At 47.4% G+C, this 1,089,495-nt stretch overlaps 22 protein-coding genes, 5 long non-coding RNA genes, 13 other non-coding genes and 8 pseudogenes across 112 annotated transcripts; 19 read left to right on the plus strand and 29 right to left on the minus strand.

Moving 5' to 3' along the window:
- Positions 1 to 47,936: 47,936 nt before the first annotated feature.
- Positions 47,937 to 48,325, minus strand: LOC101042373 (large ribosomal subunit protein uL16-like). The gene has a single exon (XM_010339130.3). It carries the CDS (start codon positions 48,300 to 48,302, stop codon positions 48,000 to 48,002), a length of 303 nt encoding a protein of 100 aa, XP_010337432.2. The 5' UTR covers positions 48,303 to 48,325; the 3' UTR covers positions 47,937 to 47,999.
- Positions 48,326 to 48,363: 38 nt separating this feature from the next.
- On the minus strand, positions 48,364 to 48,498 carry LOC120367465 (small nucleolar RNA SNORA70). Its single transcript, XR_005581847.1, has one exon. It is a non-coding gene; the product is annotated as a small nucleolar RNA SNORA70 (small nucleolar RNA).
- Positions 48,499 to 64,211: 15,713 nt separating this feature from the next.
- Positions 64,212 to 210,310, plus strand: ADCY9 (adenylate cyclase 9). Of its 2 annotated transcripts, none has more exons than XM_010339128.3 (11): positions 64,212 to 64,973; positions 65,179 to 66,914; positions 165,512 to 165,702; positions 181,102 to 181,263; positions 182,188 to 182,405; positions 185,927 to 186,029; positions 191,859 to 192,067; positions 195,978 to 196,137; positions 196,679 to 196,827; positions 199,937 to 199,978; positions 206,073 to 210,310. In XM_010339128.3, exons 2-11 carry the CDS (start codon positions 65,222 to 65,224, stop codon positions 207,262 to 207,264), a joined length of 4,119 nt encoding a protein of 1,372 aa, XP_010337430.1. In that variant the 5' UTR covers positions 64,212 to 64,973; positions 65,179 to 65,221; the 3' UTR covers positions 207,265 to 210,310. The 2 variants fall into 2 exon arrangements, with proteins under 2 accessions (XP_010337430.1, XP_003928522.1); XM_003928473.4 differs by having other exon boundaries at positions 181,102 to 181,206.
- Positions 161,060 to 162,427, minus strand: LOC141580531 (uncharacterized). Its single transcript, XR_012512684.1, has 3 exons — positions 162,333 to 162,427; positions 161,909 to 162,090; positions 161,060 to 161,371 (listed from the first exon to the last, which is right to left on the minus strand). It is a non-coding gene; the product is annotated as an uncharacterized LOC141580531 (long non-coding RNA).
- A 94,273-nt stretch (positions 210,311 to 304,583) lies between the features above and the next one.
- Positions 304,584 to 471,782, plus strand: CREBBP (CREB binding lysine acetyltransferase). Of its 2 annotated transcripts, none has more exons than XM_003928470.4 (31): positions 304,584 to 304,899; positions 338,535 to 339,238; positions 375,649 to 375,825; positions 393,654 to 393,894; positions 395,169 to 395,282; positions 405,149 to 405,391; positions 407,347 to 407,449; positions 407,776 to 407,922; positions 410,141 to 410,258; positions 410,766 to 410,937; positions 411,597 to 411,641; positions 414,337 to 414,461; positions 415,106 to 415,294; positions 421,296 to 421,712; positions 422,611 to 422,790; positions 424,672 to 424,861; positions 433,050 to 433,168; positions 434,410 to 434,649; positions 435,065 to 435,153; positions 441,263 to 441,343; positions 444,047 to 444,103; positions 448,834 to 448,911; positions 449,226 to 449,293; positions 456,445 to 456,595; positions 457,225 to 457,371; positions 458,286 to 458,399; positions 460,333 to 460,498; positions 460,860 to 461,027; positions 465,105 to 465,266; positions 465,580 to 465,861; positions 466,981 to 471,782. In XM_003928470.4, the coding sequence occupies exons 1-31, from the start codon at positions 304,815 to 304,817 to the stop codon at positions 469,153 to 469,155; spliced, it is 7,347 nt and encodes a 2,448-aa protein (XP_003928519.2). In that variant the 5' UTR covers positions 304,584 to 304,814; the 3' UTR covers positions 469,156 to 471,782. The 2 variants fall into 2 exon arrangements, with proteins under 2 accessions (XP_003928519.2, XP_010337429.2); XM_010339127.3 differs by having other exon boundaries at positions 304,739 to 304,899; positions 421,302 to 421,712.
- Positions 446,266 to 447,933, minus strand: LOC120367350 (high mobility group protein B3 pseudogene; annotated as a pseudogene).
- A 4,313-nt stretch (positions 471,783 to 476,095) lies between the features above and the next one.
- Positions 476,096 to 477,635, plus strand: LOC101051074 (ADP-ribosylation factor 1 pseudogene; annotated as a pseudogene).
- A 3,756-nt stretch (positions 477,636 to 481,391) lies between these two features.
- On the plus strand, positions 481,392 to 539,262 carry TRAP1 (TNF receptor associated protein 1). Its single transcript, XM_039477838.2, has 18 exons — positions 481,392 to 481,524; positions 502,877 to 503,035; positions 505,065 to 505,147; positions 508,434 to 508,574; positions 514,515 to 514,586; positions 517,841 to 518,001; positions 519,029 to 519,138; positions 519,784 to 519,857; positions 520,622 to 520,777; positions 522,619 to 522,739; positions 523,661 to 523,730; positions 530,282 to 530,429; positions 530,803 to 530,988; positions 531,393 to 531,531; positions 532,292 to 532,377; positions 533,084 to 533,229; positions 538,523 to 538,595; positions 539,059 to 539,262. Exons 1-18 carry the CDS (start codon positions 481,437 to 481,439, stop codon positions 539,158 to 539,160), a joined length of 2,115 nt encoding a protein of 704 aa, XP_039333772.2. The 5' UTR covers positions 481,392 to 481,436; the 3' UTR covers positions 539,161 to 539,262.
- Positions 525,399 to 525,505, minus strand: LOC120367530 (U6 spliceosomal RNA). Its single transcript, XR_005581898.1, has one exon. It is a non-coding gene; the product is annotated as a U6 spliceosomal RNA (small nuclear RNA).
- On the minus strand, positions 539,204 to 596,999 carry DNASE1 (deoxyribonuclease 1). Of its 2 annotated transcripts, XM_074381675.1 has the most exons (12): positions 596,838 to 596,999; positions 571,145 to 571,251; positions 554,295 to 556,931; positions 542,269 to 545,916; positions 541,788 to 541,935; positions 541,451 to 541,539; positions 541,221 to 541,304; positions 540,799 to 540,914; positions 540,431 to 540,543; positions 540,200 to 540,354; positions 539,445 to 539,541; positions 539,204 to 539,373 (listed from the first exon to the last, which is right to left on the minus strand). In XM_074381675.1, the coding sequence occupies exons 5-12, from the start codon at positions 541,932 to 541,934 to the stop codon at positions 539,326 to 539,328; spliced, it is 849 nt and encodes a 282-aa protein (XP_074237776.1). In that variant the 5' UTR covers position 541,935; positions 542,269 to 545,916; positions 554,295 to 556,931; positions 571,145 to 571,251; positions 596,838 to 596,999; the 3' UTR covers positions 539,204 to 539,325. The 2 variants fall into 2 exon arrangements, with proteins under 2 accessions (XP_074237776.1, XP_003928521.1); XM_003928472.4 differs by lacking the exons at positions 554,295 to 556,931; positions 571,145 to 571,251; positions 596,838 to 596,999 and having other exon boundaries at positions 542,269 to 545,938.
- Positions 597,000 to 597,641: 642 nt separating this feature from the next.
- LOC104651487 (uncharacterized) lies at positions 597,642 to 670,557 on the minus strand. Of its 12 annotated transcripts, none has more exons than XR_012512696.1 (11): positions 670,144 to 670,557; positions 662,102 to 666,843; positions 646,909 to 654,279; positions 632,404 to 632,572; positions 620,785 to 631,029; positions 618,233 to 619,440; positions 607,463 to 613,951; positions 606,699 to 606,796; positions 606,512 to 606,609; positions 599,152 to 599,267; positions 597,642 to 598,500 (listed from the first exon to the last, which is right to left on the minus strand). It is a non-coding gene; the product is annotated as an uncharacterized LOC104651487 (long non-coding RNA). The 12 variants fall into 12 exon arrangements; XR_012512690.1 differs by having other exon boundaries at positions 662,102 to 662,214; positions 666,726 to 670,557; XR_012512686.1 differs by lacking the exon at positions 670,144 to 670,557 and having other exon boundaries at positions 646,909 to 647,075; positions 654,189 to 654,279; positions 662,102 to 663,081.
- On the plus strand, positions 599,255 to 628,765 carry SLX4 (SLX4 structure-specific endonuclease subunit). Of its 2 annotated transcripts, none has more exons than XM_074381663.1 (14): positions 599,255 to 600,307; positions 602,458 to 602,682; positions 607,584 to 607,794; positions 608,727 to 608,939; positions 611,869 to 612,071; positions 612,186 to 612,502; positions 613,191 to 613,431; positions 613,887 to 613,975; positions 614,874 to 615,020; positions 616,311 to 616,477; positions 618,276 to 620,575; positions 625,448 to 625,550; positions 626,494 to 626,907; positions 627,317 to 628,765. In XM_074381663.1, the coding sequence occupies exons 1-14, from the start codon at positions 599,899 to 599,901 to the stop codon at positions 627,669 to 627,671; spliced, it is 5,394 nt and encodes a 1,797-aa protein (XP_074237764.1). In that variant the 5' UTR covers positions 599,255 to 599,898; the 3' UTR covers positions 627,672 to 628,765. The 2 variants fall into 2 exon arrangements, with proteins under 2 accessions (XP_074237764.1, XP_003928518.3); XM_003928469.4 differs by having other exon boundaries at positions 607,605 to 607,794.
- Positions 600,899 to 600,979, plus strand: LOC120367464 (small nucleolar RNA SNORD116; annotated as a pseudogene).
- On the plus strand, positions 632,548 to 670,970 carry NLRC3 (NLR family CARD domain containing 3). Of its 13 annotated transcripts, none has more exons than XM_074381673.1 (20): positions 632,548 to 632,766; positions 645,098 to 645,196; positions 646,645 to 646,706; positions 647,086 to 647,163; positions 647,264 to 649,013; positions 650,127 to 650,213; positions 654,002 to 654,085; positions 654,887 to 654,970; positions 657,357 to 657,440; positions 660,510 to 660,593; positions 662,328 to 662,411; positions 663,067 to 663,150; positions 663,583 to 663,666; positions 664,048 to 664,131; positions 664,581 to 664,664; positions 668,549 to 668,632; positions 669,303 to 669,386; positions 670,038 to 670,121; positions 670,540 to 670,623; positions 670,880 to 670,970. In XM_074381673.1, the coding sequence occupies exons 3-20, from the start codon at positions 646,652 to 646,654 to the stop codon at positions 670,968 to 670,970; spliced, it is 3,153 nt and encodes a 1,050-aa protein (XP_074237774.1). In that variant the 5' UTR covers positions 632,548 to 632,766; positions 645,098 to 645,196; positions 646,645 to 646,651. The 13 variants fall into 13 exon arrangements, with proteins under 13 accessions (XP_074237774.1, XP_074237773.1, XP_039333778.1 ...); XM_074381672.1 differs by having other exon boundaries at positions 645,098 to 645,179; positions 646,580 to 646,706; XM_039477844.2 differs by having other exon boundaries at positions 645,098 to 645,179; positions 646,962 to 647,163.
- Positions 670,971 to 674,833: 3,863 nt separating this feature from the next.
- On the minus strand, positions 674,834 to 718,419 carry CLUAP1 (clusterin associated protein 1). Of its 3 annotated transcripts, XM_039477845.2 has the most exons (13): positions 718,035 to 718,419; positions 712,569 to 712,680; positions 711,277 to 711,361; positions 707,996 to 708,175; positions 702,002 to 702,097; positions 698,485 to 698,568; positions 694,193 to 694,326; positions 690,004 to 690,145; positions 686,888 to 686,960; positions 682,761 to 682,868; positions 680,511 to 680,566; positions 680,175 to 680,231; positions 674,834 to 677,226 (listed from the first exon to the last, which is right to left on the minus strand). In XM_039477845.2, exons 1-13 carry the CDS (start codon positions 718,054 to 718,056, stop codon positions 677,080 to 677,082), a joined length of 1,296 nt encoding a protein of 431 aa, XP_039333779.1. In that variant the 5' UTR covers positions 718,057 to 718,419; the 3' UTR covers positions 674,834 to 677,079. The 3 variants fall into 3 exon arrangements, with proteins under 3 accessions (XP_039333779.1, XP_003928515.2, XP_039333780.1); XM_003928466.4 differs by lacking the exon at positions 707,996 to 708,175 and having other exon boundaries at positions 718,035 to 718,414; XM_039477846.2 differs by lacking the exon at positions 680,175 to 680,231 and having other exon boundaries at positions 718,035 to 718,410.
- Positions 716,167 to 716,257, minus strand: LOC120367446 (U6 spliceosomal RNA; annotated as a pseudogene).
- A 1,750-nt stretch (positions 718,420 to 720,169) lies between the features above and the next one.
- LOC120367391 (large ribosomal subunit protein eL18 pseudogene) lies at positions 720,170 to 721,378 on the minus strand (annotated as a pseudogene).
- A 1,165-nt stretch (positions 721,379 to 722,543) lies between these two features.
- Positions 722,544 to 724,456, plus strand: C12H16orf90 (chromosome 12 C16orf90 homolog). The gene is made up of 3 exons (XM_003928467.3): positions 722,544 to 722,589; positions 723,076 to 723,429; positions 723,969 to 724,456. Exons 1-3 carry the CDS (start codon positions 722,544 to 722,546, stop codon positions 724,118 to 724,120), a joined length of 552 nt encoding a protein of 183 aa, XP_003928516.3. The 3' UTR covers positions 724,121 to 724,456.
- A 5,052-nt stretch (positions 724,457 to 729,508) lies between these two features.
- Positions 729,509 to 731,248, minus strand: LOC141580695 (uncharacterized; annotated as a pseudogene).
- A 195-nt stretch (positions 731,249 to 731,443) lies between these two features.
- On the minus strand, positions 731,444 to 770,526 carry NAA60 (N-alpha-acetyltransferase 60, NatF catalytic subunit). 5 transcript variants are annotated; one of them, XM_074381680.1, is made up of 6 exons: positions 770,398 to 770,526; positions 764,969 to 765,038; positions 737,601 to 737,730; positions 733,782 to 733,878; positions 732,803 to 733,038; positions 731,444 to 731,688 (listed from the first exon to the last, which is right to left on the minus strand). In XM_074381680.1, the coding sequence occupies exons 1-6, from the start codon at positions 770,453 to 770,455 to the stop codon at positions 731,533 to 731,535; spliced, it is 747 nt and encodes a 248-aa protein (XP_074237781.1). In that variant the 5' UTR covers positions 770,456 to 770,526; the 3' UTR covers positions 731,444 to 731,532. The 5 variants fall into 5 exon arrangements, with proteins under 5 accessions (XP_074237781.1, XP_074237780.1, XP_074237778.1 ...); XM_074381679.1 differs by lacking the exon at positions 764,969 to 765,038 and adding an exon at positions 739,812 to 739,927 and having other exon boundaries at positions 770,398 to 770,473; XM_074381677.1 differs by lacking the exon at positions 764,969 to 765,038 and adding an exon at positions 739,812 to 739,927 and having other exon boundaries at positions 770,388 to 770,461.
- A 191-nt stretch (positions 770,527 to 770,717) lies between these two features.
- On the plus strand, positions 770,718 to 785,422 carry ZNF597 (zinc finger protein 597). Its single transcript, XM_003928463.4, has 4 exons — positions 770,718 to 770,863; positions 771,015 to 771,100; positions 773,240 to 773,366; positions 777,008 to 785,422. Exons 2-4 carry the CDS (start codon positions 771,068 to 771,070, stop codon positions 778,120 to 778,122), a joined length of 1,275 nt encoding a protein of 424 aa, XP_003928512.1. The 5' UTR covers positions 770,718 to 770,863; positions 771,015 to 771,067; the 3' UTR covers positions 778,123 to 785,422.
- A 21,952-nt stretch (positions 785,423 to 807,374) lies between these two features.
- ZNF174 (zinc finger protein 174) lies at positions 807,375 to 816,652 on the minus strand. 2 transcript variants are annotated; one of them, XM_010339119.3, is made up of 4 exons: positions 816,413 to 816,640; positions 815,281 to 816,130; positions 812,387 to 812,609; positions 807,375 to 808,408 (listed from the first exon to the last, which is right to left on the minus strand). In XM_010339119.3, exons 2-4 carry the CDS (start codon positions 815,680 to 815,682, stop codon positions 807,807 to 807,809), a joined length of 1,227 nt encoding a protein of 408 aa, XP_010337421.1. In that variant the 5' UTR covers positions 815,683 to 816,130; positions 816,413 to 816,640; the 3' UTR covers positions 807,375 to 807,806. The 2 variants fall into 2 exon arrangements, with proteins under 2 accessions (XP_010337421.1, XP_074237784.1); XM_074381683.1 differs by lacking the exon at positions 815,281 to 816,130 and having other exon boundaries at positions 816,413 to 816,652.
- A 4,282-nt stretch (positions 816,653 to 820,934) lies between these two features.
- LOC104651485 (uncharacterized) lies at positions 820,935 to 851,664 on the minus strand. 7 transcript variants are annotated; one of them, XR_012512697.1, is made up of 9 exons: positions 851,576 to 851,658; positions 847,559 to 848,608; positions 844,924 to 845,035; positions 842,856 to 842,999; positions 839,188 to 841,549; positions 829,741 to 829,918; positions 823,313 to 823,376; positions 822,982 to 823,041; positions 821,027 to 821,841 (listed from the first exon to the last, which is right to left on the minus strand). It is a non-coding gene; the product is annotated as an uncharacterized LOC104651485 (long non-coding RNA). The 7 variants fall into 7 exon arrangements; XR_012512698.1 differs by having other exon boundaries at positions 822,982 to 829,918; positions 839,188 to 839,230; positions 839,358 to 841,549; XR_012512701.1 differs by lacking the exon at positions 821,027 to 821,841 and adding an exon at positions 820,935 to 821,019 and having other exon boundaries at positions 822,982 to 829,918.
- Positions 820,965 to 838,037, plus strand: ZSCAN32 (zinc finger and SCAN domain containing 32). 2 transcript variants are annotated; one of them, XM_074381681.1, is made up of 7 exons: positions 820,965 to 821,030; positions 824,718 to 824,787; positions 825,890 to 826,055; positions 830,390 to 830,484; positions 830,774 to 830,897; positions 834,504 to 834,986; positions 835,736 to 838,037. In XM_074381681.1, the coding sequence occupies exons 1-7, from the start codon at positions 820,975 to 820,977 to the stop codon at positions 836,596 to 836,598; spliced, it is 1,857 nt and encodes a 618-aa protein (XP_074237782.1). In that variant the 5' UTR covers positions 820,965 to 820,974; the 3' UTR covers positions 836,599 to 838,037. The 2 variants fall into 2 exon arrangements, with proteins under 2 accessions (XP_074237782.1, XP_074237783.1); XM_074381682.1 differs by lacking the exons at positions 820,965 to 821,030; positions 824,718 to 824,787 and having other exon boundaries at positions 825,973 to 826,055; positions 830,724 to 830,897.
- A 16,798-nt stretch (positions 851,665 to 868,462) lies between the features above and the next one.
- Positions 868,463 to 890,234, minus strand: ZNF75A (zinc finger protein 75A). 12 transcript variants are annotated; one of them, XR_012512703.1, is made up of 8 exons: positions 890,094 to 890,229; positions 886,459 to 886,979; positions 883,260 to 883,455; positions 882,462 to 882,553; positions 882,061 to 882,187; positions 876,774 to 876,884; positions 873,356 to 876,596; positions 868,470 to 872,769 (listed from the first exon to the last, which is right to left on the minus strand). XR_012512703.1 is itself a non-coding variant. In XM_074381685.1 (8 exons), exons 3-8 carry the CDS (start codon positions 886,861 to 886,863, stop codon positions 875,917 to 875,919), a joined length of 1,611 nt encoding a protein of 536 aa, XP_074237786.1. In that variant the 5' UTR covers positions 886,864 to 886,979; positions 888,496 to 888,755; positions 890,094 to 890,181; the 3' UTR covers positions 868,470 to 875,916. The 12 variants fall into 12 exon arrangements, 10 of the variants coding, with proteins under 10 accessions (XP_039333899.1, XP_039333900.1, XP_039333898.1 ...); XM_074381685.1 differs by adding an exon at positions 888,496 to 888,755 and having other exon boundaries at positions 868,470 to 876,596; positions 890,094 to 890,181; XR_012512702.1 differs by having other exon boundaries at positions 868,472 to 873,474; positions 874,730 to 876,596.
- Positions 890,235 to 890,295: 61 nt separating this feature from the next.
- On the plus strand, positions 890,296 to 898,057 carry TIGD7 (tigger transposable element derived 7). Of its 3 annotated transcripts, XM_074381684.1 has the most exons (3): positions 890,297 to 890,516; positions 890,787 to 890,968; positions 893,423 to 898,057. In XM_074381684.1, the coding sequence occupies exon 3, from the start codon at positions 894,833 to 894,835 to the stop codon at positions 896,480 to 896,482; it is 1,650 nt and encodes a 549-aa protein (XP_074237785.1). In that variant the 5' UTR covers positions 890,297 to 890,516; positions 890,787 to 890,968; positions 893,423 to 894,832; the 3' UTR covers positions 896,483 to 898,057. The 3 variants fall into 3 exon arrangements, with proteins under 3 accessions (XP_003928505.1, XP_074237785.1, XP_039333895.1); XM_003928456.4 differs by lacking the exon at positions 890,787 to 890,968 and having other exon boundaries at positions 890,296 to 890,516; XM_039477961.2 differs by lacking the exons at positions 890,297 to 890,516; positions 890,787 to 890,968 and adding an exon at positions 890,524 to 890,739.
- Positions 898,058 to 907,764: 9,707 nt separating this feature from the next.
- On the minus strand, positions 907,765 to 917,237 carry ZNF263 (zinc finger protein 263). Of its 4 annotated transcripts, none has more exons than XM_074381689.1 (6): positions 916,535 to 917,237; positions 915,512 to 915,692; positions 914,682 to 914,713; positions 914,287 to 914,413; positions 910,630 to 910,746; positions 907,765 to 910,143 (listed from the first exon to the last, which is right to left on the minus strand). In XM_074381689.1, exons 1-6 carry the CDS (start codon positions 916,919 to 916,921, stop codon positions 908,975 to 908,977), a joined length of 2,013 nt encoding a protein of 670 aa, XP_074237790.1. In that variant the 5' UTR covers positions 916,922 to 917,237; the 3' UTR covers positions 907,765 to 908,974. The 4 variants fall into 4 exon arrangements, with proteins under 4 accessions (XP_074237790.1, XP_074237789.1, XP_003928507.3 ...); XM_074381688.1 differs by having other exon boundaries at positions 907,765 to 910,140; positions 914,682 to 914,752; XM_003928458.4 differs by having other exon boundaries at positions 914,682 to 914,752.
- A 7,762-nt stretch (positions 917,238 to 924,999) lies between these two features.
- LOC120367508 (U2 spliceosomal RNA) lies at positions 925,000 to 925,166 on the plus strand (annotated as a pseudogene).
- A 3,520-nt stretch (positions 925,167 to 928,686) lies between these two features.
- Positions 928,687 to 930,946, minus strand: LOC101040783 (uncharacterized; annotated as a pseudogene).
- Positions 930,457 to 954,797, plus strand: MEFV (MEFV innate immunity regulator, pyrin). Of its 6 annotated transcripts, none has more exons than XM_074381693.1 (12): positions 930,498 to 930,538; positions 935,279 to 935,393; positions 937,860 to 938,199; positions 940,957 to 941,589; positions 945,813 to 946,162; positions 946,573 to 946,668; positions 948,662 to 948,892; positions 949,349 to 949,371; positions 951,371 to 951,486; positions 951,673 to 951,705; positions 952,063 to 952,095; positions 952,258 to 954,797. In XM_074381693.1, the coding sequence occupies exons 3-12, from the start codon at positions 937,923 to 937,925 to the stop codon at positions 952,809 to 952,811; spliced, it is 2,346 nt and encodes a 781-aa protein (XP_074237794.1). In that variant the 5' UTR covers positions 930,498 to 930,538; positions 935,279 to 935,393; positions 937,860 to 937,922; the 3' UTR covers positions 952,812 to 954,797. The 6 variants fall into 6 exon arrangements, with proteins under 6 accessions (XP_010337411.1, XP_003928504.1, XP_074237794.1 ...); XM_074381691.1 differs by lacking the exon at positions 930,498 to 930,538 and adding an exon at positions 930,574 to 930,660; XM_010339109.3 differs by lacking the exon at positions 935,279 to 935,393 and having other exon boundaries at positions 930,457 to 930,538.
- A 6,072-nt stretch (positions 954,798 to 960,869) lies between these two features.
- ZNF200 (zinc finger protein 200) lies at positions 960,870 to 992,285 on the plus strand. Of its 5 annotated transcripts, none has more exons than XR_012512704.1 (6): positions 960,870 to 961,066; positions 961,751 to 962,692; positions 963,278 to 963,366; positions 963,651 to 963,777; positions 974,748 to 976,106; positions 987,521 to 992,285. XR_012512704.1 is itself a non-coding variant. In XM_074381695.1 (6 exons), the coding sequence occupies exons 3-6, from the start codon at positions 962,443 to 962,445 to the stop codon at positions 975,464 to 975,466; spliced, it is 1,185 nt and encodes a 394-aa protein (XP_074237796.1). In that variant the 5' UTR covers positions 960,870 to 961,066; positions 961,222 to 961,536; positions 961,751 to 962,442; the 3' UTR covers positions 975,467 to 976,393. The 5 variants fall into 5 exon arrangements, 4 of the variants coding, with proteins under 4 accessions (XP_074237796.1, XP_074237797.1, XP_074237795.1 ...); XM_074381695.1 differs by lacking the exon at positions 987,521 to 992,285 and adding an exon at positions 961,222 to 961,536 and having other exon boundaries at positions 974,748 to 976,393; XM_074381696.1 differs by lacking the exon at positions 987,521 to 992,285 and having other exon boundaries at positions 961,751 to 961,911; positions 962,363 to 962,692; positions 974,748 to 976,393.
- On the minus strand, positions 981,402 to 982,443 carry OR1F1 (olfactory receptor family 1 subfamily F member 1). Its single transcript, XM_074383174.1, is given in 7 exon segments — positions 981,402 to 981,529; positions 981,532 to 981,611; positions 981,613 to 981,786; positions 981,788 to 982,099; positions 982,101 to 982,330; positions 982,332 to 982,355; positions 982,435 to 982,443. Coding segments are annotated over 7 exon segments (957 nt in total).
- TRNAK-CUU (transfer RNA lysine (anticodon CUU)) lies at positions 989,665 to 989,737 on the minus strand. Its single transcript has one exon. It is a non-coding gene; the product is annotated as a tRNA-Lys (tRNA).
- TRNAR-CCU (transfer RNA arginine (anticodon CCU)) lies at positions 991,994 to 992,066 on the minus strand. Its single transcript has one exon. It is a non-coding gene; the product is annotated as a tRNA-Arg (tRNA).
- Positions 992,286 to 995,915: 3,630 nt separating the features above from the next.
- On the minus strand, positions 995,916 to 995,987 carry TRNAP-AGG (transfer RNA proline (anticodon AGG)). The gene has a single exon. It is a non-coding gene; the product is annotated as a tRNA-Pro (tRNA).
- A 3,145-nt stretch (positions 995,988 to 999,132) lies between these two features.
- TRNAP-UGG (transfer RNA proline (anticodon UGG)) lies at positions 999,133 to 999,204 on the plus strand. The gene has a single exon. It is a non-coding gene; the product is annotated as a tRNA-Pro (tRNA).
- Positions 999,143 to 1,010,146, plus strand: LOC141580532 (uncharacterized). The gene is made up of 3 exons (XR_012512705.1): positions 999,143 to 999,531; positions 1,004,967 to 1,005,059; positions 1,007,375 to 1,010,146. It is a non-coding gene; the product is annotated as an uncharacterized LOC141580532 (long non-coding RNA).
- TRNAP-AGG (transfer RNA proline (anticodon AGG)) lies at positions 1,000,517 to 1,000,588 on the plus strand. The gene has a single exon. It is a non-coding gene; the product is annotated as a tRNA-Pro (tRNA).
- TRNAP-CGG (transfer RNA proline (anticodon CGG)) lies at positions 1,007,018 to 1,007,089 on the minus strand. The gene has a single exon. It is a non-coding gene; the product is annotated as a tRNA-Pro (tRNA).
- TRNAK-CUU (transfer RNA lysine (anticodon CUU)) lies at positions 1,009,111 to 1,009,183 on the minus strand. The gene has a single exon. It is a non-coding gene; the product is annotated as a tRNA-Lys (tRNA).
- Positions 1,010,147 to 1,015,686: 5,540 nt separating the features above from the next.
- Positions 1,015,687 to 1,015,758, minus strand: TRNAP-UGG (transfer RNA proline (anticodon UGG)). Its single transcript has one exon. It is a non-coding gene; the product is annotated as a tRNA-Pro (tRNA).
- A 1,507-nt stretch (positions 1,015,759 to 1,017,265) lies between these two features.
- On the plus strand, positions 1,017,266 to 1,017,338 carry TRNAK-CUU (transfer RNA lysine (anticodon CUU)). The gene has a single exon. It is a non-coding gene; the product is annotated as a tRNA-Lys (tRNA).
- Positions 1,017,339 to 1,019,199: 1,861 nt separating this feature from the next.
- On the minus strand, positions 1,019,200 to 1,019,272 carry TRNAR-CCU (transfer RNA arginine (anticodon CCU)). The gene has a single exon. It is a non-coding gene; the product is annotated as a tRNA-Arg (tRNA).
- Positions 1,019,273 to 1,023,291: 4,019 nt separating this feature from the next.
- On the minus strand, positions 1,023,292 to 1,023,364 carry TRNAR-CCG (transfer RNA arginine (anticodon CCG)). Its single transcript has one exon. It is a non-coding gene; the product is annotated as a tRNA-Arg (tRNA).
- Positions 1,023,365 to 1,023,963: 599 nt separating this feature from the next.
- On the minus strand, positions 1,023,964 to 1,029,691 carry LOC101040127 (caspase-14). Of its 2 annotated transcripts, XM_003928578.4 has the most exons (11): positions 1,029,609 to 1,029,691; positions 1,029,379 to 1,029,519; positions 1,029,055 to 1,029,250; positions 1,028,882 to 1,028,970; positions 1,027,941 to 1,028,051; positions 1,027,635 to 1,027,802; positions 1,026,530 to 1,026,752; positions 1,026,092 to 1,026,208; positions 1,025,619 to 1,025,693; positions 1,024,985 to 1,025,088; positions 1,023,964 to 1,024,331 (listed from the first exon to the last, which is right to left on the minus strand). In XM_003928578.4, exons 1-11 carry the CDS (start codon positions 1,029,681 to 1,029,683, stop codon positions 1,024,218 to 1,024,220), a joined length of 1,413 nt encoding a protein of 470 aa, XP_003928627.1. In that variant the 5' UTR covers positions 1,029,684 to 1,029,691; the 3' UTR covers positions 1,023,964 to 1,024,217. The 2 variants fall into 2 exon arrangements, with proteins under 2 accessions (XP_003928627.1, XP_074237801.1); XM_074381700.1 differs by having other exon boundaries at positions 1,028,882 to 1,029,250.
- A 1,215-nt stretch (positions 1,029,692 to 1,030,906) lies between these two features.
- On the minus strand, positions 1,030,907 to 1,037,443 carry ZNF213 (zinc finger protein 213). Of its 4 annotated transcripts, none has more exons than XM_010339103.3 (6): positions 1,037,288 to 1,037,443; positions 1,034,957 to 1,035,470; positions 1,034,088 to 1,034,211; positions 1,033,822 to 1,033,895; positions 1,033,526 to 1,033,649; positions 1,030,907 to 1,032,588 (listed from the first exon to the last, which is right to left on the minus strand). In XM_010339103.3, exons 2-6 carry the CDS (start codon positions 1,035,353 to 1,035,355, stop codon positions 1,032,011 to 1,032,013), a joined length of 1,299 nt encoding a protein of 432 aa, XP_010337405.1. In that variant the 5' UTR covers positions 1,035,356 to 1,035,470; positions 1,037,288 to 1,037,443; the 3' UTR covers positions 1,030,907 to 1,032,010. The 4 variants fall into 4 exon arrangements, with proteins under 4 accessions (XP_010337405.1, XP_074237803.1, XP_010337404.3 ...); XM_074381702.1 differs by having other exon boundaries at positions 1,034,957 to 1,036,670; XM_010339102.3 differs by lacking the exon at positions 1,037,288 to 1,037,443 and having other exon boundaries at positions 1,033,526 to 1,033,607; positions 1,034,957 to 1,037,275.
- A 13,753-nt stretch (positions 1,037,444 to 1,051,196) lies between these two features.
- LOC104651482 (uncharacterized) lies at positions 1,051,197 to 1,083,235 on the plus strand. Its single transcript, XR_012512706.1, has 3 exons — positions 1,051,197 to 1,053,686; positions 1,061,670 to 1,076,583; positions 1,080,231 to 1,083,235. It is a non-coding gene; the product is annotated as an uncharacterized LOC104651482 (long non-coding RNA).
- Positions 1,065,741 to 1,072,519, minus strand: ZNF205 (zinc finger protein 205). 3 transcript variants are annotated; one of them, XM_074381698.1, is made up of 6 exons: positions 1,072,451 to 1,072,519; positions 1,070,123 to 1,070,270; positions 1,069,706 to 1,069,797; positions 1,069,104 to 1,069,260; positions 1,067,234 to 1,067,347; positions 1,065,741 to 1,067,004 (listed from the first exon to the last, which is right to left on the minus strand). In XM_074381698.1, exons 1-6 carry the CDS (start codon positions 1,072,505 to 1,072,507, stop codon positions 1,065,935 to 1,065,937), a joined length of 1,638 nt encoding a protein of 545 aa, XP_074237799.1. In that variant the 5' UTR covers positions 1,072,508 to 1,072,519; the 3' UTR covers positions 1,065,741 to 1,065,934. The 3 variants fall into 3 exon arrangements, with proteins under 3 accessions (XP_074237799.1, XP_003928498.1, XP_074237798.1); XM_003928449.4 differs by having other exon boundaries at positions 1,069,104 to 1,069,224; positions 1,070,057 to 1,070,270; XM_074381697.1 differs by having other exon boundaries at positions 1,070,057 to 1,070,270.
- Positions 1,083,236 to 1,089,495: the final 6,260 nt, after the last annotated feature.

Below are 1,089,495 nucleotides of genomic sequence, written 5' to 3' on the forward strand. Positions count from 1 at the left end.
GGAGGTATGAACAGCCAAGCTAACATTTTCCTGTCCACAGTCTTATCTGGTGGACAGTAGTTCCCCCATGAATATCTGTGGAATGAATGAATGAATGAATGAGGAGCAGACATAAATAGGGTTAGATAGTAAACTCTCCTGAGGAGCCTTATTGGGGCCTGTTCTCCATAGGTGTTGGAGAGTCTCTGCAGAGATAAGCCCTGTGCGTTTTGCTGTGTCTCCTGTTGGCTTGTAACGGGCCAGCTTCTTCAGGTTAAAAGAGCAGGTATGAAAAAAAGCAACTTGAGCCGGGTGCAGTGGCTCAAGCCTGTAATCCCAGCACTTTGGGAGGCCGAGGCGGGTGGATCACGAGGTCAAGAGATCGAGACCATCGTGGTCAACATGGTGAAACCCCGTCTCTACTAAAAATACAAAACATTAGCTGGGCATGGTGGCGCGTGCCTGTAGTCCCAGCTACTCAGGAGGCTGAGGCAGGAGAATGGCCTGAACCCAAGAGACGGAGGTTGCGGTGAGCCAAGATCGCGCCATTGCACTCCATCCTGGGTAACAAGAGCAAAACTCTGTCTCAAAAAAAAAAAAAAAAGAAAAGAAAAAAAGCAACTTGAACTTGTGCTTGGCTTTCCTAGTGGAGATTAGCTTTTGGAATTAAAAAAAAAAGTCTCTCTAGGCTGGACTTGGTGGCTCACACTTGTAACCCCACCACTTTGGGAGGCCAAGGTGGGCAGATCACCTAAGGTCGGGAGTTCAAGACCAGCCTGGCCAACATGGCAAAACCCTGTCTCTACTGAAAATACAAAAATTAGCCAGGCATGGTAGTGGGCAGCTGTAATCCCAAGCTACTTGGGAGGCGGAAGCAGGAGAATTGCTTGAGCCTGGGAGGCGGAGTTGCAGTGAGCCGAGATTGTGCCACTGCATTCCTGCCTGGGTAATAGAGGGAGACTCCATCTCAAAAAAAAAAAAAAAAACCAAACAAACAAAAACTCTCTCGGAGGCCAACTTTACCCACCCCCTGATTCCTGATACCCCCGCAGTCTGGGCAAGAGCCCAGGGTACTACCTCTCTCCCTGCTCAACTCCTCCCCATGGCTCCACCTAAAAGCTCAGTTCTGCTAATTGCATTGCTGCTGCTGCTGCTGCTTCTGCTGCTGCTGCTGCTGGAACACAGTGTTCAGGGATGAACCAACAACCAGTTTGGTGGGGTAAGTTTCAGCAGTACCCTGCAAATGGCTGCTCTGGAGCAGAAAGCTCTGCTTGAAAGTGCTGAGCTATTTCTTCCATGCCTTCCTCTTGCCTTACTGTCTTTTTCTATTTTTATTGGCCTCTTCTTTCCTAGAGGGTCCCATGAAGTCTTTCGGTTGTTCATAATCTAAGCCCCTCAAGCATGGAAAAGGAACCTGAGAATATATCGATCACATGCTGTGTGCCTGACACACTGTGCCAGATACTTCATGTCTAGATCTCATTTAATTTGATAGCAATTTATTTGGTTAAATAAAAAATCCCAGCCTCCCAAATAGCTGGGATTGCAGGCACCTGCTACCACGCCTGGCTTAGTTTTCTCACAGCTGAGAAAACTAAGACCAGTTAGGGAACTTGTGGGAGAGTACACAGCTGTGAAGCAGGGTGCTGGCATTTGAACGCTCATCTAATCCCAAGGTCCATTCTGACCCACTTCACACTTAGAATAAACCGTGCGCCTGGGCAACAGGGAGACTCCCATCTCTACACAAAATTAAAAGCAAAATTAGCTGGGCATGGTGTTGCACACCTTTAGTCCTGGCTGCTTGGGAGGCTGAGGCAGAAAGACCACTTGAGCCCAGGAGATCGAGGCTGCAGTGAGCCATGATCTGGCCACTGTACTCCAGCTGGGGCGACAAAGCAAGACTGTGTCTTGAAAAAAAAAAAAAAAGCAAGAATAAACCCTGCTGCTGCAGTATTTGGGTTTATCTTACACTTTTGCAAGTCAGAGCCTCTTCCTTGTGTCGTTGTCTATGTCCCTGCGCCTCGGGTGTATGGAAGGTGCTGTTTCAGCTCACCCTTGTGGGTTTCCACGTGGAGTGCCTAACGTTTCATTCCATCCATCCTCCTTTGCTGCTGATGGCTCCTCCATCTGGGAGGCCATTTCACCTCTTTCTGAGTGGCAACATCCAAGCCCAGCACAAATGCCATCTCCCCCATCGTGTCCCTTGGAGCTTATTTGCCTTTGGATTCCCAGATTTACCTGTGTTCGCGTTCCCTGAAGGATTTCTTACGTTGCTCCTTGTGTTACAGTAATTTGGGCATGTAATTTACTTTCCTTGTTGTGCCGGGTAGGGATTATTCTGCATTAGTATTTGAATCAGTCTGGGACCTTACACTAGCAAGCTGCCAGTGAATGCATGCCTCAGAGGAGCTCTTTATGGGGAAAAGGGTTTGTAAAGTGAAGATGTCGTCCCCTACTTTGTGTGTTAACTGCTTAAAAACAAGATTCAGCTGTAAGATAAATGTCCTGGTTGAGTCTACGGTGTTGGTAGGGCACTCCTAGGGAGAAATTCCTTGTGTTTTCCTTGAGAGCTGCAAATTTGGTTTTTCAGGGTTTTTTTTTTTTTTTTTTAACACTGTGTCATTCTGTCACCCAGACTGGAGTGCAGTGGTGTGATCTCGGCTCACTGCAGCCTCCGCCTCCCAGGCTCAAATGATTCTCCTGCCTCAGCCTCCCCAGTAGTTGGGACTACAGGCACGTGCCACCATGCCCGGCTATTATTTTATATTTTCAGTGGAGATTGGGCTTCACCATGTTGGCCAGGCTGGTCTAGAACCCCTGATCTTCGGTAATCCACCTGCCTCACCCTCCCAAAGTGCTGAGATTAGAGGCATAAGCTGCTGCGCCTAGCAAGATAGCTTCGAATTTGGGGAGGTGAAGAGACACCATTGAGGGCAGGCAGTGGAGAACAGGCTGTTAGGTAGAACCTCCCAGACCCCATGTATTCGACTTTACAGATCGGGCCTAGGAGAGTGGTGAGCTGTGTCGCTCGACTTTTATCACATGCTGCAGCTTTTCTGAGGCCATCACCTGCTCTGCTGAGTTCCTTTATGTTTGTTCTCATAGATGAAGGTTGTCACGACTCCTGCTTTCACCACTGGGGATGAGGGAGACCTTGACCATAATAGCAGTCATCCCTCCCTGGGACCCCAGTCAGTTCAGAGCACCCATTTCTCATAACACCCAAGACAGATGCAGAGAGTGGGTGTGGGCTGGGATGACTCACCTGCTCTGTCACCGCCTACAGTGCAGCTGAAAGCTCTTGGGAATCAAAACACTTCCCTAGGAGAGGCACAGAAGGCTCTCCTTAGAGACAGCAGCTTGGGTCCCTGCTTCTGCAAATGCCTGTCACCACACTGCTGTTTCAAAGTCCAGGTCAGTGAGGAGCCATCCATTGGATGAGCATGGAGACGAGGCAGAATCAGCAGCCTCAGAAAGCAGTGCCCTGATCTGGTGTCAGACGAACTGGGTCTTACCTGAGCTCTAACAGGAGCTCACTATGTGTCTGTAAAGCAAGAGTATTCATTCTTTTTTTTTTCTTTTCTTTGAAACAGAATTTTGCTCTTTTTGCCCAGGCTGGAATGCAGTGGTGCAACCTCTGCCTTCCAGGTCCAAGTGATTCTCCTGCCTCAACCTCCCAAGTAGCTGGGACTATAGGCACACACTGCCATGCCAGGCTAAGTTTCGTATTTTTAGTTGAGACAAGTTTTCACTAAGTTGGCCAGGATGGTCTCGAACTCCTGACCTCGTGATCTACCTGCCTCTGCCGCCCAAAGTGCTAGATTACAGGTGTGAGCCACCATGCTGGCCGCTTTGGCACTTTTCATACCTGCCCCTTCCCCACCTTACTCCTAGCTGATTGCCTTGATTGCTTGCTCATGACCCATCCTTGAGGGATGGTGACCTGTTTGGGTTTTGAACCAATTTGATTTCCCTGTTTGTCTGTTCTGTTCATCCCTGAAGTTCACTTCAGATGAGATGCAGCTCATTGGAGACCAACTAGGAGGAAGCTGTTCTCTGTCTCAGAGTCCTTCTTGCTCCCACCTCCAGCCCCCACTCTCCTCTCTCCTCTGGCATTGGACTTGAGGTCTCCAGATTGGCAATGGCCTCTATGCCATCCTTCCCATTACTCTTTCTAGGAGGAAAGATGAGACACTGTGTCATTGGAAGCAGGAACTAGGAAAATTGATTAAAGACTGAGTTTGTGACCTTGGTCTAAGAGCAGAAGGTGAGATATGGGGCAGTCGCACACAGTCATCGAGCAAGTCTGAGCACCTTGACTTAAATTTAGGCTGTTTCTATAAAATGTAATTAAAAACCTAGAGGTACGTGCCTTCTCCTAATTCCTTCACTGTTTCTATTTCTGGTGGGGGTTACACATCCTCCCTCTTCTTGCTCTATTTGTTTATAAAACAGTCATCTGTGATTCTTTTTTTGAGATAGAGCCCCGCTCTGTCACCCAGGCTGGAGTGCAGTGGCACAATCTCAGTTCGCTGCAACCTCCACCTCCTGGGTTCAAGCGATTCTCCTGCCTCAGTCCCCAGAGTAGCTGGGATTACAGGCTCCCACCACAACGCCTGGCTAATTATTGTATATTTAGTAGAGACAGGATTTCACTATGTTGGCCAGGCTGGTCTCGAATTCCTGATCTCAGGTGATTCACCCGCCTCAGCCTCTCAAAGTGCTGGAATTACAGGAGTGAGCCACCATGCCCGACCCGTTTTATGATTCTTAGACCTGTAGACTTTGGCAGTCAACAAACAGGTCGGGAATGCCTATGGTGTACCTAGCCTGACATTAGCTGGGACAGGAAGGATACAGATGCCTGCTGGCTGTGTTCTCAAGGAATCCAAAGACTGGTATTTTAGAGTAGTTGGGAAAGCATAACACAAGAGCTAACTATAGAAGAGAAAATAAGGCCGGGCGCGGTGGCTCACGCCTGTAATCCCAGCACTTTGGGAGGCCGAGGCGGGTGGATCACAAGGTCGAGAGATCGAGACCATCCTGGTCAACATGGTGAAACCCCGTCTCTACTAAAAATACAAAAAATTAGCTGGGCATGGTGGCGTGTGCCTGTAATCCCAGCTACTCAGGAGGCTGAGGCAGGAGAATTGCCTGAACCCAGGAGGCCGAGGTTGCGGTGAGCCGAGATCGCGCCATTGCACTCCAGCCTGGGTAACAAGAGCGAAACTCCGTCTCAAAAAAAAAAAAAAAAAAAAGAAAAGAAAAGAAAAGAAGAGGCTGGGTGTGGTGGTTCACGCCTGTAATCCCAGCACTTTGGAAGGCAGATCACAAGGTCAGGAGTTTGAGACCAGCCTGGCCAATATAGTGAAACCCCATCTCTACTAAAAATACAAAAGTTAGCTGAGTGTGGTGGCGGGCACCTGTAGTCCCAGCTACTCTGGAGAGAATAGCTGGGAGAATTGCTGAGTAGCAAAATTGCTGAGTAGCAGGAGAATTGCTTGAACGGGGAGGTGGAGCCAAGATCTCACCGTTGCACTCCAGCCTGGGTGACAGAGCAAGACTCTGTCTCCAAAGAAAAAAAAAGGAAGAAAAGAAAAGAGTAGTTAAGAGGGCAGTTAGAATTTAGTGGCACTTTGCTGTGACATGGGTCCAAAAAAAGAAAAAAAAAAAAAGAATTTAGTGGTACAGGCAGGGCACGGTGGCTCATGCCTGTAACCCTAGCACTTTGGGAGGCCAAGGTGGGTGGATGGCTTGAGCTCAAGAGTTTGAGATAGCCTGGGCAACCCTGTTTGCAAAACCCTGTTTGCAAAAAATACAAAAATTTAGCTGGGTGCAGTAGCTCATACCTGTAATCCCAGCGCTTTGGGAGGCTGATGCATCAGCCGAGGTCAAGAGTTTGAGACCAACCTGGCCAACATGGTGAAACCTTGTTTCTACTAAAAATACAAAAAAAAAAAAAAAAAAAAAAAAAATTAGCTTTGTGTGGTGGCACGCGCCTGTAGTCCCAGCTGCTTGGAGAGGCTGAGGCAGGAGAAAGGCTTGAACCCAGGAGGCAGAGGTTGCAGTGAGCCATGATCTTGCCATTGCGCTACAGCCTGGGTGACACTCCATCTCAAACAAACAAACAAAAATACAAAAATTAGCCAGGCATGGTGGCATGTGCCTGTAGTCCCAGCTACTTTGGAGGCTAAGATGGGAGGTGACAGACCAAGACCCTGTCTCAAAAAAATATTTAAAAAGAAAGAAAAAAATATGATGGTACAGGCAATAGATATTATAGAGCCCTAGACACAGGAGCAAGGGGCTGGGCATGGTGGCTCATGCCTGTAATCCCAGCACTTTGGGAGGCCGAGGCAGGAAGGTCACTTGAGGTCAGGGTTCAAGACCAGCCTGGCCAACATGGTGAAACCCTGTCCCTAGTGAAAAATACAAAATTAGCCAGGTGTGGTGGCATGTGCCTGTAATCCAGCTATTTGAGAGGCTGAGGGAGGAGACTCACTTGAACCCAGGTGGTAGAGTTTGCAGTGAAATGAGATCATGCCACTGAACTTCAGCCTGGGCCGACAGAGTGAGATCCTGTCTCCAAAAAAAAAAAAAAAAAAAAAAGATCCGAGTGCTGTCTAGCGGTCTCTAGGTGTCTTGGTTTGCCTCAAGTTGGGGGTTGGATCCCCCTAGATCTAGTCTGAGGGTCTAAGCTGGATCTCAACTAGTCTCAGTGTGAGGTTGGGGGCCAAGCAGCACTTCATGTGGCCCTCATGGGGAGACGTCCCTATTATCCAAATGTTTATGCTGTTTTATCAGCCTGCATCTTCCTACTCACCAAGAGTCCCCGTTCATCCTTCACAGCCCAGCCCGAATGCTTCTTTGTTCATGAAGACACGTTCTTCTCATCAGCTAGGATTGTTGCTGTCTTCTGTGTTCCTCTGCAGTTCTTTGTTTACAACTCGATTGTGACATTTATTTTATCTTATCGTGTATTTATGAGTATTTTCATCAGTTCCAGGAGATTGTGAGCTTCTGGTTAGCAGGCACTATATCTGATTCATTCCTCTAACTCCTGATGACTACCCTACAGTGTTGTTCTGCTTAGAAAATGTTTGCTAAATGAGTGAACGGATTCTATTCCCTGTGGCATTTGAGTCCTAAAGAATCAGTTCTAGGCTAGGCGCCATGGCTTATGCCTGTCGTCTCAGTGCTTTGGGAGCCTGAGGCAGAATGATCCCCTGAGGCCAGAAATTTGAGAACAGCCTGGGCAACAAATACAAACAATACAAATAATAAAATAATAAAAATACAAAATTAGCTGAGTGTTGGTTGGGCACAGTGGCTCACTCCTGTAATCCCAGTGCTTTGGGAGACCAAGGCAGGCAGATCCTGAGGTCAGGAGTTTGAGACCAGCCTGAACACCATGGTGAGAGACCGTCTCTACTAAAAATACAAAAATTAGCCAGGCATGGTGGTGCACTCTTGTAGTCCCAGCTACTCAAGAGGCTGAGGCAGGAGAATTGCTTGAACCTGGGAGGTGGAGGTTGCAGTGAGTAGAGATCTTGCCACTACACTCCAGCCTGGGTGACAGAGTGAGACTCCATCTCAAACAAACAAACAAAAGATAGCTGGGTGTAGTGGTGCGTGCCTGTAGTTCTAGCTACTCAGGAGGCTGAGGTGGGAGCGTCCCTTGACCCAGGAGGTTGAGGCTGCAGTGAGCTATGATGCCCCCACTGCACTCCAGCTTGGGTGGGTGACAGTAAAGTAATCCTAAAACTGGAAGGGAGAAGGGCTGTTTCTAGGGCCAGCTTTTGGCAGGGGAACACACAGGGAGATTAAAAGTCATTTTAAGTAGGACTTGCATGGACACACGAAAGAAGGGTGTCAATCTTCTTTTGGTTTTGACCCTTTAGAGCCAAAGGAGCAAAAGTAGGGTGTGAGTGTGGGAAGGCCTCTCCTAGCGCATGGAAAGATCACTGGAATCAGAACTGGCGACGAGCTCTGATCCAGTCTCTGGTGACATTATAGTTACTTTGAGATTGTTCTAAGAACTAAATGAGATTAGAAAGATAGGAGTTCTTTGAAAGCTCTCAGATCATCAGCTACTAAGGTCAGCCTGAGCTTGACCAATCTCCATTTGAATTCCCATCTAGTCCCGAGACTAGATCCAACATGGTATAAAGAGAAGAACATGTGTGACCTGGGTAAATCACTTCTAGTCCCTGAGCCTCAGAGTTTTCTTTTCTTTTCTTTTCTTTTTTTTTTTAGTCAGAGTTTCACAATTGTTGCCCAGACTGGAGTGCAATGACACGACCTCGGCTCACTGCAACCACAGCCTCCTGGTTTCAAGTGATTCTCCTGCCTCAGCCTCCTGAAGTGGGTGATTACAGGTGCCCCACCACACCTGGCTAATTTTTAGTGGAGATGTGGTTTCTCCATGTTGATCAGGCTGGTCTCAAACTCCTGACCTCAGTTGATCTGCCTGCCTCAGCCTCCCAAAGTGCTGGGATTACAGGTATAAGCCACCATGCCTGGCCTATTTATTTATTTATTTTGAGACAGAATCTTGCCCTGTCACCCAGGCTGGAGTGCAGTGGCATAATCTTGGCTCACTGCAACCTCTGCCTCCTGGGTTCAAGAGATTCTTGTGGCTCAGTCTCTTGAGTAGCTGGGATTACATGCACCTGCCACCACGCCTGGCTAATTTTTGTATTTTTAGTAGAGATGGGGTTTTGCCATGTTGGTCAGGCTGATCTCAAACTCCCGGCCTCAAGTGATCCACCTGCCTCAGCCTTCCAAAGTGTTGGGATTACAGGCGTGAGCCACCTTGCCCGGCCTAGATTTATTTTTTAATCTGTGCTTGAGGGCTCTGGATGAAATTTGCCAAGGCTGTTGCACATCTAGACAGTGACATCATACACATGTTATTGAAGTCCAGGGTGGGGCACAGAAGACAGGCCCAGAGTCATAGGGGCAGGGAAGATCACAGACAAGAACCCCACCCACTGCCTGCCTGTAGAAGACCTGATTCTCTTGTCACTCATTTGTCTGACAGAGGAAATTTGCTCTCCTGGTTTCTAAACCATCACAGACTCTACCATGACCACTGTGATCAGGGGATACTTTGATTAAAGTTCTAGAGTAAGGGTCATTCCAGTTCTTTTTTCTCTGTCTCCAGGGTCGAGCTTGTTGCCTGGACACAACAGACGTTCAGGACAAGTTTGTTGTTGAACAAAATACAAGTAATGCATTTGTGAGACCTCATTCTCTCTTCCTTTGTGTTTACAAATTCAGTTGCACATCAGCCTAAAACCCCAGGACATTATTCACAGAAATGGAGCTAGAAAGTATGACTGGCCAGTATTAATGAAAAGCCAAGCTTCCGAAATGGCTTATTACCATCTAGACGCTTTGTGAATCCCAGGAAGCCATGAATCCAGAGTCTATGAGAAAGGCTCTCTGTCTGCCTGTGGCCTGGCAGTTTTTGAACCCCTTCATTGATCCTGCTGGTCACAGGAGCTGAAAGGAAATGGCTGAATTAGCCAGGCGCAGTGGCTCACGCCTGTAATCCTAGCACTTGGGGAGGCCAAAGTGGGTGGATCATGAGGTCAGGAGTTCTAGACCAGCCTGACCAATATGGAGAAACCCTGTCTCTACTAAAAATACAAAGATTAGCCAGGCTTGATGGTGTGCATCTCTAGTCCCAGATACTTGGGAGGTTCAGACAGGAGAATTGCTTGAACCCAGGAGGTGGAGGTTGCAGGGAGCTGAGATCGCACCTCTACACTCCAGTGTGGGCGACAGAACAAGACTCTGCCTTAAAAAAAAAAAAAGAGTGGAATTCAAGATGATTAGCAAGTTTAGAGGATGGGGAAGAAGATGGCAGGCTCATTAATAGAAATAGTCATCACTTAACAATGGGAATACATATGTTCTAAGAAATGCATTGTTTGGTGATTTAGCGATCGTTCGAACCTCACAAAGTTTACATACACAAATCTAGATGGCACAGCCTACTACACACTGGTGCTATATGGCCATCAATACAAATCTGTACAGCAGACTACTGTGCGGAATACTGTAGGCAATTATAGCATAATGGTGTGTGTTTGTGTATCTGAACACATCTAAATATAGAAAAGGTATAGTACAGATACTGTATTATAACCTTATAGAGCCACTGTTGCAGGCTGGCCGTGGAGGCTCACACCTGTAATCCCAGTACTTTGGGAGGCTGAGATGGGTGGATTGCTTGAGTCCAGGAGTTTGAGACGAGCCTGGGCAACATAGTGAGACCCCTGTCTCTACAAAAAATATAAAAATTAGCTGGGTATGGTGATGCATGCTTATAGTCTCAGCTAATCGGGAGATTGAGGTGGAAGGATTGCTGGAGCCTGGGAGGTTGAGGCTGCAGTGAACTGAGAGTGTGCCACACTGCATTCCCACTCCAGCCTGGGAGACAGAGTCAGACTGTCTCAGGAAAAAAAAAAAAAAAAAAAAAAAAAAAAAAAAAAAAAAAAGAACTATTGTTGCATATGTGGTTCATTGTTGACTAATATGTTGGTATCTGGTGCATGACTGTGAACCCCAGGGCTAATTCAGTGGTGACAGGAAGGGCACCAAGTTTCTCTGTGGACTTCAAATATTCTTTTTAAATTTTTTTTTGAGATGGAGTTTCGCTTTTGTTGCCCAGGCTGGAGTGCAATGAGACAATCTTGGCACACTGCAACCTCCACCTCCTGGGTTCAAGCGATTCTCCTGCCTCAGTCTCCTGAGTAGCTGGGATCACAGGCATGCACTGCCATGTCTGGCTAATTTTGTATTTTTAGGAGAGATGGGGTTTCACCATGTTGCCCAGGTTTGTCTTGAACTCCCGACCTCAGGTGATCTCCCACCTTGGCCTCCCAAAGTGCTAGGATTACAGGTGTGACCCACCACGACCAGCCCGGATTTCAAATATTCTGTATCTTTTGGCTTTGTTAATCCATGCGTTTTGCCGTCACAGAAGTCAGTTCCCCCAGCAAGGAATGGTCGGGGCACCCAGCTCTATGCCTTGACTCCTGGTTACTGTTTTGAGGCCTAGGAACAGCTGAGACCCTGCAGGTGTTAAACCCAAGCAGGGTGATGGTGAGAGGGTCAGAATCACCACGAGCCAGTGTCAGCTTCTGGAGCTGAACACAGAGACCCCTCTTGGTCAAGTGCTCCAGGCAGCATCCGTGTGCCGGTGGGGTTGACTTTTTGGACGCTGCTTGGGAGCTCACACAGATGGTCACACCACAATGTTAGCGGGGCTGTGAGCAGGCATGGCACCTCCCCGGCTACTCCTCCAGGATGGTCATTTCTGGGCCTATCTGCTGGCAAATTAGATCACTGGACATTTATATTTTTCCTTCCGTATCTCTCTCCACCCTTTCAGTTTCCAACACGTGATGATAACAAAGATGCTTTTATGGAAAATATGGCATCTCTGTAAAGACAAGATCCCGTTCTGCCAATGTGGCTTGCTGGGTTGGGTAAATTACATACTTCTCAGTCACTTCTTCACCTTGGTTTCTCCAGATGGCTGGGACTTGATCGCTCAGAGGAGGAGGGAAGTTCTTTGTGGTTCTGTTCTTCCCCTCTTTGAAAAGTTACCATCTCAGTAATGCCAACACCCCTAAGTCAACAGACAACATCAGACACAGAATCAAAAGCTTCAGCAGGAGAGATGGCCAAGTTGGATGCCTTTCGTCAGAGCCATGCCAGCTGTGATTCTCTGTGCTGTGAGAGTCTGGTTAAGAGGGATGTCAGGGAGACCACAGTGAGGAAGGAAGCTTTTACACTAGGTGTTAAGGAATGGCTGGGACTTTCTTAAGTAGACAGGAGAAGGGAAGACCTTCCAGGCTTGGTGAGAGCTGAGCAAAGCCATGTGGGTTTGAATGAGCGTGGTTTATTTGTGGAGTATAAGACACTGACATGGACCAAGGGAGATGTTGCTACTTAATCTAAGATAGTGTGCCAGGTGTGGTGGCTCACACCTGTAATCCCAGCACTTTGGGAGGCTGAGGCAGGCGGATCACTTGAGGTAAGGAGTTCGAGACCAGCCTGACCAACATGGCAAAACCCCATCTCTACTAAAAATATATAAATTAGCTGGGTGTGGTGGTGCACATCTATAGTACCAGCTGCCTGGGAGGCTGAGGCAGGAGAATCGCTTAAACCTGGGAGGTGGATGTTGCAGTGAGCCAAGATGGCGCCACTGCACTCCAGCCTTGGCGACAAAAAAAGACTCTCTCAAAAAAATAATAAAAAAAAAGAGAAAAAAAAAAGAAAATGAATCCCTACCCTCTTCTTTCTCCCCTATATTAAAGCTTAGGAGTTCTGAATTTCCCTCGCTTCCCTAGAGGTCCAGATGGATTTGTAGGGAACCATCCTCTCTGGCCTGGCCTCAATCTCAAGGGCATATCTGTGGGATGCCGTTTCCCCTTTCAGTTTACTCCCTGCCTCTGAGTCATGATCCTTTCCCTTGCCCTTACCTGTTTGCATAAAAAAGCACTTTTTTTTTTTTTTTTTTGGTTCAAGTGATTCTTCTGCCTCAGCCTTCTGAGTACCTGGGATTACAGGCACCCACAACCACACCTGGTTAATTTTTATATTTTAGTAGAGATGGGGTTTCACCATGTTGGCCAGGCTGGTCTTGAACCCCTGACTTCAGGTTATCCGCTTGCCTTGGGCTTCCAAAGTGCTGGGATTACAGGTGTGAGTCCCTGGGCCCAGCCAATTAAAAAGCACTGTTATTTTTTGAGACGGAGTTTTGCTCTTGTCGCTCAGGAGTGCTGTGGTGCAATCTCGGCTCACTGCAACCTCTGCCTCCTGGGTTTAAGTGATTCTCCTGCCTCAGCATCCCGAGTAGCTGGGCTTACAGGCATGTGCCACCACGCCTGGCTAATTTTTTGTATTTTTGGTAGAGACAGGGTTTCTCCATATCAACCAGGCTGGTCATGAACTCCTGACCTCAGGTGATCCACCCGCCTCAGCCTCCCAAAGTTCTGGGATTACAGGCGTGAGCCACTGTGCCTGGCCAAAAAGCAGTATTTTTAACCAAGGAGCTTTACTTGCTTTGTTTTCGTTTTTGCAGACAGATGCAGTATTAAAGCTGAATGCGTTCGAATGCCATTGCTGTCCGTAGTTCAACATTTGACTTCTCTTTCGTGACCAGACTGTATTTTCTGTATTTTGTTGTTGCACATTTTCTAGAGGAGCATAGGAGGATGGGGCACGTTTTTGGTCCTCATGGTTTGGAGAGCTTTCCTCTTCCTGCTGGTGGGCCACGCTTGGCTGGAGATTCTTTCCTCTTCTTTAAATCTAGACTACAATAGGACAAATGAACTCCAGTGGTTATACAAGTCGTGAAGAAATGAATTTAATAGTCTATCAGTTAGGATTCTGTTATGACATGTACCCAAACCATCTGGAAGTAGTTTAAGCCAAAGTGAAGAATTTACTTAAAAGATTCAGGGACATATGAGGTCTAAGGCCAGGAATACAATTGTGTTTCAGGAAGGGACTTCAAGTTGGAGTGGGGAAGCTGTCAGGAAGCAAGGCAACCCCTCGGTGTGCTTGCTGCAACATACCGTCTGTGTGGAGTGGCTGTCCCTGCTTCCAGTCCACCCAGAAGGCAAGAGAGGGCCAGCTTGAGACCCCTAGATTATAATCCTCTTCATTCAAGAGAACAGCTAAGGCTGGGTATGGTGGCTCATGCCTTATCTCAGCACTCTGGGAGGCCAAGGTGGGAGGATCATTTGAGCCCAGGAATTTGAGACCAACCTGGGCAACATAGCGAGGCCCCACCTCTACAAAAATACAAAAAAATTAGCTGAGCTTGGTGGCATATGCCTCTAGTTCCACCTACTCGAGAGGCTGAGGTGGGAGGATTGCTTGAGCCCAGGAAGCCAGAGGCTGCAGTGAGCAGTCATTGTGCCAATGCACCCCAGCCTAGGTGACCGTCTCAAGACAGTCTCAAAAAAAAAAAAAAAAGAAAAAAGAAAAAGAAAAAGAAAAAAAGAGGGAGACCAGGAGGATCTGTTTGTCTTGTTTCCAAATGGGTCCTGGAACCAGCCTAAGTGCAGTCAACGGTGATCAATGTGGAGTCACAAAACACAGACCCCGCTGTTGGAAGCCTGGCCTACAGGAGAGGCCCACATCCTACAAAGGGATCTGCTTAGAATATCCCCCTTGCTAAACCAGAATCATGGCTGCTGGGATGACCTTCCTATTTCAGAAGGAAATGGAGGACTCTGGAGAGATGGTGGCAGAGATGGGCTCTATGTCTGGAGGGGTCAAGTCAAAAACATGGACCCGGCATGTGTCTGGTCCTTACCACTTCCACTTCCCAGTTGTTCGATTTCACAGTAGAGGCCTTGAAAGATGTAAAACTTGGCCAAGAACTCATCGTCTGCCTCTGCTCCAAAACCACATTCTGCTAAAAAAAGGTACTTAAACTGAATTGTTCGAGGGTTTTTTTTTTCGTCGTTGTTGTAAAGAATGCAGACTTAAAAATTATTTTTGGAAGACAGTTTGCAAGCTATTAGTAGAGAATGCTAAGAAAAAGCTTTTGGGGTGGATTTGTTTAAATGAGCCCCTCACTGGTGAGAGGATGGATGCTTTCATGTTCCTTGAGAATGGGTTAATAAAGGCAGCTTCGATTCTGGTGTCAGAGACTAGACTGGGTCTCAACTCTGACACCAGGCTGTGGCTTTAGGCAAGTTCTTTAATATTTCTAACCCTCTGCTCTAATTCTGAGAAATGGGATAAGTATTATATTGAAATCTACTTCCTGGCATCAGGAAGAGTAGATGAATTAAATACGCATTATGGACTTGGCATTCTTTGCACTTACGCATTCAGTAAATACAGTCTTATACAAATGATTGATTAAGCCTGTTTGCTATTAGTGAAGGGTTAATGAGAAAAGATCAAACTGTGCTTGAGTGTTAATTGTTAAAAAGCATACTCTGCGAATAAAATTTCTTTAGAAAGCATTTGCTAATGTTGCCTATGTTTAGCTGTTTAGTAAAAATTTATATTTTTATTTTTAAAGGGAAAAAGAGTGAGCATTTTGTATGGCATAAGAAAGGCACCCCTGGCCTATGCCTTTTCATGTGGGTCATGAGATTGTTTGTGTTATTTTATTTTAGTTTTGAGACAGAGTTTCACTTTGTCACCTGGGCTGGAGTGCAGTGGTGCAGTCTCAGCTCACTGCAACCTCTGGCTCCCGGTCTCAGGCAATTCTCCTGCCTCGGCCTCCCGAATAGCTGGGATTACAGGCATGAGCCACCTTGCCCGGTTAATTTTTGTACCTTTTCTTTTTTTTTTTTTTTGAGACAGAGTTTTGCTCTTGTTACCCAGACTGGAGTGCAATGGTGCGATCTCGGCTCACCGCAGCCTCTGCCTCCTGGGTTCAAGCAGTTCTCCTGCCTCAGCCTCCCGAGTAGCTGGGACTACAGGTGTGCGCCACCATGCCCAGCTAATTTTTGTGTTTTTAGTAGAGACGGGGTTTCACCTTGTTGACCAGGATGGTCTCGATCCCTTGACCTTGTGATCCTCGGCCTCCCAAAGTGCTGGGATTACAGGCATGAGCCACTGCGCCTGGCCCCCCCACCTTTTTTTTTTTTTTTGAGAAGGAGTCTCTGCTTTGTTACCCAGGTTGGAGTGCAGTGGCGTGATCTCAGCTCACTGCAACATCTGCTTCCGGGCTTCAGGCAATTCTCCTGCCAAGTAGCCTCCCAAGTAGCTGGGATTACAGGTGTATGCGACCATGCCCAGCTAATTTTTGTATTTTTAGTAGAGAGGGGGTTTCTCCATGTTGGTCAGGCTGGTCTTGAACTCATAACCTCAGGTGATCCACATACCTCAGCCTCTCAAAGTGCTGGGATTACAGGCATGAGCCACGGTGCCAAGACTGTTTGTTTTTTGGGTTTTTGAGACAGGGTCCGACTCTGTGGCCCAGGCTGGAGTTCAGTGGTGTGATCTCGGCTCACTGGAACCTCTGTTCCCCAGGCTCAAGCCATCCTCCCATCTCAGGCTCCCAAGTAGCTGAGACTATAGGTGTGCGCCACTATACCCAGCTAATTTTTATATTTTTGGCAGACACAAGGTTTCACTTTATTGCCCAGGATGCTGGTTTTGAACTCCTGAGCTCAAGCCATCCGCCTGCCTTGGCCTCCCAAAGTGCTGGGATTACAGGTGTGAGTCACCACACCCAGCTATAGAATTTCTTTACTTTTTGGCTCATGCCTGTAATCCCAACAGTTTAGGAGGCCAAGGTGAGTGGATCACTTGAGATCGGGAGTTCAAGACCAGCTTGGCCAGCATGGTGAAATCCTGTCTTTACTAAAAGTACAAAAATTACCTAGCAGGTGGGGTGTGGTGGCTCACACCTGTAATACCAGCACTTTGGGAGGCTGAGGCAGGCGGACCACCTGATGTCAGGAGTTGGAGATCAGCCTGACTGGAGGAACCCCATCTCTACTAAAAATACAAAATTAGCTGGGTGTGGTGACGCATGCCTGTAATCCCAGCTACTCGGCTGGCTGAGGCAGGAAAATGGCTTGAACCTGAGAGGCTGAGGTTGTGGTGAGCTGAGATCATGCCATTGCACTCCAGCCTGGGCAACAAGAGTGAAACTCTGTCTAAAAAAAAAAAAAAAAAAAATTAGCCAGGTGTGGTGGCAGGCGCCTGTGATCCAGCTCCTCAGGAGGCTGCGATGGGAGAATTGCTTGAACTTTGGAGGTGGAGGTTACAGTGAGCTGAGTTCACGCCACTGCACTCCACCGGGGGCAACAGAGCGAGAATCTGTCTCAAAAATAAAAGATTTCTTTACTTTTTAGTAGAGACAGGGTTTCACCATGTTAGCCAAAAGAAAAAAACCAAATAACGTATTGTATATATGGACCACATTTTGTTTATTGAGTCCTCTGTGGATGGACAGTCAGGTTAATGGACAGTCGGCTATTGAGAATAATGCTGTGAACAGGGTATACAGATATCTCCAAGAGGCCCTTCTTTCAATTCTTTTGGGTATATACCCAGAAGTGGAATTTCTGATCATGTAATAGTTCTATTTTTAGTTTTTCAAGGAACCACCATGCTGTTTTTCACAGCAGCTGCACTATTTTACATCTCCACCAACAATGTGCAAAGCTTCCAATTTCTCTGCATCCTGGCCAACGCTGATTGTTTTCTGTGTTTTTGACAGTAGCCACCCAGATGGACGCAAGGTGGTATCTCATTGTGGTTTTCAATTTGCAGTTTTCTAATGATTAGTGATATTGAGCATGTTTCATGTTTCTCTGGGCCATTTATATATGGATCACAAGTTCCGGATTAGGCAGTGCTATACCATGATGCTATACTTAGTTGTAGGAAAAGTCCCTAATGGGGTAAAATGCTATGTTTTAAATCTCTAGAGATGGAAAGCAGAGCTGGGAGTGGTGGCTCACACCTGTAATCCCAGCACTTTGAGAGTCTGAGGCTGGCAGATCACCTGAGGTCAAGAGTTTGAGACCAGCCTGACCAACATGGTGAAATCCCATCTCTACCAACAGTACAAAAAATTAGCTGGGCGTGGTGGCACATACCTGTAATCCCAGCTACTTGGGAGGCTGAGGCAGGAGAATCGCTTGAACCTGGGAAGTGTAGGTTGCAGTGAGCCATTGCTCTCCAGCATGGGCAACAGAGCAAAACTCTGTCTCAAAAAAAAAAAAAAAAAAAAAAAAAAAAAAGAGAGAGACAGTAGATTGGTGGTTGCCTGGGGCTAGGGCAAAATGAGAGTGAGTACTAATGGGTCTAGAAACAGACTAAAAACCACTGAATTGTCTACTTTAGATGGGTGAATTTTATGTTTATGATATCTCAATAAGGTTGTTTTAATATACTGTTTTTTGAAAATAGACTTAAAACAGTAGCAGTGATGGCAGCAAAGGTTGCCACTTCATTGGCCAACTTTATCCATTAGGAGGGAATGCTACACATTTTTGGTGAATTTGCAGCGGAGAGATTCTCTCCATGGAAAATCTGGAGGAGTGCCCCCTTGCAAGCTCACTTCCTGGCCTAGTGAGAAAGATCACTGACTAATAAAGCTAGAGGAAAGAAGGCAATGATTTAGGGTTAGAGGTGCTAGAAACATATTTTAGTAAAGTTTGGGGTGGAGGGTGTCAAGGCCCCTTTCCAACAGTGACACATCAGAGGCCTCAGGTGTTACCAAAGAAAACATTGCCCCTCCACACCCTCTCTCTGTCCTTTTGAAAATGAGGAAATGGACGGGCGTGGTGGTTCATGCCTGTAATCCCAGCACTTTGAGAGACCAAGGCAGGTGGCTTATGTGAAGTCATGAGTTCAAGACCAGCCTGGCCAACTGGCGAAACCCTGTCTCTACTAAAAATACAAAATTAGCTGGGCATGGTGATGTGTACCTGTAGTCCCAGCTACTTGGGAGGCTGAGGCATGAGAATCACTTGAACCCAGGAGATGGAGGTTATAGTGAGCCAAGAGCATACCACTGCACTCCAGCCTGGGTGACAGAGTGAGACTGTTTAAAAACAAACAGGCTGGGCACAGTGGCTCATGCCTGTAATCCCAGCTCTTTGGGAGGCCGAGGCAGGCGGATCACAAGGTCAGGAGTTCGAGACCAGCCTGGCCAATATGGTGAAACCCCATTTTTACTAAAAATACAAAAATTAACTGGGTGTGGTGGCACATGCCTGCAGTCCCAGCTATTTGGGAGGCTGAGGCAGAAGAGTTGCTTGAACCCGGGAGGTGGGGGTTGCAGTGAGCTGAGATTGCACTACTGTACTCCAGCCTGGCGACAGAGCAAGACTCTGTCTCAAAACAAACACCCAAAAAACAAAATGAGGAAATAGATCCAGAGAGAGGACATGACTGGCCCCAGGTGCATTTAGTAGCAGAGCCAGAGCTGCTCGTTTCCTTGCCTGGGCAGCTTCATTCAAGCTCCACGCAGCCAATCTAGCCCAGCCAACAGCCTCTGTGCCCAGAGCATCGGTTGCTGAGGAGGATCGGGGATGACGGATGCCAACTGCAGCCCTCTCCAGAGAGCCTCTGTCCACGTGCACCGCAAATGTCTGACTTTCTCCACATGTGGCTCCGGCGGCTTTGGTTGGAGCAGCCTTCTCTCCTGTTTGCGCTCAGCTGCAACCCGCTTCCTGCACCATCTGGAACTCCGCTAGGGCGCTCCATCACATTGCCCACCCGCTCCGCCATGTTCTGCTGCGTGTGGGCCCACACCAACGCAGATCTCCTAAGTACAGAGAGTTCTCCTTTTATTTATTTTTGATTGCTTAGGGAGGAAAAGATGTTGCTTCTCAAGCTTCAGAGTCTTTGCACATAAGTAGTGACAATTAAGAACAAATTTGCAAACTCTTCCCCTTGGTCTGAACTACAGTGCGTTCCTCCTCTTCCTACACACAGTCCTGACTCAGATCTGCATCAGGGACAAGGTCAGTGGTTTAAAGGAGTTCCATCCCTGGGCTCCAAGGGGGGTGATTCTGTCCCTCAGCCTCATAGCCTGCTCCTTTGACACAGCCCTGATCTTATCTCTGAGGCCAGGAGTCCTAGAGAGCTCCCTGCAGTCTTGGAAGTTTGGCCTGTCAGTCCTTGTGCAAAGTGAAGATGCTCCACCCCTCTCTTCTCCTACCCTATCTTTTTTTTTTTTTTTTTTTTTTTTTGAGATGGAGTCTTGCTCTGTTGCCTGGGCTGGAGTGCAGTGGCACGATCTCAACTCCCTGCAACCTCCGAGTCCCAGGTTCAAGCAATCCTCCCACCTCAGCCTCCTGAGTAGCTGGGACTACAGGTGTGTGCCACCACACCTAGCTGATTTTTGTATTTTTAATAGAGACAGGGTTTTACCACCCTGGCCAGGCTGGTCCTGAACTCCTGACCCCAAGTGATCCGTCCACCTTGCCCTCCCAAAGTGCTGGGATTGCAGCTGTGAGCCACCGCATCCAGCCCAACCCCACCTTCTTTTCCTCTCCTTTCCTCTTGCTTCCCTTCCCTTCTCCTCCTCCTCCTGTTCCTCCTCTTCTTCCACCACTACTCCTTCCTTCCTTCCTTCCTTTCTTCCCTCCCTCCCTCCCTCTTTCCTTCCTCTCTCTCTCTCTCTCTCTCTTCGAGACAGGGTTTTGCTCTGACACTCAGGCTGGAGTGCAGTGGTGCAATCATAGCTCGCTGTAGCCTTGACCTCCTGGATTCAAGTATCCCTCCCAGCTCAGCCTCCTGAGTAGCTGGACTACAGGTGCCAGATGTCCGAGTGATTTTTTGTTTATTTTTTTGTGGAGATGGGGGTCTCACTGTGTTGCCCAGGCTGGCATCTTCTTTTCATCTCCAGATTTTCTCACCCTTGTGACCAAACATCATCCGGTTACTATCCATGGATAATGCTGTCTCAAAGATGAGACTATTTTTTGCATGCAGCTATGATGATACAGTTGGCTCGTTCATTTCATTTGGCATACAAACCATCTGGGAATATTCAGACCAGAAACCAGCTTGAGAAGTCAGGCTGTTCCCAGGTGGGAATCTCTTTCTCTTTATTTTACTCATGAAGGTGGCAAGGAAAAGGTTTTGTTGCCTCTTGACGCAGGGCGTGACAGGGGAGCAATGCACACGGAGGTGCCCCTGGTAGTGGCACTGGCATTTGAAGCTAGAGAAATTCCAGGCAAAGGTGTCACCCAGGATAAACAGGGGCAGAGGTGCTCAGCCCAGTATTTCTTTTTACCTGGAGCTTCTCTTTATGGCGATGAACATAGCTTCGGGTTACGTAAGAAGGATGTCCCTCTTCCCTAGGGCCTTCCCTGTCTTTGCCGTGAACCTTCTTGCACTGGCTCTTTTATCTGCTTTTGTTTTTGGAGATGGAGTCTCACTCTGTCGTCCAGCCTGGAGTGCAGCGGTGTGACCTAGGCTCACTGCAACCTCTGCCTCAACCTCCCGAGTAGCTGGGATTACACGCGCATGCCACCAAGCTAAGTTTTGTATTTTTAGTAGAGGTGAGGTTTCACCATGTAGGCGATGCTGGCCTTGAACTCCTGATCTCAGGTGATCTGCCCACCTCGGCCTCCCACACTGCTGGGATGACAGGTGTGAGTCACCACGCCTGGCCAGCTTTTTTCTTTGACCAAGTAGGGGCCCCAGAAGCCGCTATGCAGCAGTTGTCTGCATTTGGTAATCAGGAGCCACTTCCCCCAGCCTCTGACCTCTGTTCTGGTCATACCCAAGTGGTCCATAGTTCCCCATACCTCCTCTAGTCTCCATTTGGTAAACATGGGTTCAAGGTCCAAGATTTTGCCTCTACAAAAAAATAAAAATAAAAAAATTAGCTGGGCACACGTGCCTGTATGCCTGTCTACTCAGGAGGCTGAGGTGGGAGGATCGCTTGAGCCCAGAAGTTCAAGGTTGCTGTGAGCTGTGATCATTGCACTGTGCTCCAGCTTGGGTGACAGAGTGAGACTTTCTCAAAAAAAGGAAAAAAAAAATAGGGTTCCATCTGATTGCATTCCCTTTTCTCTGTCACCTCTTTGCCTAGCTGAGTAAGACCTGTTGTACCGCGACACTCCGTCGTCTAGGAAGCTGGAGGCGTTGGCTCTTCCGTGCCGCATTTTCCTTTGCCTGCCTTTATCAAAGCTGTTATCTCTTAGCTGGGCGTGGTGTCGGGCACGTGTAGTCCCAGGTACTCAGGAGGCTGAGACAGGAGAATTGCTTGAACCCAAGAGGTGGAAGTTGTAGTGTGCCAAGATTGTGCCACTGCATTCCAGCCTGGGCAATAGAGCGAGACGAGACTCTGTCTCAAAAAAAAAAAAGCTTTTTTTTTTTTTTTTTTTTTTTAAATTATTGTACTTTAAGTTCTGGGATACATGTGCAGAATGTGCAGGCTTGTTATATAGGTATACATATGCCATGGTGGTTTGCTGCACCCAGGAACCCGTCGTCTACATTAGGTATTTATCTTAATGCTCTCCCTCCCCTTGTCCCCCACACCCCTACAGTCTCCAGTATGTGATGTTCCCTTCGCTGTGTCCATGTATTCTTGTTGTACAACTCCCACTTATGAGTAAGATGCGGTGTTTGATTTTCTGTTCCTGTGTCAGTTTGCTGAGAATGATGGTTTCCACCTTCATCTATGTCCCTGCAAAGGACATGAACTCATTCTTTTTTATGGCTGCATAGTATTCCATGGTATATATGTGCCACATTTCCTTTATCCAGTCTATCATTGATGGGCATTTGGGTTGGTTCCAGGTCTTTGCTGTTGTGAATAGGTGCTGCAGGAAACACATGTGCAGGTGTCTTTATAGCAGAATGATTGATAATCCTTTGGGTATATACCCAGTGACGGGATTGCTGGGCCAAATGGAATTTCTATTTTTAGGTCCTTGAGGAATCGCCACACTGTCTTCCACAATGGTTGAACTAATTTACACTCCCACCAACAGTGTAAAAGCGTTCCTATTTCTTTTTTTTTTTTTTTGAGACGGAGTTTCGCTCTTGTTACCCAAGCTGGAGTGCAATGGCGCGATCTCGGCTCACCGCAACCTCCGCCTCCTGGGTTCAGGCAATCCTCCTACATCAGCCTCCTGAGTAGCTGGGATTACAGGCACGCGCCACCATGCCCAGCTAATTTTTTGTATTTTTAGTAGAGACGGGGTTTCACCATGTTGACCAGGATGGTCTCGATCTCTTGACCTCATGATCCACCCGCCTCGGCCTCCCAAAGTGCTGGGATTACAGGCTTGAGCCACCGCGCCCGGCCAAAAGCGTTCCTATTTCTCCACATCCTGTCCAGCATCTGTTGTTTCCTGACTTTTTAATGATTGCCATTCTAACTGGTGTGAGACGGTATCTCACTGTGGTTTTGATTTGTGTTTCTCTAATGACCAATGATGATGAGCTTTAAAAAAAGCTTTTATCTCCTTGTGTTGCAACTACCTGTGGACATGTCTGTGTCCCCTCCTCGATTCCGCACTCTCTGAGGGCAGGGGTGTAGATAAGAACCACGGTCTTAGCTCCATTCCTGTCACTAGCTGGGTGAATGAATGAATGGAGTTGTGGTGGATGCACCTACATTTGGCAAACATGCATGTGCATTCCAGCCCTTTCTGATGGAATGAACTCTCTGGAGGGAAATGTATGTACCTGAGGTATGGAGGAGGGGACTGTGTATAGGAGATGTGTAAATTGAATTTCCACTGATTCTGCAGGGTAATAGTTCCCACTGCTGCTGTAACAAGTTATACAAATGTGGTGGCTGAAAACAAAACACAAGGGTGGGCACAGTGGCTCACACCTGTCATCTCAGCACTTTGGAAGGCCCAGGCGGATGGATCACGTGAGGTCAGGAGTTCCAGACCAGCCTGGCCAACATGGTAAAACCACTTCTCTACTGAAAATACAAAAATTTCCCAGGCATGTTGGAGGGCGCCTGTAATGCCAGCTACTCGGGAGGCTGAGGCAGGGGAATCTCTTGAACCTGGGAGGCAGAGGTTGCGGTGAGCCAAAATCACACCACTGCACTCTAGCCTGGGCCACAGAGCAAGACTCCATCTCAAACAACAACAACAACAAAAACTCACACATTCATTTATTATTCTGTAGTCCTGAAGCTCAGAAGTCTGAAGTGAGTCTTATGAGACTAAAATCAAGGTGTCTGCAGGTCTCTTCTCCTTCTGGAGGCTTCAGAGAGAATCAGTCTCCTTGCCTTTGCAACTTCTAGGATCTGCCTGCATTTCTTGGCTCATGGCCCCTTCCTCACCCGGCTCCAGTCTCTTGTTCGTACTCACTCTGCTTATTTGCCTCCCACTTGTCAGGGTCCTTGTGATTGAATTGGGCCCACTTGAATAACGCAGGCCAATCTCTCAAGATCCTTAATCACATCTGCAAAGTCCCTTTGACCATATAAGGTGACGTCTTCACAGGTTTTGGGGACTGGGAGTTGGACATCTCTGAGGAGGCCATTGTACAGATTACCATGTTCAGAAAGCTCCTGCCATGGCTTCTTATTTTATTTTATTTTTTTAGACAGAGTCTTGCTTTGTCACCCAGGATGGAGTGCAGTGGCATGATTTTGGCTCACTGCAACCTCCACCTCCTGGGTTCAAGTGATTCTCCTGCCTCAGCCTCCTGAGTAGCTGGCATTACAGGTGCTCACCACCATGCCTGGCTAATATTTTGTATTTTTTTTTTTTTTTTTTGTAGTAGAGATGGAGTTTTACCATGTTGGCCGGGCTGGTCTTGAACTCCCAACCTTAGGTTATCTGCCTACCTAGGCCTGTCAAAGTGCTGGGATTACAGATGTGAGCTATTGTCCCCAGCCCTGCCGTGCCTGCTTATCTGTACGTGTCTAAATTCTTCCCATCATTTAAGACCTCTACTGCCTCCTCCAGGAAGTCTTCCTTGAGTCCCTCCATCTGGATGCTCCTCAGCCTTGGTTCCTGCTGCCGCTTTGACCGTGAGCATGTCTGTGTCAAACAGAGGCCCCTCCTTGGTCTGGGCACATTTCTACCTCTGCTCTTTTACTCTGAGAACCCTCTTTTTCCCTGGAAAGTCCCTAGTTTGACCCCAGTCTGTCTTCCTTCTTCTACAAAACTCCTCTTACCCACCCCAATCTTACATAGGTGTCATAGACTGGCAGAGCTGCGATGTTCCTCCTTTTTTTTTTTTTTTTGAGATTTAGTCTCATTCTGTCACCCAGGCTGGAGTGCAGTGGTGCGATCTTGGCTCACTGCAACCTCTGCCTCCCATGTTCAAGTGATTCTCCTGCCTCGGCCTCCTGAGTAGCTGGGGTTACAGGCATGCGCCACCACGCCCTGCTAATTTTCGTATTTTTAGTAGAGATGGGGTTTCACCATGTTGGCCAGGCTGGTCGTCTTAAACTCCTGACTTCATGATTCGCCCATCTCGACTTTCCAAAGTGCTGGGATTACAGGCATGAGCCACGGCGCCTGGCCGATCGGGCTGTTTTTAACCTACGTCAGGCTAACTGTCTTTGGACTTGGAGACAGAGTATTCATTGCTCAGGTATCCTGACCCGGTGGCCTTGGCCTGAGGCCTCCTTCCCAGTGCTGGATGCACTGTGCACCGCCAAACTTCACATTCCTCGCCACTCCCAGACACCGCCTGCCTTCTGGCTGAATACAAATGGTTTCTGAAATGTGAAATCGGATGTCAATTTACTGATTAACAATAAGAAATAGAACCGCCAGTCTCACCAGATATCATCTGTCTCTCATGCAGCAGGAAAATCTACCCCGGAGGGCAACTTGCCATGACAAAGTTGCTTGGTAAGCGACTCCCAGGGCGTGAGCTCAGATTCGCGGGCCTATGAAGGGATGGGCCAGCCCAAAGCAGACGGGCCGCAGCCCCACAGGGCCCCGCCTTCAGCAGGGAGGATAGGGTGACAGCTGGGTTGTCTCCGCAGGATAGAGTGTACCCTGCCACAGGTCATGAGGACTGACCGGTGAGCATGCCAGATAGTTGCAGGGCTGTGGTGTGATCCTGGGCACAGCTTGGTCTGTACAGAGAGGAATTGGCTGCAGCCTACTGGGGATACCTGTGGTGTTTGACGTGCGCGATTTTCCACCCCTGAAATAGCGCATGCTGGCCCTCCTTTTCTCCCTGTCTCCCTTCCTTTCTGCCTGTTTTGTCTTTATTCCTTTCATTTCAGGGGCCCTTTTTTTTTCTCTTTGTAGTTTACTGACAATATAATCAATATTATATATCTTTAATTTTTATTTGTTATTTTATTTTTATTTTTATTTTTTTGAGATGGCGTCTCACTCTGTGACCCAGGTTGGAGTGCAGTGGTGCAATCTCGGCTCACCGAAACTTCTGTCTCCCGGGTTCAAGCGATTCTCCTGCCTCAGCCTCCCGAGTAGCTGGGACTACAGGTACCTGCCACCACGCCTGGCTAATTTTTGTATTTTTAGTAGAGACGGGGTTTCACCATGTTGGCCAGGCTGGTCTCAAACTCCTGACCTCAGGTGATCTGCCCACCTTGGCCTCTCAAAGGGCTGGCATTACAGGCGTAAGCCAGCGTGCCAGGCCAAGCATTGTCTTTGAGATTTGTCTGCGTCGCTGTGACAGCACCCTTTACCTTTTCCTCATACGTGACTTTACCACAGTTTATCCATTTTCTTATAGACAGACAACAGGGGCCACTTCCATTTTTTGACTATCACAATAATCTTCCACAAGGCTTTTCATGGACATTTGAAATGGAATTGCTGAAAGAAAAAAAAAAGAAAAAGAAATGGAATTGTTGGGTAATAGGATTTTACTTTCTAGTTTAATAAAGAAGCCAGGTTGGGTACAGTAGTTCACATGCCTCCTTTGGGAGGCTGAGGCAGGAGGATTACTTGAGCACAGGAGTTCAAGACCAGCCTGGGCAACATAGTGGGATGCTATCTCTACAAAAAAGAAAAAGAAAGGCCAGGCCCGGTGGCCTATGCATGTAATCCCAGCACTTTGGGAGGCTGAGGCTGTCGGATCGCCTGAGGTCGGGAGTTTGAGATCAGCCTGACCAACATGGTAAAACCCCATCTCTACCAAAAATACAAAAATTAGCCAAGCATGGTGGTGCACACTTATAGTTCCAGCTACTTGGGAGGCTGAGGCAGGAGAATAGCTTGAACCTGGGAGGCAGAGGTTGCAGTGAGCTGAGATTGCACCACTGCACTCCACTCTGGAAAACAGAGTGAGACTCTGTCTCAAAAAAAAAAAAAAAAAAGAAAGAGGCCGGGCGCGGTGGCTCAAGCCTGTAATCCCAGCACTTTGGGAGGCCGAGGCGGGTGGATCACAAGGTCAAGAGATTGAGACCATCCCGGTCAACATAGTGAAACCCCGTCTCTACTAAAAATACAAAAAATTAGCTGGGCATGGTGGCGTGTGCCTGTAATCCCAGCTACTCAGGAGGCTGAGGCAGGAGAATTGCCTGAACCCAGGAGGTGGAGGTTGCGGTGAGCCGAGATCGCGCCATTGCACTCCAGCCTGGGTAACAAGAGCGAAACTCTGTCTCAAAAAAAAAAAAAAAAGAAAGAAAGAAAAGTATAGCTGGGCATGGTGGCACGCATGCCTGTAGTCCCAGCTACTTGGGAAGTGTAGGCAGGAGGATGACTTGAGCCCAGGAGGCTGAGGCTGCAGTGAGCAGTGACTGCACCATTGCACTCCAGGATGGGCAACAGAAAGAGACCCTGTCTCAAACACACACATACACACACACACACACACACAAAACTGATAGACTGTTTTCTAAAGTGGTTTTATCATTTTACACTGCCATCAACAATATATGACGGTTCTAGTTACTCCACATTTTTGCCAACATTTGCTGTTGTCAACCTGCTTAATTGTAGCCATTCTGGTGACTATACTCAAAATTTAAAATTTTGATGGATTTCAGTTTATTATTTTTTTATGGAATGCTTTTTGTGTTTTGCCTTAGAAATATTTGCACATCTCAAAGTTGTGAAGATATTTTCCTGTGTTTTCTTTTAGATGCTGTATGAATTTAATTTTTCATTTAAGTCTTGGATCCTTTCAATTTAAGTTTTTGGTGTGATATAAGAAGTTGAGGTTCATTTGTTTTCCTTACAAATAGATAATTTGTTTTCCTTACAAATAGATAATTTGTTTTTCCTTACAAATAGACAATTACTATAGCTCATTTTCTTTTTTTTTGAGACAGACTAGAGTGTAGTGGTGTGATCTCGGCTCACTGTAATCTCTGCCTCCTGGGTTCAAGCAATTCTTCTGCTTTAGCCTCCTGAGTAGCTGGGACTACAGGTGTGCGCCACCACACCTAGCTAATTTTTGTATTTTTAGTAGAGACAGAGTTTCACCATGTAGGCCAGGATGGTGTCGATCTCTTGACCTTGTGATCTGCCTGCCTCACCCTCCCAAAATGTTGGGATTACATGCATGAGCCACTGCACCTAGCTCAGCTCATTTGTTGAAAGCCCATGTCTTTCTCCGTTGAATTACCTTGGCACATTTGTTGAAAATCAGTTGGCCATGTTTACGTAGGTCTATTTTTGGACTCCGTTTTCTGCTCCATTGATTCTATTTTGTGTATCCTAATTCCACTACCAAATGGTCTTAGTTACTGCTGTTTATTGTAAGCCTCAAAATCAGCCAGTGAAAGTGCTCCGAATTTTTCTTTTTCTTTTTTTGAGGCAGAGTTTCACTCTTGTTGCCCAGGCTGGAGTGCAATGGCGTGATCTCGGCTCACTGCAACCTCTGCCTCCTGGGTTCAAGTGATTCTCCTACCTCAGCCTCCTGAGTAGCTGGGATTATAGGCATGCACCACCATGCCTGGATAATTTTGTATTTTTAGTAGAGAAGGGATTTGTCCATGTTGGTCAGGCTGGTCTCAAACTCCCGACCTCAAGTGATCTGCCAGCCTCAGCCTTCCTAAGTGCTGGGATTATATGTATGAGCCACTGTGCCCGGCCTGAATTTTCTTTCTTAGGATTATTTTGGCTATTCTAGGCCTTTCATTTTCACTTCCATTTCAGAATCTGCTTGCCAATTTCTAAAAAAAGCCTTCTGATATTTTTAAAAAATTTAAAATGTTTTTTGAGAGAGAGTCTTGTTCTGTCACCAGGCTGGAGTGCAGTAGCAGCTTCATAGTCACTGTAGCCCCCACCTCCTGGGCTCAAGCCATCCTTCCACCTTAGTCTCCTAAGTAGCTGGGACTACAGGCACATTCCACCATGCCTGGCTAATACTTCCATTTTTTTGTGGAGATGGGGTTTTGCCATGTTGCCTAGGCTGGTCTTAAACTCCTTAGCTCAAGTGATCCTTCTGCTTTGGCCTCCCAAAGTGCTGGGATTACAATTGTGAGCCACCACGCCAGGCTGCCTTCTGGAATTTTACTTGGGATTACATTGAGTCTGTAGATCAGTTTGAGACAATTGACATTTTAACAATATTGAATCTTCCCATCCGTGAACATGGTATATTTCATCATTTATTTAGATTTAGATTCTTTAATTTCTTTCTATGATGTGTTATAGTTTTCAGTAGAGAAGATTTGCATATCTTTTGTTAAATTTATTCCCAAATAGCATTATTATTTATTTATTTATTTATTTAAAGATGGAGTTTCACTCTTGTTGCCCATGCTGGAGTGCAATGGTGTGATCTTGGCTCACTATAACCTCTGTATCCTGGGTTCTAGTTATTCTCCTGCATCAGCCTCCCAAGTAGCTGGGATTACAGGTGCCCACCACCACGCCAGCTAATTTTTTGTATTTTTAGTAGAGATGGGGTTTCACTATGTTGGCCAGCCTGGTCTTGAACTCCTGACCTCAGGTGATCCACCTGCCTCAGCCTCCCAAAGTGCTGAGATTACAGGAGTGAGCCACTGCACCTGGCTGCAGTTATTTTCATGCAGGAAACTGGAAGCCCCAGAGAGGCAAAGGTGAAATGGTAGACGGACAATTATGGGGCTGATATTTGGGGTTGGAGCTCGATTCAGCAGCCAAAATGATCACCATCAAGAGCAGCTGGTCTCGTGGGGTGATTCTCACCATGTTCCCTCCATCTGGATATCACAATCAAGCCAATTTGCTGTCTGGGGGACATGACAGCCAGGAAGGCTGTGTTCTGTTGCAGCGAACGCCTTCTTGGGCCCCCATGGGTGTCCCACATAGGTCAGCCACAGGCTGGCTGTGTTTACGGTCCCTTCCTGAGAGAAGCCACCATGTCTCCAGCTTCTGATGCACCTTGACAGGCTGTTCACTGAGCAACAGTGTCCAGTGGCCTCGGTGAAGCCCAGGCTTGACAGCCCTGCCCTAGGGGACCAGAAAATGTAGTACCAACCACGGACTTGGTAGAACAGGAGAAGCCAAGACATGGTTGAGAAGCGGCAGAGCATGAGAGGGGAGCTGAGTGGCTTTAATGGCAGAGCACTGGGGAGGGGCCCATGAATCGCTGTTGTCTGGGGGTCTACCCAGCAGTCTGCTCTCTGAGCAGCCTTGGGCTTCCCATGGCCTTCCGGTTCTGGTGCCTAGGGGGGCCTTGCTGTCCTGGGACCCCTGCTTTCCCTGCACGGCTTAGGTGTTTTGACTTTCCCAAGGCTCCTTTGAGGGCTGGTGCCATGGCTAAGCTTCCTCTGTTCTTTATTTCCACAAGCATCCAAACCGTGCTGCCCACCCACTGTGAGAACGGACTCGGAATCGCGGGCACTGGCATCCAGGAGTGGCACACTCACACAATGGTAACGGCCCTTGGGACTATCGTATTCCCTCACTTGGAAGTCTTTTGTTTTCTCTAGGTAACTGTGCTGTGTCAGTGTGTGGGTGCATGCACAAAAATAACTGGGACGCCACACTTGGTCTTTGCAGTTTCGTCACACACAGGCAGAGGTCTTACTGCTAGTTTGCAGTGGGCCAGTCAGAGGCATCCTAGACAGTCTGAAAGCAGGTCAGGCCAGACATTGGCAGTTCACACCTGTCATCCTGAGGGGAACCAAACTACCTCCATCTTAGAAGTGAGCTTGACTGACTCCATCTTGCCTTCCCCCACCCACCCTGCCATTCCTCCCTCGAGTGCATACCTGGGTCACACGGTGCTGGGTCATGTTGTGCTTAGAACCATAGAAACATATAACCGTTGTAACCATATCCTGCTTGACAAGCCCACTTGCTATTGTGAATATCCCCTTGATTGATCTTATGGAAAGTATGGAAACGCCCCCCTTGGTAACCAATAATCATGGAAACCACTTATATATCCTCCTTCGTTAATCAATAATCATGGGAGACTCCTGCCTCCTACTTACCAGCCTTCTCCCTAACTTGCTTGTTCTGCTTCTGTAAAATTCCGCCTTACTGTCCCCTCTCCCCTGCCGCTTCCCCACTTACTCTGAGCAACGTATAAAAGGAAATCACACCCCTTCCTCCCGGCTGAGAGAGATTTCGAGCATGAGCTGACTCTCGGTTGCCGGCAATAAAGGACTCAATCAGATTTCAGAGTATGGCGCTTTCCGTGCAACTCGCTCGGATATAAGAATCCCAGCACTTTGGGAGGCTGAGATGTGAAGATTGCTTGAACCCAGGCGTTCAAGACCAGCCTAGGCAACATTGTGAGACCCCCATCTCTATAAAAATTTTAAGAATTAGCTGAGGCTGGGTGCGGTGGCTCATACCTGTAATCCCACCACTTTGGGAGGCTGAGGTGAACGGATTGCCTGAGTTCAGAAGTTTGAGACCAACCTGGCCAACAAGGTGAAACCCCATGTCTACTAAAAACACAAAAATTATCCGGGTGTGGTGGCGGGTGCATGTAATCCCAGCTACTCAGGAGGCTGAGGCAGGAGAATCACTTGAACCCCGGAGGAGGCGGAGTTAGCAGTGAGCCAAGATTGCGCCACTGCACTCCAACCTGGGTGACAAGAGTGAAATTCCACCCCCCCCCCCAACAAAAAATAAAGAATTAGCTGCATGTGGTGGTGCACACCTGTGGTCCCAGCTACTTAGGAGGCTGAGGCAGGATAACTCTCCTTGAGTCCAGGAGGTCGAGGCTACAGTGAACCACATTCATGCCTCTGCTCTCCAGCCTGGGTGACAGAGTGAGACCCTGTTTCAAAAAAAAAAAAAAAAAAAAAAGAGAGAGAGAAAGGCTGCAAGGAAGACCTGGCAGAGCTGGCGCTCTCAGGAGAGATGCTTGGGGGGCTTCCGAGACTGCCTTGAAGCAGGAGCACTTTTGCTCCCAGTGCCATATAGGGAGGGGAAGGAGCTTTCCACAGGACAGGCTTCCTGGGACTCTGATTTCTGTATCCCTGGAATATACAAGCAGATGCGGACAGAGACGCCTGCATTGGGCAGGGTTATGAACTCTTAAAGATCCATTTGACGCTGTTTCTAACACTTTTATCATGAGTCAATTAATGATTTCTCAAGAAAAGCTCTTCAAAGAAGATGAACCCCCCAAAAAATAATTTTTTTTTTTTAAGATGGAGTCTCTATCTGTAGCCCAGGCTGGAGTGCAGTGGTGTGATCTCAGCTCACTGCAACCTCTGCCTCCCTGGTTCAAGCAATTCTCCTGCTTTGGCCTCCTGAGTAGCTGGGATTATAGGCACATGCCACCACGCCCAGCTAATTTTTGTATTTTTAGTGGAAATGGGGTTTCACCATGTGGCCAGGATGGTCTCGATCTCTTGACCTCATGATTCTCCTGCCTTAGCCTCCCAAAGTGCTGGGATTGCAGGTGTGAGCCACTGCGCCCAATTTTTTCTTTTTCTTTTTCTTTTTTTTTTTTTTTTTTAGGCAGGGTCTCACTCTGTCACCCAGGCTGGAGTGAATGCAATGGTGGGATCATGGTTCACTGCAGCCTCGACCTCCTAGGCTCAAGATATCCTCTCTCTTCAGCCTCTCTGAGTAGGTGGGACTGCAGTCCTATGGTCTGGTTAATTATCATTTATTTATTTGTTTCTGAGACAGAGTCTCTCTGTTGCCCAGCTGGAATGCAGTGGCTCAATTTCTGCTCACTGCAACCTCTGTCTCCCGGGTTCAAGCAATTCTCCTGCCTCAGTCTCCTGAGTAGCTGGGATTACATGTGCCTGTCACCATGCCTGGCTAATTTTGTGTTTTTAGTAGAGATGGGGCTTTACCATGTTGGCCAGGCTGGTCTGGAACTCCTGGGCTCAAGTGATTCTTCCACCTCAGCCTCCCAAAGTGTTGGGATTACAGGCATGAGTCACCATGCCTGGCCTGGTTACATTAAAAAAAAAAAAAATTATAGAGACAGTGTCTTGGTATTTTGCCTGGGCTGGTCTCGAACTCCTAGCTTCAAGTGATTCTCATACCTTGGCCTCCCAAAGTTATGGGATTATAGATGTCAGCTATCGTGCCGCTGAAAGACATTTTTGTTTGTTTTTTGAGATGGAGTCTTGCTCTGTCACCTAGGCTAGAGTGCAGGAAACTGGAAGGCAGGCATGGTATCGGCTCACTGTAACCTCTGCCTCCCAGGGTCAAGAGATTCTCTTGTCTCAGCCTCCTGAGCAGCTGGGACCACAGGCACCCACCACCACACCTGGCTAATTTTTGTATATATATTTTTTGTAGAGATGGGGTCTCGCTATGTCTCACTATAGACTGGTCTTTACTCCTGGGCTTAAGCAATTCTTCTGCCTTGGCCTCCCAAAGTGCTGGGATTACAGGCGTGAGCCACTGCACCTGGCCAATGTCACTTTTAAGGAGTCCCATGCTACTAGATGAGAGGCAGCCAATATACCTGGCCTACCTGCCTCCTTCTTCACCTTTGAAAATGGCTCCACACTAGCCTATAGACTGCAGACGGTCTCTCCAGGTCAACCTATTAATTGCAGAAGGCAGAGAGATTCCAGAAGTCTCAAAAAAAAAAAAAAAAGAAAAATTAAAAGTGGAGTTGTTTGGCTGACACCTTCGAGCAGAGACTGTGTCATTTACCTTTTTAGTTGGAGTAGTGAGGACAGGCCCTGCCTGCAGCAGGAGCTCATCAGCATTTTTAGATGATCCACTGAGTATCTTAAAAATTACAGGATTCTGAGACAGGCTGTACAATGAATAAACCTTGAGGACACTGTGCTAAGTGAAATAAGCCCGACACAAAAGGACAGTGTTGTGTAATTCCACTTACAGGAGGGACCCAGAAGAGTCATTCATGGAGACAGAAAATGGAATGATGTGTCAGGGAATGGAGGGAAGGGGTGAAGAGTTAGAGTTTACTGGGAACAAAGGTTCCGTTTAAGATGATGAAAATATTTGAAGATAGATGGTGGTGATGGCTGCACACCAATGTGAATATACTTTTTTTTTTTTTTTTTTTTTTTTTTGAGACGGAGTCTCGCTCTGTCACCCAGGCTAGAGTGCAGTGGCACGATCTCAGCTCACTGCAACCTCTGCCTCTCGTGTTAAAGTGGCTTTCCTGCCTTAGCCTCCCGAGTAGCTTGGATTATAGGTGTGCGCCACCATGCCCAGCTAATTTTTGTGTTGGAGTAGAGATGGGGTTTTGCCATGCTGGCTGGGCTGGTCTCTAACGCCTGGCCTCAAGGGATCTGCCAGCCTTGGTCTCCCAAAGTGCTGGATTGTAGGTGTGAGCCACTGCGCCTGGCCAATAATGTGAATATCATTAATGTCACTGAATCGCACACTTAAAAAATGGTTAAAATGATAAATTTTAGGTTACAATCAAAATTATGTGTTTGTAATCTAATCAGCGACCTAAATTTTTGAGATTATGATATAATCAATGATTTTTGAAAGGTAATACTGTTGACCAGTATTTGTGAGGCGTAAAAACATTGCTTGGTTTGTTCATTTATTCAACCAACATCCCTTGGCTGCCTGCTCTGTTGGAACTCCTGAGCTAAGCTTGAGGTTATAAAAAGTCGATCATCCCAGCACTTTGGGAGGCTGTGGAGGAACACCTGAGGCCAGGAATTTGAGACCAGCCTGGGCAACATAGCAAGACCATGTGTGTATGAAAAAAAAAAAAAAAATAGAACCACTCACATGCTGACTTGTTCAGAACTAGGTTCTGAGGGTGAGGATCAGGAGCTGGCCCATGAACCCATAATTCAGTGCTTGAAGCTTGTATTCTGGCAGGACATAAGGCCTGGCGTCTGAGGCAGCAGTCATCCGGAGCCTCTTATATGAGGGGAGTTCAAAAGAAGCAGGGAGAGGGCCCTGGAAGGGGAACCTGGAGCCAGACCTGGACACACACATGGAGTCGTGATGGTGTCGGGCCAGCCTGAGAAATAGCAGGAAACCTGGTATGGCTTAGAGTGCGGCTTTAGGAGCCTGATGAAAGTGAGATGGGCCGGCCGCGGTGGCTCAAGCCTGTAATCCCAGCACTTTGGGAGGCCGAGGCGGGTGGATCACGAGGTCAAGAGATCGAGACCATCCTGGTCAACATGGTGAAACCCCGTCTCTACTAAAAAGACAAAAAAATTAGCTGGGCATGGTGGCACCTGCCTGTAATCCCAGCTACTGAGGAGGCTGAGGCAGGAGAATTGCCTGAACCCAGGAGGCGGAGGTTGCGGTGAGCCAAGATCACGCCATTGCACTCCAGCCTGGGTAACAAGAGCGAAACTCCGTCTCAAAAAAAAAAAAAAAGAAAGAAAAGAAAAAGAAAGTGAGATGGAAGGAGTGCATCGTGGTGACTGCAGAGTCCTCAAAGCCACCGCTACCCTCACCTCCACCTCCCATCAGCTGGTGACTTTGGTAAGGTGAAAAAAGTCTCTTGGGGCCGGGCACATTAAGCCTGTAATCCCAGCACTTTGGGAGGCCGAGGCAGGTGGAATACTTGAGGCCAGGAGTTAGAGTCCATCCTGGGCAACACAGCAAGACCCCATCTCTATAAAAAATAATTTAAAAAAAATTGCCAGGCATGATGGCATATGCCTGTGGTCTGAGGTACTTGGGAACCCGAGACAAGAGGATCTCTTGAGCCCATTAGTTTGAGGCTACAGTGAGCTGTGATCACACCACTGTACTACAGTCTGGGCGACAGGGTGAGATACTGTCCACCCACCAAAAAAACAAGCAAACGAAACTCTGTAAATCTGTTTTTCTCATCAGTAAAACAGCGATAACACTTCTCACATTGATAGAATTAAATCAGAAAATCTGTATAAAGTGTTTAGCTGAGAGATATCCTTTTTTTTTTTTTTTTTTGAGATGGGCTTGCTCTGTTGCGCAGGCTGGAGTGCAGTGGGACAGTCTTGGCCACTGTAACCTCTGCCTCCTGGGTTCAAGCGATTCGCCTGCCCCAGCCTCCTGAGAAATAGCTGAGATGTATCTACATTTACATCTCTACCTTCAGATGATGTCATCTTTGTCTATATCTGTATCTACACACACACACACACACACACACACACACACACACAAAAGACAGGGCAGGATGCGAGAACGCTGAAGGTTTGGAAACAAGCCTTGATTATTTATAGGTTTCACTACTCTGTTTTGCAGTCAGGGCATTTGGCTCTGGGAAGTGGTCAGAACATCGTGGGTGTGTCTGGAGTCCTGGGTCTCTCCAGCCCAGTGTCTGTCAGAGTATAGCTGGGGGTGTGGGACCCAGGGCAGAGGACTGGGTGGGGCCTGGGGGTGGCAGCAAGTGTGGGTGTTGAGGCTGTGGAAGTCTAAGGCCGGTTCTTTCATGGGTTACCGTACTGGGGCCCAGGTGAGAAGTTAAATTCTTTGGGTGGCCCAATTTGACTTGTTGCCATAGAACTCACACCATCTCAGCACAGTCCCTCCACCTGCTTCCTGGAAAAGCAGTTTGGGAGGCAGTTGGATCATTTTATTATTATTAATTTCTTTTCTTTTTTTTTTTTTTTTTTTGAGACAGAGTTTCGCTCTTGCTACCCAGGCTGGAGTGCAATGGCGCAATATCGGCTCACCGCAACCTCCGCCTCATGGGTTCAGGCAATTCTCCTGCCTCAGCCTCCTGAGTAGCTGGGATTACAGGCACGCGCCGCCATGCCCAGCTAATTTTTTGTATTTTCAGTAGAGACGGGGTTTCACCATGTTGACCAGGAAGGTCTCGATGTCTTGACCTCGTGATCCACCCACCTCGGCCTCCCAAAGTGATGGGATTACAGGCTTGAGCCACTGCGCCCGGCCTATTAATTTCTTTTAAAAAAAAAAAAATATATATATATGTATTTTAGCTGGAGTTTTGCTCTTTGTCGCCCAGGCTGGAGAGCTGCATCTCAGCTCACTGACACCTCTGCCTCCTGCGTTCAAGCTGATTCTCCTGTCTCAACTTCCCGAGTAGCTGGGATTACAGGTGCCTGCTTCCATGCTTGGCTAATTTTTGTATTTTTAGTAGAGACGGGGTTTCACCATGTTGGTCAGGCTGGTCTCAAACTCTTGACCTCAGGTGATCCACCCACCTCGGCCTCCCAAAGTGGTAGGATTACAGGCGTGAGCCAGCACGCCTGGCCAATTGGATCATTTTCATCAATGAAAGACGGTGCCTTCTCATACCTGCATGGGTATCACGTATGAACAACGTAAATGTGATGGAGCCCAAAGAAATGATTTGCTCAGGAACCGACAGTTGAGGGAAGAAAAGGGAGATGACTGATGAACCTCTAGTAGCCGTTTTTGGATGGAATAAAAATTACATCTTCAGTTTTATGAATTCCAAATAAGGGCTTTTTTTTTTTTTTTTTTTTTTTTTATGTAGTCTTTTTCTTTTTCTTTTTTTGAGACTGAGTATCACTCTGTTGCCCAGGCTGGAGTGCAGTGGCACGGTCTTGGCTCACTGCAACCTCCGCCTCTTGGGTTCAAGTGATTCTCTTCCCTAAGCCTCCCAAGTAGCTGGGACTACAGGTGCGCGCCACCACACCTGGCTAATTTTTTGTATTTTTAGTGGAGATGGGGTTTCACTGTGTTAGCCAGGATGGTCTCGATTTCCTGACCTTGTGATCCGCCTGCCTCGGCCTCCAAAGTGCTGCGATTACAGGCAGGAGCCACCGCGCATGGCCATAAAGACGTTTTTATGTCCTTCCATTATGAGTATGGCAACCGGCACAGTATTATTCATGGGGCCGTAGGCTCATTGATGTGGATAGCACAGATACTTAATCAAAGATGACTGACGCTGAAAATCCGTGAAAAGACCGAGGCTATCTAGGCTGTTTTCTCTCCTTTGGCTTTTGCAAGATATGGGGATGTAAATGGCATTTGCTCCATTGCTTTGTGAGCCATGTCTTGACTTAACCACTGAGGGAAGATGCCTGGCATGCTGCCTGAGAGGGCAGGAGCAAACTCTTCAGGTTATGGTTGGTGGAAATTTCCATGGATGCGTCTTCAGGCTGAGAGGTCAATTTACTGGGCTCATGTGGAAGGCTGGAAAGGCTTGATTAAATAGTCAGTCTCATTCAAGCCATTCCACCACCTCAGCCCCCCGAGTAGCTGGGACTACAGGTTGTGTGCCACCACACCTGGCTAATTTTTGTATTTTTAGTAGAGACAGGGTTTCACCATGTTGGCCAGGCTGGTCTCGAACTCCTGACTTCAGGTGATCCACCGCCTTGGCCTCCCAAAGTGCTGGGATTACAGGCATGAGCCATTGTGCCTGGCTTGTTATAGTCATTTACTTTCTTTTGTTTCTTTCTTCTTTTTCTTCTTTTTTTTTTTTTTTTTTTTTTTTGAGACAGAGTATAGCTCTGTTGTTAGGCTGGAGTGCAGTGGCGAGATCTCCGCTCACTGCAATCTCCACCTCTGGGTTCAAGCAATTCTTCTGCCTCAGCCTCCTGAGTAGCTGGGATTACAGGCACATGCCACCACGTCCAGCTAATTTTTGTATTTCAGTAGACACAGGGTTTCATCATGTTGGCCTAGATGGTCATGATCTCCTGACCTCGTGATCCACCTGCATTTACTTTAAAGGAAAATATTTGCCAAAGGGCCTTTTCTTGTGTGGAATGTTTTGACTGATCACCTTCTTTGTGTTAATGCTAATACTGTGATTTTCCTCATCTATGAGATGTCTGAGGATTCTCAAATTACTCAGCCTTCCCATGATTTTGACATCTTTCATCCAGTCTTCCAATTTTACTTTCACTTCCGCAATCTCGTCCAGCTCTGCAGGTAAAAGCCGCGTGCCTGGGTGTGTTCCCTGGCTGTGCCCTCGGCATAAATTAGACAGCGTGTCAGTTTGGAGTGCATATGGAGGCAAGTCACAGAAAGCCCTGTTTTAGAGGCTGATGACAATAAAGAAGTCATTTTTCCTGTGTTGGAAAAAGTTCATGGTAGGCCCTTCGTGGCTCGTATCTGTATTAGTTTGTTCTCACATTGCTATAAAGAAATGGCTGAGACTGGGTAATTTCTAAGGAAGGAAAAGAGGTTGGATTTGCTCCTGGTTCCACAGGCTCTACAGGAAGCATGATGCTGGCATCTGCTCAGCTTCCAGGGCGGCCTCGGGAAACCTGCAATCATTGTGGAAGGTGAAGGGAAAGCAGGCTTATCCTACCTGATTGGGGCAGAGCAAGGGAAAGAGAGAGGGGAGGTGCTGTCTCTCTTGTTTCTGCTCCAGCGATCACTGTCACTATCAATAACAACAGCACCAAAGGGGGATGGTGTTAAACCATGAGAAACTGCCCCAGGATCCACTCACCTCCCACCAGACGCCACCTCCAGCATTGGGAATTACATTTCAACATGAGGTTTGGGTGGGGACACAGATCCAAACCGTATCAGTATTAATGACCACTGATGCTACCAGGAGCCCAGGCTCTTCCCATTTTTCTGTTCCTCTGTCCTTAGCATAGACCTCATTCTCAAGCCTCTTGTCTCATGGTTACAAGATGGCTGCTGTACCTCCACACCTCACATTGATGTTCCAGGCAGAAAGAAAAGGAAGGGTGAAGGGATGAAAGACTTTCCCTTAGCAAGTCCTTACCTTCTTATTCAGGAGGGTAAAACCCTCCCCAGGGCCTGGATAAGCCCACCAACAGTGTCTGTTTTATACTAACTGTCTCATGTAATCCCTATTTTAACCCTTTGAGGTAGGCAATCTTCTTTTTTTTCTTGAGTTAGGATCTCATTCTGTTGCCCGGGCTGGAGTGAAGTGGCATGATTTCAGCTTACTGCAACCTCCACCTTGTGGGTTCAAGTGATTCTGTTGCCTCAGCCTCCTGAGTAGCTGGGATTATAGGTGCCTGCCACCACACCCAGCTAATTTTTTGTATTTTTATTAGAGATGGGCTTCTGCCCTGTGGACCAGACTGGTCTTGAGCTCCTAACCTCTGGTGAGCCACCCACCTTGGCCTTTCAAAGTGCCGGGATTACAGGTGTGAACCACAGCACCAGGCCTTAGGGAATCTTTTCTCAGGCGGGGTGAGGTGGTTCATGCCTGTAATCCCAGCACTTTGGGAAGTCGAGGTGGGCGGATCCCCTGAGGTCAGGAATTCAAGACCAGCCTGGTCAGCATGGTGAAATCGAGACTCTACTAAAAATACAAAAAATTAGTCAGTTGTGGAGGGCACCTGTAATCCCAGCTACTGAGGAGACTGAGGGAGAAGAATAGCTTAAACTTGGGAGATGGAGGATGCAATGAGCCAAGATTGTGCCATTGCACTCCAGCCTGGGCAGTAAGAGTGAAACTCCATCCAAAAAAAAATATTTTTTTTCTTTGCCTTACAAATGAGGAAACTTAGACTCAAAGTACTTGTGGAATTTGCTCAAGGTCATACTGTAAGTGGCAGATCTAATAGTGACAATAAGAACAGATTATGTTTCTTTCTAGCCTATCTTTTCTTTCTTTCTTTCTTTCTTTCTTTTTTTTTTTTTTAGAGACAGAGATCTTGTCTAGCCTGTGTTTCATCTTTATACACAAAGCACCTGCTCATTCACTTCTTTGGGTCTCTCAGAACTCTTTGAGATGGGCAGGGCGGGTATTAGAATATTCTCATTTTCCAGAATGGGAGCTGGAGACCCAGAGAGGTAAGCCAGGCCTTGCCTGAGGTACCCAGGCGGCAACTTTCAGAACTGGGATTTGATCTCAGGTCCAGTGTCCTGGCTTCTGGACCCCACTGGCTGGGTGTGATCAAGGGGCAATCAATTCATTGAGAGAGACACACAGAAGCAAAAGGGACAGATGGACCTCATATGCTTCAGTTTTGCATAACCTTTTTTTTTTTTAAAGACGGGGTCTCACTCTGTCACTCAGGTTGGAGTGCAGTGGTGCGGTCATAGCTCACTGCAGCCTCTAACTGCCAGACTCCTGTGCTTCTTCTACCTCGGCCTCCCTAGTAGCTGGGACTACAGGCACATGCCACCACGTTCAGCTAATTTATATATACACAGTCTTTTTGTTTTTTTCCATTTTGTGGAGAATGGGGTCTTGCTATATTGCCCAGACAGGTCTTGAACTCCTGGGCTCAAGCTAGCCTCCCTCCTCTGCCTCTCTAAGAGCTGGGATTATAGGCGTGAGCCACAGCACCCAGCTAATTTTTTATTTTTTGTAGAGATGGGGTTTCACCATGTTGGCCAGGCTGGTCTTGAACTCCTGGCTTCAAGCAATCCACCTTCCTCAGCCTCCCAAAGTGCTGGGATTATAGGCATGAGCTCCTGGCCGGGTGCAGCTTATTGTGGTGTTTCTGTCATTGCCCTGGTGGGGTGCTGCGTGGATCTGGAGCCACAGGGTGATGAGCCAACACTTGATCTCAGACTCAGCCTCGCACACAGACGTGGTCTGCGTTGCCTTTTTCTACCGACCGACCTCTGGCCTTTTGTGGGTATGTTTTCCAGCCTTGCTTCCAGACCGGTATTTGCTGCCAGAAGGGGAATTTTCTAGATCGAAAAGCCAGACTTTATCTTAATTGTTATCGTCCTCTCCTTGAACACAGGTAGCACAGAGGAGTGGATGTTTCTTGACGACCCAGTTTGGTCATATGGCAAAATCAGTGAAGAATCAGCACCAATGTCCAAGTGGGCTTTCTGCTTGTCTTGATACAATAATTATGGTTGAAAGCCAGGCATGGTGGTGCACGCCTGTAGGCCTGGGCAAAATGGCAAGACCCCATCTCTACAGAAATAAAAAGCATCAGCTGGGTGCAGCAGTGCATGTCTGTGGTCCCTGATGCTGGGGAGGCTGAGGTGGGAGGATCTGCTGAGCCCAGGAGCTTGAGGTGGCGGTGAGCCATTATAATTGTGCTGCATTTCAGCCTGGGGGACAAAGCTGGAGCCTAGCTATTAATTTTTTTGTTTTTCTCACAGTTCTGGGGGCTAGGAAGTCCAAGATCAAGTGCTGGAAGACTCCGCGTCTGGCAAGGCTGCTTTCTGGTTCACAGAGGTGCCTTCTTGCTGAGATCTCAGAAGGTGGGCGGGGCTTGGCAGCTCTGGGGCCTCGTACAAGGGCACTAATTCTATTCATAAGGATGTCACCCTTATGACCTGATCACCTCCCAAAAATCACACCTCCTAACACTATCGCCTCTGAAGTTATGGATTTTGTTGGAGGCAGAAACATTCAGACTCAATAAAATATTTATTAATATGTATGGATTCTGGGAGTCAAGCAAACCTAATGAATTGATCACCACAATCAGATAAACGAAGAATATGTTGCATATTCTGTGGTTATTCCATGACTCAAAATTATGTTTTAAAATAAACCACTGTAACTTTGGGAGGCTGAGGTGGGCAGATCACCTGAGGTCAGGAGTTTGAGACCAGCCTGGCCAACATGGTGAAACCCCATTTCTACTAAAAACAAAAATTAGCCAAGTATGGTGGCGGGTGTCTGTAACCCCAGCTACTCAGGAGGCTGAGGCAGGAGAATCACTTGAACCTGGGAGGTGGAGGTTACAGTGAGCTGAGATCACGCCACTGCACTCCAGCCTGGGCAACAAGAGCGAAACGCCATCTCAAAATAAAATAAACCACTGTCAAAGTAGCATTGAAAATTAGGGACTGAAGGCTGAATCAAAATCTGCTTTCATCAGGGAAACTTCTTATGGTAATCGTTTCTTTCCCACTTTCACTAGTGGCCTGAAATGTGGGCAGCCTTTGCTGCTGACAGAAGCAAGCCAGCTTTCGGGTCCCCGTCAGCTTTTGATTGACGCAAAGGAAGGGGCTGCCTGTGGGAGAAACGACACCAACGGGTGATGTGGTGTGGCAGGCGGGTCACTGCTGGGTGTGACTTGGGAGGAGGGCGTTTAGGCGGTCACAGCCACTCGCTGTCCTGTGTACGGTGGAAGCAACTGGGGAAAAATCCCCTTTCTGTCTGTCAACCACGAATGAGGTTCTGAGGATTTTGCAAACTCCATGTTTTGTCTGGCGAGGTGCTGTTTAATAACGAGCTGCATCTTCTTTATTTTCTTGTTCCAACAGGTATCACTTGAGGTGCCCTTTCTCTCCCTCCCTCCCTCCCTTCCTCCCTCCCTCCCTCCTTTCTCTCCCTCCCTCCCTCCCTCCCTGCCTCCCTCCCTTCCTTTTTTCCTCTTTCTTCTTCTTTTCTTTTCTTTTTTTCTTTTTTTCTTTTTGAGATGGAGTCTTGCTCTGTCACCCAGGCTGGAATGCAGTGGCACAATCTCAGCTCACTGCAGCCTCTGCCTCCCAAGCGTTCAAGCAATTCTCCTGCCTCAGCCTCCCAAGTAGCTGGGACTACAGGTGCCTACCACCATGCCTGGCTAATTTTTTGTATTTTTAGTAGAAACAGGGTTTCGACCTATTAGCCTGGATGGGCTTGATCTCCTGACCTTGTGATCCTCCTGCCTCAGCCTCCCAAAGTGCTGGGATTACAGGCGTGAGCCACCACGCCTGGCCTCTTTCTTTCTTTCTCTCTCTCTCTCTCTCTCTCCCTTCCTTTCTTTCTCCCTCCCTCCCACTCTCCTTCCCTCCTTCCCTCCCTTCCTTCCTTCCTCTCTCTGTCTCTCTCTCTTTCTTTCTTTCTGTGACAGGCCTCGCTCTGTCCCTCTGTCATCCAGGCTGGAGTGCAGTGGTGCAATCACCGCTCACTGCAGCCTCAACTTCCGGGGCTCAAGCCATGGTCTCACCTCAGCCTCCCAAGTGGCTGCAACTACAGGCATGTGCCACCATGTTCAGGTGATTTGTCAAAGTTTTGTAGAGATGAGGTCTTGCTGTGTTGCCCAGACTGTTCTCAAACTCCTGAGCTCAGGTGATCCTTCCACCTTGGCCCACAAAAGAGCTGGGGTTATAGGCGTGAGTCACCTCACGTAGCCAGAAAAGAGCAGAGACTTAAAACAGATATTTATACACCAGTGTTCTTAGCAGCAACATGTACAATAGCCAAAAGGTAGAAACAAACCAAACTTCCATCAACAAATGAGTGAATAAACAAAGTGAGCTTTATCTATTCAATGGAATATTATTCAGACTTAAAAAAGAATGACATTCTGACACCTGCTACAATGTGAATAAACCTTAGGGACAAATATTGTATGATTCCACTCATAGGAGACTTCTAGGATAGTCAAATTCATAGAGATGGAAAGTGGAATGACGGCAGCCAGGGGCTGGGAGATGAGGATGTGGGTTTAGTGTTTAATGGGGACAGAGTTGGAAGATGAAAAAGTTCTGGACGTAGGCCGGACATGGTGGGTCATGCCTGTAACCTCAGCACTTTGGGAGGCTGAGGTGGCCGAATCACCTGAGGTCAGGAGTTTGAGACCATCCTGACCAACATGGTGAAACCCCATCTCTACTGAAAATACAAAAATTACCTGGGCATGGTGGCAGGCCCCTGTAATCCCAGTTACTCTGGAGGCTGAAGCAGGAGGATCACTTGAACCCTGGAGGCAGAGGTTGCAGTGAGCTGAGATTGCGCCATTGCACTGCGATGTGAAACTCCACCTCAAATAATAATAATCATCAAGTTCTGAGATAGATGGTGATGATTATGCAACGACCTGAATGTGGTTTCATTCACCATCATTTCATTATAACGTTGATGAGAAAAGAAGTTTTGATTCCCGCCTGGGGCCACTGTCTGTGGAGTTTGCATACGACCCCCGTGTCTACGAGGGTTTTCTCCAGGTACTCTGTTTCCTTCCCCATCCCAAAGGTGTGCACAGAGGTGAATCGATGTGTCTAAATGGTCCCAGTCCGAGTATGTATGGGCGTGAGCTCGGCTTGCGATGGGAGGGCATCCTGTCTGGGCCTGTTTTCTGCCTTGGGCTCTGAGCTTCTGGGACAGGCTCTGGCCACCTGCAACCCCGAGTGGGAATGAGCAGGTAAATAATTATCTGACTTTTTAAATTAATATTTTTGAAATGTATTTATTCCAATGTGTGATATAATTTTTTGGCATTTATTTGTTTATTTATTTATTAAATAGAGATGAGGTCTCACTTTGTTGCCCAGGCTGGTCTCAAACTCCTGGCCTCAAAGGCTCCTCCTGCTTCAGCCTCCAAAAATGCTGGGATTCTAGGTGTCAGCCACCTCGCCTGGCCTGGTCTTTATGCAGAAGTTGGTGATGTTTTGGTGACTAGAGAGATGCTATAGGAACTTAACCGTGTTTATATAAAGTAACCTATGTTAAAGTTGGTTTAGTTATGTCTCACTTAAAGAGTAGCTTCCTGCCAGGTGTGGTGCCTCTCACCTGTAATCCTAGCACTTTGGGAGGTTGAGGCAGGTAGATCAACTGAGGTCAGGAGTTCGAGACCACCTTGACCAATGTGGTAAAACCCCATCTCTACTAAAAAATACAAAAATTAGCCAGGTGTGGTGGTGGGCACCTGTATTCCCAGCTACTCGGGAGGCTTAGGTAGGAGAATCACTTGAACCTGGAGGTGGAGATTGCAGTGAGCCGAGATTGCACCATTGCACTCCAGCCTGGGGAACAAGAGTGAAACTCCATCTCAAAACAAACAAACAAACAAAAATTAACTGGGCATGGTAGCATGCACCTGTAATCCCAGCTATTCAGGAGGCTGAGGCAGGAGAATTGCTTGAGCCCAGGTGGTGGAGGTTGTAGTAAGTTAGTTGAAATTGTACCACCGCACTCCAGCCTAGGCGAAAGAGTGAGACACTGTATTAAAAAAAAAAAAAAAAAAAAAAAAAAGGCCGGGCGCGGTGGCTCATGCCTGTAATCCCAGCACTTTGGGAGGTTGAGGCGGGTGGATCACAAGATCAAGAGTTCAAAAGCATCCTGGCCAACATGGTGAAACCCCGTCTCTACTAAAAAATACAAAAATTAGCTGGGCGTGGTGGTGTGCGCCTGTAGCCCCAAGCTGCTTGGGAGGCTGAGGCAGAAGAATTGCTTGAACCCAGGAGGTGGAGGTTGCAGTGAGCTCAGATTGCGCCACTGCACTCCAGCCTGGCGCCTGGCAACAGAGTGAGATTTTGTCTCAAAAAAAAAAAGTTGTAGTTTCCAAGAACCTACAGAGAATGTTAAGTGAGGACTTACTGTACTTCATACCACTGAACTGTACACTTAAATGGTTAAAGTGGGCCAGGCGCGGTGGCTCATGCTTGTAATCCCAGCACTTTGGGAGGCCAAGGTGGGTGTATCACAAGGTCAAGAGATCCAGACCATCTTAGACAACAATGAAACCCTGTCTCTACTAAAAATAAAAAAATTAGCTGGGCATGGTGGCAGACACCTGTAGTCCCAGCTACTCGGGAGGCTGAGGCAGGAGGATCACTTGAACCCAGGAGGCAGAGGTTGCAGTGAGCTGGGGTTGCACCACTGCACTCCAGCTTCTGTCACAAAAAAAAAAAAAAAAGGTTAAAATGATAGAGTTTATGTTGTATATGCTATACTACAATCATTGTTTTCTTTCTTTTTTCTTTTTAATTTTTAAAAATTGTAATTCTTTTTCTTCAATTACTTTTGCAACTACAATAAATTTTTTGTCTCTTTTTTAGATGTTTTGGAGCAGGAGGATTTTTCCGTATAGCTCAGACTCCACGCTGCTGGCCCTGCGGCGCTGGCCCTGACCTTGGAAACATTTGGGTTGGTGACTCTGCTTTGTCCTACTTCAGTCTTGGCACTTATATATTTGGGAGAAAGAATGGGTACAAATATATATTATTGCGACCAGCCATTAGAAAGGGCAGGTAGAACTTCCGCTCCCTGCACAAGGCCTCTTAATAAGGAAGAAAGAAGCCCCTAGAGCTGGATGATTCCGGGCGGGGCGTGGTGGCTCACACCTGTGATCCCAGCACTTTGGGAGGCTGAGGCAGGCAGATCATGAGGTCAGGAGTTGGAGACCAGCCTGGCCAACATGGTGAAACCCTGTTTCTACTAAAAATACAAAAATTAGTCAGGCGTGATGGTGCTCGTCTGTAGTCCCAGCTACTGGGAAGGCTGAGGCAGGAGAATCGCTTGAACCCTGGGAGGCGGAAGTCACAGTGAACTGAGATTGTACCACTGCACTCCAGCCTGGGCCACAGGGGCAAATCTCCGTCTCCAACACAACAAAAAAAAAGAACTGAATGACTCCACCTTGTCCCCAGGAAGGAGGTGCTGGCCATTTGCCCATGTGACCTGGCAAGTGACGCCGTTCAGCTGCCACATGGGAGCCAGGCTCACCAACCAAGGGCAGCTCCTAGAATTTCCAGTGGGGACGATATCCATGTAGCACCAGACTGTGAGCAGGGCTCATGGATGAAGCCAGCTTGCACTGACTGCCTTCCAGAGCCTTCTGTCTGCAGGGTGCTGCTCTCTCATGAGAACCATACCTTTGGGATTACCTGAGCCTCAAAAATGCACCAGGAATTCACTTTGCCACACGGCACATTCCAGATCCCCACATAGGGCGGCCACACCCAGATTCCAAAGCAGAACTGGGCAGACCGCGCTCCTCTTGCAGGCCTTCCCGCTGCTCAGGTGTTTCTGCCTTGTGACTGTGAGCAGTGGTGCTGTCCAGCAGGGATGCAGTCCCTTCTGCACTTCTGCGTGACATCATTTGTTCCTGTCGAGGGACAGGTTTCTTCATTTGAAGCCCATTTCTACAGCTGTCCTGGTTTCGTGTCGGCAGCAGATACAGCTGGGGAGTGTGCATGGCTCGCTCTGTGTGTGCCTCTTCCTCAAGGACAGCCTTGGGCTCTGCCTCTCAATCTTCCAAAGGCTTCCAGCTGGCTGCGGAGCCGCCCTGCGTCGTGACTGCAGCCTGCAGTTGCTTCACGTGCCCGTGGCTTCTCTTGCGCCCTGTGCACAGTGGCTTCATTGGCCTGCCTGATCCTCCATAGCACAGCCCATGCTCTTGGGCCTTGGCCTGGGACATTTGTCCTTGTGTCTTCTGGCCACTAATCCCACTGTATTAAGAGTTTTGTTTTGTTTTGTTTTGGAGACAGAGTCTCGTTCTGTCGAACAGGCTAGAGTGCAGTTGCACAATCTCAGCTCACTGCAACCTCTGCCTCCCAGGTTCACATGATTCTCCTGCCTCAGCCTCCTGAGTAGCTGGGAATACAGGCACATGCCACCATGCCCGGCTAAATTTTGTATTTTTCTTTTTTTTTTTTTGGACAAGAAGTACATTTATTGGTTCATATTATGAGGGGACAGCACAGTGGAGGCCCTCAGGGGTGCAGGGCCCGCCACTTGTCCAGAGGGCCACGACTGGGGATGTACTTAACCCCACAGCCATCTGGAATGAGCCGCTTCTCAGCCACCATGTCTTCAAATTCATCGGCATTGAACTTGGTGAAGCCCCACTTCTTTGAAATGTGGATCTTCTGGCGGCCAGGGAACTTGAACGTGGCCCTGCGCAGGGCCTCAGTCACATGCTCCTTGTTCTGCAGCTTGGTGCGGATGGACATGATCACTTGGCCAATGTGAACCCTGGCCACAGTGCCCTGGGGCTTTCCAAAGGCACCTCGCATGCCTGTTTGGAGCCTACATTGGGGCAGTGCAAGGTGAGACACATGAACCTACATCTGGAAGGCCCGTCTCCAAGGTTCCTTAGAGCAACCCGTACAAGAAACAGGCTGCATACACTACCAAGGAAGCTGCTGTTTGCAGCCATTGCACACTGGGCCCTCATGAGGAAAGGAACCCAGTCGGCTTAATTGGCTGCAGAGAAATTTTGTATTTTTAGGAGAGACGGGATTTCACCATGTTGGCCAGGCTGGTCTTGAACTCCTAATCTTGTGAGCTACCCATCTTGGTCACCCACAGTGCTGGGATTACAGCTGTGAGCCACCATACCCAGCCTTTTTTTTTTTTTTTTTTTTTTCCTTTTTGAGACAGAGTTTTGCTCTTGTTGCCCAGGCTGGAGTACAATCGCCCGATCTTGGCTCACCACAGTCTCCACCTCCTGGGTTCAAGTGATTCTCCTGCCTCAGCCTCCCAAGTAGCTGGGATTTTAGGCATGTGCCAACATGCCCAGCTAATTTTGATTTTTAGTAAAGATGGGTATTTCTCCATGTTGGTCAGGCTGATCTCCAACTTCTGACCTCAGGTGATCCGCACGCCTCAGCCTCCCAAAGTGCTGAGATTACAGGCATGAGCCAGCATACCCGGCCTATATTCTATATTAGAGTTCTCCAGAGAAACAGAACCAATAGGATATGTAGACAGATAGATGGATAGATAACTAGATCTATATCTGTCTATCCATCCACCCCCACATCCAACCACCCAACCACTCATCCAACTGTTCATCTGTCCATCCTTCCCTCCCTCCCTCCCTATCATCTACCTAAGAACCTAAAGGAATTGTCAGCTGGGTGTAGTGGTTCATACCTATAATCCCAGCAATTTGGGAGGCTGAGATGGGAGAATCTTTTGACCCCAGGAGTTTGAGGCCAGCCTGGGCAACATAATGGGACCCCCCCATCTCTACAAAAAATTTAAAAATTAGCTGAGCATGGTGGCATGCATTAGCCAGGTGTCGTGGTACACACCTATAGTCCCAGCTACTTTGGAGGCAGAGGCAGGAGGATTGCTTGAGCCTGGGAGGTCAAGGCTGCAGTGAGCTATGATCATACCACTGCACTCTGGCCTGGGTGACAGAGTGAGACTGTCTCTAAATAAATAAATAGCTAGTTATAAATTGTGGGGTTGGCAAGTCCAAAATCTATAGAGCAGCCAAGCAGGCTGGAGCTCCAAGGAAGAGTTGATGCTCGGGTCTTTTTTTTTGAAATGGAGTCTCACTCTGTCCCTCAGGCTGGAGTGCAGTGGTGTGATCTCGGCTCACTGCAACCTCCGCCTCCCGGGCTTAAGCTATTCTCCTGCCTCAGACTTCTAAGTAGTTGGGACTGCAGGCATGTGCCACCACGCCTGGCTAATTTTTGTATTTTTAGTAGAGAGGGAGTTTCACTATGTTGACCAGGTTGGTCTTAAACTCCCAACCTCAGGTGATCTGCCTGCCTCGGCTTCCCAAAGTGCTGGGATTACAGGTGTGAGCCCCCGTACCTGGCTGATGTTGCAGCCTGGATGCAGAGTCTCTTCTTTCCCTTATCTCTTAAGGTCTTCAACTTGTGAGATAAAGCCCACCCACAGTGTGAAGGCGATTTCCTTTACTTAAAGTCTACTTACTTAAATATTAATCACACCGAAAACAATACCTTCATAGCGGCGTCTGGACTGCTGATTGAGCAAACAGCCAAATTCCATAGCCTGGCCAAGCGGACACAAGAAACCACACCCGCCTTCAAGGTTTCCCTCCAGTGTGGCTGGTTGATCGTAGCTGGCGTTTGCTGAGTATTTACTACATAGCAGGTATTGTGCGAAGTGCTTTTTTTTTTTGGCTTGTTTGGTGTAATCCTCAGAATAGCCCTATGATGTTGGTTCTGTTTTGGTCTTTGGTTCACAGGAAAGAGAACTGAGGTTGAGAGAGATTGAGTGACCATCCCAAGAGTGCACAGCAAGCTGAAGAGCTGAGGTGTGAAGCCAGGCAGTCCCACTGCAGAGCCTGCTGCTTTAGCAGCGCAGAATCTGCGGGGCCTCCTCCCACTTCCCTAACCCTGGCTCACAGCACTCCCATAACTTGCAGATCTTGGAGGCACTTTCCCTTCATTTGCCTGTGCCTCATCCTCTTTCCTATTTGTTGGGAGCAGATAATGGGTTCGTTGCATATCAATGAAGCCCAGGATTGCTTGTGGCCAGGCACCTCTGACCTCTACCACCCTGGAAGCCGGGGCGCTCCTGAATGAACACTGTCCCTGGCTGGGCACTGGTGAGGCCACATCTCCTGCAAAAGGCACTGTGAGGCTTGGTGCAGTGGCTCACACCTGTAATTCCAGCACTTTGGGAGGCCGAGGCGGGCGGATCACCCAAGGACAGGGGTTCGAGACCAGCCTGGCCAACCTCATAAAACCCCATTTCTACTAAAAATACAAAAATTAGCCAGGTGTGGTGGTGTGCTCCTGTAATGTCAGCTACTTGGGAGGCTGAGGCAGGAGAATCACTTGAACCCAGGAGGCGGAGGTTGCAGTGAGCTGAGACTGCACCATGATATTCCAGCCTGGGAGACAAGAACAAAACTCCATCTTCAAATAAACAAACAAAAAAAAAAGGCACTGTGACCCCCAGGCCCTTACAGCTCCAGCAGATAACAAACCAGGACGAAGCCCAGCTCTGGTCTGAGGGGTCCAACAAGGTTAGCCCCCAGCAGAGCACCGTGGCCTGGCTATAGCAGAGGCGATTAACGCGATTTCCATGATTTCCACCTTCTTGGGGGACTTAAGTGGCCCAGGAATGTGATGTTAGCACTGTCCTGGCAGCGCTGCCCTAACTCTCTGGGCTTCACTTGCTTTCCCCGGCCTCCCTGAGCCTCACGAACCTGCCTGGCCCTGTGTTCTACTCACTTGCTGCCCAGGGAACGAGCATGCCGGCCCTGTTCCCTGACTCTTGGACGGATGGGTTGCCCAGACCCATCCAGGGCGGATGCTGCTTCCCACTGCCTGCCTGCCTGCCCGCCCCAGGCCTGGCCCTTCCTAGGGCTGTGGGAGAGGCAGCTACCACTGAGGACTGGGGATGCTGTGGCCCTGAATCTGCCTCATCGCTGAATTAGGTTGGACGATGTCCCCACAAAAGACATGCAATTCGTAGCCCTGGTACCTGTGAATATGATCTTATTTGGAAAAGAGGTCTTTGCGGATATAATTAATCTCGAGATGTGATTACCTGGGTGGGCTCTAAATTCAATGACAGGTATCCTTTTAAGAGTGGCCTGCCGGGCGCGGTGGCTCAAGCCTGTAATCCCAGCACTTTGGGAGGCCGAGGTGGGTGGATCACGAGGTCGAGAGTTCGAGACCATCCTGGTCAATGTGGTGAAACCCCGTCTCTACTAAAAATACAAAAAATTAGCTGGGCATGGTGGCGCGTGCCTGTAGTCCCAGCTACTCAGGAGGCTGAGGCAGGAGAATTGCTTGAACCCAGGAGGCGGAGGTTGTGGTGAGCCGAGATCATGCCATTGCACTCCAGCCTGGGTAACAAGAGCGACACTCTGTCTCAAAAAAAAAAAAAAAAAAAAAAAAAGATTGGCCAACATAGCAAAACCCCATCTCCACCAACAAAACCAAAAGTTAGCCAGGTGTAGTGGTGCACGCCTGTGGTCCCAGCTACTTGGGACGCTGAGCTGGGAGGATTGCTTGAGCCTGGGAGAAGGCAGAGGTTTCCGTGAACCGAGATCAGGCCACTGCACTGCAGCCTGGATGAGAGAGCCAGATCCTGTCCCTAGGAAAAAAAGAATGAGGCAGAGACTGTGTGAAGACAGAAATTGGAGACATACAGCCCCAAGTTAAGGAATTCTGGGAGCCCCCAGAAGCTGGAAGAGGCCAGGAAGGGTCCCCCTGCAGAGCCTGTGGTGGGAGCTCTGACCTGAAGAAAGAAAGATTTTCCCTTAGAGTCCTGCTCACACCTCGATGTCAGATTTCTGGCTTCTAGAATTCTTAGAGAATGGTCTGTTATGAGCCAACATATTTGTGGGACATTGTTACAGGAGGCCTAGGGAATTAATGCATTTCCAGTCTTGAGTCTGGGGCCCAGGGAGCAAGTCTTGCCCAGCCGTGCCCTGCTCTGGGGACCCAGACCCCAGCCATCCCACTGCTTGGCTGTGAGCACCTTGTATGTACAAGGTACCCCATAAAAATGAGTGGAACTGAGCCAGGTGTGGTGGCTGACGCCTATAATCCCAGCACTTTGGGAGGCCAAAGTGGGCACATCACGACGTCAAAAGATTGAGACCATTCTGGCTAACACCGTGAAACCCTATCTCCATTAAAAATGCAAAAAATTAGCTAAGTGTGGTGGTGGGAGCCTATAGTCCCAGCTACTTGGGAGGCTGAGGCAGGAAAATGGCTTGAAAGCAGGAGAATTGCTTGAACCCAGGAGGCGGAGGTTGCAGTGAGTCGAGATTGTGTCCCTGTATTCCAGCCTGAGGACAGAGCGAGATTTCGTCTCAAAACAAAAGAGTGGAACTGAACTGGAAGGAAGAGAAGTAATTGAATGTAGCTGAATTAGAAGGCAGCCTTCAAGGACACACCTGAGTTCAATATTTCCTCTAGTATTTGTTGGCCGAAGTTGATTTCCTCAAAGGGTAGTTGAGGATTGAAGAAATAATAAGTGGAAAATGCCTGTCACAGAGTAAGTGCCCATAAAAGGTGGTTATTATTCTCAGGGTCAAGCAGAGAGGAATGCTGGGATAGGAACCTGGGGTTCGAGCCCTAGATTCCTCTATCACAGATGGCTGTGACTTTCTGGGAGGCATTCACACTGGCTCTGAGTCTTGGAGCCTGCATCCGTCTGTTCCAGGGGGGGCAGTTTGTCCTGTCTTGTTACTCACAGGACTACTTACTGTGAGACTCGAAGGAGTTTGGGTGCAGTGTTATTTTTATTTTTTTATTTTTATTTTTTTGAGACAGAGTCTTGCTCTGTTATCCAGGCTGGAGTGCAATGATGCAATCTCAGCTCAGTGCAACCTCAGCCTCTTGGGTTCAAGCAATTCTCCTGCCTTAGCCTCCCAAGTAGCTGGATTACAGGCGCCAGCCACCATGCTTAGCTAAGTTTTTGTAATTTTAGTAGAGAGGGGGTTTTGCCATCTTGGCCAGACTGGTCTCAAACTCTTGACCTCAGGTGATCCACCCACTTTGGCCTCCCAAAGTGCTGGGATTACAGGCATGAGCCACCAAGTCTGGCTTTTTTTTTTTTTTTTTTTTTTTTTGAGACAGAGTCTCGCTCTGTCAACTAGGCTGGAGTGCGGTGGTGCGATCTCGGCTCACTGCAACCTCCCCCTCCTGGGTTCAAGCAGTTCTCCTGCCTAAGCCTCCCAAGTAGCTGGGATTACAGGTGCCTGCCACCACACCCCGCTAATTTGTGTATTTATAGTAGATTTAGGGATTTCACCATGTTGGCCAGGCTGGTCTTAAACTCTTGATGTCAAATGATCGGCTTGCTTCGGCCTCCCAAAGTGCTGGGATTATAGGCATGAGCCACTGTGCCTGGCCCAAGAGTTTGGGTGCAACCCTTTTACAAGCCATAGTTCAGAAGCCCAGGGTGTTTGTCTGGTGATTTACACATAATGCAATGTCCCAGCGCATTGTACCTGGTACCTGCGACTGTACCTTTTTTTTTTTTTTTTTTTGAGACGGAGTTTCACTCTTGTTGCCCAGGCTGGAGTGCAATGGCGCGATCTCGGCTCACCGCAACCTCCGCCTCCTGGGCTCAGGCAATTCTCCTGCCTCAACCTCCTAAGTAGCTGGGATTACAGGCACGCGCCACCACGCCCAGCTAGTTTTTTGTATTTTTAGTAGAGACGGGGTTTCACCATGTTGACCAGGATGGTCTCGATCTCTCGACCTCGTGATCCACCCGCCTCGGCCTCCCAAAGTGCTGGGATTACAGGCTTGAGCCACCGCGCCCGGCGCGACTGTACCTTTATGCAACTCATGAGGTGGCAAAAGGTTGTTTTCAGGCTTTGGATGTTACTAGGATTTAAATTGTGCTTATTAAAGAAAATTGGCTCTGAACCAGGGAGAATGAAACTGTAACCACGCATTCCCTGTTCAACAGTGCACAGTTTTGCAGAAGGCTTCTTGCTTCGTGTGGCCTTCCCTCTCTCCCACTGTGGTCACCGACAGGCTTCTAGTAGCAGGTGTGGGGATGGGCACTGAAGCGCAGACAGTCTGCACTGAAAGCCCTGGGGCCCAGGAGCCAGGCTGTCCCAGCATCGGCCCTTCCTGCACCCCGCGTGGGACAAGCCTGAACCTCTGAGCCCCACTGGGAATTCTTACTGGGGATTATTCCCTCAGGTGGCATAAATGTGATCCGATCACTGCCTTCCAGCTGTTAGAGCCTCAGGTGACATGTACCTAATTTTAGATTGCATTATGGTAAATAACAGACACAGGTCCAGATGTGAGGGGAACACAGGCGAGAGATCAGCTTCTTCATCTTGGTGAAGTGAATGAAAGCCTCACACGGCAGCTTTTCTCAGAGCCGTTCCTGCAATGAATCCCATCTTGAGAACTTGCTATTCCCATCCCTGAAGATTCGTGGCTAAGAGGTACATGCAAGAGGGGTAATTGTGCAGGGCCAGGGGTGTGACGGGAAGAACCAGAAAAATGACTGTGCAGTGGAAGTAGAATTTTTTTTTAATTTAAAATAACAAATATGCTTTTTTTTGGTGGGGGAGATGGAATCCTACTCTGCTACCCAGGCTGGAGTGCAATGGTGCAATCTCAGCTCACTGCAGCCTCTGCCTCCCAGGTCCCAGCGATTCTCCCAAGCAGCTGGGCTTACAGATGTGCGCCACCATGCCTGGCTAATTTTTGTATTTTTAGTAGAGATGGGGTTTCAGATGTTGGCCAGGCTGGTCTCAAACTCCTGACCTTGGGTGATCCACCTGCCTTGGCCTCCCAAAGTGTTGGGATTACAGGCATGAACCACCGCAGTTGGCCACAAATACGCTTTTTTTTTTTTTTTTTTTTTTGAGACAGAGTTTTGTTCTTGTTACCCAGGCTGGAGTGCAATGGTACGATCTCGGCTCACCGCAACCTCCGCCTCCTGGGTTCAGGCAATTCTCCTGCCTCAGCCTCCTGAGTAGCTGGGATTACAGGCACGCACCACCATGCCCAGCTAATTTTTTGTATTTTTAGTAGACACGGGGTTTCACCATGTTGACCAGGATGGTCTCGATCTCTTGACCTCGTGATCCACCCACCTCAGCCTCCCAAAGTGCTGGGATTACAGGCTTGAACCACCGCGCCCGGCCCACAAATACACTTTTAATTGATCTCAGATTAAAAACTGCTCAGGAAAAGTCAGTAATCGTTTTAGCCCCTAATCTATTAGAAGCTTATCCTGCGTAGCCTTGAGGATGGGTTAGCTGATGATTCCACTAGTTCCCACCATCCGCAGTGTTAGAAAAAGCAAGGCATTGTCTCAGTTTGGAACAAGGGCATGGCTGGCCACCAAATCTCTCATACTCTGAATTTTTTCTTTTGCTCTTCTGCTTTGTTGATGTAAGCTCTAGCTTTCATGGCATCTTCCTTGGCAGCCCCTTTTAGCTAATTCCAGGGATCCCGCTGGCTTGAAGTCCCGCATTCTGGGCCATTCTGTACTGATGTTGCCCACAGTAGTTTGTCTGTAGCAGCAGTAGAGGAACAGCACCTCATCATCCGCTGGCTTGGTCTTAAATCCTCATCCCGTGCAGCGTTTTTATGTCTGTTTTTTTGAGATGCAGATTTGCTCTTGTTGCCAGGCCGGAATACATTGCCGTGATGTCAGTTCACCACAACCTCTGCCTCCAAGTGATTCTATTGTCTCAGCCTCCTGAGTAGCTGGGATTACAGGCATGCACCCCATGCCCAGTTAATTTTTTGTATTTTCAGTAGAGAAGGGGTTTCACCATGTTGGCCAGACTGGTCTCGGACTCCTGACCTCAGGTGATCTGCCTGCCTCGGCCTCCTACAGTGCTGGGATTACAGGCTTGGGGCACCACACCCAGATTTACCACCTCTTTCAAGACACCGTTCTCACCTTTCCTGTACCAAAGAGTCTTTTCTAAATCTGCTCTGTCCAAATGAACCTCCTGTCGTTCTGCACCCTCCCAGGTCCCTCTGTTTCTTTCTTTCTTTCTTTTTTTTTTTTAAGACAGAGTTTTACTCTTGTTGCCCAGGCTGGAGTGCAATGGTGCGATCTCGGTTCACCACAACCTCCGCCTCCCAGGTTTAAGTGATTCTCCTGCCTCAGCCTCCTGAATAGCTGGGATTACAGGCATGCACCACCACACCCGAGTAATTTTGTATTTTTAGTAGAGATGGCATTTCTCCATGGTGGCCAGGCTGGTCTCGAACTCCCGACCGCAGGTGATCTACCTACCTCGGCATCCCAAAGTGCTGGGATTACGGGCGTGAGCCACCACGCCCAGCCCCAAGTCCCTTTCTAATGGCACTCACCATGGCCTGCTCTGTTCTGAGCTATGGGAAGTCTGTGCGCTCTAGGAAGGCAGGAGGTGGTTGTTTTCTACTTGAATGTTCACAGGCTTATTATTTTATTTTCATTATTATTATTTAAAGACAGGGTCTTGTTCTGTTGCCTAGGCTGGAGTTCAGTGGTGCAATCATAGCTCACAGTAGCCTCCAACTCTTGGGCTTAAGTGATCCTCCTGCCTCAGCCTCCTGAGTAGGTGGGACTACAGTCAGGAACCACCGCATCTACCTATGTTTTTTTTTTTTAATTAAAATTTTTTAGTCCGGTGTAGTGGCTCACGCCTATAATCCCAGCATGTTGGGAGGCTGAGGCAGGCGGATCACTTGAGATCGGGAATTTGAGACCAGCCTGGCCAACATGGTAAAACCTCATCTCTACTAAAAATACAAAAAAAATTAGCCAGGTGTGGTAGCTTATGCCTGTAATCCTAGTTACTTGGGAGTCTGAGGTAGGAGGGTGGCTTAAACCAGGAGTCGGAGGTTTCAGTGAGCAGTGATTGTGCCACTGTCTTCCAGCCTGGGTGACAGAGTGAGACTGCATTTCCAGAAAAAAAAAATTTTTTTTAGACGGGCATTGTGGTGCACACCTGTAATCTCAGCTACTTGGGAGGTGGAGGTTTTAGTGAGTCGAGATGGTGCCACTGCACTCCAGCCTGGGAGACAGAGTGAGACCTTGTTTCAAAAAGAAAAAAAAGAATTTTGGTAGAGATGGAGTCTTGTGTTGTTGTCCAGGCTGGTCTTGAACTGGCCTCAAGCAATTCTCCTGCCTCATGTCCCAAAGCACTGCGATTATAGGCATGAGCCACCATGCCTGTCCTATTATTACTATTATTAATTGTGGTAAAATGCACATAACAGAAAGTTTACCACTTGGATTAGTTTGTTAGGGCTGCCATACCTAAGTGTTGCTGACTGGGCGGCTTAAACAATAGAAATGTATGTTCTCCCAGTCCTGGGGCCTGGAAGGCTGACCGCAGGGTGTGGACGGGATTGGCTTCTTCTGGGCCCCTGCGGCTTCTTCTGGGTTTTCCTTTGTCTCCTCGTCATCCTCCCTCTGCGCCTCTCTATGTCCTAGTTTCCTCCTCCAGGAAATGGTCTCCCTTTGTCGCCCAGAATCGAGTGCAGTGGCGTGACCTCAGCTCACTCCGCCTCCTGGTTTCAAGCGATTCTCCTGCCTCGGCCTTCTGAATAGCTGCAATTACAGGAGTGTGCCACCATGCCTGGCTAATTTTTGTATTTATCATAGAGATGGGGTTTCATCATGTTTGCCAGGTTGGTCCTGAAATCCTGACCTCAGGTGATCTGCCCTCCTTGGCCTCCCAAAGTGTTGAGATTATAGGCATGAGCCATTGCACACAGCAAACTTACTTTTGAGTAATGTTAATGATACTTTGATACTATCGCGTGACTAAAATAAATACACATCATTCTGATAAGCCTGCAAGTTTCTTTTTCTTTCTTTCTTTTTTTTTTTTTTGAGATGGAGTCTTACTCTGTCGCCAGGCTGAAGTGCAGTGGTGTGATCTCAGCTCACTGCCACCTCTGCCTCCCTGGTTCAAGCCATTCCCCTGCCTCAGCTTCCCAAGTATCTGGGACTACAGGTGCACACCACCATGCCCGGCTAATATTTGTATTTTTAGTAGAGACGGGTTTTCACCATATTGGCCAGGATGGTCTCGATTTCTTGACCTCGTGATCTGCCCGTCTCAGCCTCCCAAAGTGCTGGGATTACAGGTGTGAGCCACGGCGCCCAGCCAAGCCTTCAAGTTTCTACCATGCTGGCTACAGATGCACGCTTCCAAGGATGTTCAGGCTGATCATGGTAGATACTGCCCCATCTGTAAGTGACTGCCGTAGGACTTCAGGGCAAAGGTTTGCAGCACGCCAACAGGATTGAAACTGTCCCTAATGATGGCTTGCTAAATGAAGGTTTTGATACTGAAGGCTGAGACTTCCAGCTTTCTGCTGCTCTCAGCTGAGTGGCTGCAGGCGGGAAGGGTCTTCTCTGGAAAATCTGACAAATTAATCCAAGGAAAAATACCAGCAGATGGTGACACGGGGGTGGGATCCCCTACAAAATGACCTGGCCTGGTTATTCTAAACATCACTTGATGATTAGAATCACCTTGGGAGGTTTACATGCCTGTCTGCACCCCTTCCCCATCCCCAGATGGTTGTATCCAGATGTCATCTCATTCTCGACCCCCTGTTTGAAACCTGCTTTTTCTCTCTGGGACTGCTCTCTGTAGCTCTCTGTGGTTCTGAAGTTGCATCCAGCTGTGTCTTGGTGTCGGTCTATTTCTGGTCACCGTGTTGGCCACTTGCTGTTCCTTTTCAATCACATCCTTCATTGATGAGAACTTTTCTTGAATGGTTCCTCAGTGATTTCTCCCTTCGGTGTTCTCTCTTCTTTCTGAAACTCCTTTTTATTTGGATGCTGGACTTTTTGGGCTGTTCTTACTATTTTCTTGTCTCTGTTTTCCATTACTCTCCTTCTTCTTCTTCTTCTTCTTCTTCTTCTTCTTCTTCTTCTTCTTCTTGTTCTTCTTCTTCTTCTTCTTCTTCTTCTTCTTCTTCTTCCTCCCCCTCCCCCTCCCCTCCCCTTCCCCTCCTCCTCCTCCTCCTCCTCCTCCTCCTCCTCCTCCTCCTCCTCCTCCTCCTCCTTCTGCTGCTGCTTCTTCTTTTTTTTTTTTTGCTCTGTTGCCCAGGCTGGAGTGCAGTGGTGCAATCTTGGTTCACTGCAATCTCCACTTCCCCAGCTCAAGTGATTCTCCTGCTTCAGCCTCCCTAGTAGCTTAGATTACAGGCACCCACCACCACACCGGCCTAATTTTTGTATTTTTAGTAGAGACGGGGTTTCTCCATGTTGTCCAGGCTGCTCTCAAACTCCTGACCTCAGGTGATCCTCCCGCCTTGGCCTCCCAAAGTGCTGGGATTACAGGCGTGAGCCACTATGCCTGACCCCATCTCTCTTTCTTCTCTTTCTCACAGTTCTAGAGGCCAGAAGTGTGAAATCAGTGTCCACAGAGTCATGCTGCTTCTGAAGGTTCTAGGGCAGGATGCTGTCTTGCCTCTTCCGGCCTCTGGCAACTCCCAGTGCTGCCTGGGGTTCCTTGGCTGGTGGCTGCACCACTCCTCTCTCTGCCTCTGTCTTTTTTTTTTTTTTTTTTCCTTGAGATGGAGTTTCCCTCTTCTTGCCCAGGCTGGAGTGCAATGGCACCACAATCTCAGCTCAGTGCAACCTCTGCCTCCCAGGTTCAAGCAATTCTCCTTCCTCAGCCTCATGAGTAGCTGGGATTACAGGCATGTGCCACCACACCCGGCTAATTTTGTATTTTTAGTAGAGACAGGGTTTCTCTGTGTTGGTCAGGCTGGTCTCGAACTCCTAACCTCAGATGATCCTCCTGCCTCGGCCTCCTAAAGTGCTGGGATTATAGGTGCCTCTGTCTTTATGTCTTCTGTCTTATCTTTCTTCTCCCCACCACGTGTCTTTGTGTCTTCTCCTCTTCTTATTCTTTTATTTAATTTTTTATTTTGAGACAGGGTGCCCAGGCTGGGAATAGTGGCGTGATCACAGCTCACTGCAGCCTTGAACTCCAGGGGTTAAGCAATCTTCCCACCTGAACCTTCTGAGTAACTAGTACCACAGACCCACTCCACCACATCCAGCTAATTTTTTGTTTGTTTTTTTTGTGTGTGTGTTTTTCTTTTTGTGTTTCTTTTTTCTTTCTTTTTCTTTTCTTTTTTTTTTTTTTTTTTTTTTTTTTTTTTTTTTTTTTTTTCTTCGAGACAGAGTCTTACTCTGTTGCCAGGCTGGAGGGCAGTGGCACAATCTTGGCTCACTGCAACCTTCACCTCCCTGGTTCAAGCAATTCCACTGCCTCAGCCTCTCGAGTACTTGAAGTCATGAGTTTGAGACCAGCCTGGCCAACATGGTGAAACCCTGCCTCAACTAAAAATACAAAATTTAGCTGAGTGTGGTGGTGCGTGCCTGTAGTCCCAGCTACTTGGAGGCTGAGGCAGTAGAATTGCTTGAGTTCATTTAAAATAATAATAAAAATATAGGCTGGGTGCGGTGGCTCACGCCTGTAATCCTAGCACTTTGGGAGACTGAGGTGGGTGGATCACAAGGTCAGGAGTACAAGACCAGCCTGGCCAATATGGTGAAACCCAGTCTCTACTAAAAATACAAAAATTAGCCTGGTGTGGTGGCAGGCACCTGTAATCCCAGCTACTTGGGAGACTGAGGCAAAGAATTGCTTGAACCCGAGGGGCGGAGGTTGCAGTGATCCAAGATTGCACCACTGCACTCCAGCCTGGGCAACATCCCAAAAATTTATATATGTATAACTGGCATATGCAGTCATTCAATGAATATGTATTGGCCTCTGAACAGGGCACTGCAGGATTTAGAATCTCTGGATGTGGGTAGATGGAATACACCTGGTTATGGAGGCACCTGCAAGGGATTTTGGTGATCTTCTCCAATCAGTCTTTTGCTTTGCAGGGATGCCTGATCCTCTTATCAACGTGAAGGCAGCTGCCGGAGACTTGTGAACAGCCACAAGGATCAAGTAAGTCAATGGTAGGAAAAAAATGTGGGTACAGGCCAAGCACGTGGCTCATGCCTGTGATCTTAGCACTTTGGGAGGCTGAGGCGGGAGGATCACTTGAGGTTAGGAGTTTAAGACCAGCCTGGCAAACTGGTAAAACTCTGTCTCTACTAAAAATTCAAAAATTATCTGGGCGTGGTAGCGGGTGCCTGTAGTCCCAGCTACTTGGGAGGCTGAGGCAGGAGAATTGCTTGAACCTGGGAGGCGGAGATTGCAGTGAGCTGAGATCACACCACTGCACTCCAGCCTGGGTGACAGAGAGAGTCTCTGTCTCAAAAACAAAGAAAAAAAAGATATGGATGGCGTATCCTTGTACCTCCAGGGCCTGGCACACAGTGCTAGGCCCCACATCCCCACCGCACCCTCGCCAGGGTTGATGGCATGACTCACACCCTGACCTGCAGACTGGGGAGGCTCTACCAGCTTATAGGTTTCAACAGCAGTTTCAGCAGCAGGGAATGCAGCCGAACTGCTTCCAGAGAAGTAGGGATGTGGGTACGATCATTACTCGTGTCTAAAAATCCGATACGACTAATTTACAAACACACAAGTCACCACAGATGATTTGGGGAGGAGGGGAAAAGTGCCGACAGGCCTCCTTTTGGATTGTTTCAGGAAACCAGGAAGCGGGGAGCACAGCGTTGCAGTGAGGGCAAATGGAAGCTGGAGTCCCGGCTCTGAGGGCCTCCCATCCAGCTGGACCGATGGAGGAGACAGGTACAGTCTGCGCTGGGTCATGGTGAGGCTCACAGAGGGTGGGGCCGGGGCCATGCAGGGCGTCATGGCCTCAGAAGTCTGAGATCTGGTTTTCTCTTTGAGACGGAGTCTCACCTTGTCACCCAGACTGGACTGTAATTGTGCCATCCTGGCGCACTGCAACCTTGACCTCTCGGGTTCAAGCAATTCTCCTTCCTTAGCCTCCCAAGTAGCTGGGACTACAGACACCTGCCACCATGCCCAGCTAATTTTTTTTTTTTTTTTTTTTTTTTGTATTTTTAGTAGAGACAGGGTTTCACTATGTTGGCGAGGTTGGTCTCAAACTCCTGACCTTATGATCTGCCAGCCTCGGCCTCTCAAAGTGCTGGGATTACAGGTGTGAGCCACTGCTCCCTGCCCCCACACTTCTGATGGGTACCGGTAGATCAGTTTGTAGAAAAGGTCACGATCTGGGTTTGTCTGGTGCTTTCTTGTGATTAGATTGAGATTACACACTTATGCAGGAATGCCACAGCAATATGTTACTTTGTTTTGTTTCTTCCTTTTTTGTGGTAAAAAAATACACACAACATAAAATTTACCATTTAAACCACTATAAAGTGTGATTCAAGGGCATTTAGTAGATTCATTCTGTTGGATCACTTCTATCTAGTTCTAGACTTTTTATCAACCTAAAAGGAAACCCCAAGCTCCACGTCTTCCTCCCCTAGCACCTGGCAACCACCAATCTGGGTTGCTGCTACCGATTTGCCAATTCGAGACATTGCATCTGGATAGAATGGTGATACATGTCTCGCTTCTTTTACTAGCATAATGTTTCCCGGGTTCCTCCACACTGCCATTCCTTTTCGTAGCTGAATAATGTTCCCTGCATGGATAGACCACATTTTACTCTTATTTTCTAATTAACAGTGAGACCTGGTGTGGGCCTCGTGCTGTGCCTGGGAGGCGATGGAAGAGAGCCCCGTGACTGGCAGGAGGCACTGTGGAGTGTGGGGAGAAGAAGTTGGGATCTGCATGCTAGGGAGAATAGGATTTTTTTTTTTTTTTTTTTTTTTTTTTTTTTTTTTTGGATTCAGAGTTTTTCTCTTGTTGCCCAGGCTGGAGTGCAACGGCACGATCTCGCTCACCACAACCTCCATCTCCCAGGTTCAAGCGATTCTCTTGCCTCAGCCTCCGGAGTAGATGGGACTACAGGAATGTACCACCACATCTAGCTAATTTTGTATTTTTAGCAGAGATGGGGTTTCTCCATGTTGGCCAGGCTAGTCTCGAACTCCTGACCTCAGGTGATCCGCCTGCCTCGGCCTCCCAAAGTGCTGGGATTACAGGCGTGACCTGGCCGAGAATAGGATATTTACACTTGGCAACGTTTACGGAGGCCATTGCAGAAGTGCCGTTATGGGACGCGAACTCCTTTGAAAGTTTCATTTGTGTAAAGGAAAAGCAGGAGTTCATTAGGAAGGGGAGGGGGCACAAGGACAGCAAGGCAAACTCCCCTTGGCGCGGCGGGACGTGGTCGTCGGTGGGCTCTGCTTTGGAGGCTTGGGCCGCGGAGGTCTCCCCGTGAACAGGTCCAGGGCACGCCGAGTGCCCCGGGGCGCGCATTCGTTGCTCACAGAGCCAGGGGCGCCGCCCGGGAGGGAACGCCAACGGTTGGAAACTTCGATTTATCCCACAGGCGTGCCGAGCGGGAAGGCAGCATTTGATTTCCCAAACGTTGCGCCCAGCGGCTCCCTCCACGGCAGGCGCCTTCAGGTCTCTCCGTGGGCTCGAGGCTCCCGGAGGCGCGCGGTCTCCCGCAGCGCCCGAAGCGCCCGCAGTGTCCGCAGCGCGGTGCCTGGGAGAGGCGCCGCCCGGGGCTCAGGGCGGAGCTGAGCGCGCGCCCGCCCCGCCCCGCAGTCCCGAGCCCGGCGCGCTCACCAAGGCGGGGCGGCGCGCGGCCGGTGCGCGTGGCCGGGGCCCGGAGGCGGTGGCGGCGTGCGCGGGCCGCGCGTGCGCGCTGCAGCGGGGCGAGGGGCGGCGCGGGCGCGCGTCTGTCAGTGACAGCGGGCGGGGCAGGGGCCGGAGATGGTGGCGGCGGCGTCTCTTCCGACATGAGGCAGCGGCCGCGGGGAACACGGCGGCGGGCGCGGCGGCGGCCGCGTCTCTAGCTCGGGGAGGCGGCCCCCGGCGCCGGCGAGCGGGCGTCCCGGCCGGCGTCGCGGGAGCCCGGCTCTGCGGTAGCGTTCGCACCGCCGCCCGGCGAGGGGCCCGCGCCCTCGGCTCCCCGCGCTAGGTCCCGGGACAGCGGCGGCCCCGGCGGGGCGGCGGCGCGCTCGGGGGAAGCAGGCCCCGCTAGACGGGCCGCGCCGACGGGCTCCGCGCACTCGCGGCCCGGGGCGTCCCCACCCCCAGCGCCCGCCGCGGCGAGCAGGGCCGGCCCGGAGCGCGGGGGGCGGCCCGGGGAGCGCGGGCCCGGGACACCCGCCGAGGCTCGCGGCTCCGGTCGGGGCCGGGGCCGGGGCCGGGGCCCGCAGCGCGCTGCCTTTGACGCATCGGAGCGCGGCTCCTGCAGGATGGAGGGCTCCGCGCCGCCGGCCGAGTTGTTTGTGCGCAGGCGGCTCGCGGGGCTGGGAGCGCTCAAGGTCTGAACTTCCCTCCGGAGCCTCAGCTGGAGGAGGCGAGCGCGCGGGGAGAAGCCGTGCGGCACGGAGGCCACCCTCGGGGCGAGCGGCGCGGAAGGCGAGCGGGCACCGCAGTCCGGGACTCAAGGCAGCCACGCGTCGGGGACCCCCGGGCGCTCTAGGTCTGTTCCGAGAGGTTCGCGTCCGCCTCGAAGCGGGGGCGGTGGGGACACGGCTGAGCCGAGATCCACACACAGTTTCGGGGAGCCTCTGGTGCCTTTCCTAGCCGCGTGCTGGAGCCGCCCCTTAGGACGGGAGCGAGTCCCCGGCCCCCAGTTGTGCGTGTCCAGGTGGGAGCGCCGCTAACTCTCCCCGTTTTGCTGGCAGGTACTGGTGACCCCGGCCGGGGCAGGCCCCGGGACTCGGCAACATGGCTTCCCCGCCCCACCAGCAGCTGCTGCATCACCACAGCACCGAGGTGAGCTGCGACTCCAGCGGGGACAGCAACAGCGTGCGCGTCAAGATCAACCCCAAGCAGCTGTCCTCCAACAGCCACCCCAAGCACTGCAAGTACAGCATCTCCTCCAGCTGCAGCAGCTCCGGGGATTCCGGGGGCGTCCCCCGGCGAGTGGGGGGCGGAGGCCGCCTGCGCAGGCAGAAGAAGCTGCCTCAGCTGTTCGAGAGGGCCTCCAGCCGCTGGTGGGACCCCAAGTTCGACTCAATAAACCTGGAGGAGGCCTGCCTGGAGCGCTGCTTCCCGCAGACCCAGCGCCGGTTCCGGTATGCGCTCTTCTACATTGGCTTTGCTTGCCTTTTGTGGAGCATCTATTTTGCGGTCCACATGAGATCCAGACTGATCGTCATGGTCGCCCCCGCTCTGTGCTTCCTCCTGGTGTGCGTGGGCTTCTTTCTGTTTACCTTCACCAAGCTGTACGCCCGGCATTACGCGTGGACCTCGCTGGCCCTCACCCTGCTGGTGTTCGCCCTGACCCTGGCTGCACAGTTCCAGGTCTTGACGCCTGTCTCAGGACGCGGCGACAGCTCCAATCTGACGGCTGCAGCCCAGCCCACCGACACGTGCTTATCGCAAGTGGGGAGCTTTTCCATGTGCATCGAAGTGCTCTTTTTGCTCTACACCGTCATGCACTTGCCTTTGTACTTGAACTTGTGTCTGGGGGTGGCCTACTCTGTCCTTTTCGAGACCTTTGGCTACCATTTCCGGGACGAAGCCTGTTTCCCCTCATCCGGAGCCGGGGCCCTGCACTGGGAGCTGTTGAGCAGGGCGCTGCTCCACAGTTGCGTCCACGCCATCGGGGTCCACCTGTTCATCATGTCCCAGGTGAGGTCCAGGAGCACCTTCCTCAAGGTGGGACAGTCCATCATGCATGGGAAGGACTTGGAAGTGGAGAAAGCCCTCAAAGAGAGGATGATTCACTCCGTGATGCCACGAATCATAGCGGACGACTTAATGAAGCAGGGGGATGAGGAGAGTGAGAATTCTGTCAAGAGGCATGCCACCTCGAGCCCCAAGAATAGGAAGAAGAAGTCTTCCATACAGAAAGCTCCTATTGCCTTCCGTCCTTTTAAGATGCAGCAGATCGAGGAAGTCAGTATTTTATTTGCAGATATCGTGGGCTTCACCAAGATGAGTGCCAACAAGTCCGCCCACGCCCTGGTGGGTCTTCTGAACGATCTGTTCGGTCGCTTCGACCGCCTGTGTGAGGAGACCAAGTGTGAGAAGATCAGCACTCTGGGAGACTGTTACTACTGCGTGGCCGGCTGTCCCGAGCCCCGAGCCGACCATGCCTACTGCTGCATTGAGATGGGGCTGGGCATGATCAAGGCCATCGAGCAGTTCTGCCAGGAGAAGAAGGAAATGGTGAACATGCGGGTCGGGGTTCACACGGGCACCGTCTTGTGTGGCATCCTGGGCATGAGGAGGTTTAAATTTGATGTGTGGTCCAACGATGTGAACTTGGCCAATCTCATGGAGCAGCTGGGGGTGGCCGGCAAAGTTCACATTTCTGAGGCCACTGCAAAATACTTAGATGACCGGTACGAAATGGAAGATGGGAAAGTTATCGAACGGCTGGGCCAGAGCGTGGTTGCTGACCAGTTGAAAGGTATGTGCCCTTCCATACCTCGGTATCCTCCCTCCCTGATCCTGATGGTATTAAAAAAAAAAAAAAAAAAAAAAAAAAAAAAAAGTCATCTAGAGGCAGCTCAGGTGTCGGAATGCCTTACTGGGGGGGAATCTCAGGGTCTGTGATTTTCCCTCCAGCTGGTCAGATACCACAGATCTATTCACATTGCAGGAAAGGACGCTGTGCAGAGATGACCTAGATGCGACCTTTAGAAGGAAGGAGAACTTTGAAAGTGCCAACCACTGGTTGGCTGAAACGTGGGGGCACGTCCTGTGAAAGTGAGGGCATGGAGCCCTTCAGCATTCAGCACTTCTTAGCACTTAAGGAAATTGCCTTTGCCTTTCATTTGGTCACCCCAAAGTCCCATCCAAATGTTTCTCTATGCCCGTTTTTTTTGCGAAAACGTGGAGAAATAAAACCTTTCTCCTCTCTAGGCCTCACTTTGCTGATCCTCAAAATAGGGAGAGGGAGTCGGCTCAGTCCTGCAGGACTCTGGAGAATTAGACGGAATTACTTACCTCTGCGTGCACACTGCCTTTTATCTAGGTCTTTTTTAAAAAACAAAAGTTTGTATTTTCAGCTTTCAGCTGTCATTTGTTTAAGAATGGTTTATTATCATAGCATTTGCCTTAAGTGAGGAGCTTGGCATTTTAGACAATTGAGCCACCAGGTGATTTGGAAGGGGGAAAGGTACCCGAAGGAGAGCTGGTATCCCCTCCCTCAAGCTCTCGGGTTTGGATCTGGTGCCTGGTCCCTGGTTTTAAGCTCCTGACCGCTATTCTTGATGATTTTACTGGGCTGCTGCTTTTTTTATTATAGGACAAAAATCTTTGAGATCTGGAAGATGATGTTTAAGTGGAATGAAAAATGTAGTAATCTGCTACATTCCTCCCCCACCCCGACCCTTTTTAAACAGTCTGTGTTTTACTAAAATCTTCAGGGTTGAGGGGAACATCTATTTTGGAAGTATGTAGAGAAAATAACACTGATTTTTTTTTTTTAAAGCCTGCTTTTGTTAAGCTGTATCGTATTTTGTGGTCCTCACACACTGCATAATTAAACAGTTAAAAACCTTAGGAAAGGGAATCCTTTCCTGAGAAGAAGTAATTAATAGTTTTAGTTAGAGATGTCCGAAGTAGTAGTTTCAATCAGAGACAGCCAGTGGCTGAGTTAAGGGTTTCATTGGTTGTCGGGGTGAGAGAGTCCTATATGCTCAATTGGCATTCTCTTCCTCTGGCTGGTGATCCGAGCTCTTGTATCTTTTATGTATTTGTTATCTGGCAAGGGAGCATGTTTCTTCTGATTTTTCTTTATTTTACTAATTTGGCTGTTGAAGAATTTATGGATGTAGGCAAAAACTATTTTCACCTGAGAATTCCCTTGACCTAGAGCGCTTTAAGGACTGTGTTGACGAGGTCAGAAACTACACTTTACATTCACTTGGAAGATGCCGCAGTGACAAGTATCTTTCCGTGTAGGGGGTGGCACTCGCTCTTGAGCCTGACGGTGTCAGCGGGCGGGGCTGTGGGTGTGACCCCCTGCTTGACACTGGCGTTTTTAGGACCCACATGTTGCAACCTCTGTCCTTGAGGACTGTGGGATGGTGGAGCTGGGCAGCGCTACGTTAAATTAAATATGCTGGCCCGAAGGACAATGAGAGCAGCTTTGTAAGTTGTACTTTGTATGCTGTATTACTCGAATTTCAAAAATGAAAAGGGTGTCATTATTAAGTATGTTTGGAAATTGTCAAGTCATTGAATACCTACTTTGTGAATTTACGAATAGCTTTATTTTTAGTTTGTAGATCAGGGATCTCAGACACTGAGCCAAAAAAACAAAACAAACAAACAAAAAAAAAAACAAAAAAACACACGCACACACACACAAAACCCCAGCTAGAGTGGGTCTGTGTTTGTTTTTTTTTAACCTCAAATAGTGTAAATTTGGTAATTTAGCTTTTCTTGACATTTGTGTAAATTGTATATTTATGAAAGTTTTAGCACTGCAGGGAGTAGGGAAGATAGAAGGCTTAGCTAAGCTGTTGATTTTTTAAATGAGATATTCTCTCCTTTAACTATTTCCCTGAGACCATGATTTTGTTTTCTGGAACTCATTTGGAAAACCTTTGTGGATAGGACTCCAGGGATAGAGTATGTCTACACAGCTTCCTGGACCTTTTTGAAACTGTCCTTACAAAGCTAAATTGAGATGATAGCACAGTTCGTAGAAGACCTTTTCATACACAGACTTAAGCTTATCTACATGTAAGATCGATTTTAGCCTTGTGTCTTTGGGCTGGTGGCAGATGTTTTCTCTATACAATATTCGGTGTTATGGGAGGCTGAGGAAGGAGAATGATTTGAACCCAGGAGGAGGAGGTTGCTGTGAGCCGAGGTCACGCCATTGCACTCCAGCCTGGCGACAGAGAAAGACTGTGTCTCAAACAACAAACAAACAAAAAACAACCAAGAAAACCCCCAATATTGGGTATTAGCCTTTCCCTCTTACCCCATTCTCTGATCCCAGGGTTAAAAAGCACCCAGAAGCAGCCCTGCAGGAGTGAGCATCCAGAGAATGAGAAGGGGCTTCTCGAACTAGCCTGGGAGCACAATAGGACGCTCCTCTCATTCTGATTGATGTGAACAGGCTTTGCAGAAGCCTGTTCCCTGATTTCTGCACATTCCCTCACTCTGAAATCTGTGCTGTGCCCCCAGCACCAACTGTGCACCTGGCACTGTGGGTATGGAGGTGGACCCGTGATCATGGGTAGGAGGTGGGACATGACTCCAGAGGCGGGGCTCAGATGCCAGACCAAATTGAGGACTATCAAATGCAGAGACAGGCCGGAAGCAGCGTTCTGTAAGGCACACCCATCAGTATACCATGTCAGTTTACTGTCGCCAGGGCAACACCTGCAGTTACTGCCCCTTTCCATGGCAATAACCTGACAACCCAAAAGCCACCACCCTTTTCCTAGAAACGTCTGCCTATGCCACCCCTTAATCTACATGAAATTAAAAGTAGGTATAAGGTAAGGCTGGGTGCGGCGGCTCATGCCTGTAATTCCAGCACTTTGGGAGGCTGAGGCGGGTGGATCACTTGTGTTCATGAGTTTGAGACCAGCCTGGCCAACATAGTGAAACCCCGTCTCTACTAAAAATAAATTAGCCAGGTGGGGTGGCATGTACCTGTAATCCCAGCTGTTCGGGAGGCTGAGGCAGCAGAATCGCTTGAACCCAGGAGGTGGAGATCACAGGGAGCTGCGATGATGGCCACTGCACTCCACCCTGGACAACACAGCGAGACTGCATCTCAAAAAAAAAAAAAAAAAAAAAAAAGTAGGTATAAGTATGATTGTAAAATTGCCCTGAGTTGCTACTTTCTGCCTGTAGGGGAGCCCAGCTCTGCAGGAGCAGTCACGGAGCTGTAACACCACCTGCCTCTTCAATCGAGCTGTTTTATTTCCTGCCACTGGCTTGCCCTTGAATTCTTTCCTGGGCAAAGCCAAGAACCCTTTTGGGCTAGGCCCCACTTTGGGCTCGTCTACCCTGCATTAATAGTTCCCGACCTCCACGAGCTCACAGTTAAAAATGTTGTGGAGTATGTCCGGGAGTGGGGAGTGTTTTAGAGGGGGCTCATGCTGGAACTGGCCCCTGAGATCAGCCCGTGGCTCTCCAGGTGGACAGAAGAGCACTGGGGTCGAGCAGAGAGGTGGGGGCGGGTGTGGGGGAGGGGCTGGGACCTGTGCTTCTCTGAGGGCGCTGGCGATTGTAAGTCGTTCATCAGGACAGGGAAGGCCATGGGTAACGTGGGAAGGAGTTTGGGTGTGATCCTGTAGGTGTCAGGGAACCACTCAGTATGGGGCTTAGGTGATCTGACTTGTGGTTTTTGAGTGTTCACTCTTTCGGAGCTGGGGAGTGTAGGTTAGAAGGAGATGAATGAAGTGTTGATAAATCCCAGGTAGGGGTAATGGTGGCCCAATCCAGGGTCACCGCAGCTGATGGATGGAACTGATGGGACAGAGCTGAGTGGTATTAGGAAGACCAACTTGATGGGACGGCAAGCCACATTTAAACAAATGACGGGCAGGAGGGGAAGGGCTTGACCGTGTGAATGGGAAATGGCATTTTCAGTTTCTGGAAGTGACCTGGAGACAATGTGGAGACAGGAATGGGTGAGCGGCCTTTGAAGTTGCTGTGGTATGGATGGAGAATGCAGGATGGACTTGCAGAATATGGAAGGGGCCCGGAACCCCCGGTCTGCTCATTCATTCAGCAAATCATTTATTCTGTGCCAGGCTCAGTTCTGGGTTCTAGGGATACAGCCATAAACAAAACAGACAGAAATTCCTGCTCTCGTAATAGGGGCCAAGAATTTTTAAGTCAATCATAGAGCTTCTATAGGAGGAGCACTGGAGCCCAGGAGGTCAAGGCAGCAGAGAGCTGTGATTGCACCACTGCACTCCAGCCTGGGCGACAGAGTGGGACCGTGTCTCTAAGAAACGAAAACTAGGCCTTCTAATAGGGGAGATCTGACAGAGGGGCCAAAAAGGGAGTCAAACCATAAGTAAGTAAAATAGAAAAGTGTTTTGTGAAAAAGCATAAGGCAGGAAGGGGATATAGAAGATGGGATGTGAGTGTGAGAAATCTTATGTAGGGTGGCCAGACAGTGGGAGAAAGTTACAGGAATTTTCAGCATACTGGTAGGATTTTGGATTGCAGGGGCTCAAGCCTGTAATCCTAGCATGTTGGGAGGCTGAGGCAGACAGCTCACCTGAGGTCAGGAGTTCGAGACCAGCTTGGCCAACATGGTAAAACCCCATCTCTACTAAAAATACAAAAATCAGCTGGGCATGGTGGTGCATGCCTATAATCCCAGCTACTGGAGAGGCTGAGGCGGGGGAATTGTTTGAACCCTGGAGGCGGAGGCTGCAGTAAGCCGAGATCACCTCATTGCCCTCCAGCCTGGCTGACAAGAGCGAGACCCTGTCTCAAAAAAAAAAAAAAGTGAAGGACAGTTATTGAAGATACGGAGAAATGGTCTGATTCAGGTGAGGGAGCTTCCACAGCATTTGGGATGAAACCGCTAGGCCTGATGGAGCCATGGCTGTTTTATTCTTCCCTGGGCCATAAGCGAAAAATAGTGAGGTGTGTTATCATGAGCTGTTGGCTTTTCCTGTCACAGCTACAGGGTCGCAAAGACAGAAAGTGAAACCGTTGGAAAATCTCTCCAGGCGCCCTCTTTTCCACTGTAAGTATTAGGAATACAGAAGAAGATGCTTCGTCATTCCCATCAACACCCATGGTAATACCTCTGAGGAAGGGAATGCCAGGGACCGATCACACTATCAGTTGCAGAAATTTAAAAAGCCTTTTTCCCCAGCCAAGCGTTAGGCTTGTGGAGCAAGTGGGGGAAGAGAACCACTGGTGCGCATTTGGGCAGATTGTCACCCGTTGGCCACCTCTGTGACCAAGACCTTTGCCTTAGAAGACTTCCTGTCTAGACCCTGTCTGGTGGGCCGACAGACCGACAGTGGATGGAGGCATTCTGTATGCGTTAGCCTCTGCAGACACCTATCTCACGCTGGAAGTCTGGGTGCCCTGTTAACCCCGGGCACGGGCCTGCCAGCTGACAGTTGAGAACCCTAGGCAGGTGTTGGTTTGGGGTACAGTTTGTGTGCTCAGGTGTTCCCCTTCCTTACCCTGATAGCTTGGGTAGCTCGTACACACCTAAGCTTGCAACTCTTGTCACTGGGCTGCTAACCCGTTAGCACAGCCCAGTCTCCTCTCTTAGAAATTCTGCGTCGACCTGCATTTTTTTTTTTTTTTTTTTTTGAGACTGAGTCTTGCTCTGTTGCCAGGCTGGAATGTAGTGGTGCAATCTCGGCTCACTGCAACCTCTGCCTCCTGGGTCTGAGTGATTCCCTTGCCTCAGCCTCTCAAGCAGCTGGTACCACAGGCATGTGCTGCCATGCCTGGCTCGTTTTTTACATTTTAGTAGAGACGGGGTTTTACCATGTTGGCTAGGATAGTCTTGATCTCCTGACCTTGTAATCTACCCACCTTGGCCTCCCAAAGTGTTGGGATTACAGGTGTGAGCCATCGCTCCTGGCCTTTTTTTTTTTTTTTTTTTGAGACAAAGTCTTGCTCTGTTGCCTAGGCTGGAATGCAGTGGTGCCACCTCGGCTCACTGCAACCTCTGCCTCCCAGGTTTAAGGGGTTTCCGGCCTCAGCCTTCCAGATAGCTGGGATTACAGGTGTGCACCACCATGCCCAGCTAATTTTTGTTTTTTTAGTAGAGACAGGGTTTCACCATGTTGGCCAGGGGGCTGGTCTTGAACTTCTGACCTTAGGTGATCCACTTACCTCAGCCTCCCAAAGGACTGGGGTTGCAAGTGTGAGCCACCTCACCCAGCCTTGACCTGCATTCTTGATCGTGATCTCTTGTGCATGTGGAAATACAGCCTCTCAGGCAGCAAGTGGCAGAGATGAGATGAAGCACACAGTTCTCCTCCCGGGCTGCGGTGCGAGACAAAACAGCTGTGGAGTCAACACTCAGGCTGCCCCAGTGACCATTTTGTCAGGGTCTTTGAGACGTGGCTTCCAGTGACAAGGACACAGCTGTTAATTCTGAAGACAAGATTTCGAGTAGAAGTAAGCTCTGGTGAAGGAAGAGGAGATTAAGGTTTGCTGCATTGCTGATGTGATGAGGAAGGAAGGGAAGGCTGTCTTTTCAGGTAGAATGCCTAAGGCAGGGAAACACGGAGAAGTGGAATAGTAATCTCAGGGGAAAAAAAAACGATTAATCTGTCCACATCTGGGCACAGAGCGTGCACAAGCCTGGGCCATGATTTTCCTCTGTCTCTTGGTTGGTGATGTCAGTTTTGATGTTTTTGCCAAAATTCCAGTATTGTAAGCATGTGATCATTCACTGTTAGAATTCTGCAGGTCCACTTCTGATACAGGTCCCCTCCTCACTCTGGACTAGCTGGGCTGAGGGGCCTGTCATCTGTCTGGCTCTGGGCATCATTTGTACTTTGCCTTTGAGACATCTCAAGACCTTTTCCAATAGGGACTAGCATCACTGGAGGGAATTTTTATAAAGAGATGAGAGTTTTTGAACCAGGAAGGGGACTGGCAAGGGGAAGGGCCTGGCACCAGTGCTGCCACAGAACAGAAAGGAAGGGACTGGGCTGCATCAGAGGGTGAATGCGGGGCTGCCACCCATAGGAGTGGTCCAAGGGTGGGGTGGTCCTCCCTGGGAAGACTGCAGAGGGCAGTGATACTCCTGTAGTCTTGGGGGTGTACCCAGTGAACCATGCCACCCAAGCCAACCTGTGGCTACATTTGAGTCAACTTTGGCAAAGAAGACTGCCTGGTGAACCTCGTCTGCTCTTGGAAGTCAGGCTTTTTGTCTCTTTTTCCCCAGCATTTGTTAGCATTGCCCTTGCAAAAAATTGCCAGCATCCTTTCTGCAGAGTTACTTAGGGAAACTCAATGTTTTGGGACAGGTGGGAACATCAAACCCACTAGAGGCTGGTAGTGGCAGTGGAGGCAGAAGGAGTTGTAGCAGTAGTGGTGGCAGGAGTGTGATCTAGAGGGCAGAAGCTGGGGAACAGGAACAGATTTGAGAGTAGGATGAAATTCTGGGCCCCTGACACTCAGGGATAGCTGCACCTAGCTTATATGCCTTGCTGGAATCCAGTACAAATTATTAAATAGTGTTTCTGTAGGTTGTTTCTGTTGCTGTAGGTTGTTTCTGTTGCTGTAGGTTTTTTTTCTTTAATTTTGAGACAGGGTATTGCTCTGTTGCCCCGACTGGAGTACAGTGGTGCAGTCATGGCTCATTGGAGCCTCAACCTCCTACACTCAGACGATCCTCCCATGTCAGCTTCTCCAGTAGCTAGGACCTCAGGCGCATACCACCACACCCAACTAATTTTTTGTTTGTTTGTTTGTTTGTTTGTTTGTTTGTTTGAGACAGAGTCCCTCTCTTGCCCAGGCTGCAGAGCAGTGGTGTAATCTCGGCTACTGTAACCTCTGCCTCCCAGGTTCAAGCAATTCTTGTTTCTTAGCTTACTCTGTAGCTGGGATTACAGGCGTATGCCACTGTGCCTGGCTATTTTTTTTTTTTTTTTTTTTGTATTTTTAGTAGAGATGGGGTTTCACCATCTCTCAAACTCTTGACCTCAAGTGGTCACTGTCTTGGCCTCCCAAAGTGCTGGGATTATAGGCATGAGCCACCGTGTCTAGCCTAATTTTAAAAATTATTTGTAGAGTTGACATCTTTCTATGTTGTCCAGGCTTACTTAAGTTATTTATATAGATTGTCTATTGATATTTACAGTATTAGAAATGGAAACAAACTGAGAAGTTTAAACATATTTTCTTAATTTATTTCAAAATACTAATGAATTCATTTCACCCATTGCATGTTAATATATATACATTTGACATTTTAAAAAAAGTAACTGTGTTTTTTAAAATGAAAAAATTTGATGAGAAGCGTGGCACTGCTGTACGTTTTTGCAAATCTCCTTGATGTCTGGATTAATAAATGGCTGGAGTATTTTTTTTTTTTTTTTTTTGAGATGGAGTTTTGTTCTTACTGCCCAAGCTGGAGTGCAATGGTGCAATCTTGGCTCACTGCAACCTCTGCCTCCCAGTTTCAAGTGATATTCCTGCCTCAGCCTCCTGAGTAGCTGTGATTATAGGTACCCCCTACCATGCTCGGCTAATTTTTAAAAATTTTTTGTAGAAACAGGGTTTCACCATGTTGGCCAGGCTGGTCTTAAACTCCCGACCTCAGGTGATCTGCCTGCCTCCGCCTCCCAAAGTGCTGGGATTACAGGCATGAGCCAGTGCTTCTGGCAGCTAAAGATTTTTAAGTGACAGAATACACACAACAGAAATCTACCATGTTAACCACTTTTAAGTGTGTCCGCTAAATTTTCTTAACTGCTTTGGCATTCGTTTTGTTGCAGTATGTTGAATAATGTGTAAAAAATATGGCTTTCTAGAGGTATGTAGTTGGAAAATGGCAGAGTGTTTTCATAGCCTTTCTATGTAATTGTGGAGATTTTTCTTTGATTCTGTACCAGCATCCAACAAATGAGTAGCCGTTTCTTTTTTTTTTTTTTCTGAGATGGGATCCTGGTCTGTCACCCAGGCTGGAGTGCAGTGGTGCTTTCACAGCTCACTGTAGCCTTGCCCTCGTGGGCTCAGCTGCTCCTCCTGCCTTGGCCTACCAAGTAGCTGGGACTACAGGCATGCACCACCACACCCCACTGATTTTTAATTTTCAGCGGTAGTTTCATAATAGTTGCAATATAGAATCTGAAATTTTATTATCTTTTTTTTGTACGCTGTTACATTAAACACTGTTGGGTTTTTACCCAGGTGTGATTTTATAACATCATGCACCAGTCATTTGGAAAATACTGGTCTCTTGAATGATGCAGCCCTTCCAGTTGTTGACATCAGTCAGGTCAAATAGTCGGAAGATGTTGACTTCACAGTGGCTGATGTAAGTTTGCCAAAACTCGACTTGAAAGCTGGGATTTTATCATTGGCAGCAGATACTGTCAGTTGTTTTCCTTGAAGTGACAGACTCATTCATATTTCCAGGAACGGTCAGCGGGTACTCAGGTCTGAACAATCGTAGTTTGCCTGTAGGTCAAGTATAAATGATGTTCCACACCAGAAAGGTGGCCTGCCTCCCAAACAGCTGCACAGCTGCTTTGCTCGAAGCCACGGTACTGTGGTGGGCGGTACTGTGGTGGGCGATACTGCGGTGGGCGGTACTGCGGTGGGCGGTACTGTGGTGGCAGCACCATGGCTGTAGGTGTGCTTCTCCTTTTATCACTCAGACTATTCAAAAGACACCTACTCAAGCTTGAGGTTTAACACAATCATTAATGTTGACAGCTTCATCAGGGACATTCTTTTTTTCTTCCTGAAACAAAGTCTTGCTCTCTTGCCCGGGCTGGAGTGCAGTGCGGTGATCTCAGTTCACTGCAACTTCTGCCTCCCAGGTTCAAGCGATTCTCATACCTCAGCCTCCCTAGTAGCTGGGATCACAGGTGTGTGCCACCATGCCTGGCTAATTTTTGTGTTTATAGTAGAGACAGGGTATCACCATGTTGGCCAGGCTGGTCTTGAACTCCTGACTCTGGTGATCTGCCCACCTCAGCCTCCCAGAGTGCTGGGATTCCAGGCCTGAGCCGCCACCCAGCGCATCAGGGACATTCTGAAGCAAAGCTGTTTGCTTTTCCTTTCGTAAGTGTGTGGTGGTGAAGGACATGCTGAGGGCTGGTGCAGTTTGGTGCCCCTGCCTCGAGATGTGCTCAGGCATTAGCGGTTTCACCCATGGCTGCTTCTGCAAGTGTCAACACTGAAGAAGGTAAATGATGTCTTAGTGTCATTGTGCAAATAGTTTAGACTTCACAGGTGCCTTGCAGAGATCTCAGGGACCTCTAGGGATCTGCAGACCACACTTTGAGAACTGCTTCTCTTGCTGGGCTGTGAGACTGGAAGACTGAGGGTCTTGTATGTGCGACCCAAACATGCATTCTCATGTGCATGAACAACGCAAACTGGAGTTGTGACGGACATTACGTGTTTCCTGTGGAAATAGCAAGTGACCTTAGTTCACACATTGACCTTTTCCTACAAAATCCTTAAAAATCCTTTGTGATTCTGATACGTCTTTGTTGCTCGTGTTCAAGGTGTGTGATCAAGACCATCAACTTTGAGCTGGGCATGGCTCACGCCTGTAATTCCAGCGCTTTTGAGAAGCTGATGTGGGTGGATCACCTGAAGTCAGGTAATCTAGACCAGCCTGGCCAATTTGGTGAAGCTCCGTCTCTACTAAAAATACAAAAATTAGCCAGGTGTGGTGGTGTGCCCCTGTAATCCCAGCTACTCAGGAGGCTGAGGCAGGAGAATTGCGGAACCTGGGAGGTGGAGGCTGCAGTGAACCGAGATCACGCCGCTGCACTCCAGCCTGGGTGATAAGAGTAAGACTCTACATCAAAAAACAAAGGACCATCAACTTTGTTTCTGTAAATTTTTTTTGGAAGGGCCCACCCTTGAATGGTTAGGTGCTCAGATTTTGATTTCTAATACATTTGGACTTCATTCTTGGTTGTACGGTTTCCTAACTGTGGGACTCTGGGCACGCTACCTAGGGGCTCTGCAGTTTATGGGAATGATGGTGTCTCCGTCAGAGGGTCACTGGGAGAATCAACTGAGACAATTCAGGAAAAGCATTTACTGGCATGGTGACTGGATGGCGGATAGCCATTCCATCAGTAACAGCTAACGCTCCATCCTTGCTGAGTCACATTTTGTATTGCACTCAAGGGTGTTTCTTTCTTCCTGTGCTCAATCTGGCGCACATCTTGTATAATTTGGTACTGAAACCTAGAACTCGCCAGGGACTGTGATTGTGTCAGTTTCTCGTACGAAAAAGGGCAAGTGTCCAAAATACCAAACGCCGATGGCTCGCCCTGGTTAAACTCTAGCTGCCGAACCCAGCTGCCTCTTTACTGAAAACGCCGTGGGGGTTCAGAGGTCTCGTTCCTAGGCTGCTTCAGGTCCCCAGAGCCTGGAGGTTCTAAAGATGATTGGGCCCTTGATGATTGAGAAATTATGAGCAAATACTCAGCTCTGCAACTCGAGCTGTTGGCTGTGGTTTGAACTAGAGTGGTTTTTCAACTCTACTGTATCCTACTGTAAACTCCTTTGTTTATTCTTTAAATATTGAATGGGTTCCTACCACTGGTAAGGCCAGGTCTAGGTTCTGGAGATAGAGAGGTGGCCCCTGCCCTCTTCAGGCATGACGCCTAGGAAAGGAAGTAGACAGTGATAAAATAATCTGTACAGGTCAGGAGCAGTGGCTCATGTCTGTAATTCCAGCAGTTTGGAAGTGGGAGGTGGGAGGGCCACTTGCATCTAGGAGTTTGAGGCCAGCCTGGGCAACATAGTGAGACCTTGTCTCTGGAAAAAATAAACAGCCGTATATGGTGGCATGTGCCGTATTCCAAGGTACTTGGAAGGCTGAGGTGGAAGGATCATTTGAGCCCGGGAGGTTGAGGCTGCATTGAGCTGTGATCACACCATTGTACTCAGCCTGGGTGACAGAGCTAGGCTCCATCTCAAAAACACACACACACACACACACAAAACAAAAACAAAACAAACAAAAAACATCTGAACAAATATTGCACTAGACCTCCTGATTGTATTACAAATAAGGCTGAGATTATCTCCATTTTATAAATGAGAGGACTGAAGCACAGAGAGGTTAGGTAACTTGTGATGGCCAGAATGGGATACTCAATGGTGGAGCCAGTATTTAAACTCAAAGGCTGTATTAGAAAACACTAGTACCTACCTCACGAAATTGCTGCGAGGATTAAATGAGAAAGTACAAGTTCTTAGAAAAGTTCTTGACACACAGTGACTCTCAACAGAAAATAGCTTGTGTTACTGAAAGCGATAATTTTCTTAGCAGCAGCAGCAATAGCCAAAACAACCATACCTGTCTTTAGCTGCCTCCATTTACAAGGTGCCCTCACGCACAATGCCATCTCATCTACGGTGAAATCCTCGGATCCTGGGAGCCGTGGATGTTTAGATGCTTTTGTTTGCTTGGTTCTTTCCGTTTCTGTACCATTTTCAGACTGAGTTTGTTTTTTTCATTTTTTGAGACAGGGTTTTGCTCCTTTGTCCAGGCTGGAATGCACTGGTGCAGGCTCAGCTTCCTGCAGCCCCACCTGTATCACATCATTCTCACATTGCTCTAAAGATGCTACCTGAGGCCTGGCGTGGTAGCTCATGCCTGTAATCCCAGCACTTTTGGAAGTTGAGGTAGGCAGATCCCTTGAACTCAGGAGTGCAGCCTGACCAACATAGCGAAACCCCGTGTCTACTATACGTACAAAAAATTATCTGGGCGTGGTGGCATACACCTGTAATCCCAGGTACTTAGGAGGCTGAGGCAGGAGAATTGCTGGAACCCAGGAGGTGGAGGTGGCAGTGAGCTAGGATCGTGCCAGTGTACTCCAGCCTGGGTGACAGAGCAAGGCTCTATCTCAAAAACAAACAAAAAAAAGATGCTACCCGAGACCAGGTAATCTGTATAGAAAGCGAGTTTAATTGACACAGTTTTGCATGGCAGGGGAGGCCTCAGGAAACTTACAATCATGGCAGAAGTCGAAGGGGAAGCAAGGCACATCTTATATGGTGTCAGGAGAGAGAGAGAGCATGCGAGCACACAGGGGAAACTGCCACTTTTAAACCATCAGCTCTCATGAGAATTCCCTCACTATCATGAGAACAGCATGGGGGAAACCGCCCCCATGATCCAGTTACCTCCCACCAGGTCCCTCCCTCCACACGTGGGGATTACAGTTTAAGATGAGATTTGGGTGGGGACACAGAGCCATACCACATCAACCTCCTAGGGTCAAGGGCTCCTCTTGCCTCAGCCTCCCCAGGAACTGGGACTACAGATGTGCCCAGTAAGCCCAGCTGATTTTTAAAAATGTTTGAGAGGGACAGGTCTTGCCATGTTGCCTAGGCTGGTCTCAAAGTCCTGGACTGAAGTGGTTTCTTAGCATTCTTCAAAGGTGATTTTTTTCAAGAATCAATATAAATTCTGGGATTTTAGCTTATGTGATGTGTTTGATTTCATGACAGATATGTTATTTTTGATGCTCAAATTGTTCTGTTGGGGGCCCATGGGAGCCCTTTAGGTCGGCTGCTGAGTTTTTTTTATGCAACACCAGTGGTCTTTGATAGCTTTCATACCCATTTAGTAACATTTTTTAAGAGTCGAGAAATTATAGGCATTAAAATCTCGTTAATGCTGTTTGTCTGATATGTTTATTCAGAGAGACTGAGCTAAAGTCTACCCTCATCTTTTTTGAAAAGAAAACGAATTGTTTTGCATGTTTCTATGAGGAAATAATGTCACCTAAGAAACGGTTTGTGTATCTTCCAGTTCCTTGGAAGCTTTCATGTACATTCTTACAATTGAGAGCAATGCAGAATTTCTTTCTATATCTTCCCACTAATGCATGTTGAGGGGCAGGTGCCTGTGAATGTAGGTAAATTGTGATAAAAAATAATTTAAAAAAGGCCGGGTGCGGTGGCCCACGTCTGTAACTCCAGCACTTTGGGAGGCTAAGGTGGGTAGATCACTTGAGTTCAGGAGTTTGAGACCAGCCTGGCCAATGTGGTGAAACCCTGTCTCTACTGAAAATACAAAAATTAGCCCGGTATAGTGCCGCACACCTGTAATCCCAGCTACTCAGGAAGCTGAGGCAGGAGAATTGCTTCAACTTGGGAGGCAGAGGTTGCAGTGAGCCAAGATTGTGCCATTGTACTCCAGCCTGGGCGACAGAGTGAGAACTCTGTCTCCAAAAATAAAAATAAAAACAAAAAAAAACAGTAAAAAGAAATCTTAAACCAAAATGTAGATGACCTGTTTGCAGACTGAGGAGCCCTCCCCCAACCTAGCAAACACCATCCCCCAGGACAGCTGTGGAACATTCCAGAAGGGCTAACTCCAGGAATTCCCTTAGTAGGGGCCTTGCTCTCAACAGTGCCTCCTGGAACGATGGGCTGGCCACTGTCATTTCCATCTTGCGTTGTATGTATTTGACTTACTTTGTTTATAATCTGTTTTCACGCCACTGGAATGCATCTTAAGAGCAGAAATTTTTTATGTTTTACTTCCTGCTGTGTTCCTAGTGCTGGGAGTATAGCCAGGCATTTAATACATGCCTGATAATATTGGCTGAATAAATGAATGAATGAATGAATAAGCAAATATTACAGGTCAGACATAGTGGGTCACGCCTGTGTTCCCAGCACTTTGGGAGGCCTAGGTGAGCAGATCACCTGAGGTCATGAGTTGGAGGCCAGCCTGGCTAACATGGTGAAACCCTGTCTCTACTAAAAATATAAAAATTAGCTGGGCATGGGGGCAGGTGCCTGTATTCCCAGCAACTTGGAAAGCTGAGGCAGGAGAATTGCTTGAACCCAGGAGGCAGAGGTTGTTGAGGTCATGCCATTGCCCTGCACTCCAGCCTAGGTGACAGAGTGAGACTCTGTCTCAAAAAAGGCCCCCCCCCACCACTAAAGAAAAACAGTAAAAAGAAATCCCAACCCAAAATGTAGATGACCTGTTTGCAGACTGAGGAGCCCTCCCCCAGCCCAGCCAATCCCATCGCCCCAGGATAGCTGTGGAACATTCCAGAAGGCCCAACTCCGGTAATCCCTTAGTAGGGGCCTTGCTCTCAACAGTGCCTCCTGGAACGATGGGCCGGCCACTGTCATTTTCATCTTGCATCATACATATTTGACTTACTTTGTTTATAGTCTGTTTCCACGCCACTGAAATGCATCTTAAGTGCAGAAATTTTCCATGTTTTATTTCTTGCTCTGTTCCTAGCGCTGGGAATAAAGCCAGGTACATAATCCATGCTCGATAATATTTGCTGATAAATGAATGAATACATAAATCAATATTATAAGTCGGGCACAGTGGCTCATCCTGTAATCCCAGCACTTTGGGAGGCCGAGGCAGGTGGATCACTTGAGCTGGGGAGTTTGAGACCAGCCTGGCCAACATGGAGAAACCAGTGTCTATTAAAAATAGAAAAATTAGCTGGGCATGGTAGCAAGCACCTATAATCCTGGCTGCTCTGGAAGCTGAGGCAGGAGAATCGCTTGAACGTGGGAGGCAGAGGTTACTGAGCTTGTGCCACTGCACTCCAGCGTGGGTGACAGAGTGAGACTCTGTCCCCCACCCCCCAAAAAAATTACACCTACTCACACTCTACATGTGAGTACCCTGTAATGTGCAAACCACACCCCAAACATTACATGGAACAAGCCAGAAGGTAGAGGAAAGGCAGTAACTGCTTTGCTGGGAATGATTGAGTGGTTCATTAAGTGGAGACTCTGGGAGGGTCTTGAGAGGCTCTAGTGAGGACGGTGTTGGAGAGAGCAGGCCAGTGCATGGTGCCTGGACATGTGAACAGGCCCGGGGTGCGTGAGTGTGGACAGCTTGTGACCGTGAGCTCTGACTTGCTGCCTTGAGGGTGTGGGGTGCGGGGCAGAAACACAGAAGACTCAGTGCTTCAGGAAGGCCCAGGAAATGTGGGGTTGAACAGCTTAGTTCCGGCAATTATTTTTAAGCTTTGTAAGATGGAGATTTCAAGAAGTATATTTATCTTTAATAATATTGTAGCTCCTGGTAATTCTTATTTGATTACCACCCATACACATGGAAAACCAGTATACCTTTTTCTGGCAAAGCTCCAGGGTAGTCTTTGTGCATAATTTCCAGGATTTTTATGTAATGCTATTAAGTCTGTTCTTTTTTTTTTCCTTCCAAAGGAAAGGCGGGTGGAACAAGCAGCTTTTGAATCATTTATTTTTGTGTTTGAGTTGTTTGGGAAATATTAACTACATTTTCTGACACTCTAGCCTGGAGAAAGAAAGAAGCCCCACAGGCATGTGATTTATTTCCTTTTGTATGGATATTAAATGCAATATACCGTTAAGGCTGTGACATTTTAAGTGAAAGGGTTTATTGCATGTTGATTCAGTTAGTTTTACCCTATTGTGTTACTATTTAAAGTGTGGATTGCATTGCATTCTGGAACTTCATAAATGAGTTCTTTTTCCCATGAGAAAATGCCGGCTGCTTCTTATGGTCATTAATGTTATTTTTGTGTGTGTGAATGAGCTGCCTAAAAACTGGGTGTGATGAGGGGTGGTTTCTGAAAGGGAAGCACTTTTATAGCATGATCTTATTTGAAAATTTAATTTGTTTTTGTAAAGCAGCTTTCCGTCTTAATACATTTCCTCCACTAACAAGCACTTTTTGGGCAAATACTTTCATCTCTCTGGTTCTGTTTTTTTCTTATTGGTAAAATATAAAGTTTGAGCTAGATGTGCCTAAAATCTCCACCATTCTCTAAGAATAGTGAGAGTCCCACATGATTGGTACATAGTACTCATTCTTAATATGAAAAGTGGTTTCTTCTTTGTCTGTTTGTTTAAACTATGAACCCTCATAGGGAAGCTCCGATTTATAGAGCCACTAAATTGCAGGGTGTGTGTGAGAGCCTTAACTTCATAAAAGATTCTTTACTTCCTTTAAATATAAACACATAAGGTTGAGTTCTGGAAGTATAATTTACACATAGTTTCCTGAGGATCACATTTGCTGAATAAAGCAGGGTATCGTTAGTGGAACCCCATTTGATTTTTTTTTTTAAAGACAGAATCTTGCTCTGTCACCCAGGCTGGGGTGCAGTGGCGTGATCTCAGCTCATTGCAACCTCCGCCTCCCGAGTTCAAGTGAGTCTTGTGCCTCAGTCTTTTGCGTAGCTGGGACTACAGGCATGCAACACCACGCCCATCTCATTTTTTTATATTTTGTAGAGGTGGGGTTTCATCATGTTGCCAGGCTGGTCTCAGACTCCTGAGCTCAAGCAATCCACCTCCCAAGGCCTCCTGAAGTGGTGGTATTACAGGCGTGAGCCATAGCGCCCAGCCTAGGAACCCTGTTTGATTTTGAAAGTCTGAGAAATACTTCTGAAATAGCTTGGAGAAAATGTGAAGTGAATAATTTTTTTTTTTAATGTGCTTCAGTTCTCACGTGAACATTATTTTGGAGAGAGATTAGAAGTCAGTTGCCAGCACATGAATTTCACTGTGTTGGCAGGTTTTTCACTAGTAGGACTGAGCGAATACTGGACTGATAATGTTCTTACGGATGATTTCGTTGATGAAGGACTTGCTTGTTCTTGTTGCTCTTGACGGCGAGGTTCAGGATCTGCTGGCCCTATACTGAGTGTGTTAGTCCTCTAGTTGTCCCCCAGATTAATGTACCTGGAAGTGTCTACCTTAGATTTTGTAATTAGAAATTAGAAGACTGGGCATGGTGGCTCATGCCTGTAATCCCAGCACTTTAGGAGGCCAAGACGGAGACTCACTTGAGCCCAGGAGCTCAAGACCAGACTGGGCCACATAGTGGGAAACTGTCTTTACAAAAAGATTAAAAACTTAGCAGGGCATGGTGGCACATGCCTATGTTCCCAACCACTGGGACGGGAGGCTGATTTGGGAGGATTTCTTGAACTCAGGAGTTGGAGGTTGCAGTGAGCCGAGATTGTGCCATAGCACTCAAGCCTGGGCAAGAGAGTGTGACCCTTTCTCAAAAAAAAAAAAAAAAAAAAAATTAAAATGTCGACAGCTGGGCATGATGGCTCACCCTGTCATTCCAACACTACGGGAGGCTGATACTTGTGGATCACATGAGGTCAGGAGTTTGAGACCAGCCTGGCCAACATGGTGAAATCCTGTCTCTACTAAAAATACAAAAATTAGCTGGGCGTGGTGGTGGGTGCCTGTAATCCCAGCTACTCAGAGGCTGAGGCGGGATCATTGCTTGAACCTGGGAACTGGAGGTTGCAGTGAGCCAAGGTAACACCATTGCACTGTAGCCTGGGTGACAGAGCAGGACTCTGTATAAAATAAATAAATAAATAAATAAATAAATAAATAAATAAATGTCTCTGATGTTGAAAGGAAACTCTTGGTTTTGTCAAAGATTTAGAAAAAGGTTTTTTTTCTTTTGAGAGGGAGTTTTGCTCTTGTTGCGCAGGCTGGAGTACAGTGGCATGAGCTCGTCTCACTGCAACCTCTGTCTCCTGGGTTCAAGCGATTCTCCCTCCTGCCTCAGACTCCTGAGTTATTGGGATTACAGGCATCCGCCACAACACCCAGCTACTTTCGTATTTTTAGTGGAGATGGGATTTCTTCATGTTGGTCAGGCTGGTCTCGAACTCCCGACCTCAAGTGATCCACCCGCCTTGGCCTCCCAGAGTGTTGGGATTACAGGTGTGAGCCACTGTGCCCCAGTTTATAAGAAGTTTTGATTGGCTTTCTTTATTTTTTTTCACTCAGAAGCATATTTTCCCTCTTAAAATCCCTGTTTCAGATCATTTGGTTCCCTGTCCTTTCCATTTTTCTTTGTTCAGAGCGTCTCTTCTGGATCTCCTGAGTTTCTGTGTGTATTTTCTGCTGTTCTGCTCCAATGATGAGCACCCACGAAAGCTTTTCCTCCTTTGCCTGGGTGAGATGATGTTCCAGGCATGATCTCCAGTACCTTCAGTACCTGATTATTATATTGTAATAATCTCCTCAATTTTATTTTATGGGTTGTTTGCATTTTTCCTTTTCTTTCTTCTCCTTTTTTTTTTTTTTTCCCTAATAGAGATGGGGTCTCGTTATGTTGCCCAGGCTGGTCTTGAACTCCTGACCCTGTCTCAAGCGATCACCCCACCTTGGCCTCCCAAAGTACTAGGATGACAGCCGTGTGCCACAGCGCCTGGCCTCCTTTTCTTTATGGTAATTTCAATGTGGTAATTTTAATCCTCTGTAGTTTTCTTATCCTTCCTCAACCAAACAGCAAAGAAGCTCCTGGAAAGCCACATGACATTTGCTGTGATTTACACAGCTGTTGGGAAAACCCTACTTGGTTCTGAAGGGGACAGGGTTGATACTGGCTACCTTTGCCCTCTGACCCGAGTGAGAATATAACCTGGACAAAGACCCGAGTTGTGAAACCGTAGCTTCCCTAAGAGAAAGTGCGATTTTGAACCTGCTGCCGTCCTGTGCTTCCTAAGGACAGGTGACTGACTCAGTGTCCCAGGAACTGCAGGAAGTTAAAAACTTTCAGAAACCACCATGCACATGAGAAATTTCAAAGGACTTTTCCCTAACACACATTTCACAGTGAATGTCTCAGCTGGATTCACATAATTAACGCTGTGTTCTTTCTGGCTCCCAAAAGAAATTGTGATGAGGAACACTTTCAGGGCTGATGAATCTAAGATATCAACTTTGTCCCTTCTGCCACTTGAAGTTCAAATGGAAGTGTTTGCTTTCATAGCTCCAGTCATGATGTTACTTTATTTAGTAGCTATTACATTTCCAGTTCCATAGACTCCCTGGGGGTATTCCAGTTTGCACTAAGGTTTCTGTTGCTTTCAGCACCACTGCTTATGGTGTGTGGAGCTTTCCTGAACAAGGAGTAGCGTCAAGGTTCTTAGCTTGGTAGTAATTTTAAGCTATTCTTTGATTTTTTAAAAAAATTAATTAACATTTTGAGACAGGGTCTGGCTCTGTCGCCCAGGTTGGAGTGCAGTGGCAAGATCTTGGCTGTTTGTAGCCTCCTCCTCCTGGGCTCGAGTGATTCTCCAGCTTCAGCTTCCCCAGTAGCTGGGACAACAGGCGCATGCCACCATGACTGACTAATTTTTGTATTTTGTTGTAGAGACAAAAAATAGGTTTTTTTTGTAGAGACAATAAAGTTGAATGATAAAACATCTCTTATTTTTAAATAATATACTTCGATTGAGATTTAGCCATTTCATTTTCACTAGTGTCTAGACATTTCCCTGAAAGTCATGATTCCATGAGATTTAATACTAAATTATAATTTGATGTAAATGTTTTTTTTTTTTTTTTTTTTTTTTTTTTTTGAGACGGGGTTTCGCTCTTGTTACCCACGCTGGAGTGCAATGGCACGATCTCGGCTCACCGCAACCTCCGCCCCCTGGGTTCAAGCAATTCTCCTGCCTCAGCCTCCCTAGTAGCTGGGACTACAGGCGTGCGCCACCATGCCCAGCTAATTTTTGTATTTTTAGTAGAGACGGGGTTTCACCATGTTGACCAGGATGGTCTCGATCTCTTGACCTCGTGATCCACCCGCCTCGGCCTCCCAAAGTGCTGGGATTACAGGCTTGAGCCACCGCGTAAATGTTTTATATAATTTTTTTTTTTAAACAGTAGCCTCTTTTCTTGCTTGCTCTAGTTTGATTAAATATTAAGTTCTCCGATCAGCCATTTCCTTAATAGAGAGCTTCAGGGGTAGCAAATGGTTGAATATGAAACCAACCTCATATGACATGTTGTTAGATATAAATGTCAGTGATAGCACTTTCTGGATGGTTGAGTTTGCCGAAGAACGGAGGGTTTTTGGAGGGTTTTCTCTTTTAGTCAGTCAGACAATATTCTGTTTTAACCAATTCAAACATTTGGTTTTATGTTTCTGGAATATATACAACACTTTCATAAAAATGGACTATGCCAAATAAGATGTAATTTTCTTGATGACTCAGTTATTTTTACTTCTTGTTATTTGGCTTTTACTAATATAGCAATTTCTCTATAAAAATAGTAATCTTTGCTTTTAAAAAAACAAAACAAAACTGAGATTGTTCTGTTTTCCCAGTTCTTATGTTTTAAAAAATAATTTTTTGACTTCTTTTGCTATCAACATATGTTGCTGTTGCTGTGCCTTCTTGTAACACATTTGCTTCTAGTTTTTACTTTGTTACATTAAAAAACCAAACCAACAAGTAATTCAGCTTGTTAACCCTGCAGATATCGTTCGATGGAAAGGGCTAAGGATTCAGTCTTTGTGCAGTTTTTTGGTTGTCAGCTATAGTCTGAATAAGTGAGGTTGCTAGGTACATGCGTTCAGGATGAGTAAGATGTTATTACAGTTATTTTTAGTGTATTATTAAAGGGGAGGAGGAGAAGGAGAAATCTGAATCAAATTTGTGTCTTATTAAACAGGACATGTTTTCCACAAGACTAAAAGGATGTTTCTTTTGCTTATATACTAGAAATGGAAAATGGGAATTAGAGATCAGACTGTGTAATTGAAAGTCAATTAGATTTAATGAACAATTTTATAACTAGTTACATTATAAAGCTAAAATGTGAATATTAAGTTAGGGAAGTATTGATTTTTATTAAAATTTACCAGAATTTTAGGAAAGGACCTTAATTTCCTAAGAAACATCTGGTAGGAGTCACTTTAGAAATTTTGTGTCTTCTCTACGAAACCGCCCAGCAAGAACTGGCCACATTTCTTCCTACTTGTTTGTTTGTTTGTTTGTTTTTGAGACAGGGTCTCGCTCTGTCGCCAAGGCTGGAGTACAGTGGCATGATCTTGGCTCACTGCAGCCTCCACCTCCCAGGTTCCAGCGATTCTCGTGCCTTAGCCTCCCTAGTACCGATAATTACAGGCGCCTGTTGTTATGTCCGGCCAATTTTTTATATTTTTAGTAGAGACGGGGTTTCACCATGCCGGTCAGGCTGGTCTCGAACTCCTGGCCTCAGATGATCCGTCTGCCTTGGTCTCCTAAAATTTTGGAATTACAGGCGTGAGCCACGGTGTCTGGCCTGATTTATTTTTTATTTTTTAAATTAATTAATTAATTTTTTGAGATGGAGTCTTGCTCTGTCGCCCAGGCTGGAGTGCAGTGGCACAATCTTGGCTCATTGCAACCTCCGCCTCTGAGGTTCAAGCAATTCTTCTGCCTCAGCCTCATAAGTAGCTGAGATTACAGGCGTACTCCACCACACATGGCTAATTTTTGTATTTTAGTAGAGATGAGGTTTCACCATGTTGGCCGGGCTGGTCTCAAAGTGACTTCAGGTGTTCCACCCACCTCAGCCTCCAAAAGTGCTGGGATTACAGGTTTGAGCCACTGTGCCTGGCTCTGATTTATTTTTAGTTGAAGCTAAATTCACGTAACTTAAATGTGTTTTTGTTTGAGATGGAGTTTTGCTCCTGTTGCCCAGGCTGTCGTGCCATGGTGTGATATCAGCTCACCACAATCTCTGCCTCCTGGGTTCAAGCAATTCTGCCTCAGCCTCCCAAATAGCTGAGATTACACGCATGCATTGCCATGCCCGACTAATTTTGTATTTTTAGTGGAAACAGAGTTTCTCCATGTTGGTCAGGCTGGTCTTGAAGTCTTGACTTAAGGTGATCTGCCCGACTTGGCCTCCCAAAGTGCTGGGATTATAGGCATGAGCCACTGCACCCGGCCTAAATTACTGATTTTTAAGGTGAACTGTTCAGTGGCATTTAGTGCATTCACAGTGTTATGCAACCATCACCTCTGTCTAGCTCCGAAACATTTTCATCTCCCCCAAAAAGAAACCCCACACCCATCAAGCAGTCACGACCCATCTCCCAAATCCCAGCACCTGGCAGCTGCTGTGCTGTGCTTTCTATCTGCAGAATTTCACCTAGTCTGGATGTTTCATATGCATGGAATTGTAGGGTATGTGGCTTTTTGTGTCTGGATTCTTTCACTCAGTGTGTTTTCAAGGTTCATACATGTTGTAGCGTGGAGTCGTACCTGCTTTTTATTATGGTTGTGTAACATTCCATGGTATGGAGAAACCACGTTTTGTTCTCCATTCATGCATCGATGGACATTAGGGTTGTTCCCACCTGTTGGCCATTGCGAATGGTGCTGCTAGGAACATTTGTGCACTCGTTTTTGTTTTAGTACCTGTTTTCAGTTCTTTTGGGTGCATACCTAGGCATGGAGTTGCTAGCTCATGCGGTAACTCTGTTTAACTTTTTGACAAACCTCTGCCACTTTTAAAATGAGGAACTTGGACTGGGCGCAGTGGCTCATGCCCATAATCCCAGCACTTTGGGAAGCTGAGGCGGGAGGATCACTTGAGGTCAGGAGTTCGAGACCAGCCTGGCCAATACGGTGAAACTCCATCTCTACTAAAAGCACAAAAAGTTAGCATGCCTATAATCCCACCTACTCGGAGGCTGAGGCAGGAGAATCGCTTGAACCTGGAAGGCAGAGGTTGCAGTGAACCAAGGTCATGCCACGGTGCTCCAGCCTGGGTGACAGAGTGAGTCTCTGTCTCAAAAAATTTTTTAAAAAGTAAAATAGGAACTTGTATGAAGACCCTGCAAAAAGTTACCTATGGCAGTCCTCTGTTTCGGAAAACATCTGAAAGCTTGGGTCAAGCTGGTAATAGATGTGGCTGGCCATTATGTTTTCTTGATTGAAATAACTGCTTTGTTCGCTATCATTCGGGATAGTTTTGTGATTAGGATAAAAATTATAGTGTAGATATAAGAGCTTAGAGACTCTTTTTGTATGAACACATGAGTGCTGGCTGTTCCCTTCAAACTGGCATGAGGCTTGGCAACATTGGAATTGTGTGTTAGATAAACAGTTGGTATCTAGGGCAAGCTTGAAAAAAAAGTAGTATTTAAATATTGACCAAAAAAAAAAAAAAATCCCAAACAGCTCTAGGAACTTTCTCGTTCAAATGAATCCACACTGTCTAAATGCAGCGTGATAAAATTAGGCTTCCCCTCTGGTTTCCGTGGGGCCGAGTGAGCCCGGAGTCTCCCGTGCCCAGCCGGGACTCTGCCTGCTGGCTAGCTTCAGAGCCCAGGGGGGTGGGATGATTCCACAGCCCGGTTTGTTCCCACAGCACTTCCTTAATATAGAACGTTTTTAAAAGCAGCGTTGGCCACCGAAAAAGCTGAACTCCCAAACACGGTCATCAGTTCATAGTTCATTCTTATTTTGTTTTCGTATCGTTCAAACAAGAAATAGCATGTAAACAGGTCTGTGTTACCGAACATCAGCGGCGTTTAGGATAGAGGAGGAAAACACTGTGTTTCTCAGCAGAAAAAAATCTGTTCATCCTTAAAGGCAGAGGAAGGGGAGTGAGGCTCCTCTTTGGGTAACTGGGTGAGGTTGGGGGTCTCCAGCTGTGTTTGCTAAGCTGGGGGGTTGGAAGTGTCCATAGGGCGTGGGGGGCCTGCTCCACAGATGACCTCGGCTGGAGTCCCCTCCAAGTCAGGCGCATGGCTCCCCACCCATTTGTATGAGTTCACCTGAACAGTGTCCTTGTGTGAGGAGCTTGGAATGACCTGTGAGGCAGCTGGTCACAGTGGCTGCTGGGGATGCCTGCCAAGCTGTTAGGCAGCCCTCAGGCCCACAGAGTCCCAACAAGTGTGGTTTACTGTTTGTTAGGATGTAATTCAAGCCTGTGGGTGGGTAAAACTACCCAGGATGTGGGGGTTGGCTTTTCCAGGGAACAAAAAGATCCCACCAGGGAGAGGACTGTTCTGGAAAGTGCCTTGGTCCTCTGCAGCCAGTCTGCACTTGCTGTCTTTGAAAGCCACCTCTGTACGCGTGCACCGGTCGAAAAGTTTTGGAGTACCTGCTGGAGGCTGAAGATGTGAGCATGAAGAAACCATAGGCCTTGTCTCAGAGACCTCCCAGACTGTCCCCTTCACAGCTGGTAGGAACGTGAAATGGTGCACTTGCCGTGACAGTCTGGCAGGTCCCCAAAAGTTAAGCGTGGAGCTACTGTAGGACCAGCAGTGCCACTCCTAGCATTTGTGCCCGGGAGGTGAAAACACACGTTCACACAAAAACTTGCAGGAATGTTCATAGCAGTAGTATCCACAATTACCCAAAAGTAGAAACAGCGCAAATGTCTGTCTGCTGATGAGCACAGAAACAAAACAATGCGTAAAGAAAACGTAATGCATCCGTAGGGTAATGTACTCTTGAGCCATAAAAAGGAATGAAGTTCTAATTCATGTGACAACATGGATGAATATTGACAACATACCAAGTGAAAAAAGCCACACAACAAAGGCCACGTTTGGATCTCAGGAATCTGGGAGCCCAAGACCAGCCTGGGCAACGTGGTAAAATCCATTGTTTACTTAAAAAAAAAAAAAAATTAGCCAGGCATGGTGGCATGCGTCTGTGGTCCCAGGCACTTGGGAGGCTGATATGGGAGGATCACCTGAGCCCAGGACGTGGAGGTTGCAGTGAGCAGAGATTGCGCCACTGCACTCCAGCCTGGGTGACAGAGCAAGACTCTCATTCATAGGCACAGAAAGTAGATTAGTAATGGCCAGGGACTGGGGGAACTGAAGGGAAATGGGAGGTGACTGCTGATGGGTACAAGTTTCCTTTTGGGGTGATGAAAATGTTCTGAAATGGGTTATGGGGTGATGATTGTACAACTCTGTGACTACGTGAAACACCACTGAATTGTAAACTATGAATGAGAGAATTGCATGGTGTATGAATGCTCTCTCTATAAGGCTGTCATGAAAAGCGAACCTACCAGACTAACATGAACAGAGTACATTGTAGTACAAGACAGTTGTAGATTGGAAAGATAAGATTGGACTAGAGATTTTGTAGATGGTGGAACAGAGAGGGATAAGGTGGATGGTTCTGGCCCAGCCTCTTAGAATGGATAGAGATCCTTAGGTGGTCACCGAGCTTCAGGATTTTGTTCACAGTTTTGGAGATTAAGAATCTTGGTGTGGAATCCCATGCCTGTAATCCCAGCACTTTGGGAGGCCGAGGTGGGCGGATGGCTTGAGCTCAGGTGTTCAAGACCAGCCTGGGTCACACGGTGAAACCCTGTCTCTACAAAATACAAAAACTGGATGGGAATGATGGCACGTGCCTGTAGTCTCAACTACTCTGGAGGCTGAGATGGGAGGATGGGTTATGCTAGGACATTGAGGCTGCAGGGAGCCCAGATTGTGCTGCTGCACTCCAACCTGGGCAACACAGCAAGACCCTATCTTAAAACAAACAAACAAACAAACAAACCAGAATCTTCATTTCTATCAGTTCAGAATTGTGTGAGTTTAGGAGGCATGATTCATGCTAACCATGAGACCAGTGTATAAATCAGGTGCCCGTGTATCAGGTTATTTTGGGGAATGTGATGTACTTTTCCAGTGGCTAGAATATTAATATCTACTTCCCAAGGCACTTCATTCATGAGATCAAGGTATCTGCAAGGCCTAATTAATAGTAGCAAGTTAGCTGGGCATGGTGTCACATGCCTTTAGTCTTAGCGACTGGGGAAAAGCAGCACCTTGATTGAGGTGGAAGGGTCATTTGAGCTCACACCAGTGCACACCAGCCTGGGTGACAGAGTGAGAGTCTGTTGCCAAAAAAAGAAAATATTAACAGGGTTGTTTCAGGACTGTAGTATCTGAGCAGAGGATCTCATTTTATCCAGCACACCCCATGAGGGATGAGTGCTTATACCCACCCGACTCGTTGCCCTCCCTCAACCGTACTACCAAGCTCTTAGCTGTTGTTCTTTTTTTTTTCTTTCTTTCTTTCTTTTTTTTTTTTTTGAGACAGAGTGTCACTCTGTAACCTAGGCTAGAGTGCAATGGCATGATCTCGGCTCACTGCAACCTCTGCCTTCCGAGTTCAAGCAATTCTTCTGTCTCTGCCTCCTGAGTAGCTGGGACTACAGGTGCCTGCCACCACGTCTGGCTAATTTTTTTTCTTTTCTTTTTTTTTTTTTTTGGATTTTTGGTAGAGAGTGGGTTTTACCATATTGGTCAGGCTGGTGGCGAACTCCTGACCTTAGATGATCTGCCCGCCATGGCCTCCCAAAGTGCTGGGATTACAGGTGTGAGACACCATGGACAGCCTTTTTTTTTTTTTTTTTTAAAAGATGGAATCTTGCTCTGTTGCCCAGGCTGGAGTGCAGTGACGCAATCATACCTCACTACAGCCTCTACCTCCTGGGTTCAAGCAATTCTCATGTCTAGGCCTCCCAAGAAGCTGGGATTGCAGGCATGTGCTGCCATGCCTGGCTAGTTTTTTGTATTTTTAGTAGAGACAGAGTTTCGCTGTGTTGGTCAGGCTGGTCTTAAATTCCTGCCTCAACCAATCTGTCCCCTTCGGTCTCCCAGAGTGCTGGGATGACAGGCGTGAGCCACTGTGGCCAGCCTTCCTTCAGAGGAGATGTCACAGAACAAACTAATCTGCATACAAAACGCAACCTCACCATAAAAGAAACTCCCTCTTTCAGGAGGGATGCAGATACATGTAGAAATGCTCCCAAAGAAAGCCAGAGTGGATTTCACGTTAATAGAATGCAGGTAAAAGGCATACTTTGTTGGGATGTAGGGCACCGTATCAGAATAGAATAGGATCAATCAGGTGAGTTGCTAGGATGGAAGGATTCTAAGAAGGAGCAGCACCTTGATTAGGGCAGAATAAGGAAGCATTGGAGGGCCAGCTGCTGTGGCTCATGCCTGTAATCCCAGCACTTTGAGAGGCCTAGGTGGGCGGATCACCGTAGGTCAGGGGTTTGAGACGAGCCTGGGCAACATGGTGAAACTCCATCTCTACTAAAAATACAAAAATTAGCCGAGCGTGATGGCGCGCACCTGTAATCCCAGCTATTTGAGTGGCTGAGGCAGGAGAATTGTTTGAACCGAGGAGGCAGAGGTTGCAGTGAGCTGAGATCACGCCACTGCACTCCAGCCTGGGCAACAGAGTGAGGCCCTGTCTTAAAAATTAATTAATAAAAACAAAAATCACAGTCCAGTTTTGTTGAGATACTTACGGAAGTGTCGGAGGATAATATCTGCGTTTTGCACTGAGGCCGAGGGTGAGCCTGAGTAGATGAAGTTTCACTATTCTGTGTCAACTTTCCTGAGGCTGATGAGCTCTCTTTGGAGACTAACGTCTCCTCACATATGTGATCCCTCCTGGGTCAGGGCCAGCTGCACATGTCATCTGAGTGGAGTGTGTGCTTGTCCTTTGTCACAGGCCTGGGTGATGTGTGTCACATGGGATAAGCTCTCTGACCTCAGGCCCTGGGCTGCCACCTCTGCCCTGTAGTACATCAGATGAGGCTGATTCTCCACATGCTGGCAATAGACCCTCAATGGAAGGCAGTGGAGAGGCGGCTTCCCTGTTTCTTCTCTGTTGCCCCCCTCCGCCTCGATCATCGTGATCTCCCTTCCAGCTTTGTGCCAGGGTTTGGCGGCACTTCATTTTTTTCTTCTCGTCCTTCATCTGTTTTCCTTGCGTCACCATCCTCCCCACCCCCAAGCAGCATCCCTCTACCCCTCGGGGCTCTCCTGGTGGCCGTCGGCCTACCTTTTAGTACACTGACCTGGGCTGGATGACTCCCTTTGTGTTAGCGGAGTCTTTTGATTTTTTTAGAGCACAGCAGATACTCAGCGAGTGTCATTTTTAAAAAATTGTGGAATAAATAAGTAGATGTCAGGACACCGCCCTGAATACCAGCACCCGCTGCTCATGCTGGACACACACTGCTGGAAGGACTGCCCTGGTTGTCCCCAGAGGAGTGGCTCTCCCTCGAGCCTGCATTGACGCCATCTGAGCCCAAACGCAGACGTCTGGACCCCACCCTAGAGAGTCTGGCTCAGCAGGTCCAGGGTGGGGCAAGAATGTGCCTTCCTGCGAGTTCCCAGGTGATGCTGAAGTGGCAGCGAGCGGCATCCCATTTCAAGAGGCACTGCTCGGAGGCAATGCAGACCTCTCCCTCCTCGGTGAAGTCCGGTTCACCTCCATGGAACCAGTTAGGGTTGGAATCCCACATGGAATTCTTCTCCTTTGGTGACCCTCTGCTGCAGCTCTTGGGAGCCTCCACCTTAGATGAGTTCCTCCTGGCTCTGACCAGGAATTGCTTTTTCTATACCACCTCGGTTGATGGTGTTCACACGCACATGCATTCAACACACTTTATCGGAGGCCTCCGGGGTGCTGGACATGTGCACTTGGTGCTCCTCCCTTTGGAACCCTCTCTCTCTTTTTTATTTTTGAGACAGAGCCCAGGCTGGAGTGCAGTGGTACAGTCTCAGCTCATGGCAGTCTCCATTTCCCAGGCTCAAGTGATTCTCCCATCTCAGCCTCCCGAGTAGGTGGGGTTACAGGCGCCTGCCACCATGCCTGGCTAATTTTTATATTTTTAGTAGAGACAGAGTTTTGCCATGTTGGCCAGGCTGGTCTTGAACTCCTAAGCTCAAGTGATCTGCTCACCTTGGCCTCCCAAAGTGCTGGGATGACAGGCGTGAGCCACCGCACCCAGCCTCCAGTGCACTCTTTCAGCTTCTGAATGTTTCACCCTCAGAGTGCCACCGCTCAGCACTGTTTACACCTAAGGCACCAGTTGGTAAATGGAGAAACAGGCGTCTGAAGACTTTTACAAATGTGTGCTTTATTTGGCTGTAGCTAAACCAGTTAGACAGCTGGGAGTTGAAGTTGATCTGAGTGTTATAAATGCCCAAGTTAGGTAGTTACTTAAGAAGTCACAGGAATCTGGGTCGTCCCTTGGTGGGTTTCTGATAACCACTGCACAGCTCAGTTTGACTCTGTTACAATAGAAACACAGAGATTGCCACTAATCTGTCACAACATATCCTGTTTTTTTATTTTTTTATTTTTAGACAGAGTCACTCTGTGACCCGGGCTGGAGTGCAGTGGTGCAGTCATGGCTTACTGCAGCCGCCACCACCCAGGCTCAGATGATCCTCCTACCTAAGTCTCCTGAGTAGCTGGAACTGCAGGTGTGTACCACCTAAGTTTTAAACTTCTGTGTTTTTTGTAGAGATAGGGTCTCACTGTGTTGCCCAGTCTGGTTTCAAACTCCTGGCCTCAAGCGATTCCCCACCTTGGCCTCCCAAAGTGTTGAGATTACAGGTGTGAGCTTCTGTGCCCAGCCAACGTTTCCTTTTTTAAAAAATGCTTTATTGAGGCTGGGCGCGGCAAATCACACCTGTAATTCCAGCACTTTGGGAGGCCGAGGCAGGCAGATCACTTGAGGTCAGGAGTTCAAGACCAGCTTGGCTAACATGGTGAAACCCTGTCTCTACTAAAAATAAAAAAACCGGGAGTGGTGGTGTTCGCCTGGAGTCCCAGCTACTTGGGAGGCTGAGGCAGGATAATCACAGGATAACCCGCGAGGCGGAGGTTGCAGTGAGCCGAGATTGTGCCACTGCGCTCCAGGCTGGGCGACAGAGCGAGACTCTGTCTCCAAAAAAAGAGACAAGCTTTGCTGAGATGTAATTCACATGTCACGCAATTCAGCAGTTGAAGTGTACGGTTCCTGCACTTTGACGTCCATCACTGCAGACAGTTTGGGGACATTTTCTTCACTTGACAGAGAAGCTCGGCATCCCTCAGCTTCTACCCCCAGTGCTCCCAGCCCCTGGCAGCCCCTAAGCTGCTTTCTGTCTCTCTTCATTTGCCTGTTCTGGACGTTTCATAACAATGGAATCACATATATGTGGCCCTTCGTGACTGGCTTCTCTTGCTGAGCCTAATGCTTTCCAGGTTCACCCGTGGTGTAGTGTGTGCTAGTGTTTTTTTTTCCTTTGTATGGCTGTATAATATTCCATTGCATTTTGTTGGTCTTTGTTGATTATCCATTCCTTGGTTGATGGACATTTAGGTTGTTTCACTTTCTGACTATAACACATAGTGTTCCTATGAATGTTGGCAGACACGTTTTCGTGTGGACGTAGGTTTTCACTTCTCTTGGGTATGTACCTAGGAGTGGAATTGCTAGGTCATATGGTAACTCTATGTTTAACTTTTTGAGAAACATCCAGACTGTGTTTCACAGTGGCTGTGTCGTTTTCTCTTCCCACAAGCGTGTGTGTGGGCCCTGATTTCCCCATGTCTCCACACATACTTGTGGCTGTTCATCTTTTTGATTGTAGCCACACTAGTGGGAAAATACTTTTGTATCACATACAAACAGAAAATTTATGTATTAGTGACTGGGCGTGGTGGCACACACCTGTGATCCCAGCACTTTGGGAGGCTGAGGCGTGTGGATTACGAGGTCAGGAGTTCAAGACCAGCCTGGCGAAACCCTGTCTTTACTAAACATACAAAAATTATCTGGGCATGGTGGCAAGCACCTGTATTCCCAGCTACTCAGGAGTCTGAAGCAGGAGAATCACTTGATCCTGGGAGGCAGAGGTTGCAGTAAGCTGAGATCATGCCACTGCCCTCTAGCCTGGGCAACAGAGCAAGACTTTGTCTCAAAAAAAGAAAAAAAATTATGTATTAGTGATTTTTCTAAAAAAGACTTTAAGGTTTGATTTTAAAAAAGCACGTTATATTGGTTAAGATGATTTTTGCTGTGAGTTACTGAAAACCTAACTAAAATTACCTAAAACAAAAAGAATTTTCTGTCCACATAATGAGAAATATGGCACTTCCAGGGTTGATGAGTTCAGAGGTTTGTTGACATTTCCAGGACCCCAGGTGCTTTTCGTCTTTGCACTCTGCTGTCCTTGCCATGTGGGAGATGTCTGCCCTTGTGGCACAAGGTGGCTTCGGCCATTCCAAATGACACAGTGACATCCAGTAAAGAAGAGGGCCTTTTCCTCTTCTGCATGTCTTATTTTATCAGCATGGAAACTTCCCAGATGTCCCCAAGCAGACATCTCTCAGCTCCCTTTGGCCTAGGTAGGGTTATATGCCACACCCTCCTCAGTCACTGGACAGGAGAGTGAAGCCCCATTGGGGCAGACTTAACTCTGCGTCATCTACTTACTGCGGGTGGGCTGTGTGTGCATGCATGCATGAGTGTGGTGTGTGTGCATGTGTGTGTGCGTGCATGCATGCGTGTGTGCATTTCCTTCCTAAGCAGGTAGGAAGGAGATCCCACAAGCATAATTAGGCTTCTGCTAGTGAGGAAGGTAGGCATGTGGGAATGGGGGGACGTGAAGAAAGAACATGACTCTTAGGGATACAGTGCATTATGGCTTTGACTTTAGTTAAAACTTGGAGTTTTGTTTGCTTTTGTTTTTCTTTTGAGACAGGGTCCCATTTTGTTGCCCAGGCTGGTGTGCAGTGGCAATAATGGCTCCATGCAGCCTTGATCTCCTGGGCTCTAACGGTCCTCCCACCTCAGCCTCCCGAGTAGCTGGGAATAAAGGCATGCCCCACCGTGTCTGGCTAATTAAAAAATTTTTTTGTACAGACAGGGTCTCACTACGTTGGCCAGGCTGGTCTCAAACTCCTGGCCTCAAGTGATCCTCCTCAGCCTCCCAAAGTGCTGGGATTACAGGTGTGAGCTACTGCCCAACCTTCATGCAGCATTTAAAAAATGAAAATGTAGGTGCTTGTTCTAGGAGAAACTTGTGAAATTGGATCATTTAACCAACTCTGCCTGTGCGTGACTCGCCTTCGATTCCTCAACTTGGCCCAATTCCTTGTTCTTGCTGCTTGGAACCCACATCCCCACCAGTGACCTCACAAGGCAGTGCCCCTCTGCACCCCTCCCCTCTCCAACACTCCCCCGCCACCCCCTCTCTTGGCTCTAACCCACTTGCCCCTGCAGACACAGCACCCTCCTCCCCCGCAGCACCCTCACTTGCTCTCTTACCCACACGCCCCTGCAGACACAGCACCCTCTTCCCCCGCCACACCCGGGCTCCCGGCATGTGCTGAATGTGTGGGTGTCAGAGGATGAAAGGAAGAAATCTAGACTTGATGTGGTAGGAGGTAAAAGCACCCTCAAAGGCTTTCAATCTAGGCTGGGACTGTCAAGATAAATGTGGTTTTAACGTGTGGAAGAGATTTATTCTTTTAATAGTCACCTGTTAAGTGTCTTAGACTTCACTGATGTGTCTTTTTAAGAAACCTTTTAACAAATGTGTTTCTTAAACTTACATCTGGATTTCTGCAAAGCGTTAGCTGTTCTGTGGGACTTACAGAGGGTCTCCTGCATGGCCAGCTGTTCTGGAGTCAGGGGGCCACGGAGTGACTCCTGGCTCTGAGGATGGTGACAGCAAGAGGTGGAGATGGTTTCATGGTCTGGTGTGAGCAATGTATAACCTCGCTGCTGTTAAGTGAGTAGACTTTCCAAGTGCCATCTACTGATAAGTTCCAATTTGTATTCTACAAGAGCAGATGTGTGTGGGGTGCAGGGAACGCCCCACCCTGCAGGGAGATGGTTTCTCCTCCTGCCCCCGGTCTGTCCCCAGGCCCCGCCATCCACACACACCATGCCCGTCTTCCTTTCTCATAAAGCACAGACCTAGAAATATTTCTCGGTTTAAAAATAAGTGTTTTCCCTACCTCGAGTCAAGGTTCAGTTCTCATCTCTCTAATTTTAGTTCCTTGTTTTTATGAACTTGGAAATGTTTTCCTTAACCAGAAAACAGAAAAAAGCATTCCCAGAGACAAGGGAGAGTTCTTGCTCCATTTCTCTGTAGTAAAGGCATTTCGATGTGAGATTTTCTTTATTTTTTTCTTGAGCAGGTTATTAAAAACCAGAATTGTGAATTAGGAGTTTAAAGAAGAGGCAAGTGGAGCTGGGCGCGGTGGCTCAAACCTGTCATCCCAGCACTTTGGGAGGCCGAGGCGGGTGGATCACGAGGTCAAGAGATTGAGACCATTCTGGTCAACATGGTGAAACCCCGTCTCTACTAAAAATACAAAAAAAATTAGCTGGGCATGGTGGCGCGTGCCTGTAATCCCAGCTACTCAGGAGGCTGAGGCAGGAGAATTGCCTGAACCCAGGAGGCGGAGGTTGCGGTGAGCCGAGATCGTGCCATTGCACTCCAGCCTGGGTAACAAGTGAAACTCCGTCTCAAAAAAAAAGAAGAGGCAAGTGGAAAAAAGTGTTCTCTACAGGACCTTGGTTGCCATGTGGAATATTTTTGGGGTATAAAATTGACATTCTACAAACAAAACAAAACAAAACAAAACACATTTCTGGTAGAGGCCTGGAGAACACTGTCATGGTTCTGAAGGTGGATATCTAAAAAAATACACACACACACACACACACACACACACACACACACACTAGCTGGGCATGGTGGCACATGCCTGTAGTCTCAGCTGTTCAGGAGGCTGAAGCAGGAGAATCACTTGAGCCCAGGAGGTGGAGGTTGCAGTGAGCTGATACCACGCCACTGCACTCCAGCCTGGGCAACAGAGCAAGACTGTCTCAAAAAAAGAGTAAAGAAAAATTACCTCACTCTCTTAACTTCTTTAAATTCTTAGGTATAGTCTGTATTTTTTTTCTTTGTTAAAATTGATGTCAATCATTTTGTGTTTTAGTTTTCTTTTGCTATTTTATGGAGCTTTTTCTGTGCATCTACATCATAATACAATAGTATTTCCTTGAGTTAATATGCCATAGTTTAACCATTTCCTGTTTGAGCTTTTAGATTGCTTGAAGATTTTTCTTTCCTTTGTAAATATTACAGCTTTAAGAAATGTGTGACTTCTAGGCTGTGCTGTATAAAAAGAAAAAAAAATGTGTGACTTTTAGCTCTCTGTTTAGGAGATGGCAAAGGGGTGACCATCTTATTTGTATTTATTTTTTATTATAAAAGTAAAACATGTTTTTGGTGTTTTAGAAAAGACAGATAAGCAAAAAGAAGATAAAAACATTTACGAACTAGAGATAGCCATTTTGAATGTTTCAACATCAGGTTTTTAGACTTCTTCAGTTCATATACTATATATCAAATATTTATTCAAAATCAAATATATATCAATGCATATATGTATATACATAATGCTGTCCTATTAAATACACTGTCTTATAATCCTCCCTTTTTAAACCTAATGGATCGTATCTTTCCACTATAAATCTATGTATACATCTTTGTATATATAGCTGTGTGTGTATATATACACACACACACACAAAGATGTATATATAGATCTTTTTTGAGACAGAATCTTGCTCTGTCACCCTGGCTGGAGTGCAGGGGCATGCTTTTGACCCACTGCAACCTCCGCCTCTCGGGTTCAAGAGATTCTCCTGCCTCAGCCTCCTTAGTAGCTAGGATTAGAGGTGCTCATCACCATACCTGGCTAAGGCTAATTTTTGTATTTTTAGTAGAGACAAGGTTTCACCATGTTGGCCAGGCTGGTCTCGAACTCTTGATCTCAGGTAATCCACCTGCCTTGGCCTCCCAAAGTGCTGGGATTACAGGCGCGAGCCACTGTGCCCAGCCAAATCTGTATATACATCTATATCATCATTTTAAATGACTGTTATTTTATTCTGGGGATGTACTATAATTTATTCAGGAAATATCTCTTGGAAAGGTAGATTGTTTCCAATTTTGAATCATTGTATGTTGTAATATCGAGCTGTTAATAATTCAGCCATCCCTCAAATCAGGATGCATTTTATAATTTAATGGTATGTTGTAGTTTAATTGGCAGCACTCTGCGTTATTTTTTAATAGAACAAAAAGTAATGATGCATCATATAATCATTGGCATCTTAGACTTGATGAAATATAATATCATTAGTTGTAACAGTGTGATGAATATTCTTATTGGCCATTGTCTTTGCCCACAGTACTTAGTAGTGGGGCCAAATCCCTTTTTCATATGTGTGTTGTCCTTTCGTATTTCTTTATGAATTGCTTGTGAATTGGTTGTCTTTTCCTTACTGAGTTGTGAAAGCTCTCTATTTATGTAAGTATCTTAAATCTTTGTCTTCCACGTATGAAATTTCCCCCATTTTGTAATTTGTGTTTCAATCGTGATATTTTTTTGGTATGTGGAAATTTAAAATCTTTATGTTGGTCTTATCTATCATTTGTTGTTTAAGGTTTCTACCTTTGGTAACATGGTTAGAAAAGCCTTCCCCACTCCAGGACTATGTAAAATATTAACTTACATTTTCTTCTAATACTTTTATGTTTTTCTTTTCTTCTTTTTTTTAATGACAGGGTCTTACTCTGGGCAGGCTGGAGTGCAGTGGAATGATCTCACTGTGTCCTTGACCTCCTGGGCTCAGGTGATCCTCCCACCCCAGCCTCCCAAGGAGCTGGGACTACAGGTGTATACCACCACACCCAGCTAATTTTTAAATATTTTGTAGAGATGGAGGCCTTATTATATTGCTTAGGCTGATCTTGAACTTCTGGCTTCAACAATCCTCCCACATTGGCCTCCCAAAGTACTGGGATAACAAGCATGAACCATTGTGCCTGGACGGGATATACCACAATTTTAAAAAATCACTTTATCAGTTGATGAATATTTGAGTTGTTTCTAGTTCTTGGTTATTATGAGTAGAGTTGCTGCAAACATTCACAAGTCTTTGTGGATGTATATTTTTATTTCTCTTGGTTAAATAAATGCACAGGAGTGGAGTGACTCTGTTGTATGAGTGTGTTTATAAGAAACTAAGAAGCTAAAAGTGTTATTTTTCTTTGTAACTGGCCACTTAATTGAATGCTTATTGTGTCTGATTTTTTTTTTTTTTTTGAGAGATGGAATCTCACTTTATTGCCCAGGCTGGAGTGCAGTGGCACCATCTTGGCTTACTGCAACCTCTACATCCCGGGTTTAAGCGATTCTCCTCCCTCAGCCTCCAAGTAGCTGTGATTACAGGTGTGAGCCACTATGCCCTGCTAATTTATTTTGTATTTTTAGTAGAGAAGGGGTTTTGCCATTGTTGGCCAGGCTGGTCTCAAACTCCTGACCTCAAGTAATCCACCCACTTCAGCCTCCCAAAGTGCTGATATTAGAGATGTGAGCCACCACGCCTGGCCTATGTCTGATTTTTAAAAATCAGATAGACTTAGATTTTTCTTGGCAGAAAATCATATAAATTTAAAATCCCTTCCTTTTCAGTTTTTATATCTCATTTTAAAAAATTAGACTGAAAAGTAAAGGCCAAAAATATGCCTTTTTCTCTGCTTAGGAGTTACAGTAACATTTGATTTGCGTGTGTGTGTATACCTGTGTGCATGTGTATGTGGGTGTTTTCCCTCTGTAAAAAAAGAAAGCATGATGTAATGTGCAGGAAATAATCACAATAAAGGAAATGCTGGCGTACTTCTTGAGTGCTCATTGTTACTAAATTGGTCATTTGCTCCTTAAGTATGTTGGGGAAGGGCCTTTGGTCTCTTGACAGCCAAAAAGACCCCATGAAAACACTCCTCAGCCTCGTGAGTGTGCTCTTCTCCCCAGACGCCCCAGAAACTGGCGTGGAGGGATGCTTTTCCATTCAGTCATCATCTGAAGCTGTTCCCAGTTGTGAGTGGGTTTTGAACAGAACTATAACTTCCCTGCATAGGGCTTAAATTTGGCGTCATCTTACACCCCATAGTCCACTGAATCTGCGTGCTAGCCATGGAAAGCATGTACAGAAAGGAGGCTGATTCTTAATTATCGATGGCTGATGTCTGGGCTGGGTGTGGTGGCTCACACCTTTAATCCCAGCCCTTTGGGAGGCTGAGGCAGGCAGATCACCTGAGGTCGGGAGTCTGAGACCATGCTGGCCAACTTGGTGAAACCTTGTCTCTACTAAAAATACAAAATTAGCTAGGTGTGGTGGCATATACTTGTAGTCCCAGATACTTGGGATGCTGAGGCAGGAAAATCACCTGAACCCAGGAGGTGGAGGTTGCAGTGAGCTGAGGTCATGCCACTGCACTCCAGCCTGGGCAACAGAGCAAGACCCTGTCTAAAAAATACACACACACACACACACACACACACACACACACACACCCCTCAGTGTCATTTGGTTCTCTTTGAAACTATTTAATGGCTCCTTAATTTGTCAGTACATCTTCCAGCAATCACAACTGCTGTCTGGGTACACGTCTCAGTTTTTAGCAACAGTTTCAGATGTTTTCTTCTGAAATCCCCAGCCTCACTTCGTGCTGGTTATCACATGATCCTCTGAGACCTTAGAGGCAAAAGCTTGGGAATATTTCGTCTGCAAGAAAAATCATTCATCCCTCTTTGTGTGGGATGCGATAGATTATGTAAGCTGATGGAACGGGAAGTAGAAAACTGGAGCTTCTGTCTTAAGACACAAAACAGAGCAGAAATCTAAATCTCTTATTTTGTTGAATGTTTAAGTGGAAGGAGTTGTGGATTTGCCGCCGTCAGTCCTGGAGTTCACTTGAACTTTTCTTTTTGTCTCTTGTTAGCTTTTCTAAGAAAGATGTCACAGAATAGCAACTAAGCATAAACCAGAGAAATTGGGGGCTGATTCTGTTTTGCGTTTTTGTTGTGTTTTTTGATACAGGGATCTTGCTGTGTTGCACAGGCTGGAGTTTAGTGGCTGTTCACAGGTGCGATCATAGTGCATTGCAGCCTCAAACTCCTGGGTTCAAGTGATCCTCCCACCTCAGCCTCCCAAGTAGCTGGGACCACAGGCGTGTGCTGCTCCACGCAGCCGTATTTTGCATGTGCTCTGCAATACCTTTGTGCTTTTGTGCCTGCCTTTTCTCCTCATTAACTAGGTATCTGTCACTTAAAGAAATAACACCAATGCATTTTAGAATAATAGAACCCCTACAAACTCTTCCAGACTTAAAATTCATCATTTCTCGAAAAAACCCTGCCTGCATTTCTCCGAAATAAGCCAGACACTCTCTCATTAGCCCGGTGTCTGTGCAGGTTGGACCCCTGCCCACCTTACAAGATCCAGTGTCATCTCCTTTGGAAAGCTTTTCCTGACCTCTCCCTCCCCCACCCCTCCCCCACCATTCCTTGTCTGGCACTCTGTTCAGCCCCTTTTGCCTTAATGGGTCTTTGGAGTTGTGTCTTCCCTTCACTGAGCTCTCCAGGACACATTTTGCAACATCTTTTTGTCCCTGGTGTATGGTGCTTAGCAGACGCTTGGTATTTACATGTTGACAGATTGCACGCATGGGACCAAGTCAGTTTCTTGTCAGTACATCCAGTTTTCCCTCACCACCTCTGCTGTAAATTAATGTTTCTCTGGGGTTTAAGAAATAAATTTAGTGATTAAGAGATTAAAATTAGGCACTGGCTGGGCACGGTGGCTCACGCCTGTAATCCTAGCACTTTGGGAGGTCGGGGCGGGAGAATCACCAGAAGTCAGGAGTTTGAGACCAGACTGGCCAACATGATGAATCCTCATCTCTACTAAAGATACAAAAATTAGCTGGGCGTGGTAGTGGGTGCCTGTAATCCCATCTACTTGGGAGGCTGGGACAGGAGAATCGCTTGAAACCAGGAGGTGGAGGTTACAGTGAGCCAAGATCGTGCCACTGCACTCCAGCCTTGATGACAAAGCGAGATGCCATCTCAGAAAAAAAAAAAAAAAAAAGACATTAACAGTAGCAATTTCTTTTTCAGGTGGAGTCTTGCTCTGTTACCCAGGCTGGATTGTAGTGGCACCATCTTTGCTCACTGCAACCTCTGCCTCCCAGGTTCAAGCAATTCTCCTGCCCCAGCCTCCCAGGTAGCTGAGATTACAGGTGTGCACCACAATATCCAGGTGATTTTTGTGTTTTTAGTAGAGATGGGGTTTCGCCAAGTTGGCCAGACAGGCCTCCAACTCCTGACCTCAGGTGATTCGCCTGCCTTGGCCTCCTGAAGTGCTGGGATTACAGGCATGAGCCACTGCGCCTGGCCAATAAAGCTTATTTTCTATACAACAAACAGTGAGTGACACAGACAGACAGACAGACACACACACACACACACACACACACACGTTTAGACAGTGTCACTCTTTTGCCCAGGCTGGAGTTCAGTGGCGCAGTCTGGACTCACTGCAACCCTCGCCTCCTGGCTTTAAATGATTTTTGTACCTCAGCCTCCTGAGTGGCTGGAATTACGGGCGTATGCCACCACACCTGGCTAATTTTTTTGTACTTTTAGTGGGGACGGGGTTTCACCATGTTGGCCAGACTTGTCTCGAACTCCTGCCCTCAAGCCATCCACCCGCCTCAGCCTCCCAGAGTGCTGGGATTACAGGTGTGAGCCACCATGCCTGGCTGCATTACATACCTTTTAAGGCAGTGAAAAATTTCTGAAACTTGATGAGTGGCATATTGTTGCTGGTTCACTTCTTCTAAAGAACAGAAGTGAGAACTATAACACTGTCCCAATCCTGGGAGAGAGGTCTTAGAAGATGATCCTGTAGATACAAAAAACAGTTTACTCAAAGATAGAAATATAATTGAGAATAGCAAAAATTGAACAGCGGCCAGATTCCTGTCAATAGGTGATCAGCGAGGTAACTCTGCTAAGTCACCCTGATGGAATATATTCCATTTATTCATTGTTCTTCCAACCTTTGTTGAATCCCGACTCTGTCAGACTTGGCACCAAGTGTCCGAGATGTCTTAGCTCATTACATCTTCAGAGCTCCCCCAAGAAGTAAAGGTTACTTTTATTATCTTCATTATACAACCAAGGGAACCAAGGCACAGAGCTATTAAATTACTTTCCTAGGCCATGCAGCTAGTGTGTGGCAGGCTAAATGTACAATCCCCCTAATAATAATATTAATAACAATAATACAGCAACAGCATATTGAAGTATAAAAATTTGACAAATCTCTTTGATTCATAAAGATGAAAAAGCTGATTCTAGTTGTGAGTGGTAAGAGGACAGGGAACCCAGGCGCGCTGAAACACTACACATTGCAGAAACGTTTTTGGAGGACATTTTACCATGTCTTCAGAATTTCATGTCATACCATTTGACCAAGTTATTTCACTTTTAGGGATTTACCCTATGGCCATATTTGTATAAGTGCAAAAAATGTATTTATGAGAATCTTGGTTCCTATCTTTCTTGTAATAGCAGAAAATTGGAAATCACTTGAACCTTTATCAAGTGGAAATTACGGTCTATCCTTACGGTGGAATGTTTGTAACCATTTGTAAGAATGAGGTAGGTCTCTGTGTACCCACGTGGGCAAAAGAGCCATTGTGAATTGTTATTGAAAAAAGCAAGTGACCGTGTCATATGGAAAACATGATCTCATCTTCCATAAAATGATCTGTTTGACAATGAGTGTCTAGTGAGATAATAATGCATGCATTGAAGGATACATACCAATCCATATATAGTGCGTGTCCTCTACAGTGGGATTAGAGGAATTTGTACTAATACTTTTTCGTTTCGTTGTTTCAGTTTTTTTTTTTTTTACAACAGATATGATTATATTATCAGAAAAATAAGATTTTAAAAAAACCATTATGTGAAGTTATCCTAGTTGGTGAAAATGCATGTTTAAGGTACTTAAGTGAGGGAAAGAGACACAGAATAAACCTTGGCTGTGAAAGGCATGCAGATCGGATAGGAACTTGTCTGGGTATGAGAGAATCATGTTCTATGTATTTTTTTATTCCCTAAGTTGCTTAAATTATAAATCATTAATGTGAATTATTAAAGACTTTGTTTTCCCTACAATTAGAAAAACTTATTTGAACACCTTCAAATCCCAAAAGTGAAAGAGGAAAAAAAATTATTGCTATGGTTTTTCCCTTAACTGATTTAAGTAAAAAATTAATTCAATTTTATGTTGTCGTTTTTCACCAAAAGTGCAACACAGAGTTAGTTCATTCACCACAAAAAGATTCAGAGATTGGATTCTGCTGACTTAGTGAAGCTGCTAAGATACAAATTCGTAAGGTAAATGTTTGCACACATTAGCTACAGTGGCAAAGTGTTTGGGAGGTAGCAGCGCAACTGCTCGCCTCCAGGTGAGAGAGATCCATCCTCTTGGTCAGCAAATGGGCTGAATTAACCCACTTCCAAGGGTCAGCTGCAGGCTGTGTTATCTTGAAACTTCTCTGGGGGGTCCAGTTCTGTTTACAACAGACCATAAAATACATCTCTCTGTGTGAGTAAAGCTACCCCAGTACTTACCCTTGAAGTGAACTCAGCCACCCCTGGAGGGTGATTCAGTTGAGGCAGAGCTGTCTTAATTTGGTAACTATCCTAATTTGAGCCGGCAGTCCTGGGTTTGACTGAGACCCATCTTGGTCTGTAGTGTACTTGTGGTGTGCCTAATGCTGTCAGATCATATTCACCGTTAGAACCCTGGGGAAGGGAATTAACTTGCTCAGCCAACATCAAAATGTGGCCGTAGCCCAAGAGGGAGGGTTTTACGAATTAGTACTTTAGTATCCTTGTGAGCTGGTTGTTTACAAACATGATTTCAATCTGTTTAATGATTTTAAGAATTAGTATTTTAGTATCCTTGTGAGCCGGTGTTATTTGTAAACATTATTTAAATCTGTTTAACAATTCCATTTTTTAACAACCCTGCACTTCGGGCAGGAGTTCATATTTCTAATTTAGGAATAATTTTTTCTCATCTCCTCCCATTCTCCTATTCTGGTTTTTTTTTTTTTTTTTTAAGTTGTCATTTCAGTTCTTAAAACTCTTTCATGAGAGCTGGGTATCAGAAGCAATTTTCTCTAAATCTGTCTTAGATGAGGACTTGCAGTTTAATCATATAAAAGATCAGAAAATTTAGTATTGAAGTTGCACTTGCTTTGATGTAATAAAATACTGTTTCCTTCATCTGAAGAACACTTGAAATTTATGGAAAAGCAAATCTTTTCTTTGAATTATATGTAAATGAAAATGTTGGGATGGACCAGGTTATGTTTAACTGGGCAGTTTTGAAATTCTAATAGCTCTTACTTGTGGGAATCTTTTAAAGCTAATTTTTTATATGAATTATTTATTCTAAATAATAGTACTCACTTTTTTCATGGATCTCATGTAAATGTTATTGGACAATATGACCCATCTCATTAAAAAGTGAAGTTGTTAGCCTGGAACTGTAGCTTACACCTATAATCCCAGCACTTTGGGAGACTGAGGCCAGAGGACTACTTGAGCCAAGGAGTTCGAGACCAGCCTGGGCAACAGTGAGACCTCATTTCTACAAATAATTAAAAAATTAGCTGGGTGTGGTGGCGTGCACCTGTGGTCCAAGCTACTGTTGGCTGAGGTAGGAGGATTGTTTGAACCTGGGAAATAGGGCCTGCAGTCAGCCATGATTGTGCCACTGCACGATCAGCCTGGGCAACAGAGTGAGACACTGTCTCAAAATAAATAAAGATGAAGTCATTGCTAAATCACTAGAGAGAGGAGAGAGAAAAGTATGTTCAAGGAGTGGAAAAGCTTTGAAGTGGCATATTAAAATGAGAAAAACAAGTTTTTTACAGACAAAAGATTTATGGGGAATTATGTATTAGAACTCTTTAAGACTTCTTAAAACTTCATGATTGTATAGTTTAGTAAGGTTTTTGGGGAGTTTCATAATTAGATGTAGCTGGAACATCCCCATTCCTAGGATGGAGAAGGGTCCCCTTCCCTGTGGTGAGGAAGTGACCTTTGCCTTAAGAGGCAGCAACAGGAAATGGAAAACAGCAGCCCGCTTGTTAAAGTCACGGGCCTCAGGCATGGCTCACACCTGTAATCTCAGGACTTTGCGAGTCCGAGGTCGGCAGATCACTCGAGGTCAGGAGTTCGATACCAGCCTGGCCAACATGGTGAAACCTCGTCTCTACTAAAAATATAAAAGTTAGCAGGGTGTGGTGGCTCACGCCTGTAATCCCAGCTACTCAGGAGGCTGAGGCATGAGAATCGCTTGAACCTGGGAGGCAGAGGTTGTGGTGAGCCGAAATCATGCCACTTCACTTCAGCCTGGATAACAGATGGAGACTCAATCTCAGTCAGTCAATCAATCAATCAATCAATAAAAATAAAGTCCTGGGCCTCAATAGGATGCTGCACATTGACATGTGACATTAGACTTCTGCCATTATTTCAGATTTCACACCTGCCCTACTGGCAACATAGTGTTGCTGTGAGGATCTTGAGAGGAGATGAATGATGCTTTCTAAGTATGAAGTATTATTCCATTAGGGAAAATAGGAATAAAATTGGAAAGCATCAAATATTTGAAAGGAAATGGAAACAGGGCTTGCTTTCCCTTTTAGCCAGCAATAAAAGTGTGCACTTTGGAATTGAAAGTGAACCAAGGTGACTGGGCTTGGTGGTTCATGCCTGTAATCCCAGCATTTTGGGAGGCCGAGGTGGGTGGATCACCTGAGGTCAGGAGTTAGAGACCAGCCTGACCCATGTGGTGAAACCCCTTCTTTACTAAAAAAACAAAAAACAAAAAACAAAATTAGCTGGGTGTGGTGGTGTGCGCCTGTAATCCCAGCTATTCGGGAGGCTGAGGCACGAGAATCACTTGAACCCAGGAGACAGAGGTTGCAGTGAGCCATGATTCTGTCACTGCACTCCAGCCCAGGCAACAAGAGTGAAACTCCGTCTCAAAAAAGAAAAAAGAAGAAAGAAAGCGAAAAGTACATGCAGGTGTTTGGGGCAGGATGAGGGGAGAGTGAAGATAACAACTTTAAAGACCTAGGTGCTTTGGTATTAGAGCACCACTAATTTGTACGCAGTTCAGCTCTAAGTGAATTACTGTGCAAGTGACATGATGAGAGAGGGGCTCTTTCCAACAGTTAGTAGCTTCCAGTCTGGCACATGGGCCAGTTAGAGATGGACACACACAGTCATGGAGCTGGTGTAAATTGAAGCTTGGTGATGGGCGTACTGCAGGCATGGCTGCAGTGACTGCTTACGCCCTCTCACTTCTTCCTTGGTCACTCTGCATGTTTGCTTTCTCCATTTTCCTCCCTCACCTATGCACTAGCTGTGAATCAGGAGTGGGCAAGGATCCGCCTGTGGGGCAGTGATGTGGCTGAGGGTAAAGAGTGAGGAATATCAAGGCAGCCCTTGAAGTAGTTGTACATTGTTTTTTTCTTTTCTCTAGTCTTTAAAAAAAAAAAAAATTGTAAGCAAATCAAGCAAAAACCACATTACTGGCCAAGTGTAGTGGCTGATGCCTGTGATCCCACTTTGGGAGGCCCAGGTGGGAGGATTGCTTGAGTCCAGCAGACCGAGCAATCTGGGCAACATGGTGAGACCCTGTCCCTATAAAAAATTAAATTGAAAAAATTAACTGGGCATAGTGGCACCCACCTGGAGTCCCAGCTAATGGAGAGACTGCTTGAGCCCAGGATTTTGAGGCTGCGTGCAGCTATGATTGTGCCATTGCACTCCAGCCTGAGTGACAGAGTGAGACCCTGTCTCTCATAATCAAAAAACAACAGTTTATTATGGATTATTTCAAACATAAACAAAAGTGAAGAGGGTAATATAATCAACTCTCAGGTACACATTACCCAGCTTTAAACAATCACCTGCTCATAACCATTCTTGTTAATTTCTACAAAAAGCTTGCTGGATCTTGCTGAATCTGTAGATCAGTTTGTGAAGACATGCCATCTTAACAATACTGAGTCCTTCAGTGCATGAACCTGATATCTCCTTCTGTTTATTTAGATGCTATTTACTGTATCAACAATGTTGTGTAATTTTCACATATTAATTTTGATGCTGTCATAAATGAAATTATTTCTTAATTCTGTTTTTAGATTGTTCATTGCTGGTGTACACAAAACAGTTGGTTTCCTGATACTGATTTTGTATCTTGTGAACGTGCCAAACTTGCTTATTAGTTCTAGTACTTTTCTGTAGACTCCTAAAGATTTTCAATATATAGGGTTAGTGAATATGAACAGTTTTACTTCTTTTCCAGTTGGTGTATTTTAAATTTCTTTTTCCTGCCTTATCGTACTGGATAGCACCTCCAGTACAATGTTGAGTAGAAGTGGTGAGAGTAGACTTCCTTGTCTTGTTCCTGATCAAAGAACCAACTTTTGTTTTCAATGTTTTCTCTATTACTTTCCCTAATTCATTGATTTCTGGTCTAGTATTTATTATTGCCTTCCTTCTGCTTTTTGAGGGGGTTCAGTTTACTCTCCTTTTTATAGTTTCTTAAGGTAGAAACTCAGGTTTTTTTTTTTTTTTTGAGACAGGATTTCACCCTGTCTCCCAGGCTTGAGTGCAGTGCTGCAATTCTGGCTCACCGCAGCCTCCACCTCCCAGGCTCAGGAGATTCCGTCACCTCAGCCCCACCCTCCTGAGTAGCTGAGAGTACAGGTGTGTACCACAGGGCCAAATAATTTTTATTTTTGTTTTTTGTAGCCACTGTGTTACCCAGGCTCTTCAACTACTGGGCTCAAGTGATCTTCCCACCTTGGCCTTCCAAAGTGTTGGGATTACGGGTGTGAGCCAACCATGCCCTGCTGATGCTCAGGTTATGAACTTGAGACTTTTCTTTTTTTATTGATACAGGCTTTTAACATTATAAATTTCTAAGTACTTCTTGTAGCTGCGTCCATAAATTTTGATCTGCTGTGTTTTTCTTTTCATCCAGTTTGAAGTATTTTTAAACTTCCCTTGTGATTTCTTCTTGGATCCTTGAATTATTTAGATATGTTTTCTAATTTCTAAGTAGTTGGGGATTTCACAAATTTCTTTCTGTTCTTGATTTTTAAAAATTCCATTTTGGTAGAGAACATGCTTTATATGATTTTAATTATTTTAAATTTATTGACACCTGTTTTATGACGTAGCTCATGATTCATTCTGGACAATGCTGCATGGGCACTGGAAAATAATATATCTTCTATTTGTTGTTGGTTGGCATGATCCGTAGATGTCAGCTAGGTCAAATTGGTTGACATTGCTGTTCAAAGTCTGTGTAACCTTGCTGACTTTCTAACAGTTAAATCAATTGTTGAGATTGGGATATTGAAGTCTTCAAACATTGTTGTGGATTGTCTGTTTCTCCCTTCAATTCAGTCAGCGTTTGCTTTATTGTATTTTGGGCTCTGTTATCAAATGCTTATATGTTTATGTTTTTATATCTTCCTCATGAATTCACTCTTATTATTACAAAAATTTCTTCTTTTTTTTTCTTTTTGTAACCTTTTTGTCTTAAAATTTATTTAGTTTGTGGGACTTTTTTTGTGTTTATGTTTGTTTCTTTGTTTTGAGACAGGGTATCACTCTGTCACCCAGGCTGGAGTGCAATGGCACAGTCATAGCACACTGTAACCTTGAATTCCTGTCCTCAGGCAATCCTCCTGCCACAGCCCCCCATACTTAGTCTGATATTGTTACAGCCACTGCAACTTTCTTACAGTTTTGTTTGCATAGTACATTTTTCTCCATCTGCGTCTCTTGTAGGCAGCACATGGTTGGAAGTTTAAAAAAATCTAGCCTGACATTCTTCACCTTTTATTGGAGTGCTTAATCCATTTACGTTTAATGTAATTATTGATATGCTTGGATTACATTTAACATTTTGCTGGGTTTTCTCACATCTTTTTGTTCTGTTTCTCTTTACTGTCTTCTTTTGTGTTAAATAGATATTTTCTAGTGTTCTGTTTTCAGCTGTTTGGTGAGGTTTTTAATACATTTTTGATTTCATTTTTAGTGGTTACTCTAAGGATTCCAATATGCATCTCATCACAGTCTACTTTTTAAGTATCTATATATAGTTTTTAAAAAGTAGAGATGGCGTTTTGCCATGTTGCCCAGGCTAGTTTCAAATTCCTGGATTCAAGTGATCCAGTTTGGCCTCCCAAAGTCCTGGGATTACAGGCGTGAACCACTGTGCCCAGCCCACACAGTTTACTTTAGATTAATGCTAATTCATTTTCGATAAAATATAGAAACTTTACTCCATTAAATATCTATGTCTGTCTACCTCCTTTGTGACATTGCATCATGTATATTATATCTTCATATGTTACAAGCCCAATAGTAAAAGTCCATGGTTATTGTTCTATGTACTTGTCTTTTAAATCAGTTAAGTATAATAAAAAAAAGAATATTTATAATCTGCTATGTATTTGTCTTGTAATTAGTTATACTAGCATTCTTTATTTCTTCATGTGGATTCAGGACACAATCCAGTGGTTTTTTTTCTTTTATCTTGAAGGGCTTCCTTTAGTATTTCTTATAAGCAGGGTCTGCCAGTAATACATTTTCTGTCTTTGTTTGTCTAGTAATATCTTCATTTCTGCTCTTTAGTTTTGGAGTATAGTTTTGATGGATATGGAATTCTTGATTGGAGGTTTTTGTTTCAGTTCTTTGAATATACCACTTTACTGTTTCCTGGTCTGTGTTAGTTTCTAACGTGAAGTTGGCTGTTAATCTTATTGTAGTGCTTCTTTATATGAAGAACCATTTAGTCTTGATGTAGTCAAGATTTTCTCCTTGTTTTTGGCTTTCAGTAGTTGAGCTGTGATGTGTCATGGTGGATCACTTTATCTGAGTTGGAGTTTTTTTGAGTTTACTTTGAGTTTGTTGGATGTAAACATTGATTTTTTAAAATCAAATTTGAGAAGTTTAAGCCATTTGCTTTTCAAAAAATTTTTTCTTCTTCCTTTTGCTTCTTCTTTTGAGACTTCCTTTATAAATGTGTTGGTTTGCTTGATGGTATCCCTTGGGTTTCTGAGGTTCTTTTCATTTTTCCTTATGCTTTTTTAATTCTTCAGATTGGATAATTTTAAGTTCACTGATTCTTTCTTGTCCCATGTCAAATCTGTTGTCGAGCCCCTCCAGTGAACTTTCATTACAGTTATTATACTTTTGAACTTTAGAATTTCTGTTTGGTTTCTTTTTATAATTTCTGTCTCTTTACTAGTATTCTCCATTTGATGAGTTATTGTCATCATACTTGCCTTTAATTCTTTAAATGTGAATTCCTTCAGTTCCATTCTTATAACAGTTTCTTATAACTTAGAAATCTTTGTTAAGACTAATGTCTGGGCCCCCTTAGAGTTTCTAGTTATGACTCTTGACTGAGTATAGTTCACAATACTTCATGTTTCTTTGTATGTCTTGTATTATATATTTTTAAGCTCTGTATCTTAGTTAATATGTTGTAGCAACTCTGGATTATGATCATCTTTGGCAGAATCCAGGTTTGTTGTTATTTCTTTTTGTTTGTGACTTGCCTGGATGAATTCTGTGAAGTCTGTCTCCGTGCTGATAATCCTGCTTTTTTTTTTTTTTCTCTCGTTTTAAAAACGTGTTTAAGCCTGCTTTGCAGGAGTTGCCACCAGGTCAGCATAGTTTAGTGGTCAGGCAGTGACTGTTTAGAGGTGTGCTTAAACACCTTGAGCTACTAACGGTTCCCACAATTTGTGTTGGATATGTGTGTGGGTTTAGGGACATGTTCAGAATTCAGACATTTATTAAAGAAGTCTGCCTTGGTTTCTCCTTTCTGGCGGGCCTTTTCTGGCCTCCTTTGTGCGTGTGCTAGACCTCACTTTAGCCAGGGATGAGTGGGTAACTAGGGTCCCCTTGTCTCTTCTGCCTGTGTGCAGCCTTCCAGAGCATGAAGAATGTGTGGGGCTTTCCCACTGCCCATGATAGCTCCCTTATTCCCTGTCTACCTGCCAGGTTTTTGGCTGGTCTGCTCATCTGTTGCTTGCCACAACCAGTATTGCAAGCTCAGGGTGGCTGAGATGTTGACCTTCTATACATTTCCTGTTGTTTACAGGAAATCACCGTTGTTTATGTCAGTGCCTTTGGGCATGTGCTCTCCTCCAAATCAGCTCCTCCAGCAGTGGAGCCACCAATTTTCACAGGTAGTCCCAGCCTGGTAGATGTACCGGCACAGGGGAGCTGAGGGGAGGGAGGGGAGCCCCTCAGGCCGAAGTGTCACAGAACACCACGACTCTAACTCAAGGTTCGGTCATTTATCTTCTTCATCTTATTTTTTAATTTTTGAGATGAGGCCTTACTCTGTCACTCAAGATGGTGTGTGGTGGCACAGTCGTAGGTCACTTTAGCCGCAAACTCCCAGGCTCAAGAGATTTTCCCACCCCAGCCTGCTGAGTGGCTGGGACTACAGTCATGCCAGGCTGACTTTTTTATTTTTTGTGGAGATGGGGGTCTCAATATGTTGCCCAGGCTGGTCTCGAACTCCCAGCCTCAAGTGATCCTCCTGCCTCGACTTCCCAAAGTGCTAGGATCGCAGGTGGGAGCCGCCATGCCCAGCTGTGTAGTTTTTCTCGAATAAAGATTTTTCATTTTTTGTATGCCTTTAGTTGATTTTCAGCCCTGAAATGGTTGTTTTTGACAGACTTGTCTAGTTTTACTGTTACTTTTTGATAAGTTTTACCAAGCTTCTCATTTCATTATTCCAGAAGTTCTTGCCCTCTCTCCAAGTCATTTTTTGGGGTTTTTCTACTAGCTTCCTTTTCTTTTTGAGATAGTCTTGCTCGGTGGACCTGTCTGGAGTGCAGTGGCACAATCTCAGCTCGCTGCAGCCTCCACCTTCCAAGTTACAGTAATTCTCCTGCCTCAGCCTCCCATGTAGCTGGGGCTCTAGGCAGGCACCACCATGCCTGACTGCTTTTTGTATTTTTAGTAGAGACGGGTTTCACCATGTTGGCCAGGCTGGTCTCGAACTCTTGACCTCAGGTGATCCACTCGCCTTGGCCTCCCAGAATGCTAGTATTACAGGCGTGAGCCACTGCACCTGGCTGGTTTTTCTTCCAGCTTTTGAAGTACTATAAGCTTGTTGTAAAATTTGGTGGTATAGAAATATATAAAATGGAAATGAAAATCTTTATCAATCCTGTCACTGTTAACAAGTTAGTGAATTGCTTTCCAGGCTAAGGTCTTTCTTTAATCATCATATTTTTTATTATATCCTCTTACCAAAATTCCTTTACCCCTTACCAAAAAGGTTTTCAAATTCAGAGACTTCCTTTATCTCCCTTGATTCAAGGAGATAGAGTTGATCAGCGATCAGGAGATGAGGAGCCCTTTCCTGGCGAGGATAGAATTCTAAGACCGGGGCCGTGGGACGGGGATGGCAGATAAAGATTTTCTTTTTTGATTCTCAGTGCACTCAATTCTGCACCTTTCACAGCATTGTGCCTGTTGAGTCTCCCCGCTGCAGTTTTCTTGTTCCCTGGCCTTTTATCCTCCTGATTGCATATACCTTCCCAGTTTCTCCAGGAAAGTAGCAGATCAGATACTGCCCCTGCGACATCGTTATAGGAGTAGGTGTGATTACATCTTGCAGTGTTTTCTGAAGGAAGAGCCATGTAGCATGGGGTTCCAGGCCTGAGCTCTCGTGTCACGTTGCTTGGAGTTCAAATTTCAATTACCCCTTTTTTTTTTTCCTCTTGGAGACAGGAATCTTTCTGTCTCCCAGGCTGGAGTGCAGTGGGGTGATCTTGGCTCACTACAACCTCCGCCTCCCAGGTTCAAGTGATTCTCCTGCCTCAGCCTCCTGAGTAGCCAGAACTACAGGCACACACCACCATGCCCATCTAATTTTTATATTTTTAGTAGAGTCGGGGTTTCGCCATGTTGGCCAGGCTGGTTTTGAACCCTTGACCTCAAGTGATCCACCCACTTCCACTTCCCAAAATGTTGGGATTATAGGTGTGAGCCACCATGCCTGGCCCCTCAACTCTCCTTCTTCTTCTTCTTCTTTTTTTTAGGGGGGTGGGGGTGGAGTCTTGCTCTGTCACCCAGGCTGGACACAATGGCATGATCTCGGCTCACTGCAGCTTCCGCCTCCTGGGTTCAAGCGATTCTCCTGCTTCAGCCTCCTGAGTAGCTGGGATTATAGGTGCCCACCACCACACCTGGCTAATACTTGTAATTTTTAGTAGAGATGGGATTTCACTATGTTGGCCAGGCTGGTCTTGAACTCCTGACCTAAAGTGATCTGCCTACCTTGGTCTCCCAAAGTGCTGGGATTACTCAGCTTTCCTTCTTACAGTCTTTTGTGACTTTGGGTTCCCTGGGTCTTGATTTTCTTATCTCTAAAGTGGGGCTGAGAGCAACCCTTGCAGTGCTGGGTTGTTTTTAGAATTTAGCAGGGCACTGTGTGGACCATGCTGGCCCTGGTGCTCGTAACATTTCAGACAGAGGAGAGAGCTTTGAGGGGTCCCTCTGGCATGCTCACAGAAGCTTTGGTATTCGTTCAACCACTGCAGGAGCCAGGCATTTCCTACAGAATGCAGGGAGCAGCACTGGCGTGGAGGTGGTAGGTGAAAAGAGAGGCTGGTGTCGGGAAGGAAGCAGAAACAGAACAGTGGTTGGCCGACACACGAGATAAGCCAGGAGGATGGAGTAAGTGCAGCAGGGTGTGGAGTTTCTTCCTGGGGGCGATGAACGTGTTCTGGGTTGATTGCGGTGATGCTTGCACAGCGCTGTGTGAATATGCTGGACATCACTGAATTGTACACTGGAAATGGGTGAATTGTCTGTGATGCGAATTATATCTCAATAAACCTATTATTGAAAAAATAATGGACAGTCCCAGCTGCTCAGGAAGCTGAGGCAGGAGAATTGTTTGAGCCCAGAGGTCAGAGACTGCAGTGAGCCCTAATTGTACCACTACATTCCAGCCTAGGCAGCAGAACCAGACCCTGTGTCTCTAAAAGAAAAACATAAATAATGGTAGTTTTTTTTAAGATTTTTTTTTTTTTCTTTTCTGCTGAAACGCTTCGTAGAAGTAAAGTAACGGAAGAGTGAGATGGGGCGGGTTTCGTCAGTACGTGTCACCTGAAAGAACTGAGTTGTTGGTCCACCCTCTGCTGGGACTCGCCATGTATCATGGTAGATGTGGTACCTAAAGGAGAGCTTTAGCTGTTTGCACTAATCACATCCTAAGGCCTGACGTCAGTGACAGTCATTGTCAGGAGACAGCTTCAGAACAGGCAACCTGGGTGTGGCCGCCTCAACGGGAGATAAAACCACACAGGTAAACCTCTGCACCTCCATCGTCACACCAGATTATGACAACAGTACGTGTTTGTTGAAGGCCTCCTATGCACTAGCGATGGTGCTGAGTGCCCGTCATGCAGGGGTGCATTTGGGTGTCACTCATTTCTGCCCCCACGGATGGCACGCTGCTTTCCAGTGTGCCCAGGAGGCCAGTTTTGAGGTTAGAATTCTGCTTCTTATAGTGAGGACTGATTCTGACTCCTGGGAGGACAGAAGCCCCTTTTACATTTACTTCGGCCAGGTATGGTGCCTCACGTCTGTTATCCCAGCACTTTGGGAGGCCAAGGCCGGTGGATTACTTGAGGTCAGGAGCTCAAGACCAGCCTGGCCAACATGGTGAAACCCCACCTCTACTAAAAATAAAAAAGTTAGCTGGGCATGGTGGCGCGTGCCTATAGTCCCAGGTACTTGGGAGGCTGAAGCAAGAGAATCTCTTGAGCCCGGGAGGCGGAGGCTGCAGTGAGCCTAGATAACACCACTGCACTCCAGCCTGGCCGACAGAGTAAGACTCTGTCTCAAAAAAACAAAAATCATTACTTTGAAGCCACACAGCATTTTTGCACAGGTAGGAGTGCTGCTGGGCGTGGATGGAGCAGATCTTCTGTCAATGTTTTGAGATCTCATGTTGAAGAAATGACCAAAGAATCCAGATGTCACAGAGTTTTCTGAAGACAACCTCCTAGAGGGAGAAAAGAGCCTGCAGGTGAATCTGACCAGCCCCTTCTTGGCTGCGGCTTTCAAGTTCCGTATCCCACAATAACGCTGGGAGCTCCCCGCACGTGTGCTTCCAGCACTGCCTGTTTATGGAAGCTAAGGAAGTGGCTTCAAAAACGCTTGCCAGAAATGCACACCCAGTAGTTGTGGCGTTTGTACTTGTAGGAGCTTTCTTGCAGGCTCAGACGTCTTGGATAAGGAATTTCTCTTACTTAGAAGTGGCACCTTTGTTCTGCTAGTGAATTGTTCCCAAAAGACATTACTGTTTTTTCGAGACAGTGTCTTGCCCTGTTGCTCAGGCTAAAGTGCAGTGGCACGATCTTGGCTCGCTACAACCTCTGCCTCCTGGGTTCAAGCAATTCTCCTGCCTCAGCCTTCCCAAGTGGCGGGCTTGTAGGTTCACACCGCCACGCCCAGCTAATTTTTGTATTTTTAGTAGAGATGGGGTTTCACCATGTTGGCCAGGCTGGTCTTGAATTCCTGACCTCAAATGATCTGCCCACCTCAGCCCCCAAAAGTGCTAAGATTACAGGTATGCGCCACCATGCCTGGCCCCAAAAGACATCTTAAAAGATTTCTTTCCTTGTGAATTCTGTTGAATAGAGCCAGCTTCCTGAGGCCCAGGGTCCCTTCCTGGTGTGGAAGAATGGCTCTGCTGTCAGCCACCACAGTGTGGGAACCTGTGCCCACCCCCCCACACCCCATCTCTCTTGTCCTTGTGCCTCTCCCCTTCCACGGGGGCCTGCTTTCTGCCTCTTACTTGCCAGAGTTTTTGAGGTGTGGGTGTATTGTTGAATTTCATTTACATAATAATTAAAGAGTCAGGGTTTCATGATCCCGTGATGTAAAACCCACAAAAACCCTAAAATCTCGAGCGTTGTTGTACAGGCATGGGATTCTTCTGTTTAACTTGATGATTTTCAGAGTAGCCATTTAATCAGAGCCAGACTTGCTGATTCGCACAGGTGCATCCCCTGTCTAATACCTCCCGCAAGAAGGTTTACGGAATGGACCAGACAGTCATCTGAAGAATCTCAGGGAGAGCGTTTGAGTGAAAATCATGTCAGAATCGAGCCCTGCGAGGTCTTGCTTTCTGCATTCCACCACACTTTGGGAAAATCGGGAATTTTGTTTAGTCCATTTCTATTTTTGCGCGCCACAAATATGTAAACAAAGCTGGGATCTTCACCGGGGGCGGGGGGAGGGCAACAGAGCCCTGACATCTAATACTGCCTGTCGGTATTTCCGTGTGCTTCCTGATCCCATTGTCTCTGCTGTTTAAATTAATTAATTCCACAAGTATGCACTCAGTAAATATTGTGAGCCAGGCACGATTCTCAGCTCTCTGGTTGCATCAGTGAACAAAACAGATGCTAATCCCTGCTTTCGTGAGCCGTCTGTAATAGAATGGATGAGTCAAGAAACCGACATAAGCATTAGAAAAATACATAGTGTGTTCCTGGTAAGTGCTTGAGAGCTCATAAGGGAAGGGCAGGGGTTCGTGGCATGGGGTTGAGGGGTGTGGGGTGGGGCAGGGCGGCAGGAGGCCTGGGGCTGCTAGTTGCGGTTGTAACCAGAGTGGCCAGGGAAGTCCTTGCTCCTCGGGGAAATGCCCTGTCTAGAAGACCCTTGAAAATTTATAAAATTGATGTGTTTTATTACCGGGAAAGAGTCATCTGGGAGCTCTCCGAGGCAGATAACTTTTGAAGCTGGCATGAGTAGGATATTGTATAATGGGGCCTGCTGGCGGTGTCCCAGGCCTCCACATCTGATGTGAACCACAGCTTAGCCATGGGTCCCTGTGCCATCCAAAAATATTTTGTGACCTTGCCTGTTGGCAGTTTTTTAAAATGTTATTTTCAGTCTCCAGAAAAGGGAAACATCAAAGTGCAGGCTGTCCACTCCTGCCCTTCTTGATAGACACAGACAGCTGGGCCACACAATCAGCCATTGTGGCGACAAGTGCCCAAGTGTTATAAATAGATGGCAGGCTCGCACGTGAGACACTCCAGAGGAAGGGCAAGTGCTCCGGGGACGCTGCCAACTGCTGTTTCCGTCGAGAGCCCTTCTCAAAGATCAATATTATTTTATGTCTCAGTGACTCAATTAGAAAAAAACAACAATCGTGCAAGTGCTGAGTAACTTAACTGTCTCCGGGATTCTCTTCCAAATGCATCTTCTCTCTTCACTGTTCACCTTAGATGTGTCCCATGCTTACTTATCCTGATTGCTGATGGCCCACTTCACTGTGTTTTACAGTCTCACGTGGCTCACTTTCAATAATTCAGTGGTAGAATTAGGGATAATCGTGCTGGTGTATGTATGTGCGATTCGTGGCCAGAAGCTCGTGCCCGTTAAATAATCACGTTCATCCCATATCTTAGCCCCTCTTCCAAGAAACTTTTATTGTGGTTTATGTGTGACGTGTCAAAACATCTTAAAACTATGCCATTCATGTAGTAGGCTCTCAGTAGTTAAAACATCCGTTTGTCTGTTAAGGAAAAAAAAAATTAACAGCATGTGACTCTTGTGAGTCCTTGACAAAGAATCCACTGTTCCCCGTGCACTTGAAGAGCCGCTCATGTCAAGAAGAAGCTTGTGACTACGCAGTGTGTGACTTAAGACGCTGTCAGATGCATTCGGCTAAAATGGGACCACGTCCCAGCAGTTTAGGTATCATGGTAAGTGAGATTTTAGTATTGTAGAAAAAGCCACATTCAGTGTCCCTTGAGTAGCTAGTACTTCAAACCAGGTGGCTTCAAGCAACAGCATTGCATACTAGTTCTAGGAATGCCGAGTGAGTGACACAGGGGGTTTTGATGGCGTTAAATTCTAATTTTAAAGAAAGTTTACATTTACAGAGAAGTTCCCAAACAGCATAAAGAATTGCCAACTATTCTTCACCTAGATTCCCTGAATTAACATTCTGACATATTTTTCTGTCTGTCTTTTCACATACACACATCCCTTTTTTCCCAAAATAGTTTGAGAATAGACTGCAGAGAGTAACCCTAGATTCTTCTGTGTGGGTTTCCTGAAAACAAGGACACCATGGTGTATAGCCTGCACCGACCCACTCAAATCAGGACGTGGGCACTGTAACGCCATGCCACGCCACCAAATCCAGAGGCCCTGGAACCCATCCAGGACCACATGTGCCGTCCGTAAAACTCTTGAGTCTCCTTCAGTCTGGGGCCGTTACTTCATCTCTGTCTTTCACGACCTTGACATCTTTGAAGAGAACAGGCCGGTTACTTTGTAGAATGTCCCTCAGTTTGGGCTGGCTGGTCTCTTATTCCTTCATGATTAGAATCGGGCTGTAGGTTCTTGGCAGGAGAGTCCCTGCGAGTGTGTCAGGACAGGAACGTGCACAATTTTGATCAGTCCCATTTCTAGAGATGGTAACTCTTTTTTTTTTTTTTTTTTTTTTTTTTTTTGAGACGGAGTTTCGCTCTTGTTACCCAGGCTGGAGTGTAATGGCGCAATCTCGGCTCACCGCAACCTCCGCCTCCTGGGTTAAGGCAATTCTCCTGCCTCAGCCTCCTGAGTAGCTGGGATTACAGGCACGGGCCACCACGCTCAGCTAATTTTTTTGTATTTTTAGTAGAGACGGGGTTTCACCATGTTGACCAGGATGGTCTCGATCTCTTGACCTCGTGATCCACCCACCTCGGCCTCCCAAAGTGCTGGGATTACAGGCTTGAGCCACCGCACCCAGCCCGGTAACTCTTATTTGGTTGAGGTGGTATCTACCGGGTTTCTTCACTGTAAAATGAATTAGTTGGCATTTTGTAATTACCAGTTATAAAGTGTTTTTAGTGGGGAGATTTTTTGGGGGACTCAGAAAATGTCGTGTTTCTCATTGAACTTTGGCCCATTTGTTTTAGCATCCTTGGGTGATTCTTGCCCGAGTGAATTAGTATGATCGTTGCCAAAAGGTGATGTTTCTAGTTGCATTTGTTTCTTTTGCATTTATTAGTTGGCATTCCACTGCAAGCTGGAGCTTGCCTGCTGTCCTTCCCGCCTTCCTGTCAACAGACTCATAGACTCCTATCCTATCCATTACCATCGTTTGCTTCGATACCCAGATTGTCCCAAATTTGGACAACAGGGGCACCTCCAGGCCGGTTCCCGTGTCCATTTGATGTGTCCAGGTTATTCTTTGAGCACATCTTTCCTTTTTTTTTTTGAGATGGAGTCTTGTTCTGTCGCCCAGGCTGGAGTGCAATGGCATGATCTTTGCTCACTCCAACCTCCACCTACTGGGTTCAAGCAATTCTCCTGCCTCAACCTCTTTAGTAGCTGGGATTACAGGTGCACACCACCATGCCCAGATAATTTGTGTATATTTAGTAGAGACGGGATTTCCCCCTGTTGGCCAGGCTGGTCTTGAACTCCTGACCAGGTGATCCAACCCCCTTGGTGTCCCGAAGTGCTGGAATTACAGGTGTGAGCCGCTGCACCTGGCCGATCTTTATTTCTTGGTTCTAGGCTCATCTGGAACTTTCATTGCTCCAGCCCTGTAATCAGCCATTTCTCCAATAAGCCCTGGTTCCTTTTAGTAGAAAGTGCTTTTAGAAACCAGGATCTGAGCGCTAGGTGTGTTTACACACTGGGCTATTAGGGCTACAAGGGCTTCTCAAGCGACGGCGTTAGGAAATTAAACATATGCATGTATTTCTCTACATGTACACGTATGTTTGTACATACACACACATGTGCACACATAAATTTGTAGTTCTATCTATCCATCTGTTCCTCTAGTATCTGTGTATCCATCCCTCTGGTGTAAAAACCATGATATCATCCAAGTCACATGGCTTGCTTTAGCTTCCCCTCTTGCCTTCGCTGTGCCCCTCTTTTCTAAAAATAACAGTAACAGATGATTCTTATCATATTTGCTATTTTTATTTATTGATTGATCCCCTTGTATGTAACCACTCTTCTGACACACAGGCCATCCAATCCATGTCCCCGGCCCAGGAACATGGCAGCCAAGGGTCCCCACCCCCACCCTGACCCCCAGCAGTGGACAGACACACCCTAGCCAGCCAGTAAGTGGTGTAAGTATTTTTTAATCTATACTTTTGTCTTGAAAGGGTTTTCAGTTAGTCTCGGGATAATTATTTTTTTTTTTTGAGACACAGCCTCACTCTGTCACCCAGGCTGAAGTGCGGTGATATAATCACGGCTAACTGCAGCCTTGATCTCCCAGGCTCAAGCTACCCTCTGACCCCAGCTTCCGCGGTAGCTGGAACTACGGGTGCACACCACCATGCCCAGCTAGTTTTTGTATTTTTTCTTCTTCTTTTTTTCCCCATATACACAAAGAGTCACCTCATACAGGATAGTTTTTGTATTTCTTTGTAGAAATGGGGTCTCACCTTGTTTCTACAGAGAACTATCTACTTGCTGAGACTAGGTTGGTGGATAGTTCTTGTAACAGTAGCCTAAACAGAAAAACATATTCAACATAAGCTGAGAAAAAGGCCTCCCTTGCTGATATTTTTGAGTTAATCTGAAAGATGTTTTGAAGAATGAGCTGGTTTTGGTAAAGGGACTTTGGACGTGAAGGATGCAGAAGGACTGGGACAGAGGTGGGAGGTGAGTTTCATGAGGTGTCTTTAACTCAGAGGGTCACTTTCACTGTTCTGCCTTGTAGCCAGAAGAAAAATATTTTCACTTGGTTTTGCCTCAGACGTATCTTAGAGAGTAGACTATAGAGATTGAAGTTGCCGTTTCAGTGACTTTTTAAGGACGATCTGGCAGAAGATGTTTACTCTTTTATTAGCCAGCATCCTTGGGCTCTGCTGGGGTTTCCGTCTGGTCTGAGAACGCGTCGGGGGATTGTGCTGGTGTCGGTGGCGGATGCCTGTGCCTGGTCGTCTGTGGGCAGCTGCAGAGGGTGCTGCCCCTTCTGACTTTCTCTCCACCACAGGGACGAAGCCTTTAGCGGCATTTCCCAGGACCCTCTTCTGTGTGGTCCTAGGTCAGGTTCTGCACAGCAGTGGAAGACAGGGGAGAGAGTGCCCAGCCTGTGCATGGCCGTTTGGAGCAGACTCAGACACAAGTGGCAGATGGGAGTTTTTCCTCATCTTTGGGTGAGATTGGCAGCCACTCTTTTTGAAATTCTGGTTTGTAATGCCTTCTGGGTGAGCCCTGTGAGTCACTTGCTCCCAATAGTGACCTTTGCTTGCCCAGCCCTCTGTTTCCCTGTATCTAAAACCTTTCTGAGCCGGGATTACGATTTCCTGATACCATGACCGACCCTCAGTCATTGCAAGTCCTGATGTCCTCATGAGCTTTTTCTTCATTTGCTTGGGTTTTGAGTTGTGAACTGGAGACCAGGAGTTTTGCTTGATGGGGACATTACCGGCTCTTCTCCAGGGGATATGACCATCAGCCCTGCTTAGGTAGGACCCTCCTGATTATAAGGAGGGACCTGAGCAGCCCTGCTAGAGTGCCATCAGTGGGAACACTCAGCATCACCTGGTCCAGGCCGGCATCTATCAGATGCTCACTCTGTCTGAGACACTGAGGGTATGCAGTAACGGCAGAAATGGCAGCTCTTGGGAAAGAAGGAAGTGGGGCATGGCTGTGTTGCCTGTTATTTACCACTGCAGCCTCCCTGTCCAGGTGCACGAAGGCATCTGTCTGTGTGGCTCTCACAGGGGTCCTTACGTCCCTTTCATGTCACCATGTCCCTCTACAAGCACAGGAGTTCGTGGGCTGTGTTACTCTTAGGTAGCTTTAATGAATCCATTTTCATTATCAACTCCATTTTATTTTGTTTGCCGTTGGACTGCCATTTGCGCAACAAAGAGAAGTTATATAAACCCTCAAAGCGGGAGAACGTGACCCAGGAATAAACTGTTGTGTTTCACAGTAAGTGTATGGAACTAATTTAGGATGATTTTTCATTGTCAAACAGAGAACAAATGGAAATTCGAACAATGCGTGGTTACTTTTCTTTTAACAAAGACTTCATTTTAATGTTATTAGTGTTTTCTCATTTTAAAATGGCAGTGCAAATATAACCTTAAAATAGGATTTCTGACTAATTACATTTCTTTTTTGTGTGTCTGACAATTTCCAATTATTGGGTGTTTGCATTCCCTACTCTGCCCTCCCCCAAAAATGACAGGGAACAGAAACCAGTGAAAAGATCTGTGTTTGGCACCCTTCCCAGGCTGGGACCTGTTTTGTTCAGGATGAGCAGGGAGGAGAACTGGGTCCTCTTGTCAGGCCGAAGGGGACGTCACACAAGCCCCAAGTGGGTCAGGGCGGAGTGCTGGCCAGACCCACCAGGGCTCACTCCCGAGCCTGTCACCAGAGGTTTCATGGCTACCTGGGAACAGGAGGGAGGGTTCAGGTCAAGTTAGGGACTGTCTGCAATGAGAAAACAACACACTCTGGCCAGATGCGGTGGCTCATGCCTTTAATCCCAGCACTTTGGGAGGCCAAGGCAGGCAGATCACCTGAGGTCAGGAGTTCGAGACCAGCCTGGCCAACATAGTAAAACCCCATCTCTACTAAAAATACAAAAATTAGCCAAGTATGGTGGCGCACGCCTGTGCCTGTAATCCCAGCTACTCGGGAGGCTGAGGCAGACGAATCGCTTGAACCCGGGAGGTGGAGGTTGCAGTAAGCCGAGATCATGCCACTGCACTCCAGCCTGGGCGACAGAGTGAAACTCCGTCTAAAAAAAAACAAACACAGCACTCTGGAGGGGATGAGAGTTCATCCAAAAACAAAAGTCTTTTCTCTTGCCTTCTTGGAATTTACTCTGAGATTTTCAGACTCTGTAAGGGAAGTCTCTAAGTCACTGGGAGCCACCTCCCACCTCTTCCCTTTGTGGTACAGCGGTCCACCCACCATCCAGGCCGGCAGAGCCCCAAAAGCAAGATCTCCCCCGAATTCCCTGACCTCCACACACTGCCCCAGTTTGTCGCTGGCACTCTGCTTCGGTCTTCGCCCAGGAACTGGCTTCGCATTGTGTCAGTTTGCTTCCTATTGCTTATCACAGAGTTCCTAAAACTGGGAAATATATAGACTCTGCAGGTTCCCCTGGAGGCTCAGGATATCACACAGCAAGGAGGCTTACTGCTCACTCAGGTCTCTCTTCCTCTTTTGATAAAGCTAGCAGTTCCACTCCCATAATAACCCATTCATCTGTTAACTCGTTCATCTGTTAACCCACGGGCCGATCATCACCTCTTAGAGGGCCTGCTTCTCAGTGCTGCCACATTGGGGGTTCAGTTTCAGCATGAGTTGTGGAGGGGACACACATTCAAACCACAGCAGCATTTCAGTGTATTTTTAAAAAAGAAACGTGCTGTAATCCCAGCACTTTGGGAGACCGAGGCGAGCGGATCACAAGGTCAGGAGATTGAGACCATCCTGGCTAACACGGTGAAAATCTATATATACTAAAAATAAAAAAAATTAGCCAGGCATGGTGGTGGGTGCCTGTAGTCCCAGCAACTCGGGAGGCTGAGGCAGAAGATCCGCTTGAACCTGGGTGGCACAGATTGCAGTGAGCCAAGATTGTGCCACTGCACTCCAGCCTGGCAACGAAGCGAGACTCCACTTTAAAAAAAAAAAAAAAAGAAAGAAAGAAAAAGAAACATGCTTCCTTTAATCTGCTCAACTAGAAAAACTAATCATTAGGGATGCCCATCCTCACTGTTGAGGAAAACCATGCTCTCTTCAAGGACTTGAACCCATGTATGTCAGAAGCAAAGAGGAAAGATGTCCAAAATTCTGTTTATTTATTTTTAGTTGTGTATTGAGTGCCTCTGTACCTGGAGAGGGACAGGGACAGGGAGAGCTGTGATCATCTAGCTGCTGTTATAGCAAAAGACTTCAAAAAAGACCTGATTGGTCATGCAGATAGGACCTTTGAAGGACCTGATTGGTCATGTAGACAGAGCTTTGCAGGCAATCGTGAGAAGCATCAATGTAATTTCGCTTTCCACCTTGAATGAAACCAATATGCCTCTAATAGCTCACACAGAAGCCCATTGGTTACAAAGGAATTGGAATTGTCAATCCAGTCGCCCCCCCAGAGAGAACTGAAGATTTTTAAATAATGTTTTTGTAACAGCTATGTAAGTCCCCTTGCCGTTAACTAGAAAAACCACATCACAGAATTTTATTTACTTTATAAATTCTAGTATTTTAGAATTAAGGTACTTTGTAGTTTAGATGATTTTTGTTAAGCTTGGTCTCTTTTTCTTTCTTTCTTTGACACAGTCTCAAAAAAAGGAGAAGGGTTTCCAAACATCCTGGATGAAAATGGCTCCATCCTATCATAGAATTTTGTTTACTTCATGAATTCTAATATTTTAGAATTTTGAAAAGGTGCTTTGTAGTTTAGATGGTTATAGTTAAGCCATTTCGGCCGGGCGCGGTGGCTCAAGCCTATAATCCCAGCACTTTGGGAGGCCGAGGCGGGTGGATCACGAGGTCAAGAGATCGAGACCATCCTGGTCAACATGGTGAAACCCCGTCTCTACTAAAAATAAAAAAAATTAGCTGGGCATGGTGGCACGTGCCTGTAATCCCAGCTACTCAGGAGGCTGAGGCAGGAGAATTGCCTGAACCCAGGAGGCGGAGGTTGCGGTGAGCCAAGATCGCACCATTGCACTCCAGCCTGGGTAACAAGAGCGAAACTCCATCTCAAAAAAAAAAAAAAAAAAAAAAAAAAAAAAGCCGGGCGCGGTGGCTCAAGCCTGTAATCCCAGCACTTTGGGAGGCCGAGGCGGGTGGATCACAAGGTCAAGAGATCGAGACCATCCTGGTCAACAAGGTGAAACCCCGTCTCTACTAAAAATATAAAAAATTAGCTGGGCATGGTGGGGCGTGCCTGTAATCCCAGCTACTCAGGAGGCTGAGGCAGGAGAATTGCCTGAACCCAGGAGGCGGAGGTTGCGGTGAGCCGAGATTGCGCCATTGCACTCCAGCCTGGGTAACAAGAGCGAAACTCCGTCTCAAAAAAAAAAAACCCATTTCATTTTTTTTTTAAATGGAAGAAACTAGCATTCAGTGTCTGCCTAGAAAACAAACTTATATACAATCCTTATATACAGATCTTTTTGTGTGGAGTATGTTTTCATGGGTTTTTCTGTTTCTTTGTTTTGTTTTATTTTTTGAGATTGGGTCTTGCTCTGTTGACCAGGCTGGAGTCCAGTGATGTACTCATAGCTTACTGCAGCCTCGACCTCCAGAGCTCTGTCAATCCTCCTACTTCAGCCTCCCACGTAGCTGGGACTTCAGGTACATGCCACCACACTTGGATAATTTTAAAAAAAACAATTTTTTTTTTTTTTTATGAGATGGGATCTCACTTATGTTGCCCAGGCTGGTCTCGAACTTCTGGGCTCTAGCAAAGCTCTTTCATTCTAAAAAGGGATCATGTCACCTCAATATGTGAGGTCTGTGAAAATCTTGGTGTAAGATGATCTGCATGAACTAGTAGCTTAGATTTTTGAGAGTCTTATTTTCTTCAGAGCTCTGATAGGCACAGTTACTAGATTTAAGTTAAAGGCTGTAAAACAGCCTCAGTACTTTTTCGTGCTGTAGACAAGTTTAACAGTGCTTGGGAAATGACTACTAAGTCACTACCAGCCTGCTCCTTGAGAACTCATGATTCCCTCTGGTTGAGTGGAAATGTTGTTGTTGCATTTATGTCATAAGAGCTTAGGACACACACCCAAGCAAGGTGTGCTGGCCTATGCAGTTTTTCCTCATTTACAAAGCTAATGTGAGAATTGTGGCTGTGCTCATTCATGAATCTGCACCACATATGCCGATTAATATGCAGTTGGGAGCATGGGGGAATGCGCATGGGCTGTGGTTCTCGTGCTGGTTGCTTCTGCGACCTTGGACAGTGCTGGTTGCTTCTCGTGCTGGTTGCTTCTCGTGCTGGTTGCACCATGCTGGTTGCTTCTGCGACCTTGGACAGATACTTGAGGCTTAGCTCAGTTTCGTCATTAACATGAATCACAAATTCAGGCCAGGTGCCGTGGCTCATACCTGTGATTCCAGCACTTTCGGAGGCCGAGGCAGGAGGATCACTTGAGCTCAGGATTTCGAGACCATCCTGGGAAACATAGGAAAACCCCATCTCTACAAAAAATATGAAAAAACATTTAGCCAGGTATGGTGGTATGCACTTGTAGTCGCAGCTGCTGGGGAGGCTGAGATGGGACAATTGCTTGAGCCCAGGAGTTCAAGACCCGCCTGAGCAACATGATAAAACCTCATCTTTACCAAAAAAAAAAAAAAAAAGGGCCTGGGGGCAGGGTGGTGCATGTCTGTAGTCCCAGCTACTCAAGAGGCTGAGGTGGGAGTATCCCTTGAGCCTACCAGGTCGAGGCTACAGTGAGCCGAGATTGTGCCACTGCACTCCAGCCTGGGCAACAAAGTGGGACCCTGTCTCAAAAAATTCATAAGGATTTGCAACGCTAGTTGCTACCTGAGACCATCTTCCCCTCTTGGATGGATCAAGAAAATTGGGAGGCAAAATTGTTTGGCTCCTTAACTAAACAGAGATGAAACTGCTTATTCTTACCTAGGCTTTAATTTTTTCATAGCAGCCACTTTATTTTCATCTTTTTATCGTCAGCTTCCCCTCAAATATTTGTCAAGTGTCTATCCAGGTTGTGAATGATAATTAAGAGTTTAAGAAAGAAAAAAAAAAGGCTCTAAAAGTGATACTAGACTCTTCCATTCAGGACTTTGTCCAAAGCCTCACTTATAATGCTTTTGTGATTTATCGTTATTCCTATAAACTCAGCTGATATAAATTTGTAGGCGTTTACATTAATAAATATTTCTTGCATGCTTGTCTTATGAGCAATACCAAGCCAGCACAGTCTCGTCTCACAAAGAACTGAGTCTCATGTGGGAGCCGGGAGCCAGTCGCTGTGAGGCCAGGAGGTAGACTTTTGGTCTGGGGAAAGATTTATTTTCTGGGAGCAACAGAGGCAGGGCGGAGAGACGGTCTGCCTGCCTGGAGTGCTGATGTGGCTGCGGAGCTGGGTCCTCAAAAATTGCTGGGATTTAGATGCAGGCTCTCCATCTAGAGACATTATTTTAAGTGTATAATGGTTCAGAAGTGACCCTCTCTTTCTATGTTTCTCTTAAAATAGATCAGCCTTCTCTACTGGGATTTATGAAGCTCCAGAGATAAAACCGATATATATTAAAGTGGCAATAAACTTGTCTTCATGGTTAAAGGAAGTATGTTTGTTGATGTGAAACTGAGGTTTACCTGGTAACTAGATTTTAAATGATTTGACCCCATAGGTTTATACCTGAGAAGTCCAGATCTCCAAAATGTAAGTTTTACTATTTGAGAACCCTTTTTTCTATTTCCTTTGCTGTGTTTGGTAAACAGCCTGAATGAACATAGCTCCGTCCTATCATAGAATTTTATTTACTTCGTAAGTTGTTGTGTTTTAGATTTTTTTTTTTTTTTTTTTTTTTTTTTTTTTTTGAGATAGAGTCTTACTCTGTCGCTCAGGCTGGAGTGCAGTGATGCGATCATGGCCCACTGCATCCTCCACTTCATGGGTTCAAGTAATTCTCCTGCCTCAGCCTCCCGAATAGCTGGGCTTATAGGCTTCCACCACCATATCTGGCTAATTTTTGTATTTTTAGTAGAGACAGGGTTTCACCGTTTTGGCCAGACTGGTCTCACACTCCTGACCTCAGGCAATCTACCCGCCTAGGCCTCCTAAAGTGCTGGGATTACAGGCATGAGCCACTGCGCTCAGCTAACTGTACTTTTCTTAATGAACTTTGGAATGAATTCTGAATGTACTAATTCCTGCAATGCACAGAAAATTCTAGGCAAAGAATAAGAGATTCCACATTATTATTATTATTATTTTAATTTTTTTTTTTTTTTTGAGACATATTCTTGCTCTGTTGCCCAGGCTGTAGTGCAGTAGCGTGATCTTGGCTCAGTGCAACCTCCGCCTCTCAGGCTCAAGTGATTTTCTGGCCTCAGCCTCTCAAGTAGCTTGGATTACAGACATGCAGCACGCATGGCCAGTTTTTGTATTATTAGTAGAGATGGTGTTTCACTATGTTGACCAGGCTGGTCTCGAACTCCTGACCTCAAGTGATCCACCCGTCTCAGCCTCCCAAAGTGCTGGGATTACAGGCATGAGCCACCGCATCCAGCCAGACTCCACATTATGAGAAAACAAGGGAACTGCTTCTGCTTTTGTTCCATTGGTGCATTAATCTGTCTTGTTTTCATGCTTTATGTTTACATGTAACACATTCTGTGATTTTAAAAGCAACCCCACAGGGTAGAGTTTTATTATTTTTAGTCCTGTTTTACCAAGGGGAGAAATGAAGCACAGACAAGTTTAGGGACTTGCCAAAATCATACAGTTGGTAAGTTAGCAGACCAAAACCAGAATCAGCCAAGCAGAGTGGCGCAGTGACACCCAGAAAGCCCTGAGAAAGCATGTGTTTTATAGATCAAGTCACATCCTACACTGTAACTAAAAAGCCTCTTGGAATGCAGAGTTCACCAGGTGGCTGTTGGATTTTCATCTCAGCACTGGTCTAGTTCCGTTTTCCAGGATTTTTTTGTTGTTGTTATCACGGTATACTCTAAAAATAACTATATGTTCATTTCCTCTCTTTCAGATAATTAATATTTGTAAATCCTAGTCACTAGGCAATACAGTTCAACCGACAATTGACCTGCACTCATGCAGGTCCTCTGGGAACTTATCTAAAATTTAATCCTATTTTAACAGAATTAGCCAGATTAAGGTCATGGTGTAAACATGGATTTTTCAGAAGGAAATAAAAATGCAAAATATCCTGAGAATTCATTTTGTAAATAATCAAATAATAATGGGTCGGGGAAGGAGTGATATATTTTTCCTCTCTTTGTAGAAATGTATTGAAGGCCAGGCACAGTGGTTCACACCTGTAATCCCAGCACTTTGGGAGGCCAAGGAGGGAGAATGGCTTAAGCCCAAGCATTTGAGACCATCCTGGGCAACTTAGGGAAACCTTGTCTCTACAAAAAATTAAACTTAGCCAGGCTTGGTGGCACATCCGTGAAGTCCCAGCTACTTGAGAGGCTGAGGTGGGAAGATGGCTTGGGCTGAGGTGGTTGAGGCTGTGGTGAGCTATGATTCTGCCCCTGTACTCCAGCATGGGCAACACAGTGAAACCTTGTCTCCCCTCCAAAAAAAAAAAAAAATTAGATAAAACAGAAAGGAACTTTTTGTTTAAACTGATGAATCATCAACTTTTTCTTTGCCCATTTTCTTTTTTTAGTGCTAGCGTGGCATTAAAGTGGTAGTGTATAAACATGGAATTTGCTAGTACTTTATTTGTGATTCCAGAGTTATATGCTGTTGCAATCAAGTCTTCCTTGAATTTAGCAATAGATTCAGAGGTTTATGAAGAGTCTAGTGATTTTATTTTATTTTTAAGATGGGACCTTGCTCTGTTGCCCAGGCTGGAGGCAGTGGTGTAATCTCAGATCACTGTAACCTCCACCTCCTGGGTTCAAGCAACCCTTTTGCCTCAGCCTTTCAAGTAGGTGGGATGACAGGCGTGAGCCAGCATACCCAGCTACCTTTTGTATTTTTAGTAGAGGTGGAATTTCACCATGTTGGCCCAGCTGGTCTCAAACTCCTGACCTTGGATGATCTACCCACCTTGGCCTCCCAAAGTGCTGGGATTACAAGTGTGAGCCACCACGCCTGGCCTGAGTCTAGCTCTTTAGAAGGAAAAAATCAGAGTAGAAATTCAGAGAAGGATGAGTGTGGGGTGATTTCCTTGCTCTTTTTCTAGAACTTGCCATGTCTTGGGAAGTCTTAAAACCCTGCTGGTCTTTAATGCCCCCTATGTGATATTTCTGGGCTTTGATTCTCTGCCTTATCTCCTGTGATCTTTCCATCCTGAAATTTTGGAGGGATATTTACCTTCAACTTTGAACTGTCCCTGCCATTTCTACCCTCCCACCTCTACTGGAAGGAGAATTTTTTTCACCTGTCTCATTAGAAAATCAAATGAGGTAATAGAAATGAAGTACTACACAAGTGTAATTATTAAAGACAGTTCAATCAACAGGTTGAAAAGACTCTGTAGATCCTTTATTTAACCTGGAATCAATATCTCACACTCAGTAGACGCTCCTTAGATGTGAGTTTAAAATATGTCGCCATGCACAGTGGTTCACGCTTGTAATCCCAGCACTTTGGGAGGCTGAGGCGGGCATATCACAGCCTGGCCAACATGGTGAAACCTGTCTCTACTAAAAATACAAAAATTAGCCGGGTGTGGTGGTGGCTGCCTGTTACCCCAGCTACTTGGGAGGCTGAAGTGGGAGGATCTCTTGAACCCAGCAGGTACAGATTGCAGTGAGCTGAGATGGTGCCACTGCACTCCAGCTTGGGCAACAGAGTGGGACTCAAAAAAAAATAAAAGAAAGAAAAAAATTAAAAAGATGTCATTTTAATGAGCAGTTCCCTGTTAAGTAAGGAAGAAGAAACCAGAAAATATTATAGTACATCGCTACCTCACTAAGTGTCTTTAAAGAAGCTTTCGTGATTAAGTAAAAATTAAAAAGGAAAGAAAGAAAGAAAAACCCCACCTCACCACAGCACACCACCCTAGTTTGAGGTAATTGTGTAGCATAATATCCCTACACCCAATTTTCCATGCACCTGCAGTTTAGGGGCTCTGACCGTCTTGGAGCATAAATGTCCACTGAATTATTAACAAAATGATGTGTTCACAGAAGCCAAAATTTCAGCTCAGATTAAAGCCATCATTGGAGTTACTTATATGAAAAGGCATGTTAAGCTCAATTGTTTTCTCCCCTCCCTTCCCCTCCCCTCCACTTCCTTTTTAAATTTGAGACAGGATTTTTGCTCTGTCACCCAGCCTGGAGTGCAGTGGCACAATCATGTGTCACTTCAGCACCTACCTCCTGGACTCAGGTGATCCTCCCACTTCAGCCTCCCAAGTAGCTGGGACTACAAGTGTACACCACCATGCCCAGCTAATTTTTGTATTTTTTATAGAGATGGGGTCTCACTATGTTACCCAGGGTGGTCTTAAACTCCTGGGCTCAAGCAATGTGCCTTCCTCGACCTCCCAAAGTACCAGGATACCTGGCTTCAATTATTTCTTTCAGCAAAAGTAAAATTTTAGTTTTCAAGGGTGCAATCCTGCCTTGAAAGCATTCAAAAAGTGTCATCAGAACACTTAGAAAGACAAGAATTCGAACAGTAGCAGAACACCTAAAATGGTAAGGAAATGGCACGAGGGCGTGGAAAGGGGTGGGTGTTTGAGAAACAGTATCACAGATACCTAGGGAAGCCGCAAAGGTGGGGGACATGGGAGATGGGGGTGGAAAGGGGCATGGGGCCTGGTACTGAATGACTTTGCACGCCATGTTAGAGTCTGCTTTGTTCTGTTAGCAGGAGTTTGTAGTAGTATCTATTCATAGGCTGGTGTGGGTTAACTGAGGGTAATGTGTGTAAGGTGCTTAGCACAGTGTTTGGCACACAGTCTACGTTCTCTAAATCTTAGTTGTAGGAGATGTTGTTGCTAGGATTATATTTATTTATTTATTTATTTTTGAGATGGAGTCTTGCTCTATTGCCCAGGCTAGAGCGCAATGGCACCATCTCAGCTCACTGCAACCTCCACCTCTTGGGTTCAAGTGATTCTCCCTGCCCAGACTCTCAAGCAGCTGGGATTACAGGTGCACACCACCACACCCAGCAAATTTTTTGTATATTTAGTAGACACAGGGTTTTGCCGTGTTAGCCAGGCTAGTCTGGGAACTCCTGGGGCTCCAACAATCCTCCTACCTTGGACTCCTGAAGTCCTGGAATTACAGGAGTGAGCCACTACGCCCAGCTTGGAAGTCATTATCTTGAGTGAAAGAAGCCAGACACAAAAGACAGATATTGCATGTTCTTATATGTGGGAACTGAAAGATTTGCTCACATGGAGGGAGAGAGTGGAAAGATAGATAACAGAAACTGGGAAGGGTGAGTGGCAGGGCAGGGGAGGGTCAAGAGAAGTTGGTTAAAGGGTACAAGCATGCAGTAAGGTAGAAGGAATAAGTTCAAGGCTTGAGATCAGAGTAGGGTGACTGTACCTTAAAAAAAAAAAAAAGGTATTGTGGCCAGGTGCAGTGGCTCATGCCTGTAATCCTAGCATTTTGGAAGGCTGAGGCAGGCAGATCACCCAAGGTCAGGAGTTTAAGAGCAGTCTGGCTAACGTGGCAAAACCTCATCTCTACTGAAAATACAAAAATTAGCCAGGTGTGGTAGCAGGTGCCTGTAATCCCAGCTACCCTGGAGGCTGAGGCAGGAGAATTGCTTGAACCCAGGAGGCAGAGGTTGCAGTGAGCTGAGCTCGCGCCACTGCACTCCAGCCTGGGCGACAGAGTGAGATTGTCTCCAAAAAACAAAAACCCCAAAATGTATTATACTTGAGTAGTTGTGATGGACTCATCACCACATATTATATATATGCCATAAAATTTCTCACATACCCTCCAAGTTTATATAAATAAAAAAGGCAGTTTGAATAAAGACTTTCAAAGAAAAAGCATATGCTCAAAACTCATAGGGAGGTGTTGTATGTGTGTGAGTTCTGAAAGAAGTTTGAAGGGCTAGGGTTGACCACGCAGTCATGGAAACAGCAGCACCTGTGTAGTTTTGAGATGCTGTGGCTCTTGGTGGATGACACCAGCCTACTGGGAGAGAGAAAGATACCAGGAGTTTCTCCAGTGTCCCAGGAGATCATAGCCCTGACAGCATGAGTTTTGAAGACCTGGCTTATATTTCGTGAAGACAGTGGGGCTGAGGCCCCTAGGAATCTTTAAGGCCAAGACCTGGGAGGCTGGAGGTTGAGCCTGAAATGAAATGACATTTCCGTGAGAAGCAAGAAAGAGTGAGGATTCCCTGAAACCAAGAAGTAGCTCTGTGTTCCTGTCTTCCTTCATGTGTTTCATTGGCTTCCCATGCACATAGGCTTTGCAAGGCATTCTGAGCATGTGTGCACGTGTGTTTTGTGTTTTTGTATATAATTGAGTATGGCTAACTTTTGAGTGGGCACCCGTAATCACTCAGTATGTCAATTACACTTATATTAACTTTGATCCATTTCAGAGTAATGACTCATATAATATTTAATAACCACATATCGTTGTGTATTATATATTAAGTAATTATTCAGATATAATAGCTATCTTGTGGTTCTTTATGCAGTTCTGGAATGCAACATTAAATATACATCTACTTAGCAACTAGCAGAATCCTGACATTGGTTCCCTGGAGTGAGGGCTGTTGCGGCAGTAAAGGCCAAGTGGAAGCTGCCAGAACTGCCTCTGTCTACCAAAATAGTCAACCCAGAGCAATTATCACATTCCTGGAAGGATGGCAGAGATTAGTGCCGCCATCAAGGACTTGAAAGATGCAAGGGTGGTGATCCTGTCGCATCTCTGTTCACCCCTTATTTGGCTCGTCTGGAAGACGGATGGATCTTAGAGAATGACAGCAGGTTGTCATAAACTTAACTAGGCGGTGACTCCAGTTACAGCTGCTGTGCCAGATGTGTTTTCATTGCTGGAACAAATCAGCATGTTTCCTGGCACCTGGTGTGCAGTGAGTGCCTTCTCCTTCTCTACCTGGTAGTAAAGATGACCCAGAGGGTCTCGGTTCCAGCCAGCAGGTTCCACAGCCTGCCTTCATAGTTACACTTCAGGGTGCTGTCAGCTCCCAGCCTTATATCACTTCGATCTCCCTCTTCATTCCACAGGTGCCAGCGGGTAACCACTCAGAACATAAAATGACTTTGGGCCGGGCGCGGTGGCTCATGCCTGTAATCTCAGCACTTTGGGAGGCTCAGGCAGGCAGATCATGTGAGGTCAGGAGTTTGAGACCAGCCTGGCCAACATGGCGAAACCTCATCTCTACTAAAAATACAAAAATTAGCTGGGTGTGGTGGTGGGTGCCTGTAATCCCAGCTACTCAGGAGGCTGAGGCAGGAGAATCACTTGAACCCAGGAGGCGGAGGTTGTAGTGAGCTGAGATTGCGCCACTGTACTCCAGCCTGGGTGACAGAGTGAGACTTTGTCTCAAAAAAAGAACATAAAAAAACTTTGGATCCTCTTCTGGGGAGAAAGTCAGCATGGTTTTGGTTGTAAGAGGGATGGCAGCATTATGTGGCCTGGAAACCTGGTTGCTATTTTCTTGAGTTGGAAATTAATCATATTTAAAAGAGGAGTAGATGTGAACACCAAGCTGACGAGGGGTGATTGTAGTGAACTCCTGTTGTGTCACTTTGGCTCAGTTGGAGCTCTGTATGTAACTTGAGCCACAAGAGACCATTTTTAGAAGCCTGAGAAGGCAGAGGTGACGCAGCAGCTGCATGCACTGTGGCTCATGCACGTGGTCTCTGATCTGCAGGCTCACCTTGTTGGTGCGGGGCAGCCGTCAGGCCTGTACCTCTTCTGAAACCCACAGAATCTTTGGCTGTTCCTCCCATCTGCATATGTGGCAAACAGCTTTTCTGTGTCTTCACGCAATTGTTGAGCAAATAATACAGTTTTTGAACAGGCCAGAGTCAGTGCTAATATGTGCCAGGCACAGATCTGAGACCTTTTGTGAAGTTACCCATTTAATCCTCAACAACCTTGTAAAGTTGCTGATATCACCATAATCTGTCAGACTCAGAAACTGAGGCACAAAGAGGTTAAGTAGTTGCTTAGGGCTCCACAGGTAGAGGAATTGGGACCTGCAGCCAGACATTTCGGCGTGGAGTCCACAAGCTGAAAAAGAACATAGATACTGTTGTCAGCTTGTCAAGAATGACTTCAAGGAGAGACTGCTAAGGGTTCCTCCGTCCCACGTGCGGACAGATTTTGGCCTCCATTTGGAGTCTTGCGTAGTTCTGCAGTAAGTGAATCTACGGAAGCAACTCATTTGGAATTAGATTCCAAGAAATCTTTTCTCTGCTATTTTTGTAGTAGTAGCAAGAGAAAAGGATTTAAGACCAAAACTTCTGAGAGTTTTAAATATTGTTTGGTAAGTGATTATATGTGATGTTTGGGAAGATCATACTTCTCACCCTGGAAGACAACCTTATTCATAAAGAATGGCCATCTTGCAACACCCTCCAGTACATCAGTCTGAAGTCTAAGTTAGGTGTGTTTGCATAGCAACCAAATTGTGAGAGCATTCAGCTGCTAGGGGATGGCGGCATTGTTGTGGTTGTGTAGCCAATGCAGTGGGGTGGGTGGGGGCCTCAGAGCCTTGGCAGAGCAGAGCTGCGTGGCCGACTGCCCCCTCTTTCTTCCTCCAGCGCCCAATTATAACTTCTTGTTCACGCACTGGCATGCCGCTCTGCCTGCTCAGTCTGTTTGTTCTTCTGTAAACCCTTTTTTAAAAAAAGTATATGATCCAGGCTGGGCCTGGTGGCTGACTGTAATCCCAGCACTTTGAGAGGTAGAGGCAGGTGGATCACTTGAGGTCAGGAGTTCAAGACCAGCCTGGCCAACATGGTGAAACCCCTTCTCTACTGAAAATAAAAAAAATTAGCAAGGCTTGGTGGCAGGCACCTGTAGTCCCAGCTACATCAGAGGCTGAGGCAGGAGAATTGCTTGAACCCGGGAGGTGGGGGTTGTGGTGACCCAAGACCTTGCCATTGCACTCCAGTCTGGGCAACAAGAGCGAAACTCCATCTCCAAAAGTATTGTACGATGCAGATGGAAAACCACATAAAATGAATGTACAGTCTGATTATTATAAGGTGATCACCTTTGCATATCTACTAAGAAGGTTGCAGAGAGCACAGCCAGCCAGCCAGCAGCCCTCCCGCCCCGCCCCCCACCGCAGCAGGGGGCCAGGTCTTGCAGTTCATGGTGGGTGTATCTCTGTTCTTCTTGGTTTTCTTATCCAAGTATGTGTCTTTCAACATCTGGCGTGGGGGTTTGGCTTATCTCTTTTTTGACTTGCTTTTGTTTTTTTTCTCTTTTTATTTATTTATTTATTTATTTATTTATTTATTTATTTATTTATTGAGACAGGGTCTCACTCTGTCACCCAGGCTGGAGAGCACTGGCATGATCACAGCTCACCGCTGCCTGGACCTCCCAGGCTCAGGTGATCTTCCACCTCTGCCTCCTGAGGAACTGCAGCTACAGGTGTGCACCACTGTGCCTGGTTAGTTTTTGTATTAGCCAGTGGTTTCGCCATGTTACCCAGGCTGGTCTCAAACTCCTGAGCTCAAACAATCCACCTGCCTCGGCCTCCCAAAATGCTGAGATTACAGGTGTAAGGCACTGTGCCTGGGCTTCCCAACTTTTAATTTTGATAACTTTGAAACCTACAGAAAAGTTGAAATACTATGATGAACACTAACATCCCACTTCACCTGATTGACCTGTGGTTAACATTTTGCCAAATATCTTTGGCTCTCTCAATGTTTGTGTGTATATATGTATCTGTGTACATAATTATACACACATTTGTGCAAGCACCCTGAACGGGATATAATACGGTACACACAGATGTTTGTGTGATGTACAGTCCTGTGCCTGTGTGCGTGTGTGTGTACCTGTCCTCTTTTTTCTTTGCTGAGCCATTGAACAGTTACTGACTGAATTGCAGGTGTTGTGGCCCTGCACCCTTCAGTTCTTCAGCACATTATCTCCTAAGAACAAGGACATTCTCCTGGATAGACAAAACAAATTTCATATTCAAGAAATTTAACATTGACAAAATACTCTTAGGAAATACACAGTTCCTGTTCAGATTTCCCCAGTGTCTACTGATATCCCCTAGAGCTTTTATGATGTTCATGTAGGATCGTCAGGGATGATCTGTTCCTAGAAAGAGGACACTCAAGATCTCCATCCAGAACAGTTCCCCACGTTTTTTTTTTTTTTTTTTCTTTACTGGTATTGGCATTTTTGAATGGTTTGGTTTCCTGTTTTTTAAAATACGTTTTGCGTTGCAGTGTAATATGCATACATAAAGTATATGAGTTATAAGCGTACAGCCTGAAGAATTATCACAAAAGGAACACATTCACTCAACCAGCACCCAGATGTAATAGAACATCCCAGAAGTCTCCCTCGTGTCCCTCTCAACACTACCCACTTCCTCCTCCTGAAAGTAACACTGTCCTGACTTCTGGCACCGTACATTGCATTTGCCTGTGTTTGAATTTCATACAGATGGAATCTGCAGTGTGTATTCTGTTTTTTGTTCTTGTTTTTTTTTGAGATGGGGTTTCGCTTTTGTTGCCCAGGCTGGAGTGCAATGGCGTGACCTTGGCTCACTGCAACCTCCCCCTCCTGAGTCAAAGTGATTCTCCTGCCTCAGCCTCCCAAGGAGCTTGGACTTCAGGCGTCCACCACCACACCTGGCTAATTTTTTTGTACTTTTAGTAGAGACGGGGTTTAAACATGTTGGCCAGGCTGGTCTTGAAAACTCCTGACCTCGGGTGATCCACCCATCTCAGCCTCCCAAAGTGCTGGGATTACAGGCTTGAGCCACCATGCCTGGCCAGTACGTATTCTTTTGTGGCTACCTCTGTCACTCAGTGTTAGGCTTGTGAGCTTCATTCCTGTTGCTTATGCTGGGGTTCCTTCATCGTCACTGCTGTTGTGCCTTCTCTGTCATGTCACAATGTATCCATCCATCCTCCTCTTGATGGACATGTGGCTTGTTTCTGGCCTTTGGCTTTTACAGTAGTCCCTGTGAATATTTATGTACCATATCCTGGTGCACACTTGCATGCATTTCTTTGGAGGAAATCAGTGTCTAGAAGTGGAATTATTGAGCCATAGAGTGTGAGTGTCTTCAACTTATGCCGGTAATACAAATGGCGATACCAATGTATACGCCCACCAGCAAGGTATGAGAGTTCCAGTGGCTCTGTATCCTCACCGACGTGTGTCAGTCTGTTGAATTTCAGCCACTCTGGTGGGTATGTGTGGTTTCTTTGGTAATTTTCATCTGTGATTCTGTATTTGACTTGCATTTCCCTGGCTGTCTTTTCATGTGTCTGCCGGTGACTTGGGTTGGCTCTTCAGTGAAGTGCCTGTTGAGCTTTCTTACACATTTTTCTACTGAGTGGTTTTGTTTTGTTTTGTTTTGAGACAGAGTCACTCTGTCAGCCAGGCTGGAGTGCAGTGGCACAAGCTCTGCTCACTGCAATCTCCGCCTCCCGGATTCAAGCGATTCTTCTGCCTCAGTCTCCCAAGTAGCTGGGATTACAGGTATGTGCCAGCACACCCAGCTAACTTTTGTATTTTTAGTAGAGACAGGGTTTAACTATGTTGGCCAGGCTGGTCTTGAACTGCCGATCTCAGGTGATCCATCTGCCTTAGCCTCCTAAAGTGCTGGAATTACAGGTTGAGCCCCCGGGCCTGGCCTCTTAATTATTTTGGGGAGTTCTTTATATTCAGGCTACCAGCCCTTTGTCAGTTACATGTGAGGCAAATACTTTCTCTCACTCTAGTCTTGCCATGTTACTATGAAATCGCCATTTTTATAGATCAAAATGGTCAAATATTGGCAATTGGCATATGGTTGAGCCTAGCATAAAATTGATCCACTTTTTTCTTTGTTAGGTGAGGGCTTTTTCATCCTGTTCCTCTCCTTCTGAGCTCATGAAACTATATTATTATTTCCTAAGTACTCTACTGTTTAGCTTTTCAGATTTATGTCTATAATCCACGTGAAATGTGAACTGATATTTTTTGTGTACCCTATGAGATAGGGGTCAGCTTTTATTTTTTTAAAAAAAGGTAGCTAATTGTGTGCTTTTTGTTAAAAACAGTTTTATTAAGGTATTATTTACACACCATGAAATCTCTGAGAAGTATGTAATTTATGTATTTTTAGAAAACTTAGGGTGTCATCTGGTTTTAGAACATTTCTGTCACCCCATGAAGTTTATCATACCCGGTTTCAGGCAATACCTGCTCCCAGCCCCAAACCACGAGTCTGCTTTCCATCTATCTCTATAGATTTGTTTTTTCTAGACATTTCATATATTTGGAATTATGCTCTATGTGGTCTTTTGTACCTGACTTCTCTCACTTAGGTTGTTGTTTTTGAGGTTCTTCTGTCTTGGAGCATGGATTGAGTATTTAGGTCCTTTTTACTGAGTAAAATTCAGTGGTGTGGATAGACCAATGGTGTGTCCATCCGTGGATCAGCTGCTGGACACATGAATTATTCCCATATCTTGGCTATAATAAACAAAGCTGCTTTGAACATTGCCTGCAAGTCTTAGTTGTTTTAATTTCTCATGGGTAGAGGCTTGGATTGGAATTGCAAGATTGTATGGTAACCTATAATTTTATTCTGCTAATTGTCATCTGTGTGTTGACTTTTTTCTCTTGCTATATAGTTCTAAGGATCATAATACAGGTATAGGTTTTGTAGCCACTAGTACAATCAGGGTACAGAACAGATCCATCACCCCACAGGTGTCTTTCCCTGGTGTTGACCTTTTGATATGGTTTGACTGTGTCCCCACCCAAATCTCATCTTGAAATGTAGCTCCCACAATTCCTATGTGTTGTGAGAGGGGCCCAGTGGGAGGTAATTGAATCATGAGGGTGGGTCATTCCCGTGCTGTTCTTGTGTTAGTGAATAAATCTCATGAGATCTGATGGTGGTTTTTTTTTTTTTTTTTTTTTTTTTTTTGAGCTGGAGTTTCGCTCTTGTCACCCAGGCTGGAGTGCAGTGGTGTGTTCTTGGCTCATTGCAGCCTCCACCTCCCAGGTTCAGGCAGTTCTGCCACAGCCTCCTGAGTAGCTGGATTACAGGTGTACCATGCCTGATTAACTTTTGTATTATTAGTAGAGACAGGGTTCCACCATGTTGGCCAGGCTGCTCTCAGACTCCTGAGCTCAGGTGATCTACCCGCCTCGACCTCCTAAAGTGATGGGATCACAACTGTAACCAACTGATGCCAGCCGATCCGATGGTTTTATAAAGAGGAGTTTCCTGCACAAGCTGTCTCCCTTCCCTGATGTCATGGAAGATGTGACTTGCTCCTTCTTGCCCTCTGCCGCGATTGTGAGGCCTCCCCAGCCACGTGGAACTGTGTGTCAGTTAAACCTTTTTCTTTTATCATTGTCTAGTCTTGGACGAGTCCTTATTAGCAGCATGAGAGCAGAACCGTACTCCCTTTGTAGGTGTTACCCGTGGAGGTTCTTGATTACAGGTTGTCTGGGTTCTTGGCCAGGTTCTTGGGGTTTTGAACACAGATTTGGACAAAATGCACAAACAAAGCAATGAGACAGTGAAGCGATGGAAGCATAGATTTGTTGAAATGAAAGTACATTCCACAGAGTGGGAGTGGGCTTGAGCAGAAGCAAGGGGCTGGTTACAGAATTTTCTGGGGCTTAAATACCCTCTAGAGGTTTCCCATTGGTTATTTGGTTATACTCTGTAAATGCAGGAGGTGACCAATCAGAGGGCGAAGTTACAAAGTAACACATGAAGACTTGGCCTGGGGCCAGTCTGATTGGTTGCAGGAGGGGACCAATCAGATACTTTCCATTTTTCATCTGCCACAGGTGCAAAAGGAGTAGCCTCTGCTCCTTTTGTTACTTGGGTGTGGTTTTCCTTTTGATTCAGTTATAGAGAGTCAGGGTGAATCAGCCTTAGGTTCCCTGCCTCCAGGCCCCTGCCAACCCAGCAACCACTGTCTATTCCCTGTAGTTTTGCCTTTGCCTTTGGGAGCCTGTCATTAAAATGGAACCACAGAACAGGTACCCTTTGAACATTGGTTTCTTGCACTTAGTATAGAGCTATGGTGCCGCGTGGGTCTCTAGTTCATTCATTGTGATGGTGAGTAGAGCGCCATTGTTGACGGGGAACACAGTGTGTTTATCCATTCATCCTCAGAAGGACATTAGGTTGGTTTCCAGGTTTTGGCAATTATGAATAGTGTGGCTACAAACATTTGTGTACAGCATTTTTGGTAAACATAAGGTTTTATTTCTCTAGGGTAAATATTCAGGATTGGGGTTTCCGGGCGTATGGTCAGTGTATGATTAGTTGTATAAGTGCTAGCCAGAGGTGTTTCTACAGTGGTTTGATCATTTCATATTGCCACCAGCAAGGGACAGTGATGGCTCCTGTAACCCTGTGTCCTCATCGCCACTTAATGTTGCGTTTTTCCTTTGAGTCATAGGATACCTCATTGTGGTTTTAACTGGCATTTCCTAAATGGCTAATGACGTTGAACATTTTTTCATCTGCGTATTTGCCAGCCCAGGGCCTTGGAAGCAACAGCAAAGGAAGCAGCAGGTTTTCATCCTGATCTGAACACAGTTTTTTGTTTTTGTTTTTTTAAAGTTGTTTATTTTTATTCATTTATTTTTGAGGTGGAGTCTCACTCCATTGCCCAGGCTAGAGTACAGTGGCATGATCTTAGTTCACTGCAGCCTCCGCCTCCCAGGTTCCAGCAATTCTCCTGCCTCAGCCTCCTGAGTAACTGAGATTACAGGCACCTGCCACCACACCCAGCTAACTTTTGTATTATTAGTAGAGATGGGGTTTCGCCATTCACCATGTTGGCCAGGTTGGTCTGGAACTCCTGACCTCAGGTGATCTACGCGCCTTGACTTCCCAAAGTGCTGGCTTTATAGGTGTGAGACACCGCGCCCGGCCTGTTACCCCTGTGTTCCCTCTCAGAGCCCTGCCAGTCCACCTCCCTGGCCGCTGTAAACACTGCAGCTCTGAGGCTGCTTTCCCAGCCTCCCAGCCTGCCATCTTCTCCATGGTGCCATTATAGACAGCGGATCTCTGGCCCTGAGCTCCCTTCTGATCTGATGTGTATCCGTCTCCTTGTCTCTGTCACCGAGCATGTCACTGGCATCTTCAGCTTGGCAGGTCCAGAACCTGGCTCCTGATTTTGCCCCCTAAACTTTTACCTCTCCTGGCATTACTCATCTGGGTACACATAGCCTCATCCATCCACATACTGAAGGCAGAAGCTGAAACCCGGGAAGTGTCCTTGTTATGTTTGCTCATATGCCGTCAGTTCCACTAGACGTTAAATTGTGAACCTGACTTGAGGCCACTCCAGCTTTTGCCTGGACCATAGCAACTGGCCAGGAGTGAGCCAGCCCCCTCTTCTACTGACACCTCTGGAGCTGTTGACCATCCACAGCTGTGTGAGCTTTAAAAAGAGCCAGCCAGCATGTGGGATCCAGGATGAGATCCTGGAACATAAATCAGGCGAAAAGTTGGTGAAACTCAAATCAAGTTCATCGTCTAGTTAGTAACACTGTACCGATGTTAATTTCCTGTTCTTGATTACATAGTACAATAAGACATTCGTGTTAGGGGAAGGAGCAGAGCGAGAGGTATATGAGAATTCCTTGTGCCGTATATGCGCCTTTTCTGTATGACTTACATTAGTTTGAATTTAAAAGTTAAAAAAAAAATTAGGCCAGGCACAGTGGCTCACACCTGTAATCCCAGCACTTTGGGAGACCAAGGTGGGTGGATCACAAGGTCAGAAGTTCGAGACTAGCCTAGCCGATATGATGAAACCCATCTCTACTAAAAATGCGAGGAAAAAAAAAAGCCTGGTGTGGTGACGGCCACCTGTAGCCCCAGCTGCTGGGGAGGCTGAGGCAGGAGAATCACTTGAACCTGGGAGGCAGAGGTTGCAGTGAGCCAAGATCGTGCCACTTGCACTCCAGCCTGGCAACAGAGCAAGACTCCATTTCAAAAGAAAAAAGGTAAAAAAAAAAAATTAAACCGCAAAAAAAGAAAGAATCGAATTGTGTCTCTCTTACTTAAAACACTGCAGAGCCCTTCTGTGTGCCTAGTATGTAAGTCAAATGCCTCTTGTCATTTTGAGACAGAGTCTCCAGGCTGGAGTGCAGCGGTGCAGTCTTGGCTCACTCCAGCCTCCACCTCCTGGGTTCAAGTAATTTTCGTGCCTCAGCCTCTCGAATAGCTGGGATTATAGGCATTCACCCCACCAGCTAATTTTTATATTTTTAGTAGCAACAGGTTTTCACCATGTTAGCCAGGCTGGTCTCAGACTCCTGACCTCAAGTGATCTTCCTGCCTCAGCCTCCCAAAATGCTAGGATCACAGACATGAATCACTGCGCCTGGCCAGGCAGACATCTCTTACAATGGCTCCTGGGGCCTGGCCCACCTCCCCAGCCTCGACTCATGCCACGCTTTCTCCCCTCACTCTGCCTCGGGGACAGTTGCCACCTTTCAGCCAGGGGAGTGTGCTGGGACCATCCTCTCCATGATGATCCCTGCACTCCACGTGCCTTCCCCAGACCTGCACTGCCACGATTGGCTTCGTCTCACTGTGACGCCTCCACTTCAGTCTCATTTCTTCAGCGAGGACTTCCCTGATTCTCTGTGCATCCTGAGTGCTGGCTGTTCTCTATTGTAGGAAGCTTTTGCTTTCTTCTTGGCTCTTAATCGCAGCTGGTGACTCGGGTCTTGCTTGTGGATTCTCACTGCCACTGGTTCCTACTGCTGAGTCAGATGATGGACATCATGCTCACAGTTTTATCACCAGCGTCTTAGCCTGGCACGCAGCAGGCACTCTCATACAACCCATAAACAGACAACTTCTTTTTTTTTTTTTTTTATTTCTATTCACATTTTTTTTTCTTTTTGTAGAGACGGGGTTTCACCATGTTAGTCAGGATGGTCTCGATCTCCAGACCTTGTGATTCACCCGCCTCAGCCTCCCAAAGTGCTGGGATTACAGGCGTGAGCCACTGCACTCAGCCAACAGACAACTTCTTGTTTCTCACTGTGTGAAGAAAGTTGATCTGTGTAATTCAGTCTCCAGAGAAATGACTGTACTTTCATTACTTTGTTCTGCCCTTCCTGGATCTCCGGTGCCGTTTGCAGATGGACCGCTGTTGCAGGGATGTGATTCGATACTTGACATTTCTGAATGTCCATGGTACTGGGCCTTCCCCCAGGTACCACAGTACGAAGATGTGTAACACAGCCAGGCGCGGTGGCTCAAGCCTGTAATCCCAGCACTTTGGGAGGCCGAGGCGGGTGGATCACGAGGTCAAGAGATCGAGACCATCCTGGTCAACATGGTGAAACCCCGTCTTTACTAAAAATACAAAAAAATTAGCTGGGCATGGTGGCGCGTGCCTGTAATCCCAGCTACTCAGGAGGCTGAGGCAGGAGAATTGCCTGAACCCAGGAGGCGGAGGTTGCGGTGAGCCGAGATTGCGCCATTGCACTCCAGCCTGGGTAACAAGAGTGAAACTCTGTCTCAAAAAAAAAAAAAAAAAAAAACGATGAGTAACACAGAGTCAATGTAAGGTGTTAGGAGGATTTAGAATAGGTCTAATCTCATTCGATTTCAGGAGCTTATGATGTGTTGAAAGAATGAATAGGATAAAAGTTATTCAGAAATTTTCCCTGTTTAATTTTTATTTATTTGTTTATATTTTAGAGACAGGGTCTCACCCTGATACCCAGGCTGGAGTGCAGTGGTGCAGTCACAGGTCACGGCAGCTTTGAATTTCTGGGCTTAAGCAATCTCCCTGCCTCAGCCTTCCAAACTGCTGGGATTACAGATGTGAACCACTGAATCTGGCCTATTTTCTCCTTTAAAAAAAAAATTACTGCAGACATACATATATGCACAGATATACACACATGTATATGTAAATATGTATCTTATACATACATGCATATAATAGATATACACATATGCAGAATTGTGGCATATTTAGTCTAATTTTTTTTTTTTTTTTGAGACAGTCTCACTCCCAGTTTGGAGTACTGTGGCACAATCTGGGCTCACTGCAACCTCTGCCTCCTGGGTTCAGGCTATTATCCCGCCTCAGCCTCTCGAGTAGCTGGGATTACAGTGTGCGCCACCATGCCCAGCTAATTTTTGTGTTTTTAGTAGAGATGGGATTTCATCATGTTGGCCGGGCTGTCTTGAACTCCTGGTCTCAAATGATCTGCCCACCTCTGCCTCCCAGTGTGAGCCACCACACCTGGCCATGTTTAGTCTTTAATCTGTCCTCTAGCCGCTTCTCTCTGGGCAGGGAGAAGGATGGAAAGGGAATGGGGCCTGGTGGCCACCTTCGAAACTTGGAGGCTCCGGTGCCACCCTGCCCTTAGGTTGGGCACAAAGGTGATTGAGAGAAGGCTTGTCAGCCGCTGGAAGTGTCTCTTACACTCTCGGTGATTAAAACTTGTATTGTCCATGAATTTAATTTTGTTTCAGGATGGAGAAGAGGACATTACAAATTAAATATGTCACAAAAAAGGTAAGGAATCACCAGTCTAATAGGGTTGAGGGCGAGTGGCTTGCCTTCGAGTTTCAGAAGGCGTTATTATGGATCCTAGAAGGAATTTCACATGTTTCAAAGATTCTAACAGAAGTGTTCTGGTGAAGTGGAGTCTGGCGCTGGGACCCGCCATTTCAGCCTGGAGCTGCCCCTGTGTTAGGCACTGTGGAAACTCAGAACGGATGTCAGTGATAAGGGAATTTCTGGGATATGATGGGGGAATGAATATTGTCACCTGCATTTGTATCAGGAAGGCTCAGTATGCAGATGAGTCAGCTGTAGGGGTTGGTCTCCCAGGCTGCTGGTGGAGCAGTGGGCTGGAGTTTGGCCTCTGATGCTCTCCTATCCCTGAGTTGGAACGGAGCTCGTGTGTTTACATGGTGTTCGTGCAGCCTTGGTGCTTGTGGACGGTCAGGGGCTAGGTTGGTGGGGGGGTGGGTAGGGGCCCCCCTGAGGCAGTAGGGTCCTGGAGGGGACTGGCAGAAACTGGAGATTGGCCTAAGTGACCTGAGTTAGATTCCACCTGATTCACAAATTTCCCTGAGGCTAAGGCTTCAGTGCAAGGGACAGTAGAGTAATACCTCTTCTGAAACACCTTCGGCCAGCATGGCCTCGTCAGTCTCTGCCAGATCCAATTAGCACTGTGGCCTCGAGCCTAGTTAAACATTCAACCCCATGCAGTCAGAGAGCACCCATGACACGCCCATTGTGCAGTGGTGTGTTTAATACATGTGTTGCTTTTAATAGGTCTGAAAGATCAGAGAGCTTGGGGGTATGTTTTACCAACTGTTTTTTAGACTCACATAGTAAAAATTGAAGTATATAAAAAGCAGAAAATATGGCATATCTTCTAAATATTCACATTTAAAACAGTTTTTAGAAATAACATATGTCAAGCAAGGTCAAGCGAATGTATATATAGGCTCTAGAGTTGTGAACCAATATTTCTTCCCACTTACAGGGTTTTTAAAAAATATATTCAAATGTTTCCAAGCTGTTTTGTTTCCTTATCTTAAAAATTATCTACTATTTTGTTTGATAGGGTAACTGTTTCTATTCCACTTTCTTTTTTTGGTGGGGGGGGGGACAGAGTCTTGCTCTGTCACCCAGGCTGGTGTGCATTGACACAGTCTCAGTGCAACCTCCACCTCCTGGGTTCAAGTGATTCTCCTGCCTCAGCTTCCCAAGCAGCTGGGATTACAGACACGTGCCACCAAGCCCAGCTGATTTTTTGTATGTTTTTTAGTAGAGACGGGGTTTCACCTTGTTGACCAGGCTGGTCTTGAACCCCTGACAGCTTTACTCATTTTTATGGCTGAATAATATTCCACTGTATGGATAGACCACATTCTGATTGGCTGTTGCTGCTATTAGTGTACAGGGTACTCTTCCTCTTGTACTTGCATCTAAATGTCATCTATAATAAATAACAGTGAATACTTATTGGTTCCATATTTAGTTTTCCTTTTATCCCACCCATTTTCTTTTAGTCGTTCTTACCACTTCACCTTTATTTTACCTTTATGGTAAAAAAGAGCTTTCTTGTCCACTTGATTTCTTTCACCAATAAGGACAGATGTAGATCTTTACTGATTAATACATAGCTGCCAGATACATGTGGCTGTTTAAAATTTAAATTATAATTGAAATCATTTAAAAGTTAGTTCCTTGTTCATGCTAGCTACATTTCCAGTGGTCAGTAGCCACATGTGGCTGGAGGCCACTGAAGTGGACAGCTACGGGACGTGTCCATCATCACAGAAATAGGAAGGTTTTTTTTTTTTTTGAGATGGAGCCTCGCTCAGTTGCTCAGGCAGGAGAGCAGTGGCTCTGTCTCGGGTCACTGCAACCTCTATCTCCCAGATTCAAGCAATCATCGGGCCCCAGCCTTCCGAGTAGCTGGGATGGCAAGTTCCTGCCACCATGCCCAGTTAATTTTTGTCTTTTTAGTGGTGACGGGATTTCAGCATGTTGGCCAGACTGGTCTGGAACTCTTGACCTCCAGTGAATCATCTCCTTTGGCCACCCATAGTGCTGGGATTATAGGCGTGAGCCACCATGCCTGGCGTATCTCTCTTCTTCTCTAAGTACCCAGCTATACCTCTCCTAGTCTGGAACCCTCCTTCCTGGGCTCTCTGCCCACTTCCATTTCTCCTTTGACAACAGTGGGTTTTCCAGGGTCTGTGCAGAGCTCAGCTTTCTGCCACAAGACAGGGGAGCTTCTGAAGGCTACTCACCCCTTTTGGAAGTGAGGGCTGCTGAATGAAGCTCCAGGTCACCGTTTCATAAGCCAGCTCTCCATGTGTCGATGGCTTGGGACCCAGCCTTTGTCCTCTCCTCTCGGGCTTGGGCACTCACTACTCACTGCCTCAGTTTTGCTTTCAGTTTTCTTTGTGTGTTGAGTCCACAACTTCAGTGGGATTTTCATGAGGCACACCTAACAGAGACACCATGTACAGCAGGAGAGCAAATTACCCAGCCTGGAACATCCCTGCGTGCGGAGTGGGCCTGCTCTCAGCTTCTTGTGGAATGTGCAGAAACACCTTAAGGTTATTAAAAAATTCCTGAGTCTGGGTGCGGTGGCTGATGCCTGTAATTCCAGCAATTTTGGAGGCTGAGGCCAGAGGATCACTTCAGGCCGGGAGTTCAAGTCCAGCCTGGGCAACATAATGAGACTCCATCTCTACGAAAAGTTAAAAAAAAAAAAAAAAAAAGGCAGGTGAGGTGTTGCACACCTGTAATCCCGGCTACTCAAGAGGCTAAGGTAGGAGGATCACTTGAGGCCAAGAGGTCGAGGCTGCAGTGATCCGTGATTGAGCTACTGCACTCCAGCCTGAGTGACAGAGCAAGAGCCTGTCTCTTAAAAATCAAAACAAAACATACACACACATACAGCTGTGATTCTTCCGAAAAAGGTAAGAAAAAGAAAGTCCAAAATACATAGTCCATAGTATTTAAGCCACTAGTGCTGCCAAAATGAAATTGGATTCAAAACAAGAAGAGCAAAAAGAATTTAAAGAAAAAAATAAAAAATAAATTGGAGACAGCAGAGGTATCTCGGGAGAAAATGAAGGTTTTGGGTTTCTCTGTTAGATGACTCAAGCAAGTCTGCATGTGCTCTGTAAACAAGAAAACAGTCTGGGAAAGTGTCAGCCTCTGCCCCAGCCAGTGTGCAAAATACTCTTCAAAAGAGTGAAAACTTCAAAACAAGTTGAAAACCGGGTGATCTGACAAGTGTGGAAATTCACAGCAAGCGTGTGCCTGTGCTGCAAATACGATCTGGGAGAGAGCCAGGAGCCTAGATCAACATTTCCAGGAAGCAGCAGGTGGTGAAGGCAGTGGCATGACTGTTGCGCGGAAGGTTAGTCACGAATGTTCAGCTTTGGTCAGGCGTGGTGGCTCATGCCTGTAATCCCAGCACTTTGAGAGGCTGAGGCAAGCAGATCACTTCAGGTCAGGAGTTCGAGACCAGCCTGGCCAACATGATGAAACCCCATCTGTCTTAAAATACAAAAATTAGGCCGGGCGCGGTGGCTCGAGCCTGTAATCCCAGCACTTTAGGAGGCCGAGGCGGGTGGATCACGAGGTCAAGAGATCAAGACCATCCTGGTCAACATGGTGAAACCCCTTCTCTACTCAAAATACAAAAAATTAGCTGGGCATGGTGGCACGTGCCTGTAATCTCAGCTACTCAGGAGGCTGAGGCAGGAGAATTGCCTGAACCCGGGAGGCGGAGGTTGTGTTGAGCCGAGATCGCGCCATTGCACTCCAGCCTGGGTAACAAGAGCGAAACTCCGTCTCAAACAAACAAACAAAAAAAATTAGCCAGGTGGGGTGCATGCCTGTAATCGTAGGTACTCAGGAGGCTGAAGCAGGAGAATCGCTTGAACCTGGGAGACAGAGATTGCAGTGACCCCAGATTTTGCCACTGACTCCAGGCTGGGTGACAGAGCGAGACTCCATCTCAAAAACAAAACAAAACAAAAAAACAAAAAACCCCACAATTTTTAGCATCTTGTTTTTTCTTTGCATGATACGAGGTTGACAGGAGAGGTGGCTCCACAGCCTCATGGCCTTTCCTCCAGCTCAAGATGCCCATGGGAGGTGTCAGGGCAGGTAGAAAACCACCTGTGGGTCAGAAGAAAATGCCTTTGCAAGCAAATGTCCTCCTGGATGAAAAGGTCCATCTGCGTTCCAGGCAAGGACAGTGGCCCCTGCTGCATTTTTGTGGCCAGGCGTCCGGCGTGCGGGTGTGGCCGGCCTCACCATGCCGTGCGGGCCACACCTGCTACAGGAGAAGTGTGCTGTTGCTGGAAGAAGACAGCATGGGTGTCGGCCCCGCGTTTTTCAGTCTGGACTACAATAGTGAAAGCTGCAGATTGGATGTTTCTTGGAGCTATTTCATGAAGGTCAAATTTTCTTTTGTTTTGCTTTTTTTAATCTCTCCCAGACTTCTGAACTCTTGCCATGTTGAATTTTTAGTTCTTCAAGGTTATTTGGCCTTATTCCTGACTTACATGTTTTTCTGCCCTAGCTGTACCACATTATCTATTTCATTGTTTTATTTATTTTTATTTTTTTGAGAAGGAGTTTTACTCTGCCACCGAGGCTGGAGCGCAGTGGCGCGAGCTCGGCTCACTGCAGCCTCTGCCTCCCAGGTTCAAGTGATCCGCCCATCTTGGCCTCCCAAAGTGCTGGGATTACAGGTGTGAGCCACTGCGCCTGGCCCACGTTATGTATTTCTAAGCCTTTAATATTTTTCATTTACCTGCTACTGCTTACTCTACCTTGTACTCTTACAGAGGGTGTGTTTCTTCCCAGCTTTATTTCTTCTCTGAGTCTCAGAATTATTGCATCTTGTTGATGTTCACATTGCTGTATTTAGTTGATTGCATTATTATTATTATATTTGAGACAGGGTCTCACCCTGTCATCTCGGCTGGAGTGCAGTGGCGCAGTCATAGCTCACTGCAGCCTCCATGTCCTGCTCTCAAGCAGTCCTTCCGCCTCAGCCTCCCAAGTAGCTGAGACCACAGAAATGTACCACCACACCCAGTCTCCTTTCCTTTTTTAGAAAACAGCTTTATTGCGGAATAATTTACATAGGATACAATTCACCCGTCTCCAGTGCACAATTCAGTGGTCCCAAGTAGCTGAGACCACAGAAATGGACCACCACACCCAGCTTCTTTTTCTTTTTCAAAAAAACAGCTCTAATGAGGAATAATTCACATACGATGCAATTCCCCCCCTCAAGGGTACAATTTGGTGGTTTTTAGTGTATTCACAGTGTTGTGCAACCATCACCACAACCTAACTTTCCATTTGCATCACCCTGCAAAGTAACCCGGAGCCCACTCAGCAGACACACCCTCTCTCTCCTAAACCCTGGGCAGCTGGTCACCTGCATCCTGTGCCTCCAGCTCTCCCTACGCTAGACATCGCGTACAAACAGGATCACATAGGGGCTGGCTTCTTTCACCAAACATCAGACAGCTTACTTTTCATTTTCAGTGTATTCCCTTTTTTGGTTTTCAAGTATCTAGCGACTACCTAGTCTTAGATTTTAAATTTAGTTTTTCATTTCTCTCCTTTCTAGAATCTAATTTTCGTTATCTACACTCTGTACTTGAATCAGTACCTCTTAGAAACCTTCAGATGAGCTGTTAGCTCTCTAGGGACAAGAGTGTGGTCTGGGACCCCCCGTCCCTGCTGCAGATGTGAACTGACCTCCCCTCCCTTCCGTCTGTGGCGTCTGGTGCATTCGGTGCTGTCACTTCCCAAGTGAAAACTCATGTGTGGTGGTCTGTTTCGGTTCCGGTGTCTCCCTAGCTCTCTTGTTCCATAACCTCTACCGATTATTTAAACTATGCTCTATTAGTGCTTTCTTAGTTATCGCAGACCTTCATTTTCATTTTGTTGTCACAACTCATTGTCGAAGTGTGGTTTGTTGCTTCCGAACAACCTGTAAACACTTGGACTTGACTTCGTGTGACTCTCGCTTCCTGTGGGTCCAGATCGTCACTCACTCACCGTGCTCCCGTTCACGGCCACTCTCAGGACAAGCACTGTCTTTCCCTTTCGCATGTCCCTGTTGACATGAATTAACTCATTTAATCCTCACAACAGCCCTATGTGTGCTGTGACCAACACATCACAGCATTTTCATTTTCTTTTTTTTTTTTTTTTTTTTTTTTGAGACAGGGTCTCACTCTGTCGCCCAGGCTGGAGTGCAGTGGTGCAATCTCAACTATCTGTGACCTCTGCCTCCTGGGTTCAAGAGACTCTCCTGCCTCCCCCTCCCAAGTAGCTGGGACTGCAGGCGTGTGCCACCACACGTAGCTAAGTCTTGTATTTTTCTTAGAGACAGGGTTTTGCCATGTTGGCCAGGCTGGTCTTGAACTCCTGACCTCAAGCGATCCACTCACCTCATCCTCCCAAAGTCCTGGGATTACAGGTGTGAGCCACCATGCCTGGCCAGTATTTCCGTTATCTAGACAAGGGAACTAAGGTCTAACGTTGAAGTGAAAGTCACCTAGGTTGCGTTTTTCTTTATTCTTGCTTAGCCAGGCATGAGCAAGCTTTTTTCCTTTTTTAACCTATTTATTTCTTTCAACCCTTAGCCCAGATCCTAACCTTCAGTAAGTACTCAATAAACATCTAGTTTGCTGGGTGAGTGAATGAGCGAATGAATGGCTGAGATAGTGCCTGGTAGGCTGTTGACAGATGTACCGGATGTCGTCTCTCCGGGCCTCGTTCCTGCAGTCTTTGTGAAGGCTTGTGAGAATAAACCACAATCCAAGAGGTTTCTTAGAGGTGAGAGGCGAGGGTCTCTGAAGTTTGTGACTCTTGGACTCTCCCTGTGTTAGCCTTTGGGAGTGTAGCATTTAGCAGTGGGGCATTTATTAACATGGAATATGCAAGGTAAGAAGTCAGAACAGCAATGTGGTCACTCAGGGAGGTGCCTGTCTTCCCATTTGGCTGTGATCGGATCTGTTTAACCATTACTGGGAGAGAGAGGGCAAGCTGGGTATAGAAGGGACCTGTTTAAAAGCAGGGATGGGGAAGGGCAAGGGAGAGAGAGAAATGATATGTGCATACACTCTAAAATTTCGTTTTCTGGCCGGGTGTGGTGGCTCATGCCTGTAATCCCAGCACTTTGGGAGACAGAAGCAGGCAGATCACTTGAGGTCAGTAGTTTGCGACCAGCCTGGCCAACACGGCAGAACTCCGTGTCTACCAAAAATATAAAAAGTAGCTACTCATGGTGGTACACACCTGTAATCCCCGCTACTCAGAAGACTGAGGCAGAAGAATCGCTTGAACCCGGGAGGCAGAGGTTGCAGTGAGCTGAGATCACTCCACTGCACTGCAGCCTGGGTGACAAAGTGAGACTCTGTCTCAATAAAACAAAATTTTTTTTTTTTTTTTTTTTTTTTTGGTTAGGCAGAATATCAAGTTAAACAGGCAAGGTGCCCAGCCTTTGTTTCTTTAACTTTCTTCCATAAATCTGTCAGGTATTTTATTATTTGTGACTTTTTTTTTTTAGGAGTCTCACTCTGTTGCCTGGGCTGAAGTGCAATGGAGCAATCTTGGTTCACTGCAGCCTCTGCCTCCTGGATTCAAACAGTTTTCCTGGCTCAGCCTCCTGAGTAGCTGGGATTATAGGCATGCACCACCATGCTCAGCTAATTTTTGTATTTTTAGTAGAGATGGAGTTTTGCCACGTTGGGCAGGCTGGTCTCAAACTCCTGGGCTCAAGTCATCCTCCCGTCTCAGCCTCCCAAAGTGGCCTCCCAAAGTGCTAGCATTACAGGTGTAAGCCACCACACCCAGCCTGGGACTTCATTTTTTAAGAGGTTAAGTTTCACCAGCAGCCATTTGTAGTAGGAACTTGTGATTTATCATCACATACTAAGACAACCAGAACAAATCAGTCCTTGTGATTATTTATTGTATGTATGAGTAGGAAGGACTTACATTACTCTAGAGCATTTTAACGTTAATAGGTGAAAGATACTGTTCGTTTTGTACCAAAACTTTTGCTCTTCTTACGCAGAAGGAATAGATAATTATAAAATATATCTATAACTCCGTAGGGTTTGGTTATTTGGTAGATTAACAGCATTTTTAAATTTTTCTTATTGGCTGATAACAGTTTAGTTTAAATAATTCTCATGCTGCTTGGTCTTTTCAGACCTAGTTGTGAGGGAGAATGTGATGCAAAATGAAAAGACGTTTTCGGAATGTTTCTGAACCAGCCCAAGCTGATTGCCTCTGTTATGTTTATTGTTTTAAGTCGTAAGTGACGTAAGCTTCTAGGCGTTTGTTATGCTATGTGGCTGGCTCCCAACGTCATGTCTTAAAACATTCTTTCCTTCCTGATTATTCTTCTCTTTCTTGTTTTTCTTTTTTTGAGGCAGGGTCTCGCTCTGTTGCCCAGGTTGGAGTGCAATGGTGCAATCAAGGTTCACTATAGCCTCAACCTCCCAGGCTCAAGCAATCCTCCCACCTTAGCCTCCTGGGTAGCTGGAACCACAGGTGCCACCACACCCAGCTAATTTTTTAATTTTTTATAGAGACGGGATCTTGCTATGTTGCTCAGGCTGGTCTCGAACTCCTAGGCCCAAGTGATCCTCCTGTCTCGGCCTCCAAAAGTGTTGAGGTCATAGGTGTGACCCCTGTGCCCAGCTGTCCTTCTCTTTCTGTTGCGTTGGTAGTTAGGTCCTTGATTCTTGGTGGCTGAGGGTGTCTCAATCCAAGGCAAGGCTCCCACAGAAAGAGACCAGGACAAACAAGGCCAGAATTGTCTTCCTTTTCCAAAATGGACTTTGTCAGTCACTCTTCGTATACTTGGTTCACCAAAACAGATGGCCACTATGTGCAAGGTGCAGTTTTAGTTCTCAAAGAAGTAACATTGGACAAGCGTTGTGGCTCAAGCCTGTAATCCCAGCACTTTGTGAGGCCGAGGTGGGCGGATCATGAGGTCAGGATATCGAGACCATCTGGCCAACACGGCAAAACCTCTCTCTACTAAAACACAAAAAATTGGCTGGGCATGATGGCGTATACCTGCAGTCACAGCTACTGGGGAGGCTGAGATGGGAGAATCACTTGAACCCAGGAGGCGGAGGTTGCAGTGAGCTGAGATTGTGCCACTGCACTCCAGCCTGGTAACAGAGCAAAACTCTGTCTGGGAAAAAAAAAAAAAAAAAAAAAAAAAAAGGAAGTAAAACTGTACCTAAGAAGGTTCCTGTTGAAGGAACAGAAAGAAAAAAATAAAAATACAGAAAGGGAATACTTAAGAAGGTTAACTGTGTTAGCTCCACGCACGAAGTCATAGACAAATTACTTTGTCAGACAGGGACCCATTAGGAGATACCCACCCCTCTCTGTAGCCTTTGTAAAATTAAGCTGATAAAAGACATCCCGTTTTTTAGGTTTAAAATCAATGGATAACCAGGAAAGAATATGAGAAATCATATGAACTGTTCTCCTATTTACACTATACTTAAATCATTTAGCTGTCTTTTTCTTTTTTTTTTTTTTTTTTTTTTTTTGGATCTTCTGCTGCAAAAGAGCCATTCTAATGAACTTGGACCCCAGGGTCCATGTGTGTGGTTATTCATTAAATCCTATCGCTTGCAGATTCTCCTGACTTAAGACTTTGGCTGGGCTTGAACTCAGTAACCTGCCCTGATGTATTTCTCAGGCGTTTCTGGTCAGGCAGCTGAGCTCTGCCTTAGCTGTCATGCTGATATCCCTCTGGCTTTGGCAGGAGGTTTCGCTTGCAATTTAGCTTTCCATATTGCAACATAAATAAAAAGATATTTTGTTCCCCGCTTCTGCTTGTTGTGGACACAGAGGTGTGTTTGACCTTTGTAACACTATTAGGATCGTGTTATCACTACAGGTTGGTCATTCAGCTCTTCCTAAAAAAAAAAGTCAGAAACAAATCAGGAGCAATTATTGATTTAACAGTTTTGCAAATGCTTTTGTACACAGAAGGTGCATGAAAAAGGTTCCAGTGATACACAGGTCAAATACCACGTCGATAATCACAGCTCATGTCGAGTGCTTGCTGCGTGCCAGGGAGCTGTAGCGGCTGTGTGCGTGTTGATCATTGAAGTCTCACATCCGAGCTGTGGGGTAAGCCCTGCTCCTGTCCTCCTTAGAGATGAGGAAACTGAGAGGCAGAGAGATGAAGGAGCTCAGTTATGTCACGGGATTGGGGCAGACCTGGACGTGACTCCGAGGCCCCCTCTAGCAGCCAGGCCCTCGGCCATCATGCTTGATTGACGGTGTGGGAGCCTCGCCTCTCACCACCAGTTTGGGAAGAGTAGGTTTCCCATTTCCACCGTTGTTTCCTGACCCCCGTGCCTCCCAACTTCCCACCTGCTGTGGCTGGCATGTCCACCAGCCTCCTGGCTTGTCCTGCACCTCATGCCTCCCACGTGGCTCTTCCTCCTGTTCCCCCCCTGCCCCCACCCCGCCGTGGCCCCAGGATGGAGGCTTCCCAGGATGGCCCACACAGCATCCTGCACGGGTGCTGTCATTCCCTGCACACATTCTCTGTTCCAGACACACTGAGCTGAAAGCTATTCCTTTAGCTATTCCTGCTGCAGGCCCCCTCCAGAAAGGGCCTTTCATGACCTGTTCTGGTAACCTCCCTGCCTGGTCAGCCACCCCCACCCCTGGCCCTGTTTGCTGTTGTGGGGCTCACCTCACCCCGTCGTTCAGTTCTCCATGTGGAGAGCACTGATCCGGGGCCGTCTGTCTCCATCTGCTTGTGCAGCAGTAACAGAACAGCACGGGCTGGGGAATTGGTGTCCTCATACTTCTAGAGGCTGGGAAGTGCAAGATCAAGGCACCAGCAGGTTCAGGTGTCTGGGAGAGCTGTATCTTCTGGAAGGGAGAAGAAAACAGGAAGGCAAGCGAGAGAACCCCCTGAGGCAAGCCCGTGTATGCAGGTGCCGATCCCATAGCCAGGGAGGAGCCCTCCTGGCTCCCTCACCTCCTAAACCCCTGCTTCCTTAAGACTCTCACTCGGCAACGCCTGAACTCTGGAGGGGACACATTCAAGCCACAGCCCCTTCCTTCCCGAGGCTTCTCAAGGTGTCCCCTCCTGTGCTTTCTGGAGCACCCACCCTTCCTCGTGCTGGGACTTGGCACGCCTGACTGTAGTCACACCTGCCCGTCCTCCCGGCCCCTCTTCAGGTGATGGGCTCCACATGGGTCATGATCCCCGCTGACACAGTCACATGTTGTCCCTGTACCCATCAGTGTGTAGTAAACAGGAAGTGCTTAATAAATGTTTGATGAATTACGAGTGACTCAGTAAACCCCCTGGTTCACAAAAGCAACAGCAGACCTTGGAGATGTGCCTGAGGCACATGCCGGGCTTGGGACCAGAGGCAGCCACTGCTGCTCGGCACTCACTGCTGGGGTGCTCCCTGCTCCGTGCTCCCTGCGGACTGCTGTGCTGAGCACTGTGAATGTCCTGGCTGTCCCATCGTGCTCCAGCTCTTTAGGCCTCCCTGCTCAGCCTCTCACTGCTTCAGTTGCTACACGCTTCCAGGAAAGGCCATCTTTACTTTCTCTCGAAGTTCTGGAGCCACAGAGGGAGCAGGTGAACAGTTACCTGGAGAGAGACCCTTCCTGGGTTTGACAGGCAGCCCAGTTCATGCTCCCAGGGCAGCCCTTGTATACGGGGAGCCGTAGCCTTAGGCAGGGGCGCCCTCAGCCGCCAGCACCTTGCAGGGCCAGCCACAGACATAATGGAAAACCTCACCCTTCAGTCGCAGCTTTTCTTGCCTCCAAGCCAGAAAAATGTCCTTCCTCTCACAGTGCGTGGGGACTGTGGTCTCCAGAATGGCCCTCCATGGTCATGCTGGTTCGCAGTAGCTTTTGTCACCACCCTGCCACCCAGTGACTTGTGGGCCACAATCAGGAGTCGTGGGAAGGAGAGCCTTAGAGCAGCCCCCTGGACTAGCCTTCTCATAGGAGTACTTCCTGACGAAGGTGGGAAAAAGCCCTGCCAGCTCAGACTCCCAGCAGGTCAGAGGTACCATTTTCCTCTCTTTGGTCCACATAGGTTGCATTTTTTAACTCTGGCAAAGTGAAATGACAGGGTCAGTCCAGTGTCACCTGAGACAGATCTGAGAAATTAGCGTAAAGCCGCCATCACGCCTACGTTGTATTCCAGTTCACGTTTCCATGTCAGGGTATACATGTTACAACCATGACTGATCCTTGTACGTAAGTTGGGTGGCAGGTTTTGCTGGCGAAGAAAATGCACAAAAGTTCTTCCACTGGACCAGTACGGTGGCTCACACCTGTAATCACAGCACGTTGGGAGGCCAAGGTGGGCGGATCACTTGAGCCCAGGAGTTGGAGACCAGCCTGGCCAATACAGTGAGACCCTATCTCTTTAAAAAAAAAAAAAAAACATAGCTGGGCATAGTGACACATGTCTATAGTCCCAGCTGCTCAGGAGGCTGAGGCTATAGGAACCGAGGAGGTGCGGGCTGTAGGGAGTCATTGCTGCACCACTGCACTCCAGCCTGGGCAACAGGGCAAGATCCCACCTCTAAAGGGAAGAAAACCGTGAAGAGCTTCTTGGGGCCAGCTGGCATCTAAAAATAATCTAAGTGTTTAGATTCTCAGCTGTGCTTTGGCTCCGCTTTAAGATGTCTTTAGGTGTTTCCAGGACTCTTGCCAAATTCTCAGAACAGTTGACTTAAAAAGATAAGCATGTAGTATTTTTATAAGGAGAGGGGGAGATGAGGTGATAAGATGGTGCCATACTTACAATCTGAGTCAGCATTACTGTCGAAGTGGTCGCTAGGTTTGTGATGAATTAATTTTAAAGCACTGACTACATGCATACCCCGTGTACAAAGCCACAGTCAATCAGTGTTGTAGACGTGTCGCCGCTCAGTGGAATCTTTCCATGGCACATCCTTCACAGCCTGAAGCTGCAGCGTAAACCCTTCAAGAAGGGACCCTGCAACCAGGTGCGGTGGCTCATATCTGTAATCCCAGGACTTTGGGAGACAGAAGCTGGGCAGATCACTTAAGGTCAGGTGTTCTAGACCAGCCTGGCCAACATGGAAAAACCTTGTCTCTACAAAAGATACAAAAATTAGCTGGGCGTGGTCGTGGGCACCTGTAATCCCAGCTACTCAGGAGGCTAAGTCAGGAGAATCACTTGAACCCAGGAGGTGGAAGTTGCAGTGAACCGAGATTGCATCATTGCACTCTAGCCTGGGCAACAGAGTGAGACTCCATCCCAATTAAAAAAAAAAGAAGAAGAAAAAGGGACCCTGCTTTGTTTATGATTTTATTCTCAGTGTGTGGCATGCACCAGGCCTGAAATAAATGTTATTTAAATGTTAAATTACATTGTCCCTCCTTCCCGATACATTTGCCATCTGGTTAAATTCTAGTGAGAACAAAGGATGGATTTCTTTAAATAAAGTTTACTTCTTTTTCAAAAATTCCTTGGGCTCTTCCTGGAAAAGCTGCTCCTTTACCATCTTCCCGGCAGATTCCTGGGGCCGGAGCCACCTGCCTGTTCACAGCCCCTTCCCTGGGCAGCGTGGGTCCAGTGTTAGTTCAGCCTCGCCGGAGAATTGTAAAGATGGAAGTCAAGTGTCCTTTTGACCAACTTTTTTCTTTTTTCCTAAATGGGAGATTTTGTGAGAGAATAAAATGCATGTGGACCTCAGCTTAACAAAAGCTGGATGTTCCTGGGGTGAGTTTGGATCCAACAGGAAATAGATGCTCAGCAGATGTGAGGCAGGGGAGGTTGATTGCCTGTTGCTCCTCAGTAGGGTCTCGTTTTCCGGGTGGTTTTGCAATCTCTGACACAGGTAAGATGGTCAGTACCGAAGGCTGCCATGACGTGCAGACTGCTTGTTACGAAGGTACTCACTGTACTGGTGTTTACAGATGGAAGTCAACCCAAGCAGTGTCTAGGGCCGACCAATCTGCTTTGCTGCCTTTGCAGAGAGGTCAGGGGACCCTTCTGTGGAGGAACTTTCTAATGCTTACTTGAACCCTGAAGGACAAACATGAAACATGCAGCCGTTACTCGCAAGAAAACCTAATGGGAGTAACTGGTGTGTCTCGCAGGCCAGTGGTCTCCCTGAGGGTGCACCTCTCCAGAAAGATGGTGGAAGTCCGTCCTAAATGATGACCTGTTCACATTTTCACTTTACTCTCAATTTTCCAGGAGTGAGCCCTCCCCAGAGAGCAAGACGGAGCTGCGTTTCAACTGACGGTGCTTTCAATCTGTGCTGACTGTAACTTTTATCCATCATAGGTTTGAAGACATACCTGATATCGGGTCAGAGAGCCAAGGAGTCTCGCTGCAGCTGTGCAGAGGCCTTGCTTTCTGGCTTTGAGGTCATTGGCGGCTCACAGGTGTCCTCAGGCCCTAGGGGACAGGGGACAGCGTCATCAGGGAATGTCAGTGACTTGGCGCAGACTGTCAAAACCTTTGATAACCTTAAGGTTAGTTTTTTTTGTTTTTTCCTACTTCTAAAACTTTCTATTAATTCTGCAGTAGAGCACGTGAAATAATAAACAGCCCCCAGGTCTGAGGCGCACAACTTTGAATGCTCTTCGATTTGGTTTTCACGATTTTAAAATGTAGTCTAAAGTCAGTAGCATTTCGCATATTTAATATCCTGGCTTTTTGACGTATTATACACCTCCATTTCCTTTCCATTGCATGAGGATGCTTCTCACTTGAGTTATGAGTTATTTTCTCTTCCTGGGACTTGTGGTATTTTTGAGGATTTCTGGAAGCTAGTCATAAATGACAGTAAAAGGTGGCTCTCCTTGGTACCTTGGGTGGAGAGCTAGCTAGTTGATAGTCCGATTTCAGAGACCACTTTCTCAAATACTTCTATGTCTCTTGAAATCCACTGTTTAATGATTATTTGAAATGATGTTGGTGTGGGTGAATCTTAGAACACAGCTCGCTGAGAGTACAGGCTGCTGAGAACGTTGTAGTATTTCATTACTGGAGCCGAGATCCCCTGGTAGCCGCCTGGAAGTGCCCGTTTCTGGACTGACCTTCTGTCATCATAAACTACCAAGGAATTGACGCTGTCGACCTTGGGTATATGAAATCATTTCAGTTTATGAGCTGTTCCTCCGCTTTTACGTCTGATTTAGTTCCCCCACTGGTTTATTTTTATAGTGTAAATATCTACCGTCTCCATTCTTAAAATGACAGGGAGAATAAAAACAGTTCTGCGCTGCTTTGTGTTCTCAGATGACACAGTAGGGTGTCGGTGAGGATGGCGGCCAGTGGTTATGGCCTCACCCAGTACATCTCTGCCTCTCCACATTTATTCACAGGCTTCTATTGGCATTTACAATACCAAGCTGCTACTGGTATTTACAAGGAACCGTCTTCATGATGTGCCAGTCAGCTGGGGTATCCAGATTATTTACTGGGTCAGAATACATTTGTAATTATCGTTGACGCCGCTCACGTATCATGTTCATTTGTTAGCATAATGCAGGGTTTCTCGCCTTGGCACCATTGGCATTTTGGACCACGTGGTCCTGTGCTGTGGGGCTGTCCTGTGCACTGTCACATGGCCGACAGCATCCCTAGCCACCACCTGCCAGATACCAGATACCCACCCGTACCCTACTCCCCAACTGTGCCAACCAAAAATGTCTCCAGACATGGCCCATGTCCCCTGGGGGTGCAGAATCACTGGGACAGTGGCATTGGACTCTCTCTTTCCTGACCTCTTGGAATGTGCATAAAGCTCATATATCTGAGATTCCCTGGATACCTGCAAACTTTAGAGACAGCTGCCTTGCCTGGGCTGATGTTTTGCAGGAGTCAGAAAATGGAGCCCTGGGCTCCTAGACAGCGGACCCAGGCTGGGAGGGGCTGGCATGGGGAGGAATTGGGAATGATTTTGCCTTTTGGGGAAAAATTGTTTCCTCCAGCCTGCAAACTGAGCTGTATTTAAATAGTGAAAGGTAGCCCAAGCCAAAAATGAGTAATTTGTTGCGTTTGCCATTTTAGGTTCCATGTATGTGTGTTTCTGGTAAGGGATGTGGTCACAGGTATCATGGGTTTAGTGACCACAGTTTCAGCGATGGTGATTCTATGCTGCATTGTATTCTAGTCATACATACTTGTTTTGATCGGAATAAGCACAAACCATTTAGCATATCTTCTTGGCATGAGGAGATTTTCCAAATAATTGTTGAACATTTCTGAGAATCTTGTAATCTATCAAGTTGACAGAAGGCCAGGCACAGTGGCTCACGCCTGTAATCCTGGTGCTTTGGGTGGCCAAGGTAGGAGGAACGCCTGAGGCCAGGATTTCGAGACCAGCCTGGACGACATAGCAAGACATCATCTCTACAAAAAAAATTTTTTTTAATTAACCGGGCTTGGTGGCATGTGCGTGTGGTCCCAGCTACTTGGGAGGCTGAGGTGCGAGGATCACTTGAGCCCAGGAATTTAATGTGCAGTGAGCTATGATTGTGCCACTGCACTCCAGCCTAGACTACAGAGTGAGACCTTGCCCTTTCTCAAAAAATAAATAAATAAATAAATAAACGTGGGGCCTGGGGCGCTCAGTGGTGAAGTAAATTTGGGAAACTCTGGGTTATACGACACACAAAGGGTTTCTTCACTGCAGTGCTTCTCAGAGCCTTTACTAGGCTAGCAGGCCTTCAGCTGAGGGTGCAGCATATACAGCATTCTCAGGCCTCTTTGAGCACAATTGTTTCTTTCAAACTGCACCTGGCAGGGCTAATGTGGGTCACACCTTTTGGGGGAATGCTCATGTAGACAAAGCAGTTCCATGCCAAGGACGAAGAGATTAGAGAAGGGTGTTCAGGAAACAATCCCTGAATGTGCATTCAAAGGTTTTCACATGTGTCGCGTTCCAGCTGCCGCTCACCTGCAGTCCGCATGGCTTCGCTTTCCCTCTGAACTCCTGTCTGCATTCACCGCTCAGCTCTGCTACGGTTTCCTGTGCCTCCTCAGCCAATAAGGCTGTTCCCTTCTCCCCACATGCTCAGTCCCTTCAGTCTGTCCCACCTGGCCGTAACATACACCACCTTAAATCTTTGTTTCCTACGCGCCTTCCTGTGAGCTCTTTGGAATCAGAGACTGCGCGTTAACTAACTCAACTATTCCCCAAGTGTAGAGCATGGTGCCTGGCATGTAGTAATTAACAGTTTCTCTTTGGCTGACATTGTTAATTCTTTAATTAAACACGCAGAGCGACGCGGCCTGGCAGAGCCAGGCAAAGGACGGACTCAGAAGCCCAAGCAGAACTGTGTAGAACCAGAGCAGCGTCCGCGAAGGGCTTATTTCCCACCCTCGTCATGTGTGTCCTGTGTGAACTTAAGTCACCTCCCAGGTCACAGCTGGAAAATTCTAATCTGTTGTAACATAGCCTGTGTATTTTAACGACCTACCAGGAAATGATAGTGACGTGAAAGGCCAGAGCTTTGCCCCTGAAGTCATAGCTCATAGGGAACCCTCTCTATACCCAAGTGTTGGCTTGTTTTTTGTTTTTTTGTGTGGTGTTTTGTTTTTTTTTTTTTTTTTGAGATCAAGTCTTGCTCTGTCACCCAGGCTAGAGTGCAATGGCTTGATCTCGGCTCACTGCAACCTCCGCCTCCTAGGTTCAAGCAATTCTTTTGCCTCAGCCTTTCAAGTAGCTAAGATTACAGGTGTGTGCTACCATGCCCAGCTAATTTTGTATTTTTAGTAGAGATGGGGTTTCTCCATCTTGGGTGGCTCATGTTGGTCAGGCTGGTCTTGAACTCTCGACCTCAGGTGATCCACCTGCCTTGGCCTCCCAAAGTGCTGGGATTACAGGCCTGAGCCACCACACCCAGGCTTTTTTTTTTTTTTTTAAAGAGATGGGATCTCGCTCTGTTGCCCAGGCTAAAGTACCAGTGGCATGATCTTGACTCACTGCAGTCTCAAATTCCCGGGCAGAAGCGACCCTCCCAAGTCAAGCTTCTGAGTAGCTTGGACCACAGGCATGGGCCACCATGCCTAGCTAATTAAAAAAAAAATTTTTTTTTTTTGTAGAGATGAGGTCTTGCTGTATTGTCCAGGCTGGTTGCAAACTCCTGGGCTCATAAATTCCTCCTGCTTTGGCCTCTTAAAATTCTGGGATTACAGGCATGAGCCTTTGTGCCTGCCCTTGGCTTCTTGAAGTGACCAGCAGTGAGAGGTCCTCATCTGAAGGACCCTGACATTGCATAATGGGGGGACAGATACTGCCCAAGTGAAAGAAAGAGGAGTCAAGAAAGAAGCCAAGGAGTGAGCATTTAGAGACAAGGACGCTACTGTCAGCGTGCGGAGGGGAGGCGGAGCTCGAGGGGAGGCGGAGCTCGAGGGGAGGCAGAGCTCAGAGGGAGGGGAGGCGAAGCATGATGAGGAGGGCTGCAACTTGAAACAAGACCCTTCTCAAAGCCTGGGCTTTGCCACTGTGAAGGAATTGCAGCCAGGTGCGGTGGCTCATGCCTGTAGTCCTTACCACTCAGATGGCTGAGGCAGGAGGATCACTTGAGCCCAGGAGTGCCAGGCTGCAGTGAGCTAATATGGTACCATTGCACTCCAGCCTGGGTGACAGACAAGACCCTGTCAAAAAAAGAAAAAAGAGAAGAAGGCTGTGAGCAGTGGCTCACGTCTTATTCCCAGCACTCTGGGAGTCTGAGGTGGGCGGATCACAAGATCAGGAGTTCAAGACCAGCCTGACCAACATGGTGAAACCCCATCTCTACTAAAAATACAAAATTAGCCAGGCATGCACCTGTAATCCCAGCTACTCAGGAGGCTGAGGCAGAGAATCGCTTGAACTCGGGAGGCAGGGTTGCAGTGAGCCTAGATCACGCCATTGCACTCCAGTCTGGGTGACAGAGCAAGACTCCATCTCAGAAAAAAAAAAATCACTTAATTCTTCTAATCGAGAGTTTTCCTCATCAGCACAGTGGTGATGAGGAGGAGACCTCTTGGGATTGCTGGCAGATTAGCCAGAGTGGTTTCTGCAGATGCTAGGCCTGAGAAGAAGCCTGCTCACAGTCAGGCACGCACACATTCAGTCCACACAGAGCGAGGACAGTGACTACAGATGGAGTCGTGGAGGACTGGGAAGGGCCAAGAGACAGTCCCGGCTTGCCTGCAAGAAGTCACTGGCTTTCTGAGAAGGTCCCACTTTCTCCACGGTTCTGGTTCAAGGGAGATTCTCACAATGATTGTGGCTGACCACTGCTGTTCAGTTGGATGCCCTCAGCCATACCAAGTCACTCATATGTCATAGGGGCATGGGCATCTTTGCCTGTTGAACGTGATGTCAGCGCTCCAGCGGGCATTTGCTTTCCATTTTCTCGTGAACCCTGTGGGTGATGGGCAGATCTAGATGCCGTATGTCAATTAAAACCGCTTTTCCAACATCTTTGTGAAGAAAAAGAAAACCCGACTGGGCACAGTGGCTCACGCCTGCTGTCCCAGCACTTTGGGAGACTGGGGTGGGTGGATCATCTGAGATAGGGAGTTCGAGATCAGCCTGACCAACATTGAGAAACCCCATCTCTAGTAAAAATACAAAAAAATTAGCCAGGTGTGGTGGCAGGCACCTGTAATCCCAGCTACCTGGGAGGCTGAGGCAGGAGAATCACTTGAACCCAGGAGGCGGAGGTTGCGGTGAGCCGAGATCGCACCACTGCACTCCAGCCTGGGCAACAAGAACAAAACTCTGTCTCAAAAAAAAAAAAAATTTTAGCCAGGTGTGGTGGCATATGCCTGTAGTCCTAGCTACTCAGGAGGCTGAGGCAGGAGGATCCCTTGAATCGACGAGGCGGAGATTGCAGTGAGCCGGGATCGTGCCACTGCACTTCAACCTGGGGAATAGAGTGAGGGTCCATCTCAAAAAAAAAAAGGAAAGAAAAGAAAACCCAAAATGGAATGACTTTCATCACATTAGTTCTGATCCGTGAACCATTCAAGCTGTGAAAGCATCTTAGTTGATCTCTGGAAGGCCTTCCTGGGCACACACCTGCTTGGCTGGTCTTCCTGAGTTTACCCTGGGCCGCACGGCCACTGGGCATTTACCCATGGACCAGTCAGTAAAGAAGCTAATAATATCGATTTACCCACATGGGGATGATTCAGAGAGGACCTGTCCTGCTTTCAGAAGGTTTCTCCTTCCCCTTTGAGGCCACTCACCTCAGGAACCATCCTTTTCTGACAGCGAATTTTGAAAATGACCCAGTAAATGATCACGTTTTTTATCTACTGGTTTTCTTTGTGGCAAGTCATTATGAATAGGCTCGGTCAGCCCAATTTGAGGAAGAGCATTTTTGTTCATTATAGAAATTGAGAAAATGATTTTATATTTTATAGATACATAAATAAACATAGACAGCTTAGAAATTAAATCGGTATTTATGATAAACAGTAGTCTGAATTGATAGTGGTGATGCTTACACAACGCTGTGAATATGCTGAAAACCCTAGAGTTCTATACTGTAAATGGGCACATTGTATGCTATGTGAATTACATCTTAATAAAGCTGTTATAAAACTAAAGGGTACCCTCAGCCTGGCTCACACTTATAATCCCAGCACTTTGGAAGGCCGAGGCAGGCAGATCACTTGAGGTCAGGGGTTTAAGACCAACCTTGCCAACATGGTGAAACTCTGGTTCTACTAAAAATACAAAAATTAGGCCAGGTACCATGGCTCACGCCTATAATCCCAGCAACATTGGAAGGCCTAAGTGGGCAGATCATTTGAGATCAGGGGTTCGAGACCAGCCTGGCAAACATGATGAAACTCCATCTCTACTAAAAATACATTTAGCCAGGTGTGGTGGTACATGCCTGTAGTACCAGCTACTTGGGAGGCTGAGGCAGAAGAATTGCTTTACTTGCAGGCAGAGGTTGCAGGGAGCCAAGATCACGTCACTGCACCCTAGCCTGAGCAGCAGAGTGAAGCTCCATCTCAAAAAAACAAAAACAATTTTTAAAAAATCTCTACAAAAACTATAAAAATTAGCCAGGCATATTGGTATGCGCCTGTAGTCCCAGCTACCTGGGAGGCTGCGGCAGGAGGATCGCTTGAACCTGGGAGGCAGAGGCTACAGTGAGCCAAGGTCGTACCATTGCACTCTAGCCTGGGCACTAGGATGAGATCCCATCTCAAAAAAGAAAGGTGGGGGACAGGTGGGTAAGGAACTTGACAGCAGGCAGACGCCCCCTTTACCGAATGATCCAGGTGAGCCTCACTGCTAGCAAGACACATGGCCGTCCTGTACCCCTGTGTGGTGTGCTGAGAAGGGCACATCACCTCTGCGGCGTTCTTCCCACAGACCCCAAACCTCAGTCTCCTCTGAGAAAGCCCCAGGCAGGTCCAGATCCAGACATTTAACTGAATGCCTGGCCAGGACTTCAGACACAGCAGACAGGAGAGACAGGAAAAGACAGAGGAACCCCCATAGGCTGGGGGCAAGCAGGAGGTGTGAGGGCTAAATGCAGTGTGGTACCTACGGGAGACCCCAAACAGCAAAGGGACACTGGGGAAACCAGGGACATCAGAATAAAGCCTGCAGCTTAGTTAACGGTGCTGTGCCAGTGTGAGTTGCTTTGGTTTTCGTGACTGTCCGATGGGTATGTATGGAGAAAGATACAGGCAGACTCCTTGAACTGTCTTTCCCACTCTCTGTAAGTCTAAAATTACTTCAAAGTAAGAAATTCTATGTATGTCTAGAGAGAGAGATGAAAATGCATGTGCAGAATCATTGAACTGGCATTGCCAGTGAGTGAAATATTGCACTTCGACGAAATTTCCCCAAATGCCAAATATTTTCTTATTTTGACTTCGTGATGGAATATTTCCACAGCCTGGTAAGTCTCTCTGCCTGAGAGTCTGCTGAGCATATTTTCACCTCTTCTTGACTCTGGTCGTCAGCAGCAGCCTGGTTATGGAGCCCAGTGGTCATTTAGGCCTGAGGGACTGAGCGAGAGGTCCCAGGGGTTGTTCGACTCGACCCCATGTGGCTCTGAGATTGTGTGTGTGCGTTTTACACGTGTGTGTTCGTGGGCTGCCTTGTCTCCAGCGTTCTCAGGCCATCTGCTGTCTGTTCTGTTCTCACTGCTTCAGGGATGCCTTTCTTTTTCTGTGATAATTGCTGCTTCTCTTTTCTTCTAATATTCTATTTTTCTGTAATGTTTCGTTAGCAAAAATACTTCATTTTGATGTACTTTAACCTCTACCTCATCCATCAGCTTAAACAGCAATGCCCAGGCCTGCCAGGAACGTTGAGTCAGGCCGGTGACCCTGCCGCACTGACGGGCTGTCCCCGTTCACCTGGAGATGGTAGGGGTCAGGAACTCTGTTGCCTGGACTCACCGCTCCTCTACTCAGATCCAACCATGTGGCTCTGGGCCAGTGCCTACTCTTTCTCAGCGTCCTCATCTGTAAAATGGATCTGATGATAGCACCCACATCGTGGGTACTTACAAGGGCTAAATAGATACAAAGTGTTTCAAAGAAAACCTCGGGAAATAGTATTTGTGGCTACTGGGGTTGCAATGTCATGAACCTGCCATTTGCCATGTTCAGCATCATTTTGAGTTTGGGAGCAAAGGATGCCTCTAATAACACGACATCTTGCAAAACAATCCTGTTGAGAAGACAAAGCAGGCAAAGCCGGGTTTCTCTGCTGGTGTTTCCTCATTTCTGAGAAAAGAGGTTTCCCCTCTCCCTCCCTTGACAGTTTTGAAAAGGGACAGCTGTTGGCTTAGAAATGATTTATCTTGTGATGAGAAATAACCTTGAAGAAAAAACGATTTTAGAGTTCTGCGCCACATATTTTGACCGGAATGTAGGGTGCGCGTCCTGAAACGTGTTAAAAACAAATGCAAATGTGCCCAAGTGTGTTAGAGGAATAGCTACACTCTTCCCTCCAAAGCCCACGTCCGCATGGGGGAAGGAGCAGCGATAATCCGGGAAAATGCAGAGTTTGCTCTTGGGCGTTCTCCAGGGAATCTCAGGTTACCCAGGCAACAGCCAGCAAACTCCTTGGCCCGCCACGCGTGCTGCTGGGAGGACCATGGAAGTCTTGAGACTTCCCTCATGCCCGAAGGCCCAGGGTGCTGCTTGGAAGAACCAGGCGGACAGCTGTAGCCTCTCAGGTCACTCTAGGGGAACGAGGCCCAGGAGAGCGAGGTGCCAGGATTATTCCTGGGTCCTCCCTGTGCCAGGAAAGGGGGCCAGAGCAACACAAGGGCGGTCAGGAGTGTTCAGGGCCCTGGAGTCCGCTGCCATCTGCACACGGATCACTGCTGCCGCGCAGTATGGCTGCAGAGGTCGAGATCGTAGAGTCGAGACTGCGACGTTGCATTCATGGGGGGGCCCGCCTGTCGTTCACGGGCAGAACCTTGGCACATAGACCTTCCTGAGTCACAGCATCTGCTGTCGTTACGGCTCTGCTTTTTCTCCAAAGTGCTTGCCTGTGTCGCTCCCTGTGAGCCAGCTGCTAGGGTTGTCTCCCAAGGCGGTGAGGTGCTTCCACGTCTGGAGCTTCCTGGAGTCTGAAATGCTCTTCCCAGGGAGGACTTCTCAGCAGGGATGGAGGTGCCTGCAGCTGTGCAGCGGGGATGATGTTTAGCCGGCTGGGAAACATTTCATGGAGGCATCCATGCTTGGCAAAAAGCAGTTTGTGAAATGTCTTAATCCAGATTAAAATTAAGCTGGCGAATCGCTCAAGGAAAACTGTCGTGGGGGGTTGAGGCGAGGGAAGCAAACCCACCCACCGTTGCAGGGTGGGACCCTTCTGGTACAGAAGGACCTTTAACTACAGCTCAAAAGGGGGTGTTGACATGTGAGGATCTCTCCACAGGGGAGATGGATTTCTGTCTCTCTGTTTTCTTTTTTAAAGAGACAGGGTCTTGCTCTCTGGTCCAGTCTGCAGTGCAGTGGCATGACCGTAGCTCACTGCAGCGTCTCCCTCCTGGGCTCAAGAAATCCTCCCACCTCAGCCTCCAGAGTAGATGGTACGACAGGCACACACCACTATGCCGAGCTCATTTTTAAAATTTAAAAAAGCATTTTTGTAGAGTTGGGATCTTGCTACATTGCCGAGCTTGGCCTCAAACTCCTGGGTTCAAGCGAGCCACCATGCCCAGCTCTAAGGTTTATTTTGTTTCCTTTGTTTTAAAGTTTTTATCCAGAAAATTTATCCCCCAAAAGGAAAGTAGCTGAGGAAGAAACAGAACAACAGAAATCCGCTTTTCTTTTTTTTTTTTTTTTTTGAAACAGAGTCTCACTCTGTCACCGAGGTTGGAGTACAGTGGCACGGTCTTGGCTCACTGCAACCTCTGCCTCCTGGATTCAAGCAATTCTCCTGCCTCAGCCTCCAGAGTAGCTGGGATTACAGGTCCATGCCATCACACCCTGGCTAATTTTTGTATTTTTAGTAGAGATGGGGTTTCGCTGTGTTGACCAAGCTGGTCTCGAACTCCTGACCTCATGATCTGCCCGCCTGGGTCTCGCAAAGTGCTGGGGTTACAAGCGTGAGCCACTATGCCCAGCTGAAGTCCACATGTTCAAAATGCAGTAAAATGGTGGCTGTTGGGTCCAGGTGACACAGGCCTGTGGGGCCACACTGCTCGGTGGGGCCTGGAGTTTGCAGCTGGCTCTCCTGCCTCCCATGCCCCCACTTCCTGGACAAACCTGCTTGGAATGGAATAGGGAGTGAGCACTGTCCCAGCCCTCAGGACCCCACCGTGGGTGTCTACAGCTGGCCGTGTGACCCAGACAGCCCCTAGCTTCCTCAAGCGCAGCCTCCTTTGTCATTTGTGGGCAGCTCTGCAAGACCTCTCTTCTGTATCAGAACTTCTTATCACCACAGGGTGCAGGCCTCAGCCTCTGTTCATGGGGATTGTAGCAAAGCACTGAGTCCCCCACCTGTGGAGACCACTGTCCCAGGCACCCCGAGATCAGCCTCATCCCAGTAGGTGCTCCCAGGCTCCACCAGCTTTCCAGCCCTCCTAGGGAAGCCCTTGCAGAGGGTATGAGTCTCCACTGTCCTCAGTGTACCTGCTGGTACAACTTGGTTGGCTCTAAATGCATAGAACATCTTATAAAGCCGAGAAAGCCTGTGTGTGTTGGGGGTCGCTGAAGAAGCAGGAGGCCTCATCTTAAAGCACAGCAGTGTTGGCAGGGCCTGGTGGCTCGCACCTGTAATCCTAGCACTTTGGGAGGTCAAGGCAGGCAGGCCACTTGAGGCCAGGAGTTCGAGACCAGCCTGGCCAACATGATGAAACCCTGTCTCTACTGAAAATACAAAAATTAGTTGATATGGTGGTAGGCACCTGTAATCCTAGCTACTCAAGAGGATGAGGCAGCAGAATCGCTTGAACCCCGGAGGTAAAGGTTGCAGTGACCTGAGATCACACCACTCGCTGCACTCCAGCCTGGGCGATAGAGTGACACTCCATCTTAAAAAAAAAGAGAGAAAGAAAAGCACAGCAGATGAACTTGAGGCAAGAAAAATACCTGAAACAGACTGATGCCAGGAGATTCCTGTGATGAAATGGCTGCAGAATAGACACCAAGGGCTGTTCTGTCTGTAATCAAGGCCATTAAATTATCAGATGAACTATTTAGTGACCAGACAGAATAGTGAACAAAATTTTCATATTCAGTACCAGCATTGACTGAGCACTCCCTGGCACTGTGTTCAGGCTTCGTGCTGAGCCAAGTGCGGGAGACACTTCCACACCTCCAGCTCCCGTTCGTGATCTACCAGTTGGTCCCTGAAATGGCCGGTGTGCCCCGCCAAGCACCAAGCCCACCTTAGCCACACCAGAGAGTTCCCTCAGAGATCTTTTTTTTTTTTTTTTTTTTTTTTTTTCCTTTGTGAGGAAGTCTTGTTCTGTCACCCAGGCTGGAGTGCAGTAGCTCTAGGCTCACTGCAAACTCTGCCTCCTGGGTTCAAGCGATTCTCCTGCCTGAGCCTCCCGAGTAGCTGGGATTACAGGTGCCTGCCACCAAGTCTGGCTAATTGTATTTTAGGAGAGATGGGGTTTCACTATGTAGGCCAAGCTGGTCTCAAACTCCTGACCTCAAATTATCCGCCCACCTCAGCCTCTCAAGGTGCTGGGATTACAGTCACCACTGCGCCTGGCCCCCTCAGGGATCTCGTAGGCCTGGGTATCAGGCACGTCTGCTTTATTCTTCTCTTGGTATTAGATTTTTTTTCATTCAATAAGATCAGTGGGGGGGGGGCCGGGCGCAGTAGCTCACGCCTGTAATCCCAGCACTTTGGGAGGCCGAGGCGGGTGGATCACGAGGTTAAGAGATCGAGACCATCCTGGTCAACATGGTGAAACCCCGTCTTTACTAAAAATAGAAAAAAAATTAGCTGGGCATGGTGGCACGCGCTGTAGTCCCAGCTACTCAGGAGGCTGAGGCAGGAGAATTGCCTGAACCCAGGAGGCGGAGGTTGCGGTGAGCCAAGATCGTGCCATTGCACTCCAGCCTGGGTAACAAGAGCAGAACTCCGACTCAAAAAAAAAATAAGATCAGTGGTCGCATTGGCTCTGTGTGTGTGTGTGTGTGTGTGTGTGTGTGTGTGTGTGTGTACCATGCTGGAGCGCAGTGCTGCAATCACAGCTCACTGCAGCCTTGACCTCCTGGGCTCAAGCAATCCTCCTGCCTCAGCCTCTCGAGTGGCTAGGACCACAGGCACATACCACCACGCTCAGCTAATTTGTTCTATTTTTGGTAGAGACAGGATCTCCCTGCGTTGTCCAGGCTGGTCTTGATCTCCTGGCCTCAAGCCATCCTTCCGCCTCAGCCTCCAAAAATGCTGGGATTACAGGTGTGACCCACTGCGCCTGACGAGCAAAATGTTTTGAAGTTTAACTCTGTCAGTCAATAACCAAGAGATGCTTTCAAATAATCTCATTGTATGTTATTGACAACTAGAACATTTTACCTCTGTTGATAATGTCAGTTTTTAAAGGGCTGTAAGCAAATGTTATCTGGGTGCCATTATTTGCTCAGATATGCTAGTTCATGATTTCACTAGCTATTGTGGCATGTATATTTCATTTTTTGAATGCATACAAGTGTTCAAATTTAGCTTGTGTGTTACATTAGTTCTCAAACTGTACAACCCTGTAGAATCCTTACCTATTTTATTCAATACAGTATAGGCCTGCAGTTTAACTTAAAAGATAACTTGGGCCATGTCTTTGCCCTTAGGTAATGACACTGCTTTTAAATTTCCAAAATAATATCTGGCCTCCCATAATTCATTTCATAACTGTTTTACAGTTCTTACTGTAAGAAAATTGCTTTTGAGTCATATATATATATATATATATATATATATATATATATATATATATTTCCTTCTGCATTGCTAAATGAAGCACTCCACAAAAAATAAAAAGAAAAAATTGTAAAAATCCTTCTTGCCATGGTTTGTCTTCACTGGAAGCTGTTAGTTGCTTTCTTAGACAGTTCCTAGGTTACTGGGTCACATTAATAATAATGATAACTTTATTAAGGGTGCACTGTATGCCAGGAACTGTGCTAGGTTATATGTATATATATTTATTTCATTTAATTAATTATTTTTTTAAGACAGGGTCTTTCTCTGTTGCCCCAGGCTGAAGTGCAGTGGCGCCTTCAAAGCTCACTACAGCCTTGACCTCCCAGCCTCAAGCAATCCTCCCACGTCAGCCCTGAAAGTAGCTGGGACTACAGGCACACACCACCATGCCAGGCTAATTTTTCTGCTTTTCTTCTGGTTTTGCCATGGTGCCCAGGCTGGTCTCAAATTCCTGGACTCAAGTCATCCTCCCACCCCAGCCTCCCAAAGTGCTGGAATTACAGGTGTGAGCTGCCACACCCAGCCCATTTCATTTAATTCTTAACAACATGTCTTCACTCTTTTTTATAGATGAGGGAACTGGGGTAAAGTGATTTGAACAGTCTCCAAGCTAGTAAGTAATTGACTAGCGTTTGAATCCTAATATGTGAAAAATAAAGGCTTTGCTCTTTCTAGTATACCTGTATTAAATCTTGCCTTCTCTGTCCTATGTCAGTTAATTCCCATAACTTTGAAGTACTCCTAGATCTGGAAATCATGTACCTCTGATTATTGAGCCCATCTTATGAGACTAGCTCACCACCATGCAGAGCTTAAGAACCTTGGATTTGTGTGCTGGCATAGTTGGTGGCCAATTTATTTACTTAATAACAGCTCTGTTGAGACATAATTCACAGACTATAAAGTTTATCTTTTTCACCAGGTGTCCCGGCTCATCCCTGTAATCCCAGCACTTTGGGAGGCCAAAACGGGTAGATCACCTGAGGTTAGGAGTTTAAGACCAGCCTGCCCAGCATGGTGGAACCCTGCCTCTACTAAAAATACAAAAAAATTAGCCGGGTGTGGTGGTGGGTGCCTGTAGTCCCAGCTACTCAGGAGGTTGAAACAGGAGAATGGCTTGAACCCGGGAGGTGGAGGTTGCAGTGAACCAAGATCGTGCCACTGCACTCCAACCTGGGCGACAAGAGTGAAACTCTGTCTCAAAAAATTTTTTGAAATCAATCTTTTGAAAGTGTACCTTTCAGTAGTTTTTAGCATTTTTAGCAAGGTTGTACAACCATCACTGTGATCAATTTTAGAACATTTTTATCATCCCAAAGCGAAACCCCATCTTAGTTCATTCCAGCTGCTATAATGAAATACCACAAACTAGCCGGGCGCGGTGGCTCACGCCTGTAATCCCAGCACTTTGGGAGGCCAAAGTGGGCGGATCACGAGGTCAAGAGATCGAGACCATCCTGGTCAACATGGTGAAACCCCGTCTCTACTAAAAATACAAAACAGTAGCTGGGCGTGGTGGCGCGTGCCTGTAATCCCAGCTACTCAGGAGGCTGAGGCAGGAGAATTGCCTGAACCCAGGAGGCGGAGGTTGCGGTGAGCCGAGATCGCGCCATTGCACTCCAGCCTGGGTAACAAGAGCGAAATTCTGTCTGAAAAAAAAAAAAAAAAAGAAATACCACAAACCAGGTGGCTTTTAAACGACAGAAATGTATTTCTCACAGTTCTGGAGGCTGGGAAGTCCAAGATCAAGGTCCCAGAAGTTTCAGTGTCTGGCAAGGACCCTCTCCTGTCTCACAAATGGTGCCCCCCCAGGGTGGAAAAGATGAGGGATTCCTCTGGGGCCTCTTGTATGAAGGTGCTAATCCCATTTTGAAGGCTTGTCCCCCATGACCTAATTACCTCCCAAGGTTTTGCCCCCCCAATGCCATCACCTTGGGAGTTAGGATTTCAGCACCTGACTTTTGGGGGAACACACACATTAGGACCGTAGCAAACCCTGCATCCCTTAGCAGTCACTCCCCATTCCTCCTCACTGTCCCTGCTGGCAGCCACGAATCTGCCTTCCCCGCTAAGGATTCACCTTTTCGGAATATTTCATGTGGACGGGATCACGTCATATCTGTGCCGTGTCTGGCTTCCCTCCCTGAGCATAACATTTTTGAGGTTCCCCTGTGCTGTGATGGGTGTCAGTGCTTCAATCTTTTTCACGGCTGAGTAATATTCCATTGTTCGAATAGACCACAGTTTGTCGATACATTGTTTAGTCAGTGAACATTCACAGTTCCATTTTTGGGTCATGCTGCCACGTGCGTTCATGCACGGGTTTTTGTGCGTTTCCATGATCACTTTCAGCTCATCCCGAGTGGCTCCGTACGCCTTCTCCTTGCTCACCACCATGCCACATGACTGCAGACTACAACAGCAACAGTGGACCAGCCTGAATGGAGGGTGGCAGTCTCGGTTTCTGGGTGTGTTCCCATGATCTGTGTTTTTCTTCTAGACCTGCTCTTCATGCGGAATCACATTTGCTCCCAAATCCGAAGCCGGCGCCGAGGGAGGGGCACCTCAAAATGGCTGCCAAGACGAGCATAAAAACAGCACCAAGGTAACAAGCTCATGGCTGTTGTTCCTGTCAGTTCCTCTCCTGGCGCATCCACCCAAGGTGACATTCCTGTCTTGTCAACTTCTTAGTTCTGAGAGTAACTCCTCCTGGGTAACACCATTCCCCACCCATGGGTCCTCAGGGAGCATGGGGGAGGGTCAGCAGGAACCCACGTGGAGTGCCGCGCTCATCGGCTGAGCTGGGCAGGTCTCCTTTAAAGGCCAATAAGAGTTTAAAATGCGGGGATTCGAGTGTTTGCAGGCATTTGTGGTGCTGGAAGCTAGACTCAATTTATGGTAGAATATAGGCAGAGACAAGAAGTGGTCTTCACTGCGAGAAAGGCTCAGTGAAGAGAGGGTGGGAGTCAGGGCAGGTGGCACAAAGGCTGCCAGGAAAACCAGACTCGGATACCAGGGCCAGGGCTGAGCCCACCCGTGAGACCCTGCCAGGAGGGCTCATGCCGGTGATGTCCCTGGGGCGCAGGCTCTGTCATCCTCTGTCCCCTCTCCATCTGCCAAAGGACTGCGGATACAGGTCAACCCGTGTCTTCCCACAGCTGTGGTGGACACCCATGACACACACCCATTTCCAACCACCTTCCCTGGGCCATGCCCCGACAGCCCTGGGTCCTCCCCCAGCCCCCCGACCCGTGTGCACTGCCCCTGGAGTCCTGGTTCTGGGTCCTCACTTTCCTCCCTTGCCCTCCACCTCCTCACTTACTCTTCCTGCATCTCACTTTCCTGGTGGCCTAAACAGTCAGCATTGCCACTGGGCACTATTGGGTGACAGGGAGGAGCAGATAGGCCAGCAGGGCTGGGATTAGAGCAGGGCTGCAGATGCAGGGGGCTGGGGAGCCCCTCACCGGTCAGAAGGTCCCGCTAACAGTAGAGCAGGGCCCCAAATGGCAGAGGGCGGGGCAGGCTAGGCACGCGTGCCCGGTGCCACTTCACTTCCCGTGTTTGCGCCCTCTTTGTCTTGAGGCAGGCTTCTGGAGGATCTAATCCCAAAACTCAGAATGGGCTCCTGAGCCCTCCCCAGGAGGAGAAGCTCACCAACAGTCAGACCTCTCTGTGTGAGATCTTGCAGGAGAAGGGAAGGTGGGCAGGGGTGAGCCTGGACCAGTCAGCTCTCCTTCCACTGAGGTTCAAGAACATCCGGGAGAAAACAGACGCCCACTTTGTGGACGTCATCAAGGAAGACAGGTAAGACTGGGGCCGTCTGGGAAGAAGCAGCGGTTACAGACAGTAGCCTCTCTGCCTTTTTCTCTTTTTCTTTTCTTTTTCTTTTTCTTTTTTTTTTTTTTTTTTTTTTTTTTGAGGCAGTCTGACTCTGTCACCCAGGCTGAACTGCAGTGGTGTGATGTCGGCTCACTGCAGCCTCCACCTCCCAGGATCAAGTGATTTTCTTGCCTCAGCTTCCCTAGTAGCTGGGATTACAGGCGCACACCACCATGCCCATCTAATTTTTGTATTTTTAGTAGAGATGGGGTTTCACCCTTTTGGCTAGGCTGGTCTCCAACTCCTGACCTCAGGTGATCCACCTGCCTCAGCCTCCCAGAGTGCTGGGATTACAGGTGTGAGCCACCGCGCTTAGAAAAAAAAATGAGCCTTGCGGTGTTGCTCAGGATGGAGTGCTGTGGTTCGATCTTGGCTTACTGCAACCTCCGCCTCCTGGGTTCAAGTGATTCTCCTGCCTGAGCCTTCCAAGTAGCGCGGACTACAGGTGCACAGCACCATGCCCAGCTAGTTTTTATATTTTTAGTAGAGAAGAAGTTTCACCATGTTGGCCAGGCTGCTCTCGAACTCCTAGCCTCAGGTGATGTGCCCACTTCGGCTCCCAAAGTGCTAGGATTACAGGTGTGAGCACTGTGCCCGGCCTAATGTTAACATTTATGAACAGTACAGACACCATCCTTCTATCAGATATTCCTGAAGTTGGATTGGTTAGATTCAGGCTCTCCCTCTGGCCAGGCAGAGACTGCCGAATGGATGCCATGTCCTTCTCAGGGTGCCCCTTCAGGGACAGGCCATGTCTACCTGTTCCTCATTAGTGATACTAATTTTGACTAATTCGGCAAGGTGGTGCCAGGTTCTCTCATCTAGGGTTATTTTCTTCCCCTTATGACTAATAAGTAATCTGTGGGAAGATACTTTAAGATCTTGTAAATATTTCATTCCCCATCAGAAATCCCTAGATGTAACATTTATTGATGATTCTTGCCTCAAACGGTCTTCACTATGATGCTTCAAAGGGTTGTTTTCAGCCGGGCACAGTGGCTCATGCCTGTAATCCCAGCACTTTGGGAGGCCAAGGCAGGTAGATCACCTGAGGTCAGGAGTTCAAGACCAGCCTGGCCAACATAATGAAACCCCATCTCTACTAAAAATACAAAAATGCTGGGTGTGGTGGCTCACGCCTGTAATCCCAGCACTTTGGGAGACCAAGGCGGGCAGATCATGAGTTCCGGAGATCTAGACCATCCTGGCTAACACGGTGAAACCCCGTCTCTACTAAAAATACAAAAACTTAGCCAGTCATGGTGACATGTGCCTGTAGTCACAGCTGCTTGGGAGGCTGAGGCAGAATTGATTTGATTGAATTGATTGAACCCAGGAGGCAGAGGTTGCAGTGAGCTGAGATCGTGCCATTGCACTCCAGCCTGGGTGACAGAGTGAGACTCCCTCTCAAAAAATAAATAAAGAAAAGGAGCAGCACAGCTTATAGCAGTGCCACTTCTGCCATTTGGCCGCTAAAATGTGGCCCTGTGTACATCCTCCCTGCAGCTGCTTGGTTGCTCTTCCCTCTGTCCTTACCCCTTGAGTCAGGGGAGGAGCGAGGGTCAGTGTCCTGGGACGGAATTGTTTCTCGTCTGAGTCTGAGAATGTAGGAAGTTATTGCATACATTCACAGAACAGAGCATCTGCTAGGCTGCAGGGAGAGGAAAGAGCACATATGTGGTGAGCTCTGCTTTATGTCAGGTGCACACGAGGCACTTTACATATTTCATCTGATTTACGTCTTTTTTTTTTTTTTTGAGACAAGGTCTCACTCTGTCACCACAGCTGGAGAGCAGTGGCACGATCTCAGGTCACTGCAACCACCATCTTCCAGGTTCAAGCAATTCTCCTGCCTCAGCCTCCTGAGTAGCTGGGACTACACGCACCCTCCACCATGCCTGGCTAATTTTTGCATTTTTAGTAGAGACAGGGTTTCACCATCTTGGCCAGGCTGGTCTCGAGCTCCTGACCTCAAGTGAGCCACCCGCCTCAGCCTCGCAAAGTGCTGTGATTACAGGGATAAACCACCACGCCTGGCCTCATCTGATTTGCTTATGATAGTCCCTGTATGAGGGAGAGAGATTAATGCAGCTCTGTTTGATTTCTGAAATCGTGTGATCATTCCCTTAAGTTTCTAGTAATTTTCTGCAGTATCAAAAGGATATTACTATTTGCTGGCACTTCATAAATGAACGAAAGAGTCATGGAAAGCGGGTTTGATTTCCCTGCTATTAAAATCACTGAGCTTTATCATTTTTCAGGTTTCACATGCAATCTGCATATGTGACAATAGCACCAAAATTACGCTAACTATAAACACAATTTTGTGATAACAACCTGTTAGCTTTTATGGTGGCAATTACTGTCAGTACTCTGAATGACAGGGCCGCCAGTTCTGAATTATGTTTTCATTTTGAAGCCTCCAAATCAGTGTAAGTACTCTCGGCACAGTGATCTGCGTGTTCTTCACAAAAGATTGTTTCACAAAACAGAAAAGCTCCCTTTATCTTGTCTTAGTCCTGGGCACTAGAAATGTGTTTTCGAAAACAAGGCTCAGTGGCTCACGCCTGTCATCCCAGTGCTTTAGGAGGCCGAAGTGGGCAGATCTCTTGAGCCCAGGAGTTCAAGACCAGCCTGACCAACATAGTGAAATCCCGTCTCTACTAAAAATACAAAAATTAGCTGGGCGTGGTGGTGTGCACCTGTGATCCCAGCTACTCGGGGGGCTGAGGCAGGAGAATCGCTTGAACCCAGGAGGCGGAGGGTGCAGTGAGCCGAGACGGCTGTACCATTGCATTCCAGCCTGGGCAACAGAGTGAGACCCTGCCTCAAAAAAAGAACAAACCACAAAACCAGTGCTCTGATGATGTCTGTCATCATGGTGGATGGTCATTCTTTAATGGAAGTGAAATACAAAATGTCATTAAGCTTAGAAGCACAAAGGACTTTCCAGAGATCTCTTTTTTTTGTTGATTTTTTTTTTTCTTTTTGAGACGGAGTTTTACTCTTGTTGCTCAGGCTGGAGTGCAATGGCGCAATCTCAGCTCGCTGCAGCCTCCACCTCCTGGGTTCTAGCGATTCTCCTGCCACCTGAATAGCTAAGATTACAGGCACCTGCCACTATGCCCAGCTAATTTTTTGTATTTTTAGTAGAGACAAGGTTTCACCATGTTGGCCAGGCTGGTCCCAAACTCCTGACCTCAGGTGATCCACCCGCCTCGGCCTCCCAAAGTGCTGGGGTTACAGGCATGAGCCAGTGTGCTCCACCCAGAGGTCTGTTTTAACAGGGGGCAGCTGAGCACTGTCTGTTACACAGGCACTTTGAGTCGCCGCCGTTGTAATATACCTAATGAGCAGCGTTTTGGTAGCTAATTGCGATCTTCTGAAAAGAATCAATCCGCTGATGGTGCTGGATGTTGATGGACTGCGTTTATTGTGTCTTCTAGCCTGATGAAAGATTATTTTTTTAAGCCGCCCATTAATCAGTTCAGCCTGAACTTCCTGGATCAGGAGCTGGAGCGATCCTACAGGACCAGCTATCAAGAAGAGGTGCGTTTGTTTTTCCTGTGCTTTCACTGAAGAACGTGTCCATTGTTCTCACTGGGTCATTCACTGTTAGTTTTGTGCTTTAGCAGGGGATAGGAACATGAAGGCTGACATTGATTTCCCACACTCTGTAAACCGTACGTGGCAACTGTACATGGATTTCTCTTTGTAAAGTAGGAAAAAAAAACACCTTTCTTTGGTCTTTTGTCTTAAAGTGCATCCTTGCCATTACCAGACCCTTTCCTCTGCAATAGTGTTTCCAGGACCCTGTGGCTATCCCAGTTTTGGAAGGGATGCCCCCACAACCTGCCCTGGAAGGAGCCCACCCCAACCTGTCCTGCAAGGGAGCCCCCTCATCTGCCCTAGAAGGGAACCCCCACCACACCTGTCCTGGAAGAGCCCCCCATACACACACACACACATGCCTTGGAAGGAACCCCCCACACCTGCCCTGGAAAGGGGGTCCCCCACCTGTCCTGGAAGGGACCCCCACACATACATACTTACCCTGGAGGAGAGCTCCCCACCAACCTACCCTGGCACGGCCCCCACCCCACCTGTCACGGATTCTTGGGCGAAACTTCTCTACCTGTTGCCCTCCCTGCTTCCCCTGGGAAGGGCCCAGAAGGCCTTTACCTCTCTCTCTAACTCCGGCTGCACATTCCCTCTCCCACCCCTACCTCCTTAGCCCCGTGTCCTTGACCTCTCAGCTCAATCACCCAATCCCACTTCCTCCAAGGAGCTCTCCCCGACCGCAGACTGGACTGTGCTTCCCTTCGTACATTTCCTTCTCTGTGCGTGTGCCGTTTTGGAATCTTTCCTATGTGTTTCTGAAATCGTATTCCTCCCTCCCTAGATGCTCAGCCTTGTGAGGTAGGACCCCCTCTGTCTTCTCCTAGCGCCCCCTCACAGCCTCCAGCACAGTCCCAGCACCCACAAGTGCTCATAGGGAGTATAATACAAGAACCTAGAGGCTGCTTTGAATTCTGGTGGCTCTCTGGCTGTCTGACTGCATTCTTTCTTCTGGCCCCATACCTAACCTCTGAGTGTTCTCAAGTCCAGAGTGTGCGCCCTCCCCACTCAGAACAAAAGAGGTTTCTCAGTCTGATTCCCTTGGTGCTTCCAGCAGGTCCTCATCAAGCTGGGATGTCCTGGCCTGGGCTCTAGAGAGACCCTGCTGAGCCTCGTAGAGGCAGCTCATGCCTCCTGCGGTGGGAAGTGCCCCCTTCCATCTGCCTCCAAGGGACAGGGAATATTTGTTAATGTCCCAGGCATGGCTCTGGGAGTAGACTTGCAAGTTGGCTAGTTGGTAGCTTGTAAGGCAGAATATTGTTTCATTTAATCCTCACAGCAATGCTTTGGGGAAGCTGATGATTATCTTCATTTTACCAAAGAGAAAGCCAAGGCTGAGAAAGGCTGAGCGGGTGGCCACCGTCCCATAGCCGGGGTCGCACACCAGCAGTCTGGCTGAAGCCAGGTGTCCGGGCCACTCCTCATGCTGCACCACTGAGGCTCCCGAATAGCAGGCACCTTTGCCATCCTTTCCTCCTGGCACCAAATATGTGCTCAGCCTCTGCTCTGCCCAGGACTGTTCTTGGTGCTGGGGAAGGGGGAAAGACGTGCCACGCTAGGGAGCCAGAAATAGAAACAAGGTCTGGAGCTGGAGGTCTGCGAATGTCCTCCGAGCACACAGCAAGGCACCAGCCCCAGGCTGGGGGCTCTGAGAGGGGAGCTCCTGAGCCTACCTCAGTGTGGGGACTAGGAATTAATGGAATGCAGGAGGAGGGAACATTCTGGAGAGTGGGGCCAGCACCCACAAACATTAGTGATACCAGTGCGTCCAGGGAGCTGCAGGTGCATCCAGGGCAGGGCAGGACGGGAGCAGCAGGAGGTGGCAGGGGCCAGGTCACGGCTCGCACACCATGGACTTTATGCCAAAGGCCACAGGAGCTGTTGAAGGGTCTGGAACAGACTGCGTGTTACAAAGATCACCCGGCTCATGCCTGTAATCCCAGCTACTCAGGAGACTGAGGCAGGAGGATTACTTGAGGCCAGCAGATAGACTAGCCTGAGCAACATAGTGAGACCCTGTCTCTTCCAACAAAAAGAAGAAAAACACAGCCAGGCACGGTGGCTCACACTTGTAATCCCAAGTACTTTGGCAGGCCAAGGAGGGTGGATTGCCTGAGGTCAGGAGTTCAAGACCAGCCTGGCCAACATGGTGAAACCCTGTCTCTAGTAAAAATATAAAAATTAGCCTGGTGTGGCGGCAGGCACCTGGAAGCCCAGCTACTTGGGAAGCTGAGGCAGGAGAACCCAGGAGGCAGAGGTTGCAATGAGCCAAGACCATGCCACTGCACTCCAGCCTGGGCAAGAAGAGTGCAACTGTGTCAAAAAAGGAAGAAAGATAAAAAGGAAGGAAGGAAGGGAGAGAGGGAGGGAGGGAAGGAAAGAAGAGAAGGAAGGATACGTATCAGCTGAGTTTTGGAGGGTGATAGAGTGTGGACAAGACAGGAGGCCACATGACATGACAGGTGGGAGGCTGTTACCGAAACTCGGGGCAGGCAGCCACAGGGTCCCAGTGCGGAGGAAAGGAGAGATGCGGGGACGAGGGCCTCCTAGCTGTCCCTCACGTGGGGACTTGCCGTGCTGGGGGCTCCACATGGGTAGGTTCTTGGCTGAGCATCCCACTGCCCCCAAGGTGCAGGTACTGGTTTATCCTGGGTTTTGGGTAAAGAGACAGAGGCACGAGTGGGTAGGATTGTCTCTAGTCATGGTGGAGTGGTCTTCAGCCCAGGCAGCCCAGCTGCAGAGCCTGTGCTCTGATAATGGTGGGATGGCCGCACCCGGAGCCCGTGGGATCTGGGCAGTAAGCAAGGCGGAGCCTAGCCCACGGCACTGTCCCGGGTCTGGAGCCCATGGGAAGAGAGGGCGAAAGAGCATCATGACATGGGCTGCTGGGGGACCATCGTTCTCTGTGGGACTGGGACAGGCGGCGCTGCCGCTGCCGGGATGCATAGGGGCAGGGCAGGTGGGCCTGGGGAGCCTCTGGCATCAGGGCCGGGGGTGGCCCAGAGGGAGAGGCTGGGGCCGGGCGGGTGTCTCTGAGAAGCGGTAGGGCAGGCAGGAGAGACCTCAAGAGAGGTGGAGGGAGGAGCAGGCCCCTGCCAGCATCCACGGATGGGGCTTTCTACAGACAGCAGCCCCAATCGGGAAAGACCTTGCACCTGAGCCTTGCCTGGGAAGGTGGGCGGTGTGGGCTGTCAGAAGGAGAGCAGCCCACGTGGAAACCTTCTGACCTCACGTGTGGGTGAGGCAGTGAGGTCTCAGGAGCCATGCGTGCACCCAGCCCTGACTCAGTCCCCTGATGGGCACTAGATGGAGCCCCTGGAAGAGGGGATGTGCTTCTGCCAAGTTGGGTGGGCACGGGCAGTGTCACCCCTGAAATTCCCACACCTTCTGAGGGGATTCCAGGGCTGGAACCAGACCCGCCCTTCTGGGGCACATGGACACCTACAGAGACTCCAGGTTCCTTGGAGGGAATTTGGAACCAAACCCTGCTCTCAGGTTGCTCTGGCGGGGTGCAACCTGGCATCAGGTCTGACTGGCAGCTTTGCCCCCACCATCCAAGCTCTGCCTCCTCCCCTCCCACCCAGCTCCCAGTGGTGGCTGTGGCACCCGGAGCAGATTTGTCCCGAGGAACACTTACCAGACCGGGGACTGTTGTGGGACCTTTCCACTCCCTGCGCCTCCAGCCCCTGCCCCAGCCCTGAGCCCAGCTGGGATGCCGAGTGGACACCCACGGCCTCTCCGAGGTTGCCAGAAGGTTGCAAGGCCAAGTGGAAAGCAGCTGAACCGGCTGCGTCCCTCTCTCCCAGCCACAGCCCCTACCTTTGGGCCTTGCGCCTTCCTCTAGGTTAGGGGTGTGCTCAGGAGTCAACCAGTCCATGCTGAGTCTTGGGCCTGGTTCCTCCTTCACTGTGTGCCCTCAGGGCAGCCTCTGGCCTTGGGCTCCCAATCTGTGCACCGAGATGGGTGGTGTTTCCTGCCTTTGAGGTGTCCAGAGCATTGTTGGAGGTCTCGCCTCTCCAGGGCCCCATGGGGGCTGGGCCTGGTCGGCTCTTGGACACGTCAGCATCGTGACTTCTCCCCTGTCCCTCCCGCCTTCAGGTGTGAGTTGCCCAGGGGCATCATTCTACGTGGGCCCCGGCCCCCGGCACAGAGCCAGGCCCCACAGGCTCCCAGGTGACAATGTGCACCGCTGAAATAAATCCCCGCCAGCTGCTTCCGCCATGAAGCCCCCCTTTTGCCTGCCATGTGGCGAGGCCTTGCTGCCCATTGCTCTCATGCGACTGCATTACAGATGCAGAGACCTCACCTGGGCAGTCAGGAACTCATCTTTCAGCTAAATATATAATGTGTTGGCCGGGCGCGGTGGCTCACGCCTGTAATCCTAGCACTTTGGGAGGCTGAGGTGGGTGGATCATCTCAGGTCAGGAGTTCAAGACCAGCCTGACCATCATGGTGAAACTCTATCTTTAATAAATATATAAATACATATATATATATATATATATATATATATATATATATATAGCGCCAGGTGTGGTGGCTCATGCCTGTAATCCAAGCACGCCTGTAATCCAAGCACTTTGGAGGCCAAGGCGGGCGGATCACCTGAGGTTGGGAGTTTAAGACCAGCCTGACCAACATAGTGAAATCTTGTCTTTATTTTAAATATATATATATATATATATATATATATATATATATATATATAATGTGTCTATGAGAATGTGCTGGGCCGCAATCAGTTGCTCTGTGACCATGGCAGAGTTTTTTTGTTTTTGGGGGGTTTTTTTGGCAACGTTATCATTCTGCAGTGGCGTGATCGTATTTCACGGTGGCTTCAAACTCCTGGGCTCAAGTAATCTTCCCACCCCAGCCTCCCAAGTACCTGGGAGAAACACACACACACATGCACGCACATGCCACTAGGCACACACGCTGTGCCTGGCTAATTATTTTATTTTTTTAGACCGGGCCTCGCTATGTTGCCCAGTCTGGAGAGCAGTGGCATGATTGTAGCTTACTGTGGCCTCAAACTCCTGGGCTCACATGATCCTTCTGCCTCAGCCTCCCAAGTAGCTGGGAACACAGTGACACACTGCCACCCCTGGCTAACTTTAAAACTTTGTGTAGAAATGGGGTCTCACTCTGTTACTCAGGCTGGCCTTGAACTTCTGGGCTGCAGCAACCATCCTGCCTCAGCCTCCCAACATGTCAGGATTGCAGGCATGAGCCACCATGCCCGGCCCTCCTGGTCAAGTTTAACTTCTCTGAGCCTTGGACTCCCCAGTGTTAAAAGGGCTGGTAGTAGGCCGGGCACGGTGGCTCAAGCCTGTAATCCCAGCACTTTGGGAGGCCGAGGCGGGTGGATCACGAGGTCAAGAGATCGAGACCATCCTGGTCAACATGGTGAAACCTCGTCTCTACTAAAAATACAAAAAGTTAGCTGGGCATGGTGGTGCGTGCCTGTAATCCCAGCTGCTCAGGAGGCTGAGGCAGGAGAATTGCCTGAACCCAGGAGGCGGAGGTTGCGGTGAGCCGAGATCGCGCCATTGCACTCCAGCCTGGGTAACAAGAGCGAAACTCCGTCTCAAAAAAAAAAAAAAAAGGGCTGGTAGAGGGAAGCAGCCCTCCTAGAGCCTTCCCGCCCTGGGCCTGGCCCTGAGCAGCCGCTCAGCAGCTGTTGGCTGTTTATCCATCTGAACCTCGCCCCTGGCTGCCAGTGGCTGCCCAGTCATTCTGCTCCACTCCTGCTCCAAACAGGTCATCAAGAACTCCCCTGTGAAGACGTTTGCCAGTCCCACCTTCAGCTCCCTCCTGGACGTGTTTCTGTCGACCACAGTGTTTCTGACGCTGTCCATCACCTGCTTCCTGAAGTACGGGGCGGCCACCGCACCTCCCCCACCCGCTGCCCTGGCAGTCTTCAGCACGGCCCTGCTTTTGGAGGTGCTGTCCCTCGCGGTGTCCATCAGGTAAGCGCCTCGTGGGCCGGGCCTCCAGCTCTGAGTCGTTAGCTCCCTCTTCTGGCTCCATGGCTTATGGCTGAGCAGTCAGACTGGTCCTGAGCCAGCTGTCCCTGCTGGCTGATTTCTGGAGATGGGCCTCCATGTATTCCCTGAGTCCTGTGCCCTGGCATCCTCCCTCCCTGACTCTGGCCCAGGTGCAGGGGGACCCACCTCGCTGGAGGGGGCAGTGTCCCCGCAGCCCCAGCCACTGCCAGCTGGTCCTGGGATCTTCAGGGTCAGAGACTGCGAAGGAGCTGGTGAGAAAATAGGAAGCGACTCCGGAGGAAGGAAAGGAAAAGACACGAGCTGTGGCGGGGGAATGATAGGTGGGCCTGGGTCAGCTGGCGCCTCTTCAGAGTGCAGGAGCCAAACATACACCCCTTAGCAACGTCCCGCGTGCTTGCATCAGGTGGTGGTCTCTTGGGTATGGTGCCAACAAAAGAAAGAATAGACAAGGTCAACTTCATCAGAAGTTAAACTGTTGTGCTGCAAAGAACACCATCGAGAAAGCGAAACAACCCACAGAATTCGAAAATTTACAGGTCAGGCCTCGGTTAAGGTCTACTATCGAGAATGGATAAAGAACTCACACAGCCAATAATAAAAAGGCAACTCAATTTAAAAGAGACAGAGGGTGCAAGTAGACCTCAGGTGCATTTTGGGAAGCCGGGCCCTCCGGACCAGCCTGGCTCCCTGTGGGGGCTCTAAGCAGCCCTGTAGTCCTGGTCAAGCAGGTGGTCCTGTGTGGTCCACCTCCTGGGCACCACACACTCCTTTCATGGCCCTGTCACCCTCAACAGGACGGCTGCCCTCCTAGCTGAGCCCTACTAGCAACTGCCCCAAGGAGCTGGGCTTCAAACAGACAGAGGGAGGCAGCCCTAACCATGAGCTTCTGCTGCCCTTACCCAACATCCCAGGGCAGAAAAGAACCGCTTGGGTCTGGCCCGAGGCTCTGGAAAGCTGGCTTCTCCCATCTGGGGTGGGCAGACTGGATTCCTGCCTCCTGCCTCCCAACCACACTGTACCCAGGACCCTTTCAGCTTCTGCTGAGGCCGCCACGGGCCATGCCCTCCTCTGTAGCGTGTGCTCACTGTTTCCCAGAACTCCCCGAAGGCTCGTGCCCCAGCACCCACAGCGAACAGCCCTCTCCCTGGCACAGCCTCCCTCCTGCCTCAGTGCCCTCCTGCGCTTTTGGGGACTCCTCCCAAAGGAGCTGTCACCCACAAGCCCTTCCAGGGCCTGCTTCTCCCGAACCCAAACTAGACATCCTCAGGCGCCTGGTTGGTTGGTTTTTCCTCTTTAAAAAGATCAGCTTTAGGCCAAGCGCCTGGTGGCTCAGGCCTGTAGTCTCAGCACTCTGGAAGGCCGAGGCAGGTAGATCATCTGAGCTCAGGAGTTTGAGACCATCCTAGCCAACATGGGGAAACCCCACCTCTACTTAAAGTACAAAAATTACCTGGGCATGGTGACAGGCGCCTGTAATCCCAGCTACTCGGGAGACGGAGGCAGGAGAATCGCTTGAAACCAGGAAGTAGAGGTTGCAGTGAGCTGAGATTGCACCACTGCACTCCAGCCTGGGTGACAGAGCAAAACTCCGTCTCAAAAATGAAAAAAAAAGGGATCAGCTTTATTGTAATATGATTTACATACAATAAACTTATTCATTCGAGTAGACAACTCAGTGATTTTGAGTAAATGTAAAGAGTTGTACAGATATCACCACCATGTAACTACCGGGCACCTCCATCACCCCAAAAACAAACCTGTCCCCGTGTGCAGTCACTCCCCCATGTTTGCCCCCCACTCCACCCCCTGCCCCAGGTTTTCCTCTCCTGCCTGCGCCTGTAGCCTCTTGAGGGCTCCCAGCGTCGTCTCCACACCTTTTTCCTCTCACCGGTCAGCCGTCATTCCCTGCTGCTTCAGGCCCAATTCTAAAGCGTTGAGGCCAACCCCAGTCTACACTGCCAAGGGCCGGGGCGAGGTGTACTGGGCCCGCCTAGATGGACACACTCCCCAGGCGTCTGGCGGGATTGGGTTCCATTTACCAGGAATCATCAAGCCTGGGGGAGGTCCAGATCCTGAAAGTCTTCCCTGGCCCCCCCGAGGGACATGTTGAGAACCCCAGCTTGATGAGAGCCTGCGCTGTGGGGTTCATGGGTGCCCCGTCCCTTTTCTGCACAGGAGGGAAGCCGGGCGCCTTCTCAGTGACCAGCCCAGGTCCCGACTGCCGCCTCCAGGAGGCTTCCTGCATCTCCCCGACTGCTTCGCCCCAGCAGGCCTGAGGACGGCAGTGAGGATGGCAGTTCTTGTTCTCAGATCCCTGCTGTCCTGGGGACAGTGTGAAGGCCCCCCCACCCGACATCTTTCCTGCTCCTGGCTGGGAACTGGGTTCCGTCTGTCCTCCCTCCTAGGGCCTCTATTCTGCATATTTGTGGTTATTCTTGGAAATATTCCAAAGCCTTCATTATCCTTTAAATATCAGAAAGCCAGGGCTGTCCAGGACCCTGAAAGGGTGAGGCTGTGCCGGAGTCCACGCGGGGAGTGGCTGGAGAGTCAGCCCTTCCTCACCCGGCCACAGGACACAGCCAGGGGGTGGAGACGCTGTAGGTGTTGAGGTCCGAAGGCCGGCTGCCAACGTGCGTGCGGGGTTGGGGGGCTTTGTGCTGTTGAGTCGCAGCAGCCCCCACCCAGCGCCTCCTGAGGCAGGGACAGCAGGCCCGTCCCCGGATCCCTGGAAGCAAGCTTGAGAGAAGAACTGTCTCCCCACAAGGACCCCACACCCTCTCCTCACCTGCCCACGTGGGCCCCCCATGGCCTAGGGGTCCCCAGGCTCAGCCAAGGCCTGTTCCTCCTCCCCCCAACCGTTCTCGGCCCGCACGCTCAGCTCCTTCTTTATACAGAACTTTTCGTCAGCCTCACACTCCTGAAACGGAACCTGCCTAAACACACCTGCAAAAGGAGTCAGTGACTGCCGTCACTCTCGTCAGAAGGACAAACAAAAAGCCTTTTAAAATGAAAGGCATGGTGCTGCCCCTCATGTACAACAGGGCTCTGCTGCCTGAGGAGTCCTGAAGCCGCCAGCCTCACACACGCACTGTGAATGCGACAACCCAGAGGCAGACGGCACACGTGTGCGGGTTTGGTGGCCCAAGCGCCACGAGCCGGGTTCAGCCTGTGATTTGATTTTCGAAACACTGGACAGGCCTCAGCGATGCCCCAAACAGAGTAGAGATCACCGTCACTCAGTTAGCACAGGCACGTGCGCCGGGAGAATCCGTCGTGTGTGAGTGCCACTGCAGAGCACTCTCTGTGTGTAGATGGGACACAGGCTCTGGGCTGAGATGCCGTCAGCAGCCTTCCGTCTTTGTGGGTGCCCAGGGGCGTGGCTGCTGTGTGGGGTGTAGGGCAGAACCTCCCCAGGTGGCACCCACCCACATGCAGGAGGCCTCCGTCCCTGGCATCTGCCCACCATCGCCCCTCCTGCTGTGACAACCGCACGGGCTCCATAGAACTCCAAGTGCCCTCAAAACTGCCGATGGGAGCAGGTGACGGCAGCATGGTGGCTCCCAGACTCTCCTCGGGGCCTGTGATACTCTCACGTAATCCCTGAGACTGGCAGAGCGTGTGCTTTTCGCAAGCAAATTTTATAAGAATGCAACAGGTGACCCTACAACCAGGTACAATGAGTTAAGCTCGGCTTCCTTGCCTTCCACCAAAAGTGAGGGAGGTAGATCTCCACCCCACTCCTGCTTCCACACCCATCCTGGGGCAGTGAGGGAGAGAGCGGAGGGGAGTGCTGGCTTCAGTCTCATGCCGTCTCCTGGCAGATGAGCCGCCCCGGGCCCCGTTGCTCCTGCTAACCCCGGCCCTCTTGCAGGATGGTGTTCTTCCTGGAGGACGTCATGGCTTGCACCAAGCGCCTGCTGGAGTGGATCGCCGGCTGGTTGCCGCGTCACTGCATTGGGGCCATCCTGGTGTCGCTCCCCGCCCTGGCCGTCTACTCCCACGTCACCTCCGAATTTGAGACAAACGTACACGTAAGTAAAGGCTCAGCCGTTTTATTTCCATGTTCTCCTGATTACCTGATCTCTCTCTCTAAATCACTTGGGATAGCTGTTTAAAAATAAACCTTTTGGCCATGCATGGTGGCTCACACCTTAATCCCAGCCCTTTGTGGGGCCGAGGCGGGTGGATCACCTGAGGTCAAGAGATTGAGACCAGCCTGGCCAACATGGGGAAACCCCATCTCTACTAAAAATACAAAAATTAGCCAGGCGTGGTGGCGGGCACCTGTAGTCCCAGCTACTTGTGAGGCTGAAGCAGGAGAATCATTTTAACACGTGAGGCAGAGGTTGCAATGAGCTGAGATAGCGCCACTGCACTCCAGCCTGAGCAACCCTGTCTCAAAAACAAAAAAAGAAACGTGGTGAGTGTTTTGGAGGCCCAGGTATAGTGGGGGCGGTGGTGGTCCCGGGAATGGATCAGTGGTAAATGTTTTGGAGGCCTGGGTGTATGAAGCAGGCTGGGGGGGGCGGGGGGTGGGCCCCGGGCAGCCGTCCTAACCCTTCCCTCTTGCAGTTCCCAGTGTTCACGGGCTCAGCCGCACTGATCGCCGTCGTGCACTACTGTAACTTCTGCCAGCTCAGCTCTTGGATGAGGTCCTCCCTTGCCACCGTCGTGGGGGCCGGGCCGCTGCTCCTGCTCTATGCCTCCCTGTGCCCAGACAGGTACGTGGCCAGCACTGCGCAGGCACCTGAGTGCGGGGCCGCCATGCCTGAGGTTGCTTAGGGGCTGGCTGCATTTGCACACTATTCCTCACGCCTCGATAGAGATGTTTCCCGTCATGACCCAAAATCGCTCTCGACACACACCATGTCAAAGAGCTAATGAGATACCCTCAGAGTAAAATGTGAAAGAAAGAAAAAGAGTGTCATTTAGAACAGCCCTCTCAACATTTGAATGTAGACATCCTGGAAGGCGTCATGCAGGGCTGGAATCTAAGAAAGTAGGACCTGAAGGATTTCATAGAAGACGGTCAAGGCGGTGAAAGAGCGGCAGTGCAGGTGGACGCAAAGGCAGAGAGGAAGCGGGTGCTGACCGTCCTTGAGTAGGGTAGGGGTCAGGATCCAGGACAGGTCACAGCCTGGAAGGAGGAGAGGAAGACGTAGGATGATCTTGCAAATGACCTGGGCCTTGTTTCTAAATATTATGTCAAGCCAGGCATGGTGGCTTACACCTGTAATTCTAGCACTTTGGGAAGCTGAGGCAAGCAGACCACCTGAGGTCAGGAGTTCAAGACCAGCCTGGCCAACCTGGTAAAACCCTGTCTCTACTAAAAATACAAATATTAGCCAGGCATGGTAGCATGCACCTGTAATCCCAGCTACTTGGGAGGCTGAGGCAGAAGAACCGCTTGAACGCAGGAGGCTAAGGCAGGAGAATCACTTAACCTAGGAGGCGGAGGTTGCAGTGAGCCAAGATTACACCACTGCACTCCAGCCTGGGTGACGAGGGAGATTCTGTCTCAAAAAAAAAAAAAAAAAGAAAGTGAATAATAAATAAAATAAATACTAAGTCAAAATAATTCCCCATATGATGTCATGAGACAGAGGATCCATGACTGGCCACTGGACACCGGTCTTTTATTTTGAAATCCTCTATATACCGAGGAGGATGTTGACCTTCAAAACTGTATCACTGGTAGGTGCTAAGGAAAGAGATGGCACAGACATAGAAACAGCTGTCAGGGAGGCCAGTGGACCTCTGGGGATAAGCTCCGTTCTCATCATTATGCTACAAACAATGTAAAAACATACAGGATGGCAGTGATGGGTGCTATATTTAAAATATTTGCTATTAGTGGCCAGGTGCAGTGGCTCACGCCTATAATTCCAGCACTTTGGGAGGCCAAGGCAGGTGAATCACAAGGTCAGGAGTTCAAGACCTGCCTGGCGAGCATGGTGAAACCCATCTCTACTGAAAATACAAACATTAGCTGGGCATGGTGGCAGGCACCTGTAGTCCCAGCTATTCAGGAGGCTGAAGCAGGAGAATTGCTTTAACCCAGGAGGTGGAGGTCACTGTAAGTCATGGTCACGCCATTGCCCTCCAGCCTGAGTGACAGAGCAAGACACTCTCTCTCTATATATATATATATATATATGTTTGCCATTAGTGACAGCCAGTGAGATCCCTGTCTTTCGTGTGTTGCACTAACTGAATGATGTTTGGTTCTTGATTTGTTAAAAATAAGTCCCAAATTGCCTATTGCACATTTGCAACTGGTTTCAGGGTATTTTAAGCCTTTACAACTAAATACGTTGATGGAAATACGTCATACCTTGGCTAGCAGAATGTAAGCAGTGAACAGTTTATTCAAATATTTTGTAATATCTTAAACCCATTAAACTTCCATCCATGTAATAAACTTCTCCCAAATACTGGGCTTTTTCTATTACTGCTTATGAAAATATTTCACTATTAGTGTGTATTGAAAAAAAAATGCCTGCTTACAATTACAGAGGGTTTAGGTGTGCAGAATATTTTAAAGTCACATCGGGACATTTCTTCCTTGTCCTTGCAGGAGAGCTAACATTCTGGTTCCCTAAGTTATTAAGAGAGCCAGAGGGGCCCCTGGCATTACTGAAATGCCCCTTGGAGTGGCGTTACTGTTGCTGAGGACCCCTGCTTGAGTAAAGTCAAAAGCACAGTGATTCCATTTGCTGCAGTACTGCCAGTATGAAATGGAGTAGGCCCAGTGTATCTTTGCTTATGAGCAAAGCAGCAGCCCAGTCATGGGCAGCGGGAGCATCCGTCCTCAGTTTACTTAAGAAAATAATCACGGTATGAAAGATATTTCACTTCCCTGCAAATTAAGATCAGAAAAGGAATTTCAAATAGGACTGATATTCAGTACTTGAAATGAAACTTTAATGAATGGATTACTTTACACAAAATAAAGCAGTCTTGGATTTTTCTGAAGATATGGCCATCTAGTACAATGGTCATGATAAGCTCTTTCTCAAAAGTATGAAATCCCATAGGCCAGGCGCCGTGGCTCATGCCTGTAATCCCGGGGAGGCCGAGGTGGGTGGATCACAAGGTCAGGAGTTTGAGACCAGCCTGGCCATTATGGTGAAACCGCATCTCTACTAAAAATACAAAAAAATTAGCCAGGCATGGTGTCATGTGCTTGTAATCCCAGTTACTTGGGAGGCTGAGGCAGGAGAATTGCTGAAAGCCAGGAGGCAGAGGTTGCAGTGAGCTGAGATCCTGCCACTGCACACCAGCCTGGGTGACAGAGCAAGACTCCCGTCTCAAGAAAAAAAGAAAGAAATACAGCAAACTGCTTTTTAACCTTTTAGATCCATCACAGTTCCCTCATCACACATTCATAGGGGCCTTTAGTTGAGGCTGCGGGGCTTTTCCACCCGGAGCTGGACAGCCACAGTGATGAGGGACCCCTCCGTCACCTTTGTACTCAGAGTTCAAATAGCAGATCTGGGGTAGGGATGGTGGTTGAAGTTCCCCTCAACTCAGAACTCCTCCATCCATGTGAGACCCCTTGGAGTCCCTAATCCCATCATGGCTGCTAAGCCTCACCAGGAGAGAGAGGATGCGGGGTGGTAAACAAAGACATAAACTCAGCTTTTCCAAGGGAACTGCCCCCAGCATTGAGTGACTCAGCCATGAAGGAAAAGGTGGAGCAGGTGGCTTATGTCGGTGTCTCAACCATGTCTACAAAAGGAGCATGGTTTGCTTGACTCTCTTCAGGTCGCCTTGCAGAATGCCTTCTTTGCTCTTTATAATAATATTTTTTCTGCATTTTAATTTCAGTTCTGTATTAACTTCGCCCCTTGACACCGTACAGAATTTCAGGTAAGCTTTTAATAATGCACCTCTGTCTGAATAAATGATAGTGGCTTTGTTACCCCGCTCATTTCTAAGCTTCCTAAAAACAGCAGGATCTTGAATAAAATGAACATGTCTATTCTTATAACAGAAAGTGGAAAATGCCTGCTTTTTGAAATATATTGTAGCTATCATGTCTAATTGGGAAAATAAAATTATTTTTGTTTTATTAAGACAGATTAAAGTCATAGTAATTTTATGTAAGACTTTAGCGTGTAACAAAGGAAATCTCACCAGTCAAAGAAAAAAAGTTACGCTGTAAAATATTTTAAAATAACTGACTTTGAAATCCACAATACTAAATCTTTGACCCTTGCTTTGCTATAAATATCACAATAAATTCTAAACAAATTGAAGAGTCAGAAATAAAAATCAAACTATGTAAGGTCTAGAAAAAGTAAAAGTTAATAGTTTTCAAGCCTCAAACACTGAGATAACTTACCAGGCTTACAAATAATAAATAGAACCACAAAGAAAAGATGGACAAATTAGAGAGGAAGGGAAAGGAAATCAAAGCAGGCAGAAAAAGCCTGGACTCAGTGCCTCACACCGGTAATCCTAGCACTTTGGGAGGCCGAGGCGGGAAGATTACACGAGGCCTGGAGTTCTAGGCCAGCCTGGTCAATGTAGCGAAATCCTGTTTCTGCAAAACATTTAAAAAATTAGCCAGGTGCAGTGGTACGCATCTATAGTCGTAGCTTCGCGGGAAGCTAAGGTGGGCTTGAGGCCAGGAATTTGCGCTGCAGTGAGCCGTGATGGTGGCAGTGCACCCCATCCTAGATGTCACACTGAGACTGTGTCTCAAAAAAAGAAAAAAAATGCCCAGGTGTAGTGACTCACGCCTGTAATCCCAGTGCTTTGGGAGGCTAAGTTGGGTATATCACAAGGTCAGGAGTTCGCGACCAGCCTGGCCAGCGTGGTGAAACCCCATCTCTACTAAAAATACAAAAATTAGCCAGGCATGGTGGCAGGTGCCTTTAATCCCAGCTGCTTGGGAGGCCAAGGCAGGAGAATGGCTTGAACCCAGGAGGTGGAGATGCGGTGAGCCAAGATCGCACCATTGCACTCCAGGCTGGGCGACAGAGTGCGACGCTATTCCAAAAAAAAAAAAGAAAAAGAAAAGAAATTTCTCTTTTTGAAATGGACCTTTGCTATTTGGATTTAGGAATAGAATCAGCTCCTTTGCTCCTCGGTATTAGAATAGGAAACAGGTTATAGCTGGAAAGTCGCCCTCTTACCTGTTTGTTACAGATACCTTTTGTTGCAAGGCAGCCCCCTTGGCTTCTGAGTGCACGTGCTGCTTGTAATGACTTTTCCTCCTTTGACGCAAAGGTGAAAAGCACACGGTGTGCTCTGCTTCCCTCTCCCTCTGGCACTAGCCCGCGGCTGCTTTTCCTTTTCTGCCGGAGGGGCCTGGCCCGTGCCCATCTCCAGAGTCAGCCGTGCTGTTGACTGTGGCTGCAGCAGATGAGAGTGAGTTGCGCAAGCAATAACCGATTGAGAAGCCTCGATACAGGCTCCTGTTTCTACCACAGAGATTGGAAGCACTCCCCTGACGTAACGGGGATGTTAGACCTTGGTGCATCCGCTCATAAGGGGGAACTGCTCGCAGTGTCCACTTTGAGAAACCAAAAGAAAAGTCAACTCCTAACCCAATGAGACAGGCTCACAAAACCTTCCCCCAGTCCACATTCTCTTCCTACTCTATTTAAAAACCAACTAGAGGGCTTAGGGAGCTGGACATACCTATGCTTGACTCATCGTAACAAATGGTTGTTTTACTCAGTACTTGAGATGTAGGACAGTAATGTCATTTGTTTCAGTAACAGTTTGCGAAATGAATCAGTGAAGCACAGGGTGTCTTCCCACGGGGGACTCTTGGTTCCTGGTCATAGGCATTGAGTCATAGAAACTGCCTCAAAGCTCCCAAGACCAGCTCAGGGTGGACTCTGGACTCCGCAATCAGCTCTCTCACGGCTGTGATTTATTAGAGCTAAAAAGACAGAAAGCAGAGTCGGCAAAGGGAAGGGTGCGTGAATTGACGTTTGGAGGAAGCCAGCACAGCTTCCAAGAGTCCCCTCCTGTGGAGTCACAAGGGATGGGCTTAATTCCTCCAGCCCGCTTGTAACATGCAGTCTTCCAGGGAAGCTCATTAGAGACTCGGCGTCCAGAGTGGCATTAGGGGCTGTTCAGATCAGCAGCCTCTGCCTAGTGCGTACCTAAATTCCAGACCTCCAGCAGGAAAGCGGGTATTGGGCATAAACCTCCTTATTTACACAGCATAGGCATCTGAGCCGCTCTTATCAAGAAACGGCGGGAATCCTCCCTGAATCCCAGCTCCCTGGTGCCAGCCAGATCACATTTGCAGGCAGGCCTTTCCAAGGACAGCAACCTTAGGCCAGAAGGGAAGTTGCCAGTCCATCTTCACAGCTGACACTCAAGGAAGCCGAGAGGCAGAAAGATGGCACGGCCTGCCCAAGATTCCGGAACTCCCCCGCGGTTCCCCCAGGACAGGCCCAGGGGTTCTGTTCCATGGCCAGGGCTTTTGGGGTTGTGCTTCACAGAGGACCATGACAGCCACGTAGGTCAAGCTCGTTATTTTTTAATATCCTAAGTCAAAGTTAGTAAAACCAATACTTTGATTAAAGAATTGAGCTTTTGGCCAGACGTGGTGGCTTGGTCTGTAATCCCAGCACTTTGGGAGGCCAAGGCGGGTGGATCACCTAAGGCTGGGAGCTTGAGACCAGCGTGGCCTACATGGTGAAACCCTGTCTCTAGTAAACAAGTAAAAATTACCCAGGCATAGTGGCTTATGCCTGTAGTCCCAACTTCTTGGGAGGCTGAGGTAGGAAAATTGCTTGAACCCGGGAAGCAGAGGTTGCAGTGAGCCAAGGTCACGGCACTGCACTCCAGCCTGGGCGACAGAGCAAGACTCTTTCTCAAAAAAAAAAAAAAAAAAAAAGAATTGAGCTTTGGCCAGGCATGGTGGCTCATGCCTATAATCCCAGCACTTCGGGAGACCAAGGCAGGCAGACTGTTTCAGCTCAGGAATTCAAGATCAGCTTGGGTAACATGGCGAGACCCCATCTCTAAAAGAAAAAGAATTGAGCTTTCAGTGTCATGGAGCTGTCTAAACTGAGGATCTGCCAATTGGATATATAGTTATTTAGTGACCAAGCCCTTTATTACATAAAATCAAGCGGCCTACTCTGCATGGGAGGAATACATCAGGGCACAGCATTTACATGAGCAGAACAGTCAGTTTGTTGTAAAAAAGAAAAAGACTAGAAGGAAATTCAACAAATGTTAATAGTGATTGCCTCTGCCTGGCAGGATGATGGACGAATCTTTTTTTTTTTTTTTTTTTTTTTTTGGTCTACTTTTTTCCTTCATTTCCTTTGATGAGTGTGTAATATTTTTAAATGGAAAAAACTGTATTCCAGCACATTGGGGAGGCAGAGGCAGAATTGTTTGAACCCAGGAGTTTGAGACCACCCTGGACAACATAGTAAGACCTGATCTCTACACATAATTCAAAAAATTAGCCAGGTTTGGTGACACCTGCCTGTAGTCCCAGCTAATCGGGAGGTTGAGGCAGGAGGATTGCTTTAGTCTGGGAGGTCAAGACTGCAGTAAGCTAGGATCGTGCCACCGCACTCCAGCTTGGGTAACAAAGACCGGGTCTCTTTAAAAAAAAAAAAAAAAAAAGTATATTTTCAAAACCAACTTTAAGAAATTGTGCTACTCGGCTGGCCACAGTGGCTCTCCCCTATAATCCCAGCACTTTGGGAGACCAAGGCGGGCAGATCACTTGAAGTCAGGAGTTTGAGACCAGCCCAGCCAACATGGTGAAACCCCTTGTCTACCAAAAAATACAAAAGTTAGCTGGGTGTGGTGGTGCGCACTACTCAGGAGGCTGGGGCACAAGAATTGGCCGAGGTTGCAGTGAGCTGAGATTGCAGCACTGCACTGCAGCCTGGGCGACAGAGCAAGACTCTGTCAAAGCAAAAAAGAAAGGGGGGGGGCGGGGAGGGGAAGGAAGGAGGGAAGGATGGAGAAAGAGAGGAGAGAGAAGAAAGAAAGAGAAAAAGAGGAGGAGGGAGGGAAGGGAGGGAGGGAGAGAAGGAAGGAAGGAAGAAAGGAAGGAAGGAAGGAATTGTGCTAATCCGCAGCCCTCTGACAAATTCATTCAGCCTTGTATAAAGGCAATTTGGAAATTTCTAAAGAAATTCTAAATGTGCAATATTTAAAATGACTTAGCACTTCTATACACACAAAGATAGGGGTAGAAGAATATTCCCTGCATCGTTGTTTGTGGTTGGATAAGACAGACCCAGGCCCGGTTCCATCAGGAGGAACCTGGTTAAATTACAGAATGTCCATGTGCTAGAACACAGCAGGACCATGAGAAAATTACAGCACTGGTTAAAATGTTAACATTGTCTTGTGTCACTTGGGCAAAACAGAACTAACCCAGAATGGGGGGAAAATGGTGTCTTGTCAAACTTTTTTATACAGGTAGAGAGTACAGAGCTTATAAAAGCTATTTGTAAAGGACAGGTTTGTTGGATTAGAAATCTAAGAACCAGCCGGGCGCGGTGGCTCAAGCCTGTAATCCCAGCACTTTGGGAGGCCGAGGCGGGTGGATCACGAGGTCAAGAGATCGAGACCATCCTGGTCAACATGGTGAAACCCCGTCTCTACTAAAAATACAAAAAATTAGCTGGGCATGGTGGTGTGTGCCTGTAATCCCAGCTACTCAGGAGGCTGAGGCAGGAGAATTGCCTGAACCCAGGGGGCGGAGGTTGCGGTGAGCCGAGATCGCGCCATTGCACTCCAGCCTGGGCAACAAGAGCGAAACTCCGTCTCAAAAAAAAAAAAAAAAAAAAAAAAGAAATCTAAGAACCAAATGTATTAAGAGAATGTTAAATTTCTTGGGTATGATGGTGATATCGTAGTTACATAGGGAAATATCCTTATTCTTAGGAGATGTATACTGAAATACTTAAAGTTCATGTCAGCAACTTACTTTCAAAATGTTCAGCAAAAAGCCAGGTGAGGTGGCTCATGCCTATAATCCCAGCACTTTGGGAGGCCACAGCGGGCAGATCGGTTGAGGTCAGGAGTTTGAGATCAGCCTGGCCAACATGGTGAAACCCTGTCTCTACTCAAATACAAAAATTAGCCAGGCATGGTGACACATGCCTATAGTCCCAGCTACTCAGGAGGCTGAGGCAGAAGGATTGCTTGAACTCAGGAAGCAAAGATTGCAGTTAGCCTAGATCGCACCACTGCACTCCAGCTTGGGCAACAGAGCAAGACTCAATCTAAAAAAAAAGATGTTAGGCCAGGCACAGTGGCTCAACCCTGTAATCCCAGCACTTGGGGAGGCCAAGGTGGGAGGATGGCTTGAAGTGAGAAGTTCAAGACCATCCTTGGCAAGAAGCAAAACCCTATCTCTTCAAAAAAATTTTTTTAATTAGCCAGGTGTGGTGGTACATGCCTGTAATCCCAGCTACTTAGGAGGCTGAGGCAGGAGGATCATTTGAGCCCAGGAGTTTGAGGCTGCAGTGAGCCATGATTGTGCCACTGCACTCCAGCCTGGACAACAGAAACCGTGTCTCTTAAAAAAAAAACGAGAGAGAGAAAAGAAAAGACTTTAAAAAAAAAAAAAAAAGAAAGAAAGAAAGAAAGAAAGAAAATAATGACCAAGCACTTATTAAAGAAATCAGTTACAGGGCCAGGCACAGCAGCTCATGACTGTAATTCCAGCACTTTTGGAGGCCAAGGGACGAGGATTGCTTGAGCCCAGGAGTGCAAGACCAGCCTGGGCAATACAGTGAGTCCCCACCTCTGTTTAACAAAATAAAATAAATCCGTTTCAAAACTCGCTGTTTATCCGTCCACATCTGCAGCCAGCCAAAACCAGGACCGGGCGGCTTGCCAGCTTCAGGTTGTTGAAGGCTTGGACTCCACGAAGCTTTGCGTAGCTAGCGGGGCTGTTCCGAACTTGGAAGCGCCGAGCAGTAACCTCTCCCTTTCCCGTGTCTTTGCTCTCCAGTTCCGAGAGGAACCCGTGCAATAGCTCGCTGCCGCGTGACCTCCGGCGGCCGGCCAGCCTCATCGGCCAGGAGGTGGTTCTCGTGTTCTTTCTCCTGCTCTTGTTGGTCTGGTTCCTGAATCGCGAATTTGAAGTCAGCTACCGCCTCCACTACCACGGGGACGTGGAAGCGGACCTCCACCGCACCAAGATCCAGAGCATGCGGGACCAGGCGGACTGGCTGCTGAGGAACATCATCCCCTACCACGTGGCCGAGCAGCTGAAGGTTTCCCAGACCTACTCCAAGAACCACGACAGCGGAGGGGTGATCTTCGCCAGCATCGTCAACTTCAGCGAGTTCTACGAGGAGAACTACGAGGGCGGCAAGGAGTGCTACCGGGTCCTCAACGAGCTCATCGGGGACTTTGACGAGCTCCTAAGCAAGCCGGACTACAGCAGCATCGAGAAGATCAAGACCATCGGAGCCACGTACATGGCGGCGTCGGGGCTGAACACCGCGCAGGCGCAGGACGGCAGCCACCCACAGGAGCACCTGCAGATCCTGTTCGAGTTCGCCAAGGAGATGATGCGCGTGGTGGACGACTTCAACAACAACATGCTGTGGTTCAACTTCAAGCTCCGCATCGGCTTCAACCACGGGCCCCTCACGGCCGGGGTCATCGGCACCACGAAGCTGCTGTACGACATCTGGGGGGACACCGTCAACATCGCCAGCAGGATGGACACCACCGGCGTGGAGTGCCGCATCCAGGTGAGCGAAGAGAGCTACCGCGTCCTGAGCAAGATGGGCTACGACTTCGACTACAGAGGGACCGTGAACGTCAAGGGGAAAGGCCAGATGAAGACCTACCTGTACCCAAAGTGCACGGACCATGGGGTCATCCCGCAGCACCAGCTGTCCATCTCCCCAGACATCCGCGTCCAGGTGGATGGCAGCATCGGACGGTCTCCCACGGACGAGATTGCCAACCTGGTGCCTTCTGTCCCGTATGCGGACAAGACGTCTCTGGGCTCCGACAGCAGCTCGCAGGCCAAGGACGCTCACCTGTCCCCCAAGAGACCCTGGAAGGAGCCCGTCAAAGCCGAAGAAGGGGGTCGGTTTGGCAAAGCCATAGAGAAAGACGACTGTGACGACACGGGAATGGAAGAAGCCAACGAACTCACCAAGCTCAACGTTTCAAAGAGTGTGTGAGGCGGCGCCCACCCGCTGCCCGAGGTGCTGTTTGTCGAAACACAATAATATTTGTATTTGGCTGTTGTGCTTTCAAAGCGCCACAGTTTCCCTCCCCGGACGTGGTTTTATGTGGTCATTTCAGCCCTAACTTCTGTGTGGATCACAGTTATTCAGGGTTCACTTTCATCCATTTCTTTCCCTTCGCTCCCTTCCCTGGAAACCCTGCCTGCCTCTGGGTCATCCGTTCAGCACGGGGTGGAGAACAAGTGCCTTCAGGGCTGGCCTCGGCCTGGAGTCTCGGGACAGAGGCCGCCAGTGGAGATCATGGCTTTGGGTATTACTTGACTTTTAGAACAAAAGCTGTGGTTAAGATCTCATTTTTACTGCTTTTTCCCACGAGACACGCTTTTCGGTTCTCTGGCTAATGCCGTTTTTGAGTTTATTTTGTTTCTGTCTCAGTCACAGTGTTTGTTCCCCGGCGACCTGACCTCTCTACGTAAGCACACGCGCACACACACTTGCATTCATGAATCTGATATAAAGTGCCAGTAATCCACCAACAGGGGGTGCCAAGGGGGCGCATCACGATGGCCCCGCCACCCCCACTAACCCACCTGCGCTTTCCCGAGCAGCGGGCCCCGTGGGCTGAGTGGGCCTCGCTCCCTGCCCCGAGCAGGTTCAGGGACTCCGCCATATGCATGCAGGCCAAGACAGCAAACACCAGCCAGGCACAATGCCTCAGGGGTCTCAGAGTCACCCCTCACCCTGACCCTTCACCCAGGGGTCTTTCAGTCGGGAGTGGAGGCGTTGGTCCTGGACGCTGCTCATCGGAGGAGAGGAAAACACCAAGTAAACATCCAAAGTTGCAGTTATTTATTTATATATTTATCCGGAAGCATGTGTGCTCCGGGATGGGGTGCTGGGTCCTCAGGGTGGGGGGAAGTAGCCACAGGGTTGGGCAGTTTCTAGGAAGGTGACCAGATGTCTCTCTGTGTTTCAGCCACCTGGGGCTGCCCCCAATCTCCCCACCCTGAGACAGGTCTAAGCGAGACCCCAAAGCACGGCCAGTGCGATTCTGGGGCTGGGGGAGTAGCTGCCCCTGCCACCCATGAGGGCTCCTTCCTGCCGGGGTTCACTCAAAGCCACAGGAGTCTGGGTAGGCAGCCTCAGTGCCATCTTGGCTTCCACAAATTCAAGAAGTTTTTCAGCTCCCTCTTGTGCTCGGATGGCACAGGGCCTGTCTGTGGCAGGATTTAATCAGGGAAGCAGGTTTCAGCCTCTGAGGGGGAGTTCTCAGACCGTCCCCAGAGACAGTCATCTGGATGCAAACTGGGGGTCTGTGGGGGGCGGAATCCCGAGGGCGGCACGGGAGACCCAGGGAAGCTCCCTCCAGGTGCTCAGCTGCGGGTACCGTCTGCCATGATGTTTTGCCGCGTTGAGTCTGAGATTTACGTGGAAGTGAACTCACCCGAGTTGCCGGTCGGATTCATAGCCACTCTTCCAGGGGACCCCAGCGATGCCGATGAGGCCCTGGGCACGCTCCTTGTCAGTCTTGCCCCATGTCCCCGTGCATTTTGCTTTCCGCTCGTAAATCCCACTGTCTTGTTCTCATGCCCGCATCAGTGCCCATCATCACTCCTCCTCCCCAAAGACATACAGATTGCCCTCTCCAGCATGAAGATGTCACGATTCTGACCTGCCACCTCTCCAGGGGCCTCGCCCAGGGCGGCCACCCAGCAGGACAGCGGGACTTGGGGTCCTAACGTCCAGGGGGTCCAGGGCACCCCCGGTTGCTGTAAGATTTCCCGTCAGGTGTGACTTTCAGTTTGCTGGTCTTCCAATACCGAAGAAAGGGTGGTTGTGACAATACCTCTTGCTTCTAAAGAATGTAAAAAAAAAAAAAAAAAAAAAATTTTTTTTCCTTAAAAAACACTACCTGATGCTTTCCTCGTTCGTGGGGATCACGGTCACATGACGCTCTTTCTGCCATCAGTATTAAGGTGTGTGTTTGAATGTTTTCCCCTCCAGGCTGTGTAGCTTTGAGGGGCTGGGCGGTTGCTGAGGTCCTTGCTGTCTCGCTCGGAACGTGCTCGGCAAAGTTCATCTGCGCACATCCTTCTTCCCCATCAAACTCTTCCTTCCCCTACCACAAAGGTGTTTGCGATTCCTCACTCCCGGCACCCAAGGAGCTGCAACTGGAGTCTGGTTCAGGCCCGTGCAGTCTCACCCAGAGCTTAATGTTGTCTTTAAAAACACCCTGAGCCTTCCTAAACAAGCAGTGCAGATGCTCTCTCTGGGCCATGAAGCCCCTCGGGTCCTGCCCGTCCCCCGCTCCGAAGCATACCTCAGTGCAGAACCACAGAATCTCTGCAGCGGAAACGCCCTGCATCTCCGTCTGTTGGCAGTGAACACACCGTGCTGGAGACGCGGGTTTCTAAGCAGCTGGCGCGAGTGCCGTTGACGGGATGGGTCGTTCTTCAGGGTGGCAATACCTCTTAGGAACTTAGGACAGGAAGCAATACTTCAGCATTGAATGTGTGTAAATAGTTGCTTCAAGTTGCAATTGCTGTTTTCTTCTCAGCCCCAGCTCAGATCAAATTATATATCCATATATATGGTAAACAAGCACACACAGTCTTATCCAATGCAAACAAATGTAGAGCATCAGTTATGACACCCTCGAATAGCTTGAGAGTCCCACAGGCTGCGCCGCACCTGTGGCTCCATCCACACTGACGTCATCCGCGGGGGCTGCACCTGCACATTTGCACACGATCGGAGAGCCAAAGGCCGCGTGCTTCCTGTTCCATGGGCTGTAATCATTTGTAGTTTCCAAAGACACATCTGCATTTGAATTTCTAGATTTTCGAGGTAAGGAGTTTTGCTTTTTTAATTGGTTGTTTTGAAAATCACACCATGCCTAGAATCTGAAATTGAATCAGCAGGAACCAACTGTCTGCATTTTCCGTATTTCCTTTGATCTGCTCTTTTTAAATTGTTAATTCTAATAATTTCAAAATGCATTCACTGAAGAAATGGACATTAAAATATTCTAAAATCTGAACATTTGATGCTTGGTGTTTTCTTATTGAAAGATCGGCACTGCTTCAGAGACGAGGGCCGTCTTCCTGGGATATCTCATGTTCTGCTTTTCCTTCACATCATGACTTCAGAAACAGGGCAAGTAAAACACCCTGTTTGTGTACTTGTTATTTTCTTAATTGGATATATTTGCTACAGTTAACTTGGGTTGAAAAGTATTTATTTTTACACAGAATTTTTTTAAAACAATAAAGTTGCGAGACAAGTTCTGCTTGTGAGATTTTTCCCTGTGAGGCTTTCTAAATAGTTTTCTGCAACATCCTAAGAGAAGAAATTGAGGGAAAAAAGCAGGTTTTCTGAAAAGGAAAGTGTTATTGCAGGTGCATGGATCACTGGGGTCCTGGTGTTTTGGGGAAGTCACAGAGCCACTTTGGACTGTTTAAAGTATAGAGCCTCTTACCAGAAATACACACATGCCTTTTTTTTTTTTTTTTTTTTTTTTTTTTGAGATGGAGTTTCGCTCTTGTTACCCAGGCTGGAGTGCAATGGCACAATCTCGGCTCACCGCAACCTCCTCCTCCTGGGTTCAGGCAATTCTCCTGCCTCAGCCTCCTGAGTAGCTGGGATTACAGGCACATGCCACCATGCCCAGCTAATGTTTTGTATTTTTAGTAGAGACGGGGTTTCACCATGTTGACCTGGACGGTCTCAATCTCTTGACCTCATGATCCACCCGCCTCGGCCTCCCAAAGTGCTGGGATTACAGGGGTGAGCCACCGCGCTCGGCCGGCCATTTTTTTTTTTTTTTTTTTTTACAGCCCAAACAGACCACAACACGTGCCATTCTCTATACTTCTTAGAAGTTTACCACAACTCCAAATCTGAGGCCAAACTATGGATATTCTAGGGATTAGAGTCTCTTCCCCTGCAGGGTTCTTCCTGATGGATTAATTTTTTTTTTGAGACAGTCTTACTTTTGACCAGTCTGGAGTGCAGTGGCACTATCTCAGCTTGCCGCAACCTCTGCCTCCTGGATTCAAACAATTCTTATGCCTCAGCCTCCCTAATAGCTGGGATTCAGGTGCATGCCACCACACCCAGATAATTTTTGTATTTTTAGTAGAGACAGAGTTTCACCATGTTAGCCAGGCTGATCTCAAACTCCTGGCCTCAATTAATCTGTGCGCTTCAGCCTCCCAAAGTGCTGGGATTACAGGCATGAGTCATGGTGCCTGGCCTGGGGAGTTAAGTATTTATGACCAACTTCAGGGCACAATAATTCTCTTGTAGACTCTGCATAGGGAGCTGAATTCATGGCCTCCAGTTACGGACTTTCAGGGGGTTCAGTCTCCAGGTGATTCTCTGTTGGAGCCAGGGGCCAGTGAGGACGCTATTTGGTGAGGCTACTCTCCTCCCTACTGCGAGTATCCCTGGACACCTTTCCAGCCTAGGGAATAACCATCCTTGCCGCCTAGCATGATTCTTAACCGTTTTTGGTTTGGTTTGGTTTGGTTTGGTTTTTTGGTTCACAAAGCCTTTGATAATTCGGTGAAAGTTATGGCTCCTTTGTCCAGGGTCTTGTAAGAATGTAGGTTTTGTTTGATTGTTTTTTTTGTTTTGTTTTGTTTTTGTTTTTGTTGTTTTTTTTTTTGAGACAGGATCTCATTCTGTTGCCCAGGCTGGAGTGCAGTGACTCCATAAGGGCTCACTGCAGCCTCGACCTCCCCTGACTCAGGTCATTCTCCCAGCTCAGCCTCCAGAGTAGCTGGGACAACAGGTGCGCACCACCACACCCAGCTAATTTTTTGCAGAGATGGGGGTCTTGCCATGTTGGCTAGGCTGGTCTCGAACTGCTGGGTTCAAGTGATCCATCGTCCTCAGCCTCCGAAAGTGCTGGGATTACAGGCGTGAGCCACCATGCCTGGGCAGAACATGGGTTTTTCTACCAGAAAGGGCACCCAGGGACTTAGAGGATTTCTCAGACGGTCAAGAAAGGCAGCCTCTAATTTTTGCAGTCAGCCCCAGAACCGATCATTTGTGGTTTCTCTTTCGTCTGAAAGCTTGTTCACATGGTTGCTTTTCCCTGCTGTGGGAATCTATCGTTGTGGCCACCTGGAATAGATCCCATGAACTAGGAAAGTGAAACTGACTGGAGAAAGCCCAGAGGAAGTGATTGAGAAAAAGAACACACTTGCATGTGATGGACACGTACATTTCAAATCTTCCCAAGTGTCTATTTTTATACAGTTCCTTTGTAAAAATTGTTTTTTTAAATAACATGACTAAAGAGTTGTTACTGGTTATTAGAGTAATTTAAGCTTGGGGAATTCTGCGGGACCTGAAAGTCTAAAGGAGATGCGAATTGAATAATCCGTGTGCCTGTTGGAATCTCATCCAGTAGCGTGATTCTTAACTGTTTTTTGTCTGGTTTGGTTTGGTTTGGTTTGGTTTTTTGGCTCACAAAGCCTTTGATAATTCGATGAAAGTTATGGCTCCTTTGTCCAGAAAAATGAACATAAAAACAGCTCTTGATTTGTTTGTTTGAGACAGAGTCTGGCTCTGTCAACCAGGCTGGAGCGCAGTGGTGTGATCTCGGCTCACTGTGACCTCCACCTTCCAGGTTCAAGTGATTCTCCTGCCTCAGCTTCCTGAGTAGCAGGGGCTTCAGGCACTTGTGCCACCGCGCCTGGCTAATTTGTATTTTTAGTAGAGACAGGGTTTCACCATGTTGGCCAGATTGGTCTCAAACTCCTGACCTCAGAGGACCCACCTGTCTCAGCCTCCCAAAGTGCTGGGATTACAGGCGTGAGCCACCGTGCTTGGCCAACTCTTCTGATTTTGTATATAATTTCAGGAGTCCACAGATGCAAATTAAGTGCCCCGATCAACAGTAACCGGAGAGATGACCTTTCATTCTGACTCTGCAGATGAGGTTTCCCAGCATTTCTGCACCCTCCATTGGAAACCTGATTCAGCAAGTTAGTGCTACTTTTTGATACATGCGTTTTTATTTTTATTATTATTATTATTATTATTATTATTATTGAGACAACATCTCACTCTGTTGCCCCAGCTGGAGTGCAATGACACAATCTTGGCTCACGGCGACCTCCACCTCCAAGGTTCAAGCAATTTTCCTGCCTCAGTCTCCCAAGTAGCTGGGATTATAGGCAGGCACCACCATGCCCAGCTAAATTTTGTATTTTTATTAGAGATGGGGTTTCACCATGGTGGCCAGGCTGGTCTCAAACCCCTGACTTCAGGTGATCCACCTGCCTCAGCCTTCCAGAGTGTTGGGATTACAGGCGTGAGCCACTGCGCCCAGGCTTGACACATGCATTTTAATCAAAATTATATTTTAGAATTTAATGTGTGAGTTATCTAAATATATTTGAAGAGCTGCTTAAAAAACATTTCAGTACACAAATATTAGTTGAATTATTTCCAACGGATAAGTAATATCCAGCCAGTATTTGTTAAGTGCCTACTGTGTTCCAAATAACTCCCTAAATTCCCTTTTCTTAGGTTTTTAAATTTACCTAGGCTGTTAAATTTTCGGCAATACATGAGAGCATTTGAGAAACAGCTGCGATTAGAGCTGTGCTTTGCCGGGTGGCTTTACCATTACCACAATGAATTCCACTAGTAAACTGAAGGGACTTTCCAGATATGAGGAATTGAATGGGGACTTTTTTGTTTGTTTGTTTAAGATAGAGGCTCACTCTGTCACCCAAGCTGGAAGGCAGTGCCTTAATCACAGCTCACTGCACTCTCAGCCTCCCTGGGCTCCAGGGACCCTCCTATCTCTGCTTCCTGAGTAGCTGGGACTACAGGCGTGTGCCACCATGCCCTGCTAATTTTTTGGGTTTTTTTGGAGATGGGGTTTCACCATGTTGCCCAGGCTGGTCTTAAACTCCTGGGCTCAAGTGATCTACTCACTTTGGCCTCCCAAAGCGCTGGGATTACAGATGTGAGCCACCTCGTTGCTCACATTTTTAAATAGGACTCTCAGTGTCAGCTCTAATGCCTGCAAGATTATTTTCTTGTCCATGGCTTTATGGCGAATTCAACCTCTGAATAAAAGGCAACTGAGGCCAGGTGTGGTGGCTCACACCTGTAATCCCAGCACTTTGGGAGGCCAAGGCGGGCAGATCACATGAGGTCAGGAGTTTGAGACCATCCTGGCCAACATGGTGAAACCCTGTCTTTACTAAAAACTTAAAAATTAGTCGGATGTGGTGGCAGGCACCTGTAATCCCAGCTACTCGGGAGGCTGAGGCAGGAGAATCACTTGAACCCAGGAGGCAGAGGTTTCGGTGAGCCGAGATTACACCATTGCACTCCAGCTTAGGCAACAAGAGCGAAACTCTGTCTCAAAAAAAAAAAAAAGGTTCATTTCTTAAATTATGTATGGAACATTTATTATCTCATGTATGCTTAGAATGGAGAAATGTTTAAATTACTCAGATGAGCCTGATCTCTGAAAAATCTAAACTTGGTGTCCATAGAGTAACCAAATTATCCAAATGGTCACAGGAAAGAGGTAAGGTTTGCTGCCTCCGTAGAGAAGACAGATTGCTGGCCGGGCGTGGTGGTTCACACCTATAATCTCAGCACTTTGGGAGGCAAGATGGACAGATCACTTGAAGGCAGGAGTTTGAGACCAGCCTGGCCAACATGGAGAAACCCTGCCTCTACTGAAAATACACACACACACACACACACACACACACACACACACACACACACACAATTAGCCAGGTGTGGTGGCGGTCACCTGTAATCCCAGCTCCTGGGAAGGCTGAGGCAGGAGAATCGCTTGAACCCGGGACACGGAGGTTGCAGTGAGGTGAGATCGCGCCACTGCACTCCAGCCTGGGAGACAAAGTGAGACTCTGTCTCAAAAAAAAAAAAAAAGCTGATTCCACTGGTGTCTTGTCCTTCCTACTATTTAACAAAAACAGAATACATACCTTTAATGCAAAGTTAGGGTTTTCCCTAACTTGTTGATTATGCAATAAATTCTTTCACCATTCTTTATTATGTTAGGTAGTTTTTTAAAAGCCCTTATTGTGTATTTCCAGTATTTCAGGCACTTAGAAGAGAAGGAAGGAAAAGAAATATTACTTGCCCACTTAATTGAATTATTATAGCATATAATTTGACTTTTTCATGGCAGTTGGAGATCTCAGGTGAAAAAATATCTGACTTTGCCTGGGTGCAGTTGCTCATGCCTGTAATCTCAGCACTTTGTAGGGGTCAGGTGGGAAGATCACTTGAACCCAGGAGTTTGAGACCAGCCTGGGCAACATAGTAAGACCTATTCTCTACAGAAAATTTTTCAAAATTAGCCAGGCATAGTGGTGTATACATAGGATCCCAGCTACTCGGGAGGCTGAGGTGGGAGGATCGCTTGAGCCCAGGAGGTCAAAGCTGCAGTGAGCTATGACCTCACCACTGCATTCCAGCCCAGTCGACAGAGCGAGACCCTCAAAAAATTTGTTTAAACTTTGAATGAACTTAGATGAAAGATATCCATAGACGTCTAAGGGTACTCATCCAACCTTATGCCTGGAGACTGTCTGGGTTTTCTTTTGGCTTTTTTTTTAATGTTGAAGAATGTAATTTGTTCAAATCATATCACAATATTAATGAACTTTCAGAACATTAATTCAATTGAGACCTGAGAAGATAAGATGCAGCTATTTTATGTATTTATTTTATAGAGGTGAGATCTCACTATGTTGCGCAGGCTGATCCCAAACTCCTGGGCTCAAGTGACCCTCTCTCCTTCACCTCCCAAAGCACTGGGATTACAGACATGAGTCACCTCGCTTGATCCAACTTTTTTTTTTTTTTTTTTTTAAGATGGAGTTTCGATCTTATTGCACAGGCTGGAGTGCAGTGGTGTGATCTTGGCTCACTGCATCCCGCCCACCTCCCAGGTTCAAGCGATTCTCCTGCCTCAGCCTCCAGAGCAGGTGGGATTACAGGTATGTGCCACCATGCCTGGCTAATTTTGTATTTTTAGTAGAGTCGGGGGTTTCTCCATATTGGTCAGGCTGATCTCAAACTCCTAACCTCAGGTGATCCTCCCGCCTTGGCCTCTCAAAGTGCTGGGATTACAGGTATGAACCACTGTGCCTGGCCCAACTCTTTTTTTTTTTTTTTTTTTTTTTTTTTTTGAGGCAGAGTTTCACTCTTGTTATCCATGTTGGAGTGCAATGGCACGATCTTGGCTCACCACAACCTCCGCCTCCTGGGTTCAGGCAATTCTCCTGCCTCAGCCTCCTGAGTAGCTGGGATTACAGGCACGCGCCACCATGCCCAGCTAATTTTTTGTATTTTTAGTGGAGACGGGGTTTCACCATGTTGACCAGGATGGTCTCGATCTCTTGACCTCGTGATCCACCCGCCTCGGCCTCCCAAGGTGCTGGGATTACAGGCTTGAGCCACCGCGCCCGGCCCCAACTCTTTTTTTTTTAAATGAGAGACATTTGAGGCAATTTTTCAGATAATTTTGGATAAAAGCATCCCTTTTTCCTAAAATATTTCACATGAGACAAAATGAATTTATTGTATGAATCAGACAGCTAGTGACACAAATTATTCTGGGTCACTGTTTACTTTTCTTACACAGCCAGTACCAAAGGCCACTTTCTCTCCTTTTCAGCCCCTCATTTCTAAGTTCGCCCGTCTTTTCATTCATCTGTCTGTCTTACTGGCAGAATGATGACAGGCTTAGACCTGCGTGCTTGGAGAGACAATCTAGCGTGTTCTAGTACACCAGCCATGTGGCATGATGTGACGGCCTCTACCTTGGGAAGGTTAACAGAACTCCAAAAGAGTTGGCCATGTTCCCAACCGATGGCTCTGCCACACGCACGGGACCCCCCCACCTGTGTCCATGTCCATCATCCCTGCAGATGGCTCCTGCCGAGAGCTCCCCTGTGTGGATGCCAATATCACATGTGCTCTTCCTTCCCTTACTGTGGCAAGGCAGCAACCTCCCAGCACCAAGGTGCAATGCTGGCCCCAGGCCTGCCCCCTTGGCTTCTTGGTGAACTTTGTGTTACATTTCTGGCGCTTTTCCCAGTCTGGACCTTATGCACTGGCCCAGAGGGAGACACTCCCAGCTGCACCCCCTGAGTAGCCACTAAGTCCCGGGCAGCCTTTCAGGAAATCATCTGCAGGTCCCTTCTGGTTTCAGCACCAGGCAGGTGCCCAAGCTGCGAGCTGGGAGTTCTGGGCCTGATCCCGGCTCAGAAAGAGGAACTTATCCGTTCACTCCTGGGCTGGCCCAGCAGCAGCATACCAGGTTCTCGGGCAGGTGTGGGGCTCAGAGAGCCCCCCCACCAATCCCATTGACTAGGTCCCTGGAATTATGGAGGGCAGGGACAGAGCAGAGGACCAGACTGGGAATGCCCAGAAGAGTGGATATCAAAGCGCCATCATTCCCTAGCACCCAGTGTCTGCAGAGTTCAGCTCCCAGCCTGCCCCAGCCCCCTCGGTGGCCCCTGGGATGCTGCTCTGCATGTCAGAAGCCACTGGACGGGGTGCATTGCTGGGGCGTCTGGGCACATCCTCCTCACCCTGCAGCATTAAACTGAAGTGCTAATAATAACACCCAGATGAGCGCCAGGTGGAAAAATCAGAGCCTTGACATCCTCTGTGAAATCTCGCGTCAGTTTCATGCTTTGTAAGCAGTTTAGGATTTAGCCATCCCTGAGATGGCCCAGTTATTACAATCAAATTCCACTTTCTCCATCCAAGCAGTGATCCTCACACCAAAAGCAATTCTGGGAGGTGTGAGAGCTGTGACGCATCTGTGACAGCAACTTCCCCACGCTGATGGTCAGCTTTGTCCCCACGGGTTGTCAAGGCAGACGTTCTTGCTGTCGGTGGTGTTGGATGGCTGCAAAGGGTGACAGCGGTTCAAGCAGCCTTCCGGCGTGTCTGTCATATCACAAATAGGCACTGTCCACACACTGGCTAAAGCTTCCTACCTGTGGGCACAGCACCTCGCTAGTCATAAAATAACGAAATCACCGATTTTAAAGAATATGTACATTCCACAAGTATGGATAGTTTTGGGGGTTTTTTTTAATCATGTTTTCTAGAAATTTCTCAGTTTTTCTTTCTTTCCTCCCCTCCAACCCTCTTCTTTTTTTTTTTTTCCACTCGCCCCCCCCGGTTCCCCTCCCAACCCTCTTCTTATCTGCCCTTTCTCATCTTCTCTTTTCTAGAAGACGAAAACCCTGTGGAGAGGGGTCGCTCCAAATTTCCCTTCAGTTCATGGGAAGAGAGTTGCCATTCAGGAGCCAAATCCTCAATTTAAAAAAATTAAAAGCTGGCTGAGCTCCGTGGCTCACGCCTATATTCTCAGCACTTTGTGAGGCCAAGGTGGGTGGATCACGAGGTCAGGAGATTGAGACCATCCTGGCCAACATGGTGAAACCCCGTCTTTACTAAAAATACAAAAATTAGCTGGGCATGACGGCGCGCACCTGTAGTCTCAGCTACTCAGGAGGCAGCTGAGGCAGGAGAATCACTTGAACCCGGGAGGCGGAGGTTGCATCGAGCTGAGATCACGCCACTGCACTCCAGCCTGGGCAATAGAGTGAGACTCCGTGTCAAAAATAAATAAATTAAATTAAATAAATGAAAGACTGCTTATGCGCTCTCAATAACCAAAACCAGGAAGAATTGTAACTGTGAAACACATATACATACATTTTTGAGACGGCGTCTTCCTCTGTCATCCAGGCTGGAGTACAGTGGCGCAATCTCCACTCGCTGTAATGTCTGCCTCCCATGTTCAGGTGAGTCTCCTGGCTTAGCCTCCCGAGTAGCTGGGGTGACAGGTGTGTGCCACAACACCCAGCTAACTTTTGTATTTTTTAGTAGAGATGGGGTTTCACCTTGTCGGCCAGACTGGTCTCGAACTCCTGACCTCAGGTGATCTGCCCACCTCGGCCTCCCAAAGCGCTGCGATTACAGGCGTGAGACACCAAGCCCAGCCTGGTTGTTGCATTTTAATCCATTGAGCCAAGCATCAGGTTCCAGGGGCTCTGCTACTAGGTGGCCTGTCCTTGGCCCTGATGCAGGCGCTTCCAGGAAGAACAGGCTGCAACTCTGTCCAGCCTGCATGTGCTGGGCCACCCTCAGCTCCCCTCGCTTGAACAGGATTGGCCAGAACACAGTGGCTGCAAGCAGCCTTGAATGCCACCAGGGATTTGGGGTTTAGGCACCCCGTTCCTTGAGCAGGAACCTCTCTGCAGAAAGGCAGTTAGAGGAGCAAAACGCCTTCTCCCTGACAGTCTGTCTCCCGACACCAGAAAGGAAGGTGAAGCATTCTTTTTAAGAAAACCCCTTTTTAAGAACCATGGGGCAGCCAGGTGTGGTGGCTCACACCTGTAAGCCCAGCACTTTGGGAGGCCGAAGCGGGTGGATCGCGAGGTCAGGAGATTGAGACCATCCTGGGCCACCCTGTCTCTATTAATAATACAAAAATTAGCTGGGTGTAGTGGCATGTGCCTATAATCCCAACTACTCGGGAGGCTGAGGCAGGAGAATCACTTGAACCAGGAAATGGAAGGTTGCGGAGAGCTGAGATGGTGCCACTGCACTCCAGCCTGGCAACAGAGCAAGACTCCGTCTCAAAAAAAGAAAAAAAAAAAGATAACCATGGTGCAGATTCAGTGGTTCACGTCTATAATCCCAGCGCTTTAGGAGGCCAAGATGGGATGATCACTTGAGCCCAGGAGTTTGGGACCAGCCTTGGCAACATCATGCCACTGCACTTCATCTTGGGCAAACTAGTGATACCCCATCTCTACAAATAATATAAAAGGCAGCTGGGCATGGTGGTGCATGCCTGTGGTCCCAGCTATTCAGAAGGCTGAGGCGGGAGTATCGCTAGAGCCCAGGAGTTTGAGGCTGCAGTGAACTGTGATTGTGCCACTGCAGTCCAGCCTGGGCAACAGAGCGAGACTCTGTCTCTTAAAAAAATTAAAAAAAAAAAAAAAAAGAGGCCGGGTGCGGTGGCTCAAGCCTGTAATCCCAGCACTTTGGGAGGCCGAGGCGGGTCGATCACGAGGTCAAGAGATCGAGACCATCCTGGTCAACAAGGTGAAACCCCGTCTCTACTAAAAATACAAAAAATTAGCCGGGCATGGTGGTACGTGCCTGTAATCCCAGCTACTCAGGAGGCTGAGGCAGGAGAATTGCCTGAACCCAGGAGGCGGAGGTTGCTGTGAGCTAAGATCGCGCCATTGCACTCCAGCCTGGGTAACAAGAGCAAAACTCCGTCTCAAAAAAAAAAGAAAAGAAAAGAAAAAACATGCATGAGATACACCACTGCAAATCTGGTTCCAACTTCCTCTGTGATTTTGCTGGAGTTTGTTCAACACTGATCTCACGGACAGGAGTGAACCAAAGCTTGTTTTCTTTGGACTACTTTGAGCAAAAATAGAAGAAAGGGGCTCATTTTTTCCATTTGATTTTTTATTTTTCATCAATAGTACAGATCCAAAGTAAGTATTTATTCACGGGCCTGATTTCCCAATCTTTTAACTTAGAAGCGTGATTGCCAGTTTCCTTGGTTTTTAAGAATGCGCTGAAAACAAGCCTCCAAGCTGAGGCGCCGGGAATCGTAGAAACTTCTGTCCACGTGCTTGGATCAGATTTCCAGCACAAACTGTGGTGGGTACAACTCATAACTCGGAGTTGGACTTTTGTTGGCTGCTGTTGGGTGAACAGGTATGTGCAGTGGACTAATAACACAATACAAAGAGAAGTTGTACTTCCTCTGGGAAGGGAATGGACATTTGGGTTTTTGTTGTTGTTGTTGCTGAATTTCAGCCCAACTGTTTAGAAAGAAAATTCTTGCTCTCTTTACCACTTTGCATTGCACAGGAAGGTGGGAAGAAAGATTTCAGATGTGCATGTTAACAAATGCCCTTATGGATACATTTTTTTTCTCCACACAAAATAAAAGTTTATCTTTTCTTTTATCCAGTTATCAAGCTTGTATGAAAATAAGAAAGTATATCCTGAAATAGAATTGCACCCTGGAAGGGGCCCACTTGCATGCTCTCCTGAGATTAAAATAGTCGTCCCAGCCAAGCATGGTGGCTCATGCCTGTAATTCAAGCACTTTGGGAGTCTGAGGCAGGAGGATTGCTTGAGGCCAGGAGTTTGAGACCAGCCTGGCTAACATGGTCTGGTGAAACCCATCTCTACTAAAAGTAACAAAAATTAGCTAGGCATGATGGCAGGCACCCGTAATCCCAGCGACTTGGGAGGCTGAGGCAGGAGAATCAGACCCGGGAGGCAGGTGGAGGTTGCAGTGAGCCAAGATCGCACCACTGCACTCCAGCCTGGGCGACAAGAGCAAAACTCCATCTCAAAAAACAAAACAGAAAAAACCCACAAAACCTAGGGACTTCATTCTTTTTTTTTTTTTTTTTTTTTTGAGACGGAGTTTCTCTCTTGTTACCCAGGCTGGAGTGCAATGGCGCGATCTCGGCTCACCGCAACCTCCGCCTCCTGGGTTCAGGCAATTCTCCTGCCTCAGCCTCCTGAGTAGCTGGGATTACAGGCACGCACCACCACGCCCAGCTAGTTTTTTTGTATTTTTAGTAGAGACGGGGTTTCACCATGTTGACCAGGATGGTCTCGATCTCTCGACCTCCTGATCCACCCGCCTCAGCCTCCCAAAGTGCTGGGATTACAGGCTTGAGCCACCGCGCCCGGCCTGGGACTTCATTCTTGAGTTTTTTTTTTAAAGGATACTACTTCCAGTTTTGATTTACCAATTCATGTTTCTGAGACTTTTCTTCAATTAAATAAGTCACTGTTGAACTATTGTGAGGCACTCACTCTAATTTCATGGCTTGCAGAAGTTTACAGGAACATAACATTTGATGCCTATGAAATTCATTAGAATGCTGCACTGTTGGCCGGGCGTGGTGGCTCACGCCTGTAATCCCAGCACTTTGAGAGGCCGAGGCGGGTGGATCACTAGGTCAAGAGATCGAGACCATCCTGGTCAACATGGTGAAACGCCGTCTCTACTAAAAATACAAAAAATTAGCTGGGCATGGTGACGTGTGCCTGTAATCCCAGCTACTCAGGAGGCTGAGACAGGAGAATTGCCTGAACCCAGGAGGCGGAGGTTGCGGTGAGCCGAGATTGCGCCATTGCACTCCAGCCTGGGTAACAAGAGCGAAACTCCGTCTCAAAAAAAAAAAAAAAAAAAAAAATGAATGCTGCACTGTCTTGTGAACTGCTTGCCATCTGTCTTATATGTGTTTCCAGGGGCGGTTTACATGGTCCTCACCACGTACTGGGTGGAATGTACTCATATTTATTATGAACACACACACCCTGAGACCCAAGACCGTCCGTCATGAAACAAGGCCGTATCTGACTTGGATTAAAATCCCCACGGAGAGCCTGATGTCCAGGCAAGCGCGCGTCTACTTGCATGCTCTTGAGAAGAGGTTGAGAAAACAGTCCTTCCAGCTCACCAAGTATCATTTTGTTTCTGTCTGCTCACCACCCTTGCATTTGCAATAAACCCGACAAAAACTTCAGAGCGAACTAAGAATGTTCATATTTGAAGGCGACGTTGGCAGACAGCCACAGACTTCAAGTACGCAAGCTCATTCTGCTCTTGCTTTTCTGCAAAAGTAACTCCTTGGCCTCCACAGGCTCGGCAGAGGCAGGGCCTGAGGACGGATCGCGATCGTGTCCGATGATCGTGGACCCGCCAAAGACTCTCGACAAACAGGTGGCGAGTCACAGCCAAGTGCACTTTCTCTGCTCCTGACAAAATTGCTTCTCCTCCTCATCCCACTGTAAGCCTAGAGGTGGGCAACCCCAGTGTCCCAAGTGTGAACACACCCAGCTGTGGGGAATAGAGACCTCATGCCTGCCTGCCATAGGCCAATCCAGTGACGTTTATTTAAAGCTGGCTTTACTCATCCTTCCTCCACAATGAGAGGTGACCCTTCACTTCACCGAGACAGGAAGGAAGAAAAGTGGGTGCAGGGAGGAAGGAGAGACGGGGCAAGGGAGATGGACTGAGTGAAGTAAGAAAGGACGAGAAAGAGGAAAGAGGAAAGAGGAAAATGCCTTTACAGATTTTCAAGTGGATTTGACCACCAGACACCGTGGCTCACACCTGTAATCCCAGCACTTTGGGAGGCCAGGCAGGGTAGATTTGAGATCAGGAGTTCAAGACCAGCCTGGCCAACATGGTGAAAACCCACTTCCAATAAAAAAAATATAGGCCGGGCGCGGTGGCTCAAGCTTGTAATCCCAGCCCTTTGGGAGGCCGAGGCGGGTGGATCACGAGGTCGAGAGATCGAGACCATCCTGGTCAACATGGTGAAACCCCGTCTCTACTAAAAATACAAAAAACTAGCTGGGCATGGTGGCATGTGCCTGTAATCCCAGCTACTCAGGAGGCTGAGGCAGGAGAATTGCCTGAACCCAGGAGGCGGAGGTTGCAGTGAGCCGAGATCGTGCCATTGCACTCCAGCCTGGGTAACAAGAGCAAAACTCTGTCTCAAAAAAAATATATATATATAGATATATAGATATATAGATATATAGATATATATATACATATATAGATATATATAAATTGGCCGGGCATGGTGGCACATGCCTGTAGTCCCAGCTACTCAGTAGACTGAGGCATGAGAATCCCTTGAACCCAGGAGGCAAAGGTTGCTGTGAGCCAAGATCATGCCACTGCACTCCAGCCTGGACAACAGAGCAAGACTGTCTCAAAAAAAAAAAAAAAAAAAAAAATTAGATTCATCTCACCTCGTCCAAAAGCCATGGAGACAGTTGAGGTCACCTCAGGAGACCCGGGAATCAGCTCCGCAGGGGCAGGCTCCTCCCCACAACAACAGGTCCTGGAATGTTTCAGAAACATTTTTAAAAATTGTGTTCTATGATATTTGTTAACGAACTCAGCCACCGCCATCCCCGCTCTTCTCCTGGTTGGGCGGACACAGCTGGCCTCTCGGGAAGTGGGTGGGGGTGGGGAGGGTGGTCCCAGGCGTAGGGCCGAGGGTGGGAGGAAGGGGCTGATGACCGAGGCTATAAATAGCCAGGCAGCTGCTCGGCAGCTGGTACAGGGAATTGTCTGAACCAGGGGACAGCGTCCAGGAAGAGAACAATGAAACAGCACGGGTCAGAGAGCAAACAGAGAAGGAGGCGGTGGGGCGAGGGGTGCAGAGTCGCTCTAGTCCTTCCTCCCCCGCAGGTGTGACTCTGCACTTTTGGGGGTGCAGAGGGGAACCCTGGACAGCCCTGAAGGCAGCGGAAGGGACCTCGTGCTTCACCTCTTTGTGCCCAGAACCCACATCTGGCGCAAGTCTGGACAAAAGAAAAACAGCCTGTCACCTAAGCTTTTGCATCGCAGGAGTCTGCCTGCTGTGGCGGCCGTGTGGTTTGCACGTCAGTGTGGGCAATTTTTTGAAACCTTTTAACTTTTCGTGGGGGTGCAGCTTCCATCAGTAAAATGCACATAGTTCAGTGAGTCTTCACACTTTGATGCACCCATACAACTATCATTCCAAACAAGATACAGGACGTTTCTAGAAGCTCAGCTAACTCCCTCTGCCGCCCAGGGGACACTGTTTTGATCACTGTCATCCTAGATTGCATCTTCCTTTTGACCTCGGGGTTGAGTCAGTTCACAGAAATCATGGGGTAAGGACCGTTCTGTGTCTGGCTTCTTTCACTTGTCAATCCGCCTGGGAGGTTCCTCCCTGCTGTGTGCAGCAGAATTTTGTTTCTTTTCATTGCAGCATAATATTTCATTGTATGAGGAGGCCACGATTTCTCTGTTCTGTTGAGGATCGCTTGAGTTGCTTCCAGCTTGGGGCTGTTATGAAGAATGCCACAGCGAGCATTCTTGTCAGAGCTAGAGCATTTCATGGTAGGTTTGGAAATAAATTCTGATGGGAATTAAAACTGGCGCAACCTCTTTAAAGGGCAATTTAACAAGAGCTGTCAAAATTAAAACAACATGTGCCCTTTTGGGAATCTACAGATCTGCCCAAACATGCAAAATGTCTCATGCACCAGGTTCTTTTTCGCAGCATTTATTTGCAAAAGCTAAGGCTTGGAGACAACCTAAATATCCATCAATAAATATTTATCCATCCTTAGACTGGAATAGCAGGAAGCCACCAGAAGGAACGAGAAAGCTCAGCACCAGCAGGACCTCCAAGTCAGTAAAAGCAAGATGCTGAACAGTACATACTGTTTTCCACCATGTAGATTAAAAAGGACGGAATATATTTGCTTGTATTTGCATAAAGTATCTATGAGTATAGTCAAGAAATAGATAATATGATCTATGTATGGGGCGGAGCGAAGGAAGATGTTTCTGTGTATGTTTCTTTGTAATCATTGAATTTAAGCCATATGAATCCATCGCTTACTCAAAAACTCAATTTATTATGAAAAGACTAAAGACCACTGAATTTTACACATGAAAATTCTGTGGCATGTGATTTAGATCTCAATGAAAAATGTACATTGAGGCTGGATGCAGTGCCTCACGCCTGTAATCCCAGCACTTTGGGAGGCTGAGGTGGGCAGAGCACTTGAAGTCAGGAGTTCAGAACCAGCCTGGCCAACATGGCGAAACTCCATCTCTACTAAAAATACAAATATTAGCCAGGCATGGTGGAAGGCTCTTGTAATCCCAGCTACTCAGTAGGCCAAGGCAGAAAAATCGCTTGAGCCTGGAAGGAGGCAGAGGTTGCAGTGAGTCCAGATCACACCGCTGCACTCCAACCTGGGACTCTGTCTCAAAAATAAATAAAATAAATTTTAAAGTGCTTAGACTATAGGGCCCAGCGTGGAGACTCACACGTGTAATTCCAACATTTTGGGAGACTGAGACAGGAGAATTGCTTAAGCCCAGGAGTTCAGGACCAGCCTGAGCAGCAGTGAGCTTCTGTCTGTATATTAAAAAAAAAAAAAAAAAAAATTAGCCAGGTGTGGTGTTGCACACCTGTAGTCCCAGCTGCTCAGGAGGCTGAGGCGGGAGGATTGCTTAAGTCTGGAAGTTTGAGGCTGAAGTGAGCTATGATGGCATCACCACACTCCAGCCTGGGTGACAGAGTGAGAGCCTGTCTCTAAAATAATATATAATAATAACAATAATAAGGCTTAGGCTAAGAGGGAGGGCAGAGCACACTCAGGTGCACTCAGCCTTCTCAGTGCTACCAGGGAATGCCACTCCTCAGTAAGAAACAAGCGCATGGGTTCTCAAGGCACCCAGCCTGTGGCCCTCCAGAGACGGTTGCGGTCATCATCCATCTATTCATTTATCAGCTCACCCTCCAGATAGCTGCAGAGGGCCTACGATCGCCAGGCCTCCTCCCCAGGAGCAAACTGTGTGGCCACAGTTAGAGGTGGGAGCCACACAGGCAGATGGAACCACAGTGGCCGCTGGCCCTGGAGGCCCCTTGGCTATCCGTGCCAGCCTGGAAGCCCTCCCAGGTTTGTTAGGGCTTCAGGGACCCTGGCTGGGGCCTCGGTTTTTGCTGAGCCTCCAAAGGTTCCTGTAGGGGCTGTAGGCTCCACTTCCCCAGCGGAGACTGCAGCCCGGCCTCCCTGTGCTACACTGCCTCCCCTGCCGTGGGGGTGCCCCCGAGGGCCCGGGCCATGCTCCGCCTATGGCAGTACCTCTTCCTGGCACCTCCTCCATCCGGAGACACAAGCGGCCCCTTCAACTCCAGCACCAGACCCAATCTCAAGCACCAGGCAATACTCATTCAACTGATATTCCGTGAACTGTGATCACCACTGCACTTCAGCCCAGATAGAGCAAGACCCTGTTAAAAAAAAAAAAAAAAAAAAAAAAAAAAAACCAGCAAATTCAGGAATCCAGGAAGGCTTTTTGGAAGTGGCTGAGGTTCAGCTGTGCCCTGAAGTTGAAACTTCATTAGGCGGATCTCAAGGAAAGGGGCAGCTAGAGCGTAGTATTAGCTTGTTAAGACGTAGAGCTGCAGGGAGGAAAGCTCTCACTGTGATGGATTCCTGGGGTTCCAACAACTCCTCAGCAACCAGTATATTAATTCTAAGAAAATGTTCTAAAATTCAGTAAAATGCAAGGAATCCCGTTTTACAGGAAGGCAAATAAAGGCTCAGGCATATGTAAGGCACACAGGAAGTGACGGCCAACATGGGATTTAGACCAGGGTTTCTTTCCTCTCTGTTGACAGAGAACCCACCTCAGTACCAGAACTTGCTGCAGAAACAGGGTCCTCTTCCCACATCCCACTTCTCGGAGAGGGCTCAAGCCAAATCTGCTGCTGGAAGCAGATACCCGTGACTATTACAGCTCCTTGGACGGAAGCCAGGCCTGAGCCTGTGGCTTACATTCCTTAATATTCAAGCACATTCCTTCATGTTCAAGTATACGTGGTTGGCCCGAGCACAGAAGCACAGAGCTGAGCAAAATACTCAGCGCCTTTTTCAGAGGGCCCTGGCTGGTGCTGGTGGATGTTCCTGTCCCTTCCACCACCATCAACATTTTTAAAAACTAAGGTGAGGCCAGGCACAGTGACTCATGCCTATAATCCTAGCACTTTGGGCGGCTGAGATGGGAGGATAGCTTGAGCCCAGGAGTTTGAGACCAGCCTGGGCAATGTAGTAAGACCCCATCTCTACAAAAACTAAAAAATTAGCCAGGCAGGGCATCATGTGCCTGTAGTCCTGGCTACTCAGAAGGCTGAGGCAGGAGGATTGCTTGAGCCCAGGGGTTGAGGCTGCACTGAGCCATGATTGCGCCCCTGCACTCCAGCCTGGGGAAGAGTGAGACCCTGTCTCAAAAAAACAACAAAAAAAGGAATAACAAATGTTGGCAAGAATGTGAAAAAACCTAGAATCCTTTTAAGTTGCCAATGGGAATTTTAAATGGAACAGCCACTTTGGATAAAAAATTTGGCAGTTCAGCTTACCAATAAGACACAGCAATTCCACTTTTAGGTATCTACCAAAGAGAAACAAAAACCGACGTCCACATGAAGACTTGAATGTCAACGTTCATGGATGTGTTATTTGTAGTAGCCCAGAACTGGAAGTAACCCACGTGTGTCATCCGCTAATAATGGATAAATAAAATACGGCATAGTCACATAGCAGGATAGTATCCAGCCATGGAAATCTGCCAGACATGGTAGAGCATGCCTGTAGTCCCAGCTACTCAGGAGTCTGACGTGGAGGATCACTTGAGCCCAGGAAGTTGAGGCTGTAGTGAGCCATGTCTGTGACACCGCACTCCATCCTGGATGACAAAGTGAGATCCTGTCTCAAAAAAAAAAGAAAAAAGAAAAAAAGAGGCCAGACTCAGTGGCTCATGCCTATAATCCCAGCACTTTGGGAGGCTGAGGTGGGTGGATCACCTGAGGTCAGGAGTTCGAGACCAGTCTGGCTAAGATGGGGAAACCCTGTGTCTACTAAAAATACAAAAATAGCTGGGCGTGGTGGCGCATGCCTGTAGTCCCAGCTACTCAGGAGGCTGAGGCAGGAGAATTGCTTGAACCCGGTAGGCAGAAGTTACAGTGAGCCAAGATGGTGCCACTGCACTCCAGCTTGGATGACAGAATGAGACTTCATCTCAAAAAAAAAAAAAAAGGAAATATGAAATGTCCAGAAAAAGCAAACTTATAGAGACGGAAAGATGAGTGGTTCCTGGGGCAAGGGAGAACTGTCAATAGCTGAGAGGAAAATTTTTAGCATAGAGATGTTTTACAAATTTACTAAAAAGCATTGGAGTGGGTGAGTTATGCATTTAGAGTGGGTGAGTTTTACTACAGGTAACTATATCTAAATAACACTGTAAAAGTAAAAGAAAGTAACCTGCAAGGTAGTGAGGCCCAGGTGAGACAGGTGCCAATAAGATAATCATTTTGTAAGTTGGGTGATGGGTAGCAGGATTCATTATACAATTATTTTCATTTATGTTTGAAATTTTTCATTATGCTAAACTTAAAAAATTAATACTTACACCTCTTTGCTTCCAAACACGAACACCCATGTGTTCCCATGAAATCCCAAGTGGAGGCCGGGCGCGGTGGCTCACGCCTGTAATCCCAGCACTTTGGGAGGCCGAGGCGGGTGGATCATGAGGTCAAGAGATCGAGACCATCCTGGTCAACGTGGTGAAACCCCGTCTCTACTAAAAATACCAAAAAAATTAGCTGGGCATGGTGGCACGTGCCTGTACTCCCAGCTACTCAGGAGGCTGAGGCAGGAGAATCGCCTGAACCCAGGAGGCGGAGGTTGCGGTGAGCCGAGATTGCGCCATTGCACTCCAGCCTGGGTAACAAGAGCGAAACTCCATCTCAAAAAAAAAAAAAGAAATCCCAAGTGGCCGTATTGGCATCACTTACGAACCTTCCTTTCCACGAAGTTACTTGGTGAGTTTCCTAGAGACGGGGATGGTTTCCTCTAATTCGAGGCTTTTTTGTATTTCCCGGATCTGACTTTGAAGGCTGGCAAATAAATGTTAATTGAATCAGTTATTTAAGTAAAATGGGAAAAGAAGAAAAGAAATATCTAGTAACATAGGAAAGATCATTTTCTTAAAGCTAACTTGAGTTTTTTGAAAGGAAATCTTTCCACTTCGCAGAACTTCAAGAGCTACCCTTCCATGTATGTTTGGCTGTTGCTTTTTTGTTTGGAATGTCCTGCTTTAGAGAGAGACAGCATCAGTAGAAGCATAAGGAATGGATCCCTTGTTCTCATTTTTAAAAAATTTTTCAAGCATCCACATGAAGATAATGCTGAACAAAATTGGATTCTTCTTTTTTTTTTTTTTTTTTGAGATGGAGTTTCACTCTTGTCCCCCAGGCTGTGGGGTGCAGTGGTGAGATCTCAGCTCACTGCGACCTCTGCCTCCCACGTTCAAGCAATTCTCCTACCTAGCCTCTGAGTAGCTGGGATTACAGGTGTGCGCCACCACGCCCAGATAATTTTGTATTTTTAGTAGAGACGAGGTTTTACCAGGTTGGCCGGGCTTGTCTCAAACTCCTGACTTCAGGTGATCCTCCTGCCTCAGCCTTTTAAAGTGCTGGGATTAGAGGTGTGAGCCACTGTGCCCAGCCTAGATTCTTCTTGATTAATTTTTTTTTCCCTTTTCTCTGGTGGAGTCTCACTCTGTCAGCCAGGCTGGAGTGCAGTGGCATGACCTTGGCTCACTGCAACCTCCACCTCCCAGGCTCAAGCAGTTCTCCTGCCTCAGCCTCCCAAGTAGCTGGAACTGGAGGCCCATGTCACCACGCCTGGCTAATTTTTGTATTTTTTGTACAGACGGGATTTCACCATGTTGCCCAAGCTGGTCTCGAACTCCTGACCTCCAGTGATCCGACCGCCTCAGCTTCTCAAAGTGCTGGGATTACAGGTGTGAGCCACCGTGCCTGGCCAACATTTTACATCTCAGAGTCCTCACTGGGAGTCTCCTGGCCCATCACGTTGAGGTAGGAGGTGGGACTTGATTCCCGACGAGGACCAAATTGAGGACTAGCTAAAAGAGGGACTGGGTGGAAGCAGATTTTCATAAGACTTGCCCACCATGTGTCAGTCTCCCATCACCATAGCAACACCTGGGAGTTACCATCCCTCTCCATGGCAACGACCCAGCACCCAGAAGTTACCACCCTTTTCCTAGATTCTGCATAATCTATCCCTTAATTTGCATGTAATAAAAAGTGGGTATAAATATGACAGCAGCACTGCCTTTGAGCAGCTACTCTGGGCACACAGCAGAGGGACTGCCTATGGCAGGCGTCCCCAAACTACGGCCCGCGGGCTGCATGCGGCCCCCTGAGGCCATTTATCCGGCCCCCCACCGCACTTCAGGAAGGGGCACCTCTTTCATTGGTGGTCAGTGAGTGGAGTACTGTATGTGGCAGCCCTCCAACAGTCTGAGGGACAGTGAACTGGCCCCTGTGTAAAAAGTTTGGGGATGCCTGGCCTATGGGGTAGGAAGCAGTCCCTCTGCTGCTGCTGTATACTGCAGCTCCAATAAAAGTTGCTGTCTACATCACTGGCCCGCCCTTGAATTCTTTTTCCTGGGTGAAGTCAAGAACCTTCCTGGACTAAGCCCCAATTTGGGGGCTCACTGGTCTGCATCAATATTAGCATAGAACATACACTTATTTGAGTTTGTTCTGATACATTCCCTGTTTTTTAAAATATGTGATTTTCTTGCCGGTTGACAGGGAGGCATAGGAAAGCTTTGAAGAATCTTCCAGATTTGCCTAACAGAGACATGCATCTGACCTGACGAGACAGATCTGCCACTCGGACCCTTTCAAGAGCAGGCGGGAGGGAAGGGAGGTAACTTGGATCAATTACAGATGTGTGTTGCTTTTTTTTTTTTTTTTTTGAGGTGGAGTCTCACTCTGTCACCCAACTTGGAGTGCAGTGGTACAGTCTTGGTTTACTATAACCTCCGCCTCCTGGGTTCAAGTGATTGTCCTGCCTTAGCCTCCCAAGTAGCTGGGACCACAGATGTGCGCCACCACGCCCGGCTAATTTTGTATTTTTAGTAGAGATGGGATTTCACTATGTTGGCCAGGCTGGTCTCAAACTTCTGACCTCAGTTGATCTGCCTGCCTCAGCCTCCCAAAGTGCTGGGATGACAGGTATGAGCTACCATGCCTGGCCTGTGTGTTTCTTATTGATGGGCACACCTGAGAAAGTCAACATAAGGCAATGTTGTCACTGTGTGAACATCACAGGGTACACTTACACAAGCCTAGACAGCACAGCCTACTACACACCCAGGCTACGTGGTGTTACCTATTGTTCCTACATTACCAACCCGTACAGCTTGTTACCCCACTGAATACTGTAGACAATTGCAACAAAATGGTAAGTGATTGTGTATCTAAACACTTCTATTTTTAAAATTTTTTAAATTTAATTTAATTTTATGTTTTTTAAGACGGGGTTTCACCATGTTGGCCAGGCTGGTCTTGAACTTCTGACCTCGAGTGATCCACCCACCTCAGCCTCCCAAAGTGCTGGGATTATAGGTGTAAGCCACCACGCCCGGCCTAAACTCTTCTAAACATAGAAAATGCACAGTACGAATACAGTATAAAATATTAAAAATGGGCCACGTGGTGGCTTACACCTGTAATCCCAGCACTTTGAGAGGCCATGGCAGGCAGATCACTTAAGGTCAGGAGTTTGAGACCAGCCTGGTCACCACAGTGAAAACCTGTCTCTACTAAAAATACAAAAATTAGCTGGGCATGGTGGCGGGCACCTGTATTCCCAGATACTCAGGAGGCTGAGGCAGGAGAATTGCTTGAACCTGGGAGGTGGAAGTTACAGTGAGCACAGATTGCGCCACTGCACTCCAGCCAGGACAACACAGCAAGACTCCATCTCAAAAAAAAAAAAAAAAGAGGCCAGGCACGGTGGCTCACACCTGTAATCCTAGCACTTTGGGAGGCCGAGGTGGGTGGATCACCTGAGGTCAGGAGTTCAAGACCAGCCTGGCCATCAGGGTAAAACCCCATCTTAAAAAAAAAAAAAAAAAAAAAAAAAGATTAAAAATGGCGCACCTGTATATCATAAATGGGGCTTGCAGGACTGCAGGTTGCTCTGGGTGAGTGGTGAGCGAATGTGAAGGCCTGGGACGGTACTGTGCATCACTGTAGACTCTGCAGACACTGTACACTATGGCCACACGAAATTTATTTAAAATTTTCTTCTGGCCAGGCACGGTGGCTCACACCTGTAATCCCAGCACTTTGGGAGGCCGAGGCCGGTGAATCACAAGGTCAGGAGTTCAAGACCAGGCTGGCGAAGATAGTGAAACCCCAGCCCTGCTAAAAATACAAAAAATTAGCTGGGCGCCTGTAATCCCAGCTACTCCAGAGGCTAGGCAGGAGAATCACTTGAACCCAGGAGGTGGATGTTGGAGTGAGCCGAGATCACACCACTGCACTCCAGGACAGGCGACAGTGCAAAGCTCCATTCCCCTCACCCCCACAAAAAAAATTATTTCTTCTTCAATGTTAAATTTTTTTTTTTTTTGAGACAGAGTCTTACTTTATCGCCAGGTGCCAGGCTGGAGGGAGAGCAGTAGCACAATCTCAGCTCACTGAAAGCAATCTCCACCTCCCGGGTTCAAGCAATTCTCCTGCCTCAGCCTCCCAGGTAGCTGGGACTTCAGGTGCATGCCACCACCCCAAGCTAATTTTTGTATTTTTAGTAGAGACAGGGTTTCACCATGTTGGCCAGGATGATCTCGATCTCTTGACCTCGTGATCCACCTGCCTCGGTCTCCCAAAGTTCTAGGATTACAGGTGTGAGCCACCGCACCCCGCCCCTTCAATGTTAAATTAACCTTAGCTTACTAGAACTTTTTTACTTTATAAACTTTTTCATTTTTTTTTACATTTTTACTTTTTTGCAATAACAACTCAAAACACAAACACATTGCACCAAGATATTTATTTTATTTATATCTTCATTGTATTAGCTTTTTTTTTTTTTTGGTAGGATCTCACTCTGTCACCCAGGCTGGAGTGCAGTGGCACAATGTTGGCTCACTGCAGCCTTGACCTCCCAGGCTCAAGCAATCTTCCCATCTCAGCCTCTCAAATAACTGGGCCTGCAAACACACAGTACCACACCAGGCTAATTTTTGTATTTTTTGTAGAGACAGGGTTTCGTCACCTTACCCAGGCTGGTTTCAAACTCCTGACCTCAAGCAATCCATCCACTTTGGCCTCCCAAAGTACTGGGATTGCAGGCATGAGCCACTGCACCTGGCCCTATTAGCTTTTTTCTTTTTTTCTTTTCTTTTCTTTTTTATAGTTTCTGGAATTTTTTTTCTTGCATTTTAGGTTTTGGGGTACATGTGAAGAACATGCAAAATTGTTGCATAGGTACACACATGGCAGTGTGATTTGCTGCCTTCCTCCCCATCACCTATATCTGGGATTTCTCCCCATGCCATCTCTCCCCAACTTCCCACCCCCCGCTGTCCCCCCATTTCCTCCAACAGACCCCAATATGTGAGTTCCCCTCCCTGTGTCCATGTGTTCTCATTGTTCAACACCTGCCTATGCGTGAGAACATGTAGTGTTTGATTTTCTGTTCTTGTGTCAGTTTGCTGAGAATGATGGCTTCCAGCTTCATCCATATCCCTACAAAGGACACGAACTCATCATTTTTGATGGCTGCTTAGTATTCCATGGTGTATATGTGCCACATTTTCCCTGTCCACTCTATCATGATTGGGCATTTGGGTTGGTTCCAGGTCTTTGCTATTATAAACAGTGCCACGATGAACATTCGTGTGCATGTGTCCTTATAGTAGAATGATTTATAATCCTTTGGATATATACCCAGTAATGGGATTGCTGGGTCAAATGGAATTTCTATTTCTAGGTCCTTGAGGAATCTCCACGCTGTCTTCCACAAAGGTTGAACTAGTTTACACTCCCACCAACAGTGTAAAAGTGTTCCTATTTCTCTACATCCTCTCCAGCATCTGTTGTCTCCAGATTTTTTAATGATCACTATTCTAACTGGCATGAGGTGGTATCTCAATGTAGTTTTGATTTGCATTTCTCTAATGACCAGTGATGATGAGCATTTTTTCATATGTTTGTTGGCCTCATATATGTCTTCTTTTTTTTTTTTTGAGACGGAGTTTCGCTCTTGTCACCCAGGCTGGAGTGCAATGGCGCGATCTCGGCTCACCGCAACCTCCGCCTCCTGGGTTCAGGCAATTCTCCTGCCTCAGCCTCCTGAGTAGCTGGGACTACAGGCACGCGCCACCATGCCCAGCTAGTTTTTTGTGTTATTAGTAGAGACGGGGTTTCACCATGTTGGCCAGGACGGTCTCGATCTCTTGACCTCGTGATCCACCCGCCTCGGCCTCCCAAAGTGCTGGGATTACAGGCTTGAGCCACCGCGCCCGGCCGCTTTGTCTTCTTTTGTAAAGTGTCTGTTCATATCCTTTGCCCACTTTTGAATGGGGTTGTTTGTTTTTTTCTTGTAAATCTGTTTTAGTTCTTTGTAAATTCTGGATATCAGCCCTTTGTCAGATGGGTAGACTGCAAAAATTTTTTCCCATTCTGTTGGTTGCCGATTCACTCTAATGACAGTCTCTTTTGCTGTGCAGAAGCTGTGGTGTTTGATTAGGTCCCATTTGTCTATTTTGGCTTTTGTTGCCAATGCTTTTGGTGTTTTAGTCATGAGGTCCTTGCCTATGTCCTGAATGGTTTTGCCTAGATTTTCTTCTAGGGTTTTGATGGTGTTAGGTCTTATGTTGAAGTCTTTAATCCATCTGGAGTTAATTTTAGTGTAAGGTGTCAGGAAGGGGTCCAGTTTCTGCTTTCTGCATGTGGCTAGCCAGTTTTCCCAACACCATTTTTGTTAAACAGGGAATCCTTTCCCCATTGCTTGTTTTTGTCAGGTTTGTCAAAGATCAGACTGTTGTAGATATGTTGTGTTGCCTTTGAGGCCTCTATGCTGGTACCGTTGGTCTATATCTCTATTTTGGTACCAGTACCATGCTGTTTTGATTACTGTAGCCTTGTAGTATAGTTTGAAGTCCGGTAGTGTGATGCCTCCCGCTTTGTTCTTTTTGCTTAGAATTGACTTGGCTATGCGGGCTCTCTTTTGGTTCCATATGAAGTTTAAGGTGTTTTTTTCCAGTTCTGTGAAGAAGGTCATTGGTAGCTTGATGGGAATAGCGTGGAACCTGTAAATTACTTTGGGCAGTATGGCCATTTTCACAATATTGATTCTTCCTAACCATAAACATGGAATGTTTCTTTATCTGTTTGTGTCCTCTCTTATTTCGTTGAGCAGTGGTTAGTAGTTCTCCTTGCAGAGGTCCTTTACGTTCCTTGTTAGTTGTATTCCTGGGTATTTTATACTCTTTGTAACAATTGTGAATGGCAGTTCATTCTTGATTTGGCTCTCTTTAAGTCTGTTACTGGTGTATAGGAATGCTTGTGATTTTTGCACATTGATTTTGTATCCTGAGACTTTGCTGAAGTTGCTTATCAGTTTCAGGAGATTTGGGGCTGAGACGATGGGGTCTTCTAGATATACAACCATGTCGTCTGCAAATAGAGACAATTTGACTTCCTCCTTTCGTATTTGAATACCCTTTATTTCTTTTTCTTGCCTGATTGCTCTGGCTCTTTCTTTTCTTTTTTCAAGGCAGAATCTCCTTCTGTTGCCCAGGCCAGAGTGCAGTGGCACGATCTCAGATCACTGCAACCTCCACCTCCTTAGTTCAAGTAATTAGATCACGCTGCCTCAGCCTCCCAAGTAGCTGGGATTATAGCTATCACCACCACACCTGGCTAGATTTTGTATTTTTTAGTGGAGACAGGGTTTCACCATGCTGGCAAGTGTAGTCTCGATCTTCTGACCTCAGGTGATCCACCTGTCTTAGCCTCCCAAAGTGCTGTCATTACAGGCCTGAGCCACTGTGCCCAGCCAGCTTTTGTGTATTAATTTTTTTTTAATTTTTTTGAACTTTTGTGTTAAAAACTAAGAAACATACACACACACACACACACACAGACACACACAGACACACACACACACACCAGCCTAGACCTACCCAGGATCAGGATCATGAATATCACTGTCTTCCACCTCCACCTCTTGTCCCACTTGAAAGTCTTCAGGGGCGACATATATGGAGACTGTCAACTCCTGTGATAATAACGCTTTCTTCTAGCATGACTCCTGAGAGGCCCGACTGAGGCTGTTTTACAGGTAACTTTTTTTTTTTTTTTTTTTTTTTTCAGAATCTAGCACTGTTGCCTGGGCTGGAGTGCAATGGCGAGATCTCGGTTCACTGCAACCTCCGCCTCCCGAGTTTAAGCGATTCTCCTGCCTCAGCTCCCGAGTAGCTGGGACTACAGGCACCCACCACCACATCTGGTTTTAACTTTTAACCCAGCACCTTTAACTTTTAAAAAATATGAGTTCATTCTAAGTAACAATAAAGGCCGGGCACTGTGGCTCAGGCCTGTAATCCCATGACTTTGGGAGGCCAAGGTTGGAGGATCATTTGAGTTTAAGAGCTCAAGGCCACCCTGGTCAACTTAGTGAAACCTTGGCTCTACTAAAAATTAAAAAAACAACAGCCAGGAGTCGTGGCGGACACCTGTAGTCTCAGCTACTCAGGCGGCTGAGGCAGGAGGATCATTTGAGCTCCAGAGGCAGAGGCTGCAGCAAGCTGTGGTCACACCACTTTATTCTAGCCTTGGCAGCAGAGCAAGACCCTGTCTCTATAAAAACAAAACAAAATGAAATGAAAAAAGTACAGTGTAGTAAATACCTAAGCCAGTAACATAGCTGTGTATTATCATTACCGAGTATTATGTACGGTGCATAATTGCCTGTGCTAGACTTTTATACGACCGGCAGCACAGCAGGTGGGTTTACAGCAGCATCGCCACAAACTCGTGAGGAATGCGTACCCCTGCGAAGTCTCTAGGCCATAAGAATGTTAAGAATTTTTCAGCTCCATGATAATCTTATGGGACCACGGTCCTCTACGCAGGCTGTTGACCCAAACCCCTGTTACGTGAACGACTGTCCATCCCTGCCAGGGGCTGAGCGAAGTGCTGAGCCTTGAGGAGGCATGGCTTGGCACCGCCCAAGGATCCTATGATTGGGCCACGCAGGGGGCCCATGGTCTGCCTGCGCCGGGGCAGGGAGACCCCGGCGGGCCCCAGGGCTCCCCAGGGACAGCCTGGCGCGCTCTCGGGTGCCACCTAGCGCCAGCCGGAGCCGGAGCGCTGCGACCCCAAACCCCAAACCCTAAACGAGGCCCAGCGGTTTCAGGAGCCCCAGGCTCCGGGACCGAGCGAGCGTGGCCAGGGCATCCTGGGATTCACAGCCAGCCTCTAGGCGCCCTTGGAACAGGCGTCCGCGGCCAGCGTCCCCCACGCGGCGTCCTGCCTGGGGTCCAGGCGCTCCCCCTGTCGGGTTTCTGGAGCTGCCGTGCCAGGGGTGGGACGCGCGCTGGCTCAGGAATAGGGATGGGGTCCCAGTCCTGCCTCAGTCCTCCCGGCACCCCTTTCTTTGTGCAGGCGGAAGTGGCCGCTGTGTTACTCGGGCTCTTCCAGTTCTGCAAGCCCGGGGCCAATTGCGCAGACCGCCTCCAGCCCCTGACGCATCCTTGGAAGCCGTCTGGACTCCTGCAGTTTCTTTTCTTCTTGTCTTTTTTTTTTTTTTTTTTTTTTTTGACGGAGTCGTGCTCTGTTGCCAGGCTAGAGTGCAATGGCGCCATCTCGGCTCACTGCAACCTCCGCCTCCCGGGTTCAAGTGATTCTCCTGCCTCAGCCTCCCAAGTAGATAGGATTACAGGAATAAGCCACCACATCTAGCTAATTTTGCATTTTCTTTTTCTTTTTCTTTTTTAAGACAAGGTTTCACCGTGTTGGTCAGGCTGGTCTTAAACTCCCAACCTCAGGTGATCCTTCCGCCTTGGCCTCCAAATTGCTTGTATTTACAGGCGTGAGCCACCACGCCCGGCCTAATTTTGTATTTTTAGTAGAGATGGGGTTTCGCTATCTTGGCCAGCTTGGTCTTGAACTTCTGACTTTGTGATTCACCCGCCTCGGCCTCCCAAAGCACTGGGATTACAGGCAGGAGCCACTGCGCTTAGCCTCCTGCAGTTTCTTAACCTCGCAGGTTACACTGGAGACACTGGGGAACTTTTTAAAACAGACAAGAATCTGCCAAGCGCATTGGCTCACGCCAGTAATCCCAGCACTTTGGGACCCTGAAGAGGGTGGATCACGATGTCAAGAGTTTGAGACCATCCTGGCCAACATGGTGAAACCCTGTCTCTACTAAAAATACAAAAAAATTATACGGGCGTCGTAGCAGATGCCTGTAGTCCCAGCTACTCGGGAGGCTGAGGCTGGAGAATTTCTTGAACCCGTGAGGCAGAGGTTATAGTGAGCCGAGATCAGGCCAATGCACTCCAGCCTGGGCAACAAGAGTGAGAATCCATCTTTAAAAAAAAAAAAAAAAAAAAAGACAAGTGTCTTCGCCTCACTTTAGGCCAGTTGAATTGGGGATGGGGGCGCTGGACGTCAGTATTGTTCCCGTTCACCAGTGGATCCCAATGCACTGCTAAGCGTTGAGAACACCACCTTGCACTTAGCATGCGTCCTCTGTGCATGCCCACGGACTCCTCTGCTGCAAAATCTCACCTCTCTGAGCTACCTTGTCCCAGAAAGCATCCGCTTGGAGTCTAGCTCTGGTGTGTCTGACCGTACCCCTCTCTCACCTGGATAGCGGAGGCAGTGGGGGAGTTGGAGAAGGGCTTCTTTTAACCAGAGGCCTGAGATTGCTCCAACCTCTGGTTAGAGCAAAGCCAGAACTAGAATATGGATCTTTGAACTTCCTGTACAGTGGATGTTGCCAGATTTAGCAAATTAAAATACAGGGTGTGCACATAACTGTGAGGGTCAGAGCAACAGTGAATAATTTTTTTAGCCTAAGTATATCCCAAATAGTGCATGGCTTGGAAAATACATACACCAAAAAAACCTGACCTTTGAGGCCAGGCGCGGTGGCTCAAGCCTGTAATCCCAGCACTTTCGGAGGCCGAGACGGGTGGATCACGAGGTCAAGAGATCGAGACCATCCTAGTCAACATGGTGAAACCCTGTCTCTACTAAAAATACCAAAAAAATTAGCTGGGCATGGTGGCACGTGCCTGTAATCCCAGCTACTCGGGAGGCTGAGGCAGGAGAATTGCCTGAACCCAGGAGGCGGAGGTTGCGGTGAGCCGAGATCGCGCCATTGCACTCCAGCCTGGGTAACAAGAGTGAAACTCCGTCTCAAAAAAAAAAAAAAACCAAAAAACTGACCTTTGAAATTATTTGAAATTCAAATTTAGGTCGGGCACAGTGGCCCACACCTGTAATCCCAACATTTTGGGAGGCTAGGTGGAAGGATCACCTGAGGTCAGGAGTTCAAGAATAGATTGGCCAACATGGCAAAACCCTATCTCTACTAAAAATACAAAAATTAGCTGGGCATGGTGCCACATACCTGTGAGCCCAACTATTTGGGAGGCTGAGGCAGAAAAAATCGCTTTAACCTGGGAGGAGGAGGTTGCCATGAGCTGAGATCGTGCCACTGTACTCCAGCCTGGGCAACAAAGTGAGAATCTGTCTTAAATTTTTTTTTAAATCAAATTTAAGGTACACTGTATTTTTTCAGGCAAAATTGCATCTTTGTCTATATACATATACATATGTAAATATCCAGCTGGTTGAAAATGGCCTAGTGCCTTTCAGACCAGGTGCAGTGGCTCACACCTGTAATCCCAGCACTTTGGTAAGCTGAGGCGGGTGAATCACATAAGGTCAGGAGTTCGAGATCAGCCTGGCCAACATGGTGAAACCCCGTCTCTAAATAAATAAATTAATAAAATAAAATTAAAAATGGCCCAGTGCCTTTTATCCAGGGCCTGCAGCTACCCTTCTCCCCAGGCCAGTGTCCACCCATGCCAAATACTCAGCACCCCTGGCTCGCCCTTCCAGAGTACTTGCCCCCTAGCCTGAGACGCCTCCACCCCAGCTGTGTCTGGTGAGCCTGGCTTGCTGCCCATTGGCCATAAGGAAGGCGGTCTGGAGCCTGTGGTATCTTCCTAGACGTGGCCCTGTAGCTTGGGAGCCCAGGGAAGCTGAGATGTCTACAGCGGTGTCCTTAACTAAAATGTTCAGCAAAATGGGCCAGCTACTGGCAACACAAAGACACAAATTTAGAGTTTTCTCCAATCCACATTCCTCTACAGTTCTTCCTTCCTTCCTTCCTTCCTTCTTTCCTTCTCTCTTTCATTTTTTGAAACAAGGTCTGGCTTTCTCACCCAGGTTGGAGCTCAGTGAAATGATCTCAGCTCTCTGACATCTCTGCCTCCTGGGCTCAAGCCATTCTCCCGCTTCAGCCTCCCAGGCAGCTGGGACTAAGACTACAGATGTTCGCCACCACACCCAGCTAATTTTTATATTTTTTAATCTCGCCATGTTGGCCAGGCTGGTCTTGAACTCATGAGCTCAAGTGGTTTGCCCACCCCGACTTTGGAAAGTGCTGGGATTATAGGCGTGAGCCACTGCACCCAGCCGTATTCCTGAACAGTTTCTTGAACTTCCCTGACAATAAGAACCCCTGAGATTGGAGCCAGTTGTGTAATTTTGGGGGTCCAGAGCAAAATGAAAATGAAGGACCCCTTGTTCAAAAAGTTGGATCAGGCTAGGTGTGGTGGCTCACACCTATAATCCCAGCACTTTGGGAGGATGAGGCAGGAGGATTGCTTGAGCTCAGGAGTTCAAAACCACCCTGGGTGACACAGGGAGACCTCCATATCTCAAAAAAAAAATTTTTGTTTTGAAACGGAGTTTTGCTCTTGTCCTGGCTGGAGTGCAATGGCGTGCTCTCAGCTCACCGCAACCTCTGCCTGCCAGATTCAAGCAATTCTCCTGCCTAAGCCTCCCAATTAGCTGGGATTACAGGCATGCGCCATCACACCCAGCTAATTTTTGTATTTTTAGTAGAGATAGGGTTTCTCCATGTTGGCCAGGCTGGTCTCAAACTCCTGACCTCAGGTGATCTGCCCGCCTTGGCCTCCCAAAGTGCTGGGATTACAGGCATGAGCCACTGCGCCCAGCCTACAAAAAACTTTTTTTGTTGTTTTTGAGATAGAGTCTTGCTCTGTCCTCAGGCTGGAGTGCAATGGCATAGTCTCAGCTCACTGCAACCTCTACCTCCCAGGTTCAAGCAATTCTCCTGCCTCAGCGTCCCGAGTATTTGGGACTACATGAACTCCCCACCATACCCAGCTAATTTTTTTCTTTTTCTTTTGTATTTTTAGTAGAGACAGGGTTTCACCATGTTGGCCAGGGTGGTCTCCATCCCTCGACCTCATGATCTGCCTGCCTGGGCCTCCCATATTGCTAGGATTACAGGTGTAAGCCACCACGCCCCGCCTACAAAAATGTTTTAAATTCACTGGGCATAGCAGTGCATGCCTGTAGTCCCAGCTACTGGGAAGGTTGAGGTGGGAGGATCACTTGAGCCTGGGCAGTTGAGGCTGCAGTGAACTATGATCATGCCACCTCACTCTAGCCTGGGCAACAGAGGGAGATGCCATCTTAAAAAAAAATGTTTTTAAAGCTAGAACAAAGTGCTGTGAAAGATATTAACATATAAACTTTTTTCCTTCTGTAGTCTCTGTCCCTTGATTCATCATGGTGTATTTTTTTTGTTTGTTTCTATTTAATGTTGTTGTAAGTGAAGAAAAATAAAACTGTAAATTATCAGCATGAACTTTACTTTTCACCTATATATTGTGCAATGCCAGCTCTAAGCACACAGATGAGAGCATTGAACTTGCATGCAGAATCACAGTGATTACACCATTTGTGTTGTGATTTTGTTCTCGGGTGCACTGGGAGAGACCAACGCAGGCCCGACTCAGAGAGGGTGGAAGGTGGAAGAGGGGGGTCCCCCAGGCACAGAGCTCAGGCTGGGTGCGGGGGACCCTCTGCAGAGGTCGACCCAGGCATCTCTTCTCCCATAGGCTCACTGCCCCAGTGCATTGCAGACAGGGACCCCCAGGGGTCTTTAAACATCTGTGCCAAGATGTGCAGAGGTCACGAACCCCACCAAGACAGGTGTGCCGGGTGCTGCCAGCCTGGGGCAGGGATGGCCACAACCCCACAATGTTGCAGGCAGCACACCCGACTCCAGCCCTCCCCACGCTTGTGGCCAGGCCCTCCAAGGACAGAGGATAAATGGCAGAGCATGGCAGTGCACGAGGCAGGGTCAGGTAGGTAACCAAGCCTGGGGCATCCGGTGTGGAGGGGACATGGAAAGCCTTCCCAGGGAGGCAGAGAGGGGGTAGGGGTGAGATCACAGGTGCTTAGACCCCAAGCCCCTGAAACACGTCACACTGTCCCATCACTTACAAACACTTACAAAACACACATTCAAAGATTACCTTTTTTTTTTTTTTTTTTTTTTTTTTTTTTGAGATGGAGTCTCACACTGTCTCCCAGGTGGAAAAGTGTTCTTTTTTTTTTTTTTTTTTGAGATAGAATCTCACTCTGTTGCCCAGGCTTAAGTGCAGTGGCTGGCTCTCAGCTCACTGCAACCTCTGCCTCCCAGGTTCCTGCCTCAGCCTCCAGAGTAGCTGGGATTACAGGTATCTGCCACGATGCCCAGCTGATTTTTTATATCTTTAGTAAAGGCGGGGTTTCACCATGTTGGCCAGGGTGGTCTCGAACTCCGGACCTTGACCTCCCAAAGTGCTGGGGTTTACAGGCGTGAGCCACTGCGCCCGGCGAATATTACATTATTAAGAATTTAAGTCTCTTAAAATTCTTAAATCATTACGAATTTTAATCTCTACTAAAAATACAAAAATTCGCTGGGCATGGTGATTCATGCCTGTAGTCCCAGCTACCCGGGAGGCTGAGGCACCAGACACAAATTGCAGTTAGCCACGGTCGTGCCGCTGCACTTCAGCCTGGGCAAGAGTGAGAGTCCATCTCAAAAAAAAAAAAAAAAAAAAAAAAAAAAAAAAAGCCTGTAATCCCAGCACTTGGGAGGCCAAGGCGGGTGGATCGCGAGGTCAAAAAATCGAGACCATCCTGGCCAACCCCCGTCTCTACTGAAAAATACAAAAAAACAATTAGCTGGGCGGTGGTGGCGTGCGCCGCGGGGCTGAGGAGGGAAAATTGCTTGAACCCGGGAGGCGAAGCTTGCAGTGAGCCGAGATCGCACCACTGCACTCCAGCCTGGCGCCTGGCAACAGAGCAAGACTCTGTCTCAAAAAAAAAAAAAAATAAAATAAAATAAAAAAAAAAAATAAAAACCGGCCGGGCGCGGTGGCTCAAGCCTGTAATCCCAGCACTTTGGGAGGCCGAAGCGGGTGGATCACGAGGTCAAGAGATCGAGACCGTCCTGGTCAACATGGTGAAACCCCGTCTCTACTAAAAATACAAAAAATTAGCTGGGCATGGTGGCACATGCCTGTAATCCCAGCTACTCAGGAGGCTGAGGCAGGAGAATTGCCTGAACCCAGGAGGCGGAGGTTGCCGTGAGCCGAGATCGCGCCATTGCACTCCAGCCTGGGTAACAAGAGCGAAACTCCGTCTCAAAAAAAAAAAAAAAAAAAAAAACCAAGAATTTCAAGCTGTCAACAGCAGGGGTTTGAGGCAAGCATGGCCCCCTTGAGGGTGAGCTGCTGTCTGTGGCTGCCCAGTTTCTCAAAGCTGGGCCGGCCTGGAACCCTGCCCTAGACCCAGGGAGCAGAATCTCTGAGATTTCCAGGAATCCTAGAGTTAAAGAATGCCCCAGGCGGTTATTATCATGGGGTTTGCAAACCTGGGGATCATTAGGTTCCTGGGCCCCACCCCTTCAGACTTAAATTGAAAATCCCAGAATTCTGCTCTCTTCTTCCCTCCCTACCACTGCGTGGAAATCGGCTAGCTTTTTAGAGCCACTGCTTGGATCCCGTAAGTACCACCCCCACTATCCGCTGGCTGCGTGATTATAAACAAGATGCATAAACTCTCTGCACCTCACTTTCCTTATCTGTGAAGTGGGAGGATAACGGAACCTTCTTCCGGGACTTGTAAGGATTGAGTGAGTTGCTACAGACAAAGTGTTCAGAACGTTGTCGGGTACATTGTAAGTCCAAAATAGTAGCCGAAGCTGTTTTTAATACCAGGGGTTCTCAGCGCAGGGCTGCATAGGACAATAACTGTTGTTTGCTTGCTTTGTTTGTTTTTAAATATCTAGTGCCTGGGTCTCACTGGAGAACAATGACAGAATCGCACAGTGATTCTGATTCGTGAGGGTTGAGGCTCACTGATTGATGCCGAATTGGGATTCGCTTTGCTCATTCCCTTCTGTGTCATGGAGTTCCTTCCTTATATGCAGATATACAGATCCACACTATCATTTTTTAAAACTTAATTTCTGAGGCCCTGAATGGTGCCTCACGCCTATATCCCCAGAACGTTGGGAGGCTGAGGCAGGTGAGCAGATCACCTGAGGTCAAGATTTCAAGACCAGCCTGGCCAACATGGTGAAACCCTGTGTCTACTAAAAATATAAAAAGTATAAAAATTGGCTGGGCGCTGCGGCTAACGCCTGTAATCCTAGCACTTTGGAAGGCCAAGGTGGGTGGATCACCTGAGGTCAGGAGTTCAAGACCAGCCTGGCCATCAGGGTGAAACCCCATCTTTATATATATAATTATTCTGATTGAGGTTTTTGAAAAAAGAAAAAAAAGAAGCAAGAAAAAAAAATTAGCCAGCGTGGCCAGTGCCTGTAATCCAGCTACTTGGGAGGCTGAGGCAGGAGAATTGCTTGAACCCAGGAGGTGGATGTTGCAGTGAGCCGAGATGGTGCCACTGCACTCTAGCCTGGGTGACAGAGTGAGACTCCATCTCAAAAAAAAAACAACCACCTTTTTATTTTTGAGATAGTTACCCTGTCGTTTTAACCGCTTTATGTATTCCATGGTACAGACACATCACAGTGTAGTTAATCCCATATATTTTTGGTTTTTTGAGACAGGATCGGGCTGGAGTGCAGTGGCACAATCATGGCTCACTGTAGCCTCAACCTCCTGGGTTCAAGCAATCCTCCCACCTCAGCCTCCGAGTAGCTGGGACTACAGGCATGCATCACCATGCCCAGCTAATTTTTTGTAGAAGCAGGGTCTTGCTGTGGCTTCTCAAAACACTTGGCTTCACTTTGGCTTCTCAAAGTACAGGCATACGCCACCAAACCGGCTGAATTTTCTCCTTCAATCTATCAACATGGTAGATTCCATCAACTGATTTCCTAACGTTATACCACATGTGCATTCCTGGAATAAATCCAATATGGTCAATCTGTATTATCCTTTTATATATTGCTTGATTTGACTTGCTAATATTTTGTCTAGCATCTAGGATTTTGCAGTTATATGAATGAGTGACATTAACCTGTATTTGTTTTAACCGCTCTTGTTGAGTATTAGTACAAAGGTTATGCTAGCCTCCCCAGATTAGTTTGGGATTCTTTTTCTGCTTTGTAGAAGCCGCATGTTATAACTTAGCTTTACTTCATTCTTCAATGTTTAGTAGTATTCCCTAGTGAAGAAATTTAGGACCCAAGATTTTATCATAGAATGTTTTTGTTTGTTTGTTTTTGCTTTTTATGCTTATCATTCGAGTGTTTCTTTCAATTTTATTTATTTATTTATTATTTATTTAGAGACAGAATCATACCCTGTAGCCCAGGCTGGAGTGCAGCGGTGAGATCTTGGCTCACTGCAACCTCCACATCCCGGGTTCGAGCAGTTCTCCTGCCTCGGCCTCCCAAGTAGCTGGGATTAGAGACATGCACCACCATACCCAGATAATTTACTAAAGACAGTTTCTCCATGTTGGCCAGACTGGTCTGGAACTCCTGACCTCAGCTGATCCACCCACCTCGGCCTCCCAAAGTGCTGGGATTATAGACACCCACCACCACGCCCAGCTGATTTTTGTATTTTTAGTACAGAAAACATCCTGGTACCTGGCCAGGATGTTTTTAAATTACAGTTTAATTTCTTTGATAATTACAGGACTAAGATTTTTCTATTTCTTTTTGTGTCAGCTTGTATTTTCCTGTGAATCTGTTCATTTCACCACATTTTCAAGTTTGTTGGCCTAAAGTTTTTGATAATATACTCTTCTCAAGCCTGTAATCCCAGCACTTTGGGAGGCCGAGGCAGGTGGATCACGAGGTCAAGAGATCGAGACCATCCTGGTCAACATGGTGAAACCCCGTCTCTACTAGAAATAAAAATTAGCTGGGCATGGTGGCGCGTGCCTGTAATCCCAGCTACTCAGGAGGCTGAGGCAGGAGAATTGCCTGAACCCAGGAGGCGGAGGTTGCGGTGAGCTGAGATCGCGCCATTGCACTCCAGCCTGGGTAACAAGAGCGGAACTCTGTCTCGAAATATATATATATATACTCTTATTTTTATGGCGAAGTACCTTTTTCATTTTTTGTATTTGTCATTTTTGCCTTATTTTCTTTTTCCTTTTCTCTGTGTGTGTGTTGTTTTTGCTTTTTTTTTTTTTTTGAGAAGTTTTCCTCTTGTCCCCCAGGTTGGAGTGCAATGGTGCACTCAGCTCACTGCAACATCCACCTCCCTGATGTAAGTGGTTCTCTTGCCTCACCCTCCCAAGTAGCTGAGATTACAGGCCTGCACCACCACGCCCAGCTACCTTTCTTATTTTTAGTATAAACAGGGTTTTGCCATGTTGGTCAGGCTGATATGAAACTCCTGACCTCAAGCGATCCAACCCCCTCGGTCTCCCAAAGTGCTGGAATTACAGGCTTGAGCAACCGCACCTGGCCTTTTCGTCTTCTTTTCACAGATGCCTTTTGTGAAAACTGTCAAATCATTTTCTTTTAATCATTTTCATTAGGGGTTAATCAATGTTATTAGCGGTTTCAATTTTGGCTTTGTTGATTCTCTCTGTTGTGGGTTCGCTTTTATGTTTATTATGCATTTAAATTATTTCCTCCGGTCTACTTCTGTTGGGTTTCTTTGGTTATTCTTTTCCTGACATCTTAAAATGAATGTGCTCAGCTCATTGTATTTAAAGGCTTTCACCTTCCCTAAAATATGCAATTAAGGCTATAAATTTCCCTCCAAGCACTGCCTTAGCTTTACTTCCCAAGTGCTGCTGTATTTTGTTTTTTATTACATATAGTATAGTTCAAAGTGATTTCAAATTTCCATTTTTACTTCTGAAACCCATGCATTGTTTAGAAGTATATTTTAGAAGCGTGTTACTCCAAAGTGTAGTTTTCAACAAAATGGGGACTTTTTAATGTTTTTGTTACCTATTTGCAATGAAAGGATAACATGATCTGCTTTATTTTAATCCTCTGAAATGTGCTGAAACTTGCATTTTGGCCCAGCAGATCGTCATAGTTTAAAATGGATGATATCTTCTTGAAAATAACATACTTTTCACTTGTTGGGTGCACAGTTCTCCATATGTTCATACATCAAGTTTCTTCATTATGTTGTTTCAAATCTTCTACAGTGTTATTGATTTCCTGTCTGCCTGTCCCACTGATTACTGAAAAAGCTGTGTCAAACATGCCACTATGAATATGGACTTGTCTATTGCTCCATGTAATTCTGTCCACATTTGCTATGTATCATGTAATTAGGTACATACAAATTTAGGATAATCTTTTATTATTATAGAGGGACCCTCCTTAATTCTACAGATTGGTTTTTCTTTTTTTGAGACAGAGTCTTGCTCTGTAGCCAGGCTGGAGTGCAGTGGCACTATCCCAACTCACTGCAATTCCGTTTTCCGGTTTCTTTTTTTTTTTTTTTTAAGATGGGGTTTCACCATGATGGCCAGGCTGGTCTTGACCTCCTGACCTCAGGTGATTAACCCACCTCGGCCTCCCAAAGTACTAGGATTACAGGCGTGAGCCACAGCGCCAGGCCCCCGTTTTCCAGTTTGAAGCAATTCTTCATCAGCCTCCTAAGTAGCTGGGACTACAGGCACACACCACCACGACCAGCTAAGTTTCTTGTGTTTTTAGTAGAGACGGGGTTTCACCATGTTGGCCAGGATGGTCTCGATCTATTGACGTCATGATCTGCCCATCTCCTCCTCCCAAAGTGCTGGGATTACAGACGTGAGCCACTATGCCCAGCTAGAGATTGTTTTTTACCTTAAAGTATGTTTGCTTGATATTGGAATTTACTACACTGACTGTCCTAATATTTCAATTATATATAATTTTTTTATTATTTTCCTTTCAGTCTTGCTTTATCTCTGAGTATTACATGTATCTCTTGTGTTTAATATGTATTGGATTTGGTGTCTATCCGGTCTGATAATCTTTGTCTTTTAGCTGGAGCATTTAATCAACTTACTATTAATGTAATCATTGATATGCAATTTGCCATAAATGGGCTTTCTATTCATCTCACCTATTCTGTCTTTTTTTTTTTTTGAAGATGGGGTTTCACCATGTTGGTCAGGCTGGTCTTGAACTCCCAACCTCAGGTGATCCACCCGCCTTGGCCTCCAAAGTGCTTGGATTACAGGCATGAGCCACCATGCCTGGCCTAATCTTTTTTTTTAAGACAGAGTCTTACTCTGTCACCCAGGCTGGAGTGCAGTGGCACCATCTCTGCTCACTGAACCCTCCGCCTCCTGGGTTCAAGCAATTCTCCTGCCTCAGCCTCCTGAGTAGCTGGGATCACAGGCACTTGTCACCACACCTGGTTAATTTTCATATTTTTAGTAAAGACAGCATTTTACCGTGTTGGCCAGACTGGTCTCAAACTACTGACCTCAGGTGATCCGCCTGCCTCGGCCTCCCAAAGTGCTGGGATTACAGGTGTGAGCCACCGCGCCTGGCCTTCTCTGTTCGTTTATCTCATTTTTGCCTTTGTTTAGTTTGGTTGAATTTTTACATTTTCATTTTGTTCCTGTGTTAGAGAGTTATTTGGGTTTTTACCATTTTTAGTAATTATTCTAAAAATTGCAATAAGCGGCTTGGCGTGTTGGCTCACACCTGTAATCCCAGCGCTTCAGGAGGCCAAGACAGGCAGATCACTTGAGGTCAGGAGTTGAAGACCAGCCTGGCTAACATGGTGAAACCTTGTCTCTACTAAAAATATAAAAATTATTTGCTCATGGTGGCACATGCTTGTAATCCCAGCTACTTGGGAGGCAGAGTCTAGGAGGATGATTTAAACCCAGGAGACGGAGTGTGAAGTGAGCTGAGATCCTGCCCCTGTACTCCAGCCTGGACATCAGAGTGAGACATTTTTAGCCCTTTTTCCTTCCTGCATCCCCAGCATTCCCTCTGGGACAATTTTTGTTTCTGTCTGAAGACCACCCTAGACTTCTCTTTACTGAAGAACTTTTTCACTGAGTAAAATTCTAGTTTAGCAAATTTGCTGTTGTTGTGTGGTTTAGTTTTCTTTATTTTATTTTATTTTATTTATTTTTTAAGATGGGATTTCACCATGATGGCCAGGCTGGTCTTGAACTCCTGACCTCAGGTGATCCACCCACCTTGGCCTCCCAAAGTGCTAGGTGGTTTAGTTTTCTTTCCAACAGATTGAAGATACTATTCTACGAATTCTAGATTCCATTGTTGCTGTTGAAAAGTCAGCAAACATTGTGCATTTTTTTTTTTTTTTTTGAAATGAAGTCTTGCTCTAAACCTGGCTGGAGTGCAGTGGCACAATCTTACTGCAACCTCCACCTCCTGGGTTCAAATTATTCTCCTGCCTCAGCTTCCTGAGCTGAGATTACAGGCACATGCCACCATGCCTGCTTAATTTTTTTTTTTTTTTTTTTTTGACACGGAGTCTCACTCTGTGACCCAGGCTGGAGTGCAGTGGCATGATCTCAGCTCACTGCAACCTCTGCCCTCTGGGTTCAACCAATTCTCCTGCCTCAGCCTCCCAAGTAGCTGGGATTACAGGTGCCCACCACCATGCCTAATATTCTTGTATTTTTAATAAGGACAGGATTTCACATTGTTGGCCAGGCTGGTCTCAAACTCCTGTCCTCAAGTGATCCTCCCACCTTTGCCTCCCAAAGTGCTGGGATTATAGGCATGAGCCGCCGTGCCCAGTCTGCCCATCCCTCCCTCCCTCCCTCCTTCCTGCCCTCCCTCCTTCCTTCCTTCCATCCTTCCTTCTTTCCCACCGCAGGGATTAACCGTTTCTTCCTCTTTTCCTGGTCTTCCAGTTACTTTAGATTTTTCAGGATCGCATCTGGGGTGTCCATGCAGGTCACAGGGGTTAACATGGCGTCCACGGGGCCGTCAGTCAGCCTAAAAGGCCTCATGTTTCTGTCTTTTTAGTAACATAAAGGAAAAGGGAATGAAGAGTGGAGGGCAGCGGAATATCAGGAAGGGTGGCACAGGGGGCGATGTTTCTCAGGGCTTCTTCGAGTGGGATTGGGGAGGCGTGGAAACCTAACAATGGGACAGAATTTCAACTGCTGGGAGATTTCAGGGCGAGGGGTGATATTGTGGGGGTGTTAGAAGGCGCATTTGTCACATTGACTGATTGGTTATCGCTTGCATATGATTTTGTAGGAATCGACAGATTAGTCGGCAAACATTGCGTCGGAATAAGAGAAGGAGAAGGGTAGTGTGAGAGTCCTAGGGATTGGAAGAGGCCGTGACTCCCGGTTAGAGTGTCCAGCCAGTCCAGTCAGGTTTAATCTATTGATGGCGCCATATACGGGGCCAGACTAGTTTACATAAGAAATACTGAAAGTGCCATTTTCTGGCCATTTGGACTGAGGCCAGGCCGTGTTGCAGCGACGTTTAGGTTTCAGATCAGGTGACAGTTGAAGAGGTTTTAGGTTTTCCAGGATGAAGGCTAGAGGTGAAAACTGAGGAATAGGGAGTGGAATATTGCCCCTGGTGAAGGAGAGAAGTTTTTGTTTGTTTGTTTTATGTATATTTTATTGCATTTTAGGTTTGGCGGTACATGTGAAGAACATGCAAGATTGTTGCCTAGGTACACACATGGCAGTGTGGTTTGCTGCCTTCGTCCCCATCACCTGTATCCGGCATTTCTCCCCATGCTATCCCTCCCCAACTCCCCACTGCCTGCTGTCCACCCCTAGATCCCCCCACAGACCCCAGTGTATGATGCTACCCCTCCTATATCCATGTATTCTCACTATTCAACACCCGCCTATGAGTGAGAACATGTGGTGTTTGATTTTCTGTTCTTGTGTCAGTTTGCTGAGAATGATGGTTTCCAGGTTCATCCATGTCCCTACAAAGGACACGAACTCATCGTTTTTTATGGCTGCATAGTATTCCATGGTGTATATCTGCCACATTTTCTCTGTCCACTTTATCATCATTGGGCATTTGGGTTGGTTCCAGGTATTTGCTATTGTAAACAGTGCCACAGTGAACATTCGTGTGCATGTGTCCTTATAACAGAATGAATTCTAATCCTTTGGATATATACCCAGTAACGGGATTGCTGGGTCAAATGGAATTTCTATTTCTAGATCCTTGAGGAATTGCCACACTGTCTCCCACAATGGTTGAACTAGTTTACACTCCCACCAACAGTGTAAAAGTGTTCCTATTTCTCCACATCCTCTCCAGCATCTGTCTCCAGATTTTTAAATGATCACCATTCTAACTGGAGTGAGATGGTATCTCAATGCAGTTTTGATTTGCATTTCTCTGATGGTCAGTGATGATGAGCATTTTTTCATATGTTCGTTGGCCTCATATATGTCTTCTTTTGTAAAGTGTCTGTTCATATCCTTTGCCCACTTTTGAATGGGCTTGTTTTTTTCTTGTAAATCTGTTTTAGTTATTTGTAGATTCTGGATATTAGCCCTTTGTCAGATGGGTAGATTGCAAAAATTTTTTCCCATTCTGTTGGTTGCCGGTTCACTCTAATGATTGTTTCTTTTGCTGTGCAGAAGCTCTGGAGTTTAACTAGGTCCCATTTGTCTATTTTGGCTTTTGTTGCCAATGCTTTTGGTGTTTTAGTCATGAAGTCCTTGCCTATGTCCTGAATGGTTTTGCCTAGATTTTCTTCTAGGGTTTTGATGGTGTTAGGTCTTATGTTGAAGTCTTTAATCCATCTGGAGTTAATTTTAGTGTAAGGTGTCAGGAAGGGGTCCAGTTTCTGCTTTCTGCATGTGGCTAGCCAGTTTTCCCAACACCATTTATTAAACAGGGAATGCTTTCCCTATTGCTTTTGTCAGGTTTGTCAAAGATTAGATGGTTGTAGATGTGTGGCATTGCCTCTGAGGCCTCTGTTCTGTTCCATTGGTCTATATCTCTGTTCTGGTACCAGTACTATGCTGTTTTGATTACTGTAGCCTTGTAGTATAGTTTGAAGTCAGGTAGTGTGATGCCTCCAGCGAAGGAGAGAAGTTTTAAGGAAGGGAGTAGAGTAGAGACTAGAAGGAGTGAGCAGCTACCAGGGTTTTCAGTAGGCGTCCCTGACTGATTCCTGGGCTGTAACATGGGTGAGTGATCAAGGCAGGCGTCCCCATGTTTGACCAGACACCAAGGGAAGACAGTCTTCCCAAGTCCATAACCAACATTGGAGTTTTTGAGCGAGAGGGACAGACTTGTCTCCTCTGGCTCCACACAGATAAGGAATGACTCTTTGTCTCTATCAGAAGGAGAAAGATTTTTTTTTTTTTTTTTTTTTTTTTTTTGAGACAGAGTTTCACTCTTGTTACCCAGGCTGGAGTGCAATGGCACGATCTCGGCTCACCGCAACCTCCGCCTCCCGGGTTCAGGCAATTCTCCTGCCTCAGCCTCCTGAATAGCTGGGATTACAGGCATGTGCCACCATGCCCAGCTAATTTTTTGTATTTTTAGTAGAGACGGGGTTTCACCAAGTTGACCAGGATGGTCTCGATCTCTTGACCTCGTGATCCACCCGCCTCGGCCTCCCAAAGTGCTGGGATTACAGGCGTGAGCCACCGCGCCCAGCTGAAGGAGAAAGATTTAAAGGAAAAAAGAGAGAAAGAGGGAGAGACTTGTCTCCATGGGATTCGAAGGAAAAGAGAGGTGGGGAGACTGCTGACCTGACCTGAAGGTGGTGTGAGCTGCTGGTCTGGTCTGATGTGTTGAGGTCTCAGGTGGGTTTCTTCCCAGAGTGGGAGCAGGGAGAGGGGCTGGTCTTCCCAAAGGAGTACCCCATCCCAGGTTTTCGGCACCAATTGTTAAAACGTGCACACTGAATGAAGAGACCCTCAAACAGGCTTTGTGTGAGCAGCATGGCTGGGCTAAAGCCAAAAAGGGCATCATCGAAGGGCAGTGGGATAGGGGTCTGTTTTATAGGTTTGGGGTGGGCAGTGGAAAGTTTCAGAAGTAACTTTAGGCCAGTCTTTTGCAAGTTGGGAGGGGGTCATAGGGTGTGGTTGACCAAAAAAAAAAAAGGTTCCTCCATGTCTTTTCATAAAAAGTTATGACTTGATAACTTTTTAGCACTGAATAATATTCCATTGAATTTCTTTTTAGCACTGAATAATATTTTGTTGTCTGGATGTGTGCCAAGGTTTAATTATCCCTTCACCTACTGAAGGACATCTTGGGTGTGTCCAAATCTTTTTTTTTTTTTTTTTTTGAGACGGAGTTTCGCTCTTGTTACCCAGGCTGGAGTGCAATGGCGCGATCTCGGCTCACCGCAACCTCCGCCTCCTGGGTTCAGGCAATTCTCCTGCCTCAGCCTCCTGAGTAGCTGGGATTACAGGCACGCACTACTGTGCCCAGCTAATTTTTTGTATTTTTAGTAGAGACGGGGTTTCACCAAGTTGACCAGGATGGTCTCAATCTCTTGACCTCGTGATCCACCGGCCTCGGCCTCCCAAAGTGCTGGGATTACAGGCGTGAGCCACCGCGCCCGGCGGGTGTGTCCAAGTCTTGACAATTATGAGTAATGCTACTATAAACATCTGTGTGCAGATACTTGTGTGGACCTAAGTTTTTAACTCATCTGGGTAAACACCAAAGAGTGTGGTTGTTGGATCATATGGTAAGGGTATGTTTAGCTTTGTAAGAAACTGTGAAACTGTCTACCAAAGCTGATTTCCACTGGCAATGAATGAGCATTCCTGTTGCTCCACATCCTCACCAGCATTTGGTGGTGTCGGTATTCTAGATCTGGGCCATTCTAATAGGTGTGTAGTAGTGGTATCTCATTGTGAAGAGGGAGACCCAAGCATCTCAGGTCAACTTCCCTTTTTCATTCCTAAGACTGTAAACTTCCCCTTTTCATTCCTAAGACTGTAAACTGAAAAGTTTTCATATGTAATTCCTGAGACTGTAAACCAAAACCCTTTACATATGTAATTCCTAAGACTATAAACTGAAACCTTTTCATATGTAATTCCTGAGACTGTAAACCAAGACCCTTTTAATATGTTAAGCTATAAAGATTCTTCCATGTGTAACATCTAAAGTATAAGCCTATATAGAGAGGGAACCTTCCTTTGTTAGGAGAGCTTGGCTGTTAGGTAACTATGCCACCTTGCTCCCAGCCAAATAAAGCCTCCTTCCTGCTGTATTCGGTGTCCAAGAGATCTGTTTCCTGTGGCCGCTCCTGCTACAATTGTTGTTTTATTATTATAATTTTTTTAATAGAAAAAAAAAATTTTTTTTTTAAAGATTGGGTTTCACCATGTTGGTCAGCCTGGTCTTGAACTCCCAACCTCAGGTGATCTGCCCGCCTTGGCCTCCAAAGTGCTTGGATTACAGGCGTGAGCCACTATGCCCGGCCTATTTTATTTTTGTTATTGTTGTTGTTATTTTTTGAGATGGAGTCTTGTTCTGTCGCCCAGGCTGGGGTGCAGTGGCACATTCTGGGTTCACTGCCACCTCCGCCTCCCAGGTTTAAGCGATTCTCCTGCCTGAGCCTCCAAAGTAGCTGGGACTACAGCATGTGCCACAATGCCTGGTCTCGATCTCCTGACCTCATGAACTGTCTGCCTCAGCCTCCCAAAGTGCTGGGATTTCAGGCATGAGCCACCACACCGGCTCTCTGTTGTTTTAATTTGTATTTCCCTAATGACATAGGATATGGAGCATCTTTTCATATGCTTATTTGCCATCTGTATGTCTTCTCTGGTGAGGTGTCTATGTAGATCTTTTGCCCGTTTTTCAATCCATCTGTTCATTTTCTTATTGTTGAGTTTTAAGTATTCTTTGTATATCTTAGATAACAGTCCTTTATGAGATATGTCCTTTGCAAATATTTTCTCCAAGTCTGTAGCTTGTCTTTTTATTTTCTTGCAAGTGTCATTCACAGAGCAGACATTTTTAATTTTAGTGAAATCCAGCTTAGCAGTTATTTTTTTCATGGATTGTATCTTTTTGTTGTTGTTGTTTTTTAAGTCACTGCCATGGCCAAGGTCATCTGGATTTTCTCCTATGTTATTTTCTAGGAGTTTTACAGAATTGTATTAGCCGGGCGCGGTGGCTCAAGCCTGTAATCCCAGCACTTTGGGAGGCCGAGGTGGGTGGATCACGAGGTCAAGAGATCGAGACCATCCTGGTCAACATGGTGAAACCCCGTCTCTACTAAAAATACAAAAAATTAGCTGGGCGTGGTGGCGCGTACCTGTAATCCCAGCTACTCAGGAGGCTGAGGCGGGAGAATTGCCTGAACCCAGGAGGTGGAGGTTGCGGTGAGCCGAGATCGCGCCATTGCACTCCAGCCTGGGTAGCGAGAGCGAAACTCCGTCTCAAAAAAAAAAGAAAAAAAAAAGAATTGCATTAACTCAAAATGGTCTAGGATCCATTTTGTGTTAATTTTTGTGGAGGGTATAACGTCTGTTGATATGGTCGTCTGATTTTTCTTAGACCATCAATGTGATAGATTACATTAACTGATTAGCAAATGTTGAACCAGGCTTGCATTCTAGGATAAATCCCACTTGGTAATGGTGTATACTTCTATTTATACATTGTTGGATTCAATTTAGTGCTATTTTGTTGGGAATTTTTGCATCTGTGTTCCTAAGATATATTAGTCTGTAGTTTTCTTTTTCTTTCTTTCATTTTTTAAATTAAGACAGGGTCTTATTCTGTTGCCTAGGTTGGAGTTCAGTGACACAGTCAGGACTCACTGGAGCCTGAACCTCCCAGGCTCAAATAATCCTCCTGCCTCAGACCCCCAAATAGCTGGGACTATGGATTTGCCCACCACACTTGTCTAATTTTTTTTTTTTAAAGACACAGTTTCCCTCCTCTTGCCCAGTCTGGAGTGTAATGGCGCGATCTTGGCTCACCACAACCTCTGCCTCCCGAGTTCAAGCAGTTCTCCTGCCTCAGCCTCCTGAGTAGCTGGGATTATAGGCATATGCCACTGTGGCTGGCTCATTTTGTATTTTTAGTAGAGACGGGGTTTCTCCATGTTGGTCAGGCTGGTTTCAAACTCCCGACCTCAAGGTGATCCACCCGCCTTGGCCTCCCAAAGTGCTGAGATTACAGGTATGAGCCACCATGGCTGTTGTTTTTTAAGACTGAGTCTCGCTCTGTCACCCAGGCTGGACCACAGTGGTGCAATCTTGGCTCAGTGCAACCTCTGCCTCCTGGGTTCAATCGATTATCCTGCCTCAGCCTCCTGAGTAGCTGGGAATACAGGCCCGGACCACCATGCCCACCTAATTTTTATATTTTTTGTACAGGCAGGGTTTCACCATGTTGCCCAGGCTGGTTTTGAACTCCTGACCTCAGGTGATCTGTCCACCTTGGCCTCCCAAAGTGCTGGTATTACAAGTGTGAGCTACCATGCCCAGCCTTTTTTTTTTTTTCTTTTTTTGAAATTTTAGTAGAGACAAGCTCTCAGTATGTTGCCCAGACTGGTTTTAAGCTCCCTGAGCTCAAGCAATTCTCTGCATCAGCCTCCCAAAGTACTGGAATTACAGCCGAGAGCCTGCACACCCAGAATCAAAGTTTTCCTTTCTGGTAATGTCTGCTTACAGTGATGCTAGCCTCATGGAATGAATTATGAAGTATACCCTCAGTTTCTCTCTTCTCAAAGAGATTCTGGAGAATTGGTATAATGTCTTCCTTAAGAGTTTGGTAGAATTTACCAGTGAGCCCATCTTGGCCTGGTAGTTTCTGTTTTGGAAGGTTATTCATTACTGATTCAAGTTCTTCTCTCTTGCAGTTTCTTGCTGTCTCTTATATTACTGCAGATTGTCACACAATCAATTATATATTGATTGTTTTTAGTCTGAATGTTCAGGGTGATATTTTCTTTCCTAGTCCTCACTTTCCATGGGTGCTTCAGGGTAGAATTTGTACCCTTATCTTACGTACTTATTATAACAAGAAATTCCCTTACTGTTAACCGTCTCCAGTGCAGTCAATCATTTCACAGATGGCTGGAGGGATTACAGGAGCTCCTGAAAAGAGACAAAGAGATACCCCGACCCAAAATTCTTTTTCTTTAGACAGTTTTCCTGAGATGTAATTCACATACCATATGATGCACTATTTTTTGTTTGTTTGTTTTTTGAGACAGGGTTTCACCATGTTGGTAAGGCTAGTCTCAAACTCCTGACCTCGTGATCCACTTGCCTCAGCCTCCCAAAGTGCTGGGATTATAGGCGTGAGCCATTGCGCCTGGCATGATGCGCTTTTTTTTTTTTTTTTTTTTTTTTTGGTGTAGAGATGGGGTTTTGCCATGTTGCCCAGGCTGGTCTCAAACTCCTGGACTCAAGTGATCCTCCCGCCTCAGCCTCCCAAAGTGCTAGGATTACAGGGATGAGCCACTGCATCTGGCCTGATTCACACTTTTAAGTATACAATTCAATAACTTGTCATATATTCAGAGTTGTACAATCATCAGCACAATCTACTTTGAGATTTTCATTATCCCCAAAAGAAACACCATATCTCGTAACTGTCACTTCCTTAATCCTTCCATTCCCCAATCCCAACTCCAGAGAACCATTCATCCACTTCCTGTCTCTTTTTATAGATTTGCCGATATTGATATTTCATAAAAATGGAATCAAGCAGAGCATGGTCCTTTGTGACTGGCATCTTTCACCAACCATAGTGTTCTCAAGCTCCATCCATGTTGCAGTGTACTTCAGTCCTTTTTTTTTTTCTTTGAGATGGAGTCTCACTCTGTCACCCAGGCTGGAGCGCAGCAGTGCAATCTCAGCTCACTGTAAGCTCCGCCCCCCCAGGTTCAAGCTATTTTCCTGCCTCAGCCTCCTGAGTAGCTAGGATTACAGGCATGCCCCACCATGCCTGGCTAATTTTTCTATTTTTAGTAGAGATGAGGTTTCACCATGTTTGTCAGGCTGGTCTCAAACTCCTGACCTCGTCATCTGCCTGCTTCCCAAAGATAATGCTGAGATTACAGGCATGAGCCACCGTGCCTGTCCTCCCCCTGCCCCCCCCCTTTTTTTAGACAGAGTCTCGCTCTGTCACCCAGGCTGGAGTGCAGGGTTGCACTCTTGCAATCTCAGCTCATTGCAACCTCCACCTCCTGGGTTCAAGCGATTCTCCTGCCTCAGCCTCCTACGTAGCTGGGATTACAGGTGCTCACGGTTATACTCAGCCAACTTTTGTATTTTAGTAGAGATGGGTTTCACCATGTTGGTCAGGCTGGTCTTGAACTCCTGACCTCAGATGATTAACCTACTTCAGCATCTCAAAGTTCTGGGATTACAGGCATGAGCCAGTGTGCCTGGCTTCAGTCCTATTTACGGTTGAATAATATTCCGTTCTATGGATAGACCCTATTTTGTTTATCCATTCATGAGTTTGTGGATATCTGGGTTGTTTTCACTTTGGACTATTAAAGGCAATGCTGCTGTGAGCATGCCTGCACGTGTGTTTGTGTGGATGCCGATTTTCATTTCTCCTGGGTATATACCTTGGAGTGGAATTACTGGTAGCTCTGTGTTTAAACTTCTGGGTAATGGCCAGACTATTTTGCACAATGGCTGCACCATTTTACATTCTCATCAAAGGTGCATGAAGGTTCCCTGTCTTCACCTCCCTGCCATCACTTGTCATTCTCTCTGTTTTTGACTGTGGCATCCTCATGGATATAAGGTGGTGCCTCATTGTGGCTTTGTTTTTTGTTTGTTTGTTTTGAGACAGAGTCTTGTTCTGTCGAACAGGCTGGAGTACACCAGTGAGATCTCAGCTCACTGCAACCTCCCCCTCCCGGGTTCAAGCGATTCTCCTGCGTCAGCCTCCTGAGTAGCTGGGACCACTGGCGTGCGCCACCATGCCCAACTAACTTTTGTAATTTTAGTAGAGACGAGGTTTCACCATGTTGGCCAGGCTGGTCTCGGAGTTCTGACTTAAGGTGATCTGCCCACCTCGGCCTCCCAAAGGGCTGCGATTACAGGTGTGAGCCATAGCACCCTGCCTCATTGTGGCTTTGACTTGCAGTTCCCTGCTGAGGAGGGGATCCGCTGTTCTTAACCAGACTGGAGCCACACTGCTGCTGCTGCTGTTGCTGCTTCCAGCTTCCCTGCCTCATCCACAACCACAGACTAAGTGTGAACCCCTGAGCTCGTTCTACAGGGAGAAAGACACTCCCCAGCCTGCATCAGCGAGACTGGCCCCTGCTCCCTCCCAGCTGAGCGGGAATTTTCCCACATCTCAGTAAGGGGCAGGTTTCCCAGTTGATCTCTAACATTTAAAATCCCTCACCTCATCTCTCCCCATTAAACAAGCACATCTTACCCAATTTCTATCCAGTTTTTTAAAAATCCCCCTGCCAGGCAGGCAGGGGTCAAGATGAACCAAGACCACCCTCCACTGAGCCTCCCTGCCCAGCGCAGCCCCTCCCACCTCCCACCTCCCACCTCCCACCTCGGAACAGGTTTTCCTCGTTCTGCCAGCGGCTTCCTCCCTGCCCTTTCCAAGTTCTCAGCTCCGGTGGCTGTTGCTCCCGGGTCATTTATGCAGGAGGTCTGGCCAGCAAGTTTATTTCCTGCATGATGATTGGCAGCTCATGGACCTGGCAAGCCAAAGCTGCCTCTCTGCCCGGGACAGTGCGTGGCAGGGGCCCCACCAGAGCCAGGTAAGTATCGGCCATTTGCCCGAAGTCAAAGGAGGTTAACACCAAGAGGGTGTGTGTGTTACCGCAAGCAGCTGCTGAGGCTGGGAGAATTGCCTTCAGCTGCAGGAGAGTTCTTTCTGGAAACTACCTTCCCAGTTTAGGCAATTGAATAATTGAATACGAAAAGAACACTTCTCCTCTTCCCCCGCTACAACTCCCAGCGTGGCTCTAAGAAAGATGAAATAGTTTGGGCACAGTGGCTCACGCCTGTAATCCTAGCACATTGGGAGGCCGAGGAAAGCGGATCACGAGGTCTGGAGATCGAGACCATCCTGGCTAAAACAGTGAAACTCCGTCTCTACTAAAAATACAAAAAAATTTGTTGAGTGTTGTGGCACACTCTTGTCGTCCCAGCTACTCTGGAGGCTGAGGCAGGAGAATCACTTGAACCCAGGAGGCGGAGGTTGCAGTGAGCCAAGATCTTGCCTCTGAACTCCAGCCTGGTGACAGAGCGAGACTCTGTCTCAAAAAGAAAAAGAAAAAAAAAAAAAGATGAAATAGGCACAACCTTATTAATCTATTCTCTTTCATTAAATGCCTTTTATCACTTTGTTTGTTTTACCACCTTTCCAGCCACTCGGGAAAGATGAAATCTTTCCATGGGAGAAAAGGTCCTGGTGGAACAGTCAGACAGGAGGGAGACACAGAGCAAATAGCAGGTTGGTGGTTTGGATAAAGGCAACACCAACTGTTTGACAGAGGTAGCTCTCACTTCTGTGCTGCGAGACAGGGAAGTCTTATCGATGGGAGAAAAGGTCTCATCAGCTCACCAAGCATCCAGTCCTGGGCAACGTTCCCCTGCGACAGCCGGGACCTCCATACTGGGGCCTGCAGCTTGGCCCCTCATGTTCTCTGGCAGAATCTCCCGCACAGCCAGCCCACGTGGGCTCAGTGCTACTATGGGAAGGACCCCTGAGGGCCCAGCATCTACATAGAACCTATTTTCCTAGACCCCAAGAGTGGTAAACTCCCTACCAGGAGGCATAGCCAGAGAAGGGACTCACGGGATCCGTAAGAGGGCAGGAATTTTGGGTCCATTCGTTTCTTCGAACGTTCATTCAGCAATTGTTTAATGAGAAGTTGGTGAAAGAATAGTGAGAAAAATAGTTCTGGAGTCGGTTGAGTGGGAAGCCTCGCCACTGTGGGATTATAAACTGGACACATCAGCACTTTGGGAGGCAAAGGCCAAGGCGGCCAGAGGTGGGTGGATTACTTGAGCTCAGGAGTTCGAGACCCAGCCTGGGCAACATGGTGAAACCCCGTTGCTGCTAAAAATATAAAAATGAGCTAGGCATGGTGGCACATATCTGTAAGCCCCACCACTTGGGAGGCTGAGGCAGGAGAGAGTCAGTGTGGAAAGGAGCTAATCAAACTGAGGGTCCATTGGGCATCTGGCTCCCTGTATATGTTGGCCCAGTAAATCCTGACAAATAACTTTGAGATAGGTGTATCAGTTATCTATTGCTTTGTAACAGACTACCTCCAAAAACATAATTACCTTAAAACAGCAAACATTTAGGGTGGGTGCAGTGGCTCATGCCTGTAATCCCAGCACTTTGGGAGGTCAAGGCGGATGGATCACAGGGTCAGGAGATTGAGACCATCCTGGTGAACATGATGAAACCCCATCTCTACTAAAATACAAAAAATTAGCTGGGCATGGTGGCAGGCAGCTGTAGTCCCAGCTACTCGAGAGGCTGAGGCAGAAGAATTGCTTGAACCCAGGAGGCAGAGGTTGCAGTGAGCTCAGATGGTGCCACTGCACTCTGCACTCCAGCCTGGTGACAGAGTGAGACTCCAGGAATTCAGGAACATCAACATCATGGTCATTAAATCCAGGTGGCTCTGGCTCAGGGTCTCTCGTGAGGTTGCACTTGGGATGTCAGCTGGGGCTTCCATCATCTGAAGGCTCAACTGGGGCTGGAGGAGCCACCTACAAGATGGCGCCTTCATGTGGCTGCTGGCTGGAGGGTTTGGTCTTCACCAGTGACCAACACAGTGCTGTTTTAGTGATATAGCAGCTGGTTTTTACCAGAGGAGGGATCTGAGAGCAAGAAAGGGAAGAAGAAGGAACCCACTGTCCTTTTATGACCACAGTCCCCAAGGTCATACAGTGTCACCTCTGCCTTATTATTTAGAAGCGAGTCACTCAAGGACAGGGGATGAGGCTCCACCTCCTAAAGGGAGGAATATCAAAGAGTTTGTTGCAGACGTATTTTAAACCACAGCGGGCAGCGGCATTCTCATCCCAGTTTAAGTCTTTAATTAACTTGCCCCAGGTCCCACACAAGGATGTGCTGAGAAGGAGATTAGAATCCAGCTCCTGGCCAGGCGTGGTGGCTCACGCCTGTCATCTCTGCAGTTTGGGAGGCTGAGGCAGGAGAATAGCTTGAGTCCAAGAGTTTAAAACCAGCCTGGGCGACATTGACCTTGTCTCTACAAAAAAAACATAAAAAATGAGGCAGGAAGATCACTTGAGACCGGGAGGTCCAGGCTGCAGGAAGGAAGGCATTGCTCTCCTTCCTGGGCGGCGGGAGTTAAGACTGTCTCGAACGATAAAAGAACCCAGCTGCCCAGAGCCCACGTCCTCTCTCTGGTGCATGCTGCCATCATGGGAAGAAGGCAGTCATAACCCGGCCAGCTCTCGCCCTGGCCTTGCTACAGCCCCCGAGAAGGTATCACCGAAGGCTGAGTGTATATGTGCGCTCCAATGGGCCGCTATGGCTTCACAAGGCTGCATCTGCTCTCTCTGGGCTACTGGTGGCTACTGTCATCGCCAAAGCAGTGCCTGTGTCCTGCTTTATAGGGCCAATCAGCTCATCTTTATGGCATATATACACCCCCGTTTCCTCCTGCTCTCTGGGTACGTACGCCTCAGGGTCTGAAGAGCCAGAGGAGTCTGCGGTGTTGGTATGTCACAGGCCGTGTAACTATTCCAGGTCAGCTCACTGGGCCTGGCTCCTCCCTTCCATGCGCGAGCGATTTCCTGGAGGCTTCTTGGCCTCCGCACAAGCTTCTGCTGAGGCCCGACCCACTGGCCTAACATAGGTTTCTAAAACGTCAGAGTCCAGCCTGGTTCCCAGCCTGGGCCTAAAACTAGGGTTTCTTTCATCAGGAAACAGGGAGGGGGAACACAGGGAGTTTGGGCTGAGGGCCACCCGTCACACTTAGGGCACAAACACGGGTCCAGACAGCAGTGAACAGTACATTGCCTGCGCCAGGCTGGCTCAAGGCCCACAGGGGCCAATTGCCGGGTGGATCTCCGTATGCCCAGCAGAGAGGGGCTGGGGAAGGCAGAACCCGAGGTCTCCTCTCTCCTCCTCTTCCTGCCCTCCGTCCATCACCAGGAGGTGCTTGGTGGTAGAAGAGCCAAAGGGGCCTGCACTGTTGGTATGTGATAGAACTCGTTTGATCACTCCCTGCTATGCAATTAAGGGCAGATTCCCCACGCTGTGGCTGTGGCTGTGGCTGTGGCTGTGGCTGTGGCTGTGGCTAGCACAGGGCCCACCCTCTCTGTGGTGTGGGACTCTGTGCTGTCACTGTGAGCTCGGATGGGCCTTGGTGTCCTCCTATCCTTGGATATGTTTCTGAGCTTAGGGTGATCCATTTGCAAAAGGGGAATAAGGGCATCTGCTTCCCAGAGCAGTTCTGGGGAGTCCACAAGATCATGTGTAGAGAGCGCTTGACTCAGACCTCTGGCAGGGTAAGCGCTCAGTGGGTGTCTGCTGTTGGAGGATGGTCCGAATATTGTCACCATTAGAGGGGTGGCCGCATTTTGCACATTGATTATCATGGTGTGGCCCTAGGACTGCTTCTAAAGGGCCGGGCTTCTCGCCATCCATCCAGGGATGCTGTGACCACATCAAGATCCAGCCTTACTCTACATGGGCCTTCGATTTGCACCGTTCAAGTCAGACCCCCGAGTAGGGCTGGCCTCAGAGGAAAGGATGAGGTCAGGACCCTCAAGAGGGCCAGACAGAAAGCTTTGTGGGTCAGGAGAGAGCAGGGCCCACATCGAATGCATTTAGTCCTGCTCTTGTCACCCAGGCTGAAGTGCAGTGGCACTATCTCGGCATACTGCAACCTCTGCCTCCTGGGTTCAAGCGATTCTCCTGTCTCAGCCTCCCAAGTAGCTGGGATTACAGGCCTCTGCCACCACACCTGGCTAATTTTTGTACTTATAGTACAGATGTGGTTTTGCCACGTTGGCCAGGCTGGTCTCAAACTCTTGATCTCAGCTGATCCACCTACCTCAGGCTCCTAAAGGGCCACCGCCCAGCCCCCAGAGTCATTTTCCACCCTCCAAGGAGCATCTTGCAGTTGAAGTAGGTAAAGTCCACGGTTGCTGTTGCCTGTGGGAGGTCATAGACATCCCAGTTTGCGTGGGGGCTGTTTTGAAGGGTTCAAGTGGTAAAGAGGAACAGAAGCTCCCATGGAAGGTCATGGCCAGATGCCTGCAGGAACAGGTGGAGGAGGCAGAGAGAAACCGAAGAGGGACAGAGGACCTGAAGGAAGGAAGAGGCCACCAGGTAGCAGGAGAGCACCAAGGAGGCAGGAGTCCTGGATCCTGCTTCTGTCCCTGTGTCCTGGGGGAGTGCAGCTCCCACTGCAGCTTGCTCGTGGCAGCTTTTGTACAACACCCTGGCAAGACAGTGTGACAAAGCTCTGCTGTCCCCTGATCCTGGTGACAACCTGCCTGCTTGTTTTAGGGATGCCAAGGTCCACTGTACAGTGCAATGGAGTAAACCCTGCAGATATCACCCCTCCTTAGTCATCTGCTATTTGGCTCCAAGTATTCAGTGTTTATCTTAGCCAAGTGCAATGGGTCACAGCTAGCATCCCAGCACTTTGGAAGGAGGAGGCGGGAGGACTGCATGAGGCTAGAAGTTCGAGACCAGCCTGAGCAACTTAGCACCCAGTCTCTACAAGAAAAAATTAGAACTACTCAGGCATGGTGGTGCACATGTATAGTCCCAGCTACTCAGGAGGCTGAGGCAAGAGGATTGCTTGAGCCCAGGAGTTTGAAGCTGCAGTGAGCTATGATCATGCCACTGCACTCAGGCTGGTTGACTGAGAGAAATTCTGTCTCTTAAAAACAAACAAATAAATAAATAAATAAAAATCTTGGCCGGGTGTGGTAGCTCATGCCTGTAATCCCAATACTTTGGGAGGCTGAGGCAGGTGGATCACCTGAGGTCAGGAGTTTGAGACCAGCCTGGCCAACAGTGAAACCCTGACTCTACTAAAAATACACAGATTAGCTGGGCATGGTGGCACGTGCCTGTAATCCCAGCTACTCAGGAGGCTGAGGGAGGAGAATCAATTGAACCCGGGAGGTGGAGATTGCAATGAGCTGGGATCACATCCCTGCACTCTGTCTAAAAAAAAAAAAAACAAAAACTTGTTGCAATTGATGAGTCTTACATTTTTTTTTTTTTTTAATATCCCAGGCCAAACACGGTGGCTCATGCCTATAATCCAAGCACTTTGGGAAAGGCTGAGGTGGGTAAATCACTTGAGGCCAGATGTTCAAGACCAGCCTGGCCAACATGGCAAAACCCCATCTGTACTAAAAAAAAAAATATATATATATATATATATATATATATATGAAAGTGATCTGGGCATGGTGGTGCTTGCCTGTAGTTTCAGCTACTCAGGAGGCTGAGGCACAAGAATCGCCTGAGCCTGAAAGGTAGAGGTTGCAGTGAGCCAAGATTGCGCCACTGGACTCTATCCTGGGCGCCAGAATGACTCTCAAAAAAAAAATTTTTCCCTACAAGAGAACTGTTAGACAGTCCACGCATCTGTGCGTGGATGCCCAGAACCACGCATGCTGCAGTTCAAGGGATTCTAAGGGTCACGAGTCATGTGGACCAAACACGATTTCTTCATCATTTAGAACCCACAATAGACTGGATACTGTGGCTTTAGCTGGGGCTGGGCTGGGTAAGTCATTAAACAGCCATGTGCCGCAAAAAGTAGAAGCCACACGTGTGGTGAGCTGGTAACCAAGACAGCGCATGGATGCCGGTCCCCACCTGGGCCTCCTGCAGTCTACCCTATGGCCACCCAGCTCAGGACACTCAATGCCAGCCTCATCCCTTCTCTCATAGCTTCCTCGTGTACCACTGAGTGGCCCTAAGGAAGGGAAAGGATTCACACTCAGGGCTCCCACTATATGTCAGTCACTGAGCTCATTGCTTTCCACGATCTGGTAACCACCATTCGGTGGGCATCGCCTGTGCTCCTCGGGTGCTCACAACATCTTATCAAGAGGTTCCAAGAACCCAGCTTGCCCAGAGTTGACTGCTAGTGGAGGCAAAGCCTGTAGGTGAGCCACCCAGCCCCTCGGGGGTCGAAAGCCCGGTCTGCTGTGCTGTGTCCTCTCTCCCCATCCTGTCATTGGAGCCTCAGGACAACTGGCAGGAAGTGAGGAGATCTGCCTAGTTCTACAGACAGTGAGATGCAGGCTTCAAGCTGGGACTCAGCCTCGTTCCCAGTTCTTCCAAGGTCCCCCTGTCACACCACCATGCCCATGGACCTCACAGAGGGGAGCGGGGCACACGGGGTAAAGAGAAAGTGCCACACAAATGGCCTCTCACTCTCATCAGTTCTTTTTTTTTTTTTTTTTTTTTGAGACGGAGTTTCGCTCTTGCTGCCCAGGCTGGAGTGCAATGGCGCGATCTCGGCTCACCGCAACCTCCGCCTCCTGGGTTCAGGCAATTCTCCTGCCTCAGCCTCCTGAGTAGCTGGGATTACAGGCACGCGCCACCATACCCAGCTAATTTTTTGTATTTTTAGTAGAGACGGGGTTTCACCATGTTGACCGGGATGGTCTCGATCTCTTGACCTTGTGATCCACCCGCCTCGGCCTCCCAAAGTGCTGGGATTACAGGCTTGAGCCACCGCGCCCAGCCACCCTCATCAGTTCTAAGAACACGGGTCCTCTCTCGGCAGCCATGTGTGTCCTCCTTGAAGGCGAATGTGCTTCTCAGCTGCTGCCTTTGATTTGATTAGACTTTTCTTTTTTTTTTTTTTTTTTTTTTTTTTTTTGAGACGGAGTTTCGCCCTTGTTACCCAGGCTGGAGTGCAATGGCACGATCTCGGCTCACCACAACCTCCGCCTCCTGGGTTCAGGCAATTCTCCTGACTCAGCCTCCTGAGTAGCTGGGATTACAGGCACGTGCCACCATGCCCAGCTAATTTTTTGTATTTTTAGTAGAGACGGGGTTTCACCGTGTTGACCAGGATGGTCTCGATCTCTCGACCTCGTGATCCACCCGCCTCAGCCTCCCAAAGTGCTGGGATTACAGGCTTGAGCCACTGCGCCCGGCTAGACTTTTCTTTGTTTTCCTCAACTGGCCCCCTTGATTCGACTTTTTTTACTGAGATGGAGGCCTGCTCTGTCGCCAGTACGATCTCCACTCACTGCAACCTCCTCCTCCCGGGTTCAAGTGTTTCTCCTGCCTCAGCCACTTGAGTAGCTGGGATTACAGGCGCTCACCACCATGCCCAGCTGATTTTTGTATTTTTAGAGAGATGGAGTTTCATCATGTTGGCCAGGCTGGTCTTGAACTCCTGACCTCAAGTGATCTACCTGCCTTGGCCTCCCAAAGTGTTGGGATTACAGGCATGAGCCACCGCTGCCAGCCTGATTTGACTTTAGAGGTAGGGTCTTGCTCTGTTGTCAAGGGTCTTGCTCTGTTGCCAAGGCTGGAGTACAGCAGGCTCGACCTCTTGAGCTCAAGCAATCCTCCAACTTCAGCCTCCCAAGTACTGGGACTACAAGTGGTGTTCTTGTGCCTCAGCCTCCCAAATTCCTGGGACTACAGGCACTTGCCACCATGCCCAGCTAATTGTGATCTTCCCACCTCAGCCTCCTGAAGTGCTGGGATTACAGGCATGAGTCACTGCATCCAGCCAGCTAATTTTTTTTTTTTTTTTTTTTTTTTTTTGAGACAGAGTCTCACTCTGTCACCCAGGCTAAAGTGTAGTGGCTTGATCTCAGCTCACTGCAACCTCCACCTCCCTGGTTCAAGCATATCTTCTGCCTCAGCCTCCTGAGTAGCTGGGGTTACAGGTATGTGCTACCATCTTTGGCTAATTTTTGTATTTTTAGTAGAGGCGGGGTTTCACCATGTTGGCCAGGCTGGTCTCAAACTCCTGACCTCATGATCCACCTGCCTCAGCCTCCCAAAGTGCTGAGATTACAGGCATAAGCCACCACACTGGCTGCTAATTTTCTTTTTTAATTAAAAACATTTTTTTTTTAGAGATGTGGTCTTGCTATGCTGCCCAGGCTAGTCTCAAACTCCTGGGCTCAAACAGTCCTCCCGCCTTGGCCTCCCAAAGCTTTGGGATTACAGGCACAAATCACTATGCCGGACCAGTCACTGCCTTTTGAGATTTCACCTGGCCAGGCGAGGTGGCTCATGCCTGTAATCCCAGCACTTTGGGAGGCCAAGGCGGGCAGATCACCTGAGGTCAAGAGTTTAAGACCAGCCTGACCAACATGGTGAAACCCCGTCTAAAAAAAAAAAAAAAAGAGCAGAGAGAGATTTCATGTCCAGTGGCCATTGTCCCTTCGGTTGCCCCTGGAAACATCCTTTGGCTTCCTGGAAGGTACAGCGTCATGAGGACTCTGATGGCACCTCCCTTCATGGCTGAGTTTTCCCTCTAAGCACACTGTGATCCCTAGAACAGACTGGAATGGACACACTCCAATTACCGACCCAAATGGGGTCCCATTGTACAATATCAAAATACAGATGATAAGAAAGAACGCTATGAGGCTAGTACAGTCCCCCACTTGATAGCTGAGTTACCACCAGAGGAGCCTCGTGTCACCAGGTGCAGTGTGATAGTTGTTTTTCTGTGGCACCTTGCCTGGACTAAGGGATGCCCAGATAGCTGGTAAATCATTGTTTCTGGGTGTGTCTGTGTGGGTGTTTCTGGAAGAAATTAGCACTTTGGTTTGGTTTTGTTTTTCATTTGTGAGACATAGTCTTGCTCTGTCGCCCAGGCTGGAGTGCAGTGGTGCGATCTCAGCTCACTGCCGCCTCCTCCTCCTGAGTTCAAGCAATTGTCTGCCTCAGCCTCCCCAGTAGCTGGGACTACAGGGACGTGCCACCACACCCAGCTAACTTTTGTATTTCTAGTAGAGATGGGGTTCACCATTTTCGCCAGGCTGGTCTCACACTCCTGGCCTCAAGTGATAGGCTCACCTCGGCCTCCCAAAATGCTGGGATTTTAGGTGTGAACCACTGAGTCCGGCAGAGCTTAGCATTTGAGTGTCTAGACTCAACACAGAAGGTTACCCTCACCGATACAGGTGAGCATGTACAATCCGGAACAGCACAAAAAGGCGGAGGAGGGGTAAATTATCTCGGCTCGAGCTGGGATGTCCTTCTTTTCCTGCTCTCTCATATTGGTCCTTCTGGCTTTCAGGCCTTTAGACTCAGACAAGGACATACTCCATGGGCCCTCAATTCCCAGTCCTTTGAGTTTGGATTGGAACCGCACCTCCAGCCTGCAGATGGAAGATCTTGTGACTTCTCTACCTCCATAACCACGTAAGCCAGTGCCTCACACTAAGCCTCTTCCTGCATATCTGTATACATCTCGTCGGCTCTGGTTCTCTGGAGAACCTAACTCATACATGCCGCCCTCCAGTTGATACCTCAGGGCCCTGCATTCCTGGGAAGGTAACTGCGATGGGCTTGGCCAACACAGAAGCACTTAACACGTCAACCTTGACAGTGGAAAATGGTTACTCTTTATCCTTGGTGGAAAGTTGCAAAAGACGGCCAGGTGTGATGGCTCTCAACTGTGATCCCAGTGCTTTGGGAGGCCAAGACAGGAGAATCACTTGAGCCCAAGAGTTTGAGACCAGCCTGGGCAACACAGTGAGACCCCATCTCTACAAGAATTTTTTTTTTTTTTTTAATTAGCCAGATGTGGTGACACATACCTGTAGTCCTGGCCACTCAGGAGGCTGACGTGGGAGGACTCCTCGAGCCCAGGAGCTCGAAGCTTCAGTGAGCTGTGATTGAACCACTGCACTCCAGCCTGGGCAAGAGAGCAAGACTGCCTTTAAAAAAGAAAAATTTCAAAAGACGTCCAAGCCATCAGGCTTCCTTTCTCTCCTAAGCTGGCCTGCTCATCTGCTCACCCTAGAGGGGTGGGGCGGGGCTGGAAACTCTCCCTGGGCTGCAGTATTGGGGGTGCTGGCGTGGGGGTGGGGTCTGCATCTTCCCTATACTCTGCATGTTGCTCTCAGCGCCATCCAGAGAGGACAGTCCACAGCGGTGGCAGATGGGGCTCTTCATGTTGTCACCACTTCGGAGGAGCTCCTGAGGCCCAGAGACAAATGCAATCAAGACCCTGCCCTTCTGGAGCTCACCGGACTCACCCGTTCCTCTTAGTGTTGCCGTAGAAACGGAAGCCTGGACTGCTGCGGAGGGCTCAGCTGTGGCCTCCCCTGAAAGATACATCCACCTGGAGCCTCCAGCATGCGATCCTATTGGAGTCAGGACCTTTGCAGCTATGATGAAGCTGAGGCTCTCGAGATGAGCTCATCCTGGATGAGAGTGGGCCCTAAATCCAATGACAAGTGCTGAGAAGAGAAGAGAAGAGGAGGCCGGGCGCGGTGGCTCAAGCCTGTAATCCCAGCACTTTGGGAGGCCGAGGCGGGTGGATCACGAGGTCGAGAGATCGAGACCATCCTGGTCAACATGGTGAAACCCCGTCTCTACTAAAAATACCAAAAATTAGCTGGGCATGGTGGCGCGTGCCTGTAATCCCAGCCACTCAGGAGGCTGAGGCAGGAGAATTGCCTGAACCCAGGAGGTGGAGGTTGCGGTGAGCCGAGATTGCGCCATTGCACTCCAGCCTGGGTAACAAGAGCGACACTCTGTCTCAAAAAAAAAAAAAAAAAAAAAGAAGAGGAAACAGACACAGAGACTCTGAGGAGAAGGCGGTGTGAAGACGGAGGCAGAGCCTAGAGTGATGGGGCCACAAGCCCAGAAAGGCTGGGAGCCACCAGGAGCTGGGAGAGGCAGGACGGGTCCTCCCTACAGCCTCGCAGGCGGCACGGTCTGCTCAGACCTTGATGTTGAACTTCAGGCCTCCAGAACTGTGCGAGAATAAATTTCTGTGGCTTAAGCCACCCAGTTTGTGGTCATTTGTTTTGGCAGCTCCAAAAAAGAATACAAGGCGCCCAGGCACAGTGGCACTTTAGGAGGCCAGGGTGGGTGGATCACCTGAGGTCAGGAGTTCAAGACCAGACTGGCCTACATGGTGAAACCCCGTCTGTACTAACAGTACCAAAACTAGCCAGGTGCGGTGGCACATGCCTGTAATCCCAGGTATTCAGGAGGCTGAGGCAGGAGAATCACTTGAAGGAACCCGGGAGGCAGAGGTTACAGTGCACTGAGATTGCAACCGTGCACAGGGCTCCCAGGACGAGCACTGTGACTTGGAGAGGAGCGTGCAGGAGGTTTCTCAGGGGTGCTCTTGCGGTTAACTTGCATGGGAAAGTTCCGAAGCCGTTCAGGCCCAGGAGGCTCAGGGCTGCGACGCAGCCTCCAGCATGACTTCGGCTTCCTACTTCCCCTTCAGACCAGGTTCAGGAAAGCAGCTGAGATTCTCCCCCTGCCTCAGCCGCCTCAGGAAAGGAGATGTGACCTTGAATCAGGCAACTTGCCTTAGTCACGGGCAGTTCCCAGGGCCTTCCTGGCAGTCGGAGCCCAAGTCCCTCAGCCCAGAAGGGAGGGCGGAGGGTCATCAAACTGTCCCTACAGACCTGATTCCTTTTATGCCAACAGCAGGAAGAGGGATTCCCTGCTTCAGGGAAAGAGGCTGCCTGCCCGATCCAAGTGTGACCCGGAGCTCAGCATCCACCACGTGCCGTGTTCCAGCCCAGCCGTCAGCATGAGGCTCCCTGCCTGTTCATGGGTATCCCTGTGAGGGGTTGAGGAAGGCCAGGCCTGAGTGACTGTGGGTTATTGTTGCAGGGACTTAAGTGGGGCCTCCACAAGCACAGTGGCAAGTGCCAGTAGTCCCTGCTACTCAGGAGGCTGAGGCGGGAGGATTACTTGAGCCCGGGAGGCAGAGATTGCAGTGAGCCGTGATCATATCACTGCACTCCAGCCTGGGCAACACACCCAGCCCCTGTCTTTTCAGCTCACTGCAACCTCCACCTCCCAGGATCACACAACTCTCCCGCCTCAGCCTCCCACATAGCTGGGATTACAGGTGACACCACCACACACTGCTAATTTTGTGTATTTTTAGTAGTGATGGGGTTTCACCGTGTTGGCTAGACTGGTCTCAAACTCCTGACCTCATGATCTGCCCGCCTCGGCCTCGCAAAGTTCTGGGATTACAAGTGTAAGCCACCACACCCGGCCAAGACCCTGTCTTAAAAAAAATGCCAGGCTCAGTGGCTCACACCTGTAATCCCAGCACTTTGGGAGGCTGAGGCAGGAGGAGCACCTGAGGTCAGGAGTTCAAGACCAGCCTGGCCAACATGGTAAAACCCCATCTCTAGTAAAATTACAAAAATTAGCCATGCGTGGTGGTGGGCAACTGTAGTCCCAGCTACTTGGGAGGCTGAGGCAGGAGAATCACTTGAACCTGGGAGGCGGAGGTTGCATTGAGCTGAGATTGCGCAACTGCACTGCAGCGTGGGCAGCAGAACAAGACTCCATCTCAAAAAAGAAAAAAGAAAGAGGGGCCTTGCACAAGTTTGCTGCCGACACCTGATTGCTGCGTTCCACAACGTCGCCCAGGACAGGTCGAACAGACCTTGTTCCTGTTGCAGACGTGTTTGCCAGCCTCTCAGTTCTCACCACTCAGTGTCCCTCCTGTGCTGTGGTTTTCTGCTCTCAACATCCGTGAGAGAAAGCACTCTGTCCGCTGGACTTCTGCTGATGGCTCTGAGGGACCTGAGGACTCATGTGGTGGCCGAACAGAGCTCAGCTCTACCCCGTCCTCCTTACTCAGCCCTCCTCAGGCCCTGCCTACACACCAGTCACCTGCAGGTGTCCAGCCAGCTCCCTTGGCTCTTCCTTAAAACTGGCGACACCTTTTGATCCTTAATTGAAAATGGTTCCTCTAGTCCCTGGATTGTTCTCATAATTTTTATTTGTATTTTTTGGGTTTTTTTGTTTTTTTTTGCGACGAAGTCTCACTCTGTTGTCCATGCTGGAGTGCATTGGCACAATCTTGGCTCGCTGCAAACTCCACCTCCCAAGTTCAACCAATTCTTCTGCCTCAGCCTCCCAAGTAGCTGGGACTTCAGTTGCACACCACCATGTCCAGCTCATTTTTTGTATTTTTAGTAGAGACAGGGTTTCCCCATGTTGGCCAGACTGGTCTCAAACTCCCAACCTCAGGTGATCCTCCCACCTTAGCCTCCGAAAGCACTGGATTACAGTTGTGAACCACTGTGCCTAGCCTGGCACTGTACTTTCTGTCTTTATGAATTTGACTCCTCTGGGTACCTTATGTAAGCAGAATAATGTATTAATAGTATCTGTCTTTTTGTGTCTGGCTTATTTTATTAGCATAAGGTTTATCCATGTTATAGCCTGTGTCAGAATGTCCTTCCTTTTCAATGCTAAATAGTATGTCATTGCATGCATAGCCTATATTTAGTTTAGCTGTTTATCTGTCATTGGACAGTTGGGTTGCTTCTACATTTTGGCTCTTATGAAATGCTGCTATGAACATAGGTGTACAAATATTTCTTCCAGACCCTGCTTTCAGTTCTTCTGGGTATGTAGCCAGAAATGGAATTGCTGAATCATATGGTAATTCTATTTTGAATTTTTTAAGGAATTGCCATACTGTTTTCCGTAGTGGTTGTACTATTTTACATTCCTAACAGCAGCATGCAAGGATTCAGATTTCTCCACATCCTCATGTACACTTGTTATTTTCTGTTTTTTTTTTTTTTTTTTTTTTTTTTTTAAGATAGCAGCCATCCTAAGGAGTGTCAGATGCAGATGGTATGTCATTGTGGGTTTCATTTGAATTTCCTTCATGACTAGAGACGTTGAGCAGCTTTTCATGTGCTTGTTGGTTCTTCGTATGTCTTCTTTGGGTAAGTGTCAGTTCAAGTCCTTTGCCCATATTTGAATCAGATTGTTTGATCCGTTATCAGATAAATGATTTGCAAATATTTCTCCTATTCTGTGGGTTGGTTTTTTTTTTATTCTGTTGATAGTATCTTTTTATAAGCATATTTAAAATTTTTTGAAGGACAGCCTGGCATGGTGGCTCACCCCTGTAGTCCCAGCACTTTGGGAGCTGAGGCAGGAGGATCACTTGAGGCCAAGAGGTGGCGACCATCCTGGGCAACATAGCAAGACCCCATCTCAACAAAAAATTAAAAACTGGCCAGGTGTGGTGGCATGCGCCTGTACTCCCAGTTACTTGGGAGGCTGAGGCAGTAAGACCCATTGAGCCAGGTAGGTCAAGGCTGCAGTGAGCCTTGATTGTACCAGCCTAGATGAGGGAGCAGGACCCTCTCTTAAAAACAACAACAAAAAATTTCCATGAAGTTTAATTTGTCTATTTTTTTTCTTTGGTCCTTGAGTTTTTCTCACAATTTTTTAAGAAATTAATTTTGGAGGTGGTGGGGGAAGGAAGAGTATCAGGATAAATAGCTAATGCATGTGGGGCTAAATACCCTAGGTGATGGTTTTATATTATAGGTGCAGCAAACCACCAGGGCACATGTTTACCTGTGTAACAAACCTGCATGTTCTGCACATGTATCCCAGAACATAAAATAAAATAAGATTTTATTTATATATATATATAATTTGCAAACTTAAATTTCAAAAACTTTTGCAAGTGATACATAAATGATTTGCTTTTAGTCTTTTTTTTGTTTGTTTTTTTTCCACTCTCTATTATTTGACCCCTATTATTATTGAGTGAGTGACCTCTCGGTTCCTGGCTGAGCTCAGCACTAGTCTGTGCAAAGCCTCTCTTTTCTTTTGTAAAGCCTAGCTTACATGCAGCCTGAGGGCAGAAACCTCAGGGGGTGGTGGCCAAGATGGCAGCTCAGACTCAGAGGGTAGCCTGAGGCCTGTTGCTAAGAACAGGAATTCCCATGGCATGGTTTCTATCCAGAGACCCTGACTTGATCAGTGTTTGAAAATTTAATTTAAAAAGATTCCAGGGCTGGGCGCGGTGGCTCAAGCCTGTAATCCCAGCACTTTGGGAGGCCAAGGCGGGTGGATCACGAGGTCGAGAGATCGAGACCATCCTGGTCAACAGGGTGAAACCCCGTCTCTACTAAAAATACAAAAAAATTAGCTGGGCATGGTGGCGCGTGCCTGTAATCCCAGCTACTCAGGAGGCTGAGGCAGGAGAATTGCCTGAACCCAGGAGGCGGAGGTTGTGGTGAGCTGAGATCGCGCCATTGCACTCCAGCCTGGGTAACAAGAGCGAAACTCCGTCTCAAAAAAGAAAAAAGAAAAAAAAAAAGATTCCAGTCCTAGCGTGGGAAACGATGGCTGGATAAAACTGAGTTGGGGCTAGGCCTGTAATCCCAGCACTTTAGGATGCCTAGGCAGGTGGATCATTTGAGGTCAGGGGTTTGAGACCAGCCTGGTTCAAGACCAACCCCATCTCTACTAAAAATACAAAAATTAGCCAGGTAGTGCCTATAGTCCCAGCTACTCAGGGCTGAGGCAGGAGAATCGCTTGAACCCAGGAGGCGAGTTTAGATACTCCCACCTGTGGAATTGTCTGGAAGAACACTCTGGGAGCTGTTCTTTGTCCTCGCTTTACACCAGGAGTTTGAGAGCATGCTGGGCAATATAGTGAGACCTCGTCTCTGTTTAAAATTTTTTTGGCGTGTCTTTTTCATTCTTTCTTTGAGACGGAGTCTTGCTCTGTTGCCCAGACTAGAGTACAATAGTGTGATCTCTGCTCACCACAACCTCTGCCTCCTGGGTTCAAACGATTCTCCTGCCTCAGCCTCCAGAGTAGCTGGGATTACAGGGGCATGCCACCACGCACAGCTAATCTTTTGTATTTTTAGTAGAGATGGGGCTTTACCATGTTGGCTGGGATGGTCTCAAACTCCAGACCTTGTGATCCACCCGCCTCAGCCTCCCAAAGTGCTGTGATTACAGGCATGAGCCACTTGCACCCAGCCCCTATTTTAAATTTTTTATTAACTTTTTTTTAAAAAAGAAAGAAATCACTGGGCCAGGCATGGTGGTGCGCACCTATAATCCAGTGCATTGGGAGGCTGAGGCAGGAGGATAACTTGAGCCTAGGAGTTGGAGGCATAGCAGAGAGCTATGATTGTATCACTGTACTCCAGCCTGGGTGACAGAGGGAGATCCTATTTTAAAAAAACAAAAATTAGAAGACAAGGAAGGCTTTCAGCAGATGTGTGAAGCCAGAAAAACCTGGCAAAGCAGAAGTGGTGATCACTCACTTTCTGGGTTTTCTCTCATGCCAACAAGAAGTGGGCTGCCAAAGACAATGCAGACCCTCCAGAAGGGAGGTGTTTCCACTGTGACCTCATAACAGGGTCAGGGGACAAAGGACATGGCAGATCCTGCTGGAGAGCTGCATGGTGGGCGGTGGAGGCGAGGCTGGACCTACTGACCGAAGTATTCGCTCCACTGTCAGGGCAAGGACCTCTTACTCCTCCGGACATCAGAATGTACATGCCATGGACAGGTGGCCACCCTCCTAGTCTGCCCTCTCCACAGGAGGGGGCTTTTGGATGGCTTTTTTTTTTTTTTTTCCTCTTTTTTTTGAGATGGAATCTTGCTCTGGATTGCAGTGGCACCATCTTGGCTCACTGCAACCTCCACCTCCCAGGTTCAAGCAATTCTCCTGCTTCAGCCTCCCGAGTAGCTGGGGCTACAGGTATGTGCCACCACGCCCAGCTAATTTTTATATTTTTAGTAGAGACGGGGTTTTTACCATGTTGGCCAGGCTGGTCCTGAACTCCTGATTTCAAGTGATCCACTTTCCTTGGCCTCCCAAAGTGGTGGGATTACCAGCGTGAGCCACCACACCCAGCCTGGGTTTTGGATGGTTTTATAGATCTGTTTCTGCAATACCCCCTTCATGGACTGGATTGGTCAAATTCCTCATTCAGCCATGGTGGCCAGACTATGAGGACACGTGTTCCAGACCTAGCAGAAAGGCCAAGTCACCAAATATTCCAGTCCTACATTTTGGAGGCTAAGACGAGAGGATCACCTGAAGTCAGGTGTTTGAGACCAGCCTGGCCAACATGGCAAAACCCCATCTCTACTAAAAATACAAAAAAAAATTAGCCAGGCATGGTGGCACATTCCTGTGACTCTAGCTACTCTGGAGGCTGAGGCAGGAGAATCACTTGAACCTGGGAGGCTGAAGTTGTCTTGAGCCAAGACTGTACTACTGCATTCCAGCTGGGGTGACAGAGTGAGACTCTGTCTCAAAAAAAGAAAACTCAAGGAGGCCTTGCTGGGGTTTGCAGGAAAGACTCCAGCTGCTGCTGCTGTTGCCGCTGGTTCTGGAGCTACCATCACTGTCCTGCCTCTGCAGGAGTCCTGAGTTTGAAGCCAACACAAGGAAGCCAGGGCTGAGGTGTGGAGAGAAGCCAGGTTTGGATTTTGTCATTTGAAACCCTGAAGCCCGGGTGTCTGAAGTGGGACCTAATCATGGCCTCAGGCCTGGTGACATCATTTGCAAGGCCCAGTGCAAAACAAAAGTGCAGGGCCCCTTGTTCAAAAAGCAGGTTAATACCAGCACTTTGTGAGACCAAGGCAGGTGGATCACTTGAGCCCAGGAGTTTGAGACCAGCTTGGCCAACATGGTGATACCTGCCTCTACTAAAAATACAAAAATTAGCTAGGCTGACTGGGTGCAATGGCTTACGCCTGTAATCATAGCACTTTGGGAGGCTGAGGTTGGAGGATCGCTTGGAACTCAAGGGTTCAAGGCTAGCCTGGGCAACATGGCAAAACCCATCTCTACAAAAAATACAAAAATTAGTCGGGCATGGTGGCAAGTGCCTGTAGTTCTGGGTACTCTAGAAGCTGAGGTGGGAAGATCACCGGAGCCTGGGAGGTTGAGGCTGCAGTGAGCCATGATCAGGCCACTGCACTCCAGCCTAGATGACACAGCAAGACACTGTCTCAAAAAATAATAAAAATAGGCCGGGCGCGGTGGCTCAAGCCTGTAATCCCAGCACTTTGGGAGGCCGAGGCGGGTGGATCACGAGGTCGAAAGATCAAGACCATCCTGGTCAACATGGTGAAACCCCGTCTCTACTAAAAATACAAAAAAAAAACTAGCTGGGCGTGGTGGTGCATGCCTGTAATCCCAGCTACTTAGGAGGCTGAGGCAGGAGAATTGCCTGAGCCCAGGAGGCGGAGGTTGTGGTGAGCCGAGATCGCGCCATTGCACTCCAGCCTGGGTAACAAGAGCGAAACTCCGTCTCAAAAAAAAAAAATAATAATAATAATAATAATAAAAATAATAATAAAATAATTATCTGGGCATTGTGGCGCATGCCTGTAGTCCCAGCTACTTGGGAGTTTGAGGCTTGAGAATCACTTGAACCTGAGAAGTGGAGGTTGCAGTGAGCCAATATTGCTCCACTGCACTCCAGCCTGGGCAACAGAGTGAGACTCTGTCTCAAAAAAAAAAAAAAAAAAAAATAGGTAGGCAAGTAGCTAGGTGTAGGGGGTGCACACCTGAGGTCCCAATACTTGGGAGGCTGTGCCAAGAGGATTGCTAGAGCCCGGGAGGCGAAGATTACAGTGAGCCAAGACTGTGCCGTTGCACTGCAGCCTGGGCAACAGAACTTAAAAACAACCAGAAAAAGAATAATGAAATTGGCCAGGTACAGTGACCCACATATGTAATCCCAGCACTTTGGGAGGCTGAGGTGGGAGGATTCCTTGAGGCCAGGAATTTGAGGCCAGCCTGGGAAAAATCATGAGACCTCATTTCTACTAAAATTTAAAAAAAAAAAATTAGCCAAGTATGGTGGCACACACCTGTAGTTCCAGCTACTCAGGAAGCTGAGGCAGGAGAATGGTTTGAGCCTGAGATGGAGACTGCGGAGAGCTGTGATCACGCCAGTGCACTCCAGTCTGGGTGACAGAGCGAGATCCTGTCTCAAACACACACAAAAAGAATGATGCTAAGAACATTGTGTGCAAGTCTGTGTGCAGATATATGCTTTCTTTTTCTTGTGTAGATACCTAATTTTTGTGACATGTCTGCATCATGGTAATTTTTTTTAACATTTGAATGGTTTTGATAAACTCACAGAGTTGTGCACCTTTGCCACAATTTTTGAACATTTTCATTATAGCACAAAGTCATCTGTCCTTTAACTGTCACTTCCCTTTCCCTCTACTCTTATCCTCACCCTCCACCCTAAGCAACCACTAATCTTTCTGTTTCTATGGATTTGCCTGTTATGGACATTATATATCAATGGAGTCATATAACATGTAGCTTTCGTGTTTGGCTTTTTTCTCCTAATGTAGCAGGACAAGCTGCAGGCGAAACCTCCTGGATGCCAGATTTATAGATGGAAGTGGCTTTATTCAGCCGAGTGCACTGGCAGACTTGTATCTCAAGAACTGAGCTCCCCAACAAAATCCTAGCCCCCCCGCCCTTTTTCTCTGAGACAGAGTCTTGCTCTGTCACCCAGACTGGAGTGCAATGGCGTAATCTCAGCAACCTCCACCTCCTGGGTTCAGGTGATTCTCCTGCCTTAGCCTCCCAAGCAGCTGGGACTGCAGGTGCATGCCACTATACCCAGCTAACTTTTTTTATTTTTAGTAGAGACAGGGTTTCACCATATTGGCCCAGGCTCATCTCAAACTCCTGACCTCATGATCCACCTGCCTCAGCCTCCAAAAATGCTGGGGTTACAGGCATGAGCCACCGAGGTCAGTAATCCTAGCCCTTTTAAAGCCTTACAATTCTAGAAAGTACATGTGCGAGGGTCGTGATTGATAAAGTAGGTGTGGGGTTCGTGACCAGGTTGGGGTTGAGTAAGACTGAGTGAGAACAATGGAGGGTGTTTTTTCTGTATGATGCCTTGGATCTATAGATAGGAATGTGATTAAGGATGGGGGGTTTGCCGGGCATGGTGGCTCACGCCTGTCATCCCAGCGCTTTGGGAGGCCGAGGCGGGTGGATCACGAGGTCAAGAGATCGAGACCATCCTGGTCAACATGGTGAAACCCCGTCTCTACTAAAAATACAAAACATTAGCTGGTGCCGGGCGTGGTGGCTCAAGCCTGTAATCCCAGCACTTTGGGAGGCCGAGGCGGGTGGATCACAAGGTCAAGAGATCGAGACCATCCTGGTCAACATAGTGAAACCCCGTCTCTACTAAAAATACAAAAAATTAGCTAGGCATGGTGGCGCATGCCTGTAATCCCAGCTACTCAGGAGGCTGAGGCAGGAGAATTGCCTGAACCCAGGAGGCGGAGGTTGCGGTGAGCCGAGATCGCGCCATTGCACTCCAGCCTGGGTAACAAGAGCGAAACTCCGTCTCAAAAAAAAAAAAAAAAAAACATTAGCTGGGCATGGTGGCACGTGCCTGTAATGGCTGAGGCAGGAGAATTGCCTGAACCCAGGAGGCGGAGGTTGCTGTGAGCCGAGATCGCACCATTGCACTCCAGTCTGGGTAACAAGAGCGAAACTCCATCTCAAAAAAAAAAAGGATGGGGGGTTTAATCTTAAACCTGCAGGCCTGATCAGCAGCGCCAGCAGACCTTGCCACTGACCTCACAGCTGTTATGTCTCAACTTTTACTTCCTCCTCCTCTGAGACAAGAGACAGGAAAGAGGGGTCTCTTCCCTCACTAACAGAATGTTTTCAAGATTCATCTGTGTTATATCAACACTCAGTTCCTTTCTATGGTTGTATAATATTCCGTTGCAGGGATAGACCACATTTTGTTCGTTCACGCATTGGTTAATGGACATGTGATTTGTTTCCGCCTTTTGACCATCATAAGTGATATTGGTAAGAACATGTGTGTACAAGTTTTTTGTGAACATAGGTTTTTATTTCTCTTCAGTACATATCTAGGAGTAGAATTTGTGGATCAAACGTTTAACATTTCGAGGAACTGCCAGATTGTTTTCCACAGAGGCTAAAGAATTTTACATTTCCATCAGCAGTGAACAAGGGTTTTGGTTTCCTTACATCCTTGGGAAAACCTGCTATTTTTATTTTTATTTTTTTTATTACAGGGACCCTAGTAGATGTGAAGTTGTATCTCACTGTAATTTTCATTTGCATTTCCCTGGGGACTAATGATGTCGATATGTTTTTGTGGGCTTTTTGACAATTTGTATACTTTCTTCAGAGCAATGTCCATTTCGATATTTTGTCCTTTTTTTGGTGGGGGTGGGGTGGGGTGGAGTCTCACTCTGTCACCCAGGCTGGAGTGCAGTGGTATGATCTCAGCTCACTGCAAGCTCTGCCTCCTGGGTTCAAGCGATTCTTCTGCCTCAGCCTCCCAAATAGCTGGGATTCCAGCAGACGCCACCATACCTGGCTAAGTTTTGTATTTTTAGTTGAGATGGGGTTTCACCATTTTGGCCAGGCTGGTCTCGAACTCTGGACCCCAGGTGATCCGCCGTCTTGGCCTCCCAAAGTGCTGGAATTACAGGCCCGGCCTTTTGTTCATTTTTAACTGGGTTGTTTGTCTTTTTGTTATGGACTTGTAAGAGTTATTTATATATTCTATTTTTTTTTTTTTTTTTTTTTTTGAGACGGAGTTTCGCTCTTGTTACCCAGGCTGGAGTGCAATGGCGCGATCTCGGCTCACCGCAACCTCCGCCTCCTGGGCTCAGGCAATTCTCCTGCCTCAGCCTCCTGAGTAGCTGGGATTACAGGCACGTGCCACCATGCCCAGTTAATTTGTTGTATTTTTTAGTAGAGACGGGGTTTCACCATGTTGACCAGGATGGTCTCGATCTCTTGACCTCGTGATCCACCCGCCTCGGCCTCCCAAAGTGCTGGGATTACGGGCTTGAGCCACTGCGCCCGGCCTATATATTCTAAATAGAATTCTCTGATAGACATATGAGTTACAAATATTTTCCTCATCTTTTCACTTTCTTGATACTGCCTTTGAAATACAAAAGTTTTAAATTTTGATAAAGTCAAATTCTTTTTTTTTTTTTTTTTGCTACTTTTTTTGTTGTCATGTCTGAGAATTTGGAGGTTTTGTTTTGTTTTGTTTTGTTTTGTTTTGTTTTGTTGAGATGGAGTCTTGCTCTGTCACCCAGTCTGGAGTGCAGTGGCACAGTCTTGGCTCACTGCAACCTTTGCTTCCTAGGTTTAAGCGGTTCTCCTGCTTCAGCCTGCCAAGTAGCTTTGAACTACAGGCATGTATCACCATGTCTGGCTAATTTTGTATTTTTGGTAGAAATAGGGTTTCACCATGTTAGCCAGGCTGATCTTTAAATCCTGACCTCGTGATCTGCCCACCTTGGCCTCCCGAAGTGTTAGGATTACAGGCGTGAGCCATCGAGGCCAGTTAAAAATTTGGTTGTTTTTTTTTAATTGTGACAGACTATGTATAACATAAAATTTGCCGGTTTTTGAGATAGAATTCACTCTGTTGCCCAGGCTCGAGTACAGTGGCATGATCTTGCCCACTGCAATCGCCACCTCCCAGGTTCAAGCAATTCTCCTGTCTCAGCCTCCTGAGTAGCTGGGACTACAGGTGCCCGCTACCACCCCTGGCTAATTTTTGTATTTTTAGTAAAGATGGGGTTTTACCATGTTAACCAGGCTAATTTCAAACTCCTAACCTCAGGTGATCTGCCCACCTTGGGCTCCCAAAGTGCTGGGATTACAGGTGTGAGCCACTGCACCCGGCCAATCTTAACCATTCTTTAAGCATGCAGTTCAGCGGCATTGAGCATATTCACATTGTTGTGTAACCATCACCACTATTTTTCTCCGGAACTTTTTCATCTTCCTAAACTGAAACTCTGTCCTCATTAAGTATGAACTTGCTGCTCTCCCCTTCTCCCTCCAGCTGTAACCACTATTCTAGTTTTTGTCCTCCAATTTGACTTTTTTTTTTTTTTTTTTTTTTTTTTTTTGAGCTAGAGTCTTGCCCTGTCATCCAAGCTAGAGTGCAGTGGTGTGATCTCAGCTCATGCAACCTCTGCCTCTCGGGTTCAAGCGATTCTCCTGCTTCAGCCTCCCAGGTGCCTGGGGCTACAGGCACACATCACCATGCCCAGCTAATTTTTGAATTTTTTGGTAGATACGGGGTTTCACCATGTTGGCCAGACTGGTCTCTAACTCCTAACCTCAAGTGATCCAGTGATCCTGCCTCGGCCTCCCAAAGTGCTGAGATTACAGGCGTGAGCCACTGCACCTGGCCTCTGAATTCATTTATTCTACTTTACTCTTCTACTTGCATGAGGTATGTCATATAATTGGAATCAGGCAATATTGGCCCTTTGCATTTGGCTTATTAGCAAGTCTTCAAGGTCCAGCCATGTTTTCCACATTGTAGCAAGTGTTAGAAGGAACTTCCTGTGAGGCTGAATCATATCCCATCGATGGACGGAGCGTAGTTTGCTTCTCCATTCATCCACGGAAGAATACTTGGGTTACTTCCACATTCTGGTGATTGTGAATAATGATAGTGTGAACATGGCTGTTCAAATATATCTCCAAATCTCAGCCTTGATTTCCTTAAGCATTCACCTTGAAATGGGGTTGCTGGGTCATATGGTAATTTTATGTTAATGTTTGAGGAGGCACCATATTGTTTCCATAGCAGCTGTATGGTTTTATGTTTCCACCTGCAATGTAGGTAGTTGTTATTTTGTTTTCTTAATAATTGCCCGGCCGGGCGCGGTGGCTCACACCTGTAACCCCAGCACTTTGGGAGGCCGAGGCGGGTGGATCACAAGGTCAAGAGATCGAGACCATCCCGGTCAACATGGTGAAACCCCGTCTCTACTAAAAATACAAAAAATTAGCCGGGCATGGTGGCGCGTGCCTGTGATCCCAGCTACTCAGGAGGCTGAGGCAGGAGAATTGCCTGAACCCAGGAGGCGGAGGTTGCGGTGAGCCGAGATCGCGCCATTGTACTCCAGCCTGGGTAACGAGAGCGAAACTCCGTCTCGGGGGGGAAAAAACATAATTGCCATCCTGGTGGGTGTGAGGTGATATCTCATTGTGAATTTTGTTGTGCTTCTTTTTTTTGTATTTTTGAGATGGAGTCTTGCTCTGTCACCTAGGCTGGAGTGCAGTGGTGTGAGCTCAGCTCATTGCAGCCGGCATCTCCCAGGTTCAAGTGATTCTTCTGCCTTGGCCTCCTGAGTAGCTGGGATTACAGGCACCTACCAACACGCCTGGCTAGTTTTTGTATTTTTAGTAGAGACAGGGTTTCCCCATGTTGGCCAGGCTGGTCTCAAACTCCTGATGTCAAGTGATCCACCAGCCTCAGCCTCCCTCAGTGCTGGGATCACAGGCGTGAGCCACTGTCCCTGGCCATGTTGAACATCTTTTTATGTGCTTATTGGCTATTTGTATGTCTTCTTTTGATAAATGTCTGTTTAAGTCCTTTGCTCATTTCATTTCTTTTCTTTTCTTTCTTTCCTTTTTTTTTTTGAGACAGTCTCACTCTGTTGCTAGACTGGAGTACAATGGCGCGGTCTTGGCTCACTGCAACCTCTGCCTCCCAGGTTCAAGTGATTCTTCTGCTTTAGCCTCCCAAGTAGCTGAGGTTACAGACATGCACCACCGTGCCCAGATAATTTTTGTATTTTTAGTAGAGACTGTGTTTCACCATGTTGGCCAGGATGGTCTCAATCTCTTGACCTCGTGATCTGCCCACCTTAGCCTCCCAAAGTTCTGGGATTACCAGGCCTTGCTCATTTCTTAATTGAGTTGTTTGCTTTGTTGTATTTGAGTTTCAGAATTTCTTTACATATTCTGAATATTTTTTTTTTTTTGAGACGGAGTTTCGCTCTTGTTACCCAGGCTGGAGTGCAATGGCGCGATCTCCGCTCACCGCAACCTCCGCCTCCTGGGTTCAGGCAATTCTCCTGCCTCAGCCTCCCGAGTAGCTGGGATTACAGGCACGTGCTGCCATGCCCAGCTAATTTTTTGTATTTTTAGTAGAGACGGGGTTTCACCATGTTGACCAGGATGGTCTCGATCTCTTGACCTTGTGATCCACCCGCGCCTCAACCTCCCAAAGTGCTGGGATTACAGGCTTGAGCCACCGCGCCCGGCCATATTCTGAATATTAATCACTTATCAGATATATTATTTGCAAATATTTTCCAAACTCTCTGGGTTGCTCTTTGCTGTGCTCATGTTAATGCATAAAAGTTTTCTATTTTGAGCAAGTCCAATTTATTTTTATTTATTTCTTTTTTTGAGACTGAGTCCCTCTGTTGCCCAGGCTGGAGTGTAACGGCGAAATCTCTGCTCACCGCAACCTCTGCTACCAGGGTTCAAGCGATTCTCCTGCCTCAGATTTACAAGTAGCTGGAATTACAGGCACCCGCCATCATGCCTGGCCAATTTTTTTTTGTATTTTTATAGAGACGGGTTTCACCATGTTGACCAGGCTGCTCTTGAACTCCTGACCCCAGGTGATCTGCCTGCCTCAGCCTCCTAAAGTGCTAGGATTGCAGGTGTGAGCCACCGTGCCCAGCCTAATTAATCATTTTTTTTCTTTCATTGCCCTGTACTGCTGGCGTCATACCTAAGAATATATTAAAGATGTATTTATTTATTTATTTATTGAGATGAGGTCTCACTGTGTTGCCTAGGCTGGTCTTAATCTCCTGGGCTCAAGGGATCCTCCTGCCTTAGTCTCTCAAGTAACAGGCTTCAGGCTTGCACCTGACCTTCTTAAAGAATTGGTAGGCTGGGTGTGGTGGCTCTCAACTGTATTCTCAGCACTTTGGGAGGCCAAGATGGTCAGAAGTTCAAGACCAGCCTGGCCAACATGGTGAAACCCCATCTCTACTAAAAATAAAAAATTAGTCGGGTGTGGTGGCACACACCTGTAATCTCAGCTACTTGGGAGGCTGAGGCAGGAGAATTGCTTGAACCTGAGAGGCGGAGGTTGCAGTGAGCTGAAATCGCGCCATTGCACTCCAGACTGGGCGATAGAGCAAGATTTTGTTTCAAAAAAGATAAAAAAAAAAGAATGGGTAAATTGTTTTATCTAAAGAGCACCGTTTTACACACCCATCAGCAATGTATGAGTGATTTTGTTTCTCCTTGCCAACATGTTATTTTATTTTATTTATTTATTCACATATGTATTTATTTATTTATTTATATTGTAGCCATTCCTGGTGGTTATTAAATATTATCTCTCTGTGGTTTCAAATTGTACTTCCCACATAATCAAAACTTTTGAGAATGTATTCTTCTTCCTTTTTTTCTTTTTTTGACATAGTTTTGCTCTGTTAACACAGGCTGGAGTTCAGTGGCATGATCTCGGCTCACTGCAACCTCTGCCTCCTGGGTTCAAGTGATTCTTCTGCCTCAGCCTCCTGAGTAGCTGGAATTTCAGGTGCCTGCCACTGCACCTGGCTAATTTTTGTACTTTTAGTAGAAACGAGGTTTTGCCGTGTTGGCCAGGCTGGTTTCGAACTCCTGGCCTCAAGTGATCTGCCTCCCTCATCCTTCCAAAATGCTGGGCATAGAGACGTGAGCCACTGCACCCAGCCTTAAGGATCTTTTCATATGCCCATTTGCTATGTGTATGTATTTTTTGGTAAACTGGCTAACCAAACCTTTTTTTCATTGATATGTGGGATTGTTTTCTTATTTTGTTGTAAGAATTCTTTGTGTATTCTGGATACACGTGCTTTAGTGGGTAAACGTTTTGGAAATATTTCCTCCCCATGGGTCCTGTGGGTGGCTTGCTTTCCCATTTTTTAAAATGGTATCTTTTGAAGAACAGAAGATTTGCATTTTGATGAGGTCCAATTGATCTGTTTTTGTTTTGTTTTGTTTTGTTTTGTTTCTTTTGAGATGAAGTTTCGCTCTTGTTGCCCAGGCTGGAGTGCAATAGTGCGATCTTGGCTCACTGCAACCTCTGCCTCCCGGGTTCAAGCAATTCTCTTGCCTCAGCCTTGGGAGTAGCTGGGATTACAGGCATGCACCACCACGCCCGGCTAATTTTTGTATTTTTAGTAGAGATGGAGTTTCATCATGTTGGTCAGGCTGGTCTCAAACTCCTGACTTCAAATGATCCACCAGCCTTGGCCGCCCAAAGTGCTGGGATTACAGGCATGAGCCACTGTATCCGGCTCCAACTGATCAATTATTTAAAACGTATTGTGCTTTTGTTGTAGGTTTTCTAAAGATGCCTATTATTGGGTCATAGAGGACCTCTTCTATTTTAGTTTGCTGTGTTTTTTTTTTCTACTTTATATATTTTTTAAAATTTATGAATAGGTATTGAATTTTATCAGATGGGTTTTTTTTGCATTAAAAGAGATGATTATAAGATTTTTCTATTTTAATCAGTGTATTTGTTAGCTGAAGCTGCTGTAAGAAATTGCCACAAACTTGATGGCTTCAAACGACAAAAAATCAGGCCAGGGGCAGTGACTCACGCCTATGATCCCAGCACTTTGGGAAGCCAAGGCAGGTGGATCAGTAGAGGTCAGGAGTTCTTGACCAGCCTGGGCAACATGGTGAAACCTGTCTCTACTAAAAATATATAAATTAGCCAGGTGTGGTGGTGCATGGCTATAATCCCAGCTACTCAGTAGGCTGAGGCACAAGAATTGCTTGACCCTAGGAGGCAGAGGTTGCAGTGAGCTGAGATCGGGTGCCCCTGCACTCCAGCCTGAGTGACAGAGCGAGACTCCATCTCAAAAACAAAAACAGGGCTGGGCCCGGTGGCTCACGCCTGTAATCCCAGCACTTTGGGAGGCTGAGGCGGGTGAATCACGAGGTCAAGAGATCGAGACCATCCTGGCTAACACGGTGAAACCCCATCTCTACTAAAAATACAAAGAAATTAGCCGGACGTGGTGGCACGTGCCTGTGGTCCCAGCTGCTCGGGAGGCTGAGGCGGAAGAATTGTTTGAACCCAGGAGGCGGAGGTTGCAGTGAGCCGAGACTGCGCCACTGCACTCCAGCCTGGTGACAGAGCAAGACTCCGTCTCAAAAACAAAAACAAAAACAAAAACAAAACAACAACAACAACAAAAAACTACAGCAAGAATAACAAATCAAACAACAAAAATCTCTAACAGTTCTGGAGGTTGGAAGCCTGAAATTAAGATGTCATCAGGGCCACACTGAACCTGAAGGCTCTGGGGGGGGGGGGGGGTTGGTTCTGTCCCTTGCCTCTGGTTTTTGGTGGCTGCTGGCATTCCTTGGCTTGTGGTTTTATCACTTAAATCTCTGCCTCTGTCTTTGTATTTTTTTCTCTGTGTGTCTGTCTCCTCTTTCTGTGTCAAATATCCCTCTGCTTTCTTCTTATATGGACACTTGTCACTGTACTTAGAAATGGAGCCAAGTGTCACTTAGCAACAGAGATATGTTCTGAGAAATGCATCATTAGGCAATTTCGTCATTGTGTGAACATTGCAGGGTGCACTTACACAGTCCTAGGTGGTACAGCCTACTACACACCCAGGATATACGGTACAGCCCATTGTTCCTGGGCTACAAACCCATGCAGCTTGTTACTGCACTGAGTACTGCAGGCAGTTGTAACCTCATGGTAGTATTTATGTATCTAAACATGTCTAAACATAGAAAAGGCACAGCAAACATACAAAACTACAGTTTAGTTTAGTTTAGTTTTGTTGAGATAGAGTCTTGCTTCGTTGCCCAGGCTGGAGTAAAGTGGCATGATCTTGGCTCACTGCAACCTCCACCTCCCGGGTTCAAGAAATTCTCCTGCCTCGGCCTCCTGAGTAGCTAGGATTACAGGTGCCCACCACCGCACCTGGCTAATTTTGCTATTTTTAGTGGAGACGGGTTTCACCGTGTTGGCCAGGCTGGACTTAAACTCCTGACCTCAAGTGATCCTCCTGCCTTGGCCTCCCAAAGTGCTGGGATTACAGGTATGAGCTACCGCACCTGACCTTTATTTAATTTTTTAACATATAGTTCAAAGGCCTACACAAAAGATACAAGACATTCTGGAGAAAAAAAAAATATTAATAAGATTGGAACTAATAAAAGAGTCTGGCAAATTTGTTGGATCAGCCAAAAGATGGGCAGGCCCATATAGAAAAAATTATAAAACTCTATTGCAAGACAGAAGAAAATGTAAATAAATGAATACCTATATCATGTTTGTGGATGGAAAGACTCAATATTTCAATATTTTTATTATTATACTATAATGCTATTACGTTATTATTATACTATACTATAACAATATTCTGTATAATAATATACTGTTTAATAATAATCACTCTGTTGCCCAGGCTGGAGTAAAGTGGCACAGTCACAGCTCACTGCAGCCTCAAACTCCTTGGCTCAAGTGATCCTCCTGCCTCAGCCTCCCAAGTAGCTGAGACTAGAGGTGCATATCACCATGCCTGGCTAATTTTTTTCTTTCTTTTTTCTTTTTCATTTATTTTATTTGCTTTTATTTTTGTTCTTCCCAGCAAATATATTCTATCATATGCCTGGCTAATTTTTAAAATTTTTGGCAGAGATGGGGTCTTGGGGTCTTGCTGTGTTGCCCAGGCTGGTCTTGACTTCCTGGCCTCAAGCAATCCTCCCACCCCAGTTTCCCAAAGCGCTGAGATTACAGGCAGGAGCCCCTGCGCCTGGCCCTCATATTTTAAAAGCTTTTATTATGGGAATTTTTTTTTTTTTTTTTTTTTTTTTTTGAGGCGGAGTTTCGCTCTCGTTACCCAGGCTGGAGTGCAATGGCGTGATCTCGGCTCACCGCAACCTCTGCCTCCTGGGTTCAGGCAATTCTCCTGCCTCAGCCTCCTGAGTAGCTGGGATTACAGGCACACGCCACCATGCCCAGCTGATTTTTTGTATTTTTAGTAGAGACGGGGTTTCACCATGTCGACGAGGATGGTCTCGAACTCTCGACCTCGTGATCCACCCGCCTCGGCCTCCCAAAGTGCTGGGATTACAGGCTTGAGCCACCGCGCCCGGCGCGGGAATTTTTCAAACACACAAATGTACACATAATTATATAATGAATTCTCAGGTCCTCATCGCTCAGCTTCAATAACTATTCCTGGCCAATCTTGTTTTATCTGTTAACCCACCTATTCCCAGGCATCCTATTGTCATACTATATTTTATATACATTTATATATGTTATAATGTAATGTTTATAAATATTTCTGCCTTGGCTTCTGAAGATAAGGACTATTTAAAAATACATCATCATAACATTACCATCACACTTGAAATAACTAGCTGTGGGTACTGGCTCACCCCTGTAATCCCAGCAATTTGGGAGGCCAAGGCAGGTGGATTGCTTGAGCCCAGGAGTTCTAGACCAGCCTGGGCAATATAGCAAGACCCTACCTCTACAAAAATTAAAATATAATAAAAAATTAATGGTAATTTCTTAGTATCATTCCATACCAGTAATTGTTTCCATTTCTAATTGTCTCATTATTTGGATTTATTCAGGATCCATATAAGATTCACAACACAATTGGTTGTTATGTTGCTTAAGTCTTTTAATTTACAGCAAGCTTTTCCAAACCATGGCCCGTAGGCTGCATGTGGCCCTTGATGGCTTTGAATACAGCCTAACACAAATTCGTAAACTTTCATGAAACATTATGAGTTGTTTTTTTTTTTTTTGAGACGGAGTTTCACTCTTGTTACCCAGGCTGTAGTGCAATGGTGTGATCTCGGCTCACTGCAACCTCCGCCTCCTGGGTTCAGGCAATTCTCCTGCCTCAGCCTCCTGAGCAGCTGGGATTACAGGCACACGCCACCATGCCCAGCTAATTTTTTGTATTTTTAGTAAAGACGGGGTTTCACCATGTTGACCAGGATGGTCTCGATCTCTTGACCTCGTGATCCACCCGCCTCGGCCTCCCAACGTGCTGGGATTACTGGCTTGAGCCACCACGCCTGGCCCTATGAGATTTTTTGTGTGTGATTTTTTTTTTTTTTAGCTTATCAGCTATGGTTAGTGTTAGTGTGTTTTATGTGTGGCCCAAGACAATTCTTCCACTGTGGCCCAGGGAAGCCAAAAGATTGGACATCCCTAATTTACAGGTTCTCCCTTCAACTGCTTTGGGTTTTTTTTTTGTTTTTTTTTTTTTTAACTTTATTTGTTAAAGAACTCAAGTGTGCTTCCCTGCATAGCCTCTTGTAGTTTGGATTTTGCCGCTTACTTCTCCTAGCATCAAGTGCCACATTCCTTTGTCTTCTGTTTTGCCTGCTAATTGTTAGGAAGACATGCTCTTCTTTTACTTTTATTTTTATTTTGGAGACACAATCTGTCTCTGTCGCCCATGCTGGAGTGCAGTGGCTCAATCTTGGCTCACTGCAACCTTTGCCTATTGGGCTCAAGTGATTCTTGTGCCTTAGCCTCCTTAGTAGCTGGGACTACAGACTTGTGCCACCACACCCGGCTAATTTTTGTATTTTTAGTAGAGAAGGTTTCACCATGTTGGCCAGGCTGGTCTCAAAACTCCTGACCTTAAGTGATCCACCCTCCTCAGCCTCCCAAAGTGTTGGGATTACAGGCGTGAGCCACCACACCCGGCCGAGACACACTATTTTTTAAATGGCAATTTTCCTCAAGTTAATTTACAAATTCAAAGCAATTCCAATGAAAATCCCAATGTTTTCTTGATACTCCTTGAAAAATTGAAATTCACATGGAAGAGCAAAAGAGTCAAAAATAGTCAAGACAACTTTAAAGGGGAAGAGGGGTGGGGGAAACTCTCCTCTCCAGAGACCAGGAGTTACCCTTACTGGGAAAGATTTTAAACATTGTAATATTGGCACAGGGAAATACAAATAGGTCAACTGACAGAAGAAAGAGGATCTTGGTGCCAGGTGAGGTGGCTGACACCTGCAACTCTAGCACTTAGGGAGGCCGAGGCAGGCACATCACTTGAGGTCAGGAGTGAGTTCAAGACCAGCCTGGCCAACAGAATGAAACCCTCTATCTACTAAATATACATAAATTAGCTGGATGTGGTGGCATGTGCCTGTAGTCCCAGCTACTTAGAAGGCTGAGGCGGAAGAATTGCTTGAACCCTGGAAACAGAGGTTGCAGTGAATCAAGATTATGCCATTGTACTCTAGCCTGGGCAACAGAGCAAGACCCTGCCTTGAAAGAAATAGGGAAAGGGAAAGGAGAAGGGGGAGGGGAAAGAAGAGATGGAGGGAGGGAGAGAAAGAAAGCCAAAAGAAAGGAAAGAGAAAGAGAAAGGAAGAAAGGAAAGAAAGAGAAGAAGGGAGGGAAGGGAAGGGGAAGTGGGAGAGGATCTTGGTATAAGATAAGAGTTGACATTAGAAATCAAAGATACAGGCCGGGCGCAGTGGCTCAAGCCTGTAATCCCAGCACTTTGGGAGGCCGAGGCGGGTGGATCACGAGGTCAAGAGATCGAGACCATCCTGGTCAACATGGTGAAACCCCGTCTCTACTAAAAATACAAAAAATCAGCTGGGCATGGTGGTGCGTGCCTGTAATCCCAGCTACTCAGGAGGCTGAGGCAGGAGAATTGCCTGAACCCGGGAGGCGGAGGTTGCGGTGAGCCGAGATCGCGCCATTGCACTCCAGCCTGGGTAACAGGAGCGAAACTCCGTCTCAAAAAAAAAAAAAAAAAGAAATCAAAGATACAAGGATGGAGTATTTCATAAAGGGAATCAGCAATCTGTAAGGAAAAAGGTAAGAGTAGCTCCCTACCTCAAACCATACATATGCACATGCCCACATGCACATTCCCAGAATGCTTTAACACCCAAATGTGAAAAAGCAAAACTGTAAAACTTCTAGAAGAAAACATGGGAAACCATCTTTATGATATCAGAGTAGCGAAGGAGATCTAAGCCACAGATACATACCATGAAGGGCAAGAGATGGTATGTTAAAACTGGCTGGGCACAGTGGCTGACACCTATAATCCCAGCGCACTTTAGGAGGCCGAGGCAGGCGGATCACGAGATCAAGATATCAAGACCGTCCTGGTCCACATGGTGAAAACCTATCTTTACTAAAAATACAAAAGTTAGCTGGGCACAGTGGCATGTGGCTATAGTCCCAGCTACTCAGGAGGCTGAGGCAGGAGAATCACTTGAACCCGGAGGCAGAGGATGCAGTGAGCCATTGTGCCACTGCTCTTTAGCCTGGTGACAGAGCGAGACTGTCTCAAAAAAAAAAAAAAAAGAAAAAGTAAAATTTCTGGCTGGGTGCAGTGGCTCATGTCTGTAATCCCAGCACTTTGGGAGGCCGAGGCAGGCCGATCACCTGAGGTCAGGAGTTCAAGACCAGGCTGGCCAACATGGTGAAACCCCATCTCTACTAAACATATAAAAATTAGCCAGGCATGGTGGCGGGTGCCTGTAATCTCAGCTACTTAGGAGGCTGAGGAACAAGAATCACTTGAACCTGGGACAGGGTTGCAGTGAGCGGAGATCACACCACTGTACTCCAGCTGGGGAGACAAAGCAGGACCCTGTCACAGAAAAAAAGAAAAGAAAATGTAAAAGTTATGTATGACAAAAAATACTGCAAGGGAAAAGATAAAAGATAAATCACAGACAGGAGAGAATAGCTACAAGTTTATTTTTTTGAGTTGGGGTCTTACCATGTTGCTCAGGTTGGAGTGCAGTGGTGCCATTATAGCTCACTGCAGCCTGCAGTTCCTGGGCTCAAGAAATCTTCCCACCTCAGCCTCCTGAGTAGCTGGGGCTACAGGTGCGTGCCATTATGCCCAGCCAATTTGAATTTTTTTTTTTTTTTTTTTTTTTTTTAGAAATGGGATCTCACTCTGTTGCCCAAGTGCATCTCAAACTCCTGGGCTCAAGCTACCCCCTTGCCTTGACCTCCCAAAGTGCTGGGATTACAGGTGTGCGCCACCACACCTGGCCTAACAGTTACAATTTATTTATGAAGGATTAGCATCCAAAATTTAAAAAGAAACTCTGGTTAATGAATCAGAAAGACAACCCAGCAGCAAAAGAGCAAAGTGTGAGGTGATCCGTAGTACATAAAACCTCCCCCAAACAAAGAAGTTCATGCAAATACTCAGCCTCATTAGTAAGTAGGAAAGAGCATATTAAAATTAGGAGGCACCATTTCATCCCAGAAGGCTGGGAAAAAAATTAATGAAAATTAAGTCTGGTAAATAACAGTTAATATTGGCAAAGAGGTGAGTCTATGGGTAAATAAATTGCTGGTGGGAATGTAAATGAATCAAATCATTTTGGAAAACGAATTGGGCCGGGTGTGGTGGCTCATGCCTATAATCCCAGCACTTTGGGAGGCCAAGGAAGGCGGATCACCTGAGGTCAGGAGTTCGAGACCAACCTGACCAATATGAAGAAACCCCATCTCTACTAAAAAATACCAAAAAATGAGTCAGGTATGGTGGCGCATGCCTATAATCCCAGCTACTTGAGAGGCTGAGGCAAGAGAATCACTCTAACCTGGCAGGTGGAATTTGCAGTGAGCCGAGATGGTGCCATTACACTCCAGCCTGGGCAACAGAATGAGACTCCGTCTCGAAACAAACAAACAAAAAAACAGGCAAATTGAAAATTCCCCCTGCAGGTGATAATGGCTATTCTCTATGTGCCAGACATCTTCTAGATGGCCCTGGAATCGATCCCTTCACCCCTTTTCACGCTGCCCTGGCCTCAGGAGGCTGAGACAGACAGGCTGCCATGCCTTGGGCTTGAGTTCCTGCAATCTCAGTTTGGCGGGAGATCAGAAGGAAGGAAAGTCTGGGCGCCGTGGCTCACACCTGAATTTGCCACACTTTGGGTGGCTGAGGTGGGAGGATGGCTTGAGCCCAGGAGTTTGAGACCAGCCTGGGCAACATAGTGAGACCCTGTCTCTACAAAAAGTAAAAAATAATGAGCCAGGTGTGGTGGCACATACCTGTAGTCCCAGCTACTCGGTGAGCTGAGGTGGGAGAATTGCTTGAGCCTGGGTGGTCAAGGCTGCAGTGAGCTGCGATCATGCCACTACACTCCAACCTGAGACCCTGTGAGAGAGAGAGACAGAGAGACAGAGAAGAGAGTGAGAGAGATAGGAAAGAAGGAAGAAGGAAAGGTGAAACCCTGTTAGAAAAAGAGAGGGGCGGGGGAGGAGACATATAGGAAAGAAGGAAAGGTGAGATCCTGTTGAGAGAGAGAGAGAGGGAGAGAGGAAGACAGACAGGAAAGAAGGAAGGGCCTGGCATGGTGGCGCATGCCTGTAATCCCAACATCTTGGGAGGCAGAGGCAAGAGGACTGCTTGAGCCCAGGAGTTCAAGATCAGCCTGGGCAACAAAGCACGACCTATCTCTACAAAAAAAAAAATATAATAATAATTTTTTTTTTTTTTTTAAGAAAGAAAGTGGTTGGGCATGGTGGTTCATGCCCATCATCTCTAAACTTTGAGAGGCCAAAGTGGGCAGATAGGCCGGGCGCGGTGGCTCAAGCCTGTAATCCCAGCACTTTGGGAGGCCGAGGCGGGTGGATCACAAGGTCAAGAGATCGAGACCATCCTGGTCAACATGGTGAAACCCCGTCTCTACTAAAAATACTAATAATTAGCTGGGCATGGTGGCGCGTGCCTGTAATCCCAGCTACTCAGGAGGCTGAGGCAGGAGAATTGCCTGAACCCAGGAGGCGGAGGTTGCAGTGAGCCGAGATCGCGCCATTGCACTCCAGCCTGGGTAACAAGAGCGAAACTCCGTCTCAAAAAAAAAAAAAAGTGGGCAGATAACCTGAAGCTGAGAGTTTGAGACCAGTCTGGACACCATGGTGAAACTCCATCTCTACTAAAAGTACAAAAATTAGCCAGGCATGGTGATGCACACCTGTAATCTCAGCTACCCGAGAGGTTTGAGGCAGAAGAATTGCTTCAACCTAAGAGGTGGGGGTTACAGTGAGCTGAGATTGCATCACTGCACTCTAGCCTGGGCAACAGAATGAGACTCCATGAAGGAAGGGAGGGAGGGAAGAGAGAGAAGAAGAAAGAAAGGGAGAAAGGGAAGGCAGGCAGGCAGGAAGGAAAAAAAGGAAGGAAGGAAGGGAAAAAAGGAAAAAAGAAAAGAAAAAGAAAGAGGCTGGGTGTGGTGGCTTACACCTGTAATCCCAGCACTTTGGGAGGCCGAAGTGGGCAGATCACAGGGTCAGGAATTCGAGACCATCCTGGCCAAGAAGGGGAAAACCCGTCTCTAGTAAAATACAAAAAGTTAGCTGGATGTGGTGCCATGGACCTGTAATCCCAGCTACTTGGGAGGCTGAGGCGGGGGAATCACTTGAACTCAGGAGGTAGAGTTTGTAGTGAGCTGAGATCGTGACAGAGAGAGACTCAGTCTCAAAAAAAGAAAGAAGGAGGGGAAGGAGGGAGGGAGGGAAAGAGCAGTCATGGTATTTGGTCACCTCAAGGCAGCTGAGTCCTTTGGCAACAGATCACCCCTCTCAAGATGACCATCTCTACACAACTGTTTTCTTCCCAGGTCTGGGAAGCTCTCCCCTCCGTGTCCCTTTGGGTCTCGTGGCAGTAACAACTCAGCTGCTACAAGCCCCAGGTTACTGCCCTGTCCCTTATCATTTCCTGGCAACCTGCTCTAACTGAGCAAGCAGTTTGTCTATGAAACCTTCCATAAATTGGCTGATTTTTTGTCTCACTCTGTTGTTCAGGCTGGAGTGCAGCGGTGCAATCTCGGCTCACCACAACCTCCGCCTCCCGGGTTCAAGAAATTCCCCTGCCTCAGTCTCTGGAGTAGCTAGGATTACAGGCACCCACCACCACGCCCAGCTGCATTGGCTGATTTTAAGTGTGCCATCTCCTTCTACCAGGGCTCTGCCTGATATAACCTTAAACCCAGGAAAACTGCTTCTCAGTGTTCACCTGGTGATGCTCTTAGGTGCACAAGGAAACCCGTACAAGAACATTCATTCCAGCCCGGTTTGTAATAGGAAAAAAGTGGGAACAATCTACCAATCCCTTAGGAGGAGAATAGATAAATAAAATGTGCTTTGTTCCTGCAATAGAATACAAGATGGCAGTTAAAAGGAATGAACTGAAAGATATCATCTCACACCCATTGTGAGGACAATGATCCTAATGAAAAGAAAACAAAAAAAAAAAAAAAAAAGGAAAGAAAGAAAATGAAAGAACAAAAAAGCCTAAGTGTTGGTGAAGATGTGGAGAAATTTGAACTTTTGTGCACTGCTGGTAGGGATGTAAAACGATGCACCTGCTATGGAAAACATTATGGGAGTTCCTCAAAGAATCAAAAGTAGAATTACTATACGGGACAGCAATTATCCCACTTCTGGGTGTATACCCAAAAGAACTGTAAGCAGGCTGGGTGAGGTGGCTTACCCCTGTAATCCCAACACTTTGGGAGGCTGAGGTGGGAGGATCACTTGAGCCCAGGAGTTTGAGACCAGCCTGGGTAACACGGTGAAACCCGTCTCTACAAAAAAATGCAAAAATTAATTGGGTGTGGTGGTACACTCCTGTAATCCCAGTACTTTGAAAGGCTGAAGCAGGTGGATCACGAGGTCAGGAGATCAAGACCATCCTGGTCAACATGGTGAAACTCCGTAACACTCTACTAAAATACAAAAATTAGCCAGCTGTGGTGACGGGCACCTGTAGTTCCAACTACTCGGGTGGCTGAGGCAGGGGAATCGCTTGAACCTGGGAGGCAGAGATTGTTGTAAGTCGAGATTGCATCACTGCCCTCCAGCCTGGGTGACAGAGCGAGACTCTGTCTCAAAAATAAAAACAGGCAGGGCACGGTGGCTCACGCCTGTAATCCCAGTACTTTGGGAGGCTGAGGCAGGTGGCTTACCAGGTAAGCCACTCCAGCCTGGGGGACAGAGCAAGACTCCGTCTCAAAATAATAATAAAATACATCCAGACTGTGTAGACAACTTGTTCCAGTTTCCTTGGCTGGGAATGGAAGAGACAGGGTCGAATCAGGGCTGAAACTGGAGCTACCAATGTGTTTGAGGAAAAGGAGGCACCGGGGTAAGTGAGGGAGGAAAGATTCAAGGACAGTGATGGTAAAAAAGCAACAGCAAGTCTCCCACCAGAGAGGCGGGTGCGGCCTCCTACATGGAAGGCGGAGAGAGGAGAGGGGGGGCCCTCCCCATTCAGCACCTGCTTCCCACCACCCCAAATGGCAGCTGCCTAGTATGGTGCCTTGGTGTGCCCGGAACCCCGTGCACCCTCCATGTCCTCTCCACCACACCTCAACTCTCTTGGCAGGTGAGGAGGTATTTGTTTTCAACACAGCTAAGAAAAAGCAGTAGGTTTGGGATTTGAACCCAGCTCTATCTGGGTCCCTCCATACCACCAGACCACACCGTGCCCTCTGTCCACTGGGAACTGGCTGGAATCCTGTCTTCCTGGGACTATTCCCCCAGGCCTCTACCCCCCAGCCCCAGGATTCCTACCCCTGGGCGATCAGTTTTTATGGTTTTGTGCTATTCTGACTTGGATTCTCTGCTTAGCTTTTCAATGTGTTTCATGTTTATGTTTTTCTCTCCAATGCTGTTCTGTATCTTGAAGGCAAAGTCCAAATTTGATGCTATCTTTTAATCTATTTAAGCCTAGAAAGGGACAACAAATATCAAATTGCAACAATTCCATTTCTTTTTCTTTCTTTCTTTTTTTTGAGATGGAGTTTCACTCTTGTTGCCCTGGCTGGAGTGCAGTGGCCCCATCTTGGTTTACTGCAACCTCAACCTCCTGGGTTCAAGCAATTCTCTTGCCTCAGCCTCCCGAGTAGCTGGGATTGCAGTCATGTGCCATCAAGCCCGGCTAAATTTTTGTATTTTTAGTAGAGACGGGGTTTCACCATGTTGGCCAGGCTGGTCTCAAACTCCTGTATCTGCCTCAAGTATCTGCCCGCCTCAGCCTCCTAAAGTGCTGGGATTACATGCGTGAGCCCCGTGTCTGGCCAAAATTCCATTTATTTTTCTTTTTTTATTTGACACAGTATCTCACGGTTGTCCAGGCTGGAGTGCAGTGGTTTGATGACAGCTCACTGCAGCCTCGACCTCCTGAGCTCTGATGAACCTAATGCCTCAGCCTCCCCAGTAGTTGGGACTACAGGAGCATGCCACCCATACCCAGTTAATTTTTAAAAATTTTGTTGTAGAGATGGTGGGGGGTCTCACTATGTTGCCCAGGCTGGTCTCGAATTCCTGGGCTTCAGTGATCCTTTTGCCTCAGCCTCCCAAAGTGCTCGGATTATAGGTGTGAGCCATCATGCCCGGTCCCTTGGTTGTTTTTTAACGTGGCCTCTGAGACTGGAGAGGTGAGGTTTGTGGAAAGAGCAGGAAGCCTTAGGTGTGCACCGGGGCGAAGCCCTTTCATGGCTGGGTGACTTGTCCTCCTTTGAGCCTTATTTCCTCATCTGTGAAATGAGGACAATTTTTCCTTCTAGGATTGTAGGAAGTGCCATCCATGGTAGGCATAGCAGAGCCGCCTGGTATCCCTAAAGCACTCACTTGTCGATGGTGATCTCCAGCCAGGTGAGTGCAGGTGGGAGCCACACTCCCCTCCATGCTACTCCCCATCAGTGTCTGAGCTGCGTCTGCTTTGGGTCAAACTGAAGAAAGAAGAAATAGAAAGGAAAATAAAAAACAGGTATCAGTGAATAACAGAACTGATCAAAATAATACAGGTGAGAACAATGAGAGAGGAAAAGGGACTGCAGAGCACGTATGTTTAAGGGTGGAGCACGTAGAGACCGGAAGTCAGTGGGTTTGGAGAGTGAGGACCTGGGTTCCAGACCCAGCCCTGCCATGTCCAGGTTATTTACTTCTGAGTCCTGGCGACTGGGTTCCCTTGCTTTCCTCTATATAATGGAATTTACGGCTGGGCTCATGCCTGTAATCGCAGCACTTGGGGAGGCTGAGGTGGGCAGATCACCTGAGGTCAGGATTTAGAGACCAGCTTGGCCAACATGGTGAAACCCCATCTCTACTAAAAATACAAAAAAAATTAGCCACGTGTTGTGGCCGGTGCATGTAATCCCAGCTAGTCGGGTGGCTGAGGCAGAATTGCTTGAACCCCAGAGGTGGAGGTTGCAGTGAGCTCAGATCGTGCTATTGCACTCCAGCCAGGACAACAGAGTAAAACTCACTCTCAAAAAAAAAAAAAAAAAAAAAAAAGGGAATCTGCACCACAGCTGCACACCTGTGGGGGAATGGCTCAAGTTCCTGTGCCTGCTTCTTTGTAAACCACTTTCCAAGGGGCCTCTGGGGGGCTGCATGGTGTTTCTACTGCCCCAAGGCAGGCCCTAAGGCCTGTAAGTGGCCAGACACCTTGTCCCCTCGATGGAGGCATGGCCCGAAGCCACCTCAGGCTGGGGCCCAACCTTTTCAGTGGCCCACAGGCCTCTAGGACTCAGGGCAGCTGATGCACACGCCTCATCACTCATTCACTCATTCATTCAATTTTACAAACCTACTTCTTGCAGAGCACTGTTTTGGTGACTAGGACACCACCTTCTCCCCCAAGGAGCTCACAGATCTTGGTGAGATGGAAACCCAGGACATTCAGATACAGGGTGTGGCCTGCCCTGTGCCACTGATACACTTCTCGCCATTCCCGTACCAATTGATTTCTTGAATACTTCCATTTATGGTTTCCAGTGTGTGCTATTTTAACTCCTTGAATATATGGGGATCTCTTTATGTTTGGCCAAGGGGGTTAGCACAGCCTCAATGCCCTTGGGATTCTCAAGAGCTATTTGATGCATAAGTAAAAACATGAACTAATTCCAGGGCAGTGGAGGAGGGGAAGATAGGGCAACACACGTTATGTGCTCTCTCACAGAGCCCAGAAGTGATATGGGAGCTGAGGAGTGGACTAGAAGGGCTTCCTGGAGTAGGTGACATTTGAACTGTGTCCAGGAGGATGAAATAGAATTTTGCCAGGCCTATGTGTTCTCAGCACAGGGAATAGCATTTGGGAAAAAAAAAAAAAAAAAAAAAAAAAAAAAAAACCTGAATGATGAGAAATGCTTATCGGCCAAGTGGGTGTAGGATGATGATGGTGAACTGAGCCATGGAAAGGGGAAGAGACAGATTCAAGAGGAGTGTTGGTGTGGCAGTGCAAGATTTTGAACCGTACAGATAAACAGAGAAAAGCAGAATGATCACTCAGTCTTGACACTCAAGGACAGTCACCATATGTACATATAACCATGTTTTTAGGAGACTTCATACATGTTCTTTTTAAAAGAATATTGTTTTCTTTTTCTGTGTCAGGGTGGTGGTTTGTTTTTTGTTTGTGTTTTTGAGAAGGAGTTTCACTCTTGTTGCCCAGGACGGAGTGCAGTGGCTGATCCCTGCCCACTGCAACCTCCACCTCCCGGGTTCAAACGATTCTTCTGTCTCAGCCTCCAGAGTACCTGGGATTATAGGCGCGCACTACCACGCCCAGCTAATTTTTGGATTTTTAGTAGAGACGGGGTTTCATCATACTGGTCAGGCTGGCGTCGAACTTCTGACCTCACGTAATCGGCCGGCCTAGGCCTCTCAAACTGCTGAGATTACAGGCATGGGCCACTCTGCCCGGCCAGGGAGTTGTTATGAACAGATTTTTTCCTTTCTTTTCAGGAAGTTAACTCTTGCTGCGTGGAGAGAAACAAAGGAGGGCAAAGAACACTTAGATGAGCAGGTGCCACCACAGCCACCAGGACGGTGCGAGAGGAGCCGTCTCCAAGGTTAAGACCGTGGGGAGAGGAGCGCTTGGCCGGGGAGGAGGAGTCCGCAATGACTCACGGGTTTCTGGCTTAGGAAATAGGGTTGCTGCTGATACCTTTACGAGGAAGCCGGGCAGGTTTGGAGGGGCAGATAACTAAATGAGATGGGAACACCTTGGGTGTTCGTGGAAGTGTCCTGCGGGCTGTGGTCTCGCGTGGGGGCCTCCCCAAACCCGCACCCGTCTGGGGCACCTGCGAAGCGCCAGGCGAGTTTCCTGGGGCGGGGAGTGCGGCCGGGGCGCGCAGGCCTAAGCCCCCTGCGCCGGCCCTTCTCGGCCCAGGCTGGCGCTCGACACCCCGCTCTCATAGGTGAGGGTGTCGGCCTCGCCGCCTCGGGCTGGGAACCGGCGTGAGGTCCCCTCATTCTCTAGTATCACGAGGTGGGGCGGGACCCGAATTCTGGCACTGCAACTTTCTGCCTTGGCGACTTTGGAGAAGTTGCTCTGCCCCCTCCTGCCTCAGTTTCCCCATCGGCCCACCTCGTCGGCGGACCCGAGGGCGATCTGTAACTCGCAGGGGCCATTCCACTTCCCTGGCGGCGAGGGCTAGTGGCGTGGCCTGGGCTGGGGTCGTCCCCGGCAGTCCCCGCCCGACACCACCGAGGAGGGTCTCCGGCGGGGAAGCGCGGAGCTGGGAACACGCAGCGCCGCCCCAGCGGGACGGGCGGGCCCGAGCCGGCATCGACTCCGCGCCCCAGGGCCCGACCCGTGGCCAGGCCGCTGCACCCGGAGTCTGCTGGGGCCGGGAACCACGGCACTCGCCGCCTCGTCGCCGACAGAACAAAAGCCGCGGCTCAGCCCGTAGCCCCAGCGTCCCGCAGGCCTAGCCCGCGCCCGGCCACCGCCGCCCCATGCTCAGCGGCCGCGCCTTCGGCCCTTCCGCCCGAGCACGCTCGGCTCTTTCCGCCGCAGCCGGCGCAGGTGGAGGGGGCGGGGCGGGGGCTGTGCGTGGTGACGCCGCGGGGGGGTGACGCACCGGCGTGCCCCGCCCCCACCCCCTCCCCGTTCAGGCTCTGGAAAGAGAAGAAAAAAAACTTTCTTTTTTTTTTAATTGAGGAATCAACAGCCGCCATCTTGTCGCGGACCCGACCGGGGCTTCGAGCGCGATCTACTCGGCCCCGCCGGTCCCGGGCCCCACAACCGCCCGCGCACCCCGCTCCGCCCGGCCGGCCCGCTCCGCCCGGCCCTCGGCGCCCATCCCGGCGGCCCCGCTCGCCTCTCGGCTCGGCCTCCCGGAGCCCGGCGGCGGCGGCGGCGGCAGCGGCGGCGGCGGCGGCGGCGGAACGGGGGGTGGGGGGGCCGCGGCGGCGGCGGCGGCGACCCCGCTCGGCGCATTGTTTTTCCTCACGGCGGCGGCGGCGGCGGGCCGCGGGTGGGGAGCAGAGCCCGGAGCCCCCTCGTCGTCTGGCCGCGAGCGAATTCATTAAGTGGGGCGCGGGGGGGGGGGGAGCGAGGCGGCGGCGGCGGCGGCACCATGTTCCCGGGGACTGCCTGAGCCGCTCGGCCGGGCGCCGTCGCTGCCAGCCGGGCCCGGGGGGGCAGCCGGGCTGCCGGGGCGCCCCCGCCGCGGAGTGTCGCGCTCGGGAGGCGGGCAGGGGATGAGGGGGCCGCGGCCGGCGGCGGCGGCGGCGGCGGCGGCGGCCGGGGGCGGGCGGTGAGCGCTGCGGGGCGCTGTTGCTGTGGCTGAGATTTGGCCGCCGCCTCCCCCACCCGGCCTGCGCCCTCCCTCTCCCTCGGCGCCCGCTCGCCCGCTCGCGGCCGGCGCTCGCTCCTCTCCCTCGCAGCCGGCCGGGCCCCCGACCCCCGCCCGGGCCCTCGCCGGCCCGGCCGCCCGCTCCCGGGGCTGTTTTCGCGAGCAGGTGAAAATGGCCGAGAACTTGCTGGACGGACCTCCTAACCCCAAACGAGCCAAACTCAGCTCGCCCGGCTTCTCGGCGAATGACAGCACAGGTGAGGAGGGGGTCCGGGGCAGCGGGATCCCGGGGCGTGCTGTCACCCCCATCCGAAAGAGAGTGCCCAGGGGTCGTGGTCGGGGAGACCATCCGAGTCGGGGATCCCGGAGCAGGGCTGGCAGCCGGTTCCCCTCGCCCCGCGCCGGAGGGTGGAAGTTCGTCGCAGGACTGTCACTGGGCCCGACTGGGGCAGCACATGCCCGATGCACTCGGCCTACCCGCACCCGATCAGCCCTCCTCGCGGGGACGCGACTGGCACTCCAGGAGGGAAGAAGTAAAGTGCAGCGTGTGGGTTTGTTTGGTAATGCCCTACGCACCCTTCCACGGCCCTGTCCGCACGCGTGGCTGTCCAGAGGAATGACAGCGGAGGGTACATTTGATGCTTAGAGAAGGCAGGATCGCGGCCAAAGGTAGCGCGATGTGTTTTCTGGATTGGCTACACATTGACCAGGCTGCAGTCAGAGGACACTCAGAGCAGCCGCCAGCTTTCGAGTTAGGACTGAAGTTGGGAATGAGTGAGTTCCTTGGAAGGATGCTTAGTGCTTATTCTCAAAACTCTTTTTTTTTTTTTTTGGTCAACTAGTCATTTTATGTTTCATTTCCATGTATAACTTCAAAAGAAGTTAAACGGCAGATTTTAAATTCATTTAGGCTGCAGTCATCATTTGAGTTTGTGTGGCTTTCACCGTGTAGATGTACAAAAGATTAAGGAATGTAGGAATTCCAATTTTTCTAAAAAATGTACCAGGATACGGAATCAATCATCTTTTTTGTTTGTTCGTTTCCTCTCTTTAAACAGCTTCCCTGGAAAGTTTCTTAAGTAATCATAGCTGTTTAAGAGTAGTATTTTAGTCTTCTGTTCATTCAGTAATTCTGGGTCCTACTGCGCTGGTTCATGCTAACATGAACTAGTATTTCCTCTTTCAGAGCTCCCTCCTTTGCGGCAAAAACTTGTGTGCCGCTGCGAACAATAATGTCTCCAACGCAGCTTGCATTTTTCCAGGAGTCTTGCAGTGGCAGCGTCTGAAAGTCAATTTCTAATGAATGAGTCCCAATTGAATTACATTGCTGCCTTCACATTTGCACTAGACACAGCTGTTCAACTTGTGGAAATATTTCTGTGACCGACGACTAACATATTCAGAAATCTGCTTCTGCTGTTGAAACAAAACTTGAATTTTGTGGCTTAAGTTTGACTACAGTTCCTGGAATCAAGTTTTGATAAGCGACATTTAATATTAATGTAGAAGTGAAAAACTATTTTTAAAAATCACGCGGAGAGTCTTACCTAGTTAAAATTTCTTAAAACAGTGGGAAGAAGTAAATGATGCTTGTAGCATTTAAAAATCACTAATAATGCTTTTCTTTTTAGCTGATTAAAAGTTGAGTTTGACATTAATCTTATAAAATGAACTTACTGAAGTGAGAAATCTGTAAACAACAATAGTTTTAAGTCCTTTAAACAACAGTAGTTTAAGATCTGTACTGCGAAACAGATCTCTGTTGCTTCATTAACTTTGCTGTATTTGAGTGAAGAATCTTCACTTCTGTGAGACGTATGTAGGCATACAAGGCAAGTTCAGCTTTGAAGGCTGTCTGCTGAAACTGGTAGTCTGGATGGCTTTGTAGCTTTGCTATTGTTGAATGAATGTGTTGTAGATTTTGTCTTAAAAAAGGAGGACAATCAGTAACACAAGACTTAACAGAAAGCTTTGTCCTGTGTACATCCAGCTGTTTCCAAGATGGAGCCCAAAGGATAGTTTTTTTGATAGTTTCCATTATTGGATGGCCAGGTGCTTAATAAATAACAAAATTGTTTACTTAGTAAAGAACAAATTTGATCAGAAAGGATTTCCCACACTTTCACCCTTTCCCTCTTCCTTTCCAATTTTGATCCTTGCAAGGCTCAGTGGCTCCTTTTGTGGAAACAAAAGTCAGTTTGAGATGGCTCCAATTTAGTTCAAAGTAGAAAATCAGCATCATACTTAAGTTGGGTCCTGGGTTACCATTCATCACCATCACACTATTGTGAAAGGGTCTGTTAGTGTGGAGGACCAAGGAATTAAACAAGGGGCCAGGCACCATGGCTCATGTGTGTAATCTCAGCACTTTGGGAGGTGGACATGGGCGGATCACTTGAGGCCAAAAGTTCCAGACCAGCCTGGCCAGCATGACAAAACTGTCTTTATTAAAAATACAAAAATTAGGCAGCCAGGCATAGTGGCAGGTGTCTGTAATCCCAGCTACGTGGGAGGCTGAGGCATGAGAATCACTTGAACCTGGGAGGCAGAGGTTGCAGTGAGCCGAGATCGTGCTACTGCACTCTCCCTGGGTGACTGAACCTGTCTCCAAAAAAAAAAAAAAAAAAACCATGGGATGACCGTGTCTGGTTTAACTACTAGTCTAAGAAATCAAGTAATGAGATGGTTAGCGATCTTAGGGATGTATATTAAACAAATAAATGACTCCAGTCATTTTAGGACTGGAGACATTTGGTTAGGTGGGACAGACCAGAGAATAACATTCTTGAGGGACTCAATCTTTTTTTAGTGAGGGGATGTGTCTCCGAGGCTCCCAGGGGAAAATTTGGCCTAGTGGAGCAGGGTATGTGCCCAGTGCCCGTGATCAGATTTGAGGGAGGGGGCCTCTGGGAGCTGAGGGGTTTGAAAGGAGGAGGAGACGTTGGCAGCCTGAGAAACAGGAGCTACTTGAACTCCAGCGCATGTTTGTGGAGACTGGCCTGTGGGGCCAGCAGTGTCACTTAGATATATCTGTGGGGGGTGGCGGCGAGCTGAGAGAAGAGTGCCCCCTCCAACATTGGGGCACTGCTCAGCTAGGGTGCTGCTCATCAGGGGGCATGGGTGTTGCAAACAGCACTCCCTAAGGTCAGGCAGCACCTCCGAATGATAAATATCACTGCCACCGTTGACACACAGAAGTCGCCGAAGGCTGGGAAGCTTATGCAGAGATGATGCAGAAATAGGGAATGTGCAGCGAAGCAGGGTAGCAAGAGGCATGAGAAGGAAAAACAATACCTTTCACCCCACTGAAGCAGCAGCCCCAGAGTGGCACAGAATTTGATGGCCTCATTTTAAAGCAGCATTTCCTTGTATTATGTTGAAGTCTTAACACTTTCTCACAGATGAGGTCTTCCTTTTCTTGGCACCCTTACAAGAAGTGGGGACTTCATGTTATCATTATATAGTTAGTTGGGTGGTTTGGAAACTTCTCTGTTTAATATGTCCAAGTTAAAATAGCATATTGTGTCTTTCAACAGCAGAGATTCATGATTTAACAGTGTAAGACAAATATCCAGGCAAGCAGTAGACTGGTTATTTTGTTTTTTTGTTCAGCTTTATTGCAAAATTTGCACACAACAGGCTGTTTATAAAGTTTTTTGAAACTGCAGGCCAGGGTGGTGGCTCATGCCTGTAATCCTAGTGCTTAGGGAGACTTAGGAGGATTGCTTAAGGCCCGGAGTGGGAGACCAGCCTGGACAACATAGGGAGACCCCTTCTCTACAAAAAAATCTAATGTTAGCTGGGTGTAATAGTATAATCCTGTAATCCCAGCTATTCAGGAGGCCGTGGCAGGAGGATCGCTTGAGCCCAGGAGGTCGAGGCTGCAGTGAGCTATGATGATGCCACTGTACTCTGCCCTGGGTGAGAGAGTGAGACCCTGTCTCTGGGCTAAAAAGGAAAAGAAAAACTACATTCTGAAAATTGAACATAGCTATATTTCATCCTATGCTGTATAAGTGGCTCTAAGCAGTTGTGATTACATTTTATGACGTGAATCCCTTTAAATGCAATAGGGAAGCTTATTTAAAGAAAGCTGGTGGCGAATATGGTTATCAGTCAAATGATCTGTTATGTATGTGAGTGCTCTTCTCCACATCACCTTACAGCGTCCTGTGAGGGAGGGACGATGCTATTACTGCTATTTTCTAGGCAAGGAACTGGACTTAAGAGGTGATACAGGGTCAAAACCAGATCCAACCTAGTAGTTCTACATATTTATTTTCTAAGTCTCTATCTGTAAACATTGCATTTGGTTTAATCCAGGACCCAGGAACCTGCCATGCTTGGTGAGTTTCAGTAACAGCTCTCCCACCCCTCAATGAGATCCCTAGGGGGAAGGTTCGTAACCATCTGTGGTGGGGGCACCCAGGAGTGTGTTCCTCCTCCCTGGTTAGGGGCTCCCCCTTTTCCCTGTGGTTCTGGTGTTATCGTCGGTGTGAAGTGTGTGGCTTGTGTTCCTGTTTACCTCAGGGAGAATGAGAAATGGTTATGTTACCCCATGGGTGAGTTCTGGCTAAAGAGTAATGAAAGTTGTCACAGAGACTATTAGGGCTAGGGCATTTCATGACCTTGCCTAGGTTTTGAATAACTGAGAGGGGTGAGAACGGTAGCCGTGTTTGAAGGTCCTCAGGGATGAAGGTGGACAAGGACAAGTCATGCACAGGGTGCCTTAGAGGTCCTTCAGAAGATGGAGAGTCACTCCTGGCTGAACATTCAGATTTGATTCTGTAATCTTAAACAGTTGAAACTAACTTAAAAAGAGACTGAGGCTTAGTCCTGCAGTTGGAAGTTGATGCTTAGATTGTTAGCCTGTGTTTTCACAGCTTCTAAGTTGTACGTCGTAATTGTGTGACAAAGTATGTGATAACTTGGTGGAGTGGTGGGGGGCAGGGGGATCCATAGGTGCTGGCCTGTGTTTTTACTTAATGTATTTGAAAACAGGAAAATGATTTTGCCAAAGTATGTCTTACCTTAGTTAAGATGAAATGTACCTTGTTCTGAGTTTCTGAAGATTAGGAAAGCTTGCCAGTTTAGTTTTTGGGGTCCTGTTAGTGAGGGCACCCCCTCTTTACCTTACTCAAACCAGGTCTTTGCGTATATTCCCAGAAGCATGCTAAGAGGTGTTTCTCAACAAGGGATTTGTGCTCAGATGTGTTGGTTGTAGCCAAGGAATTTGACTGCAGGCTTTCCCAGAGCCTTAGTGTGGTGATGGGGCACTGTGAGAGAGGGGTTGCAGTTATATACTCTCAATCCTGATTGACCCTGGAACTCTTTTTGGCCTATTTATGGGTCTACAAACTCTGCAGAGGGCCAGAGAGCATGCATGGTTTTGTGAGCTGTATGGTCTCTTGTTGCAACTACTCAAGGCTGCCATTTCAGCAGGAAAGTAGCTATGGGCAATATGTGACCAGTGGGCATGGCTGTGTTACAGTAAAACTTTAGTTATGAAGACTGGCATCTGAGGACTTGGCCCAAGGGCTGCAATTTGGTGACCCTGATACAATGTGGGACTTAATTCTCCGAGCATCCATTGGGGAGGACTGGCCTGCCATGGCTGTGCAGACAGCTTCAAGGAAAGTTTCCTGAGCTGCTGGAAGTGGAGTCCAGGAGCCCAGGTGAGCAGCAGGCTAGGGCAGGTCTCCTGTCTTGGGAGTACTTCAGAGCTTATCAGGGCCTTCTCCCTCTTTTTCTTTTTTGTTCCTCTGTAACAGTTCTATGGACGACTTGATTTAAAATCAGGGGAGTTTATCAGAAAGCCAGGTGACCCATTCATTTTTCTTTGTTCTTTTGCTTTTTGTTGACCCCAGTGGCCCAAATGGCATTTCTCATCCCTCTTTGTCATCTCAGGCTCTAGGCTTCCTCCTCTTCCTGTGACACCTGGAGGTGAGCATAAGAACTCTAGAGCCTTTCCACAGCCCTGTTCCCAACACTTCCCTCCCCAGGGGCAGCGCCTGACATACAGTAAGCCCTCAGGAAATATTTGAGAGAATTGTTGTAAGAATTATATAATATTTGTCCCTTGAAGTTCTCATCGTTTTCTTGTTAAGATTTTACTTTTAAGCAAATTGTGACCTATCTTCAAGTTGGGTCTGTTATTTCTTTCTGTAATCCAGCTGTCCTTAGGAGTACTGGAGCCAGAGCATGTTTGGGGCAAATTACATCAGCTCTTTGAGCTCAGAGTTTCCTCATCTATAACATGGAGATAATAACGATTCCCATTTCAGGGTGGTTATGAGGATAGCCTGAGATGATATGTGTCTGGCATATGCGCTCAGTGGGAACTGACATTGGCATTCACCAGGGAAGCTGGCGTACCTTGTAGTCCTGGGACTTACTGGGAGTGCTATTCTGATTGGACCAAGACCTGTCTTTCAACAGTTCTAGAAAGGACAGAAGCCATGTGCTCGTATCCACAGAGACCAGCGTGCAGGCACACCTGTGATAGTGTAGCACCTTAGCAGATAACACAGCCAGGAATTCTGTCATTTGTACCATTGATTCTGTCTCCATTTTCTATTGCTTTTTTTTTTTTTTTTTTTTTAAGACGGGGTTTCCCCATGTTGGTCAGGTTGGTCTTGAACTCCTGACCTCAGGTGATCCGGCCACGTTGGCCTCCAGAGTGCTTGGATTATAGGCGTGAACGACCACGCCTGGCCCTTGATTGCATTTTTAAAAATAGGAACATGATAGCCATGAAGCTTTAAAATTATGAAAACTTAAATGGTGTCATGTGCTCTGAAATTTTTTTTTCTTTTAAATCAGATCAGGATGTACACTGAAAATTCTTGATCATTTTGAAGCATATTTCATGGACTGTTTAAGCAGCACTCAAGAATGTGATTCGGTTTCTTTAGTGTGTATATTCATCTGGAAGTATCTGTTAAGCAGTAGCAGTGTACACAGGTTTCCGATAGATGCCTTTGGCTTAGAACCATCTGACATGATAAAACCTCCAGGCAAAACTTGAGGAAAGAATACAAAATGCAGTCAAGTGCAAAAACTCCGGATCCGGAAAGGATGATCCGAATAAGGCTTTGTTTACTCCCTCCCCTGTTTCCTGAATGTCCCTGTGTGCAAAAGCCCAGGGGTGCATGCCCCAGTGGGAGGCAAGCCCTGGAATGGTTAAGGGGCCTTGGGCTCCTGTGGCAGCCCTCCTGCTGAGCCAGCACAGAGCCAGGAGTTGGGAGTTGGGGAAGCCTTCCTGTTTTCCATGCATTCCTGGTTGTTGGGAAAATCACCCTGACCATGACAGTTTGTTTCCTGGGGTATCATTGTAGGTCCTTGGCTCACATCTGAGTCCTCTTCTGGTTGTTCCCAGACAGTCTCTCCTAAGCTCTGAAACTCCTGGCCATGCAGTCTACTTTTTAGCAGAAGTGCCCAGTGTTCCCTTTGGTCCTCTCTGAGGTCTTTTCCTTGCAATGCATCCTTCTAAATACATTCCCTGCTTTAACTGGAAAAGGATACCACTCTTCCCAGTCAGGCTAAAGCTTGGCTTTCAGGAAAATTCTTCCATTGCATGAGTCTTCCATGCAGAAATGTAAGCTGGGAACTGTGCCTGTGGGGGCTTTTGCCAGTTCCCCTTTCACTGGGTGCTGTGCTCTGCTGACAGGAGTACTACAATAGGCCACGAGCAGAGTCCCCTATAGTGGCCAGATGTGCCATTTGAGCTGTGACCTGAAGAGATTTGAGTGAGGGCACACCAATCAAATTGGAGAAGGCTGTGTGAAAGCCTTGGAAGTAAGCAAAAGTGGCCCCTCTCTTTTTAAAGTTTTTTATTGTTTAAGTTCCTAGACAGTATAGCCGATGACTGTGGCTGTCTTTAAAATACTGCCTTTAGGGTGTTTTCTGGTTCTAAATGTAGGAAGCAAGGCTATTTTTGAGCTCTGTCTCTAAAAGTTGAATTCCTTTTAAAACTTACCCTTAAGAAAGATTTGGATATTATCCCATGTGACATTTTCCCCCGTGTTTCATTTCCATTAATCAAAAGACTGTTTAGTTGAACCATCGCTAAGAATAGTAAAATCTAATGGGGAAAATAATTCTACATGATTAAATCTGACTTTACTTTCCCATTTCTAGGTATCCTGTCTGCTATTGTTTGAAAATGTCTTAATTTGCCTTTCTGATATGCTGTCTGTACTGTATACAGTAGGTTTATCTTCCATTTGCACCCAAATCAACCTTTTGAACCTAAATAATCTGTAACAAGGAGAGAAAATTGGCAGTGTAGTAGAGTTGTACAGTTCTGTTGCAAAGCAAATCTTTTTATAATTCAGAAGCTGCTTCTCCTCCCTCTAGTTTGGATTTTTCTTATTAACACTGCACCACCTAAACATGTTTTAACTTTACGGTTAAAATAACCAGTGAAATAGAAAAATAAGCTACTTTTCTTTATGATGATCTGTAGAGAAGGCTTGTACAGCATTTAAATAAGCAGATTTGGGTATTTGATTACAAACTGAATGAGAACGTAGAAATGAGCTGTAGAAATTTATCAGGTAATTAGGGTTTGCTTAGACAATTATGGACTCCACAAGTTTGACCCAATTGCTTTGGATTAAAATGTTTTTAGCGTTGTCACCTGATTAAAAGTAGAACCTTCTAACCATGAGTCAGAGTTGAAGGAAATGTCAAGAGTTTTTTTTTTTTTTTTGACTGGGAGGCCTTCAGTGTGTTGCTGAGGAGGGAGCCCTGGCTCCTGCTTAGAGTGGACTCTGAGTCCAAGCTCCCAGCTCATCAGTGCTGTGACTTTGGCTGGTGACATCACGTTGCAGTTTTGCAGGGTTGGGTGTGTGAGAGAGAGACAGAGAGATCTCTAAAAGGAACTTTTTCCCCTACAATATTCCATTTCTTTTCTTCTTTCTTTCTTTTCTTTCTTCTTTTTTTTTTTTTTTTTTTATTTAAGAGATGGGCTCTTGCTTGGTCAAGCTGGTCTTGAACTCCTAGCCTCCAGCAGTCCTCCTGCCTCAGCCTCCTGAGCAGCCGGGATTACAAGGATGGAGCCGCTGTGGGATGGAGCCATTATGCCTGGCCCTATTTCTGCTTACTTTGATTACCTTGGTACATTGGGCTACTAGGGTACCTGGCTTTTAGCAGGTTGAGGCAGCTGTTACTATTAATTATATGGGAAAATATTAGCCATCACCTACCTCTTGGGCCTGTGAGACTGAGATGATGTAGCCTGACGCAGAATCAGGAGGCTTCTCCTTGAGTACATGGGAAGCTTCTGCCCCTGCCTATTTGGCTTCCAGTACCAGCTCTAATGCAGTTTAGGAACCAGTTTGTAAGAAAATAAGTTAAGAGCTAGTATTCGGGAATCCTACAAAATGGGTAATCGTTTGACTCATTTTACTCCGGCTGTGTTTGCAGTTCAACTGTTCTTTATTGGAAAATTGAACTCTTAATTAAATGGAACTGTGTTTCTAGTTACTGCTTCAGAACAAAGGCTTGATTTAGATTAGCACTTAGAGAAAAGGGGAAAGTGAATGCAGAGAATTATAAACATAGTGTTTTTTTGAAAACAGAGTTGGGGAGAAAATGGATTTGGGATCACTGTCCAGTTTAGTCAGGTTGATTGGTTGAAAGGAATAGCAGTGAAACTCGATTTCCTCTTGGGCTCAGCTACCACTGATCTTGAAAGGAACAGATTCAGCTCTGTACTGTACTGTGAGACTGTTCTTCCTGCAGATTCTGTAATAGAAAATTCTTTTAATGGAGGTTACTGTTTTTCCATTCTCCTAAAGTCGGTATGATGATTTTTTTTTTTAATAAGTAAAAATTACCCCATGGGGGACAAAGAATTTTTTCCTTAATTTGTGGATATCTTTACTTAAATCTGATTTACATATTCAGTAAGTTACCTTTACTGAAAATAACAAAAAGACATAAAATATTGGGAGGTTTTCTGTGTCTTTTTGGTGGTTCGTCTCGTACTGTGGGAATCGGTTTTTGTTTGAAGAGCACACCTGCCCAGAGTTGAACTTCTGTTGAAAAATCTCTGAGGGAATTGTTTGAATGAGGGTGAGAGAATCCATTGTTTTGCTTTCACTGATGACTTTCTCAGTCGATGAAACTTTAGGGGGAAAACTGATTCTTTCCCAGCAGGAAGAGGGTGGATTGAGAAGTTTCCTTTGTTTCGGATGCCTGTGTTCTTGGGATGCCCTCCAAGCCAGCGCTGTCCAGTGGTCATTTTTGGGAGGGTGGTTTTATTCTGTATCTGTATGACACAGTACTGGAACCACAAGCCATGTGTGGCTTTGAGTACTTGAATTGTGATTAGTGTGACTTAGGAACTAAATTTTTAAATTGTATTTGATTTAAGTAAATGAGGATAGCCACATGTGGTTAATCACTACGGTATTGGACGGCACAGGTCTAAGTACATTTACTACTCCTGTTTGTCTAGAGTTTGCTTTAAGATATGTGTCACCTATATATTTATGATAAAGTTCTTTTAAAACAGTCATCTTTTTTTTTTCGTTTTGGAGACGGAGTTTTACTTTGTCATCCAGGCTGGAGTGCAGTGGTGAAATCTTGGCTCACTGTAACCCCCACCTCCTGGGTTCAAGCAGTTCTCCTGCCTCAGCCTCCCGAGTAGCTAGGATTACAGGTGTGTATCACAATACCAAGTTAATTTCTTTTGGATTTTTAGTAGTGATGGGATTTCACCATGTTGGCCAGGCTGGTCTTGAACTCCTGACCTCAGGTGATCACCCACCTTGGCCTCCCAAAGTGCTGGGATTACAGGAGTGAGCCACCGCACCCGGCAAAATGATCACCTTTTAAATATGCAAGACTCCAAAAAAAAAAAAAAAAAGATGAAAAACTCTTTCAGAAATATTCATGGCTTAGGTCACACTCAGGATTATTCACTGATTTAGAAAATATTTCTTATGCTGTGGTATAGGCCCTAGTGCTTTAGTGGGGAAGCGACAGGCTCCGTCTCCGCTCTCATGGGTGGTGGTGGAGACTGGACTGATAACAGCAGTCAGGTGTGACCTTGGAGGGGATGTACTGTGCATTGACTGGGGCACCAGACAGGGACTAAGCCTGTTTTGAAGGGTTTTGGAAGTCCCTGGGGGCTGTGATGTTAGCACTGACACCTGAGGTTGAATAGGAGATGGCAGATAGTACTGTTCCAGGCAGAGGGAACAGCACACAGCACTGGCTCTTGTGACAGTTTTTGTTTTTGGCTGATATTCACTGGGCTACCAGAATTTAGGAAGCCTGCTGGTTTTGCTTCTGAGAGGATGGAGACTAAAGGTGTTGTGGTCCTGCAGTGTGGGGGTTGGTCAGGCCTGGGATCCAGTCTTGCCTCCTCCACTTCATTGTTTTATTCAGCAAATATTTAAGTGCATTTTATGTATGGAACACTCTGCTGGGCTATGGTGATAACAGTGGAGGCAGAAGCTGCCTCTGTTCTCACGGAACTCTTGAGTTGTGTGGTTATGGGTGAGCAGTCCCACAGTGCCCACCATTGCTTATAGCATTTCACACTGAACTTGATGTATGACTAGAAGGAAGCAGATGCCTTGGGCTGGGTGGTCAGGGAGGCTTATTGCAGGAAGGACACTGGAGCTCATTGAGGGTGAGTAGAGTAGTCAATTTGGGCATCTGAAGGTGAGGTAATGTCACCAAGGGCCTTGAATGTCAGACCAAAGAGTCTGGATTGTCTTTTTTTGTGTGTGTGTTGGGGGGGGCTTACAAAACAAAATTCAGTTTTAAAAAACTCATGTCCAGAGTAATTGGGGGAACTCTTGTGATTTATTTTCCGGAAGTCTAGATTGTTAAAATGTGAGCTCTGAATGAAAAGACCCCCCCCACCCCCACCCCAGACAGGGTTTGTGTGAGCAATATGGCTGTTTATTCACCTGGGTACAGGTGGGCTGAGGTCAAAAAGGGCATCAACGAAGGTGGTAAGATAGAAGTTGGTTTGGGGGTGGGGGGCAGTGGAAAATTATAGTTTAGGGTGATTTTTTGTCAGCTGGGAAAAGGTCTTAGGGTGTGGTTACAAAATCCAGTGGCCTCATCAATTAGGGCGGGATTAAGGAACAATAGAGAATGTCTCAAAGTTAAGTAGGTGCCTCGGGGTCGATTAATTCTTTGTTTTTCCAGTTACTTTAGATTTTTCAGGAACTCATCTGGCGTGTTCTTGCACGTCATGGAGGTTAACATGGCATCCATGACACCTAAAAGACCTTAATAGATTAGCTTTTTCAAGGTGTATTTTTTTCATCCATTCTCTAGGGAGAGTAGACAATGCTTTCCCCTCCTGAGCTCCATTTTTGGGAGGAAAAGGGCCCCATGAAAAGTAGCATAAGAAGTGGAACTAGTTCTTATTTAAGATGTTAGGAAATTTTTATACAATTTTCTTTTAAAAGTTTAAGTTCTTTTGAGTAGATACTATATTCGTATGGCTCAGAATTCAAAAAGGCGGAGTAATTGGTGAAAACCCTTCCTCCTCTCTGTTTCTGGGGCCCCTGGTCATTCCCCTCCCCATAGGCAACCAGTTTTAGCTGTTTCTTACATATTTTAGAGGTGTACTATGCATAACCAGGCAAATATGGTCTCCTCTTACTCTTTTTGCCCTAAGTAGCTCATTATATGTTATTCCACTATACATGCATTTCAGAGTGATACATATCTCAGAGCTGTTGGAAATGTTAGTATTAGAGGTGCAGGGTTTGTTCTGTTTTTTAAAATTTATTTTTATTTATTTCGAGACAGGATCTCTGTTCCCCAGGCTGGTGTGCAGTTACGTGATCACAGCTCACTGGAGCCTTCACCTTCTTGGCTCAGGCGATTCCACCTTAGCCTCCCAAGTAGCTAGGATCACAGGTGCATGCCTCCATGCCTTGCTTATCTTTTTTTTTTTTTTTTTTTTTTTTTTTTTGAGACGGAGTTTCGCTCTTGTTACCCAGGCTGGAGTGCAATGGCGCGATCTCGGCTCACTGCAACCTCCGCCTCCTGGGTTCAGGCAATTCTCCTGCCTCAGCCTCCTGAGTAGCTGGGATTACAGGCACGCACCACCATGCCCAGCTAATTTTTTGTATTTTTAGTAGAGACGGGGTTTCACCATGTTGACCATGGTTGGTCTCGATCTCTCGACCTCGTGATCCACCCGCCTCGGCCTCCCAAAGTGCTGGGATTACAGGCTTGAGCCACCGCGCCCGGCATCTTTTTTTTTTTTTTTTTTTAAGTGGAGATACGGGGTCTTCCTATGTTGTCTAGGCTGGGTCTTGAGTTCCTGGGCACAAGCATTCCTCCCACCTCAGCCTCCCAAAGTGTAGGGATTACAGATGTGAACCACTATGCTCATCCCAGCTTTGTTCTAAAGTTTTCTTTTTAATGATAATGTTTTGGTGCTGCACTTAGGTAAATAACACAAAACAATTTTAATGTTTTCACGATATTATACGAATATGAATAATTGAAGTTTTCTTGGTGTTTTTTGTTTTTTGAGACAGGATCTTGCTCTGTTAGGCTGGAGTGAGTAGTGAGATCCTAGTTCACTGTAGCCTTAAACTCGTGGGCTCAAGCCATCCTCCCACTTCAGCCTCCAGAGTAACCTGGATTACAGGCACGCACTGCCATGCCCAGCTAATTTTTTATTTTTATTTTTGTAGAGACAGGGTCTTGCTATGTTGCCTAAGCATAAAGCTTTTTAAAAATTAATTTTATGTCATATCAAAGAATATTAGAGGTTTTCTTACTGTCATCAAATCATCAAAATTCATGTCATGCAGCCGCCCCACACAGAAGTTGTGTTTATTGTTTCTCAATTCCTGGAATAGATTCTTAAAACCTCTGGTTTTTATTACCCACTGTATTAGTTGAAAGACAAATATCTGTAGATAAAGTTTCTTGATTGGTAGGACTTCTAAGAAGATTCTCATTTAGCTCCAGACATTTTCATTAATTTAGTTAATTAATGTAGAGATTGTAAAACACTGAGTATGACTCAGAAGTCCTTTAGAAAATAAAGGGTTTAGGGGGCCGGGCGCGGTGGCTCAAGCCTGTAATCCCAGCACTTTGGGAGGCCGAGGCGGGTGGATCACGAGGTCGAGAGATCGAGACCATCCTGGTCAACATGGTGAAACGCCGTCTCTACTAAAAATACAAAAAATTAGCTGGGCATGGTGGCACGTGCCTGTAATCCCAGCTACTCAGGAGGCTGAGGCAGGAGAATTGCCTGAACCCAGGAGGCGGAGGTTGCGGTGAGCCGAGATCGCGCCATTGCACTCCAGCCTGGGTAACAAGAGCGAAACTCCGTCTCAAAAAAAAAAAAAAAAAAAAAAAAAAAAAAGAAAATAAAGGGTTTAAATCAGTGAGTTTCCATCAGAAGAGTAGCTGAGTTCCCTGGCATTGCAGATCCAAGTGAGGGAAAGTGATGGATACTTAGAAGGGAAGATAAGATTGAGAATCAATAAACAAAGTCAGGATGGAGAGCAAAAATGATGATTAGATTTCTAGTAGGAGTGAAAAGAGATATGCTAATGGTGTGTATAGGGAATTTCTGGAAGGAAGTCTCTAGAACTTGATTTTCATGGTTGAGCTAGGGATGTTTTGGGGCTGTTTTTCATTTTATATTCTTGTGCATTTTTTTTTAAAACAAAACAAAACAATAAACCATAAATATATTACTTTTATAATGAAAAAAAAATTAGTTGAAAAAATTCAAAGCAAAACATATTTTGGGGGCATACATGTTTTTGTATTGTTTTATTTATTTTTATATATGTGATTAGGAGAATTCATTAAATGGTGAGAAGCAAAGTTTTGATTAATTTGTGTTGCAAAACCTTTAGACTTCTAACAATAATTATTTGAACCAAGTACAAATTACTCCTAAGAGGTGCCATCCAGAGATAGGAAAATGTGACTGTGTTTGACTGTGGCATTCAGTCGTCACTTCCTTTGTCACAAGCTCCTTTTTTTTTTGAGACAGAGTTTTGCTCTTGTTGCCCAGGCTGTAGTGCAATGGCATGATCTAGGCTCACTACAACCTCTACCTCCTGGGTTCAAGCGATTCTGCTGTTGCAGCCTGCCGAGTAGCTGGGATTTCAGGCATGTGCCACCACACCCAGCTAATTTTTGTGTTTTTAGTAGAGACGGGGTTTCTCCATGTTGGTCAGGCTGGTCTCAAACTCCTGACCTCAGGTGATCTAAGTGCTGCCATTACAGGCATGAGCCACTGCACCCGACACAAGCTTCATTTTTAACATCATGTTTATATTAGAGGTTTCTTCATGATTTGCTAGAACTGCAAGACCTGAGAGCCAACTAACGTTTGAGTATTTTGAATTAATGTCAGATTTCCCTTTGTGAGCATTGGTTATAAAATGTTACATGTCGATTGTCACATCCCTTTAGGAAAAAATACTTACTTTTGAAAAGTTCTTCTTTAAAGTGCCCTTTCTTTTCCAGCCTTTTAAGCTTATTGGAACACTAAATATATTTTAAACTAATATTGAACCCATTGCAGATTTTATCCTCAAATTGTGAACACTCCAACTGGAAACTGGAGCACTGGGAATCATTCTAGGTGTTATCACCTGGTGCTGAAGTTAATCACCTGGACCAGTACACCCCTGGAGGGGGTGCCTTAAAAAATTCAGTTTCTTGGCCAGGCGCAGTGGCTCACACCTGTAATCCCAGCATTTTAGGAGGCTGAGGCAGGTGGATCATGAGGTCAGGAGATCCAGTCTGCATCCTGACCAAAATGGTGAAACCGAGTCTCTACGAAAAATTCAAAAATTAGCTGGGCGTGGTGGCACATACCTGTAGTCCCAGCTCCTCGGGATGCCGAGGCAGGGAAATGGCTTGAACCAGGGAGATACAGGTTGCAGTGAGCCAGATCATGCCACTGCACTCCACCTTGACAGAGGAGGACTCCATCTCAAAAAAAAAAAAAAAAAAAAAAAAAATCAGTTTCTTTAATTACTTAAACTAGTAGTTCATTCACATGGCTCAGAAAACTCAGAGGACAAAAGCCATAGAGAGAGCCTCCATCCACCTAGTTTCTCCCAGGTAACCACTGGGAGTAGTGTTCTCTTCCAGAGTTTATCTGTATTCAGGCAGACACTGTTGTCTCTTCTTAGCTCTGTCTTCCCCCTTCCTGCTTTTTTCTTCCTTTTTTTTTTTTTTTTTGAGACAGAGTCTTCCTCTGTTACCCAGGCTAGAGTGTAATGGCGCAGTCTCAGCTCACTGCAGCCTCCACCTCCTGGATTCAAGCGATTCTCCTGCCTCAGCCTCCCGAGTAGCTGGGACTACAGGTGCGTGCCACCACACCCAGCTAATTATTGTATTTTTAGTAGAGACAGGGTTTCACTACGTTGGCAGGCTGGTCTTGAACTCCTGACCTCATGATTCACCCACCTCGGCCTCCCAAAGCGTTGGGATTACAGGCGCGAGCCACCATGCCCAGCCACCTTTTTCTTCTTAACTGAGGTAGCAGTAGTATAGACATGGCTGCATACCTTTATTGTCTTCTTATAGTTGTCTACTATTCCTTTATGTGAACTGTGTCTTAATTGCTTTACTCCTCTCCCCACTGATGGACATTTAGGTGATTTCCAGTCTTGTCTTCTCACAAACAGTGCTTTATGAATAGCCCTGTATAGTTACGTGGACAAGCAAATATATTGAACAGATTCATAGAAATAGAATTAGTGGTTAAAAGGCATATGCATTTATAGTTTTTTTCATATCAAATTTTCTTCAAGAGCATGTGTGTTGATAGAGTCTTAAAATGTGAAAAGCAGCACATATATTCTCAGTGTAGACATCACTAGATGTGTTGCTGATACCCTTTCCCCCCCTCCCCAAGTTGGAGTCCCACTCTGTCACCAGGCTAGACTGCAGTGGCACAGTCTCAGCTCACTGCAACCTCCACATCCTGGCTTCAAGCGATTCTCCTGCCTCAGCCTCGAAAGTAGCTGGGACTACAGGCATGCACTGCCACTCCCAGCTAATTTTTGTGTTTTTGGTAGAGACGAGGTTTCACTGTGTTGGCCAGGATGGTTTGATCTCTTGACCTGGTGATCCCCCTGCCTCGGCCTCCTAAAATGCTGGGATTACAGCATAAGCCACAGCGCCCGGCCGTTATTCCTCTTTTTGTTTCTTCTTCTTTTTTTTTTTTTTTTGAAGGCAGAGTCTTGCTCTTGCTCTGTCACACAGGCTAGAGTACGTTGGCATGATCTTGGCTCACTGCAACCTCCGTCGGGTTCAAGTGATTCTCGTGCCTCAGCCTCCCAAGTAGCTGGTATTACAGACATGCGCAACCATGCCCTGCTAATTTTTGTATTTTTGGTAGAGGAGGGATTTCGCCATGTTGGCCAGCATGGACTCGAACACCTGACTTCAGGTGCCCACGTTGGCCTCCCAGTGCTGGGATTATAGGCATAAACCACCGTGTTCAGCCACGTATATTCTAATTTTTTTTTGAGACGAAGTCTTGCTCTGTTGCCAGATTGCAATGCAGTGGGGCGATCCTGGCTCACCACATCCTCCGCTTCCTAGGTTCAAGCGATTCTCCTGCCTCTAGCCTCCTGAGTAGCTGGGACTACAGGTGCATGCCACCACTCGCAGCTAGTTTTTATGTTTTAGTAGAGATGGGGTTTCACCATGTTGTCGAGGATGGTCTCAATGTCTTGACCTCGTAATCCTCCCACCTTGGCCTCCCAAAGTGGTGGCATTACAGGTGTGAGCCACCGTGCCCTGCCCATACAACAGATACTCTTTATCAGCATAGTCTACAGGCATGTGTCACCATGCCTGGCTAATTTTTGTACATTTTTTTTTTTGTAAAGACCGGCTTTTGCCATGTTGCCCAGGCTGGTATTGAACTCTTGGACACAAGCAATCCACCTTCCTCTACTTTCCAAAGTGCTGACATTACAGGCATGAGACACCGTGCCCAGTCCTCGTGTACTTTTTGGATTAAATGCATTCATTTCCTGTTTGTGGCTCTCAAATAGCGCACATACTTCCATGTGTTGTACATGGACTGGCACTTCCAAGTTTGCTTTAATGTCTGGGATATGATCTTTCCCCCTTTCTTAACTTGGTGTTGCCGCCTGCCAGCTGCATCTCACAGCATTGGGGCAAAGGACCTGGTCTCTGGATGTTTGTTTGTTTGTTCTTATGGTATGGCTGAGTGGCTGGGAATCTCAGGTCTGGGGCTGCTTCTGCAAGGGCTAGATTCTAGCTCCGCCTGCACATTCCTCCTCCTCCTCCAGGACTGTTCTTGGCTGGAGAATCCTCTCCCTGTAAGCAGAGTGGACAGGCAGCTGACTGTGGCACCTCCCTGGGGTCTGGTGCCCCTCTCAGCTGTGGTGGTAGTAAACAATGAACCCCTTTTTGCTCTCCTGTCCCAGATAATTGGGCTAACGTGCAGGGGCTGCTGGGTTATTACTATGGTCTGGTGGCAGCTGGCTGCTGTGACAGCTACCTTCTGTTCACCCTTGTACCCGCCCTTCAGGGCTGAGGGAGGCAGCACACAAACCATGCTGAGGAAACGAAATTGTCTTGGCTGTCTAAGAATGGCACTTTCCTGTGACTTCTAAGTGTACCAAATGAAAATAGGAGACTGGCTTCATTTCCAGGACAGTTTACAGTCCCAGATGACAAAGAACTAGCTCTCTTCCCTTCCTCTCTCCCCTCTCCCGTCTGTCCCCTCTCCCCCCTCCCCTCTCCCCTCTGGCCTCTGTCCTCTGTCTCCTCTCCCCTCTCCCCTCTCCCCCCTCCCCTCTCCCCTCTGCCTTCTGTCCTCTGTCTTCTCTCCCCTCTCTCCTCTCTCTCTTCTCCCCTCTCCCCTCTCCCCTCTCCCCTCTGTCCCCTCTGTCCCCTCTGTCCCCTCTGTCCCCTCTCCCCTCTCCCCTCTGTCCCCTCTCTCCCTTCTCCCCTCTGTCCTCTCTCCCCTCTCTCCCCTCTCCCCTCTACCCTCTGTCCCCTCTGTCCCCTCTCCCCTCTCTCCCCTCTCCCTTCTGTCCTGTCTCCCCTCTCCCCCCTCTCCCCTCTCTCCCCCCTCTCCCCCCTCTCCCCTCTGTCCCTTCTGTCCCCTCTCCCCTCTCCCCTCTGTCCCCTCTACCCTCTCCTGTCTGTCCCCTCTCCCGTCTGTCCCCTCTCCCGTCTGTCCCCTCTCCCGTCTGTCCCCTCTCCTGTCTGTCCCCTCTCCCGTCTGTCCCCTCTCCCCTCTGTCCTCTCTCCCCTCTCTCCCCTCTCCCCTCTCCCCTTTTCCCTCTCTTCATGGAGTTTCACTCTTGTTACCCAGGCTGGAGTGCAATGTTGCCGTCTCAGCTCATCACAACCTCCGCCTCCTGGGTTCAAGCCATTCTCCTGCCTCAGCCTCCTGAGTAGCTGGGATTACAGGCATGCACCACCATGCCCAGCTAATTTTGTATAGAGATGGGGTTACTCTGTGTTGACCAGGCTGGTCTTGAACTCCTGACCTCAGGTGATCTGCCGGCCTTGACCTTACAAAGTCCTGAGATTATAGGGTGAGCCGCTGTGCCAAGCCAACAACTTTCAATAAGGACTGTGTAGGTTTTTTGTTTTGTTTTGTTTTTTTGAAACCAAATCTTGCTGTGTTGCTCAGGCTGAAGTGCAATGGTGTGATCTTGGCTCATTGCAGTCTCTGTCTCTCATGTTTCAGCAGTTCTCCAGTGTTAGCCTCCCAGGTAGATGGGATTACTTGCACCCACCACCATACCTGGCTGATTTTGTAATTTTAGTAGAGACAGGTTTTCACCATGTTGGTCAGGCTGGTCTTGAACTCCTGACCTCAGATGATCTGCCAACCTGGCCTCCTAAAGTACTGGAATTATAGACGTGAGCTACGGTGCCCAGCCCTGTCTTGGTTGGGTTCTTTAAATGAAAGGTAAACAGCAATCATTCAGGGAAGCAAGATGTTTTTTGATACCTGATACAGAATATAGCCATGGAGTGCATTTGAGAATGAATAAGAAAGTAAAAATTTTATAATCAGTTACACGAACTGTGTTTTGCCTTTTCCAGGTAGAATTATTCTTGAAAATTGTATTAAGTGCATTTTAATAAATCAGGTATTTCCTTTCTGATTTGTGTTACAGTTTCTAAGGTTCTGTAATTTTTATTTCCATTAGTTTAACCTAACACCATAGCTAGATTTCTTTCCCCTTACTTCAGACTTTGAAATTTATGATGTTTCCATATTAAATGTACTTACTAGGCAGGTTTCCATCTAAAAAAAAGAGTACCCCTGGATGGACCCTTCTGTGACATGAAGCATATTTATCCTGTAATTTAGCTGTCAAATAAGAGGCAAACTCTGAGCAGAACTTTAGAGGGAAAGGACACAGAAAAGACAATTCCTAAGAGTCAGGAATGGAAGGCTGCAAGGCGGGCAGGCAGAGCTGGGAGAGCTTCAAGGGAAGAACTCCAAGATGGCAGGAGCCCCTCGGTAGGTACGAGTTTGATACATTGGGAAGGGCCTCACTACAGTAGGTATGTGGATCTGATACAGTAGGGAGAACCCCACTAAAATGTCCTGTATGAAGAATGGACTCCTGTGGCCGGTACGGTGGCTTACATCTGTAAACCCAGCGCTTTGGGAGGCCAAGGTAGGTGGGTCACTTGAGGTCAGGAGTTCGAGACCAGCCTGGCCAACATGGTGAAACCCCATCTCTACTAAAAATACAAAAATTAGCCGGGCATGGTGGCATGTGCTGTAGTCCCAGGTACTAGGGAGGCTGAGGCAGGAGAATTGCTTCAACCCAAGAGATAGAAGGTTGCAGTGAGCCAAGATTGCGCCACTGCACTCTAGCCTGGTTGACAGAGTGAGACTCCATCTCAAAAAAAAAAGAGTGGAATGAATGGACTCCTTGGGGAAGATCACTGTTAATGTCCACCTTTATGTTGTTCATTGTATAACATACAGCATATGACAGGAAAACGAGAAAACTCAAATCCTAGGCTCTAGTATAAATATTAAATGCTAGTATAATGTTGAGGGCTTTAAGACAGTTTGGTTTATTAAACCCCAGTTTAATAAGCCAAGATTGTGTCACTGTACTCCAGAGCAAGGCTGCCTACTGTAGTGAGGCCCTTCCCACTGCACTGAACTTGTACCTACCGAGGGGCCCCTGCCGTTTGGAATTTTTACCCTGATGCTCACCACAGCAGAGCAGCTAGCTCTGCCTGCCTGCCTTGTTATCTTCCATCCCTGCCTCTTCAGAATTGTCTTTTCTCAGTGTCCTTTCCCTCTAAAGTTCTACTCAGTTTGCCTCTTACTTGAAGTCTTTCCTGCTGTTGTTCACTATCTTATTCCCCTTGGCTGTAAAATAGAACATATGTGTTAATCAATTTAAGTTTGTGACTTCGTGTCCATGGGCTGTCTTCCTCAATTAGAGTGCAGTCCTCTGGGGAGGCCGACTTCTATTCTAGTCTCAAATAAACCCAGCCAGTCCTGCACGGAGTGAGGGCCCTGAGCAGAGACTGCTTTCTTCTACAGGGGAGAGGGAGGGGGCTGCCAACGGAGCTCTCTGGCTCTTGAGCAGATGAGTGATTCTGAGGAGGGGCAAGACTTGCTCAACATAAGATTGCTGTTCAGAATGAAGTTCAACCTCATTATTCTGTTCTAATTAGGGGTTGGTATATCTGCATAGAGGAAGCCTGAATTAAGGAAGATTTTAGAAGGAGGTTGCTTTAATTATTTCCTAATAGTCATTGTAAAACAAAAAAAGTTAGATGTCTTTTGGGAACTTGTTTAAATGCTTAGATAAAAATTACTTACAACGGCATAAATATTAATAAAACAGCTTTTCTTATTCCTCCTCCTTCTTTTTTTTTTTTTTTTTTTGGTATGGAGAGTTGTTCCATTATATTTATTGTATAATCCCAAGAACTTTCAAAGCTAAGTAACCTTTAATTCTATAGAATTGCGACAGATCAGCAGGGTTGAGTTTACTGGCAAGTCACTACCATTGATAAGTGATGGCTGTTGAGTGCCTGCCCTGTACCAGCCCTGGGGTGCCAGGTTGTTAGACTTTGGCTGGATCAGCCCTCATAGCTGACTTGGGAGATGGGCTTGGGACATGATAATAATGACTTATGTTTTTTGAGTCCTTACTGCATGCTTAGGCCCAGTGCTAAATGCTGTATTGTAAAACATTGTATCATTTAATTCTTTCATCAGTGATCCTCTGAAGCAGGTGCTACTGTCCCTCCATTTAATTTAATTTAATCTATTTCTTTTTTGAGGTGGCGTTTCGGTCTTGTTGCCCATGCTGGAGTACAGTGACATAATCTCTGCTCACTGCAACTCTGCCTCCTGGGTTGAAATGATTCTCCTGCCTCAGCCTCCAGAGTAGCTAGGATTACTGGCACCTGCCACCACGCCCCGCTAATTTTTGTATTATTGGTAGATACTGGCATCCACCATGTTGGCCAGGCTGGTCTCAAACTCCTGACCTCAGGTAATTGATCCACCCGCCTCAGCCTCCCAAAGTCCTGGGGTTACAGGCGTGAGCCACTGCACCCAGCTGTCCTTCCATTTTAGAGCTAAGGAGGGGTACACAGGGAGGCAGTAGCCCTGGTGACAGCTGTGATCTGAGACAGGGCTTGGCTGAGTACTCTTCTCACTACACCTGACTGCACTTTCTGTGTCTGTCGTGTCTAGTTAGTACTGTATCAGGAAACACACCAAGAGCCTAGTGTGGCCTCTAGGTCATTTACCAATAATAATAACCCTGTGAATCCTTCCACCACTCTGTAGATTCCTCATCTCTAGATGTGAACTTTTCCAGGATTCTTTGCCCTTGCTGGATGAAGTTTTTTGTATGTAGTTTTTTCTTCTTCAAATTTTAACTAACAAAAATTTTATGTATGGGTTTATCATATACAGCGTGATGTTTTGAAATATATATATGTCATAGATTGGCTAAATTGTAGTTAACATATGCGTTACCTCTTCCTGTGTCCAGTGTTAACTTAGAAATTAAAAATTCTTTTTGGAAGTTTTTTGAGGGTAGGTAAATAAAAGTGTTTAGCTTTTGAAAAATTTAACAGAAGCATTTGAGTAGTCATGATTATAGTACAAGTCTGAGGATGTAGGGAAAAATCAACTTTCTTCTGTACTCATTTGCTCCTATGCTAAGTGTCAACAGTCAACATGGAACACTTCTGGGTCCAGATTTGTGGAGGTTCCCCCAGCCATACACATACACTGATCAAGTGCTCCGTTATGCAGTGGACACCAGCTGACATGTAGATAGTGTCAGATCCCACAGTTGAGGGGTCAGTCCCCAAGACTGCCCGCCCCATGTCGTTCGGAAGCCCCAAGTTTGTTTTACCCGTGTATTTGACTGGCTATAAATGGAGTTCCTAGAAGCCCCTCCTTGGGTTCAATTAATTTGCTGGTGTGTGGCTCACAGAGCTCAAGGAAACATGTTTACTGTTTTTTTTATTGTGTAGGATATTATGAAGGATACCACTGAATATCAGGTGATAGGGCAAGGCATGTGAGAAGGCCATGTTGGTTTTTTTGCCCCCTCCAGGTGTGGCACTCTTCAGGAACCTCCATGTGTTCAGCTATCTGGAAGCTCTTATGGAGGTTTCATTGCATAGGCATGATTAATTAAATCATTGGCTATTGGAGATCCACTTAAGCTTTAGCATCTCTCCCTTCCCTGAAAATTAAAGATGGACTGAAAGTCCCAGTCCTCTCTTTAGTCATGCCTTGGTCTTGTGACCAGCTCCCATCTGAAGCAACCTAAGGGCTGCCAGCCTTCAGTCATTTCATGAGTATACAGAAAGATAATACTGGATGAGTGTGGTGGCTCATGCCTGTAATCCTAGCACTTTGTGAGGGTGAGGCAGGTGGATCACCTGAGGTTGGGAGTTCTAGACCAGCCTGACGAATATGGTGAAACCCTGTCTCTACTAAAAATACAAAAAATTAGCCCAGCGTGGTGGTGTACGCCTGTAATTCCAGCTACTCTGGAGGCTGAGGCAGGAGAACTGCTTGAACCCGGGAGGTGCAGGCTGCAGTGAGCCGAGATTGTGCCACTGCACCCCATCCTGGGTGACAGAGTGAGACTCCATCTCTTAAATAAATAAATAAATAAATAACACTGCCTTGGAGATTCCAAGGATTGTGTGCTGGGAGTTGGATGCCAGGAGACAGGGTAGAAGACCAAATACATATTCACTGTATCACAAAAGTAATGCCAGAAGACAAGCTAAAGAAACTAAGAAAAAAAACCTAAAGGAAGGAGACCCTTTTCCCAGGAATTAGGAATATGAGAGGGAAATTAGGAGTGGGTGGGGAAGAGAATATACGTGTGGGAGGGAAAGCAGAGAAATATGAACACATCACAAAACAGCATCTGAACTCTTACATGCTTATTTCTCACACTGCTGTTGCTCATTCTATATTATGCCATTTAATCTGTGTATCAGTTCTAGGGTTGAAGTTCGCTGATGCTGAGTTTGTTGCCACAGAGTGAAATATACTTGGGCGATCCTTTAAAAGGTAAAGAAAGCAGTAGGAAAAAGGCATAAAGAGAAAGATGAGTCAGTGTAATATTTCTTTTTTGTTTTGTTTTGTTTTGTTTTGTTTTGAGACGGAGTTTCGCTCTTGTTACCCAGGCCGAAGTACAATGGCGCGATCTCAGCTCACCGCAACCTCCACCTCCTGGGTTCAGGCAGTTCTCCTGCCTCAGCCTCCTGAGTAGCTGGGATTACAGGCACGCACCACCATGCCCAGCTAATTTTTTGTACTTTTTAGTAGAGACGGGGTTTCACCATGTTGACCAGGATGGTCTCGATCACTTGACCTCGTGATCCACCCGCCTCGGCCTCCCAAAGAGCTGGGATTACAGGCTTGAGCCAATGCGCCCGGCCCAGTGTAATATTTCTGAAGAATTCATTATTATTTGTTTTCAGCAAGTAGTGGTAAACGTTAAGATTACTGCTTTATATCTTTGACTAGACAAGCAGCTTGTTCATATTGTGTATCCTCTAATTTGTGCACTCATTAGCACCTGGGTTTATTGAGTGCCTAGTACATACAAAGCGTTTTATGCTAGGCACCGAGTAGATAGTACTGAGCAAGACAGGATCCCTGATTTCAGGGAGCTTATAGCCTCACATGTTGTAATATGAAGTTGTTATCATAATTGTAACTCGTGTCTGTAGGACATAAAAGAGTTCATATTCCCAGGAGAGGGTGTGATAAACCAGTCCTATCAGTACAGATAATTTGGGGCTTGAAGTTGAAATTAGAGAAAAAAATAGGGTATTATGAAAGGGGAGACTGTAGAAAACCTGAAGAAAGGTGTGTTCTGTGGACACTTTGGCTGATGTTTTTGATGTTTTTTTCAGATGAGACTGTTTTCAAATGTTATTGGGTGCACAGATTGATTTAGCCACCCACCTGGTGTTTGATTCTAGTAGTTCATTCCTTGCATTTCTGATCATGATTTTTAAGGATGCATCCTGGAACACATGTGGGTACCATTTGTCTTTCAGTGTTTAGGAGTGATCCCTACCTAACAGTTTGTGTGCAGACCACTGGCTTGGGTTTCCTAGTATCGGAAGTGAATGTCCTCTGTACCTTGCTTGGTAAACAGCTTGCCTTACCTGAGGCTGGTTGAGTTTGTCTGTGACTTTCTCCTTCCTAAGTCCCTGCTATTTTCCTCATTCCTCACTGGGTCTCCCCAGCCTTGTAAGAGTGTGATAGAAATGGAGAAGTGTGTAGCTTCTTTTTTCTCTCATTTCGGCTTAATCAAAGGGGTCACCTCCTAGTTGGCAGCCAGGAAGCTCCAAAAGAGAAAATTCCTGTCCCTAGCTATGGAAGTGTGACAGGCAGTGTTTGCTGTTTGACATCAGCTGAGGAAGTCTCCCTTGAGGTGCACATATCCTGGGTGCAGAGTGCCCACAGCTTTCCTGCAGCCTTTGCTTTGCATTCTCCTGAGTCCCCTGGTGATGAAGAGAACTTACCTGGGACTGGAAGTGGTCGCTGTCAATTCTGAACCTTAGGAACTTCCTATGATTCAGATTGTTCTTGCTCAACCCATGTGTTGGGACACTGGTGTGTAGAAAGCAAAGCTGTGCCATGTTGCAATATCCTGGCCTGCCTCCTTCACTCCCCTTTGTCAGTTTTTTTTTTTTTTTTTTCACTAGGGAATATGGAAATGTGGTGACAGTGGTAAACAGAAGGGTAATCGTATGGTTATGTGTACACCCCGTCTTGCCCTTTTTTTTTTTTTTTGAGATGGAGTCTTGCTCTCTCGCCCAGGCTGGAGTGCAGTGGCATGATCTTGGCTCACTGTAACCTCTGCCTCCCGTGTTCAAGCGATTCTCCTGCCTCAGCCTCTCTAGTAGCTGGGACTACAGGCGCCCACCACGACACACGGCTTATTTTTGTATTTTTAGTAGAGATGGGGTTTCACCATATTGGCCAGGCTCGTCTCGAACTCCTGACCTTGTGATCTGCCCTCCTCAGCCTCCCAAAGTGCTGGGATTATAGGTGTGAGCCACTGTGCCCCTGCCTCATCTTGTCTTTTTAAAAAGCCACACCTATATATTTGACTTTATACATACTCATATGTGTTTGGACTGGTGAATTACAGAAAGAGAATTAGTCAACTCTTCCTTCAGCCAAACAGCTGGTAGATGTATTTGGACTGAAATAGGATGAAATAGTAGTCAGGGTGGTCCATGTGTAGCAGACCAGTGAAAAACAAAAACAGTAGCCCAGGACAGAAGCCCTGCTTACAACTTTGAAACTTGCCTGTGAATTTGATAAGAACTGGAATAAACTACAAATGAAAACTGATAGCTCTGAGAGTGGCAGGATGATGGGTGAATTTTTTTAGGTAAGAAATTTTTGGAGTAAAATTATTCTGCAAGATATAATAAGATAACCACTGTCTATGGCCCGAGGTGCCACAGTTCACCTTCTGCCATGTAACTCTGGGATGCTGGTACCCTTGTTTTATAGGTGAGGGTATGAAGATGCAGAGATGAAGCAGTTCACCCAAGGATGCGGATTTGAACTTCTTTGCTCAGCTTCCAGTTGTCCTGTTCCCATTGGCCCACAGTGAGGCCAGGCCCTGCTGGGTTTAGGTGACTACGCTCTGAGTGTGTCTGCTCTTCTGTGGCCTGGTCTGCCTCTCCTGGGAAGAGTGCTTACGGATGTTTGAAATAGCCAGTCAGGTCACCTTTTGCAGATGTTTCCAAACATAAATGTAAAATATTTGGCACTTGTTTGCTTCTGATTTACGGTGCTTGCTTGACGTGGTCTCTTCATTCTCACCCTGGATGAAAAGGAAGGAAAGCTGATCTCTAGTGTCATGACTCCACTTCCTGGTTTAGGTGAATTTTCATTTTCATGAAACACTGCATTTTTAAAAGTTGTTATTTTGGGCCGCCAGTGGTTCATGCCTGTAATTCCAATGCTTTGGGAGACCGAGGTGGGAATATTTCTTTAGGCTTGGAATTTGAGATTAGCCTGGGCAACATAGCAAGACACCATCTCTAAAAAAAAAAAAATTGTAATTAGCTGGCAAGCCTGAGAAACCTGGTGAAACCCTGTCTCTACAAAATAGTACAAAAATTAGCTGGATGTGTTGGTGTGCACCTGTAGTCCCAGCTACTGGAAGCTGAGGTTGGAGGATTGTTTGAGCCCGGGAGACAGAGGCTGCAGTGAGCCTGCAGCTCCACTGCACTCCAGCCTGGGCAGCAGAGCGAGACCCTGTCAAAATAATTAATTAGTTTAAAATAAAACAAAAAATGAGCTGTGTATGTGGGGCACACCTGTGGTCCCAGCAATAGGGGGTTGAAGCGGGAGAATTGGTTGAGTCCAGAAGTTCAAGGTTACAGTGAGCTGTGACTGTGCCATTGCACTCCAGCCTGGGTGACGGATCAAGACCCTCTCTCTAAAAAACAAAATAAAAAAGAAAACGTTGTTATTGGGGGGGTATATATTTTATATTTTCTTTTTATTTGTAGTTGACATGTAATAATTGTATATATTAATGGGGTACAGAATATTTTGTAACATACATTCATTGTGTAATGAGCAGATCAGGGCAATTAGGATATCTACCACCTCAAACATTTATCATTTGGGTTGGACACAAATATTTATGAAGGAGTACTGAATATAAATGTGTGTGCAGGTGGACAAAACCTGAAGGGCAGGTTATGATAGGATTTTTAAATCTTATATTGTGCAGTCTTTGTACCTGGACACCTTAGTGAATCTCCAAATTTAGGATACCACAATAGCATAAAAGCTATGGATTGGGACCTTCAGAAGCATGCTGAGACCTAGTTTACCAGTTTCAGGCCCTGTGTCCTCATGGAGCTGTCTGCTATAGCCAGGATGAGATTCCTGTTCTTCAAAATGACATTTCCTGTAACCATGAGGAGGTCCTCCAAATTAAAGGACCTTCTTTTTATTTTATTTTATTTTTAAAAATAAAGATGGGTTTTCACCATGATAACCAGGCTGGTTTTAAACTAGTGACCTCAGGTGGTCCACCCACCTCGGCCTCCCAAAGTTGCTAGGATTACAGGCATGAGCCACCATGCCCGGCCACAAATAAGACTTTTTATTTGCCACTGTTATAAGTCTGAACTTTAAACAGATTCTTGGACTGGTGGTTCATATCCATCAGCTCGTTCAACTTTAGCATCTTTCTCATCCCCAGTGGCTTTTCCAGAACTACTGCCTTCACCATGAAGCTCCATGAGTTTTCCCAATTCAAACTTGGGCTTCTTCAGCATTTTTACTTTTCTAACGAAGACATCATGGAGAGGATAAATAGATTGGCAAGCCTTTTCTATGTCTTTTCCAATGCTGTCTGGAATCTATCTATCTATTTATTTATTTATTTATTTATTTATTTATTTTGAGACAGAGTTTCGCTCTTGTTACCCAGGCTGGAGTGCAATGGCGCGATCTCGGCTCACTGCAACCTCCGCCTCCTGGGTTCAGGCAATTCTCCTGCCTCAGCCTCCTGAGTAGCTGGGATTACAGGCACACGCCACCATGCCCAGCTAATTTTTTGTATTTTTAGTAGAGACGGGGTTTCACCAAGTTGACCAGGATGGTCTCGATCTCTCGACCTTGTGATCCACCCGCCTCGGCCTCCCAAAGTGCTGGGATTACAAGCTTGAGCCACCGCGCCCGGCCTGGAATCAATTTATTGACCACTTCTTTCAGGTCATTTGTCTGCACCTTTAGGGTCATGATTTCCGTCATCTTCCGGATTTGGCGGACCTGTTGGTGCTGAGCATAAGAGGTCTTCCATATCTGATTGTTGCATTTTTGTTTTGTTTTGTTTTTGTTTTTGTTTTTTTCTGAGACAGAGTTTCGCTCTTGTTACCCATGCTGGAGTGCAATGGCATGATCTCGGCTCACCACAACCTCCACCTCCTGGGTTCAGGCAATTCTCCTGCCTCAGCCTCCTGAGTAGCTGAGATTACAGGCACGCACCACCATGCCCAGCTAATTTTTTGTATTTTTAGTAGAGACGGGGTTTCACCATGTTGACCAGGATGGTCTTGATCTCTTGACCTCGTGATCCACCAGTCTCGGCCTCCCAAAGTGCTGGGATTATAGGCGTGAGCCACCGCGCCTGGCCTGTTGCATTTTTTAGTAAAACCAACACAGAACAGACGAAGCAAGTAACCATCGGTAGTTTTGACATCAACTTGAGCTTCAGTCATTGTCTGCCATTTTTTGACCATGGAACACATTTTGTCACGGGTAAGATCCATGCCATGGAAGTTAGGCAGTTTTTACCCTGAACATCTTCAGTAATCAGCTTGAATTTTCTAAATGCAACTTCATCATTCTGCAAATCAGCAAGACTAACTTCAAACACTCGACCCTTGAGGCCATCAGATGCAATTTTGGTTCTTTGGGTCCTGTTGACTAGTGTCTTTCCAGTATTTCTTATATTGAACATAGCAGGTGCTTTCACATCATACCAATCTTTCTTAGAAAATGGATCAACCACTTTCTTCTTGGCTCTCTTTTTGCCGCCTTTCGTAAGGTGCTTGTTCTTGCCAACCGCCGTGGTGCTGCTCAGAGAGCCAAAAGACTGAAGGACCTTCTATAAAACAACTGACCTCTATTCTTCAAGAACCTCAGTTATGGCTGGGCGCAGTGGTTCATGCCTGTAACCCCAGCACTTTGGGATGCCTAGGAGGGCTTATCACCTGAGGTCAGGAGTTCGAGACCAGCCTGCCCAACATGGAGAAACCCTGTCTCTACTAAAAATACAAAAATTAGCCAGGTGTGGTAGCATTATGTCTGTAATCCCAGCTACTTGGGAGGCTGAGGCCGGAGAATTGCTTGAACCCGGGAGGCAAAGGTTGCAGTGAGCTGAGATCCCAGTACTGCACTCCATCTAGCCTGGGTGACAGAGCAAGGCTGTGTCTCAAAAAATAAATTATAAAAGACAAAGGGCAGGGAACTTTTAAACCATTTTCGATTAAATAAGGCAACAGAGACATGACAATTAAATGCACCGTGATCCTGAATTACATGTCGGATCTTGTAATCTCGTGGTTACAGGACATGTAATTTTGAAGAGACAGATGTGATAAAGGGCATTATTGGGACAACCAAAAAATTTGAGTAAGGACAATATAAGTATTGTGTCAGTGTTACATTTCCTGAGTTGCACATGCATACTGTGATTATGTAAGAGGATGTTCTTAGGAGATACCTACTGAAGTATTTAGGAGGACAGTGTCATACTGTCAGCAAACTCTCAGTCTGTTTTTCTGTAAAAACTGTTGCATGTGCGCACTCCTCGAATCACATCTTATTCCTTATAGACAGGTAGGAAGATAAAAGTGTGTGTTAGACATGGTTTTCTAGGGTGACAAGAGGGATTGACTGGTCAATTCTGCAGGGGCAGCCCAAAGAAAGTCTTCATATTTGCTGTGTTTAACCTGATTGGGGATTGAGGCGAGTTTTAGAACAAGAGAGAGAGATTCAAGAAGAAAGTTTCCCAATACATGTGACAGCTCTCAGTGTTGTGGTTGGAAAGTAGGGGTCATCTGGTGTTGTCCCGTAAATGAAGGCTGAGAAGATAGCCTTGTATGCCATGCAAAGGTGCTTGAACTTCTTCCATAGACATGATAGGTCTGTTAGGATGCTTTCAGCTGCAGTTGCATTGAACTCCAACTGAAATGGCTTAAATGATAGCAAGTGTATTTTCTCAACATAACATGAAGTTCAAAGGTGGAAGGTACCAGGGTTGCATCACTCAACAGTGCAAAGATGATCTCCCTGCCCCAGGTGTTTTGTGGTTTTGGCTGCAGCCATTCTTAGTGTGCTAGTGGTGTCTGCTCTCCTGGCTACATGGTGTTTGTTGCCCGCCCACGATGAGATCTAAGGAGAAAAGGAAGAGATTTCTTTCTGAGCATTCCTACTATGAGGCAGGAGCACCTTTACACAGTGATCCTGGTTCAGTGTGCCTTCAGATTTCCTGAGCTGAGATTGTGTTACCTGCAAAGGGGAACGTGATCATGGTGGTTGGCTTATCTGGTCACTCTCCCTCCTGTGGCCAGAGAAGGTGTTGCCCTTCCTCAGAGGAACCTCCCAGGCAGCCACCTCAGATCATGTGGGTGTTGCCAGCAGCATGGGGTCAGGCATATTGGTTAAGCAGACATTAGGGTCTGCCACCATGCAGATAAAAGGCTTTAATTTTTTCTTGTCTTTTCTTTTTGAGCCTGGTTTTGCTCTCACTGCCCAGGCTGGAGTGCAGTGGTGCAATCTCGGCTCACCGCCACCTCCACCTCCTGGGTTCAAGTGATTCTCCTGCCTTCAGCCTCCTGAGTACCTGGGATTACAGGCATGCACCACCACGCCCGGCTAATTTTGTGTTTTTAGGAGAGACGGGGTTTTTCCATGTTGGTCTCCTGGTCTCAAATTTCCAACCTCAGGTGATCTTTGCACCTTGGCCTCCCAAAATGCTAGGATTTTAAGTGTGAGCCACTGCACCCAGCAGGTTTTAGTTTTCTTTTCTTTCTTTTTTTTTTTTTTTTTTTAGAGGCAGAGATTTGCTCTTTCGTCCAGGCTAGAGTAAAGTGGTGCAGTCTCCACTCACTGCAACCTCTGCCCCACCCCGCCAGGTTCTCCTGCCTCAGCCTCCTGAGTGGCTGGGATTACAGGTGCGTGCCACCACACACAGCTAATTTTTGTATTTTTAGTAGAGACAGGGTTTCACCATGTTGGCTAGGCTGGTCCCGAACTCTTGACCTCGGGTGATCCACCTGCCTCAGCCTTCCAAAGTGCTAGGATTACAGGAGTGAGCCACCAAGGCTGGCCACCAGGTTTTAGTTTCCTAAAGGTAAATTTTAAAAATTTGCATGTACCCCTTGCACCACCATGTCACTAGTGTGACTATGCTTTTTGGCCTGTGTCTTTCTAGCTGTTGCTTGTATCCACATACTTTAATTAGTTCTGCTCTTACCCTGGGCGCCATTTTGCCTACATTTTCAATTTGCTTGCTTTTTCATAATATGCACACATTTTCCTATATTTCCATTGTCATCATAATTATTTAATGAATGTATGGTGTTTTATTTTTATTTACTTATTTATTTTTGAGACAGAGTTTTGCTCTTATTGCCAGGCTGGAGTGCAGTGGTGATATCTCTGCTTACGGCAACCTCTGCCTCCAGAGTTCAAGCGATTCTCTGGCCTCAGCCTCCGTCCTGAGTAGCTGCAATTCCAGGTGCCCCCACCACACCCAGCTAATTTTTGTATTTTTAGTAAGACAGGGTTTTGCCATGTTAGCCACACTGGTCTCAAGCTCCTGACCTCACGTGGTCTGCCCACTTTGGCCTCCCAAAGTGCTGGGATTACTTTTTTTTTTGGATGCTATGAATAATACTAAAATGAATCTATTTCTACCTACCTTTTCCTTTGCACATACCTACCTTTTCCTTTGCCTGACCGTCGTGGTTTAGAGTGTGTGGGATATGAGAGGGTAGAGAGGACATGTATAGACCACGGTTCAGAGAAAAGTTACTTTGAAAGGGGCCAGAAAAAGGGGTGGTTCTAGTTCCCATTTGTTTCCTGATGAGGAAGGATGGTCTGTTTTGTTGAGTGTTCTATCTCCCCTTGAGGTAATGATCTGCTTAACTCCTTTGTCCGTTTATACTCAGGACTCGGTGTACTTCTCATCTTCCTGTATGATTGACATTTACCCCTTTCATAGAATTCAAATACTTTTAGGCTCTTATTATCTTTTATTTTCAACTCTTTGTAGTTTCTGTGTATGTCTTTATTATCTTTTCCTGCAGCTTCAGCCCTTTAAGAAATCACTGATTTCATTTTGTGTTAAAGCTAGTTTTGTTGTTGTTGTTTTGGTATTTTAACTTTGTTGGTATTTTAACTGGTAACGTAATTAAGATTGGGCTTTACTGTCCCCAAATTGGTTATCTAAGTCAATACTCAGTTAATTCTTTGCACACATAGATTTTTAAAATTATAATTCATTGAATTTTGGGGCCTCTTCTTGTTTTATTTTACTTTATTTTCTGAGTTTGCCCTCACATGACAGTATTTAATTATTGTTTTAGAATATGATAAATCTAGTAGGGCTGTCCTTCTCATCTCCGTTTAACTTTTCTGTTTTCAGAATTTGAAGGATATTTTTTTCTTTTCCCAAACAAACTTGCAAATCATCTTGACATGACTCTTAAGACATGCTGGTGTTCCATGCAGAATGCCCCGTTAGGTTAAAATCATAGAAACAGGGCAGTTGGAGAGCTGTTAAGGTTGCTTAGTTTCTCATTTCCATTTCTGTTTAATTTCTAGATTTTGGATCATTGTTTGACTTGGAAAATGATCTTCCTGATGAGCTGATACCCAATGGAGGAGAATTAGGCCTTTTAACCAGTGGGAACCTTGTTCCAGATGCTGCTTCCAAACATAAACAACTGTCGGAGCTTCTACGAGGAGGCAGCAGCTCTAGTATCAACCCAGGAATAGGAAATGTGAGCGCCAGCAGCCCCGTGCAGCAGGGCCTGGGTGGCCAGGCTCAAGGGCAGCCGAACAGTGCGAACATGGCCAGCCTCGGTGCCATGGGCAAGAGTCCTCTGAGCCAGGGAGATTCTTCAGCCCCCAGCCTGCCAAAACAGGCAGCCAGCACCTCTGGGCCCACCCCACCTGCCTCCCAGGCACTGAATCCTCAAGCACAAAAGCTGGCAACTAGCAGCCCTACCACGTCACAGACTGGACCTGGTATCTGCATGAATGCTAACTTTAACCAGACCCACCCAGGCCTCCTCAATAGTAACTCTGGCCATAGCTTAATGAATCAGGCTTCTCAAGGACAGGCGCAAGTCATGAATGGATCTCTTGGGGCTGCTGGCAGAGGAAGGGGAGCTGGAATGCCGTACCCTACTCCAGCCATGCAGGGGGCCACGAGCAGCGTGCTGGCTGAGACCCTAACGCAGGTTTCCCCTCAAATGGCCGGTCACGCAGGACTGAACACCGCACAGGCAGGAGGCATGGCCAAGGTAAGTGAGCTGAAGTGCTTTCAATATTTCCTACCTAACCGCTGGCTTTCCCTGCAAGTAAAGCGTAAAATGGGACCACGTGGCCCACTCCTCTTCCTCCTCTTGAGCTCTCCATGTGCCACTCATGCTTGGAAGAGACAGATTTCTTTCTAGGATAGAGATCTCTGCCCCCATTTATGTCTTTAAAATGAGAATTCTTAAAGAAGTAGGATAGCTTGCAGGTCAGGCAATTGGAAAAATACAGGGCCTGCCTTTGGAGGGACTGCCAGTTTTCAGCCTCTGAGGAAAGCGTACGGAGGTATGAATGAACACATAGCTGAAAGAGGCCACCTTTATTGGAATCGGCTTTGGAGTGCATCAGTGAACCTGATAAAGGTTGCTTTCTGTCCCTGTACTGCCCACTGATGAGGTGCTTGCTGGTCTGGGTGCTCCTCTACAGCCACCCAGTGAAGTGTCTGTTGTCAGTCTCCATTTCACTGATGGAGAAAGCTGTGTTCCAAGGTGGTCAACTCACTCTCTGACATGTTAACAAGGAAGAGGTGGCAGAGCCCGGGAGAAGTACAGGCATTCGGGTCCCAGAGGAAACACCAGTGTAGTGGTTCTTGAAATGGGCTCCTCCTAGACCAGCAGCAGCAGCAGCATCCCCTAGGAGCTTGTTAGATATGCAGACTTCCTTATTGACTCAGAAACTGGGAGTTGGGCCCAGTGCCCTGGGCTTTAAGAAGCATTCAAATGGATGCTGGACACGGTGAGTCATGCCTATGATCCCAGCACTTCGGGAGGCCAAGGCGGGTGGATAGCTCAAGTCCAGGAGTTCAACACCAGCCTGGGCAACATGATGAAACCCTGTCTCTTTAAAAAGAAAAGAAGAAAGGTGGTTTCAAGCTGGCCCCCGCCACCCACCCAATACACACACACAAGGTCAAGAACTCTGCTAGGAAAAGGCCTGGACTGGGGTTTGCAGCCACCAGCCTTGTAGCTGCCTTCTAGAGTAGAAACTAACTTGGTGAAGGGGGAAGGCAAATGCCTAGATAGATGTGACAGCTCGAAAAGCCCTGGCTGACAGGGAGGAGCATAGCGAAGCATAGACAAGGAAGCACCGCCTATTCCCACTGAAGTGACAAGCGCTGTGGACGCTCTGTGGCCACAGGCTTCTGAACGGCAGCTACCAGGCACGTTTTCAGGCAGTGGAATTCTGCACATCCCAGAACAGAAAATCAGTTTGAGCTGTTCCTTGGATTTGATTAGTGCCAAGTAGGGGTGAGGGAGAAATAAGAGTAGAACAGTTTCCCCACAAGGTTGATGAAAGTGTTGGGTGATGGATCTGAAACCCTGTGACTGTTGTAAACAACGAGAGGATTTATTTTTTTTAACTTCAGAAAAGAGGATGAAGTAATTCTCAACATTTAAATTGTATCTTTTGAAATGTTAGTAGAGGGGAACGTGAACTTAAATTTTACTAGTACCTGGCGTTTAAAGAAGAGTCTGTATGAGTGTGTCATTTAGAGTTGATTGAGAAGGAACTTCTCATGGGTTTATGGTTACTGGATAGATTGATAGTCGTTTCTTTTCCTAATTCATTCATCACTCTACTCCTTACTGCCCATTTTTAAAATTCCTTCTGTTTTGGAGAGTTTAAATCATATGATGTCAACATAATGGTATAAAACAATGATCTCCCAAACTTTTTTTAAAATCTCAAGATTCGTGAATATCCTTAACAATTACTGAGGACACCAAAGAGATTTCCTTAACATATGCAGTATACCTCTCAGTATTTACCACATTAAATAGTAAAACAGAATTTTGAAATTTATTTCATTATCTGTCGAGCGCAGTGGCATCACAAAGCAACTAGAAAACTAGATCCACTGTGTTATTGTGAGAGAATGTGTGAAAAGGCAAATAATGTCTTAGTATTTTATGGGAATAGTTTTGACATCATGGTCTTCTGAAAGGTCTGGGACCATGCACTGTACTTCAAGAGCTTTTGATAACATGCATGTAGAAGTTAGACTTTGTAGATCTAAAGACAAGGTCATTGTCACATGTTAATTAATTTAGGTCCCCCGTGGTGGCTCATGCCTGTAATCCCAGCACTTTGGGAGGCTGAAGTGGGTGGATCCCCTGAGGTTGGGAGTTTGAGACCAGTCTGACCAACATGGAGAAACTCCGTCTCTACTAAAAATACAAAATTAACCAGGTGTGGTGGTACATGCCTGTAATTCCAGCTACTTGGGAAGCTGAGGCAAGAGAATTGCTTGAACCCAGGAGGCAGAGGTTGTCGTGAACCAAGATCACGCCATTGTACTCCAGCCTGGACAACAAAAGTGACACTCTGTCTCAAAAATAAATACATATATACATACACACACACACAAATTTAACAGTAACTTCGTGTCATCCAGTGTCTACAGAAGAGTCGCTTTTCCAGTGGCCTCATATGTTGTAATTTGTTGGGGTTTTTTTGTTTGTTTGGTTTTTTTTTTTTTTTGGAAGTGGAGTCTCTTTCACCAGGCTGGAGTACAGTGGCACAATCTTGGCTCACTGTAACCTCTGCTTCCTGGGTTCAAGCGATTCTCCTGCCTCAGCCTCCCAAGTAGCTGGGATTACAGGTGCGTGACACCACACCCAGCTGATTTTTGTATTTTCAGTAGAGACAGAGTTTCACCATGTTGACCAGGATGGTCTCGATCTCTTGAGCTCGTGATCTACCTGCCTCAGCCTCCCAAAGTGCTGAAATTACAGGTGTGAGCCACCATACCTGGCCTATAATTTTTTTTTCTTTTTTTTATAGATTTTTACTCAAAATCTACATTTCATTCAGTTGATATGCCTCTTAAGAGTCTGTTAAAGAATCTGATGGTCTGTAGGAACCTTACAATTTATTAAAGAATCTTTTATTAAAGAATGTTTTGGTTGTTGTCTGCTATTCATCCTGGGGAGTGTCTTCCAGAGGTTGGGCTTTGCTGATTACACCTGTAACAGTTTATGCTTCTCTGTCCGCTCAGGCTTTTCATTCCATCCTGGGGTTCCTTTATACCGAGTGGTCTTTCTTTCAAACAGCAACTTCTGGATGTCACTGTTTGGAAAGTGAGCCTTGTTGGTGTGTTGGGGATAGTCGTCTGTTTCCTGTAAGTGTCTCAAAGCAGCCCACTGAAGGTGGGTAGAGTGCATTTTTGAAAGAAATGTCATGGCCTTGGGGTGGAATGAAAGACCAGGTAGTGGTTGGCAAAAAGAGTAAGAGATAAGCCCATTTTTAAACCATTCCCTCTCTAGAACCTGACAATAGCAGAACCAACTAGATTTAAAAATACACAGAGAAAAGGTGCTTTTTTAAAAAGTAAATTTGTTTTGAGAATTACTACACTGGAAGTACATCCTATGAAATGATTCAAATAGCAGGAAAAAAGCAGCACCCTCCTTACAGATTTAAAATACATAATGAAACCAGACTACATAAGCACCATGCTGTTTTACTTGATAGTGTACCTTAGATGGCTTTCTGTGACACTGCACAGAGATTATTTTTTCTTACTGATAGCACAGGATTCCATTATATGATACATCATAATTTATTGATGTGATCCTCTGAGGATGACTATTTGGATTGTTCTGACTTTTCTTTTCTTTTTTTTTTTTTTTTTTTTTTTTTTTGAGACGGAGTTTCGCTTTTGTTACCCAGGCTGGAGTGCAATGGCGCGATCTCGGCTCACCGCAACCTCCGCCTCCTGGGTTCAGGCAATTCTCCTGCCTCAGCCTCCTGAGTAGCTGGGATTACAGGCACGCGCCACCATACCCAGCTAATTTTTTGTATTTTTAGTAGAGACGGGGTTTCACCATGTTGACCAGGATGGTCTCGATCTCTTGACCTCGTGATCTACCCGCCTCGGCCTCCCAAAGTGCTGTGATTACAGGCTTGAGCCACCGCGCCCGGCCTGTTCTGACTTTACATAAGGTATTTTAGTGATTGTTCATAATCGTCCATTTTTCTCTTGAATTGTTTCCCAATTTTTCTTGTTAATTTATATTCTTAAGTCTCTTAATACATATTTTTCCCATTTGTTATTTGCCATACTCTGTTTTTTCAGGAATATGGTCACATAGGTTTACAGTATGTTTTTACCAAATGTACGTTTTCTGTTTTGTTTTGAGCTGGAGTTTCACTCTTTTTGCCCAGGCTGGAGTGCAATGGCGCGATCTCGGCTCACCGCAACCTCTGCCTCCCAGGTTCAAGCCATTCTCCTGCCCCAGCCTCCTGAGTAGCTGGGATTACAGACACGCGCCACCATGCCCAGCTACTTTTTTTTTTTTTTTTTTTTTTTTTCTATTTTTCGTAGAGATGGGGTTTCTCTGTCTTGGTCAGGCTAGTCTCTAACTCCCGACCTCAGGTGATCTGCCCGCCTCCACCTCCTAAAGTGTTGGGATTCCAGGCGTGAGCCACCACGCCTGGTGTATGTTTTCAGTTTTTATAGAAACACATTTATCTCTTTCTTTCCTCTATGGCTTTTAGGGCTATATTACATTTTAGAAGTACTTTTTCTATTAAAAAGTTATAAAATGTTTTCCTGTGTTTTTCTCCTTATTTCTTAATTCTTTTTTATGATATAGGGTCTCAGTTTGTTTCCCAGGCTTGAGTGCTGTGGCATGATCTTGCTTACTGCAACCTCCACCTCCTGGCCTTAGGTGATCTGCCTGCCTCAGTCTCCCCAGTACCTGGGACTACAGGCACTCACCACCACAGCTGACTAATTTTTGTATTTTTTTTGTGGAGAAGGGGTTTTGCCATGTTGCCCAGGCTGTTCTTGAACTCCTAAGCTCAAACAGTCCAACCACCTTGGCCTCCCCAAGTGCTAGGATTACAGGCATAAGGCAGTGTGCCTGGCCTCCACAAATCTTTAACTCGATTTATTTTGGCATAAGGACTGAGATACAGAGATCCAGCAGTATATATATTTTTCATGTTATAATCATCTTAGTACCATATAGTTAGATAATTGGTGATCCATCTTTTCTTCCACTGATCCGTTATGCTATTTTTGGTATATACTGTATTCACTTTTCAAATATATAGGATTTGGGTCTAATCCTGAACTCTTTTTAGTTGCATTGACCTTTGCTTGTTCCTGTACCGGAAACGTATTAACCTAGCTGTGTGATGAATTTTAGTATATGACCGTACTTGTTATTCCTCACACAAGTGGTTCTCAACTCTGGCTACACTTTATCAGATTTATCTGTAGAGTTCTTAAAAATATGATGTCTGAACCACACTGCAGACAAATTAAGTTAGAATCTATAGGATATGATAGGGGCATTCATACAGTGTGCAGTTCTTCAGATGATTTTCATGGCAGCCAGGGTTGAGAACCACTGTGTTAGATAAATTTAGGACTTTTTTTTTCAAGTTTTAAAAAGAAAAAGTCTGAGATTTTGGATTTATAAGATTCAGTACGACTTTATAAATCGTTTTAGGAGGGATTTGACATTTTAACAGTTTTGTGGCTTCCTCAGTCTTTTTAGCCTATGCATATAAATGATCTTTTCTGGGGGTCTTAACGTTCCTTAGAAGCATAGTATGGTTTTCTTTATCTGTGTAATCAATCTTTCTTACTTAGTTTATTTCTGGAGGTATTAGGGGGTTTTTGTTGCTGTTGGGGATGAGTTCTAGTTCATTATCTAACTAGCTGTTGTAATATAGGAAAGATGTTACGTATATGCTACTCTGGTACTCTGGCTGCTTTATGGGATTATCTTAAATATTCTAATACATTTTCAGGAGATTCTGTTGGGTTTTCCAAGGAGATAGTAATCTTTTGCATATTGATACTTTTATTTTCTCCTTGCTAATATTTTTTACCAGTTTTTATGCTCTTAGGCATCCCTCCTGTGTTGTATCCTACTTAAGTGGATATGTATCTAGTGTTTTATTATTAAGAATAATGTGAGCTTTGGTTTACAGTCATTAGTATATTTCTTTCTAAATTAGGGCATAATCTATTCCTCATAAAATAAATGATAAGATCTAAATGTTAGGTTTTATAAAATTTCTCTTTGATACCTACCTATGGTGATTACCTTGTGATTTTTCACTTTCCGCTTATTTATGTGATAGATTATCTGAATAGGTTTTATAATACCAAATTGGGCCATCTCTGTAATTGTAAAATAAAAAGTTAATGTATTGCTGAGTTTTAATTGCCAGTGTTTCATTTAGAATTTTGTTTCTCATTAATCAGTGATTAAATTGATCCATAGTTCTTTTTGTGCTTTGTCAATTTTTATAGCAGTGTTATGTTAACTTGGTCAAAAAGAGATTGAAAGTCTTTTGTATTTATTTTCTGAAACAGTTTAGATCAATTTGGAATGATCTATTCCATTAAGAATTGAGAGACTTCACCCTTAAAGTGATGCGGACCTGAAGCCTTTTTTTCCTTGGAAGTGGCTGAAGATCTTTGATAATAGTGCCAGGTGTGGTGGCTCACACTTGTATTTCCAACACATTGGAAGGCTGAGGGGGGAGGAGTGCTTAAGCCCAGGAGTTTAAGACCAGTCTGGGAACATAGGGAGACCCTGTCTCTAAGAAAATTTAAAAATTAGCTGGTCATGATGGCAAACATCTGTGGTCTCAGCTACTCAGGAGGCTGACGCAAGTGGATCACTTGAGCCCAGGAGTGCAAAGTTGCAGTGGGCCGTGATCTCACCACTACACTCAAGCATAGCCAACAGAGTGAGACTCGACTCAAAAAAAAAAAAAATCCGACTCAAAAAAAAAAAAAAAAATCCTTGACAACTTTATTGCTATTTTCTGTAAATATTGGCTCTTCTAGGCTTTTAGTAATCTCTTAGGTGAATATAATTTTTATTTAGTAAAGTCTAAATTTGCTTTGATTTTGAGAAAAAGTAACAGATACTAATTCTTAATCTTTGTTTTAAAAAAATTAGGAGATGGGTAAGCCTCATGTTGCAGGTTAAGAAAGGCTGCTGGTAAGTGGCAGAACCAGGCTTGCGTTCACACAGTCTGGCCAGGGGCCTGTTAGCACTAATGCAGTATAGTCTGTTTTTACAGTTTCTATTTTAGTAGAAATTTTTTTTCATCTAGTCTTTAAAATTTGTTAACTTAGAGCTGTGCACAAATGTGTGCAGTTCTTAGTCATTTTCGATATTTGCGATTATTTCTCCTTTTCTCGTTTCTAATTTTATGTGACTCTTAAAGAAAATATTTACAGTAGGAAAAACATGTCCCTTGTTGACAACATGGCAATATTATTAACAAGACATAGTATCACTATTTTTTTCTTTTGTTTTCTTTACTTTTGTGTTAAATGAATGCATAGTAACACTTTAAAAAAAAAACCATTTCTCAAATTTGACAGTAGCAAAACTTAACAGGTTATCTTATGAAAGAAGCATGTTCTCGTTTTCTACTAAAAAGACCTCATACACTTGTCCTGTAGAAAGAGAGCAAAAAAGATACTTAGGTGGGATTTAGAAGCCATACAGACACTGCCTTGACCATAGGTGTTGAGAGATGTAGCTCTGCACAGAGATGACAGAAGGAAGCTGGAAGCTGGTAAAAATAGGAAGGTATACTATTACCAGGTCAAGGGGTCCAGAGGCATTCTAATTTTAAGGTTGGTAAGAATTTGCTTTTGTGACCTGAGAAATTTTACAAGTTACTTTCTTTTAACTAATGAATCTGAAAAGTGACCAAAGTAGTTTGTATGGTAATCCATCTTCATAGGGGGTCAGATTAGGGCTTACTTTTTGAATAAAGTTTTTGGAATATTCATCTTTTTCAGAAAGTCATCAGAAAACACAGGGCTTGATTTTTGACTGGTGCGCTTCCTGGAATAAAGGTTTGGTTTGGTTTGGTTTGGTTTGGTTTTGAGTTGGAGTCTCACTCTGTCCCCCAAGCTGGAGTGCATTGGCAAAATCTTGGCTCGCTGCAACCTCTACTTCACGGGTTCAAGTGATTCTCCTGCCTCAGCCTCCCAAGTAGCTGGGATTACAGGTGCACACCACCACGGCTCGGCCAATTTTTGTATTTTTAGTGCAAATTAGATCAGCTCTCAGGACTCAGTGAGCTCTCATTTTGGTTAGATACTTACAAAGCAGTGGTTCCAAAACTGGAATGTCCAACAGAGTCACTGCAGGCTTGTCAAGACAGATTTCTGCCTCCAGCTTGCTTCCGATTCAGCAGATTTGGAATGGGACCTGAGAATTTGCATTTCTTTTTTGTAGAGATGGGATTTCACTGTCTTGGCCAGGCTGGTCTTGAACTCCTGACCTGATCCACCCGTCTCAGCTTCCCAACATGCTAGGATTACAGGCGTGAGCCACCGTGCCTGGCCCTTGCATTAGACTTCTAAGGAACTCTAGCCTTAGACTCCTAAGGAACTCATGCTACAGGTGTGTACCATCATGCCTGGCTAAGTTTTTTTTATTTTTTTTTAATTGATACTCATATATACACCTTTATTTGTACTGAAAATTGTAAAAAGAACACAAAGTTTTCTCTTAATGCCACTCAAATTTCTCTTACTGTTATGCTCTAGGCAAACTACCCAATCCTTTCTTTACCCACAAGTGAACTTTGCTTCACATTCTTGATACTGGGTTTCATCTCACTGACCTTGGACTTCTAAAACACATGAGGATACTTAGGTCCTCTTGGCTTCTTTGAGTCAAATTAAACAGGAGAGCTGAAGTATACGGAAGTTATTCAGATACCTTCAAACTACAGAGATCCCTTACACATCACTAGTATCATTGTAGAAAGCAAAAGATACAAGAAGAAAAATACATCCTAGAACTCATTATGAAAATTTTTGGTATTTAGTCTATTGTAGCTTGGAGTAGCTTTCTCAACCTACTGCATGAAATTACCAGCAAAAAGAAAAAAATAAAAGAATAAGGTTTATGGCTGACGTGGCTCATTGTCGTAATTCTCTTTTGTAGCATTCTCAGAAGGATCCCATCTGTTAAACACACACAAACTACAGCAGCATCTGAATCGTCCGCTTCTTGATTCATTCTGAACTCCCTTAAGCCTAGTCAGTGTTAGTTCTCTTTCATGCCTAGCTCTGCCTAGTAACAGGTATCTCAATTTTGCCATCCTTTTTGCATAGACAGCAGTGTTCTTACTCTTCTGTAAAGCAAGTCATCTCTGATTTCTCTGAGGATCATTGCTCCCATATACTGTTGTTGGGGTGAACCTTCCGGCACAGGGGCAGGGAATTTGGTAGTAGGGTTGATCGTCAAGTTATTAAGTTCATTATCAACATCTCGGAGTGGAAGTTTTGAGAGACACTGACTGTCCTGGAATTTTCTTCAGTGAGTGTTTGTGAAGATTCTTGGGACCAAGGTTGGATTAAACTTTTGTGATGGGTATATTACCAATCATAACACAACACTTACCTTCTCCTGGATCTTTGAATCCCAGCAGAAATTGATGATGGACTCTCAGATTGCCAGAAGGTAGACCAGAAAGAGTCTGAAATGCAAACTCCAACCAATTTTTTTTCTTTTACTTTTAATGCAGACAAGGTGTTGCTATGTTTGCCTGGGCTGGTCTTTAACTGAACTTAAGCTGACCTCCTGTCATGGCCACCCAAAGTGCTGGGTTTACAGGTGTGAACCATCATGCCTCTCTGGAATTTCTAATATTTAATAGCAAGAGAAATAATAACTGTACAGTTGTCTATTGCTTTTCACTTTTTCATGCAATGTCATCTGATTGTTAATGCAAAGAAATAATGGAATTTTATATTAAGCGCATCTTAATTTGGCCTCTTTTAAAAGATAACAAAAATAGTTTATAGAATGAAATTCTGTAGTCCAGTGCATTAATACAGTGTAATGCAGAATGTATGTAACTTGTGTGGGCACAGATGTTTAGTAGACATGTTAAGCAGTCTAGGATCTTATGATTGTAATGGAAGATGAGCATAGATGTCCTGTAGAATGTATGATTCAGGATGTACCTACCTTCCCATGATAATTAATCATAGGAAGGTAAGTACTTTTCTTTCTTTCTTTCTTTTCTTTTCTTTTTTCTTTCTTTCTGTTTTTTAAGACGGAATTTTGCTCTTGTTGCCCAGGCTGGAGTGCAATGGCATGATCTCGGCTCACTTCGACCTCCGCCTCCCGGGTTCAAGCAATTTTACTGCCTCAGCCTCCCAAGTAGCCGGGATTACAGGTGCCTGCCACCATGCCCAGCTAATCTTTTGTTTTTTGTTTGTTGTTGTTGCTGTTGTTTGTTTGGAGACGGAGTCTCGCTCTGTTGCCCATGCTGTTGTGGCAGTGGCGCAATCTCAGCTCACTGCAACCTTTACCTCCTGGGTTCAAGCCATTCTTCTGCCTCAGCCTCCTGAGTAGCTGGGACTACATGCGTGTGCCACCACACCACACTAATTCTTTGTATTTTTAGTAGAGATGGGATTTCACCATGTTAGCTAGGATGGTTTTAATCTCCTGACCTCATGATCTGCTCACCTCAACCTCCCAAAGTGCTGAGATTATAGGTGTGAGCCACTGCACCCAGCCCATTTTTTGTATTTTTATTAGAGACAGGGTTTCACCATGTTGACCAGGCTTGTCTTGAACCCCTGACCTCAGCTGATCAGCCCGCCTTGGCCTCCCAAAGTGTTGGGATTACAGGCGTGAGTCACTGCGCCTAGCTTCATGAATTTCTTTTTTAAACTTCTTAATTAAATGGGATTGCATGTGTATATTAAATGGATTGACACACACATAGTACTTAGTATACTTAGCAGCAGCAGTAGTAATAGCAGCACCTCAGACTGCCTTCTGCAGATGTAGTGGCTAATTGCTTTCAAGCCTGGCATGGGCCCTGGAATAAGCTGCCTCAGTTCACATCCAGGCTTCACTAATTATTAGCTATGGGAAACTTATTTAATCTCTCTGGGTTTTAGGTATTTTGGCTCTTAATTAAGGATAATAGTAGCTGCCTTTGAGAATTGTTATATCAATTAAAAATGGATAATCTCTATCTTACAGAACAACGTGCCAATTAAATGAGATGGTATATGTAACATTATTAGCATAGTGCATAGGTTTACGGAAAACCTTTCAGAGAATATTGAGTAGTGAACTGGCAAGGTGCTTTGCCACATAAAATATTTGAGATAGCCGCAAAACATTTTTAGTGATAATGAGACTGCTTTTCTGATATTTTCAGAAAACATTTTTTGGTAGTAAAAATAGCTGTTGAACTTGGTGGCTCATTCCTGTGATCCCAGCTCCTTGGGAGGCTGAGGCAGAAGGATTTCTTTAGGCCAGGAATTTGACACCAGCCTGGGCAACAGATCGAAATCCTGTATTAAGTTTTAGAAAGTTGATGTTTATTATAGAAAATTAGCACAGAAATGTCTAGAAAAGAAAATCTTGCCTGTAAGCCTATAACCTAGTCATACTTAGTGCTAAAGAAACCATACTTCTGATGTTTTCTCTACTAGGCTTCTGTCTATAATTATGTATCTTTCTTTCTTTCTTTCTTTTTTTCTTTCTTTATTTATTTATTAAGATGTGGTTTCTCCATGATGGCCAGGCTGGTCTTGAAATCCTGACCTCAGGTGATCCACCCACCTCGGCTTCCCAAAGTGCTAGGATTACAGGCGTGCGCTGCTGTGCCCGGCTCTTCTTTTTTTTTTTTTAGATGGAGTCTTGCTCTCTTGCCCAGGTGGAGGGCAGTGGTCCGATCTCAGCTCACTGCTGCCTCCCCCTCCCAGGTTTAAGCAATTCTGCCTCAGCCTCCCTAGCAGCTGGAACTATAGGCGCACGTCACCATGCCCGGCTAATTTTTTTGTATTTTTAGTAGAGATGGGGTTTCACCATGTTGGCCAGGCTGGTCTCGAACTCCTGACCTCGTGATCCACCCGCCTCAGCCTCCCAGAGTGCTGGAGGATTACAGGCATGAGCCACTGCACCCGGCTTTATCTTTTCTAAAGTCATTGGAGTAGTATTTCCAGTTAACTTTGTGGATGATTATTTTCTATAACACAAACGGAATGAATGTTTAGCGTAATAACAATGAAGATTTTTATTTGACGTATCTCCTAGGTGGCCACCTTGAAGAATAACTTAGACACGTGCCACTTAACAATGGGGATGAAATGCATCCTTAGGTGGTTTTGTTATTGTAGGAAGATCATAGAGTGTAGTTTAGATAGCATAGCCTATTATACACCTAGGCTATATAGTGTACCCTGTTGCTCCTAGACTATAAATCTTGTACATCATGTTACTGTAATGAATACTGTGGTCAGTTGTAACACAGTGCCACAATGCTAAGTATTTATAAACCTAAACATTTCTATACATAGAAATGGTATAGTAAAAAATAGTGTATAAAAGATTAAAAATGGCATACCTGACTAGGCACTCTGTCCCATGCCTGCAATCCCAGCACTTTAGGAGGCTGAGGCAGGAGGATCACTTGAGCCCATAAGTTGGAGACTGACCTGGGCAGCATAGATCCTGGTGTGTGTGTGGTTGTGGGGAGGGTGAGGGAGAGGGTGTGGTCTATGTGTAAAATACACCTATATAAGGCACTTACTATGAATGGTGTTTGCAGGACTGGAGGTTGCTGTAGATGAGGGAAAGTGGTGAGTGAAAGTGATGGCCGAGAACGTTGCTGTACACTGCTATAGACTTTATAAACACTGTACACTTAGGCCACACTAAATTTATTTTTTTTCAATTTCAGTAGTAAATTAACCTTAGCTTACTGTTACTTTTTACTTTATAAACTTCGGTTGTTGGTTTTGTGTTTTGTTTTTGTTTTTTTGAGATGGAGTCTCGTTCTTTCACCAGGCTGGAGTGCTTTGGCACAATTTTGGCTCAGTGTGATCTCCAGTTCCCTGGTTTGAGTGATTCTCCTGCCTTAGCCTTCTGAGTAGCTGTGATTACAGGCATATGCCACCACGGCCAGCTAATTTTTTTTTTTTTTTTTGGTAGAGGTGGGGTTTCACCATGTTGGCTAGGCTGATCTGAAACTCCTGACCTTATGATCTGCCTGTCTCGGCCTCCCAAAGTGCTGGGATTACAGGCATGTGCCACCATGCCCAGCCCTAAACTCCTGTTTTTTTAAAAAACTTTTTTATTCTTTTGTATTAACACTTAGCTTCAAGCACAAACATGTTACAACATGTACAGCTGTACAAAAGTATTTGTGCTTATTCATAAACTTTTTTCTATTTTTTTAAAGTTTTCAGTCTTTTTTTGTTAAAAGCTAAAGCACAAACGTGTACACACACACACACTCTAGCCTAGGCCTGCATAGGGTCAGGATCATGAATATCACTTTTTTTCACCTCCACATCTTATCCCAGTGAAAGGTCTTCAGAGACAGTAACATGTATGGAGACTCTTATCTCCTATGATGACAGTGCTGCCTTCTGGAATACCTCCTGTAGGGTCCTGCCTTGAGGCTGTTTTACAGTTAACTTAAAAAAAAAGTAGGTGTGTACTCTAATATAAAGTGTAATAAATACATAAACCAGTAACATATTCATTTATTGTCATTATTGAGTATTATATACTATACGTAATTGAGCCATGCTTTTATACAGTTGGTAGTGCATAAATTTGTTTACCAGTAGCATCACAGACACGTGAGTAATGCCTTCCTTATGCTATGACAGTTTCAAGTTACTACTTCACTAGGCCATTGGAATTGTTCAGCTCCATGATAATCTTACGGTACTGCTGTATATGAGGTCTGTAGTTGACTGAAGTGTTATGTAACACATGACTGTACTTATAAGAAAAACCATTGTCTTTGTTACTTTATCAACTAAAGGTGAGCTGTTAAGATCTGGAGTTAAATACCTACCTATATTTATTTTTAAAATATTTTTATTATTTGACTTTTATTGTATTTGGAGGTATAATTTACATAGCATGAAATGCACAGATCATATATTTGTCAAAACCCTTTATCCATGTAACCCACACCCCATCAAAATTCAAGACATTTTTCTTACCCCAGAATGTTCCTTTGTATGCCTCCCTTTTTCTGTCCCCACTCATACCCCCCCCCCCAGTTACTGCTAATTTCTTTCACCATGAATTGCTTTGCTTGTTCTCAGACTTCATATAATGGAATAATATAGTATGATTACTTATAGTATGTGCTTTTTTAATAAGACTTCTTTTGCTCACGACTTGTTTTCTGAGATTCATCCATGTTGTTGGCATGAACTAGTGCTTTGTTATTACTAAATGGTATTTTATTGTATGACTGTAGCATAATTTGCTGTCTATTCTCCCATTAATGGACATTGGGGTGGTTTCCAGTTTGAAGCTATTAAGAATAAATCTTCTGTGAACATTTTTGTACAAGTTTTTGTGTGGGCATGTAAATTTTCATTTCTGTTAGATAAATAACTAGGAATGAAATTGACTGTATAAGTAGGTGTCTGTTTCTGGAGGCGGCAGTCTAAGGGCAAACTATATCTCATAGGCCACATCCAGCCCCATGACCTGTTTCTATATGGCCTGCCACATAAGAATGGGTTTTATATTTTTAAAGGATTGTTTAAAAAGAAAATCTGGGATGGAAACCATAGGTCATCTGCAAAGACTAAATTATTTGCTAACTGGCCCTTGATAGAAAAAAAAAAATCCCTGTAATTCTGTTCTAGTTTGTTCAGTTGATCTATTTTTCTATCCATTTAGTTTGTTTTTAAGGAAAGCTTTTAAAGATTTTTGTGGTTTTTTTTTTGAGATGGAGTCTTGCTCTGTCGCCCAGGCTGGGGTGCTGCCCAGGCTGGGGTGCAGTGGTATGATCTCAGCTCACTGCAACCTCTGCCTCCTGGGTTCAAGCAATTCTCCTGCCTTAGCCTCCTGAGTAGCTGGGACTACAAGCACCTGCCACCCTACCCAGGTAATTTTTTTGTATTTTTAGTAGAGACAGGGTTTCACTGTGTTAGCCAGGGTGGTCTTGATCTTCTGACCTTGTGATGTGCCCGCCTCAGCCTCCCAAAGTGCTGGGATTACAGGCATGAGCCACAGTGCCTGGCCCTAAAGATTTTATTCTTTTGGGGTAGTTTGAGCTTCACAACTAAATGAAGGTACAGAGATTTTCCATCTATCCTCTGTTTCCTAGTTCATAATCTCCCCCATTATCAGCATCGTCCCCAACTCCCCTGTCTAGAATGGTACAGTTTGTCACAATCAATAGACCTATGTTGATACATCATAATGAAGCCAAAGTCTGTAGTTTTCATTAGGGTTCACTTTTGGTGTTGTACATTCTCTGGGCTTGGACAAATGTGTAATGATGTGTGCATCGTTGTAGTGTCATGCAAAGTATTTTCACTGCCCTAAAAGTCCTCCGTGTTTCACTTCTTCATCCCTCTCTCCTCCCCGCAAACCCTGGCAACCACTGATTGTCTCCGTATTTTGCCTTTTTGTAAAGTTACAGTCATACAGTGTGTACCCTTTTCTGATTGGCTTCTTTCATTTAATAATATGTTTTTAAGGTTCCTCTGGATCTTTTCATGACAATTATCCCTTTACCTACTGAAGGACTTCATGGTTGCTCCCAAGTTTTGGCAGTTAGGAGTAAACTTACCATAAACATTCATGTGCAGGTTTTGGTCTAGATAAAAGTTTTCACCTCTTTTTTTATTTTATTTATTTATTTTATTTATTTTATTTTTTTGAGACGGAGTTTCACTCTTGTTACCCAGGCTGGAGTGCAATGGCGCGACCTCAGCTCACCGCAACCTCCGCCTCCCGGGTTCAGGCAATTCTCCTGTCTCAGCCTCCTGAGTAGCTGGGATTACAGGCACGCACCACCATGCCCAGCTAGTTTTTTGTGTTATTAGTAGAGACGGGGTTTCACCATGTTGGCCAGGACGGTCTCGATCTCTTGACCTCGTGATCCACCCGCCTCGGCCTCCCAAAGTGCTGGGATTACAGGCTTGAGCCACCGCGCCCAGCTAGTTTTCACCTCTTTTGAGTAATTACCAGTGAGCACAATTGCTGGATTATGTGGTTAAAAAAAAAAAAAAAAGTCTGCTTAGTTTTGTGAGAAACTGCAAAAATATCTTCCAAAGTGTCTGTAACTATTTGCATTCCTACCAGTGATAAATGAGAGTTCCTGTTGTAGTACATCCTCGCCAGCATTTGGTGTTGACAGTGTTCTGGATTTGGCTATTCTAATAGGTGAATATTGGTATCTCATTGTTTTAATTTGCATTTCTCTGATATGATGTGGATCATCTTTTCATATGCTTATCTGCCATCTGTGTATCTTTGATGAGGTATGCGTTAAGGTTTTTGGCCCATTTTTAAACCAGGTCATTGTTATTGTTGAGTTGTGAGAGTTCTTTATATATTTTTGCAAATAGATCTTCATCAGATGTGTCTCTTGCACATATTTTCTCCCAGTCTGTGGCTTGTGTTCTCATTTTCTTGACATTATCTTTGAAGGGGCAGTTTTTAATTTTAATGAAGTCCATTTTATTATTTCTTGGGTGAAACTTTCATAGATGTACTTTAGTTTTACAGTAAGTGTTAAAGTCAGGTTGCTTAGTTTCTTGTTTTCATTTCTGTTTTAATTCCTAGATTTTAGATCATTATTTGTTTGTTGCTGGTATGGAGAAGTATAATAATTTTTTCTGTACTAATATATCTGTGGCCCTGCTAAACTCATTTATTAATTTTTTAAGATATCTTAGAATTTTCTGGACCATGTTGTCTGAGAATAAAAATAGTTTATGTCTTTCTTTTTCTTTCTCTCTCTCTTTTTTTTTTTTTTTTTTTTTTTTTAATCGAGACAGGATCTTGGATCTTTTTTGAGATGGGATCACTGCAACCTGTATCTCCCTGGTTCAGGCGATTCTCCTGCCTCAGCCTCCTGAGTAGCTGAGACTACAGGCGTGTGCCACCTTGCTTGGCTAATTTTTGTATCTTTAGTAGAGATGGGTTTTCACCATGTTGGTCAGGCTGGTCTTGAACTCCTCACTTCATGATCTGTCTGCCTTGGACTCCCAAAGTGTTGGGATTACAGGCCTGAGCCACCACACCCAGCTACTTCTTCCTTTTTCATCTGTATGCATTTTATTCATTTTTCTGGCTTTAAGATTCTGCCTAGGACCTCTAGTACAGTGTTTAATAAAAGCAATGACAGTGTGCATTCCATTTCTTACTCTTCATTTGTGGAAAAAAGCATTCAGCCTTTCACTAAGTATAATATTAGTTGTAGGCTTTAGGTATCATTTATTAGGATGAGTAATTTTGTTTCTAGTTTGCTGAGTCTTTTGGTCATAAGTTATTACTGAATTTTGTCACATCTTTTCTTCATTTATTGAGATGAATCATAGGTCTTTTTTCCCTGAATGTGAATTACATCTTGCTGAATGTTGAACCAACCTTGCATTCCTGTGACATAACCCTACTTGATTGTGGAGTGTTACCTTTTTTTATATATTACAGATCTGATTTATTAAAATATTGTACAGGATTTATGCTTCCACAATAATGTGCTACATATCGAATTTTGTTCAACAGCAGACTACATATCCACCTGTGGTCCCGTAAGATTATAATATGTTTTTGCTGTGCCTTTTCTATGTTTAGATACACAAATACTTACAGTTGTGTTACAGGTACCTCCAGTATTCGGCACAGTAACAAGCTGTACAGGTTTGTAGCCTGGGAGCAGTGGGCTATACCATATAGCCCAGCTGTGTAGTAGGCTGCACCATCTGGGTTTGTGTAAGTACATTCTGTGATGTTCCCACAGTGACCAGAATCACCTAGTGACACTTTTCCCAGAAGATATCCTTGTCTTCAGCCAAAGCATAATTGTATATTAATGACTGATATGTGTCTATAATTTTCTGGTTTTTTGCAGTGTTATTATTGGTTTCGATAACAGTAATACACTGGCTTCATGACGTTACCTGGAAATTGTTTCCTCTCTTCTGAAAGAGTTCATCTTATATTATTTTTTCCTTAAATGTTTGATAAAATTCACCAGTGAAGCGATCCAGGTCTGGAGTTTTCCTTGTAGGAAGGTTTTTAAATTATGACTCAATTACTTCAGTAGGTGTTAAGCTATTCAGATTTTCTGCTTCTTGTGCTAATTTTGGTAATTTGTATTTTTAAGTAATATATCCATTTTATTTAAGTTCTTGAACTGATTTGGCCTGAAGGTGTTCATAACATTTCTCTTTTCTTTTTTTAAATTGAGATGGAGTCTCATTCTGTTGCCCAGGCTAGAGTACAGTGGGCACAATCTCAGCTCACTGCAACCTCTACCTCCTGGGTTTAAACAGTTCTCCCACCTCAGCCTCCCAGGTAGCAGTGATTACAAGTGCATGCCACCACACCCAGCTAATTTTTTTATATTTTTAGTAGAAGTGGGGTTTCGCCCTTTTGGCCAGGCTGGTGTTGAACCCTGACCTCAAGCGGTGCATCCCCCTCTGCCTCCCAAAGTGCTGGGATTACAGGTGTGAGCCACCGCACTCGGTCTCTCTACTCTTTTCTTAATGTGCATAGAATAATAATGTCTGGTGTGCTCTCTTGTTTTTCCCTGTTCTGGGTTGGGGTTTATCTATTTATTGATATTTTCAAACAGCCAGCTTTTGATTTTGTCAGCCTTTTCTTGTTTGTTTTCTGTGTCCTCATTTCTGTCTTTATTTGCTTCTGCTTATTTTGGGTTTTATTTCGGGTAGAAGTTTATATCATTGATTTTAGCCTTATCCAATATTAACATTGGGGCAATAAGTTTTTCCTTAAACCCTATGCTTCTTTTTCATTTCCCCATTTCTTTGAATCCTTTTAATCTGTAAACATAAAAACATGCCCCAACTAATGTTCTTAATTGCATCTCATAAATTATAAATTTTTAAAGTTAATTTGAAATATTTTTAATTTTTACATGTGGTTTATTCTTTGACCCATGGATTATGCTGAAATGTGTTTAGCTTCTAAATATTTAGGAATTTTGCAGATTTTTGTTACTGGTTTCTAACTCCACTGTGTTCAGAGAACATACTCTGTATGATTGTTGTGGAAATTGGAGACTTGTCTTATGGCCCAGGAATGGTTTTTCTTTTTCTTCTTTTTTTTAAAAATTTTAATTTATTTATTTTTTGAGATGGAGTTTCACTCTTGTTACCCTGGCTGGAGTGTAGTGGCACCATCTTGGCTCACTGCAGCATCCCACCACTTTGGGAGGCCAAGGCAGACAGGTCACTCTGGCCTGTCTCTACCAAAGATATAGGAGAAATTAGTAGACAGGCATGGTGGTGGGTGTCTGTAGTAGCAGCTGCTTGTGGGGGACTAAGACACAAAAATCGCTTAAACCCAGAGGCAGAGGTTGCAGTGAGCTGAGATTACACCACTGCACTCCAGCCTGGGCATGAAGCAAGGCTGTCTCAAAAAAAAAAAAAAAAAACAAAAAAAAACACAACGTGTATCCTATGGATGTGGGGTGTGCTGTTTCATAATTGTCAACTAGAATAAGTTGCTTGATTGTATTCAAATCCTTACTGATTATTTTTTGTTCTATTGGTTACTAAGAGAAGATTATTAAAACCTATTATAATTGCAGGTTTGTCTGGTTTTTTAGTCAGAACAAAATGTAACTACTTGTTTCTTGTGCTTTAAATATATTTTATTAGGTGAATATGTATTTTAGTTTGTTAGGCCTATGGTAAATTTAGCATTTTAGTATTACAAAATTTTTGTTGTTGTTAATATTCTCTCTTTGTATCTTCTTTTTCTCATACTTAATGTAGACTCCGATTTTCTTGTAATAGCATTCACAGAGTTTGGGGGTTCTTCCCACTCTTTTTGTTTTGTTTTTGTTTTGTTTTGATAACAGGGTCTCACTCTCACCCAGGCTGGAGTGCAGTGGTACTATCTGGGCTTACTGTAACCTGTAACCTTACTGCCCCCCAGGATCAAGTGATCTTCCCACCTCAACCTCCCAAGTAGCTAGGACCACAGGCATGCATCACCATGCCTGGCTATTTTTTTGTATTTTTAGGAGAGACAGGGTCTCACCATGTTGCCCAGGCTGGTCTTGAACTCCTGGGCTCAAGCAGTCTGCCTGCCTCAGCCTCCCAAAGTGCTGGAATTACAGGCATGAGCCACCACACCCAGCCCATTCTTGGTCTTTACATTTAAAATATGTCTCTTGTAAGCAGCATAGCAGTAGATCTTGTTTTAATTTATTCTGATAACCTTAGTCTTTTAATTGTATTGTTTAGTTTATTTATATTTATTGTCAATAATTGTTGGGTTTAGGTCTCTGATCTTGTTTTCTGTTTGTCCTTTCTGTGTTTTTCTCCTTTCCTGCTCTACTTTTAGAGGCAAATTCCAACATCTCTGTCATCTATTGATCTGTTTCATTTGCTGTCTTTTGTTTAAATGTAGAATTCCTGGTTATGGGTCGTATCTTCCTGCTCCTCGGTATGTCCAGTACTTTTAGACTGTGTAGTGGACATTATGGATGATAATGTTGTTGAATATGGGTTTTATTGTCCCTTTTTAGTATGTTTTGTTCTGGCAGGCACTTAATTATTCAGATCAGTTTGATTCTCTCAAGGCTTGTTTTTAAACTTTCTGAGGGCACGTCTTGGGAAGCCCTGTTCCTTAAACGTGGTATTTTTGGGGGTCTCTGTTTAATTCCTGGGGTGTTCAGCAAGATCATGAAACTCTGGCTGATCAGAACTTCTGTGTCTCTAGCTCTGTGTCACCTCCAGAATCTGTTCCTTCACAATTCCTTATTAGTCCTGCATGCTTAGGTACAGCTCCAGTAAGCCCTAGGAGGTGTTGGTGATGTGGTGGTTGTGTGTGGTCACACTGGGAAATACTCTGCATTTTAGTGGTGTGAACATAACATTGTGGCATAAAATGGTTGTCCCATAGTGACTGTGTATTTCACACTTTAAACATTCTCTCTCATCTTCTGAATCGTCTGAGGATTAAGTTCAGTATGGAAACCTGGTAAGTGCCACATCCAACATTCTTAATGTAAATGGGTCCAAATCCTAACTTCAAGACCAACTTTTCCAAAATATTTTTGCTATATTTTTAAAAGAGTTACATTTATATAAATTACTGTAGACAGTAATTTGCTGTCCATCTGTCACCAAGTTAAAATATCTAAGGGTTTTTATGTTGATTACCACGTAGTTTTTTTGGCATTTTTCAAAATTATATATACGTCTATAGCATAAAATTTCAGTATGATCCTGGTATGAGCAAGGATAACAATTACTATATTTATTCTTCCTGAATTACGGTAAGAGGAAGAACAGAAAAGGACATGCTTATTTTACTGGGCACTGTGCTGGGTGCTTTGCAAACATGAACTTGCTTCATCTCATTTTTAATAATCCTGTGAGGTGGCTGCCATATGTCTTTTATAAAAAGGAGTAAAATATTCTGGACCACTTTTCCTGCCTATCCAGGAAATTATTCAAGATGACACATGTTGGAAAGTGACAGATTTTTACTTAAAATCTACCTGTGATTGACTCCAAACCTGTATTTTTTTCCTACTGCATCTTTTTGTCTGTAATACAGCTGGATTCAAAATACGGTGAGGAAGTACCTGAGACCCTGTTTCCATGTGTGGGTCAAGTTACTTCTCCATACAGAAAATTTATAGAACAGATAACCTGGAGAGTGAGTCTGATTTCCCGGGAGTATTTTTGTCAAATGAAAGAATTTACTGTTTATACCTTTCTAGAAACACACCCTTGTATGCTGTAAGCTTTGCCTGTGGTCTGATTGGACTGTGGCTCTTCATCTGAAGTACTAATTTAGCCAAGCAGTTTTTGTAAGACCCATAAAGTAGTCAGCTTTTCTGGCTAGAAAAATGTACGTTGGCCTATATGCAAGAGGCCAGCATAATTCTTTTTCTTTTTTTCTTTTTTTTTTTTTCGAGACGGAGTCTCGCACTGTCACTCAGGCTACAGTGTAGTGGCGTGATATCAACTCAGTGCAGTCTCCACCTCCTGGGTTCAAGTAATTCTCCTGCCTTAGCCTCCCTAGTAGCTGGGACTGCAGGTGTGCACCACCACACCCAGCTAATTTTTGGTAGAAACGGGGTTTCACTGTGTTGACCAGGATGCTCTCAATCTCCTGACCTCATGATCCTCCTGCCTTGGCCTCCCAAAGTGTTGGGATTACAGGCGTCAGCCACTGCGCTCAGCATAAATAGTTTTCTTAAACATGATTTTTAAAAGTGATCTTGGCCAGCTGCAGTGGCTCACACCTGCAATCCCAGCATTTTAGGAGGCTGAGGCAGGAGGATTGCTTGAGCCAAGGAGTTTGAGACCAGTGTGGGCGACACAGTGAGACTCCATCTCTACAAAGCATTTAAAAATTAGCTGAGTGTGGTGGCACATGCCTGTAGTCCCAGCTCCTCGGGAGGCTGAGGTAGGAAGATTCCTTGAGTTCAGGAGGCCAAGACTGCAGCGAGCCGTGATTGCATCACTGTATTCCAGTTTGGACAACAGAGTGAGGCCTTGTTTCAAAAAAAGTAAAAATTATGATCACTTTCTTTTTTAAAAAAATATTTTTCTTAAATTATGTAGCAAAGAAAGGTTTGATGTGTAATGTTCTGAGTTTTTTTAGTTTTCAAAACAACAAAGGATAGTGTAACCAACACCTTTATTTTCATTAGAATTCATGCCTCTTGATACTTATCATATTTCTTTCATAGTTTTTTTTTTTTTTTCCATTTTTTTAAGTAGACTTAAATTAACCTCACCCTCTGCCTTCCAGGTTCAAGCGATTCTCCTGCCTCAGCCTCCTGAGTAGCTGGGATTACAGGCATGCACCACCGTGCCTGGCTAATTTTATATTTTTAGTAGAGTCAGGATTTTTCCATGTTGGTCAGTCTAGTCTCAAACTCCCCATGTCATGTGATCTGCCTGCCTCAGCCTCACAAAGTGCTGGGATTATAGGTATGAGCCACCACGCCCGGTCTAAGCCTCAACTTTCTGAGTAGGTGAAGCTACAAGTGGGTGCAAGTAAGTAGACTATGTTGAGAACAGTTTTAGATTTACAGAAAAATTGAAAGATAGTACAATGGGGTTCTGTATCTCCTCCCTACCGCCCACACACTTTCCTAGTGTTAGCCTGTCACATTTCTTTTGTTGTATGTGTCACAAGTGATGAACCAATATTGATATCTGTGATTAACTGAAGTCCATACTTTAATCAGATTTTCTTAGTTTTTCCCTAATGTCCTTCTCTTTTAGGATCTCATCCACTATACCGTAACATTACTTTTAATTGTCATATCTCTTTAGGCACCTATTGGCTATAATGTTTTCTCAGACTTTCCTTCGTTTTTAATGACCTTGACAGTTTTCAGGAGAACCGGTCAGGTGTACTATAGGATGCCCCTCTGTATAGATTTGTCTGATGTTTTTCTCATGGCGAGACTGGGTGTATGGGCTTTTGAAAGGAAGATCATAGCAGCCAACGGCCATTTTTACCACATCACATTGAGGGCGCATCCTGTTGGTGTGACTTACCACTATGGTTGATGCTTGCTGCCCATAGCCACGTGGCCGAAGTCGTGCCTCTCGGGTTTCTCCACTGTAACGTTTGATTCACTCCTCCATGCCATCCTCTTTGGAAGGAGTCACTTTGTTTAAGGGTAGGAGGTTTATACTCTATCTTAAGGCAGAGTATCTATATAATTGATTTGGACTTTTTTGGTGTATGAGATCTGTCTAATTGATTTGGACTTTTTTGGTGTATGAGATCTGTCTCTTAATAGTTTTTTACTAAATGAAATCAATTTGTAAAAATCAAGGAATCTTTCACATGATACATATTCATCTTGTCTTTTTTGTGTTTTGTTTTGTTTTGTTTTGTTTTGTTTGAGACGGAGTTTCGCTTTTGTTACCCGGGCAATGGCGCGATCTCGGCTCACCGCAACCTCCGTCTCCTGGGTTCAAGCAATTCTCCTGCCTCAGCCTCCCAGGTAGCTGGGACTACAGGCGTATGCCACCATGCCAAGCTAAATTTTGTATTTTTAGTAGAGACGGGGTTTCACTATGTTGACCAGGATGGTCTCGATCTCTTGACCTCGTGATCCACCCGCCTCGGCCTCCCAAAGTGCTGGGATTACAGGCGTGAGCCACCGCGCCTGGCTGTTTTTTTTTTTTTTTTTTTGAGGCGGGTCTGGTTCTGTCACCCAGGGTGGAGTGAAATGGTGTTATCTCAGCTCACTGCAACTTCTGCCTGCAGGGCACAAGCAATGCTCCCATCTTAGCCTGCCGAGTACAGGGACTACAGGAGTATGGCACTGCACCCAGCTGTTTTCTGGAGAGATGGGGTTTTGCCATGTTGGCCTAGGCTGGTCTCAAACTCCTGAGCTCAAGCAATCCACCACGCTTGGCCTCATCTTGCTTTTTTAAGAACAGTATTAAAATTAATGCACATAAATTTGATTCATTTATTCTAACATGTTCATATGACTAAATTCTTCTTATATTTTTTCTTTTACAGTTTTCTCTGTTGTATATGCTCTTGAAGATACACAGTGACATTTTAATGAAAACTTTGTCTCTTATAAGAGGTTTAAATTGTGTGACTGAATCTCAGAAACAAGAGATTTGTCTTAGTAATTTAAAAAGTACAGGCAAAGTTACTCACAAATTAGGTTTCCCTCCAGCATCTTTAATCATCTTTGATTTACTTGATAAAAAATGCATCCTTTTTTGTTGCTGGAAGAGGACTGAGCCCCGTTGCTCAGTGCTCTACTAAGGCAAGTGTCCAGAGCCCTTGAGACACTCAGGGCTAGGAATTGAATGTCAGTGACATTTTCTTGTCAGGAAGTATAAATGCTTATCAACTGATTTAAATTCTAAGGCCTTACCTCCATAGATACACATCTGTGCAATTATTACGTATTTTTGGATAAGAATGTGGCACTGTGGTTTGTGGCTTTCAAAAAATGGCACGTGGTCTAAAGTGATGTGATTGCAGGGATTGCTTTTTTATTTACTAAGTAAAAACTTAATGCTCTTAGCAGTGAGTCGCATTATTCATTTCATGTTTTTCTGCCAAGTAATGAAGAATGAACTGGAAAACAAGCCAGCTGAAATCCTTCCTAGAACAAAGCAAGAGATAGATAATACTGTACTGAGAAATGTCAACTTTAGACATTGTCTTGCAATTATTGACTTTATAAATTATTGCAGTAAGGATGCATGCCTATTTTCAGTATTGTAAAAAGTCTGTTCATTTTCTAGAGTCCTGTCTGATGTTAGAGATTTTCTGTGCTCTATTTTTGGAAAGAGATCTTAAAGGCACCTCAAGATTGCACAGTGCCTTGTGGTTTTCAGAGCATTTTCTCATGTGCTATTCCATTTAAATCAGAAACAGGAAGTAGTCCTGTGTAAATGGCAAATAGGCGTGTATGTATCAGCGATGAATGGGCAGACTGATGAGGCACAGGGAGTGATGGGGGCATAGAGACGGGGCAGTCCAAGTAGGGGATGGAGTGTGTTTCCCTAAAAACCTGGCACATTTTACTTAAGAGAGTTACTGTAGAATGGGAGGCACTGGCCTTCTTGGCAGTTGTAGTCTCCAAGTTGTCCAGTGTGGTTCATCCTAGGTGTGCTGAATGAGGCTCACCATATGAGCTCAGTGAGGCAAAGGTGTGTGAGGATGGGAGTGGCCAGAGGTGGGGAGGCTGTCACTTTTGGCTTGAGTCCCTCAGGATTTGAGTGGAGAGATCAGAGCAGCGTTTGTTCCTGTCGATGTTATGAGTGACGTTCTGAGACAGTGCTTGCCTTTTGTGACTAACCATCAATATGAATAACCAGCTCTCTCCTGAGCTTTCCAGTTTCCGTGTTCATTTTAATTTACCCTTTAGCTCTGTCAGTTAACCTGCAGCCAGATGACTTCACATCCTGCCTATTTTTTGTGGACATTTCTATTATTTGATTATAGATAGATTTTGAAACTGCAAGATTCGTGGCTCTCCAGGCCCCTCTCAGAGGCGTTTCACCCCGTTTCTGTTCATGACGAGGTTGCAGAGCTACAGCCATTACCGTGTGGCCATTACCGTGTTCACCTTTGCAGGCCCAGCTCTTGACCCCCTTATTGGCCTCCTAGTCAGGACTCCTCTCCCTCTTCAAATTCCATTTAACAGTCTATGTTGGTGACACCTGTTAACAGCACATGTCTGATGTCCTTGTGGCTTGTGTCTCTTACCTTTGGCTTGGGGGAACATGGCCCTATGTGCATCACTACCGTACAGTACCTTCCTCCTGAAAGACCTTAACACGCTTCGCATTTCTAGATGAGTGTGTTTGTTTCCACAGCCTTTTCAACTTCCAGTGTCCTAAAGATAAGAGCATCACTGCTGAAGAGAGCCAGGGACAAGTGGTGATATGATAGCTGTCAAGTGGTCTCCTTTCTGGAAAGGTCTGCTGCTCAAATAGGCACCGTCCGACTAGAAGTGTGCCTTGTCATGGAAACTTGGGACTAAATACATTCAGGTCCATTCCTCATGCTCCAGTCTGTTGCTTGCTGCTCTCCAAAGCTCAGGCCAGGTAGATGAAGATGAAGGGGCATCCCTCGCTGCCTGAACTTTGAACCAAACGAGTTTAAAACAGCAGGGATCATTGTACCTTTGTGGTACCAAGAGCCAACCATGGGATTTCTGAGGAGGAAAACCATAAGCTGTTAGATCCACTTATGGCTTTTTCTATCCTGAGTAGGTGTCAACCTCATTTATTTCTGTTTTCTTTCCTCTGGCCATCCCTGCAGAGAGTGGTGGTCCTGTGCTGAGGCTCGTTGAAACTGTTTTCTGGCCACGTATATAAGGCATTAGAGCAAAGCCTGACAGGTTACAGCCCCATTGTAACCAGGGCGAGTTTGATTTCGTTTATCACTTAGCGGTAACCTCTACAACTATCAGTTTGATCTACCTAGTTTCATTCAGTGTTTAATGACAGTTTAATTTTTTTTTTTCTCGAAACAGAGTCTCGCACTGCTGCCTGGGCTGGAGTGCAGTGGCACAGTCTTAGCTTACTTCAGCCTCTTCCTCCAAGGTTCAAGTGATTCTCCTGCCTCAGCATCCTGAGTAGCTGGGATTATAGGCTACCATTCCCACACCCAGCCAATTTTTTGTATTTTTAGTAGAGATGGGTTTCACTATGTTTGCTAGGATGGTCTGGAACTCCTGACCTCATGATCCTGCCTCAGCCTCACAAAGTGCTGGGATTTACAGGTGTGAGCTCCTGTGTCTGGCAACAGTTAAATATTTTAAATATAGATTGTGCAACCTAACAGGGTTGTCTCGTCATGGGCAGTCAGAATGTTTGAGTAAAGAACGACTTTTCCTCCTTCTAACAAACTAATGTTTTGTATAGAGATTTTGAGTCATATAAAACATATTAAGGAAGAAGGCTGGGCACAGTGGCTCATGTGTGTAATCCCAGCACTTTGGGAGGCTGAGGCGGGTGGGTCACAAGGTCAAGAGATTGAGACCTCCTAGCCAACATGGTGAAATCCCATCTCTACTAAAAATACAAAAATTATCCGGGCATAGTGGTGCACACCTGTAGTCCCAGCTACTTGGGAGCCTGAGGCAGGAGAATTGCTTGATCCTGGGAGGCACAGGTTGCTGTGAGCCAAGATCCTGCCACTGCACTCCAGTCTGGCAACAGAGCAAGACTCTGTCTCCAAAAAAAAAAAAAAAGTATTAAGAACATTTGCCTACAAGCCCTCCAGAGTAATCACTGTAAAATATTTTGGTGTTCTGTCCTCCTTGCTGTGTGTAGCTGTGTGTTATATGGCGATTATATATTTGTGTCCTTTTTTTTCTTTTGGTAACTTAAAAGGAGCGTTTTCCCTGTCAGTAATCAGAGTGACCTCTGTGATACCAGCGGTCCCTTATGTTGACCTCGCCCCTCTCCCTCTTCCAGGTGCTTCCCATGCATTCTCTCAGAACAAGGCACAGAGACAGCAGCGAACTGAGCCAGCTCCCTGCTCCCTCAGCATGCTTCCCTGTTGGGTTTCTCCTCACTGACATTACCAATCAGGAAGGACAACTGTATTTAAGAGGACTTGACTTTGCCAATTATGCTTTTGTTAGGACTTTTTACACCTCAGCTTTTGGTAAGACATAGAGGCACATAGCTTTGTTAACAGTCTGAGTGTGCTTTACACTTTTAGATTTATGGCATTTAATAAGCTGAGCAAATCTTCCTTTAGCCTCTGCAGTCCTCTTGCCACTGAAGTCCAGGAGGTTTTCCATGAGGAGGTGACACAGAACCCTGAGGCATCCTTACATCGCCTCCCAGGGCTCATCCCTCTAGCTGTTCTTCCTGCTCCCAGAGTAGAGCTGACGGCCTGCCTGGTTTAAGAATTTATTCTGTTTTCCCAAAGTAGTGGGGGAACACAGTCCTCTGAAATGTCAGCTTTCATTCTCTTTTAAGTTTACTAGAAATAGTAGGACTGTCTGTCTTTTTTTTTTTTTTTTTTTTTTTTGGAGACGGAGTATCGCTCTTGTTACCCAGGCTGGAGTGCAATGGTGCGATCTCGGCTCACCGCAACCTCCGCCTCCTGGGTTCAGGCAATTCTCCTGCCTCAGCCTCCTGAGTAGCTGGGATTACAGGCACGTGCCACCATACCCAGCTAATATTTTGTATTTTGAGTAGAGACGGGGTTTCACCATGTTGACCAGGATGGTCTCGATCTCTTGACCTCGTGATCCACCCGCCTCAGCCTCCCAAAGTGCTGGGATTACAGGCTTGAGCCACCGCGCCCGGCCAGGACTGTCTGTCTTAAAGCCTTCTTTTGTGAGTTCTGTCTCATCTTTATTTCTTTTCTCTAAACGCTTACGTTACCTATACTCATTAACGCCTTTCTTTATTGCTGCCTCCTTTACTTTGCATTCTTGGCGTCACTTTGCATCAGTGAGTTGATCGTAGATTCATGGAAAAAGGTGCTTCTCTGTCTTGTATGAGCCCTGTATGTGAAGGGTCTGGGGAAAACACCTGCTTTGTCAGGTGACTTATTGAGTCCCACTGTCCCACTGTGCCATAGCTGGATTGCAGTGTAAATTAACTTTGTCTTTATAAAAACTGGCTCTCTCTTTTTTTTTTCTTTTGAGACAGAGTCTTGCTCTGTCATCCAGGCTTAGAGTGCAGTGGTGCCGTCTCGAATGCAACCTCCATGTACCGGCGTTCACCTGATTCTCCCACCTTAGCCTCCTGAGTAGCCAGGACTACAGGTGCATCCCACCATGCCCGGCTAATTTTTGTATTTTTAGTAGAGACGGGATTTTGCCATGTTGGCCAGGCTGGTCTTAAACTCCTGACTTCAGGAGATCCACCCTCCTTGGCCTCTTAAAGTGCTGGGATTACAGGCATGAGCCACTGCGCTTGGCCAAGATTCAGTCTTTATAGAATAAAGTCTTTCTCATATTTTTTGTCACCTTTTCCTCTTTTCTTCTCTTTTTCCATTGCCCCTGTGAAGTTGGCTTGGCTTGGCTTGAAAGGAATACTGAATCCTGAAGAGGCTACTCTTCTACCTAAAAAAAAAAAAAAAAAAAATTAAAGACTTAAAAGAATTAGGGGAAACAATGCATTTAAGTTTTGTTGCCCTTTTCTTGGATCATTTTGCCTCAGATCAGCTGTTGTTTTTGTAAAATACTCTGGGAAGTGGTGTTCAAAGTGTGGGGCTATGGAAGCCTGGTCTCTGGGGAATAGGGATGGCAGGACCTGCTCTTCGAGCTCCCGTCTCCTGGAAAGGCCACTGGCCATCCACTCTGGGCCCCACAGGGAGCATTGCCATGGTCAGGACCTCCCAGTTTAGGGGTTGACAGTTAACTCTGCAGACTCAGAACCCTCAGTTGTCACTCACTGCTTCGTCTCCCAGGAGTGCAGGCTTCTTGTGAATCAGCCCTGATGGTTTGAAATAAAAAATGTCATCAGATTTTTAGAGTTAGAAAGAACTTTAAAGATCACCTAATAATAATCTAAATGCTTCCTATCTTACAGCTAAGGAAAATGAAGGGACCAAGAAGTTTGTCCCAGTTATAGGGCTGATTAGGAGCAGAAACAGGATTAGAAAGTTTCTTCAATGACCTTGGCCCATTGTTTTTGCTTATGCATTAATGCAGACTGCACCCTGGGGAGCCAGCATCTCTTAACTGTGGGTACCTGCCAAGGTGTACCAATAGTATTAGGGTGCTGGTTTCACTGCTAGGAGTTTTTGGAGCAGTTGGGTGACTAACAGTGAGGATGCAGGCCTGCATTTCCACTCTGCTTCTAAGTCACATCATTCTGGTCATGGCTCTGTGTGTGTGTGTGTGTGTGTGTGTGCGTGCGTGCATGCGTGTGTGCATGTGTGTGTACATCTGTGTACAGTGGTTCAATTATGGATCACTACATCCTCGACCTCCTGGGTTCAAATAATCCTCCCAGCTCAGCCTACCAAATAGCTAAGACTCCAAGCACGCACCATCACACCTGGCTAATTATTTTTTGTAGAGATGGGTTCTCACTTTGTTGCCCAGGTTAGTCTCAAACTCCTGGCCTCAAGCAATCCTCACGCCTTGGAGGATCTTATCCCAAGAAGATGAGGAATGCTTCTTGAAAGACATTATCCAGGTGAAACACAGTGAGAGTTCCTAAATACTTTGTTACCAGTCTTCCAGTTAGGACTTACCCTTCCAGGGCAAATGTTCAGACCTGGGGGATGTGTATTTTCCAGAATTCATTCCAAGTTGGTGGCACATAAGAGTTTAATTGAGGGAGAGGGTGGGCTGCTCACCTGCCTAGGTGCTTTAGCCCCACTCCCCCGCCCTGGGCACACCCTGGACAGCCAAGTGCTGTCTGTGGCACTATAATCAGTGGCATGTTGTTTCTCCCTACTCTCTGTTTGCCAAGTTGACATACTGGAAGGATTCCAGGAGCAAGCGGGTGATAGCAGACAACTGAATGCAGTCATGTCTTTCCATGAAAACTGCTTTTCTTGGCTTTCTTCCAACAATGGTAGGTTGCCAAGAGAAAATGCTTTTGGCTTTACAAGTGATCTGGCCATAGTCTGGGTTAGTTCTGGTTCTTTATGTCATTGAAAACAATAAATATTTCTGGCTGTTAAATTATTTAGCAAACTTTGCTCTTGACGTACTGAACTGTGTTGTTTTTTACACCTTCTATAAATTTGTGGTTTTAAGTGTATACTAGCTTGTTGAGAAAGATGCTAAAAACTCCAGCTTAAAAAATATGTCTGGTTAGGCTGAAGCCACATCAAATTGAAGTTTGTCGCTGTGTTGTGGTGGCATATGAGTGATAGTTGCATCAATTTTTTTTTTTCCATGGGAGCGTTCTTTTATGTTCAGTTCTTCTATGTTTTGGTTTAAATTTCAACCCAAGAATGTTAGGCTAGGGTATTATGATCATATGTCATTATTGCTTGTGGTATATTTTAAGTTTCAGATAAACATCCTGAATTTATTGTTTTTAAAGCTGCAAAACAATGTAGAATGAAAACTGGAAATGCTAGTGATTTACTAGGACAATTGAAAAATAATTGCCTCTTCAGAGTATTTCTACAAATAGCAAATGTACAAGATTGTTGTTGTCACAAGTGTTTCTCTGAAAATGTCTCATAATCAAATGCCAATAATTCCAGCTGGCCTTTCCCTACCATCCTACATGTTGGAACCAATCTCCACCATCACACGTTCTCTGAAAAGCATTCCTTTATTTCATTACCGCTTAAGCGTGGTCAGAGAGAAACCGTATGTAGTGTGGAAAGAGTCTTTGTAAAGCTGTCTCTCATCTCCTCACTCGTGGTACTCACTGTGCCAGCTGCTCATCTTAGTGTTTCACATATATGAACTTGTTTAACTCTCACACAACCCTTAGAGTAGGGACTGTGATCTCCGCTTTATAGATAATAAAATCAAGATGCAAAGAGGTTGAAGTAAATCCCTAGCAAGTGGCGGAGCCACCATTCAGATATCCCCAGAGCCCACATAGTTGACCACAGTGGCATACTGCCTCTATGAATGAAATTGTATTTTTGGTTGTGTTCCAGTTAGAAAAACTTTGTTTTTTTAAAAAGAGGCATTGAGCTGCCTTTGGCCCATGGGCTGCACTTTGCCACCCTGTTTTTATAGACAGATCCCCTCTCTGTTCCAGGTATTGGCGTGAGGCTGGTGAGCTTGAAGGAGACAGAGTTCCATTAAGCAGGGAGGTGATAAGCCTCCATTCAAGGGCAAAGTCTCTAGCAGTGGCTTTGGGGAGCTTCTGCTGAGTTCTCAGGCTGATTTGGTGTGTCCCTGCACTTTTGGGGGACCTTTTCCTCATCTTTGAAGTGGTAGATTTTAACCAGATAGTCTTCTCCACTTGTCTTTGCAAAGCATATTACTGAACATTATATTTTGGTTCCTTTTTGTGTGTTTCTGACCAGAATCAGTGATGTCCCCTGCCCCAAAGCCCACTTCCTGAGTGCTCTGCTGTGTAGTGTGGCCTGAGACGTGTCTTGAGGTGTGAGGAAAACTGCTGAAGTAGTCAGCTGCTGCAAAAACAGCCTGAGTGGGCGCCTGTTTTTGCAGCATCTGACTAAAAGGTGGCTCACACCTGTAATCCCAGCACTTTGGAAGGCCGAGGCATGCGGATCACTTGAGGTCAGGAGTTTGAGACCAGCCTGGCCAACATGGTGAAACCTTGTCTCCTAAAAATACAAAAATTAACCAGGCATAGTGGCACGCACCTGTAGTCCCAGCTATTCAGGAGGCCAAGGCAGGAAAATTGCTTGAACCAGGGAGGCAGGGGTTGCAGTGAGCTAGGAGCACTACACTCCAGCCTGGGGGATAGAGTGAGACTCCGTCTAAAAAAAAAAAAAAGAACCCAAACATCAAACTCGGCACTTGTTGCCACTGAGTTTCTGACGGCCTGGCCGACTCTAGCTCAAGTCCTGTGTGGTAACGCATTTCTGGCCGTCCTCCTCCCCGACCCCTCATTGATCACTTGGTGGCCCTGTCAGGTGTGTGGCTCATAAGTGAGTATGGGCAACCCCTTCTTTTGAGTGTGCACTTCCAAAGGACATTTGGCGATGAAAACTGGGGGAGTCGTTGTTTTTATGAGTGGTTGATGTCTCTGGAATTGGACTATCTGCTTGCAAAGGCTCCCACATGTGGCTCAGGGTTGTGTGAGATCAGGAACCAGCTTGCCCTTCCCTGAAAATGGGGGGCATGGAGGGAGTTTCCTTCCCCTAAGGGCAGGTGTTCTTAATCTTTAGGATTAGGAGATCTTAGGGTGTCTCTCAAAAATGAACATCACACAAAACTGTGGACAATTGCCCACTTAAATCCTCCCTCCCCTGCCCCCATGGACTGCCTGGCTCATTGCCTCATCCCATGGAGTTTGGCCTGTGGATGGCAGGAAAGGGGCTGTAACTTGTGTTGGCCTTAAGTGCAACGAACATGTTTCTCTGACCTTGTTCGACAAAGGAGCAAGAAAATGGATACTTGGCTTTCTACTATTGTAGAAAACCTGTTCTGGGTATTTTGATCATTTCTTCTATAACCTTTCAGTCTAAACTCCTTAGTACTAGGAGTTTTTCTGGTGATATTGATGGACTTGACCTAACTTTTCTCTCTCCTGAAACACCTTAATTACTTATTGGATTTCTGTTTACTACCTTATTTACGAGACTAGATCTCACTTGAGAAGGGGAGTTAGGTGAGTAATAGAGGTATTCTCCTGGTTAGTGAGTAGAGAGAAATTTTCTGTTGTTTGTGAGCCTGCAGCTTGTTTTCTTATTAATGTTTTGATAGCTGTCATAGAATTACAAGTAGAAAATGATAGTATTTGTTCCACACACTGAGGTAAACAGAGGACACTGTTGGCAGCCAGAGGTGACCATGGAGGCTGATGGGTCTATAATTCAGTGTGCAAGTGGAAAGTTCTTGGGTTAGGGCATGACAGATAATCCTCTAGAGCTGTGTTGTACTTTGTACTTTCCATGGTACCTGTGTCTGCTGGAGTAGATGGACAGTCACAATCTACCTTTTCCCTCTTCTGTGTTGATGGTGGTCACTTACCTACATGCCAGATATCTTAGGGCCGCAGCAGCAGGATTTGTTCGATGGGTAGGGCTCAGCACCAGGATTTGCTGCAGGTACCTTTTTGTATTGTTCTCCAGTTTTGAGGGGAGCTTAAAGAGGAATTTCCTCATCAGAGCTCACACTGCAGTCACATTAAGGCTAATCCAGTTTCATCCCCATTCTTTGTTGGTGGCAGTGGTTGGAATTGGGGAAACCGCAGGATCGGCTTCAGTATTTTTCTTATCATACACAGGCACTGTGGTTTACATATTTTTACTCTCTGAGTGAAGTGATAGAAAACAGAAGCAGATTCTCAAACAGTTAATTGAGTCATACACTTGGTCACAGTGCTTTTTCATGGGAAACCTGGGAGAGCTGCGAGACATTATTTAGTTTCATTATGGAAGTCCTCGTTCTTCTTTAGGTACTTACTGTAGTTAACTTTTCCTATTTTCTGAGATTAAACTTGACTTAAATGCTTAAAGGAATTCTGTTAGGAAGAATAGAGCAAAAGAAACTTGTAACATGTATGGACTATTGTTGAATGAGGCAAAATATGTTTTATGGGTTTTAATTTGTTAATAACTTTACTATTAACGGAAATATATTAATTTTACTATTAGCCTATTCTGCTCTGTTCTTAAGAGTATATGGAATACAAAAAAAATAAAATGAATAAGACTTTGTATTTGCTACCACAACAGGGTGACTAGTCAAAAATAATTTATTGTACATTTTTAATGAAAGAGTGTAATTGGATTGTTTATAGCACAAAGGATAAATGCTTGAGGTGATGGAGACCCCATTTACTCTGACATGATTATTACACAGTGCATTCCTGTTTAAAAAAAAAAAAAATCTTATGTAACCCATAAATACATATACCTACTATGTACACCCCCAAAATTAAAAATGAAAAAACTTTTTAAAAGATTATATAGAGGTTATCTAGCAGCTTTAGATGAAATAATGAAGAGCCTCCATTGAAAATAAAGCCAAGTTTACCTTTTTTTTTTTTTTTTTTTTTTAATTGCAGTCTCCGTCTGTCACCCAGGCTAGAGTACAGTGGCAAGGTCTCAGGTCATTGCAATTTCTGCCTCCCGGGTTCAAGCAGTTCTCCTGCCTCAGTCTGGATTATAGGCACACACCACCATGCCTGGCTAATTTTTGTATTTTTAATAGAGATGGGGTTTCACCATGTTGGTAAGGCTGGTTTCTAACTGCTGACCTTAAGTGACCTGCTCGCCTCAACCTCACAAAGTGCTAGAATTGCAGCCATGAGTGCCCGGTCTACTTAATTATTATCAAGTAGCTGTTAGGAAATTAAAAGAAATATGTAGATTTTTATTATTTAGAATTATACATTTTGATTTTAGTATTTCATTTGGAGTATTGGTCCTAAAAAGTATGTGTTAGTCTAGACTTGGGAACCGCAATGCTCAGTTTGATTAATGGAGAGTAGATACAGATTAGGAATTTAGAAATCTAGAATCTCTAGAAGCAGATGGTTTTTATCAAGAACCACAGCCTAGAACTGGTGCATGGCTCTTGAATTCTGCCAGGAGATGGTTTGGCACCAGGAGGTAGCCTTGCCTGGGCAATGAGCAGTGATAGCCTGTGGGAGAACTCACCTCTTTGGCCTGGCTATTAACTTGCTCTGACAAGGAGAGGCTGGGGCTGGCCTTGGTGCCAGAGATTTGAACCCTAACCTCCTGCATATAGCCTGGGTTTTGTTTGTTTTTGTCCTAGGCTAAGGACAGGATATTTCCTCTATTATTTGTTTATTTTTATTTATTTTTTTGAAATGGAGTCTCCCCGTTGCCCAAGCTGAAGTACAATGGCGCGATCTCGGCTGACTGCAACCTCCACCTCCTGGGTTCAAGCAGTTCTCTTACCTCAGCCTCTCGAATAGCTGGGATTACAGGCACACACCACCACTGCCGGCTAATTTTTGTATTTTTGGTAGAGACAGGGTTTCACCTCATTGGCCAGGATGGTCTTCATCTCTTCACCTCATGATCTGCCCACCTTGGCCTCCCGAAACACTGGGGTTACAGGCATGAGCCACCACACCTGGCCATTTTCCCCTATTTTTAAGAATTGTATAGATCCCTATGAGCTGCACATACCTTACACACTGTTCATGATCCTTTTACTTGACATGTTTTTACCTTGTGAGAATCAAGGTAAAAACTTGAGACTGTTTCCTCCACTATGCTACCTGATGGCCAAGAAGAAATCATGTGAGCATTTCCCAGGCCCTACATTTTGGATGTGACTGCATCACCACAGTTGATATTACCTCTTTTTGTTTCAGATGGGAATAACTGGGAACACAAGTCCATTTGGACAGCCCTTTAGTCAAGCTGGAGGGCAGCCATTGGGAGCCACTGGAGTGAACCCCCAGTTAGCCGGCAAACAGAGCATGGTCAACAGTTTGCCCACCTTCCCTACAGACATCAAGAATACTTCAGTCACCAACGTGCCAAATATGGTAAGTTACCCTTCACTTTCAGTTCTGTGGCTCCCCAGGGGCTGCTGTGTTCTATGGATTTTTATCATGCTCACAGTGAAAATCTATAACTAAAAGTGTGTCAGTAGGTGATAGGAAGAGAACCCAGATTTCTCATGAGTAGCTCTCTAAATGAGTTTAACATTTTCTGTGATGAGCTAGCAACAGGAGAGATAGGTGAGGATGATTCAGCCGCTCCTCCCAGGCTTCCTTTGTTGATGGAGAGAATTCATGTACATGAATCACTACCTTTCTCTCCAGAATGATGAGACCTAGAGAGACTGGTTTTTCTTATACTTCCTGTTTGTTAGTGGGTTGATGATATCAGTAGAAGCCCATTGATTTGTGTTACTGTCAGATGAAGGACATTTATTTTCGAAGGGTGATACTCTGTTGAGATGCATATTAATGTCCTACACGATTGGTGATTCCACATGTCTTTATCCTCCCTCAGGTTTCCCATCTATAAAATAGGAACTATTCTTATCACTTCTGACTCTGATGAACCAAGGTATTAATAAGAAAATACCTCCTTTTGTACCACAAAATAATAGAATCTCTTTTATTTCAAAACCCTGAGGGAAGTGCATTCTTTTGTCTGGCTTCTCTTGCTCACCCCAGCTGCTGCGTGTCTGGTGTGCCCTTGGTGGGTGAAGACCACAAACAGCCAGCTCTCCCCCGTGCTTGTTGCTGGGAGCCTGACCTTCCCAGCCGCCGTTCACGTTTCTGCAGTAGTGATCTGGGAAGATCACAAGAAAAAGGATTATGTGTTTAGAAAAGGTTGCTTTTTAACTTCAGTTTTTTACACTTTTTATTTTGAAGTATTTGTTGTAAGACAGTACAGAGAATTCCTGTATATCCTTCATCTCATCCAGCTTCCTCTGATGCATTTTCTTTAACCTTGGTCATTTTTCAAAACTAAGAAATTAGCATTGCTTATAGTACTTAAAAGTTTTGAGACTGTTAGAAAGCAGAGAGAGCCAGATTTGTTTCTCTTCTTGTTTGATAAAATCAGGAAATGGGAATAATGGGGTGTCCTGTCAGGTGCTGGCTCCCAGCTGTATGGTACCTCCTTTTAAAAAGGTGGTTGGGGCCGCGCACAGTGGCTCACATCTGTAATCCCAGCACTTGGGGAGATTGAGGCAGATAGATCACAAGGTCAGGAGATCAAGACCATCCTGGCTAACACGGTGAAACCCGTCTCTACTAAAAGTAGAAAAAATTAACCAGGCGTGATGGCACGTTCCTGTAGTCCCAGCTGCTCAGGAGGCTCAGGCAGGAGAATTGCTTGAACCTGGGAGATGGAGGTTGCAGTGAGCCAAGATCCGGCTGCTACTCTCTAGCCTGGGTGACAGAGTGAGACTCTGTCTCAAAAAAAAAAAAAATTCTAGACACAGGTCAACAAGCTTCAGGGGTAAAAAATGGTTGGGTATGTACAAGTAACAAATCTTGTTTTTAAAACTATGAATACAACCTAAAGTTCTTATGACTTCTTCATTTCTTCTGACAGTCCCCTTATAACTTTCCTTGATCTGCTCCTTTCTTTCCAGTAACTTTTTGTTGCCAGGACTGTCCTATTCCTGACAGCACAGGTCCAGAACCCAAAACAGAACCCAGAGGTCCCTGGGTCAGCCTCTCAAGTTCAGGGAGCAGCACTGACCTGTGTAGTGCTGGGCTCTGGCACCACACACATCCTGTTCTCTCCTGCGCTTCTTTTTCCAGTCCTCACCAAAAGGACAGTAGTGTGGACTCTGGAGTTGGCTGTCATTGGTTGTGCCTGCTGAGTAACCAGGAGCACATTTTGCCTTCAGAGTGAAAGCATTTGCTTTTTCTAAGACTCCTGTGTTTTATAGTCTGGGAAGTCCTGACCTAACATTTTCCTCCCTTTTCTCTTTTAAAATATTCTCCTGCCCCACATCCCCATCCCCTCTCCTTTATCCACAACTTAATGACAGAATCTCTTTGCTCTGGGCCCCTCTACTGCCTCTCTTGCTGCTCCAGAGAGCTGAACTTGCCAGTTATGGTCCGCTTGTCAAGGGCAGGTTAGGCTGGGACTGCAAAGAGGCTTTTCCTTCCCTTCACCTGCAGCAAGGCTGGAGCCCTTTGGTCTGGAGCAGGCTCCCCTTTGCCTCTGCACAGATGGCAGTTCTCTGCTGTGGGCTAGGTGTGCCCCGGAGGATGTTGGACAGCATCCCTGGCACTGCCCACTGGGTGCTCACAACCTTCTCCCCTAAGCTTTGACAATCAAATATGGCTCTAGGCACCAACCTACATTCCCCAGAGCATATTCACCCCACATTGAAAACTCCTGCTCTGGAGAATAATTAGGAGAAGCAGTAGCAACAACATTTCATCCTTTTGCCTATCTTCCAGACATCTGACAGAAGAACCACTTCTCTTCCTCTCTGCCTTTCTCTCTCTTTCCCTTCCCCCTCCCTTTCCCTCCTTCCATCGCTCCCTCTTTCGTTCCATCCCCAACCCCTCTCTTCCTCTCTTTCTCTGTCTCTCCCTCTCTATCTGGTCTTCTCAGGGTCATGGTAAACTGAGAAAGCATATTTGTCCATGGGAACTGCATTGCTTGCCTGGTGGTCACTGTCTCACAAGAACCCCTGTGGACTTTGAGACAGACCCACAGATGTCTGATGGGGGTAAACTGAATGATACTACTGACGCTGGAGGGTACAGATCAGGTTGGGCTGTGCCCACATGTGCCTTTTTGAGGCAGCGTGACCCAGGAACTGTCTTCAGTGCTCCACATAGTGGTGATAGGAACCAGAGAGGACTGGTGGGAAAGTGGAGTACCAGCATACATGGTCTCCTCAACATTTTTCTAGGTAATTTTTGCCCTATTTCTGCAATAGCCTTTTAAGAGACATTCCAGGTCCCATTTTACAGCTAAGCAAGTTGAGACTCTGAAGGGTTTGGATTGTTCAAAGCTTTGTAGCTTCCTGTTTGCAAAGCCTGATTAAAACTATTCACTTATGTCCTGAGATCATGTTTTTACAGCCCTGAGCCTGCGAGGAATGCTTCACCATCCCATGCTTACACAGTTGGTCTGCAGTTCCTCAAATGCGTTTTGTGGTCTTTTTGAATTTTCAAAATTATACCTGGCCTCAAAACCAACAGACTTTTGCGCAGTGAGGGTAAGGACTTAAAAAGAAATTATTTAGTGAAAAAGATAAAAATATGAAGTGTCTAACATATTTGCATTTATTGTCATGCTTTAGGGGGTACCCAACTAAATTTGGTGCCCCAAGCAATCCCAATCAGGTCTCCAGTGTGAAATCTCCTGGTGCCCTCCGGAGCTCTTACCTGGAGTGATTTAGCCGTGTGGTCATGGGCCAGGGAGCTCTTGTTCCTCTCGCCTCCTAATTTCTATAGGAGTCCAACATCACTGGGTAGCACTGAGGAAGGGAAGGATGTGATCATTCAGTTGATTGGTCACATGCATTGAAAGCCTTTTGTGGGCTCAGGTGCTGGAATCAGCTCCCAGAAGGCAACTGGGAGTGACACAGAGCCCACCCTGCTTTTGTGAAAGGGAGGACGTAGTGGCCACGGAAAACAAATTGTTACAGACTGCTCCAAGAGGTTTGAGTAGCATGTGGCGGTTCAGATTGACATGGGCACCTCCTTAGATGGAGCTGTCAGAGAAGGCCACATTGAGGAATATTTAAAGGCAAGATTGGAAAGTTGAGAAGAAGCCACAGAGACGCCAGGGTACTGGGAGAGCACTGGCTCGCGTAGGAACTGGTGGAAGTCCAGAAAGGCCACTCATGAGGGAGGGGAGCATGAGGGAGGGGAGCGTGGCGTGAGTGGAAGTTGAGGGCTGAGCAGGAACCAGCTCGGGGGTTCATGGAGGGAAAGTGGGCCATTGGCTTAACAGGGTAGGGTGTGATGCAGGAAGTTGAAGCCACTTCAGTTGAGTGAGGAAAATAAGTTCAACGGGTGGTCCTTTTGGAAGCAGAACTTACCTGATTGCTGATGACATCTTACTTAAGCTTTGGATTGGGCTTTCTGCCATTTTCACACATCACTGTGTAGAAGTGGGACTCATGTTGGACTGAGAACATTCAGTGACCAGAGGGGCCTCATCTTCAGGTTCTCCCACAAGGGTTATTTCTAATGTGAAGTTCCTACGTGTGATTTTTTTTTTTTTTAAGAACTGCATTATGGGTCGGGCGTGGTGGCTCATGCCTGTAAACCCAGCGCTTTAGGAAGCCGAGGTATGGGTGGATCACAATATCAGGAGTTTAAGACCAGCCTGGCCAAGATTGTGAAACCCCATCTCTACCAGTAAACACAAAAATTAGCCAGGTATGGTGGCAGGTGCCTCAGAGGGCTGAGGCAGAGAATACAGGGGGCAAAGACTCTGTCTCAAAAAAAAATAAGAAATGCATTATGGAGACTTCACCATTCTTAAAGTTGAGATGCAGGATATTCATTGGGAGGGATGCTTATTTAATATTGCTCATGAGAGTGATGTTATGATTTGTTTTGATCAAGTGTCAGAATTTGGAGTGGAAGTTGTGGACGGGGCCCACGGCAGCTGCTGATCCCCATCTCTGAATGGAAGGGAGGTGTGGCTGGAAGACTGTGTAGATGGGAGGGTGGGAAAGTGGTTTCTGTGTCTGCCAGAATATCACGGCTGGGGCAGTGACACTGGTAGCACCTGAGAGGCAAGCCATGGGCTGCAGGCCCTCCAGGGCCCCCTGTGCCTGGGAATTCATTCCGCTGCTATGTCTCAGTGCCTATCCATGGCCCCACCTGCATCTGAGCGACTGGCAGTTCCTGGGCCTCACCCAGTCCTCTCAATTCACAGTCTCTTAGGGAGGAAGGTACAGAATCTGTGTTTTGTAATCACTCTTGTAAAACTTCAGCTTTTTTTCTTTCTCACTTTCCCAATTAATACCACCTAATTCCCTCTAATGTACTTCAGATCATTCCTGAATACATGGGCTTGTGGCTGTTTGTGTTCTGCTGGAACCCATGGTTTTACCCGAGCTGCTCCAGTGATTCTGATGTGGAATAAAGATCATGAAAACCACTGAAAACCACTGTCTGCTGAGACCATTAACCACTGGCATTGTGGCCAGCTGTCCCACTGCAGAGTAGGCTTACTTTGTTGGTTTTCACGTCTACTTCAGTACTTCGAAAGGCTTCTGTAATCTTCCTTTACCTCCAAACCTTGTTTATCTTATTTTCATAGTGTTCTGGCTCCTGTGTCTTGAGGGAACAAGACTTAAACTGGCTGTACAGGGTTAAGCTTCATGAATGCCCGGATGTCTCTCTTTGTTGTCATCTTTGATGCGCTCCTCCAGGTTTTGGCCTCCTTGCACAAATGTCTGTGTTCCCTAACATTATACACAAGCTCCTTTCACTGCACAAGTTGAAATGTTAAAATCACGACTTGTCTAATATCTCCCTCTATCCTAGGACTAAAGAAAGTCCTTTAGTTTCTGTGGAGGCAGCAGGTGAATAGTCATGTCATCTCTTCACCAAGATAACAGTTTCTATATAAAAATTACACCATGATTATGAATTGTGTCTCACTAATTGAATTGGGAAACATGAGAAAAGGTTTGGAAGTAAGCTCTTGTCCCTAATTATTAGTGATATAAGTGTTTGCGTATTTTTAAGAGTTTACATCTGTTGGCTCCATCTGTGTCTTGAAGATTGCTGAGAAAACATGTATGCGGGGCTTTCAGACATCACTAAGTATAAATTCTTGCTTCTGTTCAAACTTGTCCCCATGGTTTTTTGGCAATAAGTATCAACTGGGAAATGTAATCTAAGCATAAAATATGATATGTGACGTGTTGCAAATAACAAGAAACTATAAATTAGGAAAAAGTAGCCAGTCTTTGGTATCAAGTATAGCCCCACGTATTACAAGTGCTCAGTCAAGGTCATTTAGCTTTCCAGTATGGGTTTCCCATTAACCAGCAGTATCTTTTCTAGAGTCTGATTAATATAACGGTTTATTCAGCAAAGCCTCTTAGGTGGAAGCATAAATAATCTCAGAGATACTCATGTAAAGTGGAGGCCCAGCTAGAAGGGTAGTTTTTTGTTGTTGTTGTTGTTTTTGTTTTTGTCTATAAAAGATGTGCTTTATACTTACTAATAACCAGCATTGCAGCCTCTGCCTGCCTGCTGGAAGAAATTATAGAGCTAGCCAGCATTTCTGAGAAATGAAGTGATTTTCATAAGAACTCAGTAAACATATCGCAATAATCCTGCAAGAAACAACTCAGTAAACAGCACAGGTCATGCTTCTTGGTAAGGCAATTTATAGCTAGCAGTAACGTGAATATAATACTTCACTTCCTCTGTAGAGGCATGAACTACGTCAGTCTCTTCACAGCCCAAATAAACCTAACTTCTTTTTACTTTTTCCATAATTCTTTGAGATGGCCCTGAGGTTCAAGTCACCAAAAAGAAAGTCTGTCAAGTTACTAATTTGCCAAGTTACCAAAAAATTATTGTATAAATTTTTGGGGGTTTTTTTTTTTTTCCATTTTTTCTTCTAATCCCTAGAACCTATAGATGTCATAAGTATTCTTGAAGAATACATATATATGTCGACAGTATTCAAGAAGACTGTTCTAAAAACTTTTACGTTTTTAGTAAATGAGTAATTCTCGTGAACTTGGTCATTCGGCTCCTGGTCTGGTCCACCTGTCACTTTGACCGTAGGAATAGATCCAGTACCTTCCACCTTGCAGGTTGTTTTTTTTGTTTCTTTGTTTGGTTGGGATTTGTTGTTGTTGTTGTTTTGAGATGGGGTCTCACTGTCACTCCAGTTGGAGTGCAGTGGTGCAATCTTGGCTCACTGCATCCTCCTTTTCCCAGGCTCAAGCGATCCTCCCACCTCAGGCTTCTGAGTTGCTGGGACCACAGGCACGTGCCACTACATGCAGCTAATTTTTTCTATATTTTAGTAGAGACAGGTTTCGCCATGTTGTTCAGGCTCAGGCTGGTCTATGCGGGCATCACAGGTATGAGCCACCATTCCCAGCCACTTTGTAGGTTTTCTTTGTGCTGTAGCAAGTAACTCCCACCCCTTCTAGGTAGTCTGCTGGATTCTGAAGGCTGTGGCTGTGGGTCCAGGAAGAGAGTAGGGAGGGAGTGGCAGGTCTGCTGTCCTTGGCCACGTTTCTTAAACTGAGCCTTGGCTTGGGCTCAGACTCTCCCGCTCACCTCAGCCATTCTCTTTCTATGTTAAATCACAGTTTTAAGATTACTTGTAAATCATTCTGGTCTAGCTTGCTCATTTTAGGTTATTTCAGTATTGAATTTAGATCTTAAATTTTAAGATAATGTTATTTTTTTAAACAGTAAGTGGCCGGGCGCGGTGGCTCAAGCCTGTAATCCCAGGACTTTGGGAGGCCGAGGCGGGTGGATCACGAGGTCACGAGATCGAGACCATCCTGGTCAACATTGTGAAACCCCGTCTCTACGAAAAATACAAAAAATTAGCTGGGCATGGTGGTGTGTGCCTGTAATCCCAGCTACTCAGGAGGCTGAGGCAGGAGAATTGCCTGAACCCAGGAGGCGGAGGTTGCGGTGAGCCGAGATCACGCCATTGCACTCCAGCCTGGGTAACAAGAGTGAAACTCCGTCTCAAAAAAAAAAACAAAAACAAAAAAACAATAAGTAAACACTAGGCAAAAAAGAAGAAAACACAGGGAGCATCCCTTCTATCAAAATAGCCATGTTGTGTTTCTTCCCAGTTGATCTTTATCACCTCAGAGGTGATTGATTATCAGTTCTTCCCAGGTTGGCAGCTGTGTACATTTAATGAGCATTTTGTTTTATGACGCCACGCCACAGCTTTGCATATCCATTGTTGTAGATCCTTATGGTGGATTCTGAGCAATCCGTTATTGCAGAGCCCACCCTCGTTCTGCCTCTTGCTCTCTTTGGTGTCGTTTTCTGATTCTAAGTGGAGATTATGGAGGACTCCCATTTCCAGGTAGGTGGAGGAGCATCCATGGAGCATGGGTTTGGACCCTGTTGGGATGTGGAAGGTTGGGGACCAGCAGCAGGAATCCCAGCCCGGCGTGGATCTGGGGCATGGAGGGGCAACACTGTTTTCCTTGTTCCTTCTAGGTCAGTCTCTTCTTACCATTTGGAACACAGGGTCCTTTGAACACATGATAACCTACTCTGGGACATGCAGTGAAAAATGACTTATTTTCTGTAAGAAATGTGAGGATACATGTTATTATCCACATTCTGTATGGACTTTTATGTCCTTAGCATGGAATACAGGGCATTATAGGAAAAAATGGTATTGGGGCTAAATTACCCAAAACCTATATATGTAGCAATAAAAATCCTAATAAAAATGCACATTAGATTCTTTTAAAAATAAAGGGCTGGGCCGGGCGCGGTGGCTCAAGCCTGTAATCCCAGCACTTTGGGAGGCCGAGGCGGGTGGATCACAAGGTCAAGAGATCCAGACCATCCTGGTCAACATGGTGAAACCCCGTCTCTACTAAAAATACAAAAAAAATTAGCTGGGCATGGTGGCACGTGCCTGTAATCCCAGCTACTCAGGAGGCTGAGGCAGGAGAATTTCCTGAGCCCAGGAGGCGGAGGTTGCGGTGAGCCGAGATCGCGCCATTGCACTCCAGCCTGGGTAACAAGAGCGAAACTCCGTCTCAAAAAAAAAAAACAAAAAACAAAACAAAAAAAAAAACAACAAAAAACAAAAAATAAAGGGCCGGGCGCGGTGGCTCAAGCCTGTAATCCCAGCACTTTGGGAGGCTGAGGTGAGTGGATCACGAGGTCAAGAGATCGAGACCATCCTGGTCAACATGGTGAAACCCCGTCTCTACTAAAAATACAAAAGAAAAATTAGCTGGGCATGGTGGTGCGTGTCTGTAATCCCAGCTACTCAGGAGGCTGAGGCAGGAGAATTGCCTGAACCCAGGAGGCAGAGGTTGTGGTGAGCCGAGATCGCACCATTGCACTCCAGCCTGTGTAACAAGAGCGAAACTCCGTCTCAAAAAAAAAAAAAAAAAAAAAAATTAAGGAATAGTCTGGAAGCAGTGGCTCAATCCTGTAATCCCAACACTTTGGGAGGCCGAGGCGGGTGGATCACTTAAAGTCAGGAGTTCGAGACCAGGCTGGCCAACATGATGAAACCCCGTCTCTACTGAAAATACAAAAATTAGCCAAGTGCAGTGATGCGCATGTGTAAACCCAGCTACTTGGGAGACTGAGACAGGAAAATTGCTTGAACCCGGGAGACGGAGGTTGCATTCAGCCAAGATCCCATCACCGCACTCAGTCTAGGCAACAGAGCCAGACTCTGTCACAAACAAAAAAATTAAGGAATACAAGAGTAAATGTAATATAAAGAGTATGCTTTTAAAGGTAGTTTGACAGCGGAGTGTAAACAGTAGTTGAGGCTGCCGAATTATGTGACAAGTAACACATGCAACGAGCCTGTGCTAAACCGAGTGAAGATACCGGGTGGGGTGAGTGAGCTCAGTGAGCTTTGTGTTTACCTGCTGTTACTCAGTGGCTCAAAATAGTCACAGGCAGGGGAGACTAAGATCTAAACCAGTGTGGCTCTCACAGCATACTCACCTCCTCCTTCCAGATTACAATTGCCCATGAAATGATTCTTGCTCTGGAAATGCATACTGCATATATTTTAAGGCTTTTGACAGATACTATTATACTGCCTTCCAACAAAAGCCATGTACCCAGTTACCAGCATCACACCATCTTCCCAAGGCCAGGGACTATCGCCCTATCCTTTTTTTTTTTTTTGAGATGGAGTTTCGCTTTTGTTGCCCAAGCTGGAGTGCAATAGTATGGTCTCGTCTCACTGCAACCTTCACCTCCCGGGTTCAAGTGATTCTCCTACCTCAGCTTCTTGAGTAGCTGGGATTACAGGCATACACCACCACACCCGACTAATATTTTGTATTTTTAGTAGAAATGGAGTTTTGCCATGTTAGCCAGGCTGGTCTCAAACTCCTGCCCTCAGATGATCCGCCAGCCTCGGCCTCCCAAAGTGCTGGGATTGCAGGCGTGAGCCACCACACCCAGCCCACCCTGTCCTGTAATAGGACAAAATGATGTTATCTTACTTTGATGAGCATTTCTCTGAGTAAGATTTAAAGTGCTTATGTTTAGAGACATAAGCATTTGAGTTGCTTCGGTCCTGTTCTTCACATTTTTCCTGTCAGATTCTCTTAGAATACTTTGTAAAGCAAGGCGCAGCCCTCTGTGGAGGAGGAACACAGAGGGGCAGGGGCAGGGCTCTGCTGCTAGGGGACCGGCTCACCACCCAGGCAAGGCCCTTTCCTTGGGGCCTCAGTTACTTCACCTGTTGTGTGTCGAGCCCTCAGCGCACTCCTTCCTCCAGGACCTGTGTGTCTTCAATGAGCTGCTATACTTTGGACCCTGAACACAAAGCCTGGCACAGAGTGAGGAATAAAGATGGTCTCAGAGGAGAAGCAATAATCACGCCATCACTATTTGTTTTGTCTTATGTCTTTCAGATTTAATTGTTCTAATTCATCCACTGCCTTTACACTTATTCTTAGTGGTTTTAGTTATAGAGAGAATGCCAGTCTTTCCGTAATCTGGCCTCTCAGTTATTTATTGGTACAGTTCTCTGCTGCATTGGAATCACTCATGGGACTTTTGTTCTTTTTTTCTCTCTTTTCTCAATGTTTTCGTCTTGTTTTAGCAGAAGGATCTTGCTATGCTGTGCAGGCAGGAGTACAATGGCAATTCACAGGCACAATCATATAGCCTTGATCGCCTGGCCTCAAGCAGTTTTCCCACCTTCACCTCCTGAGTAGCTGGGACTACAGGTGTACCACCACTGCTGGCTTCTTGGATGTCTTTATTCTCATTGTAAAAGTACATGTATGTTAGCTTTAGAAAAATTGGGAAAAGTCTAAATCAAAGCAGACTTGTCTCTTGGGGGAAAATGGGAGGATCTGTATTTTAAGAATTTTTACTGAAAGGCCAGGCACAGTGGCTCATGCCTATAATCCCAGCACTTTGGGAGGCCAAGGCAAGAGAATTGCTTGAGACCAGGAGTCAGGACCAACTCAGGCAACGTTGCATGACCCTTTCTCTAAAAACTTAACTGGGCGTCGTGATGCACACTTCTGTGATCTCGGCTATTCAGGAGGCTGAGGTGAAAGGATCACTTGAGCTCTGTGAGCCACGATTGCACTTCTTCACTTCAGCCTGGATGACAGAGCAAGACCCTGTCTCCAAACATAAAAAGAAGTTTGACTGATAATAGTGAGGAACCACTGCTTTATGCTCTGTGACTGAAGCCTTTACTACCTTTGCATAACAAAGCACTCACCTTAATTATCTTCCAATGCTTTTACAATTTAATTTTTATATTTAATTCCTCATCATTTTCTTACTGATTCTTCTGATACTGTTTTCTCAGGGATTTCCCCCCAAAATAGAACACTTTTTGATTATAAAAATTGTAGTTGCTGAAATAGGTTTTTGTTACAGCATGAAGGTCTACCTTTTTGTTGTTACTGTTGTTTGTTGCCTTAAATAACAGTCATTGGATGTTTTCTCCCAGTTTTTTGTGAGTGAGGAATTCAGGCAGTGTTTGGCTGGGCCATTCCCCTGCTCCACATGGCTTTGGAGGGGTTACTTGAGGTCTGCCTTATTTTCATGTTTGCCTGTTAGTTCACTGTAAGTTGGTAGCCATAGGATGTTTAATTAATCTACCTTTGACAGGCATTTAGAATTTTTTCCAGTTTTCATTATTTAATCAGGATGTGATGCATTATTTTGGCACACATATTTTAACATACTTGTCCAATTACTTCCTTAATAATAAGTTAGGAGAAGTGGAATTACTGTAGAAAGAAATGTATAGTTTTCTTTTAGATACATGTTACTTTCCAAAATCATACTGAATTGCCAGAGTACTTGAGAATTGCAATGTCTTTAATGATTCGTAAGAACTTTTTAAAGACAGTTTATTAGTATATAATTCATGTACCATACAGTCCTTGCTTTGAAGTGTACAATTCCATGGTATTTAGTGTATTGTGTAACCATCACCAGTCAGTTTTTGAAACATTTTCACCACTTCAAAAAGAAACGCAGTACCATTAGCAGTTATTCCCCATTTCCCCTGATCCCCCCATTAGCAAGCAGCCACTAGTGTTTCTACTCCCATCGATGTATCTATTCTGGATATTTCCCAGAAATTGAATCATGTAACGTGGTTTTTTGTGACTGGCTTCTTTTACTAAGCATGTTTTCAAAGTTCATGTTGTAGTATGTGTGGTTACTTCCCTTTCTACGGTTGAGTAATATTCCATTGTGGATATATATCATGTTCTGTTTTCCCTTCATCACTTGTTGAGTGTTTGAATTGTATCTACTTTTTGGCTATTTGTAAAGGCTGATGTGAACATTTTTTACAGTTGTGTGAACATGCATTTTCAGTTCTTTTGGTTATATACCAAAAATAGGAATTGCAGAGGTCATATGGTAATTTTGTGTTTGACCTTTTGAGGAATTGCCAGATTGTTTTCCCAAGTGGCTGCTGCCTTCTACATTCCCACACCAGTGTGTAAGGATTCCAAGTTCTCCACGTCCTGGCCCCTCTGTTGCTATTGGTTAGCGCTTGACTTTTTATTATAACCATGTGGTGGGTGTGAAGTGGTACTTCACTGTGGTTCTTACTTAAATTTCCCAAATGGCTAATAGAGTTCAACAACTTTTCATATGCTTTCTGACCATTTGTGTATCTTCTTTGGAGAAACATCTATTCAGAGCTTTCACTCTTGGTTTTGTTTGTTTGTTTTTTGAGACAGAGTTTTGCTCTTGTTGCCCAGGCTGGAGTGCAGTGGCGGGATCTCGGCTTACCACAACCTCCACGTCCCGGGTTCAAGGAATTCTCCTGCCTCAGCCTCCTGAGTAGCTGGGATTACAGGTGCCTGCCACCATGCATGGCTAATTTTTTTTTGTATTTTTAGTAGAGACGGGGTTTCTCCGTGTTGGTCAGGCCAGTCTTAAACTCCCAACCTCAGGTGATCCGCCTGCCTTGGCCTCCCAAAGTGCTGGGATTACAAGCGTGTCCACCATGCCCAGCACTTTCACTCATTTTTTAACTGGGCTATTTCTCTTTTTATTACTGAGTTGTAGGAGTTTTAAAAATAGGTTCTAGATGCAAGTGCTTATGAGACCTGTGATTTGCAAGTATTTCCTCTCATTTTTTGGATTGTCTTTCACTTTCCACTTTCACAGTTCATTATTTTGTAATGGTATCCTTTGAAGCATAAAGGTTTTTAATTTTTTATGAAATCCAGTTTATTTTTCTTCTGTCACTTGTCCTTTTAGTGACATGCTAAGAAACTGCCTAATCCAAGGTTGTGAAGATTTATTCCTGGTTTTCTTCTATGAATGTTATGATTGTCACTCTTACATTAAATCTTTGCTCCACTTTGAGTTCATTTTCGAGTAGGAGGTAGAGAGAAGGCTGTCTTCATTCTTCTGCCTGGACTGTCCATTGCCTGCAGTCCTCCTCACTGCCGTAGAGAATGATCCCTCCTTTCCTTGTGTTGCCCAGGCACCAAGCTGCAGAACATTTTTGTATTTGTTGTTTCTTTTATTATGTGTCTATGTTAAGAAGGCCTTCTCATCCTCATGTCTTAAAAGTATTTTAACTTTTTTCTCTATTTTATTCTGTTTTTATTCACCTTAGTCCATCTGAAGGTTTGGTTTTGTTTCATTTTTAAATAAAAGGGAAGATAAGGATCAAAGATGCCTCACCACTCTTGTATATAAAGCTCCACCTTCATGATACAATAGTCTCCTCTTACTTGGGGTTTCACTTACCAGCAGTCCAAAAATAAGTGGGTACAGTACAATAGCATGTTGAGAGAGAGAGAGAGAGAGAGAGAGAGAGAGAGAGAGACCACATTCATGTAGCTTTTATTATAATGTGTTATTATAATTGTTCCATTTTATTATTACTGTTAATCTTTTACTGTACCTTATTTATAAATTAAACTTTATAATAGGCGTGTGTGTATAGAAAATAATACGGTATTATAGGATTCAGTACTATCTGAAGTTTGAGGTGTCCACTAGGGTTCTTGGAACCTGTCCCCTAAGGATAAGGGGGGGCTTTTGTCCCCTAATTTCATGTGTACGTATATCTATTTCTGACTTACACAACTAAATTAGCTTTATATAGTATATTTCAGTATTTGGCAATATATATTGCTCCTTTATTTTTACTGTTTTTCAAAATTTTCTTGACTCTTAGAAAAGCAAAATTTCAGGTGGGCGCTCTTGAGAAGCCGAGGTAGGTAGATTACCTGAGGTAAGGAGTTCGAGGCCATCCTGGCCAACATAGTGAAACCACGTCTCTACTAAAAATACAAAAATTGGCTGGGTGTGGTGGTGCCTGTAATTCCACCTACTCAGGAGGCTGAGGCAGGAGAATTGTTTGAACCCGGGAGGCAGAGGTTGCAGTGAGCCAAGATCGTGCCATTGCTCTCCAACCTGGGTGACAGAGAAAGACTCTGTCTCAAAAAAAAAAAAAGGTAAACAGAATCACGCAAAATGTAGATTACCTTTGGTGCAGCTTCCACCACGATGGCTTTGTTCTGTGCTTGAAAAGGAGGTTCTGAAGTACTCTCCCTCCATCCTCAGTGCTTGCCTGCCGGTGGGAACTGGGCAGGAAAGTTGGGAAAGTCTGAAGGATGCTTCTGACAGATTTGGGGGTCACCTACAGTTTACGTCTAACTCTCATGGCTCATTGAACACCATGCTGGGAGAGGAGGAAATTAAGTGCACCCCTGTATTCGTAAGTACTCTGCAAAACTAAGCTAATCTCAGACAGACATACAGAATTCCGTGAGGAGAGCCAGGCACAGGGATGTAAAACATTTTCTATTCCACCATTGACTCAGCTTCACCCTCAGAATGGCTTTTGAGATACATGTAAACAATATGTAGAGCACATTAAACTGTACATTTGTCCTCCATCCAGAAGTAGACAAATAACAGAACAGGTTTTAAATTTGTCATATAGTTTTCAACCATACTGTTGCAACATATGGTCAGGTGTAAGTGCAAAAGATAATATTAAAGATACACGCAAGGCTGGGTGTGGTGGCTCACACCTATAATCCCAGCACTTTGCGGGCTGAGGCAGGCTGGTCACTCGAGGTCAGGCTTGGCCAACACAATGAAACCCCATCTCTACTAAAAATAGAAAAACTATCCAGGCGTGGTGGTGGGTGCCTGTAATTCCAGCTACTTGGGAGACTGCGGCAGGAGAATCACTTGAATCCTTAAGGCATAGGTTGCAGTGAGCTGAGATGGCGCCACTGCACTCCAGCCTGGGTGACAGAGTGAGACTCCCGTTTCAAAAAAAAAAAAAAGCCAGCTGGGTGCCACCACACATCTGTGATCCCGGGTACTTGAGAGGCTGAGGTGGGAAGATCGCTTGAGCCCAAGAGGCCAGCCTGGGCAACATAGCAAGACCTTGTCCCTGAAATTAAAAGAAAAATATTTTTAAATCCCAAGTCAAAAGCAATGTGTTAATTTTTGGTGAATTGAGAACAGTCTGCTTATAACTTACTTGTAGAGCTAAAATTTTTGCCTACTTTTTATATAAATTTTTTGGTATGTCACATTTCTGTACTTTAAGAAACAGTGAGAGGACAACTGTGTGGTCTCTTCAAGGTAGTGTCAGGAGTGGAAAAAGGGAGAACACAATAGATTAAGAACCTTAAAAACAACCAGATAGAGGATGTCAGCCTTCATTGGGTCCTGATTTGTGCAAACCAGCTATAAAAGAAATGTTTCGGGCAACCAGAGAAATTGGAATATGACTCGGTATTAGCTGATACCCAAGAAGGATTGTTCTTTTTCTTAGGTGTAATGATGATATCCTTTCCTTTCCACTTTTCTGTGTATGTTTGAGATTTTCATAAACATAAAAGAAAGAGATCTAAACGAGACCCATTTTATGTTTCTCTGATTCTTCCACATCTCCATTCCTGTTGATTGCTGGATGGACCTTCCAATTCACAGGGATAAGTCAATCGAGCAGTGGACTTAACACCAGTACTGCATGCTTGTGGGGACAGCTTAAGGGCTATTTGCTTACTGAAGCTTTAGTTAACATTGTAAAAAATAAAGGAAGAAGCCAGGGATTCCATTTGATGCCCCATAACGGGACACTAGTTAAATGAATATAAAGGTAGAGAGTAACATGCCATACCTTTATTACAAATCAGCCCAGCCCACTGTTTAATGGTATGAGGCAGAACCTGGAAAAAAAAAAAAAAAAAACACTAAGCAAAATGTGTGCATTGCATGTGAGATAAGAGGTTCTATTGATTATGGTTCATACATGTGCATCTGTATAGAAAAAAGAAGGGGGAAAAACCTATCAACACTTTAATAGTGGACTCCTGGATAATGGGATTTTAATTGTTAATTATTTCTTTAGTAGTTCTCTTGCTTTCCAAATTACCTGCAGTGTGCATATATACTTTTATAATCAGGAAAAAATAAACATAAGGGAAGGAGGCTATTTTCTCTTAGAAGTTGAGCCGTGCCTTCATGATGCTCTCTTTCTCGGCCAGGATGCTGATTTTGCTTTGGGTCCTTCTCAGACTTCAGAGAGTTTTGCTCCCTAGCGAAGCCATGCAGCTTTTCTACACACGTATTTTCTAGTTCTTGTTAAAACCAAAGCAGAAAACTCTGTAACCTTTTAAAAGTGAGCTTTGATTCATTAAAAACAAATTTTACAGTTTTCTCTCATCATGAATATACGGTTTTGATTCTTACATTTTTAACAAATCAGAGTGATGTACTTTAGGGGAGGTAATGAGGGTTGTGGAAGCAAGCTGGAAATAGAGTGCTAGAAGACTGGAAATCCTGGAACCGTGGAGGATACTGTTGCACATTAGGAACACTTCTCTTATTGCCTAAGTCTTTTTTAGTACGTTTATCTGAAGAATGCTGGTAGTTTGTAAAGAATAAGATTCTGTGGGTCCCTTTTTCCATTTTCCTTGCAGTTAAAAGGTTTGTTTGGTCTGGCTTGTTATTTCAGGCAACTGAAAGCAAACTCTCTGTATTTTTAGCAGATCACCAAATATTTAAAATTTGTCAGCTGTCTGAGTGGAAATTTTAATGAAAAACAAAGCATTTCATAAGACAGTGCATTTGCCATTCAACTGGGTGGTTGTAATAAAGCTAGGTGTCATTAGTCTTTTAGGAGAGGTAATGTTTGCTGTGAAATCAAGCTGCAGGCGTTGTCCTTCTGGTCATGTGGTAATGAAATCCAAAAGGTGGCTCTGATTCTTTTTGCTACATCAAATGTTTGCAGCACATTGCAATTGGTCAGGCCTTGCCAATCTTTTTAATTAGATTGAACCCTATGAAATTGCCAGTGTTTGGCCATTTGGAACCTACAGAAACGGCAATCTCCTATGGTCCATCTGATAAAATACACAGCTTTTCCTGTGGTTGTGTGCATTGTAGAGTGAGTTGGGTTTTGGTTGCAACAGTGAAGAGTCAGCCATTGTCTTGCTTGGATGATAATTATATACAAGTGAACTTGAATCAGCCTTGCTGCTGAGTTGGGTTTATGTCTGTGCTTCTGGATCTTCTTAAAGTCATCAGTGGATTACAGAGAACCACACTAGCCTTCTCTCTGTGGTTAGTATTAGCCATCAGCTTTTGCTTTCGTTTGAGAAATAATTAATGAATATGAGAGTTGGAACTCTGAGAGGTTAAAGTGTTTTTATTATTATGCTTTATTTTAGTCCCAGATGCAAACAACAGTGGGAATTGTACCCACACAAGCAATTGCAACGGGCCCCACTGCAGATCCTGAAAAACGCAAACTGATACAGCAGCAGCTGGTTCTACTGCTTCATGCTCATAAGTGTCAGAGACGAGAGCAAGCAAACGGAGAGGTTCGGGCCTGCTCGCTCCCACACTGTCGAACCATGAAAAACGTTTTGAATCACATGACGCACTGTCAGGCTGGGAAAGCCTGCCAAGGTAAGTGCTGTTTTTGGAACTCTAAGTGGCAGAGGTCAGGAAGAATTTGCCTTTATTGTACAGCAGCTCTCTGGTTGATAAGTCTCAGACAGACTGAGTACTGCCTTCCATTTGGTGTGGCAAGACATGTTGGGCTCACGATTCCCACACAACAGTCAGGTGCCCTAGGAAGTCTTATCTGCTGAGGAGAAAGGCGATTTGGTTTTCTGCTACTCTGTGAACTTCTGTGTGAAGCTGTGCCCTGTATTTGTTCTTTTCCTCCTTCCCCTCTCACGGAAGACATTGGTCACTTCTTCAGCACTGTCTGTTGTGAATGTCTAGATTGTGGTTTTCTTTTGGGCAGCGAACATAGCACACGCACGTGCAGGCACACGCCCTTCCTGCACCCCAGCATCTGTCTTGGCAGCCTGCTGTCTTGCTCCTCTGTCCTGTGTCTTGAGGCAAGTCCAGATGACAGCGAAGCTGTCCTGGGTGACTGGCAGTGACATGGGGAACTGTGCACTGTATCATCCCAGAGGAGGTGGTGAACTAGGCACCTCATGTGCCCTCTGTCTCCTCTTTTACTTCAGACACCTCATTTCTACTAAAGGAAGTGTTTCCTATTAACAGCTGTACTTTCCTTTAATCTTTATTCTCTTTCCTTCTCTTTTTATGCTCATAAACCTTGTGGGGGAATCTCCCCCTGGTCTCCTTGTCTCCTACTGTAACATTTGTGAGTTCCCAGAGTACCCCTGTTGTAGCAGAGAAGCAGAGGAAGGGTAAGGTTAGACCTTTAGAAGATGAAGACGGAATAACCAGGATCAGTTTCCCTCTTGAGTACTACTTCACCAAGTGCCCAGAGTCCCTTTTGGAATCTGTACAGACTTCTCATTTGCTTCTCTATCTGTATTTCTTCGCTTAGGTGGTTTCATCTTGAAACATAATTGAACATTTTTATTTTAAATAGTGATATCACAGAATTATTATTTGTTCTACCTTTCATTGCAGTTGTTCAGTATTCCAGGTTGAATAGTTTTTGTTTTGTTTCGTGGGCTGCCCTTAATCACCCATCCTTCATAACATTGCTTCTAGGGGAAGTTTTGTTTGGATTTCTCAATAGTCAACTTACAAACGTTTTGGAAAACAGCCTGTTTGTAAGTTGAGGACTGCCTGTACTGTGTTACGGTTACACTTGTTACCATTTTCTTATGGAATCTGGCATTATAATTTAGGTATAATTGAAAGTGTGACGATTTGGATAGAAAAATAACATCTCGTTGTTTTTCTGGTCATAGTTGCCCATTGTGCATCTTCACGACAAATCATCTCTCATTGGAAGAACTGCACACGACATGACTGTCCTGTTTGCCTCCCTTTGAAAAATGCCAGTGACAAGCGAAACCAACAAAGTAAGTGAGCACGGGGGCAGAGAAGCTTGGAGATGAGAATAGAAGCTGTTTCTAAAGAAAATGCAGAGAGTAGGTAGGGAGTGGGCAGGGGTTATAAGCCACGGAGTGCAGGGTGAGGTAGGGTGGACAGCGGCCCAAGGTACAGCCAAGCTCAGAGGGCAGGTTGGCTCTCCATGTCGGGAAGGCTGTGAGAGTGTTGGACCCTGACTTACTCACTGCCTCTCCCTCTCCCTGCCCCCTGCATACACGCACTTGAAGCTACATGGAACAGCAGAGTCACTTTGGTCAGAGAGCCAACATGAAGACATGGTATTTCCTGACAGTTACTCAATACGTGAGGATTTAAATTCCATGTCACTGTAATGGCAGTGATGTCTGGGGTGGGGGGACAGAGGGGATACTTTTGGAATTGGAAGGCCCTTATCCTGAAGTAAATTTTGAAGGCTCTGTCAGTCAGGCTGGTTCAGTATAAAATCCCACATGGATGTTTGTGAAGGTTTCCCTCTCTGGAGCTGCAGTCCCCAGACCTCTTGATATAACTAACCAATCATTCCCTCTGCCTTGAATTGAGAGCCTCTGCCGTAGGGCTGCTGCATCCTAGTCACCCCGTCGATTTGCCATTGTCTGGGTTGTCTGTAGCCCTTGGCTCAGCTGACGTAGCAATCCCTGCTCCTTGGGAGGCCTGAGTGGGGCTCTGGGGCTCCCTGCTTCAGGCAGTAAGAAGGATGAACTTTCCTTGTTTTTAAACCCTTTTCCTGTCATTTTAGAGGTAAAACCGTGGTCTTTGGGTGTGTCCTTCAGCTTTGGACAGCTAGGAAGTACCGTTCAATCTCCTGTCCCCTCGTGGCTGGAGATGCCCCCTTAGCGACTTTTCTAGCACAACACAGTCTTCCTCATCTTCTTCCATCTCGTCTGTGCCATCTTGCCACTCTCCCTGTTTTGTGTTTTAAGTGTTCGTTCCTCTCATTCTTCTTGATCATCCTTCCTCAAGACCCTGCAGCTGCCTGGAGAACATGTGCTGGTTTTCTTTCTGGTTGTTTCTGAGTGGCCCAGGGAAAGATGGAGAAAGCACTTTGTTCCTAAGAGTACCGTGGAATGGCATGCCAGTGACAGCACCCGTGGTTTTCCTTTGAATCTGTCCAGCCCGCCTCCCTCTGGTAGCAAGGGAGTGGGCAGTGAGCTGATGCTGACCCTGCCTCATTTAAAGCAGGATGTCCCTATCACAGAGAAGAGAAATACCATGGTGATGGGGCCTGTTATCTGCCTCCCTACAGAGGAACCACAATGAGTTTCCTTTAAAAGCCAGTTTCCTGGCCAGGTGCAATGGCTCACACCTGTAATCCCAGCACTTTGGGAAGCCAAGGTGGGCGGGTCATCTGAGGTCGGGAGTTCAAGACCAGCCTGACCAAATGGTGAAACCCCGTCTCTACTAAAAATACAAAATTAGCCGGACATACTGGCATGCCTATAATCCCAGCTGCTTGGGAGGCTGATGCAGGAGAATCACTTGAACCCGGGAGGCAAAGGTTTCAGTTAGCCAAGATTGCCCCGTTGCACTCCAGCCTGGGCAACAAGGGTGAAACTCCGTCTCAAAAAAAAAAAAAAAAGTTGTTCTTTGAGCAAAATTTGAATTAATAAACAATTTCCCTGGATATCTCATATAAAGTGACATTCTAGAATCCTGGGTCTTCTAGGACCAGGTATTTGAGACAGTAGTTCTAATGGAATACAGTCTGTTTTTCCTCCCAACTTTTTTCTTTAGTATATTGTGATGGCTAAATTTCTTGTCTTTTAGGGCACATTTTAATAATAGGCCCTTTAAGTGCCAAAATACTCTTTTTCAAGTTTGTAGTTATACATTATTTCATGAATAATGAGCTAGAATTTTCTTCTTTCTTGAGACAGAGTTTCGCTCTTGTTACCCAGGCTGGAGTGCAATGGCGCGATCTCGGCTCACCGCAACCTCCGCCTCCTGGGTTCAGGCAATTCTCCTGCCTCAGCCTCCTGAGTAGCTGGGATTACAGGCACGCGCCACCATGCCCAGCTAATTTTTTGTATTTTTAGTAGAGATGGGGTTTCACCATGTTGACCAGGATGGTCTCAATCTCTTGACCTCGTGATCCACCCGCGTTGGCCTCCCAAAGTGCTGGGATTACAGGCTTGAGCCACCGCGCCCGGCTAGAATTTTATCCTTAACTTTTAATTTGGGGGTGTGGCTTTTTGGGGATCTTTTGTTTCTGGTACATACTGCCATGACAGTTACAGTTTTGTGATTTCTCTTTTTAAGAAACACGTGGTTTTTGTTTTAAAAGAAAAAAAGAAGTGTATGTGGTTTTTTTTTTTTAAACCATCCTTATAACTGCCTCAGTGTTGTGAAAATTGATTCCGTGCATGCTCTCTCAAGTGGTAAACCACAGGTTTTCTACTAGTCATAATGCAAGATATTACCAGGCTGATTTTATAAAGTCACAAGGAAGATTTAGATTAACTTGCTACAAAGTTTTGGTAGTTTTTAATAAAAGTGTGAGTGACCAGTTTTCGGCCATACCCTTTCTGTAAATTTTGCTTTTTTTCCTCTTCCCCCCAAATCAAATGATGCTTATTGTGTGTGAACTCTTGAGTTAGGAACCCAGAGAGGAAAATGTGAATCTGACCCTACCATGGCTTAAGGTTGGGCTTTGAAGATGATACATATGTTTAAAATAACGGAAGGGTGACCTCCCTCAAAGGACTGAGGTAGAGATGAGTCAGTGCAGTCGAATTTTTTTTTTTTAGGAGAATTGGAGTGCACCTGACTACTTTATAGAGAAAGGTAGGATTTGATGGAGCACAGGGCAAACAAAATAACAAAGAAAGAACATTTCAGACAGTAGGGACGGTGTCCGCACAGTACACAGCCTGTGAGGGCATGCATTTGACTGGACTGGGGGTCCTGTGCAAGCGAGGTGAACAGAGAGGTGGACTGTGGTGAGCTCCTGGAAGCCACAGGGACTCTGCCGAGACCCACCTGTGCTCGCTCTGTGGAGACTACCTTTGGGGCCCCAGGACTCTGCTTTTTATGCATTGTTTTCCACAGGCCAGCGCTGGTCTTACCTGATGGCACACTTCCTTGGTCAGCACACAGTCTGCTCTCTAACTTCTGTTACTGATGTCTGTACTGAGGGAACCTTCCAGAATCACCTGTGGAGCTAATCTGACATTCTTTGAAATGAAGCCCAGACCATTGATTACCTTTTTGGCCTGTGTTGAGTTTTTGTTAGGTTTGTTTTGAGACAGAGTCTTGCTCTGTCACCCAGGCTGTAATGCAGTAGTGCAGCCATGTCTCACTGCTGCCTCAAGCAGTCATCCCACTCCAACCTCCAGAGTACCTGAGACTACAGGCATCTGCCACCATGCCTGGCTAATTTTTGTGTGTGTGTGTGGTTTTTTGTTTTTTTTTTTTGTTTTTTTTTTTTTGGTAGCGATGGGGTTTCACCATGTTGCTGCCCAGTCTGGTCTTGAACTAATGAGATCAAGCAATCTTCCCCGCTTGGCCTACCAAAAGTTCTGGGATTACAGTCTTGAGCCACTGCATCTGGCCTCATTCGATTTTGCCTTGAATTGTTTTTTAAAGATTCTGTAATCACTGATCTCGAGCTAACCATCCCTTATAGCAGTGTTCAATTTTGTTGAATAATTAGGACACTCCAAGATATGTATCTTAGTTCAGTCCTGCCATCTTACCTCCAGTAAATTCTGGTGCACAGAGTGGAATGAGGACTGGGCTGTGGGACCTGTGACCAGGTTGTGGTCATGGGTCTTGGAGCTCATGTTGCCTCACTGGTGAAGTTCTTCCTGCTCAAAGTGTAGGCTCGGGCAAACCATACAGGCGCTCCCGGGTTGCTTGTAAGCAATAAAGAAATTAGAGCCCCATTTCAGACCTCCTGTATTAAAGCCTGCGTTTTTATAAAATTTCCAGGTAGTTGGTGTGCACATTAAAATCTGAGATGCGCTGTTGTGGATGCCTTGAAAGGCCAGGCGTCTGGGTCAGAGCGGGTGACAGGGTTTGAGTCATTCTCTCAGGGAGACCATGGGTTTTCCAACCCAGAGTCCCACAGGGAGAAGCAAGGTTGCGCTGTCAGCCCCAGAGCAGACCTATTCCACGCACTGCCCTGGGTGCTTCAGCCATGGCCCCAGCTGCTGCCAGGTATCTCCATGGGTGCAGTGCCCACTGCTTGACCTGGCAACGTGTTCCATCTATAGATTGTTTTAAACACCTCCTTTTGACCGGATGCAGTGGCTCATGTCTGTAAGCCTAGCACTTTGGGAGGCCAAAGTGGGCAGATTACCTGAGCTCAGGTTCAAGACCAGCCTGGGCAACACAGTGAAACCCCTTCTCTACTAAAATACAAATAATTAGCTGGGCATGGCGGTGGGCACCTGTAATCCCTGCTCCTCGGGAGGCTGAAGCAGGAGAATTGCTTGAACCCAGGAGGCAGAGGTTGCAGTGAGCTGAGATCTTCCCACTGCACTCCAGCCTGGGCGACAGATCAAGACTCCTTCTCAAAAACAAAAAATAAAACAAAACAAACACCTCCTTTCATTAAATGGAGGCAAGATCTCCCTCCTTGGAACTGCCACTCATTTAATAGTGCATCAGGTGCCCTCTGAGTGTGTGTGAAGCAGCCCCTTTGTTCTACTTGAGGACCCTTCAGAGATTTTCACCTGTTGTGACAAACTGGTGGGATGGGGAACAGTAGGGAGCAGAATCTGAATACTGTAGAGAGAATGGTGGGCTTGATTGACCCAGACTTAAGCACCAAAGGGTCGTTGGTGATGTGTTTCATCTGAACAGCTTTGCTCCTTGCTAGCAAGGAGCAGTGTTGCTGAGCCAGTGTCACTAGGCTTCTGAAGAAAGCATTTTGCTTGAGGGCTTGTGGCTGCATCTGATGGGAGGCTGGGTCGCCAGCCTGGCGGTGCCTGGGTCCCCCTCAGTGCTTCTCTTCATTGTCATGCCCCACACTGTGCATAGGAAGGTGCCAGATGGGAAGTAGGTCCTGGTCCACACAATACTCGTGAGGTATGGTGGTACCACCAGCAACTTTATAGAGATGGCTGCAGGTCTGAGTAAATTCTTTTTTTGAGACATAATGTTACTCGGTTGCCCAGGCTGGAGTGCAGTGGCGTGATCTCGGCTCACTGCAACCTCTGCCTCCCTAGTTCAAGTGATTCCTGCTTCAGCCTTCCTAATAGCTGGGATTACAGGCACATACCACCACGCCTGGCTAATTTTTGTATTTTTAGTAGAGAGGGTTTCCCCATGTTTGCCAAGCTGGTCTGGAACTCCTTACCTCAGGTAATTCCTCCACCTCTGCTTCCCAAAGTCCTGGGATTACAGGTATGAGCCACCTGAATAAATTCTAGCATTTCTTTTTTTTTTTTTTGAGGAGGAGTTTCGCTCTTGTTACCCAAGCTAGAGTGCAATGGCGCGATCTCGGCTCACCGCAACCTCCGCCTCCTGGGCTCAGGCAATTCTCCTGCCTCAGCCTCCTAAGTAGCTGGGATTACAGGCATGCGCCACCACGCCCAGCTAGTTTTTTTTGTATTTTTAGTAGAGACGGGGTTTCACCATGTTGACCAGGATGGTCTCGATCTTTCGACCTCGTGATCCACCCGCCTCGGCCTCCCAAAGTGCTGGGATTACAGGCTTGAGCCACCATGCCCGGCCGCATTTCTTTTTTAGTAGAAATCTAAACATCTCTTGGTATCCTCAGGAAACTGGTTCTATGACCCCCCAAATATACCAAAACCAGGCAGACTCAAGCCCTGCAGCTGGCCCTCCCCATACACATTTCGCCTCCCACTAACAGTTTCTGGCCTGCCTTGGGTGACATGCGGCTCACTCTCGTGCCGCTGTAGATTCAGTTCTAACAGCTACTGCTTTGCTTCATGGTGCGTCTCTCCCCATCCTGACAAAGCTTACACAGTTTAATTCATGTTCATTTTCACTGAATTTCCAAATGGAGTTCAGTTTTATTGAGAATGATTGAGGGCTGAATTTGTCGGGGTAACTGAGTACTTTTCATCAGCAGCATAGACTATACAGGGAACCTCTTAGTGGAACATTATTTATTCTTTTTTTTTTTTTTTTTTGAGACTGAGTTTTTCTGTCATTCAGGCTAGAGTGGAATGGCGCAATCTCAGTGCACTGCAACGTCTGCCTCCTGGGTGCAAGTGATTGTCCTGCCTCAACCTCCCGAGTAGCTGGGATTACAGGTGCTTACTACCACGCCCAGCTAATTTTTGTATTTTTGATAGAGATGGGGTTTCACCAAGTTAGCTAGGCCGTTCTCAAACTTCTGACCTCAATTGATCCACCTGCCTTGGCCTCCCAAAGTGCTAGGATTATAGGCGTGAGCCACTGCGCCTGGCCTCTTAGTGGAACATTCTTTGTGCGTGAAGAATGGCAGGTGAGTCCCAGAAAGAGTGTCTAATTTAAAACTTGGCCTTTTGTTCATAGGTCATAGGCTTCTTCTTCAGCTTACATCAGAAGAGGTGGTGAGGCTGGGGGATGTTGGGGTGCTTTAAAGAGATAAATATCTGAGACAGGCATGCCACCTGATGGGCCCAGGAGAAGAATCCAGCCTGTGTGTTAGTGTGCTACAGGTGTGTTGTGGCTTCCTAAAGGTTAGAGCTTTGTGCTCTAGTGAGGAAAAAAAGATGTAAAAATGGCCAAGTGAGCACACGGCCTTGACACTGGAAGAGGTAGGCAGCAATAATGAGGAAAGGATAAATATAGAAACCTCATTCTTAAGAATGCCAGGTAGACGAAGCAATGCTGTCTGTAGCTTTCTATGCATTTCTGCTCAGTTCTGAGGCACTTTATGGGCTGCGCTGGGAGGGCCCACGGTATGCTGGCTGCTGTACTATACCTGACACATCCCCTGGACTCTGCACAGCAGGTCACATGGCCCATGTGGCAGGTGGCAGGCGGTGAAGAGCAAAACTTGAGTGTCACCTTAATCTCACCTTTCAGGGATGCATAGGGAAGATGAGATGAGCCTGATTTTCTCTGCCCCAGGGTTCCAAGATGCAGTTTGGTTAGGTTAGGTGATTATTAGATTAATCTGTTATCCCTTCCAACAGATTCTAGGCTCAGAGAATGCAGAAATTTATGTCCACATCATACCTGGGAGCCTGGCAGAGTGTACTCACTGAGTCTGTCATGTGGGTGAGTGAGTACATGAAGAGTCAGTGTCTGAGGACAAGCAGGGACACAGGAGGCACTGTTGGAATTCAGAGAGGGATTGGGAGTACCACCATGAGCACTCAGAGCACCTTGAGGTTGCAGTACAGTTGATGGTTGCTTGTACATAAGGACTCCCCTTTCAGTCATCCATCAGCCACACAGTGAATGGCTGAGCTCCCTTACCCTTCAGTATTGTATGATTTCATCTAACAGCATCATTTCAACTTCAAATTCAGCCATGCTTAAATGGCAAGAGACCTTCTTTATTTGTTTGTAAATTATTTCCCTTGCTTCTGAATTTTAGAAATGGTGAGTTCCAAATGCTTACTTCTCATGGATGTATTTTTATCTTAAAAATACAATATTTACATTTAGAAAATGAATGATTTTAATACAAAATGCAGTGACCATGTCAGCAGCTTGGATGGGAGGCCTGTGTGAGTAAGAGGCACTGGCTGCCCTGTAAATGGCTGTGGGCTTAGCAGGGGCATTCACTGTAAGGTGGGGCATTTTAGCTAATTGGATGGCACTTGGGGAAGTGTGAAGAAAAGGGAAGTGTAGGAAGACGTCAATAAAGCATTCATCTGGAAATGGAAGGCTGTATACTTTGTTTCTTTAAGTTTCTCTCCACAGTTCATCACCATGTTTGTTAAATGTAATGTAGCCCTGTTCTTCTTTACATCACAAGGTTATAGAAAAATAAACTATCCTACCACTGTTACTTTCATTTTTATACCATATTGCTTCTACAAAATAGAGGATGTCGGTTTCAGAAGTATGGTGGACACATGTTTAACGTTTTGGGGAGTAGTATTAGAATACTTTTAAAGGTATTGTGCATGACTTACTTCAGCTATACACTTGTCATAAAGTGCACCTTGGGAGTTGCTTTTCATTTATGATAATGAGTGCTTGGTGCTTGTAATTGTGTCTAATGAGTGTTAATGAGTTGATCTGAATATCCTTATTAGAAAAGTTAATAGTATGGAATATGTAATTATGAGGAATTTTTTTTCACACATTTTAGTTTAATTAAGTTGCTCTGGTAAGTACTGGGGTTGTTTATTATATGTGCGCTGATGGTTGAATGTGAGAATATTCCTCTTATACATAGTGGTCTGAATTTGAAAGAAAGGCTTTGTGATTGTGTTTTACATATCAAAAATGTTGTGTTATAGTAGCAACGCTATAAGCTGCTATTTTTAACATGACTCTAAAATTTGTGGAAGTTAAGGAACTCAAAAATAAGAATCAGGTCGAGCGCGGTGGCTCAAGCCTGTAATCCCAGCACTTTGGGAGGCTGAGGTGGGTGGATCACAAGGTTGAGAGATCGAGACGATCGTGGCCAACACGGTGAAACCCCGTCTCTACTAAAAATACAAAAATTAGCTGGGCATGGAGGCGCTCGCCTGTAATCCCAGCTACTCAGGAGGCTGAGGCAGGAGAATTACTTGAACCTGGGAAGCAGAGGTTACAGTGAGCTGAGATCACGCCACTGCACTCCAGCCTGGCACCTGGTGACAGAGCAAGACTCTGTCTCCAAAAAAAAAGAAGAAGAAGAATCAGTACTGTGATATAAAACTTCTACTGTATGATAAAATTTCAGTCAACAACAACATTTGGGTTGTTTGGCCAGATGAGTGGGCAGGCAAACAGGTGGATGGGTAGGTAGTTAGATTTATTGACCTTGAAATCCCCAAATTGATGGAAGTTTGGAGTTGTCTCTCTATTACATCAGAAGCCCTTTGAGATGGAGTTCCTTATGTTGACACCAGTTTTTCCTTTAGTCTCCTGGGGTTAGCTAACTAGATGGCGTAGCTTCCCTGCCATCCAGCAGTGGGCCTAGGTAGCAGAAGCTGATGATGGCCACGTGAGGCAGAGCCGCCACCTCCTGAATATCATGAGTACTGAGGTGACTCTTGGATATCAAGACCCATGTGGAATTGCAAAGCTTCACTCCAGCCTTAATTTCAGACAGATCAGTCAGTCAGTCAAGTGCAGTATTTCTTGATTAGCTTCATGTAGCCAGAGAGCTCAGCATGGTGCTCTGCTGCATAGGGATCCCGTCAGAAGGTTGTGTTTATGCTGTCATTGTTTGTATAAGTTTCAAGGAATTCCAATTATGTGATTTGGAAGAGCACATCATAGATTTATTAACCAAAAGTGACTGACCAGGTATCTTCTCTGCTCCTTCTCTACCTGTGCAGGTGAGCAGTGAAGGACAGGGTTGGGGTCAGCAGCAGGAGGGTGCTCCTCTGTTCATCTCAGAGGTGTCTGCCGGCCCCCAGAGAATCAAGACGTTTCCCTTGTCATACATTAGCCACTCCCTGAAACTGACTTCTTGGGGAGTCTCTAGATATTAAGACTTAGTAATTTTTTTAAGTGAGATTTTTATGACCTGTTGCATGTTAAGACAGAAACTTGACTTTTCTTTAGCTTTTTGTTCTTCTCTTACTGCCAAGCAGAATAAATGAGAATTTCCTTCAAAACAGCTCCTTTCTCCCTAGCCTTTTTCATGGCTTTATGATATTCACGTATAGTCTTTTGGTAAAATGTATTTGCTTCTCAAAAGTTTTTAAATCATTTGTAGGCTTCTTCCTTTTGCTAACCTTTCTTGTTTGTCTGTTTGTTGTTATAGCCATCCTGGGGTCTCCGGCTAGTGGGATTCAAAACACAATTGGGTCTGTTGGCACAGGGCAACAGAATGCCACTTCTTTAAGTAACCCAAATCCCATAGACCCCAGCTCCATGCAGCGAGCCTATGCTGCTCTCGGACTCCCCTACATGAACCAGCCCCAGACGCAGCTGCAGCCTCAGGTTCCTGGCCAGCAACCAGCACAGCCTCAAACCCACCAGCAGATGAGGACTCTGAATCCCCTGGGTAGGTGAAAGAACTCTCAACTTTGTTCCTACTTGTACAGATGCACCGAAGGTAATGTAGTGATGAAACCCAAGGCAGTTTTCTGTTTGTTTTGTTTTTTACTACATTGATTGAAATAAAAATCTTCCAGGAAAAAGCTGAAATGTCTGATGAAAATGTTACATGCTGCACGGTGGGCTCACGCCTGTAATCCCAGCACTTTGGGAGGCCGAGGCAGGTGGATCATGAGGTCAATAGATCAAGACCATCCTGGTCAACATGGTGAAATCCCTTCTCTACTAAAAATACAAAAAATTAGCTGGGCATGGTGGCACATGCCTGTAATCCCAGCTACTCAGGAGGCTGAGGCAGGAGAATTGCCTGAACCCAGGAGGCGGAGGTTGCGGTGAGCCGAGATCGCGCCATTGCACTCCAGCCTGGGTAACAAGAGCGAAACGCCGTCTTAAAAAAAAAAAAAAAGGTACATGCTTATAAAAAGAATTTTTTTATTTGCTTTTGCAAATAAAGCAATGTTTTTGTTGCATTCTGTGCCACTTCTGTCTGGACAGTTTTCATAAAGAATGTGCCATGTGCTCAGAATGCAGATCTCATACGTCAAGATGCTGACTCTACCCCTCCTGCTGACTCTTGTCATTTATTTGATGGAGAACTTTTGTCTGGCAGTTTCTCACATATCTTGGTTAGGGTCTTCCCCACAGTTCAAAGTGACCAGCCTGGACTTCAGGTGGTTAAAGACAGGAGTCCTGGGAACTTTCTTGGCTCAGGCTGCCGGACATACCAGTATTTCCTTTGTCACCCCAGCCCCTTATTTACCAGCCTTTGGTCATTTGCTTACATATCACCATGATTTTTGTCATTTCTGCATATGGTTTCTTTAATATTTTACTTTAAGTGGACACAGTCCCTTTACATTTTGGCTTAAGCTAAGTAGTGATGTTTGTAAAGTCAAGTCTGGTTAACTAGTTGTGCTAGTTTTGTTCTTTTCCTAATAGACTAAGTATTTAACTCTTAAAAATTACACCTTAAAATATGCCCAGTTAAAGTAGTATTTTTTTTTGAGGCGGAGTTTCACTCTTGTTACCCAGGCTGGAGTGCAATGGCGTGATCTCGGCTCACCACAACCTCCGCCTCCTGGGTTCAGGCAATTCTCCTGCCTCAACCTCCTGCGTAGCTGGGATTACAGGCACGCACCACCATGCCCAGCTAATGTTTTGTATTTTTGGTAGAGATGGGGTTTCACCATGTTGACCAGGATGGTCTTGATCCGTTGACCTCATGATCCACCCGCCTCAGCCTCCCAAAGTGCTGGGATTACAGGGAGCCACCGCGCCCGGCCAAAGTCATTTTATTTGTTGCTTTTTGGAAAACAACTGCCCTAATGAAATATCTAATTAATACTGGCCAGGAGACTGAGTTAGAATCCTGAAACCAGAGTCTTAATGTAATTCCTCTCCTGTTGATGGTATAATTTTGGGACAAGCTTAACCTTTTGCATCTCAGCTTTCCTTTACTTTAATATGAAGATTGTAGACAAATTGACCTTGATATTTTTTTCCTGAGTTTAATTTCTATGATTTTATTTTCTCATATTGGGGGTAAAGACGGAGGCATGTGTCATGTGGGTAGCTGAGTCACTTAGGAGTGATACTCATGAAGCAGAATGAAAGTCAGAGGGTGTATATGGGTTACTAGATACCAGCTAACCTAGCGTTTCTACTTTGATTACAAAGTAGAGTGGGGAGGTGCCTACTGATTATTTGTGCACGTTGGTTACCATTATTAAAAATATGACACTCAGAGTTCCTGCATTTGTGCTTATTATAACTGATAGAATCACTTACTTAAATAATCACCAATTGTTTATATGGTGACATGTTGGTTATCTGTCATCAAAACTTTGAAGTATATATTAAAATTTTAAGAGTTATTGATTTCTTTTCTTTCTGTCTTTAAAGGAAATAACCCAATGACCATTCCAGCAGGAGGAATAACAACAGATCAGCAGCCCCCAAACTTGATTTCAGAATCCGCTCTTCCAACTTCCCTGGGGGCTGCAAAGTAAGATCATGTTTCAGTTCTGAGTGGCAGTCCAACGGAAGTGTGGACCGAGAACCACACAAAACTGATTCTTTATTAATGTGCAGTAGAGAAAATAGTTTAAATGGGGTGGTGAGGGGTGAATGCTGTTTTTCTTTCTTTCTTTAATTATAAATGTAGAACAGGTAATAGATTAAACATAGTTTAACTTTCATTGTATATACATGACTTGGCTCTCCTGACTTAAATTTTTAAAAAGTCACATATGGTGGTAGAAGAACCTTATTAGACTAAGTGTGTTTTAGTCCCTTCAGTAGATGGATGAAGTGTCCTTGTTTCCTCCCTAGCCCCCTGATGAACGATGGCTCCAACTCTGGTAACATTGGAACCCTCAGCACTATACCAACAGCAGCTCCTCCTTCCAGCACTGGTGTAAGGAAAGGCTGGCATGAACATGTCACTCAGGACCTGCGGAGCCATCTAGTGCATAAACTGTACGTAACAGGTTTGCAGTTTCATAGATCTCTGATTTTGTTCCGGTGTTGCCCATTGGCTACCAGGTGACAGTACCCTACTAGGCTGTACGAGCCATGTGCTTATTTAGGGAGCCACTCCCACTGCTGGTAGAACTCTGGCAGCCCTGGGCAGGCCAGAGATTCCCAAACTCTATGTCCTTGGTGAGCGAGGCTGTCAAAGAGAGCATGGGTGGCTCTGTACTGCTGAGGGGCACTGAGTTGCAGTCCCTATCATGGAGACAAAGATCCTCGATGCAGCCTGGTCTTATGTGCCTCTGCGCTTTGGGCTGCATGGGAGGGCTGGGGTTAGCTCAAAAGCTTAATCTTGTTTTGTAGTTCCAGATTCTAGTTGTGGAGATCCCTCAGAATGAGATAAATTTAGAGTATAGATGGCATGTCAGTCTCACCTTACAGTTAGTTAACTTAAAGTTAACAATGAACTTTTCTTTTCTTTTTCTTTTTTTTTTTTTTTTTGAGATGTAGTCTCACTCTGTCACCCAGACTGGAGTGCAGTGGCGCGATAACAGCTCTCTACAAATTCTGCCTCCCAGATTTAAGTAGTTCTCCTGCCTCAGCCTCCCGAGTAACTGGGATTACAGGCATGCGTCACCACCCTCAGCTAGTTTTTGTATTTTTAGTAGAGATAGGGTTTCATCATATTGATGAGGCTGGTCTCAAACTCCTGACCTCAAGTGATCTGCCCGCCTCAGCATCCCAAAGTGCTTGGATTACAGCCATGAGCCTCCGAGCCCTGCCTGTTTGTTTGTTTGTTTGAAGAGAGAGAGATGGAGTCTTGCCATGTTGCCCAGGGTGCTCTCAAACTCCTGGCCTCAAGTAATCCTCTCACCTTGGCCTCCCAGAGTGCTGAGTGGTATGAAGTGTGGTGATACCAGGCCTAACTTTCTTGAGCTAATTATTTTAAATGAACTAGATTTACATTCCCTTTGAGTTCTTTCCCTTCCTTATTTTGATCAAGTGTGTGTGTGTGTGTGTGTGTGTGTGTGTGTGTGTGTGTAATAGGTAGTTTAGAAATCAGAGCTTTGAAATTGTATTATTCTGGATATGACCCAGCACATACTTGTTAATAGCAAAATAGTGATAGGTTTGATGTGTAGATAAGTTGATAGGTCTGGATTGTCTGCAGGGAGTTACTTCTTTCATGTATTGATATGCTAGGCAAGAGAGGCTTGGTGTTTCTCTCCACACTGTATTGCCACCAGAGATAGATAATCCTGATTTTGTAGTGCTCATTTGATGGCACTGAAAGTAGTTTCAGGCCAGGTGCAGTGGCCCCCACCTGTAATCCCAGTGCTCTGGCAGCCCGGGGCGGGAGGATTGCTAGAGCCCAGGTTCAGGCCAGCTGGGGCAACACAGTAAAACTCTGTCTCTACAGAAAACTTAAAAATTAGCTGGGCATGGTGGTGTGTACCTGTACCTCCCAGCTTACTTGGGAGGCTGAGGTGGAAGGATTACTTCAGCCCAGGAGTTCAAAGCTGCAGTAAGCTATGATCATACCACTGTACTCCAGCCTGGGCAACAGAGCAAGACCCCATGTCTTTTAAGCTGAACTGTCTCTCTTTTATTCAGGGCTGGAGTGCAATGGCGTGATCTCAGCTCACTATAACTTCTGCCTCTTGGGTTCAAGTGATTCTCCTGCCTCAGCCTCCCAAGTAGCTGGGATTACAGTCACCCGCCGCCATGTCCAGCTAATTTTTGTATTTTTAGTACGGACAGGGTTTTACCACGTTGGCCAGGCTGGTCTCAAACTCCTGACCTCAGGTGATTTGCCTGCCTCGACCTCCCAGAGTGCTGGGATTACAAGCGTGAGCCATCGTGCCCGGCCAAGACCCCTTTTTTAAAAAAAAGAAGAAGGAAAGTAATTTGGTAGTGGCTCACACATAATCCTGCACTTTGGGAGACTGAGGCAGGCGGATTGCCTTGCTTAGGAGTTCAGGGCCACCCTGGGCAACAAGATGAAACCTTGTCTCTACTAAAATGCAAAAGAAGTTAGCTGGGTGTGATGGTGTACACCTGTAGTCCCAGCTAGTTGGGAGGTTGAGGCAGGAGAATTGCTTAAACCCAGAAGGCTTAAGTTGCAGTGAGCTGAGATTTCGCCACTGCACTCCAGCCTGGGTGACAGAGCGCGACTTACCTCTATGAAAAAAAAAGTAGTTTGATAGATGTGTTATCCTTTCAGAGTCCAAGCCATCTTCCCAACACCTGATCCCGCAGCTCTAAAGGATCGCCGCATGGAAAACCTGGTAGCCTATGCTAAGAAAGTGGAAGGGGACATGTATGAGTCTGCCAACAGCAGGGTAGGTAGCTGCTCACCGTGCTCTGGCCTCTACTGCATCTGTAGTAGACAGCACTACATTTGTCTGGTTTATTATCTGGAAACAGTGGAATCTGTGTAGTTGGGAGAGACATGAGGCCACTGACCAAGGAGACTTCCCGGATAAGACATAAATTTCCTGCACAACACTCTTGGTTAGCTACATTGGTACATGGAATATATAAATTTACATTATGTCCATGGGATATATTTTTCATATTAGGTGGTGTGGTGTATTATTGCTAGCATTAGTGAATATTCAAGAAGTTGATTTGAGTGAAATGGAACATGTATTTATTATCTCCTATTTGACATGTCTTATAAAGTCATTGGGAATTGAGCAACAATGTGGGCTTCTGGTGCATCAGGTATTTGCATACTTTGCCAGTGTACTCAGTGAAGAAGTTCATTAGTTAGAATCTACAACACAGATCATTCCATTGCTTTTTACAGTTTTAACTGCTTCATATTGAATATGATTGCTTTTTAGGATGAATATTATCACTTACTAGCAGAGAAAATCTACAAGATACAAAAAGAACTAGAAGAAAAAAGGAGGTCGCGTTTACATAAACAAGGCATCTTGGGGAACCAGCCAGCCTTACCAGCCCCAGGGGCTCAGCCCCCTGTGATTCCACAGGCACAACCTGTGAGACCCCCAAGTAAGGATTTCATTTCCTTCTGCCAATCCTTAGCCTATTTCCTTGGTTTTCCTTCATGTTTGGGGTGTATTTCTAAGAATAGAGGATTAGAGTCTTTTATGTGTGACCTATAGAAGAAGCTGTTGATGTGGCAGTGGCCCTGACCACCTGCCTCAGGCCATGTTGGGACTCTTGAGTTTGTCTCTTTGGAAAGCCCTTTAAAGGGTGCGCTGGCATTGGAACACAAGTGTTTTTGGACTTGTTGGCTGTTTTTCTCTTTGAGTTTGAAGTCCTAATAAGAAATTTCCTATTCCCAGCTGGGCACGGTAGCTCATGCCTATAATCCCAGCACTTTGGGAGGCCGAGGCAGGTGGTTCACAAGGTCAGGCGTTTGAGACCAGCCTGGCCAATACGGTGAAGCCCCATCTCTACTAAAAAATACAAAAATTCTCCGGGCTTGGTGGTGCACGCCTGTAGTCCCAGCTACTCAGGAGGCTGAGGCAGGAAAATCACTTGAACCTGGGAAGCAGAGGTTCCTATGAGCCAAGATCATACCATTGCATTCCAGCCTGGGCAACAGAGCAAGACTCCATCTCAAAGAAAAAGAAATTTCCTATTCCTGAATCAAGGATTATATTAAATAACTAGGGTGTTTTGTTTTTGTTTTTTTGCCACCATAGATGGACCCCTACCCCTTCCAGTGAATCGCATGCAAGTTTCTCAAGGTATTAACTATTTGCTGTGAATCATATTAACATTCAACAACTATAACTTTTACTGTTTTTTTTTTTTTCTCCCTCTTCCCCTGTGTATTTCTTTCTAACCCTTTATTCTTTCCATTCCTTTTTTGCTGGTGGTCAGAATTCATTTCTGCAGGTAGTATGCATCTGTTTATAGTGTGGAGTTTGGAGATTAAAGGAAAGATCTTCCAAGAGATCAGAAGTAGTATTTAGCTTTTTATTTTTTTAATGGATGGTAGAGTGGGTTTGGTACGTTACTCAGGAAGAGTCTGAGAAAGCAGCACTCTAGATGCGGTGAGGAATTCCTTCTGAATGCTGAGAAGGAGAAGCATGCAAGCCAGTCCTACACTGCTGAGCACTTGCTGATGGTAAGGTGGTGGCAGCAGGGGTTGCTCCTGGTCCTAGGGCTTAAGCCCAACTAGCTGGATGTCAACTTCTGGAGAGTTTGTACACACAAGTCCTGCACCAAGTTGGGGTGGCAACAGCTGTCTCAGTAACCTTGAAAGATTCTTAAGTAGGGAGCCTATGGTTTTTTGTTGGTTGAAACAGTGATTTTTCTTTTGAGGTGGGAGCATTTGAAAACCTTGTGGCTCTTGATCATTGAGACCCAAGTGGGAGGATATTTTTCCAGGTTGTGAAATAAGGTGGTGACATCCAGAAGACTGAGGAAGGAAGCTTTGCTTTGGCAGAGTAGTTTGAGAGGGAGGGAAGAAGAGACCATTTAAAAAGTTTTATTCTTATTGGATCCTGGAAAAGACATGGTAGATAGCTGATGTTATAGAAGAAACTTACCAGGGACTTGTTTTGATGGACTATATTTGAAGGGTGAAAGCAATCAAGGAGTCTGGCCAGGTTTGGTGGCTCACACCTGTAATCCCAGCACTTTGGGAGGCTGAGGCGGGAGGATCACTTCAGGTCAGGAGTTTGAGACCAGCCTAGCCAACACGGTGAAACCCCATCTCTGCTAAAAATACAAATATTAGCCAGGTGTGGTGGTGCACGCCTGCAATACCAACTACTCAGGAGGCTGAGGTAGGAGAATTACTTGAACTCAGAAGGCAGAGGCTGCAGTGAGTCAAGATTGTACCACTATACTCCAGCCTGGGCAATAAGAGCGAAACTGCATCTCAAAAAACAAAAAAAAAAAATGGCCAGGCACGGTGGCTGATGCCTGTAATTCCAGCACTTTGGGAGGCCGAGGTGGGTAGGTCACAGGGTCAGGAGTTTGAGATCAGCCTGGCCAACATGGTGAAACCCCATCTCTACTAAAAATACAAAAACTAGCTGGGCATGGCAGCACATGCCTGTAGTCCCAGCTACTCAAGAGGCTGAGGCAGGAGAACCGCTCAAACCCAGGAGGCAGAGGTTGCAGCGAGCCAAGAGCGCACCACTGCACTCCAGCCTGGGCGACAGAGTGAGACTCTGTCTCCAAAAAAAAAAAAAAAAAAAGAAGAAAGAAATGAAGGAGTCAGAGAAATTGAGCCTGAGGAAAGTGACTGGATGCTGTGTTGGGGATTGGTCCAGGGCTTCAGTCTGGCTAGGAAGATGCTACTGGTGTGGGATATGATGAGCCTGCTGTTGAGCAGCAGAATATTGGAATAGATGTTTTCTAGTTAAGCACTTAGCAACCACCCTGCCAGCACATCTGGGTAAATACAGATTTCTTTTAAGTGCTGTTTCTTAGCAATTCTTTTTCTTTTATAAAATTCTCAAGAGAGGGGAAGCTTACAGTACACACTCCCTGGAAAGTCTTCTTGATCTATATCAGCACATAGTTTTTTGAGGGTAGTATTTCTAGGTAATTGTCAAAGGTAGTGCTCCATGAGGGTCATCCTTTGAGCCTTCTTATGGCTACAGCAGTGCTAAGACAACGACTCCTGGAAATTCTCTCAAAGGTTCTGACAGATTCTAGTGTCAGTCCCAAGACTACCTTGAAACTGGTGCTTCTTTAGATCTCAGAGTTTACAGAGTATTATTGGAAATTAGAAGGAACTAGACACCACACTCTGGAGTAACTTACTGGCTGTGAAATCTCTTTTAGTGATGCAGTGTTTCTGTAAAGAACAGGAGGCTGGGGTTGAGGATTGCTGACTCTTGGGCACTTGTTAATGCTTAAAGTGCTGCAAAATTAAAACAATGTTTGGAGTCTTAGCACAGATTCTAACAATGAATGTAAACCCAGCAAGGAGCTAGGAAGTCTGGGATGATGCATACCAGCTGCTTCTGAAGCATTAGGATTGGGTGTGCACAGAATCTTGCCCTGGTTTTAGGAAACATCTCGAAGATTAGGGTGGGGGTGCTGTCCTCTTCCTTCAGGGTACCTCCTCACCCTATTTGTTTCTATGATACTTTGTTCTGTACGCTGCCCTCTGGCTCAGCTCTGCTTCAGTCTTGTTTAACGTCTCACACACTTGTTCTGTGTTAACCAACCTTATGCCTTCATATCCTTATCCTTGCCTAGCACACCCCATCATGCCACCCTCACCACCACCACATCGATGCTATTTTCCCTGGATATGGAGAAGTCTGTTCCTTCATCATGTTCATTGATTAATTGGGTGATTTCCTTTCAGTTTTCTGTTGCCTGTATGTTCCATCTCATTAGAGTTTATTTAGCAAGCTGTAATTCTGTTTTCCTGTGGGTGCTTTTCCTAATGAACTGTTGTGGGTACATTTACAGGGATGAATTCATTTAACCCCATGTCTTTGGGGAACGTCCAGTTGCCACAAGCACCCATGGGACCTCGTACAGCCTCCCCAATGAACCACTCTGTACAGATCAACAGCATGGGCTCAGTTCCTGGGGTAAGTGCTTCTCTTTAGCTGTGCTGCAGATAGCCCTCCCTCTCACATGCAACATTGTTTAAGCAGCAGAATTCATGTCACTTGAGAATCCTGTGGTTCTTGTTCCTTTGAATTGGGGGTATGCTTTATTTCTTTCATCTCCCCTTTTTAGAAAAATCTTCATTGCTACACTGAGAATTATTTGACAGTTATTTTATTGGAATAACAAATTTATGGGAATGTGTGGCTTTGTGAGAATGTGGGAGTTCAAGGCTGGAGAAGGCAGCCTCAGATATATGGCCAGCAGGGAATTGTCAGCATGTGTTGACTGAGAGCTCGCTCTCTGGAGGCTGGCTGCTTTCTAAACACTTTAGAGAACTCATAGGCATGTCTTAAACTTTAAATTGTAGCCTGCTATTGATTTCTCTTTGGAGGACATTTTGAAGCTGGCTTATTTGAGAGATTGCCTGAGAAAGTGGGTAAAGTACCCAGAAGCCCAGGAGTTCTTAGCAAGTGGTGGTCTCTTCCCACAAGGAAGGGCGGGATTTCAGCCCTGTGCTTAGCATCCTCTGGGATTGTGAGGCCTTGGGTCTTTCTGGTCCATCTTGAAAACTCTGGCCGTCGGCTTCTGAACTACAGCTCTGGCGGTGCTTGTTGTCTTGTAGATGGCCATTTCTCCTTCCCGAATGCCTCAGCCTCCGAACATGATGGGTGCGCACACCAACAACATGATGGCCCAGGCTCCCACTCAGAGCCAGTTTCTGCCACAAAACCAGTTCCCGTCATCCAGCGGAGCGATGAGTGTGAACAGTGTGGGGATGGGCCAGCCGCCAGCCCAGACAGGCGTGTCACAGGTACCGTGCCCCACTGGGACTGTGGCTGCCGGTACTCACACAGCCCCAGCTTTCTGTGACCTAAGCCTCTCTTCCTTCATCCAGAACACACATTTCACTTGTGTGTATCAGTATCTGTTTATTTTTCCCTCCTTTGTCCTGTAAGTCTTACCTTTTGTGGAATTTCTCTTACCCTCTCTGGGTTACCTACATGCAAAAGCGGAAATGGATTTAGATTTTTTTGGTTTGTGTGCTTTTGTGTTTTGATCTTTGGGTTTTTTCTTATTTTTTGTTTGTGTATTTCAAATTTTAAGTTTAACGTGACTCTGAGAGACATTAGAATTTTATTTTTTTATTTTATTTTATTTGAGACAGATTCTTGCTGTATTGCCCAGGCTGGAGTGCGGTGGTGCCGTCTCAGCTCACTGCAACCTCTGCCTCCCGGGTTCAAGTGATTGTTCTGCCTCAGCCTCCTGAGTAACTGGGACTATAGGCGTACGCCACCATGCCCGGCTAATTTTTTGTATTTTTAGTAGATACGGGGTTTCACCATGTTGGTCAGGCTGGTCTTAAACTCCTGACCTTGTGATCTGTCCGCCTCAGCCTCCCAAAATGCTGGGATTACAAGTGTGAGCTACCATGCCTGGCCTGAGTCATTAGAGTTTTAAAAAGGGAGTGAGAAGGACCCATGAATTCACTCTTGGAGATTGGGCTTCCGTATCTTTTGGCCTGTCTCCACTGCCAGGTGAAGTCAAGCTAACAATCATTTCAATAGTTTTCTTGTTGAATGTTTTTAGTTTTTCAGTCTAGAGCTGAAGAAAACTATTGTCCCTTTATTTGTTCCTTTTTTTCCTCTTTTGTTGTACTGCATATGATTGCTACTGAATACAAAATACACATGTATTTAAAACAGACCAAATCCTTCCAAACAGATAAAATTCTTGTTTTAAGTGTGTATGTGTTTTGTTTGTTTGTTTTGAGATAGGGTCTTGCTCTGTTGCCCAGTCTGGAGTGCAGTGGCACAATCTTGACTCTGTAACCTCTGCCTCCTGGGTTCAAGCAATTATCCCACCTCAGCCTCTCAAGTAGCTGTGATTACATACGCGTGCCACCACGCCCAGCTAATTTTTTTTTTTTTTTTTTTTTAAATAGAGACACAGTTTTACCATGTTGGCCATGCTGGTCTTGAATTCCTGACCTCAGGTGATCCACCTGCCTTAGCCTTCCAAAGTGCTGGGATTACAGGCATGAGCTACCATACCTGGCCTTGTTTTCCATTTTTAATGTGAAGTAATGCTGAATAAGTCACTATTACATATTTTCTCACTACTTAGTCTTAATTTTCCATAACATCTCATTGCTCTAGAACAGGAATTAGCAAACTTCTTGTAAAAGGCCAGCTTTGCAAGCCATTCAGTTCAGTTTTGATTTTCATCATTTGCCTCTGTTCTTGTAGTGCATAAGCTGCTGTGGTATATAAATGAGGTGACTGTGTGCCAATGAAATTTTATTTATAGAAACAAGCAGCTCTTGGCTAGGCGTGGTGGCTCATGCCTGTAATCCCAGCATTCTGGGAGGCCGAGGCGGGCAGATCGCCTGAGGTTGGGAGTTCAAGACCAGCCTTACCAACATAGTGAAACCCCATCTCTACCGAAAACACAAAAATTCACCGGGTGCGGTAGCTCACACCTGTAATCCCAGCACTTTGGGAGACTGAGGCGGGTGATCACCTGCGGAGTTTCGAGAAAGCAACTAACTTAAGAAAAAAAAAAAAGCTTGACTGGCAGAGAGATTCAAGAGGCTGATTACTAGCAGCTCAGGATTGTAGCTCCCAATGAAAGCTCAGAGAACTAGAGGACGCCACACTTTCAGATGTATTTTTCTTGCTGACAGACCAGGAGATTCCCAGCAGAGGAGCCCCACAGGTCACCAGCGCGACTCTTGTGGCCGGTGCGGCGGTTTTGCCGGCGCTCCGGTGCGGCAGTTGTCAATGCAGAGTAAACGGGACTGGGTCCCCTTTTGGTCGACATTTGGAGCTCTGGGAAGGCAGAGTCGCCCGTTCAGCTGATTGAAAAAGGGACTCGAGAGAAGCCAGACCAGAGATTCCTGGGCAGAAAAGCACCAAGAATCTTAACGCTGCTGTTTTAGCTGGCGCAGTAGGTTGCTCAGATTTCAGCACTGGGAATCAACAAGTTGGACGTCCACTCAGAGACCTAATTTGAAAGTCGGTAATTACAAAGGCGACAGTTGGATAAATTTACAATGAAGGGAAGAAACCAGCGTAAAAAGGCTGAGAATACTCAAAATTAGAATGCCTCTCTCTCTACAGGGGATCACAGTTCCTCATCAACAAAGGAACAAGGCCTGATAAAGAATGAGTGCGTTCCAATAACAGATTTAGGCTTCAGAAGATGGGTAATAAGAAACTTCTGTGAGTTAAAAGAACATGTTCTAGCCCAATGTAAAGAAACTAAGAACCTTGAAAAAAGGTTGGACGAGGCCGAGCGCGGTGGCTCAAGCCAGTAATCCCAGCACTTTGGGAGGCCGAGGCGGGTGGATCACGAGGTCAAGAGATCGAGACCATCCTGGTCAACATGGTGAAACCCCATCTCTACTAAAAATACAAAAAATTAGCTGGGCATGGTGGTGCGTGCCTGTAATCCCAGCTACTCAGGAGGCTGAGGCAGGAGAATTGCCTGAACCCAGGAGGCGGAGGTTGTGGTGAGCCGAGATCGTGCCATTACACTCCAGCCTGGGTAATGAGCAAAAAAACTCCGTCTCAAAAAAAAAAAAAAAAAAAGGTTGGACGAAATCCTAACGAGAATAGATAATTTAGAGAGGAATATAAGTGAATTAATGAAACTGAAGTATACAATACGAGAACTCCACAAAGTATGCACAGGTTTTAACAGTTGAAATGATCAAGCAGAAGAAAGGCTGTCAGAGGTCGAAGACCAACTTAATAAAATGAAACAAGAAGACGAGATTAGAGAAGAAAGAGTAAAAAGGAATGAACAGAGTCTCCAAGAAATAATGGGACTATGTGAAAAGACCTAATTTGCGTTTGATAGGTGTACCTGAATGTCATGAAGAGAATGAATCCAAGCTGGAAAATATTCTTCAGGATACTATTCAGGAAAACTTTCCTAACCTAGTAAGGCAGGACAATACTCAACTCCAGGTAATACAGAGAACACCACAAAGATATTCCTCAAGTAAAGCAACCCCAAGACACATAATCGTTAGATTCACCAGGGTTGAAATAAAGAAGAAAATGCTAAGGGCAGCTAGAGAGAAAGGTCAGGTTACCCGTAAAGGGAAGCCTAGCAGACTCACAGCAGATCTCTCAGCAGAAACCTTACAAACTAGAAGAGAGTGGGGGTCGATATTCAATATCCTCAAAGAAAAGAATTTTCAACCCAGAATCTCATATCCAGCCAAACTAAGCTTCATAAATGAAGGAAAAATAAAATTTTTCACAAACAAGCAAGCACTCAGAGATTCCATCACCACCTAGCCTGCTTTACAAGAGCTTCTGAAAGAAGCACTATACGGAACCAGTATCAGTCATCCCAAAAACTTAACAAAAGGTAAAGACTATCTTCGTAATGAAGAATCTATATCAACTAATGGGCAAAATAGCCAGCTAGCATTAAATGCCAATATTAAACTTACAAATATGAATATTAATCCTAAATTTAAATGGATTAAACGCCCCAATCAAAGTCACAAACACGCAAATTGAATAAAAAGTCAAAACCCATTGGCATGCTATATCCAGATCCATCTTATAAGCAAGGACACACAGACTCAAAACAAAAGGTTCGAGGAAGACTCACCAACCAAATGAAGAGAAAAAAACAAAACAAAACCAGGAGTTGTAACTTTCGTCTCTGACAACATGTAACAAAGACTAAAAGAAACAAAGAAGGACATTACATAATTGTAAAAGGATCGATGTAACAACAGGAGTCAATGATCATAAATATATATGTACCCAATATAGGAACACCCAGATGCATAAGACAAGTTCTTAATGACATATAAAGAGACTTGGACTCCCGCACAATAATAGTGGGAGACTTTGACACCACATGGTTAATATTCAACGGATCAACAAGATAGAAAATTAACAGGGACATCTATGATTTGAACTCAGACCTGGAACAAGTAAACTCAGTGAATATTTATAGAATTCTTCACCCCAGGTCCACAGAGCATACATTTTTTTCAGTATCACATTACACCTATTTTGAAAGTGACCACATAAATAGAAGTAAATCATTCTTCAGCATTTGCATAGCATTTCACAGATTTAAGTGAAATATTGGTTGGCTGTTTGTTTGTTATTTTCTTCCCTTATTCCTTCCTGTCTCCACTGTTAAGTACAATTACCAGCATAAAAGAGGTTTTTAATACCTATTTTTAGATTGCATTCCAGTCTGGGCAATAGAGCAAGACTCCTGTTCTCTCTCCCCCTTTCTCTTTCTCTTTCTTTCTTTCATAAAAGAAAAAAATTTTTTTTGCTAAGCTAAGCTTAGAAAATGTTAAAAGAACATTGAGAGCATGTTATAGAACCTGAAGCTTACAGGCTGGGTCAGTGTACAGTGCGCCCTCCCCACCACCGATGTGCCATTTCACTTTCTGAGGTTTCACTTACCTGGGGTCAACTATGGTCCAAAAATATTAAATGGAAAATTGTAGGAATAAACCACTGAGAAGTTTTAAATTAATAAGCCAGGTGTGGTGGCGCATGCCTTTGATCCCAGCTACTGAGGAGACTGAGGCAGAAGAATCACTTGAACCCGTAAGGTGGAGGTTGTAGTGAGCCAAGATTGCGCCATTGCTCTCTGGCCTGGGTGACAGAGCGAGACTCCATTTCAGAAAAAAGGAAAAAAAAAGTTTTAAATTGAATGTCATTGTGAGTTGTGTGATGAATTCTCGCACTGTTCCACTCTGTGCCACCAGGGATATGGATCATTTCTTTGTACAGCATTTCCACACTGTGGACACTGTTAGTCACTGAGTATCCACCTTGGTTGTTAGATCCCAAAAACATGGTAAATATTGGGTTTGGTACTGTCTGTGGTTTCAGGCATCCCCTAGGGGTCTTGGAATGTATCCGAGTGGATATGAGGGGACTGTTGGAGATGCGTTTGTTTAAGCCATAAGTTTCAGTGCTTATTTTAATTATATAAATCAGACTATGAGAAATAAGCACTTCGTTGAGGAGTGCACATTGCAAGTGTATAGCTCGATGAATTTTCACAAACAGAACACTCCCAAGAAACCAACACACCTCATCAGGAAAGTATGATTAAATTGCCATACGTTTGGCCGGGCATGGTGGCTTACACCTGTAAACCTAGCACTTTGGGAAACGGAGGCAGGAGGATCACTTGAGATCAGGAGTTTGAGGCCAGTCTGGCCAACGTGGTGAAACGCCATCTCTACCGAAAACAAAAAACTTAGCCGGGCATGGTGGCAGGCACCTGTAATCCCTGCAGCTCGGGAAGCTGAGATAAGAAAATCTCTTGCCGGGCGCGGTGGCTCGAGCCTGTAATCCCAGCACTTTGGGAGGCCGAGGCGGGTGGATCACGAGGTCAAGAGATCGAGACCATCCTGGTCAACATGGTGAAACCTCGTCTCTACTAAAAATACAAAAAAATTAGCTGGGCATGGTGGCGCGTGCCTGTAATCCCAGCTACTCAGGAGGCTGAGGCAGGAGAATTGCCTGAACCCAGGAGGCGGAGGTTGCGGTGAGCCGAGATGGCGCCATTGCACTCCAGCCTGGGTAACAAGAGCGAAACTCCGGGAAAAAAAAAAAAAAGAAAATCTCTTGAACCCAGGAGGTGGAGGTTGCAGTGAGCCGAGGTCGTGCCACTGCACTCCACCCTGGGCAACAAGAGTAAAACTCGTGTCTCCAAACAAACAAAATTTCATAGCCTTTAATTTTCCAAATGTTTTGTCACATTTTCAAATAGGAGAAATAATTTTGACGTTCTCTGTCCATTTCTGGTAGGGACAGGTGCCTGGTGCTGCTCTTCCTAACCCTCTCAACATGTTGGGGCCTCAGGCCAGCCAGCTGCCCTGCCCTCCAGTGACACAGTCACCATTGCACCCGACGCCACCTCCTGCTTCCACGGCTGCTGGCATGCCATCTCTCCAGCACCCTACACCACCTGGGATGACTCCTCCCCAGCCAGCAGCTCCCACTCAGCCATCAACTCCTGTGTCGTCTTCCGGGCAGACTCCTACCCCAACTCCCGGCTCAGTGCCCAGTGCTACTCAAACCCAGAGCACCCCTACAGTCCAAACAGCAGCCCAGTCCCAGGTGACCCCGCAGCCTCAAACCCCAGCTCAACCCCCGTCTGTGGCTACCCCTCAGTCATCGCAGCAGCAGCCAACACCTGTGCATGCCCAGCCTCCTGGCACGCCGGTAAGCCTCTCTCTGTCTACTGTCTGGGCAGAGACTCTTAGAAGGTCATTTTCCCATAAAAATTGTCTGTCAGGCCAGGCGTGGTGGTTCATACCTGTAATTCCAGCACTTTGGGAGGCCAAGGTGTGGAACAAACACTTGAGCCCATGAGTTTAAGACCAGCCTGGGCAACATAGTGAGAACTTATCTCCACCAAAAAAAAAATTTTTTTTTTAATTAGACAGGGTTGATGCTGTGTGCCTGTAGTCCCAGCCACTTGGAAGGCGTAGGTGAGAAGATCACTTGAGCCTGGGAGACGGAGGTTACAGTGAGCTAAGATCCTGCCACTGCACTCCAATCTCAGTGACAAAGCGAGACTCCGTTTCAAAAAAGTCCATTGATTAAAAATTTGCAAATTAATATTTCTTTTAGTGGTTCCTTCGCATAATGTTCATTTACTCCACCAGCATCCGCGTTCCCACTGTTCACATAGGCTGGGGAATGCTTTGTCTTTAGATAGGCACTTGATTTCCCTCCGTTCAGGTGTGCTTAGACATTCATAATTCGACCTTTTACCATACACATTAACCACCCTATTGAAGGGAATTAATTTCAAAATACGAGCTTTCATGAGTTAGCTAGAAAACTTTGAGAATGTAATTTTATATCAAAGTTTGCAAAGCTCTGCTGTTACCTCTGCCTTTGTGACAAGATCTAAGTTGTGCTTCTGGCTCCTGGTCCTTTCCTCTAGAACTCACTCCTACTTTAACTTGTGTTCTTTGGTTATTTCACCGAAGTATGCCTGCTAAATCAGTATTGAGAAATGTTAACGGGAAATTGTAGTTTGCATGAGCAGCATAATTGAAGATCATTTATGTTGCCTTGCCTGCTGAAATCAGTGCTTTTGTTTTTTTCACAGCTTTCCCAGGCAGCAGCCAGCATTGATAACAGGGTCCCTACCCCGTCCTCAGTAGCCAGTGCAGAAACCAATTCCCAGCAGCCAGGACCTGATGTACCTGTGCTAGAAATGAAGGCGGAGGCCCAGACGGAGGACACTGAGCCTGATCCTGGTGAATCCAAGGGGGAGCCCAGGTCTGAGGTGGGTGCCACTCTGTAGGAATGTGTTGATGGCTTTGTGTTGTAACTTCACCCAGGTGTCCACGGGCGAGGCCAGGAGCGTGCCGTGGGTGTCCCTCACTTTAGTTAGAATATTCTGTTTGAATGTGTGTTCGTGGTTCAGTATGTAGGAAATAGATTTAAAACAGCTTGGCTTTTCGTTTTTAAATATGGCGGTGGCATGGCCATGCACGGTGGCTCACACATGTAATCCCAGCACATTGGGAGGCCGAGACGGGCAGATCACGAAGTCAGGAGATCGAGACCATCCTGGCTAACACTGTGAAACACCGTCTCTATTAAAAATACAAAAAATTAGCCGGGCATGATGGTGTGTGCCTGCAGTCCCAGCTTCGTGGGAGGCTGAGGCAGAATTCCTTGAACCCAGGAGGCAGAGGTTGCAGTGAGCCAAGATCATGCCGCTGCACTCCAGCCTGGACAACAGAGCAAAACTCTTCAAAAAATTAAAATAAATATAAGGGCTGGGTTTATTTTGCCAGAAATGAAGAATACTGGCTTACATTTGCAATATTTGAGACCTCCAGTAGCTTTTTATTTGATGTTCTCCATTCATTTGTATTTCTGCAGAGGTAGACTGTAGAAGGTGGGATGAAATCATTTACTAATTCACCTATGGCAGAAGCTGAAAACTGGCAGACCATAGGCTGGATCCAGCCTGTAAATAACTGTGTTTGGCCCACACAATATCTTAAAAATCAGGAAATTGCAAATCAAACTGTAGATTTCTGGCTTTTCTTGAAAAATGAGACGCTTTCAGTATTGTGCCTGCATTCCTATGTGACAGCAGTCTGGTTGTGAGCACCAGCTGTGGCAGGCTCTCTAGTTAGCCACAGTTCTCACTGTTCCTTGCTGTCCCATACTACACGTCTTGCCTCTGAGAAGGACTTTTGGTCCCTGCCCCAATTTTCAAGGAGATTTTTATTCCAAATTAGAAGTATCTGTGTGTGAAAAATCTGAGTATGTGCAATTTTTTTTTTTGAGACAGAGTCTTGCTCAGTCACCAGGCACCAGGCTGGAGTGCAGTGGCGTGATCTCGGCTCACTGCAACCTCTACCTCTTGGGTAGCAAACCTCCTGCCGCAGCCTCCTGAGTAGCTGGGACTACAGGCGCACGCCACCACCTCCAGCTAATTTTTGTATTTTTAGTCAAGACAGGGTTTCACCTTGTTGGCCAGGATGGTCTCGATCTCTTGACCTCGTGATCTGTTCGCCTCGGCCTCCCAGAGTGCTGGGATTACAGGCATGAGCCACCGCACCCAACTGTATGTGCAATTTTTAAAGCACTTGTACATTTAAAAACTTTTAAATTAGCCTGGGCACGGTGACTGGTGCCTATAATCCCAGCATTTTGGGAGGCCAAGACAGGTGGATCACTTGAGGTCAGGAGTTTGAGACCAGCCTGGCCAACATGATGAAATCCCTATCTCTACCAAAAGTATAAAAAGTTAGCCAGGCGTGGTGGCACACACCTATAATCCCAGCTACTCGGGAGACTGAGGCAGAATTGCTTGCATCTGGGAGGTGGACGTTGCAGTGAGCTGAGATGTTGCCACTGGAGTGCACTGGGTGTCACTCCTGCCTGGGTGACAGAGCTAGACTCCATCTCAAAAAAAAGAAAAAAAAAAACCCTTTAAATTTTGGACTATAATTGCACTGACCCTGTACTGAAGCAACTTAATGAGTACCCAGTACTTTATTTCTTCTTCAGACAGAGAAGAGGTATCATAAATGCAACTCAGAAAGGTTTTAACAAACTTACCTAGGTTTGTAAGAGCCTTTTAGTGAAGCTGAGGTAACATAAAGGTGTTTGATATTCATATGTTATCTGTAATGTTTTTCTCAAGATGATGGAGGAGGATTTGCAAGGTGCTTCTCAAGTTAAAGAAGAAACAGATACAACAGAGCAGAAATCAGAACCAATGGAAGTGGATGAAAAGAAACCTGAAGTGAAAGTAGAAGTTAAAGAGGAAGAAGAGAGTAGTACTAACGGCACAGCCTCTCAGTCAACATCTCCTTCACAGCCACGCAAAAAAAGTAGGCCGTTTATTGATTATCTTATTAAACCGTGCTGCTTTTCCGCAGTGTTGGGATTCCACGTAGACGATGAAAAGCTGAAGTAGAAACATAGTTCTGTCTCCCCTTTTACAATTCTTGCCTGCCATTCCCTTGCAGAAACACTGAGGCTGAGCGACCCCAGCCCTGTGCCCACAAGGCTTGTGGTAGGAGTGACCAATGAGCTGTGGCTCCAAGGGCATGCAGGCTGCAGAGCTGTCTTCTGAGATGGTGCCTGCAGGGGCCGGGGTTGAAATGCATCTGGGTCCTTGAGCAGGCTGTTCTCATAAAAGTATAAAGAACCAGTGATGTATGTGAGTAGGAAAATAACCAAATAAGCCATGTTTTGAGGAAAATGAACCTTATGACAGCATAGGCATGAGCTGGAGGCAGCAGGTTTCTGCCAGTACAGTGAGGAAGCTGAGCATCCAGAGTCCGGGGCAACAGAGTGAGGGGCAGGGTGGCGCCTGGGGACCCAGTGCAGAGGACACAGGGAAGTGGGGTGGGTTAGGCAGCTTTAGGGTCTGAGATCTGTGGGCTGAGCCCACCTCACACTGGAAATTGGATGGAATCCATTTGACATGTGTCCAAAGTAAAGAGATACCAGGGTATGGCCGGGCGCGGTGGCTCACACCTGTAATCCCAGCACTTTGAGAGGCCGAGGCGGATGGATCACGAGGTCAAGAGATCGAGACCATCCTGGTCAACATGGTGAAAACCCGTCTCTACTCAAAATACAAAAAAATCAGCTGGGCATGGTGGCGAATGCCTGTAATCCCAGCTACTCAGGAGGCTGAGGCAGGAGAATTGCCTGAACCCAGGAGGCAGAGGTTGCGGTGAACCGAGATCACGCCATTGCACTCCAGCCTGGGTAACGAGCGAAACTCTGTCTCAAAAAAGGAGAGAGAGAGAGAGATACCAGGGTATCAGAAAACTGTCAAGTGAACCTTGGAAATGGGAGATGGGACTCAGAAAGTCCAAGGCTGCAGATAACACTTTTGGGAAAGATTGCAGCAAAATTGCCGGGCGCGGTGGCTCAAGCCTGTAATCCCAGCACTTTGGGAGGCCGAGGCGGGTGGATCACGAGATCGAGAGATCGAGACCAACCTGGTCAACATGGTGAAACCCCGTCTCTACTAAAAATACAAAAACTAGCTGGGCATGGTGGCGCGTGCCTATAATCCCAGCTACTCAGGAGGCTGAGGCAGGAGAATTGCCTGAACTCAGGAGGTGGAGGTTGCGGTGAGCCGAGATCGCGCCATTGCACTCCAGCCTGGGTAACAAGAGCGAAACTCCGTCTCAAAAAAAAAAAAAAAAAAGATTGCAGCAAAATTTTAGAGACTGAAACCATGTTGCAATGACCCTAGAGAGTATCAAGTACAGTGAATCTCAGACATCTTTATACTCTTAGCAGTTAGGGGTCCTGGAGAGTAGTTGTTTGTGTGGATTATCTATCATTATTTACTGTATTGGAAATTAAAATTGAGAAATTTGAGCACAGTGGCTCACACATGTAATCCCAGCACTTTGGGAGGTCGAGATGGAAGGTTCACTTGATGCCAAGAGTCCAAAACCTGCCTGAGCAACATAGCAAGACACCATCTCTACAAAACTAAAAAAATTTAGCTGAGTGTGGTGGTGCAGACCTGTAATTCCAGCTACTTGAGAAGCTGAAGCAGCAGGAGTGCCTGAGCCTAGGAGTTTGAAGCTGCAGTGAGCACAGATCACATTGCTATACTCTAGCCTGGGAGACAAAGCAAGATTATTGTCTCAAAAAAAAAAAAGAAACAACATTTTTTAAACACTTAGTTCATTTAAAGTGGTCTGTTACATGGCACCCATAGAAAACATTTATATGAAAAATAATTTTTCCAAAACAAAAATAAGAATAGTGATATTATTAAGGGTATCTGCCTCTGCATTCTCTGTGTTGTGATTGATTATTTTGGTTGAAATCTACGAAGAAAATCCTGTAGTTGGTAAAGTTTGAAGTATTTTCATACTGATTGTGGATATTCTTTGATACTGTACCAAAATTCAACCAGTGAAAATTTCTTTTTTTTTTTTTTTTTGAGACGGAGTTTCGCTCTTGTTACCCAGGCTGGAGTGCAATGGCGCGATCTCGGCTCACCGCAACCTCCGCCTCCTGGGTTCAGGCAATTCTCCTGCCTCAGCCTCCTGAGTAGCTGGGATTATAGGCACGCGCCACCATGCCCAGCTAATTTTTTGTATTTTTAGTAGAGACGGGGTTTCACCATGTTGACCAGGTTGGTCTCGATCTCTCGACCTTGTGATCCACCCGCCTCGGCCTCCCAAAGTGCTGGGATTACAGGCTTGAGCCACCGCGCCCGGCCTGAAAATTTCTTAAAGGTATTCTGCAACATGGAATCAGAATCTGTAGCACTGGATTTTTCATACTCCATGACATTTCAATCCATTGATCGATCTTGTACTTGGAATGGATCTTTCGTGTACACATGATATTTTTTTTTCAATTGACACTAAGTTCTGCAGATTTTCCAAGTGTTGACATATTTCAGTATACAGTGTCAAAAAGAATCACATTTGTTGATGCCACCATCAGTCTCTTCAAGTAGGTCTTCTCAATTTTGAAAAGCAGGGCAGATGTGGTGGCTCACGCCTGTAATCTCAGCACTTTGGGAGGCTGACACGGGAGGATTGCTTGAGACCAGGAATTCAAAGTCTGTGATAACACCATTGCACTCTAGCCTGGAGGTCAGGAGTTCAAGACCAGCCTAGGCAACTTGACAAAACCCTCTATATATTACAAAAAATTAGCTGGGCATGGTAGTGCCTGCCTTTAGCCGCACCTACTCGAGAGATTGAGGTGGAGAATCACCTAAGCCTGGGAGATCAAAGCTGCAGTGAGCCGTGATCATGGCAGTGTACTCCAGCCTGGGTGACAGAGTGAGATCTTGTCTCAAAAAAATATTAGTAAGCAGCCACGCCCATGTACAAGTTTTTCAAAACTTTAGATTTTTTTAATGAAAGCCCGGGTTTTATCATTGGCAGCAAATACTGTTGCTTGTCTTGAAGTAACTGTCCCTCTTTGTTCATTTCTGAAAAAATGTCTGCCATGTAACCAGAGCTTAGTAACTAGAGCTTATGTCCCAGTCATTCTTGCAAGTTTTAATGTGTTTCATGTGGGCAAGCAGCTTCTTCAGCTCTCACTCCTGACACTTGGACGAGTACTGCCTCCTAATAGGGCCACTGTGTGTATGCAGCACACATCTTCTATTCTGAGTGATGAAATACCCCGTGTATTTCAGAGTATTTCAGAATAAAAGACATGTACCAAAGGCTGAGATTTAATACAAGGAATACTTTTTACTACCTCATGAGCAATATTTTTTTAGCCAGGGGTGGTGCCTCACATCTGTAATCTCAGTACTCTGGAAGGCCAAAGTGGGAGGATCACTTGAGGCTAGGAGTTCAAGACAAGCCTGGGCAACATAGTAAGACCCTGTCTCTACAAAAAAAAATAAAAAAATTAGCCAAGTGTGGTGGTACATGCCTCTAGTCCTGGCTGCTCAGGAGGCTGAGGCAGCAGGTTCACACAAGCCTAGGGGTCCAGGGCTGCAGCGAGCTGTGATGGCACTGTTGGACTCCAGCCTGGACAACAGAGCAAGACCCTATCTCAAAAATAAGTAAATACTTTAAGAAACAAGTGGGCACAGTGGCTCCCACCTGTAATCCCAGCACTTTGGGAGGCCAAGACTAGAAGATCACTTATGTCCAGGAGTTCAAGACCAGCCAGGGCAATGTAGTGAGACCTTGTCTCTGCAAAACAATTTAAACATTAGCCAGGTGTGGTCTTGCACCTGTTGTCCCATTGGCTCAGGAGGCTGAGGTGCGAGGATTGCTTGAGCCCAGGAGGTCAAGGCTGCAGTGAACCATGATTGTGCTGGTGCATTCTAGCGTGGATGACAGAGTGAGACCCTGTCTCACAGATAATATTTTTTCTCTGCCAGGAGCAGTAGCTCATACCTGTAATCCCAGGACTTTGGGAGGCTGAGACAGGAGGATTACTTGAGGCCTGGAGTTCAAGCCAGCCTGGGCAACATAGCAAGAACCCATCTCTACCAAACAAAATAAAATTTTTAACATGTTTTCTTAAGCATGACTGGTATTTTTTTCTCTTGTGACTGTACAGCAGCAGCAATGTGTGATACCAGTAGAGTTTTGGTGATACTGGCTTTCTTTTCCTTTGCTTTTGCTTTTTTTGTTTTTCTAAGATGTTGGCGATTTTAGTCACTATTGCTAAATAGTGCAGATCTGTGCAGATGTCCAACATAGTGCAAAAGACGAAGGGTGATTTAGTGTTACAAAAATCATTTCAGGCCAGGTGTGGTGGCTTACACCTATAATCCCAGCACTTAGGGGGACCGAGGCAAATGGATTCCCTGAGATCAGGAATTCGCAACCAGCCTGGCCAACATGGCGAAACTCTGTCTCTATTAAAAATACAAAAATTAGCTGGGCATGGTAGCACATGCCTGTAATCCCAGCTATCCCGGAGGCTGAGGCTGGAGAATTGCTTGAACGTGGGAGGCGGAGGTTGCAGTGAGCTGAGATTGCACCATTGAACTCCAGCCTGGGCAACAAGAGAGAGACTCTGCCGCAAAACAAACAAAAATTATTTCAAGCTGGGCATTGGGCCTCACACTTAGAATTCCAGCACTTTCGGAGGCTGAGGTGGGAGGGATCACTTGAGGCGTGGAGTTTAAGACCAGCCTGGGCAACATGGTGAGACCCCGTCTCTGTAGATAAAATAAAATACTTAGCTGGGTATAGGGGTGGCACACCTATAGTCCTCGCTATTCATGAGGCTGAGTTAGGAGGGTTGCTTGAGCCTAGGAGGTCAAGTTTGCAGTAAGCTGTGATTACTGTACTCCAGAAGACCTCATCTCAAAAAAAAAAAAAAACAAAAAACAAAAAACAAACATGGTTTCAGTTTTGGTGAAATAATTTTCATCTCACAGCACATAGAAGGGCAGTGCTTAGAACTTGAGCACCTAAAATGTGACCAGGGCGACTGAGGAACTGTGTTTTTTATCTTTGGTAGTATTATTCATTTGGTGAAATTTCAGTAGCCACCGGAAGCTGGGGACTGCAATATGAGACAGCACGGGAGCCTCCAAGGGCTTGAGAGCTGCGTTTTGGGAGCTGCTGGTGTGCTCCAGCAGTCCTGCCACGCAGAACAGGTCCTTAGGCCAGATCAAGGGAGAAGCGAGGTTCACATACACTCCTGACCACCTCTGCACATGTAGGTTCTTCTTACAGAAAGGTGCTGGTGAAGACAAGAATTTCTCCTCAGCAGAGATTTTAAACAGTTTAGGGGGTTTTTGTTTGTTTGTTTGTTTGTTTGTTTGTTTGTCGAGATGGAGTCTGGCTCTTTTCGCCCAGCCTAGAGTGTGATGGCGCGATCTCCTGAGGCCTCTTACCATTCCTTAGCACTGCCACTGTGGCGCGGAGGCAGCTACAGATCCTGTATAAATGAATGAGCACGGCTATGTGCCAATAAAGCTGTATTTTTAGAGGCACTGGAATTTTGTGTGATTTTCACATGTCATGAAATAGTAGTAGTATTTTCCTTTTTCCCCCAGGCATTAAAGAATGTAAAATGCTGGGAGGCTAAGGCGGGTAGAACACAAGGTCAGGAGTTTGAGACCAGCCTGGCCAAGATGTTGAAACCCCGTCTCTACTAAAAATACAAAAAGTAGCTGGGCGCGGTGGCACGCGCCTGTAATCCCACCTATTCAGGAGGCTAAGGCAAGAGAATTGCTTGAACCTGGGAGGCGGAGGTTGCAGTGAGCTAAGATCATGCCATTGCACTCCAGCCTGGGTGACAGAATGAGACTCCGTCTCGGAAAAAAAAAAAAATAATGTAAAATGCATTCTTAGCTCTTGGGCCATACAGAAAAGCAAGCAGCTGGCCACATTTGGCCTGTTGGTCATAATCTGCCAGCCCCTCATTTAGAGGAATGAAAAGGTTGTTACATAATTGTTTTCTTATAAAGAGCTATTCAAAGACTACCAAATGCTACTTCATCTATGCATAAAACAGAAGAAAGGAGTTAGTGGGAAGCAAGGATGTGTAGGGGTTTCTGACGCTTCTGAAGGGCACATCTGCAGCCTAGACCAGGCCTTGCACCTTCAAGTGCTAGGGACCTTGTGCTTGGGGAGTGCTGCATCAGCGTTTTTACCTGCTTGTCCAGACCTCAAGCCAGTGTCTGAAGCAGCCAGGTACCCTGGAGGGAGGTGGAGCCTACAGAGGTTGGTCAAGAAGCCAGATCTTGGCCTCCTATGGGAATGAGCTCTGGGGCATGTACTTTGTGCACCTGTTTTCGTCTTTAAAGTGAGTGTGTTAAACACGTGGGTTTCTCCTTCAACTTTAAATTTTTACTTTCACCAGTTAGGAATCACATGGTGATTTCCAGAATTTGGTAAATTAGACCATCCCCACCTCCCCACACAAAGTTGATGGCAGGCTCATGTACCTGATGCTTGCCACTTCCCAACTGGAACTTTAAATGTTTACCATATTTTATTCTGATGTTATTTATTTGTTTGTTTGTGACGAAGTCTCACTCTGTCACCCAGGCTGGAGTACAGTGGTGAGATCTTGGCTCACTGCAACCTCCATCTCCCTGGTTCAAGCAATTCTCCTGCCTCAGTCCCTCAAGTAACTGGGATTACAGGTGTTTGCCACCACACCCCAAGATCACTTGAGCCCAGGAGTTTGCGGCTGAAGTGGCTACAATGGGGCCCACTACATTGCACTCCGGCCCGGGCGAAGGAGCAAGACTCCGTCTCTAAAAATATAAAATGAGCTGGGCATGATGGCCAGGCCTGGTGGCTTACGCCCATAATCCCAGCACTTTGGGAAGCCGAGGCGGGTGGATCATTTGAGGTCAGGAGTTCAAGACCAGCCTGGCCAACATGGTGAAAACCCGTCTCTACTAAAAGAACAAAGATTAGCTGGGCATGGTGGTGGGCACCTGTAATTCCAGCTACTTGGGAGGCTGAGGCAGGACAATCACTTGAACCCGGGAGATAGAGGTTGCAGTGAACTGAGATCATACCAATGTACTCCAGCCTGGGTGATGGTGAGACTGTCTCAAAAAAAAAAAAAGTGCTGGGCATGATGGCTGGGCATAATGTCAGCACTTTGGAAGCTGAGGCAGGGCGAACACTTGAGCTCAGGAGTTCAAGACCAGCCTGGACAACATAGTGAGACCTCATTTCCACAGAAAATTTAAAAATTAGTCATGTGGCCAGGCAGAAGGCTCACACCTATAATCCCAGCACTTGGGGAGACCAAGGCAGTTGGATCACCTGAGGTCAGGAGTTTGAGACCATCCTGACCAACAAGGTAAAACCCCATCTCTACTGAAATATGAAAATTATCTGGGCATGGTAGCAGGCTCCTTTAATCCCAGCTACTTGTGAGGCTGAGACAGAAAAATTGCTTGAACCTGGAAGGCATACATTGCAGTGAGCTGAGATTGCACCACTGCACTCCTGCCTGCACAGTGGAGCAAAACTCCATCTCAGAAAAAAATAAAAAGAATTAGGCATAGTCGCACGCACATGTAGTCCCAGTTACTCCTGAGGCTGAGGCAGGAGGATGGCTTGAGCCTGGGAGATTGAAGCTTCAGTGAGCCAAGAATACGCCAGTAATCCCAGCTACTCAGGAGGCTGAGGCAGGAGAATTGCCTGAACCCAGGAGGCGGAGGTTGCAGTGAGCCGAGATCGCGCCATTGCACTCCAGCCTGGGTAACAAGAGCGAAACTCTGTCTCAAAAAAAAAAAAAAGACTTTATTTACCACACAGTTTTATAAATGAGACAGATTTGTGAGTTAGCTTGATTTTCTTTTTCAATAAGTTTTTAATGTTGGAAACCTTTCATGGAAGAAGCAGACTTTTCAGTGTTATTTTCTCTCATGACCTGAATGCATTTCTGACACTAGTGCATTTTCAGAAGCTTTAGTCCATGGACGCTTACAGTGATGGACGAGAGGCCCTCAAGTGCTTTAAGAACGTCATGGCTGGGACGTCACAGCGGCCAGACTCCTGTTTTAAATGTGAGGTAGTAGGGATCTGAGCACCTTTTACAGAGAGTATTTTCTTGATGTTTTCTCTGCAGTCTTTAAACCAGAGGAGTTACGTCAGGCCCTCATGCCAACCCTAGAAGCACTGTATCGACAGGACCCAGAGTCTTTACCTTTTCGGCAGCCTGTAGATCCCCAGCTCCTTGGAATTCCAGTAAGTTAATTCATATAAATAGAGTTGCCAGTGTGACTTTTGAGTGTCCATTGTTTTATCTCTTGAAATTAGATAAAATAACCCCCTTGCTTTAAATATTTTTCTCCTAATACAAAAAATTGTTGTCTGTGAATTTTTATCAATAAAAGTGTTTAGTTTGTCTGATTTCACCTATTCCTGAAGCCCGGGTCCTTGGAGGGGTGTGTGAAGCAAGGGCAGCACATGCCCCTGACGCTTCACTTTATATTTGGGGCCTTGTGTCACTTTTGTCTGAAAGAATTTGTGAACCTCAACTGTAAAAAAAAAAAAAAAATAGGGCTCTCTCTTTAATATTCCTGGATAGCCTTGCAAAGGCCGTGGCGATTGAATAGATTCTCCGTAGGAGTCGTTACTCGTTTTTTGTTTATATTTGTCTTGGAATTTCATTTTGCTTGATAGCATCAAGAGTGAAAATCGGCTGGGCGTGGTGGCTCACGCCTGTAATCCTAGCACTTTGGGAGGCTGAGGTGGGTGGATCACCTGAGGTCAGGAGTTCAAGACCAGCCTGGCCATCATGGTAAAACCCCTTCTTTTTTTTTTTTTTAAAAAAAAAAAGAGTTAATATCTAGAAATAAACACTGTTTGATAAACTTGTTCACTATTTTAATTCAGTGGATTAAAGATCTATTTTTAAAATGTTTTATTTAAAGTATCTTCTGGCCATGCACGGTGGCTCTTGCCTTTGATCCCAGCACTTTGGGAGGCGAAGGCAGCCAGATCACAAGGTCAGGAGATCGAGACCATCCTGGGTAACACGGTGAAACCCTGTCTCTACTAAAACAAAATTAGCCAGGTATGGCGGCACGTGCCTGTAGTCCCAGCTACTCAGAAGGCTGAGGCAGGAGAATCTTTTGAACCCAGGAGGCAAAAGTTGCAGTAAGCCAAGATCACGCCATTGCACTCCAACCTGGGCAACAGAGCAAGACTTTTTTTTTTTTTTTTTAAGTGTCTTCTAACTTTTTTTTTTTAATTTTGCCTTTGAGGTGTATAATGTGATTATACTTGAAAATACTAATTACACTTGTAGTGAGTAAAGTCAGGTGCATCCGAGGTTGTTTTCTTTTCAATTCCCATTTCTTACTGTTAAGAACAGAATTTATTGTGATACTTTCTATTGCTGTTATTTTAAGACAATGCTGCCAGATAAGACTGGGATTTGGATATTGGGGAATTCCCTAGATTGAGACCATTTTGTTTTTTAGGATTATTTTGACATTGTAAAGAATCCCATGGACCTCTCGACCATCAAGCGGAAGCTGGACACGGGGCAATACCAAGAGCCCTGGCAGTATGTGGATGACGTCTGGCTCATGTTCAACAATGCCTGGCTCTATAATCGCAAGACATCCCGAGTCTATAAGTTTTGCAGTAAGCTTGCAGAGGTTTTTGAGCAGGAAATTGACCCTGTCATGCAGTCCCTTGGATATTGCTGTGGACGCAAGGTACAGTTTTAAGTTTTTCCGGAAAGTGAATTTTCCTGGTTAATCCAACCGGAAGGGTGTTACAGTAATATGAGACCACACCTGTGTGCTGGGAGTGCATGTGTGCACACTGGTGTTTGGTGACAGTTAACACCTGAAGTGATGTGATGGGTGTACAGGCGCGTACTGAGGGAGGCTGTGGGGAAGCATTGCTAGCTGCCGCTCTGCCCATGGTATCTGTCTGCAATAAATGTCTCTTAATTAAAGCCAGTTCTATCACATGCTATCCCAAAATGTCTTTAAAGCTACTAAAATTGTTAGAAAACCACCTAATATACTAACAAATATTTTGCTAATGGTCTAGTAGACTAGAACATTATAGTACAGTAAATGGAATGTATTTTTATATGAAAGTATTTCTCCTCTATTTTTGCAGTATGAGTTTTCTCCACAGACTTTGTGCTGTTATGGGAAGCAGCTGTGTACCATTCCTCGCGATGCTGCATACTACAGCTATCAGAATAGGTAAGCATTGAGCAGCATCCTGCGTTATGTCTTAGGGCAAGGCACGTCCATCTGGTTATAGTCCGTGTACAGTATTCCTTTACTGAAGTTCCAATCAAAAGTGGCCCAATTTCAGGCCGGGTGTGGTGACACACCTAATCCCAGCACTTTGGGAGGCTGAAGTTGGAGGATCGCTTGAGCCAGGAGTTTAACACCAACCTTGGCAACATAGTGAGACCCCATCTCTATTTCAAAGAAGAAAAAGAAAAGTGGCTCAGTTTCAGTGTCTGTTATTCACTTAGGCCCATGGCCTCCTATTTATAAAGCATACTTTTTTTTTTTTTTTTTTTTTGAGACGGAGTTTCACTCTTGTTACCCAGGCTGGAGTGCAATGGCGTGATCTCGGCTCACCGCAACCTCCGCCTCCTGGGTTCAAGCAATTCTCCTGCCTCAGCGTCTCGAGCTGGGATTACAGGCAGGCGCCACCACGCCCAGCTAATTTTTGTATTTTTGGTAGAGATGGGGTTTCACCATGTTGACCAGGATGGTCTCAATCTCTTGACCTCGTGATCCACCCGCCTCGGCCTCCCAAAGTGCTGGGATTACAGGCTTGAGCCACCGCACCCAGCAAAGCATACTTTTATAATATAAAAACTAACCTCAGAGCCAAATCTTGCCGTACTACTTGGATTAGGTACATTCTTTTCTTGAACCATACCATTTCTAAAACCCAGCCCTGGAAACAGATGTCTGAAGTTGACAGTAACTGTGATAAAGGTTGCCATGCCTTTTTCAGGAAGTTCATAGAGTAGAAAATATGTATTTTACTCTTCTGCCTGCAAATGTTTGGCTGAGTAATTTGGCCTGGTCAGTCTAATGGAAAGATTTGCATGAGTGCTACTTCCTTTAAGGTGGAGGAAAGGGCTCCATGATCTTTATTTTTAAATTTTACATTAGCATCACTATACCAAATGAGATCTGGCATTTTAATTAAGTTCAAGAATCACCCCCATTGTAAGATGGCCATTTCAGGGTTTTGTGAGTGGTCAATCTGTTTGAGAAGTACTTGCCATTCTTTTGGATAATGAAGATGACTTAAATAATAGTTCTCTAGTCTTAAAATAGATGGAGAGTGGAAACAGTATTTTTTGTTGTGTCTTCCCACACACATACAGCTTGCCTAGTTTTGGAGTTGTTTGAGAAGTTGGCTTATTTGTACTGCAGCCTTTAAGTGTCCACGTGCAGCTACAGTGTGAGTGAAACAAGTCTAGAGCCACAGGTCGGGAGTCTTGCTAAAACTGGCATTACCTCCGTTTTATGAGCTGGCAACTGGATTCTCTGTGGCCAAGATAGAGCTTTTTGCCTTTTCTTTGTCTTTAGGTTCAAGTATTGTCAACGCTGGGGTTTGGCATTTTTTATCATTTTACTCTTGTTTGGTGATAGTAATTACTTATGTCCTATACTTCAAAGAAGACAGAAGGCTTTTTGTTATTTGTTCACAGGCCTGAAAAACTTGGAATTTTGTGGTTATGTATTTTAATTCTTCAGTTTTTTTTTTTTAAGTCCATATTCAAGATTATAACTCCCATCAAAATCCTGTTTTTTAAAAAATGCTTTGGGTACAAAATTGTCTCAAAAAATGGTTTGTGAGCCTTTTCTATTAGGAATAAGCCTGGCCTGCTTATTCCTCATGCTGTTTAATGTAATGAAAGGCCAGTGCAAGGGGGAAGGACAGACCCTAGACTGCTTCCCTGCAGGAAGTGCACCCTGTGCAGTTGTCCTGCTGAAATAGTGAAACATTTGGAGTCTGATTTCCCTCTCGACTTCCCCTTTATCAATAGAAACATTTTATGATCAAGTTTAAAATGATACCATAGCTCCTTCCTAATGGGATCTCTCCCGTAGTGACTTGCTGCTTTTCTGGAATTTCTGGCCCCTGCTTTTATACTTTTAGCCCCATGATCTTCAGCACACCCCATGATGTGGTAATGGATTAAGCTTAGCCTTGTCCACGATACAGACAATAGCATCTTCCTTGGCAGCCTCATTTTGTCAAGTGCCCAACGATGAAATAATGAATGGGAATGCACTTTAAAAAACATTTGCGCCGGCCGGGCGCCGTGGCTCAAGCCTGTAATCCCAGCACTTTGGGAGGCCGAGGCGGGTGGATCACGAGGTCAAGAGATCGAGACCATCCTGGTCAACATGGTGAAACCCCGTCTCTACCAAAAATAAAAAAAATTAGCTGGGCATGGTGGCGCGTGCCTGTAATCCCAGCTACTCAGGAGGCTGAGGCAGGAGAATTGCCTGAGCCCAGGAGGCAGAGGTTGCGGTGAGCCGAGATTGCGCCATTGCACTCCAGCCTGGGTAACTAGAGCAAAACTCTGTCTCATAAAAAAAAAAAATTTGCGCCAAGCAAAATAAAGTTAATGGTATTTTAAGAGAAAAGGTTAATATTAACTATACCCAGAAAAATGCCACCCCTGCTACTACATTGCCCCACACGGTTTTGGCCTAGAAGGAAGGTAGATTGTTTACCGCTGTCTCTAAAGTGTTGTGGGGTCTATTCCTGTGTCTTTTAGGACCCTGCTTTTGCTGATTTGCACAGATTTTGGTCTTACATGTTGAGAACAATTAAAGTTAAATGGAATTGGTAGGATCAGAGAGTCATTGATGGCATACAAATACAGGACCGTCTTGAAAGTTCTGAAACATTTATTTTTATTTCTGTATAGAACTGCATTTTTACTAAACAAAAGTAATGTATTTTTAACAGAGGAAATGCAAATAAAGGAGTTCCATTTTATTAGTGATAATTTTTGAAGCGTAGGCATAGTGTTCCTCAGCTGATCCGAGGCATGCTGTAGACCAGTGTATCTGAGTAGGTTAGCATATTATAATCCTAAGAAAGCAGTGGCCTGATTCTGTAACAAATATTTTAAGTGCTTATGTTTTCATTTTGAACTTTGACTATTAATGAACACTGTAGTGTTCTTATGAGTAATTGTCTTGGCACTTGTAGTCCTACACTGGGCATTTAGAACAATAGGATATCCTATAGACCATTTAAACAAGTGAAACCCTCATACATAAACTAGGGTATGGTTACATTTTCACTTGTTTTCACACTTTGCAAATTTGAAAGTAACTCATGTCCGGAAAACTGTTCTTTAGCTTTTCCAGTTAGTATCTGTAGATAATATAAATTTTATCTGTAGATATCCCAGTTATTCATATGTACTGGTAAGGTACTTTAAAACAATCTGCATTTGAAAAGTTACTCCATATATTAAATTACCCTTACAGATAAACTATGCAGTTACATTGTACTAACTAACTTTAGCAACCCTGAAATGCATCATCATTGGATCATGTGAAATATTTTTCCTTTCCAATTCCATATTCATCAAACTGCTTGCTTCACAACAGGCAAAATGTCATCTATATGCTTAAGTTGAAAAGGGAGTTTCTGAACCTTTATGTATTTCCAGGGAGAATAAAGTATGGACTAGGTAAGAAGGTAGGGGCAGTCTAGCTAGCAATAACTGATCTGTCACCCATTGATTGCCAGGATTGCTTTAGCTGATTTTCTAGTTGGGGTGACTGCTCCTTGCTCTGTGTGCTGTCTTCATCTCTCAGAATAGTAATAAAGTGAAGCCGCGGGCACCTCTTCCTCCCTTCCTTAAACATGAACAGGCCAAATTGTCCATTTTTCCAGCAGTTTGGGGGCACACAAGGAGTGTTAACACACTTTGGCTCCCCAGTTCTGACCCTTAGATTCTCTGGGGTGGGAGTTGATCGCACAGGAAGAGCCTCTGTTTCCCAACTCTCCAAGGGCTGCCATTCTGCCACCAGTGCCTCCTTCTGTGTCAGTGTCCTTGATGAGAAAAGATGGGTTCATGGTTCTTGTTTCCTGGATGTTTCTGGGCTTGCTGTCCTTCTTGAATAAAAGCAAAGAGTTTGTCCAGGAATTGAAAACTTTTTAGACTCACCTGTGATTATGGTAGGAATTTCATTTCAGAATGTGTTTAGCAGTTCCTTCTAGCTGGCCCATAGTGCTGCATGTTTGATTGCACCGTGAATGGACCACTCAATTCAGAGTTTTACTTAAAAGCGGGGGGAAGTATTGGGGATTAAGGGAATGTCTTTTTTACAAATTGATTTGGTTGCCACTGAATCGGTAATAGTTTCTGTACTTTAATTCCTTCTTGCCAGTGATGACCATGCCCTCCTGCACGGGGAAGTTCTTTTCCATACAGGATTTTAGGATATTTACAAAATAGTGAGTGGCCAGAATATTGCTACAGTTCATTCGGGGGGGAGGGGGAAATATATACACACACACACACACACATGCGCACACACACAGACAGAGAGAGAGAGAGAGAGAGAGAGAAACATCTGTCTGTTTCCTGTCAGAGTTTTAAATCTTGACATCATTTATTAAGTTGGTCCGAAATAAATTAGTCCTAGCAAGAAACCTTCATCAATTCAATCCTTACCCATAGTGAATCTGTCATGTTCCTCACCAACCAGATGCAAAAAAATAGGCTCATCTTGAGATATTATGCATGCTCTGAGGTTGTATGCTTTAAGGTTTGCTGTTTGTGTGTGGTTAGTGAAATATAACAGATAAAATGCTCAGTGTGTGGAGTTAAGATTAGATTTGGGACTTGTGGGGGACCTGTCCTAATGGTAATGAACCAGCCATGCGGTGGCCCACACCTCAGTCTTCTGTAGCCAAGTGAGTGCGTGAGCAAGTGAGACTGCAGCCGCCGCGTCCCATTCTGCACTTGGTGGTTCAGCCTGGCGCTCGAGTCCTGTCACACTGTTTTTAATACTAATCCTTCCTGGCATCTCATAGACTTAGTTTTGAGCACTAAACCGCATTCGTGCTGCCTTCACTACCTGACACTCATTCTTCTCGCTTGTGTGATCCACCTCCACCCGCTTGTTAATTTTTACAGTATTCTTGTGTACTCATCTTGTTTTATGCAGCATCAGCCTGCATTTCTGTTGATTTCTCATTTATGTCCTTTCCAAACATTTAGTAGTTTTTATTTTAATTGTATTTGATAGCTTGAGCCCAGGCTCTATATTGTCTTACAAGAAATTGGGGTGATGGATAATTTCTCAAATGCAGATTGTTCTTTAACGATTAAATTCACTTAACTTGGATGGCCCCCAAGTCAGAACAGTCATTTGCTAAGTCTTTCGGATTGATGAATGATTAATCCCAGTACCAAAAATATCAAATCAAAGTTTAGAATTGAATTTTCAAAGATTGTTGATGGATTTACATATATTGTATTTCTTATACAATATATCACATTTCTTACTGTATATATTCATATTGATAAATGGGTGGAAAGTCTTTGACCCTTGACTGCATTTATGTTAAATGTTTGTCTAGAAGATGGATTTGGTTTCATTTGTATTGTAACACAATTAACTGAATGATTAACATGAAAAAAAAGAAAACAGGAAAAAAATTAAAACAGTTCTGGGTGCTCAGCATTTTCATACATTTAAAGATCTGGCTTAATACCGGAAATAAAATCTCTGAATTGCTGTCAAGCATAAATTTTCCATTTTGAAAAATAAAGCTATTTCAGTTTAAATTGCTTTTTTAAGGCCTTTTGTCAGACTGTTTTGTTCAAGTAAATTTTTCCATCTCAAACCCTAGAGTTATATTTGACTTTCTCTGAGTAAGAACAAAATTCAGATTCCTAAATTTGGGCTCCATGCAATTCTAGTATTAACAACTCCTTGAAAACATTTGCCTCTTGGAGCCGGACCGAGCCTGTCGTTGTTAGTGATGATGGCCTGTGACGTGTGCAATGAGACCGAATGCTAATCAATGCTTTGCCTTGGCTTTCTGCTCTGTGTTGTCTTGGTGTCTGCGTCTTACCTCTGTGTCTGTGCTATTTGTTCCCTTCCCTGTTCTCTAATCCTGCCCTTCCCCACCTGCCCCCTGTTCCTTTCATTGTCCTCACTGACCCATCAATCAACCAACAACGCCCCCCCTTCGTCGTGGTGCTCTGCCCTGCTCTGATTGGTGGCTTCGTTGCTTGGGTGGCTGTGTGTTATGATGGACCAGTTCACCCAAGTATGGCCTTCTTGCTGACAGGTATCATTTCTGTGAGAAGTGTTTCACAGAGATCCAGGGCGAGAATGTGACCCTGGGTGACGACCCTTCACAGCCCCAAACGTAAGTACCATCCTGTCATTTTTTCTGGGGTAGGGGAGGGTGGCCTTACGTTGTTTTTCCCTCTTATCATTACTATAAGGGGCGTACCACTGTCATTTTGACTTTTATGCAGTATATTTTGGGTTTTCGTTTTTGAGACAGGGTCTCATTCTGTCACCTGGGTGGTTTGCAATGGAGTGGCGCTATCTCGACTCACTGCAGCCTTGACCTCCTGGGTTCAAGCAGTCTCCTGCCTCAGCGTCTCAAGTAGCTGAGGCTACAGGTGCATCACACCCAGCTGATTTTTTGTATTTCTTGTAGAGACGAGGTCTTGCCATGTTGCCCAGGCTAGTCTCAAACTCCTAGACTAAAGCACAGTCCGCCTGCCCTTTCCTTCCAAAGTACTGGGATTATAGGGTGTAGTGTTGTGGGGTTTGTTTTGTATTAACTATGCCCGCATTTAATTTGACTGTGTACACTTAGACGTTTATACTGAAAAATGTGTTTTGGCTGAACCACAATGCCACTTCTGCCTTTATCATTCAGGGCAGTAGTACTGTAGCCTACCACTGTAGATCGTTGGCCTCTCTTGACCTTGGTCTTTTCTTGTAAAATAATTGTTTTTTTCTAGCCAGGCGTGGTGGCTTACACCTGTAATCCCAGCACTTTGGGAGGCTGAGGTGGGTGGATCTCCAGAGGTCAGGAGTTCAAGACCAACCAACATGGTGAAACCCCATCTCTCCTAAATAAAAATAAAAAATAAAAAAATTTAACCAGGCGTGGTGGCGGGTACCTGTAGTCCCAGCTACTCAGGAGACTGAGGCAGCAGAATCCCTTGAACCAGGAAGGCAGAGGTTGCAATGAGCCATGATTGCAACACTGCATTCCATCCTGGGCAACAGAGCAAGACCCCATCTCAAAAAAAAAGAATACATAAAGTAATTGCTTTTTCCTAGTGATTGTCAACTTCCATTTTGGGGAATTACAAATTTTCTTTAATTTTTTTTTGAAATGGGATCTCACTGTGTTTCCCAGGCTGGTCTTGAACTCTTGGCCTCAAGCAGTCCTCCTGCCTTTGCCTTCTGAAGTACTGGGGCCACCTTGCCCGACCATGTAAACTTTCAGTTATACCTACTCCCATTCACAGAACTGGCAGTAGCAAAAAATTAGTTTGATATACGTCCCCACTCTTTACATTTAGTTTATCTCCACTTAAACCTCCATCCTTTCAGTTGCTGAGCTCCAATACAGATTAATGGATTCTAGTGTTCGCCAACCCCAGTTTTTGGCCAAAAATATAAATGTGTCTCCTTCCCTCACTACTGCTTTACCTATTGTTCATCAGCTCCAAAGTGGACAGGTGTAACTTTGTTAGTTCATTCCTGCAAAGGGTTAAACTTTTCTTTCCAGTGTTTATTATCTGCCAGAATTTAATCATAGAATGGCCAGTGTGGGCTGAGTACAGTGGCTTACGCCTATAATCCCAGCACTTTGAGAGGCCAAGGTGGGTGGATCACAAGGTCAGGAAATCAAGACCATCCTAATCAACATGATGAAACTCATCTCTATGAAAAATACAAAAATTAGCTGAGCGTGGTGGCGTGTGCCTATAGTCCCAGCTACTTGGTAGGGTGAGGCAGGGGAATTGCTTAAACCCAGGAGTCAGAGGATGCAGTGAGCCGAGATCGCGCCACTGCATTCCAGCCTGGCAACAGAGCAAGACTCTTCCCCCTCTCCGACCCCCTGCCAAAAAAAAAAAAAGAAAGAATGGCCAGTGTGTGGCAAGAAAATGTAAATGCACAAATTGTGTGATCAACTTATTTCTATGCTTGAAATACCTAAAAGCCTGCCAGCTACCCACCGCTTCTGCCCCAGGTTTGCCAGTGCTATGTGTTTCCCTCTTGTTGCCAGACTGGATTCCTCAGTCTACCATGATTCCTACCACCCTACCCACAGTGTGAGTTCCCCTAACAGAAAGGAAGACTTTGCCACAGAAGCTGTTTCCAGCAGTGTAGGCACTTAGTGCTCCAATACCTTTTCTTTATTCAAGTGCAAATGAAAACCTAGCAACTTGTAAGAGAAACCAGAGTGACTGAAATTCTATATTTTCAATCGATTTCCATTGTCATCCTAATTCTCTTCAGTTGTGTGATTAATAACTGGATTGTTGCCTGAGCAACATAGTGAGAGCCCCATCTGTACAAAAAATGAAAAAACTTAGCAGGGCATGGTGGTTTGTACCTGTAGCCCCAGCTACTCAAAAGTGAGGTAGGAGGACCACTTGAGCCCAGGAGTTTGAGTTCAGCCTGGGCAACATAGCGAGACCTCCATCCCTACCAAAAAAATCAAAAAATTAGTCTGTCGTGGTGGTACATGCCTATAGTCCCAGCTACTCAGGAGGATCACTTGAGCCTAGGAGACTGGGATTGCAGTGAGCCGTGATCACACCACTGCACTCCAGCCTGGGCAACAGAGTGAGACCCTGTCTCTAAAACAAAAGAAAGAAAAGAAATGGTAGTGGAATATGTGGGAAAAGAAATTGTAGTGTTCTGTGAAATTAAATTTTCTATTCATTCCATCATTATATGTACTTGAAATTTTAGGGTGCCATCACTTCTTTTTGTTTGTAAAACTAGTTAGAAAATAACATTCAGGAGACCCTATAGTTTATACTCAACAGATAAATTTTAGTTAATAAAACATTTTTTCTTTTTTTAAAACAAGGACAATTTCAAAGGATCAGTTTGAAAAGAAGAAAAACGATACCTTAGACCCTGAACCGTGAGTATATAACTGTTTCTTTTTCACTTTTTTTTTTTTTTGGAGATGGGGTTTCACTGTGTTGGTCAGGCTGTTCTTGAACTTCCGACCTCAGGTGATCCACCCGCCTTGGCCTCCAAAGTGCTTAGATTACAGGCGTGAACCACTGCACCCGGCCTCTTTTTCACTTTTAATTTTGGTTTGAAATCAGTAAAGTTACTCTTTATGGAGTGGGTTGTGGGTAAAAACATTGGAAATATGTTGCCTTAAGAGGAATTTCTGGTGCGAGTTTATCTTTTAAATATAGATTCTTTTTAAACTTAGACAAAGTATGTCTGTCTCTGTAACATGTTGTCTAGTTACTGGATTTTAACAATGACAAGGTTAATGGATGTTTTTGTTCTATGAGAACCTCTCTTAAATAATTTGTTCATGGGTGTCTTTAAGAAGCCATTTTGTGTGAATCTTTAGAGACCAGAGGTAGGAATATTTGTTGAAATAGTGCTAGTAATAGGCCGGGCGAGGTGGCTCAAGCCGGTAATCCCAGCACTTTGGGAGGCCGAGGCGGGTGGATCACAAGATCAAGAGATCGAGACCATCCTGGTTAACAAGGTAAAACCCCGTCTCTACTAAAAATACAAAAAGTTAGCTGGGCATGGTGGTGCGTGCCTGTAATCCCAGCTACTCGGGAGGCTGAGACAGGAGAATTGCCTGAACCCAGGAGGCAGAGGTTGCGGTGAGCCGAGATGGCGCCATTGCACTCCAGCCTGGGTAACAAGAGCGAAACTCCGTCTCAAAAAAAAAAAAAGAAAAGAAATAGTACTAGTAGTACCGTGTAAAGGAAAATACCAGAACGAAAACCTCTTAGAAACTGCTTTCTCAGATAATGTGAAGCTTGGTGCATGTTAAGTACTTTTTTCAATGCTGCATTTGCTTACCTTGCCTCATAACAGCCCCTAAAGAGACTTCAGAGTTTCTTCAGTGTGATCACCTCTTCCCGGGTTCCCAATGTAAAGTTCTGAGGGCACTCCAGTGCATGACGATACTGGCTATTTTTTGTCCCTGTGGTGAGCACAGGCTCCAGGAGTGTTGGCTCTTGGGGAAGTGTGGGCTGTGACTCAGCCAAAGCCAAGAAACAGCTTCTGCTTTCCCTGTCCTGACCCTGTCACTCCAGGGAGGCCAGCGGCTAAAGTGGTAGGCACAGATTTCTACCCAGGCCGCCTCTGGAAACCTAGCTTGACTTTTGGCAGGTTACTTCATCTCTACCAGCACCTGGTACACAGGACAATTATGTAAATCCTAGAGCTATAGTCTTGGAGAGATGCCAGGGCAGAGCCCCCATCCTGCTCGTGACCAGCGGATTTTTTTCCTGATTTTCCACCTTTCTTTTCACATGTGTTTTTTTCTCTGTGACTTTATAATTTCAATATGATTTATATCCACTTTTCAGTTTCAAAATATATTACATTTAAGTGGTAGGTGCCAGGCAGAGGGAATTCGTGGATGAGTGAAGGGGTCTCCCTTCCTGCTGGTTGTAGTCTAGAGAGACAGCTGGGTTATGGCACAGCCTGAGGCAGGTGACAGTGCAGGTGAGTCCTAGACGGAAGAGACCCCACCTGGGCAGAGCCGCACCACTACAGTTGGGCCTGGTTTCTTTGGCAAGGTGACACTTGTGACAAAGCTGTAGAGCATTCTAGAGACAAAGACAGGAAAGAACACAGGATACTCAATAAAAATACAAGGCCCCATGGCCGGGCGCGGTGGCTCAAGCCTGTAATCCCAGCACTTTGGAAGTCCGAGGCGGGTGGATCACGAGGTCAAGAGATCGAGACCATCCTGGTCAACATGGTGAAACCCCATCTCTACTAAAAATACTAAAAATTAGCTGGGCATGGTGGCGTGTGCCTGTAATCCCAGCTACTCAGGAGGCTGAGGCAGGAGAATTGCCTGAACCCAGGAGGCGGAGGTTGCGGTGAGCTGAGATCGCGCCATTGCACTCCAGCCTGGGCAACAAGAGCAAAACTCCGTCTCAAAAAAAAAAAAAATACAAGGCCCCTAAAGTGGATGGTAGGAAGGCAGAGGAGGTTAACTTTCAGCTAATTTTTTTTTGTTTCTATTTATTTATTTATTTATTTATTTATTTATTTATTTATTTATTTATTTATTTTTGATAAACAGCTTTTTTATTCCTCCTCCTCCTCCTCCTCCTCCTCCTCCTCCTCATCCTCCTCATCTTCTTCGTCTTCCTCTTCCACTTTTTTCCGGGCAACTTTAGTGGGACCCTTTGCACCATCAAACTTGCCTTTCAACTTACAGTCAGCAACATCCTCCTCATACTTCTCCCTCAGCTGTGCCGCCTTAGTGATGGAAGGCTGCTTTTCGCTGTCATTTAGGTTATTCCACATCTCACCCAGCTGCTTTGCCACGTCTCCAATAGAGATGCCAGGGTTTGTGGATTTGATCTTGGGGCAGAATTCTGAGCAGAACAGGAAGAAGTAAGACGGTGGCCTTTTGGGGGCATTAGGATCCTTCTTCTTCCTGCCCCCCTTAGCTGGTCCATTCCCAGTCATAGCGCACTTTATCCGCCCTTGCCATTTCATCAAATTTAGATTTCTCTTTCCCGGACATTGACTTCCACGTCTCAGAGTATTTCTTGGAAAATTCTGCAAAATTGACAGGGACCTCTGGGTTTTTCTTCTTATGTTCTTTTCTGCACGTCTGCACAAAGAAGGCATAAGCAGACATCTTGCCCTTTGGTTTCTTGGGGTCACCTTTAGCCGTCCTGAGTGTATTGTTCACTTGTCTGGGCAGCGCAGCTATTTATTTATTTTTTGAGATGGATTCTTGCTCTGTTGCCCAGGCTGAAGTGTAGTGGCGGGATCTTGGCTCACCACAACCTCCACTTCCAAAGTTCAAGTGATTCTTCTGCCTCAGCCTCCCTAGCTAGCACTACAGGCACATGCCACCATGCCTGAGCAATTTTTGTACTTTTAGTAGAAATGGGGTTTCACTGTGTTGGCCAGGCTGGTCTCAAACTCCTGACTTCAGGAGCCACCACGCCCAGCCAATTTTGTAATTTTTTGTAGAGACAGGGTCTCCGTATTTTACCCAGGTTTGTCCCAAACTCCCAGCCTCAAGCAGAATTCTACCTCAGCCTCTCCAAGTGCTGGGATTATAGGTTTGACTCTGCACCTGGCCCCAGTGTGGTTTGGGGTGGGAATTGAGAGCAGGGAATCTTTGGAGACAGCACAGGAATTACAGAAGTTCTTGGCATCAGCCTTTGAAATTCTTGGTATAGGGGATGAGCTCAGTGACTGAGTTTTCAAAGACAGGGCTTGTCGGGGATGCAGCACTGGAGGAAAGGAATGCAGATTCAAAGCACCTACCACGTGGAAGGGAGAGGGAGCCACACAGAGCAGGCCTGTCAGAGAGTGCCATAGGACCATGAACGAGTGCCGCCACAGTTTCGCAGTTTTGTGTTTGTGTCTTTTCTTTCCCTCCAGCAGACTGGGCAGAGAACCCAGGTGAGGGTAGACCCATGGCGGAGGACTTGCATAGCATGTGCAGTAGACATATTAAGGGGGCAAGGGCAGGGGCATACTGCAGAGGAGCTCTATCTCAGAGCTCAGGAGCATACAGAGAGTCACAATACTCTCCAGTCCCTTTAGCCTCCTCGGAGGTATGCATTGTGATGGCGGCAAGGGAGGAAGTTAATAAAACCCAAGATCCTGACCTAAAGGCATCTTAGCATTTAAGATTCCTGGGTGAGGCAGTTCTCGGAGCCCTAGTGGGTCATGATCGTGGGCTGCTATAGAGCACTGTGGAGGATTTATGGGAAATGGGTGGCCCATCCTCTCACTTCACCAGGGTTTACTTGAATAAACCCCTGTCAGTTTACCAGTAGGCCTGACACGTTGCACCTTTTATAACTGACTCAGAACTGATGTTTTTGTGCCTCAGGCCAAGCATGGCTGCTTTGAACTGGCCATGTTTCCCATTAGTATCCTACATAATAATAGGCTTAAGAGAAGTGTTTAGAACTCTAAAAGTTTTGTGCTCTATTTTTTAAGTCCGTTTAGGCCTGTGAAATCACCTAGAGAAGGCATTATTCTTTAAAATGTGTAGCAGTGTCAGAAATACCAGCCTGTGAAATATGTATTTGTCAGAGCAGTTTTTAAAAATAAAGTTTCCCAGGCCGGGCGCGGTGGCTCAAGCCTGTAATCCCAGCACTTTGGGAGGCCGAGGCGGGTGGATCACGAGGTCAAGAGATCAAGACCATCCTGGTCAACATGGTGAAACCCCGTCTCTACTAAAAATACAAAAATTAGCTGGGCATGGTGGCGCGTGCCTGTAATCCCAGCTACTCAGGAGGCTGAGGCAGGAGAATTGCCTGAACCCAGGAGGCGGAGGTTGTGGTGAGCCGAGATCGCGCCATTGCACTCCAGCCTGGGTAACAAGAACGAAAACTCCGTCCCAAAAAAAAAAATAAAGTTTCCCTTCTGGTTACAAAAGGAGATTGGGAGAAAAGAGGAATGGAGCACTTGTACAAAGAAGGGAAGAAAGTTTTTTCCTGTAGAAATTATCGTATGGATGCATTGTAAAATATAGCCGAAGTAGCCACCATACGCGTTAATGTCAGCACTACTCAAAGTAACCTAGAGAACAAGGTGAGGACGCACACTTAGACTTCTGCAAGTGACTCTGGGTGTGTGCTTCTGTGTGCTTAACAGTGCGCCTTCTTTGTCTCCTAGTTTCGTTGATTGCAAGGAGTGTGGCCGGAAGATGCATCAGATTTGCGTTCTGCACTATGACATCATTTGGCCTTCAGGGTGAGTAGTTTCCGTGGCCTAGAGGGCGGTTCTGCACAGAGCCAAAGGGGGGCAGCTGCAGTGGCTGCTGGGTCTCATTCATTGTTGTCAGCAAGAATTCAGCAATTAAGAGAGATGGCAGTTGGTTCTAAAATTAAGTTCTCAGTGTTTACCCGCTTTACAGATTGTGGAATCAAAGCAGTCTGCCTCTTCACTCTTTAATTTTATAATAATGTGATTTAAACAGCTAACAAAATATCTGAATGCTGCATTTCATTGGTTTGACAATATACATCATTATATACAGTCTGATCATACCACTGTTATTTTTGCAGTTTTGTGTGCGATAACTGCTTGAAGAAAACTGGCAGACCTCGAAAAGAAAACAAGTTCAGTGCTAAGAGTAAGTTTGAGGGAGCTTTCTGTTTCCCAAACTGCACATTTTAGAAACGTATAAATTGTCCCCATTGTCCTTTGGTTCCTCAACATGTGGTTCTGAGGTTTGGTTGTCAAGGATTTTTGTTAGTTTTTTCCCCAATTGTTTGTATTTTTCTTGTCTCATCCTTAAAGAGGATATTTGGCTTGATTCTTACATGAAAATAAGCTTTTATGATTAGTGCATGTTTTAGATGAAAGGTTAGATATACAGTAAACTTTGTAAATTCTGAGAGAAATTTTGTCAACAGATTATTCTCAAGTGGCTTAGACTAAGATCCCTCAACCTCTGGGCACGTGTGCATATACACTGGTATGGTGCTGGCCAGCACTTTCTGACTCGGGGCCCTGAGTGGGCTGCCATGGGTCCATTGTGGTTTCTGGGTTCTGCTACAGTGGAGCATGAGCCTGGGCCCCTGGGAACCAGCCGCCACCCTTGGAGCAGTAGGAGCCTGACCTGCATGTAGACTTGACTGGACATGTTACTGTAGCTGGTGGTACCTGTGCAGAAGCAGAAAGAACAACCTGTTATTATTAGAAGTAACTTTTCATGGGTAGACTTTTTTGGGGGGGTGGAGGTGGAGTCTCGCTCTGTCACTAGGCTGGAGTGCAGTAGCACAATCTCACCTCACTCCAACCTCCGCCTCATGGGTTCCAGCAATTCTCCTGCCTCAGCCTACTGAGTAGCTGGGACTACAGGCCTATGCCCCCACACCCAGCAAATTTTTGTGTTTTAGTAGAGATGGAGTTTCACCATGTTGGCCAGGATGGTCTCCATCTCTTGACCTTGTGATCCACTCACCTTGACCTCCACCCTTATGATGTCCTGGAGTGCTGGGATTACACACATGAGACCCCGTGCCTGTCCAACTTTTCTTTTTAAAGACAGCATTTTTCAAAAGTTTATGATTATTTAATCTTTATAGAGTCAGTTCTCAAGTCTTGGAATAACGTTCTGCAGCTTGACATGCCAGGCTGTCCTTTGGCTGAGTTAACCATCAAACCACACAAGAAGGGCAACTGCAGCAATAGTCTAAAGTTCACTGGCCTGCTGCTCCCTAAAGCCGTCACCTTTCTGTAGCAGGACAGGTGACTAGCATGTTGCTCAGGGGATCCTTAACCAGAGCAGGGTGTTTGGGGAGCTGGAGTAGAACAAAAATAGAAATGCTGGGATGGACCATGCACTGGGGGAAGGGGAGGAGAAAGCCACACTGTAGACTTGAGACTGAGTCTTAATTCAAGTTGAAACTCTGTTGTTAACCACAATCCAGAGTTATCCTATAGTTTACACTTCCTCTGTTAAAAAACTTTTGACATATCACTCATTGATCAACCATTGTAATATTTTTCCTTAGCTGAATTTCTCAACTGAGCCACTGTTGACATTTCAGGCCAGGTAGTCCTCGGTTGTGGGGGCTGTCCTGTGCATTACAGGATTTTAGCAGCATCCCTGGCCTCACTCAGTGCCAGTAACATCTTCCTCAACAATTAATTATGTCTATCAGAAATGTCTCCACACATTGCCAGATGTCCCCTGGAGGGGCACAGGTCCTCCATTTGAGAGGCCCTGCTTCGGAGGATCCATTCTGAGTGAGTTCACTAAAGCATTTTTGCAAATTGGAAGCTCTTCCCTAGGCCAGAGGCTCAGTAACCAAAACAGAATTAACCAACGAGCCAGGCCTCCATAGAACAGTCATTGCTTGGAAGGGGCAAGAGGTGATTTGGGGGAATGGCACAAGTGGCCCCGGAGCAGGTCCGGCCCCACTCCCACCCCAGCCTCCAGAAAGACCCGTGGGCATTCGGTGGATGACCTGAGATCTAGAAATGGAACATTATGTGAGAAAAGGGCCTAGGAGACGAGAGGCAACTCTGCTCTGTCGGGGTGTGTGTGTATGTGTGTCAACACAAAGTCTTTGCAGTGTCTGTGGTCACAGAGTAAAGGTATGCTTCCTTAATCTTACATTTAAAACCACCTCCTTCGCATACACCTATGAAAAATCAAATTCAGGTAGAAAAGAAAGGTAAACTGGCCGGGCGCGGTGGCTCAAGCCTGTAATCCCAGCACTTTGGGAGGCCGAGGCGGGTGGATCACGAGGTCGAGAGATCGAGACCATCCTGGTCAACATGTGAAACCCCGTCTCTACTAAAAATACAAAAAAACTAGCTGGGCGTGGTGGCGCGTGCCTGTAATCCCAGCTACTTAGGAGGCTGAGGCAGGAGAATTGCCTGAGCCCAGGAGGCGGAGGTTGCGGTGAGCCGAGATCGCGCCATTGCACTCCAGCCTGGGTAACAAGAGCGGAACTCCGTCTCAAAAAAAAAAAAAAAAAAAAAAGAAAGGTAAACAGAACTACCAGTGTATTCAAGATAAAAATAAGATAATAATTTTACTGTGTTGTGTTATGAAAAGCCTTTCTAAAAAAGATACAACCCAAAGATCAGAAAGGAAAAGGCACTAAAGGCCCGTCATGTGCCATGGATGAAAATGTAAGTTGAATGCCAGAAAGTGAGGGGCACAATTTAAAGTGTACATTTTTAGATTTAGCAAGTCTACTTTTACACATGTATCCTATAAAAATATTTGCACATATGCATAAAGGCACATACAAGGACATAACTGCAGCATGACAAGGAGTGATGAAAAAGTAGGAACAGCAGCCAAATCAAGAGATAGAGAGCAGGAGGCAGCACTGTGAGGAAGGCGGCACTGTGTGCACCACAGGGAGCATGGCCTGCTCCGCCCCTTTGCACTGTCTTGAGGCCACCTCTGGAGCATGCGCCTGTGTATGGATCACAGGTGTCAAATAGTGAAGTTACTCTGGAAGACTATTTTTTTGTTGTTTTTTTTTAATGCATACAAAAACAGTTCTTTTCCCCACGAGAAGTTGCATCACTAAAATTTTTATTTTTTTATTTTTTATTTTTTTTTTGAGACGGAGTTTCGCTCTTGTTACCCAAGCTGGAGTGCAATGGCGCGATCTCAGCTCACTGCAACCTCCGCCTCCTGGGTTCAGGCAATTCTCCTGCCTCAGCCTCCTGAGTAGCTGGGATTACAGGCACGAGCCACCATGCCCAGCTAATTTTTTGTATTTTTGGTAGAGACGGGGTTTCACCATGTTGACCAGGATGGTCTCGATCTCTCGACCTCGTGATCCACCCGCCTCGGCCTCCCAAAGTGCTGGGATTACAGGCTTGAGCCACCGCGCCCGGCTAAAATTTTTATTTCTGAGTGTGCTGGCTCCTCTCCCCTTTCCGTGTGCCTTCCTGCACACAACATGTTGTTGGTCCTTGGCAGCTCTTTAAATGCCTCTTTATATAGTACGGTTACTTTAGGTGATTTGAAGAAAAAATTAAAGACTTAATGTAAAAGGTTGATTCTGGCCAGGCATGGTGGCTCATACCTATAATCCCAGCACTTTCGGAGGCTGTGGCGGGAGGATCACGAGCCCAGGAGGTCGAGGCTGCACTGAGCTAAGGTCATTATCACTTCACTCCAGCCTGGGCAACAGAATGAGACATCTTCTCAAAAAAAATAAAATAAAAAAATAAGTTGTTCTGTTTGATACTTGAAAATAGTAGTGTGTGGGGGTTATCTTTTCACAAGTGAGAGGAGACAAGGTGTTTTACTGCAGCGTGGCCCTTCTTAGCCGTGTCTAACTTTCTGAGCTGGAAGCCACCTCGTTGTGGAGCAAAACTTGCTCAGCAGTTGCATGAGGGTAGGAAAGTGAGAATGTTCTTCAGGCGCTTCACTGAGAATAGGCAGTACAGCTGTGAGTCCCTGAAGTCTGCATTTCTCAGAATGGTCATCTCAGCCACAAGGCATGCTGAGCACAGGGCTCAGAGCAGGACTTGAAGCCCTAAAGTGTCCATCTTATCAAGGGTAAAACATCTCAGTCCCTCCTCCGTTTATTTTTATAGCTTAGCCAATTTTCCTTTCCTTTTTTTTTTAAGCTAAAGTCTTGCTCTGTTACCCAGGCTTGAATGCAGTGGTGTGATCTTGGCTCACTGCAACCTCCACCTCCCAGATTCAGGAGATTCTCCTGCCTCAGACTCCTGAGTAGCTGGGATTGCAGGTGCCTGCCACCATGTCCATCTAATTTTTGTACTTTTAGTAGAGATAGGGTTTTGCCATATTGGCCCAGCTGACCTCAGGTGATCTGCCCACCTCAGCCTCCCAAAGTACTGGGATTACAGCCGTGAGCTCCTGGGCCCAGCCAGCTTTGACATTTTCATGGAGTTTTTCTTTGCCATGGTACATTTTTCTTTTTTTATTTTATTTTATTTCATTTCATCATTTTTCCTCTGAGACGGAGTTTCACTGGTTTCCCAGAATGGAGTTCAGTGGCGCAATCTCAGCTCACCACAACCTCTGCCTCCCAGATTCAAGTGATTCTCCAGCCTCAGCCTCCCAAATAGCTGGGATTACAGGCACACACCACCACACCTGGCTAATTTTTTTTTTTTTTTTTTTTTTTTTTTTTTTTTTTTTTTTTTTGAGACGGAGTTTCGCTCTTGTTACCCAGGCTGGAGTGTAATGGCGCGATCTCGGCTCACCGCAACCTCCGCCTCCTGGGTTCAGGCAATTCTCCTGCCTCAGCCTCCTGAGTAGCTGGGATTACAGGCACGCGCCACCATGCCCAGCTAATTTTTTTTTTTTTTGTATTTTTAGTAGAGACGGGGTTTCACCATGTTGAACAAGATGGTCTCGATCTCTTGACCTCGTGATCCACCCGCCTCAGCCTCCCAAAGTGCTGGGATTACAGGCTGGAGCCACGGCGCCCGGCAATTTTGTATTTTTAGTAAAGACAGGGTTTCTCCATGTTGGTCAGGCTGGTCTCAAACTCCTGACCTCAGGTGATCCTCCCACCTCAGCCTCCCAAAGTGCTGGGATTGCAGGTGTGAGCCTCTGTGCCCAGCCACATTTTTCTTTTTAAATCATTTTTATTCAGGTACAACTTATCCAGAAACCAGCACCACTGGTTTGTTTATTGTAGAAAAATGAAATTTAGAAGTTTAGTCTAAATTTTGCAGCTCATTAAGGAATCTTCTGAAATTCCTGGTTTTTCCTTTTCTCACTAATGTAGGAAATACTTAAAAGCCAATAAAGAAGAAATTTTTTTTTTCCATGCCCCCCTCCCATCTCCAAGAAGAAACTTTTAAAAAATCTCACCATCGCCTGGCGCGGTGGCTCAAGCCTGTAATCCCAGCACTTTGGGAGGCCGAGGCGGGTGGATCACGAGGTCAAGAGATCGAGACCATCCTGGTCAACATGGTGAAACCCCGTCTCTACTAAGAATACAAAAAAAAATAGATGGGCGTGGTGGCGCATGCCTGTAATCCCAGCTACTCAGGAGGCTGAGGCAGGAGAATTGCCTGAACCCGGGAGGCGGAGGTTGCGGTGAGCCGAGATCGCACCATTGCACTCCAGCCTGGGTAACAAGAGCGAAACTCCGTCTCAAAAAAAAAAAAAAAAAAAAAATCTCATCATCTATAAGTAATCACTAAGAACCTTTTGCAGTTTTCCATTCTAGTTTTTTAACCTGTATTTGAGGAGTTCTTTGTACTGAAATAATGTTCTGCCTCTGGGTAGTTCCTGTGACAGTGGCCACCTGGGGCTGGCCATGAGTAGGGAGGGGTGGCCCTGGGGAGGGGATCCTAGGACAGGCTGCCCTTACCAAGGCTCGGAAACTTCATTCATGTGCTGCACAAAGTGGTGTGCGCCAATACTGTGCCAGCTCCTGGGGCACCAGGCAGACCGTTGATGGAGCTTGCTTTGTCAGCCCTGGAACATTACATGCTCACGTCAGACTCTGTAGTGGGGACTCTGTCCTCAGAGCTGGGCAGGAGGAGCCCACTGAGGGTGTGCCAGCTCTGCCCTCCAGGGAAAGCAGAAAGCATCTCATTTATTCTAAAAGCAACAGGAAAAATCCCTCTGCTCCACTCCTAGAGCCCCTGTCAGTTTTGGGTCCACCCCTGTGGCTCTTCTGTCCCATCCTGTTAGGAAAAGGTGCAGGTCATCAGGGCACATAAACAGATTGCAGGAGTGGAGTGCCTGAGATCCCAGAGTCCACCTTTCTCTTATAAAACACTCATGTTGCCTGGTACAGTGGCTGACTTCTGTAATCCCAGGCCTTCAGGAAGCCAAGGCAGGCAGACCACCTGAGGTCAGGAGTTTAAGACCATCCTGGCCAACATAGTGAAACCCCTTCTCAACTAAAAATACAAAAATCAGCCAGCCATGTGGTGGGTGCCAGCTACTCAGGAGGCTGAGGTGGGAGAATCACTTTAACCCGGGAGGTGGAGGTTGCAGTGAGCTGAGCGTGCCATTGTAATCCAGCCTGGATGACAAACCGAGATGCCATCTCCCCCCCACCAAAAAAAAAAAAATATTTTGGCCAGGTGTGGTGGCTCATGCCTGTAATCCCAGCCCTTGGGGAGACCAGGGTGGGTGAATCACAAAGTCAGGAGTTAGAGACCAGCCTGGCCAACATGGTGAAACACTCTTTTTACTAAAAATACAAAAAATTAGCTGGGTATAGTGTTGGGTGTCTGTAATCCCAGCTACTCGGGAGGCTGAGGCAGGAGAATCACTTGAACCCAGGGAGGCAGAGATTGTATTGAGCCGAGATCATGCCACTGCATTCCAGTCCTGGCAACAGAGTGAGACTCTTGTCTCAAAAAAAAAGGCCAGGCGTGGTGGATCACGAGGTCAAGAGACCGAGACCATCCTGGTCAACGTGGTGAAACCCCGTCTCTACTAAAAATACAAAAAATTAGCTGGGCATGGTGGCACGTGCCTGTAATCCTAGCTACTCAGGAGGCTGAGGCAGGAGAATTGCCTGAACCCAGGAGGCAGAGGTTGCGGTGAGCCGAGATCGCGCCATTGCACCCCAGCCTGGGTAACAAAAGTGAAACTCTGTCTCAAAAAAAAAAAAAAAAAAAAGTTAAAAAAAAACAAACACACACACACATCACAGGACAGATAGATTTCTTCCAGGTTCGGACAACATGAGCTCTTTAAAATATCAGCCTGTACCATAAAGAGGGTGGATTTTGTAGTCTTAGCCACTGTCTCAGCAGTGCTGCTGAAGCCCTCTCACCTGCTCCTTCTGGACTTCCTAGGACTGCAGACCACGAGACTGGGAAACCACTTGGAAGACCGAGTCAACAAATTTTTGCGACGCCAGAATCACCCTGAAGCCGGGGAGGTTTTTGTTCGAGTGGTGGCCAGCTCAGACAAGACGGTGGAGGTCAAGCCTGGAATGAAGTCACGGTCGGTGTGCCTGCTCCCTACAGTGCTCTGCGAGCAGTCCCCACGCCTGCTTGCCAGAGCCTGCTCTCTGCAAAGCTCTTGAGTTTGCTGTCATCCTTCAAAGACTTTGCAGCAGTGAACGCATACAGTAGCCCCCGTTCAGCCATGATTCTTCTCTCTGGGGTTTCAGTTACCAGTACAGTAAGCTGTTTTGAGACAGACCACATAACTTGTATTACGGTATACTGTTTATAATTATCTTGATTTATTATAACTTATTCTTGTTAATCTCTTGCTGTGCCTGTTTTATAAATTAAAGTTTTGTGACTGGTACAGATGTATAAGAAAAAGCATACATAGAGGTTGATACTGTCCATGGTTTCCCATGTACCCGGATAAGGGGGACTGCTGTATAGCCAGTTCTCCTCAGCATCCCGTGTTTCATTCACAGAGGTGCAGTTGTCTAGTGGGGGAAACTCATCAGAAAGCAGGGGCTCTCCACTCCAGGGCTACTCAGCCCATGGGAGGACTCCAGGCCACAGTCTGAGCAGGTGGCCATGCCTCCCTTTGTCTGCAGTGGCCAGAGTTAGAACAGAAGCACCTTGTCAGCAACAGCCTTTGTAAACGTCAGGCTTTGGCTTTTGTTTCAGGTTTGTGGATTCTGGGGAAATGTCTGAATCTTTCCCATATCGAACCAAAGCGCTGTTTGCTTTTGAGGAAATTGACGGCGTGGATGTCTGCTTTTTTGGAATGCACGTCCAAGAATATGGCTCTGATTGCCCCCCTCCAAATACGAGGTAGTTTTCCAGCTCCTTCCGGGGTGTGTTGTTCAGTGTGCTGTGTTAGGATAGACCAAGGCTCTTAAGTGTCCCAGAGGAGCCTGTTAGCCTTCATAGGGGATTTAAGTAAATCAAGCCACAGTTAACTAACCAAAATAGTTAGCTGTGTTTCCCATTAAACTCACAGGAAGTGAACTGTTGAGATGACTGCAGTGAGCATGTTTTGTGTGGTGAGTCTGTGTGCGTCCCCCTCTTACCTAAGGCAGGTAAAACTGGGGCAGGGGCAGCCTGGCACCTGCACAGAGGAAATAGCTCTGCCAAGAGGGAGTTCATGTGCAGTCAGGAATCTGGGCAAGAGGGAACTAAAAGTGGCTTTTCTCAGTGTGCCCTAATAGTGGCTTTCTGTGCTGAGTGGTGCCATTCATCTTTTTGTTCAGTGACAAACCATTTAACTGGTTGGCAGCATGATCGGTGACTATTTTGTTTATTTGTTTGTTTTATTTTTCATCACAGCCTCTTTGGTGGCCAGTGTAAATACCATCAAAACAAATACTGGCCATGTGCAGTGGCTCACACCTGTGTAATCACAGCAGTTATGGGAGGCTGATGTAGGAAGATCACTGGAGCCCAGGAGTTTGAGACAATGCTGGGCAACAAAGTGAGACCCCCATCTCCACAAAACAAATAAAAAATGATCTGGGCATGGTGGCACATGCTTGTCATCCTAACTACATGGGAGTCTAAGGCAGGAGGATTATTTGAGCCCAGGAGGTCAAGGCTGCAGTGAGGTGTGACTGCACCGCTGCATTCCAGCCTGAACAACAGAGCAAGACCCTGTCTAAAAATTCAAATTCCAGGGTGTTTTTTGTTGCTTGTGTTTGATTCTAAGTTTGAGGGATACCCAGAGTTAAACATGTGCCTCCTTCCCACAGGCGAGTGTACATTTCTTATCTGGATAGTATTCATTTCTTCCGGCCGCGTTGCCTCCGCACAGCCGTTTACCATGAGATCCTTATTGGATATCTAGAGTATGTGAAGAAATTGGGGTGAGTTTGGATTGAATTATTTCGAACTAGTAAAAACTCTTTATTTTTTACTGTGTTTGTTCTGTGAAATAATGGATTTTTTAAATATGTTTTTATTTTTACATCCTGAGATCCATTTAGAATCTCCAAAGCTTCCCTTCTCAGGTGCTTCCCGGAACTCACAGGCCTGGCTGCTAGGAATGTTGCAGTCCTGCCTTTACTTCCTTTTCATTTCTTTTTATTTGTTTGTTTACTTTATTGAGGTAAAATGTACATATCATAGAATTCTCCTTTTTAGGTGTATGATTCATTAGTTTTTAGTAAGTTTACTGATAAGTGCAACTATCAGAAGTCAGTTTCAGAACATTGTTACTGGCCTTAAGATCCCTCCTGCGAGCCAGGTGCGGTGGCTTATGCCTGTATCCCAGCACTTTAGGAGACTGAGGCAGGTGGATCACTTGAGGTCAGGAGTTCAAGACCGGCCTGACCAACATGGTGAAACCCTGTCTCTACTAAAAATACAAAAAAAAGGCCAGGTGCGGTGGCTCATGCCTGTAATCCCAGCACGTTGGGAGACTAAGGTGGGCAGATCACAGATCAGGAGTTCAAGACCAGCCTGACCAACATGGCGGAACCCTGCCTCTACTAAAAATAAAAAATTAGTCAGGTGTGGTGGTGCATGCCTATAATCCCAGCTACTCAGGAGGCTGAGGTAGGAGAATCACTTGAACCTGGGAGGCAGAGGTTGCACTGAGCTGAGATTGTGCCACTGCACTCCATCCTGGGTGACAGAGCAAGACAGTGTCTCAAAAAATAAAATAATTTTTTTTTTTTTAATTTGGCCTGGTGTGGTGGCTTATGCCTCTAATCCCTGCACTTTGGGAGGCCAAAGCAGGTGGATCACCAGAGGTTAGAGGAGTTTGAGACCAGCCTGACCAACATGGTGAAACCCTGTCTCCACTAAAAATACGAAAAATAAGCCAGAGCTTGGGGGAGGGTGCCTAGGGTAATCCCAGCTACTGGGGAAGCTGGGGCAGGAGAATTGCTTGAAGCCGGGAGGTGGAGGTTGCAGTGAGCCGAGATCGTGCCATTGCACTCCAGCCTGGGCAACAAGAACGAGATCCTGTCTCACAAAAACAAACAAAAAAGTTAGCTGTGCCTGATGGCGCACGCCTGTAATCCCAGCTGCTTGGGATGCTGAGGTTGGAGAATTACTTGAACCAGGGAGGCAGAGGTTGCAGTGAGCCAAAGTTCTGCCATTGCACTCCATCCTGGGCAAAAAGCTAAACTCTATCTCAAAAAAAGAAAAAAAAAAATCCCTCCTGCTCCTTGCCGTTAATCCCTGTCCCATCTGTGCCACGGGCCACCACTAATCTACTTTTTGTCTCTGAATTTGTCTTTTCTGGATCCTTTGAGTAAACAGAACCCTGTAGTGCATGCTATCTTGGGTCTGGTTTTCTTCTCTAGCGCTTGGTTTCTGTACTGTAGGCCTGCCCCATTCCTTTCTGAATCTTGAAGAGGTTAGGGACATTTGATCAAAGTGTCTTGAACAGAACGAATGATACTATGTTGACGCTGACTCTTGGAGAGAAAGTAGTCAACTGAACTGCCTTTATAGCACTCAGGAGGAAGGGGATGGCATTGCCTAGATGAGCCATCATATTCCCTGGTTCTTTAATGAGGCCTCAGGTTTCCTTTGCAGCCTTGGCCCTGCCCGGTGTGTGCACCCTGAGAGAGAAGTATTTCAGGGCAGGTGTCTAGGCTTGCATTTACTCAGGAGAAAGTTCCAGCCTTGTCCCCACCTCTCCCAGCATTGTGGGTGTTTGTTCTCTCCTCTTTCTGGTTACTTTTGTCCTGGCTTGAGTCCTTGCACCTCTGCTATAACTCCTTAAAGGCAGGGCCAGTTTTACGGGCACTTCCATGTGACGTGTTTGTGTGTGTGTGTGTCCTGCAGGTATGTGACAGGGCACATCTGGGCCTGTCCTCCAAGTGAAGGAGATGATTACATCTTCCATTGCCACCCACCTGATCAAAAAATCCCTAAGCCAAAACGACTGCAGGAATGGTACAAGAAGATGCTGGACAAGGCATTTGCAGAGCGGATCATTCATGACTACAAGGTACCTGGTGCTGAAGGAAGGTGGTGGCTTTTGTCACAACTGAGGGAAGGATATTTGTGTGTCTTTTTCTTGCATTCACATACTTGATAATTATGTTTACTTATGAGGATTAGAAAGCAGAAAAATCAAAGCATAAAGTGAGAACTTAGAAGCATTTTCTTTGGCTGATGGGGCTTTCCCCTGGCCATCTGAGGGCCACATGGTTGGTGCTGTTTCCGTCACGGGACCTTGGCCTGTGCATCGCTGTTGCACACATGGGGGCTCCAGCACTGTGGTGAGGGGCATGCATGCAGGGGGGTCTGCTGCTCCGTGCTGGGGCCCACAAGCATGGCCCTCATCTCACTGTGCTTTGCCCACACAGGATATTTTCAAACAAGCAACTGAAGACAGACTCACCAGTGCCAAGGAACTGCCCTATTTTGAAGGTGATTTCTGGCCCAATGTGTTAGAAGAGAGCATTAAGGAACTAGAACAAGAAGAAGAGGAGAGGAAAAAGGAAGAGAGCACTGCAGCCAGTGAAACCACCGAGGTACGGATCCTCCTCCGAGCCCCAGTGCCCACACGTCCCGCCGGAGCTGCCAGGGTGGCAGGCTGGGAGGCGCATGTTGGCTGTTAGGTCCTTTCCGTGGTGTCTCTGTTCACACGCGCGCATCGACACCATCTGCGGCACGGGGCGTTGGTGGGCAGCAGTTTGGGCGCTGCATCCTCTGCTCAGTGGATGCTCTCTGGGGCTGGGGGTCCATTTGGAGTTGGAGAGCAGAGAGAGGAAGGCAGAAAACAGGGCACGTGGCAGTCAGGACACAACCCACTGATGTAAAAAGTGACTCGAGAAGGGGGCACCGGGTTGCCAAGACCTTGTACCCATGTTTGGTGGCTGCTCTGCATGTGGTGTTCATGCCTCCTGCCCTCTCTCCTCGGCACTGCCCCTGAGTGCCAAGCAGTGCAGAGTGAGCCAAACAGAAACCCATGTCTGCCCCCAAGGGGGTGGCTGTGTCCTGGTAAGAGAAGCAAAAAGAGCCCAGACCCCAGTATGGTGTGCTCCAATTGTGGTGGAGCTGTGAAGGGGAAGGAACCTTGAGGAGGTAGTGGGTGGGCCAGACCCACCCACCACAGGAAGGTGCAGGGAGAGGACCCGCCAGGCAGTGGGAGGAGGCGTGCCGTGTGCAGGGTTGTGTGGCTATCTGGGGAAGAGATGGTGGTGTCGTGGGTGTGGGCTATAGCTGTAGGTGCTGAGAGAGCAGTAACGAATGTTGAAGATGGCAGCCCCAGAACTTGGGACAGGCCGTTGTGACTGGTGAGGAAAAGCTGTGAATAGAGGCGGCTCCTGCATGGGCCTGAGCAGCTGCCAGGAGTGAAGCAGCCGGGCACTGGCTGGGGACCTGTTGCCACTACAGTGCCTGTCGCATGTGAGAGCAGGGCTGTGAGGCGGGTGCCGGGTTTGTGGGCTCAGTAGGGCCTGGACCCCTTTAGCCGGACAGAGGAGGCACGGGCAGGGTCCCTTGCAGGTTTGTGCTCTAGATGGCTCCTAAGCAGAGCTCCAGGCCTGTTGTTTTCTGACTTGCTCCTGCTGGAGTAGAGCTAGCTTTACCGGTTTCTGGTGAATTAATGCTCAAATTCCACCTCCTAAGGGTGACTCGGGAGGATACCACATCCAAGACAGTCTTTAAAGGGGGAAGTGTTTGTGCTCAGCATGACGGTGACCAGCTGGTTTTGTGAACCCAGGCTCCGTGTCCCAGATGCCACAGTGGGAGGCGGCCTGATGAGAGCTGCTGCAGGCCTGTACAAGGTTAGGGATCACTGCGGAAGAAGGAATCTGGGCCATCAGGCTCCTCTGGGGTCCATCAGAGCTGGTGCCCTGGTGGCAGAGCCTCCCACAAGCGTTCAACAGCACAGGGACACAGCCCCTGCTGCTGTAGGGAGAGGGCTCTGAGGGATAATGCAGCTGGGTCCCACCCCAGGAGAGGACACCTGCCTGTGGCATGGTGGCAACAGGCTGTTCAGAAGACAGGCTCCACAGGGGCTCGAGCTGGGGCAGCCTTCTCTGTGCACCAGGCACTTGCGTGTGCTGGGGAGGGTGGGATGCTGAGGTGTTGGCAGGTAGACCTGCTGTCCCATGTGTAACAGTGGGCAGCGATACCCCAGGAGCTCGCTTTGGGGGTCAGCTTTAGTGAGGGCCGGCACGTCGGGTAGAGCACTGTTTTGCCATTAAAAATCATCCTGTCAAGTCTGGGAAGTGACGAAAAGCTTGTGATAATGTCAGGTAGAGTGAGAAATGGAACCAGCTCCCTCTGCACACTCCCAGCTTCATGAGGAACATGGCAGACAGAGACAAACATGTACAAGGAAAGCTCCAGAACATAAAATACTATTGTTCAGGAAGACCAGAAAAACGAAACAACTTTTTTTTTTTTTTTTTTTTTTCCCGAGGCAGAGTCTCACTCTGTCACCAGGCCTGGAGTGCAGTGGTGCAATCTTGGCTCGCTGCAACCTCTGCCTCCCAGGTTCAAGTGATTCTCCTGCCTCAGCCTCCTGAGTAGCTGGGACTACAGGTACACACCACCATTCCCAGCTAATTTTTGGACTTTTTTTTTTTTTTTTTTTAAGTACAGATGAGGTTTTACCCATGTTGGCCAGGATTGTCTCCATCTCTCGACCTTGTGATCTGCTGACCTCGGCCTCCCAAAGTACTGGGATTATAGGCGTGTGCCATTGCACCTGGCCATGAAACAACTTTTTAAAAGTACTTGTCTGTATTTTCTTAATTTCGTGAACATATTTCTTTTATAATTTTGTAAAAATAGGCTTCCGGCTGGCTGCAGTGGCTCATGCCTGTAATCCTAGCACTTTGGGAGGCCGAGGTGGGCGGATCACTTGAGGTCAGGAGTTCAAGACCAGCCTGGCCAACATGGTGAAACCCTGTCTCTACTCAAAATGAAAAATTAGGCTGGGCGCGGTGGCTCACGCCTGTAATCCCAGCACTTTGGGAGGCCAAGGCGGGTGGATCACGAGGTCAAGAGATCGAGACCATCCTGGTCAGCATGGTGAAACCCCGTCTCTACTAAAAATACAAAAAATTAGCTGGGCATGGTGGTGCGTGCCTATAATCCCAGCTACTCAGGAGGCTGAGGCAGGAGAATTGCCTGAACCCAGGAGGCGGAGGTTGTGGTGAGCCGAGATCGCGCCATTGCACTCCAGCCTGGGTAACGAGTGAAACTCCGTCTCAAAAAAAAAAAAAAAAATTAGCTGGGCGTTGGGACGCATGCCTGTGATCCCAGCTACTCAGGCGGCTGAGGCAGGAGAATCCCTTGAACCCAGGAGGCAGAGGTTGCAGTGAGCCAAAATCGCACCATTGCACTCCAGCCTGGGCAACAGGAGGAGACTCCATCTCAAAAAAAATAAAAATAAATAAATAAATAAATAAATATATATATATATATATATATATATATATGTAATATATATGTATATGTATAGACTTATTTTGTTTTAGGGCTGACACAGAAATTGAGCAGAGTTCCACTGTAATTCCAGCGCGCAGTTTCTCCTGATATTAATATCTTACCTTTGTGTGGCACATTTGCTGCCATGGTGAGCCATTTATTGATGCATTATTAACTAAAGTCCACACTTAGTTCCTGTTTTCTCAGTTTTCTTCTCATGTTTCTTTTCTGTCCCTGAATCTCACAGAGGATCTTACATGACATTTTGGCTCCTTCAGCTCCTTGTCAGTTGGGCAGAGTTATTGGATTGTCCCTAGACTGAAACCCATCTTTGAACACTAAGATTCTCTGAGGTTAACGGAGTTTAAGACCAGCCTGACCAACATGGTGAAACACTGTCTCTGCAAAAAATAGAAAAATTAGCTGGGCGTGGTGGTGCATGCCTGTAATCCCAACTACTCGGGAGGTTGGGGCGGGAGAATCACTTGAACCCAAGATTGCACCACTGCACCAAAAAAAAGGTGTCTGGACCTAGTTGAGTTTTCTCTGTTGAAGTGTAATGAGTAGCAAGCCTGCATTTTTTCCAGAGGAGGAGCCTGTGGGCTGAGAGCAATCACAACTTCAGCCAGTCAAGCATAACACTGATGGCCCTGGCAGGGAGCTGGCCCGCCCTTGGTGGGCCTTGAGTGGACCCTGCAGGAGCCTGAGTCCCTGCTCTTGCCGGGGCAGCTGCTTCTGCCGTGAACAGCTTTCCTGTCTCCTGGAAGCTCTCATGCTTTCTCAGGTGTGTAGAGCCTTCCTCAAGGCAGACAGCTGCTGACCACAGTTGTGATGTGGAATCTTCCATGTATGGTTGTGGCACAGTGGAAATGCCCCCTACTGCTGTAATTAATTCATTTCTGAACTCACACTCTGGGTCTGTTTTCCTCTCAAAAGGCAACATAGCATAAAGCTGATCGTGACACCAGCACTACCTGAGGACAGGCCCGGCTGTGTCCTGAAGGCAGCAGCATCTACAGCTGCCTGTGGCTGTGCACATGTGGGGTCTGCCTGGTGGTGACCTGCTTTGGCCTGAGCTTCCTGACACCCACGGCCCGGGAGCTGGGAGTCCATGCCAGGTGTGGAGGAGCACTTGCCTGGTCTCACAACCTTGCCTGTTATTGCAGGGCAGTCAGGGCGACAGCAAGAATGCCAAGAAGAAGAACAATAAGAAGACCAACAAGAACAAAAGCAGCATCAGCCGCGCCAACAAGAAGAAGCCCAGCATGCCCAACGTGTCCAATGACCTGTCCCAGAAGCTCTATGCCACCATGGAGAAGCACAAGGAGGTGGGTGCGGGGTGCGGTGCTGCAGCCCTGCCTCCAGCCCAGAGCAGGGAAGACATGCATCTGGCGGTCGTGGGCCCCGTGCAGGTCTGTGGTGGGAGGGAAGTGGCCCTCAGGAGACTGAGTGGACCAGTTGGATGATACCATGCAACGTGTCACCAATTCCATTCCATCCCAAAGCATCAGGGCCATCAGGCTCAGCCACTTGCCTATCTTGCATGCTGGATAAGCAAGATCCTTGGCTGCACCTGCCCTAAGCTTACCACCAGAGGTGCCACGTCCCCTGTGTGGGACTAAAGCCCTTCCTCTCCTGCAGGTCTTCTTCGTGATCCACCTGCACGCCGGGCCTGTCATCAACACCTTGCCCCCCATCGTCGACCCTGATCCCCTGCTTAGCTGCGACCTCATGGACGGGCGAGATGCCTTCCTCACCCTGGCCAGAGACAAGCACTGGGAGTTCTCCTCCTTGCGCCGCTCCAAGTGGTCCACGCTGTGTATGCTGGTGGAGCTGCACACCCAGGGCCAGGACCGCTTCGTCTACACCTGCAACGAGTGCAAGCACCACGTGGAGACGCGCTGGCACTGCACTGTGTGTGAGGTAGGCCCCGTGGCCAGCCTGGGAGCTGACAAAGCATCCCGTCCCTTTGCGTGGGTGCTGGGGTCGGTGTCTGTATCTGATGGCGGCTGTGTTGAGTCCTTTGGAACTAGGACAGTGTCACAAGGCAGAAGGCATTGCCATGTTTGTGTTTCCTAAACCTGCTCTGTGTAGCCATGTCCACAGGCCTGGCAGTGGGGCAGGCCTGACCCTGGGGACAGCCAGAGGAAGGCTTTGCTGGGAAGTCTGGCCTGTCTGTGCCCAGTTCTGGTCTTGCTAAATGGCTGGAACACCCGCTGTCCTCTTGGTAGCTTGGGCCCCTCTGGTCCCTTGCATGGGCTCAGGCAGGTGACAGACCCCACCATTCCCCTCCCAGGACAGTCACCGTCACCTGCCACCCCGGAGCCCACTCAACTTGCTGTGGTGTCTGTGGGCGGGCAGAGTGGGTCCTCAGCCGAGTGAGGGCCTTTCTTCCCTCCGCACCTTCATACGCCTCTCTTCCGCACTCCAGCTTTCTCCAGTCTCCTTTGTCCTCTTTCTAGTTTTTGCATGCAGCAGTTTTTACCTCTTTGTATGAACACAGAATTCGTACCTGGTTCTAGGGCTCCATCAGGTTGCCAGGTGCAAGCAGTTTTCAGTAACTTCGGCTTCCCCATTGGGGAAAGCCCACTGGCGAGCTATGGGTAGGGTAGCCCAGGCCTTCCCAGAGGCACTTCATGGCAGCTGTCGGTGCTTTGGGAGGGACCAGCCTTTCTCTGTCAGGCTTCACAGTCCGGGTACAGAAGCAGGACAGGCCGTGGCAGGGGCCAGTGCGACTCCCTGGGCAGAGGAAGCCAAAAGGAAGGGGGCTAGTGTCTACTGTCCATGAACTCACAGGCTGGGGGGTCTCAGGGCATAAGTCTGGTTATCTTTGAGCCTTCAGGGCTATTCTCAGGAGTCAAGGTCTTTGGGAGCAGCATGTACATGGCCCGTGCTCCTGTCCTGTCCGTGCTTCCATCCTGTCTGGGTCTCCTGTCTGGGTCTCTTGGCACAGACCCAGACCTAATGGTGGAGGGAAACAGCCAGGGTGCCTGGTGTTGGGCCCCATGCCGACATCAGCCTGTCCCCTTTTCTTGCTTGCAGGACTACGACCTCTGCATCAACTGCTATAACACGAAGAGCCATGCCCATAAGATGGTGAAGTGGGGGCTGGGCCTGGACGACGAGGGCAGCAGCCAGGGCGAGCCACAGTCAAAGAGCCCCCAGGAGTCCCGCCGGCTGAGCATCCAGCGCTGCATCCAGTCGCTGGTGCACGCGTGCCAGTGCCGCAACGCCAACTGCTCACTGCCATCCTGCCAGAAGATGAAGCGGGTGGTGCAGCACACCAAGGGCTGTAAGCGCAAGACCAATGGGGGCTGCCCGGTGTGCAAGCAGCTCATCGCCCTCTGCTGCTACCACGCCAAGCACTGCCAAGAAAACAAATGCCCCGTGCCCTTCTGCCTCAACATCAAACACAAGCTCCGCCAGCAGCAGATCCAGCACCGCCTGCAGCAGGCCCAGCTCATGCGCCGGCGGATGGCCACCATGAACACCCGCAACGTGCCTCAGCAGAGTCTGCCTTCTCCTACCTCAGCACCACCCGGGACCCCCACGCAGCAGCCCAGCACGCCCCAGACACCGCAACCCCCTGCCCAGCCCCAGCCCTCACCCGTGAGCATGTCACCAGCTGGCTTCCCCAGCGTGGCCCGGACTCAGCCCCCCACCACGGTGTCTGCAGGGAAGCCCACCAGCCAGGTGCCAGCACCCCCACCCCCAGCCCAGCCTCCACCTGCAGCGGTGGAAGCAGCTCGGCAGATTGAGCGTGAGGCCCAGCAGCAGCAGCACCTGTACCGGGTGAACATCAACAACGGCATGCCCCCGGGGCGCACGGGCATGGGGACTCCAGGAAGCCAGATGGCCCCCGTGAGCCTGAACGTGCCCCGACCCAACCAGGTGAGCGGGCCCGTCATGCCCAGCATGCCTCCCGGCCAGTGGCAACAGGCACCCCTTCCCCAGCAGCAGCCGATGCCAGGCATGCCCAGGCCTGTGATGTCCATGCAGGCCCAGGCAGCTGTGGCCGGGCCCCGGATGCCCAGCGTGCAGCCACCCAGAAGCATCTCCCCCAGCGCCCTGCAAGACCTGCTGCGGACCCTGAAGTCACCCAGCTCCCCTCAGCAGCAGCAGCAGGTGCTGAACATTCTCAAGTCAAACCCGCAGCTAATGGCAGCTTTCATCAAACAGCGCACAGCCAAGTATGTGGCCAATCAGCCTGGCATGCAGCCCCAGCCCGGCCTCCAGTCCCAGCCCGGCATGCAGCCCCAGCCCGGCATGCAGCCCCAGCCTGGCATACACCAGCAGCCCAGCCTGCAGAACCTGAACGCCATGCAGGCTGGCGTGCCGCGGCCTGGTGTGCCTCCACAGCAGCAGGCGATGGGAGGCCTGAACCCCCAGGGCCAGGCCCTGAACATCATGAACCCAGGACACAACCCCAACATGGCGAGTATGAATCCACAGTACCGAGAAATGTTACGGAGGCAGCTGCTGCAGCAGCAGCAGCAACAGCAACAGCAGCAGCAGCAACAGCAGCAGCAGCAGCAAGGGAATGCTGGCATGGCTGGGGGCATGGCAGGGCACGGCCAGTTCCAGCAGCCTCAAGGACCTGGAGGCTACCCACCAGCCATGCAGCAGCAGCAGCGCATGCAGCAGCATCTCCCCCTCCAGGGCAGCTCCATGGGCCAGATGGCGGCCCAGATGGGACAGCTCAGCCAGATGGGGCAGCCAGGGATGGGGGCAGACAGCACCCCCAACATCCAGCAAGCCCTGCAGCAGCGGATTCTGCAGCAACAGCAGATGAAGCAGCAGATTGGGTCCCCAGGCCAGCCGAATCCCATGAGCCCCCAGCAACACATGCTCTCAGGACAGCCACAGGCCTCGCATCTCCCTGGCCAGCAGATCGCCACATCCCTTAGTAACCAGGTGCGGTCTCCAGCCCCTGTCCAGTCTCCTCGGCCCCAGTCCCAGCCTCCACATTCCAGCCCGTCACCACGGATACAGCCCCAGCCTTCGCCACACCACGTCTCACCCCAGACTGGTTCCCCCCACCCCGGACTCGCAGTTACTATGGCCAGCTCCATAGATCAGGGACACTTGGGGAACCCCGAACAGAGTGCAATGCTCCCCCAGCTGAACACCCCCAGCAGGAGCACGCTGTCCAGCGAACTGTCCCTGGTCGGGGACACCACGGGGGACACACTAGAGAAGTTTGTGGAGGGCTTGTAGCATTGTGAGAGCATCACTTTTTTTCCCTTTCATGTTCTTGGACCTTTTGTACTGAAAATTCAGGCATCTAGGTTCTTTTTATTCCTAGATGGAACTGCAACTTCCAAGCCATGGAAGGGTGGATTGATGTTTAAAGAAACAATACAAAGAATATATTTTTTTGTTAAAAACCAGTTGATTTAAAATATCTGGTCTCTCTCTCTCTCTCTCTCTCTCTTTTTGTTTTTTTTTGGGGGGGGTTTCTGTTTTGTTTTTGTTTTGGGGGGAGGGGGGTTTGTTTGAATTCTTTTTGTCGTCATTGCTGGTGACTCATGCCTTTTTTTAATGGGAAAAACAAGTTCATTATATTCATATTTTTTATTTGTATTTTCAAGACTTTAAACATTTATGTTTAAAAGTAAGAAGAAAAATAATATTCAGAACTGATTCCTGAAATAATGCAAGCTTATAATGTATCCCGATAACTTTCTGATGTTTCGGGAAGATTTTTTTTCTATAGTGAACTCTGTGGGCGTTTCCCAGTATTACCCCTGGACGATAGGAATTGACTCCGGCGTGCACACACACGTACTCACACCCACACACATCTATCTATACATAATGGCTGAAGCCAAACTCTTGTCTTGCAGATGTAGAAATTGTTGCTTTGTTTCTCTGATAAAACTGGTTTTAGACAAAAAATAGGGATGATCACTCTTAGACCATGCTAATGTTACTAGAGAAGAAGCCTTCTTTTCTTTCTTCTATGTGAAACTTGAAATGAGGAAAAGCAATTCTAGTGTAAATCATGCAAGCGCTCTAATTACTATAAATACGAAACTCGAGAAGATTCAATCACTGTATAGAATGGTAAAATACCAACTCATTTCTTATATCATATTGTTAAATAAACTGTGTGCAACAGACAAAAAGGGTGGTCCTTCTTGAATTCATGTACATGGTATTAACACTTAGTGTTCGGGGTTTTTTGTTATGAAAATGCTGTTTTCAACATTGTATTTGGACTATGCATGTGTTTTTTCCCCATTGTATATAAAGTACCGCTTAAAATTGATATAAATTACTGAGGTTTTTAACATGTATTCTGTTCTTTAAAATCCCTGTAAGAATGTTTAAGGTTTTTATTTATTTATATATATTTTTGGAGTCTGTTCTTTGTAAGACATGGTTCTGGTTGTTCGCTCATAGCGGAGAGGCTGGGGCTGCGGCTGTGGTCGTGGTGGCATGGGTGGTGGCTGGGAACTGTGGCCCAGGCTTATCGGCCACCTGGAGGGTTTATTCCCAGAGACTGAGGTGGGTGGCTCAGCGTTGGCCCCACACGTTCGAGGCTCACAGGTGAATGTAACACAGGGTCACAGTTGGTCTGAAACTGTACTTGGCCCACTCCTCCATCCTCCCTGCCCGTCATAGCTGTGCCCCCATAAGCAGGGCTTCCTCCCATATTCAGGTAGCTCCCCGCATACACAACTCCCAGAATTTGAGACAGAGGGTGCTCCAGGCTCGAAAGGTGCTTCCTGACTTTCCCCAACATCCAGCCGCCACCATGCAGCCTGTCCTATGTGGCCTTGGAGAAAATGCTGAGGGGCAGACATGTTGGAGCACCAGCTCCAGTTCCTGTTACAGTAAGAAAGGTCCCCCACTTCGAAGGACACCTGGACTCAGCCACATGGTCCCACTTCCCTTGGAGTCCAGTTGAGGCCCCCTTACTGAGTGGGTGAGACCAGTTCACAAAAACCGCAAAACAAAGGAGGACCATCGTCGGGAGAGCTGAAGTTTATCCCCCTAGCCTGCCGCCCCTGACACCCAGAGAACTCACTTTATCCCTAGTCCACCAGCCAAAGGGTGGTCTAGGTGAGGGGTAATGGTAAATTTAGAAATCATGGCCCAAATAGCTTCCATTTGGGCCCTTATCTTCACAGATATTTTTTAAATGCTTGAATACTTGATTTGTGAATCTAAATTCAAGGAATCTTTCTAAGAAATTGGAAAGGTCCAATCTAGTTTTTAGCATACAGCTTTGAATCTTGAGTTATAAAATGTAAAATAATTAAACCAGGTAAAAGACCACCATCTGGCACCTCCAGCCAGCCCCCATTCACCCCCATCCCAGGAGGGGAACACAGGCCGGGCCTCCGGTGGAGATTGCTGTCCGTGCTCGGCCTGCTGGGTTCTTACACCTCCACGATCCTCCACCTTTTCCACCTATGTCCGTGGAAGCCTTGAGCCACGTGTTCAAACAAGAAGTGGGCTGGAGCCCTCAAGTTGTAGCTCTAAGCCCACGCTCAGAAAGTAGCACCCTCCTGGTTGTGCAGCCTTTTAATGTGGGCAGTGGAGGGGCCTCTTTCAGGTTACCATGGAATTCAAAACTTTATGTACCAACCTCATTCTTTTTGGAGGCTGCATCCTGTGCAACCATCTTGGGCAATCCAGATGTCGAAGGATGTGGATGCTAACCCTAAGCTTGTCGTAAGGAAATAATCTGTAAGAAAGCTGGAAAGCCCCAACGCTGTGTCTCATGCTGTATACTTAAGAGGAGAAGAAAAAGTCCTATATTTGTGATCAAAAAGAGGAAACTTGAAATGTGATGGTGTTTATAATAAAAACTGCTAAAACTACTTGGATTCAAAGATGGTTCAGATTGGCTAATGACTTACAGTTAGCTCAACAGCTCGTCATTATGAGATTGCAGATGCGGGCCGGGAGCAGTGGCTCATGATTGTAATCCTAGCACTTTGGGAGGCCAGAGTGAGTGGATCACAAGGTCTGGAGTTGGAGACCAACCTAGCCAATACGGTGAAACCCTGTCTCTACTAAATACAAAAAAATTAACTGGGCGTGATGGCAAGGGCCTGTAGTCCTAGCTCCTTAGAAGGCTGAGGTGGGAGAATTGCTTGAACCTGAGAGGTGGAGTTTGCAGTGAGCTGATACTGCACCACTGCATTCCGGCCTGGATGACAGAGCGAGACAAAAAAATCCAGGTGTGGTGGTTCACACCTGTAATCCCAGCACTCTGGGAGGCCAAGGAGGATGGGACACAAGGTCAGGAGATCAAGACCATCCTGGCTAACAGTGAAACCCTGGCTGTACTAAAAATACAAAAAATTACCTGGGTTTGGTGGCACTTGCTTGTAGTCCCAGCTACTCGGGAGGCTGAGGTAGGAGAATTGCTTAAATCTGGAGGCAGAAGTTGTAGTGAGCCGAGGTTGCACCATTGCACTCCAGCCTGGGTGACAGAGCGAGACTCCTCAAAAAACAAAAAGGGTGGGGATTGCAGATGCCCAGTGGAGTTTGTCTCCACAGAGTATGTGTTTGATGCCGTCTTTGAAATCATCACATGTTAAAAACAGAATGAGCTGCCCCTGTATAATGTGGCATGGAGAGGCTTCTTTTTTTTTTTTTTTTTTTTTGAGACGGAGTTTCGCTCTTGTTACCCAGGCTGGAGTGCAATGGCGCGATCTCGGCTCACCGCAACCTCCGCCTCCTGGGCTCAGGCAATTCTCCTGCCTCAGCCTCCTGAGTAGCTGGGATTACAGGCACGTGCCACCATGCCCAGCTAATGTTTTGTATTTTTAGTAGAGACGGGGTTTCACCATGTTGACCAGGATGGTCTCGATCTCTCGACCTCGTGATCCACCTGCCTCGGCCTCCCAAAATGCTGGGATTACAGGCTTGAGCCACTGCGCCCAGCCACGAGGCTTCTTTTAAGACCTCAGATTGGCCGGGCATGGTAGCTCTCGCCTGTAATCCCAGCACTTTGGGAGGCCGAGGAGGGTGGATCACCTAAGATCGGGAGTTCGAGACCAGACTGACCAACATGGAGAAACACTGTCTCTGAAAAAAAAAAAAAAAAAAAAAAAAGACCTCAGATTGAAGACATGTAACTGTCTTCTGTGTTGATGGTGGTGATTTTCTTTGTTTTTGAGACAAAGTCTCTCTGTCACCCTAGCTGGAGTGCAGTGATGTTATCTTGGCTCAATGCAACCTCCACCTCCCATGTTTAAGCGATTCTCCTGCCTCAAGGTTCCCGAGTAGCTGGGACTAGAGGTGTAAGCCACCATGCCCAGCTAATTTTCGTATTTTTAGTAGAGTCAGGGTTTCACCATGTTGGCCAGGCTGGTCTCAAACTCCCAATCTCAAATGATTCGCCCACCTTGGTCTCCCAAAGTGCTGGGATTACAGACATGAGCCACCACACCTGGTCCTTTTGATTACTATAAAATGGAACCAAAGATTTTTATGAGTCAAAACTTGCTTTGAGGCCGGGCGCGGTGGCTCACGCCTGTAATCCCAGCACTTTGGGAGGCCGAGGCGGGTGGATCACGAGGTCGAGAGTTCAAGACCATCCTGGTCAACATGTGAAACCCCGTCTCTACTAAAAATACAAAACATTAGCTGGGCATGGTGGCGCGTGCCTGTAATCCCAGCTACTCAGGAGGCTGAGGCAGGAGAATTGCCTGAACCCAGGAAGCGGAGGTTGCGGTGAGCCGAGATCGCGCCATGGCACTCCAGCCTGGGTAACAAGAGCGAAACTCCGTCTCAAAAAAAAAAAACAAAACAAAACAACTTGCTTTGAGCACTGCATGGTGAAATAAGCTACTGTGTGTGTTTTTTTTTTTGGGGGGGGGTGTTTTGTTTTGTTTGTTTGTTTTCGAAATGTTTCACCATGTTGGTCAGGCTGGTCTCGAACCCCTGGCCTTATGTGATCCACCTGCCTCGGCCTCTCAAAGTGCTCGGATTACAGGCGTGAGCCACCGCGCCTGGCTGCTACTGTTTTTAAAAAAGAAAAACACCTTTCATTGCCAGGTATGGTGGCGAGTGCCTGTAGTCCCAGTCACCCAGGAGGCTGAGGTGGGAGGATCACTTGAGCCTAGGAGTTCTGGGCTGTAGTGTGCTATGCCAGTCGGGTGTCCGCACTAAGTTCGGCATCAATATGGTGACCTCCCAGGATCAGGGGACCACCAGGTTGCCTAAGGAGGGGTGAACCGGCCCAGGTCAGAAACAGCAGGTCAAAATTCCTGTGCTGATCAGTAGTGGGATCGCACCTGTGAATAGCCACTCTACTCCAGCCTGGGCAACATAGTGAGACCCTGTCTCTAAAAAAAAAAAAAGAAAAAAACACCTTTCATTGAGACGATTGCACATTGGTGGCCATTTTGCTACCAAGAAGTTCTTAGGCCAGGACAGTGTGTGCCAGGAAGCAGAAGCTGTGGCCACAGTGCTGTAACAGATGTGCAGTGGCATGTAGGCATGAGAAGAACGTCTGTTCATCTCAGACCATGAAGACATTGAAGACATTGCACCCTCATGGATATAAGGATGTTTTGGGTTAATTTCACCTGCATTACTTGTATACATTTGATAATAAATAGAGGTGGGGAAACACAGGTCCCTGATAAGATACTGAAGAAATTTAAGTGAATATAATGCTCAGACTAGCAAAATAGACTCTCAGGAGCTTTGATGAGTAAATGAGAATGCTCTGCAGTTGACCTAAATTGTGCATAAAATGGTGCTTTTGACACGCTCACATCTTTTCATAGAGGCTTTACTAGAAATTTTTTGTCTAGGATACCACTGTTAACTCACCAGACAGAAAAGTTCAGTGGGAGCTAACATCTATAAAACACCTCTATCAAGAAAGGATTGCATGGGCCGGGTGCGGTGGCTCACGCCTGTAATCCCAGCACTTTGGGAGGCCGAGGCAGGTGGATCACGAGGTCAAGAGATCGAGACCATCCTGGTCAACATGGTGAAACCCCGTCTCTACTAAAAATACAAAAAAGTAGCTGGGCATGGTGGCACATGCCTGTAATCCGAGCTACTCAGGAGGCTGAGGCAGGAGAATTGCCTGAACCCAGGAGGCGGAGGTTGCGGTGAGCCGAGATCGCGCCATTGCACTCCAGGCTGGGTAACGAGCGAAACTCCGTCTCAAAAAAAAAAAAAAAAAAAAGAGACACATCAAGGCATCAAGACCATCCTGGTCAACATGGTGAAACCCCGTCTCTACTAAAAATACAAAAAATTAGCTGGGCATGGTGGTGCGGCCTGTAGTCCTAGCTACTTGAGAGGCTGAGGCAGGAGAATTGCTTGAACCCAGGAGGCAGAGGTTGCAGTGAGCCGAGATCGCGCCATTGCACTCTAGCCTGGGTAACAAGAGCGAAACTCCATCCCAAAAAAAAAAAAAAGCCAAGCTGGGAGGATTGCTTTGGGCCAGAAGTTGGAGACCAGCCTGGGTACATGGCAAGACCCCTGCCTCTACACACATCAGAAAATTTTGTTTTTGAATAACAGTTTCACTCTGTTGCCCAGGCTGAAGTGCTGTGGTGTGATCTCAGCTCACTGAAGCCTCCACCTCCTGGGTTCAAGCAATTCTTCTGCCTCAGCCTCCTGAGTAGCTGGGATTATGGGCACCCATCACCAGGCCTGGCTACATATTTTATTTTTAGTAGAGATAAGGTTTCAACAAGTTGCCGAGGCTGATCTCACACTCCTGACCTCAAGTGATCCTCCTGCCTTGGCCTTCCAAAGTGCTGGGATTACGGGCATAAGCCACCACGCCCGGCCTACAAAATTTTTTAAAATAGTTAGCCAGGCATGATGGCACACACTTGGAGTCCCAGCTATGGAAGAGAGTGAGGCATGAGGATCACTTGAGCCCAGTAGGTCGAGGCTGCAGTGAGCTACGATTATACCACTGCACTGCAGCCTGGACAACAGAGCAAGACACTGTCTCTTTTTTTTTTTTTTTTTTGAGACGGAGTTCCGCTCTCGTTACCCAGGCGGGAGTGCAATGGCGCGATCTCGGCTCACCGCAACCTCTGCCTCCTGGGTTCAGGCAATTCTCCTGCCTCAGCCTCTTAAGTAGCTGGGATTACAGGCACGCGCCACCATGCCCAGTTAAGACACTGTCTCTTAAGAAAGAAAAGGGGTGAGAGTGAAACCAACGCCTGGCTCGGAGCAGCAGTCGCTGAGGTGTCTGTCCCTGGCCAGTGTCCTGCCACCTGTCCATAAGCATGGGGAACATCTTTGCCAACCTCTTCAAGGGCCTTCTTGGCAAAAAGGAAATGCGCATCCTCATGGTGGGCCTGGATGCTGCGGGGAAGACCACGATCCTGTACAAGCTAAAGCTACGTGAGATCGAGACCACCACTCCCGCCATAGGCTTCAATGTGGAAACCGTGTAGTACAAGAACATCAGCTTCACTGTGTGGGACGTGGGTGGCCAGGACAAGATCCTGCCTCTGTGGTGCTACTACTTCCAGAGCACACAAGGCCTGATCTTCGTGGTGGACAGCAATGACAGAGTGCAGGAACGAGGCCCGTGAGGAGCTCATGAGGATGCTGGCTGAGGACGAGCTCTGGGATGCTGTCCTCCTGGTGTTGGCCAACAAGCAGGACCTCCCCAACGCCATGAATGCGGCCGAGATCACAGACAAGCTGGGGCTGCACTCCCTACGCCACAGGAACTGGTACATTCAGGCCACCTGCGCCACCGGCAGCGACAGGCTCTATGAAGGACTGGACTGGCTGTCCCATCAGCTCTGGAACCAGAAGTGAATGCGACCCCCCTCCTTCTCACTCCTCTCACCCTCTGCTTTACTCTCATGTGGCAAACGTGCGGCTCGTGGTGTGAGTGCCAGAAGCTGCCTCCATGGTTTGGTCACCGTGTGCATTGCACTGTGCGGTGAATGTGGCAGATGCAGCCTGTGGCCAGACTTTTTATTTAATGTAAATAGTGTTTGTTTCCCATGAGGCAGTTTCTGGTACTCCTATGCAGTATTACTCAGCTTTTTTTTTTTTTATCATAAAAAGAAAAGTCAACTCACTCTTCAGTGCTGAGAGGGGATGTAGGCCTGTGGGCATCTGGCCTGCAAGAGTTGCTGCCTTGGGAGAGCTGGCACGCTCTTGGCTTTAGAGCTGTGTTGAAATCGATTTTGGTGGTTGGTTTTTAACCCAAACTCAGTGCATTTTTTTAAATAGTTAAAAATCTAAGTCGAGAACACTTGAACACACAGAAGGGAGACCCTGCCTAGCGCAGATTTGCAGTTATGGCCTGGATGCCGGTCGCCAGCCTGGCTATTCCCTTTGGGAACATGAGGCCGGTGGCTCGGCAGACCGAGATCAGTTCTGCATGGTCACAATAGAGACCCCCGCAACTCGCTTGTCCTTGGGTCACCCTGCATTCCATAGGCATGTGCTTGTCCCTGTGCCCACGTGGTTCCCGGGGGCCAGGCTGGGAGCCCACAGCCGCCCCACTCTCCCACAGGCGGCCCCACCCACTTTCAGGCAGCTTATGGGAGACAGGGCCCCACCTGTCCCTCGGTCAGCATGTGGCCAGAGTAAGTCCGTCGTCCCCAGTCCTCGCGCGTGCTTGCTCACTTTGGCAGGATGTCTGGGGCCTCACCAGCAGGAGCGCATGCAAGCTGGGCAGGCGGTCCACCTAGACCAGGTGTCCCCAAACTACGGCCCGCGGGCCGCATGCGGCCCCCTGAGGCCATTTATCCGGCCCTCTGCCGCACTTCAGGAAGGCGCACCTCTTTCACTGGTGGTCAGTGAGAGGAGCACAGTATGTGGCAGCCCTCCAACGGTCTGAGGGACAGTGAACTGGCCCCCTGTGTAAAAAGTTTGGGGATGTCTGACCTAGACCCACAGCCTCTTGGGAGCACCCCACCTCCATGTGTGACGTAGCTTTCTTTCCCTCAGCCTGCAAGGGTCCAATTTGCCATCAAAAAAGACAACCTCTACTTTTTTGAAACTGGAGCTGTTAAATTTATCTTGGGGAAACCTCAGAACTGGTCTATTTGGTGTCATGGAACCTCTTACTGCTTTCAATACGTGATTAGTAATCAACTGTTTTATATACTTGTTTTCAGTTTTCATTTTGACAAACAAGCACTGTAATTATAGCTATTAGAATAAAATCTCTTTAACTATTTTTAAAAAGAAAGAAAGAAAGAAAAGGCCAGGCACAGTGGCTCACGCCTGTAATCCCAGCACTTCAGGAGGCCAAGGCAGGCGGATCACGAGGTAAGGAGTTCGAGACCAGCCTGGCCAATATAGTGAAAGCCTGTCTCTACTAAAAACACAAAAATTAGCCAGGCGTGGTGGCTCAAGCCTGTAATCCCAGCACTTTGGGAGGCTGAGGCGGGTGGATCACAAGGTCAAGAGATCGAGACCATCCTGGTCAACATGGTGAAACCCCATCTCTACTAGAAAATACAAAACATTAGCTGGGCATGGTGGCGTGTGCCTGTAATCCCAGCTACTCAGGAGGCTGAGGCAGGAGAATTGCCTGAACCCAGGAGGCGGAGGTTGCGGTGAGCCGAGATCGCGCCATTGCACTCCAACCTGGGTAACAAAAGTGAAACTCCATCTCAAAAAAACAAGAAATGTTGACAGCCCTCATGCTGGGCACCCCTAGTGTCCACAGTGCCAAGCTCCTAGTGTGGGTGACACTGATCCATCCCCACCCAATGCATTCGAGGTACCTGAGTTTTATCAGGCTTGATGGGCAGGCTTTATCATCTCTGATCTGGAATCCCTATGGCTCCAGACCAGCAGCAAGAAAGACTTTTTGGCTGGACGTAGTGGCTCACGCCTGTAATCCTAGTACTTTGGGAGGCTGAGGTGGGTGGATCACGAGGTCAGGAGTTTGAGACCAGTGAAACACCACCTCTACTAAATATACAAAAATTAGCCTGATGTGGTGGCAGATGCCTGTAATCCCAGCTACGTGGGAGGCAGAGGAAGGAGAATTGCTCGAACCCAGGAAGCAGAGGTAGTGCTGAGCTGGGATCATGCCACTGGACTCCAACCTGAGTGACAGAGCAAGACTCTGTCTCAAAAAAAAAAAAAAAAAGAAAAAAAAAAGACACTTTTTGGCCAGGCACAGTGGCTCACAGTGGCTCACACATATAAACCCACCACTTTGGGAGGCCGAGGTGGGCAGATCACTTGAGGTCAGGAGTTCGAGACCAGCCTGGTCAACATGGTAAAACCCTACCTCTACTAAAAATACAAAAATTAGCTGGTCATGGTGGCACATGCCTGTAGTCCCAGCTATGCAGGTGGCCGAGGTGGGAGAATCGCTTGAACCCAGGAGGCAGAGGTTGCAGTGAGCTGAGACTACGCCAGTGTACTCCAGCCCTCCAGCCTGGGTGACAGAGTGAGACCCTTTCTCAAAAAAAAAAAAAAAAAATGGAGGTGGCACCCAGTCAGTGGCAGCCTCAGATCCTCTCCAACAGGATGGGAGTCTCAGCAGAGCCAAGGCTGAAAAACACCAGGGGCAGCCAACAGCCCCCCTGCAGTGGGCTTGAAACCCAAAGTTACCTGGAAGGAGCTCCGTGACCATGTTGCTTGTCCCAGGGAACAAACAGGTGCCGGGAGATGTCCTTCCTGTTCAGTTCACTTGTGACAAATGCAGACTGTGCGGGAAGAGGAAATCAAGTCATGCTTTGCCCCACACCCTAGCATCCCCGACCCACCACCCAGGTGAGGTGGAACATGTTTCTGCCATCCTTCACATTTCATGAGCTGCAGGGTTGAGGCTGTGGAGGCCAGTGTGGCACTCACCATGAAGAAGTGATGGGGCTAATAGAAATGACGGTCAACTGTCCCCTTCACCCCGTGCTTGCCGGAGTTGGCACCTTCAAGGCCAGACATCAGGGAAGAAACCAGATGGTCTGCATTTCCACCTGCCCGAAATCCTTTTTCTTTTTCCGTCCTCCATCCATGCCCCAAGGACCAGTGTGAAAACCTGGACTGAGGGGCCCTCTCTACACCCAAGGGGACCCTGGGATGTGGCAGGCACTGCTTAGAACACCAATCACCTGCAATCCAGGCCCACAGCACCCAGAAGGAGCAGTCTTGAGGTGGCAAGGTGGCAGGGACAGAGCCACCAGGCAGCCACACCAGCAGGGAGGAGGCCTTGCCCAGCTGCGTGAGTGGCCTGTGCAATTCCTCTGGACACATAAGGCTGAGCTGTAGTTTCACTCTCTAGTCTCTCAGGCCAAACTAGTCCTAACTCATCTTCTTTCTCTTGCTCTGCTGCCCAGCCTGGAGTGCAGTGGCACAATACCCACTCACTGCAACCTCTGCCTTCTGGGTTCAAGTGATTCTCCTGCCTCAGCCTCCCGACTAGCTGGGATTACAGGAATGCGCCACCCCACCTGGCTAATTTTTTTGTATTTTAGTAGAGAGATGGTTTCACCGTGTTGCCCAGGCTGGCTGCAAACTCCTGAGCTCAGGCAATCCGCCTGCCTTGGCCTCCCGAAGTGCTGGGATTACAGGCGTGAGCCACTGTGCCTGGCCTAATTTTTGTATTTCTTTCTCTTTTTTTTTTTTTTGAGACAGAGTTTTGCTCTTGTTACCCAAGATGGAGTGCGATGGCGCGATCTCGGCTCACCGCAACCTCCGCCTCCTGGGTTCAGGCAATTCTTCTGCCTCAGCCTCCTGAGTAGCTGGGATTACAGGCACGCGCCACCATGCCCAGCTAATTTTTTGTATATTTAGTAGAGACGAGGTTTCACCATGTTGACCAGGATGGTCTCGATCTCTCGACCTCATGATCCACCCGCCTCGGCCTCCCAAAGTGCTGGGATTACAGGCGTGAGTCACCGCGCCCGGCCCTAATTTTTGTATTTCTAGTAGAGATAAGGTTTTGCCATGTTGGTCAGGCTAGTCTCGAACTCCTGACCTTAAGTGATAAACCCAACTCAGCCTCCTAAAGTGCTGAGATTACAGGCATGAGCCACCGCACCTGGCCACCTTTCCAGGTCTTTTTCTGATCCTGAAAAGATTAGCTGAGGGTCTAGGAACTTTTAAGGGTTTGAATAGAAACCATTCTTGAGGCCTAGAAGGACATGAAGCGGCTTAGAAGGATGGTCGGGATTCACAAACGCCGCAGAGACGTGAACTGCTTCTTCCCCAGCGCCGCCTCCACACCCTCGCGTGGGTACTGACATACACCCCGTTCCAGGGATGCGCTCTGCAAGGCGCAGCCGACCAGCGTGGGCCGGGGACAGCGGGTCACCTCTCCCGGCTCTGCGTACAGGGACCGTCGCCCTTGACAACGCCACCGAAGGTCACGAAGGTCCCGCCCGCAGGCCCGACTGTGAGCGCCGTAACCACCCAGGCACCCCAGCAGGCAGCGGTCCGGGCAGCCCGGCGCCCGCCGTGACGTCACCTTACTGCGCCGAAAGACGGCCCCGTCCCGCTCGGCTCCGCCCCGTCCCTTCCGGTCGCGTCCCGCGTAACTGCGCGCGGCGCTCTGGGAGGACGACATGGCGCGCGAGCTGCGGGCGATGCTGCTGTGGGGCAGCCGACTGCGGCCTCTGCTGCGGGCGCCGGCGCTGGCGGCCGCCCCGGGAGGTGAGGGCGGCCTGGCTGGACGGGCGTCGGGCGGGCCGGGCCGCAGAGACGGCAGGGGAGTTCCTCTTAGGTGCTCCGGGGCGCGAGGCGCCGGCACCTGCTTGATGGGCGTGTGAGGTCCCGCGAGGCCAAACGCTGCCGGAGCGTTTCCTTTCGCTCCACTTCTTGCCAGCTCCGGCCGGACATGCTTTTCCTCGGCTGGACTCCCCTCACCACTGGCCCCTCGGAGCCCTGAAGGAGGCCGGGGTTTGGGCGGTCGCGGGGTCGGGCGGAGCGGCCACGGGGTCGTTCCTCCTGGAGCTTCAGGTCCAGTCAGGTCTGGCACGAGCAGGTGGAGCCGCTGCGGAGCACAGAGTCTTGGCGGGTGCCTTTCGCGGGGAACAGACTTACTCGGGTGATCGTTTGAATTCCCTGGATCGTGCTTAACTCCTCAAAGCCCCCCGATAGCGCACAGACCATTTGTTAATTCGTCGATTGGACGCACCTGTGAGCACTCGCTGAGTGCCCGGCGCCGTGCAGGTTCTGGGGACGCCACAGTGAACAAAACCAGCAGCGGTCACCTGGGTTCCCAGAACCGGTGGACTCGGGGTGGTTGACGCAGGTGTGTCCTCGGGGCCTGGAATTGATGGATGTGCCAATACGTATTTGTAAAAAGAAAAGAGGATGACCCTAACCTCTACTCTCACACTCCCCATTCGGAAGTAACAACAGTGAATGTTTTGGCATTCCTTCTGGGTTGTGCACACTTTACACACATGTAAATATAAATGTATCCGTATAACTATTTTTCTCTAAATAGCCTAAACCATGTATGCATTGTGCTACAGAAAATTTTAACGCGGCCGGGCGCGGTGGCTCACGCCTATAATCCCAGCACTTGGGAGGCCGAGGCGGGTGGATCACGAGGTCAAGAGATCGAGACCATCCTGGTCAACATGGTGAAACCCCGTCTCTACTAAAATAATAATAATAATAATAATAATACAAAAAATTAGCTGGGCATGGCGGTGCGTGCCTGTAATCCCAGCTACTCAGGAGGTTGAGGCAGGAGAATTGCTTGAACCCAGGAGGCGGAGGTTGCGGTGAGCCGAGATCGCGCCATTGCACTCCAGCCTGGGCAACAAGAGCGAAACTCCGTCTCAAAAAAAAAAAAAAAAAAAGAAAAAAGAAAAGAAAAGAAAATCTTAACGCTCTTGGCATTCTTTCCACATCTTTTCATGTCAGTGTACACAGGTCCAGGGGCTTTCCCGTGACCACACAGTATTCTGTATGATGGACGTGTCATTTGCTTTAAACATTGTCTTATTAATGGAGGCAATAAAGATTATTTCAGGTTTTAATTTTTATTACGGTGCTGCATAGGATGGGTGAGTACTTACATGTTTGGGTGCGGTATTTCTTTAGCTTTATATAAAGGTTTAGAATTGATGTTTCAAAGGCTATGCATTTTTGAAACTTTAGCAGATATTGCCAAATTGTCCAAAAAGGCCTTATCAATTTATATCCCCATTAGCAGGCATCAAGATTGCCTATTCCAAAGGTATTTTCTTCAGCGATTAATGTTATGTCTTTTCAAAACCAATCGTCTGTAAAAGGTACCTTGTGGCCTGGTACCGTCGTAGCTTACGCCTGTACAACTGTAATCTAAGCACTTTGGTAGGCCAGGGTGGGCGGATCACAAGGTCAGGAGTTCGAGGCCAGCCTGGCCAACACAGTGACACCCGGTCCCTACTAAAAATACAAAAATTAGCCAGGCATGGTGGCATGTGCTTGTAGTCCCAGCTATGCTAGAGGCTGAGGCTGGAGAATCACTTGAACCTGGGAGGCAGAGGTTGCTGTGAGCCAAAATGGAGCTGCTGCACTCCAGCCTGAGCAACAGAGGGAGACTTAATCTTGTTTAATTTTTGTTTTTTAAAGACCGAGTCTGCCTGGGTCGCCCAGGCTGAAGTGCAGTGTTGTGATCCCGGCTCAGAGCGATAGAGCTAGACTCCATGTCAACAACAGAAACAATAATATTACTTCAGAAAGTGATGCTGTTGCTCTCTTCTAGTACTGTCGTCTGATCAATTTGTTATTTATTTTTCTTGTCTTTATGAGGTGGGGGTTTCACCATGTTGGTCAGGCTGGTCTCAAACTCCTGACCTCAAGTGATCTGCCCGCCTCAGCCTCTGCAGAGTGCTGGGATTACAGATGTGCGCCACTGTGCCTGGCCAACTGTCCTACTAATTTGGTTCTTGTTTCTTTTGTAGCTAACTCAGGATTTTTTCCCCCTTGGAGGTTAAGATTTTTTATCTTTGTCATTTGTGGTCTCAGATGTTCACAGGTGTTTCTGATTCATGCTTTGTATCATGCACTGTCAATTCCATTTGGAAGATATGTCAGTTTTCAGCCCAGGAGGATTTTAATTCTCTTTATCTCTTTTTATTTATTTAGAGACGGAATTTTGCTCTTGTTGCCTAGGCTGGAGTACAATGGTGTGATAAGGGCTCACTGCAACCTCCACCTCCCACGTTCAAGTGATCCTTCTGCCTCAGCCTCCTGAGTAGCTGGGATTACAGGCGCATGCCACCATGTCTGGCTAATTTTTGTATTTTTAGTAGAGAGGGAGTTTCTCCGTGTTGGTCAGTCTGGTCTCGAACTCTTGACCTCCCGACGTCAGGTGATTCACCCGCCTCTGAAATTGCTGGGATTGCTGAACCACCACGCCCTGCCTTGTTTATCTCTTTTTCTTTTTTTTTTTTTTGAGACAGAGTGTCGCTCTTGTTACCCAGGCTGAAGTGCAATGGCACGATCTCGGCTCACCGCAACCTCCGTCTCCTGGGTTCAAGCAATTCTCCTGCCTCAGCCTCCTGAGTAGCTGGGACTACAGGCACACGCCACCATGCCCAGCTAATTTTTTGTATTTTTAGTAGAGACGGGGTTTCACCACGTTGACCAGGATGGTCTCGATTTCCCGACCTCATGATCCACCCGCCTTGGCCTCCCAAAGTGCTGGGATTACAGGTTTGAGCCACCGCGCCCGGCCTATCTCTTTTTCTTAATTGTCTCTGTCCTCTCCTCCTCCAACTTCTGGTGCAGTGGTTCAAGCATTCCTCTGCTTCAGTTTAATATACAGAACCTGTTCTTGGCAGCCTTCTCGTTGTAGATGCCTTTTTTACTGTTGTCACCTGTGTGGGTGAATGTGAAGGCAAATTGTTTGGATTGATTGAAGTGGTGAGTAAATTTAGCTAAGAAAATGTCTTGTGCAATAGAGGAGGAAGAATGGTTTAGGCAGATCCCCCCATGCAGAAAATCTGGACTTCTTGAAATTTTTTTGTTTTGTTTTTTTGAGGCTGAGTTTTGCTTTTGTTGCCCAGGCTGGAGTGCAATAGTGTAATCTCTGCTCACTGCAGCCTCTGCCTCCCAGTTTCAAGCGATTCTCCTGCTTCATCTTCAGTAGCTGGGATTACAGGCAGGTGCCATCACGCCCTGCTAATTTTTTTTTTTTTTTTTTTTTTTTGAGACGGAGTTTCACTCTTGTTACCCAGGCTGGAGTGCAATGGCGCGATCTCGGCTCACCGCAACCTCTGACTCCTGGGTTCAGGCAGTTCTCCTGCCTCAGCCTCCTGAGTAGCTAGGATTACAGGCACACACCACCATGCCCAGCTAATTTTTTGTATTTTTAGTAGAGACGGGGTTTCACCATGTTAACCAGGATGGTCTCGATCTCTTGACCTTGTGATCCACTGGCCTCGGCCTCCCAAAGTGTTGGGATTACAGGCATGAGCCACCACGCCCGGCCAATTTTGTATTTTTAGTAGAGACAGGGTTTCTCCATGTTGGTCAGGCTGGTCTCAGACTCCCAACCTCAGTTGATTGCTTGCCTTAGCCTCCCAAAGTGCTGGGATTATAGGTATGAGCCACTGTGACAGGGAAAATATTTTTTCTCTTGGGAAAGTGTTTCCAGGTTCTAGCATGTGCCTGGCTTCACATGTCTGTGGAATCCTCTCGCCCATGCTGTACTGCGTCAGTCACCCATGAGCTCAGGCACTTAACCTTTAAGATCTCACTGACCCGATGCTGCCAGCCTAGTCACTTGCCCTCAGAATATCTTTTTTTTTTTTTTTTTTTTTTTGAGACAGAGTTTCACTCTTGTTGCCCAGACTGGAGTGCAATGGCGCGATCTCAGCTCACTGCAACCTCCGCCTCCCGGGTTCAGGCAATTCTCCTGCCTCAGCCTCTTGAGTAGCTGGGATTACAGGCACGCGCCACCATGCCCAGCTAATTTTTTTTGTATTTTTAGTAGAGACGGGGTTTCACCATGTTGACCAGGATGGTCTCGATCTCTCGACCTCGTGATCCACCCGCCTCGGCCTCCCAAAGTGCTGGGATTACAGGCTTGAGCCACCGCGCCCGGCCTAGAATATCTTATTTATTTATTTATTTATTAGAGATGGAGTCCCTTCTGTTGCCCAGGCTGGAGTGTAGTCGTGCAATCTCAGCTCACTGCAACCTCCACCTCCTGGGTTCAAGTGATTCTCCTCCCTCAGCCTCCTCAGTAGCTGGGATTACAGGTGTGTACCACCATGCCCGGCTAATTTATTGTATTTTTAGTAGAAACGGGGTTTCACCATGTTAGCCAGGCTGGTCTGGAATTTCTGACCCCAGGTAATTTGCCTGCCTAAGCCTGCTGAATTGCTGGGATTACAGGTGTGAGCCACCGTGCCCGGCCCACCCTCGTAATATCTGTGATGGGTGGGCTGGGATCTCTACCTGTGGACTTTATATATTTTTTATTTTTACTCATAACTTAGTTTATTTAACAAATAGATTTCCAGTGTCCCCTGAGTCTTAAACTGTGACCCTGCTGTCTGGGGTCATAGGTGACTGCTAGGCAGTGTACCAGGGTCATCTTGGTGGCCTGGGCAGCACATTAGAGAGCACAGAAACAGGCACTGCTTGCACTAGGGTAAGTTTCACAGATGAGGGTCTGTTTGGGCCAAGCCTGGAAGGCTGTTTTCACTGGAGGGGAGGCAGCAGCATTCCATGTCTGGAAAACTGCAGGTATAAGGGTAAGGAGATGCCTGTGAATAATTGGTTTGACAAGAGACTTGCAGGAGTCATGGTGAATGAGGCTAGCAGTTGTGTCTTTTCTGTCAGATACAAGCTTGTGGGTAGCAGCCTCGGCCTGCAATCGTCTGGACAGTCACAGAGCTGGACCTGGGCCTGATGTTTGGGGAGCCCAGCCACCTGGCCTGTTAGATCCACACACTGTAAACCACCATGAGACCTTTTCTTTGCAGCTTCACCTGTCAGAAGTGTCATATGTGCCAGTAGACGGATGAGGCTGCCTCCCAAAGGAGAAAGAAGACCTGGAAAGATCAAGAGCAGACGCGGTCTCCCAGAGCGAACGTGATTGTGTGTTCAGACAGATAGGGTGATGGATTGGTCATTTTTTTTTTTTTTTTTTTTTTTTTTGAGAAGGAGTTTCGCTCTTGTTACCCAGGCTGGAGTGCAATGGCGCGATCTCGGCTCACCGCAACCTCTGCCTCCTGGGTTCAGGCAATTCTCCTGCCTCAGCCTCCTGAGGAGCTGGGATTACAGGCACGTGCCACCATGCCCAGCTAATTTTTTGTATTTTTAGTAGAGACGGGGTTTCACCATGTTGACCAGGTTGGTCTCGATCTCTCGACCTTGTGATCCACCCGCCTCGGCCTCCCAAAGTGCTGGGACTACAGGCTTGAGCCACCGCGCCCGGCCTTGGATTGGTCATTTTTCGTTACCAGGTGGCTGCCACAGTCGCTGAGGACGCCAAGCCCAGTCTCCTGGTCCTGCCAGATGCTCTTGTTTTCGTGATATTGCCAGGACAGGACTTTCAGGCAGCCACGATAGGACTGGTTGGTGCAGGCATTAAGATCTTAGGCCTTTTTGTTCTCCGTAAGCTGGAGTCTTTGCTATAATTTCCTGTCTTGGAAATCAGAGTTGTAAGAGTAGGTCCACTGCCAGCACTGAGAAGGTCAGGAGAGCTGGTTTCCTCAGTTTGCTGAGGGCACAAGCAGTAGCAGGTTTGTTTCATCTTCCAAAAAGAGCCTCACCTGGCCTGCTACTGCAGGGGCACCTGCCTCGCTGCCACTCCCCTTCAGGACTTCATTTTGTTGACTTGTTTTGCCTCCTCCCTCTGCTCTCCCATTATTTGGAGCCTGTGCTGTTTGATTTTCCATATCTGGTGCGCTGCACCCTTCAGGAGAATTCAGGTGAATTTCCGGTGCTCCCAAGCTGCTCTTTTCAGGGTGGAGGGGAGTAGTGATTGTTGGTGAGATGCTGCCCTCTCTGTGAAACAGCTCTTTATGTTGCTGAGATGACACTAGAAGTGTAGTGTCCATGACACCTTGGCCCTCTGAGTAAGCCGTGGTGCCGGGGCTTAGATGGCAGAGGATGGCGAGGCTCAGCTGCCCAATACCACCAGGAGGACCTTCAGCTTGGTTAGAACCAAGGGGGCTGAGTTAGCTGACTGTCTGAAAAAGAACACATCAGGCCGGTCTCAGTGGCTCTCACCTGTAATCCCAGCACTTTGGGAGGCTGAGGTGGGTGGATCACCTCAGGACAGGAGTTTGTGACCAGCCTAGCCAATGTGGTGAAACCCCATCTGTACTAAAAATACAAAAAAGATTAGGGTGGTGGCAGGCGCCTGTAATCCCAGCTACTCGGGAGGCGGGGGCAGGAGAATTGCTTGAACCTGGGAGGTGGAGGTTGGAGGTTACAGTGAGCTGAGATTGTGCCACTGCACTACAGTCTGGGTGACAGAGCAATGGTGCCTCAAAAAAAGTATGTATAAGATTAATTTTGAGGTAGCTAAATTAAATGCCATATTAAAAAAGAGCAGGAGGCTATACAGCAATGCTGCTGAGAACAAGATAGAAGGGCATGGGTCCTTCTAATGTAGCTGTGTGTGTCAGGTTAGTGATACATGCCCTGAAGGAGAAATTAAGACAGTACATTGCGCTGTTCACACTCGCCAGTATTGCAGTGTTTTTCAGGCAGTGGAATGTTCAAGCGAATTTTCCATGACTTTTAAACCGAAACGTTTGCTTTTAACCATTATACGAAGAAGTCTTTCTAAAAGACTTCACCATGAGATGGACTGTAACTGAACCCTTTGATGTTTTCAGGGTCATTATTGTGGCTGTTAAGTTTTGGTCTTCTGTTTTAATACATAGACTCCGGCAGGGCCATTGAAATGTGAAGAATCCTTCGTGTATAAAGTGTCCCCACATCAAAACTGCATTGTGAGTGTTGATATTTTTGGCCTCTCTTACTGTGGGTTTAATTCGTAGGCCTGTGTGGGGCGGTGTCTCCTTTCCCAGTTTTCAGATGTGGCTGGGAAACTTGTTAGCATTAAATTGTTAAAAAGAGAGAGAAGAATTTCACGTGGGTACCAATAATCTTCCCTGACCAAAGCTTATCATGAGGGCTTCAGGCCCATAATTTGACAGTTCCGAAGTGCCCTTTCCCTTTTTGTTATTTCTCTTAGTGTTCGAGGAGTTAGGTTTCCTGGTTAATGAAGTATCTGTATATCATAGTAGAGAACAATTAGACCAGGTTCTGGAACACAGGAAGCCTCAAGAAACGTAAGTGTTGAGAATGACACAACTAACAACTCAGACATTTGTGAAGGAATACAGGTCTTTCTGTCCAGAACAGTGATGTGCTTAAGAATCTTCTTGCCAGGTACAGTGGCTCACGCCTGTAATCCCAGCACTTTGAGAGGCTGAGGCAGGCGGATCACCTGAGGTCTGAAGTTTGAGACGAGCCTGACCAACACGGAGAAACCCCATCTCTACTAAAAATACAAAATTAGCCCGGTCTGGTGGCACATCCCTGTAATCACAGCTACTGGGGAGGCTGAGGCAGGAGAATTGCTTGAACTCAGGAGGTAGAGGTTGTGGTGAGCCAAGATTGTGCCATTGCACTCAAGCCTGGGCAATGAGTGCAAAACTCCATCTCAAAAAAAAAAAAAAAAAAAAAAATCTAATTAGAGAACTTCATAAAAAAACTGGAGAAATGAAACTGTCACAGTTGACTTGCTGAAAGCAGAGAATTTCGTGGTGATGAGCGTGGAACGGTGGTAAAGTAATGGAAGGTGTCGTGGGGAAAGGCTAGAGGCTGCGTCCTATGGTTTTCCATGTAGTATTTCTATTTTGTGAGAGACTGTTATTTCTGCTCTTTACTCTCTGGAAGGAACCTTACAGATTTGTAAACTTTGTAAACTCATAGTTCCTTTTACAGAATCCAAAGCTTTAATTAAACTTAGAAATCGGCTGAAATGTATACTAGATGAGTGATTTTCTTTTTTTTTTTTTTTTTTTGAGATGGAGTTTCACTCTTGTTGCCCAGACTGGAGTGCAATGGCACGATCTCGGCTCACCGCAACCTCCGCCTCCTGGGTTCAGGCAATTCTTCTGCCTCAGCCTCCTGAGTAGCTGGGATTACAGGCACGCGCTACCATGCCCAGCTAATTTTTTGTATTTTGAGTAGAGATGGGGTTTCACCCCATCTTGAGCCACCGCGCCCGGCTTAGATTAGTGATTTTCAAGCCTTTTGTCCATTAAACATCCCCACAAGAGATGCACTTCATGTTAAGATCTGGCGTACAAGGCCGGGCACGGTGGCTCAAGCCTGTAATCCCAGCACTTTGGGAGGCCGAGGCGGGTGGATCACGAGGTCAGGAGATCGAGACCATCCTGGTCAACATGGTGAAACCCCGTCTCTACTCAAAATACAAAAAATTAGCTGGGCATGGTGGCGCGTTTCTGTAATCCCAGCTACTCAGGAGGCTGAGGCAGGAGAATTGCTTGAACCCAGGAGGCGGAGGAAGCCGAGATTGCGCCATTGCACTCCAGCCTGGGTAAAACCTGTCTTAAAAAAAAAAAAAAAAAAAGGCCGGGCGCAGTGGCTCAAGCCTGTAATCCCAGCACTTTGGGAGGCCGAGGCGGGTGGATCACGAGGTCAAGAGATCATCGAGACCATCCTGGTCAACATGGTGAAACCCCGTCTCTACTCAAAATACAAAAAATTAGCTGGGCATGGTGGCGCGTGCCTGTAATCCCAGCTACTCAGGAGGCTGAGGCAGGAGAATTGCCTGAACCCAGGAGGCGGAGGTTGCGGTGAGCCAAGATCGCGCCATTGCACTCCAGCCTGGGTAACAAAAGTGAAGCTCCATCTCAAACAAAACAAAACAAAACAGAATTTTTCTCAGAAAAAAAGAAAAAGTCAGCTTCAACTCTAATACCTTTTTTTTCTTGAGACAGGGTCTCCCACTGTCACTCAGGCTGGAGTGCAGTGTCATGGTCATAGTTCACTGCAGCCTTGACTTCCTGGGCTCAAGAGATCCTCTTACTCGGCCTCCTGTGTAGCTGGAAGTACAGGCATGTGCCACCACACTTGGCTAATTTTTTTGTAGAGATAAGGTCTTCCTATGTTGCTCAGGCTGGTCTCAAACTCCTTGAAGCAATCCCCCCGCCCCACCGCCTTGGCCTCCCAAAGTGCTAGAATCATAGGTATGAGCCACTGTACCCGGCCTCCTAGTCTTCATCACTGCCCAAATCTGTCTGTGAAGTCAGAAGTCCCGAGCAGGGTGGCCCACTCTATCCGCTGAAGAACTCCACCGCCAGCTCCTGGTCTCCTGCGGCCCCTTGAACATGCCAGCCCACTCCTGCTGGAGCCCTGGCTCCCGCCATTCCCTCTGATGCAAACTCTTCCGTGGTCCCTGGCGTGGCCTCCTCCTCCTCCTTTGCCAAGGCTTTGCTTACAGGCCACCTTCCCTGTGAGGCCTCCCTAGACCATCGCCTTCTGCTGTGCCTGTGACTTCAAAACCCAGCATTTTCCTTCTTTCCTTTGCTTTATGAACTGACATTGCCGTGCACTGTGCAAATGTACCAGGGTTAATCCTCTTTTTTTCCCATAATGCTAGAGTCAGAGCAGGCCCTTAATAAACATACAGTGGGCCGGGGCGTGGTGGCTCACGTCTGTAATTCCAGCATTTTCGGACGCCAAAGCAGGCAGATCACGAGGTCAGGAGATCAAGACCATCCTGCTAATATGGTGAAACCCCGTCTCTACTAAAAAATACAAAAAATTAGCTGGGCGTGGTGGTGCGTGCCTGTAATCCCAGCTACTCAGGAGGCTGAGGCAGGAGAATTGCCTGAACCCAGGAGGCGGAGGTTGCGGTGAGCCGAGATCGCGCCATTGCACTCCAGCCTGGGTAACAAGAGCGAAACTCCGTCTCAAAAAATAAAAAAAAGTACAAAAAATGGTGGCTCACGCCTATAATCCCCACACTTTCAGAGGCTGAGGCAGGCAGATCACGAGATCGAGATCATCCTGGCTAATATGGTGAAACCCTGTCTCTACTAAAAATACAAATTAGCTGGTGTGGTGGCACATGCTTGTAGTCCCAGCTACTCAGGTGGCTCAGGCAGGAGGATCACGTGAACCTGGGAGGTGGAGGCTGCAGTGAGCCGAGATCACGCCACTGCACTCCAGCCTGGGCAACAGAGCAAGACTCTGTCAAAAAAAAAATAACAAATACGTAAATAAACATATGGTGAATCCTCTCAGAAGGTATGGCAAGGAAACACCAAGAGTTTTTCAGATCATGGGCCAAAATCTGTGACCCAATTGTGATGTAACCAATTCAGTGGATTAAACTAGAATTTTTTTTTAGAAAATGAAAAGTAACAGAATGCACTGCATAATAAAGTATTTAATAAATTATTTAAGCTTAATGTGTATATGCATGCACATATTTGCATATGTCTAGTTGTACGACAGATCTTTTTTTTTTTTTTTTTTTTTTTTTGAGACGGAGTTTCACTCTTGTTACCCAGGCTGGAGTGCAATGGCGCGATCTCGGCTCACCGCAACCTCCGCCTCCTGGGTTCAGGCAATTCTCCTGCCTCAGCCTCCTGAGTAGCTGGGATTACAGGCGTGCTCCACCATGCCCAGCTAATTTTTTGTATTTTGAGTAGAGACGGGGTTTCACCATGTTGACCAGGATGGTCTCGATGATCTCTTGACCTCGTGATCCACCCGCCTCGGCCTCCCAAAGTGCTGGGATTACAGGCTTGAGCCACCATGCCCGGCCAATTTTTTTTTTTTTTTTTAAGACAGGTTTTACTCCCAAAGTGCTGGGATTGCAGGCGTGAGCCACCATGCCTGGTTCCTTTTTTAATTTTTTTTAAGACAGGGTTTCACTGCACGGGCTAGAGTGCAGTGGTGTGATCTCGGCTCACTGCAGCCTTTACCTCCTGGGCTCAGGTGATTCTTCTGCCTCAAGTACCCCAAGTAGCTGAGTCTACAGGTGTGTGCCACCATGCCCAGCTAAGTTTTCCTATTTTTGATAGACGGGGTTTCACCAGTTGCCCAGGCTGGTGTTAAACTCCTAGGCTTAAGCGATCTGCCTGCCTCAGCCTCCAGTGCAGTGGTGGGATCTCAGCTCAGTGCAACATCAGCCTCCCTGGTCCCAGATAATTGCTGAGGTAGCAGTTATCCTACCTCAGCCTTCCAAGTAGCTGGGGCTACAGGCACAAGGCACCATGCCCAGCCAATTTTTGTATGTTTTACTAGAGACGATGTTTCATCATGTTGGCCAGTCTGGTCTTAAACTCCTGACCTTGTGATCCGCCCACCTCGGCCTCTCAAAGTGCTGGGATTACAGGTGTGAGCTACCATGCCTGGCAACCAGGCCACATTCTTTAAAATAATCTCCCTCTTGAAAAAAATGAGAGACTTTTCTTAAAAACAAAAAACAAACAAACAAAAAAACTCCTTCTCAGGTCTATGGGGCAGCACAGAGGCTCCTACTGGCTCTCACCGTGTACCTCGTACATGTTTGCCTTGAGCTTTGGACCTTGTCTGTGTTTGTGCCTCAGGCCTCTTCCCTCTATATTTACTGGGTCCACTTTGCCAGGTCATTGGGTCCTAGCGCCTCAGGGGCCTCCAGATGGAATTCCTCATCCCGTGTGCCGTATCAGCCTTCAAATTGCCTCAGTATTAACATCAAGAAGAACATTGGCACTCTTGTGACAGGCTCATGTTGTTTTATTCCCCCTGAGATGGAGTCTTGCTATGTCGCCCTGGCTGGGATTACAGTCACGCGCCACCATGCCTGGCTAATTTTTGTATTTTTAGTAGAGACGGGGTTTCACCGTGTTGGCCAGGCAGGTCTTGAACTCCTGACCTCGTGATTTACCTGCTTCTGCCTCCCAAAGTGCTGCGATTTGAGGCGTGAGCCATAGCGTCCGGCCCAGTGTCAGATTTTTTATAACTTAATATCTCTTTTGAATAAATAAATAGGGTTTGGTTAAAAAGCCAAAACCATATAAACAGGTAAACCTTCCGAATCCTTGCTGCTACTCAGAGCCCCTCTGCTGCCTTTATAATCACTGTTAGTTGCCTGTGGGTCCTATCAGTATTTGTACGAGTGTAACAAATGCAGATGGACATCTTCCTTCAAGGATGCACCCGTCTCTGTTCTTACTCACTTCACAGCTCGTGGAGAAGTTGGTGAGTTCGTAATATGGTTTGCTCCTTCGGTTTCTGTAGCCACTGTGAAATACCATTCATATTGTTTGCCCCAGGTGTTTCTTGTGGACTGACTGGCTTTCTTATTTTTATTTTTTGGTGGCAGTGGGGGTCAGGGTCTTACTCTGTCTGCCACAGTAGAATGCAGTGGCACAATCTCTGCTCACTACAACCTCCGTCTCCTAGGTTTAAGCGATTCTTCTGCCTCAGCCTCCCAAGTAGCTAGGACTACAGGTGCCTGCCACCATCTATGCCTGGCTAATTTTTTTTTTTTTTTGAGATGGAGTTTTGCTCTTGTTACCCAGGCTGGAGTGCAATGGGGCGATCTCGGCTCACTGCAGCCTCCGCCTCCTGGGTTCAGGCAATTCTCCTGCCTCAGCCTCCTGAGTAGCTGTGATTACAGGCTCACGCCACCATGCCCAGCTAATTTTTTGTATTTTTAGTAGAGACCGGGTTTCACCATGTTGACCAGGATGGTCTCGATCCCTTGTCCTCGTGATCCACCCGCCTCTGCCTCCCAAAGTGCTGGGATTACAGGCTTGAGCCACTGCGCCCGGCCTTAATTTTTATATTTTTACAAAATTTAGAGATGGGGTTTTATGATGTTGGCCAGCCTGGTCTCGAACTGTTGACTTCAAGGTGATCCACCTGCCTCGGTCTCCCAAAGTGTTGGGATTATAGTTGTGAACCACTGCTCCCGGGCAATATAAAAAATATATAAATTTTTTTCTTAAAAAAAATTTTTTTTTCTTTTCTAAGGTGGGTTTTCACCATGATGGCCAGGCTGGTCTTGAATTTCTGACTTCAAGTGATCCACCCACCTTGGCCTCCCGAAGTACTAGGATTACAGGCGTGAGCCACCGCGCCCAGCAAAAATTTTTTAAATGGGTAGCATGAAAAGTAAATGCCGTGAATTCATAGGAAGAGATTATTGTGAACTTCAGGGACCAGGGAGGCCTTAATGTGAGAGAAGACCTGCCGCCAGGTCTTGAAGCAACTCAGATGGGAAGGAAGAGTGTGGTTGCAGAGTGGAGAAGCAGCATGGGCACTGGCAGTGGTGGGTGTGGATATGGGGGTGGAATGGGAGGAGTGTGTGGTGTCGCATTCATGGGCACTGGCAATAGTGGGTAGGTATGTGGGGGGTGGAAAGGGAGGGATGTGTAGTGTCACATTCAAACTCTCAGTGCTTCCCTTTTTTTTTTTTTTTTTTTTTTTTTGAGACGGAGTTTCGCTCTTGTTACCCAGGCTGGAGTGCAATGGCGCGATCTCGGCTCACCGCAACCTCCACCTCCTGGGTTCAAGCAATTCTTCTGCCTCAGCCTCCTAAGTAGCTGGGACTACAGGTGTACGCCACCATGCCCAGCTAATTTTTGTATTTTTAGTAGAGATGGAGTTTGACCATGTTGACCAGGATGGTCTAGATCTCTTGACCTCGTGATCCACCCACCTCGGCCTCCCAAAGTGCTGGGATTACAGACGTGAGCCACCACGCCCGGCAGTGCTTCCCATTTTGTGTGACCCCAAACCACCAGACAGTTTAGGACCTTGTAGCCTGACATTGAGGTTTGTGGTTTTTCCTCTAGGGTGTAGGAGAAATGTGAAGACGGAAACTGTGCAGATAGTGTGTTTGGTATCTGGTTTTGGCAGATTTATTCCTCTAGTGGTTTATTGATTTTTTTTTTTTTTTTTTTTTGAGACGGAGTTTCGCTCTTGTTACCCAGGCTGGAGTGCAATGGCACGATCTCGGCTCACCGCAACCTCCGCCTCCTGGGTTCAGGCAATTCTCCTGCCTCAGCCTCCTGAGTAGCTGGGATTACAGGCACGCACCACCATGCCCAGCTAATTTTTTGTATTTTTAGTAGAGATGGAGTTTCACCATGTTGACTAGGATGGTCTCGATCTCTTGACCTCGTGATCCACCCTCCTCGGCCTCCCAAAGTGCTGGGATTACAGGCTTGAGCCACCGCGCCCGGCCTTTTTTTTTTTTTTTTTTTTTTTTTTTTTAATTTTTAATTTTTTTTTTTTTGAGACAGGCTCTGGCTCCATCTCCTAGGCTGAAGTGCAGTGGTGTGATCTTGGCTAACTGCAACCTCTGTCCTGCAGGCTCAAGGGATCCTCCCGAGTAGCTGGGACTACAGACACACACCACCACACCTGGCTGTTTTTTGTAGAGGTGGGGTTTTGCTGTGTTGCCCAGGGTGGTCTCAGACTTCTGAGCTGAAGTAACCCTCCTGCTTTGGCCTCCCTAAGTGCTGTGATTACAGGCATGAGCCACTGCACCGACCTAGTTGTTAAAAGTTGTGGAAAGTTTGAGTAACGTGAAATCAAATCTGCTTTTAACAATGCTGTCAATTAATGTAATCTCGGAATTATACAAAGTCTTGAAGTTCTGGTTGGAAATATAGATTGCTTATTTTTTCTTTTTCCCAGCTATGAGGACTTGTATATACTCCTCCCATCATGGACATTATATTAAATCTTTTCAGAAATATTCTGTGTATTAAATGGGGAAAAACCAAAAAGACTAGAAAATAAAACATGGGGAAATCATGTTTAATTTTGGAATGGGAAGGACTTTTATAAACAAAAGAGCAGTTTCCTTAATATATAAAAAGCTCTTGACCGGGTACGGTGGCTCAAGCCTGTAATCCCAGCACTTTGGGAGGTCGAGGCGGGTGGATCACGAGGTCAAGAGATCGAGACCATCCTGGTCAACATGGTGAAACCCTGTCTTTACTCAAAATACAAAAAATTAGCTGGGCATGGTGGCGCGTGCCTGTAATCCCAGCTACTCAGGAGGCTGAGGCAGGAGAATTGCCTGAACCCAGGAGGCGGAGGTTGCGGTGAGCCGAGATCGTGCCATTGCACTCCAGCCTGGGTAACAAGAGCAAAACTCGGTCTCAAAAAAAAAAGCTCTTCCAAATCAATAAGATTTAATATGTAATAGAAAAATCATCAGAGGATACCAACAGTCCATTAACAAAAGGAAATTAGGAAATATTTTAAAATACGGGAAAATACTCAGTTTTGCTTATAATAGAAGTGTAAGTAGAAACTACAGTGGAAATTTTATCTGCCCAGTAGGCCAAGGTCCAAGAGTTTCATCTCAACCCTGGCTTGGTAAGAGTGTGGGATGATACACACTTTAGTGTATTGCTGTGAGAAGATAAATTGATAGAGTCTCTTTGGAGTGTGACTTGGCAGTATCTACCACAACTTAAAATACATAACCTTAGGGTGGGTGTGGTGGCTCATGCTCTAATCCCAGCACTTTGGGAGGCAGAGGAGTTTGAGACCAGCCTGGGCAACATTGTGAATCCCTGTCTCTACAGAAAACACATGAGCCTATAGTCTTAGCTGCTTGGAAGGCTGAGGTGGGAGGATCACTTGAACCCGGGAGGTTGAGGCTGCAGTTAGTCAGGATCACTTTACTGCACTTAAGCCTGGGCAACAGTGAGACCCTGTCTCAAAAACAAAGCAAAACAGAACATAATCTTGGGTTGGGTGCGGTGGTTCACACCTGTAGTCTCAGCACTTTGGAAGCCCGAGATGGGCAGATTGCTTCAGCTCAGGAGTTCAAGACTAGCCTGGGCAAGATAACAAGATTCCATCTCTACAAAACATTTTTAGTAATTAGCCAGGCATGACCTGGGAGGCCAAGGTCACTTTGGGAGGCCAAGGCAGGCAGATCCCTTCAGGTTAGAAGTTTGAGACCAGCCTGGCCAACATGGTGAAACCTTCCCTCTACTGAAAATATAAATATTAGCCAGTAGTAGTATCGTGCGCCTAATCCCAGTTACTTGGGAGGCTGAGGCAGGAGAATTGCTTGAAGCCAGGAGGCAGAGGCTGCAGTGAGCTGAGGTTGCACCACTGCACTCCAGGCTGGGCAACAGAGCAAGACTCCATTTCAAAAAAAAAAATTAGGCATGATATTATATGCCTGTAGTCCCAGCTACTCAGGAGGCTGAGGTGGGAGGATCACCTGAGCCCGGGAAGGTCAAGGCTGTAGTGAGCTGTTGTGATTCAGCCTGGGCAACAGAGTGAGACCCTGTCTCAAAATAGTAGTAGTAATTTATACCTGCCACAGTTATTACTGTGGTGTTTCCTGACGGTGTGCTTTCTGTTTTCCGCCATTCCTTGTATTTATCCATTGGAATTCTGCTGTGATGAAGAGCTGCCCCTTCTCTGTTTAAGTGTGCACTGATGTTTGCTTGATTTGCTGGGTCACAGTTTACAGTCCGTTACTGTCGTTATTTCGCCACTGAGATCGTCCTAGATCCGGCCACTAGGAGCGCTTCCGGCTGGACTGTGTGTCCTCCTGACACACCCCGTCCTTCTGCACACTGCAGGGTGTCCCAGGCTCCTCTTGTGTGTTCCACAGGGTTCTCTTGTTGCTGTTTTTGGAGAGAGGTATTCATAAACCAAAATCTGGCTGCCAATAGGTTGACCAACTGTCCTAGTTTGTCAGGTCAAAGGCTTTCTTTGGGACATGGGACTTTAGAGTGCTGAAACTGGAGCAGCTTTTGGACTTTGCTCTCCATAGCCTATGTTGTGGGGGGGTCATTGTGCCTGGGCACTGTCACACATCAGTGGATAGAGCTGGGAAAATGCATGTGTGTACACGCTCCGGTATTGGTTTCTGCATCCAGAGTCTGTACTCATGGGAAAAGTTGTGAGTCTACTGATGCCTGCGCTTCCAGTGCAGCACTTTAGGGTTTAGCCCTGCCCGCTTCTGTGTTAGTGGCATTCCTTCAGCCATGAGGACCCCAACTTGGTAGTGGCAGTGAGCCTGTCTGCTTGATCTTGATACATGCGTACATCAGGCTGAGACCTGCTGACCACACGCTGGATACATCTCCTGCCTGAGCCCAGTGACGGTGCACTGTCCTCCGAGATTAATTTTACAGTAAGAGCCAAGGTGCCATTTTCTGAAGTCTCTTAGGTTAGTTCTTTCAGAGTGATGGTGTCATCATCACAGCTATGCATATTGCTGTTTGTGTCTCATTTTGTTCCTGTGCACCCCAATTTGTTTTCATGGTTTATATTTCATTTTTTTTTTTGACAGAGTCTCACTCTGTCGCCCAGGCTGGAGTACAGTGGCACGATCTCAGCTCACTGCAACTCTGCCTTCTGGGTTCAGGCGATCCTCCCACCTCAGCCTCTTGAGTAGCTGATACTGCAAGTGCACCACCATGTCCAGCTAATTAATGGTTTGTTTTCTGGTTATGAGAAACATGAGCATGGTTCTAAGAGACATACGAAAAGATGTATGTGCAAGAGTCGTGTTCCCTCAGCCCTGCTAGCCCTCTCCCCTCCCCGATTTATTTCTGTTCTGGGTTTATGCCACGGGAAGCTTAATAACACACTTGGTGTAGGTAACCAAGCTCTGGGATTTGAAGGCCAGGCACAGTGGCTCACACATGTCATCCCAGTGCTTTGGGAGACGAGGTAGGAGTATCACTTGAGGCCAGGAGGTCAAGACCAGGTTGGGCAACAAAGCAAGACCCTGTTATTTTTATTTAAAAAAAAAAAAATGCTGAACGTGGTGGCTCATACCTGTAATCCCAGCACTTTGGGAGGCAGAGGTGGGCTGATCGTGATTTCAAGAGATTGAGACCATCCTGACCCATGTCTACTAAAAATACAAAAATTAGCTGGGCTTGGTGGAGCACACCTGTAGTCTCAGCTACTTGGGAGGCTGAGACAAGAGAATCACTTGAACCCAGGAGGTAGAGGTTGCAGTGAGCCAAGATCAAGCCGCTGCACGGTCCAGCCTGGTAACAGAGTAAGACTCCCTCTCAAAAAAAAAAAAAAAAAAGAGGCTGGGTGTGATGGCTGACGCTTATAATCACAGCACTTCGGGAGGCCAAGGTGCTCAGATCACTTGAGGTCAGGAGTTCAAGACCAGCCTGACCAACATGGTGAAACCCCATCTCTACTAAAAATACAAAAATTGGCCAGGCATCGTGGTGCATACCTATAATCCTAGCTACTAGGAGGGGGCTTAGGTAGGGGAGTCGCTTGAACCCAGGAGGTGCAGGTTGCAGTGAGTTGAGATCGTACCACTGCACTCCAACCTGGACGACCGAGCAAGACTCTGTCTCAAAAAAAAAAAAAAAAAAAAAAAAAAGATATGTTTAAGTCCTGACCCCTGGTACCTGTGAGTGTGACCTTATTTGGGTCATTGCTGACATATTGGGTTGTGATGAGGTCACACTGAATGGGGTAGGGCCTAACTCCAGTGTTCCTGGTATCCATATAAGAAGAGAGAAATTTGGACATGGCCAGGACTCACATAGAGAAGAGGTTGTCATGTGACAAGAGTCAGAGCCTGGAGCATCTGCAAACCGTGAAACACCAAGGATGCCGGCCGCTGCCAGAAGCTGGGGAGAAGATGGACTCTCCCTTGGCGCCTCCAGTGGGAACTGCGCCTGCCCAGAAGCGGGGATCCTTTTTTTTTTTTTTTTTTTTTTGAGACAGGGTCTCACTCTCACTCAGGCTGAAGTGCACAGGTGCAGTAGTTTGATCTTGGCTCATTACAGCCTCAACCTCCTACACTCAAGCAATCCTCCCACCTCAGCCTCTCTAGTAGCTGGGACCACAGGTACATGCCACTACACAAAAACATGCCCAGCTAGTTTTTTTGTTTGTTTGTTTTTTGTTTTTTCAGAAATGGGGTCTTACTTTGTTGCCCAGGCTGGTCTCAAACCTCTGGGCTCAAGTGATCCTCCTGCTTTGGCTTCCCAAAGTGCTGGGATTACAAGTGAGCCACCGTGCCTGGCCCAGAACTCTGGACCTTTTTGGAACTGTCCAGTTAGTGGTGCTGTAGCCCTAGGAAACTGTGTGTTTTGTTTCCTAGGGCTACTTTCACATCAGTAGCCCTAGGAAACAAAACACACAGTTTTATCTGCTTCTGGTTTATCCTTTTTGTGTTTATTTTACACCAATAATTAGAAACGCTATGATCTGTGGGTAGGTGGGTGGCGCTTGGACCCTTCCCTCTTGTGCTCCCAGGGTAGAGGCACAGAGACTTCAGCACCCTGGTTTAGTATGGACTGTTCATGAACTCTTCTTCTTCTTCTTTTTTTTTTTTTTGAGACGGAGTTTCGCTCTTGTTACCCAGGCTGGAGTGCAATGGCGCAATCTCGGCTCACCACAACCTCCGCCTCCTGGGTTCAGGCAATTCTCCTGCCTCAGCCTCCTGAGTAGCTGGGATTACAGGCACGTGCCACCATGCCCAGCTAATTTTTTGTATTTTTTAGTAGAGATGGGATTTCACCATGTTGGTCAGTCTGGTCTTGAACTCTGGACCTCGTGATCCGCCCGCCTAGGCCTCCCAAAGTGCTGGGATTACAGGCTTGAGCCACGATGCCCGGCCTATTTTTCAGTTTTGTTTCTGTTTTTTGAGATGGAGTCTTGCTCTGTCGCCAGGCTGCAGTGCAGCAGTGCGATCTTGACTCACTGCAATCTCTGCCTCCTGGGTTCAAGTGATTCTCCTGCCTCAGCCTCCCAAGTAGCTGGAACTACAGGTGCACGCCACCATGCCTGGCTAATTTCTGTATTTTTAGTAGAGATGGGTTTTCACCAGGTTGGCCAGGATGGTCTCGAACTCCTCAGTTGGGTGATCCGCTTGCCTCAGCCTCCCAAAGTGCTGGGATTACAGGTGTGAGGCACCACGCCCATCCATTAGTTTTTAAAATACACTAATTTTTTTTTTTTTTTTTTTTTTGAGATGGAGTTTCACTCTTGTTACCCAGGCTGGAGTGCAATGGAGTGATCTTGGCTCGCTGCAACCTCCGCCTCCTGGGTTCAGGCAGTTCTGCCTCAGCCTCCCAAGTACCTGGGAATACAGGCTTGTGCCACCATGCCCAGCCGATTTTTGTATTTTTAGTGGAGACGGGGTTTCACCATGTTGACCAGGATGGTCTCGATCTCTTGACCTCGTGATCCACTTGCCTCGGCCTCCCAAAGTGCTGGGATTGTAGGCGTTAGCCACCACACCTGGCCCTATACACTAATCTTATAAAAAACTCTACTTTGGATGAAAACAACTTTTAGAATATGATGAGACGGTTTTAGAATATTAACGTTTAAAAATTTGGATCTCTTTTGGGGGGATTTTTTTTTCCCCGACTGTTTAAGAGCAAGGAAGTCTGGTGAGGATCCAGCCAGGTTTGAGTTTGGTGGATGAATGCGAGGTCTCACTTGTGAGGCGAATGTGGGAAGTGCTGTCAGCAGGACCTGCTGGCTAGAGGCGGTGGCTCACACCCAGCTCTTTGTAAGGCCAAGGTAGAAGGATCATTTGAGCCCAGGAGTTCGAGACCAGTCTGGACAACATAGTGAAACCCCATTTCCACGAAATTAAAAAAAAAAAATTAGTGGCATGGTGTTCTGTGTCTGTGGTCCCATCTACTCGTAAGGCTGAGGCAGGAGCATCACTTGAGCGCAGGAGGTCAAGGGTGCAGTGAGCTGTGATTGCATCACCATACTCCAGTGTGTGAATGACAGAGCGAGACCCTGTCTCAGAAAAAGAAAGCAGCAGCCCATCCCTCCAGTTTGCTCCTGAGGTTCTGAGAAGCACCAGCATCTCATGCTGGCGACAGTGTGAGGCTCCTTGCCAAAAGCACACCCTGATACTGTGGTGTTTGGTCCTGTGGATTTGTCTTTCAGCAACAGCTTGACTTAGAGGCATTGGTGGTAGCTTCCTCTAGACACCCTGGATGGGACCAGTCACCATACTGTTCCTTGTGTCTTCCTAATTCTTGTTCTTTTTGTGTATTTGTCTTTTCAGGAAAACCAATTCTGTGTCCACGGAGGACTACAGCCCAGTTCTGCCCCAGGCGAAACTTGGCCTGGAGCTTCCAGGCAGGACAGCCATTCAGCACGCAAACTGCGGAGGACAAGGAGGAACCCCTGCACACAATCATCAGCAGCACAGAGAGCGTGCAGGGTAGCCCGCGCTGCTGCTTTGGTCTGGGAGGGCTTCAGGGTTCACTGCTGTGGGCATTTTCAAGGTGGAGACAGTGATTGGTAGAGCTACCGCCTCAGGTCTGAAATCTGAAGGTCTTGACTGTAGGGAGTGCTGCGCCCTCCATTTGTCCCAGCCAGGAACTTCTGCCAGTGTCGGGGTGTGTCTTGCCCCCTCTGGTGGCCACCCGTGAGTTCGCCGTGCAGCACCTCCCCTGAGTGGTGATTCATGGCACATCTGCTAATAATCATGGAAGCGGAGGGAAACTCAGCATTGGCTCAGCCTGTGCAGGACTGAGTTCTGCAGCTGTCTTTTCATTCCCTCTAAAGTATAAAAAAGCAGTCTTTGCAGCCAGTCCTGAAATGGCTCCATTTCTGGCTTTTAAGTGGGTCGACAAGAGTAGAATCTTTGAAGTTAAAAAGAGAAGTGAGGTTTTCTTGTTATTTTGATTTCTAAATAATTTGGAAACTGCTTTTTTGAAGAATACAGGCCGGGTACAGTGGTTTACACTCGTAAGACGGTCAAGGCAGGAGGATTGCTTGAGGCCAAGAGGTCAAGATCAGACTGGGCAATACCCTTTCTCTACAAAAAGTTAAAAAAGTTAGCTGGGCACAGTGGCTCACGCCTGTAATCCCAGCACTTTGGGAAGCTAAGGTGGGCTGATTACCTGAGATCAGGAGTTAAAGACAGGCTGGCCAACATGGTGAAACCCCATCTCTACTAAAAATACAAAAATTAGCCAGGTTTGGTGGTGCATGCCTGTAACCTAGGTACTAGGGATGCTAAGGCAGGAGAATCACTTGAACCTGGGAGGTCGAGGTTTCAGTGAGGCAAGATTTTGCCACTGCACTCCAGCCTGGATGACAGAGCGAGACTCCATCTCAAAAAAAAAAAAAAAAAAAAGTCCGGCACGGTGGCTCAAGCCTGTAATCCCAGCACTTTGGGAGGTCGAGGCGGATGGATCACGAGGTCAAGAGATCGAGACCATCCGGGTCAACATGGTGAAACCCCGTCTCTACTAAAAATACAAAAATTAGCTGGGCATGGTGGCGCACGCCTGTAGTCCCAGTAACTAGGGAGGCTGAGGCAGGAGAATTGCTTGAACCCAGGAGACGAATGTTGCGGTGAGCCAAGATCGTGCCATTGCACTGCAGCCTGGGTAACAAGAACGAAACTCCATCTTAAAAAAAAAAAAAAAAGCCAGGCATGGTAGTGAACACCAGTGGTTCTAGCTACTTGAGAGGCTGAGGCGGGAGAATCACCAGAGCCTGGGAGGTTGAGGCTGCCATGAGCATGATCGTGCGACTGCACGGCAGCCTGGGCAAACAGCCAGATTCTGCCTTTAAAAACAGAAGAAGAAAAGAAAGAACATATAATCTGGTTCTTAGAGGCAGCCCAGTTCCCGTGACCATGCACATCAGGAAACCAGGCTCAGCAGTCCCTCAACATAGCCTGAGGTGTCTGTCCTCAGCAGTGGGAGGGTTTGTCCCATCTGTGTTCTTTCAGCGCAGGTGGGAGCCACTTGATTTGTCCTGCCCTGGGATCTCTTCCCTGAGAGACTTTTTGATTTGTTTTGAGACAAGGTGTCTCTCTGTCGCCTGGGCCAAGTGCAATGGCACAGTCATGGCTCACTGTGGCCTCGACCTCCTGGGCTCAAGTGATCCTCCCACCTCAGCCTCCTCAGTCACTGGGACCACAAATGTGCGCCGTGATGCTCAGCTGATTTTCGTATTTTTGTGGATATGGTGGGGGTCTCGCAGTGTTGCCCAGGCTGGTCTTTAACTCCTGGGCTCAAGTGATTCTCCGGCCTTGATTTCCCAAAGTCCTGGGATTATGGACGTGAGCCATTGCGCCCAGCCAGACTTTGTTTTTGTCTACTTGTTTCTTTTTGTTCACACTGTTAAATGTTTAAAACTCATAAACTTAAACATTCTTTGGAATGTGACGTAGCGTATTCTTGCGCAAAAATAGAAATTAAGCTTTATTGGTTGTGTCTGTGTTTCATTACTAGGTTCTACTTCCAAGCATGAGTTCCAGGCTGAGACAAAGAAGCTTCTGGACATCGTTGCCCGGTCCTTGTACTCAGAAAAAGAGGTTCGTTCCCTGCTAACCGTGCCTGACGCTAGCAAGGTTTCCTTTGACAAACCTGTTTTTATACCGTTCTGGAGAAGTGCCAGATAATATATTAACTGTGAGAAAGCATTAAACTTTGGACAGGTTCCCATCTTAAGCTACCAGTGAGAGGATTTTTACCGGAATCTGTTTTGGTTTCATGGATAAGTGTATCCAGATGGTTCTTTGGGCCGGATCAACTCTGGGAATTAATTGAATTTTGATAATAATTTAAAAGTTCCCCAAATATAGGCCTGGCACAGTGGCTTGTGCCTGTGAACCCTGTGCTTTGGGAGGTCCAGGTGGGAGGATCACTTAAGCCCAGGAGTTCGAGACCAGCCTGGGCAACACAGTAAGACTCTGTCTCTACAAAGAATAAAAAAAAATTACCTAGCTGTGGTATCACAAAGCTGTGGTCGAAGCTACCCAGGAGGCTGGAGTGGGAGGATCACTTGAGTCTGGCAGACTGGGGCTGCAGTGAGCCATGATTGTGTTACCACACTGACCTGTGTGATAGAGTGAGACCCTCTTGCCAAAAAAAAAGTCCCCCAAATCCTAGTGTGCAACTCTGCTGAAATCTGTTTCTGTGGAGCTGTGGATGTGCTCTGAGGCCCCTTTGTCTCTTGTGACCACCTGCAGGTCTGGGCGGCCTTTGGCTGCTGGAGGAAGAAGGTTCCCCAGTCATGTGTATATGGAGCTGGGAGGAGTTACTGAGGAAATTAAAACTCATTTGGGGCCTGGTGCAGTGGCTCATACCCCTAATCCCGGCACTTAGGGAAGCCCAGGCAGGAGGATTTTGCATGAGTCCAGCCTGGGTAACATGATGAGACCTCCGTCTCTATTAAAAAAAAAAACAAACCCACAAAACTCATTTGGGGTAACAGGAAAAGGAAAAAGAGAAAAATGCAGGCTGCCATCATTGACATGCTGATTATTGCTGGAAGGCAAAAGAGAATCCTGAAGAAAGGTAAAGCACCAAATTTTGAAGTCCAGAGAGGCTTGTAGGAGCTGTTCTGGGTTTTGTACGGCTGAGTGCTGCATCCTGCCTCCCAGTGGCCTCTAGCTTCCGCTCAGATCAGCTGCTGCTTCCTCTTCACCTGTGTGCTCTTGCGGACTTAATTTTTCTATTTTTACTTGTTTTGTTTTTTATTTTTTTGGAACAGGGTCTGGCTCTGATGCCCAGGCCGGAGTGCAGTGGTATGATCTTGACTCACTATAACCTCCGCCCCTGGGCTCAAGCCATCCTTCCTCCTCAGCCTCCCAAGTAGCTGGGACTACAGGCACATGCCACCATGCCTGGCTGATAGTGGTATTTTTTTGTAGAGATAGGGTTTTGCCATGTTGCCCAGGCTGGTCTTGAACTCCTGGCTCAAATGATCTGCCCACTTCAGCCTCCCAAAGTGCTGGGATCACAGGAATGAACCTTCGCACCTGGCCTCTCTCACTGACTTTAAATGGAAGGTCTGTTTGATGTCAGGATGCTTTTCAGCTCCCAAAGGACAGCTAGTTCCTAGGCCCCATTTTTTCCAGGTGTGGTAGATCGGGTGTTTGGTGGTCCGCACTAGATGAGATGAAGCCAAGGAACCTGTTTTCGTGGAGTAGGAGTGTATTAGTCCGTTTTCACACACTGCTGATAAAGGCATACCTGAGACTGAGCAGTTTCTGAAAGAAGGAAGTTTAATTGGATTCACAGTTCCATGTATCTGGGGAAGTCTCACAATCATGGCGGCAGGCAAGGAGGAGCAAGTCCCGTCTTACATGGTTGGCAGCAGGCAGAGAGAATAAGCAAGATGCAAAAGTGAAAACCCCAAATAAAACCGTCAGATATCATGAGACGTATTCACTACCATGAGAACAGTACTGGGGAAACACCCCCATGATACAGTTATCTCCCACCGGTCCTTCCCACAACATGTGGGCATTATGGGAATACAATTCAAGATGAGATTTGGATGGGGACACAGCCAAACCTTATCAAGGAGAAATGGATGTTGGAGTGATATGCCCTCATCCCCGTGCAGGAGTTGGGAGAGAAATTGTTCCTCATAGGGCTCTTTGTTTTGTTTTCTTGAGACAGACTCTTGCTCTTGTTGCCCAGGCTGGAGTGCAGTGGTGCGATCTCAGCTCCCTCCACCTCCCAGGTTCAAGCAATTCTTGTGCCTCAGCCTCCTGAGTAGCTGCAGTTACAGGCGTGTGCCACCACGTCCAGCTAGTTTTTTCATTTTTAGTAGAGATGGGGTTTCCCCATGTTGGACAGGCTGGTCTTGAACTCCTGACCTCAAGTGATCTACTGGCCTCAGCCTCTCAAAGTGCTGGGATTACAGGTGTGAGCCACCGCACCTGACTAGAGGGCTCTTCTTAAAGTTTTAATTAACTGATGGGCACATAACTTCAGGTTTGATTGAAAATCCTGGAGGTCCGGGCGCGGTGGCTCACGCCTGTAATCCCTGCACTTTGAGAGGCCAAGGCGGGTGGATCACGAGGTCGAGAGATCAAGACCATCCTGGTCAACATGGTGAAACCCCGTCTCTACTAAAAATACAAAAAAGCAGCAGGGCATGGTGGCGTGTGCCTGTAATCCCAGCTACTCAGGAGGCTGAGGCAGGAGAATTGCCTGAACCCAGGAGGCAGAGGTTTCGGTGAGCCGAGATCGCGCCATTGCACTCCAGCCTGGGTAACAAGAGTGAAACTCCGTCTCAATTAAAAAAAAAAAAAAGAAAAAGAAAAAGAAAATCCTGGAAATGGCCAGGCATAGTAGCTCATGCCTGTAATCCCAACACTTTGAGAGGCCAGTCACAAGGATTACTTGAGCCCAGGAGATCAGGACCACAGGACCAGCCTGGGCAACATAGCGAGACACTGTCTATAAAAATTTCAAAACTGTTAGCTGGATGTGGTAGTGCATGCCTGTTCTCCCAGCTACTTAGGAGGCTGAGGTGGGAGGATTGCTTGGGCCCAGGAGGTTGAGGCCGCAATGAGCTGTGATTGCGCCACTGCACTCCAGTCTGGGTGACAGAGCGAGACCCTGTCTCAAACAAACAAATCCTGAAAGGAAAGATCGGTGGAAGTCAACACCTTTAGTTACTTTGTGACCTGCACAGAGGAACTGCCTTTGACTAAAGCAGAAACTCTTTATGCTTTGACAACTGATTGTTCTGCGGCGGTTCTTCTCCACCCTTTAACAGTTGTTGGAAGTGCAGCTGACCAGATAGGTTACTGCAGGATGAGTGTCCTTCATCATCTGTGCCTCCCGTTTCTATTCCCATAGGTGTTTATACGGGAGCTGATCTCCAATGCCAGTGATGCCTTGGAAAAACTGCGTCACAAACTGGTGTCTGAGGGCCAAGCACTGCCGGAAATGGAGATTCACTTGCAGACCGATGCTGACAAAGGCACCATCACCATCCAGGTACCTTCCCTCAGTGTCCAGGCGTGGGGCAGGCCTGGCCATGTAGCAGGGACAGCACCTGCCTTCAAGCAATGTCTCTGGGGTCCTAGGGACATGCTGGCCATCTGTACCACCAGGATAACTCTTGCTATGATTTATTGTTAAAGTAGCACTTACTCATTATAGAATGTTTTGGAAAAGCAGGTAAGAAGAAAATTTGAAATCCTCCCATCATCCAGAGATAACTGCTGGTAACATTTTAGCATATGGCTACATAGGGTTTTGGTGTATGCAGTTATTAACATATCTAAACATATCTTATTTTTAATGTACTCTTCATATTTTTAACTTGTTTCCCCCCAGAAAATGCAGACGAAGCAGTGCTTGTGGCTGCTGCTGTAGCCTTGTGGAAATTTTAAGCCTGAAAAGTTAGAAAGGCTAAAGAGGGTCTGGGAGGGGCCCTGAGAGACATTGTATTCCAAGACAGCTGCCTCAGGACCTGTGGCGGCGGGGTCATGGTACCATTGCGGGGGGGTGTGTGTCTGTGGAGAGGTGGACAGACAGGCCTTGGTGGAATTTGAGTATTTCCTTTTAGGGTGCTGACTTACTCTCAAGGCCATGCCAGATGAATGAATGAAGGCATTCATGAATGAATGAACTTAAGGGACGGCTGTTTTCGTTAAAGGAAGGGCTTTTGTAAGGTGTCAGCTTTATGCACTCCCTCTTGGGTTTAGAGAATCCAGACTGAGCCCTTTGGTACGTGCCAGTTTGTAAAGATTGGGTGAGGAGTGAGTTTCTTTTCTCCCTGTTTTTCCTGATCTGAACTGGCTGCAGAATGGGCCCTGTGAGCAGGGCTGGGGCACAGAGCTGGATGTGCTGCTGGGGCACCCTGCACATCCCTCCCATTTGCAGCACAGAGGTTCCTTGGAGATGATAGAAAATGGATGGGCTGGGGCATGGGTTGTGGTCCTGAGCAGAGGGACCTGTGCTCATGTGCCAGTACTTCCTGGTATGAAGACTTTATGTTACAAGAATGGTTTTTTTGTTTTTGCCTTTTTTCTTAAAGAACAGTTCTAGATTTACAGAAAATTTGAGCAGATAATTGAGAGTTCCATTATATCCTTTGGTACCCAGTTTTTCTATTCTCAACATCTGACATGAGCATGGTCCATTTCTTTCTTTTTTTTCTTTTTTCTTTTGTGAGACAGAGTCTTGATATGTTGCCCAGGCTGGAGTGCAATGGTATGATCTCAGCTCATTGCAACCTCCTCCTCCCAGGTTCAAGCAGTTCTCGCACCTCGGCCTCCTGAGTAGCTGAGGTTACAGACATGTGCCACCGTGCCCAGATAATTTTTGTATTTTTAGTAGAGATGGGGTTTCACCACATTGGCCAGGCTGGGCTTGAATTCCTGGCCTCAAGTGATCCTCCTGCCTCTGCCTCCCAAGTGTTAGATTACAGGCATTAGCCACCAGGCTTGGCCCATTTATTACATTTAATGAACTAATATTGATACATTATTCTTACATAACGTTTTAGAAAAGGAGGGGTTCTTGTGGAGTCTCAGAGATATTATACCATTCCGTTTCTCCTACTGATAGGTACACTGCTTTTTGTTATTTTTAGGGGATTTTTTTTAGGGAATAAAATATGCAGCCTTAATTTATCACTGTCTAGCCTGAATTAATACTTCAGTGTAAGAATCTTATGGCACTAGCATTTCAATGGCAAATCATCTTTTTCTTTTGATGTCAAATACTTTATGTATACACCTGTTGTAAACCCTCATTAATTCCTTTTTTTATTTTTTTGAGGCAAAGTCTCACTTTATTGCTCAGGCTGGAGTGCAGTGGTGTGATCTTACCTCACTGTAGCCCCTGCCTCCTGGGTACAAGCGATTCCTGCCTCAGCCTCCTGAATAGCTGACATTACAGGAACATGCCACCATACCTGGCTAATTTTTGTATTTTTTGTAGAGATGGGGTTTCACCATGTTGCCCAGGCTGGTCTCGAACTCCTGATCTCAGATGATCTGTCCACCTTGTCCTCCCAAAGTGATGGGAATACAGGCGTGAGCCACCACGTCTGGTTTCACCAATTCCTTTCAAAATCACCTTGTGCGGGTCACCTGGCAACAGATGATTTCTGTCTACATCTGAAAAATCTATAGTTGTTTTTTTGGTAAATATTTTAGAACAGATTTAAATTTTCAGAAGAATTTTAAAGAGAGTACTGCATTGCCATTTACTCCACACCCAGCTTCCCTTATGATTGAAATCTTATGTTAGTATATTACATTGGTTACAGTTAATCAACCGGGGTGGATATATTATTCTTAATCCAACTCTATTCAGATTTCCTTACATTTTACCTTATGTCCTTTTTCTCTTCTAGGATCTCACATGACATTTAATTGTCCTGTTCCCTTAGGCTCCTGTTGGCTGTGACAGTTTCTCAGAGTTTCTTTTTTTTCTTTTTTAAGACAGGGTTTCACCATGTTGGTTAGGCTGGTGTTGACTCCTGACCTCAGGTGATCCACCCGCCTCGGCCTCCCAGAGTGCTAGGATTACAGGCGTGAGCCACTGTGCCTGGCCCAGACTTTCCTTGTTTTTGATGACCTGGAAGGTTTTTATGTTTAGAGTCAGGGTCTTCCTTTGTCTCCCAGGTTGGAGCACAGTGGTGCTGTCAGCTTGCTGCAGCCTTGACCTCCTGGGCTCAAGTGATCTCCCACCTCAGCCTCCTGTAGCTGGGGCCACAGGCACATGCCACTCTGCCTGGCTACCTTAAAAAAATTTTTTTTGTATGTAGAGACAGGGTCTTGCTCTGTGGGCCAGGCTGGTCTCAAACTCCTGGACTCAAGTGATTGTCCCACCTTGACCTTCCAAAGTGCTGGGATTACAGATGGGCACTCTTGTGCCCAGCCCTGTGTTTTCTTTTAGTGGTTTTATAGCTTTAGTTCTTACATTTAGATGTATGATCCATTTCAAGTTAATTTTTGTATATGGTGTGAGGTAGGGGTTGAGGTTTATGTTTTGCATATGTCTGTCCAGTTGTTTCATTACTGTCTGTTGATAGACCTATCATCCCCATTGAATTAACTTGGAATCTTTGTCACATGTTAAGTAATACACTCTCTGTGCAGCTCTGTTTCTGTGCTGTTTGGTTTCTTTGATCTATGCGTCGATCCTTAAATGCCCACATTACACAGTCTTAATTTTTGTAGCTTTGTAGGAAGTTTTAAAATTAGGCATTTTAAGGCTGAGCATGGTGGCTCACACCTGTAATCCGAGAACCGTGGGAGGCCGAGGTGGGTGGATCACAAGGTCAGGAGTTTGAGACCATCCTGACCAACATAGTGAAACCATGTCTCTACTAAAAATACAAAAAATTAGCCAGGCACCTGTAATCTCAGCTACTCAGGAGGCTGAGGCAGGAGAACCACTTGAACCCGAGAGGCGGAGGTTGTAGCGAGCCGAGATTGTGCCACTGCACTCTAGCCTGGGCGACAGTGTGAGACTGCCTCCAAAAAAAAAAAAAAAAATTAGGTATTTTAAATTCTCTAACTTTGTTCTTCAAAATATTTTGAAACTATTCTAGGTTCTTAGTATTTATGTATAAATTTTAGAATCATCTTTTCCTTTTCTACCAAACCTGTGAGGATTTGGGTTGGGATTGCAATGCAGATCAGTTTTGGAAACAAATCAAAATAAATTGAAAATAGGAGCAATTAGTTGGATTTTCTCCTTTACCTTGGTCTAACATTAACCTTTCCTTAAGGACTCTGAGTTCCTGATGCACTGAAGTAAACATTTCAATGAAAATTATATTTAATGACAGATATCAACTGGGTATTAACTTTAAGTAGTTTTTTATTCATAATTACCACATGATCTATAATAAATGAATTTTGGACTCTTCATACTGGCACCTCAGAAATAATTCCCCAGAAGCCTCTTGGTGTCATGTTGTTGACTACTGGGGTCCATGGAACACACACACATGTGTGCACCCCAGTAACTGGTGGTGACTTGGTTTTGGCGCCCATTCTGCCTGTGCTGCCTACAGTGTGGAGGCCAACAGCTGGCCAGTCTCCCCGGCCTGCCGCTTGCTGTCAAGTGTTGATAGGAGGCCCTTGTCTGGCGATGAACCTGTGGATCCTTTGCTAAGTGGCATTGACCGGCCCTGCTGCACGGATGGAGACAGCAGTGCTGCTCAGTGCTAGCGGGCTCCCACGGCCCCTTCGGACTATCCTGGAGAGGAAGCCTTATAAAGGAACTTCCTAGAAGGAAGCAGAAAACTGCTTCTGAGGGCCTTTGTCCCAATTCATAGATGGTGGAGGCTTAGAGCAAGCTCTTTTATTAAAGTGGTTTGCACATCATAGCAGAGCAAGCTGGGGCTGCCACTTAGTTATGGGAATGTTGAGTGAGGAACTCCATATGGGAGTCTGACCGGGCTTTGAGGAAGGAGGTGGCTGTGATCAGTAAGGCCCTGTGTGTTCCCTGGCGTGTTGGTCTGTGTTGTGATTCAGGCCTCTGTAGCAGAATGCCTTAGACCTTAGGGCAGTTTATAAACAACAGAACCACGTTGCTCACAGCTCTGGAGGCTGGGAGGTCCAAGAGAAAGGGGCCAGCACATTGGGCACCTGGCAACGGCCCTTTGTCTCAGGCAATACCTCTTATATCTTCACATAGAAGGTGGAAGGGGCAGACAAGCTCCCTCAGGCCTGTGTTCTAAGGGCCCTACTCCCATTCAAGAACCCTACTCTTTTTTTTTTTTTTTTCTTTGAGACGGAGTTTCGCCCTTGTTACCCAGGCTGGAGTGCAATGGCACGATCTCAGCTCACCGCAACCTCCGCCTCCTGGGCTCAGGCAATTCTCCTGCCTCAGCCTCCTGAGTAGCTGGGATTACAGGCACGCGCTACCATGCCCAGCTAATTTTTTGCACTTTTAGTAGAGACGGGGTTTCACCATGTTGACCAGGATGGTCTTGATCTCTCGACCTCGTGATCCACCCGCCTCGGCCTCCCAAAGTGCTGGGATTACAGGCTTGAGCCACTGCGCCCGGCTAGAACCCTACTCTTGACTTGATAACCTCCCAAAGGCCCCACTCCCAGTGCCATCCCCTTGGGAGTTAGGTTTCAACATACGGATTTGGATGACACCAGCTCTCAGACCAGAACAGCTGCAACAGGAGAGGCCTGATCGAGGCTCCCACATGAGGGCTGCGTCTGCCCCAGGAGAGGCATTCCTGCCCACTCTTCTCATGGTGGTAGGGTGGATATGGGGGACGCCCTCAGAACTGTGCCCTCTACACCTGCTTCCTGGGCTCCTCAATTGGATTGTTCTGCTGGATTGATAGAGCCACCAGAGGAGGGGCTCTATCTACCACAGAACCACAGCCAAGGAAAAGGCGTGGGGGGCCACATCTCTGTGACGGAAGAGCTGTGCTTTTCCTCCTAATTGCTGGTGTCAGATTTTCTTTTCAGGTTGGTGGGTTTTTGTTTTTGTTTTTTTGTTTGTTTTCTTTTGAGACAGAGTCTTGCTCTGTCAACCAGGCTGGAGTGCAGTGGCGCCATCTCAGCTCACTGCAACCTCCACCTCCCAGGTTCAAGTGATTCTCCTGCCTCAGCCTCCCGAGTAGCTGGGATTATAGGCACCCGCCGCTACACCCAGCTAATGTTTGTATTTTTAGTAGAGACCGGGTTTCACCCTGTTGGCCAGGATGGTCTCGACTCTTGACCTTGTGGTCCGCTCTCTGCAGCCTCCTAAAATGCTGGGATTACAGGTGTGAGAGACTATGCCCGGCCTCTAGAATTAGTCTTTTCCGATGAGCATCTGGTGCTACCTAGCTGGGCCCTGTCTTGCCAATGTCAGTGACAGCATTTGAGCCCCCGGAGCTGCCGGTGCACTTACTCCCCTCCCCAGGTGCTAGGGGCTTGGCGCTTACAGCGTCTCTCTCCTCAGGATACTGGCGTCGGGATGACACAGGAAGAGCTGGTGTCCAACCTGGGGACGATTGCCAGATCGGGGTCAAAGGTAAGCACGGACTCCCCACACGGCCTCCCCTTTCCCCTCAGTGTGCAAGGACGCCTCTACTAGGCATGCTTGGGTGCCCAATGAAGTAAAAATGTCAAGTGCATGCCATGTGGTAGGCACTATGGGAACACCTCATGATATGACAGCCGTCCCTCAGTATATGGGGTGGTTCCAGGATGTCCCCTTGGATACCAAAGTCTGCAGATGCTGCAGTCCTGGATTAAAGTGGTCCCATATTTTGTAGACGCATCTTCCTGTATGCTTTAAATAATCTCTAGATTACTTACAATACCTAATAGAATGTAAATGCTGTATATATAGTATAACATAGTTATTATTTTTTATCATTGTGTTATATTTTATTTTTTTCTGAGCATTTTCTGTTTTTGTTTTTGTTTTTGAGACGGAGTTTCACTCTTGTTACCCAGGCTGGAGTGCAATGGCGCGATCTCGGCTCACCGCAACCTCCACCTCCTGGGTTCAGGCAATTCTCCTGCCTCAGCCTCCTGAGTAGCTGGGATTAAAGGCACGCGCCACCATGCCCAGCTGATTTTTTGTATTTTTAGTAGAGACGGGGTTTCACCATGTTGACCAGGATGGTCTCGATCTCTTGACCTCGTGATCCATCTGCCTCGGCCTCCCAAAGTGCTGGGATTACAGGCTTGAGCCACCACGCCCGGCCCTCTGAGCATTTTCAGTCCTTGGCTGGTTGAATCTGCAGGTGTGGAACCCATAGATACAAGGACCGACTGTATTTCATTTCACCGGCACAGGGCCCCGTGGGCCAGTTTATGTTAGTGTTCTTATTTTATTGATGAGGAGATTGAAATAATTGCTTTGCCCATAGCTGGAACAGGGCGAGCCGGAGGTTCCGGGATGTTGGTCTGAGTCCACACATGTCGTTCTGCTTCATGACACTTTTCTGCAAAGTCGATTCCCTGAGCTGTGTGGGCTTGATGCAGAGAGAGTCATAGGGATCAGTCACGGACAGCGCCATGTGTGAGAACAGGCTTGGGACGTGACATCTGTGGATTTGATGGTTCTGGTCAGAACTGCTCTGTGGGTCTGGGTGTGGTGACGTGCACCTGTAGTCACTGCTACTCAGGCGGCTGAGGCGGGAGAATAGCCTGGGCCCGGAAGTTCAGGGATGCAGTGAGCTATGATTGCACCCCTGCACTCCAGCCTGGGTGATAGAGCGAGATCTTGACTTGTGAAAAAAAGAAAAGAAAGAATAACTGCTTTGTGGGGACAAGTCAGCCCTTAGGGCTAGGGTGTCATTTGGCTGCTGGTGTGACTGCAGCCTGCAAGGGGAAGACAGGTGTGGGTGGTCAGGGTTTCCTCAGCAGGGTCTATGCCAAACTGGGACAAAGGCAGGTGGCCCTGGGTCACCCTGGTGCCCTCCTTGCTGGCTGAGTGCTTTTCTTCCTCGTTGTTAGCCTGAGTGGCCCCCATGTGGCACTTGGTACCACGTGCTTCAAAACAGAGCAGTTGTTCCAAAGTAATTAACAGAAATTTCTACATTCATTTATTCATTGATTTGTTTATTCATTCAGAGACAGGGTCTTACTCTTTGCCCAGTCTGGAGTGCAATCAAAGCTCACTGCAACTTTGAACTCCTAGGCCCAAGCGATCCTCTCTCCTGAACTCCTAGGCTCAAGCGATCCTCCTCAACCCTCCTGAGTAGCTGTAACTACAAGCATGTGACATTATACCCAGGTAATTTTGTATGTTTTTGTGGAGACCGGGGTCTTGCTTTGTTACCCAGGCTGGTCTCAAACTCCTGGGCTCAAGCAGTCCTCCTGCCTCAGCTTCCCAGAGTGCTATGATTACAGGCGTGAGCCATCAAATCCAGCCAGAAATTTCTATTTTAAAAAAACTAACGGACTGGTTACGGTGGCTCACACCTGTAACCCAGAACTTTGGGAGGCCAAGGTAGCTGGATCATCTGAGGTCAGGAGTTTGAGACCAGCCTGACCAATATGGTGAAACCCCATCTCTACCAAAAATAAAAAAATTGGCTGGGCATGGTGGCAGGTGCCTGTAGTCCCACCCACTTGGGAGGCTGAGGCAGGAGAATCACTTGAACCCGGGAGGTGGAGGTTGCAATGAGCTGAGATTGTACCACTGCGTTTTAGCCTGGGTGACAGAGTGAGACGCCATCTCAAAACAAACAAACCAACCTACCGAAACGGTGACTTTCCCCCACATTATGTTTTTTGTTGTATTTCTCTCAAGGTTACTCTGCTGTCCCGTAAGTGGCCACCAGCTGCGTGTAGCAGCTTAAATGTAAATGTATTACAATTAAATAAAAGGGGACATCGAGCTCCTCAACTGCACGGGCCACATTCCGGGTGCTCAGCAGGCTGTGACGTTGCACCTGGCAGATGCGGAGTGTTCCGAGCATCGGAAAAAGTTCCATCAGCAGCGTGGGTCAGGGCACTGGGTGGTGTGTTTTATTTGATTTTGGCCTTAGGACCTTTGGCAATATTATAGTAGAATAATTAAGGGCCGTATGGTACGCATGTGTATGATTTCCACTCTTCCCACAAAGAATAGACTCCAGCGGACTTGAATCTAGAAACCAATTTGGAGCCTCTCATCACTCCTGGCTTTCCTGTGGAAGGAGCTTATTCAGGGAAGGCTTATTCAATTCGCTCTTTCCCCACCCCCAGGTGTGACCTGCAGGCCACCACCTGTCCGGGATAGGCAGGACTGCAGGCTCTGGGAATCAAATGGAATACACACTTGTCCCACTGCCGCCAGCTGGGTTTCCTAGGGCCAGTGTGTCACTTGTCTGTGACTTAGCTTTTCATGTGTAGAATGGGTTGGAAAAGTACTCAGTGTGGCTGTTTTAAGGATGAAGAGTTCTTTTTTTTTTTTTTTTTTTTTTGAGACGGAGTTTTGCTCTTGTTACCCAGGCTGGAGTGCAATGGTGCGATCTCGGCTCACCGCAACCTCCGCCTCCTGGGTTCAGGCAATTCTCCTGCCTCAGCCTCCTGAGTAGCTGGGATTACAGGCACTTGCCACCATGCCCAGCTAATTTTTTGTATTTTTAGTAGAGACGGGGTTTCACCATGTTGACCAGGATGGTCTCGATCTCTTGACCTCATGATCCACCCGCCTTGGCCTCCCAAAGTGCTGGGATTACAGGCTTGAGCCACCGGATGAAGGGTTCTTAGCTGTGCTAGCAGAACAGCCGCAGTGTCTGCTCCCTGGAAGGGAGGCTGCCTCCCTAACCAGCCTCTGCCCCACAGGCCTTCCTGGATGCTCTGCAGAACCAGGCTGAGGCCAGCAGCAAGATCATCGGCCAGTTTGGAGTGGGTTTCTACTCGGCCTTCATGGTGGCCGACAGAGTGGAGGTCTATTCCCGCTCAGCATCCCCGGGGAGCCCGGGTTACCAGTGGCTTTCAGACGGGTGAGTGACGAATATCACCTGACAGGCAGCTCAAGGCTGAGCTGGAGCCCTTACCATGGAGTTTGGAAAGGGTTGGATTCAGAAAACCCACACAGGCATTTTCTGGGCTTTTTCTGTGAAATTCGACTCTCTGGCTTTGAGGAGACAGTGACTTTTGTGGCCCCAAGTAGCCGATGGCGCCTGTGTGGTCCCGTGTGGTTGGTGACCACTCTGCTCGGGAAGGCAGGCCCGTCCCTCGCTGAGCTCTCTCCTCAGTGGCTGCGCTGCAGAACTGGCCTCTTGCCCGGCGGCCCCTCCGCAGCCTCCTGTGACTGTCTTTCTGTGAGAGCTCTGTGCTTCCTCCTGGCCCTGGCATTTCCCCGCTTGGCCTCCCTAGCCCACCTCCACCTCTGTCGGGTGCAGAGCCTGCTTGGGGCTTTTTAGTGGGTGAGCTGCTTCCAGCCAAACGAGGTGTCCTTCCTCCATGACACCATGTCTGTTCCACAGTGTGCACAGTATGCTCATCTTCACTCCCCCGTCTCCCAAAACTAACATTCCTGTTTAATTCCCTGAGTGCGGGCTCAGAGTAAACTCAGGCCAAGGCATCAACACGGCCCCATGGGGGATTTCCCCCTCCTGTGCTTCTGAGATGGTTTTCTGCTCTTCTAAGAGGGTGCTTTCCCCCATCCTCAACTTTGTTTCTGCCCCTGGGCATCCGGCACCGATTTGGAGCTGTGCCAGGTCCCCATAGTGCCCCAGGCCCGCTTTTGGGATAAGCCCAGCAGCTTCTTCTAAGCCAAGGGTCAGTGGAGGACTCTCCCCCGGGCTCCCACTCAAGAGAATGAGGAGAGCTGTGTGCTGCCTGGCACAGGGTCATTGTTCTTGATGGGCATTAGATGGCCTGAGTGGTGCCCTGGGGTCAGAAATGGGCACTTGAGGGTGTGCTCTGTGTTGTTTTGGGCTCTGCCTGTAAAACCATAGGGAACCACTGGAGTCCCATTTGGGAGGCATCCCAGCGTTTCGTCCAGCTGGTTCTTCCTTTTCTTAGCTCCGGAGTGTTTGAAATCGCGGAAGCTTCGGGAGTTAGAACTGGGACGAAAATCATCATCCACCTGAAATCCGACTGCAGGGAGTTTGCCAGTGAGGCCCGGGTGCGAGGTGAGCAGGAGCCCAGGCCCAGGCTCACTCTGGGATCCATGTGTGGCCTGGAGGCCACTGGGGCAGCAGGCCTTTTCCCAGGTTCTGCCTGCACAAGGGGCACTTGGGCAGAGCTGCAAAGGGCCGTGCCGCTGTGGGACTGGGCGGGGGCTGCCCGCTGGGGCTGTGCTGCCCCGAGCTCCTGCAGGTTCTGTGTGGTGGGACTGGAGGGAAGCCGGCCTGGCAGAGGCAGGGCTCGTTCTCCTTTCTCCCTCTGCATGGCCCTTGGCCGTTAGTGCACCTGGGGGTTGGCGCAATCCTGTCCGAGGGTGGCCTTCCCTGTCCATGTCCTGCTGGATGCTCGGGGAGGCCCTCAGTACCCCCAGGAGTCAGCCCAGAAAGCCACATTCCAGCCATGAGCCAGCATCGTGGTCTCCCAGCAGCCGGGTTGTCCATAGATGTGGTTCTCACTCAGGCTCCACTGCTGCCCCCGTGAGACTGGTTAGAGGACAGATGTCCCGGCTGTGCCCCATTTCTTTACTTGTGAAGTGAGTGCGGCATGGGGGACCCTTCCCAGCAGGCTGGCGCTCACCCTGGAGCTGCTGCAAAGCTTGGCGTTTCCAGAAGCATTGTAGATGCAGTGTGGTTTTTTTTGGTTCCTTCCAGATGTGGTGACGAAGTACAGCAACTTCGTCAGCTTCCCCTTGTACCTGAACGGAAGGCGGATGAACACCTTGCAGGTGATCCCTGAGCTCCTCCACATGGCGATGAATCTGTACATTTCAGGGCTGGCGGGCAGAGATGAGCCCAGGGGATGCGGCCCACAGTCACAGGGCGAGCTGCTCTGTGGGGATGAGGCAGAGGCCCAGCCCCCACCACAGCCCTGCCCCTGTGCTCAGGGACCAGGGTTCACTGAGGCGTAATGCCCATCCGGCTGGGTCACCCCATGAGTGTGTAGCCAGTGGTGTTCACTGTAGCCACAGAGCTGTGCAACCACCCTGCATCAATTCCAGAACATCCCATCCCCGCAAAAAGCAGCCCTGTCCCTGCCACCCCTCCGCCAGCCCCAGCAGCCACGGTCTCCTTTCTCTCCGTTGTTCTGGACATTTCTCCTGGTTGGAGTCATGTGACACGCTGTCCTCAGTGACCAGCTTCCCCCCACGAGGCTCAGCCGTGGTACAGCAAGGCTCATGCTCTCTTTCATGGCCCACACTTTATTGGTCAGCCCGCCCCTGCTGGGCAGTGTCGTCCTCTCCCACAGGCCACCTCAGGGCCCGCTGGTCCTCCTCACTTACTCTCCGGGGAGCTCCTGCCCCAGAGCCCTGTGTGTCTCCCCTGCACAGCCCAGCAGTGGGGCTGGAGAGGGGTCTACACCTGAGACCATCACCCGTCTGTCCCGGGAGCCTGTCCAGGGACAGATGCTGCACTAGCTTAGGGCAGCGTCGTGGTTAGGAAGACGCATGTGGTAAACCTGACACCCTCCCCCATGGATCTCTGTTTCCAGGCCATCTGGATGATGGACCCCAAGGACATCGGTGAGTGGCAGCATGAGGAGTTCTACCGTTACATCGCACAGGCTTACGACAGGCCCCGCTACACCCTGCACTATAAGACGGACGCGCCGCTCAACATCCGCAGCATCTTCTACGTGCCGGACACGGTGAGGTGCTGCAGTAGGCCCACGGCCCTCAGGATGACTCTGTTGTCCCCCTGGGGCCAGGGTGTCCTCCACGGCCACAGGGCTTTCAGCTCTGCAGATGTCACATGATTAACATGACAGCATGATGGCACAAGAAACATAGGTAGTGCCAGTCACGGCGACTCAATCCTGTCATCCTAGCACTTTGGGAGGCCGAGGTGGGTGGATCACTTGAGCCCAGGAGTTCTGGCCCAGCCTGGCCAACATAATGAGACTACAACTCTGAAAAAAGAACAAAAGAATTGATGCCTCTTGGTGGGTGAACGCAGAGGTTTTCTCTTACAAGGGACACACATGGCGAGGGAAGGGTTGATGGACGTCTTAGTGCAGGCCTGGGTGTGGGCTTGTGGGCTGGGGTGTGCCTGGGGAGGGGCCCTCGGAGCCTTGCTTCACTGGCGTGGATCTGTTCCGCCTGGCGCGCTGGGAAGGGCCTGTGGTCTGCTATGCTGGCTGCTCTGTGCTCCCTCAAGTCCCCTCCAACTCTCCCGGTTCCCTTGACCACACTGAAGCTTCCACAAACCCTGCCGTAAGGAGACCTATTTGGGGCTGAGAGCCAGCCTGTCCTGCCCCCAGGCTTTCCTGTCCTTGTCTGCCTGGAGCTCTCCTCATGTCCCGCAAAGTTAGCGTCTGTCTTAGAAAGAGCCACCCCAGGTGTGGTCTCCTGGGGCTTGTTAGAGTCTAAGGCCGGAGCCCACTTTTTTTTTTTTTTTTTTTTGGTGTGTGTGTGTATTTTTATTTTTATTTTTATGTTTTTGGGACGGAGTTTCACTCCTGTTACCACCCAGGCTGGAGTGCAGTGGCGCAATCTCGGCTCACCGCGACCTCCGCCTCCTGGGTTCAGGCAATTCTCCTGCCTCAGCCTCCTGAGTAGCTGGGATTACAGGCACACGCCACCATGCCCAGCTAATTTTTTTGTATTTTTAGTAGAGACGGGGTTTCACCATGTTGACCAGGATGGTCTCGATCTCGATCTCTTGACCTCGTGATCCACCTGCCTCGGCCTCCCAAAGTGCTGGGATTACAGGCTCGAGCCACCACGCCCAGCCTGGGAGCCCACATTTTAACAAGATCTCTCTGCATTTTTTTTTTTTTTTTTTTGAGACAGAGTGTCGCTCTTGTTACCCAGGCTGGAGTGCAATGGCACGATGTCGGCTCACCGCAACCTCTGCCTCCTGGGTTCAGGCAATTCTCCTGCCTCAGCCTCCTGAGTAGCTGGGATTACAGGCACGTGCCACCATGCCCAGCTAACTTTTTGTATTTTTAGTAGAGACAGGGTTTCACTATGTTGACCGGGATGGTCTCGATCTCTTGACCTCGTGATCCACCCGCCTTGGCCTCCCAAAGTGCTGGGATTACAGGCTTGAGCCACCGCGCCCGGCCCATGAGATACTTCTTTTTGAAATCTTTTCTCAACTATTTGAAAGTGTAAAAACTACTCTCAGGCTACATAGAAGTAGGCAGTGAGCCAGATTTGGCCAGTGGGCTCTTGGCTGACCTCTGACCTGTAGCAGGGTTTGGCTGTGTTCAGGGGTCTATGCAAGGCTCACTTTGTTGTGTCCTCCTTAGTGGGTGGGCGGGGCAGAGCAGCAGCTGCCAGAGAAGACCCTTGGCCCTGGCAGAGCCACGGTGTGGAGCGTTGTGGGGCCCCTGGACACTGGGCTTTGGCTCAGACCAGACGTGGGAGAGAGGGCATGGTGAGGGGGGAACAGGCGCTGGACTCGGCGCGTCCGCCCTTACCTCTCAGCCAGGGTCTGCCTGGGGAGAGTCAGTGCTGCATGATGGCATTCTCTCCTCACCCCCAGAAACCATCTGTGTTTGATGTGAGCCGGGAGTTGGGCTCCAGCGTCGCACTGTATAGCCGCAAAGTCCTCATCCAGACCAAGGCCACAGACATTCTGCCCAAGTGGCTGCGCTTCATCCGAGGTACGCCGCCCAGAGCCCCAGTCCATGAGCAGAGCCGGTGTGGCCCAGTGTCGCTTGCTGCATCTGTGAGGCACCTTGCTGATCCTGTTCTGAGTGGCCACCCACTGCTGTGGGCCTGCATGCCAGCCGTGTTTACACACCCCGGGAGCTGCCCTGCGCCCCCGTGTGTGTGGCTGATCTTGGAGGAAGCACTAGAGTGTTCAGATTGAGGTCTTTCCAGGTATGGGGATATTGTGTGAGTTTGAGATGTATACATATACATCGAGTTGTGTTACATTCGAGTGAGATTATAGTTGAAGAAAGACTTGAGTATTTAAGCCTTGGTACACAGAGGTGCAAGCCACCCCTGAGAGTTACAAATTTTTTTATTTTTTTGAGATGGTGTCGTGCTCTGTCACCCAGACTGGAGCGCAGTGGCACTGTCACTGCCCCCTACAACCTCCGCCTTCTGGGTTCAATAGATTCTGCGGCCTCAGCCTGTCGAGTAGCTGGGATTACAGGCACAGGCCACCACGCCCAACTAATTTTTGTATTTTTAGTAGAGACAGGGTTTCACCATGTTGGCCAGGCTGGTCTCCAACTCCTGACCTCGTGATCCACCTGCCTCAGCCTCCCAAAGGGCTGGGGATTACAGGCATGAGCCACTGCACCCATCCCAGAGTTAAGATTTTTAACGTGTAGCCCAGTCTGTCGTTTCCCAAGTGTATCCCAAGGCTGGCCCAGCTACGCACATGGCCCGGGTTACTGTTCTGGGAGGTGGCAGGACATAGAGGAAGCTCCGCTGGTGCCTGCCTGCTTCCCGCTTAGCACACATGCTGGGTTGAAGGCAGGTTGTGAAGATGAAGGGCAGGTTAATGGGGGAATGTTAGGTGGTGTGGAGGGACAGTGGCCCTGGGAGAACCTGATCGCTGTGTCTCCCAGGTGTGGTGGACAGTGAGGACATTCCCCTGAACCTCAGCCGGGAGCTGCTGCAGGAGAGTGCACTCATCAGGTGAGCCTTGGGCCATGGGGAGAGGACCCTGCTGGAGACAAGGCCCCTACCCACTCCTTTGCCCCCAGAGGGCCCTACCCATGGCCCATGTAGCTGAGCAGAGGTGGATGGGGAAGCCTGGCCCTCCGGAGCCCTCCAGGTGCTGGCCTGGCCTCTGAGGCCTGTAGTCCAGAAGAAAGTAGGGGTGGCTGGTCACTGCCAAGGCTGGAGTCTGCACAGGGCAGGGGTCGTAGAGCCAGACCTGCCCACGTGTGCCCCAGGACAGCGTTGTGACTGTGACCATGCAGCAGGCCTGCCCTGTGTGGAGGGGACTCCTCCAGTGCGCTGGCTCCCAGTTCTCCATCGGTAGCTGTGACTGCCCCAATCTGGCCCCGGGCTCACCAGATAGTCTTTATTGAAAACTTCGGTTATTGTCTTTTTTCCCCTGATGCAAGTAACGTTTCCTTACTAGAGCACATTCAAGTCACCTCTGCTCTCACCTAGAGATGACCACTGTTGACAGTTTAGAGTGGGGTAGATTGGCCGCCACGTAGGGCAGACTTCAGAGGTAACCTGTGGGGTGAGTACTCAGCTGGAATTAGGAGCCTTGTAGGTCTCTGAACAGACTAGCACCTGCAGCAGGCCGTGGAACGGACCTTGTTGGAGACCCCACGCGCCTGCAGTGCGTTCCACCGCCGGTTTCTCCAGCGGTGGAGTGTAGGCGGCTTGTCGGATAGAGGACAAGAGCTGGTAGTTTGTGTGGGTTTGGGTCGTGCTGTGGGGGTGGTGAGAGGCCCACACCGGGAGGCACTGGCCCCGAGGGAGTCACAGTCTGTCATGTGCCATGGGCAGGAGCAGGTCTGGGGGCACAGTGGGCAGTGTGATTTCCTGCCCGGCGAGCTCATGCCCAGCCCTGCCCAGGCCACACGGGGCTGTGGTAACCTCCTCCTGACTCACTTTCAGAGGCAGAGCCACAGAGACTGTTTTTAAGCAGGCCACGGTGATAGTTTTATTGGTTGACCGATAGGGTCTTGCTGTGTCGTCCAGGCTGGAATGCAGTGGTGTAGTCATGGCTAACTGCAGCTCCAACCTCTCAGGCTCAAGCAGTTCTCCCGCCTCAGTTTCCCAAGTAGCTAGGACTACAGGTTCGAGCCACCTTGCATGGCTGTTTTTTTGTATTTTTTGTGGAGTCAGGATCTCACTATGTTGCCCAGGCTGGTCTTGAACTCCAAGGCTCAAGTGATCCTTTGGCCTCAGCCTCCCAGAGTGCTGGGATTCTAGGTGTGAGCCACTGCACCTGGCCACTTAGTTTTTTTTCCCCACACAATTGAATTCATAATGCTTATACTCTCTGTTTCCTATTTTCTTTCTTTCTTTTTTTGAGACGGAGTTTCGCTCTTGTTGCCCAGGCTGGAGTGCAATGGCGCGATCTCGGCTCACCGCAACCTCCGCCTCCTGGGTTCAGGCAATTCTCCTGCCTCAGCCTCCTGAGTAGCTGGAATTACAGGCACGTGCCACCATGCCCAGCTAATTTTTGTATTTTTAGTAGAGACGGGGTTCACCATGTTGACCAGGATGGTCTCAATCTCTTGACCTCATGATCCACCCGCCTCGGCCTCCCAAAGTGTTGGGATTACAGGCTTGAGCCACCGCGCCCGGCCCCCCCCCCACTTTTTTTTTTAAGGAAAAAAAAACATGGAATGTTTTACGAATTTGCGTGTCATCCTTGCGCAGGGGCCGTGCCAATCTTCTCTGTATCGCTCCAATTTTAGTGTATGTGCTGCCGAAGCGAGCACCGTTTCCTGTTTTCTACGTGGTTTATTTGCCGCACTTCCCCTGTCAGTTTTTGGAAGCACTTTTCATTGCTAATCGTGGTATTCCATGACCTACTGTAGTTTCCTGCTGCAGTCCCTCGGGCTATCTCGCTGTATGCCACGGCAGTGCACATGTTGGTCTTTGTTCTGAAATCTTTACCTGCAGCTGTATTTCCTTAGGATAGAATACCAGGGGTGGGGTTACTTGGTCAGCGGATTTAACATTTAACTGTATAAAAGGTATTTTCCTTGCTGACTACAAGTGTTTCATAATCAATAGAGAAGGGACCTCAGTCCTTCTTACCGCCTGCACCGCCATGCTGGCTCCTGACAGCGGGGGGTCCCCCACCTCGCTGCTGACACACTGCGGTGCAGCACATGTGCTGACCGCAGCAGGATGCACCCCGCCCTATAACAGTGACCGATCTGTCATCGTTAGAGATGCGCTCTTCGCTGTATTGCCCCTGTGTGCTTCGAGTGTGCCTGTGGGTTACTGGTGATCTGTCCCGTGTTTCAGTTCACCTCAGTGAAAAGGGTGTGGGGCTAGCACCTGCAGGAAAATTATTGCTGGTGCTGGAGTTTTCCCACCTTTTGTCCATCCCTATCACCCCACCCAGGAGTGGCCACGGGAGGGGAGGTTCCAGGCACAGTGTCCCTGGGCTAGAGGAGGCAAAGGACACCCATGGAACTGGAGACTCATCTGACCTTCTCTGGGAAGCAGGAGCTGGGCCCTGTGGAGAGGGAGCTCCTGGTGTCCCTGTGGGCCTGAGTGGCTTTGTTCCTCTCCCTATTCTGAATGCACTGCAGCTGTGTTTATTGAGTATTTCTTCTCCACTGAGAACTGCTGAGCCTGCATAAATGCCTGTTTCACCCTGTGAGGGGAACCGTGAGTCCTCACTCATCGTTGTGGGAACTGAGTCACAGGGGAGTGGCACTCCTCAGGAAGAGAGCTGCGCTCCTGGCTGTGGCAGGCATGCTGGCTCCCTGGTGGTGCCCGAAGCTGCAGAGAAGGGGTTCTTGTCCCTGCTTGTGGTTGTCAAAGTCTGCACTGTCTGAGAACTCATTTTGATCAGAAAAGAGTCAGCTGTAATTAGAACTTTTGAAAGAATCACAGACTTGCAAGTTGGAAGTGTGGTAGCAAGAACATGTTTTCCTTGAATTCTGAGAATAAGTTGCTGTCCTGATGCCGTGTCTTGGGTGCATTTCCAACAAATAAGGATGTCCTCCCCTTTGTAATTAACGGATGTTATGGGGTGGTATCTTGAAGCTATGTAAATGTCACATTCTTTATGAAACTCTCAATGTATCCATGTATTTACTTAAAATATTTGTGTGTTATATGTGAACTATTTATATTTGTATGGGCTGATTTCCTCTGTTACTCAAAAGTTTATAATCTGTTCCTATCATTACTAAATTATTATTTTTTGAGATGGAGTCTTACTCTCTTGCCCAGGCTAGAGTGTAGTGGTAAGATAGTGGCTCACTGCAGTCTCTGCCTCCCAGGTTCAAGCGATTCTCCTGCCTCTGCCTCTCTAGTAGCTGGGACTATAGGCACCCACCACCATGCCCAGCTAACTTTTTTGTATTTTTAGTGGAAGGAGACAGGGTTTATTATTGCTTTATTATTGTTATAGAGACAGATTTCACATGTTGGCTAGGCTGGTCTCGAACTCCTGACCTTAAGTGATCCACCTGCCTTGGCCTCCAAAGTGCTGGAATTACAGGTATGAGTCACTCTATCTGGCCTATTAATTTATGATGTTCAGATGGTCTCTGATGTGACCATTGGGAGCCTCTTCATGGTCTCCCATCCTGTTGGACAGGCCTTGGACAGATGCTGCTTTGTGGTCTTCCTCTGGTACCAGACGTTCCAGGCTCACCGTGTACTGTACTACATCTTTTAGCCCTGGGACTACTTATTTCTCTAAGAACCCCTGGCTCCTTTTAATGGAGAATGGTATTTAGAAGCCAAGATTTGGGCACTGTGGATGTTCATTACCATGGGGGCATCAGTGTTCCCAGTCCCTCTTAGTAGATAGAGCTTAGGAATTGGGGGCGGGGGGAGGTGGGGGGGAGAGAGAGAGAGAGAGAGAGAGAGGAGAGAGGAGAGAGAGTGTGTGTGTGTGTGTGTGTGTGTGTGTGTGTACGTGTATGTACATACCTCCTATACCTTTATCTCTTTCTTTTGTTCACACTGGTCCCTTCAGTATGAATCCATTGCTTCTCGGATGCTCTGGTCTTTCCTCTTCCTGTGTTTGAAAGTCCCTTTGGACAGTGAGAAATCTGACTCTTTTTTTTTTTTTTTTTTTTTTTTTTGAGATAGATTCTCACTCCGTCTCCTAGGCTGGAGTGTAGTGGTGCGATCTCCAGCGGTCTGCAACCTCCACCTCCCAGGTTCAGGCAGTTCTCCTGCCTCAGCCCTCAAGTAGCTGGGGTTACAGGCACCTGCTATGATGTCCAGCTAATTTTTGTATTTTTAATAGAGATGGAATTTCACCATGTTGGTTGGCCCCGCTGGTCTCAATCCATCCACCTCAGCCTCCCAAAGGGCTGCGATTACAGGCATGAGCCACTGTGCCTGGTCCATTATTAGTAACATAGTTACCCATCTGACCAGCCCCCTTCATGTAACCAATCTGCCATCGCCGCTGCCCTCTTCTGTGGGTGACCCTGTCACCCACTTGGGCTCTGACTCTCCACAGTGGGCTGCTCATGCCACCAGACACGCTCCTCTGGGGTTCTTGGGCTCTGATACACATACCAGGCTCTTCCCAACCATGGCCCTGCATAGACGCCCTCTTCCCTGGGCTGCTGTCCCCTGACTCTCAGGCATGAACACATGATGCCCTGTTCCATTCTGCCCTGTGGCTGAAGGACTGAGTCATAGGGGATGGAGTGGAGGAGGAAAGGCTTTAAATGAACTCTAGAGAGTTTCGTTCCTTTGCTCTAGATTGTTGAAATGCACTGTAATTTGCCTGCTTAAAGGGAAGGCAAAATATTAAGAAGGAAATAAAAATATCCCTAATTCCACTGATAAAGTTGTTCCTAATTTTATGTAATGCTGTAGTAAACATCCTGATCCCTAAAATCCTCATTTTGAAAAATTAGAAGGTACATATATTCAGTATAAATCCAAGGCAGGGTGTGGTGTCTCAACGCTTGTAATCCCAGCACTTTGGGAGGCCAAGGCAGGTGGATCACGAGGTCAGGAGTTTGAGACAAGTCTGGCCAACATGGTGAAACCCCATCTCTATAAAAATACAAAAAACGCCAGCCAGGTGTGGTGGTGTGGACCTGTAATCCCACCTGCTTTGGGAGGCTGAAACAGGAGAATGGCATGAACGCAGGAAGCAGAGGTTGCAGTGAGCAGAGGTCGCGCCACTGTACTCCAGCCTAGGAAACAGTGTGAGACTCTGTCTCAAAAAACAAATCCCAAAGTACAGTCTACATACATAGTATAGGCAGTGTTGCTTCTAATTATGAAAAACTGTTACGTACATGAAGAATGTATAGTCTTTTGCCTGTATCTATAGATGCATTACAGTTTATCTATTTGGGATTTTTCTGGTTTTTCTTGTTTTTTTTTTTTTTTCTTTTTTTTTTTTTTTTTTTTTTTTTTTTTTTTGAGACGGAGTTTCGCTCTTGTTACCCAGGCTGGAGTGCAATGGCGCGATCTCGGCTCACCGCAACCTCCGCCTCCTGGGTTTAGGCAATTCCCCTGCCTCAGCCTCCTGAGTAGCTGGGATTACAGGCACACGTCACCATGCCCAGCTGATTTTTTGTATTTTTAGTAGAGACGGGGTTTCACCATGTCGACCAGGATGGTCTCGAACTCTCGACCTTGTGATCCACCCGCCTCGGCCTCCCAAAGTGCTGGGATTACAGGCTTGAGCCACCGCGCCCGGCTTTTTTTTCTTTTTGAGAGGTTTGCTCTTGTTCCCCAGGCTGGAGTACAGTGGCACGGTCTTGGCTCACCACAACCTCTGGTTCCTGGGTTAAAGTGATTCTCCTGCCTCAACCTCCCAAGTAGCTGGGATTACATGCCTGGCTAATTTGTTTTAAGAGACAGGGTTTCACCATGTTGGCCAGGGTGGTCTCGGCCTCCCAGTATAGTGGGATTACAAGCGTGAGCCACCGTGCCTGGCCTACGCCCTGCTAATTTTTGTATTTTTAGTAGAGATGAGGTTTCTCCATGTTGGTCAGGCTGGGCTCAAACTCTCAACCTCAGGTGATCTGCCCGCCTGAGCCTCCCAAAGTGCTGGGATTACAGGCGTGAGCCACCACGCCCTGCCAAAAGATGCGATTTTTTTAATGGTCATTTAACATTGCATAATTTTGCCTGTATTCTTTTGTTGAACATGAGGTTGTTCATAATTGTTATATTTGATGTGCCGCAGTGAAAATCCTGGTACGTAAATCTTGGTGTGCGCCTGTATTTTCTAAAGTACAGTGCCCACGATTGGAGCAACTGGCTTAAAGGTTGGAAGCGTTTTCCAGGCGTGGGTATCTATCTGTCTCTCGGGGCCGCAGTTCTCCTCCCGCCTCCAGGGGGTGTGTGCACTCCACCCTGCTGCCTCCTGCCGGGCCACACTGCCTGGGGTTTCAGTCTTTCTGCTCAGTCTCTTTCCGTTGGGCCAATAGGGGTACCTTGTTTTCATTTCTTTGTTTTTTAATGGGGCTGAACATTTTTTCATACCGGCTGGCTCTGTTTCATAGAAGCTGCTTATAAGTGTTAACTGCATTTCTTTTCTGTAGGAAACTCCGGGATGTTTTACAGCAGAGGCTGATAAAATTCTTCGTTGATCAGAGTAAAAAAGATGCTGGGAAGTATGCAAAGTTTTTTGAAGATTATGGCCTGTTCATGCGGGAGGGCATTGTGACCACTGCCGAGCAGGAGGTCAAGGTACGAGCTGCGTTCCAGGCCTTTCTCTGGGCCACCTCGTCCCTGGGGCTGCCCCTGACATGACGATGGTGCAGCTGGACACCCTGCCGGGCTCTGCTGTTGAGCATGGTGCCCGCCCCAGGGTATGGTGTATGCAGCTCCCTGGAGAGCCCGTGGGCCCTCTGGGGCGGGAGGTGCTTCCCATGCTCCCAGAGCTCCAGAAAGGGGCCTTGACAGGCAGAGCAAGGCCTGTCTCTGACAACCCCCAAGTCCACCATAGTCCCTGGGGTCAGGGCCAGCCCAAGTGCCAGGAGGCCGTGGACATCAGATGGTTTGTGCCCAGCCGTTTCAGGGGGCATTGAGCCTATGGGCCTGTCTGCCCTGTCCCTTCTAGGAGGACATTGCAAAGCTGCTGCGCTATGAGTCCTCTGCACTGCCAGCCGGGCAGCTAACCAGCCTCTCGGAATACGCCAGCCGCATGCGGGCTGGCACCCGCAACATCTATTACCTGTGTGCCCCCAACCGGCACCTGGCAGAACACTCACCCTACTACGAGGCCATGAAGCAGAAAGACACAGAGGTGGGTGAGCCGTGGGTAGGACGGGCTCCCGGGGCTGCAGCTTGGGGGCCGGTCTTGACTTTCTCAGCTCCGTGCTGGGTGAACCTGCCCAAGACCCAGCTCAGGGCTACACAGTGAGTCAGGGTCACGGGCACAGAGGCTGGACCAACTGCAATGGAGGTTTTTCACTTGGAGGTCACTTACAGATTTCTTTGTGTGTGGAGCGCTTCTGCCTTGAAGGCAGTCAGAGCCTTCCTGAGAACCAGGTGTTGCAGTAACTGTCACGCGGGCCTGGGACCCCAGCAGCCCAGGTGTTCCCCAGTGTGGCCCGCCTGGCTTCTACAGCCTTCCCGCCGTCCACATCCTCTCTTCTGTGGTGGCTGGAGGCCCCCTGGGCCGATGGAACCCCTCTTGGCCACCTGCAGGTTCTCTTCTGCTATGAGCAGTTTGATGAGCTCACCCTGCTGCACCTTCGTGAGTTTGACAAGAAGAAGCTGATCTCCGTGGAGACGGACATTGTCGTGGATGATTACAAGGAGGAGAAGTTTGAGGATGGGTCACCAGGTTAGCATCCCCTGCTCTCCAGGCATGGGCCAGTGCCTATGTCCTGCACGCCTCTCCTGCTCGGCAGTGGGGGCTTCTCTGGGGTTTTCCTCAGCTGATCTGGGCTCAGCCACCTCCAAGACGAGCTGTGTGGAAACACCCTGGTGACTAGAGGGAGGTGCCTCCTAGTTTAGATACCAGGGATCTGTCCAGTGCTCCTGCCATGGTGCCTTCTGGAGCTGGCTCAGCTTCCTGAGAAGCCATGAATTGTCTTTTTTTTGAGACACAGTTTTGCTCTTGTGGCCCAGGCTGGAGTGCAGTGGCGCAATGTCAGCTCCCTGCAAGCTCCACCTCCTGGGTTCAAGCCATTCTCCTGCCTCAGCCTCCTGAGTAGGTGGGATTACAGGTATATGCCACCACGCCCGGCTAATTTTTTGTGTCTTTAGTTGAAACGGGGTTTCACTATGTTGGCCAGGCTGGTCTTGAACTCCTTACCTCGGGTGATCCACCCACCTTGGCTTCCTAAAGTGCTAGGATTACAGGCTTGATCCACCATGCCCAACTGAATTGTCTTTTTAAAGCCCTAACCAAGTTGTATGGGCGTCAGGCAAGCCGAAGCATCCTTTGAGGTTTTACTTTTAGGTGAAAAGCATCTTGCCAGCTTCTGTCTCCATCCTGGTGGGAGAGGAGGTGGGACAGCTGGCAGGATGCTGCGCAGCTCCCCTAGAAGCTGGGGAGTAGGGGTGCCGGCCTGAGCTCACTCTTGCCTTCTCTTCCGCAGCTGCTGAGCGCCTGTCAGAGAAAGAGACGGAGGAGCTTATGGCCTGGATGAGAAACGTGCTGGGGTCGCGTGTCACCAACGTGAAGGTGAGGCTTTCCTGGGGATGGAGCAGTACTCTGCCACTGTGGCCCTCGGCGTTGCTAACAGGCTGGCCAGCTGGTGGCTCCCAGTACCTCGCCTGGTGGCTGTCCTTCCAGCAGCAGAAGCAGCCCGTGGTGTCAGGTGGAGACCGTGGGGGGTCCCTACTTGGCACATGTGTTGCCTGGTGGGGAGCCGCTGAGGCAGGAAGGCAGCAGCATCATCCTGTCACCCTGCCCCTGCCTGGTGCTGCCACAGTGTGGGTGGGAACTGAGAACTGAAATACCAGCAGCCCCAGCCAGCCATCCTGGTCCCCACCCCTCAGGAGCTCACATTCTCACTTGGGTTCTTAGTCAGGGGTTCTGGGTGGGCTTCAGAGAGCTAAGACCCCCCCCCCCACCACTGGTCTAGCTTAGAGCAAGAGAAATGAGTGTCTCATGCAGGGCACATGCAGGAGGGGCCTCATGCCGGGTGGGCGGGCGTGGAGCAGAGGATGAATTTGGGCAGCTCCTGGGGGCAGCAGCTCAGGGCCTACTGGTTAGTGGGCAGTGGGGAGGATGGCAGAGCAGTGCTGGTTCAGGGGAGTCCTTGGGACCCTCCCTGCCTGCAACCTTATGGTCTGGGTGACCTTCACCCCTGGTTAAGATCCTGCCAGCTCCTGGCCCTCTCACCTTGGGAACCTCTATCACCCTCAACCCCTGGCTTTGCTCACAGGTGACCTTCCGACTGGACACCCACCCCGCCATGGTCACTGTGCTGGAGATGGGGGCCGCCCGGCACTTCCTGCGCATGCAGCAGCTGGCCAAGACCCAGGAGGAGCGAGCACAGCTCCTGCAGCCCACGCTGGAGATCAACCCCAGGTGAGGTTGTGCTCTGGGCCCTTCCAGCCTTTAGGATTCCCCAGAATCCTATGTGTGGTATTCTTTCATTGTGGAATGTGACACAGAAGAAAAATGTGGACATTTGGGTGACTCTAAGGAGGTATATTCAGTTGAAGCTGCACCCATGTGAAACGGAACCTGCTGTCTGCAGGGAGGTTAGCCACAACCCAACCTATGACCATGTCTTTGTTTTGCTTTATGGCTTTACCACCTGTTTGTGTCCTGGACATGCTCAGTTTTGCCTGTTTTGAGCTTTGTGCGTGGATCCTGGTGTGTGCCGAGGTCTCGAGTTGCTCACTTGGTATGAGGGTTGCCCATGCAGAGGGGCTGCCACCAGTTCATTTCTGTAGCCAAATCACACTCGCTGCAGGAACCCACCTTGGCACAGCAGACACCTCTGTTCTGCTTTTCTGGCCTTGGGTGGTTCTAGGTCAGGAGTTGTGGAGAACCAAGGTGCTCTAAATATTCTTGTCCATATGTCTCGGGCTCACCTGTGTCCCTGGTGGTAGGAGCTGCTTCCAGCGTGGACAGAGAGATCCCAGCCCCAGCAGTGGCTGAGCCCCTTTACACTGGTTTGGCCTTCAGAGGCTAAGATTTCCCTCCTTTTTCTTGAACCCTTTTTCTGTTATAAATGTCTTTTCACCTACCTTATGTTTTGATGAGTAGGTATTAGTAATCTTTTTTTTCTTTTCATGAGATCTGAGGTGTTGGTATTTTTTTGTTTTTGTTTTTGGTTTTTGGTTTTTGGTTGTTTTTTTTTGAGACGGAGTTTCGCTCTTGTTACCCAGGCTGGAGTGCAATGGCGCCATCTCGGCTCACCGCAACCTCCGCCTCCTGGGTTCAGGCAATTCTCCTGCCTCAGCCTCCTGAGTAGCTGGGATTACAGGCACACGCCACCATGCCCAGCTAATTTTTTGTATTTTTAGTAGAGACGGGGTTTCACCATGTTGACCAGGATGGTCTCGATCTCTTGACCTTGTGATCCACCCGCCTCGGCCTCCCAAAGTGCTGGGATTACAGGCTTGAGCCACCGTGCCTGGCGGTGTTGGTATTTTTAATAGAAAATGTAAGTTTTTGTTAGATGCCTTCTTGGGGTCTTGTTTAAGAAATATTTATAGAGTCACGAATTCATTTCTCCTATGTTTCTTTTTTGTAAGACAGGGTCTCACTCTGTTACCCAGGCTGGATTGCAGTGGCGTGTAATCGTGGCTCACTGCAGCCTCAAACTCCTGGGCTCAAATGATTGTCTTGCCTTAGCCTCTGGCGTAGCTGAGAGAGTGAACCATCAACATCATGCCTGGCTAATTTTTAAAAATACTTTTTGTGGAGCTGGGCATGGTGGCTCACAGTAAACTCCTAGCGCTTAGGGAGAAGGAGGTGGGTGGACCATGAGGTCAGGAGATCGAGACCATCCTGGCTAACATGGTCAAACCCCATCTCTACCAACAATAAAACTAGCTGGGCGTGGTGGTGGGTGCCTGTAGTCCCCGCTACTTTGGAGGCTGAGGCAGAAGAATCACTTGAACCTGGGAGGCGGGGGTTGCAGTGAGCCGAGATCATGCCACTGCACTCCAGCCTGGGTGAGAGTGAGACTCCGTTTCAAAAAAAAAATTGTGGAGATGGGATCTCATTATATTGCCCAGACTGGTCTCAAACTGGCGTCAAGTGATCCACCATACTGGGATTACAGGTGTGAGCCACTGCACCTGGCTGGCTGGGGTTTGAGATAGTTTTGATTCCCTTAAATGAGTTTTTAGGGGCGTTGGCACCATTACAGTATCATTTCTTTGCACTTGAACATGATCTGTTTATTTAGGTCTTTAACTTCGGTACCTTACGTTTTCTGTACGGTTCTGGTACCGTTTTTAAAGAATTATTCTTTGATGTTTTAAAGTTTCATTTTTAACTGTTGCTGTTGTATGTGAAGTTTTTTTGGGGAGAAAGTTTGTGCATAGCAATAATTTTTTTTACTGAAATTGCATAAACAAATTACCAAAAATGTTAGAAAACAGCAAAAAGGAAATCAAAATCCATAGCCTTACCACCACCACCCCGCCCCCGCACAGTGTAGCCTAAGCAGTATTTTAATTTTTGAGATGGGGCCTTACTCTGTTGCTCAGGGGTGATCTCAGCTCACTGCAACCTTTACCTCCTGGGCTCAAGTCATACACCTGCCTTGGCCTCCCGAAGTGCTGGGATTACAGGTGTGAGCGACTGCACCAAGCCGAGTTTTTTTTTTTTTTTTTTTAATATAGTATATATCTAGTTTTTTTCTTTTGTCACTTTACAATCATAACTTTTTTTTTGAGCTTTAGGTGCTGAGGTACATGTGCAGGTCATGCAGGGTCGTTGCATAGGTGCATACTGTATCTGGCATTTTTCCCCATGTTACCCCTCCCCTACCCCCACCACCTGCCCCCAGTGTGCTGCTCCTCTCCCTGAGTCCACATGTTCTCACTGTTCACCACCCGCCTGTGAGTGAGAACATACAGTGTTTGGTTTTCTGTTCTTGTGTCAGTTTGCTGAGAATGATGGTTTCCAGATTCATCCAAGTCCCTACAAAGGACATGAACTCACCGTTTTCTATGTCTGTGTGTAGTATTCTGTGGTGTATGTGCCACATTTGCTTTGTCCAGTCTATCATTGATGGGCATTTGGGTTGGTTCCAGGTCTTAGCTATTGTAAACAGGGCTGCAATGAACATACATGTGCATGTGTCTTTATAGTAGAATGATTTATGGTTCTTTGGGTATACACCCAGTAATGGGATTGCTGGATGGAATTTCTATTCCTTGAGAAATAAATCGCCACGCTGTCTTCCACAATGGTTGAACTAGTTTACACTCCCATCAACTGTGTAAGAGTGTTCTTATTTCTCCACATCCTCTCCAGCATCTGTTTCCAGATTTTTTAATGACCGCCGTTCTAACGAGAAATGGTATCTCAGTGTGGTTTTGATTTGCGTTACTCTGATGTCCAGTGATGATGAGCATTTTTTTCATGTTTCTTGGCCTCATATATGTCTTCTTTGGAAAAGTGTCTGTTCATATCCTTTGTCCACTTTTGAATGGGGTTATTTTTTTCTTGTATATCTGTTTTAGTTCTTTGTAGAGTCTGGATATTAGCCCTTTGTCAGACGGGTAGACTGCAAAAATTTTTTCCCATTCTGTTGGTTGCTGGTTCGCTCTAATGATTGTTTCTTTTGCTGTGCAGAAGCTCTGAATTTTAATTAGATCCCATTTGTCTATCTTGGCTTTTGTTGCCATTGCTTTTGGTGTTTTAGTCATGAAGTCCTTGCCTATGCCTATGTCCTGGATGGTTTTGCCTACGTTTTCTTATGGTGTTAGGTTTTACGTTTAAATCTTTAATCCATCTCAAGTTAATTTTAGTATAAGGTGACAGGAAGGGGTCTAGTTTCTGCTTTCTGCACATTGCTAGCCAGTTTCCCCAACACCATTTGTTAAACATGGAGTCCTTTCCTCATTGCTTATTTTGTCGGGTTTGTTAAGGATCAGATGACAACCATGACTTTTAAAATTATACTGGAAGTGAGGGAGATCCATTTTCTAGCCATGGCACTCCTGCAGAAAACCTGACTCGGTTTCTGGCTGGCGTTGCTGAGTACGCCACTTCCCACAGCAGTGACAGTGTGCAGAATGCCCGCGCCTCTGCTGGGGTGGCTCAGTGAGGCAGACACCAGCCACTTTAACTAGTTTTATTAGATTGCTGTACAGAGTGCTCGTTTCTATTGCCAAAGGACTTCACATTTTTTTTTTTTTTTGAGACGGGGTCTTGCTGGAGTGCACTAGTGGTGCCGTCAGAGCACACTGCAGCCTCAACCTCCTGGGCTCAAGTGGTCCTCCCGCCTCCCAAGGTGCTGGGATTATAGGCCAGAGCCACTGTGCCCAGCCAGCTTCACTGCATTTGCTTTAAAATTTTGTGTTAGGTCCACATAGCTCAGAATTCAAGTGTTTATGGGGGGAAATTTCCTCCCATCCGTGTCCGCAGTGCAGCCAGCATTAGAGTTCTTGTGTATTTCCGCAGAGATTATGTGCACTTGTGGACAGGTGCACCAGTGGGTTTCCTCTGTCTTACTGCTGTGCAGTGGGTCCTTGCCTGGCTTTTCTCACTTTGGGTAACTAGGTGACCTCCACATTAGCATATGAAGAATGGCCTTTTTTTCCAGCTACATAGACTAGAAATGTGAGGATGTACATGGGATATTGAGGCAGGAGGATGACCTGAGGTCAGGAGTTGAGATCAGCCTGGCTAACATGGTGAAATCTCTCTCTACTAAAAATACAAAAATTAGCTGGGCGTGGTGATGGATGCCTGTAATCCCAGCTACTTGGGAGGCTGAGGCAGGAGAATCACTTGAACATGGGAGGAGGAGGTTGCAGTGGGCTGAGATCATGCCACTTTACTCCAGCCTGGGCTAAAGAGTAAGACTCCATATGAAAAAAAAGTTTCAAGGGATGCGGTTAGGAAATGGAGTGGCTAAGTCTGAGCACATCATCCACATGTGGTTTTTTCAACTCCAGCTGTCTGGAAAGATTGTGCAAATTTGCATTTCCCCAGAGTCCTCAGTTTTATCAGACTTGTCCTAAGTGAAAAATTATAGTTTTCATGTTAAGGTTAAACACTACATGGTGCTTTTTCCTATGCAGAAAAATATGCAGTCAAATAAGTATATCATCAGTTTTTGGCTTCCGGGTTTGTAGTTTTGCGTGGAAAGACAGATTATAAAACATTTCTTCCCTAGAATTACGCTTTTAAATCTTTGATCCCTCGGGAATTCATGTCGGTCTAAATGGTTTTCTGCACGGCTCACCAGTTATCCAAGTGCCCCATCTCCTCCCTCTTCCCTCGTTACACAGAGCTGTTTGCCTTCCCCCTTCCAGAACTAAACTGTAAGAGCTCTGTACTGTCTCCTCCTTCTCTTTTATTATTATTGATCTAGGAACCAAGGCATGTCTTCATATACTAAGCTCTTTTGTCCCTTTTGTGTGTATTAATCTTGGAACTTGGCTGGCTTATAGCATTTTCTAATACTGAAACTCCTGATTCTCTTGGGTTTTCTGAATGTGAAATCATATCATCTATAAATAATCATTTACATACCTTTAAAACACAATGTCACCTAAGTCTATGGGGAAAAAAAACCACACTGGATAGTCTTACTGTGCTTAATACTCTGACAATTCCAGAACATGAAGGGAGGCTCACGGGGCGTGGTCCTGAGCCGCCTTTTCTGGCGGGTTCTCTGTTGCAGGCATGCACTCATCAAGAAGCTGAATCAGCTGCGGGTGAGTGAACCTGGCCTGGCTCAGCTGCTGGTGGATCAGGTGAGTGCAACAGCTTAGGATGACTGCAGGGACCCGGGCTACTTCCCTGTCAGCCTGCCTTCCGGGTGGAACAGCAGTTTCCTCAAAAATCCTGCTTTCAAAAGGAAAAAATGGGCCGGGCGCAGTGGCTCATGCCTGTAATCCCAGCATTTTGGGAGGCCAAGGCGGGTGGATCGCCTGCGGTCAGGAGTTCAAGATCAGCCTGGCCAACATGGTGAAACCATGTCTCTACTAAAAATATAACGATTAGCTAGGCATGGTGCCACATGCTTGTAGTCCAGGCTACGCAGGAGGCTGAGGCAGGAGAATCCCTTGAACCCGAGAGGCAGAGGTTGCAGTGAGCTGAGATCTCACCATTGCACTGCAGCCTGGGTGACAGAAAAAAATAAATAAATGGGTGACTCTATCTCAAAAGGAAAAGGTGTAGTGCACCTCATAATGGGTTTCTACCCTTGCTTTTCAGATATACGAGAACGCCATGATAGCCGCTGGGCTGGTTGATGACCCCAGGGCCATGGTGGGCCGCCTGAATGAGCTGCTTGTCAAGGCCCTGGAGCGACACTGACACCCAAAGGCTCAGGCAGGGGAAGAAGGATTGACATCACAGATGACAGCCCCACATCCTTGAGCTTTATTTACCTAAATTAAAAGGTATTTCTTAACCTGAGCGTTGGGCTTTTTGTGTGTGTCCTGCGGCGTGCTGGGTCCTCTCTTCCTCCAGTTCATCTGCTCACTGCAGCATCACCTCCACTGGGTAATGGTCACTGATGGCTTGGGCCTGCAGGGAAGTTGGCACAGGGTCTGGGCTGTGTCCTGTCCCCATGTCGCTGGGCAAGGGAGGACACTTACCAGTTGGTCACTCAGGCCATAGGCAGCCTGGAAGTTAAAGGGAAGAGCCGAGTCGGGAACAACAGAGTCTTGGAGCAGCGTCCCTGCAACCACGATCCTGATGGGTGTTGGGACGAGAGAGCAGGGTCCCCTTTCACCCACTGGCCTGGCTTAGTGCCCACAGGAACTAAGCCAAGAGCCCTGGGACCTTCCCCTGCCACAGCTGGAGCCAGTGCAGGTCTGTGGATGCCCACAACCATGGAGACCACGTGGCAGCCGGGGTGTCTGCCTCTCCTGTTATCCCCAAATGCGCTTTCCCCCAAAACTGAAAATCGTGGCTTTTTTTTTTTTTTTTTTTTTTTGAGACGGAGTTTCACTCTTGCTACCCAGGCTGGAGTGCAATGGCGCCATCTCGGCTCACGGCAGCCTCCGCCTCCTGGGTTCAGGCAGTTCTCCTGCCTCAGCCTCCTGAGTAGCTGGGATTACAGGCACGCGCCACCATGCCCAGCTAATTTTTTTGTATTTTTAGTAGAGACGGGGTTTCACCATGTTGACCAGGATGGTCTCGATCTCTTGACCTTGTGATCCACCCGCCTCGGCCTCCCAAAGTGCTGGGATTACAGGCTTGAGCCACCGCGCCCGGCCCATTCGTGGCTCTTTATATATTTCCCTGAACGGATCGACTGAAGCTCAGTTGGGTGAGTGGCCAAAGGCCTCTGAAGCCAGATGTACAAGTCCCAGCTGCTCCTGGAGGCGCCCCAAGATGCCCCGCTCACCTGTCGTAGGCGCAGTGCGTGGACGTAGCCGTGGTGTCAGCCGTGTCGGGGATCAGCCACTGGAAGATGGGGCTTGTCCGAAGGCGGATGGATGACCATTGGGAGGGTCTCACATAGCTGCAGCCCGCATTGAAGTCGCCCATCAACACGATATCCTACCAGGAAACACCACCTGTGGGCCCAGGGACAAGCGGGGGCCGCTGGCACCCACTGCCCTTGGTATGGCCTCACCTCCAAGCCCCACTTCTCTTGGACATCCAGGTAGACGTCATAGAGAGCATCAATCTCAGCTACTGCGTCCGTTGGGGCAGCGTGCAGGGGAACAATGGCAAACTCCCTGACCTCTGTGGAGACACCATGTCACATGAGGTACACTGTGCAGCGGCCACATTCCCTGGGGGCAGGTTCAGTCACGATGTCAGCTGGAACTATGCGACATGACAGTCCCCCCAAGGGGCGTTATTTTCCAAAACACGTGAATGGAAAACCCCAGCCCCAGGAACTGGGAGGGCAGTGTGTTACGCAGGCATTCCAGGTGCCCTAGGAGTAGAGGCCATAAGCGCCAAGCTGAGCTCCACCCTGGCCCAGGCAGCACTCGCCTGTGAACGGGGATGAGAACCTGACGACGGCTGGCTCTCGGCTGAAGGTGTCATTCCCGCAGGGCTCGCAGCCGTCATCGTAGTAGTAGCTATCCACTGCAGACACCCGGTCAGGCCTAAGGGAAGGCCAGGCAGGAGATGACCCCAGGCTGGAGCTGCCCTAGTCCAGCTTCCCAGGAGGCAGCTGTTCTGTCCTAGGCAACAGGAGGGCGGGGTCTGGGCCCACCTGCCTGTCCACTGGCTATGAAAGGCACCTGGGAGGGAGAGCCAGGCACCTGGTCACCCCATGGATCCGTGACCTCGGGGTGTTTTGACTCCACCCTGGACCCTGCTCTGCCACCCTCAGGTTCTTGCCCCATAGGAGAAACTACTTACCCGCTCTGCTGGGGTCCCCCCAGGGCCCTCACTCTTGGACCACCCACCTGTACACAAACAGGTAACGCTCCTTATAGTTGTTCCGTCCCAGTGGCTCACTGACCACGTAGTGATAGGTGTCCGCTGCATCCCTGGATTGAAGAAACAAGGTCTCAATGAGAGGGTCAGGAGGGACCCCTGTGGCTGCCAACACCAGGGCTTTGCCCAGTCCCCATCCTTGGGGCCCAACTGAAGCAAGGCTGTGCCTGGATGGGATGTGCCTGCCACTGTCACCCACTGATTGAGGTTGTCCAGCAGCTTCCCCACGGCCGTCAGGTGGCTGTCTCTGACCTCCTGGACCAGGGCGATGTCATAGCGGCTCAGGATCTGGTGGCAGGGCAACAGCGGTGCTCAGCAGGGCTGGTGCCACCCAGGGACCCCACAGCGCCAGAAAGGGAGCCACAGCTGCTGCTCATGGCATTCCTCAGTTCAGCCACAGCCTGATGATTCTGCCCAGGACCCTGTTCTGCTGGGCTTCGGGCTCAGTGCCCCGCACCTGCCACTCTGCGGCCCCACCCACCAGCCCCAGACTCCGGGGCTCCTCTGCTTTCGGGGAGAGGCCGCCCTGGCCTTACCTGCCCGATGTAGCTGACGAGGGTGGCATTGGACATCTTGGTCTCCCCAAATGTCTGGATGTTGAAGGCTGCAATCTTCAGGGACACAGCCCCCTGCAGCAGGGCAGCCAGTGCCAGCAGTGTCCCCGGCAGCCTCATGGCCCTCATCCTGGGAGAACACAGGGTGCAGAGACATGGCAGAAGTGAGGTGTCACCCCTGCCACAGCACTCTAGCCTCCTGGAGCCTAATTGGCAGGGGCTGGTGGAGCTCAAGGTCAGGGAACAAGGGCAGGGGAGACCCCTGCAAGCCTTTCCTACAACGTCTAGAAAGCCAAACAGCTGGCATCACATAGAGGACCCCGAGTCACTTCAGCCGCCAGAAAACCCGCCTGGAGGGACGCTGGAGCCCCTACACTTAGTCTCTGCTGCAGCACGAGAGTCTAAGCCTCCCTCCCCGTTCCAGACCGGCCAGTCACCCAGAGGGACTCCACCGGCTGCTCACCTGAGATGCTGGTGATGTCCTCAGAGATGATGAGAATTCTGTCAAGAATCTAGAATATCCTTTGATGTCAATTTTCTCCTTTTCCTTAAGAAAATAAGCAGTTTGTGAAGAGAGGTCTCTGAAGCAACACTTGAACGTCCTGGCAGTGCTGCTGGGCTCTGGATCTTGCACATGCAGTGCAGGTCCTGGGAGTTTTAAAGGTTCAGGCAACTGTGACCTTCCCTGGGGCATGTGTGCCCCGCCACCTGAGAGTGCCAAAAACAATGGCGCTGTGTGGCTTTCTGCACAGGTGGGTTGCTGGAATGTGCTTATTTCTGTAGGCACAAGTTCCTTGCTGCTGTGAAAATTGCACCTGATAATCATGTTTGCATTTAGTGTCTGATAACAAGGCCAAAGGTTCCTGTGTCCCTTGCACGTGCAGCTGCCCCCATTTTCTGGGATAGGGCAAGGTATGTGCAGGAGGGTGGGACTGGGCTCCCCTCTCCCTGTCTCTTGTCTGGGAGCCCCAAGGTCACCTTGGAGTAAGAGGCCAAAGCCACATCCAGGGTTACAACTGGAGCCCCCTGGTGGCTGCACAGCCATGGCTGCTCTGCGGTCCAGGACACGCCTGCCTTCCTGATTCACTGCCGTCAGGTACAGGGAACTCTGCAGGAGGCTGGGGAGCTCAGAACAAGCAGCGGGGGCCACGCAGCACCAGCGCTGTGGGGCCATGATGGGTGGGGGCCGCAAGGCCCACCCCAAGTTGCCGGTCAGGCAGTGGGGAGCTTTCTTGAGGTGGATAATAGGTTCTGTGTTTAGGCCCAGGGAATGCCGAGTGACCAGGCACAGGGCAGGGCAGCAGCTGAAGGCCAGGCCTCCAGTCCAGTCATTTCTTGGCTCTTTTGAGTTTCTGTTGTTGTTTTTGAGACAGGATCTTACACTGTGTTGCCAAGGCTGGAGTGCACTGGCAAAATGGCTCAATATAGCCTGGACCTCCTGGGCTCAGGTAATCCTCCCTCCTCAGCCTCCTGAGAAGCTAAGACTGTGGGTATGCCACCATGCCTGGCTAATTTTTAAATTTTTGGTAGAGATAGGATCGTGCTGTGTTGCCCAGACTGGTTTTCAACTCCTGGCCTTAAGCAATCCTCCTACGTAGCTCGGACTACAGGTGCAGGCCACCACACCGTTATTTTTTTCTGAGATGGAGTCTCTGTCACCCAGGCTGGAGTACAGTGGTGCGATCTCGGCTCACTGCAACCTCCACCTCCCTGGTTCAAGCAACTCTCCTGCCTTAGCCTCCCAAGTAGCTGGGACTATAGGCGTGCGCCACCATGCCTGGCTAATTTTTGTGTTTTTAGTAGAGATAAGGTTTCACCATATTGGTCAGGCTGGTCTCGAACTCCTGACCTAGTGATCCACCCACTTTGGCCTCCCAAAGTGCTAGGATTACAGGCGTGAGCCACCATGCCTGGCATATATTTTAAGTTTTTTGTGGAGACAAGGTCTCGAACTTCTGACCTCAAGCAGTCCTCACACAAATGCTGGGATTAAGTCGTGATCCACTGTACCCACTCATTTCTCGGAATCTTTCAGTTTCCATTTGTATTCACTTCCTGAGGCTGCTGTAGCTACCACGAGTTTGGTTGCTTACAATGATAGAAATGGATCTTCTCTCAGTTCTGGAGACAGGACGTCTGAAGTCAAGATGACAGCAGGACCTTGCTCTACCTCCTGTAGGTTCTGGGGGGACCCTCCTTGCCCTCCAGTTTCTGTGGGCTACCAGCAATCCTTGGTCTTCCTTGGTTGTAGCTGCGTCACCCCAGTCTCTGCCTCCTCTTCAGAAGATGGTGTGCCTGCATTTAGGGGCCTCCTAGATAGCGGGGATGATGGTCTTATCACACCAGCCTTTACTCACATCTGCAAGTCCTCTTTTGCTACATGAATCAACATTCAGAGGTCCGGGGCTAGGGCACAGCTCTTTTGAGCCACCCCTGGGTCTTGCCCACTTGGAAGGGGCTGTGCTGGCCCTCCCAAGGACAGCCCTGCGTGTAGGAGTCTGTAATCCCCACTGGGGGACGAGGGCCTGGAAGGCCTTGGAGAAGCCCAGGTGGGATCCAGGTATGAGAACTGCAGGAAATGAATAGAAATGGGGTCTGCAGGAAGCCTCAAAGGTGAGTGTCAGCAGGGGCCAAGGTCGAAAGTCGGGAAAGTGCTGGGTCCAGCCAACCAGTCATGAAGGAGAAGGCAGGACCAGTGGAGACTAAAAATAGGAAGGTAAAGCAGCTTCAAGACTGGAGCCCATTTCCTAAGAAGCTGACAGACACCTCTGGCTGGCAATGCTCATGTACTCCTCCATCCCTCCCCATGAGACGGCATCTGCCAGATGGAAACATCGCCACTCAGGCCGCCAGATGCCCTGCTGCAGGCTTTCCCAAAGGTTTCAATGATGGGTCTTTCCTGTTTCCAATCTCTGAGTCTAGGACAGCCTCCAGCATATCAAAATCCAGTCTCTAAGCAAGGCCATGGAGTATTTGGCGTAGGGACTGATGGTCCTCTGCCTTTGGTGTTTTTCTTTCCTAGACACACACGTGACAGTGACCCATGACGGGGAAGGGAGCAAGGCTCGAGGGCAGCCACTGTCCTCCACCAAAGATGACGCCTGGTACACCTTCCGGTGGGGCACAGGGACACCAATTACAGCTCACAGAGCAGGTGTCCAGCCCCCCGGCCTTCAGCACATGGGACAAGGGCTCCCCTTTGGTCTGTCATCCCCTCCTGGCTCTTGACCAAATGCTTCCCCATCTGCTTTCAGGACCTCCGAAGCATGGTGCCCCTGCTTCCTCTACCTGCCAGAAGGCAGGCTGGAACTTGGGCCTCGCCTGTACAAACGGCGAGCGCTGCCTGCCGTGTGGCTGCCCTCAGGACGGGCTCTGGCGAGGGCAGCACAGCCCTGAACAAGCCTGGTCTGACATGGGGCCTGTCTGGGATCACTGCTGGGCCTTCAACCATCTGGAGCCTGTCAGATGGGATGACGTTATTTCCAATCTAAGAAGCCATCCGGCCCCTGCTGCCTGTGGCCTCTCTGATGCGGGGTCTCCAGACTCTCACTTCTCCCTGGAGGATCTCTTTTCTGTCCGTGTCAGGCAATGCTGCCATTAACAGCCACCTGAAAACTCAGTGTGTACAACACGCACTTCCCTCACACCTGCAGGGCTGTGAGGTGCAGGTCAGCTGGGATGGCTCTGCTCCCAGGCCTTGTCCTGGGCTGGGCTGGAGGGACTGCAGCCCCCTGGGCATCCTCTTCCCACAGTGTGGAAGGCGGAGGCTCCCAGGGCACAAGCAGAACATGTGCTGCCCCAATGAAGACGCAGAGCTGGCTGCTGTCACTTCTGTCCACATTCCATGGGTACTGTCGAGCTACAGGGCCAAGCTCCACATCAGGGGACAGAGTGGGGTACACTCCTTCCATCCTGGGCCCCACTCTGGAGACAGGCATGGGCGCTGGGCAATGCCCAAGGATTAAGTGCAGCACCTGTGGCATTTTCACCTCCACAAAGAATGGGTGCTGGCCGCCAATGGCAACGAGAAAAGCTGACTGCTTTCTCACATCAGGATGAGCTATTTTTACACCAACCCTGAGGATCTGCAGCATTCTTGCGTTAAATTAACCTGTCACAGACACGGGAAGAGAAAAGAACACATAACAACAGTTATATTGACATCTGAGCCAGGTCACATGCTCTGATGTGACCTGGCTCAGATGTCAATGTAACTTATCAAAGGATAAAGGAAAAATCCTATAAGCGCCATGGCTGGAAACAAATGGCCTCAAAGGAACACCTGTGGCAGTGGCACAGGCCACTTAGGGCTTTGTGCACCCACAGCCCGTGCTGTGCCCCCCAGCGACGTGCAGGCCAGGGAGGGACAATTTCTCCTGATCAAGAGGGACAGGGAAGGAGGCAGAGCTGGGGTTCCCAAACTGCACGGAGGCACTCCCATGAACCCACGGGGCACCCTCAGGCCCTCCTTAGTTGAGGGAAGCAGGCCGTTCACAGTCTCAACACTAGCATTACCTCGCTTTATTCCTTCCTAAGATACCCTCTCTCTGCAAAGCTGGGTTGTGGCAGTTACTCAACAAGCAATTACCGTGAAGGTCAACATGGAAAAAGAGGCAGTGAGGGTGGCAGTGTTCCATCAGATTCCAAGTTGAAGAAATGCTTGGCCAGCACCCATCCCATGGATAAACAAGATGAACATTTTTCTTTATGTGCATTAATTTTCTAGACATCCACTATAAGTTGCCAGGACACAAATACTTATTTGGGTTTACTTATTTAATAAATGGAACTGTTAGGGATTTTCTTTTTTGAAGGACCATATAATCTGGATGTATTAACTGCAGGTAACAAAAGGTTAAAAGATAGAAAAAGGTCTCATATTACAGGAATTCAAAGACTGACTATAAATAAATGACGAAGAAAACAACAGAACAGGACAGTGTTCAAACAGCCAATACTATTTTGGCCCCGTTTTTAATAGCAAAGATCAATGTACACACTGCATCATCTTTCATGCAATGTCTCAGCTTTTTTTTTTCCCTCAAACACAAAGGCCGATTAATACCAATGAGCCCTATTTAGAATATTCATTTACGTTCCCTTCCAATATTGATATATGAATGGAAAAGGTATTAATAACTCATGGTTTCCTACTGAAGTTTAAGATGCTCAGATTTAGACAATGCTACACAACTGGGTGATCATTTCAAAGTATCAGCTACAAGTAAAATCTAAAAGGACATACATAATAAAAAATACTCTCTAATTTAAAAGAGAAATAGTAAATATAAATGAATTAACTCACACACAAAGGAAACCAGAATAAAAACAACTTGAAGGAACTAACTCCAGTTGATTTTGCCACTTCACAGGATCAAGTTCCTAGGTGGGTCATTTTGTTTAAGGATGACTTGAAATTTTACAACTACCTTAGTTCCCACATATAAAAACTCTTCAATATTTTTTCGTTTTTGAGACTGAGTTTCACTCTTGCTGCCCAGGCTGGAGTGCAATGGCATGATCTCGGCTCACGGCAACCTCTGCCTCCTGGGTTCAAGTAATTCTGCCTCCGCCTCCCAAGTAGCTGGGATTACAGGCATGCACCAACATGCCTGGCTAATTTTCTGTATTTTTAGTAGAGACAGTGTTTCACTATGTTGGCCAGGCTGGTTTCAAACTCTTGAGCTCAGGTGATCCACCTACCTCACCTCCCAAAGTGCTGATATTACAGGCATGAGACACCACACCCGACCTCAAGAATGATTTCTTATCTACTAGAAATTGGGGAAAATACAGTGAGAAATAAAAGGATACAGCTTTTCACACATTTGAAGGCCCAGATCATACCTAAATTTCTAGTGATTTAATTTAAGAAGCTCCTGACCCCGAGAAATTCCTTTATCCCACAACGCTTTACTCAGATGGGGCAGAGAATCCCAGGACAATACCCAGGCAACAAGATAAAAACAACCTGTCTCCTATCTGGCACCACTGTTAGGGATTTCTTTTGGCCTAGTATTAAAATAATTGTTGAACCTTAATCAAGAGTGCTCTGAACTGCGAAAGTGTGAAGCTTTGATCTAACACAATGGGCATGCCTGAGTTACTAGATTAGATTTCCTTCTCTAGTGACTTTAACTTCTAGCCTTCATCATTCACTACTGATTCAATATTCTGTCACAAATAAATTCTCAATTCTAGGCTGGGTGTGATGGCTCACGCCTGTAATCCCAATAATTTGGGAGGCCAAGATGGGCGGATCACCAGGTCAGGAGATTGAGACCATTCTGGCTAACATGGTAAAACTCCGTCTCTACTAAAAATACAAAAAATTAGCCAGGTGTGGTGGCACGCACCTGTAGTCCCAGCTGCTGGGGAGGCTGAGGCAGGAGAATCACTGGAACCCAGGAGGTCAAGGTTGCAGTGAGTCAAGACTGTGCTACTGTACTTCAGCTCTGGTGAAAGACCAAGACTCCATCTCCAAACAAACAAAACGAAAAAGAAATTCTCAATTCAACAAATTGCTACCAAAAAGAGTAACTGCAATGGATTAAACCTATCACTGTATTTCAAAACATGAGTTCACATTGGTATTAAATAATTATTAGCCACCTTGCGGGGGTGCTAGGGAGTCAGCTCGTTACTCTGCAAAAAGGCAAACAAAGTCAAAGGATCAAGGCAATGTTCTGCCTTTCCTGTGCAAGAGTACTGCTCAGTACCCCAGAGTTCGAGAAGGCTGTCTTTAAACAGGTGGATTCCAGCTAATACATAAGGAAGGAATGCTAGCCTTTGAAACTCACCATTTTGCAGTCCCTAATCTCAGCCTTGATGTCAGTGGCTGCTAACATCACAAAGACAGCTCGGTCCCTTCTAATCCAAGACCACAGGGAGCAGCACTTAGAAGAGTTCTGGCCAAAACAATCTTGAATCTGATCAAGCCTCTAGATCTAAATGACAAATACAAGGACAGAGGCTCGTGTTCGACAGCACCATGAGGACACGATATGACCCAGACTGTGGGAAACTGTACAGGGAAAACTACAGGCTCATCAACAGAGTTCCAAATGAGAAGAAGAGAGGCAGAACTCAGATTACAAAAACTGACATTTTGAGATGGATGATAAATAATAAAACGAGATATATCAATAAAATGTGTGGACCTTATTTAGATCCTATAAAACATCCAATCTTTTATTCAAACGAACAGACATTTATGTAACAAATCACGTAAGAGGCAATCCAGGAAAGTAAAACACTAACGCAGCAACTGGGGAAATTTTATACAAGGACAGAGGCCCTTAAAACTCTTAAGTTTGTAAGGACTCTTATGGGTCCTTATGTTTTCTTTTTTAAAGAACTGTTTTAGAAACAGGGTCTTGCTATGTTGCCCAGGCTGGAGTGCAGTGGCTTTTCACAGGCACAATTGCAGTGCACTGAAGCCTGGGCTGAAGGGGTCATCCCGCCTCAGCCTCCTGGCATGTGCCACCTCACCTGGCTAATTTTTTTCTTTCTTTTTTTTTTTGAAACAGGTTCTTGCTCTACCACCCATGCTGGAGTGCAGTGGCACCATTTCGGCTAACTGCAACCTCCGCCTCCCAGGTTCAAGCAATTCTCCTGCCTCAGTCTCTCTAGTAGCTGGGATTACAGACATGCACCACCGTGCCTGGCTAATTTTTTTATTTTTTGTGGAGATAGGGTTTCACCATGTTGGCCTGGGCAGTCTTGAACTCCTGGCCTCAAATGATCCGCCCACCTCAGCCTCCCAAAGTGCTAGGATTACAGGTGTGAGCCATCACACCTGGCTAATTGTAAAAAATTTTTTTTTTTTGATGGGGTGGGGGTCTCACTACGTTGCCCAGGCTGGTCTCAAACTCCTGGGCTCCAGTGATCCTCCTTGCCTTGGCTTCCCAAAATGTTGGGATTACAGGTATGAGCTACAGTACCTGGCCTTATATTTCGGAGTCACATATTATTAATAAAATACTGAAAGATGAAGTGGTCTGGTACCTGGGATTTGCTTCAAAATTACCCTGAGGCTGGGTATTGAGTACAGGAAGGTTTTTAACACTCTTGAATATGCTGAAATTTTCTGGCTGAGTGTGGTGCCTCAAGCCTGTAATTCCAGCACTTTGGGAGTCAATAGTGGGAGGACTGCTTGAGCCCAGTAGTTTAAAATCAGTATAGGTAAAATGGCAAGAAATGGTCTCAACAAAAAATTTAAAAATTAACCAGGCATAGAGGCACATATCTCGGGTCCCAGCTACTTGGGAGGCTGAGGCAGGAGGACTGCTTAAGCCTGGAAGGCCAAAGCTGTAATGGGCCATGATTGCACCACTGCACTCCAGCCTGGGTGACAGCGCAAGACTTTATCTCAGAAAGAAGCAAAAAGGCTGGGCGCGGTGGCTCATGCCTGTAATCCCAGCACTTTTGGAGGCTGAGGTGGGCAGATCAGGAGGTCAGGAGATTGAGACCTAGCACAGTGAAACCCTGTCTTCACTAAAAATACAAAAACTTAGCCAGGTGTGGTGACACACACCTGTAGTCCCAGCTACTCGGGAAGCTGAAGCAGGAGACTTGCTTGACCCCGAGGTGGAGGTTGCAGTGAGCAGAGATCAAGCCACTGCACTCCAGCCTGGGTGACAGAGGGAGACTTGGTCTCAAAAAAGAAAAAAGAATCCCATGATTAGTTTCTTAAAATACTGCTGGATATGATGCAACATCCAAAATAAGGGAACAGTTAATAGTAAAATGAAACCACACACGAAAAATTAAATGCCCAGACCTGCATCTTAGAAAGACCCTCTGCTTATGCCTGCTCAGCAAACACTCCCTGCTGTCCTCCGAAGCCATGGACGGAACATCTCCCCTCAGACAGGTCTGATGGGCATGAGGCCTTCCCTGTCCTTCCCTGCTCATGTCTGTGGCCCCACCACCATCCAGGTGTTGGAAGACCGGAGATCATCCTGGGCTCCGCTCCCCCCCAGCCCCGCCCTCCATGCACCCTGAGTCTGCACGTCCTCCAGACCCTGCAGCCTCCACACCAGCCCTGACATCACTGCCTCTCCCTGTAGCCACCCTGCTTCCAGGTACCTGTCCCAACTGTCCTCACAGCTCCCAGAATATCCTGCAAGTATGTAATTAGATCTCATTATTCCCCTACTTAAAATCTGTCACCAGTTTCTCATTAACCCTAACACGAAACCCAATGCTTACCGTGACCTACTGGATTCTGACCCCTGAGCCTTCTGCTCTGCCTGGAGAGCTGGGGCCTCCTTGTCCTTCCAGTTTCAGCTTAAATGTCACCTCTTCAGAGGACATCCTCTCCCCACCCAACCCCTACGCCCACATGGCCCCAGGTTCATCTCTGCTGGGCCTGTAAGGCTGATTTGCTCTGGTATGTTTACTCGGGTACCTGTTTACCCTCATTTATGGCCAGCTCGTTTATGGCTGGCTTCCTGGAACACAAGCTCCAGGAAGCGTAGCCCAGAAAACAGTGGTCTTTCTCGCCCATTAACGTATTACTGAAGCAGAAGAGGCGCTCCACAGCCAGCCACTGCTGGACACAGCTGAGCCACAAAGCCACCTCCCACCCAGCAGCTCCAGGCCAGGCAAGAGTCCCCCACCCCCACAAGGCCCCCAGAGAAAGCTCTTGAGAACCCAGCAAGTGGACATTGCAGGGCGTCCAGGTGGCACTTGGACACTGGGCTTCAGCTGACCGGAACCTCCCAGCAGTGCAGTGGTTTCCACGGCCCCACAAGGCCTACCTGCCCTCAGCTGGCAAATTTGGGGTTCCTGCTCTATTTTCCCTTGGGAAGTGTTTACTGGCCCCAGGGACAAAGCATCTGAGAGGATAAAGAGCTACTACCAGCTGGGCTTGGTGGCTCACGCCTGTCATTTTAGCATTTTGGGAGACTGAGGCAGGTAGATCACAGGGTCAAGAGATCAAGACCAGCCTGGCTAACACAGTGAAACCCCTTCTCTACTAAAAATACAAATACCAGCTGGGCGTGGTGGTAGACACCTGTAGTCCCAGCTACTCAGGAGGCCAAGGCAGGAGAATCGCTTGAACCCAGGAGGCGGAGGTTGCAGTGAGCCGAGATCTCGCCACTGCATTCCAGCCTGGCAACACAGCAAGACTCCACCTCAAAACAAACAGAAAATCCAAAAACGGTTCCTATCCTGTGCTCAGGTAAAATGCCAGTGTCTTTGCCATGACAATGCTGTAGCCCCTGCCCCACACCTGAGGAGGCTGCAGTCACCACAGCCCAGTGCGCTGCCTTTGCCCTATGCCCTAGCCCGGGCACACCATCACTCATGAATTTATTTCTCTTCATTATAAAGAAAGCAATAACCCAGGATGGGAAATTTCTCAGAACACCACACATCTGAATTGCAAAGATTCACAACAGCTGCACAGTCGCGCTCCGCAGCAGACCACCCCTTCCCCACCCCAGCCTGCTACGGAAGGCTGGCACTCGCGTTCTGCCTTGCAGGAGCTGTGGGCCTGAACCACGGCATCTTGGCTCAGCCTCCGCTGGCTGCCCGTCCCTCCCCACGCGCTCCCAGCGCTGCTGCTTTTGAGCACTCTCCTTTTAGGAGAGATGCAAATGAAAAGAAGTTTGTCTCAAAAGCCGCTTTCTCAGCTGCACGGGAAGGTTAGCACACCCGCAGCCTGAGTCCCTGAGGACAATGAGAACTCAGGTTCCCAGTGAGGATCGAAACAAAGCCACAGGCTAATCCAGCGCGCTGATGTTTCCAATGGGGTCGCAATGAAAAGTGACTCCTCAATTCCAAAGCCACCTCGGTCTCTCCCAAGTACAAAGGCCTTCTCAGCCACGCCCCCTCCCTGTCCAAGGCTGGGGGTGCCACAGAAAGGACAGGGAGGGCACCCAGTATAAAGTGAGCTGGTTGTGGTGGTATCTGTGAGGCATTTTCTTTTTAAATTCTTTTTTTTTTTTCTTTCCATTTTTAAGGAAATGAGACAGGGTCTCTCACTGTGCAGCCCAGGCTGGAGTGCTGTGGCATGATCTCAGCTCACTGCAGCCTCCCAGGCTCAAGTGATCCTTCTACCTCAACCTCCCAAGAAGCTGGAACCACAGGCATGTGCCACCAGGCCTGGCTCATGTTTTGTATTTTTTTTTTTTTTTTTTGTAAAGACGGGGTTTTGCCATGTTGCCCAGGCTGGTCTTGAATTCCTGAGCTCAACTGATCTGCCTGCCTTAGCCTCCCTAAGTGCTGGGACTGCAGGAGTGGCCACTGTGCCAGTCTCACAAAGTGTTTTCTGTTGACCCTCCTTCTAGAGCACTATCTTTTTCTCAGCTGACTCCAATCTCCTGGTAAATACACCTACTGGATTTATAATTTTTTTTCTTTTTTTCTTGAGACAGGGTCTCATTCTGTGGCCCAGGTCGGAGTGCAGTGGTGCACTCATAGCTCACTGCAGCCTCTCCCTCCTAGACACTAACATTCCTCCCTCCTCAGTCTCCCAAGTAGCTGGGACCACAGATATGTGCCACCATACACAGCTAATTTTTTTTTTTTTTTTTTTGAGACGGAGTTTCGCTCTTGTTACCCAGGCTGGAGTGCAATGGTGCGATCTCGGCTCACCGCAACCTCCGCCTCCTGGGTTCAGGCAATTCTCCTGCCTCAGCCTCCTGAGTAGCTGGGATTATAGGCACGCGCCACCATGCCCAGCTAATTTTTTGTATTTTAGTAGAGACGGGGTTTCACCAATGTTGACCAGGATGGTCTCGATCTGTTGACCTCGTGATCCACCCGCCTCGGCCTTCCAAAGTGCCACCGCGCCCGGCCCACAGCTAATTTTTAAAAACCTTTATTTTATTTCATTTTTTTGAGAGCCAGTCTTACTCTGTTGCCTGGGCTGGAGTGCAGTGGCACAAGCTTGGCTCACTGCAACCTCACCCTCCTGGGTTCAAGCAATTCTCCTGGCACAACCTCCCAAGTAGCTGGGATTACAGGCACGTGCCACCAAGCCCGGCTAATTTTTTTGTATTTTAGTGGAGGTTCCACCATGTTAGCCAGGATGGTCTCGATCTCCCAACCTTGTGATCAGCCCACCTTGGCCTCCCAAAGTGCTGGGATTGCAGGTGTGAGCCACCACACCCACCTGAGCCTGGGATATTTCGTAGGGCCCTTCCACCTGATAGGCCCCACACTATTCCCTAACTCCACAAAACTGCCAAAAATCCCGCTCTGCTTTTCAGCCACTTTCTGCTCCTCTGCCTTAAGCAGCTTCATCAGCAAATGGCTGAATGTCTGTCTCTCTTCTCTGGTTCCTTTTGCTCAAGGGTCTTGGCCCATCAGGTCCAGCTGCCTCAGCAGCCCGGAGCCCCCATCTTGGTCTCTCAGCCCCAGGATATTTCCTGCAGCTCTCTGGCTTCTCTGCCACTCAGCAGCCACCCCTGGCCAGCTTCTCAGCATCCTGCCCTAGGGAGAAGCGCCCACGCGGGAACAGGAAGTGGGACTCACCTCTGCAAGCTTGCCTGCGTTGAGCTTCTGGGTGGCTCTACTGGCCTTCAAGCTGGGGCCTTCTGAACGGTGGCCAGCTCCTCCAGTCCTCGGCGGGTGTGCCTCGCCACGAGCTCTTCCACACCAGAGGCACAGCCTGTGGGACCTGGAATAACTCACTGAAAAGGGGAGTGGGTGAGGACGTGGACTGATAACCAGCCAGGCTGGTCCAAACAGCATAGGCCACAAGGACATCTTCCAGCCACGGATGTCCCATCCAGCGGTGTGCCAGACGAGAGTGCGCCAGGGACACAAGGCCTTTCCCTCTGCCCAGCCACGTGTCCTCTGGAACGGAAGACCTCTGCATCCTCATGTCAACTCCAGGGTCATGTAAGATGTCCTAACACCACAGCACATGCCAGGACATGGAAACTGCTTCCACCACAAGCTCACCCTACAGCTCCTCAAAGACCATGGGGGTGTCTGTCCTCAGGAGAGGCCCTACCCTGCCCCTACAGGCTTCTGACAAGAACCTCATGTCACTGCTGCTTCCTGCCCAGGGCTAGCCCTGGGGCTCATTTGCAGACACTACTGCTTGTTTCAGGTTGACAGTTTGAGGCGGTCGCACTGTCCCTCCCTTCAGCGCTTTGCTTCCTCCACGGCTTGTCCTTTCCTTCGCTAGAGCCTCTTTCGTATCCTCCAGCGTCGGCGAGCGCATGCCGTCCTACCCCCCGACCTCCGCCCTGCGTGTCTATTCCTCACTGAAGATCCCATGCAACTCACACAGCAGTCAGCCTCACGCAAGCCCACGAGAGCTGGGCTCAGCCGGCAGCACTGAGAGTGAGGCCCGGGCCACGGCAGGTGCTCACGGAGAACATGCTGGGTGAAAGGGTGTCAGAGGGCACCTTCTGTTCTGGAGCCACAGTGCCGGGGCTCCGCTCTCCCCGGCTGCTGGCTGCCCCTGCTCACTGTGAGGCCTCTCCGAGGAAGGGGCGGGGTCAGGCTCCTGGCCAAGTTGGACCCTTCAGCCTCCACATCCCATGGCCTGGCAGGATGCAGGACTTACCACAGGTGGCACTGGAGTGCCCACGGATGGCTTCTAACGGGAGGGCAGGACGGTCTGCGGAGTAAGCAGTGCTTAGAAGATGCTGCCGCCAGAAAGCGGAGAACTCGGAATGATTCCACGTGACACAGAGGCCCCAGGCAAAGGACAGAGCTGTCGGGCAACAGATGCTGGGGGCTGACGTGGCCTGTCTTCATGGCTAGGAGGGGCTCCCACACCGAGCCGAGCAGAAACTTCGTGATGGTCTGTGCTGGTCCACAGTCCTAGGGCCAATGCCAGGGCCATGATGCCGCCCCCACGACACAGCTGCCACCACAGCTATTGCCAGACCCTCGGGTCTGAGGCAGAGACCAAGGCCAAGGTAGTGCTGTATTTTTTCCAACTCTGGCCGCTCCTTCCCTGGGTGGGACGGCTGGGAAGGCTGCTTCCCCAGTTCTCCCATCTCCCCAGGTCCCTGTGAGCCACTGGTCCCAGGCCCCTGCTCCCCTTCCAGCCCCCAGGCACCCTGAACGCAGGACACTGAGGCAATGTGGGCTGCCCAGTGGGCAGCCACACCTGGGCCGTGGGAGGCCATGGGCCCCAAGCTCCCCTGGGGACTTCTCCCACTGAGCCACCCTCAGGAGGCCATGAACCGTCAGATTCTCTGTAACCAAACTCTTCTCTGGGGGCTGTGATGTGTGCAGAAAGCACGTTGTGTTTTCTCAGGGCACCTGTGGGGCTGAACGGTATGGAGAAGCCATTTCATGGGGAAAGAGCCACACGAAAGAGGCCTTCCCACAGGGGTGGCCTTCAAGACAGACGCCTCCCAAGGCCTGTGGTGGGTGGAAGATGATGTCCCTTGCCCTGCCCCAGACTCCCCACAGGCCATGAGGGGCTCCCCAGAGGGCCTGCCTATGCAGGGCCCGTGAACATGGGCAGACAGGCTCCCTCCAAGGTCCCAGTCCTGGGACAGGAAAGCACCCAGCAGAGCAGAGCAGGCAAGGAGTCTGCGAGCCTCACTCCGGGAACCACAGGGCTCTGGGAGCAGAGCTGCTTCTCACCTCGTACCACATCAACACGTCCACTCACCTTGCAGGGCTGCTTCCTAGGATCCTCCCCACTGGCCCACACGGAGGGGTAGCTGCTTTTCGGGCCACACCCCTCCCCAGCATGGAGCTGCAGCATGGCCACGCTGGCCACCACCAGCCACCCCGCCACAGCTGCAGCTGTGGATGGGGCGTCAGGCAGGAGCAGCAACAGCACCCGGGGGCTGGGGATGAGTCTAGCTTGGTCCTCTAATCCACCCAAAGCCGAGTGACCACACACAGGTGGCCCTACTGGGCCAGCTCCCCATTGTTCAAAGTCCACTGGAGACATGGTGGAGCCATCGAGGCAGGACAGTGGCTCTGTCCTTTCGAGCCCATGGGTGAATGGCTCCTGTCCTTGCTTGAACCCATGAGGAGGTGCTGATCTTCAGAGGCGCCTGGGCCCAGCAGTGACAGCCACAGAAAGCTAGTGACATGAAACTTGCTGGAGAGGCCGCCACCCAGGCTGGTGTTGCATCGCTCACTGAGCAAGCCTTTGCTGTCTTGCCATGCCCAGTCACACGGTGGTTACTGTAAGAAGGTAAAGGGGAGTGTTAATCAAGCCCATCAGCTTAGCCAGCAGGCACCACCTACGTTGAAACTTCAGCAAGCTCCTGATAGGCTGTTTTGTTGATTCTCCATTTATATACCCCAGTAGGATGGAGTAACAGGGACCCGTTTACAGGCTACGGAGGCCAAGGCAGCTGCTACTTGTGGGGCAGAGTCCTGGGAGGAGGCAGCCACATAAAGAGGCACAGCCAGGATCTGCAGAGGGTCCACTGGAGTCTTTAGCTGAAAACAGATCTGTGCCTGAGTGAGAAAAACTATACGAGGAGGCCCAGGAAAGAATCAAACAAAACAATCCCCAGAGTTCACGCAGGGAGTATTTGTGTTCCTACAAGCCACTCTGGAGAGATCTCTTCATTCACAGGGTACTGTACAGAATCTGCAGAAGGGCATCACCCTTAGTAATTGAGCTAAATCAACTGCAGACTAAAGCAGCACTGGACCCACTGAACTAAGAAGCCTCTGAAGGGTTGCTGCTTCCAAGAAACTTAACTGCATTCTACACCCAAACCCAGTATTATTCAAAGGAATTCAACAAAATTCAGCAGCCAACAATTTGTTTTTTGTAGAGACAGGATCTCACTACTTGCCCAGGCTGGTCTTGAACTCCTGAGCTCAAGTGATCCACCTGCCTCAGTCTCCCAAAGTGCTGAGATTATAGGTGTGAGTTACCACACCCAGCCCAGCCAACAATTTAAAATTCACAATATTCAGCATCTAATTTAAAAAATCACCAAGTTAGGCCGGGCATGGTGGCTCAAGCCTGTAATCCCAGCACTTTGGGAGGCCGAGGCGGGTGGACCACGAGGTCGAGAGATCGAGACCATCCTGGTCAACACGGTGAAACCCCGTCTCTACTAAAAATACAAAAAATTAGCTGGGCATGGTGGCGCATGCCTGTAATCCCAGCTACTTAGGAGGCTGAGGCAGGAGAATTGCCTGAGGTTGCGGTGAGGAGGTGGAGGTTGCGGTGAGCTGAGATCGCGCCATTGCACTCCAGCCTGGGTAACAAAAGCGAAACTCCGTCTCAAAAAAAAAAAAAAAATCACCAAGTCTATCAGTCAGGGTCCAGCCAGGAGTCAGAAACCACATGGTACCTTAAACGAGGGAAGTTTAGTGTAAGAATTATTAACTATTTACAGGGAGTTAACTAAGAGGGAATAAAGAGAAATCTACAAAATACCCTAGGGTAAAGGGAGGTGACTAAGGGAAGGATTCAGACCGAGGAGAGGGTATGGTCACAACTACCCAATAGATGAAGTTCACTGGGCTGTCCCAGGACAAGGCCAGAGCCCAAGAACCACTTGCAAGGGTGCTAACACAATGAGCTAGAAGGCTGTTTGAGAAGTGCTGGAAAGCAGGGGGGTTGGGGTGGGGTGCTGTTAAACTCACCAGAAAGCTCCCAGGAGGCTAGCCGGGGTGCTATGGGACCTGCCTGAGCACCCTATGTGTCCCACATGCTAGCTCGAGTCACAGACAGGTGTAAGCAAAGTGCACAGGACAAGGAAATGCCCTTTTCTCCTCAACACTCTTCACTGACAAAGACCAGCATGGGGCAAAGGAGAAATGTTCCAGTATCACAGGGGCAATGAAGGGTGGATTTAGAGTTGAGAGGCAATAATAAATTGCTGCAACAGAAATACAAGAAAGAGAGGAAAATACGACCTATAACCATAAACAGTCAACAGAAACTGACCTAGAAATGACAGATCAAGGAACTAGCAGACAATAGTTAATAAAAATAAGCGTCATGTGTTTAAGGAGAAACAGGCCGGGCGCGGTGGCTCAAGCCTGTAATCCCAGCACTTTGGGAGGCCGAGGCGGGTGGATCACAAGGTCGAGAGATCGAGACCAACCTGGTCAACATGGTGAAACCCCGTCTCTACTAAAAATACTAAAAATTAGCTGGGCATGGTGGCGTGTGCCTGTAATCCCAGCTACTCAGGAGGCTGAGGCAGGAGAATTGCCTGAACCCAGGAGGCGGAGGTTGCGGTGAGCGGAGATTGCGCCATTGCACTCCAGCCTGGGTAACAAGAGCGAAACTCCGTCTCAAAAAAAAAAAAAAAAGGAGAAACATGAGCATGACGACAAAATGGAAGATAAAGAAAGATCCAAATGGAAGTTCTAGAGACAGTAAACACAGTATCTGAAATGAAAAAAATACACTAGATGGAATTAACATCAAATGAACACTGAAAGAGAAAAGAGACTCATGAATTTAAAGACATAGCAATTGAAACTACTCAAATAAGGCAAAGAGAAAAAAACTGTTGTACACTATCAGGCTGTCTAATGTGCACATAATTGAAAGTCCTAGGAAAAAAAAAGAGGCGACAGAAATGATATTTGAAGAAATAAGCAAAAATTGACCAAATATTATTAAAACTATAAATTCCCACATCCAAGAAGGTCAAGAAACCTCAAGAAAGCTATACCAAGACACCTCATAATCAAGTTGTAGAAAACCAGTGTTAAATTAAAAAGTCATAAAAGCAGTTAAGCTGTAAAGTATATTATATACTGATAAATACAGTTAAGAATGACATGATACTTCTGCTGCAAGCCAGAAGACAAAGAAGTAACTTTTTTTGAGCAGGAGTCTCACTCTTGTCACCCAGGCTGGAGTGCAATGGCGCAATCTCAGCTCACTGCAACATCCGGCTCCCGGGTTCAAGCAATTCTCCTGCCTCAGCCTCCTGAGTATCTGGGACTACCGGCGTGGGCCACGATGCCTGGCTTTTTTTGTATTTTTAGTAGAGAAGGGGTTTCACCATGTTGGCCAGGATGGTCTCGATCTCCTGACTTTGTGATCTGCCCTCCTTGGCCTCCCAAAATGCTGGGATTATAGGCGTGAGCCACCGTGCCTGGCAACAGTAACATTCTTAAGGTATTGGGGAAAAAAAAACCCCACAAAATCCTGTCAACTGGAATTTTTATTTTCTTGTTTTTTTTTTAACTGGAATTATCTTTATCCACCAAATATATTTAAAAATGAAGGCAAAGGACTTTTCTTCCTTGGTCATAAATGTAAGGAGCTTAGAAGTTGTCACTACCATCCTTACAAGAAAAAAACTGAACTGGAAAACAACCCCTTTTAGATGCATCAGAGAATTGAAGTTACAGGGCAAATGCTGCCCCTGACACTGGAGACAGGTCAATGTAGTGAAGTGGAGCCTACGTGAGCAGAAGCCCAAGAGCAGAAACGAGGGTGGGAAAGCTTACACAGCAATTCATCAACTGCTGGAGACTCAATGTGGACTTAACCTCCATGAGGCCTACCAGGTTCTCACACTCAAGATCAGAGAAAAAATCCCCTCCTGTGGGCTGGGCGTGGTGGCTCACGCTTGTAAGACCAGCACTTTCGGAGGCTGAGGTGGGTGAATCACAAGGTCAGGGGTTCAAGATCAAGATGGTGAAACCCCATCTCTATTGACCAAGATGGTAAAATCAGGTATCTACTAAAAATATAAAAATTAGCCAGGTGTGGTAGCATGCACCTATAATCCCAACTGCTCAGGATGCTGAGGCAGAAGAATTGCTTAAACCAGGACAGCAGAGGTTGCAGTGAGCCGAGATCGTGCCACTGAACTCCAGCCTGGGCAACAGAGTAAGACTCCATCTCAAAATTAAAAAATAAAAATAAAAAATACCCTCCTGCTTCTGGCAGGGGTGGGAGGAAAGCAGCCATGTGGAATGTCTTCGGAGTTTTCTGTCCTTAACAAGGCCTGTCCTCAAGGGAGACTATTTTACAGGAGCCCAACTTAATCAGGTTTTCCAAGGCCCTAATCAGACTAAGGGAAAGGCTGACCCAACTTAAGCACCCTCAAGCCTTCTACGGGCAGGAAAGAAAAGGCCCAACTCCAGCCCCCTCTCCCTTCCTGTTTCACCAAAGGGGACAAAAATCCCAAGTGAGAAGTGCTGGTGAAAGTCACATGCCATGGGCACAGGCTCACACAAAGATTGAGACCTATCCACAGGACTTAGTTCCCCTCCTTCCCACCACATACATAGGGCTCCTATATAATAACAGGGGAAAAGAACAGAAAAACCTGCATATCTCAGACTTTATTTAACAAGTCTCTAGGGCAGGAGTCCCCAAACTACGGCCCTCGGGCCGCATGCGGCCCCCTGAAGCCATTTATCCAGCCCCCGTGGCACTTCAGGAAGGGGCACCTCTTTCACTGGTGGGCAGTGAGAGGAGCACTGTATGTGGCAGCGCCACAAAGCGCTGCGTCACTCACTTACGGTACTACTTCCGGTGACACGGGACGCATGCGTCACGGCTCCGGAAGCACATCATATGACACACATCCGGTCTGAGGCTGCAGGGCCCCACATCACTGGAAGCAGTGTGAAATGACAGCAGAAGTAGGAAGAAAGGCAAAGCACTATAACCATTACTATACAGTACAATGGCCCCCATACTCCCCCAAATGTACAACAACATAATGGCCCCTATAACCTCCCTTTGCCCAAAAGTCTCCCTCCACATTACTACACACTGTGTTTCCCCTATTATAAGACCCTGTCTTATATTAATTTTACCCCCAAAAGACGGGGGCTGTCTTACTTTTAGGAGGTGTCTTATAATAGGGGAAACATGCAGCAGTGGGCTTCCCACAGAAGAGGCCCACCGCTGCTGCAGATGTCCAGGATGCTGTATACACAGTGTCACAGGCTGATCACCGCCATTCCTGTATACAGCACTGGAGGTGGTGCTGGGCCTGTGACAACTATATACCGCTGTCTGTGATAGTGGAGGCAGCAGCGCTGGCTGTGAAGGGTGTCACACTTTGCACAGTCTGGCCCTCCAAGGGTCTGAGGGACAGTGAACTGGCCCCCTGTGTGAAAAGTTTGGGGATCCCTGCTCTAGGGAAACCCAAGGAAGAAAAAACATATAGGAGGAAATTTTAGTTCTGATACCTATACTTACAGCCAACAGTAGACAGAGCCTAACTCCTAGCCAGATAAACTAAAATACTCACACTCAAGGGCTATTTTCCTCAGTTACCTTTTTTTTCTTTTTTTTTTTTTAGACAGAGTCTCACTCTGTCGCCCAGGCTGAAGTGCAGTGGTGAGATCTCGACTCACTGCAACCTCTGCCTCCCAGGTTCAAGCAATTATCGTGCCTCAGCCTCCAGAGTAGCTGGGATTACAGGTGGGTGCCACCATGCCCGGCTAGTTTTTGTATTTTTAGTAGAGAGGGGGTCTCTATGTTGCCCACGCTGGTCTTCAATTACTGGGCTCAAGTGATCCTCCCCACTTGGCCTCCCAAAGTGCTGGGATTACAGCTGTAAGCCACCGTGCCTGGCCTTCTCAATTCCTTTTAACAAGTACATCACGTCTGGTTTTCAACAAAAAAAAATTACAAGGCACAAAAAGCAGACTTTGGGCAGGGTAAGGGGGCTCATGCCTATAATCCCAGGACTTTGGGAGGCTGAGGAGGGCAGATCATGAGGTCAGGAGATCGAGACCATTCTGGCTAACACAGTGAAACCTCGTCTCTACTAAAAATACAAAAAATTAGCAGGGCAAAGTGGCATGCACCTGCAGCCCCAGCTACTTGGGAGGCTGAGGCCAGAGAATCACTTGAACCAGGGAGGCGGAGGTTGTAGTGAGCTGAGATCGTGTCACTGCACTCCAGCGTGGGCAACAGAGTGAGACTCCATCAAAAAAAAAAAAAAAAAAAAAAAAAAAAAAGCAGACTTTGAAGAGATACAGCAAGCATCAAAACCAAACTCAGAAATAGCAGAGATGTTAGAATTATCATAGCTAACAACTCTAATTTAAAACAACTATGGGCTGGGCGCGGTGGCTCATGCCTGTAATCCCAGCAATTTGGGAGGCCAAGGCAGGTGGATCACGAGGTCAAGAAATCGAGACCATCCTGGTCAATATGGCAAAACCCCATCTCTACTAAAAATACAAAAAAATTGGTGGGCATGGTGGCACATGCCTGTAATCTGAGCTACTCAGGAGGCTGAGACAGGAGAACTGCCTGAACCCAGGAGGCAGAGGTTGCAGTGAGCCGAGATCGCACCATTGCACTCCAGCCTGGGTAACAAGAGTGAAACTCCGTCTCAAAAAAAAAAAATAAGTAAAATAAAATAAAATAAAACAACTATGATTAACATGCTAAGGGCTCTAATGGAAACAGCAGACAAAAATAGATTGGTAATGTAAGCAGAGATAAAAACTCGAAGAAAGAATCAAAAGGAAATGCTAGAAAGAAACAAACAAAAAAAACTGTAAGAGAAGTGAAGAATGTCTTTGATGGATTCATCAATAGATTAGACACAGCCAAAGGAAAGTGAGCTTGAAAACAATGTCAATAGCAACTTCCAAAACTGAAACGCAAAGACGAAAGAATTAACAAGATGGAAAAGAACATCCAAGAACTGTGGGACAATTAGAAAGGCATAAATATGCATAATGGGGGTAGTGGAAGATAACAACATGCAGAAAGGAACAGGAGAAATATCTGAAGCAATAATGACTGAGAATTTTCCAAAATTGGTGACGGATGCCAAACAGATCTGGAGAGCTCACAGAATACCAAGTAGAATAAATACCAAAAAACAAAAGCAAAACAAAGTACATGTAAGCCTACAATAAACTAAAGAAATTCAAAGACAAAATCTTGAGAGAAGCCACAGGGAAATAAATTCCTTACCTACAAAAGAGAAAGGATAAGAAATTGGGCTTGAGAAATTATTCAAGGAAAAAGAGTAGGGGGAATACTTACAGTGTTGTAAAGAGAAAAAAAAAAAAAAAAACTAATAAATTCCTGAACACTTGCCTCCTCCCAAGCCTAAACCAGGAAAAAGTTGAAACCCTGAATAGACCAGTAACAAGGTCTGAAGTTGAAGCAACAATTAAGAACCTACCACCCAAAAAAAGCCCAGGTCCAGACGTGTTCACAGCCAAATTCTACCAGACATACAAAGAGGAGCTCGTACCATTCCTTCTGAAACTATTCCAAATAATCCAAAGACAGGGAATCCTTCCCAAATCACTTTATGAGACCAACATCATCCTGATACCAAAACCCGGCAGAGACTCAACAAGAAAAGAAAACTTCAGACCAATATCCATGATGAACATAGATGCAAAAATCTTCAATAAAATACAGGCAAGCCGACTGCAACAGCACATCAAAAGCTTATCCACCATAATCAAGTAGGCTTCATCCCGGGGATGCAAGGCTGGTTCAACATAACGCAAGTCTCTAAACGTAATTCACCACATAAACAGAACCAAAGACAAAAACCACATGATTATCTCAATTGATGCAGAGAAGGCCTTTGACAAAATTCAATAGCCCTTTAAGCTAAAAACCCTCAATAAACTAGGTATTGATGGAATGTATCTCAAAATAATAAAAGCTATTTACGACAAACCCACAGCCAATATCATACTGAATTGGCAAAAAGTGGAAGCATTCCCTTTCGAATCTGGCACTAGACAAGGATTCCCCCCTCTCACCGCTCCTATTCAATATAGTATTGGAAGTTCTAGCCAGAGAAATCAGGCAAGAAAAAGAAATAAAGGGTATTCAAATAGGAAAGGAGGAAGTCAAATTGTCTCTATTTGCAGATGACATGGTTGTATATCTAGAAGACCCCACAGTCTCAGCCCCAAATCTCCTGAAACTGATAAGCAACTTCAGCAAAGTCTCAGGATACAAAATCAATGTGCAAAAATCACAAGCATTCCTATACACCAGTAACAGACTTAAAGAGAGCCAAATCAAGAATGAACTGCCATTCACAATTGTTACAAAGAGTATAAAATACCCAGGAATACAACTAACAAGCAACGTAAAGGACCTCTGCAAGGAGAACTACTAACCACTGCTCAACGAAATAAGAGAGGACACAAACAGATAAAGAAACATTCCATGTTTATGGTTAGGAAGAATCAATATTGTGAAAATGGCCATACTGCCCAAAGTAATTTACAGATTCCACGCTATCCCCATCAAGCTACCAGTAACCTTCTTCACAGAACTGGAAAAAAACACCTTAAACTTCATATGGAACCAAAAGAGAGCCCGCATAGCCAAGTCAATTCTAAGCAAAAAAAACAAAGTGGGAGGCATCACATTACCGGACTTCAAACTATATTACAAGGCTACAGTAATCAAAACAGCATGGTACGGGTACCAAAACAGAGATATAGACCAATGGAACAGAACAGAGGCCTCGGAGGCAACACAACATATCTACAACCATCCGATCTTTGACAAATCTGACAAAAACAAGCAATGGAGAAAGGATTCCCTGTTTAATAAATGGTGTTGGGAAAACTGGCTAGCCACATGCAGAAAGCAGAAACTGGACTCCTTCCTGACACCTTACACTAAAATTAACTCCAGATGGGTTAAAGACTTCAACATAAAACCTAACACCATCAAAACCCTAGAAGAAAATCTAGGCAAAACCATTCAGGACATAGGCGTAGGCAAGGACTTCATGACCAAAACACCAAAAGCATTGGCAACAAAAGCCAAAATAGACAAATGGAACCTAATCAAACTCTACAGCTTCTGCACGGCAAAAGAAACAGTAAATAGAGTGAATCGGCAACCAACAGAATGGGAAAAAATTTTTGCAGTTTACCCATTTGACAAAAGGCTGATATCCAGAATTTACAAAGAACTAAAACAGATTTACAAGAAAAAAACAAACAACTCCATTCAAAAGTGGGCGAAGGATATGAACAGACACTTTACAAAAGAAGACATACATGAGGCCAACAAACATATGAAAAAATGCTCATCATCACTGGTCATTAGAGAAATGCAAATCAAAACTACATTGAGGTACCATCTCATGCCAGTTAGAATGGCGATCATTAAAAAATCTAGGGACAACAGATGCTGGAGAGGATGTGGAAAAATAGGAACACTTTTACACTGTTGGTGGGAGCGTAAATTAGTTCAACCATTGTGAAAGACAGTGTGGCGATTCCTCAGGGACCTAGAAATAGAAATTCCATTTGACCCAGCAATCCCGTTACTGAGTATATATCCAAAGGATTATAAATCATTCTACTATAAGGACACATGCACACGAATGTTCATTGCAGCACAGTTTACAATAGCAAAGACCTGGAACCAACCCAAATGGCCATCGATGATAGACTGGATAGGGAAAATGTGGTACATATACACCATGGAAGATTATGCAGCCATCAAAAACGATGAGTTCGTGTCCTTTGTAGGGACATGGATGAACCTGTAAACCATCATTCTTAGCAAACTAACACAAGAGCAGAAAATCAAACACTGCATGTTCTCACTCATAGGCGAGTGTTGAACAATGAGAACACATGGACACAGGGAGGGGAGCGTCACACACTGGAGTCTGTTGAGGGCATTAGGGGAGGGACAGTGGGGGGTGAGGAGTTGGGGAGAGATGGCATGGGGAGAAATGCCAGATATAGGTGAAGGGGAGGAAAGCAGCAAATCACACTGCCACGTGTGTACCTATGCAACAATCTTGCATGTTCTTCACATGTACCCCCAAACCTACAATGCAATAAAAAAAAAAGAAAGAAAGAAAGGGAAAAAAGCCTGCTAATCTAAAAATCTGTATCCAGTAAAATTACCCTTCAAAAGAGAAATAAATACTTTCTCCGATGAATAAAAATTAAGAGAATCTGTCATCAAGTAGACCTGCCTTGCAAAAAATGTTAAGTTTTTAAGAAAGAAGGAAAATGATATAGGTCAGAAATAAAGACCTACATAAAGGAAGAGCATTAGAGAAGAAATAAGTAATGGCAAAATGCTTTACTTTTCTTACTCAACTGATTTTATAACAGTTTGTTCAAGATAATAACAGCAATAGCTGGGCATGGTGGTGCATGCCTGTAGGACCAGCTACTCAAGAGGCTGAGGCAGGATAGCTTGAGTCCAAGAGTTCTAGGCTGTGTGGACTGAGTGTCCGCACTAAGTCTGGCATCAAAATGGTCACTTCCCCTCCTTAGGGGCCACAACGTTGCCTAAGGAGGGGTGAATAAACCCAGGTCAGAAATGAAGCAGGTCAAAACTCCTGTACTGATCAGTAGTGGGACTGCACTTCTGAACAGCCACTGCACTCTACCCTGGGCCACACAGTGATGCTCTGACTCTATTATCAATATTGTGAAAAGCTGGGTACCTCACACCTGTTAATCCCAACACTTTGGGAGGCTGAGGTGGGAGAATGTGTTAAGACCAGGAGTTTATGACCAGCCTGGGCAACACAGTGAGGTCCTATCTCTACTAGAAATTTTTAAAAAATTAGCCAGGCATGGTGGCACACAGCCATAGTCTCAGCTACTTGAGGGCTGAAGCAGGAGGATCATGTGAGCCCTGGAGTTCAAGGCCACAGTGTACTATGATCGCACCATTCCATTCCAGCCTGGACAACAGACCAAGACCCTGTCTCAAACAACAAAACAAACCAGCAACAATGTATTCAATGATTATAGTTTATGAATAAGTGAAATTACTGACAGCAATATCATAAAGGGCAGTCAGGATAACCTGGGTACACGTGCACAACCCATGAAGTGGTATAGCATCATTTCAAAGTGGAACTGGATTAGTTGTAACTGTAAATACCAAACTCAAGGGCAAAGACTTCTTTTTGAGATGGAGTCTTGCTGTTGTCACCCAGGCTAGAGTGCAATGGTGCCATCTCAGCTCACTGCATCCTCTGTCTTCCAGGTTCAAGCAATTCTCCTACCTTAGCTTCCTGAGTAGCTGGGATTACAGGTGCCCACCATCACAGCTGCCTAATTTTTATATTTTTAGTAAAGACAATGAGGTGATGAGATTGAGACCATCCTGGCTAACACGGTGAAACCCCGTCTCTACTAAAAATACAAAAAATTAGCTGGGTATGGTAGCATGCGCCTATAGTCCCAGCTACTCAGGAGGCTGAGGCAGCAGAATCTCTTAAACCTGGGAGGCAGAGGTTGCAGTGAGCCAAGACCAGGCCACTATACTCCACCCTGGGTGACAGAGTAAGACTCTGCCTCAAAAAAATAAAAATAAAAAATTATATATATATATATATATATATATATATATATATATACACATACATAATTGACATGCTAAGAGAGAAAAAAATGTAATCATATAAATGCTCGATTAAAGCCAGAGAAAGCAGAAAAAGAAAGACTAAAAGAAAAAGTAAATGGAAGAATAAAAGAAACAGAAAACAGTAATAAATATGGCAGATGTTAATCTAACTGTACTAATAATCACTTCATATGTCAATGTTCTAAATATATCAACTAAGAAACAGAAACTGTTAGGATATATCAAAAAATAAGACCCAAGTATATGCTGGGTCAAAAATGAAGAGAAATAAAGACTTTTTCTCAGAAGAACAAAAATTAAGGGAATCTGTCATCAATAACAAACCTTGCAAAAAACATTAAAAGAAGACTTGGCCAAGTGCTGTGGCTCATGCCTATAATCTCAGTACTTTGGGAGGCTGAGACAGGAGGATTATCTGAGGTCGGGAGTCCAAGACCAGCCTGACCAACATCGAAAAACCATGCCTCTACTAAAAATGCCAAATTAGCTGGATGTGGTGGTGCATGCCTGTAATCCCAGCTACTCGGGAAGCTGAGGCAGCAGAATCGCTTGAACACGGGAGGCGGAGGTTGCAGTGAGCTGAGACTGAACCATTGCACTCCAGCCTGGGCAATAAGAGCAAAACTTCATCTAAAAAAAAAACCCGAGAAATTCACTTCAAATATAAAGATACAGTTAGATTAAAATTAAAGAGATGAGGCCGGACGCAGTGGCTCACACATGTAATCCAGCACTTTGGGAGGCTGAGGCGGGCGGCTGATCTGAGGACAGGAGTTTGAGACCAGCCTGGGGAATGTGGTGAAGTCCTGTCTCTACTAAAAATACAAAAATCAGCCAGGCATGGTGGTGGGTGCCTGTAATCCAAGCTACTCAGGAGGCTGAGGCATGAGAATCGCTTGAACCCAGGAGGTGGAGGTTGCAGTGAGTCGAGATCACGCCACTGAACTCCAGCCTGGGCAACAGAGCAAAATTCCATCTCAAAAAATAAATAAATAAATAAAAATAAAAAAAATTAAAGAGATAGATAAAGACATACCAGGCTAACACTAGTCAAAAGAAAGTTCGGCTGGGTGTGGTGGCTGTAATCCCAGCACTCTGGGAGGCTGAGGTGGGCAGATCACGAGGTCAGGAGTTTGAGACCAGCCTGACCAACATGGTGAAACCCAGTCTCTACTAAAAATACAAAAATTAGCTGGGCATGATGACACACACCTATAATGCCAGCTATTCAGAAGGCTGAGGCAGGAGAATCGCTTGAACCCAGGAGGTGGAGCTTGTGATAAAGCTAAGATCTCGTCACTGCACTCCAGCCTGGGCAACAGGGCAAGACTCCATCTCAAAAAAAGAAAAGAAGGCCGGGCGCGGTGGCTCAAGCCTGTAATCCCAGCACTTTGGGAGGCCGAGGCAGGTGAATCACAAGGTCAAGAGATCGAGACCATCCTGGTCAACATGGTGAAACCCCCGTCTCTACTAAAAAAAAATACAAAAAATTAGCTGGGCGTGGTGGCGCGTGCCTGTAATCCCAGCTACTCAGGAGGCTGAGGCAGGAGAATTGCCTGAGCCCAGGAGGCGGAGGTTGTGGTGAGCCGAGATCATGCCATTGCACTCTAGCCTGGGTAACAAGAGCGAAACTCCATCTCAAAAAAAAAAAAAAAGAAAAGAAAAAGAAAGTTCCAGTAGCTATATTTATTTCAGGCAGAGCAGACTTCAGAACAAGGAAAATTATCAGAAATAGAAAAAGGATATTACAAAAACATAAAGGACTATTTCTCTAAAATGAGATTACAATCCTTATGTGTATATGCCTAACAACAGAGCATCAAAATCCTGAAGGCCAAAATTGAGAACTGCAAGGAAAAGCAGATGAATTCACTATTTAGTTGGAAACTTCAACACTCGTCTATCAAAATGGACAGGTCCAGCAGGCAGAAGTCAGTAAGGACGTAATGGAACTCAGCAGCACCACTGAGCAACAGGACAGAATTGACATTTACAGAGTACTTCATCCAACACCACCAGGATACACACTCCTCTAAAGAGCACGCGGAACACTCACCAAGAATGATCACATTCGTGTCCGTAACACACACACCTTAGCAGAATAATGCATTTAAAACAATTATGAGTTTATGTTTTGGGGCACATAGTATGTAACAGTGTAATTTTGTGACAACTGAAAGGGGTGGAGATGAAGCTATGAAGAAGCATAATTTTTTATTTTTATTTTTCATGAACAAATGGCTCCGAAAGGAAGCATAATTTTTGCATGTTACTGAAGTTTCGCTGCTATAAATTCAAATTAGAGTATTACACAAAACAGAATGATAAAAGAATTAAACATGTTACTACAAAAAAATCTCCACAAAACTCCACGTAGACACAAAAGAAGACCACAATGCAGATGAGAGATTTTAAAATCCACGGCCTGGCGCAGTGGCACATGCCAGTAATCTCAGCCCTTAGGGAGGCTAAGGCAGGTGGATCACCTGAAGTCACTGAGACCAACCTCGCCAACATGGCGAAAACCCATCTTTACTAAAAATACAATAATTAGTCAGGCATGGTGGCCCATGCCTGTAATAGCAGCTACTTGGGGGCCTGAGGCAAGAGGATCACTTGAACCTGGGACGCGGAGGCTGCAGCAAGCCAAGATCATGCCACTGCACTCCAGCCTGGGCAACAGAGGGAGACTCTGTCTCAAAAAAAAAAAAAAGTCCTGTAAGGTGGTGGGGTGAGGTGGTTCATGCCTGTAATCTCAGTACTTCGGGAGGCCAAGGTGGGTGGATCACCTGAAGTCAGGAGCTTGAGAACAACCTGACCAATATGGTAAAATACCGTCTTTACTAAAAATACAAAAATTAGCTAGGCATGGTGGCGGGTGCCTGTAGTCCCAGCCACTCCGGAAGCTGAGGCAGGAGAATTGCTTGAACCTCGGAGGCGGAGGTTGCAGTAAGTTGAGATCTGAGTACACTGGAGCCAGTGTACTCCAGCCTGGGTAACAGAGGAAGACTCTGTCTCACACACACACACACACACAAAAAATTAGCCAGGTGTGGCGGCACACGCCTGTAGTGTCAGTTACCTGGAAAGCTGAGGCAGGAGAATCACTTGAACTCGGGAGGTGGAGGTTGCAGTAAGCCAAGATTGCACCACTGCCTCCAGCCTGGGTAACAGAGCAAGACTCCATCTCTAAAAAAATAAATAAAATGCTATAAGGTATACAGAAAAGAAACAGCAAAATGACATCTTTCCTGATCAGTAACTAAGTGTAAATAGATTAAACTCTCCCATCAGTAGAGATGACCAGAATGGATAAAAATACATTACCCAATTATATGCCATCTGTAAGAAACTTACTTTATTTTTACTTTTATTGTCTAGAGAGACAGGGTCTCTCTATATTGCTCAGGCTAGATCCGTAGTCCGGGGCTCAAGCAATCCTCCTGCCTCAGCCTCCCAAGTAACTGGGACTACAGAAAAGAATCACTTTATTTATTATTTATTTATTTATGAAAGTAAGTCTCGCTCTGCCACCAGGCTGGAGTGCAATGGTGCGATCTTGGCTCACTGCAACCTCCGCCTCCCAGGTTCAAGCGATTCTCTCGCCTGAGCCTCCCAAGAAACTGGGATTATAGGCACATGCCAACACGCCCAGCTAATTTTTGTGTTTTTAGTAGAGACGGGGTTTCACTATGTTGGCCAGGATAGTCTCAATCTCCTGACCTTGTGATCCACCCGCCTCAGCCTCCCAAAGTGTTGGGATTACAGGCATGAGCCACCTCGCTTGGCTGAGAATCACTTTAGATCCAAAGACACAAATAGATTGAAAATCAAAGAATGGCAAAACATATTACATGCAAACAGTAACTGAAAGAAACCAAGGCTCTATTATTATCAGACAAAAGAGAGTTTAAGGGCCGGGCGTGGTGGCTCAAGCCTGTAATCCCAGCACGTTGGGAGGCCAAGGCAGGTGGATCACGAAGTCAAGAGATCGAGACCATCTGGTCAACATGGTGAAATCCCGTCTCTACTAAAAATACAAAAAATTAGCTGGGCATGGTGGTGTGTGCCTGTAATCCCAGCTACTCAGGAGGCTGAGGCAGGAGAATTGCCTGAGCCTGGGAGGCGGAGGTTGCGGTGAGCCGAGATCGCGCCATTGCACTCCAGCCTGGGTAACAAGAGCGAAACTCCGTCCCCCCCCCCAAAAAAAAAAAGAGAGTTTAAATCAAAACCAGTTATAAGAGATAAAAAAAGCACATTATATAAAAGTTCAATACAGCAAGAAGATAAAATTATAAACACATTGCACCTAATAACAGACCATCAAAATATATAAAGCAAAACTGACAGTACTGAAGGGAGAAATAGCCAGGAGCCGTGGTATATGCATATAATCCCAGACTTTAGGAGACTAAGGTAGGCAGATTGCCTGAGCTTAGAAGTTGAAGACCCGCCTGGGCAACAAGAAAAGCTGTCTCTACAAAAAAATACAAAAATTAGCCAGGTGTGGTGATGTGTGCCTGTAGTCGCAGCTACTTGGGGTGCTGAGGTGGGGGGATTACTTTGAACCTGGGAGGTTGAGGCTGCAATGAACTGTGATCACGCAACTGCACTCCAAACTGGGTGACAAAGTGACACCCTGTCTCAAAAGAAACAACCCTAAAAACAAAACAAAACAAAGAAACAAAACAAAACAAAACAAAAAAACCCACCAAGGGTTGGGTATGGTGGCTCACTCCTGTAAGCCTGTACTTTGGGAGGCCAAGGTAGGCAGAACACCTGAGGTCAGGATTTTGAGACCAGCCTGGCCAACATGGTAAAACCTCATCTCCATAAAAAAAAAAAAAAAAAAAAAAAATTAGCTGGATGTGGTGGCAAGTGCCTACATGTAGTCCCAGCTACTCCAAAGGCTGAATCAGGAGAATCACTTGAACCTGGGAAGCAGAGGTTGCAATAAGCCAAGATTGTGCTACTGCACTCCAGCCTGGGCAATAGAGTGACACTCTGTTTTAAAAACAAACAAATTAAAAAACCCCTACCAAGACTAAATCACAAAGAAACAGAAAATCTGAATAGACCTGTAACTCATAAGCGGTTGAATCAGTAATAACAAAACTCCTGACAGAGAAACGTCCTGGACCTGAAGTCTTTACTGATTAAGTCTAACAAACATTGAAAGAACAACTAATACCAACATTTTTCAAAACTTTTTCCAAAAAGTGGAGAATAAGAAATACTTCCTAATTCCTTCTATGAGGCCAGTATTGCCCTCATATCATAACCAGTCATTCAATAAATGAAAACTACAGACTAATATTCCTTATGCACACTGATGCAAAAATCCTCTACAAATACCAGTAAACTGAATTCAGCAGCATTTCAGAAGGATTATATACCACAAACAAGTGAGATTTATTCCTGGAAGGCATCGATGGTCCAACCTACAAAAATCAACATTAACACAATACAGTAATGGAATAATGGGAAAAATACATCATCTCAATTGCTACAGAAAAGGCATTCCACAAACTGTACCACCACTCTCTCATAATGAAAACATTCAACAAATTAAAAGTACAAGGGAACTACCTCAACATAATCAAAGCCATATTTGAAAAATCTACATTGTTGAACCTGAGAAGGCTTACTAAAATTTTTTAAAGAAAAAAAAGAGGGCTGGGTTCGGTGGCTCATGACTGTAATCCCAGCAGTTTGGGAGGCCAAGGCAGGTGGATCACAAGGTCAGGAGTTTGAGACCAGCCTGGACAATATGGTGAAACCCTGTCTCTACTAAAAATACAAAAATTAGCCAGACATGGTGGCAGGCACCTGTAGTCCCAGCTACTTGGGAGGCTGAGGCAAGAGAATCACTTGAACCCAGAGGTGGAGATTGCAGTGATCCAAGATATTGCCACTGCACTCCAGCCTGGGTGACAGAGCAAGACTCTGTCTCAAAAAAAAAAAAAAAAAAAAAAAAAAAAAAAAGAGAGAAATGTACATTGATCACTGAACATCATACTCAACAGTGAATGACTGAAAAACTGGTAAAAAGTGGTAAAATGTTCACTTTTACCACTACTATTTAACCAGTACAGGAAGTTCTAGCCAGAGCAATTAGGAAAAAAAAATATATGTGTGTGTGTGTGTGTGTGTGTGTGTGTGTGTGTATATATATATATATATATATATCTCCAAACTGGAAAGGAAGAAGTGAAATTATCTCAAATCACAGATTTAATATTCTAAGTAGAAAACCCTAAAGATTACAAACAAAGTAATTCCAGTAAGATAATCAGCAAAGCAGCAAGATACAAAGTCAGCACACAAAAATCATTTGCATTTTTACATACTAACACTGAACAATTAGAAAAGGAAGTTATAAAAACAATTCCGCTTAGCATTAAAAATAAAATACTTAGGAATTTTAACCAGGGAGGTGAAAGACTTGTACAAAGAAAACTACAAAACATCTCGGAAAGAAATTAAAGGAGATATAATTAAGGAAAAATACAACGCTTTCACAGGATATTAAGACAAGATATTGAAACATTGTAAAGATGTCAATACTCCCAAATGTGAGCTAAAGATTCATATGTAATCTGAAGCAAAATCTCAATGACTTTTTTTTTTTTTTTTTTTTTTGCAGAAATAGAAAAACACAGGCTGAAATTCATATGGAATCTCCAGGGACCCCAAATAGCCAACACCATGTTGAAAAAGAAAAACAGACTCAGGACTCACACTTCCTGATTTCACAACTTCCTGTAAGCTGCAGCAATCACAGCAATGTGGTACTGGCAGGAAGACAGACACGCAGACCATTGGAACAGAACTGACAGCCCAGAAATAAACCTCGGCATAAGTGGTCAAGTGATTTTTGACAAGGGTGCCAACACCATTCAATGGGGAAAAGACAGTCTTTTTAACAAATGTTGTTGAGAAAACTGGATCTCCACATGCAAAAGAACAAGGACAGACTCTTATCTAATACCATATATAAAAATTGGATCAGGCCAGGTATGGTGGCTCACGCCTGTAATCCCAGCACTTTGGGAGGCTGAGGGGGGTGGATCACAAGGTCAGCAGTTTGAGACCAGCCTGGCCAATATGGTGAAACTCTGTCTCTACTTAAAATACAAAATTTAGCTAGGCATGATGGCGGGCAACTGTAGTCCCAGATACTCGGGAGGCTGAAGCAGAATAGCTTGAAACTGGGAGGCAGAGGTTGCAGTGAGCCGAGATCTCACCACTGCACTCAAGCCTGGGCAACAGAGTTAAGGCTCCATCTCAAAAATAAAAAAAAAAAAAAAAGAAAAAGACCTACATGTAAGACCTAAACCTATACAACTTGTAGAAGACAACAGGACAAAAGCTTCACAAGATTGAATTTAACAACGATTTCTTGGATATCATATCAAAGGCATAGGTAACAAAAGAAAACCTAGACAGGCCAGGCACACTGGCTCATGCGACATTTTGGGAGACGAAGGTGGAAGGATCACTTGAGCCCAGGAGTTACAGACCTGCGTGAGCAACGTGGTGAGACCTCACCTCTATAAAAAATTTTAAAAAATTATCCAGGTGTGGTGCCACACACCTATAGTCCCTTACTCGGAAGGCTTAGGTGGGAGGATGGCTTGAGCTAGAGTTCAACGCTGCAGTGAGCCATGATCATGCCACTGCACTCCAGCTTGGTGACAGAGTGAGACCCTGTCTCAAAAAAAAAAAAAAAAAAAAAAAAAGATATGTCATGCAAACACTTATCAAAAGACAGCTGGAGTGGCTATATTAACATCAAACAAGCAAAGTAGACTTAATAGCAAAGAAAATTACCTATGATAAAGAAGGATATTGGGCTGGGTGCAGTGGCTCATGCCTGTAATCTCAGCACTTGGCCAACGTGGGAGGATTACTTGAGGCCAGGAATTTCAGGCCAGCATGGGCAACATAGGGAGATCCTGTCTCTATTAAAAAAAAAAAAAAAAAAGGCCGGGCGCGGTGGCTCAAGCCTGTAATCCCAGCACTTTGGGAGGCTGAGGCGGGTGGATCACGAGGTCGAGAGATCGAGACCAACCTGGTCAACATGGTGAAACCCCGTCTCTACTAAAAATACAAAAAACTGGCTGGGCATGGTGGTGCGTGCCTGTAATCCCAGCTACTCAGGAGGCTGAGGCAGGAGAATTGCCTGAACCCAGGAGGCGGAGGTTGCAGTGAGCCGAGATCGCGCCATTGCACTCCAGCCTGGGTAACAAGAGTGAAACTCCGTCTCAAAAAAAAAAAAAGTACACAGGCATGGTGACATGTACCTGTGGTCCTAGCTACTCAGGAGACTGAGACAGGAGGATCGCTTGAACTCAGGAGTTCCAAGCTGAAGTCAGTTTTGATCACATCACTGTGCTCCAGCCTGGGTGACATAGCAAGACCCTGTCTCTAAAAAACATAAAAGAAAACAAAATAAAAGAGTGATATTACGTAATGATAAAAAAAAAAAAGTCAATTCATCAAGACAGCATGATCCTAAGTGTATATGCATCTAACAAAAGAGCTTCAAAATACATGAAACAAAAACTGGCAAATGAAAAACAGACAAATCCACTATCAGAGCTGGAGGCTTCAACACTTCTCAATATGTAGAACCAGTAGACAAAAAATCAGCAAAGACTGTAACTGAACACCACCACCAACCAACTGGATGTAACTGACATTTAGAGAACACTCCACCTAACAAGAGAAAAATACATAGGTTTTCAAGTGTTCAAGCTTGAAGCATTAAAGACAGACTATATTCTAAGTCATAAAAGTCATGAGACAAACTTTAACAAATTTTTACAAATTAAAATTATATAAAGTATGATCTCTGACCATAATGGAATTAAACTAGAAACCAGTCACAGAAAAATGAGGGAACTCTCTAAAAACCTGGTATTATTAAGAAGGATATCCAGGACTTGAATGCAGAGCTGAACCAAGCGGACCTAATAGACATATACAGAATGCTCCACCCCAAATCCACGGAATGTACATTTTTCTGAGTACCACATTGCACTTACTCTAAAATTGACCACATCATGGGAAGCAAATCACTCCTCAGCAAATGCAAAAGAACAGAAATAATAACAAACAGTCTATCAGACCACAGTGCAATCAGACTACAACTCAGGATTAAGAAACACACTCAAACCCGCACAACCACTTGGAGACTGAACAACTTGCTTCTGAGTGTCAACTGGATAAACAATGAAATGAAGGCAGAAATAAAGATGTTCTTTGAAACCACCCAGAATGAAGACACAACTTACCAGAATCTCTGGGACACCTTTAAATCAGTGTCGAGAGGGAAATTTATAGCAATAAATGCCCACCAGAGAAGATAAGAAAGATCTAAAATTGACAGCGTATCATCAAAATGGAAAGAGCTAAAGGAGCAAGATCAAAAAAACTCAAAAGCTAGCAGAAGACAAGAAATGACAAAGATCGGAGCCAAACTGAAGGAGATAGAGACACAAAAAACCCTTCAAAAAAATCAATAAAGCCGGGCACGGTGGCTCAAGCCTGTAATCCCAGCACTTTGGGAGGCTGAGGCGGGTGGATCACGAGGTCGAGAGATCGAGACCATCCTGGTCAACATGGTGAAACCCCGTCTCTACTAAAAATACAAAAAATTAGCTGAGCATGGTGGCACGCGCCTGTAATCCCAGCTACTCAGGAGGCTGAGGCAGGAGAATTGCCTGAACCCAGGAGGCGGAGGTTGCAGTGAGCCGAGATCACGCCATTGCACTCCAGCCTGGGTAACAAGAGCGAAACTCCGTCTCAAAAAAAAAAAAAAAAAAAAAAATCAATAAACCCAGGAGCTGGTTTTTTGAAAAGATCAACAAAATAGACTGACCGCTAGCCAGATTAATAAAAAAGAAACGGGATAAGAATCAAATAGATGCAATAAAAAATGATAAAGAAGATATTACCACTGAGCCCACAGAAATATAAACTACCATCAGAGATTACTACAAACAGCTCTACTCACATAAACCAGTAAATCAGGAAGAAATGAATAAATTCCTAGACACTTGTACTCAACCAAGACTAAACCAGGAGGAAGTTGAAACCCTGAATAGACCAATAACAAGGGCTGAAGTAGAGGCAGCAATAAATAGCTTACCAACCAAAAAAAGTCCAGGTCCAGACGGGTTCACAGCCGAATTCTACCAGACGTACAAAAAGGAGCTGGTTACATTCCTTCTGAAACTGTCTCAAACAATACAAAAGGAGGGAATCCTTCCTAACTCATTTTATGAGACCAACATCATTCTGATACCAACACCAGGCAGAGACTCAACTAAAAAAGAAAACTTCGGGCCAATATCCACGAACATCGATGCAAAAATCTTCAATAAAATACTGGCAAACAGATTGCAACAGCACATCAAGAAGCTTATTCATCACGACCAAGTAGGCTTCATCCCGGGGATGCAAGGCTGGTTCAACATACGCAAATCCATAAATGTAATCCATCACATAAATGGAACCAAAGACAAAAACCACATGATTATCTCAATAGACGCAGAGAAGGCCTTCGATAAAATATAACAGCCCTTCATGCTAAAAACCCTCAATAAACTAGGTATTGACGGAACGTATCATAAAACGATAAAAGCTATATATGACAAACCTACAGCCAGTATCATACTGCATGGGCAAAAGCTGGAAGAATTCCCTTTGAAATCAGGCACTAAACAAGGATGCCCTCTCTCACCACTCCTATTCAACTTAATATTGGAAGTTCTAGCCAGAGCAATCAGGCAAGAAAAAGAAATAAAGGGTATTCAATTAGGAAAGGAGGAAGTCAAACTGTCTCTATCTGCAGATGACATGACTGTATATTTGGAAGACTCCATCGTCTCAGCCCCAAATCTCCTGAAACTGATAAGCAACTTCAGCAAAGTCTCAGGATACAAAAATCAATGTACAGAAATCACAAGCATTCCTATACACCAATAATAGACTTAAAGAGAGCCAAATCATGAGTGAACTACCATTCACAATTGCTACAAAGAGAATAAAATACCTAGGAATACAACTAACAAAGGATGTAAAGGACCTCTTCAAGGAGAACTACAAACCACTGCTCAAGGAAATAAGAGAAGACACAAACAGATGGAAAAATATTCCATGCTCATGGTTAGGAAGAATCAGTATCATGAAAATGGCCATACTGCCCAAAGTAATCTAAAGATTCAATGCTATCCCCATCAAGCTACCAATGACCTTCTTTACAGAACTGGAAAAAAACCACTTTAAACCTCATATGGAATCACAAAAGACCCCACATAGCCAAGACAATCCTAAGCCAAAAGAACAAAGCTGGAGGCATCACACTGCTGGACTTCAAACTATACTACAAGGCTACAGTAATCAAAACAGCATGGTACTAGTACCAAAACAGAGACATAGACCAATGGAACAGAGACCCCAGAAGAATCACATCTACAACCATCTGATCTTTGACAAACCCGGCAAAAACAAGCAATGGGGAAACAACTCCATGTTTAATAAATGGTGTTGGGAAAACTGGCTAGCAATGTGCAGAAAGCAGAAACTGGACCCCTACCTGTCACCTTACACTAAAATTAACTCCACATGGATCAAAGATTTAAACATAAAACCTAACACCATAAAAACACTAGAAGAAAATGTAGGCAAAACCATCCAGGGCATAGGCACAGGCAAGGACTTCACGTCTAAAACACCAAAAGCAATGGCAATAAAAGCCAAGATAGACAAATGGGATCTAATGAAACTCCAGAGCTTTTGTACAGTAAAATAAACCATCATTAGAGCAAACTGGAAACCAACAGAATGGGAAAAAATTTTTGCAATCTACCCATATGACAAAAGGCTAATATCCAGAATCTACAAGGAACCAAAACAGACATACAAGAAAAAAACAAACAAGCCCATTCAAAAGTGGGCAAAGGATATGAACAGACACTTTACAAAAGAAGACATATATGAGGCCAACAAACATATGAAAAAATGCTCATCATCACGGGTCATTAGAGAAATGCCAATCAAAACCACACTGAGATACCACCTCATGCCAGTTAGACTGACAATCATTAAAAAATCTGGAGAAAACAGATGCTGGAGAGGATATGAGAAACAGGAACACTCTTACACTGTTGGTGGGAGTGTAAATTAGTTCAACCATCGTGGAAGACAGTGTGGCAATTTCTCAAGGATCTAGAAACAGAAATTCCATTTGACCCAGCAATCTCATTACTGAGTATATACCCAAAGAACTATAAATTTTTCTACTATAAAGACACATGCACATGTATGTTCATTGCAGCCCTGTGTACAATAGCTAAGACCTGGAACCAACCCAAATGCCCATCAATGATAGACTGGACAAAGAAAATGTGGTACATATACAACACAGAATACTACGCAGCCATAAAAAAATGATGAGTTCGTGTCCTTTGCGGGACTTGGATGAATTTGGAAGCCATCATTCTCAGCAAACTGACATAAGAACAGAAAGCCAAACACTGTATGGTCTCACTCATAGGTGGGTGTTGAAACAATGAGAACATGTGGACTCAGGGAGAGGAACATCACACACTGGGGGCAGTTTGGGTGGGGGGACGGTAGGGGAGAGACAGTGGGAGGTGGGGAGGAAGGGGAGGGATAATATGGGGAGAAATGCCAGATATAGTATGCACCTAAAATAAAACAAATAAATAACCTGGTATTAAACAACATACTTCTAAATAACCACGGCTCAAACAGGAAGTCCTTACCCTACTAGGTACTGCCAGTTGTCTTCATTTTATTCATGCTGCTGAGTTTAGTGATCTCACTGTGGCTTTTTTTTTTTTTTTTTTTAAATACAGGGTTTCACCATGTTGGTCAGGCTAGTCCTGAACTCCTGACCTCAGGTGATCCACCCGCCTTGGCCTCCAAAATGCTTGGATTACAGGCGTGAGCCACTGCATTCGGCCCTCACTGGGGCTTAATTTGCATTTTCTTTATGACTAAATAAAGTAAGCACCTCTTCATGTATCTGTTGGCCACTCAAGTCTTTAGACTATTTGGGGTTTTTTTGGATTTCTTTAGATACTAGTTGTCATTGTGCATATGATATTTGTCTTGTGCACATCACACATACCTTCCAGTCTGTGACATCTTTATACCCTCTTTTTTTGAGACAGGGTCTTGCTCTGCTGCCCAGGCTGGGGTACAGTGACATAATCATGGCTCACTCTAGCCTTGGCTTCTCAGGCTTCACCAATCCTCCCACTTCAGTTTCTGGAATAGCTGGGACTACAGGCACATGCCCCAACACCTGGCTAATTTTTTTTTATTGCATTTTAGGTTTTGGGGTACATGTGAAGAACACACAAGACTGTTACATAGGTACACACGTGGCAGTGTGATTTGCTGCCTTCCTCCCCCTCACCTGTATCTGGCATTTCTCCCCATGCCATCCCCCAACTCAACTCCCCACGCCCCACTGTCCCTCCCCTATTTCCCTCCAAGAGACCCCAGTGTGTAGTGCTCCCCTCCCTGTGTCCATGTGTTCTCATTGTTCAACACCCGCCTGTGAGTGAGAACATGTGGTGTCAGTTTTTTGTAGAGATGGGGTCTCATTATGTTGCCCAGGCTGATCTCAAATTCCTGGGCTCAAGTGATCCTTCTGCCTCAGCCTCCCGAAGTGTTGGGATTACAGGCATGAACCACCATGCCTAGCTCTTACACTTTTTTTTTTTTTTTGAGACTGAGTCTTGCTCTGCCACCTAGGCTGGAGTGCAGAGGCGTGACCTCAGCTCACTGCAACCTCCCTCTCCCGGGTTCAAGCAATTCTCTGCCTCAGCCTCCTGAGTAGCCAGGATCACTGGCACCTACCACCACACCCAGCTAATTTTTAAATTTTCCGTAGAGATGGGATTTCACCATCTTGGCCAGGCTGGTCTTGAACTCCTGACCTCATGATCCACCCACCTAAGCTTCCCAAAGTGCTGAAATTACAGGTGTGAGCCACCGTGCCCAGCCCCTTTGCACAGTCTTATTAGTACCTTTTAAAGGTTCTTAATTTTAATGTCATCTAATTTATCAGGTTTTTTTTGCACCCGTTTATGAAATTTCTGCCTACTCCAAAGTCATAATGATTTCCTCCTATGCTTTCTTTTAGTAACTTTATTCTATATTGGTTGTTTTATTTATTTTTGACACAGGGTCTTGCTTAGTTGCCCAGGCTGGAGTGGAGAGGTGTAATTGATTCACTGCAGCCTGAACCTCCTAGGCTCAAGTGATCTTCCCATTTCAGCCTACTGAGTAGCTAGTACTACAGGCATGTGCTACCATGCTGGCTAATTTTTTTATTTTTATTTTTGGATTGATGGTTCTCACTACATTGCCCAGGGTGGCCTTGAACCCCTGGGGTCAGGCAATTCTCCCCTTTCAGTCTCCCAAGTTTCAGGGACTATAGGAAAATACCACCACGCCTAGACCCATTAGGTTTTTTTTTTTGGAGACGGTCTCACTCTGTCATCTAGGCTAGAGTACAGTGGCATGATCTTGGCGCACTGCAACCACCACCTCCAAGGATCAAGCAATTCTCCTGCCTCAGCCTCCCAAGTAGCTTGGATTACAGGTGCCTGACATCATGCCCAGCAAATTTTTGTATTTTAGTAGAGACAGGGTTTCACCATGTTGGCCAGGCTGGTCTTGCACTCCTAACCTCAGGTGATCTGCCTGCCTCGGCCTCCCAAAATGCTGGGCTTATGACCCAGCCCCCATTAGGTTTTACTAAGAAAAATTGCAGGCTCGGCAGTGTGGCTCACACCTGTAACCCAAGCGCTTAGAGAGGCTGGGGCAGGTACATCAACTGAGCCCAGTTCAAGACCAGCCTGAGTAACATGGTAAAACACCATCTCTACTAAAAATTCACACACACACACACACACACACACACACACACACAGAGCCAGGTGTGGTAGCACAAACCTGTATTCTCAGCTACTGAGAAAACTGAGAATACAAACTGAGATGGGAGGATTGCTTAAGCCTGGGAGGCAGAGGTTGCAGTAAGCCAAGATTCCAGCACTGACCTCCAGCCTGGGTGACAGAGTAAGACTCCATCTTTAAAAAAAAAGGTAAGAAAATTGCAAAAAAATATGGTTACTGGTTTGGGCCAACACTAGTCTGTCTAGATGTTTGGATGCTGGGCACCGTCCACCCAGCAGGATTGCTCCATGTATATGCTGTACACAGTGGCTGCTAGGTTCAGGGTACAGGAACAACTTCAGCCACTGTGAACTCAGCCAGGGGCAGAAAGGGCATTCTGACGGGTTAGAGCTCGGCACTAGACACTAACCCAGTGCCTAGAGAACCTCCAGCCACCTCACACAGCTAGCCAATAATAATTTTAATGTAAGGCCGGGCGCGGTGGCTCACGCCTGTAATCCCAGCACTTTGGGAGGCTGAGGCGGGTGGATCATGAGGTCAAGAGATCGAGACCATCCTGGTCAACATGGTGAAACCCCGTCTCTACTAAAAATACAAAAAATCAGCTGGGCATGGTGGCACATGCCTGTAATCCCAGCTACTCAGGAGGCTGAGGCAGGAGAATTGCCTGAACCCAGGAGACGGAGGTTGCGGTGAGCCGAGATCGTGCCATTGCACTCCAGCCTGGGTAACAAGAGCGAAACTCTGTCTCAAAAAAAATAAAAAATAAAAAATAAAAATAATTTTAATGTAAAAGTTAAAACTGTAGAACAAGAGGAAAATTACTTTATAATCTCAAAGTACAGAAGGCCTTGCTAACCAAAAGCCACTAGCTTTTTTTTTTTTTTTTTTTTTTTTTTTTTTTTTTTTTTGAGAGTCTCACTCTGTTGCCTAGGCTGGAGCGCAGTGGTGCAGTCTAGGGTCACTGAAACCCCCGCCTTCTGGGTTGGAGTGATTCTCATCTCAGCTTCCCAAGTAGCTGGGATTACAGGCGTGCGCCACCACGGCCAGCTAATTTTTTCATTTTTAGTAGAGACGTAGTTTTGCCATGTTGGTCAGGCTGGTCTTTAACTCATGACATCATGTGGTCTGCCTGCCTTGGCCTCCCAAAGTGCTGGGATCACAGGTGTGAGCCACTGCACCTGGCCTCCATATTGCTTTCTATATAGAGGTTATACTAATTTACATTCTTATCGACAGTGTATAAGCATTCCCTTTTCTGTGCATCCATGCCCAGAACAACATCTGTTGTTTTTTGACTTTAATAATAGCCATTCTGACTGGTGTTAAGATGGTATCTCATGGTGGTTTTGATTTGCATTTCTCTGATGATTAGTAATGCTGAGCACTTTTTCTTGTTTGTTTGCTGCTTGTATGTCTTCATTTGTGAAGTATCTGTTCTTGTCCTTTGCCTGCTTGCTCTCCAATTCCTGGCCTCAAGCGATCCTCCTGCCTCAACGTCCCAAAGCACTGGGATTACAGGTATTAGCCACCATGCCCAGACTTTGTCCACTTACTGATAGGTTTTCTTGTTGAGATCCTTGTAAATACTAGACAAGAGGCCTAATTTACAACTACTTTCTCCCATTCCGTAGGTTGTCTATTTACTCTGTTATTTCTTTGGCTGTGCAGAGGTTTTTTTCATTTAATTAAGTCCTATTTGCCAATTTTTCTTCCTGTTGCATTTGCTTTCGAGGTCTTAGTCATATATTCTTTGCCTAGGCTAATCTCCCTTAGACTTTCTCCTAGGTTTTCTTCTAGGATCTTAATAGTTTCAGGTCTTAAATGTTTAAGTCTTTAATCCACTTTAATTTTTACATACGGTAAGATACAGGGGTCAGTGTCATTTTTCTATCTATGGCTAGCCAATTGTCCCATCAACATTTACTGAATAGGGTGTCCTTCCCCCACTGCATATTTGTCAACTTTACTGAAGATCAGTTGGTTGTAGCCAAGTGGCTTTACTTCTGGGTTCTCTATTCTGTCCCACTGATCTATGGTACAAATATATGTACCAGTACCATGCTGTTTTAGTTACTGCATGAGTAGCTAGGACCACAGGTGTGCACCAGCACACTCAGCTAATTTTTTTTTTTTATTTTTGGCAGAGGGGGTTGGTGGGGAGTAGAAGCAGAGTCTTACCATGTTGCCCAGGCTGGTCTTAAGCAATCCTTTCCCCTCAGCCTCCCAAAGGAAGTCTTGTGGAATAATTTCAAGTCAGGTGATGCCTCCAACTTTGAAGAACCTTTGTTCATTACAAGACATCATTAAGAGAATGTAAACGTGAGACAAACACTAGAAGAAGGTATGTGCATAAAAGAAACAGCATTTCAAATCAAAACCACATTGAGATACCATCTCACACCAGTTAGAATGGCGATCATTAAAAAATCTGGAGACAGCCGGGCGCGGTGGCTCAAGCCTGTAATCCCAGCACTTTGGGAGGCTGAGGCGGGTGGATCACGAGGTCAAGAGATCGAGACCATCCTGGTCAACATGGTGAAACCCCGTCTCTACTAAAAATACAAAACATTAGCTGGGCATGGTGGCGCGTGCCTGTAATCCCAGCTACTCAGGAGGCTGAGGCAGGAGAATTGCCTGAACCCAGGAGGCAGAGGTTGTGGTGAGCCGAGATTGTGCCATTGTACTCCAGCCTGGGTAACAAGAGCAAAACTCCGTAAAAAAAAAAAAAAAAAAAAAAAATCTGGAAACAACAGATGCTGGAGAGGATGTGGAAAAATAGGAACACTTTTACACTGTTGGTGGGAGTGTAAATTAATTCAACCATTGTGGAAGACAGTGTGGCGATTCCTCAGTGACCTAAAAATAGAAATCCCATTTGACCCAGCAATCCCATTACTGGGTATATATCCAAAGGATTATAAATCATTCTACTATAAGGACACATGCACACGAATGTTCATTGCAGCACTGTTTACAATAGCAAAGACCTGGAACCAACCCAAATGCCCATCGATAACAGACTGGATAGGGAAAATGTGGTACATATACACCATGGAATATTACGCAGCCATCAAAAACGATGAGTTCGTGTCCTTTGTAGGGACATGGATGAACCTGGAAACCATCATTCTTAGCAAACTGACACAAGAGCAGAAAATCAAACACCGCATGTTCTCACTCATAGGCGGGTGTTGAACAAAGAACACGTGGACACAGGGAGGGGAGTATTACACACTGGGGTTTGTTGGGGGGAAATGGGGGAGGGATGGGGGGTGGGGACGTGGGAAGAGATAGCATGGGGAGAAATGGCAGATACAGATGAGGGGAAGGAAGCTAATTTTTATATTTTTACTAAAGACGGGGTTTCAACATGTTGGCCAGGCTGGTCTCAAACTCCTGACTTCAAGTGATCCACCCGCCTCGTCTCCCGACGTGCTGCAATTACGGGCATGAGCCACCAATGCGTCCAGTCAATTTGGCCTCTTCAGAAGGTAACTGGGTAACACCCCAAAACACTGATTTATCCATATCCTTTGACCCCACAATTCCACTTATGTCACAGGAATATCCTAAAAATATATGTGCAAATCTGCATAAAAGCATATACAAGGATGTTCAATGCACCACTAACGATTGTAGAAGGAAATGAAAGCACTCTAACGTCCTTCAACAGGTGACTGATACAGTGAAATATGAATATATCCAGATGATGACATATAATGTGACTGCTAAACAGAACGACAGATTTATATGTAGTAAGGAAAAATCTCCAAGATATTTCATTAAGTGGCAAAAACAAGGTTCAGAACAATGGGTAAAATGTGCTATGGTTAATTCACATTGGGGAAAAACACAGAAATATATTATCTACTTGTATGTGCACAGAATTATCTAAAATATTTCAAGAAGCCTCTAAGGAGAGTATTTGAAAATCTGGAGGTCTAGGGGGCCCAAAGTAGGAAAGTTTTTTGTTTTTTTGGTTTTTTTTGAGACAAAGTCTTGCTCTCTTGCCCAGGCTGGAGTACAGTGGCGTGATCTTGGCCCACTGCAACCTCTGCCTTCTGGGGTCAAGCGATTCTCCTGCCTCAGCCTCTTGAATAGCTGGAGGTACGTGACACCACACCCAGCTAATTTTTATATTTTTACTAGAGACGGATCTGCCACCACAACCAGCTAACCTTTCTTTTTGGAGAGATAGAATTTCACCATCTTGGCTACGCTGCTCTCAAATTCCTTACCTTGTGATCTACCTGCCTCCGCCAGGAGGGAATTTTTATATCCTTCTGAAGCCTCTGGAAAAAAAAATTAGGTACAGATTTTTTGTTTTTTTTTTTTTTTTTTTTTGAGATAGAGTCTTGCTTTGTTGCCAGGATGGAGTGCAGTGGCGCGATCTTGGCTCACTGCACTGTCTTCTGGGTTCAAGAGATTTTCCTGCCTCAGCCTCCTGAGTAGCTGGGACTATAGGTGCCCACCACCATGCCCAGCTAATTTTTGTATTTTTAGTAGAGATGAGGTTTCACCATATTGGCCAGGCTAGTCTCAAACTCCTGACCTTGTGATTCACCCACCTGGGCCTCCCACAGTGTTGCACCCGGCCATACAGGTATATATTTTTTTTCTAAAACAGGTAAACCAGGCAGACGCAATGGCTCATACCTGTAAACCCAGTACTCTGGGAGGCAGGAGGATAGCCTGAGGCTGACTTTAAGATCATCCTGGGCAACATAGTGAGACCCCATCTCTAAAAAAAATTAAAAAAAACTGTCAGTTGGGTGTTGGGGCAGACACTTGTACTCTTGGCTACTTGGGAGACTGAGGCAGGATTGTCTGAGCTCAAGAATTCTAGTCTATGTTCATGCCACTGCATTCCAGCCTGGATGACAGCAAAACCCGGTCTCTAAAAATAAAAAATAAGCTGGGTACAGTGGCTCACACCTGTAATCCCAACATTTTGGGAGGTCGAGGCTGGTGGATCACAAGGTCAGGAGTTCAAGACCAGCCTGGCCAAGATGGTGAAACCCCGTCTCTACTAAAAATACAAAAATTAACCAGTTGAGGTGGCAGGTGCCTGCGATCCAGCTATTTGTGAGGCTTAGGCAGGAAAATGGCTTGAACCTGGGCACGGGCGTAGGTTGCAGTGAGCCAAGATGGTACCACCGCATTCCAGCCTGGGCGAGAGTAAGACTCCATCTCAAAATAAACACATTTTTTCTAAAAAACTAGGCAAACTAAACAAAATACACATACCCTTTAGCCCAGGAATCCTGTATTTAGGACTCCTTCCAACGGAAATAAAACCACACACACATAGGCTATAGGTACAAAGACATTTATTGCATACTTTATGATAAAAAGTATAAATATATCTTTAACAACAGGAGAATGTTTGATATGGAATATAGCTTTCTATCTATTGACTTAGAGAAATGCTCACGATGCAATGTGCATAGGATAATTCCTTTTTTTTTTTTTTTTTTTGGAGACAGGGTCTTACTCTGTTGCTCAGGATAGAGCAGAGGGGCATGATCACAGCTCACTGCAGTCTCGAAGTTACAGTGAGCTGTAACTGATGATCAGGCCACTGCATTCTCGCCTGGGTGACAGTGAGAACCTCATCTTCAAATACAGAAACAAAAGGTTTCTTTACTAACCACATGAAGCCTTTTGATCTCTGAAATGATTGTCACCCAGTCACATGTGACTAAATGATGTGATAAATAATGTGATTCAATGAATGTAATGTGATAAGTATGACATGTAAACTTTTTGAAAGAAATACCATACACAGGCCGGCAGAGGTGGCTCATGCCTGTAATTCCAGTACTTTTTTTTTTGAATTGCTGGATCCCAGGAGACAGAGGTTGCAGAGAGCCAGAGCAAGTTCTGTCTCCAAAAAAACAGCAAAACCATACATGTCGATTTTCCTTATTGTGATAACTAATCTGCTGACTCAGTGAAATACTGAGGGCCAGGTGTGGTGGCTCACACATATAATCCCGGTACTTTGGGAGGCAAAGGCAGGAGGACCACTTGAGCCCAAGAATTTGAGACCAGCCTGGGCAACACAGCAAGACCTGTTTCCACAAAAAAAAAAAAAAAAAAAAAAAAAAAAAAATTTAATTACCCACAGGCCAGACATTGTGGCTCATGCCTGTAATCCCAGCATTTTAGGAGGCCCAGGCAGGTGGATCACTTGAGCCCAAGGGTTTGAGATCAGCCTGGGCCAACATGGCAAAACTTGTCTTCACTAGAAATACAAAAAATTAGCCAAGTGTGGTGTTACATGCTTGTAGTCCCAGCTCCTAGGGAGACTGAGGTAGGAGGATCACTTGAGCCTGGGATGTGGAGGCTGCAGTGAGCTGAGATTGCCCTACTGCACTCCAGTCTGGCAGAAAGAGTGTAACTCTGTCACAAAAAAAAAAAAAAAAGAAAAATTACCCAGGAGCCCTTCTTGTCCTAGCTACAGGTAGGCTGAGTCAGGAAGAGAGGGAAGTTGGGAAGATCACTTAAGCCCATGAGTTTGAGGCTGCTGTGAGCCACAATTACGCCACTGTTCTCCAGCCTGGGCAACAGGAATGAGACCTTGCCTCTAAAGACATGACAAAAAAGAAATAAGCAAATGTGTATTGTAACATGTATTCCATTCTATACTACATTGTTTTTTTTTTCTTTTTTTTTTTTTTGAGACGGAGTTTCGCTCTTGCTACCCAGGCTGGAGTGCAATGGCGCGATCTCGGCTCACTGCAACCTCTGCCTCCTGGGTTCAGGCAATTCTCCTGCCTCAGCCTCCTGAGTAGCTCGGATTACAGGCATGTGCCACCATGCCCAGCTACTTTTTTGTATTTTTTAGTAGAGACGGGGTTTCACCATATTGACCAGGATGGTCTCGATCTCTTGACCTCATGATCCACCCGCCTCGGCCTCCCAAAGTGCTGGGATTACAGGCTTCAGCCACCGCGCCCGGTCTTACATTTTGTTCATTCATACACTGAAGGGCCTTCAGACTGAATATGAGGTGTAAGTTTTTGTTGAAATGCTTGTTTTTTAAGACGGAGTTTTGCTCTTGTCACCCAGGCTGGAATGTAATGGCATGATCTTGGCTCACCACAACCTCCGCCTCCCTGGTTCAAGGGATTCTTCTGCTTCAGCCTCCTGAGTAGCTGGGATCATAGGGACCCACCACTAAGCCCAGCTAATTTTTGTATTTTTAGTAGAGATGGGGTTTCACCATGTTGCCCAGGCTGGTCACGAACCCCTGACCACAGGTGATCTACCTGCCTTAGCCTTCCAAAGCACTGGGATTACAGGCATGAGCCACTGTGCTTGGCCCTTAGATACTTTTTCAATTCTTTTGGACATATCCTTAGAAGCGGAATTGCTGCATCACATCATTTTTTCTTTAACTTGTTGAAGAACCTCAAACTGTTTCCCACAGCAGCTGCACCATTTTCCATTCCCTCCATCAACATATAAGGGTTCTAACTTCTCTACATCCTCACCAATACTATTTTTTAAGAAATGGCAGTCCTACCGGCCATGAAATGGCATCTCACCGTTGTTTCAATGTGCACTTCTAACAATTAACGATGCTGATCATCTTTTCACGTGCTTGTTGGCATCTGCTATTCTTTGGAACGTTTATTCAAGCCCCATGTCCTTTTTTTTTTCTTTTTTAAAGACAGGGTTTCACCATGTTGGTCAGGCTTGAACTCCCGATCTCAGGTGATCCACCTGCCTTGGCCTCCAAACTGCTTGGATTATAGGCGTGAGCCACCATGCCCGCCTGGTCCTTTTTTTTTTTTTTTTTTTTTTGGTCTTGGCTTCTCCACAGGACAAGTTCTACCATGCCCTTTTTCTGAGGTATCTTTTTCATTGAGTTGTAAAAGTTATTTATATATTATGGCTACTACACTGTCTTAGTCCATTTGGGCGGCTCTTACAAAATACCAGACTGGGTGGCCAATAAACAACAGAAATTCTCACTGTTCTGGAGGCTGGGAAGTCCAAGATCAAGGTGTTGGCAGACTCTGTCTGGTGAAAACCTCAGCTGGCAGAAAGGGCAGGGGGACTCTCTTGGGCCTCTTTTTCTTTTAATTTTTTGTAGAGATGAATTCTCACCTTGTTGCCCAGGCTGGTCTTGAACTCCTGGACCCAAACAATCCTCCCACCTCCACCTTCCAAAGTGCTGGGATTACAGGCATGAACTACCATGCGTGGCCACATGAGCCTCTTTTATAAGAGCACTAATCCCATTGCCTTACACTTATTCTCACATAAGAATTGGGTGAGGGGAGACATAAATATTCAGCAGCATAGACTCTTATGAGGTATGTGATTAACAAATATCTCCCATTCTGTGGATTGTCTTCTCATTTTCTTGATAGTGTACTTTTAAACCCAAGTTTTTAATTTTGATGAAGTTGAATTATTTTTTGTTTGTGCCTTTAGTGTCATATCTAGAATCCACTGCCAACTCCAAGGTCATAAAGATTTACCCTGTCTTCTTTGTTTTTGTGAGATGGAGTTTCACTCTTACTGCCCAGGGTGAAGTGCAATGGTGTGATCTCGGCTCACTGCAACCTCTGCCTCCCAGGTTCAAGCAATTCTCCTGCCTCAGCCTCCCAAGTAGCTGGGATTACAGGCACACACCACCATGCCCAGCTAATTTTGTATTTTTAGTAGACATGGGGTTTCTCCATGTTGGCGGAACTCCTGACATCAGCTGATCCACCCACTTTGGCCTCCCAAAGCACTGGGATTATAGGCATCAGCCACCGTGCCCGGCCTACGCTTGTATTCTTCTAAGAGTTTTATAGCTTTCAATTTTACGTTTGGGTCTTTGATCCATTCCAAGTTAATATTTGCACATCGGCCCAGCGCAGTGGCTCAAGCCTGTAATCCCAGCACTTTGGGAGGCCAAGGCGGGTGGATCACGAGGTCAAGAGATCGAGACAATCCTGGTCAACATGGTGAAACCCCGTCTCTACTAAAAATACAAAACATTAGCTGGGCATGGTGGAGCGTGCCTGTAATCCCAGCTACTCAGGAGGTTGAGGCTGAAAAATTGCCTGAACCCAGGAGGCGGAGGTTGCAGTGAGCCGAGATCGCGCCATTGCACTCCAGCCTGGGTAACAAGAGTGAAACTCCGTCTCAAAAAAAAAAAAAAAAAATTTTGTACATGGTATGAGGTGAGGGTCTAACTTCATTTTTTTTGCATGTGATATCCTGTTATCCCAGCACCTTTTGTGGAAGAGACTATTCTTTCACCATTGACTAGTCTTGGCATCCTTGACAAAAACCAATTGCTCATAAACGTAGGGGTTTATTTCTAGACTCTCAGTTCTATCCCACCGACCCGTATGTCTATCCTTATGCTAGTGCAGTACTACACAGTCTTGATTACTATAGATTGTAGTAAGTTTTAATATCAGGAAGTGTGTTCTTGAAAAAGAAAAAACTAGGAGGCTACTTAAGTTTTGGGTATTAGGAGCCCCTTGCAATTCCATATGCATTTATTTATTTGAGACAGAGTCTCACTCTATCACCCAGGCTGGAGTGCAGAGATCACTGCAACTTCCACCTCCTAGGTTCAAGGGATTCTCATCCCTCAGCCTTCCAAGTAGCTGGGATTACAGGCACCTGCCACAATGCCCAGCTCATTTTTATATTTTTAGTAGAGATGGGGTTTTTACCACGTTGGCCAGGCTGGTCTGCAACTCCTGACCTCAAGTCATCTGCCCGTCTTGGCCTCCCAAAATGCTGGGGATACAGGCGTGAGCCACCAGGCCCAGCCAATTCCGTATGAATTTTAACATCAGTGTTTCCACTTCTGCAAACAAATGAAAAGGTTGTTGGAACTTTGATAGGGATTATGCTCGTGGATACTTTGCGGGGAGTATTGCTGTCTTAAATTTCCCTTAAATTTGTCTAGCAGAACACACAGAACTAAATCACACAAAGGGAGCAGTGGTAGGCAGGACACTGAGAAACACAGTGTAACTAGAGTAACTTTCGTATACTTAGATATACAAAAACAGTTATTTCCTCTCTTGATTTTACCAATTTCAGTGGTCTAGAAAATGTGAATATACAAGAGTACATGAAAGTTAACATGACCAAAGCACTGAGAAGACAATTATTTCCTTGTTCAGTCTGCCCTCTCTCCAACCCCGGTCAAGATAAATGAGGAGGCGGTGGACAGGTTATGGCTTTATGATTTATAATCAAAGCACAGACCTGGGATAAGGGCCTTTCAATTCATCCTCAGAACTGTTTAAAACATTAATTTGGTAGAAGACGCCAGCAGCTTTCAAAAAGGAATTATTCCAGGAGGGTAAGGAAGTGATGATCATAGCATCTTCAACTTTTGCCTTTTTCCCCAGGACCCAAAAATGACCAACTGCTATGAACTGGGAAAAGAGTGTGTCTATTTGGAATAACACAATTTTTTCCTGTACTTCTGCATCCATTTGCTCTTTCAGATAAACCCAGTAACGTTTACCAAACACAAGGACCATTTGCACCTTTTAATATCTGAAATCTTCACCCCCCGGTTGTTTTCACAGTGCAGTGGGTTTCCGCCTGAAATACTGACAGGGAACTTACAGTACTGTTCCTACTGAAATCACATCCATCTAGTACTTCTGAACACTGCCCTTCAACTTAGTCACAATGGGTGACTTCTGACTAATTATAGTGTCAGAGCATGAACCCCAGGGCTTCTGCTGGAGGTTAAGTCACAATAGGATCCAGGACAAGGTGGTTCCCATTGTTCACCTGTGGCCCCAAAGAAGCAGCTCCCCGTTATGGAAGGCTTTGTTCCTTGAAGTGAGGAATTATATGTAATTCGAAAACCCACACAACATCCTGACCCAGCTCTTGGCATCTCTCTTACACGTAGCCTACAGTGTTTGTTCAGTTGGCATTGGTTGAATGCAGTGCTTTGCAATCTTGAGACCATCAGAATCATCTGTGAAACTTTCAAAAGACACAGGTTGAAAGATTTATCCAATAGGCCTAAGAGTAACGTCCCAGCCTTTCCAAATAAAAAAAAAAATCCCACAGGTGATTCAGTTGAGAATATTAGGTTTAAGAAAACTCTCGGTGAAACCCGTCTCTACTAAAAATACAAAAAATTAGCTGGGCATGGTGGCGCGTGCCTGTAATTCTAGCTACTCAGGAGGCTGAGGCAGGAGAATTGCCTGAACCCAGGAGGCGGAGGTTGCAGTGAGCTGAGATTGCGCCATTGCACTCTCCGCAATGGGGTAACAAGAGCGAAACTCCGTCTCAAAAAAAAAAGAAAAGAAAAAAGAAAACTCTCTTCTCTAAACCACGCCTCAACTAATTCATTTTATGTAAATAAATAATATAGGCAGATTTGGGGTTGGGCCTCTAAGAAATTTAAATCCTAAATAGGAATCAGGCACTTCATTTTCAATCTGACTGGAAAAAAGTAATCTCTACCATCATAACTATCCTTCATATCATCCCAGCCATGTCCATGTTTATTAGCTGTTTAAAATTTTTTTCTGCCTGATGGATTTAAATTATCCAATCCTAAAAATGTTTACTCTGCCCTGACTTGCTATTCCTGAGTAGACCCCATAAATGATCTGGCCTAGACTTTCTACTTGTTCCTATTTTTTCCTCCTAACCAAAAGCTGATGCCTCCTTTGCGGCTCTGCACGTGCTGACATGTCCGCTTTTCTTGAGAAATGTAAGAAGGAAATTATTTCAAGCCAGATGCGGTGGCTCATGCCTGTAATCCCAGCACTTTGGGAGGACAAGGTAGGCGGATCGCCTGAGGTCAGGAGTTCCAGACCAGCCTGGCCAGCAAGGTGAAACCCCATCTCTATTAAAAATACAAAAAATTAGCCAAGCACAGTGGCAGGTGCCTGTAATCCCAGCTACTTGGGAGGGTGAGGCAGGAGAACTGCTTGAACCCGGGAGGCGGAGGCTGCAGTGAGCAGAGATGGTACCACTGCACTCCAGCCTGGGCAACAAGAGCAAAATGCCGTCTCAAAAAAAAAATAATAACGGATAAAATAAACAGGAATTATTTCAACAGCACTGGCTTCTTCATGTTGTCACTTAGTCTCCTCTATAAAGTAAAACCCCAAGACACCCTGCCCTACCCATACCTCTGGGCTGCCTATCATTCTTGTTCTACTTTATCCAATTGGAAACCATATTACAAACTAACTTAGATTTCCAAGCCAGAGAGCAAGTAAACAGCTCCTGAATCCTTCATCCAGGAAAACCTCTTCGAAGGTTTTGAAACTCAACATACAGAACTGAATGTAGTCTTACCCAGTAATTCCACTTCTAGAACACAGAAACTTGTGCTACGAACACCAATGTTTATAGAAGCATTATTTACAACACTCAAAAAGCAAAAACATCCATATCCTTATTGCCTGATAAATGGATAAATAAACACGGTCTATCCATACACGTGATTATTATGCAGCCATAAAAAGCAATAAAGTACTGATTCATGCTACAAGGATGAACCTTGAAAACATGGTTAATAAAAGTCCAGGAGAAACGGCCAAGCATCACGATTCCATTCACATAAAATGTACTGAATAGGCGAAACCATAGAGACAGAGAGTAGATTAGTGATTGCCAGGGGATGGGGTCGGGGGATTCGGGGAGTGATTACTAATAGGCATGGCTGTTTCGATTCGGAGTTTTAAAACGTTCTGGAATTAGCGATGATGGCTGCAAATCCACTGAAAACCAATGAACGTACACTTGCAGGTGTGAATTTTATGATAGTAAATCTTTTTAAAATCATATTTTTTTCCTTGCAAACTGACTCCTTTACACTTCTCCTGTGTTCATTATTTCGGTAACTAGAAGCACACTACTCAGATGCTAAGGCCAGAAACCGGCAAATCGTTAACAATTAGCTCATGACAATGCTGAATATTCCTCCATTCTTTTCCTTCCGCTTCCTAATTCAGGCCACTCCCATTTTCATCTAGATTACACAACACGAGCCTCCTAACAGGTGTCCTGGATTCATCCATTTTCATTGTAATTAGCCCTTTAAAGAAAAAAATCTTACGCCCGGCGTGGTGGCGCACACCTGTAATCCCAGAGCTTTGAGAGGCCAAAGCGGGAGGATTGCTTGAGGCCAGGGTTCGAGACCAGCCTGGGCAACATGGTGAAACTCCCCCCTCACCCCCACCCCCGCTCCCATCTCTATTTAAAAAAAAAAAAAAAAAAAAAAGCAGGTAGCAGTGGCTCACGCCTGTGATCCCAAAACTTTGGGAGGCCGAACCGGTGGATTCTCTGAGGTTAGGGGTTCGAGACCAGCCTGGGCAACACGGTGAAAATCCATTTCTACTAAAAATACAAAAATTAGCCTGGCGTGGCGCGCGCCTGTAATCCCAGCTACTTGGAAAATTGAGGCACGAGAATCTCTCCAACGCGGGAGGCGGAGGTTGGAGTGGGCTGAGATCGTGCCACCGCACTCCAGCCTCGGCGATAACAGCAAAACTCCATTTCAAAAAACAAACAACCGACGCTGAAGTTGAAGCTCAAAGCCTTAACATGAAGCCCCTCAAATGCCAGCCAGTGGCGAACCCCTGCCCTTTCCCTCAGGCCCTGGCCAGCTTTGCTCCAGCCGCGCCTAAGAGCTCGGGCAGTCCTCCAGGCCGCGGCACGCGCGGTATAATCCCCTCTCCACGTAGCTAACGCCCCCCGACCTCCAGGACTCAACTCTCACGCCATCCCCACCTGACAGCAAGCTCCCCGGGTCCCTAAGCCGGATTTGATGCCTCTCCCCACGTCCTCCTCACCCTGTTCACTCTCCGCTCCACAGACAGGTGTGCCTAGAGACGGCTGCCATTATATCTGCGAACATTTCCTGAGCGAGCTGGAGAAGAACCAGACTTTATCTCAAAGCCGCCACAGTGCACTAAACTCGCCCTGACTGTTTCTCAACAATTTAATAGAGTCCACATGGGGCAAACGCCACTTCCGCCTTGCCCCGCCTCCTGCCGACCGGAAGCGCCGGCCGGCGCGCACTCGCGCCCGGGGCCGCAGAGGAAGACGGGAAGCGAGGCTGCCGTACCACGGCGCGCGCCCGCCCTCCGCCTGCGCACAGACAATTCTCCGCGGGGGCGCGGGCAGCGCATGCGCAGCAGCGTGAGTCTCCGTTAAGAAGATGCCGCGGCGGCGCCGGAGGTAGGAGGAGCCGGGCTGTGGGGCTGGGAGTCTGCACCCGGGAGGCGGAGGTCCTGTCATCTCGGGCCGCTGTAGCTCTCCTGAGGGAGAAGAGCCTTTCTCGCCCGTCTCCCTCGCTGGCTCCGTGGCCTCGGCAGGCTCGTAGCCCCGACGGAGAGAGAGGAGCTGCGCTCGGGTGGAGAGAGACCCGGGCCCGCTTGGAGGGAGGAGGGTGGCTGATCCGGATCCCCACGGCGGTCTCGGCCCGAGCCTGTCCGGGGATCGGGGTTCTCCGTCTGGCTTTAGAGCCGTCACAGTCCTTGGCAGCCCTTTGCCCAGGCAGATCTCTCAGCCTCTTTCCCTAGGTCGCCGGGTTGGGGGAAGCGGGAGGGTCCGCCCTGCACTGATCCATTCATTCACCCGGCTCCGGCTGTGAGCCGGCGCCACGGTAGGTACGAAGCGGGGAGGAGCAAGTCCCCTTCCCTCTGGAAACCTGCAGGCTTGCAGGATCCTTTATGTCATTCAGTAAATATTGATCGGGCACCTATAGGAGGACATAGACTGTTGTAAGGTTCATATCAACGGAGATGCGGAGTTCAACCCAGTTGTGGAGGGTGGAATTTGTTCCAGCTGCTCCCCACATCCAACAGAATAAAATTCACTTCGCCTAGCCTGACCTTCCAGGCCCGTGTGGGCGGATCCTTGCCTCTCCCCTACACCTTTCTCTCCACTCTCATTTTACCGAACCATTTGCAGTTTATGAATTCAACAAGTAGTTGTCGAGCACTTATTTTCAAGTTAGGCACCGGATCCGCCAAAGAGGATACAAAGTAAAATAGATCGATCTCTACCCTCCGGAAGTGTTGAGCTTAATGCGAAACAGATAATAAGCCGATGAATAAAAATATAAGAGCAGATAGTTTGGAACCACACTACCTGGGTTTGATCTCAGCCCTGCCACTTTGAAAGCTGTTCCCGAACTGGCTTTGAGCCATTTCCTCTTTCTGTTTGTGCCTGTTTCCTTGCTGTAAAGAAAGATGACAGGACATTCCACCGTATAGGCTTCTTGTAAGAATTAAGTAAGTTTGACTTGAAAAGCAATTGGAACAGTGCTTAGCACACAGTAAGCATTCAACAAATATTATCTATTTCATATGATTATAATCTCTGACTGTGAAAACAGTGGGCCATGATAGGGATTAATGGAGACGGAGAGGGTCCACAGTATACTTCCCTAAGGGGAAGACACAGAAGAATGAGCCAGCCATACAACGTAGATTCCAGGTATTTTCAGCTCTGGAAAACAAAATGATTAATCAGATTCCTTGGACAGTGGAGACTGCATTATTGTATTTGAAAGGAATAACTTTCTGCCATTGGGTCATTCAGTTTTGATTTTTGAACCCCACTAAGCTGTGCGCCAAAGTAAATAACCATGCCCAAAAGGCCCAACCTTTGCATACAGGGAACATTCCAGTCCTCCAAGTCTGGAGACCCTCACTGGGTTAAGAAGATAGAGAAAAGTGACCTTTTCTCTCCTGAGTGTTTATGGGAATATAGTTTCTCTTTCTGTCTCTTCCATTGCAGTATTTGCAGAAAGAGCCTCTTTAATAGCCAGGGGTCTTAGATCAGTGTTAGAGATAGTTTTCCTAGACTTGGGGATCATCCTGTTTCTACGGTGACTGCCTTTCATGGGGTTTGCTCCTCAAATTTCGGTTAAGAAAACACTCTCCCAAGATGCACATGTTTTAATACCTGTGGAAGAGCAAGCTTTGACAGGCATCTAGATCCTTCTGTTCTGATGTCTGATAGGATGGTTAGATTATGTTAACCAGGCTGGACTGCATATTTGACAATATTGTTATCTGAAGAGTGTTCCCTCACCCCACATGCTTTGTCCCTCCCTGGAAGAAATAGCATAAAATGACAACATCTAATTACACTTACATGCTTTTCGTTTTCCACAGATGTGAAATTAAGTGAACCACAAACGCTTCATCATCATTGGGATCTTGGAGAATTATCTGAGGACCAAGTTCTTATGTATTCTATCTCAGAGGCATCTATTGGACAACAAAACATTCTTTGAATTGTGAACTTTACTTATTTATTTATTTTTTGAGACACAGTTTCGCTCTTGTTGTCCAGGTTGCAGTGCAGTGGCACGCTCTTGGCTCACTGCAACCTCTGCCTCCCAGATTCAAGCAATTCTCCTGCCTCAGCCTCCCAAGGTTGGGATTACGGGTATCTGCCACCAAGTCTAGACAATTTTTTGTATTTTTTTTTTTTCTATTTTTAGTTGGGATGAGCTTTCACCATGTTGGCCAGGTTGGTCACCAACTCCTGACCTCAGGTGATACCCTCCTCGGTCTCCAAAAATGCTGAGATTACAAGCGTGAACCACTATGCCCAGCCCAATTGTGGACTTTAACAGAGAGAAGCTTTAAACATGTTTAACCACAGCCCCAATTTGAACGAAGATACTTCAAGCATTATAGAGAGGAAAACAGTACTTTTTGTTCAATTGTGCAGACTCTCCAAGTATCTAATTGAGAAGTAGAGAGGAACTCTAATGAAACTGTGAGTGCGAATGAGGCTGAGCTGGGCTTAGGTTCACTTTCTCATCTGTCTACATGTCCCTGGATTGACCCTCACTCCTCTGAAGACCAGCCTGAAAGCCTTAAAACTGGTCAGATGATGGATGAGTCTGATGAGGATTTCAAAGAACTCTGCGCTAGCTTTTTCCAAAGGGTGAAAAAACGTGGAACCAAGGAAGTGCCGGGAGAAAGGAAGGCACAAAAGGCCGCCTCAAATGGCACTCAGATAAGAAGCAAATTGAAAAGGACCAAACAAACTGCTACCAAGAGCAAACCCCTTCAGCGCCCTGCAGAGAAGAAACCTCCATCTGGCAGCCAGGCCTCTAGGGCTAAAAAGCAAGTGGTAACCAAATGCCAAGCAAGTGAACCGGCCCTCGCTGAGAACGGGGAGGGAGGTGTGCTTGCCTCTGCTCCAGATCAGCCTGTGCTCTGGGAAACAGCACAAAACACCCAGACGGGTAACTGGCAGGGATCACTGCCAGACCTTTCCAGAGAAGAAACCCGAGGTAATTTGTACTCTTTTAAATCAGGGGCTGGAAAACTTTCTGGAAAGGGCCAGATAGTAAATATTTTGTTTTTGTAGGCCATACAGACTGTCACAGCTACTCAACTCTGCTGTAGTAGTGAGAAAGCAGGTGTGGACAGTATGTAAATAAACAGGCAAGGCCATATGCCAATAAAACTTTATTTATAAAAATAGGCAACCAGCCACATGACCATAGTTTGCTAACTCCTGGTTTACTTTTTAATGTTTTTTTTTTTTTTTTTTTTTTTTGAGACAGAGTTTCGCTCTTGTTACCCAGGCTGGAGTGCAATGGCGCGATCTCGGCTCACCGCAACCTCCGCCTCCTGGGTTCAAGCAATTCTCCTGCCTCAGCCTCCTGAGTAGCTGGGATTACAGGCACGCTCCACCATGCCCAGCTAATTTTTTGTATTTTTAGTAGAGACGGGGTTTCACCATGTTGACCAGGATGGTATCGATCTCTCGACCTTGTGATCCACCCGCCTCGGCCTCCCAAAGTGCTGGGATTACAGGCTTGAGCCACCGTGCCCGGCCCAATGTTTTTTTTTTTAAGCTTAAAAAAAATTTAGATCGAGATGAGCCCTCCAAAAAAACATTCCTTGGAAAAGCTGAACAAAATGAATGAAAACTCACGCTGTCGTTCTCAAAAAAAAAAAAAAAAATTTAGAGCTGGAGGTCTCACTGTGTTGCCTAGGCTGGTCTTGAACTCCTGGGCTCAGGCAGTCTTCGAGCCTCAGCCTCCCAAAGTGCTGGGATTACCGGCATGAGCCACTGCACCCATCTGATTCCTGGTTTAAACAACAGTCATGAAAAACATAGCCCCTGTGTGAATTTTTCACATGATTATGTTTGGAGTCCTCTGCACTTTCAGAATTGTCTATGAAATTCTGTTATGTAGTTGACATGAGTTACACAAACAACACAATAATGCTGCTTCTCTTGTTTTTGAATTTATTCCAAAATGGGTAAGTTGGACTGGGCCAGCTAATTTGGATAGGCTACATGAGGGTGCTGTGTGGGCTCAAGTCCCAGGAGAATCTTCAGGTTCTTTCTTTCTCTCTCTGAAGATCTTTTAATCTTTTCCTCTGTTGTTGTTATTGATTTATTTACTTACTTAGTTTTTAAAGACAGGGTCTGGGTCTGTCACCCAGGCTGGAATGCAGTGGTGCTATCATAACTCAGTGTGGCCTTGACTTCCCAGGTTCAAGCAATCCTCCCTGCCTCGGCCTCCCAAGTAGCTGGGACCACAGGCACTCACCACCATGCCTGGCCAATTTTTTTTGTTTAAAGCAGTTTTCCTGCCCTGCTGCCCTTGGTATACTGAGCTATATGCTTAGCACACATTCTTCATGCAGAAGTGAAGACCAGCCTTTCCTATATAATATGCAATGGGCTCTCTGAGCGCCTGAATTTTTTTTCTAGATTTTCTTGCCTTTACTTCCTGATATTCAATAACATTTTTTTTTCTAATGTGGTCAGAATCACCTCTCAGTAGAGTGGTGGTAGGTCTCGGCTCGCAAGACTCTGAAAAGGCTTCAGCAGTGTTGCCTTACCTACTTTACTGGTCTCTTGTGCTCTTTTCCAATCTAATGAAATCCATGCATGATTCTCCCAAAAATGTACCCATGCACACACCTGCAAAATTGCCCCACAACTTCAGGGGGTTCATGGATCCCCACTGAAGATCATCTGTGGATCCCAAGTTAAAGAAGAACTGATCTAGGACAGAAACCTTTGTTATTAATATTTCTTGAATAACAGCTTTATTTGGATGTAACTGACAGTCCATAAAATTCACCCTTTAAAAGGGTATGGTTCAGTGGTTTTTAGTATATTCACAGAGTTGTCCAACAACCACCACTACCTAATTTTAGAACAGTTTTTTCATCCTAAAAATAAATCCTGTACTCGTTAGCAGTCACACCCCACTCCCTCCTGTCATTGATATTTATGTCTATATTGCCATAAACAAAGAGGTTACCAAAAAACAACCAGTCCTCTTCACATCTGTGAGTCAAACCTAAACTAGCTGATAAAGGACCCTTGAAACTTACACCTAACCTGTATCTGGTGGAAGAGTGTTTTATTTCTCCAGCTACAACAGATGGTTGTGAATATTTTCCTCCTTGCCAGAGAATGTGCCCGACAGCGACTCCCAGCCTCCTCCTTCCTGTTTGACAACAGCAGTGCCAAGTCCCTCCAAACCCTGCACAGCAAAATTGGTCCTACAGCGAATGCAGCAGTTCAAGAGAGCAGACCCTGAGCGTTTGAGACACACTTCAAAAGAGTGCTTCCTCCAGGCTGCTCCAGAAGAAAATGTCCCAAAGAGTCCTCAAGAGGAGATGATGGCGGAGAATGGTATAATGAATGTGTTTCTGTCTTCCACACAGAGATAAGTTATTAATGTAACTCTGAGGAAGGGAGCCAGGAAGGAATCAGCATTTGTTGGGTTTCTTCTGTGGGTAGGTTCTCTGCTTGATGTTTTACCTTTGCCACTTCACTGGATCTAGCCAGGGAATGAAGAGTCTCTCGGGCCATTTCTTACCTAGTTTCCTTGACAAGGTACCTCTTCCTCTTTTTTTTTTTTTGAGACAGAGCCTCACACTGTCACTCAGGCTAGAGTGCATTGGCATGATCTTGGCTCTCTGCAATCTCCGCCTCCCAGGTTCAAGCAAGTCTCTTGCCTTAGCCACCGGGATTACAGGCATGCACCACCACACCCAGCCAATTTTTGTATTTTTAGTAGAGACAAAGTTTTGCCAAGTTGGCCAGGCTGGTCTCGAACGCCTGACCTCAACCCATCTGCCTACCTTAGCCTCCCAAAGTCCTGGGATAACAGGTGTGAGCCATTGCGCCTGGTCCTCTTCCTTTTTAAAAAATATTATGACTTTTTATTTATTTATTTATTTATTTATTTATTTTGAAGACAGGGTTTTACCACATTGGTCAGGCTGGTCTTGAACTCCCAGCCTCAGGTGATCCGCCTGCCTTGGCCTCCAAAGTGCTTGGATTACAGGCGTGAGCCACCGCGCCCGGCCTATGACTTTTTATTTTGAAAGCTTTCCCTTTCTTTTATTTTCCTTTAAAAAAAAAAAAAAAGCCAGGCGCAGTGGCTCAAGCCTGTAATCCCAGCACTTTGGGAGGCCGAGGCGGGTGGATCACGAGGTCGAGAGATCGAGACCATCCTGGTCAACATGGTGAAACCCCGTCTCTACTAAAAATACAAAAAACTAGCTGGGCATGGTGGCGCATGCCTGTAATCCCAGCTACTCAGGAGGCTGAGGCAGGAGAATTGCCTGAGCCCAGGAGGCGGAGGTTGCGGTGAGCCGAGATCGCGCCATTGCACTCCAGCCTGGGGAACAAGAGCGAAACTCCATCTCAAAAAAAAAAAAAACTCTCAGTATTCACAGAAAACTTTTCCTTTCAGAAAAGTTGTTTTTTTTTTTTTTTTTTTGAGACGGAGTCTCACTCTGTCGCCAGGCTGGAGTGTGCAGTGGCGTGATCTCTGCTCACTGCAACCTCCGCCTCCTAGGTTCAAGTGATTCTCCTGCCTCAGCCTCCCCAATAACTGGGACTACAGGTGTGCCACCATACCCAGCTAATTTTTGTATTTTTAGAAGAGCTGGGGTTTCACCATGTTGGCCAGGGTGGCCTCAGTCTTTTGACCTTGTGATCCACCTGCCTCAGGCTCCCAAAGTGCTGAGATTAGAGGCATGAGCCACCGTGCCCAGCCAAGGTTTTTTTTGTTTTGTTTTGTTTTTAATTACAATGAAGCCAGGCATGATGACTCATGCCTGTAATCCTAGCACTTTGGGAGGCCAAAGCAGGATTGCTTGAGGTCACAAGTTTGAAACCAATCTGGACAACATAGTGAGACCCCATCTCTACAAAAAAAAAATTTTAAAAATTAGCTGGGCATCATAGTGTATGCCTGTAGTCCCAGCTACTTGGGAAGCTGAGGTGGGAGGATTGCTTGAGCCCAGGGGGTTGAGGCTGCAGTAAACTGTGATTGCACCATTTGACTTCAGCCTTGGCAACAGAGTGAGACCCTGTCTCAAAAAATAAAAATAAAAAAATTACAGTGAATCCCCTAATCCTCTATATGTCAATCTAGATTTAACAATTGTTAATATTTGACTATTTTTAAGGGTCTTTATAAATGTACATATTTTTCTTCCATATTATCTGAAGGTAAGTTATAGACATTGGGATCCTTCACCTCTAGAATCTGCTGCGTAACCACACAATATCATTACCACACTTAATTCCATAATAGTGCCTGGCATCCCGTTCAAATTCAGATGTCCCCAGTTGTCTCTCAAGATTACTTTTTGTAGCAGGTTTTTTTTTTTTTTTTTTTTTTTTTTCTGAACAAGTATTCAGTAAGTTCACATACTACGTATTGCTGGAGCTCAGCAGTCTCCTAAGGTCTGGATCAGGCGTCCCCAAACTTTTTACACAGGGGCCAGTTCACTGTCCCTCAGACCGTTGGAGGGCTGCCACATACTGTGCTCCTCTCACTGACCACCAATGAAAGAGGTGCCCCTTCCTGAAGTGTGGCGGGGGGCCGGATAAATGGCCTCAGGGGGCCGCATGCAGCCCGCGGGCTGTAGTTTGGGGACGCCTGGTCTGTATTCTAGAACAGTCCCCCTGTTTTCTTTCGTTTTTCATGACACTGACATTTTTTTTTATTTATTTATTTATTTATTTATTTATTTTTTAAAAGATGGGGTTTCACCATGATGGCCAGGCTGGTCTTGAACTCCTGACCTGAGGTGATCCATCCACCCACCTCAGCCTCCCAAAGTGTTAGGATTACAGGCGTGAGCCACCGCACCCAGCAACTTTTTTTTTTTTTTTTTTGGAGGGAGCCTTGCTCTGTCCCCCAGGCTAGAGTCCAGTGGCATGTGGCATGATCTCGGTTCACTGCAACCTCTGCCTCCCAGGTTCAAACAATTCTCGTCACTCGGCTTCCTAAGCAGTTGAGATTTCAAGCACCCACCACCATACCTGGCTAATTTTTTTTTAATTGTTAGTAGAGATGGGGTTTCACCATGTTGCCCAGGCTGGTCTTGTACTCCTGAGCTCGGGCCATCTGCCTGCCTCAGCCTCCCAAAGTGCTGAGATTACAGGTGTGAGCCACCGTGCGTGGGACCATGACATTTACTTTTTGAAGAGGGTAGGCAGCTGGGCATGGGGGCTCACACCTGTAATGCCAGCACTTTGGGAGGCCAAGGTGGGCGGATCATGAGGTCAAGAGATTGAGACCATCCTGGCCAACATGGTGAACCCCCATCTCTACTAAAAAATACAAAAATTAGCTGGGTGTGGTGCAATGTACCTGTAGTCCCATCTACTTAGGAGGCTGAGGCAACAGCGTTGCTTGAACCTGGGAGGCGGAGGTTGCAGTGAGCAGAGATCGTGCCACTGCACTCCAGCCTGGTGCCTGGTGACAGAATGAGACTCTGTCTCCAAAAAAAAAAGAAGGGAGTAGGCTAATTGTATTACAAGATTTCCCATTTTATGGGATCATTTAACCCTTTCCTCTAACCACTGGGTTGCCCTACTCTCTGAGTGATCTAGAGGCTCACTGGCTCTAGGTAAGACAGTGCAGTGACAGTGCCCCATAGCTGCTGTGTGCTTGCTGTGGCCGCACCCAAGAAGCATAATAATACCAGGTGGTCCCATTCTTCATCCCCGAAACAATATGGATTATCAACTTTGATGAAAATATACAAAAGGAAAAGAAGTAAGAAGAAACCATTATTGGTGGACCTACAGCTAATAAATATACAGGCTCTTGGCATTGCATTGCAGATTTCACTACAGTAGCACTGAGGAGTCTCAGGCCGCCCCAGGTGCCACAGCAGGCAGTGATGTGATATCCTGCTGAGGCACAGAGGAGGCACCCAGCTGGTGTGTAAGCTCCGCCGCTGCCCAGCATTTGACTCAGTTCTCCCTATATCTTCACATCACACCCAGCAAGTGCCCAGAAAGAGATAAACCATTCTTCGTTAAGAAACCAAACCAGGGTAGATGCAGTGGCTCACGCCTGTAATCCCAGCACTTTGGGAGGCCAAGGTGGGTAGATCACCTGAGGTTAGGAGTTTGAGACCAACTTAGCCAACATGGCAAAACCCCTTCTCTACTAACAATACAAAAATTAGCTGGGTGTGGTGGCACATACCTCTAATCCCAGCTACTCGGCAGTCTGAGGCAGGCGAATCTCTTAAATCCAGGAGGCAAAGGTTCCAGTGAGCCGAGATCACACCACTATATTCCAGCCTAGGTGACAGAATGAGACTCCATTTCAAAACAGTAATACCAAAAAAAAAAAAAAAAAAAAAAAATTAGCCAGGTGTGGTGACGGGTACCTGTAATCCCAGCTACTTGGGAGGCTGAAGCAGGAGAATCGCTTGGACCCAGGAGGCAGAGGTTGTAGTGAGCTGAGATCACGTCAGTGCACTCCAGCCTGGACATTAGAGTGAGATTCCATATCAAAAAAGAAAGAAAAGAAAGGAAAACCAAACAAAACAGGACACCAAAATGAAGGTGTGCTATTTTGCTGGCTTCACTGGCGGTCATTGGTAGGCCACAGCCATCAAGAACTTGGGGATTTATTAGGCATTCAGGGCATATCCCTTGTGAGTGACAGGGGTCTGCTCCAGCAATATCTGATGGGCCACCTTGGGAGCCATTTCAAGACCAGAATCAGTCCGTTCTTTGGTCAGGTGCTAAGTAAGAGATGCTGTTGTCTTTTAACCACCTAAGGCATCTCACCCTGCCCTGGTTTTTTCATGGGCAATAAAAGGTCAGCAGGAAAGGTTGAGCTTCGAAAAGAACATCTAGCTTTGATGGAATATAAGCCTTGTGGACCTTCAAAGCCTGAGGTAGCCGACTTCTGCAGAAGTGGGAAGTTTAGGTCCTTGCTACTCAAAGAGTGGTCCTGCTCTGCCGGCGTCGCCAAGCCTAGAAGCTGCTAGGAATGCGGAGAGTCTCAGGCTGCACCTGGACTCCCTGAATTTGAACCTGAGTGTCGACAGGCTTCCCAGGCAACGCATATGCATGTTAAAGTCGGAGGCAGCTGTTCCAGGAGCGCTGATTAGTGTACAGTCTCACTGGACAGTGCCCAACTCACCTGGCCTGCAGAGTGGAGCTGGGTTCTGGTTTATTTGTGCTTCACCTGCTCCCCATGGTCTGCAAGAGCCGACAGAGCAGAGGTCTGAGGGTGAGCTTGTTTTTGCACTTTATCCTCACAGATCTTCGGTGCTTCTCCACAGGGGATGGGCCTGGGTTCCCTGCCCCAGGGAGCGACGCTGTGTTGGCCTTGGCCCTGCAGCAGGAGTTTGCACAGGTCGGAGCATCGGCACATGATGATAGCCTGGAGGAAAAGGGACTGTTCTTCTGCCAGATCTGTCAAAAGAACCTCTCAGCCATGAACGTGACACGAAGGGAGCAGCATGTGAACAGGTGGGGGCAGCTCAGGCCGTCGCCACTCCTGTGTATGTGACCAGAATCCCTGGGTGCCCCAGGGCTCGGGTGGGGATCTCTACACCTTACCATGACGATAGCACCTCAGCCGTTTTGTCAACCTATCCCCTTTTAAAAATCAACTTTATTGAGATATAATTCACAGAGCATATAGTTTACCCATTTAAACTGAACAAATCAGTGGCTTTGGGGCTATTCACACAGTTGTGCAACACAGCTGCACACCGAAATCACTTCTGGATTATTTTCATCGCTCCCAAAAGAATCCCCACACCCATTAGGAGACACTCCCTATTGCCCCTCCCTCCCTTGACAACCACTGATCAACTTTCCATCTCGATGGATTTGCCAATTCTGAAATCACACAATTGTCCTTTAGTGTCTGCCTTCTTTGACTTCATATGTTGTTTCTGAGGTTCATCCATGTTGTAGCATGGATCAGGCTTCATTCCTTGTCATGGCTGAATAATATCTCATTGTATGGATAAGATTGTGTTTCCTTCCCAGTCTTAGATGAGGAATATGACTGTGGTTTATTCTTTCATTCATTGTTGGACATTTGGATCGTTTCTACCTTTTGGGTATTGTGACTAGAGCTGCTGTGAACATGGGTTTCATGTATTTGAGTACCTGTTTTCAGTTCTTTGGGGTCTATACTTAGAAGTGGAATTTCTAAGTCATTATGTAACTGCATTTCATCTTTCCTTGCTTTCTTTGGCCAACTTTGTTAATAGATACCTAAATGTAGTGTCTCGGGGCTGACTGTCGGGAGACGGTCAGGCTGTATGGAGAGGACTGGCTTTGGGGAATTTGCTTTGACCACAGCATGTCCATGTCAGCCTGGACCCACATTTGCTCCAATCCACATTCCCAGGAAGGGTAGTTTTTCTGTATTTACTGTCTTCCTTCAGGTGCTTGGATGAAGCTGAAAAGGCACTAAGACCTTCTGTGCCTCAGATCCCTGAGTGCCCGATTTGTGGGAAACAGTTTCTCACCTTAAAGAGCAGAACCAGTCACTTGAAGCAGTGTGCCATGAAGATGGAGGTGGGGCCCCAGCTCCTGCTGCAGGCCGTGAGGCTGCAGACAGCACAGCCTGAGGGGAGCGGCAGCCCACCGGTGTCCAGGTGAGTTGACGAAAAGGAAGAAAACCAAGCCAAGGAATGCTGTGTGCACTCAGAGCTTTTTCTATTTAAAAAAGCTTCTCATGGGCCGGGCACAGTGGCTCATGCCTGTAATCCCAGCACTTTGGGAGGCCGAGGTAGGCAGATCACCTGAGGTCAGGAGTTCGACACCAGCCTGGCCAACATAGTGAAACCCTGTCTCTACTGAAAATACAAACATTAGCTGGGTGTGCTGCCACGTGCCTGTAGTCCCAGCTACTTGGGAGGCTGAGGCAGGAGAATCACGTGAACCTGGAAGGTGGAGGTTGCAGTGAGGCAAGATTGTGCCACTGCAATCCAGCCTAGGTGACAGAGTGAGACCCTGTCTAAAGGGAAAAAAAAAAAAAAAAGCTTTTTATGGTGTTGGAGGAAAATAGAGCCCTTTTTGATTCTACAAATGAAACACTTAGAGTGGAAATTGGGCACAGTCTAGAAGGGAGTGAGGAGGGGACAGTCTGCGTTCTAGAAGGCTCTGGACTTGCCCATTTAGGTCTGTGCAGAAATGATCACTGCACCATTTCCCTCAAGGTCCTTCCTGAGTTTCCAATCCTATGATCTTGCAGTTGGTACCCTCTAGTGCAGGGACCCCTAACCCCTGGGCCAGTACCGGTCTGTGGCCTGTAGGAACCTGGCCACACAGCAGGAGGTGAGCAGTGGGCAGGCAAGCATTACCGCCTGAGCTCTGCCTCCTGTCAGATAAGTGGTGCGCTCTCCTTTTGCGAATCTAATGCCTGATGATTTGAGGCGGACCACTTTCATGCTGAAACCACTTCCCCCATTCCTCTCCCATGGAAAAACTGTCTTCCATGAAATCAGTTCCTGGTACCAAAAACGTTAGGGACTGCTGCTCTAACACATCTAAGAATTTGGTAGTCACTTTACTGCATCCATTTCATTGGTGTATGGTTTATATGCTTGTTGCATGCTTTCCACCTCGGGGTAGTCCAGTTTGCACAATGTTAATGTAAGATTATTCAGCACAGTTCAAAGAGTTGGTGATTGGCCATGCATGGTAGCTTATGCCTGTAATATGAATACTTTGCCAGGGCAGAAGGATCACTTGAGCCCAGGAATTCAAGACCAGCCTGGGCAACATAGCAAGACCCATCACTACAAAAAAAAATCAAGAAATTAGCTGGCTGTGGTGCTGCTCACCTGTAGTCCCAGCTACTTGGGAGGCTGAGGCAGAAGGATCGCTCGAGCCTGTGAGGTCGAGGTTGCAGTGAGCTGTGATTGCACCACTGGACTCCAGCCTGGGAAAACAGAGCCAGACCCTGTCTTAATAAACAAACAAAAACAACAACAAAGTTGGTGAAACAGAAGTGTAGGACCCTCTTTTTTTAAAATCTTGCATGAATTAATGCTTAAAAGTTAAAATGAGAGGCCCTGCTCACAGCCAGGACACAAGTCCTCAGCATGCAAACCACAGCCACCCAAGTGCTAGAGGGCTGGCCCTGCTCCACACTGCCCTGCCACTGAGGACACTAGAGCTGACACCAGGTTCATAGGAACAGAGGCAACTTGGGCCTTTGACTCCTCGAGGTTTGGGACAGCTGTCAGGAGCAAAGAGAAGGCCAAAGGCGATGGCTGTTTGTCCCGCCCACTGCTTTGCACACAGGTCATAGGCAGCTGAGCTGGGCCAGGGCTGAGATGGCAGAGGGTAGAGGGAGATTCTCTTGGCAGGGAGCCCGTCTATTTAGTACCTCCACACCAGTATGGCAGGGTTGCACGCCTTGAGGCCTTAGAATAGACGTCATCTACGCCATCGCTGCTTTCTTGGCAGGACTGCACCAAAACCACCTGCTCAGATAATTCTCCATGTCTGCTTTTAGAATACCTCCAAGTACTGAAACCAGGTGTATGTGGGTCCATGTAGAAGGCTGTTAGAGTAGAAAACTGCAGGAGCTAGATGCCCTCACGGGGTCTTTAAACCCCCAACCCCAAAGGCCAAGCCTATGGTCATCAGAACGCACGCCCCAGCCAGAGCGCCTCGCATTCTCCCCACAGCCTAAACCTTACCTGCTGGGGAGTGAGGAGAGGACTGAGTCTGTGTTCCCCTCACAGAGGCGGGGGATCTAGCTGCCCAGGCAGCTCCTTTCCCTCTGGGAGGCTGTGCTTATCTAGGTTCCTTGGAAGGGGAACTTGAGCCATCCCTGGCCCAGTGGAGAGCATAAGCCTTTGCAAAAGCCAGAGGCATGACTGCAGTGCAGAAAAGGTGGGTTCGGAGTGTGCCATGTTCCTGCATTGCCTCTGCCCTCCTCCTTCCTGCCCAGCTTGTTGGGAGTCACCCAGGCAGCCTGGATTCTCTCCAGCTGGAAACGCTTCTGTTCATTTCCTCCAAACCAAACAAGCTGCTGCCTATTGAAAATGCAGAGTCCCGGGGTGTCTGGTATAATGTCGACCATTGGCAGCCTAAGCTGGGAAGTCCCTCCTTCTGGCCATGGGCAGAGACACTGCCCTGGAACCCTTGTAGGAAGGGATCCTTTTCTGCTGGTGTGGCCAGGACTGTGTAAAGAGCATCGGAAGTACTGATGGGTGAAGGTGGTGGGAATCCAGGGAGCCAGCTCAGAGCCGTCCATTGTTGACTCCACTGGACGGGCTGGGCTACATGAGGACGTTGCAGGTACTGCAGATGGGTCCATACATCTGCCATGAGCCTGCTGGGCAGCGGCACCTGAAGAGACCCAGGCTGTCCTGTGCCTGGGCCCTGCTGAACTTTCGGCCTGGATTGAGTGAGCTCACACGAGGCAGTAGAAGCAGGGGATGTATCTGCCTGATGGGTCCACATCCATCCCTTTCCTCTCAGGCCCAGCCCTTGCCAGGCCAGTGTGACCAGCCTCAGAAGTGCTCATGCCTCTAGCCCCAATAACTTTTCTCTGTGGCTGTCTTCTAGCTTCAGCGATCATGGTGGAGGTCTGAAACGGAGAGGACCCGCCAGCAAGAAGGAGCCACGGAAGAGGCGGAAGATAGATGAGACTCCATCTGAGGACCTGCTGATGGCCATGGCTCTGTCCCGGTCAGAGATGGAGCCGTGTGCAGCTGTGCCAGCTCTCAGGCTGCAAAGTGCCTTTTCTGAGAGGATAAGACCGGAAGCAGGTTTGTGTGGCCAAGAACAGAGCCCACCAGCACCCACCTGGGAGAGAATGCCAGCAGGTCCCAGGTGAATGGATTGACTCCACTGTTGACGGTGTCGCTTTTTTTTCTCTCTAGAGAAGAAAAGTCGCAAGAAGAAACCCCCCGGTTCACCTCCACTGTTGTTAGTCCAGGATTCCGAGACCACAGGCCGACAGATAGAGGACCGTGTGGCCTTACTCCTCTCTGAGGAAGTGGAATTGTCCAGCACGCCACCACTTCCCACCAGCAGGATTTTAAAGAAAGGGCGGGAAAAGGCAGGATGGCGTCTCCCTCCACCCGAAGGCAAGCAGAGCTTTCTGTGGGAGGGCAGCGCACTGACCGGGGCCTGGGCCGTGGAGGCCTTCTACACAGCCAGCTTGGTCCCTCCCCTCGTGCCCCAGCGGCCAGCCCAGGTGAGCCCCTCTCCTCAGGCATATGCCACAGGCTTTTGGGGGAGGCCAGCAGTCCCAGAACTGCTACACTGGGGATCCACAGCCAGGTGATGGCAAGTCCAGGAAAGAAAGGCAGAGGCGGGAGGGAGCCAGAGGGGCGCTTGGTGGCTGCAGCCCGCTTCTCTGTGCAGCAACTACATGGCCCTGCTGGTAGGATCAGGGAGGACCCTTGCTTTCCACCACGGACTATGCTCCTGGAGTTATTGACAATGCAGAGTCCTGGGGCGGCTGGCAGACTGCCTGAGACAGAGCCTGGGAATCTGCATTCCAAACACACGCTCCAGGCAGCCCTGCAACAGCTGGCCCTGGAGTCAGTACATACCTGCCTGAGGCCACTTGGAGGACTTCAGGAGGGTGGCAGGCCTGGACCCCACTGGCCTCTGACAAGCCTTCGAGCAGACTCAGATGCCACAGGCCTGGCCTTGGCCGTGACAAGAGGAGGAGCCTGCTGACATGAGTGCTGGAGAATAGCATCCCAGGCAGGGCTGCTCTGGGCTGTGGCTGGAGCTCCGGGGACCCTCTGTCCCCACAGCCAGTGTCCTGCTCTGTAGTTTTAAGTTTATCCGTGCATACCACAGGTGACGGCTTCTGCAGTGTGTGTCAGTAACTATGCGGCCACATAGTTACTCTGCTTACCGGCCTCTTTCAGCGCCTCACGCAGGAGCCCATGCCGCCGCTGGTGCCACCTGAGCAGTCAGAGCTGGGCATGCGAAGGTCACCTGCTCTCCACAGCACCCCGCCTGCAGGCTGTGACTCCAGGGAGCCATCGCCTTCGGCCAGCCAGAGGGAGCACCAGGCCCTACAGGACCTCATGGACCTGGCAAGGGAGGGGTTCAGCGCCAGCCAATGGCCCGGCAGTGGGGGCCTGGCTGGCTCAGAAGGGGCCACAGGTGAGATGCTGGGTGGGACTCTGGGGCTGGCCCTGCCCTCCCAGGACCCCCCTCCCCGCGGCTGAGGCTGGCATGGCCTGGCTCTTGCACCACTGCAACAGCAGCTCTGACCTGCTGGGAGAACACACAGCCTCTGGGCACTTTTCATTTTTCTCAAAGGTGAATGTGGTGTAGACAACTCCATCATGATTTCCCTTCCACTTTAACCAAAGACAGAGCTGTCTGCCACAGCGAGGGAATCTCTGGGTGAACTGTGTCCGTTTGCCATTCTCTTACCTCCCTGGTGGGCTGGTGGTGAAACAGGGCGTGCGGGCTTGCTTTGCATGAAGGCGTCCTCAGGTAGCAAGCGCCTCCCGAGGCATCGTAGGGGCCGGCTCAGCCTGTGGTCAACACTGTCTTGGTGGTGGACGTGGCTGGGCCATGACGTTCCTTTAACCTGCAAATCCTCCGCTCAGGGTTGGACATGGTGCCCAGCAGCCTTCCTCTGACTGGGTTTGTGGTGCCATCGCAGGACAAGCAGCTGGACAGGGGCGGCCGTGCCTCGGTAAGGACTGGCTCTGCCCCAAGCTCTGTGGTCCCAGCCACTCCCACTTGCCATGTGTGTGGTGGGGTCAGATCACCACTGGCCTCTAGACCCCAACGCAAGTGCAATGGCCTCTCAAAAAGGTCTATGCTTTCCAGAAGGCTGCCACATCCTGACAGCTGTGAGCAGAGCCTGCTCTATCTGGAGTCCCAAGCGTGTGGGACCACAGTTTCTCTGCGGCTACCCCATCCAGGCATGCTCTGCTTGTTCCCCCATAGCTGCGAGCTCACCGAGGGCTTGCTGTCCCTCCCCTTTGTGCAGGTCCTGGGCTGGGCTCCAGACCACAGCGGAGCACTCAGGCCTGGCCTCCCTGTCAGGGTGCTGTGTGGGGAGGACCCGGGGTGGGAGCTGGCTTGTCCCTAGAGTGGACCTCCTCCCATTTGCATGTCAGTGTCAACCAAGCACTTCAAGCCAAGGGCCAGCCTGGCGACACCATCACAGAACCCGGCTGTCCTCTTGGCCAGGTCCCCAAGCTGCTTGGACTCAGGGGGCTTGCCCATCACAGGGCATGGGTACACGTCCTCGGAGACCAGGTACCCTGTGCCCATACAGTGCAGGAGCTGCCAGCTCTGCGGGTTCACATCTAGCCCCACGTCTGGCCTCTCCACGGGTGCCAGAGAACCCTCTGGAATAGAGAGTCAGAGGAACAATCTAGTGCTTTGCTCTTCTGTGCCGCTCATAGCTTTAGGGTCACTCAAAGGTGGAGCCCATTGTGGGAACCATTTTGGAGAGGAAAGGAAAGCACAGGTCCTGACTTGAGGCCCACCCTAGTGCCACCTTCTTGCGGGGAGCTTCCCACTGCCCAGGGAGAGGAGCAGAGGTAGGCGAGGTGACGGTGCTTCCTCTCCTCCCACTCCAGCTCTCCCTTGGGCTGCTGGTTTCTGACTTTGGCACCATGGTCAATAACCCACACCTGAGTGACGTCCAGTTCCAGACAGACAGCGGGGAGGTGCTTTACGCCCACAAGTTCGTGCTTTATGCCCGATGCCCGCTCCTCATCCAGTATGTAAGTACACAGGCCCTCCTTTTTCCCCCGACACACACCACCCCCCGCCCTGCCGTCCCCACCCCCTTTCTCTGACTAGGCTCTCCCCTTGCCTCAGGTGCACTTCTTTCCCGCCTCCGCCCCCCCATCCCTGTCTCCCTCACTTCCTGCCCCCCTCACCATGTTCTCACTTTCTCCCTCCCCCCCACCCCCTTTCTCTAACAGTGGAGAAGATAAAGATCCATGCTTGAGGTTGGGAGGGTTTGTGAGGGGGTGGCCTCAGAATTGGGAAACATCAGCCTTTTCATTCTGTTGAATGAAAGTTCATTGTTTCCCAGAATTGTTTTCTCTTTACTCTATTTGCATAATTACAAAGGCTCACAATTGATCTCTTCAGGGTTGAGGTGCTGGTGAACCTTTTCTTTTCAGACTTGAAAGCATTTGACTTGCGTGTCCGCAGGAATTTGGGGAGCTATTCTCAGTGTCTGTCAAAGTTCCAGAGCCCAGATGTGTCTATCAGGAGGAATCTAACTGGGTCCTAGCATGTCTATTCTCAATACGATTTGACAACAGAGAAGTGTTAAGCCTCACCTGTAAAATTATTTGCCAAAAATATGCATCAGCACTGGCTAACACTTTACTGGGGCATGGAGCTGCTTATAAGACTAGGGACTGGGCAGGTGGCTCATGCCTTAAATCCCTGTACTTTGAGAGACAAAGGTGGGAGGAGTGCTTGAGGCCAGGAGTTCAAGACCAGTCTGAAGAACACAGAGCCCATCTCTACAAAAAAAATTAAAAATTAGCCTAGGGGCCCGGTGCAGTGGCTCACACCAGTAAGGTCCAGCACTTTGAAACGCTGAGGAGGGCGAACCACCTGAGGTCAGGAGTTCCAGACCAGCTTGGCCAACATGGTGAAACTCCGTCTCTACTGAAAATACAAAAAACTAGCCAGGCATGCTGCTATGCGCCTGCAATCCCAGCTACTCAGGAGGCCGAGGCAGGAGAATCGCTTGAACCCGGGAGGTGGAGGCTACAGTGAGCCGAGATTTCGCCACTGCACTCCAGCCTGGTCAACTGAGTGAGTCTCCAGCTCAAAATAAAAGTAAACATCAGCTTAGGAGTTGAAGGCTGCAGTAAGCTATGATCATACTACTGCACTCCAGCCTGGGCAACAGGAGGAGACACTCCTGGAAATTCTCTAAAAGGAAAAATAAAAAGACTAGTAACCTGCAGGACACCCGAGACTGTCTGCTTTGCTCCAAGTTACAACAGTCTGACCAATAAACCCTCTGTGTTGCATTTCACCTTCAGGTGAACAACGAAGGCTTCTCTGCTGTAGAGGATGGGGTTCTGACCCAGCGTGTCCTGCTGGGTGACGTGAGCACCGAGGCTGCCCGCACATTCCTGCACTATCTCTACACTGCGGACACTGGCCTACCTCCTGGCCTGAGCTCAGAGCTGAGCTCCCTGGCACACAGGTCTGGATTGCTCCCTAGCCTTTGAAATTAACTGGCAGGTTGACAGCTCAGCGGAGGGTTGTGCTGCAGGAGGGTCGGGGCTGAGGCTGAGCGAACTAACAGTCCTGTTTATACCTTTTAATCCCAAGTCCATGACCAACGATGACCCTGTGGAACAGGGTGTATTAGGTGAAAGTCAGGCCAGAACAGACACTTGGCAGGGGTGCCAAGCACTGGATGGGGAGGACTATCAAGCCCCGTGGGTTTTGTTTTTGTTTTTTATAGAGATGGGGTTTCACCGTGTCAGTCAGAATGGTCTCGATCTCTTGACCTCGTGATCCGCCTGCCTCAGCCTCCCAAAGTGCTGGGATTACAGGCATGAGCCACCACGCCCGGACAAGCCCCTTGGTTTTCAGTCCTCTGGGTGTGATTAAGAAGAGAATGGGGCAGGCGCAGTGGCTCACACCTGTAATCTCAGCACTTTGGGAGGCTGAGGCGGGCGGATCACCTGAGGTCAGGAGTTCGAGACCAGCCTGGCCAACATGGTGAAACCCCGTCTCTACTGAAAACACACAAAAAAATTAGCTGGGCCTGGTGGCGTGTGCCTGTAATCCCAGCGACTCAGGACACTGAAGCAGGAGAACTGCTGGAACCTGGGAGGTAGAGGCTGCAATGAGCTGAATCGGGCCACTGAACTCCACTATACTATATCAAAAAAAAAAAAAAAAAAACAAGGGAATGGCCCTTGGCTACAGTGACCTGAACAAATGGGTCCTTTCCAGAGTCCCAGGAAATAGGCGCAGAAAGAATGCTTAGGCTGTATCTTGGTGCGCCACAGCTCCCCTGGCTTGTCCAACTAGCATCTTAGGAGAGAGGCAGCAGCTCAGCAGGGCCAAGTGTTGTACCTCTGGACAGGGCCTCTGCCACAGATGAAGCCTTGCTCATTTTTCATCCTCCCTCCACTGCTTGCTTAGGAAAAGAATGGCTCGGCCTCTGGGGTTTGAAATGAACTGATTAGGCCACAGAGCCTTCAAACAGGTGGCTGGCTGCCCAACTGGCCTGGTCTGACCTGACAGACTGGGTCTGCTGTGGATTGTGTCTGATGCCAAGTCTTTTCATTCATTTTTTATTTTTTGGAGAGACAGGGTGTTGCTACGTTGCCCAGGCTCTTCTTGAACTCAGCCTCAAGCAATTCTCCTGCCTCAGCCTCCCAAAGTGCTGGGATTATGGGCATGAGCCACTGTGCTGGCCTTTTTTATCTTTTTAGAGACAGGGTCCCTTGCTGTTGCCCAGGCTGGATTGCAGTGGCATGATCACAGCTCAATATACCCTTGAACTCCTAGGCTAATTTTTATATTTTTTTTGTAGAGATGGAGACTTTCTGTGTTGTCCAGGCTGATCTCAAACTTCCAGCCTTGAGCGAGCCTGCTATCTTGGCTCTCAAAGTGCTGGGATTTCAGGCATGAGCCACCATCCCTGGCCCTGACACTGTGTCTTGGGGGACTCTGAGGCAGCACAGACTCCCCAGTTTTGTAGCCTTGCCAATCCCTGTTACCTCACACTCAGCCCAACACACCCCTTTATGTCTGCAGCTGTAGTTAGCAAGCCCTGCTTTAGGTGTCTTGAGTCTCTGGTGTCTGGAACTAAGTGGCCTGGGTGTTTCTGGGCAGGAGTGTGGGCGCCGCCTTGAGAGGGAGCAGGGCATGGGTCACGGTCATTCCTCCTGGTGAAGACTCTGCTCTGGTCCCCCACCCCACGGGGATGCCCCGAGCCTACCTCCACGCAGAGTGGCGATGACTCCCGGTGTTTTGTGTTGCAGGTTTGGCGTGAGCGAGCTTGTTCACCTGTGTGAACAGGTGCCTGTTGCCACAGATTCAGAGGGCAAACCGTGGGAGGAGAAGGAAGCCGAGAATTGCAAAAGCAGGGCGGAGAATTTCCAGGAACTCTTGAGGTCAATGTGGGCAGATGAAGAGGAGGAAGTGGAGACTTTGTTGAAATCCAAGGGCCGTGAAGAAGATCAAGAAAAAGTGAATGAAGAAGAAATGGAAGAAATTTATGAATTTGCAGCTACTCAGCGAAAGTTGCTCCAGGAGGAAAGGGCATCGGGTACCGGCGAGGACGCTGACTGGCTGGAGGGGGACAGTCCGGTCTCTGGGCAGCTCCTTGCAAGTGTCCAGGTGCAAGAACAGCGGGACAAGGTAGAGGAGGTGGAGTCATTGGGGCTGGGAGGAGATGAGGCCACCACCACCTGGGAGAAGGTGGGACAGTGCACCGTCTCACTGCCCCAGGGCCAGTGCTCAGGGACACTGGGACTGGAGGCCCCTGAACAGGAGGCGCCGGAGGCGGCGCCTGGCCATTCCAGCTGCTCCAGCCCTTCCGGGGGCTGCCGGGCAGAGAGAAAAGAAAGCTCCCTTCCACGCTCAGATGATGCCAAGGATTACGAACAACTCTTCTCTTCAACTCAGGGAGAGTTCTCAGAGCCGTCACAAATAACCAGTGAGCCCAAGGAACAGGATGGCGCTGTCAGGGAAAGGGGGCTGGAGGTTTCTCATCGCCTGGCTCCCTGGCAGGCATCTCCGCCGCACCCATGCTGCTTCCTACTGGGGCCTCCCCAGGGCGGGAGTCCCTGCCAGTCTCACCACCCTCATCATACGAGCGGGTCGGCCCTGTCGACACCCCGGTCCCGCAGCAGAACATCCCAGGTGGGGTCCCCAACCTCGCCGTCTCCAGCTGTGCCATCAAAGCAGAAAAGGGAGAGGAGTGTCCTCACACTGTCTAACGAGCCAGGCCAGAAAGGCAAAGAGTGTCAGTCCATGCTGGAGCGCAGAGATAAGGGGGTCCTGATGTCCCCAGAAAAATCTCTGTCCATTGACCTAACCCAGTCAAATCCTGACCATTCAAGTTGCAGATCTCAGAAATCTTCATCCCAACTGAACAAAGAAGATGAGGTCATCCTCTTACTGGACTCAGATGAGGAGCTGGAGCTGGAAAAATCCAAAAAGAAGTCCATTTTTAGTGATCCCCTGGAAAAAAAGAAAGCTCTAGAAATTAGCCCCAGATCCTGTGAGCTGTTCTCCATCATTGACGTTGATGCGGATCAGGAACCTTCCCAGAGCCCACTGGGAAGGGAAGCCTCACTGCAGCCGGAGGACAAGGCAGGGCTGCCAGAGAATCGGGGCTCTTGGGGCAGCAGAGGGGCTCCCTGGCTGTTCTGTGACCGTGAGAGCAGCCCCGAAGAGGGCAGCACCACAGACACCTCTTGGCTGGTGCCCGCCACCCCACTGGCAGGCAGAAGCCGAGACTGTTCTTCCCAGACCCAAATCAGCAGCCTCAGGAGTGGGCCGGCCGTGGAGGCGGTGACTCAGCACATGCCCAGGCCCTCGGTAGGAAACAGGGAAGGGAACAAAGTCGCTCAAAAGCTTTCGGTCATCAGGCCCCAGACACCGTCCTCATGCTGCACTCCTGTCTCTCCAGGAACTTCCGATGGCAGAAGGCAAGGCCACAGAAGTCCTTCCTGTCCCCACCCCAAGGGCCACCTGCACTCCTCTCCGCTGGCTCCACATCCCATCTCAGGGGGCCACACCCACTTCAGCAGGCGGTTCCTGAAACACTCGCCACCTGGGCCAAGCTTTCTGAATCAGACTACAGTGACTGAAGTCGTGGAACTCGGGGACAGTGACGATGAGCAGGAGGTGGCCTCCTATCAGGCCAACAGTAGCCCCCCACTGCACAGTGACCCCCCAGTTCCAATTGACAATGGCTGCTGGCACATGGAGCCCCTCTCGCCAATTCCCATTGACCACTGGAACCTGGAGCGGACCGGCCCCCTGAGCACCAGCAGCCCCAGCCTCAAGATGGAGGCGGCCACTGACAGCTATGACTGCTGCTCCCCGGGACTCCTGGATACCACCCCCATCCGAGGAAGCGGCACTGCCCAGCGGAAATCGAAAGAGAAGTCCTCGGGTGCGGGCTCCCTGGGGAACAGCAGGCTGAGCGTTCTGAATTCGGCTCTGTGGGATGATTGGGACGGGGAAGAGCAGAGGCCTCCAGAGACCCCTCCTCCCACCCAGATGCTAAGCACCAGTGGAGCTCAGAAGCCCAAAGGGTTAGAGACGCCCAGTAAGTAGGTGGGAGAGCTGGGGAGGGGGACTGTCTTTCTGACTCTTTTACACTAAGTGGGTGTGGAGATCGGTCATGCGACCCAGGGGCAGGTGGTGCTGAATGCCTGCTGACCTGAGGCACGACACTTCTGCTGCCTTCCAGACTCCCCTCCACCTACTAAGCCAGTAAGTCAGGGGTACCCAAACTTGCCTGGAACTAGTGCTTACCTGGGCATGTGTTAAAAATCCACCTCTGTGGACCCCTCTCCAGAACACGGAGCCAGCACCTCCAAAGGCTGACACTCGTTCAACAAGTATCGGCGTGCCTTAAGATTGGGCCAGGGTGGTTCTTTAAAATGTTAACTGTAGAATGGCTGCAGGACCCAGCAATTCCACTTTTGCCTGTGTATCCAAAAGAATTAAAAACAGGGAGTCAGACACACGTTCATAGCAGCACTATTCACAGTCGCCAAAAGGTGGAAGCAACCCAAATGCCCGTCAGCAGGTGAATGGGGAAACCAAACGTGGTCCATCTAGAAAATGGAACAGTGTTCAGCCACAAAGGAGTGAGGCACTGACACGCCACAGCGTGGACACCCCGGGAAACACGCTGCCAGGTGAGAGAAGCCAGACATGAACGTCATGTACTGTCTGCGTTCATGGATAGGAAGTGTTTAGAATAGGCAAATCCAGAGAGACAGAATGCAGGTTAGTGGTTGCCCTGGGTTGGAGGGAGGGGGAATGATAGCTTATGGGGTACAGGGTTTCCTTTTGGGGTGCTGAAAATGTTTTGGAAATAGAGATGATGGTTGCACAATACTGTGAATACTTACTGCCACTGAATTGTTCCCTTTACGATTTATGTGAATTTCACCTCAATTAAGAAAAGAAACAGGCGGGGCAAGCGTGAAAGGCTGTGAGGCCCGTTCTTCCTGGTCCCCCCAGGTGCAGGGATGCCACCTTCCTGCTCATTTCAGTCCCAGGGGAGAGTCAGAGCCCCAGGTGTCGGCCCCTCCCCTTGGTGCTACTACCCGAAATCCAGACTACTGAGGCCACTGACAGTGCCCCCTGCCCTCAGGGGCTTCAGAAGCACCTGGATAGCTTCTTTTTGTTTTGTTTTGTTTTTGTTTTTTGTTTTTTGGATAGCTTCTTATGGCATACCTGGCCCAACCTGCCCCAAAGGGTGACCAGTAATTTGCATTTCTAACCAGTTCCCAGGGAGTGCTATGAGAACAGCTGGAGGAGGCTGGAGAGCAGATCTGAGGTGGGCTTTAGGATGTTGTTGTGGCCACAGGAAGAATCTGCCTTTCTCAGGAGACGTTTGCGCTCAAAGGGCTCCATGGTGATAAAATGGTCATGAAAGAGAGAAGAACCCAAAGTCCCTCTGTTCCTCATGTGTCACCAGGCTGGAGTGCAACCTCCACCTCCCGGTTCAGGAGATTCTCCTGCCTCAGCCTCTCAAGTAGCTGAGACTACAGGCACCAGCCACTATGCCCAGCTAAGTTTTTATTTTTAGTAGAGACAGGGTTTCACCATGTTGGTCAGGCTGGTCTTCAGCTCCTGACCTCAGATGATCAACCCACCTCGGCCTCCCAAAGTGCTGGGATTACAGGCATGTGCCACCTTGCATCGCCTATTATTTTTTAAAGTAATAGCTTTATTTAGATATAATTTACATACCATAAAATCTACCCTTTTGGGGCAGGTGCAGTGGCTCACGCTGGTAATCCCAGCACTTTGGGAGGCCAAGGTGGGCAGATCACAAAAGTCAGGAATTCGAAACCATGCTGGCTAACATGATGAAACCCTGTCTCTACGAAAATTATAAAAAAATTAGCCAAGTGTGGTGGCATGTGCCTTTAGTCCCAGCTACTCAGGAGGCTAAGGCAGGAGAATGGCTTGAACTGGGGAGGCAGAGGTTGCAGTGAGCTCAGATTGCATCACTGCACGCACTCCAGGCTGAGCGACAGAGCGAGACTCCGTCTCAAAAGAAAAAGAAAAAAAACTACCCTTCTAAAATGGACAGTTCAGTGGTTGTTAGTCCATTCACAGTGTTATACCATTGCCACCACTCTAATTCCAGAACATTCTCATCATCTCAACAATAAATCCCAAACCCTTGAGCGGACTCTCCCCTTCCCCCAGGCCTGGCAACCAAGAATCTACCTTCTGTCTGTATAGATTTGCCTGTCCTGGACATGTCACATAAACCAAGCCATATATTTCTATATGTGGCCTTTTGTGTCTGGCTTCTTTCAGTTAGCATACAGTTTTCAAGATTCATACAAGTAGCATAGATCAGTATTTATTCCTTTTTATTCTGTTTTGGTTTTTTTGTTTTTGTTTTTTTAAGACAGTCTTGCTCTGTTGCCCAAGCTAGAGTGCAATGGCACAATCTCGCCTCACTGCAACCTCCACCCTCCTGGTTCAAGTAATTCTCCCTCCTCAGCCTCCCGAGTAGGTGGGATTACAGGCACCTGCCACCTGCAATTTGTTTTGTATTTGTAGAGACAAGGTTTCATCATGTTGACCAGGCTGATCTCAAACTCCTGACCTCAAGTGATCCACCCACCTCGGTCTCCCAAAGTGATGGGATTACAGGCCTGAGCCACTGCACCCGGCCAGTTTTTGAGTCAGCGTTCTTGCTCTGTTACCCAGCCTGGAGTGCAGTGGCAGAATCACAGCTCACTGCAGCCTCGACTGCCCATGCTCAAGTGATCCTCCCAACTCAACCTCCTGAGTAGCTGGGACTACAGGCAGGTGCCACCATGCCTGGCTTTTTTTTTTTTTTTTTTTTTGTAGAGACAGGGTCTTGCTCTGTTGCCCTGGCTCTGGGCATACATTCCTTTCTATGTCTGACTAATACCCCACTGATGGCATGCCAGTTTTGCTTATCCATTCATCCATTATGAACATGTGGGTTGTTTTTACTTTTTGGTTGTTAATAACGCTACTTAGAAACATTCACATGCAAGGTTTTGTGTAGACGTTAAATTTTCATTCTTCTTGGTTCTATACTTAGCAGTGGAATTGCTGGGTCATATGGCAACTGTGTGTAGCATTTTGAGGAACTGCTAGACTATTTCCCAAAGTGACTGCACTGTTTTATATCTCTACCAACACTTTTTATTCTTTTTTGTTGTTGTAGTTGTGTTTGTTTTGAGACAAGGTCTTGCTCCACTGCCCAGGCCAGAGTGCAGTGGTGTGTTCATGGCTTGCTGCAGCCTCAACCTTCCTGGCTGAGGTGATCTTCCCACCTCAGCCTCCTGAGTAGCTGGAACTACAGGCTTGGGCCACCACACCCAGCTAACTGTTTTTGTATTTTTTTTTTTTTTTGTAGAGATGGGGTTTTGCCATGTTGCCCAAGCGCTCTGTGTTTTTGTTATGGCCGTCTTAGCGGGCGTGCAGTGGTATCTCATTGTGGTTTTGACTTGAATTTCCCTGATGACTAATGATGTTGGGCAGCTTTTTACGTGGTTATTGGCCATTCTGTACATTTTCTTTGGAGAATGTATGTTCACATTGTTTGCCCATTTTTTTAATTGGGTGTTTTTTTCGTTATTACATTGTAAATAACTGGTTTTTTAAAATTGGTGAATTATTTTTAAAAAACAAAATTGATATCTAGGCCTTTTTTTTTCTTTCTTTCTTTGTTCTTTTTTTTTTTTTTTTTTTTTGAGACAGAGTTTTGCTCTTGTTACCCAGGCTGGAGTGCAATGGCGCGATCTCGGCTCACCGCAACCTCTGCCTCCTGGGCTCAGGCAATTCTCCTGCCTCAGCCTCCTAAGTAGCTGGGATTACAGGCACGTGCCACCACACCCAGCTAGTTTTTTGTTTTTTTTTTTTTTTTTTTTTTTTTTTGAGACGGAGTTTCGCTCGTTACCCAGGCTGGAGTGCAATGGCGCGATCTCGGCTCACCGCAACCTCCGCCTCCTGGATTCAGGCAATTCTCCTGCCTCAGCCTCCTGAGTAGCTGGGATTACAGGCACGCGCCACCATGCCCAGCTAATTTTTTGTATTTTTAGTAGAGACGGGGTTTCACCATGTTGACCAGGTTGGTCTCGATCTCTCGACCTTGTGATCCACCCGCCTCGGCCTCCCAAAGTGCTGGGATTACAGGCTTGAGCCACCACGCCCGGCTGTTATTTGTATTTTTAGTAGAGACGGGGTTTCACCATGTTGACCAGGATGGTCTTGATCTCTCGACCTCATGATCCACCCGCCTCAGCCTCCCAAAGTGCTGGGATTACAGGCTTGAGTCACCGCGCCCGGCCTTCTTTGTTCTTTTTTTGAGATGGAGTCTGCTCTCTTGCCCAGGCTGGAGCAATCTCAGCTCACTGCAACCTCAACCTCCCAGGTAGCTGAGATTACAGGCGCAAGCCTCCACGCCCAGTTAATTTTTATATTTTCACTAGAAACAGGGTTCCACCATCTTGGCCAGGCTGGTCTGGAACTCCTGACCTCATGATCTGCCCGCCTCGGCCTCCTAAAGTGCTAGGATTACAGGCGTGAACCACTGCACCCAGCCAAGCCTGTTTGAAGAGTATCAGTGTGGCCCACTGTCTCAGTTGTCACTGTGGGTCAGACATTTTTAAGTTTGCATGCGTAAGATACAGTCACGTGCTGTGCTGTTGGGTTGAGTAGCCCCAGGAGCCCTTTTCAGCCGGCATCTGTGTTATACAAGGTGTGGCCCTCAGTGCATGTCCCCAGTGCTGTCAACAGGAAGTCTGGCTCCAGACAGGGAAGGGGTGGCCGTTGTTGCTTTCATGGAGCAAAAGTGATGCTTGGGTTATCTTCAAGTGCAGTATTCCTCTTGGTGACACTACTGGGATCACACGTGGGAAATCCACATCCCTCATGCTAAAATGTGTGCTTTTTTTCTCTTACCCAGAAGGTGCTAAGCGGAAGAAGAATTTGCCCCCCAAAGTGCCCATCACTCCAATGCCACAGTATTCCATTATGGAGACCCCGGTGCTGAAGAAGGAACTGGATAGGTTGGTGGTCTTCCAGGCTTGCCCACAGTGGGCTTTTCCCCCCCACAAGTAACCAGGTTTCACAGGCCTGGGGGTAGAAGGGTCCCCTGTGTGGTCCCTTGGGGTTTGGTGGATGCAGCTGGCCCAGGCTTGGGAGGAAGGGTCTGCAGTCTGCTCCGTGGAGAGCATACGTGACCGCTGGGTGCCGGGGTGAGCTGCCAGTCCTCTCTGTGCACCCTTCCGAGGGAGCCAACACAGACTCCGGCATGTCACCCGTGGGCAGCAGGTCCCCATGTTCCTTGTAGATAGAAGTGGCCCCTAGCCAGAGCAGTCTGAGTGAGGCGGCCTGATTTTTTTTAAAAGAACATTGAACTCTCACATCCACATGACGGTGCTCTTCTGCTCAGGCACCCGGGGAGGCTGCTACTGCCACCATCCCTCAGAGCTGGGAGCAGTGTATCTTTTGTCTATTTTTTATTTTATTTTTGGAGACGGAGTCTCACTCTGTTGCCCACGCTGAAGTACGTGATCTTGGCTCACTGTAGCCTCAACCTCCCGGGCTTAAGCAATCCTTCTACCTCAGCCTCCTAGTAGCTATGACTATAGGCGACACCACCACACCTGGCTAATTTTTGTAGTTTTTGTAGAGACAGAGTCTTGCTATGTTGCCCAGACTGGCCTTGAAGTCCTGGACTCAAGTGATCCTCCTGCCTTGGCCTCACAAACTGCTGGGATTGTAGGCATGAGCCATCATGCCCGGCTGGCACGTTTCATTTGGAATCATCAGAGTAAGCTTAGTTGGAGACACTAACCTCAGATGCTCACAGAAGTCAGGCATCTGTGGTTTGTCACACAAGCCATTCGCTGAATGCATTGGGCATCATTCTTTGCTACGGTGGACAACAGTGTGGAGCATGGGCCAGCCCTGTGGGTAGGTTCTGAGGTCTACCTCTCTCTCCATCAGGTTTGGAGTCCGCCCTCTGCCTAAACGCCAGATGGTTCTGAAGCTGAAGGAGATATTCCAGTACACGCACCAGACCCTGGACTCAGACTCGGAGGATGAGAGCCAGTTGTCACAGGTGCTGCCGCAGGCGCCTCACTGCCAGACCCTCGCCTCCCAGACCTGCAAGCCTTCAAGGGCAGCAGTCCATGCACAGCAGGAGGCCACCACAGGACCCGAGGCCCATAGGCCCAAGGGACCTGCTAAGACCAAGGGCCCCCGACAGCAAAAGAAGCATCCTGAAAGCATCACACCCCTGAGTAGGTCACCTGCCAAAGAGGCACCTCCAGGCCTCGATGATGACGCTCAGCTCCCAGCCTCCCAGGAATCCGTGGCCACCTCTGTGGATGGCAGTGACAGCTCTTTGAGCTCACAGAGGTAATTGGATGGGCACGATGGGGTCAGTGGCCTCATGTATTCTCTGGCCCGTGGGTCTGAGGGTTGGCACAAGTGAGGCCTAATGGCCAATCTTCAAGCACCTCTATCACCTTCTGGGTGTGACCTATGGGAAAGCCAGGTGGGTTTAGAGGGCTGGTTCTCTGACTCCCACCCCTGCGCAGGCCTCCTGGTTCCTGCCCTGCATGCTGGATATTTCTGGCTGGGCGAGATCCCGCTGGAGCAGCCTGCAGGGATCTCTCAGGCCCATCCTGCCATCCTGGGGGTCATCTGTGCTACAGGCCAGGCTCCATGGGAGCCATAGAAACACCCGCCTTCCTTTAAAGAAGCTCCTGGTCTGAGGGACTGGAGAAAAAGGGGTTGCAAAATGTCCGGGTCTGGCTCTTTTCAGTTCTTCCTCCTGTGAGTTTGGAGCGGCATTTGAGTCTGCAGGTGAAGAGGAGGAGGCCGAGGACGAGGTCAGTGCCTCGCAGGCAGCTGTGCAGGTGGCGGACATGGACGAGGCTCTGAGATGCTACATCCGCTCCAAGCCGGCCCTATACCAGAAGGTGCTGCTGTACCAGCCCTTTGAGCTGGGGGAGCTGAAGGCCGAGCTGAAGCAGAATGGCCTCCGTGTGTCCTCGGGCAGGCTGCTGGACTTCCTGGACACCCACTGTATCACCTTCACCACCGCCGCCGCCCGCAGGGAGAAGCTCCAGGGCAGGAGGCGGCAGCCTCGGGGCAAGAAGAAGGCAGAGCGGAACTGACGGGCTGTCTCCAGCCCCACCCCGCCATCAGCAGCCCCCACCTTTGCCATCTTCGGGGAGGACCTGGGATACCCAGTGTGGGTCAGGCCTCCACAGGCATTTCTGGGTGCACTGTGACAATGACCACAGCCCGATCCAGGGCTTCCTCCTCGGCTCTCTCTGGTTTCCAGGGTGGCATTTGGAGCGTGTCATCCATTGAACTTAGACTTGAGCCCCTTCCTCTGTCTGTGCCCACAGTGTGTCTCCCTTTTTAAATTTTTTTTTTTGGGAGATAGAGTCTCATTCTGTCACCCAGGCTGGAGGACAGTGTCCCGGTCTCGGCTTACCATACCCTCCACCTCCCGGGTTCAAGCCATTCTCTTGTCTTAGCCTCCCGGGGTAGTCGGGACTGCAGGCACATGCCACCATGCCTGGGTAATAACTTTGTATTTTAGTAGAGACAAGGTTTCACCGTGTTGCCCAGGTTGGTTGCGAACTCCTGACCTCAGGCAATCCAACCGCCTTAGTTTCCCAAAATGCGTGAGCCACCTCACTCGGCCCAGTGTGTCTCCCTTTAATCCAGAGGGGCAGTGGGCCATCACCAGCAGGCCAGGGCAAGGCCTATTCTGCCACATCTGCCACCCTCTGAGCCCACCAGTCCTGGGCACAGCTGCCCCACACATCTGTCCTGAGATGGACATCAGGTCCAGCCTGCCTTAGTGGCCCAGGCCAGTCCTCCTCACCACTCAGGCCAACCCCAGCCACCGCCAGCCTGAGACCAGGTGTCCTCAGGCTCCCCCCACTGCCATGGCCCAGGTGCAACTCTCCTGGCCCAGCCGGGCTGCCTGGACACTTGCCATTGTCACCAGCAGTCTCCAAACTGGACAGTGCACAAGGGCCCAGAACAACTCTGATGTCCCCAAAACAAGCATCTTCACTAGCGGGTTCCACCCATTTGGGTTAAAGCTGCCTCCAACTCAGGAGGAGTGTGGAGGAAGGCGAGGGCCAGGAAAGGAAACCTCGGTTCTCCATCCTTGTGAATGTCCTCGTCTGTTTCAAATGCAGTGCAGTCAGTTTTATATGATGTGCAATAAACAAAAATGGCTTTATTAAAACCTCCTGGCTGCCACACTCCAGGAAGATCACAAGGGAAACAGGAGCTGGAGATGCCGCGGCCCCTTGGCCCCCGGCCCTGCACCTGCTCTTTGTGTCGGGGTAACCTGGGCCTGCTGTCTCCTCATTTCAGTTCCTAGACCAGAGACGAGTTCACACACCTGCATCCAACTGAGCCCTGGCCGGGTGCCAAGCTCCAGTCCCTGCTCCTTGAAGGAGGCGCAAGCACCTCCAGCAGCTGCCTCAACAGAGGGTCGCTACTAAAGCAGATTCAGATCCCCGCCGCGCCCACCTCACCCCACCCCGTAACTCACCGAGTCAGCATCTGACTTTACCAGTGCGTCCCGTCTAGTGGAGGAGACAGACGCTGGCCTATCCCCACGTGGTGGGGGGTCAGGCTCCTGAGGCCTGAAGGGCCGTGTCGGGACAGCCTCTCGGAAGAGAGGTTTGTGAGCTGCGTCTTCTGGGCACACAGCATTTAGGGAGTGAAATGTGGTTTCAGGCACTCATGCTGTGTCCTGGCACGTGACCCCGTGGGCAGGCTCAGGCCTCGCAGCTTACGGAGCCCAGGGCAGACAATTTGAGGGCCTGAGATCAGCTGTGATCAATCTGAGGCTGGCCTTTGGCCTGCTTTGGAAGGCATCATGCGCTGCTGCCTTGGTGGGCTGACCCCCTCCCTGGTGTTCGGGAAGTGGCAGGGAGTGGGGAAGGTGGGGGACTCGGGGCCCCTGTCTGGCCTCACAGGGTTTGTGGTTTGGATGCATTCGTTGTGTCCCATGACTTAAGAGTTCAGAACTTCAAGGCTGGTGGAGGCTGGCTGGGGGAGGAGTTCCAAGTAGTTAACAGGTTGGCCTAGGAGCCCTGAGTGCAGTGTGAGCCCAAGGCTAGGGGAAGCATGGCCTGGGGACTGGATCTGAGCCTCACCGTGACCTTGGATCCAGTCGGGGCTGCTGGATGCTCTCTGGGCGGACAGGGGCCAGCGCTGTGCAGAGGCTCAGTTTATGCAGTGCCGCCGGCCAGGGGACCGGGTCCTGGCCTTGAACCTGTACAATGCAGCATGTCCTTGTCCTGAAACAAGCTGTGAAGCAGCTGATTCCTCCAGAGGGAAAGAGGTTGAAGGAGCCACCATGGGAACCTACAGAGGCATGGTGGCATGTGGGAGTAGATGGTCCTGCCACAGAGATGAGGCTGACCCAGGCAGCACAAAACTAGGTCCAGCTGACAGACGGAAAAGGAAAACGCCTTCTCACAGCACCTGCAGTGAAGCTGGCGGGCAGTGGGGCCTCCTTGTGGACAAGGCAGGAGGGAGTCCCTTCCAGGAGTGACTGAGAAGGAAGCTGGCAGGCCGGGCGTGGTGGCTCCCACATGTAATTCCAGTGCCTTGGGAGGTCAAAGCGGGAGGATCACTTGAGCCCAGGAGCTTGAGACCAGCCTGAGTAACATAGACCAAGTCTCTATTTTGAAAACATTTAAAAAGAAAATTTCTAAAGGGTGGCGGGGGAAGCTAGCAGCAGAACTCACTGGGTAACCCAACTAGATCAGAAAACGGTGGGGGGCGGGGGGGGATGTCCATGCCTCGCTGTAATGTGACTGGGCCTCCAGGCCTGCCTCACTTTTGGTGGCCCCAACTTGGCATGGCTTGGGCATGGTCCTTCAAGGCAGTCACAGGGGAGCCACAGCCCAGCCTGGGCCCAGGCGAGGGGGCTCACAGAGAAAGAGCCTGCAAGCGGGGCCTTGAGCTGTTGCTGAGTTAGGAAGTTGCTGCCTGCCCAGCTGACCCCAGCTCTGGGTGGACAGAAAGCCCCTGAGTGAGAACAGCTAGGGAGCCCCCATCACACCCCCGGCCCAGGAGCCAGGAGGACAGCCCACCTGGTTCTCAGCAGAGCCGGCAGAGTGGGGAACAGGACCAGCCTTTCAATGGACTGATGGACATTCCTGTGAGAGGGAGGAACCCCAGCTGGGCCGGGCTGGGCTGCTCCCCGAGATCCCATGGAGGAGGCTGTGTCCTCTCGGGCTCTGCATCCATCCCCCGTGAGCCATGGAGGGAGGCAGAGCGAGCTTCTGGCCTCTTTCATGTGAGATACTCACCGGGCCCCTGCGGTTTCCAACATCCTGTGAGCGGCCTGGTTTCAGGCGCCTTTGCTGCTCCCCACAGCTGAGGCGGCAGCCACTGGGTCTGCACCCTGCTTGCCTGGAGCCTCAGGTAGGCTTCTTGAGGGCCATCGTGTCCTCCTAGCATCCAGCAGCTTCCTGGGTGCTCAGAGCACTGCTGGGAGGGAGGGAGGGAGGGATGAAGGGAGGGCAAAGGTAAGACAGGCAGGTAGGGGACTGTGCAGGAGCACCTCTGATCTGCTGCCTCAGCTCCCTCCCCTCCATCACCTACACAGGCTCTCGGGAACCAGCTAACCCTCCCACCTCCCCAATCCACGAGCTGCTCTATGGGCCCAGACCCACTACTCTCCTGCTCTACAACCATCGCTGGCTCCCATTTGCTTACTGAGGAAAATTCAGACCCCAAGAACCTTGTCCCCTGGCTCCCATCTTATCACCTGCTTCCCTCAGTGGCCCCATGTTAAGTTGCTTGCTCCCTGTCCCTGGCAGATGTCCCATACTTCTTTACTGTAATTTTTCTCATGTGGCCTGCTCTGGGCCATGTCCTTCCTCCTCATGCCTTTCCCTGTCAGGGGAGGCCACCCGCTGAGGTTCCCCTCCAGGGGCCAAGTGTGATCTCCGCTGTGGATGGCTACATTCTGTTGTTTCCTCTTAGGGTATGGGTGGACTGGCCTCTGGGGAGCTCTTGGCTCACAGGAAGATGTTATGGGGCACAGCTGGGTCAGAGGTGCCTACTTGGTGACAAGAAAAGGAAAGCAGGAGATGTTCGAAGAGGCGGCACAGTGGCTCACACCTGTAATCCCCTGGTTTTGGGAGGCCAAGGCAGGAGGATCACTTGATCCCCAGGAGAGGTGGAGGCTGCAGTGAGCCGAGATCACACCACCACACTCCAGTCTGGGCGACAGGGCAAGATCCTGTCTCAAAAAATAAATAGGCTGGGCAAGGTGGCTCATGTAATCTCCACACTTTGGGAGGGCAAGGTGGGTGGATCACCTGAGGTCAGGAGTTCAACAACAGCCTGGCCAACATGGTGAAGCCACTTCTCTACTAAAAATACAAAAATCAGCTGGGCATGGTGGTGTAGGCCGGTAATCCCAGCTACTTGGGAGGCTGAGGCAGGAGGATCTCTTGAACCGGGAAGGGGAGGTTGCAGTGAGCTGAGATTGCACCACTGCACTCCAGCCTGGGCAACAGAGCAAGACTCGGTCATAAATAAATAAATAATAAGTAAATGAATGCACAAATAAATAGAAGGGGAGTGCCACAGGGGTGGCCTGGGGGTGGGAGGGTGCAGTCCAGTCCTGCTGGGATCACCCTCTAGTTGCGTGACCTCGGGCTGCTCTCTTGGTTTCTTGGTCACCCGCCTGAAAACAAGCATCTATCGATGGCGAGGCAGCTTCCTTTTTGGCGGGATGGAAGTGATGTGTCAACAGCCTTGGCGCCGGCCACTTTATCCTGAGCATGGCACCTGCAGGGACACTTGGTAGCAGACTCATGACCCCCAGCATCGCCCTTGCACTTGACTTACATGGGGGCGGCGGCTCCTCGATGTGTCTGCGAGGCTGTTGGCTGTTGAAATCAGACAGGAAGGAAGGCTGAGGTGGAGCCCAGCACAGGAAGAGGTGAGGACCCGCAGGGGCAGCCGGTGGGCTCAGCTGGGACGGCAAAGAAGGTCCGGGCTGCACTGTTCTTGGCCCCTGCACAGCCGGTGGGTCGGTTAGTTGGTGTGGTAAGCGCCCCGATCCCTAGTCCTGAGGACTCAGGCTGGCACAGGGATTCCCAGGACATCTACCACCGCCCAGCTGGAGCAGGGCTGAGCCCACGAGCACAGAGATGAAACCCCCAGGGTCCCCAGTCTTGGTGTCCCTGGAGCAGCATCGAGGCCCGGAAGGTAAGCTGGGACCAAGTGCCCTCAGTGCAGAGCAGAGGAGGGAGAAGGGATGCTGGCAGAAAGGACAGTGGCCTTAAGGCCTGAGCCACTCTGGGAGGGGGACTGAAGAGACACCACAAGACTCCAAGAAGGTGCCTCCTGGGGCAGGACTGGCTCATGCTGTAGAAAAAACAGATGTGGCCGGACTCGATGTGAATCCTAGCACTTTGGGAGGCTGAGGTGGGCAGATCAGTTGTCAGCAGCTCGAGACCTGACTGGCCAACATGGTGAAACTCTGTCTCTACTTTAAAAAGAAAAAAATACCCTGGCGTGGTAGCTGACACCTGTAATCCCAGCTACTTGGAGGCTGAGGCAGGAGAATCACTTGAACCTGGGAGGCAGAGGTTGCAGTGAGCTGAGATCGCGCCAATGCACTCCAGCCTGGGTGACAGAGCGAGACTCCGTCTCAAAAGAAAAAAAAAAAAAAAAGAAAAAGAAAAAACAGATGTGACCTGGGAACCTTTCCTGGCACTGGGACCCGCCCCCACCCCCGTCATGGGAGGCTACTTCTCTGGGCTTCAGCTCCCCACCTGTAGATGAAGGTGACAACACAGGACTTGCCCCAAGGATTATGAGGGGCAGGGAGGGTGCAGGCACTGCCCCCAGGTCAGTGGGCAGCCCCAGGGCCTCTCCCTGCCACAGCCTCGAGTGAGATAAGGCTCAAGAGAGAAGGCAACCACAGAGGCCTTCTCAGAAGGGGCATCACTGCCCTGGGCGTTGGCTGCAAGGTTCTCCCCTGTGGCCAGGCTCCAGGGGCCCTGGTGTCCTTTCTGGTCCCCTCCCTGGAGGTGCTCCTCAGCCTGGGGCTCACTCTTGGCCATCACAGGCTGCAGGTTGTAACCCCCTTCTGTCCGAGGGTGCTGGGCTTCCCAAGGCTGGGCTTGTCCACCCCTTGGACTCCAGGGGTCCACATAGTGGAGCAGGGTGGGGCCCCGAGTTGCAGCCACCACTTCCTTCTTCCTTCTGGAAGGCTTTTGAGCTCAGGTGATGATGCTGGGGCCGCCACGAGAGGACCAAGTCCTGAATTCTGAGGTCCTGGGAGGGGGCAGGGGCAGGCTGAAGGGAGAAGGAAGCATCCAAGCAGCCGTGGCAGGAAATACAGGCAGCCCAGGCAGGCAGCCAGCACTGGGAGGCCCCACCTGGGTGCCAAATGGCAGTGAAGGGCCCATCAGATCCCGCAAGGACTGAGGCCCCAGCGGGGAGGCAAAGACCATGTGGGCAGGCAACGGGCAGAGGTGGCGAGTCCGTCGGGGCTCAGGCTTCTCAGAAATGAGGCAGCAGCCCAGTTGCTGAGCCTGAGGGACTGGGCCTGAGCCCACACCACACCAGGAAGGTCTCAGGTCCACCTTCGCCCACAGACAAAGCTCTAGGGGTGAACCCTGGTGCTACCTGGGAGACTCTGGGGAGGAGGGAGCAGTGCCACCTACTCGTCCCTCTAGCCTTGCCCTGCTGCCCGTGGCAGCTCAGACTGGCTGTGGAGTAATCTCTTGCCTTCAGATTCCCCACAGCAACCCAAGGCCTCCATGTCCTCAGTCTCCCTGTCTTTCAGCTACGCTTGCAGGGGCTGCCTGACCGTCCATAGTGGCAGGAACCCAACCTCAGTCTGCTGAGAGGTCTGTGGAAGGCTCCAGCCTGCCAGCGGGATGCAGGGGCTGCGTGCCGGGCCTGGCAGCAGTGGCAGCCAGGTAGCTGGCCCTCAGCCTCTGGGGCTGCCCTGGGAGGTGCTGGCAATGTGGGGTTGGTTCACCCTGCACCCCCTCCTCTGCCCTTCTTGCAGAAAGTGTCCAAGGGTGAAAGCCAGGTTTCGTCCGAGTGGGGCCTGAGCAGGGGTGCCAGATCAGACACAGGACACTCTGTCAAATCTGAATTTCAGATAATCCACTCCTTTGGTATACGTATGTCTCCAGGCTGGGCGCGGTGGCTCACGCCTGTGTTTGGGAGGCTGAGGTGGGCAGATCACGAGATCAAGAGTTCGAGACCAGACTGACCAACATGGCAAAACCCCGTCTCTACTAAAAACACAAAAATTAGCCGGACAGGGTGGCTCGCACCTTTCATCCCAGCTACTTGGGAAGCTGAGGTGGAAGAATCGCTTGAACCCAGGAGGGGGAGGTTGCAGTGAGCCGAGATTGCGCCACTAGTCTCCAGCCTGGGTGACAGAGTGAGACTCCATCTCAAAAAACAAAATTATGTCTCCAGCAGTATGACATGAGCTATGTTTATACTAAAAATTATGAATCGAGTCATTTATCTGAAATTTAACTATCTGTGGATATCTTTTTTTTTTTTTTTTTTTTTTTTTTGAGAAAGAGTGTCTCATTCTGCTGCCCAGGCTGGAGTGCAGTGGCATGATCTAGACTCACTGCAGCCTCCACCCTCTGAGTTCAAGTGCTTCTCCTGCTTCAGCCTCCCAAGTAGCTGGGACTACAGGTGTCCGCCACCACATCCAGCTAATTTTTGTATTTTCAGTAGAGACGGGGTTTCACCATGTTGGCCAGGCTGGTTTTGAACTAGTGATCATGTGATCCGCCCACCTCAGCCTCCCAAAGTGCTGGGATTACAAGTAGGAGCCACTGTGCCTGCTTTGTCTTGTAATTTAATTCGCTGCATCTGGCAACCTTGGACCCAATGTGGTGGGGCCAAAAAGATGAGTGTCTGATCAGGACGGAGTGCTGATCCTCAACACTGAGACACTAATAAGGCCCCTCCACTCCAGCCCTGCCTTCCCAGGCACACGTGAGTCCTGCCTCACCCTGACCCCTCACTCCTGCCAGCACTGTCCCTCCCTCATTGCTCCCCCACCTCTGCTCAGGTCTCACGGTTCTCAACTCTGGTTAGAATCACCTGAGGAGCTTAAACTAGATCCACATGGGGACCATGCCAGACCAAATCTCTGGGTGGTCACGCCAAGCACTGGTTTCTTAAAAACCATGTTCCATAAGGCCGGGTGTGGTGGCTCACACCTGCAATCCCAGCACTTTGGGAGGTCAGGAGTTCAAGACTAGCCTGGACAACATGGTGAAACCCTGTCTGCACAAAAATACAAAAATTACCTGGACATGATGGTGGGTGCCTATCGTCCCAGCTACTCAGGAGCCTCAGGCGGGAGAATCGCTTGAACCCGGGAGGCAGAGGTTGCAGTGAGCCTAGATGGCGCCACTACACTCCAGCCTGGGCAACAGAGTGAGACTCGGTCTCAAATTAATTAATTAATTAATTTTCAAAAACGGGTATGGTGGCTCACACCTGTAATACCAGCACTTCGGGAGGCTGAGGCGGGCAGATCAAGAGGTCAGGAATGGCCAACATAGTGAAACCCGATCTTTACTAAAATACAAACATTAGCCAGGTGTGGTGGTAGGTGCCTATAATCCCAGCTACTTAGGAGGCTGAGGCAGGGGAGTCGCTTGAACCCAGGAGGCAGAGGTGGCAGTGAGCCGAGATCGCGCCACTGCACTCCAGCCTGGCGACAGAGCGAGACTCTGGCTCATAAATAAATAAATAAATAAGATAAAATGGTTACAATGGGCCAAGCCTGGTGGTCCTCACCTGTAGTCCCAGCTACTCACGAGGCTGACACAGGAGAATAGCTTGAGCCTAGGAAGTCGAGGCTGCAGTGAGCCAAGATTTTACCACTGCATGCCAGCTTAGGCCACAAACCAAGACCCTATCTTTATTTTTCAAAGAAAATTATTTTTGAAATGGTTAAAATGGTAAATTTTGTGTTATGCGTGTTTTACAAATAAACAAATAAGACTCCAGATGAGTCCTCGTCAGATCTGAGAGGCCCTGAGCTGGGACTTCTTCCACAGGGTCCTCTCATCCTCCCAGCCACCCCCACCCCCGGCAGGACAGCTGGTCACCTGGTGGGTACACCTGGACATCCAGCAACAGAAGGCTGTGTCTACCTGGGCCACACCCTAATGTCACACAGTGGAGAGAAGGACAGAAGCCCTATGTCCTGGCCTCTGGCATATCAGGCAGACAGCAGTGCTGCTTCATTTGGGCTGACACACCTTTGAATGTTTAGATAGTTGCAAACTTTTCTTTTTTTTTGAGACAGGATCTCACTCTGTTGCCCAGACTGGAGTAGAGTGGTGAGATCTCAGCTCACTGCAGCCTTGACGGCCTGGGTGTTAAGGAATCTTCCCACCTCAGCTTCCTGAGTAGCTGGGATTACAGGCACATGCCACCGAGCTCGGCTAATTTATTTTTTGTACTTTTTATAGAGACAGGGTTTTGCCATGTTGCTCAGGCTGGTCTCGAACTCCTGGTCAAGCGATCCACCCACCTTGGCCTCGCAAAGTGCTGAGATCACAGGCGTGAGCCACAGTGCCTGGCCCTATCCCTACGTTCAGTGGTTTTAATTTCCCTCAGTAATATTTTATAGTTTTCAGTATAGAGGTCTTGCAAACTTTGGCTAGATTTATTCCTAGATATTTGATTTTTATGATATTTAACTTTTTTATTTTTATTTTTTACAGACAGGGTCTCACTCTATTGCCCAGGCTGGAGTACAGTGGCTTGAGCATGGCTCACTGCAGCCTCAGCCTCCTGGGCTCAAGCAGTCCTCTCACCTCAGTCTCCCAAGTAGCTGGGACTACAGGTACACTCCACCACACCCAGCTAATTTTTGTATTTTTTTGTAGAGACGGGGGTCTCCCTATGTTGCCCAGGCTGGTCTCAAACTCGGGCTCAAGTGATCCTCCCTCCTCAGCCTCCCAAAGTGCTAGATTAAAGGCATGAGCCACCACATCCAGCCTTGCATCTTGATATTTTTCCACATTAAAAATACATCATAGATACTGTGTGATTCTTTTTACATGAGATTCTAGAAAAGGCAAAACTAATTTACAGTGAAAAGAGTAGGGCAATGGCCTAGGGCCAGAGGGGTGTGGTCAGGATAGACTGTAAGGGGCAGAAGGGAACATTTTATTGGAGAAAGAAAGAAATGTTGAATATTTTGATTGTGATAGTTATACATGTATATAAATTTGTCAAAAATCACCTAACTGTACAGTTAAAATGAGTATATTTTATTGTATATAAATCATGCCTCAACAAAAGTGATTAAAACCTTTATTATATATATATATTTTTTTTTGAGAGGGAGTTTCAAAATATATATATATATATATATATATATATATATTTTTTGTTGTTGTTGTTTTTTTGAGACGGAGTTTTGCTCTTGTTACCCAGGCTGGAGTGCAATGGCACGATCTTGGCTCACCCCGCAACCTCCGTCTCCTGGGTTCAGGCAATTCTCCTGTCTCAGCCTCCTGAGTAGCTGGGATTACAGGCACGCGCCACCATGCCCAGCTAATTTTTTGTATTTTTAGTAGAGACGGGGTTTCACCTTGTTGACCAGGATGGTCTTGATCTCTTGACCTCGTGATCCACCCGCCTCGGCCTCCCAAAGTGCTGGGATTACAGGCTTGAGCCACCGCGCCCGGCCAAACCTTTATAATATTAAGACAAAAATACACTGGAGACATTTTTCCAGTTTGACGTGTAATTTGACCGTTTTTTTTTTTTTTTTTTGAGACAGGGTCTCACTCTATTGCCTAGGCTGGAGTGCAGTGGTGTGATCTTGGCTTACTCCAACCGCCACCACCTGGGCTGAAGAGATTCTCGTGCCTCAGCCTCCCAGGTAGCTGCGACTACAGGCGTGCCAGCTAATTTTTTGTATTTTTAGTAGAGATAGGGTTTCGCCATGTTGCCGAGGCTGGTCTTGAACTGCTGAGCTCAGGCAACCTGCATACCTTGGCCTCCCAAAGCACTAGGATTACAGGCGTGAGTCACCATGCCTGGCCGGTTTTTAAAAAATGATTACACAGTATCATTTTGTAATGATACATACAGTATACATACAGTAGTATGATTACATACTGTATAAGTAGATCATAATTTACCGATTACCTTTGATAGACATTTAGTTTTTTTCCCATCAATTTCTGGTTCCCATGATTATGCTTATCTTTGTTATAAAGAAATAAGTGTACTTGTCCACATATTTCTCTTTTTTTTATTGGGGGAGTGGGGGTTGGAGTCTCTCTCTGTTACCCAGGCTGGAGCACAATGGCATGATTTTGGTTCACTGCAAACTCCGCCTCCCAGGTTTAAGCGATTCTCCCACCTCAGCCTCCCAAGTAGCTGGGATTACAGGTGCACACAGCCACACCCAGCTAATTTTTGTATTTTTAGTAGACACAGGGTTTCACTATGTTGGCCAGGCTGGTCTCAAACTCCTGACCTCAGCTGATTTGCCTGCCTCTGCCTCCCAAAGTGCTAGGATTACAGGTGTGAGTCACCACACCCAGTCCACATATTTCTTTAGGATACATTCCCAGAAGTGGGATTTCTAAGACAAAAGATATTTAATGACAACAGATAATGGCAAATTATAACCCAGAATTGTTACACTAATTTATACTTCCACCAACTATGTATTAAGATTCCCATTACAGGGCGGGCACAGTGGCTCATGCCTATAATTCCAGCACTTTGGGAGGCCGAGGTGGGAAATTACTGACCCCAGAAGTTGGAGACCAGCCTAGGCAACAATGGCAAGACCCTGTCTCTACAAAAAGTACAAAAATTAGCTGGGTGTGGTAGCATGCGCCAGTAGTCCCGGCTAGTCCTAGCTACTTGGGAGGATCACTTTAGCCCAGGGAGGTTGAGGCTACAGTGAACCATGATCGTGCCACTGCACTCCATCCTGGGTGACAGAGTGAAACCCTGTTAAAAAAAAAAAAAAAAAAAAAAAAGATTCCCACTACCTCCTCATTCTCACCAATGCAGTCTGTTATGTTCTTACAATATTCACCAATGAGACATATGAAAAATGATAGCTTATTCTTTTTTTCTTGATCCTTAGTGAGATTGAGCATCTTTTCAATATCTTGGTCATTTATACTACTATGAATTATCTGTGTCCTTTTTGCTATTTCATTTGGGGTTCATAATTCCATTTGGTTACTTATTGATTTATAACAGTTCTTTATGTATTAAGGATATTCATACTTTTTCATGTATGTTACAAACGTTGCCTCCTGGTTTATGGTTTTTCTTTCAACTTTATGCCATCTATTATTACTTATATTTTAATTATTTAATATCAAACTAAATATTTTTTTTTTCAATTAAGGCAAATTTACTAGTCTCTCCTTTTATGAATTCTGCTCGTTTTTTTTTTTTAGCCAGGGTCTTGCTCTGTCACTCAAGCTGGAGTGCAGTGGCACAATCATAGCTCACTGCAGCCTCAGCCTCCTGGGCTCAAGGGGTCCTCCTACCTCAGCCTCCCCATAGCTAGGGCATAGGTGCCCACCACCAGCCCAACTATTTTTTTTTTTTTTTTGTAGAGATATTGTGTCACTATGTTGCCCAGGCTGAAATTTCTGACTTGTACGTATCACTGTAAAAAGCCTTCTGTACCCAAATAACATTTTTAAGTATTCTCTCATATTGTCTTATTGCACTTTTATGGTTTTGTGTTTACAATTTTAACTCCTTAGTCCACCTGAAAATAAATTTTGTGTTTGATGTGAAATACAGCTGGAAAATATTTTTCATAGGCTGATCGATTGCCCCAATGTCATTTTTACTGATTTGAAATGCTATTTTTGTCACATTACCAAACTCCTTAATATGTTGATAATATAAATATCTATTTGTTTCTAGCCTCTATATCCTCTTCTATTGACTTACGTATCTATTCTTGTGCTAGTTCATGGTGTCTTTTACATACATGGAATATATACATCTTCTATTTATAATATAAATGGAAGACTGTATTCTAGAATGCAAGGTTGGTTCAATATCAGAAAATCCTTTAGTGTAGCTCACAGATTCTTTTTTTTTTTTTTTTTTTTTTTTTGAGACGGAATTTCGCCCTTGTTACCCAGGCTGGAGTGCAATGGCGCGATCTCGGCTCACCGCAACCTCCGCCTCCTGGGCTCAGGCAATTCTCCTGCCTCAGCCTCCTGAGTAGCTGGGATTACAGGCACGCGCCACCACACCCAGCTAGTTTTTTTGTATTTTTAGTAGAGACGGGGTTTCACCATGTTGACCAGGATGGTCTCGATCTCTTGACCTCATGATCCACCCGCCTCGGCCTCCCAAAGTGCTGGGATTACAGGCTTGAGCCACCGCGCCCGGCTGTGTAGCTCACAGATTCTAGGAAAGATCTGATATCCATTTTCATGTCACTGCCTCCAGTGCCTCCCCACCACACTTAGAACAAATCCAAACTCCTTACAACAACAGTGACTGGCTCTCCCAGCCCCAAGGGGGTGGTTCCACTTGCTCCAGCAGCATTTCCTCTTAAGTACTTGCTGTTTCCTTGGCCTGAAATGCCCTTCCCCTAGCTCTCTGCATGACTCTTTCTCACCCTCTCTGCTCCTAGGTTGCTTTTTCTCAGAGGCTTCTCACAGCAGCCTTCCCCAGCTGCCAATTACAGCCTCTGCTCCCCCTCCCCCTAAAATGCCAGCCCTCTTTGTCACTCACAGTTTATTCCACTCACAGCACTGATCACCAGCAGAAACTGCCTTGCTTATTGACTTGTTTTGCTTTTCATTGTCATCATCCTTTACCTGTCAAACCTCAGGACAAGAACTTGATCTAACTTGGTTGCCTTCACAATCCCAGGGCCTAGAACATACAACAGGCCCTCCATAAATATTTACCGGTTAAATAAATGAAGGGAAATAAGTCACATGCTTATATCGATATATGCTAAAAAGTAATACAGATATTCCTAATTTTTTAAAAATGTGGCCAGGCATGGCGGCTCATGCCTGTAACTTTGGGAAGTCAAGGTGGGTGGATCACTTGATGTCAGGAGTTTGAGACTCTGTCTCAAAAAAAAAAAAAAAAAAAAAAAAAGAACTACCGTAAGAGGCAGTAGATTATACAGCACAAGCACGGGTGTCAGTGAGGACTTGGTTTCTACCCCAACTCCTACTTCCCAGCTGTGTATCCGTGAACAAGTCACCTCTCTAAGCCTCAATGTCCTCATCTGTAAAATGGGAGAAATAATGGTATTGAGAGTTATGAGAAATAAATATTGGAAATATAGTGCTTAACAGAATATCCAGAACACAGTATGCCTTCAGTAACTATTACATAATAGCATTTGAATGGTAATAGAACACAAGGAATCTTCCTCTATCAGAGAAGACAGCAAACCAGAAATCTGTCACAGAAATCACGCCTAACAGTTTGGGCAAGAACCACTCCTGGTCTATTCTGGAGTAAAATAATAACGCCTTCAACAACTGCACTGCTCCAGGGAAGGGGTAGGCCTGGCCAATGTGGTAAAACTGAAGAGATAGTTTTTGGGCTGGGCGCAGTAACTCATACCTAAAATCCTAGCACTTTGGGAGGCCAAAATGGGTGGATCACTTGAGGTCAGGAGAGTTCAAGACCAGCCTGGCCAACAAGGTAAAACTCTGTCTCTACTAAAAATATAAAAATTACCCAGGTATGGTGGTTCATGCCTGTAATCCCAGCTATTGGGGAGGCTGAGGCAGGAGAATCACTTGAAAATGGGAGGTAGAGGCTACAGTGAGATCGTGCCTCTGCACTCCAGCCTGGGTAACAGAGTGAGACTTTACCTCAAAAAAAAAAAAACAAAAAAACAAAAAAAACAGAGTTTTAATTTTCAGAAATGAAGAAATAAAAACTATTCTTGCTGAAGTAACTTGTTTTTTTGTTGTTTGTTTGTTTGTTTTTTGAGATGGAGTCTTGCTCTGTTGCCCAGGCTGGAGTGCAGTGGTGTGATCCTGACTCACCGAAACCTCCTCTTAAGTGATTCTCCTGCCTCAACTTCCCCAGTAGCTGGGATTACAGGCACACACCACCATACCCAGCTAACTTTTGCATTTTTAGTAGAGATGGGGTTTACTCCTACCTTAAGTGATCTGCCTGCCTTGGCCTCCCAAAGTTCTGGGATTACAGACATGAGCCACTGTGCCCAGCCGTGCTGAAGTAATTTGAAAATCTGAAGAAAATTAGCTGGAAAATGAAGAGCACCAACATGAATATTTAATATGTTGATGAGACATGAGAGAAATTAAACAAAAATCCCAATCATCTTTTATATCAACAATATTCATCATACAACAAAAACTATTTTAGGCTGGGCACAGTGGCTCACACCTGTAATACCAGCACTTTGGGAGGTCAAGAGATCAAGACCATCCTGGCCAACATGCTGAAACCCCATCTCTACTAAAAATAGAACAATTAGCCGGGAGTGGTGGCAAGTGCCTGTATTCCCAGCTACTCTGGAGGCTGAGGCAGAAGAATCAATTGAATCCAGGAGGCAGAGGTTGCAGTGAGTCAAGATCACACCATTGCACTCCAGTCTAGGTGACAGAGTGAAACTCCTTCTCAAAAAAAAAAAAAAAAAAAAATTATTTCAGCAAGAATAATTTTTCTCTTCACCTCTGAAAACTCTCTCTTTTTTTTTTTTTTTTTTTTTTTTTTTTTTTTTTTTTTTGAGATGGAGTCTCACTCTGTCACCCAGGCCGAAGCGCAGTGGCACGATCTCACTGTAGCCTCTACCTCCCACCTTCAAGTGATTCTCTTGCCTCAGCCTCCCCAATAGCTGGGATTATAGTTATGCACCACCATGCATGGCTAATTTTTTTTGAGATGGAGTTTCGCTCTTGTTGCCCAGGCTGGAGTGCAATGGCGCGATCTTGGCTCACCTCAACCTCCGCCTCCTGGGTTCAGGCAATTCTCCTGTCTCAGCCTCCTGAGTAGCTGGGATTACAGGCATGCGCCACCATGCCCGGCTAATTTTTTGTATTTTTAGTAGAGACGGGGTTTCACCATGTTGACCAGGATGGTCTCAATCTCTTGACCTCATGATCCACCTGCCTCGGCCTCCCAAAGTGCTGGGATTACCGGCGTGAGCCACCATGCCCGGCCAGCATGGCTAATTTTTATATTTTAGTAGAGAGCTGAGATCGTGCCACTACACTCCAGCCTGGCAACAGAATGAGACTCTGTCTAAAAAAAAAAAAAAAAAAAAAAAAATTTATACCTAGATACAAAAAAGGAACTGGCAAGATCGAGATGAGAAAAAATATAAAGTGTTACCAAAGAATCTAAAGAAGGACCTCAGATTACCCATATGAACCCGTACGCACAAGGCAATGTCAATCCGAATCCTGTCTTTTTTATTTTTGAGACAGGGTCTCACTTTTTTGCCCAGGCTGGAGTGCAATGGTGCAATCTCAGCTCATTGCAGCATCAATCTCCCAGGTTCAAGCAGTCCTCTCAACCTCAACATACCGGAGTAGGTGGGACTAAAGGCATGCAGTGCCACGCCCAGCTAATTTTAAAATTTTTATTTTGTAGAGCCAGGTTCTCACTACTTTGCCCAGGCTGGTCTCAAACTCCTGGGTTCAAGTGATCCTCCTACCTCAGCCTCCCAAAGTGCTGGGATGGCAGGCATGAGCCCCTGTGCCTAGCCCAAAATCCCATCTTTTTTATCCCTCTTGGCTTTGATATTTAGAAGAATACAAGAATGGGAACAGCCAATAGGATCTGGGGCAGCATAAGGAGACTGGTCTTGCCCTGGCCTGCTCCTAATGTTCCAGATTAGTTCAGCTGGCCTGAGTGCCATCAACCTAAAATTCATCATGCTCCTTAACACCATGATCCGAATGCCTGAAAAAATGCTCTTTTACTAATTGCTAATCTTCTTTTAGCATTTTCCAGGTAAAAAGCATCACTTGTGTTAAAAGGCCAGGCTCCTCACTGTAAATCCAAGGTCGGGGAGCCTGCTGAATCCCAGGGCTGCAGACAGCAGCTTTTTTTTTTGAGACGCAGTCTCGCTCTGTCACCCAGGCTGGAGTGCAGTGGCACGATCTTGGTTCACTGCAACTTCTACCTCCCGGGTTCAAGGGATTCTCGTGCCTCAGCCTCCCGAGTAGCTGGGATTACAGGTGCCCACCAACACACCCGGCTCATTTTTGTATTATTAGTAGACATGGGGTTTCACCGTGTTGGCCAGGATGGTCTTGAACTCCTAACCTCAGGTGATCTACCCTCCTCAGCCTCCCAAAGTGCTGGGATTACCAGTGTGAGCCACTTCGCCTGGCAGAATGGCAAGCTCTTAAACTAAACACTGAGAACCAGAGAAATGTCCTGTGGACAGCTGGGGTCTGACCTGCTTCTCCATGCAGTGACAATACCTGGGGTTACTGTGAATGCGGGACTGCCGTCAGCAGCTGTGGGCCGTCACCTCTGTGGACTACATTGTGTTTTTTCCTCCTAGAACTGTGGATGATGGAAGGCTGAGCCCCATCCATTGAGTTCCTGGGGCTGTGCTGGAGGGGCTGCTGTGGCCAGGGCACCCGGTGAGGAGAGGAGCAGGGTGTGTGGGGGCGAGCTTGGGTCCTCAGTATCCACCTTGGCTATGGGAGGGCCTTGGCTTTGCCTCTCAGCATCTCTGCATCACCATCCCCAGCAGCAGAGGGTGGACAGCGTTGCTGGGATGCCAGGAGATCCCAGGAGACCCCAGGAACGTAGTAAGAAAAACAGCAGCTCTGAGAACTAGCATTTTCTGTTTTTTGACTCCTCCTCCTTCTTTCTTTTATTTCCTTTTTCTAATTAATAAGCTTTACCTTGTAGAGCAATTTTAGGCTCACAGAATCTCACTCTGTCCTCCTGGCTGGAGTGCGGTTGGGCGATCTCGGCTCACTGCAGCTTCCACCTCCCAGGTTCAAGTGATTCTCATGCCTCAGCCTCTCGAGCAGCTGGGATTACAGGCACCCACCACCATGCCTGGCTAATTTTTGTACTTTTAGTAGAGACAGGGTCTTACCATATCTGCTGGGCTGGTCTCAAACTCCTGACCTCAAGTGATGTGCCCACCTTGGCCTCCCAAAGTGCTGGGATTACATGCATGAGCCACCCCACCAGGAAAGACTTACAGAAAAATTGATGGGAAAGTACAGAGACTTCCCATGTACCCCATGCCTGCCACCACCCAGACTGTGCCACTATCACTGTCCCCTGCCACAGTGGTCCATTGATTACAATCAATAAACCTATACACACATGTCACCATCACCTAATACCCATAGTTTATACTCTGGCTCACTCTTTTTTTTCTTTTTGCTTTAATTCAGTGGCAAGAAGAGTTAAGAGGTTTTTTTTTTTTTTTCCCTTCCTTAGAGATCGAGTCTTGCTCTGTTCCCCAGGCTGGAGTGCCATGATGTGATCATGGCTCACTGCAGCTTCGACCTCCTGGGCTCAAGCAATCCTGCTGCCTTGGCCTCCGAAGTAGCTAGGACTACAGGCACACACCCTACACTCAGCTAACGCTAAAAAAAATTTTCAGAGATGGGTTCTCACTATGTTGCCCAAGCTGGTCTCAAACTCCTGGGCTCAAGCGATCTACCACCTCAGCCTCCCAAAGTGTTGATTACAGGTGTGAGCCACTGCGCTCAGCCATGGGCTCGCTCACCCTTGGAGTCCTACATTCTGTGGGTCTGGACAAATATATCATGATAATGACACGGATCTACCACTGTAGTGCCCTCCAGAGTGGTGTCACTGCCCTAGGAATCGTCCGTGCTCTACCAATTCATCCCTCCTCCCCAACCCCTGGCTCCCACTGACCCTTTCTTTCACTGTCTTCCTGTCTCCATCCTTTTGCCTTCTCCAGAATGTTAAGTAAGAATCAAATCACACAGTGTAGCATTCCTAGAGTGGCTTTTCTTTTTTTTTTTCTTTTTCCCACATGTTCCAACAGAGTGGCTTCTTTCATTCCTCCCTCCTTTTGAGCGAACTTACTCGTAACCTCATCACCATTTCCAGGTCACAAATGAAGACACCAAGATGCAGAGAGGTGACTCAGCCTGCCCATGGTCACCCAGCTGGTAAGTGGCAGGGCGGGGGTGCAAGGCCAGGGCCCCAGTTCTCATCTACTGGCTCCCTGCATTTGTGTGATCACTGCCACCATCCAGAAACAAATGGCCCTTCCAGTCCATTCTCAGAGGCCAGGCCAGGCCAGTGGACCACCCAAAGGCTGGGGAAGGAGGAAGAGGGGATCCCTGGCCCCATTCCTGGGGGCTTGCTCACCTGTCCCAGGCTGCTGGCACTGCAGGCAGCAGGTTCAGGCCGTCTCTTCACAGCTCCTGGAGGTAATCCCCGACTCCATGAGGAAGCAGGAGGTGCACACCGGCAGGGAGGCCGGCCAGGGCCACGGCACGGGCTCCCCAGCCGAGCAGGTGAAAGCCCTCATGGATCTGTTGGCAGGGAAAGGCAGTCAAGGCTCACAGGCCCTGCAGACCCCAGACAGGACACCCGACTCCCCGCTGGGGCCCCGCAGCAATGGTAGGACCGGCTTGGGAGGCAGACATGGGATGGGGGAAACCTGGGTCATCTGCACCCACTCTTCCCTTACCCGCCCTCCCTGCCGGCCTCTGTCCCACAGACTCCAGGATGCAGAGGCACCGCGAGGCCCTGTTGAGCAGGGTGGGAGGTGGCCCAGAGCCAGGAGGCCCCTTGCACAGGCTGCCCTCCCTCTTGCTGGTGGAGGGCCTGACGGACCTGCAGCTGAGGGAGCATGACTTTACGCAGGTGGAGGCCACCCGTGGGGGTGGGTGTCCCGCCAGGACTGTTGCCCTGGACCGGCTCTTCCTGCCTCTCTCTCGGGTGTCTGTCCCACCCCGAGTCTCCATCACCATCGGGGTGGCCGGCATGGGCAAGACCACCCTGGTGAGGCACTTCGTCCGCCTCTGGGCCCGCGGGCAGGTCAGCAAGGACTTCTCGCTGGTGCTGCCTCTGACCTTCCGAGATCTCAACACCCACGAGAAGCTGTGCGCTGACCGACTTGTCCGCTCTGTCTTCCCACACGTCGGGGAACCCAGCCTGGCAGTGGCAGCCCCAGCCAGGGCCCTCCTGATCCTGGACGGCTTGGACGAGTGCAGGACTCCTCTGGACTTCTCCAACACCGTGGCCTGCACGGATCCCAAGAAGGAGATCCCGGTGGACCACCTGATCACCAACATCATCCGTGGCAACCTCTTTCCAGAAGTTTCTGTCTGGATCACTTCCCGTCCCAGTGCATCAGGCCAGATCCCAGGGGGCCTGGTGGACCGGATGACTCAGATCCGGGGCTTTAGTGAGGAGGAGATCAAGGTGTGTTTGGAGCAGATGTTCCCTGAGGACCAGGCTCTCCCGAGCTGGGTGCTGAGCCAAGTGCAGGCCGACAGGGCCCTGTACCTGATGTGCACTGTCCCAGCCTTCTGCAGGCTCACGGGGGCGGCACTAGGCCACCTGTGGCGCAGCAGGACAGGGCCCCAGGACGCAGAGCTGTGGTCCCCAAGGACCCTGTGTGAGCTCTACTCATGGTACTTTAGGATGGCCCTCAGTGGGGAGGGGCAGGAGAAGGGCAAGGCAAGCCCTCGCATCGAGCAGATGGCCCACAGTGGCCGCAAGATGGTGGGGACACTGGGCCGGCTGGCCTTCCACGGGCTGCTCAAGAAGAAGTACGTGTTTTATGAGCAAGACATGAAGGCATTTGGGGTAGATCTCGCTCTGCTGCAGGGCGCCCTGTGCAGCTGCTTCCTGCAGCGGGAGGAGACGCTGGCATCCTCGGTAGCCTACTGCTTCACCCACCTGTCCCTGCAGGAGTTTGTGGCTGCCGCATATTACTATGGCGCATCCAGGAGGGCCATCTTCGACCTCTTCACCGAGAGTGGTGTGTCCTGGCCCAGGCTGGGCTTCCTCACGCATTTCAGGAGCGCAGCCCAGAGGGCCATGCAGGTGGAGGACGGGAGGCTGGATGTGTTCCTGCGCTTCCTCTCTGGCCTCTTGTCTCCGAGGGTCAACGCCCTCCTGGCCAGCTCCCTGCTGGCCCAAGGCGAGCACCAGGCCTACCGGACTCAGGTGGCTGAGCTCCTGCAGGGCTGCCTGCGCCCTGATGCTGCGGTCTGTGCACGGGCCATCAACGTTCTGCACTGCCTGCAGGAGCTGCAGCACACAGAGCTGGCCCGCAGCGTGGAGGAGGCCATGGAGAGTGGGGCCCTGGCTGGGCTGACTGGCCCTGCGCACCGTGCTGCCCTGGCCTACCTCCTGCAGGTGTCCGACGCCTGCGCCCAGGAGGCCAACCTGTCCTTGAACCTCAGCCAGGGCGTCCTTCAGAGCCTGCTGCCCCAGCTGCTTTACTGCCGGAAGCTCAGGTGGGCGCCGAGGCAGGGGTCAGGGGCTGGGGGAGGGGCAGAGGAGGGAGCATCCCTTCCCCACCACCGTGCTTCTCTATCAGTCTCCTAAGGCTGCCGTAGCAGAGAACCATGAACTTGGTGGCTTAAAACAACTAAAGTGTGTTTTCTTGTAGTTCTAGAGGCCAGAAGTCTCAAATCAAGGTGCCAGGAGGGCCACACCCTCTCTGAAATGTGTAGGAGACGTTCCTTCCTTCCGTTCCAGCTTCTGGCACCTTGGCTTAAGGCTGCATTACTTCAATCTCTGTCCCGTCTCATGGCCATCTTCTCCCTGTGTCTGTCTCCATATGGTGCAGTCCTCTCTTTTTGGAGATGGAGTCTTGCTCTGCCACCCAGACTGGAGTACAGTGGCCTGATCTCGGCTCACTGCAGACTTTGCCTCCTGGGTTCGAGCAATTCTCCTGCCTCAGCCTCCTGAGTAGGGGTTTCACCATGTTGGCCAGGCTGGTCTCGAACTTCTCACCTCAGGTGATCCACCTACCTCAGCCTCCCAAAATGCTGGAATTACAGGCGTGAGCCACCGCACCTGGACAGTGCTGTCTTCTCTTAAAAGGACACCGTCATACCCGATTACAGCCCCGCCCCACTCCACCAGGACCCCGCCTTAACAAAGCACATCCGCAATGACCCCATTTCTCAATAAAGCCACATACTTGGGGCACTGGGGGTTAGGACTTGATATCTTTTGCGGGGGACGCAATTCAATTCATAACCCTCTCAGAACCATCCAGTCTGACAGAAGCTGTACCCACTGAATGTTCTCAGCCCATCCCCCGCCTGCCACTCTGGACCTTAGTGAGTAGGGAGGAAAGGATGCAGGCTGAGGGTCATCCAGGTGTCCCTCAAGGCAAGTGGTATATGGGGTGGTGAGAACGACAGCCTGTGGAAGACGTCTCTCTGCATAGGAATCTCAAATCTCATGGGCACCGAGCCTCCCGTTCACTCTCACGGGAAAGGTCTGAGCACTGGGGCTGTGCACAGATTTCAGAGCTGTGGTGATGGCGCTGTATGGGATAGAGAGAGGCAGAGGTTCTGGGCGGTGGGACACTCATTGTCACAGCTCCCCTTGGCCAGGCTGGACGCCAACCAGTTCCAGGACCCCGTGATGGAGCTGCTGGGCAGCGTGCTGAGTGGGAAGGACTGTCGCATTCAGAAGATCAGGTAACACAGAGCCAGGGGACCCCCAGGGTGCCCATGGTCTTGTGGGGTATGGAACGCTCTTCCCATCAGCTTCTGTTCAGCTGGCCAGCAGTGCTGCCACGGAGAGGTGTCTTTGGAGCATGTGGCTCCAGATGTAGCCTGCTTGTTTCTGCAAGTTATTTCCCAGTACCAGAAAGTGTACTCACGTACTTCATCAGCAGGAAGAGGGAGGTGACCTGGCAAGGACTGGACCCCCTTATGCATGGGCAGGTGTTTCTACAGCACTATGCTGTGCTGACGTAACAGAAGGCATGATGTTCTCTAAGAGCCTCTCCAGGTTTGCTATCCAACAGCATTCTACTCACAGGATTGCATTTTTTTCCCCCCCCGAGACGGAGTCTTGCTCTGTCACCCAGGCTGGAGTGCAGTGAGCGATCTCGGCTCACTGCAACCTCTGCCTCCCGGGTTCAAGCAATTCTCCTGCCTCAGTCTCCTGAGTAGCTGAGATTACAGGCCTGCACCACCAGGCCCGGCTAACTTTTGTATCTTAGTAGAGATGGAGTTTCACCATCTTAGCCAGGCTGGTCTTGAACTCCCGACCTCAGGTGATCCACACACCTCGACTTCCCAAAGTGCTGGGATTACAGGCATGAGCCACCACGCTGGCCCAGGATTGCAATTTTAATTATAATTTTTAAATTTACATTTCAAATTTAATTAAAATTTAGTTTCAAGTTTAATTCTAAATCAATATAAATTGAAAACTGCATCTTTAATGTTGCAGTTAGACAAAAAGTTCCTATGCTGTGTGCTTATGAAATCTCTCCTGAAATAACATTCCCGGATCTGAGAAACTACACACGCCTGGGGTTTGTGGTTAAATCGATGTGACTGATCCTCTAAAGGTGGCTTTTGGAGACTTAGGGAGGTGAGTTTGGAGAAGAGGACCCAAAGCGTCTTTTTTTTTTTTTTTTTTTTTTTTTTTTTTTTTTGAGACAGAGTCCTGCTGTATCACCCAGGCTGGAGAGTAGCGAGTGGTACGATCCTGGCTAACTGCAAACTCCACCTCTCGGGTTCAAGGAATTCTCCTGCCTCAGCCTTCTGAGTAGCTGGGATTACAAGCGCCCAACACTACACCCGGCTAATTTTTCTTTTTTCTTTTTTTTGAGACGGAGTTTCGTTCTTGTTACCCAGGCTGGAGTGCAATGGCGCGATCTCGGCTCACCGCAACCTCCGCCTCCCAGGTTCAGACAATTCTCCTGCCTCAGCCTCCTGAGTAGCTGGGATTACAGGCACGCGCCACCATGCCCAGCTAATTTTTTGTATTTTTAGTAGAGACGGGGTTTCACCATGTTGACCAGGATGGTCTTGATCTCTTGACCTCGTGATCCACCCGCCTCGGCCTCCCAAAGTGCTGGGATTACAGGCTTGAGCCACCGCGCCCGGCCTAATTTTTCTATTTTTAGTAGAGGTGGGGTTTCACTATATTGGTCAGGCTGGTCTCACACTCCTGACCTCAGGTGATCTGCCTGTCTCAGCCTCCTAAAATGCTGAGATTACAGGTGTGAGCCACTGCACCTGGCCCCAGGGGGTAATTCTTCACTCCCATACAAGCCTCTGGGTTCTGAAATAATTTTTTTTTTTTTTTTTTTTTTTTTTTTGAGACGGAGTTTCGCTCTTGTTACCCAGGCTGGAGTGCAATGGTGCGATCTCGGCTCACCGCAACCTCCGCCTCCTGGGCTCAGGCAATTCTCCTGCCTCAGCCTCCTGAGTAGCTGGGATTACAGGCACGTGCCACCATGCCCAGCTAATTTTTTTGTATTTTTCGTAGAGACGGGGTTTCACCATGTTGACCAGGATGGTCTCGATCTCTCGACCTTGTGATCCACCCGCCTCAGCCTCCCAAAGTGCTGGGATTACAGGCTTGAGCCACCGCGCCCGGCCCTGAAATAATCTTTATCTGAGTTAATGGCAATTTAGACTGATTCAGGAACAAAAATAAATCACTGGGGACTGCAGTTAGAGGTGTAAGGTCTGTGTGAGTCTGAACAAGTCATTTCTGTGTCTAAAGAGGGTAAAAATGGGGTTAAAAGGGTATCTAGGCCAGGTATGATGGCTCACGCCTTAATCCCAGTACTGTGGAGACAAATCGCTTGAGGTCAGGAGTTCGAGACCAGACTGTTCAAACTGGTGAAACCCCATCTCTACTAAAAATACAAAAATTAGCCGGGTATGGTGGTGGGTCTATGTAATCCATGCTATTCAGGAGGTTAAGGCAGTAGAATTGCTTGAGTCAGGGAGGCGGAGGTTACAGCGAGCCAAGATTGTACTACTGCACTCCATCCTAGGCAACGGAGCAACATTCTGTCTCAAAAGGAAAAAAAAGTCCAGGCACAGTATCTCACACCTGTAATCCCAGCACTTTGGGAGGCCGAGGTGGGTGGATCACAGGTCAGGAGTTGGAGACCAGCCTCCTGACTAACATGGTGAAACCCCATCTCTATTAAAAGGAAAAAGAAAAAAGAAAAAAGGAAAAAGGAAAGACAAATTCTCACTGTTAATATTTTTTCATTTGTGAGAGCCTCCAGCATTTTTAGCACATGATAAAGTAGCCAACTTTTAGTTTGGCTTAAAGGAGGCTAGGTAGTGCTCAGAAATTATTCAGGGACCAGGCACAGCGGCTCCTTCTTATAAGCCTAGCAATTTGGAAGGTGAAGATGGGAGGACTCTTTGAGGCCAGGAGTTCAAGATCAACCTGGGAAACATTAGCAAGATGCCATCTTTACTAAAAATATAAATAAAAGTGAATTATTCTGAATGAAGCCAAAAATTTCTTCTCTGGCCACATGCTCTTCTTTATCTCTCTGTAGTTGATCCTCAATGTTACACCCCTATTTCACCTATAAATTAAACACAACTTAGAAAATACCATAAAAGTCCTGAGGGAGGCTGGGCGTGGTGGCTGAACACCTGTAATCTCAGTACTTTGGGTATCATGAGGTCAGGAGATCAAGACCATCCTGGCTAACATGGTGAAAACCCTTTTCTACTAAAAATACAAAAAAATTAGCTGGGCATGGTGGGAGTATTTACACCATGGAAACTGGTAGATGCTACAAATCAGTTTGACAGCATTTGTTTTTTGCATTTATGTTGTTTTGAGACATGGTCTTGCTGTGTTGCTCAGGTTGGAGTGCAGTGACCTGATCGTGGCTCATTGCAGCCTCAACCTTCTGGGCTAAATCCTCCCTCCTCAGCCTCCCAAGTAGCTTGGACTATAGGCAAGCCACCATACCTGGCTAATTTTTATTTTATTATTATTTTTTGTAGAGACAGGATCTTCCTATATTGCCCAGGCTGGTCTCAGACTCCTGGTTTTAAGTGATGCTCCTACCCTGGCCTCCCAAAGTGCTGGGATTATATAGGGGTGAGCCATCATGCACACCCCAGCTTTCTAATGCTGTTTTTTCTTAGGGCTAGTTTACCAGCACACCACTGGCTGTGATCTGCATTAGATCTGAGATTTCCATTTTCTTTGCTGTGGTGTTAGTATAGAAGCTGTTGTGCTGGATTCTGGCAAGACTTTTTCCTGGGACCCTTTGCCATTATGAGGCTCAGTCCTACCACTCTGGCCCTACGGTGCCCAGGCTCAGGGGCTCTGCTGTGCCTGACATTCTGCTCCAGGGGTCACCTCATCTCCACCTGATGATGTGGGGAGGCCTGGAGGATCAATCACGGGCATAGCATTGAGACAGGCCCATGAGATGTGCACGCCCAAAATAACCACTCCTCTCCCTCTCCTTGGGCAGCCTGGCGGAGAACCAGATCAGTAACAAAGGGGCCAAAGCTCTGGCCAGATCCCTCCTGGTCAACAGAAGTCTGACCTCTCTGGAGTAAGTAGGACAACCAAGGCTGGACTTTCACCATTGGAACCAGAAGAGATGTGAGGCATCTTGCAAAGTCCCCTCTCGTCCTATTAAATGACTGGGGTCTTACCTGTCTGTCTTTCCCTGATTCCCATGATTCAGCCCCTGGATGGCATCTCGACATAATACTCAGACTTCATGTGGAGCAGGTTCTAAGACTCCTGTGGGAGTAAGACACAGGGAGGTCACACCTTAGTGCACAAGCCTTCCTGGTGGGGTGGAAGGACAGCGAGCAGAACCATGGCTCCTCAGTTGCTGGGCTCGAGCCAGGGAAGAACCAGATGTTTGGCCCTGCACCTGGGGCCATCATTTTCATCTCCACACTTGGTCCAAGCCCACTAGTCCATCAGATCCCGTTTTCTTTTCCCCAACACTTGGGACAGTCCTGGGGAAACTCCTTCCGTGTTCATATAAGGATCTCTGCCCTGGTTCCACCAAACATGAGATCCTAGGCCCTCAACATTCCCTTAGAGCAGGCGTCCCCAAACTTTTTACACAGGGGGCCAGGTCACTGTCCCTCAGACCGCTGGAGGGCCGCCACATACTGTGCTCCTCTCACTGACCACCAATGAAAGAGGTGCCCCTTCCGGAAGTGTGGTGGGGGGCGGGATAAATGGCCTCAGGGGGCTGCATGCGGCACTCGGGCCGTAGTTTGGGGACGCCTGCCTTAGAGCATCATGGATTTCAAGGTCAGTGCGGTTCCTGCTTCCCCTTCCCTCCCTGGGAGACAGATGAAGAAGGCATCTCTTTCTCTCTTCCTTCCTTCAGCCTCCGCAGTAACTCCATTGGACCACAAGGGGCCAAGGGACTGGCAGATTCTCTGAAGATCAACCGCACTCTGACCTCTCTGAGGTGCGTGTCACCTGCTCCGTCTTGTGACCCCAAGAGAGGGCCCAGAAAACCCGCTCCTCAGGCGCGACCTATGAAGAGTGGGAGGTGATTCATGATGGTGGCATAGGGCCAGGCGTGGTGGCTCATGCCTGTAATACCAACACTTTGGGAGGATGAGGCCAGTGGATTGCTTTGGGGTCAGGAGTTTGAGACCAGCCTGGCCAACATGGCGAAGCCCTGTCTCTACTAAAATACAAAAATTAGCTGGGCATGGTGGCAGGTGCCTGTAATACCAGCAAGTCGGAGGATGAGGCAGGAGAATCTCTTGAGCCTGGGAAGCAGAGGTTGCAGTGAGCCGGAATCACGCCACTGCATGCCAGCCTGGGTGACAGAGAGAAACTCCATCTCAAAACAAAGAAAGATGGCAGTCATGGGATACCGGCTCCCATCCCATTCGGTGCTGGGGATCTTGTGCCTTAAGCAAGTTTCCAGGCTCCAGATCTTCCCTAGACTTTGAGCTTGTGTGTGTGGCCTGAGCAGGGGACAGAGGAGACATCAGGGAGCAGTATGTAGAGAAGGGCAAAATCATCTGTTAGGGAAACCTCCTGTGCTGCAATGAAGAGGAAATCCCCAAGGCCGTGGTGTCAACATTTTCCCTTGCGGTATTTTCCAGGACATAAAAAGCCCACTTTCCAGAAGGTGCCTATGGTGTGACGTGGTTTGTTATGTCTCCTTTTTGTTTTTGAGATGGAGACTTGCTCTGTCACCGAGGCTGGAGTGCAGTGATTCAATCTTGGCTCACTGCAACCTCTGCCTCCTGGGTTCAAGCAATTCTCCTGCCTCAGCCTCCCAAGTAGCTGGGATTACAGGCACGTGCCACCACACCTGACTTTTTGTATTTTTAGTAAAGATGGGGTTTCACCATGTATGCCAGGCTGGTCTCGAACTGCACTCAAGCGATTCACCCACCTCGGCATCCCAAACTGCTGGGATTACAGGCATGAGTCACCATGCCCAGACTGTTATGTCTCCTTTAAGAGCCTATGCTTGTATCTATCCTTAGTTGAGCGGGTACCACTTTTCTGTTCTGTGTTTTCATTCACTCATTCATTTATTTTTATTAGAGTGAAATTCATGTAACATTAAACTGTTTTAGGTGAGTCCCAGAGGCTGATGCCTATAATCCCAGCACTTTGGGAGGCCAAGGCAGGTGGATCACTTGAGGTCAGAATTTTAAGACCAGCCTGACCAACATAGTAAAACCATGTCTCTACTTTAAAAAAAAAAAAAAAAAATTAGCCAGGCATGGTGGCAGGTGCCTGTGGTCCTAGCTACTCAGGAAGCTGAGGTTGAGTTGAGCCCAGGAGGCGGAGGTTGCAGTGAGCTGAGATCACACCACCATACTCCAGCCTGGGCAACAGAGCAAGACTCCATCTCAAAAAAACAAAAAAACAAAAACCTGACTGTTTTAAAGTATACAATTCGGTGGCATTTAGTACATTCACAATGTTGTGCCACCATCACCTGTCTAGTTCCAGAATATTTTCAGCACCCCTAAAGGAGACCTCATACCCATAAGCAGTCACTTCCCATTATCCCTTTTCCCCAGTCTCTGGCAACCACCAATCAGCTTCCTGTCTCTAAGGATTTACCTTTTTTTTTTTTTTTTGAGACGGAGTTTCGCTCTTGTTGCCCAGGCTGGAGTGCAATGGCGCGATCTCGGCTCACTGCAACCTCCGCCTCCTGGGTTCAGGCAATTCTCCTGCCTCAGCCTCCTGAGTAGCTGAGATTACAGGCACACGCCACCATGCCCAGCTAATTTTTAGTATTTTTAGTAGAGACGGGGTTTCACCATGTTGACCAGGATGGTCTCGATCTCTTGACCTCGTGATCCACCCGCCTCGGCCTCCCAAAGTGCTGGGATTACAGGCTTGAGCCACCGCGCCCGGCCTTAGGATTTACCTTTTAAGGATCTGCCAGACCATGCTGCATAGAGACTGGACCATTCTGCATTCCCACCAGCAGTGTGAGGTTTGCAGTTTCTCCGTATTCTCACCAACACTTGGATCCTGTGTCTTTTTGCTGTAATGAGGACCACTGATGACCTTGTTGTGGTTATTCAGAGAGCACCTTGTTCCCAGCTGGCCAGCAAACACTCAGCAACCCAAAGAAAAACCTAAGCCGCAGGCAGTGGGGCAAAGGGCCAACTGCTCTCCCAGCATGGTGGGCAGTGAGGGCACATAGTGGTCAGAGTTCCTTCTCACTCAAGTTGGCTGATATCCCCTCTTGGGCATTGGTGACTCTGGGGTACCTTGCTCCATAGAGGTGCTCCCACTGCAGAGAGGGTTCAAGCCCCTGGGTTCCAGCTTCTGGTCCATCAGTGATGTGCCTCTTCTTGTCTCTGCAGCCTCCAGGGCAACACCATCAGGGATGATGGTGCCAAGTCCATGGCTGAGGCCTTGGCCTCCAACCGGACCCTCTCCGTGCTGCAGTGAGTGGACACATCTCCCCCTCCCCCTTCCCCTCCCCCTTTCCCTACCCTTCTACCTCTCCCTCCTCCTTCAAGGGCCTCTCTGCCTATTGGCTCCTAGGAAGAATGGATGGGGATAGGACCTGAGGCCTTCTGACCTGTCTGGATGGCCCCTGGAAAGCCTGATGTCCACTGCTTTTGAGAGAGCAGATGTTGGGAAAATAATTAAAAATAAAACCTCCTGGCTGGCCACTTTGGGAGGCCAAGGTGGGTGGATCATTTGAGGTCAGGAGTTTGAAACCAGTCTGGCCAAAATGGTGAAACACCATCTCTACTGAAAAAAAAAAAAAAAAAAAAGCCGGGCCTGGTGGCTCAAGCCTGTAATTCCAGCACTTTGGGAGGCTCAGGCAGGTGGATCACGAGGTCAAGAGATCAAGACCAGCCTGGTCAACAGGGTGAAACCCCGTTTCTACTAAAAATACAAAAAATCTGCTGGGCATGGTGGTGCATGCCTGTAGTCCCAGCTACTCAGGAGGCTGAGGCAGGAGAATTGCCTGAACCCAGGAGGCGGAGGTTGCGGTGAGCTGAGATCGCACCATTGCACTCCAGCCTGGTTAACAAGAGCGAAACTCCGTCTCAAAAAATAAATAAATTAATAAATTAAATTAAATAAAATTAAAATATAAAATAAAATAGGCTGGGTGGGGGGCTCATGCCTGTAATCCCAGCACTTTGAGAAGGCAAGGCGGGTGGATCACAAGGTCAGGAGATCGAGACAATGCTGGCTAACATGGGGAAACCTTGTTCTACTAGAAATATGAAAAATTAGCCAGGTGTAGTGGAATGTGCCTGTAATCCCAGCTACTTGGGAGGCTGAGGCAGGAGAATCACTTGAACCTGAGAGGCGGAGGTTGCAATAAGCCAAGATCACACCACTACACTCCAGCCTGGGCGACAGAGCAAGACTCCATCTCAAATATATATATATCTCAAATCTATCTATGTATCTATCTATCTATATGTATCGATCTATCTATCTATATGAGATCTATCTATCTATCTATCTCTCTATCTATCTATCTATCTATATGAGATACCTCCTGCCAACCCAGAAAATCCTCTCCACAAATGTAGGAAAGAAAACAACAATCTTGGCCGGGCGCGGTGGCTCAAGCCTGTAATCCCAGCACTTTGGGAGGCCGAGGTGGGTGGATCACGAGGTCTAGAGATCGAGACCATCCTGGTCAACATGGTGAAACCCCATCTCTACTAAAAATACAAAAAATTAGCTGGGCATGGTGGTGCGTGCCTGTAATCCCAGCTACTCAGGAGGCTGAGGCAGGAGAATTACCTGAACCCAGGAGGCGGAGGTTGCGGTGAGCCGAGAGCACGCCATTGCACTCCAGCCTGGGCAACAAGAGCGAAATTCCGTCTCAAAAAAAAAAACAAAACAACAATCTTATTATTGGATAAACATTAAACTGACTGCAAGGTGCATCAGAGTTAACCCATCAACAAGAGTGTAAAGACAGAAAGTTCGCATTTCTTTTTTTTTTTTTTTTTTAAAGATGGGGTTTCACCATGATGGCGAGGCTGGTCTTGAACTTCTGACCTCAGGAGTTCAAGGATGTGGGTGATCCACCCACCTCGGCATCCCAAAGTGCTAGGATTACAGGTGTGACCTAGAACCAAGCAGATAGGACCCTCCTCCTCAGGCAAGAGGGCCAGGCAGCACCATTTGCCGTTTATCCTAAATACACCAGATAATTGGAGTGGCCATTTGTGGTCCCTAATTGCCTTTATCCAAAGGAAAAGTAAAACTTCTTTTATCTTTATGAAACCCAGGTACTTTACAGCTTCAAGCCAGGGGCCTAGCCTAATTCCCAGGAAGGCAGGGAGAGAGGGACTCTATTTTCCTTAATATTTACATTTCAAAGAGATGACTCCAAACCCTTACAAAAGACATTCCCTACTGCAGTAGTCATTAAGAAAAAAGAAAAAAAGATTTTTTTTTTTTTTTTTTTTGAGACGGAGTTTCGCTCTTGTTACCCAGGCTGGAGTGCAATGGCGCGATCTCGGCTCACCGCAACCTCCGCCTCCTGGGTTCAGGCAATTCTCCTGCCTCAGCCTCCTGAGTAGCTGGGATTACAGGCACGCACCACCATGCCCAGCTAATTTTTTGTATTTTTAGTAGAGACGGGGTTTCACCATGTTGACCAGGATGGTCTCGATCTCTTGACCTCGTGATCCACCCACCTCGGCCTCCCAAAGTGCTGGGATTACAGGCTTGAGCCACCGCGCCTGGCCAAGATTGTTGTTTCCGCCTCCTGGGTTCAGGCAATTCTCCTGCCTCAGCCTCCGGAGTAGCTGGGATTACAGGCACGCGCCACCATGCCCAGCTAATTTTTTGCACCTTTAGTAGAGACGGGGTTTCACCATGTTGACCAGGATGGTCTCGATCTCTTGACCTCGTGATCCACCCGCCTCGGCCTCCCAAAGTGCTGGGATTACAGGCTTGAGCCACCGCGCCCGGCTAGAAAAAAAGATTTTTAAAAGATTTGCCATTTTAAAAGATTTGTATTGAGCCTCACACAGGAGAGGTTCTGCCTGTCTGTCCTGTGGAATGAGGGCAGTGTTTCTCCTGTGCTGTCTCCCTCCCCAGATTTAGTACAAGAGGGAAGTATCTTTTTCAGAAGAGGAACCTAAGCCAGGGTCTCCCAAGGGAGGGGTGGGAGGCAGCCTGCTGGTCTAGATGGGAGGCAGACTGGCGAGTGAGGGGCCAGAGAGACTTGTCCATGGAGGTCCCAACTCAGGAGGTTGGTGGGCATTATCAGCACCTGCTGATCTCTGCTTTCTAGCCCCTTGCAAGGGAGGCCCAGCTGCCCTCGCCCTTACTCGCCCACATAGTAATGTCGGTCTATTATCATCACTTAGGCAACAATCCAAAGACCCTTCTGGAGAGCCCCCCTCCAACCTGCTGCAGTAAATGAAGAGGGCACCTTAGTTGTCCCTGACCTTGAACCTGAACTGTCCTTGGGTTGGGAATGGCTTTGACCAGCCTTCCTGAAAGATCGCTCTCTTCTCCCACAGCCTGCAGAAGAACAGCATTGGGCCCACGGGAGCCCAGTGGATGGCAGATGCCTTGAAGCAGAATAGGAGTCTGAAGGAGCTCATGTGAGATATATAAAAGGGCCACACTCAGTGCCCAGCACAATGCCCGACCCAGCACAAATATTTTTGAGCCTGGGAGTGGAAAGATGAATGGATGGATGGATTGGTGAATAAATGGATGGGTGGGTGGCTAAATGGACTGACGGATAGGTGGATGGATAGATGGAAGGGCGAATGGGTGAATGAATGGATAAACTGATGAGTTGATGGATGGATGAGTGGATAGATGGATGGATGGATGGATGTTAAGTGGATGTATGGGTGGATGAATGGATGGATGGGTGGGTAGGGGTAGATGGGTAGGCAGGTGGATGGGTGAAAGAATGGATAAATGGATGAGTAGATGGATGGATGAGTGGCTTGATGGATGGGTGAATGGATAGATGGATGGTTGAATGAATGACTGGATGAATGGCTGAATGGACAGATGGATGAATGGATGGGCTGTAGATAGGCAAATGGATGGATGGGTGGGTAGATGAGTGGATGGATAAATGAACTGATGGGTGAGTGGGTTGATGGATGGGTGAATGGATGGATGGGTGGGTGGATGGATGGATGGATGGATGAGTGGGTAGATAGATGGATGGATGAATGTATAAATGGATGAGTGGGTGGATGGATAGATGGGTGCATAGGTGGATGGGAGGGTGGGTGAATGAATGAATGGGTGAGTGGATGGATGAATGGACAGATAGTTTAATTAATGGATGGATGGATGGATGGATAGATGGGTGGATGGTTGAATGGATGGATGGATGAGTGGATGGATGGATGGATGGATAGGTGGATGAATGGATGAGTTGATGGGTGGACTGATGAATGGATGGTTGAATGAATGAGTGGATGAATGAGTGAATGGATGGATGGAGGGATGGATGGGTGGGTACGTGAATGAACGGATGAATGGGTAGATGAGTGGATAAATAGATGGCTGAATGGGTGGATGGATGGATGGGTGGGTGAGTGGATGGATAAATGGATGAGTGGATGGATCAACAGGTGACTGGATAGATGAATGGTTGAATGAGTGGATGAATGGGTGGGTGGGTGAATGGATGGATAAATGCATGTGTGGGTGGATAAGTGGATGGACACATGGCTGAATGAATGAGTGGATGAATGGGTGAATGGACAAATGGATGGACAAATGGATGGATGGGTAGATGAGTGGATGGAAAAACAAATTGATAGGTGAGCGGATTGATGAGTGGATGGGTAGATGAGAGGATGGATGAATGGGTAAGTGGGTGGGTGGGTAGGTGGATGTATGGATGAATGACTGGAAGAATGGACAGATGGATTTATAAATGAGTGGGTGGATGAATGGATAAACTGATGGGTGAGTGGATGGATGGATGTGTGGGTACTGGTTAGCTGGCTGTGGACTCCAAAGCACTTAACTCAGGAGAATAGAGACTCGGATTCCCAGGATTGGGTGAACCTCAACCTGAGAAGGCAGAAGAAAACATTTCCTCACCATCTTCACAAAAAGTCCCCAAAATACTTACCACTAAAGGGCTGACCCTCCTTGCCACTCTGATTTTTTTTACAGGCAACAGGTGGTTCATCTGCAGAGACTACAGCCAACAGGCCTCAGGCAGAACAAACTGCACTGGCCACCCTAGAGACAACAGAGACAACCCTCCCATGAGGGCTTCCCTGACCCTGATCCCTCCACCTAGCCCTGCCTGGCAGTTCCCGGAAGTTGGCTCATCCATATCCCTTCTCTTGCAGGCTCTCCAGTAATAGTATTGGTGATGGAGGTGCCATGGCCCTAGCTGAGGCCCTGAAGGTGAACCAGGGCTTGGAGAGCCTGGAGTGAGTCCACCTGACCCCTGCCAGGGTGACAATTCCCCCTGGGTTCTCCTTCCAGTAGATGGCGGGCTGGCAGTCCTGAAAAATGGCTGTCCCCCAGGGCCATTTCCCTGTCAGCACCAACCCTGGGCACACACTGTCCTCAGTCTCCCCTGCCCCACTGGCTCTGTTTCCCTAGACAGTGGGGGCTGGGGCTGGGGCTGGGGCAGGGTCTCGAGTGTTTGGAATGATGAGCTCCAAGTGCCCTCGAGAAGCCAGCATGAGTGGCTGGAGAGGGAGTCAGCTGCAGCAGCTTTGGTCGGGGGCAAGAGAGCTCAGCGCTGCGCCTACACTTGGGGAACCTGCTGTGCCACTCCCTCTAGGGGCTGCAGACCCAACACACCCTGCTCCGAGGCTGTCTCGGTCCAGCCACATCAAGGGAGGGTTTGAATTTGGGGGCTTGTTGTGCTAAACCCACCTGCCCTGACCTGGCAGGGGCTAGAAGGTGGGGAGAATGGGAGAGTAAAGAGGGATGAGGAAAGGAGCAGTGTGGGCACCACTGTCCCTGGGGCCCCCAACTCCTTGTTGAACCTAGTGCCTCCTGTCCCAGACTGGACAGGGCAGCTCCCTCTGAGTCCTGGGACGGCCACACCCAGGGCGCCTCCTCCTCTGTCCACAGCCTGCAGAGCAATTCCATCAGTGACGCGGGAGTGGCAGCACTGATGGGGGCCCTCTGCACCAACCAGGCCCTCCTCAGCCTCAGGTAGGTCCTGGCCGCCCTCTCTGACCAGGGCGTTTCTTTGATTGGGTGCCTGTCTGCAGGGACTTGGCGCTGGGAAGCCTGTCTCAGGGAAATCTATGGCTGAGGAAGCCTTCCTGGCAGCCTGGCCCTCTTCCTGCTCTCTTGGCCTTTCTGCCACTCTCTTCGCAGATGCAGGCTCAGCCTCCTGTCCCCTTGCACCTCTGGGGCCCTGTTGTCCTGTCCACTCCCTATACTGTAGATGGTCCTACAGCGGGGGTGCCTGGCTGGCCTAGCACTGGCTAGCTGGCATCGGACCCTTCAGACCTCAGCCTAGACTGTACAGAACACTACGTCCCCCACCTGCGGTTTCTTGGGTTTCGAGAAGCCTAAACACCTGGTCTTGGCTCTGCCAGATACGTCCTCGCCTGATTATAAGCTCGTCTTTTGTTTCAGCCTTCGAGAAAACTCCATCAGTCCTGAGGGAGCCCAGGCCATCGCGCGTGCCCTCCGTGCCAACAGCACCCTGAAAAACCTGGAGTACGTGGCAGGGGCCTGTGCCTCTGAAGGCTGTTCATTCCATGGTCACACCCACACTGACCCTGGGCTGACAGGCCCCCTCGCCACATCACAGGGTTGGAGAAGGAGCTGGCTGGGGAGGGCGCAGCCAGGAATCTGGCATCGGGTGGCAAGTCCCCCACTCTCATAAACTGCAGGAGGGTGATGCTGGTGTGACACCATCTGCCTCACCTGGTGGGGATGGATGAGGATGGGGCCATGCCACTGGACAGTGCATCCCAGGAAGCTCCCCCACATCCTGGCAGTGACCTGGCATCGAGCCCTGAATTCCCTGGTGACCAAGGACCGGAGCCTTCATGGTCAGCCCCCTTGGCTCACTTGCTCCTGTTCCTTTCCTCCTAGCCTGACAGCAAACCTCCTCCACGACCAGGGTGCCCAGGCCATTGCAGTGGCAGTGACAGAAAACCGTGCCCTCACCTCCCTTCAGTGAGTCTGCAGCTTTCTACCCTGCTGTGTATCCCTTCTGCAGAGCTGAGGGGCTCCACCCAAACCAATAATGTACAGGCCAAGCCTGGTTTGGGGGCACCCCCTGCAAAGGTCTCAGGGGCTGCCCTGCTGCCAGCAGGCTGTGCCCCATCCTGTGTTCTCCTGATCCACAGACAGACAAGTGTTAAGAGGTAGTCACAGCCGGGCCTCCAGGTGCCCATGGGGTTTCATGCAGGGGCCATTTGGCGGTGTCTTTCCTTGCTTAGTCCCCAGCCCTCTGACCATGGCTAACCAGGGAGTACACGTGACCCTCTGGGGACTAAGCCTGGGTGGGGGTTGCAGGAATTCTCCTGCCACATCCTGCAGGGATTCCAACCCTGCCATCAAAGCCCCCTTGGCTCTGCCCCAGGGCCACGTAGTCACATGTATGTGTGTCTGTGTCTGTCCAGCCTGCAGTGGAACTTCATCCAGGCCGGCGCTGCCCAGGCGCTGGGACAAGCACTACAGCTCAACAGGAGCCTCACCAGCCTAGAGTAAGTTGGCCTGACCAGGGACTGTGGGGGGCAGAGGAATCTGAAAACTTGGTGCCCAGCAGGCAGAGGCTCAATTCAGTGACCCTTGGCACACAGCCTCCTCTTCCCTAAGGCCAGCGGGCACATTTCAGTCCTTGATCCATCTGCCTTTTAAATACATTGGCTGGGGATGGAGGCTCACGCCTGTAATCCCAGCACTTTGGGAGGCTGAAGCAGGTGGATCACCTGGTCAGGAGTTCAAGATGAGCCTGGCCAAATGGCAAAACCCCGTCTCTACTAAAAATACAAAAATGAATCGGGTGTGGTGGTGCATGCCTGTAATCCTAGCTACTCGGGAGGCTGAGGCAGGAGAATTGCTTGAACCCAGGAGGCACAAGTTGCAGTGAATTAGTGTATAATTCACTGGTTTCTGGTGTATTCAGTGACCCAAGAATCACAATCAATTTTACATTTCTATCACCCCAAAAAGAACTCCTGTCCCCATCAGCACTCACTACCCATACTCCTTTTCCCCAGCCCTGACAACCACTAAACCACCGTCTCCATGATCTTCCCACTCTGGACATTTCATATAAATGAAATTGTATAACATGTGGCCAAAAATGGAATCCCATAACATGTGGCCTTTTGTGGCTGGCGTCTTTCATCTGGTGTCAGATTTTCGAGGTTCATCCATGATGTAGCCTGTGTCAGTATGTCCTTCCTTTGTAAGGCTGAATGATATCCACTGTATGGTTAGACAGCTGTTATTTCTTAATTCATCAGTTGATGGACATTGGGTTGTTCCTCCTTTGCTGTTAGGAATGGTGCTGCTGTGGACATTGGGGCTCCAGTTTCTGTGTGGATGTGAGCTTTCCTACTCCTGGGTGGATATACCTGGGAGTGGGATCGCTGGGGCCTATAGGAACTCTAGGTTCAACCTTTGGAGGCTCATTGGCCTTTCTCCTTGAGCATTTCTTCTTTTAGCTTCTAGGATGTCCTCTCTGACTGGGTCTTGCCCTCCTTTCCTCTGTTTACCTCTTCAGCACAGTGCTCCTCAGGGATCTGTCCCATGCCATTTTCCCTTGCCTGACATCTCTCTTCTGGGAGCTCTCCTCTCCCAGGGCTCCAATGACCTTCAAAGTCCCAACGACTTTCCTATCTGTGTCCCAGGCCTTTCTCCTGAGCCGTGGACCTGCACGTCCACACTCACTCTGCACCTCCCCTCAGGGTCTCACCTCTCTCCTGAGCCCCAGACCTGCGCATCCACACCCCTTCCCCAAGTCCCCCTTGGGGTCTCACTTCTCTCCTGAGCCCTGGACCTGAGCTTCGACACCCCCACAGCACCTCCCCTGAGGGTTTTGCAGGGGTGCAGTTTCCCCACATTCTCTCTCCCAAAAACGTGCTTCTTGGTTCCCCATCTCATGAATGGAACCAACTATGCAAGCTAGAAACAATGTCTTCACTCTCACCTCCCACCTCTTTTTCTATCATTTTTATTTTATTATTTTATTTTTGAGATGGAGTCTCGCTCTGTCGCCCTGACTAGAGTGTAGTGGTGTGATCTCAGCTCACTACAACCTCTGCCTCCTGGGTTCAAGCAATTCTCCTGCCTTAGCCTCCCAAGTAGCTGGGACTACAGATGTCCAACATCATGCCTGGCTAATTTGTGTGTGTGTGTTGTGTGTGTTTTAGTAAAGACGGGTTTCACTGTGTTGGTCAGGCTGGTCTAGAACTCCTGACCTTTAAGTGATCCTCCCACCTCAGCCTCCCAAAGTGCTGGGATTCCAGGCATGAGCCACTGCACCTGGCTTATAATTTATTTTTAAAAATAATATGTACAATTTTTTTTAAGAGATGGGGCCTCACTATGCTGCCCAGGCTGGTCTTGAACTCCTGGGCTCAAGCAATCCTCCCACCTTGGCCTCCCAAAGACCTGGGATTACAGGTGTGAGCCACTGTGCCTGGCCACCGCCTGCTTCCTATTCATTGTTAAGTCCTGTTGGGTCCCCTCTGTGTCCCTGCCACCCACCCGACTCCCTCTGTTCCACTGCCACCACACAGGCCATCAGCACTGCTCACCTCCATCCCTGTGGCAGCCTCCACGTCAGTCCATCCTCTCACACTCCTGGCCACAGACCTTTCCAGAATGCAGCTCTGTCCCCGTCTTGGGTGCCAACCTTGAATGGCTGCCCAGGGCCTGCAGAGTAAAGTACATACAGCCCCTCTGGGTGGCTTCTGGGACCCCTAAAATCTGCTTCCTTTGTCCCTCCCTGGACTAGTTCCTCACTCCCCCAGGAACTTAATTCAATTTGTTTGGGTTCCTTAGCTGAGCCAGGCCTGCTCCCCACTTTGGGTTTTGACCTATTGCTTCTGGGGAGCCTTCTGTGACCACCCACCGCTTGGGTTTTCCCTGCAGCCTGCACTTGGCTTGATGTAACTGCTCACTTAATCACATCTTCCCATGTGAACCTCAAGAGAGCGACTTGGGCCTGCGGCCTTGCTCAACACCTAGCACACGAGACACAGTGAAACTTTTTTTTTTTTTTGGAGACAAAGTCTTACTCTGTTGCCCAGGCTGGAGTGCAGTGGCATGATCTTGGCTCACTGCAACCTCCACCTCCTAGGTTCAAGCTATTCTTCCTTAGCCTTCCTAGTAGGTGGGACTACAGGCGCCCTCCACCATTCCTGGCTAGTTTTAGAATTTTTAGTAGAGATGGGGTTTCACCATGTTGGCCAGGCTGGTTTCAAACTCCTGACCTCAAGTGAGCCACCCACCTCAGCCTCCCACTGGGATTAAAGGTATGAGCCACCACACCCTGCCACACTCAAATGTCTGTTAAAATAATGAATGCAAACAGCTCTTAGCCTTAAATATACCAACATGCACTTGAGCAAACCTCAGTCATTCACTGCTCCAGGGCCTACTATTTTCCTCCAATTTAGAAGGAAAAAAAATGACATAAAACCCTAATTAGCAAGAATGGCCAAGGAGGTTGGGCGTGGTAGCTCACTTCTGTAATCCCAGCAATTTGGGATGCAGAGGTAGGACTGCTTGAGCCCAGGAGTTCAAGACCAGCGGGGGCAACATAATGAGACCTCATCTCTATCAAAGAATAAAAATATTAGCTGGGGCCAGGCGGGGTGGCTCATGCCTGGAATCCCAGCACTTTGAGAGGCTGAGGTGGGTGGCTCACGAGATCAGGAGTTCAAGACTAGCCTGGCCAAGATGGTGAAACCTTGTCTCTACTACAGTACAAAAAATGAGCCAGGCATGGCGGCGGGTGCCTGTAATCCCAGCTACTTGGGAGGCTGAGGCAAAGAATGGCTTAAACCCGGGAGGCGGGGGTTGCAGGGAGCCGAGATCGTGCCACTGCACTCCAGCCTGTACAATAGAGCTAGACTCTCTCAAAAAAAAAAAAAAAAAAAAAAAAAAAAAATTAGCTGGACACAGTGGCCTGTGCTCGTAGTCCCAGTCTCTAGTAAGTACTCCAGTCTTCTCAGGAGGCTAAGGTGGGAGGATCACTTGAGTTGGGGAGGTTGAGGCTGCATTCCAGCCTGAGTGGCAGAGTGAGACCCTGTCTCAAGAGAAAACAAAACAAAAAAAAAGCTCCAGGATTGAGGGCTTTAAGTTCATTTTCTGGTTGGCCATGAAAAGCATCCCCTTTTGTGTCCCAAGCCCCTGTTGACAGTCACTCCATGTGTCCCATTTCCTGCTTGCCCCTGGCAGTTCACAGACCCCTCTGTGTGCTACGGAGGGAGGGTAGTTATCCCCAGGGAAACGCTGGGAGTCTATGTCTATGGTGTGTGTAGTCTGTGAAACCTAGCAGGTCCCAGGGGGGCATGCCCTTGCTAGAATGCTCCCTACGCCCCATGCACTTGAAGGGGTCACGTTCTGTGTTCAGTTTACAGGAGAACGACATCGGGGATGACGGAGCATGTGCGGTGGCCCGTGCACTGAAGGTCAACACAGCCCTCACTGCTCTCTAGTAAGTCCTAGATGTGTGTGGCAGCCAGGAAGCCTGGCCCCTTCACCATCCTTTCATGTTAGATGTCTTTTTGGTTTGTCTTTTTCCAAGACAGAGTCTTGCTTTGCCGCCCAGGCTGGAGTGCAGTGGCACAGTCTTGGCCAACTGTAACTTCTGCCTCCTGAGTTCAGGTGATTCTCCAGCCTCAGGCCCTCCCAAGTAGCTGGGATTACAGGAATTTGCCACCACACCCAGCCTAATTTTTGTATTTTTAGTAGCAACGGGTTGATCTCAAACTGCTGACTTGAGGTTATCTGCCCCCCTCAGCCTCCCAAAGGGCTGGGATTACAGCCGTGAGACACTTTACCCAGCCTAGACGTTATTTTTGTTTATAAGTCAAGGAAGGTTTATAAGTCAATTCAAACACCTAGAGGAGAGCAATGAGCGGGTACAGGGAGCAGTCTCCCGGAGCCCTTCCAGGGAGAGCCTCTATTTCTCCTATCTTTCGCATCCAGATCTCTGTCTTAGGCAACAGTGTAGGTAGCAGACGGAGTGCCTAGACAGGGCGCTCGCTGGCCAGAAACTCTCAGTACTGTTTCTCCACTTTCCGCTCTGAGTCAAGGGGTGGTGAAAGGGAAGGGCGTGAGTTGGGCCTAGCTGGCTCACACTGATGGCGCCCTCCCCGCCCTAGTCTCCAGGTGGCATCCATTGGTGCTCCGGGTGCCCAGGTGCTAGGGGAAGCCCTGGCTGTGAACAGAACCTTGGAGATTCTCGAGTAAGTATTCCACTCTCCAGCTACGGTCTTTAAACCAAAAGAAATCAGTGAAATCTCAATGAATAGATACGGGGACAAAGTTTACAGGCAACTCACAAATCATCCTAGTGATCATTTCAAGGCAAGTGTGCTAGCTTCCCAGCCCCACTTCATGCCTTTCCCTGGGAGTTACTATTGTTTGCCCTCCTCTCCAGGTTGGCCTTGCCAGGCTGGACACGTCTAGAGGCCTGGTTTATGGGTCCCGGGGTGGCTGATCTTGTTCTATGAGCAGATCCAAAGTCGTGGGGTAAGGCTACAGCTCTGAGGCTCAGGGGTGTCCTCAGAATCCCTGCCCTTGCTGTGGGCACTGGGCACCTGCCCAGATGGAGGGCTGCCTCTCCTGTCTCAACCTCGCTTTTCTGTTTGGAATGGAAGTGGAGGAAGGCTTCAACAACTAATCTGGCTGGGCCAGCCATGCCCCTTCCTATGTGCCCTGCTTCCCAGAGCCAGCTCTGCCCTGTTGCCCCGGAGTGAGGAAGGCATAGCCCTGGCCTCCTGTGACTGCTAAAATCCTTGTTTCCTCTACCAAGTAGCCCCAAGCCCACCTGAAGAGGGTTCAGGATCACCTCTCAGCCTGTACCCATGCCTTAGGCTTCCTGTCTTTCCCGACAGCTTAAGAGGAAATGCCATCGGGGTGGCTGGAGCCAAAGCCCTGGCGAATGCTCTGAAGGTAAACTCCAGTCTCCGGAGACTCAAGTAAGTGGCTGGAGGGACCTACCTGCATCCTGGAACAGCAGAGTCTCTGCTGGGTCCTCCCCGGTGGGATAAAATGCTCCCAATTTCCTCTGCAGCTACTTCCTTCTGAATATAAATAATCAGACTTATTAATATAGTCCACATTCCCCTGCAGTTGGGTTTGTTTCGTCTGCTCAGCTTAAGTCAGAAGTCACTCCCATCTGCATTTATGGTGTTACATCCTCCATGGCACTAGGGTGGGACGATCTGGCCACGCGTAGACACCTGTCTCCAGGGTCATCTGCCACCTACAGTTGCCACAGCACTTGTGGACACATCAGCCTAGGTTACTGCCCCCAGACAATGCAGTGTTGCTTTCCTGGGTGTTTCCTTCTGCCCCAGTGGCTCACCATGGTGGCTCCATCTTTTCTCTGGCTAGTCTTCAAGAGAATTCCCTGGGGATGGACGGGGCAATATTCGTTGCCACGGCACTGTCTGGAAACCACAGGCTCCAGCATATCAAGTGAGTGCACCTGCCCTTCCTGCTCGCCCTTATAACTGTTTCCAGGTCACACCCTGCCTTTTGCCCAGGTCTGAGAGCCAGCTGACCCCCAGACCCCTCAGAAGCCCTACAGGGAAACCTGGTCTAAGGGGAGCCATCTTCAGCCTTGTCCATGGCAGGAATCCTAGAAGCACAAACTGCATTTTCTGTCATGATGATCTGCTCTACTAAAGAGAACCTGCAGGCTTCCAGCCCTGCTTTAATCCATCTCTTCTAGTCTCCAGGGAAACCACATTGGAGACTCTGGGGCCAGGATGATCTCAGAGGCCATCAAGACAAATGCTCCCACGTGCACTGTTGAAATGTGAGCAAAATGAGTTCCTGTTGGATGGAGCAGGAGGACGGGCAGAGTCAGCTGGAAGCTTTCGAACAGAAACGGCAACTTCTGGGGACCTTCCTGGGAGCTGGGAACGCTGCTCACTCAGCACGAGAGCTGGGCTCCGCACGGAAGGAGAGGTGCTGCCAAAGGACATCGTGAGCCCCTCTCCTGGTGGCAGGAGTGGTCCAGGCAGGGGCCAACGGGTACTCTGCTACAGCACAGAGAAGGGAGGGGGCCACCACCAAGGGACTAGGGGACAAAGGCCTGAAAGCTCAGCATTGCAGGAGGCTAGTTCCGGCTTATTTACAACCTGAGGACTTCATATGCCCCCAACTCTTAAAAATGTTGATTACTGCCCCTTTCCACTCACCTGGTTAAAATCAACTCAAGTCTGTGAGGAGCATGCGTTTGGGAGGGGCGACAGAGGGGACCCTTCTTTCTTTTCTCAAGAAGAAGGTTTTAGGGCATCAAGCTTACAGACATGAAAAAATTATGGAAAAATTGTGAAGGAAAATTGAAAGTTTTAATTCTAGGATTCTAGAAAAAGAGACAAGAGAATTGATTTTTTTTTTTTTTTTTCAGACAGAGTCTCGCTCTTGTCACCCAGGCTGGAGTGCGGTGGTGCCATTTCAGCTCACTGCAGCCTCCGCCTCCCAGGTTCATGTGATTCTCCTGCCTCAGCCTCCCCAGTAGCTGGGATTACAAGTGCCCACCACCATGCCTGGCTACTTTCTGTATTTTTAGTAGAGATGGGGTTTCTCCATGTTGCCCAAGCTGGTCTTGAACTCCTGACCTCAGGTGATCCAGCAGCCTTGGCGTCCCAAAATGCTGGGATTACAGGTGTGGGCTACTCCTGGCCCCATCTTTTATTCACTACAAAATCAAAGATGTGGGCGATGCCTGGCACATGTTATCTGGAGTCTGGCACATTGGTTATCAATAGCACATCCAATGTATTCAGTGACGTCTTTTTTTTTTTTTTTTTGGAGACAGAATCTCTCTGTTACCCAGGCTGGAGTGCAATGGTAAGATCTCGGCTCACTGCAGCCTCTGCCTCCTGGGTTCCAGTGATTCTCCTGCCTCAGCCTCCCAAGTAGTTGGCCTACAGGTGTGCACCACCATGCCCAGCTAATTTTTATATTTGGTCAGGCTGGTCTCCAACTCCTGACCTCAAGTTATCCACCCACCTCAGCCTCCCAAAGTGCTGGGATTAGAGGCATGAGCCACTGTGCTCTGCAGTGATATCATTCCTTAGTAGGCTTCCAAAGCCACTGCTGTGGCCACAGCTTCCCTATGGAGACAGGCAAGCTGAGCTTCTATGTGGCACGAATTTCCACAGCTGTTTGTGTTGGAAGGAAAAAAATCCAAATGGACACCACAGCTCTCATCAATTAAAGAACCACAGAAAATGTTTATGAAGACTATAAAGCAATGATCACTTTTGAATTTGAAAGGAATCACACTATTGTTTAAAATGTTTCTTCAAAAGTGAGCATCCAGACCGGAATCATCATGGATGCTAAGGCCATGGATACAGGCCTACGTGGGAAGATGATATCCTCACAGTCTCAAAATAGCAACCCACGAAGGTGATAATCCTAATTTACAGAAGTAAAAAGGTACCTTCATCTAAAATCTGGCCAATGCAGCCTGAACAGAAGTGACAGAATTGAACATCGCTAATAATGGGAAAAATGGACATCATGTGCCCCCAGTCTGATGCACCACAGAGTCGTCTCTGATGTAGTCTTCTTGTCAAAAAACGTTTGCCTGATACTAATCATGAAGGAACAATTAGAAAAATCCAAACTGATGGATATTCTGCAGAATAAAAGGCCTGACCTCATCAGAAACATCTATGTCATGAAAAACACAAAAGGTTGCAGATAGTGTGAATTAACTTAGCAGAGTTATACCTTAATGCAAGATATTTGGCTGGATCCTAGACTGGAGGAAAAAGTCTGCTATAAAGAACATTTAGATCACTTGTACTAGCTGGGAAATAACAAACAAAACGTTATTTGTAAAAGGGGGAAATCTGAAAATGGCTCTTGCAGTATTCATGAGTTTGTGCTGGGCATAGACTTCTAGACTGACAGCTGTTTCAGTGATTTTAAGGTGATGCCCCACTGCCTGCTGGTTTGCATCGTTTCTGTCTGAGTGAAGAGCTTGGCAGAACACAGAGAGAGCTGCACAGCCAAACAATGGAGAAAGCTGGACCCCACAGAAACCTAACACTGAAGAAACCTCAGGAACCAAAGTGGTGGAGAAAACACAGAGTCCTTCCTCTCTCCCTTTTCAAATAATGATCATACATCTTCAAGCTGTCTGAAATGGTTAGGGAGTTCAGGGATGCACCAGAGCTGGCTGGCCCAAAAATCCCATCAGAGCAAAACAGAAGAATTTAATTCATGTCCACACAGAAAGGACTTATAGGTAAGATGAAGGCCCTATAGCTCCCTTCCAATTAAAGGAGTCCTCAATTCTAGCACCTGAGAGTCCCCTGGGTCTAACAGCTGTGATATTTATGTAGTGTGTTGCTCACCTAAATGAATATAATTTCCTTCCAGACAAGTGACATTGATATTAAAGTGCTAACAAAAGGGATCTATTTATTTTTATATATATATATATATATATATATATATATATATATATATATTTTTTTTTTTTTTTTTTTTTTTTTTTTGGGAGACGGAGTTTCGCTCTTGTTACCCAGGCTGGAGTGCAATGTGCGATCTCGGCTCACCACAACCTCCGCCTCCTGGGTTCAAGCAATTCTCCTGCCTCAGCCTCCCAAGTAGCTGGGATTACAGGCACATGCCACCATGCCCAGCTAATTTTTGTATTTTTAGTAGAGACGGGGTTTCACCATATTGACCAGGATGGTCTCGATCTCTTGACCTCATGATCTACCCGCCTCAGCCTCCCAAAGTGCTGGGATTACAGGCTTGAGCCACCGCGCCCGGCTCTTTTTTTTTTTTTTGAGACAGAGTTTCGCTCTTTTCATCCAGGCTGGAGTGCAACGGCGCGATCTCGGTTCACCGCAACCTCCGCCTCCGGGGTTCAGGCAGTTCTCCTGCCTCAGCCTCCCGAGTAGCTGGGACTACAGGCACGTGCCACCATGCCCACCTAATTTTTATATTTTTAGTAGAGATGGGGTTTCACCTTGTTGACCAGTATGGTCTCGATCTCTTGACCTCGTGATCCACCTGCCTTGGCCTCCCAAAGTGCTGAGATTACAGGCGTGAGCCACCGCGCCCGACCTTATTCTTCATGTTAAAAGAGAAACAATAGTTTAGATTTCCCATCAGAAGTTCGAGGACTTTGTTTTTGGTAACTAGTACCAATAAAAATTGAGTATCTGAAAAATTGCTTTGTAGTTTCCATCAATACACATTTTTAAAAGCATTTTAGGAAGTCCTCTAATTATACAGCAAAAAAATTGTCAGCAGTGGCCTGCTAGTTTTTCACTGACCGAATCACAACCATCCTCCTCAGGTTCGGAGGTGTGCTCTGTTACTTGGCCAAAACCACATGGTGCCAGGTCACAAGGCACTTGCACCTATGTGACTCCTGGATCCATTCTACAGTGGGTCACTATTAACTGAAATACTTTAATGAAAATGATCAAGTACACAAAGCCTGCTGTTGACAGAAACTTCCTTGCTCAAGCAAGGCAGTGCTACTGTACACGGTGAGACTTTGCACAAAGTCAGTTCACCAACAGATGAACTAGAAGCAGGTGGCACAATGAAACACCCTTTGCAGCTGTTGCCTATGTCTGTGGATGGGCTCTTTGTAGCTCAGGTTAGGCTTCTGTGTTAAAGTACATTAGAAGAAAATATCACATAAGGAAAATAGAACTCTATTTGCATGTTTTTTTCAAAACAGACATCAAGTCAGATTCAGGCAAACCAAATCCATAACATCCAAGAAGATGGAGTGATGCTACGGCATCTTAAAGCCACGGCATCTGAGGTGGCTGGCATGGCTTCAACACACTGGCTTCCCTGTCAATGTATCATTTACAATACAGTGCATTTCAAACTACTGGTGAATTCAATGAATGCTGGCTGTTTTTTTTTTTTTTTTTTTAAAGGAATAATCTTAAAATTTAGGAAAAGAAAGAGGAAAAAAAGCAAAGATGACAGAAATAATTGTCACAATCTCCTAAAACTGATGTCTATCCTATCATACTTGTGAACTCCCGAATAAGGATTTATATCTGACAGGTACAAATAAAATTATAGTTTTAAGTAAAATCTATTTAATAATATGAAATATGGTGTTAAATACATTTATTAAAAGATAAGTAACTTCAGAAGTCTTCCGAGTTTTTAATTGTAAAATAATAAAAAATTGTTTGTGCTTTTCTTTATAATGTATACTTTTTTATTTTTTGAGATGGGGTCTTACTCGGTCGCCCACGCTGGAGTACTATGGTGTGATCTTGGCTCACTACAACCTCCGCCTCTGGAGTTCAAGGGATTCTCCTGCCTCAGCCTCCCCAGTTGCTGGGGTTACAGGCATGTGCCACCACACCCAGCTAATTTTTGTATTTTCAGTACAAATGGGATTTCACCATGTTGGCCAGGCTGGTCCCCTGATCTCAGGTGATCCACCTGCCTTGGCCTCTCAAAGTTCTAGGATTACAGGTGTGAGCCACTGTGCCCTGCCTACTGTATGCTTTTTACAAGCAGCATGCTTTTCTTTTTCTTTTTTTAAAGACGGTCTCACTCTGTTGCCTAGGCTGGAGTGCAGTGGCACGATCAGGACTCATTGCACCCTCAACGTTCTGGTCTCAAATGATCCTCCTACCTCCTGGTCTCAAATGATCCTCCTACCTCGGCCTCCTGAGTAGCTGGGACCACAGGCATGCACCTCCACACCTGGCTAATTTTTAAATTTTTTTGTAGAGATGGTGTCTCACCTAGTTGTACAGGTTAGTCTCAAACTCCTGGGCTCAAGTGATCTTCCCATCCTGGCCTCCAGAGTAGCTGGGCCCACAGGTGCTTGCTACCACACCCAGCTAAGTACTTTTTATACTAAAAAAACAAACTCCACTTCTAATTTTACAATAGAAAAATTTTTCTAGAGCTACTACTCTACCTAATTCAATCCTGTGTTGCTGTTTTATAAAATCAGAAACAGGAACCTATGCTGACACTTAACTGTCTCCTTCCCCTACAGACACACTTAGGTAGTGAGCTGGAGGAAACCTGCCTTAGTCCCTGTGTTGTGCACTAATGGCTTGCCACACTTTAGGCAAAACAAATCTCCTTTAGAGAGACCCTGGCTGGTGGGAAGGAAGTGTCCGGCTGTCATTGCCATGGGAGTCTGGAAGCTCCGCGAGGGCAACCCAGGTCACCAGAGTTTTCAAACTTAGTACCAGCTGTGGAAACATGAAGGTGGCTGTAATGGAAGGCGAACTGGACTCAGAGAGAAAATGGAGTACTCCTCATCTGGAGCCTGTCTCTACTGCCTGATTTTCAAGGAAAGTCAGTTTTCATTTAACTTTAGCTCACCTTCTTTCAGCAAATTTTAGTTATTAAAATACATTTAATGCTTGGTATGGTGAACATGCAGAAGAAAGAAAATAAGACTACAAAATGAATTAAGGGCTAGAATTAAAAGTTGATGTACAGGAAATGTTCTAAACTGTTCAAGTGATTAACAGCCGGATGTTCCTCTACCATTCCGAACACAAGTCCCAGTGCCAAGCTCCAGCCCCAAGTCTGTTAGATTCTCAGAGAAAATGTACAGTATCAAAGGCAGCCGAGACTTGCGCGGCATCAGCTCTTATTTCTCCTTGAGTTTTTGTCCCGTGGATGTGAATCACTAACAACACACACATTCCTCGAGTTTTAGGAGATAAATAAGGTGAAAAAGAAAAACCAACTTAGATTTGTTTCAATTCTTATTTAAGCTTCATGGAATGCAAACAGAAGGCTAAAGCAGAAATAAGTATTGCTTCAGTATTCATTGAGTCCAGCCAGCTTAGCGAACAAAACAGGCGTTACCTTCCTAACCTTCTAAGTTCCCATTTACCTACACATCTGAGGGTTTTAATCTGCCTGGGTCCCTTGGCAAGAAGGTCAGAAGTCGTTGTCACTGTCATCCAGGGGTTCAGGTTTCTTGACCCTTCGACTGGGCTTGGTTGGCGAGAGAGCAATGCTCTCATCTTCCAAATCCTCATCCTCATCATCATCTTCCATGTCAATTTCACTGTCCTCCGAGTCCTCCTATAGGAAAAAGATGGCAGACACAACAGGGGGCCCCACTTCATTCCTGACATCTTGTCCTAGGATTCTCTGCTTCCCTTTCTATAGCAGCACCCCCGTGTGAAGGAAGAGGCCCTGGCAGAGTGACAGGCAGGCTGTGGGATGGCATACGGATGGGAATGAGGCAATGTTCTGCCAGCTGGAATGTATCATTCAACCAGAATCCTTCAAACACCAGGTGCATCTGGCTGTGGCGCTGCAGGGGCTGGCCTTCCTACAATGTCCTAGAAGCACTCTGGATCTGCACTGAGGACCACAGGACCCAGAGACTCCCCACCACAAATGGCAAGGAGGGCAAAGGCTTGGACAGAGGGAAGGGAGGCCTGTTTTGGCTTTTTGCAGATTGTGGATGGAAAGCAACACAGGCACGGGTATAAGGAGATAAGTAAAAGATACACCCTCTCCCTCCTCATCAGATCCAGTGCAACCAACTCAGCTCAGCTTTAAAATGGCAGGTCCTGCGCCCCATGTAAACCAGGATGGCTGGTCATTCTATCTAGATCATTCCCGCCAGTGCACACACATGCTGTAATTTCCTTCTTGGAAAAAAAAAAAAAAAAAAAAAAAACCCATTACATATTCCCACCTTCCTCTCCAGCTGCTCTAGCCTGTCTCTCTCCCCTCACACAGACCTCCTGAGTGAGTTGCTGAACTCACTGTCTGCACCGGTGCCCCTCATGGCCGTTTCAGATCCCCGGGGCTCTCAACCACTGACCCCAGGACTGCTCTTGTTAAGACTGAAACATTCATTGGAGTGGGAAGATTCCGAGGCCTCAACTTGCTTGAGCTGTGGAATCAAACGTTCATCCTTAAAACCAATCTCCTCCAACCCCCAGGGCCCCTTCTCTAGTCCACGTCCCCCTCCCTCACTGCCGACATCCCGTCAGCTTCCCCTGCCTGCCCTTCTTCCCCAGCCTCTGCAGGGCAGAGGCAGCTCAGAAGCTTGGGCCACCTCTCTTTTCGTTCTACCTGCTCTCCCTAGGCAGTCACATCTATCCTTTGGCTTAGATACCATCCAAATATGGGTGGCTCCAAAAATTCAATCTCTAGCCCAGACCTGGTCCTTAAACTCCAGACTTAAATTCCACCTGGCTACTCAACTCTAGCATGTGGCTGTCACAGTCCATGTCCAAAACCAAACTTTCCATCTGCCCTCCAAGCCACTTTGTCAAGTTGGCCCCATCTCAGAAAATGAAACACTGCTTTCTGTTGATTATACCACAGCCCAGGCACCCTCATTTCTCTAATAGCCTCTGTCTAATCAATTCACAAAACCTGATGGTTCTTAGAGACAGATCCAGGACCTGCCCACTTCTCAACACCTCTGCTGCCACACCTTCAGCCAAGCACCATCACCTGTGACCTCCATGGCTGCATGTGCCTCCTAACTGGCTTCTCTCAGATGGAGGTCAGCTCTTGGCCCTTCTGGGCTCACGATTCTCCAGGGTCTTCTCGCACTCAGATAAAACACAGAGTCTTCATCTCACCCTTCAAGGCTCTGCATAGCCCCTGCTGCCTCTCTCGCTCACCCACAGTCCCGCCAGCTCCCTCTGCTCCTTGACGTCAGAAGCGCATCCACATGCCCAGGTGCTGCCAATCTACGTGCTCGCTCCCTCTACTCAGACCCTGCGCAAACACCAACAGAGCCCTCTGCTGACCTCATGGAAGATGCCACTCCCTCCTTTGTCCCTGTCACTCCCTGTCCCCTGAAGCTGTCCCCTCCTGTTAACAGTATGAGCCCTGATCCATCGTTATTGCTGTGGTGCCAGCTGTGAAGCAGGGGCTTGTCTCTGCCCCCTGCTGTGTTCCCCATGATCCACGATAGCACTGGCACCTGGCAGGCACTCGACAGACATGTGTTGGATGCTGAGTAAACACATAACGGAACCCTGTGCCTGGAGGGCTGCATGGATACAGCCTCCTCAAAATTAACAAGTGACCAAAAGGGAATAAAGCTCAGCTGCAACACATTCTCTCTGAGAAGAGAGAATGCAAACCCTGAGGAAGAGGCAGGCAGTGCTGCCCTTGAATCCCCAGTGCCCATGCTAGACTCCCTCAGCTTCTGTCTTGGGTAGGCAAGATGGAGAGAAGCTATTTACCATCCACGCCCGAGCTTGTTAAGAAAGCTACTTTCTAGGTGCTCTCTCTGCTTCTCTACAGACCTTGACCTGTGAATTCAAGGCCCATCTCTGTGCATGCTGCCGGCAAGTCTGGGCAGCCTCTCCCCACAGTGAATTCCGTGGCAGCACCAGCTGCGGGTGCATAAATCTGTGTGCAAGAACATACAGCCCTGCTTCCATCTCTGCGGCCACTAGTGCCACAAGGCACGGGTGCACCCACCAATGAAGCAGCCTGGGGTCACTCTGTCTAGCTGCTCTTTGCTGTGTAAGCTGAGCAGCACTTCCAGGGATGGCAACAAAGAACAAAGGCCTGAGTAATGGCCAGCATAGCCGTGAATGACCGGACCCCCCACGAAGATCCCCAGGCTCCCCTTCTGGTGAAGTGCTCCAGTGAGTTATCCATTCAAGGCAACCTGCCATCTCAGCCTCATCATGCCCGGTGCCCGAGGGCCTGGTCTGGGGACAGCACTGCTTCCCTGTTCCTTCCCCAGTACAGAGTAGGGGAGAGGGCTGGTCCTGAGCCAGGCCCTTGGCGTCCTCCTTCATTTCTAGATTACAGCCCAGGGCCTGAGAACTGCCCAGCCTCAGTTTTCCCCATCTCCAGGCTTAGGGCTTGTGCCTCCTCCTTACCATAGGGGCCTTCAGTGATCCTGCTCTCACTGTGGGATCCCTTTCGAGAGGCTTTTTGCTGAGGATAAAGGAAGCATCACTCCTAGGGAGAGGCCCCCGACTGGCCCTGGGAGGGCTGACAGACACCCACAAACGCACGAGGCAGAACAGAAAACCAACCTGCTTCTTGGAGCTGGAAGTCTTGCATTTACCTAACAGAGCTGGTGCTGCTTCCATCTTTGGAAAGCGAGAATGGAAAGAACAGTGAGAAGGCAAAAAAAAAAAAAAAAAAAAAAAAAAAAAGCAGAGCAAGCACATTCACTTGAAAAGAAATGAGCCATCCACGAGCCAGGAAGAGTCTAGAACCTCACGAGGCCAAACCCTGCCACACATCGAGCCACGGCCGGGCTGACCACAGACGGCTCCCTGGCTGCTGGCAGCAACTCAGCCACTCTCATCTATGGGGACAGCCAAGCCCACAATACACAGAACCGCTGAAGGGAGCAGGAGACTTACATTGTCATCGGAGTCTCCACCTTGCATCGTGCCCACAATGCGTTTACCAGGTCTTCCTGAGAACAACAAAAGCATGAAGAAGTCATAAAAAATCCTTGGAGAATAAAGCAGGAAATAGCATTCAAGATTTGTTTTCTGGCCAGGCGTGTTGGCTCATGCCTATAATCCTACTTTGGGAGGCTGAGAAAGGAGGCCAGGAGTTTGAGGATAACCTGAGCAACATAATGAAACCTTATCTCTACAAAATTTTTTTAAAAAAATTAGCCAGGTATGGTGGTTCACACCTGTAGCCTCAACTATTCAGGAGGCTGAGGCAGGAGAATTGATTGAAACCAGGAGGTGGAGGTTGCAGTGAGCTGAGATCACGCCACTGTACCCTAGTCTGGACAACAGAATGAGATTCTGTCTCTCACACACATACACAAAAATGCAACTGTGCTCCAAACATTAACAGGTGGTAGATAAGAATTATTTTTAATGGCAAATATAAGACAATTTTATAGTATTAAAATAAAAATTTACAGAACCTTTGACCTAAGACTTTGCCTTTTAATGATGCAACCTAAAAATATACAGACATACAGAAAGCTGGACATACAAGGAAACGAAGGGAAATAAATATCAATATGAGAATGTACATCATGGGTACAGTCGTGCTAGGAATATGATATAGCCATTAAAAAGTAAGGGGCAGGCCAGGTGTGGTGGCTCACGCCTGTAATCCTAGCACTTTGGGAGGCTGAGGCAGGTGGATCACAAGGTCAGGAATTCAAGATTAGCCTGGTCAACACAGCGAAACTCCATCTCTACTAAAAATACAAAAAATTAGCCGGGCGTGGTGGTGGGTGCCTGTAAGTAATCCCATCTGCTTGGGGGCTGAGGCAGGAGAATCGCTTGAACCCAGCAGATGGAGGTTGTAGTAAACAGAGATCACGGCACTGCACTCCAGCCTGGCAACAGAGCCAAGATTCTGTCTCAAAAAAAAAAAAAAAAAAAAAAAAAAGTAGGGGGCAGAGCTATATTTTACTGACAGAGGAAGAGTTCCAATTGTATTTAATCTTTAAAAACAAAAGCAAGCTGCAGAACCATACATACAGTCTAGGTGCACATAGGTTACATATTTTTGAGGTGATCTCTATGTATGTATGTATATGTGTGTATATTCGTATGTATATGTACAGAAAGGCAATTTGTAAAGACACACCCACCCTGGCCACTAGCCATGAGCCCTCCCAGGTGGGTGTGAGACATGAGGAAGACTCCAGGAGAGCATGCACATTAGCTCTACAAATTTTGTTGCCTGAGTCTTTTTTTGTTTTTAACTTAGTTTTTTGTTTTGTTTTGTTTTTGTTTTTGAGACGGAGTTTCGCTCGTTACCCAGGCTGGAGTGCAATGGCGCGATCTCGGCTCGCCGCAACCTCCGCCTCCTGGGTTCAGGCAATTCTCCTGCCTCAGCCTCCTGAGTAGCTGGGATTACAGGCACGCGCCACCATGCCCAGCTAATTTTTTGTATTTTTAGTAGAGACGGGGTTTCACCCTGTTGACCAGGATGGTCTCGATCTCTCGACCTCGTGATCCACCCGCCTCGGCCTCCCAAAGTGCTGGGATTACATGCTTGAGCCACCGCGCCCGGCTGTTTTTAACTTAGTTTTAAGAGACCCTCTTTGTTGCCCAGGCTGCAGTGCCATGGCTATTCATAGACACAATCATCATGCACTAAAGCCCCGAGGGTGGGCTCAAACAGTCCTCCTGTCTCAGCCTCCTGAGTAGCTGGGAATAAGGTGTGTGCCACTGCGCTGAGCCTTGTTGCCTGAATGTTTTGCAAGGAGTAAATAAATTAGAAGAACTTTTTTTTTAAGGCAGAGATGCTCATTTAAGTGTCTTTCTGCATTAATTCTCAGCCTAATAGGTATATAATTGCAGTGAGAGCAGTCTAAGACCCAGAAAAGGGAGACTATAGTTCAGTGGCAGAGGCAGTGTGTCCTGTGGCTCTCTGAGAAATACCAAGTCATGAATATGAACCATCTAGTCTTGGGATCATAGGTAAGAATATTAGGGGCAAACATGACCACTGAACAGTTCAAGAGCCATACACAACAGGACAGGATAAACCTGGAGCAAGAGCTGCTTCCAGCATCCATTCATAGTGCGCCTGTGGGACTCAACACTAAGCAGCCCTGCCCCAGTCCTGGCCAGGTGTTCTGTGAAACAGGGCACGGGGAGGTGGGCCAGCGAAAGACGCCGGCTTACCTTGCATGAGCACCTCCATGGCTGTCCGCGGCTTGGACAGCCGCCTCTCTTCCAGCTCACTGTCGGATTCATCGTCCTCCTGGATGTCTACGTCCGAATCATCGTTACCTGGCAGAAACACAAGTAGGCCAAACAAAGGAGTGGCTGCATCATCACAACTCAACAGCTCTGCCCAAAGTAAAGTTTGTGTGCAAAATTCATTTGTACTTCTAGCCTTCCTTTAGATGCATTAGATTTCATGAGACTCTCTGGATTTGCCGGTAGATGCTTAGTAAAGACTTAATGTGGACAATGATGTGTTGTGTGTGTGTGTTTTTTTTAATTTCCAAATTTCCAAAGCAAGAAAAAAGTGGGTCAGACATGTTAGTCAGAAACAGCACTACAGTCATCAGAACAGCACCGCTGACTCCTCCAATCCCATCCTTCCAAAACCTGCATGGCTCCCTGGGTGCAGAGAAGTCAGTGCCAGCCAGTGAGGTCTTTACATATTCTCTGCAAAGACTTTCAGGAAGATGATAGTTTTCAAGCTAATTGTGTGGAAGCCCTTGAAGGAAATCTGAGATTGTAAAAACTGAATATCCAGCTGTCAAGTGCTTGGTTAGTTCAGGGAAAAACCCATTCTCTGTCCAATGTTAGGCTGTGTTACCAGAACTAGAGCTCCTAGATCGTGACAAAGATGAGGAAGTGGAGTCTGCTAAAAAGGTAACAAAAAAGCCTGCAGGCAGGAGACCAGGGTAGGAATGGCACCAGTGAGGCTCCCCTGAGGAGGGTGATCCTAGTGACTGGCAGTGAAAGCTGGTGATTCGATGTTCTCCCCTGGGGCAAATCCCACCATACAGATAGATTTTTTCAAAGTAATTTTCTTTCTTTCGTTTTTTTGAGACAGAGTCTCACTCCGTCACCCAGGCTGGAATGCAGTGGCACAATTTTGGCTCACTGCAACCTCCACCTCCAGGATTCAAACGATTCTCCTGCCTCATCCTCCTGAGTAGCTATGACATCAGGCATGTGCCACCACGCCCAGCTAATTTGTTGTATTTTTAGTAGAGACAGGGCACCACCATGTTAGTCAGGATGGGCTTGATCTCTTCACCTTGTGATCTGCCCACCTTGGCCTCCCAAAGTGCTGGGATTACAGGTGTGAGCCACTGCACCTAGCCCCAAAGTCATTTTCAATGGAACAGCTCTTTATATTACTTTTTTAAATACATTCTTTGGAGTCCTGTACCCACAGGCTGAATATTTCCTAAATGGAACCTACAGAAGGAGTCTCCACTGCAGGGAGAAAGACCTTTCACTGCCTGCCACCTGAGTTCTCTGCACCCAGGGAGCCACAAAGGTTTTGTAATGATGGACTTGGAGGAGCCTGCAGTTGCTGTTCTGATGACTGATTCAGAAGTTAGTCTGGAAGAACAGTAATTGTTAGTCTGCCAAAAGGCTTTGCTTTGCCTCTGCTACAAGAGGGTAATATGGCTGGGGGCGGTGGCTCACGCCTGTATCCCAGCACTTCGGAGGCTAAGGTGGGCGGATCACCTGAGGTCAGGAGTTCAAGACCAGCCTGGCCAACATTGGGAGAGAAATATTAATGAAGAAAAAAAAGGAAGTTCCTAATGCCACAGTGCTGAATCCTGCATAGGGCACAGTAACAAATTTGCCACCAGCAATGAGGTTTAGAGGGACAGCGGGCAGATGAGATGCTTCTGGCTTTTATTACAGGATATCTGAACAAAGCACTTGGCCATGCTGCTCTCTGAGGCCCTGATGGCATTCTCCTATCTCTGACCACCTCTTTTTTCTACACCCCACGTCTCAAACTTTCTCTCTTCCTCAAGTCCCTTATGCCAAACAAACTCTATCACCGAATCCCAGATGAATTCACATCCCACTTTAAATAAAGATGGTATCCATCAGATGGGACCACTTCAAGCATGTGACCCACCTTCCAGCTCACCTGACCTGCCTGGCTGGAGTCCTGTGGTTCACACATTTCCTCACTCAGCCAAACGCATCTCCTCACCTGGGCGACCAAGTTTTTGGGAGCTTTCCTCATCTGCTTTCTCCTTTCTCTCCAGCTCCACCGACTTAGTCTTAGCTCAAGTAGCATCTCCTCAGTGAGGCCTACCCTGACTCCACTTAAAACTGCAATTCTATCATCCATTTCCCCACCCCATCCTTTTTCATTCTACGTTTCCCCCACAGCAGTATTCCCCTTCCAACATACAGCTCAGTGCTCACTGTTTCTCTCCTCTTACTGGAATATAAAATCAGTTAAGGCAAAGATTCCTGTCTTTTGTCCACCGATACATCCTCAGCATCCAGAACAGATAATAATACTTTGTTGAGGCTGGACATGGTGGCGCATGCCTGTAGTCCCCGCTATTCTGGAGACTGAGGCAGGAGGACTGCTTGAGCCCAGGACTTGAGCAGACAGTCAACTCCAGCCTGGGCAACACAGCAAGAACCCCAAAAATAACAAAAACTGTGTTGGATTCAATCTGCTGTCTGCAGAACAGATGGAACAAGAGGATCTCTTTGAGCTTTTGGCTTTTGTTCATTCTTGCCCTTACTTCAAGTTTATGCACCACTAAATTTTCTGTTCAGAGGAGTCTTTCATAGATGGAGAAAAAGTCACAAAGTCCTCATTTCTATATTTCCCCACTGATCCCAAAACTCTGCACCACAATCCCACATGTGCAGGAAAGCAAAGATGAATCAAATAGCATCTTCAGAAATTCAGGATGAACAGAACTGAAAATGGTCCTGCATAAAGATTTTCCTAACTTCTTTGTCCACCCCAAGATAATTAAGTGCTACCCTTCATTATGTTTATTTAAATTAGAAATTATTTTTCTGAGAAAACTGAATCACATATGCTCATGTGTCTTTGTCCCTCAAGAGATCACAGACCTACACATCACCAAATTAAAGTGTGAGTTCAAAAGAATAAAGCAAGATCAGCATGGTAGGTCTCAGCACCCTGGCCCAGGGAAAGAATGGGATGCAAGGAACCAACCAGGGCTCTTATATGAGCTGGGCCTCTCAGAAGGGATAACCCCATGCAGGCTCATCACTGCGGGCTACCTCACACTCTTCTGGCTGACAAGGAATTAAAAAAGGGGAGGGCAGCTTTGGCTAGACAGGCCCTTCAAATTTCCTAACCCTGTTCCTGGAGGATTTCCCAGCAGTCCCTATTCTTCCACCGGGGTTTCCTGAGATTCAGATGATAGAGTCACAGAACGGGCAAAACGAGAGAAACAAGGGAAATGGCAAAGAAAGAGAAACAGAGAGAGAAAGAGCATGCATGGGAGGAAGCGCGTGTGTGGGCCTGATGCCTCAAGTATGCTGTCCTCAACATGAGAGCAAATAGAGTATTTCACCAAGAAGAAAAGAGAGAGCAATCAGGAAGAGGAGGAGGAACCTCGTGCAACAAGGCCACCAATTCAGGAGGAAGACCCTGCCTGGCTGCTACTGGCTCCCGACACAGACTTGACACTGAGTTCATGGATAAGAGAATCTGACTGGTCACAGGCAGCACTCCTTCCCGGAATCGAGGCCTTGTATGGACGTAACCCTGTGTTTCTCCAGGTGAGTGTCTTGTTGAGCCATTCTGGATTATGAGGAGCATCTCAGCAGTGTTGGGACCATCACGAAGCGAGTGGCCCCTCTGCCTGCACCGCATCCCAATGCTATCAGTCAGCCCCAAAATACAGAACACTACACACCTCTGGGACCACATTTTCTTACAGTTACGTATCATATATAATTCAAACTATCATTTAAACAGGGGAAAATGCTATGTTAATTGGCACAAGAAAGAAATGTGTTTTAAATGCTGTATTTAAACCAGACTCTTGAGGGAATACAATGCTACCCAATACAGAAGCTGTGAGGAAATTGCCTTCTGAAAATATTTTTGCCCCTATGGTCAACAATTTATTATGCTTTCCAAAACTGAAGATATAAAGTGTTGTTACCACAGTAAAAAAAAAAAAAAAAAAAAAAAAAAAAAAAAAAAAAAAGCTGAAAAAACTTAAAGAAGAAAATACATATTTTAAAATATACATATATTTCAAGGCTGAAAACCGCTAGTACAGAGTAAACGGCTTGTCTACAAAGCCCAGCCTTACTTCCACTCTTGAGCAGGCGCTTCTCTTCCTCCTTGAGCTTGTTCTGTATCAGGCAGAGAGTGTTTTTAGCCTCCTGTGGAAGAGGAAAAACAGACTGAGGAGAGATGGCCCTTTTCTGGACTGTTCTAATCTTCTTCACTCTTACACCTAATACTCTGTTGTGTAAGGACTGCTAAGTTTGTGCTACAGAACAAGAAAAGAGCTAAACTCAAGGAAGGGGAAGAGAATTAACACTGCCTGGGCAACTCCAGTGTTCCAAAACTTGTTGCTCTCTCTCTGTCAGGTCACCTGGTGGCCTGGTGGACGGGGGCGCCCAGAGTGAAGCAGCTGCCTCACCCCCATGCTTCTCCAACTGCATGTCCCTGCTTCTGAGGAGAGTTAAATGCCCACATGTGCCTGGATGGCCTGGGGACACAGAACAGACACATATAACTTTAGGAAAAAGAGACATACAGATTTTATCATTTATTTTCCCTGCCCTGCCTTCAGATTTCAGCTCAAAAGATGCTCAATGATGGAACAGATCAAGATGGGAAGAGAAAGAAAGAAATGCTAATTTTAATTCCTGGGGTAGGGACAGGAGGAGGAAATATCTCAGGTCATAAAATGTGGCCCTAATTATCAAGAAAAGAGAATGGGGGCTGGGCATGGTGGCTTACACCTGTAACCCCCGTGCTTTGGGAGGCCAAGGCAAGGAGGATCACTTGAGCCCAGGAGGTCTGAGGCTACAGTGAGCTACAGCCTGTGTTCCAGACAGAGTAGCAGGCAACAGAGTGAGACCCTATTGAGAAAGAGACAGAGAGATAGCCATAGAGGTAGAGATAAGAGATAGACATAGAGACAGAGAGAGAAACAGAGAGAGAAAGACAGAGAGACAGAGACAGACATGGAGGGAGGGAGGGAGAAAACTGGCTTTTAAATATTTTTGTTCTAAACAGTAAAAATAAAGCACTGTGTTTTAGGCATGGAGTATCTCAAGGTAACAGGTATTCTAAGGACAGAGAGTGAAAGTACATAGGAGAAAAAGCGATGTACTTGTTGAAGAAGAGGTAGGGTAGAGGGGCTCCCTTGGACGTTACCAAGGCCACCTACCCACCATTCTGAGGCATACTGTTTGGTTTGTTCTCTGAACCCAGAGGTGGCCCCGGATGATACAACAAAATGGCCAAGATTTCTTTGCACTGCCCTTGACTGTCCTTTCCCAGGTACCCAAATGTTTAAAATGTTCTAAACTCCAGACTCTTTCCAGTGCCCTCAAAATATGCCTGTCCTATATCGTTTCTCCATGGCCTGCCTGTGGCACCGAGTAATGCTAGTAACGAATTCCTCGCCAAGATGACATGTGTCCACACAGATGCATTAGGGACTCCCAGTTAGCCCTCCTGGATGACAAAACAGCTCTGCCCAACTCAAATGCCCAGGCTTGTAAGAAGCCTAGCATTACCTTAATACCAAAAGCTGTCAAGGGCATGAGAAACGGAGGCTGCAGATCAATTTCATCATGAAAATGGAGTCTAAATGACCATTGGATGGTTAAGAAGAAGTATCCCCAAGGGATAGGGGAATTCAAAAATTGATCACAACTTGGTTCAATTTCCTTTGCTCTAAAGTCCACATTTATCAGCTCATGCTAGGGTATAAAATAGTCCTTCCTAAATGGCCTTACTCATTGGGATGAGAAATACCTATAAGACAGTTGGTCAGGTTCAAGGCCACATATATTTCCCACAATCAATAAACTGCAATTCCTCTTTATAAAACAATCTCTAATGAGCTATTTTAGTGATTTAATTAACCAGGACTTGAAGATCTTTTTTTTGAGATGGTGTCTTGCTCTGTTATCCAGGCTACAGTACAGTGGTGCAATCTCAGCTCACTGTAACCTCCACCTCCCAGATTCAAGTGATTCTCCTGCCTTAGCCTTCTGAGTGGCTAGGACTACAGGCGCCCGTCACTGCGCCCAGCTAATTTTTGTATTTTTAGTAGAGATAGGGTTTCACCATGTTGGCCAGGCTGGTCTCAAACTCCTGACCTCAAGTGATCTACCCGCCTCAACCTCCCAAAGTGCTGGGATTATAGGAGTGAGCTACCATGCCTGGTTCTTTTTTTTTTTTTTCTCTGAGACAGAGTCTTGCTCTGTCAACCAAGCTGGAGTGCAGTGGCATGACCATGGCTCACTGCAATTTCAAACTCCCAGGCTCAAGCAATCCTCCCATCTCAGCCTCCCAAGTAGATGGGAACACAGGTATGCAACACCAAGCCCAGCTAATTTCTTTTTCCTTCATTGTAGAGACAGGGTCTCACTATGTTGCCTAAACTGGTCTTGGACTCCTGGGTTCCAGTGATCCTCCTGCCTAAGTTTCTCAAAATGCTGGGATTATAGGTATAAGCCATAGCACCTGGCCTTGAAAATCTTTATGTGAACTGACCGAGCAGGCTTTTTCATTTTTGGAGACAGAGTCTTGCTCTGTTGTCCAGGCTGGAGTGCAGTGGCACAATCTTGGCAACCTCTGCCTCCTGGGTTCAAACGATTATCCTGCCTCAGCCTCCCGAGTAGCTGGGACTACAGGCATGTGCCACCATGCCCAGCTAATTTTTGTATTTCCAGTAGAGACGGGGTTTTACCATGTTGGCCAGGCTGGTCTCAACCTCTTGACCTCAAGTGATCCACCCACCTTGGCCTCCTGAAGCCAAGCAAGCTTTTAAATCTGCACTTGAGACCAGCTACATAATTTGTGGGATCAGTGCAAAATAAAATGCACTCAGAAATTATTATGAATTTCAAGATTGTGACAACAGAGCCTGAAAGCAAGCAATGGCTCCTCTAGGGGCAGAGTGTTATGCAACCACACAGGCCTCAAGTCAGCCCTGTCTATACTTAGTTATTAACTGACTAAATCTGATGGAACATGGCACCGAATATTTGACAGCCCTGTAGTCCACGAAGGTACACTACCAGCAAAACAAATGAATTACACGAGCAGTCCTCAGACTGACCAAGGAGAAGCAAAATGTCCTGATATTTTTTTCACAATGATATTAACAACATGACCTGTCACCAAGTACAAAATAACACACCAGAAGGAATGGCCTAACAGAGGACAGGCTAAGCTCACCTCAAATCTTTCTTGCTCCATCCTATGGTAGTCTTCAAGCTGTTGTTCCAGGTAAGTCAGATTTTGAAATTTCTCCAGATAAATGTCATACTGCTTTTGTAATTCTTCCTCAACCTTTTCATACTCATCCATAAAGCATGGCCTAAAACAAGCAAATGAAATAAAAATGAAAAGGTGAACTCATATGCAGTAGTTTGAAATGGGTATTCACAGTTCCAAACTCCATGGTGGCTTTCTTTGGAAACCCTTAATTAGAGAAGGTCCTTCATTCTTGTAACTACTTAAAAATATTTTCCTTTCTTGTTCCTCCCCACAAAATGAAGATACTTCTTTTTCATCATAAGATGTGCTCTTTGTAAAAACCTGAAATAATCCTGAAAGTATGAAGAATGATGTAAAAATTACTAATAATTCCATCACCAAGTATAAGCGCTTGATATCTGACACGTATCGCTCCAGACTTTTCTATGCATAAATATAGATAGGAATGCATTTTAAACTAAAATTAAATATACCAAGAAGTTTTATAACCTTTTTTTCATTTCAATATAGCATAATGTCAATAGAGTTAAAAATAATCAGGCCGGGCACAGCGGCTCACATCTGTAACCCTAGCACTTTGGGAGGCTGAGGTAGGAGGAGGTTTGAGCCCTGGAGTTCGAGACTGCAGTGAGTGAGGATCCTCTGACCTAGCCATGGCACCCTAGCCCTCCAGCCTGCGTGACACAGCCAGACCCCATCTCTAAAGACAAAAAAATCACATTCCAGACACATCTCTCAAAATCAACAAATTAAATACATATAATTATCTTATTTGGGTATAATGTTCTACTGTAGGCCGGACACAGTGGATCACACCTGTAATCCTAGCACTTTGGAAGGCGTAGGTGGGCGGATCACCTGAGGTCAGGAGTATGAGACCAGCCTGGCCAACATAGTGAAACCTCGTCTCTACTAAAAACACAAAAATTAGCTGGGTGTGGTGGCACATGCCTGTAATCCCAGCTACTTGGGACGCTGAGGCAGGAGAATCGCTTGAATCCAGGAGGCGTAGGTTACAATGAGCTGAGACTGCACCACTGTACTCCAGCCTGGGTGACAGAGTGAGACTCCATCTCAAAAATAATAATAATAATGTTCTACTGTCAGGATATTACAAATTTTAAGCAGTCCTCTAAAAAGGGGACCATAGGCTGTTATAAATTAAAGCTGTTGTTTTGTTTTTTTGAGACAGGGTCTCACTTTGTCACCCAGGCTAGAGTGCAGTGATGCGATCATGGCTCACTGCAGCATCAAATGCCTGGGATCAAGCGACCCTCCTGCCTCAGGCCCCCAAGTAGCTGGGACTACAGACATGTGCCATCATGGCCTGGCTATTTTTTATATTTTTTGTAGACGTGAGGTTTAGCCATGTTGCCCAGGCTGACTCTTGAACCTGAGTTCAAGTGATCTGCCCACGTTGGCCTCTCAAAAGTGCTGGGATTACAGAGTGAACCGCTGTGCCCAGCCTAAAGAGGTTTTTTTTTTTTGAGACGGAGTTTCGCTCTTGTTACCCAGGCTGGAGTGCAATGGCGCGATCTCGGCTCACCGCAACCTCCGCCTCCTGGGTTCAGGCAATTCTCCTGCCTCAGCCTCCTGAGTAGCTGGGATTACAGGCACGCGCCACCATGCCCAGCTAATTTTTTGTATTTTTAGTAGAGACAGGGTTTCACCATGTTGACCAGGATGGTCTCAATCTCTCGACCTTGTGATCCACCCGCCTCGGCCTCCCAAAATGCTGGGATTACAGGCTTGAGCCACCACGCCTGGCGAGGTTTTTAAACAATAAAATTTTTTTTTAAAAGGCCAGGTACAGTGGTTCATGCCTGTAATCTCAACATTTTGGGAGGTGGAGATAGGTGGATCACAAGGTCAGGAGTTCAAGATCAGCCTGCCCAAGATGGTGAAACCCCATCTCTACTAAAAACACAAAACATTAGCCAGGTGTGGTGGTGGGCACCTGTAATCCCAGGTATCTGGGAGGCTTAGGCAGAGAACTGCTTGAATTTGGTAGGGGGAGGTTACAGTCAGTCAAGATCACTGTACATAATCCCGCAACAGAGCGGGACTTCATCTCAAAAAAAAAAAAAAAAAAAAAAAAAAAAAAAAAAAAAAAAAGACCAGGCACTGTAATCCTATCATTTTGGGAGGCTGAAGCAAGCAGATCGCCTGCGGTCAGGAGTTCAAGACCAGCCTGGCAAACGTGGTGAAACCACATCTCTACTAAAAATACAAAAATTAGCTGAGCATGGTGGTGCCATGCCTATAATCCCAGCTACTCAGGATGCTGAAGGAAGAGAATTGCTTGAACCAGGGAAGTGGAGGTTGTAGTGAGCTGAGATCATGCCACTGCACTCCAGCCTGAGCAACAAGAATGAAACTCTGTCTCAGAAAAAAAACAACAACAACAAAAAAAACATAAAAATCGATTTCAACTGGTTTGGTGAACTTTTTCTTTCTTTCTTTTTTTTTTTTTTTTGAGACGGAGTTTCGCTCTTGTTACCCAGGCTGGAGTGCAATGGCGCGATCTCGGCTCACCGCAACCTCCGCCTCCTGGGCTCAGGCAATTCTCCTGCCTCAGCCTCCTGAGTAGCTGGGATTACAGGCACGCACCACCGTGCCCAGCTAATTTTTTGTATTTGTAGTAGAGACAGGGTTTCACCATGTTGACCAGGATGGTCTCGATCTCTTGACCTCATGATCCACCCGCCTCGGTCTCCCAAAGTGCTGGGATTACAGGCTTGAGCCACCGCGCCCGGCTAACTTTTTTTTTTTCTTATTATTGACCTTAAAGGGAAAACTCTACTCTTTTAAAAATATAAGCAGATAAACTAAGAAATAATTATAATCTTTTGAACTGAAGCAAAACAAAGAGACTTTTCTGTTAAAAGGATTTGTAGCTTAACAAAAATGAATTGATGCTTTAAAGATGGAATGTGTCAACCAGATAAATCTATCTCGTGGTACTGACTTTTTTTTTTTTTTTCTTCCATGAGGGTCCAGAGGTAAAGCACTGGTTTCAGGAGGGGAAGGAAGGGCCTGGGCCTTGCAGTGGGTGGGGAGGAGCGTGGCCGCTCCCTGTGGTTGCTTCCAGGTGCTGGCTCCCCACAGACCTCAGGATAGCGGCCAGGGTGGAGCCAGCCACCAACATCCAAATAGGCAAAACACATTCAAGCAGAGGCGGCAGCTGGGAAGAGGAAGGAGCCAAGAGAGAAAGAAAAATAAAGGGAGAATGAAAAGGGAGAAAGAGCAGCAGCATGGGGGAGGAAAAGACGAAGACACAGCAAAGGAAAGAGGCACAGAACGAGGAAGAGAAGAGAGAGAACCCCAGAAACTCGAGGAACACACTGAAGAGGTGCCACTATTCTCCATCGGTATTCCCGAGAAATACATTTCCAATGAGGTAAAGTAGGAAGAAAGATGAATTACTGACTGATGAAGAATGATCAAGGTTTAAATAAAGCCTCAAATCTATGCCAAAAAAAGGGCAGGAGTATGTTTCTGTTTCTATCTAATTTATGGCAAGCTCTTAGAAGAGCAAGTCTGGATTTCCCCGTCTGGATTCACTTACTCTGCCTTGAGTTCCAAGAAGCTGTAAAAGCTTAAAGGGCAGTGAAAGCATTAAGTGGTTTTCCAGACATACTGCAAGCAGTAAAGAGAATGAGTTTAGCCATCTGCTTGTTACGACAGGCAACACATGTACATTCTGAGGTGAAGATATCCTTACGTAAGGCTTTTTTCATCAGTTCAGAAGAGTTAGATCACATTCTATTCTCTTAGTCTTTGTTCTAACTTTTTTTTTTTTCCCTTTAGAGTCAGGGGCTCATTCTGTTGCTCAGGCTGGAGTGCAGTGATGCAATCATAACTCACTGCACCCTCAACCTCCTGGGCTCAAGCAATCCTCCTGCCTCAGCATCCCAAGTAGGTAGCTGGGACTACAGGTGTGTATCACCATATCTAGCTAATTTTTAAAATTTTTAGAGATGGGGATTCATTATGCTGCCCAGGCTGGTCTCAAACCCTTGGGGTCAAAAGAACCCCCCACCCCATTCTCACAAGTAGCTGAGATTTCAGACACGAGCCACCATGCCCAGTTTGTTTTAACTTTCCGGGACATCTTTCTATTCATTCTCCAAGTGTTCATACCTACCTGACACTCTGCAGAGTCTCTAGACGCTTCCGATTTCTTTCCAGTTCTAATTTTCTCTTTTCAATTTTGGCTTCTAAATTAGCTTCATCAGAGGCCACATTATTGAGCAGGTCTTTAGTCTTCTGAACCTGTGTCTATATTTAATAGGAAATAATGAGACAATGTGGCAATAAAAACAGCCATCCTAACTCTTAGAAGAATTTTGGAACTCTTCAGGCATAGCAACATTACGCTAAACAAACACAAAAGCAAACAAATAAAGCAGACACTTCCCCAAGCAATGACTCACTTAACCCACTAGTTACAGGGAGAATGTCACGCAGGTCCAGAAAAAGTTATCTTTTCTTCTCCACCCCCATGAAAAGCAGATGTTTCTGCCGAGGGAAAGAAGTGAAGATGGAAAGAAGAGCGTCCTGGTCAAGGTAGAGAGGACGGCAGTCTTCTGTCTGGCTCGCTTGGCTACAACAAGGTACACATTACTCTGGACAGTCAGTCTGCCTTAACATTCAGGCCATGCCCCTAGTTGTAAACACCCGAGTTACAGAATACAAGCACGCCAAGTACTGCTCTACGAGGAAGGGAGAGAAAGCAACAGCTGGTCTCAGCCCTGCCCCACCACCTGCTGGCATTGAGAGAAGGTCCTCTTCCCTCTCCCTGACAAGAGAAACTTGACTACAGACTGAAAAAAAAGGAGAAAGCACTCTGAAGTCAGTACAGAAGCAGCTCCTGCAGTGGCACTGACCACACTGGTATGCGCCAGCTCTGGAAGGGGCCCAGGGCAACAGTCGGACAGAGGCCCTTAGGCAACAGAGGCTGAGTAAGGAAGGGAGAGGGGACACAAGGCCACTGACGGTGACGCAAGGCTCCACGGTTCATCTGAAGCGAGCAGTCATAGGCAGCGCACTGGCTTCACACGCGTCTTGTCTGATGGCCGGCCAGGTCGCATGCCTTGCTTCAGAGCTCCGATCTCTTCATGAGAAATCTGGACTGCCACCCAGTTGGGCATGCAACTGCCTCACCGGGTTCTCGCTTTCCAGCCCTGCATTAAGTTCCGAATGGCCAAGATGGGGCACTTTGCCTATGGGTAGCATCCCATAAACAGGTTACTCACTGTTTTCCTGCAGGTCTCTGAAAAGCTATGGGCTCCACAGAGAAATGGCCTAAGAAGCCCAGACGCTCTCCATGATTCTCAGAGATGGTGTGTTTTGGAAGCAGCCACTGTTATCGACAATGCATTTATGGTCTGATTTTTTTGGTCTAAGTACACTAAGCATTTCTAAGATACTTTGATTAAAATAATCATATCCTTATCCATTTGCTTTAAGTGTCTTAAAGCCCCCAGGACAAATGTGAGTTCACCCTCACAGGAAGAAAGGTGTGTCTCCTTTCAGAGCAACTTGAGTTAACGGCAACTATTTCCCTGAACCAAAGTCAGATTAAAGCCTAGTGAACTTATCTGACCTTAAACATACCTGTTTCTCAAACAAGAAACATCCATAGTCCAAAACAGCTGTATAAACAATTTTCCCTGGTTTCCGAAATAAATGACCTATACTTCCTAACCCCTTTTAAGTACCCATGTTTTTGTTTTTGTTTTGTTTTTAGAATGATCAAACATCATAGGTATTTTCCAACAATGCAAGGTGTCTTAAGAGATGTCTATAAGAGCCGGGCGCGGTGGCTCAAGCCTGTAATCCCAGCACTTTGGGAGGCCGAGGCGGGTGGATCACGAGGTCAAGAGATCGAGACCATCCTGGTCAACATGGTGAAACCCCGTCTCTACTAAAAATACAAAAAATTAGCTGGGCATGGTGGTGCGTGCCTGTAATCCCAGCTACTCAGGAGGCTGAGGCAGGAGAATTGCTTGAACCCAGGCGGCGGAGGTTGCGGTGAGCCGAGATCGTGCCATTGCACTCCAGCCTGGGTAACAAGAGTGAAACTCCGTATCAAAAAAAAAAAAAAAAAAATTAGCTGGGCATGGTGGCGTGTGCCTGTAATCCCAGCTACTCAGGAGGCTGAGGCAGGAGAATTGCCTGAACCCAGGAGGCGGAGGTTGCGGTGAGCCGAGATCGCGCCATTGCACTCCAGCCTGGGTAACAAGAGCGAAATTCCGTCTCAAAAAAAAAAAAAAAAGAGAGAGATGTCTATAAGAAACGAACCCTGCCCTCTCTTGGGTGTTCTACTTTTAACATATTCGTGCTAAGGGCAGATTGATGCCGTGTTCACCTGATTCAGTTAGAACACTAGCAAGCATAAGAATATAATTTTTTTTTTAATTTTTAAATTTAGAAACAATCTAAAATTTACAGAAAAGCTGTTGTAAAATATAAAGCGTTTTTCCCAACCTAGGTGACAGGAAGTTGCTGACCAGATGTTCCAACACCCTGAATACTTTACTGTATATTTCTTACAAATAAGGACTTTCTCCTACATTCTCAGAATACAATCAAAACAGGAAGCCGGTACTGACACACTACCACCATCTAACCCCAGCCCCATTCCACTGTCCCCACTTGCCCCTGTGAGGTCCCAACAGCAGACAGGAGCCACCTATGTGTCCTGTCATCACATCTCCATAGCCTCTCCCTCAGTCTGAAATGCCCCTCAAGTTTCCTTGACTGTCAGGACCTTTTCCCTTTGGGAGTGTACAGCCTGGTTAGTCTGTAGAATGCCGCTCAATCCGGCTTTGTCTCATTAAAGCCAGGTATGCATCGTTGGCAGGAACACTCACAAGTGACCACATCGTAACAAGGCACGCGTAGTTTTGATTTGTTCTGTAATGATGTTCACTTTGATCACTTGATTAAGGGGGTAACTGACAGGCTTCTCCCTGAGACTCGACTCCCCTCTGTAATTAATAAGTATTCTGTGGGCCAGGCATGGTGGCTCATGACTGCAATCCCAGCACTTTGGGAGGCCAAGGCAGGCAGATCACCTGAAGTCAGGAGTTTGAGACCAGCCTGGCCACACATGGCGAAACCCCATCTCTACTAAAAAAAAAACAACAAAAATTAGCTGGGTGATACACGCCTGTAATCCCAGATACTTGGAAGGCTGAGGCACGAGAATTGCTTGTACCCAAGAGACAGAGATTGCAGTGAGCTGACATGGCGCCACTGCACTCCAGCCTGGGCGACAGAGTGAGATACCATCTCAAAAATAAACAAACAAATAAATAAATAAAAGTACAATAATTAGCCGGTTATGGTGGTGTGCGCCAATAATCCCAGCTACTCAGGAGGCTAAGGCATGAGAATCACTTGAACCCGGGAGGCAGAGGTCACAGTGAGCTGAGGTTGTGCCACTGTACTCCAACCTGGGCAACAGAGCGAGACTCTGTCTCAAAACGAAAGGAAAAAAAACAGTACTTCGTGGAAAGCTACTTTGAAACTGCATGAAATGACCTGCTCCTCCTCAGCTTTCAATACTCATGTTATTTTTTCATGCCAGTGAGAACTCATGGTTCCCTATTTCATGCTATTATACCATAAAATTAATTACTCTAACTTATTTAATTTGATACTTTAAAAGCCTATGATTTTTAGAACTTTTTACAACTCACAGCAAATTCTTATTTTATGCCTATTCCAAATTTACACAGGGGCCCCTGTCATCTGTGTCTACTGAGTAAAATAAATCACCAATGATGACTGAAGGTCTATTGTGGATCAGAGATGAGGCTTGATATGCCCTGTGGTGATTAATGTTTATAAGGACCCCATACAGTTGGCACTGCAGTTCCTACCATTTTACAGATAAGGAAAGCGAGGCACAGAGAGGTTAAGTAACTTGCCTAAGATCACACAGCAGAATTCAAACCCAAGCAATCTGAGTCTAGAGTCATCCTCACGATTTGCCTTCCAACTGACTGCTTATAGATGAGAGAGTAATTGATGTGGGTGAGCAGTAAACAATGGTGATCCATCGACTTACTACAGTGCTGTTTAAAATTTAGAAAACCGTGAAATCATTTAAATACTAATCAGTGAGGAATTGAGTAAACAAAATAAAACAGAGCATTATTTATTTAAAATTATTGAAGAATTTAAAATTATCAAATTACTGAAACTGATGAATTTTTAATAACATGAGAAGACGTTCTTATTTATAACGGGGGGAAAAAAAGGATAATAAGTGACCTAGGTAGGCTCAAATGTCCTCTAAATTTTTCATTTCCCCACTAACACATCCCTTGTTACTAAGCCTGGCTTGCTCTGTCTTGTACAAACAAGAAATGAGTATTTTTGAGTCCCAGGCATAAAAAACATGATATAAAGGCAAAGTCATCTTACCAAAATCTCTTTTATTGCAATTTTCATCACTTTTTCAGTCTCATTTATTTCCAAAGGTCTGGCAATGGCTTCTGTTCTCATTTCCTGGGGAAACAGTAAAATCATTTACATATATTTTCAGAAAAGGAGTTCTCAAAACCAATACTCCTAAATCTAGATGTGTCTTATGGACTGATTACCCAAAGTTTCATTACAATGTGGATCTCTGATGCAAAAACACTTCCACCATCACCTCCTATAATGTCTTCCACTATCTGAGTGCCCATCCAGCCTCTCTCCAGAGCTCAAGGTGCTACTCTTCAGCCAGAGGCCCCATGTGCCCCCAACTCTATGAGCAAAATTGAACTTAGCATCCATTATCTTTTCTCTGAAATGTGCTGCTGCTGCTTTTTTGTTGTTCTTGTTTAATAGATTTAGGGTCTCACTGTTGCCCAGGCTGGTCTCAAACTCCTGGGCTCAAGTGATCCACCTTCCTTGGCCTCCCAAACTGCTAGGATCACAGGCATGAGCCACTGTGCCTGGCCCCAAATTTGCTTCTTGACCTGATTCTGTCCAGGTGACCCCCAAACTAAGCACAGTTCAACTTGCTGTCAGGATCCCCTGCCAGTTTCTATAATCTTTCTTAGGGGCCGGGCGCGGTGGCTCACGCCTGTAATCCCAACACTTTGGGAGGCCGAGGCGGGTGGATCACGAGGTCAAGAGATCGAGACCATCCTGGTCAACATGGTGAAACCTCGTCTCTACTAAAAATACAAAAATTAGCTAGGCATGGTGGCACACGCCTGTAGTCCCAGCCACTAGGGAGGCTGAGGGAGGAGAATTGCCTGAACCCAGGAGGCAGAGGTTGCAGTGAGCTGAGATTGCACCATTGTACTCCAGCCTGGGTAACAGTGAAACTCCGTCTCAAAAAAAAAAAAAAATCTTTCTTAGGATGAAGTCCCTCTCAGTTGCCTATCACTAACAAACACAACTGGAAAGAACAATTACCATGGCCCTGCCCCTAGCATGAACCATTAACCAATCAAGGGAGATGTGTGACTATCATATCAGTGCTGAAAACTTCTGAGACATGGATTTTAATGTGGATATATTTATAAGGTTTTCTATAGACAATGTCTGTGTGACCCAAAATTCATGTGTTGAAACTCTAACCCACAATGTGATGAAGTTAGGAGGTGAGTCCTTTAGCGCATGATTAGCTCACAAGGGTGGCACCCTCAGGAGTAGGATTAGTGACCTCATTAGAGAAACCCTGGGGAGATCCCTCACTCCTGCTGCCATGTGAGGACTCAGAAACAAGGCACCATCTGTGGGGAATGAGCCCTTGTCAGACACCAAATCTGCTAGTGCTTTCATCTAGAACTTCCCAATCTCCAGAACTGTGAGAAACAAACGTCTGTTATTTACAAGTCACTCAGCTTATTGCGTTTTGTTACAGCAACCTGAATAGAGTAAGACAAGGTTCCTGGAGCACAGCGTCAGCATTGGTCGTGTGCTCCCTTTCCTCTATGGTGCATGTTTGCACGCTGGTGGGAACAGGCAAGGGCAGGGTGAGGACTTAGTCACGGAGGCAGAGCTCATGCCTTGCCTGTGGCTGATGCTGCTCCTCAGTAAATGTTTACCGAGTGAAAGAAAAACAAACATTGGCTCTTCCTTGGATCATGACGACACACAGAGTTTGAAAAGTACTATATTCAGGGTCTCACGATTTCTTTGGGAACAGTTCGGCCACTGGTTACTTCATCATTCTTTACAGGACGGTGTTGAAAGAGTCCCCGTGGGATGGAAGTGAAGTCTCACAATAATGCCACAGCTCCAGTGGCAATCAGCAAGTGGCCAGCTCCTGTCTCTGGGTCTCTTAAGGACATGTACAGATAAACATAACAACACTGCACTACAAACAGAACACAGGGAAAGCCTGGAGTTGCCTTACTCATCACCTGAATTAGCGAGCAGGTATCAGTCGCAGTTTCGTTCTGCCAATCACACTTTACTGGATGGTAACTGCCAAGTCAATATACGATAAGCAGGGATAGTAACCTGGCACCCAAGTCCCTCTTCCCCAGACTTCCACTTCCGGTTTGCTCCCAGGGTATGCCAGAACACAGACAAGGCAGTGAGAAGGAGAAGCCATGGCTGGCACTCCTGACAGGAAGTGAATGAAAGAAATTCACTTAATCTTAAAGTATTAGACTGAGCATGTAAGTTTCAAATGCCATAAATCTTTATAGGTAAGGATTAAACACTACTCCACTCTAGGCCTGGAGCAGTGGCTCATGCCTGTAATCCCAGCACTTTGGGAGGCTGAGGCAGGTGGATCACTTGAGATCATGAGATTGAGACCAGCCTGGCCAACATGATGAAACCCCATCTCTATTAAAAATTCAAAAATTGGCTGGGCACAGTGGCTCAAGCCTGTAATCCCAGCACTTTGGGAGGCCGAGGCGGGTGGATCACGAGGTCAAAAGATCGAGACCATCCTGGTCAACAGGGTGAAACCCCGTCTCTACTAACAATACAAAAAAAAATTAGCTGGGCATGGTGGCGCATGCCTGTAATCCCAGCTACTCAGGAGGCTGAGGCAGGAGAATTGCCTGAACCCAGGAGGCGGAGGTTGCGGTGAGCTGAGATTGCGCCATTGCACTCCAGCCTGGGTAACAAGAGCAAAACTCCGTCTCAAATTAAAAAAAAAAAAAATTCAAAAATTAGCCAGGCGTAGTGACATGCACCTGTAATCCCAGATACTCAGGAGGCTGAGGCAGAATAATCTGCGAAACCTGGGAGGCAAAGGTTCCAGTGAGCCGAGATCGAGCCACTACACTCCAGCCTGGGCAACAGAGCGAGACCCTGTCTGAAAAAAATAACAAAATTTTAAAAATAAAAAATAAACACTACTCCACTCTTTAATAGCTGCTTAAATGCAGGTGATAGCACATACTTCTTGGCTGACATTGGCTGGAATAAGGATTGCAAATCAAACCAGTCTCCATTGCAACATCAACTTCAGCTGACTGGAATTGACGCCAAGATCGCTGGTCTCAAACTCTGCTGTTAGAATCATCTGTGAAAATCTGAAAACTCCCTGTGCCCAGGTCACATTCCATAAGGAGGACCTCAGAGTGAAAGCCAGGCTTCAGGAGTCTTTAGAGATTCCAGGGTATTTGCACTGTGCAGCCAGGTCTGGGAACTGCAAGCTCCAAAGAGAATTTTTGAGAAGAATGCTGAGGCAGAGTACACCAGAAGAAAGCATCATGGTCAATAAAGTGTGCCAGTGGCTATAACAAGGACAGCTTCATCACATGCCATGTACCTGCCGTTCCTGAACAAGAAGTTAAAGGTAGACCAGTGCCCACCAGAAGCAGGAAGGGCAGCTAACATCCTGTATCACCTTTCCACATGTTAGCTCATTCAGCCAGGTGTATTTCATTAAAAGACCACTGAAAAGGGAGAAACAGAATTGAAAAAGAAAATCCTGAAGAGAAAATCTGCATAGTTATGGAAGTACTGCAATGCTTACCCTCAACTCTACTTCCATGCCGAGTAAGTCATACAGAGATGCTCCTTTGGAGGTGATTTCAGATGCAAGCTGCCTGGCTGCCTTCAAATCTGCAATCTGGAAGGAAAATATCAAAAACAGAAACCTCAGCAACAGATTTTTTTGTTTGAGACAGAATCTCACTCTGTCACCAGGCGCCAGGCTGGAGTGCAGTGGCGCAGTTTCAGCTCACTGCTACCTCTGCCTCCCGGGTTCAAGCAATTCTCCTGCCTCAGCCTCCCAAGTAGCTGGGACTACAGGTGCATGCCACCACGCCCAGCTAATTTTTGTATTTTTAGTAGAAATGGGGTTTCATCATGTTCACCAGGATGCTCTCGATCTCTTGACCTCGTGATCCGCCTGCCTCGGCCTCCCAAAGTGCTGGGATTACAGGCGTGAGCCACTGCACCCAGCCAGCAATAGATTTTTAAAAATAGAGACAGGGGCCGGGCGCGGTGGCTCAAGCCTATAATCCCAGCACTTTGGGAGGCCGAGGCGGGTGGATCACGAGGTCAAGAGATCGAGACCATCCTGGCGAACGTGGTGAAACCCCGTCTCTACTAAAAATACAAAAAATTAGCTGGGCATGGTGGTGCGTGCCTGTAATCCCAGCTACTCAGGAGGCTGAGGCAGGAGAATTGCCTGAACCCAGGAGGTGGAGGTTGCGGTGAGCCGAGATCGCGCCATTGCACTCCAGCCTGGGTAACAAGCGTGAAACTCTGTCTCAAAAAAAAAATAGAGACAGGGTCTTGCTATGTTGCCCCAGCTGCTCTCTAACTCCTAGCCTCAAATGGCTCTCCCACCTCAGCTCCCTAAAGTGTTGGGATCATAGGCATGAGCCATCATGTTCAGCCACAGTTTTTGGTTTGTTTTTTTTTGAGATGAACTCTTGTTCTGTCACCCAGTCTGGAGTGCAGTGGTGCAATCTCAGCTCATTGCAACTTCCGCCTCCCGAGTTTAGGCCATTCTCCTGCCTCAGCCTCCCAAGTAGCTAGGATTATAGGCACCCACCACCATGCCCAGCTAATTTTTGTATTTTAGTAGAGATGGGGTTTCACCATCTTGGCCAGGCTGGTCTCGAACTCCTGACCTCGTGATCCATCTGCCTAAGCCTCCCAAAGTGCCAGGGTTACAGACGTGAGCCACCACACCTGGCCCAGTCACAGATTTTTAACAGACATTTAACCACCAGCCTGTTCATGTCAACTTTTTTTTTTTTTTTTGAGACGGAGTTTCACTCTTGTCGCCCAGGCTGGAGTGCAATGGCGCAATCTTGGCTCACTGCAACCTCCGCCTCCTGGGTTCAGGCAAATTCTCCTGCCTCAGCCTCCTGAGTAGCTGGGATTACAGGCACGCGCCACCATGCCCAGCTAACTTTTTGTATTTTTAGTAGAGACGGGGTTTCACCATGTTGACCAGGATGGTCTCGATCTCTTGACCGTGTGATCCACCTGCCTCGGCCTCCCAAAGTGCTGGGATTACAGGCTTGAGCCACCGCACCCGGCCATGTCAACTTCTATCTTTGGTAGGGACACGTGACCACAAACATGTGCTTCCCCAGTGACATGCTCACAGGCTGCAGGACACATGGTCAGGAAATGATCATCTAAGTACTAATGAGACGAATTCCAGGATGCCTGGATCTCTCCAAAAAACCTAATGTCAAGTCAAACTGCAACTGCCAACAAGGAGGCATAACTGGGAGAAAGCTGACAAGCTTCTTACCTGGACTGTGTGCCTGACAGCAGAGGAGTGACCACAGGAAGGGGCAGCCTGAGGGACACACATCCTCCTGCAGCAGCCTGATGGTGTTTCATTCTCCCACATCCTCCTTCTCTGCCTCAGACTTTCCTCCACAAGCCTGGAGAGGCTCCAGTGGGGCAGCACCCACTAAGGACTTACAATGATTCTGGGCTCCACAGAGCGGGCAGCTGTTGCCAGGAAGGCGATGACAACCACGATGAGGATTTAGCACTGAGTCCTTCACACAGGCTTCTTTCTTAAGATGTGCGTGTCGCCCCTTCTTCCTGGAATATGCTAACTCTTCTAAGGAGCCCAAACATAAACGTCTCCCTGCTCTGCTCCCTCTCCCTCTCTCGTGGACAACTCTAATCCCCACCTTCTGGCTCTCACTTTCTTTTTCTTTTTTTTTTTTTTTGAGACGGAGTTTCGCTCTTGTTACCCAGGCTGGAGTGCAATGGTGTGATCTCGGCTCACCGCAACCTCCGCCTCCTGGGTTCAGGCAATTCTCCTGCCTCAGCCTCCTGAGTAGCTGGGATTACAGGCACGTGCCACCATGCCCAGCTAATTTTTGTATTTTTAGTAGAGACGGGGTTTTACCATGTTGACCAGAATGGTCTCAATCTCTTGACCTTGTGATCCACCCGCCTCGGCCTCCCAAAATGCTGGGATTACAGGCGTGAGCCACCGCGCTCAGCCCTGGCTCTCACCTTCAAGCCACCAGCAACAACTCTCCCTCTTCACTTGCAGCTGATGGCTTGCTTCCCTCCTTGGTCCTCCAGGATCCAGCTTGCTCTGGTTCTACCTGCTTTTCTTCCTTTCCTGGCAGCACATCCCCAAACTTCTTTGCAGGAGTCTGTCCCCTTCCCCGCTTCTCAACAGTGGAGTCAGTCGGAGTTCCATTCCTGGACCCCCTTTCTTTTCTGCTGGCTCTGCTTCTATCCTCAAGGCTTTAATATCATCTGTGTGCTGATGCCTCCCCACCTCCAGCCTGGGCTCTCTCTGGGCTCCAGTCTCACACTCCAGCTACCTGAGCACCATCTCTACCTGGACAGCCAACAGGCATGGCACATGGAGCATGTCCAGAACCTTCTCCGTTTCAGTATACAGCAACTTTGTCCTGCCGAGGCTCACACCAAAAACTTCAGAGCAGTTTTATCTAATATAGTAACCACCAGCCACTAGCCATTTTCACTTAAATTATTTAAACATTTTTAAAAATGCAGATCTCAACTCAGTTCCTTAGCTGTGCTTGCCACATGTGGCCAGTGGCTCTTGCAGAGTATAGCACAGAGGTGGAACACACCCACCAGCTCAGCAAGCTCTGTTGCACGGCTGCCCGAAGACCTTGCCTGTAGCACCTGGCTTACATCATCCCATACATCATCCCGTGAGATCCACCACCAAAATATGCCCCAATCTCTAGACACTTCTGCTGTAAAGCATCGTTCCTGGTTAAAAAATCTGTGGCTGGCCATGGTGGCACACACCTGTAATCCTAACACTTTGGGAGGCCAGGGCAGGTGGATCATTTGAGGTCAGGAGTTCAAAACCAGCTTGGTCACCATGGTGAAACCCTGTCTCTACTAAAAAAAAAAAAAAAAATACAGCTGGGTGCTGTGGCTGATGCCTGTAATGCTAGCACTTTGGGAGGCCAAGGTGGGTGGATCACCTGAGGTCAGGAGCTCAAGACCAGCCTGGCCATCATGGTGAAACCCCACCTTTATTAAAAAAAATAAAAATAAATTTAAAAAATACAAAAAATTAGCTGGGCATAGTGGTGCACATCTGTAATCCCAGCTACTTGGGAGGCTGAGGCACAAGAATCACTTGAACCCGGGAGGCAGAGGTTGCAGTGAGCTGAGATTATGCCACTACACTCCGGCTTGGGTGACAGAGTGAGACTCCATCTCAAAAAAATAAAAAATAATAAAAATAAAAACCCACATGTGAGGGCAGGTGTGGTGGCTCATGCCTATAATCCCAGCACTTGGGTAGGCTGAGGCAGGCAGATCCCCCGAGGTCAGGAGTTTGAAACTAGCTGACTAACATGGTGAAACCCCATCTCTACTAAAATAAGAAAAATATAAAAATTAGCTGGGCATGGTGGTGCGCACGTGTAATCCCAGCTACTCAGGAGACTAGAGAATATGGCAGGAGAATCTCTTGAACCCAGAAGGCAGAGACGCAGGGAGCCAAGATCATGCCATTGCATTACAGACTGGGCAACAAGAGTGAAACTCCATCTTAAAGAAAAACCAAACCAAGACAAAAAACCCATGTGTGACTTTTCAAGCCCGACTATAGACAATGACAAGGCCTCACCTAGCAGGCCTCACCAGGGAAGCTTTCCTCCCTGCAGCAGACTTGGTGCTCAGCCAGTGCACTGTGGTCTCAGGCACTCTGCATGCCCTTGCTCTTAGGTGCATTCCCAGGCCTGGGCCCTCATTCCTAGGTCTCTCCTGAGGCCTTGGGTACAGGTGCTCCTCAGGCACCTCTGTGAGGCCTCCTCATGAGGGGCAGGAGGAGGCCTTGGAAACACCTTCCCCACTGACTCAGCACTTGGTCCTTTACCATTCCTAGTCTTTCCTCGCCACCCCACAGAGTCCACAGAACTGCAGAAGCCATCTGCTGGGGGCTGCAACACTGAGACGACCCATCTGCGTGGATTTACCTGGCTCCCGACCTGTGTGCCGATCCATAGGGGAATACGGCACAGTAGGAGTCAGTGCCTGCTCTGGTTTAAGAGTCCTGCTTATATTAACACACTGTAGCGAGAGAATAACGGCTTAACCTTCATTTCTGGCTTGCTGCTGTGGTGGCTCCCAGACATGAGACAGAGAGCCTCCGACAAGCACTCTGCCCAAAGCCACGGTCACCCCACGCTCTCTGAACAGGCTTGCTGCTTCCACCCCTACCTCCTGCTTCAGTCTGGTGGCAGCCTAGCAGCCAGAGCAACCCTTTGGGTGGGAAATAAGCATGGAGGGCTCTGCTCAGATCCCAACGATTCCCACCACCGAGGCAAAGGAAAAGGCTTTCCAGGGGTCTCCCAGGTGCCAGAGGGTCTGTCACTCCCACCCCTCATCACACGCCTTCTTTGCTTTTCCTCAAACAGACAAAACACATGTTTTTTCCCCAGACAAGGTCTCGTTCTATTGCCTAGGCTGGAGCGCAGTGGCATGAACATGGCTCAACTGCCTGGGCTCAAGCGATCCTCCATCTGAGCCTCTTGAGCAGCTGGGACCATAGGTGTGTACCACCCCACCTGGCTAATTGTTTTCTATTTTTGGTAGAAATGGTATCTCACAGGCCGGGTACGGTGGCTCACGCCTATAATCCCAGCACTTTGGGAGGCCGAGGCGGGTGGATCACGAGGTCAAGAGATCGAGACCATCCTGGTCAACAAGGTGAAACCCCGTCTCTACTAAAAATACAAAAATTAGCTGGGCATGGTGGCACGCACCTGTAGTCCCCGCTGCTCGGGAGGCTGAGGCAGGAGAATTGCTTGAACCCAGGAGGCAGAGGCTGCGGTGAGCCGAGATTGTGCCAATGCACTCTAGCCTGGGTAACAAGAGCGAAACTCTGTCTCAAAATAAATAAATTAATTAATTAATTAAAATAAAAAAGAAATGGTGTCTCACTATGTTGCCCAGGTTGGTCTCAAACTCTTGGCCTCAAAGGATCCTCCCACCTCAGCCTCCCAAGGTGCTCAGCTTACTGGTGTGAGTCACCACACCTGGCTCAAAACAAATTGTCATCCTGAGACACCCTGTGGCAACCTGCCACCTGTGCCACTCGCTCTTTCCCTCCCTCAGATCTCTGCTGGAAACACCATCCAATCCATGAGGCCTTCCTGATCACCCCATTTAAGATCACCCCCAGCAGCGTCCATCCCCATCCCAGCTTTATTATTCTCTGCAGCCTGCACCGCATCTGACCTTCCACACCTCTTACATTATTGTTCACAGTCTGACTCCCCCAACTAAAGAGCAGAAGCATACGATTTCTGTCCTTTTTGTTCACATCTGTATCCCCAAAACTTGAATGCAACCTGACAAATACTAAGCTTTTAATAGTTTAATTAATGGGCTGTGACTTTAACTTTACCAAAATACTGATGAGCACAAAACTGACAAACTGCCCTCGGCCGAGGAAGGAAAGCAGTAGACACCTTCCATTTCAGAGTTCGGCAAATCAGTAATCCAAAGCTGACTACAAGGTCTGCATTGTCCTTACCTTTGAGCTGAGATCAAACTTGAATTTGCTAACATCTTCCTCTACTATCTGAGAGCCCTCCATCCCCTTAGACTTCATGGCATTATAAAGGACGGATGTGATCTTCAACAGTTCTTTCACTGCATACCCATCTGCTTGATAAAGCTTCTTAGTGTTGAGCTTTATATGTGCTTTGGTGGCCTATTTTTAGACAAAAAAAAAAAAAAAGTTGAAGGCCCTTTCCACGTAATGTCTAAACCAAATCCCATGTAGGTAAGTTGAAAATGCCTCTGCTAGGCCGGGCGCGGTGGCTCATGCCTGTAATCCCAGCACTTTGGGAGGCCGAGGCAGGTGGATCACAAGGTCGAGAGATCGAGACCATCCTGGTCAACGTCGTGAAACCCCGTCTCTACTAAAAATACAAAAAATTAGCTGGGCATGGTGGCGCGTGCCTGTAATCCCAGCTACTCAGGAGGCTGAGGCAGGAGAATTGCCTGAACCCAGGAGGCGGAGGTTGCGGTGAGCCAAGATCGTGCCATTGCACTCCAGCCTGGGTAACAAGGGCAAAACTCTGTCTCAAAAAAAAAAAAAATTAAAAAAAAAAAAGAGAAAATGCCTCTGCTGACAACTGGGATACAACCCAGTAAGAGTAAAGCATTCAAGTGGCTCATATATTGTGAGTGGGTATATAAACTGGGACAATCTTGATGGAGAGCAATTTGGCAAAAGACAGCAAAATTACAAATGCACGTTAACTTTTCACCCAGCCATTCCAATTCTAAGACCTTATTCTAGTGATACACTCAAACACAAACGAAATGAGATGTATAGGTTATTTGTTACAGCATTGTTTCAAAGAGCAAAGCCTAACAACCTAAAAGCTTACCTATATAAATTACATAAATTATGGCATATCCATGCAAGCAATACCACTCAGGTGTAAACAGAATGAGGAAATTCTATATGTATTTAGAAACTTCTCTAAAATATGCCATTAAGTAAAGCAAGATGCTAAACATATTGTAGTGTACAATAACTACATCAAGCAGTATATAGTACACTAGCATTGTGTAAAACAAAAGAAAAATATCTATTTTTATTTGCACACACATAAACTCTGAAAGAGATTTAAAATAGTGGTTATGGTTGAGAGCAATGGCTCACGCCTGTAATCCCAGAACTTTGGGAGGCCGAGGTGGGCTGATCACAAGGTCAAGAGATCAAGACCATTCTGCCCAACAGGGTGAAACCTGTTGGGCAGGTTTCTCTCAAGGTGCAATCCTCCCTCCCACCTATACTAAAAATACAAAAATTAGCTGGGCATCGTGGCGCACATCTATAGTCCCAGCTACTAAGGAAGCTGAGGCAGGAGAATTTCTTGAATCTGGGAGGCAGAGGTTCCAGTGAGCCGAGATCACGCCACTGCACTCCAGCCTGGCAACAGAGCAAGACTCCATCTCAAAAAATTAAAAAAAAAAAACAAAAAACTATATATATATATATATTTTAAAACCCTGTCTTTTTTAAAAAAGTGTGTATCTATATATAGATAGATAGATACACAGATATCTATCTATCTATCTATATATAGATACACACTTTTTTTTTTTTTTGAGACTGAGTTTCACTCTTGTTACCCAGGCTGGAGTGCAATGGCGCGATCTCGGCTCACTGCAACCTCCGCCTCCCGGGTTCAGGCAATTCTCCTGCCTCAGCCTCCTGAGTAGCTGGGATTACAGGCACGTGCCACCATGCCCAGCTGATTTTTTGTATTTTTAGTAGAGACGGGGTTTCACCATGTGACCAGGATGGTCTCGATCTCCTGACCTCGTGATCCACCCGCCTCGGCCTCCCAAAGTGCTGGGATTACAGGTGTGAGCCACCGCACCCGGCCTACACTTTTTTTTTTTTTTAAAGACAGGGTTTCACCATGTTTGTCAGGCTGGTCTTGAACTCCTGACCTCAGGTGATCTGCCCCCCTTGGCCTCCAAAGTGCTTGGATTACAGGTGTAAGCCAGTACGCCTGGCCAAAAAACAAAATAACATAGTGGTTACTTGGAATGGAACTTGGCCTAGGGCAGAAGACAGGGTAGAAAGTCATTTTACTACATTTTGTTTCATATTTTTAATTTTTTTTTTTTTTTTTGAGATACGGTTTCACTTGGTCACCTGGGCTGGAGTTTAACCGCATGACTGACTGCAGCCTTAACCTCCCGGACTCAAGCAATCCTCCCTCCCACCTCAGCCTCCTAAGTAACTGAGACTACAGGCATATGTCAGCAAGCCCATCTAATTTTTTTTTTAATTTACTTTTTGTAGAGATAGGATCTCACTGTATTGCCCAGGCTGTTCTCAAACTCCTGGACTCAAACTGTCCTTCTACCTTGGCCTCTCAAGGTGCTAGGAATACAGGAATGAACAACGATGCTCGGCCCACTTTCAATTTGTGAGCTATGAAATGTGTTACCTATTCAAAAATAAACAAAATTGGCCGGGCGCGGTGGCTCAAGCCTGTAATCCCAGCACTTTGGGAGGCCGAGGCGGGTGGATCACGAGGTCAAGAGATCGAGACCATCCTGGTCAACATGGTGAAACCCCGTCTCTACTAAAAATACAAAAATTAGCTGGGCATGGTGGTGCATGCCTGTAATCCCAGCTACTCAGGAGGCTGAGGCAGGAGAATTTGCCTGAACCCAGGAGGCAGAGGTTGCGGTGAGCCGAGATCGCGCCATTGCACTCCAACCTGGGTAACAAGAGCAAAAAACCCCGTCTCAAAAAAATAAATAAATAAATAAATAAATAAACAAAATTTTAAACAAATAATGAATTAAAAAACAAACAGAAAGAACTTCGCTGGTGAAACGGCTCCACAGAAACCCAGCAATGGAATGGTTTTAGAAAGCAACTCAGGCCAGGCACATGGTGGCTCATGCCTGTAATCCCAACACTTTGGGAGGCCGAGGTTGGTGGATCACTTAAGGTTGGAAGTTTGAGTCCAGTGTGGCCAACATGGTGAAACCCGGTCTTTACTAAAAATACAAAAATTAGCCAAGTGTGGCAGCACGTGCCTGTAATCCCAGCTACTTGGGAGGCAGACGCAGGAGAATCGCTTAAACCTGGGAGGTGGAGGTTGCAGTGAGCCCAGGTTGTGCCACTATATTCCAGCCTGGGTGACAGAATGAGACTCCATTGCAAAAAAATAAAAATAAACTCAATTACTCAATTTGAATGTAGCCCTAATAAAGAGTCATTCTTTCTAGTTTACTTAATCTTATAACTCCACAAAATAACTGTCCACTAACCATGAACTGGGCAATTGCTTTAATGAAGAAAACTCGGTCCTGTTCAGTGTCCACATCAGGTGGGATGTCAGTCTGGGGCTCATACCTATCAGAGAGGGAAGGGGAGAGAGCACAGGTTAGCCAGGGAGAAAGTCCACTAAAGAGAATGTGGGCAACTGAGAGGACAGTGGGTCTGTAACACAACACTCTCCAAGTCCCCAAATATGGTAGTAAGAGTAAGACAAACTTCAAAAGCAAAACCAAACACCAAGGGAACAAATTCCCACCGAAGAACAGCTTTAACAGATTTCAAAAATCAAATATGGGGCTCAGCTTATAAAATTAAATCTCTCTCAGACCTCAACAGGTCATGAAACTAATCAGAACTGCTACCCTGGCTGACAACCCTTGACTCAGAGATCAATGCCAGGGCTGATTAGTCAGCTCTGAGCAGCAGCAGAGTTGAAGTTACTTTCTTCAAGGTACTGATACCAGGGGTCAGCAGACTACGGCCCCCAACCTGTACAGCCTGCAAGCTAAGAACAGTTTTTACATTTTAAGAAAAAGAGATGCAACAGAGATCTTATGCAGTCTCTGAGTTTTATGTTTAGCAAAAGGTAAAATATTTATTATCTGGTCCTTAACAGAAAAAGCTGCCAACTCTGAATCATATTCAATTTTTCACACACAGAAAAATCTACATTATTTCTAATCCAATGTACTGATTAAAGTGTGCAAAAAGGTCCCTGTCACTCTGAAGTGAGGGGCTGAAGAGCAGCCTAGCCCAGCACCCAAATGAGGAATCATCACTCTCCTTTTACCACTTCCTGGTATATTTCCGTCTCCCACAGCGTTCTCTAAACTCCGATGTTTGTTTTTTTTTTTTTTTTTTTTTTTTTTTTTGAGACACAGTCTCAATCTGCCCGGGCAGGCATGCAGTAGCATGATCAGTGGCACTGTGGCCTCAAACTCCTGGGATCAACTGATCCTCCTGCCTCAGCCTCCTGAGTAGCTGGAACTATGAGTGTGTACCACCCATGCTTGACTAATTGTTCTTTTGTGTGTGGAGACAGGGTCTTGCTATGTTGAACAGGCTGGCCTCAAACCCCTAGGATTACAAAGTGCTGGGCTGATAGGAATGAGCCACCGTGGCCAGCCACAGCTGCTTTTTAACAGGATACAAGCGGGTCTGTCAAACTCAAACATCATCAGACTCTTCCTTTTACAGCATCACAACCGTGTCCTCTTTTCTAGATGGCTAATAAATAAAATCCAGTATTCATTTTTAGACTTCAATAAAGTGCAGTTCTAACCTTTTCACAAGCCAGAGAAGCACTTCAGATACAAGTCCAAAATTGGGTGTTCGGAAATTTTCCATAGAGATATGTCGAGGGTATCCCAGGGCTCTCATCATCTCTGTGAAATCTGTCCAAGGTAAAATACAATTCAGTCAGTTCCTCATTGCACGGCAACTCCTTATTAAGATATTGTCTTTGCTTTTCCTTGTTATTTCCAACCTGTTGACAGCTTTAAGGTCTATTTGCCAACTTTCTACAAGAGATACCAAAAAGAAGACAAAATTTAAAATACCAAAAATGCTACTTCAAAAACACACATTCAAGTTCCAGGGGAGAAGTAGATGGCTATACACAAAAATGGAATTGAGGGATTAGCTGTGAATCTCATTTCTCTTTACTGCTAAAAATTAGAAACGCCTGATTTTATAAAATGTTATGAAGAAAAAGTATTTTAAAATATCAACAGTGGTTTGACTCAAATTCAGCTAATTAAAAATTATTTTAAAATGTTAATAGTGGTTGTTTCTGCGGGAAATGGGCAGGATCACATTCATGTCTCTGAGTTGTCTTTGTTTCTAATTTTTTTTTTTTTTTTTTTTTTTTGAGACAGAGTTTCGCTCTTGTTACCCAGGCTGGATTGCAATGGCGCGATCTCGGCTCACCGCAACCTCCGCCTCCTGGGTTCAGGCAATTCTTCTGCCTCAGCCTCCTGAGTAGCTGGAATTACAGGCACGCACCACCATGCCCAGCTAATTTTTTTATATTTTTAGTGGAGACGAAGTTTCACCATATTGACCAGGATGGTCTCGATCTCTTGACCTCGTGATCCACCCGCCTCGGCCTCCCAAAGTGCTGGGATTACAGGCTTGAGCCACCGCGCCCGGCCCCTTTGTTTCTAATTTTTAGTGAGCATATAGGACCCAAGTAACACAAGTTTTAAAGATCAGTTGCTGCCATGTACGGTGGCTCATGCCTGTAATCCCAGCACTTTGGGAAGCCAAGGTGGGTGGACCACAAGGTCAAGAGATCAAGACCAGCCTGACCAATATAATGAAACCCCGTCTCTACTAAAAATACAAAAATTAGTTGGGTGTGGTGGCGTGTGCCTGTAATCCCAGCTACTGAGGAAGCTGAGGCAGGAGAATCACTTGAACCCAGGAGGCAGAGGTTGCAGTGAGGCGAGATCACATCACTACACTCCAGCCTGGGCAACAGGTCGAGATGCTGACTCAAAAAATAAAAATAATAAGAAAAGATCAGTCATGTTGTATTTAAACAAATCTTTTCTTTTTTTTTTTTTTTTCCTGTGAGACAGAGTTTTCCTCTTGTTGCCCCAGCTGGAGTGCAATGGTGCCATCTCAGCTCACCACAACCTCTACCTCTCGGGTTGAAGCGATTCTCCTGCCTTGGCTTCCTGAGCAGCTGGGATTACAGGCATGTGCCACCATGCCTGGGTAATTTTTTATTTTTAGTAGGGATGGGGTTTCTCCATGTTAGTCAGGCTGGTCTCAAACTCCTGACCTCAGGTGATTTGCCTGCCTCAGCCTCCCAAAGTGCACCCAAACGAGAAATCTTATAGTGGTTGAACTACAGAACCATATTTAGATTATAAAACAGATTAAGAAATAGTAGGGCCGGGCGCGGTGGCTCAAGCCTGTAATCCCAGCACTTTGGGAGGCCGAGGCGGGTGGATCACGAGGTCAAGAGATCGAGACCATCCTGGTCAACATGGTGAAACCCCGTCTCTACTAAAAATACAAAAAATTAGCTGGGCATGGTGGCGCGTGCCTGTAATCCCAGCTACTCAGGAGGCTGAGGCAGGAGAATTGCCTGAACCCAGGAGGCGGAGGTTGCGGTGAGCCGAGATCGCGCCATTGCACTCCAGCCTGGGTAACAAGAGCGAAACTCCGTCTCAAAAAAAAAAAAAAAAAAAAAAGAAATAGTAACACGGCATGGCGTGGTGGCTTGCGCCTATAATTCCAGCACTTTGGGAGACTGAGGCGGGTGGATCACCTGAGGTCAGGAGTTTGAGACGACCCTGGCCAACATGGCGAAACCCTGTCTCTACTAAAAGTACAAAAGTTAGGTGAGTATGGTGGTAGGTGCCTATAATTCTAGTTACTGGGGAGGCTGACGCAGGAAAATTGCTTGCATCTGAGAGGCGGAGGTTGCAGTGAGCCAAGATCACACCATTGCACTCCAGCCTGGGCAACAGAGCAAGACTCTGTCTCAAAAAAAAAAAAAAAGAAAGAAAGGAAGGAAGGAAGGAAGGCAGCAGACTTTCCTTTACACAGTCAGGCGTTGCCTAAATACTTCTAACCACTATGTACTAGTCAAGTTCTCTTCATGCTGTGGTGTTACTGTCAAATGGAGACTAATATGAGTAAGATCCTTACCATACACTGGACAACTTCACAGCATTCATTTAAGGTCAAAATATTCTGAAATTGGCTGGGTGTGGTGGCTCACGCCTGCAATCCCAGCACTTTGGGAGGCCAAGGCAGGCAGATCACAAGGTCAAGAGATCGAGATCATCCTCATGGTAAAACCAACATGGTAAAACCGCATCTCTACTAAAAATACAAAAATTAGCTGGGTGTGGTGGCACACACCTGTAGTCCCAGCTACTGAGGAGGCTGAGGCAGGAGAATCGCTTGAACCCAGAACACAGAGATTGTGGTGATCCGAGATCATACCACTGGACTCCAGCCTAGCAACAGAGTGAGACTTGTCTCAAAAAAAAAGAAAAATCTGAAATCTCCCTGTATCTCTTCCCAACAGAACTCCATTCTTTCTTTCTTTTTTTTTTGAGATGGAGTTTCGCTCTTGTTACCCAGGCTGGAGTGCAATGGCACGATCTCGGCTCACTGCAACCTCCGCCTCCTGGGTTCGAGCAATTCTCCTACCTCAGCCTCCCGAGTAGCTAGGACTACAGGCGCATGCCACCATGCCCAGCTAATTTTTGTATTTTTAGTAGAGACGGGGTTTCACCTTGTTGACCAGGATGGTCTCGATCTCTTCACCTCGTGATCCACCTGCCTCAGCCTCCCAAAGTGCTGGGATTATAGGTGTGAGCCACCGCGCCCGGCCCACAGAACTCCATTCTACGTTCCCTGGCAGGGCGCTGGCCTCTCTGAAAAAACTAAGTGGGAGGAGACACTCACCCTGTATGATGTGTGGCCACCAAAAACCTTCAAATCACAGAGGGCAGGATTCACACTTCAGGGCCTAGTAGTTACGTGGATAAAAGGTAACGTGTCGCCGGGCGCAGTGGCTCATGCCTGTAATCCCAGCACTTTGGGAGGCCGAGGCGGGTGGGTCACGAGGTCAAAAGATCGAGACCATCATGGTCAACATGGTGAAACCCCGTCTCTACTAAAAATATAAAAAATTAGCTGGGCATGGTGGCACGTGCCTGTGATCCCAGCTACTCTGGAGGCTGAGGCAGGAGAATTGCCTGAACCCAGGAGGTGGAGGTTGCGGTGAGCCGAGATAGCGCCATTGCACTCCAGCCTGGGTAACAAGAGCGAAACTCTGTCTCAAAAAAAAAAAAAAAAAAAGGTAATGTGTCTTCCTGGATATTTTTACGTTGTAGAAAACAACAATTCATAACCAAAACGAGTAATCTCTTTTTTTTAATCTTAGAATTGCCAATCTTCTCTGTATAGTTCCAATTTTAGCATATGTGCTGCCGAAACAAGCACAGGAGTAATCTCTAATGCTGAAATTTCAGGTACCAGTAATTTGGTGAGAAAATTGGCTCTTTAAGAGACTCCTCAGACCACACCAAATTGGCAATCACCTGCTATTCCATTTTTTTTTTTTTTTTTTTTTTTTTTAGGAGTTTCACTCTGTGGCCCAAGCTAGAATGTAGTGGTGCAATCCTGGCTCACAGCAACTTCTGCCCCACGCCCCCACCACTCCATTCCACCCTACCCCATTTCAAGCAATTCTCCTTAGCTTCCCAAGTAGTTGGGACTACAGACACGCGTCACCACACCCAACTAATTTTTTGAATTTTAGGCAGACACGGGGTTTCACCATGTTGGACAGGCTGGTCTCGAACTCCTGACCTTAAGTGATTTGCCTGCCTCGGTCTCCCAAAGTGCTGGGATTACAGGCGTGAACCACTGTGCCCAGCCGTAGCCAGCACTCTTAGCCTAATTCTTAGACTTCCCTATCCTCTTAGCAAAGGAATTCGAGCTCCCTTCTCACCAGCCCTGCAGAAAGATGCAGACAGAGTTCAGGATTTCTGGAGCTCAGTCAAACTGAATTCAAACTCCAGTATCACCTCCTACCGCCAATGTCACCTGCCCAAATTACTTGTCCTCTCTGTGCCCATTTGCTCATTTCCAAATACAGGGGGTAGATGATTAAAATGAAATAATGCACATAACACAGAGTGGTCCCTGGCAGATCGTTAAAACTCAAAAAACGTTAGCTGCAACGATCATTATGCAGCCCCTCTCCTCGGTTTCGTTGCTGTTCTTTTTTTTTTTTTTTTTTTTTTTTTTTGAGACAGAGTCTCACTCTGTCGCCAGGCTGGACGAAAGAAAAGAAAAGAAAGCAGCAGACTTTCCTTCACAGAGTCAAGCACTGCCTAAATACTTCTGACCGCTACGTACTAGTCAAGCTTTGTTCTATTTTTAATACAGATACAGGTTTTCTCCATGTTGGTCAGGCTAGGCTAGTCTCCAATTCCTGACCCCAGGTGATCCACCCACCCCAGCCTCCCACAGTGCTGGGATTACAGGCGTGAGCCACCATGCCCAGCCGCTGTTCGTTTTCTTTCTTTCTAGATGGAGTTTCGCTCTTGTTGCCCAGGCTGGAGTGCAATGGCGGATCTTGGCTCACTGCAACCTTCACCTCCCGGGTTCAAGCGATTCTCCTGCCTCAGCCTCCCGAGTAGTTGGGAGTACAGGCATGCGCCACCACGCCCAGCTAATTTTGTATTTTTAGTAGAGACGGCAGGGTTTCTCCATGTTGCTCAGGCTGGTCTCGAACTCCCGACCTCAGGTGATTCGCCCGCCTCGGCCTCCCAAAGTGCTAGTATCACAAGCGTGAGCCACCGCGCCCGTCCTGCTGTTCATTTTTCTAAGCACTAAGCTAACCCAACTCAAAAAACAGTCTCTAAAGTCTCCATGCATTTTCCAATCCAGTAGCGAAGACGCCTGCAGCTATACAAATAGAAATGAGTAACAATTAAAAATTCAGTTCATCTAAACTGGCCACATTTAAAGCGTTCTGAGCCACACGCGGACAGTGGCATATAAACTTTCCCTCCTCGCTAGCAACGGCCTAAGAACGGCCTGGGACGGCCTGCTGGGTTGTAGCCGCGGATCAGCGGCGGTGCCGGAGGAACAGAGGCCCGAAAGGGGGCTCCGGCAGTGCGAGCCTCAGGGGTCGCCGAGGCAGGGGACTCGGCGAGTAGGAACGCTAAATATTTGGAAGACCCTCAGGTAACAGGGGCGTGGAGCTTACTGCGGAGGTCGCGGAAAGACATGACGCTCAGGTCCCCAAAAGCCACGGGTCGCAGCTGTTCGGTCCTCAGCGCTTACAGGCCCAGCACTCGCCGGTCTCTATGGCAACCAATAGAGCCTTGGACGATGCGCGGTCAGGGCCAAACAAAACGGAACGCGAATACGGGGCGGCTTGCGCAGGCGCACAGGGAGAGCAGACGCTGCTCCCGAGACGCCGAGGGCAGTGGGCGTGGCGACCTCGGCGTGTATGGGGGTTGCTAGCTCCGCCGCTTCTCACTGTGTCACCAGCCAGGCACTAGGCTGGAGTGCAGTGGCACAATCTCGGCTCACTGCAACCTCCGCCTCCTGGGTTCAAGCAATTCTCTTGCCTCAGCCTCCCAAGTAGCTGGGACTACAGGCCCACGCCGCCACGCCCAGCTAATTTTTTTTTTTTTTTTTTTGTATTTTTAGTAGAGACGGGGTTTCACCATGTTGGCCAGGATGGTCTCGATATCTTGACCTTGTGATCCACCCGCCTGGGCCTCCCAAAGTGCTGCGATTACAGGCTTGAGCCACCGCGCCCGGCCAGGCATCTCTTTAAATACAGGTTTTGCAGACGTTTCGCGCTAGCTGACGGGCTCCGCGCACCTACTATGTGCTTGACACTGCGCTAGGCGCTTTCCATATGCTTATTTCCCTCTCGTTTGTATAAAAGAATGCACTGTAGTTGGCCGGGCACGGTGGCTCACCCCCGTAATCCCAGCACTTTGGAAGGCCGAGGCGGGCGGATCACTTGAGGTCAGGAGTTCGAGAGTACCCTGGCCAACACGGCGAAACCCTGCCTCTACCAGAAAATAAAAAAATTAGGCCGGGGGTGGTGGCCCACGCCTGTAATCCAAGCACTTTGGAGGCCAGGGCGGGCGGATCACCTGAGGTCGGGAGTTCAAGACCAGCCTGACCAACACGGTGAAACCCCGTCTTAAAATATATATATATATTTTTTAATGCAAAAATTAGGCAAGCGTGGTGGCGCACACCTGTAATCTCAGCTACTCTGGAGACTGAGGCAAGAAAATCACTTGAACCCGGCAGGCGGAGGTTGCAGTGAGCCGAGAACGCGCCACTGCCCTCCAGGGCGACAGAGCGAGACTCCGTCTAAGAAAAAAAAAAATGCACTATTCTCAAGAAGCCGGCTTTCCCTGGTCCTAGGCAATGCCCGGTCCCCCTCAGGCTCCGGTAGCTGGGCGAAGGTCGGGCTCACAGCTGGCGCCCAGAGGCAAGCAGAGCCGGGGTCCTGCGCACGCGCAGGCGGCTAGTGCTTCGCGACAGGCCGCCAAGCCGCCCCGAGCCGCGCGCATCGCGCGGATCCGGCAACCCCTCCCACACTGCGTGGGGTCGTGAGGAGGCTGCAGGCGGGAGCAGCCTTCGCTCGTGAACTGGGGAGATTTCCCCGCCAGGCGCGGCATAGCAGCCGGGTTTTCTTAGTAGCTTGAGCAGGAACAAGCAACGGCATAGTGCACAAAGCGATTGGTTGGCATCAGGTTATTTCAGATGCATTTCGTCATGTGGGTTAAAACAGAGGGGGCTTCCTTATGCCAGTCTAAGTAAACAGGGCCTCTTTTGATTGTTGCAGTGAATCTTCTGGTTTTTGGCGGACTGGCCCGTCTCTGAGTTCGCTTTGATTACGTGGCACCTCGCACTGGCGATTCCATTCTGGTTGGTCTGGTCTGTTGGTGCCTTATGCAGGAGCTCGCTCCGCAACAATGGCCTCCCATAAATGTTACTTCACTTTTAAGAAACACTATTTTAAAAAAACTATTGGAGGGGGAGGGAGGTAAATAAATAAATAAAATTTTAAAACACTTAAGAAAAACAAAAGGCGCGCCACAGTCTAGAAGAAAATATTCACAAAACACCTATCTGATAGACATATTCTGCATCCAGAATATATAAAGAACTCTAAACACTCAATAATTAGAAGCAATCTAATTAGAGAATGGAGAAGACGTTTTCAAAGATACTTCACGAAAGTAGATATATGGGCCGGGGACGGTGGTTCACGCTTGTAATCCCAGCTCTTTGGGAGGCCAAGGCCAGCGGATCACGAGCTCAGGAGTTTGAGACCAGCCTGGCCAACATGGTGAAACGCTGTCTCTACTAAAAATACAAAAATAAGCTGTGCGTGGTGGTGAATGCCTGCCATCCCAGCTACTCTGGAAGCTGAGGCAGGAGAATCACTTGAACTCCTGCCTCAGCGGAGGTTGCCACGAGCTGAGATTGCACCATTGCACTCCAGCCTGGTGACAAGAGCAAAACTCCGTCTCAAAGAAAAAAAAAAAAAAAAAATAGATCGCCTGTGACTAGCAAAAACTGAATGTTTAACCTTTTTTTTGTCAGCATCCAGCTTTTTTTTTTTTTTTTTTTTGAGACGGAGTTTCGCTTTTGTTACCCAGGCTGGGGTGCAATGGCGCGATCTCGGCTCACCGCAACCTCCGCCTCCTGGGTTCAAGCAATTCTCCTGCCTCAGCCTCCTGAGTAGCTGGGATCACAGGCACGCGCCACCATGCCCAGCTAATTTTTTTTTGTATCTTTAGTAGAGACGGGGTTTCACCATGTTGACCAGGATGGTCTTGATCTCTCGACCTCATGATCCACCCGCCTCGGCCTCCCAAAGTGCTGGGATTACAGGCTTGAGCCACCGCGCCCGGCCAGCATCCAGCATTTTTTAAAATAAGAAGGTAGGATCCAGTGTTCGTTTTTGTAGCCTAGGCTGGCCCATTGGCCTCTGGCGCGCTCAAACTTCTGGCCCGTGGAGCAGATGTCGGGTTTGGTGTGGCTGTGCAGGGTTCCTGGGGCCTTGCTGAAATGCCGGCACACCTGTCAGCCCTTTCAAGGACTGGAGAGCAGGACGGTGCCACAACCCTTGGGTGAGTCCAGGGCCAGCTGATGGAAAGTGAGGATCTTGCCCCCCTGCCCTGAGGGTGCGGCTGTGGGCCCAGCTGGGCACGCACAGCGCACACACCTTCAGTTTGGGCACCTCCTGAACCTACATGTCATCCATTATGGTCCCCACAGCTGTTTTGTTTTCCCTGCCGGGAAACTTCATCTTCTGGATCATCCGGGAAAGGACAGAGGTGGCCAGTTGGTGTGACTCACAGCCTGGTTGCACGTGGAGTTGGTTCTTCTGGCCAAAAACCTGTACAGCTTAAGCAACAGCCTCAGGTAGATATCTTGGCTCTTGGGCTCCTTGCACCGAACCCTTCAGTCCTTGTAGCGGATGTCAACTCCCGTGATGGCGCCTCCTGCTCCACCAGGTCTGGAAAGATGAATGTTTAACTTAATTGTTTTCCAGAGTTGTTGCACCATTTTACACTCCCACCAGCAGCATACAGGAGTTCTAGTTCCTCCACATCCTTACACTTGATGTGGTCCATACAACAGGTGTTAACTGATTAACCGGACAATGAGCAGTTAGAAAAGTTAAGTGACTCACTCAGTCACCCAGAACCACCTTTTCAGCATTTCTTTTTTTGAGACGGAGTCTCGCTTGTATCACCCACGCTGGAGTGCAGTGGTGCAATCTCAGCTCACTGCAACTTTCACCTTCCAGGTTTAAGCAATTCTCCTGCCTCAGCCTCCTGAGTAAACCCTCCTGCGATTACAAGCCCCTGCCACCATACCTGGCTAATTTTTGTATTTTTCATAGGAACAGGGTTTCACCATGTTGGCCCAGCTAGTCTTGAACTCCTCTCCTCAGGTGATCTGCCTGCCTCATCCTCCCAAAGTGCTGAGATTACAAACATGAGCCACTGCAGCAGCCCCTTTTCAGCATTTTTTTTTTTTTTGAGGCGGAGTTTCGCTCTTGTTACCCAGGCTGGAGTGCAATGGCGCGATCTTGGCTCACGGCAACTTCCGCCTCCTGGGTTCAGGCAATTCTCCTGCCTCAGCCTCCTGAGTAGCTGGGATTACAGGCCCGCGCCACCATGCCCAGCTCATTTTTTGAATTTTTAGTAGAGACGGGGTTTCACCATGTTGACCAGGATGGTCTCGATCTCTTGACCTCGTGATCCACCCGCCTCGGCCTCCCAAAGTGCTGGGATTACAGGCTTGAGCCACTGCACCCGGCCCCTTTTCAGCATTTTTAAAGCACTGACCTAGGTCTCCCCAGGTCTGTACTCCTGAATCGTCATTTCCCACCGCAGATGAGGAAGCTGGCCCCAAGAGATCACCTCAGACAAGGACTCTCCTGTTGACCAGAGCCGGGTGTGTTTTATGTGGGCTGACCCCAGCCAGAGGGACCAGGGAATTCCCCTGGGGTCCTGGCCTCTTCCCATGCCTTCCGCCCACACTGCCCTTGCCTTGGGCCCTGTCCTTGCCCAAACTAGGGGTCCAGGGAGGCTGGGAGTTTTCCCTGTGATGTCATAAGAACCAGTTGCCGGGGGAGACCTGCAGATATACCCTCTAGGCAGGGGAGAGCAGGGCCCTGCTGCACCCAAGTCCTGGCCACTCCTCCCCACCACACTGGCCCTTCATGGAAGCCTTGGTCTGTGCATTTTCTGAGCTGCGCATAATAGAAGGTGCCCGGCTGCAGGGAGGAGTGTCAGGAGGAGAGATGCATTTCTGTTCCTATCTGGGCTGAAAGCCACAGGGCTGGCCTCAGGGACATGTATGCTTGGGAGATGGGAATGGCCACTGGGCCAGGTCATGAGCCCCTGGGCTGGTCACTTCCTCTCAACCCCACTGTGCAATTTCTCTACAGGGACCAGAATATTTTTCTAGGGTAGTGGGCAGAACAGGATGGTAGAAAGAAGTTGAAGTCCTGAAAGCACTCTCAGCCCGAAGGCCCCAGGCTTCCCAGCCCTTCCTATTGGTTGGGAGTGGGAGGAGGAGTCACGTCTTGGGCATGGGTAGGGGGAGGCAGTGGACTGAGCCTATCTGACAGGTAAGCTGAGGCCAGGCTGGTTGAGGATGCAGCCCATCATGTGAGCTACTCTTAGTGACTGCACTCCCCTCATGGCTGCTGTGGGGGGCTGGCCACCACCCTCCCACTCTCTCCTCTGCAGATGCAGTAAGCCAGGCTCAAGGACGCCCCGGCCACCCTGACGCACCATCCAACATCTACGAGGGGGGCCTGGGGTCCCAGCAGCCGCAGTGCCCCAGTGCCCAGGGAAGCAAGCCCAAGAACTTCCGGCTGCGCCACCTCCAGGGCCTGGCTCTTTACCTGCAGGGCCACCCACCGCCCACTCGCCAGTGTGAGAGCCACTGGCTAGGCCGGCTTATGGCTGGGGGCTGCCTGCCACAGCCTGAAGGCACAGCCTGGACCCTGGACCTGCCACAGGGGACTCTGGGCCAAGGTAACAGCCACTGCTCAGCCCTTCTGGAAGCACAGTTGCCCAGAGACAGCCTGGGAAACACTGGTGAGCTCTGTCAAGGCAGGACTGGGTGTGGGGGAAGACCCCAGGGAATGGATGGACTGGGGACTCAGACGGGCCCCTTTCCACCAACAAGCCTCCACGGTGGTGCCATGCCCCAGGAGGCCAAGATCTTGATCAATCTGTCCCCATCCCTGCATCACCCCACAGCTGGGCAGGGCCTGGAGAATCCACAAGGGACAAGGAAGGGGTGCAAGAAAAAGGGAGGCTCTCCGGGAGGGAGGGCTGGGTGACTGGCACAGCACCACACTTTGTGAGGAGCCTCGGAAGCTCTCTCCCTTGCTGGGCCCCAGTTTTCCCACTTGTAAAACGAGGGTTCAGGTTAGATGAGGGTCCCTCCAGCTTGAACCATTCTCTTCCCTCTACCTCCTCTCTCCCCTGGTGATTGTTAGGGAGGAAGCATTGCCCCCTTCCCTTTTGTTTTCAAGGATATTGGGTTCTGGGGACTCCAGGTGGGCTGCTAGCCTCCCCGCCAGCCTCCCCTTGAGTCCCTCGAGTGGCTCCTTTCTCTCCTCTGTCCTCAGCTTCCAGTTCCAGCATGGACCCAGCCAAGGGTGCCCTCCATCAGCCTTCTGAGGGCTTGGGGCTCAGGCCCAAGAGGTCCTGGAGGACCTCAGAAGAGGCTATGTGCCCCTTGTGCAAGAGAACCCGTTCTGGGGCCCTGGAGAGGCCATAGGAATCCCAAGTACCAGGACTGGGGACAGGAGGGGAAGGACAGCTGAGGAGGCAGCCCCAGCAGGAGGGGCTGGCCCCCAGCAGTGGCCCTGCCACATGAGGTAGCCCAGGCAGCGGCCAGCACCCAGGCCTGGGAGTTGGCAAAATGTGAGAGGGAGAGGAAGGAGGAGGTCCGGAGGGAGGCAGAGAAGCAAGAGAAGCATGGCCATGCCCCTGTAGCCTGCTCAGACTCCATTCAGCCACTTGTACCTTGGAGGCCATGCTGAGTGGAGAATCAGGCCCCCACGAGAGGCCTGGGAGCCCACAGGTCTGATCTCAATAAAAGACAAGGCCTGCACATTCTTGTCTATCTGCCTATCTGTCATAAGGTCAGTTTGGTCAGAAAAACAGTACTGTCTCTCTCCAGAGATGGGTCTGTGGTGCTCCCACCCTTAGTTGCTGGGGGCACGAGAGGCATGAGCTGGGGTGAGGGCCTGTGTGAGGCACCAAGGAAGTAGTCTGGGAGGGCTTCCTGGATGAGGCACTGCTGAACTTGGCTCTACAGGGTGGGTAGGGGCTCAACAGCCTACATTGTGAGCCACTGTGTTTGGCTAATTTTCTATTGTTTTAAGAGTTGGGGGGGTCCTGCTATGTTGCCCAGGCTGGTCTCGAACTCCTGAACTCAAGTGATCCTCCCACCTTGGGAGGAGCCTAAATGCAGGCCGTGGAGCTGTGGATGGAAGACACAGTGGATGAAGGAAAGCAAGGCCGAGTCAGGGAGGGCACCAGGGAGGAGAGCGGCCGAGGCAGGGATGTGGACCTGGGCCCCACCCTCTCCCCACGAGGTGATGTCACTGTTCCACCAGACCCCAGCTCCCAGGTCACTCTGAGCAGGATGAACACAGCCCTTCTCCAGCCAGACCAGATTCTGGGCACCCAGGCATAGGCTTCCCCTCTGCTGGGGTGTCTCCACTCAGCTCTGTTGATGTTTGGGACTGGATCATTCTTTGGGAGGGAGGCTGTCCTGTGCATGTAGGATGTTAAACAGCATCTCTGGCCACCACCCACTTGGTACAGTAGCACCGTCTTCCAAGCTGTGACAGCAAGTGTCCCCAGACATTGCCTGGTGTCCGTGGGGAGCACTGTTACTGTGGGTGAGGAGCCTGATACAGTTAGGCTCTGTGTCCCCACCCAAATCTCACCTCAAATTGTAATCCCCACTTGTTGAGAGAGGGACTTTATGGGAGGTGATTGTATCATGGGGGCGGTTGCTGCGCTCATGGTAGTGAGTTCTCGTAAGATCTGATGGTTTAAAAGTGTTTGGAGGCCGGGCGTGGTGGCTCATGCCTATAATCCCAGCACTTTCGGAGGCTGAGGTGGGTGGATCACTTAAGGCCAGGAATTCAAGACCAGCTTGGCCAATGTGGCAAACCCCAGTCTCTATGAAAAATATAAAAATTAGCTGGTTGTGGTGATGCATCTCTGTAATCCTAGCTACTTGAGAGTCTGAGGCATGAGAATCAGTTCAACTGAGGAGGTGGAGGTTGCAGTGAGAAGAGATGGTACCACTGCACTCCAGTCTGGGCAACAGAGTGAGACCCCGTTTCAAAAAAAAAAAAAAAAAGTGTGTGGCAGTTCCAGCCCACCTCCCCACCACCGCCTTTCTCTGTCCTGCCACCTTGTGAAGGAGGTGCCTGCTTCCCCTTTGACTTCTACCATGGTTCTAAGTTTCCTGAGGCCTCCCAGCCATGTGGAAGTGTGAGTCAATTAAACCTCTTTTCTTAAATTACCCAGTCTCAGGTAGCAGTGTCAAAACGGACTAATACACCTGCTCTATACCGCCAGGCCTCCATCCTGTGGGAAAACGACAAGAGCACCTGGGCTTGCCTCAGTGACCTTCCCATCTGGCGACGCCAGCCTGTGCCACCCCTACCTTGGGTTCCTGCCAGGTCACAGGGGACATGCCCAGAACAGCCGGGCTCCTTCCCTTCCCCTGCACCCTGGGTCCACCCTGGACAGTTCTTATGTCCCTGGGACAGCAGATCCTGGAGATTTCGGTCCTTGGACAGTTTTTGGGTTGTTCTGACCATGTGGGCATGGCCTGGGGTGGTGGACACTCAAGGCTGTAGCAGTCCCCAGGAGGGGGGAGCTCCGAGATGCTGCTCCCAAGAGCAACTGTGACGGGGCAGGTGTGGGAGGCACGAGGCTGGCCTGAGGTCCACTGAGTCACACGGGGCGGCAGAGGGGCAGCTCCTTCTCTCTCTCCCACAACACTCACTCCCCACAGATGCAGAGGCCAGGTGGACCCAAGGGACCCCTAAAGACTGACATTAGGGGGGCTGCTGAGGGAACACCGAGGGACACCTGCACCAGCCACCAGCTGCAGATGCTGGGCAGAACTGAGCCTGTCTAGAAGCCAATAATACAAGGTCCTTGGAGACTGTTAGGGGCCGAATCCACTCTTTTGGCTTTTTTCTTCTGGAGACAGGGTCTCACTATCTCCCAGGCTGGCCTGCAGTGGCATGATCCTAGCTCACTGCACCTTTGAACAGGGCTCAAGTGATCTTCTTGCCTCAGCCTCCTGAGTAACTGGGACCAAAGGCACATTACACCCATTTAGTAAATTTTTTTTTTTTGGTAGACAAAGTGTCTTGCTGTGTTGTCCAGGCTGGTCTCCAACTCCCAGCCTCAAGCGATGCTCCCACCTCCGCCTCTCAAAGTGCTGGCATTATAGGTATGAGTCACCACAGCGGGCCCTATGTTTAACAATCATAGCTCACTGCAGCCTTGAGCTCCGGAGCTAAGTGACCTTCCCACCTCAGCCTACTGAGTAGCTGGGACTACAGGTGTGGGCCACCACACCCAGCTAATTTTCTATTTTTTTAAGAGATGAGGGTCTCACTATGTTGCTCACGCTGATCTTGAACTCCTGAGCTTGAGATCCTCCCGACTTGGGCTCCCCAAGTACTGGGATTATCGGTGTGAGCCACCACATTTGGACTCGTCACTTCTGAACAGAGTGGAGGCTCAGAGAAGAGCACAGGTTGCCCCAGCCTCCTGATTTTTGGGGGACCCAGGCTGTCGTCAGCAGCCCCTCTGCTACCCCAGATAAGCCGTGTTTTGGTGTTCTGGCCCCTGTGTAGCCCCCTGCCCTTCAACTGGGACAGGCTTTGGATCTTGCTTTACCAGTAGAATGTGGTAGAAGTTACAGGGTGTCACTTCCGGGCAGTAAGGAAGCCTGGCAGCTTCCCAGGAGGCCAGTGGCCCCGTAAGGAGTCTACCCTGGGACTGTGGTATGGTACAAAACCAACCTAGCCTGAGGAGGCCATGGAGGGAAGGAGCCAAGCCCATGGCCACAGCTGAGCTCACTGTGGGCAGCCCTGTGGGTAGGGCCGTCGGATGTAGGTCTTTCAGCCCCGCCAGCCTGCCTCGCTAACACCACATGGGGTCCCTGCTGCAGAAATGGAAGCAAACAGAATGGCCCCTGCTTAGGCTGTGAAGCTTTAAGGCAGTCTGCTACTCAGCCACAGACAACTGTAACCAGGATCTTATCCGTGAGAAAGACATCTGCTGCAGCCACATGTAGCCCCAAAGAAAACTGGCTCTAAATTGGCCTCTAGACAGTTCCTTCCCAAACCTCCCAAAGCCTTCTTGAGAAGCACTCCAACAGGCGAGAGGCAGAAAAGCCAGTCATGGCGTGCTAGGGCGGGAGTTGATGTGGAGAAAGTAGCCCTTGTCCTGAGCAAGCGGATGCTCTTGAAAACACATACTGACTATCCCTGGGCATGTCCCTCCCGCCGTGAGTACCTGAACACCAGTAGGCTGGAATGGACTGACCGGGAGTCTGTCTCAGTCCGCGAAGTATGAAGGACCCCTCAACACTGTAGGAGATCCTTGGGTGGTACGTGCAGGGACTGGGGAGACCTGGCTGCACTGGCAGGGAGCCCCAAGGCTACCTGGGGCTCCACCCCTGAGCAGGCCTGGAGCAGAGCTGGCTCCGTCTAGGGCTGGCCTCTGTGCAAAGTCTGGCGCCATCCTGTGTGAGCATCATACATCTCCTTGGGTCCCGCACTCCCTTTCTGCCCCCACTGGAGCAGGAGCCTTTGTGTCCCAGCTCTGCGGTCCTGTGGGGCTATGGTGAGAGGCCTGGAGAAGCGGCAGTCCCGCCTGGCCTCACTCAGCAGGGCCTGACTAGCTGGAGCCCCACATGGGCAAGTTACTACTTGGTCACATGATCCACCAAGGGCCTCCAAGAGCCACCCTCTTAACCCCAAGCTGACTCATCAGCAAAGGTGAAACTGTCCTTGCCGGAGTAACCGAGGCTGTGCCTCCCCAGCAGACACTCCCAGGAGCAAGCTTGACAGGTTAATCTGGATCTACTCACCCCATGGCTTTGGACACATGTCCACCGTGCCCAGCTGCCTGGCCTCCCAGGGCACCACTGTCCACCCCTACTCCATCTTGCAGGTGTCTCGGATCCTCTTCCCAGAGGGCCCTTGGCAAGCTGCATGTCTCCTGGCCAACGGCTGAGGTCAAAGACACGGGACACAGCGTAACAGAGCAGCCACAAAGGCTTCAGAGGGATGCAGGCCTAGGCTGGACGCCCGGACCCACCACTCACAAACTGCGTGGCTGTTAGCCTCCGAGCCAGTTCTCTTCATCTCTAACGGGAATAACAGCATCCCTTGAGGGTGGCCAGAAGTTTCCGTGAGAGGCTGAAGGAAGCACCAGGTCTTTGCAGAGCAGGTACCCACCTCAGGCTCCACAGCAGGGTGGAATGAATCACCCTGGAAGCTGTCTGCCTAGACTAGGCCCCAGCTCAAGGCCTAGAGGCAGGGAGAGGTCCAGACAGGGCAGCTGCTGGGCACCTTCCGGTAAGAAGAAAGTAGCAGAGCCCAGCTGCCGTGCCTCTCAGCTCTTCCCTAGGTTCACATTCTTTTTTTTTTTTTTTTTTTTTTTTTTTTTTTTTAAGGAGTCTCATTCTGTCACCAGGCTGGAGTACAGTGGTGCCATCTCGGCTCACTGCAACCTCCACCTCCCAGGTTCAAGCAATTCACCTGCCTCAGCCTCCTGAGTAACTGGGATTATAGGCACACGCCAAGATGCCTGGCTAATTTTGAATTTTTAGTAGACATGGGGTTTCACCATGTTGGCCAAGATGGTCTCAATCTTCTGACCATGTGATCCACCTGCCTCAGCCTCCCAAAGTGCTGGGATTAAAGGTGTGAGCCACCTCACCCAACCAAAAGTTTGCATTCTTTGGCAGGGTTCATCACACAAAACCACCGGCCCCTTTATCTGGAAGCCATCCTGGGGCCTTGCCAGTGACAAGCAGCTCCAGGCTGCCCTCAGCCACAGGGCGAAGCCCGAGGTGCAGCCAGGTGGGTACAGGAAACAGGATGTGACCAACTCCGATAAGTCTATTTATTTGCTCGTAATGAACCAGAACACTACAATCTGTTCAACACTGGGCTGGACACTGCAGTGATTAGGGGCAGGCGCAGGGCAGGGTGTGGACAAAAGTCCCCGGCAGAGCCTTCCAGAAGACTCATCCCTTACCCTGTAGGGCAGAAACAGAAATCACGTGATCGGTGCTGATTCGCAGTGGACGGTGCTGTATGGGCCTGGCAGGGAGGCAGCCTCAGCAGAGGTTCAGGCCAGTCAGCTCAGCACAGCACAGCAGGAACCTCCTGCCAGCACCGTCAGGGAGGGGAATGCTGCTCCTGCCTGGGGCCTGCCTTCATTTCAAGGGCCCCTGGCCCCAGCTGAGGCCAGGAAAGGACCTTGGGCTGCCCCAGCACCCGAGAGCCCCTCGCTGGGCAGCTCTGGAGGAGGAACTCAGGTCCCCAAGGCCCCGCCTGCCCAGGTTGTTCCTTCCCCTCCCTCCCCCTTTTCCTCAGGCTGGGGGAGGCCGGCACTGCTAGGACCCTCTGCCATGGCTTTGTGACACTGTAGTTACGCTGGGCAGGACTCTGCCCCACCCCACCCCTGCTCTGGAGGGCAGGGCAGGCAAGCAGGGTTTGGGAGATGCAGCGGGGAGAGGATGCTAGAAACATGTGATACACCCCCGGCACTGACAGTCTCTCTGCCTTTGGCGGCTGAGGGCACACAAGGCACAGGACTGCCCCCATCCACAAGGCTGGGCCCTATGAGGCACATGGCAGCCTTGAGGCCCAATGTTGAGCTCAGCTTCCTCCTGTCTGCAGCAGCTCATGGCAGCACAAGGGAGGGTGGGGAGGACCCAGGGAGTCTCAGTGGCGTCTGTCCTCAGCCTGGCTCTCAGCAGGTCAGCTGAATGGAGCATGCCATGGTCCGATGGGCAGTGTGACCTTCCAGGGCACTGGACACTGTACATAAGGTACTGAGGAGCGGGAACTGTCCCGGTGTGTTACCACCTGTGGAGGGGGGCTGAGCATCAGAGCTCTGTGCTTGCATGAAAAGCCTCCCCCAGGCTGCCCACCCCTCATCAGCCACTTATGGAGGAGCGGGGGCCACTCCCCATCCTCCAGTCTTCTTTGGGCTGGCTCTGGAGGGGGACCTGGCATTCCCTTTATTGCGCCCTCTTGTTGCAAGGCTCCTGTGCCTTTAGGGTCAAGAGTGTCCACAATACTTGCGTTCCTCCCTCACAGCACAAAGTCCCCTCTGGCTTTGCAGGATGGAGCTGCAGGAACAGGCAGCAGAGTGAGAGAGGCCCAGTGAGGGCAGTCCCTTTCCAGTGAATGCAGCCACACCGGGTCAGCCCTGGGGATGGTGCATGTGCAGGGAGGCAAGGCCAGGGCAGCGGGCAGAGGCAGAGGTTTCCAAAAGCAGGAAGGAAAGCTGGAGAGCCTGCGGGAAAGAGAAGAGCAGGACAGGGTGAAGGCCCAGCGGAGATGCTCTACGCACCCCACACCCTGCCTATGGGCCACAGCTGGGCCTGGGCGCTCCAGGAGCACCAGGCCTTCTCCAGGCCACAGTGCCTGCCTGCAGCCACCAGGCCCTCTCGGTCCTCGCACAAATAAAGGCACTGATGGCTCCCAAGTCTGGTGCACAGCCCAGTAGCCATGAAGCCCACTGTGTGAGCTTGGCACAAGTCACCAAACCTCTGGGCTGTGCCGGTGGACAAGGTGGTGGACTCTGCAGTTCCCACAGCCCCTTCCAGCTCTGCCATTTTCTGTGCCCATCCAGGGCCTTCTGCTTTTGTGCTGGAAGCACCAAGCTCCCATACCCTCCCGTCTGCTGTGGCGTACCTGCGAGGGATGGGCACACTCTGTGTGTGCCCATGACGTTCTGTTCCCGAGCCCGTGTAGCACCGGGCCTGCAGCTGGGGCAGGCCGACGAGTCCGGTAGGTAGCCACCAACTCCTTGCAGAAGACAGCAGGGGTCAGACAGACAGGAAGGCAGGCTCTGCAGGGGGCCGAGGGGTGGGGCCTGGTGGCGGCTGCCCAGCCAACATCACATGGTCCGGCTGTACTCGATGCCACTCTTGGAAGAGATGCCTGACCATGGCAGGAAGCTGCAGAGCAGGCTGTGGGCCTGGCGGTAGACTCTGTGTGGGATGGAGCAGGGGCTCAGGCTGGCTAGCGCAGAGCCCAGATGCTGGATGTAGTCTGTGGGGCTCTGTTAAGGAAGATTCCAACTTGCCCTGACCACGGTTGCTGGGGCACAGTCATCAGGGGTCCACACAGTGGCCTGTGGGACCGTGTGCAGATGGCACACCATGCTCGGGAGGTCAAGAGCCCACCACTGCAGAGCTGGAAAGGCTCATGAGACCAAGTGGCCTCTGCTGTGCACAATAACAAAGGGTGGGCTCTGGGGACAGAAAGGTCTTCTGGGTGAGGCTCCAGGCATGTGGACACCACATCCAGGGATGGATGGGGAGTGGGGAAGGGGCCTGGCAGAAGAGCAAGTGTTTCTGGTTCTCCCTAGATTCTCAACCCTTGGGGCAGCAAGAGGGACTAAGCCCTGACCTTACGATGAGGAGGGGATCAACAGTACTGACCCCTGGATGTCTGCAGGGGCCCATCTTCACATAAGCTAGAAGGCCTGAGGAGTGTGCAATCTCCTGTCTCTTTCTTGCTTATTATTCTATGTAATTAATAAATCTTAGATGCATGCATTTGAAAACACAAACACACACAATGTGCATGTGCACACATGCACACACGCACAGCATTTTTTAGGCCACACAGTGTGACTATTACAAAGTGTCCTGGCTTCCCTCCAACCAGTCAGGGGCCAGTGAGATTTAAGGGGGAGGAAGCAGGGAAGGGCACACCTTTGGGTCATGCACCCCAAAAGGAAGGTATGAACCCACTTGTTCAAAAAAAGTAAAAACCTCTTCACCGCACCTGTTTCCTGGGAGAACAGGGGCTCCTGTCTATTTTGTGCACTGCTGATCCCCAGTGCAATTGGAGCAGGAGCCTCTCCAGCTGGGCTCGGGGCCTCAGACCTATAATCCCAGCACTTTGGGAGGCTGAGGCAGGTGGAACATTTAGGCTCAGGAGTTCGAGACCTGCCTGGCCAACATGGTAATATGTGCAACTCGATTTACCCAAACGTGCGTCAGATTTACCCACAACACAATCAGGGGAGGGACAGAAGTGTCCATAAGCTTAGCCACCTAAATATCATCTGAGGGGGACCACAGCTCCAACTTGCTCACTGGTTCTGCCACCCTTATGGCCAAGAAGCCACAGTCCCTGTCCCCTGGAAGTTAAGGATATAAGATTGTCCAGGGAGGGTGGCCGCCGTTGATGTAGAGGACATAGGTGAAGCCATCTTTGAGGACCCCTCGGATGGAGTAGTAATAGGGGAGATAGTGGTGCTGCTTGAAGTCTCTGTTTTCATAGAAGTTTATTGCTGTGTTGTTGGTGGTGAGGACATGCAGGTAAATGGCTTTGCAGTGGTCCTGGGCAGTGGTTGATATGTGATCCTTTAAACTTTCAAGTAAGAGGGAACCTTGGGGAGAAGAGGTGAAGGTTACACCGGCAGGGCAATTAGGAAGGAAGGGTGACTGGGCGGGGATGGGGTCTTTGCACGAGTCTCCCAGAGATGTCTCAGCCCACTGTATCAGAGACCAGCCTTCCCTCACCACTGTCAAAGCCCCTAAATTCTTAGAGCCAGATGGAGCCTGGTAGCTACAAACCACTGAGAGGGACTGCAGAGGTGGCCTGATAGCGCCCTCCCATGGGCTGGACTTGCAAGGAGGCTCACTTTCAGACAACAAACAGGGTCAACATGAGCCCAGGAAAACGTGGACTAGATGGGCCTGGGTTTCAAGTTAATGAAGACTCTGCCGCTCACTGGCTGTGTGGCCGAGTGGGATGGGACATCAGAGAAATGGTGGTGAGCGCTGCCTCGTCCTGTGTGTTCACGCTTTCTACTTGGAGAGCACTCAGTGAACAGACATGAGTTTTGTATGTGGTGGCAGCAAGAGTGAGAGGTGCCTGTTTCCTCAGCTCCATCCTGGAGGCTGAGCGAGGCTGTGGCAGAAAGGCCTGGGAACGTGTGGAAAGAGGATGGCTGAAGGTGGTGGCCATGCCTGCAGGGGAGGGATGATGGTCTGGCCCAAGACGGGGATGAGGATGGAAGATGAGACTGAGGGACATTCATGCGCCAGATTTGTCGGGGCCAGAGAAGAGACAGTGCAGGCGGAATGGGGGTTGGGGTGGGTGCCAAGCTGTGAGCCTGGCTGCTCTTACCGATGCCATGCTTCCTGAACTCCTTCACGACGCCCAGACTCAGGATGTAAGCAACTTGCGTGTCAACAGAGAAGCTGGAGGCTAGGATATCTCCATCCTAGAGGAGGAGTCACAGACAAAGTCAGGCTCACGCTCCTGGTGCACGGCTCACTGTACAGCCCAGCCCAGGCCGGCTCCACACCGACTCCCCACCACAACAGCCAGACGGACTCCGAGTGGGAGGCGCAGAATCAAGAGGTGCTGGAGAGTTGCCCCCACTTCCCCACGGAAATGAGAGCATCCTCGTCCTTCTGGTGAAAAGCTACTGAAATAAGAACACACACAAAAGGAGCTTCTCTTGGGGATGTGTAGGGGGCCTAGCCAAGGACAGGAAGGAGGCTCTGATGCCAGCATGAGGTAAAGTTATGGCATGAAGGGGGCAACTACCCACCAGCGCGTGGGCCTAGGCCTAATGGGAATGCATGGTGTCACCTGGTACACCGGGATGTAGGACAGCGGACAAATGCAAAGTTCAGTTAAAGAATCACACACGCCGGGCGCAGTGGCTCAAGCCTGTAATCCTAGCACTTTGGGAGGCCAAGGTGGGTGGATCACAAGGTCAAGAGATCGAGACCATCCTGGTCAACATGGTGAAACCCTGTCTCTACTAAAAATCCAAAGAAATTAGCTGGGCATGGTGGCACGTGCCTGTAATCCCAGCTACTCAGGAGGCTGAGGCAGGAGAATTGCCTGAACCCAGGAGGTGGAGGTTGCGGTGAGCCGAGATCCTGCCATTGCACTCCAGCCTGGGTAACAAGAGCGAAACTCCGTCTAAAAAAAAAAAAAAAAAGAATCACACACTCGGCCAGGCGCTGTGGCTCACGCCTGTAATCCCAGCACTTTGGGAGGCCGAGGCGGGTGGATCACGAGGTCAAGAGATCGAGACCATCCTGGTCAACATAGTGAAACCTCATCTCTACTAAAAATGCAAAAAATTAGCTGGGCATGGTGGCACATGCCTGTAATCCCAGCTACTCGGGAGGCTGAGGCAGGAGAATTGCCTGAACCCAGGAGGCGGAGGCTGCGGTGAGCCGAGATTGTGCCATTGCACTCCAGCCTGGGTAACAAGAGCGAAACTCCGTCTCAAAAAAAAAAAAAAAAATCACAAACTGCCCCAGGTGGTCTTGGAGGAGGGAGACTTGGGTGGCCATCCAGCACTCTCTGCTGCCTCCACAGGCGGAGAACACCGCCACTACTGCGCACAGCCACCCCACCCTCTCTTGGTTTTAGAGGAAGAATTCTGGATGGGAGTCATGAATCTGATTAGCATGAGGCTCTTATCATCTTCCAACTTCTAAAGAACAAGAAGGCCTTTCTGCTCTGACGTGCTGGGCTGGGGTTGGCCTGTCCAGGCTCCCTGCTCCACCAGAGCTCTTCAAGCCACAGTTTACCTGGACGTATAAGTCCAGTGAGGAAGGCAACCTTATCACTCTTGTTATTCCAGGCCCACAGGCAGGGTGTTTCTTGGCTGACATCTCTTAACAGGCTTTGCTTTGCCTTGGCCTTGAACTCACTCATTTTGAAAGGAAGGGCCGAGGCGAACGGATGCCAGTGTTCAGGCCAGAGGGGTCCTCTCCTGAGAGCCGTGAACACAAGCAAAAGGGTCTCCATGTCAGCCTCAGGGGAACACAAACACATTCAAGAGGAGGAAGAGACCCGGCCACCACCTGGGGGCAGGCACACAGTCACCACGGGACACTCGGAAAAAGCCACCCGGAGGCGGAGGGGTTCAGGAGAATGAGTCATGGGGGGAAGGTGCGGACCAGGTGTCCCATCAAGAGGAGGGACTGGGCCAGGTATGGTGGCTCATGCCTGTAATCCCAGCACTGTGGGAGGCTGAGGCAGGTGGATCACTTGAGGCCAGACCAGCCTGGCCAACATGGTGAAATCCTGTCTCCACTAAAAATTAGCTGGGTTTGGTGGTGCACATCTAAAATCCTAGTACTTAGGAGGTGGAGGCTGCAGTGAGCCTGGACTGGGATCACGCCACTGCACTCCAACCTGGAGACAGTAAGACTCTGTTTCAAAAAAAAAAAAAAAAAAAAAAAAAAAGAGGGCCAGGCACAGTGGCTAACGCGTGTGATCCTAGCACTTTGGGAGGCTGAGAGCGGTGGCTCATGCCTGTAATCCCAACACTTTGGGAGGCTGAGGTGGGTAGATCACGAGGTCAAGAGATCGAAATCATCCTGGCCAACATGGTGAAACCCCGTCTCTACTAAAAAACACAAAAATTAGCTGGGCGTGGTGGCGCACCTGTGGTCCCAGCTACTCGGGAGGCTGAGGCAAGAGAACTGCTTGAACCCAGGAGGCGGAGATTGCAGTCAGCCAAGATCACACCACTGCACTCCAGCCTGGCGCCTGGTGACAGAGTGAGACTCAGTCTCAAAAAAACAAACAAACAAACAAACAAAAAAACCACTGAGGCAGGAGAATCACTTGAACCTGGGGTGCAGAGGTAGCAGTGAGCCAAGACTGTGCCACTGTACTCCAGCCTGGGCAACAAGAGTGAAACTCGGTCTCAAAAAAGAAAAAAGAAAAAAAAAAAGGAGAGATCAAAAGGATGTTGACACTTGCTTTCTGCTACATCTTAGCACTTAAAAATCAAAGAGAAAAGCTCAGGAGGAAGCTAGGACAGGAACAGTGACTCAGGAGAGAAAAGGTCTGTGCCAGACAGAATGACCACAGGGAAAACAGGGTAGATGCCAGTGGATTTGGGTCCTTAAAGGGAGAGATGTATCTCCCTCTTGACCTTTTATTTATTTACTTATTTAGAGATAGAGTCTCACTGTCACACTGGCTGGAGTGCAGTGGCGCAATCTCGGCTCACTGCAACCTCCACCGCCTCCCAGGTTCAAGAGATTCTTGTGCCTTAAAGTAGCTGGGATTACAGGCGTGTGCCATCATGCCTGGCTAATTTACTTTTATTTTTACTTTTAGTAGGGTTTCGCCATGTTGGCCGGTTTGGTCTTGAACTCCTGACCTCAAGTGATCTGCCCACCTGGGCCTCCCAAAGTGCTGGGATTATAGGCATGAGCCACTGAGCCCAGCCCTTCTTGAACTTTTAAAGAAATTACCTCAAGCCAAACAAACTGAACCATCTCATCTGCCAGCTGGTAGGTTTTTCCCTCCTCAGCTAAATCCCCCGGTGGTAAACACTACCTCACATGCTGGGATGACCAACACTGTCAGGCAGAATGTTGACCAAAGTCAACCATCTGGAACAATGTGGCCATTGTGGCTATGGCATTACTGTTTACATTCAGAGTGGGTTTTGCTAGCCCGGAGTGGGGTTGAGGCGGGTCCACAGATGCCCAAGGGGTTCTTAGACAGATAGATCTTGAAGGACTCTGTTAAGTTAGAGGGGAAAAAAATTATGTCTTTACTTTCCCTGACCTCGAACTGTATCTAACTAGCATCCTTCAACAGGCTAAAGCAGTCTTAGCGGTTTCTATGAGACTGCCGCCAACACAAATCAGGGATCTTTTCATATCACGTTTTAACTGCAGATTCTCAATGCATCATCTGTGCTCATTCCCGCTTCGGAATGACAGTGGTTATGAAGTCTGCTGCTGGCCATGACTAGAGGCCCACGTGCCACAAAATCACACACACACACACAGAGAAAAGCACCAGCCAGGGACCAGCGTTGTTGGTCACTTGGAGTCCTCGGGTCACAGGCTCCTTGAACAATGGCCGAGGGGCAGACGGCATGATTCCATCACAAGCCCCCTGGGCTCATCCAGTGACAGTGATTGCCAAGTCATCACAGCACACACGTACCTCTTTATGTATTTTGGTCCTGTTTTTAATTTCAGCTACTATCATTCCCACAATGGCGCCTCTGTAGGTTGCAGCAAGGGAGAAGAACTTCTTGTTGGATGTGATATCACGATACCATGAGTCTGGGTACCTGAGAAGAGAACATGCTCAGGTGAACCTGCCACAGGTCAAGTCCAACTAAAGTCATGGCCTTAGCCATCAGAACCACAGGGGGTTCTGGGCCGCTTCTGCCGGCTGCTCTAAGGCTGACGAGGAGTTTGCCCATCACTTGGTCTCTACCCTTCACAGCCACTTTCTTAACGCAGTGACCTGTCTAGACAGGACTGGGGATCTCTGATGGGAAAAATAATTTTATCTGACATGAAATTGGCTCCATGGAAGTAACTCATGAAGGGTCACCAGCAGGGCCCTGTTCCTCTACCGGGTGAGTGACGATTTTAGGGTCCTTGTCACCCTCAAACACTTGGATGAGTGCCTATGAGAATTTGTGAGACTTCTAGACACTAAAGACTAGGAGAGTGAATGATTCGAGGAAGAGCCAGGTTCACAGCTGACAGGATCTGAGTTTACATAGCCTCCGTGAATAGGGAGGAACCTGCCCTTAAGGGCAATGTGAGGCTGCTAAGGGATGCTCACCAAGAATGTGGCCAAGACCCCTCCGAGAGGAGCAGAGAAGAACGAACAGTGGGCATAAAGGCCCAGGACACGGTCAGTAACAGGTGAATACAGCTCCAGCCCCAGAGTTACAAGGGCAATGTGAGGTCAAGAAGGCAGAGGCACATGGGGTTTCAGGGGTGTGTGTGGGTTATTTTGCTGTCTCATAGCCCAGTTCATGTCAGCGTCTTGGGAACCTGAGGCCTCAGGTCCATGAGGCTTGAGGAGAGACGGGCAGGCCAGGCAGCTCATGGGGCTGAGGCCCACAGTCCAGCGTGGCTCCAATGGCTCTCAGGCAGCCCTGGGCAGGGTCTGATCTATGTACTCATTGCAGCTTTTATTTCTCTAGATTCGTTTCCAGCAGTGAAACTACTGGGCTAAAGAACATTTTTTTAATTTTTGAGACAGAGTCTTACTTTGTCACCCAGGCTGGAGTTCAGTGGCATGATCTCAGCCCACTCACTGCAACCTCTGCCTCCCAGCATCAAGCGATTCTCCGGCCTCAGCCTCCTGAGTAGCTGCGATTACAGGCATGTGCCACCATGCCTGCCTAATTTTTGTATTTTTAATACAGATGAGGTTTTACCATGTTGCCCAGGCTGGTTGTGAACTCCTGACCTCAGGTGATATGCCTGTCTGGGACTGTAGGCCTGAGTCACTGCACCCAGCCCAGGACAGTTTTTTAACTCTTGAAGCCACTGCCAGCCCACATTCCTCTGTGACAGTTCCCACTTCCGCAGAGATGCAGAGGTCCCTGCTGCCACCCTGCCAAGAGCATGAGGTTCAGTCAGCCTGAGGTGAACACTGATGGAAATGCTGATGGCTGGGCAAGATCTTCTTTTCCATTTTCAAAGTATGTGTCAACTTTTTTCATCACAAAAGTTGTATGTGCATATAATGTAGGCAATACAGAAAAGAAAAAACAAAAACCTCATAGGGCCTAATAATAACCTACCTACCTCAAACTACTGAGACACTGTTGAACGGTATATATACCCTTGTAAATTTTTTTCACACTGGAGTTCACACGTATCCTTGTAAAACTTTATCTTGTACACGTTTTCAAATAAAAATAGGATCATGGTACATATTGTTTTCTCGTCTGCCTTTTTTCCTTTAATATTTTCCTTTAATATCTTGTAAAAAAAATATTTCCCTATCAAAAAATACACCTCTTTGACAGGGTTTTTTTTTTTTTCCTGGCTGAATAATATTGCAGTTTTATATGCAGATACTCTAATTACTCTAATGCATGTAACCAACTCCTTGCTGTTAAGATACTTGAGTTGCTTCTAAATTTTCTGAATTATGAATAGCACCACACCTGATAGCTCTGTAACTGAAGTTTCTCACAGAGCCCTTCTGGGGCACTCTGCACACCCTGAGAGGTGGAGAGAGCCCAGGAACAGGGGTCCCCGGATGAGCTGGGTGACCTGGGACCCCCAAGGTCCCTCCAGGCCATTTCCGCGGCACGGCCCTAAGGGTCCAAGAGGCCCCCCACCAGCTGCGCACCTGAGGATCGCGTGCTTTCCCCAACCCTGAATCCGCTCCACTTACTCGATGGGGAACCAGTCGCCACACAGGTGCTTCACAGTGTCTATGTCATCGTGGCAGAGGAGGCGCAGGCTGACCTCGCTGAGCGCGCTGGATGGTACCACCTCTGTCATTCACACCTGTCAAGAGAGGGGGCAGCGTCATCTCACAGCCTGGTCCTCCTCATGCTCAGCTTGTGAGGCAAGCAAGACAGGAGAGCATGGAGTTTGTCTCACAGGTGGACACTCCTAAGCCACCACGCAGAGCGCCCTGCCCCTCACGACCATGCTTGCAGCACGCATCGCAGTCACCCCCTCCGTGGAGGAGACCCAGGCCCAGGAGGGCAGGCAGGATGGGGACCCAGGACCCTCGCTGCTCGGCCCCAGCTCAGGGAAGCCCTGGCCAGCCCGTCTCTCTCCTCTCTCCCCTTCTGAGATGCCCCTGGCTCCTCCCTGGCTGGTCTCACATCTCAGGGCAGCAGTCCTTCCAAGGCTCAACGGCCCCAGCCAGCCTGACTTCTCTCAAACCCAGCTGATGGCTGCTGATGATAGTTGTGGGTTTAGCAGCCCCCATGCTTCATCCTTCCAAAGCAGACGGGCGGCCAGGGCAGTGAATGGATTTGCAGGGAAAGTGGCACCAGCCGGCTTTATCACCGGGGCACGGGTCTGTGCTGAGTGGGTCACACTCAATCTCGCCTCCCCACCCAGCAAGAGAACACTCCTGAGCAGAAAGGAAGAGACTTTGGGGGATACAGTTCAAGTCGGGGGTCACAAGTGGCCAAGGACTCTTTTCAATCAGGAAAGAGCATCTAATCCAGGGGCTGGGGGAGCGGCCCCCACCGTGTCTTATTTAACAAGGAAGTTATTATTAGAAAGGAAGAGAGAAATGGAGGAAGGCAGGCTGGCTGGCCAAGTGCTGTGCACTGAGCAGGAGAGAACAGAAGCCTTTGTTCTTTAAGCTGGAAAGTGGCCATTAAAAGGAAAGGATGGGGTTGGGCGTGGCAGCTCAGGCCCTGTATTCCCAGCACTCAGGAGTTCGGGACCAGTCTGGCCAACATGGCAAAATCCCGTCTCTACCAAAAATACAAAAAGTAGCCAGGTATGGTGGTGGGCACCTATAATCCCAGTTTCTGCAGAGGCTGAGGCAGGAGAATCGCTTAAACCCAGGAGGTGGGGGTTGCAATGAGCCGAGATTGCGCCATCGTACTCCAGCCTGGGCAACAGAGTGAGACTTTGTTTCAAAAAAAAGGGAAAGGATGGAATGCTGGGCATGGTGGCTCATGCCTGTAATCCCAGCAGTTTGGGACGCTGAGGTGAGAGGATCACTTGAGCCCAGGATTTTGAGAACAGCCTGGAACATAGCAAGACCCTGTCTCTAAAAATAAATAAATAAACAAACCCATAAATAAATGGGAAAAGATACCGCATTCATCCTGTTTTTTAAAGAGGAATGGTGTAGTTCATCTTAGGGTTGGGGAAAAGTTCTTTTTTACAGAAGAACGCAGGCTAATAAAAGTAGAAATAATGACAGAATTAGAAAGTCACCACTATAGGCTGGGCGCAGTGGCTCACGCCTGTAATCCCAGCACTTTGGGAGGCCGAGACGGGTGGATCACGAGGTCAAGAGATCGAGACCATCCTGGTCAACAAGGTGAAACCCCATCTCTACTAAAAATACAAAAAATTAGCTGGGCATGGTGGCGCGTGCCTGTAATCCCAGCTGCTCCGGAGGCTGAGGCAGGAGAATTGCCTAAACCCAGGAGGCGGAGGTTGCGGTGAGCCAAGATCCCACCATTGCACTCCAGCCTGGGTAACAAGAGCGAAACTCCGTCTCAAAAAAAAAAAAAAAAAGAAAGTCACCACTATAGAATCACCACAGAAATGACAGTCAAGCAAGAATCAGGAAAGGCTGTTAAACTCGCCCATGAAAGCGGCTGGGGGCAGATGCAAGGTGTGGAGGCAAAGCCCCTGGGCTCCCAGGACAGGCCTCGTCTTTAGCTGGCAGTCCCCACTTCACTGGAGGGCTGAGCCTAGCCTCTCTGGGCTCCCGTGCCTCCTGCTGCCATGGGTGGGAAGCACCCATGGCCATCCAGTGTCTAGGCACAACCCTCCCTTTCCTGACAAGGGGAAGAATTTGGACACCAAATGTGGTCTCTCTGCCAGCTCGGCCTCAGCTAATCAGATTCCTGGAGCCTCTTCTGTGAAATGGAGATGGCCAGGCCTCTTCTCAGGGTGGTTCTGTGCTGGAATGAGCTGATGAGGTCCAAGTGCCACGACAGTGCTGGCAGGGAGGCGGTACCCCTCTACACCAGCCTTGAGCACCCACCAGCTAACACTCGGCACGGTCCAGCCTTGACCTGGGACACAGCCAACACTGACATCCTGAGCAGCTCTGCTCTGACTCCTAACCTGGGTGGTTCTCAGCTCCTGGTTCAACATCAGGGGTGCCAAGTAGTTCAGGCTCAGCTTCATAGAGAGAAGCCTCTTTAAACTCACACCCCCACTCCACCCTTATGCCCACTCCTTCGCTCCCAGGGTTCTGGATCCATGTACTGTTGACTCTAGACCCTTTAAAAATAGCTGGGCCGGGTGTCATAGCTCACGCCTGTAATCCCAACACTTTGGGAAGATGAGGTGGGTGCATCATGAGGTCAAGATATAAAGACCAACCTGGCTAACATGGTGAAACCCCATCTCTACTAAAAACAAAAAAAAATTGCCTGGATGTGGGGGCACACACTTGTAGTCCCAGCTACTCAGGAGTCTGAGGCATGAGAATCGCTTGAACCCAGGAGGCAGAGGTTGCAGTGAGCCAAGATCGGGCCACTGCACTTCAGCCTGGGTGACACAGAGACTCCGTCACACACACAAAAGAAGTTAGCTGGGGCCAGGCATGGTGGCTCACACCTATAACCTTAGCACTTTGGGAGGTCAAGGCAGATGGACTGCTTGAGGTGAGGAGACTGAGACCAGCCTGGCCAACACAGTGAAATACTGTGATATGGTATGGCTGTGTCCCCACCCGAACCTCACCTCAAATTGTAGCTCCCAAAATTCCTACATGTTGTGGGAGGGGCCTGGTGGGAGGTAACTGAATCACGGGAGTGCTTTCGTCCATACTGTTCTTGTGGTAGTGAGTAAGTCTCATGAAATCTGATGGGTTTATTTATAAGGGGTTTCCCTTTTTGCTTGGCTCTCATTCTCTCTTTGCCTGCCGCCAAGACATGCCTTTCACCTTCCGCCATGGTTGTGAGGCCTCCCCAGGCAGGGGCAACTGTGAGTCCATTAGACCTCTTTCCTTTATAAATGACCCAGTCTCAGGTATGTCTTTATTCGCATCGTGAAAATGGACTAACACACCCCATCTCTACTAAAAATACAAACACTAGCCGGGCATGGTGGTACACCTGTTATGCCAGCCACTCAGGAGTCTGAAGCTCAAGAATCGCTTGAACCCAAGAGGTGGAGGTTGCAGTGAGCTGAGATGGAATCACCACATTCCAGCCTGGGTGACAGAGTGAGACTCTGACTCAAAAATAAAGCAAAACAAAATAGATGGCAAAAACACACAAACAAAACGTCTGAAAGCAACAGATGAAGGTGTTCATCTGGTCAGGTGTGAGAAAAGCCTTGTGGTTATGTCCAAAAAGTCCATATTTTATATTATGGGATGCACAGCAGAGATGCAGGAATAAAATGACTGTTCTAGAATTTAATTTAGTTGGCGAAAAAAGTGGCAAAATGTTAATGAGGGTTAGAGCTGGATGACGGGTACGCCATGTGGATGTTTTAAAATGCTCTTAATTAAAACTAACCAAATTTCTCATTCCAGACAGACTGAGTTTCCAGTGCGGACAGTGGGTTTTCCAGATGACCGAATGGAAGGCCTCTGGTGTCTGTGCTGAGAGCTCCGGAAACAGTGCTGTGCGCTGCAGCTGCTACCACAGGCCACGGGACCTCATATTCCTGGGAACGGTGGGCCCTGCGCACGCGGCTGGCACTGACATGCACTCAAATCGCGGGGGGGTCAGCGTCTGGTTCGCTGTCAGTAGGGGGATGCTGCTCAGGGCCCACACATCCACTGAGGTCTCAAAATGCGAAAGGACACCAGGCATGTGACTCAAGCACAGGTACCGTGTTTTCAGGAGGCCAGCTAAGGGCAGGCTCCCAGTCCCTTTCCCCTCAAGGTTAAGAAAACTGGCAAACCCAGAAACAGCTTACCCACACTTGGAATCTCTGGGACAAAGCTGATAAACCCCATAACATCCAAGGCCGAGGCAGAAGTGTGGGCCAGTTCTGATGCAAAATCGACTGTGTCGGTCAAACCCCAGGGTATTTAAACCCCAGAAACTTCTGTAACCAGGGCCCACTCCTACCCTATGGAGTACAGTTTCATTTTCAATAAATCTGTTTCGGTTGCTTCATTCTTTTCTTGCTTTGTTTGTGCCCTTTTGTCCAATTCTTTGTTCAAGATACCAAGAACACTGATATCCTCCATCAGTAACAACTGCCTAGGAGCCCCATGTCCTCAGCCGAAAGGGGCCATGGAGCAAAACTGCAGGAACGGCCACACGATGTCTCCAGCACCCACAGGTGCATCCGCCATCCCCCACCACTGTCAGGTGCTGGGAATTCAGCATCTGGGGGACACAGCATGGACTGCGTTTCAGTTACCAGAAGGGTTTCCTGGTACCCTCATCATGCCCACAGGTGCTCTACTTGTACCCCAGGTAAGAAAGTCAAAAACAACCCTACTTCCTAGTGCCCTCTCCTTGGCTAGACCCTGTCCTGATGCTCCGAGTCCACAGGGGCCTCCTCCTTCTCTGAAGGCACTGCTTCAAGACCAAGGAGTCACGCTGCACTTGGAGAAGTCACCCTCTCCTCTTAATGGCTTGAGAGGTGCCCTGGCCTCTGCCCACGACCTCAGGAGCAGACTCCCAATGTTCAGCCAGCCACAGCCACGTCGCCCGGCCCTCCCTTCTATTCTTTCCTGCCCACAGGTCCTCCCTGCCAGTCCCTACGTACACTCTGAGCCCCCAAGGTGCTCCCAGACCCTGCAGGAATCTCAGGTACTCTGAGACCGCTCACCTGCCATTTGCTTCAGCTTCTCAGCTGTGACCTGAAGATTCTCCCATCTCCCTCAGGGTGGCTGGCAACACCGCATGAGACGCTGCTACCAAAGGCCGTCCCCACCAAACGCCTGGTCCAGCTCCTTAGTCTCCTTCTCTCTGACCCAAGCACTCGTCTGACATTTTCAATCTTTTCTTTTGCACAAGCTCCCTCTGACAGGCTGCCCACACCCTGTGGGCACCCATCTTGGGCAAGCTTCCTTGCCACCTCCTTTCAAGGCAACGGAACCACTTAGAGCTCAACACCTGCTGCCACCTTTCTGCTCTGCTCCTGCCATTCAAACACTTATTCCTCACTCATCCCCCTTTCTGCCCCAGCACGCTGATGAAGGTACACCAACAGCCGCCCCTCTCCAAAATCCAGAGGCCCTCCCCAGGAATCCCTGCCCCAAACTCCACACCAAGAGCCGCCCCTCTCCAAAATCCAGAAGACCTCCCCAGGAATCCCTGCCCCAAACTCCACACCAACAGCCGCCCCTCTCCAAAATCCAGAGGCCCTCCCCAGGAATCCCTGCCCCAAACTCCACACCAACAGCTGCCCCTCTCCAAAATTCAAAGGCCCTCCCAAGGAATCCCTGCCCCAAACTCCAAGCAGCTCCCATCTCAGTGGCTCTCCCTCTTGGGCCACCTTCTCCCTCTTCCTATCAAAGCACCGCCCCAGTCCTGCCGGTTAGCACACCAGCTCAAGAGAAGCTCGAGGGCGACTAGCACGCACTCCTCCATACCACAATAATGAAAGACCACTTGCAGCTGCAAGGTTTACTGGCTTGAAAAATTCAACACTCATGAACTCCATGCTCCTGTCTTTTGGGTGGAGCAGGGGAGAAAAGGAAAAACGAAACAGTGACAGATACAGGCCACAGTCTTGCACGTGAGTGAAATGGGTTCAAGGGCTAAAAGCAGAGGGCGTCAGCAGTTAACACTGCGCATGGCTTGTCTCTCAAACCAGCAGCTGCCCACAGGAGAGCAAGCCATCTCCACAGCAGCCCTGGCTTCTTCTAAAGCATCAGAGTAGCAGGAAAATGAATCATTTACTGAGTGACAAGAAACAAACACTCACCACGATATTTCCAAACAGCCTCTCTCTGAAGACCAGTATGTGCCCACGGAGTGGCCACATACACCTCGGTGCACATCTCTTCAAGGGCAGGTGAGTGACACGGGGGGATTCTGTTTTTACGACACTCTAGAACTGGCCAAACAAATCACTAGTACTGGCACCCAGACTGGTGAAGGGGGAGCTGAGGAGCGCATGGCAATGTGCTATATCTTGTTTCCCAGTTGTCAAAACCTATGGATCTGCTGGGTGAAGCTGTGCATTTGGCTGCGGGTTAATTACACGTCAGATAACAACAGTAATAGCCACAGGTGTTCTGGCAAGGTCCCAGGTCCCAACTCAGTGTTTCCTGGGTTGAAAATTCTGTCATTCCTTACATTTCAAACCGAGAATCCATTTAGTCATTAATTTATCAAAACTGCACTGAAAATTCAGGCCCTACCCTGGGTATCAGGGTCTGAGCAGTGAGCACAGTCAGACTCTCTTGATTTTATGTGGGGGGACATATTGGGGTGTCATGGTGCTTTCCAGCACCATTACCTAAACACTCACAAAAATAACTGCTTTTGCTAGAGGAATCTCACGGCAAACAGGAAAAGCACCATCACCCGGGCTGAGCAGGGATGCTCTTCCCTCACAGGGGTCACAGGGAAGAAGGCAGAGGTGAAGGCAGGGAATCCATTCCTCTGCGTCCCCCTCGAAATGGCACCCAAGACACACAGGGTTCCCCAGTGAGGAAGCAGACTGATGTTGCTGTACTAACCCTCGTCTGCCCTAGGGGACAGCACCTTCCTGCTCTCAGGCTAGGGCTGGACTGTGGGAGGGCAGCGGGAAGGACAGCTCGCCTTCGGTGGCTCCATGGGGTGTCAGAAGTGGAGGTGACAAGGACGAAGAGGGGAAGAGGAAGAACAGAGACAAGAACATGACCCAAGAAGACAGAACACTACACCGGGGACCAGAAGATGTGGTGCCAAGACCGGACCCCATGGCTGCCTCTCTTGCTTCGGACGAGTTTCCTTTTACAGGAATAGAAAATGAGGCTGCAGATGCGACTCCGCTCCCAGCTCTCACATTTTCAGTTGGGATCGTGGCAGGCAACCGCCTGATAAGTTGTGCCTGGAATATAGTTCCTAACTCAGATTGAGTGAGTGGGTCAATTGGTTCGGTTTAAAAACAAACCACCACAAAACTACCTGTAAATAATACCAGGCTTAGGGGGAGCTGGGAATCAAATGACAGTAAAATGTATTTACTTAAACAGCATTCTTGACTAACAGCCAAGACTGGACCCTGTCTAAGGCTCAACCAAGAACTTGCTGTTCTTGGACAGAGAACTTAAGGCTACAGGAAACCTTCTGCACTGCCTAGGAGGTAGTGGGCGAGATGGACAGGGCAGCTCCTCAGTTTAAAAGGAAAAAGCCCAGCAAGAGGGGGTCGGGTTTCAGGGCACCTCCTACCCCCTCGCGTGCCCCTCCCTGGCTTCTTCACTTTCCATCACCATCTGCTGGGTTTTGCTGCTTTTTTGTTTTTCACTCTCTGCTTCTCTGGGTTTGCATTTAAGATCCTCTGGAGGCCCGGCGCGGTGTGTCTCACACCTGTAACCTCAGCACTCTGGGAGGCCAAGGTGGGTGGAATGCTTGAGTAGAAACCCTGTCTCTACTAAAAATACAAAAATTAACTGGGCATGGTGGCAGGCGCTTGTTATTCCAGCTATTTGGGAGGCTGAAGCAGGAGAATCGCTTGAACTCAGGGGGTGGTGGTTACAGTGAGCCAAAATTGCACCAATGCAATCCAACCTGGGCAACAAGAGTGAGACACTGTCTCAAAAAATAAAAATAAAAGTAATCCAAATTTCTGCCTGAATCTACAAGGGCAATTGTGGCAGATATTACATTCTATATCACTCATTTCAGTATTATTGAAGCTTTTCTTACAATGACCTTGGACTGTGTTTTTATTACCAAAAAAACTGAAGATGCTGTATGTGAAAATTATGAACACCAACACATACACACAGATTTTCTTTTAAGAGATAAGATCTCACTATGTTGCTCAAGCTGGTCTTGAACTTCTGGGCTCAAGGGATCCTTCCACCTCAGCCTCCCAAAGAGCTAGGATTACAGGCACATGCCACCATGTCGAGGTTCAATTTTTTTTTTTTTTTGAGACGGAGTTTTGCTCGTTACCCAGGCTGGAGTGCAATGGCGCAATCTCGGCTCACTGCAACCTCCGCCTCCTGGGTTCAGGCAATTCTCCTGCCTCAGCCTCCTGAGTAGCTGGGATTATAGGCACGCGCCACCACGCCCAGCTACTTTTTTGTATTTTTAGTAGAGACGGGGTTTCACCATGTTGACCAGGATGGTCTCGATCTCTTGACCTCGTGATCCACCGGCCTCGGTCTCCCATAGTGCTGGGATTACAGGCATGAGCCACCACGCCCGGCTGAATTTGTTTTTTTAAAGTAGAAACCAGGTCTCCCTATGTCGCTCAGGCTGGTCTCCAACTCCTGGGCTCAAAGGATCCTCCCACCTCAGCCTCCTAAGTAGCTGGGATTACAGGTCTCAGCCACCACACCCAGGCCAGCTTGCATTTTTTTTTTTTTTTTTTTTTTTAAGACAGGGTCTCACTGTGTCGCCCAGGCTTGAGTGCAGTGGCAGGATCTCAGCTCACTGCAACCTCCACCTCCTCAGCTCAAGCAATCTTCCTGCCTCAACACCTCCAAGTAGCTGGGATTACAGGCATGAGTCACCACACCAGGCTAATTTTTGTACTTTTTGTAGAGACAGGGTTTCATCATGCTGACCAGGCTGTTCTTGAACTCCTGAGCTCAAATGATCCACCCACCTTGACTTCCCAAAGTGTTAGGATTACAGGTGTGAGCCACGGGCACCAGGCCTCGGCTTGCATTTTTATATTAAAATAACCTCACAAGCTGTTTTTGGTGGGTATTTAACAGTGTCTTTTCAAATTATGAGTAAAATTATCACCCATTTTTCCCTAAAAGAGACTCAGTGCTGACCTTTAAACTCTGTGCCTTGGACCAGAATTGCATTTTGTGCACTCATGCCAGAGAGAAATGTTCTCAACACAGTCAAAGTTGCAAAGAAACAAAAGAGGTGGCTGTGCACAGGGAGGCAGATAGCCTTGCAAAAATACTTTAAGGCATTCCTGTGTAACCATTAAAGAGTAACTAATAGGGCTATATAAAATCCAATCTTAAAATATATTTAAAAATTTTAAGACAACCATTAAAAACAAAAACAATAACAAAAACAAAAAAACATTTAAAAAGAGCATTTTCGGCTAGGTGCGGAGGCTCAGGCCTGTAATCCCAGCACTTGGGAACGCTGAGGCAGGTGGATCACTTGAGATCAAGAGTTCCAAACCAGCCTGACCAATATGATGAAATACTGTCTCTATTACAATTACACAAATTGGCTGGGCACAACAGCTCACACCTGTAATCCCAGCACTTTGAGACGCCAAGGCGGGTGGATCACAAGGTCAGGAGTTCAAGACTAGCCTTGCCAAACGGTGAAACCCTGTCTCTACTGAAAATACAGAAACTATAGCCAGGTGTGGTGGTGCACACCTGTAATCCCAGCTACTCAGGAGGCTGAGGTTAAGAGAATTGCTTGAACCTGGGAGGTAGAGTTGTAGTGAGCCGAGATTGTGCCACTGCCCTCCAGCCTGGGTGACAGAGCAAGACTCAGTCCCCCCCCCCCCCAAAAAAAAAGAGTCCGCCCATTGCCCTCTAGCCTGGACGAGAGTGAGACTGTTTCACAAAAAAAATATATAAATATGCACAAAAATTAGCTGTAGCCAGCTGGGCGCAGTGGCACACACCTGTAACCCTAGCACTTTGGGAGGCCGAAGTGGGTGGATCACCTGAGGTCAGGAGCTCAAGACCAGCCTGGCCATTATGGTGAAACCCCACCTTAAACAAACAAAAAAAAAGAAAAGGCCAGGCACGGTGGCTCGCATCTGTAATCCCAGCACTTTGGGAGGCCGAGGCGGGTGGATCACGAGGTCAAGAGATCGAGATCATTCTAGTCAACATGGTGAAACCCCGTCTCTACTAAAAATACAAAAATTAGCTGGGCATGGTGGCGGGTGCCTGTTGTCCCAGCTACTTGGGAGGCTGAGGCAGGAGAATTGCCTGAACCCAGGAGGCAGAGGTTGTGGTGAGCCAAGATGGCGCCATTGTACTCCAGCCTGGGTAACAAGAGCGAAACTCTGTCTCAAAAAAAAGAAAAGAAAAAGAGAGAGAGAGAAAAAAAATTAGCTGTAGCTGAGCATGGTGGCGTGTGCCTGTAATCCCAGCTATTTGGGAGGCTGAGGCAGGAGACTTGTTTGAACCCCGGGAGGCGGAGGTTGCAGTGAGCCAAGATCACGCCATTGCACTCCAGCCTGGGCGACAGAGAGAGACTCCGTCTAAACAACAACAAAAAGAGCATTTTCCTTTTCTTGAGAAGTTGAGTCTTCCTTTCAAGCCTTTGTTTTAAAATTGCCAAAGTAACCCATGTTCACAGAAAAGTAAGAATTCATGTGCAAAAATGAAGAATCCTATACACACCCCATCCCTAGAATAATTGCTATTAGTGGTTTCTTGTGCTTCCAACAAGAAAAAGGTTTTTTTTTTGTTTTTTTTTTTTTTGGGACGGAGTTTCGCTCGTTACCCAGGCTGGAGTGCAATGGCGCGATCTCGGCTCACCATAACCTCCACCTCCTGGGTTCAGCCAATTCTCCTGTCTCAGCCTCCTGAGTAGCTGGGATTACAGGCACGTACCACCATGCCCAGCTAATTTTTTGTATTTTTAGTAGAGACAGGGTTTCACCATGTTGACCGGGATGGTCTCGATCTCTAGACCTCGTGATCCACCCGCCTCGGCCTCCCAAAGTGCTGGGATTACAGGCTTGAGCCACCGCGCCTGGCTGAAAAATGTTTTTCTTAATGGGAGAGGGCTTGCCTGGTAAGGGGCCCATGGGTCTTCTGGGGTTGGGGGTGTACAAGTTATGTTCACATCATGTCAACTTGTCAAGCAGTGTGTTTTTCTGTGTGTATATGTCAATGAAAAGGTTAAAAATGGGAGGCCAGAGGAGATGCAAAGTAATCTGAATCTATAAAGAAAAGTGCAGCAAATGACAGACAAACAAGGCATTCTGACTGTAACAGATTCTGGAAAGAATAATCTCTTAACAGTTTACAACAGGAGTCAGAATGAGCCATCTTCCAGAAAGAAACAAGTTTGGAAAAGCATCCAGCAGCACTCGCATGAACGCCAAGGGAATGAGGGAAATATTGCTGCATTAACATTTTCCATAAAAGAATCCTTTTCGGTACCTAAGGGAAAATTACCCTTATTTTATAAAAGGAAATTACTTTTTTCAGTAGTTATTTTCAAGATGGGCCCCAATATCAATACTCTGCTGGCCAAATCGATCCTATTTCAGGAATACAGTAAACAAAAAGAGAGAAATACCATTTGCTTTTTAGTAACACTAACTACACAACAAAAAATAGCACTGAAAGGTTTTTTTTTTTTTTTTTGAGACAAGGTCTGGCTCTATCACCCAGCCTGGAGTGCAGCGGCATGATCTCAACTCATTACAACCTCCACCTCCCCTGCTTAAGCCATTGTCCCACCTCAGCTTCCCAAGTAGCTGGTACTACAGGTGCCCACCATCAGGCCTGGTTAATTTCTCTACCTTTTGTAGAGATTGGGTTTTGCTATGTTGCCCAGGCTGCTCTCGAACTTGTGACCTCTAGTGATCCACCCACCTTGGCCTCCCAAAGTGCTGAGCCACTGTGCCTGGCCAAGACTATTTTTAACATGGTTTGTTAGAGATTAGAAAACATCTTTCTTTGGTCTTTTTGTGGAAGCAAAGAGAACTAAGACTTTCTCAGACATTTGTTTTGCATGTCTGTCCACAGCCACCTCCTCTTCATTGCAACTTTAAATCTGTGTTTAGAATGTTTATTTCTGGCTTCAATGCACAAAATACATGCTATTCCAAGTGTATGGGGGTTTAAGAGTCCATTTTAGGGCAAAATGGATAATAATTTCACTCATGGCCAGGCGTGGTGGCTCAAGCCTGTAATCCCAGCACTTTGGGAGGCCGAGGCGGGCGGATCACAAGGTCAAGAGATCGAGACCATCCCAGTCAACATGGTGAAACCCCGTCTCTACTAAAAATACAAAACATTAGCTGGGCATGGTGGCGCGTGCCTGTAATCCCAGCTACTCAGGAGGCCGAGGCAGGAGAATTGCCTGAACCCAGGAGGCCGAGGTTGCGGTGAGCCAAGATCGCGCCATTGCACTCCAGCCTGGGTAACAAGAGCAAAAAACTCCGTCTCAAAAAAAAAAAAAAAATTTCACTTGTAACTTGAAGAGACATTGGAACATCTCTAAGCTGTTGCACTCATAGCCAGTTCTCAAAATGGCTTCTCAGAATGTCTGGCCCCTTCTAGCCACCAGCCCCTGGCTGAGAAAGAGATGGGGAATCCCGTCTGAGTTGTTGACAAGGTGGGACTAGGGAGTGGCCTTTACTTGCTTCCTCTCTACCTGATGTCTCAGTTTAGAACTGTGGCCATCTTGGGGTGACTAGCACCTCTCCGCTCACATCCACAGTGGGGCACTCTGGCTCCATTAAGCACCACTCACTGCAAACAAGGACCCCAAACTGCTTCCTGCAGAAACCCCTGGCTCCCAAAGTTCAGACCCCCTTTCTATCATTCCCACAAGCACTACACAAATGCCTTAGGGTTGGTAGCAGAATGTTAATCCTATTATATGCCCGATTGGTTTTCAAACATAGGTCTCTCTTTAATCAGCGGTGTAAAGCATTTGGGCTTTAGATAAGCCCTGAACTGTCCTGCCAGCCTCCTATCAGAGGTTATGCTAAAAAGAATGATACAGAGCCTGGCAAACTGGCTCACTCTTGTAACACCAACAACTCAGGAGGTTGAGGTTGGAGGATGGCTTAAGGCCATGCGTTTGAGACCAGCCTGGGCAATATAGCAAGACCCTGTCTCTAAACAAACAAACATACATATATACATACAAACATACACAACAAAAGAGTTGTATGTAGGGAAGGAGGCCTGACCCTGGATCATTCTTTGCACTTCAAGGCACTTATAACTATTTGCTGAATCAAATTTGGCATTTGAACTTAGCCAGAAAGAGACCCAGAACTTCCAGCGTCTTTCTGCAGATCAGCATTTTACTTGAAAGCACTTTACACAAACACAAGCAGAACCAGCTTTGAAGCAGGGTCCACACCCCAGCTTTGGTTTCTGCAAACCAGAAAAGATGTGTACAAGCTATGAGGGCAGGCTGGGTGCGGTGGCTCACACCTGTAATCCCAGAACTTTGGGAGGCTGAGGTGGCAGATCACTTGGGGTCAGGAATTCAAGACCAGCCTGGCCAACAAGGCAAAACCCCGTCTCCACCAAAAATACAAAAACAATTAGCTGGCCCTGGTGGCATGTGACTGCAGTCCCAGCTACTCAGGAGACTGAGGCAGGAGAATCACTTGAACTCAGGAGGCAGAGGTTGCAGTAAACCGAGATTGCACCACTGCATTCCAGCCTGGGTGACAAGAGTGAGACCCTACTAAAAAAAAAAAAAAAAAAAAAAAAAAAAGCTATGAGGGTTTTGTGGATTCCTTCCAGAAAGAGATGGATAGGGGAGAGAATGGAGATGACACAGATGTGAAGGAGCCGCCATTTAAGGAAACAGTGTCTGATAAGCAGCCGGCTTTCTACTCAGGTGACAGTTGTCACCAAGCAAATGGGACCTCTGAGCTATTTCAGCAGAGCAAAGTCATGTACTGCCCTAACTCAGAGGGCTGAAGACTCTTCTATGCCTCTGCCAGCCGGTGGCTGCAATGTGACCATTCTAGATTCTGTATCCACCTGGTCTAACTGCCACTGCTAACAGGTACACAACAGTCTCCAGTCCCCAGCACCACTAGCAATGACACGGAATGAACCCTGCTGGTCTCCTTTAAGGTGTACTATCTTTTATCCCTCAAATCTCCTCACACCCAGGAACTTTCTTCCATTCTAGTCAGAAGTGTGCCGTTGCTAAGCAACCCAGACAAGTCACATCTAAAGATACCCTCCATACCCAGAGTGGGCCTGGTCAAAAACACACACTGACAAAGTCACTTCAAGTTACAACCGGGAGAGGCTAAAGCCAGGACATATACAGACCTTTCAAAAAGTTATCTGTGTTTTATTCTGGCATGCTGACACCAGACCATTCCTTGACTTTGCTACTCGCAGTTTAAACCACTGTCACAGAAACCCAGCGTGTCGGCAAGCTCAGTGAGATGCAACTCCAGCAAACCACAGCCCAACTACCCATGCCTCATTCTCCAAGGGCAGATCTACACATGAATGTAGAAAATCCTACAAGGAGGGAGATGAAGACCAGCCTTAAGTGCTGTGATGAACCTGCCTGTATGGAAGGTTCTGGGACTTACACTGCAGTCTCCCTCGAGTTTCTTCTGGTCTTTAATCTCTTCTCTAACTGAGCTTAAAAGAGTTCACTGATATGTGTGTATTGATTTGTTTTTGCTCCAGATCCTTTTTAATTCAAAAATGTTAAAGATTCCCCCTTCCCTGCCTCTGAACACTGACCCCGTACATCATAGTATTTCCACATCACAGTGCTACAAAGACTGCTACATTTCCAGAGCCGACCTTTGGAGTCACGTGACTTTCATGGCTCACTCAGTTAAGCACTGACTAAGAGTTTTATGCCTTCAGTGCCCTGGTAAAAGGAAAACATGTGTAAACAGCAATGTTCTCTCCAGTTCTGACACCTCTGACTACCGCTCCAGATACCAAAGCGAACTACTCTGTTGGGCTGTTAACCTTTTAAGACAAATGAGTGACACAAAAGTGTTCAGCTCAAGCACTTGATAGAGGAAAACAGACCCACGAAATGGCCAATGTCCACATTTACTGCAGCGTACCACTTGCCTGATGTCCAGACCTTGGGTCCAGTCTCCACCTGGGCAGATTTGTGAGTGGTCGTCCAGAGAAGGCCCACAGCTTCCCCCCAGATTTTCCCGGCAAGACAAACCACAGAAAGCTACAGATTCCCTGTACTCCCTGTGAAGTACCCAATCTGGAGAAGAAAGTCGTAGTTGGGGGTGTGGGGTCTGTATGGTAGGTCTACAAATGGCCAGAAACTTTAGGAATGAATTTGTCTTAACACCGAAAGCTGGGAGAGTACGACTCGGGGAGACCTAGACGCAGCCCCCGGCTTTCATGCGTTCACAGAAGGCCAAACAAGTCGAAAGTAACTCCAATCAGTGCAACAAGTACCAAAACAGGCCAGGACCAGGCCAGGCGAGAGCCGGGCGAAGGCGCAAATCGCTGACTCGACTAAAAGGCCGGACCCTTCACCCAGCGCGAGACCCCACAAGTACTCATGAGGACCACCCTCTAGTTGCAAATTGTCCCGACCACTCGTCTCGGGGTCGGGCACGGACGCAACGCTCAGGTAGAAGGCCCGACTCCCACCCAGCCCTGAGAGCCATGACCTCCTCACCCCCGTACCCGACCAGCACCCACTCCCCGCCGCCGCACCCGAAACCTGCTCCCGGGAGGGCCGCGCGCCGGCCAGGCCTGCCTCGCGGGTGCACTGGTTCCCGGCGGGGGGCGCCAACCCCTCTAACCCCGGCGCGGCCTCCCCGCCCACCCCGCCCCTTCGGCGACCCAGCTACAGGTCCTAGCACCGGCGGCCGCCCCGCGCCGCCTCACCTCGTGGGGGAGCCGGCGGCCGCTGAGGGTGTCGTAGGGCTCAGCGCATCCTGGAAGCGCAGGGAGCCAGGAAGTGGGGCCGCGAGGAGCCCGCAACGAGTTATGTAACCGGCAGGGGCCGCAGCCGGGACGGAGGCGGCGGCCCGCGGCACTTCCGCCTCCCGCTCCCGGCCGGCGGCGCAGCCCGGAAGCCCATTGGCCACCGCCCCCCGTCGCCCCGCCCCACTGAGGCCGCCACCGCCGCCATCTTGGGAGCGGGCAGGCCCCGTGCGAAGCCAGCCGGGGGATCTTGTCTGCAGGGCAATGGCGAGGGCCGGTGGAGAGGGCGGGTTTCTTCCGTGTCCTGCGCTCCGGGGGGTTCGCCGAGACGTGGCCGGCCAGACCCCTAGGCTCCCTAACCTAGCGTATGCGGACGCTGGTGGCGAGCTTCCGGGCGAGAGTCCTGCGGCTCTGCCGAGCGGCCCCCGCACACACCCTGGCAGGCGCACTCGAAGCTCGTGAGGGCATGCAGCGCCGGGCCTGGCAGACAACTGAAAGCAGCGGCACGAGGCTGGCTCCCAGCCGACCACCCGGGCTAGCGGACAGCACCACCCCGCGACGGCACTGGCATCTCAGCTGACGGCGGGGTCCGATTCTGGCAGAAAGGCAGTTTACGGCATTCCCTGCGTAAAGCAGGCAACTTCAGCTGTCCTCCCGTTGCAGAGATTCTATAATGCAAGATCTAACAGGGTCCTGCTCTGTCTCCCAGGCTGGAGTGCAATGGCACAGTCTCAGCTAAGGCAACCTCGAACTCCTGGCCTCAAGCAATTCTCCTGCCTCATTCTCCCAACTAGCTGAGACTACAGGTGTGAACCACCATGCCTGGCTAATTAAAATACTTTTTTTTTTTGTACAGATGAGAATGTCATTATGTTGCCCAGGCTGCTCTTCAACCCCTGGCCTCAACTGAGCTGCCCACCTGGGCCTCCTAAAATGCCGGGATTACTGCCCTGAGCCACCACACCCAACCTGGGCTCTACATTTCAATTCTGAGCTTTCCAGAATAGAATTTGAAGAGAACTAGTTGTAAGATTGGAGTCTTGGCTGGGCTCGGTGGCTCACGCCTGTTAATCCCAGCACTTTGGGAGGCCGACGCGGGTGGATCACCTGAGGTCGGGAGTTTGAAACCAGCCTGGCCAACATGATGAAACTCCATCTCTACTAAAAATACAAAAAAGCTGGGCATGGTGGCATGCGCCCATAATCCCAGTTACTCCAGAGGCTGAAGCGGGAGAATCCTTGCACCTGGGAGGTGGAGGTTGCAGTGAGCGGAGATTGAGCCACTGCACTCCAGCCTGGGCAAAAAGAGTGAAATTCAGTCTGCAGAGTGGGGAGATTAGAGTCTGTATGTCAGAGAGCAATTGTCCACTAGTACCCACTGTCCAATTCCCCCATTTTCTCCTTTAAGAAAATAACTGCTTTATCATATCTTCTACAAATAACAGAATCCCACCCCTTTCAGCAGGCAGATCACTCTCAAGCTAGGCTTTTATTTCTCAGCCTCTCCTGCAGCAGGATCAGGCTATGTGCCAGAGTTTTCACCAGTGGACAAGAGTGAGCAGGATGTTGGCAACTTCTCTGTCATGTGCTTAAAAGAAAATTGCTAAATTGTTAACAATTGGTGAAGCTATGTGAAGAGTACGCAGATATCCACTGCATTATTTTTATTTATTTATTTTGAGACGGAGTCTCACTGTTGCCCAGGCTGGAGTGTGCAGTGGTGTGATCTTGGCTCACTCTAACCTCTGTCTCCTGGGTTCAAGCAGTTCTCTGCCTCACCCTCCCAAGTAGCTCGAATTACAGGCACTCGCCACCATGCCCAGCTAATTTTTGTATTTTTAGTAGAGACAGGGTTTCACCATGTTGGCCAGACTGGTTTTGAATTCCTGACCTTGTGATCCACCTGCCTCAGCATCCCGCAGTGCTGGGATTACAGGTATGCGCCACCGCACCCAGCCTCATTATTCTTTCAAATATTCAGGAGGTTTGAAATTTTCAAAATAAAAATGTGGGGTTTAAAAAAATTACTTGCAGGGCCGGGCGCGGTGGCTCACGCTTGTAATCCCAGCACTTTGGGAGGCCGAGGCGGGTGGATCACAAGGTCAAGAGATCGAGACCATCCTGGTCAACATGGTGAAACCCCGTCTCTACTAAAAATAGAAAAAATTAGCTGGGCATGGTGGTGGATGCCTGTAATCCCAGCTACTCAGGAGGTTGAGGCAGGAGCATTGCCTGAACCCAGGAGGTGGAGGTTGCGGTGAGCCGAGATTGTGCCATTGCACTCCAGCCTGGGTAACAAGAGCGAAACTCCATCTCCAAAAAAAAAAAAAAAAAAAATTACTTGCTCTGTACTTCCTCTCCCCTTTCCCACTGGCTAGAAGATGGATGCAGTGGTGAGCACCATCAATCATAAGGAAAGGCAAAGCTTAGGTGCTTGCTACTCAGTGTAGTCTGCCATCCAGGAGCATGGGCACCAGTTGGGAGACTGCTAAAAATGCAGAATGTCAGGCCTCAGCCAGACTGAGTCAGAGGGCATTTAATTCAAAATGAACATTTAATTCAGGATCTGCATTCAACAAGACCCCCTGTGAATAACAAGCACAGTAGAGTCTGAAAAACAACCCCTAAGTAACAAAAGAGTAACAACATTCTATTGTTTCCAGGGTTCTATATATAGCATCATTAAGATGAACTGACAAACAGAAGGGCATGTACACTCCTTCAAACTAGGTGGCTCAATGCCTGTAATCTCAGCACTTTGGAAGGCTGAGGCGGGCAGATCACTTTGAGATCACTTTGAGGCTGGTCTTGAACTGACCAGCCTGGCCAACATGGTGAAACCCCATCTCTACTAAAAATGCAAAAAAAAATGAAAATAAAAAAAATTAGCTGGGCATGGTGAAGCATGCCTGTAATCCCAGCAATTTTGGGAGGCTGAGACATGAGAATGGCTTGAATCTGGGAAGCTGAGGTTGCGACCAGCCAAGATGGCACCACTGCACTCCAGCCTGGGCAACAGAGGGACACTCTTGTCTCAAAAAAAGAAAAATAAATACTCTTTTAAAAACACAAATGAGAAAATAGTAACTATTTCTTCACTGCTTATGTGTGAGGCATTGTGTTAAGCATGTTACAGAAGATCTCCTTTGTCTTCACAACAGTTCATTCGGTCAGGTGCCATGTGTTACTGTAACAGATCTTCAAGGTTATTTGTACACTAAAAAAAACCCACCCTTTCTTTCTGTGCTTGTGGGATGGACTCTACTCCCTGTTCCAGTGTGTTCCCTAACTGGTCTAACCCATTAAAGTCATCCCATTCTCCCTTGGCTCAGTGATGAGTTCAGAAGACCCCTGCCTAAGCAAGTTAAGCAGAGGGGCATCTGCTGGTTCCAGGGATTGGTTCAGGAATGGGTGGATCACCATCACCCTCAGGACTTGGGACCTCACGTCTTTGCTTTCCTGGTTCCTCCCTCTCTTTGCTATGTTTGAGTGTTTCTTCCACTTGATCTAACAGGCTACTAAGTTTATGCTGACCATTCTCTTCCTCGGTTTATCTACTAAACTTCTGAGGTTTTTTACTTTTTAAAAATCTTTTTGGTTCCAGAAAGTTTTGCTATAACTGAATTTTCCACTGAAGGTCTGTTTCACCAGAGCCTCCTATTTATGAGAGTTGTCTGTTCCTTCTCTCTCTGGCTCTAAGGTCTCTGCAAGAGTATTACTGCTTTTCTCTTGCCTATCTACTCATGCCTCCTTTCACCCTCTGGTCATGGGTCCAGCACAAAGACACCTAAAGGTACTCCCAGTGGGGGGGAACCAGTAGGCTCCTGTAGTCTAGCCACATACCAAGCTGCCAGGCAGTGGCACTTGCCTGTATCCTCAATTCCTGTATCCTCAGCTGCACAACCCTCTTTCAGGCTTGGAGACAGGGAGGCAAGCAGGCTCCTCTGTCCCAGGGAGAGCAACAAGCTACCATCTACATAGTCAGCTTCTGTCCTTCCTCTCTGAAGTCCCATGACTCTCCAAGGCCAACACTGCTCCTGAAATTAAGGGATTTTCATTTTCACCCTAGGCCTCTTCCCCACAATCCCTAGGCTCTCATTTGCCCACAGAGGAACTAAGTCTAGTACCCAACCCCAGCTGATTCCAACCACCACCTTCCCCCAACCAACACCCTGCCCTGGATTCCGGCCACCAACGGCCCTATTCAAGCTCTATTTGGGAAAGACAGGAGATGAATTGGGGTTGGGCCAGGAGGAGAGGAGGGACTGGGGATCAGGTTTCCCCACCCACTCCTAGACATTCAGGTCAAAAACAATATTTCAACTCAACATCTTGTACACAAATCTGTATGCATTCTGATTAGTTCCTTAGGGAAAATCCCTAGAATGTTGGTTTAAATTATTATTATTTTTTTATTATTGGAGACACAATCTCGCTCTATTGTCCAGGTTGGAGCAAAGTGGATCTTGGTTCACTACTGACTGCGCCTCCTGGGTTCAAGCGACTCTCCTACCCCAACCTCCTGAGTAGCTGGGACTACAGGTACATGCCACCATGCCCAGCTAATTTTTTGTATTTTTAGTACAGACAGGATCTCACCATGTTGCCCACGCTGGTCTTGAACTCCTGAGCTCAGGCAATCTGTCCGCCTCAGCCTCTGAAAGTGGTGGGATTACAGGCATGCGTAAAATTATTTTTAATTATCCACATTTAACTTTGGAAACAAATCCTAGATTGCCTGCCAGAAAGTTTTAGCAATTTATTCTCATACTAAGAATGTGAAGACTCTACACCCACTACAGCAGAGCAAATGGCCCACAGCCTCAAAAACATAAGGATTAGTCTTTTTAAAGTTTTCTGAGACAAGGTCTCTCTCTGTCACCCAAGTTGGAACGCAGTGGTACACTCACAGTTTATTGCACCATCCACCTCCTGGTTTCAAGTGATCCTCCCACCTCTGCCTCCCCAGTGGCTGGGACTACAGGCACGTACCACTACACCAGTTAATTTTTTATTTTTGCAGAGACAGAGTCTCACTATGTTGCCCAGGCTGTTCTCGAACTCCTGGTGCAAGTGATCTGACCACCTCACCTCCCAAAGTGCTGAGATTACTAGTGTGATCCACTGTGCTCAGTCAAGTATTATTATTATTATTATTTTGAGACAGAGTCTCACTCTGTCACCCAGACTGGAGTGCAGTGGTCTAATTATGGCTCACTGAAACCTCCCAGGCTCAAGTGATTCTCCTGCCTCAGCCTCCCGAGTAACTGGGACTACAAGCACGTGCCACCACCACCACCACCACATCCAGCTAATTTTTGTATTTTTCAGAGACAGGGTTTCACCATATAGTCAAGCCAGTCTTGAACTCCTGACCTCGTGATCTGCCTGCCTTGGTCTCCTTAAGTGCTGGGATTACAGGCATGAGCCATTGCACCCAGCCCCTTTTGTTGTTGTTGTTGTTGTTTTTTGAGACAGGGTCTTGCTCTGTCCCCTAGGCTGGAGTGCAATGACACGATCTCAGCTCACTCCACCTTCTGCCTCCTGGGCTCAAGCGAGTCACATGCCTCAGCCTCCCGAGTAGCTGGGACTGTAGGCGCCCACCACCATACCAGACTAATTCTTTGTATTTTTAGTAGAGACAGGTTTCACCATGTTGCCCAGGCTGGTCTTGAACTCCTGAGCTCAGGCAGTCTGCCCACCTCAGCCTCCCAAAGTGGTAGGATTACAGTCATGAATAAAATGATTTTTAATTAACCACATTTAACTTTGGAAACAAACCCTAGATTGCCTGCCAGAAAGTTTTACCAATTTATTCTCATACTGAGTGTGAAGACTCTACACCCACTACAAGCAGGGCAAATGGCCCACAGCCTCACAAACAAAGAGATTAGTCTTTTTAAAGTTTTTTGAGACAAGGTCTCACTCTATCACCCAAGTTGGAGCGCAGTGGCATTATCACAGCTTGCTGTAGCTTCGACCTCCTGGTCTCAAGGGATCCTCCCACCTCAGCCTCTCCAGAAGTTAGGACTACAGACACGTACCACCACATCTGTCTAATTTTTTACTTTTTTTTTTGAGATGGGAGTTTCGCTCTTGTTACCCAGGCTGGAGTGCAATGGCACAATCTCGGCTCACCACAACCTCCGCCTCCTGAGTTCAAGCAATTCTCCTACCTCAGCCTCCCGCGTAGCTAGGACTACAGGCGCGCGCCACCATGCCCAGCTAATTTTTGTATTTTTAGTAGAGACGGGGTTTCACCTTGTTGACCAGGATGGTCTCGATCTCTTGACCTCGTGATCCACCCGCCTCGGCCTCCCAAAGTGCTGGGATTATGAGCCACTGCGCCCGGCCAATTTTTTACTTTTTGTAGACAGACTCACTATGTTGCCCAGGCTGGTCTTGAACTCCTGGTGCAAGTGATCTGACCAAATGCTGTGATTATTGATGTTAGCCACCATGCTCAGCCAAGTTGTTTTTTTTTTTTTTGAGACAGGGTTTTGCTTTGTCCCCCAGGCTGGAGTGCAGTGGCACAATCTCGGCTCACTGCAATTTCTGCCTCCTGGGCTCAAGTGATTCTTCTGCCTTAGTTTCCTGAGTAGCTGGGACTACAGGTGCCTGCCACCTCATTAATTTTTTTTTTTTTTTTTGTAGAGACAAGGTTTTCCCATGTTACCCAGGCTGGTCTCCAATTCCTGCGCTCAGGTGATCTACCCACCTCAGCCTCCCAAGTGCTAGGATTACAGGCGTGAGCCACCACATCTGGCCAGGTATTATTTACCTTTCTGCAGTCTAAGTGAAAAAGATCTCATTGTTTTAATGTACATTTCTCAGGAAGTCTGATCACCTTTTCCATTTTTGAGTCATTTATATTTCATCTTTTATAATGACTGCTACCAATGTATCTAACATTTTGGTTTTGGTTTAACTTGGGGTGTTTTCTGACGCTAAACATTTTTATTTTCAGAAGTAATGCACGCCTAGGGTAAATTATTTTAAAGCAGAACAAAAGGAAACACTGGTGAAAAATAAGTTTCCCTCCCTCCAACTCAATACCCAAGTTCTCCAGGTAACTCGTCTTACCATTTTCCTGGTATCCATTCAGAGATATTATTTACATAGATAAGTACTATATTTTCATAAATAAAAGGCAAGTGCAAGTGAAATGGAGGCTGAGCTTAGATATTGGATTCTTTTGATTTCTTCCTTTCTCAATATGGGAACAAATGGTGACCAAGGAAATGTGTGATTATATACATCTTGCCTTTGAGGAGCTGTGTGGTTACCAATCTGATAAGCACTTCAACAGAGGTGTTAGTTGTACAAACAATAATGGAGCTTCTAGAATGGAACAGTGAATGCATTATTTACTAAGTGTCTGCTATATGCTAAACACTGAGTTATAATCCTTCCTGTATGTTTTAGTTTACTTCTAACTTATAATGCTTGTACTGTATGTTTTAATTTACAATGGCCCTGAAAGTTAAGTATTGTTGTCCTCATTTTACAGATGATGAAACACCCACCCAAGGCGTCTATACTATGCAGAATGAAGTTTATCTCTCCAGTGGCTGCCCTGAGCACATGACATGAAGAATGAAAACCAGAAAATAAAGGAACAAACTGGTTCATCATCAAAACCTGTATGCCTTTCCTTGGATCACAACTTTCCTGACTCACTCAGGAAGAAATCCATGCATTTCCAAAAGCGGCCTTTCTAGGCAGACCCTGAAATCATTTTTCCCAGGGTCCCAGAAACAAATCATGAACAAGCCACTTCATGGCAAGCCCTGTAGCTTGCTGACTAGCCTCTGCTCTGCCTGAGAGGCCTGTAGACCACCCTGAGAGCACTCCTAGAAGGGCAGAAAGAGACTCACACAAGGAACGGTGAATCATCCTAACTCATGGTTCTGAAGGGTTTATTAATATATGCATGAATCAAAACTCCTTCAGTCAGGAGCCAAATATTTTGCTTCCAAATAAATTATTCTTTGGTTCTTTTTTAATTTTTTTTGAGATGGTATATTAGTCTGTTTTCACATTGCGATAAAGACATAACCAAGACTGGGCAGTTTACAAAAGAAAAATGTTTAATGGACTTACAGTTCCAGATGGCTGGGAATGCCTCACAATCATGGCGGAAGATACAGGCACGTCTCACATGGTGGCAGACAAAAGAGAGCTTGTGAAGGGAAATCCCCTTTTTAAAACCATCAGATCTCGTGAGATTTACTCACTCACTAGAATAGCACAGGAAAGACCTGTCCCCATGATTCAATTCCCTTCCACCAGGTCACTCCCACAACATATGGGAATTCAAGATGAGATGTGAGCGGGGACACAACCAAACCACATCAAATGGAGTCTCGCTCTGTCGCCCAGGTTGGAGAGCAGTGGCACAGTCTTAGCTCATTACAACCTCCCATCTCCTGGGTTCAAGCAGTTCTTCTACCTAAGCCTGAGTAGCGAGAACTACAGGTGTGTGCCACCACCCCTGGCTAAATTTTTCTAGTTTTTAGTTGAGTTGGGGTTTCAACATGTTGGCCAGGCTGGTCCTGACCTCCAGACGTCAAGTAATCCACCCACCTCACTTCCTAAAGTGCTGGGATTACAGGAAAGGAGCCACTGCACGCAGCCCTTTGGTTCTGTTTTTATGAGTAGATAATGAAAATAAATTTTTAACAAAAGAAATTCTCCGTTGGTATAAAATGATGCAAGTGTGTAAGGCGGATCACCAAGGACGATACTGCTTCCTCTGATAAGAACCAAACCAGAGGTGGCAGAGGATGACCACGTGGCCACATAGACCAATCTCAGAGGGTCATGCCAGCACACTGGGAAGAGTCTTGTTCTCCACTAACATAGCAGTATGCACTGAGACGGCTTACCAATCAGACTCACAGAGACTGACACTTAAAACAAATCTTGTCTACTTGTTTATAGTTTAGAGAGGCTGGCATACTTTATTATATCCCTGTGTACCTAATGTTAAGAATAAACTCATTTACCCTCATAGCAAGAAAGTGAAAGCATTTGTTTCACTAGGTGCCTTATATAATTCAGTACTAAAAATTAAGAAAATATTTAATACTTGACAGGTCAAAAATGGGTTTCACTAAAGTAGGCTTCCTCTGACTATGAGCATTCACAGCAGGACACAGAGGGCTTTCACTCACTTCCTAGAGCTCTTCTCCTGACTCAGACTGGCTCCACACTTCCTTCCTCCAGGTACAGCCTTTCTGTATGCTGCAGGGGAGAAAAATATAAGGCCATCACTCCTGGCTATCTCATCTCTATAACTCACAGGTCAGTGAGTGTCAGACAAACTCTGGATCTCAGAATCTCAATCTGATGGGCCCTTTGAGGGAAAAATTAACTATCTAAACATGTAGTTCTCTAACCTACTAAGCAATCCATCTTTTTATTGTTGTTGTTGAGACAAGGTTTTGCTCCATCATACAAGCTGGAGTGCAGTGGCACAAGGCTAACTCACTGCAGCCTCAAATTCCTGGACTCAAGTGATTCTCTTGCTTTAGCCTCTGGAGTAGCTGGAATTACAGGTGTGAGCGACCACACCCAGCTTCCAATCCATCGTTTCTTCTCTGTCCTCACTGTGTCTAACCTGCATTCTCTGTAGCTTTCATTACCCTCCAGGAGTCTTTGGTTGTAGCTTCTAGTAACAATAATTATTCAGTTACCAATAGGTCCAGAATCTTTCTCTGGAAGCACTTCTGGCCTCAGTGACTAAAAAAGAATTCTGCTGGAGTTTCACAAAAACTGGCAAAGCCAGTTTTTGGTAATAGTGGTAACATGATGAAGGTACATTTAAACCCCTGAGCCTTTTTCTGATTAAAAGACTCCTATGAGTTTCAAGTCAAGGCTAAATGAAACTAAAAAGACTCTTATCCAGCTAGAAGTTGTGCTGATTTCAAAACTGTATGAGCCTCTTGTTCTTGCCGGCATGAGTTGCAGCCATTGTTCCCTTGAAAAGACTGGAGATTAGGAAACAATGGTTTTCTAACTGCTCAGTCAGGCACTCTGAACACCAGTAAGAAACCCTCTTGCTGAAGCTGGGAGAAATAATGTTGCTTACCTAGAGGCCAATCAGTATCAACTTCTCATGAGGGATACAGTAAAGGCCATAAGAACCAGAGCCATATTTATGTTTAAGTAATAGACCTTGAAAGGCAGTACCATCTGGGAATGGGAAAGACACCAAACGGAGTGAACAATTCATTCTGGAAATCATGTTAAAAATTCCAGGGAAGATACCCCATCTACTTTGAAGTGATTATTACACATGGCATGCCTGCATCAAACCATTTCATGTAGGCCAGGTGCAGTGGCTCACGCCTGTAATCCTCGCACTTTGGGAGGCCCAGTTGAGTAGATCACCTGAGGTCAGGAGTTTGAGACCAGCCTGGCCAACATGGCAAAACCCTGTTATCTACTAAAAATACTAAATTAGCTGTATGTGATGGCACACACCTGTAATCCCAGCTACTTGGGAGGCTGAGGCAGGAGAATCACTTTAACCCAGGAGGTGGAGGTTGCAGTGAACGGAGATCACTTTAACCTAGGAGGTGGAGGTTGCAGTGAACGGAGATCACGCCACTGCAATCCAGCCTGCGTGATGGGAGTGAGACTCCATCTCAAAGAAAAAAAAAAAAACACTTCATGAACCATATAAATATATACACCTATTATGTACCCATAAAAATTAAAAAATTAAAAATGTAACAGTAACATTTTAATGAATAGTCTTCAAAAACAACTTTATTATCTTTGTTTCATAACCAATTATACTGTAATCCCCAAAACATATTGAGTATCTTTCCATCTCAATATAGAGCCACATCACCATAAAAAAAAAATCACTAGGGAAAAGATACAGACTTAAAAGTTGGGGCTGGGAACAGTGCCTCACACCTGTAATCCCAGCACTTTGGGAGGCGAAGGCAGGTAGATCATGATGTCAGGAGTTTGAGACCAGTCTGGCCAATATGGCGAAACCCCGCCTCTACTAAAAACACAAAAATTAGCCAGGCGTGGCTCGTACCTGTAGTCCCAGCTACTCCAGGAGAATGCTGAGGCAGAATAGTTGCTTGAACTCACGAGGTAGAGGTTGGAGTGAGCTGAGATTGTGCCACTGTACTCCAGCCTGAGTCACAGAGCAGACTGCCTCAAAAAAAAAAAGAAAAAGAAAAAGAAAAAGAAAAAGAAAAATTAGGCTGGGTGTGGTGGCTCATGCCTGTAATCCTGGCACTCTGGGAGGCTGAGGTGGGTGGATCACTGGGGCCAGGAGATTGAGACCAGCCTGGCCAACATTGTGAAACCGCATCTCTACTAAAAATACAAAAACTAATTGGGTTGGGTAGTGTGTGCCTGTCATCCCAGCTAGTCTGGTGGCTGAGGCACAAAAATCACTCGAATCCAGGAGGTAGAAGTTGCGGTGAACGGAAATCACACACTGCACTCCAGTCTAGGAAACAGAGTGAGACTCTATCTCAAAAAATAAATAAATAAAAAAGAGTAAACAGAGGTGATCTTTGGGTGACAGAAATGTGGTGCCATTTTTTTCCCTGTATTTTCTAACTTTCTAAAATGTACATATACTGCTTTTGTAATGACATTATTTTTAATATTTTAAAACATAATTTTCAGAGAAAGCAGATGCTTGGTTACAGAAATAATTTCAATACAAACAGGTTGTAATTGTTATTACTAGTATCATGTTAAAAACAGACATGGAAAAACTTGCAAAAAGTTGTGGACGGATTTTTAAATTTTGATGATTAAAATATGTTACTTGAACATATAATGGATATACAGTCAAGCATTTGTGATTTTTTTTTTTTTTTTTTTTTTGAGACGGAGTTTCGCTCCTGTTACCCAGGCTGGAGTGCAATGGCGCAATCTCGGCTCACCGCAACCTCCGCCTCCTGGGCTCAGGCAATTCTCCTGCCTCAGCCTCCTGAGTAGCTGGGATTACAGGCACGTGCCACCATGCCCAGCTAATTTTTTGCACTTTTAGTAGAGACGGGGTTTCACCATGTTGACCAGGATGGTCTCGATCTCTCGACCTCGTGATCCACCCGCCTCGGCCTCCCAAAGTGCTGGGATTACAGGCTTGAGCCACTGCGCCCGGCGCATTTGTGATTTTTAACAAAATTGAGTTAGGGATATAATGCAGTCTAATTTTTCAATCTTGGCTTACCTTGGACTTTGTATGCCATCTCTTTTTACTTAGAGAAAGATAAAGCTTTCAAGCTTCTCCTCGATCTACTTGTTTATAGTTTTGATAGCTCTTAGGGAAGATAGTCTAGGGGAAGATTGTTTCCTCTCCCATTTCAGGCATCTCTCTCTCTGGCAACCCACTGAGTTAATACCACATACTTTATCTCAAGGCACTGAAAATTGTGTTTATTTCTGATAACAGGGTTTAAAGAAGAGAGCCATGGGAGACTCTTGTTCTTGGTGAAAGAGCCAAAAATCCAGATCACAAGAATCTCAGACTAAAACGAGATATTGCTGATATAAGAATAAGCACAAACCAAGAAGGAAAAATGACTATATGAGCACCACAGTGACTCAATAATGAACATTTCTTTGGCTTACATCTTCATACACAGGCTATTAGCTCTTCTTTAACATATACACTTTGGACTGGTCTAGCCTGTAAGGAAGTTTGTTCCTACCATTCTTCCACCTATCCTCAAAGCACCTTTCTCCTGGGACTCCCAGGTACCCATCTTTTGTGACCCATTCCCACAAGGTCTAGCTCTTAGTTAGCTGTCAAGAGATGTCATTTGTGGCAGACACTACCAGTTTCCTATCTCACTTATTTCCCACTTCCTTTCCGTTTCATTTATAACAAAGCCCTGATTTTCTGCAGGTAGATTATCACGGAAATTGGGTCCTTCTCTTAGTGCCAGGGGCTGATGCATGATGGACTCCAAACAATCGTGATATTTATTTCCTTTTTCTTTTTTTGAGATGGAGTCTTGCTCTGTTGCTAGGCTGGAATGCAGTGGTGCAATTTCGGCTCATTGTAACCTCCACCTCCCAGGTTCAAGTGATTCCCCCACTTCAGCCTCCCAATTAGCTGAGACTACAGGCGCATGCCACCACACCTGGCTAATTTTTTGTATTTTTTAGTAGAGACAGCCAGGATGGGTCTCCATCTCCTGAACTTGTGATCCACCGGCCTCAGCCTCCAAAGTGCTGTAAGGGTGTCACCGCGCCCGCCGGCCATATTTATTCTTTTTTTTTTTTTTTTTTTTTTTTTTTTTAAGACGGAGTTTTGCTCTTGTTACCCAGGCTCTAGTGCAATGGTGCTGTCTCTGCTCACGCAACCTCTGCCTCCTGGGTTCAGGAGATTCTCCTGCCTCAGCCTCCTGAGTAGCTGGAATTACAGGCACGCCCCACTATGCCCAGCTAATTTTTTGTATTTTTAGTAGAGACGGGGTTTCACCGTGTTGACCAGGATGGTCTCGATCTCGACCTCGTGATTCACCCGCCTCGGCCTCCCAAAGTGCTGGGATTACAGGCGTGAGCCACGGCGCCCGGCCATATTTATTCTTGATAATAACTAGTTTAGGATGGGTACATGACATTACACACGTCTAGGTATTTTACCTGGATTCTATTACCAACTTTACCAACATGCTAAGGGTAGTAGAGACACACTGGGACCTTGACGTTGTCACTGGGCTGCTGAATTAACCAACCTGTAATTGCTTTTTGAACATGATTTTGGTGGGTTTTCTATGACTTGCAGCTGAAACTATCCTATCAGATATTCCACCAAATCACACTACCTAAGTTGTCAACTGTCCTAATATCGTTTTAATAATCATGTGACCATTCATTGAGAAAGCTTTTAGATACAGGAATGTGCCTAGCACTAGAATAAGGAAACATGTTGATGCTCTTCAGGCTTGTCTATCAAGGTACTTATCATTTTCATTTTTTTTTGTTTTCCCAAACACCTTCATAAACTGTCAACTTCTTTCACTTACATTATCTTACAATCTTTGATATTACCCTCTTGAGTTAGCCCCGAGAGGCATTCTGAGCTGTTTGCAGATGAGGAAAGCAAAGTTGTAAACTGACCAAGATTACCAACCAGTAACAGAGCTTAGGAAGGAGCTCAATTTTCCAATTCCAAATCTCTAAACCAGGGCACTCCCTCCTCCTCCAACACACAATAGGAAATATCTGGCTCTAGGGCAGGCTGAATGTGGGGTATTTGGCGGTGAACAACGTCCCGCGACACAAACCTAAGGCTCTAATCCCGCGTGGGGACCCCTGTGACTCGGAAGCTGACGCAGCTCGCTTAGGCTGCAGCTGCGGGTACAATACATAATGCCTCTAGAACACTTTTGAGTCGGAGCCTAGCAACCTGGCCTACAGTGATCCGAACGCTGTGAACGCAGAAAAAGACATCCCTTCATGTTCCACGGCCCCACCATCCACCCAAGACACAAGCGACAGCTCAAGCCCAGCCTAGGCCGGAACCACCGGCCTATTCATTCACCTCGCTCTGGCCAGAACAAAATTTCAGGCCTACAAGACACTGTTGGCCGAACCCACATTTTGTTACCAATTCTCTTTCGAGATACGGCGTCTCCCAGGCTTCTTTCTATCCTTTTCGGAAACATTACGTCCCTCAGGGGTCACCCTAAAAATGTACTTCGGCTGGTCAACAGGCCCGGAGCTCACGGGGGAGACCCCGCCAGCGGAAGCGGAAATGCTTGCTTAGCGAAAAGAAGGAAAACTATCTCTCGCAGCGGCCCATTGGCTACCGGTTCTCGGTTAAGGTATTCCATTGGTCAACACAAAAGAAGGACTGTCCCCTCGGCAGAAGCCCGACCAATTAAAGGGAAGGATGACAGATAGGGTTGAGGGCGGGTCGCTTCCGGCGGCTTTTCCTGCAGCTCCTGCGGAGGGGAGCATGGGAGCGTGGGAGTTTTGCAGTGGCTGTGGCGTTCTTCGTAGTGACTTGGTAGGGCGTCGCTTTCTGCGGCTCCAGCCTGGCGAGCGCGAGGCCTGTCATTAGCTCCGGAGCGGTAAGTGGGCCCCTTTCGAAGCCGGGCTGGGAGGAGGAGCAGTCACCATAGGTTTTAAAGGGGGTTTCGGAGGGAATCGAGAGAGGCTGGGCGTACTGGAGGAGCTTGGCAGCAGAATTGGTCCATTTAAGGACTGTTCTCTTCCCCGCAGCTTTGTCTCGAAGTCCCCGTGACGTCTGGAACAAGGCATTCCCCACTCCCCAAATGGCGTCAGTACTCCCGACGCCCGAGGCCCAGGTGAGTCGAGGAACCATTTTCGTACAAGTTCATCCCTGCTTTCGGTCTTCGCCTGACCCCCTCTTTTGGAGGAGGGTTGGACATGCCTGTTGTGATGGGAGTGCGCCCGAGCCCCAAATAACCCTTTCACCAAGCGTTCTTCATTCCAAGAAGAACGCTCCTATGTGCCTAACATAGGGAGAAGTGATTTACCGACTTCCTTCTGTGACAACTACCAACTGGGAGCAGGGCCCTGTAGAGGAATCTCTAAGAGAATTTCTCAGTGTCTTTCTGTTTATCTTGTCTTTTTAGAGACAGGGTCTGACCTTGTCGCCCAGGCCGGAGTGCAGTGCTGAGATCATAGGTCCGTTTTGAACTCAGGGGATCCTCGCGCCTCAGCCTCCGCCTCTGGAGTAGCTGGGACTGTAGGCGCGCGTACTATAGTGTCTGGCTAATTTTAAAAATTATTTGTCGTTTGTTCGCGGTGGCTCATGCTTGTAATCCCACCGCTTTAGGAATCCGAGGCGGGCGGGTTACGAGATCAGGAGTTTGAGGCTAGCCTGGCCAACACAGTGAAATCCTGTCTCTACTAAAAATACAAAAATTAGCTGGGCGTCGTGGTGGGCGCCTGCAATCCCAATTTACTCAGGAGGCTGAGGCAGGAGAATCGTCTGAACCCGGAAGGTGGGGGTTGCAGTGAGCTGAGATTGCGCCACTGCATTCCAGCCTGGGTGAGGGAATGAGACTCAGTCTCAGGAAAAAAAGAAAAAAAGAAAGAAATTATCTGTGGAGACCAAGTCTTGCTGCTTTGCCAGGAACTCCTGGACTCCAGCTATCCTTCCACCTCGGCCTCCCAAAGTGCTAGGATTACAGGCATGAGCGACTGCGCTCTGCCTCAAAGTGGCTTTGGAATGGTTCCTCAAATTACAGATTTGATACTTCTCCAATTTGAGTGAATTTTTAAATTAAGCACATTTCTAGGCTCCACAATTGTTAAGTAATAATAAATCCCAGGTGATTCTTAATCACACCATTAGGGAAGGTGGTGGGGTAAGGCCTGGTTGAAGTGTTGGAATGAGTTTAGGGGATAAAAGGAAATAGCAAAGGGAAGGATGTTGGGAGAATCCTGTAACCTTTATCTCTTTATGATTCTCCCTGGGCTGCCCAACCTTTTCCCTTTTTAAAAAATTTTTTGAGATAGAGTCTCACTGCAAATCCCAGGCTGCAGGAATGCAATGGCACAATTTCAACTCACTGCAACCTCCGTCTCCCAGATTCAAACAATTCTCTTGCCCCAGCAACCCGAATAGCTGGTACTACAGGCACGTGCCACCACGCCTGGCTATTTTTCTTTTGAGACGGAGTCTCCCTCTGTCGCCCAGGATGGAGTGCAGTGGCGCAATCTAGGCTCACTGTAACCTGCGCTTCCTGAGTTCAATCGATTCTCCTGCCTCAGCCTCCTAAGTAGCTGGGATTACAGGCATGCGCCACGACACCTGGCTAATTTTTTGTATTTAGTGGAGACCGGGTTTCACCATGTTGGTCAGTCTGGTCTCGCACTCTGGACCTCAGGTGATCCACTAGCCTCTGCCTCCTGCTGGGGTTACAGACCTGAGCCACTGTGCCAAGCCTTAATTTTTGTATTTTTAGTAGAGACGGGATTTCCACCATATTGGCCAGGATGGCCTTTAACTCCTGACCTCAAGTGATCTGCCCCCATCTCAGCCTCCCAAAGTGATGAGATTACAGGCATGAGCCACTGCACTCGGCCCCAACCTTCTCCTTTTCTTAGAGCATCCTTTCTGTCCCCTCAGGAGAACCCTGACCAATGAAAGGAAGGATGGTGACAAATCAAAAGGAAGAATGGTTTCCCTCCCTAAGAGCTGTTCCCTCATCTTTTCTCTTCCAGGATAGACTATAATTCTCACAGTACACCCCGTCCTTAAACCACTGCCTCAAAATTTATGTGTATGTTTATTCTCTTCTTTTCAACCCTCATCTCGCCCCTTAGAACTGGTTTACCCAACTCCAGCACTCAAGAACCTTTTACACTAAGCGCTTTTTGTGAATCTGATATTTCTAGCTCTTCTCATCCTTCCTAGGCTAAGTGAGGGGCTGACCCTCCAGCCACTTGTACTGACACAGGCTCTTATGTTTCAGGGACCAATGCTGTTTGAGGATCTGGCTGTGTATTTTTCTCAAGAGGAGTGTGTGACTCTGCACCCTGCCCAGAGGTCCCTCAGCAGAGAAGCCTCACAGGAGTGTTTGGAGGATGTAGCCTTGATAGGTAAGACAATTATTTTTCCTGTATCTGGAACTTTTATCAATTCTGGGACATCATGCTTTGTCTATATGTTGGTGTGGTGGAGTGGGACCTGTCCCTGAGTAATTTATGTGGAGATGATAATTGTATGAGAGAAGAAGTTTTAAAATGTGAAATGATTTCTTAAAGACAAAAATTCAGTCTAGTACAGTGACTGTAGTTTAGTGCAAGAGATGGTGGTATTTGGTAATTGTCCACAAATGTTTGTTGCAGGTAGTTTACAGTTTTACTTGGAAAATCCCATTAGTATAAATCACTATCATTTGCCAAAGACTGGAAATTGATTTACTCTTAGGGGATGCTATGCCTTTCTCACCTAAGAGGAACCATATATAGATGGACTCCTGTGCCTAAACAGATTTTATTTCTGACTAAGATTGAGTATCTAAACTATTCTAAACTATTTATTCTACTTATTTATTCTAAGTAGTTGTTATAGTCATTCTAAATACTTTGGGATAGGTTAGATACTCAATCCTAGTCGGAAATAAAAGAATAACTAGAATAGGCTCAGTGTGGTGGCTCAGGCCTGTAATCCCAGCACTTTGGGAGGCTGAGGCGGGTGGATCATCTGAGGTTGGGAGTTCAAGACCAGTGTGGTCATCATGGAGAAACCCCATCTCTACTAAAAATACAAAATTAGCTGGGTGTGGTGATGCATGCCTGTAATCCCAGCTACTTGGGAGGCTGAGGCAGGGGGATCTCTTGAACCTTGGAGGCAGAGGTTGCAGTGAGCTGACATCATGCCATTGCATTCCAGCCTGGGCAACAAGAGCAAAACTCTGTCCCCCCCCCCCCAAAAAAAAAAAAAAGCAAGAAAAAGAATAACTACTTACTCTAAATAACTCATATTTTCTGTCTTCCACTTCTCTCTCCATCATGTTCATATTGTCTTCTATCTGCTTAAACATATGGAATATATTTATAATGGTTATTTAAACTTTGTCTACTAGTTTTATCATTGATGTCATTTCTGGGTCTGTTTCTATTGATTGATTTTTCTTCTAGTTACGGGTTACATTTTCTATTTTTTCTTTACTTGGTAAATTTTGGTTGGATGTTAGATTGAGAATTTTATGTTGTTGGACACTGGATTGCACTGTATTTTTAAAAATATTTTGGACTTTGTTGTGGGAGGCAGTTTAGTTACTTGGGGTCAGTTTGATTCTTTTAAGGTATGCGTTTTTTGCTTTGTTAGGATGGGTTCAGATCAACATTTCTGTTAGGGCTTATTTGTGCTACTGCTACGGCAATGTTTGGATATTGCTGCTTGCTGTCTTACATCTTTCCACTTTGGCTGGAGGGAACGTGGACTGGTTATTGCTCTGTATATTCCTTTTAGGCAGTTCTTTTTTTTTTTTTTTTTTTTTTTTTGAGACAGAGTTTCACTCTTGTTACCCAGGCTGGAGTGCAATGGCGTGATCTCGGCTCACCGCAACCTCCGCCTCCTGGGTTCAAGCAATTCTCCTGCCTCAGCCTCCCGAGCTGGGATTGCAGGCAGGCGCCACCATGCCCAGCTAATTTTTGTATTTTTAGTAGAGACGGGTTTCACCATATTGACCAGGATGGTCTCGATCTCTTGACCTCGTAATCCACCCGCCTCGGCCTCCCAAAGTGCTGGGATTACAGGCTTGAGCCACCGCGCCCGGCAAAGACAAATTCATCTATTTTGAATCTTTCTCCCTTTCTTTTTTTTTTTTGAGACGGAGTTTCGCTCTTGTTACCCAGGCTGGAGTGCAATGGCCCGATCTCGGCTCACCGCAACCTCCGCCTCCTGGGTTCAGGCAATTCTCCTGCCTCAGCCTTCTGAGTAGCTGGGATTACAGGCACGCGCCACCATGCCCAGCTAATTTTTTGTAATTTTAGTAGAGACGGGGTTTCACCATGTTGATCAGGATGGTTTCGATCTCTTGACCTCATGATCCACCCGCCTCAGCCTCCCAAAGTGCTGGGATTACAGGCTTGAGCCACTGTGCCCGGCTTAGGCAGTTCTTTCCAAGGTGTTGGGTAGTTTCTTCATGCACTTACAGATTACTGCTCATCCGTTTTTTTTTTTTTTTTGAGACAGGGTCTTGCTCTGTCACCCAGGCTGGAGTGCAATGGCACAATCATGGCTCACGTTAGCCTTGACCTCGCAGGCTCAAGCATTTTTCCCACCTCAGCCTCCCAAGTAGCTGGGACTACAGACATGCACCACCATGCCCGGCTAATTTTTGTATTTTTTTATAGAGACGAGGTTTTGCCATATTGCCCAGGCTGGTCTCCAATTGCATGGCTCAAGCGATCCTCCCACCTCAGCCTCCTAAAGTGCTGGGATGACAGATGTGAGCCACTGTGCCTAGCCTCAGAAGAGTCTTAAGGGGACCCTATGTAGATCCTCTGAGCTCTCTTGCTGAGCAGCTGCCTCTTTGCCATTTTGCTTTCAAATTCTAGCTGCCTTGGCATCCCTAATCTCTGAACTTAGTCACCTCAAATCAGCTAAACCACTTGGTACTGTTTGCCACTTGGATTCCCATGCACTGTACTGCAGCCCTTTGTAGTCAGTGAGTTGGGAAAATCATAAAACTTTGTTTCTCTGGAAGGAAAGTTTCTTTTTGTATTGCTATATTAGCTTTATAACTGAAGAATACTTGGAAAATATTACAAAGGAATGTTAGCTTTGTCAGCTATCCTTGTTAGTAAGATTAACTGTTATTTTCATGCAGTACTCACAGCATTCTACCTTGATTTTTCCTCAGTGAGGGGTAAAGAGATTTCGGAGATCTCTTCTGATGATAATAAAACTATTGTAACCCAGAAATAGTTTCTCTGTTATGGGAGAGAAATGCTCAGTTGATTGCTTTTTTTTCTTTTTAAAAATTACCTCCTTCTTTCCCCCTCATTCTTGCTGTCATCTTTTTTTTTTTTTTAAAGAAACAAGTTCTGGCTCTGTCACCTAGGCTGGAGTGCAATAGCACAGCTATAGCTTACTACAACCTTAAACTCCTGAACTCAAGTGATCCTCCTGCCTCAGCCTTCCAAGTATCTAGGACTACAGGCATATACCAACATGCCTGGCTAATTTTTTAAAATTATTTTTCATAGAGATGCGGTCTCACTGTGTTGCCCAGACTGGTCTCAAACTCCTAGTCTAAATGATCCCTTCACCTCAGCTTCCCAAAGGGCTGAGATTACAGGCTTGAGACACTGTGCCCAGCCCCTGTCTTTCTTGATAAATATAAATCCTAATCTTGTGTCCAGTTGTTAATTTTTCTGCTGTCACTTGAGATAGCTTCAATAATGAAAGGCTCTTGAGACCTAAATAGACTGGCTGGAAAAGTTCACCCCTAGACAGTGACTACCAAGATTGTCCATAGTACCAATCCCACTGGAGTCTGACTTAGTTGTAGCTATTCTCTTCTCTTTACCTTTGGATGTTCATCCAAAACTGGATCTTCCAGGATGTCAAGAGTGTCTGCTTGGTCCTGATTTTGTGTGTTTTCTATGTTGTAGGATAACCCTTCTACAGTTTCCTGGTTCTCTTTGTAACTACCTTAGTTTGCTTTTTCCCTAGTAACCCTTGAAGGTATTGTCTATGTTTTGCTTTGTTTTGTTTTTATCAACAGGAGAGGAAGGCAAGCCTGAGATTAATCAGCAGTTAAGCCTAGAGTCTATGGAACTTGATGAGCTTGCCCTAGAAAAGTACCCCATTGCTGCACCCCTTGTCCCTTACCCAGAAAAATCCTCTGAGGATGGAGTTGGAAACCCTGAAGGGAGAATATTAAGTGGAACTCCCACATTCAAGAGAAGGGTCATAAGCCTTTTAGTTACCATTGAAAACCACACGCCATTAGTAGAACTCTCTGAATGTTTAGGACCCAACACACTTTCTGAAATTCTTGATTTTCCCTGGGAAGAAGCCAAAAATGTGTACAAATGTCCTGAATGTGATCAGAACTTCAGCGATCATTCATACCTGGTTTTGCATCAGAAAATTCATTCCAGAGGGAAAAAACATAAATGTGGTGACTGTGGGAAGATCTTCAATCATAGAGCCAACCTGAGGACACACAAGAGAATCCATACGGGTGAGAAACCTTATAAGTGTGACAAGTGCAGTGCCAGCTTTCGCCAGCACTCGCATCTGTCCCGACACATGAATAGCCACATAAAGGAGAAGCCCTATACATGTAGCATATGTGGTAGAAGTTTTATGTGGCTCCCAGGATTGGCGCAGCATCAGAAAAGCCACACTGATGAAAAAGCCTACGAATCTACTAACTGTGATAAATACTTTGATGAGAAACCAAATCTTGCTTTGCATGAGGAAACATTAATATCAGGCCCCCAGTATCAGCACACTGATTGCATGAGGAGCTTTAGGCAGTCTTCATATCCTGCCCTTTCTGAGAAGAGCCACGCGGAGGACTCTGAACGCTGCAGCAGTGATGGGGACAATTTCTTCTCATTCTCAAAATTCAAGCCCTTACAATGTCCTGACTGTGACATGACCTTTCCTTGTTTCTCTGAGCTTATTTCCCACCAGAACATTCATACGGAGGAAAAGCCCCATAAGTGCAAAACATGTGAGAAAAGTTTTGCTTTGGACACAGAACTTGCATGGCACCAGAAGAGCCACACGCTAGAGAAACCTTTTAAATGTACTGTGTGTGGGAAGACTTTCAGGTCGAATTTGCATCTCATTACTCATAAGCGAACCCATATGAAAAACACCACATAAATATAATAGCTTGTTGTTAGTGATTGGGCTTTTCAGTATCTGTATGGTGGAAAGCAGTTACTGTATATGTACCAGGCAATGTGCTAAGCACTTTACACGCATTCCCGTGTAAAACTTAATTCTCATCCCAACCTTGATTTAAGGTAGTACCATTTCCAATTTATAACTAGGGAAACAAAATCCATGTCTTAAAGCTAGTGAATGAACCCAGGATTTGAACTCAGTTACTGTTGAACTGTGAGCCAGAAAAAGATACAAAACTTTTGTTTAAATTCAATTTTTATTAAAATGAAGGCTTTTGCTAGAGTTCTTTTAATTTTGTTTACGTAGTTTCTAACTTTTAGAAGGAAGAGAATTTATTTATATTTTGCCAGTTCTGCAGATATAATATTTAGGAAAGTAAATGCTTTTATATGTTTTATACTTTTTTTTTTTTTTGCTATAACTATTTGAATGTAATGTTTGTATAAGATTGCTGTTTTACATGTGAATTCCCGTAGGAGTTAAGAAGTTTTTTTCTGTCCTGTAAAAGTTCCCAAATGGGTAGACTAGTGTATATCTTGATGGCCATTAGTAGCCACAGAGTTCCCTATCATAGTTCTGATGCCAGGGGGAGGTACTGGCATTTAGGACCCAAATGTTTGCAAGGAGTTTTGGTGGAGTCTAACTGTAGCCCTTTCGTGGAGCCTGGACTTGGGGACAGGGAGGAGTACTTGCTCCTTTCTAAGATTACCTCTAAATCACTACCTAAGCACATTACCTGTCTTGTTATGAATAATTGTAATTGTTTATCAGTGAGTATGGTAGCTACTTTAGGGATATTATCTAATTTAATCTTCAGAATAAATCTGTGACACAGAAAAAAAATATTTGTTTCATAAACGAAACTGAAGTCTTCAGAGGGTAAAGTGAATGCTTTGCCTAGCACACAAATCACATTGTGGTGAAGCTGACATTAAGCCTGGGTCTCTCTGACTACAAAGGCCATGCAGTCTTCGAGACTACATCACTTACTGGCATTTGCACCACATAGTAGCACTGCAGGAAGCCAGGGAGAGGGGCCCTGAGATAGGTAGCTGAGGATGGTCATCATGGAGGTGGTTCTGTGTACTTGCATCCTGGAACCTTCATTCTCTTTGTAATGTACCCTGACTTACAAATACAGTTATAGAGCAGCAGAAGACTCTCCAGGACTTCGAGTTTGAACTCTTGTCCCTGTAATCAGATAGGAGATTTCACACTTTGCAGAGGTTTTTTTTTTTTAAACCTATAACATTTCCTCTCCATCTCCAAAGAAAATGCATATAAAAAATTGTTAGATTTTAACCAAAATACTTGACAATATATATTTAGATACTGCTATTATAAATATTGGAGCAAAACATTCTTAAATAGTATGGTTATTAATGTTAAAGAACCGCAGAATGTTGTAAATACACATTTATATAGAATTTCTCATTAAAGTTGATTTATGCTTATCAGCAAAACAATATTTACATGGGATTTTATTAGAATGGAAGAATGATTTCATTCTACTTAAATAAACAGTATAAAACTACAATATTTGCTAAAATTGAATTGTTGCTGGAAATTCTAATGAGAAAAGATAAAGGACTCTTGAAGACTAATTGTATGGAAGTTAGCAGAAGGTGGTCCTACAGAGCAGCAGATTGAAGACTCATTATACAAAAAGATGCTGGGTACTCAATTAAGGTCTTACTACTGAGCAGAGGCAGGAAGATACTGTTCCGGTGAGAGGAAAACTGAAACTAACATCCCTAATCCAGAGAGAGTTTCTCTCTCTTTTTGTCATTCTTGTCTTGTTTCTTGTTTGCCGATCCACAGTTGAGACTATGTGCTGCTCCGTATGTCAGGATCAGACTTAGCTCTTTGTTTCTGATGTCTCCATTCTTAGGAGATAGGACACCGGCTTTCGGGTTTCTCTGAAATGCTTTGAAATGTGTAGAAAGATAGTCTCGAGTTAGGTTTCTTATTAGCCAGTTCTGAGATGTCTCGATCTTTGTTAAGTAACAAGAACACCACCTTCTTGCTCTCCTGCTTTTGCCCTCAGTGACAGAAACTGGCAGGCGCCTGAGCACTTATCAAGGACTCTTACTCAGTCAGTGATCTAATGAAGAGTCACAGGATGGGGGATGAAATTGGGAAAGAGGTCTGGAATAGCAGAGTTGCTGCAGAAAGAAGTAGAGGGGAATATCTTGGACAGAGTTGGGCTGATATAAAAGATGGATGCTGTCATTTTTTTTTTTTTTTTTTTTTTTTTGCACCTAGAAAATACAGCAGAAAGTGAGAATTTGTCCTGTTCTACAGCTATTAGGGAAGTTTGCCTTTCCATATGAATCTTTCCTTCACAATTAACCTCTCATATTTTGGAGTTTTATTTATTTATTTTCCACATTTTGGAAGATTATGACAAACTTCCCTAAAAATTAGAAAAAACACCACTTCTCAGAAACATTAACATACATGTGGGTATAACTAAAATGGCTTTTTGGTATAATACTATTAATGATTGGCATGCAGAAAAAAATGAAAAAAAAAATCCCTTAAGTGTCAGTTACTGTGAAATAGGTATATTTTCAGTTGTTTGCTTATTGTGCACTTGTACTTAAATAAATTTGCTGGATGTAATTCAAGCTAGTTTGCCCCCAGGGAAGTGAAGGAAAAGATGTATCTGCTGGTGAGATTCAGGCTTTATATGGTGATGGCTTTTTCTGCCTTCTGTTAATACTGTCAACTGATGTAGATAAATTCCATAAAATTGTCATTAACTCAGAGATATTAGCCTACCATGTTAGGTGCTATTCACAAATACTGGATGAAAGTTAATCTAGGGAAGAAAAATTAAATGCAAGAGTTTATTGCTATAATGATGGGTTAACTGCATTTTGCAGCATGGAATTCAACACACTATGAGAGTGAAAACTTTGTGCTGAAGAAATTGACTCAAATTTCTTGGCTTTTGTTGTTGATGCAGTGATGAAAATGTGTATCTAACAGTTGCTTAACATGACTGCTGGAATATTACGTTCTGTTACAGTTATTACAGCATTTTTCCAATGGAATTCAGATGTCAGCAGTTTACATTTTGTAAATTAAGAAATTGTGGAATGAAGTTGTTTTTGAATGAGGTGGACTCAAAATATTTTTATTTAGAGCTTTGTTGCTACAGGTGGCAGTCTATTGACATCTCCTCATTTAACCTAGAAAATGACTAACCCAATAATTCAGGGAGCTAAAACTCAGTAAATGCCATTTTGAATCTTTGCCTCCTGAGTTTCCATATAATTAAGTGGCCATGTTCAAGTGACTGCAGCATAAGACGTCATACAATCTGAAACTGCAGAGTTTGATCAAAGTAATCTGCAATTTACTGCCTTTGTGTACAACAGGAGACATAGCAGGTTATAGTTTATATGAATAGTCTATTTTGAATGTTCATAAAACTTGTTATCCCTGTGGGATTTCAGTAGGAAAGTGTTTTTGCTTTGACCATCTGTTTAACAAAATGATCTTCGTTAGAAGTGTATATATTCATCTGTTTTAGTTTTGTAGTTTAGGAGGGCTATTGATGTGATTCAAAGATGACCATTACCCATCTTTCCGAGGCCCATCTACGTAGTAAAGGTGTTTTGTTTTTTTTTTTTATTTTGAAATTGACATTCCTCTTTGCATTAAGTCTGTGGGGGAGGGGGGAATACAATATAAATATTCATCTATGTAAACATAAGAATATGCTGTAATCTCTACTTCCTTTGGATACCTCAGAAGTTTGTTTATTGTATACGTTTATACTGTTTGTTCAATGTTTTGGTTTACTGTTTTTGACGTATTCTCATCAGTCTTAGCTCTATATTGTAAGTTCTCAAGTTATTTATCATGTTTATCTAATGTGCAATTTGGCATCTAATAAATGCTATTTTATGATAATGGCAATGAACTTTTTTTTTTTAAGTGGTTTTAGGTGGCAATAAGGTGAATTTTGAAGACTGTTAGGATTGTGGTTTAGAGAGAGTGAGTGAGTGACTTCGTGCTGCTTAATAAAGAAAGTAAAATCGCTTCCTCCGTGGAATTAAGCAGAAAATTCCTGCTCATTTCGGGAAGCTAGCGCTGGACTTAAATTTCCTTTCGTCTTCACCGTACACAGGAGTACAGGGGCAAGGACCTCTATCTTCAAAGGGCAGCTACTGCCTGGTGCGGGTTGCCACTTAAAGCTGGGAGTCCAAGACACGGATGTGCTGAGCAGGATTCCCAGAAGGCCTCGCGTGGCCTCAGGGAGATACCGGGTCTCCAGTTTGGCTACCAACATGGGTCAGCGGAAGTGCCAACGAGATGACATGCGCTGCAGCGGCCCACGGATGCGGAACCGGAAGTCACAAGCCACTTCCGGTGCCCGTTTCCGGCAGCGCCTGCGCATTCCTGGGGCAAGTGGGACATGGTGAATGGTGGAGACCCAGCGGTGGGGTTTGGCCGTGTGCCTTGCCATGTCTACTGCATATCACTAGGTGATCTCCATATAAATCTAGTAGTATGAGTAACAGCGTTTGCCGAGAACTCTGCAGGTCCCTATCTCCGCATCATTAGGTGGGTAACAGAGGTGTGACTGTCAGACACCAACACGGATCTCCATCTGTGATTCTAGGTGTTAGGACGGGAGAATAAGCTCTACGCCACCTTCCCAGCCCTGATCCCACTTAGGCAATGTGGAGCTGTGGGCCTGTCTAGCATATGTGTCTGTGGCTTGTTGAAATGGATACTTTGTACTTCTCACTTGTGCTGGGTAGACTATCTTTTCTTTACGATCGATACCAGTGTCTTAGGCTTTTGGCATGGTCTGCAGCCAAATTCTAACCTGCTTCTGGTTAGCTGGAATGTACCCTTGGCTTACCTTTAGTAAATGGTATCTCCCCAGGTGCACTTAGCCACTCATGGCTACAAATAGGTCACTTTAGGTCTAGCTTCAATTTCTCTTCTATGTGCTCCAGATTTCTATATTCAAGTGCCTACACAGATCGTCCTTTGGATGTCTCTCAGACATCAAAACACATGCCCTTAAATCATGCTTTTAGCCCCTGACCTGTTTGCCTACAGTTTGTGGGGCCACATCCATACAGTAGCTCATACTATCAACAAACACCCCTTCTTTCCTCTTGGCTACGGCTTGAATATTTGTGTACCCTAAAAACTCATGTGTTGGAATTCTAACACTTAAATTGATGTTATTAGGAGGTGGGGCCTTTGGCAAAACCCTCATGATTGGGATTAGTGTTCTTATAAAAGACTGCAGGCCTGGTGTGGTGGCTTACGTCTGTAATCCTGGTGCTTTGGAAGGCCAAGATGGGAGGATTGCTTGAAGCCAGGAATTCAAGACCAGCCTGGGAAACATAGCGACATCCCATCTTTACAAAAGAATTTATTTAGCCCGGTGTACTTGTTGCTTGTAGTCCTAGCTACTTGGGAGGCTGAGGCAGGAGGATTGCTGGAGCCCAGGAAGTCAAGGTTGAGCCTGTGAGGACCCAGCAAGAAAATGCCATCATTGAAATGGCCTTCACCAGACAGACCACCTTTATCTTGGGCTTCCTAGCCTCTAGAACTAGAACTGTGAAAAAAAAAAAAAATGTCTGTTTATAAGCTACCCAGTTCACGGTAATTTTTTATAGCATCCAGAACAGGCTTAAGATATCAAATCCATTCAATCATCAAGTCTCATGGATTCTACCTCAAAAGTATCACCAAAACCTGAATGTTTCTGTCCCTACTGTCCTCCTCCTATCCAACAGTATTCACCTGGGTTACCTGAAATAGCCTGCTGATGACTTTTATATCACTCTTGTTTTCTGTCAACATAGCTAACACACTCCCATTTAATAAAATAAGTATTATGGCCAGGCACAGTGGCTCACACCTGTAATCCCAGCACGTTGGGAGGCCAAGGCAGGTGGATCACGAGATCAGGAGTTCAGGACCAGCCTGGCCAAGATGGTGAAACCCCATCTCTACTAAAAATACAAAAAATTAGCCGGGTGTGATGGCAGGGGTCTGTAATCCCAGCTACTCAGGAGGCTGAGGCAGGGAACTGCTTGAACCTGGGAGGTGGAGGTTGCAGTGAGCTGAGATCGTGCCACTGCACTCCAGCCTGGGTGACAGAGCGAGACTCCATCTCAAAGAAATAAAGGAAATATTATGAAATCACTTGCTCCCTGAAACTCAGCAGAAAATTCCAGCATTATTGAGGGAAGATGGCACTAGATGTTGATCTTTTCAGTCTTTGCTGCACAGTAGAAGTAGAGGGCCAGGTACCAGATAATCATGATTATCGCATCATCCAACTGGACATCTTTCATTGGCTTCCGATTGTCCTTAGGGACATTTACATTTTCAACATGACCTTCCTAGTCATTACTTCAGCTGTTCTTTTTCTCTCACCCCTCTCCAGCTACACATTCTCTCAATTCACCAAACATACCAAGCTCTTCGAGAATTGTGCACATACTCTTCCTTTGACTTGGAACACCCCCCTCAATTCCTACATCCTTTGTTTTATCCTCCTTACAGCAATTACTATGCTTTTAATTGAATAGTAATTATATAACTAATAAAATTTCATTGTTTCTGTGGGGGCAGAGACCAGGAACATGATAGATGCTTAAAATTATGCACTGAATGAAATTAACATGGCTCTGTCACTTTTATAGTGTTGGTTTCAGCTTAAAGAGTGACAGAGAAGAAAGGAGAATAGACGCTGGTACCATCAGTTACTAGTAGGCAAGAGGTATAGTAATATACCAAAGAAGATGTAAGGAGTTGAGGAAAAAACTAAGCTTAGTTTTTTTTTTTGTTTTTTGTTTTTTGTTTTTTTTTTTGAGGTGGAGTTTCGCTCTTGTTACCCAGGCTGGAGTGCAATGGCGCGATCTCGGCTCACCGCAACCTCCGCCTCCTGGGTTCAGGCAATTCTCCTGCCTCAGCCTCCGGAGTAGCTGGGATTACAGGCACGCGCCACCATGCCCAGCTAATTTTTTGTATTTTTAGTAGAGACGGGGTTTCACTATGTTGACCGGGATGGTCTCGATCTCTTGACCTAGTGATCCACCCGCCTCGGCCTCCCAAAGTGCTGGGATTACAGGCTTGAGCCACCGCGCCCGGCCCTAAGCTTAGTTTTTTAGGCTAGTCTCGACCTCTCGACCTCAGGCAGATCACCTGAGGTCGGGAGTTTGAGACTAGCCTGACCAACATGGAGAAACCACATCTCTACTAAAAAAAAAAAAAAAAATTAACCAGCTGTGGTGGCACAGGTCAAGAGATCGAGATCTCTTGATCACTAGGTCAAGAGATCGAGACCATCCTGGTCAACATAGTGAAACCCCGTCTCTACTAAAAATACAAAAAATTAGCTGGGCATGGTGGCGCGTGCCTGTAATCCCAGCTACTCAGGAGGCTGAGGCAGGAGAATTGCCTGAACCCAGGAGGCGGAGGTTGCGGTGAGCCGAGATCGCGCCATTGCACCGCACACTGGGCAACAAGAGTGAAACTGTCTCAAAAAAAAAAAAAAAAGGGCTGGGTACAGTGGCTTATGCCTATAATCCCAGCACTTTGGGAGGCCGAGGTGGGCTGATCATGAGGTCAAGAGATCAAGACCATCCTGGCCAATGTGGTGAAACCCCATCTCTACTAAATACACGAAAATTAGCTGGGCCTGTGGCATGCACAGTGAGCCACCAAGCCTGGCCAGAGGACATTTTAAACAGGTATGTGAGCACATTCAGTGGCTGTTCCTCCTCCAGGGTCAATGCAGAGCAAGCAGACAAAAATACACCATTCTGGCTGGACACTGTGGCTCATGCCTGTAATCCCAGTGCTTTGAGAGGCTGAGGCAGAAGGATCACTTGAGGCCAGGAGTTTGAGAACAGCCTTGGGAACACACAAACACCCTGTCTCTACAAAAATTTTTCTTAAAAGTTAGCCAGGTGTGCTGACATGTGCCTGTAGTCCTAGCTACTCAGGAAGCTGAGGCAGGATGATCGCCTCTGCCCAAGATTCAAGGTTGCAGTGAGCTATGATGTAGCCACTGCATTTCAGCCTAGGTGGCAGAGTGAGAACCTGTCTAAAAAAAAAAGAAAGAAAGAAAAGAAATAGAATTTTAAAAAGCAGTTCCCAGTTTCTCCCTAAAAGGGATTTGTCTGTACATTTTCCCAACTGCATTAGGCTACTAAGTAGCCTGCATCTAGTAGCTGATAGGGCTGGTAAACAATAGACCTCTAGGAGCATGAACAGGCATGTGAGAACTTCACTAGCATTCTCCCCTCTTCTGCTACTCCATTCAGAGATAAAACTAGGGGCCAGGCATGGTGGCTCATGCCTGTAATCCCAGCACTTTGGGAGGCTGAGGCAGGTGGATCACTTGAGGTCAGGAGTTCAAGACAATCCTGGCCAACATGGTGAAATCCTGTATCTACTAAAAAATACAAAAAAATTACCCGGGTATGGTTCGGGGGCGCTTGTAACCTCAGGTACTCGGGAGGCCGAGACGGAAGAATTGCTTGAACTTGGGAGGCAGAGGTGGCAATGAGCTGAGATCGTGCCACTGCACTCCTACCTGGGTGACAAAGTGAGACTCTGTCTCAAAAATAAAACAACAAAAGAAAAAAACTAGGCTTCTAGCTTCTTCCTGGATGGAGTACCCCAACTTTTATAGCTTCCGTGCAATAGATAAACTCCTAAATCACCTGTCTCTGGGCATTAATGAGACTGTATTCACAAGTACCCCTAGACTACAGAGAAGAAAAGGGTTTTAAAAGGGTGTTTGAGCACTTCTAGCATCTGTTTCCCCTAATTCAGTACAAAGTGAGCAGGCAAAAACACTCAGCTCCGAGTTTACCCCTGGAAGGAGTTTGACTCTACACCTAATGTCCCAACTTTCCCAGCTGCTGTCCATGAGTCAGGCCTCTACCCTATATCTGGGTACTGACAGGGCAGGCAATAAGTAGTCCTCTGAGAGCCTGAATGGCCATGTGATTGCTTCCCAAATTCCTTTTGCAGGTTCACTCTAGAGATAGAGCCAAGCCTCTGAACAATGCACCTGTCCCAGACAACAGATGGGAGCTGCAATTCACGAGGCCCCAGGCGGGTTACAATACATTAGGCAGTGGGTTGAAAGAGTGTGTGCTCTGAATGACAACGCAGGTCTTTGCTACAGATTATCTCCTCAGTTTAGTGCAGGGCAAGTGGGAGATCAACACCAGTTGCCAGCTTTTCCTTGAGGATAGAAGTAACTGGAACACATATAACACCCTGACTTTTCTACCTAAAATTCAGGAACTAGCCTCAATATCACCAGTCTTGGGGCATTGATGGCATTTGGTACACCCCAGTCTCTTATGGGTAGCAAGAATAAAGAGAGCAGTTTGTACAAGCACAAAAATTTGAGAGGCCGCTAGAGCCTCTGGTTGGGTTGATAGGTGAGTTTCATCTCCTACAAAAAATCAGATATTAAGACTTAAGGGCAGGGTAGGGTGGCTCATGCCTGTTATCCCAGCACTTTGGAAGGCCCAGGCTGGTGGATCACCTGAGGTCATGAGTTCGAGACCAACCTGGCCAACATGGTGAAAATCCATCTCTACTAAAAATACAAAAATTAGCTGGGCTGGGCGCGGTGGCTCAAGCCTGTAATCCCAGCACTTTGGGAGGCCGAGGCGGGTAGATCACGAGGTCGAGAGATCGAGACCATCCTGGTCAACATAGTGAAACCCCGCCTCTACTAAAAATACAAAAAATTAACTGGGCATGGTGGCACGTACCTGTAATCCCAGCTACTCAGGAGGCTGAGGCAGGAGAATTGCTTGAACCCAGGAGGCGGAGGTTGCGGTGAGCCGAGATCGCGCCATTGCACTCCAGCCTGGGTAACAAGAGCGAAACTCCGTCTCAAAAAAAAAAAAAAAAAAAATTAGCTGGATGTGATGGCAGACACCTGTAATCCCAGCTACTCAGGAGGCTGAGGCAGGAGAATCACTTGAAACCAGGAGGCAGAGGTTACAGTGAGCTGTGACCTTGCACTCCAGCCTTGGTGACAGAGCAAGACTGTCTCAAAAAATAAAAAATAAAAAAAGACTTGGAAAGGGATTTGTCTTATCTAATGCATGAAAATCAACAGCCAATAAATATATAATTAAATAGAAAATATGTTTCAAACAAAAGAATAAGGTAAATCTCCAGAAACCAATTCCAATGAAATGCAGGTAAGTGATTTTACCTATTAGAGAATTAAAAATAGGCCAGGTGCAGTGTCTAGCACCTGTAATCCCAGCACTTTGGGAGGCTGAGGTGGGTAGATCACCTGAGGTCAGGAGTTTGAGACTAGCCTGGCCAACATGGTAAAACCTCGTCTCTACTAAAAATACAAAAATGAGCTGGGTGTGGTGGCGGGCACCTGTAATTCCAGCTACTCAGGAGGCTGAAGCAGGAGAATCACTTGAACCTGAAAGGTGGCAGTTGCAGTGAGCTGAGATTGTGCATTGCACTTCATCCTGGGCAACAGAGCAAAACTTCATCTCAAAAAAAAAAAGAAAATTAAAAATAATCATAAATATGCTCACTGAGGTTAGAAGTATAATGTTTGAACAAACTGAGACTTTTTGTTTTGAGACAGAGTCTTGCTCTGTTACACAGTCTGCAGTGCAGTGGTGCGATCTCGGCTCACTACAACCTCTGCCTCCCGGGTTCAACTGATTCTCTTTCCTCAGCCTCCCGAGTAGCTGGGACTACAGACGTGTACCACCATGCCTGGCTAATTTTTTGTATTTTTAGTAGAGGCGGGGTTTCACTGTGTTGGCCTGGATGGTCTCCATCTCTTGACCTCGTGATCCACCAGCCTTGGCCTCCCAAAGTGCTGGGATTACAGGCATGAACCACCATGCCCAACCAAACTGAGACTTACAACAAAAAGAAAATATAAAAACAGGGCCAGCAAAGTGGCTCACACCTGTCATCCCAGCACTTTGGGAGGCCAAGGTGGGAAGATTGCTTGAGCGTAGGAGTTCAAGACTAGCCTGGGTTACACAGTGAGACCCTGTCTCTACAAAAAATTAAAAATTAGCCAGGCATGGTGCCATACGCCTATGGTCCCAGCTTTTCTGGAGGCTGAGGTGTGAGGATCACTTGAGCCTGGGATGTCAAGGCTGCAGTGAGCTGTGATCACACCACTGCACTTCAGCCTGGGTGACAGAGTGAGACCCTGTCTCAGAAAAAAGAGAAAATATAAAAACATACCAAACAGAAGTTATGGATATGAATTATAAAATAACTCTTCTGAAAAATTCATTAGAGAGTTTCACCTGCAGACTAGATCGAGTAGAAGAAAGGGTCAGTGAATTTGAAAGCCAGTCATTGGAAATCAATCAGAGGGGCAAAAATTGAAGGAAAAAAAAGAGTGAGGATAGCTTAAGGGACACCATGAAGTAGACCAATGTATGCATTATTGAATTTTCAGAAGGCAAAGAGAGAAAAATGGACAGAAAGCATATTTAAACAAACAGTGGTTGAAAACTTTCCAAAATTGGGAAATGAAATAGAAATCAAGATCCAAGAAGCCCAAGTGACATGAAATAAGATGTATCCAGCCAGGTGTGGTGGCTCATTCCTGCGATCCCAGCACGTTGGGAGGCCAAAGCGGGTGGATCACTTGAGGTCAGGAGTTTAAGACCTGCCTGGCCGACATATTAAAACCCCATCTCTACTAAAAATACAAAAATTATCTGTGCATGGCGGGGGTCGCCTGTAATCCCAGCTACTTGGGAGGCTGAGGCAGGAGAGTGGCTTGAATCTGGGAGGTCGAGGCTGCAGTGAGCTGAGATCGTGCCATTGCACTCCAGCCTGAGTGACAGAGTGAGACTCTGCCTCAAGAAAAAAAAGAGAATGAGATGAATCCAGAGAGACTCACACTGTCATACATTACAATCACATCGTCAAAAGTGAGAGACAGAATTTTGAAGGCAGCCAAGGGAAAAGCAACTTCTGTCTACAAGGGATCCCTAATAAAACTATCAACAGATTTTTTTTTTTTTTTTTTTTTTTTTGAGAAGGAGTTTCATTCTTGTTACCCAGGCTGGAGTGCAATGGCGCGATCTCAGCTCACTGCAACCTCCGCCTCCTGGGTTCAGGCAATTAATTCTCCTGTCTCATCCTCCTGAGTAGCTGGGATTACAGGAATGCGCCACCATACCCAGCTAATTTTTGTATTTTTAGTACAAACGGGGTTTCACCATGTTGACCAGAATGGTCTCGATCTCTTGACCTCGTGATCCAACCGCCTCGGCCTCCCAAAGTGCTGGGATTACAGGCTTGAGCCACCGCACCTGGCCCTATCAACAGATTTTCCAACATTTTCCTGATTTGACTCTCAGCTTGGCTGTTGTTGGTACATAGGAATGCTAGTAATTTTTGTACATTGACTTTGTATCCTGAAACTTTGCTGAAATTGTTTAAACCTTGTAGGTCAGAAAGGAGTGGGATGATAGTTACAAAGTGCTGAAAGAAAAAAATTCCAGTCAAGAATGCTATCTCCAACAAACCCATCCTTCAAAAATGAAGGGGAAATAAAGACTTTCTCAAACAAATACAAGCTGAGGGAGATTATCGCCACTAGACCTGCTTTACAAGAAATGCTAAAGAGAGTTCCTATGGTTAAAACAAAAGTATGGAAGACAGCAACATGAGCACACACAGTGTGAAACTCATTGGCAAAGGTAAATATATAGACAAAACCAATATTGTATCACTCTAACATTAGTGGGTAAATCAATTTTAGTTCTCTTATAAAAGTTAAAAGAAGTACTAAAACAACTATATTATGTTAATTGGTATAATATGAATAGTTGTTAATTGTGGTATCAATAGCATATAAGCCAGGGAAGGAGAGATAAAAGCAGAGTTATGACATGCAAGGGAAGTTAAGTTGTTACCAACTTAAAGTAGTCTGCTTTAAGATACTTTATGTAAACACTTGGTGACTAAAAAGAAAATGCCTATAGAATTACAGAAAGAAAAAGAGAAAAGAATGAAAACATAAATAAAAAAACAGTGAAATACGGCCAGATGCAGTGGCTCATGCCTGTAATTCTAGCACTTTGAGGGGCCGAGGCAGGCAAATAACTTGAGGCCAGGATTTCAAGATGAGCCTGTCCAGCATGATGAAACCGTTTCTCTACTAAAAATACAAAAATTAGCCAGGTGTGGTGGTGCACACTTGTAATCCCAGCTACTCAGAAGACTGAGGCAGGAGAATTGCTTGAACCCAGGAAGCGAAGGTTGCAGTGAGCCAAGATCGTGTCACTGCACTTCATCGTGGGTAACACAGCAAGATTCCCATCTCAAAAAACAAAAACAAAAACAAAAAAACCCAACGAAATAAAAAACAAAAAAACAGTAAAAACACAAAAGAAGACAACAAGAGGAAAAAAGGGACAGAAGAACAAGAGTAACAGAAAATAGTTAACAAAATGTCAATAGTAAATATTTCCTTATTTTTATTTCTTTATTTATTTATTTTGAGACAGAGTCTTGCTCTGTCACCCAGGCTGGAGTACAGTGGTGCTATCTTGGCTTACTGCAACCTCTGTCTCCTGGCCTCAAGCAATTCTCCTGCCTCAGCCTCCCAAGTAGCTGAGATTACAGGTGTGTGCCACCACACTCAGCTGATTTTTTTATTTTTAAAGGAGATGGCATTTTGCCATGTTGGCCAGGCTGATCTCAAACTCCTGACCTCAGGTGATCTGCCTGCTGCAGCTCCCAAAGTGCTGGGATTGTAAGTGTGACCCACTGCATTCAGGCAACAAAAGCAAAGCAGACAAAAGAAACAAGTAGGAATACATCATACTATAAAGCTGCTGGAAAGCAAAGGAGACAATCAAATCAAAAAAATGAAAAGGCTGACTGTGGATTAAAATAAAATACCTGCAAATGATATCTCTGATAAAGTTATCAAATACATAAGGAACTCACACAACTCAATAGCAAAATTGACCAAATAACCCAATTTTAAAATAGGCAATGAACTTGAATGAATATTTTTCTAAAGGAAATGTAAAATAGCCAATATCCCAGCCTGGCCAAAATGGTAAAACCTCGTCTCTATTAAAAATATGTATATATATACACAAAAATTAGCTGGGCATGGTGGTGGGGACCTGTAATCCCAGCTCCTGGGGAGGCTGAGGCAGGAGAATCGTTTGAACCCAGGAGGCAGATGGTGCAGTGAGCCAAGATTGCACCATTGCTGTCCAGCCTGGGTGACAGTGTGAGACTCCATCTCAAAAAAAAAAAAAACACAAAAAAAACTATAACCAACATGATACTGAATGAGGAAAAGCTAGATGCATTCCATTTGAAAACTGGCACAAGACAATGCCCTATCTTACCACTCTTATTCAACGTAGTATTGGAAGTCCTGACCAGAGCAGTCGGTCAAGAGAAAGAAATAAAAGGCATCCAAATAGGAAAAAAAGAAGTCAGACTATCCCTGTTTGCAGATGACATGATTCTATCTAGAAAACCTCAGAGTCTGAGGCCCAAAAGCTCCTTCAGCTGATAAACAACTTCAACAAAGTTTCAGGATACAATGTACAAAAATTACTAGCATTTGTGTACCAACAACAGCCAAGGCGAGAATCAGGAAGGCAATCCCATTCACAATTGCCACAAAAAGTTTAAAGTACCGGGACTCCATGTTTGGATCCTCTTCCACACTCTCATGCTCCCGGAAGCTGTTTTTCTGTCTCCTGGATTTCCCCTCTGGAGTCCACTTCCACACTCTGTTGTGGAAGCCTGTCTTCCCCTCCTAAACTCCATGTCTCTCTATTCCCTTCCACTCAGTGTGGAAGCTGCTTTCCTCTCCTGGATTCCATCTTTCTGGATTCTCTCACTCAGTGTGAGAGTTAGCTGTTTCTTTCTCTGTCCTTCTCCTGTTTCTCTCTCTCTAAATAATTATCACTTTCTACAAAAAAAGAATAAAATACCTAGGAATACTGCTAACCAAGGAGGTAAAATATCTCTACAATGAGAATTACAAAACACTGCTGAAAGAAGTCAGAGATGACACAAACAAATGGAAAAAGATTTTATGCTCATGGATAGGAAGAATAAATATCATTAAAATGGACATATTGCCCAAAGCAGTTTATAGATTCAATGCTATTCCTATCAAACTACCAATGACATTCTTCACAGAATTAAATAAACCTATTTGAAAATTTACATGGAACCAAAAGAGAGCCTGAATAGCCAACGCAATCCTAAGCAAAAAGAACAAAGCTGGAGGCATCACATTACCTGACTTCAAACTGTACTGCAGGGCTACAGTAACCAAAACAGCATGATACCGGTACAAAAGCAGGCAGGTAGGCCAATGGAACAAAATAGAAAGCCCAGAAATAAGGCCACACGCCTAACACCATTTAATCTTAAACAAAACTGACAAAAGCAGTGGGGGAAAAAAATCCCTATTTAATAAATGGTGCTGGGATAACTGACTAGCCATATGCAGAATATTGAAACTGGATCCTTTCCTTACAACATATTAAAAAATCAACTCAAGATGGATTAAATACTTAATTGTAAAACTCAAAGGTATAAAAACCCTAGAAGACAACTTAGGAAATACCATTTTGGACACAGGATGGGAAAATAATTTCATGACAAAGACATCAAAAGCAATTACAACAAAAGCAAAAATTGTCAAATGGGACCTAATTGAACTAAAGAGCTTCTTCTGCACAGCAAAATAAGCTATCAACCAAGTAAACCTCCAGAATGGAAGAAGATATTTACAAATGTGCATCTGCAAGGTCTAATATCCAACATCTATAAGGAATGTAAATAAATTTATTAGAGAAAAACAACCCCATTAAAAAGTAAGCAAAGGACATGACCAGACAATACTGATTGAGTGAGTGAGTGATTGAGATGGAGTCTCGCTCTGTCACCCAGGCTGGAGTGCAATGGCACAGTCTGAGCTCACTGCAACCTCTGCCTCCTGGGTTCAAGCGATTCTCCTGCCTCAGCCTCCCAAGTAGCAAGGATTACAGACACCTGCCACAATGCCTGGCTAATTTTTGTATTTTTAGTAGAGATGGGAGTTTGGCCAGGCTGGTCTTCAACTCCTGACCTGTTGATCCACCTGCCTTAGCCTCCCAAAGTGCTGGGATTACAGGCATGAGCCACCGAGCCCGGCCTAAACAGACAGTTTTCAAAAGAAGACATACATACAACCAACAATCGTATTTAAAAAACTCAATATCACTAATCATTAAAGAAATACAAGGCCGGGCGCGGTGGCTCAAGCCTGTAATCCCAGCACTTTGGGAGGCCGAGGCGGGTGGATCACGAGGTTGAGAGATCGAGACCATCCTGGTCAACATGGTGAAACCCCGTCTCTACTAAAAATACAAAAAATTAGCTGGGCATGGTGGCACATGCCTGTAATCCCAGCTACTCAGGAGGCTGAGGCAGGAGAATTGCCTGAGCCCAGGAGGCGGAGGTTGCGGTGAGCCGAGATCGCGCCATTGCACTCCAGCCTGGGTAACGAGCGAAACTCCGTCTCAAAAAAAAAAAAAATACAAAAATACAAAAAACTAGCTGGGCGTGGTGTCGCGTGCCTGTAATCCCAGCTACTTAGGAGGCTGAGGCAGGAGAATTGCCTGAGCCCAGGAGGCGGAGGTTGCGGTGAGCCGAGATCGCGCCATTGCACTCCAGCCTGGGTAACAAGAGCAAAACTCCGTCTCAAAAAAACAAAACAAAACAAGAAATACAAATCAAAACCGTAATGAGATGCCATCTCACACTAATCAGAAAGGCTGTTAATAAAAAGTCAAAAAATATCCTGGCAAGATTGCAGAGAAAAGGGAACACTTATACACTGTTAGTGGGATTATAAATTTAGCTCATTCTGGAAAACAGTATAGTGATTCCTCAAAGAGCTGAAAACAGAACTATAATTTGACCTAGCAATCCCATTACTGGGTATATAGCCAGAGAAGTATAAATCATTCTCTTTTAAAGACACGTGAACATGAATGTTCACAGAAGCACTAGTCATAATAACAAAGACATAGAATCAACCTAAAGTCCCATCAATGACAGACTGGATAAAGAAAATGTACATATACACCATGAAATGCTATGCAGCCATAAAAAACAATGAGATCATGTCTTGCAGGAGTACTGATTGAACTGGAGGCCATTATCCTTGACAAACTAACGCAGGAACAGAAAATATGGCATGGAACTTCTAATACTATTCCACTGACCAGCCATACTCCCATCCTTTTTATCCTTGGGCCTCCCTTTTTCCTGAGACAAAAATATTGAAATTAGGCCAATTAATAACTCTACAATGACTTCTAAGTGTTTAAGTGAAAGGAAGAGTCACACATCTCTCACTTTATTTTTTACTTTTACTTTTTGAGACTGTGTCTTGCTCTGTCACCAGGATGAAGTGCAATGGCGCCATCTCGGCTCACTGCAGCCTCCACCTCCCGGGTTCAGGCAATTCTCCTGCCTCAGCCTCCCAAGTAGCTGGACTACAGGTGCATGCAACCACACCTGGCTAATTTTTGTATTTTTAGTAGAGACGGGGTTTCACCATGTTGGTCAGGATGGTCTCGATCTCCTGACCTTGTGATCCGCCCACCTTGGCCTCCCAAAGTGCTGGGATTACAGGCATGAGCCACTGCACCCGGTCACATCTCTCACTTTAAATCAAAAGGTTGAAATGATTAAGCTTAGTGAGGAAGGCATGCCGAAACCTGAGAGATGCCAAAAGCTAGATCTCTTTTGCCAAATCGTTAACCAAATTGTGAATGCAAAGGAAAAGTTCTTGAAGGAAATTGAAAGTGCTACTCCAGTGAACACATGACTGATAAAAAAGTGAAGTCTTATTGCTGATATCAGGAAAGTCTGAGTGGTGTGGATAGAAGATCAAACCAGCCACAACATTCCTTTAAACTAAAGCCTGATCCAGAGCAAGGCCCAAACTCTCTTCAAAGGCTGAGAGGTGAAGAAGGTGTGAAGAAATGTTGGAAACTAGCAAAGATTGGTTCATGAGGTTTAAGGAGAAAAGCTCTCTCCGTAACATAAACATGCAAGGTGAAGCTTCAAGTGCTGATGGAGAAACTCCAGCAAGTTAGCCAGAAGATCTAGCTAAGGTCATTGATGAAAGTAGCTACAATAAGAACAGATTTTCAATATAGACAAAACAGCCCTCTGTTGGGGAAAGATGCCATCTAAGACTACTATAGCTAGAGAAGTCAGTGCCGAGCTTCAAAGCTTCAAAGGATAGGCTGATTCTCTTGTTAGGGGCAAATGCAGTTGGTGAAACCAATTCTTATTTACCATTCTGAAAAATCCTGAGGCCCTTAAGAATTATGTTTACGGCCGGGCGTGGTGGCTCAAGCCTGTAATCCCAGCACTTTGGGAGGCCGAGGCGGGTGGATCACGAGGTCGAGAGATCGAGACCATCCTGGTCAACAAGGTGAAACCCCGTCTCTACTAAAAATACAAAAAGTTAGCTGGGCATGGTGGTGCGTGCCTGTAATCCCAGCTACTTAGGAGGCTGAGGCAGGAGAATTGCCTGAGCCCAGGAGGCGGAGGTTGCGGTGAGCCGAGATCGCGCCATTGCACTCCAGCCTGGGTAACAAGAGCGAAACTCCGTCTCAAAAAAAAAAAAAAAAAAAAAAAAAAAAAGAATTATGTTTACTCTGCCTGTGCTCTATTAATTGAACAACAAAGACTGGATGGCACCCTATGTGTTTACAGCATGGTCTGCTGAATATTTTAAGCCCACTGTTGAGATATACTGCTCAGAAAAAAAAGATTGCTTTCAAAATATTACTGTTCATAACTATGCACCTAAACAACCAAGAGCTCCGATAGAGACATACGAGGAAGTTAATGTTTTCATGCCTGCTAATACAATATTCATTTTGTAGCCCATGGATCAAAGGGTAATTTTGTCTTTCTTTCTTTTTTTTTTTTTTTTTTTTTTGAGATGGGCTCTCATTATATCACCCAGACTAGAGTGCAGTGGTACAATCATAATTTATTGGAGCCTTGCTCCTGAGCTCAAGTGATGCTCCTGCCTTGGCCTTCCAAATAGCTAGGATTACTACACACCTGCCTAATTTTTAAAATTTTTTTGTAGGCCAGGCATGGTGGCTCACACCTGTCATCCCAGCACTTTGGGAGGCTGAAAACAAATGTATCCCACGGTCAGGAGATCGAGACCATCCTGGCTAACATAGTGAAACCCCTCTACTAAAAATCCAAATATTAGCCAGGTGTGGTGACACATACCTGTAGTTCCAGCTACTTGGGAGGCTGAGGCAAGAGAATTGCTTGAACTTGGGAGGCAGAGATTGCAGTGAGCCAAGATCATGCCACTGCACTCCAGCATAGGTGACAGAGCGAGACTCCATCTTAAAAAAATTTTTTTTTTGTTCTGTAGTGATGGGGTCTTGATATGTTGCCCAGGGTGGTCTTGAACTCCTGGGTTCAAGTGATCCTCCTGCCTCACCCTCCCAAAGTGCTGGGATTACAGGCATAAGCCACTGCTCCCAGCCAAAAGTATTTTGTTTTGTTTTTGCTTTTTGAGACAGAGTCTCACTGGGTTGCCCAGGCTGGAGTGTACTGGCATGATCTCGCTCACTGCAACCCCCAACTCCTGAGTTCAAGCGATTCTTCTGCCTCAGCCTCCTGAGTAGCTGGGACTACAGGCACATGCCACCACACCCAGCTAATTTTTTTTTTTTTTAAAGATGGGGTTTCACCATGATGGCCAGGCTGGTCTTGAACTCCTGACCTCAAGTAATCCACCCACTTAAGCCTCCCAAAGTGCTAGGATTACAGGCGTGAGCCACTGCGCCCAGCCCACCCAGCTAATTTTTTTATTTTTTGTGGAGATGGGTTTTGCCATGTTGGCCAGGCTTGTCTGAAACTCCTGACCTCAAGTGATCTGCCTGCCTTGGCCTCTCAAAGTGCTGGGATTACAGGTATGAGCCAGGGCACCCAACCATTTTGTTTTTTGAGACGGTTTTGCTCTGTCACTCTGGCTGAAGTACAGTGGCACAATCAGGACTCACTGCAGCCTCATCCTCCTAGGCTCAAGCGATCTTCTCACCTCAGGCTCCCAAGTCGCTGGGACTACAGGTGTGCACCATCATGCCCAGCTAATTTTTTAATTTCTTTTTTTTTGTAGCGATAGGGTCTTCCCTGTCTTAACACCTGGGTTCAAGCAGTCCTGTCTTGGTCTCCCAAACTGCTGGGATTACAGACATGATCTACTCTGTCCAGCCTACAATTTTTTTTTTTTTTTTTTTTTTGGAGATGCAATCTACTGTTAGTGAAGATGCTGTGAACAGTTGTTGAAATGACAACACACAACACAGTATTTAGAATATTACATAAACCTAGTTAATGCAGCAGCAGCAGGGTTTGAGAAGACGACTCATTTTAAAAGTTCTACTCTGTTGTTACCCTGCATCACATGCTATGGAGAAATCTTTTAGGAATTGAAGAGTCAACTGATTTGGCAAACTTCATTGTTGTCTTATTTTAAGAAATTATTGCTGCCACTCCAATCCTGAGCAGCCACTACCCTTATCAGCATTACGTTTATCTGATGTAATGCTTTTGCACACTTTCTAATAGACCACAGTATAGTATAAACATAGGTTTTATTTTCACCAGGAAAGCAAAACATTTGTGTGATTCATTTTATTGCAACATTCACTTTACTGTACGGGTCTGGAATCAAAAGCTTCAGTATCTATGAAGTATACTGTGTATACCTAAGGGACATTATTCACAACAGCCAAGACTTGGAAACAACCTCAGTGTCCACTAGTGGATAAATGGATAAAGAAACAGTACACACACACACACACACACACACACACACACACACACATCCTGGAACATCATACACCCTTAAAAAGGAGATTTATCAGCCTCGGCACATGGCTCATGCCTGTAATCCCAGCATTTTGGGAGGCCGAGGAGGGTGGATCATGAAGTAAGGAGATCAAACCATCCTGCCCAATATGGTAAAACCTTGTCTCTATTAAAATACAAAAAATTAGCCGGGCATGGGGGTGTGTGCCTGTAGTCCCAGCTACTCAGAGGCTGAGGCAGGGGAATCGCTTGAACCTGGGAGGTGGATATTGCAGTGAGCCAAGATCGTGCCACTGCACTCCAGCCTGGTGACAGAGTGAGGCACCATCTCAGAAAAAAAAAAAAAGAGAGATCTATCTGCTGGGTGCAGTGGCTCACACCTGTAATCCCAGCACTTAGGGAGGCCAAGGTGGGTAGATTGCTTGAGCTCAGAAGTTTGAGACCAGCCTGGGTAACATAGTGAGACAGTGCATCTACAAAAAATAAACGTTTTATAAAATAAGCCATGTGTGGTAGCACACACCTATAGCCCTAGCTACTTGGGAAGCTGAGTGGAGAGGATGACTTGATTCGGGGAGGATGACTTGATTCTGGGAGGTCAGAACTGCTGTAAGCTATGACTGCACCACTACACTCCAGCCTGGGTGACAGCAAGACCCTGTCTCAGAAAAAAAAAAAAAAAATTCTACCATTTTCGACAACATGGATCAACCTGTTGGATGTTGTGCTAAGTGAAGTAAGCTAGACATAGAAAAAATACTTCATAGGCCGGGCGTGGTGGCTCATGCCTGTAATACCAGCACTTTGGGAGGCCAAGACCAGCAGATCACAAGATCAGGAGTTCAATACTAGCTTGGCCAATATAAGGAAACCCTGTCTCTGCTAAAAATACAAAAATTAGCTGGGTGTTTTGGCACATGCCTGTAGTCCCAGCTACTCTGGAGGCTGAGGCAGAAGAATCACTTGAATCTGGGAGGCAGAGGTTGCAGTGAGCCAAGATTGTGCCACTGCACTCCAGCCTGGATGACAGAGCAAGACTCTGTCTCAAAAAAAAAAAAAAAAATTCATGATCTCGCTTACACATGAAATCTAAAAAAGCCAAATAAAAACAGTAGGGTGGGCATGGTGGCTCATGCCTGTAATCCCAGCACTTTGGGAGGCAGAGGTGGGTAGATCACCTGTGGTCAGGAATTTGAGACCAGCCTGAGCAACGTGGTGAAACTCAATTTTTACTAAAAATACAGAAATTAGCTGGGCATAGTGGTGCATGCCTGTAATCCCAGCTGCTCAGGAGGCTGAAGGAGGAGAGTTGCTTGAACCTGGGCGGTGGAGGTTGCAGTGAGCTGAGATCATACCACTGCACTCCAGCCTGGGCAACAGAGTGAGATGCTGTCCCTGCAAAAAAACAAAACAAAACAAAACAAAAAACAACAACAACAACAACAAAAAACAGAGTAGAATTATGGTGGGGGTGTAGGGGAGGGAATGGGGAAATGTAGTTGAGAGGGTACAAAGTTGCAGTTATGTAGGATCTGTAAATCAAGAGAGCTGATGACAGTATGATGATTATACTTAAAAACATAGTATTGGAAATTTAAGAGTAGATTTCATGTATTCTTTCTATAGGAAAAAAATTTAAGGTAACTGTGAGGAGATGGATATATTAATTTGCTTGACTATAGTAATCATTTCACTATGTATATGTATATCAGAACATCATATTGTACACCTTAAGTGTTGTACACACTATGGCCAGGAAGATGGAGTAGAATGATTGTTCAGGTTAGATTCTCACATGCTGTCCTGGAGTTGGGGTCAGTTTTACCAAAATCACAGGATTAACTGTGAAGGAAGAGTGGGACTCTGCAAGGGATACTTAGGATACTATTAAAAGAAGATCAGAGGTGACAAGGCATAGTGGCTCATGCCTGTAATCCCAGCACTTTGGGAGGCCAAGCAAGGAAGATTATTTGAGGCCAGAAGTTCAAAACCAGCCTGAGTAACATAGTGAGACTCTGTCTCTGGAAAAAAAAAAAAAAAAAAGATAAAATGATTATAAGCCAACTGTGGTGGCACATGCCTATAGTCCCAGCTACCTCAAGAGGCTCTGGCAGAAGGATCACTTGAGTCCAGGAGTTCAGGGCTACAGTGAACCATGATTGTGCCACTGTACTCCAGCCTTGAGCAACACAGTGAGACCCTACCTCTAAAAAAAAAGACAATGAAAGGGTGAGCATTTGGGTTAAAAATAACAGGTAAGCCTGGGCGCAGTGGCTGATGCCTGTTATCCCAGCACTTTGGGAAGCTGAGGTGGGTGGATCATGAGGTCAAGAGTTGGAGACCATCCTGACCAGTGTGGTAAAACCCTGTCTCTACTAAAAAATTGGCTGGGCGTGGTGGTGCTTGCCTGTAGTCCCAGCTACTTGGAAGGCTGAGGCAGAAGCATTGCTTGAACCCAGGAAGCAGAGGTTGCAGTGAGCTGAGATTGTGCCATTTCACTCCAGCCTGGCAACAAGGCAAGACTCCAACTCCCCACTCTGCCCCAAAAGAAGGTAAATCGGAGTAGAGAATCAGAGAGGTAATTTAAATAGTTATAAAAATGGCTAACACTATTCAAGTGCTGGTCCTGTATCAGCCCTCCTGTGCTAAGCACTTTTCCTGGGTTATTTCACCATTATCCCATTGCACACATCAGAAAGTAGCGTTGAGTTGTAGGGTATGGTGGCCAGACAGTAGGAGACAGGATGGAAGGTGCACTAGAGGTACATCCTCCTGGCCAGCCATCTTCCTGGCCACAGTGTGTACATTACTTAAGGTGTACAACATGATGTTCTTATACACATCATACCCATCTCCTCACATAGTTAACCTCAAATTTTTTTCCTGTAATAAGAATACCTGACATCTACTCTTATCAAATTTCTAAGTCATAGGAAGTTGAGTTAAAACTTCCTATGAGCTGTACAAACTCCAGATACATTACTGAATCTGTCTCCTCAAATACCAAGAAGATAATCAGAGTCTATCTCAAAATATGCAAGTAGATGCTGCAGGTGTATCTCAGTTGTATCTCTGTGAGGAATTGCTGTTGTCATCAAGTGATTGCCCTGGCAAGAAAATGCTTGTGGGTGGTGGGGTGTCAATCTTCCTATCTTACAGATTGGATCCTCAGCCCCTATCATGCCATTACTGTTTAACATTTCTTTTAGGAGCTGTGGTTGCAGTTTTGATTTTGTATAATTGATTTAGGTCTGTTTCCTGCTGGAGACTTGGCTCTTTTTTTTTTGAGACGGATTCTCCCTCTGTCACCCAGGCTGGAGTGCACTGGGGCCATCTTGGCTCACTGCAACCTCTGCCTCCTGGGTTCTTCTGCCTCAGGCTCCCCGAATAGCTGGGACAACATGTGCGCCAACATGCCCAGCTAATTTCTTTCTTTTTTGTATTTTGTAGTAGAGACGAGGTTTCACCATGTTGGCCAGGCTGGTGTCGAACTCTTGACCTCAGATGATCTGCCCGTCTCGGCCTCCCAAAGTGCTAGGATTACAGGCTTGTGAGCCACCACCCTGGCATTTTTTTTTTTTTTTTTTAGACTGAGTCTTGCTCTGTCACCCAGACTGGAGTGCAGTGGCTTGATCTCGGCTCATTGCAAACTCTGCCTCCTGGGCTGAAGTGATTCTCCTACCTCAGCCTTTTGAGTAGCTGGGACTACAGGCGTGTGCCACCATGCCTCAATAATTTTTTTTCTTTTTTTTTTTTTGGGACGGAGTTTCGCTCTTGTTACCCAGGCTGGAGTGCAATGGCGCGATCTCAGCTCATCGCAACCTCCGCCTCCTGGGTTCAGGCAATTCTCCTGCCTCAGCCTCCCGAGTAGCTGGGATTACAGGCACGTGCCACCATGCCCAGCTAAATTTTTTTGTATTTTTAGTAGAGACGGGGTTTCACCATGTTGACCAGGATGGTCTTGATCTCTTGACCTCATGATCCACCTGCCTCGGCCTCCCAAAGTGCTGGGACTCATAATTTTTATACTTTTATTAAAGACAGGGTTTCACCATGTTTACCAGGCTGGTCTCGAACTTCTGACCTCACGTGATTCATTTGCTTCCGCCTCCCAAAGAGCTGGGATTACAGGCGTGAGCCGCTGCGCCTGGCCTTGACCCTTATAATTAGGTAGAAATCTATGTTCCTTTTCTTTTAGGAGAGATGCTCTTTAACTAAGTTGATTCAAGATGTATAGTTGTAGTAGGTTGAGTCATGGCACCCCAAATGTGTTCAGATCCTAATCAGTGGAACCCATGAAGGTTACTTTTTTTTTTTTTTTTTTTTTGAGATGGAGTTTCACTCTTGTTACCCAGGCTGGAGTGCAATGGCGCGATCTCGGCCCACTGCAACCTTCGCCTCCTGGGTTCAAGCAATTCTCCTGCCTCAGCCTCCCAAGTAGCTGGGACTACAGGCGTGCGCCACCAGGACCAGCTAATTTTTTTTTTTTTTTTTTAAGTAGAGATGGGGTTTCACCATGTTGACCAGGATGGTCTTGATCTCTTGACCTCGTGATCCACCCGCCTCGGCCTCCCAAAGTGCTGGGATTACAGGTGTGAGCCACCGTGCCTGGCCAAAGGTTACTTTATATGGCAAAAGGGACTCTGCAGATGTTAAGGATCTTGAGATGAGGAGATTATTCTGGATTATCCCAGTGGGCCCAACGTGATCATAATGGTCCTTGTACAATGGAGGCAGGAAGGTCATAGTCAGAGGAGAAGGCGGTGGAATGAGATTGGAGTGATGCACTTTGAAGGTGGAGGACAGGTCCATGAGCCAAAGAATGTGGGTAGCTACTAGAAGCTGAAAAAGTCAAGGCAAGAGATTCACCCCTCAGAGCCTCCAGAAGGAACCAGCCTTGCTAACAGCTTGACTTCGGCTGAGTGAAATTAATTTCAGACTTCTAACCTCTACAACAGTAAGTTTGTGGGGTATTTTTTGTTTTTTTTTAAAGACAGGGTTTCACCATGTTGGTCAGCCTGGTCTTGAACTCCCGACCTCAGGTGATCTGCCCGCCTTGGCCTCCAAAGTGCTTGGATTACAGGCGTGAGCCACTACGCCCGGCCTTGCTTTTTTTTTTTTTAAGTCAGAGTTTCACTCTTGTTTCCCAGGCTGAAAAGTGCAATGGCACAATCTCGGCCCACTGCAACCTCCACCTCCCACATTCAAGTGATTCTCCTGCCTCAACCTCCTGAGTAGCTGGGATTACAGGCACGCACCACCACACCCGGCTAATTTTTGTATTTTTAGTAGAGATGGGGTTTCACCATATTGGCCAGGCAGATCTTGAACTTCTGACCTCAGATGATCCACCTGCTTTGGCTTTCCAGAGTGCTGGGATTACAGGTGTGAGCCATCACGCCTGGCCCGAGTTTGTGTTGTAAACCATTAAGCTTGTGGTCATCTGTTACCACACGAGTAGGTACTAATACAGATGTCACTATGACTTGGAGGTTATTAAGGGATAACAGTGAAATCAGCCTGGCTTCAGTAGGGTGAGGGGGAAAAACAATGAGAAATAAAGAGGGCTTAACCAGGGAGAGGCATCAGGATGGAGCCAGGTATGGGGCAGGCCAGATATAGAAGCTAAATTCCTCATGGTTTAACATAACAGATCGGAATGGGATCAGGGCCTGAAGTACCTAAAGGACTACAAAAGCTATAAGGATGGCCACTGGGCCTTTAATAAGCCTCTGCCCAAAAGACAGAAACTCATCTGTGCATTCAACAGATAGTCACCAGGATCTCTGAACTCAGGCAGAAATGGGCACCATGGGTACAGTGGGGATTCTCAACTGTTGAGCTACTGAACCTCTGTTTCTCTTGGCTGGGCATCAGCTAAAATCAGAAGCTGGTTATGAAAAAACAATGTTCTTGTCTTGAAAGAGCTTTTACAGTGCATGGTAGTTTCCCAACCTCAGGAATATCAATTTGTTCAGCAAGGTCATTGTTGTGGGGGCTGGCTGTCCTGTGTACTGTGGGAGGTTCAGTAGTATCCACTAGAGGCCAGTAGCAGTCCTCCCTTCTAGTCATAACCAGAAGTGTCTTTGGACATTGTCAAACATCCCCTGGGGGGGGCACCCAGTTTGAGCACCCCTGGTGTATGAGGTCTAACAGAGAGGCCGGCCCCCAATTATATAACATAAGCCCGCCTAGGGCTCCTCAGGGAAGGCTTTGAAAGAAGGAAACTCTTGTGAGAGGGAGGAGGCAGGAGGGAGTGAGAAGTGTCAGGAACTAAAGGCAAAGTAAACGATTGTTTGCAGAGGCCCCAAAGAGGACTCACAGGTGTCCACATGTCCCTCAGCAGTTAGGAGGAACAAGAGATTCCTGGGGGTGCAGAAGAGCTCAGGCCACAGCCCTGAGGTGACTGGGAGTTATTTGATGATACTGATGTTTAAGGAAGAATGTTACTTTGCTGAGCGCACACCTGTAATTCCAGCACTTTGGGAATCCAAGGTGAGAGGATGGCTTGAGCCCATGTGTTCGAGGATAGACTGGGCAACACAGTGAGACTCTGTCACTATAAAAAAATTAAAAATTAGCCAGGCATGGTGGTGTCTTCCTATAGTCCCAGCTGCTCGGGAGGCTGAGGCGGAAGGATTACTTGAGCCCAGAAGGTTGAAGGTATAGTGAGCCATGATGATGATATTGCTCTCCAGCCTGGACGACCAAGTGAGAGAGTGAGACACTATCTCTAAAAAAGACAAAAAAACAAACAAACAAACAAAACCTACGTGTTTCTATTTTCTGCATCAGGAATGCACTAATCTGCCAAAAGTTTTCTCTAAATTGAGAAATGAGCTAGGAATTGTATACTGATTTGCATTTTAATTTACACTTTGAGAAAACAAGGAGGTTGCGTTAGATATTTCTCAGGCTTAGTTCCACGACCCATTTTTATGTTTTGTCACTTAAAAATAAGAATCGGCCGGGCGCGGTGGCTCAAGCCTGTAATCCCAGCACTTTGGGAGGCCGAGGTGGGTGGATCACGAGGTCAAGAGATCAAGACCATCCTGGTCAACGTGGTGAAACCCCGTCTCTACTAAAAATACAAAAAAATTAGCTGGGCATGGTGGCTCGTGCCTGTAATCCCAGCTACTCAGGAGGCTGAGACAGGAGAATTGCCTGAACCCAGGAGGCGGAGGTTGCGGTGAGCCGAGATCGCGCCATTGCACTCCAGCCTGGGTAACAAGAGCGAAACTCCGTCTCAAAAAATAAAATAAAATAAAATAAATAAGAATCACTTGAACCCAGGAGGTGGAGGTTGCAGCGAGCCGAGATTGCGCCACTGCACTCCAGCCTGGCAACAGAGCAAGATTCTGTCTCAAAACAAAACAAAAAAAATGCTATTGAGGTACAATTTACATATCATAAAATTAACCCATTTCAATGATTTTTAGTAACCATCACCATAATCCAGTTTTAGAATATTTTCATTATCACAATCCTTTTTTCCCCCCCCCCCAAGACGGTGTCTCACTCTTTCATCCAAGCTAGAGTGCAGTGGTGCAATCATAGCTCACTGCAGCCTCGTAACTCCTGGGCTCAAGCAATCCTTTTGCCTCAGCCTCCAGAATAGCTGGGATTATAGGCATGTGCTGTCATGCCTGGCTAATATTTTTTTCTAGAGACAGGGTTTAGCTACATTGCCCAGGCTGGACTTAAACTCCTGGGATCAATCAGTTATCCTGCCTCAGCCTCTCAAAGTGCTGGGATTACATGTGTGAGCCACTGCACCCCTGCTGCATTTTGTTATTCTTAAGGCTACTGGGCTAAGCGAGAAAAGAGAGTGGGAAGAATTCCCTCTTACATCTCCTTAGTAGTCACTGTCCACTGCTTGCTTCTCACTGTAGCTTTTCCTTATGTGTTAGGTTGGGGTTGCAGCAACTGTATAGATTTATTTTTCTCAATCAGAGGTGCTTTGAGGACAGGAATGGTGGCTCATATTTGTAATCTCAGCACTTTGGAAGGCCAAGGCAGGAGCATTGCTTGAGCCCAGGAGTTCGAGACCAGCCTGGGCAACAGTGAGACCCTGTATCCAAAAAGAAAAAGAAAAAAAAAAAAAGGTGCTTTGATACAAAAAGGTCCCTCAAATGTAATTTTCTTTTCTTTTTGTAAAAACACCATCTAATTACTTGGAAACTCTTCTCACACAAATGTGCATATTCTCATTTAATTCATCTTTTGCTATAAATGGCTAGGAATTAGAGAAAGAATATTGAGGGATCTATTTTCTAATGAACTTTGCCTTGAAACTATCATAGATCACTCATCTTTATTAAAGAAGTATGTGCATGATAAAAAAAATTGTCTGGTATGACAGCAAATGCATAATTATATATAGAATTTATGCCTTAACATATTTTAGAGGATAAAGCAACAGAGGGATGATTTAACAAGCAGCACCTACAGGGTTGTCCTTATTCTCTCTCAGTTGTTACTCCTTGCTCTCCACAGAGACTTAAGTTCTTTTTGCCCCAATGCCCAGACCTGCCACCTCTTCACCCTGTTACCATGCATGGTCAGGCCCTGGTCAGCCTCTTCTGGGCCTCCTCACCAGCATAATATGCATCATTCCACAAGGGCGTCTTGCTTTCCTTGTAAGTCACACAGTCTTTGTGATTTACATGCAAGTAAGGGGAAGGAGAAACACAAACACCTTCCTTATGAATCTAAAGCATGGAGTACTCCTTTCAGTCCCCATGGTGGAGCCTGTGATGCTGGTGAAGGTTTGAGCTCTGGCGAAAGCTTTTCCCACACTGGCCGCACTGGTATGGCTTCTCTCCAGTGTGGATCCTCTGGTGAAGCTTCAGGGTTGACTGCCGCCCAAAGCAGTTTCCACACTCTCCGCATGTGTAGGGTCTCTCTCCTGTGTGGACTCTCTTGTGTCTCTTCAGCTCTGAATTCCACGTGAAGCTTTTCCCACAGTCATCACATTTGTAGGGTTTCTTTGCTGAGCGGGTGGACTGGTGACCAAGATGTTGCAAACGGTTGCTCAGGTTCCGTTTACCTCCTTTGCTTTTCTTCAGCTCTCTCAATGGGTGGCTTTTTAGGGGGCTGCTGATGTATTCCAGTTCCCTGCAATGTCTCTGGTAGTGAGCAAATGGCTTTTGAGCATTTGGGGGGCTGACCTGCCTCCGTGACAACCGAGGTTCACTCATATTTGCCCCTCTTGGTTCAGGACTCAGCAGGCCATTCCCTTTAGATCTGCCAGCTGACACTGCACATGGCTTTGCTCCTTTAGCCCCTTCCTGTTGTGGATTTTCCTTGTTGTCACTTCTCATTCTGGGGGCCTCTATAATTAGAAAGAAAATGCTTCATTTTCTGTGCTCGGAAGAAATAACTTCAGCAAGAGTTATGAAATACTCTGAAACGTTTCTCAAAGGGTGGCCCTCCATTGGCAACTTGCATTAGAATCATCTGGAACACTTAAACAAGCAGGCTCTTCACCCTTCCCCCAAAGCTGCTGGGTCAGAATCTCTGGGGGTTGGGCCTGATAATCTGCACAGTTAGCAGGCTCCTGGGGTGACTGTGATTTATATTAAATTTAGGAACCAAGTTCTCCAACCTCCTTCCTCCTTCCTATCTTTAGGGAAAAATTTAGGAAAGGAAGAACAGGGAAAAGCAAACCCGTCAGAACTGGGTATCAACTAATGAATGAAAGAAGGAAGAGAGGTGAAATCTCAACATTGTAAATTTTACTGTTGTAGCCCAGTGCCTTAGCTATTTCAACAAATACCCCTCACTTAGTAAACACTAATTGACAACTACCTTCTCTCAAAAGATGGTAAGTTCAGAGACTATAGTGTTTTCTTTCATTACAAATTTGACAGTATATGAGTTCAGAAACTGGAATACAGGTTAGCTATATATACTAATTACAGAAGGATTGATGGTCTGGATGGAGATGAGCTGTAACAGCCTGTGGGAAGTCACAGGATCTGGAGAAGGACTCCTTCTGATGTGGAAAATGTGTGTGTGTGTATGCCTGTGCACGCAGAGTCGCATGCATGCTGTTCAAAGTGGCAGCCACTAGCCACACGTAACTATGTGGCTACTGGGCACCTGAAATGTGACTACTGTGACTGAAAAATTTAATTTTAAATTTTATTCAATTTTAATTAATTAAATTCAAATGTAAATAATCAACCTATAAAATCAGGGTCAACTGCTTTTTGACAAGACAATTCAAAGGGAAAAGAATAGCTTTTTTCATAAATGATACTAGGACAACTGGATTTCCACATATGAGAGAATGAAGTTGGACCCTGCTATGGTCTACATGTTTATTCCCCCCATCCCTTGACACACATATATTGACACTTAATCCCCTATGCAGTGGTCTTGGGAGGTGAGGCATCTGGGAGGTGATTAGGTTATAAGGGTGGCGTCCTCATAAATGGGATTAGTGTCCTTATAAAAGAAGCCCAAGAGAGCTAGTCTGCCCCTTCTTCCATGTGAGGACTCACAGCCAGCACTATTTATGAGGAATGGGCCCTCACCAAACACCAAATCTGCTGGCACCTTAATCTTGAACTTCCCAGCATCCAGAACAGTGAGCAATACATTTCTGTTGTTTACAAATGGCAAGTCTAATGCATTTTGTTATAACAGCCTAACCAGATTAAGACAGATTCCTACCTCAAAATTATATATAAAATTTACTTTTTTAAAAAGTAATTTACTCACTTTCTTTATATATGGGGGAAATTAACTTAAAATGGACCAAACACCTGAAAGTGAGAGCTGAATCTATGTCTCTTTGAAGAAAACACAGCCATACATATTTGTGCCCTTGGATTAGGCAGTGGCATTTTACACATGATACCAAAGCATAAACAAACAGATAAATTAGACTGCAACAAAATAAAAAACACTTGTACTTCAAAGGACACTATCAAGAAAGTGAGACAACTCACAGAATGAGAGAAAAAATTTGCAAATTATATATGAGTCTATTACCTAGAATACATAAAAGACTCATTAAAAAAAAGACAAATAACCTAATTAAAAATGAACAAAGGATCTCAACATTTTTCCTAACAAGATATGTAATTGGATAATAAGCACAAGAAAAGATGTTCAACACCATTAGTCATCAGGGAAATGTAAACCAAAACCTCAAATCAAAACTTTCACCTAATAGGATGGATATAAGACAATAACAAGTGCTAGCAAGAATGTGGAGAAATTGGAATCCTCATACAGTATTGGTGGGGATGTAATATGGAACAGTTCCTTTGGAAAACAGTTTGGTAGTTCCTTGTAAGTTAATGACCTAGCATATGGTAAGTCCACTCCTAGGTGTATACTCAAGAGAAATGAAAACATGTCTACACAAAAACACCCGTTTATAGTAGCATTCTTCATAATAACCAAAAAGTGGAAACAACCCAAAAGTTTATGAACAGCTGAGCCAACATGAACAGATAACCAACATGTAATATGTTCATACAATGCACATTATTCAGCCACAGAAAAGAAATGAAGCACTCATTCATGCTACAGCATGGATAAAACTTGAAAACATGCTCAGTGAAAAAAAGCCACACACAAAAGACCACATATTGTGTGATTCCATTTATTTATTTATTTATTTATTTATTTATTTGAAACAGGGTCTCACTTTCACACAGGGTGGAGTGCAATGGCGCAATCTCAGTTCACTGCAGCCTCAACCTCCCAGGTTCAAGTGATCCTCCTACCTCAGCTCACCCACGTAGCTGGGATTACAGGCGTCCATCACCATGCCCCACTTATTTTTGTACCTTTGTAGAGACAGGGTTTTGCCATGTTTCCCAGGCTGGTCTCAAATGCCCTAGCCTAAGTGATCTGCTTGCCTTGGCCTCCCAAAGTGCTGGGATTACAGGTGTAAGCCACTGTGCCCGGCCTATGTGATTCCATTTATATAAAATGTCCTGGCTAAGCAAATCCAGAGACAAAAAGTAGGCTGTGGTTGCCAGGGGCTGAATGTTTATGTTCCCCCAAATTCATATGAAATTCTAACTCCCAAGGTAATAGTATTAGGAGGTGGGGCTTTTGGGAGGTGAGGCCTTTGATTAGGTCATGAGGGTGCTGCCCTCACTGGAAGGGGAGTAATGCCTTTATGAAAGAGGCTCCCAGGAGCCAGTCTTCCCCTTCCACCACATGAGGACTGAGAAGCAGGCAGTCTGTGATCTGGAAGAGGGCCCTCACTGGAACCTAACCATGATAGCACCTTGAACTCACACTTCCCTGCCTCTACAACTGTGAGAAACTCCTGTTGTTTATAAACTACCTAGTCTCTAGTATTTTATATTAGCAGCGAATATATGAAGAGACTAAGACACACAGTACCTCATTGAATGTAGCAAATGTTAAGAAAATAAGGATTTTGTCTTGTCATAACCCTCTTCTCTAACGTGCTGACTGTATCTTATATTCACATCATCAGGCTTGGCCAAATTGTCACTGTCATTCAGGCTTAGAGATCACAGGATTGTATACAAGGGCAGCAGTAACACAAGCATCGCATCAGAGAAAGGGAAATCGATTCGAGGATTTAAAGTACAAACATCATCACAGAGGAGGACAAAGATAAATGATATGGGGTGGAGCTTTTCCTCTTCCAGGCCCCCTCTAAACAGGAGAGCATTTTAAGTAAGAAACAACCATAGCTTGCATGGAAGTTCATCTGTGGCCATATTTGGATCTGTCTTTTCTATAAGAAGCTCTGGGCCAGGTGCGGTGGCTCACGCCTGTAATCCCAGCACTATGGGAGGCTGAGGTGGGCAGATCATGAGGTCAGGAGTTCAAGACCAGCCTGACCAACATGGTGAAACCCTGTCTCTACTAAAAATACAAAAATTAGCCAGGCATGCTGTTGTGTTCCTGTATCCCAGCTACTCAGGAGGCTGAGGCAGGAGAATCACTTGAACCTGGGAGGCGGAGGTTGTGGTGAGTCAAGATCACACCACTGCACTCCAGCCTGGGCGACAGAGCGAGGCTCCGTCTCAAAAAAAAAAAAAAAGAAGTTCTGAAAGGGACAGAAAAGTAGGTACAATCCTGTCATACACTGGATTGTCAAATATTCATTAACAGAAAATGATAAAAACATATTTATAGTATCACCACCATTCTAATTGGTGAAATTTGTTTAGGGAATAATCACCTACTATTATATACAACATTTAAAAACACACACACACATGTGATCTATGCCTTTGCAGAACCATGAGATACACTGATGGAGATAAAGGACTGATGAGCGGGAGAGAAACAGCAGAGTGTTTACCTGTCCCAGCCAATTTTGGGGTTGGTTCCTGGAGGAGCGAGGATTTCTCCCAGTGATGGGGGCTCGGCTGGTCATAAGCTTCCGCCTGGGAAGACTCTGCTGGAGAGGTCTCCCTGAGACCTCTCCTAGGAGTCTGCGGTTGAAAGTCTGGCAGTTCCTGTTCTCCAAGCTGCGATCCAGTTTTCTCCAAGAGCACCTTCTGCCCCTGCATACAAACAGCCACCTAGGAACAAGCCCCATCCATTAATTCCATCCATCAGGACTGAGGGGAGCTTCATCTCTCACTGTTATATAATGACCTATTTACTTTGGGAACTGCTGATAACCATCCAGAGATCAACTTTCATAGAAACCACTGAAACCCTCAAAAGGAGCAAAGGTAAGAGCATGTAGAATGACACAAATGAGGATGCTGCAAGTCAGCTGAGTGGCTTCTCCTAAAGCTTGGGCCTTTCTCAAGGGCCTGAGTCAAAGTCGTCAGGGTAGTTGCTGGCACAAACATCAGAAACAGTCACAACACTGGGCCAACAGATGCCTACTCTACACACCACCTTCCTACCTACTTCTGCTGGAAATAGGCCCCATAGGAACAAAAAGCAGTATGGTGAGGGGCTGTTAAAAACCCTTCTTATCTAATACATTGTTCTGCCAAAGGCTCTCCTGGTAAGCAGATCCCAGTAGTAGCAGGGGTCTAAGAGAACTACACCACCCTCATTCCCTAACAAGTTCTATTTTCCAAAGTACTTGCTGTTTGTTTCTTGCGTAGGTCCTGACTGGGGTCTGATTTCCCAGAGGGGAGTGGCAAGCAATGGCAACATTGGCCAACTGAACTGTAACTTCCTGATGTAATGACAATAAGCAAGCGGGGCGCGGTGGCTCAAGCCTGTAATCCCAGCACTTTGGGAGGCCGAGGCAGGTGGATCACGAGGTCGAGAGATTGAGACCATCCTGGTCAACATGTTGAAACCCCGTCTCTACTAAAAATACAAAACATTAGCTGGGCGTGGTGGCGCGTGCCTGTAATCCCAGCTACTCAGGAGGCTGAGGCAGGAGAATTGCCTGAACCCAGGAGGCGGAGGTTGCGGTGAGCCGAGATCGCGCCATTGTACTCCAGCCTGGGTAACAAGAGCAAAACTCCATCTCAAAAAAAAAAAAAAAAAAAAAAGAAAGAAAGATTTAAAAAAAAAAATAATAGTAATATAAAAAAAGACAATAAGCCAGTCATGGTGTGACTCACACCTGTAATCCTAGCACTTTGGGAGGCCAAGACCGGCGGATTGCTTGAGCCCAAGAACTCAAGACCGGCCTAGGCAATGTGGAGAAACTCTGCCTTTACAAAAGTACAAAAATTACCCAGTTGTGGTGGCATGTACCTGCAGTCCCAACTACTTTGAGAGGCTGAGGTGGGAGGATCAGTTGAGCCAGAGGTAGAGGCAGCAGCGACCCCTCCCCCCACCCCATGCTACTGCATTCCAGTCTCAGTGACAACAGTGAGACCCAGTCTTAAAAACAAACAAACAAAAAACTACAAACAAAAAAGACAATAAGCTAGGCCAGGCGTGGTGGCTCATGCCTATAATCCCAAAACTTTGAGAGGCTGAGGTGGGAGGATCACTTGACGTCAGGAGTTTGAGACCAGCCTGGCCAAAATGGTGAAACCCCCTCTCTACTAAAAAATACAAAAACTACCTGAGCATGGTGTCGGGCGCCTGTAATCCTAGCTACTTTGGAGGCTGAGACACAAGAACTGCTTTAACCCCGAGGTGAACGGAGGTTGCAGTGAGCGGAGATGGTGCCACTGCCCTCCAGCCTGGGCAACACAGCAAGACTCCATCTCAAAAAAAAAAAAAAAATACAGTAAGCTAAACACTAGAAACACAATAAGCTAGAACTTCCAATGAAATGAAGTTCCCCAAAGTCCAACTGCTACCCAAAAGGGTGATCCTGCCTGCTAAGAATTCTGATTGTAGGAACACTAAGGAAATGAGTTTGGAGAAGATCTTACCTAAAAGATACAAGAACCTCACAATTATTTCTGGTAACACAAGGTGCAAAAAAGAATGTTAAGAACCTTGGTCCTCTACTGCTTCACTGGGTATCAGCAGTTGGTTTTTTGTTTGTTTGTTTGTTTGTTTTCTTTTGAGATGGAGTTTCATTCTTGTTGCCCAGGCTGGAATGCAATGGCTGGATCTCGGCTCACTGCAACCTCCACCTCCCGGGTTCAAGTGATTCTCCTGCCTCAGCCTCCTGAAGAGCCGGGGTTACAGGCATGTGCCACCATGCCCAGCTAATTTTGTATTTTTAGTAGAGACAGCGTTTCTCCATGTTGGTCAGGCTGGTCTCGAACTCCCGACCTCAGGTGATCTGCCCACCTCGTCTTCTCAAAGTGAGCCACTGCGCCTGGCTAGTAGTTGGGTTTTCTAAAAACCTGTTACAGGCCGGGCACGGTGGCTCACTTTGGGAGGCCGAGGTGGGTGGATCATGAGGTCAAGAGATCGAGACCATCCTGGTCAACATGGTGAAACCCCGTCTCTACTAAAGAAAATATAAAAAAATTAGCTGGGCATGGTGGTGCGTACCTGTAATCCCAGCTAATCAGGAGGCTGAGGCAGGAGAATTGCCTGAACCCAGGAGGCGGAGGTTGCGGTGAGCCGAGATCGCGCCATTGCACTCCAGCCTGGGTAACAAGAGCGAAACTCCGTCTCAAAAAACCAACCAAACAAACAAAAACCTATTACAACTCAGAGTAGATTCCCAGATAGAGGCTGGAAGCAACTTCTGAAGCCATCCAGTCCACTTCTGAGATTCAGTCCTTAAACAGGGAGAGATCAGATACCAAACATTACCCAGATGAAAAAGAAATCCCCAGGATCATGGGAGAGGACCCTCCTTACCCACTGCTTTGGTTTCTTGGATGCTCTGTGAAAATCTTCCACGAGGGTTACAATCTCCTTGCTGCTCACTGGACACTGATGCCTGACCCGAGCCTGGATCTCCGGGGGCAGGATGGTCAGGAACTGCTCCATCACCAGAAGCTCCAAAATCTGCTCTTTGGTGTGCAGCTCAGGTTGCAGCCACTGACGGCAGAGCTGTCTGAGCTGGGAGAGCGCCTCTTGGGGTCCAGACACCTCTTGATAACAAAAGCGTCTGAAGCTCTGGCGGCAGAGCTCAGGATCCGGGCAGTTTTTTTGCAGAGTAGGCTCCCGTTTCTCTTCTAGTTTTGTTATTATGTGTCTCTCTTGCTTAGAGGAATCTTCAGTGTTCGAGCTCAAAGTTATCTCCATTTTAGCTGCCATTTTGGGGATCAGGAGACAACTCTCTCCTTGCAATGGGTTAAGCCTTTGTGATCATGACCCTAGAGAAGTCTCTCTGAATGCTAGAAAGACGCTAGAAACGAAGGTTTTCTCAGGATGTTAGGGAGAACGGGATGCAGAAACAAAACCTCCTCACTTGCTAGTCTTTAACCCAAACTCAAGACAACGCGATCCCTGGGAGGAAGAGTTTTTTCTTCCTGTCAGTTTTTTGCAGTTTTGCAAAGGAGAAAAGTCATGGCGTCCTAAAAGGACTCTGGAGAAAAAATACTTCTTTTATTTCAGCAGCAAGCACGCAGGTCTCGGGTGAAATGAGAAATACGCTCTAACCGGCGGGTGGAGCGGAATCCCTAAAAGTTCAAGCTGTCACAGGTAGCTTGCCCCAACTCTCCCGCATCCCGGCGGAAACCGACCTGACGCACGTCGTCGGGAGCTAAACGGTACAACCGAGCAAGGCCACAGCATCAGCTGGGGGTGTGAGGTAGCGGAGAGCCTCCTGCACAAGAGCGAGACTGCTACTAGCCGCCGAGGCGCCGCAGGCCCGGAGGGTCCGGCCTCGAGGGCGGCCCCGCGGCCCAGCCAGCCCCGGGCCTGGCGAAGCTGCCGCAACCCACTGCGCAGCTAAACTCCACGGTCGGTGCGAGCTCGGGCTGGCGCCTGTGACAACACTACCTCGAGCTGCCCAGCGTCCCGCACCCACCCGCAGCGGACTCACCTCTCTGGGAACTCTGGACCGGGGGACTCGAGACCCGGCACTAGCGAGCACGGGCTGGGGGCGGCGTCCATACCTCTCGCCGCGGAGACGCCCACTGGCTGCTGAGGAACTACCGAGAGGGCCCGCCTCCTGCCCAAGGGATTGGCTCCTAGAGGTTGTCATCTACCGTCTATTGGCTGCTGCATCTGTCAATACCGTCGCAGTGCATCCCGGGGGCTGCAGTCCGGCTGCTCGGCAAGCGGGCGTGCGCCGGGGCGTGCGTAGTGGGCGGTTGAGCACCTCGGATAGCGCAGTTGACTTCCGGCCGGGAGGATGAGGGAGTTTGGGGAATCGCAAATGCTGGTATCTGGTGAGTCCTCCGTTTCCTCGCGACCGGCGGGACTAACGGCTGGGCCCTGCGACGGCTGCGGAGCCCCTCCCCTGGGAGTCTCCTCCGAGGCGTTTGGGTTCGGCTCCGATGGGTGTCTCCGTGGGACTGGCGGCCTCCCTCAGGCCAGTCGTCCCCAGATGCTCCGCGATCACTGTGCCCCGCCTCCGCTGCGCGCATCTCTTGGAGCCGGAGCGCCGGTACCTCGGCATCCCCCTGGGCTTGATCCTGCTCATCTCATCCCTGTCTGGCCCACTCCCTCCTCATCCACAGTGCCTGACCCTAGCACCGAGTGTGTTTTGAGTACTAAATAAATAGTTGCTAAGTGAAAAACCTATCAGCCTGGACCCCCATCCTCATGCTGCATTTTTTCCAAGTGTTAGGGCCATCGCTACAATAAAGTAAAATTTTCAGAGAACATCATTTTAAAATTTAACGATGAGTGAGATGTAAGGGGTCAAGAGGGGTCTAGGTTCCGCCTCCTGCATGAAGTTAGGAGAGTATTTATTATTCTTCAGCCAGGTAAGGTACAGGATGTGAGAACATGTGCAAGGCAAGAGGTGCAGGTTCTCGTCCTGGCCTTGCTACCTAGGAGCTATGCTATGTGATGCTTTAAGCAAGATACTTAGTCGCTCTCAGTTTCTTCTCTTTGGCTGAAAAGCAGTGCTAACAATAATAATGCCCTTGATTTCTCTATCTCTAGCAGCACTGAAATGTAGAGAAGTTAAGTGAAGGCAGTTCAGGTTCTTTGAGAAAAAGGAACCCAAATCTATTTTAAAAATATAACTAAAAAATTACTAAGGGAGATTCTCGTGAAGAAAAAAGCATTAGAAATGTTTTATATATATATATATATATATATATATATATATATATATACACACACACATATACATATACACACACACACACACACATATATATATATATATATATAAAATTCTTTCATAAAGATGGGGTTTCACTATCTTGGCCAGGCTGGTTTTGAACTCCTGACCTCGTGATCCACTCGCCTTAGCCTCTCAAAGTGCTGGGATTACAGGTGTGAGCCACCGTGCCCGGCCTATTTAATTTTTTAAAAAACATAACATTTACCATCTTAACCATTTTTAAGTGTACAGCTCAGTACTGCTTGAGTATCTTCATATTGTTATACATGCTGGATCCATTTTAAAACCAGGTAGTGAGGGTGTATCACCTCTTGTAGAAAATATAAATTACTATCTGCTTTAATCTGTGTTTTAAGTAGTTAACACCCAACACAGACTAATTAAAAAATACTGCCTTGGCTGGGTGCCACTGTAATCCCAGCACTTGTGGGAGGCCAAGGTGGGAGGATCACTTGAGCATAAGAGTTCGAGACCAGCCTGAGCAACATGGTGAAACCCCATCCCTACAAAAAGGACAAAAGTTAGCCTCTATTTAAAATTATTTTTAAGGTTGGGCATGGTGGCTCACGCCTGTAATCCTAACACTTTGGGAGGTTGAGGTGGGCGGATCACTTGAGTTCAGGAGTTTGAGACCAGCCTGGGCAACAGAGTCAGACTCCATCTCTAAAAATAAAAAAAGGAAAACATATATAAAGTTATTTTTAAAGTGATTTAATTATTGTTTAGTTTTAAATTATATGAAACTATTTTTTTAATTAACTCTTTAAAAAAATATATTGCCTTACATAAACTGGCCTTGGAGATCCAAACATGTTGTCAAGACTCGAGTATATTGTCCTCATGTAAACAGGCTCACTTCTGTGGTGGAGGAGTGGAGTAGAGAGTGGGACATACTTGGAAACAACTTTCTGGTCTTAACATTTGCCCAACTTTCCCTACCTCTTGTATGTAAAATCTGCGAAAAGAATTTTTTTTTTTTTTTTTTTTTTTTTTTTTTTTTTTGCAGAGTGCAGTGGCTCTATCTCTGCTCACTGCAACCTCTGCTTCCCAGGTTCAAATGATTCTCCTGCCTCAGCCACCTGAGTAGCTGGGAATACAGGTGCATGCCACCACACTCAGCTAATTGTTGTATTTTTTAGTAGAGACGGGGTTTCACCATGTTGGCCAGGATGGTCTCGATCTTTTAACCTCGTTATCTGCCTGCCTGGGCCTCCCAAAGTGCTGGGATTACAGACGTGAGCCACTGTACCTGGTGAGAGAAAAGAATTTTGATAGGCCTAGCTGTGTGTCATATGGCCACTTCTGCGGAGGCAGGTATTATAATTAATACCCCCACCAAAACCACTGAGAGGAACTTTTTCACAAAGGAAGAAGATGCTGCTATCAGAAGTGGGGAAGGAATGCTGGAAAATAAAAACATACAGCAAACCTGAACAGTCGCTTATCCATGTTGCGTGTCTGTAGAGTAAAAGTGATGAAGAAGTTAATCAAGAAACACACACACGGCCGGGCATGGTGGCTCAAGCCTGTAATCCCAGCACTTTGGGAGGCCAAGGTGGGTGGATCACGAGGTCTAGAGATCGAGACCATCCCGGTCAACATAGTGAAACCCCGTCTCTACTAAAAATACAAAAAATTAGCTGGGCATGGTGGCGCATGCCTGTAATCCCAGCTACTCAGGAGGCTGAGGCAGGAGAACTGCCTGAACCCAGGAGACGGAGGTTGCGGTGAGCCGAGATCGCGCCATTGCACTCCAGCCTGGGTAACAAGAGCGAAACTCTGTCTCAAAAACACACACACACACACACACACACACACACACACACTAGTTCTCCCCGGAGGACAGGGTGGCAATAGGGAACATGAGTCCAGGCTTCTTGAGGATAGGGAAGGACAAGAAAAAGACCTAAGTATGTGAAGGAAGAAGGGAAGGAACAGGTGAACTACATTGTCAGGAAGTTTGAGTAACTCGCTAGCAGACACAGAATCTTGGCTGGGGAGAAGACTATATTTTTTCATATTGTAACTGCCCAGTGGGTTCATCTTGCCCACTGCCTAGATAAACCCAGTTTATCAAGACAGGGGATTGCAATAGAGGAAGAGTTTAATACATATAGAACCAGCTAAACGGGAGCTTCCCTGGAAATTCAGAGGCTAGGGCTTTGGCAGGCAGGTAGGTAGGGACGGGGGAATGCTGATTGATTGGGAATCCATTCATAGGGCTGTGGAAAACAGCCCTGGAGTGCGTTTTTAGGTGGGAGCCACAGAGGAGTCCCTGGTTTGGGTGGGGCCACCTGGTGTCAGAAATCAAAAACCTGAAAAGACATCTCAAAAGGCCAATCTTAGGTTCTACAATAGTGATGTTATTTAATTGCAGAAGTTGCAACTCTCGTGACCTCTGGATAATCATTTAATTTTGCCTACATCTTAGCAGAATTCAGGCCCCTCTCATCCTTCTAACCTGGTAGTCTTTAATTAGTTTTACAAAGGCAGTTAAATTTGAGGAAAGGTTATTATTATTCAAACTAGAAACTAAAATTTTCCCAAAGCTCGCTTGGCCCCGACCCAGGAATGACCAAGGGCAGATGGGAGATTAAAAGCAAGATGGAGTTGGTAAGATCAAACCTCGTTTAGTGTCATAATCTTCTCACTGTTAATGGTTTTTGCAAAGGCAGTTTCAATATTTCTAGTGTTTTGGATCCTTGGCGTGGATTTGTGGACAGAGTAATGGAAAGGGATAGAAAGTAAATCAAAAGAACCAGAGTGAAGGAATGTGTGATAGGTTTATAGTGTCTTTTTCCATCCTCTTCAGACATCCTTCAAGGCTGAGCCTTTTTCAGCTGTGAGTCTCTGCACATGTCTGACACTGTCATGTCCCATGCATTCCAGAAAGACACTCCTTGGAGGAGAACAGGGCTTCCCAGTGATGTGAAAAGAGATGTAATCTGATCTCCAGGGTACAGTGGCAACAGAGTAAGCCAGTTTGTTGAAGCAAATGATGGCTGCAGAAAATAGTCTTCGGGCACACTCATCCTCAAGCAGAGATCCCACACAGGGCCAGAAATCAGCCCCCCAAGGAAACGGCCCTGACTCCGAGGCCTCTCATCAGCGCTTCAGGCAGTTTTGCTACCAGGAGGTAACTGGCCCCCATGAAGCTTTTAGCAAACTCTAGGAACTCTGTTGTCAGTGGCTGAGGCCTAAGACACACTCAAAAGAGGAAATCCTGGAGCTGCTGGTTTTGGAGCAGTTTCTGACCATCTTGCCAGAGGAGATCCAGACCTGGGTGAGGGAGCAGCATCCAGAAAATGGCGATGAAGCTGTGGCTCTGGTTGAGGATGTACAGAGAGCTCCTGGACAGCAGGTGAGAAAAGGAAGTTGGAACTTTGTGGTTTTGGTTATGAAGAAGTTGGGGAATCCAGTTGCTGGAGAGGTGCTTGGTTGAGAAACCCACAGTAGCCCTCTGCTGGCCACAGGAGGTTTTGGCTGTCTTGGGTTGGTCCTATGCCCTTATTGTACAGGAAGAATTTCTCATCTGTGGATACAGCTGTTAGACATTCATATATTGAGTAATATTTGAAGTCCCTAATTAAAGTGGTAAAAACACTCAGAAAAATTCTCAAAAACAAGACCAGTGAAAGGACAACTATCTTTCACTTAGGGGATGAGGAAAACTAGAGGTGGTGACTGAAAACCTAGTTTCTTGCTTGAAGCTTCTTTGAGGGTAGAGTGCCATGTGTTGTACGCTCAACAAAAGTATATCAGCCAGGCCTTGCTCTGGTTCTTGCTGCCAGGGTTGTGTTCATTTTGGGACACTGATGGGTTCACAAAATATCCTCTTATGGTCAGGACTAGGTCTGAGAGCTGATCAGTGTAACCAGCTTGTGTCTTCTGGGAGAAGGGAGGTGGGAAAGGCACAGGAAGAGGAAAAGCAACACGCCAGCTTCAGTTGTGGAGGAGTTGGTAGTAGGAAGGCAACTGAGATTGGGTAAGTCTGGGAGAGGCCTAGAGTAATGGAGGGCACAGTTCAGAGGAACGTTGATTGGCCTGAGTGGTTCTGCAATCAGAGCAGGAAGCAGCTCACTGGGTGCCAGAGTCTGCATGGCTGGAGTGGGAAGGACCTAAGCAGCAGACATGCTTGTGTTTCTCAGTGAGGAGGTGGGGATGTGCACCGTCTGTGGGAAGAGGAACGGCGAAGGGGGATATAATGAAATTTGGTAGGATTGAGGATTTAATACTTTGACTTAATTTATAGAGGGAAAAAGCAGCTTGGTGGTGATGTATCAGGGAAGAAGTTGAGGAAATTAGTCTGCAGTCTGTGTGACTGGGACTCTTACTCATAAGTAAGATTGAGTGGACGGGTGCAGTAGCACTTGTATGAAGGTAGAGCTTGGAAAACCGAACTATTATAAATAGAGTGGGAATCCCAATATGCTAATCATCATCCTAGCCCAGTTCCCCTTCCATCTCTCTGTTTGATGTTCTCTTTCCTTCTTATCCTTAACCATCTCAGAACCACACTTCTTTTTTTTTTTTTTTTTTTTTTGGATAGAGTTTTGCTCTGTCACTTAGGCTGGAGTGCAGTGGCATGAACATGGCTCACTGCAGCCTCAACCTCCTGGGCTCAAGTGATCCTCTTGCCTCAGACCCCAGGTAGCTGGGACTACAGGTGCACACCACCATGCGAAGCTAATTTTTGTTTTTTTATTAGAGATGAGGTTTTGCCGTGTTGCTAAGGCTGGTCTTGACCTCTTGAGCTCAGGCAGTCCACCCACCTCAGCCTCCCAAAGTGTTGGGAATATAAGTGTTGAGCCACTGTGCCCAGCCCACACTCTTTTTTTTTGAGACAGAGTTTCACTCTTGTTACCCAGGCTGGAGTGCAATGGTGTGATCTCAGCTCACCGCAACCTCCGCCTCCTGGGTTGAGGCAATTCTCCTGCCTCAGCCTCCTGAGTAGCTGGGATTACAGGCACACACCACCATGCCCAGCTAATTTTTTGTATTTTTAGTAGAGACGGGGTTTCACCATGTTGACCAGGATGGTCTCGATCTCTTGACCTTGTGATCCACCCGCCTCGGCCTCCCAAAGTGCTGGGATTACAGGCTTGAGCCACCGTGCCCAGCCCCCAGCCCACACTCTTAATATAAAAGAAAACAGTGGAGGAATGTATTGATTAAACACCTGTTTGAAACCTACTGTGTTAGTCTGTTCTTACGCTACTATAAGGACATACCTGAGACTGGGTAATTTATAAAGAAAAGAGGTTTAGTTGACTCACAGTTACTCATGGCTGGAGAGGCCTCAGGAAACTTACAATCATGTCAGAAGGGAAGCAAACACATCCTTCACATGGCAGCAGGGAGAAGAATGAGAACTGAGCAAAAGGGAAAGACTTTTGTAAAACCATCAGATCTTGTGAGAATGTACTATCACTAGAGTAGTATGGGAGAAACTGCCCCCATGATTCAATCACCTTCCACTGCTTCCCTCCCACGACACATGGGGATTATAGGAACTACAAATGAAGATGAGATTTGGGTGGGGACACAGCCAAACCGTATCACCTATCATGAAAGCAGAAAGCAAGAAGTGAAGGTGGGAAGTAGTAATAGAGGTTGATATTAATTTCTCAGGATCCCACTTACCTCTCAGTATCTCTCCTCATTTTAAGGATGTTATAAGCATGGGACTTAAAGAATAAAAATGGCTCTGAAAGACAAAAGTTGATTTTAAGTGACTATGATATTAGGGATTTTACAGTGAACAGGACAGGTATGGCCCCTGGCCTGCTGGAGCCTGCAGTCCATCGGGGGAAACACAATTGTAAATCAAAAGTAAACCAAAAAGATGGTTTCAGATGAGTGCTTGGAAGGAAATGAGTAGAGTGATGTGATAACTGCAGTGTTGGGAGATAGGTTGTGAGGCAGGACCTCTCTGAGATGACACTGAAGGAGGGGAAGGAACCAGTTGTCTCAGGAGCTGGGAGGAGAGGACTCCAGACAGAGTGCACAGCACATACCAAGAGCCTAAGAAGGGAGAGGACTTGTCAGGCTCGAGAGGAAGAAGGGAGGGCTTGTGGCTGAAGCTCAGAGATCCGGGAAGAGTGATATGAGAGAGAGGGAGGAGGCAGGGCAGGGTCAGGCTGGGCCTTTTAGGCTGCAAAGAGAAGTTTGGATTTTATTTTGTGTGTAGTGGGAAGCCACTGAAGAGTGTTGTTACTACAGGGACAGGACCTTAGATTTTAAAGAGATCACACTGGATTCCGTGTAGAGAGAATGGATTGAAGGGTCCAGCAGTAGAGAGGATACAGACAGCAGATAGTGTCCTAGACCCAGATGGAGCCAGGGGATGGAGAGAGAGGACCAATTCAAGGTCTTTTTTTTGTTTTTTTTGAGATGGAGTCTCACTCTGTCACTCAGGCTGGAGTGCTCTGTTGCCCAGGCTGGAGCGCCCACCTCACTGCAACCTCCACCTCCCAGGTTCAAACAATTCTCCTGTTTCAGCCTCCTGAGTAGCTGGGACTACAGACACCCACCACCACATCTGGCTAATCTTTGTATTATCAGTAGAGACAGGGTTTCACCGTATTGGCCAGGTTGGTCTTGGACACCTAAGCTTGTGATCCGCCTGCCTCGGCCTCCCAAAGTGCTGGGATTACAGGCATGAGCCACTGTGCCCAGTCTCAAAGTCTCTTTTGAAGGCAGACTGGTATTGGATATGGGTGGACAGGAAATGGCCTAGTGCTGAGACATGGGGGCTTGCTGAAATGAAAGCTGACATTCTTTCTTCTAACAAATATATTCCGATTTTTTTGTTTGTTTGTTTTTAAAGATGGTTTTCACCACGATGGACAGGCTGGTCTTGACCTCCTGACCTCAGGTCATCCACCCACCTCAGCCTCCCAAAGTTCAAGGATTACGGGCATGAGCTACCGTGCCCAGCTCCCGATTTTTAACAGTTCTGGTATGTCAGGCTCTATGCTAGGTGCTTTCATATAAATAATCTTAACCACTTCTAAAGACCTAATTCTTTTTTTTTTTTTTAAGGCAGAGTCTTGCTGTATTGCCGACACTGGAGTGCAGTGGCGCAATTTCGAATCACTTCAGTCTCCGCCTCCCAGGTTCAAGCGATTCTCCTGCCTCATTCTCCCAAGTAGTTGGGACTACACGCGCATGCCACCATGCCTAGCTAATTTTTTGTATTTTTTTTTTTTAGTAGAGATGGGGTTTCACCGTGTTAGCCAGGATGGTCTCAATCTTCTGACCTCGTGGTCCACCCACCTCGGCCTCCCAAAATGCTGGGATTACAGGTGTGACCACTGTGCCCAGTCTATTTTTTTTTTCTTTTTCTTTTTCTTTTTTTTTTTTTGAGATGGAGTTTCGCTCTTGTTACCCAGGCTGGAGTGCAATGGCGCAATCTCGGCTCACCGCAACCTCCGCCTCCTGGGTTCAGGCGATTCTCCTGCCTCAGCCTCCTGAGTAGCTGGGATTACAGGCACGCGCCACCATGCCCAGCTAATTTTTTGTATTTTTAGTAGAGACGGGGTTTCACCATGTTGACCAGGATGGTCTCGATCTCCTGACCTCGTGATCCACCCACCTCGGCCTCCCAAAGTGCTGGGATTACAGGCGTGAGCCACCGCGCCCGGCCTTTTTTCCTTTTTGAGATAGAGCCTTGCTCTGTCACCAGGCTGGAGTGTAATGGTGTGATCTTGGCTCAATGCAACCTCCGTCTCCCGGGTTCAAGTGATTCCCCTGCCTCAGCCTCCTCAGTAGCTGGCACTAAAGGTGCATGCCACCATGCCCGGCTAATTTTTTGTATTTTAGTAGACAGGGTTTCACCATGCCTAGGATGGTCTCAATCTCTTAACCTCCCAAAGTGCTAGGATTACAGGCGTGAGCCACTGCACCCGGCCTCATGTTTGTATTTTTAGTAGAGATGGGGTTTTACCACGTTACCAGACTTGTCTTGAACTCCTGACCTCATGTGATCCACCCACTTCGGGCTCCCAAAGTGCTGGGATTACAGGCAAGAGCTAGTGCACCCTCAAAGACCTAATTCTATTATTATTAATTTTATTACAGCAGCAATGTAGTAGCTTCTAGCTGTTTCTCTTCTGCTTCCTTATGTTAAACATTATTTTTTAATGCCACTCCTTAGGAGTTGTAAAGTGCAGCGTAGGCAGGAATTTGTAGTGATGGATAAATGGGGTCTGTTCTCAGGTCCCAGATTCTGAGAAGGACTTGAAAGGACTCATGGAGGAGATGGCCCCTTTCAGAGCAACCAGAGAATCACTGAGATACTACTGGAAACAGGAGGTTCAGCCAGAGAAGCCGACTTTGAAGGGATCACAGAGCTCACACCAAAGACCAAGGGAACAGTCAGAAGGTAAGCAGAAGCCTCTGTTCTCACCTGAGACAGGTGAGGAACAATCATTTATTAGAAACAAAGGTGTGAACTGGGTCCACCCAAGGGTTCCAGACAAAATGCCTTTGAAATATATCCCAAAAGTGGCCGGGCACGGTGGCTTATGCCTGTAGCCCCACCACCTTTGGAGATCAAACAGACAGATCATCTGATGTCAGGAGTTCGAGACCAGCCTGGCCAACATTGTGAAACCCCGTTTCTACTGAAAATACAAAAAATTAGCCAGGCATGGTGGCACACGCCTGTAATCCCAGCTACTCAGGAAGCTGAGGCAGGAGAATTGCTTGAACCCAGGAGGTAGAGGTTGTAGTGAGCTGAGATCGTGCCACTGCACTCCACCCTGGGCCACAGAGTGAGACTCTGTTTCAAAAAAATAAAAAATATATCCCAAAGCAAGATTACAAATTTCTGTTGAGTGTAATGGCACTTAAAGTAGGGACAGAGAGGTCAGGCATGGTGGCTCACACCTGTAATCCCAGCACTTTGGGAGGCTGAGGCGGGATTATGGCTGAGACCATGAAATCAGGAGTCTGAGACCAGTCTGGGTGACACAGAGAAACCTCATCTATTCTAAAATACAAAAAATTAGCCAAGTGTGGTGGTGGGCACCTGTAATGCCAGCTACTTGGGAGGCTGAGGCAGGAGACTCGCTTGAACCTGGTGGGATTGGGGACAGAGGTTGCAATCAACCGAGACTGGACCACTGCACTCCGGCCTGGGTAACAGAGTGAGACTCTGTCGTCAGAGAAAAAAAAAAAAAAAAAAAAGTAGGGACAGAGATTCTTTATGTGGTAGTATAATTCTTTTTTATTACAATTCTGTTACTTAATAATCAGGTGTCATTAAAGGTGAACATGGTCACCCTCCCTCACTTTCTGCACAGCAGTTCTTCATATACTTGAAGACATTAAGTCCCCTTCCCCATCCAGCTTAATCTTTTCCAGACTACATTATTTTTTTTGCCTTTCTTCCAGAACTCTATTTTTTGTTTTCACTTGTCTTATTTTAGAAAACTTTTTTTTTTTTTTTTTTTAGACAGAGTTTCGCTCTTGTTACCCAGGCTGGAGTGCAATGGTGTGATCTCGGCTCACCGCAACCTCCGCCTCCTGGGTTCAGGCAATTCTCCTGCCTCAGCCTCCTGAGTAGTTGGGATTACAGGCACGCACCACCATGCCCAGCTAACTTTTTGTATTTTTAGTAGAGACGGGTTTTCACCATGTTGACCAGGTTGGTCTCGATCTCTTGACCTCGTGATCCACCCGCCTCGGCCTCCCAAAGTGCTGGGATTACAGGCTTGAGCCACCGCGCCCGGCCTTTAGAAAACTTTTTAAATCAAAAACATCTTGGCTGGGTGTGATGGCTCATTCCTGTAACTTAGCACTTTGGGAGGCTGAAGCAGGAGGATCACTTGAGCCTAGGAGTTGAGACCAGATCATAACAAGATCCTGTCTCTCCCAAAAAGAAAAAAAATGTTTCAATTGAGGTGAAAGTCACATAACATAAAATTAACCATTTCCTTTTTTTTTTTTTTTTTTTTTTTTTTGAGACGGAGTTTCGCCCTTGTTACCCAGGCTGGAGTGCAATGGCGCGATCTCGGCTCACCGCAACCTCCGCCTCCTGGGCTCAGGCAATTCTCCTGCCTCAGCCTCCTGAGTAGCTGGGATTACAGGCACGTGCCACCATGCCCAGCTAATTTTTTGCACTTTTAGAAGAGACGGGGTTTCACCATGTTGACCAGGATGGTCTCGATCTCTCGACCTCGTGATCCACCCGCCTCGGCCTCCCAAAGTGCGGGGATTACAGGCTTGAGCCACCGCGCCCGGCAAAATTAACCATTTCCAAGTGAACAATTCAGTGATGCTTGGTACATCCCCAGTGTTATGCAGCCATCACCTCTATCTAGTTCCCAAACATTTTTATCATCCCGAAAATGAAACTCTGTACCCATTAAGCAGTTGCTCTTCATTCTGTCTCCATGGATTTACCTGTTCTGGACATTTCATATAAGTGGAGTCACATGCATGATGTGACCTTTGGTGTCTGCCTTCTTTCACTTTTCATGTTTTGAGCATATATGAGTACTTTGTTCCTTTTGATGACTGAATAATCCATTGCATGGATATACCAAGGTTCTATATATATATATATATATTTTTTTTTGAGGCGGAGTTTCGCTCTTGTTACCCAGGCTGGTGTGCAATGGCGCGATCTCGGCTCACCACAACCTCCGCCTCCTGGGTTCAGGCAATTCTCCTGTCTCAGCCTCCTGAGTAGCTGGGATTACGGGCACGCACCACCATGCCCAGCTAACTTTTTGTATTTTTAGTAGAGACGAGGTTTCACCTTGCTGACCAGGATGGTCTTGATCTCTTGACCTCGTGATCCACCCGCCTCGGCCTCCCAAAGTGCTGGGATTACAGGCTTGAGCCACCGCGCCCGGCCAAGGTTCTATATTTTTAAAGTCTTTTTCCATTGGCTATATACTTGCTGCCTTTTGTTTAGCTGAAAGCTGCCATTACAGGTTGTTAGGTAATTTTTTTTTTTTTTTTTTTTTTTTTTGAGACGGAGTTTCGCTCTTGTTACCCAGGCTGGAGTGCAATGGCTCGATCTCGGCTCACCGCAACCTCCGCCTCCTGGGTTCAGGCAATTCTCCTGCCTCAGCCTCCTGAGTAGCTGGGATTACAGGCACGTGCCACCATGCCCAGCTAATTTTTTGCACTTTTAGTAGAGACGGGGTTTCACCATGTTGACCAGGATGGTCTCGATCTCTCGACCTCGTGATCCACCCGCCTCGGCCTCCCAAAGTGCTGGGATTACAGGCTTGAGCCACCGCGCCCGGCCATTAGGTAATTTTTTTTAAGAGACAGGGTCTTGCTCTGTCACCTGGGCTGGAGTGCAGTGGTACCATCATAGTTCATTGCAGCCTCGAACTGCTGGGTTCAAGCAATCCTCCTGCCTCAACTTCCCAAAGTGCTGGAATTACAGCCATGCATCACTACACCCAGCCTGAAAAACACTGTCTTGATGAGTTTAAGTTGGCAAACCTGTGTTGATAAAGTGGAAAACTGTCTAAGAGATTTTAGGTTTCTTTTTGGTTTTGTTTTTGAGATGGAGTTTTGCTCTTGTTGCCCAGGCTGGAGTGCAGTGGCGTGATCTTGGCTCACTGCAACCTCTGCCTCCTGGGTTCAAGCGATTCTACTGCCTCAGCCTCCTGAGTAGCTGGGATTACAGGCACCCATCGTCACACCCAGCTAACTTTTTGTATTTTTAGTAGAGACGGGGTTTCGCCATGTTGGGCAGGCTGGTCTTGAACTCCTAACCTCAAGGGATCTGCTGGCCTTGGCCTCCCAAAGTGCTGGGATTACAGGCATGAGCCACTGCATCTGGCCAATTTTAGTATTTTTTAAAGCAAAGTAAATACTCTTGTCAACATCTTTATAAACTTTGCCACTTAGCATTTATTTCCTTTTAATCTTTGGGAACACCTGTGCTCTCTGGTGTGTGATTTTCAAGGCTTTGGGACAGCAGGGGTTGTGAATAAAGAGAAGCAGGACTCACTGTGTTCCAGGGTGGGCTCCCTCTGCTTCCCAGTCCCATGGGCCACTCACAGATCTGGAGTGTTGTCCCCTCCCCAGGGTTCACATACCTCTGAGTTGCTGCTGAAGCTCCATTAACAAGTCATAAACGATTCATTTTATTTGTACAATTGTTGAAAATTTTTCAATTGTTGAAAATTTTTTTTTCCTATTTTTAAGTGATGTCACAGTCATATCTGTACAATTCTTGAAGTTGAAGATTTGAGAAAAAAATTGTATCATCTTGGCCTGAAAAATATAAAAGGTTTCTGTTACTGTGGTATTATGAAGGAGTACTGTGGTTATCTTTAGGTGGCAAGGCTATGGAGAGATTTTTGTTTCCCACTATGATTCTCTTTAATTTTTTTCTCCTGACATATATATTTTTCCTTAAAATGAAAAAAAAAATTAATGCTCTTATGCCAAGAGGAATCTCATGAAAGGAACTTCTCAACTCACAGAAACTGTGGGCTCTGTCAGTGGTTATCAAACTTGAGTTTGTCTCAGTCTCATCTGGAGGTAAGGGTGTGATAAAAGAATCCCAGGCCCCACTTCCAGAATTTCTGATTCTGAGAATCTAAGGTGAGGCCCCAGAATTTGTATTTCTGATGGGTTGCCAGGGGCTGCTGAAGGGGCTGGCCCAGGAGCCCACTTTGAGGGTTTCTGCTCTGTGCTGTTGTGTGGAAGCCACCCTCTAATAGCGGCTGTTTTTTCCCCCAGCCTGGCTTGCTCCTCGGGCTCCCAGGAACCTGCCTCAAAACACAGGTCTCTACGACCAGGAGATAGGTGCTGTGGTCTGGACAGCTGGGTTCCAGGTGAGCTGTGGTTGATGTCTTCTGTTTCCTAAGTACCCACTCCCACCCCAAAACCCCCTTCTTTTCCAGAGACATGAGAAAGATTCTGTGTGGTCCCTGGGGCTTCTTGGGTTGTTTTGATTCTGTCCACTCTGACATCATCATATGGCTCTACCCTTGTCCCACAGTGGGGTGACCTCTCCTGCCTTTGCTTTGCCCCTGATCTGACAACTGTGATCCTGTCTCTGCCCCCACCCCAGGCTAGACTGGTGCTATTTTATCAGTAGCAGCAGCTCCAGTGTTGTTACAGGGACCAGCCACATGTGACGACAAAGCTGTATCCCTCTGTCAGCAAGAATGGATGTGCCCAGGCCCTGCACGAAGGGCCCTCTACAGGGATGCCACACAGAGGAAGGACAGACATGTCTCGCTGGGTAAGGATCCATCTTCCCTCCAGGTCCAGGTGGATGTGTTCAATTGTTCAGAGAGGCTGAAAGGACTTGAGAGTGAGGGAAACAGAGGGAGTGGGGAGACTGTTGGGTGGAGGGAAAAGAGGAAGTAAATGGGGAACCAGAGCAGGCAAGAGAGATACAGGCAGAGAACAAAAGAAAGGGCCAGGCTGCATGTGGTGGTTCATGTCTGTAATCCCAAAACTTTGGGAGTCTGAGGCGGGTGGATCACCTGAGGTCAGGAGGATCTGGGCACAAGAGAGGACACAGATAGCTTCCAAACTGATGACAAGCAGACAGGCCAGGCAGCTGGGAGCCCTCACTGCTACCCCATGCCCCAGAGCCCCTTGGGTAAGGACCTCTTTGCCCCTGTGTCCTGGTACTGATTGCCTTTATGTAAACCACACCTCCAAACTGAGGGCATTGTTGGGGTAAAAGCAGTTCATTTTACCATGTGCAGGTGATATATAGAGAAAGTACTATCTACTCTTAGGTTGTCTGGGTCACCCAGGGAATTATCTTTTCAGTGTGAAATTTGAAAGCCAAAGCCAGGTGTGTTTCTATTTCCAAAGTAGTGAATTATCTGAGTAGGTGCTATATCCAGATTTTGTTAATAGAACATAAAGAATGAAGATGCTGTTACCCTGGATGAGCAGTGTTGGGTGATGCCCTGGACCGGTGACTGTGAATTCAAAAGGTTATCATTAGTCTAGGAATCAGGTTCCACTGCAGCCGCAGGGTGGGTATATTCCTTACAACGCATGAAAATGACTGCCACATCAGTAACCAGTACTGTGCTTACTGCTGCAACACAAACCACCCTGAAACTTGGTGGTAAAAACCATTACTTCTCACCATTCTGTGGGTTGACTGAGTGGTTCTTCTGCTTCAAGATGTTGGCTGAGGTATTGAGGTTGGAAGATTCAGCATGGCCTCAGTCACCTGGCTGGCAGTTGATGGCCGCCACCAGCTAGGAGCTTAGCTGGGTCTCAGGTGGGTGCAGGCTCACTGTACTTTCCCGAGTTCCAGGAGGAGCAGCCTCTGTGTGCAAGTGCTTGCTGAGCCTTTGCTGGCACTATGTTTGCCAGTGTCCCACTGGCCAAAGTCAGTCACATGGCCAAGCCCAGGGTGGGAGGGACTACACAAGGCTCTGAACGCTGGCCCTGTGACACTGCCCCTGCCTCACTCTACAGTGTTGCCCTTCCCTGTGATCTGTGGTTTTTCCCTGCTCTGTCCCCTGCCATCCCTCCCCTCCTTTGCCAGGAACTCCTGGTTTCCTGACTTCAGCATGTGCCATTTCTTGCTGCTTCTTCAGGCTTCTCCTGCACCTTATCTTGTCCAGTTGCAGGAGAGTATAGTGTCTTTTTGAGCTTTCTATTGAGATTTGTATTACTAAATATATACGGATAATACAATAAGGTGAGATATGAAAGAGCCTTCAAGACTTTTATTTTTGAACTTGGGATTTTTAACTTATTGAGGTGAAATTCACATGACATAAAATTAACCACTGTAAAGTGAACAATTCTTTGGCATCCAGCACATTCAGGGTGTTGTGTAATTACTACCTCTGTCCAGTTCCAGAACCTTTCCATCATTCCAAAATAAGATCCTACAACCATCCAGCAGTTTCTCCCCATCCTCCCCCTGCAAACCCCTGGCAGACACCAGTCTTCATTCTGTCTCTATGGATTGATCTGTTCTGAGTAATTCATGTAATGGTACCTGTAACTTTAATTTCTACATTAGGCTTATTGAATGAGGGCTTATATTCTTTACACACTTTGGGTTTCTTGTCAATCATTCAGGATCCTTTTTTTTTCTTTTTTTCTATATCCAGTGAAACTGTCCTTCAAGATCAGGATCCTCAAAGATTAGAGATAAGAACTGAGACAGAGAATGGGGGAGGACAAGTCATTCTTTCTACAAATATTAATTTAGTGCCTACGGTATCTCAGACCTAGTTCTAGGTCATTAGGGATACAACAGTGAACAAACAGATAAAGATTCCTGCCCTGTGGCAAGAGACAGACCATAGCATAATCAGTAAGTGGCAGAAGATGTCAGAGGGCAGTAAGCACAATGGGAGAGAAGGAGCAGAGGTTGGTTTGCAGTTTTCAGTTTGGGTCCTCAGGGTCACCTTCAATGAGAATATAACATTTGAAAAGACTTGCAGGAGGAGGAGAGATGAGCCTTGCAGCCATATCATACATGGAGGAAGAATGTAAGACAGACAAAATGGCTCGGGCTGGAGCAAGGTGGAGTAATATTTTTAAAAAGACCACTTTGAGTATTTGACTTTATTTGGCACTTTATGTAAACATTTATTTGTGTCTCTTTTTGGTGTAGAGATTTCTACAGGACTGTGACCTCCTTGAAGGCAGGGTTCATGTCATATTTATATTTACATTTCTCAGAAATTGGCATTGTAGGCACTCAGTGATGGGTAGTTGAATTGAATAACAAAGGAGGGGCCTCCCTCTGGCCACTGGGTTGAAAGTCGACTGTAGGAGGTCCAGAGTGGAAGCAAGAAAACCAGATAGGCTATGGCAGTGATCTAGACACAAGGTGATGGCAGCTCAGTGTGGAGTCGGGGGGTGGCAAGAAGAGGCTGGTGCCTTTTGGAGCATCACTACCAGATGTTGTTGGAATGCACTTGTTGGGACAGCTCTAGTGAAACCAGTCGTCACGAACTGGCCCAGATGGGCAGCAGGAGTGTGTGGTGAGAGTTCTTGAGTAGCTAGTCATCCTGAACTGCTCTTTTCAGATGTTTACTACTTATACTTACCTTGGTTTGTTAACTGCTGTCATTTAGATGACAGGAGATATAAGCAGACAGAGATGGGCCAGATGAGGAGGTATTCCTGTATCAGGGAGGGAACAGGTATATCTATCCTTAAAAACAGTTCCTCTCTCCTCTGAATCTTTGCTTTCCTCTGAGCGTCAACTGTTCACTGTGTCCTCTTATGTGGCCACTCTCAGGAAGTTCCACAACTGTCAAGGCAGGCAAGCCATTACACTTATTGCCAGCCATCTCTCCAGGGGAAATGAGTAGGACTGAGGATAATTAAAGAGGAATTAAAAAGGCAGCTTTAGTAAATAACCCTACAAGTCCTTCTCAGTGGAGGGAATGCCTTTTGTATTATACTTAAAGTTTTCATGTTTTAGAAAAAGGCCGGGCCGGGCGCGGTGGCTCAAGCCTGTAATCCCAGCACTTTGGGAGGCCGAGGCGGGTGGATCATGAGGTCGAGAGATCAAGACCATCCTGGTCAACATGGTGAAACCCCGTCTCTACTAAAGGTGCAAAAAATTAGATGGGCATGGTGACACGTGCCTGTAATCCCAGCTACTCAGGAGGCTGAGGCAGGAGAATTGCCTGAACCCAGGAGGCGGAGGTTGCGGTGAGCCGAGATCGCGCCATTGCACTCCAGCCGGCCACAGTGAGATTTCTTCCTAGAAATAACAGTAGCCAGTTGTGGCATAGTTTGAGAAATGAGGATGTAACTTTTGAAGCTGCTAAAACCCCACACTGCAGTATGTACAGTCCTCCCTGATCTGACAGATCTGATTGACCTATTCTTTGTCTCTCAGCAACAGGTGTGCCCTGGGGCTATGAAGAGACCAGGACACTCCTGGCTATTCTTAGTAGTTCTCAGTTTTATGGAAAACTCCAGACCTGTCAGCAGAACAACCAGATCTACAGGGCCATGGCGGAACGACTCTGGGAGCAAGGCTTTCTGCGGACCCCAGAACAGTGTCGAACCAAGTTCAAAAGCCTACAGTTGAGTTACTGCAAAGTGAGGAGAGGCTGTGTGCCTGAGCCTTGTATCTTTTATGAGGAAATGGATACTTTTTCAAACTCCTGGGCCTCTGTGCCTCCTATGGCAAGAGAGGCTGTTCCTGACCAAGAAGGAAGTGATATCGAGGCTGGAGAGCTGAGTCACCAGAATGGGGAGCGCACAGAGGTAGAAGATGGCACTGTGGATGGTTCAGACAGGGATGAAAAGGACTTCAGCAGTCCTGGCCAGGAAGTCAGAAAACTTGACCTGCCAGTGCTGTTCCCAAACAGACTTGGTAAGACTACCTTGACTGATGGTCAAAAGATCAGAAAGTCCACTTTAGAGGCCATTAGCCTAGCAGTCAAATGGGAGCTGTCACTGAGCCTGGCATCATCATCATCTTGATGTGTGACCCTATCTAAGCCAGGAGTTTTAGTTTTCATGTAGTTTAAAGATTATTCCCCTTGCATTTTAGAGCCCTGATTTTGCATTTTCCAACTTTTCACTAAGTTCATGTCATCTTTTCCCATTGAGTTTCAGTACTTTGCATCCTCACATTGCTAGTTAGGCCTCCAGACCAGGTTCCATCTTCTCCCTCCTTCTCTAGCATGGCAATGCCTTTTACAGCCTGAGCATGTGCTGGCTGGGTACTTAGCATCTTGTTTTCTTCCTGTTTGAGCTGGCCAAACACAGGGTTGCCTTTTGTTGTTCTGCTGGTAGAAGTTAGATTACTCAAGAATTGAGAGTATACCTATAAACAGGCTGGCAGATGACACAGAGCTTGATGCCTTGCCTCAGTTTGTCATTGTGTCAGAACATCCAAAAAAAGATAGGAGAAAAGTTGTAGTTTAGGGCATAATTTTCCTGTAATAATTTGGAGCTCAAAAATATTACAATTAGAAAATAAAAAGCTATTAGCAGGAGACTTAATCTTATGAAGAATTTCAATTAGAGGTTTCTTCTATATATTATAGTTATAACTCTTTGCATTACACTGTTTTCCTTCTCTATAGTCTATTGTATTTCTGTGGGTTTTTCTTTCAGGTTTTGAGATCAAGAATGAGATTAAAAAAGAAAATCTAAAATGGGATGATTCGGAAGAAATAGAAATGAACAAGGCTTTACTGAGAAAGTCTAGAGGAGAAGTTTTCTGGCACTCTGAGCTACAAAAAGACATGGAGAGTGAGCCTACATCAAGAAGGCAACGTAGAAACTCAACAGGGGAGAGTGAAGAGAAACCCCCATCCCAGGGGAAGATGGGTCACGAGAGTTTTTGTGCCAGGGACAAAGTCTGTACACATATCCTGTGTGGGAAAAACTGCTTTCAGAGTATGCACTCTCCCCACAAGCCAGCGCTCGAACTGGAAAAAGTATGTCAGTGTCCTGAATGCGGGAAAACCTTTAGCCGAAGTTCTTACCTTGTTCGACATCAGAGAATCCACACAGGCGAGAAGCCTCACAAGTGCAATGAGTGCGGGAAAGGCTTTAGTGAGCGCTCCAACCTCACTGCCCACCTACGAACTCACACAGGGGAGAGGCCCTACCAGTGTGGGCAGTGTGGGAAAAGCTTCAACCAGAGTTCCAGCCTCATTGTCCACCACAGGACCCATACAGGGGAGAAGCCTTACCAGTGCATTGTCTGTGGAAAAAGATTCAACAACAGTTCCCAGTTCAGTGCTCACCGGCGCATCCACCCTGGGGAGAGCCCATACAAGTGTGCAGAGTGTGGGAAGAGCTTCAACAACAGCTCCCACTTCTGTGCCCACCGGAAAACCCACACTGGTAAAACACCTTACAGGTGTTCTCACTGTGAGAAAAGCTTCACTAAGAACTCTGCCCTCAGTCGTCATCAGACAGTACACACAAAAGTAGTACTCTCATCACAGGAAGGAAGAGATGTGTTATGAGTGTGTAGGAAACCTGTCATATCAGTTCCTTAGGTCAGCGTGTATGTGTTCCTTAGAGATACTGGTTTCCTGCCTTAGCAACTGACTTACTAACTACTGGATCTGAAGACCCATGTCCAGGAACAGGAGTCAGCATAAGGATGCTGACTTCTCCTTCTGCTTGTGCCTGTGACTCCAGAGTCCCGTCTTACTGTGACTTAAAGTCTGATGGAGAGAAAGCTGTAGAATCCATAAATTCTGCCAGGAAACCAGGATCTTCCTGTTCCTGACACTGAGAATGGGCACCCAGTGGTCTGAGAACACTTTCTGAGCTAATGTGGTCCTCACACAGGGCTGAGAAAGAAAGTTTCCACGCTCCTGGGAAGCACATGTAGAAGTTAAGAGCCTGAATCTCTTCTAAACCTATCATTGACCTGTAGGCACCCACCATACTACTGCTACCTTCAGGGCAGAAGACACTACTCTTTATAACCTAGCCATCACAAAAGGAAGGAAGGAGGGTTAAGCCATTGGATAATCTGAATTTGTTTCCCTAAGTGACTTAATCTTAGAGCAAGCATAACATCCAGGTTAATTTTTGTAAGATTTCTCCTTTTATTATCACCCTCATCATAGTTCCCAATTGACTCTGAAAGTAAGTGGTTTATAGACATTACTATTTCTGATAATAGTTTACAAACTACTATAAACAAATTTATAACATTACTGTTTCTGAAGAAAATAAAGTTGTTTATCTCTCCACTTCCTTGGCTTTTGGTTTTAAGTTGTAATTTTCTCCTTTAGAAACTATACTCATGCAGAAGCCTGCAGGGTCCTGAAAATGATAGAAGTGTAGAGTCTGCTTCAGGGCAGTAGGACATACAGAGAAGAAATAAGGGATAGGAAATGGGGAAAACAGGAAATGAATCAGGTTGGGAAAAGTTTGTGCCGTCATGAGAAGGAAGATCATAGATTCAAGGGAAAAACAGGTACATCTGGAGGCTGACTTCTGAAGAGTTAGTAGATGAGAATGGTACGTGAAAGGAAGGATGGGTATGAGAAGCACTGTGAACCAAACTTAAAATTCATCCATGATGAGTCACAGATACTTAAACTTTTATGAAATTGCCATGAATAAAAAGTACATTGAAGATATAAAAGTATATAGAAGATAGGTACATTGTCTATGGTTTTTGGCTGGTGCACACAAGGTAATAGGATATTGTCTAAGGTATGGTGAAAAACAGGCATCATGGTCTCTTCTTGTGCCTTTTTGAAGAGTTGACCATTTGCCCCAAGAATACTTGCCAGCAGCACTTATAGTTGTAGTAGTGTTTACCCTGAGATAACTTTGCCACAAAATAACTTGCTTTTAATTTTTTTTTGAGATGGTCTCTCACTCTTGCCCAGACCTGAGTGCAATGGTGTGATCCCAGGCCCAAGCAACTCTTGTGCCTCAGCCTCCCAGACTACAGGCCTGCACCACCATGCCTGACTAACTTGGCTTCACCATGTTGACCAAGCTGGTCTTGAACTGGCCTCCAGTGACCCACCTGCCTCAGCCTCCCAAAGTGCTGGGATTACAGGTGTGAGCCACTGCTCCCAGCCATCTTGCTTTTATTATTACTTTAACATGGCTCTAGCATATCAACTTTGGAAACAAAAGACATCATTCTATTTATAGCATTTAGCAGTGGTATTTCCTTTTACAAAATATACTAATTCTCAATCGCTAAAAATGTCAAATCCTAGAAAATGTAGCAATCTCACATGTGATGTTAACATCATTCTCTAACAGTTGTTGGCCAAAGATCTATTTGATGAATCTGATTTTTCTGAACTAGACAATTCTGCTGATTCACGTGATTCTGTTGTCAGTTCTGCTTAGAAATAACTCCAAGAACAATTTTTTAATTTTATTTTCACAATGAAAATCAGTCACATTTGCTTCAGCCTCAAAGAGCATGTTTACATGAAATTAAATGAGTGCTGGCAACAAGTTTCACTTTTTTCTAAGTGGGAAAAGTTAAATATAAGCAAAGGAGAATGTACTACTTTCAAAGCCAGAAAAAATGAGAATTTAAGGTGAAGAAGGAAAAGCAAAGGCAGAAGAGGAGAATATACTTGCGTTTCTTCACTGAGCTCTGCCTAGGCCACTGCTTTTCCCTGCATACACTATCCTTGAGCATGGCCCTAAGGAGAAGCTCTGCAGGACAGCTCCTAGAGTCACATACTTCATAGCCTCTGCTCGACTCAGAAGAAAACATCTTCAAAAGACCACGACAAAGAGGTGGGCTGGAATGTGACCTATTTGGGACATAGGTGGGGAAGGGGAGACAGCCCAGGAGTGGACTCGTTACTAATGGACTTTGGACATAACCTCAGAGAAGGTGGTTGGATAAATGAGGAGAGCCAGTGAAAGTCAACAGAAAAGATAAGGAAATAGAGACACTTTGTGTTGTCTCACTAATAGGCTCCTGCCACTCCTCGGCCTACTGTGGCCAGGGAAATAGGGATGCAAGTGTTCAACTCCTTTCATGTTTAGGTTGCCTCCACCCTCCAGGCTGCTTTGTCCTCTCGTCTGCTGGGCAGAAAAAGGAAAACAAGTACCTTTAGAGTCTCCAATCCTTGCCTGTCAGCCACTCCATATGACCTGAAGGAGACAGGTAAGCGTTGGAGAACACATTCATTTATTCTGGAAATATTTGATTGCCTATAATATACCAGGTATTGGAGTCAAATATAAAGCAGTGAAGAGCGCCGGGAGCAGTGGCTCATACCTGTCATCCCAGCACTTTGGGAGGCTGAGGCGGGTGGATCGTTTGAGCTCAGGAGTTTGAGACCAGCCTGGGCAACATGGCAAAGCCCCATCTCTACAAAAAAATATTAAAAATTAGCCTGGCATGGTGGTGCATGCCTGTAGCTATTTAAGAGGCTGAGGTGGGAGGATGGCTTGGGCCCCGAAGGCAGAGGTTACAGTAGGCCAAGATCACTATTGTACTCCAGCATGCAAGATTCAACCATCTTGAAAAAAAAAAAGAAAAAGCAGCAAACAGGCCAGGCATAGTGGCTCACTCCTGTAATCCCAGCACTTTGGGAAGTCAAGGTGGGCAGATCACGAGGTCAGGAGTTCAAGACCAGCCTGGCCAGCATAGTGAAACCCCATCTCTACTAAAGATACAAAAAATTAGCTGGGCATGGTGGTGTGTGCCTGTAATCCCAGCTATTCAGGAGGCTGAGGCAGAAGAATCACTTGAACCCAGGAGGTGGAGGTTACAGTTAGCTCAGGTCACGCCACTCACTCCAGCCTGGGTGACAAGAAAAAAAAAAAAAAAGGCAATGAACAAAGCTTCTTCCAGAAGCAGCCTAATTGGACCCCTGAGAGGTATCAGCACCAGCAACACTGCTCAGCTCCCATCCCCCAGCACCTTCGCCAAATCCAAGTCCCAGTTCTGCAGGGCCTCTCTTCCAAGCTTCCAAGCCCTGGTAAACCCAAATGCCCAACGATGATAGACTGGATAGGGAAAATGTAGTACATATACACCATGGAATATTACACAGCCATCAAAAACGATGAGTTCATGTCCTTTGTAGGGACATGGATGAACCTGGAAACCATCATTCTCAGCAAACTGACACAAGAGCAGAAAATCAAACACCGTATATTCTCACTCATAGGCGGGTGTTGAACAATGAGAACACATGGACACAGGGAGGGGAGCACTACACACTGGGGTCCGTTGGGGGGAAATGGGGAAGGGGCGGTGGGGTGGGGAGGTGGGAAGAGATAGCATGGGGAGAAATGACAGATACAGGTGAGGGGATGGAAGGCAGCAAACCACACTGCTATGTGTGTACCTATGCAACAATCTTGCATGTTCATCACATGTACCCCCAAACCTAAAATGCAATAAAAAAAAATAAAAAATAAAAAAAAATAATAATTATAATAAAAAGAAGAATGAGGTGAGTTGAAAAAAAAAAAATGCTCCCCTGACTCCATATGTTTCCTACAGTTACTATCCCTGTCACTTAGTTTTCGCCCCCGCCCTTTTTTTTTCCAGTTCTACTACACCTTCTTTACAAATTCTTTTTATTAAGTCCCCTATTTGAAATACCAAGAATGGCTTCTGGTTTCCTGACTGGACTTTATTATCACATGGGATGCTAAGAGTTTGGATTTTATGTCAAGTATAATGGAAAGCCACTGAGTAATTAGGCAGGGAATGACACAATTCTCTTATTCTGGCTGCGGTATAGAGAACAGGTCAGAAGAGCTAAAAGTACAAGCAAGGAGACCAGTTAAGACTTTCTTAGCTCTGATGTCTAGAAACTCAGTTGTCTAGGCTAGTGATGACAGTGGATACAGAAAAATATGGATGGGTTTTGTACATTTTGGGGGCATAGTCAACATAATGTGATGGTGATAGGTTATGGAGGTGAGGGAGAGAGTTCCTGTCTATGTCTACTCTAGAGCTTTCCTATCATTATCTGGGACAATGGGTGAAGCTCAAATAAATGAAGGTCAGGGAGGGAAAAGTAATTCACAGAAAGAAGGAAGAGATACAACCCCAGATGGAAAGCAAGCCCTCTCAGTGGTATCTTTGAGAGAGAGAGAGCAGATTATCATCCCCCTTATACAAACAGAAACACATTTTAAAGGGAAGAAGGATAGGCACACAGCAGTCTTATGGCTCAATCTACAGTAAAGACAGAATTATAATCTGGATTTCCCAAGGTGCAGAGGGCTCTCTTCTTACCAAGTCTTTTATGCAACTGTTCTAGGAGAGAATGGTTACTACTACTTAGCTTTTGGGCTGGGTCTTGGGAACTAGGAATCCAGGCAGGCTGGCTCCTCAATGTCATCTGGTCCATTTCCTCATGGAGGGCACAGGGCTTTGGCATATGGCTGTGGCTCTCCTTGTGACGTTTGTCTGGAGACACTTGACCTTGCTGTGACACGGCTCTGGATCTGCAAATAACTCAGCTCTTCAGCCTGCACAGCTATTATTTTGAGCACCTTGTATTATCAGTAATAGGTTAGGCATTTTCATGAAACTGCTGTTTTTTGTTTTTTTTTTTTCTTTGAGACGGAGTTTCGCTCTTCTTACCCAGGCTGGAGTGCAATGGCGCGATCTCGGCTCACCGCAACCTCCGCCTCCTGGGTTCAAGCAATTCTCCTGCCTCAGCCTCCTGACTAGCTGGGATTACAGGCAAGCGCCACCATGCCCAGCTACTTTTTTGTGTTTTTAGTAGAGATGGGGTTTCACCATGTTGACCAGGATGGTCTCGATCTCTCGACCTCGTGATCCACCCGCCTCGGCCTCCCAAAGTGCTGGGATTACAGGCTTGAGCCACCGCGCCCAGCCAAACTGCTGTTTTTTAAGGATAGTGAGGAAGGTCTTTTGTTTCTTCAGCATCCTAGTGCATACCTACCACTGGGAGGGTACACTCAGAATGACAGCTCAGGCTGTTTCTCTCAGTCCATTGATCACAGGCCCTCATCATTTGACCTTCCATTGCTTAACAAGCCCAATAGCATACTAACCACTTGAGAATATATTTGAAGTAGGCTGCACAAAAGGCAACACCCCCAAGTCTACAGATTTCCTTTTATGTCTAATATTACCCTCCAGGTTTGGTGCAGCCCTTTAGACGCCCATTAAAAAAGCAGGTTATTCCCTGGTAAATTACACACTGGTCTTTCCACAGTTTCCAGACCTCCTTCCCTCACTGAAACATTTTTTTTTTTTTTTTTTTTGAGACGGAGTTTTGCTCTTGTTACCCAGGCTGGAGTGCAATGGCTCGATCTCGGCTGACCGCAACCTCTGCCTCCTGGGTTCAGGCAATTCTCCTGCCTCAGCCTCCTGAGTAGCTGGGACTACAGGCACGCGCCACCATGCCCAGCTAATTTTTTGTATTTTTAGTAGAGACGGGGTTTCACCATGTTGACCAGGATGGTCTCGATCTCTCGACCTCGTGATCCACCCGCCTCGGCCTCCCAAAGTGCTGGGATTACAGGCTTGAGCCACCGCGCCCGGCCACTCACTGAAACATTTTAACTAGTTGATATAAGTTTTCAATTGACACTATTCCTTTTCTCCAAAGATTCCTAACCACTCCCTGTACACTGGATCAATAGTCTCACTACAACCCAGAGAAGTTGGGTAGAGCCTACAGGCTGTCACTGGTCCACAGTTTTACCATGGCTCCTCAGCTGATGGTGGCTGTTGAATGGTCAGAGCCAAACAAGAGCTGGGCGCCTCCAGCTTCCTTACCTCACTCTCCTTTCCTCTTGCTATGTCTCTGCTGCCTCTTGTGAGTGCAGTTAGGAACAGCTCAGAACTTCTGGGATCCTGGCACATGCATGCCCATTTCATAGCTTACTTCATCACAGGCGGAATCCTCAGCTCCTCGCAGTCCTGGAAATAGACTCAACTGTAACTTCGTTTCTAGGTAAAGACCAAGAGGACTGAGTGTTCTTCACTTAGAGAGAACATGCAATTCTGGCGAGTGGCCCCACCATTGCCCATGGTAGTCAGCCTGAAAGCTGTGAACTTCGTATTGACCTGTGCTAGAGGCTGGAGGAAGCTGCGCTCCTCCAACTGCTCAACCACTACCCTTACAGCTGGGAATTTCAGGGGCAAGTTTGGAGTTTTTTATCGATTTAGGATTCATGGAGATTTGTAAGTAATGTCTTGGTTTCCTGGTAGCCCCAGTTCATACCTGCTCTACTAGGTTAGGTGACTTGCCTAGTGACTAAGTAAAAAGAGCTGGACATTTTCCACTCATCTGTAATTTCTCTTTTTAAACGAGGATTCCTAGATGCTACCACTAGAGGTTCTGATTTGTCAATCTAAGGCAGTTTTCCAAGTGCTTCTGTGTGGTTATGCCTGTTTGAGAGCCATCAACCCCTTTCTTAGAGAGAAGGGATACTGGGGCCTAAGGTCAGTATCAGATTGTCAGTATCGGACAATCAACCTCCAGGTCTGCAGATGCGACCAATAAGTGTTAGCATGGTGCCATAGTGAGGCTTTGCAGTGAGACAAACCAGGTTTAATTTCTAATTCTGTGATCACCTGTTGCTGTGTGTCCTTGGATGACTGACTTAACCTTTCTGAGCCCAGCCTCTTCATTTTACAGTCAGTGATAATAATATCTACCTCTCAGAGGGGTTTAAAGGATTAACTGCTTTCATGTGTGCAAACCATTTACATATAACCTACCACACAAACATGCTTCACGTATGCCAGCTATTACTGGATACGTCTTAAGTTTTACCACGAAGGATAAATTAGCGCCAAACAACTTTAAACAAGCATCACTGAGAGCTACATCTGCAATTCTTCCAACACCATATTCTTTAGTCGGTCAGTGAATTCATTTGTTCATTAAATATAGTATGATGAAACTGATATTTATTTTGCCCAGGTATGTTTATAATGCGCCAGGCACAGAGAGATCTGGAAGACCTGGTCACTGCTCCAAGGGAGAGAAGCTGGATTTTGGACATAGGTCAAATCAATTCCAAAACCTTTCATTACTTTCATTTCACTTTCACTTAGAAATCCTTACAGTCTAGGGCCGGGTGTGGTGGCTCACGCCTGTAATCCCAGCACTTTGGGAGGCCTAGGCGGGAGGATCACCTGAGGTCACGAGTTCAAGACCAGCCTGGCCAACACAGTGAAACCCCATTTCTAAAAACAAATAAAATGAAGAGAAATTCTTACAGTCTAAAAGTAGAAAAGGCAAAAAGTGACCCGTTTAAAAAGAAAGAGAAGGCTGGGTGTGGTGTTTCAAGCCTGTAATCCCAGCACTTTGGGAGGCTGAGGCAGGCAGATCACCTGAGGTCAGGAGTTCGAGACCAGCCTGGCCAACATGGTGAAACCCCATCTCTACTAAAAATACAATAATTAGCCAGGCATGGTGGTGCATGCCTGTGATTCCAGCGACTCAGGAGGCTGAGGGAGGAGAATCACTTGAACCCAGGAGGCAGAGTTTGTAGTGAGCTGAAATTGCACCACTGCACTCCAGCGTGGGGACAGAGTGAGACGCTGTCTCAAAAGGGAAAAAAAAAAAAAAAAAAGAAGAAAGAAAAATGACCCATCAGAGATCTCACTTGTTACCCAATTCCCCCACTTACCATCGAGGTAGTGTCTGTTGAAATCCCCAGTTGGATTTTTTTTTTTAACAAGTCAAGACTTTAGACCAAGGGACAGGAGATGGGGACATAAAAGGACATATCAGAAGTAGAATTCATATCCCCAAGCAGAGAGCTCTCTGGGGCTGGTCAAGCACACAGTGGGACTTCACTCATTTGTTCACATCTTCCCTTTGCCCTCTCACCTTGATTCTTAGCCTTTGTTGGATTCCTGGGCTCTGGACCGTTTCAGCTCTACTGTCATTCCTTCTCAATGGCCAAGCAACCTGACACGTCCACATGGGATCTTCCAGCCTGCTGGTATTAATAGTATCTTTTGATTTAGGCTCATGCTGTCCAGGCTGAACTAGCCCCTATAAACCTGTTCAGAAAACTTGATTATTAGTCTAAATTAAAATCAGGTTCTCTTCCTTGGGTGCCAATAGGTCACCATGAATGTCCCAAGTATCTGAGGAGTAATGGAGAAACCACAGTTGATTGTTGCCTGGCCAGGGCTGACCAAGATAGACAAGAAGTCCCTCCAAGAGCCCTGTTTTAACTCCAGCCTCATGTCAAACTGCTCAACTTCCTTTGCTGCTGGAAGTGGTTGAAAGACTCAATGGAAAGTAACCCCATGAAATTAGGACATCCTACCCCCAAATAACCCTTAAACAGAGGGAGTCCCCTCCCACAACTGTGCTGTTGCTGTCACTACACAAGACCTGGGACTGAAGACTGCGGTCTGCCTCTCTTTGGTCACCCTGCCTACCTTGAGGATCTGTAAGTAATGAAAACTCTGAAACTTTCAGTGTGGCTGTGGTGGTCTCACCCAGCCCTGAGGGCGAGATCACCCCAGAGGAACTCATGCAGCTCAATGCCCTGCTGGTGTTCTTTTGGAGCCTCTGGGCACAGTAGCTAAATTAATGGAGAAACCCAAAGAGTTCTGGGCAAAACACCAAGATATAACCCTTCTAAGGGCTATCACGGAATGGGCCATTCTGAAGGGAGAATTGGAGGAAATGACAAAGCTTAATAAGGAACTGAGATGTCTCAGTCTGGCAGCTGTACCATCATTTCACCTGTTTCTTTCTCCCAATTCTGGTCATGACAGAACTGTAAAGTCATGTCTATGATGTCACAGACACTGATGAGCTCTCATCCCTGGATTCTTCCCTTTCCAGCCTGAGACTCTGTGTCTCTCCATTTCTTGGAGTCACTGAGTTCCTCTATAAGGCCTTATGGTCCAAATGGTTCTGAGTATGAGCTCTGCCTCTTCTTTTGGGAAAATCCCTGAGGAAGGGAGCTTCACTGGTTCTAATAGGAGCTTGGCAACTCCCCATATAATCCCAGAGAAAAAACCCCTATCACTGAAACCTTACCTCACCCCTTCAGAAATCCCTGTATGGGCTCAGGGAGCAGAGGTGTGGGAACAGAGATTCCTGAAAGCCAGAGCTAAACACTTGAACGTGGAGTATGGCAGTGTTCAAGTCATTGAACAGCTGAGCAGAACAGAATTAGAGCAGTCAGGCATACACATGGCCAAGAACACATGAAAAAATGCTCATCAGTAATCATTAGAGAAATGTAAATCAAAACCCCAATAAGATACCATCTCGGCCGGGCGCGGTGGCTCAAGCCTGTAATCCCAGCACTTTGGGAGGCCGAGGCGGGTGGATCACGAGGTCGAGAGATCGAGACCATCCTGGTCAACAAGGTGAAACCCCGTCTCTACTAAAAATACAAAAAGTTAGCTGGGCATGGTGGTGCATGCCTGTAATCCCAGCTACTTAGGAGGCTGAGGCAGGAGAATTGCCTGAGCCCAGGAGGCGGAGGTTGCGGTGAGCCGAGATCGCGCCATTGCACTCCAGCCTGGGTAACAAGAGCGAAACTCCGTCTCAAAAAAAAAAAAAAAAAAAAAAAAAAAGATACCATCTCACACCAGTCAGAATGGCTATTACTAAATGTCAGAAAATAACAGATGCTGGCAGGGTTGCAGAAAAAAGGGAATGCTTATACACTGCTGCTGGGAATGTAAAGTAGTTCAGCCACTGTGGAAATCAGTTTGGAGATTTCTCAAAGAACTTAGAGCTACCATTCAACCCACCAATCCCATTATTGGGCATGTAGCCAAAGGAATAATCATTATACCAAAAAGACACATGTACACATATGTTCATCGCAGTGCTATTCACAACAGCAAAGACATGGAATCAATCTAGATGCCCATCAATGGTGAAGTAAAGAAAATGTGGTACATGTACACCATAGGATAGTACACAGCCATAAAAAAGAATTAAATTATGCCCTTTGCAGCAACATGGAGCTGGAGGCCATTATTTTAAGCAAATTAACACAGGAACAGAAACCCAAATACCATGTGTTCTCACTTGTAATCCAGAGCTTACAAACACACATGGATACAAAGAGGGGAACAACAGACACTGGGGCTTACTAGAGGGTAGAGAGTGGGAGGAGGGTAAGGACTGAAAACTAAATAATCTGTACACCAAACCCCTTTTATATGCAATTTAACAAACCTGCACATTTACCCCCAAAACTAAGAGTTGGAAAGGGGGGGTAAAAAAAAAAAGTAGTCAAGGTCCCAGCACCACAGCTGCCAGGAACACAGACCATAGTAGGGTCCTGTTGGCTCAGAGCAGTGCAGGATGGTCTGTGGCCACCCCCACTCCAGATCCACAGCTCTGCCACACTGTGCAGCATAGTTCCCAGTCCCCAGCTGGTCCCACTTTGGCCCTGTCTTGAGCAGAAAGCCAATTGCATTAATCTGTTTTGGGGAGAGGTGCGACTCAGACACTGAGGACTTAACTGAAACTCCCATACCTTGCTGGGCATTGCAATTCCTCCATCACAGAGCAGGCCTTTCAAGAACAAAGAGGTTCTCTCTCTCGATTTTTTTTTTTTTTTTTTTGGAGACTGAGTTTTGCTCTTGTTGCCCAGGCTGGAGTGCAATGGCGCAATATCAGCTAACTGCAACCTCCACCTCCAGGATTCAAGTGATTCTTCTGCCTCAGCCTCCTGAGCAGCTGGGATTACAAGAGCCTGCAGTGACGCCTGGCTAATTTTGTGTGGTTTTTTTTTTTTTTTTTTTGAGACGGAGTTTCGCTCTTGTTACCCAGGCTGGAGTGCAATGGCGCGATCTCGGCTCACCGCAACCTCCGCCTCCTGGGTTCAGGCAATTCTCCTGCCTCAGCCTCCTGAGTAGCTGGGATTACAGGCACACGCCACCATGCCCAGCTAATTTTTTGTATTTTTAGTAGAGACGGGGTTTCACCATGTTGACCAGGATGGTCTCGATCTCTTGACCTCGTGATCCACCCGCCTCGGCCTCCCAAAGTGCTGGGATTACAGGCTTGAGCCACCGCGCCCGGCCCTCAATTTTGTGTTTTTTGTTTTTTTTTTTTTTTTTGAGACAGAGTGTTGCTCTTGTTACCCAGGCTGGAGTGCAATGGCGCGATCTCAGCTCACCGCAACCTCCGCCTCCTGGGTTCAAGCAATTCTCCTGCCTCAGCCTCCTGAGTAGCTGGGACTACAGGCACGCGCCACCATGCCCAGCTAATTTTTTGTATTTTTAGTAGAGACGGGGTTTCACCACGTTGACCAGGATGGTCTCGATCTCTCGACCTCGTGATCCACCCGCCTCGGCCTCCCAAAGTGCTGGGATTACAGGCTTGAGCCACCGTGCCCGGCTCAATTTTGTGTTTTAAGTAGAGATGGGGTTTCCTCCATGTTGGTCATGCTGGTGTCGAACTCCCGACTTCAGGTGATTTGCCTGCCTCAGTCTCCCAAACTGCTGGGATTACAGGTGTGAGGTACTAGGCCCAGCCAAGAACCAGGAGATTCTCATTCAGAGCAGGACCAGGTGAACATAACCTGCAGAGGAGAAAGGATGTATTTTATAGGAGACAAATCTGCCATCCTTAATACTGGGGAAGCAAGGGTCTACTGAATGTTTGGTGACTGGCGATGGCATTCAACTTTGCTCTCCATCCACCCTCCCTCCTGCAAAGAAGAAATTCTGATCTGAGGGAAGCTGGAATGGGCACCAGTCAGGGAAACAAATTTAAGTCCTTAAGCAGCAGGAGCAAAATCAAGTTTCTCCACCTTGCTATGCTGTCTGTCCGCTCACCCAGGCCCTCTACAACCTGATCTCCATTTCTATTTACATACTCCCCTTCTCACCCATTGCCTTGGTCTCCCAGGTTCTAACTCCAAATCCAGCCCCAAAGTCATTTCCTTCTCACTCCTTTCTGGATCATGCTCCCTCACTCAGGCTTGACTCTTCCTGTGAAGAATAGTAAGGAATTGTTTCAGTTTCAGGATCTTCTCCTTCAGTGCAGCTTCCAGAGCAGAGCTCCCAGAGCAGAGCTTCCAGAGCCGACTGAAGGCCTTGTGAGGCCCAGACACTCATTGATAATTAGGATCTGAAGGGCTGGTGAGCCATCTTAAAGTTTCCAACTTCTCTGAGACATTAGATTTTGCCGTAAGCCACTTGAGAGGAGTAGTAAGAAATTCAACTACATCTGAGGCTGATCTGTGGCTCAAAATTCAGTTCCTACAACTCCTACTAGGTCTGATAAAAACTCTACTCTGGAGGCCGGGCACGGTGGCTCAAGCCTGTAATCCCAGCACTTTGGGAGGCCAAGGCGGATGCATCACGAGGTCAAGAGATCCAGACCGTCCTGGTCAACATAGTGAAACCCCATCTCTACTAAAAATACAAAAATTAGCTGGGCATGGTGGTGCGTGCCTGTAATCCCAGCTACTCAGGAGGCTGAGGCAGGAGAATTGCCTGAACCCAGGAGGCGGAGGTTGCGGTTAACCGAGATCGCGCCATTGCACTCCAGCGTGGGAAGCAAGAGCGAAACTCCGTCTCAAAAAAACAAACAAACAAACAAACAAAAACTCTACTCTGGAAACCGAAAGAGGTCAGTGTGAGTTCATTTCTACTTCACTTTCTTAACTCTAGGAAAGAAGGTATTTATTTCTCATCCCATTCAATTCAACATATGAGACATAATGTTAACTAGTGGAAATAATACAGATTTTTTTCCTTCAGGTGAATCTAGTTTGAGTCCAAGCTCAACTCCATACTAAGTGATTTGTGGAAAATTACTCAACTCCTGTGATCCTCTTTTTATCATCTGAGGATCGTAACACCCACCTTGCAGAGTTGGGTGTGGTGGTTCATGCCTGTAACCCCAGTATTCTCGAAGGCCAAGGATGGCAGATCACTTGAGGTCAGGAGTTCAAGACCAGCCTGGCTAACATGGTGAAACTCCCATCTCTACTAAAAATACAAAAAAAAAAAAAAAAAAAAAAGATTAGCTCGGCGTGGTGGCGGGTACCTGTAATGCCAACTACTCAGGAGAATGAGGCAGGAGAATCGCTTGAACCCCAGAGGTGGAGGTTGCAGTGAGCCAAAATCGCACCACTGTAGTTTAGCCTGGGCGACAGAGCAAGACTCTCTCTCAAAAAATAAAAAATAAATAATACCTGCCTTGCAGGATACAGGATAAGAGTATACATGATAAGAGTAAAGTATCTGGTCCAGTGCTTGGCACTCAGAAGGATGTGAATAAAAAGTATGCGGTGGTAGTAAGAGAAACTCCATCTTGCAGGAACTTCATACCATATATTACTACTTGACATATAAGTTTAATGTCTGTCACCCCCTGCCAGAATGTAAGCTTTTTCAGCTCAACGCTGAATCCTAGCACCTTGAATCGTGTTTGGTGCTAAATATATTTATTTGCCAGGCATGAATGAATGGGTGAAAAAATAAGAGGAAGACTGGACTCATCAGACCTAACTAACTGAGCATCACTTAAGCATTATAAAGAACACAAAATGAGAAAAAACCGGTCTTTGGCTGAGATGTCTCCAACATCTGCTCCCTCTCCATTTCTGCTGTCATTCTAGGGCAGAGTTTCAGAACCTTAGCACCATGACATTTTGAGCCATACCTTTTTTTGAGTTCTTGGGGTTGGGGAGTGGGGCGGGAACCTTGTGTACCTTGCAGAATGTTTAGCTGCATCCCTGGCCTCCACCCACTAGATGTCAGTGGTACCCCTCAGTTGTGACAACAAAATTGTCAATTGTGCTCTGGGTCAGGCATTGGTTGAGAACCCCAGCCTAGGAATATATTAGTGCCTTTATTTACCAAAATTTTCCCTCCTTAAGTCCCCAAGACCTAATTCATCTTTTCCATAGAAAATGAACACGAGGAACAGCTGGTCTCCATCTCTACCAACCAGGTAAGGGCACCTGAGCCTAAGTATCGGAAATGTAGAAGAAAATGTTCATGTTCTCAAGGAGTGCACCACCAAAGACAAGACTGATGTCTTGGATAATGACTGATGACACCAATAACCCCATCTTCTTGAAGCGTCCTGATCCTCTGAACTCTATGGTCCTGTCTAACGTCTCTCAGCGTGCTCCATCTTAAGCCGCTAACATTAGAATTTGTTTCAGGTGGGTTTATACACTTCACCAGTTTGGGGGCTCGCTAAGGGTAAACAGCGTGTCTGTGCTGTCTTCGTGTCCCCACCGCTCAGTACAAGGACGCAATGGGGCTTTAGGAAACGAGTGTTTCCTTAGCATAAAGGGAAAGAGGCACCAAGCCCTTCAAAGGAGGCCTCACTGGGGAACCTGAACATACAGGAAGCTCCGAAGGGCAACAAAGCCGGCACTCCGGGCTGTCTCGATCCCAGGCATCCCCTGAGGACCCAGTTCACTCTGTATCACGAAATCACTGCGAGTTTTTGCGTCAAAGAACCCAGGGTGCAATCAGAGCCGTAGGACAGACAGCGGAGACGCAACCCTTGAGCCCCGCCTCACCAGAAAATGTTAAGAGCGACTAGCCAGCCACGCCATCTTTTCTACTACGTCACGCCGGAAGCCATCGCGGGGCACGCCGGGACCACAAGGCCACACGCATGCACAATAGCTAAGCCCGAACCGAGAGATGCGAGTCGCTGAAGTGTGGCACTAAAGGACCATCTTCTCCACCTGATTTCCGCCCTTCGCTAATTGACAGGACTTTCGTCCATGAATCCCGCCTTGCGTCATATGCTGGGACCAATTACAATGCCTGAGAACCCGGGGCCCGGATCTAGATGGGCACGCCTTCCTGTTTTACGCGTTAGGTGAGGACTTCCCTGATGGAAAACGTGGCGTCTATTGTGGGCCATGTGTAATTGTAAACATTTATACACTAACTCATACAGCAACCCTACTAAGTCAATTCTATTACCATTTTTATCTTCCAGATGAGGAGGCCAAAACACAGTTTAAGTGACTTTCTAAAGACAGAAGTGGGACTAAAAATCGTTTCAAAACCAGTGGATTTTTCCCCACTCTATATTGTTTTTATTTCTTAATACAAAGTAAGTACTGCAAAAACGTTCTCACTTAAAACTGAAGTCTCGGCCGGGCGCGGTGGCTCAAGCCTGTAATCCCAGCACTTTGGGAGGCCGAGGCGGGTGGATCACCAGGTCAAGAGATCGAGACCATCCTGGTCAACATGGTGAATCCCCGTCTCTACTAAAAATACAAAAAAAAAATAGCTGGGCATGGTGGCACGTGCCTGTAATTCCAGCTACTCAGGAGGCTGAGTCAGGGGAATTGCCTGAACCCAGGAGGCGGAGGTTGCGGTGAGCCGAGATCGCGCCATTCACTCCAGCCTGGGTAACAAGAGCGAAACTCCGTCTCAAAAAAAAAAAAAAAAAAAAAAAAAAAAAAAAAAAACTGAATTCTCCACGCTTGTAATCCCAGCACTTTGGAAGGCCGAGGCAGGGGGAATCACTTGAGTCCAGGAATTTGATGCTGCAGTAAGAGGTAATTGCCGCTGCACTCCAGCTTGGGCGGCAGAGTGAGATCGTCTCTAAATAAATAAATAATAAATCCCAATGAATAATAAAAAAATTATCTTCATACCTTGCCTCTGAAACTACTCTCCCTCCCTAGATAAAATAACTGTTACTGAGGCAGAGGAGTCTGGAGGCAGGGAACCTAAGACCATTCACGCTGACTTCCTAGAACTAAACCAAAAGGAAAACCCCAACTTTCCCCACCTAAGTAAGGAAAAAACCCACCGAAAGGACTAGAGGCTACTCCTTTTACAAACCCCCCAACCTTTTCTGCGTGGCAGATGAAAAATTTTAAGTATCTTTGATTAGTTGCTTTCTACACCCGATCAGAAATTTGCACAGCAGTGTAACTTTGTAACTTCACTTTGGCCCCTGATTGGTTGCTTTCCACAACCAATCAGATGCTTGCATGGGGTAACCTTTGTGACTTCACTTCAGCCTCTGAGTGTGGGCCACTACTTCATTTACGTAAGATATACACCAAGTGGCCTATAGGAAACCTCTGGAGAGTGTTTAAACACCAGAAAAATTCTGGCACATGGCTCTTGAGCCCCTGTGCTCTACTGGCTGCCACCTTGTGGAGTGTACTTTCGTTTTAAATAAATCTCTGTTTTTGTTGCTTTTTTCCTTGCTTCGTTTGTGCGTTTTGTCCAATTCTTTGTTCAAAACGCCAAGAACCTGAACACTCTCCACTGGTAACATTACCAGCATGTGTATCTTTCTGGTTCTTAATATATACTCTTTCTCCATTTACTATATCTTCATTTTTTCCCCATATATATATGCTGCATTTAGGCATGTACCACAATATATATATACTATTTAAACTCTTTTTCCATGTGCCTCCCCCCCACCATATATATATATATATTCAATCATTTCCCTTTCGATGGACATTCAAATACTTTTCTAATTTTCACGCGTGTGTGATTCTCGATGGGGTATTCTGGATATATTTTGAAGAGGGACCTACTGGATTGAGATGTGGAGTGTGAGAGAAAGAACAGTGTTTGATAATACTAAGGCTTCTATGTAGTCTTTCTGCCTTCAGTCTTGCCCCTCTTCATTCATTCGTCATTTATGAAGGCCCTGGTAGCACAGAGGAGTAGTAGCTCATCAGGATATAAATACAAGGTGTGGGATGTGAAATTGGCTGATGACACTTCTCAGAAAAGTATGCCATGAAATATTACCACGGAGGAGTTTTCTAAACACATGTATTTCTCACACAGATTATCTATTTTGATTCCTACAATGTTCCTGCCACCTATTATAGTCATTTCACAGATGATGAGACAGAGTGTTATAAAGCGCCACTGACTACCCTAATTAGTTGCAAAGTACACCCAAATACTCAAGCTCGTGACTCCTGGTGCACTTTCTGAGGCACCTTGCTGCCTTTCTACTCAGAGAGCAGAGTAGTAGATGACCAAATGGACAGAAGAGAGAGACAGAAAGAGCAAACAGAGCCTGAGTGTGGGGAAAGGCAAGGGCAGAGCAGTGCTTTAGTCACATGTATCCTGAGCCACCTAGATGCATCTTCAGTGTACCTTTAAGGGCCTTGTCCCTTAAAATGCAAATGAGAGGGGGAAGTATTGGTGTAACTTTGTTAACAGGATAGGAAAAAGAGCTTGATCGGATCAAGGAAGTAGCTGTTCTTAGGCTAGATTTAGTTAGAGGTGATGGTCCCAAATAAAAAGGCACTACCACAATCAACAAAATAATAGCAAACCAAATTCAACAGCACATTTAAAAGATCGTTCACCATGATCAAGTGGGATTCAACCAAGAGATGCAAGGATGTTTCAACATATACAAATCAATAAACGTGGTATCACATTAACAGAATGAAACACAAAAACTTTTGAAATGCATATAACCATTTCAATAAATGCAGAAAATACATTTGACAAATTCATGATCACTGCGTGATAAAAACTCTCATCAAATTAGGTATAGAAAGAATGTACCTCAACACAATAATATATATGACAAACTCATAGCTAATATCCTGCTAAACCAGGAAAAGTTGAAAGCTTTTCCTCCAAGATCTCGAACAATACAAGGATGTCCACTTTCACCAGTTCTATTCAATATAGTACTGGAAGTTCTAGCCAGAGAAATTGGGCAAAGCAAAGAAATAAAAGTCATCCACACTGGAAAGGAAGAAGTTAAATTGTCCCAGTTTACAAATGACATTATGTTATAAATTTCAGACACTACCAAAAACTGTTAGAATTAAGTGAATTCAGTAAAGTTGCAGATAAAAAATTGACATACAAAAATTAGTAGCTATTAAGACACAGTGGCTCATTCCTGTAACCCCTGTACTTTGGGAGGCTGAGGTAGGAGGCCAGGAGTTTCAGACCAGCCTGGACAAGTTAGTGAGATCTCATCTCTACAAAAAAAAAAAAAAAAAAAAAAAAAAAAAAGGCCGGGCGCGGTGGCTCAAGCCTGTAATCCCAGCACTTTGGGAGGCCAAGGCGGGTGGATCACGAGGTTGAGAGATCGAGACCATCCTGGTGAACATGGTGAAACCCCGTCTCTACTAAAAAAATACAAAAAATTAGCTGGGCATGGTGGCACATGCCTGTAATCCCAGCTACTCAGGAGGCTGAGGCAGGAGAATTCCTTGAACCCAGGAGGCGGAGGTTGCAGTGAGCCGAGATCGCGCCATTGCACTCCAGCCTGGGTAACAAGAGCGAAACTCCTTCTCAAAATAAATAAATAAATAAATAAAAATAAAATAAAATAAAAACAGCTAGGTGTAGGCCAGGTTCAGTGGCTCACACCTGTAATCCCAGCAGTTTGGGAGGTTGAGGCAGGAGGATTGGATTCCGTGAGGTCAGGAGTTCAAGACCTCAAAATTAGCTGAGTGTGGTGCTGCACATCTGTAATCCCAGCTACTCTGAAGGGTAAGACAGGAGAATTGCTTCAACGTGGGAGACAGAGGTTGCAGTGAGCTGAAATTGTGCCACTGCACCCCAGCCTGGGTGACAAAGTGAGACCCCATCTCAAAAAAAAAAAAAAAAAAAATTGCCAGGTGTAGTGGCATGCTTGTAGTCCCAGAAACTCAGAAGGCTGAAGTGGGAGGATTGCTTGAGCCTAGGAAGTTGAGGCTACAGTGAGCTGTGATCACACCACAGCAGTCCAAACTGGGTAATGGAGTGAGATCCTTTCTCAAAAAAGAAATTAACCAGGAGTGGTGGCACACATCTGCAGTCCTAGCTACTTGAGAGGCCGAGGCAGGAGGATCTCTTGAGCACAGGAATTCAAGGCTGCAGTGAGCTATGATCATACTGCTTGCTATACTCTGGCCTGGACAACAGAGCAAGACCCTGTCTTCAAAAAAGGAAAAGAAAACTACTTTTAAAAATGTGTATTAGCCTGGCGTGGTGGCTCACACCTGTAATCCCAACACTTTGGGAGGCTGAGGTGGGCGGATCATGAGGTCAGGAGATCAAGACCATCCTGGCCATGGTGAAACCCTATTTCTACTAAAACACAAAAAATTAGCTGGGCTTGGTGGTGCATGCCTATAGTACCAGCTACTTGGGAGGCTGAGGCAGGGGAATCGCTTGAATCCGGGAGACGAAGGTTGCAGTGAGCCGAGATTGTGCCACTGCACTCCAGCCTGGCAAAAGAGCAAGACTCCGTCTCAAAAAAAAAAAAAAAAAAAAAAGTGTATTAATCATATCCCTAGTAGATTATAACCAAAGGACAAAAATAACTGTTTAAAAAAGTTATTTATGTTTACATATATATGTACATATAACATGTCAAAAATAACTATTTAAAAACAGTTATTGTCAAGAAAGTAAAGTAAAAAGGTGTAAAATTAAAAATTAAAAAACCCAGTCATTTAGCTAATTAGTTGCAGAGTACACCCAAATACTCAAGCTCTTGACTCTCTGTGAATTGAACTTTCTGAGGAACCTTGCTGCCTTTCTGTTTAGAGAACAGGGTAGCAGATGACTAAATGGACAGAAAAGAGAGACAGAAAGAGAAAGCAGAGCCTGAGTGTGGGGAAAAGCAAGGGCAGAGCAGTGTTTTAGCATGTCAGATATATGTATATACACACAGATATATTTCTCTTTTTCTCTGTGGCCTGGGGGTTGGAGACCCTTGTTATAAATCATTGAATTAAACAGAAAACCTTAATTGCACAAGATAGAACCAAATAAATGAATAAATTGAGTTTAATTAGTAGCAGGATATTTACATTATTTACATAGCTTCAAGGTACTTCTTTTTTTTTTTTTTTTTTTTTTTTTTTTTTGAGAGAGAGTCTTGCTCCGTCACCCAGGTTGGAGTGCAATGGCGCAATCTCGGCTCACTGCAACCTCTGCCTCCGGGGTTCAAGTGATTCTCCTGCCCCAGCCCCCTGAATAGCTGGGATTACAGTTGCACACCACCACACATGGCTAATTTTTATATTTTTACTACAGACAGGGTTTCGCTGTGTTGATCAGGCTAGTCTTGAACTCCTGACCTTGTGATCCACCTGCCTTGGCCTCCCAAAGTGCTGGGATTACAGGTGTGGGCCACTGCATCCTGCCAACACACTTATTGATTACAAAGAGGAAAACGATGGAAAAGACTGGTCAGCACAACCTTCGTTCAGTGATCCAAGTAACATCATTAGAAATGTAAAAAACTGGCTGGGCGCTGTGGCTCAAGCCTGTAATCCCAGCACTTTGGGACGCTGAGACAGACGGATCACGAAGTCAAGAGATCGAGACCATCCTGGCCAACATGGTGAAACCCCGTCTCTACTAAAAATACAAAAATTAGCTGGGTGTGGTGGCATGCACCTGTAGTCCCAGCTACTCAGGAGGCTGAGGCAGAATTGCTTGACCCCGGGAGGCAGAGATTGCAGTGAGCCAAGATCATGCCACTGCACTCCATCTTGGCGCCTGGTGACAGAGTGAGACGCTGTCTCAAAGAAAAAAAAAAAGAAAAGAAAGAAAAAGCAAAGAAATGTAAAACACTGAAATATACACTCCTTGATAGGACACAACAAGAAGAATGCAACCTTGCATCTGTGATACTCCTGCCAAAGATGCTAACCTGAATCTATGTATGAAAAAGCATCAAACCCAAATGGAGACATGTTCTACCAAATAACTGGCTAAAAATCTTTTATAGTGTGAGAATCATGAAAATCAAGAAAAGACTGAAGAACCATCTCAGACTGACAAAGACTAGACACTTGACAACTAAATGCAATGTGTGATTATGAAGAAAATTGTTTTGTTACGAAAGGCATCGTTGGGACAGTTGGCAAACATTGAATGGGGTCTGTAATTAGATAATTTAATGTATTAATGTTCATTTTTCTTAATTTTCTTGTTGAAACAGAGTCTCCCTCTGTCACCCAGGCTGGAGTGCAGTGGTGTGATCTCAGCTCACTGCAGCCTCTGCCTTTCGGGTTCAAGTGATTCTCTTGCCTCAGCTTCCCAGGTAGCTGAGATTCCAGGCATGTGCCACCATGCCCAGCTAATTTTTATATTTTTAGGAGAGATAGGGTTTCACTATGTTGGCTAGGCTGGTCTCGAACTCCTGACCTCAGGTGATATGCCCCCTCCTCAGCATCCCCAAGTGCTGGGATTACAGGCAGGAGCAACCACACCCGGCCAGTCTTGGCTCTTTAATGCAATTAAGAGAAAGTGACTTTGGGTCAAGTGTGGTAGCTCACTCCTATAATCCCAACACTGTGGGAGGCCAAGGTGGGAGGATCACTTGAGTGCAGGAGTTTGAGACCAGCTAAGCAACATAGTGAGATTCTGTCTCCATAAAAAATTGAAGGCCGGGCGCGGTGGCTCACACCTGTAATCCCAGCACTTTGGGAGGCCGAGGCGGGTGGATCACGAGGTCAAGAGATCGAGACCATCCTGGTCAACATGGTGAAACCCTGTCTCTACTAAAAATACAAAAATTAGCTGGGCATGGTGGCGCACGGCTGTAGTCCCAACTACTCGGGAGGCTGAGGCAGGAGAATTGTTTGAACCTAGGAGGCGGAGGCTGCGGTGAGCCGAGATCGCGCCATTGCACTCCAGCCTGGGTAACAAGAGCAAAACTCCGTCTCAGAAAAAAAAAAAAAAAAAAAAAAAAAAAAAAAAAAAAAAAAAGACACACACACACACACACACAATATTTTGGGTCTGGTGCAGTGGCTTAAGCCTGTAATCCCAGCACTTTGGGAGGCTGAGGCAGGTGGATCACGAGGTCAAGAGATCGAGACCATCCTGGTCAACATGGTGAAACCCCATCTCTACTAAAAATACAAAAAATTAGCTGGGCATGGTGGGGCGTGCCTGTATTCCCAGCTACTCAGGAGGCTGAGGCAGGAGAATTGCCTGAACCCAGGAGGCGGAGGTTGCGGTGAGCCGAGATTGCGCCATTGCACTCCAGCCTGGGTAACAAGAGCAAAACTCCGTCTCAAAAAAAAGAAAAATTAAAAATTAGCCAGGCATGGTGGCATGCACCTGTGGTCCCAGCTACTTGGGAGGCCAACGCAGGAGGATCGATTGGCCTAGGAGTTCAAGGCTGCAGTGAGCCATAATTATGCCACTTCAGTCCTTCAGTCCAGCCTGGGTGACAGAGAGACAGAATTCTTGTCTCCCCCCAAAAAAACCAAAAAACCGACTTTGGTTAACATAAGTAAAAAAGAAATATGTTTGGAAAGATATCCAATTGCTCACTCAATCTGAAAGAAGTCTAAATTCGAAACGATGCTGAGTCAAAGGAAACCAGGAAGTAGGAAGCACTGCCAAAGTCACGGGAGCAATCTGGTTTCAATGGTATTGTTTTCTGAACACTGACAGTGTCCCTGCAACTGAGACAGGAAATTTTGTTTACTGCTGTTTCTGTTGTAGGGAATGCTGGAAGGCAATAGGGAGCCTTAGAGGGTTATAACTCTGGGGAGTGATGTGATCCAAGGTGTTTAAGCAAAAATTCTGAGGGCTCTATAGAAGGAAAATAAGTGAGGCCGGGCGCAGTGGCTCAAGCCTGTAATCCCAGCACTTTGAGAGGCTGAGGCGGGTGGATCACGAGGTCGAGAGATTGAGACCATCCTGGTCAACATGGTGAAACCCCGTCTCTACTAAAAATACAAAAAATTAGCTGGGCATGGTGGCACGTGCCTGTAATCCCAGCTACTCAGGAGGCCGAGGCAGGAGAATTGCTTGAACCCAGGAGGCGGAGGTTGCAGTGAGCCTAGATCGCGCCATTGCACTCCAGCCTGGGTAACAAGAGTGAAACTCCGTCTCAAAAAAAAAAAAAAAAAAAAAAAAGAAGGAAAATAAGTCGGGAAAGAACTGCCATATCACCATATTGTGCCATTAACCACACAGCAAATGCAGAAAGAGGAACCACAATAGGCTGGAGAGAGGAAGAGAGTGAGTTCAATATCAACAACACTGGAAGACCACCGGCAGAGTTATCCAGAAGGAAGTTACAGGTTTGGACCTGGAACTTGAGAGATAAATCAGGGATATCAGAATATGAGCTAGAGTGAAAAAGAGTTGTGATCGACGTAATATGACTATCATAAACAAGCACTTAAAGTTCACAAGGCATACTACTAAGTGCTTTATATATATTAACTCATTTAACATAACTGAATGAGGTACATGCCATTGTTCCCATCTCACAGGAGAAGACAGATTCAGAGTTTTAGTAACTCAGCTCATTAGCGGTAGAGAAGCTCCTTCACATTTGCATGGGGAGATTTGCACAAACATCTTTGCATCATTATAAAGAAGAAAATTGGAAACAAATATATAGGGAAGATCTTTTTTTTTTTTTTTTTTTTTTTTTTTTTTTTTTTTGAGACAGAGTTTCGCTGTTGTTACCCAGGCTGGAGTGCAATGGCACGATCTCGGCTCACCGCAACCTCCGCCTCCTGGATTCAGGCAATTCTCCTGCCTCAGCCTCCTGAGTAGCTGGGATTACAGGCACGCACCACCATGCCCAGCTAATTTTTTGTATTTTTAGTAGAGACGGGGTTTCACCATGTTGACCAGGATGGTCTCGATCTCTCGACCTCGTGATCCACCCGCCTCGGCCTCCCAAAGTGCTGGGATTACAGGCTTGAGCCACCGCGCCCGGCCAAGACTGTTCTTTAACGATGAATATACAGTTAACCCTTGAACAACATGAGTTTTAATGGCTTGAGTCCACTGTACATGGATGTTCTCCCTCTGCTGCTATTGAGACAGCAAAACCAGCCCCTCCTCATCCTTCATCCTTCTCCTTCTCAGCCTACTCAACGTGATGCCAATGAGGATGAAGACTTTTATGATGATCCACTTCCACTTAATGAATAGTAAATATATTTTCTCTTCTTTATTATTTTTTCAATAATATTTTCTTTTCTCTAGCTTACTTTAAGAACACCATGTATACTACATATAACATAGAAAATACGTTCTAATCAACTGTTTATGTTACAGGTAAGGATTCCAGTCAACAGTAGGCTATTAGTAAATTTTTAAGGACTCAGAAGTTATACTCAAATTTTCAGCTGCACAGGGAGTGGGAAGTTGGTTCATTTAACCCCTATGTTGTTCAAGGGTCAGCTGGATAGACAGATAGAGCATATACAATATATACATTTACACGTGTATGTTTACATATTAAAACTTAAGACAAACTAAAAGCATATCAATGTATGTTCATGGCAATAGTTGCTGAATAATATTTCACTGCATGAATATACCGCATTTTATTTCTCCATTCATCAGTTAATAGACATTTGTGTTGTTTCTAGTTCTGCCCTATTGTGAATGTATAGTGCTGCTTTAAATATCTGTGAATAGGTTTTTATATGAACCTAAGTTTTCATTTCTCTTAGGAGTGGAACTGTGGGGCCATACAGTAATTCTATTTAACTTTTTTTTTTTTGAGACGGAGTTTTCGCTCTTGTTACCCAGGCTGGAGTGCAATGGCGCAATCTCGGCTCACCGCAACCTCCGCCTCCTGGGTTCAGGCAATTCTCCTGCCTCAGCCTCCCGAGTAGCTGGGATTACAGGCACGTGCCACCATGCCCAGCTAATTTTTTGTATTTTTAGTAGAGACGGGGTTTCACCATGTTGACCAGGATGGTCTCGATCTCTCGATCTCGTGATCCACCCGTCTCGGCCTCCCAAAGTGCTGGGATTACACTATTTAACTTTTTGAGGAACAGTCAAAAACTGTAAAAATTTGAGACACAGGCAAATAATAATAATAACCTTTTGGCAAGTAGGGTGTCTTAGTCCATTTTGTGCTGCTATACTAGAATGCCTGAGACTGGGTAAATTACAAAGACCACAAATTTATTTTCTCACAGTTTCAGATGTTGGGAAGTCCAAGATCAAGGAGAGGGCAGATTCAGTTGTCTGGTGGGGGTTGCTCTCTGTTTCCAAGATGGTGCATTGATGCTGCATCCTCTAGAGAGGAGAAATGCTGTGTCCTCTCATTATTGGAAGGTGGAAGGCAAGTGAGCAGATGACTGCGTGAAGCCTCTTTTATGAGGGTCTTAATCTCATACCCAGGGGAGAAGCCCCCATGCCCTAATCAGCTAGCTGTTAAAGGCCCCACTTCTTACCACATTGGCAACCTATGGATTTTGGATGGGATATACTCAAACCATAGCATAGGGCATAATTGCTTATGTAATAAAGGGCCTACACTTTTCTTAGGAATTTGATTTATGTTTCAATGTTTTACTGAGAATGTACCTAGATTTGTTCTTTCTGTTTGTAGTGCTCTAATTGTGTCTGTGTCTGTAAGATTTTTTGTTTGTTTGTTTGTTTTTTGAGATGGAGTTTCACTATCACCACTGAAGCTGGAGTGCAGCGGCATGACCTCAGCTCACCACAACCCCCACCTCCTGTGTTTAAGCAAATGTCCTTCCTCATCCTCCCGAGTAGCTGGGATTACAGTAATGTGCCACCATGCCTGGCTAATTTTGTATTTTTAGCAGAAACAGGCTTTCCCCACGTTAGTCAGGCTGGTCTCAAACACCTGACCTCAGGTGATCCGCCTGCCTCAGCGTCCAAATTGCTGGAGTGCTGGGATTACCGGTGTGAGTCACCATGCCAGGCCTTTTCTTTTCAGATGGAGTCTCGCTCTGTCACCCAGGCTAGAGTGCAGTGGTGAGATCTCGACTCACTGCAACCTCCCCTCCTGGATTCAAGTGATTCTCCTGCTTCAGCCGTCCACATGGCTGGAATTATAGGTGCACGACACCATGCCTAATTTTTGTATTTTTAGTAGAGATGGGGTTTTACCATGTTCACTAGGCTGATCTCAAACTCCTGATCTCAAGTGATCTGCCTGCCTTAGCCTCCTTAAGTGCTGGGTTTACAGGCGTGAGCCACCGTGCCTGGTCGACATTATTTTTAGTTATTTTTTACTTTTAAAAAGTATTTAGGGATACCTTCCAAATATGAATGCTTAAAGTCCACTGTCAACAAGGTAGAGAGCCTAATCTAATTCAGTTGCCTCTATTTTAAAAAAAAAATAATGTTAAGATATATAAAATAGGAGGAGACTTTTCCTATTCTATTTTGGGGGAGCTGGAGTTAGAGGCTAAAAATAAGGCAGAGTGAGAAACTGACTATGGAAAGCCAATCAGTTGACCAAATGAAAATGAAACAAATATTCAAATTATTTAAACAACATAAAGAGGCCTAGAAAATGCATTCTTTATCCAAATTGCAATATTGTTTAGAAGGTAGAAACAAAACCGAAGATGTTTGTAAACATAAAAATCCTAGCACCTAAAACAATGGATGACATATAAAAAGTGACCAATAAATATTTTCCCAATGTCAAATGAATGAATGAGCATACAGGGTACATATTTTTCCAAAAGTTTTAGGCAGTAAATTTAGGCAGAGTAATTCCTAGTAATCCTTGGGCACAGATAAGGACAGAATGAATTTTTGTCAGCAGGTTAATATAAGTGTTGATTTTAGAACTGGAGAAGGTGATAAACAGTAGCTTATGACACCAGGAATTCTGTTTGCAAAGAACTCTTGGTTGGCTAAGTCGGTTTTAATAAAACCACACTGATAAAGTATGGTAAATGTATCTTTCACAGCAGTTTGTATCACACTTCTTGACTATTAGGACACTCGGTGTTAAAGAGAGTAACTACTTTAGAAAAACTCCAGACAGAGGATCAAGGGAAGGAAGAAACACTAACCAAGGGAAAGGAGAGAAAATTCCTCATTAAGAGGAAGCATAATAACAAATGAGGAAAAAAGTAGAATAAGGACATTAAATTTTGAGGTCATTCTTCTTAGAAATTACCCAAATGGGATGGTCAATGGTCAAATGCTAATTAAAAAATATATAATCAAGCAGGAATGCTGAGGGAGGTGAACTATAATGAAATTTTAAAGCTTTGAATATTTACTTACACATTGTTTCAAGAAGAAAATTAAAGCCAATGCAAGTAAGTAAATGAGAAACTCTCTTCTGAGGGCACTTTGAACTCCTGGGGAGATGCCCTATATACACTGGAGTGTAATTATTATTATTGTCCTGTTCAGTAGGCTTCCAGGAAACTGACAATTAACTGATGCCACTGAACTCTTAATGAATGAAGCACTTTGGGGCTTGTTAAAAGTGCAAGAGTAGATCATGTACTTTTAAGTTATTAGTAAGTTGCTCCAGGGATCATTATAGGCATCATCTAGTATCCCTTTTGGACCACTCTCATTATGAAGCATCTGGGATGCCTGGTGTTCTCATAAATGAATACTCCAGGGAGGAGGCCAAGAGGGTCCTCTTACAAAACCATCTTGAGAAGTTGTCAGTAAAGTTTTAGTCGCTCTCTGGGAAAGGGAAAGGCTGCTCCTGTGTTCTCAATAAGCCTTGCTCCTTTGGGAGAGGTCCTCCACTGAGTGGGAACTGTTCCTCAAAGATGGTTTAGGGCAGAGATTGTCAAGAATTATCTCTACAAACTGGACTATTTATGGGTGAAATGTTAGAATGTCTGAGATTTGCTTTAAAATACTCCAAAGCAAACCAACAACCCTCTATAAACAAAAAATTTAAAAACTGGAGGGGATAAATGAAACAAGATTGGCAAAATGTTGGTGATTTTGAGGCCTGGAGGGGGTTCATTATACTATTCTCTTTTTATATATTTGATAATTTCTATGAGAAAAGCTTTTAAGTGGGTACATATAAAATGGTTGTCCACCTCCTACATATATTATTTTAAAAGTTATTACTCTATGTATTTATCAGTATTCTTTTTTTTTTTTTTTTTTTTGAGACAGAGTTTTGCTCTTGTTGCCCAGACTGGAGTGCAATGGCGCAATCTTGGCTCAACACAACCTCCGCCTCCTGGGTTCAAGAGATTCTCCTGCCTCAGCCACCCAAGTAGCTGGGATTACAGGCATGTGCCACCATTCCCGGCTAACTTTTTGTATTTTTAGTAGAGACGGGGTTTCACCATGTTGACCAGGATGGTCCCGAACTCTTGAGCTCGTGATCCACCCGCCTCAGCCTCCCAAAGTGCTGAGATTACAGGCGTGAGCCACCACGCCCGGCTTATTAGTATTATTTCAGTTACGGTGAACAGAAACCCCAATTTACATTGGCTTAAACAGTAAAGGGAATGTATAGATTCATGTAGTTGAAAAGTACAGGGCAGTTCTAGGTATCAGGTGATGCTTGATCCTATAGCGCAATGATGTTACCAAGGACTGAATTTCTATCACTCTATTCTGCTTTCTATAATGTTGGTTTCATCCTAAGGCTCATATATTTCCCAGATTCGAGATTGTGAACAGCTACTGTGTTACATTCATCATCCAGCAAGAGCTGGATTTGTTCTAGCATCTCCAAGAAAAGTCCCAACAGGACCAGCTGAAGGCCATATGCCTAACCCTGAGCAATTGTCTAACCAAAGAGGTAGAATACTTCTCTTATTTAGATTAGGTCATATTCTCCATTCCTGGAAACCAGGACCAGGAACCTCTCAGATCTCCAAATAGGATCAGGATTGACAGAAAGGAAAAAGGATGAAATGGATGTTACGAGGCAGTCAGCAAATGTGTGCTACACTCCCCATGTGTAAAGTTTCTGACAGAATAGAACAGAGGGCATTGAACCGTATCTTTTAAAACTATAATAGAAGTGTGACGCTGTGGTCAGAGATCGGGGACCTGGATGGTCTGCAGAGGTGGAAGATTTTCTTAAGGCAGTGTCTGGAGTGAATGGGAACAGTTTTGAGATTGCAATGTGCTTCATTTTGGAGAGTGTATTTACCCCTGGAGGAAAAGCATCATCTTACCTGGTGTAGGGTGAGTGCTGTGTTTGATCTGGACATCCCAGGCTGTCATCACAAGAATGCACTTGAGCTGGGCACAGTGGCTCACGCCTGTAATCCCAGCACTTCAGGAGGCTAAGGCGGGTGGATCACTTGATGTCAGGAGTTCGAGACCAGCCTGGCCAACAGAGTAAAACCCATCTCTACTAAAAATACAAAAATTAGCTGGGTACAGTGGTGCTTGTCTACAGTTCCAGCTACTTTGGAGGCTGAAGCAAAAGAATCGCTTGAACCTGGGAGGTTCAGTTGCAGGGAATCAGTCTGGGTAACAAAGTGAGACTCTGTCTTAAAACATCAAATAAAATTTAAAAATGAAAAATAAAAAAAGACTACAGTACAGTGTAAATATAACCTTTATATGTACTGGGAAACCTAGAAATTTGTGACTTACTTCATTGCCATATTTATGTTATTGCATGGTCCTGTAAACAAACCTGCAATATATTTGAGGCATGCATATAAATATATATGTACGTGTATACAATAGACATATATGTATGTATAGAAGCCAGGTGTGATGGCATGCATCTTAAGTCTCAGATTTGGGAGGCTTAGGCAGGAGGATCACTTGAGCCCAGGAGTTCAAGGCCAGCCTGCACAACATAGCAAGACTCCCATCTGTAAAATATATATAAAACATTGGGAGGCTAAGGCAGGAGAAACACTTGAACCAGGGAGATGGAGACTGCAGTAAGCTGAGATCGTGCCATTGCACACCAGCATGGGCAATAAGAGCAAAACTCCATCTTAAAAAAAATATATATATACAGACACACACACACACACACACACACACACACACACACACACACGTATGTATAAAACATATGCAGAGAGAAATTCATTACAACATCAAACAGTTTAGTTAGTTATTTTTCTCATGATTGCTTGGTCAATTCAGTAAAGTACTTTGATATGGTCTCAGAACATGAGGCTGATGCATCATAATGTACTTTCCTCAACTCAGTGATTTTTTCCAATTTATTAATTCTTCCATGGTCTCTCTTTCCATCAATATCCCATGTCTTAGTCAAAAGTTTTGACCCATAATGGCTGCTAAAAAGCTTTCAGATGGCCAGGTGTGGTGGCGCGTGCCTGTAGTCCCAGCAACTCAAGAGGCTGAGGTGGGAGGATCACTTGAGCCCAGGAGTTCTGGGCTGTAGTGCGCTATGCCGATCAGGTGTCCGCACTAAATTCGGCATCAATATGGTGACCTCCTGGAAGCGGGAAACCACCAGGTTGCCTAAGGAGGGGTGAACTGGCCCAGGTTGGAAAAAGAGCAGGTCAAAACTCCCGTGCTGATCAGTAGTGGGATCGCGCCTGTGAATAGCCACTGCCCTCCAGCCTGCGCAACATAGCAAGACCCCGTCTTTAAAAAAAAAAAAAAAGCTTTCAGAAGCTACTGAAGGCATCTCAAAGGTGCAAATGTATGATTCTCATACAACCTTGGGTTAGTGAAGTGAAGCTTTATTCAGTGGCTTCATGAACATCAAAGAAACAGTTTGGAAAATAGAGGTAATAGCATCAGGGGACGTAGGAAATGTGGAAGTTGTTTGTCATTATGAAGGACATCAAAAACACCTGTACAAGATTGTAGATGCACCTTATTATTATTTTTGTTTGTTTGTTTTGAGAAAAGGTCTCACCCTGTCACCTAGGCTGAAGTGTAGTGGTGCAACCATGGCTGAGTGCAGTGGTGCAACCATGGCTCACTGCAGTGTCGAACTCCCAGACTCAAGTGATCCTTTCACCTCAGCCTCCAGAGTAGCTGGGACTACAGGTGCATACCACCATACCTGGCTAATTTGTGTGTGTGTAGAGATGAGGTCTCACTATGTTGCCCAGGGTGGTCTTGAACTCCTGAGGTCAAGCAATCCTTCTGCCTCAGCCTTTCAAAGTGCTGAGATAACAGGGGTGAGCCATGGTGTCAGGCCTAGATGCATCTCTCAAATCAAATAATAAAACTGGAAATACAAGCTTTTCCTTTAATGAGGACAAATGGCTTTAAAACTGGGTAATATTTACTTACTGTAGTTAAAAGATAAAGAAAACACTGAAAAACAACAAAAAAAGGCTGGACGTGGTGGTTCATGCCTATAATCCCAGCACCTTGGTAGGCTGAGGCAGGTGGATTGCCTGAGCTCCCGAGTGCTAGAACAGCCAGGGCAACATGGTGAAACCCTGTCTCTATTAAAATACAAAAAATTAGCCAGGCATGGTGGTGCATATCTGTGGTCCCAGCTACTTGGGATGCTTGAGGCTCAAGAATTGCTTGAACCTGGGAGGCAGATGTTGCAGTGAGCCAAGATCATGCAATTGCACTCCAGCCTGCGCAACATACTGAGATTCTATCTCCAAAAAATAAAATTTAAAAAAATATATTTATATATATATAAAAAAATATATATATATACACATTATATATATATAATGTATACATTATATATATTATATATATATATATATTTTTTTTTTTTTTTTGAGACAGAGTTTCGCTCTTGTTACCCAGGCTGGAGTGCAATGGTGCGATCTTGGCTCACCTCAACCTCCGCCTCCTGGGTTCAGGCAATTCTCCTGCTTCAGCCTCCTGAGTAGCTGGGATTACAGGCACGCGCCACCATGCCCAGCTAATATTTTGTATTTTTAGTAGAGACGGGGTTTCACCATGTTGACCAGGATGGTCTCGATCTCTTGACCTCGTGATCCACCCGCCTCAGCCTCCCAAAGTGCTGGGATTACAGGCTTCGGCCACCGCGCTGGGCCTTAAAAAATATATTTTTCCTAACTCCTCTAAGAAGCTATTGTTCCCTATGCTACTAAATATTTTATGATCTTTTCTAATGTTACAAATATTTAATTTTATCTTTGAGGACATTAAAGATCCTTTACTTTTTTATTATTTCAAATGTTTTGAAATCATTCAGTTGCCTGTACAAATCATGGACAAATGCCTAGTGTAAAAATTATGTTGGAAGTATATCTATTGGTTTTAAAAATTCAACTGTAAGGATCGGTAGCTGCAATACTAAAAAGAAGGCGGAGCAAGAGCAAAGAAAAATCTCTTTTGGTTCCAGAAAATCTCCTGAAAAAGAGGAAGGCTTATCAAGCCCCCAAAGCCACCCAGGAAAAGCAAGCACTTTTGGCAAAGAAGGAGCAGAGGAAAGGAAAAGGGCTCAGGTTTAAGCGACTAGAATCATTCCAATGTGATTCCTGGCGGCAGAAACCTGACAGGGTGCATCTTAAACAACTAGAAGTGAAACCTTACGCCTTGGAATTGCCAGATAAACATTCCTTGGCCTTTGTTGTATACATTGAAAGAGATTGATGGTGTGAGTTTACTGGTGCAGAGAACCATTGCAAGACTTAGCCTAAAGAAAGTTTTTAGGTTGTCTTTGTAAAAGTCACCCTCTGGAACCTAAAAATGCTGTGTATAGTGGAACCTTATGTGACCTGGGGATTTCCAAACCTGAGGTCCGTCTGGGAACTCATTTTCAAATGTGGACAAGCCAAGGTCAAGAATATGATCATTCCTCTGACAGACAACACAGTGATTGAGGAGCACCTGGGGAAGTTTAGTGTCATTTGCTTAGAAGACCTCAGTTCATGAAATTGCCTTCTCAGGGAAGCATTTCCCGTAGATCTCATGGTTCTTGCACCCTTTCCACCTCTCAGTGGTCCACCATGCTATGAAAAACAGAGTGGGCTTCCTTGAGGAGATGGACACACCTGGCTATTGGGGTAAACACGTCAGTCAGCTCATCCACCAGTTGAACCAGACCCAGGTGCCAAACTGCAGGAAATGTTTATCAATGAAGTGGAAGCCTATGTTTTTGTTTCTTTTGAGAATTTTTATCAAGCATCTTCAGAGAAAATTTCCTACTTTATTTTCAAAACTGGAAAGGAAGGGTCAAAGCAAAGACAGTAGCTTATGTTCATGGCATCACAGTACAGTATAGTTCCAAGGAAAAAGTCCAGCGTTTTCTACATTGGCTGCCGCCTCATCTGAAATCAACACATTCCACAGAGGAAGAAGTCCTGCTTTGTTGCATCTTCTATTCTACGGTTTAATGTTGGTGAATGAGTAACTTTAGTATTTGTACAAGGCTCCCTAAGACTCCTGCAGCAGTTAACCAAGCCCAAAAACATAAGTGAATCTGGAGACTTCTGGGGTCTTGTTTAAAAAAAAAAAAAAAAAAAAAAAAAAAAAAACTTGAAAGACGCATAGGAAGAAAGGCCCTAAAATAAATGTTCACTTGTCAAAATAAAAATTCAACAGTAAGCTTTCTTAGTAAGTTTTTCCTTAAAGGTGCATTGTATCCAAACACTCTAAAGCTTAATATTTTTATGTTAGTTCTAAGACTGGTGCAACTCAAGATTCATTATCCAAACTGGCAGAAATGAGAAGTGATTCAGATAGTTTTCCTAAATCTGAAACGCAATGCAAGAGGTAGCTTGGTTAATTCCCTTCACAGAAGGGATGCGGACTGGGGGAACCGCTTTAGGCAAAGTACAAGCATTATCAGATTTGGATGAATCATACAGGAAAGAAGGCTTACAGATGGTTGACCGAAGAAGGCACTTAAGTACAGTCCAACCACCATAGCCCAATGAAGAATTAATACATGAAGACTCCTAGACATGCAGCAAATTTGGTTGATGTTTCAAACAGTGCCCTAGTCTTGGTCCTCAGTGAACCCACACAAGAAAGAAAACGTAGCGTAACAAGTTTGGGAAGATTCAGAAACAAAAGTATTTGTTCCAGTGGATTTCTAACAGGAGGAACAGTAGAAACATGGAGTATGGGCAAAACTTTGTTTCTCACTTGAGGGTACTTCAGAGAGTCTACACAGGAGAGAATTCAGCCCACAGAAAGAATCGGGGGAGAACTTTGGCAAATAAGCCTCTAAGAAAAGAGTAATTGATCCATTACACGTGACAGGAAGGAGTGACCAGGATATGCAGGAATAAACGTTTCAGAGGCGTGACTTAACACGTTTGGAAACTCCTCTATGAACTCCAATTTTTTGTTACCAATTGTCCATTTGGATAAAAGACGCTGCTGGGCATTCTTCCTCAAACTCTCCAGGGAAATTCAACACTGTTCCAAAAGCTGACAGAAACCCTAGGAGTTTTAGTTTTGACATTTAGTTTGATTCTAAGCCCTCCTGTTCTTCCTCTCCAGTTAAAAGATATCTGAGGTTGGGCATGGTGGCTCATGCCTGTAATCCCAGTACTTTGAGAGGCCAAGGCCGGAGGATCACTTGAGCTTGGAAGTTCAAGATCAGTCTGGGCAACAAAGCAATACCTCATCTCTACTAAAAACAAAAAATAATAAGCCAGGCATGGTGGCACATGTCTGTAGTCCCAGATACTCAGGAGGCTGAGGTGGGAGGATTGCTTGAGCCTGCGAGATTGAGGCTGTAGTGAGCCCCAGCCTGGGCAACAGATTGAGACCCTTGTCTCAAAAATAAAATATATCTGAAGATCTCAAGATGAGCTTGAGGTTTCAGTCTGCTTAATGGCAGGGAGAACTCTAAGTCTGGGATGGTCCCAGCATTGTACTTAGACTAGCACAGGGAGAGGTCAGGAGACTAGACTGGGTCAATCATAGTTCTCAGAAATAATCTTGAAGCCAGGTTGCCTCAAGGCTGCTATCTGAACATGCTAAAATAAAGCATCCCTCGGGTTTCCCAGAAATCATCTGCTTGTTTATGGGGGATACATTTGTGAGAACGTTAGTACCAATGTTTAAGACTAAACCTAGGATTATGTGTCTCTCATATTTAATTTTTAAACCAAGCCTCAATACATTTTGATCTCATGGTTTAAGTAATCTGTTCTCATATCATCTGATTTCATTTTAGTAACCTGATCTCCTCTCAAGCTACAAAAATACCTTCTTCCATTCCCCACCCGACAAATTTCAATGTTGTTATGAGACATCATGTTATGCACAGCAGCTGGGTATAAGCTAAGCTAGGACTTTCCCCATGGAGGATTCTCACTCCGCAACTGGAACTGTCCTGCTCCTGCCTCCCTGCCCAAGTTTCTCCCCAGTTGTCTGTAATCCCTTAGTCCAGGAAGAGAGCTACCTAACTCTCCAAACTGATCTGAGCAAATCTGCTTTTGCCCTATATCTCATCTGTCTTCTGAGGTACAACTCACTGAAGATATGACAAAGGTAGTTACAAAACCATTCTTTGAAATCCCTTGCTCCTGCCCCCGCCCCATACCCCCACAGGCCACTCATCAATAAAAATGTCTGTCTAGTGCATGAGGCAATGCACAGGGAGACAAAGAACAAGGAAAGTAGAATAAGGCATGAGTGGGAAGGAGGGTTACCTTGTCCCCTTGAACTGACCTCCCATAAGATTTGTCCCAGATAGTAATGTCTTTCTTCCCTATCATGTACAGTCTTGGGAGCACCTAAGTGGTCCCACTAGCACTGCATTAGCTCAGCTGAGCATCCCCGGAAAGCCGGATCGCTTCTGAAGGCCAAAGGCTAGGTAGAATGAAAAGGGCAAAGTTCCAGAGCTCCAGCAGAACAGCCATTCCTCAACTGCCCTCTTCTAAGCTCTATTAAGACAGGCCACGTTATGCTACTAGAACACAGAGCACCATCAGTTGTTTAACAGAACAGATATTTATTTCTTCTTCTCACAAAGTCCACTGTCAGTCTGGAGACCCTTAGGAATAGCTACTCTCCATGCAGTGGCTCAGCGTTCTGGACTGCTTTGATTTCATGGCTCTTCTCTCTGTATGTGGTTCCATGATTAAGGCAGGAAAGGAGAGCACTGGTTTCATGATTAAGGCAGGAGAGCACTGGTCTTGCACCAACAAAAAAACAAATAAATAAATAAAAAGCTTCAACCAGAAGTGAGGCTGTTTCTGCTCACAACTCATTGACCAAAACTATCTCATAACCCCGTCTTAGTGCAAGGAGCAGGAAAGCAAAACCATTATTTTTACTGTTTACTAGATACAAGTTCCATGAGGGGATGAAATTTTGTCTTTTGGCCAATCCTGTGTCCTCAGAGTGTAGGACAGTGCCTGGCAGATCATAGGCCTTCATTAAATCAAATGGTATGAATAAATGTAGTGCCAGGAAGAAAGCCACACATGATCTGGGAGAAGAAACAGAATCCTGGAAGTTTAAGGTTAAGAAGGTGCTGGGGAAGAGCTAGGCAGACCAGAGCTTCAGAGGTGGCTGTACTTAAGAAATAATTAGCATAGGCTAATTATTATTAGCCTATATTTCTATTGGCCAGGCACAGCAGCTTATGCTCCCATCACTTTGGGAGGCCGAGGTGGGTGGATCACCTGAGGTCAGGAATTCGAGACCAGCATCGCCAACAGGGTGAAACCCCGTATCTACCAATAATACAAAAATCAGCTGAGCATGGTGGCACACACCTGTAATCCCAGCTACTTGGGAGGCTGAGGCAGGAGAATCGCTTGAATCTGGAAAGTGGAGGATGCAGAGAATCGAGATGGTGCCACTGGACTCCAGCCCTGGTAACAAGAGCAAACCTCTGTCTCCAGGGGAAAAAAAAAAAGAATACTTAATGTAATTCATTTCAGAAAACAAAATAAAATTGCTGCTGAGAGTTCCAGACCAATAGCTCAGATGGCTCCTGTGACTTAGTTCATAAAGCTCTGAAGCCAAGAATCAAATCAACTTAGCATCACCACAACCACAGTTGCTCAGCTCCTAAATGGGGCTGTAATAGCCATAAATGCACAAATGCAGTCAGCTTGCCCAACGTATCACCAGGGAGGAGGGGAAAGGGGCAGAAACGCACACCAAATGTGCATCTACTATGAGCCGGTCTGTTTTAGATGCTTTACTTTCATCAATCCATCTAATCCCCAGAACAACCTTAAATTGAGTGTTGTCTCAACTTAAGAAAATGGAGACTTGGCTGGGTGCGGTGGCTCACGCCTGTAATCCCAGCACTTTGGGAGGCTGAGGTGGGCGGATCACCTGAGGTCAGGAGTTCGAGACCAGCCTGACCAATATGGTGAAACCCCATCTTACAACAACAACAAAAAAAGGAAATGGAGACTTATTCCAGTCACCACCAAAAAACATAAAAGTTTTTATTTTGTTTCTGAGACAGTCTTGCTGTCGCCAAGGCTGGAGTGCAGTGGTGCGATCTTGGCTCACTGAAACCTCCACCTCCCAGGTTAAAGCAATTCTCCTGCTTCTCCTGCTTCGGCCTCCCACGTAGCTCGGACTACAGGCACATGCCACCATGCCTGGCTGTTTTTTTGTATTTTTAGTAGAGACAGGGTTTCACCATGTTAGCCAGGATGGTCTCGATCTACTGACCACGTGATCCACCTGCCTCAGCCTCCCAAAGTCCTGGGATTACAGGCATGAGCCATCACACCCAGCCAAGACGGGGTTTCACCATGGTGGTCAGGCTGGTCTCGAACTCCTGACCTTGTGATCTGCCCACCTCAGCCTCCCAAAGTGCTAGGATTACAGGCATGAGCCACACTGTGCCTGGCCAATAGATGTTATAAACTGGAAATGAATATGTCATCCAGGCTGGTTGTGCAGGGATAACAGAATAAATTTGTCTTGCTATTCTTGCCTTCATATCTGATTCATGAAGCTAAATAACAGTCAACAGACTCTCTAGCAATAAGGCCCTGTACCTCTGAGCAAGTCCCTGTACTTTTTTGAGCCTTAACTTCCTCACTTATAAAATAAGAGGTATGGAAAAGGTCAGTTATTTAACCTCTTTCCTGATATACCTAAAAGCTCTAACAGAAACACACCTGAGTCACTGCTGCAGTTAAGCAAGTTGTAAGAAAATCCATAGGCTATACAGGACTTTTGACAATCCATCAAATTTATGACCTCAGGCTGCTGTTAAATGCTGTGCTGGAAAGAACAAAGACAAGTAGAGCTTAGTGTAGGACAAAACAACATAGATGTGGATTTGCCCATCCTCACCCAACACTCAGCACCACTTCCCAAATCCTCTATGTAGGGAACCATATCCCACTGACTAGAAGTCCAGTCTCTATGCCAAATGAGCCATAGAATCCTGCCTGTAGCAAACACACTCCAACTCCCAAACAAACATAAGTCTCTTACTCTTAATAACAACAACAACAACAAAAGCCAAATTAAAAAGTAAACGAACAAAACCCTGAAAAGTTGATCCTTAACTCCCACTAATTTTCTTTCAGGCCTTGGGCAAGTACTAATTTTTATAGCTGCTTTATCCTACTGACATTGCAAGGTAGGGATGTAAAAGTCTAGTTTCTTTTAATGCAGATAATTCTTCTTTACATCTAATATATATTCCATGGCTACAAATTCCAACCTGTTTCCCCATGATCCCATTAGAGATGTTTTCTATTTTCCAAACACTACCAATGAGATGCATAAGAGAGTGCATTATTAGTTCATCTGGAGATTCCCTAGTGGTGAAGTTAACAAGATTTCATCACAGTAAAAACTGTGATAACAGGATCCAAGAGCAGAAGTTGCCAAAAGTTCAAGAAGGAACTCAAATGACATTGAACTTTATGAACAGTGTCCAATGACAAAAGAAAAGAAAATCCAATTTGGTTCTTGGAACACTTTACATTATAATTTATTTCTGCCTCATGAGACTATTGAAATTAGTAAGCTTCCTACCATGAAGAAAATGGTATACAATTAAACATGCATGTTACCATTTTTTTTGGAAGACCATGCTGCAAACAATTCTATTAGATATGTTCAAGAACGACTGGAGAGATCAATGTAAAACCAACAATGTTTACTTCCGTGACGACAGAAGACTACTGATTGGCTGCAGAGGAAATCATTCTTTTCTGTGAAACATACGTTTATCCCCCCACATTTTCTGATGTAAAATTTATCAAGGTTTGTTATTTTGTTTTCCATAAATTTTAGTGTCACGCTCCATTTGGTGAATATCTTCAGAATGAGAGCACTGGACAACTTCTCTTCACAGGTGGAGTTTCTGGTGTCTAAGAAGGCTTGACCGCCTGCTGAAGTTTCTCCTGCATATGTTACAAGTATATGGCTGCTCACCTGTGTGGGTTCTCCGGTGTTTAATAAGGTGGGAGTTCTGACTGAATTTTTTTCCACATTCATGACATGTGAAGGGCTTTTCTCCAGTATGAGTTCTTTGGTGTGTATGTAGATTTGTATTTTGACTAAAGCTTTTCCCACACCATGAACATTTATATGGCTTGATTCCTTGGTGTGTTGTTAAGTGCTTATTAAGATCTGAACTCCATCTAAACCTTTTATCACACTGTTGACATTTATAGGGTTTCTCTTCAGTGTGAATTCTTTGGTGCTTAATCAGGTCAGAGCTAACTCTGAAGGTTTTCCCACATTCCTGACATTTAAAAGGCTTCTCTCTTGCACGATCTTTCTTGTGAAGATCCATAAGTTTCAGTAGCTCTTGTTTCCAGGTTGAAAGTTTTTTCCTTTTCTTCACTGGAAAATCTTGGTGCCATTTCCCTACTCTGTGCATATCAACATGATTTTCTTTGCCTGCTATTTTCTGGGGAACTTTCACTTTGGCCTTTTTTGATATGATGTCTGCTGGTGCTTGTATTTCTAAGTCAGAAAGAGATATAGGCTGATGATTTTCAGTGTCATTTTTGAGCTTTAACCCTGTTGGAATAAACATAATCACCTATCTGTGTCCCAGAACAAGAAAATCACATGAATGTAAAGAAAAATTCAATGATCAATTGGAAAAAAAAAAAAAAGGAACAGAATCCTAAAATGTTAAGCCCTTCCAAAAGTTAATATCAAGGCACAGTCCTCCTCTTCCCATGGTGTATTTACCTGTGGAAGATCCTCTGGCACTATCCTTAAACTCCGGGGATACTTGAACCCATGGCTCTTCCCCTTGCTCTAGACAGGAGATCACTTTAGGTTTGGGGAGCACAAATAATGCTGTGAAATGGACAAAATGAGGTCAAGGACAAGTAACTTAACACTGAACTGGTCCATTAATCCCAGACTATTTCAGGATGACCAAAGACATTTTACAAATTGTTACTTCAAATGGTTAAACATCCAGTTTATGTCTGTACTACCCTGTACCTATAGGTAGATAGGCAAAGCAGAAACTAAGAAATAAACCTAAGATGGATCAATGAAAAGGATACAGGGAATAGGAATCCAGTACATGTTCTCCCTCTTTTGTTGTTTTTTTTTTTTTTTTTGAGACAGAGTTTTGCTCTGTCACCAGGCCGGAGTACAGTGGTATGATCTCAGCTCACTGTAACCTCCACCTCCCAGGTTCAAGCAATTCTTCTGCCTCAGTCTCCTGAGTAGCTGGGACTACAGGTGGATGCCACCATGCCCAGCTAATTTTTGTACTTTTAATAGAGTCAGGGTTTCACCATACTGGCCAGGATGGTCTAGACCTCTTGACCTCATTATCCACCCGCCTCAGCCTCCGAAAATGCTGGGTTTACAGGTGTGAGCCACTGCGCCCAGCCTGCATATTCTCCCTCTTTTGCCATCAATGCCCTATATTCAACCAAGAGGGAACCAAGCTCCAGAAGTTGCAGGGAATATAAGCTGGTCTTATTAACTCTCTAGGACTCAGCCCGAATAAGAGCAGTTATAGCAGAGCCAAGGTGAAGGATGCTGGCTTGGGTATCATAAGTACAAATGATTGCTATTATAATTAGTTACTTTTTATTTAGCCTTTATTTTTTAGTCACAGGCCCTGAACTAGAATAGATTTCTACTATTCCTATAGATTACTGGTTCACATGCACGTAAAGGAAATAGACCAAAACCACTTAGTGAAATTTCTCTTATTATGGATTTCCAGGTATGAACCTCTGTCACTCATTAATTCAATAAACATGCATTGAGTGGCTATGGTTCGTCAGGCACTGCTTGAGGGCTAGGGATATAGAAGTAAAGAAGACCCTTGATTTCATGGAGCTTACATTATAACTGTGTAAGCTATTGATTGACTGTCAATCAATAAACAAAATAATGTCAGGGAGTGATAAATGTTTTAAAGAAAACTAAATCATGGTAAAAGAGTATTGTAAGATTCTGATCCTGTGAAGCTATTTTAGATAAGGTTCTGCCAGGTGCGGTGGCTCACGCCTGTAATCCCAGCACTTTGGGAGGCCGAGGTGAGTAGATCACTTGAGGTCAGGAGTTCAAGATCAGCCTGGCCAACATGGTGAAACCCCATCTCTTAAAAAAAATAGAAAAAAAATAGATAAGGTTCTGTGGGACAGCTCTTTGAGAAAGTAATACCTAAAAGAAACCTAAAAGTGAGTTTTGCCACATGGTCAAAAAGGGCCTTCCTTTGCAAGCAAAGGAAAAGCAGATAAAAGCCTGGTGAGTTCAAGTAACAAAAAGGTGATCAGTGTGGCTAAAGAGGACTAAGTGCACAAGGGCACCAGTAGCAAGACACATGGGCAGAAATGTTCATAGAAACCATACCATGGAGGGTCCTGAGGCCTTGGTAAGAAGTTTGGATTTTGGGCTGGGCACGGTGGCTCAAGCCTATAATCCCAGCACTTTGGGAGGCCAAGGTGGGTGGATCACACAGTCAAGAGATGGAGACCATCCTGGTCAACATGGTGAAACCCCATCTCTAATAAAAATACAAAAAAATTAGCTGGGCATGGTGGCGTGTGCCTGTAATCCCAGCTCCTCAGGAGGCTGAGGCAGGAGAATTGCCTGAACCCAGATGGCGGAGGTTGTGGTGAGCTGAGATCGCGCCATTGCACTCCAGCCTGGGTAACAAGTGCGAAACTCTGTCTCAAAAAAAAAAAAAAAAAAAAAAGAGTTTGAATTTTTTTCCAAGTATTTTAAGAAGTATCCACAGGCTTCTGAAGCAAGGAAATGCAATGATCTGTTAGGTTTTCAAAAGATCAATCTGGCTTCTGTTTTCTACACAGATAACAGGCACCTGAGCTCCTCTTGCCTCAGTCCCAGGTGATTCCCAGGTGTGGGAGGCCAAGAGCAGAGGCAGGGGCACCTTTTAGAAAGCTATTGACATAGACCTGCTTCAAGAGGATACTGGCTTAGATCAGGATGCTAGCAGTGCAATGGGCTGAAAGACGGCTGGAGTCAGGATATATCAAAGTAGAGCTAAGAAAACATGCTAATGAATCAACAGTGGGGTATGATGGCAAGATCAGGGTAAAAGATGATAGTACTTTGTTTGCCCTGAGCAACTGGATAATGGTGGTACCCCTTACTGAGATGGGAAAAACATGGAGAAGGTTTGGGGAAAGGGAGAGGGTGGGGATCAAGATCTCTGGGTAGGATAAGGAATGAGCATGTACATTTGGAAAAAGCTCCCCAGGTGATCTGGATACACTACCTACATCCTCCCCTACACCATCTAGTTGAGAATCAGCCAGCTCCTAGAACAGTGAGACCCTCTCACAGGGGTTCATTCTCAGTAAGCTGAGAACAGATTACTCAACTTTTATACAAAAAGAAGGGAGAATCTTTACCTAGAGAGATGACAGTCTCATAGTTTTCCTGCATTACATCATTGCAGAGGGCATTCTAAGTGTAATCCAGTAACTCCTATTCTTCCTGGGAAAAATATATGGCCGCTTCTTCAAAAGTCAAGAAACTCTAACTTTTTTTTTCTTTTTATTATTTTATTATTATTTTTTTTTGAGGCGGAGTTTCACTCTTGTTACCCAGGCTGGAGTACAATGGCGCCATCTTGGCTCACCACAACCTCTGCCTCCTGGGTTCAGGCAATTCTCCTGCCTCAGCCACCTGAGTAGCTGGGATTACAGGAACGCGCCACCATGCCCAGCTAATGTTTTGTATTTTTAGTAGAGACGGGGTTTCACCATGTTGACCAGGATGGTCTCAATCTCTTGACCTTGTGATCCACCCGCCTTGGCCTCCCAAAGTGCTGGGATTACAGGCTTGAGCCACCGCACGTGGCCAAGAAACTCTAAAGAAGAGAATGGACTTCAGCTCTGAACTTGTCACTGCAGAAGCAGCCTAACTGGCTATGAACTGCATGGTAAGCCAGCCACTAAAGGAATTAACATGATTTTAAAAAACAAAGAGGAAAAGCAGAAAAAAAGGAGCCAAGGGATCAGCAAACAGTCCAGGAAGAACCCAGTTCCCTCTGGGCCAAGCCTAATTGTCCAGGGTAGAACCTCTGAGGCTAACATGCCTCAGGGCACATGCTGGGCAGTGAGGGTCTTGGGCAGCAGGGAAAGGCAGATAAGGTCATGCTCGGGTAGGCCTACACTGCTGGAAAGCACAGCTCACCTGGGACTGAGGCAGAAGGAGCTCAGATACCACTGTCCAGTCTTTAGTGTTTGTCTGCTCAGGAAAGACTAAAATCTGTTGAGCAGGTACAGCTGTGGGTGGAAAAGAGCCAGAGGACATTTCTTTCTGCCTATGAACATCCTTAGCTCATTTCTAAAATATAGAAGATCCGGATCTTTTCTGGAAAGATAGCACACCTTCTTTTTTTTTTTAGATGGAGTCTTGCTCTGTCGCCAGGCTGGAGTGCAGTGGCACAATCTCGGCTCACTGCAACCTCCACCTCCTGGGTTCAAGCGATTCTTCCACCTCAGCCTCCCGAGTAGCTGGGACTACAGGCGCGTGCCACCACACCCGGCTAATTTTTGTATTTTTAGTAGAGATGGGGTTTCATCATGGTGAGAATGGTCTCGATCTCTTGACCTCGTGATCCACCTGCCTTGGCCTCCCAAAGTGCTGGGATTACAGGCGTGAGCCACCGCAACTGGTCCAGCACACCTTCTTAAAAATATATACGGTAACCAAAAGTGGCCTTCTCTTTGTAAATTAGAACCAAGTGTCTACCGGCCCCTAGAACTGATTCCCCAGATGATTAACTTCAGTTTTCATAAGTTACTAAATGGATATATATGTGTTTTTTTCCCCCTGGCATGATATAAATTGTTCTGAGTTTAGCAAAACACAGAAGTACTCCATTTGAAATGAAAACGAAGTACTCAAGGACCCCAGTGTGCCAAATAAAAGAAAACAGGAGGGTAAAATTGAACTCGACAAATTCAGGTAACAGCAAGGAGACCAGCTAAGTGGATGGTGAAGACTGAGCAAGTGCTTGAGGAGCAGATGAGGGCAGGCAGGTGAACAGGAACCAGACCGTGGAGTGTCCTGGAGTCCCGGTAAGATGAAACCTTTTTTTTTTCCCTGAATGTAAGTGACCACAGGCTTTGGAGCAAGGAAATGTCATGATTTGATTAGGTTTTTAAAAGATCAATCTGGGGCCGGGCGCAGTGGCTCACGCCTGTAATCCCAGCACTTTGGGAGGCCGAGGTGGGGGGATCACGAGGTCAAGAGATCGAGACCATCCTGGTCAACATGGTGAAACCCCGTCTCTACTAAAAATACAAAAAAATTAGCTGAGCATGGTGGCGCATGCCTGTAATCCCAGCTACTCAGGAGGCTGAGGCAGGAGAATTGCCTGAACCCAGGAGGCGGAGGTTGCGGTGAGCCGAGATTGCACCATTGCACTACAGCCTGGGTAACAAGAGAGAAACTCCATCTCAAAAAAAAAAAAAAAAAAAAAAGAAAAGATCAATCTAGCTTCTGTGTAGCAAACAGACTGGGGAGGGCAGGAGATGCAGGGGCACCTGTTAGAAAGCTACTAATGTAGGCCTGGTTCAAGTTGACATTGGCTTACACCAGGATGCTAACAATGCGAAAAGGTGAGACGTGGCAGGAGTCAAGATATGTCAAAGTGGAGCCAAGGAAACACACTAATGAATTAACAGTGGGGTATGATGGCAACATGAGGGTAAAGGATGACTGTTACTTTGTTTTCCTTGAGCAACTGGATAATGGTTGTGCCCCTTACTGAGATAAGGAACACATGGAAGAGAAAGTTTGGTGGATGAGAGAGCGAAGGCATTAAGAACTTCACATAGGATAAGCAATCAGGATGTGCATTTGGAAAAAGCTCCCCAGGTGATCTGCATACACACACCTATACCCTCCCCGACACCATCTAGTTGAGAATCAACCAGCTCCTGGAACAGTGAGAACCCCCTCACTGGGATTCATTCTCAGCAAACCAAGAATACTCAACTACATAAAGGGAAGGGAAAATCTTTACCTAGAGAGATGACAGTCTCATAGTTTTCCTGCATTACATCATTGTAGAGGGCCTTCTGAGTGGGATCCAATAACTCCCATTCTTCCTGGGAAAAATACATGGCCACTTCTTCAAATGTCAACAAGCTCTAAAGAAGAGAATGGACTTCAGCTCAGAACCTGTCACTGTACAGAAGCAGCCCAACCACCTGGCTATGAACTGCATGGTAGGCCAGCTGCTAAAGGAATTAACAGAACACAATTTTTTTAAAGTAAGAAGGCAGAAAAAAAGAAGCCCACAGTCTGGGAGTTTTGCCCAGAGGAGAACACGCGGGGCTAACACGTCTCTGAGCTCCTCCTGGGCAGCATGAATTGTGCATAGCAGAGAAAGGTAGCCCTAAACAGCTGGAAAGCACAGCTCACCTGGGACTCAGGCAAGACGTGCTCAGGTGCCACTGTCCAATCTTTGGTGTTTGTCTGCTCAGGAAAGGTTAGAATCTGTTGAGTAGGCACAGCTGTGAGGGGGAAGAGCCAGAGGAAATCTCTTTTATCTATGAACATCCCAAGCTCATTTCTAAAATACCGATCCTTACTTTTTAAGTACAAATGGGACGTGTGGTGTGTGTGATGCCTGAAGCGGCCTCGTCATAAATAAGAACGAATTTTCTACCATACCCTAGAACCAATTCCCCAGTTAACTTTTTCCTCAGTTTTTATGACAGAAATAAAAGGAAAAACCCTTTTTTCTCTCATATTTTTCTGAGGCAAAAATTAAAGGTATCTTAAATGAAGTACTCAGGGACTCCTGTGTATGGTAGGAGATGAAGTGTTTTGTCTTTTATTATATTTTTCCTGGTACACATTGTTTTCACATTCTGTCACTAACGGCCCATCAGATCCCAATTCCTTCTGTATTTTATGAGGATAAGGTGGCTCCCAAGTCTTCCCACTACATTTCTTTCCTTCCTCTCCACTTTTCTAAGAAACAGAGTTCTCGAAGTTATTATCAAGAGTTCTGTGGTTTAGATATTTCTGTTCCCTAGGCCAACCCCCAATACCACAGTTGGTATTTCTACTGCTGTCTGGAAGGACATTACAGTTGCTATTGAGGCTGGTTTTACAAATCCAGAGCAAGGTATTCAAAAAAGGACCATGACATTTTGGCTGAATAAACTATTACCACAGCTCCCAGGAGAAGGAAATTATCATGAAGCTCCTTACCCCTCTCATATACAGGCTCAGTCTCTTTATGAGAATTCCTGCTCAGCTGTTCTTGCAGACCCTGGTAGGTTTTCCAAAATGCTTCATCTTGGGATATACCCACTGGTTGGGACTCTTCTGGCTTCAGCCTGAAACTTGAGGCCTCTGCTGTTTCTCCCAAGAGCACTGCCTCTTTTCCCAGCTCAGGGACTGCAACCTAGAAATAATTCCCATCCTTGTTACCACACAACTTACATTTGGTTTGTCGGGGTGGAGACAGAGCAACAGGTGTACAGCCCACATTGTGGGAAGTATAAGACACAAAAGGAAATGACAAAAAAGGCTTAAAGAGATATTGGGCCAACAATGTTCCACAAGTAACTATCTACAAATCTGAAAAAATTAGGGTAAAAGGAAACAAGCTGTTGTGCCTGCCAGCCCTGGAACATAGCTGCTTCTACTCCACTGTATACGCTCCAGGTCAGGCCACTGGCAGGGTTGGGCAGGCCACTCATTCTAACGATGCCTTCTCAGGCCTTTTCTCTTGACTTCAATCCCACAGTTGTGGTTTTCTAACTTCTAGTTTTCTCTAAAAATTAAAGAAATGAATTTAAAACTTTTCCTTTCAGCCTGATTATTGCTAGAGCCAGGGAAGGTTTTCAGAGAATGGGGACAGAATGGAGAAAAGGGGCAAGAGAGAGGCTCCAACCTACCTCCAAATGATTTTGACACCAAACGCAGGTCCTGCCCTGTATTCTTCCCAGCAAACCTGAGGTCAGCAGATGTGTCACCACCCACCAAGGACATACCCTGGCTCCCTACTTGTCAGCAGAGCTTCCATTAAAGGAAGCTAGTAGAGGCTTTCATCTACCGTAGGGAAGTCATCACCCCTCAGTGCATTTCTTCTCCTTGGCCATTCTGTTGGGATCTCTTTTTCCAAATTTGTTTCCCTTTTTCCTATTTTTTCTTTTCTTTTGCAGTCTTCCCCTAGTTGTTTGATAATTTTTCCCTTTTTTTTTTTTTTTTTTTTTTGAGACAGGGTCTGGCTCTATCATCCAGGCTGGGATACAGTGGTGCAATCATGGCTCACTGCAGTCTCAACCTCTCTAGGCTCAGGTGATCCTCACACCTCAGCCTCCCAAGTGGATAAGACTACAGGCACACGCCACATGCCAGGCTAATTTTTGTATTTTTTGTAGAGCTAGAACCTCACCATGTTGCCCATGCTGGATTTTTCCTAATTTTTAGAAACATGTTTTTTTGAGACTGCGTCTTACTCTGTCACCCAGGCTGGAGTGCAGTGGCACGATCTTGGCTCACTGTAACCTCCGCCTTCTGGGTTCAAGTGACTCTCCTGTCTCAGCCTCTTAAGTAGCTGGAATTACAGGTGCACAGCACCACACTTGGATAATTTTTGCATTTTTAGTAGAGACAGGGTTTCGCCATGTTTGTCAGGCTGGTCTTGAATTCCTGATCACATGATCCACCTGCCTCAGCCTCCCAAAGTGCTGGGAATACAGGTGTCAGCCACCATGCCCGGCCTAAAACATTTTTAAAAGGGACAAGATCTCACTCTGTTGCCCAGGCCAGAGTACAATGTTGCAATCATAAGTCACCGCAGCCTTGAAATTCTGGGCCCAAGCAATCCTCTCACCTCAGCCTCCTGGGAAGCTGGGACAACACGCATGAGCCACCATGCCTGGCTTATTATTATTTTTTTCATAGCAACGAGCTTACACTATGTTTCCCAGGCTGGTCTCAAACTGCTGGGCTCAAGTGATCTTTCTACCTCAACCCCCATTCAAAATACAGGTGTGAGCCACTGATCCTGGCCAATTTCTCCTTGTCTTTAAATGTCATTGTTTTTCTGTTCTCCTTCTTGTGGATCTGCTCTTTTTTTGCGGGGGGCGGGGGGGGGGGGACAGAATCTCACTCTGTCACCCGACCTGGAGTCCAGTGGTGCCGTCTCAGCTCACTGCAACCCTGACCTCCTGGACTCAGGTGATTTTTCTGCCTCAGCCTCCCAAGTAACTGGGATCACAGGTGTGTGCCACCATGCCTGGCTAATTTTCGTATTTTTGTAGAGATGGGGTTTCATCATGTTGCCCAGGCTGGTCTCAAACTTCTGGGCCTCAGGGGATCTGCCTGCCTCAGCCTCTCAAAGTGCTGGGATTACAGGTGTGAGCCACTGTGCCCAGCACTTTTTTTTTTTTTTTTTTTTTTTTGAGACAGAGTCTCGCTTTGTCACCCAGACTGGAGTACAATGGTATGATCTTGATCTTGGCTCACTGCAACCTCTGCCTCCCAGGTTCAAGTGATTCTTCCTCCTCAGCCTCCAGAATAGCTGGGATTACAGGCACCAGTCATCATGCCTGGCTAATTTATTTATTTTTGTAGAGATGGGGTTTCACCATGTTGTCCAATCTGGTCTTGAATTCCTGACCTCAAGTGATCCACCCATCTCAGCCTCCCAAAGTGCTGGGCTTAAAATTCTGGGCTGCAGCCTCAAAATTCTGAGCTCAAGCAATCCTCTCACCTCAGCCTCCTGGGAAGCTGGGACAACACGCATGAACCACCATGCCTGGCTTTTTTTTTTTTTTTTCATAGTGACAAGATCACACTATGTTGCCCAGGCTGGTCTCAAACTCCTGGGCTCAAGTAATCCTTCTACCTCAACCCCCATACAAAATACAGGTGTGAGCCACTGACCCTGGCCTATTTCTCCTTGTCTTTAAATGTCATTGTTTTTCTGTTCTTCTTGTGGATCTGCTCTCTTTTATGGGGTAGGGGCGGGGGGGCGGGATGGAGACAGGGTCTCACTCTGTCACCCAACCTGGAGTGCAGTGGTGCCGTCTCAGCTCAATAGTATCGGCTTACTAGTACGAGCCACTGTACCTAGCCTCCCTCTTTATTGTCTTTTATTCTGTTTCTAAATACTCAAGTCCTGTCTCTTTGGCCAACCCAGTCTAGGCCCATCACCCTCAATTCACCCTGGCTCCAAAGAGGGAAAAAAGCAACTCTAAGGCCAGGGAAGCTTCTGCCACAATCTATGAAACCTGGGGAGTGACTTTTTTATAAGCCTGTAGTTTCAAGTCCCACCTTAACTGTCCTAAAAAAATCAGTGATCTAATTCATGTAATTTCTCAACTAACTGCCACCATCCCTACTATATCCACCTTCATCCTATTACACTGTACATGACAGGAATCTTTCTTCTCACCCCATTCCATGTTTGACCAGATTCCCTCTTCAAGTGTTCTACCAGAGCCACAGCCTCCTCAATCCTCTGTGGATGGTGCTTCTGTATCCGAGTCTGTGTCTCCCTGGGCAGAATAGTCAGGAACTGCTCTAGCACCACCAGTTCCACTATCTGCTCTTTTGAGTGGATCTCTGGCCTCAGCCATAGATTACATAATTCTTGAAGTTTGCTGACAGCCTCATGGGGTCCAGCTGCTTCATCATAGGTAAAGTTCCGGAAGTGCCAGCAAGAGCTCTTAGGATCAAGACTGTCCATTTGAGGAGATGTACTCTGATGGAAGCTCTCTCTTGCGGGCCCCTTGGTCTCCCACAGAGCCCTGATCTGAGGGTCCAAGTATGCAGCCACTTTCAGATCTACCTTCATCATTCTGCTCTAGGAAGTTCTGTTCCTGTGTTAAGACACCTGACTGGTATCACCTTTGACAAATGAGATCCCGTCTAGTCTGGTACAAAAGCAGTAAAAGGATCTTCTTCCTAAAAGCACTGAGGACAGGGAAAAAAAAAGTACATATCAATAAGAAAGTCAGGTGAACCTCATCACTTGCTGCTTATGAGGGGAAAATGAACAGAAAAGGTGTTCTGCTTTCCCTTCAAAATCAACTAGCAGGCCCTTTTTTTTCCTCCTTTTCTACTATTCAGCTGAAGAACGGCACAAAAAAGATAAAGGCTAGTGGACGACTGTCATTTTTATTTAAAAAAAAAAAATCTAGGGCCAGGCGCGGTGGCTCACGCCTGTAATCCCAGCACTTTGGGAGGCCGAGGCGGGTGGATCACGAGGTCAAGAAATCGAGACTATCCTGGTCAACATGGTGAAACCCCGTCTCTACTAAAAATACAAAAAATTAGCTGGGCATGGTGGCACGTGCCTGTACTCCCAGCTACTCAGGAGGCTGAGGCAGGAGAATTGCCTGAACCCAGGAGGCGGAGGTTGAGGTGAGCCGAGATCGTGCCATTGCACTCCAGCCTGGATAACAAGAACGAAACTCCGTCTCAAAAAAAAAAAAAAAAAAAAAAAAAAAAATTTAAGAAAGGTTGGTGGGTGAGAAAATTGGCACCCACTGGCAGAAAGGTGTTTTGGGATTTTCCAAGGATTTAACTGGTGTACCTCCTATCCCATGTTTCCCATAAGGAAAGAATAGGAGAAAATGAGGTTAGGAGAACATTCTTAGATTCTGTTAAATTTTAACAGATCATCTCAGTCTGTCTCTAGTAACAGGAGTACAACTTTTATGACCCTTCATCCTCTTGTGAAGATGGAAGCCTTCAATTTACAAACACTTTAAGCCAGGTGAGGTGGCTCACGCCTGTATTCCCAGCACTTTTGAAGGCCAAGGTGGAGGATCACTTGAGCCCAGGAGTTTTGGACCAGCCTGAGCAATATAGGAAGACCCTGTCTCTATAAAAAACAAAAACAAAACAAAACAAAACAAACAAACAAAAGCCAGGATGGTAGAGCACATCAGTAGTCCTAGTTCAGGAGGCTGAAGTGGGAGAATCGCTTGAGCCCAGGAATTCAAGGGTGCAGTGAGCCACGATCTCATCACTACACTCCAGCCTTGGTGTCAGAGCAAGACTTTAACGTGTGAACGCACCTTTAAGAACATTTCAGATTTTCAATTGTAGGAATTCAGACAAAACAGCTAAGACAGTGAGACCAAAATACAGTAGTACCCTCTATCCAAGGAAGTTTTCAGTACATTCCATGAATGCCTAAAACCAATGACAGCACCTAACTGCACTATTTTCCTACGTATATGTAGCTATGATAAAGTTCAATGTATAAATTAGGTACAGTAAGAGATTAACAATAATTAAACTCTGTAATAAGAGTTATTTAAAACTGGCTGGGCACGGTGGCTCAAGCCTGTAATCCCAGCACTTTGGGAGGCCGAGACGGGTGGATCACGAGGTCAAGAGATCGAGACCATCCTGGTCAACTCCGTCTCAAAAAAAAAAAAAAAAGAGTTATTTAAAACTGGCCAGGCGTGGTGGCTCATACCTGTAATCCTGGCACTTTGGGAGGTTGGGGTGGGTAGATCACCTGAGGTCAGGAGTTAAAGAACAGCCTGGTCAACATAGTGAAAACTTTCTACTAAAAATACAAAAATTAGCGAGGTGTGGTGGTGTGGGCCTGAAGTCCCAGCTACTCAGGAGACTGAGACAGAAGAATCGCTTGAACCCTGGAGGCAGATGTAGTGAGCTGAGATCGCAGAGATCGCACCATGGCACTCCAACCTGGGCAGCAAAGCGAGGCTCCATCTCAAAAAAAAAAAAAAAAAGTTATTTAAGACTTCTGAACTGTTTATTTCTGGAGTTTCCCATCTAGTATTTTTTTTTTTTTTTTTTTTTTTTTTTTTTGAGACAGAGTGTCGCTCTTGTTACCCAGGCTGGAGTGCAATGGCACGATCTCGGCTCACCGCAACCTCCGCCTCCTGGGTTCAAGCAATTCTCCTGCCTCAGCCTCCTGAGTAGCTGGGACTACAGGCACGCGCCACCATGCCCAGCTAATTTTTTGTATTTTTAGTAGAGACGGGGTTTCACCACGTTGACCAGGATGGTCTCGATCTCTTGACCTCGTGATCCACCCGCCTCGGCCTCCCAAAGTGCTGGGATTACAGGCTTGAGCCACCGGCGCCCGGCCCCATCTAGTATTTTTTGAACAGCAGAGAGCGGGTAACTGAAACCCAGATACAGTGGGGGATGAGGGGGCACACTGCACAAGGAAGGTAAAAAAAACTGCCTATTTTCATACACTGCCTCCCAAGTAAACAAGATGCTGAGCATTCTTCTTTGCAAGACACATAAAGATGATTTAGACGAATTTTTAAGTATGCTTAATTGATCTGAAGAAAATTACAAAATATTAAGTTGTAAAAAAGGGTATGTGGTTTACAAAATATCAAGTAGTTAAAAAAAAAACCCACAATATTTGTGTTTTGTTGCTATTTGTTTACAAAATATTAACTCAAATGGGAGTTGTTAAGGACGAAAGTGAAACCTCCTGCTGACTTTATATTTCTCCAAAGGTCATTTAGACTTCCCAATTGGGCTGAAGAGAGCCGTGAGCCTCACTTTTCCTGAGGTGAGCCGGCAGAAACGGCACCGAAATTGTGCCCAGGATGCCACCGATATTCAAAGTGGCCAGTTCCTTGTGGCCCGCCCCGGCTCCGGAAGCACGGAGACACTTCCTCTGTTTCTGCATCAGCAGGAGCTGCTAGCCCTGAGGCTCAACGAATCGCAGAACGTCCGCCGGACTAGGAAAAGCCGGCGGAGGCGGGAAAGGGTCTCCGACAGCAGCTGCACTGCTGCCCGCCAGCACTCGGATTCGCCACAGTCTAAGTCTGCGACAGGCGTGCCCGTGGGCACTGGGCAAGCAGGCAGTGTCCCGGCGGGCTTCGGCCGCGCCTCTGGGCTGTGGCTGCGAACAACGGGGAGAAAACAGCTTCCCGAGCCCGACAGTAGCCCCGCCTCAAGCTCCAGTCCTGCGGCCCCTAAGCGCCGCGGCCGCCGTCAACGGGAAAAGGCTGCCTCCCTACAGCCGCCGGCGTTTCAGGGGCTCCAGGGCTCAAGCTATAGGGGAAGCCGCTTCTCGGTTACCTCGGGCACCTCGGCTTCAGTGGAGGCAGCTCGTCGCTTTCTGAGGCTCAAACACAAGCCCCCGCCCTGAAGGCCGCCGATTTGAAGAGCACAACCGCCGGCGAACCGCTGCTCTGTCCAGTTGCGGAGGCCGAGCACTGGCCGGAAGCGGAAGTGACTCTTTCTGAGGGCGCGCGCAGGCCCGCCCCCTGGCTGGGGCGTCTGAGCCCGGACTACTTCCCCGCCGGAGAAGCTGCTGCCAGCCCCGGAGGCGGGGAAGGGTTAATGCCACCGAGGCTGCAGACCCGCCGAATCCTAGAGAGGGCCTTGCACCGGCTCGCCAAGTGGTTGTCGCCGTCTCGCGTCCCCGGTGGGGGAAGCTGTAGCGCGGACCCGTCTGTTGCGTGGCTGATGGGCGGTGTCTGGTCACCGGAGCCTCGCCGGGTAAGGGTCGCCGCCCAGCTGCGCGCGCCGCGCCCTTGGCCTTCCGACGGCCCGCCCAGCACTTCTCGAGCTGTCGCTGCGATCGTCGCAGCCTCCTCGAGGAACAGGCATTTTGTCCCGGTCGGGCCACTCGCTAGGTCAGAAACAACCGCCCCCGAGGGTTTCGTACCGTTTTCTAGGTCTCGTGATGCCTTCCTCACAGCTATTTTTTTTTACTTGTGAGGTAGGTTTGAACCTGTAAAATAGCTTTTTTCTATCTCTCCTTGATAGAGAAACGGAGATCTGAAAAGTGACTTGTTGAGGGTCACATACCTCAGTAGTGGCGGCTGCTAACTGGAAATCGCTCTCCTGTTGTCGTATCTTCTGCTTTTTCCACTTTAATATTCCTCCCTGGAAAATGAGAACCTTGTTTTCATCTTGTATCTCAGGCGACGCCTAGCATAGTCACCTGGGTAAGATAGGCATTCCACACGTATTTACTGAATCATAGTTATAAGAATCTGAGTGTTTTGGGTGTTCGGTGATCTCTGAATTGTCCGTTTTTGTAATGTCAGTCTGTACCTGTCGAGGGATTATTTAGTAAGTCCAATATGAGTGATTTCCGAATTACCAGTTTTTTGTGATGTCAGCCTGCAACAGACAAGGGAATATGTATTAAGTGTATGTGTAGCCAGTGTTACAAAGTTGAATATGACGTCTTTGTCTTTAAGGAGTCTATGGAAAGGACTGAGGCAATTTCATGAATATCAATAACACAATGTAAGAATAGGACATAAACTGAATGCTGTGAGAACTCCAAGAAAATCAAAGTTGATTTGGGGTTGGGGAAAATTATAAAAGACCTTAAGGGATTTTGTCCACAGTAGGGAAAGGAGACACATTCCAGGCAGAGGGAAGGGTAAGAGTAAAGACTTTAAAAGCTGGAAACATTAGAGTGTGAGATCTTTAGTATGTTTTTACTGAGTTGGGCTGCATTTACAGGAAGAGTTTTAAAAGTTAGAAAATGAGTTTATGTGTAACTTACACTGGAATCCTTTGAATGGGAATGAAAAGACTGCATTTAAAAAAGTAAATCCTGGAGCACCATACCAGAGTTTTTGACTGAGCTTTTTTCTAGGGCAGTTCATCTAAGGTAAGTTTAAGGTGACAAGGAAGATGAGAGGCCATTACCAGGCCATTGGGCTCTTTTTGCTTTTGGTTGGAATGGTGTGCAACTCCTGTTAGGCATAGATCTTGATCCTTTTCAAATGAGAGAGATAAACCGATTTAATAATGAGCATCTGCCTAAGTCACTTGAATATGTGTCCAAGTAGGTTCCTTTCCATAAAATCTCAGCCAGGTTGGGACTTCATTTCTTTAGAAGTATTGTTCTTAGTCTTTCAGAACCAGTGGACAGTAACGCCCTCAGCATTGAGATTCTCATCATCTCGCCCAATGCTGAATATATCATTAGAATTTATTAAGTTGAATAAGTGAAGTTCTGCTAGCACTGCTAAGCAGTGCCCTTGGACATCATTGGCAGGCCTTGTTCGTAATATAAGGGGTTGATTAAAGGGAGAAAAAAGTGGAAAAGAGATTCATGGGAAGAAGAGGAAGCAAGGCACAAATTGTTAATAGTGAATAAGGGCCACTGATGATTTTCACTGTGGAAGGTTTGCTGCCATAGTGGTTTATCCTTCCCTTGGAGCCCACAAATGTTACTTTAGCCTTTCCTTTTGGTTTCACCTCCCCCAGCTTGGGTACTGTTGTAGAAATGATGACTGTGGTTGGGTGCAGTGGCTCACACCTGTAATCCTGGCACTTTGGGAAGCCTAGGCAGATGGATCACTTGAGGTCAGGAGTTTGAGACCAGCCTGACCAACATGGCGAAACCCTGTCTCTACCAAAAATACAAAAATTAGGCAGCCATGGTGGTGCATGCCTATAATCCCAGCTACTCAGGAGACTGAAGCACAAGAATCATTTGAATCCTGGAAGCAGAGGTTGCAGTGAGATTGTGCTACTGCACTCCAGCCTGGGTGACAGAGCAAGACCCCGTCTCAAAAAAAAAAAAAAAAAAAAAAAAAAAAAAAAAAAAAAATTGTACACAACTGAGAAGCATTGGAAGCAAATACGTAATTCTGAGACACCCACACAACTGTCATAGTGGACTGAATATTTTTGCTAGGTGACTGGCTGAAGTTAATGGTGCTGCTATTGGGTAGCAAGTATTTTTATTTTTCCATTTACAAGTGACAGAGAGAGAAAAACAGATTTATCTCTGAGTTACCACTTACTAATTGCCTTAATTATAGCTGCCTCATTTAGAAAGTTGCTTGATCTTAGCCTGTCATTGGCTCCACACTCTAATTACTACCATATTCTCTTACAATCTTCTCTGTGCTTCATAACCCATAGTTGTCATTTCTTGCAATACGTGTGAGAGGAAAACCAGTGGTCTTACTCTTCTAGGTTCTTAGATAAGAGACTTAAGAGAATCCTGGCTGGGCGCCAGGGGCTCACACTTGTAAACCCAGCACTTTGGGAGGCTGAGGCAGGTGGATCACAAGGTCAGGAGATCGAGACCATCCTGGTCAGCATGGTGAAACCCCGTCTCTGCTAAAAATACAAAAAAATTAGCTGGGTGTGGTGGTAGCGTGCCTGTAGTCCCAACTACTCGGGAGGCTGTGGCAGGAGAATCACCTGAACCCGGGAGGTGGAGATTGCAGTGAGCTGAGATCATGCCACTGCACTCCAGGCTGGCAACAGAAGGAGACTCCATCTCAAAAAAAGAAAAAAAAAGAATTCTATGCAGTTGGGGAATGAATGGGCTGGGCTAGTCAGATTCTGCCCTAAAGAAGAGGAAGAATAACTGAAATACCCAGTCATTTCCCTTATTTTTCTGACATTCTTTTCTTTCTTCATAGCACCTGGAATGGATAAAAGTGGCAGTTTTTATTTCTTCCCATGAGGTTCTGTATCGAATGAGAAACAGGAAGTTAATCTAGACTAGGACATTTCTAAGGACCTGGAATGGCTTTGGGCAGCACCAGGAGGACCTGAAAAGAGTATTTGAGGGCACAGAGAGACAGAAGAGTTGGCCAGCAGAAGGATTTATGAGAAACAATTGATCAGAAACAGTAGCAGAGAAACCTTTTAGATTTCTTCTGTGGAAAAGCTGATTCTTCCTTCAAATTAAGTAAAACACTGAAGAGAAATCAAAGTCTCAAATACGAAAAGTATGTTACTTATAATGGAAATTTAGGAAAACAAAAGGACTGATCTTTAAAGTTTTTTAACTGGTGAAATATTTATAAAACTTTTGGGCTCATCTCTAAGAATTGCTGTGATTCTGACACTTGATAATATCTCAAATATAGAACAGTTTTAGTGAAAAATAGCACTTGAGAATACATCAGATATTCCCAAGAAAGAAGATCTGAGGATGGAAAAGTGCCACTAACAAATAAATCATTTACATATTTATAAATTACTTTGGCAAACACAAGAGACACTCAAGTTAAAGCACGGTGTTCAATAATACTGTATTGAATGCAATGAAAGTTGGCTTTTATTCATACATACAACAGAAACTAGTTTCTTCACTCCAAGATTTTGTACAACTTACTAAATTCCAGCTCTCCATACATCCCAATGTCAGGGTCCTTGTAGCTTGGAGCCCTTATCCAGGTAGCTGAACTGCTGCCCAGTGAACACTATGTACAAAGTACTATGAGGACCATTCTCTTTTCTGGCAGTGAGGTAAAATCAGGTCTTTTTGGAAGGGGAGAAGCCACATGGCATCTCTGCCACACAAAATTACGCTGTCATTGCCTTTGCGTCTTTCACACTCCTTTGTTCTCAAGCATCATTTTGTTATTGAAACTTATCCCACCTACGTCCTTTCTTGTGAGCACATCTTGCTCAATCCCTCCTCTCTTCATATTGTTCCTTTTCCTGTATTGAGTTAGGAAAAGTATGCAGGTATTCCTGTCATTCCTGACCAGGGGTGCTATATCTGTCAAAAGAGAGTAGGAGCAGTACGCATTCTGAAAAATGATCACTCATGGCTTGCAGGAGCAAGAGCCAGACAGGACTTTGGCACTGGAAGCTTTCTGAGTATATAAGACCTCTACCTCTAGACTAGCTCTTCAGTCACAGTTATCTCCTTCAGTCCATTATCCTCCAAGACAATGCCCATGCCTTCTGGGGCTTTGAGCTAAGTTTTGTTTTAAAAAAAAAAGTGGGTTTTTTTTTTTTTTTTTTTTTTAATTTGCCAATTCAGTAAGGCTTTTCCCTTTGTTTTCTCCTGTTGGTTGTTCCAAGTTAAATTCAGTATGAATAAGAGAGGGAAATATACAACACTGAATTTGGAGGAGAAAATGAAGGTTCTAAGTAGAATTGAAGCTGGACGATCACTTAAAAGTGTAATGGATGAATTTGGAATCAGTAAGTCAACATTTTATGACATTAAAAAAAATAAGAAATTAATTCTGGACTTTGTACTGAAGCAGGATATGCCATTAATAGGGGCTGAGAAGAGAAAGAGGACAACTGGAGCCAAATACGGTGACGTAGATGATGCGGTCTACATGTGGTACCAACAGAAACGCTCAGCTGGTGTTCCGGTGAGAGGTGTGGAGCTTCAGGCTGCTGCAGAGAGATTCGCACAGTGTTTTGGGCGAACAGATTTCAAAGCTAGCACTGGTTGGCTTTTTAGATTTCGAAATCGGCATGCAATTGGGAACCGAAAAGTTTGTGGGGAGCAAGTCCTAAGTTCAGTTTCTGAAAATGCTGAGCCATTTCGACAGAAACTGTCCATGATAATTAAAGAGGAGAAACTGTGTCTAGCTCAGCTATACAGTGGGGATGAAACTGACCTCTTTTGGAAGTCAATGCCAGAAAATTCTCAGGCAAGTAGGAAAGATATCTGCCTACCAGGGAAGAAAATAAACAAAGAAAGGTTGTCTGCCCTTTTGTGTGCAAATGCAGACGGAACTCATAAATTAAAGTCAATCATTATTGGAAAATCAAAACTGCCCAAAAGTGTGAAAGAGGACACAAGTACATTGCCTGTGATATATAAACCCAGTAGAGATGTTTGGTTCACCAGAGAATTGTTTTCAGAATGGTTTTTTCAAAACTTTGTTCCTGAGGTCCGGCATTTTCAACTTAATGTTCTAAGATTTCATGAAGAGGACGTCAGGGCATTGTTAATTTTGGACAGTTCCCCAGCTCATCCTTCCTCTGAATCACTAACCAGTGAAGATGGTCGAATAAAGTGTGTGTTCTTTCCCCATAACACTTCAACCTTGATTCAACCAATGAATCAAGGTGTGATCTTGAGCTGCAAACGACTGTATAGATGGAAGCAACTTGAAGAGAGTCTTGTAATATTTGAAGAAAGTGATGATGAGCAAGAGAAAAGAGATAAAGGAGTTTCCAAAATTAAAATCTACAATATAAAAAGTGCAATTTTTAACTGGGCAAAAAGTTGGGAAGAAGTAAAACAAATAACCATAGCAAATGCATGGGAAAATCTTCTCTATAAAAAGGAACCTGAATATGATTTTCAAGGCTTAGAAGATGGGGATTATAGAGAAATTCTTGAAAAATGTGGGGAGTTGGAAACTAAGCTAGATGATGATAGGGTGTGGTTAAATGGAGATGAAGAAAAGGGTTGTCTCCTAAAAACCAATGGTGGAATTACAAAGGAAGTTATTCAAAAAGGAGGAGAAGCTGAGAAGCAGACTGCTGAATTTAAATTATCTTCTGTAAGAGAAAGTTTGGACTACCTTCTTGATTTTGTTGATGCCACACCTGAGTTTCAGAGATTCCATTTCACACTGAAAGAGATGCAACAAGAAATAGTCAAGAAACAGTTTCAGAGTAAAATCCATTCTAGAATTGGTAGCTTTTTGAAACCTAGGCATCATAATATTAAGGACTCCTTCAGTGGGCCTTCAACTTCTGGTTCTAATTATTAGATTTTGTGTTTAATGATTTCTGGGATTATATCATACGAGCCTGCTGTGAATTGTCATGTTTTAGCAACTGACATTATTTTGTATATCAATGCCCATTTATATAAAGGTTATAAAATTTATAGTTTGAAAATAATACATTTGTGTTTCTTTAAATTTATTATTTAAATAAATTTGTGTTTCATAAATTCATTTTTTTAAATTTTACACAAGGATCTGAATAATGACTTATTGTCCCAGATGGTATGTAAGGTGGAATGCCTTTGAGAAAACCATTAGTTTGTAACCATAGCATATAACAAAGAAACTGTGCTGACTAGTTCTAGTTAGATTTAAGATAAGGTTAGATTAAGTTTTCTTTCTTTCTTTTTTTTTTTTTTAAATATATAAAGATGGGGTTTCATCATGATGGCCAGGCTAGTCTTGAACTCCTGACCTCAGGTGATCCACCCACCTCGGCCTCCCAAAGTGCTAGGATTACAGGCATGAGCCACAGCACCCGGCCTGAGTTTTCAATTTAATGGTAAGACACACTTTCTCAATTCTGTTATCACCTATTTAGTGTTTTCGTCTTACTGTGAAAGTAACATGCTGATTATAGGGGATCCATAAGATAAAAACCACTGAATTCTATTGACTAGTGATATCCTCTCAACATTTTGGTGTATACCATACATTTTTTAAATAGGCAGATTACATTCTAAATAAAACCTTATCTCATTGTAGTCTTAACTTATTTTATGGTTTGGTATTAATAATGTTAGCATTTGTTGAGTATATAGGATTGTATATGTGTGTTAGTATTCATAATAACGCCTTCCCTTTTCTTTTTTTTGACATGAAGTCTCGCTCTGTCACTCAGGCTGGAATGCAGTGGTGAGATCGTGGCTCAGTGCAACCTCCGCCTCCCAGGTTCAAGTGATTCTCCTGCCTCAGCCTCCTGAGTAGCTGGGACTACAGGTGCACACCACCATGCCCAGCTAATTTTTGTATTATTATTAGTAGAGATGGGTTTCACCATGTTGGCCAGGATGGTCTTGACCTCCTGACCTCATGATCCGCCCACCTCAGCCTCCCAAAGTGCTTGGATTACAGGCATCAGCCACCAGGCCCAGCCTAATGCTCTTTTCAAATACATAAGGAAATATGTTTAGAGAGATTACATAACTTTACACAGGTCACATAAACTAGTAAATAGCAAAGATGAGACTTAAATTGTATTTAATGCCAAAGCTCAGACTTAATCATGCTGCTGTTTCTGAGAATTTCCCTCATGTCATTAAAATCTCTTCACAAACCTCACATTTAATGTTTTTTTTAACATTCCACCGGGAGATGTAACGTATCAGTTGAACTACCAGGTTAAAGAGAATGAACTTTTGGTCAGGCGCGGTGGCTCAAGCCTGTAATCCCAGCACTTTGGGAGGCCGAGGTGGGTGGATCACGAGGCAAGAGATCGAGACCGTCCTGGTCAACGTGGTGAAACCCCGTCTCTACTAAAAAAAAAAAGTACAAGCCGGGCGCGGTGGCTCAAGCCTATAATCCCAGCACTTTGGGAGGCCGAGGCAGGTGGATCACGAGGTCAAGAGATCGAGACCATCCTGGTCAACATGGTGAAACCCCGTCTCTACTAAAAATACAAAAAATTAGCTGGGCATGGTGGCATGTGCCTGTAATCCCAGCCACTCAGGAGGCTGAGGCAGGAGAATTGCCTGAACCCAGGAGGCGGAGGTTGCGGTGAGCTGAGATCGCGCCATTGCACTCCAGCCTGGGTAACAAGAGTGAAACTCCGCCTCAAAAAAAAAAAAAAAATACAAAAATTAGCTGGGCATGGTGGCGCGTGCCTGTAATCCCAGCTACTCAGGAGGCTGAGGCAGGAGAATTGCCTGAACCCAGGAGGCGGAGGTTGTGGTGAACCGAGATCGCGCCATTGCACTCCAGCCTGGGTAACAAGAGTGAAACTCTGTCTCAAAAAAAAAAAAAAAAAAAAAAAGAGAGAGAATGAACTTTTGAAAAACTATGATACACACTGTTAAATTACTTTTACATTTCTGCCATTAGTTTGAAAGTACTTCTCCCAATGCACCAATCCCAGCATTGAATACTGTTATGCTCAGTTTTGCTAATTTTGTAATCGAAAGGATGGTGTCTTTATGACTGTTCCTATTTAGTATTTAGGTGAGCATTTAAGTTGGTATTTGCAAATAATCCTTGTTTGGATAATTCTTATTGGCTTTTACTGTTTCCTGTCTCATATATTACCTTCAAAAATCTGTTTCTGAGGTGCAGATTCTGTTGCACTGGTCAATATTAGTCAATTATAGTATAAAATTATTGACTAGGCCAGGCGTGGTGGCTCAAGCCTGTAATCCCAGTACTTTGGGAGGCCGAGGTGGGTGGATCACGAGGTCAAGAGATCAAGACCATCCTGATCAACATGGTGAAACCCCGTCTCTACTAAAAATACAAAACATTAGCTGGGCATGGTGGCATGTGCCTGTAATCCCAGCTACTGAGGAGGCTGAGGCAGGAGAATTGCCTGAACCCAGGAGGCGGAGGTTGCGGTGAGCCGAGATCGCGCCATTGCACTCCAGCCTGGGTAACAAGAGAGAAACTCCTTCTCAAAAATAAATAAATAAATAAAATTATTGACTAAATATAGTACTACTGGTGTCTACTCTTGCTCTAGTACCTTGCCATTTTCATTACTGGTTAATGTAAGTTGTAATAAGAAACAAATTCCCACTTTCCATGTTCATAAATATACAAGCTATTCTTACTATTCTAAGTCAACTTCAGCATAAAATTTATTCAGGCCTCCTCCAGACACCAACTCCCTCTGGGAATTTATTCATAATTTAAATAAAATTAACTTGGGAAGAATTTACATTCCTTTTTTCTCCATTCAAATTGTAAGTGCAGTTTTCTTTTCTTTTTTTTTTTTGAGACGGAGTTTCGCTCTTGTTACCCAGGCTGGAGTGCACTTGCGCATCTCGGCTCACCGCAACCTCCTGGGTTCAGGCAATTCTCCTGCCTCAGCCTCCTGAGTAGCTGGGATTACAGGCACGCGCCACCATGCCCAGCTGATTTTTTGTATTTTTAGTAGAGACGGGGTTTCACCGTGTTGACCAGGATGGTCTCGATCTCTTGACCTCGTGATCCACCTGCCTTGGCCTCCCAAAGTGCTGGGATTACAGGCGTGAGCCACCGTGCCCGGCATCTTTTAATGGAGTTCTCATATTTTTTTTATTGTTGTTCCTAGGTAGGTTTGTTGTTGCTTTAAGTGGGAACCTTTTTATTAGTAGTTATTGCTGGTATTTTCACCTTGTATATTCAGTAGTTGTGTGTGTGTGTGTGTTTTTTTTTGTTTGTTTGTTTTTTGTTTTTTTGTCTTAATTTTATTACCCAGAGCTTGTAGTAAAGAAATGTATCAGCATTGCCACTGGGTATCCTTTTTAAATCCAGTTTAGGCTTGATTTGTGCTTTCTTGGTTTATTCAGTCGGCAGCATGGTGGAAAATGAGAGAGCTTTAACATCAAACAGCTTGAGTTGGGGTTGGGTTAGAGCAAGGGTAGTAATTATTCTTTGCTTGATGTTTTGCGTCTTTTCAAAGACCTTCCAAGCCTGGGACAGGATGGATTGTGGAAGTGGAGGAGAACTGCTGTGAGGACTCTGGGTAGCGCTCTAGTTCCTTTTAGTTTGTGTCTTTGCATCAAACGTTATCATTCTTTTTGGTGGCAATAAATTCCTAGAGTGATCGAGAGTCAGCCCAATTTTCAAAAGTACTCATTGATTCTGGAAACTTCCTGTTAACTGTTTCATGTATTAGACAATAAGCATGTTGTTGGAGGTAACGAAGAAAGTGAATGAGAACAAGCCAACATGGGATGTGTAAGGGCCGGAGCCAAAGTGAGCATAGGAAGGGCTTTTGAGAGCACTTGGATAGCAGGGGAGGTGTCTGAGGGGACAGTGTGTGACTTTTAAGCTGGGCTTTAAAGTTGGGGAGCAGGGGCTCAGGCTCTGCGGTGTGCGCGTGCATCTCCCCGGGAAGCTGCAAGGACGTGGACCCTTAGAGGCCAAGAAGAAGCCGGGCGCGGTGGCTCACACCTGTAATCCCAGCACTTTGGGAGGCCGAGGCGGGCGGATGACGAGGTCAAGAGATCGAGACCATCCTAATCAGCATGGTGAAATCCCGTCTCAACTAAAAATACAAAAAGAAAAAAAACTAGCTGGGTGTGGTGGCGCACGCCTGTAATCCCAGCTACTCAGGAGTCTTGAGGCAGGAAAACTGCTTCAACCCCGGAGGTGGAGGTGGAGGTGGGGGTGAGCCAAGATCGCGCCACTGCACTCCAGCCTGCAAGAGGGAAACTCCGTCTAAAAAAAAAAAAAAAAAAAAAGGCCAAGAAAAGCAGGAAAGATAGGTCAAGGCCAATGTCCTTGGGGTACATAATACGATTTTAGACGGGTCTGGGCCCATGTAAATCTTAAGGGCTCCACTTCCTGGATGCCTCGTTCAGGCCTCCTTCACCCTCTGCCTCGACGACTGATGCAGCCTCAGTTTCCCTGCCCTCCCTCCTTTTCTGTCCCCTCTCCATTCTTGCCTGAGCCTGTACCAGAGCGAGCAAACCCAAAAAGAGGAGCCTCGGGCTTTAGACTCTTCGTGGGCCTCCCACTGTTTTAAGAAAGGCCCAGCCCCTGGCGCAGCCCCGCGGAAGTCCTTTTCCCGGCGTCCGCTCGCACGCATCCCAGCGCGGCTCTCCCATCGCGTCGCTAGGCCTTCCGCGCCTCTCGCTAGACCGCGAGGGCCGGCAGGGAGATTTTAGTGGGTGCAGGTGCGCCACCGCCTTGAGTCTGGTAAAGGAAACCCCTGCGGCTGTGCGTGCCGTTCGGAGCCACCCTACAGCGCCAGCCGGCCGGCCAGAGATCTGGGCGGGAACGCAGAAGGAGAGGGGTGGGAACTTGGGAGGGGGCGTGGTCGTGGCCCTAGGGGTTTGGGCACAGGTCCCGCGACTGCCCCGGGAGAAGGATCTGCCAGAGGGGAAGGAAAGGGTGAGATCGGGCGCAGGGACGCCTCCGCCCGCAGGAGCGCAACCGACGCTGAGGGGAGCGGCAGCCTCGAGGCCAGGGGCTGCGGTGGGTGGAGGCTTGTGGGCCCGGCTGGGTGTGAGCTGATGCGGAGCAGAAGGCCGAGTGGCGGGGGCCGCAGAGGCGTCTGCTTTGCCCGGGCCTGAGAAAGGAGTTTCTGGTTCTGCAAATCACTCCTAGGGATAGGAGCTTCTTCGAGAAGCCCAGGCACTCACCTTCGTGCCGGGTGCCTGGACTCCTCCTGGAAGGACCAGGAGAGCCGAACATTCCCTCAAGGGCAGCAGTATCGCGGGAGTAGGGAACTGACATTCCTGGATGGAATGGAGGGCGAGCAATTCTCCACGATGTCCAAAAATATACCTTGGACTTCAGAACGGTACTCCTTAGTGTTTTTCTTTCCCGTTCTCGCTTCCTGGAGAACTATTACTCTTCTTGGAGCAGGTTAGGGATGCTTGAGAGCCACCAGATTTCTGACGAAATCTTTAGACGTTCAAGGTGTCTCTGTAGCTAACTGAGAGCAATATTATTAACTGGAACATCAGAATTTTTTCGTGACCTGAGTTATTTTTCCTCAACCATTTTATCATTGTTGAACTTAACCTAGGTCATTCCCAGTGCCTCTTCACTGTACTGCTCAGGCAAGGTTTAGCTATTCTTATTAAATATGATGGGAAGGAAATATTAACCGCCGTTTCAAGAAGAGAAGTCAATTTTTAATTGGGAGTGCTTGCAAGCTAGACTGAAGAGTAAAATAAAATATTTTAAATAAATTAAATCCATTTTGCTTGAATTCATCTAGCTATTCCTGAGCTCCTGACCCCCAAAGTCTCCTAGTGCTAAGAAATTTGCTATTTGGGCCGGGCGCGGTGGCTCAAGCCTGTAATCCCAGCACTTTGGGAGGCCCAGGCGGGTGGATCACGAGGTCAAGAGATCGAGACCATCCTGGTCAACATGGTGAAACCCCGTCTCTACTAAAAATACAAAAAATTAGCTGGGCATGGTGGCACGTGCCTGTAATCCCAGCCACTCAAGAGGCTGAGGCAGGAGAATTGCCTGAACCCAGGAGGCGGAGGTTGTGGTGAGCTGAGATTGCGCCATTGCACTCCAGCCTGGGTAACAAGAACGAAACTCTGTCTCAAAAAAAAAAAAAAAAAAAAGAAATTTGCTATTTGGTTTTCCTGTAACACACATTAAGACACTATATGACTTAGTTGTTTCAAATGCTTGTGAAACATTTACAAAAAAAGTACCAGCCTTAAAGCAGTAGTGATTTTGCACATTCCAAAATTGTATCAGTTAATAATATAATGAATCTACAGTAAATTCTTCCTTAAAAAGTGCTGAGTCTAAAACCTCAGGTTTCAGATTATGGTGTTGAGACCCATAAGTTCTTTCATTACAGCAATCAAAACTTTTAAAGTGACCTCTGATGGGTTTTTCTGAAAAGAAATTCAATGCTTTTAAAAACACTTCTTCCAGTCTGTGTCCCACCTCTGGCTTTGTCCTCATTGCTCCCCAGCCTGACCCTGCCAGGCCTTTTCACACTTCTTAGATGTGGCACTGGTTCTCGCCCACCAGCCGCCCTGCTGGTCTCCTGTGCTACCTTTGCTAAGGATGTGTGGCTGCTGCTCAGGGTCGTTCCACATCTCCCAAGACCCCTTTGTACCCATCTGGACTTAGAGGCTAGAGGTCCATATTGTCCCAGGGTGAGTCTGTGGGTAACGCCCTGCCATGGGCACTGAGGAAGGAGAACTGTCCAGACCCCAGGCACAATTAGTGCCTGAAGAATATCTTAGTTTATAGTGTTATTATTCAGCTATTTCCTTTATGTAATCCTTTATGTATAATCATTTATTAGTTTATAGAATTAGTGCCTGAAGTATAACTTACTGCTTACATATATCTAGCTTATATAATCATATTTAATACTTATATCTAGCATACTTAGTTCTATATACTCTTTCTATATAATCATATAGGTATTGTAGTCAGAGCTGTACTGACACATTTGGTGATGATTCTTATAATCCTTCTATATAACCATATAGTAGTTTGTAGTATGAGAAATGCCTAGGGCATTCACAGAACAGAAGCAGTACATGGGAAAACAGCCAGGCCAGGACAAGAACCAAAGACCCAGGTGGTGGCGTCCCTGCCTGAAAGGGCATAGGCTGTATGCAGGCTTGGAGCAAGAGCCTCTCCTCCTGATACAGGAGTTGTAGTACCTTGCATCCAGTTCCTGTGGAAAGTCAGCCTCAGGCCTGAGATCCTGGAAATAACCGAGGGAGAAGAATCCCTCTGGTGTGAGCAGTCACAGCAGCTGTACTCACTGTCAGTCTTTTCTTGCTTCTGTGCTAGCTCAAATCATCCTCCCATAAATATCTTAAGAGAAGAGCACAAGTCTGTCAGCTCCCACTGCATTGGCTTACAGTATCCTTCTATTAGAAATCCTTTTAAGTCTCCAGCCCCTAGATAAGAAGTGTTGCGCACGACACCTGTTGCACACAGCCCACCTCCTTGGCTCAGTGACCTAATAGGGGTAGACCTCTTTTCTGTACATGACCCTCTACTACTGCACATGGCATGGCCCCCTACTGTATACGGCCCACCTCTCTGCCCAGGTGACATAATGGGGTGGCCCCCTCACTTGTGACTCACATTATATATGCCCTATTACTAAGCCTATAGATGATGACTTCACTTATGACCCTGCCCCCTGCTTGTACCTAATAAATAGATGCTTCTGGGCATTTAGGGCTCTCACTGACCTCTGCTCACAGATTGCATGGCCCCCCGTGTCCAGCTGCTCTTCACCAGTTCTTCAGTGTCCTTTCTCTTTACTGCTCAGATCCTGCACCTCAACACAGCATAAGGGACACCCCACGACCCTGTGGGGACTTACAGCCCTACATAGTCTCCCTTTGACATAAAAGCCATTCAAACTGTTTTGGCTTCTTTTACAAGAGGCCTAGTGGGCAAAGTATTAATGTAAAAATGTATGAAAAAGCACTAATCTTTTGCAGTGACCTAATTCTCACTCCGATATAAAGATATGGAGACTGGGTAATTTATAAACAAAAGAGGTGTAATTGACTCACAGTTCTGTACGGCTGGCGAGGCCTCAAGAAACTCACAATCATGGCAGAAGGCAAAGGGGAAGCAGGTACCTTCTTCGCAAGAGAGAATGAGCAAGCACGTAAGTGAAGGGGGAACTGCCAGACACTTTTTTTTTTTTTTGAGACGGAGTTTCACTCTTGTTACCCAGGCTGGAGTGCAATGGCGCGATCTCCGCTCACCTCAACCTCCGTCTCCTGGGTTCAGGCAATTCTCCTGCCTCAGCCTCCTGAGTAGCTGGGATTACAGGCACGTGCCACCATGCCCAGCTAATTTTTTGTATTTTTAGTAGAGATGGGGTTTCACCATGTTGACCAGGATGGTCTCGATCTCTTGACCTCGTGATGCACCCGCCTTGGCCTCCCAAAGTGCTGGGATTACAGGCATGAGCCACCGCGCCCAGCCCCAGACACTTTTTAAAACCATCAGCTTGGCTGGGCATGGTGGCTCACGCCTGTAATCTCAGCACTTGGGGAGGCTGAGGTGGGCAGATTACTTGAGCTCAGGAGTTTGAGACCAGCGTGGCCAACATGGTGAAATCCTGTCTCCACTAAAAACAAAAAAATTAGCCAGGCACTGTGGCTACAGGAAGGCTCAGGCAGGAGAATCGCTTGAACCCAGGGGGCCAGAAGTTGCAGTGAGTCGAGATTGTACCACTGCACTCCAGCCTGGGCGACAGACTGAAACTGTCTCAAGAAACAAAACAAAACAAAACAAAAAAAACCCATCAGCTCTCAGGAGAATTCACTATCACAAGAACAGCATGGGGGAAAACCATTCCCATGATCCAAGCACTTCTCACCAGGTCCCTCCCACGACACGTGGGTAACAATTAGAGATGAGATTTGGGTGGGGACACAGAGCCAAACTATATCAGACCTCATGGGGGCCGGCAGTAAGGGACTCAGACCTGCAGTTTGAAACATGAATACAAGGAAAGATGTCATCAGTCCCTGAAATTCCTGCCAGTGTGGTCTTCAGTGACCTTAGTGTTAGGTGCTTACAAGAAAATCTTTTCTATCATCAGTGGACAGTTGGCACAAATAGAGTACTTTCTTACATGCCAGGCATGGTGCTGCTTTATGTGCAGTATTTCCTGTGATGTCATCTCATTAAAACAAGGCCAAGAACAGCTATGCATGTGTAATTTGTTAGAAGGGGAGCTAGATTGAAGACTGAGTGAAGGGTTCCACTGGAACCAAATACCAGGGAGTCATTTTCTAGTTTCAAGCTGCAGTGCTCCAAGTATGAGTAACATCAGTTGGACCACATCATAAGATCTGTGTGGGTGATGGTACCAAGGGGGGAGAGTAGATGGAAGGGGCGCTTTCCAGTCTCAATCCATGCCAACTGCCATCTTAACCAGAGTGCTTTGTAGGAACACCAGCTTCACACTCCACCCATTTCATAGCATCACCAGCCTGGCTGGGCCTGCACTGCTCCGCTGGAGTGTGGTCCCACTCCTACCACTGTTGATCCTACAGTGATCTCTAATCCTAACCCCCCACCCACTTCCCTGCCCTCAAACCTCACATGACCACTGCCCTCCTCCTGTGAACAAACTGATTAAGAGAAAGTTACAGAGGCCGGGCACAGTGGCTCAAGCCTGTAATCCCAGCACTTTGGGAGGCCGAGGCGGGTGGATCACGAGGTCAAGAGATCGAGACCATCCTGGTCAACGTGGTGAAACCCCGACCCCGTCTCTACTAAAAATACAAAAAATTAGCTGGGCATGATGGCATGTGCCTATGATCCCAGCTACTCAGGAGGCTGAGGCAGGAGAATTGCCTGAACTCGGGAGGCAGAGCTTGCAGTGAGCCGAGATCGTGCCATTGCACTCGAGCCTGGGTAACAAGAGTGAAACTCCGTCGCAAAAAAAAAAAAAAAAGAGAAAGTTACAGAAATAAGAAATAGAAATTTGGCTGGGCATGGTGGCTCAAGCCTGTAATCCCAGCACTTTCGGAGGCCGAGGCGGGTGGATCACGAGGTCAAGAGATCGAGACCATCCTGGTTAACATGGTGAAACCCTGTCTCTACTAAAAATACAAAAAATTAGCTGGGCATGGTCGCGTGTGCCTGTAATCACAGCTACTCAGGAGGCTGAGGCAGGAGAATTGCCTGAACCCAGGAGGCGGAGGTTGTGGTGAGCTGAGATCACGCCATTGCACTCCAGCTGGGCAACAAGAGCGAAACTCCGTCTCAAAAAAAAAAAAAAAAAGGAAATTTAAGAAGTGGTTCAGACAACCAAAGAAAAACATACTAAACTGAGGTGGGGCTGACAGGAAGAGCAGTGGGGCACTGTTTTCGTCACTTCACGTTGGTATATCCATCAGCCTGTTGCCAATGGACTGTTTCATCTTTTTCTCCCAAAGAACAGATGGATACGTTCCTCCAGGGCCATATCCTGAGGTGTTTTCCTGGCATCCAATTCCCTACTCTTAGAATACTCCTCCCTCTTTCTCACACTACTAGATGTCTTATTCCTGATGTGCCATTCTAAAATGTAATGCTAGTAATCCAGCACTTTGAGAAGCAAAGAAGGGAAGAATGCTTGAGCTTAGGAATTCAAGAGCAGCCTGGGCAAATCATGAGACCCTGTCTCTATCAAAAAATGCTTTCCCTTAATAATTGCACCCTACTCTCTATCTTTCTCACCATTAATCATCAATAACTCAGTTACATTGGGACCATCTTAGCTTCCACCCTGGGAATCAAGCTGTTGCAAGACCAAAATATCTTGTCCTCTAAGAGTCAGATCTTCCTCAGCTACTGAACAAGAACGTAAACATTCTAAACAAAGAATTGAAAACATTTTTACTGCTATAGACCACAGGATACTTTCTGGAGACTCTATGACAGCAAAACCCCAGCAGCCATTTGGCTTGACCCTTTACCACGTGGCAGTCCCAGGCAGGAGCCTGCCACGCCCTCACCTGCCTCTGCCTGTCTGCTGCCTCCTTTGTCAGAATCTTCCTGACCAACCCAGTAAGTCCATAAGAAAGCAGGGCCTGTGACAAAGGCAGAGGGGAAGACAGATCAACACGGAGGGTCTAGACAGAGGCTTTCAATGAAGACTCACACACATATATGTTTCTTGAAGATATTTATTTCCATCCAATCATATTTTCATGGGAAAGACACTATCCCTAATTTCCCCCTAGGATCCACATTTTCAGTTTCCCAGGGAATCTCTCTTTCCTGGAACCCTCTTGTTCCTCTGGGGTCAGGAACAAGACTCCAGAGCTGTTTATTTTTCTCAGACGGGGCAGGGCTGGGGAGTGGAAACTCCTCCACAAAGGGTAATCAGACACCTACTTCCTCTGCCAATTCCTGGGCTGACCTACAAATTCCACCTTATTATTGCCCTTGGGTCTCTGGTTCCTTTTTGTCTTGAGGTCAAATTTACATGTGTGATCTGCCGATGGGCAGATCCTGTTAGGCCATCGTGGGACACATGGTAGCTTGATCTGAATTGCCCATGGCTTTCCAACTGGGGCCATCAGGACAGCTGCAACTCACAACCAATCTTTTCTTGACCAACAGCTGATTTCCCAGGGGACTTGGCCCCTCTTCTTTGGTCTCAGTGGCCCCTACTCAATGTCCCAAGTGAGGAAGATGTGTCAAAAACACCACATGGGCCGGGCGCGGTGGCTCACACCTGTAATCCCAGAACTCTGGGAGGCCAAGGTGGGTGGATCACGAGGTCAAGAGATCGAGACCATCCTGGTCAACATGGTAAAACCCCGTCTCTACTAAAAATACAAAAAATTAGCTGGGCATGGTGGCGCGTGCCTGTAATCCCAGCTACTCAGGAGGCTGAGGCAGGAGAATTGTCCGAACCCAGGAAGCAGACGTTGCGGTGAGCCGAGATCGCGCCATTGCACTCCAGCCTAGGTAACAAGAGCAAAACTCCGTCTCAAAAAAAAAAAAACAAAACAAAACAAAAAACCATCACATGAATTCCCAAAGTTTGTTAAGGTAAACTGGACAGTCAGGCACTCAAATCACACATTGGCTAAAAACACCAAGAGGGTAGGAGCACCCTGGGGCAGAGTGGACTTAGAGAATTCCACCCTGAGGTCACCTCAGAGACTTGCCGTCTTTTCTCGTACAGACAGAACTCCTTTTCAGTTTTATGCCAATCCTCTGCTGCATCTGCACCTCCCTCACTATGAGCCCTCATTACCTGAAGAATGCAGAGGTCATTTGGTCAGCTGGGCAGGGAATACCAGCTCTTGCCAACAGGCTCCTCTGAATATGCCACCTCACTTGGGGCAAAGAGAAACTCCACTTCGACTAACCTGTGTGGGTTCTCTGATGACTCATAAGACGGGAACTCCGAGAGAAGCTTTCTCCACACTCAGAACATTTATAGGGTCGCTCTCCTGTATGCGTTCTCAAGTGGCGAATCCGATTGGAACTGTGGGAGAAACTGTCTCCACATTCATGACAGGTATAGGGTTTTTCTCCTGTATGGATTCTCTGGTGCCTGATTAAGTTGGATCTATGAGAGAAGTTTTCCCCACAAAGGGTACATTTATATGGTTTCTCTCCCGTGTGCGTTCTCTGATGTCTGGTGAGGTGCATGCCCTGCCGGAAGCTTTTACCACAAGTCAAACATTCAAAGAGCTTCTTCTCTGCCTTGCGGGCTCCATGGTTTGTAAGAAAGGAGGTGCTGTCACTCACGGCCTCCCCACACTCAGAGAAGGGGTACAGTCTCTCTCTCTCATGAGTTCTTTCGTGAATGACGAGGTGTGAACTCCGAGAAAAACTTTTCCCACACTCATGACACTTATAAGGTCGCTCTCCGGTGTGAATTCTCTGGTGCCGAAGGAGGTTGGAACTGTGAGCAAAGATCTCCCCACACTCGGGGCACTTGTAAGGCTTCTCCCCTGTGTGCGTTCTCTGGTGCCTGTGGAGGTTGGAGTTGCAGGAGAAACATTTTCCACATATGTTACACTGATAGGGCTTCTCACCCGTGTGGGTGCGCTGGTGGCGAGTCAGATGGGTGTTCTGACTGAAGCACTTCCCACATTCGAGGCACTTGTGGGCCTCCTCTCCCAGGTGTGCTCTGTGAAGTGACAGGAAACGTGGGTTCCCACCAAAGATTTCACTGCAGTCCACACCCAGACACAGTCTTTCAGCTGCATGGATTCTCTGGTGCCTAATTAGGTTTGAGTTGTTAGAAAAATTTTTGCCACACAAGGGACATAAATGGAGTTTTTTTGGCTGCAGTTCCTTCGGTTGCCCCAGTTCTCTGCTACTTGAGGCTCCTGCAGAAGACTGCTCCATTCCACCCTCTTGGGGAGGCGCCCAGTCCCCTTGTGGCCTGTCACGAGGTCTTCCCAGCTCGGTACTCCAGGGCACCTCCCCTCGGACCTGGTCAGGAAGCAGCACCTGAGGGTGGGTGTTCTCTGGGGACACAGATGGAACACCTTCTTCCAGGTTTTCAAATTTCTCTTCTCCTAGTAGAGAGAGAAAGCAAACCCCTACATTATTTCTGCGCTGGAGAAAAGAAAATCCCATTTGTCTGCTACTGCCTGTTAGGTCAGCATCCCAGAAGGACTGCTTCTACCTCAGTCTCCCATACTCTCCCTAAAGGTAAAGCACTCTGGAGAAGCTTCAGGATAAAGGGTAGGGCCTCTGGTCTAGGAATCAGAGCTGAGACCAGCCTTGGAATTTTCCTTTCCAGCTGAGCCTCTCACTTCTGCCCTTGAGGAATGGGTGGGATGGAGCAGGGCTAAGACTGGGGGGAGGAGGGCAAGTGAGCTCTAAAGTAAAGGCCTCCTTGAAGTCTGCACCCTGGGTTCCTCACTTGCCTCACTGAGATGGAGAATGGCAGGGGTACCTCTCTGGCAGCTGTGGTAGGATGGCCCTGCACCTAAATCCTCAAATTCTCACTCTTAACTGCGAAAGCCTTGCTGGGCAGGCCACTCGTCCTCATTCCTTACCTGGAACTGGGCCTCTGGGGTTCAGGCCCTCCTTGCAGCTCTGGACACTGGGATCCCACAGCTTTCCTCCTTGTTTCACCTGGGTGCTTGGGACTTCCTGACTGGGAATGTGAGACTCTGTTCACAATGAAAGAAACAGATTTCTGTATTGCCACTTTCCTCTACTAGGCTAGGGAAACAAAGATAGTCTTACTTCCTTCCCTCAGTGGGTAGATACAGAACGCTCCATAAATCTGACAGCAGTTACTTAGAAAATACACAAAACTGTTGCCAGTGGATACCTCTAGAGAAAGAAATTAGGAGAGGGAGACTATTGTTTTGAGACAGAGTCTCACTCTGTTGCACAGGCTGGAGGGCAGTGGTACCATCTTGGCTCACTGCAACCTCTGCCTCCCAGGTTCAAGTGATTCTCCTGCCTCAGCCTTCCCAGTAGCTGGGATTACAGGCATGCACCACTACACCCAGATAATGTTTTTATTTTTAGTAGAGATGTGGTTTTACCATGTTGGCTACGTTGGTCTCGAACTCCTGTCTTCAACTGATCTGCCTGCCTTGGCCTCCCAAAGTGCTGGGATTATAGGCATGAGCCACTGCGCCCAGCCATTTTTTTTTTTTTTTTTTTTGAGACAGAGTTTCGCTCTTGTTACCCAGGCTTGAGTGCAATGGCACGATCTCAGCTCACCGCAACCTCCGCCTCCTGGGTTCAGGCAATTCTCCTGCCTCAGCCTCCTGAGTAGCTGGGATTAGAGGCACGCACCACCATGCCCAGCTATTTTTTGTATTTTTAATAGAGACGGGGTTTCACCATGTTGACCAGGATGGTCTCGATCTCTTGACCTCGTGATCCACCCGCCTCGGCCTCCCAAAGTGCTGGGATTACAGGCGTGAGCCACCGCGCCCGGCCCATTTTTTTTTTTTAAATGTATTCATGGTACTCAGAATGCTTTTTTGCAACGAGAATGTACACTACTGTAATTAAAACAATTATAAAATGTACATGGTCAGTTCCTTGAATAATCCATTTGATATCATAAAAGAGCCTTGTCATATAAATATGAAAGAGAACTAAATTTGGGCAACTCCAGAGGAAGAAAATATAACATGACAGACAATCAGAAAAGGACCCAGGGCTCTAAGAGGACCATGAGATTAAAATCCACAAGTGTCATTTCTGTGCTGTGCCAAAAAACAAAAACAAAAACCTCTTCCTCCAGCAAACACGGACTCCAACGGAAGTTTAATTCCAACAAGCTATAATCTGATCGTCTCTTCCTATTTAGCATTTCTCACTAAAAGGACCATGTTGAACTTTGGACATCACAGCAGTGAAATGTAATTTGGAAGCTGGTACAGTGGCCTGCAGGCTGAGGCTGGATGACTGCTTGAGCCCAGAAGTTTGAGAGCAGCCTCAGCAACAATGAGACTCATCACTTAAAAAAAAAACAAAAGAAGCAGGGCTTGGTGGCTCACACCTGTAATCCTAGCACTTTGGGAGGCCAAGGTGGGCGGATCATGAGGTCAGGAGTTTAAGACCAGACTGACCGACATGGTGAAACCACATCTCTACTAAAAATACAAAAATTAGCTGGGCATCATGGTGCGTATCTGTAATCCCAGCTACTCAGGAGGCTGAGGCAGGAGAATCTCTTGAATCCAGGAGGCGGAGGTTGCAGTGAGCTGAGATCATGCCACTGCATTCCAGCCTGGGTGAGAGAGCAAGACTCTGTCTCAAAAAAAAAAAAAAGAAAGAAAGAAAGAAAAAAAAAAGATACAGAAAACCTAGACGGTCTCAGTGAAGGAAAACAAAAAACCAGCAGTAAAACCTCTTGCAAAGTTAGTGTCAACAAATGTATAGTTGTTGGTATATGGTACTTCTATTAGAAAAAAATAAAAAATAAATAAGTAAATAAAACAAATGTATAGTTGTGATACTTTTTAGGCAAACCTGATATATGGAAACAATGTGTGTCTGTCTTTTTTATTTTGAAACAGAATCTCACTCTGTCACCTAGGCTGAAGTGTAGTACATCATCATAGCTCACTGCAGCCTTGACCTACTGGGCTCAGGTGATTCTCCAACCTCAGACTCCTGAGTAACTGGAACAAGTGCAAACCACCAAGCCAGGATTTTTTTTTTTTAAGATAGAAGGTCTCCCTATGTTTCTCAGACTGGTCTTGAACTACTGGGCTCAAGCAGTCCTTCCATCTCAGCCTCCGAAAGTGCTGGGATTATAGGCGTGAGCCACCATGCCCAGCCTGCAGTGAGTCTTTCTACTGAAGTGTTTTAACATAGGTATAATAATAATGTATACACAGTCTTTTTTTTTTTTTGACACAGTTTCGCTCTTGTTACCCAGGCTGGAGTGCAATGGCGCGATCTCGGCTCACCGCAACCTCCGCCTCCTGGGTTCAGGCAATTCTCCTGCCTCAGCCTCCTGAGTAGCTGGGATTACAGGCACGCGCCACCATGCCCAGCTAATTTTTTTGTATTTTTAGTAGAGATGGGGTTTCACCATGTTGACCAGGATAGTCTCGATCTCTTTTTTTTTTTTTTTGAGACGGAGTTTCGCTTTTGTTACTCACTATCTCGGCTCACCACAACCTCCGCCTCCTGGGTTCAGGCAATTCTCCTGCCTCAGCCTCCTGAGTAGCTGGGATTACAGGCACGCGCCACCATGCCCAGCTAATTTTTTGTATTTTTAGTAGAGACGGGGTTTCACTATGTTGACCAGAATGGTCTCAGTCTCTTGACCTCGTGATCCACCCGCCTCGGCCTCCCAAAGTGCTGGGATTACAGGCTTTAGCCACTGCGCCCAGCCCAGTCTCAATCTCTTGACCTCGTGATCCACCCACCTCAGCCTCCCAAAGTGCTGGGATTACAGGCCTGAGCCACCATGCCCGGCCCACAGTCTTGTTTTACGTTTTTAAGATTTTCCCCAACTTTTTATTAGAATTCTCATACAAAGAGAAAAGTTGAGGGAATAGTACAATAAATACCTGCATATCCTCCACCTAAATCAAACTATGTATGTCAGTCTGTCATATTTCATAGGTATAATTTTATATCTCTGAGTAATAGTTCAAGACATAGGTGCATTCTAGTTTATGCTTCATTAGGCTATTTTGGAGCTATACATTGTTTCCAAATTTCCACAAGATCCTCCCCGCTTTCTGAATTTTTATGGACTGTGAGAGCTGACAGACTAGAATATTGATGCCATTACCCCTGAAATTTTTGTCTTTGGGGATGAGCCTAGAAACAGTAACAGAGCACAGGAAACACTGGTGAGCTCAGAATAAGAAGCATCTTGAAACTGCAAGGAATCAACCACTTAGAGCCTCCCAGTATCCTGGGACACTGCATGTGTATGATGCTGGCAGGTTGTCACTGCACTGGATTCACTCTGCCCTAGGAGTCCATTATGGCTCAGACTCGCCTTAGGCTCTGGCAGCTGGGGCTCCAGTCCAGGGCTGCATGTGCCCACTGTGCCACTTGGCAGATACTTGGCTCTGATACAAGGGACTTTAGACAAGGGGAAATATCCTGTGGAGGCTTCTTGGCAAAACTCAGAGTCTATATCCAGGAGGTGAATGAAAAGGGGGCAGGACCCTGGTCAGAAATGGCACAGTCATCATCCCTGGAAAAGAAGTCCTTACCCAGTGAGTCCACATTCTCATAACTCTCCTGCACCGTGTCCCTGGAGAGGGCCCTCTTACTAGGATCCTGATGCCCCCACTCCTCCTGGGAGATGTACATTGCCACGTCCTCTAAGCTCTCAGGCAACTGAAACAGCACAAGATCTCCTTTAGCCCCTGATGCACCAGGAACAATTCAAGCAGAGTCATGAGTTAAAGGGGCAAAATCAAGGGATGCCAAGCACACATCACGGGGGAAGAAGGGTGTCAGGCTTACAAGTGAGGTGTGAGTCACAAAGAAGTGGGGGAGACTCTGTGGTAAGGGAGAAAGGACCTTCCAAGTGGCAGAACCCCCCACCCCCAACACTCAGGGAAGGAAGGGTGCTGGGGGAAGACAACAGAAACTTCCACATCACCTGGGGCCCAGTCATCTTGTCTTCCATGTTCCCTTCAGGAGGAAAAAGAGAAAGCCAGGGAGCAGATAATGCTGAAGGTGACAGAAATTATGATGAGAATGGCATTCCTAATTCTTCGCAACTCAAGGATTATCAGAACTACAGTATCCATTCCCCATCACCCAGTCTCTGCTTTCGGGAATGCGCTAAACTGCACAAAGGCCTAATAAACTGATAACCAAAATGACAGAGTGAGAGAAAAGGAATACTAAGAGTAGCACTCCAAACCCCTCATCAGTCAAGTAGTTCTTTTTTTTTTTTTTTTTTTTTTTTTGAGATGAGGTCTTGCTCTGTCGCCCAGGATAGAAGCCGTGGTGCGACCTTGGTTTACTGCAACCTCTGCCTCCCGGGTTCAAGCAATTCTCTGCCTCAGTCTGCCAAGTAGCTGAGATTATAGGCGCCCACTACCACGCCCGGCTAATTTTTGTGTTTTTAGTACAGAGAGGATTTCACTATCTTGGCCAGGCTGGTAGTGAGCTCCTGATCTCGTGATCAGCTCACGTTGGCCTCCCAAAGCGCTGGGATTACAGGCAAAAGCCACCATGCCAGGCCTTCAAGTAGTTGTAAATCGCCACTGTTCTGCATAAAAAAAGGGCTCTACTAAGAGACTCCCTTCCCTCCCCCTAGTTCCAGGAGAACCCGCACCACCAATTCCAAGTCTTTTATTCCACATGAGAGAACCTGAACTTCAGAAACTCCTTCTTCTTAGCAACAGCGCTACATCCTGCTAATGTCAGGGGCAACCCACAAGACCCTCCTCCCTCCCACCAGCCCAGATAACTGTTCCTCACCCCTCTCCTTTACAGCCTGGGGATCCCTTTGGGGGCTGGGGCCTAGCAGCTCCTGCAGCCTGGGGCCAGGGCTTCGCTCAGTCTCCATGGGCTCCAGCTTGAAGCTCGGTGACTCTCGTGCTGTTTCCAGAGGCAAAGTCTCCTCCAAAAGCACTTCTGTTCCCCGCCCATGGTTTGTGACCTGGGAACCAACCCACATCACTCATCATCACAACAGGGCCCAAGAAAAAGGGAAATTAGCATAGAATTCTGAGAGCAAGCCTTCATCAGAGAACCTCAGGCGATCCCTTTAGACCTAGGCAACAGAAAAATGGTTTACGCTAAAGGCTTTTTTGATCCCGTGTGGAAGGGGAGGGGTTAGGGAAAGGGCCCACTCCCAGAGCACATCTTCCCCACACAGTTCATAAGATACACCTCACTCCCTTTTGCTCTCCCCACCTTTTCTAGGTGCTTCTATTCCTCACTACTGGATAAGCTAAATTTGGGTGGCCCTGGGGGCCAGTGACCTCAGGGTCTCGGTGCCAAACTGTTTTTCAAAGTTCACAATTAACGGAGACCCAGCTCTGCAAAGAAGACCAGACCATGGACCCTAACATAACAACAGCTAACAAGTACTATGCACTAATTATAAGCTAGTAGTGTGATCACAACTTTACATCCTACTCTCCCTCTAAACCCTAGAAAGTATGTTAATATCCTCATTTTACAAATAGGAAAACAGGCCGAAAGAGATCAAGTAACTTACAAAAGTAAGACTAAGGATTTGAACGCTGACGATCTAACTCCACGACTAACACTAACTGTTGTAGAGACACTGCCTCTGCTTGGATACAGGGCACTCTTCATTGCTCTTTCTCTTCATTTGGGGAAAATCTGGAGGATATGTGTTTCAGGTTAAATCACAAGTCCTCTTCCCCATGTAAAATCTACTAGGAGCAATATACTTGGATTTGACCGGGGGCGGGATGTCCCAGTCCTCGGGCCAAACAAACCACAGATAAAACAGCTTTTTCTCTCTCTCACCTGTTGTCTCAGTCTCCCAAGCTCTCTCTGCATATCCTCCACAAGGGTCACCGCTTCTTCGCCGCTCTCCGGATGCAGCTCCTGCACCCTGCTCTGGATCTCCTGGGGCAGGATGGTCAGAAACTGCTCCAGCACCAGCAGCTCCAGGATCTGCTCCTTCGTGCGCATCTCAGGCCGAAGCCACCCATGGCAAAGCTCTTGAAGACGGCTGAGGGCTTCCCGGGGACCAGCTGCCTCTTGGAAGCGGAACCTTCTGAAGCGCAAGTGGGAGGCCTCGGGGCTCGGCCCTGGGTCAGGCGGGGGCAGCTCCTGGCTCCAGGCGCAGTCCTCCTCCAACTTCACTATCAGGAGCCCTTCCCGTTCCTGGGATCCCGGGACCAACGTCATCGTCAGGTCTCCCGAGCGCCTCAGGCCGAAACCAGCCGTGCCCACGGGCTCCCAGTCACCGCGGAGGGGCCCCGCTGCCAGCCCAGGCGCGGCTGGGTCCGGCGCCTAGGCCTCAGTCGGTTCCGGGCTCCGCCACGCCGACCCCCAGGCCTATCCGCGCCAGGACTTCCCCGAAGCAGGAACCGAGCGCCGCGCTCCTCCCACTGCTGAGGACCCACGCACGACTCGGACCTCAGCTCCCACGCCGGAAATCTCAGCGCGCGAGTTAGGAGTCCACAAGCCCACGGCGCTTGCTCATGACCAACTTCCGGATCACGTTTCGCGAACTTCAGCACCCATTGGATCAGGTTCCCCACACATTCACCATCGACCAACGAGAAGGGAAGATTTGCCTGCGAGGGCGGGACGAGCGAGGGGCCAATTGGAGAAGAGAGGCGGGGTCCCGGGGCGCGCTGTGAGATTCTGGGTGGGGGCTGGAGGCGGGGCCGCTAGATCTGAGCGAGGAAAACAAGCCCAAGGCGGTTGCGACTGACTGCTGTGACTGGCGGGCCACCTGGGCGACAATTACTTCTGAGCGCTTAGCAGATCCCAGCGCCACGCACTCTCCAGTGCTTCAGTGTCCGGGTGAGGCCCGGAAGCTTGAATTGTTGTTTTTTTTTTTTTGAGATGGAGTTTCGCTCTTGTTACCCAGGCTGGAGTGCAATGGCGCGATCTCGGCTCACCGCAACCTCCGCCTCCTGAGTTCAGGCAATTCTCCTGCCTCAGCCTCCTGAGTAGCTGGGATTATAGGCACGCGCCACCATGCCCAGCTAATTTTTTGTATTTTTAGTAGAGACGGGGTTTCACCGTGTTGACCAGGATGGTCTCGATCTCTTGACCTCGTGATCCACCCGCCTCGGCCTCCCAAAGTGCTGGGATTACAGGCTTGAGCCACCGCGCCCGGCCTTTGAATTGTTAATAAACTTCTCGCGAGGAATCCTTCCCCAAGGCGGGCCCTACCCTCTTCGGCTACTCTGGGCTGGCTGACGAGGATCCCACTCGCCCCTGGGACCTCGGCGGCTCCAGAAGCCAGGGCCTCCTCGGCATTAGGGAGGCCAGGGAGCTAGCCGTTCGCCCGTCAGTGTGCCAACTGTGCCACTTGGCAGATACTTGACTCTCATACAGGGGACTTTAGACAAGGGGAGATTGTGGCCTGCGACCCTTGGCCTGCTGGGAGATGCAGTCCGTGGGGGCGCCTCGCCACTGCGCGCGCGCGCCCTGGGAGAACGCCCGCGAGATGCGCGATTCTGAAGCCCCGCGGCCGGGTGGGCAGTGAGGCTCGGGACCGCGGAGACCCCCTGCTGGGCTCTGGGCTCACTTTTGCAGCTGGACGTCCCAGAGGAGCGCTCAAGGCCGGGCTCGCGGCACCTGATTCCGATTTGAGAAAGGATTTTAAACCTGTGCAGGACGTGCGGCGCCTGCCGTTCATTCTCTAAGTTCCAGTCTCTTGCCCAGCCCAGCAAGGTCGGGATCGGCTTCCAGCTAGGCCGTGGGCTTTGATCGTGGGGGGCAAGTGGCAGGAGGGTCGCAGGGCCGATTCCCTGTTGGGCGCGTTTGTGGGTTTTGTGTCTGTGAGCCGGGCTGCCCAGTTGTGAGGCGGCCCAGGTCCCCGGGGCCGTGAGATCCGCAAATAGAAGCGTCCTGGGATTGAATTAACAACCAGTAACCTTACATTGACCGCTTGCTTATATGCAGATCGATTCTGAAAACACGTTTGTATGAAGTAGATGCTAATAGCAGCCCCTTCCTACAGGTGGCGGCACTGAGATAAGTCATTTGCCTAGGGTCACACAGCTAGTCGGTCTCCAAAGGTGAGGCTACTATGAGATTAGTATGGGATTGAAAAGGGTCGTTTTGGGATAACTAGGTGAAAAGAGTACTGATATTTTCAGTTTTCTTTTCTTCTTCTTCTTTTTTTTTTTTTTTTTTGAGACGGAGTTTCGTTCTTGTTGACCGGGCTGGGGTGCAATGGCGTGATCTCGGCTCACTGCAACCTCTGCCTTCCGGGTTCCAACATTCTCTTGCCTCTGCCTCCCGAGTAGCTGTGATTACAGACGCCCACTACTATGCCCGTCTAGTTTTTGCGTTTTTAGTAGAGATGGGGTTTCACCATGTTGGCCAGGCTGGTCTCGAATTCCTGACTTCAAGTAATATGCCTGTCTCGGCCTTCCAAATTGCTGGGATTACAAGCATGAGCCACTACACAGGATTTTTTTTTTTTTTTTTTGGTATTTTTTTCTTTTTTTTATTATTTGTGGACTTTTTTTTTCTATTTTACTCTAGGGAAGATGACAGCTCCACAGGCTGTCGTGGCAAATGCAGAGCCAGCGACCCCATAATGTTCAAAGTCCACTTTGGAAAGCCTTGTTTAGACATGTGACCTCAGAGCTCCCTAGGACCATTCTGGTGGTTTTAGGCATTCCTTTTTAGTTTGTTTGTTTTTGAGACAGGGTCTTGCTCTGCCACCCAGGCTGGAGTGCAATGGCAGGGTCATTAGACATCCCTATTTCAAGAGACAGATTCTAGACTCATAACCAATTGCAAAAAACTAGCCTAAAAACCACTTTTCTCTGACATTTACTATGTAATCTCAGGCAAATTATGTAATCTCACTAAACCACAAGCCTAATTTTCCTCGTCTGTTTTGAGGGAATAATACTATACCCACCTTACGTCCTAACACTGGGTTAGGATGAAATGAGCTGAGCAACATGAGTACTACCTGGCACATAGTATGAATCCAATAAATAGTAGCTGATATGCATGCACAGCAAATTCCTAAATGTGGACCTTATCTCAAAAAAAACCACTCAGATGATTATTGCAGAATCTGGGGTATGGGAATGTTTGCAGAACTACACATACCTTGAGATAGGGAGAATGAAGGATTAATAATTTGCTATCTAAGGCCCCTGTGATTTTATGCTATTAATGGGTACTTAAAAGCAGATGAACTTTCAGGCTTATTAAAAATTAGTGGTAGTAGTCCTCCTCCATTTCTTTGTGGTCTGCCAATATGTGGAAAACAGAATATCTGCTATTAGACTAGGAGTGGTGTTAATAGGCCAGCAGATCTGTAGGGGTTCTTTAGGGCCAGGATTCTTAAACTGCTTCCATGTCTGGAGCAGTGCTATCCAATAGAATTTTCTGTGATGGTGGCCACTGAGCACTTAAAATGGAGTTAGTCTTGCCAAGTATTACCATATGGCTACCATATTGGCCAGTGCAGTTCTAGAGGGTCCATGTGTTCGGAGATTTTTGTAAACCTTTTGATACTATATGCGTGTGTGTGTGTGTGTGTGTGTGTGTGTGTGTGTGTTCTGTTTTTGTATGTGTATGTTCTAGTAAGTGGGTTCATAGCTTTCATCAAGTTCTAAAAATCACCAAAAAGACTAAGAATTGCTACTTTAGGGCTTCGATGAAAAGTAAGTAGTTAAGAGAAGTAAGCCTCAGCCGGGCGCGGTGGCTCAAGCCTGTAATCCCAGCACTTTGGGAGGCCGAGGCGGGTGGATCACAAGGTCAAGAGATCGAGACCATCCTGGTCAACATGGTGAAACCCCGTCTCTACTAAAAATACAAAAAAAAATTAGCTGGGCATGGTGGCGCGTGCCTATAATCCCAGCTACTCAGGAGGCTGAGGCAGGAGAATTGCCTGAACCCAGGAGGCGGAGGTTGCGGTGAGCCGAGATCGTGCCACTGCACTCGAGCCTGGGTAATAAGAGTGAAACTCCATCTCAAAAAAAAAAAAGGTTGAGGACAAAAAGAAAGGTTGAAGACAAAAAGAAATCAGTTTCATTACATATTTTTTCCCCTTTAAGTGCCAGTTTCCAAGACCCTATCAACGATGTTAAGTGAAGACTTACTGTATTTTCTCATCCTCAGCTGCAGATAACTCTTTGACCGTTACAGAGAAAAAATAAATTTGAATCTTAGATAAAAAACCCTTACTACTGGTTTTAGGTCTCATGGGTACTAGACTCTGTCTCTGGGGCTTCTTTCAGTTCCTAACTCTTATAGTTTCCTTCGCACTCAAGGGGCCAGTTATCTGTGCCTTGTTTTCAAAGTGACATTTGGTGAAATGTACAATGTTAAGACTTTCAAGTCTAGGCCCTGCATGGTGGCTCATGCCTTTAATCACAGCACTTTGGGAGGCTGAGGTGGAAGGATCACTTGAAACCAGGATTTTGAGACCAGCCTGGGCAATATAGCAAGACTCCATCTCCACAAGAAATAATTTTTAAATATTAGCTGGTTGTGGTGGCATGCAACGGTAGACCCACCTATTAGGGATGCTGAGGCAGGAGGACTGCTTCAGCCCAGGAGTTCAAGACCATCCTGAGCAACATAGCAGTCATTTAAAATGGGTGCTTTTCCTGCCTTTCATCGTAGGGTACGTTTGGACTCCGGGAGCTTCTGTCACTCTAAGCATTTGCTACTTGCCACTGCCCCAAGCTTTGGACTCTCGCCTCTTTTACTTGACTACATCTTTTCTTTGATCTTTGACTTAGGGTTTTCTTTTACCTGTACCACATGCTCTTTGTTCCTACTTTTAGCTTTGAATTCCAGTCATAAACAAAATAGCAAATTTAACCGGCATTTCATTTGAAATGCATTTTATTTTTACTAATATGAAAAATATTGTCTTTCCTCATGAAAAGACAAAATGAGGCATTTTACTCCAATTATATTTGATTAAATGTTATGGAATTTAAATTTTCCTTTTCTGTTTTATCAGAGACTAGGATTGCAACCCCTGCTTTTTTTTGCTCCCATTTCCTTGGTAAATCTTCCTCCATCTCTTTATTTTGAGCCTGTTTATGTCTTTGCACGTGAGATGGGCCTCCTAAATATAACACATCGATGGGTCTAGACTTTTTATCCAATTTGCCAGTCTGTGTCTTTTGATTGGGGCATTTAGCCCATTTACATTTAAAGTTAATATTGTTATATGTGAATTTGATCCTGCCATTTTGATGCTAGCTGGTTCCTTTGCCTGTTAGTTCACACAGTTTCTTCATCGTGTCGATGGTCTTTACAATTTGGTATGTTTTTGCAGTGGCTGGTACTGGTTGTTCCTTTCCATGTTTAGTGCTTCTTGTAGGAGCTCTTGTAAAGCAGGCCTAGTGGTGACAAAATCTCTCAGCAAAAAATAAAAAAAAATTAAAAAATTTAAAAAACTCTCAGCAATTGCTTGGCTGTAAAGGATTTTATTTCTCCTTCACTTATGAAGCTTAGTTTGGCTAGATATGAAATTATGGGTTGAAAATTCATTTCTTTAAGGGTGTTGAAAAGTGGCCCCCATTCTCTTCTGGCTTGTAGGGTTTCTGCCAAGAGATCTGCTGTGAGTGTGATGGGCTTCCCTTTGTGAGTAACCCGACCTTTCTGTCTGGCTTCCCTTAGCATTTTTTTCCTTCATTTCAACCCTGGTGAATCTGATGATTGTGTGCCTTGGGGTTGCTCTTCTTGAGGAATATCTTTGTGGTGTTCTCTGTATTTCCTGGACTTGAACATTGCCCTGCCTTGCTAGGTTGGGGAAGTTCTCCTGGATAATATCCTGAAGATTGTTTTCCAACTTTGTTTCATTCTCCCCATCACTTTCAGGTACACCGATCAAACATAGATTTGGTCTTTTCACATAATCCCATATTTCTTGGAGACTTTGTTCATTTCTTTTCACTCTTTTTTCTCTAATCTTACCTTCTTGTTTTATTTCATTGAGTTGATCTTCAATCTCTGGTATCCTTCCTTCTGCTTGATTGATTCAGCTATTGAAACTTGCATATGCTTCACAAAGTTCTCATGCTGTGTTTTTCAGCTTCATCAAGTCGTTTATGTTCCTCATTCTAGTTAGCATTTCATCTAACCTTTTGTCAAGGTTCATAGTTTCTTTGCATGAGGTTAGAACATGCTCCTTTAGCTTGGAGAAGTTTATTATTACCCACCTTCTGGAGCCTGCTTCTTTAAGTTCCTCAAACTCTTTCTCCATCAAGTTTTGCTCCCTTGCTGGTGAGGAGTTGTGATCCCTTGAAGGAGAAGAGGCATTCTGGTTTTTGGCTATTTCAGCGTTTTTGCACTGGTTTCTTCCCATCTTTGTGGATTTTATCTACTTTTGGTAAGACCACTTTTTAAGGGGAAGGGAGACTGAAGGTCAGTAGTGAAGGAATAGGGGCCCCTCATCTTGGTCAGTGAATGAGAGAGACACACTTCCACTACCTTGTCTCCTGGGTTTTTTGTTTTAATAATTTTTAACTTTTTAACATTTCACAAATCTGTAACAGCCAAATCTTCTGGGTTTTAAACATGGTCACAGATTCTTTTTTTGCCACTCATCCCATCAAGAAGTGGGGTGTCTGTCCCTCTGCCTTGTACCTGGGCAGATTATGACTGCTACCAATGAAATACAGTGAAATACATATGCAGTGTGACCTCCAGGTTAAGGTCCTAAAAGGCCTTGTAACCTCTATCTTGTTTGTTTGGAGAATTTGCACTTGGAGCCAATGCTTTTATTTCTTGCAAAATAGAATCAAAGTCAAACAAATAGACACTGCCATTGATTAGTTGTGGATGGTGCTCATATAGGTATTAGGTTTTATGTATTTGAACTGAGGCATGGAACCAAAGGCCGATTCACCCTGACTTCCCAGAACTAAATGAAAAGAAAACCCCCAACTTTCCTCCCATAAATAACAAAAGGACCAGAGGCTACTCTCTTTGCCAACGCCCACCTTTTCTGAGGGGCAAATAAGAAATTGAACAAAAAAATTGCTTTTTGCAACCGATCAGAATCAGACTTTTTAGTTGTTGTTGTTTTTGAAACAGAGTTTCGCACTCGTTGCCCAGGCTGGAGTGCAATGGTGCATCCTTGGCTCACTGCAACCTTCACCTCCCGGGTTCAAGCAATTCTCCTGCTTCAGATTTGTTGCTGTCTGTAAACAATGAGACTGATTGTAGGCCACCACTTCATTTACATGGGGTGAACACCAAGTGGCCAATGGAAACCCCTAAGGGGTGTTTGGACCCTAGAAGTTTCTGTATCCAGGCCCTTAAGCTGCTTCTTGGCCGGCTCCCACACTGTGAAGTGTACTTTCAATAAATCTCTGCTTTTGTTCTTACCTTGCTTTGGTGTGCATTTTGTCCAGTTCTTTGTTCAAAATGCTGAGAGCTTGGACAACTTGTGTCAAGACCCTCTACTGGTAACAGAACCAGCCCGACTTGGTATGCTGTATTTCAATGAATGTTATTATAAATCAAAGATCAGACTGGATTTCTTGTTTATAAAATGGATTTCTTGAAGACTTTGTCTTCATTTTTTAACTTTATATAAGAAGCCTATCTTGAAACTGCCATGCTGTGAGGAAGCCCAAGCTATTTATATGGAGTGAAACAGATGTTCAGTCATCAGCTGTTTCTGCCATCCCCATGTAAGTACTAGACAAATGAGTGAAGAAGCTATTGGGGACATTCCAGTCCCAACAGACACAAAGGAGAAAAGAATCAAGAAGTTGATCTGTATGCTGAGCACAGTGCCTGTAATCCCAGCATTTTGGGAGGCCGAGGAGGGCTGATCACTTGAGGTCAGGAGTTCAAGATTGGCCTGGCCAATGTGGTGAAACCCCATCTCTACTAAAAATACAAAAAATAGGGCCAGGCACAGTGGTTCACACCTGTAATCCCAGCACTTTCAGGGGCCGAAGAGGTGGCTCACCTGAGGTCAGGAGTTCAAGACCAGCCTGGCCAAGATAGTGAAACCCCTGTCTCTACTAAAAAAAAAAAAAAAAAATTAGCTGGGCATGGTGGCGAATGTCTGTAATCCCAGCTGCTCAGGAGGCTGAAGCAGGAGAATCACTTGAACATGGGAGGCAGAGGTTGCAGTGAGTTGAGATCACCCCACTGCACTCCAGCCTGGACAACAGAGTGAGACCCAGTCTGAAAAAGAAAAAAAATCTTGTTATGGCTAGGCATTGTGGCTCACACTTGTAGTCCCAGCACTTTGAGAGGCTGAAGCAGGAAGAGGTCTTGAGCTTAGAAGTTCAAGACTAATCACTTCTCAGCCTTTTGGCTAAGATCAAGTGTAGAAGTTTGAGACTAGCCCAGGCAACCAGCAAGATCTCGTCTCATTTTTTTAAAAATGTAAAAAAAAATATTGTTACAATTTTACTTGGATTTGCTTATAATTTATCAATTAATTTAGGAAGGCATGATTTATTTATTTATTTATTTATTTATTTATTTATTTATTTTGAGATGGAGTTTTGCTCTTGTTACCCAGGCTGGAGTGCAATGGCGCGATCTCGGCTCACCACAACCTCCGCCTCCTGGGTTCGGTCAATTCTCCTGCCTCAGCCTCTTGAGTAGCTGGGATTACAGGCACGCGCCACCAAGGCATGATATATTTACAATATTAACTCTTCCATCCAGGACTGTGGTGTATTTCTTCAATGATTTGGAACTTTTATAATTCTGTAATCCTGTATATTTTTCTTTTTACAGGTCTTGCAAATTTCTTATGAAATTTGTGTCTAGTTATGGGTTTTGCTGGTATTGTTCATGGAATTTTTTATTTCAAATTTTGTTTCCTAATTACTCAGATTAATTTTCCAACACCCACTCTTTCAAGGCAGCTTATTGGGGTTAGTGGTAGCAACTCTTCTCTTGGAGATAGTCTTACATGTCTGTATAAAGAAAGATGCCATGTTCCAGGACAGAATGTACTGCTCTTAGGATGAATAGAGAGCAACATCCCTGTTGTCTGCCATGGTTGTCAGCCTTCCTTCAGGTGACTTTGGCCTGTGATTTTCTGTCCTGTTTGGGTCTCAGGTTATCCAAAAGGAATCATATTGAAGAGGGTGTTTATGAATTTCCATGTTCTCATGTTTTTAATTCTTCACAGCCTACTTCAAACATTATTCGTTCTTTTTTTTTTTTTGAGATGGAGTTTTGCTCTTGTTACCCAGGCTGGAGTGCAATGGCGCGATCTCGGCTCACCGCAACCTCCGCCTCCTGGGTTCAGGCAATTCTCCTGCCTCAGCCTCCTGAGCAGCTGGGATCACAGGCACGCACCACCATGCCCAGCTAATTTTTTGTATTTTTATTAGAGGCGGGGTTTCACCATGTTGACCAGGATGGTCTCGATCTCTCGACCTTGTGATCCACCCGCCTCGGCCTCCCAAAGTGCTGGGATTACAGGCTTGAGCCACCGTGCCCGGCACATTATTCGTTCTTGCTTCTGTCTCTCATCTATCTTTCAGATATTAGATGTAGTCAAAAACACTTGACTTTCTTCCAAACACATTTAGGTGGACTGAATTCCAGTCCCCGCTCTGCACAGATGTGTGAGAATTCAAGTCAGTCAGTTACCCTGGAGGTCTGTGTCCTCCTCTGTAACATGATGGGGGTGACTTGATGACTGCTAAGAAGCTAACAGATGCCAAGAGACAGCAAAGTCAAGGGGAAAGGGCTTGGGGCTCTGCAGACACACACAATGGAACTGATTGTTGGCTATCCAGTTCTTTGTAGTGTGTGGCCTTGGGCAAGTTGTTGTGTACAACTGCCTGTTTTCTGTGTTAAGTTGAATATATCAACACCCATGATGGCCAAGTGCAGTGGCTCATGCCTATAATCCTAACGCTTTGGGAGGCCAAGGAGGAAGGATGGCTTGAGCCCAAGAGTCTGAGATCAGCCTGGGAAACATAGTGAGACCCCATCCCTACCAAAACTAATTTTTTTAAAATTAGGCATTTTGTTTCAAAAATTTCAGAGAAAGGCACCGATATCTAGAGTCTTATTTGAGGGGCACTCTTCCCACCTCAGCTTCCCGAGCTACTTGGGAGGCTGAGGTGGGAAGGTTACTTGAGCTGGGGAGGTCAAAGCTGTAAAGAGCTAAGTCATAACTCAACACTGCACTCCCGTCTGGGTGATAGAGACCATGTCTCTAAATAAATAAATAAATACATCCACTTCACATGAGCATAGTGAAGACTAAGTAGAAGCACCTATTACCTTGTATCCAGCACTGTTCTTGGTGCTTTACGTGTATTAGCTCCTTTAATCTTCACAACTCTAGAACCCCCATTTCACAGTTGCTAGAAACAGGTACAGGGAGGGTAGGTACATCACTTGGCCAATGTCATACCCTGCTATGAAACACTCATGTGGCAATGTAAAGCACACACAATATTTGGCACATATAAACTGCATCAATTAAGTCATACACTGCAGTTCCAAAACTGTGCTTTTTGGTATTTTGACATCCCCCTTCACAGACAGCTTTGGAAATGTTTTCTGTGGTTTTTATACTCCACTTTTAGTTCTGACTCACACAGTCGCTTTATCCTAACCACTTCCTGCAGCAGTAAGAATTGTTTCCAGCTGCTAGTTTCTGCAGAGGATTGTCCTTGGAGAGTGGGGTGTCCACTGTGGTTCCAGTTGCAGCTCTGGAGCCAACACATGAAGATGCCCTCTGCAGGACAGTAAGAGAAGTATCACATGAGGTTGGCTGAGATATGTGCCTTGGCATTGGCTTTGTTTCAAAGAACCAAAGCTTTCCTGGGCAAATGGCCTCTTAGTCATTTCAGCTTACCTCAATCGCATATTTAAAATTTTGGTTTTTGCTCTGGAGCTTCAGGGGAATTGAGGCATGAGACAGTTATGGCCTAGTTAAAGAACAGTCTGTCTGCATAAATTTTATGCCTGCAGAGTGTATATGTGTATGTGTGTGTTAGGAGATAGGTCTGGGATGTGTTTCATTCAGTACTGGCTCAAGGTTCCTTATTTGACTTGCTTGTTTAAACTTATTCTACTTTGGAAGCCTCTAATAGTTTTTCTCTATGAGGAAAGTCTGCTTTTATTTTTTTGTTTTTTTTTGTTTTTGAGATGGAGTTTCTCTCTTGTTACCCAGGCTGGAGTGCAATGGCGCGATCTCGGTTCACTGCAACCTCCGCCTCCTGGGTTCAGGCAATTCTCCTGCCTCAGCCTCCTGAGTAGCTGGGATTACAGGCACATGCCACCATGCCCAGCTAATTTTTTGTTGTATTTTAGTAGAGATGGGGTTTCCCCATGTTGACCAGGATGGTCTCGATCTCTTGACCTCGTGATCCACCCGCCTCGGCCTCCCAAAGTGCTGGGATTACAGGCTTGAGCCACTGCACCCGGCCTGGAAAGTCTGCTTTTAAAAATCATTTGCCTAATCTTATGCACCCCAGTGAAACAAAGTCCCAGACAATAAATTTGTAAATTTTTCTGTTATAAAAGTAATGGAGCAAAATGTGAAATTTCTCCTCTAAAATTTAGCTTGCCATATTTTATTTTGCCTTATTATTTCACACTGAGCATATATTTGTGGGCTATGTTTCATGAGTCGTAAAGCTTTAAAATGTGCATTGAAAAAAATTAAAACGGCTGGGCACAGTCACTCACGCCTGTAATCCCAGCACTTTGGGAGGGATTACTTTGGAGGGAGGCCAAGCAGGTGGATCACGACGTCAGGAGTTCAAGACCAGTCCGGTGAAATCCCGACTCTACTAAAAATACAAAAAAATTAGCCGGGCGTGATGGTGGGTGCCTGTAATCCCAGCTTCGTGGGAGGCCGAGGCAGAGAATTGCTTGAGGCCAACTCTTACTCCCAATTCTACTCTCTAGAGGTAGCCATATTTGTTTCTTTTCTTTTTTAAAAAAAAAACAAAAACAAAAAAACAGGGTTTCACTATGTTGGTCAGGCTGGTCTTGAACTCCAGACCTCAGGTGATCCACCTGCCTTGGCCTCCAAAGTGCTTGGATTACAGGTGTGCGCCACCACGCGTGGCCAGCTGTATTTATTTCTTCGTTTCCCTCCAGATAAATTTTAACAATTTTTTTTGTTATTTAGAAACATGGGATCATACTACCTGCACTGTACTGCAAACGTGCTTTTTCCATTGAATAATACATAGACCATCTTTGCACATTAGCACACAGAAATTCACTGCACTGTTGTCAGTGGATGCACTGTAGTCCATGGAATGGATTTACCAAAACTTATTCAGCCAGTGCTCTGGTGACAGACATTTAAGGGATTTACAGTTGCTGACTAACTGGCAAGTGTGGCAGGCGGGGAAGTGTTCTAGGACTATCACCATGATATGTGTACGAAAGTGCCCCTGAGACTACCATGAAGGTGAATACAGCCTCCTTATATATACCTGAAGACAACAGTCTTGACGGGTAGAACTTCAATAGAATGTAGGACCTAGAAAAACTGACCATCTAGCTGGTTTTCCAAGATTTTTTGTGGGCTGTAATACACTTGTATCAAAGGAAATCCTTCTTGACGGTTCAATACGTAAAACAGTTAAAAAGCAGTGGCTGGTCTGGCATTAGTTGGGGGAAGTGGGGAGGAGGGAAGAGGGCTATGCCTATGAAACTCCTGAAATAAGAAACCAGATGCATGTGCTTTCTCTGAGCCAAACCATTACCTCTCTGGCTCATACTACGTTAGTAGATTTTTCAAAAGGAAACTGTACTCCAGGGTTCTGAGGGGACAGAGAGTTTGAGAATCCTTGCTCTAGCCTGCCTCTGCTGATTGAGAAAACGGTAATGCTGCCGTTGGGCTGAAATATCTGTTCCTTTCACAGCTTTTGTCACAACTGGTAGCTACCGTTTCTCCGTTCTCGGCCTCCTTGGAACAGGGGTCTTGCCTGACACGTGCACACTCGCACATGGCACAGCAAGTGGGAGACAGTAGGCACTCAAAGCATTTGCTGTAAACATGAATGAAGAAGGGCGACAGGCTAATAAAGGATGGAAGGCTTTTGGGGTCAGCACAGCCCCGGGACGTCCCTTTCCCGTCGGCCGCCAGACGCCAGGAAACGCCGACTCCACTTCGCGGCGCCGCGCCCGGGATGCCAGAGACTGCATCGACTCTTTCCCGACACAGGGCACGCGGCGACTCCGGCGAAAAGCGGCCATAGGCCGTCGCGGCTCGGAGACCTCTGGGAAACATGGGTCCCAGTCCCTCCGCTCTCCAAGTGGCTCGCGTGCTCCCGGGGTACTCTGGGAAATGTGTTTCTGAGCGTGGTCCGCGCAAGTGCAAGCGTGAGGGCGGGGCGTCGGGCGTCAGTCTGGCGTGTCCGTCGCGCCTTCTACCAGCCCCTAGGCAGAAGCCGCCATGGGCCCGTCCTGCCTTCCTCATTCCCTCCCTCCCTCAGTCAGCCCGGACCCCGGCGGGAATTAGGCACAGGTCGTGTCTCGCTTGACCCCAGCGCGTCCTGGCACCCTGCGGACACTTCCTCTTTATGCTCGGTCGCTCTTCCCGCATGTCTCCTTCCCCAGGCCCCTTCTCCTCGGGATGCCGTGCCAGAGAGGGGCTGCCGGGCCAGAGACCCCCGGAGTGGCGCCGCCCTACGCTCTGGCGTGGGGTTCGTGGGGCGACGGCAGGAGGGGTACTGGAGGGAACGGCTGTGCGGGGGCGGGACCTCCTCCTCCCCACAGGCGCGCCCCTGACAGTCGTGCCATGGCTCTGCGGACGTCCGAGGACGCAACTGGTGGTTCCTCCCGCGGTGCCCGACACGGTTACCTCTCCGAATTGCCGGAACAACGCATTTGGTAGGAAACGGAAGTTGAGAAAAATCGACTAACTTACTCACTTCACACGGCCCCAAATATTTGAGTCTCGTATTTCCCACATTTCGTGGAGCTTCCAGACTCGTAAACGGTTGCAAAACAAGGTGATGAGTGGGAATGGCGTAAGCATGGGGCGGGGGAGTGGGGAGAGGAAGTGGGCAGCACCTTAGAGGGCAGGATTCAACAAACGGAACCTCTAAGTGGGCAGTGTCAGTGCTGCTTCGTAGCCGGGCATGGTAGCTCAGGCCTGTAATCCCAGCACTTTGGGAGGCCGAGGCGGGCGGATCACGAGGTCAGGAGTTTGAGACTAGCCTAACCAACAAACATGGTGAAACCCCCTCTCTACTAAAAATATAAAAATTATTCAGGTGTGGTGCTGTGCACCTGTAATCTCAGCTATTTGGGAGGCTGAGGCAGGAGAATCACTTGAACCTGGGAGGTGGAGGTTGCAGTGAGCCAAGATCATGCCACTGTACTCCGCTTGGGCAACAGAATGAGACTGTCTCAAAAAAAAATAAAAGTAAAATATGAAACAAATTCCCTGCCCTCAGTAATCCTATTATTTTGCTATTTTTCCTCCAACTTCCTTATTACTTCCGGATACATTATGCATTTGTTTATATCAGTTCACACTTTCCTATAAGAATGTAGGCTCAGGCCAGGTGCAGTGAACCACACCTGTAATCTCAGCACTTTGGGAGGCTGAGACAGGTGGATCACCTGAGGTCAGGAGTTTGAGACCAGCCTGACCAACATGGTGAAATCCTATCTCTAATAAAAATACAAAAACTAGCCAGGCATGGGGGTGGGTGCCTGTAATCCCAGCTGCTCAGGAGGCTGAGGCAGAAGAATCGCTTGAGTCTGACAGGCGGAGGTTGCAGTAAGCCGAGACAGTGCCACTGCATTCCAGCCTGGGCAACAGAGAGACTTGTATTTAAAAAATAATTAAATAAATAAAGGGCTCGACCGGGCACGGTGGCTCAAACCTGTAATCTCAGTGCTTTGGGAGGCCGAGGCGGGTGGATCACGAGGTCAAGAGATCGAGACCATCCTGGTCAACATGGTGAAACCCCATCTCTATTAAAAATACAAAAAATTCGGCCGGGCGCGGTGGCTCAAGCCTGTAATCCCAGCACTTTGGGAGGCCGAGGCGGGTGGATCACGAGGTCAAGAGATCGAGACCATCCTGGTCAACATGGTGAAACCCCGTCTCTACTAAAAATACAAAAAATTAGCTGGGCATGGTGGTGCGTGCCTCTAATCCCAGCTACTCAGGAGGCTGAGGCAGGAGAATTGCCTGACCCCAGGAGGCGGAGGTTGCGGTGAGCCGAGATCGCGCCATTGCACTCCAGCCTGGGCAACAAGAGCGAAACTCTGTCTCAAAAAAAAAAAAAAAAAAAAAAATACAAAAAATTAGCTGGGCATGGTGGCCTGTAATCCCAGCTACTCAGGAGGCTGAGGCAGGAGAATTGCCTGAACCCAGGAGGCGGAGGTTGCAGTGAGCCGAGATCGCGCCATTGCACTCCAACCTGGGTAACAAAGAGCAAAACTCCATCTCAAAATATATATATATAAATAAATAAATAAAATAAATAAATAAATAAAGGGATCTTCTGAGTGGGCCAAACGTGGTGGTTCACGCCTGTAATCCCAGCACTTTGGTAGGCCAAAGCAGGCAGATCATTCGAGGCCAGGAGTGCGAGACAAACATGGTGAAACCCCGTCTCTACTAAAAACACAAAAATTAGGCAGGCGTGGTGGTCGTGGGCGCCTGTAATCCCAGCTACTCAGGAGGCTGAGGCAGAAAAATCACTTGAATCCTGGAGGTGGAGATTGCATTGGCGTGATTGCACCACTGCGCAGCAGAGTGAAGTTGCATCTAAAAAAAAAAGAAAAAGAGAATATGGGCTCTTCTGAAGGGCATTTTTACCAGAAAAAAAAAAAAAAAAAAAAGAATGTGAGCCCTGCAAGAAATTTTGTTCTGTTCATTTCTGTATCCATAATACCTAGAATAGCACCTGGCATACAGCAGGTGCTCTATAAGTATGAGTAAATGAATGGCCTTGCGGTGTCTCTAACTATATGTTTAACGTATCAATTAACCCATCTACACAGGGTGGACACCTGTCTCAATTTCCCAGGACTGAGGTCATTCCCAGAACTAGGCTTTCAGTGCTAAAACTGGGCAAATTGGGTTTTGGTCCCAGGCAAAACGTGTTGGTCACCTACCTCTAAGCATAAGTTTCCTCATCTATCAAAAAAATAGTATTTTCCTCACAAGCCTAAGTGAGCCTCAAATGAGAGCATGTGTGTAAAATGCTGGGCCTGTGGTCTAGGACATCACAGACTTTCGAAGCTTGACTTGTGTTTTGACAACCTGTCTCTCTTGGCTTCAGCCATGGTAAACCACCTGCCTACCCTTCAGACTGTGGGCCGGGCCCATGTCCAGCACCCTGCCTGTAGCCATCTGCGATGGTTCAAGGCCACCATTTTCTTTTTCCCTTTCTTTTTTTTCTTGAGACGGAGTTTCACTCTTGTTGCCCAGGTTGGAGAGCAATGGTGCCATATCGGCTCACCGCAACCTCCTAGGTTCAAGCAATTCTCTTGCCTCAGCCTCCCAAGTAGCTCTGATTACAGGCATGTGCCACAACACTCGGCTAATTTTGTGTTTTTACCAGAGGTGGGATTTCTCCATTTTGGTCAGGCTGGTCTCAAACTCCTGATCTCAGGTGATCCACCTGCCTCGGCCTCCCAAAGTGCTGGGATTACAGGCGTGAGCCACTGTGCCCAGCAAGGCAACCATTTTTTTTTTTTTTGGCCATTTTGACGTAGGCATTTTAGTGTATCAAAGTGTGGTTTGATTTTTGATGGAGCCCCTGTGGCAAAGCAACGTTTACAATTGACCTTTTTAAAAAAATCATTAACCCTTTAGGTTTCTGAATTTTTTTTATTTATTAAAGACTGTGCTGTACAAAACATAATCTCAGCACCGAAGTGACAGCCATCACTGTGATCAGGGGCCAGCTGACAGACAAGCCATAGATGACCAAGGGGCCTTTCTTGCCAGCTTGCTCACCCCAGAGAGGGCTGTGGAGTGATTCTAAGCAAAGTGTCTTAGAATATAGTTCGGTGCCTGGAAATTCATTTGAAATTTGAATGATTAGCCTCTCAAAGGCTCAGATCTCTCCCTTAAAATTAAATAAACCAGTAGTGTGGAGGAGTTTGTGTCACAGTGGGATTCATTATTCTCCACTCCAAATCAACATGGGAAATCTTCCACAACCTTCCAAACAGCTCTGTCCATTATGTCAACAACAGACCTATCGTATTTCAATATTATACACCTCCTTTGTTGTGATGGTTTAAGAGCATAGAACTGATAATCCTTTAGAAGTTAAGCTCATTATGAAAGAGTTTTTTTTTTTTTTTTTTTTTTTTCCAGAATCTTGCTCTGTTACCCAGGCTGGAGTGCAGTGGTGCAATCTCGGCTCACTGTAACCTCTGCCTCCCAGGTTCAAGCAATTCTCCTGCCTCAGCCTCTGGAGTAGCTGGATTACAGGTGCATGACACCTCACCTGGCTAATTTTTGTATTTTTATTAGAGACGAGATTTTGCCATGTTGGCCAGGCTGGTCTCAAATTCCTGACTTCAAGTAATCCACCCACCTTGGCCTCCCCAGATGCTAGGATTACAGGCATGAGCCACCGTGGCCAGCCTGAAATGCTTTTTTTTTTTTTTTTTTTTTTTTTTTTTTTTTGAGACGGAGTTTCGCTCTTGTTACCCAGGCTGGAGTGCAATGGCACGATCTCAGCTCACCGCAGCCTCCGCCTCCTGGGTTCAGGCAATTCTCCTGCTTCAGCCTCCTGAGTAGCTGGGATTACAGGCACGCACCACCATGCCCAGCTAATGAAATGCTTTTTAAAGCTATCTTTTTTGCTTATTACAAAAATAACACAATCTTCATTTTTTTTAATCTCAAAATGTGCAGAAGTAAATGCCATAGAAAGTGAAAGCCCTGGTGACCAGGAATGGAGTGAAGGTCATGGTGTCTGAACTGCACATTACCCAGGAATAATAGCAGAGAGTAGACCCATTGCAGCAACTTTGTTGGGCTTGATATAAAGTCACACATCCAATGGCAAGGGCACAAAAGAGAGCCCATGACCATTCCACTTTGATTATTAAACACTTAAATGACATTACAAGGGCAATAATAGTATTTTCACTGTAATAAATTACTGGATCCCCCCCACAAACAAAAGCTTTGTGAGCCCTTCTTGCCCTAGAATCTCCCAAGTGGCATCAAAACATTGCCTTCTAGAAGTCCTGCCTCAGAACTGCTTCTGTTGCAAAAAGTGTCACAGCGATTGCAAAATGTCCTGATTTAAACTGGAAAGTCCCATTCCCTGCCCAATTCTGTCATGGGTTTTTGGTCTCAGCTCCGAGAAGTTTTCTGACCAGTCAAGATGGGATCACACAGCACCCATAGTGTCACTACAGAGTCTCATCCTTTCTCCATCTGGGAGACTGCCTGGGAGGGGCTGGTTTGCCACCATCCCGAGTCAGGGACAAGTGCTGGTCCCAGTGATACCCCAGTCAACACCCTTCTTCTGGCCCAGCGTAAAAATTCCAAAAATCTGCTGTCTGTACCATTAATGTGCATTTCAGTTCACTCCCTTTATTTATCTTTTTTGAGACTGGGTCTTTTGCTGTGTCACCCAGGGTGGAGTGCAGTGTTGCAATCACAGCTCATTGCGGCATCAACCTAGGCTCAAGCAATCTTCCCACCTCAGCCTCCTGAGCAGGAGGGACCACCAGTGTGTGCCACCACACCTAGGTAATTTTTTAAACATGTTTTGTAGAAGTGGGGTCTCCTTATATTGCCCAGGCTAATCTTGAATTCCTGGGCTTAAGTAATCCTTCTGCCTCAGCCTCCCAAGGGCTGGAATTACAGGTGTGAGCCACCATACCTGGCCCAATTCACCTACTCTTTAGGGAAGATGTTGGGTTTGGGGGTTATAGATCAGAAGGATGTAGTGAACTGCATGTTTGTTATCAGCTATGAAAACAAAGTAGGCTGAAAGCAGTGGCTCACGACTGTAATCCAAACACTTTGGGAGGCTGAGGTGGGTGGATCACCTGAGGTGGGGAGTGTTCAGGACCAACCTGACCAACATGGAGAAACCCGTCTCTACTAAAAATACAAAATTAGCCAGTTGTGGTGGTGCATGCCTCTAATCCCAGCTACTTGGGAGGCTGAGGCAGGAGAATTGCTTGAACCCAGGAGGCAGAGGTTGCAGTGAGCTGAGATTGCACCCTTGTACTCCAGTCTGGGCAAGAGCAAAACTCTTAGAAAAAAGGAAAGAAAGAAAAGAAAACAAAGCAAAAGCACCAAATACTCTGTGAAATAAAAAACTGGTAGACCGGCTGGACAATAAGTTAAATACAACCAACCAGAGCTCATCAAAGCCTTGAATCCCAGGCTGGGCACACACAGAGGTGCTCACATGCAGAGCTGTTTGTTCAGCTAGGTATCAGAATGTTGTGACTGACCTGTGGAAGTGACCCATCCTGGACCTCAATGGCCAGCTGGAAATGTGACATCCATGGGTAGTCATAGGTAGTAAAATCATCAATTATTGTCATGCAGGGGAATGATGTTGTGAAGTGATGGATGTTTGGATCCTGGCTCTGGACGTTATTAAGTTACAGATTCTTGGTTGCAAAGGGGGATGAATGACAAACCCAGCCCTGTAGAATGCTGCAGAGATTCTAGGAGGTAGTGTTTATAAAGCAAGTGGTGGCTGGTGCAGAGGGTAAAATGCATCATTAACAAAACTTGTGGCTGGCATGATGGCTCATGCCTGTAATCTCAGCACTTTGGGAGGCCAAAGTGAGTGGATCGCTTGAGCTCAGGAGTTCAGCCTGTGCAGCATAGTGAGACCCTGTCTCTCTAAAAAATACAAGAATTAGTTGGATGTGGTGGCATGCATTTATAATTCAAGCTACTCTGGAGACAGAGGTGGGAGGGTCACTCGAGCCCAGGAGGCAGAAGTTGCAGTGAGCTGAGATCCCACCACTGCACTCCAGCCTGAGTGACTAAGCAAGACCCTGTCTCAAAAAAGAAAAAAAAAAAGGTATGCAAAGATCAGAAGTAGGTAACTGAGGAGTCATTTCACCCCACATGTAACTTATTTATTTATTTTGGGACAGAGTCTTGCTCTTTCACCCAGACTGGAGTGTAATGGTGCTGCAATCTCAGCTCACTGCAACCTCCACCTCCCAGGTTCAAGCAATTCACCTGCCTCAGCCTCCTGATTACAGGCCCACACCACCACACCTGGCTAATTTTTGTATTTTTAGTAGAGATGGGGTTTCACCATGTTGGCCAGGCTGGTCTTGAACTCCCAACCTCAGGTCATCCACCCACCTCGGCCTCCCGAAGTGCTGGGATTACAGGCGTGAGCCACCGCACCTGACTCCCCACATGTAAATTCTGTTAGCTTCAGAGCCACCTCTGGGGCCCTGCACCAGACTATGAGCTGAAGGACACCTGTGCCTTTTTACCCCTGTAGCTCCAGCATCCTGGCACAGTGTCTAGAATGTTCAATGAATGTGCACGGAAGAGCATTTTGGCTCCAGGGAGCGAGGACCCAATCTGCTCTGGGAACAGATGAGTCAGGCTGGTGGTCCGGGCATTGCTTTTTCAAGCCCTTCATGTTGCTGGAAGAACCAGCAACAGCTGGAACTGGATCAACAGGGGTGATGATGTGGCGAGAGTTACATCCCTGGCAGTGCCCTTCTGGCTTCACTTGCCTTCTTGGGCTAGGAAAGGCAAAGATCAGGGGGCTGTATGCACTGCCCACCCCTTCCCCCTGTCCTGTGCCATTGGGTCTGGAGGGTCCATGAAACCCCGAGTCTCTAGGAGAACAGTTGACCAGCGGGGCTGGCCCTCAGCATGGTCCTCTCTGTTCCCACTCACCTGCTTTGCCAGCCCCAGAGGGGCTGGCAGGAAGGGAGATTGGAGTGGGTATCTGGAATTTAGTCCCAGACCTTCCCTTGCAGACTTGCCCACCTGTCTGTGGTCTAATGTGGAGGTGAGGTCCAGGGGTCAAGAGGATGTGGGCGCACATGTCTGGCAAGGCATTGAGCCCTCCCAGCTGGAAAATCCTCTGAACCTGTGAGAAGAGAACACAGCCAGCATGGACACACCCTTACCCTTAGTCTCATTTCCCGCCAAGACACAGAGCATTTCCTGTGCCTTTTCCGGTATTTCACAAGCGGCCTTTTCTTGCTCACGAAGGACAGAGGCTTCTTCTCCTGCCAGAAGCCAGACAGCTGGTTCCAGCCTTTCCAGTTCAGCGCCATGGCCAAGAGGCCTAGTGACCATCTGCTGTCCATCCTGGAGGAGCTGGTGCCTTACGACTTTGAGAAGTTCAAGTTCAAGCTGCAGAACACCAGTGTGGAGAAAGAGCACTCCCGGATTCCCCGGGGCCAGATCCAGACAGCCAGGCGGGTGAAGATGGCCTCTCTGCTAGTCACCTACTATGGGGAGGAGTACGCTGTCCGGCTGACCCTGCAGGTCCTGCGGGCTATGAACCAGCACCTGCTGGCCGAAGAGCTCCACAGGGTGGCTGTTCAGGGTAAGCGAGTCACAGCCTCCTCCTCACCCAACACTGAGAGCTGGCTGCTTTGTGGGAGAGGGGACCAGGAGCTCAGAACAGCTCACTCTGACTTGGGGGTTGGGAGTCCTGAGTCTACCAACACCCAGGTGACTTCAGTTCAGGAACGTTCTTTCCTTCACTCTGGCCTTTGGAACTGGGTTAGTAAACTTCCTTAAGGCTCCTAATGGTTTTTTTCTTTTCTTTCTTTTTTTTTTTTTTGAGATGGAGTTTCGCTCTTGTTACCCAGGCTGGAGTGCAATGGCGCGATCTCGGCTCACCACAACCTCCGCCTCCTGGGTTCAGGCAATTCTCCTGCCTCAGCCTCCTGAGTAGCTAGGATTACAGGCACGCGCCACCATGCCCAGCTGATTTTTTGTATTTTTAGTAGAGACGGGGTTTCACCATGTCGACCAGGATGGTCTCGAACTCTCGACCTCGTGATCCACCCGCCTCGGCCTCCCAAAGTGCTGGGATTACAGGCTTGAGCCACCGCGCCCGGCTCTTTTTTTTTTTTTTTTTTTGAGATGGAGTCTCCCTCTGTTGTCTAGTCTGGAGTACAGTCGCACGATCTTGGCTCACCACAACCTCTGCCTCCTGAGTTCAAGCTATTCTCCTGCCTCAGCCTCCTGAGTAGCTGGGATTACAGATGTGCATTCCCACACCCAGCTAATTTTTGTATTTTCAGTAGAGACAGGGTTTCACATGTTGGTCAGACTGGTCTCAAACTCCTAACCTCATGATCTGCCCGCCTCGGCCTCCCAAAGTTCTGGGATTACAGATGTGAGCCACCACACCCGGCCTCTAGTGGACTTTTTTTTTTTTTTTTTTTTTTTTTTTGAGACGGAGTTTCGCTCTTGTTTCCCAGGCTGGAGTGCAATGGCGCGATCTCGGCTCACCGCAACCTCCACCTCCTGGGTTCAGGCAATTCTCCTGCCTCAGCCTCCTGAGTAGCTGGGATTATAGGCACGCACCACCATGCCCAGCTAATTTTTTGTATTTTTAGTAGAGACGGGGTTTCACCATGTTGACCAGGTTGGTCTCGATCTCTCGACCTTGTGATCCACCTGCCTCGGCCTCCCAAAGTGCTGGGATTACAGGCTTGAGCCACCGCGCCCGGCCTCTAGTGGACTTTTTAAAAAGCAGGTCAGGATCAGAAAAGGCAGGAGCTGGAGCACCTGTTCTTTGAAACTTCTTCACTTCATTTATGATTAATAGTCATAGCAGATGAATATCTCTAGCTGAGCAAAAAGGGATCACTACCCAATCATATGAACAGGGTTGGTATATAATCTCACTGCTGTTCACCATGTTGGCCAAGTTGGTCTCGAACTCCTGACCTCAAGTGATCCTCCTGCCTTGGCCTCCAAAAGTGCTGGGATTACAGGCATGAGCCACCACTCCTGACCTATTTTTATTTTTAAAACGTATAATCTGGGTTTTGCTGATCTGTGTAAGATCTTATTAGAAATAAATTCTCCTCCTTAAAATGTTTGAAAAATACCATTTGAGAAATATTAGGCCAGGGGCGGTGGCTCACACTTGTAATCTCAGCACTTGGGAGGTTAAGGTGTGTGGATTGCTTGAGCTCAGGAGTTTGAGACCAGCCTGGGTGATATGGTGAAACCCTGTCTCTACCAAAAATACAAAAAAAATTACCTAGGGGTGGTGGCATGCACCTGTACTCTCAGCTATTGAGAAAACAAAACACACTGAGGTGGGAGGATCTCTTGAGCTTGGGAGGCAGAGGTTGCAGTGATCACAACACAGCAACAGAGTGAGACCCTGTCTCAAAAAATAAAATAAAGGAAGCGAGGGAGAAATACATAGCTACATTAAGCATGTTCTTACTAAACGGTAATTGACTGCCATTGACTACAAAGTCCTCAACTTTTGTTTTTGAGACGGAGTCTTGCTCTGTCGCCCAGGCAGGAGTGCAGTAGCACTATCTTGGTTCACTGCAACCTTCACCTCCCGGGGTCAAGAGATTCTCCTGCCTCAGCCTCCTGAGTAGCTGGGACTACAGGTGTGTACCTGTGTCTGCTGTTTCGTATTTTTAGTAGAAATAGGGTTTTGCCATTTTTGGCCAGGCTGGTCTTGAACTTCTGACCTTAAACGATCCTCCCACCTTGGCCTCCAGAGAAGCTGGGTTTATAGGCATGTGCCACCACACTCCGTCAATTTTTTGTATTTTTAGTAGAGACAGGGTTTCACCCTATTGGTCTTGAATCCCTGACCTCAGGTGATCCTCCCACCTCAGCCTCCCAAGGTGCCGGTTTTACAGGTGTGAGTCACCACGGCCCAGCCTATTTTATTCCTCAATTTCTTTCTTTTTTTCTTTTTTGATACAGAATCTTGTTCTGTCTCCCAGCTGGAGTGCTGTGGCGAGATCTCGGCTCACTGCAACCTCCGCCTCCCAGATTCAAATGGTTCTCCTGCCTCAGCCTCCCGAGTAGCTGGGACTACAGGCACGAGCCACCAGACCCGGCTAATTTTTTGTATTTTAGAGACGGGGTTTCACCATGTTGGCCAGGATGGTCTCGATTTCCTGACCTCGTAATCCGCAGGCCTCGGCTCCCCAAAGTGCTGGGATTACAGGCGCGAGCCATCATGCCCGGCCCTTATTCCTCAATTTCTAAACTTTAATATCCGAGGGGATTCTCTGTCCTCCCTCTTCCCTGAATCCTGGGCCCTAAACCTGAGACAGCTTCATGACTTTGCATCTTGTTGTCCTTTCAGAATATTCCACACAAGAAAGCGGCACAGACGGTTCTGCAGCGTTCAGCTCTCTGGGCACTGAAGACTCTAGGGGCCTGAAGCCTGAGCCCGGGAGCCTGAAGACGCTGGACGACCTCCCAGAGGGGAAGGAGAGGAGCTGCTCTAGGCAGTGCGGGGACGGGGCCGCCAACCCGCTGTGCCCCCAGCCCGAGGCAGGGAGAGGGCTGCTGAGGAAGGCCCTGAGCAAACACAGAGAGAGCGCCTCCGAGGGCCTGGACACTCTGGGCAAGCCTCGGACCCGGACCCGGAGCCCTGCCCTGACCAGCGGGAGAAGCCCCAGCAGGGCGCGCGAGGGGGTCCAAGCCGAGGTCCGGCAGCTGCGCAGGAACGCCAGCTCCGCGGGGAGGCTCCAGAAGGAGTGCAGGGCCTTCGAAGTGTGCCAGCCCTCGGGAAAGAAGCGGCCTAAAAGCCTTGAGTTCACCGTTTCTACAGGGGAGAAGGCGCCCGCAAATCCAGAAATTCTCCTGACTCTGGAGGAAACGAGAGCAGTGAATCTAGACTTAGCAGCTGCCTCCCAGGCAGGGTCCACTCCGGATGGAGGGGCGTCTGCAGACCTGGGGGAAGGCTCTGGGAATCCAGAACGTTCGGTGACCGGTAAATTGTGTTCCTTCCCTGCTTTAATTTATATGGGCCCCAGAGAAAGAACAGCTGTCCGGGCGCAGTAGCTCATGCCTGTAATCCCAGCGCTGTGGCAGGCCTGGGCGGAAGGATTGCTGGAGGCCAGAAGTTTGAGACCACTCTGGTGAACATAGTGAGACCCCCCATCTCTATAAATAAAATTTAAAAAATAAAAACCAGCTCAGCGCCGGGGCTCACGCCTGTAATCCCAGCACTTTGGGAGGCCAAGACAGATGGCTCACCTGAGGTCAGGAGTTGGAGACCAGCCTGGCTAACATGGTAAAATTTCGCTTCTACTAAAAACGAGGTGGCTGGCGTGCGCCTGTTATCTTAGCTACATGGGAGGCTGAGGCAGGAGAATCACGTGAACCTGCGAGGCGGAGGTTGCAGTGAGCCTAGATTGTGCACTCCAGCTTGGGCAACGAGTGAAACTCCATAAAAAATAGATAACCCAAAGGTTGGGCAGGGCGTGGTAGCTCAGTCCTGTAATCCCAGAGCTTTAAGAGGCCAGGGCAGGAGGATCTCTTGACTCCAGGAGTTCCATACTAGGCTAGGAAACACAGTGAGACCCAGCTCTACAAGAAAGAAAGAAAGAAAAAAAAAAAAAAAAGCAATGATGGTACTTGCCTTTAGTCCCAGCTACTCGGGATCGCTTGAGCAGGGAGAGTTCCAGGCTGTGCTTAGCTGAGATGGTGCCACTGCACTCCAGCCTGAGAAATGTAGCCAGACTCCATCTCTGCAAAACTAAAAAAAAAAAAAAAAGAAAAATTATCTGGGTGTGGTGGCATGCACCTGTAATTCTAGGTACTCGAGAAGCTGAGGCAGGAGAATTGCTTGAACCGGGGAGTTCCAGACTGCAGTGAACTGAGATCGTGCCACTGCATTCCAGCCTGGGCAACATAGCAAGATCCTGTCTCTAAACATTTTGGAGGCTGGGCGCAGTGGTCATGGCTGTAATCCCAGCTACTTAGGAGGCTGGGGCAGGAGAATCACTTGAACCCAGTAGGCGGAGGTTGCTGTGAGCCGAGATCTCACCATTGCACTCCAGCCTGGGCAAGAAGACTCCAGCCTGGGCAAGAAGACTCCAGCCTGGGCAAGAAGAGTGAAACTCCGTCTCAAAAAAAAAAAAAAGAAGAAGATCCAGTTGAAAAAGGCAATCAGGTTTTTTTGTTTGTTTGTTTGTTTGTTTTGAGACGGAGTTTCGCTCTTGTTACCCACGCTAGAGTGCAATGGCGCGATCTCGGCTCACCGCAACCTCCGCCTCCTGGACTCAGGCAATTCTCCTGCCTCAGCCTCCTAAGTAGCTGGAATTACAGGCACGCGCCACCACGCCCAGCTAGTTTTTTGTATTTTTAGTAGAGACGGGGTTTCACCATGTTGACCAGGATGGTCTCGATCTCTCGACCTCGTGATCCACCCGCCTCAGCCTCCCAAAGTGCTGGGATTACAGGCTTGAGCCACCGCGCCCGGCTGGCAATCAGGTTTTATTCAGTGGCCAAAGAATGGAGAAGGGGAGCTCACCTCTGCTGGTGCCTGCTCACCAGGGACAGGAGGCAGGGGGCATTTTAGAGTCCAAAGAGAGGAAGGGAGGTAGGTAAACAGGCCCAGGGCAGGATTCCATACACGCAGGCACTGTCTGCAGCGGGCTTCTTCCTACTTTGCATGGAGACAAAACCCTGGTGATCTTCTTTTAGGGGAGGAGCTTTTGGCTTTATAATGATGTGTTAATGATCTAAAGGTAACTGGAGGTCACTTCTGATTTGCACTGGTTTTGCTCGTATCTTAACTTGCTCTGGTTTTTGGCAAGGGATCAGGAGGCTCCAGGCCATCTTTTTTTTTGAGACAGTTCCCAGGCTGGAGTGCAGTGGCACCTCGGCCCACTGCAACCTTTGTCTCCTGGGGTCAAGCAATTCTTGTGCCTCAGCCTCCCACATAGCTGGGATTACAGGCACCTGCCACCATGCCTGGCTGATTTTTTTTTTATTTTAGTAGAGACCGGTTTTCACTATGTTGCCCAGGCTGGTCTCAAACTCCTGAGCTCAAGCAATCCACCCATTCTTGGCCTCCCAAAGTGCTAGGATTATAGACGTGAGCCACCACGCCTGGCTGTTGTCTCTTTTTTTTTTTTTTTTTTTTTTTTTTTTTTTTTTTTAAGCAGCTATCCCTATAGGTAAAGAGACTAAAAGAAAAACTTTTAAAGAAAAATGCTACCAGTTTAGAGGGAACTGGGGTTGTTCAGGTGACAATTCCATGCTCATGGTGGGGACAGCATTCAGGAACACACTTTTCTTTTTTTTTTTTAAGGCAGAATCTCACTCTGTCTCCTATGCTGGAGTGCAGTGGGTGATCACAGCTTACTGCAGCCTCGACCTCCTAGGTTCAAGTGATCCTCCCACCTCAGCCTTCCAAGTAGCTGGGACTGTAGGTGCTCACCACCACACCTGGTTATTATTATTATTATTTACATGTAGATATAGGGACTTGCTGTGTTGCCCAGGCTGATCTTGAACTCCTGGGCTCAGCGACCCACCTGCCTTGGTCTCCCAAAGGGCTATGATTACCGGTGTGAGCCACTACCCCCAGCATTTCTCAGCCTCCTTTGCAGTTAGGTGTGGCTATTTGACCAGAATATATCCAGAGGGATGTAAATGGAGGTGTCACAATCAGCTTCTAGAAACTTCTAGAGCCTTCCCTAAGGGATACTATTCCCCTCTGTTCCTCCATCTTGCTGCCTGGCATGAGGATGTCACCTTCTGAGAGCATGAGCTTGAGGACAAACTTGGTGGAGCAGAGCAATAGCAGAAGCCCAGGGTCCTGCCCCACGGATATCCCTGGGGCCACCTGTGTATCACATATGTGAGAGGCACAAACTTCTATCCTGTTGAGGCTACTGTTATTTGGGCATTTGTATTATTCATAACCAAACAATTTTAATGACTACCTCAGCAGTAAAAGATAGATACTTAGGACATTAACCAATAGGCTTTCCTTCCTGCCCCGAGAAAGGCAAATGGTAGAGTCTCAACCCCATGATGACACATTGCTGTGAAATTACTGTGAGAAGGGAGTATTTTTAACCACTCTTGGGAGGCGGGGAAGCAGCTGTGTGGACAATGAATTCTATCACGAGGGAAGAATCATTTCTGCGGGCTACTAGCAGTCTCGTTTACAGATGTGCTGTGAATTTCTGGGACACTGTGAGGTGAGGAGGTAGGAGGGGCTGAAGGATTATGTTCCTGTTCTTCTCATATCTCCTGGTGTGTCTGCTTATGAAGTTGCAGAGGTCTTGGGGTAGAGTTATTCATAACTGTTATGTCTTCATGATGAGTTCCACTCTTTAGCCCTATAATGTCTCCTTCTTTGCTTTTTCTTTTAAGATAGCATCTCACTCTGTTACCCAGGCTGGAATGCAGTGGTGTAATCCTAGCTCACTGCAGCTTCAACCTCCTGGGCTCAAGCAACCCTCCTGTCTCAGTCTCCCAAGGAGCTGAGATGAGAGGTGTGCACCATCACACCTGGCTACTTTTTAAATTTTTGGCAGAGAGGGGGTCTGACCATGTTGCCAAGGCTGGTCTCAAACTCCTGAGCTTAAGCGATCCTCCCACCTTGGCCTCCCAAATTACGGGAATATAAGCATGAACCACCCAGCCCCTTCTTTGATTTCATTTAATGCTTGTTGAACTCAGATGTGAGCAATGGTTCATTTATTCCTTCATTCAATACTCATTTTCCAAATACTTACCATATGCCAGGTACTCTGCTAGGCGCTTGGCTCCTTCTAGGAGTGAGGCACACAAGTCACCATCCCCTGGAATCCCCTACTCGTGTTATGGGCAGCTAGGGATGGGTTAAAGTGGCAAAGAAACACTAGTGGGAATGTCTCTTTCCTTTGTATCACCTGCTAGATCCATGTCTGTGCAGGAGGAATAGCACAAGGCCATGGGTCTTTCTTTAGCATAAATGCCCAAGAATTCCAAGTCTAAGGAATGTCTGAGGCCTAGCTTGTAGCTCTCAGTCCCAGTGGATGGTTTACTGCCCCACTGGATGGAAGTCAGGGGAGGACAAGCTAGGGAGTAGGCAGAGTCTAACTGAGCACTTGTGCATGCCAGGCAAGGGCTCTCTCCGTTGTGCTTGGTGATACCTCTGTGTAAACAACTTGGGTTTGCTATTCAGGGGATTTTTCCACTGCATGTCCCCAGGAAGGCCACCAGACAAGGCTTCGAGTCCCCACTGCCACGCCCTGGAAGGAGGCCCAGTTGGTGGTACCTGCCTGCATGATTCCTGCAGCTGCCCCAAGGCAGCTTCTGGACACCCCGAGGCCTCAGGCAGCTGCTCACCTGGCTGTCCCCGGTGCCAGGCCTCCCATGAAAGGAAGAACACAGGAAGCCTAAGCCCCCAGCCCCTGCCACAGTGTAAGCGCCACTTGAAGCAGGTCCAGCTGCTCTTCTGCAAGGATCATGGTGAGCCCATCTGCCTCATCTGCAGCATGAGTCAGGAGCACCGAGGCCACCGAATGTGCCCCATTGAGGAGGCCGCCCTGGAACAAAAGGTAGGCACTCCTTGCCTGTGGGCCCTTCTCTACCCGGCACACAGACACACCAGGCCTTGCTTCATTGTCCCAAAAAACTCTGTGATGTTGGTATATTAGCCAGAACTCTTGAGCTGGAAATGACAAGAACACAATATAAACCAGGCCAGCAAAGAGGGGAGTTACAGGTTTATGTTGCTCGGGGGTCCAGGGGGTACTTGCTTCAGGTATGGCTGAATCCAGAGACTCACAGGAAGTGCCTCTCAGCTCTGCTGCCCTTGGCAGTGCAGCCATTCTTCCTCTTTCCTGAGCACCCCTCCCCTTGCCACCCTCAGCCTTGCTACCAGAAGGAGATGTTCCCCTCCAGAATTGGCATGAGCTAAAGATGGCAGGAGCCAAATTCAAGCTTTTCAAAAGTGCTGTTTTTCCAGGAGCAAATTCAGGAGCAGCTGAAGTATCTGAAGAAGTTGAGAAAGTCTGGGGAGGAGGAGCGATCCTACGGGAATGAGAAGGCAGTGAGCTTTCTGGTAAGGCCAGAGCGGGCCAGTGGCCCACCCTTCCCTGGGAGGAGGGTGGGAGCAGTGAGCAGGGGTCCCCGAGATTCTGCTGTGGTTCACAGGGCAGCAGGGATGGCCACCTGCTCTCAGTAGGCAGAGGGGTAACCAGCAGCTAAGGGTGAGCTCATCCCTGTAGAGGGAGACCACCCCCAGCAGGCAGGGGTCACCTCTGAGGATCCTGACATGCTTTCTCATACTCACCACAAGATGATATAAAGCAACCCACAAAGGTGACTATCACAGAAAGATGGGATTGAGGAAAGGGGAGGGAGAACACTTTTGTTGTTGAGATGGAGTCTTGCTCTTTTGCCAGGCTGGAATGCAGTGGCACAATCTTGGCTCACTGCCACCTCTGCCTCCCGGGTTTAAGCAAATCTCCTGCCTTAGCCTCTTGAGTGGCTGGGATTGCAGGTGCATACCACCATGCCTGGTTAATTTTTGTGTTTTTAGTAGAGACAGGGTTTTGCCATGTTGGCCAGGCTGCTCTCAAACTCTTGACCTCAGGTAATCTACCCTCTTTGGCCTTGCAAAGTGCTGGGATTACAGGCATGAGCCACCATGCCCAGCCAATAGCACTTTTAACTTTAAATTCTCCTGAGTGTCTGTGTGTGTGTGTGTTGTGTGTTTGTGTGTGTTTTTCCAAGACAAATTCTCGCTGTCACTCAGGCTGGAGTACAGCGATATAATCTAGGCTTGCTGCAATCTCCACCTTTCAGGTTCAAACAATTCTCCTGCCTCAACCTCTCAAGCAGCTAGGATTATAGGTGCCTGCCACTGTACCTGGCTAATTTTTGTATTTTCAGTAGAGACAGCGTTTCACCATGTTAGCCAGGCTGGTCTCAAACTCCTGACCTCAGGTCATCCACCTGCCTCGGCCTCCCAAAGTGCTAGAATTACAGGTGTGAACCACTGGGTCCAGCCTGTTTCTTTTTGTTTTTGTTTTGTTTTCTGTTCATTTCTTTGTTTGAGATGGAGTCTCACTCTGTCATCCAGGCTGAAGTGCAGTGGTGGGATCTTGGCTCACTACAAACCTTAGCCTCCCCAGTTCAAGTGATTCTCCTGCCTCAGTCTCCCGAGTTGCTGGGACTACAGGCATGTGCCACCATTCCCAGCTGAGTTTTGTCTTTTTTTTTTTTTTTTTTTTTTTGAGATGGAGTTTCGCTCTTGTTACCCAGGCTGGAGTGCAATGGCGTGATCTCGGCTCACCGCAACCTCCGCCTCCTGGGCTAAGGCAATTCTCCTGCCTCAGCCTCCTGAGTAGCTGGGATTACAGGCACACGCCACCATGCCCAGCTAATTTTTTGTATTTTTAGTAGAGACGGGGTTTCACTATGTTGATCAGGATGGTCTCGATCTCTTGACCTCGTGATCCACCCGCCTCAGCCTCCCAAAGTGCTGGGATTACAGGCTTGAGCCACCGCGCCCGGCCGAGTTTTGTCTTTTTAGTAGAAACAGAGTTCCCCATGTTGGCCAGGCTGGTCTCGAACTGCTGACTTCAAGTGATCTGCCTGCCTTGGCCTCCAAAGTGCTGGGATTACAGACATGAGCCACTGGACCCAGCCCAAATTTCCCCATTTTATAAGACAACGTTTATATAGGATTAGGGACCCACTCAACTCCAGTGGGACCACATCTTAACTAATTACATCTGCTAGAACTCTATCTCCAAAGATCACATTCTGAGGAATGGGGGCTAGGGCTTCAACATATAAATTTTGGAGGGGACACAGATAAGCCATAATACCAGGTTTAAGGACATTTTCTCAGAGCTAGCCCAAGCCATGCTCAGTCTGTCCTGGAAGGTTGTAGCCAATATTGCCTCCTGTTCTGGAATCTAGGCCTCCAAGAGGCAGAAGAAGCCCACCTCTTAGCCACCTTCAGGAGGTGGACTTCTGGGGGTTCCTGGACATACATGTCCACCCACAGCACAGACCCCCATACCTCCTCATCCTCTGCTCCCCAGAAAGAAACTGAAATGCTGAAGCAGCGGGTACAGAGGAAGCTGGAGCAACTGTACCACTTTCTGGAGCAGCAAGAGCATCTCTTTTTGGCCTCACTGGAGGACCTGGGCCAGATGGTTGGGCAGTTCAGGAAGTCATACGACACCTGTGTGTCCCGAGACATCACCCTGCTTGACACGCTAATTGGGGAGCTGGAGGCCAAGCAGTGCCAGTCAGAATGGGAGCTTCTGCAGGTGGGTGTGCCTCGGCCCAGCTTTCTCAGGCTCCCTGTGCCCATCAGGATGCCTCAGGCTCCCAGTTCTGCCTTCAGCTCTGCTGGAGCCAGTGGATGAGTCCCCTAAGGCCTGATCTTGGTGACCCACAATGTCTCTTGAGGCCAGTCACCTTTGATGAGGTCTGACAGGAGCCCAGGATGGTCCAGCATCCCGGGGATCCCTGCCATTGCCCAGAAGGGATTAGCAGGGTTTGAGGGCCATTCCCTTGCAGGCCTCGCTACCTGGGATGCCTGAATTCCTGTGGCTAGAATTAGAATTGAAGAGAGGCGCTCCACTCACTGACACCCCAGGGCAGGGAGCCCCGGTTTAAGTGCAGGGGGCAGCTAAAAGTCTGGGAGCCCGGGAGTAGAGGTCAGGAATCCGCACAGCCTCTAGGAGACTGGTAACAAACAATTTTCTTCTTCTCTCTTCTAGGACATCAGAGACATCTTGCACAGGTACAGAGAGGTCCCGTGGTGTACCCTGGGGTGTCTTGCAGGAAACATTTGGTGGAGACAGTCCTAGAATGGACCTGGGAGGGAGACGTTCCCAACCTATGTCGAGGAGTCTGCGATTCCAGACTCCTCCCTTTTTCTGCAGCTTCCCAGAGCCTTTCTGGATTTGCGTAGGGAGAAGGGGATCTGGTCAGCAGGGAGGCTGACCAGGTGTGGGGCTGCAGACTGGGAAGGGTGAATTCAGCCTATTCTATTGAAATGGGATGGAGGCTCCCTAAGAAACCATCTGAGTGGACTGTGTCCCAAGAAATTCACCTTCTGAAGACTGCTCACACAGGCCTGCTGGTGGCCTTGGGGAGCTTGTTTGCAGTGGAGCTGTGGTAAACCCAGCAGGAAGGGGAGGAAAGGGACAAGAAGAGGCTAAGCCTTAAAATCACTAAGAGCGGGCCGGGCGCGGTGGCTCACGCCTGTAATCGCAACACTTTGGGAGGCTGAGGCGGGTGGATCACGAGGTCAAGGGATCAAGACCATTCTGGTCAAGATAGTGAAACTCCGTCTCTACTAAAAATACAAAAAAATTAGCTGGGCATGGTGGCGCGTGCCTGTAATCTCAGCTACTCAGGAGGCTGAGGCAGAATTGCCTGAACCCAGGAGGCGGAGGTTGCGGTGAGCCGAGATCGCGCCATTGCACTCCAACCTGGGTAACAAGAGCGAAACTCCGTCTCAAAAAAAAAAAAAAAAAAAATCACTGGGAGCTTTACAAAATCCCAGTGTCCTTTTGTGTCTGGCTTCTTCACTTAGCATGATGTCTTCAGGCTTCATCCATGTTGTAACATGTATCAGAATTTCTTTCTTTCTTTTTTTTTTGAGACGAGTCTCGGCACTGTCGCCCAGGCTGGTGTGCAGTGGCTCAATCTTGGCTCACTGCAACCTCCGCCTCTTGGGTTCAAGCGATTCTCCTGCCTCACCCTCCTGAGTAGCTGGGATTATAGGTGCCCACCACCATGACCAGCAAATTTTTTGTATTTTTAGTAGAGTCGGGGTTTCTCCATTTTGGTCTCGAACTCCTGATCTTAGGTGATCCACCTGCCTTGGCCTCCCGAAGTACTGGGATTACAGGCCTAAGCCACCTCGCCCAGCCTTTTTTTTTTTTTTTTCCTGAGACAAGGTCTCACTCCCATTATGCAAGCTGGAGAGCAGCAGCACAGACACAGCTCACTGCAAACTCAACTTCCTGGGCTTAGGTGATTCTCCCACCTTAGCCTCCTGAGTAGCTGGGACTACAGGCAAGTGCTACCGCTCCTGGCTAATTTTTTGTATTTTTAATAGAGATAGGGTTTCCCTATGTTGCCTAGGCTGGTTTTGAACTCCTAGGCTCAAGTGATCCAGCTGCCTTCGCCTCCTGAAGTGCTAGGATGACAGGCGTGAGCCACTGCACCTGGCCTATTTTCTTCTGTTGTTGCTGTTTTTATAATAGCCATCCTAATGGATGTGAAATGGTATTTTGTTATGTTTTTACCCTTAATTATCATTTTTATTTCAACAGAAAGAAAAAGACTAGGGAAGTATAATCAATATGCCATAGATAATTCTGGTAGATAATATCAATGTCATTTTGAGTCCATTCTGAAAACTTGTGGTTTTGATATCCACGTTTTTATTTATTTATTTATTTTTTGAGACGGAGTTTTGCTCTTGTTGCCCAGGCTGGAGTGCAATGGCGCGATCTCGGCTCACCGCAACCTCCGCCTCCTGGGTTCAGGCAATTCTCCTGCCTCAGCCTCTTGCTGATATCCACGTTTTTAAAGCACCCCAGTGCATGCCAATCTGTGGCCAAAGTTGAGGACCAGCATTTAGATCTCCGAATCCAGGGAAGACTTCTTTGTGTAGCTCAGGCTGGGCTGGGTGTGCCCTGTGGAGAATGTGGCTCATTCCCAGCTCACAGGTACTTAGGCCATCCTCTCTATCTAGCCCTCTCTGGTCAACAGTCTTTTGTCTCTAGGGCCAAGAAGGTGCCTGTCCCTCAACGGTGGACCACTCCTCAAGAGATAAAAGAAAAGATCCACCTGCTCCACCAGAAGTCAGAGTTTGTGGAGAAGAGTGCAAAGTACTTCTCAGGTAGATGGGCTTGGGAGAATATTGGAGGCGAATGCTCACTTCCTCCCTAAGATCCACACAGCACAGAGTCCCTCACTTCCCTCCTCCTCCCCTGGTCTTGCTAACCTGCTTTCAGCCTCTCCCCAGTCTCCCCCTGCCCAAGGGACCTAACTTGAGCTTCTCTTTGCTCCCTTTCTCACATTTTAGAAACCCTGCGTTTGGAAATGGAAATGTTCAATGGTGAGTCCAGCAGTGGCGGTGTGTGCTGGCCTGGGGTTGTTGCAATGTTCCCTTGTGCTGTTGACTTCAGGGGCACTCTTTAGAAGACAAAAAAAAAAATACCCACCTGGAGCCAAGGCAGGAGAAAGGTCATGCCAGCCCCCCCGCCCCATGCCTGACTCATTGGCTGAGTTGAGTCTTTAGACTACAGTCCCCAACGCCACCTGGGTTCCTGGGAAGAACGGGATTATACCCAACATAGCATACAGGGTCCTAAGCAAGGGGTTCCTTGTCTTTCCTTGTCGTCAGGATAGTGTAATTTAGCCCCTCTGAATGGGAATGCTCAGGACTTTTTCCCTATCTCATTTTTCTCCATAGTTCCAGAGCTGATTGGCGCTCAGGCACATGCTGGTAAGTGCCCAAATCAAGGCGAGCGGCCCTGGCCTGCTGGATCCCTGTGCTCTCCCCCACCATGTTCCAGAACTATCCTGTCCCTGTTTCCTGCAGTTGGGGAGAACCCTGTGGGGATATTGCCCATGGACCCCTAGTTAGGTGTTCAAATTTTCTTTGCAGTTAATATGATTCTGGATGCAGAAACTGCTTACCCCAACCTCATCTTCTCTGATGATCTGAAGAGTGTAAGACTTGGAAACAAGTGGGAGAGGCTACCTGATGGCCCGGAAAGATTTGACAGCTGCATCCTTGCTCTGGGCTCTCCGAGCTTCACCTCCGGCCGCCATTACTGGGAGGTGGAGGTCGGAGACAAGACAGGGTGGGTCCTGGGAGCCTGCAAGGCATCCATTGGCAAGAAAGGGAACATAACTCTGTCGCCAGATAAAGGCTACTGGGTGGTGATAATGATGAAAGAAAATGAGTACCAGGCATCCAGTGTTCCCCCGACCCGCCTGGTAATAAAGGAGCCTCCCAAGCGTGTGGGCATCTTTGTGGACTGCAGAGTTGGAAACATTTCCTTTTACAATGTGACAGCCAGATCCCACATCTATACATTCTCCAGTTGCTCTTTCCCTGGGCCCGTTCAACCTGTCTTCAGCCCTGGGACACACGATGGAGGAAAGAACACAGGCCCTCTGACTATCTGTCCAGTGGGTGGTCAGGGGCCTGAGTGAATGCCCAACACTGCATCTCTCTTCCAGCTGCCAGTCTTTTGTCTTGCATTCACACACTCAGCAGTCATGGAGTATCTACTGGGTGCCAGCTACTATAGTAAATGCAATGAATAACAAAATAGTTACTCTGCCCAAGGAGCTTACCCGACCATAGCAGAGGTAAGTTAGGTATGAAGACATTGGTAAATCCAGGTGAAGACGTACTGATGACACACCACGGATTTGAGAGAAGGAAGGATGGGGTTGTTGCACAATCAGTCCTTGGTGAACGGCACTCTCCTGAACAGAAGATTTGGCCCTCATTTTACCTCAGAACCCCATGGCAAGGGTATGTCCCCTTGTTGTCGCTGCCTGTCTTGAGGACAGGGGGTGCCTAGAGAAACACAAGAGACTGGATTGGGATAGAATATTTGTGTACCTGGATTAATGAACTATAATTCTTTTTTGTTTGTTTTTGAGACAGAGTCTCACACTGTTGCCTGTGCTGGAGTGCAGTGGCGCGATCTCAGCTCACTGGAACCTCTGCCTCCTAGTTCAAGTGATTTTTCTGCCTCGGCCTCCCAAGTAGCTGAGATTACAGGCTTCTGCCACCATGCCTGGCTAATTTTTTGCATTTTTAGTAAAGATGTGGTTTCACTTTGTTGGACAGGCTGGTCTCGAATGCCTGACCTCAGGTCATCCACCTACCTCGGCCTCCCAAATTGCTGGGATTACAGGCATGAGTCACAGCACCCAGCTTTATTTTGTGTGTGTGTGGTTTTTTGTTTTTTTTTTTTTTGAGATGGAATCTTGGTCTGTCATCCAGTGCAGTGGCACGATCTCAGCTCACTGCAACCTCCACCTCCCAGGTTCAAGTGATTATCCTGCCTTAGCCTCCTGAATAGTTGGGATTATAGATGCCCACCACCATGCCTGGCTAATTTTTTGTATTTTTAGTTGAGACAGGGTTTCATCATGTTGGCCAGGATGATCTCAAACTCCTGACCTCAGGTGATCTGCCCGTCTTGGCCTCCCAAAGTGCAGGGATTACAGCCGTGAGCCACCGTGCCCAGGCATGATTCTTAAGAGTATTGACTGGGCCTGATGAATAAACAATTTAGAAAATTTAGTCATTTGCATTTGTCACTCAATCACTGTGGAATTCCCTTTTCCAAATGCATTTCATGAAGCAGATGGGACTACTGTATGGAAAAAACATTTGGCATGTATTCCAAGTGTCAGACTATTCTGTCTTGGTTTGTATGGAAAAATCTGTGGGTTGTGGAATATTAGGTTCTACTTTACACATATCCCACCCATTTGTCTTTTGTTTATAGAGATGTAAAGGGGCTGGACACGGTGGCTCACACCTGTAATCTCAGCCTTTTGGGAGGCAAAGGTGGGTGGATCATTAGAGACCAGCCTAAACAACATGGTGAAAACCCGTCTCTACAAAAAATACAAAAATTAGCCTAGGGATGGGGGTGGGAGGATGGCTTGAGCCCAGGAGATCAAAGCTGCAACAGTGAGCTGAGATGCAATCCAGCCTGGGCAACAGAGTGAGTCCTTATCTCTAAAAAAAAAGGTGGGTGTGAAAAGAAAAAACAAATGAAGATTAAATTTCAAACTCCTATGCCAACTTCTCTATCTTCACTACCAGAGTCTAGATTGGACTCACAGATACTCCATGGCTATGATGAGAGCAGGTAAATTTGCTGTGCTTTTGTTAAGGAGTTTCATTCTACAAGAGTAAGCCACGTGCCAGGAGGGTTCACGTGACCTATACTTAGCCGTTCCCTGTGGCGGGTCCTGTGTTACTCCCAATTTTCCCTTGTTATAAGCTTTCCATGAACATCTTTGTGTATACTTTCCACCACCTTACCATATACATATTTTTTCTCTTGTGTTATTCCTAAAGTGGTTCCTGAATGTGAAATATCTGATAATGCATGCTATGGTTTGCCATACCATCCTTTGCAAAGATTTTAAAAATATTTCATGCCCAAAGCAATGACTGTAATTTAAAGGTTTTTGCTGATTTAATAGGGATGTAATGATGCCTTACTTCTGTTTTATTTCATTACCTGTTAATGAGGCTGTGAATTTTTCCATGAGAATTTCTGCTTTTTGCTTCATCCTGTGGAAATTGTACAGATCCTTTGAATACTTGCTATTTGGAATCTAGATATTGAACTTCATTGTTTGCTGTACTTCTTCATACATGTTTTAGTCTGTGCGCACTGGCTCATGCCTGTAATCCCAACACTTCTGGGAGTCGGAGGTGGGCTGATTGCTTGCATTCAGAAGTTCAAGACCAGACTGGCAACATGGCGAAACCCTGTCCCTAGCAAAAAATACAAAAAATAGCCAAGCATGGTGGTGAGCACCTGTAGTCCCAGCTGCTCACGAGAGTGAGATGGGAGAATCGCTTGAGTCTTGGAGGCAGAGGCTGCAGTGAGCCGAGATTGTGCTACTGCACCCCAGCTTTAGAAACGGAGACCGTGTCTAAAAAAAAAAAGGAGGAAAACAAAAACATAACTGTTTTAGATCTTTTTGAATCTGTCAAACGAAATGTTTCTGCCTAGTGGTTATGTTCATGGAGATCTAAATCCATACTATAAAATTCACCCCTTTAAAGTGAAAAATTCAGTGTTTGTAGTATATGCATTGTGTGTATATATCAGCACTATCTAATTCCAGAACATTTTATCATATGTATTAGCAGTTGCTCCCGATTCTCCGTCATTCTCCAGCCCCTGTAAACCACTAAGCTACTTGCTGTCTCTATGATTTTGCCTATTCTGTATATATGATGTTAAGTGGAATCATACAATATGTGGTTTTTTGACTGACTTCTTTATCTTAGTATTTTTTCATGGTCCATTCATGTTGTAGCATGTGTCAATGCTTTATGCTTTATCACTGAATAATAATGCATTATATGATTACATGTATATATTACTACTACTTCATCCACTCATTAGTTGGGGGACATTGGGTTGTTTCCACTTTTAGGCTACTGTGAACACATTTTTGTGTGAACACACATTTTCATTTCTTTTGAGTTTACGCCTTGAAATTGAACTGCTTGTTCATATGGTAACTATGTTGAGAAACTGCCAAATTGTTTTCCAAAGGAGCTGGACCATAGCACATTCCCACCAGCAATATAGGAGGGTTTCATTTTCTCCACATTTTCACCAATAACACTGTTATATTTTTTATTATAGTTATTCTAGTGTGTGTGAAGTGGTATCTCATAAGTTTTATTTGTATTCAAGATATTTTAAGTTGGAAATTCTTTCTTCACTTAGTTTTACTCCTAGATGATCAGATACTAAATTATCTCACCTTTCAAATATTTGGGTTTTTTTCAACTACAAAAGCAACACTCATTATTTGAAAACATATGCATTTATAAAACATAAAATGTGACAAATTCTTTCTAATCCTACTCCTTAGAGACAGCCAGTATTAACTCTCTCTCTTTTTCCTGGCCAACATTTCTGGAAAGCAACTGTTAACTCTTGTTGTTGCATATTCCTCTGGTTAAAAAAAAAAAAAAAGCCTAGGCTGGGCGTAGTGGCTCACGCCTGTAATCCCAGCACTTTGGGAGGCGAAGGCAGGTGGATCATGAGGTCAGGAGTTTGAGACCAGCCTGCCCAATCTGTTGAAACCCCGATTCTACTAAAAATACAAAAATTAGCTGGGCATGGTGGTGCATACCTATAGTCCCAGCTACTCAGGAGGCTGAGGCAGAACTGCTTGAACCTGGGAGGCGGAGGCTGTAGTGAGCCAAATATTTTATTTTTAAAGCGACTTATGCATACTGCTTTTTTTTTTTTTTAAATAAGTGGTCATCTAGGAATTGCTTGAGATATGCATACTGTTTTATAACTTGCCTTGTCACTTAATTTATCTCTTTTTAATGGTTTTGTTGGCTTCCACTGTATAAACATCTCATGATTTAACCAATTTTTTTTTTTTTTAAGACAGAGTCTCACTCTGTTACCCAGCCTGGGGTGCAGTGCTACAATCTCGACTCACTGCAATTCTGCCTCCTGAGTTCAAGCAATTATCCTGCCTCAACCTCTTGAGTAGCTGGAACTACAGGCGAGTGCCACTACATCCAGCTAATTTTTGTATTGTTAGTAGAGATGGGGTTTCACCATGTTGGCCAGGCTGGTCTCGAACCCCTGATCTCAAGTGATCCACCCAACTTGGCCTCCCAGATCGTTGGCTGATGTAACCAATTTTGTAACATTTCAAACCAACTATACCAACTGTGTGGTTTTTATTTAAAATAAGTTGAGAATTGAATGTTACAATGTTTATCAACATTTTACTTCTTAAAATAGGAAGTGCCATATTGCCCTGTTAAATAATTGTATTAATTTGCTTTCAGAATACTGGTTATTTTTGTAATTATTATTTTAAATTTCATATCTTTATATGTGACAACCACCTTTTCATGTTAAAAGGCATTTATAGATATATTGTTTACACCCTTAATTTATATCATTTCAAATCCATTTATGACAGTTATTTCACAGATTAGATTATAAAAACAGGATTCTATCAAATTGTTTTAAGAATCTTTATAGTTCCTTCCTCCCCTCTACCCCAAGTCACCCAGGCTGGTGTGCAGTGCTGCAATCTTGGCTCACTGCAGTTCTGCCTCCTGAGTTCAAGCAATTAGCCTGCCTCAATCTCCCAAGTAGTTAGAACTACAGGCTCTTGCCACTACACCCAGCTAATTTTGTATCTTTTAGTAGAGATGGGGTTTCACTACGTTAGTCAGGCTGGTCTTGAACTCCTGACCTCAGGTGATCCACCCGCCTCAGCCTCCCAAAGTGATGGGATTACAGGCATGAGCCACCACACCTGGTCTATTGTTCTATTTTTTATTTTAAGGTTTTTTTTAAAAAAAATTTTTTTTTTTTTTTTTTTTTTTTTGAGATGGAGTCTTGCTCTGTCTCCCAGGCTGGAGCGCAATGGCACAATCTCAGCTCACTGCAACCTCCGCCTCCCGGGTTCAAGCACTTCTCCTGCCTCAGCCTCCAGAGCAGCTGGGATTACAGGTGTGTATGCCATTATGCCCGGCCAATTTTTTGTATTTTAGTAGAGACAGTTTCACCATGTACATCAGGATGGTCTCTATCTCCTGACCTTGTGATCCACCCACCTTGGCCTCCCAAAGTGCTCTGATTACAGGCGTGAGCTACCACGCCCAGCTATTTTAATGTTTTATTATTTTTAGTTACCAGATTGACACTTGCTCATTAAATGAAGTGACAAAATGAAAAAAAAAGTATAATCTCCCCTTTTCTCTATTTTCAGTTCAAGCAATTCTTGTGCCTAAGTCTCCCAAGTAAATGGGATTACAGTCTCCCGCCACCAAGCCCGGCTAATTTTTGTATTTTTAGTAGAGATGGGGTTTCACCAGGCTGGTCTCGAATTCCTAACCTCCAGTGATCGGCCCACCTCGGGCTTCCCAAAGTACTGGAATTACAGGAAGGAGCCAATGCGCCTGGCCATCCCATGAGTAACCATTTTAGTAGTCTAATGTGTATCCCTCAACACAAACATACACAAGGTGTTTTGTTTGTTCCAAAAATATAATTACGCATAATATATGTAGCTCAGAAATTTTTAAATGTAATAGTTTATGGCCATCCCTCTAGGTGTACATATAGTTCCAATCCATTGTTTTTCATAGCTATGTAATTTTCAGAATATGAATGCACCAATTTATTCATTTCCGTATGTAGGAACATGCATGTCATTTCTAGTTTTTGTCACTACAAATAATTCTACAAGAAATTTGTAGATATCACATTCACATATGAGACTGTGAAGGTCAAAGGGTACATATGTGTACTTTTAATATGTATTACAAGATGACTTCACACACCACACCAGACAAAGGAGTGCCTATTTCTCCACCTTCTTTGACAGGTGAAAACTGTTGTTCCTTTTAAAAGTGATAATCTTGACTAATAGTGTGGTTAAGTATCCTTTCAAACGTTAATGACCAATTAGTTTTCCATCTCTCGGGAAGAGCTCCTCATTGCCTTTGCTTTTGGTCAGTTGGTAAGGGCTTATTTCCTGTTGGGAATGCCTAACCCAGGCGTCCTCAAACTACGGCCCCATGCGGCCCCCTGAGGCCATTTATCCGGCACCCCGCCGCACTTCAGGAAGGGGCACCTCTTTCATTGGTGGTCAGTGAGAGGAGCACAGTATGTGGCGGCCCTCCAACGGTCTGAGGGACAGTGAACTGGCCCCCTGTGTAAAAAGTTTGGGGACGCCTGGTCTAATCCTTTGCGTAATCTTTACGACTATCTTCCAGTCTATTTCTCCTTCGTTAACAGACTCAAGAAAAACGTTTTAAAAGATAAAATCGGCCGGGCGCGGTGGCTCAAGCCTGTAATCCCAGCACTTTGGGAGGCCGAGGAGGGTGGATCACGAAGTCGAGAGATCGAGACCAACCTGGTCAACATGGTGAAACCCCGTCTCTACTAAAAATACAAAAAATTAGCTGGGCATGGTGGCCTGTGCCTATAATTCCAGCTACTCAGGAGGCTGAGGCAGAATTGCCTGAACCCAGGAGGCGGAGGTTGCGGTGAGCCGAGATCACGCCATTGCACTCCAGCCTGGGTAACAAGAGCGAAACTCCGTCTCAAAAAAAACACAAACAAACAAAAAATAATAATAAAAAAATAAAATCACACAGGTTTATATTTTACTTCAAGACATCTCAGTTATCTGTATTGCTTTATAGTTCAAACCACACTGCTTTGATTAGAGGCGGCTTTTTAGTAAGTTTTTTGTTTTTTTTTTTTTTTTTTTTTTTTGAGACGGAGTTTCGCTCTTGTTACCCAGGCTGGAGTGCAATGGCGCGATCTCGGCTCACCGCAACCTCCGCCTCCTGGGTTCAGGCAATTCTCCTGCCTCAGCCTCCTGAGTAGCTGGGATTACAGGCACGCACCACCATGCCCAGCTATTTTTTTTGTATTTTTAGTAGAGACGGGGTTTCACCATGTTGACCAAGATGGTCTCGATCTCTTGACCTTGTGATCCACCCGCCTCGGCCTCCCAAAGTGCTGGGATTACAGGCTTGAGCCACCGCGCCCGGCGTTTAGTAAGTTTTGATCTGAAAAGGCAAACATTCCTTATTTTTCTACAATGTCTTGTTGCCACGCAGATTTCATACTCGTTTTTTTGTAACACATTTTAAGCCATCGTTAAACGATTAGTCAGCTATAACTAACTTTAAGAAACAATCATTTATACTTTTACTTTTGTCAGCCTTCTGGAGGCTAGTGTTACATCGAGAAATAAGGCCATCCCTGCCCACAAGTTGTCCCAACCCTGATCAATGCCTCACTGGGGAATGAATCCAGTATGAAAACAACGCGCACACACAGAATTGCGTTCGGCTTCCGTAGGCAGCTGAAATTGAGAAGGGAATCAGAGACAGTAAGAGACGGTCAATTAGCATTTCTTTAAAAACAAGACGGCCGGTGTAAAAGTTAGCAAGTTGGAGTGTGAAACGTAGGTTACCCTAGCTCTAACCTATGGCAGTCCCCAGAGCAGAGGCGGAGTCGTATGCCGGCCTCCCCTTCGCCGCCACCGCAGTCTTTCTACTAGAAAACCGCAGTAAAAGGCGGAAACCGTGGAGGGGTGATGCAAACCTTCCGGTCCGAGAGGTAGCTCGCTTCCGGTGAAGCCTCGAGGGGTGGGGTCCCGTCCGGCCCCAACCGCCGCGCCTGAGGTTGTTCGTTGGTTGTTTGCATTCGAACTGCATTTCCCAGTAGGCCCTGGGGTTGGAGTGGCCGTAGCTGGAGTGGTGCCAGCCCGTCATGGATGACCGGAGCCAGCCGCCTGCCTTCCGTCTTCGAGGCAGAGCCACAGAGAGACCAGCTGCAGCCGTCCTGGCCTCCCTCTGGCCCTGAGAGCTCCCCTGGCTTGCCCCAAGCCTCGCCTTCCCAAGCGCAGACTTCGCGCTCCGAACGGGGAGACCAGGCTTCTGCACCGGAAACAAAACACCGGTTGTGACGTCACAGCTGCAGAGCGCCCGGCCTCCCAGAAGGCACTGCGTTCCTGGCGTCCTCAACTGGCGGCGGCGCCCACGAATAGTCACCGCGGCTTGTGAGGGCGCTCGGAAGGGCGAGGGGAGGGCTTGGCCGCTCGCGCCTAGTTTTCCTGTCTCTCCCGGAACCTGAGTCTCTGAGCCGTCCCCAGCGAATGCTCAGGGATTGCAGAGGCCCCGAGAGGTGAGGGGCTCTTTCAGGGCGGGAACCAGGCTGAGGGCGCCTCTGGGGAGCCGAGCGTGTACGTTGCTGAGGGAGCAAGGCGGGATAGGGAGCCTGGTAAGCGCCTCAGGCAGGGGCGCCCGCTGGGCTTAATGGTAAAGGTGTTCCTTTACCAGCGGAGAGGCCCCAGAGTGACCCTGGCCCGGAGGGCCCTAGTGGGATGTCGTCTGCCGCTCTCAGCAGAGCTTTGACGCCGGAGAGCAGTCGGCAGGCGGTGCGTGGACCCCTCCTTGGCCTTGCGTCTGCTCCCCGGGAGAGTCACCAACCGCCTCCGCCTCACAAAGGGCATCGGAGGGAGCTTCGGTCCGAGGGGTACAGTATGGCCAGATTCAGTGACCAACGTACTTCTAGGCAGATGTCCTCGGTATTGACCCCAGATTTCCTGTCTTCTAGCCCGTTGCTTTCTCCAAGCCTGATTTAACCTCTTCGTGGTGGGTTTAACACACCGTATTTCTCTTTTTTCTTTCTCTTTTTATTTTCTTTCCCTGCCCTGACTTCCTCCTTTCTTTTCTCTTTTCTTTCTTTCTCCTTTTATTTTCTTTCCCTGCCCTGACTTCCTCCTTTCTTTTCTCTTTTCTTTCTTTCTCCTTTTATTTTCTTTCCCTGCCCTGACTTCCTCCTTTCCTTTCTCTTTTCTTTTTTTAGAGTCACGGTCTTGCTCTGTCACTCAGGCTGGAGTGCACTGGCACGATCACAGCTCACTACATCTTCGACCTTCTGGACTCAAGCAATCCTCCCACTTTCCGAGTAGCTGAGACAACAGGCTTCCGTCGCCATACCCAGCTAATTTTTATATATAGATACATGTAAAAAGAGAGAGAGTGTGTGTGTGTGCGTGTGTGCGTGTGTGTGTGTGTTAGGGTCTTGCTATGTTGCGCGGGCTGGTCTTGAACTCCTGGGCTCAAGCGATCCACCTGCCAGGGCCTTCCAAAGTGCTGGGATTACAGGCGTGAGCCACCGGTGCCAGGCCACACTTTGTGTTTCTCAGGAGGCTGGACCTTGGCCTTCTCCCCGCCACTTTTACTCCCTTTCCTTTGGCCCTTGAGGTTTGCACAGTCTCTGGTTTTCATTCTCAGGATCTTCCTTTCACATTTTCCTAAGCATATCCTGTTCATATACTGCATTTCAGTTATGATTTCTCTCCCCCAGCTGTTGTTTTCTTTAGATCTCCTGTAGCCTTACTACCCATGCCAGGTATTGGAGTGCAGTCATGTCCTCCCTGGTCTTATGGGTAATCCCTGGTTTCTCTGTCTACAGCTTGGCTCTCTAGCAGGTTTCTTCCATAAGAGGTAGCTCTGGAGGCCCCCAGAAACGAATGTGGTGTGTGTTTGCAAGGCATGATGGCTGCAAAAGTGGTTCCTATGCCCCCAAAGCCAAAGCGGTCATTTATACTGAGAGTTCCACCAGACTCCAAGCTGGGCCAAGACCTACGTCGGGATGCCACTAATGGGCCCAAGACCATCCACCAGCTAGTGCTGGAGCACTTCCTCACCTTCTTGCCCAAGCCAAGTCTGGTCCAGCCCAGTCAGAAAGTCAAGGAGACCTTGGTTATTATGAAAGATGTGAGCTCAAGACTTCAGAACAGAGGTGAGAAGCTTATGCTTGTTTCACTGGAAGAGAAGGAAGAGGTACTACTGGGGTCTGAGATAGGCTTCTATGTAGCAATGAATTGAAGTTAGGATGGTGTATATTGGAAAAGGAGTCAATTCTAGTGTTGGAAAGACGAAGTACTTCTCAAGTGCTGGTTGTGGGTAAAGCCACAGAATAAACAGTGTGCATCTTTGTGTAGTGTCAGTTTTACCCAACCATTCTGGGGGAAATGTCTTTTTAGGATAAATCAGATGAATTATTGAGTTAGGTGTATGTGGAATTTTAGAAATTTTGTGCTTTTTCTGGGCATCTTCACATTTTGCATTGCCCCAAGCTCTCCTTTAGTAATACTCTGGGAAATTTTGAAAGGTGCTTAGAGAAGTCATTCTTTTCACAATAGGGAGATGCCATGGGTTTAAGACTGTGGAGTTTATGGCTTGAACTCTGTAAGGGCTCACAGGAGTAGAAAAGGCCATGAGTTACCTGTCAGAGGAATGAGGACAGCATGGCCTCAAGGTATGGGGGGTCTCTGTGTTAGAGTCATTGAGTTTTTTCACTAACTACACCTTCCTCTATCCCCAGTGCATCCTCGTCCCTTGGTGAAGCTCCTGCCTAAAGGAATCCAACAAAAACAAGAGACAGTGTCTCTGTGTTTGAAAGCTAACCCTGAGGTGGGTTTGGTTTTCCCATTTACTGCCTGAATGCATCACCTTCTGTGCTTGGACAACCCGTGTAAAAAAACGCAGTATTAGGATTTGGCCTTCTTGAGTGTTTCCTTTTGCTTTTTTCTTGAGCCCTTCTCACCCTGGCTGTCCAGTTTGTGTTGCACCTGTGTAGGATTTATAGGTCCCTCTTGCCATTCCTTCCCTTGATCTTTGTGTGTAAGCTCTTCTTATCAGTAGGGATGTCAGTGAACCTCAGTTACTAAGATGAAAGGGGCCTCTTGCTCTTTCAGGAGCTGGTGGTCTTTGAGGATTTGAATGTATTTCACTGCCAGGAAGAATGTGTGAGCCTAGATCCTACTCAACAACTCACCTCAGAGAAGGAAGATGACAGCAGTGTCGGCGAGATGAGGTTACTGGGTAAGAAATCACAGCCTTTGTGTGTTCAGGTCGTATGCTTTGGGAAAAGCATGTCCTTTATCTCTTCAGCTTTGGGGGATGATTTGCACCTGCTAAGTGTAATGTGTGCACACACACACATTCTGTTTTACTTTTGTTTTATTCAATGTGGCAGAGCCTTGCCACAGAGCTACAGCTGTGGGTGGCCATTTTCCCTGTATCTTGGGGGCAGTGAGGAGAGAGGCAGGCAAAACCTACAGATGTAGAAACTATGGGCAGACTGTTCTGAACCCATTTTCTGGACCCTATTCTCACAAAAAGTATATTTGAATGTTTTTCTTGAACACATGACTAACTCTTTTAATCCCTCTCCCCTTTTAAATGTTCAATAGATGTGAAGACTACTATCCTAAGTGAAAATATATTCTGTTTTTGATGAAAGTAATGTCTAACACTTAATGAGCACTTACATGCTATTACATGCTAGGCACTAATCCAAATGCTTTTCTTGTGTTTATTGTTTCATGTGCTTCTCACAGTAGTACTGTGTGGTACAGAAATTACTGCCACCTTGCAGGTGACAGAACTGAGGCAAAGGGGGTCACAAAATTTGCTAAAGTTCCCACAGTTGTAAGCATTGGAGCAGGGACTCGGAATTTGACATCAGAATTTGCAGTCATGGCCCAGAGCTGTACTGCCTCCTGGATGTATTTCTCATAATTTTGTGGTGAATTCCATATATGGTTGGTGAATCGGGCATTCTTTATTTGTCCTCATTTCCCAGTGATAGTTAACAAGTATCCCAGTGCTATGTATGAACTGATCAGGCAGCAGCCTCTCTATAATCTGCTTAGAGATGCTTCACCTCTTCTCTCAAATGCTGCAGCCCTAGAAGCAGAGGCCCTCGCAAACGTCTTTACTGTGCCTGACACTTTTTACTTTGCCTTCAGGGCTGTTTGAAGGGCTAATGAAGTTGTACAGAGAATAGGTTTTAGGAGTGCCTGAGGTGACAAAAATCCATTATGACTGTCAAACTCTTAGCTGTAATATTCCATATGGTCAGAAGTCGTGGTATGTAACGAGTCTAGTTAATTTCTCACGTGTTGCTCTATATAATATCATCTTTATTTTAGAGAAAAGTATAAAAAGATCAGATTTATTATACTGAGTTTTTCCTGAGTCTTGGGCGAGCTAGCATTTATTTTGGGTGACTGGTTAGTGGATATATTGCGTTCAGGATCACTTTGACTATGCACTTCGGGCCCCTAAGACTCAGTTCTCAACCTGTATTCCCCGCTTCCTCCACCCTATACCTTGAAGCTGATGGCTTAAGCTTAGTCATTTACCAGCATTTCATACTTGTTTTTTCCTAAGGCAGGATTGGGTTCTGGAAGTGCATTCATTAGATTACAAAGATGCTGTATTTCTGCTTTTCATAACCTTCCAATTTGGTTTGTAAGATAAATCATTCATTAAAAGCTAAGCAATGTGAAGTTTTTATAGATATAATAAGCTATCACAAGACTGAGGCAAGATTTGGAAACGGGGCAGAGTTGGGAAGAAGATGAAATAGATTTTAGATGAGATTGAATCCATGCTAGGAAATAAAATGAGATTATCCTTCGAATAGTTGGTAATTAAGGATTGGAGCTTCGATGTAAGGATATGGGGGAGATTGGGGAGCCATCAGTTGATAGGTGATGATAATTGAAACATAACATTTAACCAATTTTTGCAAAGGAAAAACTATAATGGATTCAACATTGCAGTGACTGGAATCAAAGGAGAATCCTTAATATAGGTGAACAGCAAATGTGTGTGTTGGTCAAATGAACCACCTAAAAATAAGGAAAAAGATAGAACACTTAAATGATTCTCAATGAGATAATTCTTGTTGTAGCTACTGTGTGCTGTGATAGAAGAATACACCTTTTAAAGATTGAAGAAAATTGACTAAATACTGGGCATCAAGGAAAGACTCAAATTCCATAGAAGTAATGAAGTAGGATATGTCACATTGTAGTACAACTAGAAATTAATAATAAAAATCAGTAAATTAAAGTTCTTTCTACCCGGAAAATTTAAAACTCTTTAGCAACTGTCTTAGTCCATTTTGTGCTGCCGTAAAGGAATACCTGAGGCTGGGTTTATTTGGCTCACAGTTTTTTGTAGGATACACAAGAAGCATGGCATCAGTGTCTGCTTCTGGTGAGGGCTTCAAGAAGCTTCTGTTCATGGTGGAAGGAGAGCAGACTTCACATGGCAAGAGAGGAATGAAGAGAGTAGGAAGGTGCCAGGCTCTTTTAAACAGTCACATCTTAAGTAAGAGCGAGAAATCATGTAATAGCTTGAGGTTGTCCCCATTCATGAGGGATCTACCCCCATGATTAAAACACTTCCCACTAGGCCCTACCTCCATCATTGAGGATCAGATTTCTTCTTTTTTTTTTTTTGAGATGGAGTTTCACTCTTGTTGGAATTTGGAAGTTTCCTTCTTTTTCTGTATCTGGAAATTTTCCTAGCATTTGAATTGTGTAATTTTAAAAAGTTTAGAAGGATTTTCTGGAAATTGCCTGAGACTGGTGCTTTTCTTGGGTGGGTAGCTAGTCTTTTTTGATAATTTGTATTTTCTCTATGGAAATTGTTTTATTTTTGTTTAAATCTTACTAGTTTTTTTCTAGTTTTAACTCATTACTTTCTAATTTGTATTTATTAATACTTTTTTTTTTTTTTTTTTTAATTTTTACTAGAGACGATGTTTTGCTTTCTTGGCCAGGCTAGTCTCGAACTCCTGACCTCAGGTGATCCACCCACTTCGGCCTCCCAGAGTGCTGGGATTGCAGATGTGAGGCACTGCACCTGGCCAGTACCTTCATACTTTTAAATTTATTGTATTGTTTTTCTAACTTTGAATTAGAGGCTTTATTCTCACTTTTCTAAATTAATATATGTTTTTACAGCCGTGAACTGTCTTAAGAGCATCACTTTAGGTTATATCATAGATTCTGATATACAGTTGTCCTTCGTATTCATGGGGGATTAGTTCCAGGACGCCTGCTCAGATACCAAAATCCATGGATGCTCAAATTCATTATATAAAATGATGTAGCATGTACATATAATCCACACATATCCCATCATATATATTATTTCTAGATTACTTATAATACCTAATACAAAGTAAATGCTACATAAATATTTGTTATACCACATTCTTTAGGGAATGACAAAAAAATATGTACAGACAACCATCCTTTTTGTTTTCTCTCAAATATTTTCGATCCTTTGTTGGTTGAATCCTCAGATGTGGAACCCATGAATATGGAGGACTGTATAGTGTTTTCTAGGAAAAAAATATGCAATTTTAATTTGTCTTTACCCCTCTGACCCAAGGTTGTTGATATTGTTTGGATATTTGTCCCTGCCAAATCTCATCTTGAAATCTGAGTGGCTCATGCCTGTAATGCCAGCATTTTGGGAGGTCAAGGCAGGCAGATCACTTGAGATCAGGAGTTCGAGACCAGGCTGGCCAACACAGCAAAACACCATCTGTACTAAAACAAAAATACAAAAGTTAGCCGGGCACAGTGGCATATGCCTCCAATCCCAGTTACTTGGAAGGCTGAGGTAGGAGAATTGCTTGAACCCGGGAAGTGGACATTGCAGTGAGCTGAGATTGCACCATTGTACTCCAGCCTGGGGGACAGAGTGAGACTCGAGCTCAAAAAAAAAAAAAAGAAAATTTTTTTAATAGAAATAATGCAAATCTATTAATATTTCTTATATATAAAGGAGAAAAATCCTTTGTTTACTTGTATAATTACTGAAAAAATACTTGACCAAATTCCAACCCCTCCTTTATAAGAACATTTAACAAAATAGTAATTAATGGATACTTCCTTAGTAGGCAGAATAGAACAATCTGGCTGGGCACAGTGGCTCACGCCTATAATACCAGCACTTTGGGAGGCCGAGGTGGGTGAATCGAGGTCAGGACATCGAGACCATCCTGGGTAACATGTTGAAACCCTGTTTCTACTAAAAATGCAAAAAAATTAGCTGAACGTGGTGGCATGTACCTGTAGTCCCATGCACCTATAGTCCAGCTGAGGCAGGATGAACCTAGGAGGTGTTGCAGTGAGCCAAGACCGTGACATTGCACTCCATCCTGGGAAACAGAGTGAAACTCTGTCTCAAAAAAAAAAAAAAAAAAAAAGGTGAAGAGAAGGTTTTTGTAATTAACACCCAAAAGCCTTGAAAGAAAAGACTGACAGATCAAAATACATAAAAAAGAGGCTGGACATGGTGGCTTATGCCTATAATCCTAGCACTTTGGGAAGGGTGAGGCAGGTGGATCTCTTGAGGTCAGGAGTTTGAGACTAGCCTGACCAATATGGTGAAAACCCTGTGTAAAGTTTATTCTCTAAAGGTTTATTGCCGAGTTAAAAACAAGGAAACTCAGGCCAGCACAAGAAAATTAGATGCCAATTTATTCAGCTCCCGGGCGAGGTTCTGTGGTCCTGGGGAGAGGGGCCAGGGAAGTCATGCTGATTCCTCTCAGGAGTGGGGTTTTATAGGGAGTGAAGGCGTTCAGTTGGATTTGGAGACACAGGATGTGGACAGCGGGAGCTGCTATTGGTAGGTAGGTGGGACTTCCGGTGAGCGGGCTAAGTGCTGAGTGCAGACGGGATTTCCAAGGGTGGGGTTAGGTGCCCAGTGCAGAGAGGATTTCCAAGGCAGAGCTAGATGATTGGCATAATATAAAGTTTCAAGTGGGGAGGGACATGGGCGTGTTCGAACTCCCGGCGAGGCAACCAGCCTTACACCCTGTCTCTACAAAAATGAGCCAGGTGTGGTGGCATGCGCTTGTAGTCCCAACTACTCAGGAGGCTGAGGCAGGAGAATTGCTTGAACTGGGAAGGTGCAGGTTGCAGTGGGTGGAGGTTGCAGTGAGCCAGGATTACATGCCACTGCACTGTAGCCTGGGTGACAGAGCAAAACTTTGTCTCAAAACAAACAAAATACATTAAAAAAAAAAAAGGCGTCTGGGCTGGGCTAAAGGTAGTGAGTTATTTCATTTGATTGTTTACAGTTACACATCAGACACCTTGTTCTGCTTTCTGTCTTCTAACTACTGCACCTGATTAGTCTTTTAAAAAAAACACACACAGCTTCTGCATGGTAAAATAAGAAATACATAAGCAAGGGCCGGGCGCGGTGGCTCAAGCCTGTAATCCCAGCACTTTGGGAGGCCAAGGCGGGTGGATCACAAGGTCAAGAGATCGAGACCATCCTGGTCAACATGGTGAAACCCCGTCTCTACTAAAAATACAAAAAATTAGCTGGGCATAGTAGCACATGCCTGTAATCCCAGCTACTCAGGAGGCTGAGGCAGGAGAATTGCCTGAACCCAGGAGGCGGAGGTTGCAGTGAGCTGAGATCACGCCATTGCACTCCAACCTGGGTAACAAGAGCGAAACTCCGTCTCAAAAAAAAAAAAAAAGTACAAATTAAGCCAGACACAGTGGCTTACACCTCTAATCCTAGCACTCTGGGAGCCTGAGGCTGGTGGATCACATGAGGTCAGGAGTTAAAGACCATCCTGGCCAACATGGCAAAACCCCATCTCTACTAAAAATACAAAAATAAGCTGGGTGTGGTGGTGCAGGCCTGTAATCCCAGCTACTTGGGAGGCTGAGGAAGGAGAATCTCTTGAATCCAGGAGGTGGCGGTCTCAGTGAACTGAGATTGCGCCACTGCACTCCAGCCTGTGTGATGGGAGTGAAACTCCATCTCAAAAAAAAAAAAAAAAAAAAGTGCAAATTAAACCTCCAGGGAGTTAACATTTTTTTTCTCTCTCTCATATTTATAGAAATAAAAACACATTGATGATGAAGTTGTTGGGAAGCAGGTATATTGCTGATGTGCATACAAAATGGTACAGTCCCTGTATAAGGGTAAATGTACCTGTAACTACCTCTCTTATCCTTTATTCCAGCAGTTCATTTCTGGGAATCTGACCTACAGATATAGCAGCAGAACACATTCAAAATGATATACAAACAAGATTATTCACTGTTGTATTGTTTATAAAAATGCAAGGTTGGAAGCAATCCAAGTGTCTTTCTGTAGGGGACTGGTTGAAGATGGTGTGTCCATACGTACTGGGATATAATGATTAGAAGAAAGCAAGTAGCAGAAATACATGTATAGTACGTTATCTTTTATGTACGAAATGGAAACTATTGCTTAAAAATACAATGGAAGAATAAACATAAATCCTGGAATATGGCTAGATGTGGTGGCTCACTCCTATAATCCTAGCACTTTCAGAGGCAGAGTCAGGAGGATTGCTTGAGGCCAGGAGTTTGAAACCAGCCTGGTCAACATAGTGAGACCCCCTTCTCTACAAAAGAAAAAATTTAAAAATTAGCCAGGTGTGGTGGCACATGGTTGTCATCCCAGCTACTTGGGAGTCTGAGGTGGAAGGATGGCTTAAGCCGAGGAGGTTGAAGCTGCAGGGAGCTGTGATGGCACCACTGCACTTTAGCCTGCACAACAAGACCTTGTCTCAAAAAGAAAACAAAAAAACTGAGGTTGATCTATCAGAAAAGAATGGGTCATTGTTATAGCTACTAATATTAAGAATTCATTCTTTGGCTGGGTGCAGCGGTTCATACCTGTAATCCTTGCACTTTGGGAGGCCAAGGTGGAAGGATCATTTGAGTCTAGAAGTTGGAGACCAGCCTGGGAGACCCTATCTCTATAAAAAATGAAAAAATAAGCCAAGCATGGTAGTGTATATATGTGGTCCCAGCTACATGGGAGGCTGTGATGCAAGGATCACTTGAACCCAGGAGACAGAGGTTGCAGTGAGCTGAGATTATACCACTTCACTCCAGACTGGGTGACAGCAAGATCCTGTTTCAAAAAAAAAAAAAAAAGAAAGAAAAAAAGAACAGCAAATTCAATCTTTGCTTGAAAATTGCGGAGACAGTAAATCCTAGATGTTCTCACCAAAACAATAAGTGATGGCACCACTACACTCCAGCCCGGGTCACAGGAAGACCCTGTCTCTAAAAGAAAACAAATAAAAACTGAGGTTGATCTATCAGGAAAAGTTGGTCATTGTCTAACCACACCTACTAACATGAAGAATTCCCACAAATACTTTATATGATTATAAATATAAAATTATATTAATTTTAAGGAGCTAAATACCTGTTTTCAGGGGAATTTACGGAAACTCAGATGTCTCATTTTCTTGAAAGTGTCGCCGGGTGCGGTGGCTCAAGCCTGTAATCCCAGCACTTTGGGAGGCCGAGGCGGGTGGATCACGAGGTCGAGAGATCGAGACCATCCTGGTCAACCTGGTGAAACCCCGTCTCTACTAAAAATACAAAAAATTAGCTGGGCATGGTGGCACATGCCTGTAATCCCAGCTACTCAGGAGGCTGAGGCAGGAGAATTGCCTGAACCCAGGAGGCGGAGGTTGCAGTGAGCCCAGATCGCGCCATTGCACTCCAGCCTGGGTAACAAGAGCGAAACTCTGTCTCAAAAAAAAAAAAGAAAGTGTCACATAACTCAACTGTGTATAAAGATAATGTGAACATTTCAAAATAGGACAAAAGTGAGATTGTTATAAATAGGGTGAGATAAGTACATCATAATTTAGAAGAAATTTCATTTCAGTCTATGTTACAGAGTTAAACTCCAAATATATTGGAGTTAACTATTAAAATAAATCATAGAAGAGTGGTCAGAAAACAGAGCAGAACTTTGTCAGATCTTGCGAGACTTTTTTTTTTCTTTTCTGGTTTTAAGTTTGTAGAGAGGAAGACTTCAGTTAAAAATTATTCAAACAAGAAATGATTGACAAAGATATACATTTATAACAGTCTTAACCCAATAGGTTATTTTGCATAATCAAAATGCAAAGTAAAACTACAATGAGAACCCATATTATACCTATTAAATATTTTTTTTATTTTGTTTGTTTTTTTCTTATTACCTATTAAATATTTTAACTTTTAATGCTGAAACATAAAAACAAAAAAAATAGAAAAAAAATTTAATGCTGGTATGATTAGGTGAAGTGGATACTCACATGATGGTTGAATTCAAATTAGTAGAGCTGCTTTGGAAAGCACAATGGTAGTTCAGGTCAAAAGCTATGGTAAAAATCGGCATATCCTTTGACCTAGTGTTTTCATTATCCTAAGGGAATGGTTAAAAAGAGTAATTAAGGCTGGATATGGTGGTTTAAACCTGTAATCCCCAGCACTTTGAGAAGATTGCATGAGTACACAGGTTCAAAACCAGCCTGAGCAATGTAGCAAGACCCTATCTCTGAAAAAAAAAAAAAAAAAGTAAAATAAAAAAAATTTTTCTTAAAAATCTATTGGTGTAAAACTGCTAAATCCAATAGAAATTCCTACTCCAGGCCAGGTGCAATGGCTCACGCCTGTAATCCCAGCACTTTGGGAGGCTGAGGCTGGCGGATCACGAGGTCAAGAGATCGAGACCATCCTGGTCAACATGGTGAAACCCTGTCTCTACTAAAAATACAAAATTAGCTGGGCATGGTGGCACGTGCCTGTAATCCCAGCTACTCAGGAGGCTGAGGCAGGAGAATTGCCTGAACCCAGAAGCCGGAGGTTGCGGTGAGCCGAGATTGCACCATTGCACTCCAGCCTGGGTAACAAGCGAAACTCTGTCTCAAAAAAAAAAAAAAAAAAAAAAGAGTAATTAAGGCTGGATATGGTGGTTTAAACCTGTAATCCCCAGCACTTTGGGAAGATTGCATGAGTACACAGGTTCAAAACCAGCCTGAGCAATGTAGCAAGACCCTGTCTCTGAAAAAAAAAAAAAAAAAGTAAAATAAAAAAAATTTTTCTTAAAAATGTATTGGTGTGAAACTGCTAAATCCAATAGAAATTCCTACTTCAGGCCGGGCGTGGTGGCTCAAGCCTGTAATCCCAGCACTTTGGGAGGCCAAGGCAGGTGGATCATGAGGTCAAGAGATCGAGACCATCCTGGTCAACATGGTGAAACCCGTCTCTACTAAAACTACAAAAAATTAGCTGGCCATGGTGACTCGTGCCTGTAATCCCAGCTACTCAGGAGGCTGAGGCAGGAGAATTGCCTGAACCCAGGAGGTGGAGGTTGCGGTGAGCTGAGATCGCACCAGCCTGGGTAACAAGAGTGAAACTCTGTCTCAAAAAAAAAAAAAAAAAAAAAAAGGAAATTCCTACTCCAGTTTTAGGATCAGCCCCATGTCTTGGTTGATTGAAACTCTTTACTCTCAGTAGTCCAGAATTGAGGGGTCCCTTGTCACACAAGTATATTCACAGTATGCTTGTATTTCACTTTGTTACGTAGTCTTTATAATCTTTTTACACTGACTTTTCTGAAGTATAATAGAAAAAGCCTGCCAGTCATAAATAATAAATATATAGCTGAAGTTTTTATAAAATGTACACCATCTAATCACCATTCAAAATAGACTTTTTTTAGCATCCCAGAAATCCCTCTTGTGCCCTGTGCCTTCCCTTTCTGCCCAAAGAGAAACACTACTGGCTTGTAATCCCAAAACTTCATTTTATTAGTTGTGAATAATCTCTTAATAGAGTTTGATTCTTGTTGCCCAGGCTGGAGTGCAGTGGTGCAGTCTTGGCGCACTGCAATCTCCTTCTCCCAGCTTCAGGTGGTTTTCCTGCCTCAGCCTCCTGAGTAGCTGGGATTACAGGCATTTGCCACCACTCCTGGCTAATTTTGTATTTTTAGTAGAGACAGGATTTCTCAATGTTGGTCAAACTGCTTTTGAACTCCCAGCCTCAGGTGATCTGCCTGCCTCAGCCTCCCAAACTGCTGGGATTACAGGTGTGAGCCACCATGCCTGGCCAATAATAAACTTTTGTATTAATGTGCTGTGCCCTCTTTAATTTTGGTTATTTGAATTGTTCCCATTTTTTCATTTTAAGACGTTATAATATTAGTGCTATAATACTGTGATAACTTCTTTTTTTTATCTTTTTTTTTTTAGTGTGTTTTTCTTTCTTTTTTTAGAGATGGGGTCTCGCTATGTTGCCCCAGGCTGGGGTGCAGTGGCTTTTAACAGGCATGATCCCACTCCTCATTGGCACAGGAGTTTTGACCTGCTCCATTTCCGACCTAGGCCGGTTCTCCCCTCCTTAGGCAACCTGGTGGTCCCCTGCTCCCAGGAGGTCACCATATTGATGCCAAAATTAGTGCAGACACCTGATCGGCATAGCACACTACAGCCCAGAACTCCTGGGCTCAGACAATCCTCCCACATTAGCCTCCCAAGTAGCTGGGACTGCAGGCATGCACCACTGCACCTGGCCTTTTTAAACATTTTATTATACTTTGAGTTCCGGAGTACATGGGCAGATCTTGCAGGATTGTTACATAGGTACACATATGACATGGTGGCTTGCTGCCTCCATCCTCCCATCACCTACATTAGGTATTTATCCTAATGTTATCCATCCTCAGTGTCTCCACCCACTGCTGTCCCTCCCCTAGCCCCCCACCCGCTAACAGACCCTAGTGTGTGATACCATAATTTCTAATATAGTCAAAACCTACAAGCAGTTCATCTTAACCTGCAGTTACCAGACTCTTCAATATGACGAGTGGTGCCCTTTATAGATTTATGGTCTTCATCCCTAGTCCTTAGCTGAGTGCTCTACAGAGTATAAGATGAATATGAACTTGTCAGGTAATTAGCACCTGTGAAGAGAACAAACATATGAAGGCTTTAAGAGAAATCACACTAATTTTACTTATTTTATGTGTGCTTACATTGTCGAAGATGGAAATAAGTGTGGAAAAGGAGTGTGACAGCAGTATCCGCCACTCCTTCGATTGACTTTCAAGATGGCTGTGTCATGAGAAACCTGATTTGTTTTTTCATGCCTGATGTCATATCCCTCAGAAGTTACTAAATTTTCTCTTTGTTTCAATAGTCAATGGCAGTAATCCTGAAGGTGAAGATTCTGAGAAGGAATCTATAGAAAATGAAGATAATAGAGAAAAGTCTTCAGATGATGATGAAATGGATTCTTCATTGGTCTCTCAGCAGCTTCTAGATAACCAGGAAAAGGAAAGACTAAATACATTCATTCAACAGAAAAGGAAAATGAGAAATCTATTAGTTACCATTGAGAATGATACTCCCCTAGAGGAACTCTCAAAATATGTAGACGTCAGTATTATTGCACTTACTCGAAATCGGAGGACAAGGAGGTGGTACACTTGTCCACTGTGTGGGAAACAATTTAATGAAAGTTCTTACCTTATTTCCCACCAGAGGACTCACACTGGAGAAAAACCCTATGACTGTAGTCACTGTGGGAAAAGCTTCAATCATAAAACAAATCTCAATAAACATGAACGGATTCATACAGGAGAGAAACCTTATTCCTGTTCTCATTGTGGGAAAAATTTTCGTCAGAATTCTCATCGGAGTCGTCACGAAGGAATCCATATAAGGGAGAAGATATTTAAGTGTCCAGAATGTGGGAAAACCTTCCCAAAGAATGAGGAATTTGTGCTTCATCTGCAGAGTCATGAGGCTGAGAGACCATATGGTTGCAAAAAATGTGGGAGAAGATTTGGTCGGCTGTCAAACTGTACCCGGCATGAGAAAATCCACTCAGCCTGTAAGACACAAAAGCAGAAGTAATATTGGGAAAGATTTGATGATGCTTCCCCAACCTGAGAGCTGTCATAATGAATTCCGAATTCCCAAGCTGCCTAAAAAGATACAAATATGTAGGCTGGGCTCTGTGGCTCACACCTGTAATCCCACCGCTTTGGGAGGCTGAGATGGGTGAATTATAAGGTTAGGAATTTGAGACCAGCCTGACCAACAAGTTGAAACCATGTCTCTACTAAAAGTACAAAAATTAGCTGGGTGTTGTGGCATGCACCTGTAATCCTAGCTACTCAGGAGGCTGAGGCAGGATAATCGCTTGAATCCAAGAGGCAGAGGTCGCAGTGAGCCGAAATCACACCACTGCGCTCCAGCCTGGGTGACCCAGCAAAACTCCATCTCAAAGAAAAAATAACAATATGTGAAAAGCTCATTATAGCCAAAATTGGATAAATGCCTATCTTGGCTAAAACCTCAAATTGTTAGAAAATTCACAGGGAAGAAAACATATTCAAGGGCTATACCTCAGCATCCACGCTTTCTGGACTAAGGAGCTTTCCTTTATGAAATTATATGGCAATGTATAGGTCACAGATCCCTTTCCCAAGAAAGACTTTGAAGATGAATCTGGAGGCTGCTTACTTGCAAGACAGAGTGACTCATGTCTATTGTAAGTATATCCATTTTCCCACCACATGGGGATTTGTACTTGAGAAATAGTGCAAAGGTTCTTATCTGGAACTATGTTCTCATGAAAGAACCAAACTACTGGCTTGTTGAGCCAACAGCTTCTAATAGCAATTCATATAACCCTCTAAGAACACCTGTTTAAGTCTTGAGTGTTGAATTGTTTACTTTGGAATATAGGAAAATTACAGCAATTGAATGTCAGAGTCTCAGTTGGATGTGATCTAAACTTGCAATCAATTTCAATAACATTTGCAGTTTGTGATAAAATCGACTTTTACAGATTCCTTTTTACAACATAAGTGTCTACTGTTTTTACTCTTTTGTTCAGCTGTTGATCTCTCCAACAGCTGTTTCATGCCTCTCCCTTGCCAAAATAAGTTTGGATTACTCAGGCAGGGCCATCCAGTCCCACCACTAGAAAAGATCTTCAGAATCTTGTTCCTCTCTTGAGCCCAGATCTCATGTGCTAGGAGGGAAACCCCAAGACCCATAGAGGAGGGGTCAACCTGGAGGCAGGAAAAGTTGGCTTAGATCCATGTCTCATCAATAACCGTACCATATTCTTAGGTCCCCTCTACACCATCATCAGACCTTTGGTGATGGGGTGGTCACTACCTCACAAGGCAAAGTGTGTGTGTATGTATGTATTTTGAGGTGGAGTTTCATGTTCTAAGATGATTGTTGTAGGTGATGGGCAAAAAAAAAAAAGAGATGGAGTTTCACTGTTGTTGCCCAGGCTGGAGTGCAATGGCCTGATTTTGGCTCACTGCAGCTTCTGCCTCCCGGATTCAAGCAATAAGATTCAGCCTCCCAAGTAGCTGGGCATACAGGCATGTGCCACGATGCCCAGCTAATTTTGTGGTTTTTAGTAGAAACGGTTTCTTCATGTTGGTGAGGCTGGTCTCGAACTCCCGACCTCAGGTGATCCATCTCAGCCTCTTGAAGTGCTAGGATTATAGGTGTAAGCCACTGCACCTGGCCCAAAGTGTTGTATATTTAGAAATTACGTCTCTAGTGGTTAGCACACATTGCCCCTCAAGAGACAGGATTCCAGGTGTCTTCATTATAGTGGATATTCGTTGTCTTCAGTCTCTTCATATCCAGACCTTTCTGTCCTCTCTGTCTAGAAGCAAGGCCGGTGATGCAATTTAGGGATTCTTGACCAGTTTTGCTTACTTAAGGTTTCCAAAAGTTTCACATTGGTATTTTGATTGGAATGAAGAAATTCTATAAACTATTTGGGAAAAATTGCAGTGTTTGTTTACATCCGGAAACATGCCTTTGTATTTATGAGAGTGTCATATTCCTGTGAAAATTTTTCTAATTTTCTTCACTTAAGGTTTTACAAAATGTTGTTACTGTAAGTAGTTTTTTTCATTATATTTCTATAGTTGATTATTGTTACATAGGAAAGTTGTTTTTAATTATATAGCTGTGTAGCTAGTCACCTCACTGAATGTTCTTAATTTTCAGTAGTTTCTTGGTTTAGCTCTGTTACAACTTTTGGTAAAATGACACCATTTACAAATAATAGTTTTGTTTCTTGCCTTCTGCCTAACAGATTTTTTTTTTGTTTTGTTATTGGCATGTAATTCTGAGGTTTGTTGTTTTTGTACAAAGCATTCTGAAGGACATTTTATGATACAGTTCAGTCCTGAATCATAATTTAAAAAAAACAGGCCAGGCACAGTGGCTAATGCCTGTAATCTCAGCACTTTGGGAGGAGGCTGAGGTAGGTGGATCACCTGAAGTCAGGAGTTGGAGACCAGCCTGACCAACATGGCAAAACCCTGTCTCTACTAAAAAAAATAAAAAATTAGCTATGTGTGGTGATGGGCGCCTGTAATCTCAGCTATTGGGAAGGCTGAGGCAGGAGAATTGCTTGAACCTGGGAGGCAGAAGTTGGAGTGAAACGAGATCGCACCATTGCACTCCAGCCTGGGCAACAAGAGTGAAACTCCATCTCAAAAAACAATAACACCCTCCATGACCGGGGAAGGCCACCCGGTCACAGAAACTGTTCTTTACTGGCTTTATATTTCAAGCCAACAGTAAATACCCTGTAAAGCCAGCAAAGCTAACAAAACTGGCTGCCCACAACATTATTCACTTATTTGAAAGTGTGGCCAATGGACTAGGACTGGGATCCTGAGCTGTGTTTCTGGAGTCACCAGGCTGTTACCATGTGCAGGGGACTCCTTGTGTACCCAGAAAACAAGTAGCTGCAAGGCAGTGAATAAAGAGTTTCCACTCATTCTTTGGCACCCCTGCCCAAGAGTTGGGTGTTTTATCAGTCCTCATGCAGCCATGGCGCAGTCACCAAGGCACTTTTTGTTTGTGTGTGTGTGTGGTTTTTTTTTTTTTTTGAGACAAGAGTCTCACTCTGGCACCAGGCTGAAGTGCAGTGGCACGACCTCGGCTCACTGCATCCTGCACCTCCTGGTTTCAAGCAGTTCTCCTGCCTCAGCATCTCAAGTAGCTGGGACTACAGGTGTGTGCCACCACACCCAGCTAATTTTTTTGTATTTTTAGTAGAGACGGGGTTTCACCATGTTGGCCAGGATAGTCTCGATCTCTTGACCTCATGATCCACCCGCCTCGGCCTCCCAAAGTGCTGGGATTACAGGCTTGAGCCACCGCGCCAGGCCAATTTTTGTATTTTTAGTAGAGAAGGGGTTTCTCCATGTTGGCCAGGCTGATCTCAAACTCCTGATCTCAGGTGATCTACACACCTTGGCCTCCCAAAGTGCTGGGATTACAGACATGAGCCACGGTGCCCGGCCTACAAATAAAATTCAAATCATGCTCTTAAATAGTAAATTTTCTTTATGTTTTAATTTAGAAACAGAATTATTAGTGTCTTTTGCTAGAGAACCTGATGGAGACAAAGTATTAAGATAAAATGGTGTAGACTGGTGATTTCGAAAAGCTTTTTTATAAAATGGAAGATGAAAAACCAGGATATAAATTAATATCTAAATAAAAATTTCTGTAATCTGCTCCTCTTCTTCTCCTTTAAAAAAAATAAAAATAGGGCCGGGCGCGGTGGCTCACGCCTATAATCCCAGCACTTTGGGAGGCCAAGTTGGGTGGATCACGAGGTCAAGAGATCGAGACCATCTTGGTCAACAAGGTGAAACCCCATCTCTACTAAAAATACAAAAATTAGCTGGGCATGGTGGTGCATGCCTGTAGTCCCAGCCACTTGGAAGGCTGAAGCAGGAGAATTGCTTGAACTCAGGAGGCAGAGGTTGCAGTGAGCTGAGATTGCACCATTGCACTCCAGAATAAAAATTTCTGTGTGTATTGTCACAACAGAGAGTAAAAAAGTAGATGTAGTTGATTGATATGGCTGGACATTTGAGACTGTGGAAGATATTTTTCTTGTTTAACTTACTCATATTTCTGCTGTAATGTGTGATACATAAAGCTCAGATAAGAAAATAAAAATAATTAGCTCAGAGGCCGAGGCGGGTGGATCACGAAGTCAAGAGATCGAGACCATCCTGGTCAACATGGTGAAACCCCGTCTCTACTAAAAATACAAAAATTAGCTGGGCGTGGTGGTGCATGCCTGTAATCCCAGCTACTTAGGAGGCTGAGGCAGGAGAATTGCCTGAGCCCAGGAGGCGGAGGTTGCGGTGAGCCGAGATCGTGCCATTGCACTCCAGCCTGGGTAACAAGAGCGAAACTCCGTCTCAAAAAAAAAAAAAAAAAAAAAAAAAAAAGCTCAAATGAGTGGCAGAATTAGGGCTTTCTGGAACACAAATCTTCCCCTCCCTGCCCCAACAAAGGTCTGATCTTTCCATCAGATGTGTTCATATCAAGGTCTCTGTTGTGAGAAAGAATAAACATCTCTGATAGGAGTTGGCCTGGCCCTCACAGCAAGGTTTTTGTGTTCTCCTGGTGAACATAGAGAATTTCACATAACATCAGATAAGGCCAGTCTGTGACTGTGCTAGAGTAAAACAAAGCAAGACCATTCTGTAATGATGTCTCAACACAACAACATGCACATTGTCATAGACACAAAAATAACCAAACATCCCCCTATGTTGGCTGATACGAGTGACTGCTGTTTCTTTGGCACTCACAGCTTTGGCCTCTTCTTTCCTTCTAGGTAAAATATATTAAGATACCTATTAAGAATTATTCCTAAGGCCGGGCGCGGTGGCTCAAGCCTGTAATCCCAGCACTTTGGGAAGCCGAGGCGGGTGGATCACGAGGTCGAGAGATCGAGACCATCCTGGTCAACATGGTGAAACCCCGTCTCTACTAAAAATACAAAAAACTAGCTGGGCATGGTGGCGCGTGCCTGTAATCCCAGCTACTTAGGAGGCTGAGACAGGAGAATTGCCTGAGCCCAGGAGGCGGAGGTTGCGGTGAGCCGAGATCGCGCCATTGCACTCCAGCCTGGGTAACAAGAGCGAAAACTCCGTCTCAAAAAAAAAAAAAAAAAGAATTATTCCTGTTCTTTAATGCCATCTACTCCAGACTACAGGCTCCTTCCTAATTACTCCCCAACATCACATAAACAGTTGTCCTTATAAAAACTCTTCTATTGAGACACCTCACTATGCCCGATGGTGTGTGTTCTCCCTTGTTATAATGAGTAGTATATCTAATTTCTTCAACTAAAAGTGTGTTCCTGCTAGGTTTTGGCAGGAGGGCACTGACAATTCGAATTGTTGGGTCATTTAATTAAAGGGTCTCTCTTTCCATCTTTAACCTGAAGAGTCTATATCAAGGGTTTTTTCTCCCAAAATAGATACTAGATGTTTCTCATAAAAACAAACGCTCTCACGCCTGTAATCCTAGCACTTTGGGAGGCCAAGGTGGGTGGATTACCTGAGGTCAGGAGTTCATGACCAGCCTGGCCATCATGGTGAGACCCCATCTTACAAAAAAAAAGTTAAAAAAAAAAGAAAAAAAAAAGCTGGCTGGGCACAGTGGCTCACGCCTGTGATCCTATCACTTTGGGAGGCCTAGGTGGGTGGATCATTTGAGGTCAAGGGTTTGAGACCAGCCTGAACAACATGGTGAAACCACATCTCCTAAAAATATCAAAAAAATTAGTTGGGCGTGGTGGCACACGTCTGTATTCTCAAGTACTCAGGGGGCTGAGGCAGGAGAATCATTTGAATCCAAGAGATGGAGGTTGCAGTGAGCCAAGATTGCACCACTGCACTCCACTCTGGGTGACAGAGTCAGACTCCACCTCAAAATAAACAAACAAAAATGCTAAGTTTCACACAGTAGAAAAAATAGGATTATTTCAGTAATGAGCTCCTTCTAGGAATATCTTAGCCCATATCACTACTGAACAGAAAAAAAAATTCACAGGAACCACTTTTCCAAGAGCCCCTTTTATGTCCTTGTTCCTCAGGCTGTAGATAAAAGGTTCAGCATCGGAGTCACCAGTGTGAACGTTACAGCAGCTGCTATATCTTTCTGAGCTGAGTAGAAGGATGAAGGGTTGAAATACAGAGACGATGGTGCCATAAAAGAGAACCACAGCCAGGTGGGAGCCACAGGTGGAGAAGGCTTTCCTTTGTCCCTTTGTGGATGGGACCTTCAGGACGATACACATGTTGTGCATATAGGAAGCCAGGATGCAAAGAAATGGGGTGATTATGACCAGGGCAGCCTCAGTAAGAATCATCTGAGCAGGAGAGTTTCAGGAGAGGAGTCACATCGCAGAAGATGTGAGGAATGGTGTCTGCACAGAAAGAGAGTTCAGCCATCAGCAGGGTGTGCAGCAGATAATTCTAGTTGGCAATGACCCACGATCCAGCAGCTAGCAGGGCACAGAGCTGATGGGTCATCTTTGCTGTGTAATGTAAGGGGTGGCACACAGTAACAAAGCGATCATAGGCCATCACAGCCAGGAGGAAATTATCCAGGTCAGCAAGCTCAATGAGGAAATATATCTGTGTGAGACAGCCAGAGGAGGAGATGGTCTGAGTCCCAAGTATGATTGGTCAGCATCTTGGGGACAGTGGTGGAGGAGAAGCAGATGTCCACAAAGGACAGGTTGCTGAGGAAGAAGTACATGAGAGTGTGCAGGCAGGAGTCTGTGCTGACAGCCAGGATGATGAGCAGGTTTCCCAGGACCATGGCCAGGTACATGCTCAGGAAGAGCATGAAGAGACGCTGCTGCTGGGACTGCCTGGAGAGTCCCAGGAGGAGGAACTCGGAGACACTTGACTGGTTTGTCCCGCTCACCGGTCTGATCCCAGATGCAGACAAGACAGACAGATCAGAAATATAGAAGCTGAGGCTATAGATGCAACAAGTCAAGCTCCAACCATGGCCATTTTAACAAACCTGTATTAGAGTTGCTCAGTCAACATCCACCCCAGTCCCTACACCCCTGACTTCCGATGTCCAGCCCTAGATGATATGGGTCCTTCTATACTCTTTCGGTGTTTTAAAATATATTAAAACAACATGCAGACTCATACACAGCCCTCCTCTGCTATTATATAGGTTTCTATTAACATTTCCAGGTTTTCTCCCACCCCTTAGTCACTCATAGAAAGGCAAAATCACTGATTATTACTGTGTCTATGTCAAATTCCAGCTGATGGTTCAGGACTCAGTATTAACTATTTCTTCCTGGATGTGGCATGTTTAGAAAAGGGAGCTTCTCAAAGAACTCCACTCAGTAGTATATATATGTTCATGGCCTTAACCTCTGTGCAGGATGAATGTTTGAGAGAACATTTCTCTCATTTACAGTAGCTTCCATGGCCATTGGGACTAGACTCTCTGGGAGTCTCATTAGAGTCAAGCAGAGATTAATTTTCCCATCTATTTCTTGGTCCCTGTGGACCCAACAATAATGCAAAGGTATATTTTCTCACTCCTGGGTCAGAACTTGGAGATAAAGCAATCTTGGAGACAAGTCCCAAAGAAAATTCACCAAGAACTCAAATTGCATCACCTTGCTGATCTGGGCATATGTTTATAGGTTTGAAAAGTTGGTTATCAAATGATTTTTCTTCTTAAATTCCTAGCTCAGAAGCTGAGATTATAGCAGTGTTATCTGAACCTCTCCCTTTTTTCCGCATATATGGTCATTTATTGCATTGACTTAATGAAGTTTTTGCAAATAGGGATGCAGAGGCTGGGGTGGGGTCAGGGGTAAAGGTGACATTGCAGAGTTGTGCTTTTTTTTTTTTGAGACAGAGTTTCGCTCTTGTTACCCACGCTGGAGTGCAATGGCGCGATCTCGGCTCACCGCAACCTCCGCCTCCTGGGTTCAGGCAATTCTCCTGCCTCAGCCTCCTGAGTAGCTGGGATTACAGGCACGTGCCACCATGCCCAGCTAATTTTTTGTATTTTTAGTAGAGACGGGGTTTCACCATGTTGACCAGGATGGTCTCGATCTCTCGACCTCGTGATCCACCCGCCTCGGCCTCCCAAAGTGCTGGGATTACAAGCTTGAGCCACCGCGCCTGGCCTTTTTTTTTTTTTTTTTTTGAAATGAAGTCTCACTCTGTGACCCAGGCTGATCTCAGCACACTGCAACGTCTGCCTCCTGGATTCAAGCAATTCTCCCACCTCAGCCTCCAAAGTATCGAGGACTTCAGGTAGGCACCACGACACCTAGCTAATTTTTGTATTTTTAGTAGAGTCAGGATTTCACTATGTTGGTCAGGCTGTACTTGAACTCCTGACCTCAGGTAATTTGCCTGCCTCAGCCACTCCCAGTGCTGGGATTACAGGCATGAGCCACCTCACCAGGCTTGTGTTTAATCTCTTAAAACGTTTAGTGTACAGGATACCCTTTTTGTAATGGGAGAATATTTCAGGAGATGCACAGCATGTCATGACTAAGAAACTCCATGTTCCTAAAGTACACTTCCTTTGGGGATGTCTTCCAGCTCATATTGGGTCAGCTTTTTCTGAAAATGGCCCTCTAATCCACAGACACTCAGGGATATGGACTCCAGCAGCCCAGTTTACACTCTGATCACCTCCTCCCCAGTGAGAATTCATGATTGGACTAGGGCAACTGAAACTGGGACTGAGGCCCCAGATCATTTTCACTAGGACTTGGCCTGTAACATGTAAACCCAGAAGGTTGCAACTCACTTTTGGCTGATGCGTAGATTGATAAGAAGCAAAAGTCTATGGATAAGAGCAAAAAAATGTAAACACAGAAGAGCTGGAGAAAGTACTGATGGCTGTCCAGTTCATAGTTCAAGTCATTTTCTAATGACGGGCTGCATTCTGGCCTCACACACAGTTCTGAGTTGCATATAACAAAAACCAACTCTTGCTGAGTAAAGCAGGAAAGGATTTCATGAAAATGATAATGGATACCTTTCAAAAACACTGGACAGCTGGAGACCCAGGCTCAGAAGACCACCAGCAGCCACAGTGGCCCAAATAATACCAATGCTGCTGCTGCCTCCAAGCATAAATGTTGCCATTCATAGCTTTGACACAGTTATCACTGGACATGGGGTGACACCAGTCACACTGCTGCCACTGCTGCCCCAGGAATCCATCTTGCTGCAATGGCTGCCACTGCCAGAAAAAGTTCCTCTTGGTCTTCTCTTCCTTGGGCCAAAGGCTGAGTTGGGGTATCTGATGGACAGTCACATGCCCACATCTTTGCTGCAAGAGATTCTGGGAAATCAGTTATTCTGGGGTTCCCGTTTTATAGGAAGTAAGATATTTTCTAAATAGTTATGAAGCACCAGAGTACCTAAGATTTGGAAGGAGGTGCAATAAATCAGAAGCCAAAAACCATGATAAATGCTCACTAAAATCCATCCCTTCAATAGCACATTAATGCATACCCCTCTTACCAATTTACCCCAAAGAAACAATTTGGCCTAACATAGGGCAGCTATCGTTCCCACAATAGGGAAACAATGCAAAGTCCCATCAGTTACTGCATCAAGGTCCATAAAAGGATCCCCCCTACTCCAACTGGGATCTCATCTTGACAGTCTGAAACTTCAGAATCCAACCTGAAAGCTAATTGATAAAATAACTACACATCCTGTGTATGTAAAATATGGAGAAAAGAGGCCAGGCTCGGTGGGTCATCCCTGTAAGGCCAGCACTTTGTGAGGCCAAGTCGGGCAAATCATGAGGTCAGGACTTTGAGACAAACCTGGCCAACATGGTGAAACCTTTTCTCTACTACAGATAGAAAAATTAGCTGGGTGTGGTGGCGCATGCCTGCAATCCCAGCTACTGGGGAGGTTGAGGCAGAATCAATTGAACCCAGGAGGCAGAGGTTTCAGTGAGCTGAGATCATGCCATTGCACTCCAGCCTGGGTGACAGGGCAAGACTCCATCTCAAAGAATATATAGATATGGCCAGGCACGGTGGCTCAAGCCTGTAATCCCAGCACTTTGGGAGGCCGAGGCTGGCAGATCACGAGGTCAAGAGATCGAGACCATCCTGGTCAACATGGTGAAACCCCGTCTCTACTAAAAATACAAAAATTTAGCTGGGCATGGTGGCGCGTGCCTGTAATCCCAGCTACTTAGGAGGCTGAGGCAGGAGAATTGCCTGAACCCAGGAGGCGGAGGTTGCAGTGAGCCGAGATCGCACCATTGCACTCCAGCCTGGGTAACAAGAGCGAAACTCCGTCTCAAAAAAAAAAAAAAAAAAAAAAAAAAAGAATATATAGATATGAGAGAGACAGAGAGAGAGAGAGAGAGGAGAGAGAGGGAGGGAGGGAGAGAGGAGAGAAAGAGGAAGATAAAAAGGAAAATATAAACAAATACTATAATCTTTATTTCTGCAGGTAGCCACAAACTGTTAGTTGATAATAATAATTACCCTTGTCCACAGTCTAATTCCTGTTCCTTGTCTTTAGCCAATGTCTCAGCTATTCCAGGTTGTTTTTTAATCTGATGTAGTAACCCAAAACTTCCATGTCAGAGATTTGGCTTCCTTATAATCCTGCCTGTAATGTATAAGATGGTTCTAGTTTCTTATTAGGTATTAAGAGAAGACATGTCCACTTGTACCCCTAGTTTCCTTGCCCTATAAATTCTTGGTTGAGAAAAAGTTTAGGATATATTGTCCACTGGTATGGATCTTATACCATTTCCTTAAAATAGCACCAAGGCCGGGTGTGGTGGCTCATCCCTGTAATCCCACCACTTTGGGAGGCTGAGGCAGGTGGATTACAAGGTCAAGAGATCAAGACCATCCTGGCAAACATGGTGAAATACAAACATTAGCCGCGAGTGGTGGCACGTGCCTGTAGCCCCAGTTACTCAGTAGGCTGAGGCGGGAGAATTGCTTGAACTTGGGAGGCGGAGGTTGCAGTTAGCCGAGGTCCCACTGCATTCCAGCCTGGAGACAGAGCAAGACTTTGACTCAAAAACAAATAAACAAACAAACCAACACCCCAAACTTACAGAGTAGCTTAAAATTGTGCCAAAAGTTGAGTGTTTAAAAGACCATCTCATTATTCCATAAGGTCAGCTGCTTCTGGTGATGGTGTACAAGTAAATACTCATGGATCCCATGGACACCAGGCTGACCCCTTGTGTTAATTACCTATTGTATAACAAATTATTCTAAAATTTAGCAACTTAAAACAGTGAACATTTCTCTCATGCAGATCCTGTGAGTCCAGAATTTGGCAGTGGTTTAGCTGAAAAGTTCTGGAAGAGAGTTTCTCATGAAATTGCAGTTAAGTTTTCCACAGCAGCAACTCAGTTGTCTGAAGGCTTGACTGAGGCTGAAGGATAGGATTCCAAGACGGCTCTTTCACATTAATGTCGGCAGGAAGCCTCGATTTCTCACATGGACCTTTCAGACATGTTCTCACACATAATAGCTTGTTTTCCCCAGAGCAAGTACTTCAGGAAAGCAAGATGGAAGCTACAGTATCTTTTACAACCCAGCTCCAGAAGCTACACTATCTTTTACGACCCAGCTCCTGAAGCTACGGTATCTTTTATGACCCAGCTCCATTGTTTCTTACATCCACTATCGCTGAGTCCACCAGACCATTTCAATGTGGGAAGGGATTATACAAGGCTAGCATCATTGAGAGTCATCCTGGAAAGTGACTGCCATATCTTTTTTATTATAAGTTGAATTCCTTGGTTAGACAATGTCTATGGGATGACAAGTTGATGAATAAACCTGTGCATCCCTAATACACATTCTTCTGTCTTTGCTTTCAACCTCAGGTTGATTGAGCACCTCTTTTTGTACATGGTTTCCCTTTCCTGGGTGCTTCTGCACATCCCTAGGCACCCAAGTTCACTGTAGGTTTTCTTCCTATAGCATCCCACATCATAACTTTGATTATATCATCCTGATTAGGTGGGCAGTGATGCCTGGGATGTGATCAAGATCCGGGAGTCTGACTCACAAGTCTCAAGTCTTATTATCTCCATTAGGTCTGCAGTGTAGGCCACTGTCTGCAGAGCCAAATCCAGAGCCCGAGTCATCTACATCAATTTTTGTGCTGCTGGCCCCCCAGTCAACCTCACCTTTTGAAAAGATACCCAGATTGGAAGTCAGACCTTGACCTCCTTCAGTGCCACTCGTGAAAGTAGAAGACAAGAATCCTGAACATTTGGTGATCCACCGTATCCAGAGAGGGCAGAGAGGTGGGGCAGAAACCTAAAGAACCTGGGGCAGGTGGAGTGAGAGTGCTCACGAAATCCGCCAGCCGCCCAGGTTTGGCGGGCACCAACACCAATGTGCCTCTTCAATCCTTTTCGGAGTATAAGAACTAGAGCCGGCTGGGCGCGGTGGCTTACGCCTGTAATCCCAACACTTTGGGAGGCCGAGGCGGGTGGATCACGAGGTCAAGAGATCGAGACCATCCTGGTCAACATTGTGAAACCCCGTCTCTACTAAAAATACAAAAAAATAGCTGGGCATGGTGGCGCGTGCCTGTAATCCCAGCTACTCCCGAGGCTGAGGCAGGAGAATTGCCTGAACCCAGGGGGCGGAGGTTGCGGTGAGCCGAGATCGCGCCATTGCACTCCAGCCTGGGAAACAAGAGCAAAACTTCGTCTCAAAAAAAAAAAAAAAAAAAAAAAAAAAACACCTAGAGCCAAGGCAGACCAAGAGGCTGTCTCCCAGCTATGGTAATTCCGGAGAAACATGGGTGCCGTACATCTCCACGGAGATCGCGCCGAGGTCATGCCCCGCCCCTTTGTAAGTAATTGGACAGAAGGGCGCTATCAGAAAAAATAGTCCTCTATTATTGGATAAGTAAAGAGAAACCTACAGGGGGCGGGGCAAGGAGAGTTGGACAGCACAGCCTCGGATTGGTCCCGTTGGAGGGCGTGCGTCGCTTTCCCAGGAAGGGATCCCTGAGTTCGTCTCTGCCGCCGTGCGCCTGCGCATGGTATACTGGACACTTGATGGGGAGGTGATTTGCGTGCAGGAGACCCCGGATCCCGCGCGGACAAAATTGAAGGACGTGCAAAATTTAATGGAGCCAAAAAAATTTAGTAATGAAGATAAATAATATCTAAATGAGATATTTTTTAAAAGCAAAATTAATGCAAAGACTGGTAAGATAGAAGCTGTATTTTAGCTCTTCATTTGTCCAAAAGAAATTGTCAAATACTCTGGCAATTCTTTCAGTTGAAACCAAGGTAAGCGAATAATTACATTTTGGAAATATTATTGATGTTTGTTACCAGGGCCACCACTGCATTCCAGCCTGGCGACAGAGCAAGACTGTCGTAAAAATTTAAAAAAAGGGCTGGGCGCGGTGACTCAAGCCTGTAATCCCAGCACTTTGGGAGGCCGAGGCGGGTGGATCACGAGGTCAAGAGATCGAGACCATCCTGGTCAACATGGTGAAACCCCGTCTCTACTAAAAATACAAAAAATTAGCTGGGCATGGTGGTGTGTGCCTGTAATCCCAGCTATTCAGGAGACTGAGGCAGGAGAATTGCCTGAATCCAGGAGGCGGAGGTTGCGGTGAGCCGAGATTGCGCCATTGCACTCCAGCCTGGGTAACAAGAGTGAAACTCTGCCTCAAAAAAACAAACAAAAGGCCGGGCGCGGTGGCTCAAGCCTGTAATCCCAGCACTTTGGGAGGCCGAGGCGGGTGGATCACGAGGTCAAGAGATCGAGACCAGCCTGGTCAACATGGTGAAACCCCGTCTCTACTAAAAATACAAAAAATTAGCTGGCCATGGTGGCGTGTGCCTGTAATCCCAGCTACTCAGGAGGCTGAGGCAGGAGAATTGCCTGAACCCAGGAGGCGGAGGTTGCGGTGAGCCGAGATCGTGCCTTTGCACTCCAGCCTGGGTTAACAAGAGCGAAACTCCGTCTCAAAAACAAAAACAAACAAACAAACAAAAAATGATAAATAAATAAATAAATAAAAGTTAATGGTCCTCACCAGCATCCCCTCATTGCTTTGGGTTGTCCTTCTCTTTTCGTTCATCTATTTATATGGATCTCCTAAGTCTTGCTAAACGTTATTAACCTTCATCTGAAAACTTTCACTGGGCACAGACTTGAGAATACTCAGTGTCTCTCTCTTCACTGCAGTCTACGAAAAGAAAGTATGCGCCCAACGTGGGGCTCGAACCCACGACCCTGAGATTAAGAGTCTCATGCTCTACCGACTGAGCTAGCCGGGCTTTCTGGCAATGCTTTCTGATAATGGAATGTGTGCTCACCACTTGACATTAGCATGAGGATGAAGCGGGAGTGCCACCAACTGTTAACTGGGTCCTGACCTTCCCAGGAGAAGCAAAAGTCAGCCAGGAGAAACCTAACCCATGTGTCCTGGTGGCAGGTGGCACAGAGACGCTGAGGTCCTGGAAGCCCTAGGCAGGGCCTCAGTGACCAAACCTACCCTGTGGAGCTGCTCACCCACTACATCCCACCCTATGTTCTTGGTCCCAAGGGGCACCCAGACATACCCAAGACCACATTGCCCAATAAAGTCATTCATGCATTCAAATATTTATTGAGTGCCTACTATGTAACAGGTACTGAGGATACAGCAGTTAACAAAACGGACTTTTATGGAGAAAGTGAATTTTAAAAAAGTTTTTAAAAATGGACTTTTAAAACAAGAAGAAAGGGGGCGGATTCCAGATAAGAAGCAGTTGCTGGTCTTTACTTCCATTTCGTTTTTCACCGGGATGGATGCCGCATTTGAAGCCAGCGTGTCATTTAATCCCCACTCCAGACACGGTAGCTGTTTTTTGTTTGTTTGTTGTTGTTTTTCCCGCTCTTTCTTTCTCTTTCTTCTTTCTTTCTTTTTCTTTTTCTTTTCTTGCTTTCTCTCTTTCTTTCTTTTTCTTTCTTTCTGTAAACATAATTAGCACATTGTCTTTTTAGGGAGGATTCTCTCCTGTTTCCGTAGCCACCTCTCTTTAAAGGAAGGAAGGGAAGGAGGGAGGGAGAGGGTGGGAATCGCAGCGTCTGAGATTAGGTCTAGGATGCGGCGCTCTGAGCAAGAAGCGCCGGACTGGGCCGGGATGCGCTTCCCAGAGCCCGGTTGTCATTTCTCTCCTGGGGACACCGGGACTTTCCCCCACCAGAGCGCTTACTGAGTCACACGTGGATCTGGACAGCACTCGCTCCACCCCAAATCCTGTACCGATGCCAAGACTCCACTCAGGAGGTCTTTCATTCCCAGGAGGAACTATCAGAAGACACAGAAGTAGGGCGGTAGCTCACGCCTGTAATCCTAGCACTTTGAGAGGCCAAGGCAGGAAGATCACTGGAGCCCAGGAGTTCCAGAGCAACCTGAGCAACATAGGAAGACCCAAATCACTCACGATCATAAACCAGATTATGTCCATGTGATCATCTGCCCACCTCACTTCCAATTCTGCAAGTGCCCCTGCTGAAATTCCAAAAGAGACCTCTGTTTTCTACTTTCCCTGTTTACCTTTGACCTGCAAATTTTTCCATTTTGCTAGAATCTCTTTTTCTCTCCTCCTCTGCTCTGGCCAACTGCCAAGAGTTTTTGACACTGATCATACACAAACATCTGGGGCCGAGGAGCCGCTGTTTGTTTTGTGAAAAGTGTATCACACACGTCTTCCGTGGAGGATGTCCAAGTCAACCAGGATAGATTGAATGCACTTTTCTGAGGTTGAACGACATTAATGAAACAAAATGTATGCAATTCATCCCCTATTCATGGTGGTCGCCCTTCCCCTTTTTGAACAAAACTGCTCTAATAAAACATCCTTGGGCATACGTTGTACTTTTATTTCTTTGAAATGGAGTCACAGGGGTTGAACTTTTGGGTCAAAGAGGTATGTATAGGGCTGGATGAGGTGGCTCAGGCTGTAATCCCAGCACTTTGGGAGGCCGAGGCCGGTGGATCACGGGGTCAGGATATAAAGACCACCCTGGCCAATATGAGGAAACCCCATCTCTACTAAAAATACAAAAATTAGCTGGGCGTGGTGGTACATGCCAGTAATCCCAGCTACTCAGGAGGCTGAGGCAGGAGAATGGCTTTAACCTGGAAGGCGGAGGTGGTGGTGAGCCAAGATCACACCACTGCACTCCAGCCTGGAGGCAGAGTGAGACTCCCTCTAAACAAAACAACGAAAGAGGTGTGTATACCAGGGTTGCTTTCTAAAACAAAAAGTCAAACAAAACAAAACAAACAGGAAATCAGCTTCCCTTTCCCAGTTGTATATATATGAAAACTGTACATTGCCTTTTCTTGTCCCTTCGCTTTGGCATGGAGAGAGTAAAGTCTCCACTATTCTCACTCCAGAGAGGGAAAGAGATAGTGTGTTTTTTGAGTTTGATGGCCTGTTTTTCTTCCCAACTCTTGCCTGCCTTCCTATATTTGTAAGTTGACTTGTTCTATCTGGGGATCTTTTAAAAGGTCACTGAACAAATACGGGTGAATGTCACCTTACCCCAGGTGGGACTCGAACCCACAATCCCTGGCTTAGGAGGCCAGTGCCTTATCCATTAGGCCACTGGGGCAGCCGTTGGGTTTCCTACTGAGAATACTGAAAGAGAATAACTCACCGTAGATGGCAAGAAAATGACCTTAGCATTGATTTGGGCATTTATTCAAGAAAGTATGCCAGCTTGAGCAACACAGTGAGATCCCCTCTCTGCAAAACAAGGTCAGGAGTTCAAGAACAGCCTGGGCAACGTAACAAGACCCCGTGGCTACAGAAAAATGGAAAAAAGTAGGCCGGGTGTGGTGACCGATCCATCCTCCAGTGATATCCTGGGTGACGGATTTGAGATCCTGTCTCAAAAAAAATAAGGCTTACTTGAGTTCTTGCAACACAGCAGCCTCCATTCGGGTCGCCGGGGACGCCACAGTCCCCGTGGAGCTCTGCAGGCTGCGCCTTCGCACCCGCCGCACTGCCCTCTCACAAGTGGTTTCTGCTCCTCCAGCCCGCATGAGCTACGTAGAGCCCGACTCATCTGATCCTCCAGAAAGGAGTTCCAGGCGCCCGAGAACTAGATATTCCTTCGGAGTCAGAGAGCAATGGAGGATCTTGGGCTGGGTGAGTCGGTGGAGCACTGAGCCTTCATGTGAGGCCCTTGACAGCCTTGCTGTGTGTTTGATAAACGTCAGGTCCTCCTGGGGCCCAGCGCTTGAACAAAAGATCCCGCAGGGGCTGGACGCGGTGGCTCACGCCTGTAATCCCAGCACTTTAGGAGGCCAAGGCAGGTGGATCACTTGAGGTTAGGAGATCGAGGCCAGCCTGGCCAATAAGGCGAAACCGGGTCTCTACTAAAAATACAAAAATTAGCCGGATATGGTGGCTCCCCCAACTACTCGGGAGGCTGAGGCAGGAAAATCACTTGAATCCGGGAGGTGAAGGCTGTAGTAAGCCAAAATCGCTCCATTGCACTCCGGGATACAAATCGCTTGAACCCGGAAGGCAGAGGCTGCAGTGAAATCACTCCATTGCAGACAGCTCGGGACAGACACCCCACCGGACCCCCAGAAGCTCAAGTGCAAGCTCAAGTCAGAGTCCTTTAAGTAGTCCCCTCCCCATCCCCCGCGCCGGCACCCCGGGGCCGAGCTCAAGACTCAGAGTTGGGAAAACGTCCATGACGCGGAGGAGGCCCGGGAGATTCCATCCTGGACCTCGATTACCCTGGGATCAAAGTGAGGGGAAGCAAAGAGCCAGACAAAACCCTCCCCTTGAGGCTGCTCAAAGCCGACGCCCCCGGGATCGTGAACAAGACCCGTCTGCAGACGAGCTCCTGGTTTGGGGGATGTGCTTCGCCCTCTGGATACGCGAGCTCTCTACTTAAAGTAGTTTGCACTTTAGCGGAGGGAGGGAGGAAAAGGAGGCTCGGACTTCTGTGGGCGGAGCTCCGCTCCCGACTGGTTCTGGGTCACTTCTCCTCTTTCTTCTGTCCAGGCCTAGGGGATCTGGGAGGTGGTACAGCAATGAAATAGGAGACAAGCGAACTGGAGCAGATGACAGCCGCAAACGGCACCAGACCAGCGGAGCGCGCTGAGACTGGACGATAGGCAACCGCCAGCTGCAAGCCCACTACCTGGAGCCAGACACGTTTTATTAATTTTTGGGTTTTTGTTTGTTTTATTGTTTTGTTTGTTTGTTTGTTGTTGTTGTTGTTGTTTAGACGGAATTTCGCTCTTTTCACCCAGGCTGGAATGCAGTGGCACAATCTCGGCTCATTGCAACCTCCATATCCTGGGTTCAGGCAGTTCTCTTGCCTCAGCCTCCCAAGTAGCTGGGATTACAGGTGCCTGCCACCCTGCCTCGGCTAATGTTTGTATTTTTAGTAGAGACGGGGTTTCACCATGTTGGCCAGGCTAGTCTCGAACTCCTGACCTCAGAAGATTCGTCCACCTCAGCTTCTCAAAGTGCTGGGATTACAGGTATGAGCCACTGCACCCGGCCTAGATCCTTTAAAAAAAATGTTAATGAGGTTGGGGGCTGTGACTCACACTTGTAATCCTAGAGTTTTGGAGAATGGAGGTAAGGAGGATCACCTTATATAGGATAAGAACATATATGTAAGCCGGGCGCGGTGGCTCAAGCCTGTAATCCCAGCACTTTGGGAGGCTGAGGCGGGTGGATCACGAGGTCAGGAGATGGAGACCATCCTGGTCAACACGGTGAAACCCCGTCTCTACTAAAAATACAAAAAATGCCGGGCGCGGTGGCTCAAGCCTGTAATCCCAGCACTTTGGGAGGCTGAGGCGGGTGGATCACAAGGTCAAGAGAGCGAGACCATCCTGGTCAACATGGTGAAACCCCGTCTTTGCTAAAGATACAAAAAAATTAGCTGGGCATGGTGGCACGTGCCTGTAATCCCAGCTACTCAGGAGGCTGAGGCAGAAGAATTGCTTGAACCCAGGAGGCGGAGGTTGCGGTGAGCCAAGATCGCGCCATTGCACTCCAGCCTGGGTAACAAGAGCGAAACTCCATCTCAAAAAAAAAAAAAAAAAAAAAAAAAAAAAAAAAAATACAAAAAATTAGCTGGGCATGGTGGCGCCTGCCTGTAATCCCAGCTACTCAGGTGGCTGAGGCAGGAAAATTGCCTGAACCCAGGAGGTGGAGGTTGCGGTGAGCCGAGATCTCGCCATTGCACTCCAGCCTGGGTAACAAGAGGGAAACTCCGTCTCAAAAAAAAAAAAAAAAAAAAAGAATATATATATAGTGGCCGGGCTATATAATATAATCCCAGCACTTTGGGAGGCCGAGACGGGTGGATCACAAGGTCAAGAGATCGAGGCCATCCTGGTCAACATGGTGAAACCCCTTCTCTACTAAAAATAAAAAAAATAAAAATAAAAAAATAAAAAAATAAAAAAATTTAGCTGGGCATGGTGGTACGTGCCTGTAGTCTCAGCTACTCAGGAGGCTGAGGCAGGAGAATTGCTTGAACCCAGGAGATGGAGGTTGCGGTGAGCCGAGATCATGCCATTACACTCCAGCCTGGGTAACAAGAGCGAAACTCCGTCTCAAAAAAAAAAAAAAAAAAAAAGAATATATATATATGGGATATATATACATATTCTTCACTTCTGTAGGGGCCTAAGGGCATAACCAGATATCTGTCACTTTAAATCTTCTGCTTGAATTTCTTTTCAGTTGGTTCTCAAGTGCCCAATATTGGATTGTTCACGATTCTTGGTTCATAGCCCATTCTCAAACCCAGCATCCCAAACAAAAACGAAGGCCCTGCCAATAGAACCTGTCCTCAGAGCAGACCAGTCGAGGCCCCAGTCTTGGTGGGTGCTGGGACTCAGGGCAGGGTACCAGACCCCGGGTTCAGTCCCTAGTCTTCCAAAACTAGGAGGAGGAAGCAGAGGAGCCCCAGGAGGCTACAGGCAGGTGAGGAGTGACGGGATGTGGGGAGGGAGAGGACTCTAGACCTCAGATACAAACTCCCATAGTCCATCTCCTCTGCTCAAGTGCCCAGCTCCCTCTCTCATTAAGACTGTGACTGCTAGAGCCAGGGATAGTAGGTGGGAGTCCCAGTCTGGACGTTTTAAGGCTCTGACTGTGAAGATTCGGCTCTTATTGTATATAGGAACTTGTCTCTTCAGTGCCTCGAGTTTGCACCGACAGAAGTAGCTTTAAAAACAACAACAACAACAACAATAAAAACCAAACAACAAAAAAATAGCTTGTCAAAAGGGCTCTGGTGACACTGGTGACAGGACTCTAGATGAATTTGAAGAGATAGTGAGATAGTAGGCAGCGTCAACATAGTTTGAAACCTTTGTAAAAATCACCTTTGAAGGGCATCCATGTCCAGCGCTGAGGTCTCTAGGCCAAGCGGAATCCAAGAGAGTAGGAAACCACATTTCCTGGACCAAAAGTTGGGCTCGTCCGGGATTTGAACCCGGGACCTCTCGCACCCTAAGCGAGAATCATACCCCTAGACCAACGAGCCACACAAGTTACAGTTTAAGGTTGTCTTTGTGGGCATTCTAGCATTCTGGAGCGGCAGGGGCGGAGCCAGCAGAACCCGATGAATAGACCGGTTTCAGACTCGACTGGAAGGGACAAGTTCAAGGGCGGATGGGTGGGCGGGAGCTCAGAGCCCCAGCCCCTCCCCGCAGTCGCACAAAATGGAGAGCAGCCCTGGCACCCCCATAATCCAGGAGCACCTTGGGTCCTCCCCCTCCGCCGCCACTCGGCCCTGGGCTGGGGACCCTCGTGGCGCAGTGAGGAGCTCCAGCTCCTGCAGTATATGGGGACCTCTCAATAGCGGGCAGCGACTCCGCTGAGGGTCCGCGAACGGCGATCACTAGACGCCAGGCTTGGAACGCTGCAGTCCTGCAGCGTGGCGCTAATGGATGGTCAGTAAAGGTCTGCTGAGTGCACTAGGCACTAGTCACCAGGCCCCTTACCTCGCCGCCCCACACGCTTCTCCGGCCCGGGTCCTCCCCTCTCCCTCAGGGAAGCCAAAGCCCAGAAAGCGAGTTTCCTGTGTGGGCCTCGAACCCTAAAGGCTGACGCTGAGAGTCACTTTGCTCCACCGATTGAACCAGCGTCACAGTGCCCGCGTGGCCTCAAGCCCCAGAATGGCTGTGCCCCCGGGGAAGGCCACCTCGGTGGTGGCTCAGGCCACCCACCACACTGCGCACCAACGGCGATTCAGCGATGCGCCCCCTTCCCCTTCACTGCGTGGAGCTGGAGGGACCTCCGGTCTCCAGGACCCCGGGAGGAGGAAGAATGCAGCCCTCGGGGCAGCAGAGGCCGCGTCCAGGCGCCGGGCGTCGGTTCCGGGGCACCCTTTTCTGTCTCTCTGTCCTTCTGTGTGTCCAGATTTCACCCGACCACCGAGAATCCGGCAGATCTGGGCTGAAAGGGCCTCCTCCCCTCCGGATCCAAGCCGCGTATTTCTTGGATCTCAGTGGGAAGGCCCCAGGGCCTGGGCGTGGAGACGGGCCCGAGACCCCCATCCCCTCAGGGCCCACCGAAGTGCTGTCCGCGGACGCCCAGGCTTCCCCTCCTCCCTCCTCCCAGTCACTCCCCTCACTTCTCCCCCACTGCCCGAGTTCTCCTCTTCTCCCAATAAACTGCAGTTTTAAGCGGGAGTAGGGCGCACCCCTACTGGAGCCACCACCCTCTCGAACGCTGTGAAAAATTTGTGCACCTGGAGCGACCAAAGAGTCCGGCGCATTCTTTTTTATTCTAAATAACCTCCTGCTGCCCGGAGTCGTCTCCTTTAACTGCGGTTGCCGCAGTTGGCAGCGCTGGATTCCATTTCGACCGGTGAGGGATCCAGGTTGGTCCGTCGGCATCCCGGGACCCCGGGAGGTCCACACTGTGGCTCTGCCAGCCTCCTAGTCTCCCGTCCTTCCTGAAGATACAGAAAGAAAAAAAGAGAAAGCAAAGAGGGCTTGTCCGGGATTTGAACCTAGGACCTCACGCACCCAAAGCGAGAATCACACCTCTAGACCAAGGAGCAGGCAATTTCTCCTTTTTTTTTTTTTTTTTTTTTTTTTTTTTGAGGCGTCCTTCTGCCACTGACGCAAAGCGAGACTCTCTCCATTTCTCTAGTAGCTCAATTCTTGGCGCTACTAAGAACTGGGAATCTGAACTTCTAGGTTCGCGGCCACCCTCAGATTTCCGAGGCGGACTTTATTTCTGCTGGGTAAACCAGCAAGGTTATCCGCTGAGGTTATGAGTTGGTGGTTTAAATATCGTGCTGATACGAAATACAGGTGCATTTACCTATTACTAAGGTAAAAGGGTTTCCAGGCAGGATAGTAATATCAGAAATCACAAAGGAAATGTACAGATTTTACGCAAGTTTTTAAAACGGCAAATGACAATCCAAACAAAATACAATCTAAACGACAAATCAAGGGCGTATTACTGGGCCACATAGATCTCAAGTCTTTAAAAAATACATAGGCATATTTTAAAAAGACATTTATGAAAAGAAAAGAAATGAAGATCTATGACAGAAACGGCTTCATCTTCCTTACCTTGGCCTATGGAGCATAAACGCTGCTTGTCACAGCCTCTCTGGCAGGCAAGTGTGGTCCTGGCCTGCCCCTAAGGGCCATAGGTGGAAAACAACTGAGTCTTGAAGTGGAGGCTGGAGAAGAAGAGATTGTCCTAGAGCTTGCATGGGAAGAGTTTCGGGATCCAGAAACTGGAAACATTGGATCTCTGTGACAAAGTTTGCCAAGCAGAAGTACATGATGGAATGGGTGTGTCTGGAGGCTGGTGTGAGGCATAACAGGCAGCCGGACCTGCTGCTTCAGTGACTTTCTTGAGACTCAAAGGAAGCCAGGGGGAACCCTGCCTAATCAGCTGCAGTCATCTCTCCCGGGGTCCTCCCTCCTACATATCGATTGCTCTGGGAGTCATGTAAAGTGAAGGAGGCTGGGTGTGATGTCTCCCACTTGTAATCCCAGCACTTTGGGAGGCCAAGGCGGGTGGATCACTTGAAGCCAGGCGTTGGAAACCAGCCTGGCCAACATGCGAGACCGCGTCTCTACTAAAAATACAAAAATTATCCAGGCCTGGTGGCGTGTGCCTGTAATTCCAGCTACTCGAGAGGCTGAGGCAGAAGAGTCGCTGGAACCCGAAGGCAAAGCTTGCGGCGAGCCGAGATCGGGCCATTGCACTCCCGCCTGGGCAACAAGAATGAACTCTGTCTCAAATAAATAAATAAATAAATAAAGCCCAGTAATACAGCCTTGGTTTGTCATTTAGATTGTATTTTATTTGAATTGTCATTTGCCGTTTTAAAAACTTGGGTAAAAGCTGTACATTTCCTTTGTGATTTCTGACGTCACTGTCCTGCCTGGAAGCCCCTTTACCTTAGTAATAGGTAAGTGCACATGTATTTCATATCAGCACGACATTTAAACCACCAGCTCATAACCTCAGCGGATAATCTTGTTGGTTTATCCAGCAGAAATAAAGTCTGCCTTGGAAATCTGAGGGTGGCCGCGAACCCTTAAGTCCAGATTCGCAGGTGGGCGCTCTAAGGACTGAGCTATTGGGGTGATGGAATCTGGTTCTGCGTCAGGGACGAAAGGACAAGTGAAAAAAGAAAACAGAGCACCAGGGCCGGCTCGTTGGTCTAGGGGTATGATTCTCGCTTTGGGTGCGAGAGGTCCCGGGTTCAAATCCCGGACGAGCCCTTTTGTCTTTTCTTCCACCCTTTTTGCATTTTCAGCCGGACAGGAGACTAGGAAGGCGGAGAGAGGCTGCTGCTGGCAGATCCTCAGTGGAGACCTCCCGGGGCCCCGGGACGCAGACGGACGGGCCTGAATCACTCGCCCGCAGTCGGTCCCGTCACCCTGAAATGGGACCCAGAGCTGCCAACTGCAGCAACAAAAAATAAAAGGAGACGACTCCCTGCAGCAGGAGGAGGTTATTTAGAACAAGGAAGAAAGTGCTGGGCTCGTCGGTCGCTCCAGGTGCAACATTTTTCGTCGGATTCGAGAGCATGGCGGCTCCTGTCCCAGGTGAGCCATACTCCCGCTTAAAATGGGAGGAATCTGTGTGGCGGGGGCCGGAGGGAGGGGAGTGGGGGGGAGATGAAGGAGGGGCGAAGGCGTGGGCATCCGCCAGCAGCACTTCAGTGGGCCCTGGCTGTTGGGTGTCTCGGACCCCGTTTCTACCCCCAGGCCCCGGCACCTTCCCACTGAGAGCCAGGAAATTCGCGGCTTGGGTATGGAGGGGAGGAGGAGGCCCTTTCAGCCCAGATCTTCCGGATTCTCGGGCGTCGGGTGAAACTCGGACACAGAGACGGGCAGAGGACAGTAAAGGGTGTCCCGGAACCGCCGCCTGGACGCAGCCTCTGCTGCCCCAAGGGCCGCCTCTTTCGTCCTCCCCACGTTCTGGGGAACTGAGGTCCCGCCAGTTCTCAGTGAAGGGGAAGGGGGTGCACCGCTGACTCCCGCGGGCGCCGCGGGTCTGGTGGCGCAAAGCGACTCTCAGCATCAGCCTCTTGAATTGAGTTCCACGTGGGAAGCTCGCTTCTTGGGTTTTGGCTTCCCTGGGGGAGAAGGGAGCACCGGAGCGGGAGAAGCGTGGGGCGCGGCGAGGTAGGGTGCCTGGTTCCTGGTGCTCTCGGGAGGCCTTTGCTGACCACCCAGCGCGGCCACGCCGCGAGGCTGCAGCGTTTCCAAGGCGGGCATCCAGTGGTCGTGGTTCGCGGACCCTCAGCGCAGCCGCTGCCCACTCTTGAGAGGTCCCCATGTCCCTCCGGAGATCCAGCCCAGGGCCGAGTGGCGGAGGGGGCGAGGACCCAGGGCGACCCCGGATTGTGGGGGCGCAGGGAGAAGCGGGGACTCACGGCTCCCTCCGCACCCACGCTTGAACTTGCCTCTTCCAGGGTACAGGTTGGGAGAACTATCGTCTGCTTGCTTTGCTCTGCTGAGGTCGGGCCTGCTGCCCCTGAGGACACCCTGAGGGCCACAAAGAGAAGCCGGAGGGCCTAAGCTGGGTGGCTCGTTGGTCTAGGGGTATGATTCTCGCTTAGGGTGCGAGAGGTCCCGGGTTCAAATCCCGGACGAGCCCAGGTTTTCGTCCAAAGTATCGGTTCCTATCATTCCCTATTTTAGATGAGGATCGGAGATCCAAACAGCTCTGACACGTCAGCGCAGCCCCAGTCCTTCGGAGTTAATATGTACAAAGGTCTCAAGCTGTCTGACACAACCCACTGCCATATATAAAATTTATTTGGAGCTGTCGCCTGACAAGCTATTTTTGTTTGTTTTCTGCTTTATTATTTTTTTTATAGTGTGTGACGCTACTTTTGTCAGTAGGAACTCACTCAAGGCACTGAAGAAGAGATAAATTCTTCCTGTATACGATAAGAGCAGAATCTTCACAGTCAGAGCCTTAAAAGGTCTAGCCTGGGACTCCCGCCCACTGTCCCTGGCTCCGCTGGCTAGAGACTTAGTGAGAAGAAGCCAGGCACTTGAGCATAGGAGATCGGCTATAGACGTTTGTAACTGGGGTCCAGAAGCCTTCCCCTCCCCACATCCCCGACACTCATCACCTGGGTGTAGCCTCCTGGGGCTCCTCTGCTCCCCTGTCCTAGTTCTGGAAGGAGTGCAGACCGAGCCCAGCAGCCCGGGTACCAGGATCCTGAGTCCCAGCACCCTCCAGGACTGGGGCCTCCTGGGGTCTACTCTGAGGACAGATTCTACTGGCAGGGTCTTCCTTTTTGTTTGAGATGCTGGGTTTGAAAACGTGAACCAAGAATCGTGAATAATCCGATTTTGAGCACTTGAGAACCAATTGGAAAGACTCAAGCAGAAGATTTAAAGTGATTGATGTCTGGTTATGCCCTTGGGCCCCTGCAGAAGCAAATAGTAATTGTGCATGTGTGTGTGTGTGTGTGTGTACAAATACATTTGTATTCCAGATCTCACAGAATTTCTTACGCAAAGAAATTTATGAGGAAAATGAACACTGCAGCCTAAAAATTAACAAGGAAGGCCGGGCGCGGTGGCTCACACCTGTAATCCAAGCATTTTGGAGGCCAAAGCGGGCAGATTACCTGAGGTCGGGAGTTCAAAACCAGCCTGACCAACATGGTGAAACCCAGGGTTTAAAAAAAAAAAAGAAAAAGAAAAAGAAAAAAAATTAACAAGGAAACAAGGTACCATGAGCAACAACTCATTAACAGTAGGCAACAGAAATAAAATTGCAAACATTTCAGATGCAAAGTATATCAGATACTTTATAATACAACTATCCTTACTATGTCTAAAGAAATGAAATAAAGAAAATATCTTTAACAACAGGACCTCCAACCTTCTAGATTGAAAAAAGAACCAAATAATTCTAGAGGTAAAAGCACGCAGTAATGGAAACAGAACAGCTGGATGCACATCACTGTAGGTTACAGGGCGGAGCAGCACCTAGGAGGGCTTCTGCGAGCTCCCAGTGAGCTTGGAACATTCTGCCTGCAGCTCCAAGGTTGGGTTAACTTGGCCAAAACACAGCAGAACTCTTATGTTCCTGTAACTCGAGTGGCCTGAAAAAAAGGTTGTCATTGACTCTTTAAGTGGATGCAGTCTGGAGACCTTTTTCTCTTTCTGATAAGAAGGCCATTTCGTCGGAGGGTACAGGTTGGGAGAACTCAGATTTATGCCAGCGCGGTGTCGAAGGAGACTCTGGCAGGTCACCCCCATTTATGGGAGACTTCGGGATGGTGAGGGAATTCCTGCACCACAGAGGGCATTGGTGGAGAACTGAGCCTGTTGTGGGGAACCCCCAGTGCACCCTGGTTTCTGGGACTGATTCATTACCTTGCTTAGTTTCTTCCACCATCCTTATGCTACCCAGCCCATTTTCAGATATAGAAACCTACCTGCAGGCAAGCCCGGCTAGCTCGGTTGGTAGAGCATGATACTCAATCTTAGGGTTGTGGGTTCAAGCCGCGCGTTGGGCTTACCTTTTGATTCTGTCTCTCCCAGAATCTACCCTTTACCTATAGAGGTAGATGGTCTCCCTGCTGTTGCCCAACAGATGCAGACTTGTTGATACTTTTTTTTTTTTTTTTTTTTTGAGATGGAGTCTCACTCTGTGGCCCAGGCTAGAGTGCGGTGGTGCCATCTCAGCTCACTGCAACCTTTGCCACCCAAGTTCAAGCGATTCTCCTGCCTCAGCCTCCCGAGTAGCTGGGATTACAGGCCCCTGCCACCATGCCTGGCTATTTTTTTTTTTCTTTTTTTTGTATTTTTAGTAGAGATGGGGTTTGACCATGTTGGCCAGGCTGGTCTTGAACTCCTGACCTCGTGATCCACCCGCCTCAGCCTCCCAAAGTGCTGGGATTAGAGGGTGAGCCACAGCGCCCAGCCACCCAACACTCTTCTAAGCTCCTTACTTATCTAAAGTTGTTTAATTTCACTACTATACTCTTATTATTGCATTTTCAGACGGAATTGAGGAGCTGGGATGGAAACATGGAAACCCAATTAACCTGCTACAGAATATGCTCTCCCAACCCCAGCAGGTCAGGGAAGGGGTCGGCAGGGAAGAGAAGGGCTGCTTGACTTGGTGGCGGCATTCCTGGGACAGTGAGGTTGATTGATTGATTTACTGATTGAGACAAGTCTCCCTCTGCCACCTAGGCTGGAGTGCAGTGATGAAATCTCAGCTGGCTGCAGTCTATGCTCCTTCGATTCAAATGACTCTCCTGCTCAGCCTCCCTTGAGTAGCTGGGATTACAGGCACTCACCACCACACCTGGCTAATTTTTGTATTTTATTAGAGAAAGGATTGCATTCTGTAGGTCAAGCTGGTGTCAAGCTCCTGCCTTCAAATGATCCACCCACTTTGACCGCCCAAAGTGCTGGGATTACAGGCATGAGCCACCATGCCCGGCCTAGTGCATCCTATTCTAAACACACAGAGAGGATCATGCTGAACATGCTGTTCTCATGACATCTTTTATCTCTTTACATATCATGAGCATCTTGCCATGCTACTCAAGAAACTAGAATATCAATTTTTCTTTATTGCAGTAAATTGATATATAATAAAGTGCACATATTGTTAGTGTACAATTTGGGCCAGGTGTGGTGGCTCACACCTGTAATCCCAACACTTTGGGAGACCGAGGTGGGTGAATAACTTGGGGTCAGGAGTTCCAGACCAGCCTGGCCAACATGGTGAAATCTCGTCTTTACTAAAAATATAAAAACTAGCTGAGTGTAGTGGCATGTGCCTGTAATCCCAGCTACATGGGAGGCTGAGGCAGGAGAATCACTTAAGCCTGGGAGGCCAAGGTTGCAGTGAGCTGAGATCACACCACCGCGATCCAGCTTTGGCAACAGAGTGAAATTATGTCTGAAAAAAAAAAAAAAAAAAAGTGATTACAGGCATGCGCCACCACGCCCAGCTAATTTTGTATTTCTGGTAGAGATGAGGTTTCTCCATGTTGGTCAGGCTGATGTTGAACTCCTGACCTCAGGTGATCCGCCTGCCTCAGCCTCCGAAAGTGCTGGAGCCACCTCACCCAGCTAAGTATAATCTCAGAGTAAGCATTTTTTGATGCAAAATATCTATGTAAATTTATTACTACTTTTCTAGGATACAAGCCCTGGGTCGGATTGTAAAATGACCCAGCTACTGTGGAAATAGCCTGGCAGGCAGGTCCTCAAAACGTTAAATATGGAACTACCACATGACCCAGACATTCCACTCCTTAGTGGAATCCCACTCCTATGCTCAAGGAAATTTAAAACATATATTCATACAAAATCATGTACACAATGTTTACTTTAATGAGTTGACTTGTGACCGTCCACCATCCATATGTGGCAGTCCTACCTCTCAGTCCCTCAGAATGTGACTGAAAGTGACTGAATAATAAAGACAAAATGAGGTTATCAGGATGGGCCTTAATCCAATATGGCTGGAGTTCTTATAAGAAGGGGAAATTTGGACTGCCTGTGGTGCCTCGCCCCTGTAATCCCAGCACTTTGGGAGGCCGAGGCAGGTGGATCACAAGGTCAAGAGATCGAGACCATCCTGGTCAACATGGTGAAACCCCGTCTCTACTAAAAATACAAAAAATTAGCTGGGCATGGTGGCGGGTGCCTGTAATCCCAGCTACTCAGGAGGCTGAGGCAGGAGAATTGCCTGAACCCAGGAGGCGGAGGTTGCGGTGAGCCGAGATTGCGCCATTGCACTCCAGCTTGGGTAACAAGAGCGAAACTCCGTCTCAAAAAAAAAAAAAAAAAAAAGAAGGAGGAGGAGGAGGGAGAGGAGAAGGGCCTGGCTGTGCCTCTCCCTGCTTAAGCCACATTTCCCCAAATGAATCCCAAATGTGGCGAGAAAGAATGTGTCCCCCCCCAAAACAGTCAAGCTCCAGAACAGAGGACACTCCTCCTCATGCAATGAGGCAGTTAGGAAGTTTTCTCTGATTCTCTCCAAACAGGATCTGTGTTGCTTAAAAGGCCTGAGCTATGTGGAGGAATTCCCTTCAAAACAGAGACTCTGCCCAACATGGGGCTCAAACCCCAACCCTAAGGTAAGAGTCTCATGCTCTACCAACTGATCTAGCTGGGCAACTAGTGGTAGACAAAGCTCTTCTTCCCTGGATCTGAGGCCTTAGGCTGCTCCTATCAGGCCTTCTCCAATTTCCAACATCCCCTATGTCAATAAGGACTCCAGATTCTGGGGTTGAGCCCCCTAGAACGGCCAAAGTTCGAGAGTTGCGACCTGGGAAAATGGAAGATGGGAGTGGGGCTTGAATCTCAGGACAGTGGGCGACTCACCTGAGCCACAGTAGCCTAGGAAACACGCCTCCTTCTCTGCCACCTTGAACAGGCCTTGGGGAATATCTGCTTGCTGGGGCAGGTTGGGGTCTGGGGTTGCTGAGTCACGATGCCTGTTTCTTGGTTATCGAGGCCTGGGTCTGACCCCAAGGACATTGTCATGGAACAAAAGCAGGAGCTAGGTTTACAGCGCTCATGGTCCCTGATCTTTCCCGCGGCACTTTAGAGGCAGGAGCAGAGCTAAGGAAGTCCCACCTGCCTTAGAGCAACCTGGGACATGGTCCTGGCAGATGTTCCTCTCTGGGCCCAAATGCTGGGAAGAGAGATGCTGAGACAGGACACATCCAGGCATGGTGGCTCACTCCCGTAATCCCAGCCACTTTGGGAGGCCAAGGTGGGCAGATCGCTTGAGTCCAGGAGTCCAAGACCAATCTGGGCAACATAGCAAGACCCTGTTTTTTTGTTTTTGTTTTTGTTTTTGTTTTTAATTATTAAAGACGGGGTTTTACCATATTGGTGAGGCTGGTCTTGAACTCCCGACCTCAGGTCATCCATCCTCCTTGGCCTCCAAAGTGCTTCGATTACAAGCGTGAACCACCACGCCCGGCCACAAGACCCTGTTTTTATGAAAAAAAATTTAAAATTAGCCAGGGCATGGTAGCGTGGTGGTTCATGCCTTTAATCCTAGCACTTTGGTGGGTGGGGGGTCCAGGCAGGCAGATCACTTGAGGTCAGGAGTTCAAGACCAGTCTGGCCAACATGGCAAAACCTTATTTCTACTAAAAAAAAAAAAAAAAAAAATTAGGGCTGGGGGTGGTGGCTCATGCCTGTAATCCCACCACTTTGTGGGGCAAGGCGTGTGGATCAGGAGGTCACGAGTTCAAGACCAGCCTGGCCAATATGGTGAAACTCTATCTTTACTAAAAATAAAAAAGTTAACTGAGGGTGGTGGTGTGTGACGATAATCCCAGCTACTTGGGAGGCTGAGGGCTGAGGCAGAAGAATCGCTTGAACCCAGGAGGCAGGGGTTGCAGTGAGCTGAGATGCTGCCACTGCAGTATGTTTTTCACAAAGGTGTGTGTGTGTATTTCTCAGTCTAATACTCTACGCGAACTCCAATTTCCATGTGTAACGAGAGAACATCTTTTTTCGGTACCAAGTCTTCAAAAATCCCTATGTGTATTTTGCACTAACAGAAGCACATCTCAACTGTATCAGCCCTATTTCAAGTGCTTACGAGCCATATATGGCTCCTGTCTACCTTCCTGGCCAGTGCAGCCCGGGGCCATCGAATCACTCAGCTTTTACCTGCTCTCAACGACATTCACCTGCGACTCCGCCTTGGCCTGCAGAGATGTGGGTTTCTAGGGTGAAGAGGGGAGGTAAAGGAAAGAATAGCTCTCAATAGCCCAGAACCCAAGGACCAGCCTCCCTCGTGCCTGGAGCCCTTGTGCAGCTGAACGACCTGGGCTGCCGTGGGTGCAGCTTCTCTGGTCTGGGGCTGGGAAAGGGGAGAAGGGCCCAGGGTCCAGCAAGGCTGAGGCACGTGCCAAGCCCACCAGCCTCAGATGCATCCTGGTCCCTTGCAGCTGAGGCACAGTCCTGGTCCCACCTGAAGTGGAGCAACCCAGCTGGTGGATGAGGCTTCAGGCTGGATCCCAATTCTCAAACTCTATATTCTCTAAAATGACCGGGAAAAGTAACCACTCTGGGGCTCGTCCGGGATTTGAACCCGGGACCTCTCGCACCCGAAGCGAGAATCATACCCCTAGACCAACGAGCCTCCCCTGCGTGTTCTTCCACTGACATTTCAGAGACCAGCAGCTGTTTATGTTAGCCTGGGAAATCCAGCGCGCAGGAACGAGAATGGAGAGAATGAAAGAATTTTTTTTTTTTTTTTTGAGATGGAGTTCCGCTCTTGTTCCCCAGCCTGGAGTGCAATGGCACAATCTCGGCTCACCGCAACCTCCGCCTCCTGGGTTCAGGCAATTCTCCTGCCTCAGCCTCCTGAGTAGCTGGGATTACAGGCACGCGCCACCATGCCCAGCTAATTTTTTTGTATTTTTAGTAGAGACGGAATTTCACCGTGTTGACCAGGATGGTCTCGATCTCTTGACCTCGTGATCCACCCGCCTCGGCCTGCCAAAGTGCTGGGATTACAGGCTTGAGCCACCGCGCATGGCCTCGAATGAAAGAATCTTTCGCAGGAAAAGCCGGCTCTGCTTCCCTCTCCCACCTTCTCCGGCTCCTCAAACGGCAGCACGCGACCCCACCCGGAGGGGCCTTGGGCCTGGGCCCGGGTTCAGGAACCCGGGAATCAGCTCCACTGCCCCCTCCTGTATGCAGGACTGAGTATGGACAGCGCGCGACCGGCTGCTTTTCTTGTTTTAGGGAAGGACTGCAGGTCGCGGTGCTTGACCGAGGGTGAGGGTGGGTGGTGATGGTGTCCAGGGGCCCGCGTGGCCCAGCCAACTCAGTCTCGGCGTCCCTCGCATGTTGGCCTAGAGAAGTAAGCGAACGCCTTCCCTGGCAGGAGCCTCTGCACTGAGCGGGGACAGGCGGGCGGCCCAGACCGAGCAGATGGAGCCCGAGCACCTGGTCACCCCGCCTTCCAGATGTCCTAGCGCCAATACACTCAGAGGCCCAACTTTCTTCCTTTTTCGACCCCCTTTCCTCCCTGCGATCAGAACCTAGAACAGTTCTCAAGTTCACACCCCTTTTCCAAAGTAAAAGACCGAGCCCCCATTTTAATTTTTAAAAAGAATAAGTTAGGTTGGGCGGGTGGCTCATGCCTGTAATTCCAGCACTTTGGGAGGCCTAAGCACTTGAGGTCAGGAGTTCAAGACCAGCCTGGCCAACATGGTGAAACCCCGTCTCCACTAAAAATACAAAAATTAGCTGGGCCTTGTAGCACGAACATGCAATCCCAGCTACTCGGTAGGCTGAGGCAGGAGAATCGTTTGAACCCGGGAGGCTGGGGTTGCAGTGAGCCGAGATTGTGCCACTGCACTCCAAGCTGGGTGACAGGAGCGAGACTCCTCAAAAATAAAATTAAATAAGTCAAGTCTAGATTTATCTACATGGAGTCAAATTTTTATTGTCAAGGATCATAGGCATCACGTGTTAGAGCATGCACCTAATTTTTTAGTGGGTACAATGGTGAGCACAAAATAAAGAGCACACAGTTCAGGGTGAAGATTGACAATAACCAAGAAAAATATATTTAAAAGAACACATTTTTTAATGTTCTTTTAAACACATAAAATGAAAAAAATTACAAACTGTGATAAGGGCGTTTTCAGATATAGATGAGTTGCCAAGATGGGAACAGTAAGAGTCTGTGAGTGACATTTAAGCTGAGGCAGGAGAGAAAATAAGAGGCCCAGCCCCTGTTGACCCATGGTCTCAACTGAACTGGGTGGGCCCTTCTCCCCTAGCTGAGCTTTCAGCAGCGCGGCTACCTTGGAGTCTCCAACCCCAGCCTTGGGACTGAGTCTCCTGGGTGAGGGGGAAAAAAACCTGGATCTTGTGCTAAAGGGAGGGCATTCAGGTTCTTTATCCCAGTTTAGATGTGAGGAGACAGACCTTCCTAAGGTGCAAAACCACTGGGCCACTGACCCTGAGAGATGACACAGCAGCCATCACCTTGATGAATTTGGGAGGAGGTCTTGGAATCTCCCGTGGGGACAGGGATTGAGTTGAGACTGAATAAAGGTTTACCTTTGAGTTAGGGGCCAAGCATCAGAATCTGGATTACCTCCTGTGATTATGCTGAATTCTGTGTACCAAGGATGGTAAAAGCTGCGCCCAACGTGGGGCTCGAACCCACGACCCTGAGATTAAGAGTCTCATGCTCTACCGACTGAGCTAGTCGGGCTCACATGGCAATGGTGCTTCCCACACTAATATTCAGAATCTTCAAAGCAGGTACTGCAAAAAAAAAAAAAACCCACAAAAAACAAAAATAAAAAATGGCCAAGGTGATTCTAGTTCCGAGGAGGTGGCACATGAGTGGCTACCCACAAAGCCAGCCTCCAGCATTCAGACAGCTGGGTGCACAGTCCCTGCCAGGGTCTCTGGACATCTGGGACCTCACATGTGCCCCCACCCTCCCTTTCTCAGCCAGCTGTGGGCAGAATGTGAATCCTTTAACTTCAAGCCTGAGTCTCCAGTCAGGTGGAATTTGTAGTCAGGGACCATTAGCCATGGCTCCAGGCTGGGACCTCTCAGAGTGGTCCCAAGTGGGAGGCGGGGAGGCAAGGAACAACCTCTCTCCTGGGCTCAAGTGCGGATGTGAAGGGGCCTGGGTCCACACTCTGCTGCCAATATAAATCCCAATCCCTGCTTAATATTGAGCCCAGCCTCTGTATAGCTCCAAACTGTTTCAAATGACCCAAAGAGCTCACCTCTCCTCACGCCCCTGCAGATCTGCATGCAGGGTGGAGGCAGAGGACCATGAAGTTCCAGTGGGGAGAGCTCATGGGGTTTCGGAGGTTTCTGTGATTAAAAAAAAAAAGAAAAGCAAGGTTTTTTTTTTTTTTTTTTTTTTGAGACAGAGTGTGGCTCTTGTTACCTAGGCTGGAGTGCAATGGCGCAATCTTGGCTCACCGCAACCTCCGCCTTCTGCATTCAAGCAATTCTCCTGCCTCAGCCTCCCAAGTAGCTGGGACTACAGGCACGCACCACCATGCCCAGCTAATTTTTGTATTTTTAGTAGAGACGGGGTTTCACCTTGTTGACCAGTATGGTCTTGATCTCTTGACCTCGTGATCCACCCGCCTCGGCCTCCCAAAGTGCTGGGATTACAGGCTTGAGCCACTGCGCCCGGCCTGTTTTTTTTTTTTTTTTTTTTTTTAAACAGAGTTTCGCTCTTGTTGCCCAGGCTGGAGTGCAATGTTGTGACCTCAATCTCGGCTCACCTTGACCTCCACCACCTTGGTTCAAGCAATTCTCCTGCCTCAGCCTCCTGAGTAGCTGAGATTCCAGGCATGCACTACCATGCCCGGCTAATTTTGTATTTTCAGTAGAGACGGGGTTTCTCTATGTGGTTAGACTGGTGTTGAACTCCCGACCTCAGGTGATCCGCCTGCCTCAGCCTCCCAAAGGGTTGAGATTACAGGGCGTGAACCATTGTGCCCTGCCAAAAAACAAGGTTTTGTTTGTCCCTGGGTAGGGTCCTTGTGCCTGCAAATCCATGGAGCCACAGCTGTGCCCACCATGGCCAATGTCTCAGGAATATCTTGGAAAAATCCTAAGCTTGGTGCTGGCCCCTGCCCACAATGACTTGGGTGCGAGAAGGTTCCTGGGAGAGGGGCTCACTGCCTACCCTTGCTACTCAGCTAGGGGAACCCACACTGGGTGCAATTCCTCACCTGGAGTTTGGAGGTGGGGTGTTGTTGAAGGGACTTTCCTCAGCTTTGTTCCTGCGCTTGGCTTCTCCCAAAAGTCCAGACTAAAAAAACTGTCACTGCTGGGCCAGGCGTGGTGGCTCATGCCTGTAATACCAGCACTTTGGGAGGCTGAGGCAGGTGGATTACCTGAGGTCAGGAGTTTGAGACCAGCCTGACCAACATGAAGAAACCCCATCTCTATTAAAAAATACAAAATTAGGCTGGGCATAGTGGCTCATACCTGTAATCCAAGCATTTTGGAGGCCAAGGCGGGTGGATCATCTGAGGTCGGGAGTTCAAGATCAGCCTGACCGACATGGTGAAACCTCGTGGTGGTGCAGGCCTGTAGTCCCAGCTACTAGGGAGGCTGCGGCCGGAGAATTGCTTGAACCCGGGAGGCGGAGGTTGTGGTGAGCTGAAATCGTGCCATTGCACTCCAGCCTGGCGCCTGGTGACGGAGTGAGACTCTGTCTCAAAAAAAAAAAAAAAAAAAAAAAAAAAAAAAAAAAAAAATTAGCTGAGCATGGTGGTGCATGCCTGTAATCCCAGCTACTTGGGAGGCTGAGGCAGGAGAATCGCTTTAACCTGAAAGGCGGAGATTGTCATGAGCTGAGATCTCTCCATTGCACTCCAGCCTGAGCAACAAGAGCAAAACTCTGACTTTAAAAAAAAAAAAAAAAAAAAAAAATTCAAAAATAGCAGCTGTAAATTTGCCATACATTTTAAGAGCAGTTTTAGGTTTTCAGCAAAATTTAGTGGAAAGTGCAGAGTTGCAAATGCCCTTCTGTCTCCACATGTACATAGCCTCCTCCATTTCCACGTATATTTTTGTTTGTTTGTTTTTTGAAACAGGCTCAAGAGATCCTCCTGTCTCAGGTTCCTGAGTAGCTGGGATCACAGGCATGCACCATCATGGCCTGCTAACTTTTAAAATTGTTTTGTAGAGGTGGGGTCTCACTATGTTGTCCAGGCTGGTCTCTTTTTTTTTTTTTTTTTTTGTCACCCAGGCTGGGGTGCAATGGCATGATCTCAGCTCACTGAAACCTCGGCCTCCCGGGTTCAAGCAATTCTCCTGCCTCAGCCTCGAGAATAGCTGAGATTACAGACACCCGCCACCATGCCCAGCTAATTTTTTGTATTTTCTATAGAGACAGGGTTTTGCCATGTTGGGCAGGCTGGGATTACAGGCTGAGGCAGCAAGCCCGGCCTAGGTTAGTCTTGAACTCCTTGTGCTCAGGTGATTCTTCCACTTCGGCCTCTCCAAGTGCTGGGATTGCTGAGCCACCGCAACCGACCGCTGTGATTTCCAACCACTTTCTGATGGGTGCATCACAGGGGCTGAGGGAGGCGGGCATGAATTCCCTGCAGTCCTGAGGTCCTGATGAGCATGGTGCCAGGAGGGGAACTCCAGTGTGGCCACCTCTGTGGCCTCTCTCTCTCTCTCTTTTTTTTTTTTTTTTTTGTCCACTTGCAACTGTCTTGATCGAGTTATACTCTGCGGCCACTCTCCGGGGGACCTGAAGTGCCTGATCATTTTGATTATTTGACAACCACGCCCCTGCCACCTGTGCAGCCCGGCCTGTGCCAGCCAGCCAAAACTCTCTCTACAGTGGATACCAGTCCCGTTTCATTTCTCTCTGACCAAGGCAACTTTAGAATAAGTCCTATCAGGAACTTGAACCCAGCTACCAGACAAAGTCACCCACAGTTTTCCTTAGTTTAGTCAACGGAGTGAGACACTGCTATTAGCCTTGCATCTGCGGGAGAGCCCGTCCGAAGTTCTAAAAGCTCAATTTCTGCGGGACTTGCTCCCTTGAGAGAGAAGGTTTTGTCTGGGAGCTCCAGGTCACAAGCCTCACTCACCCCGGGATGAAACCACCACTCCAGTCACTCGGGGCAGATCCGTGCTGACTGGCCCCCGACCAAATCCCCTGGTTAAACAGCCTGTATCCTGAGACCCACGTGCCCCAGGAATAACACAACAGGCACAAACACTAATTCTTATTTATTTATTTATTTATTTATTTATTTTGAGCCGCCAGGCTGGAGTGCAGTGGCAGGATCTCCGATCTCAGCTCACTGCAATCTCCGCCCCCCGGGTTCAAGTAATTCTCCTGCCTCAGCCAAAGTATGGGCTCCTCTGGGATTTTAACCCGGAACCTCTCGCACCCTAAGCGAAAATCATATCCTTAGACCAACGAGCCACACTGGGGGTCATGGACTTTGTCGCCCTTAATGAGCCCAACGCAGCTCCGCCCTCTCTGGTCTGGATCAGTCCTAGTTTCTTTGGTCACAAATTGTCCGCCTTTTCTGATGCTTTTCCCGGGCTGGATTCTGGTCCTCATGGGGAGGAAGGGAACGGCGAGCTTCGGTATTGCTTCACTTCACGACTCCAAGTAGGAAACCCAGCTCGGGTTTCGGGGCGTCCAGCTTTCCCCGCCGCCCTTGCAGAACTGAGACCGTCGGCTAGGCGAAGCTCCCTAGGACCTCCTTTGTCCTCGGGCAGAGGGCGAGGAGCCGGACATGGACTCCTCAGAGGCGTCGCGGTCTCCTCGAATCGCACCCCTTCCCTGCCACGCCACGTACGGGAAGGACGCACCGCGGCGACCTCAGGACCTGGAGCCTCGGTCTCAAAGGCTTCTCGGCCTTGGACCCCCTGCAGAATTAGGGGCCCTCCCGAATTTCACACCCTTTCTCACGCCCCAGCGGTTCCAGCTTGGGTGCAGACACCTACCTCCCGGAGTCCAAGCATCCCCTTCAAATGAGTGAGCTTAAGCCACAGGATGGGGGAAACCCGGCCTCAGTGCCCAGGCCGATCTGGCCGTTCAGTTCCAGCTGGCATTTGTGTTTGCCACACACTGAAGCTGTCTCTGATCCAAACTCACAAGTGCAGACCCCATGCAGCTCTGCTGGGGGCTCCATCCATGCCCTAAAATGACAAAAGCAAACTGGTTCCTCCGGGATTTGATCCAGAAGACAGGTAAGACCTCCTTTTTAGGGACCTTTTCCCACAGTGTGGGTTTCACCCTCAATTATCTGCTTTCTGTTCATTGGACAAATGGAGGCTGAGCCCCAGCATCATCAGGTCCTGGGCTGAGGGCACGGTGTAGAAGGGAGTGGCCTGGGTGTGGAAGTGGGGAGGGAGTTAGGGCAGGCCTGAAGAGGGACGCCCCTGGCTCCCAAGGGGACTTTGGAGAGGAACTGTCCAGCTGGTGGAGGCCATCGTGGTTTCCCTTTAAAGAACAGGGGCCTTAAAATGTTCTGGCCCCTAGAGAAAAACACGCCTGCTGGGGAACCTGCTTGTCCGCCCTCAGGATCAGGAGAGGCCTCATCAGGCAACCTAGTGGCCCCTGGGGTTCTGTGCAAGACAGCTCCAATTATGGGTTTGAGAATCGGGAGACATGAAAGGGGTCCCCAGCGCATATGTCCCTGGGCTTAAGAAGAGAAACTAAGGTCCCTTTGGGGCAGAGACAAGGCCTGCTGGTCTGGACTCTTCCACGCCCTGGAGCTCAGGCTCTGCTTCTCGGCCCCACCCTGGTGGGGACAGTAATCCCAGGTGGGTATGAATCTGGGTTCGCATCAGGATCAGGTAGCTCTTCCGAGCTTGGGAGTCCCCAAAGTTTCCGCCGAAGCCCTAAGCCCCTGCCTATTTTCATCGTGTCTTTTCTTTTCTGTATTTGGGTGCTTTGACATCTGGTACCTTGTTGACCCTGGCGGGACTGCTCTTCCCAGGGTTAAACCGTTTCCTAGAGGGCGCGCATTTCAAATGTAAACCAACCAAACCAGAGCTCACACGCTGGCCGCCTCCCCTTCTATCATGGTGACCTCATGCCCTTCATTGCCCCAACACGAGGGTACACACCTTGCCATCTGCAGTCTCAGTTTCCACTCCCCTTGGTTGTGAAAGGCACCTCTGGCAGCCTCTCAGGAAGAAAAAGGAGCCAGCTGGGCATGGTGGTTCTGGCCTGTATCACAGCACTTTGGGATTGGAGGCTGAGGCAGGAAGATTGCTTGAGTCCAGGCTGGAGACTAATCTCAAGATCGCAGTGAGACTTCCGTCTCTAAGAAAATTATATCTTGGCCGGGCGCGGTGGCTCAAGCCTGTAATCCCAGCACTTTGGGAGGCCGAGGCGGGTGGATCACAAGGTCAAGAGATCGAGACCATCCTGGTCAACATGATGAAACCCCGTCTCTACTAAAATTACAAAAAATTAGCTGGGCATGGTGGTGCATGCCTGTAATCCCAGCTACTCAGGAGGCTGAGGCAGGAGAACTGCTTGAACCCAGGAGACGGAGGTTGCGGTGAGCCGAGATCGCGCCATTGCACTCCAGCCTGGGTAACAAGAGCGAAACTCCTTCTCAAAAAAAAATAAAAAAATAAAAAAAAATAAAAAAAATAAATTATATCTATATATCACACACACACACACAAAAAAAATTAGCCTGGCATGGGGCACCTGTAGTCTCAGCTACTTGGGTGGTGAAGGTGTGGGAAGATCATTGAGTTTGGCAGGTCGAGGTTGCTGTGAGCCGAGATTGCACCACTGCACTCTAGCCTGGGAAGGAAAGAAAGAAAGAAGGAAGGAAGGGGAAAAAAAAGGGAAGAAGAAAACAAAAGGAAGGGTTCAGAACCCTGGGCTTGTCCAAAATTTAAACTTAGAATCTTCCCACTCAAAGGAAAACCACACACCCAGACCAAATTCCACGGTCACTCGGGATCTAGGGCCATGTCCACAGAAGCAGACAAGGCGGGGGAGGGGGTGGCCCTCCTTTCCGGTCCCGGGTCTGGGATTCACTGGTCCAGCGCCTGGCCTCGGGTGCACCCAGAACTCAGAGGTGGAAGTCTCCAGTCAGGAGGCTCAGGCAGGTCCTGCCTGAAGCTGGGCAAGGCGAGGGGCTGCAGGTAGGACGGAGGCGGCAAGTCGAATCGGCCCTGGCGCCTCTTCACCATGAAAAAATTTGGGGGGGGGGGGGGCGGGCGGATGGAAACGGGCTCGTCCGGGATTTGAACCCGGGACCTCTCGCACCCAAAGCGAGAATCATACCCCTAGACCAACGAGCCAGCACGACGACAGGCTTCTGACGTCTCTCTCTGGATGTTCCTACCCGTGGCTCCACCCTCCACCCCCACACAGCCCCGCCTTCAGTCCACCACCACCCGGTCCACACCCGGTCCGGGCCACAGCCCAACTTCGAGCCCAGCGGGGAGGGTTGCGCAGGGGCAGGTTTCGGTTTCGATCCCAGGAAGCCGGTGGGAGGTGCAGCGCCGCGTGGACCAGCCCCTGGAGGAGTCCCCGCAAGACCCCCGCCCTCAGGCACACAGAGGCGGACCCCGCACCCCGAGCACCGCGGCGGCGCCTCCCCCGAGGGCTGCCCGGCTCCCAGCGGCTCCAGGTGACCCCAGCACCCAGAGAAGGGCCAGTGCCCAGGGGCTGCAGCCCGCGGAGAGGGGGTCTGGGTGGCCTGCGTGAGGCAGCGGTGTCTCAAGCTCAGCCCCAGCCGGGACATCCTAGGAAGGGATCCCCTGTGCCACACAGACCCCGGGCCCCTGTCCTCAGCCGAGCCCCCGCTAGGCCTGAGCTATGCCCAGGCGACCCTCGCAGCCCTGGGACCTCCGTTACGGGGGCCAGAGTTGGGGTCAGAGTTCATTTCTTCCCAAATAGGCGGCTCTACGAACGCTCCAAACTTTTCTTCCCTTTTCCACTGGCAAGGGACCCAGCATTTTACTGGGAGCCTAAAGAGGAGAAAGGTCTTCTGGTCTTGTCCCTGTGGTGAGGCCTTGCTGCCCGCCCTCAACAGGGATGAGGGTTTGAAAATGAGGGGACCTCCGTGATTTGACCCCAGAACTTCTCACAACCCTAAGCGAGGGTCACGCCGAGTTTCCCCCTGGCCGTTTCTTCTTCTTCCTTTTTTTTTTTTTTTTTTTTTTTTTTGAGACGGAGCTTCGCTCTTGTTACCCAGGCTGGAGTGCAATGGCGCGATCTCGTCTCACCGCAACCTCCGCCTCCTGGGTTCAGGCAATTCTCCTGCCTCAGCCTCCTGAGTAGCTGGGATTACAGGCACGCACCACCATGCCCAGCTGATTTTTGTATTTTTAGTAGAGACGGGGTTTCACCATGTTGACCAGGATGGTCTCGATCTCTTGACCTCGTGATCCACCCGCCTTGGCCTTCCAAAGTGCTGGGATTACAGGCGTGAGCCACCGCGCCCGGCCCCCCTGGCCATTTCTAGCTTCCTTCAGCCCTTCAGCGCTTGTCCCCGACGTTCCCGCTCCCGGGAGCTGCAGGGGCCGCACACACCCACGAGGGACCGTCCACAGGACACACACACCGCGAGAAACCGCAGACAGCAGACGCCCGCGAGGGACAACCGATGGGGGGGGACACGTCCGCGAGGGACAGCGGACTTGATGGGCCCGGCAGCGTCTTTGGTTCGCGTCCAAGCTCAGTGCTCTAGCGCTCAGGATGCAGCGCGGCTCGGATCCAGAACTCAGTCTCACCGATTTTATGCAGTACACGGAAGTTCTGGAAAGCTCCAATACACCTATGAGAGACCGTGCTGTCATGACCGCCCGGCTAGCTCAGTCGGTAGAGCATGAGACTCTTAATCTCAGGGTCGTGGGTTCGAGCCCCACGTTGGGCGTAAGTTTTGTCAGAACAATTAGTCTTGCAACTTAGAGGATAGTCAAGAAAAAGTGAAAATGTGAGGGTAATCGTCGTTGGGGCAGGGCAACACAACAGCCTCCCCCAACGAGCTGGCCTCAGGATTCATCGGGACCGCTGTGGTTTTGTTTCACAAAAAATAGGACGAGCCGGTGGCTGGTACCTGTAATCCCCACACTTTGACTCCGGGAGTTTGAGACCAGCCTGGGCAACATAATGAGGCCTCAGCTCTTAAAGAAATAGAAAATTAAGCTAGGCCTGGTGGGGCATGACCGCCAGTTACTCCAGAGCAGGCATTCCCAAACTGCGGCCCCCTGAGGCCATTTATCCGGCCCCCCGCCGCACTTGAGGAAGGGGCATCTCTTTCATTGGTGGTCAGTGAGAGGAGCACAGTATGTGGCGGCCCTGCAACGGTCTGAGGGACAGTGAACTGGCCCACTGTGTAAAAAAGTTTGGGGACGCCTGCTCCAGAGACTGAGGCAGGACAATAGCTTGAACTTGGAAGGCAGAGGTTACAGTGAGCCGAGATCGTGCCAGTGCACTACAGCCTGGACAACACAATGAGACTGTGCTTCACAATAATAAAATAATTTTTGTATTTTTAGTAGAGATGGTGCCAGGCTGGTCTCCAACTCCTGACCTCATGATCTGCCTGCCTCGGTCTCCCAAATTGCTGGGATTGCAGGCATGAGCCACCGTGCCCAGCCAGGACACTCCCTTTCACAAGACCTCCTGAAAAAATCCATCACAGAACCATCAGCTTCCTTGAGTAGGTCTATGGTGACCATTCTCTGCAGGTGGCATATGATGGTGGAAGGTAATACCACTGAGGTGAGGTCCCTGATTTCAGTGGGGATGATGGGGTCCAGGATGTTTGGGGAAGTTGGAGAAGCCAGGTCAGAGCTGGAATAACAGAAGAGTCCCAATCATGGGTTTTAAAGGCAAAATCCAACTATTTTTATACAAATATATGACCAAATTCTAGCGGTGGTTCCCATCAGGGTGGCTTCTGATTTTACTTTACACCATGTCTTGTAGTTTGGCAAATTTTTACCTTGAAGATGGCGTCATATATTTCATGAATTAAAAAAAAAAAGAATACTAGCCGGGCGTGGTTGCTCACACCTGTAATCCCAGCACTTTGGGAGGCTGAGGTAGGCAGATCACCTGAGGTCAGGAGTTCAAGACCAGCCTGGCCAACATAGAGAAACCCCATCTCTACTAAAAATACAAAATTAGCTGGGTGTGGTGGCACATACCTGTAATCCCAGCTACTTGGGAGGCTGAAGCAGGATAATCAACTGAACCCAGGAGGTGAAGGTTGCGGTGAGCCAAGATCTTGCCACTGCACTCCAGCCTGGGCAACAAGAGCAAAACGCCGTCTCAATAAAAAGAAAAAAAAAAAAAAAATACTATGGACCATTTCAAACATGTATTAAAACAGAGAAAATAGTACAATGTCCCCTTATGTCCCCCATCATACCATTATCTACTTATGGATAAGCAGTTTCATCTATACTTCCATCCAGCTTATGATTTTAAAACAAACCAGTTGTCCCTGTAATTTAATTCATAAATGTTTATAATAAAGACTTTAAGAAAACATATAACCGTAATAGAATTAGCAATCATTCCTCTTTATCAAAATGGATGAGTCTTAAAATCCTGCTAAAGATTCAGCTACTTTTTTCTGTAATCTGCCTTTCTCTTATTTGAAACCAAATGCAAGATTTCTAATGCAGAGTTTGTCGGGGAACCCTGCCACAGCTCCTCACCTCCACCGGGCAATAACAACTTCGTTTTTCTCCTCCCCGGTAAAGAACCTAAAATTCAGCTCTTTTTACCCCGGGTGGGACTCGAACCCACAATCCCTGGCTTAGGAGGCCAATGCCTTATCCATTAGGCCACCGGGGCAGACAACGAGAGGAAGCTGCATGTCTTAGACCAGTCTCCATCGCCCAGCTGTGGTTCCCGCACAGCCTACCAGCCCCATCCTGGTTCTCCCCCGCCTCTCCACGGGAATCCAAGCTCGGGTTCAGATTTTGTCTGCTCCTGAGCATTCTCAGGACCCCAGAGAGACCGCGTACGTGCAGAGGGAGCTGAAAGACACCAAAGTCAGCTTTTGGCTCGGCCTTTTGGTCTAGGGGTATGATCTTTGCTTAGAGAGTGAGAGGTGTCCGGATCAAGTCCCTCGGGGAGCCTTAGCCTCCATTCAGGGGAGAACCCAAGTCCAGGGGTAATTAGTAGCGAAAGACGCTTTTGCGATGGAGCGTTTGGGAAGGGGCACGCAATGCCCGCTCAGCAACTGACTCCTCATCCCGAGCCCGCCGCCTGGGGAAGTGTTGGTCTTGGTCCTCCTCGCGGCTTTGTCTCTTAGACAATGGGTGCCGCTGTGTGGTCGGAGGCCTCTTAATAATGACTCTCCAAAACCCGCCCTCTGCATCCCCAGCTGGCTCCATGTTAATCTCAGGATCGCCACGTTGCGTGTTTACTTTCCTGCCCCAACATGTGTGTTGTTTTCCTTTTTTTAAAAAAAAAATCTGTATTTTAATTAAGTACACACACATAATATCTAGTAAACGCTTTTGCTCAATACCTAGTAAACGCCCGGGGCCAGGAGTTCGAGACTTCGTAAACCACTGGAGCATCAAAAAAAAGTTAAAGGAGAAAGTGACACCCTGCATGACCCGAGTCACCAGCGTCCGCCGATCGGAGGACATACCTGCAGCTGTGACTTTTCGCAGCCTTCACCCTGTGGAAGGACATCCCACGCGGCGCTGCCTGGCACCCGGACTAAACTCGGGTTCCGCTGGTAGACATTTTTTTTTTTTTTTTTTTTTTTTTTTTTGAGACGAAGTTTCGTTCTTGTTACCCGGGCTGGAGTGCAATGGTGCGATTTGGGCTCACCGCAACCTCCGCCTCCTGGGTTCACGAAATTCTCCTGCCTCAGCCTCCTGAGTAGCTGGGATTACAGGCACGCGCCACCATGCCCAGCTAATTTTTTGTATTTTTAGTAGAGACGGGGTTTCACCATGTTGACCAGGATGGTCTCGATCTCTTGACCTCGTGATCCACCCGCCTCGGCCTCCCAAAGTGCTGGGATTACAGGCGTGAGCCACCGCGCCCGGCCTGCATTGAAAATTTTATATGTATTTTATTTTATTTTGAGACGGAGTCTCACTCTGTTGGCCAGGCTGGAGTGCAATGGCGGCTCACTGCGACGTCCGCCTCCCGGGTTCAAGCGATTCCCCTACCTCAGCCTCCGGCGTAGCTGGAATTACAGGCGCGCGCCACCACCCAGGCTAATTTTTTTGTATTTTGGTAGAGACGGGCTTTCACCATGTTGGCCACAATGGTCTCGATCTTCTGACCTCGTGATCTGCCCGCCTCGGTGAGCCACCGCACTCCGCCTGTACTGAAAATTTTAAAGGCTGGGACTGGCGACAGAGCAAGGCTCTGTCTCAAAAAAAAAAAAAAGAAAAGAAAAGAATAAGAAAATGTTAAATACACTTTTACAGTGGTCATTTTAAAGGCACTCTCTCATTGCAAGAAATCTAAATAAACTAATAGGTGTTTTTTGTTTTGTTTTGAGACGGAGTCTCGCTTTGTTACCCAGGCTGGAGTGCAGTGGCGCGATCTCCACTCACTGCAACCTCCGCCTCCCGAGTTCAAGTGATTCTCCTACCTCAGCTTCCGGAGTAGCTGGGACTGCAAGTGTCTGCCAACACGCCCGCTAATTTTTTTCTGTTTTTAGTAGAGACCAGGTTTCACCATATTGGCCAGGCTTGCCTTGAACTCCTGACCTCAAGTGATCCACCCGCCCTCAGCCTCTCAAAGTGCTGGAATTAACAAGCGTGAGCCACCGCGACCGGCCTAGGTGTTCTTTTTTTGTATTTTAAAATTGTGTATATAATATGTATGTGTGTGTGTGTAAACATGTGTATGTATATATGTATACACCTACGTATGTATGTATGTGTATATATACATGCACATAGATACATATGCACAGTTTTATATATAAATATATACCAGGGCCGGGCGCGGTGGCTCAAGCCTGTAATCCCAGCACTTTGGGAGGCCGAGGCGGGTGGATCACGAGGTCAAGAGATCGAGACCATCCTGGTCAACATGGTGAAACCCCGTCTCTACTAAAAATACAAAAAATTAGCTGGGCATGGTGGCGCGTGCCTGTAATCCCAGCTACTCAGGAGGCTGAGGCAGGAGAATTGCCTGAGCCCAGGAGGCGGAGGTTGCGGTGAGCCGAGATCGCGCCATTACACTCCAGCCTGGGTAACAAGAGCGAAACTCCGTCTCAAAAAATAAATAAATAAATAAATAAATATATACCAAAAATATTTGCCATTTTTACCATTTTCTAGTGTGCGATTCAGTGGCATTAATCACATTCACAATATTGTGTAATCACCACCACTATATTATACATATATATATATATATTTTTTTTTTTTTCTTTTTTCTTTTTTTTTTTTTTTTGAGACGGAGTTTCGCTCTTGTTACCCAGGCTGGAGTACAATGGCGCGATCTCGGCTCACCTCAACCTCCGCCTCCTGGGTTCAGGCAATTCTCCTGCCTCATCCTCCTGAGTAGCTGGGATTACAGGCGCGCGCCACCACGCCCAGCTAATGTTTTTGTATTTTTAGTAGAGACAGGGTTTCACCATGTTGGCCAGGATGGTCTCGATTTCTTGACCTCGTGATCCACCCGCCTCGGCCTCCCAAAGTGCTGGGATTACAGGCTTGAGCCACCGCGCCCGGCCTCTATGTATTTTTTTTCTTTTTTACTTTGTTATCCTATGATCGGTTGATAGAGGTTACAAAGTTTTTCACCACAATAATCTGCTGGAGCCGCCAGTTGTAATGTGGGGCGTGACCAACTCACTATACCCCTGGAGGCTATATGAGCAAACCCAAATTGTCCTCAAGAAAGCAGGATGTCCGCAAACTGACAAACTGCGTCTGTCGCCAGAAGGAACGTTGAGGGCAGTCATGTCCAAGGTCCTGTGCTCCTTGAGGTTATCTACCTGAACACGTGGAACCTGTTGAACAAGGAAAGCAGTACCTGTGATAAATCAAGTAGCTGTAAGACATCACCCCCTCCTCCCTATTCTCTTTGCTTCATAAATACGAAGGGCTGTAAAAGCTCAGGGCGTTTGCTCACTAGAAGCAAAGAGCCCCTGACCCCTTCTTTTAAATAGAACCTTTTGTTTTTGTCTTCAATTCCGCGTTCGTCCTCCATGGTTCATGAGATAACTACGGCAATAATCAATTAAACTACAGTTGTCGCCGGGCACCGTGGCTCACGCCTGTAATCCCAGCACTTTGGGAGGCCGAGGCAGGCAGATTACCTGAGGTCGCGAGTTCGAGACCAGCCTCACCAACATGGAGAAACCCTATCGCTCCTAAAATTAGCCGGTCGTGGTAGTGCATGCCTATAACCCAGCTACTCGGGAGGCTGAGGCAGGAGAATCGCTTAAACCCGGAAGGTAGAGCTTGCGGTAAGCCGAGATCGCGCCATTGCACTCCAACCTGGGCAACAAGAGCAAAATTCCGCCTCAAAACAAAAACAAAAAACAAAAACTACACATGTTCTTTGACCCCTTTGGGGCAACTCCTCACCGCAAGCAATTCCAACCCCGCATCTGTCACGGTTTCCTTAATTTGTGAAGTCAATTCCCTAGTGGGTCCCAGTACTCGCGGTCTCTGGCTTCAGGCTCCGCAGTCCACCAGGGACCCGCCAGCGGTCTTGGGGTCGCCATTGCTGCTATTCTAGCCCTAGGTCCTGAGTTGCGCGATTGCAAGCGTAGGCGACATTCGAGGATTCGGCTGGGTCACTTATTTTGAGTGTCCAGGGTGCAGTACAAGGAGAAGAAATTAGTTTCGTGCAACGAGAAGAAAAACTTGAGTTGGCAACGACCACGAAGGGACTCGAACCCTCAATCTTCTGATCCGGAATCAGACGCCTTATCCATTAGGCCACGCGGCCCCGCGGGTGTCACTCGCAAAGCTTTTCCCATAAAGCTTTTCCAGCGCCTATGTTGTGCGTTTCAGCGCGCATGCTTAGAGTGAGGGAGGCCCCGCCCCCCGAGCTCCCGGGTGGGCGGGGCCCCGAGCTGCGCTCCTGCTTCCGGTCGCTGAGGGCGTTGGGCGGAAACTGCCGCCACGGGCCTGGGCTGCGAGTTCTAGCCCTGGCGAGCCTGCCAGATCCCACCCGCCCAGCAACAGGCCCCTCCGAGACGCCGTTTGGGAGCTCTTTCCCCCATGTGCCTCCCGCCGCTTTGGGTCAAGGGCTGCAAGCTGCTTCCCCAGCCCCTGTGCTTGCTCCATCACCGGTGAACCTGCAAAGGTGTGTTTCAGAGGCTTTTGGCCCCAGACTTTATTCTGGCCGCCTGGAAAGCGGAGGCCGTGTCTCCTGCGTTTCCATCGCCCAGCGCGGGGTGGAGGTGGGGCGCGTGTGTACAGGGACATGGCTGGGAGAAGGATATGCGGCCTTTTCCCGGGACTCCTCTCCCCTCGGACGCTACCGTAACCAAACCGCCAGCCCAGCCCAGCCCAGCCCAGCCCAGCCCATGTTGGGTTCCTAAGGCCCAGAACCTGGGCATTGGTCCCAGCTCGGTTCCCAGGGACACCATTGCGTCCATATGCCGTGAAGGCGCTTTACACACATTATCTCACTTATTTCACACTTCCTTGAGAACGGGAACTGTTCACGGCAGACGTTTATTGCACGCCCACCCCCACACTGCCACGCCTCGCTCTCAGATGAGGAAACCGCGGGGTGGGTGGTGGAGGGAGGCAACAGTGGCGGTCTCAGCAGCCCCCTGGTGGCCGCGGCGCTGTCAGACCTGGAGGCAGAGCCGGCGCCGGAGCGAGCTGCAGATCTCCAGGCAGGCCTTTCGGGGTTCATCGCAGTCGGGGCCCAGCACATCCTGCTCACACACCCGCCTGTTGACCTGAGGACCACAACCAGCCTGTGCCTGGGGCTCCAGCCCTTCCGGGCTTAGCCTGCCCCAAGGGAGGGCCCCTGGCTTGGTGCATTGTAAGCTCTAAAATTTCAAGGGCTGCCTGGACATCTTTGAGGCTCGCAGGGCTCCAGCGGCCTAACAGTGAATTCCTCCACTCTGGCCAGACATGTCCCGACCCAGCAGGACAGGCTCCCACACCCTAGTTCCCCTCTCAGCCAGACCAGCTGTACCTCACCTGGTCCTCACCCTAATGGACTTCAGCCCTCTGTCAGGCCTTGGAAATATTCAAACCAACCAACCACATCTGTCTATGGGAACCAGGGACATCTCACTCTCTTGCCACTACAAAGCCAGCCTCCCATAGGCCCTGCAGGTTCACCCTGCTCTGAGCATAAGCCCAGGTGGCCCCACATGGCATCCAGCATCCTCCTCCCCCTACTGTGGTACGTGGGACTAAGAACTACGGTCGATGGCATATATGCAGCGTCGGGCATCCTGGGTTTGGTTATTTTGTACTGTTGAGGGCAGAGGATCCCTCCTTCACCAATGGAGTTTACCAGAAGTAATCAGAACACCAGGGCTGGTGAGAAGGGCAAACCCAGCCCTTCACCTCTTGTCACCCTGGAACCTCCCCAACATACCTCAGTCAGCAGCTCCAGAAGGTCCCTCCCGGGGTTGGCTCTGAGGACTTCCACCAGGGTCTGGATAAAGTCTGAGCCCTTCTCATCCCGATAGGCCACATAGCCTAGGTCAGGGGACCAGGGCCAGAGCATCAGACCAGGGCCCCATCCCTCTGCCTTCCAATCCCAGGGGTCCTATTATTGGTGGAAGCGGGGGTACAAGCAGGCAGGACTTGGGGATTAGGCAAGAGAACAGGGCAGCAAACAAGGACTTCTTGCATCTGGAACAAGTTGTTGCTAGATATTTGCAGAATAAGCCTATGAAGAGATTTGTTACTATTTACTGCGCACCTACTGTGTGCCAGGCACTGAGCAGGGCCTCAGAGCAGGCAGATCTGCACTGGCCTTGTGGAACTCACAGCCTTGAGGAAGACTGCACACACAGTGGTTGGCACAGCAGCGCCTCACAGCGCTCACCATCACTGCTGCTACTACATGTCATAACGCATGCAGGGAACATGGCCTGCCCACAGCTGGGCTGCCATCTCTGTGCCCCAACCCTAAGCCCTTAGCTGTCCCTAAGGCTACTCCAGATCTTAGGTCAGGAAGCTGGGCCCTGTGTAACCACGGGCTTCCTGATGACCCATCTCCTTACCCTCAGTGGCTGCGTAGACCGTCAGGATGTCTGCCTGGTGGGAGCTCCCTGAAGGGGGGCCCCTGCCGGAGCTGTCTGCAAGAGGAATCAGTTCCAGTGATCAACATCCTGGAACTCCATCACCCACAGGGGCTCCCCATCTGTGGCTTAAGGGCAGCCCAGGGAGGTGGAAAGAATGCAGGGCAGGAAAGACAGAAGTTCAAAGCTCGGCCCAGCGACTTAACAGCTGTGACCTCAGAAAAGCTATTTGACCTTGCCGATTCCAGGGTTCTTGCCAGGCTCCAATAGGGGGAAAAGCTCCCACTTCCCAAAGGCCCTTGCAGTTTAGGAAGATTATTTTTCTTCCTGTTGTCTTGGCAAACAGGATGCAGGTGGCAGCCATACCCCAGCTGAGAGTCCCGGAAATGCTCTCTGGGCGGTCCCCACCACCAGCCCTGCCCAAGCCCAGGCCCTGGAGGGAAGGCAGAACCCACCTTGGGCCTCGGCATAGATCTGCAGGACATCTGCATGGGAGGGGACAGATGGAGGTGCCGGCAGCCAGCGCCGGTACCAGGGGAGAGCTGTGGGCCCCACACCAGCATCCCTTTTTCCTGGAGAGGGCAGGGAGAGGCAGATAGTCTCACTCTGGGGATACCTGGGGGTGCTCAGGGGTCTCATGGGAACATGGGGTCAAGATGAGAACCCAACCCCAGAGCTCCAGGGCAGGCTTGCCAGACTGAAGACATTCAGAGCGCTGAATGACAAGTGTTGAGGGTTAAGGGTTCAAGGTCATGGACTTGACCTCTAGGAGTAGACAGGACAAAGGGCAGGGAAGGACAGGTACCCAGACTCCCTGGAGGAGGTGGACAGTGAGTCCTGGGGGCTGAGGCTGGCCGAGGAAAGTGAGGCCAGGAGGAGGCCGGGCCACTCACCCCCACGGCAGGCCTGCAGCAGGAAGATCTTGGGATGTCCCCGCAGCACCTGACAGCGGCTCAGCTCCTGCATCAGTGCCTGGGGCTGCACCTCTTGCCCGTCAGTCCCCAGCAGCTGACCCTGCGGTCCCCCATGGGCCATCAGGGCCACAAGGGCACAGCTCACAGGGCCCCCGCAGGTGTCCAGCTGCTCCCGGAACTGGGCTAGCTCCTCCTGGAAAGCCTGGGATGGAAGCAATGTTGAGGCCTGGGCAAAAACCACCCCTTCCTCAGCCCTAGCTGCCCTCTGCGGGGCTGAGAAGGTTTCCCAGCCCCTGCCCACCTGGCTTCCCACCACCTGCCACTCACACACTCACAGGCCCAGGGAGGGCCCTCTTTTTTTTTTTTTTTTTTTATTTGAGACAGAGTCTTGCTTTTGTTGCCCAGGCTGGCCAGGCTGGTCAGGCTGGTGTGGTGTGCAGTGGTGCCATCTCAGCTCCCTGCAACCTCTGCATCCTGGGTTCAAGCAATTCTCCTGCCTCAGCCTCCCAAGTAGCTGGGATTACAGGCACCTGCCACCATGCCCAGCTGATTTTGTCATTTTAGTAGAGACAGGATTTCACCGTATTGGTCAGGCTGGTCTCAAACTCATAACCTCAAGTGATCCACCCACCTAGGCCTCCCAAAGTGTTGGGATTACAGGCATGAGCCACTGTGCCCGGCCAGAAGCCCTTTTCTAACACCCTCCTCCAAGACTTGACATAGGCCCAGCTGCCTAGAGCCAGTTCTCCTCCTGCCCTGGTGAGGAAGCTGCACCAGGAAGTCAAGGTGTGAGGAGAGGACAGTGCACTGCTGGGAGGGAAACCAAGACTTGGAGCTAAGCTTTGAGCAGGGCGGTTGGGGAGGGCAGAGAACAAGCCAACGAGGGAGGCCTCAGGGACCCTGGAGACCAGGCTTCCAGAGGCAGGGAAGTGACGGCCTGACGCAGGCAGCAGGGAAGGCAGAGGCTAGACCTGTGGTACACTTCCTGCCAGTGATGGAGAGAGGCTCAGGAGAGAGGCCTCAGGTTCCTAGGGAGGGGTGGTCTTCCTTCAGAGCACCAGCGGTATTCTCGGCGTCCCCTCACCTGGGCTGTAGGGTTCGTCCTCACGGTGGTCTCAAAGCCCAGGGCCTGGCACAGGCCCCCCAGCGCCTCCACATCGTGCTGGGCCCCAGGCCGGCCTTGGATCACAGCCAGGAGGAGGGCAGCCTTGGTCTTGGACAGGTCATACTGAGTGCTGGGACCAGGGGCTGGCTGCAGAGAGGGTTAAGACACATTCAAAGTGGCCTGAGAGGACTCCAGCTCTTAGCCTCCCAAACCTGGGTCTCCCTGAGCCTCTGTCCCACTAGAAACCGTGGCCATGTGATTGGACACCTGCCCTGTACCCCTCACCTCAGGCCTCCAGGGCTCCACGCCTCCCAGGCACAGTGCCCCCCGCAAGGAGCTCTGAAGAACAGGGCAGCAGGTGCCCCCTGTGGACTCTTCAGCCACCCTGTGGAAGAGCTGGGATGGGGCAGAGAAAAGACTCAGCCAGACTCGTGGCTTCTGTGGTTTCTTCAGGGTCTCCTGCCAGAACACAGAAAGGAGGCCAGCAAAGGACAGGCAGGCAGGATGGCCTCAAGCAAGACCCAGGCTCCAGTTCAGGCTCAAGGTCATGGACTTCCCTGGGCATGGATGGCCTCAAGTGGACAGTGGCCACACCATTAACCTCTGCCCTGGGATCAGAGGTAGGGATGCTCCCTAGAGCAGGGCAGGGCAGGGCCTGTTGGGAAGGCTTACGGGGTGTGCACTGCCTTTCTGGGTGATCCACAGAGGACAGCTCGGGCCCACACCCCCTCACTTCCAAGGCTGCCCAGGGGCCACCCAACTCCCCAGTGAGACCTTCACCCCTGGAGACCAGACTTGAATCATTCCCAGTCCCAGTCTCCTGGGTCCTGCCATCTAACATAGCAGGTAGTTACTACCTGGTGTGAAAAGGGGCGGCCTGAAGTCTAAGCGTGGATGCAAGGAAGGGTGTCGTTGACAGCCTGGAGAGGACGGTGTGGGCTGGCTGGGACAGCAGGAGGGTGTGGCAGGCACAGGAAACTGCTTGGGCCAAGGCGTGGAGTTGGGAGGAGGCTGAAGTGTTGGGGGATCCTGAGTGGGTTGCGGGGATCCCTAGTTGGGGGTGGGGGACTCACACCATGTGCACAGACAATAAAGGTTTGTAGAATGAATGGGAGGGAGGACACACGTGAATGAATTTAACTGTAACTGGCTCTGGGGGCACCGCAGAACCAGGGGAGACAGCAGGCCCAGCCTGCTTCCCTGGGCCTACCCTCCAGTGTCCCCACCTCTGTCAGCAGCTGCACCAGGGACCAGTGAGGAGTGCGGCTACAGAGCTCTCTCAGGCCATTGAGGAAGGCTCCGGGCTCCAGGGTGGCTGAGTGGAGAAGCACTGTATTGGCCTGGAGTGAGGCCTGAGGCTCCCCTGCCCAGCCTCTGTGTCCCTGCCCAGCCCACTCACCACCAGGGCCACTCGGGAGCAGCAGAAAGACTTTGGGGCAGCCCTGAAGGACCCCACAGCTGCTCAGCTCCCAGACTAGCTGCTGTGGCTGCCACAGCTGCCCTCTGGGGGCCACCAAGGCCACTAGGGCACACCCCACAAGGCGTCTGTGGGCATCCAGCCGCTCCCGAAACCAAGCCAGCTCCTCAAGGAAGCCCTAGGGACAAGAGTGAGACCAGCCTGAGTCAGTTGGGGGGTTCTGGGTGGGGAGGAGATTCTGGGTCAGCGGAGGGTGGGGAAGGGGTGGGGGCCAATCCTGAGGGGAGGTGAAAGGCAAAGGCTCACCTGGACCGGGACCTCCCTCCTTTCGAAGCTCTCAAAGCCCAGGGCCTGGAACACATCCTTCAGGGCAGTGACTGCAGTGGCTGCCACCCCAGGGCTGCTGAGCATCAGGGCTGCCCTTGGACCCTGCACGTTGTACTTCCCCTGGGGAGGTAAGGCCAGAGCTGGGCTGGGCTAGGCTGGGGCTCAGCTAGGAGGCAGCAGTGGCTGGGCCAGGCAGTGCCTCCTGCTACCTTTCTCCCCAGGCTGTCTCGATTATCTGCCATCTGCGTGGCCACCTGCAGGGTCCCAGCTACCAGGAAGGCCATGGCGCCAGGCGGGGCTTCCTCCAAGCACCAAGCACGGAGCTCGCCTCCTGGCCCTGGGCTCCCAGTGCCCTGGGTCCTAACCCTTGCCCTCTCCCCTAACAACTGCTATCAGCTCTGCTTATGAGCTAAGCTGGACTCTGCCCCCTCCCTGGAACCCTGGTGCCTGGCCCTGCTCCTCCAGCCACGGCTCTATTCTCTGGCTCCTGCTGGTGACTTCCTTGCTGGCATTGACGTGCCCCCACCTGAGCCAGGAACCTGTGCCCAATCCTATTCTTAGCTCCTGACCCACGTGCTTATCCGATCTCCTTACACCCGAGTGTCTCCCTTTGGAGTTAGCCACCACCACCGAGAAGTCCTTGTACTGTTCCGGCCACCTGCCACACTCATGCACATAGCACCAGGTATTTCTACCCAGAGGTAAAAATCGCCAACTGGAATTAGCCCCGTCTGCAGCAAGACCTCGCTTGCTTCTTATAGGAAATGGGGACCATGGCAGCAATCGCAGGATGATGCATGCATGGGAGATTGGCTGAGAAAGGCCTAGGGGCAGAGAAGGCTGGCACCTGCACACCTGTTGCCAAGGGACCAGAGCATCTTGTCTCCACGTGCTTCCACCTCCCCTCAGGTAGGGTCCCTGATGCCACCAGCAGGTGAACCGGGAGGGACCAGCACGGGTGGAAGGAGGGGTCATGCCTGGGTGATCACCAGTTCTGACCACGCGCCCACCAGCTCTTGGTGGGCCCCCACCTGGAGCTCTTGGCAGGAAGAATTTGGATGTCAGGGGCTGCCAGGGAGGAAGGACAGGCCCACTGTCAGCCCCTCGTCCAAGGGACTCAGCTTGGGGCAGCCTTGGGTTCAGATCCCCAATGAGTGGCATGAGGGTCCCACCACTGACCAAGCAGCTGCCATCTCCAGACCCTTCTTCCTTTCCTGGTTGTGGAAGAGGAGTGGCCTGGTGAAGACCCCAAGTCCTGCTCAGCTCCCTGTTCTGCTGGGGCACAGACAGTGCCTCCAGAGCAGGGCAGGCACTGGCCAACACAGGGGGACAAGAGTCCCAGGGGACATGGCTGCCCATTGGGATCCAGCTGACCTGAAAGCCAAGGATGTGGCTCCTCCTGGTGAAGGCATAGCACCATGTGCCACCAGGACACAAGGTCAGGCCAAGACATTTATATTCCAGGTATCCCCACCTGCTACCACGTAAAGAACAGAATAGCTTGGAGGGAAGTTTCCACGTTTATTAAAACTCTTCTGTCACCCTTTGGAGGCCTGCGGGGCTGAGTCATTGTAGGGCCTGTGGTCCGTCCCTGTCCATGGAAGGCAGTGCTCAGGGGCAGCAGCAAAGTGCCAATGGAGCAGGGCGCCAGTGCGGATGGAGGGGGTTGCTAGTGCCGACGGAGCGGGGCGCCGTTGCCGATGGAGGGGGTTGCTAGTGCCGACGGAGCGGGGCGCTACTGCCGATGAAGCAGGGGGCGTTATTGCCGATGGAGCGGGGGAGGGCTAGCGCCGATGGAGCGGGGTGCCGATGGAGCGGGGCGCTAGTGCCGAGGGGGTGGAGCACCACTGCTGATGGAGTGCTAGTACTGAGTACCGTGCAGCTGCACCATCTAGAGGAGCGGACGGCAGCCAGACGCCCTGTTCTTCGTCTCCAGGGTTGTCACTGGAGCGACCATTATCCTGACCACACTGGTGGGCAGATGGCTCTCGAGGCTCATGCTGGGGCAAGTAGGCCAAGGGTAAAGGCAGGACAAGCCCATGTGGCCAGGACAGGGCAGAGTGGTCACAGCCTGGAAACAGGAGTGGGTGGGGCCAAAAAGCCCCTGCGGCTGTGACTAAGACCCGGGGTCCCACAGGTGTGGGTTAACTGTCCATCCCAAAGCCCAGCAGCCCCCTGGGGGACCAAGGCCAGTCCTTCATGCCCACCGAAAGGCACAGGATGGCAGGGCAGAGGCCTGACCCATGGACCCACCCCAGAGGGTGGAGGCCGAAGAGCCACAGTCAAATGAGGCTGGGGGGTTTCTGGGAAGGGACCTAGACCTGAGTCCTGGCCACGCCGCTGCTCGTCAGGAACGATGACGCGCCAGGAGACTAGAGGGGAGGAGCAATGCTAGGAGCAGAAGGGGGAAAGACAAGGTGAGGGGGGCTTCCGTTCCCTTTGAGTGCTGGGCAGGTCCTCAGAGCACAGCAGGGCAGGCAAGCTCTGCATGTAGGGTGCCCTGGAGTCCCTTGGACAGCCCGGGAGGTGGCCACAGATGGGAAGAAAGTCCCGTGGTCGAAACGATGTGCCACGGCTGGGCCTCCCCCGAGTTTCCGGCCAAGCTGGCTGCTCACCCCACGGGCTGGGCCATCTTGGCGTGCAGGCTCTGGTGTGCGATGAGGTGCGCGCGCTGCTTGAAGCTCTTGTCGCACTCTCCGCAGCCGAAGGGCCGCTCGCCGGTGTGCACGCGCCGGTGGTCCAGCAGGTAGGAGCGCAGCGAGAAGCTCTTGCCGCAGTCACTGCAGCCGAAGGGCTTCTCGCCTGTGTGGATGCGCTGGTGGTCGGCCAGGTAGGCGCTGCGGCTGAAGCTCTTGCCGCACTCGGAGCAGGAGAAGGGCTTCTCGCCCGTGTGCACGCCCTGGTGGCGCACCAGGTCCGAGGAGCTGCGGAAGCTCTTGTCGCACTCGGGGCACTTGTGCGGCTTCTCGCCCGTGTGCGTGCGCTGGTGCCGCGCCAGGTCCGAGCCCCAGCGGAAGCGCTTCCCGCACTGCCCGCAGCTGTGCGGCTTCTCAGCTGCCAGGTCCCGGAACTGGCGACGGCGCGTGGGTGGCCGTCCCCGTCGCGCGCCCCCCAGGGCCGCCTGTCCTGGCAGCGCTGGCACCACCTCCTCCAGCCGGGACCTCTCGCTTTGGCCTTTGAGCCCCAAACCTGCAAAGGGAAGGAGGCGACCTCTTCAGTCCCACTCGGTTCTGCGGCCAGAGCTGAGGTGAGCAAGAAACAAGGCTGGGGAAAGCTCCCTGGCCTCCAGGTTCAGACAGCCCTGGGCTCACACAGCAGAAGCCTCAGATTCCGCATCTATAAAACAGGGACGATGAAGAACTGTGGCAGAGCCGCAGTCTGAACACAGGCCAGCCCCCAGGCCACACTCGGATCCAGCATCGCACTCTGAACCCCAGCTACTCAAGCTCCGCAGCTGAACAGATTTACGGTAATTTTGAAAATGTTCCCAACTGTCACAGTCAGAAACTGAGGAACCAAGCTGGTCTACCTAGTGTGGCTCCCATCACCACGCAGGTTCCGGCTATCCAAACTCAACACACAACAGACCTGGATAGGGCTCGAAGCCCATCCTGCTAGGAGTGCGGACTGAACAAGATGATCCCTGAGGGTGCTGAGAAGGGGCCTGGCATGAAGAGGGACCTGATAAGTGCAGTTCTGATGAGCAGAAGGCCAGGCTGGTGAGCAGCTGGGGTTCCCCATCAGCACCCCTGGTCCTGGCAGCCCAAGGTGGCCTCACAACTATGCCTGATGCAAGTCCCAGTTGTGTCCCTTCAGCATCCACTGAGCTGAGTCTCAGGTCCCTTGTGTATAAAATAGGGACAATACTTCTATGCACTAGGTGTGAGAATTGAAGAAGTTGCCCTTATGAGTGTTCGGCGCAGGGCTGAGCAGTGCTGGTACCCTCTCGTGCTGCATGTGGACAGGCACAGAGACGGATCTTCAGCCAAGAAAGCAGTCACACAGGCTCTTGGCAAAACCTGGGAAGAGCCTGCTCTGGAACCAGCTAAGGGCAGGATGGGAAAGAAGACTGAAGTCCCAGAATGGGGAGCAGCCAGCCTGGACCCCAAAGGCCCTAGGTGCTTACCCAGAGTGGTGTTCCGGGAGTTCTCCCGCTTTATATCCCAGAAGAGATCCCTCTGAGCAGGGTCCAGGGTGCCCCATTCTTCCTGGGAGAAATAGAATGGAATGTCTCCTGGTGCCACAGGTCCCTGAAATGGGGCAAGAAGACCCAGTTCAGGGCTGCCTTGCTCAGGCCTCCCAGCAGCGCTGGTGGGCATAGGGTGGGTCAGATGAAAGAGGCCTGATGGGACAGTAAGTCCTGTTTTACAAACTCAACAGAGCTGAGCACCTTAAAGAAGACCAAAGGGACTGGTGACTCACATGGATGCCGGAGACAAAGCAGGTATCCATTGGCTCTCTGGTTTGCCCCTCTTTAAGAAGAGCAGGAAGCTGGGCTGAAGGAGAAGAATGGAGCCTTAGAAAGGCCAGCCTAGGCCTGACACCAACACCTTAAGGCCTCCCCAGCCTGTGTGCATGCACACATGCCCTAGGCTTCACAGAGGGAACTGTCCTGCCTGTGACCCTTAGGGCAATGCTGGTGCCAGTGCCCAGCCACTTTACCACCCACGGAACAGAGGCTTACTCACCGCCATGGCTGTGCTGCTCCTGGGGAACAGGTGGCTGCCTCCGTGCCCCTACTGTTGAGGGAGGCCCCTTGGCCTCAGATTCCTGGCCTGCAGCCTTGGGTTCCGCTTCCTCCAAGGGCACATCCTGTGCAGGAACCATAATATGCTCATCAGCCCGAAACCAGACCGGGGGAGACAGAGTTTATTTCCTGGGAAGGAGACACAGGACATGACCCTCAGGATGCTGGGGAGTGGGAAGGAGACCAGTGTGCCCCAGGAAAGTCCAGAGCAGAATGTGATACCAGGCAATGCTGTGTGCCCAAGGAAACTCCCTGATCAGTCACAAGGCAAGAACCAGCCTGAAAGGCCAGAATCACAACCACTTAGCAAGGTGGGAGCTGGGGACCCTCCTGCCAAAGGCAGAAGAACCCCATCCCCCAGCCACTCATTAGAACCTCCCCAGATGCATCCAATGTGAACAACCCAACATCCCACAAGGTAGCAGGGGCCCCGGACAGCTCCGCCTTCTCACCCCACTCTGGAGCTGGCCCTATACACACCCTCGTGTCCCCAGAGCCAGGCCTACAGCAAAAAGCAAATATAACATCTGCAGAACCTGAATGGAGCTAAAAACCTCCTGAATGAAGTGGAACATTCCCATTTCATTCCTACTACTGCCTTCCAAAGCCACAAAAAATAAATTGCATTTACTTTCGACTCTCTGTCTTTCAGAAAGGCACCCATGGCACGCTGTGCTCCTGTGCCCACTCCTGAGGGCTCTGTGTCTCCCCTACCCTGTCAACTTCTGGGAGACTTATCTCTGCAGGGTGCCCACTTCTCTTCAGCTCAGGTACCATCCAGGTGCCCCTAGATGTGGAAGGGCCCCTCACCTGCGGCCAGGTTTTCACTGGCTGCTTCTGCAGGTCCTCCACTAAGGCGACAGCCTCCTCGCCACTTCCTGGGTGCTGCTCACGGACCCAGCCCTGGATCTCCCCCGGCAGCGCTGTCAGGAACTGCTCCAGCACCAGCAGCTCCAGGATCTGCTCCTTGGTGCGCAGCTCGGGCCGCAGCCAGCGGCAGCACAGCTCCCAGAGCTGGCTGAAGGCCTCATGAGGGCCATGCGCATCCCCATAGCAGAACTGCCGGAAGCGCTGGCGGCAGGCTTCAGAATCCCTGCTGTCCTCATGCTGGGTGGATTCCTGTTCCCAGGAGGCATCTTCGACTTTCACAATCAGAAGCCCTTCTCCCTCTCCAGAAGCCTGGTCCTGGGGCTCCAAGGGGGCTGCCATTCCCCTGGCCTTGGGGTCAGGGCTGGTCAGCCTCAACTTGAGCCCCAGAACCTGTCCTTTCAGTCTCCCAGAGGGATCCCCTGTGGCAGCTGGGCCAGCATCTGGATGTGTGTTCCTGGGGAAAGAGCAAAATGGCAGGACTGAGGAGGAAGGATGTGGAATACATGAGCAAACACCGGACTGAAGAGCCATCCAGTCCCCATCCTTTCATGGCCCTGAAGCCTTTTCCAGGCTCTATTGGAATGCCTTGCTCACGTGACTGTCTCTCCTATTAACACAGGCCCGCAAGCTCTCATCCCAAAGTCAGAAATCCAAAACCCAGGTATTGCATAACTCCTTTGACAGCAAAACCCAATGTCACTCATTTCACAGCACCACTTGACCTGATATGAGCATATTTGTAATCTCAATTTATTCCACTAAATGTAAATGTTCACAATTATGGCAGAAACATTAATAACATATATCTTCAGTTTATAAAAATTCTTTGAACTATACCCAGTGGTGTGTTTTTCTGTACATATGTTATGCATCAATTAAAAAATTTTAACTGGCATGTTTCATTATTTAGTGTTGCCCCAGATCCCTCTGGAGATGTGCTTGATATATTGTATATGCACTGTATTATCTTTCTCAAATTTGAAAATCTCTGAATTCTGAAACACATCTGGCCCTGAGGTGTCACAGAAGGGCTCACAGACACCATCCAAAGCCCTTTATCCACAGGTACATATAAATGTGTGACACATGGCTGGGCATAGTGGCTCAGGCCTGTAATCCTAGTAGCACTTTAGGAGGCCGAGGCAGTCAGATCACGAGGTCAGGAGTTCAAAACCAGCCTGACCAACGTGGTAAAACCCTGTCTACTAAAAACAAAAATTAGCCAGGCATGGTGATGCACACCTGTAATCCCAGCTATTTAGGAGGCTGAAGCAGGAGAACTGCTTAAACCCAGGAGGCAGAGGTTGCAGTGAGCAGAGATTGCATCACTGTACTCCAGCCTGGGCAAGAGAGAGACTCCATCTCAAATAATAAATAAATAAATAAATGACACACTTATACCTTACATAGTCACTCTTTTGTTTTTTGTTGGTGGTGTTTTTTTTTTTTTTTACGTTGTTACTCTTTACAATGGTTATGAAAAGTGTATTTTACAATTTTCATTAATCGATGTTTTGTTTCAACAATAAAAATACAAACTGGCTGGTCTTGGTGGCTCATGCCTGTAATCTCAGCATTGTGGGAGACAGATACAGGAGGACTGCTTGAGGCCAGGAGTTCAAGACCACTTTGGGAAGACAACGTGAGATGCCATCTGTACCAAAAAAAAACAGAAAATGCTGGGTGTGGTAGGGGGACTCCTGTAGTCCCAGCTACTGGGGAGGCTGAGGAGGGAAAACCGTTTAAGTCCTGGAGTTTGAGGTTGATAGCACCACTGTACTCGAGTCTGGGCCACAGAGTGAGACCGTCTCAAAAAAAAAGTTAAGAAAAAAAAAACAAAAGAAAAAAATACAAACGATCATAATAAATAGGGGTGATGTTCAAACAATACAGAAATCCATAGAATTCTCCCTTCCTCAGTGCAATTGCACCTTCCCTTAACGGTCTGACAACTGCCGTTCCAGACTTTTTCCTGTGCTTTTCCTAAAAATGCCGTCCATGGGCGGGGGGCGGGGGTGGAAAGAAAAGAGAAAACAAGAAGGTGCTTGATGTGTTTTTACATAAATGAGACCTTACTGCACATACATTAGCGGCACTATGAGCTTCCGCGGTATGGATATGCTCCAGTTTCTTAATTAATACTGGAGTGATGCATTCGGGTTGTTTCCAATTCTTTTTCTCCACCCTAAGCGCTTTATTTATTCTGCTCCTCACAAGACCCCTGAAAGGTGCGCGCGCCATTCTCATCCTCTGGTGAGGGCCAGGACTCACCAGGGTCGCTCAGCAGGACACGGCAGGCAGGAAGGCAAGCCGGCCGGAGCCCCGCGGTGTCCCCCGCAGCCTCGCCCGCGGGGCGGGCGACGATCGTGCAGGGGCGTCTGCCCCGGGACCAAGCAGGCAGGGCGGTGCAGGGGTCCCAGCACTTTCTAGCAGTGCGCGCGCCCTCCGGCCTCTGCCTCGGGACGCAGATCCCGGCCGCTCGGAGGCGGGTGCTGGATGTCGGCGCTCAGCTGCCAGAGCCCGGGTCCCCGCCCCCGAAACACACTACGCCAACGGCGGTCCAGAAGACCCCACTTCCGCCTCCAGCTCCCGGCGCCGGAAGTCCTCGCGGGTCTCGCCGGGAAACTACGCAGCGCGTGCGCTGGGGCAAGCATTGGCTCCCTACATTCCCCGGTTCCCAAAAAGCCGTTAGTAGTCTGAGCCCGCCTTCTCCCTGACTGATGGCCAATGAACAGGAAGAATTCTCAGGCCGGCTATTAGAAGACGGAAACACCATACGAGTCATACACCTGCATCCGGGCGGAAAGGTGAGCTTCTGAGTCTAGGTTTGCTCTGTTCTTCGTCTCTGCTTTTGATTCACATTTTCCTGCGCCTCTGGCCTTTGAGCGGCAAAAAGGGGAAGCCAAGGCTGGCCCGAGGAGCGGAGAGGGCACATGGTGTAGCCACCAGTGGAGTGCCTGCTCCACCGGAAGGGATGCGCTAGAGCGACCTCTTCCTTCTGCCACCGTCTTTTCTAAACCAACTAGTAGGTGAGCGCCGAGAGGCCGCGGACCGAGAGCTGGAGCTCGGACCGGCAGCTGGAGGTCGGACCGGGGAGACTCCTTTCCAGCCTCTTGGGTCCCGCTCCTCTCAATTCCCTAGAGAGGCGTGGAGCTTCCTGGGAAATGCCATCGGGTAAGGAGCGCGGAGCCTCCTGCCGCGATCCCCTGTGTGGGGTCACCTTAGAAGGACGCAGGAAGCGGGACCCTGACCTGGCCGGAGTCCCGCGCTCTCCCACCAGCGGCTTCGTCCACGAGGAGCTGCGGGGCAGCAGGGGTTCCGGGACCCGGAGGGATCCAGAACATAGGGGCTCGGGGTTCTCTTTTCCATAATCTCGGATCCTCTCCCACTCTCTTCACTCCTAGACCAGGAGATGATCTCAGGCTACGGATTTCTTTCTGAAATGGAAAGAGGTTTCTTGGTTTCTTTTAATTTTGCAGGAATTGCATGCTTGGAAGAGAAAATTAAAATTAATTGGAAAAGCATAAAGCTATCTTTCTTGTGGTGGCCAGAAGGCTTGCCGTCTCACTCTGCTCATAATGTCACCCCCTCAAAGAGGCCTTCCCCAGCTCTGTAAAGAGCCAAACAGCCTCGGTTCTGCCTTATTTTTCTCCCTAATGTTTATCACTACTCGACATTATATACTTGTGTAATATTTGTTTCCCACGACTCAAGGATAAGTGTCCATGAGGGCAGACACTTTTTTGGGGGGGGGGCAGAGTCTCCCTCTCAGGCTGGAGTACAGTGGTTCGATCTTGCTCACTGCAACCTCCGCCTCCCGGGTTCAAGCGATTCTCCTGCCTCAGCCTCTTGAGTAGCTGGGAGTACAGGCACCTGCCACCATGCCTGACTAAATTTTTGTATTTTTAGTAGAGATGGGGTTTCACCGTGTTAGCCAGGATAGTCTTGATCTACTGACCTTGTTATCCGCTCGCCTCAGCCTCACAAAGTGTTAGGATTACAGGTGCCCAGCCCTGTGAATATATTTCTAATACAAATCAGGAATTGCTCCATAATGTTTTGTTGACACAATAGTACATCAGGGATATCTTTCCACATCAGCATGTATAAATAAAATTCATCTGTTTTGCAAGCTGATAGTATTTAATACAACAGAATTTTCATATTTTAAGTCCCCTACCCTTGGACATTTAGATTGTTTCCATCTTTATGTATTTGCAAATATGCTTCTACAGATACCTTTATACATTTCCTTGAACATTTCCCTGAGAAAAACTATAAAGAGAATTGCCAAATTACTTTGTGTACTTATTTCCAAACTGTCCAGAAAGAAGGGAACGCTTTGAACTTCCACTTGAAAATCAAATGTTTACCTTTCTGTATTTCTCCTGCTTTGGACATTTACAGTGTTCAGCTGTTGTTGTGATCATTCCAGTTCAATTGTTAAACAGCTTGATGTAGCGTCCCCATAAGTCCCACAGTAATAAATATTAAACTTTTTGGGTTTTTTTGGTGCAGTGGTGCAATTTTACGGCTCACTGAAACCTCCACCTCCTGGGTTCAAGCAGTCCTCCCACCTCAGCCTCCTGGGTAACTGGGATTACAGGTGCCTGCCACCACACCGGGCTAATTTTTGTATTTTTAGTAGAGATGGGGTTTCACCAGGTTAGCCAGGCTTCTCTTGAACTCCTGACCTCAAGGGATCACCTACCTCGGCTTTCCATAGTGCTGGGATTACAGATGAGAGCCACCACCATCCTATTAAACTTTTAAATTATGATAGTTACCATGTATAGAGTGTTTATATGTCAGGCACTGACCTAAGTACTTTACGTATCCTGCCCATTCTGTGCAACAGCCTAATGGGAGAAATTCCATGAATATAGTTAACCATTTCCTTGATTTCTGGGGAAGTTGGATATGTTTTCTTTTCTCAGGGATTATTTCTATTTATCCTTTTGTGAATTGCCTGTTGTTATTTCCTGTTATTTCCATTGGGATATTCTTGATGTATTTGATTTTATATATTAAGGATGTGTGAGCACAGTCTGATACTCAAGTATTTTATTTGTTGAAGACATTGACCTACCCTTTAAAATATGTTACAAGTATTTTCTCATATTGTGGTTTATCTTTTGATACCAATCACATGCTTGGATGTACGTTTTTTATTGCAACAAAGGAGTTTTAGATATTGAAGCTCTCATTCTTTTCTCATATGGTTGATTCCATTGAAGTCTGACTAAAGAGCTATTGTACTCTAATGTTGTATTTTTCGGTTTTATTTATTTATTTTTTGAGCCAGAGTCTTGGTCTGTTGCCCAAGCTGGTGTGTGATCTCTGCTCCCTGCAACCTCCACCTCTCAGGTTCAAGTGGTTCTCCTGCCTCAGCCTCCCAAGTAGCTAGGATTACAGGCATGCATGCTACAACGCTGGCCTAATTTTTGTATTTTTAGTACAGACAGTGTTTCACCATATTGGCCAGGCTGGTCTCTAACTCCTCACTTCGGGTGATCTGCCCGCCTCAGCTTTCCAAAGTGCTGTGATTACAGGTGTGAGCCACTGCACCCAGCTGACTTCTCGTTCTTACTTCACTAAATTCTATCATATAGCGTTCTATTGTACAGTAGGGTGACAGCAGTTAACAGTAAGGTAAGCTTCAAAATAGCTGGAAGAGAGGATTTTGAATGTTCACACTGTTACCAGGAATTCTGCATTAGGATAGATCGTTTGACTGAGGAGATCAACAGAGCTGGAACTCTGGACCAACAATCTTGGCTCTTGTAATAGTGAGCAAAGAATTGCAAACTAACACCAAAATGCAGGCTCAAAGCAACGTGTATTGAAGCACAGTACCACTCAGACAGAGAGCGGGCTGATGTCTGTGATACGAAGCCAGCAGCTCTTTAGCAAAACTCAAGGTGCTTTTAAAACTCCTGGGGTTTGTGGGGAGGAGTTGAGGTTGGGGCTATGTAAAAATGACAGGATGATATCATAACTAAAGTTAAACTGCTCATGTTTTTACCCATAATTTGTTAAGAAAAGTGTGGGGTGGGGCACAAAACCACATGTAAATTTTATTATAATGACAGCATACTGAGCTTGGCATTAACTTGAAGATACGATTCTCTGTTGCTGGATATGCACCACTTTAGAGGACTTCCACCTGTGCCCTAGTTTATCCTACAGGATGTGCTGGGCGCAGGCTGCACCACAAACTCTATCCATTAGCATGGAGTTGGGGCTGAAGTTAGGTGGGCCAGGGCCTGTCTTAGTGACAGCTTTTCTGCTCTTCTTTTTCACCCACTCCCAGCTGCTAATGTCTATCTAACCACCTAACATCACCAAAAAAAAAAAAAAAAAAAAAAAAAAAAGCGGGGGGATATGCTGGTTACCCCAATTCAATGATTACCTAACATAAGCATGTATTGAAACATCACATTGAACCCCATAAACACATACAAATATGTGTCAATTAAAAAAACATGGCTGGGCCTGTTTTAGAATTTGATAAAGTCGCTCTGAAATTAATCATGAAAAATGCACTAGTCAAGAAATCTTTTACCGAATACCAGCTCTGCTGGAGAGATTCCCCACCCAGGCAGCGCTGAAGGAAATGAGAGGCAGACACCCAGATAGAACAACAAAATGGGTCTATTTTGGGGGCCAGCAGCCTTCTGAACTGAGAGCCTCAGGGGCTGACAGCATTCCAGGGTGAGGGCCCCGAGCAGATTCTGATCCATGTATTTATCCTCTCTGAATAGGTTATTATTATTAACAGACAGGAGTTTATTTTCTCATAACTCAAAAACATACCAAGTAGGCAGCTGTTGCCTGCTTACCACTGACTACAGGTATTCTCCATGAGGAAGCCATGGGGGCAGGGGCAGGTATTTCAAAGAATTGTTTTAACTGGTGTATGATACTTATATATTGTCCTGCCAATTTGGAATGCCCCAAGTGGTTTTCCACTTGCCAGGGGGACCAGTTAGATTTTCCTTGCCACCTTTCTTCCCAGCAAACAATATAGTATATCATACGCTCAGTATTCATCAATATTCATGACAGTATTTCTCAACAATATTTAAATGTGGGAAACTGCCCTATCAAATCCTATTCTAAAACTACTGGAAGGCCAGGTGCAGTGGTTCACACCTTCAATCCCAGCACTTTGGGAGGCCAGGATAGGTGGATTGCCTGAGCAGGAGCTCTAGACCAGCTTGGGCAACATGGTGAAACCCTGTCTCTACCAAAAATACAAAAAATTAGCCAAGCATGGTGACGTGCACCAGTAGTCTCAGCTACTTGGGGAGTTCAGATGGGGGAATCACTTGAACCGGGGAGGCAGAGGGTGCAGTGAGCCATGATCGTGCCCCAGCCCTCCAACCTGGGTGACAGAGTAAGACCCTGCCTGAAAAACAAAAACAAAAAAACAATGGAATGTAGAAAGCCATATAACATAACTGGAAATTGAGAAACAAGTCTGTAATAGAGTTTGTTTTTCAGTTGGTTCGCTCCCCCACCCCACCCCCACGGGACCGAGTGTCACTCTGTCACCAAGGCTCAGGCTCACTGCAACCTCCACTTCTTGGGTTGAAGGGATTCTTCTGGCTCAGTCTCCTGAGTAGCTAGGATTACAGGCGTGCACCACCACACCCGGCTAATTTTTTGTAATTTTAGTAGAAATGGGGTTTCACCGTGTTGGCCAGGCTGCTCTCGAACTCTTGACCTCAAGTCATCGGACTCCCTCAGCTTCCCAAAGTGTTAGGATTACAGGCGTGAGCTCGCGTGCCCACCCACACCAGTGTTTTGAAGAGAAAATTTAATAAAAAGAATTGTTCAGCTGTAAAGATGGTTAACTACCCAACCGGAAAAGAGAGATTTCTCAGATTTACAGAAGAGCAACTACAGGAAGGAACTTGTACCCTTGGGACTGAGGAAGTAAAAAGGGAGGAAACTTGCAAACACGAAAGAGCCCTTCAAGCCCTTCCACTTCAAGGCGGAGACTGGACCTCGGAAGTACGAGCTGTTGCGAGAACTCACAACTAGCGGACGGCGGAAACGTGGGTAGGAGCCGGACCAAGGTGAGAACGGCGGAAGTGAAGGTCGCTGGCTCCCTCTTCTGCCCTCTGCTGGCCGCATTGGAGAACTGCACCAGAAGGAAAACAGTCCCTGCCTTCCCCTTTGACCTGACGGTGTTCCTCCATCGCCCTCTGTCGGCGAAGAACTACATGAAGCTGGCAAGGAAGTGTGTGCAGCGTCCAGCTGGGTGCCAAAACTGAGGTGCGATCCAGCTCAGTATCACAAAGTAGAACAAAAGGGGTGTGTTTGGGCTGAGAGGCCATACATTGGTAACTGGCACGCGAACTGTATTTTCTACTTAGCATTGTTGGTATATGGCAAACTTGAATAAAATTATATTGAAATTGACCACCTAATTGCACTTTATTCCTTCTGATAATTTTTCACGTTGCTAGTTTTTTTTTTGTTTTGTTTTTTGTTTGTTTGTTTTTTTTTTTGAGACGGAGTTTCTCTCTTGTTGCCCAGGCTGGAGTGCAATGGCACGATCTCAGTTCACCGAGACCTCCGCCTCCCGGGTTCAAGCGATTCTCCTGCGTCAGCCTCCCGAGTAGCTGGGTTTACAGGCATGCGCCATCACACCCTAATAATTTTTTTTAGTCGAGACAGGGTTTCTCCATGTTAATCAGTCTGGTCTCGAACTCCTGACCTCAGGTGTTCCACCCACCTCAGCCTCCCAAAGTGCTGAAATTACAGGCGTGAATCGCTGATCCCAGCTCTTTTTTTTTTTTTTTTTTTTTTTTTTTTTCTTAAATGGAGTCTAGCTGTGTCACCCAGGCTGGAGTGCAGTGGCTCAGTCTCGGTTCACTGCACCCTTCCCCTCCCAGATCAAGCATTTCTCCTGCGTCAGCCTCCTAAGTAGCGGGAATTAACAGGTGGCGCACCACGATGCCCGGCTAATTTTTGTATTTTTAGTAGATACTGGGTTCACCATGTTGCCCATGCTGGTCTCAAACTCCTGACTTCAAGTGATCCACCTGCCTCAGTCTCCCAAAGTGCTGGGATTACAGGCGTGACCCATCACATCTGGCACACTTTTTTTTTTTTTTTCTAGCTAGAAAATAGTCTATAAACTGGGCGCGGTGGCTCAAGCTTGTAATCCCAGCACTTTGGGAGGCCGAGGCGGGTGGATCACGAGGTCGAGAGATTGAGACCATCCTGATCAACATGGTGAAACCCCGTCTCTACTAAAAATACAAAAAATTAGCTGGGCATGGTGGCACCTGCCTGTAATCCCAGCTACTCAGGAGGCTGAGGCAGGAGAACGACCTGAACCCAGGAGGCGGAGGTTGCGGTGAGCCGAGATCGCGCCATTGCACTCCAGCCTGGGTAACAGGAGCGAAACTCCGTCGCAGAAAAAAAAAGAAAAAAGAAAATAAAATAGTCTATAAATGAATAAAGTAAAGGGTTTTTATGTTAATTTATACTCATCCTGTCAATCTTACAGCATTGCTCACAACTCTCAAAACGATGTTAAAAATTGAAGACTGCAGGCATAATTGTCTGGGATCTTAAGTTCATGAAATTGCTTTTAATGACATTCAATTGAGTATCTGTTGTTGGTCTCTGATATGTATTTGTGCAAAATAACAAGTCAGTGTCTTGTTCTTTCACCCAGGCTGCAGTGCAGTGGTGCAGTCACTGCTCACTGTAACCCGGAACACCCAGGCTCAAGTGACCCTCCCACCTCAGCCTCCCAAGTGGCTAGAACTACCGGCCCCCACCACTATGCCTGGTTGATATTTCTGTTCTTTTTTTTTTTTTTTTTTTTTTTTTGAGACTGAGTTTCGCTCTTGTTACCCAGGCTGCAGTGCAATGGCACAATCTCGGCTCACCGCAACCTCCGCCTCCTGGGTTCAGGCAATTCTCCTGCCTCAGCTGGGATTACAGGCACGTGCGCCACCATGCGCAGCTAATTTTTTTGTATTTTTAGTAGAGACGGGGTTTCACTATGTTGACCAGGATGGTCTCGATCTCTTGACCTCGTGATCCACCCGCCTCGGCCTCCCAAAGTGCTGGGATTACAGGCTTGAGCCACCGCGCCCAGCGATATTTCTGTTCTTATTAAGGAAGTTCTGTATATTCGTATTTCCAGCAGGAAGACTTCTAGTTATTCTCCAATATTGCTTTTCCCCTTCCGTAATGGGAGCTTTTTGATGGACACATGGCCATTCAAAGTAGAGAGGGCTGGGTGTGATAGCTCATACCTGTAATTCCAGCACTTTGTGAGGCCCGGGCAGGAGGATAACTTGAGGCCAACAGTTCAAGACCAGGCTGGACAATATAGTGAGACCTTGTCTCTACCAAAAAAAAAAAAAAAAAAATCTTTTAATTAGCTGGGCTTGTTGGTGCCTGTAGTCCCAGGTACTCAGGAGGCTGAGGGGGGAGGATCACTTGAACCCAGGAGTTCTATCCAGGATGCTGTGAACCAGGATCATGCCACTGCACACCAGCCATGGCAACAGAGCTAGATACTGTCTCTAAAAAATAACTGAAAATTGGCCGGGCGCAGTGGCTCAAGCCTGTAATCCCAGCACTTTGGGAGGCCGAGGCGGGTGGATCACAAGGTCAAGAGATCGAGATCAACCTGGTCAACATGGTGAAACCCCGTCTCTACTAAAAATACAAAAAATTAGCTGGGCATGGTGGCGCGTGCCTGTAATCCCAGCTACTCAAGAGGCTGAGGCAGGAGAATTGCCTGAACCCAGGAGGCGGAGGTTGCGGTGAGCCAAGATCGCATCATTGCACTCCAGCCTTTGTAACAAGAGTGAAACTCCATCTAAAAAATAAATAAATAAATAAATAAATAAAAATAACTGAAAGTAAAGAGTATCAGCTGGGCGTGGTGGCTCGCACCTGTAATCCCGGCACTTTGGGAGGCCAAGGTGGGAGGATCACGAGGTCAAGAGATTTGAGACCATCCTGGCCAACATGGTGAAACCCTGTCTCTACTGAAAATACAAAAATTAGCTGGGCATGGTGGCACATGCCTCTAGTCCCAGCTACTTCAGAGGCTGAGGCAGGAGAATTGCTTGAACCCAGGAGGCGGAGGCAGTGAGCCAAGATTGTGCCACTGCACTCCAGCCTGGTGACAGAGCAAGACTCTGTCCCAAACAAATTATTTTAATTAAATTTAATTTTTAAAAAGAGGATCTTTACTCCTTATATCTATTGGTATAATTTCTTCTATGTGACATTGGCTATTCAGAATTTCTGTATCTTATTGAGTAAATTTTGATAGTTTGTATTTTCCAGGAAACCATTTATTTCATCTATGATTTCAAATTTATTTATTTATTTTGAGATGGAGTTTTGTCCCCGTCTCCCAGGCTGGAGTGCAATGGCACAATTTCGGCTCACTGCAACCTCTACCTCCTGGTTCAAGTGATTCTCCTGCCTCAGCCTCCGAAGTAGCTGGGATTACAGGTGCCCACCACCACACCCAGCTGTTTTTGTATTTTTAGTAGAGATGGGGTTTCACCATGTTTGCCAGGCTAGTCTGGAACTCCTGATATCAGGTGATCCACCTGCCTCAGCCTCCCAATGTGCTGGGATTACAGGCATTAGACACTCCGCCTGGCCTGATTTCAAATTATTAACACAGTGTTGTACATAGTATCCACATGTGATTTAAAAATTTAAATCAGTGGCTGGACACGGTGGCTCACGCCTGTAATCCCAACACTGTGTGAGGCCAAGGTGGGTGGGTCACCTGAGATCAGGAGTTTGAGACCAGGCTGGACAACATGGTGAAACCCCATCTCTACTAAAAATACAAAAATTAGCCAGGCATGGTGGAGCATGCCTGTAATCCCAGCTACTACTCAGGAGACTGAGGCAGGAGAATCGCTTGTAGCTGGGAGGTGGAGGTTGCAGTGAGCTGAGATTGCATCACTGTACTCCAGCCTGGGTGACACAATGAGACTGCCTCAAAAGCAAACAAAATTTTAATCAGCATTTATGATGAATTCCTATTCCTTGTTTTGCGACGTGTGAGACGGCACTTCAGTGGTGGAGGGGCAGCTTCAATGACCGAGGTGCGGCAGGCTGGGGGGAGCCTGAGTCCCTGATCATTTTGTGGGGGTAGGGCTACCGAACTGGCCCCGCCCCAGACTCCCTGCCTCCCGCCCACCCCCAGATGCCGCCACAAGAAATAACGCTTCTGTGTTCTTGAAGACCCAGCACACAGTAAGGGCTCAATAAACAGTCACTAGTCCCAGGGAACTCCACATCACCAGGAATGAGGATGTGCCCCAGGAGGGTAAAAGGGTGCCAACAGTGCAGGATAGACATAGGGGGTGTCCATCTGTCTGACCAGTATGCAGGGGTATAACCTGGGCAAGAAGTCAAGTTCAGGGGAGTTCTGTTCTGTAGCAGCTCTTTGCAGGGTAGGTGAGTCCCTACAAAAGGCAGTTCCTAAGGAAGTTCCTTCCTCACCTATCAGTTCTGCATTTTTGGATAGGCAGGAAGCCCTTCTCCGTTGAGAAAACCCAGTGTCCTGGTCAGAAACACTTGTTTCTGGACCCAGGAGGGAGTAAATTTTGCTGCCTGCTTTCTTTACCATCGCGTTGTTTTTATTATGTGGATTTTTTATTTTTATTTTATTTTATTTTATTTTTTTTTTGAGACGGAGTTTCGCTCTTGTTACCCAGGCTGGTGTGCAATGGCACGATCTCGGCTCACCGCAACCTCCGCCTCCTGGGTTCAGGCAATTCTCCTGCCTCAGCCTCCTGAGTAGCTGGGATTACAGGCACGTGCCACCATGCCCAGCTAATTTTTTGTATTTTTAGTAGAGACGGGGTTTCACCATGTTGACCAGGATGGTCTCGATCTCTCGACCTCGTGATCCACCCGCCTCGGCCTCCCAAAGTGCTGGGATTACAGGCTTGAGCCACCGCGCCCGGCCTTTTTTTTTTTTTTTTTTTTTTTTTTTTTTTTTTTAGATGGAGTGTCACTCTTGTTGGGCAGGCTCGAGTGCAATGGTGCGATCTCGGCTGACCGCAACCTCCGCCTCCCGGGTTCAAGCAATTCTCGTGCCTTAGCCTCCAGAGTAGCTGGGACTACAGGCATGTGCCACCACGCCCAGCTAATTTTGTATTTTTAGTAGAGACGGGGTTTCCCCATGTTGGTCAGGCTGGTCTTAAACTTTGAACCTCAGGTGATCTGCCTGCCTTGGCCTCCCAAAGTGCTGGGATTAAAGGGTGAGCCACCGCGCCTGGCCTGTTAAATGGATTTCTGTATCGAGAAAGCCGTACGGCTGAGCAGTTACAGTCAGGCACTCTGGAGTTCAATGGACCTGGATTTCAATCTCAACTCTGCTGCAAATATCAGAGATCCTAGGAGGTGACAGCCTCTCTGAGCTCAGTCTTTGTTTCTGTAGAACGGGGATAAAATAATGACACCTTTAAGGGTTGGTGCAAGGATGAAATGACATAGGTCAAGTTAAAGCATAGGATGCAGCATGGGGGATGGCCAGCAGATGGCAGTATTAGCCCATAGTATTGGCATATTACTGCGGTAATAGTTACTTACTTAGAGACAGGGTCTTGCTCTGTCACACAGGCTAGAGTGAACAGGCATGACCATAGTTCACTGCAGCCTCGACCTCCCCAGCTCAATTCTATCTCTTCAGCCTCACCAGTAACTGGGACTACAGGTGCATGCCACCATGCCTGGGCAACATAGTTAGACCCTGACTCAAAAATGAAATATGAATACAGTAATAGGCTGGGCCTGGTGGCTCACACCTGTAATCCCAGCACTTTGGGAGGCCAAGGCAGGCAGATCACGAGGTCAAGAGATCGAGACCATCCTGGCCAACATGGTGAAACCCCATCTCTACTAAAAATACAAAAATTAGCTGGGCGTGGTGGTGCGTGCCTGTAATCCCAGCAACTTGGGAGTCTGAGGCAGGAGAATTGCTTGAACTGGGAGGCAGAGGTTGCAGTGAGCCAAGATCATGCCACTGCACTCCAGCCTTGTGACAGAGCAAGACTCTGTCTCAAAAAATAATAATAATAATAAATTAAATAAAAGAATGAACTGTTTCATTGAAGCACCTGCGTCTTCTGAAATATACTTGCTGCTGTTCTTTGCTTTCACTGGAAAGCCCCAGAGTGCGTGGCCAGATCCAATCCAATATGCCCATTCTGTCTGCTGCACCCATGGGAGGTTCTGAGTTACCCCTTGGATCTAGGGCTCCTGTGGCTGAGACACAGGTATCAAGCAGGTGGCATGGCCACCCTGCCCCCATTGCTTCTCTTGTCCCTTGGAACAAAGAGATGGGAAGAGGAATTAGAGAGTCCATGCAGTAAAGGCTCCCAAGTCTCCCACATTAAAAAAAATTTTAAATTATTTATTTATTTTTATCTTATCTTATTTTTTAAAGACAGGGTTTCACCATGTTGGTCAGGCTGGTCCTGAACTCCCAACCTCAGGTGATCTGTCCGCCTTGGCCTCCAAAGTGCTTGGATTACAGGTGTGAGCTACCACGCCTGGCCGGCTCCCACATTTTTGGTGCTACCAACATGGCCCCGGACTTATCTACCTCTTCAGTACAGCCTCATTGGCCTTGTTCTGCCTCTTTAGCTGCGCTGGCAAGAATTTCTTTAGTGTTTACTCAGGGAAGTGGTTTACCTCAATGCTTTGAAGCAACAGAATTTCCTTGTCCAGGAATCATAAGAGGAAGCCCAATGTATAGGAGATAGCAGTGGCTGCTCTGCTTTTAACTGGTGCTTGAGATTTGCCCAACTGGCTGTATGCTTCATAGTCCCTAAAGCTCCAAAATGGACTGTTATAGCCCCATGAGGGCCACAGTTCGAAAAATGCAGGCTCCAACACTGTCTGCTGCCTCTAGTTCCACGTGGGTGCTGCCTGCTTGGCCAGAGGCTCTTGTAACCACCCAGTGAGTTCTCCTTGCCGGCTGCCCAGATGGAGCCAGTTAATCAATATTGGAGAATTGCAATAGAGAAATGGCTTAATTCACACAAAACTGGCTGAATGGAAGACCAGAGTTTTATTACCCAGATCAGTCCCCCTGAAAAGTCAATGACTGTGGTTTTTGAAGGATAATTTGGCAGCTACGGGGGCCAAGGAGTGAGGAGTGCTGATTGTTTGGGCCTGAGATGAAATCACAGGTGGTCCAGTGGGGGGTTCTTGCTGTCTCCCCTTCCTGGGTGGGATTGCAGAACTGGTTGAGCCAGATTACTGGTCTGGGTAGTGCCTGCTGGTGCATCAGAGTGCAGGATCTGAAAAATATCTCCGGCACTAATCTTAGCTGTTAAAATAGTGATGTTATCCCTAGGAGCAATTAGAGAGGTTTGGAATCTTACAGCCTCTGGCTTCATGACTCCGAAACCATGATTTCTAATCTTGTGGCTAATTTGTTAGTCTTACAAAGGCAGTCTGGTCCCCAGGCAAGAAGGGGGTTTGTTTTGGGAAAAGGCTGTAACTATAAACTAAATTCCTCCCAAAATTAGTCACCCTACAGCCAGAAATGAACAAGAGCAGCTTGGAAGTTAAAAGCAACATGGAGGCCAGGCGCAGTAGCTCCTGCCTGTAATCCCAGCACTCTGGGAGGCTGAGGCAGGCAGATCACCTGAGGTCAGGAGTTCAAGACCAGCCTGGCCAACCTGTTGAAACCCCATCTCTACTAAAAATACAAAAATTAGTCGTTCATGGTGGTGGGTGCCTGTAATCCCAGCTACTCGGGAGGCTGAGACAGGAGAATCCCTTGAACCTGGGAGGCAGAGGTTGTAGTAAGCTGAGATCATGCCACTGCACTCCAGCCTTGGGTGACAGAGTGAGACTCCATCTAAAAAAATTAAAAAGGATGGGTGCAGTGAAATCCCAGCACTTTGGTAGACCAAGGTGGGCAGATCACTTGAGGTCAGGAGTTTGACCTCCATGGTCAAACTGGTGAAACCTCATCTCTATTAAAAATACAAAAATTAGCCGGGCGCGGTGGCTCAAGCCTGTAATCCCAGCACTTTGGGAGGCTGAGGCGGGTGGATCACGAGGTCAAGAGATCAAGACCATCCTGGTCAACATGGTGAAACCCCGTCTCTACTAAAAATACAAAAAATTAGCTGGGCATGGTGGTGCGTGCCTGTAATCCCAGCTACTCAGGAGGCTGAGACAGGAGAATTGCCTGCACCCAGAAGGCAGAGGTTGCAGTGAGCTGAGATTGCACCATTGCACTCCAGCCTGGGTAACAAGAGCGAAACTCCATCTCAAAAAAAAAAAAAAAATTAGCTGGGTGTAGTGGTGCATACCTGTAATCCCAGCTACTCAGGAGGCTGAGGCACAAGAATCATTTGAACCTGGGAGGCAGAGGTTGTAGTGAGCTAAGATCGTGCCTCTGCACTTCAGCCTGGGGTATAGAGCAAGACTCTTGTCTCAAAAAAATAAACAAACAACAACAATGAAAAGATGAAGAAGAATAAAAGAAAGTGCGAGCTGCTAAGCTAGGTAGTTCTGGCTTGAGATCCCATGACACTACAGACATCACACCAGCAAAGGCCCTAGTCCTCTGGCACTGGAGGACCCACTTGGAAGGCGGATCACTCACATGGCTCTTGGCAGGAGACCTCCGTTCCTCCCCACATAGACCTCCCTATAGGACTGCCTGAGTGTCCCATTTGCCAAATGATCTAAATATGTTCCAGTTTTGATTGGCTGCTCTGCAATGTGGGCCGTTATCTGGCAGGTTCAGTGGTGCCTTGTAGGGGGGAGATCCCATAAGCACCGAGGCAGGACCAAAAGGCCTCAGCCTGTTCCCACCTAAATAACAAAGAAGAAAGTAACTAGAAATATAACCATAGTCATTATTCGTTATTCATATGTGGTCTTAGTTATTCATAGGTAATCTTAATTCTTTGACTAATGCCTCTCAGCTTGGAAGTGTGAACCTGGGGTGACATTGTGAAATGAATGACACTAAGGCAGGATGCTGTAAGCCCTCTGTGACACCGGCATAAGGGCTGCTGGAGGGCGCCTCAGCTGTGCAGCAGCGCCAGCGCTGGGAAAGCCCCGGTGTTTAGTCAGCTAGGGAAGGAGACGTGTCCTTCCTGGAGAAGTTAGGAGAAAACTCCACTTCTCCAAGCTCTTGCGGTAGGCCTGATGGCTGTCAGGTACACCCGCAGACATCTGGGGGCTTAATTGTCTCTATGGTGCTGTGCTTCGGTGGTCACGTTCCATGTGTACTCTCATGTTCCGCATCTGCACCTGGTTCCTTTTTTCTTAGAAAAGGTAATCAGTAGCCGGGCGCGGTGGCTCAAGCCTGTAATCCCAGCACTTTGGGAGGCCGAGGCGGGTGGATCACGAGGTCGAGAGATCGAGACCATCCTGGTCAACATGGTGAAACCCCGTCTCTACTAAAAATACAAAAAAATAGCTGGGCATGGTGGCGCGTGCCTGTAATCCCAGCTACTCAGGAGGCTGAGGCAGGAGAATTGCCTGAACCCAGGAGGCGGAGGTTGCAGTGAGCCGAGATCGCGCCATTGCACTCCAGCCTGGGTAACAAGAGCGAAACTCTGTCTCAAAAAAAAAAAAAAAAAAAAAAAAAAAAAGAAAAGGTAATCAGTAATAGTAATATGAATCATAATATTTTAGTTATTTCTTGATAAGTATGGAAAAAGTGCTGAAACATTATGCTCCTTATCTCACTTCAGGTGCCAGAAATTCCTGAGCCCCTACCTGAATGACAGGTGATGTACTTAACCCTATCACTGCCGCGCCCTATCTACCCTGTCCCCAGTCTCCGACCACCAAGACCACGCCCTACCTACCCTGCCCCAGATTTGCAACTCAGTAAAAGTGAGAGCGTACCGGCCTTCGGGGCCACTGATGGTCTCCGCGCCGATTTGGGTGGCAGTGGACCCCTGGGCCCAAACCCTCTTTTCTCTGTCTCTGTGTCTTGTGTCTTTTATTTCTACAATTTCTCGTCTCCGCACCAGGCGAGAGCGGCTCACAGAACCCCGTAGGGATGGATCCTATAGCGCTTGAAGTGTCAGTTCCTGCTACAAGGATGTTATATGGAACCTTTGGCAGGCTGCTACGGATGAATCATAATATAAACCTGTGCTAGTTATTGATTACGTCCCAGCTCCATATTTATCCTGCATTGCCTGCTCGGTGAAATGCTTCTGGCCCTTTAGTTTTTCCTTTACCAGCTGGCATGATCTTAAGCTTCGTCAGTAGAGGGCGCTGGAGAGACATTGCCGGAGAACGGAGTTTCCCTTTCTGCTTCCGGCTTCCGGTGTGTTCCCTCCAGGCTCCCGTCTGATGGGTGACTTCTTCCGAGTCTGGCTTCCGCCGCCCGCAGGGCTTTGCCAGCACCCAGCTCCTGCAGCGTGGGCAGCTCCTGTGACAGCAGGCGCCCACAACCTGCACAACTTCTCCAGTGCCTGCCTGCTAGCAGCTTTCTCCACTACCCTCTTCAGGTAGTTCCGTAGCAGAGCATCTCTCATGAGACACCTCCCTGTGAGCAGCTTTTTCCACCATTGAGGATGGATTTCCAGCAAGTTCTGCCCATGTGGTACCACAGCCACTTCTCTGCCATGCCGTGAACTGCAGATGTGCCCTCTTCAAGGTCTGGATATAAGCCTGGGGCCAGAGAAACCTCTTGGCCAGTGTTTAAACTCAGGCCAGAAAGTATGGGTGCTGCTATCTGCTATGACTAAATAGAATTCTCTTTACTTACCAGCCAAACCCTTGAAAATGCCAGGCTCTTTTTCTTTCTCTTTCTCTCTCTCTCTCTCTCTCTTTTTTTTTTTTTTTTGAAATGGAATTTCGCTCTCTTGCCTAGGCTGGAATGCAATGGAACAGTCTTGGCTTACTGCAACCTCTGTCTCCCAGATTCAAGTGAGTCTCCTGCCTAAGCCTCCTGAGTAACTGAGATTACAGGCATGCACCACTACGCCTAATTTTGTATTTTTGGTAGAGATGGGGTTTCACCACGTTGGTCAGGCTGGTCTCGAACTCCTGAACTCATGTGATCTGGCCACCTTGGCCTCCCAAAGTGCTGTGATTACAGGCATGAGCCACTGGGCCCGGCAATGCCAAGCCCTTTATACCTTAATCCTTTTTGTTTGTTTGTTTGTTTGTTTGTTTGAGATGGAGTTTTGCTCTTGTTGCCCAGGCTAGAGTGCAGTGGTGTGATCTTAGCTCACTGCAACCTTCACCTCCCAGGTTCAAGCAATTTTTCTGCCTCAGCCTCCCAAGTACCTGGGATTACAAGCATGTACCACCATGCCTGATTGATTTTATATTTTAAGTAGTGACGGGGTTTCTCCATGTTGGTCAGGCTGGTCTTGGAACTCCTGACCTCAGGTGATTTGTCTGCCTTGGCTTCCCAAAGTGCTGGGATTACAGGCATGAGCCACCTTACCCAGCTGCTAGCTTAATTCTATGTATTAAATTTTCCCAGTTCAAATTATTGTGTGCTTCCCCTCTCCTGATTGGACCCTGCATCAATTTTGTAATTGATACAAAATTAGTACAAGAAGTGGTCTCAAGAGATAGATGCACTAATTTGGGTCTTTGGGCTTGAGTGCAGACTGAGCTCCTTGACAATAAGAAATAGGATATGTATTAGGGTTCTCCAGAAACAGAAAAACTCACTGTAAATGCTCAAGAATATCAACTGCAGGTGGCTGCTTGATGGTGTGTGTGTGTGTGTGTGTGTGTGTGTAGAGAGAGAGACTGCACAAGTGTGGGAAATAGCTATTTTTTCTTTCTTTGAGACAAAGTTTTACTCTTGTTGTCCAAATTGGAATGCAATGGCGTGATCTCAGCTCACTGCAACCTTTGCCTCCTGGGTTTAAGTGATTCTCCTGCCTCATCCTCTCAAGTAGCTGGGATTACAGACACGCACCACCACACCCAGATAATTTTTAGTAGAAACAGGTTTTCACTATGTTAGCCAGGCTGGTCTCAACCTCCTGGCCTCAGGTGATCCACCCACCTCGGCCTCCCAAAGTGCTAGGTTTACTGGCGTGAACCACCATACCTGGCCAAGAGAGAGCTGTCTGTGTGTGTGTCTGTGTGTGTGTGTGTGTGTATACACATATTCTCCTGCCTCAGCCTCCTAATTGGAATTATAGGCACGTGCCACTATGTGCCTGGCTAATATATCTACATAAAGATGTATATATATATATATGGCTTTATCTATATATACTAAGGTATTGTTTCACATGATTATTGCAGTTGAGAAGCCCCACAATATGCAATCTGCAAGCTGGAGACCCAAGAAGGCCAGTGCTGTAGGTTTTTTTCAGACAGGGTCTCCCTCTGTTGCCCAGGCTGGACTGCAGTGAAACAAAATCACAGTTCACTGCAGCCTCGCCTTCCCCACATCAAGCAATCTTCCCACCTCAGCCTCCTGAGCAGCTGGGACTACAGGTGCACACCACCACACCCAGCTAACTTTTTCTTTATTTTCTTTTCTTTCTTTTTTTTTTTTTTTTTTTTTTTTTTTTTTTTTTTTTGTTTGTTTTTCTATAGAGACAGCATCTCTCTATAGTGCCTAGGCTGGTCTCAAACTCCTGGGCTCAAGCTATCCACCTGCCTTGGCCTCCTAACAGTATTGTAGTTTTAAGGCCTGAGTGCCAAAGAGCCAATGGTGTAGAGTCCAATTCAAGACTGAAGGCCTGAGAATCAGGAGCACAAGACTAGGAGATCAGTGACCCAGGTCTCAAGTACTCAGGCACAGAGAGAATTCAGCCTGCCTTTGCCTTGACGTTCCATTTAATTCCGTACTGGATGGATGATGCCCACCCATGTTGAGGGCTGTCTGCTTTACTCGGCCAATTCAAACGTTAACCTCTTCTTGAGAAAGCCTCACAGACACACTCAGAAATAATGTTTAACCAGCTGTCTGGGCATGCCTTGGCCCAGTCAAGTTTACACGTAAAATTAGCCATCACAGGATGCTCGTTATCCACGGCAGGCAGTAAGAGTTCAAGCAAGCAGCCACCTGCAGTTGATTATGAAGAGCCAACGAAAGCGTGCACCTGGTGGGAACACGTGACTGCTGCACTTGATCATTGTGTGTCCACAGATGTGTAACGGCGTGGGATACATTATTTTTAGTGCACTTGAGCATTTACAGTGGGAAAATGACAAGCCCAGCTCCCTTAGTTCAGTTCAAGTCATGGTCAGAGAACCTGAGAACCTCTGTGATAGCTTAGAAGCAGCCCTCCTCCTCCTCCTCCTCCTCCTCCTCCTCCTCCTCCTCCTCCTCCTCCTCCTCCCCCCCCTCCTCCCCCCTCCTCCCCCCTCCTCCTCTTCCTCCTCTTCCTTCTCCTCCTCCTCCTCTTCTTCTTCTTTCCTCCTCCTCCTCCTCCCTCCTCCTTCCTCCCTCCTCCCTCCTCCCTCCTCCTTCCTCCCTCCTCCTCCTCCTCCTTCTTCTTCTTTCTTCTTTCTTCTTCTTCTTCTTCTTTCTTTTTTGAGATGAAGTCTCGCTCTGTCACCCAGGCTGGAGTACAGTGGCTCACTGCAACTTCCACCCTCTGGGTTCAAGCGATTCTCCTGCTCCTGTGCTACCATGCCTGGCTAATTTTTTTATGTTTAGTAGAGATGGGGTTTCACCATGTTAGCCAGGATGGTTTCAATCTCCTGACCTCATGATCCACCTGCCTCAGCCTCCCTGTAGGGTGACAGCCCTACGGGGTTGTGGCGTGTCCCCTATCTCTGTGCTGAGGTGCAGGATTCAAGACATAAAGAGACAGGACACCGAAGTACAAAGAAAGCACAGCTGGGCTCAGTGGGGCCACGCCACTTATAAGCAGAGACAGGCGAGGCCCCAAATGTCCAGAAGCGTCTGTATTTATTGGGTATAGGTTAGGGGGCAGGGTAATGAGTGAAGTCATCTTTAGGATAGTGATAGGGTTGTGAGCAATAAACAAGGGGTCCACCCCCATTAGGTCACTGAGGCATGAAGTTGGGCCATGCACAGTGAGGGGTCCACCCCCATTAAGTTACAGAGGCATGGAGGTGAGCCGTGTGCAGTGAAGAGAGTGCAGTGCACAATATATATTATCTATGGGCATGCTACTTGATAAGGGTATCTATAGAAGGTTGCTCTGAGTCACACAGTAGGGAAAGAGCTGGCAGGGTTTACCGCCATCTGCTGGCAGCTTCCAATGAGTTCTATGAGAGGATGCTTTTGAGCCAGCACAGTAACAAGAGCTGATAAAGTTCATGGTCACCAAGGTGGATTGCCGGTCTGAGGACAGCGTTTCACAAGAACTGGAGCAAGGTCTTACAACTCCTTTATCAGGAGGAGTGGCTCTCGCCCCAGGCCTTCCATACAGCGGGTATCTTTACGATACTGAACGCTGCCGCCTGGGCCATGGGTTCTTGTCCTGGTATAACTGTTTTTCCTTAAATCATGCTCTGCACCGTGTCTGCTCCAGACATTCCTCCAACTATAAGCTGCTTATTCCTTAATTCATGCTCCGTACTGTGTCTACTCTAGGCATTCCTCTGATTATGAACTAAGATATATATATATATATATATATATATGGAAATAACTGAGTAGTAAGATATTCTTCAGGCACTTGTCCTATAAACTAATATATGATTATATATAAAGGATTATATAAAAGGAAATAACTGAGTAGTAACACTATAAACTCAGATATTCTTCAGGCACTAATTGTGCCAGGATTCTGCTTAACTTTCCATCCTCGGTGCCTAGATGGGGGATTACCCACACTCCCCAAAGTGCTGGGATGACAGGTGTGAGCCACCCTGCCTGGCACAGCTCTTATTTCTTTTTTTTGAGACAGAGTTTCACTCTTGTTACCCAGGCTGGAGTGCAATGGCGCGATCTCGGCTCACTGCAACCTCCGCCTCCTGGGTTCAGGCAATTCTCCTGCCTCAGCCTCCTGAGTAGCTGGGATTACAGGCACGTGCCACCATGCCCAGCTAATTTTTTGTATTTTTTTTAGTAGAGACGGGGTTTCACCATGTTGACCAGGATGGTCTCGATCTCTTGACCTCGTGATCCACCCGCCTCGGCCTCCCAAAGTGCTGGGATTACAAGCTCTTATTTCTTATAGCCACAATAATATCACTGAAAATCAAACACAACACTTAACTGTAGAATTACTGAATAATAATGACAGCTAAATTTACAGTCCCAACAAATCTCTCATGTGAAAGTTACTGTGCTGATTGGTAAAGAAGGTGATCCTGCCGGGCACGGTGGCTCAAACCTGTAATCCCAGCACTTTGGGAGGCCAAGGCGGGTGGATCACAAGGTCGAGAGATCGAGACCATCCTGGTCAACATGGTGAAACCCCGTCTCTACTAAAAATACAAAAAATTAGCTGGGCATGGTGGCACGTGCCTGTAATCCCAGCTACTCAGGAGGCTGAGGCAGGAGAATTGCTTGAACCCAGGAGGCAGAGGTTGCGGTGAGCCGAGATCGTGCCATTGCACTCCAGCCTGGGTAACAAGAGCGAAACTCCGTCTCAAAAAAAAAAAAAAAAGGTGATCCTGGCCAGGTGCAGGTGCCTGTAATCCCGGTTACTCGAGAGGCTGAGTCACTTGAACCTGGGAGGTGGAGGTTTCGGTAAGTCAAGATGGCACCATTGCACTTCCAGCCTAGGTGACAGAGCAAGACTCCATCTCTAAAACAGAGAGAAAGAGAGACAGAGAGAGAGGCAGAGAAAGGAAAGACACACATTATGACTTAGCTTATACACTTATTCAGACTTTGCTAATATATACTCGCAGAAACCCAAGGGACAGGTCCAAGAGTAGAGTCTAGAACAGCATACCAAAGTGACAGAATGTAAGAGATGAGATGAGGCTGGGAACAGTGGCTCACACCTGTAGTCCCAGCACTTTGAGAGGCCGAGGCAGGGGGATCATTGCTTGAGCCCAGAAGTCTGTTATCAGTTTGGGCAACATAGCTGAAACATAAAATACAAAAATTATCAGGGTGTGGTGGTGGGTGCCTACAGTCCTAGCTAATCAGAAGGATGAGGTGGGATGATCGCTTGAGCCTGAGAGGTCAACACTGCAGTGAGCTGTGATCATGCCACTGCACTTCAACCTGGGTGACAAAGACTCTGTCCAAAAAAAAAAAAAAAAAAAAAGAGAATATAGGTGCATTTAGTAAACTTCAAATTTAATGTTCACGTGTGGCTGTTGGTGGCTTTTTAGCAGTTTACTCCATTGGTTGGGTGAAATTTGGACTCAGTGGTGGCCTTCAGTTAACAAGACTGAGATGCCTGAAGTGCATGATAGGAAAGAAGGAATCCAAAGGCTCCTTCTCCTTAGGAAGATGGAAATGTTGAGTGACCTTATGTGTGACCCGTGTACCCACCCTATCCCCAGGTATCTTTACCAGGAGACATTGGCTTCACTAAGTCTCTGAGAAAGGCATTAATGACAGGATCACCTGATTCCTTGAAAAGCTCTCTGGTTGCTCTGTGAGATCTGTGTTCATCTTCATGACTGCCTGGGGCTTTCTTAGTTGAGAATCACTGTCTTAAGTTACTGAGGTGTAGGCCATTCATTGGGTGCTGCCTCTACCCCAGGCAGGAAGCCCACCTGACCCCATATCTCAGGCTGCCAGAGAAGTGTGCAGTGAGGAGGGCTGGACTGTCTTCACCCCATTCTCCACGCTTGACAAGACACTGGGGAGAAGCCTCGAGCCACAGCCCCTGACACGTCTCATCTCTCCAGCCTTATCGCCTGGCTCCCCTCCCTTCCATATGGGGGAGTGGGGTTTGAGGGGGTCATTTCAGCTTCTGGGCACGAGTCTTCTCATGTTTATCCTGTTCCCTTTGCTTGAAAGGTTTTTACGGCCGGGCGTGATGGCTCAAGCCTGTAATCCCAGCACTTTGGGAGGCCGAGGCGGGTGGATCACGAGGTCAAGAGATCGAGACCATCCTGGTCAACATGGTGAAACCCCGTCTCTACTAAAAATACAAAAAAATAGCTGGGCATGGTGGCGCGTGCCTGTAATCCCAGCCACTCAGGAGGCTGAGGCAGGAGAATTGCCTGAACCCAGGAGGCGGGGGTTGTGGTGAGCCGAGATCGCGCCATTGCACTCCAGCCTGGGTAACAAGAGCGAAACTCCGTCTCAAAAAAAAAAAAAAAAAAGACCATCCTGGTCAACACGGTGAAACCTCGTCTCTACTAAAAATACAAAACATTAGCTGGGCATGGTGGCGCGTGCCTGTAATCCCAGCTACTCAGGAGGCTGAGGCAGGAGAATTGCCTGAACCCAGGAGGCGGAGGTCGCAGTGAGCCGAGGTCGCGCCATTGCACTCCAGCCTGGGTAACAAGAGCGAAACTCCGTCTCAAAAAAAAAAAAAAAAGGTTTTTACTCCAGATCCTTGTAAATTGCCTTCTCACCCTTCAAGTCACTGCTTAAATGTCCCCTCCTTGGAAGGGGCTTCCCCGACAACGAAGCTCTGACCTCCTCTGCTGCTTCACCTAGTTCATTTCCTTCTGGCATCTGTCACTACTTGAAGTTAAAGTGTGTGCCATGTATGTGTCTGTCAGTCTACCCCACTACACTGGAACCCCGTCAGGGCAAGGGTCTTGTCTGGAATTTTCATCAGTTAGGACTCAACATTTAGTAAAGGACCTTTGCTAAATTAGCAGGCATTCATTTCGTATTTTAAAAATGAACCAGTGAGGCCGGGCACGGTGGCTCACCCCCATAATCCCAGCACTTTGGGAGACTGAGACGTATGGATCACTTGAGGTCAGGAGTTCAAGACCAGCCTCACCTGAGGGTGGTGAAACCCCATTAAAAATATAAAAATTGGCCAGGCACAATGCCTCACACCTGTAATCCCAGCACTTTGGGAGACCGAGGCGAGCAGATCACCTGAGGTCGGGAGTAATTAGCCGGGTGTGGTGGCGCATGCCTGTAATCCCAGCTACTCGGGAGGCTGAGGCAGGAGAAGCGTTTGAACCTGGGTGGCGGAGGTTGCGGGGAGCCAATAGCGCCATTGCACTTCAGCCTGGGCAACAAGAACAAACTGTCACCTACCCCGCCCCCCCCAAAAAAAAGGAGAAAGAAAAGAAAGATGAATATGTAAGGAATGGAGCAATGCCCCTACTGTTTTGTTGTCTTTTTTTTTTTTTTTTTTTTTTTCTAGGTTGGGGTTTCACTATGATGGCCAGGCTGGTCTTGAACTCCTGACCTCAGGTGATCCACCTTCCTCGGCCTCCCAAAGTGCTAGGATTACAGGCTTGAGCCACCGCGCTCGGCCCTTTTCTTTTTCGAGACAGAGTCTTGCTCTGTTGCCCAGGCTGGAGTGCGGTGGCGCGAACTCGGCTCACTGCAATCTCTGCCTCCCACGTTCAAGCGATTCTCGTGCCTCAGCCTCCCGCGTAGCTGGGATTACAGACGCGCGCCACCACGGCCGGCTAATTTTTGTATTCTTAGTAGAGACGGGGTTTCACTATGTTAGCTTGGTTGGTCTCGAACTGAACCTCGTGATCCACCCGCCTCGGCCTCCAAAAGTGCTGGAATTAACAGGCGTGAGCCACCGCGCCCGGCCAGGCCTAACGTTTGCCGCTCTCTGCCCCTTAGGCATCCCAGAGCCGCGAGCCGCCTCGCACAGCCCGCGCGTTTTCTCTGCTCCCCCGCGCTCTCCGCCGGCCGTGGCCGCACGACAGCTGGCAGCACAGTCAGCCACTGTTTGGGAGCCGGGAAGAAGCTCCAGCGCCGCAGCAGGTGCTGCGAAGCCACTCAGCCCTGGTGCAGGAACCAGTGCAGCTAATTGGCGGGCAGTCATCGGAGACGGAAGTGGCCGCCCAAAGCCAGAAGTGGTCCTGGCCCTGAGCCATGTCCTCTCTAGGACTGCAGGAGGCTCGGCATCTCGGTGATAGACCCAGGAAGTCAGTGGCGGGGCAGAGCGGGGCGGGCTGTGAGGACTGAGGCCTGCAGCAAAACGGAGTCCAGCCCTTTGGTCTTGGCTTCCTTCGGTAACGAACGCCCTGTTAAAGGTAAGAGGGAACGTTTCAAACCCTGGAACCTGGAGTAGTTGCCGAGGCTACCATGCGTCTTGGGGCGTGGCAAGGGGAGGGCCGCACCGGGAACAAACGTCAGCCGTGATTGGCTGGTTTTGCTAGAGCCGCTTTTCTCCCCGCCCCGTTGTTGATTGGCTGAGGGCAGAGCGGGGGGCGTGGCCTCAGGATAGTCTGGCGGGCGATGGGGCAGCGGGGCGGAAGGTTGGGCCCTGGGACCCCGCGGACTCCCGGCCTCACCGCCGGACCGGGCCCGGGAGCTGGGAGTCGCTGTCCTAGGCTAGGACTGCGCTGAGGCCGACGGCCCCGGCTCAGGGGGGTAGAGCCGCCAGCCGATCCGTTGCGCCTGTAGCAGGGACCTGCGGCCGCAGGGAAGCAGGTGGGAAGCCAGGATGGAAACCTGCCTCTCCGCCTCCGCCCTCACCGTGCTCCCGAAACAGCGTCAGTGATGAGCTGGTGGGGTTTTCCAGTGGCCGAGAAGCCCCAAGGAAGTCAGGGAAATGGCTGAACCTGCCCACCCTCTACCCTGGGAGACACCAAGACCGTTCAGTGGCTTCTTCCCTCCAGCCTCCCATCAGTGACGCCCATCACCCACCAAGCTATGAGAACCCATAAGCCTGGCGTTCCAGGCCCTTCCGTGGCACAGCCCGTACTCCCGCATGTCTTATTTGCGATTGTCGAATATTTCCCAACTGCCAGGTTCCACTTTTTTTTTTTTTTTTTTTTGAGACGGAGTTTCGCTCTTGTTCCCCAGGCTGGAGTGCAATGGCGCGATCTCGGCTCACCGCAACCTCCGCCTCCTGGGTTCAGGCAATTCTTCTGCCTCAGCCTCCTGAGTAGCTGGGATTACAGGCACGTGCCACCATGCCCAGCTAATTTTTAGTATTTTTAGTAGAGACGGGGTTTCACCATGTTGATCAGGATGGTCTCGATCTCTTGACCTTGTGATCCACCCGCCTCGGCCTCCCAAAGTGCTGGGATTACAGGCTTGAGCCACCGCGCACGGCCAAGTTCCACTCTTAAGATACTCTTGCCAGATCTATGGGCAAGAGTAATGGGGCCTCTGGAGGGATCCCTAGAGGGCGAAGCAGACCCAGCCCTAGGAAGTGGCAGTCTGCAGGCGCCCTCCAAGGGACCCTTGGAACCCGTGCCCCTGCACTCTCCCACCAAAGGGGAAACGTTTCAACAGGATGAGTCTCCCTTCACCCCTCACCCTGAGCCAAGCAGAGCAATCCTATTTCTGTCTGAGTGACTGGAGCCATGAAGACAAGCTGAAGGGAGGAAACAGCTTTTTTTTTTTTTTTTTCCTGGCCCGATAAATAATCATTTAATTCAACCAATCCTGCCAGCATCCTTAGCCTAGATTCTAGAGACCACCTGAACACCAAATCCTTCCTGGCTTCCACTAGCAAGCAGCTCCCTGGTTTCCAGTTGATTACACCCCCCTACCCCTATCTCGCTGAGTCTAACATTCATGAAGGTCAAGTCTATTGTCTTTTTTTTTTTTTTTTTTTTTTTTTTTTGAGACAGAGTCTCACTCTGTCACCCAGGCTGAGTGCAGTGGCAAGATCTCAGCTCACTGCCATCTCCGCTTCCTGGCTTCAAGTGATTCTACCTCAGCCTCCCAAGTAGCCGGAACTACAGGTGCCTGCCACCATGCCTAGCTAATTTTTGTATTTTTAGTAGACGCTTTCACCATGTTGGCCAGGCTCAACTCCTGGCCTTAAGTGATCCACCGGCCTTGGCCTCTCAAAGTGCTGGGCTCACAAGTGTGAGCCGCTGTGCCCAGCTTTGTCCTCCTCCTTTTAGATAGCCCTGCATGGGGCTTAGTGGTGCACACCAGTAGTCCCAGCTACTTGGGAAGCTCAGGTGAGTGGATCGCTTGAGCTCAGGAGTCCAAGGCCAGCCTGAGCAACATAGCAAGACCCCATCTCTATTTTTAAAAAGACAAAACAGCCAGGTGTGGTGGCTCGCACCTATAATCCCAGCACTTTGGGAGGCTAAGGCGGGCACATCACCCGAGGTTGGGAGTTCAAGACTAGCCTGACCAACATGGAGAAACCCTGTCTCTACTAAAAATACAAAAAAATTAGCCAGGCATGGTGGCACATGCCTGTAATCCCAGCTACTTGGGAGGCTGAGGCAGGAGAATTGCTTGAATGTGGGAGGCAGAGGTTGCAGTGAGCTGAGATCGTGCCACTACACACTACACTCCAGCCTGGGTGACAGAGCGAGACTCTGTCTCAAAAAATAAATAAATAAATAAATAAAAAAGGAAAGGAAAAACTTCAGCTAGCAATACCCACTCACATTGCTGTGGAGAGCTGGGGTGCTGAGTCTACAGTCCTTGGCCCCATGCCTGGAAGAGCAGCTGCTTAACAACTGGCAGCTATGATTACTCTCCTCAGCCCACCATCCTAGGCAAGTCACCCTTTTTGTTTGGAGCTGGGAGCCAACCAGGGCTGTGGCCACCCTGGTGGCCCCCTAATCCACAGAGACAGGTGCGGCCTCTATGGCCCCCCTGGTGCAGACATCCTCATGATCAGTTGGTGTCAGAGCTGAAAGTTATCTCAGGAGCTGGGCCACAGATATGGGATGACAGCCAGGCTGAGCTCATCCCCACCCAGGGGAAAAAGCAGATAATGGGAGTTGGGAGCTGCAGAGGTTAAAACCAGGGGAAGAAGCCTGGCGAGGGGCTCACACCTATAATCCCAGTACTTTGGGAGACTGAAGCAGGCAGATCACCTGAGATCAGGAGTTTGATACCAGCTGGGCCAACATGGTGAAACCCCCTCTCTACAAAAAATACAAAAAATTAGCCGAGCATGGTGGCACATGCCCGTAGTCCCAGCTACCCAGGAGACTGAGGCAGGAATATCTCTGGGACCCAGGAGGCGGAGGTTGCAGTAAGCCAAGATTGTGCCACACTGCACTCTAGCCTGGGTGACAGAGTGAGACTCCATCTCAAAAACAAAAACAAAAAACAAAGCAAAAAAACAGGGGAAGACCAGGCATAAATCAGAGCCAGGCAGACGTGAGTAGGGCAAATTATAAAGGACATAAACCAAGAGGCCAAGGAGGTGAGACAAAGCAGAGGCAGGTGGCAGCAGCTGCAGCATGGGCCAAGAAGGAAAGTGGCCCCTGGTGAGTGAGGAGCCCTCACTGGACCACAAGCAGGCCATTGTGGGAGCAGACAGAAAAGACGCGTCACAAAACACAGCCACCGGTGCCTGGGTGGGAGATGGGGCAGGCAGGAGTTTCCAGACCAGCTTGTCTGCTCCTGGCTTCCAAAGAGAAGAGCCGAGGGGGAGTGCGGGTTCAGTGAGCAGTGCTCTCGGAACAAGTGGCACAGCAGCAGACAGCCTGGCAAGAGGTCCCCAGGTCCAGGAGTGGCTGGCTGTCCTTGAAAACCTCTCTGAAGTCTTGGCTTGCCAATGTGTGCAAGACTCTGGAATGGGCCTTGGACAAAAGGGACCCCAACCCAGGGGTGGAGGCTGGGGAGGAGAGGACGCTCAAGCCAATGAGACATCGGGGGGTTGCCTCACTGAGGACAAGGGATTGCCCCAGGAGCTCCCCCATGCTGGGGGGATCAATGCTAAGGCCTCAGGTGACAGAGCTGTAGGCAGGAGCTTCAAGTCCAAGGCCTTTAATTTCGCAGCCAGAGTGCCTGCCCTTTCTCACCCTCGCCCCTCCCACATCGCCATGCCCCACCCCATGCCCTCACCGCCCCAGCTCCCTTCCCGCACCCCTCTCTCCTCCCTCGGGGCCTTGACTCCAGTGGGGCTGTCCCAGTGGCCCCGGGCGCCCCGGTCCCCCTCTCCTGGCCTCCTAGGTGGGAGCGGGTGGGGGCGCAGCCAGAGCCCCCGCCGCCGCAGCCCCCAGCATCAGCATGGCCAGGGCCTTGGGCCCGGTGGTGTGGATCTTCTCGTGCCGGTGCAAGTTGGAGCGCCGGCTGAAGCTCTTGCCACACAGCGGGCAGGCGTAGGGCCGCACGCCGCGGTGGGTACGCTGGTGCGCGGTGAGGTGCGAGCTGTGGCTGAAGCTCTTGCCACAGTCGAGGCAGTGGTAGGGTTTCTCGCCCGTGTGCGTGCGGTTGTGCGCGATGAGGTTGGAGCGCTGGCTGAAGCACTTGCCGCACTCGGGGCACGGATAGGGCTTGACCCCGGTGTGCGTGCGCTGGTGGGTGACCAACGCCGAGCTCTGCGTGAAGCACTTGCCGCAGATGGGGCACTTGTGCGGCTTGGCGCCCGTGTGGGTTCCCTGGTGGGTGACCAGGTCTGAGCGGCGGGTGAAGCGCTTGGCGCAGCGGTCGCACACGTAGGGCTTCTCACCGGTGTGGATGCGCTGGTGCTGGATCAGCGTGGAGTGGTGGCTGAAGCTCTTCCGGCAGGCAGGGCAGGTGTAGGGCTTCTCGCCCGTGTGGATGATCTGGTGCTGGATGAGGTGCGAGCTGCGGCCAAAGCGCTTGCCACAGTCCGTGCAGGCGTAGGGCTTCTCGCCCGTGTGCGTGCGCCGGTGCGTCACCAGGTGCGAGTGCCAGCTGAAGCCTTTGCCGCACTGCTCGCATTGGTAGCTCTTCCTGCCCGCCTCGCCGTCGGGGGCCAAGCCCTCCTCGCCGCTCTCCGGGGTGCCCTTCTCCTCCTCGATGGGCTTCCCTGGGACACGGCCCTCCTGAGCCTCCGGGGGACTGGGGTCGGGCGGGGCTGCACCCGGGGTGCTGTCTGGATCCCCCGGCTGCCCGGCGTCTCTGGCCAGCCCTGAGCTCCGGCCACAGGCTGCTTCTTGTGCACACTGCGGGACGGCCCCCTGGACTTTCCCTGCCCTGATTCTGAAGGGCTTCACATCTCCAAGGGCTGCCACGGGTGGGGTCGGCACCACCTGCCCCTCCTGGATGGGTCCTGGAAAAAGAAAGTCGTTTCCAGCGAGGGACAAGCTTCCCTAAGGGCCCCAGTGGTGGAGAAGGCAGAGTTGAGGGTAGGGGCTGGATTCTGGGAGATCAGAAAGTACAAGGGCTGCCCTCTACAGAGGAGGGGGTCTGGCGGCCCTGCCCCGCTCCCACAGACAAAAGCCAGAAGACCCGCGTCTGGACCCCACTCACCTAGACAAAGGCGCGCCCGCATCCCTCACCTGTGCACTCGCCTCTGCAATCCTCCTTTTCATCTCCTGCCTGGCGGCTGGAGCCTGAGGCCTCGCCCTTGCCCTGTACTTGGGGGGCCCAGAAAGGCCTGCTGAAGGGAAAGCCTGCCCAGAAAGAGATGCCAGGCTGTCACAGGCCTGCTGGTGCTGCCCAGTGGCAGACATCATCCCCCAAAATTGATGGGGCCAAAGTGGGGGGGTGAGGCTCTGGAAACATGGAGTAAAATAAAGCAGCTTCAAGAAATCCCTGGGGTTAGGGGTCCGCCCCCTGGCTGGGGGCTGCCAAAGCTGCTCTCCTCAGAGCTGACTAGGCCTGTCTCCTCTTTCCCTGAACAAGCAACAGCATTTAAGGGAGAGGAGTGGGCAACACCCCACATCATGACCCACTGGACTAGTAGCCCACACCTACACCCACAGCGGGAGGCGGGTAGTGGCTCTCCAAGCGGGAGAACTTAGAACAAAGAGGGCAAGGGTTGCCAACCACTAAGAGGTCATCCCATTTGTTGAGTCTTGGAGGTGAGTGGCCCTGGGAGTTTTGGCCAACTCAGTAAGAGAGCAGAGAGGCCCTGGTTTCCACCACCAGTGGGAGGAAAGGAATGTGTTAGACCAACCAGGTGGCTTGGGGAGTCTGTGAGGCCTGCCATGGGGCTGAAATGGGTGCTGACTTCCTTCTGATTCCCCAGGGCTTGCCTGGGCTTGCTGGCCCAGGCCCCAGGGAACCATAAGAGCAGTGGTGTGCAGCCTGAGCTAATTAAAGGGGTGACTGTTCCTGGTGCCAGCCAGCAGGGCCTTGGGACCACCATGATGCCACCAGCTGGAACTGCTGAGTCCTGGATTCTGCCTGGATTAGCAAGTGTGCAATAGCTGGGTATCAACTGAATGAATGAATAAATGAATGAATTAATGAATGACTGAACGCTGATTTTTCCATATGAAAACTAGAATCTGGAACTGAGGAGTCAAAAGCTCTGGGATGGCTGGGCACAGTGGCTCACACCTATAATCTCAACACTATGGGAGCTCAAAGCAGGAGGATGGCTTGAGCCCAGGAGCTCAAGACCAACCTGAGCAACGTAGTGAGATCCCATTTCTACCAAAAAGAAAAAGAAAAAGAAAAAAATTAGTAGCTGGGCATGATGGTGCCTGTAGTGCTGGCTTCTCAGGAGGCTGACGTAGGAGGATCACTTGAACCTAGAACGTTGAGGCTGCATGAGTTGTGATGGCACCACTCCACTCTAGCCTGGGTGACAGAGCAAGGCTCTGTCTCAAAAAAAAAAAAGCTCTGCGACTCAAATACTTACCATCCAAGAAACGAAGGGAACCAAAGCCCCTCGGAGACAAGCACCTGCTCCTCAAAGCAGTTGGGACACCTCAGGGTCTGCAGGGCCTGGGGAGTTCAGCTCATGTCATTTCCCTCCAGGGAAGGCAGCCCCCAGGCCCCGAAGCTGAGCTTGCTGCTCAGACACCTCTGAAGTTGGGGCTTGGAAAGGAAGCTGGAGCTACAGGAGTGAGCCGTGCAGATGAACTGAGGAAAAGCGGACTTCCTGGGTCAGCGTCCAGTACAGTAGCTGCTAGCCACACATGGCTATTTAAACTCTGATTTGAGCTGATTAAAACCAATTAAAGTTAAAAACTTGAGGGCTGTACCCACATTTCAAGTGCTCAGCGGCCACACAGGGCTTGTGGCTACCATCCTAGCACACGCAGAACATTTCCATCGTTAGAGAAGTTTCCATGGAGCGGTGCTGTCTCGAGGGACAAGGAGAAGGATGGGAGGGAGAGGAAGGAAAGAGGGTAGAGAGGAGACGGCCGAGCAGGACCCCTCCCCGACACCGCAGCCCCCGACTCGGCAAGTGCGTACCCAGCGACAGCCCGTTTCTCTTCTGCAGGACATCCCTATAGAAGTTCTGCTGCGTATGATCCAGCCGTCCCCACTCCTCCTGGGAGAGGTACAAGGCCACGTCCTCAAAGGTCACTGGCATCTGAAACAATGTGAAACATCCACTCTCCAGGACACGCTGTGGACACAGTGGAGGGACACTATGACATGAGATGTGTGGCGAGATCCCAGACTCCCAACCCGCTGTCTCGAGTGAGGCCACGTGCATCTGATGGGGAAGCGGTGAGTCACCCGAGGCCTTTTGGGGAGTTGAGAAAAGACCAAACGTATTTTCAGGGACTACAGTGAAGACTCGGATGTCCATGCAGCCCCCATCCTCAGCTCAGACGGCTCCCAACACCTTCCAATGAAAGCCCCTGTGTCTCTGCTTCCTGCTGCTTCTCCTCCAGCTTTGGCCAGGCCTGACTGTGGGCCTCAAGCCTGGACAATTCCAGCAGCACTAACAAGAGCCCCAGGCTTCGGGCTTGGTTGCAAGTGGGGCTAGCGAGGTCCCGGCTTTGCGCAGAACCAGCAGATGCAGGAAGAACTGAGCACCAAGCAGGGGCCGGGGAAGGGCCACTCACCTGGGACCAGGCGGTGAGGAGCGCCGCGGCCATCTGCCGGTCTCTGGTCCTCCCCTCTCGGGAAAGCACTGGGATCCGGGGGGAGGGGAGGGCTGTGGGAGGAGAGTGGTCCTCAGGGTGACGAGCTCATCCTGCTGGACCTGCTGCTACCCTAGCTGCCTCAAACTCCACCCCTGGCCCAACCCAAGGACAGGGTCAGATGGCTCTGAGGCTGCCGGGGGCAGGGGGCCATGGGGAAAGCGCATCCCCTGCCGGCATAGAGACCCTCAGCCCCACCTGGACCTGGGCCGAGCCTTGACCTCCCCACAGCTGCCTCCCTGGGAAAGCCCCTTTTCCCCATCCCTCTCCTACCTCCTCCAGGCAAGAAGAGGGCTTTCTCCTTAGAGCCATGACTTAGGGGTGCCCAGCCCCGTGCACCTTGAGCCCCGTCCTCCTGCAATGCCGCCTCGGGGTGTGGCTCCTCTGGCTCCATCTTAATGTGGGATGACTCCTGAGTGGCCCCTGGAGGCACTGCCTCCCCCAGCCCAGAAAGCATTTCCTGACGAGGATGTCCGCTATCTGGAACCTAGAAGGAACAGCCCCATCAGGAGCCGGATGAGTGGGAGAGACACCCAGAGCTGCCTGCCAGGGCGTTCCAGCAGGGTCTGAACCCACACGCAAGACGAAGCTTGAAGGACTGGCCTTGTTGCCTCCACTCCGGCTCACCCCAGTAAGGACAGGCAGCAAGAGGAGGAATATTCATTACCCTGCCACCACGGTGCAGGTGAGCACATGCTGAGGACAGCTACCTCTTCTCAGCTTCAGCCTCACACTGACCACAGCAGTGTAGACGGCTGTTTATTAGTGTATGAGGGAACCAAGCTTAGTGGTTTGAGTATGTCCCCTAAGAATCCATGTCCTCCCTGAACCTCAGAATGGGACCTTATTGTGGAAAAAGGGTCTTTACAGAGATCAGTTAAAGATCTTGAGATGAAATCATCCTGGATTTAGAGTGAGCCTAAAATCTAATGACTTATGTCCTTATAAGAATAGGAGAGGACACAGAAGGAAGCAGACTGGAGGGATGCCCATGCCAAGGACACTAGGAGTCCCCAGAAGCTGGAAGAAGCAAGGGCCAGTCCTCCTAGCCTAGAGCTTCCAAAGGGAGCGTGACCCTGCAGACCCTAGATTTTGGACTTCAGGCCTCCAGGACTGTGAGAAGTCAATTCTAAGTCAATTCTAGTTCTTTCTTTCTTTCTTTTTTTTTTTAAGATGAAGTCTCGCTTTTGTTCCCCCAGGCTGGAGTGCAATGGTATGATCTCGGCTTGGCTCACTGCAACCTCTGCCTCCCGGGTTCAAGCGATTCTCCTGCCCCGGCCTCCTGAGTAGCTGAGATTACAGGCATGCACCACCATATCCTGCTAATTTTTGTATTTTAGTGGAGAGGGGTTTCACCATGTTGGCCAGGCTGGTCTCGAACTCCTGACCTCAGCTGATCTGCCCACCTTAGCCTCCCAAAGTGCTGGAATTACATGCGTGACCCACCACACCCAGCCAATTTTGGTTATGTTCAGATCCCCAGAGAGTGAAAACTTGTGACAGCAGCCACGGGAGACGAACACACCACAGCTGGGAGGAGACAACGGCCCCCACAGAGCTCCAAAGCTTCAGGAAAGTCGGGGAGGGCCCTGGTGGGGCCTCATGTACAGCACAGGGACTGGCCAGCCTTCTGCTGGGGCCTCACACCTTCCTCCATGCCCTATCTATGTTTGGGTCTTGGAGGGAAAGAACCTCAGGCCAGGAGTCAGGGTGCCAGACCTGGCGACACCCCTTCCCAGCCAGGCAGCCTTTGGGACATAGCTGCTCTTCACCTGCACAGAGCAGTCATGAGGTTCACACAGATAATGATGGAGGAGCTGCTGGCTCAGGAAAGTCCTGGATAAACACAGGTTGGCACTGGTCATGCTTCCCTTCCTGTGCACACCGGACGGAAGCCAGTGCCAGCAGAGAATGCTGACCTGTGGGGCTCCACTCACAGGCACAGGGTGTTCAGGGCACATGGTAGACAGGAAACCTAACCATGCTAACAATTCTTTATGCTTCTGTGGTGTGAAAACCATAGATGATGGCATCTCATGCCTAGTATCTCCTTAGAGCCTCTCAATGACCCTGCGAGGCAGGTGGGAATGGCAGGTATGTGATCTGCATGTTATAGTGACACATCTGGTTCCAGAGGCCAGGGGATTGGCCCCTGGCCTGTGGCTGACTCATACTCCTCCGACTCCAAGCCCAGAGACCCAGGTCCCCTGCAAATAGTAATCACACACACAAACACACACACACACACACACACACACTCAAACACACATGCATGCACATACAGGCAGCAGGTATAGGCAGGAAGAAGGACTGGGAGCTCAGACTCAGAGAGATGAGAAGTTGTGGTTCCAGATAGAGAAGCACAGGGAGGGAGAACAGGTTTCCCTGTGTGCTCTGAGTGTTGCTCAGATAGAAAACTTCACCAATAGGACCCCCAACCAGCCCCCTGCTGTCTCCTGTGGCCACTGACTACAGAATTCACCAGGAGAGCAAAACTGTTATCCTGCTAATTCTGGACAGAGGGTACTACCCAGCATGCTACCTTCTCTTTGACCCCCCCACCCCAGTGAGTCTAACTCTTCCATGGGTCCAGACTCCCTGCCTTGGAAATCTCCTCCTCACCAGCCTCTCCCATGGCACGCCTCCCTCACCCGGCCCCATCCGTACCTCCAGGGCTGTCTCCTTGTCCTGGGTGGTCTGGATGCCTCCACCGTCTGCAGACATTTTCTATTTCAGAACTAGAAAGAACAGCTGAGTTGTTGCTCCCTCTTCTTGGCCAAGCCCCCTCCAGCTTCTGGCCAGGAGCCTGGAAGAGCAGATAGAAACCAGCCCTCGCTTCCTGGTCACCTCCAAAGAGCCCCGAAAATCCCCATGAGGAGCAGCACTGCCTGGTCCCCATCGAAAAGAAAGTCTCTCAGACCCTATCCAACGGTGCCACTCTCTGTGATGTTTTCTGGGTCCTGTTTTTGAAGGAGTGCTATTTTGTACTGTCCCCTTTATTGCTGAAGCAAGAGCCTGACATCTCAGCGCAGTCGGCTCAGGGAAAGCCGGGGCTAAATTGGAATTTATATTTCCTGTCATCAGGAGCAGAAAGTTCTGCAGTGATCCTGAGAAACAGGTGCCGGAGGGACCCCACCCACCAGGGCCAGGGGAATCCAGGCCCTGCTATCCCCAGCCTCGGGACATGCACCCTGTGTCCATACCTGACTCCCAGCCCTACTTGAGATTCAGAAATCAACCTGCCTGCTCTCAGTAGCGCCTCTGCAGATGCAACCACCTGCTCCGGGCCTGAGATTCCCATCCTGCTCTCAGTTTCGGCAGACAATGTCCTTCTCCTTCCTAAACCTGGTCCTGGCCCCCTTCTCTCCTGCCAGCTCGAAGCCTTCCACCTTTGACCCCATCCCCTCCTGCATGCTAATCATCTGCGCCGGTATCGGGATCCAGGAGCCCTCCCCAACACCCCCTTCTCACCGGGGTGGAGGCAGAGAGGGCACCTGCGGCAGCAGGAGCCCCCTCCCCAGGGAAGGGAGTCTCCACAGCCTGCACGGGGCGGGGGAGCCGGGTGGAGACTGGGATGAGGGACAACAGGAAGTCCCTCCCAGATCCCATTCCCCATGCAGCCGCAGCCCTACAGCGTTCCCGGTTTTGAGGGTTCCGGGTCTGGAGTCCCGAGCCCGGGTTGCACCTGCTCTTGGCCAAGAGGTAACTCCCAGATCTGCAATGCCGGCTTGTGAGGATGGCTTCACCCACCACGTGTTTGTAATGCCAGCAAGGCAGGGCCACCAAAATGGGAAAATGGGAAGATGTATTTCGTGGAAAGATGGTGTTATTTGAAGTTTCAAGGAGAGCATTGCAGTCATCCTCACAGGTAGAAAGAAGGGCATTTTGCAGGGTGGAGAGGGCAGGACCATTCATGTTAGCACACGGGGTTTCTGAAGGTTATTATCTCCTGAGGGACTCTGAATTCATTTAAGGACTCCTAGTTAAGGGCCTTCTGGGTACCCCCAAGACTGGCACAGAACTCTCTCCCTAAGAGTGAACTTGGGAAACAGGCTGGGGACTCCCTCCAACCCGGAGGCTCACACCTGTAATCCTAGCACTTTGGGAGACTGAGGCAGTCAGATCACGAGGTCAAGAGATCGAGACTATCCTGGGCAACATGGTGAAACCCCATCTCTACTTTAAAAAAAAAAAAATAGCTGAGCATGGTGGCACACGCTTGTAATCCCAGCTACTTGAGAGGCTGAGGCAAGAGAATCACTTGAACCTGGGAGTCGGGGGTTGCACTGAACCAAGATCACACCACTGCACTCCAGCCTGGGTGACAGAATGAGACTCCATCTCAAAAAAAAAAAAAAAAAGAAGTGAGTAAATCTGATTTTTCCAGACTCACTTCAGCTTGGGGATAGATGGGGTCCTGGGTTCTCAAACACCCCTGGCAGCTGGAGATGCTGCTTCTGAGGCACCAGTTCCCTTTAGACCCTGAGAAGTAGGCCCAAGATGGAGAGGACAGAGACTAGGCTTTACTTTCCGGGGGAAGGAATTATTTCTCCTGGGCAGGCCTGGGGGCTGGGTGGCAGGAAAAGGGTCAGGGGCCCAGTCCTGGAATCAGATTCCAGGAAGTTTCCTCTAGAAAACATTCTCATTCCAGGAAGTTTCCTCTAGAAAACATTCTCATGCCCACTGTCTTTGGCTCACCAAAATCCCCTGAGACACACAGCTTCACCCAGTAGACAGACACAGTTGTGCCCATACCAACTCCTGGTGTTGTGTGGGCCCTCAAGGGTTTGCCTTTTTTTTTTTTTTTGTAAGATAGGGTCTTGCTCTGTTGCCCAGGCTGAAGTGCAGTGGCACAATCATAGCTCACTGTACCCTCAAACTCCGGGGCTCAAGTGATTCTTTCACTTTAGCCTGCCAAGTGGCTGGGACCGTAGACACACACCACCATGCCTGGCTAATTTTTTTTTTTTTTTTTTTTTTTTTTGAGACGGAGTTTCGCTCTTGTTACCCAGGCTGGAGTGCAATGGCGCAATCTCGGCTCACCGCAACCTCCGCCTCCTGGGTTCAGGCAATTCTCCTGCCTCAGCCTCCTGAGTAGCTGGGATTACAGGCACGTGCCACCATGCCCAGCTAATTTTTTTGTATTTTTAGTAGAGACGGGGTTTCACCATGTTGACCAGGATGGTCTCGATCTCTTGACCTCGTGATCCACCCGCCTCGGCCTCCCAAAGTGCTGGGATTACAGGCTTGAGCCACCGTGCCCGGCCGGCCTGGCTAATTTTTAAACTGTTTTTATAGAGACAGGGGTCTTGCTTTGTTGCCCAGGCTGGTGTTGAACTCCGGATCTCAAGCGATCCTCCTACCTCCCAAAGTGCTGGTATTACAGGCCTGAGCTGTTGTGCCCAGAGGGTTTAATTTTGTTTTCTTGAAATGGAGTCTCGCTATGTGGCCCAGCCTCATGTGCAATGGCGGGAGTTTGGCTCACTGCAACCTCTCCCTCCTGGGTTCAAGTGATTCTCCTGCCTCAGCCTCCTGAGTAGCTGGGATTACAGGCGCACATCACCATGTCCAGCTAATTTTTGTATTTTTAGTACAGATGGGGTTTCACCATGTTGGCCAGGCTAGTCTTGAACTTCCTTTGTTTTTGAGACGGAGTTTCGCTCTTGTTACCCAGGCTGCAGTGCAATGGCGCGATCTCGGCTCACCACAACCTCCGCCTCCTGGGTTCAGGCAATTCTCCTGGGTTCAGGCAATTCTCCTGCCTCAACTTCCTGAGTAGCTGGGATTACAGGCATGTGCCACCATGCCCAGCTAATGTTTTGTATTTTTAGTAGAGACGGGGTTTCACTATGTTGACCAGGATGGTCTCAATCTCTTGACCTTGTGATCCACCCGCCTCGGCCTCCCAAAGTGCTGGGATTACAGGCTTGAGCCACCGCGCCCGGCCTAGTCTTGAACTTCAGACCTCAGGTGATCCACTGGTCTCAGCCTCTCAAAGTGCTGGGATTAAAGGCCTGAGCCATTGTGCTTGGACTTAAATTTTTTTTTAACTTAGTTTCTAACATTTAAAAATGAGGGGAGATCTTATAAAATTGATTTTTTTTTTCTTTTTAAGACTGAGTTTCACTCTTGTTGCCCAGGCTGGGACTCAATCTCGGCCCACCGTAACCTCTGCCTCTGGGGTTCAAGCAATTCTTCCGCCTCAGCCTCCAAAGTAGCTAGGATTACAGGCATGTGCCACTACGCCTGGATAATTTTGTATTTTTAGTAGAGATGGGGTTTCTCCATGTTGGTTGGGCTGGTCTCAAACTCCTGACCTCAGGTGATCCGCCCACCTCAGCCTCCCAAAGTGCTGGGATTACAGGTGTGAGCCACCTCACCCGGCCTATAAAATTGATTCTTTAAAAAAAAAATCAGAATATTTGCCCATGTGGGACCCAACTTCCCCACCTTCGAGGCTCACTTTCTAGGTGGCCACAATGCCTACTTGGCCCCTGAGCATTTGAGTTTGCAACTCTGCTTTTGGAGTTAAACATGTTATAGGAGTTCCAAGATTCTGATTGATGGTATTGTCAATTTGATGAAAGAAAAATTACTCCTAGGGGTTTGTCTCTGGTGTTTTCCAGATGTTCTGTTTTTGGGATTTTGTGGTTTTGTTTTCATTTTTGTTTTTCCGAGGCAGAGTGTCATTCTGTCACCCAGGCTGGAGTGCAATGGCACCATCTCGGCTCACTGCAACCTCCACCTCCCAGGTTCAAGCAATTTTCCTGCCTCGGCCTCCCGAGTAGCTGGGATTATAGGTGAGTGTCACTGCAGCCAGCTAATTCTTGTGTTTTTAGTAGAGACAGGGTTTCACCATGTTGACCAGGCTGGTTTCAAACTCTTGGGCTCAAGCAATCCACCAACCTCAGCCTCCCAAAGTGCTGGGAGCCACTGCACCTGGCTGAGTGTTCTGTTTGTTTTTGATTTTTTAGAGATGTGATCTTAATGTATCACCCAGGCTGGTCTCAAACTCCTGGCTTCAAGCAATTCTCCTGCTTCATCCTGCTGAGTAGCTGGGACCAAAGGTGCAAGCCACCTCACCTGGCTGAGCCACTGCACCTGGCCAAGTGTTCTGTTTGTTTTTGATTTTTTAGAGATGTGATCTTAATGTATCACCCAGGCTGGTCTCAAACTCCTGGCTTCAAGCAATTCTCCTGCTTCATCCTGCTGAGTAGCTGGGACCAAAGGTGCAAGCCACCTCACCTGGCTTCCAGGTGTTTAATCCTCAAGGCCAAGATGGACATGCAACTTAGCAAGTCAGTATTGTTTTCAGGCCAGAATGAGCAATGAACTGAAAGCAGAAGTGGGGAGGGGTCCTGGAAATGATGACACTCTTCACTCTGCTAACCAGGAGGAGAACTGAGTGTCCAGGGTCAGGGAATGCTCTCCTGAAAGGGACCCTTTTACCCCACACAGTCCCAGGAATGCACCAAGCCCCAAAGTGGATGTATCCTGACTCCTGGGCAAAGTTTCTCTACCAGCAAAAGGGGCCATTTCAGGGATACTGAGGGAGTTTAAAGGTTTGGATCCCTCCATGGGATCACCTAAACTAGGTCAAATGACATCTGAGCATCTATTTAATTGTTCAAAGAATATTTATTGGACATCTACTATAAAGCAGACATTAACTTCTTCTTGAGAATGAGAGGTATTCTTTCCAGGGCTGGCTTTTGGATGCAGGCAGGTCTAGGAGAGAGGGTTACCACAGTTGCTGTGTGGCAACAGCAGCCCCTAAAAGAGCTCCGAAAGGCATCAGGGCAAGATGAGTCCGTAAGTACAGCAGACATTACAAACTTAAACAGGGCCGGGTGCAGTACCTCATGCCTGTAATCTCAGCACTTTGGGATGCCAAGGTGAGCTGATGGCTTGACCCCAAGAGTTCCTGATCAGCCTCAGCAACAAAACGAGACCCTCAACTCAATTTAGAAACAGAAAAGTTAAATGCCTCCAGCCACTGGCTAATATAAGTGACCAATGGCTTGGGTGTAAGATGGGAGGGTAACGGGACTTTGGAGGCCTTTGAGAAACTATTAAAGAGAAACCAAAAACAATGTGATTTCTCTGTGACCTCCTGACTTCTAAACTGATAACAAAGTTTAAAAATTTAAGAATCCAGCAGGCCGGTCTCAGGGTCACACGCCTGTAATCCCAGCACTTTGGGAGGCCAAGGCAGGTGGATCACCTGAGGTCGAGTGTTTGGGACCAGCCTGATCAACATGGTGAAACCCCGTCTCTGCTAAAAATACAAAATTAGCTGGACATGGTGGGACATGCTGGTAATCCCAGCTACTCAGGAGGCTGAGGCAGGAGTATCTCTTGAACCCGGGAGGTGGAGGTTGCAGTGAGCCGAGATTGTGCCATTGCACTCCAGCCTGGGCAACAAGAGCGAAACTCTGTCTCAAAAAAAAAAAAGAAAATTTTAGAATCCATGCAAGTCCAGCAGAACACACCTGCTGTCTGCATTCAACTCATAGGTCACCTGTGTAGTGACCTACTTACCTCTCAAGAATTGACTATAATGGATAAAAGTGCTTAGCAGAGCTTTGGGCTTCACTGACTCTGAGTAAGGAGAGGACTCCTCCTTTAGTAAAATAATCGTAATGTGCTCTCAGAGATCAACCTGACAGTTAAGTCAAGACTTCAATCAGGCCGGGCACAGGAGCTCACGCCTGTAAACCCAGGACTTAAGGAGGCTGAGGAGGGTGGATCACTAAATCAAGAGTACAGGACCAGCCTGGCCAAGATAGTGAAACCCCATCTCTACTAAAAATACAGAAATTAGGGGGTAGGGAGGGGGGTGGGAAGGGATAAAATGGGGAGAAATGCCAGATACAGTATGCACCTAAAGTAAAATTAAAAAAAAAATACACAAATTAGCTAGACATGGTGGCAGGCACCTGTAATCTCAGCTACTCCGGAGGCTGAGACAGGAGAATCACTTGAACCCGGGGTAGGGGTGGGGGGTGGGGGATGGGCAGAGGTTGCAGTGAGCCGAGATTGTACTACTGCACTCCAGCCTGGGTGACAGAGTGAGACTCCGTCTCAAAATAATAATAACAATAATTGGTATTTAATTAAGGTGGCTATGCCGGGTTGGAGACAGGGCGATGTAGATTGCCTTAGGAAGAAAGGAAGGAGACGACGATAGGGGAAAATAAAGGAATTGAGCGAGGTAAAGAAAAATAATAAAGAGCAGAGCAAATGTTGAACTCTAAAAGAAAAACCAGCAAAAGTGTTAGGTAGGACCCAAGGAATACACATTTTTTTTTGTCTTTTTTTTTTTTTTCCTTTTTGTGGAGAACGGGGTCTCGCTATATTGCCCAGGCAGGTCTCGAACTCCTGGGCTCAAGCTATCCTCCCGCCTCTGCCTAAGAGCTGGGATTACAGGCATGAGCCACAGCGCCCGGCATGAACACACATTTTTTAAAGAAGATAATTCCCGGGGCCACCGGACACCAGGGCGTGAAAGCCAGAGCGGCCCGTGGCCCGTTCACCCCCCCGGAGGCGCGAAGGCGACCGGGTCCCCAAAACCGACTCGGCCGCAGGAGAACAAGTTCCGAGCAGCTGGAGCTCCGCAAGCCCCGCGCGCACCTGTCCGCACCGCCCAGCACAGCAGTTCACAAAACACAGACGCTGCAGCGCGTCGCCCAGGCAACGGCCCGCCCCTGCCTACGGGAGGCGCCGGTGATTGGCCGCAGCCCCTATGGCCCCGCCCCACCGCCCTCACCTGCGCGCTCCCGTCCGCGTCCCCGACCCGCAACTCCACCGAGCGGGGAGCGTCACCCTAGCGCGGTCGACCCTGGCCGGTGTCCCAGCGTTTTCAGTCCGGCTGCCCCATTGCAACTTCCGGCTTGCCGGGCCTTCTCGCGGGGCCCCACGTGTCCGGCCCGGGGCGCGGAGGCAATTGCCTCGGGGAGCACGCGAGGTGAGGGCACCGCAGCCTCGAGTTGGCTTCTCCCCGTGGGGAAACTGACGCTGCCTGCCCGAGGGCCTCCACGGTGGAGCGCCGAGGCCGCCTCCATGTCTGGGACCCTGGGGTCTTAACAAAGGGAGAGTCCAACCTCCGGGGCTAGGATCCCGATCCATGAGGCGCCAGCCCCTGCCGGGGCACCCGGGTACAGTCTCCCCGGCTGAGGGTCGGCCCCACACTCCCCGGCTTCGGGAGTTTTGTTTCGTTCCAAAAATGGGACTATACTATATGGTCTACCTGGGACTTGTCCCCTCTGTGTGGGTGACATATATCTTAGAGATTGTTCAAAAAAAAGAAAAATGGGGGTGGGGTGGGAAACGCAGCGTTGCCTTGCTCTTTATTTTACTTAAACTAGAGAGCATTCTTTTGTATGGGTCTGTTAGAATTAACCAGGCTTCTACCCACCACCCACATCTTGACACTCTTGCCTTGCAGGGACAGGAACCACCCCAACAACTATGACCATGGAGCCTTCGTGACTTTCTAGTGAATGAACAAGACACCTGAGCTTGTAAACAGGGCGGGAGGGGAGGCGATTCTCAGGCGCCTGCCCGCTGGAGTATTCTCAGCCCAGGCTCCTGGCCTAAGCCTGCCTCACGAATCTCAGCCTGGGTTTCTGTCTGGGCAGCCTGCCTATCGCAGTTGGGAAAAACAGCCTATTCCTGTCTTGGACAAACCCCGGGGAGGGCACAAAGGGCATCCCTGGGCGGCATCTGTCAAGTGCTGCTTTGTTTTTTGTTTGTTTTGAGACAGGCTGAAGTGCAGTGGCATGATCACAGCTCACGGCAGCCTCCACCTCCCAGGGTCAGGTGATCCTTCTGCCTAAGCCCACCAGTAGCTGGGGCTACAGGTGAATGCCACCATGCCCGCTAATTTTTGTATTTGCAGAGATGGGTTATTTATTTATTTATTTATTTATTTATTTATTTGAGACGGAGTTTCGCTCTTGTTACACAGGCTGGAGTGCAATGGCGCAATCTCGGCTCACTGCAACCTCCACCTCCTGGGTTCAGGCAATTCTCCTGCCTAAGCGTCCTGAGTAGCTGGGATTACAGGCGTGCGCCACCATGCCCAGCTAATGTTTTGTATTTTTGGTAGAGACGGGGTTTCACCATGTTGACCAGGATGGTCTCGATCTCTTGACCTCGTGATCCACCCGCCTCGGCCTCCCAAAGTGCTGGGATTACAGGCTTGAGCCACTGCACCAGGCCCGAGAGATGGGTTTTTATGTGTTTGTTTTGAGACAGAGTCTTGCTCCGTTGCCCAGGCTGGAGTGCAGTGGTGCAAGCTTGGCTCACTGAACCTTTGCCTCCTGGGTTCAAGTGATTCTCCAGCCTCAGGCCCCTGAGTAGCAGGGACTACAGGTGCGCACCATCATGCCCAGCTAATTCTGTATTTTTAGTAGAGATGGATGTTGAGAAATGCTCAGTGTATGCCAAAATATATTGTTCGCTAAGAACAGCGGCAAGGAAAACCTAGTCAGCTCCCCCCACCAAGTGGAAAACTACTTGGGGCATTCTAAAGTAGCAAAACAGTATGTGTATATCATACACCTGTTAATAGAACGCTCAAACTTAAAGCGTGGGATGTGTGGCCCTGCCCCCGTGGCTCCCTCGTGGAGAATACTTTCTAGTTTGTCCTTGATCAGTGGTAAGCAAGCACCAGCTGTCTACCTAGTTTATCTTGGTTCTATGAGAAAACCCAGAACACCTGTTCGTTAATAATAATCATCTGTTCAGAGAAAATAACTACGTGGATCAAAGTCTGCTCAAGGCCCTCATCCCAGAATGCTGTCAGCTCCTGAGACTCTCAGCTCAGAAGGCTGTTGACCCCCAGTTAGACCTACTTTACTGTTCTATCTGGGTGTCTGCTTCTCAGTGCCTTTAGCACTGCCTGGGTGGGGGTCTCTGCGGCCGAGCTGGTCTGGGTAGATGGTATTTCACCATGCTGGCCAGAATAATCTCTAACTCCAGGCCTCAAGTTATCTGCCTGCCTCGGTCTCCTAAAGTGCTGGGATTACAAGCTTGAGCTATTGTGCCCGGCCAGCACTTCTTTCTTTGATTGTCAAACTTGTTAGTTTCAGGCAAGCTGTGAACTGCAGGACCAGAAAACCCCACATACCCACATCCTATTATCCAATGTATTGTCTCTACCTGGGAGCTGAGACAGCTCACAGGATAGGCAGGAAGGAGACTTTCTCTTTTTTTTTATTTTTTATTTTTTTTTGAGCCAGAGTTTCGCTCTTGTTACCCAGGCTGGAGTGCAATGGCGCGATCTTGGCTCCCCACAACCTCCGCCTCCTGGGTTCAGGCAATTCTCCTGCCTCAGCCTCCTGAGTAGCTGGGATTACAGGCATGCGCCACCATGCCCAGCTAATTTTTTGTATTTTTAGTAGAGACAGGGTTTCACCATGTTGACCAGGATGGTCTCGATCTCTTGACCTTGTGATCCACCCGCCTCGGCCTCCCAAAGTGCTGGGATTACAGGCTTGAGCCACCACGCCTGGCATGACTTTCTCTTTTTTAAGACGGAGTCTGGCTGTGTCGCCCAGGCTAGAGTACAGCGGCGAGATCTCGGCTCACTGCGACCTCCAGGTAGGAGACTCTATTGGAACTAAACTCAATAATCCCTCAAGAAGGCTTTGGGGCTGACCCTTAGGGGGGAAAATTAGGGTAAATTAAATTACTTTCCCTTTAGGGGTTGGTGCATTTTTAGGAAACAGGACTCTGTCATTATCTGAAAATACTCATTGCTGCTGCTGCTGCTGCTGCTGCCTGATACTCAAAGCATTCCCCCCGTGTTGGGTGGAGTTTCCGGCTGCATTCACTCACACCGGAGCCAAACTCACTGAAGCCAGCAGGGATGAGAGCCTGTAGGAGGCACTCTGACCAGCGCAGCCTCGGAGGAACCCTACCGGAGGCCCCTCACAGGGGCAGATGGCAGGGATGCCCAGGCACCCGCCTTGCTGTCCTTTTACCTCCTATCCCCACCCCAGCCTTGAGATTTCCTCCTCTCCGTTCTTTCCCATGAATTTCTGTCACATTCTTCTCACTCCATTGGGCATGAAAAATGTAGAACTTCCATGTTTTTGTCTCATTCTTTTAAAATTTATATTTTTGTGAACACTTTATATTATTTTAATTTTAATTTTTTTATTTTTTATTTTTTGAGACAGAGTTTTGCTCTTGTTACCCAGGCTGGAGTGCAATGGCGCGATCTCGGCTCACCGCAACCTCCGCCTCCTGGGTTCAAGCAATTCTCCTGCCTCAGCCTCCCGAGTAGTTGGGACTACAGGTGCGTGCCACCATGCCCAGCTAATTTTTGTATTTTTAGTAGAGTCAAGGTTTCAACATGTTGACCAGGATGGGCTCGATCTCTTGACCTTGTGATACACCTGCCTCGGCCTCCCAAAGTGCTGGGATTATAGGCGTGAGCCACCGCGCCCGACCTATACTATTTTATAAAAAAGAAATCGGGCCGGGCGCGGTGGCTCAAGCCTGTAATCCCAGCACTTTGGGAGGCCGAGGCGGGTGGATCACGAGGTCGAGAGATCGAGACCATCCTGGTCAACATGGTGAAACCCCGTCTCTACTAAAAATACAAAAAACTAGCTGGGCGTGGTGGCGCATGCCTGTAATCCCAGCTACTCAGGAGGCTGAGGCAGGAGAATTGCCTGAGCCCAGGAGGCGGAGGTTGCGGTGAGCCGAGATCGCACCATTGCACTCCAGCCTGGGTAACAAGAGCAAAACTCCATCTCAAAAAAAAAAAAAAAAAAAAGAAACCAACTAAGGATAAGAACCAGGACTCCTTAGGTAAATGGCCAATTCTAGGACTCCGGGAAGAGATATGTGAGATGAACTGGTCAGGCACAGTGGCTCATGTCTGTAATCCCAGCACTTTGGGAGGCCAAAGTGGGCGGATCACCTGAGGTTGGGAGTTCAAGATCAGCCTGACCAACATAGAGAAACCCCGTCTCTACTAAAAAATACAAAATTATCCAGACATGGTGGTACATGCCTGTAATCCCAGCTACCCAGGAGGCTGAGGCAGGAGAATAGCTTGAACCTGGGAGGCAGAGGTTGCGGTGAGCCAAGATTGTGCCATTACACTCCAGCCTGGGCAACAGGAGCGCAACTCAGTTTAAAAAAAAAGAAAAAGAAATGTGCGAGATGAGCCAGGAGAATCTAGTAGTGCCAGGAAAGAGAGGATTGCTAAACAAAACAAGTCAGTGATGAAGGATGTTTTCATTTATTACTTTTTATTATTACTATTTTGAAATAGAGTCGTACTCTGTCACCCAGGCTGGAGTGCAATGGCACGATCTTGGCTCACTTCAACCTCCGCCTCCTGGGTTCAAGTGATTCTCCTGCCTAAGCCTCCTGAGTAGCTGGGATTCCAGGTACCTGCCATCACACCTGGCTAGGTTTTTGGTTTTTTTTTTTTTTTTTTTTTTTTGTAGAAACATGGTTTTGCCATGTTGGCCAGGCTGGTCTTGAACTCCTGAGAGTGTGAGCTGCCTGCCTCGGTCTCCCAAAATCCTCAGATTACAGGTGTGAGCCACCGTCCCTAGCCTGCTTTTTGTATTTTTAGTAGAGACAGGATGTCACCATGTTGGCCAGGCTGGTCTTAAACTGCTGACCTCAGGTGATCCGTCTGCCTCGACCTCCCAAAGTGCTGTGATTACAGGCATGAGCCACCACACCCGGCCCCATGTAATTCTTGTGGAGATGGGGTCTGCTGTGTTGCCCAGGCTGGTCTTGAACTCCTGGGCTCAAGGGATCCTCCCGCCTTAGCCTCCCAAATTGCTGGGATTACACAAGTGAGCCACCGTGCCCAGCCCCTACTCCCATATTGGTGTCTGCTTCTGGGCTAACTCAGCTGACACTTTAGTTTCTGGTTCATTTGAGCCCAGACCTCCATCCACCCTCATGAAGCATCAGATCCCAGGAAGCCAGCTTGACCCCTCCAGGAGGGTAAATCTACTGAGTGACCTCAGCCAGTGTCACCCCAGAGCAGAGCATGCAGCTGAGCCTGGCTTGCATTCCTGACCTACAAAATCATGAGCAAAGGAGTGATTTCAAGCTTTCCACTAAGAATTGGGGGTAATTGGCCGGGCACAGTGGCTCACGCCTGTAATCCCAGCACTTTGGGAGGCTGAGGCAGGTGGATCATGAGGTTAAGAGATCAAGACCATCCTGGTCAACATGGTGAAACCCTGTCTCTACTAAAAATACAAAAAATTAGCTGGGCATGGTGGCGCGTGCCTGTAATCCCAGCTACTCAGGAGGCTGAGGCAGGAGAATTGCCTGAACCCGGGAGGCGGGTGTTGGAGTGAGCCAAGATCGCGCCATTGCACTCCAGCCTGGGTAACAAGAGCGAAACTCCGTCTCAAAAAAAATAAAAATTAAAAAAAAAAAAAACAAAACATTGAGGGTAATTAAGGCCGGGCGTGGTGGTTCACACCTGTAATCTAAGCACTTTGGAGGCCAAGGCGGGCGGATCACCTGAGGTAGAGAGTTCAAGACCAGCCTGACCAACATGGTGAAAACCTGTCTTAAAAAAAAAAAAAAAAGAATTGGGGGTAATTAAACAGCCATAGGTAACCAGGGCAGGGAGCAGCCCAAGGCCTCTTCAGGCTGCTGTATGGACACATGATAACACATAGACATGTCCTGTTAAAGCATCTCAGGAATTGGAGAGGGGGTGGGGAGCAGTAGCTCACACTTGCAATCCTAGCACTTTGGGAGGCCTCAGTGGGTGGATCACTTGAGGCCCGGATTTTGAGACCAGCTTGGGCAACGTAGTGACACCCCATCTCCACAAAAAGATATTTAAAAAAAAAATTAAACGGGCATGGGTGGTGTGCATCAGTAGTCCCAGCTACTCAAGGGGCTGAGGCAGGAGCCCAATAAATCACTGGAGCCCAAGAGATCAAGGCTGCAGTGAGCTATGATTGTGCCACTGCACTCCAGCCTAAACAACAGAGCCAGACCCTGTCTTAAAAAAAAAAAATTAGAAACTGGGTTATTTTCCATCTCAAAGTTGCTTGCTTTCTTCACATAATTGCCATAATATGGCTCCTATTAACTTTTTTTTTTTTTTGAGACAGAGTTTCGCTCTTGTTACCCAGGCTGGAGTGCAATGGCGCGATCTCGGCTCACTGCAAACTCCGCCTCCTGGGTTCAAGCAATTCTCCTGCCTCAGCCTCCTGAGTAGCTGGGATTATAGGCACGTGCCACCATGCCCAGCTAATTTTTTGTATTTTTAGTAGAGACGGGGTTTCACCATGTTGACCAGGATGGTCTCAATCTCTTGACCCCGTGATCCACCCTCCTTGGCCTCTCAAAGTTCTGGGATTAACAGGCTTGAGCCATGGCGCCCGGCAACTTTCTTTAATTTTCTTTTTTTTAAACAGAGTCTTGCTTTGTCACCCAGGCTGGAGTGCAGTGGTTCGATCTCGGCTCACTGCAACTTCCGCTTCTCAGGTTCAAGGGATTCTCCTGCCTCAGCCTCCTGAGTAGCTGGGACTACAGGCACACTCCACCTCTCCCAGCTCGTGTGTGTGTGTGTGTGTGTGTGTGTGTGTTTCTGTTTTTTTTTTTTTTTTTTAGTAAAGACAGGGTTTCACCAAGTTAGCCAGGCTGGTCTCGAACTGCTGACCTCAGATGATCTTCCCACCTCAGCCTCCCAAAGTGCTGGGAGCATGAGCCACCACGACCCATCAGATCCTATTAACTTTCATCCTGTTCTACCTCTGCTGTTTGTTGGAGGTCTTATGGATATGTTTTATTTTTGTCCTGATCTTCAATCGAGTGAGCTTGGATCTTGGGACCATTGTAATCTTTGGATTTCCCAAGCTGTGACCGCTACACTTTCCTCATGCCAATAAGAATGGAGCGGGACTGTCCAGGGGCCCTGACATGTCCACAGAAAGAAGGAAACCCGATCGGCAGGATTAGCTCAAACCCACCTGGGGATTGTGTCCCTGCATTTGTCCTCCTCCAGCTCTGAACATTAAGTTTGCTAATTGGTTTCAAGACCTAATTAATACCCGGCTGGGCACAGTGGCTCACGCCTGTAATCGCAGCATTTTGGGAGGCCGAGGCGGGTAGATCACAAGGTCAAGAGATCGAGCCCATCCTGGTCAACATGGTGAAACCCCGTCTCTACTAAAAATACAAAATACAATACTAAAAAACAAAAATACAATACAAATACAATACTAAAAATATAAAAATTAGCCAGGTGTAGTGGCAGGTGACTATAATCCCAGCTACTTGAGAGGCTGAGACAGGAGAATCACTTGAACCCAGGAGGCGGAGGTTGCAGTGAGCCGAGATTTCATCATTGCACTCCAGCCTGGGGAAAAGGGTGAGACTTTGTCAAAACAAAACAAAAAAACATTAGCCGGGCGAGGTACTGGGCACCTGTAATCCCAGCTACTCCTGAGGCTGAGACAGAAAAATCACTTGAATCCGGGAGGCAGAGGTTGCAGTGAGCTGAGATCATGCCATTGTACTCCAGCCTGGGTGACAAGAGTGAAACTCTCTCTCAAAAAAAAAGAAAGAAAGAAAATACCTTAATACCTAATTCCTCCAAGGTATGAATAAGAAGCCACAGGGCCGATGATCTTCAGTTTATTACTGCTGTGCACTGCTCTTTTCCTGCTGCTTGGAACTTCTGCCTTTTCTTTTTGTATTATTATTTGTTTTGCTTGTTTTTTTTTTTTTTTTTTTTTTTTTTTTTTTTTTTTTTTTTTTTTTTTGAGACAGAGTTTCGCTCTTGTTACCCAGGCTGGAGTGCAATGGCGCGATCTTGGCTCACTGCAACCTCCGCCTTCTGGGTTCAGGTAATTCTCCTGCCTCAGCCTCCTGAGTAGCTGAGATTACAGGCACGTGCCACCATGCCCAGCTAATGTTTTGTATTTTTAGTAGAGACAGGGTTTCCCCATGTTGACCAGGATGGTCTCGATCTCTTGACCTCGTGATCCACCCGCCTCGGCCTCCCAAAGTGCTGGGATTACAGGCTTGAGCCACCGCGCCCGGCTGTTTTGCTTGTTTTTAGAGATAGGGTCTTCCTCCGTTGCCCAGGCTGGAAAGCAATGGTGTGATCATAGCTCACTGCAGCCCCCAACTCCTGGGCTCAAGTGATCCTCCCACATCAGCCTTCTGAGTAGCTGGCATTACAGATGCACACCACCACACCCAGCTAAGTTTAAAAAAAAAAAAAAAATCTGTAGAACAGGGTTTTACTAAGTTGCCCAGGCTGGTTTCAAACTCTTGGGCTCAAGTGATTTTCTCACCTCTTAAAGTGCTGGGATTACAAGTGTGAGCCACTGTACCCAAACCTACTTCTGTAAGTAGGAAGTTAAAAAAAAAAAAAAAAAAAAAATATATATATATATATATATATATATATATATATATATATATATAAGATTTTTTGGGGGAATCGGAGATCGGAGTCGCGCTCTATTGCTCAGCCTGGAGTGCAATGGCAAGATCTCGGTTCACTGCAACCTCTGCCTGCTGGGTTCAGGCAATTCTTATACCTCAGCCTCCTGAGGAGCTGGGATTACAGGTGCATGCCACCACACCCGGCTAATTTTTGTAGAGATGGGGTTTCACCGTGTTGGTCAGGCTGGTCTTGAACTCCTGACCTCGTGACCTGCCCACCTATGCCTCCCAAAGTGCTGGGATTATAGGCATGAGCCACCGTGCCCAGCCTGGCTGGGCCTTTTTAATCATAAATTAGCTGCAAATCAAGCAGCCCCGGCTCCATTTTCTCCCTTCCTCAGTGTCCCCCTCGCTCTTTCCTCACTTCCCATCTCCCCTTCTTCCCTACAGAAGTTTTAGGATCCTAATGATTTCAGTAAGCAGATATGCTCTCCAGAGGAGAGGCAAGGCCCTTCCTAAGGGACCCCAGTGCCCAGCACACTGCCTGTTGTTCTTCATCTGCCTTCAGTAGCCACAATAGTCTTTCCCCACAGGAAACATCACAATCCTCTGAGGTCCCAGAACTGCCCCAAAGCCTCGAATGGCTATTGTTTGAAATGGGATGAGTCAGAGCTTAGATGTGCTCTTACTGTAAAATGCACTGGATTTTGAAGACTTTTATGAAACAAAAATATGCAGCATGGCCGGGCGCGGTGGCTCACGCCTGTAATCCCAGCACTTTGGGAGGCCGAGGCGGGTGGATCACGAGGTCAAGAGATCGAGACCATCCTGGTCAACATGGTGAAACCCCGTCTCTACTAAAAATATAAAAAAATAGCTGGGCATGGTGGCGCGTGCCTCTAATCCCAGCTACTCCGGAGGCTGAGGCAGGAGAATTGCCTGAACCCAGGAGGCGGAGGTTGCGGTGAGCCGAGATCGCGCCATTGCACTCCAGCCTGGGTAACAAGAGCGAAACTCTGTCTCAAAAAAAAAAAAAAAAAAAAAAAAAAAAAAAAAAAAAAAAAAAAAAATGCAGCATGTCAGTAATTGTATTTGTTGAAATAACATTTTAGATATAATGAGTTAACTAAACTGTATTATTAAAATTAATCTCACCTGTTTCCTTTTAACTTTTTTTTTTTTTTTTTTGAGACGGGTTTTACTCTTGTTGCCCAGGCTGGAGTGCAATGGCGCAATCTCGGCTCACCGCAACCTCTGCCTCCTGGGTTCAAGCAATTCTCCTGCCTCAGCCTCCCGAGTAGTTG

The sequence above is a fragment of the Saimiri boliviensis genome, chromosome 12 (genome assembly GCF_048565385.1).
Source record: "Saimiri boliviensis isolate mSaiBol1 chromosome 12, mSaiBol1.pri, whole genome shotgun sequence".
NCBI classification, from domain to species: domain Eukaryota; kingdom Metazoa; phylum Chordata; class Mammalia; order Primates; family Cebidae; genus Saimiri; species Saimiri boliviensis.

What these genes read in the sequence shown, in the direction of transcription:
- ZNF205 (XM_074381697.1), bottom strand. Translation starts at nt 1,072,507, where the DNA reads ATGTCTGCAGACGGTGGAGGCATCCAGACCACCCAGGACAAGGAGACA. An exon ending in CCTCTTCTTGCCTGGAGGAG is followed by an intron (nt 1,069,798 to 1,070,056) that starts GTAGGAGAGGGA and finishes CTCCTCCCACAG; the next exon opens with CCCTCCCCTCCCCCCGGATC. An exon ending in TTGCAGAGGCGAGTGCACAG is followed by an intron (nt 1,067,005 to 1,067,233) that starts GTGAGGGATGCG and finishes TTCTTTTTCCAG; the next exon opens with GACCCATCCAGGAGGGGCAG.
- TRAP1 (XM_039477838.2), top strand. Translation starts at nt 481,437, where the DNA reads ATGGCGCGCGAGCTGCGGGCGATGCTGCTGTGGGGCAGCCGACTGCGG. An exon ending in TTGCCAGATCGGGGTCAAAG is followed by an intron (nt 514,587 to 517,840) that starts GTAAGCACGGAC and finishes TCTGCCCCACAG; the next exon opens with GCCTTCCTGGATGCTCTGCA. An exon ending in CGCGTGTCACCAACGTGAAG is followed by an intron (nt 532,378 to 533,083) that starts GTGAGGCTTTCC and finishes CTTTGCTCACAG; the next exon opens with GTGACCTTCCGACTGGACAC.
- LOC101040127 (XM_074381700.1), bottom strand. Translation starts at nt 1,029,683, where the DNA reads ATGGCCTTCCTGGTAGCTGGGACCCTGCAGGTGGCCACGCAGATGGCA. An exon ending in TGGAGCCCTGGAGGCCTGAG is followed by an intron (nt 1,027,803 to 1,027,940) that starts GTGAGGGGTACA and finishes CCCTCTCTGCAG; the next exon opens with CCAGCCCCTGGTCCCAGCAC. An exon ending in GATCTATGCCGAGGCCCAAG is followed by an intron (nt 1,025,694 to 1,026,091) that starts GTGGGTTCTGCC and finishes TTCCTCTTGCAG; the next exon opens with ACAGCTCCGGCAGGGGCCCC.
- ZNF75A (XM_003928459.4), bottom strand. Translation starts at nt 886,863, where the DNA reads ATGATGAAGGTAGATCTGAAAGTGGCTGCATACTTGGACCCTCAGATC. An exon ending in TGAGACTGTCATCTCTCTAG is followed by an intron (nt 876,885 to 882,060) that starts GTAAAGATTTTC and finishes TCCATTTCACAG; the next exon opens with CATTATTTGTGCTCCCCAAA. An exon ending in TGCCAGAGGATCTTCCACAG is followed by an intron (nt 876,597 to 876,773) that starts GTAAATACACCA and finishes TTATTCCAACAG; the next exon opens with GGTTAAAGCTCAAAAATGAC.
- C12H16orf90 (XM_003928467.3), top strand. Translation starts at nt 722,544, where the DNA reads ATGGAAGCCTTGGTCTGTGCATTTTCTGAGCTGCGCATAATAGAAG. An exon ending in TGAGCTGCGCATAATAGAAG is followed by an intron (nt 722,590 to 723,075) that starts GTGCCCGGCTGC and finishes TCTCCTCTGCAG; the next exon opens with ATGCAGTAAGCCAGGCTCAA. An exon ending in AGACAGCCTGGGAAACACTG is followed by an intron (nt 723,430 to 723,968) that starts GTGAGCTCTGTC and finishes CTCTGTCCTCAG; the next exon opens with CTTCCAGTTCCAGCATGGAC.
- CREBBP (XM_003928470.4), top strand. Translation starts at nt 304,815, where the DNA reads ATGGCCGAGAACTTGCTGGACGGACCTCCTAACCCCAAACGAGCCAAA. An exon ending in CTCGGCGAATGACAGCACAG is followed by an intron (nt 304,900 to 338,534) that starts GTGAGGAGGGGG and finishes TTTAATTTCTAG; the next exon opens with ATTTTGGATCATTGTTTGAC. An exon ending in GATACCTTAGACCCTGAACC is followed by an intron (nt 444,104 to 448,833) that starts GTGAGTATATAA and finishes TTTGTCTCCTAG; the next exon opens with TTTCGTTGATTGCAAGGAGT.
- DNASE1 (XM_074381675.1), bottom strand. Translation starts at nt 541,934, where the DNA reads ATGAGGGCCATGAGGCTGCCGGGGACACTGCTGGCACTGGCTGCCCTG. An exon ending in ACGCACTGCGCCTACGACAG is followed by an intron (nt 539,542 to 540,199) that starts GTGAGCGGGGCA and finishes AACACCCATCAG; the next exon opens with GATCGTGGTTGCAGGGACGC. An exon ending in ATGGCCTGAGTGACCAACTG is followed by an intron (nt 539,374 to 539,444) that starts GTAAGTGTCCTC and finishes ACTTCCCTGCAG; the next exon opens with GCCCAAGCCATCAGTGACCA.
- ZNF597 (XM_003928463.4), top strand. Translation starts at nt 771,068, where the DNA reads ATGGCGTCAGTACTCCCGACGCCCGAGGCCCAG. An exon ending in TCCCGACGCCCGAGGCCCAG is followed by an intron (nt 771,101 to 773,239) that starts GTGAGTCGAGGA and finishes CTTATGTTTCAG; the next exon opens with GGACCAATGCTGTTTGAGGA. An exon ending in GGAGGATGTAGCCTTGATAG is followed by an intron (nt 773,367 to 777,007) that starts GTAAGACAATTA and finishes TTTTATCAACAG; the next exon opens with GAGAGGAAGGCAAGCCTGAG.
- ZSCAN32 (XM_074381681.1), top strand. Translation starts at nt 820,975, where the DNA reads ATGGCGATGAAGCTGTGGCTCTGGTTGAGGATGTACAGAGAGCTCCTG. An exon ending in AGAGAGCTCCTGGACAGCAG is followed by an intron (nt 821,031 to 824,717) that starts GTGAGAAAAGGA and finishes TTTTTAAGGCAG; the next exon opens with AGTCTTGCTGTATTGCCGAC. An exon ending in GCTGTTCCCAAACAGACTTG is followed by an intron (nt 834,987 to 835,735) that starts GTAAGACTACCT and finishes TTTTTCTTTCAG; the next exon opens with GTTTTGAGATCAAGAATGAG.
- NLRC3 (XM_074381665.1), top strand. Translation starts at nt 646,692, where the DNA reads ATGGTCACCCAGCTGGTAAGTGGCAGGGCGGGGGTGCAAGGCCAGGGC. An exon ending in CTTTACTGCCGGAAGCTCAG is followed by an intron (nt 649,014 to 650,126) that starts GTGGGCGCCGAG and finishes CCCCTTGGCCAG; the next exon opens with GCTGGACGCCAACCAGTTCC. An exon ending in ACAGCCCTCACTGCTCTCTA is followed by an intron (nt 668,633 to 669,302) that starts GTAAGTCCTAGA and finishes TCCCCGCCCTAG; the next exon opens with TCTCCAGGTGGCATCCATTG.
- ZNF263 (XM_003928458.4), bottom strand. Translation starts at nt 916,921, where the DNA reads ATGACGTTGGTCCCGGGATCCCAGGAACGGGAAGGGCTCCTGATAGTG. An exon ending in TTGGGAGACTGAGACAACAG is followed by an intron (nt 915,693 to 916,534) that starts GTGAGAGAGAGA and finishes GTTGGTTCCCAG; the next exon opens with GTCACAAACCATGGGCGGGG. An exon ending in CCCCAGAGGCCCAGTTCCAG is followed by an intron (nt 910,144 to 910,629) that starts GTAAGGAATGAG and finishes TCTCTCTACTAG; the next exon opens with GAGAAGAGAAATTTGAAAAC.
- CLUAP1 (XM_039477845.2), bottom strand. Translation starts at nt 718,056, where the DNA reads ATGTCTTTCCGCGACCTCCGCA. An exon ending in GTCTTTCCGCGACCTCCGCA is followed by an intron (nt 712,681 to 718,034) that starts GTAAGCTCCACG and finishes TACCTTGGACAG; the next exon opens with ATTTCACAGAGATGATGAGA. An exon ending in GCGCCTGCTCAAGAGTGGAA is followed by an intron (nt 682,869 to 686,887) that starts GTAAGGCTGGGC and finishes TGTTTCTGCCAG; the next exon opens with GTAACGATGATTCGGACGTA.
- ADCY9 (XM_010339128.3), top strand. Translation starts at nt 65,222, where the DNA reads ATGGCTTCCCCGCCCCACCAGCAGCTGCTGCATCACCACAGCACCGAG. An exon ending in GGTTGCTGACCAGTTGAAAG is followed by an intron (nt 66,915 to 165,511) that starts GTATGTGCCCTT and finishes TATCCATCATAG; the next exon opens with GTTTGAAGACATACCTGATA. An exon ending in TCCCTCGCGGTGTCCATCAG is followed by an intron (nt 192,068 to 195,977) that starts GTAAGCGCCTCG and finishes GCCCTCTTGCAG; the next exon opens with GATGGTGTTCTTCCTGGAGG.
- LOC101042373 (XM_010339130.3), bottom strand. Translation starts at nt 48,302, where the DNA reads ATGCGAGGTGCCTTTGGAAAGCCCCAGGGCACTGTGGCCAGGGTTCAC.
- SLX4 (XM_074381663.1), top strand. Translation starts at nt 599,899, where the DNA reads ATGATGGATGAGTCTGATGAGGATTTCAAAGAACTCTGCGCTAGCTTT. An exon ending in ACAGGGGCGGCCGTGCCTCG is followed by an intron (nt 613,976 to 614,873) that starts GTAAGGACTGGC and finishes CTCCCACTCCAG; the next exon opens with CTCTCCCTTGGGCTGCTGGT. An exon ending in CTGAGCTCCCTGGCACACAG is followed by an intron (nt 616,478 to 618,275) that starts GTCTGGATTGCT and finishes TTTGTGTTGCAG; the next exon opens with GTTTGGCGTGAGCGAGCTTG.
- MEFV (XM_010339109.3), top strand. Translation starts at nt 937,923, where the DNA reads ATGGCCAAGAGGCCTAGTGACCATCTGCTGTCCATCCTGGAGGAGCTG. An exon ending in GGAAATGGAAATGTTCAATG is followed by an intron (nt 951,706 to 952,062) that starts GTGAGTCCAGCA and finishes TTTTCTCCATAG; the next exon opens with TTCCAGAGCTGATTGGCGCT. An exon ending in TGGCGCTCAGGCACATGCTG is followed by an intron (nt 952,096 to 952,257) that starts GTAAGTGCCCAA and finishes TTTTCTTTGCAG; the next exon opens with TTAATATGATTCTGGATGCA.
- ZNF200 (XM_074381695.1), top strand. Translation starts at nt 962,443, where the DNA reads ATGATGGCTGCAAAAGTGGTTCCTATGCCCCCAAAGCCAAAGCGGTCA. An exon ending in CTCAAGACTTCAGAACAGAG is followed by an intron (nt 962,693 to 963,277) that starts GTGAGAAGCTTA and finishes CTCTATCCCCAG; the next exon opens with TGCATCCTCGTCCCTTGGTG. An exon ending in CGGCGAGATGAGGTTACTGG is followed by an intron (nt 963,778 to 974,747) that starts GTAAGAAATCAC and finishes TTGTTTCAATAG; the next exon opens with TCAATGGCAGTAATCCTGAA.
- ZNF174 (XM_010339119.3), bottom strand. Translation starts at nt 815,682, where the DNA reads ATGGCAGCTAAAATGGAGATAACTTTGAGCTCGAACACTGAAGATTCC. An exon ending in CCAAGAAACCAAAGCAGTGG is followed by an intron (nt 812,610 to 815,280) that starts GTAAGGAGGGTC and finishes GCTTGTTCCTAG; the next exon opens with GTGGCTGTTTGTATGCAGGG. An exon ending in CCCAAAATTGGCTGGGACAG is followed by an intron (nt 808,409 to 812,386) that starts GTAAACACTCTG and finishes TTCTAATTATAG; the next exon opens with AGGCCCCCAGAATGAGAAGT.
- ZNF213 (XM_074381702.1), bottom strand. Translation starts at nt 1,035,547, where the DNA reads ATGGCTCTTCAGTCCGGTGTTTGCTCATGTATTCCACATCCTTCCTCC. An exon ending in GGAGCAGCACAGCCATGGCG is followed by an intron (nt 1,033,896 to 1,034,087) that starts GTGAGTAAGCCT and finishes CTTCTCCTTCAG; the next exon opens with CCCAGCTTCCTGCTCTTCTT. An exon ending in GCTTTGTCTCCGGCATCCAT is followed by an intron (nt 1,033,650 to 1,033,821) that starts GTGAGTCACCAG and finishes GCCCCATTTCAG; the next exon opens with GGACCTGTGGCACCAGGAGA.
- TIGD7 (XM_003928456.4), top strand. Translation starts at nt 894,833, where the DNA reads ATGAATAAGAGAGGGAAATATACAACACTGAATTTGGAGGAGAAAATG.
- NAA60 (XM_074381680.1), bottom strand. Translation starts at nt 770,455, where the DNA reads ATGTTTCCGAAAAGGATAGAAAGAAGCCTGGGAGACGCCGTATCTCGA. An exon ending in CGTATCTCGAAAGAGAATTG is followed by an intron (nt 765,039 to 770,397) that starts GTAACAAAATGT and finishes TCTCCCCTGCAG; the next exon opens with CATACAGAAAGGCTGTACCT. An exon ending in GTTCAGGAAGCATGGCATCG is followed by an intron (nt 733,039 to 733,781) that starts GTAAGAGCAGCC and finishes CTTCTCCCCAAG; the next exon opens with GTTCCCTCTTACTTGAAAGT.